Source organism: Phocoena phocoena, chromosome X, assembly GCF_963924675.1.
Source record: "Phocoena phocoena chromosome X, mPhoPho1.1, whole genome shotgun sequence".
In the NCBI taxonomy this organism is placed as follows: domain Eukaryota; kingdom Metazoa; phylum Chordata; class Mammalia; order Artiodactyla; family Phocoenidae; genus Phocoena; species Phocoena phocoena.
The window spans coordinates 51,075,544-52,228,976 of record NC_089240.1 but is presented as its reverse complement, the minus strand read 5'-3'; the positions used below and the strand labels follow the sequence as shown (position 1 = coordinate 52,228,976).

At 38.0% G+C, this 1,153,433-nt stretch overlaps 1 protein-coding gene, 2 non-coding genes and 3 pseudogenes across 3 annotated transcripts; 2 read left to right on the top strand and 4 right to left on the bottom strand.

The window, feature by feature from the left end:
- Nucleotides 1-292,675: 292,675 nt before the first annotated feature.
- On the bottom strand, nucleotides 292,676-293,573 carry LOC136143044 (non-homologous end-joining factor 1 pseudogene; annotated as a pseudogene).
- A 190,653-nt stretch (nucleotides 293,574-484,226) lies between these two features.
- SPIN4 (spindlin family member 4) lies at nucleotides 484,227-484,976 on the top strand. Its single transcript, XM_065900747.1, has one exon. The coding sequence runs from the start codon at nucleotides 484,227-484,229 to the stop codon at nucleotides 484,974-484,976; it is 750 nt and encodes a 249-aa protein (XP_065756819.1).
- Nucleotides 484,977-498,306: 13,330 nt separating this feature from the next.
- On the bottom strand, nucleotides 498,307-498,413 carry LOC136143215 (U6 spliceosomal RNA). The gene has a single exon (XR_010657907.1). It is a non-coding gene; the product is annotated as a U6 spliceosomal RNA (small nuclear RNA).
- Nucleotides 498,414-834,797: 336,384 nt separating this feature from the next.
- Nucleotides 834,798-835,862, bottom strand: LOC136142116 (germ cell-less protein-like 1 pseudogene; annotated as a pseudogene).
- Nucleotides 835,863-955,175: 119,313 nt separating this feature from the next.
- LOC136142901 (beta-parvin pseudogene) lies at nucleotides 955,176-956,269 on the top strand (annotated as a pseudogene).
- A 44,958-nt stretch (nucleotides 956,270-1,001,227) lies between these two features.
- On the bottom strand, nucleotides 1,001,228-1,001,391 carry LOC136143182 (U1 spliceosomal RNA). The gene has a single exon (XR_010657877.1). It is a non-coding gene; the product is annotated as a U1 spliceosomal RNA (small nuclear RNA).
- Between the last annotated feature and the right edge of the window lie 152,042 nt (nucleotides 1,001,392-1,153,433).

Below are 1,153,433 nucleotides of genomic sequence, written 5' to 3'. Positions count from 1 at the left end.
AACAAATGAAGAGGAAATAGGCAGTCTACCTGAAAAAGAATTCAGAATAATGATAGTAAGGATGATCCAAAATCTTGGAAGAAGAATGGACAAAATGCAAGAAACAGTTAACAAGGACGTTGAAGAAATAAAGATGAAACAAGCAACGATGAACAATGCAATAAATGAAATTAAAAGTACTCTAGATTGGATCAATACCAGAATAACTGAGGCAGAAGAAAGGATAAGTGACCTGGAAGATAAAGTACTGGAAATAACTACTGCAGAGCAGAATAAAGAAAAAAGAATGAAAAGAACTAAGGACAGTCTCAGAGACCTCTTGGACAACATTAAACGCACCAACATTCGAATTATAGGGGTTCCAGAAGAAGAAGAGAAAAAGAAAGGGACTGAGAAAATATTTGAAGAGATTATATTTGAAAACTTCCCTAATATGGGAAAGGAAATAGTTAATCAAGTCCAGGAAGCACAGAGAGTCCCATACAGGATAAATCCAAGGAGAAATATGCCAAGACACATATTAATCAAACTGTCAAAAATTAAATAGAAAGAAAGCATATTAAAAGCAGCAAGGGAAAAACAACAAATAACACACAAGGGAATCCCCATAAGGTTAACAGCTGATCTCTCAGCAGAAACACCACAAGCCAGAATGAAGTGGCAGGACATACTGAAAGTGATGAAGGAAAAAAAGCTGCAACCAACACTACTCTACCCAGCAAGGATCTCATTCAGATTTGATGGAGAAATTAAAACCTTTACAGACAAGCAAAAGCTGAGAGAGTTCAGCACCACCAAACCAGCTTTACAACAAATGCAAAAGGAACTTCTCTAGACAAGAAACACAAGAGAAGGAAAAGACCTATAATAACGAACCCAAAGCAACATAGAAAATGGGAATAGGAACATACATATCGATAATTACCTTAAATGCAAATGGACTAAATGCTCCCACCAAAAGACACAGATTGGCTGAATGGATACAAAAACAAGACCCTTATATATGCTGTCTACAAGAGACCCACTTCAGACCTAGAGACACATACAGACTGAAAGTAAGGGGATGGAAAAAGATATTCCATGCAAATGGAAACCAAAAGAAAGCTGGAGTAGCAATTCTCATATCAGACAAAATAGACTTTAAAATAAGGACTATTAAAAGGGACAAAGAAGGACACTACATAATGATCAAGGGATCGATCGAAGAAGAAGATATAACAATTGTAAATATTTATGCACCCAACATAGGAGCACTTCAATACATAAGGCAAATACTAACAACCATAAAAGGGGAGATCTACAGTAATACATTCATAGTAGGGGACTTTAGCACCCCACTTTCACCCATGGACGGATCATCCAAAATGAAAATAAATAAGGAAACACAAGCTTTAAATGATACATTAAACAAGATGGACTTAATTGATATTTATAGGACACTCCATCCAAAAACAACAGAATACACATTTTTCTCAAGTGCTCATGGAACATTCTCCAGGATAAATCATATCTTGGGTCACAAATCAAGCCTTGGTAAATTTAAGAAAATTGAAATTGTATCAAGTTCTTTTCTGACCACAACGCCATGAGACTAGATATCAAATACAGGAAAAGATCTGTAAAACATACAAACACATGGAGACTAAACAATACACTACTTAATAATGAAGTGATCACTGAAGAAATCAAAGAGGAAATAAAAAAATACCTAGAAACAAATGACAATGGAGACACAACGACCCACAACCTATGGGATGCAGCAAAAGCAGTTCTAAGGGGGAAGTTTATAGCAATACAAGCCCACCTTAAGAAGCAGGAAACATCTCGAATAAACAACCTAACCTTGTACCTCAAGCAATTAGAGAAAGAAGAACAAAATAACCCCAAGGCTAGCAGAAGGAAAGAAATCATAAAAATCAGATCTGAAATAAATGAAAAAGAAATGAAGGAAACGACAGCAAAGGTCAATAAAACTAAAAGCTGGTTCTTTGAGAAGATAAACAAAACAGATAAACCACTAGCCAGACTCTTCAAGAAAAAATGGGAGAAGACTCAAATCAATAGAATTAGAAGTGAGAAAGGAGAAGTAACAACTGACACTGCAGAAATAAAAAAAATCATGAGAGATTACTACAAGCAAATCTATGCCAATAAAATGGACAATCTGGAAGAAATGGACAAATTCTTAGAAATGCACAACCTGCCAAGACTGAATCAGGAAGAAATAGAAAATATGAGTAGACCAGTCACAAGCACTGACATTGAAACTGTGATTAAAAATCTTCCAACAAACAAAAGCCCAGGACCAGATGGCTTCACAGGTGAATTCTATCAAACGTTTAGAGCAGAGCTAACACGTATCCTTCTCGAACTCTTCCAAAATATAACAGAGGGAGGAACACTCCCAAATTCCTTCTACGAGGCCACCATCACCTTGATACCAAAACCAGACAAGGATGTCACAAAGAAAGAAAACTACAGGCCAATATCACTGATGAACATAGATGCAAAAATCCTCAACAAAACACTAGCAAACAGAATCCAAAAGCACATTAAAAGGATCATACACCATGATCAATGGGGTTTATTCCAGGAATGCAAGGATTCTTCAGTATACGCAAATCTATCAATGTGATAAACCATATTAACAAATTGAAGGAGAAAAACCATATGATCATCTCAATAGATGCAGAGAAAGCTTTTGACAAAATTCAACACCCATTTATGATAAAAACCCTCCAGAAAGTAGGCATAGAGGGAACTTTCCTCAACATAATAAGGGCCATATATGAGAAGCCCACAGCAAACATCATCCTCAATGGTGAAAAACTGAAAGCATTTCTACTAAGATCAGGAACAAGACAAGGTTGCCCACTCTCACCACTCTTATTCAACATAGTTTTGGAAGTTTTAGCCACAGCAATTAGAGAAGAAAAGGAAATAAAAGGAATCCAAATCGCAAAAGAAGAAGTAAAGCTGTCACTGTTTGCAGATGACATAATACTTTACATAGATAATCCTAAAGATGCTACCAGAAAACTACTAGAGCTAACCAATGAATTTGGTAAAGTAGCAGGATACAAAATTAATGCACAGAAATCTCTGACATTCCTATATACTAATGATGAAAAATCTGAAAGTGAAATCAAGATAGCACTCCCATTTACCATTGCAACAAAAAGAATAAAATATCTAGGAATAAACCTACCTAAGGAGACGAAAGACCTGTATGCAGAAAATTATAAGACATTAATGAAAGAAATTAAAGATGATACAAATAGATGGAGAGATATACCATGTTCTTGGATGGGAAGAATCAACATTGTGAAAATGACTCTACTACCCAAAGCAATCTACAGATTCAATGCAATCCCTATCAAACTACCACTGGCATTTTTCACAGAACTAGAACAATAAATTTCGCAATTTGTATGGAAACACAAAAGACCCCGAATAGCCAAAGCTATCTTGAGAACGAAAAAAGGAGCTGGAGGAATCAGGCTCCCTGACTTCAGACTATATTACAAAGCAACAGTAATAAAGACAGTATGGTACTGGCACAAAAACAGAAAGATAGATCAGTGGAACAGGATAGAAAGCCCAGAGATAAACCCACGCACATATGGACACCTTATCTTTGATAAAGGAGGCAGGAATGTACGGTGGAGAAAGACAGCCTCTTCAATAAATGGTGCTGGGAAAACTGGACAGGTACATGTAAAAGTACGAGATTAGATCACTCCCTAACACCATACACAAAAATAAGCTCAAAATGGAGTAAAGACCTAAATGTAAGGCCAGAAACTATCAAACTCTTAGAGGAAAACATAGGAAGAACATTCTATGACATAAATCACAGCAAGATCCTTTCTGACCCACCTCCTAGAGTAATGGAAATAAAAACAAAAATAAACAAATGGGACCTAATGAAACTTCAAAGCTTTTGCACAGCAAAGGAAACCATAACCAGGACCAAAAGACAACCCTCAGAATGGGAGAAAACATTTGCAGATGAAGCAACTGACAAAGGATTAATCTCCAAAATTTACAAGCAGCTCATGCAGCTCAATAACAAAAAAACAAATAACCCAATCCAAAAATGGGCAGAAGACCTAAATAGACATTTCTCCAAAGAAGATATACAGAATGCCAACAAACACATGAAAGAATGCTCAACATCATTAATCATTAGAGAAATGCAAATCAAAACTACAATGAGATATCATCTCACACCAGTCAGAATGGCCATCATCAAAAAATCTAGAAACAATAAATGCTGGAGAGGGTGTGGAGAAAAGGAAACACTCCTTCACTGCTGGTGGGAATGTGAATTGGTTCAGCCACTATGGAGAACAGTATGGAGGTTCCTTAAAAAACTACAAATAGAATTACCATATGACCCAGCAATCCCACTACTGGGCATATACCCTGAGAAAACCAAAATTCAAAAAGAGTCATGTACCAAAATGTTCATTGCAGCTCTATTTACAATAGCCTGGAGATGGAAACAACCTAAGCGTCCATCATCGGATGAATGGATAAAGAAGATGTGGCACATATACACAATGGAATATTACTCAGCCTTAAAAAGAAATGAAATTGAGCTATTTGTAATGAGATGGATAGACCTAGAGTCTGTCATACAGAGTGAAGTAAGTCAGAAAGAAAAAGACAAATACCGTATGCTAACACATATATATGGAATTTAAGGGAAAAAAATGTCATGAAGACCCTAGGGGTAAGACAGGAATAAAGACGCAGACCTACTGGAGAACGGACTTGAGGATATGAGGAAGGGGAAGGGTGATTTTTGACAGAGCGAGATTGAGTCATGGACATATACACACTAACAAACGTAGTAAGGTAGATAGCTGGGGGGAAGCAGCCGCAAGGCACAGGGATATTAGCTCGGTGCTTTGTGACAGCCTGGAGGGGTGGGATGGGGAGAGTGGGAGGGAGGGAGACGCAAGAGGGAAGACATATGGGAACATATATATATGTATAGCTGAATCACTTTGTTATAAAGCAGAAACTAACATACCATTGTAAAGCAATTATACCCCAATAAAGGTGTTTAAAAAAAAAACATAAATGGGACACTAATATTACACTTATTAGCCTTTTATCAAAACTTACCACTGTTTTTGGGGAATTTTTACCATGCTAGTATGTTATTTTTAGTGGTTGCATAGAAGTCCATAGTGTTACTGTAGTATAATTTATATACCCAATTCTCTAAGATGGACATTCTGATTTTTAAAACATTTTTCTTACAAACAATAACGCAAGAAACTCCATTGGATAGACATTTTCCATGTATGTGGACTTATCTGGAGAAAGTTTCCTGGGAGTAAAATTGCTGGGTTAAAGCAAATTTTTAAGGCAAACTTTCAGAGCTCGATTGCTCCCCATCTCCTGTTGATAATAACCCCTTTTAGGTGGTTGATTTAACTATCATGGTGAACAATCGGGCCAGCAAGCTGTCTCACTTGCCAGATGGGTCTCAGTTTCCCTCTTTGCTGTCACAGTATAGGGTTATTAATTTTTGATTTCTGTTATTAAAGTAATGATTAAATTAATGATTCTATTATTAAAAAATAATCTTCCATCAAACAAAAGCCCAGGACCAGATGGCTTCACAGGTGAATTCTATCAAACGTTTAGAGAAGAGCTAACACCTATCCTTCTCAAACTCTTCCAAAATATAGCAGAGGGAGGAACACTCCCAAATTCCTTCTACGAGGCCACCATCACCTTGATACCAAAACCAGACAAGGATGTCACAAAGAAAGAAAACTACAGGCCAATATCACTGATGAACATACATGCAAAAGTCCTCAACAAAATACTAGCAAACAGAATCCAACAGCACATTAAAAGGATCATACACCATGATCAAGTGGTGTTTATTCCAGGAATGCAAGGATTCTTCAATATACGCAAATCTATCAATGTGATAAACCATATTAACAAATTGAAGGAGAAAAACCATATGATCATCTCAATAGATGCAGAGAAAGCTTTCGACAAAATTCAACACCCATTTATGATAAAAACCCTCCAGAAAGTAGGCTAGAGGGAACTTTCCTCAACATAATAAAGGCCATATATGAGAAGCCCACAGCAAACATCACCCTCAATGGTGAAAAATTGAAAGCATTTCCACTAAGATCAGGAACAAGACAAGGTTGCCCACTCTCACCACTCTTATTCAACATAGTTCTGGAAGTTTTAGCCACAGCAATTAGAGAAGAAAAGGAAATAAAAGAAATCAAAATCAGAAAAGAAGAAGTAAAGCTGTCACTGTTTGCAGATGACATGATACTATACATAGAGAATCCTAAAGATGCTGCCAGAAAACTACTAGAGCTAATCAATAAATTTGATAGCATAGCAGGATACAAAATTAATGCACAGAAATCTCTGGCATTCGTATATACTAATGATGAAAACTCTGAAAGTGAAATCAAGAAAACACTCCCATTTACCATTGCAACAAAAAGAATAAAATATCTAGGAATAAACCTACCTAAGGAGATGAAAGACCTTTATGCAAAAAATTATGACACTGATGAAAGAAATTAAAGATGATACAAATAGATGGAGAGATATACCATGTTCTTGGATGGGAAGAATCAACATTGTGAAAATGACTCTACTACCCAAAGCAATCTACAGATTCAATGCAATCCCTATCAAACTACCACTGGCATTTTTCATAGAACTAGAACAAAAAATTTCACAATTTGTATGGAAACACAAAAGACCCCGAATAGCCAAAGCTATCTTGAGAACGAAAAAAGGAGCTGGAGGAGTGAGGCTCCTGACTTCAGACTATACTACAAAGCTACAGTAATCAAGACAGTATGGTAGTGGCACAAAAATGAAAGATAGATCAGTGGAACAGGATAGAAAGCCCAGAGATAAACCCACGCACATATGGACACGTTATCTTTGATAAAGGTGGCAGGAATGTACAGTGGAGAAAGGACAGCCTCTTCAATAAATGGTGCTGGGAAAACTGGACAGGTACATGTAAAAGTATGAGATTAGATCACTCCCTAACACCATACACAAAAATATGCTCAAAATGGAGTAAAGACCTAAATGTAAGGCCAGAAACTATCAAACTCTTAGAAGAAGACATAGGCAGAACACTCTATGACATAAATCACAGCAAGATCATTTCTGACCCACCTCCTAGAGTAATGGAAATAAAAACAAAAATAAACAAATGGGACCTGATGAAACTTCAAAGCTTTTGCACAGCAAAGGAAACCATAATCAAGACCAAAAGACAACCCTCAGAATGGGAGAAAACATTTGCAAATGAAGCAACTGACAAAGGATTAATCTCCAAAATTTACAAGCAGCTCATGCAGCTCAATAACAAAAAAACAAATAACCCAATCCAAAAATGGGCAGAAGACCTAAATAGACATTTCTCCAAAGAAGATATACAGAATGCCAACAAACACATGAAAGAATGCTCAACATCATTAATCATTAGAGAAATGCACATCAAAAGTACAGTGAGATATTACCTCACACCAGTCAGAATGGCCATCATCAAAAAATCTAGAAACAATAAATGCTGGAGAGGGTGTGGAGAAAAGGAAACACTCCTTCACTGCTGGTGGGAATGTGAATTGGTTCAGCCACTATGGAGAACAGTATGGAGGTTCCTTAAAAAACTACAAATAGAATTACCATATGACCCAGCAATCCCACTACTCGGCATATACCCTGAGAAAACCAAAATTCAAAAAGAGTCATGTACCAAAATGTTCATTGCAGCTCTATTTACAATAGCCCGGAGATGGAAACAACCTAAGCGCCCATCATCGGATGAATGGATAAAGAAGATGTGGCACATATACACAATGGAATATTACTCAGCCTTAAAAAGAAATGAAATTGAGCTATTTGTAATGAGATGGATAGACCTAGAGTCTGTCATACAGAGTGAAGTAAGTCAGAAAGAAAAAGACAAATACCGTATGCTAACACATATATATGGAATTTAAGAAAAATAATGTCATGAAGAACCTAGGGGTAAGACAGGAATAAAGACGCAGACCTACTGGAGAATGGACTTGAGGATATGGGGAGGGGGAAGGGTGAGTTTTGACAGGGCGAGAGAGAGTCATGGACATATACACACTAACAAATGTAGTAAGGTAGATAGCTGGGGGGAAGCAGCCACGGGGCATGGGGATATTAGCTCGGTGCTTTGTGACAGCCTGGAGGGGTGGGATGGGGAGAGTGGGGGGGAGGGAGACGCGGGAGGGAAGACATATGGGAACATATGTATATGTATAGCTGATTCACTTTGTTATAAAGCAGAAACTAACACACCATTGTAAAGCAATTATACCCCAATAAAGATGTTTAAAAAAAAATTCAATGTAGCACTCTTTACAATAGCCAGGACATGGAAACAACCTTAGTGTCCATCAACAGAGGAATGGGTAAAGAAAATATGGCACATATATACAATGGAATATTACTCAGCTGTATAAAGAAATGAAATTGAGCTATTTGTAGTGAGGTGGATGTACCTAGAGTCTGTCAAACAGAGTAAAGTAAGTCAGAAAGAGAAAAACAAAACCATATGCTAACACATATATATGGAAACCAAAATATATGGTTCTGATGAACCCAGGGCAGGACAAGAGTAAAGATGCAGATGTAGAGAATGGACTTGAGGACACAGGAAATGGGAAATGTAAGCTGGGACAAGAGAGAGTAGCATTGACATATATACACTGCCAAATATAAAATATCTAGTGGGAAGCAGCTGCATAGCAGAGGGAGATCAGGTCTGTGCTCTGTGACCACCTAGAAGGGTGGGATAGGGAGGGTGGGACGGAGGCACAAGAGAGAGGTTACATGGGGATATATGTATATGTGTATCTGGTTCACTTTGTCATACACCAGAAACTAATATAACATTGTAAAGCAATTATACTCCAATAAAGATGTTAAAAATAAGAAATAGAAAGAAAATAAAAATTATGTTAAAGTAAGTATAAAAAGAAAATGAAAATAAATAAAAAATTAAAATAATAATGAAAAAAAGAACAATAGAACAAAATGAAACAAAAAATACTACTAATATTTTCCTTGGGTCTCAGCTGTCAGTGTCATTGCCCCCACAGTGAGCCACAGCCAATCTCTGCCTACCCCGGAAGTCCTCCAATACTTCTAGGTAGGTCCCTGGACCTGTTGTGGCACTGTATGGTCAGTTCCTTCTCTGACTTGGCCTTATTCCTGCTGTATGTACTTTCCCCCAAAGTCCACATAGTCCATAGTCCCCAAAGTCCACAGCCTCAATTGTGAGAACACGTTGTCTATTCCTATTTTCTACAGATGCAGTGTTTACCAAGTTAATTGTGGGGGTTTAATCTGCTGTTCCTGTGGCTGCATGGAAAGATTTCCCTTCCTCTTCTTTGGTAGCACCACCACTGTGGTTCAGCTTTGATTTTGGCCCCGCCTTTGTGATTGGGCCACCTTCAGGCATCTGTTTCCCACCCAGGCAAGAGGGGCAGAAAGCAGCAGCTGATTAGGGCTCACTTGCTCACTCAGGTTGCGGAGAGGAAGGGATAATGCAGTCAATACTGGGATGTGCAAGGAATGCTTGCAGTGACAGAGGCCATCAGGAAGTGGCAATTTTCTGAGTTGCACCAGGTGCTCTCCTGGGGAAGTTGGCCCCAGATCGTGTGGCATGACCCTTGGCAGTGGTGGGCTGCACAGGTTCCCAGGAAGTTGTGCGCAGTGATCTGCATTTGCTCACTGAACCCTTGGTGGCAGCGGCAACAGTGGTAGCCATCTGTGCTCACCTCTGGTGTTCAAGATAGCAGCCATGTCTCGTGCCTATCCCCAGAGCTTGTGCAGGTTGCACTTTGCCACCTGTGAGCACACAGAGAAAGAAGCTCCTATGGCGGACCCATCCCTCTCCTCTTGCATTCCTCAACAATGGTCCCTTGCCACTCCAGCAGGCCCAGGCCTCTTCCTGGACTCTGTCAGCTATGGCATACCCCCACCCCAGGCTTTCTTCATGCAGCCAACCCCAGTCCTCTCTCTGTGGTCTGACCTCTGAAGCCCGAGCCTCAGCACCCAGCCCCACCTGCTCCACTTGGCGGACAAGCGACTCAGGCTCGGGAGTGTTGATTGGTATCGTTCCAATCCTCTGTGTGGGAGTCTCTCTCTTTTGCCCTCCACACCCCTGCTTCTGTGCTCTCCTCTGAGACTTCCCTATCCCCACCAGTGAGGGGGATTCTTACTGTGTGGATAATTTTCCGCCTTCACAGCTCTCTCCCAGAGACACATATCCTGTCTCAATTCCTTTGTCTCTCTTTTATTTTTCTTTTTCCTTTTGCCCTGTCCAGTTATGTTGAGATTTCCTTGCCTTTTGGGAAGTCTGGGGTCTTCTGCCAGCGTTCAGTAGGTGTTCTGTAGGAGTTGTTACACATGTAAATATATTTCTGATGTATCTGCAGGGAGAAGGTGATCTCCAGGTCTTACTCTTCCACCAACTTGAAGGTTCTCCTGGTGATTGTTGTTAGTTAGACTTATTGTCTAGTTATCATTATGTTGTATAACTGAAATTAATATAATGTTATTATGACAATTATATCTCAATAAAAGTTTTTTTAAAAAATAAATACACCAGTTAAATGACAGTGATTGTCCAGGTGGGTCAAAAATCTAGTTCCAAGTAGATATTTTCTACAATAAACTTACTTTAAATGTAAAGGCACATATAGATTAAAAATAAATAAATAACAGTAAGTATATTATGCTAACACTAATCAGATGCTAGCAAAAGTAGCAATATTAATTTTAGACAGAACTAACTTCAATGCAAGGAAATTTATCAAGGATAAAGAAGGACATGTCAGGGCTTCCCTGGTGGCGCAGGGGTTGGGAGTCCGCCTGCCGATGCGGGGGACACGGGTTCGTGCTCCGGTCCGGGAGGATCCCATGTGCCACGGAGTGGCTGGGCCCGTGAGCCATGGCCGCTGGGCCTGCACGTCCGGAGCCTGTGCTCTGCAACGGGAGAGGCCACAACAGTGAGAGGCCCGCATACAGCAAAAAAAAAAAAAAAAAAAAAAAAAAAAAAAGAAGGACATGTGATAATGATATGGGATAAATTCTTCAAAAAGACATATCAATCTTTATTATGTATGCACCCCAAAAGAAAGCATCAAAATGCATGAGGCAACAATTGATAGAAATGTAAGGAGACCTAGATGAATCCACTATCATACTTAGAGAATTTAAAAACATACTCCACATCCATCAGATATAATATCAGTAAGGGCATAGTTGTACTCAATGACATCATCACTCAACTATATATAATGGGCATCTATAGACTACTTCATCTAAAAATAACAGCATACACGTTATTCTCAAGTTCACATGGAACATTTGCCAAAATAGATCACATTCTTGGCCATAAGACACACCCTAAGTGATGTCATAATCATTGTAGTATAAGATGTCCCTCATTTTTGTCCCCTCTCAACAACAAAAATTTGGTATCCATCCACAGATATATGTGCCTTTGAAGGATCTGTGGAATCCACCACCACATACCAAGTAATCCAGGAGGAACCTTGCCCACCCACATGTAGAGTAATGGGCAGACAAAACTTGGTTCTGGCTGTGCAGCCTGCAGTGGCATGTGAAATTGCTCCAGCTCCTCTCACCCAGAGTTCAGGTGTCCCTAGAAAATACTGACATAGTCACCCACAGATGAGAGAAACTTTGTGAAAGTACATGTTTCCAAGAGGTTGCAGAACACATCTGGACAAGTAAAATATGAGTTTTAATGCATTGAAATAGGTGAGAGAAGCAGATTGACTACCTGCATCACCTCTCCCACATGGTGACACAGGTTAGAGCCAAGAGAGATTTTCCTTTACTCATAATTTATCCCACAAGGGAAAGGGAGAACGTGTGAATGAGCACCCAGCTTCCTTAGCTGTATGGTCTGCTGCCAAAGGGGATCATTTCTGTCTCATCCCATCACTGAACTGTGATCTACATGACTCGGAAGTGGTAAGAGGAGGAGAGGAAGGCAATTAGAACTCTCAGAAGACATTAAACGAACAGAGATATACTAAATATTTCACAGGATCTATCAATAAGCCGACCCACAAGCTGCTGGGAATGCCTCACCCACAGATACCCATAAATGGCACATGGGAAGCTGAAGTTCTCCACTTGCCTCACTCAAACACTCCTCCAACCTGTGACCAGCTTACTATTATTGTTTTGGATATCAGAGTAAGCAGGCTTTGGCTAATGCCTAGTGAGCATGTGCAGAAAGTTGGTGAAACCTTGGGGACAGAGAAAGACACAAAAACTTAAGATTTAGTACCACCTTTGTGAACACAAAAATGAGGCTGTAAGCAGCACTCTGTCTGGTACATTGCAAGATCCAGAGAAGGAACCAAGCTTAAGAATTCTGACACAAGAGGGATCAGGAAGCATGGAACAGGTATATATATAAAAGTTCTGAAATCCTCAGTATCAATAGCAGGGCTGACAGAAGGTATCTCTCTTATGAAGGCATTTAGTAGAGAATGAAGGAGGTGACTGCTACTGCAAATATGAAAATGGCAAGTTAAAACTTCAAAGAACATGAAAAATCAAGGTAACATGATAATATCAAAGGATCAAATTAATTTTCCTGTATCCAAAGACATGGAGATCTGTGATTTAACAGATAAATAATTCAAAATACTTGTTTTAAGGAAACTCAATGAGCTAAAAGAAAACACAGAAAAAATAATCAATGAAATCAGGAAAAAAACATGAACAAAAATAGATGTTTAACAAAGAGACAGAAATCATAAAAAAGAACGAAATAGAAATTCTGGAGCTAAGGAATACAAGGATAAAATGAAAATGAAATAGAGAGCTTCAACAGCATACTTGAGTGGACAGAGGAAATAACCTGTGAAATTGAAGACATGAACATTGAAATTATCCAATCAGATGAGAATAAAGAAAACCAAATGATAAAGAGTGAATAGAGTCTATGTAATATATGGATACCATCAAAGAACCATTTTAAAAATTATTGGAGTTCCAGAAGGAGAAGAGAAGGAAAAGAAAAAAGAAAGATTATTTAAAGATATAATGGCTGAGAATTTCCCAAATATGGGAAGATATCTGGTTATTCAAGTTCATGAGGCTCATAGGTCTCCAAACAATAACAACTAAGGAGATTCTCTCCAAGACAAACTATAATAAAACTATCAAAATTCAAAGAAAGGAAGAGAATCTTAAAAGGATCGGCGGGGGGGGGGGGGGGGAACGTAATTTACAAGGGAATCCCCATAAGGATCAGGGAATTTCTCACTAGAAACCTACAGGCCAGGAGACAGATGATATATTCAAAGTGTTGAAAGAAAAAAAAAAAGATTCCAACAAAGAATATTTTACCTGACAAAGCTGTCCTATAGAAACAAAGAACAGATACAGATACTTTTAGAGGAAAAAATAATCTGAGGGAGTTCATCACCACTAAAATTGCCTTATAAGGAATGCTAAAAGGAATGCTTCAAGCTAAAATGAAGGATAGACATCCCAAGATGGTGGAGAAGTAGGAGGATGTGGAGTTAATCTCTCTCCATGGATGCATCAGGAATACATCTATAGATACAACAATTCTCACTAAACACCAGGTGAACACCAGCAGAAGAGCTTGGACACTGCAAAGGACTATAAAGATCCCTGCATAACTGGGTAGGATGAAGGAAAGAAGGGAGAGGGAAGGAGAGGCCGTGGGATGGGACATGCACCTCAGGGCCAGGGAGCTGAAGCAGAGGAGAGATTCCTGAATCGGGGGAAAACACCTCTCTGATGATGAAACCCCCTCTCCAACGGGGAAGTCTATTGGGACAGAAGGGCAGCATTTGAAGCTGTCAGTAGAGGGTGAAGAGGCCAATCTGTGGCAGACAGGACAGAGTGAGAACTACACAGATGGTCCATACTGTGGCCCTACATACCCTGGACTGGGACACATGTAGACAGCTGTGCAAGGGGGCTGGGAGCTGGAGCATGGGGACCTGAGAACAGGCCCAGGGTGAGAACTGTTTGAGGCAGTGGGGAGACGGAATGAAGCGGCTGGAAGGAGGAAATCTACAGCAGGGAATGCCTATGGAGGAAGACCGGACTGCCATGGAAGCAGGGCACTACTGCTGAGTCACACGCAGGGAGAGGTGCCACTATTGTAGCCTCTCTCTCCCAACACGCCAGCACCTGCTGACAGACAATAGAAAAAGCGTTCTCAGGGCTGGCTCTCGCACGCCTTACCCCAGGCAACAGAAAAGGCCCTCACTAGGGCCATATCTCTTGTGCTTGTGGCCCTGGCTTCCTTGTGCATGTGGCACTACTGAGGGTCCCACAATCCAAGCAGTCATACCACCTCTGCACTCTGTCCTCACTGAGGCAGACTCAAGAGCTCCAAGGCAGCCTCAGGACAAGACTCTTGTGGCTGGACCACATGCAGAGGTGGGGATAAAACCAAAGCTGAACCCCAGGGATGGGGCAACTAAGGAAGAGAATCAAATATCTCTCCATCACCTCTACAAGCTGCAAATTAACCCCTGTGATCAGCTACTTAGACCCTGCATCTATGGAATATCTGAGTAGATAATGAGTGCTGCCACAAATGAAAAAGGTCTAGCTCTGGTAGCCATGGACTTTGGGGGTAAGCACACGCAGGAATTGGACTTTGGAGGGAAGAACCCCAAGGATGGGGTGACTAAGGAAAAGGATCTAAAATCTTTCCATCACCTACACAAGCTGCAGATTAAATCCCTGCAATCAGCTAGGTAGACCTAGCATCTGTGGAATATCTGAGTAGACAATGAGTGCTCCCACAAATGAAAATGAAAATGGTCTAGCTCTCGCAGCTGTGGACTTTGGGGGCAAGCACATGCAAGGGTCTGAGTGGTCCCCGCAGAGCCCACAGTAGGACCAGACACCAACCCAGTGGCAGAGGAGGGCCTCTTGGAGAGGCAGAGTGTTGGTGTGGCTCATGGCGTGTGCAAGGACACTTACAGCTGAGACCACAAGGAAACATAATTATTACTATTATTTTTATTATGTTTTGATTCATTCTGTTGTTGGTTCAGGTTTTTGTTTTTTGTTTTGCTTTTTTAGTATTTCTTTTTTATTTAGTCTTTTGGTATCTTCATGTTTTATAACACATTTTGTATTTTGTAATTTTTATTATATATTTCTATTTTTACTTTGCTTCTGCATTGTTCTGTGCACCTTTCCCTTATTTTTCTTCTTCATTTTCTTTAATATACTTTTATATATAGTTTTTATATTTCCATTCCTACTTTCCTTTTCTGTTGTTCTGTGCTTTCCTCCCCCCTTTTTTAAAAAAATCATTTTTATCTGTTTCTTCACTTTATTCTTCAGTTGACACACTGCTTTGAATTTTTTTTTTTTTCAGTATGTGGGCCTCTCACTGTTGTGGCCTCTCCCGTTGCAGAGCACAGGCTCCAGACACACAGGCTCAGCAACCATGGCTCACAGGCCCAGCCTCCACGGCATGTGGGATCTTCCCGGACTGGGACATGAACCCATGTCTCCTGCACCGGCAGGCAGACTCTCAACCACTGCACCACCAGGGAAGACCTGCATTTGTTTTTAGGTTTTGTGTGTTTCTTAGTTTTGACTCTGATTGTTTGATTTCGTTTTTGGGTTCTTCTGCTTGGTTGTTCTCTTGCTTTTTGTTTTATTTGGTTCTATATTTGTTTCTTTTGTGTGTGTGTTTCCTGGTTTCTGTTATAGTTTGCTTGATTTTGTTTTTACCATTTGTCTAGGGTTTTGTTTGTCTTTACTTTTCTTTAATATATTTATTATTATGTATTCTTTAATATTTCTATTTCTATGTTGCTTTTCCATTGTTTTGTCTTCTTTCCCCTTTTTCTTTTTTTATCATTCTTGTCAGTTTCTTTCTTTGTTTCTTTGCTTCATCCTTCAGTGGGCACTCTGCTTTGGTTTTGTTCTTTCGTTTTTCTTAGTTTTCTTTTTAATTATTTGATTTCATTCATGGCTTTCTTTGTTTGTCTGGTTGTTCTCTAGCTTTGTGCTTTATTTGGTTCTGTTTCTTTTGTGTATGTGCAAGTTTCCTTGTTTCTGTTTTTGTTTGTTTGATTTTAGTTTGTCTGGGGTTTTGTTAGTCCTTACTTTTAATTTTTCTTAATCCACCTTATTGCCATGATGAACAACTTGCAGTGTCTTGGCTCCCCGACCAGAAGTCAGGCCTGAGGCACTGGAGTGGGAGCACCTCTTCCAGGATGCTGAAACACTAGAGAAATCCCAGCCCCATACAGAGAATATTAATTGCTGAGAACTCTCACAGAGACCTCTATCTGAACCCAAGACCCAGCTCCACCCAACTACCTGCAGTTCCCAGAACAGGATGGCTCACACCAAATAACAAAGAAGACAGGAACTCAAACCCACCCAATATCACACAGACTACCTACAGTCATACTAAGTTCACACACAGCCCAAAACACAACACCTGACATGGGCCTACTCATCAGAGGGAAAAGGCTCAGCTCCACTCACCAGAACACAGGAACCAGTCCCTCCCATTAGGAAGACAATGCAAGCCACTGGACCAACCTCACCACTGGTGGCAGAGAACAGAAGCAAGAGGAACTACGACTCTGAAGTCTAGGGAAAGGAGACCACAAATACTGTAAATTAGACAAAATTAGAGATGGAGAAATATCTTCCAGACAAAGTAGCAAGATAAAAACTCACAAGACCAAATAAATGAAGAAGAAATAGGCAAATTACCTAAAAAAGAATTAAGAGTAATGATAGTAAAAATGATCCAATATCTCGGAAAAACAATGGAGGCACGGACTGAGAAGATACAAGAAATGTTTAACAAGGACCTAGAAGAAGTAAAGAACAGATATCAGAGATGAAAAACAAAATAACTGAAATGAAAAATACACTAGAAAGACTCAACAGCAGAATAACTGAGGCAGAAGACCAGACAGGTGAGCTGTAAGATATAATGGTGGAAGTCAGAATGGCCATCATCAAAAAATCTAGAAACAATAAATGCTGGAGAAGGTGTGGAGAAAAGGGGACACTCTTGCACTGCTGGTGGGAATGTGAATTGGTTCAGCCACTATGGAGAACAGTATGGAGGTTCCTTAAAAAACTACAAATAGAATTACCATATGACCCAGCAATCCCACTACTGGGCATATACCCTGAGAAAACCAAAATTCAAAAAGAGTCATGTACCAAAATGTTCATTGCAGCTCTATTTATAATAGCCTGGAGATGGAAAGAACCTAAGCGCCCATTATCAGATGAATGGATAAAGAAGATGTGGCACATATACACAATGGAATATTACTCAGCCTTAAAAAGAAATGAAATTGAGTTATTTGTAATGAGATGGATAGACCTAGAGTCTGTCATACAGAGTGAAGTAAGTCAGAAAGAAAAAGACAAATACCATATACTAACACATATATATGGAATTTAAGGGAAAAAAATGTCATGAAGAACCTAGGGATAAGACAGGAATAGAGGCGCAGACCTACTGGAGAACGGACTTGAGGATATGGGGAGGGGGAAGGGTGAGTTTTGACAGGGCGAGAGAGAGTCATGGACATATACACACTAACAAACGTAGTAAGGTAGATAGCTAGGGGGAAGCAGCCGCAAGGCACAGGGATATTAGCTCGGTGCTTTGTGACAGCCTGGAAGGGTGGGATGGGGAGAGTGGGAGGGAGGGAGATGCAAGAGGGAAGACATATGGGAACATATGTATATGTATAGCTGATTCACTTTGTTATAAAGCAGAAACTAACACACCATTGTAAAGCAATTATACCCCAATAAAGATGTTTAAAAAAAAAAAAAAAGATATAATGGTGGAAAATACAGCATAGCAGAAAAAAGAATGAAAAAAAAATGAAGACAGTTCAGAGACCTCTGAGACAACAGTAAGTGGACCAATATTCAAATTGTAGGCTCCCCAGAAGAAGAAGAGAAAAAGAAATGGTCTGAGAAAATATTTGAGGAGATTATAGTTGAAAACTTCCCCAACAGGGCAAAGGGAATAATCAGTCAAGTCCAGGAAGCACAGAGAGTCCCATGTAGGATAAACCCAAGGAGAAACACGCCAAGACACATATTAATCAAACTATCAAAAATTAAATGCAAAGAAAATATATTAAAAGCAACAAGGGTAAATCAACAAATAACATACAAGGTAATCCTCATAAGGTTAACAGCTGATCTTTCAGCAGAAACTCTGCAAGCCACAGGGAGTGACAGGACATATTTAAAGTGATGAAAGGGAAAAACTTACAACCAAGATTACTCTACCCAGCAAGGAATTCATTCAGATTTCACAGACAAATTAAAACCTTTACAGACAAGCAAAATTTAAGAGAATTCAGCACCACCAAACTAGCTTTACAACAAATGCTAAACTAACTTCTCTAGGTGAGAAACACAAGAAAAGGAAAACACCTACAATGACAAACCCAAAACAATTAAGAAAATGAGAATAAGGACATACATATCAATAATTACCTTAAATGTAAATGGATTAAATGCTCCAACCAAATGACACAGAATTGCTGAATGAGTACAAAAACAAGACCCATATATATGCTGTCTAAAAGAGACCCACTTCAGACCTAGTGACACATATAGACTGAAAGGGAGGGGATGGAAAAACATATTCCATGCAAATGGAAATCAAAAGAAAACTGGAGTAGGAATACTCATATCAGAAAAAAAGTCTTTAAAATAAAGACTATCACAGGATGGAAAAATAGTCTCTCATGCATACTGAAGTAAGTCAGAAAGAGAAAAACAAATACCATATTCTAACACATACATATGGAATCTAAAAAGAAAAAATACGTTTCTGAAGAATCTAGGGACAGGACAGGAATGAAGACACAGACGTAGAGACTGGACTTGAGGACATGGAGAGGAGAAGGTATAAGCTGGGACAAAGTGAGAGAGTGGCATGGACATATATACACTACCAAATGTAAAATAGATAGCTATTGGGAAGCAGCCACAAAGCACAGGGAGATCAACTCCATGCTTTGTGACCACTTAGAAAGGTGGGATAGGGAGTGTGGGAAGGAGATGAAGGCGATATGGGGATATATGTATATGTGTAGCTGATTCACTTTGTTATAAATCAGAAACTAACACACCGTTGTAAAGCAAGTATACTCCAATAAAGTTGTTTAAAAAAAAAGACTATCACAAGAGACAAGGAAAGACACTACATAAAAATTAAGGGATCAAACCAAGAAGAAGATATAGTAATTGTAAATATTTATGAACCCAACGTAGGAGCAATTCAAAACATAAGGCTAATGCTAACAGCCATAAAAAGGGAAATCAACAGTAAGATAATAACTGTAGAAGACTTTAACACCCCACTTTCACCAATGGACAGATCATCCAAATTGAAAATAAATAGGGAAACACAAGCTTTAAATGACACCTTAGACCAGATGACCTTAATTGATATTTATAGGACATTCCAGGCTTCGCTGGTGAAGAGTGGTTAAGAATCCACCTGCCTATGCAGGGGAAACAGGTTTGGGCCCTGGTCCAGCAAGATCCCACATGCCATGGACCAACTAATCCCTTGAGCAATAACTACTGAGCCTGCATTCTAGAGCCCATGAGCCACAACTACTGAGCCCATGTACCAAAACTACTGAAGCTTGCCTGCTTAGAGCCTTTGCTCTGCAACAAGAGAAACCAACACAATGAGAAGCCAGTACACCACAAAGAAGAGTAGCCCCCACTCACCACAACAGGACAAAGACCACATGCAGCAATGAAGACCCTTTGCAGCCAAAAATAAATAAATGAAATAAATACACTTATTTAAAAAATATAGGACATTCCACCCAAAAACAACAGAATACACTTTCTCCTCAAGTGCTCATGGAGTATTCTCTAAGATAGATTATGTCTTTGGTCACAAATCAAGCCTTGGTAAATTTAATAAATTAAAATAATATCAAATGTATTTTCCGACTACAATGCTGTGAAATTAGGTATCAGTTATAGGAAAAAAAACTGTAAAAAACACAAACACATGGAGGTTAAACACTACACTCCTAAATAACCAAGACATCACTGAAGAAATCAAAATATACCTAGAAACAAATGACAATGAAAACACAACCACCCAAAATCTATGGTATGCAGCAAAAACATTTCTAATAGGGATGTTTATACCAATACAATCCTACCTCAAGAAACAAAAGAAATTTCAAATAAACAACCTAACCTTACACCTAAAAAATTAGAGGAAGAAGAACAAAAATAACCCCAAAGTTAGCAAAAGGAAAGAAATCATAAAGATCAGATCAGAAATAAATGGAAAAAGAAATGAAGGAAACAATAGCAAAGATCAATAAAGCTAAAACCTTGTTCTTTGAGAAGATAAACAAAATTGATAAACCACTAGCCAGATTCATCAAGAAAAACAGGGAGAAGACTCAAATCAGAATCAGAAATGAAAAAGAAGTAACAACTCACACTGCAGAAATACACTGGATTATGAGAGATAACTACAAGCAACTATATGCCAATAAAATGGACAACCTGGAAGAAATGGACAAATTCTTAGAAAAGTACAATCTTCCAAGATTGAACCAGGAATAAAGAGAAAATATGAACATAACAATCACAAGCACTGAAAATGAAACTGTGATTTAAAATCTTCCAACAAACAAAAGCCCAGGACCATACGGCTTCTCAGGTGAATTCTATCAATCATTTAGAGAAGAGCTAACACCTCTCCTTCTCAAACTCTTCCAAAATATAGCAGAGGGAGGAACACTCCCAAACTCATTCTAGGAGGCTGCCATGACCCTGACACGAGAACCAGAGTTGTCACAAAGAAAGAAAATAAGAGGTCAATATCACTGATAAACATAGATACAAAAATCCTCAACAAAGCACTAGCAAACAGAATCCAACAGCACATTGAAAGGATAGTACACCATGATCAAGTGCGGTTTATCCCAGGAATGCAAGGATTCTACCAAATAAGGTGATACACAATATGAACAAATTGAAGGGTAAAAACCATATGATAATCTTAATAGATGCAGAAAAAGCTTTTGTCAAAATTCAACACCCACTTATGATAAAAACACTGGAGAAAGTATGTATAGAGGGAACCTAACTCAACATAATAAAGACCATATATGACAAACCTTAAGCCAACATTGTTCTCAAAGGTGAAAAACTGAAACAGTTTCCTCTAAGACCAGGAACAAGACAAGGTTGCCCACTCTCACCACTATTATTCAAAATAATTTTGGAAGTTTTTGGCATGGCCATCAGAGAAGAAAAAGAAATAAAATGAATCCAAATCACAAAAGAAGTAAAACTGTCACTGTTTGCAGATGACAAGATACTACACATAGAAAATCATAAAGATGCTACTAGAAAACAATTAGAGCTAATCAATGAATTTGGTAAAGTAGCAGGATACAAAATTAATTCACCAAAACCTCTGGCATTCCTATACACTAATGATGAAAAATCTGAAAGAGAAATAAAGGAAACACTCACATTTACCAGTGCAACAAAAAGAATAAAATAGCAAGGAATAAACCTACCTAAGGAGAAAAAAGCCCTGTATGCAGAAAACTATAAGACATTGACAACAGCAATTAAAGATGACACAAACAGATGGAGAGATATACCATGTTCTTAGACTGAAAGAATCAACATTGTGAAAATTACAATACTACCCAAAGCAATCTACAGATTCACTGCAATACTTACCAAACTACCAATAGCATGTTTCACAGAAGTAGAACAAAAAATTTTGCAATTTCTATGGAAACACAAAAGACCCCAAATAATGAAAGCAATCTTGGGAAAGAAAAATGGAGAATGAGTAATCAGGCTCCCTGACTTCAGACTATACTACAAAGCTACAGTAATCACGACAGTATGGTGCTGGCACAAAAACAGAAATATAGATCAAAGGAACAGGATACAAATCCCAGAGATAAACCCACACACCTTATGTCTGATAAAGGAGGCCAGAATATACAATGGAGAAAAGACAGCCTCTTCAATAATGGTGCTGGGGAAACTGAACAGCTACATGTAAAAGAATGAAATTAGAACACTCCCTAACACCACACACAAAAATAAACTCAGGAAAGTAGCTTCAAGATGGCAGAACAATAAGACATGGAGATCACCTTCCTCCCCACAAATACATCAGAAATACATCTACATATGGAACAACTCCTACAGAATACCAACTGAACACTGGCAGAAGACCTCAGACCTCCCCAAAGGCAAGAAACTCCCCACATACTTGTGTAGGGCAAAAGAAAATAGAAAAAAAAACAGAGACAAAAGAATAGGGAAGGGACCTGCACCAGAGGGAGGGAGCTGTGAAGGAGGAAAGGTTTCCACACACTAGGAAGTCCCTATGCCGGTGCAGACTGTGGGAGGCGGGGGGGGGGGAAGCTTCGGAGCCACATAGGAGAGTGCAGCAACAGGGCTGCAGTGGGCAAAGTGGAGAGATTCCTGCACAGAGCATGGGTGACAACCAGCACTCACCAGCCGGAGAGGCTTGTCTGCTCACCCGCTGGGACGGGTAGGGTCTGGGAGATGAGATTCTGGCTTCAGTCAGATCCCAGGGAGAGGACTGGGGTTAGCTGTATGAACACAACCTGAAGAGGGTTAGTGCTCCACAGGTAGCCGAGAGGGAGTCCAAGAAAAGGTCAGAAACTGCCGAAGAGGCAAGATACTTTTTCTTGCCTCTTTGTTTCCTGGTGTGTAAGGACAGGGGATTAAGAGAGCTGCTTAAAGGAGCTCCAGAGATGGGTGCATGCCGCAGCTATCAGCATGGACCCCAGAGATGGGCATGAGATGCTAAGGCTGCTGCTGCAGCCACCAAGAAGCCTGTGTGCAAGCACAGGTCACTATCCACACCTCCCTTCTGGGGAGCCTGTGCAGCCCGCTACTGCCTTGGTCCCGTGATCCAGGGACAACTTCCCCAGGATAACACAGGGAATGCCTCAGACTGGAATAACGTCACGCCAGCCTCTGTAGGGGCAGGCTTGCCCTGCACTCCGTACCCCTTACTCCCCCTGGCCTGAGTGAGCCACAGCCCCCGAAGCAGCTGCTCCTTTAACCCCCTACTGCCTGAGCAATGAACAGACGCCCTCAGGCGACCTACACACAGAGGCAGGACCAAAGACAAAGCTGAATCCGAAGAGCTGTGTGAACAAAGAAGAGAAAGGAAAATCTCTTGCAGAAGCCTCAGGAGCAGCGGATTAAATCTCCACAGTCAACTTGATGTACCCTGCATCTGTGGAATAACTGAATAGACAATGAATCATCCCAAATTGAGGAAGTGGATGTTGGGAGCAATGATATATATATATTTTTTGTCCCGTTTCCTCTTTTTATGATTTTGTATGCATATGATTCTGTGTGTGATTTTGTCTCTATAGCTTTGCTTTTACCATTTGTCCTAGGGTTCTGTCTGTCTGTTTTTTTTTTTTTTTTGAGTTTTTTTCTGTTTGTTTGCTTTTTAGTATAGTTTTTAGCGCTTGTTTGATTGGTGGAATTTTTTTTGGTTTGGTTGTTTATTATTTCATTCTTTCTTTTAATTATTTAAAAAAATTTTTACAATAATTATTTTTCGTTTTTTATTTTAACAACTTTTTATTTTATCTTTATCTTTCTTTCTTTTTTTCTCCCTTTCATTCTGAGCAGTGTGGATGACAGGCTCTTGGTGCTCCAGCCAGGCATCAGGGCTGTGTCTCTGAGGTGGGAGAGCCAAGTTCAGGACACTGGTCCACCAGAGACCTCAGAACTCCATGTAATATCAACTGGCCAAAATCTCCCAGAGATCTCCATCTCAATGCCGAGACCCAGCTCCACTGAATGAGCAGCAAGTAATAGTGCTGTACAACCTATGCCAAACAACTAGCGAGACAGGAACACAACACCACCCATTAGCAGAGAGGCTGCCAAAAATCATAAAAAGGTCACAGACACCCCAAAACACACCACTAGATGTGCACCTGCCAACCAGAAAGACAAGATCCAGCATCATCAACCAGAACACAGGCAAAAGTCCCCTCCACCAGGAAGCCTACACAATCCACTAAACCAACCTTAGCCACAGGGGGAAGACATAAAAAACAACGGGAACTACAAAACGGCAGCCTGCGAAGAGGAGACCCGAAAGACAGTAAGTTAAGCAAAAGGAGAAGACAGAAAAATACACAGCAGATGAAGGATCAAGGTAAAAACCCACTAGACCTAACAAATGAAGGGGAAATAGGCAGTCTACCTGAAAAAGAATTCAAAATAATGATAGTAAAGATGATCCAAAACCTTGGAAATAGAATAGAGAAAGTACAAGAAACTTTTAACAAAGAACTAGAAGAACTAAAGAGCAAGCAAACAATTATGAACAACACAATAAATGAAATTAAATATTCTCTAGAAAGGATCAATAGCAGAATACTAAGGCAGAAGAACAGATAAGTGACCTGGAAGATAAAATAGTGGAAATAACTACTGCAGAGCAGAGTAAAGAGAAAAGAATGAAAAGAATTGAGGACAGACTCAGAGAACACTGGGACCATGATAAACACACCGACATTCAAATTATAGGGGTCCCTGAAGAAGAAGAGAAAAAGAGAGGGACTCAGAAAATACTTGAAGAGATTAGAGCTGAAAACTTCCTTAATATGGGTAAGGAAATAGTTAATCAAGTGCAGGAAGCACAGAGTGTCCCATACAGGATAAATCAAAGGAGAAACGCTGCAAGACACATATTAATCAACCTACCAAAAATTAAATACAAAGAACAAATATTAAAAACAGCATGGGAAAAAAAAACAAATAACACATAAGGGAATCCCCAGAAGGTAACAACTGATCTTTCAGCAGAAACTCTGAAAGCCAAAAGGGAGTGACAGGACATAATTAAAGTGATGAAGGAGAAAAACCTATAACCATGATTACTCTAGCCAGCAAGGATCACATCAGATGTGATGGAGAAATTAAAAGATTTACAGACAAGCAAAAACTAAGAGAAATCAGCAACACAGAACCAGCTGTACAACAAATGCTAAAGGAACTTCTCTAGGCCGGAAACACAAGAGAAAGAAAAGGCCTACAGTAATAAACCCAAAACAACTAATAAAATGGTAATTGGAACATACATATTGATAATTACATTAATATAAATGGATAAAATGCTCTAACCAAAAGACATACACTGGCTGAACGGATACAAAAACAAGACCCATATATATGCTATCTACATGAGACCCACTTCAGACCTAGGGACACATACAGACTGAAAGTGAGAGGATGGAAAAAGATATTCCATGCAAATGGAAATCAAAGGAAAGGTGGAGTAGCAATTCTCATAACAGACAAAATAGTCTTTAAAACAAAGACTATAACAAGAGACAAAGACGGACACTAAATCATGATCAACGGATCAATCCAAGAAGAAAAAATAACAATTGTAAATATTTATGCACTGAACATAGGATCACCTCAACACATAAAGCAAATACAAACAGCCTTAAAAGGGAAAATCAGCAGTAACACAAACATAGTAGGGGACTTTAGCACCCCACTTCCACCAATGGACAGATAACCGAAAATGAAAATAAATAAGGAAAGACAAGATTTAAAACATACATTAAACAAACTGGATTTAATTGATGTTTAAAGGACATTCCACACAAAAACAACAGAATACACTCTATTCTCAAGTGCTTATGGAACATTGTCCAGGACAGATCATACCTTGGTTCACAAGTGAAACCTTGGAAAATTTAAGAAAATTGAAATAATGTCAAGTATCTTTTCAGACTACAACACTTTGAGACTAGGTGCCAATTACAGGGATAAATCTGTAAAAAATACAAACACATGGAGGCTAAACAATACACTACTTAATAACGAAGAGATCACTGAAGAAATCAAAGAGGAAATCAAAAAATACCTAGGAAAAAAATGTCAATGAAAACATGACACCCCAAAACCTATGGGTTGCAGCAATGCAGTTCTAAGAGGGAAGTTTATAGCAATACAATCCTACCTTAAGAAACAAGAATCATCTCAAATAAACAACCTAACCTTACACCTAGAGCAAGTAGAGAAAGAAAAACAAACAAAAAAGAACAAACTTAGCAGAAGGAAAGAAATCATAAAGATCAGATCAGAAATAAATGAAAAAGGAATGAAGGAAACGATAGCAAAGATCAATAAAACTAAAGGCTGGTTCTTTGAGAAGATAAACAAAATTGATAAACCATTAGTCAGACTCATCAATAAAAAAAGGGAGAAGACTAAAATCAACAGAATTACAAATGAAAAAGGGGAAGTAACAACTGACACTGCAGAAATACAAAGGATCATGAGAGATTACTACAAGCAACTCTATGCCAATAAAATGGACAACCTGCAAAAAAAAGACAAATTCTTAGAAATGCATAACATTCTGAGGCAGCACCAGGGAAACAGAAAATATGAACAGACCAATCAAAAGCATTAAAATTGAAACTGTGATTACAATTCTTCCAACAAACAAAAGGCCAGGACCAGAGGGCTTCACAGGCAAATTCTATCAAACATTTAGAGAAGACCTAACACCTAGCCTTCTCAAACTCTTCCAAAATATAGCAGAGGGGGGAACACTCCCAAACTCATTCTACGAGGCCACCATCACCCTGATATCAAAACCAGACAAAGATGTCCCCAAAAAGGAAAACTACAGACCAATATCACTGATGAATATAGATGCAAAAATCCTAAAGAAAATACTAGCAAACAGAATCCAACAGCACATTAAAAGGATCATACACCATGATCAATTGGGGTTTATCATAGGAATGCAAGGATTCTTCAATGTTCACAAATCAATCAATGAGATACACTATATTAACAAATTGAAGGGGAAAAATATGATCATCTAAAGAGATTAAGAGAAAGCTTTCAACAAAATTCAACATCCATTTATGACTAAAAACCTTCCAGAAAGCAAGCACAGAGTGAAATTACCTCAACATAATAAAGGCCTTATATGACAAACCCAAAGCCAGCATCGTCCTCAATCATGAAAAACTGAAACCATTTCCACTAAGAACAGGAACAAGACAAGGTTGCCCACTCTCCCCACTATTACTCAACATAATTTTGGAAATTTTAGCCACAGCAATCACAGAAGGAAAAGTATTTAAAGTAATCCAGATAGGAAAAGAAGAGGTAAAACTGTCACTGTTTGCAGATAACATGATATTATACATAGAGAAATCTAAAAATGCTACCAGAAAACTGCTAGAGCTACTCAATGAATTTGGTAAAGTAGCAGGACACAACATTGATGCACAGAAATCTCTTGCATTCCTATACACTAATGATGAAAACTATGACAGTGGAGGTAAGACAACTGTCACATTTACTATTGCAACAAAAAAAATAAAATACCTAGGAATAAATCTACCTAAGGAGACTAAAGAACTGTACACAGAAAATTATAATACACTGATGAAAGAAATTAAAGACGATACAAAAAGATGGAGAGATATATCATGTTCTTAGATTGGAAGAATCAATATTGTGAAAACAACTATACTACCCAAAGGTATCTACAGATTCAATGCAATCCCTATCAAACTACCACTGGCATTTTTTACAGAACTAGAACAAAAAAATTTCACAATTTGTATGGAAACACAAAAGACTCCAAAAGGCAAAAGTAATCTTGAGAAAGAAAAATGGAACTGAGGGAATCAGGCTCCTGGACTTTAGACTATACTACAAAGCTACAGTAATCAAGACAGTATGATACTGGCACAAAAACAGAAATATAGATCAATGGAACAGGATAGAATGCCCAGAGATAAACCCACGCACATATGGTCACTGTATGTTTGATAAAGGAGGCAAGGCTATACAATGGAGAAAAGATAGCCTGTTCAATAAGTAGTGCTGGGAAAACTGGACAGCTATGTGTAAAGAATGAAATAAAACCCTCCCTAACACCATACACAAAAATAAACTCAAAATGGATTAAAGACCTAAATGTATGGTCAGACACTATCAAACTCTAAGAGGAAAACATAGGCAGAACACTCTATGACATAAATCACAGCAAGATCCGCTTTTAACCACCTCCTAGAGGAATGGAAATAAAAACAAAAATAAACAAATGAGACCTAATGAAACTTAAAAAGCTTTTGCACAGCAAAGGAAATCATAAACACGACGAAAAGACAACCCTCAGAATGGTAGAAAATATTAGCAAATGAAGCAACTGCCAAAGGATTAATCTCCAAAATTTACAAACAGCCCAGCAGCTCCATATCTAAAAACACAAGCAACCCAATCCATAAATGGGCAGAAGACCTAAATACACATTTCTCCAAAGAATATATGAAGACTTCCAACAAACACATGAAAGAATGCTCAACTTCATTAATGATTAGAGAAATGCACATCAAAAGTACAGTGAGATATTACCTCACACCAGTCAGAATGGCCATCATCAAAATATCTACAAACAATAAATGTTGGAGAGGGTGTGGAAAAAAGGGAACCCTCATACACTGTTGGTGGGAATGTAAATTGATACTGCCACTGTGGACAACAGTACGGAGGTTCCTTATAAAATTAAAAATAGAACTTCCATACGACCCAGCCATCCCACTACTGGGCATATACCCTGAGAAAACCATAATTCAAAAAGTCATGTAGCACAATGTTCATTCCAGCTCTATTTACAATAGCCAGGACATGGAAGCAACCTAATTGTCTATTGACAGATGAATGGATAAAGAAGATGTGGCACATATATACAATGTACTATTACTCAGTCATAAAAAGAAATGAAATTGAGTTATTTGTAGTGAGGTGCATGGACCCAGAGTCTGTCATACAGAGTGAAGTAAGTCAGAAAGAGAAAAAAAATACCATATGCTAACACATATACATAGAATCTAAAAAAGAAAAAAAAAGTCATTAAAATCCTAGTGGCAGGACATGAATAAAGATGCAGACCTACTAGAGAATGGACTTGGGGACACCGGGAGGGGAAAGGATAAGCTGGGACAACGTGAGCCAGTGGTAGTGTATATATGGACATATAAACACTATCAGATGTAAACTAGATAGCTAGTGGGAAGCAGTCGCATAGCACCTGGAGATCTGTTCAGTCCTTTGTGACCAGCTAGAAGGGTGGGATAGAGAGAGTGGGAGGGCAGGTGATGATAGAAGGAAGAGATATGGGGATATATGTATATGTATAACTGATTCACTTTGTTATAAAGCAGAAACTAAAACACCATTGTGTTTTATAGTATTTAGGGATATGAGGATACATGTATACATATAGTTACACTTTGTTATACAGCAGAAAATAACACAACATTGTAAAGCAATTAAACTCAAGTAAAGTTGTTAAAAATAATAAAATAAAATAAAAACAGGTAAATAAACAAATGTGGCATCATTAAACCTAAAAGCTTTTGCAAAGAAAACCATAAACGAGATGAAAAGCCCACACATGGACTGGGAGAAAATACTGCAGATTATGTTACCAACAAATGATTTATCTCCAAGATAGAAAAACAGCTCATGCAGCTCAATATAAAAAATAATAATAAAAATGGGCAGAAGTCTAAATAGACATTTCTCCAAGGAAGACATACAGATGGCCAATATGCACATGAAATTTTGCTCAATATCATTAATTATTAGAGAAATGCAAATCAAAACTTCAATTAGGTATCACCTCACGCAGGTCGGAATGGCCATCATCAAAAATCTACAAACATACTATATCTATTTTACGTTTGGTAGTTTATATATGTCCATGTGCTTTGTGACCACCTAGAGATGTAGGATAGGGAGGGTGGGAGGGAGGGAGATGCAAGAGGAAAGAAATATGGGAACATTTGTATATGTATAACTGATTCGCTTTGTTATAAAGCAGGAACTAACACACCATTGTAAAGCAATTATACTCCAATAAAGATGTTAAATAAAATGCATTTCAAAAAAAGTCTACAAACATAAATGTTGGAGAGGGTGTGGAGAAGAGGAAACTCTCCTACACTGTTGGTGAAAATGTAAATTGGTACAGCCACTATGGAGAACAGTATGGAGGTTCCTTCAAAATCTAAAAATAAAACTACCATATGGTCCAGCACACCCACTTCTGGGCATATATTCATAAAAAAACATAATTCAAAGAGATACATGCACCCTGAAGTTCATTGCAGCACTGTTTACTATAGCCAGGACATGGAAGCAACTTAAATGTCCATTGACAGAAGAATGGGTAAAGAAGATATGGTATATACATATATATATATATATATATATATATATATATATATATATATATATATATATATATACAGTGGAATGTTACTCAGCCATAATAAAGAATGAAATAATGCCATTTGCAGCAACATGGATGGACCTTGAGATTATCATAGTAAGTGAAGTAAGTCAGAGAGAGAAAGACAAATATCTTAATGATATCACTTATATGTGTAATGTGAAAAAATGATACAAATCAATTTATCTACAAAACAGTAACAGACTCATAGACTTAGAAAACAAGCTTGTCTTTACAAAGGAGAAATGTGGAGGAGAGGGATAAATTGGGAGTTTGGGATTAACATGTATGCAGTACTATATATAAAATAAATAATCAACATGGACCTATTGTATACCATAGGGAACTCTACTCAATATTCTGTAATAACCTATTTGGAAAATAATCTGAAAGAGGATGGATATATGCATGTGTATAACTGAATCACTTTGCTTTCCACCTGAAACTAACACAATATTGTAAATCAACTAAAAAATTTTATGCTGCTTAGCATTTGTTAGTCTGTATTGTATGTTAAGCATACTTTTACTTTTGTAAGAAATGTCCAAACTGTATTCCAATATGAATATATAATTTTATATTTCAGCAGCAATGAAGGGAATTTCCTGTTTCTCCACATCCTCAAAACGTTTGATGTCAGTGTTCCAGATTTTGGCCATTCTAATATGTGTTTAGTGCTGTCCCATTCCTGTTTTAATTTGCATTTTAATGATGATGTTATGTCGAGCATCCTTTTATATACTTATTGGCCATCTGTATATCTTCTTTAGTGAGGGTCTGATGAGGATTTTGGCCTGTTTTTATTGGATTGTTTGTTTTCTTACTATTGAATTTTGATAATTGAGGTAACAGTCTATTATCAGATATATCTTTTTCAAATATCTTCTCCTAGTCTGTCTTATTGTCTCATTCTCTTGACTTTGCCTTTTTGAGGTAATATTGATTTATAACATTATATAAGTTTTCTGTATACAACATTATATTTCAACTTCTGTATATGCTGCAGTGTGGTCACCCCCAGAATTCAGCTTTTATCTGTGAACATATGGTTGACTGTCTTTACCTGTTTTTCACTCCCCTCATCCCTTCTAGTAACCACTATTTGGTTATCTATATCTACATGTGTGTTTTTCCTTGGTTTGGTTTGTTCACTTATTTTGTTTCTTTGTTTTCTTGCTTTTTATATTTCACATATCAGGGAAATCAAACCGTATTTACCTTTGTCTGCTTTATTTCACTTAGCTTAATACCCTCAAGGTCCACCCACATTGTTGCAAATGGCAAGATTTCATCTTGTAATGGCTGAGTAGTATCACATTGTATGAGAGTATGTGGATAGATAGATGATGATAGATAGATAGATAGACAGATAGATAATAGATATACATACCACATCTTCTTTATCCATTCATCTGCAAATGGCTACTATTGTTCTAAGGTTTTTTCCATATCTTGGCTATTGTAAATAATGCTGCAATGAATATAGAAATGAATATGTCTTTTCAAATTATTTTTTATGTATTCTTCAGATAAATACCTAGAAGTGGAATAGCTGAATCATGTGGTAGTTCTATTCTGAAATTTTGTGGAACCTCTATACTGTTTTACACAGCAGCTGCACAATTTACATTCCCACTAATAATGTTTGAGGGTTTCCATTTCTCCACACCTGTTATTTCTTACCTTTTTGGTAATCACCATTCTAACATGCTTAACAAAATATCGCAGTTATTTTGATTTGCATTTCTCTAATTGGTGTCATATTTCATGTGCCTTTTAGCCATCTGTATGTTTTCTTTGAAAAAATGTTTATTCATCTCCTTTGCCCACTTTTAAACCAGGCTGTTTATTTTTTGTTGTTGAGTTATAAGTTTTTATACAGTTTGGATATTACCCTCTTATCAGATATATAATTTGCAAATATCTTTTCCCATTCGGTAGGTTGTCTTTTCACTTTCTTTGTTGCACTGGAGGATGTTAGTTTGATGTAGTCCTATTTTAAATTTTTGGTTCTGTTTCCCTTGCCTGAGGAGACATATACAGAAAGACATTGTTAATGTAAATGTCAAAGAGCATACCGCCTATGTTTTCTTCTAGGAGTTTTATAGTTAAAGATGTTACATTCAAGTCTTCGATCCATTTTGAGTTGATTTGTTTGTATGATGTGAGATAGTTGTCCAGTTTCATCCTTTTTCATGAGTCTCCCAAGTTTTCCAGACACCATTTATAGAAGAGACCATTCTTTCTCCATTGTATATTCTTTGCTCCTTTGCCTAGATTTAATTGTCCATATAGGTGTAGGTTTATTTCTGGGTTCTCGAATTTTTAACATTGATCTATATGTCTGTTTTTCTGACATTACAGTGCTCTTTTGATTACTATAACACTGTAATATAGTTTGAAATCAGTACGTGTGATATCTCCAGTTTTGTTCTTTTTTTCCCTCAGGATTGTTTTGGCTATTTGGGATCTTTTGAAATTCCATGCAAATTTTAGGATTTTTTGTTCTATCTTGTAAAAAAATGTCATTTGGAATTTGATAGGGATTGCATTGAATCTGTAGATTGCTTTAGGTAATATGGGCATTTTGACAGTGTAAATTCTTCCAATCCTTGAGAACAACATATATTTTTGTGTCTTCAATTTCTTTCAAGAATATTTAATGGTTTTCAAGGTACACACTTTTCATCTCTTTGATTGAATTTATTCTGAGACATTTTATTATTTTTGTTGTGATTTTAATTTGGATGGTTTTCTTAATTTCTCTTTCTACTAGCTTAGTGTACGGAAACACCACAGTTTTTGTATATTGATTTTGTACTCTGAAACATTACTGTATTCATTTACTATTTCTAATAGTTTCTTTTTTGTTTTGTAGAGTCTACAAGGTTTTCTACACATAAAATCACAACATTTTCAAATAGGGACAGGTTTACTTCCTACTTTCCAATTTGGATGCTTTTTATTTCTTTTTCTTGCATAATTTTTCTGGCTGGAACTTCCAATACTATGTCAAATAAGAGTGGCAAAACTGAGCATGCTTGCCTCACTTCTCATCTTAGAGGGATAACTTTCAGTTTTTCACCATTGAGTAAGATATCAGCTGCAGGTTTGCTATATATGGCTTTTTATTATATTGAGGTATTTTTTCCTATACTCATATTATTGAGTTTTTAATGTAAACGGGTGCTGAATCTTGTCAGATGCTTTTTCTTTATCTATTGAGATGATTCTGTAACTGTTTACTTCCTTTTGTTAATTTGATGTTTCACATTGGTTGCTTTGCAAATGTTGTACCATTATTTTTTAAAATTAATTTTTATTGGAGTATAGTTGCTTTACAATGTTGTTAGTTTCTACTGTACAGTAAAATGAATCAGCCATACATATACATATATCCCCTCCCTCTTAGACTTCCTTCCCTTTCAGATCACCACAGTGCATTAAGTAGACCTCCCTGAGCTATAGAGTAGGTTCTCTTTAGTTATCTATTTTATACATAGTAAAAATACTGTATACGTGTCAATCTCAATCTCCCAATTCCTACCACCATCCCTTTCCACCTTGGTATCCCTACATTTGTTCTCTACATCTGTGTCTCTATTTCTGCTTTGCAAATAAGATCATCACTAACATTGTACAATTCTTGTATTACTGAAATAAATCCCATTTGGTAATGCTGTATGATGCTTTTAAAGTATTATCGAGTTTTGTTTGTTACTAATTTTTTTGAGGATTTTTGCATCTATGTTCATCAGAAATATTGACCTGTATGATTCATTTATTGTGTCTTATATTTTGGTTTTGATATCAGGGTTGTGTTGGCCTCAAAAAATTTAGGAAGCATTCCCTCTTCAATTTTTCAGAAGAGTTTGAGGATAGTTATTAAATCTTTGAATGGTGGAATTCATTGTGAAACTGGTCCTGAATTTTAGTTTCTTGAGAGTTTGTAGTTATTGTTTTAATCTCTTTACTTGTTATCTGTCCATTCAGATTTTCTATTTCTTCATGATTCAGTTGGGAAGTACCATGATTCTAAGAATCTTTCCATTTCTTCTAAGTTGTCTCTTTTGTTCACAAAGAGCTGTTCATAATATTGCCTTACAATCCTTTGTATTTCTATGGTATCCATTTTTATTTCTGATTTTATTTATCAGAAACTTCTCTGTTTTTTTCCTAGTGACTCTAGCTAAGTTTCTCAATTTTGTTTATGTTTTCAGACATAACTCTTAGTTAACTCTTAGTTGAAAGAAAAAACTCTTGGTTTTACTGATCTTTTTTATTGCTTTTTAGCATCTATTTTATTTATTTCCACTCTGATATTTATTATTTCCTTCCTTCTACTGAATTTAGGCATTGCTTTTCTTTTTTCTTCTTTTTCTAGTTTTTTTTTTTTTTGATATAAGGTTAGAATGTTTCTTTGAGATTTTTCTTGTTTCTTGAGGTAAACCTGTATTGTTATAATCGGCCTTCTTAGCACAGCTCTTGCTGCATCCCATAGATTTTAGTATGTCACAGTTTCATTTTTATTCATCTTCAGGTGTTTTTTAATCTCTCATTTGATTTCTTCTATGACTTGATAGTTGCTCTGTAGCATGTGGTTCAATCTTTACACATTTGTGATTTTTCCAGCTTTCTTCTTGTAGTTGATTTCTAATTTCATACCATTGTGATTGGAAAAGATGTTTGAAATGATTTTAGTCTTAATTTTATTGAGACTTATTTTGCATTCCAACATATGGTCTATGCTTGAGAATGTTCCATGTGTAGTTGATAAAAATGTGTAATATTAGATATAAATTTATCAAATCCATCTCATTTAATATTTGATTTAAATCTGCTCTTTCCTTGCTGACTTTCTTTCTGGATGACTTATTCATTGCTGTAATTGGGGAGTAAAATTCCCCTATTATTGTGTTGCTGTCAATTTCTCACTTTAGGTCTGCTACAAATTGCTTGGTATATTTTGGTGTTCCTGTATTAGGTGTATATCTATTAGTAATTCTTAGTCTTCTTGATGAATTACTCCCCTTATCATTATATAATTCTTTTTTTTTTCCATGTCCTGGTTATTTTATTTATTTATTTTTAACTTTACTGGGGTATAATTGCTTTACAATGGTGCGTTAGTTTATGCTTTATAACAAAGTGAATCAGTTATACATATGTTCCCATATCCCTTCCCTCTTGCGTCTCCCTCCCTCCCACCCTCCCTATCCCACCCCTCCAGGTGGTCACAAAGCACCGAGCCGATATCCTTGTGCCATGCAGCTGCTTCCAACTAGCTATCTACCTTATGCTTTTTAGTGTATATATGCCCATGCCTCTCTCTCGCCCTGTCACAGCTCACCCTTCCTCCTCCCCATATCCTCAAGTCCATTGTCCAGTAGGTCTGTGTCTTTATTCCTGTCTTACCCCTAGGTTCTTCATGATATTTTTTTCTTTAAATTCCATATATATGTGTTAGTATACGGTATTTGTCTTTCTCTTTCTGACTTACTTCACTCTGTATGACAGACTCTAGGTCTATAGACCTCATTACAAATAGCTCAATTTCATTTCTTTTTATGGCTGAGTAATATTCCATTGTATATATGTGCCACATCTTCTTTATGCATTCATCAGATGATGGGCACTTAGGTTTTCTCCATCTCTGGGCTATTGTAAATAGAGTTGCAATGAACATTTTGGTACATGACTCTTTTTGAATTTTGGTTTTCTCAGGGTATGTGCACAGTAGTGGGATTGCTGGGTCATATGGTAATACTATTTGTAGTTTTTTAAGGAACCTCCATACTGTTCTCCATAGTGGCTGAACCAATTCAAATTCCCACCAGTAGTGCAAGAGTGTTCCCTTTTCTCCACACCCTCTCCAGCATGTATTGTTTCTAGATTTTTTGATGATGGACATTCTGACTGGTGTGAGATGATATCTCATTGTAGGATTGATTTGCATTTCTATAATTATTAATGATGCTGAGCATTCTTTCATGTGTTTGTTGGCAGTCTGTATATCTTCTTTGGAGAAACGTCTATTTAGGTCTTCTGCCCATTTTTGGATTGGGTTGTTTGTTTTTTTGTTATTGAGCTGCATGGGCTGCTTGTAACTTTTGGAAATTAATCCTTTGTCAGTTGCTTCATTTGCAAATATTTTCTCCCATTCTGAGGGTTGTCCTTTGGTCTTGTTTATGGTTTCCTTCACTGTGAAAAAGCTTTGATGTTTCATTAGGTCCCATTTGTTTATTTTTGTTTTTGTTTCCATTCCTCTAGGAGGTGGGTCAGAAAGGATCTTGCTGTGACTTATGTCATAGAGTGTTCTACCTATGTTTTCCTCTAAGAGTTTGATACTTTCTGGTCTTACATTTAGGTCTTTAATCCATTTTGATCTTATTTTTGTGTATGGTGTTAGGGAGTGATCTAATCTCACACTTTTACATGTGCCTGACCAGTTTTCCCAGCGCCACTTATTGAAGAGGCTGTCCTTTCTCCACTGTACATTCCTGCCACCTTTGTCAAAGATAACGTGTCCATATGTGTGTGGGTTTATCCCTGGGCTTTCTATCCTGTTCCATTGATCTATCTTTCTGTTTTTGTGCCAGTACCCTACTGTCTTGATTACTGTAGCTTTGTAGTATAGTCTGAAGCCAGGAAAAATGATTCCTCCAGCTCCATTTTTTGTTCACAAGATTGCTTTGGCTCTTCGGGGTCTTTTGTGTTTCCATACAAGTTGTGAACTTTTTTGTTCTAGTTCTGTGAAAAATGCCAGTGGTAGTTTGATAGGGATTGCATTGAATCTGTAGATTGCTTTGGGTAGTAGAGTCATTTTCACAATGTTGATTCTGCCAATCCAAGAACATGGTATATTTCTCCATCCATTTGTATCATCTTTAATTTCTATCATCAGTGTCTTATAATTTTCTGCCTACAGCTCTTTTCTCTCCTTAGGTAGGTTTATTCCTAGATATTTTATTCTTTTTGTTGCAGTGGTAAAGGGGAGTGTTTTCTTAATTTCACTTTCATATTTTTCATCCTTAGTATATAGGAATGCCAGAGAGTTCTGTGCATTAATTTTGTATCCTGCTGCGTTACCAAATTCATTGATTAGCTCTAGTAGTTTTGTGGTAGCATGTTTAGGATTCTCTATGTATATTATCATGTCATCTGCAAACAATGACAGCTTTACTTCTTTTCCAATTTGGATTCCTTTTATTTCCTTTTCTTCTTTGATTGCTGTGGCTAAAATTCCCAAAACTGTGCTAAGTAAGAGTGGTGAGTGTGGGCAACCTTGCCTTACTCCTGATCTTAGTGGAAATGCTTTCAGTTTTTCACCATTGAGAATGATGTTGGCTGTGGGCTTGTCATACATGGCCTTCCTTATGTTGAGGATAGTTCCCTCTATGCCTACTTTCTTCAGGGTTTTTATCATAAATGTGTGTTGAATTTGGTCAAAAGCTTTCTCTGCATCTGTTGAGATGATCATATGGTTTTTCTCCTTCAATTTGTTAATATGGTTTATTACATCGATAGATTTGTGTATATTGGAGAATTCTTGCATTCCTGGAATAAACCCCACTTGATCATGGTGTATGATCCTTTCAATGTGCTGTTGGATTCTGTTTGCTAGTATTTTGTTGAGGATTTTTGCATCTCTGTTCATCAGTGATATTGGCCTGTAGTTTTCTTTCTTTGTGACATGCTTGTCTGGTTTTGGTATCAAAGTGATGGTGGCCTCGTAGAAGGAATTTGAGAGTGTTCCTCCCTCAGCTATATTATGGAAGAGTTTGAGAAGGTTAGGTGTTAGCTCCTCTCTAAATGTTTGATAGAATTTGCCTGTCAAGCCATCTGGTCGTGGGCTTTTGTTTGTTGGAAGATTTTTAATCACAGTTTCAATTTCAGTGCTTGTGGCTGGTCTGTTCATATTTTCTGTTTCTTCCTGATTCAGTCTTGGCAGGCTGTGAATTTCTAAGAATTTGTTCATTTCTTCCAGGTTGTCCATTTTATTGGCATAGAGTTGCTTGTAGTAATCTCTCATGATCTTTTTTATTTCTGCAGTGTCAGTTGTTATTTCTCCTTTTTCATTTCTAATTCTATTGATTTGAGTCTTCTCCCTCTTTTTCTTTATGAGTTTGGCTAACGGTTTATCTATTTTGTTTATCTTTCAAAGAACAAGCTCTTAGTTTTATTGATCTTTGCTATTGTTTCCTTCATTTCTTTTTCATTTCTTTCTGATCTGATTTTTATGATTTCTTTCCTTCTGCTAACTTTGGGGTTTTTTGTTCTTCTTTCTCTAATTCCTTGAGGTGCAAGGTTAGGTTGTTTATTCGAGATGTTTCCTGCTTCTTAAGGTGGGCTTCTATTGCTATAAACTTCCCTCTAAGAACTGCTTTTGCTGCATCCCATAGGTTTTGGGTCGTTGTGTCTCCATCATTTGTTTCTTGGTATTTTTTAATTTCCTCTTTGATTTCTTCAGTGATCACTTCGTTCGTAAGTAGTGTATAGTTTAGCCTCCATGTGTTTGTATTTTTTACAGATCTTTTCCTGTAATTGATATCTAGTTTCATGGTGTTGTCGTCTGAAAATATACTTGATACAATTTCACTTTTCTTAAATTTGTGACCCAAGACATGATCTATCCTGGAGAATGTTCCATGAGCACTTGAGAAAAATGTGTATTCTGTTGTTTTTGGATGGAGTGTCCTATAAATATCAATTAAGTCCATCTTGTTTAATGTATCATTTAAAGCTTGTGTTTCCTTATTTATGTTCATTTTGGATGATCTGTCCATGGGTGAAAGTGGGGTGTTGAAGTCCCCTACTATGAATGTATTACTGTAGATCTCCCCTTTTATGGCTGTTAGTATTTGCCTTATGTATTGAGGTGCTCCTATGTTGGGTGCATAAATATTTACAATTGTTATATCTTCTTCTTCGATCGATCCCTTGATCGTTATGTAGTGTCCTTCTTTGTCTCTTCTAATAGTCTTTATTTTAGTCTACTTTGTCTGATATAAGAATTGATAACCCAGCTTTCTTTTGGTTTCCATTTGCAGGGAATATATTTTTCCATCCCCTTACTTTCAGTCTGTATGTGTCTCTAGGTCTGAAGTCGGTCTCTTGTAGCTAGCATATATATGGGCCTTTTTTTTGTATCCATTCAGCCAATCTGTGTCTTTTGGTGGGAACATTTTGTCCATTTACATTTAAGGTAATTATCAGTATGTATGCTCCTATTCCCACTTTCTAAATTGTTTTGGGTTCGTTATTATAGGTCTTTTCCTTCTCTTGTGTTTCTTTCCTAGAGAAGATCCTTTAGCATTTGTTGTAAAGCTGGTTTGGTGGTGCTGAACCCTCTCCGCTTTTGTTTGTCTGTAAAGGTTTTAATTTCTCCATCAAATCTGAATGAGATCATTGCTGGGTAGAGTAATCTTGTTTGCAGGTTTTTCTCCTTCATCACTTTCAGTATGCCCTGCCACTCCCTTCTGGCTTGCAGAGTTTCTGCTGAGAGATCAGCTGTTAACCTTATGGGGATTCCCTTGTGTGCTATTTGTTGTTTTTCCCTTGCTGCTTTTAATATGCTTTCTTTCTATTTAATTTTTGACAGTTTGATTAATATGTGTCTTGGCATATTTCTCCTTGGATTTATCCTGTATGGGACTCTCTGTGCTTCCTGGACTTGATTAACTATTTCCTTTCCCATATTAGGGAAGTTTTCAACTATAATCTCTTCAAATATTTTCTCAGTCCCTTTCTTTTTCTCTTCTTCTTCTGGAACCCCTATAATTCGAATGTTGGTGCATTTTATATTGTCCCAGAGGTCTCTGAGAGTGTCCTCAGTTCTTTTCATTGTTTTTTCTTTATTCTGCTCTGCAGTAGTTATTTCCACTATTTTATCTTCCAGGTCACTTATCCGTTCTTCTGCCTCAATTATTCTGCTATTGATCCCGTCTAGAGTATTTTTAATTTCATCTATTGTGTTTTTCATCGTTGCTTGTTTCATCTTTATTTCTTCCAGGTCCTTGTTAAATGTTTCTTGCATTTTGTCCATTCTATTTCCAAGATTTTGGATCATCTTTACTATCATTATTCTGAATTCTTTTTCAGGTAGACTGCCTATTTCCTCTTCATTTGTTAGGTCTGTTTTATTTTTATCTTGCTCCTTCATCTGCTGTGTGTTTTTCTGTCTTCTCGTTTTGCTTATCTTACTGTGTTTGGGGTCTCCTTTTCACAGGCTGCAGGTTCGTAGTCCTCGTTGTTTTTGATGTCTGTCTCCAGTGGCTAAGGTTGGTTCAGTGGGTTGTGTAGGCTTCCTGTTGGAGGGGACTAGTGCCTATGTTGTGGTGGATGAGGCTGGATCTTATCTCTCAGGTGAGCAGGTCCACGTCTGGTGGTGTGTTTTGGGGTGTCTGTGGACTTATTATGAGTTTAGGCACCCTCTCTGCTAATGGGTGGGGTTGTGTTCCTGTTTTGCTAGTTGTTTGGCATAGGGTCTCCAGGACTGTAACTTGCTGGTCGTTGAGTGAAGCTGGGTGCTGGTGTTAAGATTGAGGTCTCTGGGAGATTGTCACCATTTGATATTATGTGGACCTGGAAGGTCTCTTGTTGACCAGTGTCCTGAAGTTTGCTCTCCCACCTCAGAGGCAGAGCCCTGACTCCTGTTTGGAGCACCAAGAGACTTTCATCCACATGGCTCAGAATAAAAGGGAGAAAAAGTAGAGAGAATTAGTAGAAGTAGGAAGAAAGAAAGGAAGGAGGGACGGAAAGAAGGAAGGAAGAAAGAAAGTAAGAAAGAAAGAAAGAAAGAAGAAAATAAGGGAAGAAGGAAAGAAAGGAGGGAGGGAGGGAGGAAGGAAGGAAGAAAGGAAGGAGGGAAGGTAGGAAAAAAGACAGAAAGAAAGAAGATACAGTAAAATAATGTATAATAAAGTTATTGAATTAAAAATAATTATTCGGAAAAAAAGGGGGGACGGATAGAACCTTAGGACAAATGGTGGAAGCAAAGCTCTACAGACAAAATCTTACACAGAAGTGTACACATACACCCTCACAAAAAGAGGTAAAGGGGATAAAATCATAAATCTTGCTCTCAAAATCCACCTCCTCAATTTGGAATGGTTCATTGTCTAAAGAAGGGAAGAAAGGAAGGAAGGAAAGAAAGAAAGGAAGGAAGGAAGGAAAGAAGGAAGGAAGGAAGGAAGAAAGAAAGAAAGAAAGAAAGAAAAGTATAATAAAGTTATTAAAATTAAAGTTAATTATTAAGAAAAGCAAATAAAAGAAAAAAAAACAATGGATGGAGAGAACCCTAGGACAAATGGTGGAAGCAGAGTTATACAGACAAGATCTCACACAGAAGCATACACATACACATTCACAAAAAGAGGAAAAGGGGGAAAAATTATAGATCTTGCTCTCAAAGTCCACCTCCTCAATTTGGGATGATTCGTTATCTCTTCATGTATTCCACAGATACAGGGTACATCAAGTTGATTGTGGAGATTTAATCCGCTGTTTCTGAGCCTGCTGGGAGATTTCCCTTTCTCTTCTTTGTTCTCACAGTTTACAGGGGCTCAGCTTTGGATTTGGCCCTGCCTCTGCGTGTAGGTCGCCGGAGGGCATCTGTTTTTTGCTCAGACAGGACGGGGTTAAAGGAGCCGCTGATTCGGGGGCTCTGGTGCACTCAGGCCAGTGGGAGGGAGGGGCACAGGGTGCTGGGCAGGCCTGCGGCAGCAGAGGCTGGCGTGACGTTGCACCAGCCTGAGGCCTGCCATGCGTTCTTCCGAGGAAGTTGTCCCTGGATCCCGGGAACCTGGCAGTGGCGGGCTGCACAGGCTCCATGGAAGAGGGGTGTGGAGAGTGACCTGTGTTCGCACACAGGGCCCTTGGTGGAGGCAGCAGCAGCCTTAGCATCTCCCACCCATCTCTGGGGCCTGCGCTTTTAGCCGCGGCTCGCGTCCGTCTCTGGAGTTCCTTTAAGCAGCACTCTTAACTCCTTCTCCTCGTGCACCAGGAAACAAAGAGGGAAGAAAAAGTCTCTTGCCTCTTCGGCAGGTGCGGACTTTTCCCCGGACTCCCTCCCGGCTAGCCGTGGTGCACTAACCCCTTCAGGCTATGCTCAAGCCGTCAACCCCAGTCCTCTCCCTGCACTCCGACCGAAGCCCAAGTCTCAGCTTGCAGCCCCGCCTGCCCCAGCGGGTGAGCAGACAAGCCTCTTGGGCTGGTGAGTGTTGGTCGGCACCGATCCTCTGTGCGGGAATCTCACCACTTTGCCCTCCGCATCCCTGTTGCTGTGCTGTCCGCCATGGCTCTGAAGCTCCCCCCTCCTCCTCCCGTAGTCTCTGCCCGCAAAGGGACTTCCTATTGTGTGGAAACCTTTCCTCCTTCACAGCTCCCTCTCACTGGTGCAGGTGCCATCCCTATTCTTTTGTCTCTGTTTTTTCTTTTTTGTCTTTTGCCCTACCCAGGTATGTGGGGTGTTTCTTGCCCTTTGGGAGGTCTGAGGTCTTCTGCCAGCATTCAGTAGGTGTTCTGTAGGAGTTGTTCCACGTGTAGATGTATTTCTGGTGTATCTGTGGGGAGGAAGTTGATCTCCGTGTCTTACTCTTTCACCATCTTCCTATAATTATTGTCTTTGTCTCTTGTTACATTATTTTCCTTGAAGTCTAATTTGTATGACATATATATGGCTACATCTGTTTTCTCTGGGCTGACAATAGCTTGGTGTATCATTTTTCATCCCTTCACTTTGAGAGTATATTTGCCTTTAGAGCTGAGGAGAGTTTCTTACAGAGTGCATGTAAGTGGGTCTTGTTCTTTAATCCATCCAGCCACTCTGTGTCTTTTGATTGGTGAATTTAATCCAATTACATTTAGGGTAATCATTGACAAATGAGAACTAGTACGGCCATTTATCTTTCATTTTCTGGTTTTTCTATATCTCCATTATTTATTTTTCCTTTTGTTTCTCTCTGTCATTTTAGTTTGATATTTTTCTATGATTTTTTTCACTTTCCATTTTCTTATATCTTGTTGTTACCATGAGTTTTTTTTTAAATGTCTACATAGGGACTTCCCTGGTGGCACAGTGGTTAAGAATCACCTGCTAATCCAGGGAACATAGGTTCGAGCCCTGGTCTGGGAAGATCCCACATGCCATGGAGCAACTAAGACCGTGTGCCACAACCACTGAGCCTGTACTCATCAGTCCATGAGACAAAACTACTGAGCCCACGTGTCACAACTACTGCAGCCCATGTGCCTAGAGACTGTGCTCCGAAACAAGAGAGGCATATATTCGTGCCTCCTTTATCAAAGATAAGGTGAACATGTGGGTGTGGGTTTATCTCTGGGCTATCTATTCTGTTCCATTGATCTATATGTCTGGTTTTGTGCCAGTATCATGCTGTCTTGATTACTGTACTTTGTAATTTAGTCTGAAGTCAGGGAGACTGATTCCTCCAGCTCTATTTTTCTTTCTCAAGAGTGCTTTGGCTATTTGGGGTCTTTTGTGTTTCCATACAAATTGAAAATTTTTTTGTTCTAGTTCTGTGAAAAAAGCCATTGGTAGCCTGATAGGGATTGCATTAAATCTGTAGATTACTTTGGGTAGTATAGTCATTTTCAAAATGTTGATTCTTTCAATTCAAGAATGTGGTATATCTCTCCATCAGTCTGTATCATCTTTATTTTCTTTCATCATTGTCTTATAGTTTTCTGCAGACAGGTCTTCTGTCTCCTTAGGTAGGTTAATTCCTAGGTATTTTATTCTTTTTGTTGAAATGGTAAATGTGAGTGTTTCCTTAATTTCTTTTTCAGATTTGTCATCACTAGTGTATAGGAATGCAAGAGGTTTCTGTACATTAATTTTGTATCCTGCTACATTGCCAAATTCATTGATTAGCTCCAGTACTTTTCTGGTAGCATCTTCAGGATTCTCTATAGTATCTTCTCATGTGCAAACAGTGACAATTTTAGTTTTCTTTTCTGATTTTGATTCCTTTTATTTTTTTTTTCATCTCTCATTGTTGTGGCTAAAACTTCCAAAGCTAAGTTGAATAATAGGGGTGAGTGTGGGCATCCTTGTCCTCTTCATGATTTTAGAGGAAATGGTTTCATGTTTTCACCATTGACAACGATGTTGGCTGTGGGTTTCTCTATATGGCCTTTATTATGTTGAGGTAAGTTCCCTCTATGCCTACTTTCTGGAGGGTTTTTATCATATATCTGTGTTGAATTTTGTCAAAAGCTTTTTCTGCATCTATTGAGATGATCATATGTTTTTTCTCCTTCAATTTGTTAATATGGTTTATCACATTCATTCATTTGCATATATTGAATAATCCTTGCATTCCTGGAATAAACCCCACTTGATCATGGTGTATGATCCTTTTAATGTGCTGTTGGATTCTGTTTGCTAGTATTTTGTTGAGGATTCTTGCATCTATGTTCAGCAGTGATATTGGTCTGTAGTTTTCCTTTTTTGTGGCATCTTTGTCTGGTTTTGGTAACAGGGTGATGGTGGCCTCATAGAAGGAGTTTGGGAATGTTCCTCCATCTGTGAAATTTTGGAAGAGTTTGAGAAGGATAGGTGTTAGCTCTTCTCTAGATGTTTGATAGAACTCGCCTCTGAAGGCTGTGAAGCCATCTGGTCCTTCTGACCTTTTGTTTGTTGGAAGAATTTTTTTTTTTTTTTTTTTTTTGCTGTACGTGGGCCTCTCACTGTTTTGGCCTCTCCCATTGTGGAGCACAAGCTCTGGAAGTGCAGGCTCAGTGGCCATGTCTCACGGGCCCAGCTTCTCCACCGCATGTGGGATCTTCCCGGACCGGGGCACGAACCCATGTCCCGTGCATCGGCAGGCGGACTCTCAACCACTGTGCCACCAGGGAAGTGCTGTTGGAAGATTTTTAATCACAGTTTCAATTTCAGTGCTTGTGACTGGTCTGTTTATATTTTCTATTTCTTCCTGGTTCAGTCTCAGAAGGTTGTGCTCTTGTAAGAATTTGCTCATTCCTTCCAGGTTGTCCATTTTATTGGCATATAGTTCCTTGTAGTAATCTCTCATGATCCTATGTATTTCTGCAGTGTCAGTTGTTATGTCTCCTTTTTCATCTGTAATTCTGTTGATTTGGGTCGTCTCCCTTTCTTTCTTGATGAGTCTGGCTAATGGTTTATAAATTTTGTTTATCTTCTCAAAGAACCAGCTTTTAGTTCTATTGATACTTGCTATCATTTCCTTCATTTCTTTTTCATTTATTACTGATCTGATCTTTATGATTTCTTTTCTTCTGCTAACTGTGGGTTTTTCTTGTTCTTCTTTCTCTAATTTCTTTAGGTGTAAGGTTAGGTTGTTTATTTGAGATTTTTCTTGTTTCTTGAGGTAGGATTATATTGCTATAAACTTCACTCTTAAAATTGCTTTTGCAGCATCCCATAAGTTTTGGGCCATCGTGTTTTCACTGTCATTTGTTTCTATGTATTTTTTGATTTCCTCTTTGATTTCTTCAGTGAGGTCTTGGTTTTTTTAGTAGCGTATTCGTTCGCCTTCATGTGTTTTTACTTTTTATAGTTTATTTCCTGTAATTAATATCTAGTCTCATAGCTTTGTGGTCAGAAAATACACTTGATATAATTTCAATTTTGTTAAATTTAATGTGGCTTGATTTGTGACCCAAGGTATGATCTATCCTGGCCAATGTTCCATGACCACTTGAGAAGAAAGTGCATTCTGTTGTTTGGGGATGGAATGTCCTATAAATATCAATTAAGTCCACCTTGTTTAATGTATCATTTAAAGCTTGTGTTTCCTTATTTATTTTCACTTTTGTTGATCTGTCCATTCGTGAAAGTGGGGGGTTAACCTCTCCTACTATTATTGTGTTACTGTCAATTTCCACTTTTAAGGCTGTTAGCATTTTCCTTGTGTATTGAGGTGCTCCTATGTTCAGTGCATAAATATTTACACTTGTTACATCATTTTCTTAGATTGATCCCTTGATCATTATGTAGTGTCCATCTTTGTCTCTTGTAATAGCCTTTATTTTAAAGACTATTTTGTCTGATATGAGAATGCTACTCCAGCTTTCTTTTGATTTCCATTTGTGTGGTATATCTGTTTCCACCCTCTCACTTTCAGTCTGTATGTGTCCCTAGGTCTGAAGTTGGTCTCTTATAGATAGCATATATACGGGTCTTGTTTTTGGATCTATTCAGCCAGTCACTGTCTTTTTTGGGGAGTTTTTAATCCATTTACATTTAAGGTAATTATCAATATGCATGTTCCTATTACCATTTCTTAATCGTTTTGGATTAGTTATTGTTGGTCTTTTTGTTCTCTTTTGTTTCCTGCCTAGAGAATTTCCTTTAGCATTTGTTGTAAAGCTGGTTTGGTGATGCTGAATTCTCTCAGCTTTTGCTTGTCTGTAAAAGTTTTATTTTCTCCACTGAATCTGAATGAGTTGCTTGCTAGGTAGTGTAATCTTGGTTGTAGGTTTTTCCCTTTCATCACTTTGAATATGTCCTGCTACTCCCTCTGGCTTATATAATTTCTGCTGAAATATCAGCTGTTAACCTCATGGGGATTTCCTTTTATGTTATTTCTTGCTTTTCCCTTGCTGCTTTTAATATTTTTTCTTTGTTTCTAATTTTTGATAGTTTGATCAATATGTATTTTGCCATGTTTCTCCTTAGATTTGTCCTGTATGGGACTCTCTGCACTTCCTGGATTTGCATGACTATTTCTTTTTCCATATTAGGGAAGCTTTCAATGATCATCTCTTCAAATATTTTCTCAGTCCCTTTCTTTTTCTCTTCTTCTTCTGGGACCCCTATAATTCGAATGTTGTTGCATTTAATATTGTCCCAGAGGTCTCTGAGACTGTCCTCAATTCTTTTCATTCTCTTTTTTTTTTATTCTGCTCTGTAGTAGTTATTTTCACTATTTTATCTTCCAGATCACTTATCTGTTCTTCTGCTGGAGTTATTATGCTATTGCTTCCTACTAGAGAAATTTTCATTTATTGTGCTTTTCATCATTGTTTGTTTGCTCTCTAGTTCTAGGTCCTTGTTAAATGTTTCTTGTGTTGTCTCTATTGTATTTCCAAGATTTCGGATATATTTACTATCATTATTCTGATTCTTTCTCAGGTAGACTGCCTATATCATCTTCATTTATTTGGTCTGGTGGGTTTTTTACCTTGCTCCTTCATCTGCTGTGTGTTTCTCTGTCTTGTTTTGCTTAACTTACAGTGTTTGTGGGCTCCTTTTCACAGGCTGCATGTTCGTAGTTCCCATTGTTTTTGTTGTCTGCCCCCAGTGGTTAAGGTTGGTTTGGTGGGTTGTTTAGGTTTCCTGGTGGATGGGACTGGTGCCTTTATTCTGGTGGATGAGGCTGGATCTTGTCTTTCTTTTGGGCAGTACTGTGTCTGGTTGTGTGTTTCGGGGTGTCTGTGAACTTAGTGTGATTTTAGACATCTTCTTTGCTAATGGGTGGGGTTGTGTTCCTGTCTTGCTAGTTGTTTGGCATGGGGTTTCCGGCACTGGTGGTTACCGGTCATTGAGTGGAGCTGGGCCTTAGTGTTGAGATGGAGATCTCTGGGAGACCTCTTGCCGATTGATATTATGTGGGGCAAGGACGTCTCTGGTGGTCCAGTGTCCTGAACTTGGCTCTCCCACCTCAGAGGCTCAGGCCTGACACCCGGCCGGAGCACCAAGACCCTGGCAGCCACATGGCAGTGAATGTGGTAGTCTCCATTATGAAGTCAGATTATGAGAGTCTACAATAGCTGTTCAATTAGAACAGGCTGACTTGATAGCAATTTGTCTTTGAGGCTGTCTCCAGCACCTGTTGGCTAAAAGAGTAGGTCTCTGCATGTGCTGCCAGAATCTTAAATGCTTATATAGAGGCGTCACTGGATTTAGTCATGGATTCAGTACAGGTGGTGTCAAGAACACCTTAGTCTCTCAAGGTTGTGTGCTTGAAACAGCTCTTAAGCCTGAGGGTCTACAAGCTACAGGAAGACGAGACCTCCCAGGGTGGCCTGCAAGCCATGATATTGCCACAAAACCTACTGCTGCCATCATGGAATCTGACTTCCCCCACTACTCTGCAATGAGTTTTCAGTGAAGCTTTCTCTCGGTGCTGATGAGATTCATGCTACCTGAGTTGCCCAAAGCCATAGAGCACTTAAATTTTGGGGCTGGAGTAAAAGCCGAACAGATCTGCCTCCAAGGTCTGTGTTACCTCACCCAACGAGAGTGGGAAGGCCACACACCTAAATGCATCACCCCCACAAGCTGCCTCCTCAAACCCACATTGCTGCAGGAAGAGTCACCCACACCGACGCTCAAGAAATCAACTTATAGCCTAATGAGGATTCCTTTGTAGGCTACCATTTCCCCCCAGTTTCCTGTAAATTTTTTTCTTTGTTATTGACTTTTGACAGTTTTAATATAATTTGCCTTGGAGAAGGTCTTTTTGTGTGATGTTAAATGTTTCCTTAGTTTCATTGACTTGTACATTCAGTTCCTTCCCCAGATATGGGAAGATCTTACCTATTATTTTTTAAAATAGATTCTCTGCTCCCTTCTCCCTCTCTTCTCATTCTAGGATACCCATTATCTTAATGTTGTCCTTCCTGAATGAGTCAGATAGTTTGCATAAAATTTATTCTTCTTCTTCTACTACTCCTCTTCATTATCCTCCGCCTTTTTTTTTTCTTGATCTTTAAATCTCTCTCCTCTCCTCCTGCATCATTTATAGATTTCTATCCTTGAGCTCGGTATTCTCCCTTCCGTATGATTTGTTCTATTTCCAATGCTTTCTAGTGCATTTTCACTTAATTTATTGAGTTCATTAGCCTTAGAATTTTTTTTTTTAGAGTTTCAATATCTTTGGTAAAGTATGCCTTCTGCTCATTAATTGTATTCCTGAGATTGTTGAACTGCTTTTCTGAGTTTTCTTGTAGCTCTTTGTGTTTCTTTATGACAACTGTTATGAATTCTGTATCAGAATGGAATATTCCATTATTTTAACTTTGGTTTCTGAATAATTGCCATTTTCTTTTTGACACATTGTTACATGTTACATGTAAAAATGTTACTTACATTCTCTAGTACGTCTGTGTTTTTATTCCCGTCTTACCCCTAGGTTCTTCATGACCTTTTTTTTGTTCTTAGATTCCATATATATATGTGTTAGCATACGGTATTTGTTTTTCTCTTTCTGACTTACTTCACTCTGTATGATAGACTCTAGGTCCATCCACTTCACTACAAATAGCTCAATTTCGTTTCTTTTTATGTATGTCTTTTGTTATTCAGTAGGTGGTGTTATAGCACAAGTTTTAGTTTTCTCTAATCTGGATTGCTTCTGGTTATATTTGAAAATTGACATTTTTTTCCCCTCCACTGCCTCTGTCTTAAGCATTGCCTGGTGCCTTCATTTCTGCTGCTATAGCCAGGAGGCCCGAGTTGTGTGCACTGCCTCCTTTGTGTTACTGGATTCTCTGGGGTTGTGGGCTCAGCTGCTCTGGCTGGGGGGTTCAAGATCACTGGCACCATCGTTGCTGTTCCCTGGTTCTGTCTACTCTATGTGTTCCAGTCCACTCAACTATAGATGTACAGATGTGTGGTATTTTCCAGAGCCCTGGTGTGTTGGGCAGAAGAAACTTTGTTGAGCTGTGGGTGTTTTACTGATTGTAGACTGAATGGGAGATAAAAAGGGAACATCTTACTTCACTCTGATCCTTATTTCACTCCCTCCAAACATCGTCTTTTGCAGAACAGGAGTTCTTCATTTTAATGAAGCCTAGATTATCAATTATTTCCTTCGTGGATCATGCCTTTAGTGTTTTACCTAAAAAGTCATAACTATAGTCTAGATAATGTAAGTTTTCTTCTATGCCATCTTCTAGGGGCTTTATAATTTTGTGTTTTACATTTAGCTCTGTAACCAAGTTTGAGTTGAATTTTGTGAAGGCAGTAAAGGCTGTATCTAGATTTATTTTTCAGCATTTAATTTTCCACTTTTACCAGCACTATTTGCAGAAAAGACTTCTCTGCTTTATTATATTTTCTTTGCTCCTTTTTCAAAAATCAATTTACCATATTTATGTGTGTCTATTTCTGGGCTTTCTATTCCATTTCATTTATCTACTCTTTTATTCTTATGCCAATACCAAACTTTCTTGATGACCATAGCTTTATATTGCCTTTGTATTTGGTAGTATCAGTCTTTCAGTGTTGTTTTTCTCCTTCAGTGATGTGGGTTATTCTGGTGTTTTTGTCTCTCCATATAAACTTTAAAATGAATTTGTTGATATCCACAAAATAACCTCCTGGGTTATTAATTAGCTTTGCATTGAATCTAAGGATCAAGTTGGGAAGAACTGACATCTTGAAAAATTGCGTCTTCCTGTTTTGGGCATGAACTATCTGTCCATTAATTTTAATTAATTTAATGTTCCCTTGAGAACGTTTGGATGGGAATGCTGGCTTGGTTCCCAGCTCAATGTGCCTTTAAAATGGACTCTGCAGTTGCCTGTGTTTTATGGTCAGGCTTACAAGATGATTGGGACTGGGCACTATGCTCAGCAGTATATTGGGAATAAAGTTGATGTAAATGTGGGAGTGCAGTATCTCTTTGAGAAAGTTCCTTTATCTCCTTTGGATATATGCCCTGAAGTGGGATTGCTGTATACTGTTTTCCATAGTAATTGTATCAATTTACTTACCAACCAGCAATGCATAAGGCTTCCTTTTTTCAACATCTGAGCTAGCATTTGTTATTTCTTAATATTTTATGATGGTTATTCTACCAGGTTTATTAGTATCTCATTGAGGTTTTGATTTACATTACTCCAATGATTAGTGATGTTGAACATCTTTTCATATACTTGTTGACCATTTGTAAGTCTTCTTTAGAGAAATGTCTTTTCTAGTCCTTTGCCAGTGTTTTAAACATATAGTTTGTTTTTGCTACTGATTTGTATGAGTTCCTCATATATTTTGGATATTAACCCCTTATCTGATATATGGTTTGCAAGTATTTTCTCCCATTCCATAGCTTGCCTTTTAATATTGTTTATTTCTTATCTGTGCAGGCACTTTTTAGTTTGATGTAATCCCACTTGATTTTTTATTTGTTACCTGTACTTTTTGGTGTCGTAAACACAACAACTTTGCCAAGACCAATGACAAGGACCATTTTTCCTACATTTTTTCTAAGAGTTTTACTGTTTCAGGTCTTATGTTTACATTCTTAATTCATTTTGATTTAATTTTTGTGAATGGTGTAAGTTAAGCATTCGATTTTGTTTTTGTTTTTGCTTTTGTTTTTTGCGGTATGCGGGCCTCTCACTCTTGTGGCCTCTCCCATTGCAGAGCACAGGCTCTGGACGCACAGGCTCAGTGGCCACGGCTCACGGGCTCAGCTGCTCCACGGCATGTGGGATCTTCCCAGACTGGGGCACGAACGCGTGTCCCCTGCATCGGCAGGTGGACTCTCAACCACTGCGCCACCAGGGAAACCCCAAGCATTCAATTTTATTCTTTTGCATGTGGTTATCCAGTTTTCCAATAATATTTATTGAAGATACTACCCTTTACCCATTGGATATTACAAGCTCCCTCATCAAATATTAGTTGATCATATATGTGTGGATTTATTTCTGGGCCTTAATTTTTTCAATTGGTCTATGTGTCTGCTTTTATGACAGGACTAAATGGTTTTGAGTACCATAGGTTTTTAATATTGTTTGAAGTCAGGATTTCTAAAACCTCCAGCTAGGCTCTTTCTCAAGTTTACTTTGGCTATTACATCTTTTGTGGTAACATAAAACTTTTAGGATTGTATTTTTTATTTCTTTGAAAAAATGCCATTGGGATTTTGATAGAAATTGCATTGAATTTGCACATGACTTTGGGTAATATTGATATTTTAACAATATTAACTCTTCTTATCTATTTATACAGGCTATCTTACTTATTATTTGTGTCTTCTTTAATTCCTTTCATAAATATCGTATAGTTTCGATATTTCAAAACCATAGATCTATAGTATAGGTCTTTCACATTTTTGGTTAAATTTATTCCTAAGTATTTTATTGTTTTTGATGTTATGGTAAATGGGATTGTTTTCTCCATTTCTTTTTCAGATAGTTCATTGTTAGCTTATAGAAATTCACCTGATTTTTTTATGTTAATCTTGTATCTGGGAACTTTATGAATTTGTTTAATATGTCCAATAGTTTTTGGAGGAGTGTTTAGAATTTTCTTTATATAATACTTTATCATCAGCACAGAGTATTTCTTTTCCAATTTGGATGCCTTTAATTACTTATTCTTGCCTAACTGCTCTGGGTAGGACCTTCCACTACTACATTGAATAGGAGTGGAAAGAGTCATCACTCTTATCTTCGTCTCCTGATTATAAAGAAAAATCTTTCAACCTTTCACCATTGAGCATGGTGTTAGCTGTGGTTTATCATATATGGATATATTACATTAAGATATGTCTCTTCTACACACAATTTGTGAAGAGTTTTTATTGTGAGAGAATGTTTTAATTTGTCAAATGTTTTTGGATCTATTGAGATAATTTTATCGTTTTTGTCTTTCATTCTATTAATGTGATGTATCCCATTTATTAATTTGTGTATGTTAAAGCATTCTTGCCTCCCAGGAACAAATCCATATTGATCAGGGTGAATGATCCTCTCAATGTGCTGTTGAATTTAGTTTGTTAATATTTGTTGAAAACTTCTGTATCTATATTCATAAGGGATGTGTCTGTAGTTTTCTTAGATTCTTGTCTGGCTTTGGTGTCATGCTGATGCTGGACTTGTAAAATCAGTTTCTTTCCCCTGTCTGATTTATTTTGAAAGGTTTAAGAAGAATTTGCATTAATTCTTCTTTAAATGTTTAGTAGAATTCACCTGCAATGTCACATGGTCCTGGGCTTTTCTTTGTTTTGAGGTTGTTGATTGCTGATTCAAATTCTTTACTCATTATCAGTCTGTTCAGATTTTCTATTTCTTCCTCATTCAGACTTGGTATGTTATGTTTCTAGAAATTTATCCATCTCTTTGTTGGTGTATAATTGTTCAAAGTGATCTCTTATGAGCCTTTGTATTTCTGTGGTCTCAGTTGTAATGTCTCCTTTTAATTTATAACTTAATTCATCTCAGTTATTTCTCTTTTTTCTGGTAAGCCTAGCTAGTGGTTTGTCAATATTTTTTTATCTTTTTAAAACATCGACTCAGTTTTATTGAACTTTTCTATTTTCTAATTCTTTTCTTTTCTGCTCTCGTTTTTGTTAGTTCCTCCTTCAGCTAACTTACAGCTTTTTCCCCCTGGTTCCTTGAGTTGTAAATTTAGATTGTTTATTTGAGATATTTTTTTTCCTTTAGTGTAGGTGTTATTGTTATAAACTCCCCTCTTAGCACTGTTTTTGCTACATTCAATGAGTTTTGGTATGTTATGTTTCCATGTCTCTTTTAAATTTATATTTTTGGCTTCATCTTTTATCCACTCGTTGTTCAGGAGTGTGTTTTTGGTTTCTACATATTTGTGTACTTTAGTTTTCCTCCTGTTATTGATCTCTAGTTTTATACTACTGTGGTAAAAAAAAATATAATTGCTATGATTTCAACCTTTTAAAATTTACTGAATTGTTTCATAACCTAGCATATGATTTATCCTAGAGAACATTCTGTGTGTACTAGAAGAGGAGGTGTATTCTGCTGCTGTTGGATTGAAAGATCTGTAATCTCTTATAGGTTCATTTGGCATAAAGTGAAATGTTTCCTTTATGATTTTCTGTTGGATGATATATCCATTGTTGAAAGTGGGATATGATGTTTTTTATAGTTTTCTTTAGAAATTATTAAAGCTATATCTATTTTATTATTTTTTCCTTCAATCTTTACACTAGAGTTAAATGGTTAACACACTACCATATTGCAGTACTATAGTATTCTGAGTCTGATTATATACTTGCTTTACCAATGTGTTGTTTATTGTCATATGTGTTCATGTTTCTAAGTAATGTCTTTTCATTTCAACCTGGAAGAACTTTCCACGGGTGTTCATATCCCCCAACACAATAAGTGTTACTATTTCCTCTTTTATGGCTGTTAGCATTTTCCTTTTATATTGAGGTTCTCCTATGTTGGGTGCATATATATTTACAATTGTTATATCTTCTTCTTGGATCAATCCCTTGATTTTTGTGTAGTGTCCTTCTTTGTCTCTTGTAACAGTCTTTATTTTAAAGTCTATTTTGTCTGATATTAGTATTGCTATTCCAGATTTTTTTGATTTCTATTTGCATGGAATACCTTTTTCTGTCCCCTCACTTTCAGTCTGTATGTGTCCCTAGATCTGAAATGAGTCTCTTGTAGAAAGCATATATAAGTATTTTGTTTTTGTATTCATTCATTCATTGTCTTTTCGTTGGAGCATTTATTCCATTTTCATTTAAGGTAATTATCGACATGTTTGTTCTTATTGCCATATTTTTAGTTGTTTTGGATTTATTTTTCTAGGTCTTTTTTCTTCCTTTACACTTTTGTTCTTTTTTCATCTGATTTGATGACTTTCTTTAGTGTTGTGTTTAGATTCCTTTTTTCCTTTTTTTGGGTATGTATCCATTGTAGATTTTCAGTTTGCTGTTACCATGAGGTTTTGATATAGCAGTCTATATATATATACACACAATATTGTTTTAAGTTGCTGGTCTCTTAATTTCTTTTGCATTTCATATATCCTGCATTTGTACTCTCCTCTTCTCATGATTGCTGGTTTGGATATCATATTTCTGTGTGGATGATTTCCTACCTTTACTGTATTTTTGACGTTACTGGTGAGTTTTCCTATTTGTAAATTTCTCTTTTTCTAGTTGTGAATTTTTCTTTTCTGCCTAGAGAAGTTCTTTTAGCATTTATTGTAAAGCTGATTTAGTAGTGCTGAAGCTACTTTATTGGGGTTATGTTGTATTTGTTGCTTTTCCCTTGTTGCTTTTAATATTTTTTCTTTGTATTTAATTTTTTTACCTTAATTACTGTGTGTCTTGGTGTGTTCCTCCTTGGATTCATCCTGTATGGGACTCTGTGCACTTCCTGGACTTTGGTGACTGTTTCCTTTCCCATGTTAGGTAAGTTTTCAGCTCTTATCTCTTCCCATATTTTCTCTCTCTCTTCTCCTTCTGGTACCCTTATAATCCGAATTTTGCTACATTTAATGTTCTCCCAGAGATCTCTTAGACTGTCGTCACTTCTTTTCATTCTTTTTTCTTTATTCTGTTCCATGGCAGTGGATTCCAACATTCTGTCTTCCATCTCATTTATCCGTTCTTCTGCCTCAGTTATTTTATTATTCTTTCCTTCTTGGGTATTTTTCATTTCAGTTATTGTTTTGTTCAACCTTTGTTTGTTCTTTAAATCTTCTAGCTCTTTGTTAAATATTTCTAGTATCTTCTCAATCTGTGCCTCTATTCTTTTTCCAAAATCTTGGATCATCTTTATTTTCATTATTCTGAAATCTTTTCCCAGTAGACTGCCTATCTCCACTTCACTTAGTTGTTCTTCTGGGGTTTTATCTTGTTCCTTTGTCTGGAACATATTCCTCTGCTGTCTTAGTTAGTCTGACTTTCAGTGTTTGTGGTCCCACAGGCTGCAGGGTTGTAATTCCTCTTGCTTCTGGTGTCTGCTCCCTGGTGGATAAAGTTGGGTCTTGTCTCTATGGTGGACAAGACCATATCCAATGGTGCTTTTAGAGGTGGTTGTGGGCTCAGGACGACTTTAAGCAGCTTGTCTGCTGATGGGTGAGGCTGTGTTCCAGCCCTGTTAGTTGTTTGGCCTGAGGCATCCAAGCTCTTGAGCTTACATGCTGTTGGGTGGGGCCAGGTCTTGGTGAGAAAATGGCGGCTTCATGGAGGGCTCACGTCAATGCATACCCCCCAGAACTACCACCTCCAGTGACTTTGCCCCCACAGTGAGCCACCACTGACCGCTGCCTCCCCAGGAGACCCTCCAAGACCAGCAGGTATGTCTGATCCAGGCTCCTATGAAGTCACCACTTTTTCCCCTGGGTCCCAGTGTGCACAGAACTTTGTGTATACCCTCCAATAGTGACATTTCTGTTTCCCCCAGTCCTGTGGTTTTCCTGTGATCAAACCCTGCTGGCCCTCAAAGCCATATGGTCTGGGGGCTTCTCCTCCTGATACCAGACCCCCAGACTGTGGAGCCTGACATAGAGCTCAGAATTCTCACTCTTGTGAGAGGATGTCTGCAATATAATTAGTTTCCAGTTTGTAGGTCACCCTCCGAGTGGGTATGGGACTTTGATTGTATCATGAATGTGCCCTTCCTACTGTCTTGTTGTAGCTTATTTTCCTTTGGAAGTAGGATCTCCTTTTTGGTAGATTCCAGTCTTTTTTTGTCAATAGTTGTTCAGCAGTTAGTTGTGATTTTGGTGTTTTCATGAGAGGAGGTGAGCTCAGGTCCTTCTACTCCACCATCATGTCCTCTCTCCCTTTCTCCTTTTCTTTTGTGCTTCGTCTAGTTTCACTTTCTCATAGGGTATCACATGCAGAGGCCTCACATGTGGCACTAAGGCCAGAGCTCCTCATTTGAAACCGCTGTGCCAGATACCTCAGCTCAGTTGGTCATGTCTGTGTCTTTTAAATTTTTAATTACTCAACAGGGTAAGCTCAGAGAGGAAGGTGTTGAGCCTCGAAATCAGCTTCTTGCAGCACTCGGCTCTGCATACCTCTGCCTCATGCCAAGATGGGTTCTCCCTTGGACTGCAGTATGGTAACCAAGTTTTGTTTCTTTAAATAAGCTTTCTACCTCTTTATCCCTCTTTGCTTCTTTTGGGACACCAATGACACATAGATTGATTTTCTTAATCATGTACCATAAGACCTACAACATTTTTTCCTTTCTTTTTTTTTCTCCTCTGATGGATAATTTTAAATGATCTGTCTTCAAACTCACTGGTTCTTTTTTTTTCTTTTCTTGATCTAGTCTTCCATTGAAGATGCTTATTGAATGTTTTAGTTAGGTCACTGTGTTCTTCAGCTCCAAAGTCTATGCTTCTTTTTTTAAGTTTTCTTTCTTTTTTTTAACTTCTCATTTTATTCTTGTATTGTTTTCCTGGTATTGTTATATTGTTTATGTTTGTTCTTGTAGCTCTCTGATCACCTTTAGAAAAATTCTTCTGGATTCTTTGTTGGGCAATTCCTGTATCTCCATTTCTTTGTGGGCCAATTACTGGAGGCTTACTGTGTTCCTTTTGCAGAGTCATGCTTTCTTGATTCTGATCCCTGTAGCCTTGAGTAGGTGTCTGCACATTTGAAGAAGCAGTCACCTCTTCCATATTTCATGGACTGATATTTGTGAGGAATGGTCTTCACCTGTGTGTAGGAACACACTAGAGCATGTTGTGACCTTGGGTCTAATGGTGCAGGAAGCCAAGTGCACAAGTTATAGCAGCACTGGGTTTGTGGGGGATGGTGACTAATCAACTCTGGCCATTGTGGTTCAACAGCATTGACAACTGCATGGTCCTTAGCCAGTGTTCTGAGAGTTCTGCAGAGTGTATAAGGGCTGTTGGGGTTCTCAGCATTGCCTCCTGGTTTTAAAGCTAGTGACTAGAGAAATCAGCAGTAGTGGCCAGATCCAGTGGTGTGCACATGCTTAACTTCAGGAACCAGCTACAAGTGCCTGTGTAGTGGTAGAGGTTGGTTGCAAACATACATGTAATAGTAAGGGACAGTATAGGCAGCATGAGTTGAGACCAACTGTGGGTGTACTGGCAGCTGTGGTGGCACTGTCATTGTGCACTTCTGTGGCCAGTGGATCTTGCCATGGCATATGGTAGTGGAGACCAATGATGGGGGTCAGGCCATGAACATCAAGGTGCTCTGTTGGAGAGTCTATCTGCAGTGTGGCCCAGGGTTGTAGGCTTGTGACAGAAGACAGCCATGTCTGGCGCCTCAAGGACTTGTGGGGGACCTGGCTTTTGGCATGCCTTCCCTTGGCTGCAGTCTCCCCATGGGCATGCACAAGGTAGTGGAGCCTGGAGATGGGGGTTGGGATGGAGATGTGCAGGTGGACAGCAGGGGGGTTACTTGAAAATGAACCAGTGATGCAAACCAGTGGTATAGGATAAGGTCAAATCTGGGCCATCAAGCATCTGTGGTGGCTTTGGCTATTGGTATGGTATACTATGACTGCAGGATCTTGCCTTGGATGAATACATGGCAATGGAGGCTAGTGATGTGCCTCAGGCTGGCAGTGTGCACAGCTGGAGAGGCTGAACCCCAGCACATTCATGGCAGTAGTAGTCAGCTGTGGAGGTCGTGCTTGCATCTTGCACTCACACAGCTGCAGAGGGCTGACTGCTGGTAGAGTTCTCAGGGTCTGGCAGTGGCAGCAAGTGGGGGATGGAAGGGATCAGGTAAGGAATCAGGTAGTTGGCATAAACAAATGAGCTTATGGTATTTTCTGGTATAAGCAAACACCTGTGGAGCAAAAAATGGTAATATCTGCAAGGAGTCCACAGCAGCTGTTCTGACCATTGGTTTCTTCAGTTGTGAAAGCAGCAACTTTTGTCTACAGAGCAGGTTGCTGGGAATCACAGTCTCTCCTGCTGTTTGATTAATACTGGTATCTCCTGCTTATCTTCTTGTTCTTAGACAGCACCTACACTCAAGAGACTGCAGAAATTATTCAAACTAGCCAATTCTAAGTTTGTTTACTATACCTCATCCATTCCTTTGCAAACAAATGTAGTGAAGGCTCTAGTTGTTCTCCCCACTCCCTGCCTCCTGTCTAACCCTGATGCTGCCTTGTGTAGAGCATCAAGGCATGGTATACCACTCCTCTTGGAAAATGTGAACAAAAAGCTATATTTTCAATGGGTTATTTCCTGATCTTTTGGCCTCACCACACCTGAATAATAGTAGAACATATTTTAAAGTAGTATCCTTCAGTCATTACCTTCAATACTCCTTATCTTCTTCAGCCCTAGGCAACTATTAATCTACTTTCTCTCTGTATGTATTTGCCTGTTCTGCACATTTCCTATCAATGGAATCATACAGTATGTGGTCTTTTGTAATTGGCTTCTTTAACTGAACATAGTCATTTTGAGGTTCATCAATGTTGTGCATGTATCAGTGCTTCATTCCTTTTATGGCCAAACAATATTCCATTATATGGATTTATCACATTTTATTTAACTGTTCATCAGTTGATGGACATTTGGGTGGTTTTCCCTTTTTTTGCTATTATAAATAACGTCACTATCAATGTTCTTGTACGAGTTTTTGTGTGGGTATATCTTTTAATTACTCTTGGGTATACACCTAGGAGTTAAATTTCTAGGTCATATGGTAACTCTGTGTTTAATTTTTGAGGAATTTACAAGTTGCTTTCCAAGGTAACTGCACCATATTACGTTACCAAAAGTAGTGTACTAGGCTCCCAGTTCTTCTATGTGCTCACCAATGCTTGTTATTATCTGCCTTTTTGATTATAGCTAAACTAGCGGGTATGAAGTTAGGAAACATACTTTTTAGCCCATATCCCAGATAAAGGCAAGTTTCCTTGTGATCTAACTGGGCAAATGGGTAGTTTTTTGAAGGTCACAGCTTTATGTAAGATTATTAATTTTAAGATCCTGCTTAATCAAGTACCAAGGATTGGTCTTCTGCCTCTGATCAAGCATTAAGATCCAAATGCTTGACTGTCACCTGGTATGACTCCAAAACTATGCATACTCTATAACATCAGCTCATTATATTTTATTCTGCATTGCCATTCCATCTTCATTTTGGAACCTAGGGAATCTGTTTCTTAAAAGCTTGATGCCACATTAAAATATTTTATGTATAATTTCTAGTTGCTTACAGCAGAACATTTCCATGTTCTTTTAATTTGCTATTTTATTTTAAATAAAAATCTTCCAGACTATTTTGTTAAACAAATGAAAAATCTCCAAGAAATGAAAAAAAACTGAAAAGAAAATTACCAGAGAGTATGTAAAGTAGTATCTCATATGTGTAACAAATGGGAGAAAGAAATCTGGACCCAGAAGACAATAAACTATGGTAATCTCTGAAGAAGAGAATGGGATAAATTGGGAAGGGGGACCAATTTTTACTTTTAACTTATATATTTTGTACTTATTGGTTTTTAAATAATGAAAATGTTTTACTTGTATAAAGAAAAATAACTTTTCTAAAGAAAATCATTAAAATAATATCAAGTCAACTGTTTCTTTTCTGCGCTCTACACAGAGATAAAAAAGGCCATTTCCACACTCCTTCACTGACTGTGGTAGGCTGACTAATATCCCATACAAAGATGTGCCTGTCCTAATGCCTGGAATCTACATTTGTTAACTTACATGGCAAAAGTGACTTTGAAGATATGGTTAACTTAAGGACCTATAGATGTAGAATTATGTATGTGAGGCCAATGTAATCACAAGAGTCCTTATAAGAGGGAGGCAGAAAGATCAGAGTTAAAGAGATGTGACAATGGAAGCAGGAGGAGAAAGGCGATGTGATGAAGAGCCATGATTCAGGGTTTGCAGGCAGCCTCTAGAAGCTTGAAGAGACAAGAAAATGTATTCTCCATTAGAGCCTCCAGAAGGGACTAGTCCTTGCCAACACATTAATTTTAGCCCAGTGAGGGGTATTTTGGATTTTTACTTCTAGAACTGTAAGATAATAAATTTGTATTTTTTAAATCATTAAGTTTGTTACCACAAATGTTGTTTCAGAAGAAATAGAAAACTAATACACTCACTATCTCATTCATAATTTCTTGGCCTTTCAAGTAGGTGGTGCATTGTAGAGTTCTAGAATGAGACTGATATGTGTTTGAACCCAGTTCTTTTTTCCCCTTATTATTTGTGTGACCTTGGATATATTACCTAATCTTTGAAACTTCATTCTATAACTTGAAATTAAGACAACATTACTGGGCTTCCCTAGTGATGCAGTGGTTGAGAGTCCGCCTGCCAGTGCAGGGGACACGGGTTCGTGCCCCGGCCCGGGAAGATCCCACATGCCACAGAGCGGCTGGGCCCGTGAGCCATGGCGGCTGAGCCTGCTCGTCTGGAGCCTGTGCTCCACAACGGGAGAGGCCACAACAGTGAGAGGCCCGCGTACCACAAAAAAAAAAAAAAAAAAAAAAAAGACAACATTACTGACATCATGGGGTTAGTGTGAAGAGGAGAGAATATAATGAAGTGCCTGATCTAATGTTTGGTTCATGCTAAGATAGCAGTAAATGAGAGCTACCCTTCTCTTCTCCTTATGTTAGATACTATAGGGGAATAACGAAATAAGCAATCTAGAATCCTACACTCATTTAAAATGTGTAGTTAGAATTACAAAGGGAGAAAGAGCTGCTTTTACAGAAAGAAATCTGATACGTCCCATGGTAATAAAGTGATCAAAATTAACATCACCAATAATGGGACAAACTGATATCACCTGATATCACTGAGGAAGATGCATTATATCTGTGTTATTCCAGCCAACATTGGATAATAATAAGAAAATATCAAACAAATATATTTAGGGGCCATTCTACAAATCATCTAGCTTGTAGTCATAAAAATATCAATGTCATGAAAGGAAAGGAAAGGCTGAGGAATTGTTTCAGATTAAAAGATAATGAAGAGACATGGGAACTGAAACAAACTGTTAATGTTGGATTGGCTCTTGAGACAGGAAAACGAATTGCTATAAAGGACCTTACTGGAACAGTTGGTGAAATTTGACTATAGATATTATATTAGATAATAATATTGATTCAATGCTAATTTTCCTGGATTTGATAATTTTATTGTAGTTGTAAAAGAGAATGTTTTTTCCCTAGGAGATGTGTAGTGGAATATGTAGGATTGAATTGTCATGGAGTCTGCAACTAACTTTCAAATGGTTCAATAAAAACAAATTATTAAAAATAGGTAGATATAGAAGTCCATGCCACTCTCTCACTTCGTCCCAGCTTACACTTCTCCCTCTCCATGTCCTCAAATACATTCTCTACATCTGCGACTTTATTCTTGTCCTGCCCCTAGGTTCTTCAGAACCACTTTTTAATTTTTTTTAAATTCCACATATATATGTTAGCATATGTAAGTTTTCTGACTTACTTCACTCTGTATGACAGTCTCTAGGTCCATCCACCTCACTACAAATAACGCAGTATACCAAATGTAAAATAGATAGCTAGTGGAAAGCAGCCACATAGCACAGGGAGATCAGCTCAGTGTTTTGTGACCACTTAGAGGAGTGGGATAAGGTGGGTGAGAGGTAGGCTCAAGAGGGAGGAGATATGGGGATATACGTATATGTATATCTGATTCACTTTGTTATAAGCAGAAACTAACACACCATTGTAAAGCAATTATACTCTAATAAAAATGTTAAAATAAAATAAGCAGATAGGACTTCCCTGGTGGCAAAGTTGTTAAGAATCCACCTGTCAATGCAGAGACACGGCTTTGATCCCTGGTGTGGGAAGATCCCACATGCCGCAGAGCAGCTAAACACATGTGCCACAACTACTGATCCTGCGCTCTAGAGCTCACGAGCCACAACTACTGAAGCCCGTGCTCCTAAAGCCCATGCTCCACAGCAAAAGAAGCCACCACAACGAGAGGCCCATGCACCACAATGAATAGTAACTCCCACTCGCCACAGCAAGAGAAAGCCTGCATGGAGCAATGAAGACCCAACACAGCCAAAAATAAATAAAATTTTAAAAATAGATAAAGTAAAATGACAAAATATTCACAGTTGGTAAATTTAAGTAACAGGTATTTGAGAGTTCATTGTACTATTCTTGCAATTTTCCTGTAAGTTTATATATTTTTGAAATAAAAAGATGGAGAGGCAGGCATATAAATCACCAAGCCAAAGGCAATGAAATCAGTGCTTTCTTGTCAAGAAGGAATAAGCTGTAGGAATAGAGAAGCCAAAGCAATTTACCTTTAATAGAAGCTGTAAAGAGATTAATGCTATTGTGACAGGTTAGATAACATTTGAACTGAACCTTAAAAGGAAGGTTCAGGCCATTCTAGGATGAGGCATGTACCAAGAAATAATCAGCTGGGACTGGATCCTGCATGATATCCAGTCCCATCTGCAGCCCTGCATTGTGTGATATCTGGCAGATTACTGCCATTCTCTGGACCTCAGACTACCAATCTACAAGTAATATAATTTCTATGAAGAAGGTGAGGGAAATACAGAGCTTTCCAAGCACTTTGCTGTGACTGAGTTACAAGTGTGCAGAAATTTCACCCTTTCAGACATTTGGGTGGTGAGTGGATTTGCTCCTCTGAAGCCCTAGCTGTTAGCAGCCTTGTCTGTTAACTCTTTGGGTGATACAGCATTCTTCTTTTCTAAATGTGATATGATATGAAAAGGTTAGGGAAGCATCAGTTATAAATCACAATCCTTTCTCATATGCACGGGTAAAACTATTTCTAAAAATTGCATCTATTCTTAGGTGATTTGATTCTTTTAACTTAGAGGAGGAAGATGAAGTAAGGCAGAGAGGAAAGTGTTTCTGCTGTTTCAACTGCTTTAATACTTTGGGACTGAGTTTGGACCTAGACATTAGGATGGCCAGTTCTTTTATTTCTAATCATCCCTCTGCTCTCATGAAACAAACAAAAATAATAATAAATAAATACATGAATAAATAAATAAATAAATTAAATAAGCTTGCAGTATGATTTTCATATGCAAACAAACCAGTCTGGAGTCCATACCCCACCTACCTCCATTTATCAGTCTTATTTAGTCTGACACTATCCTCCTGCCCTAAATCACCCAAGGGCCATGTACCAGACAACCAGTATCACCCTTAAACCTTAGAGATTGCCAAAATTATTCAAACTATCCATTCTTAAACTTGCTCAGTTTGCTTACACTGCCTTGTCTATTCCTTTCCACAAAAACCACAATAAAGGCTATTGCATATGTTTCAGCCCCATCTCTTCAGCCTCCTGACCAACCCCAGTGCTTCCTTGTGGCCCTGCATGGCATAGCATGTCCCCTCTTAGAAAATGTGTATAACAAACTGCATTTTCAATGGCAGTTAGCTGATCTGTTGGCCTCTCCATACCTAAATAATAATAAAACCATTATTATAAATAATAATAAAACCAATACTTAAAACAATTAAGTATTTTGAATACTCCATTTCCCCCTCATTGGGGGGGAATATTCCAATAGGGGACTGAGTCTAAAAAGACTCATTGGCTTGCCCAGTAGTACTGGCCTGATCTCCCAGACTTTTCCCTCAGGCTAAAGGTAAAGGCACTAGGACCACATAAAGGCAACAGGCAACTTAGGGCCTGAAGTTTGCCCTCCCTTCTCAACCCTGACCCTTGCACCCTGCAACCAACCAAATCACTCAGCCCTGGAGAAAATCCGTAACATGTTTAGCTTCAATTGGATGGTGATGTCCTAATTCAGGTCCTCGTTGTCTTTTTCTGGGAATGTTGAAATAACCATGAAACCAGCTTTCCTGCTTTCAGACTTACTTTTCTGATTCAATCTCTATGCTGTTTCTACCCAGTGACCCTGCTGAAGCAGATATCATGTGATTCATTTGCCTAAATTTCTCCTCTGATGCCTCATTAGTTTCTGATTAGATCCCAAATTTCTAAGTGGAATCTTAGAGGCCTTCAAAGTCAGACTCCTCCAGTTCCAGCATCACAATAGGACACCTCCCTACTCTCCAGCACCACTGAATTATCCACTGTCTTCAAATTCCCTCATATTCTCCCTTGCTTCTGTTCATTGGAACACGGTTGCTATTTCTTCTGCCTTAAAGAGAATTTCCTGCCTCTTCTCTATCTAGAAAAGACATTTTTACCTGAAAACCCAAATCAAATGTCATTGCTTCCAAAAAACCTTCTTTGATGTCATTCCGTTTGCCTTCTGTGGTCAGTTTTTCCTCCCTCCTAGCTACTTCTATAGCTAAAATAAAAAATTATTTTTAACCCAAGCATGTAAGCAAACATTATGATACCATGTATGGTCTTTTCTTCTAGAATGTGAAGTCCAAGAATGGTGGGACCATTTTTTTCATCTCCTGAAAGCATATAAGACAAGTATTTATATTTAGTAAGTAGTTGCTCAATAGGTTATTTTTTTTGGTTTTGTTTTGTTTAGTTTTAACATCTTACTTGGGGTATAATTGCTTTACAATGGTGTGTTAGTTTCCGCTTTATAACAAAGTGAAACAGTTATACATATACATATGTTCCCATATCTCTTCCCTCTTGCATCTCCCTTCCTTCCACCCTCCCTATCCCACCACTCAAGGCAGTCACAAAGCACTGAGCTGATCACGCTGTGCTATGTGGCTGCTTCCCACTAGTTATCTACCTTAAGTTTGGTAGTGTATATATGTCCATACCTCTCTCTTGCTTTGTCACAGCTCAACCTTCCCCCTCCCCATATCCTCAAGTCCGTTCTATAGTAAGACTGTGTCTTTATTACGTCTTACTCCTAGGTTCTTCATGACACTTTTTTCCTTAAATTCCATATCTATGTGTTAGAATATGGTATTTGTCTTTCTCATTCTGACTTACTTCACTCTATATGACAGACTCTAGGTCTATCCACCTCATTACAAATAGTTCAATTTCATTTCTTTTTATGGCTGAGTAATATTCCATTGTATATTTGTGCCACATCTACTTTATGTGCCACATCTTTATCCATTCATCCTATGATGGGCACTTAGGTTGTTTCCATCTCTGGGCTATGGTAAATAGAGCTGCAGTGAACATTTTGGTACATGGCTCTTTTTGAATTATGGTTTTCTCAGGGTATATGCACAGTATTGGGATTATTAGGTCATATGGTAGTTCCATTTGTAGTTTTTTAAGGAACCTCCATACTGTTCTCCATAGTGGCTGTACCAATTCACATTCCCACCAGCAGTGCAAGAGTGTTCCCTGTTCTCCACACCCTCTCCAGCATTTATTGTTTCTAGATTTTTTGATGATGGCCATTCTGACTGGTGTGAGATGATATCTCATTGTAGTTTTGAATTGCATTTCACTAATAATTAATGATGTTGAGAATTCTTTCATGTGTTTGTTGGCAGTGTGTATATCTTCTTTGGAGAAATGTCTACTTAGGTCTTCTGCCCATTTTTGGATTGGGTTGTTTGTTTTTTTTGTTATTGAGCTGCATGAGCTGCTTGTAAATTTTGGAAATTAATCCTTTGTCAGTTGCTTCTTTTGAAAATATTTTCTCCCATTCTGAGGGTTGTCTTTTGGTCTTGTTTATGGTTTCCTTTGCTGTGCAAAAGCTTTGAAGTTTCATTAATTCCCATTTGTTTGTTTTTGTTTTTATTTCCATTTCTTTAGGAGGTGGGTCAAAAATGATCTTGCTGTGATATATATCATAGAGTGTTTTGCCTATGTTTTGCTCTAAGAGTTTGATAGTTTATGGCCTTACATTTAGGTCTTTAATCCATTTTGATCTTATTTTTGTGTATGGTGTTAGGGAGTGATCTAATCTCACACTTTTACATGTGCCTGACCAGTTTTCCCAGCGCCACTTATTGAAGAGGCTGTCCTTTCTCCACTGTACATTCCTGCCTCCTTTATCAAAGATAAGGTGACCACATGTGGGTGGGTTTACCCCTGGGCTTTCTATCCTGTTCCATTGATCTATCTTTCTGTTTTAGTGCCAGTATCATGCTGTCTTGATTACTGTAGCTTTGTAGTATAGTCTGAAGTCAGGGAGCCTGATACCTGCAGCTCCGTTGTTCATTCTCAAGATTGCTTTGGCTCTTCGGGGTCTTCTCTGTTTCCACACAAATTGTGAAATTTGTTGTTATAGTTTTGTGAAAATTGCCAGTGGTAGTTTGATAGGGATTGCATTGAATGTGTAGATTGCTTTGGGTTGTAGAGTCATTTTCACAATGTTTATACTTCCAATCAAAGAACATGGTATATCTCTCCATCTATTTGTACCATCTTTAATTTCTTTCATCAGTGTCTTATAATTTTCTGCATAGAGGCCTTTTGTCTCCTTAGGTAGGTTTATTCCTAGATATTTTATTCTTTTTGTTGCAATGGTAAATGGGAGTGTTTCCTTGATTTCACTTTCAGTTTTTTCATCAATTGCATAGGAATGTGAGAGATTTCTGTGCATTAATTTTGTATCCTGCTACTTTACCAAATTCATTGATTAGCTCAGGTAGTTTTCTGGTAGCATCTTTAGGGTTCTCTATGTGTAGTATCATGCCATCTGCAAACAGTAACAGCTTTACTACTTCTTTTCCGATTTGGATTCCTTGTATTTCCTTTTCTTCTCTGATTGCTGTGACTAAAACTTCCAAAACTGTGTTAAATAAGAGTGGTGAGTGTGGGCAGCCTTGAATTGTTCATGATCTTAGTGGAAATGCTTTCAGTTTTACACCAATGAGGATGATGTCGGCTGTGGGTTTGTCATATATGGCCTTTATTATGTTGAGGAAAGTTCCCTCTATGCCTACTTTCTGCAGGTTTTTTTTTTATCACAAATATGTGTTGAATTTTGTTGAAAGCTTTCTCTGCATCTACTGAGATATCATATGGTTTTTCTCCTTCAATTGGTTAATGTGGTTTATCACATTGATTGATTTGCCTATATTGAAGAATCCTGACATTCCCGGAATAAACCCCACTTGATCATGGTGTGTGATCCTTTTAATGTGCTCTTGGATTCTGTTTGCTATTATTTTGTTGAGGATTTTTGCATCTATGTTCATCACTGATATTGGTCTGTAGTTTTACTTCTTTGTCACATCCTTGTCTGGTTTTCTTATCAAGGTGATGGTGGCCTTGTAAAATGAATTTGGGAGTGTTCCTGCCTCTGCTATATTTTGGAAGAGTTTGAGAAGGATAGGGGTTAACTCTTCTCTTAATGTTTGATAGAATTTGCCTGTGAAGCCATCTGGTCCAGGGCTTTTGTTTGTTGAAAGAATATTAATAACAGTTTCAATTTCAGTGCTTGTGATTGGTCTGTTCTTATTTTCTATTTCTTCCTGATTCAGTCTTGGCAGGTTGTGCATTTCTAAGAATTTGTCCATTTCTTCGAGGTTGTCCATTTTATTGGCCTAGGGTTGCTTGTAGTAATATCTCATGATCTTTTGTATTTCTGAAGTGTCAGTTGTTACTTCTCCTTTTTCATTTCTAATTCTATTGATTTTAGTCTTCTCCCTTTTATTCTTGATGAGTCTGGCTAATGGTTTATCTATTTTGTTTACATTCTCAAAGAACCAGCCTTTAGTTTTCTTGATCTTTGCTATTGTTTCCTTCATTTCTTTTTCATTTTTTTCTGATCTGATTTTTCTTTCCTGCTGCTAACTTTGGGGACTTTTTGTTCTTCTTTCTCTAACTGCTTGAGGTGCAAGGTTAGGTTGTTTATTTGAGATGTTTCCTGTTTCTTAAGGTGGGCTTCTATTGCTACACACTTCCCTCTTAGAACTGCTTTTGCTGCATCCCATGGGTTTTGCATCATCATGTCCACATTGTCATTTGTTTCTAGGTAATTTTTTATATCCTCTTTGATTTCCTCAGTGATCACTTCATTATTAAGCAGTGTATCGTTCAGCTTCCATGTATTTGTATTTTTTACACTTCTTTTCCTGTAATTGATATCTAGTCTCAAAGCATTGTTGTCATAAAAGGTACTTGATATAATTTCAATTTTCTTATATTTACCAAGGCTTGCTTTGTGACCCAAGATATGATCTATCCTGGAGAATATTCCATGAGCACTGAAGAAAAATGTGTATTCTGTTGTTTTGGGATGGAGTGTCCTATAAATATTAATTAAATCCATCTTGTTTAATGTATCATTTAAAGCTTGTGTTTCCTTATTTATTTTCGTTTTGGATGATCTGTCCATTGGTGAAAATGGGGTGTCAAAGTCCCCTACTATGAATGTGTTACTGTCGATTTCCCCTTTTATGGCTGTTAGTATTTGCCTTATGTATTGAAGTGCTCCTATGTTGGGTGCACAAACATTTACAATTGTTATATTGTCTTCTTGGATCGATCCCTTGATAATTATGCAGTGTCTTTCTTCGTCTCTTCTAATAGTCTTTATTTTAAAGTCTATATTGTCTGATATGAAAATTGCTACTCCAGCTTTCTTTTGGTTTCCATTTGCATGGACTATCTTTTTCCATCTCCTTACTTTCAGTCTGTATGTGTCTCTAGGTCTGAAATGGGTCTCTTGTAGACAGCATATATATGGGTCTTTTTTTGGTATCCATTCAGCCAATCTGTGTCTTTTGGTGGGAGCATTTTGTCCATTTACATTTAAGGTTATTATCGAAATATATGTTCCTATTCTCATTTTCTAAATTGTTTTGGGTTCGTTATTGTTAGTCTTTTCCTTCTCTTGTGCTTCTTGCCTAGAGACGTTCCTTTAGCATTTGTTGTAAAGCTGGTTTGGTGGTATTGAACTCTCTCAGCTTTTGCTTGTCTGTAAAGGTTTTAATTTCTCCATCAAATCGGAATGAGATCCTTGCTGGGTAGAGTAATCTTGGTTGCAGGTTTTTCTCCTTCATCACTTTCATTATGTCCTGCCACTCCCTTCTGGCTTGCAGAGTTTCTTCTGAGAGATCAGCTGTTAACCTTATGGGGATTCCCTTGTGTGTTATTTGTTGTTTTCCCTTGCTGTTTTTAACATGCTTTCTTTGTATTTAATTTTTGACAGTTTGATTCATATGTGTCTTGGCGTATTTCTCCTTGGTTTTATCCTATATGGGACTCTCTGTGCTTCCTGGACTTGCTTAACTATTTCCTTTCCCATATTAGCGAAGTTTTCAACTATAATCTCTTCAAATATTTTCTCAGTCCCTTTCTTTTTCTCTTCTTCTTCTGGAACCCCTATAATTCGAATGTTGGTGCATTTCATGTTGTCCCAGAGGTCTCTGAGACTGTTATCAGTTCTTTTCATTCTTTTTTCTTTATTCTGGTCTGCAGTAGTTATTTCCACTATTTTATCTTCCAGGTCACTTATCAGTTCTTCTGCCTTAGTTATTTTGCTATTGATCCCATCTAGAGTGTTTTTAATTTCATTTATTGTGTTGTTAATTGTTGTTTGTTTCATCTTTATTTCTTCCTGGTCCTTGTTAAATGTTTCTTGCATTTCGTCTATTCTGTTTCCAAGATTTTGGATCATCTTTACTATCATTATTCTGAATTCTTTTTCACATAGACTGCATATTTCCTCTTCATTTTTTGGGTTAGTGGGTTTTTATCTTGCTTCTTCATCTGCTGTGTGTTTTTCTGTCTTCTCATTTTGCTTATCTTACTGTGTTTGGGGTCTCCTTTTTGCAGGGTGTGGGTTTGAAGTTCCCGTTGTTTTTGGTGTCTGTCCCCAGAGGCTAAATTTGGTTCAGTGGGTTTTGTAGGTGGAGGGGACTAGAGCCTGTGTTCTGGTGGATGAGGCTGGATCTTGTTTCTCAGGTGGGCAGGTCCACGTCTGGTGGTGTGTTTTGGGGTGTCTGTGGACTTATTATGATTTTAGGCAGCCTCTCTGCTAATGGGTGGGGTTGTGTTCCTGGTTTGCTAGTTGTTTGGCATAGGGTGTCCAGCAATGTAGCTTGCTGGTCGTGGAGTGAAGCTGGGTGCTGGCATTGAGTTGGAGATCTCTGGGAGATTTTTGCCATTTGATATTATGTGGAGCTGGGAGGTCTCTTGTTGACCAGTGTCCTGAAATTGAATCTCCCACCTCAGAGGCACAGCACTGACTCCTGGTTGCAGCACCAAGAAACTTTCATCCACATGGCTCAGTATAAAAGGGAGAAAAAGTAGGGAGAAGTAATTAGTAGAAGTAGGAGGAAAGAAAGAAAGAAAAAAAGAATGGAAGGAAGGAAGGAAGCAAAGAAGAAAGAAAGAAGAAAAGAAGGAAAGAAGGAAAGAAGGAAAGCAGGGAAGGAGTGAGGGAGCGATGGTGGGAGGAAGGAAGGAAGGAAGGAAAATAGAAAGAAAGAAAGAAGATATAGTAAAATAAAATATAATAAATTTATTAAATTAGAAAATAATTATTAAGAAAAATTTAGAAAAAAAAAAACGGATGGATAGAACCTTAGGACAAATGGTGGAAGCAAAGCTATACAGAGAAAATCTCATACAGAAGCATACACACACACACTCACAAAAAGAGGAAAAGGGGAATAAATCTTGCTCTCAAAGTCCACCTCCTCAATTTGGGACGATTCATTTTCTAAAGGAGGGAAGGAAGGAAGGAAAGAAAGATGATAAAATAAAATAAAGTTATTAAAAATATATTTATTAAGAAAAAATTTTTAAAAAACGGATGGATAGAACCCTAGGACAAATGGTGGAAGCAAAGCTATACATACAAAATCTCACACAGAAGCATACACATACACACTCACAAAAAGAGGAAAAGGGGAAAAAATCATAAATCTTGCTCTCAAAGTCCACCTCCTCAATTTGGGGTGATTCGTTGTCTTTTCATGTATTCCACAGATGCAGGGTATATCAAGTTGATTGTGGAGCTTTAATCCGCTGCTTCTGAGGCTACTGGGAGAGATTTCCCTTTCTCTTCTTTGTTCTCACAGCTCCCAGTGGCTCAGCGTTGGATTTGGTCCCGCCTCTGCATGTAGGTTGCAGGAGGACATCTGTTTTTCGCTCAGACAGGACGGGTTAAAGGAGCCACTGATTTGGGGGTTCTGGCTCACTCAAGCCGGGGGAAGGGAGGGACATGGAGTGTGGGGCGAGCCTGCAGCGGCAGAGGCTGGCGTGACGTTGCAGCAGCCTGAGGCTCACCGTGCATTTGCCCGGGGAAGTTGTCCCTGGATCCCAGGAACCTGGCAGTGGTGGGATTCACAAGCTTCCCAGAAGAGAGGCGTGGATAGTGACCTGTGCTGGCACACAGGCTTGTTGGTGGCGGCAGCAGCAGCCTTAGCATCTCATGCCCGTCTCTGTGGTCCACACTTTTAGCCACAGCTCACGCCCGTCTCTGGAGCTCCTTTAAGCAGCGCTCTTAATCCCCTCTCCTTGTGCAACAGGAAACAAAGAGGGAAGAAAAAGTCTCTTGCCTCTTCGGCAGCCCCAGACCGTTTCCTAGACTCCCTCCTGGCTAGCCGTGGTGCACTTACCCCTTCAGGCTGCGTTCATGCCACCAACCCCAGTCCTCTCCCTGAGCTCCGATCAAAGCCCGAGCCTCAGCTCGCAGCCCCGCCTGCCCGGGTGGGTGAGTAGACAAGCCTCTCGGGCTGTTGAGTGCCGGTTGGCACCGATCCTCTGTGTGGGAATATCCCCGCTTTGCCCTCTGCACCCCTGTTGCTGCACTCTACTCTGCAGCTCCGAAGCTCCCCCTCTCCACCACCCGCAGTCTCCGCCTGTGAAAGGGCCTCCTAGTGTGTGGAAACCTTTCCTCCTTCACAGCTCCCTCCCACTGATGCAGGTCCCATCCCTATTATTTTGTCTCTGTTTTTTCTTTTGCCCTACTCAGGTACGTGGGGGAGTTTCTTGCCTTTTGGGAGTTCTCAGGTCTTCTGCCAGTGTTCAGTAGGTGTTCTGTAGGAGTTGTTCCACGTGTAGATGTATTTCTGGTGTATCTGTGGGGAGGAAGGTGATCTCTGTGTCTTACCCTTCCGCCATTTTCCCCTCATCCCTCGATACGTTTTTAAAGAATTGATTCTACTACTCATATTTCCAGGAAAGAAAACTGTCTCTACCAACTCCAACTAATAAATACCTTCTTGCTCCACACTGACTCATATGTCATCAATTCTTTATTTCAACTACTTGGGCATCTATTGTGATCCTTTATAACACTTTGGGAAGGGATAGGAATAGAGGCTTCCCAAGTTTATGAGGTTCAGTCTTAAGCATCCAGTCCAACCTCCTCAAGCTCCCACTAGACTGTCATCTCCATGAAGGCAGGAAATTTTGGTCTGTTTTAGTCACTGATGTGTCCCCAGTACATAGAATACCTAGCACATAGTAGATCTTCAATAAATATTTGTTGAATGAATGCCCAAGATAGGAAAACTGAAGCTCAGAGAGGGGAAGGTATATGTTCAAGGTCACACAGATAGTTTGTCTCAGATTCACTACTTTTGACTCTTATTCAAGTGCTTTTGTCCTTTCCTATGAACTCTGCTCTACAGTAGGCACTCAGTAAATTTAAAACGAAACCTACTCTTTTCACTCAACCTCAACCCCCACCTCACACCTAGAATCACACTGCCATCTGACATATTTTGTAAGCTCTCTGGTGGCTTGAAGAGAGTACCTAGAGAAAGAGCAAGGGGGTTAATCCCTTTGCAGGTGCTGGGAAGCCAGCCAGCCTTGATTCAACCTATCCTTGGTTCAAAATCTCTTTGACAGCACTTTGTAAACCTTCACAGTTTTAGAATTGCCTCTGCTGAAAACTTTGCCCATCAGTAGAAAGTATACAGAAAACATATTAAAAATCCTATAATACTCTTCAGAATGGAGTGTGTAGTAAGAGAATATGCAGAAGAATAAAGTAAATGTAATAAATTTCTATCTGAAATTAATCTTTGTGTGCTATTTGTTTCTCCTTATCCTTGCTAGGACTTGTGACCAACACTGGGTAGGAATTAGGAGAGGAGGACCTACTGGCTTAAAATTTGCCAGTCACAGTACCCCTAAAAGCCAATAATTACCATTTGATGTACATTTACTAAGTGCTAGGCACTAAAAAAAATGATTCATATATAACTGTTCATGTAGTCCTAACAATAATATCTTGTGATATTACTAAACTCAGTTCACAGATGAGGAAACTAGGAGCACAGAGAAGTAATTTAGGGTTGGGCCAGGATTTGAACTCAAGTGTTTGATCCACTATACTATACTGCCTTCTCAGGAGGTCAGGTTCTTATATGGTGGTGAGTGAGTGTGATTTTATCTCTTCTTTTCCACGAATATCAGTCTCTGTTCCCAGGTGTCTCTCTGGAGTCCCTAGGCCTCAGTCAGTTCCCTTTCCTTTTGGGAACTGCCATGAATATCCCCTTCTACACACCCAGCTTCCTTGAACCCAAGACTGTTGCAGAGCAGGCTTAGTCTTGCCAACTGTCCTTTACTCCCAATCCTAAAATAAAAATCCTGAACTGTCGTTCCTTAATCCAAACAATGCCACTGAAGACTGAGTTGGCACATGAGCTTAGCATCAGCACCACCGACTCCCTGTTAAGGGCCTCATAAAATACTCACAAGTACTTTCTGCCCTCTTGTTTAGGCAGAAAATCAAAGGCTTTAAGGGTTCTTACTATATAATCCTTGAGGGAAGGGAACGCACAAGCAAAGAATAAAGGATGTTTGTAGTTATTACACAGTTAGCACATTTAATCTTCACAATAACCCTGTAAAGTAGGAATTATTATTCCATTTTAAGTTTGAGGGAACTGGTGCTCACTAGAGTCAAGTAAATGAGCCAAGGGCACCCGGTGACATGACCTAGGTCCTGTCTTTTTAGTCAGCTTTCTCTGACCAGATCATCTAGCATTCCCCCTCCACCCAACATCTACCCACCCCAATTATTCTCTTTATCTGTTTCATCACTCTTTGAAAAAATCTTTATAGATTTATTGTTAGCTGAAACTTTGCTTACATTTTGATTGTCTGTCTTGTCCATCGAATATAAGTTCTATGAAAAAACAAACTTAAGTGCTTAGAACTGGACCTGGACCTTTTCAGTATATATTTATTGAAAGAAAGCAAGAATGAATGAATGTTGATAACCACAATATTCTTATCCTTTCTGTGAAAGGAGAGAGCTAACTATTGGCAGAAAGAAGAAAGTTCTGTTTTTTTCTGGTGTCCTTATCTGACATCTAATCTCTTCTCACAGTGACCTCTAAACTCTACCAACTGTGCTGAAAAAGCAATAGCCTATGAGTAAGATCTGGGATTAAACTTGAATATCATAGTTTATTAAGTTTTTTAGCTTTCATACATTAGTCTGTGTCCCCTTTAAGAAACTGTGATGGTGGGTGACATACTTAACACACAGCTACTGCGAGGAGTAAAATTTTTAAAAAGAAGGATAATGATAGCAGAAGCACTGTATAAAGGGAAGGATGCCAGATTGGCAGTCATCTGGCAAAAATTCAGTAAGGTTAAATAATACATTTTAACTTCCATGACCCAGCACTTTTCTTAGGAATGTGTCCTAGAGAAATTCTTGCCCATGTACATAAAGAGACATGCAGATAGTTTATACCTCAGTTTCTAGAAAAACAAAACAAACAAACAAATAAAGTATAAACAACCCAAAGTCTCATCAACAGGAGAATAGATTAATAAATTATGTTATGTTTATACAATGGAATAATATACAGCAGCAAAAGCAAATGAAATGCTGCTACATGAATCAACATGGATGAAGCACACAAACAAAGTTGAATAATAAAACAAGTTACAGAACATTAACTGGGTCACCTCCCTCTCCATCTGAACCCAAATAAAAAGAAAATATTCAAATTTGCTTGACAATGATAGGGGTGGCAGAATCATGCAGCAATGTACAATTTTCTTCCCCAGATATTATAAAACCATATTTATCAGAACTTGGAGATATAGTCTTACAGGAAGCAGGCCAACAGAAGAGCTGACTTCTGGGTGACTTCTTGGCTCTTGGATACTGTGATTTGCTTTAGAGAATACACAGCAACTTCTAGCAGTGTTCTCTGCCTATACTCAAACCCATTCCCAATAGAGGTTTATACCTTCTACTTTTCTTGGGGCCCAGGAAGAAGTATATGATTTCTGTATACCAAGGAATGCCTCTGTCCTAAGAAAACAATGACTCTAGTTGAATTCACTTTACTTTAAGGTAGACTTTCATCTTGTAACTGACTGCCATCATGAAAAAAGCATCATACAACTGATAAAGGTCTCCTACCTGCCTCTGAAGACCAAGTTACACAACCATTGTCTGTGTTGTGCTTGACTTCATCACCACTTCTCAACTCTATCCCAATTCTGATCTCCTTTCCATGCCCTTCTTCCACTGTCTCACTTCCACTGGGGTAGAAACAGCTAGGACACCATTCTCATTTATTTAACTGATCTGTCCTATCCTATGTTCTCTTCTCAGAGTTTTATGGTGTCATGTTTATATATAAGTGTATAAGCCATTTTGAGTGTTTTTTATTCTGGATGTGTAAAGTGTGAGGGTATGTTCTAACTTCATTGTTTTACATGGAGCTGTCCAGCTTTCACAACACCACTTGATAAAGAGACTGTCTTTTCTCCATTGTGTATTACTGCCTCCTTCATCATAGATTAATTGACCATAGGTGTGTGGGTTTATTTCTGGTCTCTCTATTCTGGACCACTGATCTATGTATCTGTTTTTTGTGCCAATACCATGATGTTTTGATTACTGTAGCTTTAGAGTATAGTGTGAAATCTGGAAGGGTTATGCCTCCATCTTTGTTATTTTTCCTCAGGATTGCTTTGAATTCTGGGCCTTTTGTCATTCTGTATAAATTTTAGGATTATTTGTTCTAGTTCTGTGAAAAACGCCATGGATATTTTGATAGAGACTGCATTAAATCTGTAGATTGTGTTTAGGAGTGTGGCCATTTTAAAAATATTGATTCTTCCAAACCAAGAGCATAGAATATCTTTCCATTCCTTTGAATAATCTTCAATTTCCCTTATCAATGTTTCATAGTTCTCAGTATATAACTCTTTCACTAACTTGGTCAGGTTTATTTCTAGGTGTTTTTTTTTTTTTTTGATGCAATTTTAAAAGGGGTTGTTTTTTACTTTCACTTTCTGAAATTACATTGGCTTGTAAAGAAATGCAACCAATTTATGTATATTAATCTTGTATCCTGCTACTTTGATGAATTTGTTTATCAGTTCTAGTAGTTTTATGTTGAGACTCTAGGTTTTTCTATATATAGTACCATGTTATGTGGATATGACAATTTTACCTCTTTCAACTTGGATACACTTTATTTCTTTTTCTTGTCTGATTGTTGTGGCTAGGACTACCAATTCTATGTAGAATAGAAGTGGTGAGAGTCGTCACCCTTGTCTTGGTCCAGATTTTAGTGGGAAGGCTTTCAGCTTTTCACTGTTGAGCATTGTATTGGTTGTGGGTTTTTCATAAATAGTTTTTATTTCATTGAGATACGTTCCCTCTCTACCCACTTTGGTAAGAAATTTTTATCGTGAATGGAAGTCGAATTTTATCAAAAGCACTTTCTGCATCTCTTGAGATGATCATGTGGTTTTTGTAGTTTCTTCATGTGGTGTATTGCATTGATTGATTTGTATATGTTGAATCATCCTTGTGACCCTGGAATGAATCCAATTTGATCAAGGCATTTGATGTTTTTTATGTGTTGTTGGATTTGGTTTGCCAATATTTTGTTGAGAATTTTTGCATCTATGTTTATTAAAGATATTGGCCTGTAATTTTCTTTTGTGGTATTTTATTCATCTGGTTTTGGTGTCAGGGTGAAGGTGGCTTCATAGAATAACTTTGGGAGTGTTCCCTCCTCTTCAGTCTTTTAGAAGAGTTTGTGAAGAATCAGTATACCTTCTTCTTTGTATGTTTGGTAGAATTCCCCAGTGAAGCCAGTGAAGTTTCATGCCATTGTGGTCAGACAGGATGCTTGAAATAATTTCTATCCTCTTAAACTTGCTGAGGCTTATTTTGTGTCCTAGTATGTGGTCAACCCCTGAGAATGTTTAGTCTGGTTTTTGGGGGGATGTAATGTTCTGAAAATATCAATTAAAGTCTAACTGTTCTACTGTATCATTTAGGATCTCTGTTGATTGATTTTCTGTCTGGCAGATCTGTACATTGATGTGAATGGGGTGTTAAAGTCTCCTACTCTTATTATATGCCCATCATTTTCTCCCTTTATGTATGTTAGTATTTATTTTATGTATTTAGGTGCTCCTACTGGGTGCATATATGTTAATGAATGTAATATTCTATTCTGGTACTGATCCTTTTATTATTAAATAATGTCCTTCTTAATCTTTCTTTATGGTCTTTGTTTTACACAAGAGGGAGGAGATAGAGGGATATATGTGTATGCATAGCTGTTTCACTTTGTTATAAAGCAGAAACTAACACACCATTGTAAAACAATTATACTCCAATAAAGATGTTTAAAAAATAAAATAATATATAAATAAATAAATAAAGCCTACTTTGTCTGATGTGAGTATGGCTGCCCCCACTTTTTTGTCATTTCCATTTGTATGAAATATCTTTTTCCATCCCCTCACTTTAAATCTACGTGTCCTTCGCCTTAAAGTGGGTGTCTTGTAGGCAGCATATTGTAGGCTCTTGTTTTTTATGCAATCTGTCACTCTATGTCTTTTTTGTTTTTTTCATTTTTTGGCTGTGTTGGGTCTTCATTGTTGCATATGGGCTTTCTGTAGCTGCAGAACAGGGGATACTCTTCATTGCAGTGCACAGGCTTCTCATTGCAGTGCCTTCTCTTGTTCTGGAACATTGGTTCCAGGCGCACATGCTTCAGTAGTTGTAGCATGCAGGCTCAGTAGTTGCAGCAGATGGGCTCTAGAGCACGTGGGCTTCAATAGCTGTGGCACACAGACTCAATAGTTGTGGCTCACGGGCTCTAGAGCACAGGCTCAGTACTTGTGGTGCACGGGCTCAGTTGCTCCGTGGCATGTGGGATTGTCCCAGACCAGGGAGGAAACCGATGTCCCCTACACTGGCAGGTGGATACTTAACCACTGAACTACCAGGGAAGTCCCAATCTTTGCCTTTTGATGGGGCATTTAATCCATTGACCTTTAAAGTAATTTTTGATAGATACATATTTATTGCCATTTTAAACTTCATTTTCCAGTTGATTTTGTATTTCTTCTTTGTTGCTTTCTTTCTCTTTTTGTTTTTCCTTTTGTGGTTTCATAGTTTTCTTTTGTATTATGCTTATATTTGCTTTTTTTTTTTGGTTTTTGTGAATCTATTGTATGTCTCTGATATATGGTTACCCTGTTTTTCAGGTATGTTAAACAATTTCTATATCTACTTGCTTTGGACTGGTTATATAGGCTCAAACACATTCTTAAAAAGTCTACATTTTCTTACTCTCCTCCCTCACATTTTATGATATTGACATCCTCTTTTACATCTTCTTGTTTATTATATTTTTAACAACTTCATTGGAGTATAATTGCTTTACAATGGTGTGTTAGTTTCTGTTTATAACAAAGTGAATAAGTTATACATATACATATGTTCCCATATCTCTTCCCTCTTGTATCTCCCTCCCCCTCCCCCTCCCTATCGCACCACTCTAAGTGGTCACACAACACCGAGCTTATCACACTGTGCTATGTGGCTGATTCCCACTGACTATCTATTTTATGTTTGGTAGTGTATATATGTCCATGCCACTCTCTCACTTTGTCACAGCTTACCCTTCCCCCTCCCATATCCTCAAGTCCATTCTCTAGTAGGTCTATGTCTTTATTCCTGTCTTGCTCCTAGGTTCTTCATGACCCTTTTTATTTTTTCCTTAGATTTCATATGTATGTGTTAGCATACAGTATTTGTTTTTCTCTTTCTGACTTACTTTCCTCTGTATGACAGACTCTAAGTCCATCCACCTCACTACAAATAACTCAAATTTCATTTATTTTTATGGCCGAGAAATATTCCATTGTACATATGAGCCACATCTTCTTAATCAATTCATCTGTTGGTGGACACTTAGGTTGCTTCCATGCCATACATATGGTAAATAGAGCATCAATGAACATTTTGGTATATGACTCTTTTTGAATTATTTTTTTTTCAGGGTATATGCCCAGTAGTAGGATTGCTGGGTCTTATGGTAGTTCTATATTTAGATTTTTAAGGAACCTCCATACAGTTTTTCATAGTGGCTGCATAAATTTACATTCCCAACAACAGTGCAAGACTGTTCCCTTTTCTCCACACCCACCCCAGCATTTATAGTTTCTAGATTTTTTGATGATGGCCATTCTGAATGGTGTGAGATGAGATGATATCTCATTATAGTTTTGATTTGCATTTCTCTAATGATTAATGCTGTTGAGCAATCTTTCATGTGTTTGTTGGCAATCCGTATATCTTCTTTACAGAAATGACTATTTAAGTCTTCTGCCCATTTTTGGATTGGGTTGTTTGTTTTTTTCTATTGAGCTGCATGAGATGCTTGTAAATTTTGGAGATTAATCCTTTGACAGTTGCTTCATTAGCTAATATTTTCTCCCATTTTGAGGGCTGACTTTTGGTCTTGATTATGGTTTCCTTTGCTGTTCAAAAGCTTTAAGTTTCAATAGGTTCCATCTGTTTACTTTTGTTTTTATTTCCATTTCTCTAGGAGGTGGGTCAAAAAGGATCTTGCTGTGATTTATGTCATAGAGTGTTCTGCCTATGTTTTCCTCTAAGAGTTTGATAGTGTGTGGCCTTACATTTAGGTCTTTAATCCATTTTAAATTTATTTTTTGTGTATGGTGTTAGGGAGTGTTCTAACTTCATACATTTACATGTACCTGTCCAGTTTTCCAAGAACCACTTATTGAAGAGGCTGTCTTTTCTCCACTGTATATTCTAGACTTCTTTATCAAAGATAAGGTGACCATATGTGTGTGGGTTTATCTCTGGGATTTCTATCCTTTTCCACTGATCTATATTTCTGTTTTTGTGCCAGTACCATACTGTCTTGATTACTGTAGCTTTGTAATACAGTCTGAAGGCAGGGAGCCTGATTCCTGCAGCTCCATTTTTCGATCTCGAGATTGCTTTGGCTATTTGGGGTCTTTTGTGTTTCCATACAAATTGTGAAATATTTTGTTCTAGTTCTGTGAAAAATGTCAGTGGTAGTTTGATAGGGATTGCATTGAATCTGTAGATTGTTTTGGGTAGTAGAGTCATTTTCACAATGTTGATTCTTCCAATCCAAGAACATGGTATATCTCTCCATCTCTTCATATCATCTTTAATTTCTTTCATCAATGTCTTATAATGTTCTGCACATAGGTCTTTTGACTCCTTAGGTGGGTTTATTCCTAGATATTTTATTCTTTTTGTTGCAGTGGTAAATGGGAGTGTATTCTTAATTTCACTTTCAGATTTGTCATCATCAGTGTATAGGAATGCAAGAGATTTCTGTGCATTAATTTTGTATCTGGCTACTTTCCCAAATTCATTGATTAGCTCTAGTAGTTTTCTGGTAGCATCTTAAGGATTTGCTATATATAGTATCATGTCTTCTGCAAACAGTGACAGCTTTACTTCTTTTCCAAATTGGATTCATTTTATTTCTTTTCCTACTCTGACTGCTGTGGCTGAAACTTCCAAATCTATGTTGAATAATAGTGGTGACAGTGAGCAACCTTGTCTTGTTCCTGATCTTAGTGTAAATGGATTCAGTTTTTCTCCATTGAGGACAATATTGGCTGTGGCTTTGTCATATATGGCTTTTATTATGTTGAGGAAAGTTCCCTCTATGCCCACTTTCTGCAGGGTTTTTATCATAAATGGGTGTGGAATTTTGTCAAAAGCTTTCTCTCCATCTATTGAGATGATCATATGGTTTTTCTCCTTCAATTTGTTGATATGGTGTATCACATTGACTGATTTGCGTATATGGAAGAATCCTTGCATTCCTGGAATAAACCCCACTTGATCATGGTGTATGATGCTTTTAATGTGCTGTTGGATCCTATTTGCTAGTATTTTGTTGAGGATTTTTGCATCTATGTTCATCAGTTATATTGGTCTGTAGTTTTCCTTCTTTGTGATATCTTTGTCTGGTTTTGGTATCAAGGTGGTGGTGGCCTCATAGAATGAGTTTGGGAGTATCCTCCCTCTGTTATATTTTGTACGAGTTTGAGAAGGATAAGTGTTAGCTCTTCTCTAAATGTTTGAAAGAATTCAGTTGTGAAGCCATCTGGTCCTGGGCTTTTGTTTGTTGGAAGATTTTTAATCACAGTTTCCATTTCAGTGCTTATAATTTGTCTGTTCATATTTTCTATTTCTTCTGGGTTCAGTCCCGGCAGGTTGTGCATTTCTATGAATTTGTTCATTTCTTCCAGGTTGTCCATTTTATTGGAATATAGTTGCTTGTAGTAATCTCTCATGATCCTTTTTGTATTTCTGCTGTTTCAGTTGTTACTTCTCCTTTTTCGTTTCTAATTCTACTGATTTGAGTCTTCTCCCTTTTTTTCTTGATGAGTCTGGCTAATGGTTTATCTATTTTGTTTATCTTCTCAAAGAACCGGCTTTTAGTTTTATTGATCTTTTCTATCGTACCCTTCATTTCCTTTTCATTTATTTCTGATCTGATTTTTATGATTTCTTTCCTTCTACTAACTTTGGTTTTTTGTTCTTCTTTCTCTAATTGCTTTTGTTGCAAAGTTAGGGTGTTTATTTGAGATGGTTCCTGTTTCTTAAGGTAGGATTGCATTGCTATAAACTTCCCTCTTAGAACTGCTTTTGCTGCATCCCATAGGTTTTGGGTCATCGTTTCTCCATTGTCATTTGTTTTTAGGTATTTTTTGAATTCCTCTTTGATTTCTTCAGTGATAACTGGGTTATTAAGTAGTGTATTGTTTAGCCTCCATGTGTTTGTATTTTTTATGGATTTTTTTCTTGTGATTGGTATCTAGTCTCATAGTGTTGTGTTCAGAAAAGATACTTGATACAATTTCAAGTTTCTTAAATTTATCAAGGCTTGATTTGTGACCCAAGATATGATCTATCCTGGAGAATGTTCCATGAGCACTTCAGGAGAATGTGTATTATGTTGTTTTTAGATGGAATATCTTATAAATATCAATTAAGTCCATGTTGTCTAATGTATCATTTAAAGCTTGTGTTTCCTTATTTATTTTCATTTTGGATGATCTGTCCATTGATGAAAGTGGGGTGTTAATGTCCCCTACTATGACTGTGTTACTGTTGATTTCCCCTTTGATGGCTGTTAGTATTTGCCTTATGTATTGAGGTGCTTCTATGTTGGGTGCATATATATTTACTATTGTTATATCTTCTTCTTTGATCAGTCCCTTGAACATTATATAGTGTCCTTCTTTGTCTCTTTTAATAGTGTTTATTTTAAAGTCTATTTTTTCTGATATGAGAATTGCTACTCCAGCTTTCTTTTGATTTCCATTTGCATGCTATATCTTTTTCCATCCCCTCACTTTCAGTCTGTATGTGTCCACGGGTCTGAAGTGGGTCTCTTGTAGACAGCATATATATGGAACTTGTTTTTGTAACCATTCAGGCCGTCTGTATCTTTTGGTGGGAGTGTTTAATCCATTTACATTTAAGGTAATAATCGATATGTATGTTGCTATTCCCATTTTCTTAATTGTTTGGGGTTTGTTATTGTAGGTCATTTACTTCTCTTGTATTTCCTGCCTAGAGAAGATCCTTTAGCATTTGTTGTAAGGCTGGTTTTGTTGTGTTGAACTCTCTCAGCTTCTCCTTGTTTGTAAAGGTTTTAATTTCTCCAACAAATCTGAATGAGATCCTTTGCTGGGTAGAGTAATCTTGGTTGCAGGGTTTTCTCCTTCATCATTTATATATGTCCTGCCAGTCCCTTCTGGCTTGCAGAGTTTCTGCTGAAAAGTCAGCTGTTAACTTTATGGGGATTTTCTTGTGTGTTTTTTTTTTTTGTTTTACCCTTGCTCCTTTTAATATGTTTTCTTTGTATTTAATTTTCGATAGTTTGATTAATATGTGTCTTGGTGTGTTTCTCCTTGGATTTATCCTGTATGGGACTCTGTGCTTCCTGGACATGATTAATTATTTTCTTTCGCATATTAGGGAAATTTTCAACTATAATCTGTTCAAATATTTTCTCAGTGCCTATCATTTCCTCTTCTTCCTCTGGTACCCCTATAATTCAAATATTGGTACATTTAATGTTTTCCCAGTTGTCTCTGAGACTGTCCTCAGTTCTTTTCATTAATTTCTCTTTATTCTGCTCTGCAGTAGTTATTTCCACTATTTTATCTTCCAGGTCACTTATCCGTTCTTCTGCCTCAGTTTTTCTGCTATTGCTCTCTCCTAGAGAATTTTTAGTTTCATTTATTGTGTTGTTCATCATTGTTTGTTTGCTCTTTAGTTCTGCTAGGTCCTTGTTAATCATTTCTTGTGTTTTGTCTGTTATATTTTCTAGATTTTGGATCATCTTTACTATCATTCTTCTGAATTCTTTTTCAGGTAGACTGCCTATTTCCCCTTCATGTGTTAGGTCTGGTTGGTTTTAACCCTGCTCCTTCATCTGCTGTGTGTTTTTCTGTCTTCTCTTTCTGCTTAACTTACTGCGTTTGGTGTCTCCTCGTCGCAGGCTGCAGGTTCGTTTTTCCCGTTTTTTGTTTTTTCTTTTTTTGGTGTCTGTCTCCAGTGGCTACGTTTGGTTCAGTGGGTTGTGTAGTCTTCCTGGTGGAGGGGAATAGTGCCTGTGTTTTGGTGAATGAGGCTGGATCTTGTCTTTCTGGTGGGCAGGTGCACCTTTGGTTGTGTGTTTTTGGCTGTCTGTGACCTTATTATGATTTTAGGCAGCCTCTGTGCTAATGGATGTGGCTGTGTTCCTCTCTTACTAGTTGTTTAGCATAGGGTGTCCAGCACTGTAGCTTGCTGGTTGCTAAATGAAGCTTGGCCTTGGCATTGAGGTGGAGATCTCTGGGAGATTTTCGCCATTTGATATTACGTAGAGCTGGGAGGTCTCTTGTGGACCAGTGTCCTGAAGTTAGCTCTCCCACCTCTGAGGCACAGCACTGACTCCTGGCTGGAGCACCAAGAGCCTTTCATCCACATGGCTCTGAATAAAAGGGAGAAAAAATAGAAAGAGTCTAATATAAAATAAAGTAAACTAAAATAATTAAAATTAAAAAAATAATTTTTAAGAAAAAAAATTAAAAAGTAAAAGAAAAAAAAATAGGACGGACAGAACCCTAAGATAAATGGTGAAAGAAAAGCTATACTGACAAAATCAAACACAGAAGCATACACACTTACAGAAAGAGAAAAAGGGGGAAAATAATATATCTTTGCTCCCAAATTCCACCTCCTCAATTTGGGAAGATTTTTGTCTATTCAGGTATTCCACAGATGCAGGGTACATCAAGTTGATTGTGGAGATTTAATCCGCTGCTCCTGAGGCTTCTGGGAGAAATTTCCCTTTCTACTCTTTGTTCACACAGCTCCCGGTGTTCAGCGTTGGATTTGGACCCACCTCTGCATGTAGGTTACATGAGGGCGTGTGTTCTTCACTCAGACAGGACGGGGTTAAAGGAGCAGCTGATTTAGGGCTCTGACTCACTCAGGCCACGGAGAGGGAGGGGTAGGGATGCACGATGAGCCTGCAGAGGCAGAGACCAGCGTGATGTTGCACCAGCCTGAGGCATGCTGTGCGTTCTCCCAGGGAAGTTGTACTGGATTATGGGACCCTGGCAGTGGCAGGCTGCACAGGCTCCCTGTGTGGATAGTGACCTGTGCTTACTCACAGGCTTGTAGGTGGCTGCAGCAGCAGCTTTAGCACCTCATGCCACTCTCTGGGGTCCACGCTGATAGCAGTGGCTCACGCCTGTCTCTGGAGCTCCTTTAACCAGTGCTCTTAATCCCCTCTCCTTGCACATCAGGAAACAAAAAGGGATGAAAATGTCTCTCGCCTCTTCAGCAGCTCCAGACTCTTTCCTGGACTCTCTCCCAGCTAGCTGTGGTGCACTAGCCCCCTTCAGGCTGTGTTCACGCAGCCAACCCCAGTCCTCTTCCTGTGATCTGACTGAAGTCTGAGCCTCAGCTCCCAGACCCCGCCTGCCCTGGCAGGTGAGCAGACAAGCCTCTTGGGCTGGTGAGTGCTGGTCCGCACGGGTCCTCTCTACAGGAATCTCTCCCCTTTTCCCTCCGCAGCCCTGTGGCTGTGCCCTCCTCCGTGCCTCTGAAGCTTCCCCCCTCCACCACCCACAGTCTCTGTCTACGAAAGGGCTTCCTAGTGTGTGGAAACCTGTCCTCCTTCACAGCTCCCTCCCACTGGTGCAGGTTCCCACCCTATTCTTTTGTCTCTGTTTGTTCTTCTTTCTTTTACCCTATCCAGGTACGTGGGGCGCTGCTTGCCTTTTGGGAGGTCTGAGGTCTTCTGCCAGCATTCAGTAGGTGTTCTATAGGAGCAGTTCCACATGTAGATGTATTTCTGATGTATCTGTGGGGAGGAAGGTGATCTCTGCATCTTCTTCTTCCACCATCTTGAAGTCTTGTTTATCATTTTGCTGTTCATTGTAACTATAATTCCTTTTACACAATTATTTGTCTTTCTCTCTGCTGTTCTGATTGAGTGATTTCTATTATTCTACCTTCCAGATCACTTGTTCATCCTTCTGCATTATCCAGTTTTCTATGTTTTTCCTTTAGCTCAGCTTTTGTCTCAGAAAATGAGTTTTGTAATTTTAACTGGCTCCTCTTTATATTTTCTAGTTCCTTTTTACAGTAAACTGCATTTTGATTGATAGTCCTTCCTTAATTCCTTCAGTATTTTCATTATCTTCTTTTTTAGCTCAGGATCTAGTAACTGGAGAGGTCTATTTCATTGTTATTTCCAGTGAATTCTCTTGATCTTTTAATTAGGAGTGGTTACTCTGTTTCTTCATTTTACTTATACTTCCATGACGCTATGATTTTAGGAGAAACCGTTAACTACTGTGGTCTTGAAGGGCTGTTTTCATGTGGGAGTGTCCCTGAGTAGCCTCTGTGATTCTAATATTTTTGTGTGAGGGCTGTTTTTGGTATGACTGTTTCAGGATGACTGCCACACCTTTCCTTAGTGTGTTTTGGCCATTTTACCTTTGATGCAGGTGTGATTGTTGATGTGGTGACCAGAGTCTGAACTAGATATTGAGCAGGTCCTCCTCTCTGCTCTGTGGTTGTCATAGCCCTGTTGGAGGCGGGGTCTGCTCCCATGCTGTTGTTTTGATTCCCCCAGATCTGTTTATGAGGTGCTGTGTGAGGTAGGGAGGATTGGAGCACTCCTGCTGGGAGAGGAGCCACTGAGTTGTCTCTGCAGGAGCTGTCCTCTCGGAAGTGTATTCTATGGTGTCACCTGTCACTCATTGTGACAGCTCACAAAGTACATTATTTTTGGATCTACCCTTGGCCCCACCTCAACCACGGGAATTCAGGCAATTGGCCTGGGTCTCCCTCAGGTACTGTGTTCACAAAGCCACAGGTGCAGATTCCTTGGCACAGAACCACGGAGGTTAGGCACTGGGACTGCCATAGTATACACCTGTTCCTGCCTTGTCAGCTACTGAGTCAGCTCAGATCCTGTCCCCACCTCTGCATGCACATGATCGCAAAGGTCACAGTTGTTATAGCCTGACCCCTCCCCCAGCCATGGAAACACAAGCAATCAGCTCGGATGCCCATCAGGCACTGACTTTACAAAGTTGCCCATGACACATAAATCCACAGATTGCACAGCTGCTGGTACACTCAGATTTCAGCCCTGCTTCAGAAGTCATTTGACCCCTGAGGATGAGCTCAGATTTCAGCCCTTCTTCTGCATGTGGGCAAACCACCTGTGTTTTGTGAACTCCTAGAAATCATAGAGGTGAAGCTGCACTTGCTGTGAGCACTCTGAGAATGAGGCTTCTGTGGTGGGCTTCACCTCTCTTTTCAGGCATGCACGCTAACGATGGAACTTCAATCGTGTACCCGGGCTCCTTCCTGTGCAACAAGGGGTGTCCCTTGTTGTGGCATGGACCACACTCCAGCCCTTTCAGGCTGTCTCTGTGCAGCCAAACCCAGTCCTCTCCATGGTCTGTCCTCTGAAACCCAAATTTCAGCACCCAGCTGCTGTACACACCAGCAGATGCATGTCTTGGCCTGGGGAGTGCAAGGAGGTGGCCAGGACCGTCTGTGCTGGTCTTTCTCTGTTCTGCCTGCCACAATCCAGCTGCTACACTCTCTTCCAAGCCTCTGAGGCTCACTTTCTGTTCCAGGAGATCTCCCCTCCAGTGAAGGGGCTTCCCAGGGTGAGGGAACATTTCGTTTTTCACAGATCCCACCCAGGGGTGCAGGTCCCATTCTGATTCACTTTTTATTCTTTTGCCCCACTGGGTTATGTGGTGATCTTTCTTGAAATTTTGGTTTTATGAGATCTTCTGCCAGTGTTCAGTGGGTTTTCTGTGAGAATTGTTCCACATGTAGATGTATTTTGAATGTATTTGTGGGAGGAGGTGATCTCCACGTCCTTCTATTCTGCCATCTGGATCTGCCCCCCGACCCCGGTGCTGTGCTGTCTCTTCCAGGCACCCAGTGGCCTCTGTGTACCACTTCCTGGGCTTAGGTTCGACCCATACAGTGTTGGTGCTAGACAGGAATCTTTGCCTTTCTTTGAGCTCTATCTGTGGGTGTCAATTGCAGCAAGCAGCAGTTCTGAAGAATTTTTAAAATTAATTCTTTGTTTTTTTGTTTGACCTATTGATTGTTCAGAAGTGTGTTATTTAATGTCCATACAACTGTGAATTTTCCAGCTTTCCTCCTGCCATTCATAACTAGTTTTATACTATTGTGGTGAGAAAAGATATTTGGTATTATTTAAACTTCTTAAATTTGCTGAGACTTTTAATTTTTTACCTGTTATATGATCTATCCTGGAGAACCTAGAGTGGGACCCTGAAAAAAATGTCTATTCTGATGCTGTTGGATGAAATATTTGTATACATCTGTTAGTTCTATTTGGTCTAAAGTATGTTTTAAGTCCAATGTATCCTTTTTAATTTTCTTTCTGGATGATATATCTATTGTTGAAAGTAGGGTTTTGACATATATTATTATTAGTATTGTACTTTTTTCTATTTCTGCTTTCATACTTGTATTTGTTTAATATATTTAAGTGCTCTGAAATTGGTGCATATATATTTATAATTGTTATCTGTCCTTGATGAATAAACTCCTTTATCATTGTATAAAAAGATTGTCTTTGTCTCTCATTACCACTTTTGTCTCTTTTTTCTCCTATAAATATATCTACCACTGCTAATTTTTAGTTTTCACTTTCATTCGTGTCCTTAAAGCTGAAGTGAGTCTCTTGTACACAGCATTTGGTTGGCTCTTTTAAATTAGCTATGGAGCCACTGTATAACTTTTGACTGAAGAATTCAATCTGTTCACATTCAGAGTAATTACTGACAGGTAAGGACTCTGTATTCCCATTGGGATCATTATTTTTTGGCTGTTTTGTAATCCTGATATTTCTTTCTTTCTCTCTTCCTTCCTTCCTTCGTTTATAAATTCATAAATTTTTCTAATGGTATATTTTAATTCCCTTTTTTCATTTTTTTGAATCTAATATAATTATTTGTTTGTGGTTACCATGATGCTTACATAACATCTTATAGATATAACAGTCTATTTTATACTTATCACAACTCAAACACTATACTTTACTCCGTTTTATGTTTTTTTTTTTTTTTTCAGTACGCACGTCTCTCACTGTTGTGGCCTCTCCCGTTGTGGAGCACAGGCTCCGGACGTGCAGGCTCAGCAGCCATGGCTCACGGACCAAGCTGCTCCACGGAATGTGGGATCTACCCGGACTAGGGCATGAACCCGTGTCCCCTGCATCGGCAGGCAGACTCTCAACCACTGCACCACCAGGGAAGACCCATTTTATGTTTTTGATGTTACAATTTCCTCTTTCTTCTCAGGATTGTTGAAAAATAATTAACAAATATCATTGTATAAGTTTAAAACATACAGCATGATGGCTTGATTTACATATATTAAAATATAATTACCAGAAAAGGTTCAGCTAATATCCATCTTCTCATATAGATGCAATAAAAAGAAAAGGGAAAAAAAGAAAACAATTCTTGTGATAATAACTCAAAGGATTTACTCTCTGAACAACTTTCTCATATATCATACAGCAGTGTTAGCTATAGTCACCATGTTGTACGTTATATTTCTAGTATTTATTTAACTTATAATTGGAAGTTTGTACCTTTTGACCACCTTCCTCCAATTTCCCTTCTCTCTGCTCTGACTCTGGTAACAAGAGTCAGACTTTTTCTATGAGTTTGTCTTTTTTGATTCCATCTATAAGTGAGATAATACAGTATTTGGCTCTTGCTGTTTGTCTTATTTCACTTAGCATAATGCCTTCAAGGTCTATCCATGTCGTTGTGAGTGATGGTAGGATTTCATGTTGCTTTTATGGCTGAATAATATTCCATTGAGTATATATATATATATATATATATATATATATATATATATATATATAATCAATTTATCAATCAATGGACCCTTAGGTTGTTTCCATGTCTTGGCTGTTGTAAATATTGCTGCTATAAACATGGGGGTGCAAATATCTTTTTGAATTAGTTTTTCCTCCCTTTGGATATATTCCAGAAGAAAAATTGCTTGATAATATGGTAGTTCTATTTTTAATTTTTTGAGGATTCTCTGTACTCTTTTCCATAGTGGTGGTACCAATGTACATCCCAAAAAGAGTACACAAGTGTTCCATTTCTTCAAATTCATGCTAGCACTTGTTATCTTATCTTTTTGATGATGGCCATATGAATAGGTGTGAGGTGATATTTCATTGTTGTTGCTTTTTAACTTACTTAGTTTTAATGAAAAGAAAATTATTAAGATGGTTTACAGAATCTTTGGAAGGGCTGGAAAATCAGACACAGTGACCTCACAGGAAGGAAAAATATTGAATTCATATCCTTGATGGGCAAGGACCCTGCAGTCCACACTGCAAGGCTGATGGAGGAACACAGTGCTATGAGCCCTGTCATTTTCGTCATTGTGCCACACTTCACCATGCATGCCAGGGAAAGAGAATCCTGTACGATCTCCTTCCCTTCTTGCTCTCTTTCAAGCCCAGTCTTGTTACAAGGAGTCTGACTGGCCTAATGTAGGCTTTGTGCCTGATTCTGGGAAACTCAGCCCTTGTTTCTACCCTGGGATTCAAAATTCACAAAGAGGGAAACTCCATAAATTTAAAGAGGATATTAAAGACTGTTGGCCACAAAGTATGACAAACCTACTACAATTCGAGAACGTATGATACCTGGCACATAATGAAAACACATTTACTATTTTTACCACATGGTATTATGAAAAGAAACAGAAACAAATTAAGTTACTCTTGATATACATACATATATCTTCTTGTTAGCACTTTCATATTTTAAAACACACATCACGTGCAAAGTATTTTAGTTTTTATTATTTTTTATTAAAGTATAATTGATTTACAATATCATATTAATTTCAGGTATACAACATAGTCATTCAATAATTTTATAGATATACTCTATTAAGTTACTACAAAATAATGATTGTATTTCCTTGTGTTGTATCCTTGTTGCTTATTTATTTTATGCATAGTAGTTTTTGTTTCTTAATCCCATATAACCACCTCACCCCTCCCCACTTACCTCTCCTGTCTGCTAACCAAAAGTCTGTTATCTATATCTGTGAGTCTGTTTTTGTTTTGTTATAATACACCTGTTTATTTTTTTTTAGATTCCAAATAAAAGTGATAACATAAGATATTTGTCTTTCTCTAATTTATTCCAATAAAGGTTATACTCTCTAGGTTCATCCACATTCTTGCAAATAACAGAATTTCATTTTTTTAAGGACTGAGTAATGTTCCATTGCATGTATATCACATCTTCTTTATGCATTCTTCTGTTGATGGACTCTTAGTTTGCTTCCATAGCTTAGCTATTGTAAATGGTGCTGCTATAACATTGGGGTGCATGTATCTTTTTGAATGAGTGTTCTTGTATTATTTCAATACATACCCAGGAGTGTGCTTGTTGGATCATATGGTAGTTCTGTTTTTAGTTTTTTGAGGACCCTTCATACAGGTTTCCATAGTGGCTGGACAAATTAACATTTCCAACACCACATCCTCTTCAGCACTTGATATTTATACAAGTTTTGATGATAACCATTTCTAACAGGTATGAGATGATATCTCATTGTGGCTTGATTTGCATTTCTTTAATATTTAGTGATGTTGAGCACAATTTTATGTGCCTGTTATCCATCTATATGACTTCTTTTGAGAAATATCTGTTCAGGTCTTTTTTCCATTTATAAATTGGTTTGTTTGTGGGTGCTTTTGGTATTGATTGTATGAGTTGTTTATATATTTTGGATATTAATCCCTTATCTGTCATATCACTTGCAAATATTTTCTCCCATTCAGAAGACTGTCTTCTTATTTTGTTGATGGGTTTCATTGCTAAGCAAAAGTTTTTAATTTTGATTAGGTAATATTTGTTTATTTTTTCTTTAATTCTTTGGGTTTGGAAGATGGATCTAAGAAAATATTGCTATGATCTATGTCGGAATATTTTGCCTACGTTCTCTTCTAGGACTTTTACCATGTCATGTCTTATATTTAAGTCTTTAAAACATTTTGAGTTTATTTTGTGTATGGTGTGTGAGTGTGCTTTAATTGATTTACATGTGGCTGTCCAGCTTTCCCAACTCTTGCCTCCTTTATCATAGATTAATTGACCATAGATGTGTGGGTTTATTTCTGGGCTTTGTATTCTGTCCCATTGATCTATGTGTCTGTTTTTGTGCCACTACCATGGTGTTCTGATTACCATAGCTTTGTAGTATAGTCTGAACTCTGGAAGGGTTATTCCTTTAGCTTTGTTCTTTTTCCTCAGAATTGCTTTGGCAATTCTGGACCTTTTGTAGTTCCATGTAAATTTTAGGATTATTTGTTTGAGTTCTCTGAAAAACATCATGCATATTTTAATAGGGTCTGAATTAAGTCTGTAGGTTGTGATGAGTAGTGTGGCCATTTAAAAAATATTAAGTCTTCCAATCCAAGAGCATGGAATAGATTTATATTTCTTTGTATCATCTTCAATTTCCTTCATCAATGTGTTACAGTTTTCAGAGTATAGGTGTTTCACCTCCTTGGTTTGTCACAAGTGGCCTTTATTATGTTGAAATATGTTCACTGTATACTAACTTTGATCATAAATTGGTGTAGAATTTTGTCAAATGCTTTTTCTGCGTCTATTGAGATGATCATGTGGTTTTTAACCTTTCTCTTTTTTTTAACGTGGTGTATCACATTGATCATTTTGCAAATATTGAGCTTTCCTTTTGTCCTTGGAATAAATCTCACTTGATCATGTTGTATGATGATTTTTATATATTTTTTGATTAGAATGGCTAATATTTTGTTGAGGATTTTTGCATTTATATTCATCAAAGATATTGCCTGTAATTTTCTTTTTTGTAGTATTTTTGTCTGTTTTTTGTATCAGGGTAATTGTGGCCTTGTAGAATAAATTTGGGAGTGTTCTGTCCACCTGAATTTTTTGCAGTATTTTGAGAAGATTGGGAATTAGCTCCTCTTTATATGTTTGGTAGTACTCCCCCAAGAAGCTATCCACACTTAGACTTTTCCTTGCTAGGAATTTTGTTTTTATTTTTATGGATATATTTTAAATTATTAATATTCAGGGTAGAGTTAAAACAGGTTTTCCAGGGAATTCCCTGGTGGTCCAGTGGTTAGGACTTGGTGCTTTCACTGTCAAGGGCCTGGATTCAATCTCTGGTCTTGGAACTAAGGTCCCAGAAGCTGAGTAGCATGGCCAAAAAATAAAATAAAATAAAGAGCTTAAAAAACAAAACAAAACAGGTTTTCCAGTGAGATATTTTTTGAAGTATCATTGATTTACAATGTTGTGTTAGTTTCAGGTGTAGAGCACATTGATTCATATATATATATGAATATATATATGTTCTTTTCCAAATTCTTTTCCCTTACACATTATTACAAAATACTGAGTATAATCCCTTGTGCTATATAAATTGTAGTATGTATATGTTAATCCAAAACTCCTAGTTTATCCCTCTTTCTGCTTTCCCCTTTGGTCACCGTAAGTTTGTTTTCTATATCTGTGGGTCTATTTCTGTTCTGTAAATACATTCATTTGCATCTTTTTTAGATTCCACATATAAGAATTTCATATATTTATCTTTCTCTGTCTGGCTTACTTCACTTAGTAAGATAATCTCTAGGTCCATCCATGTTGCTGCACATGGCACTATTACGTTCTTTTTTTATGGCTGAGTAATATTCCATTGTATATGTATCCCACATCTTTTATCCTTTTATCTCTCGACAGACATTTAGGTTTTTTCCATGTCTTGGCAATTGTAAATAGTGCTGCAATGAACATTGAGGTGAATGTATTTTTCTGAATTATAGTTTTCTTCTGATATATGCCTAGGAGTTGAATTGCAGGATTATATGGTAATTCTACTTTTAAGTTTTTTAAGGAACGTCCATGATGTTCTCCATAGTGGCTGTACCAAGTTACATTCCATCCAACAGTGTAGGAGGGTTCTTTTTTCTCTATACCGTCTCCAGCATTTATCATTTGTAGACTTTTTGATGATGGCCATTCTGACTGGAGAGGTGATACCTCATTTTTGTTTTGATCTCATGGCTGGGAGTTTTAAAATTATTATTATTACACTTTTAATTTCACTACTAGTGATCAGTACCTTCAAATTGTCTGTTTCCTCATGATTCAGTATTAGCAGTTTGTATGTTTCTAGAAATTTGTTTATTTCTTCTAGTTGTCCAATTTGTTGGCATTTCACTGTTCATAGTATTCTCTTATGATTTTTTGTATCTCCACAGCATCAGTTATTTCTCCGCTTTTACTTCTAATTTTATTTGGGTCCTCTCTTTTCTTCTTGACAAGCCTGGCTAAAAGTTTATTAATATTGTTTATCTTTTCTAGAAACCACCTCTAGTTTTCATTATTTTCTATCATTGTTTGGATGTCTATTTAGGTTTTCCTTTTGGATCTTTATTTCCTTAATTCTGCTGACTTTGGGTTTTGTTTGTTCTTTTTTCTAATTCCTTTAAGTGGTAGGCTAGGTTGTTTATTTGAGATTTTTCTTCTTTCTTGAGGTAGGGCTGTATAGCTATAAACTTACCTCTCAGAACTTCTTTTGCTGCAATCCATAGATTCTGGAAAGTTGTGTTTCTATTTTCCTTTGTCGCAAGGTATATTCTTATTTTCTCTCTGATTTCTTACTTGACCCTTTGGGTTTTTTTAGTAGCATGTTGTTTACTATCCATGTATTTGTGCTTTTCCCAGTTTCCTTTCTGTAATTGATTTCTAGCTTAATACTCTTTGATGCTGAAAAAATGTTTGATATTATTTCTATCCTCTTAAATTTGCTGAGACATGTGTTGTGACCAAGCATGTGATCTATCCTGGAGAACTTTGCATTTGCACTTGAAAAGAATGTTTATTCTCTTGTTTTGGGATGGAATGTCTTATAGATATTTATTAAATCCAACTATTTTTTGTGTGTGTGTCACTTAAGACCACTGTTGACTTTTTGATTTTCTGTTTCGACAATCAGTAGGGTATGTTTATTATTAATGAACTCTTTTAGTTTTTGCTTGTCTAAGAAGTTATCAGTCCTTTACTTCTAAAAGATAATTTTGAGGAGTACAGCACCCTTGGCTGCCAGTTTTTACCTTTCACCACATTGAATATATCATGTCGCTCCCATCTGGCCTGCAACATTTCTGCAGAAATATCAGTTGATAACCTTATGATGATTCCTTGTATATAACTCTTTGTTTTTCTCTTGTTGCCTTTAAAATCCTTTCTTATCTTTACCCTTTGCCATTTTAGTTATGATATGTATTGGTGTAATTCTCTTTGGTTTCTTCTCATTTGGGACTGTCTTTTCTTCCTGTGCCTGGATATCTGTTTCCTCCATCAGTTTGGAGAAGTTTTCAGCCATAATTTTATCAAACACAGTTTTGACTCCTTTCTCTCTCTCTTCTCCTTCTGAGACCCCTATAGGGTGAATGTTAGTACACTTGATGTTCTCCCAGAGATCTCTTAAACTGTTCTCACTTTTTTCCTGTTATGATCAGTGAATTCCATTATTCTATCTTCCATGTCACTTATGCATTCTTCTGTATCACTTAGCCTGCTCTTAATTACTTCTAGCAGGTTTTTGATTTCAGGTATTGTATTCTTAATTTCTTACTGGTTTCTTTTTGCATTTTCTAGCTCACCTTGGTAGGATTTAGGGCCAGAGATGGAGTGGCTAGGTCTAGCACCAGTGGCCATCACTGCCTATTGGGGCATGGTTGAATCCCAAGTTGCTGAAGTAGAAACCTTCTGGCTTGAGTCTGAGCTGTCTCTGTTCCCTTTAAGTTTGTGTTCTCCTCTCTCCCAGCACCAGGACCTTTGTCCCAGAGAGAAGCAGAGTTGAGGCAAGAGGGCCTTCCATCACCTATTGGTTCATGACAGGGTGTGAGCTGCTGCAGGCCAGTTGCATTCAGAGGTCTGGCTTTCCTTGATGCATTGCAGGTGCAAGATCAGCAATGGCTAACCTCATCCTTCTCTGTTGCAGCCTCGGGTCTAACTTTTTTTTGTCCCTCACAGCAGACCAATTCCTTTCAGCCACTGCCCTGTTGTGGAGCAATGCCCCAGGACAGGCAGAGCCTGTGTTTGTTCTTGGCATGTACTGGTGCATGGGCTGTGGTAGAGCAGCTCTTGTCAAGGACCGGGGCTGCTTCTGATCTGCTGCCTGAGTAAGCACCATCAACAGCTGTCCCACCCTACACAGATGCTAAACTGGATCCAACTTGCCCCTGTTCTGCATCCTACAGCCAAGGTGTCTCCCTGGTGATGGTAGTCCTTGGTCCAGTGTGGATCTGTGACCTGAAGTAAGTGGGGCAAGTGTGCTTGCTTGGCTCAGGCTCAGGTGTTCACTGGGGTGGTCGCAGGAAATCTGGCAACCACTGGAGCAGTCCTCAATTTGCCCTAACTTCCTTGCCTCAGGAGCAAAGCAGCATGTGCTCACTCTTCACGAGCTGATTCTAGGCTACCTACAGCCCTCCTGTTAGTCTCAGCAGCCCTCCAACCAACCAAGGGATCTTGTCTTCCTTGTGTCTGACTCCAGGATTTGGGGCACCCAATATGTGACTCAAACAGCTCACTCCCCAAAGATGATCTAAACCCATGTAATCTCCCTTTTCCTCTGAGTCCACTCCCAGTATCACAAGTCACAACCTAATCACTTCTTTTTAATTCCTACACAATTCTGTTTGAATATCTCTTACAGCACTGGTGTACATGAGTCTTTCTGCCAGACTCAATTTAGTTGTCAGTGGGAATTGTTCCACATGTAGATGTATTTTTGAAATGTTTGTGAGGGAGGTGATGTCCATGTCCTCCTACTCTACCATCTTGATTGATCTCTTTTATATGAATTTTGAGAGTGTTATTTCTACTTCTGTAAAAAGTACCATTGGAAACTTGATAGAGATTACATTGAATCTGTGGATGACTTTTGGAATTATTGTAATTTAATAATATCAATTCTCCAGTCCAGTAACATGTGATACCTTTCCATTTGTTTTGGTCTTCTTTGAATTTTTTAAAATCAATGTCTTACATTTTTCATAGTACAGATTTTTGACCTCTTTGGTTAAATTTATTCATAAGCATTTTATTGTTTTTGATGCTATTGTAAATGGGATCCATTTATTTACTTCTTTTTTAGAAAATTCTTTGCTATTGTATAGAAATGATAATCATTTTTGTATGTTAATTTTATGTCCTGAAACATTACCGAACTCATTGACTAAATGTAACTGTGTTCTGTTTCAGTCTTTAGAATTTTCTGCATGTAAAATCATGTACTCTGAAAATAGAGATTATTTTAATTCCTCCTTTTTATTTATTTATTTCTTAACATCTTTATTGGAGTAAAATTGCTTTACAATGTTGTGTTAGTTTCTGCTGTATATCAAAGTGAATCAGCTATATGTATACAAGTATACTCATATGCCCTCCATCTTGAGTTTTCCTGCCACCCTCCCTATCCCACACCTCTACATCATCCAAAAGCGTCAAGGTGATCTCCCTGTGTTTTTCAGCCACTTCCAACTAGCTATCCAATTTATATTTGGTAGTGTATATATGTCAATGCTACTCTCTCACTTTGTCCCAGCTTACCCTTCCCCCTCCCTATGCCCTCAAGTCCATATTCTACATCTGCGTCTTTATTCCTGTCCTGGCCCTAGGTTCATCAGAACCTTTTTAGATTCCATATATATGTGTTAGCCTATGGTATTTGTGTTTCTCTTTCTGACTTACTTCACTCTGTATGACAGACTCTAGGTCCATTCACCTCACTACAAATAACTCAATTTCATTTCTTTTTATGGCTGAGTAGTATTCCATTGTATATATCTGCCACATCTTCTTTAACCATTTATCTGTCAGCAGGCATTTAGGTTGCTTCCATGTCCTGGCTATTGTAAATAGTGCAGCAATAAACATTGTGATACATGTATCTTTTTGAATTATGGGTTTCTCAGAATATATGCACAGTAGTGGGATTTCTGGGTTATATGGTAGCTCTATTTTTAGATTTTTAAGGAATCTCCATACTGTTCTCCATAGTGGCAGTATCAATTTACATTCCCACCAACAGTGCAAGAGGGTTCCCTTTACTCCACACCCTCTCCAGCATTTATTATTTCTAGATTTTTTTGATTATAGCCATTCTGACTGGAGTGAAGTGATACCTCATTGTGGTTTGATTTGCAGTTCTCTAATGATTAGTGATGTTGAGCATCTTTTCATGTGTTTGTTGGCAATCCATATGTCTTCTTTGGAGAAATGTCTATTTAGATCTTCCACCCATTTTTGGATTGTTTGTGTTTTTTTTTTTTTTTCTGATATTAAGCTGCATGAGCTGCTTGTATATTTAAGAGATTAATCCTTTGTCATTTGCTTCGTTTGCAAATATTTTCTCCCATTCTGAGGGTTGTCTTTTGGTCTTGTTTATGGTTTCCTTTGTTGTGCAAATCTTTGAAGTTTCATTGGGTCCCATTTGTTTATTTTTGGTTTTATTTCCATTTCTCTAGGAGGTGGGTCAAAAAGGATCTTGCTGTGATTTATGTCATAGAGTTTTCTGCCTATGTTTTCCTCTAAGAGTTTTATAGTGTCTGGCCTTACATTTACGTCTTTAATCCGTTTTCAGTTTATTTTTGTGTATGGTGTTAGGAAGTGTTCTAATTTCATTGTTTTACATGTAGCTATCCAGTTTTCCCAGCAGCACTTATTGAAGAATTTTCTCCTTTTTAATTTTGATATATTTTATTATTCTTTCTTGCCTAATTGCCCTACCTAAGACTTATAGTATTCTGTTAAGTAGGAGTGGTAAGAGTGGACATCTTTTTATTATTCATGATCTTAGAGGAAAAGGTTTCAACCTTTTACCATTGGGTATAATGTTAGCTGTTGGCTTGTCATAAACACTCGTTATTGTGTTGAGATTTTCCTTCTATGCCTATTTTTTCTAAGAGTTTTTGTTATTAATGGGTGTTGAATTTTGTCAACTGCTTTTCTCTGCATCTATTGAGACGATCATGCAATTTTCTCTTTCATTTTATTAATATGATGCATCACATTGATTTGCCTATGTTGAACTATCCTTGCATTCTAGGGATAAATCCCATTTGATCATAGTGTATGATTCTTTTACTGCACCATTGAATTTGGTTTGCTAGTATTTTATTGAAATTTTTACATTTATATTCATCAGGGATACTGACCAGTAATTTTCTTTTCTATTAGTGTCCTTGTCTGGTTTTAGTAACAGAATAATGCTGACCTTGTAAAATGAATTTGGGAGGTTTTTTTTTCCTCTTGAACTTTTTTGAGAGGAGTTTGTGAAGGATTGAAGTTAATTCTCCTTTAAAAGTTTGGTAAATTCACCAGTGAATCCATCTGGTTCTGGGATGATTTTATTGGAAGATTTTAATTACTGGTTCAATCTCCTAACTAGTAATTGATCTATTCAGCTTTTGTATTTCTTCCTGATTCATTCTTGGTAAGTTTTATGTTTTTAAGAGTTTTTCCATTTCTTCTAGGTTGTCCAGTTTGTCTGCATATAGTTATTCATAGTAGCTGTTTGTGAGCCTTTGAATTTCTGTGGTATTAGTTGTAATGTAGCCTTTGAAGTTCTGTTATTAGTTGTAGTGTATCCTTTTTCATATATAATCATGTTGATTTGATTCATTTTCTAATTTTTCCTTGGTATTCTAGCTAAAGTCTTGTTAATTTTATCTTTTCAAAGAACAAAATAAGTTTTGTTAATATTTTCTATTGTTTTTCTGTTGTCTGTTTCTTTCATTTTTGCTCTAATATTTATTTTCTTTCTTCTGCTAACTTTGCATTCATTGTGCTCTTCTTTTTCCAGTTCCTTAAAGGATAGTGTTACATTGTTTATCTGGGAACTTTCTGGCTTCTTAGTGTAGGTGTTATTGCTATGAACTTCCTTCTTAGAACTGCTTTTGCTGCATGCCACAAGTTCTGGTATGTTGTTTTTCTATTTTTTTTTTTTTTTTTTGTGGTACGTGGGCCTCTCACTGTTGTGGCCTCTCGTGTTGTGGAGCACAGGCTCCAGACACGCAGGCTCAGTAGCCATGGCTCATGGGCCCAGCCGCCTCATGGCATGTGGGATCTTCCCAGACCGGGGCATGAACCCGCGTCCCCTGCATCGCCAGGCAGACTCTCAACCACTGTACCACCAGGGAAGCCCTGTTTCTCTATTCTTATTGTCCCCCCAAATTTAAATTCCCCCTTTAATTTCTTCTTTGATCCATTGGTTGTTCAGGAGAGTTTTCTTTAATTTCCATTTTCTGTGAATTTTTCATTTTCCTCTTGTTATTAATTTCTTGTTTCATGCCACTGTGATTTGAGAAGACACTTGGAATGATTTCAATCTTCTTGCACTTTCTAAGACTTGTTCTGAGATGTAACATATAGTCTATTCTCGAAAATGTTCTTTTTTCTCTTGAAAAAATGTGTATTCTGATGTTTTTAATAGGTTGTTCTGTTAATGTGTTTTAGGTTTATTTGGTCTATAGCATTGTTCAAATCTACTTTTTACTTATTGATTCTCTGGATGATCTGTCCATTGTCGGTAGTGGGGTATTAAAATCTCGATTATTGTATAACTGTTTATTTCTTGCTTTTGTCTGACAGTTTTTGCTTTATATATTTAGGTGCTTCAATATTGGGCACATAAATATTTCCAGTCATTTTTTCTGGATATATTGACCTCTTTATCATTATGTAATGACATTATTTGTCTCTTTTTATCATTTTTAATTTAAAGACTATTTTGTCTGATATAAGTATAGCTACCTTTGCTTATTTTGTTACTTTTTCCCTGAAATGTCTTTTCATTTCTGTGCTCTCAGTCCATGTGTGTCTTTAAGGTGAAACTAAGTTCCTTATAAGCCTCATATTGTTGGAAATTCTATTAATCCATTTAGCAATTCTTTATGTTTAATTTAAAAAATAATCTGTGTACATTTAAAGCAATTACTGACAGTTAAAGACTACTATTACCATGTTGTTAATTTTCTTCTGGTTGTGTTGTAGATCCTTTGTTGCTTGTTTCATATCCTGCTGCATTTTTTGGTGTGTTTTGATGTCATTTTGATATCAATATGCTTTGACTTCTCTGTCATATTCTTTTGCATAATTACTACAGGATTTTCCCTTGTGGTTACCACGAGACTTACATAAAAGATCTTACAATTGTAATGTCTTATTTTAAGCTGATAACAACTTAATTTCAATAAAATATGTATACTTTACACTTTTACTTCTCCTCCTTCCCACATTTTACATTATTGATGTTAAAATTTACATGTTTTTTTAAATTGGATAACTAATAATGAATTATTGTTTTTATGGTCATTTTTACTACACTCATTTTAAAACTTTTAAACTAGAGTTGTAAGTGAATCATGCACTGCTATTTCCATATTGCAGAATCTAACTATGACTATATATTTACCTTTACCAGTGAGATTTACAATACCTTTTTATGATATTAGTGTTCTTTACTTCCACTCAAATAACTCCCTTTAATATTTCATCTAAGGCAGGTCTGGTGGTAATGAACCCCTTCAGCTTTTGTTCAAGAAAGTCTTTATCCCTCCTTTATTTCTGAAGAACAGCTTCCCTGGGTATATAATTCTTGGGTGAAAGTTATTTTCTTTCAATATTTTTAGTATGTAATCTTATTCTCTCCTAGCCTGGAAATGTTTCTGTTGAAAAATGCACCAATTGTTTAATTGGCATTCCCTTGTTTGCAATCTCTCTTTTGTCTTGCTGCTATTAAAATTCTTTCTTTGTTTTTTACTTTTCACAATTTAATTATAATGTATCTCAGTCTAGTACTATTCAGGTACAACCTATTTGGGGATCTTTTGGACTCATGTATCGGTAAGTCCAGTTTTCTCCCAGGTTTAGAAAGTTTTCAGCCATTATTGATTCAAATATACTTTTTCTTCTTCTCTTTTCCTTCTGGAAATCCCATAATGCAAATATTGTTTATTTTACTTTTTCTATAATTCCCGTAGGCTTTATTTCACTCTTTTTTCTCTTTGCTTCTCTGACTGGCTGTTTTCCAATATCTTATCCTCCAGGTCACTGATTCTTTCCTTTTGCATGATCATCTCTACTTTGAAAGTCTCTATTGAGGGTTTATTCTTCAGTTTACTTCAGTTGTTTTTCAGCTTTAGGATTCTTTTTTCTTATTTGACAGTTGCTATTTACTGTTGAACTGTGCATTTCGTTCATGCATTGTTTTCCTAATTTTAGCTAGCATGGCTTGTGTTTTCTTGTAGTTCATAAAACTTCCTTCAGAGGATTATTATGAAATCTTTGTCTGACAGGTCACAGATCTCCATTCCTTTAAGATTAGTTATTGGAGCCTTATTAGTTTTGTTTGTTGAATATTTACCTGATTTTTCATGATCTTTGATTTTTTTTTACCTTGTTATCTGTGCATTTGAGTAATTGGCTCCTCTTCCAGACTTTACAGGTTTGCTTTGTAGAAACATTTCTTCAACATTCAGCTCAATTTAAATTTCTGGGTGTGTCTGTTGGACAAGTGGGACCTGTTATTATGGTCTATTTTGGGGAGAGGCAACAGCTCAAGCTCTGAGGATGGGGATTGGGTTTTGCCACTGGCTGAGTACTGTTAGATAAAACTGCTCACTTTCTTCCTGATCCAAGTGAGGCTTCAGGGTAAGCTCCACAGTTGCCTTTATTCTCTGGCCAGGCTTAACATGTGGTGGGTCTGGGTACTATATTCTGTAGTTGATGGAGCTATGAATTGGCTTCCTTTTCCTTGCAGGGCATCAGGATGGGACTGAAGGCCTGCCCAGCTCATTGTTTGTGACCCTAATTCAGACCAGAGTATGCAATGAATTTCCTGGTCAGGTGAGACAACTGTTTTTGCTCTGCCAATGTGGGAAGCCATGACCTAAACTCTCTGCTAAAGTGATTCTCCGTGAAGGGCTGTTGAATGCGTTATGCAGTTTCCTGTGTGCTCTGGTTAGGTTACCTGGTTAGAGAGACTGAAGGCTTTAATCAAAGATAAGCAGGGCTAAAAATTAGATTCCCTGACCAGGCTCAGTGGTAGAAGCAACCCTAACGCTGTTAAAGGTTTTTTTGTTTGTTTTTTGGGTTTTTTTTTTTGTTGCTGTTGTTTTATCATTGTGTTAACACAAGCTGACCCACAACCCAAGTTTCATGACCAATCAGGGCCCTGGTTTTGTTCTGCAAACTACTGGCTCTGCCTGCTTTCCACTAGGCTTGATTGTCACTGCGTTGCAGAACTTCCAGGAGTCACCTCCAGCCCTTTTGTAAAGATGGGGTCAGAAAATACTCTTCACAATGATGGGGCTATGCCTCTGCTTCCTTGCCTGGGCAGGAATGGGAAGTACTACTCCACGCTACACTCAATTTCTCAAACAGTCTCCACAGTTGGAAGGGGAAAGGGGATGCCCTCAGCCTTGGCTATGAATTAATCACCTTGACTGTGCCTAGCACAAGAATGTTCCACACCTGGTACTGGCTTTGCTCTGGGAGTGATCAGCTATGCCTGCCCAACTTCTAGGTTGAGTGCCCTTGGGCTGCACTGCTTCCTGGAGTTTTCATCATCTCTTATGGTCAGATGGGGTGGTAAGACACTCTCAAAAGCAAGTGAGGCTGTGATTCAGCTCCTTGCTTAAGTGTATGCAATTCAGGCCCTAGGTCTGCAAAACTCTTTGTTTGAGGATCTACATTAGGCAGATCTGCCCAGTCCTGGGTTCCCTGGTCAGAGTGCTCCCCTGACTTGGTTATACAGATGAGAAAACTGCTGGTTGTGATTTCTACTTAGGCATTCCAGGTATGAACTTGGTCTGCCAAGATCCATGTGTTGGTTATTTCAAGCTCCCCCCACTTCTATGTCATAGTCATATTCTAAGTGGTTGAGCCCTGCAGATTCCCTTGCAATCCCCATGGCAAGAGATTACAAGACCTGAGTAGCAGCTCCCAGAAAGTGACCCACAGTGCTGGGCTGGGGGCTGCTTGACCCTCCTGGATTTTCTTTCCTTATTGGAGGAACTGGAGGCACAGGGAAACCTCTTTGTGTGATACTACACTGGCCTGGGGGAGAACAATGTGATCAATGTGTAGCTGCTGCTTTTACCCTTCTAATACAGTCTGTCATGATCTCTGTGGTGTAAAGGTGGTCCTTCAGCCTCACTCCCATGTTCTAGGACTCTCTCAATGGTACCTTGTTCTCGAATAATTGTTATTTATTATTTTGGTGAGGGAGAAAGAAGTCAGGGATAAAATATATCACCATTTTCGCGATGTTACTTCAAAAAGATATTACATCTTTTTATATCGTGTATTTGTTATCAAATTATTATAGCTATAGTTATTTTCAATACTCTTATTATTTGACCTTTATGCTATAACTAAGTTATTAAGCAATAACTTATTACAGCATTAAAGTATTCTGAATTTGACTATATACTTACTTTACCAGTGTGTTGTATAGTTTCATACGTTTTCATGTTAATAACTTGCATCTTTTCATTTCAGATTGAAGACCTCCTTCCAGCATTTCTTGTGTGGTCAGACTGGTGATGATGAATTCCCTCAGCTTTCCTTTGTCTTGAAAATATTTATCTCTCCTTTATTCCTATACAGTATCTTTGCTAGGGAAAATATTATTGGTTGACAGTTTTCTTCTTTTAGCACTTTAAATACAACATCTCTCTCTCAGCCTGTAATCTTTCCGCTGAGAAATCTTTTGACAGATTTGTGGGAGTTACCTTGTAAGTTATAAGCTTTTTTTTTCTTGTGCTGCTCTTAAAATTCTGTCTTTAATTTTTGACAGTTTAATTATAATGTGTCTTGGAGAGAATCTTTTAAGTTGATTTTGTTTTATGACCGCTGGGCTTCATGAACTTGGATAACAAAATCTCTCCTTAGATTTGGAAAATTCTCAGTCAGCAGTTTTTTAAATAAGGTTTCTGTCCCATTCTTCTTTTCTAATTCTAAAACTCCATTAATATGTAAATTATTTCTTAAATAGTATCCCATAAATCACATAGGCTTTTTTTACATCTTTAATAAAGTATAATTGCTTTACAATGGTGTGTTCGTTTCCGCTTTATAAAAAAGCATATCAGTTATACATATAAATATGTTCCCATATCTCTTCCCTCTTGCGTCTCCCTCCCTCTCACACACCCCTCCAGGCGGTCACACAACACCAAGCTGATCTCCCTGAGCAATGCCGCTGCTTCCCAATAGCTATCTATATTAGGTTTGGTAGTATATATATGTCCATGCCACTCACTCACTTTGTCACAGCTTCCCCTTCGCCCTCCCCTATCCTCAAGTCCATTCTCTAGTAGGTCTGTGTCTTTCTTCCTGTCTTACTCCTAGGTCCTTCATGACATTTTTTTCCTTAAATTCCATATGTATGTGTTAACATACAGTATATGTCTTTCTCTTTCTGACTTACTTAACTCTGTATGACAGACTCTAGGTCCATCCACCTCATTAAAAATAGTTCAATTTCATTTCTTTTTATGGCTGAGTAATATTCAATTGTATATATGTGCCACATCTTCTTTATCCATTCATCCAATGATGGACATTTAGGTTGCATCCATGTCCTGGCTATTGTAAGTGGAGCTGCAATGAACATTTTGGTACAAGACTCTTTTTGAATTATTGTTTTCTCAGGGTATATGCCCAGTAGTGGGATTGCTGGGTCATATGGTAGTTCTATTTGTAATTTTTAAGGAACCTCCATACAGCTCTCCATAGTGGCTGTACCAATTCACATTCCCACCAGCAGTGCAAGAGTGTTCCTTTTTCTCCACACTCTCTCCAGCATTTATTGTTTCTAGATTTTTTCATGATGGCCATTCTGACTGGTGTGAGATGATATCTCATTGCAGTTTTGATTTGCATTTCTCTAATGATTATTGATGTTGAGCATTCTTTCATGTGTTTGTTGGCAGTCTGTATATCTTCCTTGGAGAAATGTCTATTTAGGTCTTCTGCCCATTTTTGCATTGGGTTGTTTGTCTTTTTGTTATTGAGCTGCATGTGCTGCTTGTAATTTTTGGAGATTAATCCTTTGTCATTTGCTTCATTTGCAAATAATTTCTCCCATTCTGAGGGTTGTCTTTTGGTCTTGTTTATGGATTCCTTTGCTGTGCAAAAGCTCTAAAGTTTCATTATGTCCCATTTGTTCATTTTTGTTTTCATTTCCAATTCTCTAAGAGGTAGGTCAAAAAGGATCTTTCTGTGATTTATGTCAGAGTGTTCTGCCTATGATTTCCTCTAAGAGTTTGATAGTTTCTGGCCTTACAATTAGGGCTTTAATACAGTTTGAGCTTATTTTTGTGTATGGTGTTAGGGAGTGATCTAATATCATACTTTTACATGTACCTGTCCAGTTGTCCCAGCAGCACTTATTGAAGAGGCTATCCTTCTCCAGTGTACATTCATGCCTCCTTTATCAAAGATAAGGTGACCATATGTGAGTGGATTTATCCCTGGGCTTTCTATCCTGTTCCATTGATTTATATTTCTGTTTCTGTGCCAGTACCATACTGTCTTTATTACTGTAGCTTTGTAGTATATTCTGAAGTCAGGGAGCCTGATTCCTCCAGCTCCATTTTTCATTCTCAACATTGCATTGGCTATTCGAGGTCCTTTTTGTTTCCATACAAATTGTGAAATTTTTGTTCTACTTCTGTGGAAAATGAGAGTGGTAGTTTGATAGGTATTGCATTGAATCTATAGATTGCTTTGGGTAGGAGAGTCATTTTCACAATGTTGATTCTTCCAATCTAAGAACATGGTATACCTCTCCCTCTATTTGTATCATCTTTAATTTCTTTCATCAGTGTCTTATTATTTTCTGCATACAGGTCTTTTGTCTCCTTACGTAGGTTTATTCTTAGATATTTTATTCTTTTTGTTGCAATGGTAAATGGGAGTGTTTTCTTAATTACACTTTCAGATTTTTCATCAGTAGTGTATAGGAATGCAAGAGATTTCTGTGCATTAATTTTGTATCCTGCTACTTTACCAAATTCATTGATTAGCTCTGGTAGTTTTCTGGTAGCATCTGAAGGATTCACTATGTATAGTATCATGTCATCTGCAAAGAGTGACAGCTTTACTTCTTCTTTTCCAAATTGGATTCCTTTTATTTCCTTTTCTTCTCTGATTGCTGTGGGTAAAACTTCCAAAACTATGTTGAATTGTTGAATAAGAGTGGTGAGAGTGGGAAATCTTGTCTTGTTCCTGATCTTAGTGGAAATGCTTTCAGTTTCTCACCATGGAGGACGGTGATGGCTTTGTGTTTGTCATATAAGGCCTCTATTATGTTGAGGAAAGTTCCCTCTATGCCTACTTTCTGCAGGGTTTTTATCATAAATGGGTGTTGAATTTTGTTGAAAGCTTTCTCTGCAGGTACTGAAATGGCCATATGGTTTTTCTCCTTCTATTTTTTGATATGGTGTATCACATTGATAGATTTGTTTATATTGTAGAAATCTTGCATTCCTGGAATAAACCCCACTTGATTATGGTGTATGATCATTCTAATGTGCTGTTGGATTATGTTTGTTAGTATTTTGTTGAGGATGTATGCATCTATGTTCATCAGGGATTTTGGCCTGTAGTTTTCTTTCTTTGTGACATCCTTCTCTGGTTTTGGTATCAGGGTGATGGTGGTCTCGTAGAAAGTGTTTCGGAGTGTTCCTCCCTCTGCTATATTTTGGAAGTTTGAGAAGGATAGGTGTTAGCTCTTCTCTAAATGTTGGATAGAATTCGCCTGTGAAGCCATCTGGTCCTTGGCTTTTGTTTGTTGGAAGATTTTTAATCACAGTTTCAATTTCAGTGCTTGTGATTGGTCTGTTCTTACTTTCTATTTCTTCCTGATTCGGTCGTGGAACGTTGTGCATTTCTAAGAATTTGTCCATTTCTTCCAGGTTGTCCGTTTTATTGATACAGTGCTTGTAGTAATCTCTCATGATCTTTTGTATTTCTGCAGTGTCAGTTGTTACTTCTCCTTTTTCATTTCTAATTCTTTTAATTTGAGTCTTCTCCAGTTTTCTCTTGATGAGTCTGGCTAATGGTTTTACAATTTTGTTTATCTTCTCAAAGAATCAGCTTTTAGTTTTATTGATCTTTGCTATTGTTTCCTTCATTTCCTTTCAATTTATTCCTGATCTAATCTTTATGATTTCTTTCCTTCTATTAACTTTGGGGCTTTTTTTTTTGCTCTTCCTTCTCTAATTGCTTTAGGTGCAAGGTTAGGTTGTTTATTCGAGATGTTTACTGTTTCCTAAGGTATGATTGTATTGCTATAAACTTCCCTCTTAGAAATGCTTTTGCTGAATCCCATAGGTGTTGTGTCATCGTATGTCCATTGTCATTTGTTTCTAGGTATTTTTTATTTCCTCTTTGATTTCTTCAGTGATCACTTCGTTATAAGTAGTGTATTGTTTTGCGTCCGTGTGTTTTTATTTTTTACAGATCTTTTCCAGAAATTGATATCTAATTTCATAGTGTTGTGGTCAGAAAATATACTTGATACAATTTCAATTTTCTTAAATTTATCAAGGCTTGATTTGTTGCCCAGCATATGACCTATCCTGGGGAATGTTCCATGAGCACCTGAGAAAAATGTGTATTCTGTTGTTTTTGGATGGAATGTCCTATAAATATCAATTAAGTCCATCTTGTTTAATGTATCATTTAAAGCTTGTGTTTCCTTATTTATTTTCATGTTGCATGATCTGTCCATTGGTGAAAGTGGTGTGTTAAAGTCCCATACTAAGAGTGTGTTACTGTCAATTTCTTCTTTTATGGTTGTTAGTATTTGCCTTATGTATTCAGGTGCTCCTATGTTGGGTGCATAAATGTTTACAATTGTTATATCTTCTTCTTGGATTGATCCCTTGATCATTATGTAGTGTCCTTCTTTTTCTCTTGTAATAGTCTTTATTTTAAAGTGTATTTTGTGTGAAATGATAATTGCTACTGCAACTTTCTTTTGGTTTCCATTTGCATGGAATATCTTTCCCATCACTTAAATTTCAGTCTGTATGTGTCTCTAGGTTTGAAGTTGGTCTCTTGTAGTCTTCATATATATATGGGTCTTGTTTGTATCCATTCAGCCAGTCTGTGTTTTTTGGTGGGAGCATTTAATCCATTTACATTTAAGGTAATTATCAATATGTATGTTCCTATTCTCATTTTCTTAATTGTTTTGGGTTTGTTATTGTAGGTGTTTTCCTTCTCTTGTGTTTCTTGCCTAGAGAAGATCCTTTAGCATTTGTTGTAAAGCTGGTTTGGTGGTGCTGAACTCTCTCCGCTTTTGTTGGTCTGTAAAGTTTTTAATTTATCCATCAAATCTAAATGGGATCCTTGCTGTGTAGAATAATCTTACTTGTAATTTTTTCTCCTTCATCACTTTATATATGTCCTGCCAGTCCCTTTTGCCTTGCAGAGTTTCTGCTGAAAGCTCAGCTGTTAACCTTATGGGGATTCCCTTGTGTGGTATTTATTGTTTTTCCCTTGCTGCTTTTAATATATTTTCTTTGTTTTTAATTTTTGACAGTTTGATTAATATGTGTCTTGGCGTATTTCTCCTTGGATTTATCCTGTATGGGACTCTCTGTGCTTCCTGGACTTGATTAACTATTCCCTTTCCCATATTAAGGAAGTTTTCAATTATAATTTCTTCAAATATTTTCTCAGTCTCTTTCCTTTTCTCTTCTTCTTCTGGAAACCCTATAAGTCGACTGTTTTTGTATTTAATGTTGTCCCAGAGGTCTCTGAGACTGTCCTCAGTTCTTTTCATTCTTTTATCTTTATTCTGCTCTGCAGTAGTTATTTCCACTATTTTATCTTCCAGATCACTTATCCGTTCTTCTGCCTCGGTTTTTCTGCTATTGATCCCTTCTAGAGTATTTTTTATTTCATTTATTGTGTTGTTCATCATTGCTTGTTTCATCTTCCGTTCTTCTAGTTCCTTTTTAAATGTTTCTTGCATTTTCTCTATTATATTTTCAAGGTTTTGGATCATCTTTACTATCATTGTTCTGAATTAATTTTCAGGTAGACTGCCTATTTCCTCTTCGGTTGTTAGGTTTGGCGGGTTTTTACCTTGCTCCTTCATCTGCTGTGTGTTTTTCTGTCTTCTCATTTTGCTTTTCTTACTGTGTTTGGGGTCTCCTTTTTGCAGGCCACAGGTTTGTAGTTCCCGTTATTTTTGGTGTCTGTCCCCAGTGGCTAAATTTGGTTCAGTGGGTTGTGTAGGCTTCCTGCTGGAGGGAACTAGTTCCTGTGTTCTGGTGGATGAGACTGGATCTTGTCTTTCTGTCAGACAGGTACATGTCTGGTGGTATGTTTCTGGGTATCTGTGAACTTATTATGATTTTAGGCAGCCTCTATGCTGATGAGTGGGTTTGTGTTCCTGTCTTCTTAGTTGTTTGGCATTGGGTGTCCAGCACTGTACATTGCTGTTCGTTGAGTGAAGCTGGGTGTTGGTGTTGAGATGGAGATATCTGGGAGATTTTCACCATTTGGTATCATGTGGATATGGGAGGTCCCTTGTGGACCAGTGTCCTGAAGTTGGCTCTCCCACCTCAGAGGCACAGCACTGACTCCTGGCTGCAGCATCTAGAGCTTTTCATCCACACAGCTCAGAATAAAAGGGAGAAAAAGTAGAAAGAAAGAAAGGGGATAAAAGAAAATAAAATAAAGTAAGGTAAAATAATATAAAGTTATTAAAATAAAAAAATTATGAAGACAAAAATTTATTTAAAAACTAAAACAAGAAATGGACGGATAGAACCCTAGGACAAATGGTGAAAGCAAAGCTATGCAGACAAAATCTCACACAGAAGCATACACATACACACTCACAAAAGGAGGAAAAATAATAAATCTTGCTCTCAAAGTCCCCCTCCTAAATTTGGGGTGATTCGTTGTCTCTTCAGGTGTTCCACAGATGCAGGGTACATCAAGTTGATTGTGGAGATTTAATCCACTGCTCCTGAGGCTGATGGGAGGATTTCCCTTTCTCTTCTTCGTCTGCACAGCTCCCGGCCTCTGCGTGTAGGTCGCCTGAGGGCGTCTGTTCTTCCCTCAGAAAGTATGGGGTTAAAGGAGCCACTGATTCAGGGGCTCCAGGTCACTGCGGCCTGGGGGAGATAAGGGTATGGAGGGCGGGGTGACCCTGTGGTGGCAGAGACCAGCGTGACGTTGCAGCAGCCTGAGGCTTGCCATGCGTTTTCCGGGGGAAGTTGTCACTGGATCCCGGGACCCTGGCAGTGGCGGGCTGCACAGCCTCCCAGGAAAGGAGGTGTGGAGAGTGACCTGTGCTCGCACACAGGCTTCTTGGTGGCAGCAGCAGCAGCCTTAGTATCTCATGCCTGTCTCTGGGGTCTGCGCTGATAGCCGCGGCTCGTGCCGGTCTCTGGAGCTCCTTTAAGCAGTGCTCTTAATCCCCTCTCCTCTCGCACCAGGAAACAAAGAGGGAAGAAAAAATCTCTTGCCTCTTTGGCAGGTCCATATTTTTTCCTGGACTCCCTCCCTGCTAGCCATGGTGCACTAACCCCTGCAGGCTGTATTCATGCCGCCAACCCCAGTCCTCTCCCTGTGCTCCGAAGGAAGCCCAAGCCTCAGCTCCCAGCCCCGCCCACCCTGGCGGGTGAGCAGACAAGCCTCTCGGGCTGGTGAGTGCTGGTCGGCACCGATCCTTTTTGCGGAAATATTTCCACTTTGCCCTCTGAATGCCTGTTGCTGCGCTGTCCTCCTTGGCTCCAATGCTTCCCCCTTACACCACCCACAGTCTCTGCCCACGAAGGGTCTTCTAGTGTTTGGAAACCTTTCCTCCTTCACGGCTCCCTCCCACTGGTGCAGGTCCCTTCCCTATTCTTTTGTCTCTGTTTATTCTTTTTTCTTTTGCCCTACGCAGGTATGTGGGGAGTTTCTTGCCTTTGGGGTGGTCTGAGGTCTTCTGCCAGCGTTCAGTAGGTGTTCTGTAGGAGTTGTTCCACTTGTAGATGTATTTCTGATGTATCTGTGGGGAGGAAGGTGATCTCCATGTCTTACTCTTCTGCCATCTTCCTCCTCTCCCTCACATAGGCTTTTACCACTCGTTTTCATTCATTATTTCTTCATTCTTATCTGGATAATTTGAAAGTTTTTGTCTTCCATCTTACAGAGTCTTTCTACTTCTTAATTAATTTTGCTGTTGATACTCTGTATTACATTTTTCATTTTATTCGTTTAATTTTTCACCTCTGGAATTTATTCTTGATTATTTTAAGATCCATCTTTCTGTTAAAATTCTCATTACGTTTGTGCATCGTTTTCCTGATTTAATTGAACTGTATTTCTTTGTTTTCTTCTAGTTCTCTGCACTTCTTTAAACATTACTTTGAATTCTTTATTGGTCATATCACAGTTCTCCATATTTAGTGTTCTTTTACTGGAAGATTATTGTGTTCCTCTGGTGGTCATATTTCCTTGATTATTCATGTTCCTTGAAGTTTTGTGTTGTGCTTATATTTAAAGTAGCAGTAACCTCTTCCAACCTTTACTTACTGCTTTGGGTAGATAAATACCTTCTTTCAGCCATACTAGGGATTTTGAATCTATGTCAGACCTTCTATGGGTACACCTGTTCTACCCTTCTTTCTACTTCTTGTGGTAGAGTTCTTAAGCTTGTATGCCTTCTCTCAATGCTGCAACACACCAGGCCAGGACAAATAGTCTCTCATTATTTTTCCAAAGGTGACACTAAGGTTCAAGTTGTGATTTCTTTCTGGGTCATAGATTTGTTCCACCTTTCTGTTCAAGCTCACTAGCTTCTGTGAAGCCTGAACAAAGAGCCAGTTGCTGTGCTTGTGTTTGTGAGAGAGAGAGAGAATAAGAGAGATTGAGAGACAGAGAAAGACATATGGAGATACACAGTGCTGGGCAAGCCTATGTTCCAGTTGGGGAAATCCAAAGTTGTTGCATTCCCAGCAGCTTATGTATGAGCTACTTAATGGATGTTGCAATATAGTTATTAGTATCTGTATCCCTTTACTGTCTTCTGAGAGTTCTTTCAGCCTCTCTCCCATTCTCTTCCAATTCTCCCAATCACGTAGCTCATGATTTAGTACTATGCATGGGGAAAGAGAGAAATGAGCCCCTTTGGAAGCATCCAGTACAACTGGGAAAGCTGATTGCTCACTCACATTTTCTCCCATTAACCTATGGGATATATCGTGTACTGAGAAAACTCTCTTGGCACTAAGCTTTGCCACCTTGAGTGAGAAGTTATGCATGTAATGTCAAGCTCTTCCATTTACACACTCCCTTGCTTCCAAACTAATTTTTTACTCCAATGGTGTGTTGAACATTTTCTCTGGAAATCTGGACTTCCATAAAAGCTCTCTCATCTGTGAGTGATCGTGAAAGTGTTTTACAAGAGCTACTAGGCCACAGCCAATTGGGGCGGGAACTCGTTCACAGGGCATGGGAGGATCCACAGTCAGATCTGAGGTCTATCTGCTTATTATCCAGTTCATGCCTGTGTATTCCTGCTGGGTGACTTGGCATATGTTTCTGGATCCAGCAGCTTCCACAAAGATGGTTTTGTTCAAGGTTGAATGTCAAATTTTTATTACTGAAGAGAGGTACAAAATCGTGCATTGTATTCTACCACCATGTTTATATAACTCCACCAAGTAGAATTTGAAATTAAAAAACAATATCATTTATATTACCACCACTAAAATTAAAATACTTATATAAAAATCTAATAAATATTTATCATATAGATATGAGGACTACTACAAAACTCTGATGAATGATATCAAGGCATAATATATTGAGATATTTTTTATTCATAAATAGGAAGACTCAATAATGTTAAGATGTCAGTTCTTCCCAACTTGACCTGTAGATTCAACACAATTCTAATAGAACCTCAGCTCGTTAGTTTGTGGATATCAACAAACTCATACTGAAATTTATATGGAGAAGCAAAAGCCCCAAAATATTCAAAATAATATTGAGAAAAACAAAGTTGGACGACTGACACTCCCAACTCCAAACTTTATCTTAAATTTATAGCAACCAACACTGTGTGATATTGGCAAAAAGCAAAACAAGCAAACAAAAAACACCAAAACAAATAAATCAATGGAACAGAACAGAGAGTCCAGAAATAGATTTTCATAAATATAGTCAACTGATCTTAACAAAGGAGCAAATGGAATAAAATAGAGTGAATATAAACTTTCAACAAATGGGGCAAGTAAAACTAGGCATCCACATGCAAAAAAAAAAAAATGAATGTAGACAAAGTCATTATACACTTCACAAAAACTAACTAAATATGGATCACAGGTTTCAATGTAAAATCCAAAATATAAGAGTCCTGGAAAATAATATAAGGAAAAAACCTAGATAACTGTGGGTATGGTAATATCTTTTTATTTTGATTAATTTTAACATCTTTATTGGAGAATAATTGCTTATGATGGTGTATTAGTTTCTGCTTTAAACAAAGTGAATCAGTTATACATATACATGTCCCCATATCTCTTCCCTCTTGCATCTACATCCCTCCCACCCACCCTGTGCCACTCCTCTATGTGGTAACAAAGCACCGAGCTGATATCCCTGTACTATGGGGCTGCTTCCCACTAGCTATCTATTTTACTTTTGGTAGTCTATATATGTCCATGCCACTCTCTCACTTTGTCACAGCTTACCCTTCCCCCTCCCCATATCCTCAAATCCATTCTCTAGTAGGTCTGCGTCTTTATTCCCATCTTACCCTAGGTTTTTCATAACCATTTTTTGTTCGGTTTTTAGATTCCATATATATGTGTTAGCATATGGTATTTGTTTTTCTCTTTCTGACTTACTTCACTCTGTATGACAGACGCTATGTCCATCCACCTCACGACAAATAACTCAATTTCCTTTCTTTTAATGGCTGATTAATATTCCATTGTATATATGTGCCTCATCTTCTTTATCCATTCATCTGTTGATGGACACTTAGGTGCCTTCCATGTCCTGCTTATTGTAAATAGAGCTGCAATGAACATTTTGGTACATGACTATTTTTCAACTATGGTTTTCTCAGGGTATATGCCCAGTACTGGGATTTCTGGGTCGTATGGTAGGTCTATTTTTAATTTTTAATGAAACCTCCATTTGTTCTCCATAGTGGCTGTATCAATTTACATTCCCACCAACAGTGCAAGAGTGTTTATTTTCTCCACACCCTCTCCAGCATTTATTGTTTGCAGATTGTTTGATGATGGCCATTCTGATTGGTGTGAGATGATGTCACATTGCAGTTTTGATTTGAATTTCTCTAATGATTAATGATGTTGAGCATTCTTTCATTTGTTTGTTGGCAATCTGTATATCTTCTTTGAAGAAATGTCTATTTAAATCTTCTGGCCATTTTTGGATTGGGTTGTTTGTTTTTTGATATTGAGCTGCATGAGCTGCTTGTAAATTTAGGAGATTAGTTGTTTGTCAGCTGCTTCATTTGCAAATATTTTCTCCCATTTTGAGGGTTGTCTTTTGGTCTTGGTATGGTTTTCTTGATGTGCAAAAGCTATTAAATTTCATTATGTGCCATTTGTTTACTTTTGGTTTTATTTCCATTTCTCTAGAAGGTGGGTCCAAAAGGATCTTGCTGTAATTTGTGTCATAGCATGTTCTGCCTATATTTCCTCTAAGAGTTTGATAGTGTATGGCCTTATATTTAGGTCTTTAATCCTTGTTGAGTTATTTTTTGTGTATGATTTTAGGGAGTGTTCTAATTTCATTCTTTTACATATAGCTGTCCAGTTTTCCCAGCACCATTTATTGAAGAGGCTCTCTTTTCTGCACTGTATATTCTTGCCTCCTTTATCAAAGATAAGGTGACCATATGTGTGTGGGTTTATCTCTGGGGTTTCTATCCTCTTCCATTGATCTATATTTCTGTATTTGTGCCAGTACCATACTGTCTTGATTACTGTAGCTTTGCAGTATAGACATAAGTCAGGGAGCCTGAATCCTCCAGCTCTGTTGTTGTTTCTCAAGATTGTTTTGGCTATTCGGGGTCTTTTGTGTTTCCATACAAATTGTGAAATTTTTGGCTAAAGTTTGGTGAAAAATGCCAGTGGTAGATTGATAAGGATTCATTGAATCTGTAGATTACTTTGGATAGTATAGTCATTTTCACAATGTTGATTCTTCCAACCCAAGAAAATGGTATATCTCTCCATCTGTTTATATCATCTTTAATTTATTTCATCAGTGTCTTATAATTTTCCACATACAGGTATTTTGTCTCCTTAGGTAGGTTTATTCCTAGATATTTTATTCTTTTTGTTGCAATGGTAAATGGTAGTGTTTTCTAATTTCACTTTCAGATTTTTCATTATTAGTGTATAGGAATGCAAGAGATTTCTGTGCATTAATTTTGTATCCTGCTACTTTACCAAATTCATTGATTAGCTCTAGCATTTTTCTGATAGCATCTTAGGATTCTCTCTCTATATATAGTATCATGTCATCTGCAAAGAGTGACAGCTTTACTTCTTCTTTTCCGATTTTGATTCCTTTTATTTCTTTTTCTTCTCTGATTGCTGTGGCTAAAACTTCCAAAATGATGTTGAATAATAATGGTGAGAGTGGGCAACCTTGTCTTGTTCCTGATCTTAATGGAAATGCTTTCAGTTTTTCACCATTGAGGACGATATTAGCTTTGAGCTTGTCATAAATGGCCTTTGTTATGTTGAGATAAGTTCCCTCTTTGCCTACTTTCTGGAGGGTTTTCATCATAATTTGGTGATATGAATTTTGTCAAAAGTTTCTCTGCATCTATTGAGATGATCATATGGTTTTTCTCCTTCAATTTGTTAATGTGGTGTATCACATTGATTGATTTCCATATATTGAAGAATCCTTGAATTCCTGGGATAAAACCCACTTGATCATGTTGTATGATCCCTTTAATGTGCTGCTGGATTCTGTTTGCCAGTATTTTGTTGAGGATTTTTGAATCTATATCATCAGTGATATTGGCCTATAGTTTTCTTTCTTTGTGACATGTTTGTCTGGTTTTGGTATCAGGGTGGTGGTGGTGTCATAGAATGAGTGTGGGACTCTTCCTCCCTCTGCTATGTTTTGGAAGAGTTTGAGAAGGATAGGTGTTAGCTCTTCTCTAAATGTTTAGTAGAATTCGCCTATGAAGCCATCTGTTCCTGGCCTTTTGTTTGTTGGAAGATTTTTAATCACAGTTTCAATTTCAGTGCTTGTGATTGGTCTGTTCATATTTTCTATTTCTTCTTGATTCAGTCTTGGCAGGTTGTGCATTTCTAAGAATTTGTCCATTTCTTCCAGGTTGTCCATTTTATTGGCATAGAGTTGCTTGTAGTAATGGCTCATGATCCTTTGTATTTCTGCAGTGTCAGTTGTTACTTCTCCTTTTTCATTTCTACTTCTCTTGTTTTGAGTCTTCTCCATTTTTCTCTTGGTGAGTCTGGCTAATGGTTTATCAATTTTGTTTATCTTCTCAAAAACCAGCTTTTGGTTTTATTGATCTTTGTTATCGTTTCCTTCATTTCTTTTTCATTTATTTCTCATCTCATTTTTATGAATTCTTTCCTTCTGCTAACTTTGGGGGCTTTTTTGTTCTTCTTTCTCTAATTGCTTTAGGTGTAAGGTTAGGTTGTTTATTTGAGATGTTTCATGTTTCTTAAGGTAGGATTGTATTGTTTTAGTCTTCCCTCTGAGAACTGCTTTTGCTGCATCCCACAGATTTTGGATCATCATGTTTCCATTGTCTCTTGTTTCTAGGTATTTTTTGATTTCCTCCTTGATTTATTCAGTGATCTCTTGGTTATTCAGTAGTGTATTGTTTACCCTCAATGTGTTTGTATTTTTTACAAACTTTTTCTCTAATTGATATCTAGCTTCATAGCATTGTAGTCGGAAAAGTTACTTGATATGATTTCAATTTTGTTAAATTTACCAAGCCTTGAATTGTGAACCAGGATATGATCTATCCTGGAGAATGTTCCATGAGCACTTGAGAAGGATTTGTATTCTTTTGCTTTTTGATGGAATGCCCTATAAATATCAATTAAGTCCATCTTGTTTAATCTATCATTTAACGCTTGTGTTTCCTTATTTTTTTTCCTTTTGGATTACATGTCCATTGGTGAAAGTGGGGTGTTAACGTCCACTACTATGATTGTGTTACTGTCGATTTCCCCTTTTATGGCTGTTAGTATTTGCTGTATGTATTGAGGTGTTCTATGTTGGGTGCATAAATATTTACAACTGTTATATATTCTTCTTGGATTGATCCATTGATCATCATTTAGTGTCCTTCTTTTACTCTTGTAATAGTCTTTGTTTTAAAGTCTATTTCGTATGATATGAGGATTGCTACTCCAGCTTTGTTTTTATTTCCATCTTCATGGAATATCTTTTTTCTTCCCCTCACTTTCAGTCCTTATGTGTCCCTAGGTCTGAAGTGTGTCTCTTGTAGACAGCATATATATGGGTCTTGTTTTTCTATCCATTCAGCCAGTCTATATCTTTTGATTTGATCATTTAATCCATTTACATTTCAGGTAATTACTGATATATATGTTCCTATTACCATTTTCTTAGTTGTTTTTGGTTTGTTATTGTAGGTTTTTCCTCTTCTGTGTTTCCTGCCTAGAGAAGTTCCTTTAACATTTGTTGTAAAGCTGGTTTGGTTTTGCTGAATTCTTCTACCTTTTGCTTGTCTGTAAAGGTTTTAATATCTCCATCAAATCCGAATGAGATCCTTGCTGGGTAGAGTAATCTTGGTTGTAGGTTTTTCTCCTTCATCACTTTACATATGTCCTGCCACTCCCTTCTGTCTTTCAGAGTTTCTGCTGGAAGATCTGCTCTTAACCTTATGGGATTCCCTTTTGTGTTATTTGCTGTTTTTCCCTTGCTGCTTTTAATATATTTTCTTTGTATTTAATTTTTGACAGTTTTATTAGTATGTGTCTTTGCATGTTTCTCCTTTGATTTACCCTGTATAGGACTCTCTGTGTTTCCTGGACTTTATTAACTATTTCCTTTCCCATATTAAGGAAGTTTTCGACTATAATATCTTCAAATATTTTTCAGTCCCTTCTTTTTCCTCTTCTTCTTCTGGGACCCCTATAATTCGAATGTAGGTGCATTTAATATTGTCCCAGAGGTCTCTTAGAGTGTCCTCAATTCTTTTCATTCTTTTTTCTTTATTCTGGTCTGCAGTAGTTATTTCCACTGTTTTATCTTCCAGGTCACTTATTCATTCTTCTGCCTCTGTTATTCTGCTATTGATGTCTTCTAAAGAATTTTAAATTTCATTTATGGTTTTGTTTATCACTCTTTGTTTGCTCTTTAGTTCTTCTAGGTCCTTATTAAACGTTCCTTGTATTTTCTCAATTCTATTTACAAGATTTTGAATCATCTTCACTATCATTATTCTGAATTCTTTTTCAGGTAGACCACCTATTTCCTCTTCATTTGTTATGTCTGGTGGGTTTTTGCCTGGCTCCTTCATCTACTGTGTGTTTCTCTCTCTTCTTATTTTGCTTAACTTTCTGTGTTTGCAGTCTCCTTTCCGCTGGCTGCAGGTTCGTAGTTTGCCTTGTTTTTGGTGTTTGTCCCCAGTGGTTGAAGTTGGTTCAGTGAGTTGTCTAGGCTGACTGGTGGAGGGAACTAGTGCCTGTGTTTTGGTGGATGAGGCTGGATCGTTTCTCCCTGTTGGCATGTCCTCATCTGGTGGTGTGTTTTTGGTTGTCTGTGGCCTTATTATACTTTTGGGAAGCCTCTCTGCTAATGGGTGGGGTTGTGTTCCTGTCTTGCTAATTGCTTGGCATACGGTGTTCCGTCTGTAGCTTTCTGGTCATTGAATGGAGATGGGCCTTGATGCTGAGATGGAGATCTCTGCGATATTTTCGCCATTTGATATTACATGGAGCCGGGAGGTCTCTTGTGGAGCAATGTCCTGAACTTGGCTCTCCCACCTCAGAGGCACAACCCTGATGCCTGGCTGTAGCACCAAGAACCTGTCATCCTCACAGCTCAGAATAAAAGGGAGAAAAAAAAGAAAGAAAGGAAGAAAGATGAAGATAAAATAAAGTTAAAGTTAATAAAATAAAACATTAAAAAATAATTATTAAAAATAATTTTTAAGGTAATAAAAAAGAAAAGAAGAAAGAAAGAATGAAGAGAGCAACCAAACCAGAAAAACAATCCACCAATGATAACAAGCACTAAAAACTATACAAAAAGAAATACAAACCGAAAAAAACCTGACAGAGAGAATCCTAGGAAAAGTAGTAAAAGCCAAGCTATACAGACAAAATCATACACAGATGCATACATATACACACTCACAAAAAGAGAAAAAGGGGAAAAAATATATATCATTGCTCCCATAGTCCACTTCCTGAATTTGGGGTGATTCATTGTCTATTCAGGTAACCCACAGATGCAGGGTACACCAAGTTAATTGTGGACATTTACTCTGCTGCTCCTGAGGCTGCTGGGGGAAGTTTCCCTTTCTCTTCCTTGTTCACACAGCTCTTGGGGCTCACCTTTGGATTTGGCACTGCCTCTGCATGTAGGTCAACTGAGGGTGCCTCTTGTTAGCTCAGACAGGATGGGAGTAAAGAGTAGCTAATTTGGGGGCTCTGGCTCATTCAGGCCAGGGGTGGGAGGGTTATGGATTGTGGGGTGAGCTTGCAGTGGCAGAGGCTAAAGTGACGTTGCACCAGCCTGAGGCATGCTGTGTGTTCTCCTGGGGTAGTTGTCGCTGGATCCTGGGACCCTGGCAGTGGTGGACTGCACAGGCTCCCAGGGAGGGAGGTGTGCATGGTGACCTGTGCTTGCACACAGGTTTCTTGGTGGCTGCAGCAGCAGCCTTAGCAGCCCATGCCCATCTCTGGGGTCCGCATTTATAGCCATGGCTTGCACCCATCTCTGGAGCTCCTTTAATGGAAGCTCTTATTCCCCTCTCCTCGCACACCAGGAAACAAATAGTCAAAAAAATGTCTCTTGCCTCTTTGGCAGCTCCAGACTTTTTCCTGGACTTCTTCCCCAATAGCTCTGGTGCACTAGCTCCCTTCAGGCTGTGTTTATGCAGCCAACCCCAGTCCTCTCCCTGGGATCTTAACTCTGAAGCTGGATCCTCAGCCCCCAGCCCCCACTTGTCCTGGCAGATGAACAGACAAGTCTCTCAGGCTGGTGAGTGCAGGTTGGCACCAATTCTCTGTGCGGGAATCTCTCCACTTTGGCCTCCACACCCCTGCTCCTGCACTCTCCTCCATTTCTCCAAAGCTTCCCCCCACCCCTGTAGACTTCACCCGAGAATGGCCTTCCTAGTGTGTGGAAACCTTTCCTCCTTCACAGCTCCCTCTCACTTGTGCAGGTCCCATCCATATTCTTTGTCTCTGTTTTTTTCTTTTGCCCTACCCAGTTACATAGGGAGTTTCTTGTCTTTTAGGAGGTCTGACGTCTTCTGCCAGCCTTTAGTATGTGTTCTGTAGCAGTTGTTCCACATGTAGATGTATTTCTGATGTAGTTGTGGGGAAGCAGGTGATCTCTACAACTTACTCTTCCGCCATCTTGAAGTTCCTCTGGTAATATATTTTTAGATAAAACACCATACACCTTGAAAGAAATAACTGTTAGTCTGGACATTCTTAAAATTAAAATCCTCTGTTATGTGAAATATAATGTCAAGAGATTAGAAAAGAAGCCATAGAGCCTCAGAAAACATTGACCAAAGACACATTTGATAATTGACTGTTATTTAAAATATACAAAGAACTTTTAAAACTCAACAATAATGAAACAAATTACCTAATTCAGAAAAAAACAAAAGTTCCTGAAACCTCACCACAGAAGATATAAAGATGACAAGTAACCATATTAAAAAATACTCCACATCATGTGTTATCAGGGAAATGCAAATTAAAACAACAGTGAGATACGACTACACACCTCTTAAAATGGTCAAAATTTGGAACACTAACAACATCAAATTCTATTCAATTTGTGGTGCAACAGGAACTCTTGCACATTGCTGGTAGTAATACAAAAATGGTACAGCCCCTTTGAAAGTGTGAGGCAGTTTCCCACAAAACTAAAAACACTCTTCCCGTACAATCCAACAATTGCACTCTTTGGTATTTACTCACGGGAATTGAAAAGTTATGTCCACACAAAAACCTCCACACAGATGTTCATGACACCTTCTTTTATAATTGCTAAAACTTGGAAGTATCCAAGATGTCCTTCAGTAAGTAAATGGATAAATAAATTGTGGTTGATCCAGACAATGAAATATTATACAAAACTAAAAAGAAATGAGATATGAAGTCATGAAGAGACATGGAGAGACCTTACATTCATGTTAATAAGTAAAAAAAGCCAATCTACAAAGGCTGGGTACCGTATTATTCCAAATGTATGATATAGTTTAATAGGCAAAACTATAGAGGAAAAAAATATCAGCGTTTGCCAAGGGTGGATGGGTGTGGAAAAATTAGTAGGCATAGCAGAGAGGATTTTTAAGGCAGGAAAAATAATGTGAATGATATAATAAAGATGTATGTATGTCATTGTACATTTATCAAACCCATAGAAAGTACAACATCAAGAATGAACCCTAAAGTAGACTATGGTGTTTGGGTCATTATGTTGTGTCGATTTTAGCTCATCCTAGGTAAAATAAATGTACCATTCTGGTGAGTTACGTTGATAATGGGGGAGATTATGCATGTGTGAGGCCTGGGTGTACGTGGAAAATCTCTCTACCTTCCTTTCAACTTTGTTGTAGGCCTAAATTTACTCTAAAAATTAAAATATTAACAAAAATCATTGAAGTTTTGTGGTTGTTTGTTACTGCATCGTAACCTAGTATAGTAATTGAATGAGGAGTCACCAACAGATTTGCTGGAATTTTCTTAGTTAAGCAGTTGAAGATGCTTCCAACCAATCTTTTCTATTTTTCTCCTTTACCTGGGATCAGACATATTGCAGCATGACAGCTTTTCAGGCTTTACACAGCTCCTCCTTATTTTTCCTCACGTATGCATTGCCCCAAATAAAATCCTTGTGCATTTTACTCCATCTCAATTCATTTTGGAATACCTGTATTAAAATAGCTGAAGTATGATGGGCTTCAGTAGGGTGTGTAGAACAGAAAGGAGTCTTCCATAGGGGTCATAATGATCCAACCTTTAGAAAAATCCCAGAGTGACAGATCTTCATGCATTCGAGTGCCTGGATAGTATCCTGTGTACTGGGAGTTGGAGTCCCAGAGTAGCTGACATATCCAAGTGTAGATCAAAGTAGGAAAATCATGTCAATATTAAACATAGATAAACAAAGTATCTTCCTAAGTCAAATAGAAACAGCTCCTTTATCTCCCTGGGCTTGCAAAAAGATATTAAGCATTGCCTGGAAAGAGAAATGCACATTTCTACAAATGAGGCTGTGAATTCCTCAGATTTAGTGGCCATGAACAGTTTGATGGCTTAGAAATTACAGGAATGAGGGGAAATCAAGATGGCAGAATAGGAGGATGTAGAGCTCACCTCCCCCATCAAACATATCAAAAATACATCTACATATGGAACAATTCTCATGGAAAACTAATTGGAAACTGGCAGAAGAACTCCTATACAACAAGAGCTGCAAGGAATATGTCAACATAAGGAGATATGATAGAAAAAAAGCATAGGTTTGGGACCCCCAAATTTGAGAGGGAACTGAAAGGAAGAGAAGGTCTGCACAGGTAAACCCTCATCCTGGGGAGTGAGCAGGTTGAATCACAGGATGGGTATCTCTGTCCTGGCTTCCTGCACAGAGGAAACAAACCCCATTAGCTACTTGGGGAACTGCTGGGACAGAGAAAAGGGCTGGAGAAGACTAGATTCTACTCAACTCACTAGGAGTTGGTGCTTGTTGGCTTGACATAAACAGGGCAGAGAGAGCTTGACATTGGTGGCTGCTGCCTAGCCACACTCCACAATCCAAAGGGAGTGAAGACTCCAGCCTCACTAACTCCACACAGCAGCTTACTGCTGGATCTGGGGTATACAGGCCACAGGAGAAGACTTGATCTGGCTAAGCAGAGACGGTTCTGGCATTCTAGGGTGTGGCCCAGGTAGGGCAACAGTGCACATTGTCAGCGCTCACTCAGGCAGCCCTGCAGGAGCATGCTGAGGTTCCTCTCCCACCTTGACCCTGCCCACTCCACACCACAGCTTAGCACTGGGTATGGGGCCGACAGGTCCTGGGAGAAGAATGCCACAGAGGAAACCCAGATTTCTGACAGTTGTGTAGCCACTTCAATTGCTTTAGCTACAACACCCTGATCTTCAGCCCCAGTCTAGCAAGCGCTCTAGTCCTGCCTACTCCATGCCACAGCCTTTCACTAATCTGGAACAAACACAACAGGGAAAGGGTCGTGAACTTGGGCTACATCTCAGGAGAGCCACAGATGCCTATACAGGTGACACATTGGCCCTCTGTGAGCACATGGACCTTACTTTCTTCAGCAATACCCATTGTGGGGAAGGTAACACACACAAGGGGAATGGACCCTGATCAAGCCTGACCCTCTGGGCTTCAACTCTAACACCTGGGGAGACGACCCCACCCTTGACAGTGTGGCAACTGACAGCTGGAACAGAAAAAAAAAAAATTCCCCGTCACACCGTACACAGGCTTTAGATCCCCCAACACCAATGACAGCCCCTCTCCAAGGTGATAAATGCTAGTTCACCCTGAGCAAAGACGTGACTGGCATCCATTTCAAAATCATCCTTCACATCAAAGACATTGGACACACAGAGTCTACACAGGGATGCTACCACATAAAAACATCCCTTCAAGATTACAATAGATAACTGTCTCCTAAATTCATTGAGACAGGGAAAGTTAAGTAAGAGGAAAAGGCATGGTAATTACTCCCAATTAAAAGAGCAAGAGGAAGCATTTGAAAAAACAAATAATGAAATTGAGCTCACCAGTTTATCAGACCTTGAGTATAAAAAAGAATTAGTAAGATTACTAACTGAATTAAAAAATATTATGAAAATAAACGCAGATCATTGTAACAAGGAACTATAAAATATAAAGAAGAACCAATCAAAAATATATAATTCAATTTCTGAGAAAAAAGCAATCTAGAAGAAATGAATAGTCAAATAAATGACACAGAAGAACAAATAAGTCATCTTGCAGACAGAATAATAAAAATTACCCAAACTGAACAACAGACAGAAAGACAAATGAAAAGTGAAAGCAACATATGAGATCTATGGGATAATATAATAGGGGACCCAGAAGGATCTATGGGATAATATAATAGGGGACCCAGAAGGAGAAGAGAGAGAGAAGGGGATCAGAAATGTATTTCAAGACATTTTGGCTGAAAACATCCCAAACTTAAAGAAGGAAACAGATATCCTTGTACAGGAAGCACAGAGTGTCCCAAACAAGATAAACCCAAAGAGACTGACATGAAGACATATATTTAAAATGACAAAAGTTAAAGATAAAGAGAGGATGCTAAAGGCAGCAAGAAAGAAACAAAAAGAAACAAGGGAACCCTCATAAGGCTATCAGCTGATTTCTCTGCAGAAATTTTGCATACCAGAAGGGAATGACATGATATATCCAAAGTCCTGAAAGGGAAACATCTGCAACCTGGGGTACTCAATCCAGCAAGATTATCATTTAGAATAGAGGGAAAGATAAATAATTTCTCAGACAAGCAACAATTAAAATAATTCAGCAATACTAAAACTACCCTAAAAGAAATATTGAAGAGCCTTCTCTAAATAGGAAAGAAGCAAGAATCTATAGGAAAGGGAAAAATCACAATAGAAAAGGCAAATATATAGTAACAAGCTATAGAAATTATCCCTGAAAGTATACTCTGAATGCAAATATATAATTGAAAATCATTTTAAAAAACCAGTATGTAGGTAAAAAAATAATTTAAAAGTTATAAAAGTGATTAAAACAATAAACAATAAAAGAATAAACATTAAGATGTAAAAGAGGACATCAAAATCACAAAATGTGGGGGAAGGGAGTATAAAATGTAGATATTTCAGAATGAGTTTAAAGTTGAATGACTATCAATCTAAAGCAAGTAGATTATAGGTCAACATACATGAACTCCATGGTAACCACAAATCTAAAACAGTTTCACAAAAAAACAAAAAGAAAAGAACACAAGCATACTACAAAATAAAATCATCAAACCACAGAAGGAGAAAACAAAAGAAGAAATGAACAAAGAACTACAAACTACAACTGAAAAACAAGGATTAAAATGGCAATAAGTACATACCTATGATAATTACTTTATTCATTTTGGGGGGTAATTTTTTTTCAGGAAAAGGCATTTTATTTTAAATATAGCAGTGTGTACATGTCAATCCCAAACTGCCAATCTATCTCTCACTCCCACCCTTCCCCCTGGTAGCCATAAGTTCATTCTCTAAGTCTGTGAGTCTGTTTCTATTTTGTAAATAAGTTCATTTGTATCCTTTTTAGATTCCACATATAAGTGATATCATATGATATTTGTCTTTCTCTCTCTGACTTACTTCACTTAGGATGATAATCTCCAGGTCCATTCATGTTGCTGCAAATGACATATTTTCATTATTTTTAATGGCTAAGTAATATTCCATTGTATATATGTACCACAGCTTTTTGATCCATTTATCTGCCAATGGACATTTAGGTCCCTTCCATGTCTTCGCTATTGTAAACAGTGCTGCAGTGAAGGTTGGGGTGTATGTATCCTTTCAAACCATGTTTTTCTCCAGATATATGCCCAAGAGTGGGATTGCTGGATCATATGGTAGCTCTATTTTTGGTTTCTTAAGAACCTCCATCCTGTCTTCTATAATGTTGTACCAATTTACATTCCCACCAGCAGTGGAATGTAAACTCTACACACATTCTGCAGAATTTATTGTACGTAGATTTTTTGATAATGGCCATTCTGACCTGTGTGAGGTTACATCTCGTACTTCTGATTTGCATTTCTCTAATAATTAGTGATGTTTAGCATCTTTTTTTTATATTGCGTATGATTTATATGGAGGAAGATACAATAAGTTCTAGAAAGTCAAAGAAAAATCATGAAAAACATATTACATAACGAAAAACAAATACATAGATATTAATGAAAACTGGAGTATGTGGCAAGTATCAAAGCATAATGAATTTACTAACAAATGACATTGTGTACCATACATGCAATATTATGAAAGTGAATTTGGCCCACTCTATTTTAGTGAATACTATTAACCAAAAAACACGATAGGAGGTGATTTTGAATGAATTCCTAGTCAATACATACAGAGAAGATATATCAATAAAAATGCATAACAAGCAACAAAATTCAATAAATGTGAATGTATAGGTAGCCACAATATATATAGACAAGCATTTTTTTTCACATCTTTATTGGAGTATAATTGCTTTACAATGGTGTGTAAGTTACTGCTTTATAACAAAGTGAATCAGCTATACATATACATATGTTCCCATATCTCTTCCTGCTTGCATCTCCCTCCCTCCCACACTTCCCATCCCACCCCACTAGGTGGTCACAAAGCACCAAGCTGATCTCCCTGTGCTATGTGGCTGCTTCCCACTAGCTATCCATTTCATGTTTGCTAGTGTATATATGTCCATGCCACTCTCCTGCTTTGTCAAGCTTACAATTCCCACTCCCCATATCCTCAAGTCCATTCCCAAGTAGGTCTGTGTCTTTATCCCTGTCTTACCCCTAGTTTCTTCATGACATTTTTTTCTTAAACTCCATATATATGTGTTAGCATATGGTATTTGTCTTTCTCTTTCTGACTTACATCACTCTGTATGACAGACTCTAGGTCCATCCACCTCATTACAAATAGCTCAATTTCGTTTCTTTTTATGGCTGAATAACATTCCATTGTATATATGTGCCACATCTTCTTTATCCATTCATCCAATGATGGACACTTAGATTGATTCCATCTCTGGGCTACTGTAAATAGAGCTGCAATTAACATTTTGGTACATGACTCTTTTTGAATTATGGATTTTTTCAGGGTATATGCCCAGTAGTGGGATTGCTGGGTCATATGGTAGTTCTATTTGTAGTTCTTTAAGGAACCTCCATACTGCTCTCCATAGTGGCTGTACCAATTCACATTCCAACCAGCAGTGCAAGAGTGTTCCCTTTTCTCCACACCCTCTCCAGCATTTATTGTTTCTAGATGTTTTGATGATGGCCATTCTGACTAGTGTGAGATGATATCTCATTGTACTTCTGATTTGCATTTCTCTAGTGATTAATTATGTTGAGCATTCTTTCATGTGTTTGTTGGCAGTCTGTATATCTTCTTTGAAGAAATGTCTATTTAGGTCTTCTGCCCAGTTTTGGATTGGGTTGCTTGTTTTTCTGTTATCGAGCTGCATGAGCTGCTTATAAATTTTGGATATTAATCTTTTGTCAGTTGCTTCATTTGCAAACATTTTCTCCCATTCTGAGGGTTGTCTTTTTGTCTTGTTTATGGTTTCCTTTGCAAAAGCTTTGAAGTTTCATTAGGTCCCATTTGTTTATTTTTTTTTATTTCCATTTCTCTAGAAGGTGGGTCAAAAAGTATCTTGGAGTGATTTATGTCATAGAGTGTTCTGCCTATGTTTTCCTGTAAGAGTTTGATAGTTTCTGGCCTTACATTTAGGTCTTTAATCCATTTTGAGCTTAGTCTTGTGTATGGTGTTAGGGTGTGATCTAATCTCATACTTTTACATGTACCTGTCCAGTTTTCCCAGCACCACTTATTGAAGAGGCTGTCCTTTCTCCACTGTATATTCCTGCCTCCTTTACCAAAGATAAGGTGACCATATGTGTGTGGGTTTATCTCTGGGCTTCCTATCCTGTTCCATTGATCTCTGTTTCTGCTTTTGTGCCGTACCATACTGTCTTGATTACTGTAGCTTTGTAGTATAGTCTGAAGTCAGGGAAAATGATTCCTCCAGCTCCATTGTTCATTTTCAAGATTGCTTTGGCTATATGGGGTCTTTTGTGTTTCCATAGAAATTGTGAAATTTTTTGTTCTAGTTCTGTGAAAAATGCCAGTGGTAGTTTCATAGAGATTGCATTGAATTGGTAGATTGTTTTTGGTAGTAGAGTCATTTTCACCATGTTGATTCTTCCAATCCAAGAACATGGTATATCTCTCCATCTATTTGTATAATCTTTAATTTTTTCATCAGTGTCTTATTATTTTCTGCATTATTTTTGTCTCCTTAGGTAAGTTTATTCCTAGATATTTTATTCTTTTTGTTGCAATGGTAAATGGGAGTGTTTTCTTGATTTCACTTTCAGATTTTTCATCATTAGTATACAGGAATGCCAGAAATTTCTGTGCATTAATTTTGTGTCCTGCTACATTACCAAATTCATTGATTAGCTCTGGTAGTTTTCTGGTAGCACCTTTAGGATTCTCTATGTATAGTATCATGTCATCTGCAAACAGTGACAGCTTTACTTCTTCTTTTCCAATGTGGATTCCTTTTATTTTATTTTCTTCTTTGATTGCTCTGGCTAAAACTTCCAAAACTATGTTGAATAAGTGTTGAGAGTGCGCAACCTTGTCTTCTTCCTGATCTTAGTGAAATGCTTTCAGTTTTTCACCACTGAGGACGATGTTGGCTGTGGGTTTGTCATATATGGCCTTTATTATGTTGAGGAAAGTTCCCTTTCGTCCTATTTTCTGCAGGGTTTTTATCATAAGTCGGTGTTGAATTTTGTCGAAAGCTTTCTCTGCATCTATTGAGATGATCATGTGGTTTTTCTCCTTCAATTTGTTAATATGGTGTATCACATTGATTGATTTGCATATATTAAAGATCCCTTCCATTCTTAGAATAAGCCCCACTTGATCATGGTGTATGATCCTCTTAATGTGCTGTTGGATTCTGTTTGCTATTATTTTGTTGAGCATTTTTGCATCTATGTTCATCACTGATATTTGCCTGTAGTTCCTTTTCTTTGGGACATACTTATCTTGTTTTGGTATCAGGGTGATGGTGGCCTCGTAGAATGAGTTTGGGAGTGTTCCTCCCTCTGCTATATTTTGGAAGGGTTTGAGAAGGATAGGTGTTCTCTCTTCTCTAAATGTTTGATAGAATTCGCCTGTGAAGCCATCTGGTCCTAGGCTTTTGTTTGTTGGAAGAATTTTAATCCCAGTTTCAATTTCAGTGCTTGTGATTGGTCTGTTCATATTTTCTATTTCTTCCTGATTCAGTCTTGGCAAGTTGTGCATTTCTAAGAATTTGTCCATTTCTTCCAGGTTGTCCATTTTTTTGGCATAGAGTTGCTTGTACTAATCTCTCATGATCTTTTGTATTTCTGCAGTGTCAGTTGTTACTTCTCATTTTCCATTTCTAATTCTTTGATTTGAGTCTTCTCCCCCTTTTTTTGATTAGTCTGTCTAATGGTTTTTAAATTGTGTTTAACTTCTCAAAGAAACATCTTTTAGTTTTAGTGATCTTTGCTATGTTTTCCTTCATTTCTTTTTCGTTTATTTCTGATCTGAGTTTTATGATTTCTATATTTCTGCTAACTTTGAATTTTTTTTGTTGTTCTTCTTTCTCTAATTGCTTTAGGTGCGAGGTTAGCGTGTTTATTCTAGATGTTTCCTGCTTCTTAAGGAAGGATTGTATTGCTATAAACTTGCTTGTTAGAACTGTTTTTGCTACATGCCATAGGTTTTGGGTCATCATGTCTCCATTGTCATTTTTTTCTAGGTATTTTTAAAAATTTCCTCTTTGATTTCTTCAGTGATCACTTTGTTATTAAGTAGTGTATTGTTTAGTCTCCATGTGTTTGTATTTTTTACAGATCTTTTCCTGTAATTTATATATAGTCTCATAGCTTTGTGGTCAGAAAAGATACCTAATACAATTTCAGTTTTCTTAAATTTACCAAGGCTTGATTTGTGACCCAAGATGTGATCTATCCTGGAGAATGTTCCATGAACACTAGAGAAAAATGTGTATTCTGTTGCTTTTGGATGGAATGTCCTATAAATAACAATTAATTTCATATTGATTAATGAATAATTTAAAGCTTGTATTTTATTTATTTTCATTTTGGATGATCTGTCAATAGGCAAAAATGGGGTGTTAAAGTCCCCTGGTATGAATGAGTTACTGTCGATTTCCCCTTTTATAGCTGTTAGTATTTGCCTTATGTATTGAGGTGCTCCTATGTTGGGTGCATAAATATTTACAATTGTTATATCCTCTTCTTGGATCGATCCCTTGATCATTATGCAGTGTCCTTCTTTGTCTCTTCTAATAGTCTTTATTTTCAAGTCTATTTTGTCTGATATGAAAATTGCTACTCCAGCTTTCTTTTGGTTTCCATTTGCATGGAATAACTTTTTCCATCCCCTTACTTTCAGTCTGTATGTGTCTCTAGGTCTGAATTGGGTCTCTTGTAGACTGCATATATATGGGTCTTCTTTTTGTATCCATTCTGCAAATCTGTGTCTTTTGGTGGGAGCATTTAGTCCATTTACATTTAAGTTAATTATTGATATGTATGTTCCTATTCCCATTTTCTTAATTGTTTTTGTTTTGTTATTTTTTTTAACATCTTTATTGTGGTATAATTGCTTTACAATGGTGTGTTAGTTTCTGCTTTATAACAAAGTAAAACAGCTATACATATACATATGTTCCCATAAGTCTTCCCTCTTGCATCTCCCTCCCTCCCACTCTCCCCATCCCACCCCTCCAGGCTGTGACAAGCACCGAGCTAATATCCCTGTGCCTTGCGGCTGCTTCCCCCTAGCTATCTACCTTACTAGGTTTGTTAGTGTGTATATGTCCATGACTCTCTCGCACTGTCAAAACTCACCCTTCCCCCTCCCCATATCCTCAAGTCCGTTCTCCAGTAAGTCTGCGTCTTTATTCCTGTCTTACCCCTAGGTTCTTCATGACATTTTTCTCCCCTTAAATTCCATATATATGTGTTAGCATACGGTATTTGTCTTTTTCTTTCTGACTTACTTCACTCTGTATGACAGACTCTAGGTCTATCCATCTCATTACAAATAGCTCAATTTCATTTCTTTTTAAGGCTGAGTAATATTCCATTGTGTATATGTGCCACATCTTCTTTATCCATTCATCCGATGATGGGCGCTTAGGTTGTTTCCATCTCCGGGCTACTGTAAATAGAGCTGCAATGAACATTTTGGTACATGGCTCTTTTTGAATTTCGGTTTTCTCAGGGTATATGCCCAGTAGTGGGATTGCTGGGTCATATGGTAATTCTATTTGTAGTTTTTTAAGGAACCTCCATACTGTTCTCCACAGTGGCTGTACCAATTCACATTCCCACCAGCAGTGCAAGAGTGTCCCCTTTTCTCCACACCCTCTCCAGCATTTATTGTTTCTGGATTTTTTGATGATGGCCATTCTGACTGGTGTGAGTTGATATCTCATTGTAGTTTCGATTTGCATTTCTTTAATGATTAATGATGTTGAGCATTCTTTCATGTGTTTGTTGGCATTCTGTATATCTTCTTTGGAGAAATGTCTATTTAGGTATTCTGCCCATTTTTGGATGGGGTTGTTTGTTTGTTTGTTATTGAGCTGCATGAGCTGCTTGTAAATTTTGGAGATTAATCCTTTGTCAGTTGCTTCATTTGCAAATGTTTTCTCCCATTCTGAGGGTTGTCTTTTGGTCTTGATTATGGTTTCCTTTGCTGTGCAAAAGCTTTGAAGTTTCATTAGGTCCCATTTGTTTATTTTTGTTTTTATTTCCATTACTCTAGGAGGTGGGTCAGAAAGGATCTTGCTGTGATTTATGTCCTAGAGTGTTCTTCCTATGTTTTCCTCTAAGAGTTTGATAGTTTCTGGCCTTACATTTAAGTCTTTAATCCATTTTGAGCTTATTTTTGTGTATGGTGTTAGGGAGTGATCTAATCTCATAGTTTTACATGTACCTGTCCAGTTTTCCCAGCACCATTTATTGAAGAGGCTGTCCTTTCTCCACTGTACATTCCTGCCTCCTTTATCAAAGATAAGATGTCCGTATGTGCGTGGGTTTATCTCTGGGCTTTCTATCCTGTTCCACTGATCTATCTTTCTGTTTTTGTGCCAGTACCATACTGTCTTGATTACTGTTGCTTTGTAGTATAGTCTGAAGTCAGGGAGCCTGATTCCTCCAGCTCCTTTTTTCTTTCTCAAGGTTGCTTTGGCTATTCGGGGTCTTTTGTGTTTCCATACAAATTGCGAAATTTTTTGTTCTAGTTCTGTGAAAAATGCCAGTGGTAGTTTGATAGGGATTGCATTGAATCTGTAGATTGCTTTGGGTAGTAGAGTCATTTTCACAATGTTGATTCTTCCCATCCAAGAACATGGTATATCTCTCCATCTATTTGTATCATCTTTAATTTCTTTCATTAATGTCTTATAATTTTCTGCATACAGGTCTTTCGTCTCCTTAGGTAGGTTTATTCCTAGATATTTTTTCTTTTTGTTGCAATGGTAAATGGGAGTGTTTTCTTGATTTCACTTTCAGATTTTTCATCATTGGGTTCGTTATTTTAGGTCTTTTCCTTCTCTTGTGTTTCTTGCCTAGAGAAGTTCCTTTAGCATTTGTTGTAAAGCTGGTTTTGTTGTTCTGAATTCTCTTAGCTTTTGCTTATCTGTAAAGGTTTTAATTTCTCCGTCAAATATGAATGAAATCCTTGCTGTGTAGAGTAATCTTGGTTGTAGGGTTTTCCCTTTCATCACTTTAAATATGTCCTGCCAGTCCCTTCTGGCTTGCAGAGTTTCTCCGGCAAGATCAGCTGTTAACCTTAAGGGGATTCCCTTCTGTGTTATTTGTCGCTTTCCCTTACTCCTTTTAATATGTTTTCTTTGTATTTAATTTTTGACAGTTTGATTAATATGTGTTTTGGCATGTTTCTCCTTGGATTTATCCTGTATGGGACTCTCTGTGATTCCTGAACTTGATTAACTATTTCCCTCCCATATTAGGGAAGTTTTCAACTATAATCTCTTCAAATGTTTTCTCAGTGCCTTTCCTTTTCTCTTCTCCTTCTAGGAAACTAGAATTCGAATATTGGTGCACTTAATGTTGTCCCACAGGTCTCTGATTCTGTCCCCAGTTCTTTTCATTCTTTTGTCTTTATCCTGCTCTGCTGTAGTTATTTCCACTATTTTATCTTCCAGGTCACTTATCTGTTCTTCTGCCTTAGTTATTCTGTTACTGATCCCACCTACAGTATTTTTAGTTTCATTTATTGTGTTGTTCATCATTGCTGGTTTTATCTTTAGTTCTTCTAGATCCTTGTTAAATGTTTCTTGCATTTTGTCTATTATATTGCCAAGATTTTGGACCATCTTTACTATCATTATTCTGAATTCTTTTTCAGGTAGACTGCCTATTTCCTCTTCATTTGTTAGGTCTGGTGCATTTTTATCTTGCTCCTTCATCTGCTGTGTGTTTTTCTGTCTTCTCATTTTGCTTATCTTACTGTGTTTGGGGTCTCCTTTTTGCAGACTACAGGTTCGTAGTTCCTGTTGTTTTTGTTGTCTGTCCCTAGTTGCTAACGTTGGGTCAGTGGGTTGTGTAGGCTTACTGGTGGAGGGGATTAGTGCCTGTGTTCTGTTGGATGAGACTGGATTTTTGCTTTCTGTTGGCAGGTCCACGTCTTTTGGTGTGTTTTGGGGTGTCTGTGGACTTATTATGATTTTAGGCAGCCTCTCTCCTAATGGGTAGGGTTGTGTTCCTGTCTTGGTAGCTGTTTGGCCTAGGGTGTCCAGCACTGTAGCTTGCTGGTCGTTGAGTGAAGCTGGGTGTGGTGTTGAGATGGAGATCTCTGGGAAATTTTTGCCGTTTGATATTATGTGGAGTTGGGAGGTCTCTTGTGGACCAGTGTCCTGAAGTTGACTCTCCTGCCTCAAAGGCAGAGCACTGACTCCTCGATGCAGCACCAAGAGCCTTTCATCCACATGGCTCAGAGTAAAAGGAGAAAGAAAGTAAGTAAGAAAGAAAGAAAGGAAGAAAGAAGGGACAGAGTGAGGGAGAGAGGGAGGGAGGATGGAAGGAAGGAAGGAGGGAAGGAAGGAAAGAAAAAAGAAAGAAAGAAGATAAAATAAGAGTAAGATAAAATAAAATAAAGTTATTAAAATCAGAAATAATTTTTAAGAAAAATTTTTTTAAAAAAGGAAAAAAATGGACAGGTAAAACCCTAGGACAAATGGTGGAACAAAGCTATACAGACAAAATCTCACACAGAAGCATACAGATACACACTCACAAAAAGAGGAAAACGGGAAAAATATCATAAATCTTGCTCTCAATGTCCACCTCCTCAATTTGGGATGATTCATTATCTATTCATGTATTCCACAGATGCAGAGTACATCAAGTTGATTGTGGAGCTTTAATCTGTTGCTTCTGAGGCTGCTGGGAGAGATTTCCCATTCTCTTCTTTGTTCTCACAGCTCCCAGGGCTCAGCTTTGGATTTGGCCCTGCCTCTTTGTGTAGGTTGCAGGAGGACATCTGTTCTTCGCTCAGACCGGACAGGGTTAAAGGAGCAACTTCTTTGGGGACTCTGGCTCACTCAGGCCAGGGGGAGGGAGGGGTACGGTGTGCGGAGTGAGCCTGCAGCAGTAGAGGCCAGTGTGACGTTGCACCAGCCTGAGGCATGCTGTGTTGCATTCTCCCGGGGAAGTTGTCCCTGGATCCCGGGACCCTGACAGTGGCAGGCTGCACAGGCTCCCTGGAAGAGGGATGTGGATAGTGACCTGTGATCGCACACAGGCTTCTTGGTTGTGGCAGCATAAGCCTTAGTGTCTCATGCCCGTCTCTGGGGTCCGCGCTTTAACTGTGGCTCGTGCCTGTCACTGGAGCTCCTTTAAGCAGCACTCTTAATCCCCTCTCCTTGCGCACCAGGAAACAAAGAGGGAAGAAAACGTTTCTTGCCTCTTTGGCAGGTCCAGGCTTTTCCCTGGACTCTCTCCCAAGCTAGCTGTGCTGCACTAACCCCCTGCAGGCTGTATTCACGTTGCCAACCCCAGTCCTCTCCCTGCTCTCCTACCGAAGCCGGAGCCTCAGCTCCCAGCCCCACCGGCTCCAGCGGGTGAGCAGACAAGCCTCTAGGTCTGGTGAGTGCTGGTTGGCACCAATCCTCTGTGCAGGTATCTCTCCACTTTGCCCTCCGCACCCCTGTTGCTGTGCTCTCCTCCTTGGCCCCGAAGCTTTCCCCCTCCACCACCCGCAGTCTCCACCCACGAAGGGGCTTCCCAGTGTGTGGAAACCTTTCCTCCTTCACGGCTCCCTCCCACTGGCGCAGGTCCCGTCCCTATCCTTTTGTCTCTGTTTATTCTTTTTTCTTTTGCCCTACCCAGGTACGTGGGGAGTTTCTTGTCTTTTGGGAGGTCTGAGGTGTTCTGCCAGTGCTCAGTAGGTGTTCTGTAGGAGTTGTTCCACGTGTAGATGTATTTCTGGTGTATCTGTGGGGAGGAAGGTGATCTCCGCGTCTTACTCTTCCACCATCTTCCTGTCCAGCTGATGTTTAGCATCTTATCATGTGCCTCTTAGCCATCTGTATGTCTTCTTTGGAGAAATGTCTCTAGGTCTTCTGTCCATTTTATGATTTCGTTGTTTGTTTTATTGAATTGAGATTCATGAGCCATTTGTAAATTTTGGAGACCAGTGCTTTGTCAGTCACATCGCTTACAAATATTTTCTCCCTTTCTGTGAATTGTGTTTTCATTTTGTTTATGGTTTCCTTGGCTGTGCAAAAGCTTTTGAGTTTATTTATGTCCCATTTGATTATTTTTATTTTTATTTCTATTTCCATTACTCTGGGAGACAGATCAAAAAAGATATTGCTGTGATTTATGTCAATGAGTGTTCTTCCTATGTTTTCCTCTAAGTTTTTTATACTATCTGGTGTTATATTTAGGTCTTTAATCCATTTTCAGTTTATTTTTGTGTATGGTGTTAAAGAATGTTCTAATTTCATTTTTTTCCATGTAGCTGTCCAGTTTTCTCAGCACAATTTATTGAAGAGACTGTCATTCCTCCATTTATTAGTCTTGCATCCTTTGTCATAGATTAATTAGCCACGGGTGCATGGGTTTATTTCTGGGCTTTCTATCATGTTGTTCCAGTACATACTGTTTTGATGACTGTAGCTTTGTTGTATAGTCTGAAGTCAGGCAAGCTGATTCTTCCAGCTCTGCTTTTGTTTCTCAAGATTACTTTGGCTATTCGGGCTCTTTTGTGTCACTTTACAAGTTTTTTTTTTTTTTTTTCCTTACAAATTTTAAGATTGTTCTTGTTCTGTGAAAAATAACATTGGTAATTTGATAGAGATTCCATTGAATCTGTAGATTGTCTTGAGTAGTATAGTCATTTTGACAATATTGATTCTTCCAATCCAAGAACATGATATATCTTTTCATCTGTTTGAGTCGTCTTCAATTACTTTCATCAAAGTCCTATAGTTTTCAGAGTACAGTTTTTTGTCTCCTTGGGTAGGTATATTCCTAGGTATTATATTCTTTTTGATGCAGTGGTAAATGGGATTGTATCTTTAATTTCTCTTTATGATATTTTGTTGTTAGTATATAGAAATGCAACAGATTTCTGTGTATTAATTTTGTATCCTGCAAATTTATGAAATGCATCTATGAGCTCTAGTAGTTTTCTAGTAGCATCTTTAGAATTTTCTATATATAGTATCATGTCATCTGCAAACGGTGACAGTTTTATTTCATCTTTTCCAATTTGGATTTCTTTTATTTTTCTTCTCTGGTTGCTGTGGCTAGGAGTTTCAAAACTATGTTGAATAAAAGTGGTGAGAGTGGACATGCTTGTCTTGTTCTTGATCTTAGAGGAAATGCTTTCAGCTTTTCACCATTGAGTATGAAGCTACCTGTAGGTTTGTCATATATACCCTTTATTGTTTTGAGTTATGTTCTCTCTCTGCCCACATTCTGGAGAATTTTTTATCATAAATAGGTGTTGAATTCTGTCAGAAGCTTTTTCTGTGTCTATTGATATGATCATACCGTTTTTATTCTTCAATTTGAAGATCTGGTGAATCAAAACGGTTGATTTGAGGATATTGAAGATCCTTGCATCCCTGGGATAAATCTCACTTGATCATGGTGTATGATCCTGTTAATGTATTGTTGGATTTGGATTGCTAGTATTTTGTTGAGGATTTTGGCATCTATGTTTATGAGTGATACTGACCTGTAATTTTCTTTTCTTTTCTTTTTTCTTTTTTATCTCTCTCTGGCTTTGGTGTCAGCATGTTTGTGGATTCATAGAATGAGTTTGGGAATATTCCCTACTCTAAAGTTATTTGCTGTAGTTTCAGAAGGATAAGTGTTAATTCTAAATGTTTGATAGAATTTTCCTGTGAATCCATCAGCTTCTGACTTTTGTTTGTTGAGAGTTTTGAAATCACAGTTTCAATTTCAGTACTTGTGATCAGTCTGTTCATATTTTCTATTTCCTCTTGGTGCAGTCTTGGAAGGTTGTACCTTTCTAAGAACTTGTCCATTTCTTCCAGGTTGTCCTTTTTATTGCCATATAGTTGCTTGCATAAGCCTCTTATGATCATTTGTATTTCTGTATTGTCTGTTGTAACTTCTCCTATTTCACTTATAATTTTATTAATCTGAGCCTTCTCCGTCTTTTCTTAATGTGTCTGCCTAAAAGTTCGTCAATTTTGTTTATCTTTTCAAAGAACCAGCTTTTAGTTCCATTGACCTTTTTATTATTTTCTTCATTTCTATTCCATTTATTTCTGCTCTGACATTTATGATTTCTTTCTTTCTGCTAACTTTGGCTTTTGTTTGTTCTTCTTTCTTTAGTTGCTCTAAGTTTAAGGTTAAGTTGTTTATTTGTGATTTTTCTTTTTTCCTGAGGTAGGATTGTATTGCTACAAACTTCCCTCTTAGAACTGCTGTTGCCAGGTCCCATAGGTTTTGGATCGTCGTGGTTTCATTGTCATTTCTCTCTAGGTATTTTTTTTTTTATTTCCTCTTTGATTTCTTCAGTGATCCACTGGTTGTTTAGTAGCACATTGTTTAGCCTCCAAGTGTTTGTTAAAATTTTTTTTCTTGTAGTTGATTTCTAATCTCATTGTTTTGTGGTCAGAAAAGATGCTTCATATGATTTCAAATTTCTTAAATTTACCAAGGCTCGCATTGTGGCCCAGCAGGTGATCAAGCCTGGAGAATGCTCCATCTGCACTTGAGAAAAATGTGTATTCTGCTGCTTTTCAGATGGAATGTTCTATAAACATCAGTAAAGTTCATCTGATCTAATTTAAGGCCTGTGTTTCCTTGTAAATTTTCTGTCTGGATGATCTGTTCATTGATGAAAGTTGGGTATTAAATCCCACAGTATTATTGTGTTACTATTGATTTCTCTCTTTATGACTGCTAGTTTTTGCCTTTTGTATTGAGGTGCTCCTATATTGGGGTCATGTATATTTACAATTGTTACATCTCCTTCTTGGATGGATCTCTTGATCATTATGTAGTGTCCTTTTTTCTCTCTTGAACAGTCTTAATTTTAAAATCTATTTTGCCTGATATGGGCATTGCTATTCCAGCTTTCTTTTGATTTCTATTTCCAAAAAATACCTTTCTTGGTCCCTTCATTTTCGTTCTGTATGTGTCCCTTAGTATGAAGTGGGTCTCTTGTAGACAGCCTATATACAGGTCATATTTTTGTATCCATTCAACCAGTCTATGTCTTTTTTTTTTTAACATCTTTATTGGAGTATAATTGCTGTAAAATGGTGTGCTAGTTTCTGCTTTATAACAAAGTGAATCAGTTATACATATACATATGTTCCCATATCTCTTCCATCTTGCATCACCCTCCCTCCCACCCTCTCTATCCCACCCCTCCAGGTGGTCACAAACCACCTAGCTGATCTCCCTGTGCTATGTGGTTTCTTCCCACTAGCTATCAATTTTACATTTGGTAGTGTATGAAGTGATTAAAAATAATACAATTTTTGAACAATGTCTATTTCTGACACTAGATATGGTTTTTCACAATTTTCTAAAACATTCCTCACAAATCTTGATTTCGTTTTTAGGGTAACATTGTGGCTGTCACAAATAAATCTTAGCATTTCTATGGATTAATGCAATAAATGTTTATTTCTCATTCATGGAAGAGTCTAATGCAGGTATTCCTCATTGTCAGTAGTGGGTGGCTCTGGTCCACACAACATTCAGTAAATAACTCTCTCAGAAGTTCTGTTATATTCAATGAATGACTTTTTAAAACATCTTTATTGGAGTATAATTGCTTTACAATGGTGTGTTAGTTTCTTCTTTATAACAAAGTGAATCAGTTATACATATACATATATCCCCATATCTCTTCCCTCTTGCATCTCCCTCCCTCCCACCCTCCCTATCCCACAGATCTAGGTGGTCACAAAGCACCGAGCTGATCTCCCTTTGCTATACGGCTACTTCCCACTAGCTATCTATTTTATGTTTGGTAGTGTATATATGTCCATACCAGTCTCTCACTTTGTCCCAACTTACCCCTCCCCCTCCCCACATCCTCAAGTCCATTCTCTAGTAGGTCTGCATCTTTATTCCCGTCGTGCCCCTAGGTTCTTCATGACCATTTTTTTTTGAGATTCCATATATATGTGTTCACATACGGTATTTTATTTTCTCTTTCTGACCTACTTCACTCTGTATGACAGACTCTAGGTCCATCCACCTCACTACAAATAACTCAATCTCATTTCTTTTTATGGCTGAGTAATATTCCATTGTATATATGTGCCACACCTTCTTTATCCATTCATCTGTTGATGGACACTTAGGTTGCTTCCATGTCCTGGCTATTGTAAATAAAGCTGCAATGAACATTTTGGTACATGACTGTTTTTGAATTACGGACTTTCAAAGTTGTGCTTGGAGGTCACCATTCCAGATAACCAGAAGTTTTAAAGAGCATGGAAGATTGCATGTTAATAGTCTGGTGAATTTTGCCTCTAGCAGTGCGTTGGTGAGAACTCAGTATGCAGCCACACCCAACATCAAAGGAGGATGGAAAATGCAGTGTAGATCTGTGCCTAAGGAAAAAAACTGGTTTGGTAAACAGCTAGCCAGTGTCTGCCACAAATTATTACAAACACTTTAATAGTCACACAGAAACACCTCAATTTCACATAGGGCTTTCTTGATCATTCTATAAATAGCATGTTCTGCAACGTAACTTTTTGTCCCTTACTGGTTTTATTTTCTGTATAGCACTCAGTTGTAATTTCAGCTATGTTTCTTTTTTGAATTTTTAAATTTTATTTTATTTATTTTTTTATACAGCAGGTTCTTATTAGTTATCTATTTTATACGTATTAGTGTATATGTGTCAATCCCAATCTCCCAATTTCATCCCACCACTACTAACCCTCAGCTTCCTTATTGGCTTTCCTGGAAGATTTAAAACACAGTAGCTGAATAAACAACATACATTTGCTTCCAAGTGATTTGCTTCATAGTTTCTAATTAATACATTGATTTCCATTTTATAGGAACACATTACTGACTCCATATTTTCCTTTCACAAAGAGGGGACTTGTATTATTCAGTGATTATAATTGATGGATCCCTGGAGAGAAAGCAAAGAAAAATCATAAGGAAAGATTTAACTTTACAGAAGGCCAGATGGATCAGGGTTGGAAAGGCTGAATTCTTATCACTAGGAAAACAGTTTGTCTCCAGTATGTCCCTGGATGGAAAGGTTGGAACATCAAGTTACACGAAGCCTCATGTCCTGGCTGGTATGCATGTAGTTTGTGCCAGCTTTTCAGAGAAAGGAGAGCACAAACATATGATATCACTGAGATAGTGCTTCTAATTCACAACAGTATAAGTATTTACTTTTGTACATTTAATGTTTCCCTTGATTACTATGTATTACTTTCTAAAACTATTTTTTAACTGTGGTAAGATAAACATAACATAAAAATTGCCACTTCAACCATTTTTAAGTGTATAGTTTAGTGGTAGTCAGTAACATTCATAATATTGTGCAGACATCACAACCATCCACAGTCATAACTCTTTTAATTTTATAAAACTCAATACCCATTAAATAACTCCCCAATAAAAACTAACTCCCTATTACCACTTTCCCCCAGCTCCTGTCAACAAACATTCTACTTTATCTCTATAATATCAACTACTCTAAGTACCTCTTAAAGTGGAATCATACAGTCTTTGTTTTTCTGTGATTGGCTTATTTCACTTAGCATAACGACTGCAAAATTTCACCATGTTGTAGCATATTGCAGACTTTCCTTCCTTTTAAGGCTGAATAATATACCACATTTTCCTTATGCATTCCTCTATCAGTGTATACTTGGGATGCTTCTACATTTAGCTATTGTAAATCATGCTGCTAAGAACATAAATGCAGAAATAACACTTTGAGACCCTGCTTTCAATTCTTTTCTGTTTATACTCAGAAGTGAAATTGCTGGATTATATAATAATTCTTTTTTAATTTTTTGAGGAAGTTACATACTGTTTTTAACAGTGACTGTACCATTTTACTTTCCCACCAAGAGTACACAAGTGTTTTTATTTCTCCTCATTCTCACCCACACTTGTTATTCTGCTTTTTATTTATTTATTTTTAACTTTAGGAATAATTGGAAAATATCATTGTGTATGTACGATGTGATGAGTGAGTAGAAATCAAATGCATATACATTGTACAATAATGATCAAGATAATTAACACATCCATTACATCACATTGTTAACATAGGTAACTTCTGCGTGTGTGTGTCTGTGTGTGAGAGAGAGAGAGACAGAGAGAGAGACACAGAGAGAGAGAGAGAGATAATTCAAGATCTACTCTCAACCATTTTCAGGTATCAATATTGTATTATCAACTATGTTGTATATTAGATCTTCAGAATATATTCTTTTGTAAATTAAAATTTGCTCTCTTTCCCTTACACAACCACATGTTTCCCTCTCCCTAGCCTCTGGCAACCACCATCCTATTCTCTATTTCTATGAAAGCAAGAAAAGAAAATTACAGACCAATATTGTTTCTTGTATTTTTGTTTTTTCTTTTTAGATTCCATATGTAAGTGAAAGCATACAGTATTTGTCTTTCTCTTTCTGGCTTAATTTACTTAACATAATGCCTACCAGATTCATTCATGTTGTTGCAAAGAGCAGTATTTCCATATTTCCTTCCTTTCCATGACTGATTAATATTCCTCTGTGTGTGGATTTGTGTATCTCATTTTCTTTATGCGTTCATCTGTTGAAGAACAGTTAGGTTGCTTCCATATTTTAGATACTGTGAATAAACCTGCAATGAACATGTGTGTTCAGATATCTGTTTGAGATACTGATTTCAATTTCTTTGGACATATACTCAGAAGTGGGATTGCTGGATTATCAGGTAGTTCGATTAATAATTTTTTGAGGAACTACCATATTGTTTTCCATAATGGTGTACCATTTTACATTCTCAACAACAGTGTATAAGGGTTTCATTTTCTCCATGTTCTGGCCAACAGTTGTTATCTCTTGTATTTTTGATAATAGCCATCCTAACAGATATTACATTTTGGTTTGGATTTGCATTTCACTGATGATTACTGATGTTGACATTCTTCATATACTTATTGGCCATTTTAATGTCTTCTTTGGAAAAGTGTCTATTCAGATCATTTGCTCTTTTCTTTTTTTTGCTCATTTTTTAAATGAGATTCTTTGCTTCTGTTCTATTAAGTTGTAGAATTATTTATATATTTAAATATTAATCCTTTATTAGATAAGCAGTTTGTGAATATTTTCTCCCATTCTGTAGGTTGCATTTTCAATTTATTAGTGTTTCCTTTGCTGCTCAGAGGCATTTTAGCTTAACGTAGTTCCATCTTTTATTTTTTTATTTTTTATTTTTTTGCCTGTGCTTTTGATGTGTTATCATGAAATCATTGCCAGGATTCCCCTGGTGGTGCAGTGGTTAAGAATCTGCCTGCCAATGAATGGGACACAGGTGATATCCCTGATCCAGGAAGATCCCACATACCATGGAACAACTAAGCGTTTGTGCCACAACACTGAGCCTGTACTCTAGAGCCTGTGAGCTACAACTACTGAAGCCCAGGCACCTAGAGCCTGTGCTCCACAACAAGAGAAGCTGCTGCAATGGGAGTCCGTGCACCGCAATGAAGAGAAGCCCCCGTTTGCCACAACTAGAGGAAGCTCACACAAAGCAAAGAAGACCCAATGCAGCCAAAAACTTATTTATTTATTCATTTATTTATTTGTTTATTAAAAAAGAAATCATTGTCAAGATATACAAAAATGATATATTTTCATAAGTGTTCTTCTAGGAGTTTTATGAGTTTAGATCTTATATTTAAGTATTTGATCCATTTTAGTTAATATTTGTGAGTTGTGTAATAATAGAGGTCCAATTTCAATTTTTTGCATGTGGATATCCAGTTTTCCCAACACCATTTATTGAACAGAGAGTTTTTCCCTTGTTTAGCACCAATGTTAAGAATTAGTTGACTCGGAGGAGGAGTCAAGATGGCAGAATATGAGGACCTGGAGTTTAAACTCTCCCCACAAGTACATAAAGAATAGATATACAAATGGAACAATTTGCACAGAGCACCTGCTGAACACTAGCAGAGGACTATGGACACTTAAAAGGACAGGAAAATGTCCTCACATAACTGGGTTGGATGAAAGAGACAAAATAAAGAAAAAGAAAAGAGGGTGGGGACCTTGAAGATGGCGGAAGAGTAAGACGCGGAGATCGCCTTCCTCCCCACGGATACACCAGAAATACATCCACACGTGGAACAACTCCTACAGAACTCCTACTGAAGGCTGGCAGAAGACCTCAGACCTCCCAAAAGGCAAGAAACTCCCCACGTAACTGGGTAGGGCAAAAGAAAAAACAGAGACAAAAGAATAAGGACGGCACCTGCACCAGTGGGAGGGAGCTGTGAAGGAGGAAAAGTTTCCACACACTAGGAAGCCCCTCCGCGGGCGGAGACTGCGGGAGGCAGAGGGGGGAGTTTCGGGACCGCGGAGTAGTGCACAGCGACGGGTGCGGAGGGCAAAGCAGGGAGATTCCTGCACAGACGATCGGTGCCGACCAGCACTCACCAACCCGAGAGGCTTGCTGCTCACCCACCGGGGCGGGCGGGGCTGCGAGCTGAGGCTCGGGTTTTGGTTTTGGACGGAGCTCAGGGAGAGGACTGGGGTTGGCGGCTTGAACATAGCCTGAAGGGGTTAGTGCACCACGACTAGCCCGGAGGGAGTTCAGGGAAAAGCCTGCACCGGCCGAAGAGGCAAGAGACTTTTTATTCCCTCTTTGTTTCCTGGTGCGCGAGGAGAGGGGTTTAAGAGCGCTGCTTAAAGGAACTCCAGAGACGGGCGCGAGCCGCGGCTAAAAGCGCAAACCCCAGAGACGGGCGCGAGCCGCGGCTGAGGGCGCGAGCCCCCGAGACGGGCGCGAGCCACGGCTGAAAGCGCAAACCCCAGAGACGGGCGCGAGCCGTGGCTAAAACCGCGGACCCCAGAGACGGGCGGGAGACGCTAAGGCTGCTGCTGCCGCCACCAAGGGGCCTGTGTGCGAACACAGGTCACTCTCCACACCCCTCTTCTGCGGAGCCTGTGCAGCCCGCCACTGCCAGGTTCCCGGGATCCAGGGACAACTTCCCCGGGACAACGCACGGCGGGCCTCAGGCTGGTGCAACGTCACGCCTGCCTCTGCCTCAACATCACGCTGCCTCTGCCGCCGCAGGCCCGCCCGGCACGCAGTGGCCCTCCTTCCCCCATCCCCCAACCCCCGGCCAGAGTGAGCCGGAGGCCCCGAATCAGCGGCTCCTTTAACCCCGTCCTGTCTGAGCGAAAAAACAGACGCCCTCCAGCGACCTACACGCAGAGGCAGGGCCAAATCCAAAGCTGAGCTCCTGTGAGCTGTGAGAACAAAGAAGAGAAAGGGAAATCTCTCCCAGCAGCCACAGAAGTAGCGGATTAAAGCTCCACAATCAACTTGATATACCCTGCATCTGTGGGATACCTGAATAGACAAGGAATGATCCCAAATTGAAGAGGTGGAATTTAGGAGCGAGATCTATGATTTTTTTCCCTTTTCCTCTTTTTGTGAATGTGTACGTGTATGCTTCTGTGTGAGATCTTGTCTGTATACTCTAGCTTCCACCATTTGTCCTAGGGCTCTATCCGTCCATGACTTTTTTTTAAAAAATTCTTTTTCTTAATAATTAAGTTTAATTGTAATAACTTTATTATACTTTACCTTCGTTCTTTCTTTCTTTCCTTCCTTCCTTCCCTCCTTTAGACAACGAATCACCCCAAATTGAGGAGGTGGTCTCAGGGAGCAGGATTTATGATTTTTCCCCCTTTACCTCTCTTTGTGAAGGTGTATGTGTATGCTTCTGTGTAAGATTTTCTCTGTATAGCTTTGCTTCCAACATTTGTCCTAAGGTTCTATCCGTCCCTTTTTTTTTTCTAAATATTTTTTAATTCAGTAACTATATTATACTTTATTTTATTTTTACTGTATCATCTTTCTTTCTGTCTTTTTTTCCTTCTTTCCCTCCTTCCTTCCTTCCTCCCTCCCTCCCTCCCTCCCTCCTTTCTTTCCTTCTTTGCTTCTTTCTTCCTTCCTTCCTTTCCTCCTTTCCTTCTTTCTTTACTCATACTTCTACTAATTCTCCCTAATTTTTCTCCCTTTTATTCTGAGCTGTGTGAATGAAAGGCTCTTGGTGCTCCAGCCAGGAATCAGGGCTCTGCCTCTGAGGTAGGAGAGCCAACTTCAGGACACTGGTCAACAAGAGACCTCCCAGCTCCACATAATATTAAACGGTGCAAATATCCCAGAGACCTCCATCTTAACACCAGCACCCAGCTTCACTCAACGACCAGCAAGCCACAGTGCTGGACAACCTATGCCAAACAACTAGCAAAACAGGAACGCAACGCCACCCATTAGCAGAGAGGCTGCCTAAAATCATAATAAGGCCACAGACACCCCAAAACACACCACCAGACGTGAACCTGCCCACTAGAGAGACAAGATCCAGCCTCATCCAGCACAACACAGGCACTAGTCCCCTCCACCAGGAAGCCTACACAACCCACTGAAACAACCTTAGCCACTGGAGACAGACATCAAAAACAACGGGAACTACGAAAGTGCAGCCTGCAAAAAGGAGACCCCAAACACAGTAAGATAAGCAAAATGAGAAGACAGAAAAACACACAGCAGATGAAGGAGCAAGATAAAAACCCACCAGACCTAACAAATGAAGAGGAAATAGGCAATCTACCTGAAAAAGAATTCAGAATAATGATAGTAAGGATGATCCGAAATCTTGGAAGTAGAATGGACAAAATGCAAGAAACAGTTAACAAGGACCTACAAGAACTACAGATGAAACAAGCAACGATGGACAATGCAATAAATGAAATTAAAATCACTCTAGATAGGATCAACAGCAGAAAACTGAGGCAGAAGAACGGATAAGTGACCTGGAAGATAAAGTAGTGGAAATAACTACTGCAGAGCAGAATAAAGAAAAAAGAATGAAAAGAACTGAGGACAGTCTCAGAGACCTCTGGGACAACATGAAATGCACCAACATTCGAATTATAGGGGTTCCAGAAGAAGAAGAAAGAAAGAAAGGGACTGAGAAAATATTTGAAGAGATTATAGTTGAAAACTTCCCTAATATGGGAAAGGAAATAGTTAATCAAGTCCAGGAAGCACAGAGGGTCCCATACAGGATAAATACAAGGAGAAACACGCAAAGACACATATTAATCAAACTGTCAAAAATTAAATACAAAGAAAGCATATTAAAAGCAGCAAGGGAAAAACAACAAATAACACACAAGGGAATCCCCATAAGGTTAACAGCTGATCTCTCAGCAGAAACCCTACAAGCCAGAAGGGAGTGGCAGGACATACTGAAAGTGATGAAGGAGAATAGCCTGCAACCAAGACTACTCTACCCAGCAAGGATCTCATTCACATTTGATGGAGAAATTAAAACCTTTACAGACAAGCAAAAGCTGAGAGAGTTCAGCACCACCAAACCAGCTTTACAACAAATGCTAAAGGAACTTCTCTAGACACGAAACACAAGAGAAGGAAATGACCTATAGTAGCGAACCCAAAACAATATATAAAATGGAAATAGGAACATACATATCGATAATTACCTTAAATGTAAATGGACTAAATGCTCCCACCAAAAGACACAGATTGGTTGAATGGATACAAAAACAAGACCCTTATATATGCTGTCTACAAGAGACCCACTTCAGAACTAGAGACACATACAGACTGAAAGTAAGGGAATGGAAAAAGATATTCCATGCAAATGGAAACCAAAAGAAAGCTGGAGTAGCAATTCTCATATCAGACAAAATAGACTTTAAAATAAGGACTATTAAAAGGGACAAAGAAGGACACTACATAATGATCAAGGGATCGATCCAAGAAGAAGATATAACAATTGTAAATATTTATGCACCCAACATAGGAGCACCTCAATACATAAGGCAAATACTAACAACCATAAAAGGGGAGATCAACAGTAACACATTCATAGTAGGGGACTTTAACACCCCACTTTCACCCATGGACAGATCATCCAAAATGAAAATAAATAAGGAAACACAAGCTTTAAATGATATATTAAACAAGATGGACTTAATTGATATTTATAGGACACTCCATCCAAAAACAACAGAATACACATTTTTCTCAAGTGCTCATGGAACATTCTCCAGGATAGATCATATCTTGGGTCACAAATCAAGCCTTGGTAAATTTAAGAAAACTGAAATTGTATCAAGTATCTTTTCCGACCACAACGCCATGAGACTAGATATCAATTACAGGAAAAGATCTGTAAAAAATACAAACACATGGAGGCTAAACAATACACTACTTAATAATGAAGTGATCACTGAAGAAATCAAAGAGGAAATAAAAAAATACCTAGAAACAAATGACAATGGAGACACAACGACCCAAAACCTATGGGATGCAGCAAAAGCAGTTCTAAGGGGGAAGTTTATAGCAATAAAAGCTCACCTTAAGAAGCAGGAAACATCTCGAATAAACAACCTAACCTTGCACCTCAAGCAATTAGAGAAAGAAGAACAAAAAAACCCCAAAGCTAGCAGAAGGAAAGAAATCATAAAAATCAGATCAGAAATAAATGAAAAAGAAATGAAGGAAACAATAGCAAAGATCAATAAAACTAAAAGCTGGTTCTTTGAGAAGATAAACAAAATAGATAAACCACTAGCCAGACTCATCAAGAAAAAAAGGGAGAAGACTCAAATCAATAGAATTAGAAATGAAAAAGGAGAAGTAACAACTGACACTGCAGAAATAAAAAAAAATCATGAGAGATTACTACAAGCAACTCTATGCCAATAAAATGGACAATCTGGAAGAAATGGACAAATTCTTAGAAATGCACAACCTGCCAAGACTGAATCAGGAAGAAATAGAAAATATTAACAGACCAATCACAAGCACTGAAATTGAAACTGTGATTAAAAACCTTCCAACAAACAAAAGCCCAGGACCAGATGGCTTCACAGGTGAATTCTATCAAACGTTTAGAGAAGAGCTAACACCTATCCTTCTCAAACTCTTCCAAAATATAGCAGAGGGAGGAACACTCCCAAATTCCTTCTACGAAGCCACCATCACCTTGATACCAAAACCAGACAAGGATGTCACAAAGAAAGAAAACTACAGGCCAATATCACTGATGAACATAGATGCAAAAATCCTCAACAAAGGGCTTCCCTGGTGGCGCAGTGGTTGAGAGTCCGCCTGCCGATGCAGGGGACGCGGGTTCGTGCCCCGGTCTGGGATGATCCCGCATGCCGCGGAGCGGCTGGGCCCGTGAGCCATGGCCGCTGGGCCTGCGCGTCCGGAGCCTGTCCTCCGCAACGGGAAGAGGCCACAGCAGTGAGAGGCCCGCATAACGCATAAAAAAAAAAAAAAAAAAAAAAAAAAAATCCTCAACAAAATACTAGCAAACAGAATCCAACAGCACATTAAAAGGATCATACACCATGATCAAGTGGGGTTTATTCCAGGAATGCAAGGATTCTTCAATATACGCAAATCTATCAATGTGATAAACCATATTAACAAATTGAAGGAGAAAAACCATATGATCATCTCAATAGATGCAGAGAAAGCTTTCGACAAAATTCAACACCCATTTATGATAAAAACCCTCCAGAAAGTAGGCATAGAGGGAACTTTCCTAAACATAATTAAAGCCATATATGACAAGCCCACAGCAAACATCATCCTCAATGGTGAAAAACTGAAAGCATTTCCACTAAGATCAGGAACAAGACAAGGTTGCCCACTCTCACCACTCTTATTCAACATAGTTTTGGAAGTTTTAGCCACAGCAATCAGAGAAGAAAAGGAAATAAAAGGAATCCAAATCGGAAAAGAAGAAGTAAAGCTGTCACTGTTTGCAGATGACATGATACTATACATAGAGAATCCTAAAGATGCTACCAGAAAACTACTAGAGCTAATCAATGAATTTGGTAAAGTAGCAGGATACAAAATTAATGCACAGAAATCTCTGGCATTCCTATATACTAATGATGAAAAATCTGAAAGTGAAATCAAGAAAACACTCCCATTTACCATTGCAACAAAAAGAATAAAATATCTAGGAATAAACCTACCTAAGGATACGAAAGACCTGTATGCAGAAAATTATAAGACACTGATGAAAGAAATTAAAGATGATACAAATAGATGGAGAGATATACCATGTTCTTGGATGGGAAGAATCAACATTGTGAAAATGACTCTACTACCCAAAGCAATCTACAGATTCAATGCAATCCCTATCAAACTACCACTGGCATTTTTCACAGAACTAGAACAAAAAATTTCGCAATTTGTATGGAAACACAAAAGACCCCGAATAGCCAAAGCAATCTTGAGAACGAAAAAAGGAGCTGGAGGAATAAGGCTCCCTGACTTCAGACTATATTACAAAGCAACAGTAATGAAGACAGTATGGTACTGGCACAAAAACAGAAAGATAGATCAGTGGAACAGGATAGAAAGCCCAGAGATAAACCCACGCACATATGGACACCTTATCTTTGATAAAGGAGGCAGGAATGTACAGTGGAGAAAGGACAGCCTCTTCAATAAATGGTGCTGGGAAAACTGGACAGGTACATGTAAAAGTATGAGATTAGATCACTCCCTAAAACCATACACAAAAATAAGCTCAAAATGGATTAAAGACCTAAATGTAAGGCCAGAAACTATCAAACTCTTAGAAGAAAACATAGGAAGAACCCTCTATGACATAAATCACAGCAAGATCCTTTCTGACCCACCTCCTAGAGTAATGGAAATAAAAACAAAAATAAACAAATGGGACCTAATGAAACTTCAAAGCTTTTGCACAGCAAAGGAAACCATAATCAAGACCAAAAGACAACCCTCAGAATGGGAGAAAACATTTGCAAATGAAGCAACTGACAAAGGATTAATCTCCAAAATTTACAAGCAGCTCATGCAGCTCAATAACAAAAAAACAAAGAACCCCATCCAAAAATGGGCAGAAGACCTAAATAGACATTTCTCCAAAGAAGATATACAGAATGCCAACAAACACATGAAGGAATGCTCAACATCATTAATCATTAGAGAAATGCAAATCAAAACTACAATGAGATATCATCTCACACCAGTCAGAATGGCCATCATCAAAAAATCTAGAAACAATAAATGCTGGAGAGGGTGTGGAGAAAAGGGGACACTCTTGCACTGCTGGTGGGAATGTGAATTGGTTCAGCCACTGTGGAGAACAGTATGGAGGTTCCTTAAAAAACTACAAATAGAATTACCATATGACCCAGCAATCCCACTACTTGGCATATACCCTGAGAAAACCAAAATTCAAAAAGAGTCATGTACCAAAATGTTCATTGCAGCTCTATTTACAATAGCCAGGACATGGAAACAACCTAAGCGCCCATCATCGGATGAATGGATATAGAAGATGTGGCACATATACACAATGGAATATTACTCAGCCTTAAAAAGAAATGAAATTGAGCTATTTGTAATGAGATGGATAGACCTAGAGTCTGTCATACAGAGTGAAGTAAGTCAGAAAGAAAAAGACAAATACCGTATGCTAACACATATATATGGAATTTAAGGGAAAAAAATGTCATGAAGAACCTAGGGGTAAGATAGGAATAAAGATGCAGACCTCCTGGAGAACGGACTTGAGGATATGGGGAGGGGGAAGGGTGAGTTTTGACAGGGCGAGAGAGAGTCATGGACATATACACACTAACAAACGTAGTAAGGTAGATAGTTGGGGGGGAAGCAGCCGCAAGGCACAGGGATATTAGCTCGGTGCTTTGTGACAGCCTGGAAGGGTGGGATGGGGAGAGTGGGAGGGAGGGAGACGCAAGAGGGAAGACATATGGGAACATATGTATATGTATAGCTGATTCACTTTGTTGTAAAGCAGAAACTAACACACCATTGTAAAGCAATTATACCCCAATAAAGATGTTTAAAAAAATTTAAAAAAAAAATAGTGCTGTAATGAAAAAAAAGAAAAGAGGAAATGGGATGGGACCCACACCCCTGGGAGGTGAAGCTGAAGGAGAGGAGAGGTTCCTGTACCCGAGTAAGCCCCCTCACTGGTGTGGAGATCAGCTGAGATAGAAGTGGAGCCTGGAGGGCTATGAGAGGAAAGTGCAGCGACTGGTCTGTGACAGGCAGTACAGAATGAGACTTAGATGCTCTGAGCCACAACCCTGCACATCCCAGCCTGAGATGGGTGTCTGCCAGTGATGACAGGGGCTGGGTGCTGGAACGTGTGGTTTGGAGAGCAGATCCACAGAGAAGACTGCTGTTGGCTGTGCAGAGACAGACCAAGGGGATGGCGTGAGGAGCTCCACAACTGGGAGTGCTCCTGGAAGAAGCTCGGACTACCATAGAATAGAGGCACCATTGTTGAGTGACAAGTGAAGGCCAGGGCTACCATCACAGCCTCTTCCCACACACAAGCCCCTGACTCCACAAGCACTAGGAAGGGCTCCTACTGGAGCTAGCTTGCACCCCAGTCATTGCTGCCTCCTGACCCTCCCATATAAGTGAGCATGCATGCCCCAGTCAGTCGCTGCCCCACCCCCTCCCACTGAAACAGGCCAGTGTGCCAGCAGTCACTACCTTTGCCTCCCCTTACCTGGGCAGCGGGCAAACACGTAGAGGTGAGGATGAAACCAAAGCTGAGCCCCAGGGGCTGTACAACTAAAAAACAACTGAAACCTCGCCTTGCAGCTGCACAAGCCATGGAATAAACTCCCACGACTGTCTTGGTAAACTCATTGCCTGTAGAACTTTTGAATGAGCAATGAGTGCTCCAGTAACTGACACAGGTCTAGCTTTAACAATGGTGGACTTTGCAGGCATTTACATTGAAGAGTTGGGCCAGGTCAGAGTCTGAGCTGCCCCCACAGTGGACACTGCAGGTCCAGAGACCTACCTAGAGTTATTGGAGGGTCTCCCAGGGAGGCAGGGATTGGCTGGAGCTTACCGTGGAGGCAAGGACATGGATAGAAGAGGCCCCAGGGAATTTTAATTGTTGTTATGTTGTTTTATTATGTTATTTTTTATTAAAATTTTTTCTTTATATATTTTTTATTTTTATATGATTTTTCTGTTTTTTTCTGTTTTTTGTTGTTTTTGTTTGCTTTTTTGTTTTCTTTCTTGTTTTGTTAGTTTGGTTTTTATTGTTTGTTTTGGTTTTTAAGTTGTTTGTTTTTGTTTGTTTTGTTTTTACTGTTTGATTTGGGTTTTGTTTGTTTTTTTTTCTTTTTTCCTTCCTTTTTTCTTCTTTTTTCTTACTGTGCTGCATGGCTTGTGGGATCTTGGTTACCCAGCTGTGGGTCGAATCTGAGTCCACTCAATGGGAACACTGAGTCCTGGCTGCTGGACTGCTAGGGAATTCCCAGCCCCAGGAATATTAAATGGCATGAGCTCTCCCAGATCCCAATCTTGGCACCAAGACCCAGAAACCACCTGAAAGCTCCAGTGCAGGAATGCCTTAGGACAAACAACCAGCAAGGCAGGAACACAGTGCCACCCATCAGCAGACAGTCTGCCTAAAGTCATAATAAGTTCACGGACACTGCAAAACGTACCTCTTGACATGGCCCTGCCTAGCAGGGGGAGAAAACCTAGCTCAACCCTCCATAGGACAGGTACCAGTCACTCCCGCCAGGAAGCCTACACAAGCCCCTGGACCAACCTCACCCACCAGGAGGCAGACACCTGAAACAAGAGGAGCTAAGATCCTGCAGCCTGCTAAAAGAAGCCCAAAAATGCAGAAAGTTAGGCAAAATGAGAAGGCAGAGAAATACATTCCAGATGAAAGAACAAGATAAAAACACACTACAACAACTAAGTATAGAGGTGACAGGAAATATCCCTGAAAGAGAATTTAGAGTAATGATAGTAAAGATGAGCCATGGTTTTGGAATAAGAATGGAGGCACAGATTGAGAAGATAGAAGACATATTTTACAAGGAGCTAAAAGATTTAAAATACAAACAAAGAGAAATGAACAATACAACAACTGAAATGAAAAACTAGAAGGAATCAAGAGCAGAATAAATGAGACAGGAAAACAAATAAGTGAGCTGAAAGACAGCATGGTGGAAATCCCTGCCACAAAACAGAATAAAGGAAAAAGAATGAAAAGTAATGACAGTCTCAGAGATATCTGGTACAACATTAAATGCACCAACATTCACATTATAGGAGTCCTAGTAGCCGAAGAAAGAGGGAAAAGGACTGAGAAAATATTTGAAGAGATTAGAAATTTGTTAGATTAGGGAGTTGAAAACTTCCCTTACATGGGAAAGGAAACACTCACTCAAGTCCGGGAAGCACAGAGAATCCCATACAAGATAAAGCCAAAGAGGAACACGCCAAGACTCATATTAGTCAAACTGAAAAAAATTAAAAGCAAAGAGAATATATTAAATGTAAAAAGGGAAAAGCAACAAATAACATACAAGGGAATCCCCATAAGGTTATCAGCTGGTTTCTCAGCAGAAATTCTTCAGGTCAGAAAGGAGTAGTGCAATATATTTAAAGTGTTAAAGGAAAATACCTACAACAAAGAATACTGTACTCAGCAAGGCTCTCCTTCAGATTTGATGGAAAAATCAAAGGCTTTACAGACAAGCAAAACCTAGGATAATTTAACACCAACAACCAGCTTTACAACAAATGCTAAAGGAAATTCTCTAGGCTGAAAAGAAAAGGACACAATTAGAAAGAAGAGAATATGAATGGAAAAGCTCACCAGTAAAGGCAAACATAAAGTAAAGGTAGTAAATCATGCACACAAAATTATGATACAAGCAATTGTGAGGAGAGTACAAATGAAGGATATTGTAAATGCCTTGGAAATTGAGACCAGCAACTTGAAACTATCTTGTATATATATAGACTGATAAACAAAACCTTATGGGTGGGCTTCCCTGGTGGCACAGTGGTTGAGAGTCCGCCTACTGATGCAGGGGACACGGGTTCGTGCCCTGGTCCAGGAAGATCCCACATGCCGCAGAGCAGCTAGGCCCGTGAGCCATGGCTGCTGAGTCTGCACGTCCGGAGCCTGTGCTTCACAATGGGAGAGGCCACAGCAGTGAGAGGCCTGCATACCTCAAAAAAAAAAAAAAAAAAAAAGCCTCATGGGAACCACAAACCATAAAAACTGCAATTGATACACACACACACTCACAAAAGGTAATACAAACAAACAAAACACTAATGATAGTCATCAACTCAAAAGAGAAGTGAACAAAAGAGGAAGGGAAGAAAAAAGACCTACAAAAACAAATCCAAAACAAATAACAACATGGCAATAAGGACATATATATCAATAATTACCTTAAAAGTAAGAGGATTAAATGTTCCAACCAAAACACACAGACTAGCTGAATGGATGCAAAAACAAGACCCATATGTATGCTGTCAACAAGAGATCCAGTTTTGATCTAGGGACACATACAGACTGAAAATAAGGGGATGGAAAAAGCTATTCCGTGCAAATAGAAATCAGAAGAAAGCTAAAGTAGCAGTACTCATATCAGACAAAATAAACTTTAAAATAAAGACTGCTACAAGAGACAAAGGACACAACATAATGATCAAGGAATCAATCCAAGAAGAAGATATAACAATTGTAAATATATTTGACCCACCATAAGAGCACCTCAGTATATAAGCCAAATGCTAATAGACACAAAAGCAGAAATACACAGTAACAAAATAATACTGGGGAACTTCAACACTTCACTTACATCAATGGATACATCACCCAGATGAAAATCAATAAGGAAACACAGGCCTTAAATGACACATGAGACTAGATAGACTTAATTGATATTTATAAAACGTTCCATTAGAAAGAAGAAGAATACATTTTCTTTGCAAGTAAGTGCACATGGAACATTCTCCAGGATTAGTCAAAACAGTCTCAGTAAATTTTACAAAATTGATATTATATCAAACTTCTTTTCCAATCACAACACTATAAGAATAGAAATCAATTTCAGGAGAAAAAAAACTGTAAAAAAGAAACACGTAGACACTAAACAATATGTCTATAAACAGCCAATGGATCACTGAAGAAATCAAAGAGAAAATCAAAAAATACCTAGAGACAAATGACAATGAAAAAATTATGATCCAAAACCTATGGGATGCAGGAAAAGCAGTTCTAAGAGGGACGTTTATAGCAATACAATCTTACCTCAGGAAACAAGAATTCAAATAAACAACCTAACCTTACACCTAAAGCAACTAGAGAAAGAAGAACAAACAAAACCCGAAGTTAGAAAGAAAGAAATCATAAAGATCAGAACATAAATAAATGAAATGACGATGAAGAAAACAAAAGAAAAGATCAATGAAACTAAACCCAGGTTCTTTGAAAAGATAGACAAAGTTGATATACCTTTAGCCAGACTCACCAAGAAAAAAAGGGAGAAGGCTCAAATTAATAAAATTAGATATGAGAAAGGAGAAGTTAGATCTGACACCACAGAAATACAAAGGAACATAAGAGATTATTACCAGCAACCATATGCTAATTAAGTAGAAAACCTAGAAGAAATGGGCAAATTCTTAGAAAAGCACAACCTTCCAAGGCTTAAACAGGAAGAAATAGAAAATATGAGCAGACCAATCACAAGTATTGAAGTTGAAACTGTGATTAAAATACTTCCAACAAACAAGTCCAGAACCAGATGGTTTCGTAGGCAAATTCTGTCAAACATTCACAGAAGAGTTAACACCTATCCTTTTCAAACTCTTCCAAAATATTGCAGAGTTAGAAACACTCCCAAGCACATTCTATGAGGCCACCACCACCCCTACACCAAAACCAGACAAACATACCACAAAAATATAAAGTTAGAGGCCAATACCACTGACAAACCTAGACGCAACAATCCTCCACAAAATACTAGGAATCCAAATCCAACAATATATTAATAGGATCTTACACCATGATCAGGTGGGATTTATCCCAGTGATGCAAGAATTCTTCAATATCTGCAAATCAATCATTGTGATACACCACATTAACAAACTGAAGAATAAATACCATATGATCATCTCAGTAGATGCAAAAAAGCACATGAACATATTCAACAGCAATTTATAAGCAAAGCTCTCCAGAAAGTGGGAATAGAGGTAACTTATCTCAACATAATAAAGGTCGTATATTACAAACCCACAGCTAACATCATTCTCAATGGTGAAAAGCTGAAAGCATTCTCTCTAATATCAGGAACAAAGCAAGGATGTCCATTGTCAACATTTTTATTCAAGTTACTTTTGCATGTTCTAGCTGTGGCAATCAGAGAAGAAAAGGAGGTGGAAAGAATCCAGATTGGAGAAGAAGTAGAACTGTGACTGTTTTCGCATGACATGATACTATACATAGAAAATCCTGAAGATGCTGCTGGAAAATTACTAGAATTCATCAACTAATTCAGTAAAGTTTTAGTTGTAGTATATAAAATTAACACACAGAAATCTCTTTCATTCCTAAACACTAACAATGAAAGATAAGAAAGAGAAATTAAGGAAACAATCCAAATTACCATCACATCAAAAAGAATAAAATACCTAGAAATAAACCTACCTAAGAAGACAAAAGATCTCTACTCTGAAAACTGTAAGATGCTGATGAAAGAAATCGTAGGTGACACAAACAGATGGAAAGATATACCATGTTCTTGGATTGGAAGAATCAATATTGTCAAAATGACTATACTACTCAAGGAAAGCTAAAGATTCAATGCAACACCTATCAAATTACCAGTGGCATTGTTCACAGAAATAGAACAAAAATTCCCAAATTTATATGGAAACACAAAGACCTCGAATAGCCAGACAATTCTGAGAAAGAAAAACGAAGCTGGAAGAATAAGACTCCCTGACTTCAGACTGTACTACAAAGCTACAATCATCAAAACAGTATGGTATCAGAACAAAAATAGAAATATAGATCAATGGAAGAGGATACACGTCCCAGAAATAAACTCTCACACTGTGGTCAATTAATCTATGACAAAGGAGGCAAGAATATTCAATGGAGAAAGACAGTCTGTTCAATAAATGTTGCTGGGAAAACTGGACAGCTACATTTAAAAGAATAAATTTAGAACACTCTCCAACACGATACAAAAAAATATAAACTCGAAATGGATCAAAGTCTTAAATGTAAGGCCAGACACTAAAATTCTTAGAGCAAAATATATGCAGAACACTCTCTGACATAAATCACAGCAATATCTTTTATGATCCACCTCCTAGAATAATGAAAATAAAAACTAAATAAACAAATGGGACCTAATTAAACTTAAAAGCTTCTGCACAGCAAAGAAACCATAAACAAAATGAAAAGGCAACCCACAGAATGGGAGAAAATATTTACAAGTGAAGTGACCAACAAGGGATTAATCTCTAAAATATACAAACATTTCATGCAACAAACAACCCAATCAAAAAATGGGCAAAAAGTCTAAATAGACTTTTTCCAGAGAAGACATCAGATAGCCAAGAGGCACGTGAAAAGATGCTCAACATTGTTAATTATTAGTGAAATACAAATGAAAACTACAAGGAGATATCACCTCACACCAGTCAGAATGGCCATCATCAAAAATTCTACAAACCATAAATGCTGGAGAGAGTTTGGAGAAAAGGGAACCTTCCTACAGTGTTGGTAGGAATGTAAATTAGTACAACCACTATGGAGAACAGTATAGAGGTTCATTTAAAAAACAGAACTACCATATGATCCATCAATCCCACTACTGGGCATATGGTCAGGGAAAACCACAATTTTTAAAGATACATGCACTCCAATGTTCGTTGCAGCACTATTTACTGTAGCCGAGACATGGAAGCAACCTAAATGTCCTTTGACAGAGGAAAGGATAAAGAAAATATATACACTACCAAATGTAGAATGGATGGCTGGTGGGAAGCAGCTGCATAGCACAGGGAGATCAGCTTGGTGCTTTGTGACCACCTAGAGGGGTGGGATAGGGAAGGTGGGAGGGAGACACAAGAGGGAAGGGATATGGGGATATGTGTATATGTATGCCTGATTCACTTTGTTATACAGCAGAAGCTAACACACCATTGTAGAGAAATTATACTCCAATAGAGGTGTTGAGAAAAGAAAAAAAAATGATGTGGTACATATATACAATGGAATGTTCCTCATGCCATTAATAAGAACTAAATAATACCATTTGCAGCAACATGGATGGACCTTGAAATTATCATACTAGGTGAAGTAAGTCAGACAGAGAAAGACAAATATCATATGATATCACCCATATGTGGAATCTAATTTAAAAAAGAAAAATAAAAGAAATAGATTAACTTATTTACAAAACAGAAATGGTATTACAGTTATTGAAAACAAACTTATGGTTACCAAAGCAGAAATGTGAGGGGGTGGGATAAATCGGAAGCCTGGGATGAACACACATACATTACTGTATATAAGATTGATAAACAGCAAGATCTTACTGTGTAGCAAGGGAACTCTACTCAATATTCTGTGATAACCTATATGAGAAAAGAATCCAAAAAAGAATGAATATATGTGCATGCATAACTGAATCACTTTGCTGTACAACTGAAACTAACACAACACTGTAAATCAACTATACTCCAATACAATAAAAATTTTTAAAAATAAGTAAAATTTCAACTTCCAGTTTTTTTATTGCTAATATATAGAAATACAGTTGTGTGTATTTACCTTGTATCCTATGTCCTTGCTAAAATCACTTCTTAATTCCCATTATTTTGGTAGATTATTTAGAATTTTCTAGGTTGATACTGACAACTTTTGTCTCTTTTTCTTGCCTGATTATGCTTTAGCAAAACATTACATAGATATGGTGAAATAAAATGTCCTTGCCCTATTACCCATCAATGGGGGAAATCATTCAGTCTTTTATCTTTAAATATGGTGTTAGCTGTAGCTTGATCACTTATAACTGCCTTTTATCAGGTTGAGAAACTTCTTTTCTATTGTTAATTTTTACAAGTTTTTATAGTGAATAAATGTTTAATTTTGTAAAAAAAAATATATATCACTATATTATACATTTGTGTATTTTAGCAGTTTATTGTGAAATAATTATAGCTTAACAAGAAGTTGCTAAAAATGTACAGGAAGATCCCATGCACCCTTCACTCAGCACCCCACAATGTTAACATCTTGCATAACTATAGGACAGATTCAAAGTCAGGAAATGGACATTGGTACAATTCAGACCTCATTCAGATTTCACCCATTTTACATGCACGCCTCTGCATGTACATATATGTGTGTTTGTAGTTTTACATATATGTTTGTGTGTGTATATATATATATATATATATACATATACAATGGATTATTACACAGTCATATAAAAGAATAAAATTGTGCCATTTGTAACAACATGGATGGACCTGGATATTATTAGGCTTAGTGAAATAAGTCAGACAGAGAAGACATATACTTCATGTTACCACTTATATGTGGAATCTAAAAACTAAAACGAATGAATATAAGAAAACAGAAACAGACTTAGAGATAAAGAGAATCAACTAGTGCTTAACAGTGGGGAGAGGGAAGGAGGAGGGGCAAGATAGGGGTAAGGGATTAAGAGGTAGAATACTATGTAAAAAATAAACTACAGGGATATATTGTACAGCCCAGGGAATATAGCCAATATTTTATAACTTTAAATGGAGTATAATCTATAAAAATATTGAATCACTATGTTGTACACCTGAAACTAATATAATGCTGTGAATCAACAATGCTTCAATAAAACATATTTTTTAAAACAGCTTTTTGTTTATTCGCTTTTACTCTATCGTTTTCCTATTTCCAATTTTATTGATTTCTGCTCTTATCCTTATAATTTCCTTTCTTCCTTTTACTTTCTTTTTATTTTGCTCTACTTTTTTACTTAATGCAGTAGAGCCCAACTACAATTATTGTTGAACCTGAATGTTTAAGGTTGTTTTTTCCTGTTAAGTTTTGGACTTACTTGGTATGTTTTCTTCTCTCCTGTTCTCCCTTTCATGTCTCAACATTGTATCTTGGAAAGACATAAGTTGTTTGGTTTCACAGGTTCACAGCTAGAGAGAATTTGCTTCAGGATAAGTCATACCTTGAGTCTCACCCATTTCTGATTTAGATGATATTTAGATGAGATTTTGGACATATTTTAGAGTTAATGTTGGATTGAGTGAATACTTTTGGAACTGTTGGAATACAATGAATGTATTTTGCAGGTAATAAAGACATTATCTTGATGTCAGAATAGTGACAGAATATTATGGACTGAATGTTTCTGTCCCTCCATAATTTATATGTTAAAATCTTAACTCCCAATACCATGATATTTGAAGGTGGGCTTTGAGAGTGGATATCATGAGAGTGGAGCCCTCAATAATGTGATTAGTGCTCTTATACAATACCCCAGAGATGTCTCTCCCCTTTTACACCATGTGAGGAAACAGAGAGAAGATGGCCATCTATGAATCAGAAAGCAGGCTCACCAGACATCTGCTGCCATCTTCATCTTGGACTTCCCACCCTCCAGAACTACGAGGAATAAATGTTTTTGTTTAAGCCACCCAGTCTAAGGTATTTTTGTTATAACATCTTGCATAACTGAAACTTTATACCCAATTAACAGCAGATGCCTATTTCCTCTTTCTAATCTTTCTAAGAATTGCTTTGGCTATATGTGATATTTTGTAGTTCCATGCAAATTTCATAATGTTTTTCTACTTATATAAAAATTTCATTGGAATCTTGGTAAGGATTGCATTTTAATAGTTTGGACATTTTGACAATATCAGTTCATCCAATCTATGAACATGAGATATCTTTCCATTTATTTCTGTCTTCTTAAATTTCTTTCATCAATATCTTTTTTTTTTTTTTTTGCGGTACATGGGCCTCTCACTGTTGTGGCCTCTCCCATTGCAGAGCACAGGCTCCACATGCGCAGGCTCAGTGGCCATGGCTCACGGGCCCAGCCACTCCGTGGCATGTGGGATTTTCCCAGACCTGGGCACGAAACCGTGTCCCCTGCATTGGCAGGTGGACTCTCAACCACTGTGCCACCAGGGAAGCCCAATATCTTCTAATTTTAAGTGTAGAGATCTTGGTTAAATTTATTCCTAAGTACTTAGTGTTTTGATGTTATTACAAATAGGACCATTTTCTTTATTTCTTTTGCAGATCCTTTGTTGTTAGTTTGTAAAAATGCTATGACTTTTGTGTGCTGCTCTTGCAACTTTATGGAATTCATTGATTAGATCTAACATTTTTGGCACATTCTTCAGGATTCTTTAACCATTTAATAACTTTTATTAGCAAAATAAAAGGAGGCACATATCCATTTGCCTGAAGATTCAAACACAAGGTAAAAAAAAAAAAAAGCAATGAAGCACTACTGGACGATTGCAGAAGAGCTCCAGTTAAAATGGCTCCTACCACTGCATTTGGTATGTTTGGACTATAATCTTCAAATTATAGAGCAGGAAAGGCATTTAGCTCAGCTTTTTCACAGCTCATAAATGGTGAGGTTGTCAATGAAACTATCAACCCAAAGTAAGTACTTATCTCCATCAATCGGTGTTGGGCCTTTATTTTACTGTGTGCTCACCATAGTTCCTTGATATGATTTAATAGAGTATCAAACAGTTCTTTGTGCCAGGCACATGTTCTGTGGATACAGCAAGATCAAAAGTTACAGTCTCTGCCTTTAAGGATCAAACATTCTTGGTGGCAGAGGACAAACAAAGTGTGGAAGTGATAAACGTCATGAAGAAATGTAAACAGGAAAAGACAAAGGGTGGTGCAAGTGTGCATCTTTGGATAGAGTGATCTGTAAAGCCTCAGATGTCGACTTTTTAGAAGGGACCTGAAATACACGCCGAACATCTATGAGTTAAAAGAAATCTGGAGGAAGTGTTCCAGCCCGAGGGAACAGCAAGCTCAAAGTCCTGAAGTGGATTGAGCCTCCGTGTTGTAGGAACAGAGAGAAAGAGAGAGAGGTGAGCGAGGTGGTTATGTAGTCAGAGATGAGGTAGGCAGGAGCATATACAATATACACATAGAGAAATTTTTCTACCTGAGACCACCCTGCTAAGGAGGGAGGCTGTACAAATCTCTCAAGAGGCCGCAAAGTGCAGAATGAAGCAGACTTCCAACCGCGTCGCTAGAGGGATGCATTTTCTCAGCGGGTAGAGCCAAGTTAGAAATCACAAGCGATGAGCTGCGTTCTTCCCTCTGGAGATCAACCCTCGCCCAGGGCTGGGGTGGTCCGTGGAGGCAGGCCTCTGCCTCTCCCGACCCACCCAGCCCTCAGGTGCTGCAGCGGCCACGCTTACCAGCAGGCAGTGTAGTGAGCGCAGCTGCAGCCACCTCCCACCCGTAGTGGCAGGAACGGGAGGCAGGGACCCACCTGGAAGCACCTCCACACCACTGTCCAGCTTCCTGCGGCAGTGGCCACCTGAGCCAGTGCCCTGGCAGGGGCAGAGAACAGCCACAGCAGCAGAGCCTCCTGGAGTGGCCTGCAGCTCCCCACCCCATGTGAAAGGTGAGCAGGTGCTCAGGGCACGTGGAGGGGGCCAGATGCAGAGGAGGGGGAATGGAGGAAAAGGGAACTCAAGGACAATCAGCTCTGGGACCCTGGGAGGAGATGGGCTGGAGACAGCAGAGGCAACCTCTTCAGGATTTTTTATGCAGTACATAAAATAATGTCATCTGCCAACAGTGAGAGTTTTACCTCTTCTCTTCCAATTTGGATACCATTTATTTGTTTTGCTTACGTGATTTCTCTGGCTAGGACTTTCAGCACTATGTTACATAAGACTGGTGAGAATGGGTACCATTGTCTTGTCTCTAATATTAGAGGAAATTCTTTCAATTTTTCACCATTAAATCTGTTAGCTGTGGACTTGTCCTATATAGCCTTTATTATGTAGAGGAATGTTTCTTCTAGACCTAATTTGTTAGGATTTTTATCTTGAAATTATGTTAAATGCTGGCAAATGCTTTTTATGTGTTTGTTGAGATGATCATATGAATTTTATTTTTTATTCTATCAATGTGCTATATTGTAATTATGGCTACCCTATGTATTATATATTGCTTACCTATATATTAGCCATCCTTGCAACCCAGGGGTGAATGCCACTTGATCATGGTGCATGATCTATTGAATGTGCTGCTGAATTTGAATTGCTAGCAGATTTTTGAGAATTTTTGCATCTATATTCATCAGGGATGTTGGCCTATAGTTTTCTTTTCTTATAGTGTCCTTATCTGGCTTTGGTATCAGGGTAATGCTAGCCTTATAAAACGAGTTTGGAAGTGCTCCCTCCTCCTCGATTTTTTGGAAGTGTTTGAGAAGAATAGTGTTAATTCTTTAAATTTTTGATAAAATTAAACAGGAAAACCACCTGGTAGTAGAGTTTCTTTGTTAAGAGGTTTTTTATTACTGATTTAATCTCCTTACTATTAATGATCTTTTTGGTTTTTCTATTTCTTCCTGATCAAATCTGGATAGTATGTATATTTTTGAGAATTTTCCATTTTTCTAGGTTGTCTAATTCCTTGGTGTAAAGTTGTTCACAGTAGCCATTTTTGATCTTTTGTATTTCTGTGGTATCTGTTTTAATAGCTCATCTTTTATTTATAATTTTGTTATTTTGGGCTCTCTTTTTTCTTTCATTAGTCTAGCTCAAGGTTTGTCTTTTTTTTTTTTTTTTTTTTTTTTTTTACCCTTTCAAAGGTAAACTCTTTGTTTGGTTAATCTTATCTTTTTTTTTCCTGTTCTCTATTTCATTTATTTTGATCTAATCTTTATTATTTTCTTTATTCTGCTAAATTTGGGCTTAGTTTGTTTTGTTTTGTTTAGTTCATTAATATGTACAGTTGGGCTTTTTATTTTAGATCTTTCTATTTTCTTGGTGTATGTGTTTATATTGGGTTGGCCAAAAAGTTTGTTTGGGTTTTTCCATAACATCTTATTGATGTTACAAAATTTCCTCTTAGAACTGCTTTTAATGCATCATATAAATCTTGGTATGTTTTGTTTCCATTTTAATTTGTCTCAGATACTTTTAAAATCTCCCCTTTAATTTCTTCCTTAACCCATTAGTTGTTCAGAAGAGTGTTTTTCAATTTCCACATATCCATGAGTTTTTGTTTTCCTCATGTTATTGATTTCTAGCTTTATACCATTGTGGTCAGAAAAGATACCTGCTATCATTTTAGTCCTCTTGAATTTGCTAAGACTTGTTTTGTGGCCTAAAATAAAATCTATCACAGAAAATGGTCCATATACACTTGGGAAGAATGTGTATTCTGCTGTTGTTTGATAGAATGTTCTGTATATGTCTGTTAGAGCCATTTGCTCTATAGCTTTGTTTAAATCCACTTTTTCCTTATTGATTCTCTGTATGGATGATCTATCCGTCTACCCATTGTTAATAGTAGGGTATTAAACTCTCCAAGTGTTATAGTATTGCTGTGAATTTCTCCTTTAAGCTCTGTTAGTTTCTGCTATATTTATTTAGATGTTCTGATGTTGGGTGCATAAATATTTACAATTATTATATCTTCTTGATGAATTGATCCTTGTTTCATTATGTAATGATCTTATTTTTCTCTTTTTACCATTTTTATCTTAAACTTTACTTCGTCTAGTACAAAAATAATTACCTATGCTTTTTTGGGGGTTACCATTTGCTTGAAATATCTTTTTCTGTTCCTTTACTCTCAGTCATCAGTGTGTCTTTAAAACTAAATTTAGTCTTTTAGGCAGGATATTTTCTGATGTTTTTATTCATTCAGTCACTTTATTTTTTTTAGTTGGAGAAGTTACTCCATTTCCCCTTAAAATAATTTTTGATAGGTAAGGACTCAGTAGGGTCATTATAATATTTATTTTCTGACTGTTTTGTAGATCCATTGTTCCTTGCTTCTTATCCTGCTGTCATTTTCTATGATTTTATGAGCTTTTGTATCAGTATGCTTTGACTTCTTTATCATGTTCCTTTGTGTAACCACTACCAGTTTTTCCTTTGTGGTTAACATTAGGCTCACATAAGATATCTTAAAATAATAACACCCAATTTTAAAGTGAGAACAACTTAACTTTGATAGCATTCCTAGACTTTACACATTTTCTTCTCCTCCCTCACACGTTTTAGATCACTTATGTTACAATTTACATATATTTTATAAGGATTATCATGTAACAGATCATTGTAGTCATGGTAGTCATGGCATTTTTAATACTTTTTTTCATTTTAAACTAGAGTTGGAAGTGAATAATGCATCATTACCATATTAGAGAATCTGACTTTGAATATATATATATATATATATATATATATATATCTCCCATTACCTGTGAGTTTTACATTACCTTCGTATGTTTTTACAATGTTAATTAGTGTCCTTTTACTTCCACTTGAAGAATTCCTTTAGCATTTCTTATAAAGCAGGCCTAGTGGTGAAGAATTCTCTCAGCTTTTGTTTGTTAAAAAATTAGTTTTTCCTTAATTTCTGAAGGAATCTTTGCAGGGTATAGTATTCTTGATTGACTCTTTGCCTTTAATATTTTGAATATATCATCCCATTTTTCTCCTGGCCTGAAATATTTCTGTTGAGAAACCTACTCATAGTCCTGTGGGTTTCTCCTGTATGTGATATGGTGTTTTTCTCTTGCTGTTTTCAAAATTCTTTCTTTGTCTTTGACCTGTGACAATTGAATTATGATATGTCTTGCTGCAGCCCTATTTGTGTTCAACCTATTTTTGGCCCGTTGGGCTTCATGCATCTGGACGTCCATTTCTCTCCCAAGGTTTGGGAAGGTTTCAGCCATTATTTCTTTAAATATACTTTCTGTCTCTTTCTCTTTTCCTTTTGGTATTCCCATAATATGGATATTGTTTATTTTGATTTTGTTCTATAAGTCCTGTAGGCTACCTTCACTATTTTTCATTCTTTTCTTTTTGCTCCTCTGACAGGATAATTTCAAATACTCTGTTTTCTAGATCACTGATTCTTTCTTTCTCACAGTCAAATCTGCTGTTGAAGCTCTCTATTGAATTCTTCAGTTCAGTCATTGTTTCTTCAGCTCGTGGATTTCTGTTTGGTTCTTTTTGATTGTTTCTATTTATTTGTCTGACACCTGGCTTGTCATGCATTGTTTTTAAAATTTTGTGTAATTGTCTGCATGTTCTTGTAGTTTTCTAAACTTCTTTAAGAAAATTACTTTGAATTCTTTGTGTGACAGTTCATTGATCTCCATTTCTTTTGGGTCAGTTATTGGATATTTATTAGTTTCGTTTAGTGATATCATGTTTGCCTGATTTTTTAATTCTTGATTTTTTACATTGATGTATATGCATTTGAGAAAGTGGTCTCCACTTACAGACTTTAGAAGTTCACTTTGACAGAAACAGTTTTTTAACTGTCAGCACAGTTTGGGATTCTGGACCTGTCAAGTGATAGTGTCCTTGGGCAAGTGTAGCTTGGTGTCAGTGCCTATTTTTATGCAAGGCCACTGCCTGAGCTCTGAGTTGAGTGGGTGCTACTTACTGAGAACAGTTGGATAGGGCTGGTGGCTTGGTTTCCTTCCCAAGTGAAACTGTAGAATGAGCTCCATGGTTTCCTGGATTCTCTGGTCAGGCTTTCTAGATGGGTGGATTAGGTAGTATACTTAGCAGTAGGTGGGGCTGTGAATTAACTTCCCTGCCTAGGTGGGGCAGCAGAACAAATCCAAGGTCACCACAGCCAATTGTTTGGGGACCTGAATCAGGCAGGACTGATCACAGAATTCTCTGACCAGATGGGGCCACTTGTCTTGCTCTGCGGATTTGGAGAGCAGAGAGTTGTGCTCTCTGCCAAAGTGCCACTATATGTGGGGCTGTTGGATGGACAATGCAGCTTCTTATATGCTCTGATTAGGTTCCTTGGTCAGGAGGGTTGAAGGCTGTATTCAACAGTGGGTAGTACTATGAATTAGTTTCTCTGCTGGGGTGGGCCCACCATAGAGGCCCCAAGTCCAACTAGGGTCCTGTTTGGGGATCAAATTAGACAGAGCTATGCATGAATTCCTTGGCCTGATGGGCTACTGCCCTAGATATACAAAGGATCAGGGCCACCAGCTGGGTTCTATGCTTAAGTGCCACTGTAACAAGACGGACTATGCAGATTCCTGGGAACTCTGGTTACATTTCCTGGTCAAACTGGACTGGAGGATGTATGCAGCTTTGAGTGAAGCTATAAATTAGCTTGCCTGCCCATTTGACTCTGGAGAATATGTTCCAGTGCCAGGAAGTCTTTTTGTTTGGGTACCAAATCAGGCAGAAGGGCATGCTAAGCTCCCTGGCCAGTTGAGGTCACTGGCTTTGTTCTGACAATGGGCAGAGCCACTGACAAGGCTCTTCACTCAAGTGTTGCTGAGCCAAGCAACTTCTCACGCGCTTAGGCCAAGCTTCCTTGTTGGTAGAGGTCAGGAGTTACACTTACAGCTATGAATTAGGTTCCCTGCCTGAGCAAAGCAGCAGGATCAGCTACAAGGCTAATGAAACTCTTTGTTTGGGGTCCTGAATCAAATAGAATTGTGTCCCAAGTCCCTTAGCCAAACACCAACTGTGTCCTGGTTCTGCAGATGTACACTGCTACCAGCCAGGCTCTCTGCTCAAATGCTGATGGGTTAAGCATCTTGCAAGGTGTTTAGGCCGAGTTTCCTGGTTGGGAGGTGCCAAGAGCTACTCTCAATAATGGACAGGACTATAAATTAGCTCCCCCGCCTGGGGAGAGGAGAACTGGTTCCAATAATGAGAAGGCTCTTTGTGTTGACTCAGGCAGAACTGCACTCCAAATTCCCAGATAAACAAGGCCACTGGCTTTTCTCCAGAGACAGGCAGCACTACTGGCTAGGCTCTCTGCTTCAGTGCTGCTGGGTTAAGTAGCTCTCCTGACAGGACCAGGAGCCACACTCAGCAGTGGGAAGGGTTATAAATTAGTTCACCTACCTGTGCAGACTGGAGACTAGGCTCCAATACTAGCAAAGTTCTTTGTTTGGGATCTCAGATCTATGCCCTGCTGAGTTCCCTGGTCACACTGCACTACCATCTTGGCTCTGTAGATGAGCTAAGCCACTGTTTGAGATTTCTACCTGTGCACTGCTGCAAGCAGGAGCTCGGTCTGCCAAGATCCAAGCACTGGTTGCTGTAAGCCCCACCCCACTTCTTCATCATAATCTGATTCCCAGTAATAAACCTTTAGATTCCTCTGTGATGCCCATTAGGTGAGACCAGAGAAGATCTTCTGAGAAGCAGTACACAATGTTAATGGAGCTGTATGCCCATCTTGCTATTTTTCCAACTAGAGAAATCATGGGCCAGTGGGGCATTCTCAGTGTTGTGCGGTGACAATCTGGGTGAGAGGTGATGTGATCACTGTGTATCCAACCCTCTCACCCTTCTAATGAGGTCTGTCTTGGTCTTTGTGATGTGGGGTTTTGATTCAGCCTCACCCCAAGGTTCTAAGATTTTCACAGTGGTGTCTTGTCCATGAATAGTTGTTAGTCAGTCTTCTTGTGAGGATGGGGGCAAAGTCAGGAACAACCTATGTTGCCATCTTTGTGACATTACTCTTGCTTTGTTTGCTTCTTAAGATTGTTTTGGCTATTTGGGGTCCTTTTAGGTTCCATATTAATTTTAGAATTAGTTTTTCTCTTTCTGTAAAAAAAAAACCTTTGGGATTTTGATACGGATTGCATTGAATCTGTAGAATACTTTGGGTAGTATGGATATTTTAACAATATTATTATGTATTCCATAACAATACAATTTATGTATTCATAAACGTGGGGTGTCTTTCCATTTATTTATGTCTTCTTTAATTTCTTTCATCAATGTTTTGTAGCTTTCAGTATACAAATCTTTTGCCTCTTTGGTTAAGTTTATTCTTAAGTTTTTTATTCTTTTCGATGTTTTTTTGTTGTTTTGTTTGTTTGTTTGTTTTTGTTTTTGCAGTACGCGGGCCTCTCACTGTTGTGGCCTCTCCCATTGTGGAGCACAGGCTCCAGATGCGCAGGCTCAGCAGCCATGGCTCACAGGCCCAGCCGCTCCGCGGCATGTGGGATATTCCCAGACTGGGGCACGAACCCATGTCCGCTGTATCGGCAGGTGGACTCTCAACCACTGCACCACCAGAGAAGCCCTTGATGTTTTTATAAGTGTAATTTTTAAATTAATTTCCTTTGGGGATTTTTTTGTTATTACTGTATACAAGCACACCTGATTTTTATATATTGTTTTAGAACCTGCAGCTTTACTGAGTTCCTATATTAGTTCTAACAGTTTTGGGGTGTGTGTGTGTGTGTGTGTGTGTGTGTGTGTGTGTGTGTGTAGCCTTTAGGGTTTTCTATGTATATAATCATGACGTCATGATCCAGTGTAGGTGTTGAATAGAAGTTGAGAGGGTGGGCACCCTTGAGTTGGTTTTGATCTTAGAGGAAAAGTTTTCACTTTTCTTTGTTGAGTCTGATGTCAATTGTGTGCTTTTTATATATGTCCTTTATCATATTGAGTAAACTACTATTCTTAGTTTGTTGAATGCTTTTGTCATGAAAGGGTTTTAATTTTTTCAAATGCTTTTTCTGTATCTATTGAGATTATCATGTAATTTTTATCTTTTATATTTTATTGGGGTGTATCATATTGATTGATTTTCATATGTTGAACCAACTTACAACTTACCAAGACTGAATCATGAAGTAATAGAAAATCTGAGCATCCCTTTAATGAGTAAGGAGATTAAATTAGTGATCAATAACCTCCTAACAAAGAAAAGCCCAGATCCACATGGCTTCTTCACTGATGAATTCTACCAAATATTTAATGAAGAATTAACACCAACACTTCTAGAACCCTTCAAAAAATTGAAGAGGAAGGAATACTTCCAAACTAATTTGATAACACCAGCATTACTTCATTACCAAATCCACAGGCTCCACAAGGAAACAACAGGCCAATATTTCTTACTATGGTAGATGCAAAAAGCCTCATAAAATACTAGACAAACCAAATTCAACAGCACATTGAAAGGATCATAAACCACAGTCAAGAGGGATTTTTCCCTAGAATGCAAGGGATATGCTCTGAGACACATATGCTCTGAGACATAAAAAACAGGAACCAGAGCAGTTCCTAAAAAAGTGTGAGCGTTGGACATATGTTTCAGTCTTCTCTTTTTCTCCTCAGGGAGAAGCTGGGGGCTATGAATTTTCTGTTATGTTGCACTGAGTCAGGTGAAAGCCTCTGGCAGTGTGTACTAGTTAAAATCATTGTCTCTGTTCTCAGTGGTCCCCGGGAATTTAGAGTATGCCAGGTCTCATCAACACTCTGAGACAGGTGATACAGAGACAGTCCCTTAGGCATCCCTGCCAAAAATTCAGAACATTGAATGGACACTTCATCTTTTTTCTTCCCCAGGGAAAGCTTGGATTTAAAGGTTTGTGCCCACTTGTTTTGTGCTAAGGAGAGGGAGTGGCTATGGCCAGTGAGTGTATACTAGTTTAAACTGTCACTTTTGTTTTCATTGGCTCCCAATCTGGTGTCCTTTCTTTCAGTGCTCAGGTGCAGGCAAGACAGAAACCAGTCCCTCAGGTAGCCCTTTAGAAATTCAGAATATTGGACATATGGTTCAGTCTTCTTCTCTCTCCAGGAAGGATCTGAGAGCTGAAATTTTCCTCCCAATTATGTGGCACTGTGTCACAAGGAAGGAATATGGTGAAAAAGTTTCACGAATTTTTGATGGAGCTGGTTTTATGATCATCTTGGATGCAAGAGACTCTCATCCAGTGTCTGGATTTCTCGCAAAGGGAATTAGTCCATGTATTGTTGAATTTGTGTGTCCATGAGGAGAAGAAGGGTCCAGGGCTTCCTACTGTGACATCTTGCTGATGTTACTCCTGTCTTTAGTTTTCTGAAGTGTGATTATGATGTATCTTGGTATGGATAGCTTTGAATTGTTTGAGGTTCATTCAAGTTCTTTCATTCAAGTTCTTTCATCTGTAGTATTACACCTTTCACCAAATTTAGAAAAATATCAGCCATTATTATTTTATAAACTTTCCAGCCCCATCCTTTTCTTCTGTTCTTCTGGGACTCTGATAACATAAATGTTAGAGCCTACCCAGTGTGTTGTTATTTTGCCTATTAAAATTTTCAGGTCTATAATATCTCTTTGGTTTATTTTTAAGTCCTCCATTTGGGGGAGACATTTTCTATAGCTTCATATGTTTCAAGATTGTAATCTCTTGCTGAACTATTTTTATGATTGCTACTTTTAAATGTCTTTCAGATATTCCAACATCTCAGTTATCTCAGTATTGGTGTCTACTGAATGAACTTATTCATTCAGTTGTGAGAAAACTTATTCTTGGTGTGATGAGTAATTTTTTTCTGTATTCTAGATATTTTGTGTGTTATGTTATAAGACTATGCATCTTATTTAATCTTTTTTTTTTAAGCAATTATTTTTCCTGTTGAGTAATGCACAGTTTTGTGTGGAAGTGTATGGTCAACTCCCTTCTGGGCTCTACTGACACTATCTCAGCAAATGGAGACTGCTGATTCACACTGCCTTGCCAAAGATGGGTGAGTTTGGAGTTCATCAATCCTTTGGCCCTGCTGATACCTGCCAATGAAAGCAGAGCACTGACTTGAATTGCCTCATTGCCTCCAATTGGTTTGGAGGTTTTCCTACTGAGGCCCACTGACTTCAGGGAGGTGGGAAGCAGAAGACCATCTAGTACCACCGTATTGCTGCAGGTTGGGGTCATTAGCTCAGCTCTCCACTGGGGTCCAATGATCTCAGGAAGTGGGAGAGAAGCATAGAGCCCACTAGCCTTGCCTCCCACCACCTTATTTCACCTCTTTGATGCTAAATGGGGGTGGAGAGTCAGCTCCCTGCTGAACTCTAATCACTCCTAAGTGTGAAGGGCAACTGGAGTGCCAGCTAGCCCTGCTTTGTGTCACATTATTTAGTCTCATTGCTCTTGGATGAGGGTGGCAGTTATACTCCTTACTAGGCCTTACTCTCACCCAAGAGTGGGGAGTGGATTTCTGGTTAAACCCAATACATGCCATCTTGTTCAGTATTGCTGCCAGTGATGACAAATGTTCCAACTCCCCATAGGGCCCTCCTCTAGGGGAAAGTGTAGTAGTGGGAATGGAGTGCTTATTAACCCTGACTCAAACCATTTCTCTACTCTCATTGCTGCAGGTGGTGGGGGAGACTCAGTTCTCTGCTGGGTCCACTTACTCAGGGGAGGGGAGGAATATAGTACCATGTAGACTGTTCCATACCACCTCACTAAGTCTTATTTCTGCTGAGCAGGGGTGAAGGTTCAGTCCACCCAGGCCAGGGAATAGGAGCTATGTCTGCTTTCTCTAGATTGAGCATGGAAGATCAGCTCCCTGCTCAGCTTACCTATACCATTCTGACAGGGGAATTAGTATACTGCTCCCTGATTCTGCTACTTGGGTGGGTTGAAGATAAGCTACCTGCTTGGCCCCACAAATATACCACTCATTGGTTGCCTAATTCTTAAGCCAGAGTTCCTGCTGCCACCGGTTCATGTCTATTGGATTCAGATGAGTATCAGGGCACCTAGAAGATATGCACCCAGAGGATGTCAGTGTCCTACTTGGAAGAATGTAGTTGTGGTTAAAGCCCATGTCTTTTGGCAGAATTGAGTTTGTTGTCTATGGAAATGTGCTGAGAACTCCCTCCTCTCAGTGTTTCGGGCAACCAGCCCACATTTTACCTGTAGAGGTTCTGCCAATATAACTATTGAAATCAGCCCAACCATATCGAACCAAAACTGAGAATTAGTGTACCTCTATTGTGGGAACACATGCATTTAAAAATAATACTAGCAAAAACGGCAAACGCCTCAGCACCAATAAGGTACAGCAAGGAGTCAGCAAGGATAACACTAAGGCGCGCTGATGATTGTGATACCACTGCCACCTAGCGGCTAGTGGCAGCAAACAAAAATGACAAGCTCAGAATAAATATTAGAACTTTAGAAGCACTATATGAGATTTGAAGATGGAGAAACGGAGGCCCTTAGAGAGATGACTATCACCTGATCTATGCATTGTGCATATAAGAAGTCTGATTTACAGAAATAGATGAGGCGGTTTTTCAAGGTCACATAGCAAATTAGTAACAGAACCTGGGTAGATATCTGCTTGGTTAGGCATCATTTCTGCTGTCAAACTACTTCTTAGAATGATAAAACTGAAAAATGTGTAAGGATACAACAAACACCACCTGATTATTTTAGAGTGTGATCCTGTTAGACCCAGTCTTAACTTTTACCCACTTGAGATAATCCAAAGTAGGCTGAAAGATAGAAAAATTAGATTTTCTAATTAGAAGGGTCATGGGGCACAGATTACACTTTTAATTAGTTTGGATTAAATTAAATGGCAGGATTAAATTTCTTAGGAACATACCCATTGATACTCAACAATTCTATACCCCATGGAAGACTTCAGTAATCAATCATGTTTTCTTCCTAAGCCTAGACTTTACTGCCCGGTCCTCAATATACCACTTTGGAAAGACACTAAAGATTTGCGGTAGCTGTAATTCAAGATGAAATCTACTTGTTAGGCCAAGAGTCATTCCATTAATCTCTTCATTGCAATGAACTCTGAGAAGTCACAGATGCCAGAGCTTTGTACTGCAGTAGAGCAGAGAACAAGGAATAATCAGTTAATATTTATTGAGCACTTGATGTGAACTATTCATTTAACCTTCACAAGATTTCTGTAAGAATAGTACTCTAATTATCACCATTCTATTTTTGTTCCTCATTTTACAGTTAAGAAAACTGAGGCACAGATAATTTAAATAGATTATCCATGGTCACATAACTAGTAAGTGGTAGGAAGCCCAGGAAGTTGGGCTCTGGAATCTCTATTCTTAATCATTATGCTCTGATGCCTGCAGAAGTCAGGGAAGGCTTCCTGAAGGAGCAATTTGAGCTAAATATTGAAGAATGAGCAGAAGCAGTTTGGCAAGAGAAGAGTAGGCAGGCATTCCAGTCAGGGAGATTAGTGTATGGGGTAGGGGCAAAGATGCATGATGGGGTAGGAATGTAGGATGCATGAGGTCAGGAGCTTATACAGAGTATTTCAGGGAAGGAAAATAGCAAGAGAAGAGGTCAGAGGGTAGGCTGGGGTCAGACTTTCAAGGGCTCTGAATCTGTGTGGGAAAGCTTCAACATACTACCCTTCAGGTATCATCAGTAAGCATGAATTTCTTTTCTCTCCAAGTCCAGATTCTGCCTTAGAAGCCACCCCTATCAGTGCTCCAGTCACACTTTTTCCCATGAATGGGATTTACCATTCACCATCCAAGGGACCTCAAATGACAGGTAACTAAAATGTGGGGTCCTGGTTAAGGGTCGCAGAACAGTTTGAAGACTGACTAGAGATAGACAACTCCAGGAGAGGATTTGGTTGGGAATTTCCAAGAGAAAATGAAGAGAATTTGGAGTCACTGCCAGGGAAACCTTGACTACTCTGGCCTCCAATGTATACCCACTAAAATGAATTAGAGGAATCTGCAGCCTTCTCAGGTCCCATGAAATGGGCCCTTCAAAGAAGGCCTAGTTAAAGAAGTAGGACAGGGTAGAAAGTGTTGGGGTAGAAGGAGATAATTATAGATCCTGTCACATTCTTAAGATGTATGGGCCAGCCTAGTAATTCCTAACATTTTCCCCATCAAGGGTATTCTTGTAGTTTTTATTTCCCCCACTGTGCCCTACATCCAAATGACTACTACACAAAGAGAATTTATTAAGTATAGTTAATCTTCCCATTTTATTAAATAATAGACAATTGTTCAAGTACTGGTCACAGTGCTACCAACTAGACAAAAGCAAATAAACTTGATATTTTACTTTGTGTGATCATATCATGGGTAAGTATACAAATTTCTTTTAGTTTTAGAAATGTTGAAAGTAACTCCCAGTGTTTCTTTTTCCTTCCATTAGTCCCTGGACTGACAGAAGACCAGGCTTGTTTGTGCCTAGCATACAGTGTGAAATCAAGTGGGATGAAGTGATTACAGATTTAAAAAAACAGAAAAACTTGACATCATCTCTCATGTCACATGTTAACAATGTCTTATATTATTCAGAGCCACCCAAAAAAGTGTTTCTCCAGAGGAGCTGGAGTTTTTCTCCTTACTGGTAGTGATATTTCTCTAACACATCCTGGATTCTTTTTTACTCTGGCTGCCTGGAAGTATAGAGCCTCTTTTAAAAAGTGCTGTCACAGCAACTATAAGAGTCTTTATGGTAAGCATGGTGGCATACCCTCTTCCCTTACTTTATTGCAAATATATGGGTGTGTATGTATACACACACGTGCAGAAAGTTGAGTCTGGATGAGACTGGACCCAAAGAGTTTTACAGGGGAGTTTTTTTTTTTTTTTTGGTCGTGCTGTGTGGCATGCGGGATCCTAATTCCCCTCCCAGGGATAGAACCCATGCCCCCTGCATTGGGAGTGTGGATTCCCAGCCATTGGACCACCAGGGAAGTCCCTGGGTGGAAGGAGTTATTAATACAAAGAGATTGAAATGGACTTGAACTGACATCAGCTCTACTACACTTGGACTTGCCTGTTGGTGTCTTACAAATTTTATTTAAGACTTTGAGAACTGAAATGTTGTCTATTGTGTGATTATCTGCTTTGGATCATAAGCTCAGATCACACCTCTGTGGGTTGAGGGAAGCTTTCTCTAAAGGAAATAAGCATTTCTCTTGGCAGTCCTGAGAAGGGGTCAATCCTAAGGCAGGCAATGAAGACACTGTTTATTCTTTAGGTTCAACTTCCTTTCAATGATCTCCCAAATTTCAGTATTCTAAATTTCTTTAAAAATTAGAACTTGTTTTCAATTCATACTATGGTGAATCAGGAAAAGGTTTGCTTCATGCTGGAGCTCAATAAGATAAGGAGAGGACAAGGTGCATTCCCTCAAAGGACAGAATAGAGGACAGGTGGGCCCATAGAGCTGTAGTATCATGAGAGTTCTTGAGAGCAGAGACAGCAATGTGGAAATAAGTTAAAACCATAGGGTAGAACCAAAATGGCCCGTTCCTCTTATGTAGCAAGTCACCCTGTGAAACACTAAAAAAATCTGGGGTCCACATCTGAGAGAGGTTAATTATTAGCAATCAAATTGATGAAGGCATAAGCTGAACTAATTAGTGTTAGCTCAAACACACACGCACATATTTGTATTTGTGTATGGATATACACATGTGTATACAATGAAAGAAGACTAAAAGAAAAAACCCCGAAGTATTAACATGGTCAATATTAAGATGCTGGGTGATTTTTAAATTTTTCTTTAGACTTTGCTATATCTGTTTTCCTCCCCAAATCCTACATTAAGTTTTTTACTTAAAAAAATTAAAACAGGGACTTCTGGTTTCAGCTTTGATGTGTAAAGAACTTGAAAACCATTACTCTCATTCTTAAAACAAGAAAAAGTGGGGCAAACCTAAAATCATCAACTTCTATTGCACTCATCAGAGAACTGAGGTCACAGAAAAAACTGCCAGCTTGAAATATCCAGAGAGATACAGAGACAAAGTGATATCTGTTTACCTGGAGCAGAAGCAGCTGGAACCATAACTGGTTGGAACATTAAATGCTAATTTTGATAAATTGCTAAAGGCTGAGTACAGACCAGCTTGAGAGAGAGAGAAACTCTTGGGGACTACTGTCTTAGGCGTGGCTTTACACTTTTGTGGGAATTCCTTCCAGAAACTCCATAGGTTCTCATTCTGAGGATCCCAGAAATATTTCCTCTTCCACTGGAAGGAGGAGGGGAAAATAACTATTACGAAACATGCTCAGAGCCATCTCCATACAAAAGCCTACTTGCCAAAGCACAATTCGGCAATCTTATCCCAGGTGAAGTAAGGAACTCTATGAGCCATTCTGTCTCACAAAAGGTGGGGGGCGGGTGCATAATCAGCATAATGACAAGGCTTCAAGGAAATAGATTGAGAATGCTGCAGCCAGGAAAGGGAGTAGGGGGCTGGAGGGGAAATCTATACCACTGGAGGAGAAACAGAAATATTTGTGAAGGTATCAGCCCTGAGACACACATCCACTAAAAAACTGAGAATTCTTGGAAGATTAACAAAATTCCCTCTCCTCCAAAACCTACTACCACACCATGGTGGCTTGCAAAACTTGTAGTTCAGTGGCTTACTGCTGAATATCTATAAAATCCTGATTCTCTGAGATCTCATCATAGGGAAGCCCCAAAGCTAAGAGGGTAGATAAAAACAAGGACACTAAAATAATTTGAAGCTTCTTTGTACCTTATAGCTAAAACAAATATCAAACACTGTACATTTCCACTAAGATCAGGAACAAGACAAGGTTGCCCATTCTCACCACTCTTATTCAACATAGTTTTGGAAGTTTTAGCCACAGCAATCAGAGAAGAAAAGGAAATAAAAGGAATCCAAATCAGAAAAGAAGAAGTAAAGCTGTCACTGTTTGCAGATGATATGATACTATACATAGAGAATCCTTAAGATGCTACCAGAAAACTACTAGAGCTAATCAATGAATTTGGTAAAGTAGCAGGATACAAAATTAATGCACAGAAATCTCTGGCATTCCTATACACCAATGATGAAAAATCTGCGAGTGAAATCTAGAAAACACTCCCATTTACCATTGCAACAAAAAGAATAAAATATCTAGGAATAAACCTACCTAAGGAGACAAAGGACCTGTATGCAGGAAATTATAAGACACTGATGAAAGAAATTAAAGATGATACAAATAGATGGAGAAATATACCGTGTTCTTGGATGGGAAGAATCAACATTGTCAGAATGACTCTACTACCCAAAGCAATCTACAGATTCAATGCAATCCCTATCAAACTACCACTGGCATTTTTCACAAAACTAGAACAAAAAAATTCACAATTTTTATGGAAACACAAAAGACCCCAAATAGTGAAATCAATCTTGAAAACAAAAAACGGAGCTGGAGGAATCAGGCTCCCTGACTTCAGACTATACTACAAAGCTATAGTAATTAATACAGTATGGTACTGGCACAAAAACAGAAAGATAGATCAATGGAACAGGATAGAAAGCCCAGAGATAAACCTATGCCCATATGGTCACCTTATCTTCGATAAAGGAGGCAGGAATGTACAGTGGAGAAAGGACAGCCTCTTCAATAAGTGGTGCTGGGAAAACTGGACAGGTATATGTAAACATATGAGATTAGAACACTCCCTAACACCATACACAAAAAAAGCTCAAAATGGATAAAGACCTAAATGTATGATCATAAACTATCAAACTCTTAGAGGAAAACACTTAGGCAGAACAGTCTATGACATAAGTCACAGCAAGATCCTTTTTGACCCACCTCCTAGAGAAATGGAAATAAAAGCAAAAACAAACAAATGGGACCTAATGAAACTTCAAAGCTTTTGCACAGCAAAGGAAACCATAAACAAGAACAAAAGACAACTCTCAGAATGGGAGAAAAGATTTGCAAATGAAGCAACTGACAAAGGATTAATCTCCAAAATTTATAAGTAGCTCATGCAGCTCAATAACAAAAATACAAACAACCCAATCCAAAAAATGGGCAGAAGACCTAAATAGACATTTCTCCAGAGAAGATAAACAGACTGCCAACAAACACATGAAAGAATGCTCAACATCATTAATCATTAGAGAAATGCAAATCAAAACTACAATGAGGTATCATCTCACACCAGTCAGAATGGCCATCATCAAAAAATCTAGAAGCAATAAATGCTGGAAAGGGTGTGGAGAAAAGGGAGCACTCTTGCACTGCTGTTGGGAATGTGAATTGGTACAGCCACTATGGAGAACAGTATGGAGGTTCATTAAAATACTACAAATAGAACTACCATACGACCCAGCAATCCCACTACTGGGCATATACCCTGAGAGAACCATAATTCAAAAAGAGTCATGTAGCAAAATGTTCGTTGCAGCTCTATTTACAATAGCCCAGAGATGGAAACAACCTAAGTGCCCATCATCGGACGCATGGATAAAGAAGATGTGGCACATATATACAATGGAATATTGCTCAGCCGTAAAAAGAAACGAAATTGAGCTATTTGCAATGAGATGGATAGACCTAGAGTCTGTCAAACAGAGTGAAGTATGTCAGAAAGAGAAAGAGAAATATCATATGCTAACACATATATATGGAATTTTTTTAAAATGTCATGAAGAACCTAGGGGTAAGGCAGGAATAAAGACAGAGACCTACTAGAGAATGGACTTGAGGTTATGGGGAGGGGGAAGGGGAAGCTGTGAGAAAGCGAGAGAGTGGCATGGACATATATACACTACCAAACGTAAGGTAGATAGCTAGTGGGAAGCAGCTGCATAGCACAGGGAGATCAGCTAGGTGCTTTGTGACTGCCTGGATGGGTAGGATAAGGAGGGTTGGAGGGAGGGAGATGCAAGAGGGAAGAGGTATGGGAACATATGTATATGTTTAACTGATTCACTTTGTTATAAGGCAGAAACTAACACACCATTGTAAAGCAATTATATTCCAATAAAGATGTAAACTAAACAAAACAAAACAAAAAAAGAAACACAATACAGCTGATATCTAGATTAACATAAATCCTCATGCTAAGGGCCTGATACACCATGTGCAGCTTTCTAGAAAAAATTGCAAGGCATGTTAAAGTGCATGATAAAACACTGATTTGAAGCTTGTTTTAGAGGCAAAGAAAGTTCCAAACCAGTCAGATATGACAAAGATATTTGAATTATCAGATGAGGAATTTAAAATCACCATGATTAATATGTTAAAGGCTTCAAAGAGAAAAGTGGAGAACAAAAAGAATAGATAGGTAATGTAAGCACAGAGATGGAACCGCTGAGAAAGAATAAAAATTTAATGTTAGATATAAAAAATGTTTTAATAGAAATGAAGAATGCCTTAGATGGGCTTCTTAGTAGACTCAATGCAGACAGGAAAAGAATAAGTAAACTTGGGCTTCCCTGGTGGCACAGTGGTTGAGAGTCTGCCTGCTGATGCAGGGGACACAGGTTCATGCCCCGGTCTGGGAAGATCCCACATGCCATGGAGCGGCTGGGCCTATGAGCCATGGCCGCTGAGCCTGTGCATCCGGAGCCTGTGCTCTGCAATGGGAGAAGCCACAACAGTGAGAGGCCCACGTACCACAAAAAATAAAATAAAATAAAATAAAGAATAAGTAAACTTGGAGTGGCAAAGATGGTAGAGTACAAAGACCCTGAGCTCACCTCTTCCCAAGGGCACACCAAAATTACAACCATTTACAGCCATTTACTACAATAATAGTTACATCATTAACTATTGATGAGAAAGACCTGAAAACTAGCAGGAAAGATCTTCTAAAACTAAAAATATGAAGAAGGAACCACAGTGAGACAGCAATGAGAGGTGGAGATGTAGTATACTCAAGACCCACACCTCTCCAGTTTGTGGGTAGACAACCCACAAACTGGAGGATAATTACAGCTGCAGAGATCCACCCCAAGGAGCAAGTTGTCCCCTGCTACAGCAGGCTCCCCACCCCAGGGGTCCTGCACTGGGAAGACAAGCCTCCAGAACATTTGGCTTTGAAGGCCAGTGCAGCTTACTTTTGGGAGGGCCAAAGGGCTGTAGAAAATAGAGACTCCACAGTAAAAGGCCCACACAAAATCTCACATGCTCCAAGACACAGGCCAGAGGCAGTCATTTGAAAGAGCCTGAATTGGATCCACCTGCTGATCTTGGAGGGCCTCCCAGAGTGGCAGGAAGCAACTGGAGTTCACTCTGGGGATATAAATGTTGGCAGTGCCATTTTTGGGAGCTCATTCTACCATGAGGATACTCGGGTTGGCAAGCGCCATTTTGAACTCACCTCTCTAGCTTATTAGAGTCAGTCACTGGCCCTGCTCACCAACCTGTCAGAACTAGTAATGGGATGCCTCAGATCAAGGAGCTAGCCATGTAGGGACACAGACCCATCCACCAGCAGGCCAGATACCTTAGGATCCCCTGACACCCCAGCTGCCCCACAACCTGGTTGCACCCACCAGAGTGACCAGGCCCAGGCCCAGACAAATAGTGCATCAGCACTAGCCCCAGGGCACCTGGGCCACTATAACCAGACACCCAAGGACCTAGTTCTGCTAAACAGTGGACAGAAAATAGCCCTAGGACCCTCTGAGCCTAGGCCCCAAAAACCAGTGGGCTGAAACGGGTTCTGGGGCACCCAGAGCCCTGCAGCCAGAAACCCTGGGACTTGGCTTTACCAGTGAGCTATAGCTAGCTCTGGACAGCCCCAGGACATAGCCTTGTCCACCAGCAGGTCAACAATAACTCTGAGACACCTTTGGCCCTTCATCCAGCCACCCAGGCCTCTGGTCCCACTCATCAGCAGTCCAAAACCAACTTTGGGACACCACAAACCCCGCAGACAGTCATGTCAGGAACAAGTCTCACCCACCAACAAGTCAACTAGATCCAGGACACATAGGGCCACAATCAGCCACCCAAAGACTTGGACCTGCCACCAAGTGGGCCAGCACTAAACCAAGGATCTCTCAGTTCTGTGCAGCTACTTGCTTTGTCAGCCATTGTACCCGTTACTGGTCAGCAGTCTCTACACAAAGCAGGGTCTGGCAACCAACTGGACTGGAGGACAGCCACAAATACTAGATCACCTATATTAGCCTGTCATGAGAGAAAGACCCACACAGTCCATATATGGTACCGCTAGAGTGTATAGCTCTGCTCTTGTGAGGTTTGTGAGCTTATGGGATGGATATGATGTCTCCTGAATAAGGCCACTTCACCAAAATCAAGAAAAGTAAATATCCAACCAAATATATAGACATAAAAACATGGAATTAGGCAAAATGAGGTGACAAAAGTATATGTTCCAAATGAAGGAACAAGATAAAACCCCAGAAGAAGAACTAAGTGAAATGAAGATAAACAATGTACCCAAAAAAGAGTTCAAGGTAATGATCAAAAAGATGCTTGAAGAATTTGAGAGAAGAATGGATAAATATGATGAGAAGTTTAACAGAGAAAATATAAAGATGAACCAAACAGAACTGAAGAATGCAATAACTGAAATAAAAAATATACTAGAAGGAATGAAAAGCAGATTAGATGATACAGAGGAATGAATCAGTGAACTGGAAGACAGAGTAGTGGATATCACTGAAGCTGAACAGAAAAAAAAAGTATTAAAATATAAGAACAGTTTAAGAAACCTCTTACACTATATCAAATGTACTAACATTCACATTATAGGGGTCTCAGAAGAAGGGAGAGATAAAGGGTCAGAGAACATATTTGAAGAGATAATAGCTGAAAACTTCCCTAACCCTGGAAAGGAAACATATTCAAGGAAGCATAGAGTTTTAAACAGGATCAATGTAAAGAGGACCATGCCAAGACACACTGAAATTAAAATGGCAAAAGTAAAGATAAATAGAGAATATTTAAAGCAACAAAGGAAAAGCAGCACATTATGTATAAGGGAACTCCAATAAGACCATAAGCTGACTTTTTAGCAGAAACTCTGCAGGCCAGATGGGAGTGGCATGATATATTTAAAGTAATGAAAAAGAAAAGCTTACATCAAGAGTACTCTACCAGTAAGGCTATCTTTAGGATTTGAAGGAGGGATCAAAAGCTTTACAGACAAGCAAAAGCTAAAAGACTTCAGCACCATGAATACAGCTTTACAAGAAATGTTAAAGGGACCTTTCTAAGCAGAAAAGAAAAGGCCCAAACCAGAAATATGAAAATGACAAAAGGAAAAATCTCATTGATAAAGGCAAATACACAGTAAAGTTAGCAAATTGGCCAATTATAAGCAATTAGGAAGCTTAGAAGACAAAAGTAGTAAAATTGTCTATATTTGAAATAAGTAAAGGGCTACACAAAACAAAATGATGTAAAATATGATGGCAAAAACAGTAAATGTTTGGTGTGGGGAGTACAGTTTTTAAAATGAGTTCAAAATTAAGAGATCAGCAACTTAAAATAATCACATATATAAGTTGATTGCTATATAAAACAACCTAATGTTAACCACAAACAAAAATCTACAATGGATACAACACACAAAAGAGAAAGGAGTCCAGACATAATATTAAAGATAGTCATCAAATCACAAGATGAGAGGGCAAAAGAAGAAAAGAATAAAGAAAGACTCCATAAAATGAGGAAACAACAAAATGTCAATAAGTTCATACTTATCAATAATTACTTTAAATGTAAATGGACTAAATGCTCCAATCAAAAGACAGATTGACTATGTGGATATAATAGCAAGACCATATATATGCTACCCACAAGAGTTTCATTTCAGCTATAAACACACACACAGACTGAAAGTGAGGAAATGGCAAAAGGTATTCCATGCAAATTAAAATGAAAAGAAAGCTGGAGTAGAAATACTCAGACAAAATAGCTTTTACAAAAAAGACTGAAACAAGAGACATAGGTGAACATTACATAATAATAAAGGATCAATCCAAGCAGAAGATATAACTATTGTAAATATATATGGAATCAACATAGGAGCACCTAAATACATAAAGCAAATATTGACAGACATAAAGGGAGAAAATCTTTTTGACCACAGTGCTATGAGACTAGAATTCAACTACAAGAGGAAAACTGCAAAGAACACAAATACATGGAGGGTAAACAATATGATACTAAAAAACAATGAGTCACTGAAGTTAGTAAAGAGGAAATCAAAAAATACCTAGAGACAAATGAAAGCAAAAAGACAATGATCTAAAATCTGTGGGATGCAGCAAAAGCCATACTAAGAGGGAAGTTTATAGTGATACAAGCCTATCTCAGGAAACAGGAAAAAATTTCCAATTTAACAACATAAGCTTATACCTAGTGGAACTAGAAAAAGAAGCACAAACAAAACACAAAGTTAGTAGCAGGAAAGAAATAATAAAGATCAGAGTAGAAATAAATAAAATAGAGGCAAAATATACCCAATAGAAAGGATCAAAGAAACTACAAGCTGGTTCTTTGAAAAGATAAAGAAAATTGATAAATTTTTAGCCAGACTCATTGAGAAAAACAGAAAGAGGACCAAAATAAATAAAATCAGAAATAAAAGAGGATATGTTACAAATGACACCCCGGAAATATAAAGGATCACAACAAAGGATTGCTACAATTATATGGCAAAAAATGGACAACATAGAAGAAATTAACAAATTCATAGAAATGTATAATCTCCCTGGAATAAATCAGGAAGAAATAGAATATATAGACAGAACAATTACCAGTAGCAAAATTGCATCAGTAATAAAAAATTCCCAACTATTCCCAAAAATTGCAGAGGAAGGAATTCTTCCAAATTCATTCTATGAGGCCAGCATCACTCTGATCCAAAATCAGACAAAATTATCACACAGAAAAGAAAATTAGAGGCCAATATTAATTATGAACATAGATGCAAAACCCCTCAACAATATGTTAGCAAATCAAGTTCAACAATACATTAAAAGTGGGATTTATTCCAGGAATGCCAGGATGGTTTAATATCCACAAATCAGTTAATGTGATGCACCACATAAACAAAAAGAGGGATAAAAACACAAGATTATCTCAACAGATGCAGAAATAGCACTTGACAACATTCAACATCCATTCTTGGTAAAACCTCTCATCAAATTTGGTATAGAGGAAACACAACAGAATAAAGGCCACATAAGACAAGTCCACAGCTATCATACTCTATGGTGAAAAGCAGAAAGCATTTCCTCTAAGATCAGGTATAAGACGAAGATGCCCACCTTTGCCACTTTTATTCAACACACACTTGGAATTCCTCACCATAGCAATAAGGTAAGAAAAAATAAATTAAAGGAATCCAAATTGTAAAGAAAGAAGTAAAACTGTCATTGTTGACACATGACATAAAAAATCCTAAAGATGCCACCAGAAAACTAGTAGAGGTCATCAATGAATTCAGTGAAGTTGCAGGATACAGAATTAATATACAGAAATCTGTTGTGTTACTATACACTAACAATGAGATATCAGAAGGAGATATTAAAGCAATTCCATTTTCAATCACATCTAAAAGAATAAAACACCTAGGAGTAAATCTAACTAAGGAGGTAAAAGATCTGTACTCTGAAAACTATAACACTAATGAAAGTAATTGAAGATGACACAAAGAGATGGAAAGGTATATTGTTTTCATGGATTATAAAAAGTAATATTGTTAAAATGACCACACTACCCAAGGCAATCCATAGATTCAATGTAAATTACCTGTGGTGTTTTTCACAAAGCTACGACAAAGAATTCTAAAAATTGCATGGAAACACAAAAAATACCTGAATGGCCCAAACAGTCTTGAGAAAGAAGAACAAAGTTGGTAGTATCATGTTCTCTCATTTCAAACAATGCTACAGTCACCAAGAGAGTGTGGTACTGGCACAAAAACAGACACATAGATCACTGGAACAGAGTGGAGAGCCCAGAAATGAACCTACACTTATATGGGCAATTAATCTATAACAAAGAAGCAAGAATATACAATGGGGAAAAGACAGCCTCCTAAATCAATTGTGTTGGGAAAACTGGTCAGTAACATGCAAAAGAATCAAACTGGACTAATTTCTCACATCATACACAAAATAAATTCAAACTGGATTAAAGATATAAATATAAAGCCTGAAACCATAAAAGTTCTAGAAAACATAGGAAGAATGCTGTTTGACATCTGTCTTAGCAATATTTTTTTGGATATGACCTCTCTAGTAAGGGCAACAAAAGCAAATATAAACAAACGGGACTATATTTAAGTAAAAAGTTTTTGCACAGTGAAAGGAACTGTCAACAAAATGGAAAGTCGCATACTGAGTGGGGGAAGATACTTGAAAATGATATATACAATAGGGGCTTAATATCCAGAATATACAAAGAGTCCATACAACTCAACATCAACAGAACAAACCTTGATTTTAAAATGGGCAGAGGACCCTAATAAACATTTTTTTTCCAAAGAAGCCATACAGATGGCCAACAGGCACATGAAAAGATGCTCAACATCACTAATCATCAGAGAAATGCAAATCAAAACCTCAACGAGATATAACCTTACACTTCACACTTGTCAGAATGGCTGTTTTTCAAAAAGACAAAATAAAAGTGTTTTCAAGTATGTGTCGAAAGGGGAACTCTCATACTCTGTTGATGGGAATGTAAATTGGTACAGCCACTATGAAAAGCAATATGTATTTTACTCAAAAAATTAAAACTAGAACTACTGTAGGATTCAGCAATTCCATTCCTGGGTATTTACCTAAAGAAAATGAAAACACTAATTCAAAAAGATAAATGCATCTCTATGTTCTTTGCAGCATTATTTACAGTAGTCAAGATATGGAAACAACCAAAGTGCCATCAAGAGATGAATGGATACAGAATGGATACACCATGTATTCTGTATCCATTCATCTCTTTATATATATATAGATAGATAGATAGATATAGATATAGATATAGATAGATATAGATAGATAGATAGATATAGATATTTATATATATATACTTACACACATATACATACACACACATATGCATATACACACATATACATATAAACACAATGGAATATTAACCATAAAAAGAATGAAATATTGCCATTTGTGATAATATGGATGGACCTATAGGGTACTTTGCTAAGTGAAACAAGTCAGCGAAAGACAAATACTGTATGATTTCATTAATATGTGGAAATCTAAAAATCAAAACAAATGAACAAACATAACTAAACTGAAACAATCAGATACAGAAAACAAAGTGGTGGTTGCCAGAGGGGAGGTGTGTTGAGGGAGGAGAGAAATACAGTCACAGGTATGAAATGTACAGTGTAGTGATTAATTATGTAATACCTTCATATGGTGACAGATGGTAGCTAGATTTATCATGGTAAGTATCTTGGCATGTATAGAAATATCAAATCCCTATGTTGTGTACCAGGAACTAAAATAGTGTTGTAGGTCAGTTATACTTCAAAAGCAAAGAAATTAACAAACAAACTCATAAAATAATAGATCAGAATTGTGATTACCAGAAACGAAGGGTGGGGAGTGGGGGAATTGGATGAAGGCAGTCAAAAGGTACAACCTTTCAGTTATAAGATTAAAAAGTACTATGGATGTAATGTACATTATAATTAACACTGCTGTATGTTATATATGAAAGTTGTTAAGAGAGTCAACCTTAAGAGTTCTCACCACAAGGAAAATATCCTTTTTATATTTCTTTAATTTTTTATCTATATGACATGATGGATATTTACTAAATTTATTGTGGTAATCATTCCATGATACAAGTAAGTCAAATCATTGTGTTAAACACCTTAACTTTATACAGTGCTGAATGTCAATTATAACTCAATAAAACTGGAAGAAAAACTAGAATAAGTAAACTTGAATCTTGATCAATGGAAACTTTCCACTTAAACTAAAATGCGAAGTGAAAAAATAATGAAAATAAAATAGAAGATAATACCCAAGAATTGTAGAACAACACCAAAAGGTATGTCATAAATAAAGTTGGATTACCAGAAGGAGATAAGAAAATGAAGCAGAAGAAATATTCAAATCATAATGGCTGCAAACTTTCCAAAATAAATGACCAAACCACAGATCCAAAGTGTTCAAAGAACACCAAGCAAAGTAAATACCCAAAGCATCATACATAGGCATACTGTATTCAAGCAGCAGAATATCAAAGACAAAGAGAAAATTTGAAGGAAGCCAGTGAAAAAGAGCACCTTAATTATGAAAGGAAAATGATACATCAATAATCACTCGGTTAATGGTCTAAATATAACATTCAACAGAGAATATCACTGTGAATTTTTAAAAAATAGACCCAACTATGTTGTCTCCCCCACAAAAAATCCTACTAAAAATGAAGACTCAGGTTAAAAGTAAAGGAATGCAGAGAGATAGACTAACACTAATCATAAGAAATCTGGAATAGCTATATTAATTTCAGAAAAGTAGACTTCAGAACAAATAAGATTATCAGGGATAAAGAGGGACAGTAGTACATGATGATAAATGGTCAATACTCTAAGAAGATGTAACTATCCTAAACATGCATGAATATAACAAAGGAATTGAAAGATGCATGAGGTAAAAACTGTTAACAATGACATCCCAACAGCAATAAAGATGGTGAGATCTCCACAGAGAAATGACTGATTCTTGCAATTTAGTAGGCAATAAAGATGAGCCTAGAACATCTCAGAGTGCTAGAAAGTAAGGAAGTGCTCAAAATAAAATGTCAATGTTATTCAGTAGCAAACTGAAAGAACTCCCTATGGACACAGCTGGAACAGTTTAAGCAAATAAATTAATAATGCAGTATTGGATTATAGCCCAAAATATAAAATCCATTACTTCATATACTAATAAATAATTGGATAAATAAATGAGGAGAATAGGCAAATTTCCTGTGTAAAAGGATTCCAAATATTTTATGTACATAGTCTGCCCTCAAAGAAAGGGAAAACAGCTCTCCAGTCCATAAGTGTGGGCTACATGTAGTGCCTTTCTTTCAAAGAGCACAGTATGGAAAGGGAGAAAAAAAAGAGTACTGGGTCTTCCCTGGTGGCACAGTGGTTGAGAGTCTGCCTGCCACTGCAGGGGACACAGGTTCATGCCCCAGTCCAGGAAGATCCCACATGCCACGGAGTGGCTAGGCCCGTGAGCCATGGATGCTGAGCCTGCGCGTCCGGAGCCTGTGCTCCACAATGGGAGAGGCCACAACAGTGAGAGGCCCACGTACCACAAAAAAAAAAAAAAAAAAAGAGTACTGTTTCAGACTGACAAACACTACCACAGTTCAGTTGTCTAGAGCAACATTAACAGTAATCAATCATTTTGATAGTATATGCCCTTGATATGATGTGATGTGCATGACACTTCACTACTGTGGTCTTCCTCCTAAAATCCCATAACCACAGCTTAATCATAAAAAAAACAAACTAATCCCAATAGAGAGACATAATAACTGACAAGTACTTGCCAGACTAATGTGAACTAAATGAAAATTAAAATATTGTGTTAGCCAAAAAGTTCATTCGGGTTTTTCCATACCATCTTACAGAAAAACCCAAACAAACTTTTTGGCCAATCCAATACAACTTATCAAGATTTGTGAGATGCAGCAAAAGCAGTGCTTAAAGGAAAATTTATGGCATTAAGTGTATATATCTGAATTAAATTTTTTAAAATGAATAACCTATTATTCTACCTTATAAATATGGAGAAAACAGCAAATTAAGACTAAAGAAATCAGAAGAAGTATATAGTAAAATCAGGTGGAGATTGAAAACCAGAAATAAATAGAAAAAATTAATGAAACCAAAAGCTAAATCTTTGAAAAGATCAATAATATTGATAAACCTCTAGCCAGAAATCACCAAAGGTGAAAAAAGACACAAATTACACATATTTGAAATAAAATGGTTGTTATAACTGCTGAACCCACAGATATTAAAAGGACAATAAAGGAATACTACGAGCAACTCTACGCATACATATTGATATATGAAATTGATCAATCCCTTTAAAGATAAATTACCAAAACTCACTCAAGGAGAAATAGGTAAAATGAATAGCTTTTTATGACAGATATTAAATTCATAATTAAAAACCACCCCCCAAAGAAAGCAACTGAATAGTTTCAGAGTGATTTGTAACCAAATATTTAAGGAAAAAAATAATATCAATTTTCTACAGTATCTTCCATAAAATATAATCAGAGGAAACCTTCTGAATTCATTGTATGAGACCTTTATTACACTAATATGAAAACCAGATACAGACATTACAAGGAAAGAAAACTACAGACTAATCAATGTATAAAAATGATCAAGCAAGATTTAAACCAGGTATCAAGGCTGGTGGACATTCAAAATTCAACCAGAGTAATCCACCATATCAATAGGCTGAAGAAAAATAATCACATGATCATATCAATTGATGCAGAAAATAACATTCAACAAAGTTCAACACTCATTCATGGTAAAAACTCTCAGCAAGTTAGGAATATAGAAGAACTTCCTAAACTTGATAAACAACATCTACAAAAACCTATAGCAATATGATGATTAATGGTCAGAGCCTAGATACTTTCTCCTTCAGATCAGGAACAATTCAAGGATTATTCACGATATATAAGTTGATAAGTATATCTATATCTATATCTATCTATCTAGATTGAACAATTAAGTAAATACTGGAATTGAACGATTAAGTAAGTGGATGGTGGATGGAGGAAGTCAGTTTTCTCACTGTTAGAGTGGGAGGTTACAGACAAAGGGGAAAGCTAAAATGATCCATTTTGTACTCAAAGTTGGAGATATCAATATGAGCACCAGCATGTTCATTTTAATATAGATTTAAGTGGATACATACATAAATATTTATAGATATGTATATGTACACATATATAATCCCTTGATCTGTCAACAGAGAGGGCCTAAGAAGCAACAACACCTAATAGCAAAAAACACCCAGATCTTGGTTTCTAATATTATTTTTCCAGTAAAAGGACCAGAGCTCCCTCTTATATTGAAGGACTGAGAGGAAATAAACAAAACAAACCTACAGCATTTTACGGGGCCGGAAAGTAAGAGAGTGCTAAAAGAATAACAATAATAATAGAATCATAGTCTCATGATAGTGGTATTACTAGTCTCATTTTGAAGATGTGGAAAATGAGGCTCAGAGAAGTGAAGTCGTTGCTCAGTTTCATGAAACTGGTAAAAAAACAAAACCAGAAATTGAATGTCACGCCTACATTCTTTAGCTTTACCACATGACTTTTAGAGGCCGATGAAACCAATAAAAAATAGTTAGGAGGAAAATGCTTTTGTTTTCTGGTACTTTTCTGATGACCCTCCTATTCTCCAGATAGCCCTAAGTGGTCAGGACATTCATTTTAGGAACGTTATTATGCAGCCTTTATCCTTTTAGTAGTGACACTGATTAAAATACACAACAAAAGTAATTGCTACCATAAGAACCCAGAGAAATTATGAAAAGCAGCCACCGGGTCAGTCTAGAAGGGAGGTGTCACAAAAAGGAAGGAAGTAATCAGAAGATGTGAAGATTTATTGGAGAAGAGAGAAGAAACTGAGGGAAAAGAAGTTGCCCATTCACTTTGCAGGACACCAGCAATGGTGCTGAAATTAGGTATCTGGCAGGTGGATAATGTTTGATGACTTTCCTGTTTTTGTCCACATTTTTTCCTCATCCACAACCCTGGCTTTTGAACTTGACATAATTCTTTACAGACTGCTTTATTGACATCCAGCATCACTTCCAAGCCCCAGCCTACAGGCCACCCACTTAGTTTTGCTGCCAGGTCTGACTAATGTCATCATCTTCTTCTGCCTTTCATCAGGTTATAGAAAACTCATGCTTTCCTGGCTTCTGGAGCTGAGAAAAAGGAAAATCTCAAAGGAATCTGCTGCAATTCACATGAGCAATGGATTTTCTGGTCTTAAAACTCTCAAAGTATCCCATTACATGGCCCATTTGGACAGAAAAGGAGGAAACCACTAATTACATGCCCTCACTCCACCTCATAAATTCTTTCCAGATTGCCAAGGACTTCTATTATCCTTAGCTCATTTTACTCTCCCAATGTTTTTGGGTCAGTTATTATTAGTTTATTTTACAGATGAGGAAATCATGATCTAAGCTGCCACCTACTGAGAGGAGACAGTAGAAATCCTGAGTGACATTTTACTCACATTTTATAGATGTAGTAAACAAGACTCAGAGAGGTGAAGTGACTTGCCTACAGTCACACAGCTCATAAAAAAACAGAAACAGAATTGAATCCAGGTCCATCTAAGTCCAAAACCAGTGGTCAGAACCTTCATTTTAGGGCCATCAACATGTAGCTGTTTCCATGTACCTCCAGTTTATATGTGGTGGAGCTGAGCCAAAGACCAGGACTTCTGACACATAGTCTTAGTGCACGTGTATTTATATAACCCTAAAACAGAGTCAAACCAAAAGTACCTCATTGTCTTTCAGAATACCAGAAAATTGTGATTATGGCTGCCTCTCATACACCATCAGATTCCTTAATTTCCAACAGGTGGGAAATGCTGCTGACAAGATAAAGTGGAGAAAAGCCATGGATGGTGAGGCTCCAAGAAAGGTCACTGGCATGGAAGCCAAAAATCTTGATCTCCAGGTACATATTCTGTGATATTAGTCAAATCTCTGCCTCCTTCTGGGCCTCAGTTTCCTTATCTCAAACATATGGAGATTGGAATAGATGAAATCTAAGATCCTTCTCGAAATAAAATCCTATAATGGGAAAGGTGGCAAAATTGCGAAGTCTCCCACTAATAATAAAAAAGGTGTTTTTTGTGGCAACAAGCCCAGACATCTTCCATTTCTGGCTGCCAATTTAAGCCAAGTATGTCACATTTAATGAGAGCCTCTAAGAGTTTTAATTTTATTGTAATATTCTATCTGATTAGGATGTGGTTTCACAAATGTACAGAAAGGAGAGGAGGTTTAAAGTGTTAACACTAAACATGTTTATAAGACTGCTGAAACGTGATGAGAAAGATCTGGACTAGGATGACAAGGCCTCTTTCCTCACTGGACATCAGTTTCTTGCACTCCCAGAGAATTCTTATCTGTGACTTGTAAAAGACTCCAATCTCCCCCACAAGCCCCTTCAACCTCCTTAATAATAAACCAGAGCTTTCTGGTGATTGGGTTAACTTGACTATCCCACTCCAACTTTCTGGCCTAGCCTGTTGTTTATTAAAGAAGCCCCTATCTATATTCTTACTCTAGCCCCTTTATGCCACCTGGTGAGATCATACCACATTTGTCTTCTCTGTCAGATTTCACTTATCACAATATTCTGAAGGTTGTCTTTTCATTTCTTGATTGTTTCTTTTGCTGTGCTTAAGCTTTTTAATTTGATGTAGTTATACTTGTTTATTTTTGCTTTTGTTGCCTGAGCTTTTGGTGACATCTGAAAAAATGGTTGACAAGACCAATATCAAGGAGCTGTTATTCTGTTTTCTTCTGGGATATTTATGGTTTTAAGTCTTATGTTTAAGTCTTTAATCCATTTAGAGTTAATTTTTGTGAGTGGTATAAGATAGGGGTCTGCAGGGCCATGCGGGAATCTGATGCTGGGCACACCACTGGCTTCAGTGGGGCCACCTGGGAACCCATGGTTAGGCAAGCCTGTCAGCTTCAGTGGGAACAGCAGAGCATGGAGGTGGGGCAAGCCCAATGGAACTAGCAAGGTAGAAGGAGAGCAAAAATGGTGCCTCACAGAGCCAGCACTATTGAAGTGGAGTAAAAGTGCAAAAAATGGCACCTGCCAGAACCTTCATTCCTGGAGAAAGTCCCAACAGACCCCTGTGTCCCTAGGAGACACATAAGATTAGCTAATGAATCTCCTTCACATATTGTCTAGGTGCTTTTCAAATTTCTGCTTTTGTGCTGGATCCTGGGGTGAGTAAGTCTGTGTACAAGCCCTTTAATAACAGACTTTCCATTCTCCACAGCATTTTAGGCCTCCTGAATGTAAGCCCCATTGGTTTGTAAAGCTGGACATTTTGGAGGCTTGTGTCTCCATTGCAGATCCCAACAGTTGGGGTGCCTGAGGTAGGACATGAACCCTTAGTTCCTCAGGGAGAAGTTCCATATTTGTGAGATTATTCTTGCTTGTGAGTTGCCCCACTGGGTGTGGGGTTTTGGGTGAGACTACATCTCTGCCTCTCCTAGCCATTTAGATGTGGTTCTTTTATATTTTGTTGTGGAGGAGCTGTTCAGCTAGTTTTCAGGTTTTTTCAGAGGGAATTTATCCATATGTAACTGTAGATTTGGTGTCTCTGTGGGAGGACATAAGTTCAGGATCTTCCTAAGCTGCCTTCTTGAACCACCTCCCTGTTTCTCTTTATGGTGTCCTATAATTCACTTAGGCTTTCTTTACACTTTTTTCTTTGTTCTCCTTTGTTAGATAACTTCAAGTGTCCTGTCTTCTAATTTAGATTATTTTTTACTGCTTGATCCATTCTGCTATTTATCCTCAATTTTACATTTTTCATTTTATTCTTCAGCTTCCTAAATTTTTTGTTTTTTAAAATAATTTCTAACACTGTGTTAAACCTCTCATTTTGTCACTGTATTGTTTTCCTGATTTTCGTGGATTGTCTGTATTTATTTCTGTGTAGCTCATTTAGCTTCCTTAAAATAGCTATTTTGATGTCTTTATTGGGTAAATTGTAGATCTCCATTGCTTTTGGTTCCTCTACTGGAAGATTATTGTAATCCTTTGGTGGTGTCATGTTCCCTTGATTTTTCACCACTATTAAAGTCTTGCATCACTATCTTCACATTGAAGTAGCAATCACCTCCTATCTTTAGAGACTGACATCAGGATAGAAATACTTTCTGTTAGCCCTGATAGGGATTCTGAGTCTTCCTCAGACCTTTTATGGATATGCCTGCTCTCTATTTCTTGCTCCTTCTTGTGACAGACTCCTTAAGTTGTATACATTTTCTCTATTCAACAATGGACCAGGATGTGTGCTGACAGCCTCCTTTCTGTAAATGCTCAAATTTGTGGTCTCTAATTGGCCTACAGGTTTGTGTTAGCTCTCTTCATGTGCTCACTACCTATCTAGCAAAGCTTGCTCCTTCTGCTATCAGGAGTACACACTGATATATGACCATAGGGTGTGTGTGTGTGAGTGTCTGTAACACTCAGGTGCCCATGGGCCACCTGGGTGGATTCATGGGAGAGGCAACCCAGGAGATCGTGGGTGGTCCTTCCAATGTAGCCCATAAAGTGATTAGAAGGACCCACATTCTTTTCATACTTTCTGAACCCTGGTTGCTGTTCTTCCAGCTACTCACCACCCTCCAGTTGTGCAGCTATGACTCTATACTCGGATGTAGCAAGAAAGAAATGGACCTTTTGGCAGTGCCCCACATAACTAGGAAAGCTCACATTTACTCACGTCCTCTCACTTTCTGCCATGGGGAAAACAATCATTGGTTGATAAAGGATCTCTTGGCACTGATCTGTGCTGCCTTGGGGAAGGGATGACACAGGTAAAGTCAAACTGTTCCTGTGGTCCTCTCCAATGCATTCAATCTTGGATTTTTTTCCTCCAACAGTGTGTTGGAATATCTCACTGGACTCTTCGACTTCAACAAAGGCTCTCTCATCCATGGGTGATTAAATCAGTGTTCTCCAGGGTTTCCAGATTGTGGCTGAAAGGGGCTGGAACTAGTTTACCGATCACTTTAGGGTCCAAAACTGTGACCAATAGGCTGTATGCCTATTTCCTGGTGGGTTGGTGAGATTCCTTCTGGATTCCTTGGCGTATGGTGCTGGATCCCACAACTCCCACAAAGACACTTTTGTCCACGGATGGATACTATATTGTTGTTCTTGAGGGGCAGATATGAGCAAAGGATATTGTATTTGGCCTTCTAGTTGATATCATTATATCAGAATAAACTTTCAAATTACTTAATCTCTGGGGAAGTTTTGACTTCTTTCTGAGCCTCAGTTTTACTCACAGTAAAATGGGAGTAAGGGGCCAGAATGCATGTGCAAGGCTTCCAGGTTGATGATCAGCTAGTTTTACACTTCAGTATCCATTATCTTAGCTCACCTACCAGTCACTTCATCCTAACATCACAAGAGTCAACATGTAATATTCCTGAAGGCAGTGTAGGTTGTTACAGGCTGCTTCCATCCCTAACAGAGTAGAATTTTCATTCTCTGTATTCCTAGTTTGCAGAGAGCTTTTTTTTATATCATTAATAGGTGCTAAACTTGGCTGAATGTTTTTTCTGTGTTAATTAATATGATATTTCTTCTTTAGCCAGTAGATATAGTATATTACATTGATTGATTTTCGGAGATTAAACCAACCTTGCATGCCTGGAATGCATCCCACTTGGTAATGGTGTTTATTCCTTTTAATACATTGTTGGATTTGATTTGTTAAAATATTGCTGAGAATTTTTGTGTCCAAATTCATGAAATGTACTAGTGTTGTCCTCGTCAGATATTGATACTAGAGTAATACTGGCTTCACAAAATAGTTGGGAAATATTCCCTGCTCTTCTGTTTTCTGGAAGATATTGTGAAAACAGTGTTAATTCTTCTTTGAATATTCAGCAGAATTCTCCAGTAAAACCATCTTTGCCTTCTTTTCAGGGAGATTTTTAATTGTAAATTTAATGTCTTTAATAGGTAGAGGATTATTTGAGTTACACATTTTATCTTGGCTGAGTTTTGAGTTTTTAAATGCTCAATTTCTTCTAAATCTTCAAGTTTGTAAGAGTAAAGTTATTAATAGTATTCCTATATTTTTTGTTGTGGTATAATATATATCATAAATTTTACCATTTTAACCATTTTTAAGTGTACTCTTCCAGTGGCATTAAGCACATTTACATTGTGGTGCAACCATCATCACTGTCCATATCTCCAGAATATTTTTTCACCATCCCAGACTAAAATTTTATACACATTGAAGAGTAATTCCCCTTTAACTACACTGCAAACCCAGGTACAACTATTCTATCAATACCTTCTGTCTCTAAGAATCTGACTATTATAGGTACCTCGAATAAGTGGAATTACACAAAATTTGCCCTTTTGTATCTGGTTTATTTCACTGAGCATAATGTCTTTAGGGTTTTCCTTGTTGTAACATACATCATAATTTGATTGAATTTTAAGACTAAATAATATTACATTATATGTTTTTTACCACATTTTGTTTATCCATTTATCTGCTGGTAGACTCTTAGGTTATTTTCACATATTGACTCTTTTTTATAATGCTTCTGTAAACATGGGTGCACAGATCTTTGTTCTAGTCTATTCTTTCAATCACTTTGGGTATATGCCAGAAGCGGAATTACAGGATCATATTGTAATTATATGTTTAATTTTTTGAGGAATTGCCATACTGTTTTTCATATGGCTGTTTCATTTCACATTCGCACCAGTAATGCACAATGGTTCCAATTCACCCACATCCTCATAAGTGCTTGTAATTTTCTAGTTTTTAAAATTATTATTGTTATTACTAATGGGTATGAAATGTTATCTCATTATGGTTTTGATTTGCATTTCCTTAATGATTTGTGTTGTTACGCATCTTTCATTTGCTTATTGGCCCATTGCTGTATCTACTTTTAAGAAATGTCTATTTGAGGCACTTCTCCACTTTTGACATGTGTTATTTGTTTTTTGCTTTAGAGTTTTAGGATTTTTTAAATATTGTGGATGTTAATTCCTTACCAGATATATTATTTGCCAATATTTTCTCCCATTCCCTGTGTTGCCTTTTTACTCTCTCTCTCTTTTTTTTTTTTTTTTTTTTTTTTTGCGGTTTGTGGGCCTCTCACTGTTGTGGCCTCTCCTGTTGCAGAGCACAGGCTCTGGACGTGCAGGCTCAGCAGCCATGGCTCACGGGCCCAGCCGCTCCATGGCATGTGGGATCTTCCCAGACCGGGGCACGAACCCGTGTCCCCTGAATCGGCAGGTGGACTCTCAACCACTGAGCCACCAGGAAATCCCGCCTTTTTACTCTCTTGATAGTGTCTCATTTGATGTACAAAATGTTTAATGTTGAAGTCCAGTATATTTATTTTTTCTTTTGTTGCCATGGCTTTTGGTGTCATATCCAAAAACTATTTCCAATATCTATTGCCATGAGGATTTCCTTTATATTTTCTTCCAAGAATTTTACAATATTAGCTTTTAAATTTAGGTCTTTGATATATTTTAATTTAATTTTTGTATACAGTGTAGGGTAAGGATCCAACATCGAGCATTTGGCAAATCAATATTCAGTTTTCCCAGTACTGTTTGTTGAAAAGTCTGTCTTTCCTCACAAATAGCACTGACAAACGTCCAAATATTTTAGAGCTTATATGTGAGGGTTTATTTCTGTGTTTTGTGTTCTATTCCATTGGTTTATGTGTATGTTTTTATGCCAGTACCATACTATATTTTTGTGCCTTTGGTATTTTAATTATAGAAATTTCAGGTGTACAGCATTATAATGTGACAACTGTATACACTACAAAGTGATCACCACTGCAAGTCTTGTTCCCATCTGTCATCATACAGTTGACCCCCTTCACACACACCCTGATACACCTCCCCTCTAATAACCATTAATCTGTTCCCTGTATCTATGAGTTTGTTTTTGTTTTATTTTGTTTTGTTTTGTTAGATAATACATATGAGTGAAATCATACAGTATTTGTTTTTTTTGGTCTGAATTATTTCACTCAGTATAATACTTTCAATTCCATCCATGTTGTCACACATGGCAGGATTTCATTCTTTTATATGGTTGAGTAGTATTCCATTGTGTGTATATATATATATATATATATATATATCACATATGCTTTATTCATTGATCCATCAATGTGCACTTAGGTTGTTTTTTATATATTGACTATTGTAAATAATACACAGTGAACATAGGAGTGCATATATTTTTTCAAATTACTGCATTTATGTTTTGGTAAATACCCAGAAGTGGAATAACTGGGTCATATGGTGGTTCTATTTATAATTTTTCTTGTAATGAATATATTGTTTTCCATAGTGGATGCACCAACTTATAGTCCTACTGAGTGTAAGAGGATTTCCTTTTCCTCACATCCTTGCCAGCACTTGTTATCTTTTGTATGTCTGATGATAGCCATTCTGACAGGTATCTCATTATGGTTTTGATTTTAATTTCCCTGATGATGTTGAGCATCTATTTGTGTGTCTTGTCGACATCTGTATATCTCTTTTGGAAAAAAAATATCAATTTAGATTTTCTGCCCATTTTTAGATTGGGTTGTGTGCTATTTTGCTGTATGATTCTTTATATTTTGGTGGTATTAACCCCTTATTAGAGATACAGTTTGCAAATATTTTCTCCCATTCAGTAAGTTGCCTTTTTATTTCAATGATATTTCCCTTCACTGTGCAGAAGCTTTTAGCTTGCTGTAGTTCCATTTGCTTATTTTTGCTTTTGCTTCCCTTGCTTTTGGAGTCAGATCCACAGAAACATCGCTAAACCAATATCAATGAAGTTACAACCTATGTTTCCTTCTATAAACTTTATGGTTTTAGTTCTTAAAGTCTAATCCATTTTGAATTTATTATTGTATATAATGTAAGATGGTGGTCTAGTTTTATTCTTTTGAATATGGCAATTGAGTTTTCCAAACACCATTTATTAAAGAGACCATCATTTCTCCATTTGCAACTTTGTTATAAATTAGTTATCCATATATGTGTACATTTATTTCTGGGTTCTCAGTTTTGTACCATTGATGTGGGTGTATTTTTCTGTGTCATTCCCATACTGTTTTGATTACTGTAACTTTGAAGTATAGTTTGAAATCAAGGAGCGTGATATCTCCAGCTTTGTTCTTCTTAAGACTGTTTTGGCTATTTGGGGTCTTTTATTTTTCATACAAACTTTAGAATTATTTGTTTTACTTCTGTAAAATATACAATTGGAATTTTGACAGGGATTGCATGGAATCTTTGGGTAGTATGGATATTTAAACAATATTAATTCTTCTAATCCAAGAACGTGGACTATTGTTCCATTTATTGTTGTTTATTTCAATAGTATCATACTTTTCAGCACACAGGTTTTTCACCTCCCTAGTTAAAATTATTTCTGGGTATTTTATTTCATTGATGCAGTGGTAAATGAAATAGTTTTCTTAATTTCTTTTTCTAATAGTTCATTATTAATTTATAGAAAAGTAATAGATTTTTGTATATTAATTTTGTGTCCTGGAATTTACTGAATTAATGTATAAATTCTAAATATTATTTTGGTGGAGTCTGGAGTTTTCTGTATGCAGTATCATGTGATCTGCAAATAGTGACAGTTTTCTTTTTCCTTTCAATTATGTATACTTTTGCTTTATTTGTATGGCCTAATTGCTGTGGTTAGGACTCCAACATGGTGCTGAATAAAGTGGTGATTGTGGGCATCCTTGTCTTCTTCCTGATGTTAGATAAAAAGCTTTCAGTTTTAAGTATGATGTTAATGTGGGTTTGTCATATATGCCCTTTAATTTGATGAGAAACGTTCACTGTATACTAAATTTGTTGAGAGTTTTTATCATAAATACATGTTGAATTTTGTCAAATATTTTTTCTGCATCTAATGAGATGATGATAGGACTTTAATATTTCATTTTGTTAATGTGAAGTACCATGTAGTTTGATATGTGAATCTTAACCATCCTTGCATCCAGGAAAAACATCCCACTTGATCATTGTGTATGATCCTATTCATGTAATGTTGTATTCAGTTTTCTAATATGTTGAGAATTTTTGCATCTATATTCATCAAAGATATTGGCCCATAATTTTCTTTTTTTGTAGGGTATTTGTGTGGTTTGAGTATCAGGGTGATGCTACTCTCATAGAATCAGTTTGGAAGCATTTTTTCTTCTACAACTTTTTGAAATAGTTTTAAAAGGATAGGTGTTAACTCTTTGTTAAATATTTGGTAGAATTCACAGGTGAAAGTACTTGACCCTAAACTTTATTTGTTCAGAGTATTTCTTAACAAAAATATAGTTAATTCAAAATGCTGTGTGAGTCTCAAGTGCTCAACAAAGTGATTCAGTTATACACACACACACACACACACACACACACACATAAGTATTCTTTTTCAGATTCTTTTCCATTAAAGGTCATTACAAGATATTGAGGATAACTCCCTGTGATATACAGTACGTTCCATATATAGTAGTGTGCATATGTTAACCCCAAACTCCCAATTTAGCACATTCCCTTAGAGGGAATGCTTTCAGCTTTTCACTTTTGAATATGATCGGGATTGTCAAATATGGCCTTTATTATGTTGAGGTAGCTTCATTCTATGCCCACTTTCTGAAGAGTTTTTATCATAAATGGATGTTGAATTTTATCAAAAGCTATTTCTGCATCTATTGAGATGATCATATGGTTTTTATTCCTCAATTTGTTAACGTGGTGTAACATATTAATTGATTTGTGGATATTGAAAAATCCTGCATCACTGGAATAAATCTCACTTGATCATGGTGTATGATCCTTTTAACGTTTTGTTGGAGTGGCTTGCTAGTATTTTGTTGAGGATTTTTGCATCTATGTTCATCAGTCATATTCGTCTATGATTTTCTTTTTTTGTGATATCTTTGTCTGGTTTTGGTATCAGGCTGACAGTGGCCTCATAGAATGAGCTTGGGAGGTTACCCTTCTCTGCAATTTTTTGGAAGAGTTTAGAAGAATAGGCATTAACTTTTCTCTAAATGTTTGGTAGAATTCATCTGTGAAGGCTTCTGGTCCTGTGCTTTTCCTTGTTGGAAGTATTTAAATTACTGATTCAGTTTCAGTACTGGTAATTTGTCTTTTCATGTTTTCTATTTCTTCCTGGTTCCATCTTGGGAGATTATACCTTTTGAAGAATTTGTCCATTTTTTGCTAGGCTGTCCGTTTTATTGGCATATAGTTGCTTATAGTAATCTATTATGATACTTAGTATTTCTGTCGTGTCAGTTGTAACTTCTTTTTCAATTCTGATTTTATTGACTTGGGTCCTCTCCCTTTTTTTCTTGCTGAATCTAGTTAAAGGTTGATCAATCTTGTTTATCTTTGCAAAGAATCAGCTTTTAGTTATGTTGATGTTTTCTATTTTTTTCTCAGTCTGCATTTCATTTATTTCTGCTCTGATCTTTATGATTTAATTCCTTCTACTAACTTTGGCTGTGTTTTCTCTTCTTTCTGTAGTTGCTTTAGTTATGGTTAGGTGGTTTATCTGAGATTTCCCTTGTTTCTTAAGGGAAGCTTGTATTGCTATAAACTTCCCTCTTACAACTGCTTTTACTGCATTTCATAGGTTTTGTATGATCACGTTTTCATTTTCATTTGTCACTGGGTATCTTTTAACTTTCTCTATGATTTCTTCAGTGATCCATTGGATGTTTAGCAGCGTATTTCTTAGCCTCCTCACATTTGGGTTATTGCAGTTTTTCCTTTTTAAAAAAAAAATATTGGAGTGTAGTTCATTTAAAGTGTTGTGTTAGTTTCAAGTGTACAGCAAAGTAAATTAGTTATATATATATATAGCCAATATTACATATATATGTGTATGTATATATATATATACATATATATGTATATATATATATATATGTGCATTCTTTTCAGATTCTTTTCCCATAAATTTTGTTACAGAATATTGAGTAGAGTTCCTTGTGCTATATAGTAGGTCCTTGTTAGTTATTTATTTTATATATAATAGTGTGAATATGTTAATCACAATCTCCGACTTTAGCACTATCCCCTGTTTCCCCTATGATAATCATATGTGTGATACTGAGATCTGTGAGTCTGATTCAGTTTTGTAAATAAGTTTTCTTTTTCATTTTTATTAGATTCCACAAATAAGTAATATCATATATTATTTGTCATTCTCTGTCTGACTTACTTCACTTAGTATGGTGATCTCAAGGTCCATCCCTGTTACTGCAAATGGCATTATTTCATTCTTTTGCATGGGTGAGTAATATTCCATTGTATATATACACCACATCTTCTTTATCCATCCATCTGTCAATGAACAAACTTAGGTTATTTCCATGTCTTGGCTATTGTAAATAGTGTTGCAATGAATGTTGTGGTTCATGTATCTTTTTGAATTATGGTATTCTCTGCATATATGCCCAGGAGTGGGATTGTTGGATCATATGGTAGTTCTATATTTAGTTTTTTAAGGTAGCTCCATACTGTTCTCCATAAAGGTTATACCAATATACAGTCCCACCAACTGTGTAGGAGGGTTCCCTTTTCTCCACCTCCTCTCCAGTATTTATTTTTGGTAAATTTTTAGATGATGTCCATTCTGACCCTTGTGAAGAGATACTTCATTATAGTTTTGATTTGCATTTCTCTAATAATTAGCAAAATTGATAATTTTTTCATGTGCCTGCTTCACTGTCTGTCTTCTTTGGAGAAATGTCTAGAATTTCTGACCAATTTTGATTGTTTTCTTTTCTTCTTTTTTTTCTGATATTGAGCTACAAGCGCTGTTTCTATATTCTGGAGTTTAATCCCTTGTCAGTTGCTTTGCTTGCAAATATTTTCTCCCATTTCTGTGTTGTCTTTTCATTTTGTTTACAGTTTCCTTTGCTGTCCAAAAGCTTTTAAGTTTAATTAGGTCCCATTTGTTTATTTTTGGTTTTATTTTCATTACTCTAGAGGTGGATTCAAATAGATATTTCTGGACTTTATGTCAGAGAGTGTTTTGCCTAGGTTTTCCTCTAAGAGTTTTATAGTGTCTGTCCTTATATTTAGGTCTTTAATGCATTTTGAGTTTATTTTTTTGTATGGTGTTAGGGAATGTTGTAATTTCAGTGATTCACAGGTAGCTGTCCGGTTTTCCCATCACCATTTATTAAAGATATTGTCTTTACTCCATTGTATATATTTGCCTCCTTTGTCATAGATTAATTGACCATAGGTGCAAGAGTTTATTTCTGGGCATTCTATCCTGTTCCATTGACCTATATGTCTTTTTGCCAGTACCATACAGTTTTGTTGACTGCACCTTTGTAGTATAGTCTGAAGTCAGGGAGCCTGATTATTCCAGCTCTGTTTTTCTTTTTCAAGATTGCTTTGGCTGTTCAGCATTTTTTGTGTTTCCATAGAAATTTAAATATTTTTGTTCTAGTTCTATGAAAAATGCCTTTGATAATTTGATAGGGATTACATTGAATCTTTAGATTGCCTTGGGTACTATGCTCATTTTAACAATATTTATTCTTCCAATCCATGAACATGGTATATCTTTCCATCTGGTTGTGTTGTCTTTGATTTCTTTCATTAACATCTTATAGTTTTCTGTGTACAGGTGTTTTGCTTCCTTAAGCAGGTTTATTCCTAGGAATTTTATTCTTTCTGATGCAATGGTAAATGAGATTGTTTCCTTAATTTCTCTTTCTGATCTTTTGTTGTTAGCATATAGGAATGCAAGAGATTTCTGTATATTAATTTCATATCCAGCAACATTACTGAATTCATTGATGAGCTCTAGTAGTTTCCTGGTAGGACCTTTAAGATTTTCTATGTATAGTATCATATCATCTGCAAGCAGTGAGAGTTTTACTTCTTTTGCAATTTGGATTCCTTTTATTTCTTTCTCTTCTCTGATTGCCATGGGTAGGACTTGCAAAACTATGTTGAATAAAAGTGGTGAGAGTGGACATCCTTGTCTTGTTACTGATCTTAGACAAAATGCTTTCAGCTTTTCACCATTGAGAATGATGTTAGCTGTGGGTTTGTCATATATGAAATTTATTATGTTGAGGTAAGTTTCCTCTATTCCCACTTTCTGGAGAGCTTTTATCATAAAAGGTTGTTGAATTCTCTCATACTCTTTCTCTGTGTCTATTGATATGATCATATGGTTTTTATTCTTCAGTTTGTTAATGTGGTCTATCACACTGATTGATACAACCCATGTTGTATGATCCTCTTAATGTATTGTTGGATTCGGTTAGGTGGTATTTTGTTGAGGATTTTTGTGTCTATGTTCATAAATGACATTGGCGTCTAATTTTCTTTTTTCTGGTCTCTTTGTCTGGTTTTGGTGTCAGGGTGATTGTGGCCTCATAGAAGGATCTTGGGAGTGTTCTTTCTTCTGCAATTTTTTGGAAGAGTTTCAGAAGGATAGGTGTTAACTCTTCTCTAAATGTTTAATAGAATTCTGTGAAGCCATCTGGTCCTGGATTTTGTTTGTTGAATGTTTTTAAAAAGCAGTTTTGCTTTCAGTACTTGTGATTTCTCTGTTCAAGTTTTCCATTTCTTCCTGCCTAAGTGATGGAAAGTTGTACCTTTTTACGAATTTGTTCATTTCTTCTAGGTTGTCCATTTTATTGGCATATAGTTGCTTGTAGTAGTCTCTCACGATCCTTTATATTTCTTCAGTGTCTGATTTAACTTCTCCTTTCTCATTTCAAATTATATTGATATGAACCCTATCCCATTTTTTCTTAATGAGTCTGGCTAAAAGCTAATCAATTTTGTTTATCTTTTCAAAGAACCAGCTTTTAGCTTCAGTGATCTTTTCTGTTGTTCTCTTCATCTCTATTTCATTTGTTTCTGCTCTGATCTTATGATTTCTTTCCATTACCTTCACGTTTTGTTTGTTCTGCTTTCTCTAGTTGCTTTAGGTGTAAGATTAGGTTGTTTACTTGAAATTTTTATTCTTTCTTGAGGCAACGTTTTATTGGTATAAACTTCCATATTAGAAATGCTTTTGTTGCCTCCCAAGGGTTTTGGATCATTGTTTTCATTGTCATTTGTCTCTATGTTTTGATTTCCTCTTTGATTTCTTCTGTCATCCATAAGTTGTTTAGTAACATGTTGTTTAGCCTCCATGTGTTTCTGCTTTTTTTTACAATTTTTTCCTGTGATTTATTTCTAATCTCATAGCATTTTCTTCAGAAAAAGACACTTGATATGTATTCTATTTTCTTAAATTTACTGATGTTTGATTTGTGGCCCACAATGTGATGTATCCTGGAGAATGTTCCATGTGCACTTGAGAAGAAAGCATATTCTACTCCTTTTGCATGCAATGCAAAATATCAATTAAGGTCATCTGATCTAATTTGTCATATAAGTCTTGCGTTTCCTTATTGCTTTTCTGTCTGAATGATCTCTCCATTGATGAGAGTGGGCTGTTAAAGTCCCCCACTACTATTGTCTTTCTCTCAGTTTCTCAATTTTTGCCTGTACCATTTGCCTGATATATTGAGGTGGTCTATGTTGGATTCATATATATTTACAATTGCCACATCTTCTTCTTGCCTTGATCCCTTGATCATTATGTACTATCCTTCTTTGTTTCTTGTAACAGTCTTTATTTTGTGAATTTATTTATTTTTGGCTGCATCGTGTCTTCATTGCTGCATGAGCTTTCTCTATTTGCAGTGAGCAGGGCCTACTCTTCGTGGTGGTGTGTTGGCTTCTCATTGTGGTGACTTCTCTTCTTGCAGAGCATGGGTTCTAAACATGCAGGCTTCAGTAGTTGTGGTTCACACGCTCAGTAGCTGTGGCTCGTTGTCTCTAGAGTGCAGGCTCAGTAGTTGCTCCACAGCATGTGGGATCTTTGTGGACCAGGTGTCAAACCAGTGTCCCCTGCACTGGCAGGTGAATTCTTAATGACTGCAACAACAGGGAAGCCCAACAGTCTTTATTTTTAAGTCTATTTTGTCTGATATGATCATTGTTACTCCAGCTTTCTTTTGATTTCCATTTGCACAAACCAACTTTTTTGGTCCCTTCATTTTTATTCTGTACATGTCCCTAAGTCTGAAGTGGGTCTCTTGTAGACAGCACATATATGGGTGTTGTTTTTGTATCCATTCTGCCATTCTATGGTTTTTGGTTGGAGCATTTAATGCATTTAAATTTTTAAAAAATCTTTATTGGAGAATAATTACTTTACATAGTTGTGTTAGTTGCTGCTGTATAACAAAGTGAATCAGCTATATGTATACATATATCCACATATCCCCTCCCTCTTGGGTCTCACTCCTACCCTCCTATCTCACCTTTCTAGATTGTCACAGCACCGAGTTGAACTCCCACTGCTATGTAGCTGCTTCCCACTAGCTATCTATTTTACATTTGATAGTGCATATATGTCCATGCCATGCTCTCACTTTGTCTAAGCTAACACTTCCCCCTCCCCCGTCCTCAAGTCCATTCTCTACATCCACGTCTTAACTCCGGTCCTGCCCCTCGGTTTTTCAGAACGATTTTTTTTTATTCCATATATATGTGTTAGCATACAGTGTTTTTCTCTTTCTGACTTACTTCACTCTGTACGACAGACTCTAGGTCCATCCACCTCACTACAAATAACTCAGTTTCATTTGTTTTTATGGCTGAGCAATATTCCATTGTACATATGTGACACATCTTCTTTATCCATTCATCTGATGATGGACACTTAGGTTGCTTCCATATCTGGGCTATCATAAATAGAGCTGCAATGAACATTGTGGTACAGGACACTTTTTTTTTTTAAACATCTTTATTGGGGTATAATTGCTTTACAATGGTGTGTTAGTTTCTGCTTTATAACAAAGTGAATCAGCTATACATATACATATGTTCTCATATGTCTTCCCTCCTGCGTCTCCCTCCCTCCCACTCTCCCCATCCCACCCTTCCAGGCTGTCACAAAGCACCGAGCTAATATCCCTGTGACTTGCGGCTGCCTCCCCCCAGCTATCTACCTTACTATGTTTGTTAGTGTGTATATGTCCATGACTCTCTCTCGCACTGTCAAAACTCACCCTTCCCCCTCCCCATATCCTCAAGTCCGTTCTCCAGTAGGTCTGCGTCTTTATTCCTGTCTTACCCCTAGGTTCTTCATGACATTTTTTTCCCTTAAATTCCATATATATGTGTTAGCATACGGTATTTGTCTTTTTCTTTCTGACTTACTTCACTCTGTATGACAGACTCTAGGTCTATCCATCTCATTACAAATAGCTCAATTTCATTTCTTTTTAAGGCTGAGTAATATTCCATTGTGTATATGTGCCACATCTTCTTTATGCATTCATCCGATGATGGGCGCTTAGGTTGTTTCCATCTCCGGGCTATTGTAAATAGAGCTGCAATGAACATTTTGGTACATGACTCTTTTTGAATTTTGGTTTTCTCAGGGTATATGCCCAGTAGTGGGATTGCTGGGTCATATGGTAATTCTATTTGTAGTTTTTTAAGGAACCTCCATACTGTTCTCCATAGTGGCTGAACCAATTCACATTCGCACCAGCAGTGCAAGAGTGTCCCCTTTTCTCCACACCCTCTCCAGCATTTATTGTTTCTAGATTTTTTGATGATGGCCATTCTGACTGGTGTGAGATGATATCTCATTGTAGTTTTGATTTGCATTTCTCTAATGATTAATGATGTTGAGCATTCTTTCATGTGTTTGTTGGCAGTCTGTATATCTTCTTTGGAGAAATGTCTATTTAGGTCTTCTGCCCATTTTTGGATGGGGTTATTTGCGAAATTTGCGAAATTTTTTGTTCTAGTTCTGTGAAAAATGCCAGTGGTAGTTTGATAGGGATTGCATTGAATCTGTAGATTGCTTTGGGTAGTAGAGTCATTTTCACAATGTTGATTCTTCCCATCCAAGAATATGGTGTATCTCTCCATCTATTTGTATCATCTTTAATGTCTTTCATCAGTGTCTTATAATTTTCTGCATACAGGTCTTTCGTCTCCTTAGGTAGATTTATTCCTAGATATTTTATTCTTTTTGTTGCAATGGTAAATGGGAGTGTTTTCTTGATTTCACTTTCAGATTTTTCATCATTAGTATATAGGAATGCCAGAGATTTCTGTGCATTAATTTTGTATCCTGCTACTTTACCGAATTCATTGATTAGCTCTAGTAGTTTTCTGGTAGCATCTTTAGGATTCTCTATGTATAGTATCATGTCATCTGCAAACAGTGACAGCTTTACTTCTTCTTTTCCGATTTGGATTCCTTTTATTTCCTTTTCTTCTCTGATTGCTGTGGCTAAAACTTCCAAAACTATGTTGAATAAGAGTGGTGAGAGTGGGCAACCTTGTCTTGTTCCTGATCTTAGTGGAAATGCTTTCAGTTTTCCACCATTGAGGTTGATGTTTGCTGTGGGCTTGTCATATATGGCCTTTATTATGTTGTGGAAAGTTCTCTCTATGCCTACTTTCTGGAGGGTTTTTATCATAAATGGGTGTTGAATTTTGTCAAAAGCTCTCTCTGCATCTATTGAGATGATCATATGGTTTTTCTCCTTCAATCTGTTAATACGGTTTATCACATTGATAGATTTGCGTATATTGAAGAATCCTTGCATTCCTGGAATAAACCTCACTTGATCATGGTGTATGATCCTTTTAATGTGCTGTTGGATTCTGTTTGCTAGTATTTTGTTGAGGATTTTTGCATCTATGTTCATCACTGATATTGGCCTGTAGTTTTCTTTCTTTGTGACATCCTTGTCTGGTTTTGGTATCAAGGTGATGGTGGCCTCGTAGAAGGAATTTGGGAGTGTTCCTCCCTCTGCTATATTTTGGAAGAGTTCGAGAAGGATAGGTGTTAGCTCTTCTCTAAACGTTTGATAGAATTCACCTGTGAAGCCATCTGGTCCTGGGCTTTTGTTTGTTGGAAGGTTTTTAATCACAGTTTCAATTTCTGTGCTTGTGATTGGCCTGTTCATATTTTCTATTTCTTCCTGATTCAGTCTTGGCAGGTTGTGCATTTCTAAGAATTTGTCCATTTCTTCCAGATTGTCCATTTTATTGACATAGAGTTGCTTGTAGTAATCTCTCATGATTTTTTTTATTTCTGCAGTGTCAGTTGTTACTTCTCCTTTTTCATTTCTAATTCTATTGATTTGAGTCTTCTCCCTTTTTTTCTTGATGAGTCTGGCTAGCGGTTTATCTATTTTGTTTATCTTCTCAAAGAACCAGCTTTTAGTTTTATTGATCTTTGCTATCGTCTCCTTCATTTCTTTTTCATTTATTTCTGATCTGATTTTTATGATTTCTTTCCTTCTTCTAGCTTTGGGGTATTTTTGTTCTTCTTTCTCTAATTGCTTGAGGTGCAAGGTTAGGTTGTTTATTCGAGATGTTTCCTGCTTCTTAAGGTGGGCTTGTATTGCTATAAACTTCCCCCTTAGAACTGCTTTTGCTGCATCCCATAGGTTTTGGGTCGTTCTGTCTCTATTGTCATTTGTTTCTAGGCATTTTCTTATTTCCTCTTTGATTTCTTCAGTGATCACTTCATTATTAAGTAGTGTATTGTTTAGCCTCCATGTGTTTGTATTTTTTACAGATCTTTTCCTGTAATTGGTATCTAGTCTTATGGCGTTGTGGTCCGAAAAGATACTTGATACAATTTCAGTTTTCTTAAATTTACCAAGGCTTGATTTGTGACCCAAGATATGATCTATCCTGGAGAATGTTCCATGAGCACTTGAGAAAAATGTGTATTCTGTTGTTTTTGGATGGAGTGTCCTATAAATATCAATTAAGTCCATCTTGTCTAATGTATCATTTAAAGCTTGTGTTTCCTTATTTATTTTCATTTTGGATGATCTGTCCATGGGTGAAAGTGGGATGTTAAAGTCCCCTACTATGAATGTGTTACTGTTGATCTCCCCTTTTATGGTTGTTAGTATTTGCCTTATGTATTGAGGTGCTCCTATGTTGGGTGCATAAATATTTACAATTGTTATATCTTCTTCTTGAATCGATCCCTTGATCATTATGTAGTGTCCTTCTTTGTCCCTTTTAATAGTCCTTATTTTAAAGTCTATTTTGTCTGATATGAGAATTGCTACTCCAGCTTTCTTTTGGTTTCCATTTGCATGGAATATCTTTTTCCATCCCCTTACTTTCAGTCTGTATGTGTCTCTAGGTCTGAAGTGGGTCTCTTGTAGACAGCATATATAAGGGTCTTGTTTTTGTATCCATTCAGCCAATCTGTGTCTTTTGGTGGGAGCATTTAGTCCATTTACATTTAAGGTAATTATCGATATGTATGTTCCCATTCCCATTTTATATATTGTTTTGGGTTCGTTATTATAGGTCGTTTCCTTCTCTTGTGTTTCGTGTCTAGAGAAGTTCCTTTAGCATTTGTTGTAAAGCTGGTTTGGTGATGCTGAACTCTCTCAGCTTTTGCTTGTCTGTAAAGGTTTTAATTTCTCCATCAAATGTGAATGAGATCCTTGCTGGGTAGAAGAGTCTTGGTTGCAGGCTTTTCTCCTTCATCACTTTCAGTATGCCCTGCCACTCCCTTCTGGCTTGTAGGGTTTCTGCTGAGAGATCAGCTGTTAACCTTATGGGGATTCCCTTGTGTGTTATTTGTTGTTTTTCCCTTGCTGCTTTTAATATGCTTTCTTTGTATTTAATTTTTGACAGTTTGATTAATATGTGTCTTGGCGTGTTTCTCCTTGTATTTATCCTGTATAGGACTCTCTGTGCTTCCTGGACTTGATTAACTATTTCCTTTCCCATATTAGGGAAGTTTTCAAATATAATCTCTTCAAATATTTTCTCAGTCCCTTTCCTTCTTTCTTCTTCTTCTGGAACCCCTATAATTCGAATGTTGGTGCGTTTTATGTTGTCCCAGAGGTCTCTGAGACTGTCCTCAGTTCTTTTCATTCTTTTTTCTTTATTCTGCTCTGCAGTAGTTATTTCCACTACTTTATCTTCCAGGTCACTTATCTGTTCTTCTGCCTCAGTTATTCTGTTATTGAACCTATGTAGAGTGGTTTTAATTTCATTTATTGTGCTGTTCATCGTTGCTTGTTTCATCTTTAGTTCTTGTAAGTCCTTGTTAACTGTTTCTTGCGTTTTGTCCATTCTATTTCCAAGATTTCGGATCATCCTTATTATCATTATTCTGAATTCTTTTTCAGGTAGATTGCCTATTTCCTCTTCATTTGTTAGGTCTGGTGGGTTTTTATCTTGCTCCTTCATCTGCTGTGTGTTTTTCTGTCTTCTCATTTTGCTTATCTTACTGCATTTGGGGTCTCCTTTTTGCAGGCTGCACTTTCGTAGTTCCCGTTGTTTTTGATGTCTGTCTCCAGTGGCTAAGGTTGTTTCAGTGGGTTGTGTAGGCTTCCTGGTGGAGGGGACTAGTGCCTGTGTTGTGCTGGATGAGGCTGGATCTTGTCTCTCTAGTGGGCAGGTTCACGTCTGGTGGTGTGTTTTGGGGTGTCTGTGGCCTTATTATGATTTTAGGCAGCCTCTCTGCTAATGGGTGGGGTTGTGTTCCTGTTCTGCTAGCTGTTTGGCATAGGTTGTCCAGCACTGCGGCTTGCTGGTCGTTGAGCGAAGCTGGGTGCTGGTGTTAAGATGGAGGTCTCTGGGAGATTTCCACCGTTTAATATTATGTGGAGCTGGGAGGTCTCTTGTTGACCAGTGTCCCGAAGTTGGCTCTCCCACCTCAGAGGCAGAGCCCTGACTCCTGGCTGGAGCACCAAGAGCCTTTCATCCACACAGCTCAGAATAAAAGGGAGAAAAAGTAGAGAGAATTAGTACAAGTATGAGTAAAGAAAGAAGGAGAGGAGGAAAGGAAGGAAGGAAGAAAGAAGCAGAGAAGGAAAGAAAGGAGGGAGGGAGGGAGGGAGGGAGGACGGAAGGAAGGAGGGTAAGAAGGAAAAAAGACAGAAAGAAAGATGATACAATAAAAATAAAATAAAGTATAATATAGTCATTGAATTAAAATATATTTAGAAAAAAAAAAAGGGACGGATAGAACCTTAGGACAAATGTTGGAAGCAAAGCTATACAGAGAAAATCTTACACAGAAGCATACACATACACCTTCACAAAAAGAGGTAAAGGGGGAAAAATCATAAATCTTGCTCTCAGAGACCACCTCCTCAATTTGGGGTGATTCGTTGTCTAAAGGAGGGAAGGAAGGAAGGAAAGAAAGAAAGAACAAAGGTAAAGTATAATAAAATTATTACAATTAAACTTAATTATTAAGAAAAAGAATTTTTTAAAAAAATATCACGGACGGATAGAGCCCTAGGACAAATGGTGGAAGCAAGAGTATACAGACAAGATCTCACACAGAAGCATACACGTACACATTCACAAAAAGAGGAAAAGGGGAAAAAATCATAGATCTCGCTCCTAAAGTCCACCTCTTCAATTTGGGATCATTCCTTGTCTATTCAGGTATTCCACAGATGCAGGGTATATCAAGTTGATTGTGGAGCTTTAATCCGCTGCTTCTGTGGCTGCTGGGAGAGATTTCCCTTTCTCTTCTTTGTTCTCACAGCTCACAGGAGCTCAGCTTTGGATTTGGCCCTGCCTCTGCGTGTAGGTCACTGGAGGCCGTCTGTTTTTTGCTTAGACAGGACGGGGTTAAAGGTGCCGCTGATTCGGGGGCTCCGACTCACTCAGGCCGGGGGTGGGGGGGGGAAGGAGGGGCACTGCATGCGGGGCGGGCCTGCGGCGTCAGAGGCGGTGTGACGTTGCGGCAGAGGCCGGCGTGACGTTGCACCAGCCTGAGGCCCGCCGTGCGTTGTCCCGGGGAAGTTGTCTCTGGCTCCCGGGAACCTGGCAGTGGCGGGCTGCACAGGCTCCGCGGAAGAGGGGTGTGGAGAGTGACCTGTGCTCGCACACAGGCCCCTTGGTGGCGGCAGCAGCAGCCTTAGCATCTCCCGCCCGTCTCTGGGGTCCGCGGTTTTAGCCGTGGCTCGCGCCCGTCTCTGGGGTTTGCGCTTTCAGCCGCGGCTCGCGCCCGTCTCTGGGGTTCGCGCTTTTAGCCGCGGCTCGCGCCCTTCTCTGGAGATCCTTTAAGCAGCGTTCTTAAACCCCTCTCCTCGCGCACCAGGGTACAAAGAGGGAAGAAAAAGTGTCTTGCCTCTTCGGCCGGTGCAGGCTTTTCCCCGAACTCCCTCCAGGCTAGTCGTGGTGCACTAACCCCTTCAGGCTATGTTCAAGCCGCCAACCCCAGTCCTCTCCCTGAGCTCCGTCCAAAACCTAAACCCGAGCCTCAGCTCGCAGCCCCGCCCGCCCCGGCGGGTGAGCAGACAAGCCTCTCGGGTTGGTGAGTGCTGGTCGGCACCGATCGTCTGTGCAGGAATCTCCCCGCTTTGCCCTCCGCACCCGTCGCTGTGCACTACTCCGCGGTTCCAAAACTCCCCCCTCCGCCTCCCACAGTCTCCGCCCGCGGAGGGGCTTCCTAGTTTGTGGAAACTTTTCCTCCTTCACAGCTCCCTCCCACTGGTGCAGGTGCCGTCCTTATTCTTTTGTCTCTGTTTTTTCTTTTGCCCTACCCAGGTACGTGGGGAGTTTCTTGCCTTTTGGGAGGTCTGAGGTCTTCTGCCAGCCTTCAGTAGGAGTTCTGTAGGAGTTGTTCCACGTGTGGATGTATTTCTGGTGTATCCGTGGGGAGGAAGGCGATCTCCGCGTCTTACTCTTCCGCCATCTTCCCAGAGACCTCAGAGATATTGTGGGTTGGGTTCCAGACCACAAATATTTAAGAAGAAATAATTCAGGACTTCCTTGGTGGTCCAGTGGTTAGGACTCCGCACTCCCAATGCAGGGGGCCCAGGTTCTATCCCTGATCAGAGAACTAGATCCCACATGCCACAACTAATACCCTCGAGGTCCGCAGAAGCAGCTCGCACCGCCTCACCTCTGGGATCACGCGCCACACGCCCAGGACTCTTTTTGAATTAAGGTTTTCTCAGGGTATATGCCTAGTAGTGCAATTGATGGGTCACATGTTAGTTCTATTTTTAGTTTTTTATGGAACATCCATACTGTTCTCCATAGTGGCTGTATCAGTTTACATTCCCAGCAACAGTGCAAGAGGGTTCCCCTTTCTCCATACCCTCTCCAGAATTTATTGTTTGTAGATTTTTTGATGATGACCGTTCTGATTGGTGTGAGGTGATACCTCATTGTAGTTTTGATGTGCATTTCTCTAATGAATAGTGATGGTGAGCATCCTTTCTTGAGTTTGTTGGCAAACTGTATATCTTCTTTGGAGAAATGTCTATTTAGGTCTTCTGCTGATTTGGGGATTAGATTGTTTGTTTTTTGCTATTGAGCTGCATGATCTGCCTGTATATTTTGGAGATTAATCATATGTCAGTTGCGTCATTTGCAAATATTTTCTCCCATTCTGAAGGCTGTCTTTTCATCTTCTTTATGGTTTCCTTTGCTGTGCAAAAGCTTTGAAGTTTCATTAGGTCCCATTTGTTTAGTTTTGGTTTTATTTCTGTTTCCCTAGGAGATGTGTTAAAAAGTATCTTGAAGTAATTTATGTCAAAGAGTGTTATTCCTATGCTTTACTCTAAGAGTTTTATAGTGTCTGGACTTACATTTAGGTCTTGAATCCATTTTGAGTTTATTTGTGTGTATGGTGTTTGGAAGTGTTCTAAGTTCATTGTTTTACAAGTAGCTGTCCAGTTTTCCCAGCACCACTTAATGAAGATGCTGTTTTTTCTCCATTGTATATTTTTGCGTCCTTTGTCATAGATTAGGTGACATTAAGTGTGTGGGTATATCTCTGGGCTTTCTACTCTGTTCCATTGATATATGTTTCTGTTTTTGTACCAGTATCAAACTGTCTTGTGTACTTTGTAGCATCATCTGACGTAGGGATGTAGCATTTGTACATCAGCTTTGTAGCATCATCTAATGTGAGGGAGCCTGATTCCTCCAGCTCCATTTTTCTTTCTCAAGATTGCTTTGGTTATTTGGGGTCTTTTGTGTTTCCATACAAATTGTGAAATTTTTTGTTCTAGTTCTGTGAAAAATGCCATTGGTAGATTAAAAGGGATTGCATTGAATCTGTAGATTGTTTTGGGTAGTGTAGTCATTTTCACAGCGTCGATTCTTACAATCCAAGGACATGATATATCTCTCCATCTATGTGTATCATCTTTAATTTCTTTCCTCAGTGTCTTATAGTTTTCTGCATACAGGTCTTTTTTTTCCTTAGGTAGGTTTCTCATTCATTTTTCTGCAATGGTAAATGGGAGTGTTTCCTTAATTTTTCTTTCAGAGTTTTCACCATTATTGTATACGACTGCAAGAGATATCTGTGGATTAATTGTGTATCCTGCTACTTTACAAAATTCATTAGTTAGCTCTATTAGTTTTCTGGTAACATCTTTAGGATTCTCTATGTAGAGTTTCATGTATTCTGCAAACAGTGACAGATTTACTTCTTTTCTGATTTGATTTCCTTTTATTTCTTTTTCATCTCTCAGTGCTTTAGCTAAAACTTCCAAAGCTATGTTGAAGTACAGCAGTGAGAGTGGACAACCTTGTCTTGTTCCTGATCTTAGTGGAAATGGTTTCAGTTTTTCACCAGTGAGAACGATGTTGTCTGTGGGTCTGTCATATATGACCTTTATTATGTTGAGGTAAGGTCCCTTTATTCCTACTTTCTGGAGAGTTTTTTTTTATTATCATAAATCAGTTTTGAATTTTTTCAAAAGATTTTTCTGCATCTATTGAGATTATCATATGTTTCTTCTCCTTCAATTAGTTAATATGGTGTATCTTATTGATTGATTTGCCTATATTGAAGAATCCTTATATTCCTGGGAAAAACCCCACTTTACCATGGTGTATGATCCTTTTAATGTGCTGTTGAATTCTGTTTGCTAGTATTATATTGAGTAATTTTGCATCTATTTTCAACAGAGATATTGGCCTGTAGTTTTCCTTTTTTGTGACATCGTTGCCTGGTTTTGGTATCAGGGTGATGGTAGCCTCATAGAATGAGTTTGGGAGTGTTCCTCCCTCTGCTATATTTTGGATGAGTTTGAGAAGGATAGGTGTTTAGCTCTTCTCTAAATGTTAGATAGAATTCACCTGTGAAACCATCTAATCCTGGGGGTTTTGTTTGTTGGAAGATTTTTCATCACAGTCTCAATTTCAGTGCTTGTGATTGGTCTGTTTATAGTTTCTACTTCTTCCTGTTTCAGTCTCGGAAGGTTGTGCGTTTCTAAGAATTTGTCCATTTCTTCCAGGTTGTCCATTTTATTGGCATATAGTTGCTTGTAGTAATCTCTCATGATCCTTTGTATTTCTGCAGTGTAGGTTGTAACTTCTTTTTCATTTCTAATTCTGCTGATTTTAGTCTTCTTGATGAGTCTGGCTAACAGCTTATCAATTTTGTTTATCTTCTCACAGAACCTGCTTTAGTTTTATTGATCTTTGCTATTGTTTCCTTCATTGCTTTTTCATTTATTTTTGGTCTGATATTTATTATTTCTTTCCTGCTGCTAGTTTTGGGGTTTCTTTTTTTTGTTGTTGTTCTTTTTCTCTAATTGCTTTAATGTAAAGTTAGGTTGTTTTTTTGAGATGTTTCTTGTTTTTTGAAGACAGATTTTATTGCTATAAACTTCCCTCTTAGAACTGCTTTTGCTGTATCACATACATATTGGGCCGTTTTGTTTTCATTATCATTTATTTCTAGGTATTTTTTCATTTCTTCAGTGATCCATTGGTTATTTAGTAGTGTATTGTTTAGCCTCCCTGGTTTTTTTTTTTTGCGGTTCGCGGGCCTCTCACTGCTGTGGCCTCTCCTGTTGCAGAGCACAGGCTCCAGACGCGCAGGCTCAGCAGCCATGGCTCATGGACCCAGCCACTCCATGGCATGTGGGATCTTCCCAGACCGGGGCACGAACCCATTTCCCCTGCTTCGGCAAGCAGACTCTCAACCACTGCACCACCAGGGAAGCCCTGTGTTTGTATTTTTTTACAGTTCTTTTTCCTTTAAGTGATATCTAGTCTAATAGCATTGTAGTCAAAAAAGATACTTGATATGATTACAATTTTCTTAAATTTACTGAGTCTTACTTTGTGACCCAAGATATGATCTATCCTGGAAGATGTTCCATGAGCACTCGACAAGAAAGTGTATTCTATTGTTTTTGGATGGAATGTCCTATAGATATCAATTAAGTCCATCTTCTTTAATGTATCATTCAAAGCTTCTGTTTCCTTATTTGTTTTCAATTTGGATCATCTGTCCATTGGTGAAAGTGAGGTATTAAAGACCACTACTATTATTTTGTTACTGTCAATTTCAACTTTATGGCTGTTAGCATTTGCCTTACGTACTTTATTTTTAACATCTTTATTGGGGTATAACTGCTTTACAATGGTGTGATAGTTTCTGCTTTATAACAAAGTGAATCAGTTATACATATACATATGTGCCCATTTCTCTTCCCTCTTGCATCTCCCTCCCTCCCACCCTCCCTATCCCACCCCTCCAGGTGGTCACAAAGCACCGAGCCGATATCCCTGTGCCATGCAGCTTCTTCCCACTATCTATCTACCTTACGTTTGTTAGTGTGTATATGTACATGACTCTCTCGCGCCCTATCACAGTTCACCATTCCCCCTCCCCATATCCTCAAGTCCGTTCTCCAGTAGGTCTGTGTCTTTCTTACTGTCTTACCCCTAGTTTCTTCATGACATTTTTTTTTCTTCTTAAATTCCATATATATGTGTTAGCATACAGTATTTGTCTTTTTCTTTCTAACTTACTTCACTCTGTATGACAGACTCTAGGTCTATCCACCTCATTACAAATAGCTCAATTTTGTTTCTTTTTATGGCTGAGTAATATTCCATTGTATATATGTGCCACATCTTCTTTATCCATTCATCTGTTGATGGACATTTAGGTTGTTTCCATCTCTGTGCTATTGTAAATAGAGCTGAAATGAACATTTTGGTACATGACTATTTTTGAATTTTGGTTTTCTCAGGGTATATGCCCAGTAGTGGGATTGCTGGGTCATATGATAGTTCTATTTGTAGTTTTTTAAGGAACTTGCATACTGTTCTCCATAGTGGCTGAACCAATTCAGATTCCCACCAGCAGTGCATGAGTGTTCCCTTTCCTCCACACCTCTCCAGCATTTATTGTTTCTAGATTTTTTGATGATGGCCATTCTGACTGGTGTGAGATGATATCTCATTGCAGTTTTGATTTGCATTTCTCTAATGATTATTGATGTTGAGCATTCTTTCATGTGTTTGTTGGTACTCTTTATATCGTCTTTGGAGAAATGTCTGTTAAGGACTCCTGCCAATTTTTGGATTGGGTTGTTTTTTTTTTTTTTTTGTTATTGAGCTGCATGAGCTGCTTGTAAATTTTGGAGATTAATCCCTTGTCAGTTGCTTCAATTGCAAATATTTTCTCCCATTCTGAGGGTTGTCTTTTGGTCTTGTTTATGGTTTCTTTTGCTGTGCAAAAGGTTTGAAGTTTCATTAGGTCCCATTTGTTTAGTTTTGTTTTTATTTCCATTACTCTAGGAGGTGGGTCAGAAAGGATGTTTCTGTGATTTATGTCATAGAGTGTTCTCCTTCTGTTTTCCTCTAAGAATTTGATAGTTTCTGACCGTACATGTAGGTCTTTAATCCATTTTGAGCTTATTTTTGTGTATGGTGTTAGGGAGTGATCTAATCTCATACTTTTATATGAATCTGTCCAGTTTTTCCAGCACCACTTATTGAAGAGGCTGTCCTTTCTCCACTGTGCATTCCTGCCACCATTATCAAAGATAAGGTGTCCATATGTGCGTGGGTTTATCTCTCGGGTGTCTATCCTGTTCCATTGATCTATCTTTCTGTTTTTGTGCCAGTACCATACTGTCTTGATTACTGTAGCTTTGTAGTATAGTCTGAAGCCAGGGAGCTTGATTCCTCCAGCTCCTTTTCTCATTCTCAAGATTGCTTTGGCTATTCGAGGTATTTTGTGTTTCCATACAATTTGCGAAATTTTTTGTTCTAGTTCTGTGAAAAATGCCAGTGGTAGTTTGATAGGGATTGCATTGAATCTATAGATTGCTTTGGGTAGCAGAGTCATTTTCACAATGTTGATTCTTCCAATCCAAGAACTTGGTATATCTATCAATCTATTTGTATCATCTTTAATTTCTTTCATCAGTGTCTTATAATTTTCTGCATACAGGTCTTTTGTCTCCTTAGGTAGGTTTATTCCTAGATATTTTATTCTTTTTGTTGCAATGGTAAATGGGAGTGTTTTCTTGATTTCACTTTCAGATTTTTCATCATTAGTATATAGGAATGCCAGAGATTTCTGTGCATTAATTTTGTATCCTGCTACTTTACCAAATTCATTGATTAGCTCTAGTAGTTTTCTGGTAGCATCTTTAGGATTCTCTATGTATAGTATCATGTCATCTGCAAACAGTGACAGCTTTACTTCTTCTTTTCCGATTCGGATTCCTTTTATTTCCTTTTCTTCTCTGACTGCTGTGACTAAAACTTCCAAAACTATGTTGAATAAGAGTGGTGAGAGTGGGCAACCTTGTCTTGTTCCTGATCTTAGTGGAAATGCTTTCAGTTTTTCACCATTGAGGATGATGTTTGCTGTGGGCTTCTCATATATGGCCTTTATTATGTTGAGGAAAGTTCCCTCTATGCCTACTTTCTGGAGGGTTTTTATCATAAATGGGTGTTGAATTTTGTCAAAAGCTTTCTCGGCATCTATTGAGATGATCATATCGTTTTTCTCCTTCAATTTGTTAATACGGTTTATCACATTGATAGATTTGCATATATTGAAGAATCCTTGCATTCCTGGAATAAACCCCACTTGATCATGGTGTATGATCCTTTTAATGTGCTGTTGGATTCTGTTTGCTCCTATTTTGTTGAGGATTTTTGCATCTATGTTCATCAGTGGTATTGGCCTGTAGTTTTCTTTCTTTGTGACATCCTTGTCTGGTTTTGGTATCAAGGTGATGGTGGCCTCGTAGAAGGAATTTGGGAATGTTCCTCCCTCTGCTATATTTTGGAAGAGTTTGAGAAGAATAGGTGTTAGCTCTTCTCTAAATGTTTGATAGAATTTGCCTGTGAAGCCATCTGGTCCTGGGCTTTTGCTTGTTGGAAGATTTTTAATCAGAGTTTCAATTTCAGTGCTTGTGATTAGTCTGTTCATATTTTCTATTTCTTCCTGATTCAGTCTTGGCAGGTTGTGCATTTCTAAGAATTTGTCCATTTCTTCCAGATTGTCCATTTTATTGGCATAGAGTTGCTTGTAGTAACCTCTCATGATCTTTTTTATTTCTGCAGTGCATTTGTTACTTCTCCTTTTTCATTTCTAATTCTATTGACGAGTCTTCTCCCTTTTTTTCTTGATGAGTCTGGCTAATGGTTTATCTATTTTGCTTATCTGCTCAAAGAACCAGCTTTTAGTTTTATTGATCTTTGCTATTGTTTCCTTCATTTCTTTTTCATTTATTTCTGATCTGATTTTTATGATTTCTTTCCTTCTGCTAGCTTTGGGGTTTTTTTGTTCTTCTTTCTCTAATTGCTTGAGGTGGAAGGTTAGGTTGTTTATTCGAGATGTTTCCTGCTTCTTAAGGTGGGCTTGTATTGCTATAAACTTCCCCGTTAGAACTGCTTTTGGTGCATCCCATAGGTTTTGGGTCGTTGTGTCACCATTGTCATTTGTTTCTAGGTATTTTTTTAATTTCCTCTTTGATTTCTTCACTGATCACTTCATTATTAAGTAGTGTATTGTTTAGCCTCCATGTGTTTGTATTTTTTACAGATCTTTTCCTGTAATTGATATCTAGTCTCATGGCATCGTGGTCAGAAAAGATACTTGATACAATTTCAATTTTCTTAAATTTACCAAGGCCTGATTTGTGACCCAAGATATGATCTATCCTGGAGAGTGTTCCATGAGCACTTGAGAAAAATGTGTATTCTGTTGTTTTTGGATGGACTGTCCTATAAATATCAATTAAGTTCATCTTGTTTAATGTATCATTTAAAGCTTGTGTTTCCTTATTGATTTTCATTTTGGATGATCTGTCCATGGGTGAAAGTGGGGTGTTAAAGTCCCCTACTATGAATGTGTTACTGTCGATTTCCCCTTTTATGGTTGTTAGTATTTGCCTTATGTATTGAGGTGCTCCTATGTTGGGTGCATAAATATTTACAATTTTTATATCTTCTTCTTGGATCAATCCCTTGATGATTATGTAGTATCCTTCTTTGTCTCTTGTAATAGTCCTTATTTTAAAGTCTATTTTGTCTGATATGAGAATTGCTACTCCAGCTTTCTTTTGGTTTCCATTTGCATGGAATATCTTTTTTCATCGCCTTACTTTCAGTCTGTATGTGTCTCTAGGTCTGAAGTGGGCCTCTTGTAGACAGCATATATAAGGGTCTTGTTTTTGTATCCATTCAGCCAATCTGTGTCTTTTGGTGGGAGCATTTTGTCCATTTACATTTAATTTAATTATCGATATGTATGTTCCTATTCCCATTTTCTAAATTGTTTTGGGTTCGTTATTATAGGTCTTTTCCTTCTCTTGTGTTTCTTATCTAGAGAAGTTCCTTTAGCATTTGTTGTAAAGCTGGTTTGGTGGTGCTGAACTTTCTCAGCTTTTGCTTGTCTGTAAAGATTTTAATTTCTCCATCAAATCTAAATGAGATCCTTGCTGGATAGAGTAATCTTCTTTGCAGGTTTTTCTCCTTCATCACTTTCAGTATGTCCTCCCACTCCCTTCTGGCCTGTAGGGTTTCTGCTGAGAGATCAGCTGTTAACCTTATGGGGATTCCCTTGTGTGTTATTTGTTGTTTTTCCCTTGCTGCTTTTAATATGCTTTCTTTCTATTTAATTTTTGACAGTTTGATTAATATGTGTCTTGGCGTAATTCTCCTTGGATTTATCCTGTATTGGACTCTCTGTGCTTCCTGGACTTGATTAACTATTTCCTTTCCCATATTAGGGAAGTTTTCAAATATAATCTCTTCAAATATTTTCTCAGTCCGTTTCTTTTTCTCTTCTTCTTCTGGAACCCCTATAATTCGAATGTTGGTGCGTTTCATGTTGTCCCAGAGGTCTCTGAGACTGTCCTCAGTTCTTTTCATTCTTTTTTCTTTATTCTGCTCTGCAGTAGTTATTTCCACTGTTTTATCTTCCAGGTCACTTATCCGTTCTTCTGCCTCAGTTATTCTGCTATTGATCCCATCTAGAGTACTTTTAATTTCATTTATTTTGTTGTTTATCATTGCTTGTTTCATCTTTATTTCTTCTAGGTCCTTGTTAACTGTTTCTTGCATTTTGTCCATTCTATTTCCAAGATTTCAGATCATCCTTACTATCATTATTCTGAATTGTTTTTCAGGTAGGCTGCCTATTTCCTCTTCATTTGTTAGGTCTGGTGCATTTTTATCTTGATTCTTCATCTGCTGTGTGTTTTTCTGTCTTCTCATTTTGCTTATCTTACTGTGTTTGGAGTCTCCTTTTTGCAGGCTGCAGGTTCATACTTCCCGCTGTTTTTGATGTCTGTCTCCAGTGGCTAAGGTTGTTTCAGTGGGTTGTGTAGGCTTCCTGGTGGAGGGGACTAGTGCCTGTGTTGTGCTGGATGAGGCTGGATCTTGTCTCTCTAGTGGGCAGGTTCACGTCTGTTGGTGTGTTTTGGGGTGTCTGTGGCCTTATTATGATTTTAGGCAGCCTCTCTGCTAATGGGTGGGGTTGTGTTCCTGTTTTGCTAGTTGTTTGGCATAGGTTGTCCAGCACTGTGGCTTGCTGGTCGTTGAGTGAAGCTGGGTGCTGGTGTTAAGATGGAGGTCTCTGGGAGATTTCCACCATTTAATATTATGTGGAGCTGAGAGGTCCCTTGTTGACCAGTGTCCTGAAGTTGGCTCTCCTACCTCAGAGGCAGAGCCCTGACTCCTGGCTGGAGCACCAAGAGCCTTTTATCCACACGGCTCAGAATAAAAGGGAGAAAAAGTAGAGAGAATTAGTAGATGTATGAAGAAAGAAAGAAAGAACGGAGGGAAGGAAGGTAGGAAGGAAGAAAGAAAGAAAGAAAGAAAGCAAGAAAGAAAGAAACAGAGAAACAAAGAAGGAAAGAAGGCAAGAAGGAAAGAAAGGAGGGAGGGGGGGAGGGAGGAAGGAGGGAAAGCAGGAAAAAAGACAGAAAGAAAGAAGATACAGTAAAATAAAGTATAATAAAATTATTGAATTAAAAATACTTATTTAGAAAAAAAAGGGATGGATAGAACCTGAGGACAAATGTTGGAAGCAAAAGTATACAGAGAAAATCTTACACAGAAGCATACACATATATATTCACATAAGGAGGAAAAGGGGAAAAAATCATAGATGTTGCTCTCGAAGCCCACCTCCTCAATTTGGGATGCCTCATTTTCTATTCATGTAGTCCACAGATGCAGCGTACATCAAGTTGATTGTGGAGCTTTAGTCTGCTGTTTCTGAGGCTGCTGGGAGTGATTTCCCTTTCTCTTCATTGTTCTCACAGCTCACAGGGGCTCAGATTTGGATTTGGCCCTGCCTCTGAATGTAGGTTGCTGGAGGGCGTCTGTTTTTTGCTCAGACAGGACGGGGTTAAAGGAGCTACTGATTCGGGGGCTCTGGCGCACTCAGCCCAGGGGGCAGAGAGAGGGGCTTGGCGTGTGGGGCGGTCCCATGGTGGCAGAGGCCAGCGTGACGTTTTACCCGCCTGAGGCCACCGTGCATCCTTCCGGGGAAGTTGTCCCTGGATCCCCGGAACCTGGCAGTGGCGGGCTGCACAGGCTCCATGGAAGAGGGGTGTGGATAGTGACCTGTGCTTGCACACAAGCCCCTTGTTGGTGGCAGCAGCAGCCTTAGCGTCTCCCGCCCGTCCCTGTGGTCCGTGCTTTTAGCCGTGGCTCGCGCCTGTCTCTGGAGTTCCTTTAAGCAGCGCTCTTAAACCCCTCTCTTCGCGCACCAGGAAACAAAGAGGGAAGAAAAAGTCTCTTGCCTCTTCGGCAGGTGCAGACTTCTCCCCGGACTCCTTCCCGGCTAGCCGTGGTGCACTAACCCCTTCAGGCTATGTTCAAGCCGCCAACCCCAGTCCTCTCCCTGTGCTCCCATGGAAACTGAAACCCGAGCCTCAGCTCGCAGCCCCGCCTGCCCCGTTGGGTGAGCAGATAAGCCTCTCGGGCTGCTGAGTGCCGGTCGGCAGCTATCCTCTGTGCGGGAATCTCCCTGCTTTGCCCTCCGCACCCCTGTTGCTGTGCACTCCTCCACAGTTTCGAAGCTCCCCCCTCTGCCTCCCGCAGTCTCCGCCCGCGGAGGGGCTTCCTAGTGTGTGGAAACTTTTCCTCCTTCACAGCTCCCTCCCACTGGTGCAGGTGCCATCCCTATTCTTTTGTCTCTGCTTTTTCTTTTTTTCTTTTGCCCTATCCAGGTATGTGGGGAGTTTCTTGCCTTTTGGGAGGTCTGTGGTCTTCTGCCAGCCTTCAGTAGGTGTTCTGTAGGAGTTGTTCCACGTGTAGATGTATTTCTGGTGTATCAGCTCTGCCACGCTTCCTGGCCTATCCGCGCATCCGGCCGGCTCCCTGCTCCTGGCACCCCGTCCGGGTTAGCAGCTCCTGCCTTATGTATTGAGGTGCTCCTATGTTGAGTGCATAAATATTTACAACTGTTATATCTTCTTTTTGGGTTGATCCCTTGATCATTATGTAGTGGCCTTCTTTGTCTCTTTTAATAATCTTTATTTTAAAGTCTATTTTGTCTCATATGATAATTTCTACTGCAGCTTTATTTTGATTTCCATTTACATGAAATATCTGTTTCCATCCCCTCACTTTTAGTCTGTATGTGTCCCTCAGTCTGAAGTGGGTTTCTTGTATACAGCATATATGTGGGTCTTATTTTTGTATCCTTTCAGCCAGTCTATGTATTTTTGTTGGAACATTTAACCATTTACATTTAAGTTAATTATCGATATGTGTGTTCCTATTACTGTTTTCTTAATTGCTTTTTGTTTCTTATTACAGGTCTATTCCTTCTTGTTTGTTTCCTGCCAAGAGAAGTTTCTTTAGCATTTGTTGTAATCTGGTTTCGTGTTGCTGAATTCTCTTAGCTTTTGCTTGTCTGTAAAGGTTTTAATTTCTCTGTCGAATCTGAATGAGCTCCTTGCTGGGTAGAGAAATCTTAGTTGTAGATTTTTCCCTTTCATCTCTTTAAATATGTCCTGCCACTCCCTTCTGGCTTGCAGAGTTTCTTCTGAAAAATAAGCTGTTAACCTTATGGGGATTCCCTTGTATGTTATTTGTTGCTTTTCCCTTGCTGCTTTTAATAATTTTTTTGTATTTAATTTTTGATTGTTTGATTAATATGTGCCTTGGCATGTTTCTCCTTGGATTTATCTTGTATGGGACTCACTGCACTTCCTGGACCTGACTGACTATTCCCTTTTCTGTATTAGCGAAGTTTTCAACTCTAATCTCTTCAAATATTTTCTCATTCCCTTTTTTTCTCTTCTTCTTCTTGGACTACTGATTCGAATGTTGGTGTGTTTAATGTTTTCCCCAAAGTCTTTGAGACTGTCCTCAATTCTTTTCATTCTTTTTTCTTTATTCTTCTCTGCAATAGTTATTTCCACTATTTTATCTTCCAGGTCACTTATCCATTCTTCTGCCAGTGTTATTATGCTATTGCTTCCTTCTGGAGAATTTTAAATTTCATTTATTGTGTTGTTCATCATTGTTTGTTTGCTCTTTAGTTCTTCTATGTCCTTGGAAATGTTTCTTGTATTTTCTTCATTCTATTTTCAGGATTTCGGATCAACTTTACTGTCATTACTCTGAATTCTTTTTCAAGTAGACTGCCTATTTCCTCTCCATTTGTTTGGTCTGATGGGTTTTACTTTGCTCCTTCATCTGCTGCTTATTTGTCTGTCTAATCATTTTTCTTAACTTACTCTGTTTGAGGTCTCCGTTTTGCAGGCTGCAGGTTTGTAGTTCCTGTTGTTTTTGTTGTTTGCCCCCAGTGAGTAAGGTTGTTTTAGTGGGTTGTGTAGGCTTCCTGGTGGAGGGGACTGGTGCTTGTGTTCTGGTGGATTAGTCTGGATCTTGTCTTTCTGTTGGACAGTACCACTTCCAATGGTGTGTTTTGGTGTGTCTGTGAACTTAGTATGATTTTAGGCAGCCTCTCTGCTAATGGGAGATGTTGTGTTCCCATCTTGCTAGTTGTTTGGCATGGGGTGCCCAGCACTGGAGCTTGCTGGTCCTTGAGTGGAGCTGGGTCTTAGTGTTGAGACGGAAGTCTCTGGGATATCTCTCACTGATTGATATTACATGGGGCCAGGAGGACTCTGGTGGTCCAATGTCCTGAACTCGTTTTTCCCACCTCAGAACTTCAGGCCTATCAGCCCCCAGGAGCACCAAGCCCCTTTCAGCCCAACAGCTCAGAAGAAAAGGGAGAGAAAAAACAAATAAATAAAATTAAGTTATTAAAATAAAAAATTAAAATATTATTATTATTATAAAAATATTTTAATATAATTTTAAGAAAGAGAGCAACAAAACCAATTTAAAAATCCACCAGTGATAACAAGTACTGAAAACTAAACAAGATAGACATACAAATCAGAAAGTAGTCGCATGTATCAAACCTCAAGTCTACAGTTGCTCCCAAAGTCCACTACCTCAGTTTTGGGATAATTCATTTTCTATTCACGTATTCCACATATTCTGGGTACATCAAGTTTATTTTTGGAGTTTTAATCTGCTGCTTCTGAGGCTCCATCAAGAAATTTCCCTTTCTCTTCTTTGTTCGCCCATCTCCTAGTATTCAGCTTTGGATTTGGTCCCTCCTCTGCATTTAGGTCACCCTCTGGCGTCTGTTCTTCACACAGTATGGAGGGGGTTAAAGGAGCAGTTGATTAGGGGGCTCTGGCTCCCTCAGGCCGTGGGGAGTTAGGGGTACCCAATGTGTGTTGAACCTGTGGTGGCAGAGGCCAGCATGACGTAGCAACCCCCTGAGGTGTGCTGTGTGTTCTCCTGGGGAAGTTGTCCCTGGATCATGGGACCCTGGCAGTGGTGGGCTGCACAGGCTCCTGGGAGGGCATGTGTGGATAGTGACATGTGCTTGCACACAGTATTCTTGGTGGTTGCAGCAGCAGCATTAACGTTTCAGACCTGCTTCTGGTGTCCGTGCTGCTAGCCACAGCTCACTCCCATTTCTGCAACTCATTTCGGTGGTGCTCTGAATCCTCTCTCCTCACACACCTGGAAACAATGGTCTCTTGACTCTTAGATAGTTCCAAAGTTTTCCTGATTCCCTCTTGGTTAGCTGTGGCACACTAGCCCCTTTTTGGGTGTGTTCACACAGTCAACCCCCGTCCTCTCCCTGGGATCTGACCTCCAATGCTCAAGCCCCAGCTCCGAGCCTCACTTGCCCCAGCAGGTGAGCAGACAAGCCTCTCAGGCTGATGAGAGCTGGTAGGCACCGATCCTCTGTGTGGGAATCTCTCAGCTTTGCCTTCTGCACTCTTGTTGCTGCACTGTCCTCCGTGTCTCCAAAGCTACCCCCCCAACCCCCATATCTGTCAGTGAAGTGTCTTCCTAGTGTGTGGAAACTTTCCGTCCTTTACAGCTCCCTCCCAGAGGTGCAGGTCTCATCCCTATTCTTTTGTCTCTGTTTTTTCTTTTTTCTTTTGTCCTACCTAGTTACATGGGGAGTTTCTTGCCTTTTGGGAAGTCTGAGGTTTTCTGTCAGTGTACAGTAGGTGTTCTGTAGGAGTTGTTCCACATGTAGATGTATTTTTGATGTATTTGTCGGGAGGAAGGTGATCTCCGCGTCTTACTTCTCCACCATCTTGAAGGTTCTCCCCTTCATTTACATTTAAGGGAATTACTGATATGTATGCTTTTATTACCATTTTGGTAATTGTTTTGGATTTGTTTTTATAGGTCTTTTTTATTCCCTTCCTCTTTTGTTCTCTTGTGTTTTGATGACTATATTTAGTGTTGTGTTTGGATTGCTTTTTCTTTTTGTGTTTGTATCTATTGTAGATTTTTGGTTTCCTGTTACCTTGAAGTTTTGATATACCAGTCTATCTATCTATCTATCTATCTATCTATCTATAAGATCATTTAAGTTGCTGGTCTCTTAATTTCCAATGTATTTCCAATATCCTGCATTTGTACTCTCCTCTTCTTATGATTGCTTGTTTTGATATCATATTTGCGTGTGGATGATTTCCTACATTTATTTTATGTTTGCCTTTACTTGTGAGCTTTCCCATTCATAATTTTCTTTTTTCTAGTTTTGGCCTTTTCTCTTCTGCCTAATTAAGTTCCTTTACATTTCTTGTAAACTGGTTTGGTCGTGCTGAATTGCCTTAACTTTTGCTTGATTGTAAAGCTTTTTCTTTCTCCAACAAATCTGAGTGAGGGCCTTGCTGGGTTGAGTATTCTTTGTTGTAGCTTCTTGCCTTTTATCACTTTAAATATATCATGCCACTCCCTTCTGGTCTGCAGAGTTTCTGCTGAAAAATCAACTGATAACCTTATGGGGATTCCCTTGTATGTTATTTATTGATTTCCCTTTGTTGCTTTCAATATTTTTTCCTTGTTTTTAATTGTTGTCACTTTGAATACTATGAGTCTCAATGTGTTTCGCCTTGGGTTTATCCTGTGTGGGACTCTGCAATTTCTGGACTTGGGTGACTTTTTCTTTTCCCATGTTATGGAAATTTTCAGCTACTATCTCTTTACATATTTTCTCAGGTCCTTTCTCTCTCTCTTCTCCTTCTGGGAACCCTATAATGCGATTGTTGGTCCATTTAATGTTGGTCCAGAAGTCTCTGAAACTGCTCTCATTCTTTTCATTCTTTTCTCTTTATTCTCTTCTGTGGTCATTGTTTCTACCACTTTGTCTTCCAGCTCACTTATTCTTTCTTCTGCCTCATTTATTCTGCTATGGATTTTTTCTAGTGTATTATTCATTTCAGTTATTGTATTTTTCATCTCTGTTTGTTCTTTAAATCTTCTAGTTCCTATTAAACATTCATTTATTTTATCTTTTCAGTCATTGTCTCCATTCTTTTTCTGAGATCTTGGATAATCTTTACTCTCATTACTCTAAATTCTTTTTCATAAAATTTGCTTATCTCCACTTCATTTAGTTGGTCTTGGGGGTTTTTGTCTTGTTACTTCTTCTGGAACATATTTCTCTGCCTTCTCATTTTGCCTAACTTTCTGTTTGTTGTCTTTATCCTCAGGCTGCAGGATTGTAGCTCCTCTTGCTTCTTTCTTTTGCCCCCTGGTAGATAAAGTTCATCATGAGGCTTGGTCAAGCTTCCTGGTGGGACTGACTGGTGCCTGTCCACCCGTGGGTGATGCTGGGTCTTATCCCTCTGGTGGGCAGGGCCATGTGAAGGGGTGTGTTTAGAAGTGGCTGTGAGTTCAGTATGACTTTAGGCAGCCTGTCTGCTGATGTGTGGGTCTGTGTTCCTATCTTGTTGCTTGTTTGGCCTGAGGTGTTCTAGCACTGGAGCCTGTAGGCTATTGGATAGGGCCCAGTCTTGGTGCCAAAATGACAACCTCTGTTAGAGCCTACATGGATCAATATTCCCTGAGTCCTCTGCCACTTTTGTCCTCACCCTCCCCACCCAGTGAGCCACAGCCAACCCTTGCATTCCCATGAGAACTTCCATGACCTGCAGGTAGGTCCAGCCCAGACTCTTATGGAGTTACTGCTTTGCGTTGGCTCCCAGTGTCCTTGAAACCTTGTGTTGCCCTCCAAGAGTGGAGTGCCTATTTCCCCCAGTCCTGTGTAGCTGCTGTACTCAAGAGTCACTGGACTTCAAAGCCAAATGCTTTAGGGTTTCCTCCTCTTGATGCCAGACCCTCAGGCTGGGGAACCTTGCATGGGGCTCAGGACTCTCACTCTTGTGGGAGAAACTCTAAGATATAATTATTTTTTCAAGTTTGGGAGTTGCCCACCTACCAGCTATGGGATTTGATTATGTCACAAATGCCCCCCTCCTACCATCTCGTTGTGACTTCTCCTTTGTCTTTGAATGTAAAATATCTTTTTTGGTAGGTTCCAGTCTTTTCTGATTGATGGTTGTTCAACAGTTAATTGTGATTTTGGAGTTTTCATTAGAAGAGTTTAGTTCAAGTCTTTCTACTCCACCATCTTGTCTGGACTCAAGTGGTTGATTTTACTTTGGATGCTGGCTGCCTCCTTCCTCAGCATGTGCGGACTGTTATCTCTTTCATTTGGTGTTTGCAGTTTCCACGGCCCTTGTGCACTTTGGGGATGGCTGGAGCAGTGCTTGGTGCCTGCTTGCAGGTCTTGTAGTGGCAGCTGCAGCCTATGAACTCCTGGGACGGTGCGGGCAGGGCTTTTCGCCTGTTTGTGGGTCTTGTATGGGAAGCTGCAGCCCATGCACTCCCAAGGCAGTGGGAGCAGGTCTTGGGGTCTGCTTGCATTCTCAGCCGCAGTGACTTGGACTCACTTCCAGGGCTCCTGTAGGTGGTGTCCTGTTACCTGAGAGAGCTCACAGGGAAAGAAGCTCTTATGCTGGACCTGTCTTTCTCCTTGTGTGTCCCCCGATAATGGTGACTTGCCTCTCTGATGGGGCCAGGCTTCTTCTGAGTACACCCTCAGTTACTACCATCCAGCCTCTTCAGGCTGTCTCCACACAGCCAACCCCGGTCTTCTCCCTGGGTATGACCTCTGAAGCCGGAGCTTCAGCACACAGCCCCCACCTGCACCTATGGATGAGAATCTCAGGCTGGTAAAAGCAAGATGGTGGTGCCAACCTTCTGTGCAGGTTACTATTCATTTTGACTTCCACAAACTGGTTGCTGCACTCTCCTCCTAGTCTCTGAAGCTCCCCCTCTGTCTAGGCTGATCTCACCACTAGTGAGGAGACTTCCCAGGGTGTGGGAACTTTTCCTACTTTATAGCTCCCTCTCTGGAGCACAGGTCCTGTCTTGATTCCTTTCATTTTCCTTTTCTCCTACCTGGTTTCATGGAAATATTCTTGCCATTTCATAGGTCTAAAGTCTTCTGCCAGTGTTCAGTAGATGTTCTGTGTCAATCATTCCACTTGTAGCTTTAATAGTTTTGTGGGAGAAAGTGAGCTCCACATCCTACTTCTCCACCATCTTGATCCTGCCCCCCTCTTCCATTCTTTTTTTTTTTTTCTTTTTGTAGTACGTGGACCTCTCACTGTTGTGGACTCTCCTGTTGTGGAGCACAGGCTCCAGACACACAGGCTCAGCGGTCATGGCTCACGGGCCCAGCCGCTCCATGGCATGTGGGATCTTCCCAGACCGGGGCATGAACCCATGTCCCCTGCATCAACAGGCAGACTCCCAACCACTGCGCCACCAGGGAATCCCCCCTCCCTTTCATTCTTCTGCATGTGAATATCCAGTGTTCTCAATGTCATTTCTTGAAAAAACTATCCTTTTCCCATTGGGAAAGAGTCTTGGCACACAGGTGATTATTTGGCTAGATAAGAATTGGTTTATTTCTGGGCTCTTTATAATGTTCCCTTGGTCAATATGTTTGTCTGTAAGCCAGTGCTATACTCTTGATTACTATAACTTTGTAATAGTTTGAAGTAAGGGAGTATGTTGCCTCCATGTTGCTCAACACTGTTTTGGATACTCATGGTCCTTTGTGGATCCATATGAATTTTAGGATGAATTTTCCTTTTTCTGCAGAAAATATCACTGGAATTTTGATATGGATCAAATTTGGTATGTAGCTCATTTGGGGTAGTATGGACATTTGAACAAGTTTAATTCTTCCCTTTCATGAACATGTATTTGTGTCCATTTATCTGTGTCTTCTTTAATTTTTTTATCAATGTTTCATAGTTTTAAGTGTAACTGTCTTTCATCTCCTTGGTTAAGTTTATTCCTAAGTATTTTTAAGTTTTTGATGCTATTAAAAGTGGATTAAAAATATTTAGATAGTTTCTTGTTAGTGTACAGATATGAAGGTGATTGTTATATGTTGATTTTGTATCCTTAAACTTTACTGAATTTGCTTATGAGTTATAATTTTTTTTTGGTGGAGTCTTTACAGTTTTCTGTGTTTAAGATGATATCATCTGCAAACAGACAACTTTTATTTTTCCTTTCCAATTTTAATGTTTTTATTTACCTTTCTTGCCTAATTGCTCTGGATAGAACTTCCCATACTATGTTTAATAGAAGTGGTGAGAGTGGGCATAATTTCCATGTTACAGATCTTAAGGGAAAAGCTTTCAGCTCTTGACCACTGAGTATGAAGTTATCTGTGGTCTTAAAATATCAAAGTACATTCTTTCTATACATAATTTGTTGAGAGTTTCATTGTGAAAAGCTATTTAATTTCGTCAAATGCTTTTCCTGTCTCTATTGAAAGGATCATATAATTTTTATCTTTCATTTTTTAATGTGAGGTATCATATTTATTGATGTATGTATGTCTAACCATCATTGCATCCCAGGAATGTTTAATTCAGTTTAGCATTAAAGGTTTTGAGAATTTTTACACGTATGTTCACCAGGGATTTTGGCCTATAATTTTTTTCTTGTAGTATCCTTGTCTGGCTTTGGTATTGGAGCAATGTTGGCCTTATGAAATAAGTATGGAAGTGTTCTCTCATTTTTTATCTTTTTTGGAAGAATTTGAGAAAGACTTAATAATTCTACTTTAAACGTTTGGGAGAATTCACCAATGAAATCATCTGTTTCTGGGTTTTTCTATGTTGGGAGGTTTTTGATTACCTATTCAATATTCTTACTAGTAATTGGTGTGTTCAATTTTTTTATTTTTCATGATTCAGTATTTGTAGATTGTATATTCCTAGAAATATATCTATGTCTTCTAGGTTATCCAATTTGTTGGTGTACAGTTGTTCATAATAGTCTCTTATTATCCTTTGTATTTCAGTGGTATCAATTGTAATGTCTCCTCTTTCACTTATAATTTTGTTGTTTTGGGTTCTCCCTCTTTTTTCCTTGCTTGGTCTAGCAATTTTTTTTTTACCTTTTCAAAGGACAAACTCTTAGTTTTGTTAATCTTTTCTTTTGTTATTCTGTTCTCTATTTCATTTATTTCTGATCTAATCTTTATGTTTATTATTTTCTTCCTTCTGCTAAACTTTGGGCTTTATTTCTTTTCTAATATTGGGGTATAAAGTTAGGTTATTTTTCATCTTTCTTAGGATAGACATTTATTGCTATAAACTTCCCTCTCAGAACTGAGTTTGCTGCATCCCATAAGTTTTGATATGTTGTGCTTCCATTTTTGTTCTCTTTAATATATTTTAAAATTCCCTTTTAATTTCTTCTTTGATCCATTAGTTGTTTAGGTGTGGTTTAATTTCCACACATTTTTAGTTTTCCAGTTTTTTTTTTTTTTTTCTGTCATTGATTTCTAGTTTCGTACCATTGTGGTCAGAAAAAGTACTTGGTATGATTTCAGTCTCCTTACATTTACTAAGGCTTGTTTAGTGACTTAACATGAGATGGATCCTGGAGGATGTTCTGTGTGCACTTGAAAAAATGTGTATTCTGCTCCTGTTAAATGGAATGTTCTGTATATGTCTGCTAGTTTTATTGGGTCTAAGATGTTGTTCAGGTCTAGTATTTCCTTATTGATTTTTTTGTCTGGATGATGTACCTATTATTGAAAGTAGGATATTGAAGTCCTCTACTATTATTGTATGGTCTATTTCTCCCTTCTGATCTGTTAGTATTTGCTTAATGTATTTAGATGCTCCAGTGATGACTGCATATATACTTACAATTGTTACATTTTCTTTGGAATTGATCTCTTTAAGTATACAGACATATCTTTTTTTATTGTCCTTCACAGATATTGCATTTTTTAATAAATTGACGGTTTGTGGCAACCTTGTGTCACAATTGGCACCATTTTTTCCAACAGCATTTGCTTATTTTCTCTTTGGCACATTTTGGTAATTCTCACAATACTTCAAACTTTTCCATTATGATTGCCTTTCTATGGTGATCTGTGATCAGTGATCTTTGATGTTACTATTGCAAAAATATTATGACTTGCTGAAAGCTCAGATGATCGTTAGCATTTTTAGCAATACATTATTTTAAAATTAAATTATGTACATTTTTATTGACAATGCTATTTCAGACTTAATAGACTATAGTATAGTATAAACATGACTTTAATATGCACTGGGAAACCACAAAATTCGTGTGATATGCTTTATTGTGATATTCATTTTATTGCAGTGCTCTGGAACTGAACCCACAAAATCTCCAAGGTGTGCTTGTATAAGGACCTTCTTTGTCTCTTGGTACAGTTTTTGACTTAAAACCTATTTTTTCTGCTCTCTTTTGTTTTCTATATGCATGGAATACTTTTGTCCATCAATTCACTTTGAGCCTATGTGTAACATTTTAGCTGAAGTGAATCTTATGTAGGTAGCACATAACTGAGTCTAGTTTTTCAAATTCATTCACCATTATATGTCTTTTAATTGAATAATTTAATCCATTCATATTTCAAGTAATTACTGATAAGTAAAACAACCTAATGCCATCTTGTTAATTGTTTTCTAACTTTTTTGTGATTTCCTTTCTCTTTTCTTCTTTTGTTGTGTTTCTTTTTGGGTTGATGTTTTTCTGTGTTACTATGTTTGATTATATTCTCTTTATATTTTTGCGTCTACTGTAGGTAGGCTTACATAAAACATCTTATAGATATAAAAGTTTATTTTATGTGGATGACAACTTAAATTACATACAAAACTCCAGCCTTTTATTATTCCCTCCATAATCTTGGGTTTTGATGTCACAATTTACCTGTTTTTATATTATGTACCATTAACAGGTTATTATGGCTATACCTATTTTTAAAACTTTTTTCCTTTAAACCTTTATACTAGTGTTAGGTGAATAACACACCACATACTACAGCATTAGAATAGTCTGAATTTGATCATGGACTTACCTTTACCAGGATGATTTATATTTTCATATGTTTAGTTATTACTAATTAACATTTTTCCTTTCAGCTTGAAGAACTCCTTTCAGCATTTATTGTAAGGCAGGTCTAGGACTGATGAACTTTCTCAGCTTTTGTTTGTCTGGGAGTGTCTTTCCCTCTCATTCATTTTTGAAGGATAACTTTGTCAGAGTATTCTTGGTGGTACTTTCTTTTTATTTTTTTCCCCCCAGAACTTTGAGTATATTATTGCACTCTCTCCTGGCCTCCATGGTTTCTGCTGAGAAAATCTGATAACCTCATGGGTGTTTCCTTATATGTGAGAATTTTTTTCCTCTTGCAGCTTTTAAAATTCTCTTTTTGTTTTTGATTTTAGATAGTTTTATTATAATGTGTATTGGAGAAGATACTTTTGAGTTGAAATTTGGGGGTAGCATATTAGCTTCATAAAATTGGATATTTAAATCTCTCCCCAGATTTGGGAAGTTCTCAATCATTATTTCTTTAAATAAGCTTTCTCCTCCTTTTCCCCTCTCTTCTCCTTTTGAGACTCCAACATTGCATACATTCCTTCTTTTAATGGTGACCTACAATCACATAGTCTTTCTTCACTCTTTTTCATCTTTTTTGCTTCTATGACTGTATGATTTCTAATTACTTGTTCACTAATTCTTCTGCTTGGTTGATTTGCTGTTAAAGCTCTCTATTGAATTTTTCATGCAGTCATTATTCTTCAACTCTTGGATTTCTGCTTTTCTTTTGGATGTTTTCTATTTCTTTATTGACCTCCTCATTTTGTTCATGCACTGTTTTGCTAATTTTATTTAGTTGCCTCTCTGTGTTTTCTTATGATTAACAAAACTTCATTAAGAGGATTATTCTGATTTCTTTACCAGACAAATCATAGATATCTATCTCCTTAGGGTCAGTCATTAGAATTTTATTAGTTTCACTTGGTGTCATGTTTTTGGTGGTGTCCATGGGCAGGCTTGCTACTGGAGTCCTTGAGTAGACTGGTGTTGGTATGGGTTGAAAACCTGGGAGAGCAGTAGTCTGCCTGGCACTGACCCTGATGCCCCCTTGAATCCTGGATTCATGGGCATTTTGGGGAGCCTGAGGTCACAGAAGCCACCCAGGGATGCAAGTGCTGACTAGTGCTGGGGTGAGTCTGGAGTCTATCAACCTCCAGGGGGTTGATAGTAGCCCCCTGGAGTCTGTTACCATGAAGTCACCTTGGGCTGTGGGAGCCAGCAGGCACTGGATTGGATAAGGGAGCCAGGTTCACAGGAGCCCTCTAGGAACTTGATGCCAAGTGAACCACCTGTGGACTGCTAGAGGTGGCTGGCACTCAGATGGGTAAGAGTTTGGTTTTGCAGAGTCCTTTTGAGACTCCATAGCCAAGGAGAAGTGGGAGCTGTCTGGAGCCACTGGAGTTGGCAGGCACTGGGGTAAAGTGGAGGCTTGGAAGTACCGGAAGCTTGGTACTGTAGAAGCCACCTAGTTCCTTGGAAACTGCCTAGGACCACTGGAGCTGGCAAGTGCCAGGGTGAGCTGAGAGCCTGGATTCACCAGGACCTTCCAGGATCTTGGTGCTAAGGATACCATCTGAGACCATATGGAGGCTGCCTGGGGCCACTGAAGCCAGCAGACATAGAGATGAGCTGGGGGTCTGAATTATAAAGGACGTGGGAAAAGATTTTGGCCACAAACACCACCTGGGGCTTCTGGAATAGGCAAGTGTAGGGTGAGACGGGTCCTGGGTTCATGGGAGACCACAGAGAGTGCTGCTTTGAAAACTGCCTGGAGCCATAGGAAGTATCTGGTGCTGCTGGAGTAGGCAGACACTGAGGTGAGACAGCTTTAAGATTCACAGGGGTCCAATGGGGTTCTGATGTCACATGAGCTACCTGGGGCACTGGAGTTGGTAGATGCCTGTGTGTGACAGGGACCTGGATTCCTGGGAGCCTTCCAGGAGCCTGGTATCATAGGGGCCACTTGGGACAGCTGGAGCCATCACGTGCTGGTGTGAGATGGGAGCGTTCGTTCTCAGGTGCTTACAGAAAGCTCTGATATGGGAGCTGCCTGGGGTTGAGGGAGCTGCCTGGGTCAGTTTAATGTAAGCTTCAGAGTGAACCGGGGTTTGCAGGACCCTGCTGGGAGTCTGCCATAGAAGTTTCCTTGGACCTTGGGAGCTGCCCAGATCACTGGAGTAGGCAGGCACTGGTATGAGCTGGGGGTCTGAGTTGGCAGGAGCCTACTGGAAGCTCTGCCATGCAAGCCATGTGAGGCCTTAGGAGGTGCCTGGTGTTGCTAGTGTAGGCACGTACTGGGGTGAGATGGGGCCTGTGTTCCTGGGGCCCACAGGGCACCTGGTGCTATAGGATCTGCCTCGGGTCACTGGAGTAGGCAAGTGCTGAGTTGAGTAGGAGCCTGAGTTAGCAGGAGTCTTGCCATGGAAACCACCTGTGGCTGGGAAGTACCTGGGGCGTCTGGGGTAGCCAATTGCTAGAGTGAATGGGGGCCTGGGTTTGTAGGAACCTTCAGAGAGCCATCTAATGCTGCAGTTATCAGTCCATTATTAGGGTGGACTTGTGGTCCATGGTGAAGTCTAGTGTTCACGTTCCTCTAAACACAGGGACAGTGTATGTCTCCACACTGGGCTGCCTGGGCTTGGAAGAGGGGTAATAAGGTTAGTGCAAATCTATCTTTCCTACCCTCCTCAATGTGCTCTTTCTTATTTCTGTACTTCACCCAGATGCTGTAATCCCTCACCTGAAATCCTTGGCTCTTGTGAAGGTACTGTATTTTCATGTACAGATAGTTGCTCAAATTGATGTTTCTGAAAATGGCTGATTTGTAAAAACTCCTGTGCCCCCATTTTTCATGTCACTCTCCAGATACAGTTTCATAAAAATACAAATATTACAGAAAAAGCGAAAGTACCCTCTTGACCATCTCTTCTCCCAATCCCAGGCCTCTCCTTAGACATATATTTCAATTTGGTAGGTGTCCCTCCAAATTGTTTATATACATTTAGTGTGTGTGTAAGTATCATTTATATATATGCGTGTGTGTCTATATATATGTACATACATATATATAGACACACACACATATAAAAACATATATATATATATATATATACAGCTATTTTGCAATTTGCTTTTTTTACACTTAATATATTTCAGTGAAAATATGTGTTTAAGGGAAAACATATTGTTTCACTTAATATGTTTCAGACATTTTTAGATGTCAGTACATATTTGAGTGGTGGAAATGGAATCTCTCGTTGTAGTTTGCATTTCCCTGATTATCAGGTAGGTTTAGCATGTTTTACTATGGTTGTTGGGCATTCACCTTTTCTCATCTTCATTTTGCCTTTGCTTATTTTCTACTGGAGAATTTGTCTCTTCTTTTTGATTTATAGGTGTATTTTTTCATGTGCATATATACATATGTGTATGTCCTTAAAGATTTGTTTTTATAAAATTGGTGTACTTTATATGTTCTGGAGTCTTATTTAATTTGTTTTTAGTGTCTAAGATGGTTAACTCTCATGAACTCAAATCTGCAAAATCCTATTTGTGTGGAATATTCTATATGAATATTGTACTGTTTGATATACAGTAATTTAAAGAAAAATAAAGAAGCTTTAAATGTGTATGATTTTTTCCTGAACTTTCATACATCAGTAAAAATGAGCAATTATTGGAACTTCTGATTTAGTCCATTAAATTTACTTTCTTGAATCATTAAGGTTAGTTTTCTTTTTTGCTTTTTAAAATTTATTTATTTTTATTAAAGTATAATTGATTTACAGTATTCTGTTAGTTTCGGGTATACAGCAAAGTGATTTAGTTACACGTATTTTTTTTTCAGATTCATTTCCATTTTAGGTTATTATAAGATATTGAATATAGTTCCTTGGGCTATACAGTAAATCCTTGTTGTTTATCTTTGTTATGTATAGTAGTGTGTATCTGTTAATCCCATACTCCTAATTTATCCCCCCTTTCCCCTTTGGTAACCATAAGTTTATTTTCTGTTTGTGAGGCTGTTTTGTAAATAGATTCATTTGTATTATTTTTTAGATTACATAGATAAGTGATATAATATTTGTCTTTATCTGTCTGACTTACACCACTCAGTATGATTTTCTCTAGGTCCATCCATGTTGCTGCAAGTGGCAATATTTTATCTTTTTATGGCTGAGTAATATTCCATTGTGTAGATAGATGGATAGATATGTCACATCTTTTTCTGTTACTTTTGAGGTTAAAACAAGTATGATAGCAAGAATACCAAATATTACATACAACAAAGAATGTATTAAGAGCTTGTTTGATTTTATGGGAGTATCCTTATTATTCTCTGTGGCTTACATCTACAATAGAGATTTTAAAAAAATATTTTATTGTAATAAAATATATTTAACCAAATTTGCCATTTTTACCACTTTTAAGTGTACAGTTCACTGGCATAAATTACATTCAGAATGTTGTGTAACCATTACCACCACTGTCTGCTTTGAAGACTTTTCATCACCCCAAGTAAAGACTCTGTAACAATTAAGAAATAACTCCCCACTTTCCTATCCCAGCCCATGGCAATCTCTAATTTATCTTCTGTCTCTTGAAATTTGCCTATTCTTGATATGTCATATAACAGAAATCATACAATATTTGACCTTTTGTGTCTGGCTTATTTCACTTGTGCATATTTTCAAAGTTCATCCATGTTGTATCATGTATTAGGACAATTCCTTATGGCAGAATAATATTCTATTGTCTGTATAGTCCATACTTTGTTTTTAAGTTCATTTATTGGTAGGTACTTGGGTTGTTTCCAGCTTCTAGCTATTGTAAATAATGCTGCAATGAACACTGGTGTGAAGCTATTTGTTTGAGACTCTCTTTTCATTTTCTGGGGCAGGGGTATACACCTAGAAGTGGAGTCATATGGTAATACTTTGTTTAGTATTTTGAGGAATTGCCAAGCTGTTTTCCACAGCAGCTGCACCATTTTATAGTCTCACCAACAATTTATAAGGGTTCCAGTTTCTCCACATCCTCTCCAATGCTAGTTATTGTCCATCATTTTTATTATAGCCATCTTAGTAAGGGTCAATAGTATCACTTTTTTTCCTATTCTTTTCTTTTAAATACATTATTATATTTAAATTTTTTCAGTTTTATTGAGAAATAATTGACATACATCACTGTATAAGTTTAAGACATACATCATGATGGTTTGGTTTGATTTACATATATTGTGAAATGATTCCCACAATAAGTTCAGATAACATCCATTTCTCACATGTATACAATACAAAAAAATGAATAAAGCAAAAAAGAAAAAAAATCTCCTTGTGATAAAAACTCTTAGGATGTTCTCTAACAACTTTTCTTATATGTCATAGAGCAGTGTTAGCTATAGTTATCATGTTGTACATTACATCGCTGGTACTTATTGATTGCATAACTGAAAGTTTGTAGCATGTGACCAACCTCCTCCAATATGCTCTACCACACCCTACCAATATCATTTTTCGTTTCTTTTCAAAATTTTATTATTATTATTGAAGTATAGCTGATTTACAATATTATATTAGTTTCAGGTGTACAGCATGGTGATTCAGTATTTTACAGATTACACCCCATTAAAAGTTATTACAAGATAATGGTCTTATATTATTTCTTTGTGCTATACAATATATCCTTGTTGCTTATCTGTTTTATACATAGTAGTTTGTATCTCTTAATCCCATACCCCTAACTTGCCTATTCCCCAGCCCCTCTCCCCTCTGGCAACCATAGTTTGTTCTTATATCTGTGAGTCTTTTTCTGTTTTGCACATACATTCGTTTGCATTATTTTTTAGATTCCACATGTAAGTGACATCATACAATACTTAATGGCTGAGTAATACATATAATATATAAAATATATAAGATTTATTATATAAGAATATATATATATTCTTTTTCAGATACAACTTCTTTATCCGTTCAACTGTTGATGGGCATATGGGATGCTTCCATATCTTGGCTATTGTAAATAGTGCTGCTATGAACATTAGGGTGAATGTGTCATTTCAAATTAGTGTTTTAATTTTTTCCAGATATATATTCAGGAGTGGAATTGCTGGACCATATGGTCGTTCTTTTTTAGTTTTTTGAGGAACCTCCACACGTTTCTTCCATAGTGGATGCACCAGTTTATGTTCCAACGAGTGTAATTATACTCTTAGAATTTCCATTTTCTCCACATCCTCTCCAACATTTGTTATTTGTAGACATTTTGATGATAAGCCATTCTGACAGGTGTGAGGTGATATCTCGTTGTTTTCATTTGAATTTCTCTAATAACTAGCAATGTTGAGGATCTTTCCATGACTATGGAAAGATCCTCAACATTGACTAATAGCCATACAGGTGGCTATTAGTCACCTGTATGTCTTCTTTGGAAAAATGTCTATTCAGGTCATCTGCCCATTTTTTGATTGCGTGGTGTGTTTCTTTGATATTGGGTTGTATATGCTGTTTATATATTTGGACTAATAAACCCTTGTCAGTCATATCATTCGCAAATATTTTCTTCCATTCTGTAGGTTGCTTTTTTTCTTTAAATGGCTTTCTTTTTAATTTTTCTAAATTGGAGTATAGTTGGTTTATAATGTTTCAGGTGTACAGCAAAGTGATTGGTTATATATATATATATATATATATATATATATATATATATATATATGAATATATATATATTCTTTTTCAGATTCCTTTCCACTACGAGTTATTAAAAGACATTGAATATAGTTTTCTGTGTTATACAGTAGGTCCTTATTGGTTATCTATTTTATATATAGTAGTGTGTATCTGTTAATCCCAAATTCCTAATTTATCCCTCCCCTCTTTCCCCTCAAGTAACCATAAGTTTGTTTTCTATGTCTGATTCTATTTCTGTTTTGTAAATAAGTTCATTTGTATCATTTTTTAAGATTCCACATATACATGATATCATATATTTGTCTTTCTCTGACTTCACTTTGTATGATAACCTCTAGAGTTCATCCATATTGCTGCAAATGGCATTATTTCATTGTTTTTTATGGCTGAGTAATATTCCACTGTGTATATATATACCACATCTTTATCCATTTGTCTACTGATGGGCATTTAGATTGCTTCCATACATTGGCTATTGTAAATAGTGCTGCTATGAATATTGGGGTTCATGTATCTTTGAATTCTAGTTTTCTTCTTTTCCTGTTATATGCCCAGGAGTGGGGCTGTTGGATCATATTGTAACTATATTTTTAGGTTTTTAAGGAACCTCCATACTGTTCTCCACAGTGGCTGCACCAATTTACATTCCTAACTACAAGGTAGAGAAGGGTTACCTTTTCTCCACACCCTCCCTAGCATTTATTATTTATAGACATTTTAATGATGGTCATTCTTACCAATGTGAGGTGATATTTCACTGTAAGTTTGATTTGCATTTCTCTAATAATTAGTGATGTTGAGTATCTTTTCATGTGCCTGTTGGCCATCTGTATGTCTTCTTTGTAGAAATGTCTATTTAAATTTTCTGCCCATTTTTGATTAGTTTTTTTTTTTTGATATTGAGCTGTATAAGCTGTTTGTATATTTTGGAAATTAAGCCCTTCTCGGTCACATCATTTGCAAATATTTTCTCGCATTCTGTAGGTTGTCTTTTCATTTTTTAATGGTTTTCTTTACTCCAAAATCTTTATGTTTAATTAGGTTTTATTTGTTTAATTTTGCTTTTATTTATTTTCCCTTATGAGACAGATCCAAAAAATATTACTACAATTCATGTCAAAGAGCATTGTGTCTGTGTCCTCTTTTGGAGTTTTATGGTTTCATGTCTTACATTTAGGTCTTTAATCCATTTTGAGTTTATTTTTTTATATGTTGTGAGGTAATGTTTTAACATCATTGTTTTACATGTAGCTGTATAGTTTTCCCAGCACCAGTTGCTGAAGATACTGTCTTTCTCCAGTGTATGTTCTTGCTTCCTTTTTCATAGATTAATGGAACATAGGTCCATGGGTTTCTGGACTCTGTGTTCTGTTCCATTGATCTATGTGTCTGTTTTTGTTCTAGTAACATTGGGTTTTGATTAATGTAGCTTTGTACTGTAGTCTGAAGCCTGGAAGCATGATACCTTCAGCTTTGTTCTTTTTCTCAAGACTGCTTTGGCAATTCAGGGCATTTTGTGGTTCCATATGAATTTTAGGTTTATTTCTTCTACTTCTGTGAAAAAACGTCATGAATATTTTCATAGGGTTTGCATTAAATCTTTAGATTGCTTTGGGTAGTATGACCATTTTAACCATACTAATTCTTCCAATCCAAGAGCACAGAAATCTTTCTATTTATTTATATCATTTTCAATTCCCTTGATCAATGTTTTATGGTTTTCAGAGAAAAGGTCTTTCGTCCCTTTTCTTAAGTTTATTCCTATGTATTTTACCCATTTTGATGAGACTTTAAATGGGATTTTTTTACATTGTCTTTCTGATATTTGGTTATTAGTGTATAGAAATCAACAGATTTCAGTATATTAATCTTGTATACAGCAACCTCCTGAATTCATTTATTAGTTTTAACTTTGGGGGGGTGGAGTTTTTAGGGTTTTCCTTATCAAGTAGCATGTCATCTGCAAATAGTGACAGTTTTACTTCTTCCCTTCAAATTTGGATGCCTTTTATTTCTTTTTGTTATCTTATTGCTGTGGCCAGGACTTCCAAAACTATGTTAAATAGAAGTGGCAAGAGTGTGCATCCTTGTTTTGTTCATGAATTCAGAGGAAATGCTTTCAGCTTTTCACTGTTGAGTATGAAGTTAGCCATGAGTTTGTCATAACTGACTTTTATTATTATGTTGACAGATGTTCCTTCTATACCTATTTTGATGAGAGTTTTTATCATTAATGGATGTAGAATTTTGTCAAATGCTTTTTCTGTGTCTCTTAGGATGATGACTTGATTTTTATACTTTTGCTAATGTGTTGTATCACATTGCTTTGCAAGTGTTGAACCAACCTTGTGACTCTGGAAAAATCCTTTTTACATATTACTGGATTCTGTTTGCTAATATTTTGTTGAGGATTTTTGCATCTGTATTCATCAAAGATATTGGTGTGTAATTTTTTTTTCTTTTCTTTCCTCTTCTTTTTTTGTACTGACTTTGGTTTTGGTATGAGGGTAATAGTGGCCTTGCACAACGAAGTTGGGTGTATTTTTGGACTAGTTTGAGGGGGATAGGTATTCGTTTCTTTATATATTTGGTGGAATTCCCTCGTGAAGCCATCCAGGTCTTGACTTTTGTTTGCTGGGAGGTTTGTTTTTTTTTTTCATTTTAATTAAAATTTCTATTTCACTACTAGTGAACAGTCCGTTCAAGTTGTCTGTTTCTTCGTGATTCAGTCTTGCCAGCTTGTATATTTCTCGACATTTGTTCACTTCTCCTATGTTGTCCAAATTGTTGACATATAACTGTTCATACTATTCTCTTTTTTTTAAACATCTTTATTGGAGCATAATTGCTTTACAATGCTGTGTTAGTTTCTGCTTTATAACAAAGTGAATCAGTTATACATATACATATGTACCCATATCTCTTCTCTTTTGTGTCTCCCTCCCTCCCATGCTCCCTATCCCACCCCTCTAGGTGGTCACAAAGCACTGAGCTGATCTCCCTGTACTCTGTGGTCGCTTCCCACTAGCTATCTATTTTACTTTTGGTAGTATATATATGTCCATGACACTCTCTCACTTTGTCACAACTTACCCTTCCCCCTCCCCATATCTTCAAGTCCATTCTCTAGTAGTTTTGTGTCTTTATTTCTGTCTTACCCCTGGGTTCTTCATGACATATTTTTCTTAGATTCCATATATATGTGTTAGCATATGGTATTTGTCTTTCTCTCTGACTTACTTCACTCTGTAGGACAGATTCTAGGTCCATCCACCTCACTACAAATAGCTCGATTTCGTTTCTTTTTATGACTGGGTAATATTCCATTGTATATATGTGTCACATCTTCTTTAGCCATTCATCTGATGATGGACACTTAGGTTGTTTCCATCTCCGGGCTAATGTAAAGAGAGCTGTAATGAACATTTTGGTACATGATTCTTTTTGAATTATGGTTTTCTCAGGATATATGCCCAGTAGTGGGATTGCTGGGTCATATGGTAGTTTTATTTGTAGTTTTTTAAGGAACCCCCATACTGTTCTCCATAGTTGCTGTACCAATTCACATTCCCACCAGCACTGCAAGAGTGTTCCCTTTTCTCCACACCCTCTCCAGCATTTATTGTTTATAGATTTTATTTTATTTTTGTTCTCAAAAAATTTTTTTTATTATCTTCTAGGAGCACCATGCTGGGAATACAGTGATTAATTAAAGCCATCACAGAGCTTAGAGTCTGACTAAGGAGGTTTTTTTTTACATTGATCGATTGCTGCAAATGACTTTTATTATGGCTTTGAAGAGACATAATTCACATACCATATAATTCACTCATTTAGAGTATACAATTCAAAGAGTTTTAGCATATTCATACAGTTGTACAACCATTACCATAATCAATTTTCAGAACTCTTACATCACCCCCAAAAGAAACTCTGTATCCATTGGCAGTCATTCCCAATTTCCCTTCAACCTTGACTGAGGAATTCTTAAGTTTCTATTATTTGTATTCTTTTTCTTGGGATAATAAGATTAATGGAAAGTTGGTGGCATCAAGTATTGATATTTACAATGAAAATATTATTAAATTTAAAAATTCCTTAGAAGCTCCCCTCAATTAGTTTCCTTCATTTGCCAAGACAAGAATACATCAACTGTTTAACTGTTGTCTGTCCTGAGTAAGAGTTGCTCCCTGGAAGTGCGTATTTATTGCTTTCCCATCTCTTTAGCCAGACGGAGAGCATGGATACAGTGGTGACAAGAAAGGCACAGTTACATGAGTGGCAATGGAACAGCAAGATTAATTGTCCCTTGAGAATGGTAGGAATTCCTTGTTTAGAGTGAGGAAAACCCCCCACAAAACATAGATGTGGAGTTCTGATAGCTGCCCTTCCTTTCCTCCTTTCTTCCCTCTTAATTAATTTATTTATTTTGCTTTATTTATTATTTTTACATCTTTACTGGAGTATAATTGCTTTACAATGGTGTGTTAGATTCTGCTTTATAACTAAGACAAAAGTTATATATATACATATGTTCCCATATTTCTTCCTATTGTAAAGAGAGCTGCAATTAACATTTTGGTACATGACTCTTTTTGAATTATGGTTTTCTCAGGTTATATGCCCAGTAGTGGGATTGCTGGGTCATATGTTAGTTCTATTTGTAGTTTTTTAAGGAACCTCCATCTGTTCTCCATAGTGGCTGTACCAATTCACATTCCAACCAGCAGTGCAAGAGTGTTCCATTTTCTCCACACCCTCTCCCGCATTTATTGTTTCTAGATTTTTTGATGATGGCCATTCTGACTGGTGTGAGATGATATCTCATTGTAGTTCTGATTGGCAGTTCTCTAATGATTAATGATGCAGAGCATTCTTTCATGTGTTTGTTGGCAGTCTGTATATCTTCTTTGGAGAAATGTCTATTTAGGTCTTTTGCCCATTTTAGGATTGGGTTGTTTGTTTGGTAGATTGCTTTGGGTAGTAGAGTCATTTTCACCATGTTGATTCTTCCAATCCAAGAACATGGTATATCTCTCCATCTATTTGTATCATCTTTAATTTCTTTCATCAGTATCTTATAATTTTCTGCATACCTGTCTTTTGTCTCCTTAGGTAGGTTTATTCCCATATATTTTATTCTTTATGTTGCAGTGGTAAATTGGAGTGTTTTCTAGATTTCACTTTCAGATTTTTCATCATTAGTAAACAGGAATGCCAGAGATTTCTGTGCATTAATTTTGTATCCTGCTACTTTACCAAATTCATTGATTAGCTCTAGTAGTTTTCTGGTAGCATCTTTAGGATTCTCTATGTATAGTCACATGTCATCTGCAAACAATGACAGCTTTACTTCTTCTTTTCCAATTTGGATTTATTTTATTTCCTTGTCTTCTCTGGCTGCTGTGGCTAAACCTTCCATAACTCTGTTGAGTAAGAGTGGTGAGAGTGGGCTACCTTGTCTTGTTCCTGATCTTAGTGGAAATGTTTTCAATTTTTCCCCATTGAGGAAGATGTGGGCTATGGGCTTGTCACATATAGCCTTTATTATGTTGAGGAAAGTTTCCAGTCTGCCTACTTTCGGGAGGTTTTTTATCATAAATGGGTGGTGCATTTTGTCGAAAGCTTTCTCTGCATCTATGGAGAAGATCATATGGTTTTTCTCCTTCAATGTGTGAATATGGTGTATCACAGTGATTGATTGGCATATATTGAAGAATCCTTGCATTCCTGGAATAACCCCACTTGATCAAGATGTATGATCTTTTTAATGTGCTGTTGGATTCTGTTTGCTAGTATTTTGTTGAGGATTTTTGCATGTATGTTCATCAGTGATATTGGCCTGTAGTTTTTTCTTTGTCACATCCTTGTCTGGTGTTGCTATCAGGGTGATGGTGGCCACATAGAATGAGTTTGGGAGTGTTCCTCACTCTGCTATATTTTGGAAGTGTTTGAGAAGGTAGGTGATAGCTCTTCTCTAAATGTTTAATAGAATTTGCCTGTGAAGCCGTCTGGCCCTGGGCTTTGGTTTGTTGCAAGATTTTTAATCACAGTTTCAATTTAAGTGCTGGTGATTGGTCTGTTCATATTTTCTATTTCTTCCTGATTCAGTCTTGGCAGGTTGTGCATTTCTAAGAATTTGTCCATTTCTTCAAGGTTGTCCGTTTTATTGGCATAGAGTTGCTTGTAGTAATCTATCATGATCTTCTGTATTTCTGCAGTGTCACTTCTTACGTCTCATTTTACATTTCTAATTCTATTGATTTGAGTCTTCTCCCTATTTTTCTTGATGACTCTGGCTAACAGTTTATCAATTTTGTTTATCTTCTCAATGAACCAGCTACTAGTTTTATTGATCATTGCTATGGTTTCCTTCATTTCTTTTTCATTTATTTCTGATCTGATCTTTATGATTTCTTTCCTTCTGCTAACTTTAGGTTTTTTTTTTTTTTTTTTTTTTTTGCGCTCTTCTTTCTCTAATTTCTTTAGGTGCCAAGTTTAGGTTGTTTATTCGAGATGTTTCCTGTTTCTTAAGGTAAGATTGTATTGCTATAAACTTCCCCCTTAATACTAATTTTGCTGCATCCCATAGGTTGGGTCATCGTGTCCCCATTGTCATTTGTTTCTAGGTTTTTTTGATTTCCTCTTTGATTTCTTCTGTGATCACTTCGTTATTTAGTAGTGTATTGTTTAGCCTCCACGTGTTTGTATGTTTTACAGATCTTTTCCTGTAATTGATATCTAGTCTGATAGCAGTGTGGTCGGAAAAGATACTTCATACAATTTCAATTTTCTTAAATTTACTAAGCCTTTATTTGGAACCAAGATATGATCTATCCTGGAGAACGTTCCATGAGCACCTGAGAAAAATATGTATTCTGTTGTTTTTGGATAGAATGTCCTCTAAATATCAATTAAGTCCATCTTGTTTAATGTATCAGTTAAAGCTTGTGTTTCCTTATTTATTTTCATTTTGGATGATCTCTTCATTGGTGAAAGTGGGTGTTAAAGTCCCCTAGTATGAATGTGTTACCGTCAATTTCCCCTTTTATGGCTAGTTAGTATTTGCCTTATGTATTGATGTGCTCCTATGTTGGGTGCATAAATATTTACAATTCTTATATCTTCTTCTTGGATCAATCCCTTGATCATTATGTAGTGTCCTTCTTTGTCTCTTGTTATAGTCTTTATTTTAAAGTCTATATTTTGTGATATGAGAATTGCTACTCCAGCCTTCTATTGGTGTTATTTTGCATGGCATATATTTTTCCATGCCCTCACTTTCAGTCTGTATCTCTCTCTAGGTCTGAAGTGGTCTGTTGTAGTCAGCATATATATGGGTCTTGTTTTTGTATCCATTCACCCAATCTGTGTCTTTTGGTGGGAGCATTTAATCCATTTACATTTAAGATCATTATCAATATATATATTCCTATTCCTAGTTTCTTTTTTTTTTTTTTTTAAACATCTTTATTGGGGTATAATTGCTTTACAATGGTGTGTTAGTTTCTACTTTATAACAAAGTGAATCAGCTATACATATACATATGTTCCCATATGTCTTCCCTCTTGCGTCTCCTTCCCTCCCACTCTCCCCCTCCCACCCTTCCAGGCTGTCACAAAGCACCGAGCTAATATCCCTGTGCCTTGCGGCTGCTTACCCCCAGCTATCTACCTTACTACGTTTGTTAGTGTGTATATGTCCATGACTCTCTCTCGCCCTGTGAAAACTCACCCTTCCCCCTCCCCATATCCTCAAGTCCGTTCTCCAGTATGTCTGCGTCTTTATTCCTGTCTTATCCCTAGGTTCTTCATGACATTTTTTTCCCTTAAATTCCATATATATGTGTTAGCATACGGTATTTGTCTTTTTCTTTCTGACTTACTTCACTCTGTATGACAGACTCTAGGTCTATCCATCTCATTACAAATAGCTCAATTTCATTTCTTTTTAAGGCTGAGTAATATTCCATTGTGTATATGTGCCACATCTTCTTTATCCATTCATCCGATGATGGGCGCTTAGGTTGTTTCCATCTCCGGGCTATTGTAAATAGAGCTGCAATGAACATTTTGGTACATGACTCTTTTTGAATTTTGGTTTTCTCAGGGTATATGCCCAGTAGTGGGATTGCTGGGTCATATGGTAATTCTATTTGTAATTTTTTAAGGAACCTCCATACTGTTCTCCATAGTGGCTGAACCATTTCACATTCCCACCAGCAGTGCAAGAGTGTCCCCTTTTCTCCACACCCTCTCCAGCATTTATTGTTTCTAGATTTTTTGATGATGGCCATTCTGACTGGTGTGAGATGATATCTCATTGTAGTTTTGATTTGCATTTCTCTAATGATTAATGATGTTGAGCATTCTTTCATGTGTTTGTTGGCATTCTGTATATCTTCTTTGGAGAAATGTCTATTTAGGTCTTCTGCCCATTTTTGGATGGGGTTGTTTGTTTGTTTGTTATTGAGCTGCATGAGCTGCTTGTAAATTTTGGAGATTAATCCTTTGTCAGTTGCTTCATTTGCAAATGTCTTCTCCCATTCTGAGGGTTGTCTTTTGGTCTTGGTTATGGTTTCCTTTGCTGTGCAAAAGCTTTGAAGTTTCATTAGGTCCCATTTGTTTATTTTTGTTTTTATTTCCATTACTCTAGGAGGTGGGTCAGAAAGGATCTTGCTGTGATTTATGTCATAGAGTGTTCTTCCTATGTTTTCTTCTAAGAGTTTGATAGTTTCTGGCCTTACATTTAGGTCTTTAATCAATTTTGAGCTTATTTTTGTGTATGGTGTTAGGGAGTGATCTAATCTCATACTTTTACATGTATCTGTCCAGATTTCCCAGCACCATTTATTGAAGCGGCTGTCCTTTCTCCACTGTACATTCCTGCCTCCTTTGTCAAAGATAAGGTGTCCATATGTGCGTGGGTTTATCTCTGGGCTTTCTATCCTGTTCCACTGATCTATCTTTCTGTTTTTGTGCCAGTACCATACTGTCTTGATTACTGTTGCTTTGTAATATAGTCTGAAGTCAGGGAGCCTGATTCCTCCAGCTCCTTTTTTCGTTCTCAAGATTGCTTTGGCTATTCGGGGTCTTTTGTGTTTCCATACAAATTGCGAAATTTTTTGTTCTAGTTCTGTGAAAAATGCCAGTGGTAGTTTGATAGGGATTGCATTGAATCTGTAGATTGCTTTGGGTAGTAGAGTCATTTTCACAATGTTGATTCTTCCCATCCAAGAACATGGTATATCTCTCCATCTATTTGTATCATCTTTAATTTCTTTCATCAGTGTCTTATAATTTTCTGCATACAGGTCTTTCGTATCCTTAGGTAGGTTTATTCCTAGATATTTTATTCTTTTTGTTGCAATGGTAAGTGGGAGTGTTTTCTTGATTTCACTTTCAGATTTTTCATCATTAGTATATAGGAATGCCAGAGATTTCTGTGCATTAATTTTGTATCCTGCTACTTTACCAAATTCATTGATTAGCTCTAGTAGTTTTCTGGTAGCATCTTTAGGATTCTCTATGTATAGTATCATGTCATCTGCAAACAGTGACAGCTTTACTTCTTCTTTTCCGATTTGGATTCCTTTTATTTCCTTTTCTTCTCTGATTGATGTGGCTAAAACTTCCAAAACTATGTTGAATAAGAGTGGTGAGAGTGGGCAACCTTGTCTTGTTCCTGATCTTAGTGGAAATGCTTTCAGTTTTTCACCATTGAGGATGATGTTTGCTGTGGGCTTGTCATATATGGCCTTTATTATGTTTAGGAAAGTTCCCTCTATGCCTACTTTCTGGAGGGTTTTTATCATAAATGGGTGTTGAATTTTGTCGAAAGCTTTCTCTGCATCTATTGAGATGATCATATGGTTTTTCTCCTTCAATTTGTTAATATGGTTTATCACATTGATAGATTTGTGTATATTGAAGAATCCTTGCATTCCTGGAATAAACCCCACTTGATCATGGTGTATGATCCTTTTAATGTGCTGTTGGATTCTGTTTGCTAGTATTTTGTTGAGGATTTTTGCATCTATGTTCATCAGTGATATTGGCCTGTAGTTTTCTTTCTTTGTGACATCCTTGTCTGCTTTTGGTATCAAGGTGATGGTGGCCTCGTAGAAGGAATTTGGGAGTGTTCCTCCCTCTGCTATATTTTGGAAGAGTTTGAGAAGGATAGGTGTTAGCTCTTCTCTAAACGTTTGATAGAATTCACCTGTGAAGCCATCTGGTCCTGGGCTTTTGTTTGTTGGAAGGTTTTAAATCACAGTTTCAATTTCAGTGCTTGTGATTGGCCTGTTCATATTTTCTATTTCTTCCTGATTCAGTCTTGGCAGGTTGTGCATTTCTAAGAATTTGTCCATTTCTTCCAGATTGTCCATTTTATTGGCATAGAGTTGCTTGTAGTAATCTCTCATGATTTTTTTTATTTCTGCAGTGTCAGTTGTTACTTCTCCTTTTTCATTTCTAATTCTATTGATTTGAGTCTTCTCCCTTCTTTTCTTGATGAGTCTGGCTAGCGGTTTATCTATTTTGTTTATCTTCTCAAAGAACCAGCTTTTAGTTTTATTGATCTTTGCTATCGTCTCCTTCATTTCTTTTTCATTTATTTCTGATCTGATTTTTATGACTTCTTTCCTTCTGCTAGCTTTGGGGTTTTTTGTTCTTCTTTCTCTAATTGCTTGAGGTGCAAGGTTAGGTTGTTTATTCGAGATGTTTCCTGCTTCTTAAGGTGGGCTTGTATTGCTATAAACTTCCCCCTTAGAACTGCTTTTGCTGCATCCCATAGGTTTTGGGTCGTTGTGTCTCTATTGTCATTTGTTTCTAGGTATTTTTTGATTTCCTCTTTGATTTCTTCAGTGATCACTTCATTATTAAGTAGTGTATTGTTTAGCCTCCATGTGTTTGTATTTTTTACATATCTTTTCCTGTAATTGATATCTAGTCTCATGGCGTTGTGGTCAGAAAAGATACTTGATTCAATTTCAGGTTTCTTAAATTTACCAAGGCTTGATTTGTGACCCAAGATATGATCTATCCTGGAGAATGTTCCATGAGCACTTGAGAAAAATGTGTATTCTGTTGTTTTTGGATGGAGTGTCCTATAAATATCAATTAAGTCCATCTTGTTTAATGTATCATTTAAAGCTTGTGTTTCCTTATTTATTTTCATTTTGGATGATCTGTCCATGGGTGAAAGTGGGGTGTTAAAGTCCCCTACTATGAATGTGTTACTGTTGATCTCCCCTTTTATGGTTGTTAGTATTTGCCTTATGTATTGAGGTGCTCCTATGTTGGGTGCATAAATATTTACAATTGTTATATCTTCTTCTTGGATCGATCTCTTGATCATTATGTAGTGTCCTTCGTTGTCCCTTTTAATAGTCCTTATTTTAAAGTCTATTTTGTCTGATATGAGAATTGCTACTCCAGCTTTCTTTTGGTTTCCATTTGCATGGAATATCTTTTTCCATCCCCTTACTTTCAGTCTGTATGTGTCTCTAGGTCTGAAGTGGGTCTCTTGTAGACAGCATATATAAGGGTCTTGTTTTTGTATCCATTCAGCCAATCTATGTCTTTTGGTGGGAGCATTTAGTCCATTTACATTTAAGGTAATTATCGATATGTATGTTTCTATTCCCATTTTCTATATTGTTTTGGGTTCGCTACTATAGGTCGTTTCCTTCTCTTGTGTTTCGTGTCTAGAGAAGTTCCTTTAGCATTTGTTGTAAAGCTGGTTTGGTGGTGCTGAACTCTCTCAGCTTTTGCTTGTCTGTAAAGGTTTTAATTTCTCCATCAAATGTGAATGAGATCCTTGCTGGGTAGAGTAGTCTTGGTTGCAGGCTTTTCTCCTTCATCACTTTCAGTATGTCCTGCCACTCCCTTCTGGCTTGTAGGGTTTCTGCTGAGAGATCAACTGTTAACCTTATGGGGATTCCCTAGTGTGTTATTTGTTGTTTTTCCCTTGCTGCTTTTAATATGCTTTCTTTGTATTTAATTTTTGACAGTTTGATTAATATGTGTCTTGGCGTGTTTCTCCTTGTGTTTATCCTGTATGGGACTCTCTGTGCTTCCTGGACTTGATTAACTATTTCCTTTCCCATATTAGGGAAGTTTTCAACTATAATCTCTTCAAATATTTTCTCAGACCCTTTCTTTCTTTCTTTTTCTTCTGGAACCCCTATAATTCGAATGTTGGTGCGTTTCATGTTGTCCCAGAGCTCTCTGAGACTGTCCTCAGTTCTTTTCATTCTTTTTTCTTTATTCTGCTCTGCAGTAGTTATTTCCACTACTTTATCTTCCAGGTCACTTATCCGTTCTTCTGCCTCAGTTATTCTGCTATTGATCCTATCTAGAGTACTTTTTATTTCATTTATTGCGTTGTTCATCGTTGCTTGTTTCATCTTTAGTTCTTGTAGGTCCTTGTTAACTGTTTCTTGCATTTTGTCCATTCTACTTCCACGATTTCGGGTCATCCTTACTATCATTATTCTGAATTCTTTTTCAGGTAGATTGCCTATTTGCTCTTCATTTGTTAGGTCTGGTGGGTTTTTATCTTGCTCCTTCATTTGCTGTGTGTTTTTCTGTCTTCTCATTTTGCTTATCTTACTGTGTTTGGGGTCTCCTTTTTGCAGGCTGCACTTTCGTAGTTCCCGTTGTTTTTGATGTCTGTCTCCAGTGGCTAAGGTTGTTTCAGTGGGTTGTGTAGGCTTCCTGGTGGAGGGGACTAGTGCCTGTGTTGTGCTGGATGAGGCTGGATCTTGTCTCTCTAGTGGGCAGGTTCACGTCTGGTGGTGTGTTTTGGGGTGTCTGTGGCCTTATTATGATTTTAGGCAGCCTCTCTGCTAATGGGTGGGGTTGTGTTCCTGTTCTGCTAGCTGTTTGGCATAGGTTGTCCAGCACTGCGGCTTGCTGGTCGTTGAGCGAAGCTGGGTGCCAGTGTTAAGATGGAGGTCTCTGGGAGATTTCCACCATTTAATATTATGTGGAGCTGGGAGGTCTCTTGTTGACCAGTGTCCCGAAGTTGGCTCTCCCACCTCAGAGGCAGAGCCCTGACTCCTGGCTGGAGCACCAAGAGCCTTTCATCCACACAGCTCAGAATAAAAGGGAGAAAAAGTAGAGAGAATTAGTACAAGTATGAGTAAAGAAAGAAGGAAAGGAGGAAAGGAAGGATGGAAGAAAGAAGCAGAGAAGGAAAGAAAGGAGGGAGGGAGGGAGGGAGGGAGGACGGAAGGAAGGAGGGTAAGAAGGAAAAAAGACAGAAAGAAAGATGATACAATAAAAATAAAATAAAGTATAATATAGTCATTGAATTAAAATATATTTAGAAAAAAAAAAAGGGACGGATAGAACCTTAGGACAAATGTTGGAAGCAAAGCTATACAAAGAAAATCTTACACAGAAGCATACACATACACCTTCACAAAAAGAGGTAAAGGGGGAAAAATCATAAATCTTGCTCTCAGAGACCACCTCCTCAATTTGGGGTGATTCGTTGTCTATAGGAGGGAGGGAAGGAAGGAAAGAAAGAAAGAACGAAGGTAAAGTATAATAAAGTTATTACAATTAAACTTAATTATTAAGAAAACGAATTTTTTAAAAAAAATCATGGACGGATAGAGCCCTAGGACAAATGGTGGAAGCAAGAGTATACCGACAAGATCTCACATAGATGCCTACACGTACACCTTCACAAAAAGAGGAAAAGGGAAAAAAATCATAGATCTCGCTCCTAAATTCCCCCTCTCAATTTGGGATCATTCCTTGTCTATTCAGGTATTCCACAATGCAGGGCACATGAAGTTGATTGTGGAGCTTCAATCCGCCGCCTCCGCGGCTGCCGGGAGAGACCTCCCCCTCTCCTCCCTGCTCTCACAGCTCACAGGAGCTCAGCTTTGTACCCGGCCCTGCCCCTGCGCGCAGGTCGCTGGAGGGCGTCTGTTTTTTGCTCAGACAGGACGGGGTTAAAGGAGCCGCTGATTCTGGAGCTCCGGCTCACTCAGGCCGGGGGTTGGGGGATGGGGGAAGGAGGGGCACTGCGTGCGGGGCGGGCCTGCGGCGGCAGAGGTGGCGTGACGTTACAGCAGCCTGAGACCCGCCGTGCGTACTCCCGGGGAAGTTGTTCCTGGATCCTGGGAACCTGGCAGTGGCGGCCTGCACAGGCTCCGTGGAAGAGGGGCGCGGAGAGAGACCTGTGCTAGCACACAGCCCCCCTGGTGGCAGCAGCAGCAGCCCCAGCGTCTCCCGCCCGTCTCTGGGGTCCGCGGTTTTAGCCGCGGCTCGCGCCCGTCTCTGGGGTTCGCGCTTCCCGCCGCGGCTCGCACCCGTCTCAGGGGCTCGCACCCTCAGCCGCGGCTCGCGCCCGTCTCTGGGGTTTGCGCTTTTAGCCGCGGCTCGTGCCCGTCTCTGGAGTTCCTTTAAGCAGCGCTCTTAAACCCCTCTCCTCGCGCACCAGGAAACAAAGAGGGAAGAAAAAGTCTCTTGCCTCTTCGGCAGGTGCAGGCTTTTCCCGGAACTCCCTCCCGGCTAGTCGTGGTGCACTAACCCCTTCAGGCTATGTTCAAGCCGCCAACCCCAGTCCTCTCCCTGAGCTCCGTCCAAAACCAAAACCCGAGCCTCAGCTTGCAGCCCCGCCCGCCCCGGCGGGTGAGCAGACAAGCCTCTCGGGTTGGTGAGTGCTGGTCGGCACCGATCTTCTGTGCAGGAATCTCCCCGCTTTGCCCTCCGCACCCGTCGCTGTGCACTACTCCGCGGTCCCGAAACTCCCCCCTCCGCCTCCCGCAGTCTCCGCCCACGGAGGGGCTTCCTAGTGTGTGGAAACTTTTCCTCCTTCACAGCTCCCTCCCACTGGTGCAGGTGCCGTCCTTATTCTTTTGTCTCTGTTTTTTCTTTTTCGTTTTCTTTTTTTTTTTTCTTTTGCCCTACCCAGGTACGTGGGGAGTTTCTTGCCTTTTGGGAGGTCTGAGGTCTTCTGCCAGCCTTCAGTAGGAGTTCTGTAGGAGTTGTTCCACGTGTGGATGTATTTCTGGTGTATCCGTGGGGAGGAAGGCGATCTCCGCGTCTTACTCTTCCGCCATCTTCAAGGTCCACCCCCCTCCTAGTTTCTTAATTGTTTTGGGTTTGTTATTGTAGGTCTTTTACTTCTCTTGTGTTTCTTGCCTAGAGTAGATCCTTTAGCATTTTTTGTAAAGCCGGTTTTGTGTTGCTGAACTCTCTCAGGTTTTGCTTGTCTGTAAAGGTTTTAAATTCTCCACCAAATCTGAATGAAATCCTTGCTGGGTAAGATAATCTTGATTGTAGATTTTTCTTCTTCATCACTTTAAATATGTCTTGCCAGTCCCTTCTGACTTGCAGAGTTTCTGCTGAAAGATCAGCTGTTAACCTTATGGGGATTCCCTTGTGTGTTATTTGTTGTTTTTCCCTTGCTGCTTTTAATATGTTTTTTTGTATTTAATTTTTGACAGTTTGATATGGTATGATATGATAATATATGTCTTGGCGTGTTTATCCTTGGATTTATCCTGTATGGGACTCTCTGTGCTTCCTAGGCTTGATTAACTCTTTCCTTTCCCATATTAGGGAAGTTTTCAACTATAATCTCTTCAAATATTTTCTCATTCCCTTTCTTTTTCTATTCTTCTTCTGGAACCACTATAATTTGTATGTTTAATGTTGTCTCAGAGGTCTCTGATACTGTCCTCAGTTCTTTTCATTCTTCTTTCTTTATTCTGCTCTGCAGTACTTATTTCCAATATTTTATCTTCCAGGTCACTTATCCGTTCTTCTACCTCAGTTATTCTTCTATTGATCCCTTCTAGAGTATTTTTAATTTCATTTATTTTGTTATTCCTCATTGTTTGTTTCATCTTTAGTTCTTCAGTTCCTTGTTAAATGTTTCTTGCATTTTCTCTATTCTATTTCCAAGATTTTGGATCATCTTTACTATTATTCTGAATTATTTTTCAGGTAGCCTGCCTATTTTCTCTTCATTTGTTGGGTCTGGTGGGTTTTTATCTTGCTCCTTCATCTGCTGTGTGTTTTTCTGTCTTCTCATTTTGCTTACCTTACTGTGTTTGGGGTCTCCTTTTTGCAGGCTGCAGGTTCGTTGTTCCCATTGACTTTGATGTCTGTCTCCAGTGGCTAAAGTTGGTTCAGTGGGTTGCATAGGCTTCCTGGTGTAGGGGACTAGTGCCTGTGTTCTGGTGGATGAAGCTGTATCCTGTCTCTCTGTTGGGAATATCTGGTGGTGTGTTTTGGGGTGTCTGTGGCCTTATTATGATTTTAGGCAGCTTCTCTGCTAATGAGTGGGGTTGTTTTCCTGTCTTGCTAGTTGTTTGGCAGAGGGGGTCCAGCACTGTAGCTTGCTGGTCGTTGAGTGAAGCTGGATGTTGGTGTTGAAATGGAGATCTCTGGGATATTTTTGCCATTTGATATTACACGGAGCTTGGAGGTCTCTTGTAGACCAGTGTCCTGAAGTTGGCTCTCCCAACTCAGAGGTAGAGCACTGATTCCTGGCTGTAGCACCAAGAGCCTTTCATCCACATGGCTCAGAATAAAAGGGAGAAAAAGTAGAAAGAAAGAAAGAAAGAAAGAAAGAAAGAAAGAAAGAAAGAAAGAAAGAAAGAAAGAAAGAGAATAAAAGAAAATAAAGTTATTAAAATAAAAATTAATTATTAAGAAAAAAATTTTTAAGTAAAAACATAAAAAAAAAATGTTTGGATAGAACCCTAGGACAAATGGGGAAAGCAAAGCTATACAGAGAAAATCTCACACAGAAGCATATACATACGCACTCAGAAAAAGAGGAAAAGTGGGAAAAATAATAAATCTTGCTCTAAAAGTCCACCTCCTCAATTTGAGATGATTTGTTGTCTATTCCTGTATTCCATGGATTCAGGGTACATCAAGTTGATTCTGGAGATATAATCTGCTGCTCCTGAGGCTGCGGGGAGAGATTTCCCTTTCTCTTCTTTGTTCGCACAAGTCCTGAGTCTCAGCTTTGGATTTGGCCCCGCCTCTGCCTCTCAGTCACCAGAGGGCGTCTCTTCTTCGCTCAGACAGGACTGGGTTAAAGGAGCCACTCATTCGGGGGCTCTGGCTCACTCAGGCCCGGGGTAGGGAGGGGCACAATGCGGGGCGAGCTTGTGGCAGCAGATGCCTTCGTGACGTTGCACCAGCCTTAGCATGTCCTACATTCTCCTGGGGAAGCTGTCCCTGGATCCTGGGACCCTGGCAGTGGCAGGCTGCACAGGCTCCCTGGAAGGGAGGTGTGAATAGGGACCTGTGCTCACACACAGGCTTCTTAGTGGCGGCAGCAGCAGCCTTAGCGTTCCCATGCCCATCTCTGGGGTCTGCGCTGTTAGCCACAGCTTGTGGCCTTCTCTGGAACTCCTTTTAGCAGCACTCTTAATCCCCTCTCCTTGCACACCTGGAATCAAAGAGGGTAGTAAAAGTCTCTTGCCTCTTCGGCAGATCCAGACTTTTCCCCACACTCTCTCCCAGCTCTCCGTGGTGCACTAACCCCTTCAGGCTGTGTTCACTCTGCCAGTCCTCTCCCTGTGCTCCTACTGAAACCCAAGCCTCAGCTTCCAGCCCATACTATTCTCTTATGACTTTTTTTATATCTGTGGTATTGTTATTTATCCTCTTTGATTTCTTATTTTGTTTATTTATGTTTTTGCTCTTTTCTTCTTGGTGAGCCTGTTTAAAGGACTGTCAATTTTGTGTATCTTTTTTAAAAAAAAAACCCAGCTCTTCCTTTCTTTGATCTTTTCGAATTTTTATCTCTTTTTTATTCATTTCCTCTCTGATATTTATTAGTTCCTTCCTTCTGTTGACTTTGGGCCTTGCTCTTTTTCTAATTACTTTAGGAGGTAGATTAGGTTGTTTATTGATACTTTTTGTTTCTTGAGGAATGCCTGTATCACTATAAACTTCCCTCTTAGAACTGCCTTTGCTGCATCCATATAATTTTGAGTGTTCTCTTTTAATTTTCATTTATCTCAAGTTATTTTCTGATTTCCCATTTGATTTTTTCCTTGACCCTTTTTTATAGTGGCACATTGCTTAGTTTCCACATGTTTCTTCTTTTCCCATTTTTGTTTTTTTAATTGATTTCTAGTTTAATATTCTTTTATTTGGAAAAATATTCTTCATATAATTTCTGTCCTCTTAAATTCATTGCAATTTGTTTTGTGGCCTGGCATGTGATCTATGCTGGAGAGTGTTCCATATGTACTCTAAAAGAATGTGTATTCTGCTATTTATGGATGGAATGTCCTGTAGATATCTACTAGTCTAGCTGGCCCATTGTGTCATTTAAGACAACTGTTGCCTTATAGCTTTTCTGTCTGAATGTTCTGCCCATTGTTGTAAATAAGGTGTTAAAGTCCCCTACTATGATTGCATTATTATCAGTTTCTGCTTTTATGTCTGTTAACGTTTGCTTTATATATTTAGATGCTCCTATATTGGGTGCATATATGTTAATGAATGTAATATCCTCTTCTTGTATTGATCCCCTTATCATTATGTAATACCCTTCTTTGTTTTTTGTTATAGCCTTTGTTTCAATGTCTAATTTTTCTGATATGAGTATTGCTACACCCGCTGTTTTGTCATTTCCATTGCATGAAATATCTTTTTCCATCCCCTCACTTCCATTTTGTGTCTTTAGCCCTGAAATGTGTCTCTTATAGGCAGCATAAGAAATATCTTGTTTTTGTTTTTTATCCATTCTGCCACCCTATGTCTTTTTTTTTTTTCACCCTATGTCTTTTGATTGGAGCATTTAGTCCATTGACATTTAAAGTAATCCTCGATAGTAATGTCCTTATTGCCAATTAATTTCTTGTTTTCTGGTTCTAGGGGTAGTTCTTCTTGGTTCATTTCTTCCTTTCTTTCTTCCTTTGTGCTTTGATGATTTTCTTCAATAGTATGCTTCTGTTCCTTTCTTTTTAGTTTTTCTTTGTCTATTGTAGGTTTTTATTTTGTGCTTACAATAAGGTTCATATATCTTCAAATATAACTATATCTACTTGTTTTAAACTGGTAGTCATTTATGTTCAAACAGATTCTAAAAGATTTATATTTTTTACTCCCCTCCCCCATATTTTGTGTTTTGATGTCATGTCTTACATCTTCATGTGTACCTTTTCTTTATTTTAATTATAGTTGTGTTTACAGTTTTTGTCTTTTAATCTATGTACTGGTTTATTTAAGGGGTTGATCCTCAGTCCTTATGATATATGTGTCTTTCCTAGTGTTATTTACCCTTTCCTTTAGATTCTTACTTATTTTCCCCTTAGAGAAGACCCTTCAACATTTCATTTAGGGTGTGCTTAGTATTGACAAACTCTTAATTTTTGCTTGTCTGAGAAGTTCTTTATCACTCTTATTCTAAATGATGATCTTGCTAGTAGGTTTTTGCAGGTTTTTCCTTTTCAGCACTTTGAATATATCATTCCACTCCCTCCTGGCCTGAAACGTTTCTGCAGAGAAATGAGCTGATAACTTTATGGGAATTACCTTGATTTCACTCTTTGTTTTTCTCTTCTGTGTTTAGAATTCACTGTTCATCTTTAACTTTGCCATTTAAATTATAAAATGTCTTGGTGTGGGCCTATATGGGTTCTTCTTGTTTGGGATACTCTGTGCTTTCAGTACCTGGATATCTGCTTCCTTCTACAGGTTTGGGAATTTTTCAGATATAATTTCTTCAAATATTTTTTGGTCCCCTTCTTGCTCTTATCCTTCTTGGACCCCTATAATATGAATATTGGTATGTTTGATAATATGCCTGAGATTGTTTAAATTATTTTTATGATTGAAATTATACTTTATTGTGAGATGTTAACATATTTTTTGACTATTTCTTTTTTTATTGTATAGTTGATTTACAACGTTTCAGATTGTACAGCAAAGTGATTTGGTTATACATATATATCTATTTTTTTTCACATTCTTTTCTGTTATAATTTATTACAAGATATTGAATATAGTTCTCTGTGCTATATTGTAGATCATTATTGTTTATTTTTTAATTTGTTTTTCTTTCTGCCATTCTGATTGAGTGATTTCTTTCTATACTCTCTTCCAGATCACTTATGCATTCTTCTGTATCACTTCATCTGTTATTTATTCCTTCCAATGTGTTCTTCATTTAAGCCACTGAATTATTCATTTCTGATTTTGTCTTTTTAATATTTTCTATATTTCCTTGTTATAATGGTCTTTGCTTAGATCAATTACTACCCCTAATTTAGGTAATATTTTTATTACAGATGTTATCAATTTTTATATTGTAAACTTTACTTCTGCATGATTTTTTTTCAGGAGTTTTCTGTTGCTCTTTTATTCACAGTAGTTTCTCTGCTTTTTCATTGTTCTGAACTTCCTCTGCCTCTATGAGTTTAGGTGAAACAGTTACCTATTGCAGACTTAAAGGTGTCTTCTTATGTGGGAGTATCTCTGTACAGACTACTTGTATCTCTGTACAGACTGTTTGTGTCACATCTTTCCTCAGGGTGTACTGGAAAATATCACCTTGGTATTTGGTAGGACTGGAGATGGAGGGGCTAGAGATGGCACCTGGTGTGAAGGAAGACTTACTCTCTGCTCAGTGGCTGTGACTGGCCTGTTGGTTGTGGGGTCTGAATCCCAAGTTGCTGGGGCATAATCCCTGAGGGTCTTTCCCAAGATGGCTCTGTTCCCTTTAATTGTGTGTTTTTCCCTTTCCCTGCTCAAGACTTTTGCCCCAGAACAGGTGAGTGCTAATGCAGTTGGAGTCCATGCACAGGTCTGATATGCTGCCTGTGTAGGTGCCTGTGGCTCTGCTCAGATACAGTCTTACATGCAAGGCCCCTGTATTCTTCATAGCAGATCACTTCTCCTTACCATCCCTGCCCCCACCCTGTCATTCAAGTGCTCCACAGGGCTGGTGGTGACCCACATGGACTCTCAACATGTTTGGGGTGGTTAGTTGTGCTGGAGCAGCTGCCATCAGACATCTATGTGGCTTCTGATGTGTCATTTGGGTACACACCAGCAATGGACACTGCCACCCCATGCAAACTCCCCCAGGATCAAATCACCTCTGTGTCTGATAGTAAAAATGTTTCCCCAGTTGTGTGCATCCTATATCCAAGTTCGTGCTTTAGCATGGAGTGAGTGGGGCTGAAGCATTCACTTGGCTCAATCTGAAGCACATAGTGAGGTGGTTGTTGAAACCTGGCAGCCACTAGGAGATACCTCTCTCCGCCCTGCCTTGGGGGCAAGGCTTCATTGTCTCTCACAGCTGATCACTGACCCCAGCCTCCACTGCTCTTGCTCCATTGTGAAACGACTTCACAGGGTACGTCAGGCCTACATGTTTTTTTTATTTTTCATGTGTCGGGAATTGAACTGTGGTGGTCCTGCTTCTGTCTGAGATCTGTTTGGCTTCTGAGGAGGTGTTTGAGCAAGTGCCCACAATGGTTGCCACTGCCCCAGCCAGGCTCTGCCCTGGTAGAGGGATGACTCTGCATCCCACAGTAATGTATTTTCCCTGCTCATGGCCTCCTAATATCCAGTGCAATGCTGTGGTATGAAGAGAGCAGGGCCTGAAAATTTGCTCATCTTGGGCTGGGATGCTCTGTTATTTGGTTGTGGAAAACTCATCACTTGCTAGAGCAGACCTCATGCCCTGCCTCAGGGTTAAGCCATTATGTGCACACTGCTCATATGTGGAGTTCAGCCTTCCCCCAGCCCTTCTATTAGTTCCCATGGCATTCCAACCAGCCAACAAGTATTGTCTCCTCTTTGTAGAACCCAAGGACTTGGACGCCCAATATCTGTTTTAAACTGCTTACTTGCCAGGTTGGCTGTCTGCCCGTTTTCCTCTTTTCCTCTGATTCCCTTCCCAGAGGCACAGGTCCCAACCTGATTGCTTTTCTTTCTTTCCTATGTAATTATATGCGTATTTTACTTACAACATTTATTGTATGAGAGACATTCTGGTTCCAACTGGTCTGGGATCTATATGTTTGTGGTCAGCAGTTTTCATCTGTTGGGAGTCTGGTTTATGTAAAAGTAACTTAAGAGGAGGAGCTTCGAAATGGCAGAAGAGTAAAACGTGGGGATCAGCTTCCTCCCTATAAATACATCAGAAATATCTCTACATGTGGAACAACTCCTACAGAACACCTACTGTAGGCTGGCAGAAGACCTCAGACCTCCCAAAAGGCAAGAAGCTTCCCACGTACTTGGGTAGGGCAAAAGAAAAACGAAAAAACAGAAACAAAAGAATAGGGATGGGACCTGCATCAGTGGGAGGGAGCAGTGAAGGAGGAAAGGTTTCCATACACTAGGAAGCCCCTTCGTGAGTGGAGATGGCAGGTGGCGGAGGGGGTAGATTTGGAGCCATGGAGGAGAGAACAGCAATGGGGTAGTGGATGGAAAAGCAGAGAGATTCCCACACAGAAGATCAGTGCCGACCACCACTCACCAGCCCAAAAGGCTTGCCTGCTCACCCGCCAGGAGGGGCTGGGGCTGGGAAATGAGGCTCGGACTTCAGAGGTCAGATCCCAGGGCAAGGACTGGAGTTGGTTGCGTGAACACAGCCTGAAGGGGGCTAATGTACCACAGCCACCCGGGAGGGAGACAGGGAAAATGTCTGGAGCTGCCAAAGAGGCAAGAGACTTTTTCTTGCCTCTTCGTTTCCTGGTGCGTGAGGACAGGGGATTAAGAGTGCTGCTTAAGGAGCTCCAGAGATGGGCACGAGCCATGGCTAACAGCGCAGACCCCAGAGACGGACATGAGATGCTAAGGCTGTGGCTTCAGACACCAAGAAGCCTGTGTGTGAGCACAGGTCACTATCCACACCTCCACTCCCAGGAACCTGTGCAGCCTGCCACTGACAGGATCCAAGGACAACTTCCCCAGGTGAACACACGGTGTGCCTCAAGCTATACAATGTCATGACAGCCTCTGCCACTGCATTCTCGCCCTGCATCCGTACCCCTCCTTCCCCATGGCCTGAGTGAGCCAGAGCCCCAGAATCAACTGTTCCTTTAACCCCATCTTCTCTGAGCGAAGAAAAGACGCCCTAGGGTGATCTGCATGCAGAGGCAGGTCCAAATCCAAAGCTGAACACTAGGAGCTGTACAAACAAAGAAGAGAAAGGAAATTTTCTCCCAGCAGCCTCAGGAACAGCGTATTAAATGTCCACAATCAACTTGATGTACCCTGAATCTGTGGAATAATTGAATAGAAAATGAATCATCCCAAACTGAGGACGTGAACTTTGGGAGCAAAGATATATATATATCTTTTCCCCTTTTTCTCTTTTTTTGGAATGTGTATGTATATGCTTCTGCGTGTAATTTAGGCTGCCAAGCTTTGCTTTTACCATTGGTCTTAGGGTTCTGTCTGTTTTTCTTTGTTGTTGTTTGTTTTATATTTATTACTTTTAAAAACTTTTCTTAATAAATATTTTTACTTTTTATTTTAATAACTTTATTTTATTTTACATTATCTTATTTTATTTTATGTTCTTCTTTCTTTCTTTTCTCCCTTTCATTCTGAGTTGTGTGAATGAAAGGCTCATGGTGCTCCAGCCAGGCGTCAGGACTGTGCCTCTAATGTGGGAGAGCCAAGTTCAGGTCACTGGTCCACAAGAGACCTCCCAGCTCCATATAATATCAAACAGTGAAATCTTCCTGATATCTCTATCTCAACAACAAGACCCAGCTTAACTAAAGGACCAGCAAGTTACAGTGCTGGACATCCTATGCCAAACAACTAGCAAGACAAGAAAACAACACCATCCATTAGCAGAGAGGCTTCCTGGAATCATAAAAAGGTCACAGACACCCCAAAACACACCACCAGACGTGGACCTGCCCACCAGAAGGAAAGATCCAGCCTCATCCACCAGAACAGAGGGACTGTTCTCCTCCACCAGGAAGCCTACACAACCCACTGAACAAACATTAGCCACTGGGAGCAGGCACCAAAAATAACGGGAACTATGAACCTGCAGCCTGGGAAAAGGAGACCCCAAACACAGTAAGTGAAGCAAAATGAGAAGACAGAGGAAAACACAGCAGATGAAGGAGCAAGGCAAAAACCCACCAGACCTAACAAATGAAGGGAATATAGGCAGTTTACCTGAAAAATAATTCAGAATAATGATAGTAAAGATGATCCAAAATCTTGGAAATAGAATGGAGAAAATACAAGAAACGTTTAACAAGGACCTAGAAGAACTAAAGAGCAAACAGTGATGAACAGCACAATAAATGAAATTTAAAATTCTCTAAAAGGGATCAATAGCAGAATAACTGAGGTAGAAGAACTGATAAGTGAACTGGAAGATAAAATCTTGGAAATAACTACTGCAGAGGAGAATAGAGAAAAAAGAATGAAAAGAATTGAGGACAGCCTCAAAGACCTCTGGAACAACAATAAACATACCAACATTCGAATTATAGGGGTCACAGAACAAGAAGAGAAAAAGGAAGGCATTGAGAAAATATATAAAAGGATTATGGTTGAAAATTTCCCTAATATGTGAAAGGAAATAAATCCAGTACAGGAAGCACAGAGACTCCCATACAAGATAAATCCAAGGGGAAATATGCCAAGACACATATCGATCAAAGTATCAAAAATTAATGCAAAGAAAAAATATTAAAAGCAGCATGGGAAAAACAACAAATAACACATAAGGGAATCCACAAAAGGTTAATAGCTGATCATACACCAGAAACTCTTCAAACCAGAAGAGAGTGGCAGGACATATTTAAAGTGATGAAGGAGAAAAACCTACAACCAAGATTACTCTACACAGCAAGGATGTCATTCAGATTTGATGCAGGAATTAAAAGCTTTACAGACAAGCAAAAGCTAAGAGAATTAACCAGCTTTACAACAAATAATAAAGGGACTTCTCTAGGCAGGATTCACAAGAGAAGGAAAAGACCTACAACAAGAAACCCAAGACATTTAAGAAAATGGTAATAAGAACATACATATCGATAATTATCTTAAAAGTAAATGAATTAAATGCTATAAGCAAAAGACATAGACTGGCTGAAAGGATACGAAAACAAGAGCCAAATATATGCTGTCTACAAGAGACCCACTTAAGACCTAGGTACACATACAGACTGAAACTGAGGTGATGGAAAAAGATATTCTATGCAAATGGGAATCAAAAGAAAGCTGGAGTAGCAATTCTCATATCAGACAAAATAGACTTTAAAATAAAGACTACTACAAGAGATAAAGAAGGACACTACATAGTGATCAATGGATCAATCCAAGAAGAAGATACAACAATTGTAAATATTTATGCACCCAACTTAAGACTACCTCAATACATAAGGCAAGTACTAACAGCCATAAAAGGGGAAATTGACAGTAACACAATAATATTAGGGGACTCTAACACCGCACTTTCACTAACGGACAGATCACCCAAAATGAAAATAAATAAGGAAACACAAGCTTTAAATGATACATTAAACAAGATGGACTTAATTGATGTTTATCGGATATTCCATCCAAAAACAACACAATACTTTTTCTTCTCAAGTGCTCATGGAAAAATCTCCATGACATATCATATCTTGGTTCACAAATCCAGGCTTGGTAAATTTAAGAAAACTGAAATCATATCAAGTATCTTTTCCGACCACAGTGCTATGAGCCTAGATATCAATTACAGGAAAAGATCTGTAAAAATACAAACACATAAACGCTAAACAATACAATACTTAAAAACCAAGAGATCACTAAAGAAATCAAAGAGGAAATCAAAGAATACATAAGAACAAATGACAATGAAAACATGATGTCCCAAAACCTGTGGGATGCAACAAAACCAGTGCTAAGTGGGATGTTTATAGCAATACAATCCTACCTTAAGAAACAAGAAACATCTCAAATAAACAACCTAACCTTACACCTAAAGCAATTAGAGAAAGAAGAACAAAACAACCCAAAAGTTAGCAGAAGGGAAGAAATCATAGAGATGAGATCAGATATAAATGAAAAATAAATGAAGGAAATGATAGCAAAGATCAATAAAACTAAAAGGTAGTTCTTGAGAAGATAAAACAATTGATAAATCATTAGTCAGACACATCAAGAAAAAATAGTGACAAGATTCAAATCAATATAATTAGAAATGAAAAAGGATAAGTAACAACTGACTGCAGAAATACAAAGGATCATGAAAAATTACTATAAGCAACTCTTTGCCAATAAAATGGACAACCTGGAAGAAATGGACAAATTCTTAGAAATGCACAACGTTCCAAGACTGAAACAGGAAAAAATAGAAAATATGAACAAACCAATCACAGGCACTGAAATTGAAACTGATAAAAAATCTTCCAACAAACAAAAGCCCAGGACCAGATGGCTTCACTGGCAAATTCTATCAAACATTTAGAGAAGAGCTAACACTATCCTTCTCAAACTCTTCCAAAATATAACAAAGGGAGGAAAACTCCCAAACTCATTCTATGAAGCCACCATCACCCTGATACCAAAACCACACAAAGATGTCACAAAGAAAGAATACTACAGTCCAATATCACTGATGAACATAGATGCAAAAATACTCAACAAAATACTAGCCAACAGAATCCAACAGCACATTAAAAGAATCATTCTACCTGATCAAGTGGGGTTTATCCAAGGAATGCAAGGATTCTTCAATATAAGCAAATCAATCAATATGATACACCATATTAGCAAACTGAAGGAGAAAAAACATATGATCCTCTCAATAGATGCAGAGAAAGCTTTCAACAAAATTCAACACCCATTTATGGTAAAAACTCTCCAGAAAATAGGCATAGAGCAAACTTTGCTCAACATAATAAAGGCCATATATGACAAACCCACAGCCAACATCATCCTCAATAGTGATAAAATGAAACCATGTCCTCTGAGGTCAGGAACAAGACAAAGTTGCCCATTCTCACCACTATTATTCAACCTAGTTTTGGAAGTTTTAGCCACAGAAATCAGAGAATAAAAAGAAATAAAAGGAATCCATATTGTAAAAGAAGAAGTAAAGCTGTCAGTGTTTGCAGATGACATGATACTGTGCATAGAGAATCCTAAAGATGCTACCAGAAAACATCTAGGGCTAATCAATGAATCTGGAAAAGTAGCAGGATGCAAAATTAATGCACAGAAATCACATGCATTCCTATACTCTAATGATGAAAAATCTGAATGTGAAATTAAGAAAACACTCCCATTTACCATTGCAACAAAAAGAATAAAATATCTAGGAATAAACCTACCTAAGGATACGAAAGACCTGTATGCAGAAAATTCTAAGACACTGATGAAAGAAAATAAAGATGATACAAATAGATGGAGAGATATACCATGTTCTTGGATGGGAAGAATCAACATTGTGAAAATGACTCTACTACCCAAAGCAATCTACAGATTCAATGCAATCCCTATCAAACTACCACTGGCATTTTTCACGGAACTAGAACAAAAAAGTTCACAATTTGTATGGAAACAGAAAAGACCCCGCATAGCCAAAGCAATCTTGAGAAAGAAAAATGGAGCTTGAGGAATCAGGCTCGCTGTCTTCTGAGTATACTACAAAGCTACAGTAATCAAGACAGTATTGTACTGGCACAAAAACAGACATATAGATCAATGGAAAAGGATAGAAATCCCAGAGATAAACCCACATACATTTGGTCACCTTGTCTTTGATAAAGGAGGCAAGAATATTCAGTGGAGAAAAGACAGCCTCTTCAGTAAGTGGTTCTGGGAAAACTGGACAACTACATGTAAAAGAATGAAATTAGAACACTCCCTAATACCATACAAAAAAATTAAACTCAAAATAGTTTAAAGACCTAAATATAAGGCCAGAGACTATCAAACTCTTAGAGAAAAACATAGGCAGAACACTCTATGACATAAGTCACAGCAAGATCCTTTTTGACCCACCTCGTATGGAAATGGAAATAAAAACAAAAGTAAACAAATGGGACCTAATGAAACTTAAAAGCTTTTGAACGGTAAAGGAAACCATAAACAAGGCGAAAATACAACCCTCAGATGGGAGAAAATATTTGCAAATGAAGCAACTGGGAAAGGATTAATCTACAAAATTTACAAGCAGCTCAGTATCAAAGAAACAAACAACCCAATCCAAAAATGGGCAGAAGGCCTAAATAGACATTTCTCTAAAGAAGATATACAGATTGCCAACAAACACATGAAAGAGTTTTCAACATCATTAATCATTAGAGAAATGCAATTCAAAACTACAATGAGATGTCATCTCACAAGGTTCAGAATGGCCATGATGAAAAAATCTACAAACACTAAATGCTGGAGAGAGTGTGGAGAAAAGACAACACTCTTTCACTGTTGGTGGGAATGTAAATTGAAACAGCCACTATGGAGAATAGTATGGGGACAGATGAATGGATAAAGAACATGTGGAACATATATACAATGGAATATTACTCAGCCATAAAATGAAACAAAATTGAGTTATTTGTAGTGAGGTGGATGGACCTAGATTCTGTCATACAGAGTGATATGTCAGAAAGAGAAAAACAGATACTGTATGCTAACACATGTATATGGAATCTAAAAAAAGAAAAAGAAAATGTCGTGAAGAGCCTAGTGGCAAGATGGGAATAAAGATGCAGACCTACTAGAGAATGGACTTGAAGATACGGCAAGGGGGAAGGGTTAGCTGGGACAAAGTGAGAAAGTGGCATGGACATTTATACACTACCAAGCATAAAATAGATAGCTAGTGGGAAGAAGCCACATAGCATAGGGAGATAAGCTCGGTGCTTTGTGACCACTTGGATTAGTGGGATAGGGAGTGTGGGAGAGAGGGAGTCACAAGAAGGAAGATATATGGGGACATATGTATATGTAGAACTGATTCACTTTGTTATAAATCAGAAACTAACATACCATTGTAAAGCAATTATTCTCCAATAAAGGTGTTTAAAAAATAATACAAATGAATGTATATATCAAAACAGAAACAGACTCACAGATATAGAAAACAAACTGATGGTTACCAAAGGGGAGAGGGAAGGGGGGAGGGACAATTTAGGGACATGGAATTAAGAGATACAAACTAAAATGTGTAAAATAGATAAGCAATGAAGATATATTGTATAGCACAGGAAATTATACCAATTATCTTTTAATAAGATATAATGGATTATAATCTAAAAAAATACTGAATCACTGTGCTGTATACCTGAAACTAATATAATATTTTAAGTCAACTATACTTCAATAAAAAAGTACCTAAAGTATCCAAAAAAAATAACTTAAGAATGTGTGTCAGACATTGTTATCTATGTCCTTCAGGGAGGATCTAAAGGTTCTGTGATTCTGCTATACTACTGATCTCTTTATAAATTGTTCCCAATTCTCCTGCCTGACTGATGTTCTTTTTCTCTGCATGTTCTTATTCGTCTGATAATTAACACTTGATCCAGATGTTTTGGAATTCAGAGAAGGTCCGAAAAACAAAAGCAAAGCCTTCTACTTCAAAAGACAGGGATATGGGTTTTTTTTAATGGTTTCAATCCCCTCTTTTCATTGATGCTGCTGAATTCTGAGGGGATCAGATATGATGACCTTTCTAACTACTTCCTGCTTAAGAGGTATGATGTTAAAAATGGTGAGGATTAGAGAAGAGAAAGTCCTAGACTTTCATCTCAAAGAACTCTACAGTTTTATATAACAGTCTCAAATTCTCCAAAATAAAGAGAGCCTTTCTCTTTCCTTTCCCTGACCTGCCATGATTTCCTTTTGCAATAACACTTCAGTAAGAAAAGCAAAAGGATTAATATAAAGAGGGAGATAACCAATCATTTTAAATAGCTTCCTCCAAAGAGGTTAGAAAACCTATCTATGACCCTTGAAAAAGTATTTGTGTAATGGTTAGTTAATTATATCATCCTTTCCTCCCCATATCTACAACTATTTGAACTCAATGAAACTCTTTCACTCTTTACTGAAGTACCTTTTGAACTAGCTCAGAGTTTTCCTCTAGTTTATCTTATGGCCAGCTGTCTTCTACCTTTATAACTGAACGTAGAGTCTTCAGTTCTAACTCCAATTACATGTAATGATCAATATCTGTTTTCTCATAGGTTTTATTTTTTCTGTTAATTGTAGTTTACCAACCATAATGTAATTACACCAGATCCCAGTGTTATTAATTTGGAAGGTATTATTAAGGCAGTAGAAAACAGTTAAGGTTACAGACTCATTTTTGGAGCCTTCCCAGAAAAACTTTCCTTTTCCCATATAGAAAAAGTTGTTCTGTGCCAAAGTCTTCAACATGAGCCATGTTAAATGGTCTCAGAATCTCACAGAGCTTGAGGGCATAACCAAATATTGCTCTTTAAGGTGTAGCTCAGCATTGAGACTAGTGTCCAATTTGGGGGAGGGGTGTTCAGTCTTCTTATCTTATCAAGTCCAACATCTCCCCATGGGTAGTATGTATTGCTTTTGAAATGCATTCCTTATTTCAACCAAGTGTATTAGTTGGTATAACCACTTTTGACTAATCAGAGGATCTAAAGCAATCAGGATGTGACAGTGAAGGTTTACAGTTGCCACTTATAACATCCCACAGTCATGGAGGACCATAAGTCTCCCAGAAGTGAGCCTCCTGGTCTTCTGTTCCCAGTATGGTGGGCCACTGTCTAGAAACCACTTCTGATTCTATAGTTACCTTGAGACCATAAAATTGCAGTTGGCAGCTGCTAACAGATATTGTTTTGAGAATAGCTGATGGTGTCCTTTAATCTGGTACCATTCAGAAAATTCAAGTTCTCAGTAATAAAGGAATGTGTTTGATATCATGTACACAATGGCCATCCAGCTCTATTTTGGATGCCTGAACCAGTTACTTTATTTTGATTTTTAAACGCATTCTTTTCCTTCAATGGTTAAAGTAGTTGTACAATGTATGTTTGATAGGTCACAAAACATGCTGTTCTAGTTTAAGTTAAATTATTTATAAGTCAGAATGCCTTTCCCATACCTCTATGTGTGAAAATTTCTTCTATCATTTCCCCTCTTTGTTTGTAATTGATGGAAAATATTTGTCCCTCAATGCCAAGTTGGTTGCTGCCTGCCCTGGGTCCATCATGTCACTTGGTACTAGGCCTACTTTATATATATATATGCTGAGATATCCACATTGGGGGAAATCTAATCAGCCATAGTGAACAAGCTCAGAAGGTATGCTAATGAGGAAACATTTTATAAGCTATACATTTTATCAATTATACTGAATTGTCACACAAACATTGTACATGTGCCTTTAGCAGTAGATTTTAAATAAGCAGTGACATATGTCATGTAATTATACTCTGTGACAACTTCACTGGAGAATGCTCTTTTCCTCCCGAACATCAAGGCAAATGGATAGCTAGAAGTTCAGCAATAACTTTCAATTTTGATAGGGAGACAAACATTTGGTAAGCAGCTCAATTGAATAGTAGGATGAGTCTTTCAGTCCTGGTCCTGATTCTTGGGTCATCAATCTACCATTGCTGTTGTCATCTTCTCATCCTGTGTGGGTGTAATTTGGGGTCAGCAGTCCTTTTTATAAACCAGTCTGATGCAGAAGTCATTCTTAAGTGGGAAATATGAATTCAAGGATTAATTCCCTTCAGTATTGCTATGCATGAGCTAGTTAAACGTACCTGATAAAGGTCCTTTTATCTAGGTTGGAGACAGTCCTTTAAATGAAGCCTTTTCCAGTATGCATAATCCCCTGGTTGCATGCAGATCATGGGGCATCTGATCTTCATCCAAAGACAGATTACTGTGATCAGCATCATAAACAAGATTAGAACATCATTTTAATAATGCAATTAAACTTTACAATAATGTAACATAACAACAAAAGCCATTTTAGACATAGGTATATAACCTTAGTATATATAAAACCCCAATATCCACAAAAATATATTATTGAAATATAATTTTTCTCTGTAAGTTATACTCATTTCTACAAAATCTAGCTAAATTAAGACTAATTTATTTTCAAAATAAGTCTGGTTTCAATAAATTTGGCCTGATTATTTACATAAGTATAACTGTTCATATAAGCTCTTTTAAATTGTATATGCTGGAACATTTCATAAGAGATCTTAGACTGAACTTTTAAAAGGCCTCTCAAGGCCAGGAAAGTAATGTCAAGGTTTTGCCACAAATTATACCTGTGATATCTATAGATATGAGTGAATTACTTTGTTCTTGATGTCCCCCAAATATTTTTAGATTACTGCTCTTGTCAGGAGAAGACCTTCCTTATTCACAGAAAAGGCTGCTGGCAACCTGATTTTTCAATTTCTGGAGGGATAAGGTAGATAGAAAAGATAAATGCTTCAATTCTACTTACAAAGGTATAATTTACCAAGTTGATTTAAGTCACAATTAGTTTGAAGGGAAAGATTTTGTTAAATCTGAAAAATGCATATTAAAATCCAGTAATATTTCAGGTAAAACCCATGAAATTATAACCATATTCATCAATTCATTCAAGTCTATGTAATTAATCCTTGATTTCAATCTTTTTTAACAATTTTCTGAAACCATCAGGATTTCAATTAGAATTCTTTAATTTCTTACCCACTTCAGTGGTATGATCAGAAAGTTATCAGAAACCTGTACTTTTCAAAAAGTCCTTTCTATGAATCTTCTTAAAGGTGAAGCATTGTTGCAAAAGCATCAGAGTGAAACAATAACTGTTTATGAATGACAAAAGACTTAAAAAGTCACAGTTAAAGATCTGATTATGGTGTAATTGACAAAGAAGACTAATTAAGTTGATGTGACATACATATATAGGATAATAACTAGAATTATGACTAGTAACATAATACCAGTACATATTCAACTTTTAGAAACTTAATATAATTTCTAGGACATTTATATTAATGATATTCATCCACACAGTTAACCTAAGAATGTTTATCACCACTTATTTGACAACACTTTGCATGTAATTTAACATACTAAATAATCCTAATTAGTTTAATATTTCTCTCTGAGATGACTCAGGGGCCCTTTGAAACAACACAAAGTTAAGTAGAGGTGAAAATAACTTTATTTAGAATTTGAGTTGAGGAAGTTTGTCAAAAATATCAAAAAGGTTTTGAAATACTTGGTCAAAAAGTATCTTAGGTCACTGAGAAATAATACTTATTCACTTAACCAAAGTGACAATAAAAGATTTCAAAAGCAAATACATAAAGTTACAACAGATCCTTAAAAGGTAATAAAACTTACAATCTGTTATAAAAATCAGGTGAATATTCCAAGAAAGCATTGTTCTCTTAATGCAGAACACCTACCTCCTGTCTTGTATCAGTTTACTTTTAATAGCTCTCTCACAGGTGAGCTCAAGAGGAGGAATACTCAGTGGCTTCTCTCTCAGTGGAAGTGCTCCAATCCCACCTACCTTGCACTGCAGATCAGAAACATTGCTAAGAAACAAATCTAGGGGTCTCTACTCCAACAACTAGGGAGTATACCTCACCCTGACAGGGAAGTGACAACTGCAAAGCAAAGGGGAGGCCCCACTCAATATCCAGGGCAGACTCTGTTCACCACAACACCAGTCAAACCTCCTATCAATGAGATAATGGTCAGCATACGCTGAGGAAAGAGACGGCAGTCATCCACACTGAAAACAGTGCTTGCAATAAAAAAATATTAAACCCATGCAGGCTACACAGGGACATTCCCACATAAAATAGCCCCCCACCAAGACAGTCTGAGGGTCTGGCATTGGGAGGAAGAGTGTCCAAAGCATTTAGCCTTGAAAGCTAGTGAAGCTGGATTGCAGGATCTCTACAGGGCTAAACAGTGGAGGGCACACACAATGTCTCTTGTGCACTGGGTCCCAACACAGAGGAGTAACTCCATAAGAACCTGGGCTACACCTACTCAGAGCTCTTGGAGGGTCTCATGAAGAGGCAAAGGTTGACTATAGCTTGCTGTGGCAAAAAGGACATTGGTAGCAGAGACCCCAGGGAGCTCTCTGAGAGGTCCACATTTCAGAGGCAAGACCCAGCGCCACCCAACAACCTGCAGGCTCCAGTGCTGGAGTGCCACAGGCCAAACAACCAAGATAGAAACACACACACACCCATTAGCAGACAGGCTGTCTAAAGTAGTATTAAGCTCACAGACACCCCAAAACAAAAACCTTGACATGGTCTTGCCTGTCAGCGGGACAAGACCCAGCTCCACCCACAAGAGGGTGGCATCAATCCCTCCCACCAAGAAGCCTGCAGAGGTCCCTAGATCAACCTCACACCCCAGGGAGCAGACACAAAAACAAGAGGAGCTCTGATCATTCAGCCTGTGGAAAAGGGACCACAAACAAATAAGTTAGACAAAATGAAATGACAGAGAAGTATGTTACAGATGAAGGAGCTAGATAAAAACGTATAAGAACTAAATGAAGAGGAGATAGGCAATCTACCTGAAACAGAATTCATAATAATGACAGTAAAGATGATCCAAAATCCCAGAAAAAGTATGGAGGCTCAGGGTGAGAAGATAAGAAATTTTTAACAAAGATTTAGAAGAACAAAAGAACAAAACCAGAGATGAATAACACAGTAACTGGGAAATGAAAAATACACTGGATGGAATCAATAGCAGAATAACTGAGGCAGAAGAATGGATAAGTGAGCTGGAAGATGGAATGGTGGAAATCACTTCTGCAGAACAGAATAAAGAAAAAAGAATGAAAATAAATGAGGACAGTTTCAGAGACCTCTGGGACCACATTAAATGAATCAACATTCTAATTATAGGGGTCCCAGAAGAAGAAGAGAAAGAGAAATTGCCTGAGAAAATATTTCAAGAGATTATAGTCAAAAACTTCCCTAAATTGGGAAAGAAATAGTCATCCAATTCCAGGAAGTGCAGAGAGTCCCATGCAAGATAAACCCAAGGAGGAACATGCCAAACACATATTAATCAAACTAACAAAAATTAAATATAAAGAAAATATTAAAAGCATCAAGGGAAAAGCAAGAAATAACATACAAGGGGATCCCCATAAGGTTATCAGCTGATTTTTCAGCAGAAACTCTGCAGGCCTTCTGGAGTGGCATGATATATTTAAAATGATGAAAAGGGAAAAGCCTACAACAAAGAACACACTACCCAGCAAGGCTTTCATTCAGATTCAATGGAGAAACCAAAAGCTTTACAGACAAGCAAAAGCTAAGAGAATACAGCACCTCCAAACCAGCTTTACAGCAAATGCTAAAGAAACTTCTTTAGGTAGGGAAAAAAAAAGCCATGACTACAAACAAGAAAATCACAAATTGGAGAACTCTCTGGTAAAAGCAAACATACAGTAAAAGCAGGAAATCATCCATACAAAAATATGATATCAAAACCAGCAACTGTGAGAAAAGGAGCATGCAAATGCAAGAAATGAGAATTGCATTTGAAATTAAGAGACCAGCGACTTAAAAAAACTGTGTATATATATATATATATATATATAAACTGCTATATCAAATACTCATGGGAAATGCAAGCCAAAAAACTACAATAGATGCTGTCTACAAGAGACCCACTTCAGACCTAGGGACACATACAGAATGAAAGTGAGGGGATGGAAAAAGATATTCCATGCAAATGGAAATCAAAAGAAAGCTAGAGTAGCAGTACTTGTATCAGACAAAATAGATTTTAAAATAAAGACTATTGGGCTTCCCTGGTGGCACAGTGGTTGAGAGTCTGCCTGCCAATGCAAGGGACACGGGTTCGTGCCCCAGTCCGGGAGTATCCCACATGCCGTGGAACGGCTAGGCCCGTGAGCCATGGCTGCTGAGCCTGCGCGTCCGGAGCCTGTGCTCCGCGACGGGAGAGGCCACAACAGTGAGAGGCCCACGTACTGCAAAAAAAATAATAATAATAAATTAAAACAAACAAATAAATAAATAAAATAAAGACTATTACAAGAGACAAAGAAGGATGCTACATAATGATCAGGATCAATCAAAGTAGAAGATATAACAATTGTAAATATACATGCACCCAATATAAGAGCACCTCAATATATAAGCACCTCAGTATATATATATATATATACATATATATATGGCAAATGTTAACAGCCATAAAAGGGAAATCAAAAGTAACACAATAATAGTGGGGGCCTTTAGCACCCCACTTACACCAATGGACAGATCAATATATAAGCACCTTAATATATATATATTATATATATTATATATATATAAGGCATATGTTAACAGCGATAAAAGGGAAAGCAAAAGTAATACAATAATAGTGGGGGACTTTAACACCCCACTTACACCAATGGACAGATCATCCAGACAGAAAATTAACAAGGAAACACAAGCCTTAAATGACACGTTAGACCTTAGACTTAATTGAAGTTTAGGAAACATTCCACCCAAAAGCAGAAGAATACACTTCTCAAGTGCACACAAAACAGTCTCCAGGTGAAATCACATCTTGTGTCACAAATCAAGCCTCGGTAAATTTAACACATTTTTGACCAGGCGATTTTTGCAGAAACTAATGCCTGTGGCCAGTGACTTTTTAATGTTAATGAATATTGAAACACCCACTTTTGAATAAATATCAACAATATTTTTGCACTTAATGTATTTATTTGAAACTTTGTACATGTCTTACTAAAGCATTCTAACATTTCGTTAGAGTGTGATAGGCAGTATAGCAGGCACCTCTCTTCAGGGGAGCAGAAAATCTATTTTAAAATACACCGTGTTTCACTGTGCTTTCCCCTGGAAGAGTAGATTCTACACTTTCTTGCACCATTTATCCTTTTTTAGTCCTGTGGGTATTATTTCCTCTAGAATATGTTCTTTTATTTTGATAGTCGACAAAGTAGATCTTTGCTGGGGTGTCTTTTAGAAATGCCACAAAGAAGGACCAGGTGTGGGATTGCCACTACATTCACCAGAATGGTCAGTTACCCATTCTTTAACTATTTCTAACAAAAATTGCTTGTAAGTCATTTTATTCTGTGCATTATTGCTACAAAAATTTGTAACCACATTGAATGAACCGCAATTACTCAGAAACCCACTTTCTTATACCATTTTCGAGTTTTCTGGAGGATATCAAAGTTTGCAGATATTGACTGAATATATCAACTCCTTTCATATATTTGTTATACTCTAATATACAAGTGGGCTTAGTTATCGGACAGCCAGTCCTCCTTTCTTCCTTTCCTGTAGATACTATAGAGGCATCATGAATAATTGCCACCATGCAGACTAGCCTCTTCTCTTTCCACATAAGAAGAATCACTTCTCCCTTCTATAAGCATGTTTTTTTTCCCCTCTGCAGATTTTTAGATTTCTCCTTTAAGTGGTTTGGTAGACCATGATTCTCTCTTATAATCCCACAAACTCTGGTTTTATTTTTCAACAATATTTCAGATGTGGACACACTGTTGTAAAAATTATCTTGGTAACTATGGTGAGATGAACAAAGATAAGGTTGTAGTACCAATAATATTGTTTCTTGCAGTTTCTTTCCTTCACCTGTGTAAATCTCAAGGTTGCATACACATCCAGTTTCATTTTCACTAACCATCCTGATCAAAATTCCATATTTTGTAAGTTTTCTGGGATTATAGGTTTTGAATCTGAGTCATCCTCTCCACTTTATCATTTCCTCATCAAGTGATAGCTCTCGTTTGGGTATATACATCAACTGAAATTTTGGTAGAAAATAATCCAAAAGAGGTTTAACTTTTGAAATTCTGTCTGCAGGAAGTGGAGTTTCCAAGTTATCATTAAAGTGAAGAAATGTCATTATTTGCTTGAACTTTCTTTTCACCGTAATCTTTGGAAAGATAGTTATTTCAAGTAAGGGATCAGTTGACTAATATTCTTTCCAGTGTGAGTTTCTTATTTGTCCCATCAAAATTATTAATCCAGGAAACTTCTTCATGCCACTATTGGTTACATCAGTCCATTTTAAAGCCTTATCATACTTATTATATGATTATTCATTCTGTTGGTGATATAAGTTTGTTTGACAAGTGACCTACTCGAAAAAGGTGTTACCAAAAATTAATTCTGTTATTTCCCTAACATTTTGCAGGTTATTACATTCAAGAGTCACACCTGACACACCTGTAAAGTCTTCTAATTTTCATGAAATATCTTCAAGCCACTCTTCTGTAGAAGCAAAAGAGCATTCTCCAGCAACATGAGTTTCATTTTCACTTTTTGTATCAGAGTCAATCACCAAGGTTTTTTGTCTTTTTGTTGGTCTAATATTTACATCATTTGAATCAGAACTATATTCTAAAGAACTATCATCTTCTGAGACATTAGTATATATGTCACATGGATAATCAGAGAAAGTATCCACATAAAATTCACCGAAAAATACTTTTTCACTCAAAATTTCACGATATGTCATTTTATAAAAATTTACAGTAATAAACTTTTGTTTATAATATACATAATATTGGAACAAAAACCTAAAGGAGCAACATGTGAATGATAATGACAATCATAAGTTGTATAATGAACCTTTGATCAATTTTAAGTTCTAGCAACTTCACACAGTAATGTTAATTGTTTCACTCTCTAAAAACGTATTGATACGTGCCGGGTCAATAACGTTCGGGTAACAAAAAAAATATTAATATATCTCAGGTCAATAATGTGCTAAGAAAATTGAAATCATATCAGTCATCTTTTCCAACCATAATGCTATAATATTAGAAATCAATTACAGGAAAAGAACTGTAAAAAACCACAAACACATGGAGGTTGAACAATATGTTACTAAAAAACCAATAGATCACTGAGGAAATCAAACATACTTAGAGACAAATGACAATGAAAACATGATGATCCAAAACCTATGAGATACAGCAGAAGCAGTTCTAAGAGGGAGTTTATAGCAACACAATCTTACCTCAGGAAAGAAGAAAAATCTCAAATAAACAACCTAACCTTACACCCAATGCAACTAGAGAAACAAGAACAAACAAAACTGAAAGTTAGTAGAAGGAAATAAATCATAAAGATCAGAGCAGAAATAAATGAATTAGAGATGAAGAAAACAATAAGAAAATCAATGAAACTAAAATCTGGTTCTTTGAAAAGACAAACAAGATTGATAAACTTTTAGCCAGGCTCATCAAGAAAAAAAGGGAGAGGGCTGGAGTCAATGCAGTTAGAAATGAGAAAGGAGAAGTTACAATGGAAACCACAGAAATACAAAGGATCTTAAGAGACTACTGCAAGCAAGTATACACCAATAAAATGGACAACCTAGAGGAAATGGACAAATTCCTAGAAAGGTACAACCTTCCAAGAATGAACCAGGAAGAAATAGAATATATGAACAGATGAATCACAAGTACTGAAATTGAAGCTGTGATTTTAAAACTTACAACAAACAAAAGTACAGGACCAGGTAGCTTCACAGGTGAATTCTATTAAACATATAGGGAAGAGTTAACACCTTTTTGAAGATTCTGAAAATCTTCAAAAAATTGCAAAGGAAGGAACACTCCCTAGCCCATTCTACAAGGCCACCATCACGCTGATACCAAAACTAGACAAAGATATCACAAAAATGGAATATCAACGATGAACATAGATGCAAAAATTCTCACCAAAATACTAGCAAACCAAATCCAACAACATATTAAAATGATCACACACCATGATCAAGAGGGTTTATCCCAGAGATGCAAGGATTATTCAGTATATGCAAATCAATCCATGTAATACACCATATTAAAAAAGTGAAGAATAAAATCCATATAATCATATCACTAGGTGCATAAAAAGAGTTGAAAGAATTCAACACCCATTTATTATTAAAGCTCTCCAGAAAGTGTGCATGGAGGGAACCTACTTCAGCATAATAAAGACAATGTGTGACAAACCCATGGCTAATATCATTCTCAACAGGGAAAAACTGAAAGCATTTCCTCTAAGATGAGAACAAGACAAGGATATCCACTCCCGCCACTTTTATTCAACATAGCTTTAGAATTCCTAGCCAGAGCAACCAGAGAAGAAAAAGATATAGAAGGAATCCACACTGGAAAATAAGTAAAACTGTCACTGTTTGCAGATGACACGAAACTATACATAGAAAATCTTAAGATGTTACCAGAAGACTACTAGAGCTCATCAATGAATTTGTCAAAGTTGCAGGATACAAAATTAATACACAGAAATCTCTTGCATTCTTATACACTAGTAGTGAAAGATCAGAAAGAGAATTTAAGGAAACAGTTCCATTTACCATCACATCAAAAAGAATAAAATACCTAGGAATAAACCTAAATAAGGAGGCAAAATACCTGTACTCAGAAAACTATAAGGTACTGATGAAAGAAGTCAAAGATGACACAAACAGATGGAGAGATATACCATATTCTTGGATTGGAAGAATCAATATTGTCAAAATGACTATACTGCCCAAAGGAATCTACAGATTCATTGTAACCCCTATCATATCATCAATGACATTTTTCACAGAACTAGAACAAAAAGTTTTACAATTTGTATGGAAACACAAAAGATCCTGAAGAGCCAAAGCAATCTTGGGAAAGAAAAACGGAGCTGGAAGAATCAGGCTCCCTGACTTCAGACAATACCCCAAAGCTACAGTAATCAAAACAGTATAGCACTGGCACAAAAAAGAGAAATTTATATAAATGGAACAGGATAGAAAATCCAGAGATAAACCCATGCACCTATGGCCACTGAATCTATGACAAAGGAGGCCAGAGCATACAATAGAGAAGGACAATCAATCTATGACAAAGGAGGCCAAAACATACAATAGAGAAGGACAGTCTCTTCAAAAGTTGTGCTGGGAAAACTGGACAGCTACATGTACAAGAATGAAATTAGAACACTCCCTAATGTCATACACAAAAATAAGCTTAAAATGGATTAAAGAGGCAAATGGAAGTCTGGATATTATAAAACCCTTTGAGGAAAACATAGGCGGAACACTCTCTTACAAAAATTGCAGCAAGATCTTTTATGATCCACCTCCTAGAGTAATGAAAATAAAAACACAAATAAATAAATGGGATATAATTAAACTTAAAAGCTTTTGCACACCAAAGGAAACCATAAACAAAGTGAAAAGACCACCTTCAGAATGGGAGAAAATATTTGCAAATTAAGCAACTGACAAGCAATTAATCTCCAAAATATAGAAACAGCTCATGCAGCTCACTATCAAAAGAAAAGAAAAAATAGGCAGAAAATCTAAATAGATGTGAAGACATATGGGTGGCCAAAAAGCATCTGAAAAGATCCTCAACATCACTAACTATTAGAGAAATGCAAATCAAACTAAGATGAGTTATTACCTCACACTTGTCAGAATGGCCATCATCAAAATTCTACAAACAGTAAATTCTGGAGAGGGTGTGGAGAAAAGGGAACCCTCTCACACTGTTGGTGGCAATGTAAATTGGTACAACCACTATGGAGAACAGTATGGATGTTCCTTAAAAAACTAAACATAGACCTACTGTATAAGCCTGCAATTCCACTCCTGAGCATATATCCAGAGAAAAACATAATTAGAAACAATATATGCACCCCAATGTTCATTGCAGCACTATTTACAATAGCCAGAACATGGAAGCAACCTAAATGTCCATCGACAGAGGAGTGGATAAAGAAAATGTGGTACATATTTACAATGGAATATTACTCAGCCATAAAGATTAATGAAATAATGCCATCTGCAGCAACATGGATGGACATAGAGATTGTCATACTGAGTGAAGGAAGTCAGACAGAGAAAGACAAATATCATATGATATCACTTATATGTGTAATCGAAAAAAGGGTACAAATAACCTTATCTATAAATCTGGAATATAGTTACAGATGTAGAAAACAAACTTTTGGTTACTGTGGGTAAGTGGAAGGGGACAGGATCAATAGAGAGATTGGGATTGACATATATACAATACTGTATATAAAATAGATAACTAATAAGGACTTATTGTATAGCACAGGGAACTATATTCAATATTCTGTAATGGCTTATATGGAAAAATAATCTAAAAATTAGTGGATATATGCATATACATAACTGTTGCAGTTTGCTGTACACCTGAAACTAACACAACATTTTAAATCAACTATACTCCAATACAATTTTTAAAAGACATGTCTATATTAATAAAACCAACAAACAAACTTGTTTTCATTCATTACATAATTAGTCCTAGATCATATGATCCTTTTAAAACTTTTGGTTAATTTCTTCTGTATTCAGAAATATTAACTTGTAAGCACTTATTTTCTTTTTAGCCAATTAAATAAAGCTCATATATAATTTAACTTTTACATAAAGACAGAACCATAAATCTTATAGCTTCATTTTAAACTTTAGTCATGAATCAGGTATTTCAATATAAATCTTGTTAGTTTATAAATAACAGTGGGAATAAGTTAACTCACTTGAGTTTAAAAGGGCTGTGTTTCCTTTTTCTTTTTTGCCTTTTAGTTTTAGGTTCTACTAATTAGGCCAAGGACATATGGGTCACCAAAATTGTTACTCAACCGAATTCTGGTCGGCTCACCTGACACACTGAAAAGCTAATCCACGGACACTGGTTTGTAGTGAAGGAAGTATAGCATTCACTACAGGGCATCAAGCAAGGATAATGGACAGCTCATATGAAAAAGACCTGAACTCTCTGATGGCTTTCAGGGAAAAGTTTTTAAAGACAATGTGAGGGAGAGCTTTATGGGTTGTATGATCTGCTCATGCACAATTCTCTGACTGGTTGACTGTGAGGTAACAGGGTGATGTTTCAAGGATCTCAGTCACAAACCTTGTTCCAATCAGTCTGGGATCTACTTATTTGTGGTCAGCAGTTTTCATCTGGTGGAGTCTGGTTTCTGTAAAACAACTTAGGAATGTATGTAATCTATGTCCTTCAGGGAGGGACTAAAAGTTCTGTGACTGCTATATAGCTGATCTATTGTTTAAATTGATACAAATTCTCCTCCCCACCTGCTTTTCTTTGTCTCTGCATTCCTCTGATCATTAATATTTGAGCAAGACATTTTGGAACTTAGGGAAGGCCCCAGAACTTAAAGCAAAACCTGCTGCTTCAAAAGACAGGGACATTGGGGTTTGTGTATGATTTCAAATAGATAATCATTTTCTGTTGTATATTTTTCTCCTTTAGAGTAAATTTATTATCCATATAAGCATGGGTTTATTTCTGGGATTTCAATTATGTTACATTGGTCTATGTAACAGTTTTTCTGCTGGTACCATGCTGTTTTGGTTGCTATAATTTTGTAATATATTTTGAAGTCAAGTAGTGTGATGCCTCCAGCTTTGTTCTTTTCTTCTCAGGATTGCTTTGGATATTTGAGATATTTTGCCACTCCAAATTTATATTAGAATTTATTGTTCTTTTTCTGTAAAAATGTTACTGGGATTTTTATAGTGTTTGCATTGGATCTGTAGATTGCTTTGGGTAATAAGGACATTTTGACAATGTTAATTCTTTCAATCAATGAACATGGAATATCTTTCTGTTTCTTTGTGTCTTCTTCAATTTCTTTCAAAGAAGTCTTGCAGATTTCAGTATAGAGACTTTTCACTTCTTTGGTTTCATTTGTTCCTAGTTATTTTATTCTTTTCTTTTCTTTTGCTTGTGATTGTAAATGAGATTTTTTTTTTAATTTATATTTCTGCTAGTTCATTCTTAGTGTATGGAAACTCAATTGATTTGTGTATATTTACTTTGTACCCTGCAACTTTACTGTATTCATTTATTATTTCTAATCACTTTTGGCATTATCTTTAGGGTTTTCTATAAATAAAATCATGTCGTCTGTAACTAGTGATAGTTTTACTTCTCCCTTTCCAACTTGGTTATCTTTTATTTCTTTTTCTTGCTTAATTAGTATGAGTAGGACTTCCAATACTATGTTGAATAAGACAGACAAAAGTAGGCATTGTTGTCTTGTTTCTGATCTTGAAGAGATAGCTTTCAGTTTTTCATTATTGAGTATGATGTTAACTGTGGGTCTGTCATATACGGCCTTTATTATGTTGAGATATCCTCCCTTTATACATATTTTATTGAGAGTTTTTAATCATAATGGAGTGTTGAATCTTGTCAAAGGTTTTTCTGTGTCTATTGACATAATCATATGATTTTTACTTTTAATTTTGTTAATGTCCTGTATCATGTTGATTAATTTGTGGAAATTCAGCCATCCCTGCATTCCTGGATTAAATCCCATGTTATCATGGTGTGTTAGCCTTTTAATATATTGTCATATTTAGTTTGCTAATATTTCATTGAGGATTTTTGCATCTATGCTTATCAGAGATATTGGCCTGCAATTTTCTATTTTTTGTTGTCCTTGCCTGGGTTTGGTATCAGAGTGATGCTGGCCTCATAGAATGAATTTGGAAGCTTTCCTACTTCTTCAATTTTTTGGAATATTTTAAGAAGGTTAGGTGTTAATTTTTCTTTAAATGTTTGGTAAATTTCACTCATGAAAACTTCTGGCCCTTAGGTTGTTCAATTTGTTAGTGTATAGATACTCATCACATTATTTTATAATTCTTTGTATTTCTATGATATTCATTTTCATTTCTCCTCTTTTACTTCTGATTTTGTCAGAGCCTTCTCTATTTTTTTCAGTAAGTCTATCTAAAGGTTTTTCAACTTTGTTTACCTTTTCTAAGAACCAGCTTTTAGTTTCATTCCTCTTTCTATTATCTTTTCAGTCTCTATTTCACTTATTTCCACTTTGATCTTTATTATTTCTTTCCTTCTATTGACTTTGGGCTTCTTTTTTCTTATTTTTCTACTTCCTTTAGCTGTAAGATGAGATTGTTTGTTTGAGATTTTTCTTATTTTTTGAGTTGGTCTGCATTGTTATAAACTTCCTTCTTGGTACTGCTTCTGTTATGTTCCATAGTTTTGGTATGTCATATTTTCATTTGTTATTTTTCTTTGCATATTTTTTTCTCTTTTGATTTATTTGTTGACCTAATAGCTGTTCAGCAGCATGTATTTCAGTCTCCACATATTTGTTACTTTTTTTCAGTTTTCTTTTTGTAGTGGATTTCTGGTTTCATACCATTGTGATCAGAAAACGTTCTTGGTAAGATTTCAACCTTCTTAAATGTATTTTGTTTTGTTTCTCAGCATATGGACTATACTTGAGGAAGTTCCATTTGCACTTCATAAGAATGTGTATTCTGCTGCATTTGGATGGAATATTCTGTAAAACTCTATCAAAGCCATCTGATCTAAGGTTTTATTTAAGGTTGCAATTTCCTTGTTGACTTTCTGTCTGGATGACCTATCCATTGATATAAGTGGGGTCTTAAATTTCCATACTATTATTGTGTTGCTGTCAATGTATCCTTTTTAGCCTGTTAATAATCACTTTATATATTTTGGTGTTCTTATGTTAGGTACATATATATTATTCACTGTTATGTCTTCTTGATGAAATATCCCCTTTATTATTATATACTATCCATATTTGTCTCTTTTTTCCTTTTTTGACCTGAAATCTCTTTTACATGATATGAGTATGGCTACACCACTTTCTTTTGGCTGATATTTGCTTTTATGGTTAGAGTATAATCTTCCTTCTCTTCACTTTTAATCTATGTTTGCCTTTACAGCTGAGATGTGTCTCCTGGAGGCAGCATATAGTTGAGTCTTGTTTCTTCATCCTTCCATCCACTCTTTGTCTTTTGATGGGTGAATTCAATCAATTTATATTTAAGGTGATTATTGGTAGATGAGACAGTACTGCCATTTTATCTTTTGTTTTCTGATTGCTTTATATCTCCATTGTTTCTTTTCTCTTATGTTTCCATCTGCCATTTTTATTTGTTTTTTAACGATATTTTATTATTTCCTCTTTTTTGTGCTTTTTTTTGGGTCTCTGCTCTATATTTATATTTTGTGGTTACCCTGAGGCTTGTGTGTAATTTCATAGATAAAACCGTCATTTTTCTGCTGGCAACATCTAATCTTCATTTACCTAAACAAGTTCTTTCCTTTTCTTCTTCCCCTCTTATGTTATTGTTGTGTTAAATTATCCCTTTTTATGTTGTGAGTTTGTTACTAAACTGAGATAGCTATAGTTATTTTTTAGCTTTACTTTTCCTCTCTTTAAACTTTATACTGTAGTAAAGTTTTTGAAAATCTTTTCTAATAAAGATTTTCAATTTTCTTGTTCTGTCTCTTACCTTGCTTACAGTTTTGTGTATTTTTGCTATTTTGTTTCTGGTAGAAGAGCTTATTTCAACATTTCTTGTAAGGCATGTCTAGTGTAGATGAACTACCTCTACTTTTGTTTGTGTGTGAAACCTTTATTTTTCCTACAGATCTGAATCATAACTTTGCTCAATAGAGTATTCTTGGGTTATAGATTTTAGCTTTCAATATGTTGAGAATTCCATTCCACTCCCTCCTGGACTATAAGATTTCTTCTGATAACCTAATGGGGTTTCCTTTCTAGGTTACTATCCTGTTTTTCCTGGCTGCCTTTAAAATTACTTCTTTGTCATTGACTTTTGACAATTTTAATTTATGCATGTTGGAGGTTTTTAGCATTGAAGTAATTAGGCGTTGTCTTAGCTTCAAGGACTTATATATTCAGTTCCTTCCCCAAGTTTGGGAGGTTCTCAGCTATTGCTTTATTGAATTATCTCTCTACTCCCTTCTCCCAATCTTCTTCTGAGATATCCATTATCCTAATATTGCCCTTCCTAAAAGAGTCTGATAGCTCTCATAGCATTTCCCCCATGGTTTTTTATATCTTATTTCTCTTTCCTCTTCTACTTGTATCATTTCTAGCTTTCTGTATTTGAACACACTAAGTCTCTCTTCCACATTGGTCTGCTCTATTTCCAGTGCTTTCTAGTGCATTCTTCACCTTGTTTTTTTGTGTTCTTCAGCTCCAGAATTTTGAAATGCTTCTTTTTTTTTCTTTTTCAGGGGAGTGTGAGTGCTTTTCATTCCATGCTAAAGAGAGGAGAGGATCTCTGAGGAACACCTGGGACTGGGTAGGGACTCTTAAGAAAGGTAAACAAGGCTTCCTAAGCATGCTGTGCCTTTTTGAAAACCTGGCCCATATACTTAAAGTCCATGGTAGATCCTGGGTCTAGAGAACCTTCATCAAAAGAAAGGAGGGTATGGGATTCCCAGAGACTGGCTTCCAGTCGGACAGGGAAGGCCAGTGCCCAATGGATTAGAGCCAGGATTCCCTCAGTTAATAGTATCCATGCCTGTCAACATGAACTTCAGTTATCTTGCCCTTACAGTGGAGTCACTGACTGTGTAACTCTGTGTCAGAGATGCTGCTGTCACAGGACCTCCTTTCAAGGCGACACTAGGAAACTACTCTCCGAGTCCATCCTCAGCAGTTGAGACAGTGACAGGTTAACTAAAGATCCCCCCTAGCTTCTACCTCTTGACCTTGAACAACTGAGGTCTCTGCATAGGGCCTGAAGTAACTGTGGCTCTTTTTCAGGCACTGGGAAGGATGGTGCTGAGGAGACCTGCTCTTCTGGCTGATTCAGAAGTTGGCTATCAGTTCCTTGTGAGGAGGCACTGCTTGAGGTCTGGGGATCTCCAGTGCCTTGAAGCTTTTGTCCCACTTGGATCTTTTGTCTGGTGACTGCCATATACAGACTCAGTAGATTTGTGACAAAGGGTTTCCATCACCAACACTGCATACCTCTGGTAGTTTCTCTACCATAAATTTTTCCAAGAAGGAATTCTTTTCAAATGGCTCTGTCTCCAACTGATTTCGGCTCAGCGTAGACCCACTGTCCTGGTAGTCCTGGATCTCTAGATCTTACGTATGAAGCAATGTTGCTAGGTCCCTCACTTGGCACTGCAGTGACAGACTCATGCCCATCAGAGGACAAATCAAATGTTGGGAGAACAGTGAAGGGTTAGCTAGGATGCAGTGGATATTCCAATAGAATGGGAGACCAGAGAGCTCACTCCACACCTGGAGTATCAGCACCTCTGCCACATGATCACAGGAGAATGTAGCTTTGCCAGGGCAAGCACTGTCCTTCAACAATGGGCAAAGAAGATCATACAAATGACAATGAAAAGCCTCAGGAGGAGCAGTCAGGTGTTTGTTCAGCTCCTTGGCTTGCTGGCTGATCACACTAGTGTCCACCTGTTCAGGCCACACCTGTTGAAGATCTGAAAGCAACCAGACATAGCCCTGCTTAGTGATATAAGCCTTGGCCAAGAGGGAGTTCTCCACAAGCTGTAGCCATGCCCACGGCTGCATCTGCAGGCCTTGCTCCAGTTCCTCCATCGTGAGCAGCCTCAAGAGCCCTCACTCTCCCCGCGGCAAGCTGGCCCGCCCATGCAAACCAAAAGGCGAAATGGTTCTTTTTTAGAATTTTAATTACTTTGGGCTTCCCTGGTGGCACAGTGGTTGAGAGTCTGCCTGCCGATGCAGGGGCCACGGGTTCGTGTCCCGGTCCGAGAAGATCCCACATGCTGTGGAGTGGCTAGGCCCGTGAGCCATGGCTGCTGAGCCTGTGCGTCCAGAGCCTGTGCTCCACAACGGGAGAGGCCACAACAGTGAGAGACCTGCATACTGAAAAAAAAAAAAAAAAAAAAAAAAAAGAAGAATTTTAATTTCTTTGATAAAATATTTCTCTATCCATTAGTTTTATTCCTGAGTTCACTGTATTGCCTTTCTGAGATTTCTTGTACCTCCTTGAATTTCTTTATAAGAGCTACTTTGAACTCTTTATCAGTTTGTTTGCAATATTCCATGCCTTTGAGTTTGGTTGCTGGAGAATTGTTTTCTTTTTGTGATATCATTGTACCATGATTTTTCATACTGTTCATGGAAATGTGTCTCTGCTGAAGCATTTGTGTGATTTTGTCTGTATAGCTTTGCTTTTACCATTTATCCTAGGGTTTTGTAGCATTTGAATTAGCAAACATCTTCCTTATTTCAGTAGGTTTTGTTTACTTTATTTCTAACAATTCAGCAGATTGGTAATTAGAAGGCTTTCTGTTGTTTTCCAGAATGTGAAAGTATTGCATAGATTTTTTATTTCTTTTAGAGGAGCTGATTTGCTACTAAATTTGAGAACAACATTATTTTGTAAAAAGCTGGAGTTTAAAAAAGGCTGGTGGCAGAGTGGGGGGAGGTGTGTGCTTAACACCTCGGGTTTTGGGTGTGTCCTTGGCCTGGTAGAGAAATCCTTGGGTGTTTGAGTCCCAATATCCCCTGGGTGAACCACTTGCTATAGTCCCAGGGCAGACAGCAGGAAATGTGTTCCTTCAGTTCTTTTTGTCTGCTTCTTCCCTTTCCTTTCCCCCTGCACAGTCACTGCAGTCTCTCCTCAAAGTGAGCAACAGTTCCCTCCAACTGAAGCACCTATGGACTGACAGAACCCCACTCACATCTTTCACCCTCCAACTTCTCTACCAGCAAGGTCACAGCTGTCCCATAGCTACCTCTGCTGCCATGTCCCTCAGCTCTTCAGCTTCCTCCAAGGTCCAAGTCAGCTGAAAGAGGCACAGGTGGAAAGATCCATTGGGAATCTTCATGTGCTGTGCAGAGGCACCTCTGCTTCCTTATGGATAACCAAATAACTGAATCAAATGGGAGAGAAGAGGAAATGACTTTATGTTGTCATGATGCTGATATCACTGACCTTTTGTTTCTTAATGTAAGGATTTATTGCTATAAACTCCCCACTTAGAACTGCTTTTGCTGCATCTAATAAGTTTTGACATGTTGTATTTCCATTTTCATTTGTCTCAAGATATTTTTAGATTTCTCTTTTAAAACTTCTTCTTTAACCTATTCCTTGTTTGGTATCATGTTGTTTAACCTCCTCATATTTGTGCATTTTCCAGTTTTCTTCTTGTAATTTATTTCTAACTTTATTCATACCACTGTGGCTGAAAAACATACTTGATGTAATTTTAATCTTCTTAAAAATATTAAGTGTAGTGTTTGGCCTAACATATGATCTATCCTTGAGAATGTTCCACGTATAATTGAGAAGAATGTGTATTCTGCTGTTTTAGGATATTCTATATATGTCTTTTAAGGCTGGTTAATTTATAATGTCATTCATGTCCTATTCCCTTATTGATTTATTATTATGGAACTGTCTATTTGTCCCTCCAATTCAGTCAATATTTGTGTGTCATATATTTGTGAGCTCTGTTATTTGATACCTATATGGTTATAATTATATCTTCTTTTTTTTTTTTTTTTTTTTTTGGTGGTACGTGGGCCTCTCACTGTTGTGGCCTCTCCCGTTGCAGAACACAGGCTCCGGACGTGCAGGCTCAGCAGCCATGGCTCACGGGCCTAGCCGCTCCAAGGCATGTGAGATCTTCCTGGACTGGGGCACGAACCCATGTCCCCTGCATCGGCAGGCGGACCGGACTCTCAACCACTGTGCCACCAGGGAAGCCTTAATTATATCTTCTTGATGAATTAATTGTTTTATCTATCTATTTATCATCTATCTATCTATCTACCTATCTATCTATCTATCTAGTTCTTCTTTGCCTCTTGTAACAACATTTGACTTAAATTCTATTTTGAGATAGCCACCCCAGCAATCATTTGCTTACTATTTGTAAGCTTTTTGCATCCTTTCACTTTCAGCTTCTTTGTGTCTTTGGATCTAATGTGAGTTTTTGGTAGATGGGACCTAGTATTATCATTTTAATTTTAAATCCATTCTGCCCATCTCTGCTTTTTGATTGGAGGGTTTAATCCATTTACATTTGAAGTAGTTACTGGTAAGAAAGGACTTACTTCAGGTACTTATTTATTTGTTTTTATTATGTCTTATACACTCTTTGTACCTTATTTCCTCCATTATTGCCTTCTTTTGCATTTAGTTTGTTTTTTTTGGATTCAACCGTTTTTATTCACTTCTCATTTTTTTATTATAATGTTTATGATTTTTTGTGTGGTTACAATAAAGATTACATTTCATGTCCTGAATTTACAACAATCTAGTTTGAATTGATACCAACTTAACCTCAATAGCATACAAAAATTCTACTCCTATAAAACTCTATCCTACCAAGTTTTGTGTTGTGATTGCCACAAATTACATCTTTATCTGATGTGTACTCAATAACATACATTTATTTTTATTTTGTATGCATTTGTCTTTTAATCCTATGTAGATAAGACTACTCCCTTAGGTAATCAGGTAAATCATGTATTTAGTTAATACCTAGTATGTACCTTAGTAATTCTCTTCAGGCCTTTGAAGAACCTAGTATAAGTTTAAGAAAGCTTGGGATTATTTGGCTCATTGTTAAATACAACTGTGGTGATTTCCTAGTTATTTCATGTTCATTTGGGTTTCTCAGTGATAATTTTGATGCCTAATGTATTGCAAGTTAGTCTTGCATAAAACAACATGAGATGGAAAATAATTACAACCCTGTAGCTGTAGTGTGAAAGCAGCCATAGACAACATGTAAGTGAATGATTGTGACTGTGTTCCAATAAAACTTTTTTTTTGGATACTGAAATTTTAAATTCATATAATTTTGACATGACACAAAATGTAATTCTCTTAATTTTTTCAACTATTTAAATATGTAGAAATCATTCTTAGTTCTCTGGCTATATTCAAACAGCTTGCCGATCAGATTTGGTCCTTGAGCTATCATTTACTGACATCTACTCTATTAGCTCTGGTTAGCATTTCTTCATCTTAGTCTGGTTGGATTTCACTTTCTGTGTGTGTATGTGTGAGCATCCTTGCTTCAGATCTCTGAGGAGTCTGCCCTTATTTTCTAAGAACATTACAATCCTGTCAGGTTTACAATACAATCATTTCACAACATTTCCCTACCTTAAACACCTTGATGAGGTCTCTGGCAGTGTTCATGCATTTGATTCACTTTAGACCAGGGATGTAGTTATATGTTGGTTTATGTGTTGGTTATGTGTTGGTTTCCCAATCTTTTTTGTCTCTTATTTTTAATTTGTATTCATATATTACCTACATGCCAGGCATTATTATGTTTATTACACATATTAACTCTTCACACACAAAAAAAACTATGAGAAAGGTACAATCCCTATTTTAAAGACGAAAAAATTGAGGCTCAGAAATGTCAAATAACTTGAGCTAATAACATAACTAATAAATGGCAGAGCTAGAATCCATAACTAGGCAGCCTAGATCCAGAGTTCATTCTGACTTTTGATACTTGGGATGTTTTTTATTTTATTTTTCACACAAAAAATGATGTACAAAAGTTCCGTTACAAACCCTGACAAGTTTATGCCAGCCATACAGGACACCTCCCTTTGCAGCTAAATTAGCATCAGCAGTGTCCTTTGGAAGCCTAGAACTGGTGATAAAGGCACTGCTGTGCTGCAATAGAGAGCCTCTTCAGGGACCTGGTTGAATTTCACTCTCGGTTGATTACACTAAATGACAAATTCATGGTTCTCTATTCTCTTAGTCTGAACTTCATACTCTGGATCTGTCTGGCTCCACTTCCTGTGCTTTTTCTTCTAAAATGGAGCTCAGTGGAACAAAAGAGTAATGTTCTGGATGATTTCTAGTTTATATTTAAATAAACAAGTAAACAAGAATATTTCAGAGAGAACTGTTAAAAAGAAAATAGAACAGGGTGATGAAGGAAAATGATACTGACTGCAATGGTTGTATAGGGTTTGAAGATTAGAGAGAAGCCCATACTGGGTGACATATGAATCAAGACACAAACATCAAAATGGAGTCAATTTTTCAAAGATCTAGAGACAGATATTTCAGGAAGAGGAAATAGCAAGTGAAAAAACCCTAAGTCAGAAAGGAGCTTGCACGGTTGAGAAAAGTTCTTTCACCTTTGTCACCAGAAAAAGTGTAAATATTTAAAAATTGTTTCATATATACATATATGTATATACACATATACATACTTATATATATAAAACGTGTATTTCTGTACTCACAGTATTACATTATAAAACATATACAAATAAAGATTTAAAAAGATGAGATGAGAAATAAATAAGAATCGATGTTCTAATACATTTTTCCACAGACCATTGGATCATCTTGCATATCTCTTGGCATGTGCACTCCCTACTTTTGCAATTGTAGATTTAGTCTATAACATCCATATTTAAATAAACTTAGGTCTTAGAGCCGTGCTGCCCAACAAAAATATAAAGTGAACCACGTTTACAATTTAAAATTTTCTAACAATTATATTTAAAAAGTGCAAGAAATATAAGTAAAATTAATTTAAATAATATTTGTAGTTAATCTACTATTTCCAAATTACTATCATTGTAACATAATCAAAATTAATCAATATTAAATATTAATCAACGTAATCAATATTAAAAAGCAAGTTATGAGTGAAATAGTTTACGTTTTTGTAATTAGCTTAAGAAATCTGGTGTGCATTTTATACTAACATCCCATCTCAAATTGAACTAGTTACATTTCAAATGCTAAAGAGTCTCCTCTGGTCAGCGGTCACTATATTGCACAGTGAAGACCTCAAGGGCTAATTTTCTTAATGGTATTCCCATCCCTGTCTCCTACTATCTGATTAACAAACTTAGACCCTACTCCTTTTGAGCCAATGACTGGAGCCTTTTTATCTTAGGAGAGCATTTTCTTTTTAATTTACTTTGACTAAAATGAGTGTCACTGTGTCCCAAAGCAGGGTGAGTAGGGAGCTGGAAACGGAATGTGCTGTGTTTGAAAAAGTTTAGACCATTGAACCATCTAAGAAGGAATGTTCATGGCACATCTCTTACTTGTTTATAGAGCGCCATAAACTTCTGAGAAGGGAAATATGAGCTATATCAGGTGCTCTGTGATGACCTAGATGGGTGGGTTGGGGAAGTGGGAGGGAGGTCCAAGAGGGAGGGGATATAAGTATATATATAGCTAATTTACTTCCTCGTACAGCAGAACTAACACAACATTGTAAAGCAATTTTACTCCAATAAAAAAAATCCCTAACACTTTTACAAAAGATCTGATTTTTAAAAATATTTGTGATCTTGCCATGTGCCAGACATGCTACATTTGCATCATATCTAAAGGTCTTCTTGTATTCCCTCCCTACTTAGGAATGATAGGTGGCTGGACATTTTGTGTTTGCCCAAGGCTCTAACAGAACAAGACATAAATGTATCTCATAAGAACATAGTTGTATAAGTGGAGATGTTTACTTGGTTTAACCGATCCTCAGTACCAAAATTTGATTCTGATACACATGTGAGGCCCATCTGGTGCTAGTGCAGTTGGTCATCTCTAAATTTTATGTGAATGCCAAAAAGCTTTGTTGACTCCATAACCATGAACTCAGTAAACAGTTTACTCATGTGGCTCCTATTACTAAGTGTGGCTAATAGGTCTGTTCTGGCACATTTTGGCTCGCTGTGTTCCACATTTTACTTATTTATTTAACAAACGTAGGACTTCCCACTAGCCAGACATTGTTTAAATGTTAACTTGTTTAATTTACTTTTTATGACAAGCCATTAACAGATGAAGAAACTGAGGCACAGATAAAGCAACTTGCCAAATGTCCCATAACTTAGTAAAGAGAAGATCTGAATTCTGACCAAGGTAACATGGCTTCAGAGTCCCTGTGCTTAATATTTCTGCAAAGTCTGAGTCTCCTAATTTTTTATCTTCATGGCTTTCTCTGTTTCTTCTTTAGGGACTTGACATTATTACTGATCACAAGAGGTTCTTTGTCTTGGTTAACTACATTCAACATGTAGCAGCTCTGTCTTTCTGACAGAAGTGCTCAGAATATCAGATTCTCCTAGGCCCTCTGACAGTAAAAGAGGGCTTTTCAAAATCCCTTTTGTGAAGATTCTTCCTGCTTGAATTCTGAACAGACATTTTCACATTGCTATTACCCCTCTTATAAAATATTACATATTTCTAAAGCTACATAGGGTGCTGTCATCATTGGATTTTCCTGTATACATAATCCATTTTTATTTATTCATTACAATTTGTTTTCCCTTTGTTGATTTAATTACAAAATAACACACACTCATCCTAATAATCCTAACAATACAGAGCTATGCATAGTTCTTGGTGAAAGTCTCCAATTCCTTTCATTCCTTTCTTTATAATTCCCAGTTTAATGCCATAGAAATAGACAACACTTCCAGCAGGCTATTCTGCATTTCGCTAGTCATAGCTATTTGAGCTGTACCTCTGGGAAGCACTCTCCGCATTCCTTGGGGTGGGTTACATCCGGGAGGAAGGAACCATTGCCTGGGAAACAAGTCACGTGGGAACCTCTGGACACAAACTCGGTGTAGGGATTCTGACCTGAGCTGGGGTCTGCGCTTCCAGTGAATGCTGTGGGAGCAAGCGGATGACCCTGGCACCAATAAGGGCACTGGCTGGGCAGCCTGGGCGAGCTGGAGCCTACCAGAAAGCTTAGATCCTGTGGCCAAGGGCACAGACCTAGGCGAAGTGGAGCGTGGCAGGCAGCCTTATGACAGCTACTGTCCGGTAAGTTAGATTTGAACACCTGGTGGGAGTCAGTAAGGGAAGATGAGATTGGACACAGTTCCTTATGATTCTTCTTTTGTCCAGGGGGACGTTGAACTGACCAGCTTGCCGCTAGAGATGGGGATGGGGGAAGCAAGGAACAGGGCCAGTGAAGTGGGAGGATCCTGAGACGCGCGGGTCCTGTTTTGCTGGTCCTCTCTCACTCTCTATTTCCTCCTTATTCTTGTTCTTTCTTTTCCTGTTTACACTTTTTCGTTGCTCCAGAAACTGAATTCTAATGTAAGCAGTTTGGCTCCTGAGCCAGTTCTCTGTTAGCTTTCCTGACAGGTGCAAAGAGCTGTTAAAAATATGGAAAAAATGGGCAAAGAATCAGAAGACACTATTTACACACAGGAGCAGTAATCTTTTGAAAAAGTCAATTGCCTTCAATAATAAACACACATGAATAAAACAGGATAGCATATTAAGATTGACAAGAATGGGAAAAGATAGTTTATCCCCAGTGTTGTGCAGGGTTTAGGAAAACTGACACTAAATAACAGTGTTGTTAATGATGTAAGTTAGCAAAACAGTTTTGTGTTAGGCAATTTGGTTTATGTAACGAATCTGAAAACCTGTTACTCTATGGCCTAGAAATACTATCTGAGGAACTTATCCAACACAATTACTAATAGAAATGTAAACATACTCACACACATACATACAATGTATTCATTAAGCTTTATTTGTAGTAGCAATTAGGGATATCTGGACACTGAATATTTTATGATATTAAGAAATTATTGTTATTTCTCTATGTGAAAATAGGATCATGGTTATGTTTTAAAAGAATCTTTGTCTTTAGGGATTAATTCAGATATATTTACATATGGAATAATATGATATCTGGGATTTGCCTGAAAATAATTGGTATTGACTAATGGATTAGGGGATAGATGGATTGATAATTACTGAAGTTGGGTGATGGGAACATGGGGGAGTTCATTATTATTATTCTCTCTACTTTTGTATGAGTGAACGGGATTTTCCATAAGTTAAAAAAAAAACTAATTCAATGTAGAAAATTATGGAAGAGTGTTAGTAAATAAAAATCATCTCTAAATCTACTGGATAATTATAACCAGTGTTAAATTTTGGTGTGTGTGTGTGCTGGGGGGGGGGTGGATTGTTGTTCAACATTTGTTCCACTTTCCTGCACTTCAGGAAGAGCATTTAAAAGCACAGATTCAAGTCAGATTGTCTGGGTAAGAATCGCACCTCTGCCAATTACTAGCTGCCTGATGCTGGATAGGGTACTTTAGTCCTCGGAGCCTCAGTTTCCTCATCTATGAAATAATAACGATACTGTGTATTATCAAATCCAATCAATAGTAAGCTACACTATTACAATTTATGCCACTATAGCAGAAAACACTTCCAAATAAAATGATGCACATCTTGATTTCAGAGGTGTTAGAACATTAAAAGATATGAATCTTAGAATTAATGAGATATTGTGGTGTCTACCTTATAGGGTTTTTGTGACAAGTAAATAAGTTTAAAAGTGTAAAGTGTGTGGCACATGAGTACTCACTAAATATGAGTTATCATTATTACCTCATCACCATCACGATCCTGAGAGTGCTACCTAAGAGTGGTCATGTAGGCATCTTCATGCATTTTTCTCCCATTTGAGCAAGGAGACCAAATTATCGGATCTTGTTTAGGGTTTAATAGCATTACTTCTGGATTGTGGATTTTTTTGTGATATTCTAAATTGATAATGTATGAGAATATACATTGCAGCATGGTTGGTAAAAGAAAAAAAAATATTTGTAATAGCTTAAGCACTCACAAACAGGTAATGGTCAAATACTTTATGGAGGTATTCACACTGTAATACTATGCAACTTTGAGAAACAGTGAGGGAGGAGCTTGATGTACTGACATGGAAAGATGTCTCTGTTATAATGATTAGCAAAGAAAGCAAATAATTGAATAAAATGTATAGTTTAAGTAGGAAAAAACTTATGTTATTTATAGATGTGTATATATTTGTGTGCGTGTGTGTGTTGTGTGTGTGTGTGTGCGCGCGCGTAGATAGATAGATTCCAAACTTTTAAAAATGGTTGCCTCTGAGAGATTCACATTGGGGGAGGTGAAATGAGACTTTCATTTTTTTACATATGCATTTGGTATTGATTTTTATACTATGTATTACTTTTGTAATTAAAATATAATTTTGAAAAACTCAAGCATGAGATTTTTTTCAGAGTATGCAAATCTATTCACTAAGTTTTTCTCCTACATAAGATTTGTCCTTTTAACATCTTGTCATAGGTTTGTAACATGAAACCTTTAAGAATGAAATGAGTATATTTTAAAACACTCTGTATTTTGACAAAGGCCACCCTTTACAAATTGTGAAGTTCTTATAGCCAGCACATTAATTCCAGTCCTCACAGATGTTAAGCCTGTTCATAATGGCTTCCTATTATGTAAGTATACTATTAATGCAGCAACACATTACTATTACTTAGCCTAATACTATTAATTACTTATTTCCCTAAACAAGATTTGCCAAGGGATGTTAATAAACATTAAATTGGAATGTTAATAAACATTCCAATTTAATGTTCCTCTCATTAACTTGGAATACAGAGCAATTTCACTCCAGTTAGAGGGTATTATGATGCTTTACAAGTTATGTATGACCCACAGAATATTTTTTAAAAGAGTTCACAGTGAAATTTGGATTTCCTACATTCTGATTACCTTAGGTTGATGACTCCAATATAGCTCACAGGCATAGACTTCAAGAGTTTAGGTTGGTAGAAGGTCTTTTCCTAGTGGTCTGAAGCTGCAAAATGGCTGCAAAGTCACTCTTTCTGCCAGCTCCCCAACCACCTGCCCCACATCAACAGAATTTGTAACTATTTCAAACTTCAGCTTAAACAGTTTGAATTTCTTTCAGGTGTCAATGTGAATGTAATATATAATTCCAAGATATATTCTAAAATAAGAGTTACCATGATCTATTAGTTTTTGCTAGTTTATACTTTGAGAAGAAACAGCCCCCAAAATTCAATAACTTACAATAACAAAAAAATGTTACTTGTTGGCTTTGGTGTTCTTCTCTATATCATTTTCATTCTAGAATCTAGGTTGGAGGAGCAGCCCTTATCCGATACCAGCTGCTCTTATTATACAATGAGGAGGAATGATAGAACCATGCAACGATGTCTCTAAGAGCTTAGACATGGAATATGTAAATATCAAACTTGGTATCAATAGAGTAGGAAAGTATAATCCTTTCACAGGGAGGGGTAGAAAATAATGTGGAACACTAATGCAATGTGTTGCAAAAGGTATTTGCCAAATAATAATTTTGCAACATACCCAAGCTCCTAAGTATGCATTAATTTATATGAATATATATTCATAATTAAAACCCTCTCAGACAGGGGATCTTACAATACAATATTTTGGGAGGAACGTTATGTTACAAAAGTTCCAAACCTATGAATTTTGGCTATAAATTTCATGGACATATCTACATGTATGTGTGTGTATGTCTTTTGTTTCTGTCATTTTTTACTTATGCAAAAACAAGATTGTGTAATAACATATTACTCTGCAACAGGATACCATGGCCATCCCTGTGTCATGATTGCAATTGCATATATGTGTGTGTATTTCAGATCAGTTAATTTGATGCAGTTCATAAGTTTGGCTTGTGCAGAAATATCTTTTCAAAAACTTTTTTTTTGAAATAACATGTTTTAGTTCTTAATGTATGAAACTAATATCTCTTCATTGTAGGAAATTTGAGTATATATGTGGTTTTGTAATAGAGAGAGGAAAACATTTTAAAAGGAATATACTATGGTTGCTTTGTCTTCTATAGTGAGTGTCATAACTCATACCAGTGTGGAAGTAAGTGTGTTTATTGATCTCTTCCTCCCTAAGAGAATACTGGGGAAAAGGAGAATCATGATATTAAACATTTAAGGCCTCTGCTGGTTCTTTTGTGCTTCTAAATTGTGGTCCACTGTTTAGCAGCGCCCATTAATCAGTCTGTGTAGAAGAAGGTGCAGAGCCTAACTTAAGATAGATGTGGGGCAGTAGTGATGTGAGTACATGTTGTATGTGTGGTGGGTGATGCCTAAGGGAAAGGTGCCTAGAAAGAGGGGACGCAAAACATCTAGAAGCGATGAATGGGGCCATGGAAGAAGGTGCAAGAATGGAGCCTACAGAAGTGGACAAGTGAAAAATTGCTGTTGGTAGAATTGTTGGACAGCATTTAGGTTGTAAATGTTCAGTGTTAAGTTGTTTCCCATGTCTTGTTGTGACTTAATCCTACTCCACTCTGCTTCTCAGACCTTCGGTGATGTGTGGATTCATACAAATATCTTGTGTGTGTGATTCTTAAGTGGGCGTATCATGAAACCACCCCGTCACCTGCAAGTAAATTAAAACAGTGATGAGTCAGCATTTTAAATTTTATCATATGGCCATAGAATAAAAAGAATGATGGGTGAGTGATCACTGTGCATTAATTTCCAGTCCATGAACTGGTCTGATAAAGCAGTAGAAACTAGCTTTGAATTCTTGCTTCATTACACTGTCATCCCAGTATACAGGATGCATTTTTGTGTCCAACAAATATTTCTAATTTTGTTTAAATTTGTGGTCTTTTGATGAGGAAGTAGGCTAGGGAAGTGAGGCGTGAGAGAAGACAAGTTCTGATGAGAGTGCTAGAGTATGTGCTGTTGGTAAGGATAATTACCAAATTATTACTGGAGGAGAGAAAGGGAGAGGCAGTCAGAAGAATGAATAGGGAGAAAGGAATTAAATTTTAGACCTTTTTTTCTTAGTGAGAACTCTTTATACAGATGAAGGATATCCAATAGCTGGAAAGATGCAGTTTTGGAGGATCTAAAAATGGTGATGACTTCTACTCCAACTTAGAAAGGCAATTCTGTGGTGGACCATGACCCCAAGCTTCCTTGATGAGACCACTGCCTGGATAATCAGGTGAGTAATCATAAACGAGTCAGCTTTCCGTTTATGGTAGTATATTTGAATCCATAGAATATCTTCTGTGACACTTATGGAAGGTCCATAAAATATAAAATCTAATGCAAGAATCCCCTTTCCCTGCTAGGATGACCAGCTTCACCAGTTTGTTTAGGCTTTCCTGGTTTTAGACTTGCATTCCAGGAATTCTCTCAGTCCTAGGCAAAACAGGGATGGTCACTCTGCTCCAAACCCCTCTCTCTTGCCATCCCCACCCTTTCCCACCCCCTCCACTGACTCAATTTCTCAAACTTTTGCATTGTCTTCTCCCTCTGCAAGGACCCTATTATCCAAAAAAAAAAAAAACAATGAAAATGAAAGTGCTCTGATGACATCATAAACAGGGAAGTTATTGGATTTTTTTTATCCTTAAAATAAACTTTTCTTTAAAAAATATTTAGAAAAAGTTAGCAAAGAAGTGTGCCAGAATATTAAGAAATGACTGAGTGGGGTAATTGTGATTTTTTTACTTCTTTACACGTCTTTATTTTTCAAACTTTACTCAAAAGAGATTATGACACATATTTACCAGATTTAAACAAGTATAAAAACTAAAACTCAAAAAAAAAAACACTGGGTTTGGTTTCCAAGTTAATGTTAAAGTATCTTTCAAAGTTGTCTTTAAATCTATTTTTAAGTAAATAGCATGTCTTATATGGTCCAGGAAACAATGTGAGCTTCTGGGAAGATAGAAGATTCCATTTAATTTACTTAATATTTTTTGACTGTCTGTTCCAATTTTTGTATCAGGTGATAACTGATATATATGGTCTTTGGAATATTTTTATCTTTAATTTATTTAAATAATAAGAATGTGTTTAATGATAGGCATTTGTTCTTGATAATTATAATGCTAAATAAGGACCCAAATAATATGTATATATTTATATTATCTTCTTCTGTGTAAATTTTTCAGTTTATACAGGACCCTGCATACAGTTTGATTCCATTTTTATAAAACATTATGTGTATATCTGTAGGTGGAAAACCTATAAGAAGAAAATGAAAGGAAATATCCCTAAATCATAACAATGGTTAACTTGGAATGGTTTAATTATTTATTTCATTTGTCTTTACCAATAATTCATTTTTTACAATTTTTATATAAACTTTAAATTTTAGAACAGTTTTAGATTTACAGAAGTATTACAAAGATGGTACAAAGTGTCCCTGTATACCTTGCACCCAGTTTTCCCTATTATTAGCATCTTACATTCATATGATACATTTGCCCCACTTAATGAACCAATGCTGATATATTATTATTAACTAAACTCTACTTTCTTCAGATTTCCTCACTTTTTCCCTAATATCTTCTCTCTTCGAGGATCCCATCTAGAATACCACATTACATTTAGCAGCCATGTCTCCTTAAGCTCCTCTTGGCTGTGACAGTTTTCAGACTTTCCCTGTTTTTGATAAACTTGACAGTTTTCAGGAGTACTGGTCGGGCCTTTCATAGAATTTCTCTCAGTTGTGATTTACCTGATGATTTTGTCATAAATAGACCGAGGGAGTGCATTTGTTTGGAGAAAGAAAACAGAATACTTATTAAATAATATCAAGGGTACATACTATCAACATGACTTACCATTATTGATGTTGACTTTGATCATTTGGGATGAATAGTGTTTGTCAGGTCTGTCCACTGTGAAGTTACTGTTTTTCTTTAGGAAGAAAAATCACTATATTTAGCCTTCACTTACAGAGTAGAGAGTTATACTCCCACTTCTTGAGGGTTAAGTAGTACATAAATTATTTGGAATTCTTTTTTAAGGGAGATTCATCTCCTTCATTTGTTTTTAGTCAGTTATTAATATCAGTTTGGATTCATGGATAACTATTTCATGTTTTGTGTAATAGTCCAATACTGCATTATTCATTTATTTGTTCAAATTGTTCCAGCTTTGGCCATTCAGAGCTTTTTCAATTGGCTCCTGTGCCCCTTTGACATACTGCCGTCAAAGTTTTGAGCAATCCATTACTTTCAGGCACATCAAGGAGGAGGAGTATGGGCTGCACATAATAACTTTCATCCAAAGGGTGGAGTATGGAACAGGAGAAAAAAGAGGAAATACATCGTGGAGAAATCTGAGAAACACTAATTAGCTTCGTAATAAAGGTCAATATCAACAGTGACACCATGTTAATAGTATGTACCTTTGATGTGATGTAATGAAAATGGAACTCAACTTCTTTGGTCTTCCTCACTAAAACATATTATCCCACTCTAGTCATAAGAAAAAAAATCATTAGACACATAGAGAGTTATTCTGCAACATCCTACAATATGCCTGACTAATACTTCTTGAAACTATTAAAGTCACCAGAAACATTATAAGTCTGAGAAACTGTCAAAACAAAGAGGAGCCTAAGGAGACATGATAACTAGAAGTAATGTGATATTCAGTGTAGGATCTTGGAAGAGAAAAATGATATTGGGGAAAAACTGAGGAAATCTGAGTAAAGTGTCTATTTCACTTAATAACACTGTATCAATTTTAGTTCATTAAGTGTAACAAATGTGCTGTAATAATATGGAAAATTGATGTGGAGGTTATGGGAACTGTCTCTACTATATTTGCAACTTTTATATAAATTAAATATATCCTGAAATGAAAACATTTATAAGCTAATCAATTGGGCATATTTTTGGGGTCTTTTTCTGATGTCTCTCTTCTAATCCATTGATTTATGCGTATATCCCTCCAACAATACCACAGTCTTGATTATTGTTGCAATGTAGTAAACTCTTTAAAACTGCATTAACATTGGTTTATAATATTATACGTTTTATGTGTACAACATTATATTTCAACTTCTGTGTGCATATAGTGTGCTTACCACCAAAGTGTTAGTTTTAATCTGTCACCATACTGTTGATCCCCTTTACCCATTTTGATCTTTTCTATCCATTACTCTCTGGCAGCCAATTTGTTCTCTGTATCTGTATGTTTCTTTTTGTTTGGTTTATTCATTTATTATGTTTTACTTTAAGAGTTTTTTAATTCCACATTTGTGAAATCATATGGTATTTGTCTTTCTCCATCTGACTTATTTCACTTAGCATAATAACCTCAAAGTCCATCCATGTCTTCACAAATGGCAAGACTTCATCTTCTTTAATGACTGAGTAGTATTCCATTATAAATATATACCATATCTTCTTTATACATTCACCTATGGATGAACACTTAGGTTGTTTCCATATCTTGACTATTAAAAATAATGTGATGAACACAGGCGTGCATATATCATATTGAACTAGTGTTCTTGTATTCTTTGGATAAATAAAGAGAAGTGGAATACCTGGACCATATGGTACTTCTACTCTTAAATTTTTGAGAATTCTCCACACTGTTTTTCATAATCGCTGAACCAATTTACATTTCCATCAACAGTGGATGAGGGTTACATTTGCTTGGATTCTCTACACTGTTTTTCATAATTGCTGAAACAATTTTCATTTCCATCAAAAGTGTATGAGGGTTACCTTTGCTCCACAGCTTCTCCAATGCTTGTTGTTTCTTGCCTTTTTGATAACAGCCGTTCACACAGCATGAGGTGATAGCTCATTGGTTTTGATTTGCATTTCCTTAATAATTAGTGATGTTGAAATTTTCAAGTGCCTGTTGGCCATATGTATGTCTTCTTTGAGAAAATGTCTACACAACTGTTTTGTTCATATATTGATTGATTGATTGATTGATTTGGGCTGTGTTGGGTCTTCATTGCTGCCTGCAGGCTTTCTCTAGTTGGGGCGAGTGGGGGCTACTCTTTGTTGCAGTGATCAGGGTTCTCATTGCACTGGCTTTTCTTGTTGCAGAGCACAGGTGTTAGGTGCATGGGCTTCAGTACTTGCAGCATGCGGGCTCAGCACTTGCGGCTCGTGCACTCTAGAGCGTAGGCTCAGTAGTTGTGGTGCACGGGTTTTGTTGCTCCGTGGCATGTGGGATCTTCCCAGACCAGAGATCGAACCCGTGTCCCCTGCATTGGCACTCCTGTTGTGGAGCACAGGCTCCGGACACACAGGCTCAGTGGCCATGGCTCATGGGCGCAGCCACTCCATGGCATGTGGGATCTTCCCGGACCTGGGCACGAACGCGTGTCCGCTGCATCGGCAGGCGGACTCTCAACTACTGCACCACCAGGGAAGCCTGGCAGGTGGATTCTTAACTTCTGCGCCACCAGGGATGTCCTTCTTTCTTTCCTTCTTCCTTCCTTCCTTCCTCCTTCCTTTCTTTCTTTCTCTCTCTTTTTTTTAAACATCTTTTTTGGAGTATAATTGCTTTACAACGTTGTGCTAGTTTCTGCTGTATAACAAAGTGAAAGTGAAGCAGCTATATGTATACATATATCCCTATATCCCCTCCTTCTTGCATCTTCCTCCCATCCTCCCTATCCTACCCCTCTAGGTGGTCACAAAACACCCAGCTGATCTTCCTGTGCTATGCAGCTGCTTCCCACTAGCTATCTATTTTACATTTGGTAGTGTACATATATAAATGCTGCTTTCTCATTTCATCTCAGCTTACACTTCACCATCCTCGTATCCTCAAGACAATTCTCTATGTCTGCGTCTTTATTACTGTCCTGCCCATAGGTTCACCAAAACCACTTTTTCTTTAAATTCCAAATATATGTGTTAGCATACAGTATTTGTTTTTCTCTTTCTGACTTACTTCACTCTGTATGACAGACTCTAGATCCATCCACCTCACTACAGATAACTCAATTTCGCTTCTCTTTATGGCTGAATAATATTCCATTCTATATATGTGCCACATCTTCTTTATCCAGTCATTTGTCAATGGACACTTAGGTTGCTTCCATGTCCTGGCTATTGTAAATAGTGCTGCAATGAATATTGTGGTACATGACCCTTTTTGAATTATGGGTTTCTCAGGGTATATGCCCAGTAGTGGAATTGATGGGTCATATATGGTAGTTCTATTTTTAGTTTTTTAAGGAAACTCCATACTGTTCTCCATAGTGTCTGTATCAATTTATATTCCCACCAACACTGCAAGAGGGTTCCCTTTTCTCCACACCCTCTCCAGCATTTATTGTTTCTAGATTTCTTGATGATGGCCATTCTGACTGGTGTGAAGTGATAACTAATTGTTTTGATTTGCATTTATCGAAGGATTAGGGATTAGTGATGGTAAATTAGAGCATCTTTTCATGTGTTTGTTGGCAATCTGTATATCTTCTTTGGAGAAGTGTCTACTTAGGTCTTCTGAAGATTTTTGGATTGGGTTGTTTGTTTTTTAGATATTGAGCTGCTTGCATATTTTGGAGATTAATCCTTTGCCAGTTGCTTTGTTTTCAGATATATTCTACCATTCTGAGGGTTGCTTCTTCATCTTGTTTGTGGTTTCCTTTGCTGTGCAAAAGCTTTTAAGTTTCATTAGGTCCCATTTGTTTATTTTTGTTTTTCTTTCCATTTCTGTAGGAGATGGCTCAAAACGATCTTGCTATGATTTATGTCAAAGAGTGTTCTTCTTATGTCTTCCTCTAAGAGGTTTATAGTGTCTGGCCTTACCTTTAGGTCTTTAATCCATTTTGAGTTTATTTTTGTGTATGGTGTTAGGAAGTTTTCTAATTTCATTCTTTTACATATAGCTGTCCAGTTTTCCCAGGACCACTTATTGAAGAGACTGTCTTTTTTCCGTTGTATATTCTTGCCTCCTTTATCAAAAACAAGGTGACCATATGTGCATGGGTTTCTCTCTGAGATTTCTACCCTGCTCAATAGATCCATATTTCTATTTGTATGCCAGTACCATACTCTCTTGATTACTGTAGCTTTGTAGTATAGTTTGAAGCCAGAGAGCCTGATTTTTCCAGCTCTGTATTTCTTTCTCAAGATTGCATTTGCTCTTTGGGGTCTTTTGTGTTTCCATACAAACTGTGAAATTTTTTGTTCTAGTTCTGTGAAAAATGCCATTGGTAGTTTGATAGGGGTTGCATTGAATTTGTAGATTGCTTTTGGTCATGTAGTCATTTTCACAATGTTGATTATTCTAATCAAAGGACATGGTATACCTCTCCATCTTATTGTGTTGTCTTTAATTTCTTTCAACAGTGTCTTTTAGTTTCCTGCATAGAGGTCTTTTGTCTCCTTAGGTAGCTTCATTCCTAGGTATTTTATATTTTTTTTGTTGCAGTGGTAAATGGGATTGTTTCCTGAATTTCTCTTTCAGATTTTTCATTGTTAGTGTATAGAAATGCAAGAGATTTCTGTTCATTAATTAATGCTGCTACTTTACCAAATTCATTGATTAGCCATAAGAGTTTTCTGGTAGCATCTTTAGGATTCTCTATATAGAATATCACATCATCTGCAAACAGTGACAGTGTTAATTCTTCTTTTCCTATTTAAATTCCTTTTATTTCCTTTTCTTCTCTGATCACTGTAGCTAAAACTTCCAAAATTATGTTGAATAATAGTGGGGAGAGTGGGCAACCTTGCCTTGTTCCTGATCTTAGAGGAAATGGTTTCCATTGTTCAGCATTGAGAACAATGTTGGCTGTGTGTTGTTATATATGACCTTTATTAAGTTGAGGTAGGTTCCCTCTATGCCTACTTTCTGGAGAGTTTTTAATCATAAATGGGTGTTGAATTTTTTCAAAAGATTTTTCTGCATCTGTTGAGAAGATCATATGGTTTTTCTCCTTCAGTCTGTTAATATGGTGTATCACATTGATTGATTTGCATATATTGAAGAATCGTTGCATTCCTGGGATAAACCTCACTTGATGATAGTGTATGATCCTTTTAATGTGCTTCTGGATTCTGTTTGCTAGTATTTTGTTGAAATTTTTTGCGTCTATGTGCATCAGTGATATTGGCCTGTAGTTTTCTTTATTCGTGACATCTTTTCTGGTTTTGGTATCAGGGTGATGGTGGTCTTCTAGATTGAGTTTGGGAGTGTTCCCCCCTGTGGTATATTTTGGAAGAGTTTGAGAAAGATAGGTGTTAGATAATCTCTAAATGTTTGATAGAATTCACCTGTGAAGCCATCTGGTCCTGGGCTTTTATTTGCTGGAAAATTTTTAATCACAGTTTCAATTTCAGTGCTTGTGATTGGTCTGTTTATATTTTCTATTTCTTCCTGGTTCAGTCTCAGAAGGTTGTGCTTTTCTAAGAATTTGTCCATTTCTTCCAGGTTGTCCATTTCATTGGCATAGAGTTACTTGTAGTAATCTCTCATGATCCTTTGTATTTCTGCAGTGTCATTTATTACTTCTCCTTTTCCGTTGCTAATTCTGTTGATTTGAGTCTTCTCCTTTTTTTCTTGTTGAGTCTGGATAATTCTTTGTCAATTTTGTTTATCTTCTCAAAGAGCCAGCTATTAGTTTTATTGATATTTAATATTGTTTACTTCAGATTTTTTCATTTATTTCTAATTTGATTTTTATTATTTCTTTCCTTCTGCTAACCTTCGGGGTTTTTTGTTCTTCTATCTCTAAATGTTTCAGGGGTAAGTTTAGGTTGCTTATTTGAAATTTTTCTTGTTTCTTGAGGTAGGATTCTATTGCTCTAAACTTCTCTGATAGAACTGTTATTGCTGAATCCCATAGGTTTTGGGTTGCCATGTTTTTACTGTCATTTGTTTCTAGGGATTTTTTTGATTTCTTCTTTTCTTTCTTCAGTGATCTCTTGGTTATGTCATGGCATACTGGTTAGCCTCCATGTGTTTGTATTTTTACATGTTTTTTCCTGTAATTGATATCTTGTCTCATAGTGTTGTTGTCAGAAAAGATACTTGATATGATTTCAATTTTCTTAAATTTACCAAGGCTTGATTTGTATCCCAAGATATGATCTATCCTGGGGAATGTTCCATGAGCACTTGAGAAGAAAGTGTATTCTGATTTTTTTGAATGGAATGTCCTATAAATATCAATTAAGTCCATCTTGTTTAATGTGTCATTTCAAGCTTGTGTTTCCTTACTTATTTTCATTTTGGATGATCTGTCCATTGGTGAAATTGGGTGTTAAAGTTCCCTACTATATTTTGTGTTCCTGTCATTTTCCCCTTTCATGGCTGTTAACATTCGCCTTGGGTATTGAGGTGCTCCTATATGGGATGCATGTATATTTACAATTGTTATACCTTCTTCTTGGATTGATCCCTTGATCATTATGTAGTGTCCTTCTTTGTCTCTTGTAATAGTCTTTATTTTATAGTCTATTTTGTCTTAAATGAGAATTACTACTCCAGCTTTCTTTTGATTTCCATTTGCATGGAATATCTTTTTCCATCCCCTACTTTCAATCTGTATGTGTCCCTAGGTCTGAAGTGGGTCTCTTTTAGACAGCATATATATGGGTCTTGTTTTTGTTTCCATTCAGGCAGTCTGTGTCTTTTTGTTGGAGCCTTTAATCCATTTACATTTAAGTTTGTTATACATATATGTGTTCCTATTACCATTTTATTAATTATTTTAGGTTTATTATTTTAGGTGTTTACCTTCTCTTGTGTTTCCTGCCTAGAGAAGTTCCTTTAGCATTTGTTGTAAAGCTGGTTCAGTGGTGCTGAATTCTCTTAACTTTTCTTACCTGTAAAGGTTTTAATTTGTCTGTCAAATCTGAATGAGATCCTTGCTGTGTAGAGTAATCTTGGTTGTAGGTTTTCCCCTTTCATCACTTTAAATATGTCCTGCCAGTCCCTTCTGGCTTGCAGAGTTTCTGCTGAAAGATCAGCTGTTAACCTTATGGAGATTCCCTTGTATGTTATTTGTTGCTTTTCTCTTGCTGCTTTTAATATTTTTTCTTCATATTTAATTTTTGATAGTTTGATTAATATGTGTCCTGGCATGTTTCTCCTTGGATTTATCCTTTATGGGATTCTCTGTGCTTTCTCGACCAGTTTATTTCCTTATCCATGTTAGGGAAATTTTCACCTGTAATCTCTTCAAATATTTTATCAGACCCTTTCTTATTCTGGGACCCATATTATTGAAATGTTGTTGCATTTAATGTTGCCCCACAGGTCTCTGAGACTGTCTTCAGTTCTTTTTATTTTTTTTTTCTTTATTCTGCCCTGCTGTAGTTATTTCCAGTATTTTATCTTCCAAGTCAGTTATCAGTTCTTCTCTCTCAGTTATTCCACTATTGATTCCTTCTAGAGAATTTTAATTTTCCTTTATTGTGTTATTTATCATTTGTTTTGCTCTTTAATTCTTCTAGGTCCTTGTTAAACATTTCTTGTATTTTCTCCATTCTTTTCCCAAGGTTTTGTATCATCTTTACTAACATTACTCCGAATTCTTTTTCAAGTAGACTGCCTGTTTCCTCTTCATTTGTTTGCTCTGGTGGGTTTTTACCTTGCTTCTTCATCTACTGCATATTTTTTTGTCTTATAATTTTTTTAACTTATTTTGTTTGGGTTCTCCTTTTCACAGGCTACGTATTCGCACTTCCCATTGTTTTGGGTGTCTGCCCCTAGTGGGTAATGTTGGTTCGGTGGCTCGTGTAGGATTCATGGTGGAGAGGACTAGTGCCTTTGTTTTAGTGGGTGGGGCTGGATCATATCATTCTGGTGGGCAGGGCCAAGTCCGGCAGTGTTTTGGGGTGTCTGTGAACTTAGTATGATTCTAGGCAGCTTCTCTGCTAATGGGTGGGGTTGTGTTCCTCTCTTGCTATTTGTTTGACATGGGGTGTCCGGCAGTAGAGCTTGCTGGCTGTTGGGTGAAACTGGGTCTTATCATTGAGGGGAGATGTGTGGGACAGCTCTTGCTGATTGGTACTTTGTGGGGCCAGGAAGTCTTTAGTGTTCCAACGTCCTGAACTCAGCTCACCCACTTCAGAGACTCAGGCTTGAACCAGGTTGGAGCACCAAGTCCCTGTCAGCTACATGGCTCAGAAGAAAAGGCAGAAAAAAAGAAAACATGAAAAAAATATTAAAATAAAAAAATAGTAATAAAAAAGAAGAGAGCAACCAAACCAATAAACAAATCCACCAGTGATAGCAAGCGCTAAATTCTAAACTAAATGAACATAAAAATCAGAAACAAATCAGTTGCAGACAACAAACCCTAAGTCTACAGTTGCTCCCATAGTCCACCACCTCAAATTCGGGATTATTAGTTGTATGCAGGGTACATGAAGTTGATTGTGGGGTTTAATCCACTGCTCCTAAGGCTGCAGGGAGAAATTTCCCTTTGTCTTCTTTCTTTGCACAGCTCCTGGGGTTCAGCTTTGGTTTTGGCCCCACCTCTGCATGTATGTCTCCTTCAGCAATCTGTTACCTGCCCAGACAGGAGGGGGTTAAAGCCACGACTGAATATGGCACTCTTGCTTGCTCAGGCTGGGGGGAAGTGAGGGGTACTATAGTCATAATTGGAATTCGTGGCAAGCCTGTAGCAGCAGAGGCCAGCATGATGTTGCAACAGCCTGAGGCATGCCGTGTGTTCTCCTGGGGAATTTGTCCCTGGATCACAGGACCCTGGCAGTGGTGGGCTGCACAGGCTTCCAAGGAGGGTGTATGGATAGTGATCTGCTCTTGAACACAGGATTCTTGGTGGCAGCAACAGCAGTGTTAGCTTTTCATGCCCATCTCTGGGGTCTGAGCTGTTAGTTGTGGCTTGTGCCTGTCTCTGGAGCTTGCTTAGGTGGTGCTCTGCCTTCTGTGGGCACACGGACATGGAATCCCCTCTCCTCAAGCACCCCAAAACAATGATCTCTTTCCTCTTCAGCAGGTCCAGACATTTTCCTGGACTTTCTCCTGGCTAGCTGTGTCACACTAGTCCCTTCAGACTGTCTTCATGCAGCTACCCACAATCCTCTCCCTGGGATCTGACCTCTGAACCCCGAGCCTCAGCTCCCAGGCCCCTCCTGCCCCAGTAGGTGAGCAGACAAGTCTTTCAGGTTGGTAAGTGTCTGGTCAGCACTGATCCTCTGTGCGGGAATCTCTCCACTTTGCCCTCTGCACCCCTGTTACTGCACTCTCCTCCATGGCTGCAAAGCTTTTCCCCCGCCAACCCCTGTCTCTGCCTGTGAAGGGGCCTCTTAGTGTGTGGAAACTTTTCCTCTTTCACGGTTCCCTCCCAGAGATGCAGGTCCCATTCCTACTCTTTTGTCTCTGTTTTTTCTTTTTTCTTTTGCCCTACCCAGGTATGTGGGGATTTTCTTGTCTTTTGGGAAGTATGAGGTCTTCTGCCAGCATTCAGTAGGTGTTCTGTAGTAGTTGTTATGCATGCAGATGTAGTTTTGATGTATTTCTGGGGAGGAAGGTGATCTCTATGTCTTACTCCTCCACCATTTTGAAGGTCTCACCCTCTGTTCATATTTTAATTGAGGTTTGTTTGTTGTTGTTGAGTTGTATGACTTCATAGATTTTGGAGATCACACCGTTATGAGATATATGATTTTCAAATATCTTCTCCCATTCTATAGCTATCTTTACATTTCACTGATGGTTGCCTCTGCTGGGCAGAAGCTGTTCAGGTTGATGGAGTCCCATTTGTTTATTTTTGCTTTTGTTTCCCCTGACTGTGGAAACATATCTAGAAATATATTGCTAAATCTGAAGGCAAAGAGCATACTGCCTATGTTTTCTTCTAGTTTTATAGTGTCAGGTTTTACATTGAAATCTTTAACCCATTTTGAGTTGATTCTTACTTGATTTTTGTGTGTGGTGTGAGATAATTACCTAGTTTCACACTTCTGCATGTGGCAGTCCAATTTTCCCAACACCAGTATTTAAGAGACTATCCTTTCTCTATTGTATGTTTTTTGCTCCTTAGGCATAAATGCATTGTCCATATATGGGTGGTTTTATTTCTATCCTCTCAATTCTGTTCCATTGATCTCTGTGTCTGTTGTTCTGCCAATACCATGCAGTTTTGATTGCTATAGTTTTGTAATATCATTTGAAATCAGAGAGTGTGATACCTCCAGCTTTGTTCTTTTTTTCTGAAGATTGCTTTGCCTATTCAGAGTCTTTTGTGATTCTGCCTAAGTTTTAAGACTTTTTGTTGTATTTCTGTGAAAAATATCAGGGGGATTTTGATAGGGATTGCACTGAATCTGTAGATTACTTTGGGTAATATAGACATCTTGACAATGTTAAGTCTTCCAATCCTTAAGCATGGGATATCTTTCTTTGTACCTTCTTCAATTTCTCTCAATAATGTCTTGTAGATTTAAAGTATGGGTCTTTTTCACCTCTATTTCATTTATTTCTATTCTGATCTTTATTATTTCCTTCATTCTACTGACTTTGGGCTTCATTTTTTCTTCTTTTTCTACTTACTTTAGGTGTAAAGTGAGATTGTTTATTTGGGATTTTTCTTGTTTCTGGTTGTAGGTTTGCAACTTTCCTTAGTACTGTTTTTGCTGCATCCCATAGATTTTGGTATGCTGTATTTTCTTTTTCTTTTTTTTTGAGTAGTATTTAATTTCTTCTTTGATTTCCGTGTTGACTCAATATTATTCAGTAACATGTTGTTCAGTCTCTACATATTTGTGATTTTTCCAGCTTTCTTCTTTTAGTTGTTTTCTAGTATCATACTGTTGTGATCAGAAAAGCTGCTTAATATGATGTTAATCTTGTTTTTCGTGTCCCAACATATGGCCTACACTTGAGAATGTTCCATTTTCACTTGAGAAGAATATTATTCTATTGCATTGGGTGGAATGTTCTGTACAAATCCGTCTAGTCCCTCTACTCTAATGTTTCCTTTAAGGTCACTGTTTCCTTGTTTACTTTCTGTCTAGATGTTGTATCTATTGATGTAAGTGTAGTGTTAATGTCCTCTACTATTATTGTGTGGCAGTCACTTTCTCCCTTTGGGTCTGTTAATAATTGCTCTTTATACTTTGATGCTCTTATGTGAGGTTCATATATATTAATAACTCTTATGTCTTCTTGGTGAATTATCCTCTTTATTGTTATATAATGTCCACTTTATTTCTTGTTACCGTTTTTGGGCTGGAAATCTGTATTGTCTGATATGAGTATGGCTATACCCACTTCCTTTTGATTGCCGTTTGCTGTGAGTATCAGATTTCATCCCTTCACTTTGAGTCTTTGTTTGTTTTTAGAACTGAGATGTGCCTCCTGGAGGCAAAGTATAGTTGGGTCTAGCCACTCTGTGTTTTTTGATTGGTTAATTTAAACCATTTACATTTAAGGTGATTATTGAAAAATAAGGACTCAGTACTGCCATTTTAACTATTGTTTCCTTGTTTCTCCATTGTTTCTTTTCCTTGTGTTTTGTCTGCCATTTTAGTTTAGTAGTTTTGTGGTGTTTTTCTCATTTCCTCTTTGTGGTGTTTTTCACATTTCCTCTTTTTTTATGTTTTTTTGTCCCTGCTTTAGCTTTATGTTTTGTTTCTATAAAATGTCTCGTAGACAAAATTGCCCTTTTTTTGCTGACAGTATCTTAACTTCATTTTCCTATATGGGTTCTGTCCTTTTCCTCTTCCACTTTTATGCTTTTGGTGTCTCAAATTGTCCTTTTTGATATTGTGAATTTGTTCAAAAACTGAAGGATCTCAAGTTATTTTTACAACTTCTTTCCCTTTAACCGTTGTGATATTATTAAGTATTTAATAACCTATTCTGATATAGAGTTGCAATTTTCTGATTTTCTCTGTCCATTTATAACCTTATACAGGGTTTTGTGTACTTCTTCCTTTTCATTTCAGATAGAAGAGCTCCTTTCAACATTTCTTGTAAGGAAGGTTTTGTGTCAATGAATTCCCTCAGCTTTTGTTTGTCTTTGGAAAGACTCATTTCTCCATATCTGAGTGATAACTTTGCTGGATAGGTACTCTTGGCCGAGTTTTTATCTTTTAATATTTTGAGTATGCCCTTCCACTTTTCCAGGCCTGTAGAGTTTCTGCTGAGAAAACTTCTCATAACCTAGTGGGGTTCTTTTGTACATTATCATTTTTTCCCCTGGCTGCCTTTAAAATTTTTCTTTGCCACTGACTTTTGACAGTTTCAATATGTGTCTTGGAAAAGGGTCTTTTTTTGTTAAGGTAATATGGTGTCATCTTAGCTTCATGGAATTTTATATCCAGTTTCTTCTTCAGGTTTGAGAAGTTCTCAACAAATATTTTTAAAATTATACTCTCTGTTCCCTTCTGCCTCTCTTCTACTTTTGGGCTGCCCATTATTGTAATGTTGCTCTTCCTAATAGAGGGAGATATTTCTTGTACAATTTCTTTATATTTTCATGTCTAAATTCTCTGTCCTCTTCTACCTGTTCTAGATTTCTATCTTTGAGTTTGCTAATTTTCTTTTCAATTTGGTTTGCTCTATTTCCATTTTTTTCTTTTTTTTTTTTCTTTTTTTAAACATCTTTATTGGGGTATAATTGCTTTACAATGGTGTGTTAGTTTCTGCTTTATAACAAAGTGAATCAGCTATACATATACATATGTTCCCATATGTCTTCCCTCTTGCGTCTCCCTCCCTCCCACTCTCCCCATCCCACACTTCCAGGCTGTCACAAAGCACCGAGCTAATATCCCTGTGCCTTGCGGCTGCTTCCCCCCAGCTATCTACCTTACTACGTTTGTTAGTGTGTATATGTCCATGACTCTCTCTCGCCCTGTCAAAACTCACCCTTCCCCCTCCCCATATCCTCAAGTCCGTTCTCCAGTAGGTCTGCGTCTTTATTCCTATTTTACCCCTAGGTTCTTCATGACATTTTTTTCCCTTAAATTCCATATATATGTGTTAGCATACGGTATTTGTCTTTTTCTTTCTGACTTACTTCACTCTGTATGACAGACTCTAGGTCTATCCATCTCATTACAAATAGCTCAATTTCATTTCTTTTTTTTTTTTTTTTTAAACATCTTTATTGGGGTATAATTGCTTTACAATGGTGTGTTAGTTTCTGCTTTACAACAAAGTGAATCAGCTATACATATACATATGTTCCCATATGTCTTCCCTCTTGCGTCTCCCTCCCTTCCACTCTCCCCATCCCACCTTTCCAGGCTGTCACAAAGCACCGAGCTAATATCCCTGTGCCTTGCGGCTGCTTCCCCCCAGCTATCTACCTTACTACGTTTGTTAGTGTGTATATGTCCATGACTCTCTCTCGCCCTGTCAAAACTCACCCTTCCCCCTCCCCATATCCTTAAGTCCGTTCTCCAGTAGGTCTGCGTCTTTATTCCTATCTTACCCCTAGGTTCTTCATGACATTTTTTTCCCTTAAATTCCATATATATGTGTTCGCATACGGTATTTGTCTTTTTCTTTCTGACTTACTTCACTCTGTATGACAGACTCTAGGTCTATCCATCTCATTACAAATAGCTCAATTTCATTTCTTTTTAAGGCTGAGTAATATTCCATTGTGTATATGTGCCACATCTTCTTTATCCATTCATCCGATGATGGGCGCTTAGGTTGTTTCCATGTCCTGGCTATTGTAAATAGAGCTGCAATGAACATTTTGGTACATGACTCTTTTTTTTTTTTTTTTTTTAAACATCTTTATTGGGGTTTAATTTCTTTACAATGGTGTGTTAGTTTCTGCTTTACAACAAAGTGAATCAGCTATACATATACATATGTTCCCATATGTCTTCCCTCTTGCGTCTCCCTCCCTCCCACTCTCCCCATCCCACACTTCCAGGCTGTCACAAAGCACCGAGCTAATATCCCTGTGCCTTGCGGCTGCTTCCCCCCAGCTATCTACCTTACTACGTTTGTTAGTGTGTATATGTCCATGACTCTCTCTCGCCCTGTCAAAACTCACCCTTCCCCCTCCCCATATCCTTAAGTCCGTTCTCCAGTAGGTCTGCGTCTTTATTCCTATTTTACCCCTAGGTTCTTCATGACATTTTTTTCCCTTAAATTCCATATATATGTGTTAGCATACGGTATTTGTCCTTTTCTTTCTGACTTACTTCACTCTGTATGACAGATTCTAGGTCTATCCATCTCATTACAAATAGCTCAATTTCATTTCTTTTTAAGGCTGAGTAATATTCCATTGTGTATATGTGCCACATCTTCTTTATCCATTCATCCGATGATGGGCGCTTAGGTTGTTTCCATGTCCTGGCTATTGTAAATAGAGCTGCAATGAACATTTTGGTACATGACTCTCTTTGAATTTTGGTTTTCTCAGGGTATATGCCAAGTAGTGGGATTGCTGGGTCATATGGTAATTCTATTTGTAGTTTTTTAAGGAACCTCCATACTGTTCTCCACAGTGGCTGAACCAATTCACATTCCCTGGCTGAACCAATTCACATTCCCACCAGCAGTGCAAGAGTGTCCCCTTTTCTCCACACCCTCTCCAGCATTTATTGTTTCTAGATTTTTTGATGATGGCCATTCTGACTGGTGTGAGATGATATCTCATTGTAGTTTTGATTTGCATTTCTCTAATGATTAATGATGTTGAGCATTCTTTCATGTGTTTGTTGGCATTCTGTATATCTTCTTTGGAGAAATGTCTATTTAGGTCTTCTGCCCATTTTTGGATGGGGTTGTTTGTTTTTTTGTTATTGAGCTGCATGAGCTGCTTGTAAATTTTGGAGATTAATCCTTTGTCAGTTGCTTCATTTGCAAATGTTTTCTCCCATTCTGAGGGTTGTCTTTTGGTCTTGGTTATGGTTTCCTTTGCTGTGCAAAAGCTTTGAAGTTTCATTAGGTCCCATTTGTTTATTTTTGTTTTTATTTCCATTACTCTAGGAGGTGGGTCAGAAAGGATCTTGCTGTGATTTATGTCATAGAGTGTTCTTCCTATGTTTTCTTCTAAGAGTTTGATAGTTTCTGGCCTTACATTTAGGTCTTTAATCCATTTTGAGCTTATTTTTGTGTATGGTGTTAGGGAGTGATCCAATCTCATACTTTTACATGTACCTGTCCAGTTTTCCCAGCACCATTTATTGAAGAGGCTGTCCTTTCTCCACTGTACATTCCTGCCTCCTTTATCAAAGATAAGGTGTCCATATGTGCGTGGGTTTATCTCTGGGCTTTCTATCCTGTTCCACTGATCTATCTTTCTGTTTTTGTGCCAGTACCATACTGTCTTGATTACTGTTGCTTTGTAATATAGTCTGAAGTCAGGGAGCCTTATTCCTCCAGCTCCTTTTTTCGTTCTCAAGATTGCTTTGGCTATTCGGGGTCTTTTGTGTTTCCATACAAATTGCGAAATTTTTTGTTCTAGTTCTGTGAAAAATGCCAGTGGTAGTTTGATAGGGATTGCATTGAATCTGTAGATTGCTTTGGGTAGTAGAGTCATTTTCACAATGTTGATTCTTCCCATCCAAGAACATGGTATATCTCTCCATCTATTTGTATCATCTTTAATTTCTTTCATCAGTGTCTTATAATTTTCTGCATACAGGTCTTTCGTATCCTTAGGTAGGTTTATTCCTAGATATTTTATTCTTTTTGTTGCAATGGTAAATGGGAGTGTTTTCTTGATTTCACTTTCAGATTTTTCATCATTAGTATATAGGAATGCCAGAGATTTCTGTGCATTAATTTTGTATCCTGCTACTTTACCAAATTCATTGATTAGCTCTAGTAGATTTCTGGTAGCATCTTTAGGATTCTCTATGTATAGTATCATGTCATCTGCAAACAGTGACAGCTTTACTTCTTCTTTTCCGATTTGGATTCCTTTTATTTCCTTTTCTTCTCTGATTGCTGTGGCTAAAACTTCCAAAACTATGTTGAATAAGAGTGGTGAGAGTGGGCAACCTTGTCTTGTTCCTGATCTTAGTGGAAATGCTTTCAGTTTTTCACCATTGAGGATGATGTTTGCTGTGGGCTTGTCATATATGGCTTTTACTATGTTTAGGAAAGTTCCCTCTATGCCTACTTTCTGGAGGGCTTTTATCACAAATGGGTGTTAAATTTTGTCGAAAGCTTTCTCTGCATCTATTGAGATGATCATATGGTTTTTCTCCTTCAATTTTTTAATACGGTTTATCACATTGATAGATTTGCGTATATTGAAGAATCCTTGCATTCCTGGAATAAACCCCACTTGATCATGGTGTATGATCCTTTTAATGTGCTTTTGGATTCTGTTTGCTAGTATTTTGTTGAGGATTTTTGCATCTATGTTCATCAGTGATATTGGCCTGTAGTTTTCTTTCTTTGTGACATCCTTGTCTGGTTTTGGTATCAAGGTGATGGTGGCTTCGTAGAAGGAATTTGGGAGTGTTCCTCTCTCTGCTATATTTTGGAAGAGTTTGAGAAGGATAGGTGTTAGCTCTTCTCTAAACGTTTGATAGAATTCACCTGTGAAGCCATCTGGTCCTGGGCTTTTGTTTGTTGGAAGGTTTTTAATCACAGTTTCAATTTCAGTGCTTGTGATTGGTCTGTTCATATTTTCTATTTCTTCCTGATTCAGTCTTGGCAGGTTGTGCATTTCTAAGAATTTGTCCATTTCTTCCAGATTGTCCATTTTATTGGCATAGAGTTGCTTGTAGTAATCTCTCATGATTTTTTTTATTTCCCGCAGTGTCAGTTGTTACTTCTCCTTGTTCATTTCTAATTCTATTGATTTGAGTCTTCTCCCTTTTTTTCTTGATGAGTCTGGCTAGTGGTTTATCTATTTTGTTTATCTTCTCAAAGAACCAGCTTTTAGTTTTATTGATCTTTGCTATTGTTTCCTTCATTTCTTTTTCATTTATTTCTGATCTGATTTTTATGATTTCTTTCCTTCTGCTAGCTTTGGGGTTTTTTTGTTCTTCTTTCTCTAATTGCTTGAGGTGCAAGGTTAGGTTGTTTATTCGAGATGTTTCCTCCTTCTTAAGGTGGGCTTGTATTGCTATAAACTTCCCCCTTAGAACTGCTTTTGCTGCATCCCATAGGTTTTGGGTCGTTGTGTCTCCATTGTCATTTGTTTCTAGGTATTTTTTTATTTCCTCTTTGATTTCCTCAGTGATCACTTCATTATTAAGTAGTGTATTGTTTAGCCTCCATGTGTTTGTATTTTTTACAGATCTTTTCCTGTAATTGATATCTAGTCTCATGGCATTGTGGTCGGAAAAGATACTTGAAACAATTTCAGTTTTCTTAAATTTACCAAGGCTTGATTTGTGACCCAAGATATGATCTATCCTGGAGAATGTTCCATGAGCACTTGAGAAAAATGTGTATTCTGTTGTTTTTGGATGGAGTGTCCTATAAATATCAACTAAGTCCATCTTGTTTAATGTATCATTTAAAGCTTGTGTTTCCTTATTTATTTTCATTTTGGATGATCTGTCCATGGGTGAAAGTGGGGTGTTAAAGTCCCCTACTATGAATGTGTTACTGTTGATCTCCCCTTTTATGGTTGTTAGTATTTGCCTTATGTATTGAGGTGCTCCTATGTTGGGTGCATAAATATTTACAATTGTTATATCTTCTTCTTGGATCGATCCCTTGATCATTATGTAGTGTCCTTCGTTGTCCCTTTTAATAGTCCTTATTTTAAAGTCTATTTTGTCTGATATGAGAATTGCTACTCCAGCTTTCTTTTGGTTTCCATTTGCATGGAATATCTTTTTCCATCCCCTTACTTTCAGTCTGTATGTGTCTCTAGGTCTGAAGTGGGTCTCTTGTAGACAGCATATATAAGGGTCTTGTTTTTGTATCCATTCAGCCAATCTGTGTCTTTTGGTGGGAGCATTTAGTCCATTTACATTTAAGGTAATTATCGATATGTATGTTCCTATTTCCATTTTATATATTGTTTTGGGTTCGCTACTATAGGTCATTTCCTTCTCTTGTGTTTCGTGTCTAGACAAGTTCCTTTAGCATTTGTTGTAAAGCTGGTTTGGTGGTGCTGAACTCTCTCAGCTTTTGCTTGTCTGTAAAGGTTTTAATTTCTCCATCAAATGTGAATGAGATCCTTGCTGGGTAGAGTAGTCTTGGTTGCAGGCTATTCTCCTTCATCACTTTCAGTATGTCCTGCCACTCCCTTCTGGCTTGTAGGGTTTCTGCTGAGAGATCAGCTGTTAACCTTATGGGGATTCCCTTGTGTGTTATTTGTTGTTTTTCCCTTGCTGCTTTTAATATGCTTTCTTTGTATTTAATTTTTGACAGTTTGATTAATATGTGTCTTGGCGTGTTTCTCCTTGTATTTATCCTGTATGGGACCCTCTGTGCTTCCTGAACTTGATTAACTATTTCCTTTCCCATATTAGGGAAGTTTTCAACTATAATCTCTTCAAATATTTTCTCAGTCCCTTTCTTTCTTTCTTCTTCTTCTGGAACCCCTATAATTCGAATGTTGGTGCGTTTCATGTTGTCCCAGAGGTCTCTGAGACTGTCCTCAGTTCTTTTCATTCTTTTTTCTTTATTCTGCTCTGCAGTAGTTATTTCCACTACTTTATCTTCCAGGTCACTTATCCGTTCTTCTGCCTCAGTTATTCTGCTATTGATCCTATCTAGAGTGATTTTAATTTCATTTATTGCATTGTTCATCGTTGCTTGTTTCATCTTTAGTTCTTGTAGGTCCTTGTTAACTGTTTCTTGCATTTTGTCCATTCTACTTCCAAGATTTCGGATCATCCTTACTATCATTATTCTGAATTCTTTTTCAGGTAGATTGCCTATTTCCTCTTCATTTGTTAGGTCTGGTGGGTTTTTATCTTGCTCCTTCATCTGCTGTGTGTTTTTCTGTCTTCTCATTTTGCTTATCTTACTGTGTTTGGGGTCTCCTTTTTGCAGGCTGCACTTTCGTAGTCCCCGTTGTTTTTGATGTCTGTCTCCAGTGGCTAAGGTTGTTTCAGTGGGTTGTGTAGGCTTCCTGGTGGCGGGGACTAGTGCCTGTGTTGTGCTGGATGAGGCTGGATCTTGTCTCTCTAGTGGGCAGGTTCACGTCTGGTGGTGTGTTTTGGGGTGTCTGTGGCCTTATGATTTTAGGCAGCCTCTCTGCTAATGGGTGGGGTTGTGTTCCTGTTTTGCTAGTTGTTTGGCATAGGTTGTCCAGCACTGTCGCTTGCTGGTCGTTGAGTGAAGCTGGGTGCTGGTGTTAAGATGGAGGTCTCTGGGATATTTCCACCGTTTAATATTATGTGGAGCTGGGAGGTCTCTTGTTGACCAGTGTCCTGAAGTTGGCTCTCCTACCTCAGAGGCAGAGCCCTGACTCCTGTCTGGAGCACCAAGAGCCTTTCATCCACACAGCTCAGAATAAAAGGGAGAAAAAGTAGGGAGAATTAGTAGAAGTATGAGTAAAGAAAGAAGGAAAGGAGGAAAGGAAGGAAGGAAGAAAGAAGCAAAGAAGGAAAGAAAGGAGGGAGGGAGGAAGGAAGGAAGGAGGGAAAGAAGGAAAAAAGACAGAAAGAAAGATGATACAGTAAAAATAAAATAAAGTATAATATAGTTATTGAATTAAAAAATATTTAGAAAAAAAAAAAGGACGGATAGAACCTTAGGACAAATGTAGGAAGCAAAGCTATACAGAGAAAATCTTACACAGAAGCATACACATACACCTTCACAAAAAGAGGAAAATGGAAAAAAATTATAGATCTCGCTCCTAAATTCCACCTCTTCAATTTGGGATCATTCCTTGTCTATTCAGGTATTCCACAGATGCAGGGTATATCAAGTTGATTGTGGAGCTTTAATCCGCTGCTTCTGTGGCTGCTGGGAGAGATTTCCCTTTCTCTTCTTTGTTCTCACAGCTCACAGGAGCTCAGCTTTGGATTTGGCCCTGCCTCTGCGTGTAGGTCGCTGGAGGGCATCTGTTTTTTCGCTCAGACAGGACGGGGTTAAAGGAGCCGCTGATTCGGGGCCTCCGGCTCACTCAGGCCGGGGGTTGGGGGATGGGGGAAGGAGGGGCACTGCGTGCGGGGCTGGCCTGCCGCGGCAGAGGCCGGCGTGACGTTGCACCAGCCTGAGGCCTGCCGTGCGTTGTCCCGGGGAAGTTGTCCCTGGATCCCGGGAACCTGGTAGTGGCGGGCTGCACAGGCTCCGCGGAAGAGGGGTGTGGAGAGTGACCTGTGCTCGCACACAGGCCCCTTGGTGGCGGCAGCAGCAGCCTTAGCGTCTCCCGGCCGTCTCTGGGGTCCGCGGTTTTAGCCGCGGCTCCCGCCCGTCTCTGGGGTTTGCGCTTTCAGCCGCGGCTCGCGCCCGTCTCGGGGGCTCGCGCCCTCAGCCGCGGCTCGCGCCTGTCTCTGGGGTTCGCGCTTTTAGCCGCGGCTCGCGCCCGTCTCTGGAGTTCCTTTAAGCAGTGCTCTTAAACCTCTCTCCTCGCCCACCAGGAAACAAAGAGGGAAGAAAAAGTCTCTTGCCTCTTAGGCCGGTGCAGGCTTTTCCCTGAACTCCCTCCCGGCTAGTCGTGGTGCACTAACCCCTTCAGGCTATGTTCAAGCCGCCAACCCCAGTCCTCTCCCTGAGCTCCGTCCAAAACCAAAACCCGAGCCTCAGCTCGCAGCCCCGCTCGCCCCGGCGGGTGAGCAGACAAGCCTCTCGGGTTGGTGAGTGCTGGTCGGCACCGATCGTCTGTGCAGGAATCTCCCCGCTTTGCCCTCCGCACCCGTCGCTGTGCACTACTCCGCGGTCCCGAAACTCCCCCCTCTGCCTCCCGCAGTCTCCGCCCGCGGAGGGGCTTCCTAGTGTGTGGAAACTTTTCCTCCTTCACAGCTCCCTCCCACTGGTGCAGGTGCCGTCCTTATTCTTTTGTCTCTGTTTTTTCTTCTGCCCTACCCAGTTACGTGGGGAGTTTCTTGCCTTTTGGGAGGTCTGAGGTCTTCTGCCAGCCTTCAGTAGGAGTTCTGTAGGAGTTGTTCCACGTGTGGATGTATTTCTGGTGTATCCGTGGGGAGGAAGGCGATCTCCGCGTCTTACTCTTCCGCCATCTTCAAGGTCCCCCTCCATTTTTTTCTAATGCATTCTTCATTTTTTGTTTGTCAGCTCCAGAATTTGTTTCTTTTTTTTTTAAGAGTTTTAATATCTTTGTTAAAGTGTTCCTTTTGTTCATTAATTTTATTCCTAATCTCATTGAACTGCCTTTCAGAATATTGAAGTTCACTGAATTTCTTCATGACAGTTATTTTGAATTCTCTATCAGTTAGATCACAATAAAGTAACTGGAGAATCGTCATGTCTTTTTGTTATACTGTGTTTCTCAATAGTGCTTGATGATGTGTTCCTATGTCAGGTCATTGGAAGTAGTTAGTACCTTTTCTCTTTAGGTAAAGGTTTTTTTTTTTTTTTTTTTTTTGACTTGATGGTAATGATTCAACAGGTTAGAAATTAGAGGTCTTTTTGTTTGTTTTCTGGTATGTTGCACTATAGCACAAGTTTTTGGTTTCTCTTAGCTGAGCTGCTTTTGGTTATATTTGCAAATTGGCACTTTCCACCCTCCCCCAACTCTGTCAGAAATGTTGCCTGGTGGTGCCCTCATTGTCAGTGCTTGTGAATTCAGCATTGTTGGTGCTTTGCTACTGCTGGTTTTGCTGATATCACTGCTGGGGGCACTGGGATGGTGGGCACCTTCAAAACATTTGGAGCCTCCTGAGTCATAGGTTCTGCTGTCATGAGGGGAGGGGAAGGGTGGGTGGGATCTGGGTTTGTGGGTACGTCTGCTGTGTTTGGGGTTGTCAAATTTGTGGGTGCTACTCCTGAAGGCAAGGTTAAGCAGTATTGTGGACACTTTTGGAACTGGAGGGATGGACTTGCAGGCCCTGTTGCTGCTGACTGATTCCCTGTGGCTGTTGGCACTGCTCTGGCTGTGAGGTTAGAGTCATGTGTGCTCTCTCTCCAGATGCTACTGGGTTTCCTGGGGCTTCAGGCTCAGCCACCATGTCCAGGGGTCTGGGATCACAGACACGCATATTGCTCTTCCTCTGGTTCTGCCTCCTCTATGTGTTCTAGTTCACAAACCTTTAGATGTACAGCTGTGTGGAATTCTCCAGTGTCCTGATGTGTTGGGCAGAGACAACTTTGTTGAGTTATGGATGTTTTATTGGTTGTAGACTGAAGGGGAGAGACAAAGAGTGTATCACTACCCTTTTATAGTGACATCACTCACAGTAAATTAATATTAAGGAAAAATACCTTGTAATTTTTTCTCTTTTTTCAAAAATTAGTTTACCTATTTCATTTACCTGGTCTTTCTAATAACTTTGAAAATAATGTCTATAACTACAAAGCTCTTGCTGGGATTTTGATAGGAATTGCATTAAATCTGTATTCATATTTTTATTATGTTGATCTTTCAATCCATAAACACTGTGTCTTTCAATTTATGTAGATATTGTTTGATTTTTCTCATCACCATGTTTTCGTTTTTAGCATACAAGTCCTGCACATGTTTTGTTAGATTTATACCTAAGTATTTCATTCTATTGAACAATCATAAATTGCATTGTATGTTTAGTATCACTCCCCATTATTAGCATATAGAAATAGAATTTTTCTTTATTATCTTTATTCTGCAATCTTTTGAATTCATTTATTTGCTCGAGGAGACATTTTTCCTCGTAGACACTTTTTTATTTTCTGTGTAGACAATTTTGTTATCTATGAATTGTGATGGTTTTCTTTTTTTATTAATCTGTATTACATTGTTTACTTTAGTTATTTTATTATAGTAGCTAGAACTTCCAGCACTAAGTAGTTAGCATTTCCCTATTAAGTATAATACTAGTGTAGGTTTTTTGTATGTGCTGTCTATCAACTTATCAATAGTTCATCTCTATTCCTATTTTTCTGTGAGTTTATCCTAAAACTCAGTTGACATTTGTCAGATGATTTATCTACATTGATTGATATGATTATGTGATATTTAGGGTTTGCTCTGTTAATATGGTTTATTACATTGATTACTTTAAAAATATTTGTACTCCTGAATAGACCACATTTTGTCCTGGTGTATAATTGTTTTTATATATTTTTGCAGTTTAGTTTCCAATATTTTTGTGTCTAATTTCATACGGGATATTTGTGTGTAATAATCTTTTAAAATATTTTCTTTGCTCAGTTTTGTTATTAGGCATTACTAGCTTCAAAAATAGAATGGGAACTATTCTTTCTTCCTTTTTTTCTGAAGGAGATGGCTTAGAATTTATCATAATTAATTTTTATATATTTGGTAGAATTCTCTGAAACCATATGGATGTGAAAATTTCTTTTTAGAGAGTTTTTAAATTACAAAGTCAAGTTCCATATAGTTACGGGATATTAAAATTATGTATTTCATATTAGATGGCTAGTGGTAGTTTGTATTTTTTCTACGAATTGTACCATTACACATAAGTTGTTAAATTTATCTGCGTAGTTTCTTATAATTTTATTTCTCTATTGTCTGTAATATGTGTAGTGATAACTGCTTTTCTTTCCTGATATTTGTTATTTGTTTTAATTTTTGTCAATCTTGCTGGAGATTTGTCTATTTTATTGATTTTTTTCAAAGAAACAGTTTTTCTTTTATTGATTCATTCCTTTTAAAATTTCATTAATTTTCTGTTCTTATTTTTTTTCCTTCTTCATACTTGTTTTGTATGGTATTTTTTTCTAGTTTCTTGAGGTGGGAATTCACATTATTGGTTTGAAATTGTTTCTCTTTTCTTACGCATATATTTAGTACTCTAAATATCCCTCTTATCACTGCTTTAACTGTCACACAAATTTTGGTATGTTGTATTTTCATTTTTATTTAGTTCAGTACATTTTTTAGTTCCCTTGTGATTTAATGATTGACCCGTGCATTATTTAGAAGTGTGTTGTTTAGTGTTTAAGTGTAAGTTGATATTCCTATTATTTTTCGGTATTTAACTTCCAATTTGATGCCATAGCCTTTGGAGGATACACTTTGTATATTTCAGTTCATTTAAAATTTGGGAATTTGCTCAAGCGTACGTGATATAGACCATATTGATGATCTAGTTTCCTGGATATTTGCAAAGAATCTATATTCTGCTGGAGTTTGAATGCTAAACAAATAGTAAAATTGCATTGTCTGATGATGTTGTTGAGTTCTTCTATAGTTTTCCTTGTTTTCTATGTCTTTCTATCAAGTGTTAAGTTAGTTTAGCAGTGTTGAATTATCCACTGTAATTGTAGATTGTTCATTTTTCCTTACGTTTTGTAAATTTTTGTCACTTATTTTTCAGTGACAAAATATTCTATTGATAAGAACATACACATATATGATTATTTTGTCTTCTTGGTGGATTGACCCCTTTATCTTTATATCATCTCCCTTTTGGTCTCTGGTTATTTTCTTTCCTTTGAAATCTAGTATATCTGATACTAATGTAGCCACTTCTGTTAATTTTTCAGTTTTTACTTTTTCTTTTTTTTAATATAATTGATTTTCAATATTATATTTGTTTCAGGTGTACAACAAAGTGATACAACATTTTTATAGATTATACCCTATTTAAAGTTATTACAAAATAATGGCTATATTTCCCTGCACTTTACAATATATCCTTGATGCTTATTTATTTTATACATAGTAGCTGGTATCTCTCTCTCTCTATCTCTTTTTTTTTTCAGCCATGCTTGTGGCATGTGGGATCTTATTTCCTGGACCAAGGATCAAACCCATGCCCCCTGCATTGGGACCATGGAGTCTTAACAATTAGGCCACCAGGGAAGTCCCAGCTTGTATCTCTTAAATCCCTACTTCTATATTGCTCCATACCCTTCCATCTCCCTGCTGGTAACCATTAGCTTGTTCTTTATATGTGTTAGTCTGTTTTGTTTTGCTATATACATTCATACGTTTTATTTTTATATTCTGTATGTAAGTGGTAAGATAGAGTATTTCTCTCTAACTTATTTCAGTAGCATAATATCCTCTTGGTCCATCAACATTGTTGTAAATGGCAGAATTTCCATGTTTTTATGGCTAATATTCCACTGTGCATGTGTGTATATATATATATATATATATATATATATATATATATATATACACACCACGTGTTTATCCATTCATTTCTTGATGGACACTTAGGTTGCTACCATATCTTGGCTGTTGTAAACAATACTGCTATGAAAATTGGGGTGCATGCATTTTTTCAAATTAGTGGGGATTTTTTGGATATATACTCAGGAGTGGAAATTTTCTGTTTTGTATATATATATTCATTTGTATTATATTTTAGATTTCACATATAAGCTATATCATGCAGTATTTTTCTTCTCTGATTTATTTCACTAAGAATAATATCTCATAGGTCCATCCATGTTGCTGCAAATGGCAGAATTTCTTTCTTTGTTATGTCTGAGTAACATTCCATTACTTGTATATATACCATACCTTATTAATTCAGTTATCTATTGATGGGCAGGGGGGTTGCTTCCATGTCTTGGGTACTGTAAATAATGCTGCTGTGAATATTGTGGAGCATGAAACTTTTTGAGTTAGTGCTTTTGCTTTTTCTGCATATATACCCAGTAATGAAACTGCTGGATAATATGGTAGTTCTATTTTTAGTTTTTAAGGACCCTTCATAATGTTCTCCATAGTGGCTGCACCAATTTACATGCCCAGTAACAGTGTAATAGGGTTCCATTTTATCCACATCTTCACCAACATTTGTTGTTTGTAGACTTTTTGATAATAACCATTTTGACAGGTATGGGGGGGATATCACAGTGTAGTTTTGATTTGTATTTCTCAGAGATATAGTGATATTGAGCATTTTTTTTGTGCTTGTTGACTATGCATATCTTTTCCGGATATATATAGTATATCTTCTTCCACTTCAGGCTTTCTGCCCATTTTTAATCAGGTTGTTTGGTTTTTGATAGTAAATTTTATGAGCTGTTATATATTTTGCATGTTAACCTCTTACAGGTCATGTTATTTGCAAATATTCTCTCCCATTCAGAAGAGTGTCTTTTTCTTTTGTCAATTGTTTCCTTTTCTGTGCAAAAGGTTTTAAGTTTAAGTAGGTTCCATTAGTACATTGTTACTTTTGTTGCTTTTGCCTTAGAAGACAGATCAAAAAAAAATATTGCTACGATTTTTGTCAAAGAGCATTCAGCCTATGTTCCCTCCTAGGAGTTTTATGGTTCCAAGTCTTACATATAGGTCTTAATCTATTTTGAGTTTATTTTTTCATGTGGTGTGAGAAAAATGTTCTAATTTCATTGTGTTTCATGTAGCTGTCCAGTTTTCCCAACACCACATATTGAAGAGACTGCTTTTTCTACATTGTGTATTCTTGCCTCTTTTGTCATAGATTAAAGACAATAGGTACATGGGTTTAATTCTGGACTCTATTCTGTTTCATTGAGCCATGTATCTGTTTTTCTGGCAGTACCATGCTATTTTGATTACTATAGCTTTGTATTATAGTCTCATCAGGGAGCATGATACCTCGAGCTTTTATTTTATTCCCAAGATTCCTTTGGCAATTCAACCTTTTATTGTGATTTCATATAAAGTTTAGGATTACTTGTCTAATTCTTTGAAAAATTTCATGGGTAATTGATAGGCATAGCATTATATCTGTAGATTGCTTTGGGTAGAATGGACATTTTAACAATATTAATTCTTATAATCCAAGAACAGAGAATGTCTTTCCATCTGTTTATATTGTCTTCAATCTCTTTCATCAATGTCATAATTTTCAGAGTTTAGGTCTTTTACCTCCTTAGGTAGGTTTATTCTGATGTATTTTTTTCAACACAATGATAAATTCAACCAATATTATTTTGTTATTTCACAGACTAGAATCAGATATTTCAGCCTGTTTTCTACTTCACACTCCTATCTCAGTGAAGCTGATTTTCTGACTCTAGTGCTTTTAATTCTGGTTTGTTCTTCAATTTACAGTAAACTAGATACTGTGGATCTTTTATTTTTCTTATACCTTTTGTATCATGTAATATTTTTTTAATTGAGTGAAAACCTATAATAGGCAATTTACCATTTTAACAATTTTTAAAGTGTACAATTGAGTGGAATTTAGTACATTCAAAAATTTTTGGAAGCCATTTCAACTATCTCATTCCAGAATATTTTTGTCACCACAAAAGGAAGCTCCATACCCATTAAGCAGTTGCTCCCCATTTTTCCCCTAGCCCCTTGCAACCACTAATCTCCTTTCTTTCTCCATGGATTTTCCTATTCTGGGCATTGCAAATAAATGTGATTATAAACTATGCTGCCAGGTTTCCCTGTTGGCGCAGTGGTTGAGAGCCCACCTGCCGATGCAGGGGACATGGGTTCGTGCCCCGGTCTGGGAGGATCCCACATGTTGTGGAGTGGCTGGGCCCATGAGCCATGGCCACTGAGCCTGTGCGCCTGGAGCCTGCTCCGCAATGGGAGAGGCCACAACAGTGAGAGGCCCATGTACCGCAAGAAAAAAAAAAAAAACCCAAAAAAAACACAACTATGCTGCCATTTCTCTCAGGTTTCTTTCACATAACATTTTCAGAGTTCATATGTATTGTAGCATGTGTCAGTACTTCATTACTTTATATGGGTGAATAATATTCCATTGTGTATATATATATATATATATATATATATATATATATATATATATATATATGCTGCATACTGTTTATCCATTCATCAGTTGGTGAAGATTTGGGATTTTTTCCAACTTTGGCTATTGTTAGAAGATTTTCTGTGAACATTCATGTTCATGTTTTTGTTTGAGCACCTTTTTTCAACTATTTTGTTTGCTCCAAGTCTTTAACCACGTCCTAGAGCTCTGACAAATTTGTTTCTCACAGCTTCTGCTTCTTATTTTCAATGTTTTTGTTGGTGAGCAAGAGGTTAGAGCTGCCTACTCTGCCATTTTGCTAATAACATGCAGCAATAACTACTGTATTCATGAACTTTAAAATAATTTCAATTATCCTTATTTTCCAAGAATAAACTTTGTTTATCCAGAGAGTTGCTACTTTTAAGCTCTATTGAATATTATTTACTAATATTTTATTTTGAAAATTTGCATTGATACTCATAAATGAAATTAGTTTATAGTTTTTATCTGTTACCCCCCCAATATCTTTATTACTTTCTGGTGCTAATGTTGTACTGAATTTATGAAATAACCGTGAAAATCGTATAAAGCCCTATAAATGGACAGAAGTGTTTAAAGAGTTTAACAGGATATTAGTTTACTTAAGAGTTTAAGTAATTTTCACATGAGAGCATTTGCACCAGGCACATTTTTTTGAACAGTTTTTCGACAAATTTCTCCTTTTCTTTCATGCTTCTTGAATTATTTTGGTTTTCTATCCTGTTTTAATCGAAATTCATTAATTTATAATTTCTGTAAGACTTTTCATTTGACTTTTTCATTTGCATAGAATTATAGAAGTTGTGCACATATTTTTGTAAGTTCCTCTTTCTGTGTTAATATCCTGCTTTCATAATTATTTGTGAGAAGTAGTATTTTCTGCCATTCATCTGGTGTATTGCATTTTTCACCAAATATCAACACTTTGCTTTAGTTATCACTTCAAATGTGTTTTCAATTTAATTAATTTATATTTTAAAATTAATTACTAGCCCTTTTTCATTCCTTAGGTTTATCTATTGTTATTTTCTTAAATTTTGTTGGATCTTAATTCATTTTAATTCACTTTAAACATCAAAATTCTTTAATATTAATGATTTTCTAAGTATTGCTTTTTGTATAGGGTTCTCAGCTTATTTTCAATATCTATATCAGAGGTGGAAAATAGGTTTCATTTCTTATAATTTTATGAACGGATATGATAATGGCTAAGCAAATTATTATGTTTATGAATGTTTGAAGCTATAATCTCCATGCAGTGGGATAGGATTCCATAATCAAAAAATTCTGCCAAGAGTTTGGAAAGGGAATGGAATTTTAAAAACATATATTTGACTTCCCAAGCTATAACTCATTACTTTTAGTTGCTTTTTATTTTTAATTCAAAGTTGTTTAATAGTTTTTTTAACATCTTTATTGGAGTATAATTGCTTTACAATGTTGTTGGTTTCTGCCCTATAACAAAGTGAATCAGCTATATGTATACATATATCCCCATATCCCCTCCCTCTTGCATCTCTCTCACACTCTCCCTATCCCACCCCTCTGTGTGGTCACAAAGCAGCAAGCTGATCTTCCTGTGCTATGTGGCTGCTTCCCACTAGCTATCTGTTTTACATTTGGTAGTGTATATATGTCAATGCTACTCTCTCACTTCGTCCAAGCTTCCCATTCCCCCCTCCACTTATCCTCATGTCTCTTCTCTGTGTCTGCATCTTTATTCCTGTCCTGCCTCTAGGTTCATCAGAACCATATTTCTTCTTTTTAGGTTTCATATATTTGTGTTAGCATATGGTATTTGTTTTTCTATTTCTGACTTACTTTACTCTGTATGACAGATTGTAGGTCCATCCACCTCACTACAAATAACTCAATTTCGTTTCTTTTTATGGCTGAGTAAAATTCCATTGTATATATGTGCCACATTTTCTTCATCCATTCATCTGTTGATGGACATTTAGGTTGTTTCCATGTCCTGGCTATTGTAAATAGTGCTGCAGTGAACACTGTGGTACATGACTCTTTTTGAATTACAGTTTTCTCAGGGTATATGCCCAGTAGCGGGATTGCTGGGTCATATGGTAGTTTTATTTTTAGTTTTCTAAGGAACCTCCATACTGTTCTCCATAGTGGCTGTATCAATTCATATTCCCACCAACAGTACAAGAGGGTTCCCTTTTCTCCACACCCTCTCCAACATTTATTGTTTGTAGATTTTTTGATGGTGGACATTCTGACTGGTGTGAGGTGATAATTCATTGTGGTTTTGATTTGCATTTCTCTAATGATTAGTGATGTTGAGTATTCTTTCATGTGTTTGTTGGTAATTTGTATATCTTCTTTGGAGAAATGTCTATTTATGTCTGATGATTTTTGAATTGGTTTGTTTGCTTTCTTGATATTGAGCTGCATGTGCTGCTTGCATATTTTGGAGGTCAATCTTTTGTCAGTTGCTTCATTTGCAAATATTTTCTCCCATTCTTTGGGCTGTCTTTTCCTCTTGTTTATGGTTTCCTTTGTTATGAAAAGCTTTTAAGTTTCATTATGTCCTATTTGTTTATTTTTGTTTTTATTTCCATTTTTCTGGGAGGTGGGTTGAAAAGGATCTTGCTGTGATTTATGTCATAGAGTGTTCTGCCTATGTTTTCCTCTAAGAGTTTGATACTTTTTGGCCTTACATTGAGGTCTTTAATCCATTTTGAGTTTATTTTTGTGTATGGTGTTAGGGAGTGTTCTAATTTCATTCTTTTACATGTAGCTGTCCAGTTTTCCCAGCACCACTACTGAAGAGGCTGTCTTTTCTCCATTGTATACTCTTGTCTCCTTTATCAAAAATAAGGTGACCATATGTACGTGGGTTTATCTCTGGGCTTTCTACCCTGTTCTATATTTCTGCTTTTGTGCCAGTACCATAATGTCTTGATTACTGTAGCTTTGTAGTATAGTCTGATCAGGGAGCCTGATTCGTCCATCTCCGTTTTTTCTTTCTCAAGATTGCTTTGGCTATTTGGGTTCTTTTGTGTTTCCATACAAATTGTAAAAATTTTTGTTCTAGTTCTGTGAAAAATGCCGTTGGTAGTTTGATAGGGATTGCATTGAATCTGTAGATTGCTTTGGTTAGTATAGTTCTCTGTTTGATAGGTTTTATTTGTTTTAGTAAGGCTTCAATAATGTGTCCTATGGAGGATGCTGTGATAAGCCACCCTATGCACCTTGAGGAATGATGGAATTTTACCCCAGATTCTTGGTGTACAGCAGGAAGACCACTCTCAGCCTCAGCTGAAAGAACAAGGACGTGTCCTATTCTGAGGTTGACTCAAAGCCTATGACTGCTTTAAGCAAGCGTGTAAATGTCCAGCCTTCTAGTCCAACCTGTTGTTTTCTAAACTTAAGTATAGTTGATTTACAATATTATATTACTTTCAGGTGTACAACTTGGTGATTCATTGTTTTTATATATATACTCCACTGAAATTATTACAATATAATGGATATATTTTTCTGTGCTTTACAACACTTGCTTTTTGCTCAACTATTTTACACATAGTAGTGTGTTTCTCTTAATCCCATACCAGTATCTTGCCCCTCCAGCCTTCCCTCTCCTCAGTGGAAAGCACTAGTTTGTTCCCCATTTTTTGGGAGGATTTTTCTATTTTGTTATATATGTGTTTGTTTTATATTTTAGATTCCACATATAAGTGATAAAATCACCTTTCTCTGACTTATTTTACGAAACATAATACTCTCTAGGTCCATTTACATTGTTGTAAATGGCAAATTTTTTATTATTTTTCATGGCTGAATAATATTCCTCTCTCTGTGTGTGTGTGTGTGTGTGTGTGTGTGTGTGTGTGTGTGTGTGTAGAGCACTTCTTCTTTATCCATTCATCTGTTGATGGACACTTAGGTTGCTTCCATATATTGGCTATTGTAAATAATGCAGCCATGAACATTGAGTACATTTATCTTTTCAATTTAGTGTTTTCGTTTTCTTCAAATATATATCTGGGAGTGGAATTTCTGAATCAAATGGTAGTTCTATCTTTAGATATTTGAGGAACATACAGTTTTCCACAGTGGCCACAAGAATACTCTCCCACCAACATTGTACAAAGGTTCCCTTTTTTCCACATCATTGCCAACATTTTTTGTGGTCTTTTTGACAATAACCATTCTGACCAGTGTGAGTTGCTATTTTTTTCTTTTGATTTGTATTTCTCTGGTGATTATTGATTTTGAGTATCTTTTCATGTGCCTGTAGGCAATCTTTATATCTTCTTTAGTAAGATTTCTCTTCAGGCCTTCTGCCCATTTTTTAATTGAGTTGTTTGTTATTTTTGAGATTGAGCTGTGTGTGCTTTTTATATTTTGGATATTCATGCATTATTGGTCATATCACTTGCAAGTGCTTTTTGTTGATGGTTTCCTTTGTTCTATAAAAAGGTTTTAAGTTTAATTAGGTCCAACTTGTTTATTTTTGCTTTTATTTCTTTTGAGTTGGGAGACCTACTGAAGAAAATATTGCTACAATTTATTTCAAAGAGGGTTCTGTGTTCACTTCTAGGGGTTTTATGGTTTCAGATTTTAAATTTAGATATTTAATCCATTTTTATTTTATATAGGATGTGGGTAAATGTTGTGACCTCATTTTTTTACATGTAGCTGTTCAGTTTTCTCAGCACCATTCATTAAAGACACTGTTGTTTTTCTTTTCCACTATATACTCCTGCCTCCTTTGTTGTAGATTAATTAACCATAGGTGTATCAATGTATTTCTGGGCTAACTATTCTCTTCCCTTGATCCATGTGTCTTTTTTGTGCCAGTAGCATTCTATTTGGATTACTGTAGCTTTGTAGTGTAGTCTGGGAGGGTGATACTTCCAGCTTTGTTCCTTTTTCTCAAGATTTTTCTGGCAATTCTACATCTTATGTAGGTCCATATAAATTTTAAGATTATTTGTTCTAGTTCTGTGAAAAATGTCATGGGTATTTTGATAGAGATTTCATTATTGCTTTGGGTGGTATGACCATTTAAGTATTAACTCTTCCAATTCAAGAATATGGGATAAATTTCCATTTCATTTTATCCTTTTTAATTCCTTCATTAATATTTTACAGTTTTCATCCTATAGGTCTTTCACTTTCTTATTAAGTTTATTCCTAGGTATTTTATCATTTTTGGTACAATTTTAAATGGGATTATCTTGCTTTATCTTTCTGATAGTTCATTATTGTAGTATAGAAAAGCAACAGATTTCTGTATATTAACCTAGTGTCCTACTTTACTGAATTTATTCATTAGTTCTGATAGGTTTTTGGTGGTGACTTTAGGGTTTTATATATATAGTATCATGTCTGTAATTAGTGACAGTTTTACTTCTTCTTTTCCAGTTTAGATTCCTTTTGCTTCTTTTTCTTGTCTGATTGCTGAAGGTAAGCATTCCAATGCTATATGAAATAGAAGTGGCAAGAGTGGGCATCCTTGTCTTTTCCTGATTTTACAGGAAATGTTTCTCACCATTGCATATGATATTAGCTGTGTGTTTGTCATAAATGGCCTTTATTTTGTGTCTGTGTCTGTGTCAACCATAATGAGAATTTTTATCATGAGTGGATGCTGAATTTTGTCAAAGGATTTTTCTAAATTTATTGTGATGATCATGTGATCTTTATTCCTCAGTTTGTTAATGAGGTGTATACATTGATTGACTTGTGAATATTGAACTATCCTTGCATCCCTGGGATAAATCTCACTTCATCATGGCATAAGATCATTTTTATATATTGTTGAGTTAAGTTTGCTAATATTTTGTTTAGGATTTTTACATCTGTGTTCATTAAAGATATTTGCCTGTAATTTTTTAGAGTGTCTTTGTCTGGTATTGGAATCAGGAGTTTTGGCCTTGTAGAATGAATTTGAGTGTGTTCCATCCTCTTCGATTTTTTGGAACAGTTAGCGAAGGATAGGGTATTAGCGTTTTTAATAAGTTTGGTAGAATTCCTCTGTGAAGCCAGACTTTTGTTTTCTGGGAGTTTTGTTTTGTTTTTTTAAATTACAGTTTCAATTCCACTGCCAGTGGTTGGTCTCCTCAGTTTGTCTATTATTTTCTGATTCAGTATTGGCAGTTTGTTTCTGTACATTTGTCAATTTTGCTAGGTTCCCTACTTTGTTGGCATGTACCTCTTCACAGTATTCTCTTATGATTTCTTGTATCTCTGTAGTATTTGTTATTTCTCCTCTTTGTTTTCTTATTTTGTTTACTTGGGTCCTCTTTCTTTTCTTATTGGTGAGCCTGGCTAACAGTTTACCAATTTTGTTTCTTTGTTTAAAGAGCAATCTCTTGTTTTCATTGATATTTTCTACTGTTTTTGATCTTTATTTCATTTATTTCCTGTGTCTTTATTATTTCCTTCCTTCTGCTGACTTTGGGCTTTCATTATCCTTTTTCTAATTCCTGTTTTTAACTTTTTATAAAAATTAAAAAAAAAATTTTGGAGTATAGTTGATTTACAATGTTTTGTTAGTTTCAGGTGTACAGCAAAGTGAATCAGCTGTACATATACATATACATATATCCACTCTTTTTTAAGATTCTTTTCCATATAGGCCATTACAGAGTATTTAGTAGAGTTCCATGTGCTATACAGTAGGTTCTTATTAGTTATCTATTTTATATATAGTAGTGTGTATATGTCAACACTAATCTCCCAATTTATCCCTCCCCCCACCTTATACCCTGGTAAGCATAAGTTTGTTTTCTACATTTGTGACTCTACTTCTGTTTTGAAAATAAGTTCATTTGTACCCTTTTTCTTAGATTATACATATAAATGGTATCATATAATATTTGTCTTTCTGTGTCTGACTTACTTCACTCAGTATGACAATCTCTAGGTCCATCCATGTTGCTGCAGATGACATTATTTCATTCTGTTTTATGGATGAGTAATATTCCACTGTATATATGTACCATATCATCTTTATCCATTCTTGTGTTAATGGGCATTTAGGTTGTTTCCATGTCCTGGCTATTGTAAATAGTGCTGCAGTGAACATCGTAGTGCATGTATCTTTTTGAATTATGGTTATCTCCAGGTATATGCCTAGAAGTGAGATTGCTGGGTCTTGAGAAAGGCCTGTATTACATAAACGTCCCTCTTAGAACAGGTTTTGTTGCATCCCTAGATTTAGGGGTGCTGTGTTTCCATTTTCATTTGTCTTGAGGTATTTTCTGATATCCTCTTTGATTTCTCCATTGACCCAATGCTTTCTAGTAGCACGTTGTTTAGTCTCCAGGTGTTCGTGCTTTTCCCATTTTTCTACCTGTAATTGATTTCTCATTTCATACTATTTTGGTTGAAAATAATGCTTCGTACAATTTCTAACTTCTTAAATTTCTTGAGGCTTGTTTTGTGCCCTAGCATATTATCTATGTTTTAGAATATTCCATCTGCACTTGAAAAGAATGTGTATTCTGCTGTTTGGGGAGTGAATGTCCTGTACATATCCATTAGGTCCAACTGGTCTATTGTGTCATTTAAGGCCACTGCTTCCTTATTGATTTTCCATCTGGATGATCTGTTCATTGATGTAAGTGGGTTGTTAATGTCCCCTAATATTATTGTATTATTGTTAATTTCTGCCTTTATGTGTCTTAATATATACTTTACATATTTAGATTCTCCCATATTGGGTGCATATATGTTAATGCGTGTAATATCTTTTTCTTTTGTTGGTTCCTTTGTCGTTATTTAATGCTCTTCTTTGTCTTTTGTTATAGATTTTGTTTTAAAGTCTGTTTTGTCTAATATGAGTATTGCTACTCCCATATTCTTATCATTTCAATTTGCATAGAATACCTTGTTACATCCCTTCACTTTCCCTGTTTGTTTTCAGATCTGAAGTGAGCCTCTTTGAAGCACCTTATACATGTGTCTTGTTTTTTATCCAATCGACCATCGTATGTCTTTGTATTGGATCATTTAGTCCATTGCCATTTAAAGTAATTATTGACCAGTATATACTTACTTTCAATTTATCATTTGATTTCCAGTTGTTTTTGTAGCTCTCTGTATTTTTTCTTCTTTTTGTTTCTTCTTTAGTTTGTTGATTCTCTTAATTGTATGCTTGTGTTCCATTCTCTCTAGTTTGTATGTATGTATATATCTATTGTAGAATTTTCATTTGTGGCTACCATGGGGTTCATATATGTTGACCTACAAGTATATATACTTATTTTATACAGGTAGTCCTGTAATTTCAAATACATTCTAACAGATGTACATTTTTTTACTCTCCACATTTTGTGATTTTGATGTCATATTTTGCATCTTCATGTTTATTCCTTTAATGAACTTTGTAGTTATATTTGATTTTATAATATTTTTCTATTCATATTTTTTCTAGTTTATTTTATTTGCCAATCCTCAGCCTTTACTACATATTTGCCGTTTCTAATGGGGATTTCCCTTTTCTATATATTCTCACTTATTTTCCAATTAGAGAAGACCCTTCAACATTTCTTTTAGGGTAGATTTAGATTTTATGAATTCTTTTAGTTTTTGCTTGTCTGAAAATTTCTTTATCTCTCTTTCTATTCTAAAACATAAACTTGCTCTGTAGAGTATCCTAGGTTGCAGGTTTTTCACTTTCATCACTTTGAATGTATCTTGACACTCATTTTCTCTCTTTATTTTTAATGTTGCCATTTTAATTATAATATGTCTTTGTGTGGGTCTAATTGGATTCATCTTGTTTGAGACCCCCTGTGTTTCCTGTTCCTGGATATCTGTTTCTTTCTTTGGGTTTGGGAATTTTTCAGCCATACTTTTATCAAATATATTTTCATTCCCTTTCTCTCTGTCTTCTCCTTCTGGGACTCCTATAATGTAAATGTTGATATGATTAATGTCCCAGAGTTTCCTTAAACTGTTCTCATTTTTTCAATTTTTTTTTGTAGTTCTGATTGGATGATTTCCATTATTTTATCTTCCAGATCACTTATGCCTTCTGTATCACCTTGTCAGCTCTTAATCCCTCCTAGCGTTTTTTTTTTTTTTCCTTTCAGTTATTGTGTTCTTCAGTTCTGACTCATACTTTTTTATATTTTCTAGTTCCTTATTAAGATTCTCACTGAGTCCATCTATTCTTGTTCCTAATTTGGTTAACATTCATATTACTAATGCTTGAATTCTTTTTCTAGAAAATTGTTTATATCTGTTTCATTAGGTGAATTTTGAGTGGTTTTCTCTTGCTGTTTCAATTGAGACAAATTCCTCTGTCTTTTCATTTTGCTTACCCTTCTCTGTCTGTATGAAATTTGGTGAAACAGTTAGCTATTCCAGTTTTGAATGGGCGTCATTATATGGGAGAGTCCCTATAGAGTCTTCATGTGTCCATTGTCTTTAGCAGGTACCTGAATTTAACATGAACACAAATCACGTCTTTCCTCAGGGTTTTCTATCAGTTATTACCTTCGTAGGAGGCAAGGCTGGAGATGGAGAAGCTAGAGTCAGAGCCAGTGTTAGCTGCGGCTTCCCCTCTGCTTGTTGGCTGTCACCACCCTATCAAGGGCAGAGGTGGATCTCAAGTTGCTGGAGTAGAAGCCCTGTGAGTCAGTTTTGAGCTGGGTCTTTTCTCCTTGAGTGTGTTTTCTCCCCACTCCCAGCATAGGCACCCTCACCCCAAAGAGGATCAGTGCTGGAGTAAGGCAGGCTGGTGTGGGCACTTGGCATGTGTTGGTCCAGCTAGGGTCAGAGATTCTGATTGCTTCTAATGCTCTGCCTGTGTAAGTGTCAGTAATGGCTGTCCCTGCCCTGCTCAGATGCCACTTCAGTTCTGAGCTGCCTCTGTGTCATACAATCGAGCCTCCAAGGAGGGCTAGGCTTTCACTTGGCACTAGGTATTGTGTACGCTGGGATGGTCACACAAAATTGACCAGCCACTCATGCAATATTCAATCCACCCCCTCTGCCTTGTTTTGGGAGCAAGCAGGCATGAATGAGCTCCTCATGAGGAGAGTCCAAGCTTCCCACAGTGTTCCTGTTAGTCCCAATGGCCATCCTGCCAGCCAAGGAAGGTCATATTCCTTCCGTTGGACCCCCAGCTCCTAGTGTGTGGCTCAAACTACTCACTCCCCAGGGATGATCAATGCTCACGTAATCTCCCTTTTCCTTTGAGTCCCCTCCTAGGGGCACAGATCCTGACCTGATTGCTTCTTTCCCTTTCCTACCAGATTCTGTGGGGTTCTTTCTTACAACCTTGTGGTTCTTTTTGCCAGTCTCCAGTTTTCAGTGAGAATTGCTCTACATGTAGATGTATTTTTGATGTGTTCCTGGGGCGAGGTGATTTCTGTGTCTTACTAATTACACCACTAATCTCTAGTCCCAAAAGATTTAAAATAATATTTTATTAGATCATAGCCATGCTCATTTGCTTATGTGTTGCTGTGGCCTTGTTCACATTACAATGGCAGAGTAGAGCAGCTGTTGTTGAACCTGTTCATGAAGCTGAAAGTATTTACTATTTCTCCCTTTAATTTAACAGTTTACAGATTTCTGTGCTAAAGGGTAGTTTTAGCTCTAGATAGTACTAGTTGGGTTGTGTTAAGCTGTCATTGGGACTGAATTACAGTTAGACTTCTGCCCAGCCGCATGTTCTTCCCCTTCCTCCTGCAGGTGTTGAAACCAAAGATCAACATTATCATTCTTCACACTAAATTGTCCCTCAGAGTTGGCTTCCTAAGAACACAACTTACAATATGGATTATTTCCTTTTAGGTTATAAGTATCTCTTTCAATTTATAATCAATGTTATTACTTATAGCATTTATATATACAATATTCTAATTTATGTTTTGTTTTCACTTATCTTTAAATGATTGAAAGATGAAGGTTGAAGATTTCTACCACTGTTGGACATATGTTTATATTTCCTGCAATAATTGCTGTATATGTTTCAAAACCATATTTTTGTAATAAAATTTTTCATTATATTTATTCTTTGTGGATTGCATCCTGCATTGTTAAAAAAAGTACTACAAGTTTACTGTGTGCCTTTTGCCATGAATTCCAATGATCTGGATATGAGCTTACTTTCTAATTTTCTTTTGGTAAATTCTTACTTTCAGATTTTGAATTACTTTATTTTTGATAGGCCTTTTACAAGTAAAACATTTGTGTGTGTGCGTGTGTATTCAAATGTTTAGGTACATAGATTAATCCTAGAAATGGGGGAGAAAAGAGAAATGAAGCTGGTGATTTTAGATGAGGTCTAGCATCTTTTTTTTACATATTTATTGGAGTATAATTGCTTTAAAATGTTGTGTTAGTTTCTGCTGTATAACGAAGTGAATCAGCTATATGTATACATATATCCCCATAACCCTTCCCTCTTGGGCCTCCCTCCCACCCTCCCTATCATACCCTTTTAGGTGGTCACAAAGCACCAAGCTGATCTCCTTGTGCTAAGTAGCTGCTTCCCACTAGCTATCTATTTTACATTTGGTATTGTATATATGTCAATGCTACTCTCTCACTTTGTTCCAGCTTACCCTTTCCCCACCCCATGTTCTCAAGTCCATTTTCTACATCTGCTTCTTTATTCCTGTCCTACCCCTAGGTTCATCATAACCATTTTATTTTAGATTCCATATATGTGTGTTAGCATACAGTATTTGTATTTCTCCTTCTGACTTACTTCACTCTGTATGACAGACTCTAGGTCCATCCACCTCACTACAAATAACTCAATTTCGTTTCTTTTTATGACTGAGTAATATTCCATTGTATATATGTGCCACATCTTCTTTATCCATTCACCTGTTGATGGAGGTCTAGCATCTTGAATTTCTTACATAGCCTCCAGTATTTTCTTACATCTGTGAGACTGATAAGCATAGCCAATAATTACAGTGTTTATGATCTTGATGGAATATCTTTACTATATTAAACTTAGGTTATGATTTTTAAAAATTTTTCTTTAACATTTTGGCTCAAGCATAAATGTATAAATCCAGTTCAGTGTAATACAGTTGATTTGGTGGCATATTCTTTGTTCAAAAGAATGGATGGAGAATATATATGAGAAGCAGCATTTACTATCTGCTTTCTAATAATAGGGACTAAAAGAAAAATGAGAGAAAGTAATTTTTAATCGTTCTTTGTTTTATTAGTTATGTGTTGATCTTGTTCTGATCTATGTTGAAATTTAAATATTCTTAATGTTGAATTTGAGTGAGATATTATAAGATGTAAATATCTCCAACACTCATTTAATACATATTCCGCATATCTATGAAATAAGTTTTTGAACTGTTTTAAGTTTTGTAGTCATTGTGGCCCACTGATAATGTTTGCTATAAACTGTTGAAGAATAATATTATAAGACTATGGTTTTTTTAGGTAAGCAATAACACAATATTTGTTTTATAAAACAAAGCACTTTCTCTTAGATGTTTTTTGCTTGCATCAATATTGTTTCTCAATGTTTCTTTTGCTGTGCAAAAAATTTTAGGTTTAATTAGATCCCATTTGTTTATTTTTGTTTTTATTTCCATTATTCTAAGAGATGGACTAACAAGATATTGTTGCAAATTATAGAAAAGAATGTTCTGCCTATATTTTCCTTTATGAATTTTATATTATTCAGTTTTACATTTAAGTCTTTAATCCATTTTGAGTTTATTTTTGTGTATGGTGTTAGAGAATGTTCTAATTTCATTGATTTACATGTAGCTGTCCATTTTTCCAGGAACCATTTATTGAAGAGACTGTATTTCCTCCATTATATATTGCCTCTTTGGCAAAGATTAATTGACCATTGGTGCATGGGTTTATTTCTGTCCTGTTCCACTGATCTATGTGTTTGTTTTTGTGCCAGTACCATACTGTTTTGATGACTATAGCTTTGTAGTAGAGTCTGAAGCCAGGGAGCCTGATTCCTCCAGCTCCGTTTTTCTTTCTCAAGGTTGCTTTGGCTATTAGAGAAGACCTAAGTAAACATTTCTCCAAAGAAGACATGCAGGGGAATTCCCTGGAAGTCCAATGGTTAGGAGTCAGTACTTTCACTGCTGAAGGCCCAGGTTCAGTCCCTGGTCAGGGAACTAAGAACCCACAGCTGCAGAGAGTGGCAAAAAAAAAAAAAAGACATACAGATGGCCAACAGGAACATGAAAAATAGCTCAACTTCACTAACTATTAGAGAAATGCAAATCAAATCTACCATGATGTGTCATCTCACTCTGGTCAGAATGGCCATCATCAAAATGCGTACAAATAATAAATGTTGGAGAGGGTGTGGAGGAAAAGGTTGTGGGAATTTAAATTGGTACAGCTACTATGGAGAACAGTATGGAGGTTCCTTAAAAAAACTAAAAATAGAGTTACCATATGATCCAGCAATCCCACTCCTGGGCATATATCCAGAAAATAGGAAAACTAATTTGAAAAAATACAGGCAGCCCAGTGTTCATTGCAGGACTATTTACAGTAATCAAGACGTGAAAGCAACCTAAATGTTCATTGACAGATGAATGGATAAAGAAGATGTAGATATATACAATGGAATATTACTCAGCCATAAAAAAGAATGAAATAATGTCATTTGCAGCAACATGGATGTACCTAGAGATTATCATCCTAAGTGAAGTAAGCCAGACAAAGACACATATCATATGATATCACTTATATGTGAAATCTCAAATAAAATAAATTTACCAAACAGAAATAGATCCACATACATAGAAAGCAAACTTATGGTTGCCAAAGGGGAAAAGCAGGGGAGAGATAAATTGTAAGGTTAGCATTAGCAGGTACACACTAATATATGTAAAATAGATAACTGACGAGGTCCTACTGTACAGCATAGGGAACTATACTCAATATTTTCTAATAACCTATAATGGAAAAATGTCTGGAAAAGAATATACATATATGTGTGTGTGTGTGTGTGTGTGTATATATATATATATATATATACACATATATATATATATATAACTGAAGCACTGTGATATACACATGAAACTAACAGGACTTTGTAAATCAACTATACTTATAAAATAAAATAAAATAAAGGAAAAACTAAATATATTTTTATATTATATTATAAACATATATTTTATTTAATCCCCAGATATTTACTGATACTCAGCTAGAAGCTTGGCACTGCTAGTAATAGTTTGTATATTAAAACAAGATAAACATATAAAATAGAGCATTTAATTGTAAAAACTGCATATTTTGGCTGTTCTCTCATATAGAATGTAATCATGTGATAGAGCATATGTCCATATATATAAGCATATTTGTGCTTTTTCTGTAGAAAAATAACCCAATTTTTTATATATACAAACACACACATATATACATAAACTCACATATACATATATGCATATTGTAAATGAAATCATATATGTGCAATAATTTTTACTATTATACTCTAGCAAAGTAGCATTTTGGAATGAGAATAACTATAGAATGATAGAATTAATGCATTTACATTCAATGAAATGCCAAAGAGGATTTAAATTTAAAAGTTTTCAAATATCCACTCTAAATAATTATTTTGTTTATCTCTGAGTACAATTATTGAAATTGTGTATAAAGCAATTCGCTTTTAAAAATGTTTCAGGATTAAGAGTTTCAAATTATTTTGCATAATTTCTGCTAAAATGTATGTTAACACACTAAAAGTATGTTAGAATAATATTTTGATATATGTTCAAGAAGTTTTGGCTCCAGGTTAACATATACCAAAGCAAATATATTTAATTTTCATAGGTTTTCTAAAAACATCTTTATTGAAATGTAATTCCCATTCCATAAAATTCACCAAAGTACATAATTTAGTATTTATTACAATATCTACAGAGTTGTACATCCCTGTACTGCCCTTTCCAAAGCCCCTGGCAACCACTACTCTATTTTATGTCTCTATGGATTTGTGTATTCTAGATCTATGATATAAATAGAATCATACAACATGTGGCCTTTTGTGTCTGGCTACTTTCACTTAGATAATGTTTTTATGATTAATCTTGTAACATATATAAATACTTTATTCCATACATTGCATTTTTAAAATCTATTCATCAATTTATAAACACTTTGTTTACATTCATACTTGAATATTTTTATAAAAGCTTTTATGAACATTCAAGTGCAAGGGTCTGTCTGGGCATATGTTTTCAGTTGTTTTGAGTATATATCTATGAGAGGACTTGTTGGGTCATATGGAATTTCTAGGTTTAACATTTTAAGGAACTGCCAGACTGTGTTCCAAATCAGCTGCATCATTTTACATTTATACCAGCAATATATAAGTGTTTCAATTTTGGCACATTTTTGCCAACAATTGTTTTCATCCATTTTTATAATTATAGGCTTTCTAATGTGTGTGAATTGGTATCCCATTGTCATTTTGATTTGCACTTCCTTAATAACTAATGATGTTGAGCTTCTTTTCACTTTTTGTATATATGCTTATCACTATTTGTTTATGTTCTTTGGAGAAACGTCTATTCAAATAATTTGGCCATTTTAATTAATTATTTAACATCTTTATTGGAGTATAATTGCTTTACAATGGTGTGTTAGTTTCTGTTTTGTAACAAAGTGAATCAGCTATACATATGCATATATCCACATATCTTCTCCCTGTTGCGTCTCCTTCCCACCCTCCCTATCCCACCCCTCTAGGTGGACACAAAGCACCCAGCAGATCTCTCTGTTTTATGTGGCTGCTTCCCACTAGCTATCTATTTTACATTTGGTTGTGTATATATGTCCCTGTCACTCTCTCACTTGTGCCAGCTTACCCTTCCCCCTCCCCATGTCCTCAAGTCCACTCTCTATGTCTGCATCTTTATTCCTGGCCTGAATTTGGCCATTTTTAATTGGCTTATTTGTGTTTTCATTGTAAAGTTGTAAGAGTTCCATAATGCCCTCTGGATACAAGATCTTTGTTAGGTATATGATTTGAAAATATTTTCTCATTTTCTTGATGGTGTTCTTTGAAGCACAAAAGTTTTAAATTTTTATGAGATCCAATTTATCTATTCTTTCTTTTGTCAGTTATGTTTTTGGTGTCATATCTAAGAAACTAGGGCCTGACCCAGGGTCATTAAGAATTACTTCTCTTTTTTCTTTGAATAAAGTTTAGTTTTAACTCTTACATTTAGGTCTTTCATTTTGAAATAATTTTTGTATATAATGTGATGTAGCATTCAATTTCACCCTTTTGCAAGTGCTTATTCATTTTCCCAGCACCATTTATTGAAGGATATCCTTTTCCCATTGAATTTCATGGTATCATTATCAAAAATCACCATAAATGTAAAGTTTTATTTATGGACCCCCAATTATTGATATAGTTCATTGATCTCTACATCCATTCTTATGTCAATTTAATGCTGTCCTTTAGTTTTATTGGAGTATGGTTGCTTTACAATGTTGTGTTAACCTCCACTACACAACAGAATGAATCAGCCATACACATACAGATATCCCCTCCATTTTGGACTTCCCCCCATTCAGGTTACCACAGTGCATTAGGTAGAGTTCCCTGTGCTATACAGTATGTTCCCATCAGTTGTCTATTTTAAATGGTGTCTTGTTTGCTGTAGCTGTGTGGTACATTTTGAAATGAAACTGTGTGAGTCCACAAAATATGTTCTTTTTTCTCTTTATTATATATTTTGCTTAAAAATATATTGATTAATTAAAATAGTAAAAAAAAGATTATCACTTTTTAATGGGTACTTACAAATTTGAAAGTAAAGTAACATTTTTGAGGTATATTTCACAATAAAGAATCACATATATTGAAAGTGTGTGATGGGATGATTTGATATACATAAACATTGTGAAATAATCTTAACATTAACATATCCAGTCACCGTATTTTTTTTTTTTTTTTTTTGGTGAGGACACAAAATCTACCCACTTAACAAATTTCAACTATTCAATAAAGTATTATTAACTATAGTTACGTGTTGTACATTACATCTCTAAATATCTTGCATAAGTGAAACTTTATACCCTTTGATGATCGTTGGATTCTTCACTGCCCCATCCCTGATACCATTATTCTTGTCTCCGCTTCTTTGAATTCAAGGTTTTTAGATTACACACATAGAAGTGAGATCATGCACTATTTTTCTTTCTTTATTGGTTTATTTCACTAAGCATAATGTCCCCCACGTTCATATATGTTCTGCCAAATGTCAGGATTTTCTTTTTTAATATAAAAATATATAATTTAATATAAATTATATACATAAATTGCATATATGTATGTATATGCATATATATAATTTTCTTTATCCATTGATGGCATTTACGTTGTTTCAATATGTATCCTGGCTCTTGTGAATAATGCTGAATAGAATATGAGAGTGCAGGTATCCTTTTTAGATTCTGATTTCACCATTGATATATACCCAGAAGTGGGGTTGCAGGACCATAAGGCTGTACCAGTTTATATACCCACCAATATTCTATAATAGTTCCCTTTTCTCCACATCCTGCCCTACACTTTTCTTTTTTTTAATCTTTTGGGCAATAGCTATCTTAACATGTGTGATAATGTTTCATTATGATATTGATTTGCATTTCTTGATGATTATTACATTTTTTCAGGTACTGATTGGCCATTTGTATGTCTTCTTTTGAGAAATGTGTGTTAAGCTCCATTGCCCATTTTAAAATCTGTTTGTTTTATTGCTGTTGAATTTTTTGAGCTCCTTATACATTTTGGATATTAACCCTCATCATATAAATAGTAACTCCCATTTCACAAGTTGCCCTTTCATTTTGTTGATTATTTCTATTGCTGTGTGGAATCTTTTTTAGTTTTATGTAATCCCACTTATTTATTTGAACTTTTGTTGCTTGTATTTTTGGTGTCATATCCAAAAACTCACTGCCAATTCCAGTGTCAAGGAGCTTTCCCCCTGTTTTCTTCTAGGAGTTTTATGATTTCAGGTCTCAAGTTTGTCTTTATTCTACATCATTAAATTTTTGAAAGGTGTAAGGTAGGAGTCTAGTTCCATTCTTTTGCATGTGATTATCCAGTTTTTCTAACAAAATTTATTGGCGAGACTATTCTTTCCCTGTGACTATTCTTGATTCTCTTGTAAAACATTAGTTGACGGTGTATGCAGGGGTTTACTTCTGGAATCTTAATTCCATTCCATTGGTTTAAGTCTGTTTTTATGCCATCATCATACTGTTTTGTTCACTCTAATTTTGTAATATATTTTAAAATTAAGAAATGTGATGCCTCTAAGCTTGCTTGTCTGTCTCCAGATTGCATTGGCTTATTGGAGTCTTTGGGGTTCCAAATAAGTTTTAGGATAGTTTTAAATATTTTTTCTGTCAAGAATGCAATTGGGGCTTCCCTGGTGGTGCAGTGGTTGAGAGTCTGCCTGCCAATGCAGGGAACACAAGTTCGTGCCCTGGTCGGGGAAGATCCCACATGCCGTGGAGTGGCTGTGCCCATGAACCATGGCTGCTGAGCCTGTGTGTCCAGAGCGTGTGCTCCACAACAGGAGAGGCCACAACAGTGAGAGGCCCATGTACCACAAGAAAAAAAATGCAATTGATTTTTTGATAGAGATTACACCTATATTGTAACAAAATAAAGTCTTCTATCCGTGAATATGGGATGTCTTTCCATTTCTTTGTGGCTTCTTTAATTTCTTTCAATAGTGTTTTATAATTTTCATTGTACAAGTATTTCAGGTCTATAGTTAAGTTTATTCCTAAGTATTTTATTTTATTTTTTGAAATTTTACATGGAATTATTTCCATAATTTTATTTCAGATAGTTGTTTGTGTTTGGAAAAACAATGAATTTTGCACATTGATTTTGTATCCTTCAGCTTTACTGAATTCCTTTATTAGTTGTAACAATTTGTGGTGGAGTCTTCACAATTTTCTACATATATGATCATGTCATTTTTCAAACAGATAATTTGTGTTCTTTCTGATTTTGTATACCTTTATTTATTTTTCTTGGCTAACTGTTCTGGCTAGGTCCTCCAGTACTATGTTGAAAATAAGTGACTAGAGTGGGCATTTTGACCTGTACAAGATCTTAAAGGGAAAGCTTTCAGTTTTTCCCCATTGATTTAGATGTTTGCTGTGTGCTTTTCATATATGGCCTTTATTGTGTTGAGGTAAGATCCTTCTATACTGATTTTGTAAGAGTTTTTTATCATGAATGGATGTTGAATTTTGTCAAATGCATTTTCTGCATCTGTTAAGGAGACCATGTTTTTTATTTTGTTGTTATTATTGAAATATAGTTGATTAAAATATTGTATTATTAGTATCAGGTGTATAGCATAGGGATTTTTTTTCTTTTTGCAGATTATATTCCATTATAGCTTACTATAAGATATTGTACATAATTCCCTGTGCTATACAGTAAAACCTTGTTGCTAATTTACCTATTTTATGTATAGTAGTTTGTATTTGTTAATTCCATATTTCTAATTTGTCCCTCTCTCCCTCCCTCTTCCGTTTGGTAACCATATGTTTGTTTTCTATGTCTGTGAGTCTGTTTTTCTTTTGCATATAGATTCATCTGTATTATTTTTAGATTCTACATATAAGTGATATCATATAGGATTTGTCTTTCTTTGTCTGACTTACTTCCCAAGTATAATATTCTCTAGGTCCATCCATGTGCTGCAAATGGCAATATTTTGTTTTTTATGGCTGAGTAATATTCCATTATATATATATGTGTGTGTGTGTGTGTATATATATATATATATATATATATATACACAGTATATTATATATATTATATAAAGTATATTATATATACATAGCAAGTCCCTTACATACAAATGAGTTCTGTTCAGAGAGTGTGTTTGTAAGTCCAATTTGTTCGTAAGTCCAACAAAGTTAAACTAGGTACCCAACTAACACAATTGGTTGTATAGTACTGTACTGTAATAGGTTTATCATACTTTTCACACAACACATACATAAAAAGCAAACACAAAAAATAAAGAAAACATTTTTAAACTTATAGTACAGTACCTTGAAAAGTACAGCAGTACAGCACAACAGCTGGAATGCAGGGGCTGGCATGCACATTCACATCTTTGAAAGTTTGCAACTTGAAGGTTCATATTTAGCAGACTTACTATATATATATCTTACTATATTTATATCTATATATATATCACATCTTTTTAAGCCAATTGTCTGTTGATGGGCACTTGGATTATTTCCATATCTTGGCTATTGTAAATAGTTCTGCTATGAACATGTTGGTGCTTGTATCTTTTCAAATTAGAGTTTTCATCTTTTCTGGATATATACCTAGGAGTGGGATTGCTGGATCACATAGTAGCTCTTTTTTTAGTTTTTAAAGTAAACTTCATACTTTTTTCCATAGTGGCTGCACCAATTTACATAGCCACCAACAGTGTGAGAGGGTTCCCTTTTCTCCATACTCTCTTCAACATTTATTTTTTGAGGAATTTTTGATGATAACCATTCTGACAAGTGTGAGGTGATACCTCATTGTAGTTTTGAATTGCATTTCTCTAATAATTAACAATGTTGAACATCTTTTCACATGCTTTTGGGACATCTGTATGGCTTCTTTGGAAAAATGTCTATTCAGTGCTTCTGCACATGTTTTGATTAGGTTGATTGTTTTTAATTGAGTTTTATGAGCTGATTATATGTTTTGGATATTGACCCTTTTTTAGTCACATCATTTGCAAATATTTTCTATCATTCTGTAGGTTGTCTTTTATTTTTCTGGATGATATCCTTTGATATGCAAAAGCTTTTAAGTTTCACTAGGTCCCAATTTTACATTTTTACTTTTATTTCTTTTGCCTTAGGAGACTGATCTAAGACAGTATTTATATCAAAGAATGTTTTGTTTATGTTCTTTTTAGGAGTTTTATGGTGTCATGTCTTAAATTTAGGTCTTTAAACCATTTTGAGTTTATTTTTGTATATGGTGTGAAGGAGTGTTCTAATTTCATTGATTTACATGTAGCTGTGCAGTGTTCCCAGCACCACTTGTTGAAGGAGACTATCTTTTATCCATTATATATTCTTGCCTCCTTTGTTGTAGATTAATTGACCATTGGTGTATGAGTTTACTTCTGGGGTCTCTATTCTGTTCCATCGATCTATATGTATGTTTTTGTGTCAATACCACACTATTTTGATTACTGTAGCTTTGTAGTATAATCTGAAATCTGGAGGGTTTTGCCAATAGCTTTGTTCTTTTTCCTCAGGACTTATTTGACAATTTGGGACCTTTTGTGCTACTGTATAAATTTTAGGATTATTTGTTTTAGTTATGGGAAAATATTTTTCCCATATGCATATTTTGATAGGGATTTCATTAAATCTGTAGATTGCTTTAGGTAGTATGGCCATTTCAACAATAATAATTTTTCGAATCCAAGAACATGGGATGCCTTTCCATTTATTTGAGTCATCTTCAACTTCCTTTATTAATGTTTTATAGTTTTCAGTCTGTAGGTCTTTCAACCCCTTGGTTAAGTTTATTCCTAGGTATTTTATTTTATACACAATTTTTGACAAGATTTTTAAAAAATTCCCTTTCTCATATTTCATTATTAGTGTAAAGAAGCACAACAGGTTTTTGTATGTTAATCTTGTATCCTGGTACCTTGCTGAATTCACTTATTAATTATAATAGTTTTTGTGTGGAGACTCTAGGGTTCTCTAAATAGATTATCATACCCTCTGCAAATAGTGAGTTTTACCTCTTCCCTTCCAATTTTGATATATTTTATTTCTTTTTTCATGTGACTGCTGTGGCTAAGACTTCCAATACTATTTTGAATAGAAGTGATGAAAGTGGGCATCCTTGTCTTGTTCCACAATTTAGTGGCAAGGCTTTCAGCTTTTCACCATTGAGTATTATGTTGGCTGTGGGATTGTCATAAATGGCTTTTATTATGTTGAGATATGTTCCCTCTATACACACTTTTTTGAGAGTTTTTATCATGAATGGATTTCATATTTTATCAAATGCTTTTTCTGTGTCTATTGTGATGATCATGTGTTTTTTTTTCCTTTCTTTCCTTTTGTTAATGTGGTGTATGTATCACATTGATTGAGTTGTGTATGTTGAACTATCCTTGTGACCCTGGAATTATTTCAACTTGTTGTGGTATATGATCCCTTCATGTATTGTTGGATTTGGTTTGGTAATATTTTGTTGAGGCTTTTTCATCTATATTCTTCAAAGATATTGGCCTGCAATTTTCTTTGCTTTAGTGTCTTTGTCTGGTTTTGGAATAAGGAAGATGGTGGCCTCATAGAATGAATTTGGGTGTGGTTCCTTTGCTTCAAATTTTTGCAATAGTTTGAGAAGGGTAAGTATAATTTCTTTCTTGTATTCTTTGAATTCCCCACTGAAGTTGTCAGGTCCTGGACTTGTTTGCAGGGAGCTTTTTAAATTATGGATTTCAGTATACTTCTAGTGATTGATCTGTCCAAATTATCTGTTTCTTTTTGACTCAGTTTTGGCAGGTTTTATGTTTCTAGAAACTTGTCCATTTCTTGTAGGTTGTCCATTTCTTGTAGGTTTTCCAATTTTTTGGCATATAACTGTTCATAATATTCTCTTATGATTTTTTGTATTTCTCAGGTATTGGTTGTTATTTCTCCTCTTTAATTTCTAATTTTGTTTTTGGGTTCCTCTCTTCTTGGTGAGCCTGGCTAGAGATTTGTTGATTTTTTTTTTTTATATTTTCAAAAACCAACTCGGTTTTATTGATCTTATCTATTTTTTTAACTGATCCCCATTTTATTTCTTCACTGATATTTATTATTTACTTCTTTCTGCTGACTTTGGGTTTTGTATTTTCTTCATTTGCTAATGATTTTACTTGGTAGGTTAGGTTGTTTACTTGAGAATTTTCTTGTTTCTTGAGGAAGGTCTGTATCACTATGTAATTCTGACTTAGAAATACTTTTGGTGCATCTCATAGATTTTGTAAGGCTGTGTTTTCATTTCTTTTGTCTTCAGGTATTTTCTGATGTTTCTTTTTTTATGGAAATGATATATTTAATAGAGAATAGACATCATCACTATACAATATCTGATTATATACAAACACATACTGCAAGTTAATTTGCTGGTTCAAAAATAAAAGTACATACATTAAATGGTCAATAGGGGCAAAAAGGTGATGAATCCTTAAACTGGAATGATCAAATCAGGAGCTATATATTTTTTTCTCATTATTTACCAAAAAATGTGACTTATCTTCCTAAAGCAGGGTTATAAATATTCCCAACTTTTTTTTGACATCGTTATTGGAGTATAATTGCTTTACAATGGTGTGTTAGTTTCTGCTTTACAACAAAATGAATCAGTTATATATATATATATATATATATATATATATATATATATATATATATATATATATGTTCCCATATCTCTTCCCTCTTGAATCACCCTCCCTCCCACCCTCCAGGCGGTCACAAAGCACTGAGCTAATCTCCTTGTGCTATGCGGCTGCTTCCCACTAGCAATCTACCTTACATTTGGTAGTGCATGCCTCTCTCTCGCTTTATCACAGCTTACCATTCCCCCTCGCCATATCCTCAAGTCCATTCTCTAGTAAGTCTGTGTCTTTATTCCTGTCTTACCCCTAGGTTCTTCATGACATTTTTTTCTAAAATTCCATATATATGTGTTAGCATACGGTAATTGTCTTTCTCTTTCTGACTTACTTCACTCTGTAGGATGGACTCTATGTCTATCCACCTCATTACAAATAGCTCAATTTCATTTCTTTTTATGGTTGAGTAATATTCCATTGTATATATGTGCCATATCTTCTTTATCCATTCATACGACGATGGACATTTAGGTTGTTTCCATTTCTGGGCTATTGTAAATAGAGCTGCAATGAATATTTCAGTACATGACTCTTTCTGAGTTATGGTTTTCTCAGGGTATATGCCCACTAGTGGGATTGCTGGATCATATGGTAGTTCTATTTGTATTTTTTAAAGAAACCTCCATACTGTTCTCCACAGTGGCTGTATCAATTTATATCTCCACCAACAATGCAAAAGTGTTCCGTTTTGTCCACACCCTCTCCAGCAATTATGACTTCTAGATTTTTTGTTAATGGCCATTCTGACTGGTGTGAGATGATATCTCATTGTAGTTTTGATTTTCATTTCTCTAATGATTAGTGATGTTGAGCATTCTTTCATGTGTTTGTTGGTACTCTGCATATCTTCTTTGGGGAAATGTCTATTTAGGTCTTCTGCCTATTTTTGGATTGGGTTGTTTGTTTTCTTCTTATCAAGCTGCATGAGCTGCTTATAAATTTTGGAGATTAATCCTTCCTCAGTTGCTTAATTTGCAAATATTTTCTCCCATTCTGAGGGTTGTCTTTTGGTCTTGTTTATGGTTTCCTTTGCTGTGCAAAAGCTTTGAAGTTTCATTAGGTCCCATTTGTTTATTTTTGTTTTTATTTCCATTTTTCTAGGGGATGGGACAAAAAGGATCTTGCTGTGATTTATTTCATAGAGTGTCCTGCCTATATTTTCCTCTAAGAGTTTGATAGTTTCTGGCCTTATGTTTAGGTCTTTAATCCATTTTGAGATAATTTTTGTGTATGGTGTTAGGGAGTGATCTAATCTCATACTTTTACATGTACCTTTCGAGTTTCCCCAGCACCACTTATTGAAGAGGCTGTCCTTTCTCCACTGTACATTCCTGCCTCCTTTATCAAAGATAAGGTGACCATATGTGCGTGGGTTTATCTCTGGGCTTTCTATCTTGTTCCATTGACCTATCTTTCTGTTTCGGTACCAGTACCATACTGTCTTGATTACTGTAGCTTTGTAGTATAGTCTGAAGTTAGGGAGCCTGATTCCTCCAGCTCCGTTGTATGTTCTCAAGATTGCTTTGGCTATTCAGGGTCTGTTGTGTTACCATACAAATTGTGAAATTTTTTGTTCTAGGTCTGTGAAAAATGCCAGTGGTAGTTTGGTAAGGATTGCATTGAATCCATAGATTGCTTTGGGTAGCAGAGTCATTTTCACCATGTTGATTCTTCCAACCCAAGAACATGGTATATCTCTCCATCTATTTGTATCATCTTTAGATTCTTTCACCAGTGTCTTATAATTTTCTGCATAGAGGTCTTTTGTCTCCTTAGGTAGGTTTATTCCTAGATATTTTATTCTTTTTGTTGAAATGGTAAATGGGAGTGTTTTCTTGACCTCACTTTCAGATTTTTCATCATGAGTGTATAGGAATGCCAGAGATTTCTGTGCATTAATTTTGTATCGTGAACCTTTACCATATTCATTGGTTAGCTCTAGTAGTTTTCTAGTCACATCTTTAGGATTCTCCACGTGTAGTCTCATGTCATCTGCAAACAGTGACAGCTTTACTTCTTTTCCAATTTGGATTTATTTTATTTCCTTGTCTTCTCTGGTTGCTGTGTCTAAACTTTGCATAACTATGTTGAGTAAGAGTGGTGAGAGTGGGCAACTTTTTCTTCTTCCAGATCTTAGTGGAAATACTTTCAGTTTTTCACCTTTGAGGATGATGTTGGCTGTGGGTTTGTCATATATGACCTTTATTACATTGAGGAAATTTCCCTCTATGCCTACTTTCAGCAGGGTTTTTATCATAAATGGGTGTTTAATTATCTTGAAAATCTCTGCATCTATTGAGATGATCATATGGTTTGTCTCCTTCAATTTGTTAATATGGTGTGTCAGGTTGATGGATTTGCATACATTAAAGAATCCTCGCATTTGTGGAATAAACCCCACTTCATCATGGTGTATGATCCATTGAATGTCCTGCTGGATTCTGTTTGCTAGTATTTTGTTGAGGATTTTTGCATCTATGTTCATCAATGATATTGGCCTGTAGTATTCTTTCTTTGTGACATCCTTTCCTGGTTTTGGAAACAGGGTGATTGTGGCCTCGTAGAATGATTTTGGGAGTGTTCCTCCCTCTGGTATATTTTCGAAGAGGTTCAGAAGGATAGGTGTTAGCTCTTCTCTAAATGTTTGGTAGAATTCCCCTGTGAAGCCATCTGGTCCTGGGCTTTTGTTTGTTGGAAGATTTTTAATCACAGTTTCAATTTCAGTGCTTTTGATTGGTCTGTTCATATTTTCTATTTCTTCCTGATTCCATCTTGGCACGTTGTGCATTTCTAAGAATTTGTCCATTTCTTCCAGGTTGTCCATTTTCTTGGCATAAAGTTGCTTCTGGTAATCTCTCATGATCGTATGTATTTCTGCAGTGTCAGTTGTTACTTGTCCTTTTTCATTTCTAAATCTATTGATTTGAGATTTCTCCCTTTTTTTCTTGATGTGTCTGGCTAATGGTTTATCAATTTTGTTTATCTTCTCAAAGAACCAGCTTTTAGTTTTACTGATCATTGCTAACGTTTCCTTCTTTTCTTTTTCATTTATTTCTGATCAGATTTTTATGATTTCTTCCCCTCTGCTAATTTTGGGGTTTTTTGGTTCTTCTTTCTCTAATTGCTTTAGCTGCAAGGTTAGGTTGTTTACTCGAGATGTTTCCTGTTTCTTAAGGAAGGACTGTATTGCTATAATCTTCCCTCTTAGAACTGCTTTAGCTGCATCCCATAGATTTTGGGTCATCGTGTCTCCATTGTCATTTGTTTCTAGGTATTTTTTCATTTCCTCTTTGATTTCTTCAGTGATCACTTCATTATTAAGTAGTGTGTTGTTTAGCCTCCATGTGTTTGTATTTTTTACAGATCTTTTCCTGTAATTGATATCTAGTCTCATAGCATTGTGGTTGGAAATGACACTTGATGCAATTTCAATTTTCTTTAATTTACCAAGGTTTGATTTGTGACCCAAGATATGATCCATTCTGGAGAATGTTCCATGAGCACTTGAGAAAAATGTGTATTTTGTTGTTTTTGGATGGAATGTCCTATAAATATCAATTAAGTCCATCTTGTTTAATGTATTATTTAAAGCTTGTGTTTCCTTATTTATTTTCATTTTGGATGATATGTCCATTGTTGAAAGTTGGGTGTTAAAGTCACCTACTATGAATGTGTTACTGTTGACTTCCCCTTTTATGTCTGTTAGTACTTGCCTTATGTATTGAGGTGCTCTTATGTTTGGTGCATAAATATTTACAATTGTTATACTTTCTTGGATCGATCCCTTGATCATTATGTAGTGTCCTTCTTTGTCTCTTCTAATAGTCTTTATATTTAAGTCTATTTTGTCTGATATGAGAATTGCTACTCCTTTCTTTTGTTTCCATTTGTATGAAATATCTTTTTCCATCCCCTTACATTCAGTCTGTATGTTTCTCTAGGTCTGAAGAGGGTCTCTTGTAGACAGCAAATATATGGGTCTTGTTTTTGTATCCATTCAGCCAATCTGTGTCTTTTGGTGGGAGCATTTAGTCCATTTACATTTAAGGTAATTATCGATATGTATGTTCCTATTCCCATTTTCTTAATTATTTTTGGTTCATTATTTTAGGTCTTTTCCTTCTCTTGTGTTTCCTTCCTAGACAAGTTCCTTTACCATTTGTTGTAGTGCTGGTTTGGTGGTGCAGAACTCTCTCAGCTTTTGCTTGTCTGTAAAGGTTTTAATTTCTCCATCACATCTGAATGAGATCCTTCCTGGGTAGAGTAATCTTGGTTACAGGTTTTTCTCCTTCATCACTTTAAATATGTCCTGCCTGTCCCTTCTGGCTTGCAGAGTTTCTGCTGAAAGTTCAGCTGATAACCTTATGGGGATTCCCTTGTGTGTTATTGTTTTTCCCTTGCTGTTTTTAATATGTTTTCTTTGTATATAATTTTTGACAGTTCGATTAATATGTGTCTTGGCATATTTCTCCTTGGATTTACCCTGTATGGGACTCTCTGTGCTTCCTGGACTTGATTAACTATTTCCTTTCCCATATTAAGGAAATTTTCAACTATAATCTCTTCAAATATTTTCTCAGTCCCTTTCTTTTTCTCTTCTTCTTCTAGAACCCCTATAATTCGAATGTTGGTGCATTTAATGTTGTCCCAGAGGTCTCTGAGACTGTCCTCATTTCTTTTCATTCTTTTTTCTTTATTCTGCGCTTCAGTAGGTGTTTCCATTATTTCATCTTCCCGGACACTTATCCGTTCTTCTGCCTCAGTTCTTCTGCTATTGTTCCCATCCAGAGTATTATTTATTTCATTTATTGTGTTGTTCATCGTTGTTTGTTTTATCTTTAGTTTTTCAAGGTTCCTGTTAAATATTCCTGCATTTTGTCTATTTTATTTCCAAGATTTTGTATCAACTTTACTATTATTATTCTGAATTCTTTTTCAGGTAAACTGCCTATTTTCTCTTCGTTTGTTAGGTCTGGTGTATTTTTATCTTGCTCCATCTGCTGTGTGTTTTTCTGTCTTCTCATTTTGCTTATCTTACTGTGTTTGGGGTCTCCTTTTTGCAGGCTGCAGGTTCGTATTTCCCATTGTTTTTGGTGTCTGTCCCCAGTGGCTAAAGTTGGTTCAGTGTAGGCTTCCTGGTGGAGGGCACTAGTGCCTGTGTTCTGGTGGATGAGGCTTGATCTTGTCTTTCTGGTGGGCATGTCCACGTCTGGTGGTGTGTTTGGGGGTGTCTGTGGATTTATTATGATTTTAGGCAGCCTCTCTACTAATGGGTGGGTTTGTGTTCCTGTCTTGCTGGTTGTTTGGCATAGGATGTCCAGCACTGTAGCTTGCTGGTCGTTGAGTGAAGCTGCGTGTTGGTGTTGAGATGGAGATCTCTGGGAGATATTCGCCGTTTGATATTATGTGGAGCTGGGAGTTCTCTTGTGGACCAGTGTCCTGAAGTTGGCTCTCCCATGTCAGAGGCACAGCACTGACTCTTGGCTGCATCACCAAGAGCCTTTCATACACACTGCTATGAGTAAAAGGGAGAAAAAGTAGAAAGAAAAAAATTAGTAGAAGAAGAAAGAAAGAAAGAAAGAAAGAAAGAAAGAAAGAAAGAAAGGAGTGAGGGAGGAAGGAAGGAAGGAGGGAGGGAAGGAAAAAAATAAAGAAATAAGATAAGGTAAAATAAAATAAAGTAAGATAAAATATAATAGTTATTAAAATTTAAAAAAATAATTATTAAGAGAAAAAAAAACAGACGGATAGAACCCTAGGACAAATGGTGGAAGCAAAGCTATACAGACAAAATCTCACACAGAAGCATACACATACACACTCACAAAAAGACGGAATGGGGAAAAAACCATAAATCTTGCTCTCAAAGTCCATCTCCTCAATTTGGGATGATTCGTTGTCTAAAGAAGGGAAGGTAGGAAAGAAAGAACGAAGATAAAGTAAAATAAAATAAACTTATTAAAATAAAAAGTAATTATTTAGAAAATAAATTAAAAAAACTAAAACAAATGGACAGATAGAACCCTAGGACAAATGGTGGAAGCAAAGCTATACAGACAAAATCTCACACAGAAGCATACACATACACACTCACAAAAAGAGGAAAAGGGGAAAATAGCATAAATCTTGTTCTCAAAGTCCACCTCCTAATTTGGGATGATTCATTGTCTATTCATGTATTCCACAGATGCACTGTACATCTAGTTGATTGTGGAACTTTAATCCGCTGCTTCTGAGGCTGCTGGGAGAGATTTCTCTTTCTCTTCTTTGTTCTCACAGCTCCCAGGGGCTCAGCTTTGGATTTGGCCCCGCCTCTGCTTGTAGGTCGCCGGAGGGCATCTGTTTTTTGCTCATACTGGATGGGGTTAAAGGAGCCGTTGGTCCGGGGGCTCTGGCTCACTCAGGCTGGGGGCAGTGAGGGGAATGGAGTGTGGGGCGAGCCTGCAGTGGCAGAGGCCAGCATGATGTTGCGCCAGTCTGAGGTGCGCCATGTGTTCTCCCGGGCGAGTTGTCCCTGGATCCCGGGACCCTGGCAGTGGCAGGCTGCACAGGTTCCCCGGAAGAGGGGTGTGGATAGTGACCTGTGCTCACACACAGGCTTCTTGGTGACAGCAGCAGCAGTCTTAGCATCTCATGCCTGTCTCTAGGGTCCATGCTTTTAGCCGCGGCTCGCGCCCGTCTCTGGAGCTCCTTTAAGCAGCGTTCTTAATCCCCTCTCCTCCCGCACCAGGAAACAAAGAGGGAAGAAAATGTCTATTGCCTCTTCAGCAGGTCCAGACTTTTCCCCGGACTGCCTCTCGGCCAGCTGTGGTGCACTAACCCCCTGCAGGCTGTGTTCCTGCTGTCAAGGGTTTTTTCCTTCCCAGTCCTCTCCCTGCACTCTGACCGAAGCCCGAGCCTCAGCTCCCAGCCTCTGATGTTTCTTGAATTTCATCGTTGACCCCATTTTTTTTAGTAGTATTTTGTTCAGTCTCCATGTGTTCATTCTTTTCCCATATTTCTTTCTGTAGTTGATTTCTAGTTTCATACCAGTGTGTTCAGAAAAGATGCTTGAAATAATTTCTTTCTTATATTTGTTGATTTGTTGATATTTGACCTAGTATGTTGTCTCTTCTACAGAATGTTCCATGCACACTTGAAAATAAAGTGTATTCAATTTTTTAAATGTAGTGTACTGTAGATATCATTTATGTCCAACTGTTCTATTGTGTCATTTAGAATCTCTTTTGCTTTATCAATTTTCCATCTGGATGATCTGTCCAGTGATGTCAGTGGGATGTTAAAGTTTCCTACTATTATTGTATTACGGTACCTTTCTCCATTTATATCTGTTAGTATTTGTTTTATATATTTAAGTATTACTATATTGGGTGTGTATATGTTAACAAGTGTAATATCCTCTTCTTGTATTGATCCTTTTATCATTATAAAATGCTCTTCCTTTGTCTTTCATAATGGACTTTGTTTTAAAGTGTATTTTGTCTGGTATGAGTACTGCTACCCCTGCTTTTTTTGTTGTTTATATTTGCATGAAATATCTTTTTCCATCCCTTTACTTTCAGTCTGTGTGTGTCTTTCACCCTGAATTGAGTCTCTTTTGGGCAGCATATTTTATGTTCTTGTTTTATCCAGTCTGCCACTCTATATCTTTTGATTGGAGCATTTTGTCCACTGACATTTAGAGTAATTATTGATAGGTATGTAATTTTTGCCATTTTTTATTCTTATGTATTTTTTTAATTTTTGCCATTTTAATCCTTGTCTTCCAATTGTTTTTGTAGTTCTTCTTTGCTCATTTTTTTCTTTTTGATTTTCCTTTTGTAGTTTGATGATTTCCTTTTGTTGTATGCTTGAGTTCCTTTCTTTTTGGTTTTTGTGAATATATTGTGTATTTTTGATTTGTGGTTACCATGCAGTTCAAGTATGTTGACCCATAACTATATCTACTTGCTTTAAATAGTCATTCAAGTTCAAACACATTGCAAAAGATTTACATTTTTATACTCCCCACCCCCACATTTGGTGAATTCAAATGTCCTATTTTACACCTTCAATGCTTATCCTTTTACTGTTAGCTTTCGTTATAATTGTTTTTCAATTTGGGGGGATTATTTTTTAATCTGTGTACTGGCTTATTTAAGTGATCTTCAATCCTTTTATATATTTGCCTACTGTGATTTTCCCTACCTATAGATTCTGGCTTCCTTTCTATTTAGAGAAGATCCTGCAATATTTTTTAGGATTGGTTTAGTTTTGCTGAATTCCTTAGTTTTTGCTTGTTGAGGAATTCTTTATCTTTTTTCTATTTTAGATAATAATCATGCTTAGTAGCATATCCTCAGTTCCAGGTTTTTTTCCCTTTCAGGACTTTGAATCATTCATGCTGCTCCCTTCTGACCTGCAAAGTTTCTGCAGAGAAATCAGCAGATAGTCTTAATGGAGGTTCCCTTGTAACTGACTCTGTTTTTCTCTTGATGCCTTTAGAATCCTTTCTTTATCTTAACATTTTACATTTTAATTATGATGTGTTTGGAACCCTCTTTGCTTCTTGCACCTGGACATCTGTTTCTTTCCATAGTTTGGGAAGTCTTCCAGCCATAATTTCTTAAAATACATTCTTAATCCCCTTCTTTCTCTCTTTTCTTTCTGGAACCCCTGTTATGGATAGGTTGGCATGCTTTATATTATCTCATAGATCTTATATGTTCTTTTTTTTTAAATTGTCATTTTGCCTGCTGTTTTGATTGGGCGATTTCCATTATTCTGCCTTCCAGATCACTTATTCAATCCTCCGTGTCACTTAGTCTGCTATTCATTGTTTCTGGATTGGTTTTAATCTAGACAATTTAATTTTTTTAATTGTTTCATCTTTATAGTTTCTAGTTCCTTGTTATAGTGATTACAATCTATTGATTGTCTTTATTCCTTTAGCATTTTTATGACCTCCTTTTTTGAGCTCATGATCTTGTAGATGAGTGAGCTCTGTTTCATTATTTGTTCTTTCAGATTACTTCTCTGCTTCTTTTATTTGTGAGTAGTTCCCCTGCCTTTTCATTTTACTTAACTTTCCCTGTCTCTATGAATTTAGGAGAAACAGTTATCTACTGTGGTCTTGAAGTGGTGTTTTTATGTGGGGACATCCCTGTGCAGACTGTGTTTCCAGTGTTTTTGGTGCTAGGCCCAATTTCAGTTTGGACATCATCCATGTCTTTCCTCAGGGTGTGCTAGCTGTTATCCCCTTGATAGGGAGGTGTGGTTGGTGTTGTAGTATCTAAAGCCTGTCCTGGATGTGAAGTGGGGCTACCTCTCTGCTCCATGGCTGTCACTGCCCTGTCAGATGTTGGAGCTTCTCCCTAGTTGTTGGAGTAAAAGCCCTCAGGGTCAGGTTCGATCATTGTCTTTGATGCATGCCCTGCCCCAAAGGAGGTGATTGCTAAAGCAAGTGAGGCCCATGTGATCACAGAGGACCTATTTGCCATTCCACTCAGAAGCAGGCCAAGTTCGTGTCCCTTTCTCTGTTGTGATCAACCTGGATCTGGTTCAAGGCTTGGTGTGGAGTAGGCTAGGTCTGGGTGTTGGGTTATTGTCACTGTGGGAATTGAGAGGACTGTGCTGCCACCTGAGATTTGGACTGCCTCTGTTGCAGACTTCTCCCAGGACATGTTTGCTCCAGATCTAGTGCTAAGTTGTGTTGTGAAGTGGGTGAAGCCAGGTTGTTTTTGTTGAGAAACAAACAACTGTGTACTCCTGGGCATGCTGACAATGGCCTCACCCAGACCACACCCCAAGCCCTCTGGGCTGTCTCTGGGTAACCAGATGGAGTCTTCTCTCAGGGCTTGTCTGCCCAAGATTTGGTGCTTGGCTGCTGCAGCCCCCTGTAGTGCCACCCTCCTTGCATGTTGACAATGTCCACCACAGCTACATCTGCTTCTCCATAAGTAAGCTGACAGTGTTTTCTGTGGCTCCATCTGGCTCACACCTCAGGTGCCCCAGTCTGTTTCTGCACAGCTAGACCAAATCTCTGCCCATATTTCATGCCAGGATGTGGTGTGGAGTGAAGCAGGGCTGTGGTGTTTGCCCCTTCAGATTGGGAAGTGCAGCAAGGCATCTGCCACCAGTGCAAGACTTTCTTTGCCCTGATTGTCAGAAAGCCAGCATGTGTGCTCTCCTCAAAAGCAGAGCCTAGGTTTCTCTAGCCCTTCTATCTGTCTCAGTGTATTTTCCAGCAGGCAAGGGCGCCCATCTCCTCCATGCAAGACCTCAGGACTAGGATATCCAGGTTGTGGCTAGGCCTACTCACTCCCAAGGGCAAGGGTCCACATGTGTGGATATTCTTCTCCTTACAGAGTCCTTTCAGGTGTTCAAGTCCTGACCAGTGCCTCTTATTCCCCATCTACTGGCTTATATGGAGATCTTTCTTACAGCTTTATTTGTATAGGAGTTTTTTCCAGTTTCCAGTTAGATTTCCATGAGAATTGTTCTGCATGTTGATGTATTTTTGATGTGTTTGTGGGTGCGAGATAAGCTCCACGTCCTCCTACTGTAACATCTTGATCCTCCATTCCAAAATCTATATTTTAAATCAGTTATCTACAGTTCCCTCACTAAAATTATTGTTAAGTTTATTATTACTGTATTGTTATACAATACTGTATTTATTAGCTTTATTAATATTTTAGATTTAGAAAGTACTGTGGAATGACTCCAAATTATTTGTATTTAAGTCTGTGAAAATTTGTGTGGTATGCTCTTATACCTTATACCACCCATTAATTAAACTTGGGAAAACTGGATGATAAATATTATATACAAATTCCATAATTATAATGACATGAATTTATTTCAGGAAGTTTCCTTCAGAAGTTGGAAATTTGCCAGGTGGTATATTTGACCTATACACTATGTTCAAATTGCAAAATTTATTTTTCTAAACCATAGAACTATGGAACCAAATCCTGGATCACCTTTAATTTGATCTAATTACTTTTTGCTTTAATATGTGTTAACCAGTATCGGTTTCTTAAAATAGTGGATTTTCGTTGGTAGTTGGGGACTGCAAAGATGCTTTCTTCATGTTTTGTGACAGTCAGTAATTTGAAATTTTATTTCCAAAAAATCCCAGAGATTAAGTTAGATTTGTGTGAGTGACCATAACAGTCACTGAAGGAGAAAATTATAAAGAAGACTGTGTTTTTAAAGGTTTCCTGCTGTAGCTAACAATATGCTTTTTTGGTATTGTGGTAAAAAACACACATCATAAGATTTACCATCTTAACCATTTTTAAGTGTACAGTTCATTAGTATGCTGGTATTGTTCAAATGTTTATAAACTTATCTGTGATTTTTAAAATCTTATGCTGGTAAAACCCTTTGCTAAGATGTTAACACCATCTTGTCCTGGAAATGAAGTATAAATTTATTTCATTTTATTATAGTAAATTTCAAACATATACAAAAATAAAGAGATTAATATTGTGGATTTCCATTTTTGCAACTCAGCTTCAACAAATACCAATGCCTGGCCAATCTAGTTACCTTTATGCCTACATCCTCACACACACACACACATACACACACACACACACACACACACACATATATATATATATTTTTTTTTTTTTTTTTTTTTTTGCGTTACGCAGGCCTCTCACTCTTGTGGCCTCTCCCGTTGTGGAGCACAGGCTCCGGACGCGCAGGCTCAGCGGCCATGGCTCACGGGTCCAGCCGCTCTGCAGCATGTCACACACATATATTTTAAAGCGAATCATACACATCCTATTTTACATATATAACTATTTCAGTAAGTATTTCTAAAGTAAAGGGACGTTTAAAAAACAAAACCACAATATCATTATACACCTACAATTAAAAATTCCTTAATTTGATTAGCTATAGTTAGTATTTACATTTCTCAATTGTCTTATATTATGTTCTTTGGGTTCTAATTGGGTTCCAAATATAACTCATGCATTGTGATGTGTCAATATGTGTTTTAAATCTCTTTTGGTTATGGGACCTAACTCCATATCTTTTTATTCCTTGCAACTTTTCCTGTTGTTTTTGCTGATAAAGAAACCAGGGCATTTATGTTGCAGTTTTCTAAATTCTGGATTTTGATAACTGCACCCCATGAGTTGTTTAACATGCTAGTCTGTCTCCCATATTTCCTGGAAATTGGTAACTTCATCTAGAGGCTTAGTCATGTTTAGGTTGATTTTTACAGCAAGGTTACTTCATAGGTGGTGTGTATATTATCTGATACGAGCCATTCATGGTTTTTGCCTACAATAGAGCAAATAATTTATCACGGGTTGCATAATTGTGATATTTAAATTAAATTCTTATTTCTTATGTTAGCTGGAATATTCGTTAAAGAGAAAATTTACCTCATTAAATATTAGGCTACTGTAAAAAGAAAAACTCATACAAGAAAGGAAGGTTAAATTCTTGATTATATTCCTTTATTTATCAGTTTTCAGAATGATGATCTCTTATCCTAGCATCCATCTTCCAGTTGTAGCCACTGAATGCTTTTATTTATTTTTATACTTCTTTTTTAAACATTTAAAAAATTGTATTTATTGGAGTATAATTGATTTACAATGTTGTGTCAGTTTCAGGTGTAGAGCAAAGTGATTCAGTTATACATATATTCATTATCTCTTAGATTTTTTTAATCTTATAGGTTATCACAGAATATTGAGTAGAGTGCTCTGTGTTATCCAATATAGTAGTGTGTGTGTTCACCTCAAATTTCTTATTTATCCCTTCCCACCATGTTTCCCCTTTGGTAACCATAAGTTTGTTTTTGATATCTGTAAGTCTGTTTCTCTTCTGTAAATAAATTCATTTATTACTTTTTTCAATTAGATTCCACAGGTGAGTGATATCATATGACATTTGTCTTATTCAGTCTGACTTACTTCACTTAGAGTGATAATCTCTAGGTCCATCCATGTTGCTGCAAATGACATTATGTCATTCTTTTTCATGGCTGAGTAATATTCCATTGCATATATGTACCAGAGCTTCTTTATCCATTCCTCTGTTGATGGACATTTAGGTTGCTTCCATGTCTTGGTTATTGTAAATAGTGCTGCAATGAACAGTGAGATGCACGTATAATCATGGAATATGGTTTTCTCCAGATATATGCCCAGAAGTGGAATTACTGGATCATATGATAGTTCCATTTTTAGTTCTTTAAGGAAATTCCATACTGTTCTCCATAGTGGCTGTACCAACTTACATTGCCAACAACAGTGTAGAAGAGTTCCTTTTTCTCTACACACTCTCTAGCATTTATTGTTTGTAGACTTTTTGTTGATGGCCATTCGGACTAGTGTGAGGTGATACCCAAAAGCCCAATATTTAGTTTTGACTTTCATTTCTCTGATCATTAGTAATATTGAGCATCTTTTCATGTGCTTTTTGGCCATCTGTATATCTTCTGTGGATAAATGTCTGTTTAGATCTGCCCATTTGTTGATTGTTTTTTTTTTATAGCAAACCATATGAGCTGTTTGTATATTTTGGATATTAATCACTTGTTGGTTGCTTCTTTTGCAAATATTTCCTCTTATTCTGAGGGTTGTCTTTTCATTCCATTTGTGGTTTCCTTCACTGTGCAGAAGGTTTTAAGTTTAATTATGTCCCATTTGTTTATTTTTGTTTTTATTTTCATTACTCTAGGAGGTGGGTCAAAAAAATCTTGCTGTGAATTATGTGAAACAGCGTTCTGCCAATGTTTTCCTCTAAGATTTTTATAGTGTCCAGCCTTATGTTTAGTCTTTGATCCAATTCATGTTTAGTTTTGTATATGGTGTTAGAGAAGTTTCTAATTTCATTCTTTTATATTTAGCTGTCCAGTTTCCCCAGCACTACATATTGAAGTGACTGTCACTTCTCCATTGTATATTCTTGCCTCCTTTGTCATAGGTTAATTGACCATAACGTGTGAGTTTACTTTTGGGCTTTCTACCCAGATCCACATTTCTGTTTTAGTGCCAGTACCATACTGTTTTGATGACTGAAGCTTTGTAGTATAGTTTGAAGTCAGGGAGTATGATTCATTCAGCTCCATTTTTCTTTCTCAGGATTGGTTTAGCTATTCTGGATCTTTTGTGTTTGCATGTAAATTAAAACAAAATTTGTTCTATTTTTTGCAGGGCAGGAATACAGAACACGTGTGGACATGAGGGGGTGGGGGAGAGGGGTGGCATGAATTGAGAGATTGGGATTGACATATATACAGTGCCAAGTGTAAAATAGTGGGAACATGCTCTATAGAACAGGGAGCTCAGCTCTGTGCTCTGTGGTGACCTAGATGGGTGGGATGTGGGGGTGCTGTGAGGGAGGTCCAAGAGGGAGGAGATATATGTATACATTTAGCTGATTCACTTCATTGTATAGCAGAAATTAATACAACCTTTTAAAGCAACTATACCCCAATAAAAATTAAAAAAAAATTTTTTGTTCTAGTTTTGTGAAAAATGCCATTGATAATTTGATAGGGATTGCATTGAGTCTGTAGATTGCCTTGGGCAGTAGAGTCATTTTGACAATACTGATTCTTCCAATCCAAGAACATGGTATATACTTCTATCTGTTTCTGTCATCTCCGATTTCTTTAATCAACATCTTATGGTTTTCAGAATAGAGGTCTTTTGCCTACTTAGGTAGATTTATTCCCAAGTATTTTATTCTTTTAGATGCAATGGTAAATGAGATTGCTTCTTTAATATCTCTTTCTGATCTTTCATTGTTAGTGTGGAGGAATGCCAAGGATTTCTGTGTATTAATTTTGTGTCCTTCTACTTTACCAAATTCATTGATTAGCTCTAGTAGTTTTCTGGTTGCATATTTATGATTTTCTATGTATAGTATGTCATTTGCAAACAGGGACAGTTTTACTTCTTTTCCTGTTTGGATTTCTTTTATTAATTTTTCCTCTCTGATTGCTGTGGCTAGGACTTCCAAAACTTTGTTTAGTAAATGTGGTGAGAATGGACATCCTTGCCTTTCTCCTGATCTTAGAGGGAATGTTTTTAGATATTCCCTGCTGGGAATGATGTTAGCCGTGGGTTTGTCATATATGACCTTTATTATGTTGAGGTAAGTTCCCTCTATTCCAATATTCTGGAGAGCTTTTATCGTATATCAGTGTTAAATTTTGTCAAAAGCTTTTCCTGCATCTATTTAGATGATCATATAGTTTTTATTCTTCAGTTTGTTAATATGGTGTATCACGTTCATTGATTTGTGGATACTGAAGCATCCTTGCATCCCTGGGATAAATGCCACTTGATCATGATATATGATCCTTTTAATGTGTTGTTGGATTCGGTATCCTAGTGTTTTATTGAGGATTTTTGTGTCTACGTTCATCAGTGATATTGACATGCAATTTTCTTCTTTTGTGGTATCTTTGTCTGGTTTTGGTATCATGGTGTTGGTGGACTCATAGAATGAGCCTGGGAATAGTCCTTCCTCTGCAATTTTTTAGTAGAGTTTCAGGAGGATAGGTGTTAACTCTTCTGTAAATGTTTAATACAATTTGCCTGTGAAGCCTGGACTTTCGTTTGTTGGAAGTTTTAAAATTACTATTTCAATTTCACTACTCGTGATTGGTCTGTTCCTATTTTCTGTTTCTTCCTGGTTTAGTCTTGGAAGATTTTACCTTTCTGAGAATTTGTCCTTTTCTTATAGATTGTCCATTTTATTGGCATATACTTGTTCGTAGTAGTCTCTTATGATCCTTTGTATTTCTGTAGTGTTTATCATAACTGCTCCTTTTTCAATCTAACTTTATTGATTTAAGTCCTCTCCATTTTTTTCTTAATGAGTCTGGCTAAACGTTTATGAATTTTCTCTTCTCTTCTCAGAGAACCAGCTTTTAGTTTCTTTGATGTTTGCTACTGTTTCCTTCCCCTCTATTTCATTTATTTCTGGTATTATCTTTTTATATCTTTCCTTCTACTAATTTGGGTTTTTTTTTTCTTCTTACTCTAGTTGCTTCTGGAGTAACTTTAGATTGTTTATTTGAGATTTTTCTTGTTTCCTGAGGTAAGCTTGTATCACTATAAACTTCTCACTTAGAACTGCTTTTGCTGTGTCCCAAAGGTTTTCGATCATCTTGTTTTTATTTTTATTTTTTGGAAAACTTAACATTTACCTTTTATTGAGGCCCTAAAATGTGTTAAAAATGCTCTATGAGTAGGATTTTTTTAAGGCATAAGGCAAACTTTTAATCACACTCTTGCTGAATTTAATTCCATTAGTTTTAGTGTTCTACTTGTTTAAGTATTTTTTAAACATCTTTATTGTAGTATAATTGCTTTACAATGGTGTGTTACGTTCTTCTTTATAACAAAGTGAATCAGCTATACATATACATATATCCCCATATCTCATTCCTCTTGCACCTCCCTACCCCACCCCTCTAGGTAGTCACAAAGCACCAAGCTGATCTCCCTGTGCTATGTGCCTGCTTCCCACTAGCTATCTATTTTACAATTGGTAGTGTATATATGTCCATGCCATATGGACACTTCATCTCACTTCGTCTCATCTTACCCTTCCCCTCCACATGTCCTCAGTTGCATTCTCTACATCTGCATCTGTATTACTGCCCTGCCCTTAGGCTTTTCAGAACCCTTTTTTTTTTTTAAGATTCCATATATATGTGTTACCATATGGTATTTGTTTTTCTCTTTCTTACTTCACTCTGTGTGATAGACTCTGCATCCATCCACCTCCCTACAAAAAACTCAATTTCGTTTCTTTTTATGGCTGAGTAATATTCCATTGTATATATGTGCCACATCTTCTTTATCCATTCATCTGTTGATGGACACTTAGGTTGCTTCCATGTCCTGGATATTGTAAATAGAGCTGAAATGAACGTTGTGGTACATGAATCTTTTTGAGTTATGGTTTTCTCAGCGTGTATGCCCAGTAGTGGGATTGCTGGGTTGTATTGACCACCTTGTTTTGTTATCATTTGTCTTTAGGTATTTTTGAATTTCATCTTTGATTTCTTCAGTGACCCATTGGTTATTTAGTAACATACAGCTTGGCCTCCATGTTTCTGTGTTTTTATAAAGTTTTTCTTTTTTTCCTGGAATGGATTTATAATCCCATAATGTTGTGGTCAGAAAAGAGGCTTGATATGATTTCAATTTTCTTAGACTCATGTTAAGCACAGGGCAGTGAAACTATCTGTATGATACTTTGATGGGAAAAACATATGCAAAAAATTATTAAGAGAAACATCAATTAAAATAGAGTCAGGACATTTCTCCAAAGAAGATATACCAATTGCCAACAAACACATGAAAGGAGGCTCAACATCATTATTCATTAGAGAAATGCAAATCAAAACTACAATGAGGTATCACCTCCCACCATTCAGAATGGCCATGATGAAAAAATCTAGAAACAATAAATGCTGGAGAGGGTGTGGGGAAATGGGAACCCTCTTGCTCTGTTGGTGGGAATTTAAATTGATACAGCCACTATGGAGAACAGTATGGAGGTTCCCTATAAAACTAAGAATAGAGCTACCATAGGACCCAGCAATCCCACTATTGGGCGTATAGCCTGAGAAAACCATAATTCAAAAAGTCTTGTACCACAATGTTCATTGCAGCTCTATTTACGCTAGCCAGGACATGGAAGCAACCTAAGTGTTCATTGACAGATGAGCTTATAAAGAAGATATCACACATATATACAATGGAATATTACTCAACTATAAAAAGAAATGAAATTGAGTTATTTGTAGTGAGGTGGATGGACCTAGAGACTGTCATACAGAGTGAAATATGTCAGAAAGGGAAAAACAAATACTGTATGGTAACACATATATATGGAATCTGAAAAAAAAAAGGTTCTGAAGACCCTAGGGGCAGGAGAGGAATAAATATGCAGATGTAGAGAATAGACTTAAGGACATGGGGAGGGGGACGGGTAAGCTGGGACGAAGTGAGAGAGTGGCATGAACATATATACACTATTAAATGTAAAATAGATAGCTAGTGGGAAGGAGCCACACAGCATAGGGAGATCAGCTCAGTGCTTTGTGACCACCTAGAGGGGTGGGATAGGGGTGGTGGGAGTCAGACTCAAGAGGGAGGAGATATGAGGATATATGTATATGTATAGCTGACTTACTTTGTTATAAAGCAGAAACTAGCACACCATTGTAATGCAATTATACTCCAATAAAGATGTTAAAAATATCAGTAAATAAAATAAAACAAAAATTAAAAAAAAATATAATAAAATAGAGTCAGGAGGCCAGAAGGGTATTTCTCATGCCCTACAACAATAGCAGAGCCCAACAGGAAGAAGGAAGACTATCTCTTCTGACCTAGCCAGAGATAAGCCAGTGAGAAGCCATCACAACCTACCTAGGGAAAAGCCCTATGTTTTGAACTCTTAATTTTTCCCAATAGACTCTTTGTTTACTATAGCCTTGCCAAATTTATTTTCCTCTCTTTAAAAGAGTTCTTCTCTCTTTGTTTTGTGGGACTTGCACATGGCTTTCTATGGTTGCAGACCCGAATTGCAGACAAAGAATTATTGATTCTTAATGAATGAATATTTTCCTGGAGAAATAACTGGCAATCTATTTGTTTTAGATCAATGCATGACACTACGTTTGTCCAAGTCCATAAAAATTTATAGCACCAAGAATATGCCCTAATGTATAAACTATTTTAAAAACTCATTTAGGAAGTTGGAGTATCCTAGAATGGAATTCGGAGTTTAAAAAATAACAATGTAACAATATTACAAATGTAGGAAACAACCTCACTTATGGGGTGGGGGAAAGTGTGCTGACTTAAGTAAATTTAGAAATGAGCAAGTATATAAAAATAGAGTCTAAAGAAACTGTATATATGTAATTTATAAATTTGTTTTTTTAGAGGAATACAGGTTAACAGTTCTCATACCACTCTACATGTATAGTATTATGAACAATTAAGTACTAAATAAATGGTAGATATGAGAGCTTGGTGTCTCAACGCTGGAATGATTTTAAAGTTAAGTAAGTAAAAGAGGCTAAAATGAACCATATAGTAATAGATTAGAGTTGTGGAAATCAGTATGAACTCATGTTTAGCTAAATATATATATACAAATAGTTACATATAGAAATACACACACACACACACACACACGGGTTAATATGCATGTATATATTTTCTTGTTCTGTCAGCTGAGGGGACTTAGAAGCAAATGACATTCCATTAGCAATGAGCACGTGTAACACTCAGCTCTTGGTTTCTAAAGCCATTTCTGACAAAATCAACCAGAAGCTTTTGCATAAATGGCTGATTCTAGGATTGAGGAGGAAAATATACAGGATGAGCTTAGAGCATCTTGCAGTGCCAGAAAGTAAGGAAATGATAAACACACACACACACACACACAAGCACACACACAACACAGTGTTTGGAGGTATATCAAAGGAGCACAGGAATCAACTGAAAGAACTCCAAATGACCAAACCTAGAACTATTGGAGAAAAATTTAAAACACTCATACTGGATTCTATCCCAAAGTATAAACTAAACATATAAGATTCCACATTGATATAAATAATTGGCTGAATAAGTAAATAATAATAACTTACCTTCAAAGACGTTTCTAACTTACCCTCAAAGATGTGAAACATAACTCCCCAGTTCTTAAGTCCCAGCATCACATAGTGACTTCCTTCCACTGAGTATACAGTATGGGTAGGGAAATAGAATGTTAAAAGAGGCAGGTGATAAGGTTAACATGAATTACTTATTTTGATAGCATATACCCTTGATATGATGTGATAAGAAATACATTTTACCTCTGTGTTTTGCTTCCCAGAAACATATAAACCCAGCTTAATCAGGAGGAAAAAAATTATCAGACATATCCAATTCAGGGATATTCTATAGAATATTTAACCAGTACTCCTCAAAACTGCCAAGATCACCAAAAACAAGGAAAGTATGAAAAACTGTCAAAGCAAAGAGAGCAAAGAAGAACTGATAATTAAATATAATAGGGACTTCCCTGGTGGTGCAGTGGTTAAGAATCTGCCTACCAATGCAGGGGACATGTGTTTGATCCCTGGTCCTGGAAGATCCCACATGCCATGGAGCAACTAAGCCCATGGACCACAACTACTGAAGACCGTGTGCCTAGATCCCATGCTCTGCAACAAGAGAAGTCACCACAATGAGAAACCCACACACCACAACAAACTGTATCCCCCACTCGCTGCAACTAGAGAAAGCCTGCACTCAGCAACGAAGGCCCAACACAGCCAAAAATAAATAAATTTAAGAAAATCACAGTGTCAATAGAGGGAGAAAAATCTTATAAAACTATAATATAATATCCTGGATGAGATCCTGAAATAGGAAAAGGAAATTAAGTAAAAACTGAATATGGCAATCTGAATAAACAATGAATTTACATGAACAATAATGTACCAAAGCTTGTTCTTTAGTTGTAACAAATATACTATATTAATGTAAGATATCAATAGTACAAAAAACTTTATGTGGGGACACATGGGCACTCTGTACTATCTTTGCAATTTTTATGTAAATCTAAAATTGTTCTGATATGAAAAATGTAATACCATTGCTCTTTGGAATGCACTTTTGTGGTCCTCCCAAAGGCTTCTTCAAATATAAAATATAAGTGATTTCTCTTTTATCAACAGATATCAAATATGATAATTTTGTCACAGATAATGGAAATCCCAAGTAAAATATCTTAATTAAAATTCAAACTTATTGGTCACATAATGGGTATATAAATAATACAACTCTCCTCAGGACTGGATTAATTTAGTGAGTGAAATCAACACCAAGAACTGAGTTTCTTTCTTTTTGTCCTTCTGTGAAATCAGATTCATAGTAAAGTTAGTAATTTTCTGAACCTGGCTATCAGTTCAGGACATGTTTTCTTTTCTTTTTTTCTTTTATTTAGATTTTGTTTATTTATTTATATTGAGATATAATTCATATATAACCCTGTGTATGATTAAAGTGTACAACATGTTGATTTGGTACATTTATATATTGCAATATGATCACCACCATTAGTGTTAGCAAACACTTCTATCATGTCACATAATTTTTTGTTGTGAGAACATTTAAGAGCTAGTGTCTTAGCAATTTTGAAGTATATAATACAGCACAAAATGTTTTTTGTTAACATTTATCAAGATAGAGTATCTATCTAAGAGAAATCAAGGGCTTGCATTCGAGTAAATCTTTCATGATTTCCAGAACTGAATGAATCACTATGTAAGAGGAAAGTGATTACCCTTATTGGGGTAGTTTAAGTAGGTCCCACTCATGGATATGTAGGCATCAGTCCTACCAAAACTGCTGGATGGTGTACACACTCAGGAGGTGGAATGGATTTGAGGAAAGCAACTGGACTTTAACAGTGGGCTTTATATATTTTAATTACATAACTTTGAATTTATTATGAGATATATCACCTGTCTCTATGTTAATAGTAACAGGTTTCTATCATAAATTTAATCTTTTGTAAATTAATAATTAACGTATTTAAAATATTATTTTGAAATATAAAGCCTACACTGATATGATACCTACCATTATCCTTTTAAATAAAATTATAGAACAAGTTCTTCTTACACAGACAAATTTTATATTGTTTCATTCTCTCTTTGAACAAATATTTAAAATTCACTCTCTTCTCACAATGCTATCATAATATTATTGGTTTTATACATTTATTAACCACGATATTATGTTTATTTGGAAAAAAATAATATGTTCTATATAGGAGTTATGCTTCTCACAATGCTATCATAATATTATTGGTTTTATACATTTATTAACCACGATATTATGTTTATTTGGAAAAAAAATAATATGTTCTATATAGGAGTTATGCTTTCTGGTTACACATGAAAATAGCTTGGAAGTTGTCACTTTATCCTACAACAAGTAAAAAGCTGAACAGATCTAAACATCAATAACCCTTCTAGGATCTGTAAGAAAGGTGAGACACAGGGCAAACCACTCTTAGAAAGACAGACAGGTGAGTACAGAGAGTCATGGGTTACCAGAGCAGAGACTCACAAGCAGAATCCACCATAAGAACCAATTACAGCATAGCACTTTGCAGTACACCTGAAACTAACACAATATTGTAAATAAACTATACTACAATGAAAATTAAAAATAAATAACCAATGCCAGGGTAGGAAAACCTGAACTGTTATTAAAGAAGTGTTATCAGTGTGGAAAAGTTAAAAGTTAAAATTTCCAGGGGGACCCAGTCATATGGAGCCCTAAAATGTTGTGAGATTTACCTCTAGAAACTTGAACAGTTTCTCACAGTAAATATCTGAAAAAATGCCACAATATGCTTCTGGCAGGATGACTGAAAAGAGTTCTGTTTTTCTTAACAAGGTCAACAGGAGAAGCTAGTCAACTAGGGTCTAACCTGCTGGAGTATTATCAGACTTTAACTTACCTTGGTAAAGGGAAACCCCAAATCCAGTCAGATCTAGGCTTTAACATGGGAGAAAGGAAATACCCAAGACATGAAAACAAACTAAGTCTCCATTGACAGGTGAATGGATAAAAAATAATATAAAAAATTATGGATAAAGAATATACATACACACACATACATATATATTTCAGCCATAAGAAAGAATAATATCCTACCATTTGTAACAACATGGATGGGCCTTGAGGGTATTGAAACAATTTATAAAGAGAAGACAAATACTGTGTGATCTCATACGTGGAATCTAAAAAAAAAAAAAAAACTCATATAAACATAGAACATATTGGTTGTTACCAAGGCAGGGTGTGGAGGATGGGAGAAATGGTTAAGATGATCAAAAAGTTAAAACTTTCAGTTATAAGAAAAATTCTGGGGATCTAATTACAATATGGTGAATATATTTAAAAATACTATGTTGGAAAGTTGTTAAGAGAATAAATGTTAATAGGTCTCATCACAAAAATAAATTTGTACTATACGGGGTGATGAATATTAACTAAAATTATTGTGGTAATCACTTTACAAAATGTATATATATCAAACTGTTATGTTGTACACCTTAAAATAATGCAATTATATATGTCAATTATATCTCAGTTAAACTGGAAAAAAACCCAGCTGTGATTTAATACATTAGGGGCTCTAATGGAAAAAAGGGAATAAATTGAAAAAACTATCCCAAGCAAATGGAAATCAAAAGAAAGCTGGAGTAGCAATACTCATATCAAACAAAACAGAATTTAGAAGGTATAACAATTGTAAACAGACATGCACCCAACATAGGAGCACCTCAATATATAAGCAAATGCTAACAGCCATTAAATGAGAAATTGGGAATAACACGATAATGGTGGGGGATGTTAATACCCTATTCTCATCATTAGACCATCCAGACAGAAAGTTAATAAGGAAAAACAGGCCTTGTATGACACATTAGACCAGATGGACTCAGTTGATATTTATAAAGCATTCTGTCCAAAAGCAGCAGAATACACTTTCTTTTCAAGTGCACATGGAACATTCTCCAGGATAGATCACATGCTAGGCCACAAAGCGAGCCTCATTAAATTTAAGAAAATTGAAATCATATCAAGCCTCTTTTCTGACCACAACATTATGGGATTATAAATCAATTACAGGATAAAAAACTATAAAACACACAAAAACATGGAGGCTAAGCCATATGTTACTAAGCAACCAATGGATAACTGAAGAAATCAAAGAGGAAATTCAAAAATACCTAAAAATACCTACAGACAAATGATAACAAAACAAGATGGTCGAAAATCTTTGGGACACATAAGTCCCCTTCTGGCCTCCTGACTCTATTTTAATTGAGGTTTCTGTTAATTTTTTTTGCATATGCTTTTCCCATCAAAGTATCATACAGATAGTTTCACTGCCCTGTGCTTAACCTATTCAATCTTCAACCCAAACCCTGGTCAATCACTGTTATATTTTCTATCTAGTTTTACATTGTTCAGAATTCCTATCATTGTTACTAGACAATGCATCGTCTCCTCAGGATGGCTTCCTTCATTTAACAACATTCACTTAAAATGCAGCTATGTCTTTTTGAAGCTTGTGTATCTTTTATTTTTATTACAGAATAATATTTCATTATAAGGATGATTCGACATTTGTCTACACATTCACTTATTAATGGATATTTAACTTGCCTCCAGTTTAATTTTGGAATTTAGAATATTCTCAGACATTATTACATCAATTATTTCTTTTGATCCATCCTCTTTCTTCTTCTGGTATTCTAATTATATGTATGTTACACCTTTTCAGGTTACCTTACTGTTGTTAAACTTCTTTACTGACCTTCCCTCATTACTTTTCTTTTTTTCATTTCAGTTTAATAAATTGCTATTCACCTACATTTAGGTTCACTGATTTTTTTTCCTTCATCATGTCCAGTCCATTGATGAGTTTAACAAAAGCATTCTTCATTTCTGTTATAAAGTTTTAAATTTTTAGAATTTCCTTTGATTTTAATTAGAATTTCCACCTTTCTGCTTACATTGCCCCTCTGTTCTTGAATGTTGTCTATTTCTTCCACAAAAGCACTTAACATATAGTTATTTTTAAATTTCATGTCTGATAATACTAACATCTATGGCATACATTAATCTTGTTCTGATACTTGCTTTGCCTCTTCTGAATGTTTTTTTTCTTGTGTTTTAGCACACCCTGTAATTTTTTGTTGGAAACAAAAAAATATATTAGGGGAGAGAGATGGATGTAAATGTGCTTATATTGTAAGAATTTAAGTAGCCTTAACTAGGAGTTGGGCTGTGTTTAGTGTTGACTGTTTCTGTAGGTGTCAGAGTCTTTAAAGTACTCTAGGGTCCTTGCTTTTGTCTATTCTCTTAATTTTCTGCTTCCCTAGGTATTACTCATTAGAGACAGTCTGTCTCATCTAGCTCTTTCAGCACCTATAATCTACTGCTATATAGGAATCCTGTTGATGTGGTGGTTAGGTGTGGGGCAAGGAAAATTTTGTTATAATATTTGATTGAATATCAGGCATTTAGTGAGCCTGTGCCACTTGACTATGGCCTTTACATATGTTTCTCCAGAAATATAGATCTCCTCCTACTTTTGTATTCAAGAAGGGTAGATGTTGCTTTATGTGGGAGCAATTGTATTCCACAAGCTGGAACAAGCCTCTGGTAAACACTTTTCTCCTAAAGAGTAGACATTTGTCATGGAGGAGATTCTGAGTGTATTTCAGTTTTCTTACTTTGTCTTTTTACCTGCCAGAGTTATCAGGGTACCTTTCCCATATATTCATAATAAGAACTTGCAGGATTTGTAGAGTAAACCCAAAAAACTGTAAGAATCCTGCCAAGGCTGCAGCTTCTATGAAATTTTTATTCTCATTTCACACTCAGGCTCTATAAATTTATCAAAATTACTATTTAAGTGTTTCTACCAGTTGATGGATCCAATACCTCCTGCTCCAGTAAAGCAGACCTCAAAGTGACCCTAGCTCTGCCTTTATATGCATAATTCAGGGTGCGGGGTTTTCCTCCAACCTCAGTTCTCTGATGGTTCTTAAAAAATAGTTGTTTTTCAGTTTGTTCAGCTTTTTCTGGTTTTATGGAAGACACTGATAACTTCTAAGCTCTCTACTGTCAGAGATACATCCCAAAATCTATCCCAGATGTTCTTATACTTATGTTTAATCTTGTATGATGAGGATAGTTAGGATTTTTCCTAAAGAAGAGAAAGGTCAAGGTAACAGCACAGGCATGTGAATGACAATATAGATAGCATGGCTTAGAGAAAGATGGTCAGACAGTTCAGTTCAACTAAAGAATAGTGGAAAAGAAACAGTAGAAGATAATATATGCATTAGAAAATCTCAGTCTAGAGGGTCCATTTGTGGGCTTCATAAAGATTAATAATCATCATGATATGTATTTTAAAAGTTTAAACATATGTGTGTTTTCTTAGCTTACCACTTTCTTTAAAATAAACCAACATATCACCAAAGAATTTATATAGTTCACAAAGACCCTTGCATGCTAGGAAACTTTATATTTTATCTTGTCAATAGGAAACATTTTATTGTTACTCAGGAATTAACATGTTTGAATTTGTGTTGAAATACTATAACTCAGACAATTGAAAAAGTAGGTATAGTTAGCTCTCATTGTGTTCTCTAAACTTCTTAACAAGTGTTGATTACTCCTTAACCCTCAAGTGTCATAGGGACATTGCCTATTTTTTAAAAAAACAATCAGAGTCTGCTTGGACTTTTGCCCAGTTTTCTCCTCAAATTCTTGTGCTTTGTTTCAGCTAACAGGAATCACCTCTCTGGACTCTGACAAAGACATTTTATAACTTACTAAGAAAACCTTGTTATGGAAGCAGAGAGTCCTAAAAGCAAATGCTTGACTGATGACTTCACTTAAATAAATAAATGAAATCTGCTACAGGATTCTGTTTTAATATACTTTCTGGAATAGTAGAGGAGTCTAATGCTACCCTGGGGCCTAATTCGAATATTATTAATTATTCTGTGTGTAGAATTCTGCTTATAGGATACTTCAAATTAATAATAATAAACAAATATATTAGAAAAAGAAATAATAAAAGTAATAAAAAATAAGAAGCATTATTCTCAAGGTCCTAATGGTGCTTCTAAGGTTGCAAGCTCTGCTTGATTGGTAGTTGTTAGTTTGTGCTTATATAAAAGCTGCTTTAACTCATTATTTTCAAGCTACACAATTGATTAATGACAAACAGACACATATTATCCAGAATTAGCTTTGAAAAATGGCAAGGCAATTAGGTTAGAACACATATTTTACAAACATTTTACAAGAGATAATTTAAGATTCCATATAGTTGTAAGAAATAATACAGGGAAGTGATGTCGGCAAAATGTCAAACTAAAAACTCTCCAAGTCCTTGTTCCCACATGGAAATACAAAGCAAGCAGACCAAAAAACTAGATTGTGCCTAAAATAACTTTATAGGAGCTCTGCAAAATAGTCAAAGATGTATAGCCACCAAGAAAATGCTCTGTCAAGAAAAAGCCAAATTCAAAATAGAAATAAATTTTGTGATGGCTTTATTCATCCTTGTCCCACTCTTTCCTCATTGAAATACATTGTTGAAGGAAGCAATAGCCTGGTCCTCAGTTTCATTCCTCAATTTGGAAGGAGCAAAGCAGACCTAATTTTCAATATTCTAACCTGTCTGGGAGGTGCATGAGGGAACGCTCTATGTTTCTCCTGACTCAGACTTCAGACAGAGGAAAACAATGTAGTTTACATCTTATGCTAGGAAAAGACTTAGGATAAGAAGGCACTGCTCATGAAAGCTGTAGGGTGACTATGGACCTGCAAGTGCCTGGTGGCAAGAGATTTGGGGTGTAGGAATACAATAGAAAGGTTAAGGTCCTGAGAAGAAGCAGGGTTGAGATTTGGGGGGAAAAGATTTAAGGTAAAATCAGTCACATAAATAGGGGTATCAAAAAAGAAGACACAGGGCCAGGCCATATGCATACTCAGAAGAAGTACAAGAACATCTTAAGCCTTCAACCAGTGATGATCCCAAGGTTTAGGATATGCCCTGACAATTTGTCAATGCCTTCTCTGGTGTGGAGTCAGTCTTCAGTGACTGGGAGATGTGGCTGTGCTTTCAAAAACTTAATTTTTAATAAATACTGCAATGCATTCAATGAAATCAGAAAACATTTTCCATTCGGAGAAAGAAACTAAAGACTTCACAAAATCACAGGCTTCCGATTACTAGGCAAATAAATTAAAATAGCTATCTCAAATGTGCTCAAAGAACTAAAGAGAAACATGGAGGAAGAAATAAAGGAAATTGAGGAGGACAGCACCAGAGCAAGATGGCGGAGTAAGAAAATCCTGAGCTCATTTCCTCCAATGGACACACACAAGCTACAATTACATATAGAATGACTATCTGTGAAGCTAAGTATATAAAGAAAAGGCCACATTGAGATGGGTAGGAGGGGAAAAGATACCATCTAGTCAGAACCTCTCAGCGTGGCCACCCACAAGTAAGAGGAATATAACAACCATGACATTCCCCCCAGAGGAGTGAGGGGTCCAAGCTCCATGCAAGCCCCCCCAGTTCAGGAGTCCTGCACAAGAAAGGAAAAACCCCATAACATCTGGCTTTGAGAATAAGCAGGGCTTATGTCCAGGAGAGCTGGAATGCTGTGGGAAACCAGGACTCTGCACATGAAGGGCTTGAGCACAAATACCCCCACTCCACGTCCCAGGGCACAGGCAGCAGCATGCCCAACATGCCTGCCCTGGCCAGCCCTTGCAAAGTGGAATACCACAATAAGTTTAGTTAACATTTATTACCACACATAGTGATAACTTTTTTCTTGTGATGAGAACATTTAAGATCTACTCTCTAAGAAACTTTCAAATGTACAATACAGTATTAATTGTATTTCAATACATTTAAAATTATATTTTGATTTCCTCTTTGACTCAATAGTTATTTAAGATGTGTTGTTTAGTTTCAACATATCTGTGGATTTTCACATTGTCTTAGTGTTATTGATTTCTACTTTTATTCCATTCTGATCAGAAAAAGTATTTGGTATAATTTCAATCTTCTTAAGTTGTAAGACTTGTTTTGCGACCTAAAGTGATTTAACTAGAGATGTCCCTTTTTTGCTTTAGAAGAATGTATATTCTTTCATTGTTGGTGGAAAGTTCTGTATATGTTTATTAGTTTCATTTTTTAGGGTAGTTCAAATAAACTATTTCTACTTTCATTTTCTGTTTGGTTGTTACATGTCTCATAAATAGTAGAATATTGAAGTCACCTACTATAATTGCATTGCTTTCAATTTTCCCCTCAGATTTGTCAATATTTTCCATATGTATATTCTGACTTTTCCTGTTGAAATGACTCTTTTATCATTACATAATGACTTTTTGTCTTGAGTAACCATTTTGTACTTAAAATTCTGTTTTTCTTGTATAAGTTCTTTCTTTTATTTACCATTTGCATGAAATGTATTTTCTAACCCTTCACTTTCATTCTCTGTGTGCCCTTAAATCTAAAGTAGAGAGCATATCACTTTTTTTAAAGTCCATTCAGCCACTGTTTGTGTTTTATTAAGGGATTTTAATCCATTTGCCTTTAAAAGTAACTACTGCTAGATAAGGACTTAGTATTGTCATTTTCTCAATATTTTCTGTCTGTTTTGCTACTGTTTTATTATTTCTTCTCTTGATGTCTTTCTTTGCTTTCTATTTTTTGTAGAGTTTTGTGCTTATTCTTTTACCTGTATTTCTGTTTACCTATTATAGATATTTCTTTGTGATTACTACAAGGCTTGCATAAAACAACTTGTAGGTAGAACCGTGTTTTTAATCTGATAAGAACTTAACTTCAATCACATTAAAAAATCCTACAATTTTAGGGGAGGAGATCAAGATGGTGGAGTGGGAGAATGATGAGCTCAAATTACCCCATGAACATATCAAAAATACATCTACATGTGGAGCAATTCTCACTGAAAACAAAATGGAGAGTGGCAGAAGGATTTCTACAACCAAGACTGTAACCAAAGATCCACAGAGCGTCAGGTAGGAAGGGAGGAAAGCAATCAGGTTGGTACCTGTGCCTCTTGGAGGGGACACAGGATAAAAGGGGGATTACACAGACAGAGATCCTCCCTGGGAAGTGAGCCCTTCAATCCACATACTGGACATCCAGGCCCTGAAGCCTGACAATGGGAAGATGAGTCCCCTTAACTGGTCTGAAAACCAGTGGGACTTACAGGATGCCTGTAGCAAACCAAGAATCTGCTCATGAAGAATGTGCTCACATGTTTGCTTACTCCTGGGAACAAGGCAGAGGAAACAGATTAAAACTTCTCAGTGCACTATCTTGTTTCCTACAACCATAAGGGTGCATGTCGTGGCCCATGATGAGCACTGTCTGGCCACTGTAGCTCCAGTGCAGCTCCCCACTAGGGTCAAGGCTGCCATTGCCAAGGAAAGTGCACAATGGGGACGGAAGGAGCCAGCTTGGGCCTGGCACTGCATCTGATGACCACTGCTGGTGCTTGAGGTGGTGGTGAATCAGGAACTGTCTGATGCTATGACTGGTGTGCTGAGACTGTCCCAGCACATACCCAAGCCCACAACATGTGTCCCTTGGGTCCTTTTTGCTTCAGCACTGCTTCATCTTGGGTGAACTGTCTTTTACTGGGGTGGGAGATAGCGCTCACTTACAGGGAATGGAACTAGCTCAGATCTGCCCCTTGAGGCTTCTGCTCCAGCATCCTGGGACACAGTGACCCTGACCAGATAGGGTGGTGATAGTCACTGATCATAGGATAAACCCCACCCACACCTGCCTCTGGCCTTAGCCCTAACATTTCCAGCTGCACCTTCCGCCAAGGTGATTGTTGTCAGCACACCTGGAGAAAGACATGACCCATGTTCACTTCAGATCAAGCTATCCTGCGAAAGACACTGAGCACATGCAGACTGTATAACCATGCTCCCACACAAAAAGACTCCTCCAAGGCTGGGATAGTTAATTACTTTACCTAATATCATAGAGACAGAGAAAGTTAAAGAAAATGAGAAGACAGAGGAATTTGTTAGGAAAAAAAAGAACCAGAAAATAAAAACATCTGAAAAAACAACCAATGAAACAGATAAATAATTTACCAGATAAAGAGTTCAAAGCATTAATAATAGCAACACTAACTGAACGAGGGAAAGAATAGATAAACAAGGTGAGAATTTTAACTAGAAAATATAAAATATTTATACTTTATCAAAGTCAGAGCTGAAGTATAAAATAACTGAAATGAAAAACACACTAGAAGTAATGTACAACAGACTAAGTAATACAGAAGAATATATAAGTGATCTGGAAAATAGAATAATGTAAACCACCCATCGTATCAGCAAAAAGAAAACAAATTTTAAAAATGAGGAAAGTATAAGGAACCTCTGGGACATCATCAACAGTAATAACATTTACATTTATAGGGGTGCCAGAAGGAGAAGTGAGAGAAAGGGTAGAAATGCATTTGATGAAATTATGGCTGAAAACTTCATGAAACTGAGAAAGGAAACAGATATCCAGGTACAGAAAGCACAGAGGATCCCAAACCACAGGAATCCAGAGACCCAAACCAAGACATACCACAATTAAAAATGCAAAAAGAGTTAATTCTAAAGGCACCAAGAGAAAAAACATACAGTCACATACAAGAGGACACACATAAGGCTGATTTTTCTGCAGAAACTGCAGGTGAGAAGGGACAGGCATGATATACATAAGTTGCCAAAAGGGAAAAAGCTGAAAACTATCATACCGTATCCAGCAAGGATATCATTCAGACTTGAAGAAGTGATAAACAGCTTCTTAGATGGGCAAAAACTAAAAGAGTTGATCCTTACTAAACAGACCCAGAAAGAAATGATAAAGGGTGTTCTCTAAGTGGAAAAGAAAAAGCTACAAGAGGTAAGAATTTATAGGGAATGAAAAATCCCACCAGCAAAGGCAAATATATAGTAAAGACTGTGGATCAACCACCTAATAAAGTTAACATGAAGATTAAAAGACAAAAATTGTAAAATCAACTATATCTACAATGAACAGTTAATGGATAAACACAAAGATGTAAAATATGACATCAAAAACACAAAATATGGGGGAGGGAAATAAAAGCTATAGATCTTTTAGAACATGTTTGGACTTAAATGTTTACCAATTTAAATAAGCAGACATAGTTCCAGGTCAACATATATGAACCCCATGGTAACCACAAATCAAAAACCTATGATAGACTCAACAAAGACTAGAGAGAAAGGAGCACAAGCATACCACTAAAGAAAACCACAAGAAAAGAAACTAAAAGAAGAAAAGACAGAGTAGAACTACAAAATAAAAAGTCACAAAATAGCACTAAGTACATACACATCAATAATTACTTTAAATGTCAATGGACTTAATGCTCCAATTGAAAGACATAGAGTGGCTAATTGGATTAAAAAAATAAAGCCCACCTATATGGTTATTACAAGAGACTCAGTTCAGAGCTAAGACACACACAAAATGAAGCTGAGGGGATGGAACAAGATTTTTAATGCAAAGGAACATAAAAAGAAAGTTGTCATGGTGAATCTAATATCAGACAAAATAGACTTTACAACAAAGGGATATATAATGATTAAGGATCAATACAAGAAGAGGATATAACACTAATTAACATACATGAACCTGGGCTTCCCTGGTGGTGCAGTGGTTAAGAATCTGCCTGCCAATGCAGGGGACATGGGTTCAAGCCCTGGTCTGGAAAGATCCCACATGCTGTGGAGCAACTAAGCCTGTACACCACAACTACTGAGCCTATGTTCTACAGCTCACGTGCCAGAATGACTGAAGCCCATGCACCTAGAGCCTGTGCTCTGCAACAAGAGATGCCACCACAGTGAAAAACCCATGCACCACAATAAAGAGTAATCCCTGCTCACCACAAGTAGAGAAAGCCTGCACATAGCAACGAAGACCCAACACAGACAAAAATAAACAAATAAACTAAATAAATTGGAAAAAAACAACATATATGCATCTAATACAGAAGCACACACATACATAAAACTAATATTATCAAACATAAAAGGAGAAATTTACAATAATACAATAGGGTTAGGGAACATAAACACCCCACTTACATCAATGAGCAGATCACTCAGACAGACAATCAATAAGAAAAATGTGGCCTAAATGACATATCAAGCCAGCTGGACATAATAGATACCTGAAGGACATTGCATCCCAAAACATCAGAATACATATTATTTTCAAGTGCATGGGGAATGTTCTGAAGAATAGATAACATGCGAGGCCACAAAACACATCTCAACTCATTCCAGAGGGTAGACATTATATCAAGCATCTTTTCCGATCACAATGGTATGAATCTAGAAATCAGTTACAGGAAAAATATGGGAAAAACACAAAACATGAAGACTAAACATCATGCTCTTTAAAAAAAATGGGTCACTGAAGAAATTAAAGAGGAAATCAGAAAATACCTCAAGACAAATGAAAATGGGAACAAAGTTCCAAAATCTGTGGGAGGTAGCAAAAGCAGTTCTAAGAGGGAAGTTTCAGCAATACAGGCTTACCTCAAGAAACAAGAAAAATATGGAAGAAAAAACTTAACCTGCCATCTAAAGGAATGAGAAAAAGAACAAAAGAAGCCATATAACAGTAGGAGAAAAACATTAATAAAAATCAGAGAGAGGGCTTCCCTGGTGGCGCAGTGGTTGAGAGTCCACCTGCCGATGCAGGGGACACGGGTTCGTGCCCCGGTCTGGGAAGATCCCACATGCTGCGGAGTGGCTGGGCCCATGAGCCATGGCCGCTGAGCCTGCACTCCACAACGGGAGAGGCCACAACAGTGAGAGGCCCGCGTACCACAAAAAAAAAAAAAAAATCAGAGAGAAAATAAATAAAATTGAGACCCTAAAAAGACAACAGAAAAGATCAAGGAAACCAAGAGTTGTTTTATTCAAAAGATGAACAGAATCGATAAGCCTTTAACCAGGCTTATTAAGAAAAAAAGAGATACCAAATAAACAAAATAAGAAATGAGAAAAGAGAATTTTCAACTGGTATCACAAGGAAATGAAAATCATACAAGAATACTATGAAGAGTTATATGCTAACAAATTGGACCACCTAGAAGGAGTAAGTTAATTTCTAGAAACATACAAACTTCCAAGATTGAATCAGGAAAAAACAGATAATCTTAACAGACTGATCACTGTAGTGAAATTGAATTAATAAAAAAAGCTCCCAGCAAACAAAATCCAGGACAGGACAGCTTCATAGGGGGATTCTACCAAACATAAAAAGAAGAGTTACTGCTTACCTCAAACTATTCCTAAAAATTTGAAGAAGAGGTAACAGTCACAAATTCATTCTATAAGGCCAATATTACCCTAATACCAAAACTAGACAAAGACACTATGTAAAAAGAAAATTACAGGCCCATATTACTGACAAATATAGATGCAAAAATCCTCAACAAAATATTAGCAAACCAAGGTCATCAATATATAAAAAGGATTATACACCATGATCATACACCATGATCAAGGGCAATTTGTTCAAGGGATGCAAAAATGATTCAATATCCACAAATCAGTCAGTGTGATACACCATATGAACCGAAGGAAGGATATAAACAACATGATCATCTCAATTGATGCAGAATAAGCATTTGACAAAATTTAATATCCATTCATGATAAAAAAAATAACTTTCACCAAATTTGGCATATTTCAGTATAACAAAGGCTATTTATGACAAACCCACAGCTAACATCATACTCAATTGTGAAAAACCTGGAATTTTCCTTTAAATTCAGTGCTGAGTCTCACCACTTCTATGTAACATAATATTGGAAGAGCTAGCCACAGCAGTCAGACAAGAAAAAGAAATAAAATGCATCCAAATTGGAAGGAAAGAAGTAAAACTGTCTCTATTTTCAGATGACATAATACTATATAAAGAAAACCCTAAAATCGTGAGGAAATATCTATTAGAACTAACAAGTGAATTCAGTAAAATTGAAGGATACAAGATTAAAATGCATAAGTCCACTGCTTTTTGTATACACTAGTAATGGCCTACCAGAAAGCAAAAGCAAGGAACCAATCCCGTTTAAAATCCCATCAAAAAGAATAAAATACCTAGGAATAATCGTAACCAAAGAGGTGAAAAGACCTTTACTCTGAAAACTATAAACCATTGATAAAGGAAATTGAAGATGATACAAAGGAATGGAAAGGTACTCCAGGCTCTTGGATTGGAAGAATCAATATTGTTAAAGTGTCCATGCTAACCAAAGCAATCTACAAATAAGTCAATCCTTATCAAAATACCCTTGACATTTTTCACGGGCTAGAAGAAATAATCCTAAAATTCATATGGAACCACAAAAGACCCCAAACTGCCAACACAACCTTGACAAAAATAACAAAGCTGGAGGTGTCATGCTCCCTGATTTCAGACTATACTTCAAAGCTACAGTAATCAAAACAGCATGGCACTAACACAAAACAGACACATAGATCAATTGAAGAAAATAGAGAGCCCAGAAATAAAGCCATACACTTATGGCCAATTAATCTACAACAAAGGGGGCAAGAATCTATAATGGAGAAAAGGCAATGTCTTAAACTACTGGAGAGCTACATATAAAACAGTAAGATTAGAACATTATGTCACACTACATACAGAAGTAAATACAAAATGGATTAAAGACCTAAATGTAAGACATGAAACCATATACTCATAGAAGAAAACATAGGTGGAACACTCTTTAATAATAATTGTAGCAATTTTTTTGATGTATCCCCTAAGCCAAAAGAAACAAAAGTAAATATAAACCACTGGGAGCTAATTAAACTTAAAACATTTTACACAGCAAAGGAAACCATTGAGAAAATGAAAAGACAACCTACTGAATGATGGGAAATATTTGCAAATCCTTAGACTGCTCAGGAGTTAATATCTAAAATACATAAACCCAAAGAACTCAAGATTTAAAAAAAAATCTGATTTTAAAAATGAACAGAAGGGTTTCCCTGGTGGCACAGTGGTTGAGAGTCTGCCTGCTGATGCAGGGGACATGTGTTCGTGCCCTGGTCCAGGAAGATCCCACATGCCATGGAGTGGCTGGGCCCATGAGCCATGACCACTGAGCCTGCATGTCTGGAGCCTGTGCATCTAGAGCCTGTGCTCCACAATGGGAGAGGCCACAACAGTGAGAGGCCCGTGTACTGCAAAAGAAAAAAAAATAGAACAGAAGACCTGAATAGACATTTTTCACAAGAAATACTGATGGCTATTAAGCACATGAAACAATGCTCAACATTGTTAATCCACAGAAAACTGCAAATTAAAACCACAATGAGATATAACCTCACATCTGTGAGAATGGGTACCATCAAAAAGTCTACAAATAGGGGCTTCCCTGGTGGTGCAGTGGTTGAGGGTCTGCCTGCCGATGCAGGGGACACGGGTTCGTGCCCCGGTCCAGGAAGATCCCACATGCCGTGGAGCGGCTGGGCCCATGAGCCATCACCGCTGGGCCTGTGCATCTGGAGTCTGTGCTCCACAACGGGAGAGGCCACAACAGTGAGAGGCCCACGTACCGAAAAAAAAAAAATCTACAAATAGCAAAAGTTGGCTAGTGTGTGGAGAAAAGGGAAATTTAGTACACTGTTGGTGGGAATGTAAATTGGTACAACTACTATGGAAATTATGGTAAATCTTCTTCAAAAAATTAAAAATAAAACTCCCATATGATCCAGTAATCTCCCTTCTGGTTATATATACAAAGGATATAAAATCACTATCTCAAAGATATATATATATATATATATATATATATATATATATATATATATATATATATATATATATATATATATATATATCTGCATGCCCATGTTCTTAGCAGCATTATTTACAGTGCTCATTAGAGGCTGAGTGGCTGGGGTAAAAGGGAAAATGGTGACACTCGTTAATAATAATGGATCATATACTGGAAATTTACTAAGAGAGTAAATTTCAAGAGTTCTCACCACACTTAAAAAAATGATATCTATGTGAGTTCAAGGATATGTTGAGGAGTGACATCACATCATGATGGCACAAGTCATTCCTCTTTCCTCTCCCCTTTTTAAAAGAACTAATTAGGCATCCATAACCAAGCAAAAGTACGTGTGCACAATGCACCAAGGAACCCTGAAAGATTTTACCCAGTTGTGAACTGAAAATGAGGAAACAGAACCTCAGAAATCGTTGAGGATCCAAGGAAATGAATGAACCAGCCCCACACCCACTTTTCATGAACAGGAAAAAATGACCCAGAGGGAGCAAACCAGGGCAGATATCCAGGTGGGATAGAATTTGTGGAAGTCCAGCCTGACTCACCAGAAATTTCTGCATGACGTGAGAGTGGGATAGAGACACGGTTGGACACAGAGGAGAGAGAGGAACTTGCTAAGATGGTCCCTATCTCCAGGGCCACACTTTCAGAGTCTGGGCTTTTGACAGAGTGACAAAGTCTCTGACAGAGGAGGTTGAAAGCAGTGTCCTCTTCCACAGAGAAGGTGGAAAGCGACAATGATGGGTTACTGCCCAGTTATCTCAGTCTTGTAGGTTGTAGCTGGAGAAACATATTTCTCTCCAGCAGCACCTACATTTCTGAGGAGGGACCTTCATAACTGGGGAGAGGGAGAAGAAAGGACATGAAGCAGATAAGAATACCATAGAGCATTAAATATGTTTCCTTCTGCCTGCTTTAGGACTTCACCAAGAAGCCTGCCTGCAAACTTCTGGTAGTACTCCTTTCAAGGATTCTACCACCAGGACTGAGGCATCCCCAAACCCCAAGGGTAAAAGCCATATCAGCCCCAGTCTCCTGCTGGTTTCTGTTTGTGCTCCCAAGTGTGTCTGCAAGAGAGAGCTCAGATAGACACTGAAGGTATTCAGATAATAGGCAAAAGTTGGTGGGCAAGGAAGAACTCACAAACTTGAGGTGTAATGTCACCTACTGGAATACAAATGAAAGGTTTGTAATAGCTGGTCAATTAAATTGTAAAATCCAAACAAGACATAAAACTTTAATTAAGGGGGTTACTGCTATCTCAAATGCAAAACTGAAGTACATACCTACAAACTATAAAAATTCAAAGAAACATTGTATCACAAAAAGAAAATATTTCTCCAGAAACCAAGATGAAAGGTTAGAATATTGTGATCAAACTAATAAAGACTTCAAAATAACTGTTATGTAGAAATTCAACAAGGTCCAAGAAAACTCAGAAAGAAAATTCAGTAAACTCAGGAATAAAATTAATGAAGAGAATTTGTTCTTTACCAAAGTGATTGAAATTATTTTTTAAAAAACCCTGAAAATCTGGAGCTGAATAATTCAATGAATGAGATAAAAATGCAATAAAGAGCATCAGTTACAGGGCAGACCAGATGGAAGAAAGAATGTGTGACTTGGAGGAGAGAGGAATATAGAAATAATTCATAGAAATAATTCAGTTAAAATGGGAAGGAGAGCAAAGAGTTTTTTAAAGTAAGGAAAACATACAAGAGCTATCATCTTTGTTCAGAAAAACAAATATAAGAATAATTGGTGTACCAGAAGGAGAAAAGAGGTAATAGGGGGCATTGAATTTTTCAAAGAAATATCAACTGGGAACTTCCCAATCTTGGGAAAGGGTTTTGACATACAAGTCCATGAAGCTAATGGAACACCTTATTAACTCAATGCAAGAAGACCTTCTCCAAAACACATTATAAAGCATCTGTCAAAAATCAACACTATAGACTTCTTGATTGACATAATTTTTCTTTTAGCACTTTGAATACTGACTTCCAGGCCTCGATGATTCTGGGTGCTAATTATTTTTATAATCTTATGAAAGATTTTTTGTATATGATGAGTCACCTTTTTTTGCATTCAAAATAGCTCTTTATCTTTGTGTTTCCATAATTTGATTATGATGTGGTCTAAGTGTGGATCTGTTATCCTACTTGCAATTCATTAAGCTTCATGGATGTATAGATTAATGCTATTCATCATACTTGGCAGGAATTTGGGCATTATTTTTCAAATATTGTTTCTGCCTCTTCCACACTCTCCTATCTTATTCAAATTCCTACTATCCATTCTTTGGCTTGCTTGATTGTGTTCACAGCTCTCTGTGGCTCTGTTCAGATTTCTTCATTCTTTTTTCTTTCTGTTTCTCAGAACAGATAATCTCAATTGACAATTTGAGTTCACTGATTCCTTATTCTTCCTGCTCATACCTGCTGTTGAGCCCCTCTACTGAATTTTTCATTTTAGTTAATATACTTTTCAACTGCAGAATTTATATTTTGTTTTCTTTTTTATTTCTATCTTTCTGTTGTTATTATCTACTTGGTAAGACATCATTCTCACACTTTCCTTTACTTTTGTAGATATGGTTTCCTCTAGTCTTTGAAAATATTTATAATAGTTGATTTTAAATTACTCACTAAATTTAGCACTGTCTGTGGAATTTGCCTGCAGCAATTACTACTAGGATGTTGAAACAGTGATTAAATTTTTATCCTCATTTCTTTTTCCTTTATTAATTGGAATTCTTCAATAAGGAATAGCTGTCCCTCTTCTCTGATTTATTTACCAATTGGTGTTTTGAATAACAACATAGACTCATGGATACTGATTTTATTCTTTAGATTTTAATTCAATATTTTTTTCACTTATTTTATTGCTCAGATTGTTTTAGGTTTGACCACTGGATGCTCTTTTCTGTTGGCTCCTGTATCTTTTAAAATTTCTTTATTCTTTTCTGCATTCCTTTCTTATTTCTAGAGAAAATAGTTTAATATCTCACATGACAAGATGCTCCAGGATTATCTATTTTCATTGCCCTATCTGTGGCATCAACCACTTCTCCAAGTGGCACTTGTGCCTTTTATTATAAAATGGTATTTAGAAACTCATATCTGGGTGCTAGATGTGCTTGTTTCTACTGGATGTGCTAGATGTGCTTGTTTTACTACTTTTAGGCTCTCTCAGAGGATAGAGCGGTGTGTATGCATTCTAATCTATGTATTCACTTATATTACTTTCCCATTGCTGATTTAAAGTTTTATTTTATTGTGGAAAGAACACTTAACTTGAGACATATCCTCTTAAGAAAGTTTAAGTGTACAGCACGGTATTACTAACGATAGGCACAATGTTGTACAGAAATCTCTAGACATTGTTCATCTTGTGTAATTGAAACTTTATACCCATTGAAAGTTAATAACCCATTTACCTGTCCTTGCAGACACTGCAAACCACAATCCTACTCTCTGTCTCTATTTGACTACTTATATAACTCACATAATTAGAATCATCCAGTATTTGCCCTTAGGTGACTCATTTCACTTAGCATGATGCCTTCCAGATTCATACGAGTTTTCACATACAGCAGGATTTTATCCTTTTTTAAGGGTGGATAATATTCCATTTTAGGTATACACTATGTTTTCTTCATCTGTTCTTGTGTCAATGGACATTTAGTTTTTTTCCATATTTTGGATACTGTGAATATGTGAATAATCTTGCAATGAACATGGTTATTATCCTAATTTCAGTACTTTGGGAGTATAAATATATTTTTTTCTCATAATAATAATTTTAAAGTATTTGCCATATAAGTGGTGTGAGGTAATAGCTAAGTGTGGTTTTGATTTTAATTTCTTTGATGATTAGCATTGTGCATCTTTTCATATACTTGTTGGCCATTTGTAAGTTTCCTTTGGATAAATATCTATTCAAGTACTTTCAGGTTTTGTTTTGTTTTTTGTTTGGCTATTGAGTTGTAGATATTTCTTGTATATTTGGGATATTAATAATTGTAAGGTATATGGTTTGTAAATACTTTCTCCCAATTAATTGGTTGTCTTTTTAACTCTGTTTATTGTTTCTCTTGCAGTGCAGAATCTTTTCAAGTTGATGTAATTCCAGTTTACTTTTTATTTCTTTGCCTGTGCTTCTAGTGTCATATGCAAAAAATTATTGCCTACACCAATGTCATGAAATATTTTCCCTCTATTTTCTTCTGGGATTTTTCTAGTTTCAGAACGTGGTTACGTTTAAGTCTTTAATCCGTTTTTAGCTGACTTTTGTGTAATGGCGTAAAATAATGGTCTAATTGTATTCTTTTGCATGTATGTAGATATCCCGTTTTCCTAGCACCATTTGTTGAAGAGACTATCTTTCCCCATTGTGTATTCTTGGCACCTTTGCACAAAATAGATAACCTTATATGTGTGTGTTTATTTCTGAGCTTTCTATCTGTTCCATTGGTCTATATGTCTGTTACTATGCCAGTAATATACTGTTTTAATTACTGTAGCTTTGTAATATATTTTGAAATCAGAAGTGTGATGTCTCCAGCTTTTTTGTTCTTGTTCAAGGTTGCTTTGGCTATTTAGGATCTTTTCTGTTTCCAAATAAATAATAAAATTGTTTTCTATATTTCTGTGAAATGGGCCTTTGGAATTTTGACAGATATTTCTTTGCATCTGAAAATTGCCTTTGGTATTATAAACATTTTAATAATATTAAGTATTCTGATCAAGGAATACAAAATACCTTTCCATGTGTCTGTGTCTTCTTTAATAAATGTGTTGTAGTTTTCAGTGTAGAAGTCTTTTATCTGCTTAGTGAAGTTTATTCCTAAATATATTTTTTTAATTAAAATTTTTTTTATTAGAGTATACTTGATTTTACAATGTTGTGTTAGTTTCAGGTGTACAATAAAGCAAATCAGTTATACATATATATATATATATATATATATATATATATATCCACTTTTTAAAAAATATTATTTTCCCATATAGGTAATTAAAGAGTATAGAGTTGAGTTTTCTGTGCTATACAGCAGATTCTTATTAGTTATCTATTTTATATATAGTAGTGTGTATATGTCAGTCCCAATCTCCCAGTTTATCCCTCCCCCTTATCCCCTTGTAACCATAAGTTGGTTTTCTACATCCATGACTCTACTCTTGTTTTGTAAACAAATTCATTTGTACACTTTTTTTTTTAGTTTCCACATATAAATGATATCATGTAATATTTGTCTTTCTGTGTCTTACTTACTTCCCTCAGTATGACAATCTCTGGGTCCATCCATGTTGCTGAAAATAGCATTATTTTGTTCTTTCCTATGGCTGAGTCATATTCCATTGTACATATGTAACACATCTTTATCCATTCCTCTGTTGATGGACGTTTAGTTTGATTCCATGTCCTGGCTATTGGAAATGGTGTTGCAGTGAACATTGGGGTGCATGTATCTTTTTGAATTATGGTTTTCTCTGGGTACCTGCCCAGATGTGGGGTTGCTGGTCAGATGGTAGTTTTATTTTTAGTTTTTAAAGGAACTTCCATACTGTCTCCATAGTGGCTGCACCAATTTACATTCTCACCAACAGTGTAGGAGGGTTCCCTTTTCTCCACACCCTCTCCAGCATTTATTATTTGTATACCTTTTGATGATGGCCATTCTGGCTGATGTGAGGTGACACCTCAATGTACTTTTGATTTGCATCTCTCTAATAATTAGTGATGTTGAGCATCTTTTCATGTGTTTTTTGGCCAGCTGTACGTCATCTTCAGAGAAATGTCTATATAGACCTTCCACCCATTTTATATTCGGTTATTTATTTTTTTGATATTGAGCTGCATGAGCTATTTGTATATTTTGGAGATTAACCCCTTGTCTGTTGCTTCATTTGCAAATATTTCTATTCTGTGGGTTGTCTTTTTGTTTTGTTTATGGTTACCTTTGCTGTTCAAAAGCTTTTTAATTTTAATTAGGTCCCATTTGTTTATTTTTGTTTTTGTGTCACTACTCTAGGAAGTGGATCAAAGACATATTTCTGTGATTAATGTAAGAGGGTGTTCTTGCCTATGTTTTCCTCTAAGAATTTTATAGTGTCTGGTCTTATATTTAGCTCTTTGATCCATTTTGAGTTTATTTGTGTATGTGGTGTTAGAGAGGGTTCTAATTTCATTATTTTACATGTTGATGTCCTGTTTTCCCAGCACTACTTATTGAAGAGGCTGTCATTTCTTCATTGTATATTCTTGCCTCCTTTCTCATAGATTAATTAGACATAGGTGCATGAGTTTATTTTTGGGTTTTCTATCCTGTTGCATTGACCTATATTTCTGTTTTTGTGCCAGTACTATACTGTTTTGATGATTGTAGCTTTGTAGTATAATTTGAAGCCAGGGAGTCTGATTTCTCCAGCTCCATTTTTCTTTCTCAGGATTGGTTTGGCTATTCAGGGTCTTTTGTGTTTCTATGTAAATTAAAAATGTTTTGTTCTAGTTCTGTAAAAAATGTCATTGTTAATTTGATAGGATTTCATTGAATCTGTAGTTTGCCTTGGACTGTATAGTCACTTTGTCAATATTGATTCTTCTAATCCAAGAACATGGTATATACTCCCACCTATTTTTGTCATCTACAATTTCTTTCACCAGTGTCTTACAGTTTTCAGAGTTAAGGTCTTTTGCCTCCTTAGGTAGGTTTATTCCTAGGTACTTTATTCTTTTTGATGTGATGGTAAATGGGATCGTTTCCTTGATTTCTCTTTCTGATTTTTCATTGTTAGTGTATAGGAATGCAAGAGATTTCTGTGTATTAATTTTGTATCCTGCAAATTAACCTAATTCATTGTTGTGCTCTAGTAGTTTTCTTGTTGCATATTTACTATTTCCATGTATAATATCATATGCAAACAGGCAGTTTTACTCTTCTTTTCCAGTTTGGATACCTTTTATTTCTTTTTCCTCTCTGATTGCCATGGCTAGGTCTTTCAAAACTATGTTGAATAAATATGGCAAGAGTGGACATTCTTGTCTTGTTCCTGATGTTAGGGGGATTGTTTTTAGATAATCCCTGTTGGGAGTGATGTTAGCCATGAGTTTGTCATATATGGCCTTTATTATGTTGATGTAAGTTCCCTCTATTCCCACTTTCCAGAGAGCTTTTATCATAAATTGGTGTTGAATTTTGTCAAAAGCTTTTCCTGTGCCTATTCAGATGATTATATAATTTTTATTCTTCAATTTGTTAATGTGGTGTATCACTTTCAGTGATTTGTGGATATTGAAGCATCCTTGCATCCTTGGGATAAATTCAACTTCATCATGGTGTATCATCCTTTAAAAGTATTGTGGGATTTGGTTTGCTAGGGTTTTTTTTTTTTTTTTTTTTTTGAGGATTTTTGTGCCTTGGTTCATCAGTGTTATTGACCTGTATTTTTCTTGGTTTGTTGTATCTTTGTGTGGTTTGGGTATCAGGGTGTTGGTGCACTCATAGAGTGACCTTGGGAATATTCCATCCTTTGCAATTTTTTGGAAGAGTTTCCGAAGAATAGGTGTTAACTCTTCTGTTTGATAGAATATGCCTGTGAAGCCATCTGGTCCTGGACTTTTGTTTGTTGGAAGTTTTTTAATCACGGTTTCAATTTCACTACTTGTGATTGGTCTGTTCATATTTTCTATTTCTTCCTAGTTCAGCTGTGGAAGGTGGTATGTTCTGAGAATTTGCCCATTTCTTCTAGATTGTCCATTTTATTGATATATAGACATTTGTTGTAGTCTCTTATGATCCTTTGTAATTTTGTGATGTCAGTAACTTATTTTTCATTTCAATTTTATTGATTTGAGCCCTCTTCCTTTTTTTCTTGATGAGTCTGGCTAAAGGTTTATCATTTTTGTTTATCTTTCCAAGGAACCAGCTTTTAATTTCATTGATCATTTTTATTGTCTTCATCTCTATTTCATTTATTTCTGCTCTGATCTTTCTTATTTCTTTCCTTCTACTAACTTTGGGTTTTGTTTGTGCTTCTTCCTCTAGTTGCTTTAGGTGTAATGTTAGGTTGCTTATTTGAGATTTTTTCATGTTTCCTGAAGTAAGCTTGTATCACTATAAACTTCCCTTTTAGAACTGCTTTTTCTGTTTCCCAAAGGTTTTGGACGGTTTTGTTTTCATTAGTATTTGCCTCTAGGTATTTTGAATTTCCTCTTTGATTTATTCAGTGATCCATTGGCTGTTTAGTAATATATTGTTTAGACTCCATGTTTTTGTGTTTTTACAACTTTTTCCTGTAATTGATTTATAATCCCATAACATTGGGGTTGGAAAAGAAGCTTGATATAATTTCAGTTTTCTTAAATTTAATGAAGCTCACTTTATGGCCCAGCATGTGATTTATCCTGGAGAATGTTCCATGTGCACTTGAAAAGAAAGTGTATTCTGCTGCTTTTGCATTCAATGCTTTATAAATATCAACTAAGTCCATCTGGTCTAATGTGTCATATAAGGCCTGTTTTTCCTTATTGATTTTCTGTCTGGATGATCTAATGATGAGAATGGGGTATTAGCATCCCCCACCATTATTGTGTTATTGTCGATTTCTTCTTTAATTGCTGCTAGCATCTGCTTATATATTGAGGTGCTCCTATGTTGGGTGCACGTCTGTTTATAATTGTTATACTTTCTAATGTCTGTTTTGTCTAATATGAGTATTGCTATTTCAGCTTTCTTTCAATTGTCATTTGCGTGGGACAGGTTTTTTTCCCATTTCTTCACTTTCAGGCTGTATGTATCCCTAGATCTAAAATGAGACTCTTGTAAACAGTACATATAAAGGTCTCTTTTTTTTTTTTTTTTTTTTGCAGTATGCGGGCCTCTCAGTGCTGTGGCCTCTCCTGTTGTGGAGCACAGACTCCAGACGCGCAGGCTCAGTGGCCATGTCTCACGGGCCCAGCCACTCCACAGCATGTGGGATCCTCCTGGACTGGGGCACGAACCCGTGTCCCTTGCATCGGCAGGCGGACTCTCAACCACTGCGCCACCAGGGAAGCCCAAGGTCTCATTTTTGTATCCATTCATCCAATCTATGTCTTTTAGTTGGAGCATTTAATCCACTTACATTTAAAGCAATTACCAATATGAATGTTCGTATTGCAATTTTGTTAATTGTTTTGGATTTATTTTTGAAGGTCTGTTTTTCTTCTCTTCCTCTTTTGTTTTATTGTCTTGTCATTAGATTTCTATCTTTAGTGATGTGTTTCAATTGCTTTTTCTTTTTTGTGTGTATAGATTTTTGGTCTGTGGTTCCCATGATGTTTTGATATAGCAGTCTATATATGTAGAAAACTGTTTTAAGTCGCTGATCTCTTAATTTCAAATGTTTTTCCAATATCCTGCATTTGCACTCTGTTTTTCTCATGATTGCTTGTTTTAATATTATATTTGTTTGTGGATGATTTCTTACCTTTATTTTTGCAATTACCATTTAGCTTCCCCATTTGTAATTTTCTTGATTCTAGTTATGGCCTCTCCTTTTACCCCTCAAGAAGTTCCTTTAGGATTTGTTGTAGCACTGGTTTGGTGGTGCTGAATTCTCTTAGCTTTTGCTCTTCTGTAAAACTTTTGATTTTTCTGTTGAAGCTGCACAAGAGCCTTGCTGTACACAGTATTCTTGGTTGTAGGTTTTTTCCCTTTCATCACTTGAAATTATAATGCGACTCACTTCTGGCCTGCAGAGTTTCTGCTGAAAAATCAGCTTATAACATTATGTGGGTTCCCTTGTATGTTATTTTTTGCTTTCCCTTGCTGCTTTTAATATTTTTTCTTTGTCTTTAATTTTTGTCAGTTTAATGAATATGTTTCCTAGTGTGCTCCTTCTTGAGTTTATCTTGTATGAGACTCTCTGTACTTTCTGGACATGACTGAGTGTTTCCTTCTTCATCTTAGGGAAGATTTTTTTTTTTTTAAACATCTTTATTGGGGTATAATTGCTTTACAATGGTGTGTTAGTTTCCGCTCTACAACAAAGTGAATCAGCCATACATATACATATGTTCCCATATGTCTTCCCTCTTGCGTCTCCCTCCCTCCCACTCTCCCCATCCCACCCTTCCAGGCTGTCACAAAGCACCGAGCTAATATCCCTGTGCCTTGCGGCTGCTTCCCCCCAGCTATCTACCTTACTACGTTTGTTAGTGTGTATATGTCCATGACTCTCTCTCGCCCTGTCAAAACTCACCCTTCCCCCTCCCCATATCCTCAAGTCCGTTCTCCAGTAGGTCTGCGTCTTTATTCCTATCTTACCCCTAGGTTCTTCATGACATTTTTTTCCCTTAAATTCCATATATATGTGTTATCATACGGTATTTGTCTTTTTCTTTCTGACTTACTTCACTCTGTATGACAGACTCTAGGTCTATCCATCTCATTACAAATAGCTCAATTTCATTTCTTTTTAAGGCTGAGTAATATTCCATTGTGTATATGTGCCACATCTTCTTTATCCATTCATCCGATGATGGGCGCTTAGGTTGTTTCCATGTCCTGGCTATTGTAAATAGAGCTGCAATGAACATTTTGGTACATGACTCTTTTTGAATTTTGGTTTTCTCAGGGTATATGCCAAGTAGTGGGATTGCTGGGTCATATGGTAATTCTATTTGTAGTTTTTTAAGGAACCTCCATACTGTTCTCCACAGTGGCTGAACCAATTCACATTCCCACCAGCAGTGCAAGAGTGTCCCCTTTTCTCCACACCCTCTCCAGCATTTATTGTTTCTAGATTTTTTGATGATGGCCATTCTGACTGGTGTGAGATGATATCTCATTGTAGTTTTGATTTGCATTTCTCTAACGATTAATGATGTTGAGCATTCTTTCATGTGTTTGTTGGCATTCTGTATATCTTCTTTGGAGAAATGTCTATTTAGGTCTTCTGCCCATTTTTGGATGGGGTTGTTTGTTTTTTTGTTATTGAGCTGCATGAGCTGCTTGTAAATTTTGGAGATTAATCCTTTGTCAGTTGCTTCATTTGCAAATGTTTTGTTCCATTCTGAGGGTTGTCTTTTGGTCTTGGTTATGGTTTCCTTTGCTGTGCAAAAGCTTTGAAGTTTCATTAGGTCTCATTTGTTTATTTTTGTTTTTATTTCCATTACCCTAGGAGGTGGGTCAGAAAGGATCTTGCTGTGATTTATGTCATAGAGTGTTCTTCCTATGTTTTCTTCTAAGAGTTTGATAGTTTCTGGCCTTACATGTAGGTCTTTAATCCATTTTGAGCTTATTTTTGTGTATGGTGTTAGGGAGTGATCTAATCTCACAGTTTTACATGTACCTGTCCAGTTTTCCCAGCACCATTTATTGAAGAGGCTGTCCTTTCTCCACTGTACATTCCTGCCTCCTTTATCAAAGATAAGGTGTCCATATGTGCGTGGGTTTATCTCTGGGCTTTCTATCCTGTTCCACTGATCTATCTTTCTGTTTTTGTGCCAGTACCATACTGTCTTCATTACTGTTGCTTTGTAATATAGTCTGAAGTCAGGGAGCCTGATTCCTCCAGCTCCTTTTTTCGTTCTCAAGATTGCTTTGGCTATTCGGGGTCTTTTGTGTTTCCATACAAATTGCGAAATTTTTTGTTCTAGTTCTGTGAAAAATGCCAGTGGTAGTTTGATAGGGATTGCATTGAATCTGTAGATTGCTTTGGGTAGTAGAATCATTTTCACAATGTTGATTCTTCCCATCCAAGAACATGGTATATCTCTCCATCTATTTGTATCATCTTTAATTTATTTCATCAGTGTCTTATAATTTTCTGCATACAGGTCTTTCGTCTCCTTAGGTAGGTTTATTCCTAGATATTTTATTCTTTTTGTTGCAGTGGTAAATGGGAGTGTTTTCTTGATTTCAGTTTCAGATTTTTCATCATTAGTATATAGGAATGCCAGAGATTTCTGTGCATTAATTTTGTATCCTGCTACTTTACCAAATTCATTGATTAGCTCTAGTAGTTTTCTGGTAGCATCTTTAGGATTCTCTATGTATAGTATCATGTCATCTGCAAACAGTGACAGCTTTACTTCTTCTTTTCCGATTTGGATTCCTTTTATTTCCTTTTCTTCTCTGATTGCTGTGGCTAAAACTTCCATTACTATGTTGAATAAGAGTGGTGAGAGTGGGCAACCTTGTCTTGTTCCTGATCTTAGTGGAAATGCTTTCAGTTTTTCACCATTGAGGATGATGTTTGCTGTGGGCTTGTCATATATGGCCTTTATTATGTTTAGGAAAGTTCCCTCTATGCCTACTTTCTGGAGGGTTTTTATCATAAATGGGTGTTGAATTTTGTCGAAAGCTTTCTCTGCATCTATTGAGATGATCATATGGTTTTTCTCCTTCAGTTTGTTAATATGGTTTATCACATTGATAGATTTGCGTATATTGAAGAATCCTTGCATTCCTGGAATAAACCCCACTTGATCATGGTGTATGATTCTTTTAATATGCTGTTGGATTCTGTTTGCTAGTATTTTGTTGAGGATTTTTGCATCTATGTTCATCAGTGATATTGGCCTGTAGTTTTCTTTCTTTGTGACATCCTTGTCTGGTTTTGGTATCAAGGTGATGGTGGCTTCGTAGAAGGAATTTGGGAGTGTTCCTCCCTCTGTTATATTTTGGAAGAGTTTGAGAAGGATAGGTGTTAGCTCTTCCCTAACGTTTGATAGAATTCACCTGTGAAGCCATCTGGTCCTGGGCTTTTGTTTGTTGGAAGGTTTTTAATCACAGTTTCAATTTCAGTGCTTGTGATTGGTCTGTTAATATTTTCTATTTCTTCCTGATTCAGTCTTGGCAGGTTGTGCATTTCTAAGAATTTGTCCATTTCTTCCAGATTGTCCATTTTATTGGCATACAGTTGCTCGTAGTAATCTCTCATGATTTTTTTCATTTCTGCCGTGTCAGTTGTTACTTCTCCTTTTTCATTTCTAATTCTATTGATTTGAGTCTTCTCCCTTTTTTTCTTGATGAGTCTGGCTAGTGGTTTATCTATTTTGTTTATCTTCTCAAAGAACCAGCTTTTAGTTTTATTGATCTTTGCTATTGTTTCCTTCATTTCTTTTTCATTTATTTCTGATCTGATTTTTATGATTTCTTTCCTTCTGCTAGCTTTGGGGTTTTTTGTTCTTCTTTCCCTAATTGCTTGAGTTGCAAGGTTAGGTTGTTTATTCGAGATGTTTCCTGCTTCTTAAGGTGGGCTTGTATTGCTATAAACTTCCCCCTTAGAACTGCTTTTGCTGCATCCCATAGGTTTTGGGTCTTTGTGTCTCCATTGTCATTTGTTTCTAGGTATTTTTTTATTTCCCCTTTGATTTCTTCAGTGATCACTTCATTATTAAGTAGTGTATTGTTTAGCCTCCATGTGTTTGTATATTTTACAGATCTTTTCCTGTAATTGATATCTAGTCTCATGGCGCTGTGGTCGGAAAAGATACTTGATACAATTTCAGTTTTCTTAAATTTACCAAGGCTTGATTTGTGACCCAAGATATGATCTATCCTGGAGAATGTTCCATGAGCACTTGAGAAGAATGTGTATTCTGTTGTTTTTGGATGGAGTGTCCTATAAATATCAATTAAGTCCATCTTGTTTAATGTATCATTTAAAGCTTGTGTTTCCTTATTTATGTTCATTTTGGATGATCTGTCCATGGGTGAAAGTGGGGTGTTAAAGTCCCCTACTATGAATGTGTTACTGTTGATCTCCCCTTTTATGGTTGTTAGTATTTGCCTTATGTATTGAGGTGCTCCTATGTTGGGTGCATAAATATTTACAATTGCTATATCTTCTTCTTGGATCGATCCCTTGATCATTATGTAGTGTCCTTCTTTGTCCCTTTTAATAGTCCTTATTTTAAAGTCTATTTTGTCTGATATGAGAATTGCTACTCCAGCTTTCTTTTGGTTTCCATTTGCATGGAATATCTTTTTCCGTCCCCTTACTTTCAGTCTGTATGTGTCTCTAGGTCTGAAGTGGGTCTCTTGTAGACAGCATATATAAGGGTCTTGTTTTTGTATCCATTCAGCCAATCTGTGTCTTTTGGTGGGAACATTTAGTCCATTTACATTTAAGGTAATTATCGATATGTATGTTCCCATTCCCATTTTATATATTGTTTTGGGTTCGCTACTATAGGTCGTTTCCTTCTCTTGTGTTTTGTGTCTAGAGAAGTTCCTTTAGCATTTGTTGTAAAGCTGGTTTGGTGGTGCTGAACTCTCTCAGCTTTTGCTTGTCTGTAAAGGTTTTAATTTCTCCATCAAATGTGAATGAGATCCTTGCTGGGTAGAGTAGTCTTGGTTGCAGGCTTTTCTCCTTCATCACTTTCAGTATGTCCTGCCACTCCCTTCTGGCTTGTAGGGTTTCTGCTGAGAGATCAGCTGTTAACCTTATGGGGATTCCCTTGTGTGTTATTTGTTGTTTTTGCCTTGCTGCTTTTAATATGCTTTCTTTGTATTTAATTTTTGACAGTTTGATTAATATGTGTCTTGGCGTGTTTCTCCTTGTATTTATCCTGTATGGGACCCTCTGTGCTTCCTGAACTTGATTAACTATTTCCTTTCCCATATTAGGGAAGTTTTCAACTATAATCTCTTCAAATAATTTCTCAGTCCCTTTCTTTCTTTCTTCTTCTTCTGGAACCCCTATAATTCGAATGTTGGTGCGTTTCATGTTGTCCCAGAGGTCTCTGAGACTGTCCTCAGTTCTTTTCATTCTTTTTTCTTTATTCTGCTCTGCAGTAGTTATTTCCACTACTTTATCTTCCAGGTCACTTATCCGTTCTTCTGCCTTAGTTATTCTGCTATTGATCCTATCTTGAGTGGTTTTAATTTCATTTATTGCATTGTCCATCGTTGCTTGTTTCATCTTTAGTTCTTGTAGGTCCTTGTTAACTGTTTCTTGCATTTTGTCCATTCTACTTCCAAGATTTCGGATCATCCTTACTATCATTATTCTGAATTCTTTTTCAGGTAGATTGCCTCTTTCCTCTTCATTTGTTAGGTCTGGTGGGTTTTTATCTTGCTCCTTCATCTGCTGTGTGTTTTTCTGTCTTCTCATTTTGCTTATCTTACTGTGTTTGGGGTCTCCTTTTTGCAGGCTGCACTTTCGTAGCTCCCGTTGTTTTTGATGTCTGTCTCCAGTGGCTAAGGTTGTTTCAGTGGGTTGTGTAGGCTTCCTGGTGGAGGGGACTAGTGCCTGTGTTGTGCTGGATGAGGCTGGATCTTGTCTCTCTAGTGGGCAGGTTCACGTCTGGTGGTGTGTTTTGGGGTGTCTGTGGCCTTATTATGATTTTAGGCAGCCTCTCTGCTAATGGGTGGGGTTGTGTTCCTGTTTTGCTAGTTGTTTGGCATAGGTTGTCCAGCACTGTGGCTTGCTGGTCGTTGAGTGAAGCTGGGTGCTGGTGTTAAGATGGAGGTCTCTGGGATATTTCCACCGTTTAATATTATGTGGAGCTGGGAGGTCTCTTGTTGACCAGTGTCCCGAAGTTGGCTCTCTTACCTCAGAGGCAGAGCCCTGACTCCTGTCTGGAGCACCAAGAGCCTTTCATCCACACAGCTCAGAATAAAAGGGAGAAAAAGTAGGGAGAATTAGTAGAAGTATGAGTAAAGAAAGAAGGAAAGGAGGAAAGGAAGGAAGGAAGAAAGAAGCAGAGAAGGAAAGAAAGGAGGGAGGGAGGGAGGGAGGGAGGAAGGAAGGAAGGAGGGAAAGAAGGAAAAAAGACAGAAAGAAAGATGATACAGTAAAAATAAAATAAAGTATAATATAGTTATTGAATTAAAAAATATTTAGAAAAAAAAAAAAAAAGGGACGGATAGAACCTTAGGACAAATGTTGGAAGCAAAGCTATACAGAGAAAATCTTACACAGAAGCATACACATACACCTTCACAAAAAGAGGTAAAGTGGGAAAAATCATAGATCCTGCTCCCTGAGACCACCTCCTCAATTTGGGGTGATTCGTTGTCTAAAGGAGGGAAGGAAGGAAGGAAAGAAAGAAAGAACGAAGGTAAAGTATAATAAAGTTTTTACAATTAAACTTAATTATTAAGAAAAAGAATTTTTAAAAAAAAATCATGGACGGATAGAGCCCTAGGACAAATGGTGGAAGCAAGAGTATACAGACAAGATCTCACACAGAAGCATACACGTACACATTCACAAAAAGAGGAAAAGGGAAAAAAATCATAGATCTCGCTCCTAAAGTCCACCTCTTCAATTTGGGATCATTCCTTGTCTATTCAGGTATTCCACAGATGCAGGGTATATCAAGTTGATTGTGGAGCTTTAATCCGCTGCTTCTGTGGCTGCTGGGAGAGATTTCCCTTTCTCTTCTTTGTTCTCACAGCTCACAGGAGCTCAGCTTTGGATTTGGCCCTGCCTCTGCGTGTAGGTCGCTGGAGGGCGTCTGTTTTTTCGCTCAGACAGGACGGGGTTAAAGGAGCCGCTGATTCGGGGCCTCCGGCTCACTCAGGCCGGGGGTGGGGGGGGAAGGAGGGGCACTGCATGCGGGGCGGGCCTGCGGCATCAGAGGCGGTGTGACGTTGCGGCAGAGGCCGGCGTGACGTTGCACCAGCCTGAGGCCCGCCGTGCGTTGTCCCGGGGAAGTTGTCCCTGGCTCCCGGGAACCTGGCAATGGCGTGCTGCACAGGCTCCGCGGAAGAGGGGTGTGGAGAGTGACCTGTGCTCGTACACAGGCCCCTTGGTGGCGGCAGCAGCAGCCTTAGCGTCTCCCGCCCGTCTCTGGGGTCCGCGGTTTTAGCCGCGGCTCGCGCCCGTCTCTGGGGTTTGCGCTTTCAGCCGCGGCTCGCGCCCGCCTCTGGGGTTCGCGCTTTTAGCCGCGGCTCGCGCCCGTCTCTGGGGTTCGTGCTTTTAGCCGCGGCTCGCGCCCTTCTCTGGAGATCCTTTAAGCAGCGCTCTTAAACCCCTCTCCTCGCGCACCAGGAAACAAAGAGGGAAGAAAAAGTCTCTTGCCTCTTCAGCAGGTGCAGGCTTTTCCCCGAACTCCCTCCCGGCTAGTCGTGGTGCACTAACCCCTTCAGGCTATGTTCAAGCCGCCAACCCCAGTCCTCTCCCTGAGCTCCGTCCAAAACCAAAACCCGAGCCTCAGCTCGCAGCCCCGCCCGCCCCGGCGGGTGAGCAGACAAGCCTCTCAGGTTGGTGAGTGCTGGTCGGCACCGATCGTCTGTGCAGGAATCTCCCCGCTTTGCCCTCCGCACCTGTCGCTGTGCACTACTCCGTGGTCCCGAAACTCCCCCCGCCGCCTCCCGCAGTCTCCGCCCGCAGAGGGTTTTCCTAGTGTGTGGAAACTTTTCCTCCTTCACAGCTCCCTCCCACTGGTGCAGGTGCCGTCCTTATTCTTTTGTCTCTGTTTTTTCTTTTTTTCTTTTGCCCTACCCAGGTACGTGGGGAGTTTCTTGCCTTTTGGGAGGTCTGAGGTCTTCTGCCAGCCTTCAGTAGGAGTTCTGTAGGAGTTGTTCCACGTGTGGATGTATTTCTGGTGTATCCGTGGGGAGGAAGGCGATCTCCGCGTCTTACTCTTCCGCCATCTTCTTAGGGAAGTTTTAATCTACAATCTCTTCATATATTTTCTCAGGCCCTTTCTCTCTCTCTTCTTCTGGGACCCCCATAATGCAACTGTTGTGTTTATTGTCCCAGAGGTCTCTGAGACTGTCCTCATTTCTTTTCATTCTTTTTTCTTTATTCTGTTCCATAGCAGTGATTTCCACCATTCTGTCTTCCAGCTCACTTTTTCCTTCTTCTGCCTCAGTTATTCTGCTATTGATTCCTTCTGGTGTATTTTTTTATTCCAGATATTTTATTGCTCATCTCTTTTTGTTTATTCTCTAAATATTCTAGCTCTTTGTTAAATATCTCTTGTAACTTCTCCATTCTTGTGCCTCCATTCTTTTGCTGGGATCTTGGATCATCTTTGCTATCCTTACTCTAAATTTTCTTTCATGTAATTTACCTATCTTCTCTTCATTTATTTGTTCCTGTGGGATTTTATCTTGTTCCTTCATCTGAAATATATTTCTCTGCTGTCTCATTTTGTCTAACTTTCTGTGTTTGTGGACTCCTTTCCACTGGCTGGAGGTTTGTAGCTCCTCTTGCTTCTGATGTCTGCCCTCTGGTGGGTGAGGTTGGTCCTGATGCTGTGGAGGCTTCTTGGTGGGAGGGACTGGTGCCTTCCCACAGGTGGGTGGAGGTGGGTCTTGTCCCTCTTGTGGCCAGGGCTGTGTCAGGTGGTGTGTTTATAGGTGGTTGTGAGCGCTGTATGGCTTTAGGCACCCTGTCTGCTAGTGGGTTGATGTATTCCTATCCTGCTGGTTGTTTGGGCTGAGGTGTTCCAGCACTACAGCCTACAGGCTGTTGGGTAGGGCCAGGTCTTGAATCTGAAATGGCAACGTCCAGGAGAGCTCGTGCTGATCAATATTCTCTGGTGCCTCTGCTACCAGTATCTTTGCCCCCTCCCCCCAGGGAGCCGCAACTGACTCCTGTCTCCCCAGGAGACTCTCTAAGACTTGTAGGTAGATCCAGCCCTGGTTCCTATCAAGTCACTGCTTTGTGCTAGGTCCCAGTGTATGTGCACCATTGTTTTCACCCTCCAAGAATGGAGTCCCTGTTTCCCCTAGTCATGTGCAGCTCCTGCACTCAAGCCCCGCTGGCCTTCAAAGCCAAATATTTTTGGGATTCTTCTTCCCAATGCAAGACTCTCAGGCTGTGGAGCCTAATGACAGGCTCAATAGTCTAATTCTTTTGGGAGAACCTCTGCAAAAAATTATTTTCCATTTTGTGGGTTGCCCATGTGGTGGGTATGGGATTTGATTATGTTGCCAAAGCACCCCTCCTGCAATCTCATTGTGACTTGTTTTTATGTGAATGTAATATATATTTTTGGTAGGTCCCTTTCTTTTTCATCAGTGGTTGTTCAGCAGTTAGTTGTTATTTTGGTGTTTTTGTGAGGGAAGATGAGCTCAAGTCCTTCTACTCCATCCTCTTTTCCATAATCAATGTGCTATGTTTAGTTTGGATGCTTGCTACCTCTTTCCTCAGCATGTGCTGTCCATTATCACCTTGATATGTGGTGTGAAGTTACAGCAGCCCTTCACACTCCCAGGACAGCAGAGGTGGGTCCTGGTACCTTCTCACAGATTTCCTAGGGGGGGTAATCTCTGCACCTTCCCAGGACAGCAGGGGCAGGGCCTGGTGTCTACTTGCAGATTTCCTAGGGACAGGTACTATCTGTGACGTTCTGGGACAGTGGGGGCAGGGATTGGCACCTTTAAGAGGATTTCCTAAGGACGTGTGCTATCTGCACCTTTCCAGGACAGTGGTGCCAGGGTCTGGTACCTGCTCGTGGATTTACTAGGAGTGGGTGCTATTTGTGCACTCCCAGGACAGCAGAGGGCAGGGCCTGTCACTTGCTTGCAAATTTCTTAAGGGTGGGTGTTACCAACAACTTCCTGGGACAGTGAGGGCAGGGCCTCATGCCTGCTTGTGGATTTCCTAGGGGTGGGTGTTATCCATGTCCTCCTGGGACAGTAGGACCAGGGCCTGCCACCTACTCACAGGTCTCATAGCAGCAGCTCATCTCCGCCTCTGGAGCCCAGGATGGTGGGGTGGCAACTCATGCCTGCCCCCAGAGCTCCCATTGTCTGGGAGCACTCATAGGAAAAGAAGCTCTTATGGTGGTTCCATCTCTCTCCTTGTGGTTCTGTCTCTCTCCTCATGTGCCCCCCAGTAATGGCACCTTACCTATCTGGTGTGCTGAGGCTTCTCCCTAGTACACCCTCAGTTCCCACAGCCCAGCTTCTTCAAGCTGTTTCTGTGCAGCCAACCCTGATCCTTTCCCTGGCTCTGACCTCTAAAGCCTGAGCTTCAGCAGCTAACCCCCACCCCCATTTACAGATGAGTGTCTTAGGCTGGGGAGTGCAGTGCTGCAGTGCCAACTTTCTGTGCAGGTTACTGTCCGTTTTGCCTTCCACAAATCGATTGCTGCACTTTCCTCCTAGGCTCTGAAGCTCTCTTTCCGTCTAGTCTGATCTCCCCACTGGTGAGGGGCCTTCCCAGGATGCGGGAAACTTTTCTCCTTCACAGCTCCCTCCCTGGAGTGCAGGTCCTGTCTCTGTTCCTTCTTTTCCTTTTACTCTTGTCCTATCTGGTTACTTGGAGATTTTCTTGTCTTTTTGGAAGTCTGAGGTCTTTTGTAATCATTCAGTAGCTGTTCTGTGTGAATAATTCCACTTGTAGATTATTTTTAATGTTTTTGTGGGAGAAGGTGTGCTCTACGTCTGCTATCTTGATTACCCTCCTCGCCAATGAATGTTTTAATGTGTCGTTATGAATTCATTGATGTAATCATGTTTGAAATGTTTGAAATCTATGGTCATTCTTATCCTTATTGTGTCCAATTGTCCAATGTTTGACCACTGGGAACATTTTTAGATTGGCCCTTGAGTTCTTATGACATTTCCCTGATAGTTTTTGAGAGATTTATTTTTTACTGATATGAGAAGATCTTCCAGTCTCATTTTGTACATTTCCTGCCCAAAATCTCAAATAGCCAGTTTCCTCATCTGTAAAATGGGTATAAAAATATTACCCCTACTTACTAGGCTCATTGTGGGTATAAAATTAGTTAATGTGCATAGGGCACTTGTAACTGTGTCTCACATGTTATAAATGTCACATAAGTGTTAATTATTAGTAGTAGTACTTATGTAGTGATTTTGAAAGATGAAGGACTATACTTAAAGTGTGAATTTGGTAAAGTTGCAGGATACAGATTTTATATATAGAAATCTGTTGCATTTCTATACACTAATGACAAGCTCTCAGAAAGAGAAATGAAGAAAATAATCTCCTTTACAATTGCATCAAAAACAATAAAAATGCCTAGGAATAAGTCTAACCAAGGAAGTGAAAGACCTGTACTATGAAAACTCTAAGATGTTGAGGAAAGAAATTGAAAACAACACACATAAATGGAAAGATATACTGTGCTAATGGATTGGAAGAATCGATATCATTATAATGTCCATACTACCCAAAGCAAACTACAGATTCAATGCAGTTCCTATCAAAATACCAATGGCATTTTTCACAGAACTAGAACAAATAATCCTAAGATGTGTATGGAACCACAAAAGACCCTGAATAGTCAAAGCGATATTGAGAAAGAAGAACAAAGCTGTAGGTATCATGCTTCCAGACTTGAACCTATCCTAAAAAGCTATAGTAGTCAAAACAGTATAGTACTTGTGAAAAACAGATACAAAGATCAATGGGACAGAATGTAGAGTCCAGAAATAAATCCATGTTTATATGGTCAGTTAATCTATGTCAAAGGAGACAGGAATATACAATAGGGAAAGGACAGTCTCTTCAATAAACTGTGTTGGGAAAATTGGACAGCTACATGTAAAAGAATGAAACTAGACAAGTTTCTTACACCCTCTACAAAAATAAATTCAAAATGAATTAAAGACTTAAATGTAAGACCTGAAATAAAAAAAATCTTATACGAAAACATGGGCAGTAACCTCTTTGAAATCAGTCTTATCAGTAATATTTTTAGCAATGTCTCCTTGGACAAGGGCAACAAAAGCAAAAATATGCAAATAGGACTATTAAACTAAAAGGCTTTGTACAGTGAAGGATACCACTAACAAAACAAGAAAGTAATCTACTGAATGGGAGATGATATGTGTTAACAGTATATTCAGTAAGGGGTTGATATTCAGTACAATTCAGTATCAAAAAATAACCCAATTAAAAATGCAGAGAGGACCTGAATTGACAGTTTTCCAAAGAAGACATACAGATGACCAACAGGCATATGAAAAATTGCTCAACATCTCTAATTATCAAGGAAATGCAAATCAGAACCCAATGAGATACCACCTCATATTTTTCAGAATGGCTATTATCAAAAAGACAAGTAATAGCAAGTGTTAATGAAGATGTGGAGAAAAGGGAGCCCTTGAGCACTGGTGGTGGGAACATAAATCAGTGAAGCCACTGTGGAAAACAGTATGACAGTTCCTCAAAAAACAAAAAATAGAACGACCATATAATCCAGCAATTCCATTTCTAGACATTTATCTGAAGATAATGAAAGTACTACTTCAAAGAGATATACATATCCCTATATTTATTGCAGCACTACTTACAATATACAAGGTGTGGAAGCAACCTAAGTGTCCATCCATAGATGAATGAATAAGGGGGATACATTATGTACATACAATGGAATATTATTCAGCCATAAAGAAGAGTGACACCTTGCCATTTGCAACAACTTGGATGGACCTTGAACATACTCTGCTAAGTAAGACAAAGGTTGAAAAAAAATACCATATAATTTCACTTATATGTGGAATCTAAAAATCAAAGAGAATGGACAAGCAAACAGACTTACAGGTAAAGAGAACCAACGGGTTGTTGCCAGAGGGCTGGAGGTTGGGGGACTGACAATCAAAAGGGATTAAAAGGTATAAACTGCCAGCTATAAAATGCATAAGTCATTTGAATGTAACATAGGGAATACAATCAGTGATACTGTAACAACATTGTATGGTGATGGATGGTAACTAGTCTTATTGTGGTGATCATTTAATAATGTATAAAAATATTGAATCACTGTGCTGTACACCTGAAACTAATATAATATTGTATGTTTAATTATAACTCAATTACAAAAGAGTGTGTTAGATAAGTGTTAAATATTCTTATTCTTACTGATAATAATCTTATCCAATTATTATTATCAATTTTGAAAAATGAAGTGTTATGTTATTGTGTGAAACTGTTTGTTATTGAGTTATAATTGACATATAACATTACATTAGTTTCAGGTGTATATCATAATAATTCGATATTTGTATATAATGCAAAATAATCACCACAATAAGTCTAGTTAACATCCATCACCATACATAGTTACAAACTTTTTTCTTGTGATGAGGACTTTTAAGTTTTACTCTCTCAGCAACTTTCAATTACGCAGTACAGTATTACTAACTACAGTCATCATGCTGTACATTACATACCCATGACTTACTTATTTCATAACTGGAAGATTTTACCTTTTGACCCCCTTTTTCCATACTGCCCACCCCCACTCTCCACCTCTGGCAACTACCAATATGTTCTCTATATCTATGAGCTTGGTTTTGTTTTTTGTTTCTTGTTTTATATTTCACATATAAGTGAGATCATACAGTACTTGTATTTCTGCCTGACTTATTTCACTTAGTATAACACCCTCGAGTTCCATCCATGTTTTTTCAAATGGCAAAATTTCATTTTTTAATGGTTGAATTATATATATATATTTACATATATATATATGTATACATACACACACCATATCTTAATTCATTCATCTATTGATGGGCATTTAATTTGTTTCTATCCTTATCAAAAATAATGCTGCAATGAACATGGGGATTTATGTATCTTTTTGAGTTACTGTTTTGGTTTTCTGTGGATAAGTACCCAGAAGTTTAATTGCTGGATCATATAGTAGTTATATTTTTAACTTTTTAAGAAACCTCCAAACTGTCTTCCATAGTGGATGGACCAATTTACATTCCCACCAACAGTGCATAAAGGTTCCCTTTTCACCACATCCTCATCAACACTTATTATTTATTGACTTTTTTTTCTGATACACGGGCCTCTCACTGTTGTGGCCTCTCCCGTTGTGGAGCACAGGCTCCGGACGTGCAGGCCCAGCGGCCATGGCTCAGGGACCCAGCCACTCCACGGCATGTGGGATCTTCCCAGACCGGGGCAAGAAACCGTGTCCCCTTCATCGGCAGGCAGACTCTCAACCACTGCACCACCAGGGAAGCCCTATTTATTGACTTTTTGATAGTAGCATGTGTGTGATGATACCTCATTATGGTTTTGATTTGCATTTCCTTGATGATTAGTGATGTTAAGCATCTCTTCATGTACCTGTTGTCTGTCTGCATGTCTGAGAAACTTCTTTGTGCTTAGTATGAGTCCATAAGTTTACTCACAGTCAGTTCAAGTATAACTGCATATCTTTCAGCCTCAGAAGGCATTCTCAAAGGATTGATGTGACTGAGAATTATAAAGAACTCATGTAATAGGTTAGTGCCTTGGGCACGAAGAGAAAACAGTTTATATGGGCATTCCCTCTAGGATGTGTACTGAAGCCCTTGCAAAATTTAGAGTATACGATGTTGATGCTTTCTCTATAGTGTCAGTAAGGCCCAGTTTATAGTCTGGTGCTTCTGATGATTAATTTTAAAAAGTTAGGCACATCCTTTATTTTAAGGCACATATCACTGGGGCCTAAAGTGTCTCTAAGCTGCAACAAGTTCTGTTGTGAGTTTGGGCTTCTGTAGAATGTTGGAGACACTGGTATGTGACCAGTGTGTTTATTTAAGAAGATAAAGTTATGGAGAATTTCTTGTCTCATTATATGACCTGAAATGTATTTATATTACCACCTGTCTATCAGATGTAGAGAAGCCAATTTTCCCTTTATCTCACATATAAGTTGGTCATATAACTTAATCAACTCACAGGTTGTTGGCAGTCAACTCACTGGGTACTTCTGGGCTTGTGCCCATCCCTCATATAATCTTATATGGAGAAGGGAGCAAGGAGAAACCACATAGTACAGTATGTGGGCAACTTTGCCCAAGAAATAGCTCCAGGTCACTTCCTTCAGTTGGGCTATGGACAAGGAATCCCCTTCTGAAGGGGCAGTAAATGTGGAAAGCAGTGGTTTTTACAGCTAATAAAAATCAGTCTTTTCATTACAGACCACAAAATATGCAAATGAGCCTAGCCAGACAAGTATAAATAAAGATATATGTGTTCAAATTTATATATAAAATATAAATATTGGCCCTTAAGTGTTATGTGTGGCATTTCATGCAAATAAGGAAATATTTAATGATACTCTTTCTAAAACAGCCAAAGTATCAGCAAATTCAGAAAATGTCTGCCAGTTAAGACAATTAGATACTAGATTTAGACATGAAAGACGTTCACTGACATTCACTCACAACCTTAATGATGTCTACATGAACAGAGGATCTATTTCTTAAAAAAAAATAAAAAAGCAAAAAGGAATGAGTGTTAGACAACTAATTATGAAGTCTTATACTGTGATTAAAGATAATATAGGGAAATGGAGACAACATTCTTATTGAACAAGTATTTGTAGATATTTATTTATAGAAATTGTATAAGTATTAAAAAATAATTGTTGCCAAATTGATTATTTATAATCTTTTAGGTGCAAATTAGTAAAGGTGAAACCAATTAGTTCCAAGGAAATTCTCAGAGTATAAAGATATTTACAAATATTATGTCACACTGTACACATATATGGTCCATTTTTTTTCCATGTAATTATGAATGGGCCACAAGGATTGGGAAAGTGAATAGGCTTTGGACCCACATATTCCTAGGTTTGAATCTATGCCCCACTACCTTCCAGCTGTATGACCTTGGGCAAGTTAGCTAACATTTCCGAGACTTAATTGCCTCATCTATAAAATCAGAACAATTATACCTCATAGGATTGTTCTTTTGGTATTTGTAATTTTCTAAGCCTGTCGAAAACAAGGAGCTATTTGAATTCAAGTTATGTCTGTTACTGTATTTGGAGTTTATTTTGTTAATTTATTTCAATTAACAGAGAGCATAAATGGCTTGTAATCTTTATAAGGGTAGGATGAGTGGTCATCTTACTCATCACTTCATACCTAGGGCCTAGCATAGTGCCTGATACATGACAGATAGTCATTAAGTGTTTTTGGAATTAGTGAATGAAAAAGCTTTATCACATTTATACTATAATTCAGCAATTTAGAACAACTGTGGAATGTTCAGACTAGTACAAGGAATGCATCTTAGAATGCACAGGAATTTTAACAACATGAAGTGACTGGAACAAACTTTTAGCAAAATACTTTCTAATAGAAGTTTTCTTGAGTCAGCCTTAACAGGTCAATGGACTAAGTTCTAAATAAATAGCAACAGTATTTATATAATGGCAAATTTATCAGCACTACAAAATCTTGAAAATGCCTAAGCCTTGTGAACTGTTTTAATTTTAATTCATTTAAGAAATATAGCATTTGTGGGTTGGCTAGTTACTGAAGAGAGGGAGATGAGTAAGATAAGTCCCTTGATCTCAACAAGCTTATAGTCTAATTCAGACAGCAAGATGAGACAACCAGTGATTTCTTGCTGGGGTGGCAGAGGGCAAGAGGTACAATCTCACACTAGGGCCAAGTGTGCTGTTGTGGGGTGTGGTAAGATTGTGAGATGCTGCCAGGAAATGCATCTCAGAGGTATTAACCCATGGAGCTGAATCATGAAATATAGATAAACTTTAGTCATGCAAATGAAGAGAGGTGTTATAGGCAGATGAAACAATATTTTAAAATGCCCTGAGCTGAAAGGAAGAAAGACATACTTTGGGACCACCAAGGAACTTGTATAGCTGGAGGATGTTTTAGATATCTGGAGAAGGATATGAATTAGGCCTAATATACAAAGCTTAGGAATTTATATTTTATTTATCAGAGTATAGTAAACATAATTCTACCCTTTTCATGATAACTCAGGGCTACCAATAACATTTCAATTACCAAACTAAACATAATAGAATGACACTTTCAGTCCTGTGGTTTGTAGGACCAGTACACTTTATATAAAATCTTGTTGCAATTTTGATCTATGACTACAATAATATCAAGTTTATATCCTTACTTTTAGCTGCTACCTTTTGCCTCTTACAGTGGGCCGACTTTAGCAACCCTTCTGCTCTTCTAAATTATGTTTTCCACTCTGCTATAGGCTAGGAAATTAAATAATTACATTTACTAAAATTATGTGTGAATTAAGACTAAGATCCATGTGAAGATATAGAGCATATTTGCTACCATAGCACATCTCTTGTCAATGGGACAAATTGCAAATTGATCATGACATCTTTTCCTATAGAGTCAACTTAAGGCCTTTAAATTTCTTCTGAACACAAACCAGGCAGCTACTATTAATTAGTTGAAGTTAGTAAGAGGGATTAGCTCATTTTTTAATGACTTGTCTCAGCTCTCCTTTGAGTGCGTTTTGTGAATCTTAGTACAGGAAATATTTGGTTTTCACAGAGGTATATTTTGTTTAATTTCTATTTCTCAGCTGTGTTCACAGAGGTAAAGGTATCAGAAAGTGGAGGTGTTCTTGCCCTAAGTACTTGAATTCAGACAATACACATGTTAATGTGCTTTAAATGATTAGATTCTTTTACTTATTTTATTTTTTGACTGCATCGGGTCTTAGTTGCAGCACGTGGAATCTTCGTTGAGGCATACAGGATCTTTTACTTTGCGGTGTGTGGGCTCTCTGTTGTGGCGCGTGGGCTTGTCTAGTTGTGGTGTGCGGGTTTTTCTCTCTCTACTTGTGGTGTGCGGGGTCCAGGGCACGTGGACTCTGTAGTTTGTGGCACACGGGCTCTCTTGTCGAGGCACGTGAGCTAAGTAGTTGTGATGCACGTGGGCTTAGTTGCCCCGTGGCATGTGGGATGTTAGTTACCCGACCAGGGATGGAGCCCACGTCCGCTGCATTGGAAGGCAAATTCTTTACCACTGGACCACTGGGGAAGTCCCCTAAATGATTAGATTCTTAAATAATTAATCTTTCTAACAAACTCTGGCTTGCCCAGCAAACCCCAGACAACCAGAGGCTCTTCTAAGGGTTTCCATGGTTTGGTCTAGGAAAAATTGCTCTCGGAATCACAGAATTATAGACTATTAGAAAACCAAAGACCCATGAAAATTATTCAATCCACTCAACTAATTTAATGGAAAAGAAAACTGATGACTACAGTGATTTCCAAACTAAGTGACTTCCAAGATCACACTGTGAAAGCAAGCCTAGAAAACAAGGCTCTAGATTTTATACATTCCTCAGTTGTGATGGCTAATTTTATATGTCAACTTGATTGGGCTACAGGGTGCCCAGATTAAATGTTATTTCTGGGTGTTTCTGTGAGGGAGTTTCCAGATGTTTTAATTGACGGACTCAGTGAAGCAGATTGCCCTCCCCAATGTGGGTGAGCATCAACCTATCCATTGAGATTATGAATAGAAAAAAATGTGGAAGGAGGTAAGATTCATTCCCTTATTGCCTGAATGCTTGAGCTAGGGCATTGGTCTTCTCTTGTCCCTGGACTGGGATTTACACTATCAGTTCCCCTGGTTCTCAGGTCTGCGGACTACAACAGGAGTTATACCACCAGCTTTTCTGGGTATCCAGCCTGCAGATGGCAGACTGTGGGACTCAGCCTCCATAATTGCATGAGCTAGTTCCTTGTAGTAAATCTCCTTTCATATATATATCTCCTATTGGTTGTGTTTCTGAACCCAGATCAATATATCTGTACATTCTTTCAGAAATGAAAAGGTAAACACTAATTGAAGTGAAATTATCCTCAAGTTGATTTCAGACTAGACTGAGTTAATGAGGTTTTCTTGTTTAGAAGCATAGAAAATACAACTTTTTTTTTGTTTAGATGACTATCACTCTCTGAAATTATAAGAGAGAGATATTCCAAAATTGGGTTCCTGACATTTTCTCATTACTCATTTGTTTCTCCAGGAGAGCTAGAGGAGAGACTGAAGACATCTTAAGTTTAATAATCCAATTGGACCTTCCTGTGATTAACTTACTCAATTGTCTACCTGAGGCTCCAACTGTCCCCTTAACAATGTTTTGACACATTCTTCATTTAATCGTGCTTCAGGCTCAAAGATTCTAATAAAAAATTACTTTATTTGTAGATTTATAGGAATAGGTAGCTTTTCAACTACGTAAAATATATCCCAGAGTAGTCAAAAAACACTTTATTGATATTTACAAGAATCATACTCTTTACTGTCTTCCTGGGAACATAAAAAAATCTCTTAAATGGAGAGCTTGCCCTTGTGAAAAAACCTTGTTCTCTTCCCCAGGAGACTAATTTCCTGGGGACATTTTAGAAGGCACAATCATTATAATTGTTAATAAAATGTTCTACAGTTATATATAAGTGTGTATTAGTATTAATTTACATGTGGAATGCCAATTGGTGCTAAGAAAAATTTTTTAACATCTTTATTTGAGTATAATTGCTTTACAATGGTGTGCTAGTTGCTGGTTTAAAAAAAGTGAATGAGCTATAAATATACATATATTCGAATAACCCTCCCTCTTGCTTCTCCTTCTAATCCTCCTTATCCCACCCCTCTAGGTGGTCGCAAAGCACTGAGCTGATCTCCCTGGGCTATGTGGCTGATTCCCACTAGCTATCTATGTTACATTTGGTAGTGTATATATGTACATGCCACTTTCTCACTTCATCCCAGGTTACCTTACCTCCTCCCTGTGTCCTCAAGTCCATTCTCTACGTCTGCGTCATTATTCCTGTCCTGCCCCTAGGTTCCGCAGACCTTTTTTTTTTTTTTTTCGATTCCATATATATGTGTTCACATAAGGTATTTGTTTTTCTCTTTCTGACTTACTTCACTCTGTATGATAGACTCTAGGTCCATCCACCTCACTACAAATAACACAATTTTGTTTCTTTAAATAGCTGAGTAATATTCCATTGTATATATGTGCCACATCTTCTTTATCCATTCAACTGTTGATGGACACTTAGGTTGCTTCCGTGTCCTGCTTACTGTAAATAGAGCTGAAAAGAATGTCATGGTACATGTCTTTTTGAATTATGGTTTTCTCAGGGTATATGCCCAGTAGTGGGATTGCTGGGTCATATGGTAGTTTTAGTTTTAGGTTTTAAGGAACCTCCATACTGTTCTCCATAGTGGCTGTATTAATTTATATTCCCACCCACAGTGCAAGAGGGTTCCCTATTCTCCACACTCTCTGCAGCAATTATTGTTTGTAGATTTTTTGAGGATGGCCATTCTGACTGGTGTGAGGTGATACCTCATTGTAGCTTGGATTTGCATTTCTCTAATGATTAGTGATGTTGAGGATCCTTTCATATGTTTGTTGGCAATGTGCATATCTTCTCTGGAGAAATGTCTGTTTAGGTCTTCTGTGCAGGTTTGGATTGGGTTGTTTGTTTTTTTGATATTGAGTTGCATGAGCTGCTTGTAAATTTTGGAGATTAATCTTTTGTCAGCTGCTTCATTTGCAAAGATTCTGAGGGTGGCCTTTCTGTCTTGTTTATGGGTTCCTTTGCTATGCAAAAGCTTTTAAGTTTCACTAGGTCCCATTAGTTTATTCTTGTTTTTATTTCCATTTCTCTAGGAGGTGGGTCAAAAAGGATCTTCCTGTAATTTATGTCATAGAGTGTTCTTCCTATGTTTTCCTCTAAGAGCTTGATAGTGTCTGGCCTTACGTTTATGTCTTTAATCCATTTTGAGTTTAATTTTGTGTATGGTGTTGAGGAGTGTTCTGATTTCATTATTATACATGTAGCTGTCCAGTTGTCTAAGCATCACTATTGAAGATTCTGTCTTTTCTCCATTGTATATTCTTGCCTCCTTTATCAAAATTAAGGTGACCATATGTACGTGGATTTATCTCTGGCTTTCTATCCTCTTCCATTGATTGATATTTCTGTTTTTCTTCCAGTATCATACTGCCTTGATAACTGTAGCTTTGAAGTACAGTCTGAAGTCTGGGATCCTGAGTACTCCAGCTCTGTATTTTGTTCTCAAGATTGCTTTGGATATTCCGGGTCTTTTGTGTTTCCATACAAATTGTGAAATGTTTTGTTCTAGTTCTGTGAAAAATGGCATTGGTAGTTTGCTGTGGATTGCATTGAATATGTAGATTGCTTTGGGTAGTATAGTCACTTTCACAATGTTGATTCTTCCAATCAAAGAACATGGTATATCTCTCCATGTTCTTGTATCACCTTTTATTTCTGTCATCATTGTCTTATAGCTTTCTGCATACAGGTCTTTTTTCTCCTTAGGTAGGTTTATTCCAAGTTATTTTATTCTTTTTGTTGCCATGGTAAATGGGAGTGTTTCCTTAATTTCTCTTTCATATTTTTCATCGTTAGTGTATAGGAATGCAAGAGATTTCTGTGCATTGATTTTGTATCCTGCTACTTTACCAAATTCATTGATTAGCTCTAGTAGTTTTCTGGTAGCATCTTTAGGATACTCTATGTATAGTATCATGTCATCTGCAAACAGTGACAGCTTTACTTCTTCTTTTCCAATTTAGATTCCTTTTGTTTCTTTTTCTTCTCTGATTGCTGCCACTAAAACTTCCAAAAATATGTTGAATACGAGTGGTGAGAATGGACAAACTTGTCTTGTTCCTGATCTTAGAGGAAATGTTTTCAGTTTTCACCATTAAGAAGGATGTTGGTTGTGGGTTTTTCATATATGGTCTTTATTATAAGGAGGTAAGTTCCCTCTATGCATACTTTCTGGAGGGTGTTTATCATAAATGGGTGTTGAATTTGTCAAAAGCTTTTTCTGCATCTATTGAGATGATCATATGGTTTTTCTCCTTCAGTTTGTTAATATAGTGTATCACATTTGTTAATTTGTGTATATTGAAGAACCCATGCATTCCTGGGGTAAACCCCACTTGATCATGGTGTATGATCCTTTTAATGTGCTGTTGGATTCTGTTTGCTACATTTTGTTGAGGATTTTCACAACTATGTTCATCAGTGATATTGGCCTATAGTTTTTTTCTTTGTGACATCTTTGTCTGGTTTTGGTATCAGGGTGATGGTGGCCTTGTAGAATGAGTTTGGGAGTGTTCCTCCCTCTGCTATATTTTGGAAGATTTTGAGCAGGATAGGTGTTAACTCTTCTCTAAATGTTTGATAGAATTCACCTGTGGAGCCATCTGGTCCTTGTCTTTTGCTTGTTGGAAGATTCTTAACCACAGTCTCAATTTCAGTGCTTGTGATTGGTCTGTTTATATTTTCTATTTCCTCCTGGTTCAGTCTCAGAGAGTTGTGGTTTTCTAAGAATTTGTCCATTTCTTCCAGGTTGTCCATTTTATTGGAATATAGTTGATTGTAGTAATCTCTCACGATTCTTTGTATTTCTGCCCTTTCAGTTGTTACTTCTTTTTCATTTCTAATTCTATTGATTTGAGTCTTCTCCCTTTTTTTCTTGACAAGTCTGGCTGTGGTTTATCATTTTTGTTTATCTTCTCAAAGAACCAGCCTTTAGTTTTATTGATGTTTGCTATTGTTTCCTTCATTTCTTTTTCATTTATATCTGATCTGATCTTTATGATTTCTTTCCTTCTGCTAGCTTTGGGGTTTTTTTGTTCTTCTTTCTCTAATTGCTTTATGTGTAAGTTTAGATTTTTTATTTGAGATGTTCACTGTTTCTTTAGGTAAGATAGTACTGCTCTAATCTTCCTTCTTAGAACTCTTTTGCTGCATCCCATAGGTTTTGGATCATCTTGTTTCATTGTAATTTGTTTCTAGTTATTTTTTGATTTCCTCTTTGATTTCTTTAGTGATCTCTTGTTTGTTAAGTACTGTATTGTTTAGTCTCCATGTGTTTTAATTTTTACAGATTCTTTCCTGTAATTGATATCTAGCCTCATAGCATTGTGGTTGGAAAAGATAGTTGATATGATTTCAATTTTCTTCAGTTTACCAAGTCTTGATTTGTGACCCAAGATATGATCTATCCTGGAGAATGTTCCATGAGCATTTGAAAGTGTATTCTGTTGTTTTTGGATGTAATTTCTGATATCAATTAAGTCCTTGTTGTTTAACATATCATTTAAAGCATGTGTTTTCTTATTTATTTTCATTTTGCATTATCTGTCCAATGGTAAAAGTGGGGTGTAATCTACCCTACTATGATTGTTTTACTGTAGATTTCCCCTTTTATGGCTGTTCGCATTTGCCTTATATATTGAGGTGCTCCTATATTGGGTGCATAAATATTTCCAGTTGTTATATCTTCTCCTTGGATTTTTTCCCTTAATCATTATGTAGTGTCCTTTGTCTTTTGGAATAGTCTTTATTATAAAGTCTATTTTGTCTGATATTAGAATTGCTACTCCAGCTTTCTTTTGATTACCATTTGCATGGAATATCTATTTCCATATCCTCACTTTCAGTCCGTATGTGTCCCTAGGTCTGAATTGGGTTTCTTGTAGACAGCATATATATGGGTCTTGTTTTTGTATCCATTCAGCCAGTCTCCGTCTCTTGGTTGGAGCATTTAATCCATTTACATTTAAGGTAGTTATCCATATGTATGTTCGTATTACCATTTTCTTAACTGTTTTGGGATTGTTATTGTAGGTCTTTTCCTTCTCTTGTGTTTCCTGACTAGAGAAGTTCCTTTAGCATTTGTTGTAAAGCTGGTTTGGTGGTGCTGAATTCTTTTAACTTTTGCTTCTCTGTAAAGATTTTAATTTCTCCATCAATTCTGAATGAGATCCTTGCTGTGTAGGGTAATCTTGGCTGTACGTTTTCCTCTTTCATCACTTTAAATATGTCCTACCACTCCCTTATGGCTTACAGAGTTTCTGCTGAGAAATCAGCTGTTAATCTTATGGAGATTACCTTGTATGTTATTTGTTGCTTTTCCCTTGTTGCTTTTAATAATTTTTTCTTTGTATTTAATTTTTGATAGTTTGATTAATAAGTTTCTTGGCGTGTTTCTCCTTGGATTCATTTTGTATGGGACTCTCTGTGCTTTCTGTACTTGCTTCACTGTTTGCTTTCCCATATTAGGGAGGTTTTCAACTATCATCTCTTCAAATATTTTCTCAGTCCATTTCTTTTTCTCTTCTTCTTCTGGGACACATATAATTCAAATGTTGGTGTGTTTTATGTTGTCCCGGAGGTCTCTGATACTGTCCTCAATTCTTTTCATTCTTTTTTTTCTTATTCTGCTGTGCAGTAGTTATTTGAACTATTTTATCTTCCATGTCACTTATCCATTCTTCTGCCTCAGTTATTCTGCTCTTGATTCCTTCTAGAGAATTTTTAATTTTATTTATTGTGTTGTTCATCGTTTGTTTGCTCTTTAGTTCTTCTAGTTCCTTGTTTTACATTTATTATATTACCTCCAGTCTATTTCCAAGATTTTGTATCATCTTTACTATCATTACTCTGAATTCTTTTTCAGGGAGACTGCCTATTTCCTCTTCATTTGTTTGATCTTGTGGGTTTTGCCTTGCTCCTTCATCTGCTGTAGATTTCTCTGTGTTCTCCTTTTGCTTAACTTACTGTGTTTGGTGTCTCCTTTTCGCAGGCTGCAGTTTCATAGTTCCTGTTGTTTTTGCTATCTGCCCGCAGTGGCTTAGGTTCGTTCCATGTGTTGTGTAGTGTTCCTGGTGGAGGGGGATGGTACCTGTGAGCTAGTGGATGAGGCTGGATCTTGTCTTTCTGGCGGGCAAGATCGTGTCAGGCAGTGGGTTTTGGGGTGTCTGTGACCTTATTTTGATTTTAGGCAGCCTCTCTGATAATGGGTGGGGTTGTGTTCCTGTCTTACTATGTGTTTGGCATAGGGTTTCCAGCACTGTAGCTTGCTGGTTGTTGAGTGGAGCTGGTTCTTATCTTTGAGATGGAGATCTCCAGGAAATGTTTTGCCATTTGATATTACATGAGGCCTGGAGGTCTCTGGTGGACCAATATCCTGAACTCAGCTCTGCAACCTCTGCAGCTCAGGCCTGACCCCAGCCTGGAGAACCAAGACACTGTCAGCCATGTGGCTCAGAAGAAAATGGAGAAAAAAAGAAAGAAACAAAGAATAAAATAAAATAAATTCACTAAAATATAAAATAAAAAGTAATAAAAAAAGAAAGAAGGAAAGGAGAGAGCAATGAAACCAAAAAACAAGTCCACCAATGATAACAAGCACTAAAAATTATACTGAAAAAAGCCAGAAAGCAAAAAATGGACAGAGAGAACCCTAGGGCAAATGGTAAAAGCAATGCTATATAGACAAAGTCAAACAAAGAAGCATACACATACACACTCACAAAAAGAGAAAAAGGAAATATATATATATATATATATATATATATATATATATATATATATATATGAAATAAAGGAAGAGAGAAATTAATTCAATAAACAAATCTACCAATGATAATAAACTCTAAATAGTAAACTAAGATAAAAATAAAAGCAGAAACAAATTAGATGCAGAAAGCAAATCCCAAATCTACAGTTGGTCCCAATGTCCACTGCCTCAGTTTTGGGATGATTCATTGTCTAATTCAGGTATTCCACAGATGCAGGGTACATCAAGTTGACTGTGGAGATTTAATCTGATGCTCCTGAAGCTGCTGGGAGAAATTTCCCTTTCTCTTCTTTGTTCACACATCTCCTGGGCTTCAGCTTTGGATTTGGCCCTGCCTCTATGTGTAGGACACCTGAGGTCCTCTGTTCTTTCCTCAGAAAGGACAGGGTTAAATTAGTAGCTGATATGGGGGCTCTGGTTCACTCAGGCCGGGGGTAGGTAGGGGTACAAAATGTGGGGTGAGCCTGCCTTGGCAGAGGCTTGCCTGATGTTGAAACAGCCTGAGGCTCACCATTTGTTCTCCCGGGGAAATTGTCCCTGGATCACATGACTCTGGCAGTGGCGGGTTGCACATGTTCTTGGGAGAGAAGGTGTGGATATGGAGCTGTGCTTGCACACAGGCTTCTTGTTGGCTACAGCAGCAGCCTTATCATTTCATGCCTGTCTCCGATGTCTTCACTGATAGCCGCATCCCGTGCCTGTCTCTGGAGCTTGTTTAGCTGGTGTTGTTAGTCCCCTCTCCTCACACACCCTGAAACAATGATCTCTTGCCTCTTAGGCAGTTCCAGACTTTTCCCAGGGCTCCCTCACAGCTAGCTGTGGTGCAGTAGCCCCCTTCAGACTGTGTTCACACAGCCAATCCCAGTCCTCTCCCTGGGATCTGACCTCTGAAGACAGAGACTCAGCTCCCAGCCCCTGCCTGACCCTGCGGGTGAGCAGACAAGCCTCTCGGGCTGGCGAGTGCTGGTCGGCACTGACCCCTGTGTGGGAATGTCTCCACTTTGCCCTCTGCACCCCTATTGCTGCACTCTCCTCTGTGGCTCCAAAACTTCCCCCCATCACCCCCTCCTGTCTCCGCCATTGAAGGGTCTTTCTAGTGTGTGGAAACTTTTCTTTCTTCACAGCTCCCTCCTAGAGGTGCAGGTCCTGTCCTTATTCTTTTGTTTCCATTTTTCCTTGTTTCTTTTGCCCTACCAAGGTACGTGGGGAGTTTCTTGCTTTTGGGGAAGTCTGAGGTCTTCCCTAGTTCAGTAGGTGCTCTGTAAGAGTTGTCCCACATGTAGATGTATTTCTGATGTATTTGTGGGGAGGAAGGTGATCTCCATGTCTTACTGCTCTGCCATCTTGAAGGTCTGTCCAGAAATTTTTTGATAATATCCAATAACTACTGGTGTTAAGCATACTTACCTGTAGGCAAATTATAAATATTTTAAATTATTTGAATTTGTTGTTAGTGTGAGCACTTAAATAATATTAAAATACTTGGTTTTTATAAATATGTTTGTAAAACAATGTTCTCTGCTGTCCTGTCCCCACATCTGTCCTGAAGTGATAAAATGTAAATTTTGACTCTGCATCAATTAAAATGGGGGCAGTTACTTTAACAGATCCCTCTGTCTCTGATTGCAGTGGTGTGTGATTGATGAACTCCAGGTGGTGGGGTCTTGCTCTCTTAGGCTGTGAAAGAGATGACCCATGGGCTGGAAGCCCTGGATATGCATTCCCCTTGTTCTCTACCTGTTGTGCCTACATTTGGGTGTTGTGTTTCCTGCTAAAATTTTAAACCTCTTCTTTGGGATTCTGGAACTTAGGAATGGTGCTTACTAGAAGAAAACAGTATATTTGCTTAAGTGTCCATTCAGAATTTCATACAGTGGAAAGTTACTCTTCATAAATCTACTTTGCACATAACTCTAATTAAGCTTCCTTTGAGTTGGAATTGGCAGCTGTTTACTGATGTGTATTGGAAACATACACAGCTTAAAGAGGATTTAGGAAAGAACCAAATGACATAGGAAACTTCAAGGGAACATCAACTAAATTGAAATTTTAATCTACATCCTGGTTAGCATTTCTTATCATGGAAAGAAAATAGTGTTGAAAATACCCAATATGGTACCATGACACCTTTTATGAAATATTTTTTTTAGATTCATCATGATCCTGAGCACTCTACCTAAGAGGAATTAATGCAGGCTTGAAGGAGATGTTTCTGAATTACTGTTAGGTAAAGCCTACTGACATAAGAGCCAAAGGTAGACAAAGAAAAAATACATAAGTATAGCAATGTATGTTCCCTTATCCCTTCCTCTCCTGGCTCCACGATTCTGAGCTACATAGATCTTATGAAAATAACATGACAAAGTAAATGGAGTATCATTATGGAAGCACAGATTTATTGCCCAAACCAGCTTAGAGCAGAATAGTTGCTAGTCTTACCAATGTCAGTATCTATAATGAACTTTAATTACCCCAGGTATGGAAGAAAACTCAGCTGGGATTTTCTAGGTATTGAGCAATTGGGGAGAGACTATGGAGACATGGGTAAAGGGAAGGGGAAAGTTTCTGTGGCCTTCATATACTGGCAGAAAAAGTTTTAGCATGGGTAAAATCTCCTATCTGATGTGATTATGCCTTCACTTGCTCCCAGTCAAGGTTATGCTGTTTTGGAGAAGTTTTTTTACCATTGTCTTGCATCCATAAAAAACTACCATTTTTGTTCCCTTGACTGCCCAGGGTAGATTATGCTGTTTTTAAAAGGGCCCTTGTTTAAGTTACTTGTAATTATATTCTGTCTTCTGAGGTACTGACAACTATACTGAATTTCCTGTCACCTGCTAATTTAATTGAGTTCTGTAAAGCAGTTTTTCACAAAAAGAAAGAAACTTGATTTTCTTGGGATCCAGACACTGATTAAATGTTCCTGAAGAGATTTATGTTCTATACATCCAAAAGTAATACTCAGATTAAAAGCTACTCACCACCAACTAAATCTGGATTGAATCTTCAGTTTGTTTTAAATTTGAGATTAATATTAGTGAAGGTGATAATCCTCTCTATATATATTTATGGTCAACACCAACTACATTTATTTTGTTTTGCTCACTTTCTAATTAGAGAATAGTGTTCAAATAAGAATGTACTTAAGTAACAATGATCATCGTTATAAATAATCAGGGGAATTTTTTCTCAATTATTATATAACAGAATCTAGTAACTTTTTTGACCAGTATGAAAATCTATACTTGGTCTAGCAAACATTGTTGAATATGCTGTTATTGTAAACTAAATTCTACTGAATTCTGCTGTGTCTTGTCCCAAATGCTTTGTCCTATGTTTAATAAAACTTAATTATGTGTGAAAAGATGGTACCCCATTCTTGTTTTAGCCTGCATTTCTTTGATTACCATACAAGTTAAACAGTTTTTTATGTTTCTTATAACTACCTTCCTTCAGGAAATCTTGACTTGTGTTGCAGTGGGCCTTCTTTCCCACCCCTCTCACTAGTAGCCCACATTGTTTAACACTGTTCTCTGATATTTTGAGATTCTGTTGTGTCAATTCCCTTTAGGGAGCAACACCTTGTATGTTGTAATTAGTGAAAATGTTTTCTTTGGAGTTATAATTGTCACTTTAAAAAATAAACTGAGATTCCAGTTTGTAAATCAGCTTTATGACTGGTGTTTTCATGAACATATTCATTGGGGTGTAATCACAATAGCTTGAACTAAATGCAAAAAGATTTTTTAAACTGCAAACCTGCGGAAGTGACAAATGGGGAAGTGGAAACTATACTGTTCAGCTTATTCAGGTAAATTTTGCTTATCTTGAGTTATAACCCTCTATATGCTCAACACTGCTAAGCACTGAGGGAGCTCTAGAAGTGCATATCTTCTGTTTCAGGAAGCTTATATTCTAATTAAGGAGTTTAAGCAGTTTCAGAGAGCATATAATTAAATGCTAAATTGTGTAATAAATAAGTTCTGCAGGAATTTAGAGAGGGAATAAGCTCCACTTGGACTTTTAAAATGACATAATCTAAGTGCTCATTTTATGTTTACAAAAATTGAAGCCTAGACCTGTTAAGAAACTTAGCCAGGGTCACAGAGCTCTTAGTCTCACAACTGGAACTAGAATCTGCATCTCCTGATTCATTTTAGCATCCTTTACACTAGAGAAAATTCCCAATTTGGACCCCAGTTAGTTCTTTTTTTTTTCACCACCCCCAACACCCCCGCATGGTGTCCATGGTTTATTCTCTACATCTGTGTCTCAATTTGTGCCCTGAAAACCAGTTCATCTGTACAATTTTTCTAGGTTCCACATATATGCATTAGTATACGATATTTGTTTTTCTCTTTCTGACTTACTTCACTTTGTATGACAGTCTCTAGATCCATCCACATCTCAACAAATGACCAAATTTCATTCCTTTCTATGGCTGAGTAATATTCCATTGTATATATGTATCACACCTTCTTTATCCATTTGTCTGTCGATGGGCATTTGGGTTGCTTCCATGACCTGGCTATTGTAAATAGTGCTGCAATGAATATTGGGGTGCATGTGTCTTTTTGAATTATGGTTTTCTCTGGGTATATGCCCAGTACTGGGAATGATGTATCATATGGTAATTCTATTTTTAGTTTTTTAAGGACCCTCCATACTGTTTTCCATAGTGGCTGTATCAATTTACATTCACACCAACAGTGAAAGAGGGCTCCCTTTTCTCCACACCCTCTCCAGCATTTGTTGTTTGTAGATATTCTGATGATGACCATTCTAATGGTTGTGAGGAGATACCTCATTGTAGTTTTGATTTTCATTATTCTAATAATTAGTGATGTTGAGCATATTTTCATGTGCTTCTTGGCCATCTGTCTGTCTTCTTTGGAGAAATGTCTATTTAGGGCTTCTGCTCATGGTGTATGATCCTTTTAATGTGTTGTTGGATTCTGTTTGCTATTATTTTGTTGAGGATTTTTGCATCTATATTCATCAGAGATATTGGTCTGTAATTTTCTTTTCTTGTAGTCTCTTTGCCTGGTTTTGGTATCACGGTGATGGTGGCCTCATAGAATGAGTTTGGAAGTGTTCCTTCCTCTACAATTTTTTGGAAGAGTTTGAGAAGGATTGGAGTTAACTCGTCTCTAAATGTTTGATAGAATTCACCTGTGAAGCCATCTACTCCTGCACTTTTGTTTGTTGGAAGATTTTTAATCACAGTTTCAATGTCATTGCTTATGATGGTCTGTTAATATCTTCTATTTCTTTCTGGTTCAGTCTTGAAAGGTTATACATTTCTAAGAATTTGTCCATTTCTTTCAGATTGTCCATTTTATTGGCATAGTGTTGCTTGTAGTAATCTCTCATGATCTTTTGTATTTCTGCAGTGTCAGTTGTTACTTCTCCTTTTTCATTTCTAATTGTATTGATCTGAGTCCTCTCCCTCTTTTTCTTGATGAGTCTGGCTAATGGTTTATCAATTTTGTTTATCTTCTCAAAGAACCAGCTTTTGGTTTTATTGTTCTTTGCTATTGTTCTTTGTTTCTATTTCATTTATTTCTGCTCTGATCTTTATGGTTTCTTTCCTTCTGCTAACTTTGGGTTTTGTTTGTTCTTCTTTCTCTAGTTCCTTTAGGTGTAATGTTAGATTGTTTATTTGAGATTTTTCTTGAGGTAGGCTTTTACAGCTATATACTTCCCTCTTAGAACTGCTTTTGCTGCATCCCATAGGTTTTGGATCATCATGTTTTCATTGTCATTTGTCTCTAGGTATTTTTGATTTCCTCTTTGATTTCTTCAGTGGTTATTTAGTATCGTATTATTTAGCCTCCATGTGTTTGTGTTTTTTTACGTTTTTTCCCCTGTAATTCATTTCTAATCTCATAGTGTTGTGGTCAGAAAAGATGCTTGATATGATTTCAATTTTTTAAAAATTTACTGAGGCTTGATTTGTGACCCATGATATGATCTATCCTGGAGAACGTTCTGTGTGCACTTGAGAGGAAATTGTAATCTGCTGTTTTTGGATGGAATGCCTTATAAATATCAATTAAATCTATCTGGTCTATTGTGTCATATAAAGCTTCTGTTTCCTTATTTATTTTCATTTTGGATGATCTGTCCATTGGTTAAGTGAGGTGTTAAAGTCCCTATTATTATTGTGTTACTGTCGATTTCCTCTTTTATAGCTCTTAGCATTTGCCTTATGTATTGAGGGGCTCCCATGTTGGGTGCATATATCTTTATAATTGTCATATCTTCTTCTTGGATTGATCCCCTGATCATTATGTAGTGTTCTTCCTTGTCTCTTGTAACATTCTTTATTTTAAAGTCTACTTTATCTGATATGAGTATTGCTAGTCCAGCTTTCTTTTGATTTCCATTTGCATGGAATATCTTTTTCCATCCCCTCACTTTAAGTCTGAATGTGTTCCTAGGTCTGAAGTGGGTCTCTTGTAGGCAACATATATATGGGTCTTGTTTTTGTATCCATTCAGCTAGTCTGTGTCTTTTGGTTGGAGCATTTAATCCATTTACGTTTAGAGTAATTATCAATATGTAAGTTCCTATTACCATTTTATTAATTGCTTTGGGTTTGTTTTTGTAGGTCCTTTTCTCCTCTTGTGTTTCCCACTTAGAGAAGTTCCTTTAGCATTTGTTATAGAGCTGGTTTGGTGGTTCTGAATTCTCTTAGCTTTTGCTTGTCTGTAAAGCTTTTGATTTCTGCATTGAATCTGAATGAGATCCTTGCCAGGTAGAGTAATCTTGTTTGTAGATTCTTCCCTTTCATCACTTTAAGTATATCATGCCACTCCCTTCTGTCTTGTAGAGTTTCTGCTGAGAAATCAACCGTTAACCTTATGGGAGTTCCCTTGTATGTTATTTGTCATTTTTCTCTTGCTACTTTTAATAATTTTTCTTTGTCTTTAATTTTTGCCAATTTGATTACTATGTGTCTCGCCGTGTTTGTACTTGGGTTTATCCTGTATGGGACTTTCTGCCTTTCCTGGACTTGGGTGGCTATTTCCTTTTCCATGTTGGGGAAGTTTTCTACTATAATCTCTTCAAATATTTTCTCTGGTCCTTTTTCTCTCTCTTCTCCTTCTGGCACCCCTATCATGCGAATGTTGTTGCATGTAATGTCCCAGAGGTCTCTTAGGCTGTCTTCATATCTTTTCATTCTTTTTCCTTTATTCTGCTCTGCAGCAATGAATTCCACCATCTCTCTTTCAGGTCACTTATCCATTCTTCTGCCTCAGTTATTCTGCTATTGATTCCTTCTAGTGTAGTTTTTGTTTCAGGTATTGTATTGTTCATCTCTTTTTGTTCTTTCATTCTTCTAGGTCTTTGTTAAACATTCCTTGCATCTTCTCGATCTTTGCCTCCATTCTTTTTCCACTGTCCTGTATCATCTTCACTATCATTATTTTGAATTCTTTTTCTGGAAGGTTGCTTATCTCCACTTCATTTAGATTTTTTTCTCGGGTTTTATCTTGTTTCTTCATCTGATACATTGCCCTCTGCCTTTTCATCTTGTCTGTCTTTCTGTGAATGTGGCTTTTGTTCCACAGGCTTCAGGATTGTAGTTCTTCTTGCTTCTGCTGTCTGCCTTCTGGTGGATGAGGCTATCTAAGAGGCTTATCCAGTTAGTTCTTAGACAATGATTTTGAGAGGAAACATTAAGCCAGATGCTTATTTTCCATAGATCTAAGTAATATTTCAGCATTACATTCATGGAAACCCATTGAATACTAATGAAATATTAAAATTGATCATAAAATAAATGAAAATTAAATAACTATATTTATTTACAAGTTAATATTAAATATATAAAATCAGTTAAGGTTTTAAAAGCTGCATATAAATATCCATTTTAGGGAAAAGTTCCACATAACTAGGTTGACTTAACATTCTTAGATATGAGTCAAAAAAATTGGGACTAAATATGACTTCATTTTTATCTGGTAGGTATCTCTGAAGCAATTCATCATTGTTCCAAGAACCTTTGGATTTAATTCAAAATTAGGGTTCTCTGTTTTGAAATTTTTTCTTGAAAGTTAATATGCATGCATGTTTCTGAAGGTGTTTTAATGGCATATGTTTGCAAAGAGGCATTTTCCAAGGCAAAACTAAGTCATTTCACTTCTAGACAGGCTTGCCAGTGATGGCAACTGATACAATGGAAAGGAATTTGGGTTTCAGTGATGACATCAACAGAGTTATTAAGCAGTCTAATAGGATTTTGGTGAGGGGCCACTACTCAAGGTATTTTAAATCAGGGATTTCCTATATATCTTATTGGATATAAGGGCTGAAGAAGAAGAAGGAATAAAGTTTAGGTTTAAAGAGATGGAATTGCTGTGTATTGGGCAGAAATGGGGAAATGCAAAATTAAATACTACTACTGCTTCTGATAAAAATAAAACAGGCATTTTTATATTGGGGTATGTGGGGACAATAGAGATGCTTTCCCTGAATGAAGATTTGGGGCCCTTCAGTTGATGTCATGTCTAAGTGCTGACAGCCCACCTTGAGCCCACACACATCACTCTTCCCTTCCCATCAGCCCTCACTCCACAGTGGCCAGATTTATGACTTCCTCTTACACTTGGAACACACTGACTTCAAGCAGTTGTCTCAGTGATGCTTTCCATTTGTTTTTTTTTTGAGACCAAGCCAGAGCAAAGCTGGTTGAGATGTAGCCAATCTGCCAGATGCTGCTGGATGTTATTTTCTACTCTCTAGGGAAAAGCATTGTTTTTCAGTGAAAATTGCAATAATTTCTTATGAAAACTATTCCTGGAAAGTTGACTGAAAGAAAGAAATGTGAAAAACCTAAGAAGCCTTTGGATATATGAGGTTCTAAGAGACAGTGTTTTTGTGTGTCAGAAACATCTATGTAGGCTGGAAAAAAATGATGAGCAAATAGTGGATGTGTCATGCAAGAAGTATTTAGACTTGGTGTTTTTGTGGATTTTTTTTCTCAATTCCTACTACCATGCCAATTCCCTCTACTGTGAGTATCTTCTTAATTGGAGCATACCTCTTCCAGAGTTTGCCTGTATTACATAGAAGTATTTTACTCCACTTGTCTTATTACCTTTCTAAGATATGAACTCTTTGAGGGCTGCTTCTTATTTCTCGCTGTGTCCCAAGAAGTCCTTAAGATAGGCACTTGCATAATGGTAAGGCCTCAACCATTATTTGTTGAAATGATTTGCATGAGTGGAGTTATTGTATAAGGCAGAGTATGAGAGAAATAGGAGAGGAAGTAATGATATAGAGAAGGTCAGAGGACAAATAACACAGGAAGAAGGGCATTAGAATGAAGTAGTTCTTGAGAGAGCTTAAATAGTAAAAGATATAAGAGAAAACTAGCCAAAGGGAAGAAAGAAGGTGGAAACTAAAGATGTGATATCAGTTGAAGAAGGTCTGTGAAAGTAAGAATTAATTTCTTGTGTGTAATATCTAATATCTGCTTTCCCATTTTTTTAAATTTGTAATCAAATTTCAATGTTAAATATTCATTGGATACTTAGCTGCATATTTTAACAAATATAAAAGTATCTTTCACTAGCAACAGAATGGAACTTCTTCAACTTGATAAACAGCCTCTACAAAAATCATGCAGGTAAGACCATCTTCGACCATTTAAGATTGCATGGTTCCCCTAAGATCAGGAACAATACAGGGACATTTGCCCTTTTGACTTATATTCAGGATTAAATAGACATTCTAGCCAGTGAATTATGGAAAGAAAAAAATACAGCACCTAGATTTGGAAGGAAGGAGTAAAATTGCCTTTTTTTTTGCAGACTACATGGTCACCTATTTAGAAAATATAATGGAATATAGAAAAAAGCTTCTAATATTAATATGTGAGTTTAGCAAGCTTGCAAGACATAAGATGAATACACAGCATTCAATTGTATTTCTGTATACTAACAATGAAAAATGGGAAATTAAAAAAAATGCCAAAATATGAAATGCTTTGGAATAAATATGATAAGATATGTGAGCAACATATACACTGGAAACTATAAAACACTACTGAAAGCAATTTAATAAGACCTAAATAAACTGAATGCAATACTTTATTCATTAGCCAGACTATATTTTTTAAAACTATGAATATGTATATTTTCTATAAACAATATTGACAAGCTAGTTCAGACTGCCCTCTGATTTCTCAGACCTTAGTATAGGATTATATTAATCATTAGTTCATGTGTTTCAATCACTGTATTTTACATTTAAAAAAAATTTTATTGAAGTATAGTTGCTTTAATTTTTTGTTATTTTCTACTGTACAGCAAAGTGAATCAGCTATATGTATACATATGTCCCCTCTGTTTTGGATTTCCTTCCCATTCAGGTCACCACAGAGCACTGAGCAATTCCCTGTGTGATATAGTAGATTCTCATTAGTTATCTATTTTATACATAGTATCAATAGTGCTTATATGTCAATCTCAATCTCCCAATTGTTAAGATGTCTTTTCTCCTTAAATATATCTATAAATTAAATGCAATCCCAATTAGAATCTGAGCATGTTATTTTGTAGAAATTGACAAGATTATTATATATTTCATATAGAAATACAAAGGTTTTAGAATCACCAAATCAATTTGAAGAAAAACAAAGTTGTAGGGATAACTACTTAATTTCAAGAATTATTGTAAAGCTACAGTTATCAAAGTAGTGTGGTATTAGCCTAAAGACAAAGAAATAGATCAAAGGCACATAAGATATAGCCCAGAATAAACTACACATAGAGGGACAACTGACTTTTACAAATGTTTAAAGGCAATTCATTGGAGAAAATAGAATTTTGTAAACAAACGATAGAACAAACTTATATCTGTAGTGAAATATTATGAACTTTGATCCATTCTTACACTATACCCCCAAATTTTTCAAAACAATTCACACACCTAAATGGAAAACCTAAAACTATAAAACTCATTGAACAAAACAGGAGCAAATCTTTGTAATTTTGATTTAAGCAAGCGTTTTAGGTACCACTCAAAAAACATAATTTATAAAAAAAATAAATTGATACAGTTGACTTCATCAAAATTTAAAACCTCTGCTCTTTGAAAGACACCATTAAGAAAATTAAACGGGCTTCCCTGGTGGCACCGTGGTTGAGAGTCCATCTGCTGATGCAGGAGACACAGGTTCATGCCCCGGTCTGGAAAGATCCCACATGCCACGGAGCAGCTAGGCCCATGAGTCATGGCCGCTGAGCCTGCACGTCCGGAGCCTGTGCTCCACAATGGGAGAGGCCACAAGAGTGAGAGGCCCACATACCGCAAAAAAAAAAAAAAAGAAAATTAAACGACAAGCCATAGAATAGAATATCTTTCCCAGTGGTATAGCTAATAAAGGCCTTGTATCCGTGATATATAAAGAAATCTCAAGCTCAATAAAAAGCAAACAACCTAATGAACTTAAGAAAAATATTTGAATACATACTTCACCACTGAAAATATATGAATGACAAGTAAGCACACAAAAAGATGTTTCACATCATTAGGTGTAATGGAAATGCAAATTAAAGCACAATGAGATGCCATTACAAACCAATTATTATAGCTACAATTGAAAAAGACTGACCTCATCAAGTGTTGCCAAGGATCTGCAAGAACTGGAACTCCAAAACAATGCTAGTGGAAATGTAAAATGGCACAATCACTTTGAAATACAGTTTGACAGTTTCTTAAAAATGTAAACGGCCAACTACCAGGTGATCCACACTCTCCACTGCTAGATATTTACCCAAGGGAAAAAAAGAAATGGCTGTCCATGCAAACACATGGACATGAATGTCCATAACATTTTTGTTGCTAATCATCCACAAATGGGAACAACTTAAATATCTATCAGTGGATGAATAGGTAAGCAAATTGTGATATATTCATAGAATTGAATACTACTCAGCAATAAAGATGAATGAGCTACCAATAAATATTGCTGAACATAAAAATAACTATGCTGAATGAAAGAGGAAACAAAGTGAAGAGCATGTATAAGATTATTCAATTTATATAAAACTCCAGAAAATTCAAACTAATTTGTAATGACAGAAAGCACCTCAGCTGACCAGCATCAAAGAGACATGGGGAAACTTTTGGAGGTAATGGAAAGGTTCACTCTCCTGGCTGTGGTGATGGTTTCTCAATTATCAAAACTTATGAATTTATACATTTTAAATATTTACAGTTTATTTTAATTATACCTCAAAAAAGTTCTCTAAAAATAAGTTTTTAAAATTAATTAATTAATTTGTTTTTTTATTTAGTTTTGGCTGTGTTGGGTCTTTGTTGCTGTGCACAGGCTTTCTCTAGTTGCAGCGAGTAGGCGCTATTCTTCATTGTGGTGCACGGGCTTCTCTTTGCAGTGGCTTCTCTTGTTGTGGAGCATGGGCTCTAGGTGCACAGGCTTCAGTAGTTGTGGCACGCTGGTTCAGTAGTTATGGCTCATGGGCTTTAGAGTGCAGGTTCAGTAGTTGTGGTGCAGGGACTTAGTTGCTCCTTGGTATGTGGGATTTTCCTGGACCAGGGCTCAAACATGTGTCCCCTGCATTGTCAGGCAGGTTCTTAACCACTAAAAATAACTTTTTAAAGACCTTTTGAAAAATAATGTCATGGAAAGCAAAAACTATACTACAGATAATATAGAAAGGAGAAATCTAGGTACTCCTGAGTTTACCACATCATGTTAAACTCAAGTAAAGAGCAGATAATTAAAAATTAAAATCTCTTTAGAGCAGGAGTGCATCTTTAGAGCAGGAGTGCATTTTAGAGCAGGAGTGCATTTATTCAAATTATATTTAAATTTGAATAAATTTATTATCTGAATTCTCAATATTTCAAATATCATCATAGATCCTCCATTAAATTTTGATTCAGAACTCAACCAATCCTCCTCTCTAAATTTCCTTCCTGACTAATTTACATCTCCCCAGAGAAATGAAAAATTTCTGTTCCTAAGAACTTTCTAGTGAATCTAATTGAGTTATTAAACATACAAATTGGTAAATATTATTAGGGCAACCAAACTTTAGCTGATAGCTAATAAACCAATTAAACCTTATATTCCAATTTGCCTCAGAATATGTTACCAAAAGTAAAGTGAAAAGTGAATTGTTACAAAGAGGGGGTAAGTGATGAGGGTAGGGGTTATAATTGCTAAATGTTAAGGTAAAACTTTGGAGTTTCTTTCTGTCTTCTCTTCCTGTTTCTGGTATCTTCTCTGTAGAAATAAAGTACTCTATTCTACTCTAAAGTCACTGAAGCAAAATTATTTTAGCAAGCTACAGGCTGTTAAATAAAGTGGTCACTGGAATGGTCCTGAAGTGAAATAGTCCTGACAAGCCACCATGATAAATAACCAGAGGACCTTTTACACTAGTACTCCAGAGAGTAAGAATAATCTGCCAGGAAGTTATCGTGGCCTCAGACAAAATTTAGCTATTTGATTTACTGAATAATATTTTACAGAGGTTTACATGTAAGGCTAAATTTTAATATTGATTACTAGGTTTCAAAAAATATTGGGGAGGTGTATTTCTTCAAAATTGTTGTTAATATTTTAAAATAAAAACTTTATTTGATATTAAGTTCAGCAGTAACAAAAAGCTTTTGTCAGGGTATCGTTGAAGAAGAAAGTAAATGACCTTATATTATTTTATATAACTGTGAAGTGAGTTTACAGAGTGGACCTTTTAGCCAAAGTAGAATTAGTACAAAAGTAAAAAAAAGTCAGTGAAGTTTTTTGACACGTATGTGTTTGTTATTGGAATTACTGCCTCACTAACTTGCTTTTATCTTCCTTCACTCTGGGCAGGAAGGGAACAGGTTAGAGAGAATAGCAATAGCTCTTTCCTGACACAAAACCAAAGGAATTGCAATCTGAAAGGTAATGATTTGGTGAGGTGGCTTATGGAAATGAAAAAATTCTAAGTTCTGCTATTGAGCATGTATTTTTGGTTTCAACCCAGCAAATATTTGTAAGATTTATAGCATCACTCAAGAGAAAGGGCAGAGTCTAGAGGGTTTGATTTCACACATTGCTAAGATCCAGAAAGGGAATTGGAACTTTGAATTTGACTACATAGGTATTAAAATAGATCAGACTTGAAGAAAAATGCTGTTTTTAATCCAGTTGATATTGAGAGGCCTTGAAGTACCACTTAAAATTTTCTTTTATTCCCCATCAGCGAATTAAAATGAGAAAAATAGTAGGAGACAATGAATGTTACATGGTTTTGCAATTTAGGTAGGATTATCTCAAGCTTCCTTGGAGTTTTAACCCTTTACCACCCTTCTCTCTCTTTCCCTTTTTCTCCTCTTTATTTACCTTTCACCTAAATCATTTTATATTACAAGGTTTTATTAAATTCTATGTTTCTGTTATCTTTTCTTTTGGGCACCAAAGTTGCTGGATTGAAACCCAGTTTGGTATTCCTCCTCTTTTTCTCAGACTAGTGTTTTCTGAGTACTAACTCCTGTAGGAGAGGAAAATGTTTTCCTTGACCCTCTTAGGGTCCCTACCTACATCTTAAAATTGACAAATGTATTGGAAGAAAAACAGAAATATCGATCAATGGAAACAAGATAGAAAGCCCAGAGATAAACACACGCACATATGGTCACCTTATCTTTGATAAAGGAGGCAAGAATAGACAGTGGAGAAAAGATAGGCTCTCCAGTAAGTGGTTCTGGGAAAACAGGACAGCTACATATGAAAAATGAAATTAGAACACTCCCTAACACCATACACAAAAATAAACTCAACATGGATTAAAGACTGACATGTAAGACCAGTCACTATAAAACTCTTACAGGAAAGCATAGGCAGAACACTCTATGACATAAATCACAGCAGGATCCTTTTTGACCCACCTCCTACAGAAATGGAAATAAAAACAAAAATAAACAAATGGGACCTACTGAAACCTAAAACCTTTTGCAAGCAAAGGAAACCATAAACAAGACGAAAAGACAGCCCTCAGAATGAGAGAAAAGATTTGCAAATGAAGCAGCTGACAAAGGATTCGTCTCCAAAATTTACAAGCAGCTCATGGAGCTCAATATCAATCAAACAATCAACCCAATCCAAAAATTGGCAGAGGACTTAAACAGACATTTCTGCAAAGAAGATATACAGATTGCCAACAAACACATGAAAGAATGCTCAACATCATTGATCATTAGAGAAATGCAAATCAAAACTACAATGAGGTATCATCTCACACCAGTCAGAATGGCCATCATCAAAATATCTACAAACAATAAATGCTGGAGAGGGTGTGGAGAAAAGGGAACCCTCTTGCACTGTTGATGGGAATGTAACTTGATTCAGCCACTATGCAGAACAGTATGGAGGCCCCTTTAAAATGTAAAAGTAGAACTACCATACAACCCAGCAATCCCACTACTGTGGATATACCCTGAGAAAACCATAATTCAAAAAGAATCATGTACCAAAATGTTCATTGCAGCTCTATTTACAATAGCCAGGACATGGAAGCAACATAAGTGTCCATCAATAGATGAATGGATAAAGAAAATGTGGCACATATATACAGTGGGATATTACTCAGCCATAAAAGTGAAAATGAGTTATTTGTAGTGAGGTGGATGGACCTAGATTCTGTTATACAGAGTGAATTCAGAAAGAGAAAAACAAATACCATATGCTAACACATATATATGGAATGTAAAACACAAACAAAAAAATGGTCATGAAGAACCTAGTGGGAAGACATGAATAAAGATGCAGACTTACTAGAGAATGGACTTGAGGATAAGGGGAGGGGGAAGTGTAAGCTGGGACAAAGTGAGAGAGTGGCATAGACATATATACACTACCAAATGTAAAATAGATAGCTTGTTGGAAGCAGCTGCATAGCACAAGGAAATCAGCTATGTGCTTTGTGACTACCTAGGATGTGCGATAGGGAGGTGGGATGGAGGGAGATGCAAGAGGGAAGAGAAACGGGGATATATGTTTATGTATAACTGATTCACTTTGTTATAAAACAGAAACTAACACACATTGTAAACCGATTATACTCCAATAAAGATGTTTAAAAAAGAAAAAAAAACTCCATTTAGAATTTGATTTCGGGAAGTTGTCAAAAATGTCAAAAAAATTGACTAAATAGAATCATAGGTTACTATGAAGCAATACTTAGTTATCTATTTAACAAAAGTGGTAATAAAATAACTCAATGATAAATAGAGAATATTACATATTTATAAAAGCAAAACAAAACAGAAGTTTAGTTCTTTAACATTTTGGAGGTTCAGTTTACTTAATAATTCTAAGACTTGATAAAGACAACATGAAGCATGAGAAATTGTTTTAAGACAGAAACTCTTGGTTTCCCAGGCAGATTACTAAAAAGATATTGAAAAAAATTTTTTTCTTTACGATTTCTTATTAAGAGCCGATCAGTAATCTGAAAAAACTATCATTTTAATGGAGAGAAAATCATATAATTGTTCTTTTTCTTTATCAGTGTACTATTAATACTAAGGTTAATATTAAAAAATTATAAATGTGTCCATCCAATCTTAGCCAGCTTTCAACACACAAGATGAAAATTAATTTTCCAAGATTCTTTCTACAACTTTTATTTATAATATCCATTCAGTTTTTGTCCTACTCTTTTTCTCTTTCTCATTCGGGACCAACCACTGATTCTACTTTAGGACAGAATTACTCTTTTTCCCTTAACAGAAACATGTCTTATAGATTTCTTATTCAAAAACATCTTACTTTCATTGAATATAGAGTTTTTAAAAAGTTTACTCTATCATTCCTAATGGTTTTATTTACATACATTGATTAGAATTTTATCCATTACTAATCTTTCTTTTACAGAGGAAACTAGGAATTTTGAATTGCCTGCCACGTACTATCATCCTGTAGCAAATATACTAATATATCATTTCTTAATTTCTAATGGCATATGTCTTTTCATAGTACATTTTCTCATGTTTATTAACGCACTCATGTATATTTTTTCTATACCATATAAAACAAGACGTCAAATTAGATAAGCTTATGTTCATCAGTTGATGTTTCAATATTTTATCTTGATTTGAAATATTCTAGATATTCAATGAATATCCATCATTTAATTTATGTTAGTATAGTTTTAAGGTTTCAAGTTATTAACATATTTTTGAAACTATTTTTAAGTAGATATATCATAAAGCATAATTATTGTTTAAAAGTTCATTTATAAATTACATTTATTTAATTCATTTGTTCTTAATTATGCCTGAATTGTTCATGAAAATTTCATGTGACATTAAACAAAACTAGCTATTATCTTATTTTTCTTGTTGACAAATCAGGCAGTATCAAAATTGTACAGAAGAAAAGAACCTAAAATGTTAAACATATGGTTCTTCTCACTCTCTCACTGTATCTTTCTCTTTACTGTCACCCTTGACATGCATCAAGCAATTTATAAGTTGGCTTTATAGTTTTAAGATCTTAAACATTTAATAGAAATAGCATAAGTTCGTTTGACTAGTCAACCTAGGTAGACGAAAATTGTATGTTTGTATTATATTTAATGCTGAGAACTTAAAGGCATGCCTTTTTCACCCCAACAATTTAAAAACTACCTCTATTTACCAAAGATTATCCCAGATTATGTGAACTTAAAAATTTGGGGTTAGTTTATATATTTCTGAGAGTTTTAAAAATACCTAATTTATATGATAGCTCATTTATATCTAAGCTGATTTTAGTAGAACTTTTTTAAAGGATTTTATGCATACATATAAGACAGATAAACATGCAGACATAAACAGAGATCTTGTTATAATTTTAGCTGTGTGTCAGGTATATTAACATAAAACTCATTAGTTTATTTCCTCTTTATATTTTTATTCATACTGTTTCTGACACAAATGGTAAATAGGTAACTATTTACCAGTATTTGTGGAGACTTTTAAGATTTTTCATGTGTTTAGTTTCCAAATAGCCTTTTGTTTTCTTTTTTCCTTCTGATGAGAATCATCTCCCTGAAGTTTGTATTTCAGCAGAAATGAACACAACATTGTAAAGCAATTATACTCCAATAAAAATGTTTTATAACTAACTAAATAAAAAAATATACATCTATCAAATTAAAAAAAGAGAGAGAGAGAGATGGCTTTCAGGGCCTAGAGAAGACATGGTAGAAAATTTACATCTCAAAGGCACAGAGAAAGGATGTAAGTTTTCTCCAGAAAGGAGTTTGGGGGCTTATTTGTCTATTATCAGAGGTCTAGGGTAATTATTATTCAAATGTTCCTTCTTTTTCTTAAGTGCAGGAAAATTAATTATGCTTCCAATGTCTTGATCTTTTACAATATCTGCAAGCATTTTTAGGTGAGTAGAGGAAGTTTGGGGATTGATTAGCATCAGGTGGACTTTGAATTTCTTCTAGAACTGCTTTTCAGGCTTGGTAAAGATTTGTAAGAAAAGGATAGCTGTATTTTGTTTTTTTGGTTTTTTTTTCATGACTGCTGAGTGGATTTTATTTTTGCCAAGGATGCAGAAAGACACCGAAGGTTAAGATATAAGCTGAGCTCTCAGTGGCGAGGTGACTCTCCTCCTCTCCTCCTGAAGAGGGCTGAAGCATCCTGAACTTCGAAAGCTCCAGGTTTAAGTCCAAGAATGTGTACGTGCTGTAATCATGGTGCTGGAGATTCTTGTAGGTGGTGTTGTCAAACAGCTCAGCTGGGGTGGCCGCTGGCGTGGACTTTTTTGGTGGACTTTGCTTCTTGGGATTCGGTGGCAATCCCTTTTCATTCTTTCCTGATTCTGCAGAGAGAGAAACTGTAGAAACAAGTCCTCGAAACACTCCTGCTTCTAGGAGCACAGTCTGCTCCTCCTTGCCGCAGCAGAAGCGAGGCTGCTATGGCCGTGACTCGGGCGCGGGCAGGGCGACCGGCCAGGCGGGTGCAGGTCGCACCGGACTGACGTGGCCACAGCGTGCTCAGGACAGTTGTTTTTTAATTCCTCATATAACTGACTCACAGCCTGAATGATATCAAGGGGCTGACCCATTCATCCAGCTATATTATCTTTATATCAGGGAGAAAAGATCAAGCTAAGATGGTTAAAAGATTCCTGTGTTTTAGATTTAGAGTTGTGTGTCTTTGGAATGATTTAATAAATCCTCCCACAAAGGCTTCACAATGTTTTCTTTTCCCTCTAAGTACATAGCTCTATTTTAGCTTGGGGGGAATAACTTTAAAAATGTATTTCTATCAGGCTCTGAATATCAGCCTCCAATTTGGCCAACATCAGACCTAGAGCTCCTTTAAAAAATCCTTTCAAGTATTTAAACTAAAGTTTTACCTATCAGGTGACTCAAAACCAAAACCAATAACTAATCATGAATGCAAAAGTTGTTCCCAAAGAGGGTGCAGATGTGAAGGCTTCCCAAGATCCAGACCCACTCCCAAGATAGCCAAAAGAAAGAAAGACTTAACTCCCTAAGAGCTGGCAATTGTCAGTAGGACTTTAGTTGCAAATAGGGTGCAACACACATTTTTGTCCAGCCACATTCTTGGGGCCTTGAATCTGACAGTTAGCCACCTGCACATGCAAGAACCAATACTTGCATGTCCCAACACGTGGAAAGCCAAGTTGAGTCCTCAGAGCACAAAATGAGAGATAAATAAGAAAGCAATAGCTGTTCCCAGGAGGAAAATAATCAATGGGTACCCCACAAAACAAATTCACAGGAGTTACAAATTAAAGAACTAATTCTCACAATTTTTTTTGCTAATCTGAATTTGGGAAAGAAAAGACTTTTATCACACTTGCTCAACGGGTCCCCACAGGCAGAGATATGAAAGACTGACATCGTAAGAATTCTTACCTACTGACAGCTGTTGCCAGAGGTCCAAGATCTCTGACTTCAGCTTCTGGACCAAGCAAGGTGTCTCCAAATGATGGAGTCCCTTAATAGTCACCAGAAACTCTAAGGGAGGAAAAGTTTTTCCTCAACCCTATTAGGGTCCCTGGCTGGGTTTGACAATTAAACTGACAAATATAGATTAACAGGTAAAATGGCTACAAATTTATTCAGTATAAGTTTCACATGAGACTGGAGACTTCATAAGGAAATGAAGACCAAAAGAAACATTTAGACATGCATATTTTATGCTATGTTTGATGAAGAATACACAGTCAAGGAGGAATATTATAGGTTAAAGAGTATGATGTAATTGTAGTAAACTGGGAGAGTCTTGGCAAAGCTGTTCTTGGTGTCCCTTTGTCTTTGGAGCTATGGATGTTCCTTTCCTTATAGTGTAGGGAGGGCATCCCTCACATGAGGGTTTTATGTCCTGTTTCAGAGAAGTGGGGGGAGTCAGAGTGACTTCCTGCTTCTGCCACTTTATCAAACATTTTCAGCTTAAAATATTCAATATGGCAAGGTGCCATATTTTGGGATAGCACTTCCTGAGCCCCATCACTCTCCAGTTAATTCTTTTCTGTTTTGCCCCTTATATCATTGGAAACTTCAAGTTGATCTCCTTTTTCTTTTTTTCTTCATGAGCCACATTTAAATGCATGGCACTTCATCAGATTTAATCAGCACTTCCCACTGTATTCTGAACACATTTAGGGTGTACATTTAATTAATTTATTTTCATCTTCTTTGCATCATTTGATAGTTGAGGATAAAGAAGAATCTCTATCCAAAACTTAAGCTTTTTTTGGAGTTAATTACTAAGAATAGCAACGTGTTAATAAGAATCGCCTTTCCCTGTCTTGGATGAACACATATGACATACATATGTATGTATGTCACAGCATTTTTAATAAAGGCGAACTTGAATTTCATGAGATATAAATGATATCAAATGTTATATAAAATGAGTTTCTGAGTTAATTAGGGAAAGAAAGTAACTTGAGTAAACATTATGGAAAATAACCTAGGACATGTTAACTTAAAAAGGCTGTTTGCTTACATTTTGTGGCTGTTTGTCAAAATTAAGACTTTAATAAATACCATGTAGAAAGTTTCTGGCACCAGGTAGAATTTTGTGATTTGGTTCAGTCCCACCTCTTGCCCTTCAAAGATTTTTCTGAATGACTAGTTTAAAATGCATCTGTGATAATTTTCCAACTTTTTTTCTAGAAAAATTCTTAATTTTGGAATCATACAATTTTTTCCTCTGTTTCCCACTTTAGTATTGATTAGTATACACATTCTTATTCATTACAATATGTTCATTGTGAACTCAAAGTCACAGTTTATTTATTCTCCTTCAGAATAAATTAAGTATACAACTCTTTCTGTGATATTCTTTTGTTTTCATTAAAGAAAATATATTTTTATACTTGTTAAAAGAGTAAGGAAGACTTTATTCAGGATATTTGCTATCGTTGTCAAGACTATCAAAATACAGGAGAGAGATCAGCCGCAACTCTGAATATAGCTAAGACAACTGGGGATTTATAGCTAGTGAGCAGAATGAGAGGATCATTAAATGGAATATTACTAAAATAATACATTAAGGGTAGGGGATTTCTTCCTAAACCAACTTAACAGGATTAGTGCTAAAAGAAGGCCAGGGTGATCAGATATCAAGGGTGGGGAATCATCTCTAAACTGACTTAGCAGCATTTTTGCTACAACTGGACTAGGCAGGCCAAATACAGGGCCCAAGGATGAGGCTTAGTTTAAAAAAGGATTCAGAAGAGTCTATCTAAAGTCTAGTCAATGGCAGAGCCTTTGTCAGTTCCTCCTCTTGTTCAAGGACAGAAGAGAAATTCTTCTTTTTTTTGAACAATATGAGTTTTTCATTTGGTCACCTTTCATTCAGTAAAGGCCAGCTGAACTATCTGTTGGGACTTGGTAGTAGAGGACATTTGCTAGATAGAGCAAACCCCCAGGCATTTCAATGATGTTGTAGGCTATGAAAAGAAAGACAAAGATTAATGGCTAGAGCAGACTATAAACTCATTTTCTGTGTCCAGAGGGCAGCCAGTTGAGATTTCTAGATGTTGGGAGAAGATTTCCAGATATTAAACTTCTGCTTACAGATCTTCTCTAGAAAGTCCTAATAAGGATCTGAGCAATTCGGTTTTAGTTATTAATGATGTCAAGTCAATGGAGAGGGAGAAAAATTAGTAACATTCGTTTGGAGAGTTGTATCTAGATGTTGGAGGAAACTAGAGGAATTGAGAATTTGGTAAGGAATAACAAAATGTGCAATCCGGTTTATAGGTAGACAAAAAAACCATATGAGCCTCAGATCATAAATTAGTGTGTTTAGGAAGAAAGGTATCCTTAGACTTTCTATGTTTTGATTAAAGATTTTGTTTTTCTCCCCTATAAAGCAATATATCCTAATTATATAAAAAGTTAAAAGTTAAAACAAGTAGAAGGAAGAAAAAACACTCATAGTTCTGCATCACAGAATCACTATTTATATTAAATTTAACTCCACTGTATTTTCTCCCATTCTTTAAATACTTAAAATTTTTCCTTTTTACATAAGTATGATTATAATATACATACAAATTTATCTTTTTAAAATTTTCTCAAGTTGGGACTAGTCATTTTTCAACATAAATTTAATAGCTATAGGATATGATATTGAATTAATATACTAGAATTTACTTCAAAATTGACCTATTGTTGTATATTAGGATGTTTTATTCATTTTCTGTTTATCATAGTGTTTAGAAATCTGTAATTATTTAGACTGTTTTTACCACACATCGTGTTAGGAGGGATCCAAAAGCACTGTATTATAAAAGTAAGGTACAGTCTTCACTGCAGAGGGAAATCACAACAAATTGGTGACAAAAAATTAGTCATAGCATACAGAAAATTGTTTTACTGTCCAGTTATTAGCTTTAAAATATTATAGTATAAAGTTGAATGCAAGGCCTGTAGATACACATATTTCTTACATTGAAATCTCTCAGTAGACAGAAAAAACAGTACTTATGGTTAAACCATTTGGAAAAGGACATTTCTGAAAATTGATAAAATAAATCAGACCGTAGCACTGGCTAACACAGACTTTCTTTAAAATATTGATAGTTGCAGAATGCTGTCTGGGGCTTATATCAAAATTCTTTCACTTATCTGCCAATTATAACTACACTTACTTGGGCCATTTGACATTCATCATCTGGAGAGACTTCTAAGGTAATGAACTATCCAAGTATTTGTTTATTTATAGTCTATTTGGTTACACAAAGGACCTTCAAATCTGCTCTAGGCCTCTTTTCTGCTAGACTTATGCAGCTGCCTAATCAAAGCACTGTATTAGGCTAGCAGAGAGAAACTAAAATTCTTGGAGGCCATCATTTTTACCCTAATTAAATAACAGAAAATTACATACATACAGAATAAAAAATAGAGGACCAGTAAACCATACAAGGTGGCCTGTGATAGACCACTTAAAATCACAAAGAGTACTTATGCTTGCCCAGATTACCTTCAAGGAAGAGGATTTATTATTAAATTGCACAGAAAACTTAGGTACCATGGGAACCATTTTGGCAACCATCTAGTCACCCTGGGCCTAAGCAGTTCTAAGACAAGGATTCCTGAAGAATCAGAGTTACAGTAGTTCATTATCATCCATAATACATACATAGCTCATTATCTTGTACTCTGTGTTTATGGGTTTACCTCCTTACTGAACAAAGTTTCACATCAACCCACCATGTGGGAGAATGAACTCCCTCAGGCACATCACCTCAGATAACAAATCCTGGTTGTCAGTTTTGATGAATTTGACACACATGTGACAAGCCTACAAGGCCCTCTATGATCTGGTGCTTGATCGCCTTCTGAATATAGGTTGTAATGCTCTCCTCCTTGCTCAATTTATTCCAGCTAGTGGGCCTTTCTGTTCTCTAAAACACTGAGTTCACACCAGTCTCAGAGCTTTTGCATTCACTGTTCCAATTGCCTGGGATGTATTTCCACCAGATCTTCCTATGGCAGACTCCATTCACTTCAAATGTAATTTTTATGGTCCTTTGTAATACTGACTACCCACATCACATCTTTCTCTTTTCCCTTACCTCTCTTATTTTTCATAATTCTTATTACAACCTGATATTATATTATATATTTGTTTATTTGCGTATCAGTCTGTCCCTTCACTACAATATGAGCTCCTTGAGAGCAAGGACTGTCTGTTTGGTTTACCGCTCAGTTCCCAGAAGAGATATGGAACAAAGAAATGTCTATCATTTGAAGTTCTTTACAAATTGTAGTACTTGCTCGTGGTGAAGTTATTCATATGAATATATACTTACTTACAAGACCTTTGACAAAGAATATCTCCTCAACCAAACTCTAGCCAGGCTCCTCTGAGTCCTCCTATCAACTAAACCTCAATTTTGGTCTATAAAAACACTTGAATAAATACTAACATAGTTTCTAACAGCTCCAGGCTACATCCCTAGGATGACTCTTGTCCCCCTTAAAGTGTCTACTTGAGAAAACAAAAAGATTCACAAAGAATTTACTGCTTTTTTCAGTCAAAACCTTAAAATGGAAGGCCTCTCTCCAGATCTGTGTGGGAGGGAAGGAATCTAACTTCAAGAAGCACCAGTTAACAAATCCAGATAGATTTAACATGGATTAACCCAATCCTTTCCCTTTTTCTGTAATTTTTCATTTTCCTAACTCTATTAAGCCTCTATTCAATCCCCTTTCTATTCCCTCATTCTCTTTTTAAAATACCCTGTTACCTCTGCACAAATCAAATTTGAGTTTAGTTAACACTGGACTCTTTTATTTATTGCAATACTATATTCATAATTTAAAAGACAATCTCTGAAATAAATGGTGCTGGGAAAAAATGGATATTCACTGTAAAAGAATAAAACTACCACTGTATCATACCACTTACAAAAATTAACTTGAAATGGGCTAAAGACTTAAATGGAAACCATAAAACTTCTAGAAGAAAACAGAAGAAAAAAGCTCCTTGAAATGGGTCTTGGCAATGATTTTTTGGATATGACACCTAAAGCTTAAGCAATAAAATCAAAAATAAACAAGTGGAACTACATCAAACTAAAAAGATTCTGGACACCAAAATACATGATCAACTAAAAGAAAAGAAAATGTATGGAATGAGAAAAATATTTGCAAAACATATATCTAATAAGGAGTTACCATCCAAAATATACAAATAACTCAGCAGCAAAAATAATTAAAAGAATAAAAAATGGGCAAAAGACCTGAATAGACATTTTTTCAAAGAAAATATATGAATGGCCAATAGGCACATGAAAGGTGCTCAACATTAGTGATAATTATGGAAATGCAAGTAAAAACCACAATATCTCCTCATGCCATGTTAAAATAACTGTTATTAAAGAAAAGAAATAGCAAATGCCCGCAAGAATATGGAGAAGAGGGAAAGCTTGTGCACTGTTGGTGGAATTGTAAATTGTTACAGCCATTATGGAAAATAGGATGCAGATTCTTCAAAAAATTAAAAATAGAACCACCATATGATCTGGTAATTTCACTTCTGGGAATATAGCTGAAGGATATAAAAACACTATGTCAAAGAGATAGCTGCACACCCCCATGTTCATAGCAGCATTATTTACAATAGACAAGACATGGAAATAACCTCAGTGTCCAATGACAGATGAATATATCTGTCATAGGTACAAACTCATAGAAAAAAAGATCAGATTTGTGGTTAGTGGGGTGGGGAATCAGGTAAAAGTCATCAAAAGTTACAGACTTCCAGTTATGAGATGAATAAGTTCTGGGGATATAATGTACAACATGATGACTATAGTTAACATTGCTGTATTAGGATATTTGAAAGTTGTTAAGAGAGTAGATTCCAAGAATTCCCATCACAAGGGAAAAAAATGTTTGTTTTTCTTCTTTTTATTTTTGAGTTTTTTTGTATGTATATGAGATGGTGGATGTTAACTAAACTTATTGTGGTAATCATTTCACAATATATGAAAGTCAAGTCATTATGTTGTACACCTTAAATTTATGCATTGCTATATGTCAATTATATCACAATAAAACTGAGAAAAAAATATCTGTCCTTACCACTTTAACTAGAGTCTAGGTATTTTTATCTTTGACACCTTTTATAGAGCAAAGCATGTATATTTTAGATAACCTTATTCCTATTATTATTGGCAAAGTGAAACTATAGAAGAATATCAACTTTTATATTGATGTCTTTTCCAAAACAAAATAAGAAGTCATATGTAATTTTTCTGGTTTTTGATGCCATAGTGGAAGAACCACCTTTCCAAATAAATTGACATTGGCTTAATTTGGTTTAAAACATATTCTTAAGAAAGAAAAACTAGTAAATTTTTAGGAATGCAAGAATATTTCCCTACACACTTTTTTTTAGCATGAACTGTTCCAAATTTAAAATACTGAAAATGTCCTTAACTTCCTGATTCCTGAAAGCGTTGTTCTTGGCTCAAAAATATTTTTAAGGGTTTTGAATCCTTGTTGATTTATATAGCATTGTGACAGGTTTAAATTCCTCAAAATACATGTAGAGGGCTTTATTTGCTTTGTTTTGTTTTGTTTGGATCTTCCTATACTTTTTTAAGTTCCAACATTCATCAAAAAGAAGCAGACAGACATAGAATAAACAGAGCAACACGTTATTTAAAGCCAATGACAGCAATCAAGGCAAATGACACAAGAGACTGTAAGAATCAGCTAGAAATCCCTTACCTTTATCCAATTTTCTCTTTCTCTATGTTACTTGAGATTTATGAACAAGGGGAAATTTACTCCCTGTGTAGATTGTTTTAAACATTGGCAAAAGAGAGCATGTGGAATAACACATACTGAACTATCCAGTAATATACCTACAGTGCATTTTCCTAATCTGTCACATTGGTGCATAATCAAGGTGGCTTTTATAAAGAAAATTATTATGGTATTATAAATTTTTATGCCTACAGTATTAGCCATTGTCAAATACTCTTGACTTTCTTCCTCTGAGCTTTCTTCCATATTCTTGACATTATTAGATTTTTAGGTCATATATGGTATAAACAAAAGACTTGGCTTACACAGCATTGTTGGAGAGCTAACTTTAAACAGAATAAAGAGTTCCTATTATATCTACCTGAATATTTTGGGTAACATCTCCCAACTACTGTCCTACCAGAGTCTTTTCTTTACAATTTTGAGTTATATAGCCCTTTGAAAAGCAAACACAGCCATTTTGTTATCTATATTGTATTGTTAAAATATTAAGTTTCAGAAAATTTTGTCCATAATCTGACCACTTAAAAAACTCAAAGTCATCCTTGTCTATATTAAACCTCAAACTGAAATTATGCCTTGCAAAAGTTTTATATCTCCTTCCGTTATTAATTTTTTAACATCTTTATTCGAGTATAGTTGCTTTACAATGGTGTGTTAGTTTCTGCTTTATAACAAAGTGAATCAGCTATACATATACACTTTTAGTTTGGTTCCATTGTTTTTAAACTTCTCACAATAAAACAGAATAAATGACATTCTGATATGGCACAGGAAGAGGGTTTCCTTTGACTATATTTTAGGAAGTAGCTAGACTTGTGTTGCTGAGCAAGACAAATAAATGAGACCATCATATTGCTTTAGGTTAATAACAACAATTACAGAGCAACTTCCCCATAGTAAGTGCCACTTGTTAAGTAAGTGCATAGAGAAGTAATGAGATCTTGATAACTGCTGCGTTGGGAAAATAACTTCTAAAGAGATGAAAATAGCAACACTGAATTCTTTGCAATCAGTTGCTAGCTCTCATTTGCAGTCAAAGATTTACTCCCTACTGGAGACAAGGCCAAAATTTGTGGCTGGTCAATTACAAGAAACTAGCAAACATTTTAAAATTCTACATTTCTAGAACAAGCCACATGGACAACAAAAAGTAGCCAAGAAACTTGACCTGAGCCTTTAGAAGGCTTTATTTTGCCTATATTAAAAGGTGATTTAAGGGCTTCCCTAGTGGCACAGTGATTGAGAGTCCACCTGCTGATGCAGGGGATGCAGGTTTGTGCCCCAGTCTGGGAAGATCCCACATGCCGTGGAGTGGCTAGGCCCGTGAGCCATGGCTACTGAGCCTGTGCTCCACAATGGAAGAGGCCACAACACTGAGAGGCCCGCATACCACAAAAAAAAAGTGATTTAAGAAATGAGTTACAATTACAAAGCTACAAATATTAAAAAAGTATGGTACTGGTGTAAAGATAGACATATAGATCAATGGAACAGAATAGAGAGCCCAGAAGTAAATCCATGCATTTACAGTCAACTGACCCTTTAACAAGTGTGCTGAGAACACACAATGGGCAAATGATAGTCTCTTTAATAAATGACGCTGGTAAAGCTGGATATCCCATGCAAAAGAATGGAATTGGATCCTTATCCCACATCATATACAAAAATCAACTCAAAATTGATTACAGACTTGAACATAACACCTGAAACAGTAAATGACTAGAAGAAAACATAGGGGAAAATATCCTTAATATAGTCTTGACAATGACTTTTTAAATAAGACACCAAAAGCACATGCAACAAAAGCAGAAAGGCAAGTGGGATTGCATCAAATAAAAAAGCTTCTGAACAGCAAAAGAAACAATCAACAGAATGAAAGGTAACCTACAGAATGGGAGAAAATATTTGCAAACCATATATCTGATAAGTAGCAAAAATTAAAAATATATAATGAAATCATAACTCAGAGTAAAAAAACCCAGAATATACTGATTAAAATATGAGCAAAGTAACTGAATAGATATTTCTTTAAAGAATACCTCCAAAAGGCCAACAAGTACATGAAAATATGCCCAACATCACTATTCATCAGGGAAATGCAAATCAAAACCACAATGAAATATCATGTCACACCTGTTAGAATGAGATATCAACTCACACTGGTCAGAATGGCAATCATCAAAAAATCTAAAAACAATAAATGCTGGAGAGGGTGTGGAGAAAAGGAAACACTCTTGAACTGTTGGTGGGAATGTAAATTGATACAACCACTATGGAGAACAGAATGGAGGTTCCTTAAAAAACTAAAATAAGAACTACCATACGAACCAGCAGTCCAACTACTGGTCATATACCCTGAGAAAACCATAATTCAAAAAGAGTCATGTACCAAAATGTTCATTGCAGCCCTATTTACAGTAGCCAGGACATGGAAGCAACCTAAGTGTCCATCAACAGATGAATAGATAAAGAAGATGTGGTACATATATACAATGGAATATTACTCAGCCATAAAAAGAAACTAAATTGAGCTATTTGTAATGAGGTGGATAGACCTAGAGTCTGCCATACAGAGTGAAGTAAGTCAGAAAGAGAAAGACAAACACTGTATGCTAACACATATAAATGGAATTTAAGAAAAAAAATGTCATGAAGAACCTAGGGGTAAGACAGGAATAAAGACACAGACCTACTAGAGAACGGACTTGAGGATATGGGGAGCAGGAAGTGTAAGCTGTGACAAAGCGATAGAGAGGCATGGACATATATACACTACCAAATGTAAGGTAGATAGCTAGTGGGAAGCAGCCGCATAGCACAGGGAGATCAGCTCGGTGATTTGAGACCGCCTGGAGGGGTGGGAGGGAGGGAGATGCAAGAGATATGGGAACATATGTATATGTATAACTGATGCACTTTGTTATGAAGCAGAAACTAACACACCATTGTAAAGCAATTATACTCCAATAAAGATGTAAAAAAAGAAAAAAAAAGAGTCATGTACCAAAATGTTCATTGCAACATAGTTTACTGTAGACAGGACATGGAAGCAACCTAAGTGTCCATCAACAGATGAATGGATAAAAAAGATGTGGCACATATATAAAATGGAATATTACTCAGTCATAAAAAGAAACGAAATTGAGTTATTTGTAATGAGGTGGATGGACCTAGAATCTGTCATACACAGTGAAGTAAGTCAGAAAGAGAAAAACAAATACCATATGCTAACACATATATGGAATCTAAAAAAAAAAAGTGGTTCTAAAGAACATAGGTGCAGGAGAGGAATAAAGATGCAGACGTAGAGAATGAACTTGAGGACACAGGGAGGGGGAAGGATAAGCTGGGCTGAAGTGAGAGAGTGGCATGGACATATATACACTACCAAATGTAAAATAGATAGCTAGTGGGAAGTAGCCACATAGCACAGGAAGGTCAGCTCAGTGCTTGTTACCAGTTAAAGGGGTGGGATAGGGAGGATAGGAGGGAGATGCAAGAGGGAGGAGATATGGGGATATATGTATATGTATAGCTGATTCACTTTGTTATAAAGCAGAAACTAACACAGAATTGTAAACCAATTATACTCCAATAAAGATGTTAAATAAATAAATAAATAATAAAATTCAATAAAAAGAAAGAGAAAAGCAAATACTATATGCTAACACATATATATGGAATCTAAAAAAAAAAAAAAACAAAAACGTCCTGAAGGACCTAAGCGCAAGATGGGAATAAAGACACAGACCTACTAGAGAACGGACTTGAGGATACGGGGAGGAGGAAGGGTAAGCTGGGACAAAGTGAGAGAGTGGCGTGGACATATATACACTACCAATTGTAAAATAGATAGCTAGTGGGAAGCAGCTGCATAGCACAGGGAGATAAGCTAGTTGCTTTGTGTCCACCTAGAGGGATGGGATAGGGAGGGTGGGAGGGAGGGAGACACAAGAGGGAAGAGATATGGGGACATATGTATATGTATAACTGATTCACTTTGTTATAAAGCAGAAACTAACACACCATTTTAAAGCAGTTATACTGTAATAAAGATTTTTTTTAAGAAAATGTGATATACACACACAAACACACATGCAAAATGGCATAGTAACGGCCTTAAAAAGCATGAAATCCTGACACTTGTGACAACATGGATAAACCTGGAGGACATTATGATAAGTGAAATAATCCAGCCACAGTAAGACAAATATTGCATAATCTCATGTGTATATGGAATCTAAAATATTGAAACTCATAGTAAGAGTAGAATGGTGGTTGCCAGCGTTTGGGATTGGAAAAGTGATGAAATGTTTGTCAAAGTTTACAAAGTTTCAGTTATGTAAGATCTATAAGTTCTGGAGATCTAATATAGTGACTATAGTTAACAATACTGTGTTGTATACTTTTGTGTACTTGAAATTTGCTAACAGGGTGGATCTTAAGTGGTCTCACCACAAAAATATTAGGTTAACTATATGAGGTAATACATATACTAATTAGTTTGACTGTGGATATTTCACAATGTATACACATATAAAAACACCAAGTTGCACTGTTAAAATACATATAATTTTAATTGTCAATTATACCTCAACAAAGCTGAATTTTAAAAAAGATATGAGAGAAAAACGATTTAGCCTTGCTAATCAACAACCTTCCACCCTGCTAACATTTCCTCTTAGGTTGATTATGTCCAATTCTCAGAAAGACAGGGAAAGCTTGTGAAGGCTTGAACTGTGAAAATGGGTGTTTGGGTGGTAACACATTTCTATTTAACTTTGGGATACAGCCAGCTTTGGCTCAACTTGACTAGCCTTCTCTAAACATTTTTTTTGTCATATGTATACAATTTTAACACAGTCAAGAGCATTGACACAATTTGCCTATGTTTTGTCAAGTCCACTCAGAGGAGGATTTCATTTCAGCTGATCCCATCAGTGTGTTAGAAATGTATACTATGAAATGTTTATATATTAATTTGCATGCATTTCTTAACTTAAAGCCATTTAAAATGACTGTATATGTTTTCATAAAAGTCACCAGTGACTTCTTTAAGCCAGATCCTGTATCTTTGTCACTGACTGGACTTTTCTGCAGCAGTTGTTACTATTGACCAAAGGACTGAGATGGGATTGGGGAGGGGGCACGGGTTAGAGTTGATGAAGCTAATTCCTTGCCTATATAAGGATATGGGCTATAAAGAGAGAGATGAATGGGAGCTTTGCCAAAAATAGACAGTGGGCCATTATTGGTACAGAAATAGGTAGGAGAAGCCTGATTATTATCTTAGACTTGATTCATTGAGCAAATAATATGGAATTTACATAAAGAGATGTTGACTAAGTAAAGTGATAATTATGAGTTTAGCAGTTCTAGTACAGAGAGACTGAGGGAGGATGAATTAGAATCACATGTCCTGTTATTTTTCTTTTGTATTTTAGCTTCATTAACTCTCTGGGTTTAAAAAATGCAATTTTTAACATTTTTATGATATTGTGTTCATATCATAAAGAAAAATCATTCTAATCCAATGAAAATTAAGAGGATGTTATTTTCCCATAAAAGGGTAATGCCCAAGTTGTAATGTCAAGTTATAAATCCCAAATTGCCTTGTCATTACTGCACATATGGTTCTAGTTATAAAATGATCATGACTTCCTAAGTATATGGAAAATCTGAAACATAGTTAAACTAAATTAATGATATGTGCTAAATCTTAGTCTTGTAACTCAAAGAAAGAATATTTACACATTAAAGCCCTTGGGAACAGAAGCATAGAGAAATGTATTTATGTGGTTTTATTGTAATGTTTCTCAAAGTGAAGATCTGGGGAGGTTGTGAAACAAGTATCCTTATAGAATTCACCACAGACATTCTGGATCAGAGTCTCTGAGGCATGGGACCTGGGATATGTTTATATTGCAAGCTTTGCAGCAAAGTCAAATGCCTAATAAAAGTTGAGGTCCACTGACTTAAGGTGTAATCTTTGGTTCCACCCCAGACTGTTTCCAAGCCAGATCTCCTTTTCAGCCTGTATCCCATGGACTTGAAAAAGTTCTTGAGAATAAAGAATATGTCTTAGTGGGCAGGTATGTATTTCAGTACTCTGAATTTCCTTAAACAGGTGTAAATACCAATTCCTTTTTATTGACCTTGCTTTGGTCCGAGAATTATTTTTGGAGAACTATAAGGCTGAGTTTCAATTGCTTTTTTGTTTTTAAAGACTGTCCCTTTCCAAAGCATGTACATGTTATAATTTTGCTTCTAATCTAACATATAGTTCTAAAGAATATGGGAATATAAAATGATTGCCGTACCTCCTGGAAAACATATGTATGGGTGGTGGGTTTTGGGGTGATTATTTTTCTTTCATTTTTATGTATAGTTTGAGTTCTCATAGTGAGCTAACCCTTCCTCTAAGCAGTCTCTATTCTCAAAAACTATGGTCTAAAGGTTCCTATCTCAGCTGCGGGATTGGGAAACAACTCCTTGATGATCGTTTGGGAATTTTTCAGTTCAGTCGTGTCCAATCTAAGTTTCACTAACTTTATAACTGTTTGTTTCAGTGTAGAGCAACAGAAAATTGTTATTTTTTATTAATCTCATAATAAAATAACCCTTCACTTTAAGAGGTTTTTTTAGTAACCCACTTACAGGATTGTGGTGGGGGTTCTATTGTGTCATTGTTCTTTCTGTATGGAAGAAAATTCATGTATCAAGGGAAAAAGCTAAGGACTAGTTCCTCAGATAATTCTCATTAGTCAGAGAACTTACTGTTTTCAAAATAATTTTCAAAGAAATACCTAAAAAATAAAAGTTTCATATTATGCTTTACCTTAAACTTTAGGGTGGTAATACCTTTTAAGATATATTGCATACAAAATAGAACATATGCAATATTTGTGATTTCATAGTAATTGAACCCAATCTGATTTTGTAAAAAATAAGAACTTTAATAAAAAGGAAATAAAATTCATTACTCTTAGTGAACAAGCAGAGTAAGCTTTGACATTCTGTTTTATAAGGTCATTTTAAAATTTATCTGTATTTCTTCATATATAACAAATTGAACTGATCTTATATTCACATAGTATTATTCTTTAGCTTAAAACATTAAACAGACCTTTTACCTAAATAAATTCCATATTGTTTTCTGAAAAGTAGGAACTAGATAGTATTTTCCTTCTTTTATATATACTAAACTGTGGCACAGGAAGTATGAGTCATACAGAAATATAGTAACAGTGTCGAATAATAAAACCCAGGATTTTTAGTGCTAGTTTATTACTCTCCATAACATAGAGGGTTTTTTCTCTCTGCTCGTTGAATTTATCCATCCCCTATAGCGTTAAAAAGCTATTTTTGCAAAAATAAAATAACTATACTTAGGGATCAAACTAACTGAGAAAATTTAGTTGGCTTTTAATCACTGGTCTCCATCTTCAATCCAGTACTTAGAGGAAATCTTTGATAATAGGATGAACATAGTCAAATCCTAAACCAACACCTTTGAAAATCAAAGCCAAAGCCTTTATTCAGAATATATACAACTGGCCAACTCACAATTTTACTCTTCTCATCAACTCTCATTATCAAACTTGTCAAAATACTATATGACAAGATAAGATTTTTACAGGCAATTTAACAGCTCCACAAATCTCTACAGTTCTCAAGAGAGAAAACAAAAATCTTGATATGTTGATTTAAAAATGCTCTGTCACTTTACTCTCAGCTTACTTAGCTGCATTTTCTCCTTATAAAAGTTTATACGCAATGGTTAACTGGAAAACTACATCCCAAACTCATTTCTTAATCCCAGCTTTCTTTCCCAGCTTTTCATTTTCATTGAATCATAGAAATATGGAGCAAGAAAGGACTTTAGAGCTGAAACAGTCCAAATCTCTTATTTTTTGTCTGATGAAATGGAAGCAAAGAGAGATTTAATGACTTCTTCAAAGTTGCATACTTATTTTTTCCTGTACATCAAAGAACATTTTTTATTATTTATTTAATAAGAAATATTATCATATTATATAATTTTCTGCATCTTGTTTGTTATTCATATATAGAATAATTTTCCTTATCTATTAAATTTTACAACTTCAGCTTTCTCTTTTTAAAAAATTATGAGATAATTGTGGATTCACATGCTGTTGTAAGAAATAATAGAGATATTCTGTGTAATTTTTGCCCAGTAAACTCCAGTGGTAACACTTGGCATTATTAGAGTGCAAAATCACACCAAGAAACTAACATTGATAAAATCTGTCATATTTATTCAGATTTCACCAGTTATATGTGGACTTCTGTGTGTGTGTATTTACTACTATGCAGTTTTATCACATGTGTAGATTAGTGTGACAACTACCACAGTCAAGATGAAAAAAAGTTCCACCACAAAGATACCTCATGCCACTCATTTTTAACTACAGCCAACTCTCCCACTCCAGATCCCTAATCCTTGGAAGTCATTAAACTATAATTTGTCATTTAAAGAATGCTATATAATTATAATAATACAGTATGTAACATTTTGTGACTGGCTTTTTTTTTTAACTCAGCATAATTCCTTATAGTAAAAATACAAAATTTGATAATACCAATAGCATGTTCCTTTTTATTGCTGAGTGGTATTCCATGGTATGGCTGAATTATTGTATTTTAGTCATTCACCATGAAGGGCATATGGTTTGTTTCTAGATTTTATGAATTATGAATAAAGCTTCTATGATCATTTACATACATGTTTTTGTATAAACATAAGTCTTTATTTCTCTAAGATACATGTCCAAGAGTATAATTGCTGATTTATATAGTATTTCCATGTTTATTTTTGTAAGAAACTGCCAAATATTCTCCAGGGAGAGCACATCATTTTTTTTCTTCACTGTTTACAAATTAATTATTTTATTTTTATTTAACATATTTATTGGAGTCTAATTGCTTTAAACTGGTGTGATAGTTTCTGCTTTATAACAAAGTGAATCAGTTATACATATACACATATCACCATATCTCCTCCCTCTTGCATCTCCCCCACACACTCCGTATCCATTCCCTCTAGGTGGTCACAGAGCACCGAGCTGAGCTCCCTGTGCTATGCGGTTGCTTTCCACTAGCTAACAATTACATATTTGCTAGTGTATATATGTCCATGCCACTCTCTCACTTTGTCCCAGCTTACCCTTCCCCCTCCCCGTGTCCTCAAGTCCATTCTCTACAACTGCGTCTTTATTCCTCTCCTCCCCTTAGGTTATTCAGAAGCATTTATTTATTTATTTAGATTCCATATATATGTGTTAGCATATAGTATTTGTTTTGCTCTTTCTGACTTACTTCACTCTCTATGATAGATACTATGTCCATCCACATCACTACAAATAATTTCATTTCTTTTTATGGCTGAGTAATATTCCATTGTATATATGTGCCACGTTTTCTTTATCCATTAACCTGTCAATGGACAGGCTTCCATGTCCTGGCTACTGGAAATAGAGCTGCTATGAACATTGTGGTACATGACTTTGTTGAATTGTGGCTTTCACAGTGTATATGCAATGTAGTGGGATTGCTGGGTCATATAGTAGATCTATTTTTAGATTTTTAAGTAACCTGCATACTGTTCTCCATAGTGGCTATATCAATTTACATTCCCACCAGTAGTGCAAGAGGGTCCCCTTTTGCTCACACCCTCTCCAGCATTTATTTTTTGATGATGATCATTCTGATCAATGTGAGATGATATCTCATTGTAGTTTTCATTTGCATTTCTCTAATGATTAATGATGTTGAATATTCTTTCATTTGTCTGTTGGCAATCTGTATATCTTCTTTGGAGAAATGTCTACTTAGGTCTTCTGCCCATTTTTGGATTGGATTATTTGTTTTTTTGATACTGAGCTACATGAGCTGCTTGTAAATTTTGGAAATTAATCCATTGTCAGTTGCCTCATTTGCAAATATTGTCTCCAATTCTGAGGGATGTCTTTTCATCTTGTTTACGGCTTCCTTTGCTGTACAAAAGCTTTTAAGTTTCATTAGGTCCCATTTGTTTATTTTTGTTATTATTTCCATTTCTCTAGGAGGTGGGCCAAAAAGGATCTTGCTGTGATTTATGTCGCAGAGTATTCAGTGTTTTCCTCTATGAGTTTGATGGTGCCTGGCCTTACATTTAGGTCTTTAACCAATTTTGAGTTTATCTTTGTGTATGGTGTTAAGGAGTGTTCTAATTTCATTCCTTTACATGTAGCTGTCCAGTTTTCCCAGCACCACTTATTGAAGAAGTTGTCTTTTCCCCATTGTATATTCTTCCATCCTTTATCAAAGATAAGGTGACCACATGTGTGTGGGTTTATCTCTGGGCTTTCTATCCTATTCCATGCATGTATATTTCTGTTTCTGTGCCAGTACAATACTGTCTTGATTACTGTAGCTTTGTAATATAGTCTGAAGTCAGGTGGCCTAGTTCCTCCAGCTCCGTTTTTCTTTCTCAAAATTGCTTGGCTTATTCAGGGTCTTTTCTGTTTCCATACAAATTGTGAAATTTTTCATCTAGTTCTGTGAAAAATGCCGGTGTTATTCTGATAGGAATTGCGTTGAATCTGTAGACTGCTTTGGGTAGTAGAGTCATTTTCACAATATTGATTCTTCCAATCCAAGAACATGGTATATCGCTCCATCTGTTTGTATCATCTTTAATTTCTTGCATCATTGTCTTATAATTTTCTGCAGACAGGACTTTTGTGTCCTTAGATTTTTCCTAAATATTTTATTCTTTTTGTTGCAGTGGTAAATGGGAGTGATTTCTTAATTTCACTTTCAGATTTTTTATCATTAGTGTATAGGAATGCAAGACATTTCTGTGCATTAATTTTGTTTCCTGCCACTTTACCACATTCATTGATTAGTTCTAGTAGTTTTCTGGTAGCATCTTTAGGATTCTCTATGTATATTATCATGTCATCTGCAAACAGTGACAGGTTTACTTCCTCTTTTCCGATTCGGATTCCTTTTATTTCTCTTTCTTCTCTGATTGCTGTGGCTAAAACTTCCAAAACTATGTTGAATAATAATGGTGAGAGTGGGGAACCTTGTCTTGTTCCTTATCCTAGTGGAAATGGTTTCCTTTTTTCACCATCGAGGACGATGTTGGCTGTGGGTTTGTCATATATGGCCTTTATTATGTTAGGAAAGTTTCCTCTATGCCTACTTTCTGGAGGGTTTTTATCATAAATGTTTGTTGAATTTGTCGAAATCTTTCTCTGCATCCATTGAAATGATCGTATGGTTTTTCTTCTTCAATTTGTTAACATGGTGTATCACATTGATTGATTTGTGTATATTGGAGAATCCTTGCATTCCTGGGATAAACCCCACTTTTTCATTGTGTGTGATCCTTTTATTGTGCTGTTGGATTCTGTCTGCTATTATTTTGTTAAGGATTTGGCATCTATGTTCATCAGTGACATTGGCCTGTAGTATTCTTTCTTTGTTACCTCTTTGTCTGGTTTTGGTATCAGAGTGATGGTGGCCTTGTAGAATGATTTTGGGAGTGTTCCTCCTTCTGCTATATTTTGGAAGTGTTTGAAAAGGCTAGGTGTTTGCTCTTTTCTAAATGTTTGACAGAACTCGCCTATGAAGCCATCTCGTCCTCGCTTTTTTTGTTGGAAGAGTTTTAATCACAGTTTCAATTTTAGTGCTGGTGATTTGTCTGTTCATATTATCTATTTCTTCCTGGTTCAGTCTCAGAAGGTGTGCATTTCTAAGAATTTGGCCATTTCTTCCAGGTTGTCCATTTTATTGGCATATTGTTGCTTGTAGTAATCTCTCATGATCCTTTGTATTTCTGCAGTGTCAGTTGTTACTTCTTTTTCATTTTTAATTTTACTGAATTGAGTCTTCTCCCTTTTTTCTTGATATGTCTGCCTAATGGTTTATCAAGTTTTTTTTTTTTCTGAAAGAACCACCTTTTAGTTTTATTGATCTTTGCTATTGTTTCCTTCATGTCTTTGTCATTTATTTCTGACCTGATCATAATGGTTTTGTTCCTTCTGCTAAGTTTGTTTTTTTGTTTTTTTTGTTTTTCTTTCTCTAATTCCTTTAGGTGTAATGTTAGGTTGCTTACTTGAGATGTTTCTTGTTTTAAATATAGGATTGTACTGCTATAAACTTCCCTAATAGAACTGCTTTTGCTGCATCCAGAGGTTTTGGGTCACCCTGTTTTTTTTTTCACTTTACACCAAACTCACAGAGACATCTTTTTTTTTTTTTCCCATCATTTTTGGTGTATAATTGCTTTACAATAGTGTGTTAGTGTCTGCTTTATAACAAAGTGAATCAGTTATACATATACAAATGTTCCCATATCTCTTCCCTCTTGCGTCTCCCTCCCTCCCACCCTCTATATCCCACCCCTCTAGGTGGTCACAAGTCACCGTGCTGATCTCCCTTTGCTATGCAGCTGCTTCCCACTAGCTATTTTATGTTTAGTAGTGTATATATGTCCATTCCTCTCTCTCGCTTTGTCACAGCTTAGCCTTCTCCCTCCTCATATCCTCAAGTCCATTCTCTAGTAGGTCTGTCTCTTTATTCCTGTCTTACCCCTAGGTCCTTCATGATAATTTTTTCTTAAATTCCATGTATATGTGTTAGCATATGGTATTTGTCTTTCTCTTTCTGACTTACTTCACTCTGTATGACCTACTCTAGGTCCATCCACCTCATTACAAATAGCTCAATTTCGTTTCTTTTTATGGTTGAGTAATATTCCATTGTATATATGTGAAATGCAAATCAAAACTACAATGAGATATCATCTCACAACAGTCAGAATGGCCATGATCAAAAAATCTAGAAACAATAAATGCTGGAGAGGGAGTGGAGAAAAGGGAACATTCTTGCACTGCTGGTGGGAATGTGAATTGGTACAGCCACTATGGAGAACAGTATGGAGATTCCTTAAAAAACTACAAATAGAACTACCATATGACCCAGCAATCCCACTACTGGGCATATAACCTGAGAAAACCATAATTCAAAAAGAGTCATGTAGCAAAATGTTCATTGCAGCTCTATTTACAATAGCCCAGAGATGGAATCAACCTAAGTTTCCCTCATTGGATGAATGGAGAAAGAAGATGTGACACATCATGTTTTCATTGTCATTTGTTTCTAAGTATTTTTTGCTTTCCTCTTTGATTTCTTCCGTGACCTCTTGGTTATTAAGTAGTGTGCTGTTTAGCCTTCATGTGTTTGTATTACTTAAAGTTCTTTCCTGTAATTGATATCTAGTCTCATAGTGTTGTGGTCGGAAAAGTTACTTGATACAATTTCAATTTTCTTAAATTTATCAAGGCTTGATTTGTGACACAAGATATATGTCTCCTGGAGAATGTTCCATGAGCAATTAAGAAGAATGTGTATTCTGTTGTTTTTGGATGGAATGTCCTATAAATATCAATTAAGTCCATCTTGTTTAATGTATCATTTAAAGCTTGGGTTTCCTTGTTTATTTTCATTTTGGATGATCCATCCGTTGGTGAAAGTTGGGTGTTAACGTCCCCTACTATGATTGTGTTACTGTCGATTTCCCCTTTTATGGCTGATAGTATTTGCCTTATGTATTGATGTGCTTCTATGTTGCGTGCGTAAATATTTACAATTGTTATATCTTCTTCTTGGTTTTCTCACATGATCATTATGAAGTGTCTTTCTTTGTCTCTTGTAGTAGACTTTGTTTGAAAGTCTATTTTGTCTGATATGAGAATTGGTACTCTAGCTTTCTTTTGATTTCCATTTGCATGGAATATTTTATTCCATCCCCTCACTTTCAGTCTGAATGTGTCCCTAGGTCTGCTATGGGTCTCTTGTAGACAGCATGCATATGGGTTTTTTTTTTTAATCCCTTCAGCCAATCTATGTCTTTTAGTTGGAGCACTTAAACAATTTACATTTAAGATAATTATCTATATGTATGGTCCTATTACAATTTTCTTAATTGTTTTGGATTTATTATAGTAGGTCTTTTCCTTCTCTTGTGTCTCCTGCCTGGAGAAGTTCCTTTAGCATTTGTTTTAAAGCTGGTTTGGTGGTGCTGAATTCTCTTAGCTTTTGCTTGTCTGTAAATGTTTTAATTTGTCCGTCAAATCTGAATGAGATCCTAGATGGGTAATCTTTGTTGTAGGTTTTACTCCTTCATCACTTTAAATATTTCCTGCCACTCTCTTCTGGCATACAGAGTTTCTGCTGAAAGATCAGCTGTTAACCTTATGGAGATTCCCTTATTTGTTATTAGTTGTTTTTCCCTTGCTGCTTTTAATGTTTGTTTTTGGTATTTAATTTTTGATAGTTTGATTAATCTGTGTCCTGGCGTGTTTCTCTTTGGATTTTCCTGTATGGTACGTTCTTTGCTTCTTGGACTGGATTAACTCTTTCCTTTCCCATATTAGGGAAGTTTCCAACTATAATCTCTTCAAATATTTTCTCAGTCTCTTTCTTTTTTCTCTTCTTCTTCTGGGACCCATATCATACGAATGTTGGTGCGTTTAATATTGTCCCAGAGGTCTCTGAGACTGTCCTCAATTCTTTTCATTCTTTTTTCTTTAATCTGCTCTGCAGTAGTTATTTCCACTATTTTATCTTTCAGTTCATTTATCCGTTATTCTGCATCAGTTATTCTGCTATTGATCCCTTCTAGAGAATTTGTAATTTCCTTTATTGTGCTGTTCATGATTGTTTCTTTGCTCTTTAGTTCTTCTAGATCCTTGTTAAACGTTTCTTGTATTTTTTCCATTTTATTTCAAAGATTTTAGATCATCTTTACTATCATTATTCTGAATGCTTTTTCAGGTAGACTTCCTATTTCCTCTTCAATTGTTAGGTCTGGTGCATTTTTATCTTGCTTCTTCATCTGCTGTGTGTTTTTCTGTCTTCTCATTTTGCTTATCTTACTGTGTTTGGGGTCTCCTTTTTGCAGGCTACAGGTTTGTAGTTCCTGTTTTTTTTCGTGTCTGTCCCCAGTGTCTAAAGTTGGTTCAGTGGGTTGTGTAGGCTTCCTGGTGGAGGGGACTAGTGCCTGTGTTCTGGTGGATGAGGCTGGACCTTGTCTTACTGTTGGGCATGTCCCCATCTGGTGGTGTGTTTTGGGGTGTCTGTGGCCTTATTATGATTTTAGACAGCCTCTGTGCTAATGGGTGTGGCTGTGTTCCTGTCTTGCTAGTTTTTTGGCCTAGGGTGTCCAACACTGTAGCTTGCTGGTTGTTGAGTGGAGCAGGGTCTTTGCGTTGAGATGGAGATTTCTGGGAGTTGTTCGCTGTTTGATATTATGTGGAGCTGGAAGCTGTCTTGTGGACCAGTGTCCTGAATGTGTCTCTCCCACCTCAGTGACACAGCCCTGACACCTGGCTAGAGCACCAAGAGCATCTCCTCCACATGTTGCAGAATAAAAGGGAAGGAAAAAAGAAAGAAAGAAAGAAGATAAAATAAAATAAAAATAAAGTAAAATAAAATAAGTTATTAAAACAAAAAATAAAAAAATAATTATTAGGAAAAAACAGTTTTAAGTAATAAAAAACACACACACACAAAAGAAATGAACAGACAGAGCCCTAGGAAAAATGGTAAAAGCAAAGGTCTACAGACAAAATCACATGCAGAAGCATACACATACACACTCAGAAAAATAGAAAAAGGGGGAAAATATATATATTATGGCTTCCAAAGTCCACCTCCTCAATTTGGGATGATTCATTGTCTATTCAGGTATTCCACCAATGTAGGGCACATCACGTTTATTGTGGAGATTCAATCCGCTGCTCCTGAAGCTGCTGAGAGAGATTTCCCTTTCTCTTCTTTGTTCACACTGCTCCTGGGGTTCTTCTTTGGATTTGGACCTGCCTCTGCGTGTAGGTCGCCTGAGAGTGTCTGTTCTTTTCTCAGACAGGACAGGGTTAAAGGAGCAGCTGATTCAGGGGCTGTGGCTCACTGAGACCGTGGGGACAGAGGTGTACGGTTGTGGTGCAAGCCTGCGACGGAAGAGGCAGGTGTGACATTGCACCAGCCTGAGGCACACCGTGCATTCTACCGTGGGAGTTGTCCCTGGATCACGGGACCCTGGCAGTGGCAGGCTGCACAGGCTCCTGGGAGGGAAGGTGTGGGTAGTGACCTGTGCTTTCATTCAGGCTTCTTGGTGGCTGCAGCAGCAGGCTTAGCATCTCATATTCGTCTCTGTGGTCTGTGCTGATAGCCACAGCTCAAGTCCGTCTCTGGAGCTCCTTTAAGCGGCGCTCTTAATCCCCTCTCCTCGCGCACCAGGAAACAAAGAGGGAAAAAGATCTCTCTTGCTTCTTCAGCATGTCCAGACTTTTTCCCAGACTCCCTCCCAGCTAGCTATGGCACTCTAGCCCCCTTCAGACTGTGTTCATACAGCCAACTCCAGTCCTCTCCCTGGGATCCGACCAAAGCCCAAGCCTTAGCTCCCATACCCCACCTCTTCCAGCAGGTGAGCAGACAAGCCTCTCGGGCTGGTGAGTGCCTGTCGGCACCGATCCTCTGTGTGGGAATCTCTTTGCTTTGCCATCCACTCCCCTGTTGCTGTTCTCTCCTCCGTGGCTCCGAAGCTTCCCCCATCCACCACCCATAGTCTCCGCCTGCGAAGGGGCTTCCTAGTGTTTGGAAACCATTCCTCCTTCACAGTTTCCTACCACTGGTGCAGGTCAGGTCCCTATTCTTTTGTCTCTGTTTCTTTCTTTTTTCTTTTGCCCTACCCAGGTACTTGGGGATTTTCTTGCCTTTTGGGAGGTCTGAGTTTTTCTGCCAGTGTTCAGTAGGTGTTCCATAGGAGTTGTTCCACATGTAGTTGTTCCACATGTAGCTGTTCTGCCATCTTGAAGCTCTATTGGGTTTTTCTTTTTGGTAGGTCTTTCCCTTCCCTTGTGTTTCCTGCCTAGAGAAGTTCCTTTAGCATTTTTTGTAAAGCTGGTTTTGTGGTGCTGAGTTCTCCTAACTTTTGCCTGTCTGTAAAGGTTTTAATTTCTCCATCGAATCTGAATGAGATCCTTCCTGGGTAGAGAAATCTTGGTTGTAGACTTTTCCCTTTCATCATTTTAAATATGTCCTGCTACTCTCTTTTAGCTTGCAGAGTTTCTGCTGAAAGATCAGCTGTTAACCTTTTAGGGATTCCCATTTATGTTATTTGTTGCTTTTCTCTTGCTACTTTTAATATGTTTTCTTTGTATTTAATTTTTGATAGTTTGATTAATATGTGTCTTGGTGTGTTTCTCCTTGGATTTATCCTGTATAGGACTCTCTGTGCTTCCTGGACTTGATTGACTCTTTCCTTTACCATACCAGGGAAGTTTTCAACTGTAAGCTCTTCAAATATTTTCAGTCCCTTTCTTTCTCTTTCCTTCTTCTGGAACCCTTATAATTCGAATGTTTGTGCGTTTAATGTTGTCCCAGAGGTCTCTAAGACTGTCCTCAATTATTTTCTTTCTTTTTTCTTTATTCTGCTCCCCAGTAGTTATTTGCACTACTTTATCTTCCAGGTCAGTTTCCCGTTCTTCTGCTTCAGTTATTCTGCTATTGATTCCTTTTAGAGAATTTTTAATTTCATTTATTGTGTTGCTCATCATTGTTTGTTTGCTCTTTAGTTCTTTTAGGTCCTTGTTAAACGTTTCTTGTATTTTCTCCATTCAATTTCCAAGATTTTGGATCATCCTTACTATCATTGCTCTGAATTCTTTTTCAGGTAGACTGCCTATTTCCTCTTCATTTGTTTGGTCTGGTTGGTTTTTACCTTGCTCCTTCATCTGTTGTGTATTTCTCTACTCATTTCACTTAAATTATTGTGTTTATCATCTCTTTTTTGCAGGCTTCAGTTCTTAGTTCCTGTTGTTTTTGGTCTCTGCCCCCAGTGGCTAATGTTGGTTCAGTTCCTTTTGTAGGCTTCCTGGTGGAGGGGACTCGTGCCTGTGTTTTGGTGAATGAGGCAGGATCTTGTCTCTCTAGGGGTCAGGACTGTGTCCTGTTTTGTTTTTTGGGGTGTCTGTTACCTTATTATGATTTTAGCCATCTTGTCTGCTTATGGGTGGGGTTGTGTTCCTGTCTTTCTTGTTATTTGGCATAGGGTGTCCTGCACCTTAGCTGCTGGTCGTTGAGTGGAGTTGGGTCTTAGCATTGAGATGGAGGTCTCTGGGAGAGCTTTTGCTGTTTGATATTATGGTGAGCCGGGAGGTCTCTGGTGGACCAATGTCCTGAACTTGGCTCTCCCACCTCAGAGGCACAGTCCTGACACCCAGCCAGAGCACCAAGATACTTTCAGCCACATGGCCAGGTACGTGGGATGTTTCTTGCCTTTTGGGAAGTCTGAGGTCTTCTGCCAGTGTTCAGTATGTGTTCTATAGGAGTTGCTCCACATGTAGATGTATTTCTGATGTATTTGTGGGGAGGAAGGTGATCTTACTCCTCTGCCATCTTGAAGGTCTCTACCAGAATACATCATTTTACAGTCTAACCATCAATGTTAGAGAGAACTAGTTTCTCTGCATCCTGGTCAACATTTGGTATGGTCACTATTTTAAAAATTTTAGCTATTTTAATAGATGTGTAGTGATATCTTATTATGGTAATAATTTATATTTTCCTAATGGCTAAAGATCTCTTCATATGTTTATTTACTGACTGTATATCCTCTTTGTGAAATTTTTTGGTCATGTCTTTTACCATTTTCTAATTGGATTGTCTTCTATTTTACTGTTGAGTAAAATAGTTTTACTTTGTTTTCGAGATACGAACCTTTTGTTAGATGTATAATTTGCAAATATCTTCTCACTTTCTGTAGCTTGTCTATTCATCCTCTTAACAGAGTGTTTCATAGATCATATATATTTTTTAATTTTAATGAGATCAAATTTATCAATTGTTCCTATGAAGAATCCTACTTTTGGTGTCAAGTGTAAGAACTTTTCAGCTGGCACTAGGTACCAAAGATTTTCTTCTATGTTTTTTGTAAAAGTTTTATAACTTTATATTTTACATTTTAGTTAGTTTTTCATTTCAAGGCAATTTTTGTATAAGATAAGAGGTTTCCATGTAGGTTGTGTGTGTGTGTGTGTGTGTGTGTGTGTGTGTGTGCTTTGTGATGTCCAATTCCCCCAACACTATTTGTTGAAAAAGCTATCCTTTCTCTATTGAATTGCTTTGGAACATCTGTCAAAAATCAGGTGGATGTAAATGTGAGTCATTTTCTGAGTTCTCTCTCTGTGTGTCTGTTGGTCTGTAAGCACCATACTTTCTTGATTACTGTAGCTATGCAACTTTAAGGTAGAATGATTCTTTCTACTACATACTTCTGTTTCAAATTTGTTTTAGGAATTCTAGATATTGAACATTTCCATATAAATATAAGAAGAATCCTGCATATTTCTATGAAAAAAACATGCTCAAATTTTCATAGAAATTGCATTAAATTCATAGATCATTTTGGAGAGAATTAACATCTTTATTGAGTCCTGCAATCTGTGAAAACTGTATATCCTTCTATTTACTTACAATGTTTTAAATTTCTGGCATTAACATTTAAAATTTTCAGTATACAGATCTTGTACATGTTTATATATATATATATATATATATATATATATATATATATATATGTAAGAATTTCACTTCCATTAAAGGAATTGCAAATGTTAGCTCTTTTGTTATTGTCTCACAGTTTCCTAAGATTGCTCTTTATATCTAAGTTTGTTTCCTCTCTGCTGTTCAATGGGGCAAATTCTATTTTTCTAACCTCAACTTTGTTGATTCTACCTTCTGTTCTCTCTAGTCATAAATTGATTCCATTCCAGGAGATTTTTATTTTGGTTATTTCATTTTTCAATGCTAAATTTCAATTTTGTTCTTTTTTATAGAGTCTATTCCTTTGCTGATGTTTTCTATGTTTTTCAATTGTTTCAATATAATTCAAAATTGTGTATTAAAGCATTTTAATGCTTTAGATGATTTAAAATCTATTTCAGATAATTTCAATATTTTATTTATCTTGGTTTTGGCATTATTATGTGTATTGCCTCATTCAAGTTGTGATTTTCATTGCATCTTTGTTATTTTTGATATCATATTATGAGACTATTTTATTTGACTTTTCTTTACCAGCTAGTCCCACTGTTGTTATGTAGCTGGAGTGTTGGGTGTGCATGCATGTTCATCTTCTTTGTGGGATCTCTTGGCACTACCTTTGCAAAAGTGGAGTACTGACTCACACTGCCTCATTGCACATGGGTGGAATGGTTAGAAGTTTAGCTCCCCTCTTAAATCTACCAGTACCTTAGTGATGAAAGTTGTATACTGACTCATACCATCTCATTGCCTCCAAGTGTGGGTGGTGGCTTATCTGACCACTAGGCTTCACTGACTCCAAGGACATAGGGAGAGTTGAATACCATTTATTCCCATCTTGCTACCCTGGTTGAGTTTCATTGACAGTGGTTGGGGATGAAAGCTCAACTCCTCAGTGTGTTTCACTGATACAGTGAGCATTGGGAACCAGAGTTCTGACTAGGCCTGCCTTGCTCTGCATTGTTCAGTCTCACTGCTGTTGATTTGATGTAGGGGGATGGTTAGGAGAAGTTATAGCATAGCTGTCACTAGCACTACCTTATACCTCTAGATGACTGTGGAGGAACAGCTCATCATAAACCCTCACTGATGCTACTCTGGTAAGAAAATCAGAGCATAGCACTGCTTGCTTCTGATGAGTGGGGGATGGAAGATCAGCTCTGTGCTCAGTACCATACCACTTAATAGTACTTTGACAGGGAAGTACTATCTGCTTAGGGAAGAATCACGTGCTTCTGCTAGATGGGGCATGGAAGATCAACTCTCTACTTCGTCCTGCCAACATTACACTATCAGAAGTGTTGGAACATCATCTTCTTCCACCCAGCAGTGGATGGAATGCTAAGTCTCTGCATTTGAGGCTGTTGACTAACCTTGTTTCCCACCACATCCCCTGTTCCTTAACCTGGCACATGCTATGCTACAGCCGCAAGCTCCTTACCAATTTTTTACATATCTTATGCCCAGGCCTGCCCCTGTGCTTTTAGCTGTGTTCTGATTGGACTGAAAAGGTCTCACTATTCTACCACCTTCTGAATGTCTTCTTTTTGTTGTCTCAACCTTTCAAGCTGTCTTTACCAATCTTCCCACCCATAAGAAATCACTTCCTCCTTTTTGTCCCCAGTGCTTAATTTGTACCTCTCAGAGCATGTATTATAATCTGCTTTGTACAATGGAATTATATTTATGCCTATATCCATAACCCCTCCAGTTATAAATTATCACTGTATCTCCCACATTTATTCTCAGTAATGTTTTGTTTATCCAGAATTTGGGCTTCCAGAAACTTGCAGCATTTGAAAGACTGCTCTGAAACTGACTATAAGGAACAAAACCCTGCTACAGTGTCTCCTTGATTCACACTCAGGCCCTGACCAAGAGAGCTTGAGTGTGAAACAGAGCAAAGGTTCAGAGGTGGAGCATGAGCCAGATGGTTTGTAGACAGATCTGATAAGTGAAAAGGGCTTATTTTAAGGAATGACTAGTTAAGAGTGTATGAGTACTTGCCATGAACAAGTTCATGTGCTAAGAAATTTACTTGCATTTTTCTTATTTAATTCTCACAGCTACACCTTGTGTTGGATTTTATAATTATCCACATACAGGTGTATCTTGTTTTATTGTGTTTCACTTTATTGTGCTTCACATTTATTGAGTTTTTTTTACAAATTGAAGATTTGTGGCAACCTCGTGTCAAGCTAGTCTATTGGCACCACTTTTCCAACAGCATTTCCTCACTGCATATGTCTGTGTCATATCTTGGTAATTCTTGCAATATTTTAAACGTTTTCATTATCATTATATCTGTTATGATGATCTGTCATCAGTGATCTTTAATGTTACTATTATAATTGTTTTGGGGCACCACAAACAGCATCCATATAAGATGACAAACTTAATGGATAAATGTTGTGTGTGTTCTGACTGCTTCACCAACTGGCCACTCCCTCCTCTCTTTCCCTCTCTTTGGGCCTCCCTAGTCCCTGAGATACAAAAATATTGAATAAGCCTATTAATAACCATACAAAGGCCTCTAAGTTTTCAAGTGAAGGGAAGAGACATGTCTCTCACTTTAAATCAAAATGTGGAAAAGCTTTAGCTTAGTGAGGAAGGCATGTCAAAAGCTAAGATGGGCCAAAAACTAGGCCCCTTGAGCCAAACAGTCACATTGTGAATGGAAAGAAAAAGTTCTTCAAGGAAATTAAAAGTGCTACTCTAGTGAACACACAAATGATAAAAAATAAAAGCAGCCTTTTTTCTGATACAGAGCAAGTTTTAGTGGTCTGGATAGAAGATCAAACCAGCCACAGCATTCCCTTAAGCTAAAGCCTAATTCAGAGCAAGGCCCTAACTCTCTTCAATTCTATGAAGGCTTTGAGAGGTGAGGAAGCTACAGAAGAAAAGTTTGAAGCTAGCAGAGTTTGGTTCATGAGGTTTAAGGAAAGAATCCATCTCCAAAGCATCAAAGTGGAAGATGAAGCAGCAAATGCTGGTGTAGAAGCTGCAGCAAACTTTCCAGAAGATCTAGCTAAGATAATCAACAAAGGTAGCTACACTAACTAAACAACAGATTTTCAATGTAGACATAGTTGTCTTATATTGAAAGAAGATGCCCTCTATGACTTTCATAGCTGAAGAGGAGAAGTTAACGCCTGGTTTCAAAGATTCAAAAAACAGACTGACTCTCTTGTTAGGGGATAATGAAGCTGGTGACTTTAAGTTGAAGCCAATGTTCATTTACTATTCAGAAGACAAAGATCCCTTTCAAAATATTAGTGCTCATTGGACAGGAATAAAGACGCAGACATAGAGAATGGACGTGAGGACACAGAGAGCGGGAAGGGTAAGCTGGGACAAAGTGAGAGAGTGGCATGGACTTATATATACAACCAAATGTAAAATAGATAGCTAGTGGGAAGCAGCCGCATAGCACAAGGAGATCAGCTCAGTGCTTTGTTATCACCAGGAGGGGTGGGATAGGGAGGGTGGGAGGGAGACACAAGAGGGAGGAGATATGGGGATATATGCATATGTATAGCTGATTTACTTTGTTATAAAGCAGAAACTAACACACCATTGTAAAGCAATTATACTCCAATAAAGATGTTTAAAAAATACTACTGCTCATTGACAATGCACCTAGTCACCCAGAGCTCTGATGGAGATGTACAATAAGATTAATGCTGCTTTCATGCCAGCGAACACAACATGTATTCTGCAGGCAATGGATCAAAGAATAATGTTGACACTCAAGTCTTATTATTTAAGAAATACATTTCATAAGGCTATAGCTGCCATGGATAATGATTCCTCTGATATCTGAGCAAAGCAAATTGAAAGCCTCCTGGAAAGGATTCACCATTCTATATGCAAGTTAAGTACATTCATAATTCATGGAAAGAGGTCAAAACATCAACGTTAACAGGAGTTTGGAAGAAGTTTATTCAAATTCTCATGGATGATTTTGAGTAGTTCAAGACTTCAGTGGAGGAAGTAACTGCAGATGTGGTGGAAATAGCAAGAGAACTAGAATTAGAAGTGGAGCCTGAAGATGTGACTGAATTGGTAGGTACACTCTCATAATAAAACTTAGATGAATGAGGAGTTGCTTCTTATGGATGAGCAAAGAAAGCTGTTTCTGGTGATGGTATCTACTCCTGGTGAAAATGCTGTGAAGATTGTTGAAATGACAACAAGGGATTTAGAATATTACATAAACTTAATTGATAAAGGAGCAGCAGGTTTAAGAGGATTAACTCCAACTTTGAAAGAAGTTCTCCTGTGGGTAAAATGCTATCAAATAGCATTGCATGCTACAGAGAAACCTTTTGTGAAAAGAGTTAATGGATGCAGCGACTTCACTGTTGTCTTATTTTAAGAAATTGCCACACCACCCCAGCCTTCACCAGCCACCACCCTGATCAGTCAGCAGCCATCAACATTGAGGCAAGATACTCCACCAGCAAAAAGATTGTGACTTGTAGAAGATCAGAAAATGGTTAATACTTTTTAACAATAAAGTATTTTTAATTAAGGTATGTTATATACCTCGTATTTTTAAACATAATGCTATTACACACACATTATACTATAGTATAATGTAAACATAATGTTTACATGCATTGAGAAACCAAAAAATTTGTGTGACTTCCTATATTGAAATATTCACTTTATTGCGGTGGTCTGAAACTGAACTCACAATATCTCCGAGGTATGACTATGTTGCATTTGATGGTGTTCTCCTTATCATTTTCAGAATTATAGAAACATATTTATAGGGTCAGTAATCTGAGTGTTTTGAAGGGATAAAGAAAGCTGCCCTAGGAGATTTTAAGTCACCAGAACTGCAGTCTTCAGAGGCTTGTATAAGACCACTTGTTTCATTTTGGAGGATTTCTTTGGATTAGAGCAGGGCAGTTGAAACCACTTATTTATTCATATAACAAATACTTATTGAGTACCTATTCTGAGTAAGGCACTTGAGATAAAAGTCCTTTAAAAGTCCTTTCTTGAATGGGTTTGTAGTCTAGTGGGCAGACATACAAAGTAAACATTACATCTTAGTGTAGTGAGGCTCATTGAATCCATAATGCTAGGGAGTGATTTAAACATCAGAATCATAGTTCTAGAGAAGGAAGGATACTGGAAATTCTTTGCCTCTTCAGATTGCTTTGTAGGGCTGTGAGCAAGAATTCCATTAAAGTATATAACCAAAGAGCTTGAGTTAACTGTCCTGAGTTTGCATGCCTGGTTGGTGGTCTTCTCCCACCTGTCAATTGTTCTTCTAAGCAAAAATAACTTGGCACATCTTGGTCTGGGGATTTACGTGGGGAGCATTATTTGTGGAACATAATGACATGACATTTACACATACTTTCTGACTTTCACTGTGTAGGTTGTATATATGTGTGAATATGTACACACCACTATGTAATTCTAAAGAGTTTAGAAATACCTTTCAGTATATGTAGTTTTCTTGCTTACTTCAAATTGTCTCCTTGGAATTACTTTCTTATAATATAGTACTGGAGAGTTATCTCATCTCAAAAGCCTTTGGCCTGGGAAATTGAAGGATCCACACATATTCTGCCCAATCAGCTATTAAATGGTATGAGGACTAGGTTTTTCTTTCCATGCCTTGGAAGGTAATGTAATGTGGAGGCAGCCCGAATTGCTGCCTTGCACCTCTCTTCCCTGCTTTCCTACATTTCCAGAAGAATTAATGGTCTTTTTTACCCATGATGATATGAGCCTTTCTCTTCTCACTAGTATAGAGTGGAGGAGTGAGAATGAGGAGCCTAGACTTCCCTGGTTTATATTGCCATCTTTTAAGTAGGATACAGGAATAAAAGACATACAGAAATTTTCATTTAATTTTGATAAGAGCCCTGTGACTTGAAGTAGGTGAAATTATGGATACTTTCTTTTCTATCCTTCATATTTTCCACATGAGCATGCAGTACTTTTATAACCAGAAAGACTGAAAATATATACCACAAAAAACTTTTAATTTTTTCTCTCTACAAAATTGGAGCCACAATTTTGTTTCAATATCCTGCTTTCTCACACATTGTTATTAGCTCATATGTAGATCTCCATGTCATTAAATATTCTTTTAAAAAATGTTTTATACTAGCTCAATAAATCCATATATGAGAGTAAACTAATTTTCTTTATCGTCATAGACATTTTAGGATAAATAACGGAAGATCTATACAAAGGAACATTATGGAACCATTAAAAAACATATTTTCAGAGTATTTAATAATTTTGGAAGATACTAATGATATGAATTTAAAAAGAAGTTATAAAGATGTGAAACCTGCTACCAATTTTGTAAACTACAAGCATAGATTTATTGAGATATCAGAACTGTTAACATTTTGCTGTACATCTAGATGTTAAGATTAAGGTTAGTTTCGGTTTTTATTTCACTGAATTTCAGAAAATCTCCACAGTGTCAGTACATTTACTTTACATTCAGAAAAATATATGTATTAAAAATGCATTACCGTGAGTGACCAGATAGAAAATAAAAAGGAAAGTTTGGATCAAGATGGTGGACCGTACACGGCATTTACTTAACCGGTCTCATAATCCTTAAAGTGAAAAAAATTTTTTTGTATGTACAAACTCTGTGTATGTATGTGTTGTATATTAAAAAAAAAAATGTTTTGTGAGGAATTCCTGGAAGATAGAAAGCAGTTGGAGAAGCTGTTGAGGAGGCTGGTGGACGACAGACGGCCATAGAGGAGTAAGGGAGCCGGCCAGTCTGGCTTGAGTTTGAGAGAAGCGGTCGGGGGGCGCGTGAGGAAATGAAGGAGTGAGCGCCTGTGACTGTGTGGACAGAACGCACTGCGCACAGTAACCCGCCCAGTTGCTGCTGGCTGAGCGGAAGGCGGAATGGCGGGGGCGGGGCCGAGGCTCAGGCGGGCTCTGAGGGGTCGGGTTCCCGAAGCGGCAAAAACCCTGGCGCCAGAGCTAGGCCGAGCAGAGCAACATTGCTAAACCGAGACCCCGCGGACTTCTCAGAGACCCGCTGCCGCCCGCGACTTTGGCGCTGCAGCCATCGCTCTTATCCCTTTCCCGTCCTCTCCTTCTCCGTCGCCGTTCCACAGCCGCAGCACCATCGATAACAGCTAAGTGGTCAATTCGGGAGACTCAGGGTTGGGAGTCGGGGCGGGCGCAAGGCGCGGGCAGCACACGCAAGCCCGCCATCTCCTGCGGCAACTGCCACTGCTGCAGATACCTCTGCCGGGCGGGAGAGAAGAATACTGTCAAGAGGCCCCCGCTGTCCTAGTGCCCACGGTCAGAGTTAGAGCGTTTCTGCCGAGCCTTGGTGAGAGCCTTGCCTTTGGGGAAGGGAGAAGGAGAACGGACAGGACAGGATCTTTCTGTTTTCGGAGATCACGAGAAAAGATCTCATACTGGATAGTGCTGACTTTTTGTCAACTTAATCTAGTAAGTGGTAGCGTTGCTGAGCCTCCTTAAACCCCGAGCCATGTCGCCCCCAACAGTGCCTCCGATGGGCGTAGATGGTGTGTCCGCATACCTGATGAAGAAAAGGCACACCCACAGGAAACAGCGGCGCAAGCCCACTTTCCTCACCCGTAGGAACATTGTGGGCTGTCGCATTCAGCACGGCTGGAAGGAAGGCAACGAGCCTGTGGAGCAGTGGAAGGGCACCGTGCTTGAGCAGGTTTCCGTGAAGCCCACTCTCTATATCATCAAATATGATGGCAAAGATAGTGTGTATGGACTAGAACTGCACCGAGATAAGAGAGTTTTAGCGCTAGAGATCCTTCCTGAGAGAGTGCCAAATCCTCGCATTGATTCGCGCCTGGCAGATTCCCTGATTGGCAAGGCAGTGGGTCATGTGTTTGAGGGTGAGCACGGTACGAAAGATGAATGGAAGGGCATGGTCCTGGCGCGAGCCCCCGTGATGGACACTTGGTTTTACATCACCTACGAGAAAGATCCAGTCCTTTATATGTACACGCTGCTGGATGACTACAAAGCTGGTGACCTGCGCATCATTCCAGATTCCAACTACTATTTCCCTACAGCAGAACGGGAGCCTGGAGAAGTTGTCGACAGCCTTGTGGGCAAGCAGGTGGAGCACGCCAAAGATGATGGGTCCAAGAGAACCGGCATTTTCATCCATCAAGTGGTGGCCAAGCCATCTGTCTACTTCATTAAGTTTGATGATGATATTCACATTTATGTCTATGGTTTGGTGAAAACCCCCTAAATTCATTGTGCTATTGCAAAAGTTGTGGAACTGTTAAATGTAAAATATGTCATGTGGAATTTTGAGAACATTTTTGAAGTCAGAGATTAAAGAATTTATTATTACTTATGGTGCCTCCAAATCTTACATTGACTAGTTCCACAGTTTTGTCCGAAGTATAGTTTGGTACTTTTGATATTGCCTTGTTCTGTAATCAAAATTTTAAATCGGGTGCTAATAGAAACTTGAAAAGTTTTTGTAAAATTTGGAACAATGGAAAACTAGATAAAGAAAAATAAATGGTGTACACACACTATATCCTCCACCCCCCCTCCATTTCTTTCTTTGCCTTACCAATTTTTTTCTCCCCAGGTAACAAGTGTTAAGAACATAATGTATATCCTTCCATGTTTGCCCAGTCCTCTTAAAGAAAGTTTGTAGTCCTTTCTACAGAAACAGCAAGCCCCAGTATTTCTCTCTAATTGCGTTTCTCCCTTGACATATCCTTCTGATCAGTAGCTACAGATATCTCTCTCTCCCCCATGCCTCCCTCTCCATATGGTATAAGATAGATGTCCAACTATACATTTTATTCACATTGGATATCTGATTGTACCATCACATTTATTAAATAAATCACCAATTCCCCCTCTCCCTCTATTTCTCCTTGTCTTCCTCCCTTCTCCTAACAGCTGCATACACAGTACATATTTATGTACCAAAATAGTACCATTTATGTACCATTCTATTATTGATGGCCTTTAAGTTTTCTCTTTTTTTTTTCCACCATAGCACAGCTACAATACATACTGGTGCTTTTATTTCTATAGGGTAGCTTCCCAGAAATGGGACTGCTAGGTAGGTGTTTATTTAATTTTAAGAGATATTACAAAATTACCATCTAAAATGAAAGTGCTCATTTTCCAGCATCCTCTCCAGCATTCTTTAATGTTTGCAAATCTGAACAGTGAAAAATTACATAGTATTGTTTGTTTAATTGAAAAACTCAGTGAGGTTTTTTTTTTTTTTTTTTTTTTTTTTTTTTTTTTTTTTTTTTTTTTTTTTTTTTTACCATTTGGACTTTTTCTGTGATTTGCCAGTGCTTATCCTTTGCTCATTTGTCTATTGAATCTTTGATCTTTTCCTTATAAATCTGTAGGAATTCTAACTATATTTACTATGTGATGTGTATTAATCAGTTGTAGCCCATATGTGTTATGATTTTCTCCATTCTATCATTAATCTTGACTTTGCTGATATCTTCTTTTTTTACTTTACAGGTTTAAAAAAAAGTTAGATAGATTCCTTTCTTCTTTTTAGCTTTTTGGTTTCTTGTTTTTTCAGCTGAATGTCCCCACCGCTAGTCATACAAATATTTACCTACATTTTTTTCTAAAAAATTTATTAATTTTAAGCTTTAACTGTTTGATCCATCAGGAATGTATTTTTCTATATGGAGGTAGAGGTCCAAATATACATTTTGTTCATATTGGATACCTGATTATGCTATCACATTTATTAAATAAATCACCCATTTTCAAGTTCCTGAGCCAGTATCACATTGTTTTAATTGTACTGGCTTGACCATAAACTTTGGACTCTGGTAAAGCAAGTCCCCTATCATTAGTTTTTTTGTTTTTGTTTTTTGTCTTTTCTTCTATTATGTAATTTGTGTTTCATTCTTTCATGTAAAAATTGGAAGCATCCTTTTCATATTTAAAAAAATTGTGATACCTTAGAATTGTATTACATTTCTGCATTTCTGTTTAGAGAGGTATTTTAATAATAATATTAATCTTTAATACTCGAGAATTTTGGTACATCATTAAAATCTTTTGTTTTTGTAATGTTATATAGGTCCAACACATCTGATTAAATTTATCTCTATATATTTTTACAGTTTTTGTCACATTTTGACATTTTGAATTGGGTATTTTTTCCTCCTCATTTATATTTTTGGCAATATAGACAAACTAGAGATTTTTTATTCCTTCTATTTTCAGCTTACTAAATACTCTGAATTACACTGGGTTTTTAAAATAGAATGTTTTGGACTTGGTAGATATATAGTCATCTCACCTGCAAATAGAGATCATTTTATTTCTTATAATGTTAATATTGTTATTACATGATCTGGATTCTCCAAAACAATGTTGAATAATGATTATGACAGACATGCCTGTCTGGTTCTTAATTTTCATGGAATTGTCTTTAGTGTTCCCTGTTGTTATGACATTTGCTGTTGGTTATTGGTAAATAGTCATTAACCATTAACATGTTTAGGGTATTTCTTCTATTCCTGTTTTACATAGCATTATTACTAAAAGTGGCTCCTGAATTTTATCAAATGTCTTTTCAGCGTCTATTGACAAAATAGTATAACATTTTTTTTCCCTTAGTTTGTTGACACGGTGAATTAGAGTGGTAGATATTTGATGTTTTGAAACAAATTTGATTTTCTGGAATAAATCCTACTTGATCATGGTGTAATAAGCATTTGATACATTGCTGGGTATTATTTACCAGTATTTTATTTAGTATCATTGCATTTACATTCCAAAGTGAAATTGTTTTTTTCAAGTTTTGTTGTTAAAATTATGCTAGCTTTAAAAAATGAAATTGTATGTTTTCAATCATTTTTCTGTGTCCTGGAACAGTTTAAATAGCATTAGAATTATTTGTTCTTTAAAAATTAGCTAGTAGTGAGCTGTAAAAACAGCCTAATCCTGGTGACAATTTTTATGGTAGATCTTTAATCAGCTTTCTTATCTCTTCAAGGGTAATTGGTTTATTCAAGCTTTCTATTAAAAAGGAATGTATATTCTCTGTGAAATAGAAAATTTAAAGCTTTTTCTATTAACAAGCTTCTTGATTGTAGTATTCAGATGCTTTATGTCCTTCCGTGTTGCACGTGCGTATGTCTTAGGTATGTTCAATTCTGAAAACATTGTAATAAAATCATCATCTATAACAGTTCTAAGTTCTCTTTGTATTTTATTTATTTTGAAAAATTAAAACATAATATGGAAAGCATGAAAGATATTAAAAACGTCCGTTTTTACCTTCACCCAAAATTAACAAATGTTAATATTTTGGCATATTTGCAAAATATAACATCTCCATTCACTGCAGAAGCACACACTATCATGAATTTAATGCGAATCTTGTCTATGCTTTATATATTTACTGAAAATATAAACATAGTTGAAAATAGTATTGATTTTGTGGTTTTAAAAAAAATTTCAACATGAAATTTTTTAATTAACTTTATAGCGTGACATTTCTTTTAGTTTTTATTGTACGGAATCTTCTTTTTTTAAAATTGGGATATGGATTTCAACAACAACAACAAAAAACAATAACACTGACTTTAGAATGCAAGTTGCTGTTCTAGGTACTTTTGCCACTCCTAACACTCAGGGAGGCTTCACCTTAACCACAGTATTGGCAACTGAATGAAAAAGACAAAATTTCAGCTGTCAAGAAGGTTTTATCCTGGCTGTAGTGAGACATTTATCTACCACCAACTCCTGACCACAAGACTAGAAATAGACCTTATGTTTTCCCATAATTTTGGAGTTATCCCTCTTTATGACACTCTAGCGCCACACCTGGCACTTTTTTTATTTATTTTTTTAACATCTTTACTGGAGCATAATTGCTTTACAATATTGGGTTAGTTGCTGCTGTATAACAAAGTGAATCACCTATACGTATACATGGAACCCCATATCACCTCCCTCTTGCAACTCTCTCCCATCCTCCATATAACACCCCTCTAGGTGATCACAAAGCACGGAGCTGATTTCCCTGTGCTATGCAGCTGCTTCCCACTAGCTATCTATTTTACATTTAGTAGTGTATATATATATCCAAGCCATTCTCTCACTTCGTAACAGCTTACCTTTCCCCCTCCACATGCCCTCAAGTCCATTCTCTACATCTTCGTCTTTATTGTAGTCCTGTCCCTAGATTCTTCAGAAACTTTTATTATTTTTAGACTCCATGTATATATGTTAACATACAGTGTTTGTTTTTCTCTTTCTGACTTACTTCACTCTGTATGACGGACTCTAAGTCCATCCACGTTACTACAAAAAACTCAATTTCGTTTCTTTTTATGTCTGAGTAATATTCCATTGTATATATGTGCTACATTTTCTTTATCCATTCACCTGTCGATGGGCACTTTTGTTGTTCCATGTCCTGGCTACTGTAAATAGAGCTGCAATGAACATTGTAGTACATGACTCTTTTGGAATTGTGGCTTTCTCAGGGTATATGTCCAGTAGTGGGATTGCTGGGTCTTATGGTAGTTCTCTTTTTAGTTTTCTAAGGAACATCCATACAGTTCCCCATAGTGGCTGTATCAATTTACATTCCCACCAACAGTGCAAGAGGGTACCCTTTCTCCACACCCTCTCCAGCATTTATTGTTTCTACATATTTTGATGATGGCCATTCTGAATGGCGTGAGATAATACGTCATTGTAGTTTTGATTTGCATTTCTCTAATGATTAGTGATGTTGAGCATCCTTTCATGTGTATGTTGGCAATATATATATCTTTTTTGGAGAAATGTCTATTTAGGTCTTCTGCCCATTTTTGGATTGGATTGTTTATTTTTTTCATATGGAGCTGCATGAGCTGCTTGTAAAGTTTGGAGATTAATCTTTTGTCAGTTGCTTCATTTGCAACTATTTTCTCCCATTCTGAGGGTTGTCTTTTTGTCTTATCTCTGGTTTCCTTTGTTGTGCAAAAGCTTTTGAGTTTCATTAGGTCTCATTTCTTTATTTTTCTTTTTATTTCCATTTTTCTAGGAGATGGGTCAAAAATGATCTTCCTGTGATTTATGTGTGTTCTGCCTATCTTTTCATCTAAGAGTTTTATACTGTCTATCCTTACATTTTGGTATTTAATCCATCTTGAGTTTATTTTTGTGTATGGTGTTACGCAGTGTTCTAAGTTCATTCTTTTACATGTAGCTGTCCAGTTTTCCCAGCACCAATTTTCAAAGAGGCTTTCTTTTCTCCATGGTATATTCTTGCATCTTTTATCAAAAATAAGGTGACCAGGGCTTCCCTGGTGGTGCAGTGGTTGAGAGTCCGCCTGCCGATGCAGGGGACACGGGTTCATGTCCCAGTCTGGGAGGATCCCACATGCCGCGGAGTGGCTGGGCCTATGAGCCATGACCGCTGAGCCTGCGCGTCCGCAACGGGAGGGGCCACAACAGTGAGAGGCCTGCATAACGCCAAAAAAAAAAAATAAAATAAAATAAGGTGACCATATATGCATGGGTTTATCTCTGGGCTTTCTATCCTGTTCCATTGATCTATATTTCAGTATTTGTGCCAGTACCATACTCTCTTAATTACTGTAGCTTTGTAGTATAGTCTGAAGTCTGCAAGCCTGATTCTTCCAGTTCCATTTTTCATTCTCAAGAATACTTTGGCTACTCAGAGTCTTTTGTGTTTCCATACAAATTGTGAATTTTTTGTTCTAGTTGTGTGAAAAATGCCTTTGGTAGCTTGATAGGGATTGTATTGAATCTGTATATTGCTTTGGGTAATATAACTATTTTCACAATGTTGATTCTTCCAATTCAAGAACATGGTATACCGCTCCATCTGTTTTTATCATCTTTAATTTATTTCACCAGCGTCTTATAATTTTCTGCATACAGGTCTTTTGTCTCCTTAGGTAAGTTTATTCCTAGATATTTTATTCTTTTCATTGCAATGGTAAGTGGGAGTGTTTCCTTAATTTCTCTTTCAGATTTTTCATCATTAGTGTATAGAAATGCAAGAGATTTCTGTGCACTGATGTTGTATCCTGTCACTTTACCAAATTCATTGTTTAGCTCTAGTAGTTTTCTGGTAGCATCTTTAGGATTCTCTATGTATAGAATCATGTCATGTGCAAACAGTAACAGCGTTATTTCTTCTTTTCTGATTTGGATTCCTTTTATTTCTTTTTATTCTCTGATTGCTGTGACTAAAACTTCCAAAACTATGTGGAATAACAGTGGTAAGAATGGACCACCTTGTCTTGTTCCTGATCTTAGTGGAAACGTTTTCACTTTTTCACCATTGAAATCAATGTTGACCGTGGGTTTGTCATATATGTCCTTTATTATATTGAGGTAAGTTCCCTCTATGCCTGCTTTCTGGAGGGATTTTATCATAAATGGGTCTTGAATTTTGTCAACAGTTTTTTCTGCATGGATTGAGATGAGCCAAAGTTTTTCTCCTTCAAATTTTTTAATATGGTTTATCACTTACATTGATTTGCATATATTGAAGAATCCTTGCATTACTGGGATAAACCCCACTTGATCATGGTGGATGATCCTTTTAATGTGCTGTTGGATTCTGCTTGCCTGTATCCTGTTGAGGCTTTCTTCATCTCTTTTCATCAGTGATATTGGCCTGTAGTTTTCTTTCTTTGTGACATCTTTGTCTTGCTTTGGTATCAGACTGATGGTGGCCTCATAGAATGAGTTTGGGAGTGTTCCTCCCTCTGCTATATTTTGGAAGAGTTTGAAAAGGACAGGTGTTAGCTCTTCTCTCAATGTTTGATAGAATTCCCCTGTGAAGCCATCTGGTCCTGGGCTTTTGTTTGTTGGAACATTTCTAATCACAGTCTCAATTTCAGTGCTTGTGATTGGTCTGCTTGTATTTTCTATTTCTTTCTGATTCAGTCTTGGAAGGTTGTGCTTTTCCAAGAATTTGTCAATTTCTTCCAGGTGGTCCATTCTATTGACATATAGTTGCTTGTACTAATCTCTCATGATCCTTTTGTATTTCTGGAGTGTTAGTTGATACTTCTCTTTTTTCATTTCTAATTCTGTTAATTTGAGTCTTCTCTTTTTTGTTCTTGATGAGTCTGGCTAATGGTTTAGGAATTTGTTTCTCTTCTCTAAGTACCAGCTTTTAGTTTTATTGATCTTTACTATTGTTTCCTTCATTTATTTCTGATCTGATCTTTATGATTTCTTTCCTTTTGCTAACTTTGTAGGTGTTTTGTTCTTGTTTCTCTAATTGGTACAGGTGCAAGGTTAGGTTGTTTATTTGAGACGTTTCTTGTTTCTTGAGGTCGGAGTGTATTGCTATAAACTTCCCTCTTAGAACTGCTTTTGCTGCATTCCATAGGTTTTGGGTTATCATAATTTTATTGTCGTTTGTTTCTCGGTATTTTTTGTTTTCCTCATTGATTTGTTCAGTGATCTCTAGGTTATTAAGTAATAAATTGTTAGCCCCCATGTGTTTGTATTTTTTTACAGACTTTTTCCTGTAATTGATAACTAGTCTCAAAGCATTGTTGTGGGAAAAGATACTTGATACAATTTCAAATTTCTTAAATTTACCAATTTAAGGTTTGTTTTGTGTTCCACTAGCACTTGAGAAGAAAGTGTATTTTTTGTTTTCTGAATGGGATGTCTTATAAATATCAATTAAGGGCTTCCCTGGTGGCGCAGTGGTTGAGAGTCCGCCTGCCGATGCAGGGGACACGGGTTCGTGCCCCGGTCCGGGAAGATCCCACATGCCGCGGAGCGGCTGGGCCCGTGAGCCATGGCCGCTGGGCCTGCGCGTCCGGAGCCTGTGCTCCACAACGGGAGAGGCCACAACAGTGAGAGGCCCGCGTACCGCAAAAAAAAAAAAAAAAAAAAAAAAAAAATCAATTAAGTCCATCTTGTTGAATGTATCATTTAAAGCTTGTGTTTCCTTATTTATTTTCATTTCTGATGAACTGTCCATTGTTGAAAGTGAGGGTTTAGAGTCCCCTACTATGATTGTATTACTGTCAATTTCTCCTTTCATGGCTGTTAACATTTGCATTATGCATTGAGGTGCTCCTGTGTTGGGTGCATAAATATTTACAATTGTTATATATTCTTCTTGGATTTTTCCCTTGATCATTATGTAGTGTCCTTCTTTGTCTCTTGTAATAGTCTTTATTTTAAAATCTATTTTGTCTGATATGAGAATTGCTACTCCAGCTTTCTTTTGATTTCCATTTGCATGGAATATCTTTTTTCATCCCTTCACCTTCAGTCTGTATGTGTCCCTAGGTCTGAAGTGAGTCTCATGTAGACAGCATATATATGTGTCTTGTTTTTGTATCCATTCATCCTGTCTATGTCTTTTGGTTGGAGCATTTAATCCATTTACATTTAAGGCAGTTATCCATATGTATGTTCCTGTTACCATTTTCTTAATTGTTTTGGGTTTGTTGTTGTAGGTCTTCTCCTTCTCTTGTGTCTCCTGACTAGAGAAGTTCCTTTAGCATTTGTTGTAAAGCTGGTTTGGTGGTGCTGAATTCTCTTCACTTTTGCTGGTCTGTAAAGATTTCAATTTCTTCGTTGAATCTGGATGAGATTTTTGCTTGGTAGAGTAATGTTGGTTGTAGTTTTTTCCATTTCATCACTTTAAATATGCCTGCCACTCCCTCCTGGCTTGCAAAGTTTCTGCAGAAAGATAAGCTGTTAACGTCATTGGGATTCCCTTGTATGTTATTTGTTGCTTTTCCATTGCTGCTCTTAATATTTTTTCTTTGTATTTAATTTTTGATAGTTTGATTAATATGTGTCTTAGCATGTTTCTCCTTAGATTTATCCTGCATTGGACTCTGTGTGCTTCCTGTACTTTATTGACTATTTCCTTTCCCATATTAGGGAATTTTTCAACCATAATCTCTTCAAATGTTTTCTCAGTCCCTTTCTTCTTCTCTTCTTCTGTTTTTTTTTATTCTTCTTTGCAGTGGTTTTTCCCATTATTTTATCTTCCAGGTCACTTATCCGTTCTTCTGCCTCAGTTATTCTGCTATTGTTTCCTTCTAGAGAATTTTTAATTTCATTTTGTTGTTGTTCATCAATGTTTGTTTGCTCTTCACTCTCATTACTCTTAATTCTTTGTTAGGTAGACTGCTGGTTTCCTCTTGATTTGTTTTTCTGGTGGGTTTTTACCTTGCTCCTTCATCTGCTGTGTGTTTTTCTGTCTTCTCATTTTGCTTAACTTACTGTTATTGGGGTCTCCTTCTCCAGGCTGCAGGTTCATTGTTCCCATTGTTTTTGCTGTGTGTCTCCAGTGGCTAAGGTTCGTTCAGTTCGTTGTGTAGGCTTCCTGGTGGAAGGCACTGATGCCTGTCTTCTGGTAGATGAGGCTGTATCTTGTCTTTCTGGTGGGCAGAACCATGTCTGGTGGTGTGTTTTGTGGTGTCTGTGACCTTATTGTGATTTTAGGCCCCCTCTCTGCTAATGGGTGGGCTTTGGTTCCTGTCTTATTAGTTGTTTGGCACAGGTGTCCAACACTGTAGTTTGCTGGTCGTTGAATGAGGTTGGGTCTTAGCATTGATATGGAGATCTCTGGGAAAGCTTTCACCATTTAAAAGTACATGGAGCCTGGGCGTTTCCTTTAGACAAATGTCCTGAAACCTGCTTTCCCCCTTCAGAGGCACAGGCCTGATACCTGGCCAGAGCACCAAGACCCTGTTATCCACACGGTCAAGTACGTGGGGAGTTTTTTGCCTTTTGGGAAGTCTGAGGTCTTCTTCCAGAATTATGTTGTTGTTGTGTAGTAGTTGTTCCAAATATAGATGTATTTCTGATGTATTTGTGGGGAGGAAGTTTATCTCCATGTCTTACTCCTCCACCATCATGAAGGTCTCCCCAGCTGACTGATTTTTAACAAGGTGCCAAAGAAATTTAACGAAGGAAAGAGAGTGTTTTCAACAAACGATACTGGAACATCTGTGGCAAGCTCTGCAAATGCATGAAGATTCCCATAGCCCAAAGCCAACAGCCGCTCCTTTGTCTCCACCTGTCCACCTCCGAGGAGGATATGGGCAGCCCTGGCCCTGTTTTAAGAGTTTGAGACATAGTAGTAGACAAAACAAAATCTTTCTTTAGCACATGGTCTTTTATCTTTCAAGTAACCTTCAGTCCAATAACAAAGGTATAAGGTGGGTATAAAATGTTACATAAGAATATAAAGAAAGTGTGATAAATATCATTAAAGTCTTAGAGGAATGAATATGTACTATATGACAAACTGTATAGTTTGTCTTTAGAGAATAACAAAAAATACAACTGTATATAAATTTTAGGTATATGATAATGCCTCCTATTCCTTGCTCTCTCACTAGGCCCCAAGTCCTGAACCAAGAATTATATTATTCCGTGATGACATTGGGCTTTTAATATACAGTAAGAGAGAGAGGCTCAGCCCTGGCCTAAAACCTGGAGATAGAACAGTAAACAATCTAAACAAAATCCCTGCTCTTTTAGAGCATATATTCTAATGGGAGGAGGAAGACAACCACCACCACATTTATATCCCTGACCTTTAGGCCTCATATTGTCTCATCGTGATTTGGAAATATCTCACAACTTTTTATTCAGACATAGCAAAGTTTCACTCTAGTTCTATCTCTGTTTTAGAGGTTAAGTATACAGCAGTGAGCATAATATGGAACCATGTTTCAGTGGGAGGAAAACAGAAAAAAAGATCAATGTAGAATTCGGTGTTCACCAACTATGCCTTTACCCCCTAACTTTCTGGACTCCTCGACTAGAACCAAGTTTCAGACTATTCCATGATAATACTGATATCATACCTGGTTGCTTTGAGTCAGAGGGAGGCTCAACCTTGACCAGGCAGTGAACAAAACTGCCAAAGTCTTTATTATCTTGAAACTTACATTCCTTCTATTTGGAAGAGCCAGTCATCTCCTTCTCCTTGGACCACCAGTCTAGAATAAGGTTTTTTATTGTTTCTTGGTGATATCAGAGTTCTCTCATATTCTGACACTAAATCAGAGGCAGGACCACACAATGGTCATGACACTGTTTTAGGAAAGGAAAATAGCCAGAAACAAAATCCTTGCTTACAGCTTACATTATGCTGGGTGGAGATAGATTCCCATCTTCTTCCTCCCAACACACTTTATACATACGTCAGGCTGTGATGATTGCTTTGAAAAAAAGGTAAAGCAGGGTAAGTAAAGTGACAGAATGGGGTCTTGGACATGCTATTCTATATATATATGGATAGAGAAGTCCTCTCAGAACAGACGGCATTTGAGTGAACACTTGAATAAAGTGAGGTGCAAACCATGTTGCTGATGCCTTCAGACATAATGTGCCAGGAGGTTTGTGATAGCAGTCTAGTGTGGCCAGATTGGAAGTGAGCAAGGAGGAGAATGGGAGTAGACGGGATCAAAGAGTTTGTCAAGGGCCAGATCCATGTACAAATCTTGTGGACCACTGTAAAGCATTTGGAATTTATTCTCAGTGAGATAGGAGATCATCTGTTTTGAGCAAAAATATGAAAAGTGTCCCAGTTTCACTCATTAAATAATCTGATTTAAAATACCTCATTCATCATCAAACAAGATCTCACTTGTGCTTTGTCTCCTTTGCTCCATTGGACTATGGGTCTTCTTTGCTCTTTGACATCCCTGGAGAACCCCCCATTTCTACTGTATCCATGCCCTGGCTCTGCCAGCTTGCTAGCTCTGATTCCCGGTTTCTTCAGATAAGGAGATTGAAGAGAGATGTCAAAATGAGTATTCAAGTTTGCATACCTCCAGAATTCCACCAGACATTCTTGAATGATGTGGTAAAAATGTCAGAGACTGTAACAAAGGATTCTATTTAAATGGTTGCAACAGAAATTCACATAGACATTTGTAAGCTAATAATTTTTTTAGAAATGAATGTTAAGGACAATTGTGAAGAAGAATTAATATTGCAGCTGATTAACTATGTAAGGAAAGACCTCTGGATTATGATTTATCTGTGGAGATTAGAGAGTTAAGGTGTGGGGTGGGGATGGGCAAGATTTTGAGAGTGTGAATTTAAAAGGAAAGAACACAGAATCAAAGCCTAAACTAGTAAATATAGGTGTGAAATAATCTTCCTTTTTTCTCTTTTAGTCTGTATCTGAACAGGCTCAAAACATGAGAATGAGAGGTAAAAGGTCTATACTGTCCATTGTTTGGAAAAAATCTGTTTTATAAAGATAGAAAAAGATTATCAATAAATTGGCTCTTTATTTTACTGAACTTATTAATTCTGTTTCTGGATTTACTCATGACTTCTTAAACCATATTCAGGGCTTTTGAAAATGAAAAGAATTCATGTTTTCTTTCCTTCACTTATTTTCCACATCCACCCTTCATTAAGTATTCATAACATAAAGAATATAAGCTCGTTTTTAAAGACATCTTCTAAATTATTCCCAAAGAAAGCTACATACATATGTGTTTCTCAGAAATCAGGCTTTCTGCTGTAGTTACTTTGATTAGGACTTGGTTACTTTATCTTTCATTTATTCATAAAATGAAACAAAATGTGCAAGACATTTTTCTAGAGGGTATGTTTGAATATCATGATGAATAACACATAGTCTTTTATCTTTCAAGTAGCCTTCAGACTAATAAGGTGTGTATAAAACTGTACAAAACAACGTAAAAGGAATGTGATAAATATCATTAAAATGTTAGAGGGGTGCATATGCACCATGTGAATTCAGATGTATTGGTGTATAGTCAGGGTTATCCAGAGAAACAAAACCAATAAGATTCATTCATTCATTCCTTCATTCATTGTAAGAATTATCTCATGTGATTATAGAGGCCAAGAAGTCCCATGACTTCTTTTTTGATTGTAGAAGGTTCAGATGCAACAATTCATGTTAAGCAATTCATGTTAGAAGGAATATCTTGACTTGACCCCTAGAAATTTCACTGAGGTAGAAGGCCCCTTAATTTTAGTTGTATTTATTTCTCACCCTCTAACATGCAAATGTCTTACTAATAAATATAGAGAAGTTGCTACTTCTTGACCGTTAGGTCCAATCAGCATAATGTCATCAATGTAATGGATTAGTGTGATATTTTGTGGAAGAAAAAGGTGAACAAGTTCCCTGTGAACAAAATTATGATATAGGGATGGATAGTTGTCATACCGTTTCAGGTAGGACAATGAAGGTGCATTGCTGGCCTTACTAGTTGAAAGTAAACTACTTCTGGAGGACCATATGGACAAGATTGGAGGAAAAAATCATTTATTAGATCAATAGATACACACCAAGTATCAAGAATTATGTTAACTTGCTCAAACAATGAAACCACATCTGTTACAGGAGCTTCAATTGGAGTCACCACCTGCTTAAGCTTATGATAATCCACTAACATTCTTCAAGATCTGTCTTCTGCACAGGCCAGATAGGAGAGTTGAATGGGCATGTACTAGGAATCACTACTCCTGCACATGTTAAGTCCTTGATAGTGGGACTAATCTTTGCAGTCCTTCCAAGAATGCAGTATTCCTCTTTTTATTATTATTATTTTAATATGGAATGCTTCACGAATCTGCATGTCATCTTTGCACAGGGGCCATGCTAATCTTCTCTGTATCACTTGAAATCTAGTATATGTGCTGCCGAAGTGAGCACAAGTATTCCTCTTAATTTACCAGTTTCTCAGAGGTAATTCTAATGGCTTCCACTTAGCCTTTCCACCTTTATATTCCTCATTCCACAAATTAGGAAACCTATGTGGGGATTCTGCCAACTGCTAAATATGTCTATTCTAATAATGCATTCTGGAACTGGGGAATTAATCAGGGGATGAGTTCATCCTCTGGGCCCATTGTTAGACAGATATGAACTAAAACTCCATTGCTCACCTGACCTTCATTAGCCCCTACTCTGATTGGAGGGCCACAGTGATGTTTTGGGTTTCCTGGAATCAGTGTCAGTTCAGAGCCAGTGTCCAGTAGTCCCCAAAACATCTGATTATTTCCTTTACCTCAATGTACAATTTCCCTGGTAAAAGATAATAGGTCCCTTTTGGGAAGTCCCTTTGGGAAATATTAACAATATAAAATTTTGGTAGTGTATTGGTGTCCTTCCTTTAAGGGCACCCAGTCTCCCTTTAATTCAAGAGGTTCTGGTATATTAATTGGCTTATTATGGGAGTTGATTGAGGGCCTGTGATTCTCTGTTTTTGATCCAAGTTATACTTTTGCTTACTTACTTAGAACTTTTCTGCTTATACAGACCAAATAAAAATTTAGTAGGCTTCTTATCTATTTCACTTTTAGGAACATCATGATTAGCTAACCAATGCATCAGACTATTCTGATTGCTGCTTTGACTCTGCTGTCCATTACAGTAGTCACTTCCACCTTGCCTTTGGCAGTTGAGTGCCACCACTTGGCCCATAATACCCCTACCCAATTACCTCAGTCACATTTATGTTTTCCAATTGGGTGGCTATGGTTCTCAATATAAGGTCTGGCTTACAGAGAAGAGTGATCACAAAATTCTTCAAGGATGTTGGGGCTCCCCTCACAGATATATTTCTTAAAGTATCAGAGAAAGTTATGTCCTCTGGACTCTCAGTGTGTGAGTAGGTTTTAAATGACAAATCCACTCTAACATCCCGATCTACCTATGCCTCTGAATCCCTTCATTAAACCATTGATTATTTCCAATTTATTGGTGGTGGGCTATCTTTTGGTCCATGTTTCAGCCAACCAACCAACCAACAGTTAAAGCTCTTTCTAACCACCCAAGCTTCAATATTAAATGCAGAATCTCTGCTTCATGAGCCTACATCAATAAATTTGACATGATCAAACTTTATTTTTCTTCTACCATTATCCCATATCTATAGTATCCACTTCCAAATATGTTTCCACAGGATTTCTGCTTGTATAAATTAGAAAATCCAAGTGGTTCTTTTGGAGCATAGTATACTTCTTCATGGGTCAAAATGTGTATCTCACTTTCAGGAGCCTGCTAGCACTTGTGTCTAGTTGTAAGTCTAGAAGTAAAAGTGGGTGATGGAGGTGGATCCTTAGGAAAATCAGCATTGCCTTGCATGGCAAAGGAGGTCATTGTCATTTCCTCAAGCCGTACAAGTTAATCCTCTCAGATAGAGGTGGAAAGGCTTATTCTACTGTTGGTGAGGAGATCAGTACCACAGGGGATGGGGATTCCCCTTCCACTGGGGTTCAGGAGGTCACTTCCACTGAGACTGTGTAGGCAACTTCCACTGGGAATGGGGAGGCCTCTTCCACTAGCAATAAAAACTCATCAGGATTTAGAGGTTCAAAGTCTCCAGATTCATGAGGATCTTCCCACACATTCCAATCTCAATTTACAGGATTCTATTATTTCCCAGTATATGACCTCACTTTAACAGTAGACAAGGCTGGGAGTTCAACTAACACTCTAATTTAGCCAATACAAGATGAAGTTCTGCACATAATTTTCAACAATTTCAGCCCTCTAACTACAGGAAATAAGGGACTCCTTCAGGGTACACATAAAAGCTCTTAGATTGTTATATACCTCTTTAATTGAAATTTGAGTCCTTGAGCTCATTCTTTTCTTTCACCACTTTATTTAGAAGTGTTATGGGTAATCAGTTTTCTAAAAATGTTTGAAAGCTTCATATATATTATCTCATTATCTTATTTAAATCTAATCAGATTAGAGAGTCAATTCCAGAAAGCCCAGAACACTTTCAGAAAATTCATATTTAAAATTATTTTACTCTTTAATCACTCTCTGTAACAAAATCTATTTTACTCAGAGATCTCCAGAGGGGGAAAAAAACAATAAGGCATTTATTTATTTATCTATTTATTTATTTATTCATTCATTTATTCATTTATTTATTTATTATAGGAATTGTTTAAAGTGATTAAGAGGCCGAGAAGTCCCACAATCTACCGTATACTATATAGAGACCCAGGAAAGCCAGTAGTATAATTCTGTCTGAGTCTGAAGACCTGAGAACCAGGGAGCCAGAGGTTTAAAAGTCACGAATCGAATTTTAAGGCCTGAAAACCAAGAGCACCAATGTCTGATGGGGAGAAGATGGATGTCCCAGCTCAGGCAGAGAGAACAAATTTGCCCATCTTCTTCCTCATTGTTCTACTCAGGACCTCAATAGATTGGATGTTTCCCAACAGCATTGATGATGGTGATCTTCATTACTCAGTCTAGCAATTCAAATGGTAATCTCTTCCATAAATACCCACAAAGATACACCCAGAAATAATGTTTTACCAGATATCTGGGCATCCCTTAGCCCAGTCAAGTTGACATGTTAAAAGTAATCATAATAGCAAGTAAAGGAGTTTCTCATTGTCCTGACATGGCAAATTATATATACTTTTAAAAAATGTATAATTACATATATTATAAAGCATAGATCTTCAGTGTATAACTCCTTGACTTTCAACACATGCATATACCTGTGTAACCTGTAACACTATCAATATTTCCATAATTTCAGAAAGTTCCCTGATGTCTAGTCATAATCAATTACCTGCCATCATCTGACCAGCCCCTTTTCTGATCTTTTTTCCACCACAGATTAATTTTTCCAGTTTTAGAACTTATATAAATGGAATGATACATATATAGTATAGTATTGAGTCTGGCTTGTTTCACTGAGCAGTTATCTTTTTGAAATTTATGTATGTTGAAGCAGATATCAGTAATTTGTTCCTTTTGACTTTATAATATCCCATTGTATAAATATATCACAATTTGTTTATCCATTTCCCATTACTGTATATTTATATTGTTTCAATTTTTCATTAGTTATAAGCACACTTAAGCTCTAAGGATAAGAAGCTATGAACTTTTCTGTACAAGTATTTATGTAGTCATATTTTTTTCAAGGGTGAATATATAGGAGTTTAATGGCTATGTTGTATTGTAAATGTATGTTTAACACTTTAAGCACTGACACACTGTTTTCCAAAGTACTTTTACAATTTTATACATATACTAGCCAAGTCTGAGAGTTCCAGTTGCTCCATATCCTTGTGAGTCATTAATTTTAAGCATTACACTGGATATGGAGTTGTGTCTTTTTTTTTTGGAAAGATTAAAGTTTTTTAGTTGCATTAAAAAATATATATATATATCACATATATATCACAAAATTTACCATTCTAACCATTTTTATGTACAATTCAATGACATTAATTACACAATTCACACAATTATGCAGCCTTCACCACTATCTATCTCCAAAACTTTTTATCACCTCCAAACAGAAATTCTGTAACCACTCAACAATAACACCCTATTATCCCCTCTCCCCAGCCCCTGGTAAGCTGTAACATACTTTCTCTATATATAAATTTTCCTATTCTAGATATTTCATAAAAGTGGAATCATACCATATTTGTCCTTTATAATCTGGTTAGCTTCACTTAGCATGTTTATAAGGGTGATATATGTATCAGAACTTCATTCCCATTTATGATTAAATAATATCCTATTATATATATATATATATATATATATATATATATATATACATACAACATTTTGTTTATCCATTTATTTGTTAATGGACACTTGGGTTAATTCTACCTTTCGATTCCTGTGAATAATGCTGCAATGAATATTGACATACAAGTATCGGTTTTTAATTCGTCTGAGTATTATATGTAGGAGTGGATGGCTAGGTCATATAGTAATTTTACATTTAGCCATTTGAGGAACTGTCAAACATTTCTATAGTGGCTGTATCCTTTTACACCCCCACCAGTGACATATGAAGATTGCAATGTCTCCATGTTCTCATGAACACTTTTTTCTTTTTTTAAAATTACAGCCATCTTACTAAGTGTGAAAAGAATTTTTAAGTGTGAAACTTATTTTGGTTTTAGTTTGAATTTTCCTAATAACTAAGAATGTTGAACAGTTATTCAGTGCTAATTGGTTATTAGTATATCTTCTTTGGAGAAGTGTCTATACAAGCCCTTTGCCTATTTTAAATTGTTGTTTTCTTTTTTGTTGTTGAATTTTAAGATTTCTTTATATATTTCAGATATTAAACCCGATTTTTTTGTGTGTTGAACTTGTGGTAGTTTACAACTTTGTTGTATTTGTTAAATAGTCATAATACCTTTCTTGTGGATTCTTTGAAATTTTCTAATACAGGTTATGTCATCTAGAATAGAAATTACCTTTACGTTCCAATTCAGATGATACTTACTTATTTTACTTGTCTAACCAGTCTGGGTAGAACTTTCAGTAAATTGTTCAATAGCAATGGTGAAAGCAAGCATTCCATGAATTCATTTGTGTTAATTTGTGTGTATGGTGTAAGACAGTGGTCTACTTACAGTATTTTGCATGTGACTGTCCAGTTTTCCCACCACCATTTATTGAAGATACTTTCCATTCTCCATTGTATGTTCTTTGCTTCTTTATCAGAGATTAATTGACCATAAGTGCCTGGGCTTATTTCTGGACTCTCAATTTTGTACTATTGATCAGTGTGTCTGTTTTTTCTGCCAATACCATGCTAGTTTCATTATTGTAGCTTTGAAGTATAATTTGAAATCAGGGAGCATGATATCTCTAGCTTTTTCCTTTCGTTCTCAGGATTGCTTTGGCTATTTGGGGTCTTTTGTGATTCCATATAAATTTCATGAATTTTAATTCTATTTCTGTGAAAAATGTCATTGGGATTTTCACAGGGATAACATTGAATATGCAGATTGCTTTAGGTAATATGGACATTTTAACAATATTAATTCTTCCAATCCATGAGCATAGAAAAAATTTCCCATTTCTTTGCATCTTCAATTTCTTTCAAATATCTCTTATTATTTTCAATGTACACGTTCTTTACCTCCTTGGTTAAATTTATTATTTTTGTTCAAGTTCAAAATAGGATTGTTTTCTTAATTTCTCTTTCTCTTTTTACTGTACACAAGCACAGAAGATTTTTTATAATTTATTTTATACCCTGCAACTTCAATGTATTCATTTTTTCATACTAATCTATTATAATTTTTGTATTTCTGTGATATCCATTGTAATGAATTTTTCATTTCTGATTTTCTTTATTTGAGCCTTTTCTCTCTTTCTTTTAGACAGTCTAGATAAAACTTTGTCAATTTGACCTTTTCAAAGAATCAGCTATAGGATAAACAAAACCCAAAGTTAGTAGAAGGAAAGAAATCATAAAGATCAGAGAAGAAATAAATAAAATAGAAACGAAGAAAACAACAGCAAAGATCAGTAAAACTAAAAACTGGTTCAAATCAGTAAAATTAGATATGAAAAAGGAGAAGTTACAACTGACACCATAGAAATACAAAGTATCATAAGAGATTAATACAAGCAAGTATATGCCAATAAGATGGACAACCTGGAAGAAATGGACAAATTCTTAGAAAAGCACAACCTTGCAAGACTGAACCAAGAAGAAATAGAAAATATGAACAGACCAATCACAAGTAATCAAATTGAAACTGTGATTGAAAATCTTCCAACAAACAAAATCCAGGACCAGATGGCTTCACGGGTGAATTCTATAAAACATTTAGAGAAGAGTTAATACCTACCTTTCTCAAACTCTTCCAAAAAATTGCAGAGGATGGAACACTACCAAACTCATTCTGCAAGGCTACCATTACCCTGATACCAAAACTAGACAAAGATGTCACAAAGAAAGAAAACTACAGGCCAATATCACTGATGAACATAGATGTAAATAACCTCAACAAAATACTAGCAAGCAGAATCGAACAATATATTAAAAGTATCATACACCATGAGCAAGTGAGATTTACTCTAGAGATGCAAGGATTCTTCAATATATGCAAATCAATCAATGTGATACACCATATTAACAAATTGAAGGAGAAACACCATATGATCATCTCAATAGATGCAGAGAAAGCTTTCGACAAAATTCAACACCCATTTATGATAAAAGCCCTGCAGAAAGTAGGCATAGAGGGAATTTGCCTCAACATAATAAAGGCCATATATGACAAACCCACAGCCACATTCATCCTCAATGGTGAAAAACTGAAACTATTTCCACTAAGATCAGGAATAAGACAAGGTTGCCCACTCTCACCACTCTTATTCAACATAGTTTTGGAAGTTTTAGTCACAACAATCAGAGAAGGAAAGAAATAAAAGAAATCCAAATGGGAAAAGAGGTAAAACTGTCACTGTTTGCAGGTTACATGATACTATACATAGAAAATCCTAAAGATGTTACCAGAAAAAAACAGAGCTAATCAAAGAATTTGGTAAAGTTGCAAGATACAAAATTAATGCCCAGAAATCTCTTGCATTCCTATACACTAACAATGAAGGTGGGGAAGAGAAATTAAGGAAACAGTCCCATGTACCATAGCAGAAAACAAAGAATAAAATACTTAGGAATAAACCTACGTAAGGATGAAAAAGAGCTGTACTCAGAAAACTATAAAACACCTATGAAAGAAATCAGAGATGACATAAACCAATGGAGAGATATACCATGTTCTTGGATTGGAAAAGTCAATATTGTGAAAATGACTATGCCACCAAAAGCAATCTAAAGATTCAATGCAATTCTTATCAAATTACCAATGGCATTTTTCACAGAACTATAACAAAATTTTTTTCAATTTGTATTTAAACACAAAAGACCTTGAAGAGCAAAAGCAATCTTGAAAAAGAAAAATGGAGCTGGAGGAATCAGGCTCCCTGACTTCAGACTATACTACAAAGCTACAGGAATCAAGACAGTATGGTACTGGCACAAAAACAGAATTATAGGTAAATGGAACCGGATAGAAAGCCCAGAGGCAAACCCACACACCTATGCTCACCTAATCTATAACAAAAGCATCAAGAATATACAATGGAGAAAAGACAACCTCTTCAATAAGTGGTACTGGGAAAACTGGACAGCTACATGTCAACGATTGAAATTAGAACACTCCCTAACACCATACACAAAATAAACTCTAAATGGATTAAAGACCTAAAAGTAAAACCAGACACTCTAAAACCCTTAGAGGAAAACAAAGGCCAAACACTCTTTGACAGAAGTCACAGCAAGATCTTTTTGATCCACCTCGTAGAGTAATGAAAATAAAAATAAAAATAAACAAATGAGGCATAAACATAAAATCGTTTGCACAGCGAAAGACGCCATAAACAGGACAAAAATACAACCTTCAGAATGGGAGAAAATATTTGTAAATGAAGCAACTGACAAAGGATTAATCTGCAAAGTATACAAGCAGCTTATATATCTCAATGTCACAAAAACAAACAAACCAATCCAAAAATGGGCAGAAGACCTAAATAGACATTTCTCCAGAGAAGACATACAGATGGCCAACAGACACATGGAAAGGTGCTAAACATCACTGATTATTAAAGAAATGCAAATCAAAACCACAATGAGGTATCACCTCACACTGGTCGGAATGGCCATCATCAAAAAGTCTACAAGCAATAAGTGCTGGAGAGGGTCCTTCATACACTGTTGGTGGGAATGTAAATTGATACAGCCACTGTTGAAAACAATATGGACGTTCCTTAGAAAACTAAAAAAGAACTACCATATGATCCAGCAGTCCCTCTATTGAGCATATACCCAGAGAAAACCATAATTCAAAAATACACATGCACCCCAATGTTCATAGCAGCACTATGTACAATAGCCAGGACATGGAAGCAACCTAAATGCCCATCAACAGGGGAAATGGATAAAGATGTGGTACATATATACAATATTACTCAGCCATAAAATGGAATGAAATTGGGTCATTTGTAGAGACATGGATGGACATAGAGAGTGTCATACAGATTGAAGTAAGTCAGAAAGAGAAAAGCAAATATCTTATAATAACACATATATGTGGAATCTAGAAAAATGGTATAGATGATCTTATTTGCAAAGCAGAATTAGAGACATAGACATAGAAAACAAATGTATGGATACCAAGGGGGAAAGGGGTGGGGAGGGAGGAATTAGGAGACTGGGGTTGACACATATACATTGTTGATACTATGTATAAAATAGACGACTGATGGGAACATACTGTATAGCGCAGTGAACTCTAGGTAATGCACTGTGGTAACGTAAATGAGAAGGCTGTATGAATTGTCCAGAAGTGACGGGATATCTGTGTGTGTATGATTGATTCATTTTGTTGTGCAGTGGAGGCTAACACAACATTGTAAAGCAACAATACTCCAATAAAAATTAATAAAACCCCCAATATTATGAGATTTAATCTTTAATGTAAAGGGTATGAGAAAGCCAGAGAGCAGATTAAAATTAAAAAAAAAAGAATCAGGTATAAGTTTCATTGATATTTTCTAGTATACTTTCAGTTTCTATTTCATTAATTTCTGCTCTGATTTTTATTTCTTTCCTTCTACTGATCTGGGGTTAGTTTGTTCTCTTTCTATTTCTTTTAGGTATAAGGTTAAATTGTTTATTTTATATTTATCTTGTTTCTTGCAGTAAGCCTATATTGCTATTAACCCTTCTTAGTACAGCTTTCACTGCATCTTATAGATTTTGGATTGCATTTTTTCATTTTTAATTGTCTTCAGATATTTTTAAAACTTTCTCTTTTGATTTATTTGTTAACCCAGTAACATGTTGTTTAGTATCCACATATTTGTGATTTTACCAGTTTTCTTCTTGTACTTGATTTTTATTTTCATACCATTGTCATTGAAAAAGTTGACTGATATGATTTCAGTCTTTTTAAATTTATTGAGACATTTTGTGTCCCAAAATATGATTGATCCCTGAGAATGTTCCATGCGCACGTGAGAAGAATGTGTATTCTGCTGCTTTTGGATGGAATGTGCTATAAATATGTATTGTCAATTGATCTAATGTTCCATTTAAGGCCATGGTTTCCTTGTTGACTTTCTGTCTGGATGATCTATCTTTTGATGTAAGTGGAGTGTTAAAGTTCCCTACTATTATTGTGTTGCTATCAATTTCTCCCTTTAGTGGTGTTAATGATTGCTTTATATATTTTGGTGCTTTTATGTTAGGTGCATATATATTAATAAATGCTATGTCTTATTGATGGATTGTTCCCTTTATCATTATATGACGTTCAACTTTGTCTTGTTACCTTTTTGGCTTGTAGTCTATTTTATCTGATATGAATATAGCTACATCTGATTTCTTTTGGCTGCCATTCGCTTGCAGTATCATTTTCCATCCCTTCACTTTGAGTCTATGTCTTTAGAGCTGAGTCTTCCATAGGCAGCATATTATTGGGTCCTGTTTCTAATCCATCCAGCCACTCTGTGTCCTTTGGAGAATTTAATGCATTTACATTTAAGGTAATTTATTACTACATACAGACTTAGTTCTGCCATTTTATCTTTTGTTTTCTGGTTCTTCTGTATCTCCATTACTTTTTTTTTTTCTTGTGTTCCTGTCTGCCATTTTAGTTTGGTGTTTTCTGATGTTTTCCCAATATCCTCTTTTTTATATTTTATGACTCTGCTCTATGTTTATGTTTTTTGGTTACTCTGAGGTTTGCATATAACTTCTCATAGATAAAATTGTCCTTTTTATGCTGACAATATCTTATTTTCATATAGCTATACAAGTTCCAAGCTTTTCCTCTTCCCCTTTTACATTTTTGTTGTGTTAAATTATCCATTTTTATGTTGTGAGTTTGTTAGCAAACTGAGATAGCTATAGTCATTTTTCCTTCTGTTATTGATTTCATTCCATTTTAGTAATTAAAGATACCTTATATGATTTCAATACATTTTAAAATATTGAGAATTGTTTTGTGGCTTAACATTTGGTCTATCCTGGAGAATGTTTCATGTGCACTAGAGAATAATGTATATTCTGCTGTTTTGGGATGGAATGTTCTAAATCATTCTAATTGGTTTACAGTGTTGTTCAAATCCTCTATTTTTTATTGACATTCTGCTTAGATATTGTATACATTTTTAAATGTAGTGTAAATCACCAAGTATTACTGTATAACCATTGATTGCTTAAATTTTTAAAATAGTTTATTATTTTTATAGAAAATGTATATATGTAAGATGTATAACATGATATTTTGATATGTAAACATTGTGATGATTACTGCCAGTCAAGTTGATTAAAATATCCATCACCTCACATACTTACCATTTTGTGTGTGGGGGTGGGAAAACAAAAACTACACTCAGAAAATTTCAATTATACAGTACAGTATTATTAACAATAGTATCATGCTGTTCATTAAATTTCTGGAGATTATTTATCCTACGTAACTGAAGCTTTTTATCCTTTGACCGACATATCCTTATTTTTCCCACTCCCCATCCCCTGGCAACCACAACTCTACTCTCTATATTTATGAATTCCACTGTTTTACATTCCACATATAAGTGCAATCTTGCAGTGTTTTTCATTCTGTCTGAATTATTTCAGTTAGCATAATGTCCTCCTGATATATCCATGTTGTGGCAAATGGCAGGATTAAAATTTTAGAGAATAAATAATATTCCATGTTTTATTCCATAAATAATATTCCATAGATATATGTGTGTGTTTCACTTTTTTTAATCTATTATCCATTGATAGAAACTTAGGTTGTTACCATATCTTGGCTACTGTGAATAATGCTGCAATGACCATGAGACTGCAGATACCTCTTCAGCATAATTCTTTTATTTCCTTTGGAAATATACCCAGATGTAGAATTGCTGGATGAAAAGGTAGTTTTATTTTTAATTTTTTTCGGGAACTCTCATACTCTTTCCCATAATGGCTGTATGAATTGACATTCCTACCAAGAGTGTACAAGCGTTCCTTTGCTCCACATCCTTGCCAACACCTGTTATCTTTTTTTTTTCATAATAGCCATCCTAATACATGTGACATATCTCATTGTGGTTTTGATTTGCATTTCCCTGACAATTAGTGGTGTTGAGCACATTTTTATATACCTGTTGGCCATTTGTACAACTCTAGAAAAATGTTTATTCACGTCATTTGCCCATTTTAATTTAGTTGTTTGTGATTTTGCTCTTGAGATGTGCAAATTCCTTATATATTTTGGATATTAAACCCTTATGAGAAATATTGTTTGCAATTATTTTCTCCAAATTCATGGGCTGACTTTTAATTTTAGTGTTTTCTTTTTGAGGAAAGTTTTTTAGTTTGATGTAGTCCCATTTGTTTACTTTTGGTTTTGTGCCTGTACTTTTGGTGTCATATCAAAAAATCATTGCCAAGGCCAATGTCAATGAGACTTTCCCCTATTTTTTCTTTATTGATTTTAAGGTTTCTGGTGTTATTTTTAAAGTCTTTATTTATAGATTTTTGTGTATGGTGTAAGATAATGGTCCCACTGCATTCCACTGCATGTTGATATCAAACTGAATAACTGGAAAACTGTCCCAGCACCAGTTGTCAGAAAGACTATCTTTTTCTCACTGTGTATTCATGGCACTTGCATCAAATATTACTTGACTGTATATGTGTGAGTGTTTTCTTAGGCTCCTTATTCTATTCCGTTTGTCCAAATATCTGTTTTTATTTCAGTAACATACTCTTTTGATTACTATAGCTTTGTAGTATAGTTTCACATCAGGAAATATGATGTCTCTAGCTTTGTTCTTCTTGGTCAAGATTGTTTTGGCTATTCTAGGTCCCTTGAGATTCCATATGAATTTTAAGGATAGCAATAAACTTATAGATCACTGTATTAAAATCTTTATAATATTTTCTTCTGGACATACAGATGGCCAGTAGGCATATGAAAAGATGCTCACCATTGCTAATTATTAGAGAAATGCAAATCAAAACTACAATTAGGTACTACCTCACACCAGTCAAAATTGCTATCATAAAAAGTTTACAAGTAACATGCTGGAGAGGGTGTAGAGAAAAGGAAACCTTCCTTCAATGTTAGTGGGAATGTAAATTGGTGCAGCCACTATGGAAATCAGGAGGATCCTCCAAAACCTGAAGAAAACAGAGTTGCCATGTGATCTAGCAATCTTACTCCTGGGTATATATCCAGACAAAACTATAATTTGAAAAGATATATGCACCCCTATGCTTATAGCAGCACTATTTACAATAGCCAAGACATGGAAACAACCTAAACATCCATCGACAGATGAATGGATACAGAAGATGTGGCATACACACACACACACACACACACACACACACACACACAATGGATCACTACTCAGACATCAAAAAGAATGAAATAATGTCATTTGCAGCTACATGGATGGACATAGACAATGTCATACTAAGTGAAGTAACTCAGAAAGCAAAATATAAATACCATATGATATCACTTATATCTAAAATATGACAAAAATGCATTTATCTATGAAACAGAAACAGACTCACAAGATATACAGAACAGACTTGTGGTAGCCAAGGGAGAGGGGGATGGGGAAGCATGGATTGGGAGTGTGGGGTTAGCAGATACGGACTTTCATATATAGAATGGATAAACAACAATGACCTACTGTATAAACAACAATGACCTACTATATTCCCTGTATAGTACAGGGGACTATATTCAATACCCTCTAATAAACCATAATGGAAAGAAATATGAAAAAGAATATATATATATACATATAACTGAATCACCTTGCTGTACAGTAGAAATTCACATTGTAAATCAACTATACTTCAATAAAATAAATTAAAAAAATTATCTTGCAATCCATGAATGTAGGATGTTTCATTTATTTATGTTTTCTTTAATTTCTTTCAGCAATATTTGGTTTTAGAATAGAAGTCTTTCATTTCCTCAGTTAGTTCCTCAGTATTTTATTCTTTTAGATGCTATTGTAAATGAAACTGTTTTCATATTTTTTCCAGTTGTTCATTATTTGTGTAGAGAAATAAAACTGATTTTTGCATATTGATTTTTCTCCTGCTACTTTCCTCAATTTAGTTCCGCCAGGGTTTCTTTTTGTGAAATATTTGGGGTTTTCTACATATAGGACCATTTTATCCACAAACAGAAAAAAAATTATTTCTTCCTTTCCAATTTGTATGTCTTTTATTTATTTTTCTTGCCTATTTTCTCTGACTTGAACTTCCGGTACTATGTTGAACAGAGTGGTGAAAATAATCATCCTTGCCTTGTTCCTAATCTTAGTGAAAAAGATTTCAGTCTTTCATCATTGAGTATGATCTTGGCTATGTGTTTTCCCTCATATGGCTTTTATTATGTTTAGATAGTTTCTTTCTAAATCTACTTTGTTCAGTGTTTCTTTTTAATCATGAAAGGGTGTTTAATTTTGTCAAATGCTTTTTCTGTATCAACTGTGATTATGCTGTTTTCCCTTCATTCTGTTAATGTGATGTATTACACTGATTTTTGTATATTGAATCATTCTTCAAGTCGAGGGATAAATATCACTTGGTCATGGTGTATAATTCTTTTAATATGTTGCTGAATTTGTTTGGTCATGTTGTTTAGGACTTTGTTTCAACATTCATAAAGGATATTGATCTATAGTTTTTGTTTTGTTTTGTTTCTTTTTAGTGAATCTGCCTGTTTTAGGTATCAGAGTTAATGCTGACCTCATAAAATGAGCTATAAAATGTTTCCTCCCCTCAATTTTCTGGAAAAGTTTGAGAAGGATTGGTATTAGTTCTTCTTTAAACGTTTGATAGACTTCATTCAGTTAAACCAACTGGTCTAACACATTTCTTTTCTGGGAGTTTCTTTTACTACTAATTCAAATTCTTGCCAGTTAGAGACCTAGTCATATATGCTATTTTTTCACGATTTAGTTTTGGCATAGATTCTGTTTTTGGAAATGGGTCCATTTCATCTAGGATTTCTAATTTGTTGGTGTACAATTATTCATAATACTCATAATCCTCTTTAAACAAGTGGAATTGGTAAATAAGTCCCCATTTCCATTTCTTAATTTAGTAACATATGTGTTCTTTTTTTTTTTCTGGTACGTGGGCCTCTCACTGCTGTGGCCTCTCCCATTGTGGAGCACAGGCTCTGGGCGCGCAGCCTCAGTGGCCATGGCTCATGGGCCCAGCCGCTTCGTGGCATGTGGGATCTTCCCGGACCGGGGCATGAACCCGTGTCCCCTGCATCGGCAGGCGGACTCTCAACCACTGCACCACCAGGGAAGCCCATGTGTTCTGTTTTATTCATATTCTATCTAAGAATTTTTTTTATTTTATTGATCTTTCCAAGAAACAATCTATTGCTTTTATTAAATTTCTCTATTTTATATTCTCTTTTTCTTTTATTGTTTCTCTAATATTTATTTCTTTTAATATGCTATATTGGGTTTAGTTTATTCTTTTTCTATTTCCTTAAATTGTAATGTTAGGTTGTTGATTTGAGATCTTTCTTTTTTAGAAATATAAAATAAAAAGTGTCTTTCTTACAATTGTTTCACTGTGTCCCATAAGCTTTGGTATGTTCTGTTTTCATATTCATTTGTCTTAATTTTTTAACATCTTTATTGGAGTGTAACTGCTTTACAATGGTGTGTTAGTTTCTGCTTTATAACAAAGTGAATCAGCTATACATATACATATATCTCCATATCTCTTCCCTTTTACATCTCCCTCCCACACTCCTTCTCCCACCCTTCTAGGAGGTCACAAAGCACCAAGCTGCTCTCCCCATGCTATGCAACTGCTTCCCACTAGTTATCAATTTTACATTTGGTAGTATATATAAGTCCATGTCACTCTCTCACTTTGTCCCAGCTTACTCTTCCCCCTCCCCATGTCCTCAAGTCCATTCTCTATGGCTGCATCTTAATTCCTGCCCTGCCCCTAGGTTCTTCATAATCACTTTTTATTAAGTCAATATATATGTCTTATCATACGGGATTTCTTTTTCCCTTTCCGACTTACTTCACTCTGATTGACAACTGTAGGTCCATCCACCTCACTCAAATAACTCAATTTCATTCCTTTAATTGGCTGAGTAATATTCCATTGTATATATGTGCCACATCTTCTTTTTCTATTCATCTGTTAATGGACACTTAGGTTGTTTCCATGTCCTGGCTATTGTAAATAGAGCTGCAATAAACATTTTCGTACATGACTCTTTTTAAATTATGGTTTCTCAGGGTATTTGGCCAGTAGGGGTTTTACTGGGTCATATTGTAATTCCATTTTTAGTTTTTTAAGAAATCTCCATACTGCTCTCCATAGGGGCTGTATCAATTTACACTCCCACCAACAGTGCAAGAGGATTTCATTTTCTACACACCCTCTCCAGCACTTATTGTTTGTAGATTTTTTTATGATGCCCAGTCTGACTTGTGTAAGGAGAAAAACTACCTCATTGTAGTTTTGATTTGAATTTTTCTAATCATTAATGATGTTGAGCATTCTTTCATGTGTTTGTTGACAATCTATATATCTTTTTAGGAGAAACGTCTATTTAGGACTTCTGCCCATTTCTCGACTGGGTTGATTGCCTTTTTGATATTGAGCTGCATGAAATGCTCGTAAATTTTGGAGATTAATCCTTTGTGCCTTGCTTTATTGGCAAATATTTTCTCCTGTTCTGAGGGTTTCCTTTTGGTCTTGTTTGTGGTTTCCTTTGCTGTGCAAAAGCTTTTAGGTTTCGTTACATCCCATTTGTTTATTTTTGTTTTTATTTCCATTTCACTAGGAGGTGGGTTGAAAAGGATCTTGCTGTATTTATGTCATAGAGTGTTCTGCCTATGTTGTCCTCTAAGAGTTTTATAGTGTCTGGACTTACATTTAGGTCTTTAATCCATTTGAGTGTATTTTTGTGTATGGTGTTAGGGAGTATTCTAATTTCATTCTTTTACATGTAGCTGTCCAGTGTTCCCAGCACCACTTATTGAAGAGGCTGTTTTTCTCCACTGTATACTCTTGACTCTTTAATCAAAAGTAAGGTTACCCTTTGTGACTGGGTTTATCTCTGGGATTTCTATCCTGTTCCATTGATCTATATTTCTGTTTTTGTGTCAGTACCATACTGGCTTGATTAGTGTAGCTTTGTAGTATAGTCTGAAGTCAGGGAGCCTGATTCCTCCAGCTACGTTTTGTTTTCTCAAGATTGCTTTGGCTATTTGGGGTCCTTTGTGATTCCGTACAAATTGTGAAATTTTCTGGGCTAGTTCTGTGAAAAATGTCATTGGCATATTGATAGGGATTGCATTGAATGTGTAGATTACTTTGGAGAGTACTCATTTTCACAATGTTGATTCTTCCAATCCAAGAACATGGTACATCTCTCCATCTGTTTGTATCATCTTTAATTTCTTTCATCAGTGTCTTATAGTTTTCTGCATACAGATCTTTTGTCTCCTTAAGTAGGTTTATTCCTAGGTATTTTATTCTTTTTGTTGCAATGGTAAATGGGATTGTGTCCTTAATTTCTCTTTCAGATTTTTCATTATTAGTGTATATGAATGCAAGTGATTTCTGTGCATTAATTTTGTATCCTGCAACTTTACCAAATTCATTGATTAGATCTAGTGGTTTTCTGGTAGCATCTTTAGGATACTCAATGTATAATACCATGTCATCTGCAAATAGTGACAGCTTTACTTCTTATTTTCTGATTTTGATTCCTTTTATTTCTTTTGCTTCTCTTATTACTCTGGCTAAAACTTCAAAAACTATGTTGAGTAATAGTGGTGATAGTGGGCAACCTTGTCTTGTTCCTGAACTTAGTGGAAATATTCTCAGTTTTCACCATAGAGAACAAGGTTGGCTGTGGGTTTGTCATATACGTCCTTTATTATGTTGAGGTAAGTTTCCTCTATGCCTACTTTCTGTAGGGTTTTCGTCATAAATGGGTGTTGAATGTGGTTGAAAGACATTTCTGCATCTATTGAGATGATCATATGGTTTTTCTCCTTCAAGTTGTTAATATGGTGTATCACGTTGATTGATTTGCTTATATTGAAGAATCCTTGCATTCCTGGTATAAAGCCCACTTGATCATGGTGTATGGTCCTTTTAATGTGCTGTTGGATTCTGTTTGCTAGTATTTTGTTGAGGATTTTTGCATCTATGTTCATCAGTGATATTGGCCTGTAGTTTTCTTTCTTTGTGACATCTTTGTCTACTTTTGGTATCAGGGTGATGGTGCCCTCGCAGAATGTGTTTGGGATTGTTCCTCCCTCTGCTATATTCTGGATGAGTTTGAGAAGAATAGGTGCTAGGTATTCTCTAAATGTTTGATAGAATTCATCTGTGAAGCCATCTATTCCTGGGTGCTTTTTTTTGGGAAGATTTTTAATCACATCCTCAATTTTAGTACTTGTGATTGGTCTGTTTATATTTTCTATTTCTTCTTGGTTCAGTCTCAGAAGTTTGTGCTTTTCTAAGAATTTTTCCATTTCTTCCAGGTTGTCCATTTTTTGGGCATATAGTTGCTGGTGGTAATCTCTCATTATCCTTTGTATTTCTGCAGTGTCAGTTGTTACTTGTCCTTTTCATTTCTAATTCTATTGATTTGAGTCTTCTCCCTGTTTTTCTTGATGAATCTGGTTAGTGTAAACATTTATCAGTTTTGTTTATCTTCTCAAGGAAGCGGTTTTACTTTTATTGATCTTTGCTATTGCTTCCATCATTTCTTTTTCATTTATTTCTGCTGATTTTTATGATTTCTTTCCTTTTGATAAATTGGGGATTTTGTTCTTCTTTCTCTAATTGCTTTAGGTGCAATGTTAGGTTGTTTATTTGAGATGTTTCTTGTTTCTTGAGGTAGGATTGTATTGCTATAAACTTCCCTCTTAGAACTTATTTTGCTGCATCCCATAGGTTTTGGTCATCACGTTTTCATTGACATTTGTTTCTATGCATTTTTTTATTTTCTATTTGGTTTGTTCAGTTATGTCTTCATTATTAAGTACTGTATTGTTTAGCCTCCATGGGTTTGTATTTTTTCCAGCTTTTTCCTGTAATTTATATCTAGTCTCACAGCATTGTCATTGAAAAAGATACTTGATACAATTTCAGTTGTATTAAATTTATCAAGGCTTGATTCGTGACCCAAGATATGATCTATTCTGGAGAATGTTCCATGAGCACTTGAGAAGAAAATGTATTCTGTTGTTTTTGGATGGAATTTCCTATAAATGTCAATTAAGTCCATCTTGTTTAATGTATCATATAAAGCTTGTGTTTCCTTAATAATTTTCATTCTGTATGATCTGTTCATTGGTGAAAGTTGGGTGTTAACGTCCCATACTATGATTGTGTTACTGTCGATTTCCCCTTTCTGGCTGTTAGTGCTTGCCTTATGTATTGAGGTGCTCCTCTATTGGGTGCATAAATATTTACAATTGCTATATCTTTTTCTTGGTTTGATCCTGTTATCATTATGTAGTGTCCTTCTTTGTCTCTGTAATAGTCTTTATTTTAAAGTCTACTTTGTCTGATAAGAGAATTGCTACTCCAGCTTTGTTTTGATTTCCATTTCCATGGAATATCTTTTTCCATCCTTTTCCTTTCCATCTGTATGAGCCCGTAGGCATGAAGGGGGTGTCTTGTAGACAGCATATATACTGGCCTTGTTTTTGTATCCATTCAGCCATTCTGCGTCTTTTGGTTGGAGCGTTTAACCCATATACTTTCAAGATAATCATAGTTATGTATGTTCCTATTACCATTTTCTTAATTGTTTTTCATTTGTTATTGTATGTCTTTTCCTTCTTTTGTGTTTCCTGCCTAGAGAAGTTCCTTTAGCATGTGTTGTAAAGTTGGTGTCATGGTGCTGAATTCTCTTAGCTTTTGCTTGTCTGTAAAGGTTTTAATCTCTCCCTAAAATCTGAACGGGATCCTTGCTGAGTAGAGTAATCTTGGTTGTAGGTTTTTCCCTTTCAACATTTTAAATATGTCCTGCCACTACCTTCTGGCTTGCAGAGTTTCTTCTGAAAGATCAGTTTTTGACTTTATGGGAATTCCCTTGTATGTTATTTGCTGTTTTTCACTTGCTGCTTTTAATATTTTTCTGTGTATTTAATTGTCGATAGTTTGATTAATATGTGTCCTGACGTGTTTCTCCTTGGATTTATCCTGTATGTGACTCTCTGTGCTTCCTGGACTTGATTAACTATTTCCTTTCCCATATTATAGAAGTTTTCAACTATAATCTCTTCAAATATTTTCTCATTCCCTTTCTTTTCTCTTCTTCTGGGACCCCTATAATTAGAAAGTTGGTGCATTTTATGTTGTCCCAGAAGTCTGTGAGACTGTCCTCAATTCTTTTCATTGTCTTTTCTTTATTCTGCTCTGCAGTAGTTATTTCCACTATTTTATCTTCCAGGTCATTTATCCATTCTTCTGCCTCAGTTATTTTGCTATTGATCCCTTCTAGAGAATTTTTAATTTCATTTATTGTGTTATTCATGATTGTTTGTTTGCTCTTTAGTTCTTCTAGGTCCTTGTTAAACGTTTCTCATATTTTCTCCATTCTTTTTCCAAGATTTTGGATCATCTTTACTACCATTACTCTGAATTACTTTTCATGTAGACTGCCTATTTCCTCTTCAGTTGTTTGGTCTGGTTCGTTTTTACATTGCTCCTTCATCTACTGTGTGTTTCTGTGTCTTCTGATTTTCCTTAGCTTATTGTGTTTGGGGTCTCATTTTCACAGGCTGCAGGCTCGTAGTTCCTGTTGTTTTTGGTGTCTGCACCCAGTGGCTAAGGTTGTTTCAGTGCGTTTTGTGTCTTGAAGTATTTTTTTGATTCTATTTTTGATCCATTGTTTGAGTGCTTTTAAAATTTCCACCACTTTGTGAATGTGTCCATTTAACTTCTCTTAGTTATTTCTAACTTTATCCTGTTTTTTTAGGAGAAGATATTTTGTATGATATCTATATTTTAAGTCTTTTTTTACAGTTTTGGCCTACCATATGGTATCTCACAGGAAAAGTCCAATGTACACTTGAGAAGATTAGGTATTCTTTTGTTGTTGGGTAGACTATTCTGTATATGTCTGTTTGGTCTGGCTAATTTTTACATTAATTCTTCTATTTCCATGATATCTCCTGTCTGGTTGTTCTAATATTTTTAGTGAGATCTTGAAGTCTACAGTTATTAATATAGACCTGCCTATTTCTCCCTTCCATTCTGTCCCTTTTATCTTCATGTGTTTTTATATTTTGCCATTAGGTGCATAAATATTTACAGTGTCATATGTTCTTGCTGTTTCATATTTTTTAAATATATAATGTCCTTTGTCTCTTGCAATATTTTGTATTAAAATCTATTTTATCTAATATTAGTATAGCTACCCTACTCTACTTTGGTTACTAATTGCATGGAATAGCTTTTTCTATCCTTTTAATTTCAGTCTATTTGTGCTTTGGATCTCAAGTGAGTGATTTGTAGACAGCAGTTAGTTGGAGTATGTGGTTTAATCCATTATGTTAATCTCTGTCTTTTGATTGAAGAGTTAAATCCATTTACATTTAAGGTAATTACTGATATGAAAGGAGTTATTTCTGTCATTGTGCTATTTGTTTCTTTAGATGTCTTATAGGTTTTTGGTCTATCACTTCTTGCATTACTGTGTTATTTGTGTTTATTCAATTTTTTTTGTAGTGAAATATTTAAGTTCTTTTCTCATGTTATTTTGCCTATAGTCTGTAGCAGTTTTCGTTTTGGTTACCATGGGGATTACATTTTAATATCCCAAAGTTATAACATTCTTATTTGAATTTATATCAACCTGACTTCAATAACATAAAAAACTATGATCTTTTCCAGTTTCATTCCTACCCCTTTCAGTAGTTGAACTCAAAATGTTATATCATTATACATGACCCCCAGAGTATAAACTAATAATTATTTTAGTTGCATTAGTCTCCTAAGTTACATAGGAAACAAAACGTGAAGTTACACACCCATGTTACAATAATACTAGCTTTTAGACACATACTTGTTTGTTTATAAATGTTTTAGTCCCTTAAATCATGTAGAAAACAAAAAGTGGAGTTACAAATCATTGTTACAGTAATACTAGTTTTTACCTTTATATATTTATTTACTTATATGGGGTCTTTATTTCTTCATTCAGCTTCAAGTTACTGTCTGCTATGCTTTTATTTTATGCTGAAAGGCAGGTATAGTGCTAACAAACGCAACTTTTGTTTATCTAGTAATGTCTTAAATTCTTTATCACTTTTGAAGGAAAGCTTTACCAGATATAGGATTCTTGGTTGATTTTTACTTTTCTGTTAACACTTTGAATCTATTAACCCATTGCCTTTTGGTCTCCAAAGTTATGATAAAAATCTGATGATAATATTATAGAGGATCCCTTCTATGTTACGATTTTCTTCTCTCTTGATGCTTTGAAGAGTCTTTGGGTTTTGAAGTTCAGTTATAATATGTCTCAGTGTGCGTCTCTTTTAGTTTACCTTATTCAGACATTTTTGAGCTTTTGAATGTTTATATTCATGTATTTCATCAAAATTTTCAAGTATTTATCCAATATTTCTTCAAATATTCTCTCTTCTTTCTTGCTTCCCTTCTGAGACTCCCACAATACATGTATTGATTCACTTAATGGCCTCCCACAGTTTCCTTAGATTTTGTTCATTTTTCTTCAATCTTTTTTCTTTCTGTTCTTTAGGATTTATAATTTTTATTGTCCTATCTTCAAATTCATGAAGACTTTCTTCTGTTTACTCAAATCTATCTAAGAATTCCTCTAGTGAATTTTTAATTTCAGGTATTGTACATTTCAGCTACAGAATTGCCTTTTGATTTCTATTTAGCTTTGTATCTCTTTACTGATATTTCCATTTTGTTCATACATTGTTTTACTGACATTCTCCACATCTTCCTTTAGGTCTTTGAGCATCTTTAAGATAGTTGTTTAAATTTTGTGTCAAGTATATCTGCCACTGGGACTTTTATAGGGACAGTTTTAGTTATTTTTTTCCCTTTGAATGAGCAATTCATTGCAGTTTTTTGTATGTCTTGTTATTGCCTTGTTGAAAACTGGACATTTGAATCTGAAAATATAGTAAGTCTAGAGATCAGATTATTCCCTTTCTCCAAGGTTTGCAACTTTTGTGGGTTTTTGATCATTGGCTTAAATTTTTTTTAATACATTCTCTCTGTGGCAAGCATCAGCTTGAGGTGCACATTTCAGGTCTTCTCAGATCTTTTCTGAAATTTTACTAGGCATGCATGGTCATCTTCTAATTTTTCTTGTATATGCACTTGTTTTGTGATGTTCTAGTCCTTAATGTCTGTCTCCAGAAGAGGGAAAGACGAAAAGGTGTGTGTGTGTGTGTGTGTGTTAACACTTTAAATATCTTAAAAGTCACTCAGCCTGATGGGAAGGAGTTTGCAACAATGGATGGAGGTTCGACTACAGTCATTATCTGTCTCTTTGTCTACATCTCTGTGATCACCAGCAGAAATCAGAGTACAGTTCCCTAATATTTGTAGGGCAGGGTCTTTTGTGTCCTCCCTGAGTTCCATGAACTGCATGCAAGCTGCTATGGAAGCTCATTCACAACTGCCTTCCTAGAGGTGCGTTACAGGTAGCTTTCCCTATGCTAAGAGTTATAATGAACAAAATGAACCACAATTTATTATCCAAGAGTTTCTCTGGAAATTGCAAGCTTTCAATATTCTCTGTAGTTCCAAAAGAGTTACATCAGGGAGAGACTGTCAGTGCAATTGTTGTCTAGGTGGAGATACACCCCTGATGTGTGCTGTTCTATTAATGCTTCCTGCTTTTTTAGCCTGAGTTCCACATTAGGTAAAATAGAGATGATAGTCTTGTGCTAGTCCTTCCAGTAGTGCCCAGAAAGTTTAGAACAGACAGGTGTAATAATTTTTATTAAGGTTTGCTTTTATCTTTCTGGAACCAGGGAAGTAGTCTCCACACTGGCAATGAAAGCTTCTGGGTCTTCCAAAACCAAGCCACTATTGTTCCCCAAAGCAGTGTGGCAAGGGCAAATAAAATAAACACAAACTTTTCTAAAATTTTGAGGGGTCTTTTTCTTGATTCAGCATATGCTTGATGGTATTAAAGTTTGGCTGTTTTCCAGATTTCTAATGAAATTGCTTCTCAATTTCTGTTTGTTGTTCTCCTTCCATGGAGGAACTAGAAATCTAAGCTTCCTACTCTGCCACATTGCTGATATCACTTTCTCATTCAGTTTCAATTTACATTTCCCTGACAGCTAATCATGTTGAGCATCTTTTCATGTGATTATTGTTGTTTTTGGTTTTTGGTTCAAGGTCACTTTCAAGTCTTTTTCTCCCACTTATTGGTTTTTTATGTCTTATTACAAAATTCTTGTAACATTTTTATGTATTTTGAAGATAAATTTTTTATGAGATCTATGTGTTGTCATTTTTTCCCCTTATATTTGTGTTATTTTTGTAATGCTGTATTTCAAGAGCAAAATGATTAAATTAAATGAAGTACACTTTATGAATTTTTTCGATATTAAGATATCTTTTCATACTCCAAAGGTGCAAAGATATTCTCCTATATTTTCTCTAGGAATTTTATAGTTTGGGCTTTTAAGTTTACATCCTTATCCACTGTGAGTTAATTTTTGTTTAGATTGTTATGTATTAGTCAAGACACAGAGAGATTGTTTATTTTTCAATAGTGTTATCCCCAATTATTCCACGAAAATTTATTGAAAAATATTTGTATCATCACTGAATTTTATTGGTGTCTCATAAAAATTAATTTATCTTATATGTGGCTGTATTTCTACACTCTGTTCTGTTTTATAGACCTATTTTGTGACATTTGGCATATTAAATTAATGTAGCTTCACACAGGTTTAATTTTTACATTTCTTTTTAAATTTTTTTTTTTGTGTGTGTGTGTGGTATGTGGGCCTCTCACCATTTTGGTCTCTCCTGCTGTGGAGCACAGGCTGCGGACGTGCAGGCTCAGCGGCCATGGCTCATGGGCCTAGCTGCTCCATGGCATGTGGGATCCTCCCAGACCAGGGCACAAACCCGTGTCCCCTGCATTGGCAGGCGGACTCTCAACCACTGCCACCACGGAAGCCCTAACATTTTTATTAGAGTATAGTTGATTCACAATGTTGTGTTAGTTTCTGCTGTACAGCAAAATGTATCAGTTATACATAAACATATATCCACACTTTTTTAGATCCTTTCCCATAAAAGTCATTACAGAGTATTGAGAAGAGTTCCCTGTGAAATACAGTAGGTCTTATTAGTTATCTATTTTACATATAGTAGTGTGTATTTGTCACTCCCAGTCTCCCAATTTATCCCTCTCGCCCTGTTTTACTCCCTTGTAACCATAAATTTGTTGTCTGCATCTGTGACTCTATTTCTGTTTTGTAAATAAGTTCATTTGTACAATTATTTTTAGATTCCACATATGAGCAATAACCTATGATATTTGTCTTCCTCCTTCTGAATTCTTTCACTCAGTATGACAGCCTCTAGGTCCATCCATACTGTTGCAAATGGCATTATTTTGTTCTTTTTTATGGCTGAGTAATATTCCATTGAATATATGTACCACAATTTCTTTACCATTCCTCTGTCGATGGACATTTAGGATGCTTCCATGTAGTGGCTATTGTAAATAGTGTGCAATGAACATTGGGGTGCATGTACCATTTCAAATTATGGTTTTCTCCAGATATATGCCAAGGAGTGAAATTTCAGCATCATATGGTAGATCTATTTTTAGTTTTCGAAGGGACCTCCATATTGTTCTCCATAGTAGCTGTACCAATTTGCATTCACACCAACAGTTTAGGAAGGTTCCCTTTTCTCTATGCCCTCTCCAGCATCTACTGTTTGCAGAGATTTGGTGATGGCCATTCTGTCTGGTATGAAGTAATATCTCTTTATAATTTTGATTTGCATTTCTCTAATAATTAATGATGCTGAGCATCTTTACATATGCTTTTTGGCCATCTGTATGTCTTCTTTGGAGACATGTCCCTTTAAATTTTCTGCCCATTTTTTGATTGAGTTGTTTGTTTATTTCATTTTGAGCTTCACGAGCAGCTCAATATTTTGGAAACTAATCCTTTGTCAGTTGCTATGTTTGCAAATATGTGTTCCCATTCTGTGAGTTGTCTAATCATTTTGATTATGGTTTCCTTTGTTGTGCAAGAGCTTTTAAGTTTAATTAGGTTCCATTTGCTTATTTTTCTTTTTATTTTCATTACTCTAGGAGGTGGATCAAAAAAGATCTGACTGTAATTTTTGTCAGAGAATGTTCTGCTTATGTGTTCCTATAGTTTTATAGTATCGGCATTACATTTAGGTCTTTAATCCATTTTGAGTTTATTTTTGTGCATGGTGTTAGGGAATGTTCTAATTTAATTCTTTTACATGTAATTGTCCAGTTTGCCCAGCACCAATTATTGAAGAGACTGTTTTTACTCTATTATATATTCTTGCCTCCTTTGTCATAGTTTAGGTGACTATAGGTGTCTGGGTTATCCTTTTCTGTTGATCTATATTTCTGTTTTTGTGCCATACTGTTTTAATGACTGTAGCTTTGTAGTGTAATCTGAAGTCAGGGAGCCTGATTCCTCCAAGTCCGTTTTTCTTTCTCAAGTTTGCTTTGGCTATTTGTGGTCTTTTGCGTTTCCATGCAAATTGTAAATTTTTTTGGTTCTAATTCTGTGAAACATTCCATTGGTAGCTTGATAGGGATTGCAATGAATCTGTAGATTGTTTTGAGTAGTATAGTCATTTTCACATTGTTGATTCTTCCAATCCAAGAACATGGTATATCTCTCCATCTGTTTCTATCATCTTTGCTTTCTTTCATCTGTATCCTATAGATTTCAGAGTATAGGTCTTTTGCCTCCTTAGGTTTATAACCTCCTAGGTATTTTATTCTTTTTTATGTGATGCTAAACGGGGTTGCTTCCTTAATTTCTTTCTCTGATCTTTCTTTATTAGTGTATAGGAATGCAAGAGATTTCTGTATATTAATTTTGTGTCCTGTAACTTTACCTAATTAATTGATGAGCTCAGTAACTTTCGGGTAACATCTTTTGGATTTTCTATGTATAGCATCATGTTGTCTGCAAGCAGTGACAGTTTTACGTCTTCTTTTCTAATTCAGATTCCTTTTATTTCTTTTTCTTCTCTGATCGCTGTGCCAAGTACTTCCAAAACTATGTTGAATAAAAGTGGCGAGAGTGGACATACTTGTCTTGTTCCTGATCTTACAGGAAATGATTTCAGTTTTTCACTGTTGAGAATGATGTTTGCTGTGGGTTTCCCATATATGGCCTTTATTATGTTGAGTTAGGTTCCCTCTATGCCCACTTTCTGGAGAGTTTTTATCATAAATGGATGTTGAAGTTCATCAAAATCTTTTTCTGCATCTCTTGAGATGGTCATACGGCTTTTATTCTTGAGTTTGTTAATGTGGTGTATCCATTGATTGATTTACGTATATTGAAGCAACCTTGCATCCCTGGGATAAATTGCACTTGATCATGGTGTATTAACTATCGAATATGTTGTTGGATTCTGTTTGCTAGTATTTTGTTGAGGATTTTTGCATATATGTTCGTCAGTGATATTGGCCTGTAATTTTGTTTTCTTTGTGGTATCTTCGTCTGTTTTTGGTGTGAGGGTGATTGTGACCGTCTTGAATGAACTTGGGAGTGTTCCTTCTGCAATTTTTTGGAAGCGTTTGAGAAGGATAGGTATAACTCTTCTCTAAATGTTTAATAGAATTCGCCTGTGAAGCCTTTTGGTCCTGCACTCTTGTTTGTTGGTAGTTTTTTAATCATAGTGTCAATTTCAGTACTTGTGATTGGTCCATTCATATTTTCTATTTCTTCTTGCTTCAGTCTTGAAAAGTAGTACTTCTCTAAGAATTTGTCCATTATTTCTAGGTTGTCCATTGTTTTTGGTGTATAGTTACCTCTAGTAGTCCCTTAGGATCCTTTGTATTTCTGTGCTGTCTCTTGTAACTTTTCATTTCTAATATTATTTATTTGAGTCGTCTCCCTATTTTTCTTTTTTTTTTTTTAAACATCTTTATTGGGTTATAATTGCTTTACAATGGTGTGTTAGTTTCTGCTTTATAACAAAGTCTATCAGTTATAAATATACATATGTTTCCATATCTCTTCCCTCTTGCGTTTCCCTCCCTCCCACCCACCCTATCCCACCCCTCCAGGCTGTCACAAAGCACCAAGCCGATATCCCTGTGCCATGCGGCTGCTTCCCACTAGCTATCTACCTTACGTTTGTTAGTGTGTACATGTCCATGACTCTCTCTCGTCCTGTCACAGCTCACCCTTCCCCCTCCCCACATCCTCAAGTCCGTTCTCTAGTAGGTCTGTGTCTTTATTCCTGTCTTACCCGTAGGTTCTTCATGATTATTTTTCTTCTTAAATTCCATATATATGTGTTAGCATACGGTATTTGCCTTTTTCTTTCGGACTTACTTCACTCTGTATGACAGACTATAGGTCTATCCACCTAATTGCAGATAGCTCAATTTCATTTCCTTTTATGGCTGAGCAATATTCCATTGTATATATGTGCCACATCTTCTTTATACATTCATCCGGTGATGGGCAATTAGGTTGTTTCCATCTCTGAGCTATTGTAAATAGAGCTGCAATGAACATTTTGGTACATGACTCTTTTTGAATTTTGGTTTTCTCAGGGTATATGCCCAGTAGTGGGATTGCTGGGTCATATGGTAGTTCTATTTGTAGATTTTTAAGGGGCCTCCATACGGTTCTCCATAGTGGCTGAAACAATGCACATTCCCTCCAGCAGTGCAAGATCTGGCTGTAATTTATCCTTTTCTCCACACCCTCTCCAGCATTTAGTGTTTCTAGATTTTTTGATGATGGCCATTCTGACTGCTGTGAGATGATATCTCATTGTAGTTATGATTTGCATTTCTCTAATGATTAATGATGTTGAGCATTCTTTCATGTGTTTGTTGGCAGTCTGTATATCTTCTTTGAAGAAATGTCTACTTAGGTCTTCTGCCTATTTTTGGATTGGATTGTTTGTTTTTTTGTTACTGAGCTGCATGTAAATTTTGGAGATTAATCCTTTGTCAGTTGCTTCATTTGCAAATATTTTCTCCCGTTCTGAGGGTTGTATTTTGGTCTTCTTTATGGTTTCCTTTGCAGTGCAAAAGCTTTGAAGTTTCATTAGGTTCCATTTGTTTATTTTTGTTTTTATTTCCATTACTCTAGGAGGTGGGTCAGGAAGTATCTTGCTTTTATTTATGTCATAGAGTATTCTGCCTATGTTTTCCTCTAAAAGGTGTTAGCATACGGTATTGCATACCATATGACCCAGCAATCCCACTACTGGGCATATACCCTGAGAAAACCAAAATTCAAAAAGAGTCATGTACCAAAATGTTCATTGCAGCTCTATTTACAATAGCTCAGAGATGGAAACAACCTAATTGCCCATCACCGGATGAATGTATAAAGAAGATGTGGCACATATATACAATGGAATATTGCTCAGCCATAAAAGGAAATGAAATTGAGCTATCTGCAATTAGGTGGATAGACCTATAGTCTGTCATACAGAGTGAAGTAAGTCCGAAAGAAAAAGGCAAATACCGTATGCTAACACATATATATGGAATTTAAGAAGAAAAATAATCATGAAGAACCTACGGGTAAGACAGGAATAAAGACACAGACCTACTAGAGAACGGACTTGAGGATGTGGGGAGAGGGAAGGGTGAGCTGTGACAGGACGAGAGAGAGTCATGGACATGTACACACTAACAAACGTAAGGTAGATAGCTAGTGGGAAGTTTCTGGCCTTACATTTAGGTCTTTAATCCATTTTGAGCTTATTTTTGTGTATGGTGTTAGGGAGTGATCTAATCTCATACTTTTACATGTACCAGTTCAGTTTTCCCAGCACCACTTATTGAAGAGGCTGTCCTTTCTCCACTGTTCATCCCTGCCACCTTTATCAAAGATAAGGTGTCCATATGTGCGTGGGTTTATCTCTGGGATTTCTCTCCTGTTCCATTGATCTATCTTTCTGTTTTTGTACCAGTACTATACTGTCTTGATTACTGTAGCTCTGTAGCATAGTCTGAAGTCAGGGAGCCTGATTCCTCCAGCTCCTTTTTTCATTCTCTTTGGGGTATTTTGTGTTTCCATACAAATTGTGAAATTTTTTGTTCTACTTCTGTGAAAAATGCCAGTGGTATTTGGATAGGTATTGCTTTGAAACGATAGATTGCTTTGGGTAGTAGAGTCATTTTCACAATGTGGATTCTTCCAATCCAAGACCATGGTATGTCTATCCGTCTATATGTATCACCTTTAATTTCTTTCATCAGTGTCTTATAATTTTCTGCATACAGGTCTTTTGTCTCCTTAGGTAGGTTTATTCCTAGATATTTTATTCTTTTTGTTGCAATGGTAAATGGGAGTGTTTTCTTGATTTCACTTTCAGATTTTTCATCATTAGTATATAGGAATGCCAGAGATTTCTGTGCATTAAATTTGTAACCTGCTACTTTACCAAATTCATTGACTAGCTCTAGTAGTTTTCTGGTAGCATCTTAGGATTCTCTATGTATAGTATCATCTCATCTGCAAACAGTGACAGCTTTACTTCTTCTTTTCTGATTTGGATTCCCTTTATTTCCTTTTCTTCTCTGATTGCTGTGGCTAAAACATTCAAAACTATGGTGAATAAGAGTCGTGAGAGTGGGCCACCTTGTCTTGTTCCTGATCTTAGTGGAAATGCTCTCAGTTTTTCACCATTGAGGATGATGTTGGCTGTGGGCTTGTCATATATGGCCTTTATTGTGTTGGGGAACGTTCCCTCTATGCCTACTTCCTGCAGGGTTTTTGTCATAAATGGGTGTAGAATTTTGTCGAAAGCTTTCTCTGCATCTATTGAGATGGTCATATGGTTTTTCTCCTTCAAGTTGTTAATACGGTTTATCACATTGATAGATTTGCGTATATTGAAGAATCCTTGCATTCCTGAAATAAACCCGACTTGATCATGGTGTATGATCCTTTTAATGTGCTGTTGGATTCTGTTTACTCGTATTTTGTTGAGGATTTTTGCATCTATGTTCATCAGTGATATTGGCCTGTAGTATTCTTTCTTTCTGGCAACCTTGTCTGGTTTTGGTATCAAGGTGATGGTGGCCTCGTAGAAGGAATTTGGGAGTGTTCCTCCCTCCGCTATATTTTGGAAGACTTTGAGAAGGATAGGTGTTAGCTCTTCCCTAAATGTTTGATATAATTCGCCTGTGAAGCCATCTGGTCCTGGGCTTTTGTTTGTTGGAAGATTTTTAATCACAGTTTCCATTTCAGTGCTTATAATTTGTCTGTTCATATTTTCTATTTCTTCTGGGTTCAGTCCCGGCAGGTTGTGCATTTCTATGAATTTGTTCATTTCTTCCAGGTTGTCCATTTTATTGGAATATAGTTGCTTGTAGTAATCTCTCATGATCCTTTTTGTATTTCTGCTGTTTCAGTTGTTACTTCTCCTTTTTCGTTTCTAATTCTACTGATTTGAGTCTTCTCCCTTTTTTTCTTGATGAGTCTGGCTAATGGTTTATCTATTTTGTTTATCTTCTCAAAGAACCGGCTTTTAGTTTTATTGATCTTTTCTATCGTACCCTTCATTTCCTTTTCATTTATTTCTGATCTGATTTTTATGATTTCTTTCCTTCTGCTAACTTTGGTTTTTTGTTCTTCTTTCTCTAATTGCTTTTGTTGCAAAGTTAGGGTGTTTATTTGAGATGGTTCCTGTTTCTTAAGGTAGGATTGCATTGCTATAAACTTCCCTCTTAGAACTGCTTTTGCTGCATCCCATAGGTTTTGGGTCATCGTTTCTCCATTGTCATTTGTTTTTAGGTATTTTTTGAATTCCTCTTTGATTTCTTCAGTGATAACTGGGTTATTAAGTAGTGTATTGTTTAGCCTCCATGTGTTTGTATTTTTTACAGTTCTTTTCCTGTCATTGATATCTAGTCTCATGCTGTTGTGGTCGGAAAACATACTTGATACAATTTCAATTTTCTTAAATTTACCAAGGCCTGATTTGTGACCCAATATATGATCTATCCTGGATAATGTTCCATGAGCACTTGAGAAAAATGTGTATTCTGTTGTTTTTGGATGGAGTGTCCTATAAATATCAATTAAGTCCATCTTGTTTAATGTATCAATTAAAGCTTGTGTTTCCTTATTTATTTTCATTTTGGATGATCTGTCCACGGGTGAAAGTGGGGTGTTAAAGTCCCCTACTATGAATGTGTTACTGTCGATCTCCCCTTTTATGGCTGTTAGTATTTGCCTTATGTATTGAGGTGCTCCTATGTTGGGTGCATAAATATTTACAATTGTTATATCTTCTTCTTGGATCGATCCCTTGATCATTATGTAGTGTTCTTCTTTGTCCCTTTTAATAGTGCTTATTTTAAAGTCTATTTTGTCTGTTATGAGAATTGCTACTCCAGCTTTCTTTTGGTTTCCATTTGCATGGAATATCTTTTTCCATCCCTTTACTTTCAGTCTGTATGTGTCTCTAGGTCTGAAGTGGGTCTCTTGTAGATAGCGTATATAAGGGTCTTGGTTTTGTATCCATTCAGCCAATCTGTGTCTTTTGGTGGGAGCAATTAGTCCATTTACATTTAAGGTAATTATCGATATATATGTTCCTATTCCCATTTTCTAAATTGTCTTGGGTTCGTTTTTATAGGTCTTTTTCTTCTCTTGTGTTTCTTGTCTAGAGAAGTTCCTTTTGCATTTGTTGTAAAGCTGGTTTGGTGGTGTTGATCTCTCTCAGCTTTTGCTTGTCTGTAAACGTTTTAATTTCTCCATTAAATCTGAATGAGACCCTTGCTGGGTAGAGTAGTCTTGGTTGCAGGTTTTTCTCCTTCGTCACTTTCAGCATGTCCTGCCACTCCCTTCTGGCTTGTAGGGTTTCTGCTGAGAGATCAGCTGTTAACCTTATGGGGATTCCCTTGTGTATAATTTGTTGTTTATCCCTTGCTGCTTTTAATATGCTTTCTTTGTATTTAATTTTTGACAGTTTGATTAATATGTGTCTTGGCGTATTTCTCCTTGGATATTTCCTGTATGGGACTCTTTGTGCTTCCTGGACTTGATTAACTATTTCCTTTCGCCTATTAGGGAAGTTTGCAACTATAATCTCTTCAAATATTTTCCCAGTCCCTTTCTTTTTCTCTTCTTCTGGAACCCGTATAATTCAAATGTTGGTGCATTTAATGTTGTCCCAGAAGTCTCTGAGACTGTCCTCAGTTCTTTTCATTCTTTTTTCTTTATTCTGCTCTGCAGTAGTTATTTCCACTATTTTATCTTCCAGGTCACTTATCCGTTTTTCTGCCTCAGCTATTATTCCCTTGATCTCATCTAGAGTACTTTGAATTTCATTTATTGTATTGTTCATTGTTGCTTGTTTCATCTTTATTTCTTCTAGGTCCTTGTTAACTGTTTCTTGCATTTTGTCCATTCTATTTCCAAGATTTCAGATCATCCTTACTATCATTATTCTGAATTCTTTTTCAGGTAGACTGCTTATTTCCTCTTCATTTGTTAGGTCTGGTGCATTTTTATCTTGCTCCTTTATCTGCTGTGTTTTTCTGTCTTCTCATTTTGCTTATGATACTGTGTTTGGAGTCTCCTTTTTGCAGGCTGCAGGTTCGTAGTTCCCACTGTTTTTGATGTCTGTCTCCAGTGGCTAAGGTTGGCTCAGTGGGTTGTGTAGGCTTCCTGGTGGAGGGGACTAGTGCCTGTGTTGTGGTGGATGAGGCTGGATCTTGTCTCTCTAGTGGGCAGGTTCACGTCTGGTGGTGTGTTTTGGGGTGTCTGTGGCCTTATTATGATTTTAGGCAGCCTCTCTGTTAGTGGGTGGGTTGTGTTCCTGTTTTGTTAGTTGTTTGGCATAGGTTGTCCAGCACTGTGGCTTGCTGGTCGTTGAGTGAAGCTGGGTGCTGGTGTTAAAATGGAGGTCTCTGGGAGATTTTTGCCGTTTGATATTATGTGGAGCTGGGAGGTCTCTTGTTGACCAGTGTCCTGGAGTTGGCTCTCCTACCTCAATGGCAGAGTCCTGACTCCTGGCTGGAGCATCAATAGCCTTTCATCCACACGGCTCAGAATAAATGGGAGAAAAAGTAGAGAGAATTAGTAGAAGCAGGAAGAAATAAAGAAAGAAAGGGGGGAAGGAAGTAAGTAAGGAAGGAATATAGAAATAAAGAAGCAAAGAAGGAAGAAGGCAAGAAGGAAAGAAAGGAGGGAGGGAGGGTGGGAGGAAGGAAGGATGGAAGGAGGGAGGGAAGGAAAAAAGACAGAAAGAAAGCAGATACAGTAAATTAAAATAAAGTATAATAAAGTTATTGAATTGAAAAATATTTAGAAAAAAAAGGGACACATAGAACCTTAGGACAAATGTTGGAAACAAAGTTATACAGACAAAATCTTACACAGAAGCATACACATACAACCTCACAAAAAGAGGTAAAGGGGAAAAAATCATAAATCTTGCTCTCAGAATCCACCTCCTCAATTTGGGATGATTTGTTGTCTAAAGGAGGGAAGGAAACAAGGAAAGAAAGAAAGAAAGAAAGAAAGAAAGAAAGAAAGAAAGAAAGAAAGAAAGAAAGAAAGAAAGAAAGAAAGAAAGAAAGAAAGAAGGTAAAGTATAATAAAGTTATTAAAATTAATTATTAAGAAAAAATTTAAAAAACCCTTGGACGGATGGAACAATAGGACAAATGGTGGAAGCAAAACTATACAGACAAGATCTCACACAGAAGCATACACATACACATTCACAAAAAGAGGAAAAGGGGAAAAAATCATAGATCTTGCTCTCAAAGCCCACCTCCTCAATTTGGGATGACTCACTGTCTACTCATGTATTCCACAGATGCAGGGTACATCAAGTTGATTGTGGAGCTTTAATCCGCTCTTTCTGAGTCTGCTGGGAGAGATTTCCGTTTCTCTTATTTGTTCTCACAGCTCACAGGGGCTCAGCTTTGGATTTGGCCCTGCCTCTGAGTGTAGGTCTCAGGAGGGCGTCTGTTTTTTGCTCAGACAGGACAGGGTTAAAGGAGCCGCTGATTCGGGGGCTCTGGCACACTCAGGCTGCTGGGGAGGGAGGGGCACTGCGTGCGGGGCGGGCCTGTGGTGTCAGAGGCCGGCGTGAGGTTGCACCAACCTGAGGCCCGCCGTGGGTTCTCCCAGGGAAATTGTCCCTGGATCCCGGGAACCTGGCAGTGGCGGGCTGCACAGGTTCCATGGAAGAGGCTTGTGGATAGTGACCTGTGCTCACTCACAGGCCCCTTGTTGGTGGCAGCAGCAGCCTTAGCATTTCCTGCCCTTCCCTGAGGTCTGTGCTTTTAGCCACAGCTTGTGCCCGTCTCCGGGGTCTGCGGTTTTAGCCGCGGCTCGCGCCTGTCTCCGGGGTTAGCGCTTTTGGCCACAGCTCGCGCCCATCTCTGGAGTTCCTTTAAGCAGCGCTCTTAAACCCCTCTCCTCGCACACCAGGAAACAAAAAGGGAAGAAAAAGTCTCTTGCCTCTTCGCCAGGTGCAGACTTTTCCCCGGACTCCCTCCCGGCTAGCCGTGGTGCACTAACCCCTTCAGGCTATGTTTAAGCCGCCAACCCCAGTCCTCTCCCTGCACTCCGACTGAAACTGAAACCCAAGCCTCAGCTCGCAGCCCACCCCCCACCCCCCCGCCCCGGCGGGTGAGCAGACAAGCCTCCCGGGCTGGTGAGTGCCAGTCGGCACCGATCCTCTGTGTGGGAATCTCCCCGCTTTGCCCTCCGCACCCCTGTTGCTGTGTACTCCTCCGTGGCTCTGAAGCTCCCCCGTCCGCCTCCCACAGTCTCCACCCATGAAGGGGCTTCCTAGTTTGTGGAAACTTTTCCTCCTTCACAGCTCCCTCCCACTGGCGCAGGTGCCGTCCCTATTCTTTTGTCTCTGTTTTTTTCTTTTTTTCTTTTGCCCTACCCAGGTACGTGGGGAGTTTCTTGACTTTTGGGAGGTTTGAGGTCTTCTGCCAGCCTTCAGTAGGTGTTCTGTAGGAGTTGTTCCACATGTAGATGTATTTCTGGTGTATCTGTGGGGAGGAAGATGATCTCCGCATCTTACTCTTCCACTATCTTCTGTATGATCCCCCTTTTTGTCTTGATGAGTCTGGCTAAAGGTTTATCAATTTTGTTTATCTTCTCCAAGAACTGTCTTTTATTTTCATTGATCTTTGCTATTGTTTTCTTCATCTGTATTTCATTTATTTCTGTTCTGATCTTTATAATTTATTTCCTTATACTAACTTTGGGTTTTGTTTGCTCTTCTTTATCTAGTTTCTTTAAGTGTGAGGTTAGGTTGCTTAACCTTAGGTTGTGAGATTTTTCTTGTTTCCTGAGGTAGGATTATATTGGTATAATCTTCCCTCTTAGCACTACTTTTGCTAGGTTTTGGAGCATCATGTTTACATTGCCATATGTCTCTAGGTATTTTTTTGATTTCCTCTTTGATTTTTTTCAGTAACCCATTGGTTGTTTAGTAACATATTGTTTACCTTCCATGTGTTTGTGTTTTTTACAGTTTTTTCCCTGTAATTGATTTCTAATTTCATCACAAAATTTTTAATATCTGGTAATGTAAGTACTCTAACTTTGTTGTTCTTATTATTTTTCCCTTAGTTTGTGCAAAACTAATACTCTTTTTTGGTTTGTTTTGTTTCAAGACCTAATTCAGTAACATGTACTATTTTTCATTATGCCCCTTTATTCTCCTTAGTGGCAGTTTCTCAGAGTTTCCAGTTTTTTATGACCTCAAGACATTCAAACAGTATTCATTAGGTATTTTGTAGAATGTTTATCAATTTAAGATTTCTGTTTTTTTTTAACATTATGGTGTTTTCTATTTTTGGCAAGAATACCACAGAGGTAATGTGTCCTTCTCATTGCATATTATCAAGTGTTACATTATGCTATTATGATTCATTTCTTGTGATGTAAACATTGATCATTTGGTGATGTGGTTTCACTACTGGAGGTTACTCTGGGTATTTTCCCCCAATTTTATAGCCTTTTCTGTGAAATCCATGACCTCAATGGAGTTGAAATTCAGTAAGTGTGGAATTAAACTCCACCTCCTGTGGGGAGAAGATTTAAGGGCTTTTACAACCTTCATAGCAGTTAATAAATACTTTGGGAGAGAATCTTTGAGGCTCTGAAAATATCTTGTTTATTCTGAACCAATCAATGACAAAATTTAAGTCTGTATTATAATTAAATTATATTTCTTCCTTCAATTCCAGCAGATTATTTCCCCATGTCTTTTCAGGCTTTGAATTGATGTGGATATAAGTTTATATATTGAATCTTTTGTCATTATACAATGCCCTTCTTTGTCTATAGTAACAACTTTTTTGTCTTAATTCAATTTTGCCTGTTATTAGTACAGCTAGTCTCATTCTATTTTGGATACTGTATATCTTTTCCCTTCTTATTACTTTCAACCTATTTGTGTCTTTTAATCTAAATCATGTTTTGTATAAATAACATATAGTTGGATCATTTAAAAAATTAATTCTAGTAATAGTCACCTTTAAATTGGAATGTTTAATACATTATCACTTAATGTAATAATTCAAAAGATGTTATTTATTAACATTTTGCTATTGCATTTCTAAAAGTCTTATTCTTTTCAAATTCTCTATATATGGAGGTATAAATCTATACCTCCATTACTGCATCTTTGGTATTAAAGAGAGTTTCTAATATATCTTTTTAATTTCTTTGTAACTTCCTTTTAGCTTTTTAACTTTTTTTAGCTTTATTGAGTCATTATTGACAAATAAAATACATATACTTTACCAGATTTGGAAGTTCATTACAAAAATATGTCTAAATCAATGTATTTGTTACACTGATTAATATATTTATTACAAAAGGTCTTTCAATCACAAAAATAAAGACTTTTTTCATACTTGGGAAGGAGGGATGAAGAAATATTTTTGTCACTAGATTTAATGTACCTGGGCTCCGACTCACACTTAATGCTTCATTTGCTGCAAATGAAGTAAATCTTCCAGAAATTTCCTTCTGATGGGGACTGGCTCCCTCCCTCCTTCCAAGGCTTCCTACTAAGTAATGTTCAAGCGGCCATTCTAGATATGTTCACCACATGGCACAGACCTTCAATTTCTGAATCTTCTCCAGTGAAAAAATATTATTTGGGAAAAGGAAAGAAAAATCTATTAAAATTATTTTGCATTGTGAGTGTTAAAGAAACATATACTTAAATTGTTTTACCTAAAAAAATTGTATATGTGTAAGGTGTACAATGTTTTGCTATATGTATACATTGTAAAATGATTACAACTGTCAAAATAACATAATTTCACCTCATTTACTTATCTTTGTGTTTGTGTGTGTGAGAATACTTGAGATACATTCTCTTAGAAATCTCTTAGAAATTTTCAAGTAAATAATACATTATTATTAGCTATAGTCACCTTGCTATACATTAGGTCTCCAGAACTTATTCACCTCATAAAAAATTCTATAACCTTTGATCAACATCTCCCCTTTTACCACCACCACCCCAGGTACTGGTAACTAGCATTCTCCTTTCTATTACAATAAGATCAATTCTTTTTTTTTTGAGGTTCCACATATACGTGAGATTATGTGGTATTTGTCTTTCTATATCTGGTTTATTTCATTTAGAATAATGTCCACCAGGTTCACTTGCATTGTTGCAAATTATGGGGTTTCTTCTTCTTTAAGGCTGAAAAATATTTTATTGTAGATATATACATAGACAGATAGAAAGAGATATATAGTTATACCACATTTCCCTTGTTCATTGATTTGTATACAGACACTTAGAATGTTTACATATCTTGGCTAGTGTGAACAATGTTATAAACACGAGAGTGCAGCTGTCTATTTAAGACAGTGATTTAATTTCCTTTGAATATAATACCCAGAAGTGATGTGGATCATATGGTAGTTTTACTTTTATTGTTTTGAGAAATTTCCTTAGTGTTTTACATAAAGTCTGTACCAATTTGCACTACCAGTAACATACAAGGGTTTCTTTTATTGAACATCCTGATCAAAAACATATATTTTGGCTTTTCTTTTTCTTTTTGTATCTTTATTGGAGTATAATTGCTTTAAAATGGTGTGTTTGTTTCTGCTTTATAACAAAGTAAATCACTTATACATACATATATGTTCCCATATCTCTCCCCTCTTGCATCTCCCTCCCTCCCACCCTCCCTATCCCACTCCTCTAGGTGGTCACAAAGAACTGAGCTGATCTCCCTGTGCTATGTGGCTGCTTCCCACTAGATATATACCTTATGTTTGGTAGTGTATAAATGTCAAGGCCTTACTCTCACTTTGTCACAGCTCACACTTCACTCTCCCCATATCCTCAAGTCCCTTCTCTAGTAGATCTCTGTATTTATTCCTGTCTTACCCCTAGGTGATTCATGACATTATTTTCCTTAAATTCCATATATATGTGTTAGCATATGGTATTTGTCTTTCTCTTTCTGACTTACGTCACTCTGTTTGACAGACTCTAGGTCTATCCACCTCATTACAAATAGCTCAATTTCGTTTCTTTTTATGGCTGAGTAATATTCCATTGTATATATATGCCACATCTTTATTCATTCATCTGTCGATGGACACTTAGGTTGCTTCCATGTCTTGGCTATTGTAAATAGAGCTGCAATGAACATTTTGGTACATGACTCTTTTTGAATTATGGTTTTCTCAGGGTATATGCCCAGTAGTGGGATTGCTGGGTCATATGGTAGTTCTCTTTGTAGTTTTTTAAGGAACCTCCATACTGTTCTCCATAGGGGCTGTACCAATTCACATTCCGACCAGCAGTGCAAGAGTGTTCCCTGTTCTCCAAACCCTCTCCAGAATTTATTGTTTCTAGATTTTTTGATGATGTCCATTCTGACGGGTGTGAGATGATATCTAACTGTAGTTTTGATTTGCATTTCTCTAATGGTTAATGATGATGAGCATTCTTTCATTTGTTTGTTGGCAGTCTGCATATCTTCTTGGAGAAATGTCTATTTAGGTCTTCTGTCCATTTTTGGATTGGGTTGTTTGTTTTTTTGTTATAGAGCTGCATGAGCTGCTTATAAATTTTGGAGATTAATCCTCAACTGCTTCATTTGCAATTATTTTCCCCCATTCTGAGGGTTGTCTTTTCGTCTTGTTTATACTTCCCTTTGCTCTGCAAAAGCTGTGAATTTTCTTTAGGTCCCATTTGTTTATTTTTGTTTTTATTTCCGTTTCTCTAGGAGGTGGGTAAAAAAGTTTCTTGCTAGGATTTATATCATAGAGTTTTCTGCCTATGTTTTCCTCTAAGAGTTTGATAGTTTCTGGCCTTACATTTAGGTCTTTAATCCATTTTGAGCTTATTTTTGTGTATGATGTTAGGGAGTGATCTAATCTCATACTTTTACATGTACCTGTCTAGTTTTCCAAACACCACTTATAGAAGAGGCTGTCCTTTCTCCACTGTACATTCCTGCCTCCTTTATCAAAGGTAAGCGGACCATATGTGCATGGGTTTACCTCTGGGATTTCTATCCTGTTCCAATGATCTATCTTTCTGTTTTTGTGCCAGTACCATACTGTCTTGATTACTGTAGGTTTGTAGTATAGTCTGATGTCAGGGAGCCTGATTCTTACAGCTCCGTTTTTCATTCTCAAGACTGCTTTGGCTATTCGAGGTTTTTTGTGTTTCCATACAGATTGTGATATTTTTTATTCTAGTTCTGTGAAAAATGCCAGTGGTAATTTGAAATGGATTGCATTGAATCTGTAGATTGCTTTGGGTAGTAGAGCCATTCTCACAATATTGATTTTTCCAATCCAAGAACATGGTATATCTCTCCATGTGTTTGTATCATCTTTAATCTCTTTCATCAGTGTCCTATAATTTTCTGAATACAGGTCTTTTGTCTCCTTAGGTAGGATTTTTCCTAGATATTTTATTCTTTTTGTTGCAATGTAAATGGGAGTGTTTTCTTCATTTCACTTTTAGATTTTTCATCATTAGTGTAGAGGAATGCCAGAGATTTTGCGCATTAATTCAGTGTCCTGCTACTTTACCAAATTCATTGACTAGCTCTAGTAGTTTTCTGGTAGCATCTTTAGGATTCTCTTTGTATAGTATGATGTCATCTGCACACAGTGACATATTTAATTCTTCTTTTCCGATTTGGATTCCTTTTATTTCCTTTTCTTCTCTGATTGCTGTGGGTAAAACTTCCAAAAGTATGTTGAATAATAGTGGTGAGAGTAGACATCCTTGTCTTGTTCCTGAACTTAGTGGAAATGCTTTCAATTTTTCACCACTGAGGAAAACGTTGACTGTGGATTTGTCACATATGGCCTTATATGTTGAGGAAAGTTCCCTCTATGCCTACTTTCTGTAGGGCTTTTATCGTAAATGGGTGTTGTATTTTGTCAAAAGCTTTATCTGCATCTATTGAGATGACCATATGATTTTTCTCCTTCGATTTGTTAATACGGTGTATCACATTGATTGATTTGTGTATATTGAAGAATCCTTGCATTCATGGAATAAACCCCACTTGATCATGGTGTATCATCCTTTTAATGTGCTGTTGGGTTCTGTTTGCTAGTATTTTGTTGAGGATTTTTGCATATATGTTCGTCAGTGATATTGACCTGTAGTTTTCTTTCTTTGTGACATCCTTGTCGGGTTTTGGTATCACGGTGATGTGGCCTCGTATAATAAGTTTGGCAGTTTTCCTGCCTCTGTTACATTTTGGAAGCATTTGAGAATAGGTGTTAGCTCTTATATAAATGTTTGAAAGAATTCGCCTGTGAAGCCATCTGGTCCTGGACTTTGTTTTGTTGGAAGATTTTTAATCACAGTTTCAATTTCAGTGCTTGTGATTGGCCTGTTCATATTTTATATTTCTTCCTGGTTCAGCCTTGGCACGTTGTGCATTTCTACGAATTTGTCCATTTCTTCCTGGTTGTCCATTTTATTGGCATATAGCTGCTTGTAGTAATCTCTCATGTCCTTTTTTACTTCTGCAGTGTCAGATGTTACTTCTCCTTTTTCATTTCTAATTCTATTGATTTGTGTCTTCTCCCTTTTTTTCTTGATGAGTCTGGTTAATGGTTTATCAATATTCTTTATCTTATCAAACAAAGGGCTTTTAGTTTTTTTCACCTTTGCTATTGTTTCCTTCATTTCTTTTTCTTTTATTTCTGATCTGATTTTTATGATTTCTTTCCTTCTGCTTATGTTGGGGTTTTTTGTTCTTCTTTGTCTAATTGCTTTAAATGCAAGGTTAGGTTGTTTATTCGAGATGTTTCCTGTTTCTTAAGGTAGGATTTTATTGCTATAAACTTCTCTCTTCAAATTGTTTCTGCTGAATCCCATAGGTATTGTGATATCATTTCTCCATTGTCATTTGTTTTTAGGTATTTTTTGATTTTCTCTTTTATTTCCTCAGTGATCACTTCATTAATAGGTAGTATATTGTTTAGCCTCCATGTGTTTGTATTTTTTACAGATCTTTTCCTGTAATTGATATCTTTTCTCATAGTGTTGTGTTTGGAAGAGATACTTGATACAATTTTAATTTTCTTAAATTTACCAAGGCTAAATATATGACCCAAGATACGATTTATCCTAGAGAATGTTCCATAAGCACTTGAGAAAAAAGTGTATTCTGTTGCTTTTAGATGGAATGTCCTGTAAATATCAATTAAGTCCAGCTTGTTTAACGTATCAATTAAAGCTTCTGTTTCCTTATTTATTTTCATTTTGGATAATCTGTCCATTGGTGAAAGTGGGGTGTTAAAGTCCCCTACTATGAACGTGTTACTGTCGATTTCCACTATTATGGCTGTTAGTAATTACCTTAGGTGTTGAAGTGCTCCTATGTTGGGTGCATAAATATTTACAATTGTTATTTCATTTTCTTGGATCGATCCCTTGATCATTATGTAGTATCCTTCTTTGTCTCCTGTAATAGTCTTTATTTTAAAGACTATTTTGCCTGATATGAGAATTGTCACTCCAGCCTTCTTTTCGTTTCCATTTGAATGGAATATATTTTTCCATCCCCTCACTTTCAGTCTGTATGTATCTCTTGGTTTGCAGTGGGTTTCTTGTAGGCAGCATATATATGGGTGTTGCTTTTATATCCATTAGGCTAGTCTGTGCCTTTTGGTGGGAGCCTTTAATCCATTTACATTTAAGGTAATTAGCAATAGGTGTGTTCCTATTCCTGTTTTCTTAATTGCTTTTGGTTTGTTATTGTAGGGCTTTTCCTTCTCTTTTGTTTCTTGCCTAGAGAAGATCCTTCAGCATTTGTTTTAAAGCTGGTTTGGTGGTGCTGAACTCTCTCAGCTTTTGCTTGTCTGTAAAGGTTTTAATTTCTCCATCAAATCTGAATGAGATCCTTGCTGGGTAGAGTAGTCTTGGTTGCAGGTTTTTCTCCTTCATCACTTTCAGTATGTCCTGCCAGTCCCTTCTGACTTGCACAGTTTCTGCAGAAAGATCAACTGTTGACATTATGGTGATTCCCTTTTGTGTTATTTGTTGTTTTTCCCTTGGTGCTTTTAATACCTTTTCTTTCTATTTAATTATTGACAGTTTGATTAATATGTGTCTTGGTGTGTTTATCCTTGGAATTAACCTGTATGGGACTCTCTGTGCTTCCTGGACTTGATTAACTATTTCCCTTCCCATATTAGGGAAATTTTCAAATATAATCTCTTGAAATATTTTCTCAGTCCCTTTCTTTATTTCTTCTTCTGGGACCCCTATAATTCGAATGTTGGTGTGTTTAATATTGTCCCAGAAGTCTCTCAGACTGTCCTCATTTATTTTCATTCTTTTTTCTTTCGTCTGCTCTGGAGTAGTTATTTCCACTATTTTATCTTCCAGGTCACTTATTCTTTCTTCTGCCTCAGTTATTCTGCTATTGATCCCTTCTAGAGTATTTTTAATTTCATTTATTGTGTTGTTCATCATTGCTTATTTCATCTTTTGTTTTTCTGAGTCTTTGTTAAATGTTTCTTGCATTTTCTCTACTCTATTTCCAAGATTTTGGATCATCTTTACTATCATTATTCTGAATTCTTTTTCAGGTAGACTGCCTACTTCCTCTTCATTTGTTAGGTCTGGTGGGTTTTTATCTTGCTCCTTCCACTGCTGTGTTTATTTTCAGTCTTCTCATTTTACTTATCTTACTGTGTTTGGGGTCTCCTTTTTGCAGGCTGTATGTTCGTAGTTCCCATTTATTTTGGTTTCTGTCCCCAGTGGTTAAAGTTGGTTCAGAGGGTTGTGTAGGCTTCCTGATGGAGGGGACTAGTGCCTGTGTTCTGGTGTATGAGGCTGGATCTTTTCTTTCTGGTGGGCAGGTCCATGTCTGGTGGTGTGTTTTGGGGTGTCTGTGCCCGTATTTTGATTTTAGGCAGCCCTTCTGCTAATGGATGGGGCTGTGTTCCTCTCTTGCCAGTTTTTTGGCATAGGTTGTCCAGCAATGTAGCTTGCTGGTCGTTGTGTGAAGCTGGGTGTTTGTGTTGGGATGGAGATCTCTGGGAGATTTTTGCCATTTGACATTACGTGGATCTGGGTGGGTATCTTGTGGACCAGTGTCCTGAAGTTGGCTCTCACACCTCAGAGGCACAGCACTGACTCCTGGCTGCAGCACCAAGAGCCTTTCATCCATACGGCTCAGAATAAAAGGGAGGAAAACTAGATAGAAATAGAGAAAGAGGATAAAAGAAAAGAAACTAAAGGTAAAATAAAAATTATTAAAATAAACATATAATTATAAAGAAAAAAAATTTAAAAGTAAAACAAAACAAAACAAAAAAACGGATGCATAGAATCATAGGACAAATGGTGAAAGGAAAGCTATACAGACAAAATCTCAGACAGAAGCGTACACATACCCATTCACAAAAAGGGGAAAAAGGGAAAAATAAATCTTTCTCTAAAAGTCCACCTCCTCAGACTTTTTGTCTATTCAGGTGTTCCACAGATGCAGGGAACATCAAGTTGATTGTGGAGATTTAATCCGCTGTTCCTGAGGCTGCTGGGAGAGATTTCCCTTTCTCTTCTTTGTTCGCACAGCTCACAGGGTTCAGCTTTTGATTTAGCCCCGCCTCTGCATGTAGGTCACTGGAGGGCGTCTGCTCTTTTGCCCTACACAGGTTCGTGGGGAGTTTCTTGCCTTTTGGGAGGTCTGAGGTCTTCTGCCAGTGTTCAGTAGGTGTTCTGTAGGAGTTGTTCCACATGTAGATGTATTTCTGATGTATCTGTTGGGAGGAAGGTGATGTCCGTGTATTACTCCTCCGCCATCTTACTCAATAATTCTATTTTGACTTTTTGATAATATGTATCCTAACAGGTATGTGGTAATATCTCATTATAATACCGATTTGCATTTTCCCAATGACTAGTAATGTTGAGCATGTTTTCATATACCTGTTGACTGTATGTCTTCTTTGGAAACATGGTTTTCCAAGTTCTTCAGCCATTTTAATAAGGTTAATTTTTTGTGCCATTGAGTTGCATGAATTTAATGTGTATTTTGGATATTAACCTCTTATTAGTTATAGGTTTTGTAAATATTTTATCCCATTCCATAGGTTGCCCGTTTATTTTGTTGTTCATTTCCTTTGTTGTGCAGATTTTTTTTGATTTGATGTAGTATCACTTGTTTATTTTTGCTTTTGTTCTCTGTGCTTTTGGTACAACATCTTTAAAAAATCTTTGCCAGGACCAATGCCAACAGCTCTTCCTCTATATTTATCTTAGAAGTTTTAAAGTTTCAAAACTAATCCTTTGTGAGTTGATTTTCCTGTGTGTAATAGATAAGGATCCCATTTTATTTTTTGAATGTGAACATACATTTTCTCAGCAAAATTTATTGAATACACTATACGTTCTACACTTTGTATTCTTGGCACCTTTGTAAAAAAAATTACTTGACCGTAAATATGAGGGTTTATTTCGGAGCTGTATATTCTGTTCCATTGATTCATGTGTTTGATTTTATGCCTGTACTATACTCTTTTGATTACTACAGGATTGTAACATACTCCAAAGTAAAAAATGTATAAGGTTTGCAGATTTGCTTTTTTGTTCCAGATTCTTTTAACTATTTGAGCTATTTTTTTGCATACAAACTTTAGGATTACTTTTTTTCTATTTATTTAAATAATGCTATTGAAATTTTCACTGGGATCCCAGTACGTTGTTTTCAATAGAATGGAAAATTTAACAAATTAATTATTCCATTACAGGAACAAAGGATATCTATCCTTTTATTTGTGTCTTACTAGATTTACTTCATATTTTCTCAACATCTTTATTGGAGTATAATTGCTTTACCATGGTGTGTTAGTTTGTGCTTTATAACAAAGTGAATCAGTTATACATATACATATGTCCCCATATCTCTTCCCTCTTGTGTCATCCTCCCTCCCACCCTCCCTATCCCACCCATCTAGGTAGTCAAAAACCACCGAGGTGATCTCCCTGTGTTATGCGGCAGCTTCCCACTAGCTATCTATTTTACGTTTGGTAGTGTATATATGCCCATGCAACTCTGTCACTTTATCACAGCTTAACCTTCCCACTCCCCATATCCTCAAGTCCATTCTCTACAAGGTCTGTGTCTTTTGTGTGTGTGGTACGTGGGCCTCTCACTGTTGTGGCCTCTCCCGATGTGGAGCACAGGCTCTGGATGTGCAGGTTCAGTGGCCATGGCTCACGGGCCTAGCTGCTCCGTGGCATGTGGGATCTTCCTGGACTGGGGTATGAACCCAAGTGCCCTGCATCAGCAGGCGGACTCTCAACCAGTGCGCCACCAGGGAAGCCCCTGTTCTGCGTCTTTATTCCCGTCTCACCCCAAGGTTCTTCATGACCTTTTTTTTTCTTCCCTTAGATTCCGTATATACATGTTAGCATACAGTATTTGTTTTTCTCTTTCTGACTTACTTCACTCTGCACAACAGACTCTAGGTCCATCAACGTCACTACAAATATCTCAGTTTCATTTACTTTTATTGCTGAGTAATATTCCATTGTATATATGTGCCACATCTTCTTTATCCATTCATCCAATGATGGACACTTAGGTTGCTTCCATGTCCTGGCTATTGTAAATAGAGCTGCAATGAATATTTTGGTACATGACTCTTTGAATTATGGTCTTCTCAGGGTATATGACCAGTAGTGGGATTGTAGGGTCATATGGTAGTTCTATTTTTAGTTTTCTAAAGAACCTCCATACTGTTCTCCATAGTGGCTGTATCAATTGACATTCCCACCAGCAGTGCAAGAGTGTTCCGTTTTGTCCACACCCTCTCCAGCATTTATTTTTTTCTAGATTTTCTGATGATGCCATTCTGACGGGTGTGAGATGATATCTCATTGTAGTTTTGATTTGCATTTCTCTGGTGAGTAATGATGTTGAGCATTCGTTCATGTGTTTGTTGGCAATGTGTATATCTTCTTTGGAGAAATGTCTATTTCGGTCTTCTGCTCATTTCTGGATATGGTTTGTGTGATTTTTTGTTATTGAGCTACATGAGCTGCTTGTAAATCTTGGAGATTAATCCTTTGTCAGTTGCTTCATTTGCAAATATTTTCTACCATTCTGAGGGTTGTCTTTTGTCTTGTTTATGGTTTCCTTTGCTTTCAAAAGCTTTTAAGCTTAATTGGGTACAATTTGTTTATTTTTGTTTTTATTTCTATTTATCTAGGAGGTGGGTCAAAAAGGATCTTGCTGTGATTTATGTCATAGAGTGTTCTGCCTTAGTTTTCCTCTAAGAGTTTGATAGTATCTGGCCTTACATTTAGGTCTTTAATCCCTTTTGAATTTATTTTTGTGTATGGTGTTAGGGAGTGTTCTAATTTCAGACTTTTAGATGTACCTGTCCAGTTTTCCCAGCACCAATTATTGAAGAGGCTGTCTTTTCTCCACTGTATATTGTTGCCTCATTTAACAAAGATAAGGTGACCATATGTGCGTGACCTTATCTCTGGGCTTTCTCTCGTGTTCCATTGATCTATATTTCTGTTTTTGTGCCAGTATCATATTGTTATGAATACTGAACCTCTGTAGTATAGTCTAAAGTCCAGGAGCCTTATTCCTCCAGCTCCATTTTGCGTTCTCAAGATTGCTTTGGCTATTCAGGGCCTTTTATGTTTCCATACAAATTGATAAATCTATTCTACTTTGGGGAAAAATGTCAGTGGTAGTTTGAAAGGTATTGCATTGAATCTGTAGATTGCTTTGGGTAGTAGATTCATTTTCACAATGTTGATTCTTCCAGTCCAAGAACATGGTATATCTCTCCAACTATTTGTATCATTGTTAATTTCTTTCACCAGTGTCTTATAATTTTCTGCATACAGGTCTTTTGCCTCCTTAGGTAGGTTTATTCCTAGATACTTTGTTCTTTTTGTTGCAATGGTAAATGGGAGTGTTTTCTTAATTTGACATTCAGATTTTTCATCATTAGTGCCTAAGAATGCCAGAGATTCCCGTGCATTAACTTTGTATCCTGCTACTTTAACAAATTCATTGATTAGCTCTAGTAGCTTTTTGGTAGCATTTTTAGGTATCTCTATATATAGTATCATGTCATCTGCAAACAGTGACAGCTTTACTTCTTCCGTTGTGATTTGGATTCCTTTTACTTCATTTTCTTCTCTGATTGCTGTGACTGAAACTTCCAAAATTATGTTGAATAATAGTGGTGAGAGTGGGCAACTTTGTCTTGTTCCTGATCTTAGTGGAAATTGTTTCAGTTTTTCACCTTTGAGGATGATGTTGACTGTGGCTTTGTCATATATGGACTTTATTTTGTTGAAGAAAGTTCCCTCTATGGCTACATTTTGCAGGGTTTTTATGATAAATGGGTGTTGAAATTTGTCGAAATATTTCTCTGCATCTATTTAGATTATCATATTTTTTTCTCCTTCAATTTGTTAATATGGTGTATCACGTTGATTGATTTGCCTATATTGAAGAATCCTTGCATTCCTGGAATAAAACCCACTTGATCATGGTGTATAATCCTTTTAATGTGCTGTTGGATTCTGTTTGCTAGTATTTTGTTGAGTAGTTTTGCATCTATGCTCATCAGTGATACTGGCCTGTAGTTTTATTTCTCTGTGATATCTTTGTCTCATTTTAGTATCAGGATGATTGTAGCCTTGTAGAATGAGTTTGGGAATGTTCCTCACTCTGCTGTATTTTGGAACAGTTTGAGAAGGATAGGTGTTAGCTCTTCTGTAAATGTTTGATAGAATTCGCCTATGAAGCCACCTGGTCCTGGGCTTCTGTTTGTTGCAAGATTTTTAATCACAGTTTCAATTTCAGTGCTTGTGATTGGTCTGTTCATATTTTCTATTTCTTCCTGGTTCAGTCACGGAAGGTTGTGCATTTCTAATCATTTGTCCATTTCTGCCAGGTTGTCCATTTTATTGGCATACAGTAGATTGTAGTAATCTCTCAAGATCCTTTTTATTTCTGCAGTGTCAGTTGTTACTTCTCCTTTTTTATTTCTAATTCTATTGATTTGAGTCTTCTCCCTTTTTTTGTTGGTGAGTCTGGCTAATATTTTATCAATTTTGTTTATCTTCTCAAAGAAGCAGCTTTTAGTTTTATTGATCTTTGCTCTCAGTTCCTTCATTTCTTTTTCATTTATTAATGATCTCATCTTTATGATTCCTTTCCTTCTGCTGACTTTGGGGTTTGTTTGTTCTTCTTTCTCTAATCACTTTAGGTGCAAGGTTAGGTTGCTCATTTGACATGTTTCCTCTTTCTTAAGGTAGGATTGTATTGTTGTAACCTTCCATCTTAGAACTGCTTTTGCTGCATCCCATAGGTTTTGATTCATTGTGTCTCGATTGTCATTTTTATCTAGGTATTTTTTGATTTCCTGTTTGATTTCTTCAGTGATCACTTGTTTATTAAGTAGTGTATTGTTTTGCCTCCATGTGTTTGTATTTTTTACAGACCTTTTCCTCTAATTGGTATCTAGTCTCATAGTGTTGTTATCAGAAAAGATATGTGATGTGATTTCAATTTTCTTAAACTTACCGAGGCTTGATTTGTGACCCAAGATATGATCTATCCTGGAGAATGTTCCATGAGAACTTGAGAAAAATGTGTATTCTGTTCTTTTGGATACAATGTCCTATAAATATCTGTTAAGTCCATCTTGTTTAATGTACCATTTAAAGCTTGTGTTTCCTTATTTATTTTCATTTTTGATGATCTGTTCATTGGTGAAAGTGAGGTGTTAAAGTCCCCTACTATGATCATGTTACAGTCGATTTCCCCTTTTATGGCTGTTAGTATTTTCCTTATGTATTGAGGTGCTCCTATGTTGAGTGCTTAAATATTTACAATTGTTATATCTTCTTCTTGCATCGATCCCTTGATCATTATGTAGTGTCCTTATTTGTCTCTTGTAATAGTCTTTATTTTAAAGTCCATTTTGTCTGATATGAGGTTTGCTACTCCAGCTTTCTTTTGATTTCCTTTTGCATGGAATATCTTTTTCCATCCCCTCACTTTCAGTCCCTAGGTCTGAAGTGGGTCTGTTGTTGACAGCATATTTATGGGTTTTGTTTTCATATCCATTCAGCCAGTCTGTGACTTTTGGTGGGAGCATTTAGTCCATTTACATTTAAGGTAATTATCGATATGTATGTTCCTCTTCCCATTTTCTTAATTGTTTTGGGTTTGTTATTGTAGGTCTTTTCATTCTCTTGTGTTTCTTACCTAGAAAAGTTCCTTTAGCATTTGTTGCAAAGCTGGTTTGGTGGTGCGGAAGTCTCTCAGCTTTTGCTTGTCTGTAAAGATTTTGATTTCTTGATCAAATCTCAATGAGATCTTTGCTGGGTAGTGTAATCTTGGTTGTAGGTTTTTCTACATCATAACTTTAAATATGTCCTGCCACTCCCTTCTGGCTTGCAGGTTTCCTGCTAATGTTCAGCTGTTAACCTTATGGGGATTCCCTTGTGTTTTTTTTGTTGTTTTTCCCTTTCTGATTTTAATATGTTTTCTGTGTATTTAATTTTAATGGTTTGATTAATATGTGTCTAGGCGTGTTTCTCCTTGGATTTATCCTGTACGGGACTCTCTGTTCTTCCTGGATGTGATTAACTATTTTCTTTCCCATATTAGGGAAGTTTACAACTATAATCTCTTCAAATATTTTCTCAGTCCCTTTCTTTTTCTCTTCTTCCTCTGGAACCCCTATAATTCGAATGTTGGTGCATTTAATGTTTTCCCAGAGGTCTCTGGGACCGTCCTCAGTTATTTTCATTCTTCCTGTATTCTCCTCTGCAGTAGTTATTTCCACTATTTTATCTTCCAGATCACTTATCTATTCTTCTGCCTCAGTTATTCTGCTATTGATGTCTTCTAGGTGTTTTTAATTTTATTTATTGTGTTGTTCATCAGTGCTTTTCTCTTTAGTTCTTCTAGGTCCTTGCTAAATGTTTTTCATTTTCTCTATTCTGTTTCCAAGGTATTGGATCATCTTTACTATCATTATTCTGAATTCTTTTTCAGGTAGACTGCCTATTTCCTCTTCAATTGATATGTCTATTGGGTTTTTACCCTGCTCCTTCCACTGCTGTGTGTTTTTCTGCCTTTTTATTTAGTTTATCTTACTGTTTTGGGGGTCTCCTATTCACAGGCTGCAGGTTCATAGTTCCCGTTGTGTTTGCTGTCTGTCCCCAGTGGCTAAGGTTGGTTCAGTGGGTTGTGTAGGTTTCCTGGTAGAGGGGACTAGTGCCTGTGATCTGGTGGATGAGGCTTTATCTTGCCTTTTTGGTGGGTAGGTCCATGTCTGGTGGTGTGTTAGGGGTGTCTCTGCCCTTATAATGATTTTAGGCAGCCCCTCTGCTAATGGATGTGGCTGTGTTCCTGTCTGGCTAGATGTTTGACATAGGGTGTCCAGCACTATAGCTTGCTGGTCATTGGGTGAAGCTGGGTGTTGATGTTGAGATGGAGATCTCTGGGAGATTTATGCTGTTTGATATTACATGGAGCTGGGAGGTCTCTTGTGGACCAATGTCCTGACGTTGGCACTCCCACTTCAGTGGCACAGCCCTGACGCCTGGCTGGAGCACCAAGAGCCTGTCCTCCATATGGCTCAGAATAAAAGGGAGAAAACATAGAAAGAAAGATAATAAAGAAATATAAAATTAAAATGTTACTAAAATAAAAAATAATTATTACGGAAAAATTTTTAAGAAGTAAAAAAATAGGATGGACAGAACCCCAGGACAAATGGTGAAAGCAAAGCTACACAGGTAAAATTTCACACAAAAGCCTAAATATACACACTCACAAAAAGAGGAAAAGTGTAAAAAATTATCTTGCTTCCAAAGTCCACCTCCTCAATTTGAGGTGATTCATTGTCTATTCATGTATTCCACAGATGCAGGGTACAGTAATTTGATTCTGGAGGTTTAATCCACTGCTTCTGAGGTGTGGAAGAAATTTCCCTTTCTCTTCTTTGTTCACACAGCTCCCAGGGTTCAGCTTTGTATTTGGCCCTGCCTCTGCATGTAGGTCGCCTGAGGGTGTCTGTCCTTCACTCAGATAGTACAGCATTAAATGAGCAACTGATTTGTCTGCTGTGACTCACTCAGGCACGTTGGGAGGGAGGGGTACGGATGCGGGGCAAAACTGCAGCAGCAGAGGCCAGCATGACTTTGCACTAACCTGGGCCATGCTGTGCATTCACCTGGGGAAGCTGTCCGTGGACCTCGGGACACTGGCAGTGACAGGCTGCACAGGCTCCCTGGAGGGGAGGTGTGGAAAGTGACCTGTGCTTGCCCACAGGCTTCTTGGTGGCTGCAGAAGCAGCCTTAGTGTCTCACGTCTGTCTCTGTGGTCTGTACTAATATCCGCGACTTGCGTCCGTCTCTGGAGCTCCTTTAAACAGTGCTCTTAATCCCCTCTCCTCGCACACCAAGAAACAAAGGAGCAAGAACAAGTCTCTTGTCTCTTCTGCAGCTCCAGACGTTTCACAGACTCCCTCCCGTCTAGCTGTGGTGCAGTAACACCTTCAGGCTGTGTTCTCGCAGCCAACTCCAGTCCTCTCCCTGCATCAGACTGAAGCCCGAGCCTCAGTTCCCAGCCCTTGCCCATCCTGGTGGATGAGCAGAAAATCCTCTTGGGCTGGTGAGTGCTGGTCGTTACCAATCAACTGTGCAGGAATCTCTCCACTTTGCCCTCCACACCCCTGTTGATGAGCTCTCCTCCATTGCTCTGAAGCTTCGCCCCTCTGCCACCTGCACTTTCCACCCATGAAGGGGCTTCTAATGTTTTGAAACCTTTCCTCCTTCACAGCTCCCTCCCACTGGTGAGTGTCCCATCCCTATTCTTTTGTCTCTGTTTTTTCTGTTTTCTTTTGCCCTACCCAGGTATGTGGAGGAGTTTCTTGCCTTTCGGAAGGTCTGAGGTCTTCTGCCAGCGTTCACTGGGTGTTCTGTAGGAGCAATTCTACGTATAGATGTATTTCTGATGTATCTGTTGGGAGGAAGGTGATCTCCGCGTCTTATTCTTCTGCCAGCTTCTAGGATTGCTTTCTTTTCTTTTCTTTTTTTTTTTTTTGTGGTTCACGGGCCTCTCACTGTTGTGGCCTCTCCCATTGCAAAGCACAGGCTCCGGAACTGCAGGCTCAGTGGCCATGGCTCATGGGCTCAGTCGCTCTGCGGCATGTGGGATAATCCAAGACCGGGGCATGAACCCATGTCCCCTGCATCGGCAGGCAATCTCTCAACTACTGCACCACCAGGGAAGCACTAGGATTTCTTTTTATACTGGGAGTTTTTTCCTTTTTTCTTGTGGTTCCATATAAATTTGTAGGATTGACCTTTTCGATTTCTCTGAAAAATGCTGTTGGAATCCTGATAAGGATTGCAATTAATGTATAAATTACTTTGGTTTGTATGGATATTTTATTATAAATTCTTCAGATATTTCATCACAAATTATCTTTATATTTGCATGTGTCTTCTTCAGTTTCTATCGTTAGAGTCTTGTATTTCAGTGTACACATCTTTCACTTCCTTATTTAAAATTTTTAAGTATTTTTTTCTTGTTGATGCTTTAAGTGGGATTGTTTTCTTTATTTTAAGCTATATTATTGTTATATAGAGAAATGCAACTGATTTTTACCTGTATCATGATTTTCTAATCCTACTTTACTGAAATTATTGATTAGTTTAAACAATTTTGTTGTGTTTTAGACTTTTCTATATATACAATCACTTCATATGGAAAACGATAACTTTACTCCATTTCCAATTGAGATGTCTTTTTAAAAAATTGTCTAATTGCTTTAGCCAGAACGTCCAGTACTATGTTGAATAAAAGTGGTTAGAGTGGGCTGCCTTGTCTTGTTTCTGATCTTAGAAAGCTTTGAACAGTTCATTGTTGAGTATAATGTTAGTTGTGAGCTCTTCATATATGATGGTTATTATTTTTAAGTATGTTCCTCCTATACCAAATTTGTTAAGAGTTTCTTTTTTATCATAAAATGGTATTGTACTTTGTCAAATTCCTTTTCTGCATCTATTGGGATAATTATATGATTTTTATCTTTCATTCTATTGATGTGGTGTATCATTGACTAATTTGTTTAAGTAGAGCATCTTTTTACCGTGATGTTGAATTCACTTTGCTAATATTTCCTTGAGAATTTTTCCATCTAAAATTATTGGGAGCAGTGGTCTGTATTTTTCTTTTCTAGTAGTGTCCGTGTGTCTTTGGTGTCAGGGTACTGCTGGCCTCATAGAATAAGTTTGGGAATGCTCCCATCCCTCTGAATTTTTGGGAAGAGTTGAAAAGGATCAGAGTGAATTGTTTAAATATTTAGTAGAATTTACTAGGTAAATCTATATCTGCTCTTGAACTTTTCTTAGTTGGGAAGTTTTTGATCACTGACTCAATCTCTTTATGTGTTATTGCTTCATTTGTATTTCCTATTTCTTCATTATTTAGTCCCTTTTAAAAAATATTTTTTAATGTGAACCATTTTTAAAGTCTTTATTGAATTTGTTACAATGTTCCTTCTGTTTTATGTTTGGGTTTTTTTGGCCCCAAAGCTTATGGTATCTTAGCTCTCTAACCATGGATCAAACCTGCACCACCTGCATTGGAAGGTGACTTCTTAATCACTGGACTACCAGGGAAGTCCCCATGATTTAGCCTTGGTAATCATATTTCTAGAAATTTATCCATGTATTTTAGGTTTTCTGATTTGTTTGCATATAAAGGTTCATAGAAGTCTCTTATGATTTCTTTGATATTCATTTTAATGTCTCTTTTTGATTATCAATGTCATTTATTTGAGTCTTCTCTCATTTTTCTTAGTCTCATAAAAGTTTTGCAATTTTCAAAAGGCTTTTCAATCAAAAATCTTGCTCTTAGTTATGTTGATCTTTTCTGTTAATTTTCTGGGCTATATTTTACTTGTTTATGCTTTGATCTTTGTCATTTCCTTTTTTCAGCTAACTTTGAACTTAGTTTGTTTTTCTTTTCTTAGTTGCTTGACATGTACTGTTACTTTGATTATTTGAGATCTTACGTTTTACATAATGTATGTATTTATCACTTTAAGCTTCCCTGTTAGCACTGCTTTTGCAGCATCCCATCCGTTTTGGTACACAGTGCTTCCATTTTCATTTGTTTTGAGATTTCACACATTTAAAAACATTACTTCTTTGACCTATTTCTTGATCATAAATGTTTTTTTTTTAAATTTTCACATATTTGTTAATTTTTCAGCTTTCCTCTTGTTGATTCTAGTTTTATGCCTTTATTATCAGAAAAGATACTTGGTATAATTTCAAACTTCTTAAATTTGCTAAGACTTGCTTTGTGTTCTGTCATATGATCTGTCCTGGAGAATGTTCTGTGAACATTTGAGAAAAATAATATGTATTTTGCTTTGGTTAATGGAATGTTTCATATACACACACACACACACACACACACACACACACACACACAATTCTGTTAGGTCACTTTAGTTAAAAGTACATTTCAAATTCTATGTTTTCTAGTTGATTATTTTCTCTGGGTGACCTATCCATTGCTGAAAGTGGGGTATTGAAATGTCCTACTCTTCTTGTGTTGTCTACTTCTCCCTTCAGCTCTTTTAATATTTGCTTACTATATTTAGCTGTTCCAATGTTGGGTGCTTATATATTTATTATTACTGTATCTTCTTGATAAATTTACACCTTTGTCATTATCTAATGACCTTCTTTGTCTCTAGTTACCATTCTTCACAGCTGGGGAAACGGAGCACTCACTCTCACACTCCCTTTCACTTATTGGAGAGATAATCAGCTAGTTTAGTTCTAAGCTGTGCCATCTTTGGGGAAGGGTGACCTTGGGAAAGTAAACCTGTTCCTGTTATGCACTCACTTTCATCTAAACTCGTTTTTACTCCCTCAGAGTGCTGGAATTTCTCCTCTGGAAAACTGGACTTCCACAATGGCTTTCTTGTCTATGAACGTCTACCCAATTTAGATGTGCCCAGACCACAGCCATGAGGTTATAGGGCTGAATCACAGCTCTTGCCATTTCCACAGTCTGTACTGAAGTCCATCTGCCAGTTGTCAGATCCACAGGTGAGCAAGACTCCTCCCAGTTCCCTTGGTGTATGGTGCTATATCTTACTACCCCCACAGCAGCACTGTTGTTCATGAATGAATGTGAGATGTTATAGAATGGAGGTACAAAAACAAGGAAGATCTTATTCCATTATGATACTGATATCTTGAAAAGACAGTTCCCTCAAAATATAGGTCCAGGAAAAATGGTTGTCTACATGTGAAAAAATGAAGTTGGAGCCTTATCTAGCAAGATGTAAAAAAATTAACTCTAAATGGATCAAAGGCCTAAAATCATAAAATTCCTAGGTGAAAACATAGGGCAAATGCTTCATGACATAGAATTTGGTAAAGGTTTCTTGGATATGAAAAGAAAACACAGGCAACAAAGAAAAAATAGACAAATTGACTTCATAAAAATTTTAGAAATGTGTGCATTAAAATAATAACAGAGTAAAAAGACAACTCACAGAATGGGAGGAAACACTTGAAATCATATATAACAGATTAAAATCCAGAATGTATAGAAAACTAAAACTGAACAACAAAACAATGAACCTGATCCAAAACTGGACAAAAACTTGAATAAACATTTCTCCAAAGAAGATATACAAATTGCAATAAGCACATAAGAGATGTTCAACATCAGTAATAATTAGGCACGTGCAAATCAAAACTACAGTGAGTTACCCCCTCACACCCTTTAGGATGGCTACTATCTTAAAAACAGAAAATGACAAGTGTTGGCAATGAAGTAGAGAATTTGGAACTTTTGTACACCCTCATAAAAAAGAGTATAACCATTCCTCAAAAATTAAAAATAGAATTACACTCAACAGAATTGAAGCATTGTCTCAACGAGATATTGTACACCCATGTTCATAGCAGCATTATTCATAATAATGAAAACAGATAAGTTTTCTAAGTATCCACTGATGGATAAACAAAATATATGTACATACAATAGAATATTTTTAGACTTATAAAAGAAGGAAACTCTGAAATATGGTAAAAGTATAATTCTTGAAGACAATATGCTAAGTGAAATAAGCCTGTCATATAAGACAAATATAACACAATTCCAAGTATATGAGATACTTAATCAAAATCATAAAGACAGAAAGTAAAAATGTGGTCATCAGGGGATGAGGGTAGGGATGCATGGGAAATTATTATTATTATTTTAACATCATTACTGGAGTATAATTGCTTTACAATGGTGTGTTAGTCTCTGCTTTATATCAAAGTGAATCATTTATACATATACTTATGTTTCTATATCTCTTCCCTCTTGCACCTCACTCCCTTCCACCCTACTTTACCCACCCCTCTACGTGGTTACAAAGCACTGAGCTGATCTCCCTGTGCTATGAGGCTGTTTCCCACTATCTATCTCTTTAACGTTTGGTAGTGTATATATGTCCAAACCACTCTCTCACTTTGTCAGAGCTGACCCTTTACCTCCCAATATCCTCAACCCCATTCTCTAGTATATCTGTATCTTTATTCTGGTCTTCATGACGGTTTTTTTTCCCTTTTTCCTTAGATTCCATAAATATGTGTTAGCATGTAGTATTTGTTTTTCTCTTTCTGACTTACTTCACTCTGTTTGACACACTCTAGGTCCATCCACCTTACTACAAATAACTCAATTTCATTTCCTTTTATGGCTGAGTAATATTCCATTGTGTATATGGGTCACATCTTCTATATCCATTCATCTGTTGATGGACACTTAGGTTGGTTCCATGTCCTGGTTATTGTAAATAGAGCTGCACTGAACATTTTGGTACATGACTCTTTGAATTATGGTTTTCTCAGGGTATATGCCCAGTAGTGGGATTGCTGGGTCATATGGTAATTCTATTTGTAGACTTTTAAGGAACCTCCATACTGTTTTCCATAGTGGCTGAACCAATTCACATTCCCACCAACAGTGCAAGAGTGTTCACTTTTCTCCACACCCTCTTCAGCATTTATTGTTTCCAGATTTTTGATGATAGCTATTCTGACTGGTGTGAGATGGTATCTCATTGTAATTTTGAATTGCATTTCTCTAATGATCAATGAGGTTGAGCATTCTTTCATGTGTTTATTGGCAATCTGTATCTCTACTTTGGAGAAATGTCTATTTAAGTCTTCTGCCCATTTTTTGATTGGTTTGTTTGTTTTTTGGATATGAAACTGCATGAGCTGCTTGTAAATTTTGTAGATTAATCCTTTGTCAGGTGCTTCATTTGCAAATATTTTCTCCCATTCTGAGGGTTGTCTTTTGGTCTTGTATATGGTTTCCTTTGCTGTGCAAAGGCTTTGAAGTTTCATTAGGTCCCATTTGTTTATTTTTGTTTTTATTTCCATTTCTCTAAAACATTGGTCAAAAAGTATCTTGCTGTGATTTATGTCATAGAGTGTTCTGCCTATGTTTTCCTCTAAGAGTTTGATAGTGTCTGGCATTACATTTAGGTCTTTAATCCATTTTGAATTTATTTTTGTGTATGGCGTTAGGAAGTGTTCTAATTTCATACTTTTACACGCACCTGTCCAGGATTCCCAGCACCACTTATTGAAGAGGCTTTCTTTTCTCCACTGTATATTCTTGCCTCCTTTATCGAAGATATGGTGACCATATGTGCAAGGGTTTATCTCTGGGCTTTCTCTACTGTTCCATTGATCTATATCTCTGTTTTTGTGACAGTACCATACTGTCTTCATTACTGTAGCTTTATAGTTTAGTCTGAAGTCAGGGAGCCTGGTTCCTCCAGCTCCATTTTTCATACTCAAGATTGCTTTGGCTATTCGGGGTCTTTTGTGTTTCCATACAAATTGTGAAAATTTTGGTTCTACTTTTGTGAAAAATGCCAGTACTAGTTTGATAGGGATTGCATTGAATTTGTAGATTGCTTTGGGTAGTAGAGTCCTTTTCACAATATTAATTCTTCCAATCCAAGAACATGGTATGTCTCTCCATCTACTTCTTTGATCTTTAATTCCTTTCATCAGTGTCTTATAATTTTTCTGCATACAGGTCTTTTGTCTCCTTAAGTAAGTTTATTCCTGGATATTTTATTCTTTTTGTTGCAGTGGTAAATGGCAGTGTTTTCTTCATTTCACTTTCATATTTTTCATCATTAGTGTATAGGAATGCCAGAGATTTCTGTGCATTAATTTTGTATCCTGCTACTTTACCAAATTCACTGATTTTCTCTCACTTTTTCTGGTAGCATCCTTAGGATTCTCTATGTATAGTATCAGGTCATCTGCCAACAGTGACAGCTTTACTTCTTCTTTTCTGATTTGGACTCCTTTTATTTCTTTTTATTCTCTGATTTCTGTGGCTAAGACTTCCAAACCTATGTTGAATAATAGTGGTAAGAGTAGACAACCTTGTCTTGTTCCTGATTTTAGTGGAAATGCTTTTAGTTTTTCACCACTGAGGACGATGTTGGCTGTGAGTTTGTCATATATGGCCTTTATTATGTTGAGGAAAGTTCCCTCTATGCCTACTTTCTGCAGGGTTTTTATCTAAATGAGTGTTGAATTTTGCCGAAAGCTTTCTCTGCATCTATTGAGATGATCATATGGTTTTTTTTCTCCTTCAATTTCTTAATATGATGTGTCACATGGATTTATTTGCATATATTGAAGAATCCTTGCATACTGGAATAAACCCCACTTGATCATGGTGTATGATCCTTTTAATGTGCTGTTGGATTCTGTTTGATAGCATTTTGTTGGAGAGTTTTGCATCTAGGTTCATCAGTGATATTGGCCTGTAGTTTTATTTCTTTGTGACATCTTTTTCTGGTTTTGGTATCAGGGTGATTGTGGCCTCGTGGAATGAGTTTGGGAGTGTTCTTCCCTCTGCTATATTTTGGAAGAATTTGAGAAGGATAGGTGTTAGCTCTTCTCTAAATGTTTGATAGAATTAGCCTGTGATGCCATCTGTTCCTGAGCTTTTGTTTGTTGGAAGATTTTTAATCACACTTTCAATTTCAGTGCTTGAGATTGGTCTGTACATATTTTCTACTACTTCCTGATTCAGTCTTGGCAGGTTTTGCATTTCTAAGAATTTGTCCATTTCTTTCAGGTTGTCCATTTTATTGGCATAGAGTTGACTGTAGTAATCTCTAATGATCCTTTGTATTTCTGCAGTGTCATTTGTTACTTCTCTTAGTTCATTTCTGACTCTATTTACTTGAGTCTACTCCCTATTTTCTTTTTCTTTTTTATTTTAAGCATTGATTAATTTAATCCTCACATCCACAGTGGCATTGGTACATTTGTTTTAAATTAGTTTATTTTTGATGTGTTGCATCTTCATTTCTGTGTGAGAGCTTCTTCTAGTTGTGGCAGGCGGGGGCCACTCTTCATTGTGGTGCATCGGCCTCTCACTATCACGGTCTCTCTTGTTACGGAGCACAAGCTCCACACGTACAGACTCATTAGTTGTGGATCACAGGCCTAGTTGCTCTGTGGCATGTGGGATCCTCCCAGATCTGGGCTCGAACCCATGTCCCCTGCATTAGCAGAGAGATTCCAACCACTGAGCCACCGGGGAAGCCCAAGTCCTCTCCCTTTTTTTCTTGATGATTCTGGCTAATGGGTTACCAATTTTGTTTATCTTCTCAGAGAACCAGCTTTTAGTTTTATTGATCTTTGCTATCATTTCCTTCATTTCTTTTTCATTTATTTCTGATCTGATATTTATGATTTCTTTCGAACTACAAACTTTCGGGTCTGTTTGTTCTCCTTTCTCTAATTGCTTTAGGTGCAAGGTTAAGTTGTTCATTTGAGGTGTTTCCTATTTCTTAAGGTAGGATTCCATTGCTGTAAACTTCCCTCTTAGAACTGTTTTTGCTGCATCCCATAGGTTTTGGTTAATCGTGTCTCCATTGTCATTTTTTCTAGGTATTTTTTGTTTCCTCTTTGATTTCTTCCGTGGTGACTTGGTTTTTAAGTAGTGTATTGTTTAGCCTCCATGTGTTTGTATTTTTTACAGGCCTTGTCCTGTAATTGACATCTAGTCTCATAGCGTTGTGGTCAGAAAAAATACTTGATATGATTGCAAACACCACGCCACCAGGGAAGCCCTATTTTTAGTTTTTAAAGAACTTCCATACTTTTCTCCATAATGGCTGTATCAATTTACATTCCTACGAAGAGAGCAAGAGTGTTCCCTTTTCTGCACACCTTCTCCAGCATTTATTGTTTCTAGATTTTTTCATGATGGCCATTCTGACTGGTGTGAGATGATATTTCATTGTAGTTTTGATTTGCATTTCTCAAATGATTAATGATGTTGAGCATTCTTTCATGTGTTTATTGACAATCTGTATATCTTCTTTGGTGAAATGTCGATTTAGGTATTCTGCTCATTTTTGGATTGGGTTCTTTGTTTTTTGCAATGGAGCTGCATGAGCTGCTTGTAAATTTTGAAGACAAATCCTTTGTCAGTTGTTTCATGTGCAAATATTTTCTCCCATTCTGAGGGTCGTCTTTTGGTCTTGTTTATGTTTCCTTTTCTGTGTAAAAGCTTTTAAGTTTCATTAGGTCCCATTTGTTTATTTTTGTTTTTATTTATATTTCTCTAGGAGGTGGGTCAAAAAGAATATTGCTGTAATTTATGTCATAGTGTGTTTTGCCTATGTTTTCCTCTAAGAGTTTGATAGTGTATGGCCTTGCATGTAGGTCTTTAATCCATTTTGATTTTATTTTTGTGTATGGTGTTAGGGAGTGTTCTAATTTCAAACTTTTATGTGCACTTGTCCGGGATTCCCAGCACCAATTATTGAAGAGGATGTCTTTTCTCCACTGTATATTCTTGCCTCTTTTATCGAAGATAAGATGACCATATGTGCCAGGGTTTATCCCTGGGCTTTTTATCCTGTTCCATTGATCTATATTTCTGTTTTTGTGCCAGTACCATACTGTCTTGATTGTGTAGCTTTGTAGCATAGTCTGAAGTCAGGGATCCTGGTTCCTCCAGCTCCATTTTTCATTCTCAAGATTGCTTTGGCTACTCAGGGTCTTTTTTGTGTCCATACAAATTGTGAAAATTTTTGTTCTAGTATTGGGAAAAATGCCAGTGGTAGTTTCATAGGGATTGCATTGAATCTGTAGATTCCTTTGGGTAGTAGACTCATTTTTACAATGTTCATTCTTCCAATCCAAGAACATTGTATATCTCTCCATCTAATTGTATCATTTTTAATTTCTTTCATCAGTGTCTTATAATTTTCTGCATACAGGTCTTTTGTCTCCTTATGTAGGTTTATTCCTAGATTTTTTATTTTTTTTGTTGCAATTGTAAATGGGAGAGTTTTCTTGATTTCACTTTCAGATTTTTCATCATTAGTGTATAGGAATGTCAGAGATTTCTGTGCATTAATTTTGTATCTTGCTACTTTACCAAATTCATTGATTAGCTCTAGTAGTTTTCTGGTAGCATCTTTAGGATTCTCTATGTATAGTATCATGTCATCTGCAAAGAGTGACAGCTTTACTTCTTCTTTTCTAATTTGGTTTCCTTTTATTTCCTTTTCTTCTCTGATTGCTGTGGCTAAAACTTCCAAAACTATGTTGAATAATACTGGTGAGAGTGGGCAACCTTGTTGTGTTCCTGATCTTAGTGGAAATGCTATCATTTTTTACCATTGAGGACGATGTTGGCTGTGGGTTTGTAATATATGGCCTTTATTATGTTGAGGAAAGTTCCCTCTGTGTGTACTTTCTGCAGGGTTTTTATCTAAATTGGTGTTGAAGTTAGTCGATAGCTTCTCTACATCTATTGAGATGATCATACGGTTTTTCTCCTTCAGTTGGTTGATATGGTATATCACATTGATTGCTTTGCGTATATTGAAGTATCCTTGCATTCCTGGAATAAACCCCACTTGATCATGGTGTATGATCCTTTTAATATACTGTTGGGTTCTGTTTGCTAGCATTTTGTTGAAGAGTTTTGCATCTAGGTTCATCAGTGATATAGGCCTGTAGTTTTATTTCTTTGTGACATCTTTTTCTGGTTTTGGTATCATGGTGATTGTGGCCTCGTGGAATGAATTTCGGTGTCTTCTTCCCTCTGCTATATTTTGGAAGAGTTTGAGAAGGATAGGTGTTATCTCTTCTCTAAATGTTTGATAGAATTCGCCTGTGAAACCATCTTGTCCTGGGCTTTTGTTTGTTGTAAGATTTATAATCACAGTTTCAATTTTAGTGCTTGAGATCGGTCGGTTCATATTTTCTATTTCTTCATGGTTCAGTCTCCGCAGGTTGTGAATGTCTAAGAATTTGTCCATTTCTTTCAGGTTGTCCACTTTATTGGTATAGAGTTGCTTATAGTAATCTATCATGATCCTTCGTATTTCTGCAATGTCAGCTGTTACTTCTGTTTCATTTCTAATTCTATTTATTTGAGTCATCTCACTTTTTTCTTTCTTTTTTTTTTAAGCATTCACTAATTTAATCCCCACATCCACGGTGTCATTGGTCCTCTTGTTTTTAATTAATTAATTTATTTTTGCTGTTTTGGTTGTTTGTTTCTCTGTGAGGGCTCTATCTAGTTGTGGCAAGTGGGGACCACTCTTCATTGTGGTGTGTGGGCCTCTCACTATAGCGGCCTCTGTTGTTGTGGAGCACAGGCTCCACACGCGCAGGCTCAGCAGTTGTGGCTCACGGGCCTAATTCCTCCATGGCATGTGGGATCCTCCCATGCCAGGGCTTGAACCCATGTCCCCTGCATTACCAGGCAGATTCTCAGCCACTGTGCCACCAGGGCAGCCGGAGTCATTTCGCTTTTTTTTATTGAGGACTCTGGCTAATGGTTTATCAATTTTGTTTATCTTCTCAATAAACCAGATTTTAGTTTTATTGACCTTTGCTATCATTTCCTTCATTTCTTTTTCATTTATTTCTCATCTGATCTTTATGATTTCTTTCCTTCTGCTAAATTTGGGGTTTATTTTTTCTTCTTTCTCTAATTGCTTTAGGTGCAAGATTAGGTTGTTCATTTGATATGTTTCCTGTTTCTTAAGGTAAGATTGTATTACTCTAAACTTCCCTCTTAACACCGCTTTTGCTGCATCACATAGGTTTTGGTTCATCGTGTCTCCATTGTCATTTATTTTTAAGTATTTTTTTTCTTTCCTCTTTAATTTCTTAAGTGATCACTTGGTTATTGAGTAGTGTATTGTTTAGCTTCCATGTGTTTGAATTTTTTACAAAATTTTTCCTGTAATTGATATCTACTCTTATAGCCTTGTGGTCGGAAAAGATACTTGATACGATTTCAATATTCTTATATTTACCAAGGCTTGATTTGTGACCCAAGATATGATCTATCCTGGGGAATGTTCCATGAACACTTGAGAAAAATATGTATTCTGTTCTTTTTGGCTGGAATGTCCTATAACTATGAATTAAGTTCATCTTGATTAATGTATCATTTAAGGCTTGTGTGTCCTTATTTATTTTCATTTTGGATGATCTGTCCACTTTCACCACTTTCACTGTTGATTTCTTCTTTTATGGCTGTTAGTATTTTCCTTATGTATTGAGGTGCTCCTATGTTGGGTACATAAATATTCACAATTGTTATATCTTCTTCTTGGATTGATCCCTTGATCATTATGTAGTGTCCTTCTTTGTCTCCTGTAATAGTCTATTTTAAAGTCCATTTTTTTCTGATCTGAGAATTGCTACTCCAGCTTTCTTTTGATTTCCACTTGCATGGAATATCTTTTTCCATCCCCTCACTTTCAGTCTGTATGTGTGCCTAAGTCTGAAATGGGTGTCTTGTATACAGCATATATATGGTTTTTGTTTTTGTATCCATTTAGCCAGTCTGTGTCTTTTGGTGGGAGCATATAATCCAGTTACATTTAAGGGAATGATCGATATGTATGTTCCTCTTCCCATTTTCTGAATTGTTTTGGGTTTGTTATTGTAGGTCTTTTCCTTCTCTTGTGTTTCTTGCCTATAGAAGTTCCTTTAGCATTTCTTGTAGAGCTGGTTTGGTGGTGGTGAACTCTCTCAGCTTTTGCTTGTCTTTAAAGGTTTTAAGTTCTCCATCAAATGTGAATGTGATCCTTACTGGGTAAAGTAATCTTGGTTGTAGGTTTTTCTCCTTCATTGCTTTAAATATGTGCAGCCACTCCCTTATGTCTTGCAGATTTTCTGCTGAAAGATCAGCTGTTAGCCTTATGGGGATTTCCTTGTGTTTTATTTGTTCTTGTTCCCTTTCCCTTCTTTGTATTTAATTTTTGATTGTTTGATTAATATGTGCCTTGGTGTGTTTCTCCTTGGATTTATCCTCTATGGGACTCTGTGTGCTTCCTGGACTTGATTAACTATTTCCTTTCCCATATTATGGATGTTTTCAAGTATACTCTCTACAAATATTTTCTCAGTACCTTTCTTTTTCTCTTCTTCATCTAGGACCTCTATGATTCGTATATTGGTGCTTTTAATATTATCCCAGAGGTGTTTGAGACTGTTCTCAGTTCTTTTCATTGTTTTTTCTTTATTCTGCTCTGCAGTAGTAATTTCCACTATTTTATCTTCCAGATCACTTATCCGTTATTCTGCCTCAGTTATTCTGCTATTGATCCCTTCTAGGGTATTTTTAATTTCATTTATTGTGTTGTTCATCATTGCTTGTTTCCTCTTTTGCTCTTCTAGGTCCTTGTTACATGTTTATTGCACTTTCTCTATTCTATTTCCAAGATTTTGGATCATCTTTACTCTCATTATTCTTAATACTTTTTCAGGTAGACTGCCTAGTTCCTCTTCATTTGTTAGTTCTGGTGGGTTTTTACCTTGCTCCTTCATCTGCTGTGTGTTTTTCTGTCTTTTCATATTGTTTATCTTACTGTGTTTGGGGTCTCCTTTTCACAGGCTGCAGGTTCGTAGTTCCCATTGTGTTCGGTGTCTGTCCCGCATGGCTAAGGAGGTTCAGTGGATTGTGTACACTTCCAGGTGGAAGGGACTAGTGCCTGTGTTCTGGTGGATGAGGCTTGAACTTGTCTTTCTGGTAGGCATGTCCACGTCTGGTGGTGTGTTTTGGGGTGTCTGTGACCTTTTTATGATTTTAGGCAGCTCTTCTGTTAATGGATGATGCTGTGTTCCTGTTTTGCTATTTGTTTGGCATAGGGTGTCCAGCCCTGTAGCTTGCTGATCGTTGAGTGAAGCTGGTTCTTGGTGTTGAAATGGAGATCTCTGGGAGATTTTTGCCATTTGATATTACGTGGAGCTGGGAGGTCTCTTCTGGACCACCATCCTGAATTTGGCTCTCCCACCTCAGAGGCACAGCCCTGACGCCTGGCTGGAGCACCAAAAACCTGTCCTCCACATTGCTCAGAATAAAAGGGAGAAAAGATAGAAAGAAAGAAAGAGGATAAAATAAAGTAAAGTAAGGTAAAATAAAGTTATTAAAATAAAAAATGAAAAATAATTATTAAGGAAAATATTTTAAAAAGAAAAAAACATAAGGACAGAACCCTAGGACAAATGGTGAAAGCAAAGCTATACAGACAGTATCTCACACAGAAACATACACATACACACTCACAATAAGAGGAAAAGGGGAAAAAATAATCTGTCTTGCTCCCAAAGTCTACCTCCTCAATATGGGGTGATTCATTGTCTATTCAGGTATTCCACAGATGCAGGCTACACCAAGTTGAATGTGGACATTTAGTCCACTGCTTCTGAGGCTGCTGGGAGAAATTTCCCTTTCTCTTTTTTCTTAGCACAGCTCCCGGGTTTCTGCTTTGGATTTGGCCCCGTCTCTGCATGTAGTTCGCCTGAGGGCGTCTGTCCTTCGCTCAGACAGGAGAGGGTTAAAGGAGCAACTGATTTGGCAGCTCTGGCTCACTCAGGCCCCGGGTGGATGGAGGGGCATGGATGCGAGGTGAGGCTGTGGTGGCAGAGGCTGGCGTGACATTGCATTAGCCTGGGGTGCACCGTGCATTCCCCGGGGAAATTGTCCCTGGATTATGGGACCCTGGAAGTGGCGGGCTGCACAGCTCCCAGGAGCAGAGGTGTGTAGAGTGACATGTGCTTGCACACAGGCCTCTTGGTGGCTGCAGCAGCAGCCTTAGTGTCTCATGCCAGTCTCTGGGGTTTGCGCTGATAGTGGCTGTTCGCGCCCATGTCTGGAGCTCCTGTAAACAGCACTTTTAACCCCCTCTCCTCTTGCACCAAGGAGCAAAGAGGCCAGAAAATGTCTCCTGTCTCTTCAGCAGCTCCAGACTTTTCCCGGACTCCCTCCTGTCTAGCCATGGTGCAGTAACCCCTTCAAGTGGTGTTCACACAGCCAACTCCAGTCCTCCCCCTGCATCAGATCAAAGCCTGAACCTCACCTCCTAGCCCCTGCCCATTCCGGCGGGTGAGCAGACAAGCCCCTCGGGCTGGTGAGTGCTAGCCGGCACCAATCCTCTGTGCGGAAATCTCTCCACTTATCCCTCTGCACCCCTGTTGCTGCACTGTACTCCATGACTCTGAAGCTTCACCCACCGCCCCCCGTAGTCTCCGCCCATGAAGGGGCTTCTAGTTTGTGGAAACCTTTCCTCCTTCACAGCTCCCTCCGACTGGTGCAGGTCCCATCCTTATTATTTTAACTCTGTTTTTTCTTTTTTCTTTTGTCCTACCCAGGTACGTGAGGAGTTTCTTGCCTTTTGGGAGGTCTGAGGTCTTCTGCCAGCATTCACTCGGTGTTGTATAGGAGCAGTTCTATGTGTAGATGTATATCTGATGTATCATGGGGAGGAAGGTGATCTCCCCATCTTATTGTTCCGCCATCTTCTAGGACTGCTTCTTATACTGGGTGTTTTTCTCTTTTATCTTGTGGTTCTATATAAATTTTTAGGATTGGCCTTCTCTCTTTGTCTGAAAAGTGCTGTTGGAATGCTGGTAAGGATTACAATTAATCTATAAATTACTTTGGTTTGTATGGATATTTTAATATTAATTCTTCTGATCTTTGATCACAAGATATCATTATATTTGCTTGTGTATTCTTCAGTTTCTAACATTAGTGCCTTGTATTTCAGTGTACAAATCTTTCATTTCCTTATTTTAAAATTTTAAAGTATTTTATTCTTGTTGATGCTGTAAATGGGGTTGCTTTCTTTGTTTTAAGATATTATACTTATATAGAGAAATGCAAGTGATTTTTACCTGTATGTTGATTATTTTTATCCTACTTTACTGAATTTATTGATTAATTTTAACCATTTTGTTGGGTTTTAGAATTCTCTATATATAAAATCATTTCATATGGAAAAAAGTAACTTTACTCCATTTCCAATTTAGATGTCTTTAAAAATGATTGTATAATTGCTTCAGCCACAACTTCCAGTACTATGTTGAATTAAAAATGGTGAGAGTGAGTGCCCTTGTCTTGTTTCTGATCTTAGAGGAAATCTTTGAACAGTTCATTGTTGAGTATAATGTTAGCTGTGAACTTGTCATATATGGTCTTTATTATGTTGAAGTATTTTCCTTCTTTACCCAATTTGTTGAGAGTTTCTTTTTTTTATCATAAAACGGTGTTGTACTTTGTGAAATTCCTTTTCTGCATCTATTGAGATAATTATATGATTTTAATCTTTCATTCTACTGATGTGGTGTATCATTGACTGATTTGTTTAAGTAGAGCATCTTTTTACCATGATGTTGAATTCACTTTGCTAATATTTTCTTGAGAATTTTTTCATCTAAAATTATTGGGGGTAGGGGTCTGTAGTTTTCTTTTCTGGTAGTGTCCAAATGTCTTTGGTGTCAGGGTACTGCTGGCCTCACAGAATGAGTTTGGGAATGCTCCCTTGCTTCTGATTTTTTGGGAACAGTTGAAAAAGATCATAATGAATTCTTCTTTATATATTTAGTATAATTTACCAGTAAATCTATATCTCTTCTTAAGCTTTTCTTAGTTGGAAAGTTTTTGACCGCTGACCCAATCTCCTTATGTGTTATTTCTTCATTTATATTTCCTATTTCTTCATGAGTTAGTCTCTTTTAAAAAAATATTTCTTAACGTGAACCATTTTTAAAATCTTTATTGAATTTGTTACAATATTCTTTCTGTTGTATGTTTGGGGTTTTTTGGCCCTGAAGCTTATGTGATCTTAGCTCTCTGACCAGGGATCAAACCTGCACCCCTGCATTGGAAGGTGAAGTCTTAACCACTGGACTGCCAGGGAAGTCCCCATGATTTAGTCTTGGTAATCATATTTCTAGAAATTTATCCATTTATTTTAGGTTTTCTGATTTGTTTGTGTATAAAGGTTCATAGAAGTCTCTTATGATTTCTTTGATATTCATTGTAATGTGCTTTGGATTATCGGTTTAATTTATTTGAGTCTTCGCTCATTTTTCTTAGTCTCTTAAAAGTTTTTCAATTTTCAAAAGGCTTTTCAATCAAAAATCTTGCTCTCAGTTATGTTGATATTTTCTGTTAATTTTCTGGGCTATATTTTATTGTTTATACTTTGATCTTTGTCATTTCCTTTTTTCAGCTAACTTTGAGCTTAGTTTGTTTTTCTTTTCTTAGTTCCTTGATATGTAATATTACTTTGATTATTTAAGATCTTACATTTTTCATAATATATGTGTTTATCACTTTAAACTTCCCTGTTAGAACTGCTTTAGAAGCATCCTATAGGTTTTGGTACACTGTGCTTCCATTTTCATTTGTTTGAGATTTTTAAACATTTAAAAACATTTCTTCTTTGACCTATTTGTTGATCATAAATGTTTACCTCAATTTTCACATGTTTGTAAATTTTTCAGCTTTCCTCTTGTTGATTCGTGTTTTATGCCTTTATTGTCAGAAAAGGTACTTGGTATAATTTCAAATTTCTTAAATTTGCTAAGCCATGTTTCGTATTCTACCATATTATCTATCCTGGAGAATGTTCTGTGAACATTTGAGAAAAATAATATGTATTTTGCTTCTGTTAACGGAATGTTTCATACACACACACACACACACACATACACACACACACACACACACATATCTGTTAGGTCCATATAGTCTAAAGTACATTTCAAATCCTATGTTTTCTAGTTGACTCTTCTTTCTGATGAACTATCCATTGCTGAAAGTGGTGTATTGAGATCTCCTACTCTTTTTGTGTTGTCTATTTCTCCCTTCACCTCTTTTAGTGTTTGCTTACTATATTTAGGTGTTCCAATGTTGTGTGCTTATATATTTATTATTACTGTATCTTCTTGATCAATTTAAACCTTTGTCATTATATAATGACCTCCTTTGTCTCTAGTTACCATTCTTCACAGCTGGGGAAGCTGAGCACTTACTCTCACACTCCCTTTCACTTATTGGAGAGATTATCAGCTAGTTTAGTTCTAAGCTGTGCCATCTTTGGGGAAGGGTGATCCTGGCAACGTAAACCTGTTCCTGTTATGCACTCACTTTCATCTTAACTCGTTTTTACTCCTTCAGTGTGCTGGAATTTCTCCTCTGGAAAACTGGAGTTCCACAAAGGCTTTCTTGTCTCTGAACGTCTGCCCAATTCAGATGTTCCCAGACAACAGCCATGAGGTTATAGGGCTGGATCACAGGCCCTGTCATTTCCACAGTCTGTACTGAAGTCCATCTGCCTGTTGCCAGATCCACAGGTGAGCAAGACTCCTCCCAGTTCCCTTGGTGTATGGTGCTATATCTTACTACTCCCACAGGAGCACTGAGTTCATGAATGAATGTGAAATGTTATAGAATGGAGGTACAAAAACAAGGAATATCTTATTCCATTATGATATTGATATCTTGAAAAGTACAGTCCCCTGAAAATATAGTGCTAGAAAAAATGGTTATATACATGTGAAAGAATGAATTTGGAGCCTTATCTTTCAAGCTGTAAATAAAATAAGCCTAAATGGATCAAAGACCTAAAATCATAAAATCCCCTGTTGAAAACATAGGGCAAATGCTTCATGACATTGAATTTGGCAGAGGTTTCTTGGATATGAAAAGAAAAACACAGTCAACAAAGAAAAAATAGACAACTTGACTTCATAAAAATTTTGGAAATGTGTGCATTAAAATAATGTCAACAGTTAAAAGGCAACTCACAGAATGGGAGAAATCATTTGAAATCATATATAACAGATTAATATCTAGAATGTATAGAAAACTGAAACTCAACAATGACAAAATGAACAACCTGATTCAAAAATGGACAAAAACTTGAATAGACATTTCTCCAAAGAAGATATGCAAATTGCAATAAGCACATAAGAGATGTTCGGCATCAGAAATAATTAACAAGTGAAAATAAAAACTACAGTGAGATACCACCTCACACCCTTTAGGATGGCTACTATCTTAAAAACAGAAAATAACAAGTGTTGGCAATGAGGTGGAGAATTTGGAACTCTTGTACACTCTTTGGGCAGTGTGAGTTTTAGCCTCATAAAAAAGAGTATAACCATTCCTCAAAAATTAAAAATAGAATTACCATATGATCCAGCAACTCTAGCTCTTGGTTTACTCCAGAAAGAATAGATAGCATTGTCACAAAGAGATATTTTACACCCATGTTCATAGCAGCATTATTCATAATAACCAAAGCATAGAAGTCGTCCAAGTGTCAATTGATGGATAAACAAAATATATGTATATACAATAGAATATCTTTAGACTTAAAAAAGAAGGAAACTCTGACATATGCTACAAGTATAAGTCTTGAAGACAATATGCTAAGTGAAATAAGCCTGTAGTATAAGACAAATATTACACAATCCCATTTATATGAGATACTTAATCAAAATCATAAAGACAGAAAGTAAAATATGGTCATTGGGGCTGGGGGAAGGGATGCATGGGAAATTATTATTATTAACATCTTTATTGGAGTATAATTGCTTTACAATGGTATATTAGTTTCTGCTTTATACCAAAGTGAATCAGTTATACATATACTTATATTCCCATATCTCTTCCATCTTGCATCTCCCTCCCTCAAACACTACCTCTCCCACCCCTCTAGGTGGTCACAAAGCACTGAGCTGATGTCCCTGTGCTATGCAGCTTCTTCCCACTACCTATTTATTTTATGTTAGGTAGTGTATATATGTCCATGCCACTCTGTCACTTTGTCACAGCTGACCCTTCCCCCTCCCCATATCCTCAACTCCATTCTCTCGTATGTCTGTATCTTTATTTCTGTCTTGCCCCTAGACTTTTCATGACGTATTTTGTTTTTTTTTCCTTAGATTGCATATATATGTGTTAGCATATGGTATTTGTTTTTCTATTTCTGAATTACTTCACTCTGTATGACAGATTCTAGCTCCATCCACCTCACCACAAATAACTCAATTTCATTTCTTTTTATGGCTTAGTAATATTCCATTGTATATATGGGCCACATCTTTTTTATCCATTCATCTGTTAATGGACACTTATTTTGCTTCCATGTCCTGGCTATTGTAAATACAGCTGCAATGAACATTTTGGTACATGACTCTTTTTCTTTTTTTTTTTTTTTTTTTTTTTTTTTTTTAATTTTATTTTTTTTTTTATTTTTTTTTATTTTTTATTTTTTTATTTTTTTTAAACATCTTTATTGGGGTATAATTGCTTTACAATGGTGTGTTAGTTTCTGCTTTACAACAAAGTGAATCAGCTATACATATACATATGTTCCCATATGTCTTCCCTCTTGCGTCTCCCTCCCTCCCACTCTCCCCATCCCACCCTTCCAGGCTGTCACAAAGCACCGAGCTAATATCCCTGTGCCTTGCGGCTGCTTCCCCCCAGCTATCTACCTTACTACGTTTGTTAGTGTGTATATGTCCATGACTCTCTCTCGCCCTGTCAAAACTCACCCTTCCCCCTCCCCATATCCTTAAGTCCGTTCTCCAGTAGGTCTGCGTCTTTATTCCTGTCTTACCCCTAGGTTCTTCATGACATTTTATCCCCGTAAATTCCATATATATGTGTTAGCATACGGTATTTGTCTTTTTCTTTCTGACTTACTTCACTCTGTATGACAGATTCTAGGTCTATCCATCTCATTACAAATAGCTCAATTTCATTTCTTTTTAAGGCTGAGTAATATTCCATTGTGTATATGTGCCACATCTTCTTTATCCATTCATCCGATGATGGGCGCTTAGGTTGTTTCCATGTCCTGGCTATTGTAAACAGAGCTGCAATGAACATTTTGGTACATGACTCTCTTTGAATTTTGGTTTTCTCAGGGTATATGCCAAGTAGTGGGATTGCTGGGTCATATGGTAATTCTATTTGTAGTTTTTTAAGGAACCTCCATACTGTTCTCCACAGTGGCTGAACCAATTCACATTCCCACCAGCAGTGCAAGAGTGTCCCCTTTTCTCCACACCCTCTCCAGCATTTATTGTTTCTAGATTTTTTGATGATGGCCATTCTGACTGGTGTGAGATGATATCTCATTGTAGTTTTGATTTGCATTTCTCTAATGATTAATGATGTTGAGCATTCTTTCATGTGTTTGTTGGCATTCTGTATATCTTCTTTGGAGAAATGTCTATTTAGGTCTTCTGCCCATTTTTGGATTGGTTTGTTTGGTTTCTTGATATGGAGCTGCATGAGCTGCTTGTAAATTTTGTAGATTAATCCTTTATCAGTTGCTTCATTTGCAAATATTTACTCCCATTCTGAGGGTTGTCTTTTGGTCTTGTTTATGGTTTCTTTGCTGTGCAAAAGCTTTTAAGTTTCATTAGGTCCCATTTGTTTATTTTTTTTAAATTTTCATTTCTCTAGGACGTGGGTCAAAAAGGATCTTGTGGTGATTTATGTCATAGAGTGTTCTGCCTAGGTTTTCCTCTAAGAGTTTGATAGTGTCTGGCCTTGTTTTCAGGTCTTTAATCCGTTTTGAGTTAAGTTTTGTGTATGGTGTTAGGGAGTGTTCTAATTTTATACTTTTACATGCACCTTTCCAGGTTTCCTAGCACCACATATTGAAGAGGCTGTCTTTTCTCCACTGTATATTCTTGCCTTCTTTATCGAAGTTAAGATGACCATAGGTGCAAGGGTTTATCTCTGAGCTTTCCATCCTTTTCCATTGATCTACATTCCTGTTTTTGTGTCAGTACCATACTGTCTAGAATACTGTAGCTCTGTAGAATAATGTGAAGTCAGGGACCCTGGTTGCTCCAGCTCCATTTTTCATTCTCAAGATTTGTTTGGCTACTCAGGGTCTTTTGTATTTCCATACAAATTGTGAAAAATTTTTTTCTAGTTTTTTGAAAAATGCCAGTGGTAATTTGATAGAGATTACATTGAATCTGTAGATTGCTTTGGGTTGTAGAGTCATTTTCACAATGTTGATTTTTCTAATCCAAGAACAAGATATGTCTCTCCATCTCTTTTTATCATCTTTAATTTCTTTTTTCAGTGTCTTATAATTATCTCCATACAGGTTTTCTGTCTCCTTAAGTAGATTTCTTCCTAGATATTTTATTCTTTCTGTTGCAATGGTAAATGGGAGTGTTTTCTTGATTTCACTTTCAGATTTTTCATCATTAGTGTATAGGAATGCCAGAGATTTCTGGGCATTAATTTTGTATCCTGCTACTTTACCAAATTCATTGATTAGCTCCAGTCATTTTCTGGTAGCATCCTTAGGATTCTTTATGTATCGTATCATGTCATCTGAAAACAGTGACAGATTTACTTCTTCTTTTCCAACTTGTATTCCTTTTATTTCTTTTTCTTCTCTGATTGCTGTGGTTAAAACTTTCAGAACTATGTTGAATAATAGTGGTGAGAGTGGGCAACCTTGTCTTGTTCCTAATCTTAGTGGAAATCCTTTCAGATTTTCACCATTGAGGATGATGTTGGCTGTGGGTTTGTCACATATGGCCTTGTTATGTTGAGGAAACTTACCTCCATGTCTACTTTCTGCAGGGTTTTTATCTAAATGGGTGTTGAATTTTGTCGAAAGTATTCTCTGCAACTATTGAGATGATCATATGGTTTTTCGCCTTCAATTTGCTAATATAGTGTATCACATTGACAGATTTCCGTATATTGAAGAGTCCTTGCACTCCTGGAATAAAGTCCACTTGATCATGGTGTATGATCTTTTTTGTTGTTGTTGTTGTTGTATGCAGGCCTCTCACTGTTGTGGCTTCTCCCATTGCGAAGGACGGCTTCCAGACACGCAGCTGCAGAGGCCATTGCTCATGGGGCTAGCCCTTCCGTGGCATGTGGGATCTTCACGGAATGGGGCATGAACCCTTGTTCCCTACATCGAATGGTGGACTCTCTACCACTGTGCCACCAGGGAAGCCATGTATGATCCTCTTAATGTGCTGTTGGATTCTTTTTGCTAGTATTTTTTGAAGAGTTTTGAATCTATATTCATCAATTTTATTGGTTTGTAGGTTTATTTCTTTGTGACATCTTTGTCTGGTTTTGGTATCAGGGTGATTGTGGCCTCGTGGAATGAGTTTGGGAGTGTTCCCTCCTCTGCTATATTTTGGAAGATTTTGAGAGGCATAGGTGTTAGCTCTTCTCTATATGTTTTATAGACGTTGCCTGTGATGTTATCTGGTGCTGAGCTTCTGTTTTGTGGAAGATTTTTAATCACAGTTTCAATTTCAGTACTTGTGATTGGTCTGTTCATATTTTCTATTTATTCCTGCTTCAGTCACGGCACATTGTGCATTTCAAAGAATTTGTCCATTTCTTTCAAGTTTTCCATTTTATTGGCAAAGAGTTCCTTATAGTAATTTCTCATGATGCTTTGTATTTCTGCAGGGGCAGTTGTTACTTCTCCTCTTTCATTTCTAATTCTATTGATTTCAGTCTTCTCACTTTTTTTCATGATGAGTCTGGCTAATGGGTTATCAATTTTGTTTATCATCTCAAAGAACCAGCTTTTAGTTTTATTGATCTTTGCTATCATTTCCTTAATTTCATTCTCATTTATTTCTTTTTTTTGCTAGTATAATTTATTTTTTTAACATCTTTATTGGGGTATAATTGCTTTACAATGGTGTGTTAGTTTCTGCTTTATAACAAAATGAATCAGTTATACATATACATAGGTTCCCATATGACTTCCCTCTGATGTCTCCCTCCCTCCCACCCACCCTATCCCATCCCTCCAGTCTGTCACAAAACACCAAGCCGATATCCCTGTGCCATGCAGCTGCTTCCCACTAGCTATCTACCTTACGTTTGTTAGTTTGTATGTGTCCAGGACTCTCTCTCGCCCTGTCAAAGCTCACCCTTCCCCCTCCCCATATCCTCAAGTCCGTTCTCCAGTAGGTCTGCATCTTTATTCCTGTCTTACCCCTAGGTTCTTCATGACCTTTTTTTCCTTAAATTCCATATATATGTGTTAGCATATGGTATTTGCCTTTTTCTTTCTGACTTACTTCACTCTGTATGACAGACTCTAGGTCAATCCACCTCATTACGAATAGCTCAATTTCGTTGCTTTTTATGGCTGAGTTATATTCCATTGTATATATTTGCCACATCTTCTTTATCCATTCATCCAATGATGGGCACTTAGGTTGTTTCCATCTCCGGGCTATTGTAAATAGAGCTGCAATGAACATTTTTGTACGTGCCTTTTTTGAATTTTGGTTTTCTCGGGGTATATGTCCAGTAGTGGGATTGCTGGGTCATATGATAGTTCTATTTGTAGGTTTTAAGGAACCTCCATACTGTTCTCCATAGTGGCTGAAGCAATTCACATTCCCACCAGCAGTGCAGGAGTGTTCCCTTTTCTCCACACCCTCTCCACAATTTATTGTTTCTAGATTTTTTGATCATGGCCATTCTGACTGGTATGAGATGGTATCTCATTGTAGTTTTGATTTGCATTTCTCTAATGAATAATGATATTGAGAATTCTTTCATGTGTTTGTTGGCAGTCTGTATATCTTCTTTGCAGAAATGTATATTTAGGTCTTCTACCCATTTTTGTATTGGGTTGTTTGTTTTTTTGTTATTGAGCTGCATGGGCTGCTTGGAAATTTTGGAGGTTAATCCTTTGTCAGTTGCTTCATTTGCAAATATTTTCTCCCATTCTGAGGGTTCTCTTTTGGTCTTGTTTACGGTTTCCTTTGCTGTGCAAAAGCTTTGAAGTTTCATTAGGTCTCATTTGTTTATTTTCGTTTTTATTTCCATTACTCTGGGAGGTGGGTCAGAAAGGATCTTGCTGTGATTTATGTCATAGAGTGTTCTGCCTATGTTTTCCTCTAAGAGTTTGATAGTTTCTGGCCTTACATTTAGGTCTTTAATCCATTTTGAGCTTATTTTTGTGTATGGTGTTAGAGAGTGATCTAACCTCATACTTTTACATGTACCTGTCCAGTTTTCCCAGCACCACATATTGAAGAGGCTGTCCTTTCTCCACTGTACATTCCTGCCACCTTTATCAAAGATAAGGTGTCCATATGTGCGTGGGTTTATCTCTGGGCTTTCTATCCTGTTCCATTGATCTATCTTTCTGTTTTTGTGCCAGTACCATACTGTCTTGATTACTGTAGCTTTGTAGTATAGTCTGAAGTCAGGGAGCCTGATTCCTCCAGCTCCGTTTTTCCTTCTCAAGATTGCTTTGGCTATTTGGGGTCTTTTGTGTTTCCATACAAACTGCGAAATTTATTGTTCTAGTTCTGTGAAAAATGCCAGTGGTAGTTTAACAAGGATTGCATTGAATCTATAGATTGCTTTGGGTAGTAGAGTCATTTTCACAATATTGACTCTTCCAATCCAAAAACATGGTATATCTCTCCATCTAATTGTATCATCTTTAATTTATTTCATCAGTGTCTTATAATTTTCTGCATACATATCTTTTGTCTCCTTAGGTAGGTTTATTCCTAGATATTTTATTCTTTTTGTTGCAGTGGTAAATGGGAGTGTTTACTTGATTTCAATTTCAGATTTTTCATCATTAGTGTATAGGAATGCCAGAGATTTCTGTGCATTAATTTTGTATCCTGCTACTTTACCAAATTCATTGATTAGCTCCAGTAGTTTTCTGGTAGCATCTTTAGGATTCTCTATGTATAGTATCATGTCATATGCAAACAGTGACACCTTTACTTCTTTTCCAATTTGGATTACTTTATTTCCTTTTCTTCTCTGATTGTTGTGGCTAAAACTTCCAAAACTATGCTGAATAACAGATGTGAGAGTGGGCAAACTTGTCTTGTTCCTAATCTTAGTGGAAATGCTTTCAGTTTTTCACCATTGAGGATTATGATGGCTGTGGGCTTGCCATATATGGCCTTTATTATGTTGAGGAATGTTCCCTCTATGCCTACTTTCCGCAGGGTTTTTATCATAAATGGGTTTTAAATTTTGTCAAAACCTTTCTCTGCATCTATTGAGATGATCATATGGTTTTTCTCCTTCAATTTGTTATTATAGTGTATCACATTGACAGATTTGCTTTTATTGAAGAGTCCTTGCATTTCTGGAATAAACCCCACTTGATGATGGTGTATGATCCTTTTAATGTGCTATTGGGTTCTGTTTGCTAGTATTTTGTTGAGGATTTTTGCATCTATGTTCATCAGTGATATTGGCCTGTAATATTCTTTCTTTGTGACATCCTTGTCTGGTTTTGGTATCAAGGTGATGGTGGCCTCGTAGAAGGAATTAAGGAGTGTTCCTCCCTCTGCTATATTTTGGAAGAGTTTGAGAAGGATAGGTGTTAGCTCTTCTCTAAATGTTTGATAGAATTCGCCTGTGAACCCATCTGGTCCTGGGCTTTTGTTTGTTTGAAGATTTTTAATCACAGTTTCAATTTCAGTGCTTGTGGTTGGTCTGTTTATATTTTCTATTTCTTCCTGATTCAGTCTTGGCAGGTTGTGCATTTCTAAGAATTTGTCCATTTCTTCCAGATTGTCCATTTTGTTGGCATAGAGTTACTTGTAGTAATCTCTCATGATCTTTTTTATTTCTTTAGTGTCAGTAGTTACTTCTCCTGTTTCATTTCTAAATCTATTGATTTGAGATTTCTCCCTTTTTTTCTTGATGAATCTGGCCAGTGGTTTATCTATTTTGTTTATCTTCTCAAAGAAACAGCTTTTAGTTTTATTGATCTTTGCTATTGTTTCCTTCATTTCTTTTCCATTTATTTCTGATCTAAGTTTTATGATTTATATCCTTCTGCTAGCTTTGGGGTTTTTTGTTCTTCTTTCTCTAATTGCTTGAGGTGCATGGCTAGGTTGTTTATTCGAGATGTTTCCTGCTTCTGAAGGTGGGCTTGTATTGCTATAAACTTCCCGTTAGAACTGCTTTTGCTGCATCCCATAGGTTTTGGGTCATCGTGTCTCCGTTGTCATTTGTTTCTAGGTATTTTTTAATTTCATATTTGATTTCTTCAGTGATCACTTCATTATTAAGTAGTGTATTGTTTAGCCTTCATGTGTTTGTATTTTTTACAGATCTTTTCCTGTAATTGATATCTAGTCTCATGGCGTTGTGGTCGGAAAAGTTACTTGATGCAATTTCAATTTTCTTAAATTTACCAAGGCTTGATTTGTGACCCAAGATATGATCTCTCCTGGAGAATGTTCCATGAGCACTTGGGAAAACTGTGTATTCTGTTGTTTCTGGGGGGAGTGTCCTATAAATATCAACTAAGCCCATCTTGTTTAATGTATCATTTAAAGCTTGTGTTTCCTTATTTATTTTCATTTTGGATGGTCTTTCCATGGGTGAAAGTGGGGTGTTAAAGTCCCCTACTATGAATGTGTTACTGTCGATTTCCCCTTTTATGGCTGTTAGTATTTGCCTTATGTATTGTGGTGCTCCAATGTTGGGTGCATAAATATTTACAATTGTTATATCTTCTTCTTGGATCGATCCCTTGATCATTATGTAGTGTCCTTTGTCTCTTCTAATAGTCCTTATTTTAAAGTCTATTTTGTCTGATATGAGAATTGCTACTCCAGCTTTCGTTCGGTTTCCATTTGCATGGAATATCTTTTTCGATCCCCTTAGTTTCAGTCTGTATGTGTCTCTCGGTCTGAAGTGGGTCTCTTGTAGACAGCGTATAAAAGGGTCTTGGTTTTGTATCCATTCAGCCAATCTGTGTCTTTTGGTGGGAGCATTTATTCCATTTACATTTAAGGTACTTATCGATATATATGTTCCTATTCCCATTTTCTAAATTGTTTTTTGTTCATTATTATAGGTCTTTTTCTTCTCTTGTGTTTCTTGTCTAGAGAAGTTCCTTTAGCATTTGTTGTAAAGCTGGTTTGGTGGTGCTGATCCCTCTCAGCTTTTGCTTGTCTGTAAACCTTTTAATTTCTCCATCAAATCTGAATGAGATCCTTGCTGGGTAGAGTAGTCTTGGTTGCAGGTTTTTCTCCTTCATCACTTTCAGCATGTCCTGCCACTCCCTTCTGGCTTGTAGGGTTTCTGCTGAGAGATCAGCTGTTAACCTTATGGGGATTCCCTTGTGTGTTATTTGTTGTTTTTCCCTTGCTGCTTTTAATATGCTTTCTTTGTATTTAATTTTTGACAATTTGATTAATATGTGTCTTTACGTATTTCTCCTTGTATTTATCCTGTATGGGACTCTCTGTGCTTCCTGGACTTGATTAACTAATTCCTTTCCCATATTAGGGAAGTCTTCAACTATAATCTCTTCAAATATTTTCTCAGTCCCTTTCTTTTTCTCTTCTTCTTCTGGAACCCCTATAATTCGAATATTGGTGCGTTTAATGTTGTCCCAGAAGTCTCTGAGACTGTCCTCAGTTCTTTTCATTCTTTTTCCTTTTTTCTACTCTGCTGTATTTATTTCCACTATTTTATCTTCCAGATCACTTATCCATTCTTCTGCCTCAGTTATTCTGCTACTGATCCCATCTAGAGTACTTTTAATTTCATTTATTGTATTTTTCATCGTTGCTTGTTTCATCTTTATTTCTTCTAGGTCCTTGTTAAGTGTTTCTTGCATTTTGTCCATTCAATTTCCAAGATTTTGGATCATGCTTACTATCATTATTCTGAATTCTTTTTCAGGTAGACTGCCTATTTCTTCTTCATTTATTAGGTCTGGTGCATTTTTATCCTGACCCTTTATCTGATGTGTGTTTTTCTGTCTTCTCATTTGCTTATCTTCCTGTGTTTGGGGTCTCCTTTTTGCAGGCTGCAGGTTCGTAGTTCCTGCTGTTTTTGATGTCTGTCTCCAGTGGCTAAGGTTGTTTCAGTGGGTTGTGTAGGCTTCCTGGTGGAGGGGACTAGTGCCTGTACTTTGGTTGATGAGGCCGGATCTTGTCTCTCTACTGGACAGGTTCACGTCTGGTGGTGTGTTTTGGTGTGTCTGTGGCCTTATTATGATTTTAGGCAGCCTCTCTTCTAATGGATGGTGTTGTGTTCCTGTTTTGCTAGTTGTTTGACATATGTTGTCCAGCACTGTAGCTTGCTGGTCGTTTAGTGAAGCTGGGTGCTGGTGTTAAGATGGAGGTCTCTGGGAGATTTCCACCTTTTGATATTATGTGTAGCTGGGAGGTCTCTTGTGGACCAGTGTCCTGAAGTTGGCTCTCCTACCTCAGAGGCAGAGCCCTGACTCCTGGCTGGAGCACCAATTGCCTTTCATCCACACGGCTCAGAATAAAAGGGAGAAAAAGTAGAGAGAATTAGTAGAAGTACGAAGAATGAAAGAAGGAAAGGAGAGAAGGAAGGAAGGAAGGAAGAAAGAAAGAAAGAAAGAGGCAAAGAAGGAAAGAAGGCAAGAAGGAAAGAAAGGAGGGAGGGAGGGAGGAAGGAAGGAGGGAAGGAAGGAAAAAGACAGAAAGAAAGAAGATATGGTAAAATAATATAAAGTATAATAAAGTTGTTGAATTAAAAAATAATTATTTACAAAAAAAAAGGGACAGATAGAACCTTAGGACAAATGTTGGAAGCAAAGCTATACAGACAATATCTTACACAGAAGCATACATATACACCCTCACAAAAAGAGGTAAAGAGGAAAAAATCATTAATCTTGCTCTCAGAGACCACCTCCTCAATTTGGGATGATTCATTGTCTAAAGGAGGGAAAGAAGGAAGGAAGGAAAGAAAGAAAGAAAAAAAGAAAGAAAGAAAGAAAGAAAGAAAGAAAGAAAGAAAGAAAGACCGTAAAGTATAATAAAGTTATTAAAATTAATTATTAAGAAAAAAATTTTTAAAAAAACCATGGACGGATAGAACACTAGGACAAATGGTGGAAGCAAAACTATGCAGATAAGATCTCACACAGAAGCATACACATACACATTCACAAAAAAAGGTAAAGGAGAAAAAGTCATAAATCTTGCTCTCAGAGACCACTTCCTCAATTTGGGATGATTCGTTGTCTAAAGGAGGGAAGGAAGCAAGGAAAGAAAGAAAGAAAGAAAGAAAGAAAGAAGGTAAAGAATAATAAAGTTATTAAAATTATAATTAATTATTAAGAAAAAAATTTTAAAAAAAACCATGGACGGATAGGACCCTAGGACAAATGGTGGAAGCAAAACTATGCAGACAAAATCTCACACAGAAGCATACACATACACATTCACAAAAAGAGGAAAAGGGGAAAAAATCATAGATCTTGCCCTCGAAGCCCACCTCTTCAATTTGGGATGACTCGTTGTCTATTCATGTATTCCACAGATGCAGGGTACATCAAGTTGATTGTGGAGATTTAATCCGCTCTTTCTGAGGCTGCTGGGAGAGATTTCCCTTTCTCTTCTTTGTTCTCACAGATCACAGGGGCTCAGCTTTGATTTGGCCCTGCCTCTGCGTGTAGGTCTCAGGAGGGCGTCTGTTTTTGCTCAGAGAGGACGGGGTTAAAGGAGCCGCTGATTCGGGGGCTCTGGCGCACTCAGGTTGGGGTAGGGAGGGGCACTGCGTACGGGGCGTGCCTGCGGTGGCAGAGGCCAGTATGACGTTGCACCAGCCTGAGGCCCGTCATGCGTTCTCCCGGGGAAGTTGTCCCTGGATCCCAGGAACCTGGCATTGGCGGGCTGCACAGGCTCCACGGAAGAGGGGTGTGGATAGTGACCTGTGCTTGCATACAGGCCCCTTGGTGGCGGCAGCAGCAGCCTTAGCATCTCCCCCCCGTCCCTGGGTTCCGTGCTTTTAGCCACGGCTCACCCCGGTCTCTGGAATTCCTTTAAGCAGCGCTCTGAAACCCCTCTCCTCGTGCACCAGGAAACAAAGAGGGAAGAAAAAGTCTCTTGCCTCTTCGGGAGGTACAGACTTTTCCCAGGACTCCCTCCTGGCTAGCTGTGGTGCACTAACCCCTTCAGGCTATGTTCAAGCTGCCAACCCCAGTCCTCTCTCTGCACTCCGATGGAAACTGAATCCCTAGCCTCAGCTCGCAGCCCTGCCCGCGCCGGCGGGTGAGAAGGGAAGCCTCTCAGGCTGGTGAGTGCCGGTTGGCACCGATCCTCTGTGTGGCAATCTCCCCGCTTTGCCCTCCGCTCCCGTTGCTGTGCACTCCTCTGTGGGTCTGAAGCTCCCCCCTCCTCCTCCTCCAGTCTCCGCCCGCGAAGGGGTTTCCTAGTGTGTGGAAAGTTTTCCTCCTTCACAGCTCCCTCCCACTGGTGCATGTGCCATCCCTATTCTTTTGTCTCTGTTTTTCTTTTTTCCTTTTGCCCTACCCAGGTACGTGGGGAGTTTCTTGCCTTTTGGGAGGTCTGAGGTCTTCTGCCAGCCTTCAGTAGGTGTTCTGTAGGAGTTGTTCCATGTGTAGATGTATTTCTGATGTATCTGTTGCTGGTTCAAAACCTCTAGAGTTCCAGGGGTGAAATCTGAAACTGGCTCCCCTACCTTTCATTTATTTCTGATCTGATATTTATGATTTTTTTTCCTTCTGCTAACTTTGGGGTTTGTTCATTCTTCTTACTCTATTGCTCTTGGTGCAAGGTTAGGTTGTTCATTTGAGATGTTTCCTGTTTCCTTTTCTTTTTTTTTTTACACCTTTATTGGAGTATAATTGCTTTACCATGGTGTGTTAGTTTATGCTTTATAACAAAGTGAATCAGGTATACAAACACAAATGTTCCCAAATCTCTGTCCTCTTGTGTCTCCCTCCCTCCCACTCTCCTTATCCCACCCCTCCAGGCAGTCACAAAGCGCCGAGCTAATCTCCTTGTGCTAAGTGGCTGCTTCCCTCTAGCTATATACCTTATGTTTGGTAGTGTATAAATATCGATGCCTTTCTCTCACTTTTTCACAGCTTACCCTTCCCCCTCCTTGTATCCTAAAATCCATTCCCTAGTAGATCTGTGTCTTTATTCCTGTCTTACACCTAGGTTCTTCAATACAATTTTTTATTCTTAAATTCCATATATATGTGTTAGCATACAGTATTTGTCTTTCTCTGTATGAATTACTTCACTCAGTATGACAGACTCTAGGTCTACCCACCTCATTAAAAATAGCTCAGTTTCGTTTCATTTTGTGGCTGAGTAATATTCCATTGTATATATATGCCACATCTTCTTTATCCATTCATCTGATGATGGGCACTTAGGTTGTTTCCATCTCTGGGCTATTGTAAATAGAGCTGCAATTAATATTTTGGTACATGACTCTTTTTGAATTTTGGTTTTCTCAGTGTATATGCACAGTAGTGGGATTGCTGGGTCATATGGTCGTTCTATTTGTAGTTTTCTAAGGAACCTCCATACTGCTCTCCATAGTGGCTGTACCAATTCACATGCACACCTGCAGTGCAGGAGTGTTTCCTTTTCTCCACACCCTCTCCAGTATTTGTTGTTCCTAGAATTTTTGAGGATGGCCATTCTGACTGGTGTGTGAGAAATCTCATTGTAGTTTTCATTTCTCTAACGATTATTGATGTTGAGCATTCTTTCATGTGTTTGTTGGCAGTCTGTATATCTTCTTTGGAGAAATGTCTATTTAGGTCTTCTGCCCATTTTTAGATTGGGTTTTTTTTTTTTATTGAGCTGCATGAGCTGCTTGTTAATTTTGGAAATTAATCCTTTGTCTGTTGCTTCATTTGCAAGTATTTTCTCCCGTTCTGAGGGTTGTCTTTTGGTCTTTTTTATGGATTCCTTTGCTGTGCAAAAGCTTTGAATTTTCATTAGGTCCCATGTGTTAATTTTTGTTTTTATTTCCATTTCTCTAGGAGGTGGGTCAAAAAGGATCTTGCTGTGATTTATGTCATAGAGTGTTCTGCCTATGTTTTCCTCTAACTGTTTGACAGTTTCTGGCCTTAAATTTAGGTCGTTAATCCATTTTGAGCTTATTTTTGTGTATGGTGTTAGGGAGTGATCTAATCTCATACTTTTACATGTACCTGTCCAGTTTTCCCACCACCACTTACTGAAGAGGCTGTCCATTCTCCACTGTAATTTCCTGCTTCCTTTATCAAAGATAAGGTGACCATATGTGCGTGGGTTTATCTCTGGGCTTTCTATCCTGTTCCATTGATCTATCTTTCTGTTTCTGTGCCAATACCATACTGTCTTGATTACTGTAGCTTTGTAGTATAGTCTGAAGTCAGGGAGCCTGATTCCTCCAGCTCCGTTTTTCATTCTCAAGATTGCTTTGAGTATTCGGGGTCTTTTGTTTCCGTACAAATTGTGAAAATTTTTGTTCTAGTTCTGTGAAAAATGCCAGTGGTAGTTTGGTAGGGATGGCATTGAATCTTTAGATTGCTTTGGATAGTAGAGTCATTTTCATAATGTTGATTCTTCCAATCCAGGAACATTGTATATCTCTCCATCTATTTGTATCATCTTTAATTTATTTCATTATTGTCTTGCAATTTTCTGCATACTGGTCTTTTCTCTCCTTTGGTAGGCTTATTCCTAGATATTATATTCTTTTTGTTGAAATTGTAAATGGGAGTGCTTTCTTGATTTCACTTTCAGATTTTTCGTCATTAGTGTATAGGAATGCCATACATTTCAGTGCATTAATTTTGTATCTTGCAACTTTATCGTATTCATTGATTAGCTCTAGTAGTTTTCTGGTAGCATCTTTAGGATTCTCTATGTATAGTATCACGTCATCTGCAAACAGTGACAGCTTTACTTTTTCTTTTTCGATTTGGATTCCATTTATTTCCTTTTCTTCTCTGATTGCTGTGGCTAAAACTTCCAAAACTATGTTGAATGAGAGTGTTGAGAGTGGGCAACCCTGTCTTGTTCCTGATCTTAGTGGAAATGCTTTCAGTTTTTCACCATTGAGGATGATGTTGGCTGTGGATTTGTCATATATGACCTTTATTGTGTTGAGAAAAGTTCCCTCTATGCCTACTTTCTGCAGGGTTTTTTATCATAAATAGTTGTTGAATTTTGTCAAAAGATTTCTCTGCATCTATTGAGATGATCATATTTTTTTGTCCTTCAGTTTGTTAATATGGTTTATCACATTGGTTGATTTGCTTATATTGAAGAATCCTTGCATTCCTGGAATAAACCTCACTTGATCATAGTGCATGATCATTTTAATGTGCTGTTGGCTTCTGTTTGCTAGTATTTTGTTGAGGATATTTTCATCTATGTTCCTCAGTGATATTGGCCTGTAATTTTCTTTCTTTGTGATATCCTTGTCTGGTTTTGGTATCAAGGTGATGGTGGCTTCGTAGAATGAGTTTTGAAGTGTTCCTCCCTCTGCTATATATTGGAAGAGTTTGAGAAGGATAGGTTTTAGCTCTTCTCTAAATTTTTGATAGAATTCGCCTGTAAAGCCATCTGGTCCTCCGCTTTTGTTTGTTGGAAGATTTTAAATCACAGTTTCAATTTCAGTGCTTGTAATTGGTCTGTTCATATTTTCTATTTCTTCCTGATTCAGTTTTTTCAGGTTGTGCCTTTCAAAAATGTGTCCATTTCTTCCAGGTTTCTGTTCTATTGGCATACAGTTGCTTGCAGTAATCTCTCATTATCTTCTGTATTTCTTCCATGTCAGTTGTTACTTATCCTTTTTTATTTCTAATTCTATTTATTTGAGTCTCTTCCCTTTTTCTCTTGATGAATTTGGCTAATGGTGTATCAATTTTGTTTATCTTCTGAAAGAACCAGCTTTTAGTTTTATTGATCTTTGCTATCGTTTCCTTCAATTCTTTTTCATTTATTTCTGATCTGATATTTATGATATCCTACCTTCTGCTAACTTTGGGGTTTGTTTGTTCTTCTTTTTCTATTGCTTTAGGTGCAAGTTTAGCTTGTTCATTTGATATGTTTCCTGTTTCTTAAGGTAGGATTGTATTGCTGTAAACTTCCCTCTTAGAACTGCTTTTGCTGCATCCCATAAGTTTTGGTTCATCATGTCTCCATTGTCATGTTTCTAGGTATTTTTTGATTTCCACTTTGATTTCTGCAGTGATCACTTAGTTATTAAGTAGTGTATTGTTTACCCTCCATGTGTTTTTTTTTTTTTTTTTACAGACCTTTTCCTGTAATTGATATCTAGTCTCATAGCGTTGTGGTTGGAAAAGATACTTGGTACGATTTCAATTTTCTTAAATTTACCAAGACTTGGTTTGTGACCCAAGATATGATCTACCTTGTGGAATGTTCCAACAGCAATTCGCAAAAGTGTGTATTCTGTTGTTTTCGACTGGAATGTTTTAAAACTATGAATTAAGTCCATCTTGTTTAACGTATCATTTAAAGCTTGTGTTTCCTTATTTAATTTCATTTTGGATCATCTGTCCATTGGTGAAAGTGGGGTGTTCAAGTATCCTATGCTGATTATGTTACTGTCAATTTCCCCTTTTAAGGCTGTTAGTACTTTCCTTATGTATTGAGGTGCTCCTGTGCTGGGAGCATAAATATTTACAATTGTTATATCTTCTTCTTGAATCGATCCATTGATCATTATGCAGTGTATTTCTTTGTCTCTTGTAATAGTATTTATTTTAAAGTCTATTTTGTCTGATATGAGAATTGCTACTCCAGCTTTGTTTTCATTTCTATATGCATTGAATATCTTTTTCCATCCCCTCACTTTCATTCTGTATGTGTCCCTAGGTCTGAGGTGGGTGTCTTGTAGAGAGCATATATATGGGTCTTGTTCTTGTATCAATTCAGCCAGTCTGTGTCTTTTGGTGCGAGCATTTCATCCATTTACATTTAAGGTAATTATTGATATGTATGTTCCTCTTCCCATTTTCTTAATTGTTTTGGGTTTGTTATTGTAGGTCTTTTCCTTCTCTTGTGTATCTTGCCTAGAGAAGTTTCTTTAGCTTTTGTTGAAAAGCCTGTTTGGTGTTGCTGAACTCTCTCAGCTTTTGCTTGTCTGTAAAGGTTTTAATTTCTCCATCAAATCTGAATGAGATCCTTGCTGGGTAGAGTAATCTTGGTTGCAGGTTTTTCTCCTTCATCACTTCAAATATGTCCTGCCACTCCTTCCTGGCTTGTAGAATTTCGGCTGAAAGTTCAGCTGTTAGCCTTACGGGGATTCCATTGTGTTTTATTTGTTGTTTTTCCCTTGCTGTTTTAATATGTTTTCTTTGTATTTAATTTTTGATGTTTTGTTTAATATGTGTCTTGACGAGTTTGTCCTTGGATTTATCCTGTTTGGGACTCTGTGTGCTTCCTGGACTTGATTAACTATTTCCTTTTCCATATGAGGGGAATCTTCAACTATAATCTCTTCAAATATTTTCTCAGTCCCTTTCTTTTTCTCTTCTTCTTCTGGGACCCCTATATTTTGGATATTGGTGCTTTTAAAGTTGTCCCAGATGTGTCTGAAACTGTCCTCAGTTCTTTTCATTCTTTTTCCTTTATTCTGCTCTGCAGTAGTTATTTCCACTCTTTTATCTTGCAGATCACTTATCCATTATTCTACCTCATTTATTCTGCTATTGATTCTTCTAAGGTATTTTTAATTTCATTTTTTGTGTTCTTGATCATTGCTTGTTTCCTCTTTTGTTCTTCTAGGTCCTTTTTAAATGTTTCTTGCATTTTCTCTATTCTATTTCCAGGATTTTGGATCATCCTTACTATCATTATTCTGAATCCTTGTTCAGTAGACTGCCTATTTCCTCTTCATTTGTTAGGTCTTATGGGTTTTTACCTTGCTCCTTCGTCTGCTGTATGTTTTTCTGTCTTTTAATTATGTTTATCTCACTGTGTTTGGGGTCTCCTTTTTGCAGGCTGCAGGTTCATAGTTCCTATTGTTTGTGGTGTCTGTCTCCAGTTGCTAAGGTTGGCTCAGTGGGTTGCGTATGTTTCCTGGTGGAAGGGACAAGTGCCTGTGTTCTGGTGGATGAGGTTTGATCTTGTCTTTCTGGTGGGCAGGTCCACGTCTGGTGGTGTGTTTTGGGATGTCTGTGGCCTTATTATGATTTTAGGCTGCCCTTTTCTTAATGGATGGGGCTGTGTTCCTGTCTTGCTAGTTGTTTGGCCTAGGGTGTCCAGCACTGTAGCTTGCTGGTCGTTGAGTGAAGCTGGTTCTTGGTGTTGAGATGGAGATCTCTGGGCGATTTTTGCTATTTGATATTACGTGGAGCTGGGAGTTCTCTTGTGGACCACTGTCCTGAAGTTGGCTCTCCCACCTCAGGAGCACAGCCCTGATGCCTGGCTGGAGCACCAAGAACCTCTCCTCCACATGGCTCAGAATAAAAGAGAGAGAAAATAGAAAGAAAGAAAGAAAGAAAGAAAGAAAGAAAGAAAGAAAGAAAGAAAGAAAGAAAGAAGATAAAATAAAATAAAGTAAGGTAAAATTAAATAAAGTTATTAAAATAAAAATTAATTATTAAGGAAAATATTTTTATAAAAATTCAGATGGACAGAACCCTAGGACAAATGGTGAAAGCAAAGCTATACAGACTCAGAAACATACACAGACTCACTCATAAAAAGAGGAAAATGGGAAAAAATAATCTATCTTGCTCCCAAAGTCAACCTCCTCAATATTGGATGATTCATTGTCTATTCAGTTATTCCACAGATGCAGGGTATACCAATTTGATTGTGGTGCTTTAATCTGCTGCTTCTGAAGCTCCTGGGAGAAATTTCCCTTTGTCTTCTATGTTCACATGGCTCCCGGGGTTCAGCTTTGGATTTGGCCCCACCTCTGCATGTAGGTCGCCTGAGGGTGTCTGTCCTTCACTCAGACAGCATGGGGTTAAAGGAGCAGCTGCTTCAGAGGTTCTGGCTCACTCAAGCCGGGGAGAAGGATGGGTACGGATGTGGGGAAGTTTGCGGTGACAGAGGCCAGCATGTCATTGCACTAGCCTGGGGCATGACGTGCATTCACACAAGGAATTTGTCCCTGGATTAAGGGACCCTGGCAGTGGTGGGCTGCACAGGCTCCCAGGAGGTGTGGTGTGGAGAGTAACCTGTGCTTGCACACAGGCTTCGTGGTTGCTGCAGCATCAGCCTTAGTGTCTCATGCCCGTCTCTGGGGTCTGCACTGCTAGCCGTGGCTCGCGCCCATCTCTGGAGCTCCTTTCAACAGTGCTTTTAATCCCCTCTCCTCTCACACCAAGAAACAAAGAGGCAAGGAAAAGTCTCTTGTCTCTATGGCAGCTCCAGCCTTTTACCAGACTCCTTCCCAGCTAGCCGTGATGCAGTGACCCCTTCAAGTGGTGTTTACTCAGCCAACACCAGTCCTCTCCCTGCATCTTTCCGAAGCCTGAACCTCACATCCCAGCCCCCACCTGTCCCGGCGGGTGAGCAGACAAGCCTCTTGGGCTGGTGAGTGCTGGACGGTACCAATCCTATGTAGGGGAATCTCTCCTCTTTGCCCTCCACACCCCGCTTGCTGTGCTCTCCTCCATGGCTCTGAAGCTTCCCCCTCCGCCCCCCACAGTCTCCGCCTGTGAAGGGGCTTCTAGTGTGTGGAAACCTTTCCTCCTTCACAGCTCCCTCCCACTGGTGCTGGTCCCATCCCTATTCTTTTGTCTCTTTTTTTTTCTTTTTTCTTTTGCCCTACACAGGTTCGTGGGGAGTTTCTTGCCTTTTGGGAGGTCTGAGGTCTTTTGCCAGCGTTCTTTGGGTGTTGTATAGTAGCAGTTCTATGTGTAGAGGTATTTCCGATGTATCATGGTTTGGAAGGTGATTTCCAGATCTTACTCTTCTGCCATCTTCTAGGATTGCTTTTATACTGGGTGTTTATTTCTTTTTTCTTCTGGTTCCATATAAATTTTTAGGATTGGCCTTTCTTATTTGTCTGAAAAATGCTGTTGGAATCCTGATAAGGATTGCAATTAATCTATAAATAATTTTCGTTTGTATGGATATTTTATTATTAATTTTTCTGATCTTTGATCACAAGATATCTTTATATTTACCTGCGTCTTTTTCAGTTTCTATCATTAGGACCTTGTATTTCAGTGTACAAATCTTTCACTTCCTGATTTAAAATTTTAAAGTATTTTATTCTTGTTAATGCTGTAAATGGGATTGTTCTCTTTATTTTAAGTTATATTATTTTTATACAGAGGGATGCAACTTATTTTTACCTGTATGTTGATTTTTTTTATCCTACTTACTGAATTTATTGTTTAGTTTTAACAATTTTGTTGGGTTTCAGAATTCTCTATATATACAATCACTTCAAATGGAAAAAAGTAACTTTACTCCATTTCCATTTTAGATGTCTTTTAAAAAAATTGTCTAATTGCTTTAGCCAGAACTTCCAGTACTATGTTGAGTAAAAATGGTGAGATTGGGCACCTTTGTCTTGTTTCTGATCTTAGAGGAAATCTTTGAATAGTTCATTGTTGAGTAAAATATTCGCTGTGAGCTTGTCATCTATGGTTTTTATTATGTTGAAGTATGTTCCTTCCTTACCCAATTTGTTGAGAGTTTCTTTTTTTATCATAAAACGGTGTTGTACTTCGTCAAATTCCGTTTCTGCATCTATTGAGATAATTATATGATTTTAATCTTTCATTCTATTGATGTGGTGTATCATTGACTGATTTGTTTAAGTAGAGCATCTTTTTCCCATGATGTTGAATTCACTTTGCTAATGTTTTCTTAACAGTTTTTGCATCTAAAATTATTGGGGGTAGTGGTCTGTAGTTTTCTTTTCTAGTAGTGTCCAAATGTCTTTGGTGTCAGGGTACTGCTGGCCTCACAGAATGAGTTTGGGAATGCTCCCTCACCTCTGATTTTTTAGGAACAGTTGAAAAGGATCAGAGTGAATTCTTCTTTAAATATTTAGTAGAATTTATCAGATAAATCTGTATCTGTTCTTAAACTTTTCTTAGTTGGGAAGTTTTTGATCACTGACTCAATCCCCTTATGTGTTATTGCTTCATTTATATTTCCTATTTCTTCATGATTTAGTCTCTTTTAAGGAAATATTTCTTAATGAGAACCATTTTTAAAATCTTTATTGATTTTGTAACAATATTCCTTCTGTTTTATGTTTTGGTTTTTTTGGCCCCAAAGCTTATGGGATCTTAGCTGTCTGACCAGGGATCAAACCTGCATGCTCTGCATTGGAAGGTGAAGTCTTAACCACTGGACTTCCAGGGAAGTCCCCATGATTTAGTCTTGGTAATCATATTTCTAGAAATTTATCCATTTGTTTTAGGTTTTATGATTTGTTTGCATATAAATGTTCATAGAAGTCGCTTATGATTTCTTTGATATTCATTTTAATGTCTCTTTTTGATTATCAATGTCATTTATTTGAGTTTTCTCTCATTTTTCTTAGTCTCATAAAGGTTTTTCAATTTTCAAAGAAAAATCTTGCTCTTAGTTATGTTGATCTTTTCTGTTAATTTCCTGGGCTATATTTTATTGTTTATGTTTTGATCTTTCTTATTCTCTTATTTCAGCTATCTTTGAGCTTAGTTTGCTTTTCTTTTCTTATTTTCTTCACATGTAATGTTACTTTGATTATTTGAGATCTTACGTTTTTCATAATATACGTATTTATCACTGTAAATTTCCCTGTTAGAACTGCTTTTGCAGGATCCCATAGGTTTTGGTACACTGTGCTTCCATTTTCATTTGTTTTGAGATTTTGAAACATTTGAAAACATTTCTTCTTTGACCTATTTGTTGATCATAAATGTTTACCTTAATTTTTACATGTTTGTAAATTTTTCAGCTTTCCTCTTGTTGATTCGTGTTTTATGCCTTTATTGTCAGAAAAGGTACTTGGTATAATTTCAAACTTCTTATATTTGCTAAGCCATGTTTTGTGTTCTATCATATTATCTATCCTGGAGAATGTTCTGTGAACATTTGAGAAAAAATAATATGTATTTTGTTTCTGTTAATGGAATATTACATATATATACACACACACACACACACACACATATCTGTTAGGTCCATTTAGTCTAAAGTACATTTCAAATTCTATGTTTTCCAGTTGATTTTTTTCTCTTGGTGACTTATCCATTGCTGAAAGTAGGGTACTGAAATGTCCTACTCTTCTTGTGTTGTCTACTTTTCCCTTCAGGTCTTAGTATTTGCTTACTACGTTTAGGTGTTCCAATGTTGGGTGCTTATATATTTACTATTACTGTATCTTCTTGATCAATTTACAACTTTGTCATTGTATAATGACCCTCTTTGTCTCTAGCTACCATTCTTCACAGCTGGGGAAGCTGAGCACGTACTCTCACACTCCCTTTCACTTATTGGAGAGATAATCAGCTAGTTTAGTTCTAAGCTGTGCCATCTTTGAGGAAGGGTGATCCTTGCAAAGTAAATCTGTTCCTCTTGTGCACTCATTTTCATCTTAACTCGTTTTTACTACCTCAGAGTGCTGGAATTTTCCTCTGGAGAACCGGGCTTCCACAAAAGCTTTCTTGTCTATGAACGTATGCCCAATTCAAATGTTTCCATACCACAGCCATGAGGTTATAGGGCTGGATCACAGGCCATGCCATTTCCACAGTCTGCACTGAAGTCCATCTGCCTGTTGCCAGATCCAGAGGTGAGCAAGATTCCTCCCAGTTCCCTTGGTGTATGGTACTGTATCTTACTATTCCCACAGGAGCACTGTTGTTCATGAATGAATGCGAGATGTTATAGGATGGAGGTACAAAAACAAGGAAGGTTTTATTCCATTATAATACTGATATATTGAAAAGGACAGTCCCCTCAAAATATAGGGCCAGGAAAAATGGTTATCTACATGTGAAAGAATGAAGTTGGAGCCTTATCTTGCAAGATATAAAAAATTAACTCTAAATGGATCAAAGACCTAAAATCATGAAATCCCTAGATGAAAGCATAGGGCAAATGCTTCATGACATTGAATTTGGCAGAGGTTTCTTGGATATGAAAACAAAATCAGAGGAAACAAAGGAAAAAAATAGACTAATTGACTTCATAAAAATTTTAGAAATGTATGCATTAAAATAATATCAACAGAGTAAAACGGCAACTCACAGAATGGGAGGAAGCATTTGATATCACATATAACAGATTAATATCCAGAATATATAGAAAATGAAAACTCAACAACAAAAAAATGTACAACCTGATTCAAAAATGGAGAAAAACTTGAATAGACATTTCTCCAAAGATGATATACAAATTGCAATAAACACATAAGAGATGCACAGCATCAGAAATAATTAGCAAATGAAAAACAAAACTGCAGTGTGATTCCATCTCACGCCCTTTAGAAAGGCTACTATATTATAAACAGAAAATAACAAGTGTTATTTGTGGAGAGGTGGAGAATTTGGGCCTCTTGTACCCTCTTGGTTTCAGTGTGTGTTTTAGCCTCATAAAAAAGAGTATAACCATTCTTCAAAAATTAATAATAGAATTACCATACGATCAAGCAACTCTACATCTTGGTTTACTCCCAAAAGAATTGATAGCGGGCTTCCCTGGTGGCGCAGTGGTTGAGAGTCCGCCTGCCGATGCAAGGGACGCAGGTTCGTGTCCCGGTCCGGGAAGATCCCACATGCCGCGGAGCAGCTGGATTCGTGAGCCATGGCTGCTGAGCCTGCGCGTCCGGAGCCTGTGCTCCGCAACGGGAGAGGCCACAACAGTGAGAGACCCGCGTACCGCAAAAAAAAAAAAAAAAAAAAAAGAATTGATAGCGTTGTCTCAAAGAGATATTTTACACCAATGATCATAGCAGCATTATTCATAATAACCAAAACATAGAAATTTCCCAAGTGCCCATTGATGAATAAACAAAATATATGTACATAAAAGAGAATATTTTTAGACTTATAAAAGAAGGAAATTCTGACATATGCTACAAGTATAAGTCTTGAAGACAATATGCTAAGTGAAATAAGCCTGTCATATAAGACAAATACTATACAATTCCATTTATATGAGACACTTAATCAAATCATAAAGACAGAAAGTAAAATTGTGATCATCAGGGAATGGGGGAAGAGATGCATGGGAAATTTTTATTTTTTTAACATCTTTATTGGAGTATAATTGCTTTACAATGGTCTGTTAGTTTCTGCTTTATAACAAAGTGAATCAGTTATACATATACATATGTTCCCATATCTCTTCCCTTTTGCATCTCCCTCCCTCTCACCCTCCATTTCCCACCCCTCTAGGTGGTCACAAAACACCGAGCTGATCTGCCTATGCTATGTGTCTGCTTCCCACTAGCTATTTTACGTTTGGCAGTGTGTGTATGTCCATACCACTCTCTCACTTTGTCACAGCTTACCATTCCCCCTTCCCATATCCTCAAGTCCATTCTCTAGTATGTCTGTGTCTACTCCCGTCTTGCCCCAAGGTTCTTCATGACCTTTTTTTCTTTTTACTTAGATTCCATATATATGTGTTAGCATACGGTGTTTGTTTTTCTCTTTCTGACTTACTTCACTCTGCCTGACAGACTCTAGGTCCACCCACCTCACTACAAATCACTCAATTTCATTTCCTTTTATGGCTGAGTAATATTCCATTGTATATATGGGCCACATCTTTGTCCATTCATCTGTTGATGGACACTTAAGTTGCTTCCATGTTCTGGCTATTGTAAATAGAGCTGAAATGATTATTTGGTACATGACACTTTTTGAATTATGGTTTTCTCAGGGTATATGCCCAGTAGTGGGAAATGGGATTGCTGGGCCATATGGTAGTTCTATTATTTTTTATTTATTTGTAGGACTTGGGCCTCTCACTGCTGCGGCTTCTCCTGCCATGGAGCACAGGCTCTGGTCGCACATGCCCAGCATCCACGGCCCATGGGCCCGTCCGCTCCAAGCCACATGGGACCCTCCAGGACCGGGCATAAACCCACAGCCCCAGCAGTGGCCGCCTGACTTCCAGCCACTGTGCCACCAGGGAAGCCCTATTTTTAGTTTTTAAAGAACCTCCATACTGTTCTCCATAGTAGCTGTATCAATTTACATTCCTACCAACAGTGCTCATGTTTTCCCTTGTCTCCACACCCTCTCCATTTTTTATTATTTCTACATTTTTTGATGATGGCCATTCTGACTGGTGTGTGATAATATATCATTATAGTTTTGATTTGCATTTCTGTAAGGATTAATGATGTTGAGCATTCTTTAATGTGTTTATTGATAATCTGTATATCTTCTTTGGAGAAATGTCTATTTAGGCCTTCTGACCGTTTTTTGATTAGGTTTTCTATTTTTTTTCATATGGAGCTGCATGAGCTGCTTGTAAATTTTGAAGACTAATCCTTTGTCAGCTGCTTCACTTGCAAATATTTTCTCCCATTATGAGGGTTATCTTTTGGTCTTCTTTATGGTTCCGTTGCTGTGCAAAAGCTTTTAAGTTTTATTAGGTCCCATTTGTTTATTTTTATTTCCATTTCTCTAGGAGGTGGGTCAAAAAGGATCTTGCTGGGATTTAGGTCATAGTGTGTTCTGCCTATGTTTTCCTCTAAGAGTTTGATAGTGTCTGGCCTTGCATTTAGGTCTTTAATCCATTTGGAGTTTATTTTTGTGTATGGTGTTAGGAAGTGTACTTAGTTTATTTTCTTTTTTTTTTCTTTCTTGCTCTCTCTTTTTATTTTTTAATTTTTATTTATTTATTTATTTTCTTTTAACATCTTTATTGGGGTATAATTGCTTTACAATGGTGTCTTAGTTTCTGCTTTATAACAAAGCAAATCAGTTATACATATACATATGTTCCCATAACTCCTCTTGTGTCGCCCTCCCTCCCACCCTTCCTATCCCACCCATCCAGGCGGTCAAAAAGCACTGAGCTGATAACCTTGTCCTATGTGGCTGCTTCCCACTAGCTATCTACCTTACATTTGGTAGTGTATATATGTCCATGTCTCTCTCTCACTTTGTCACAGCTCACCCTTCCCCCTCTCCATATCCTCAAATCTGTTCTCTAGTAGGTCTGTGTCTTTATTCCTGTCTTACCCCTAGGTTCTTCATGACATTTTTTTCTTAAATTCCATATATATGTGTTAGCATATGGTATTTGTCTTTCTCTTTCTGACTTACTTCACTCTGTATGACAGACTCTAGGTCTATCCACCTCATTACAAATAGCTCAATTTCGTTTCTTTTTATGGCTGAGTAATATTCCATTGTATATATGTGCCACATCTTCTTTATCCATTCATCCGATGGTGGACACTTAGGTTGTTTCCATCTCTGCCCTATTGTAAATAGAGCTGCAATGAACATTTTGGTACATGACTCTTTTTGAATTATGGTTTTCTCAGGGTATATGCCCAGTAGTCGGATTGCTGCATCCTATGGTAGTTCTATTTGTAGATTTTTAAGGAACCTACATACTGTTCTCCATAGTGGCTGTACCAATTCACATTCCCACCAGCAGTGCAAGAGTGTTCCCTTTTCTCCACACCCTCTCCAGCATTTGTTGTTTCAAGATGTTTTGATGATGGCCATTCTCACTGGTGTGAGCTAATATCTCATTGTAGTTTTGATTTGCATTTCTCTAATGATTAATGATGTTGAGCATTCTTTCATGTTTTTGTTGGTAGTCTGTATATCGTCTTTGGAGAAATGCCTATTTAGGTCTTCTGCCCATTTTCGGACTGGGTTTTTTGTTTTTTATTTACTGAGCTGCTTATAAATTTTGGAGATTAATCTTTTGTCAGTTGCTTCATTTGCAAATATTTACTCCCATTCTGAGAGTTGTCTTTTGGTCTTATTTATGATTTCCTTTGGTGTGCAAAAGCTTTGAAGTTTCATTATGTCCCATTTGTTTATTTTTGTTTTTATTTCCATTTCTCTAGGAGGTGGGTCAAAAAGAATCTTGGGGTGATTTATGTTATAGTGTGTTCTGTCTATGCTTTTCTCTAAGAGTTTGATAGTGTCTGGCCCTGTTTTTAGGTCTTTAATCCGTTATGAGTTTTGTGTATGGTTTTAGGGAGTGTTCTAATTTCATACTTTTACATGCACCTTTCCAGGTTTCTCAGCACCACGTATTGAACAGGCTGTCTTTTCTCCACTTTATATTCTTCCCTATTTTTTCAAAGATAAGATGACCATATGTGCCACGGTTTATCCCTGGGCTTTCTATCCTGTTCCATTGATCTGTATTTCTGTTTTTGTGCCAGTAACATACTGTCTTGATTACTGTAGCTTTGTAGTATTTTCTGAAGACAGGTAGCAGGGTTCCTCCAGCTCCATTTTTCATTATCAAATTTCTTTGCCTATTAGGGTTTTTTGTGTTTCCATACAATATGTGAAAATGTTTGTTCTTGTTTTGTGAAAAATGCCAGTGCTAGATTGATAGGGTTTGCATTGAATCTGTAGTTTGCTTTGGGTAGTAGAGTCATTTTTACAATGTTGATTCTTCCTATCCAAGAACAAGGTATACTTCTCCATCTATTTGTATCATCTTTAAGTTCTTTCATCAGTGTCTTATAATTTTCTGCATACAGGTCTTTTGTCTCCTTAAGTAGGTTTATTCCTAGATATATTATTCTTTTTTATTCCTAGATATATTATTATTTTTGTTGCAAAGGTAAATGGGAGTGTTTTCTGCATTTCACTTTCAGATTTTTCATCATTAGTGTATAGGAATGCCAGAGATTTCTGTGCATTAATTTTGTAATCTGCTACTTTACCAAATTCATTGATCAGCTCCAGTAGTTTTCTAGTAGCATCTTTAGGATTGTCTATGGATAATATCATGTCTTCTGCAAACAGTGACAGCTTTACTTCTTTTTTTCCAATTTGGATCCCTTTTATTTCTTTTTCTTCTCCGATTGCTGTGGCTAAAACTTCCAAATCAATGTTGAATAATAGTGGTGAGAGTGAGCAACCTTATCTTGTTCCTGATCTTAGTGGAAATTCTTTCAGTTTTTAACCATTGAGGACAATTCTGGCTGTGGGTTTGTCATATACGGCCTTTGTTATGTTGAGGAAAGTTCCCTCTCTATTTTCTGGAGGGTTTTTATCATAAATTGGTGTTGAATTTTGTGGAAAGCTTTCTCTGCATCTATTGAGATGGTCATATGGTTTTTCTCCTTCAATTTGTTAATATGGTGTATCACATTGATTGATTTGCGTATATTGAAGAATGCTTACATTGATGGAATAAACCCCACTTGATCATGGTGTATGATCCTTTTAATGTGCTGTTGGTATCCGTTTGCTAGTATTTTGTTGAAGGGATTTGCATCTATGTTCATCAGTGATATTGGCCTGTAATTTCATTTCTTTGTGTCATATTAGTCTGGTTTTAGTATCAGGGTGATTGTGGCCTTGTGGAATGAGTTTGGGAGAGTTCCTCCCTCTGCTTTACTTTGGAAGAGTTTGACAAGGATTCGTGCTAGCTCTTCTCTATATTTATTAAAGAATTTGCCTGTGAAGCCATCTGATCCTGGGCTTTGGTTTGTTGGAAGATTTTTAATCACAGTTTCAATTCCAGTACTTGAGATTTGTCTGTTCATATTTTCTATTTCATCCTGGTTCAGCGTCGGCAGGTTGTGCATTTCAAAGAATTTGTGCATTTCTTTCTGACATGCAAGTGGAAACCAAAAGAAAGCTGGAGGAGCAATTCTCATATCGGACATATAGTCTCTAAAATAAAGACTATTAGAAGAGACAAACAAGGACACTAGGTAATGATCAAGGGATCATTCCAAGAAGAAGATCTAACAATTTTAAATATATATGCACCCAACATAGGAGCACCTCAATACATAAGGCATCTACTAACAGCCACAAGATAGGAAATCGACAGTAACATATACATAGTATGGAAGTTTAACACCCCACATTCACCAATAGAAAGATCATGCAAAATGAAAATAAATAAGGAAACACAAGCTTAAAATAATACATTAAACAAGATGGACTTAATTGATATTTATAGACAAAGACAACAAAATACACATTTTTCTCAAGTGCTCCTGGAACATTCTCCTGGATAGATCATGTCTTGGGTCACAAATCAAGACTTGGTAAATTTAAGAACATTGAAATTGTATCAAGTATCTTTTCCGAAAACAATACTATGAGACTAGATAACAATTACAGGAAAAGAACTTTAGAAAATACAAACACATGGAGGCAAAACACTACACTACTTAATAATGAAGTGATCACTGAAAAAATCAAAGATGTAATCAAAAAATACCTAGGAAAAATGAGAATGGAGACACGACGAAGCAAAACCTATGGGATGCAACCATGACAGTTCTAAGAGGGAAGTTTCTAGCAATACAATTGTACCCTAATAAACAGGAAACATCTCAAATAACTAACCTAAACATGCACCTAACGCAATTAGAGAAAGAACAAAAAAAAATTTAACAGAAGGAAAGAAATCATAAAGATCAGATCACAAATAAATTAATCAGAAATGAAGGAAACAATAGCAAAGATCAATAATACTATAAGCTGTGTCTTTGAGAAGATAAACAAGATTGATAAACCATTAGCCAGACACAAAATAAAAGGGAGAATTCTCAAATCAATAGAATTAGAAATTTAAAAGGAGAAGTAACAACTGACATGGCAGAAATACAAAAGTTCATGAGAGATAACTACAAGCAACTCTATGCCAATAAAATGGACAACCTGGAAGAAATGGACAAATTCTTAGAAAATGCACAACCTGCTGAGACTGAATCAGGATGAAATAAAAAATATGAACACACGAATTACAAGCACTAAAATAGAATCTGTGATTAAAAATCTTCAAACAAAGTGATATGGGATCATATGTTTATGTATAACTGATTCATTTTATTAAAAGGCAGATACTATCACACAATTGTTAAGCAATTATACTCAAATAAAGATATTAAAAAAAAATCTTCCAACACACAAAAGCCCAGGACAAGATGGCTTCACAGGCAAATTCTATCAAACATTTAGAGAGAGCTAACACGTATCCTTCTCAAATTCTTCCAAAATATACCAGAGGGAGGAACACGCCCAAACTCATCCTACAAGGCTAGCATCTCCCTGATACCAAAACCAGAAAAAGATGTCATTAAGAAAAAAAAAACTGCAGGCCAATAACACCGATGAACATAGATGCAAAGATCCTCAACAAAATACTAGCAAACAGAAAGCAACTGCGCATTAACGGGATAATACACCATGATCAAGTGGGGTTTATTCCAGGAATGCAAGAATTCTTCAATATATGCAAATCAATCAATGTGAAACATCATATTAACAACTTGAAGGAGAAAAACTATATGATCATCTCAATTGATGCAGAGAAAGCTTTCGACAAAATCCACCACCCATTTATGATAAAAACTCTGCAGAAAGTAGGTGTAGAGGGAACTTTCTTCAACATAATAAAGGCCATATATGACAAACCCACAGCCAACATCATCCTCAATGGTGAGAAACTTAAACCGTTTCCAATAAGACCAGGAACAATACAAGGTTGCCCACTCTCACCAGTCTTATTCAACATAGTTTTGGAAGTTCTAGCCACAGTAATCAGAGAGGAAAATGAAGTAAAAGGAATCCAAATCATAAAAGAAGAAATAAAGCTGTCACTCTTTGCAGATGATATGATACTGTATATAGAGAATCCTAAAGATGCAACCAGGAAACTATTAGAGCTAATCAATGAATTTTGTGAAGTAGCAGGATACAAAATTAATACACAGAAATCTGTGGCATTCCTATACACTAATTATGGAAAAGCTGAAAGTGAAAATAAAACGCTCCCAGGGATGATGGTGGAAGAGTAAGACGTGGAAATCATCTTCCTCCATACAGATACATCAGAAATATATCAACATGTGGAAAAACTCCTACAGAACACCTACTGAACACTGGCAGAAGAACTCAGACCTCCCCAAAGGCAAGAAAATCCCCACGTACCTGAGTAGGGAAAAAGAATAAACAAAACCAAAAGAATAGGAATGGGACCTGCCCAATGGGTGGGAGCTGTGAAGGAGGAAAAGTTTCAACACACTAGGAAGACCCTTTGTGGGTGGAAACTGCGGGTGTCAGAGGTCGGAAGCTTTGGAGCAGTGGAGGACAGCACAGCAAATGGGGTGCAGAGGGCAAAGAGGAGAGTTTCCCGCACAGAGGATTGGTGCTGACTGGCATTCACCAGCCCGAGATGCTTGTGTGCTCACCCGCTGGGGTGGGCATGCCTGAGAGCTGAGGCTCAGGCTTCGTTCGGAGTGCAGGGTGAGGACTGCTGTTGTCAGCATGAACACAGCCTGCAGGGGGTTAGTGCACCACGGCTAGCCGTGAGGGAGTCCGGGGTAAATTCTGGACCTGCCAAAGGGGCAAAGACTTTTTCTTCCCTCTTCGTTTCCTGATGTGCCAGGAGAGAGGATTAAGAATGCTGCTTAAACGGGCTCCGAGATGGGCACAAGCCGCGTTAACAGCCCAGACACCAGAGACGGCATTGAGACAGTAAGCCTGCTACTGTGCCACAGAGAAGCCTGTGTGTGAGCACAGGTCACTATACACACCTACCTTCTGGGGAGCCTGTGCAGCCCACCATTACCAGGGTCCCAGGATCCAGGGACAACTTCCACGAGAGAGCACACGGCACGCATCAGGCTGGCGCAAAGTCACGCCAGCCTCTGTCACCGCAGGCTCACTCCGCACTACATACCCCTCCTTCCCCCCAGCCTTAGTGATCCAGAGCACCCAATCAGTGGCTCCTTTAACCCCGTCTTGTCTGAGCGAAGAAGAGATGCCCTCCGGCAACCTACATGCAGAGGTGGAGCCAAATCCAAAGATGAGCCCAGGGAGCTGTGCGAAAAATGAAAAGAAAGGGAAATCTCTCCCAGCAACCTCAGGAGGAGCTGATTAAATTTCCACAATCAATTTGATGTACCTTGCATCTGTGGAATACCTGAATAGACAATTAATCATCTCAAATTGAGGAGGTGGACTTTGAGAGCAAGATTTATTATGTTTTCACATTTTCTCTTTTTGTGAGGGTGTATGTGTTTGCTTCTGTGTGATATTTTGTCTGTATAGCTTTGTTTCCAGTATTTGTCTTAGGGTTCTATCTGTCCATATTTTTGTTTGTTTGTTTTTTACTTTAATAAAATTTCTTAATAATTACTTTTTATTTTAATAAATATTTTATTATATCTTACTTTATTTTATTTTCTTTTATCCTCTTTCCTTCCTTCTTTCTACTTTTTCTCCCTTTTATTCTGAGCACTGTGGATGAAAGGCTCTTGGTGCTGCAGCCAAGTGTCAGTGCTGTGCCTCTGAGGTGGGAGAGCCAACTTCAGGACACTGGTCCACAAGAGAACTCCCAGCACCACATAATATCAAATGGTGAAAACGTCCCAGAGATCTCCATCTCAGCAACAACACCCAGCTTCACTCAACGACCAGCAAGCTACAGTGCTGGACACCCTATGCCAAACAACTAGCAAGAGAAGAACACAAACCCACCTATTAGCAGAGAGGCTGCCTAAAGTCATAATAAGTCCACAGACATCCCAAATCTCACCACCAGACGTGGACTTGACCACCAGATAGACAAGATCCAGCCTAATCCAGCAGAACACAGGCACTAGTCCCCTCCACCAGGAAGCCTACAAAAGCCACTGAACAAACTTTTGCCACTGGGAACAGGCACCAAAATCAATGGGAACTATGAACCTGCAGCCTGCAAAAAGGGTACCCCAAACACAGTAGGATAAGCAAAATGAGAAGACAGAAAAACACACAGCAGATGTAGCAGCAAGGTAAAAACACACTGGACCTAACAAATGAATAGGAAGTAGGCAGTCTACCTGAAAAATAATTCAGAATAATGATAGTGAAGATGATCCGAAATCTTGGAAACAGAATAGACAAAATGCAAGAAACATTTAACAAGGACTTAGAAGAACAAAAAATGAAACCAGCAGTGATGAACAGCACAATGAATGAAATTCAAAATACTCTAGAAGGGATCAATAGCAGAATAACTGAGGCAGAAGAAAGAATAAGTGACCTGGAAGGTAAAATAGTGGAAATAACTACTGCAGAGCAGAATAAAGAAAAAAAGAATGAAAAGAAATGAGGACTGTCCCAGAGACCTCTGGGACAACATTAAACTCACCAACATTCGAATTATAGGGGTTCCAGAATAAGAAGAGAAAAAGAAATGGACTGAGAAAATATTTGAAGAGATTATACTTGAAAACTTCTCTAATATGGGTAAGGAAATATTTAATCAAGTCCACGAAGCACGGAGAGTCCCATACAGAATAAATCCAAGAAGAAACATTCCAAGACACATATTAATCAAATTGTCAAAATTTAAATACAAAGAAAACATATTGAAAGCAGCAAGGGACGAACAACAAATAATACACAAGGGAATTCCCATAAGGTTAACAGCTGATCTTTCAGCAGAAACTCTGAAAGACAGAAAGGAGTGGCAGGACATATTTAAAGTGATGAAGGAGAGAAACCTGCAACCAAGATTACACTACCCAGTAAGGATCTCATTCAGATTTGATGGAGAAATTAAATCCTTTCCATACAAGCAAAAGCTGAGAGTTTAGCACCACCAAACCAGTTTTACAACAAATGCTAAAAGATCTTCTCTAGGCAAGAAACAAAAGAGAAGGAAAACACCTACAATAACAAACTCAAAACAATTAAGAAAATGGGAAAAGGAACATACATATGGCTAATTACCTTAAATGTAAATGGATTAAATGCTTCCACCAAAATACACAGACTGGTTGAATGTATATAAAAACAAGATCCACATATATGCTCTCTACAAGTGACCCATTTCAGACCTAGAGACACATACAGACTGAAAGTGAGGGGATGGAAAAGATACTCCATGCAAATGGAAACCAAAAGAAAGCTAAAGTAGCAATTCTCATATAAGAAAATATAGCCTTTAAAATAAAGATTATTAGAAGAGACAAAGAAGGACACTAGATAATGATCAAGGAATCGATCCAAGAAGAAGATATAACAACTGTAAATATTTCTACACACAACATAGGAGCACCTCAATACGTAAGGGAAATACTAACAGCCATAAGAGGTGAAATCAACAGTAACACATTCATAGTATGGAAATTTAACACCCCACCTTCACCAATGGGCAGATCATCCAAACTGAAAATAAATAAGGAAACACAAGCTTTAAATGATACATTATAAAAGATGGACTTAATTGATATTTATAGGACACTCCATCCAAACACAAGGAAATACACATTTTTCTCAAGTTCTCATGGAACATTCTCCAGGATAGATCATATCTTGGGTCACAAATGAACCCTTGGTAAATATAAGAAAAATGAAATTGTATCAAGTATCTTTTCTGACCACAATGCTATGAGACTAGATATCAATTACAGAAAAAGACCTGTAAAAAATTCAAACACATGGAGGCAAATCAATGCACTACTTAATAACGAAGTGATCACTGAAGAAATCAAAGAGAAAATCAAAAAATACCTAGAAACAAATGACAATGGAGACACGATGAACCAAAACCTATGGGATGCAACAAAAAGAGTTGTAAGAGGGAAGATGAGAGCAATACAATCCTAACTTAAGAAACAGGAAATATCTCAAATAAACAACCTAACCTTGCACCTAAAGCAATTAGAGAAGGAACAAAACAAACCCAAAGTTAGGAGACGGAAAGAAAACAAAGATCAGATCAGAAATAAATGAAAAATAAATGAAGGAAATGATAGCAAAGATCAATAAAACTAAAAGCTGTGTCTTTGAGAAGATAAACAAGATTGACAATCCATTAGCCAGACACATGAAAAAAAAGTCTCAAATCAATAGAATTAGCAATGAAAAAGGAGAAGTAACAACTGACACGGCAGAAATAGAAAAGAGCATTACAGATAACTACAAGCAGCTCTATGCCAATAAAATGGACAACCTGGAAGAAATGGACAAATTCTTAGCAAAGCACAACCTGCTGAGACTGAATCAGGATAAAATAAAAATATGAACAGACCAATCACAAGCACTGAAATTGAATCTGTGATTTAAAATCTTCCAACAAAGAGATATGGGAACATATGTATATGTATAACTGATACACTTTATTAAAAGGCAGAAACTAACAGAGAATTGTAAAGAAATTATCCTCCAATAAAAATATTAAAAAAAATCTTCCAACACACGAAGCCCAGGACAAGATTTCTTCTCAGGCGAATTATATCAAACATTTAGAGAAGAGCAAACACATATCCTTCTCAAACTCTTCCAAAATATAGCAAAGGGGGGAACACGCCCAAACTCATTCTACGAGGCCACAATCACCCTGATATCAAAATGAGACAAAGAGTTCACACACGCACACAAAAAATACTGCAGGACAATATCACTGACGAATACAGATGCAAAAATCCTCAGCAAAATACTAGCAAACAGAATGCAACAGCACATTAAAATGATAATACACCATGATCAAGTGGGTTTTTTTCCAGGAACGCACGGATTTTTCTATATACGCAAATCAATCAATGTGATACACCATATTAACAAATTGAAGGAGAAAAATCATATGATCATCTCAATAGATGCAAAGAAAGCTTTTGACAAAATTCAACACCGATTTATGATAAAAACCCTGCAGAAAGTAGGCGTAGAGGGAACTTTCCTCAACATAATAAAGGCTATATATGACAAACCCACAGCCAACAGCATTCTCAATGGTGAGAAACTGAAACTATTTTCAATAAGAAAAGGAACAATACAAGGTTGTCCACTCTCACCACTCTTATTCAACATGGTTTTGGAAGTTCTAGCCAGAGTAATCAGAGAAGAAAAGGAAGGAAAATGAATCCAAATTGGAAAAGAAGAAATAAAGCTGTCACTGTTTGCAAATGATATGATACTATATAGAGAGAATCCTAAAGATGCTACCAGAAAACTACTAGAACTAATCAATGAATTTTGTAAAGTAGCAGGATACAAAATTAATGCACAGAAATCTCTGGCATACCTATACACTAATGATGAAAAATCTGAATGTGAAATTAAGAAAACGCTCCCAGGGAAGATGACAGAAGACTAACATGCGGAGATCACCTTCCTCCCCACAGATCCATCAGAAATACATCAACACGTGGAACAAGTCCAACAGAGCACCTGCTAAACACTGGCAGAACACCTCAGACCTCCCAAAAGGCAAGAAAATACCCATGTACCTGATTAAGGCAAAAGAAAAAAAGAATAAAGAGAGACAAAAATATAGGAATGCGACCTGCACCAGTGGGAGGGAGCTGTGAAGGAGGAAACGTTTCCACACACTAGGAAGCCCCTTCACAGGCGGAGACTAAGTGTCTCGGAGGTCAGAAGCTTCAGAGCAGCGGAGGAGAGCACAGCAACAGGGGTTCAGAGGACAAAGCAGAGAGATTCCTGCACAGAGGATCGGTGCCGACTGGCATTCACCAGCCCAAGAGGCTTGTCTGCTCACCTGCTGTGGTGGGCGGGCCTGAGAGCTGAGCCTCAAGCTTCGGTCGGAGTGCAGAGAGAGGACTGCTGTTGTGGGCGTGAACACTGCCTGCAGGGGATTAGTGCACTACTAGCCGGGAGGGAGTCCGGGGCAAGGCTGGACCGGCTGAAGAGGCAAGAGACTTTTTCTTCCCTCTTTGTTTACTGGTGCACAAGGAGAGGAGATTAAGAGTGCTGGTTAAAGGAGCTCCAGAGACGGGTGCTAGCCGTGTCTTACAGCACAGACCCCAGAGATGGCCATGAGACGCTAAGGCTGCTGCTGCCACCACAAAGAAGCCTGTGTGTGAGCACAGGTCACTATCTACACCTCTCTTCTGGGGAGACTATGCAGCCCACCACTGCCAGGGTACCGGGATTGAGGGACAACTTCCCCAGGAGAACACACGTTGTGCATCAGTCTGGTGAAAGGAAATGCTGGCTTCTTCTGCCACAGGCTCAACTGCCCTATGTACCCCTCCTGCCCCCTGGCCTGAGTGAGCCAGAGCCCCCGAAGCAGCAGTTCCTTTAATCCCATGCTGTCTGCGCAAAGAATAGATGTCCTCCAGTGACCTACATGCAGAGGCAGGGCCAAATCTAATGCTGAGCCTCGGGAGCTGTGCAAACAAAGAAAAAAAAGGGAAATCTCTCCCAGCAGCCTCAGAAGCAGCGGATTAAATCTCCATAATCAACTTGATGTACCCTGTGTCTGTGGAATACCTGAAGAGGCAACAAATCATCCCAAATTGAGGAGGTGGACTTTGAGAGCAAGATTTATTATGTTTTTCCCCTTTTCCTCTTTTTGTGAGTGTGTATATGTATGCTTCTGTGTGAGATTTTGTCTGTATAAATTTGTTTTCACTATTTGTCCTAGGGTTCTCTTCGTCCCTTTTTTAATAAAATAATGTTTTTTCTTGATAAATATTTTTTATTTTAATAACTTTATTTTATTTTGTTTTTATGTTCTTTTCGTTTATCCTCTTTCTTTCCTTCTTTCTACTTTTTCTCCCTTTTATTCTGATCTGTTTGGATGACAGTCTCTTGGTGCTGCACCTAAGCATCAGTGCTGTGCCTCTGAGATGGGAGAGCCAACATCAGGACACTGGTCCACAAGAGACCTCCCAGCTCCATGTATTATCAAATGCTGAATATTTCCGAGAGATCTCCATCTCAAAATCAACACCCAGCTGCACTCAATGACCAGCAAGCTACAGTGCTGGACACCCTAAGCCAAACAACTAGCAAGACAGGAACACAAACCCACCCATCAGCAGAAAGGCTGCCTAAAATTATAATAAGTCCACAGACACACCAACAGACGTGGAATGCCTCACCAGAAAGACAAGATCCAGCCTTATCCACCAGAACACAGGCACTAGCCCCCTCCACCAGGAAGCCTACACAACCCACTGAACAAACTTCAGCCACTGGGGACAGACACCAAAAACAGCGGGAACTACGAACCTGCAGCCTGCCAAAAGGAGACCCCAAACACAGTAAGATAAGCAAAATGAGAAGACAGAAAAATACACAGAAGATGAAGGAACAAAATAAAAACCCACCAGACCTAAATAATGAAGCAGAAATAGGCAGTCTACCTGAAAAAGAATTCAGAATAATGATAATAGAGATGATCCAAAATCTTGGAAATAGCATAGGGAAAATGCAAGAAACATTTAACAAGAACATAGAAGAACAAAAGATGAAACAAGGGGGCAAGGGGAGATTGGCAGAAGAGTAAGATGCAGAGATCACCTTCCTCCCCACAGATACACCATAAATACATCTACACGTGGAACAACTCCTACAGAACACCTACTGAAATCTGGCAGAAGACCTCAGACCTCGCAAAAGGCAAGAAACTCCCCACGTACCTGGGTGGGCAAAAGATAAAAAGAAAAAACAGAGACAAAAGAATAGGGATGGGACATATACCTGTGGGAGGGAACTGTGAAAGACGAATGGTTTCCACACACTAGGAAGCTCCCTCGCAGGCAGAGACAGTGGGTGGCAGAGGGGGGGAGCTTTGGAGTCATGGAGGGGACCACAGCAACAGGGGTGTGGAGGGCAAAGGGGGGAGATTCCCGCACAGAGGATCGGTGCTGACCAGCACTCACCAGCCCGAGAGGCTTGTGTGCTCACCTGCCGGGGTGGGCGGGGCTGCGAGCTGAGGCTTGGGCTTTGGTCGGAGCACAGGTAGAGGACTGGGGTTGACAGTGTGAACACAGCCTGAAGGGGTTAGTGCACCACGGCTAACCGGGAGGAAGGCCAGAAAAAGTTCTGGACCTACTGAAGGGCAAGAGACTTTTTCTTCTCTCTTTGTTTCCTGGAGTGCCAGGAGATGGGATTAAGAGCGCTGCTTTAAGGAGCTCCAGAGACGGGCATGAGCTGCGGCTAAAACCATGGACCCCAGAGACGGGCAGGAGATGCTATGGCTGCTGCTGCCACCACCAAGAAGCCTGTGTGCGAGCACAGTTCACTATCGACACAGCCCCTCACGGGAGCATGTGCAGCACGCCACTGCCAGGGTCCCAGGATCCAGGGACAAATTCCCCGGGAGAAAGCATGACTAGCCTTAGGCTGGTGCAACATCACACTGGCCTCTGCCGTCGCAGGCTCACCTCACACACAGTGCCCCTCCCTCTACCGGGCCTGGGTGAGCCAGAGCCCCGAATCAGCGGCTCCTTTAACCCCGTCCTGTCTGAGCAGAAAAACAGACGCCCTCTGGCGACCTACAAGCAGAGGCGGGGCCAAATCCAAAGTTGAGCCCCTGTGAGCTGTGAGGACAAAGAAGAGAAAGGGAAATCTCTCCCAAAAGCCTCAGAAGCAATGGATTCAAGCTCCACAATCAACTTGATGTACCCTGCATCTGTGGAATACATGAATAGACAATGAATCATCCCAAATTGAGGAGGGTGATGTTGAGAGCAAGATTTAGGATTTTTTCCCCTTTTCCTCTTTTTGTGAATATGTATGTTTATGCTTCTGTGTGAGATTTTGTCTGTATAGCTTTGCTTCCACCAATTGTCCTAGGGTTCTATTTGCCCATTTTTTAAAAATTTTTTTCTTAATAATTATATTTTTATTTAATTATTTTATTTTACTTTATTTTATTTTACTTTATCTTCTTTCTTTCTGTCCTTCCTTCTCTCCTTTAGAGAACAAATCATCCCAAATTGAGGAGGTGGACATTGAGAGCAAGATTATGATTTTTTCCTCTTTTCCTCTTTTTCTGAATGTGTATGTGTATGCTTCTGTATGAGATTTTATCCGTATAGCTTTGCTTCCACCATTTGTCCTAAGTTTCTATCTGTCCATTTTGTTTTTTTAATTTTTTTCTTAATAATTATTTTTTAATTTAATAACTTTATTATATTTTACTTTATTTTGTTTTACTTTATCTTCTTTCTTTTTCCTTCCTTCCCTCCTTCCTTCCTTCCTTCCTTTCTCCCACCATCCCTACCTCCCACCCTCCCTCCCTCCTTTCTTTCTTTCTTCCTTCTTTCCTTCCTTCCTTCCTGCCTTTCCTTCTTTCTTTCTTCCCTCCTAATTCTACTAATTCTGTCTCTCTACTTTTTCTCCCTTTTATTCTGAGCCGTGTTGATGAAAGGTTCTTGGTGTGGCAGCCAGGAGTCAGTGCTGTGCCTCTGAGGTGGGAGAGCAAACTTCAGGACACTGGTCCATAAGAGATCTCCCAGCTCCAGATAATATCAAATGGCGAAAATCTCCCAGAGATCTCCATCTCAACACCAGCAACAAGCTTAACTCAACGACCAGCAAGCTACAGTGCTGGACACCCTATGCCAAACAACTAGTAAAACAGGAATGCAACCCCACCCATTAGCAGAGAGGCTGCCTAAAATCATAAGTCCACAGACACCCCAAAACACACCACCAGACGTGGACCTCCCCACCAGAGAGACAAGATCCAGCCATATCCACCATAGCACAGGCACTAGTCCCCTCCACCAGGAAACCTACACAACCCATGGAAGCAACCTTATCCACTGGGGAGGGACACCAAAAACAACGGGAAGTATGAACCTGCAGCCTGCAAAAAGGAGACCCCAAACACAGTAAGATAAGCAAAATGAGAAGACAGAAAAACCCACCACAGATGAAGGAGAAAGATAAATACCCACCAGACCTAACAAATGAAGAGGAAACAGGCAGTCTACCTGAAAAAGAATTCAGAATAATGATAGTAAAGATGATCCACAAAGCACCAAGCTGATATCCCTGTGCTATGCGGCTGCTTCACACTAGCTATCTACCTTACGTTTGTTAGTGTATATATGTCCATGTGTCTCTCCCACTTTGTCACAGCTCACCCTTCCCCTCCCCATATCCTCAAATCCGTTCTCCAGTAGGTCTGTGTCTTTATTCCTGTCTTACCCCTAGGTTCTTCATGATATATTTTTTCTTAAATTCCATATATATGTGTTAGCATATGGTATTTGTCTTTCTCTTTCTGACTTACTTCACTCTGTATGACAGATTCTAGGTCTATCCACCTCATTACAAATAGCTCAATTTCGTTTCTTTTTATGGCTGAGTAATACTGCATTGTATATATGTGCCACATCTTCTTTATCCATTCATCTGATGATGGGCACATAGGTTGTTTCCATCTCTGGGCTATTGTAAATAGAGCTGCAGTGAACATTTTGGTACATGATTCTTTTTGAATTTTGGTTTTCTCAAGGTATATGCCCAGTAGTGGGATTGCTGGGTCATATGGTAGTTCTATTTGTAGTTTTTTAAGAAACCTCCATACTGTTCTCCATAGTGGCTGTACCAATTCACATTCCCACCAGCAGTGCAAGAATGTTCCCTTTTCTCCACACCCTCTCCAGCATTGATTGTTTCCAGATTTTTTGATGATGGCCATTCTGACTGGTGTGAGATGATACCTCATTGTAGTTTTAATAATTATTTTTTAATTTAATAACTTTATTTTATGTTACCTTACTTTATTTTATGTTACCTTACTTTATTTTATTTTACCTTACTTTCTTTTCTTTTCTTTTATACTCTTTCTTTCTTTCTTTCTTTCTACTTTTTCTCCCTTTTATTCTGAACTGTGTGGATTAAACTCCCTTGATGCTGCAGCCAAGCATCTGAGGCATCTGTGCCTCTGAGGTGGGAGAGCCAACTTCAGGACACTGGTCCAAAAGAGACTTCCAAACTCCACGTAATATCTAATGGTGAAAATCTCCCTGAGATCTGCATCTCAATGCCAACACCCAGCTTTACTCCACAACCAGCAGGCTACAGTGCTCTATGCCCTATGACAAACAACAAGCAAGTGAGGAACACAACACCACCCATTAGCAGAGAGGCTGCCTAAAATCATAAGTCCACAGACACCCTAAAACATGCCACAAGACGTGGACTTGCTCACCAGAAAGACAAGATCCAGCCTAATCCACCAGAACACAGGCACTAGTCCCCTTCACCAGGAAGCCTACAAAACCCACTGACAAACTTTCGCCACTGGAGAGAGACACCAAAAACAACAGGAAGTATGAAACTGCATCCTGCAAAAAGGAGACCCCAAACACAGTAGGATAAGCAAAATGAGAAGATAGAAAACACACAGCAGATGAAGGAGCAAGTTAAAAACCCACCATACCTAACAAATGAAGAGGAAATAGGCAGTCTACCTGAAAAAGAATTCAGACTAATGATAGTAGAGGTGATCCAAAATCTTGGAAATAGAATAGAGAAAATGCAAGAAACATTTAACAAGGACCTAGAAGAACAAAAGATGAAACCAGCAATGATGAACAACACAATAAATGAAATTGGAAATACTCTAGATGGGATCAATAGCAGAATAACTGAGGAAGATGAAAGAATAAGTGACCTGGAAGATAAAATAGTGGAAATAACTGCTGCAGAGCAGAAAAAAGCAAAAAGAAATGAGAACAGTCTCAGAGACCTCTGGGACAACATTAAACTCACCAACATTCGAATTATTGGGGTTCCTGAAGTAGAAGAGAAAAAGAAAGGGACTGAGAAAATATTTGAAGAGATTATAGTTGAAAACTTCCCTAATATGGGAAAGGAAATAGTTAATCAAGTCCAGGAAGCACACAGAGTCCCATACAGGATAAATCCAAGGAGAAATATGCCAAGACACATATTAATCAAACTGTCAAAATTTAAATGCAAAGAAAACATATTAAAAGCAGAAAGGGAAAAAGAACAAATAACACACAAAGAAATCCCTGTAAAGTTAACAGATGAACTTTCAGCAGAAACTGCAAGCCAGAAGGGAGTGGCAGGACATATTTAAAGTGATGAAAGAGAGAAACCTACAACCAAAATTACTCTACCCAGTAAGGATCTCATTCACATTTGATGGAGAAATTAAAACCTTTACAGACAAGCAAAAGCTAAGAGTTCAGCACCACCAAACCAGTTTTACAGCAAATGCTAAAGGATCTTTTCTAGGCAAGAAACACAAGAGAAGGGAAAGACCTACAATAACAAACCCAAAACAATTTAGAAAATGGGAATAGGAACATACATATTGATAATTACCTTAAATGTAAATGGATTAAATGCCCCCACCAAAAGACATAGGTTGACTGAATGGATATAAAAACAAGACGCATATATATGCTGTCTACAAGAGACCCATTTCAGACCTAGAGATACATATAGACTGTAAATGAGGGGATGGAAAAGATACTCCATGCAAATGGAAACCAAAAGAAAGCTGGAAGAGCAATTCTCATATCACACAAAATAGACCTTAAAATAAAGACTGCTAGAAGAGACAAAGAAGGACACTAGATAATGATCAAGGGATCAATCCAAGGAGAAGATATAAAAATTGTAAATAATTATGCACCCAACTTAGGAGAACCACAATAGATATGGAAAATGATAACAGTAATAAAAGAGGAAATCGACAGTAACACATACATAGTATGGGACTTTAACACCCCACATTCACCAATGGACAGATCATCCAAAATGAAAATAAATTAGGAAACACAAGCTTTAAATGATACATTAAACAAGAAGGACTTAATTGATATTTATAGGACATCCCATCCAAAAACAACAAAATACACATTTTTCTAAAGTGCTCACGGAACATTCTCCCAGATAGATCTTATCATGAATCAGAAATCAAGCCTTTGTAAATTTAAGAAAATTGAAATTGTATCAAGTATCTTTTCCGACCACAATGCTATGAGACTATATATCAATTACAGGAAAAGACCTGTAAAAAATACAAACAGATTGAGACAAAACAATACACTACTTAATAACGAAGTGAACACAGAAGATATCAAAGAGGAAATCAAAAAAATCTAGAAACAAATGACAATGGAGACATGACGAACTAAAACTTGTGGGATGCAAAAAAAGAATTCTAAGAGGGAAGTTATAGCAATACAATCCTACCTTAAGAAACAGAAAACATCTCAAATAAACAATGTAACCTTGCATCTAAAGCAATTAGAGAAAGAACAACAACAACAAAAAAAATCCAAAGTTAGCAGAAGGAAAGAAATCATAAAGATCTGATCTGAAATATATGAAAAAGAAATGATGGAAACGATAGCAAAGATCAATAAAACTAAAAGCTGTGCCTTTGAGAAGATAAACAGGATGGATAAACCATTTGCCAGACACATCAAAAAAAAAGGGAGAAGTGTCAAATCAATAGAATTAGAAATGAAAAAGGAGAAGTAACAAGTGACAGTGCAGAAATACAAAAGTTCATGAGAGATTACTAAAAGCAACTCTACGCCAATAAAGTGGACAACCTGGAAGAAATGCACAAATTCATAGAAATGCACTACCTGCCAAGACTGAAATAGGATGAAATGAAAAATATGAACAGACCAATCACAAGCACTGAAATTGAAAATGTTATTAAACTTCCTCCAACAAAGAGATATGGGAACATATGTATATATATATATATATATATATATATATATATATACACACATATATATATATATGATTCACATTGTTAAAAGGCAGAAACTAACACACAATTGTAAAGCAATTATACTCCAATAAATATATTTAAAAAAAATCTTCCAACACACAAAACCCAGGACAAGATGGCTTCACAGGTGAATTCTATCAAACATTTAGAGAAGAGCTTACACGTATCCTTCTCAAACTCTTCCAAAATATAGTAGAGGGAGGATCAGGCCCAAAATCATTCTAAGAGGCCACAAACACCCTGATACCAAAACCAGACAAAGATGTCCCAAAAAATAAAAACTACAGGTCAATATCACTGAGGAGCATAGATGCAAAACTCCTGAACAAGATACTAGCAAACAGAATGCAGCAGCCCATTGAAAGGATAATACACCATGATCAAGTGGAGTTTATTTCAGGAATGCTAGCGTTCTGCAATATACGTAAATCAATCAATGTGATACACCATATTAACAAATTGAAGGAGAAAAAGCATATGATCATCTCAATAGATGCAGAGAAAGCTTTCTTCAAAATTCAACACCCATTTATGATTAAAAAAACCCTGCAGAAAGTAGGCATAGAGGATACTTTCCTCAACATAATGAAGGCCATATATGACAAAGGCACAGCCAACACCATCCTCAATGGTGAGAAACTGAAAACATTTTCATTAAGACCAGGAACAATACAAGGTTTCCCACTCTCACCACTCTTATTCAACATAGTTTTGGAAGTTCTAGCCAGAGTAATCAGAGAAGAAAAGGAAGTAAAAGGAATCCAAATCAGAAAAGAAGAAGTAAAGCTATCAGTGTTTGCAAATGATGTGATACTATATATAGAGAATCCTAAAGATGCTACCAGAAAACTACTAGAACTAATCAATGAATTTTGTAAAGTAGCAGGATACAAAATTGATGCACAGAAATCAATGGCATTCTTATAAACTAATGATGAAATATCTGAAAGTGAAATTAAGAAAACCCTCCCGGGGAAGTTGGCCAAAAAGTAAGATGCGGAGATCAGCTTCCTCCCCACAGATACATGAGAAATACAACAACATGTGGAACAAGTCCTACATAACAGCTACTGAATGCTGTCAGAAGACCTCAGACCTCCCAAAAAGGAAGAAAATCCCCAAGAACCTGAGTAAGGCAAAAGAAAAAAAAATAAACACAGGCAAAAGAATATGAATGGGACCTGCATGAGTGGGAGGGAGCTGTGAAGGAAGATAGGTTTCCACACACTAGGAAGCCCCTTCGTGGGTGAAGACTGCATGTGGTGGACGGCGGAAGCTTCGGAGCTGCGGAGGAGAGCACAGCAACAGGGGTGTGGAGGGCAAAGCTGAGAGATTCCCACACAGAAGATCAGTGCCGACTGGCATTCACCAACCCGAGAGTCTTTTCTGCTCACCCACTCGGGTGCGTGGGCCTGAGAGCTGAGACTAATCCTTCAGTCAGAGCATAGGGAGAGAACGGGTGTTGTTGGCATGAACACAGCCTGCAGGGGTTAAGTGCACCACGGCCAGCTGGGAGGGATTCCGGGGGAAAGTCTGGACCTGCCCAATAAGCAAGAGACATTTTCTTCCCTCTTTGTTTCCTAGTGCACAAGCAGAGGGGATTAAGAATACCACTTAAAGGAGCTCCAGAGATGGGCACGAGCCGTGGCTAACAGAATGAACATCAGAGTCAGGCATGAGACACTAAGGCTGCTGCTGCTGCCACCAAAAGCCTGTGTGTGAGAACAGGTCACTATCCACACCTCCATTCTGGGGAGCCTGTGAAGCCCGCCACTGCCAGGGTCCCAGGATTCCGGGACAACTTCTCTGGGAGAATTCTTGGTGCACGTGAGGCCTGTGCAATGTCACGCTGGCCTCTGCCGCTACAGGCTCGCCCCGCACTATGTACCACTCCTTCCCCCAGGCCTGAATCAGTGAGAGCCCTCGAATCAGCGACTCATTTAACTCCGTCCTGTCTGAGCGAAAAAGAGTTCCTCTCTGGTGACCTATATGCAGAGGTGGGGCCAAATCCAAAGCTGAGACATGTGAGCTGTGCAAACAAAGAAAAGAAAGGGAAATCTCTCCTAACAGCCTCAGGAGTAGTGGATTACATGTCCACAATCAACTTGCTGTACCCTGCATCTGTGGAATACCTGAATAGACAATGAATCATCCCAAATTGAGGAGGTGGACTTTGAGAGCAAGATTTATTATGTTTTCCCATTTTCCTCTTTTTGTGAGTGTGTATGTGTATGCTTCTGTATGAGATTTTGCCTGTATAGCATTGTTTTCACTATTTGTCCTAGGGTTCTATTCATCAACTTTTTATTTTTACTTAAAAAACTTTTATTTCTTAACTATTTTTTATTTTAATAACTTTATTTTATTTTAGTTTATTTTTTCTTTTATCATCTTGCTTTCCTACTTTCTACTTTTTCTCCCTTTTATTCTGAGCCGTGTTGATGAAAGGCTCTTGGTGTTGCAGCCAAGCATCAGTGCTGTGCCTCTGAGGTGGGAGAGCAAACTTCAGGACACTGGTCCACGACAGACCTCCCAGCTCCAAGTAATATCAAATGGCGAAAATCTCCCAGAGATCTCCATCTCAACACCAACACCCAGCTTCACTCAACGACCAGAAAGCTACAGTGCTGGACACCCTATGTCAAACAAATAGCAAGAAAGGAACACAAACCCACCCATTAGCAGAGAGGTTGCCTAAAATCATAAGTCCACAGACACCTCAAAGCACACCACAAGATGTGGACTTGGCCACTGCAGAGACAAGATCCAGCCTCATCCAGGAGAACACAGGCACTAGTCCCCTCGACCAGGAAGCCTACAAAACCTACTGAGCAAACTTTTGCCACTAGGAATAGACACTAGAAACAACAGGAACTACGAACCTGCAGCCTGCAAAAAGAGACCCCAAACACAGTAGGATAAGCAAAATGAGAGACAGAAAAACACACAGATGAAGGAGCAAGATAAAAACCCACCAGACCTAACAAATGAAGAGGAAATAGGCAGTCTACCTGAAAAAGAATTCAGAATGATAGTAAAGATGATCCAAATCTTAGAAAGAGAATAGAGAAAATGCAAGAAACATTTAACAAGGACCTAGAAGAACAAAAGATAAAACAAGCAATGATGTACAACACAATAAATGAAATTAAAGATACTCTAGAAGGAATCAGTGGGAGAATAACTGAGACAGAAGAAAGAATAAGTGACCTGGAAGATAAAATAGTGGAAATAACTACTGCAGAGAAGAAGAAATAAAAAAGAATGAAAAGAAATTAGGATAGTCTCAGAGACCTCTGGGACAGCATTAAACTCACCAACATTCGAATTATAGGGTTTACTGAAGAAGAAGAGAAAAAAAAAGAGACTGAGAAAATATTTGAGGAGATTATATTTGAAAACTTTCCTAATATGGGAAAGGAAATAGTTAATCAAGTCCAGGAAGCACAGAGAGTCCCATACAGGATAAATCCAAGGAGAAATATGCCAAGACACATATTAATCAAGCTGTCAACATTTAAATACAAAGAAAACATATTAAAAGCAGCAAGGTAAAAATAACAAATAACACACAAGGAAATCCCCATAAGGTTAACAGCTGAACTTTCAGCAGAAACTCTGCAAGCCAGAAGGGAGTGGTAAGACATATTTAAAGTGATGAAGGAGAAAAACCTGCAACCAAAATTACTCTACCCAGCGAGGATCTCATTCAGATTTGATGGAGAAATTAAAACCTTTACAGACAAGCAAAAGCTGAGAGAGTTCAGCACCACCAAACCAGCTTTACAACAAATGCTAAAGGAACTTCTCTAGGCAAGACACACAAGAGAGGGAAAATACCTACAATAACAAACCCAAAACAATTCAGAAAATGGGAATAGGAACATACATATTGATAATTACCTTAAATGTAAATGGATTAAAGGCCCCCACCAAAAGACACAGACTGGTTGAATGAATTTTTTAAAAAGACCCACATATATGATGTCTCAAGAGACCCACTTCAGACCTAGAGACATATACAGACAGAAAGTAAGGGGATGGAAAAAGATATTCCATGCAAATGGAAACCAAAAGAAAGCTGGAATAGCAATTCTCATATCAGACAAAATAGACTTAAAATAAAGACTATTAGAAGAGACAAAGAAGGACACTAGATAATGATCAAGGGATCGACTCAAGAAAAAGATACAACAACGGTAAATATTTATGCACCCAAATGAGGAGCACCTCAATACATAAGGCAAGTACTAACAGCCATAAATGGAGAAATTGACAGTAACTCATACATAGTATGGGAATTTAACACCCCACATTCACTAATGGACAGATCATCCAAAATGAAAGTAAATAAGGAAACACAAGCTTTAAATGGTACATTAAACAAGATGGACTTAATTGATATTTATACACAAAGACAAAAGAATACACATTTTTCTCAAGTGCTCATGGAACATTCTCCAGGATAGATCATATCTTGGGTCACAAATGAAGCCTTGGTATATTTAAGAAAATTGAAATTGTTAGACTATCTCTCTGACCACAAAGCTATGAGACTAGATATCAAATACAGGAAAAGATCTGTAAAAAATACAAACACGTGGAGGCAAAACAATACACTACTTAATAATGAAATGATCACTGAAGAAATAAAAGAGTAAATCAAAAAACACCTAGAAACGAATGACAATGGAGATACGACGAACCAATACCTATGGGAGGCAACAAAACCAGTTCTAAGAGGGAAGTTTATAGCAATACAATCCTACCTTAAGAAACAGGAAACATCTCTAATAAACAACCTAAATTTGTACCTAAAGCAATTAGAGAAAGAACAACAAGAAAAAAAAAACCCAATTTGGTGCGAATGTAAATTGATAGAGCCATTGTGGAGAACAGTATGGAGGTTCCTTAAAAAAGTACAAATAGAACTACCATATGACACAGCAGTCCCACAACTGGGCATATACCCTGAGAAAACCATATTTCAGAAAGAGTCATATACCAAAATGTTCATTGCAGCTCTATTTACAATAGCCCAGAGATGGAAACAACCTAAGTTTCCATCATCGGATGAATGGATAAAGAGGATGTGGCACATATATACAATGGAATATTACTCAGCCGTAAAAAGAAACGAAACTGAGTTATTTGTAATGAGGTGGATAGACCTAGAGTCTGTCATACAAAGTGAGAAAGAGAGAGACAAATATCGTATGCTAGCATATATATATGGAATTTAAGAAAAAATGTCATGAAGAAACTAGGGGTAACACAGGAATAAAGACACAGACCGACTAGAGTATAGACTTCAGGAAATGGGGAGGGGGAAGTGTAAACTGTGGCAAAGCGAGAGAGGCATGGACATATATACATAACCAAACTTAAGGTAGATAGCTAGTGGGAAGCAGCCACATAGCACAGGGAGATCAGCTCAGTGCTTTGTGACTGCCTGAAGGGGTGGGATACAGAAGGTGGGAGGAAGGGAGATGCAAGAGGGAAGAGATATGGGAACATATGTATATATATATAACTGATTCATTTTGCTGTAAGCAGAAACTAACACACAATTATAAAGCAATAATACTCCAATAAAGATGCTAAAATAAATAAGTCAAAGTTAGCAGAGGGGAATAAATCATAAAGATCAGATCAGAAATAAATGAAAAAGAAATGAAGTAAACGATAGCAAAGATCAATAAAACTAAAAGCTGTGTCTTTGAGAAGATAAAGAAGAATGATAAACCATTAGCTAGAAACATCAAAAAAAGGGAGAAGTCCCAAATCAATAGAATTAGAAATGAAAAAGGAGAAGTAACAACTGACACTGCAGAAATACAAAAGATCATGAGATTACTACAGTCAACTCTATGCCAATAAAATGGACAACCTGGAAGAAATGGACAAATTCTTAGAAATGCACAATGTGCTGAGACTGAATCAGGATGAAATAAAAAATATGAACAGACCAATCACAAGCACAGAAATTGAAACTGTGATTAAAAATATTCCAACAAAGAGATATGGGATCATATGTAAATGTATAACTGATTCACTTTATTAAAAGGCAGAAACTAACACACAATTGTAAAGCAATTATACTCCAATAAAGATATTTAAAAAAATCTTCCAACACACAAAAGCCCAGGACAAAATGGCTTCACAGGCGAATTCTGTCAAACACTTAGAGAGGAGCTAACACGTATCCTTCTCAAACTCTTCCAAAATATAGCAGAGGGAGGAACATGCCCAAACTCATTCTACAAACCCACCACCACCCTGATACCAAAACCAGACAAAGATGTCACACACACACACACACACACACACACACACACACACACACACAATGCAGGCCAATATCACTGATGTGCATAGATGCAAAAATCCTCAACAGCTCTTCCCTCGTGGTGCAGTGGTTGGGGGTCTGCCTGCTAATGCAGGGGACACAGTTTCGTGCCCAGGGCTGGGAGGATCCCACATGCCGTGAAGCAGCTGTGCCCGTGAGCCATGGGTGCTGAGCCTGCACGTCCGGAGCCTGTCCTCTGCAATGGGAGACGCCACAACAGTTATAGGCCTGAGAACCCAAAAAAAGAAAAAAAAATCCTCAACAAAATACTACCAAACAGAATGCAAGAGCACATTAAAAGGATAATACATCATGATCAAATGCGGTTTATTCCAGGAATGCAAGGATTCTTCAATATACGCAAATCAGTCTATGTGGTACACCATATTAACAAATTGAAGGAGAAAAACCATATGATCATCTCAATAGATGCAGAGAAAGCTTTTGGCAAAATTCAACACCCACTTATGATAAAAACCCTGCAGAAAGTAGGCGTAGGGGGAACTTTCCTCAACATAATAAAGACCATATATAACAAACCCACAGCCAACATCGTCCTCAATGGTGAGAAATTGAAACCATTTCCAATAAGACCAGGAAAATAAAAGGTTGCCCACTCTCAGCCCTATTATTCAACATAGTTTTTAAAGTTCTAGCCACAGTAATCAGAGAAGAAAAATAATTAAAAGGAATCCAAGTCAGAAAATAATAAATAAAGCTGTCATTGTTTGCAGATGATATGATACTATACATAGAGAATCCTAAATATGCTACCAGGAAACTATTAGAGTTAATCAATGAATTTTGTAAAGTATCAGGATACAAAATTAATTCACAGAAATCTCTGGCATTCCTATACACTAATGATGAAAAATCTGAAAGTGAAATTAAGAAAACGTTCCCGGGGAAGATGACGGAAGAGTAAGGTGTGGAGATCACCTTCCTCCCCACAGATACATCAGAAATTCATCAACATGTGGAACAAACCCTACAGAGCACCTACTGATCGCTGGCAGAAGACCTCAGACTACACAAAAGGCAAGAAAATCCCCATGTACCTGAGTAGGGAAAAAGAATAAAGAATAAACAGAGACTAAAGAGTAGGAACGGGACCTGCACCAGTGGGAGGGAGCTGTGAAGGAGGAAAAGTTTCCACACTCTAGGAAGCCCTTTTGTGTGTGGAGACTGCGGGTCTCGGAGTGCGGAAGCTTCGGAACAGCAGAGGAGATCACAGCAACAGTGGTGCAGAGGGCAAAATGGAGAGATTCCTGCACAGAAAATCGGTGCCAACTGTCACTCAACAGCCCGAGAGGTTTGTCTGCTCACTTGCTGAAGTGGGCGTGCCTGAGCCCTGAGGCTCCGGCTTTGGTCAGAGTGCAGGGAGAGGACTGGTATTGTCGGCATGAACAAAGCCTGCAGGGGGTTAGTGCACCACGGCTAGCCGGTCGGGAGTCCGGGGCAATGTCAGGACCTGCCGAAGAGGCAAGAGACTTTTTCTTCCCTCTTTGTTTCCTGGTGCGGAGAAGAGGGGATGAAGAGCGCTGCTTAAAGGAGCTCCTGAGATGGGCGCGAGCTGCAGTTAACATCACAGATGCCAGAGACGGGCATGAGACGCTAAGGCTGCTGCTGCCACCACAAAGAAGCATGTGTGTGACCACAGGTCACTGTCCACACCTCCCTTCTGGGGGGGCCTGTGCAGGCCACGACTGCCAGGGTTCCGGGATCCAGGGACAACTTCCCTGGGAGAATGCACAGCGTACATCAGGCTGGTGCAAGGTCACGCCGGCCTTGGCCACAGCAGGCTCACCCCGCATCACGTACCCCTCCTTCCCTCCAGCCTGAGTGAGCCAGAGCCCACGAAGCAGCATCTCCTTTAACCCCATCCTGTCTGAGCGAAGAAGAGATGCCCTCCGGCAACCTACATGCAGAGGCATGGCCAAATCTAAAGCTGAGCCCCAGGAGCTGTGGGAACAAAGAAAAGAAAGGGAAATCTGTCCCAGCAGCCGAAGATCAGCAGATTAAATCTCCACAATCAACTTGATGTACCTGCATCTGTGGAATACCTGAACAGACAACAAATCATCCCAAATTGAGGAGGTGGACTTTGAGAGCAAGAGTTATTATGTTTTCACCTTTTCCTGTTTTTGTGAGTGTGTATGTGTATGCTTCTATGTGAGATTATGTCTGTATAGCTTTGCTTTCACTATTTGTCCTGGGTTCTATGCATCCTTTTTTTTTATACTTAAAAAAACTGTTTTCTTAATAATTATTTTTTATTTTAATAACTTTATTTTATTTTATCTTAATTTACCTCCTTTTTTTCTATCCTATTTCTTTCCTTCCTTCTACATTTTCTCCCTTTTATTCTGAGCCGTGTGGCTGAAAGACTCTTGGTGCTGCAGCCAAGTGTCAGTGCTGTGCTTCTGAGGTGGGAGAGCCAACTTCAGGACACCGGTCCACAAGAGACGCCCCAGTTACAAGTAATATCAAATGGCGAAAATCTCCCAGAGATCTCCATCTCAACACCAACACCCAGGTTCACTGAAATACCAGAAAGCTACAGTGCTGGACACTGTATGCCAAACAACTTGCAAGAGAGGAACACAAGCCCCCCATTTGCAGAGAGGCTGCCTAAAATCATTATAAGTTCACAGACACCCCAAAACACACCACCAGAGGGTTAATTGCCCACCTGAAATACAAGATCCATCCTCATCCAGCAGAACACAGGCACTAGTACCCTCCACCAGGAAGCCTACAAAACCCACTGAACGAACTTTAGTCACAGGGGAGAGACACCAAAAACAACAGGAACTACGAACCTGCAGCCTGCAAAAAGGAGACCCCAAACACAGTAGGATAAGCAAAATAAGAAGACAGAAAAACACACAGCAGATGAAGGAGCAAGATAAAAATTCACCAGACCTAAAAAATGAAGAGGAATTAGGCAGTCTATCTGAAAAAGAATTCATCATAATGATAGTAAAGATGATAAAATCTTGGAAATAGAATAGAGCAATTATAAGAAACATTTTAAAAGGACTTAGAAGAACAAAAGATGAAACAAGCACCGATGAACAACACAATAAATGAAATTAAAAATACTCTAGAAGGGATCAATAGCAGAATAACTGAGGCAAAAGAAAGAATAAGTGACCTGGAAGATAAAATAGTGGAAATAACTACTGCAGAACAGAATAAAGAAAAACGACTAAAAAGAAATGAGGACAGTCTCAGAGACCTCTGGGACAACATTAAACTCATGAACATTCGAATTATAGGTGTTCCAGAAGAAGAAGAGAAAAAGAAAGGGAGTGAGAAAATATTTGAAGATTTTATAGTTGAAAACTTCCCTAATATGGGAAAGGAAATAGTTAATCAAGTCTGGGAAGCACAGAGAGTCCCATACAGGATAAACCAAGGAGAAACACGCCAAGACATATATTAATCAAACTGTCAAAAATTAAATACAAAGAAAACATATTAAAAGCAGCAAGGGAAAAACAACAAATAACACACAAGGGAATCCCTGTAAAGTTAAGAGCTGACCTTTCAGCAGAAACTCTGGAAGCTGGAAGGGAGTGGCCGGACATATTTAAAGTGATGAAGGAGAGAAACCTGCAACCAAGATTATTCTACCCAGTAAGGATCTCATTCAGATTTGATGGAGAAATTAAAAACTTTACAGACAAGCAAAAACTGATATAGTTCAGCCCCACCAGAACAGTATTACAACAAATGCTAAAGGATCTTCTCTAGGCAAGAAACACAAGAGAAGGAAAAGACCTAGAATAACAAACACAAAACAATTAAGAAAACAGGAAGAGTAACATACATATCAACAATTACCTTAAATGTAAATGGATTAAATGCTCCCACTAAAAGACACAGACTGGCTGAGTGGATATAAAAGTAAGACCCATATATATGCTGTCTACAAGAGACCCATTTCAGACCTAGAGATGCATACAGACTGAAAGTGAGGGAATGGAAAAAGGTATTCCATGCAAATGGAAACCAAAAGAAAGCTGGAGTAGCAAGTCTCATATCAGACAAAATAGACTTTAAAATAAAGACTGTTAGAAGAGACAAAGAAAGACACTAGATAATGATCAAGGAATCGATCCAACAAGAAGATATAACAATTGTAAATATTTATGCACCCACCTGAGGAGCACCTCAATACATAAGGCAAGTACTAACAGCCATAAGTGGGAAAATTGACAGTAACACATACATAGTATGGGACTTTAACACCCCACATTCACCAATGGACAGATCACCCAAAATGAAAATAAATAAGGAAACACAAGCTTTAAATGATACATTAAACAAGATGGACTTAATTGATGCTTATAGACAAAGACAACAGAATACACATTTTTCTCAAGTGCACATGGAACATTTTCCAGGATAGATCATATCTTGGGTCACAAATGAACCCTTGGTAAATTTAAGAAAATTGAAATTGTATCAAGTATCTTTTCCGACAACAACCCTATGAGACAAGATATCAATTACAGGAAAATATTTGTAAAAAATAGAAACACATGGAGGCTAAACAATACACCACGTAACAACGAAGTGATCACTGAAGAAATCAAAGAGGAAATCAAAAAATACCTAGAAACAAATGACAATGGAGACACGATAACCCAAACCCTATGGGATGTATCAAAAGCAGTTCTAAGTGGGAAGTTTATAGCAATACAATCCGACTTTAAGAAACAGGAAACATCTCGAAAAAACAACCAACCTTGCAACTAAAGCAATTAGTGAAAGAAGAAGAAAAAACCCCAAAGTTAGCAGAAGGAAAGAAATCATAAAAATCATATCAAATATAAATGAAAAAGCAAAGAAGGAAACGACAGCAAAGATCAATGAAACTAAAAGCTGGTTCTTTGAGAAGATAAACAATATTGATAAACCATTAGCCATGCTCATGAAAAAAAAAGGAAGAAGAATAAAATCAATAGAATTAGAAATGAAAAAGGAGAAGTAGCAACTGACTGCAGAAATACAAAACATCATGAGATTTTACTGTAAGCAACCCTATGCCAATAAAATGAACAACCTGGAAGAAATGGACAAATTCTTAGAAATGCACAACCTGCCAAGACTGAATCAGTAAGAAATAGAAAATATGAACAGACCAATCACAAGCACTGAAATAGAAACTGTGACTAAAAATCTTCCAACAAAGAGATATGGGAACATATGTATATGTATAACTGATTCCCTTTGTTAAAAGTCAGAAACTAACACACCCTGGCATAGCAATTATACTCCACTAAAGATAATTTTAAAAATCTTCCAACACACAAAAGACAAGGACCAGATGGCTTCACAGGCAAATTCCATCAAACATTTAGAGAAGAGCTAACACGTATCCTTTTCAAAACCTTCCTAAATATAGCCGAGGGAGGAGCACTCCCAAACTCATTCTATGAGGCCACCATCATCCTGATACTAAAAACAGAATGATATCACAAAGAAAAAACTACATGCCAATACCACTGATGAACATAGATGCAAAAATCCTCAACAAAATACTAGCCAACAGAATCCAACAGCACAGTAAAATGATAATACACATGATCAAGTGGTGTTTATTCTAGGAATGCGAGGATACTTAAATATATGCAAATTAATCAACGTGATAAACCATATTAACAAATTGAAGGAGAAAAACCATATGATCATCTCAATAGATGCAGAGAAAGCTTTCGACAAAATTCAACACCCATTTATGATAAAAACCCTGCAGAAAGTAGGCATAGAGGGAACTTTCCTCAACATAACAAGGGCCATATATGACAAACCCACAGTCAACATCGTCCTCAATGGTGAGAAATAGAAACCATTTCCAATAAGACCAGGAACAAGACAAGGTTGCCCACTCTCACTACTCTTATTCTACATAGTTTTGGAAGTTCTAGCCACAGTAATCAGAGAAGAAAAAGAAGTAAAAGGAATCCATACCAGAAATGAAGAAGTAAAGATGTCACTGTTTGCAGATGGTATGATACTATATAGATAGAATCCTAAAGATGCTACCAGGAAACTATTAGAGATAATCAATGAATTTTGTAAAGTATCAGGATACAAAATTAATGCACAGAAATCTCTGGCATTTCTATACCCTAATGAAGAAAAATCTGAAAGTGAAATTAAGAAAATGCTCCCAGTGAAGACGGCCGAAGAGTAAGAAGCGGAGATCAGCTTCATCACCACAGATACATCAGAAATACATCAACACGTGTAACAAATCCTACAGAACACCTACTGAACGCTGGCAGAAGACCTTAGACCTCCTAAATGCAAGAAAATCCCCACAGACCTGAGTAAGGCAAAATAAAAAAGAATAAACAGAGACAGAAGAATATGAACGTGACTTGCACCAGTGAGAGGGAGCTGTGAAGGAGAAGTTTCCACACATTAGGAAGCCCCTTCAAGGTTGGAGACTTCGGATCTCGGAGGGCAGAAGCTTCGGAGCAGTGGAGGAAAGCACAGCAACAGGGCTGCAGAGGACAAAGCGGAGAGATTCCTTCACAAAGGATCTATGCAAAGTGGCATTCATCAGCATGAGAGGCTTCTCTGCTAAACCACTTGGGTGGGCCAGCCTGAGAGCTGAGGCTCGGGCTTCGGTCAGCGTGCATGGAGAGGACTGGTATTGTTTGCCTGAACACAGACTGCAGAGGGTTAGTGCAACACGGCTAGCTGAGAGGGAATCTGGGGCAAAGTCTGGACCTTCCAAAGAGGCAAGAGACTTTTTCTTCCCTCTTTATTTCCTGGTGCGCCTGGAGAGGTGATGAAGAGCACTGCTTAAAGGAGCTCCAGAGACAGGCGTGAACCTCAGCTAAAAGTGTGGACCACAGAGATGGGCATGAGACGCTAAGGCTGCTGCTGCCACCACAAAGAATCCTGTGTGTGAGCACAGGTCACTATCCACACCTCCCTTCTGGAGAGCCTGTGCAGCACACCACTGCCAGGGTCCAGGGATCCAGTAACAACTGCCCCAGGAAAATGCATGGCACTCATCAGGCTGGTGCAAGGTCAAGCTTCCCTCTGCCACCACAGGTTAGCCCCGCACTACTTAACCCCCCTTCCCCCTGGCCTGACTGAGCAGGACTCCCTAAAACAGAGGCTCTTTTAACCCAATCCTGTCTGAGCTAAGAAGAAATGCCGTCCAGCGACTTACATGCAGAGGCATGGCCAAATCCAAAGCTGAGCTCAGGGAGCTGTGTGAAGAAGGAAAAGAAAGAGATATATCTCCCAGCAGCCTCGAGAGCAGGGGATTAAATCTCCACAATCAACATGATGTACCCTGCATCTATGGAATATCTGAATAGACAACAAATCATCCCAAATTAAGGAGGTGGACTTTGAGAGCAAGATTTATTATGTTTTCCCCTTTTCTTATTTTTGTGAGTGTGTATGGGTATGCTTCTGTGTGAGATTTTGTCTGTATAGCTTTGCTTTCACTATTTGTCCTAGGGATCTATCCTCTGGTTTTTGTTTTGTTTGCTTTTACTTAAAAATTTATTTTCTTAAAAATTATTTCATTTTAATAACTTTAGTTTCTTTTATCTTTCTTTATTTTCTTTTCTTTTATCATCTTTCTTTCCTTCTTTCTACTTTTTCTCCCGTTTATACTGAGCCATGTGGATTAAAGGCTCTTGGTGCTGCACCCAAATGTCAATGCTGTGCCTCTGAGGTGGTAGGACCAACTTCAGGACACTGGTCCACAGGAGACCTCTTAGCTCCATGTAATATCAAATGGTGAAAATCTCCCAGAGATCTCCATCTCAACACCAACACCCAGCTTCACTCAACGACCAGAAAGCTACAGTGCTGGATATCGCATGCCAAACAACAAGCAAGAGAGGAACACAGCTCCACCCATTAGGAGGGAGGCTGCCTAAAATCATAATAAGTCCACAGACACCCCAAAATACACCACCAGATGTGGGCTCATCCACCAGAAAGACAAGATTCAGCCTCAACCACCAGAACACAGGCACGAGTCCTGTCCACAAGGAAGCCTACAAAACCTACTGAACAAACTTTAGCCACTGGGGACAGACACCAAAAACAACGGGAACTGCAGTCCAGTAGCCTGCAAAATGGAGACCTCAAACAAAGTAGGATAAGCCAAATGGGAAGACAGAAAAACACACAGTAGATGAAGGAGCAAGATAAAAACCCACCAGACCTAAAAAATGAAGAGGAAATAAGCAGTCTACCTCAAAAATAATTCAGAATAATGATGGTAAAGATGATCGAAAATCCTGGAAATGGAATAGAGAAATTCCCAGAAACAATTAATAAGGACCTAGAAGAACAAAAGATGAAACAAGCAACAATGAACAACACAATAAATGAAATTAAAAATACTCTAGAAGGGAACAAGAGCAGAATAACTGAGGCAGAAGAAAGAATAAGTGACCTGGATGTTAAAATAGTGGAAAAAACCACTGCAGAGTAAAAGAAAGAAAAAAGAATGAAAAGAAATAAGGACAATCTCAGAGACCTCTGGGACAACATTAAACTCACAAACATTCGAATTATAGGGGTTCCAGAATAAGAAGAGAAAAAGAAAGGAACTAAGAAAACATTTGAGGAGATTATATTTGAAAACTTCCCTAATATGGGAAAGGAAATAGTTAATCAAGTCCAGGAAGCACAGAGAGTCCCATACAGGATAAATCCAAGGAAAAACACGCCAAGACACATATTAATCAAACTGTCAATATTTAAATACAAAGAGAATATATTAAAAGCAGCAAGGGAAAAACAACAAATAACACACAAGGGAATCCCCATAAGGTTAACAGCTGATCTTTCAGCAGGAAATCTGCATGCCAGAAGGGACTGGCAGGATATATTTAAAGTGATGAAGGAGAGAAACCTGCAACCTAGATTACTCTACCCAGTAAGGATCTCATTCAGATTTGATAGAGAAATTAAAACCTTTGCAGACAAGCAAGAGCTGAGAGAGTTCAGCACCAACAAACGAGTTTTACAACAAATGCCAAAGGATCTTCTCTAGGCAATAAACACAAGTGAAGGAAAAACCTACTATAACAAACCCAAAACAATTAGGAAAATTGGAATAGGGACATACATATGGATAATTACCTTGAATGTAAATGGATTAAATGCTCCCACCAAAGGACACAGACAGGCTGAATGGATATAAAAACAAGACCCATGTATATGCTGTCTACAAGAGACCTATTTCAGACCAAGAGACACATACAGACTGAAAATGAGGGGATGGAAAAAGATATTCCATGCAAATAGAAAGCAAAAGAAAACTGGAGTAACAATTCTCATATCAGACAAAATAGACTTTAAAATAAAGACTATTGGAAGAGACAAAGAAGGACACTAGATAATGATCAAGGTATCAAACTAAGAAAAATTTATATTAATTGTAAATATTTATGCACTCAACGTAGGAACACCTCAATACATAAGGCAAATACTAACAGCCATAAAAGTTTAAATCAACAGTAACACATTCATAGTAGGGGACTTTAGCACCCCACATTCACCATTGGACAGATCATCCAAAATGAAAATAAATATGGAAACACAAGCTTTAAATGTTACATTAGACAAGATGGACTTAATTGATATTTGTAGGACATTCCATCCAAAAACAGCAAAACACACATTTTTCTCAAGTGATCATGGAACATTCTCCAGGATACATCATATCTTGGGTCACAAATCAAGCCTTGATAAATTTAAGGAAATTGAAATTGTATCAAGCATCTTTTCTGACAACAATGCTTCTGAGACAAGATATCAATTACAGGAAAAAAATCTGTAAAAAATAGGAACAGATGGAGGCTAAACAATACACTACTTAATAACGAGGTGATCACTGAAGAAATGAAAGCGGATATTAAAAAATACCTAGAAACAAATGACAATGGAGACACGATGACCCAAAACCTATGGGATGCAGCAAAAGCAGTTCTAAGAGGGAAGTTTATAGCAATAAAATCCTACTTTAAGAAACAGGAAACATCTGGAATAAACAATCAACCTTGCAACTAAAGCAATTAGAGAAAGAAGAAAAAAAACCCACAAAGTTGGCAGAACGAAAGAAATCATAAAAATCATATCAGAAATAAATGATAAAGCAAACAAGGAAATGATAGCAAAGATTAATAAAACTAAAAACTTGTTCTTTGAGAAGATAAACAAAACTGGTAAAATCTTTGCCAGACACATCAAAAAAATATAAAAGAGGAAGACTCAAATCAATGGAATTAGAAATGAAAAAGGAGAAGTAACAATTGACAGTGCAGAAATACAAAAGATCATGAGAGACTACTGCAAGCAACACTATGCCAATGAAATGCACAACCTGGAAGAAATGGACAAATTCTTAGAAATGCACAACCTGCCAAGACTGAACCATGAAGGAATAGAAAATATGAACAGACCAATCACAAGCAGTGAAATTGAAACTGTGACTAAAATCTTCCAACAAGGAGATATGGGAGCATATGTATATGTATAACTGATTCACTTTGTTAAAAGGCAGAAAGTAATATACCATTGTAAAGCAATTACACTCCAATAGAGATATTAAAAAAAAAATCTTCCAACACAGAGAAGCCCAGGACCAGACAGTTGCACAGGCGAATTCTATCAGATATTTAGAGAAGCATTAACACGTATACTTGTCAAATTCTTCCAAAATATAGCCGAGGGAGGAACAATCCCAAATACATTCTAGAAGTCCACAATCACCCTGATACCACAACCAGACATAGATGTCACAAAGAAAAAACTACAGGCCAATATCACTGCTGAACATAGATGCAAAAATCTTCGATAAAATACTAGCAAACACAATCCAACAGCACACTGAAAGGACAATACACTATGATCAAGTGGGGTTTATTCCAGGAATGCAAGGATTCTTCAATATACACAAATCAATCAACGTGATACACCATATTAACAAATGGAAGGAGAAAAACCACATGACCATCTCAATAGATGCAGAGAAAGATTTCGACAAAATTAAACACCCATTTGTAATACAAACCGAGAAGAAAGTAGTCTTAGAGGAAAATTTCCTCAACATAATAAAGGCAATATATGACAAACCAACAGCCAACATCATCCTCAATGGTGAGGAACTGAAACCATTTTCACTAAGATCAGGAAGAAGACAAGATTACCCACTCTCAGCACTCTTATTCCACAGAGATTTGGAATTTCTAGCCATAGAAAACAGAGGAGAGAAAGAAGTAAAATGTATCCAAATTGCAACAGAAGAAGTAAAGCTGTCACTTTTTGCAGATTATATGATAATATATAGAGAGAATCCTAAAGATGCTACTAGAAAACTACGAGAGCTAATCAATGAATTTGGTAAAGTAGAATGGTACAAAATTAATGCATAGTAATCTCTGGCATTCCTATACACTAATTATGAAAAATCGGAAAGTGAAATTAAGAAAATGCTGCCATTTACCATTACAAGAAAAAGAATAAAATATTTAGGAATACACATACCTAAGGAGTAAGAGACCTGTATGCAGAAAATTATAAGACACTGATGAAAGAAATTAAAGATGATACAAACAGCTGGAGAGATACAACATGTTCTGGGATGGGGAGACTCAACATTCTGAAAATGAATCTACTCCCCAAAGCAATCTACAGATTCAATGCAATCCCTATCAAACTACCACTGGCAATTTTCACAGAACTAGGGCAAAAAATTTTACAATTTGTATGGAAAGACAAACGACTCCAAACACCCAAAGCAATCTTGAGAACAAAGAACATAGCTGGTGGAATCAGGCTCCCTGACTTCACACTATTCTACAAAGCTACAGTAATCAAGACACTATGGTACCAGCACAAAAACAGAAATATAGATCAATGGAACAGGATACAAAGCCCAGAGATAAACCAATGCACATATGGTCACCTTATCTTTGATAAAATATGCAGGAATGTACAGTGGAGAAAGGGCAGTCTCTTCAATGATTTGTGCTGGGAAAACTGGACGGGTACATGTAAAAGTATGAGATTAGAACACTCCCCAAAACCATATAAAAAATAAGCCCAAAATGGATTAAAGACCTAAATGTAAGGCAAGAAACTGTCAAACTCTTAGAGGAGAACATAGGCAGAACATTCTAAGATATAAATCACAGCAAGATCCTTTGAGACCCACCTCCTAGAGAAATGGAAATAAAAACAAAAATAAACAATTGGGACAAAATGAGACATAAAAGCTTTTGCACAGCAAATGAAACCATAAAGAAGACCAAAAGACAAACCTCCAAATGGGGGAAAGTATTTGCAAATGAAGCAACTGACAAAGGATTAATTTCCAAAATTTACAAGAAGCTCATGCAGCTCAATAACAAGAAAAAGCAAACAACCCAATCCAAAAATGGGCAGAAGAACTAAATAGACATTTCTCCAAAGAAGATAAACAGACTGCCAACAAACACATGAAGGAATGCTCAACATCATTAATCATTAGAGAAATGCAAATCAAAACCACAGTTAGATATACTCTCATAAGGTTCACAATGGCCATCATCAAAATATCAAGAAACAATAAATGCTGGAGAGGGGCTGGATAAAATGGAACAGCTTTTCACTGCTCGTGGAACTGTGAATTGGTACAGCCACTATGGAGAACAGTATGGACATTCCTTAAAAACTACACATAGAAATACCACATGACCCAGCAATCCCACTACTGGGCATATGTCGGGAGCCACATAAGAAGTGCCTTTGAGTCTCAGCACGGACGAGACCCATAGTGCCTAGCAAAGCTGGTACTATCAGGTACAAATATGGAGAAGCAAAGCTCTCCTCTGTGTGGTTCCCCTTGTTTTCCCCTGGTTTTGCTTAAAGTGATTTTTATAGGATTACTATTAATGTTAGGAAATATCCCCAGTGCCGACGGAGGGTTTAAGGAAAAACCCCAACTTAGGGTAAAACCAAAAAAGACTCCGGCTCCCCCAATGACTACACCCGAAATCCCCACTCCCAGGCCAGGACATTGGGTGCAGGGAAACACAACAGGAGCATTTGTATGGCAAGAGCTTACGTTAGAAGAAAAGCTAGATGAACTATGGCCCCCCTGGGGAGTAATAGATATGCTGGGAAATATTTGGGTAAGGTAGCGAGGAGGACTTATGCTACGTTGGGTGTATTCAAAGCTGGATGAAGTAGGCTACATGGCAAGCTTATACAAGTTACATTGCTCTTTGTGCAGAAATGCTTATAAAGGACAAATTATATATTGTAAGTATTTTGCAAAGGAATTTGCTAATAGGTTTAAGGTAGAATGTCCACCCCCAAAGCCTCCCAAATAATTATAAGGAAAAATGTGCGATGTCTGAAGGATAACGGTGAACGTGTAAAGCCTGTGGGAGAGAATTTTTATTACTGTATGGGTTTGTAATTGTTAAGAGAAGAATATGCTTAAGTTTTGGGTTTGTAATTGTTAAGAGAAGAATGTACTTAAGTTTTGGGTTTGTAATTGTTAAGAGAAGAATGTACTTAAGTTTTGGGTTTGTAATTGTTAAGAGAAGAATGTGCTTAAGTTTTGGGTTTGTAATTGATAAGAGAAGAATGTGTTTAAGTTTTGGGTTTGTAATTGTTAAGAGAAGAATGTACTTAAGTTTTGGGTTTATAATTGTTAAGAGAAGAATGTACTTAAGTTTTGGGTTTGTAATTGTTAAGAGAAGAATGTACTTAAGTTTTGGGTTTGTAATTGTTAAGAGAAGAATGTACTTAAGTTTGTACCTTGATTAATGGCCTGATTGAATAGAATGTGCAAATACAAGAACATCTGCTTTTAAGAAAGGTGAAGAAACCGCAAACAGAATTCCAGACCTAGATGTGACCAAGATATACCTAACCACAGGGGATGAAAGAGACCACAGGAGATAAGAGGATTACCTGATCATAAAACCTGCCTAACCTGCTGATATAATCTTTTGATGTAAATGACCTTTGGTTTTACTGTTGTGTACCTTTATTTTGTGGCTTTGGTATGAGAACTAGAATGTTAAGATTGAAAGTGAGATTGCCTCACAGTATAAAAAGCTTCGGAATTGTAACAATAAATTGGCAGATCCTTGCATCCTCTGAGGTGTCTTGCGTTCTGTCCACGCCGACTCCGTCTCCCCTTTGGGTGAAACCTGTCCGGCTGGGGCTGGTCCCCGGCAAGTGGCGCCTGAACAGGGACCTGAAGGGGTAAGTGTATATATATTTTTCAGACGGATAGGAGTCTCACCATAGGGTGCTGCAGACCCCCAGTTAGAGAAGGACTGGCAAGAGAGGTGAGTAATCGGTGTCAAAATGGGACACGCTGAGTCCAAGGAGAGGCTCTTGTTTATAGATATAGTTAAACATATGATAAATGGAAGAGGAATTAAGGTAACTAATAAGCAATTAACTCAGTTTTTTCAGTTTGTACAGGAACAATGTCCTTGGTTTCCAGAACAAGGAACGGTTAATATAGAAACCTGGCAAAAGGTAGGACAAACTTTGCAGGTTTATTATAATCATTTTGGGCCAGAAAAGGTCCCTGTAGATACTTTTACTTTGTGGAATTTAATAAGAGAAAGTTTGGCCCCGTTACCAGAAGGTCAAAAAAATCCATATAAATATCCTCCGGACGTCAGTGAAACTACACCCTTACTTTCTCCAAAGTCATTTGCGGAGGAAGCTGAGGTTGTAGGGGCAGCTATGAAGGATTGTAATATTCATGATTCTGACTCAGAGGAGGAGGTAAATAAGTCAAAAGGTAAATCTAAGCCTATTTTGTTAAAAGATTCAACCCATGATGAAGAATTAACACCTGCTGATCAAGATGATTTAGATGCAGCAGCTTATGATTATGAGAGAAGAAAGTATGATCTTGGGGCTTTCCCTGTACGAGAAGAAAATTTAACTAAACCACAGTCAAGAAGTTTTAGGGCGTTGGGGCTTCCCCCATTAGCCTCTCAAAATTCTTCTTCTCAATCTAAAAAGTTAGGAAAAGGAGTGACTAACATAAAGGGGCCTCCTCCACCGCCCCCACCTTTTAATAAAATACAAAAAGAAATTATAAAATCCTTTTAACAATTGTGCCAGAGGTTTGGCATTATTCATAATACTGGAATTCCTTATAATCCATAAGGACAGGCAATTGTAGAAAGAGCAAATCAAATTTTAAAAAAATATGATTTATAAATTACAAAATGGAGATTTAAAATATTTTTCTCCTCATCATATTGTAAATCATTCTTTATTTGTAATCAATTATATAAATATGAATAATGAAAGAAAAACTCCAATGATGATACATTGGGAGGCTAATAACGATAAACCAAAGCCAATGGTTCTTTGGAAAGATGTGTTAACTGGAAAATGGAATGGACCAGACATACTACTAACCAATGGTAGAGGATATGCTTGTGTTTTTCCACAGACCTTTGACTCACCCATCTGGATACCAGATTGTTTAATTAGACATCCGGTGGTAAGGAATTTACCGAAGCGTCTGTCAGGAAATGAGTCTGACACCCGAAATGTCAGAGAAAGAGAAACCGAAGGACTCAATGACAGAAACGCTGGTTCCCCCGCTGCAACAATTATCACTTAAGTCCACATGTCATAGAGAGACTCAAACTTCTCCTGAGCATTTAGAGCCTAAGCTTCTTGGGACCCAACGCCGGGGAAAAAAGAGGAGATATGCTGCTTCTACTTTAGATGCGCAACGGGTAACGTGGGGAGCTATAAAAAGGCTTTGCCAGGATGCTGAAAATGCTGTAAACACTCAAAAAATACCTTTGACTACCGCTAACTTTTTTGTGGCCATGTTAAGTCTTTTATCAGTACAGGTAAATGCTAACGATACGTACTGGGCTTATTTTCCTGATTTTCCTATACTACATGCTTGTACATGGAAAGATGCTATTATTCCGGTAACTTCCTCATTTCCTGAACTAACTGATGGTGTTCATGGTGTACAAGGCTACGAACAATTTGTTATAAATAATAATTTTTCTTTTAAGGGACAATCGGATTTTCCTCCGATTTGTTTCTTTTTAAATTCTGAGAGGTTAAGAAAATCAGATCGTGTAAAAAAAATGGATGTTTACCGATAGTAAATTCAGCCTTTTTAACTGATTCTCCTAAAGAGGATAATAATGTTAAAAGAAACTTATGGGTGTTATTAGGAAGATTTATGGGACAAAATAAGGTAGATAATAAAGTACAATTTGTTAGCACAAAACATCCTCAAAGATACCCAGATTGTGATAATGCTTTAAGTAAGGCAACAGAGGAATGGAAATGGATTGATGATGGTGGTGGATATCCTTATTGGATATACTGTATGAATAATAAAGAAATTCGTATTAATATTCCTGGAACTAAGTATTATGTATCAGATTGGAGTATTAATACCCCTAAAAGTAATTACCGGCAATATTTAAAATATGCTGCAAATTATGCTTGGAATGAATCTATGATTCCCTCACAAATAAAAGTAAATAGATGGAACAGTCATGGATGGGTAGCACCTATATATACATTTACTAATAACAATGAGACTTCCTTTCAACCACAATTATGGAGATTGCCCTTAGCTACAAGTTCAATTATATTAAGAAGGCCTAATATTCAAGAGAGTGAGTATTTTATCCAGGCTTGTGTGACTTCTCCATATTCCATATTATTGACTAATAAAACTGAGAAATTACAAATTATAAAAAACAATGGAAGGTTTTTTATAACTTGTGATAAATGTGCATTAACAACCTGTGTGAACTCCAATATGAATATAAAAACAATTATGTTATTAAAAAGACCAGCTTATATTATGCTGCCAGTAATGCTTAATGATTCTTGGTATACAGATATAGGGGCAAAAATTATAAAACAGATTAGAGAACTTATGAGGCCAAAAAGATTTGTAGCTACTTTAATTTTGGGGATTTCCACATTGATAGGAATATTGAGCTCTTTTACTGTTGCAACGTATGCCTTAGTGAAAGAGGTACAGACAGCACAATATGCTAATGATTTATCAAAAAATATATCCTTGGCTTTAGCTACTCAAGAAGCTATAGATAGAAAATTAGAAACTAAGGTTGATGCCCTTGAGGAAGCAGTTTTACATATTGGTCAAGAACTTACTGCTTTAAAAATTCGCTTATCCTTAACTTGCCATAAAAAATACTCCTGGATATGTGTCACTCCCTTAAAAGTAAATCATTCTGAGTATTCCTGGGAAAAAATTCAAATGCATATTTTAAATGTATGGAATTCTAGTGATTTGGGAATTGATTTGGAACATTTGCATAAACAGATTCATGATATTGCAGCCTCACAATATGATATGAATCCCTCTAAGGCTGCTGCAGAATTTTTACAAAATTTACAAAGTTATTTTAATGGTAATTCATTTATGCATATTTTAATAAATTATGGGGCTGCCGGAGTAGTTATAATTTTACTTCTTATTTCTTTTCTAGTCATCATCCGATTAATTCAAGCTGCTCTTCAGAGTGTACATAGAACCAAAGTGGAATTGCATACTGCCTTTTTAAAAAAAATAAAAAAGGGGGAGATGTCGGGAGCCACATAAGAAGTGCCTTTGAGTCTCAGCACGGACGAGACCCATAGTGCCTAGCAAAGCTGGTACTATCAGGTACAAATATGGAGAAGCAAAGCTCTCCTCTGTGTGGTTCCCCTTGTTTTCCCCTGGTTTTGCTTAAAGTGATTTTTATAGGATTACTATTAATGTTAGGAAATATCCCCAGTGCCGACGGAGGGTTTAAGGAAAAACCCCAACTTAGGGTAAAACCAAAAAAGACTCCGGCTCCCCCAATGACTACACCCAAAATCCCCACTCCCAGGCCAGGACATTGGGTGCAGGGAAACACAACAGGAGCATTTGTATGGCAAGAGCTTACGTTAGAAGAAAAGCTAGATGAACTATGGCCCCCCTGGGGAGTAATAGATATGCTGGGAAATATTTGGGTAAGGTAGCGAGGAGGACTTATGCTACGTTGGGTGTATTCAAAGCTGGATGAAGTAGGCTACATGGCAAGCTTATACAAGTTACATTGCTCTTTGTGCAGAAATGCTTATAAAGGACAAATTATATATTGTAAGTATTTTGCAAAGGAATTTGCTAATAGGTTTAAGGTAGAATGTCCACCCCCAAAGCCTCCCAAATAATTATAAGGAAAAATGTGCGATGTCTGAAGGATAACGGTGAACGTGTAAAGCCTGTGGGAGAGAATTTTTATTACTGTATGGGTTTGTAATTGTTAAGAGAAGAATATGCTTAAGTTTTGGGTTTGTAATTGTTAAGAGAAGAATGTACTTAAGTTTTGGGTTTGTAATTGTTAAGAGAAGAATGTACTTAAGTTTTGGGTTTGTAATTGTTAAGAGAAGAATGTGCTTAAGTTTTGGGTTTGTAATTGATAAGAGAAGAATGTGTTTAAGTTTTGGGTTTGTAATTGTTAAGAGAAGAATGTACTTAAGTTTTGGGTTTATAATTGTTAAGAGAAGAATGTACTTAAGTTTTGGGTTTGTAATTGTTAAGAGAAGAATGTACTTAAGTTTTGGGTTTGTAATTGTTAAGAGAAGAATGTACTTAAGTTTGTACCTTGATTAATGGCCTGATTGAATAGAATGTGCAAATACAAGAACATCTGCTTTTAAGAAAGGTGAAGAAACCGCAAACAGAATTCCAGACCTAGATGTGACCAAGATATACCTAACCACAGGGGATGAAAGAGACCACAGGAGATAAGAGGATTACCTGATCATAAAACCTGCCTAACCTGCTGATATAATCTTTTGATGTAAATGACCTTTGGTTTTACTGTTGTGTACCTTTATTTTGTGGCTTTGGTATGAGAACTAGAATGTTAAGATTGAAAGTGAGATTGCCTCACAGTATAAAAAGCTTCGGAATTGTAACAATAAATTGGCAGATCCTTGCATCCTCTGAGGTGTCTTGCGTTCTGTCCACGCCGACTCCGTCTCCCCTTTGGGAGAAACCTGTTCTGCTGGGGCTGGTCCCCGGCAGGCATATACCCTGAGAAAACCATAATTCAAAAAGACGCATGTACCAAAAAGTTCATTGCAGCTTTATTTACAATAGCAAGGAGATGGAAGCAACCTAAGTGTTGATCATTGGATGAATGGATAAAGAAGATGTGGCACATATATATAATGGAATATGACTCAGCCATAAAAAAGAAACAAAACTGAGTTTTTTGTGGTGAGGGGGATGGACATACAGTCTGTCATACAGAGTGAAGTAAGTCAGAAAGAGTAAGACAAATATAGTGTGCTAACTCACATATATGGAATCTAAGAAAAAAAAATCAAGAAGAACCTAGGGGGTAAGACGGGAATAAAGACACAGCCCTAGTAGAGAATGGACTTGAGGATATGGGGAGTGGGAATTGTAAGCTGTGACAAAGTGAGAGTGGCATGGACATATATACTCTACCAAATGTAAAATAGATAGCTAGTGAGAAGCAGTCACATAGCACAAAGAGATCAGCCTGGTGCTCTGTGACCACCTAGAGAGAGGGGGTAGGGATTGTGGGAGGGAGGGAGACATAAGAGGGAAGATATATGGGAACATATATATCTGTATAACTGATGCACTTTGTTATAAAGCAAAAACTGGCACACCGTTGCAAAGCAATTGTACTCCAATAAAGATGTAAAAAATATACCTAGAAACAAATGACAATGGAGACATGATGACAAACAACCTATGAGATGTAGCAAAAGTAGTTCGAAGAGGGAAGTTTATAGCAATACAATCCTACCTTAAGAAACAGAAAGCATCTCAAATAAACAACCTAACCTTGCAGCTAAAGCAATTAGAGAAAGAAGAAAGAAAAAAAAAAAAAACCCAAAGATAGCAGAAGGAAAGAAATAAAAAAGATCAGATCAGAAACAAATGAAAAGCAAATGAAGGAAACGATACAAAAATCAACAAAACCGAAAGCTGGTTCTTTGAGAAGATAAACAAAACTGATTAACCATTAGCAAGACACATCAAAAAAAAGAGGAAGACTCAAATCAATGGAATTAGAAATTAAAAAGTAGAAGTAACAACTGACACTGTAGAAATACAAAACATCATGAGAGATAACTGCAAGCAACACAATGCAAATAAAATGTACAACCTGGAAGAAATGGACAAATTCTTAGAAATGCACAGCCTGCCGAGACTGAACCAAGAAGAAATAGAAAATATGAACAGACCAATCACAAGCACTGAAATTGAAACTGTGACTAAAAATCTTCCAACAAAGAGAAATGGGAATATATATATATATATATATATATATATATATATATATATATAACTGATTCACTTGGTTAAAAGGCAGAAACTAATATACCAATGTAAAGCAATTATATTCCAATAAAGATATTAAAAATAATCTGCCAACACAAAAGAGCCCAGGACGAGATGGCTTCACAGGCGAATGCTATCAAACATTTAGAGAAGAGTTAACACCTATACATCTCAAATTCTTCCAAAATATATCCGAGGGAGGAACACTCCAAAATTAATTCTAGAAGGCCACAATCACCCTGATACCAAAACCAGACAAAGATGTCACAAAGAAAAGAACTACAGGCCAATATCACTGCTGAACATAGATGCAAAAATATTCAATAAAATACTAGCAAACAGAATCCAACAGCACATTGAAAGGACAATACACCACAATCAAATGGTGTTTATTGCAGAAATGCAAGGATTCTTCAATATACGAAAATCAATCAATGTGATACACCATATTAAAAAAATTGAAGGAGAAAAAACACATGACTACCTCAATAGAGGCAGAGAAAGCTTTTGACAAAATTAACCACCCATTTAAGATACAAACCAAGAAGAAAGTAGTCTTAGAGGGAAATTTCCTGAACATAATAAAGGCAATATATGACAAACCCACAGACAACATCGTTCTCAATGGTGAGAAACTGAAATCATTTCCACTAAGATCAGGAACAAGACAAGATTGCCCACTCTCACCACTCTTATTCCACATAGTTTTGGAAGTTCTAGCAACAGAAATCAGAGGTGCAAAAGAAATCCAAATCGGAAAAGAAATAAAGGTGCCACTGTTTGCAGATTATATGATAATATATAGAGAGAATGGTAAACATGCTACCAGAAAACTACTAGAGCTAATCAATGAATTCGGTAAAGTAGCATGGTACAAAATTAGTGCACAGAAATATCTTGCATTCCTATACACTAATGATGAAATATCTGAAAGTGAAATTAAGAAAACACTCCCATTTACCATTACAACAAAAAGAATAAAATATTAAGGAATAAACCTACCTAAGGAGAGAAAGACCTGTATGCAGAAAATTATAAGACACTGATGAAAGAAATTAAAGATGTTACAAGCAGCTGGAGAGATATAAAATGTTCTTGGATGGGGAGACTCAACATTCCGAAAATGCCACTACTCCCCAAAGCAATCTACAGATTCAATACAATCCCTATCAAACTACCACTGGCAATTTTCACAAAACTACAACAAAAAATTTCACAATTTGTATGGAAACACAAACGACCCCGAATACACAAAGCAATCTTGAGACTGAAGAATGTAGCCAGAGGAATCAGGCTCCATGACTTCAGACTATACTACAAAGCTACAGTAAACAAGACAGTATGGTACTGGCACAAAAACAGAAAGATAGATCAATGGAACAGGATAGAAAGCCCAGAGATAAACCCACGCACATATGGTCACCTTCTCTTTGATAAAGCAGGAATGAAGATACAGTGGAGAAAGGGCAGTCTCTTCAATAAGTTGTGATGGGACAACTGGACAGGTACATGCAAAAGTATGAGATTAGAACATGCTCTAATACCATATACAAAAATAAGCTCAAAATGGATTAAAAACCTAAATATAAGGCCAGACACTATCAAACTCTCAGAGGAAAACATAGGCAGAACACTGTATGATATAAATCACAGAAAGATCCATATAGGCACATCACCTAGAGAAATGGCAATAAAAACAAAAGTAAACAACTGTGACCCAATGAAATATTAAAGCTTTTGCACAGCAAAGGAAGCTATAAAGGAGACCAAAATACCACCCTCCAAATGGGAGAAAATATTAGCAAAGGAAGCAACAGACATAGGACTAATCTCCAAAATTTACAAGCAGCACATGCAGCACAATAACAATAAAACAAACAACCCAATCAAAAATTGGGCAGAAGATCAAATAGACATTTCTCCAAAGAAGATATACAGCTTGCCAACAAACACATGTAACAAAGCTAAACATCATTAAACAGTAGAGAAATGCAAATCCAACCCACAGTGATATATACTCTCATAACGGTCAGAATGGCCATCATCAAAAAATCTAGAAACAATAAAGGCTGGAGAGGGGTTGGAGAAAAGGGAACTTTCCTTCACTGCTGGTGGGAATGTGGATTGGTACAGCCACTATGGAGGACAGTATGGATGTTCCTTAAAAAACTACAAATAGAAATACCACATGACCCAGCAATCCCACTACTGGACATATACCCTGAGAAAACCATAATTCAAAAAGACTCATGTACCAAAAATTTCATTGCAGCTTTATTTACAATAGCAGGGAGATGGAAGCAACCTACGTGTCGATCATTGGATGAATGTATAAAGAAGATGTGGCACATATATATAATGGAATGTGACTCAGCCACAGAAAGAAACGAAACTGAGTTTTCTGTAGTGAGATAGATGGATGTAGAATCTGTCATACAGAGTGAAATTAGTCGGAAAGAGGAAGACAAATATCGTTTGCTAACTCATATATATGGAACCTAAGAAAAAAAATGTTATGAAGGACCTAGTCGTAAGACGGGAATAAAGACACAGACCTAGTAGAGCATAGACTTGAGGATATGGGGAGTAGGAAGTGTAAGCTGTAACAAAGTGAGAGAGTGACATGAACATATATACTCCACCAAAGTTAAAATAGATAGCTAGTGAGAAGCAGCCGCATAGCACAAGGAGATCAGCTCCGTGCTCTGTGACCACCTAGAGAGGGGGGATATGGATGGTGGGAGGGAGGGAGATGCAAGAGGGAAGAGATATAGGAACATATATATCTGTATCACTGATTCACTATGTTATAAAGCAGAAACTAACACACCATTGTAAAGCAATTATACTCCAATAAAGATGTAAAAAATTACCTAGAAACAAATGACAATGGAGACATGATGACAAAAAACCTGTGAGATGTAGCAAAAGCTGTTCAAAGAGGGAAGTTTATAGCAATACAATCCTACCTTAAGAAACAGGAAGCATCTCAAATAAACAACCTAACCTTGCAGCTAAAGCAATTAGAGAAAGAAGAACAGAAAAACCCCAAAGATAGCAGAAGGAAAGAAATCATAAACATCAGATCAGAAATAAATGAAAAAGAAATGAAGGAAACGATAGCAAAGATCAAAAAAACTGAAAGCTGGTTCTTTGAGAAGATAAACAAAACTGATAAACCATTAGCCATACACTAAAAAAAAGGGGGGGGGGAAGACACAAATCAATGGAATTAGAAATGAAAAAGTAGAAGTAACAACTGACACGGCAGAAATACAAAAGATCATGAGAGATTACTGCAAGCCACACTATGCCAATAAAATGCACAACCTGGAAGAAATGGACAAATGCTTATAAATGCACAACCTGCCAAGACTGAACAAAGAAGAAATAGAAAATATGAACAGACCAATCACAAGCACTGGAATTGAAACTGTGGCTAAAAGTCTTCCAACAAAGAGATATGGGAACATGTGTATATGTATAACTGATTCACATTGTTAAAAAGGCAGAAACTAATATACAATTGGAAAGCAATTATACTCCAATAAAGATATTTTTAAAAATCTTCCAACACAAAACACCCCAGGACCAGATGGCCTCACTGGCGATTTCTATCAAACATTTATAGCAGAGTTAACATGTATACTTCTCAAACTCTTCCAAAATATACTCAATGGAGGAACACCCTCCAATGCATTCTACAAGGCCACAATCACGCTGATACGAAAACCAAAGATGTCACAAAGAGAAAAGCTACAGGCCAATATCACTGATGAACATAGATGCAAAAATCTTCAACAAAATACTAGCAAACAGAATCCAACAGCGCATTGAAAGGACAATACAACATGATCCAGTGGGGTTTATTCCAGGAATGCCAGGATCCTTCAATATACACAAATCAATAAACGTGATAGACCATATTACCAAATTGAAGGAGAAAAACCACATGATCATCTCAATAGATGCAGAGAAACTTTTGACAAAATTAAACATCCATTTATGATACAAACCGAGAAGAAATTAGGCTTTGAGGGAAATTACCTCAAGATGATAAAGGCCATATATGACAAACCCACAGCCAACATCATCCTCAATGGTGAGGAACTGAAACCATTTCCACTAAGATCAGGAAGAGGACAAGATTTTCCACTCTCACCACTCTTATTCCACATAGATTTGGAAGTTCTAGCCACAGAAATCATAGGGCAGAAAGAAGTAAAAAGAATTCAAATTGGAGAAGAAGAAGTAAAGCTGTCACTCTTTGCAGATGATATGATACTATATAGAGAGAATCCTAAAGAGGCTACCAGAAAACTACTAGAGCTAATCAATGAATTTGGTAAAGTGGCATGGTACAAAATTAATGCACAGTAATCTCTGTCATTCCTATGCACTAATGATGAAATATCTGAATGTGAAATTCAGAGAACGCTCCCATTTACCATTTCAAGAAAAAGAATATAATATTAAGGAATACACCTACCTAAGGAGCAAGAGACCTGTATGCAGAATACTATAAGACACTGATGAAAGAAATTAAAGATGATATAAACAGCTGGAGAGATATAACATTTTCTTAGATGGGGAGAATCAACATTCTGAAAATTGTTCTAATACCCAAAGAAATCTACAGATTCAATGCAATCCCTATCAAACTATCACTGTCATTTTTCACAGAACTGGAACCAAAAATTTCACAATTTGTATGGAAACACAAACGACCCCAAATACCCAAAACAATCTTGAGACCGAAGAACGTAGCTTGTGGAATCATGCTTGTTGACTTCAGAGTATACTGCAAAGCTACAGTAATCAAGACAGTATGGTACTACCACAGAAACAGAAATATACATCAATGGAACAGGATAGAAATCACAGAGATGAACCCACGCACTTATGGTCACCTTACCTTTGATAAAGTAGGCAGGAATGTACAGTGGAGAAAGGGCAGTCTCTTCAATAAGTTGGGCAGGGAAAACTGGACAGGTACATGTAAAAGTATGAGATTTGAACACTCCCTAACACCATAAACAAAAATAAGCTCAAAAGGGATTAAAGACTTAAGTGTAAGGCCAGAAACTATCAAACTGTTAGAGGAAAACATAGGCAGAGCACTCTGACATAAATCACAGCAAGATCCATTTTGACCCACCTCTTAGAGAAAAGGAAATAAAAACAAAAATAAACAATTGGGACCAAATGAAACATAAAAGCTATTTCACAGCAAAGGAAGCCATAAAGAAGGCCAAAAGACAACCCTCCAAATGGGAAAAAATATTTGCAAATGAAGCAACTGAGAAAGGACTAATCTCCAAAATTTACAAGCAGCTCATGCAGCTCAATAACAATAAAACAAACAACCCAAACAAAAATTGGGCAGAAGACCAAATAGACATTTCTCCAAAGAAGATATACAGATTGCCAACAAACACATGAAGAAATGTTCAACATGATTAATAAATAGAGAAATGCAAATCAACTCCACAGTGAGATATACTCTCATATATGTCAGAATGGCCATCATCAAAAAATCAAGAAACAATAAATGCTCGAGAGATGTTGGAGAATAGGGAACACTCTTTCACTGCTGGTGGGAATGTAAAATGTTACAGCCACTATGGAGAACAGTAAGTAGGTTCCTTAAAAATCTACAAATAGAAATACCACATGAACCAGCAATCCCACTACTGGGCATATACCCTGAGAAAACCATAATTCAAAAAGACGCATGTACCAAAATGTTCATTGCAGCTTTCTTTACAATAGCAGGGAGATGGAAGCAACCTAAGTGTTGATCATTGGATGAATGGATAAAGAAGATGTGGCATATATATATAATGCAATATGACTCAGCCATAAAAAGAAACGAAACTGACTTTTTTGTGGTGAAGTGGATGGACATAGAGTCTGTCATACAGAGTGAGGTAATTCAGAAAGAGCAAGCAAATATCATATGGTAACACTTATATATGGAATCGAAGGAAAAATGTCATGAAGAACCTAGGGGTAAAATGGGAATAAAGAAAGAGACCTACTAGAGAATGGACTTGAGGAAATGGGGAGTGGGAAGTGTAAGTTGTGATAAAGTGAGAGAGTGGCATGGACATATATACCCGACCAAACTTAAAATAGATAGCTAGTGAGAAGCAGCCACATAGCACAAGGAGATCGGGTCAGTGCTCTGTGACCACTTAGAGATGGGGGATAGGGAGTGTGGGAGGGAGGGAGAAGCAACAGAGAAGAGATATAGGAACATACTTATCTGTATAACTGATTCACTTTTTTATAAAGCAGAAAGTAACACACCATGATAAAGCAATTATACTCCAATAAAGATGAAAAAAATGCCTCGAAACAAATGACAATGGAGACATGACGACAAAAAATCTGTGAGATGCAGCAAAAGCAGTTCAAAGAGGGAAGTTTATAGCAATGAAATCCTACCTTATGAAACAGGAAGCACCTCAAATAAACAACCTAACCTTGCAGCTAAAGCAATTAGAGAAAGTAGAACAAAAAACCCCAAAGTTAGCAGAAGGAAAGACATCATAAAGATGAGATCAGAAATAAATGAAAAAGAAATGAAGGAAACGATAGAAAAGATCAATAATACTGAAACCTGGTTCTTTGAGAAGATAAACAAAACTGATAAAACATTAGCCAGACACAACAAAAAAGAAAGGGTGAAGACTCAAATCAATAAAATTAGAAATGAAAAAGGAGAAGTAACAACTGACACTGCAGAAATAGGAAAGTTCATGAGAGATTACTGCAAGCAACACTATGCCAACAAAATGGACAACCTGGAAGAAATGGACACATTCTTAGAAATGCACAACCTGCCGAGACTGAACTAGGAAGAAATAGAAAATATGAACAGACCAATCACAAGCACTGAAATTGAAACTGTGACTAAAAATCTTCCAACAAAGAGAAATGGGAACATATGTATATGTATAACTGATTCACTTTGTTAAAAGGCAGAAACTAATATACCATTGTAAAGCAATTATACTCCAAAAAAGATATTAAAGAAAAATCTTCCATCACACAAATGCCAGGACCAGTTGGATTCAGAGGTGAATTGTATCAAATATTTAGAGAAGAGATAACACGTATACTTCTCAAACTCTTCCAAAATATAGCTGAGGGAGGAACACTCCCAAATTCATTTCACAAGGCCCAAATAACCTTGATATCAAAACCAGAAAAAGATGTCCCAAAGATAAAAACTGCAGTCCAATATCACTGATGAACATAGATGCAGAAATCCTCAACAAAATACTAGCAAACAGAATCCAACACCACATAAAAAGGATCATACACCATGATCAAGTGGGGTTTATTGAAGTAAAGCAAGGATTCTTCAATATACACAAATCAATCAACATGACACACCATATTAATAAATTGAAGGAGAAAAACCACATGATCATCTCAATAGATGCAGAGAAAGCTTTCAACAAAATTAAACACCCGTTTATGAAAAAAACCGAGTGGAATGTAGGCTTAGAGTGAAGTTTCCTCAACATGATAAAGGCCATATATGACAAACCCACAACCAACATCATCCTTAATGGTGAGAAACTGAAATAATTTCCACTAATATCAGGAACAAGACAAGGTTGCCCACTCTCAGCACTCTTATTCAAAATAATTTTGGAAATTCTAGCCACAGAAATTAGAGGAGAAAAAGAAGTAAAAGGAATCCAATCGGAAAAGAAGAAAAGCTGTCACTTTTTGCAGATGACATGATACTATATATAGAGAATCCTAACGATGATACAAGAAAACTACTAGAGCTATTCAATGAATTTGGTAAAGTAGCAGGGTACAAAATTAATGCACAGAAATCTCTGGCATACCTATATACTAATGATGAAAAATCTGAAAGTGAAATTAAGAAAATGCTCCCTTTTACCATTGCAACATTAAGAATAATATATTAGGGAATAAACCTACCTAAGGAGCAAAAGACCTGTATGCAGAAAATTATAACACACTGATGAAAGAAGTTAAAGATGATACAAACAGCTGGAGAGATATAACATGTCCTTGGATGGGAAGAATCAACATTGTGAAAATGACTCTACTACCCAAAGCAATCTACAGATTCAGCGCATTCCCTATCAAACTACAACTGGCACATTTCACAGAAATACAACAAAAAATTACACGATTTGTTTGGAAACACAAATGACCCCGAATAGGCCAAGCAACCTTGAGAACGAAAACTGTAGCTGGAGGAATCAGGCTCCCTGGCATCAGACTATACTACAAAGCTACAGTAATCAAGACAGTATGGTACTGGCACAAAAACAGAAAGATAGATCAATGGAACAGGATAGAAAGCCCAGAGATACACCCACGCACATATGGTCACCTTATCTTTGATAAAGGTAGCAGGAATGCACAGTGGAGAAAGGAGAGCCTCTTCAATAAGTGGTGCTGTTAAAACTGGACAGGTACATGTAAAAGTATGAGATTAGAGCACTCCCTAAAACCATACACAAAAATAAACCCAAAATGGATTAAAGACCTAAACGTAAGGCCAGAAACTATCAAACTCTCAGAGGAAAACATAGGCAGAACACTCTATGACATAATTCACAGCAAGATCCTTTTTGACCCACCTCTTAGAGAAATGGAAATAAAAACAATAATAAACAAATGGGACATAATGAAACTTCAAAGCTTTTTTGCAGCAAAGAAAACCATAAACAAGACCAAAAGACAACACTCAAACTGGCAGAAAATATTTGCAAATGAAGCAACTGACACAGGATTAATTTCCAAAATTTACAGCCAGCACACACAGCTCAATAACAAAAAAACAAACAGCCCAATACAAAAATGGGCCAATAGTGTAAATAGATATTTCTCCAAAGAAGATATACAGATTGCCAACAAACACATGAAGGAATACTCAACATCATTAATCATTAGAGAAATGCAAATCAGAACCACAGTGAGATATACTCTCATAAATGTCAGAATGGCCATCATCAAAAAATCTAGAAACAATAAATGCTGGAGAGGGTGTGGAGAAAAGGGAACACTCTTGCACTGCTGGTGGGAATGTGAATTGGTTCGGCCACTATGGAGAACAGTATGGAGGTTCCTTAAAAAACTACAAATAGAGCTACCATATGACCCAGCAATCCCACTACTGGGCATATATCCTGAGAAAACCATAATTCAAAAAGAGTCATGTACCAAAATGTTCATTGCAGCTCTATTTACAATAGTCCAGAGATGGAAACAAGCTAAGTTCCCATCATCCAATGAATGGTTAAAGAAGATGTGGCACATTTATACATTGGAATATGACTAAGCCATGAAAAGAAATGAAATTGAGCTATTTGTAATGAGGTGGATAGACCTAGAGTCTGTTATACAGAGTGAAGTAAATCAGAAAGAGAAAGACAAATGTGGTATGCTAACACATATATATGGAATTTAAGGAAAAAAATGTCATGAAGAACCTAGGGGTAAGACAGGAATGAAGACACAGACCTACTGGAGAATGGACTTGAGGATATGGGGAGGGGGAAGTGTGAGCTGTGACAAAGCCTGAGAGAGGCATGTACATATATACACTGCCAAACTTTCGTTAGATAACTAGTGGGAAGCAGCCGCATAGCACAGGGAGATCAGCTCGGTGTTTAGTGACCGCCTGGAGGGGTGGGATAGGCAGGGTGGGAGGGAGGGAGATGCAAGAGGGAAGAGATATGGGATCATATGTATATGTATAACAGATTCATTTTGTTAGAAAGCAGAAACTATCACGCCATTGTAAAGCAATTATACCCCAATAAAGATGTTTAAAAAAAAAAAGGCAGCATGGTACTGTCACAAAAACAGAAATATAGATCAATGCAATGATATAGAAAGCCCAGAGATAAAGCACCGCACATATGGTCACCTTATCTTTCAAAAAGGAGGTAGGAATATACAGTGGAGAATGGGGAGCCTCTTCAATAAGTTGTGCTGGGAAAACTGGACAGGTACGTGTAAAAGTATGAGATTAGAACACTCCCTAACACAATATACAAAAATAAGCTCAAAATGGATTAAAGACATAAATGTAAGACCATAAACTTTCAAACTCTTAGAGGAAAACATAGGCAGAATACTCTATGACATAAATCACAGAAAGTACCGTTTACACCCACCACCAACAGAAATTTAAATGAAAACAAAAATAAACAAATGGAACCTAATGAAACATAAAAGCTTTTGCACAGCAAAGGAAACCATAGAGAATACCAGAAGACAACACTCCGAATGAGAGAAAATATTTGCAAATGAAGCAACTGACAAAGTACTAATCTGCAAAATTTACAAGCAGCTGATGCAGCTCAATAAGAATAAAACAAACAACACAATCCAAAAATGGGCAGAAGACAAAATAGACATTTCCTCAAAGGAGATATACAGATTGCCAACAAAAACATGAAGGAATGCTCAACATCATTAATCATTAGAGAAATTCAAATCAAATCTACAGTGAGATATCATCTTATATCGTTCAGAATGGCCATCATCAAAAACCTAGAGACAATAAATGCTGGAGAGGAGGTGGAGAAAAGGGAACACTCTTGCACTGTTGGTGGGAATGTGAATTGGAACAGCCACTATGGAGAACAGTATGGAGGTTCCCTAAAAACTACAAATAGAAATACAACATGACCCAGCAATCCCACTATAGTGCATATACCCTGAGAAAACCATAATTCAAAAATACTCATGTATCAAATAGTTCATTGCAGCTTTATTTTCAATAGCAAGGAGATGGAAGCAACCTTAGTGTCGATCATTGGATGAATGGATAAAGAAGGTGTGACAAATATATACAATGGAATATGACTCAGCCATAAAAAGAATTGAAACTGAGTTTTTTGTAGTGAGGTGGATGGATGTAGCGTCTGTCATACAGAGTGAAGTAAGTCAGAAGGAGCAAGACAAATATTGTATGCTAACGCATATATATGGAATCTAAGAAAAAATAATGTCATGAAGAACCTAGAGGTAAGACGGGAATAAAACACCGACCTACTAGATAATGGACTTGAGGATATGGGGAGTGGGAAGTGTAATCTGTGACAAAGTGAGAGAGTGGCATGGACATTTATACACTATGAAACGTCAAATAGATAGCTAGTGAGAAGAAGCCACATAGCACAAGGTGATCGGCTCAGTGTTCTGTGACCAAATAGAGAGGGGGTATAGGGAGGGTGTGAGGGAGGGAGACGCAAGATGGAAGAGATAAGGAAACATATATATCTGTATAACTGATTCACTTTTTTATAAAGCAGAAACTAACACACCATTGAAAATCAATTATACTCCAATAAAGATATTTTTAAAAATACCTAGAAACAAATGACAATGGAGACATGATGACAATAAACCTATGAGATGCAGCAAAAGCATTTCGAAGAGGGAAGTGTATAGCAATACATTCTTACCTTAATAAACAGGAAGCATCTAAACGAAAAACCCTAACCTTGAAGCTAAAGCAATTCGAGAAAGAAGAACAAAAAAATCCCCAAAGTTAGCAGAAGGATAGAAATCATAAAGATCGGATCAGAAATAAATGAAAAAGAAATGAAGGAAACGATACCAAAGATCAATAAAACTGAAAGCTGGATCTCTGAGAAGATAAACAAAACTGATAAACCATTAACCAGACACATCAACATAAAAAGGGAGAAGACTCCAAACAATAGATTTAGAAATGAAACAGGCTAAGTAAAAACTGACACTGCAGAAATACAAAAGATCATAAGAGATTACTCCAAGTAACTCTATGCCAATAAAATGGACAACCTGGAAGAAATGGACAAATTCTTAGAAATGCACAAACTGCCAAGACTGAACCAGGAAGAAATAGAAAATATGAACAGACAAATCACAAGCACTGAAATTGAAACTGTGACTAAAAATCTTCCAACAAACAGATATGGGAATATATGTATAACTGATTCACTTTGTTAAAAGGCAGTAACTAATATACCTTTGTAAAGCAATTATACTCCCATAAAGATATTTAAAAAAATCTTCCAATAAAAAAAAGCCAAGGACCAGATGGCTTTACAGGCGAATTCTATTAAACTTTTAGAGAAGAGCTAACACGTATACTTCTCAAACTCTTCCACAATATAGGTGAGAGAGGAACACTCCCAAAATCATTTTACAAGGACACAATCAACCTGATTCCAAAATCAGTCAAAGGTGTCACAAAGAAAAAACTACAGGCCAATTTCACTGATGAACATAGATGCAAAAATCCTCATAAAAATACTAGCAAACAGAATCCAACAGCACATTAAACGGATCATACACCATAATCAAGTGGGTTTTTTTCCAGGAACGCAAGGATTCTTCAGCAGACGCAAATCAGTCAACATGATACACGATATTCAAAAATTGAAGGAGAAAAACCACATGATCATCTCAATAGATGCAGAGAAAGCTTTTGACAAAATTAAACACCCATTTTTGATGAAAACCAAGAAGAAAGTAGGCTTAGAGTGAAGTTTCCTCAACATGATAAAGGCCATATATGACAAAGCCACAGCCAACATCATCCTTAGTGGTGAGAAAATGAAAACATTTCCACTAAGATCAGCAACAAGACAATGCTGCCCACTCTTACCACTCTTATTCAACATAGTTTTGGATGTTTTAGCCACTGAAGTTAGAGGAGAAAAAGAAGTAAAAGGAATCCAAATAGGAAAAGAAGAATTAAAACTGTCATTGTTTGCAGATCATATGATATTATATAATAGAGAATTCTAAAGATACTACCAGGAAACTTCTAGAGCTAATCAATGAATGTGGTAAAGTAGCAGGGTACAAAATTAATGCACAGAAATCTCTGGCATTCCTATACACTAATGATGAAAAATCTGAAAGTGAAATTAAGAAAATGCTCCCATTTACCATTGCAACAAAAAGAATAAAATATTAAGGAATAAACCTACCGATGGGGCAAAAGTCCTGTATACAGGAAATTATAAGAAACTGATGAAAGAAATTAAAGATAATACAAGCAGCTAGAGAGATATAACAAGTTCTTAGATGGGAAGAATCAATATTTTGAAAATGACTCTACTACCCAAAGCAATCCACAGATTCAATCCAATCCCAATCAAACTATCATTGGCATTTTTCACAGAACTAGAAAAAAATTTTTCACAATTTGTATGGAAACACAAAAGACCCCGAATAGCCAAAGCAATCTTGAGAACGAAAAACAGAGCTGGAGGAATAAGGCTCACTGACTTCAGACTATAATAAAAAGCTACAGTAATCAAGACAGTATGGTACTGGCACAATAACAGAAATATAGATCAATGGAACACAGTATAGAAAGCCCAGAGATAAACCCACACACGTATGGTCAACTTATCTTTGGTAAAGGAGGCAGGAATGTACAGTGGATAAAGAACAGCCTCTTCAATAAGTTGTGCTGGGAAAACTGGACAGGTAGATGTAAAAGTATGAGACTAGAACACTCCGTAACACCATATACAAAAATAAGCTCAAAATGGATTAAAGACCTAAATGTAAGACCAGAAACTATTAAACTCTTTGAGGAAAACATAGGAAGAACACTCTATTACATAAATCACAGCAGGATTGTTTAGGCCCACCTCCTAGAGAAATGAGAATAAAAATAAACATATGGGACCCAATGAAACATAAAATCTTTTGCACGGCAAAGGAAACCATAAAGAAGAGCAAAGACAACCCTCCAAATGGGAGAAAATATTTGCAAATGAAGCAACTGACAAATGATTAATTCCAAAATTTACAAGCAGCCCATGCAGCTCAATAACATTAAAACAAAAATCCCAATCCAAAAATGGGCAGAATACCAAATAGACATTTCTCCAAAGAAGATATACAGATTGCCAACAAACCCACGTATGAATGCTCAACCTCATTAATCATTAGAGAAATGCAAATCAAAACTACTGTGAGATATCATCTCATGCCAGTCAGAATGGCCATCATCAAAAAATCTAGAAACAAAAATGTTGGAAAGGTGGTGGAGAAAAGAGTACACTCTTGCACTGCTGGTAGGAATGTGAATGGGTACAGCCCCTATGGAGAACAGTATGGAGGTTCCTTAAAAAACTACAAATAGAACTACCACATGAACCAACAATTCCTCTACTAGGCATATACCCTGAGAAAACCATAATTCAAAAACAGTCATGTACCAAAATGTTCGTTGCAGCTTTATTTACAATAGCCCGGAGATGGAAACAACCTAAGTGCCCATCATCGGATGAATGGATAAAGAAGATGTGGCCCATATATACAATGGAATATGACTCAGCCATAAAGAGAAACGAAATTGGGTTATTTGTAGTGAGGTGGATGGACATAGAGTCTGTCATACAGAGTGAAGTCAGAAAGAGGAAAACAAATACTGTATGCTAACACATATATGTGGAATCTAAGAAAAAAATTGTCATAAAAACCCTAGGGGTAAGACAGAAATAAAGACACAGACCTACTAGAGAATGGACTTGGTGATTTGGGGAGGCGGAAGTGTAAGCTGTGACAAAGTGAGAGATTGGCATGGACGTATACACTCTATCAAACTTATAATAGATAGCTAGTGAGAAGAAGCCACATTGCAGAAGGAGATCAGGTCGGTGCATTTTACCACCTAGAGGTGTGGGAGAGGGAGGGTGTGAGACAGGGAGATGCAAGAGGGAAGACACGTGGGAACATAGATATCTGTATAACTTATTCACTTTGTTTTAAAGCAGAAACTAACACACCATTGTAAAGCAATTATACTCCAATAAAGATGTAACACAAAATACCTAGAAACAAATGACAGTGGAGACATGATGACAAAAAACCTATGGGATGCAGCAAAAGCAGTTTGAATAGTGAAGTTTATAGAAATGCAATCCTACCTTAAGAAACAGGAAGCATCTCAAATAAACAACCTAACCTTACAGCTAAAGCAATTAAAGAAAGAAGAACAAAAAACCCAAAGATAGCAGAAGGAAAGAAATCATAGAGATCATATCAGAAATAAATGAAAAAGAAATGAAAGAAATGATAGAAAAGATAAATAAAACTGAAAGATGCTCCTCTGAGAAGATAAACAAAATTGATAAACCATTAGCCAGACACATCAAAAAAAAGGGAGAAGACTCAAATCAATATAATTAGAAATGAAAAAGGAGAAATAATAACTGACACTGCAGAAATACAAAAGGTCATGAGAGATTACTGCAAGCCACACTATGCCAATAAAATGCACAACCTGGAAGAAATGGACAAATTCTTAGAAATGCACAACCTGCCGAGACTGAACCAGGAAGAAATAGAAAATATGAACAGACAAATCACAAGCAATGAAATGGAAACTGTGATTAAAAATCTTCCAACAAAAAGATATGGGAACATATATATATATGTATAACTGATTCACTTTGTTAAAAGGCATAAACTAACATACCATTGTAAAGCAATTATACACGAATAAGGATATTAAAAAAAAATTCCAACACATAAAAGCCCAGGACCAGATGGCTTCACAGGCGAATTCTTTCAAACTTTTAGAGAGGAGCTAACACGTATCCTTCTCAAACTCTTCCAAAATATAGCAGAGGGGGGAACATTCACAAACTAATTTTACGAGGCCACCATCACCCTGTTACCAAAACCAGACAAGGATGTCAAAAAGAAAGAAAATTACAGGCCAATATGACTGATGAGCATAGATGCAAAAATCCTCAGCAAACAGAATCCAACAGCACATTAAAAGGATCATACAGCATGATCAAGTTGGGTTTATTCCAGGAATGAAAAGATTCTTCAATATATGCAAATCAATCAACGTGATACACCGTATTAACAATCTGAAGGAGAAAAACCATATGATCATCTCAATAGATGCAGAGAAAGCTTTCAACAATATTAAACACCCATTTATGATAAAAACCGTGAAGAATGTAGGCTTGACGAAACTTTCCTCAACATAATAAAGGTCATATATGACAAACCCACAGCCAACATCATCCTCAATGGTGAAAAACTGAAAGCATTTCACTTTAATCAGGAACAAGACAAGGTTTCCCACTCTCACCGCTCTTATTCAACACTGTTTGATATTTCTAGCCACAGCAATCAGAGAAAAAAAAAGAAAAGGAATCCAAATCGGAAAAGAAGTAAAGCTGTCACTGTTAGCAGATGATATGATACTGTATATATAGAATCCTAAAGGTGCTACCAGAAAACTACTAGAGCCAATCATTGAATTTGGTAAAGTAGCAGGGTACAAAATTAATACCCAGAAATCTCTGGCATTCCTATACACTAATGATGAAAAATCTGAAAGTGAAATTAAGAAAACGCTCCTATTTTCCATTGCAACATAAAGAATAAAATATATAGGAATAAACCAAACTAAGGAGACAAAAGACCTGTATGCAGAAAATTATTAGACACTGATGAAAGAAATTAAAGATGATACAAATAGCTGGGGAGATGTACCATGTTCTTGGATTGGAAGAATCAACGTTGTGCAAAGGACTCTACTACCCAAAGCAATCTGCATATTCAATGCAATACCTATCAAACTACCACTGGCATTTTCCACAGAACTAGAACAAAAAACTTCACAATTTGTATGGCAACACAATAGACCACGAATAGCCATAGCCAAAGCAATCTTTATTTTTATATTTTTACATCCTTGTTGCAGTATAATTGCTTTACAATGGTGTGTTAGTTTCTGCTTTATAACAAAGTGAATCAGTTATACATATATATATGTTCCAATATCTCTTCCCTCCTGCGTCTCCCTCCCTCCCACCCTCCCTATCCCACACCTCTAGGTGGTCACAAAGCACTGAGCTGATCTCCCTGTGCTATGTGGCTGCTCCCCACTAGCTATCTATTTTACGTTTGCCAGTGTACATATGTCCATGCTACTCTCTCGCTTTGTCACAGCTTACCCTTCCCCCTCCCCATATCCTTAAGTCCATTCTCTAGTAGGTCTGTGTCTTTATTCCTGTCTTACCCCTAGGTTCTTCATGACATTTTTCTTCCTTAAATTCCATATATATGTATTAGCATACAGTATTTGTCTTTCTCTTATTGAATTACATCACTCAGTATGACAGACTCTAGGCCCATTGACCTTATTACAAATAGCTCAATTTAGTTTCTTTTTGGCTGTGTAATATTCCATTTTATATATGTGCCACATCTTCTTTATCCATTCATCTGATTATGGCCACTTAGGTTGTTTCCATCCCCGGGCTACTGTAAATACAGCTGCAATGAACATTTTGGTATATGACTCTTTTTAAATTATGGTATTCTCAGGGTATATGCCCAGTACTGGGATCACTGGGTCATATGGTAGTTCTATTTGTAGTTTTTTAAGGAACCTCCATACTGTCCTCCATAGTGGCTTACCAATTCACATTCCCACCAGCAGTGCAAGAGTGTTCCCTTTTCTCCACCTGTCTCCAGCATTTATTGTTTCTAGATTTTTTGATGATGGCCATTCACACTGGTGACAAGTGACCTCACAGTGTAGTTTTGATATACACTTCTCTAATTACTAATGATGTTGAGAATTCTTTCATGTGTTTGTTGGCAGTCTGTATATCTTCTTTGGATAAATGTCTATTTAGGTCTTCTGCCCATTTTTGGATTGGTTTGCTTGTTTTTTTGATATGGAGCTGCATGAGCTGCTTGGACATTTCATAGATTAATCCTTTTTCAGTTGATTCATTTGCAAATATTTTCTCCCTTTCGGAGGGCTGTCTTTTGGTCTTCTTTACGGTTTCCTTTGCTGCACAAAAGCTTTTCAGTTTCATTAGGTCCGATTTGTTTATTTTTGTTTTTATTTCCACTTCTCTAGGAGGTGTGTCAAAAAGGATCTTGCTGTGATTTATGTCATAGAATATTCTGCCTATGTTTTCTTCTAAGACTTTGATAGTTTCTGGTCTGACATTTAGGTCTTTAATCCATTTTGAGCTTATTTTTGTGTATGGTACTTCGGAGTGATCTAATATCATACTTTTACATGCACATGTCCAGTTTTCCCAGAACCATTTATTAAAGATGCTATCCTTTCTCCATTGTACATTCCTGCCTCCTTTATCAAGATAAGGTGACCGTATGTGCATGGATTTACCTCTCGGCTTTCTATCCTGTTCAATTGATCTATCTTTCTGTTTTTATGCCAGTAGGATATTGTCTTAATTACTGTAGCTTTGTTCTGCAGTCTGAAGAGAGGGAGCCTGATTCCTCCAGCTCTGTATTTCACTCTCAAGATTCCTTTGGCTAATCGGGGTCTTTTGTGTTTCCTTACAAATTGTGAAATTTTTGGTTCTAGTTCTGGGAAAAATGCCAGTGGTAGTTTGATAGGGATTGCATTGAATCTGTAGATTGCTTTGGGTAGTAGAGTCATTTTCACAATGTTGATTCTTCCAATCCAAGAACATGTTATATCTCTCCAGCTATTTGTATCATCTTTAATTTCTTTAATCAGTGTCTTATAATTTTCTGCATACAGGTCTTTTGTCTCCTTACGTAGGTTTATTCCTAGATATTTTATTCTTTTTGTTGCACTGGTAAATGGGAGTGTTTTCTTGATTTCAATTTCAGATTTTTCGTCATTAGTGTATAGGAATGCCAGAGATTCCCATGCATTAATTTTGTACCCTGCTACTTTACCACATTCATTGATTAGTTCTAGTAGTTTTCTGGTAGCATCTTTAGGATCCTCTATGTATATTATCATGTCTCCTGCAAACAGTGACAGCTTTACATCTTTTCCAATTTGGATTCCTTTTACTTCCTTTCCTTCTTTGATTGCTGTGGCTAAAACTTCCAAAACTATGTTGAATAAGGGCTGTGAGAGTAGCCAACCTTGTCTTGTTCCTGAACTTAGTGAAAATGCTTTCAGTTTTTCACCATTGAGGACGATGTTGGCTGTGGGTTTGTCATATATGGCCTTTATTATGTCGAGGAAAGTTCCCCCTATGCCTACTTTCTGCCGGGTTTTTATCATAAATGGGTGTCAAATTCTGTCTAAACATTTCTCTGCATCTCTTGAGATAATCATATGGTTTTTCTCCTTCAATTTGTTGATATGGTTTATCACATTGATTGATTTATGTATATTGAAGAATCCTTGCATTCCTGGAATAAACACAACTTGATCATGGTGTATGATCCTTTCAACGTGCTGTTGGATTCTGTTTGCTGGTATTTTGTTGAGGATTTCTGCATCTATGTTCATCAGTGATATTGGCCTGTAGTTTTTTTCTTTGTGACGTCTTTGGCTTTGGTGTCAGGGTGATGGTGGCATTGTAGAATGATTTTGGGAGTGTTCCTCCCTCTGCTGTATTTTGGAAGAGTTTGAGAAGTATAGGTGTTATCTCTTCTCTCAATGCTTAATAGAATTCACCTTTGCAGCCGTCTGGTCCTGGGCTTTTGTTTGTTGGAAGATTTTTAATCACAGTTTCAATTTCAGTGTTTGTGATTGGTCTGTTCATATTTTCTATTTCTGTCTGATTCATTCTTGCCAGGTGGTGCATTTCTAAGAATTTGTCCATTTCTTCCAGGTTGTCCATTTTATTGGAATACAGTTGCTTGCAGTAATATCTCATGATCTTTTGTATTTCTTCAGTGTCAGTTGTTACTTCCCCTTTTTCAATTCTAATTCTATTAATTTGAGTCTTCTCCCTTTTTTTATTGATGAGTCTGGCTAATGGTTTATCAACTTTGCTTATCTTCTCAAAGAACCAGCTTTTAGTTTTATTGATCTTTGCTGTGTTTCCTTAATTTATTTTTCATTCACTTCTGATCTGAGTTTTATGGTTTCTTTCCTTCTGCTAGCTTTAGGGTTTTTTTTGTTCTTCATTCTTTAATTGATTTAGGTGCAAGGTTACCTTGTTTATTCAAGATATTTCTTGTTACTTAAGGTAGGATTGCATTGCTATAATCTTCCCTCTTACAATTTCTTTTGTTCATTCCATAGGTATTGGGTCATTTTGTCTCCATTGTCTTTTGTTTCTAGGTAGTATTTTAATTTCCTGTTTGATTTCTTCAGTTATCACTTCGTTATTATATAGTGTATTGCTCCTCCATGTGTTTTATATTTTTTATAGATAGTTTCTGGTAAGTGATATCTAGTCTCACAGCATTGTGTTCGGACAAGATACTTGATATAATATCAATTTTCTTAAATTTACCAAGGCTTGATTTGTGACCCAAGATATGATCTATCCTGGAGAATGTTCCATGGGTACTTGAGAAAAAAGTGTGCTCTGTTCTTTTTGGATGGAATGTCCTATAAATATCAATTAAGTTCATCTTGTTTAATGTATCATTTAAAGCTTGTGTTTCCTTATTTATTTCATTTTGGATGGTCTGTCCATTGGTGGTAGTGGGCTGTTAAAGTCCCTTATAATGAATGTGTTACTTTCGATTTTCTCTTTTATGGCTGTTAGTATTCGCATTCTGTATTGAGGTGCTCCTATGTTGGGTGCATAAATATTTACAATTGTTATATCTTCTTCTTGGATCGATCCCTTGATCATTATGTACTGCCCTTCTTTGTATCTTCTAATAGTCCTTATTTTAAAGTCTATTTTGTCTGATATGAGAATTGCTATTCCAGCTTTCTTTCAGTTTCCATTTGCATGGAATATCTTTTTCTATCCCCTTACTTTCAGTCTGTATATGTCTCTAGGTCTGAACTGTGTTTCTTGTATACAGCATATATATGGGTCTTGTTTTTGTATCCATTCAGCCAATCTGTGTATTTTGGTGGGAGCCTTTAGTCCGTTTACTTTTAAGGTGATTATCGATATGTATGTTCCTATTCCCATTTTCTTAATTGTTTTGTGTTCATTATTGTAGGTCTTTTCCTTCTCTTGTGTTTCTTGTCTAGAGAAGTTCCATTAGCATTTGTTGTGAAGCTGGTTTAGTGGTGCTGATCTCTCTCATTTTTGCTTGTTTGTAAAGGTTCTAATTTCTCCATCAAATCTGAATGAGATCATTGCTGGGTAGAGTAATCGTGGTTGCAGGTTTCTCTCCTTCATCACTTTAAGTATGTCTTGCCAGTCCCTTCTGGCTTACAGATTTTCTTCTGAAAGGTCTTCTGTTAACCTTATGGGGATTACCTTGTGTGTTATTTCTTGCTTTTCCCTTGCTGCTTTTAATATTTTCTCTTTGTATTTAATTTTTTTGTTTGTTTGGGGTTGTTTTGTGGTACGTGGGCCCTTCACTGTCATAGCCTCTCCCATTGTGGAGCACAGGCTCCAGACGCACAGGCTCAGTGGCCATGGCTTATGGGCCCAGCCGCTCCGCGGTCATGCGGGAGCCTCCTGGACCGGGGCATGAACCTGCGTCGCTGCATCGGCAGGCAGACTCCCAACCACTGCGCCACCAGGAAAGCACTGTATTTAATTTTTGACAGTTTGATTAACATGTGTCTTTGTGTATTTCTCCTTGGATGCACCATGTATGGGACTCGCTGTGCTTCCTGGATTGATTAACTATTTCCTTTCCCATATTAGGGAAATTTTCACTATAATCTCTTCAAATATCTCCTCAGTCCCTTTCTTTTTCTCTTCTTTTTCTGGAACCCATATAATTCGAATGTTGGTGCATTTAATGTTGTCCCAGAGGTCTCTGAGACTGTCCTCAGTTCTTTTCATTCTTTTTTTCTTTATTCTGCTCTGCAGTAGTTAGTTCCACTATTTTATCATCCAGGTTACTTATCCGTTTTTCTACCTCAGTTATTCTTCTATTGATCCCATCTAGAGTATCTTTAATTTCATTTATTTTGTTGTTTACCATTGCTTCTTTCATCTTTAGTTCTTCTAGCTCCTTGTTAAATGTTTCTTGCATTTTGTCTATTCTATTTCCAAGAATTTGGATCATCTTTACTATCATTATTCTGAATTATTTTTCTGGTAGACTGCCTATTTCCTCTTCATTTGTTGGGTCTAGTGAGTTTTAACCTTGCTCATTCATCTGCTGTGTGTTTTTCTGTCTTCTCAATTTGCTTATCTTACTGTGTTTGGGGTCTCCTTTATATAGTTTGCAGGTTCGTAGTTCCCGTTGTTTTTGGTGTCTGTCTCTAGTGGCTAAAGTTGGTTCAGTGAGTTATGTAGTGCTCCTGGTGGAGGGGACTAGTTCCTGTGTTCTAGTGGATGAGGCTGGATCTTGACTTTCTGGTAGGCAGGTCCATGTCTGTTGGTGTGTTTTGGGCTGTCTGTGGACTTATGATTTAGGAAGCCTCTCTTCTAATGGGTGGGGTTGTGTTCCTGTCTTGTTAGTTGTTTGGCATAGGGTGTACAGCACTGTAGCTTGCTGGTCGTTGAGTGAAGCTGGGTGCTGCTGTTGAGATGGATATCTGTGGGAGATTTTCACCGTTTGATATTATGTGGAGCTGGGAGGTTTCTTGTGGACCAGTGTCCTGAAGTTGGCTCTCCCACCTCAGAGGCACAGCACTGACTCTTGGCTATGACACCAAGAGCCTTTCATCCACCTGGCTCAGAATAAAAGGGAGAAAAAGTAGACAGAAAGAAAGAAAGAAAGAAAGAAGAAAGGAGGAAAGGAAGAAAGAAAGAAAGAAAGAAAGAAAGAAAGAAAGAAAGAAAGAAAGAAAGAAGGAAAGAAAGGAGGGAGTAAGGGCCGGAGGAAAGAAGGAAGGAAGGAGGGATGGAAGGAAGGAAGAAAGGAAGGAAGGAAGGAAAGAAAGAAAGAAGGAAGATAAAATAAAATAAGATAAGATAAAATAAAATTATTAAGGAAAAAAATTTTAAAAAGAAAGAAAAAAAAAGGAAAGAGAGATCCCTAGGACAAATTCTGGGAGCAAAGCTATACAGACAAAATCTCTGACAGATGCATACACATACACACTCACAAAAAGAGGAAAAGGGGAAAAAATAATAAATCTTGCTCTCAAACTCCACCTCCTCAAGTTTGGATGTTTCATTCTCTATTCATGTATTCCACAGATGCAGGGTACATCTAGTTGAACATGGAGTTTAAATCTGCTGCTTCTGAGGCTCCGGGGAGAGATTTCCCTTTCTCTTCTTTGTTCTCACAGCTCCCGGGGCTCAGCTTCAGATTTGGCCCTGCCTCTGCATGTAGGTCAACGGATGGAGTCTGTTCTTTGCTCAGACACGATGGAGTTAAAGGAGCGGCTGGTTTGGGCACTCTGGCAAACTCAGGCCAAAGTGAGGGAGGGGTACGGATCCGGTGTGACCCTGCTGCAGCAGAGGCTGGCGTGACGTTGCACCAGCATGAGGCATGCCATATGTTCTCCTGGGGAAGTTGTCCCTGGATCCCAGGACCCTGCCAGTTGTGGACTGCGCAGGTTCCCCGGAAGGGTGGTGTGTGTATTAACCTGTGCTCGCACACAGGCTTCTTGTTGGGGACTGCAGCAGCCTTAGCATCCCATACCTCTCTCTGGGGTCTGCCCTTTTATCAGCAGCATGCACCTGTCTCTGGAGCTACTTTAAGCAGCGATCTTAATCTCCTCTCCTCGCACACCAGGAAACAAAGAGGGAATAAAAAGTCTCTTGCCTCTTCGGCAGGGACAGGCATTTCCCTGGACTCCGACCCAGCTAGCTGTGGTCCACTAACACCCTGCAGACTGTGTTCAAGCCGCCACACCCAGTCCTCTCCCTGCGCTCTGAACAAAGCCCAAGCCTCAGCTCCCAGCTCTCCAGCCATGGTGGATGTGCAGACAAGCCTCTTGGGCTGGTGGGTGCCGGTCGGCACCAATCCTCTGTGTGGGAATCTCTCCACTTTGCCCTCTGTACCCCTGTTGCAGTGCTCTCCTCTGTGGCTCCGACGCTTTCCCCCTCAACCATCTACACTCTCCGCCTGTGAAGGGGCTTCCTAGTGTATGGAAACATTTCCTCCTACACAGCTTCCTCCCACTGTTGCAGGTCCCATCCCTATTATTTTGTCTCTGTTTATTCTTTTTTCTTTTGCCGTACGCATATACATGGGGATTTCTTGCCTTTTGCAATTTCTGAGGTCTTCTGCCAGCATTCAGTAGGCGTTCTGTAGGAGTTGTTCCACATGTAGATGTATTTCTGGTGTATCTCTGGGGAGGAAGATGCTCTCTGTGTCTTACTCTTGTGCCATCTTCCCCTCATCCCAATGCAATATTGAGAATGAAAAACGGAGCTGGAGGAATTAGGTTCCATGACTTCAGACTATACTACAAAACTAAAGTAATGAAGACAGTATGGTACTGGAACAGAAACAGAAATATAGATCAATGGAATAGGATAGAAAGCCCAGCGATAACCCAACGCACATATGGTCAACTTATCTTTGGTAAAGGAGGAAGGAATTTAAAGTGGAGACAGGACAGCCTCTTCAATAAGTTTTGCTGGGAAAATTGGACAGGTATATGTAAAAGTATGAGAATAGAACACTCCCTAACACCATATACAAAAATAAGCTCAAAATGCATTAAAGACCTAAATGTAAGGCCAGAAAATATCACACTCTTAGAGGAAAACATAGGCAGACCACTCTATGACACAAATGACAGCAAGATCCGTTTAGACCCGCCTCCTAGAGGAATGGAACTAAAAATAAACAAATGACACCCAATGAAATATAAAAGCTTATGTACAGCAATGGAAACCATAAAGAAGACCAAAAGACAACGCACAGAATGGGGGAAAATATTTGCAAATGAAGCAACTGACAAAGGATTAATCTCTAAAATTTATAGGCAGCTCATGCAGCACAATAACAATAAAACAAACAACCCAATCCAAAAATGCGCAAAAGACCAAATAGACATTTCTCCAAAGAAGATATACGGATTGTCAGCAAACACATGAAAGAATGCTCAACATCATTAATCATTACAGAAATGCAAATCAAAACTACAGTGAGATATCATCTCATACCAGTCAGAATGGCCATCATCAAAATATCTAGAAACAATAAATGCTGGAGAGGGTTTGGAGAAAAGGGAACTCTCTTGCACTGCCGGTGGGAATGTGAATTGGTACAGCCACTATGGAGAACAGTATGGAGGTCCCTTAAAAAACTACAAATAGAAATACCAGAAAACTCACTACTGGACATATACCCTGAGAAAACCATAATTTGAAAAGACTCATGTACCAAAAAGTTCATTGTACCTTTATCTACAATAACAAGGAGATGGATGCAACCTAAGTGACGATCATTGCATGAATGGATAAAGATGTGGCACATATATACAATGGAATATTACTCAGCCATAAAAGAACCAAAATTGAGGTTTCTGTAGTGAGGTGGATGGACGTAGAGTCTGTCATACAGAGTGAAGTAAGTCAGAAAGAGAAAGACAAATAATGTATGCTAACACATATATATGGAATCTAAGAAAAAATATGTATTGAAGAACCTAGGTGTAAGAGAGGAATAAAGACACAGACCTACTAGGGAATGGAATTGATGATATGGGGAGGGGGAATGTTAAGCTGTGACAAAGTGAGAGAGTGGCATGGACATATATACACTACCAAACGTAAAATAGGTAGCTATTGAGCAGCAGCAGCATAGCAGTAGGAGATCAGCTCGGTGCTCTTTGACCACTGATAGGGGTGTGATAGGGAATATGGGATGCAGGGAGATGCAAGAGGGAAGAGATATGGGAACATATGTATCTGTATAACTGATTCACTTCGTTATAAAGCACAAACTAACACACCATTGTAAAGCAATTATACTCCAAGAACGATGTAAAAAAAAAATACCTAGAAAGAAATGACAAGGGAGACACGATGAATCACAACCTATTGGATGCAGCAAAAGCTGTTCAAAGAGGGAAGTTTATAGCAATACAATCCTACCTTAAGAAACAGGAAGCATCTCAAATAAACAACCTAACCTTGCAGCTAAAGAAATTAGAGAAAGAAGAACATAAAAACCTGAAAGATAGCAGAAGGAAAGAAAACAGAAAGATCAGATCAGAAATAAATGAAAAAGAAATGATAGAAAAGATCAAAAAACTGAAAGTTGGTTCATTGAGAAGATAAACAAAATTGATAACCCATTAGGCAGACATATCAAAAAAATGGAGAAGTTTCAAATGAATAGAACTAGAAATGAAAATGGAGAAGTAACATCTGACACTGCAGAAATACAAAAGATCATGAGAGATTACTACAGGCAACTGTATGACAATAAAATGGACAACCTGGAAGAAATGGACAAATATTTAGAAATGCACAACCTGCCGAGACTGAACCAGGAAGAAATAGAAAATTTGAACAGACCAATCACAAGCACTGAAACTGAATCTGTGACTAAAAATCTGCCAACAAAGAGATATGGGAACAAATGTATATGTATAACTGATTCACTTTGTTAAAAGGCAGAAACTAACATACCATTGTAAAGCAATTATACTCCAATAAGGATATTAAAAACAATCTTCCAACAGAGAAAAGCCCAGGACCAGATGGCTTCACAGGCGAATTCTTTCAAACATTTATAGAGGAGCTAACATGTATACTTCTCAAACTCTTCCAAAATATAGCAGAGGGAGGAACACTCCCAAACTCATTCTACAAGGTCACCAACACCCTGATACCAAAAGCAGACAAAGATGTCACAAAGAAAGAAAACTACAGGCCAATATCACTGATGAACATAGATGCAAAAATCCTCCACAAAATACTAGCGAACAGAATCAAACAGCACATTAAAAGGATCATACACCATGATCAAGTGGGGTTTATTCCAGGAATGCAAGGATTCTTCAATATACGCAAAGCAATCAACGTGATACACCATACTAACAAACTGAAGGAGAAAAACCAGGTGATCATCTCAATAGATGCAGAGAAATCTTTCAACAATATTTAACAACGATTTATGATAAAAACCCTGAAGAAAGTAGGCATAGAGGGAACTTTCCTCAACATAATAAAGACCAGATATGACAAAACCACAACCATCATCATCCTGAATGGTGAGAAACTGAAACTATTTCACTAAGATCAGGAAAAACACAAGGTTGCCCACACTCACTACTCTTATTTAACACAGTTTTGAAAGTTCTAGCCACAGCAATCAGAGAAGGAAAAGAAGTAAAAGGAATCCAAATTGGAAAAGAAGAAGTAAAGCTTCCACTGTTTGCAGATGATATGATACTATATAGAGAGAATCCTAAACATGCTACCAGAAAACTACTAGAGCTAATCAGTGAATTTGTTGAAGTAGCCGGATATAAAATTAATGCACAGAAATCTCTGGCATTCCTATACGCTAATGATGAATAATCAGAAAGTGAAATCAAAAAACGCTCCCATTTACCACTGAAGCAAAAAGAATAAAATATTTAGGAATAAACCTACCTAAAGAGACAAAAGTCTTGTATGCAGAAAATTATAAGACACTGATGAATGAAATTAAATATGATACAAATAGATGGAGAGATAAACCATGTTCTTGGATTGGAACAATCAACATTGTGAAAATGATTCTACTACCCAAAGCAATCTACAGATTCAATGCAATCCCTATCAAAGTACCACTGGCATTATACACAGAACTAGAAGAAAAAATTTCACAATTTGTATGGAAACACAAAAAAAATCCGAATAGCCAAAGCAATCTTGTGAATGAAAAATGCAGCTGGAGGTATCAGGTGCCCTGAATTCAGTTTATAATACAAAGCTATATTAATCAAGACAGTATGGTACTGGCACAAAAACAGAAATATAGATCAATGGAACAGGATACAAACCTAGAGAAAAACCCATAGATACATGGTCAACTTAGCTCTGATAAATGAGGCAGGATTGTACAGTGGAGAAAGAACAGCAACTTCAGTAATTTGTGCTGGATAAACTGGACAGGTACATGTAAAAGTATGAGATTTGAACACTCCCTAACACCATAAAAAATAAGCTCAAAATCGATTAAAGACCTAAAGGTAAGGCCAGAAACTATCAAACTCTTAGAGGAAAACATAGGCAGAACACACTATGACACAAATCACAGCAAGATCCGTTTTGATCCACCTCCTAGAGAAATGGAAACAAAAACAAAAGTAAAGAAATGAGACCTAAGGAAACGTAAAAGCTTCTGCACAGCAATGGAAACCATAAAGAAGACCAAAAGACAACCCTGAGAATGGGAGAAAATACTTGTAAATGAAGCAACTGACAAAGGATTAATCTCCAAAATTTATAGGCAGCTCATGCAGCACAATAACAATAAAGCAAACAACCCAAACCAGAAATGGCCAGAAGACCAAATAGACATTTCTCCAAAGAAGATGTACAGATTGCCAGCAAACACATGAAAGAATGCTCAACATCATTAATTATTACAGAAATGCAAATCAAAACTACAATGAGATATCAGCTCATACTGGTCAGGATGGCCATCATCAAAAAATCTAGAAACAATAAATGCTGTAGAGGGGGTGAAGAAAAGGGAACTCTCTTTCAGTGCTGGTGGGAATGTGAATTGGTACAGCCAATGTGGACAAGAATATGGAGTTTCCTTAAACAACTATAAATAGAAATACCACATGATCAGAAATCCCACTACTGGGCATATACCCTGAGAAAACCAAAATTTGAAAAGTCATGTATCAAAATATCCATTGCAGCTCTGTTTACAATAGCCAGGACATGGAAGCAACCTATGCACCCATCAAGAGATGAATAGATAAAGAAGATGTGGCACATATATACAAAAGAATATTACTCAGCCATAAAAAGAAACGAAATTGAGCTATTTGTAATGAGGTGGATAGACATAGAGTTTGTCATACAGAGTGGAGTAAGTCAGAAAGTGAAAACAAATACCGTATGCTAACACATACATATGGAATTTAAGAAAAAAAATGTCATGAAGAACCTAGGGGTAAGACACAAATAAAGACACAGACCTACTAGAGAATGGACTTGAGGATATGGGGAGGGGGAAGGGTAAGCTGTGATAAAGTGAGAGAGAGGCATGGACATATATACAGCACCAAACGTAAGGTAGATTGCTAGTGGGAAGCAGCCACATAGCACAGGGAGATCAGCTCAGTGCTTTTTGACTACCTGGAGGGGTGGGATAGGGAGGGTGAGAGGGAGGCAGAAGCATCAGGGAAGAGATATGGGAACATATGTATATGTATAACTGATTCATTTTGTTATGAAGCAGAAACTAACACACCATTGTAAAGCAATTATACTCCAACCAAGACGTTAAAAAAAAAAGATGTGGCACATATATACAATGGAATATTACTCAGCCATAAAAAGAAACAAAATTGTGTTATTTGTGGTGAGGTGAATGGATCAGGAGTCTGTCATAAAGAGTGAAGTAAGTCAGAAAGAGAAAAACAAATTCCGTATGCTAACAAATATATATGTAATCTAGGAAGTAAAAGTCATGAAGAACCTAGGGGTAAGAGGGGAATAAAAACACAGACCTACTAGAGCATGGACTTGAGCATATGGGGAGAGGGATGTGGTAGGCTGTGATGAGGTGAGTGAGTGACATGGACATACCTACACTACTAAGCTTAAAGTGGATAGCTAGTGGGAAGCAGCTGCACAGCACAGGGAAATCAGCTAGGTGGTGTATGACCGTCTAGAGGTGTGGGATAGGGAGTATGGTTGGGAGGGAGATGCAGGAGGGAAGAGATATGGGAACATGCGTATATGTATGACTAATTCACTTTGTTATAAAGCAGAAACTAACACATCTTTTAAGCAATTATACTCCAATAAAGATGTTAAAAAATAAACAAAATTATCCATAGAGTTCATTAGCATAAATAGTTTAGTTTTCATTAGATGTATGATGACAAATATTTATGGCATGACTCCAAAATCATACAAGAGTCAATGTCTCTTGCCTTTACTACTTATTGAAAACGTTTTTCTTGGGCTATCAGCTGTTTTCCAACTCACTTTGCCTTTTATCTATCCAGAACTTCAGAACACCACCGATATCCTCTCAACCTTTCATTTATTCATTCAACATTTATTTTCAACCATTTACTATAATTTCAGGAATTTTATAGATATTGTGACTATAATTTTAAAAAGACATACTATCTCACTTTTAGAAACTGGAATCAATCCAAATTGTCAGAAGAAACTTGAGGAGAATATGATAATAGCATAGAAGCATAATCATTTGCAACTTTTGCTGTGGAATTACCTATTTAGGTATATCTGGCTATAGATAAACAAAGAACGTGATCTGTCATCATGGTAGGCTTGATGCAGTTAGAAATGTGTACGGCAGTTTGTTCTATGATTTTACACTTGAGGGAAAACAATTTTTAACCATTTTATTTACTGAGAGAATAATTTTTAAGCTCTCAATGATTCTAAAATTAGTTTAGTTTATGGGCAATAGGGTTCTTCAGCCCCTCTTTGCACTGAAAGTCAGTAAGAATCCCATATTTTAAATGATTTTTATTGACGATCTTCCCCAGTAGACTAAAAGATGTCTTGACACAATTGCAAACACACAGTAGATTTTAATTAGAAAATGAATAATAGAATAGATTTTTTTAACATCTTTATTGGGGTATAATTGCTTTACAATGGTGTGTTAGTTTCTGCTTTATAACAAAGTGAATCAGCTATACATATACATATGATCCCATGTGTCTTCCCTCTTGCATCTCCCTCCCTTCCACTCTCCCCATCCCATCCCTCCAGGCTGTCCCAAAGCCCCGAGCTAATATCCCTGTGCCTTGCGGCTGCTTCCCCCAGCTATCTACCTTACTACGTTTGTTAGTGTGTATATGTCCATGACTCTCTCTCTCCCTGTCAAAATTCAACCTTCCCCCTCCCCATATCCTCAAGTCCGTTCTCCAGTAGGTCTGCGCCTCTATTCCTGTCTTATCCCTAGGTTCTTCATGACATTATTTTCCTTAAATTCCATATATATGTGTTAGCATACAGTATTTGTCTTTTTCTTTCTGACTTACTTCACTCTGTATGACAGACTCTAGGTCTATCCATCTCAATACAAATAACTCAATTTCATTTCTTTTTAAGGCTGAGTAATATTCCATTGTGTATATGTGCCACATCTTCTTTATCCATTCATCCAATGATGGGTGCTTAGGTTCTTTCCACCTCCGGGCTATTGTAAATAGAGCTGCAATGAACATTTTGGTACATGACTCTTTTTGAATTTTGGTTTTCTCAGGGTATATGCCCAGTAGTGGGATTGCTGGGTCATATGGTAATTCTATTTGTAGTTTTTTAAGGAACCTCCATACTGTTCTCCATAGTGGCTGAACCAATTCACATTCCCATCAGCAGTGCAAGAGTGTCCCCTTTTCTCCACACCCTCTCCAGCATTTATTGATTCTAGATTTTTGGATGATGGCCATTCTGACTGGCGTGAGATGATATCTCATTGTAGTTTTGATTTGCATTTCTCTAATGATTAATGATCTTGAGCATTCTTTCATGTATTTGTTGGCATTATTTATATCTTCTTTGGAGAAATGTCTGTTTACGTCTTCTGCCCACTTTTGGATGGGGTTGTTTGTTTTTTTGTTATTCAGCTGCATGAGCTGCTTGTAAATTTTGGAGATTAATCCTTTGTCAGTTGCTTCATTTGCAAATGTTTTCTCCCATTCTGAGGGTTGTCTTTTGGTCTTGATTATGGTTTCCTTTGCTGTGCAAAACCTTTAAAGTTTCATTAGGTCCCATTTGTTTATTTTATTTTTATTTCCATTACTCTAGGAGGTGGGTCAGAAAGGATCTTGCTGTGATTTATGTCATAGAGTGTTCTTCCTATGTTTTCCTCTAAGAGTTTGATAGTTTCTGGCCTTACATTTAGGTCTTTAATCCATTTTGAGCTTATTTTTGTGTATGGTGTTAGGGAGTGATCTAATCTCATACTTTTACATGTACCTGTCCAGTTTTCCCAGACCCATTTATTGAAGAGGCTGTCCTTTCTCCACTGTACATTCCTGCCTCCTTTATCAAAGATAAGGTGTCCATATGTGCGTGGGTTTACCTCTGGGCTTTCTATCCGGTTCCACTGATCTATCTTTCTGTTTTTGTGCCAGTACCCTACTGTCTTGATTACTGTGGCTGTGTAGTATAGTCTGAAGTCAGGGAGCCTGATTCCTCCAGCTCCTTTTTTCGTTCTCAAGATTGCTTTGGCTATTCGGGGTCTTTTGTGTTTCTATACAAATTGCGAAATTTTTTGTTCTACTTCTGTGAAAAATGCCAGTGGTAGTTTGATAGGGATTGCATTGAATCTGTAGATTGCTTTGGGTAGTAGAGTCATTTTCACAATGTTGATTCTTCCCATCCAAGAACATGGTATATCTCTCCATCTATTGTATCATTTTTAATTTCTTTCATCAGTGTCTTATAATTTTCTGCATACAGGTCTTTCGTATCCTTAGTTAGGTTTATTCCTAGATATTTTATTCTTTTTGTTGTAATGGTAAATGGGAGTGTTTTCTTGATTTCACGTTCAGATTTTTCATCATTAGTATATAGGAATGCCAGAGATTTCTGTGCATTCATTTTGTATCCTGCTACTTTACCAAATTAATTGATTAGCTCTAGTAGTTTTCTGGTCGCATCTTTAGGATTCTCTATGTATAGTATCATGTCATCTGCAAACAGTGACAGCTTTACTTCTTCTTGTCCGATTTGGATTCCTTTTATTTCCTTTTCTTCTCTGATTGCTGTGGCTAAAACTTCCAAAACTATGTTGAATAAGAGTGGTGAGAGTGGGCAACCTTGTCTTGTTCCTGATCTTAGTGGAAAGGCTTTCAGTTTTTCACCATTGAGGATGATGTTTGCTGTGGGCTTGTCATATATGGCCTTTATTATGTTGAGGAAAGCTCCCTCTATGCCTACTTTCTGGAGGGTTTTTATCATAAATGGGTGTTGAAGTTTGTCGAAAGCTTTCTCTGCATCTATTGAGATGATCATATGGTTTTTCTCCTTCAATTGGTTAATATGGTTTATCACATTGATAGATTTGTGTATATTGAAGAATCCTTGCATTCCTGGAATAAACCCCACTTGATCATGGTGTATGATCCTTTTAATGTGCTGTTGGATTCTGTTTGCTAGTATTTTGTTGAGGATTTTTGCATCTATGTTCATCAGTGATATTGGCCTGTAGTTATCTTTCTTTGTGACATCCTTGTCTGGTTTTGGTATCAAGGTGATGGTGGCTTCGTAGAAGGAATTTGGCAGTGTTCCTCCCTCTGCTGTATTTTGGTAGAGTTCGAGAAGGATAGGTGTTAGCTCTTCTCTAAACGTTTGATAGAATTCACCTGTGAAGCCATCTGGTCCTGGGCTTTTGTTTGTTGGAAGATTTTTAATCACAGTTTCAATTTCAGTGCTTGTGATTGGTCTGTTCATATTTTCTATTTCTTCCTGATTCAGTCTTGGCAGGTTGTGCATTTCTAAGAATTTGTCCATTTCTCCCAGGTTGTCCATTTTATTGGCATAGAGTTGCTTGTAGTAATCTCTCATGATTTTTTTAAATTCTGCAGTGTCAGTTGTTACTTCTCCTTTTTCATTTCTAATTCTATTGATTTGAGTCTTCTCTCTTTTTTTCTTGATGAGTCTGGCTAGTGGTTTATCTATTTTGTTTATCTTCTCAAAGAACCAGCTTTTAGTTTTATTGATCTTTGCTACCGTTTCCTTCATTTCTTTTTCATTTATTTCTGATCTAATTTTTATGATTTCTTTCCTTCTGCTAGCTTTGGGGCTTTTTTGTTCTTCTTTCTCTAATTGCTTGAGGTGCAAGGTTAGGTTGTTTATTCGAGATGTTTCCTGTTTCTTAAGGTGGGCTTGTATTGCTATAAACTTCCCCCTTAGAACTGCTTTTGCTGCATCCCATAGGTTTTGGGTCGTTTTGTCTCCATCGTCATTTGTTTCTAGGTATTTTTTTATTTCCTCTTTGATTTCTTCAGTGATCACTTCATTATTAAGTAGTGTATTGTTTAGCCTCCATGTGTTTGTATATTTTACAGATCTTTTCCTGTAATTGATATCTAGTCTCATGGCGTTGTGGTCAGAAAAGATACTTGATACAATTTCAATTTTCTTAAATTTACCAAGGCTTGATTTGTGACCCAAGATATGATCTGTCCTGGAGAATGTTCCATGAGCACTTGAGAAAAATGTGTATTCTGTTGTTTTTGGATGGAGTGTCCTATAAATATCAATTAAGTCCATCATGTTTAATGTATCATTTAAAGCTTGTGTTTCCTTATTTATTTTCATTTTGGATGATCTGTCCATGGGTGAAAGTGGGGTGTTAAAGTCCCCTACTATGAATGTGTTACTGTCGATCTCCCCTTTTATGGCTGTTAATATTTGCCTTATGTATTGAGGTGTTCCTATGTTGGGTGCATAAATATTTACAATTGTTATATCTTCTTCTTGGATCGATCCCTTGATCATTATGTAGTGTCCTTCTTTATCCCTTTTAATAGTCCTTAATTTAAAGTCTATTTTGTCTGATATGAGTATTGCTACTCCAGCTTTCTTTTGCTTTCCATTTGCATGGAATATCTTTTTCCATCCCCTTACTTTCAGTCTGTATGTGTCTCTAGGTCTGAGGTGGGTCTCTTGAAGACAGCATATATAAGGGTCTTCTTTTTGTATCCATTCAGCCAATGTGTGTCTTTTGGTGGGAGCATTTAATCCATTTACATTTAAGGTAATTATCGATATGTATGCTCCTATTCCCATTTTCTATATTGTTTTGGGTTCGTTATTATAGGTCGTTTCCTTCTCTTGCATTTCTTATCTAGAGAAGTTCCTTTAGCATTTGTTGTAAAGCCGGTTTGGTGGTGCTGAACTCTCTCAGCTTTTGCTTGTCTGTAAAGATTTTAATTTCTCCATAAAGTCTGAATGAGAGGGGACCTTGAAGATGGCGGAAGAGTAAGACGCGGAGATCGCCTTCCTCCCCACGGATACACCAGAAATACATCCACACGTGGAACAACTCCTACAGAACTCCTACTGAAGGCTGGCAGAAGACCTCAGACCTCCCAAAAGGCAAGAAACTCCCCACGTAACTGGGTAGGGCAAAAGAAAAAACAGACACAAAAGAATAAGGACGGCACCTGCACCAGTGGGAGGGAGCTGTGAAGGAGGAAAAGTTTCCACACACTAGGAAGCCCCTCCGCGGGCGGAGACTGCGGGAGGCAGAGGGGGGAGTTTCGGGACCGCGGAGTAGTGCACAGCGACGGGTGCGGAGGGCAAAGCGGGGAGATTCCTGCACAGACGATCGGTGCCAACCAGCACTCACCAACCCGAGAGGCTTCTCTGCTCACCCGCCGGGGCGGGAGGGGCTGCCTGAGGCTCGGGTTTTGGTTTTGGACGGAGCTCAGGGAGAGGACTGGGGTTGGCGGCTTGAACATAGCCTGAAGGGATTAGTGCACCACGACTAGCCTGGACGGAGTTCGGGGAAAAGCCTGCACCTGCCGAAGAGGCAAGAGACTTTTTCTTCCCTCTTTGTTTCCTGGTGCACGAGGAGAGGGGTTTAAGAGCGCTGCTTAAAGGAACTCCAGAGGCGGGCGCGAGCCGCGGCTAAAAGCGCGAACCCCGGAAACGGGCGCGAGCCGCGGCTGAGGGCGCGAGCCCCCGAGACGGGCGCGAGCCGCGGCTGAAAGCGCAAACCCCAGAGACGGGCGCGAGCTGCGGCTAAAACCGCGGACCCAAGAGCCGGGCGGGAGACGCTAAGGCTGCTGCTGCCGCCACCAAGGGGCCTGTGTGCGAGCACAAGTCACTCTCCACACCCCTCTTCCGCGGAGCCTGTGCAGCCCGCCACTGCCAGGTTCCCGGGATCCAGGGACAACTTCCCCAGGACAACGCACGGCGGGCCTCAGGCTGGTGCAACGTCATGCCGGCCTCTGCTGCAACGTCATGCTGCCTCTGCCGCCGCAGGCCCGCCCTGCACGCAGTGCCCCTCCTTCCCACATCCCCCAACCCCCGGCCTGAGTGAGCCGGAGGCCCAGAATCAGCGGCTCCTTTAACCCCGTCCTGTCTGAGCAAAAAAACAGACGCCCTCCAGCGACCTACACGCAGAGGCAGGGCCATATCCAAAGCTGAGCTCCTGTGAGCTGTGAGAACAAAGAAGAGAAAGGGAAATCTCTCCCAGCAGTCACAGAAGCAGCGGATTAAAGCTCCACAATCAACTTGATATACCCTGCATCTGTGGAATACCTGAATAGACAAGGAATGATCCCAAATTGAAGAGGTGGAATTTAGGAGCGAGATCTATGATTTTTTTCCCTTTTCCTCTTTTTGTGAATGTGTACGTGTATGCTTCTGTGTGAGAACTTGTCTGTATACTCTTGCTTCCACCATTTGTCCTAGGGCTCTATCCGTCCATGACTTTTTTTAAAAAATTCTTTTTCTTAATAATTAAGTTTAATTGTAATAACTTTATTATACTTTACCTTCGTTCTTTCTTTCCTTCCTTCCTTCCCTCCTTTAGACAACGAATCACCCCAAATTGAGGAGGTGGTCTCAGGGAGCAGGATTTATGATTTTTCCCCCTTTACCTCTTTTTGTGAAGGTGTATGTGTATGCTTCTGTGTAAGATTTTCTCTGTATAGCTTTGCTTCCAACATTTGTCCTAAGGTTCTATCCGTCCCTTTTTTTTTTCTAAATATTTTTTAATTCAATAACTATATTATACTTCATTTTATTTTTACTGTATCATCTTTCTTTCTGTCTTTTTTCCTTCTTTCCCTCCTTCCTTCCTTCCTCCCACCCTCCCTCCCTCCTTTCTTGCCTTCTTTGCTTCTTTCTTCCCTCCTTCCTTTCCTTCTTTCTGTACTCATACTTCTACTAATTCTCCTTACTTTTTCTCCCTTTTTTTCTGAGCTGTGTGGATGAAAGGCTCTTGGTGCTCCAGCCAGGAGTCAGGGCTCTGCCTCTGAGGTAGGAGAGCCAACTTCAGGACACTGGTCAACAAGAGACCTCCCAGCTCCACATAATATTAAACGGTGGAAATATCCCAGAGACCTCCATCTTAACACCAGCACCCAGCTTCACTCAACGACCAGCAAGCCACAGTGCTGGACAACCTATGCCAAACAACTAACAAAACAGGAACACAACCCACCCACTAACAGAGAGGCTGCCTAAAATCATAATAAGGCCACAGACACCCCAAAACACGCCACCAGACGTGAACCTGCCCACTAGAGAGACAAGATCCAGCCTCATCCAGCACAACACAGGCAATAGTCCCCTCCACCAGGAAGCCTACACAACCCACTGAAACAACCTTAGCCACTGGAGACAGACATCAAAAACAACGGGAACTACGAAAGTGCAGCCTGCAAAAAGGAGACCCCAAACACAGTAAGATAAGCAAAATGAGAAGACATAAAAACACACAGCAGATGAAGGAGCAAGATAAAAACCCACCAGACCTAAGAAATGAAGAGGAAAGAGGCAATCTACCTGAAAAATAATTCAGAATAATGATAGTAAGGATGATCCGAAATCTTGGAAGTAGAATGGACAAAATGCAAGAAACAGTTAACAAGGACCTACAAGAACTAATGATGAAACAAGCAACGATGAACAATGCAATAAATGAAATTAAAATCACTCTAGATAGGATCAATAGCAGAATAACTGAGGCAGAAGAACGGATAAGTGACCTGGAAGATAAAGTAGTGGAAATAACTACTGCAGAGCAGAATAAAGAAAAAAGAATGAAAAGAACTGAGGACAGTCTCAGAGACCTCTGGGACAACATGAAACGCACCAACATTCGAATTATAGGGGTTCCAGAAGAAGAAGAAAGAAAGAAAGGGACTGAGAAATTATTTGAAGAGATTATAGTTGAAAACTTCCCTAATATGGGAAAGGAAATAGTTAATCAAGTCCAGGAAGCACAGAGGGTCCCATACAGGATAAATACAAAGAGAAACACGCCAAGACACATATTAATAAAACTGTCAAAAATTAAATACAAAGAAAGCATATTAAAAGCAGCAAGGGAAAAACAACAAATAACACACAAGGGAATCCCCATAAGATTAACAGCTGATCTCTCAGCAGAAACCCTACAAGCCAGAAGGGAGTGGCAGGACATACTGAAAGTGATGAAGGAGAATAGCCTGCAACCAAGACTACTCTACCCAGCAAGGATCTCATTCAGATTTGATGGAGAAATTAAAACCTTTACAGACAAGCAAAAGCTGAGAGAGTTCAGCACCACCAAACCAGCTTTACAACAAATGCTAAAGGAACTTCCCTAGACACGAAACACAAGAGAAGGAAATGACCTATAGTAGCGAACCCTAAACAATATATAAAATGGAAATAGGAACATACATATCGATAATTACCTTAAATGTAAATGAGCTAAATGCTCCCACCAAAAGACACAGATTGGCTGAATGGATACAAAAACAAGACCCTTATATATGCTGTCTACAAGAGACCCACTTCAGACCTAGAGACACATACAGACTGAAAGTAAGGGGATGGAAAAAGATATTCCATGCAAATGGAAAGCAAAAGAAAGCTGGAGTAGCAATTCTCATATCAGACAAAATAGACTTTAAAATAAGGACTATTAAAAGGGACAAAGAAGGACACTACATAATGATCAAGGGATCGATCCAAGAAGAAGATATAACAATTGTAAATATTTATGCACCCAACATAGGAGCACCTCAATACATAAGGCAAATACTAACAACCATAAAAGGGGAGATCAACAGTAACACATTCATAGTAGGGGATTTTAACACCCCACTTTCACCCATGGACAGATCATCCAAAATGAAAATAAATAAGGAAACACAAGCTTTAAATGATACATTAAACAAGATGGACTTAATTGATATTTATGGGGCACTCCATCCAAAAACAACAGAATACACATTTTTCTCAAGTGCTCATGGAACATTCTCCAGGATAGATCATATCTTGGGTCACAAATCAAGCCTTGGTAAATTTAAGAAAATTGAAATTGTATCAAGTATCTTTTCGGACCACAACGCCATGAGACTAGATATCAATTACAGGAAAAGATCTGTAAAAAATACAAACACATGGAGGCTAAACAATACACTACTTAATAATGAAGTGGTCACTGAAGAAATCAAAGAGGAAATAAAAAAATACCTAGAAACAAATGACAATGGAGACACAACGACCCAAAACCTATGGGATGCAGCAAAAGCAGTTCTAAGGGGGAAGTTTATAGCAATACAAGCCCACCTTAAGAAGCAGGAAACATCTCGAATAAACAACCTAACCTTGCACCTCAAGCAATTAGAGAAAGAAGAACAAAAAAACCCCAAAGCTAGCAGAAGGAAAGAAATCATAAAAATCAGATCAGAAATAAATGAAAAAGAAATGAAGGAAACAATAGCAAAGATCAATAAAACTAAAAGCTGGTTCTTTGAGAAGATAAACAAAATAGGTAAACCACTAGCCAGACTCATCAAGAAAAAAAGGGAGAAGACTCAAATCAATAGAATTAGAAATGAAAAAGGAGAAGTAACAACTGACACTGCAGAAATAAAAAAAATCATGAGAGATTACTACAAGCAACTCTATGCCAATAAAATGGACAATCTGGAAGAAATGGACAAATTCTTAGAAATGCACAACCTGCCAAGACTGAATCAGGAAGAAATAGAAAATATGAACAGACCAATCACAAGCACTGAAATTGAAACTGTGATTAAAAACCTTCCAACAAACAAAAGCCCAGGACCAGATGGCTTCACAGGTGAATTCTATCAAACGTTTAGAGAAGAGCTAACACCTATCCTTCTCAAACTCTTCCAAAATATAGCAGAGGGAGGAACACTCCCAAATTCCTTCTACGAAGCCACCATCACCTTGATACCAAAACCAGACAAGGATGTCACAAAGAAAGAAAACTACAGGCCAATATCACTGATGAACATAGATGCAAAAATCCTCAACAAAATACTAGCAAACAGAATCCAAAAGCACATTAAAAGGATCATACACCATGATCAAGTGGGGTTTATTCCAGGAATGCAAGGATTCTTCAATATACGCAAATCTATCAATGTGATAAACCATATTAACAAATTGAAGGAGAAAAACCATATGATCATCTCAATAGATGCAGAGAAAGCTTTCGACAAAATTCAACACCCATTTATGATAAAAATCCTCCAGAAAGTAGGCATAGAGGGAACTTTCCTAAACATAATAAAAGCCATATATGACAAGCCCACAGCAAACATCATCCTCAATGGTGAAAAACTGAAAGCATTTCCACTAAGATCAGGAACAAGACAAGGTTGCCCACTCTCACCACTCTTATTCAACATAGTTTTGGAAGTTTTAGCCACAGCAATCAGAGAAGAAAAGGAAATAAAAGGAATCCAAATCGGACAAGAAGAAGTAAAGCTGTCACTGTTTGCAGATGACATGATACTATACATAGAGAATCCTAAAGATGCGACCAGAAAACTACTAGAGCTAATCAATGAATTTGGTAAAGTAGCAGGATACAAAATTAATGCACAGAAATCTCTGGCATTCCTATATACTAATGATGAAAAATCTGAAAGTGAAATCAAGAAAACACTCCCATTTACCATTGCAACAAAAAGAATAAAATATCTAGGAATAAACCTAACTAAGGATACGAAAGACCTGTATGCAGAAAATTATAAGACACTGATGAAAGAAAATAAAGATGATACAAATAGATGGAGAGATATACCATGTTCTTGGATGGGAAGAATCAACATTGTGAAAATGACCCTACTACCCAAAGCAATCTACAGATTCAATGCAATCCCTATCAAACTACCACTGGCATTTTTCACAGAACTAGAACAAAAAATTTCGCAATTTGTATGGAAACACAAATGACCCCGAATAGCCAAAGCAATCTTGAGAACGAAAAAAGGAGCTGGAGGAATCAGGCTCCCTGACTTTAGACTATATTACAAAGCAACAGTAATCAAGACAGTATGGTACTGGCACAAAAACAGAAAGATAGATCAGTGGAACAGGATAGAAAGCCCAGAGATAAACCCACGCACATACGGACACCTTATCTTTGATAAAGGAGGCAGGAATGTACAGTGGAGAAAGGACAGCCTCTTCAATAAATGGTGCTGGGAAAACTGGACAGGTACATGTAAAAGTATGAGATTAGATCACTCCCTAACACCATACTCAAAAATAAGCTCAAAATGGATTAAAGACCTAAATGTAAGGCCAGAAACTATCAAACTCTTAGAAGAAAACATAGGAAGAACACTCTATGACATAAATCACAGCAAGATCCTTGCTGACCCACCTCCTAGAGTAATGGAAATAAAAACAAAAATAAACAAATGGGACCTAATGAAACTTCAAAGCTTTTGCACAGCAAAGGAAACCATAACCAAGACCAAAAGACAACCCTCAGAATGGGAGAAAACATTTGCAAATGAAGCAACTGACAAAGGATTAATCTCCAAAATTTACAAGCAGCTCATGCAGTTCAATAACAAAAAAACAACCCCATCCAAAAATGGGCAGAAGACCTAAATAGACATTTCTCCAAAGAAGATATACAGAATGCCAACAAACACATGAAAGAATGCTCAACATCATTAATCATTAGCGAAATGCAAATCAAAACTACAATGAGATATCATCTCACGCCAGTCAGAATGGCCATCATCAAAAAATCTAGAAACAAAAAATGCTGGAGAGGGTGTGGAGAAAAGGGGACACTCTTGCACTGCTGGTGGGAATGTGAATTGGTTCAGCCACTGTGGAGAACAGTATGGAGGTTCCTTAAAAAACTACAAATAGAATTACCATATGACCCAGCAATCCCACTACTGGGCATATACCCTGAGAAAACCAAAATTCAAAAAGAGTCATGTACCAAAATGTTCATTGCAGCTCTATTTACAATAGCCAGGACATGGAAACAACCCAAGCGCCCATCATCGGATGAATGGATAAAGAAGATGTGGCACATATACACAATGGAATATTACTCAGCCTTAAAAAGAAATGAAATTGAGTTATTTGTAATGAGATGGATAGACCTTGAGTCTGTCATACAGAGTGAAGTAAGTCAGAAAGAAAAAGACAAATACCGTATGCTAACACATATATATGGAATTTAAGGGAAAATAATGTCATGAAGAACCTAGGGGTAAGATAGGAATAAAGACGCAGACCTACTGGGGAACGGACTTGAGGATATGGGGAGGGGGAAGGGTGAGTTTTGACAGGGCGAGAGAGAGTCATGGACATATACACACTAACAAACGTAGTAAGGTAGATAGCTGGGGGGAAGCAGCCGCAAGGCACAGGGATATTAGCTCGGTGCTTTGTGACAGCCTGGAAGTGTGGGATGGGGAGAGTGGGAGGGAGGGAGACGCAAGAGGGAAGACATATGGGAACATATGTGTATGTATAGCTGATTCACTTTGTTATAAAGCAGAAACTAACACACCATTGTAAAGCAATTATACCCCAATAAAGATGTTTAAAAAAAAAAAATCTGAATGAGATCCTTGCTGGGTAGAGTAGTCTTGGTTGCAGGTTTTTCTCCTTCATCACTTTCAGTATGTCCTGCCACTCCCTTCTGGCTTGTAGGGTTTCTGCTGAGAGATCAGCTGTTAACCTTATGGGGATTCCCTTGTGTGTTATTTGTTGTTTTTCCCTTGCTGCTTTTAATATGCTTTCTTTGTATTTAATTTTTGATAGTTTGATTAATATGTGTCTTGGTGTATTTCTCCTTGTATTTATCCTGTATGGGACTCTCTGTGCTTCCTGGACTTGATTAACTATTTCCTTTCCCATATTAGGGAAGTTTTCAACTATAATCTCTTCAAATATTTTCTCAGTCCCTTTCTTTCTTTCTTCTTCTTCTGGAACCCCTATAATTCGAATGTTGGTGCGTTTCATGTTGTCCCAGAGGTCTCTGAGACTGTTCTCAGTTCTTTTCATTCTTTTTTCTTTATTCTGCTCTGCAGTAGTTGTTTCCAGTACATTATCTTCCAGGTCACTTATCCGTTCTTCTGCCTCAGTTATTCTGCTATTGATCGTATCTAGAGTACTTTTAATTTCATTTATTGTGTTGTTCATCGTTGCTTGTTTCATCTTTAGTTCTTGTAGGTCCTGGTTAACTGTTTCTTGCATTTTGTCCATTCTACTTCCAAGATTTCAGATCATCCTTACTATCATTATTCTGAATTATTTTTCAGGTAGATTGCCTCTTTCCTCTTCATTTGTTAGGTCTGGTGGGTTTTTATCTTGCTCCTTCATCTGCAGTGTGTTTTTCTGTCTTCTCATTTTGCTTATCTTACTGTGTTTGGGGTCTCCTTTTTGCAGGCTGCATGTTCGTAGTTCCCGTTGTTTTTGATGTCTGTCTCCAGTGGCTAAGGTTGTTTCAGTGGGTTGTGTAGGCTTCCTGGTGGAGGGGACTATTGCCTGTGTTGTGCTGGATGAGGCTGGATCTTGTCTCTCTAGTGGGCAGGTTCACGTCTGGTGGCGTGTTTTGGGGTGTCTGTGGCCTTATTATGATTTTAGGCAGCCTCTCTGTTAGTGGGTGGGTTGTGTTCCTGTTTTGCTAGTTGTTTGGCATAGGTTGTCCAGCACTGTGGCTTGCTGGTCGTTGAGTGAAGCTGGGTGCTTGTGTTAAGATGGAGGTCTCTGGGATATTTCCACCGTTTAATATTATGTGGAGCTGGGAGGTCTCTTGTTGACCAGTGTCCTGAAGTTGTCTCTCCTACCTCAGAGGCAGAGCCCTGCCTTCTGGGCTGGAGCACCAAAAGACTTTCATCCACACGGCTCAGAATAAAAGGGAGAAAAATTAGAGAGAATTAGTAGAAGTATGAGTAAAGAAAGAAGGAAAGGAGGAAAGGAAGGAAGAAAGAAAGAAGCAAAGAAGGAAAGAAAGGAGGGGGGGGAGGGAGGAAGGAAGGAAAGAAGGAGGGAAAGAAGGAGAAAATGTAGAGAGAATTAGAAGTATGAGGAAAGAAAGAGGGAAAGGAGGAAAGGAAGGAAGGAAGAAAGTAGCAAAGAAGGAAGGAAAGGAGGGAGGGAGGGAGGGAGGAAGGAAGGAAGGAAGGAGGGATAGAAGGAGAAAATGTAGAGAGAATTAGTAGAAGTATCGGGAAAGAAAGAGGGAAAGGAGGAAAGGTAGGAAGGAAGAAAGAAGCAACGAAGGAAAGAAAGGAGGGAGGGAGGGAGGGAGGAAGGAAGGAAGGAAGGAGGGAAAGAAGGAGAAAATGTAGAGAGAATTAGTAGAAATATGAGGAAAGAAAGAAGGAAAGGAAGGAAGGAAGAAAGAAGCAAAGAAGGAAAGAAAGGAGGGAGGAAGGGAGGAAGGAAGGAAGGAAGGAGGGAAAGAAGGAGAAAATGTAGAGAGAATTAGTAGAAGTATGAGGGAAGAAAGAAGGAAAGGAGGAAAGGAAGGAAGGAAGAAAGAAGCAAAGAAGGAAACAAAGGAGGGAGAGAGGGAGTAAGGAAGGAAGGAAGGAGGGAAAGAAGGAGAAAATGTAGAGAGAATTAGAAGTATGAGGGAATAAAGAAGGAAAGGAGGAAAGGAAGGAAGGAAGAAAGAAGCAAAGAAGGAAAGAAAGGAGGGAGGGAGGGAAGGAGGAAGGAAGGAAGGAAGGAGGGAAAGAAGGAAAAAAATACAGGAATATACAGTAAAAATAAAATAAAGTATAATATAGTTATTGTACTAAAAAATATTTAGAAAAACAAAAAAGGAATGGATAGAACCCTAGGACAATTTTTGGAAGCAAAGTTATACAGAGAAAATCTTACACAGAAGCATACACATACACGTTCACAAAGAGAGGCAAAGGGGGAAAAATCATAAATCCTGCTCCCAGAGACCACCTCCTCAACCTGGGGTGATTCTCTGTCTAAAGGAGGGAAGGAAGGAAGGAAGGAAAGAAAGAAAGAACGAAGGTAAAGTACAATAAAGTTATTACAATTAAAATTAATTATTAAGAAAAAAAAATTTTTTTTAAAAAAACCATGGACGGATAGAGCCCTAGGACAAATGTTGGAAGCAAAGCTATACAGAGAAAATCTTACACAGAAGCATACACATACATGTTCACAAAGAGAGGCAAAGGGGGAAAAATCATAAATCCTGCTCCCAGAGACCACCTCCTCAACATGGGGTGATTCGCTGTCTAAAGGAGGGAAGGAAGGAAGGAAAGAAAGAAAGAAGGAACGAAGGTAAAGTACAATAAAGTTATTACAATTAAAATTAATTATTAAGAAAAAAAATTTTTTTTTAAAAAAACCATGGACGGATAGAGCCCTAGGACAAATGGTGGAAGCAAAAGTATACAGACAAGATCTCACACAGAAGCATACACGCACACATTCACAAAAAGAGGAAAAGGGAAAAAAATCACAGATCTCGCTCCTAAATTCCACCTCTTCAATTTGGGATCACTCCCTGTCTATTCAGGTATTCCACAATGCAGGGCACATTAAGTTGATTGTGGAGCTTCAATCCGCCGCCTCCGCGGCTGCCGGGAGAGACCTCCCCCTCTCCTCCCTGCTCTCACAGCTCACAGGAGCTCAGCTTTGTACCCGGCCCTGTCCCTGCGCGCAGGTCGCTGGAGGGCGTCTGTTTTTTGCTCAGACAGGACGGGGTTAAAGGAGCCGCTGATTCGGGAGCTCCTGCTCACTCAGGCCGGGGGTTGGGGGATGGGGGAAGGAGGGGCACTGCGTGCGGGGCGGGCCTGCAGCGGCAGAGGCGGCATGACGTTGCACCAGCCTGAGACCCTCCGTGCGTACTCCCGGCGAAGTTGTCCCTGGATCCCGGGAACCTGGTAGTGGCGGCCTGCACAGGCTCCGCGGAAGAGGGGCGCGGAGAGTGACCTGTGCTCGCACACAGCCCCCCTGGTGGCGGCAGCAGCAGCCCCAGCGTCTCCCGCCCGTCTCTGGGGTCCGCGGTTTTAGCCGCGGCTCGCGCCCGTCTTTGGAGTTCCTTCAAGCAGTGCTCTTAAACCCCTCTCCTCGTGCACCAGGAAACAAAGAGGGAAGAAAAAGTCTCTTGCCTCTTCGGTCGGTTCAGGCTTTTCCCCGAACTCCCTCCCGGCTAGTCATGGCGCACCAACCCCTTCAGGCTATGTTCAAGCCGCCAACCCCAGTCCTCTCCCTGCGCTCCGTCCAAAACCGAAACCCAAGCCTCAGCTCGCAGCCCCACCCGCCCCGGCGGGTGAGCAGACAAGCCTCTCGGGTTGGTGAGTGCCGGTCGGCACCGATTGTCTGTGCAGGAATCTCCCCGCTTTGCCCTCCGCACCCGTCGCTGTGCACTACTCTGCGGTCCCGAAGCTCCCCCCTCCGCCTCCCGCAGTCTCCGCCCACGGAGGGGCTTCCTAGTGTGTGGAAACTTTTCCTCCTTCACAGCTCCCTCCCACTGGTGCAGGTGCCATCCTTATTCTTTTGTCTCTGTTTTTTCTTTTTTTCTTTTGCCCTACCCAGGTACGTGGGGAGTTTCTTGCCTTTTGGGAGTTCTGAGGTCTTCTGCCAGCCTTCAGTAGGTGTTCTGTAGGAGTTGTTCCACGTGTAGATGTATTTCTGGTGTATCCGTGAAGAGGAAGGCGATCTCCACGTCTTACTCTTCCGCCATCTTCCCCCGTCTCCTAGAATAGATTTTAGAAGGAATTAAAACAATGATCCAACAAAATGAACCCTTGAATCTTCATGACTCCATCTTTGAGTCAGGGAATAAGTATTCTCATAGTTATTCCTTGCAATTCTAATGGAATAAAAGAAGCAAAAATTTCTGTATTTGGAATATACATATTTTTTTCCCATTTTATTTTTAGAACAAATGGACTCTAATTCAATTTTCAGTGATAAAATCCATTTGCTATGGCTCCCCTGGTGGCACAGTGGTTGAGACTCCACCTACTGATGCAGGGGACGTGGGTTCTTGCCATGGTCCAGGAATATCCCACATGCCGCAAAGCAGGTGGGCCCATGAGACATCGCCACTGAGCCTGTGTGTCCAGAGCCTGTGATCCGCAACAGGAGAGGCCACAACAGTGAGAGGCCCGTGTATGACAGAAAAAAAAATTCATTTGCTAACATTGCCACTAATTTACATTTTATACATTATTAGACATTAATAAATTTATGTTAAATATGTTCTGTATATGCTTCCTTTGAGGCATATATATATATATATATGTACATATATAGCCATAAGGAAATTTAATGCAATGAGAATATTCTTCTATCGTCCCAATATTTTAAACATATGAATATTTTCATCAGTTTGAATTCAATTACTTTACATACTCAAATTTAATAACTTTTTAATAAAATATTTCTGCACTGAATTATGCATCTACTGTGGACAATCTTTCAATTTGCCTGCTTCTGCTACTTTATAGAAGTAACCTAATTTATTTTTTCTGAATATTCTCTTCCTCAGAAATATTTCTAATATTATTTTATTGCTTTTCATGGACAAATATAGCTGACCCTTTTGGCTTAACAGCTACTCTCTCCCTCTTTGATTTTAGAGCAGTAATAATTTCTACCCTCCACTGTAGCTATGGGTTGCTACAGAATACAATTCTGAGTAATCAGATATAAATAGAAATTACTTAGTGTAGCTCCCAAGAAACTGCTTGAAAAGAGGGCAGAACCAAGAGTCTGTGGTAAATCTCTGTCTCCCTGGCTTGCAAGAACTGTATTTATATCAATAAATTCAGCAAATTCTACAAATCAGGGACATCCCCATCCCACCTGCACTCCAAATGTAGCTTAATGTAGCTAATAAACATATCATTAAGGAGGGATCTTAGCAATTGCCTCTTGCCCTTCTCATTCTTTCTTCCTAAAATTCAAATTGTAATACAGGAGGGAAAATAATCAGTTGGGGCTATCTAATGGCATAATGAAACTGCCATAACAGCCAAGGATTGCCTACTTACAAATTTTTTGTTAGGTGAAATAATTAAAAACACTACTTTATATAAGCCAGTGTCACTATACATTTTGCTGCAATTAGATACAATTATAATACAAAAAACTTATTATTGCAGATGATTTATGTTTCTTATAAAGCAAATTTTCCAGACAATATTTAGAGAATTATTATCTCACACAACAATTAGTGGTTGAAAGCAACATCAAAAAAGAGTTGGTGAGTTTTGATAGATAGAAACCACTTTGATAACAATCTGAAAGATATGATGAAACTCTTTGATATGAGTGTAGATTTCATATGGAAGTTTACTGAGCATTTGAGAATATAGGACTCACCCAAAGTACCTTATGGTACAAACAACTTCATAATAGAAGTACGGAATGAAATTTCTATTCCATCATACAATGCCATCTGACCCTCCTTTCCTGGTAAAACTACTTCCAACCTCACACAAAAATTTACAAACTGCCAAATATATGTAAAAAGCAAAGAATACCAAAATGACTGGCAATGAATATTTTGCAGAAATCTGGAGGGAATTTCCATTACTCACAAGAACAATGGATTTAGAATGTGAAGCAGATTAGTAGCTCATGCAGTGTATACTGCTAAAAGTAGAGAAAAGTGATTCATCTGAAAGACAGTATAAAGAAGCTACATCCAACTTCCCTAGTGACACAGTGGTTAAGAATCTGCCTGCCACTTCAGTGGACACAGGTTCAATCCCTGGTCCATGAAGATCACACATGCCACGGAGCAACTAAGCCCATGTGCCACAGCTACTGAGCCTGCACTCTAGAGTCCATGAGCCAAAACTACTAAGGCCATGTGCCACAACTACTGAAGTCCATGCACATAGAGCTGGTTCTCAGCAACAAAAGAAGCCACCACAATGAGAAGCCCGTGTACCACAATGAAGAATAGCCGTCACTCGCTGCAACTAGGCAAAGCCCATATGCAACAACAAAGACCCAACACAGCCAAAAATAAATACATAAAATAAATAAATTTATTTTAAAAATAAAAGAACCTACATCATTCTTGTATTGTGTGGTGTAGAACAGGGTTACCCAACTCCCAGGTGGCACAGCCTCTTAGAAACAAGACAGCAGAGTAGGACTTGAGCAGTGGGCAAGAGAGCAAAACTTCATCTGCCGCTCCCCATCGCTCCCCAACCCTCACATTACTGCCTGAACCATCACTTCCATTATCAACTGAACCATCCATTCAAACCCCACCTTTTCTGTCTGTGGAAAAATTGTCTTCTACAAAAACAGTCCTGGTGCCAAAATGGTTGCGGACCACTGGTGTAGAAATGCAACTTTGTACTATTCAGAAAGCTGTTCTTGTAAATAAAAAAACAAGATAATGAATTAAAATATAAGAATATAGTAGCTATTTAGTAACTTAACTAATATAAAAATACTCCAAGTTTGGCTTAGGAAAACTTTGTACAAAGTTAAATGCATTTTATCACTTGATTTATAAATCTACATTGTGTGTGTTTGTGCTCACCACCTTATTATATTCTTTTTCTTTACATAAATTATGCAGTGCTTAAACAAAAAGTCTTCAAACAAACAAAATCCCAGGACCAGGTAAATTCACAGGCAACTTCTATGAAACATTTAGAGAAGAGCTAACTCCTATACCTCTCAAATTCTCACAAAATACAGTCTAAGTAAGAACACACCCAAACTCATTCAATGAGGTCAACATCACCCTGATATCAAAACAAGACAAAGATATCACAAAAAAAGAAAACTAGAGGCCAGTATCACGGATGAATATAGATGCAAAAATCTTCAACGAAATACTAACAAGAAGAATCCAACAGCATGTTGAAAAGATCATGCACAATGATCACGTGGTGTTTATCTCAGGAATGCAAGGATTCTTCACTATATGCAAAGCAATCAATGTGATACAACATATTAAAAAACTGAAGGATAGAAACCATATGATAATCTCAAAACAAGCAGAAAAACCTGGTGACAAAATTCAACACACATTGATGATAAAAATCGACTTTCGACTAGAAACTAGGCATAGATGGTACTTCACTCAAAATAATAAGTGCCATATATGACAAACTCACAGCCAACATCATTCTCTATGGTGAAAAATTGAAACCATTAGTACTAAGATCAGGAACAAGACAAGGCTGTTCATTCTAACCACTATTACTCAATATAATTTTGGAAGTTTTAGCCATGGCAATCAGACAAAAAACTGAAATAAAAGGAATTCAAATCAGAAAGGAAGTAAAACTGTCACTGTTTACAGATGACATGATAGTATACATAGGGAATCCAAAAGATGCTACCAGAAAACTACGAGAGCTAATCAATGAATTTGATAAAATAGCAGGATACAAAATTAAGGCACAGAAGTCACTTGCATTGCTAAACACTAAAGAAGAAAAATCTGAAAGAGAACGTAAGGAAACACTCACATTTACCATTGCAACAAAATGAAGAAAATTACTAGAAACAAACCTACCTAAGGAGACAAAAGTCCTGTATGCAGAAAACTATAAGACATTGATGAAAGAAATTAAAGATGATACACACACATGGAGAGATATACCATGTTCTTGGGTCAGAAGAATCAAGACTGTGAAAATGAATATACTACCCAAAGTAATCTGCAGACTCAAAGCAATCCCTACCAAACTACAAATTGAATGTTTCACAGAAATAAAAAAAAATTTCAAAATTTCTATGAAAATACAAAATACCCGATAGCCAAAACAATTTTGAGAAAGGAAAGCAGAGCTGGCGGATTCAGGCTCCCTGACTTCAGACTATACTACAAAGCTACACTAATCAAGACAGTAAGGTACTGGCACAAAAACTGAAATATAGAGCAATGGAACAGAATAGAAAGCCCAGAGATACACCCACACAATAAGATCATCTTATCTTTGATGAAGGACACAAGAATATACAATGGAGAAAATACATCCTCTTCAATATCTAGTGCTGGCAAAACAGGACAGCTACCTGTAAAAGAAAGAAATTAGAACATTCCTTAACACTGTACACAAAAATAAACTCAATATGGAATAAAGAACTAAATGTAATGCCAGACACTATGAAACACTTAGAGGAAAACATAGGCAGAACAATCCATGACATAAATCACAGCAAGTTGCATTATGACCCAGAAATGGGAATTTAAAAAAATTGTGACACAATGACACTTAAAATCTTTTGCACAGTAAAGGAAACCATAAACAAAATGAAAAGACAACCCTCAGAATGTTAGAAAATATTTTCAAATGAAGCAACTCACAGAAGACTAATCTCCAAAATATACAAGCAGATCATGCAGCTCAATGTCAAAAAAACAAACAAGCCAATCTAAAAATGGGCAGAAAACCTAAACAGACATGTCTCCAAAGAAGGTATACAAATTTCCAACAAACACATGAAAGAATGTTCAACATCATTAATCATTAGAGAAATGCAAATCAAAACTACAATGAGATATCATCTCACACTGGTCAGAATGGATTTCATCAAAAAATCTATAAACAGTAAATGCTGGAGAGGGTGCGGAGGAAAGGGAACCCTCTTGCACTGTTGGTGGGAATGTAAATTGATACAGCCACTATGGAGAACAGTATGGAGGTTCCGTAAAAAACTACAATTAGAAATACCATATGACCCAGCAATCCCACTACTGGGAATATACCCTGAGAAAACTATAATTAAAAAAGAGTCATGTACCAAAATATTTGGCAGCTCTATTTATAATAGACAGGACATGGAAGCAACCTAAGTGTCCGTCAATGGATGAATGGATAAAGAAGATGTGGCACATATATACAATGGAATATTACTCAGCCATAAAAAGAAATGAAATGTGGTGAGGTGGATGAATCTAGAGTCTGTCACAAAGAGTGAAGTAAGTCAGAAAGAGAAAAACAAATACCATATGCTAACACATATATATGGAATGTAAGGAAAGCAAAGAAAAGTCATGAAGGACCTAGTGGTAAGACGGGAATAAAAACACAGAGCTATTAGAGAATGGACATCAGGATACGGGGAGAGGGAGTTGTAGGCTGTGATGAGGTGAGCGAGTGGCATGAACATATATACACGACCAAGCATAAAGTGGATAGCTAGTCGGAAGCAGCTGTGTAGCACAGGGATTTCAGCTAGGTGTTTTGTGACTGCCCAGAGGGGTGGGATAGGGAGGATTGGAAGGAGGGAGATGCAGGAGGGAGGAGATATGAGAACATGTGTATATGTATAACTGATTCACTTTGTTATAAAGCAGAAACTAACACACCATTGTAAAGCAATTATACTCCAATAAAGATGTTAGAAAAACACAAAATTATCCATAGAGTCAATTAGCATAAATTATTTTTCATTAGATGTATAATGACAAATATTTTTAGCATGAGTTCAAAATCATACTAGAGTCAATGTCTCTTGCCTTAACTATTTATTCAAAAGGTTTTCCTTAGTCTATCAGCTGCTTTGCAACTCATTTTGCCTTTTATCAATCCAGAACTTCAGCACGCCACCGATATCCTCTCAGCCTTTCATTTATTCATTTAACATTTATTTTCAACCATTTATTATAATTCAGGAATTTTATAGATATTGAGGCTATAATTTGAAAAGACCTAATACCTCACTTTTAGAAACTGGAACCAATCAAAATTGTCAGAAGAAATTTGAGGAGAATATGATAATAACATAGAAGCAAAATCATTTCCAACTTTTGCTGTGGAATTACCTATTATAGATATTTCTGGTTATAGATAAACAAAGAAGGTGATCTGTCATCATGGGAGGCATGAGGCAGTTAGAAATGTGTACTTCATTTGCTTCTATGATTTTACACTTGAGGGAAAACAATTTTTAACAATTTTATTAACTGAGGAATTATTTTTTAAGCTCTCAAAGAGGAATTAATTATTAATCTTTCAAACCTCTGACCGATTCAGGGGCCGTGGGTTCATGACCCAGTCTGGGAGGATTCCACATGCCGTGGAGTAGCTGGGCCCATGAGCCATGGCCACTGAGCCTGTGCGTCTGGAGCCTGTGGTCTGCAACGAGAGAGGCCACAACTGTGAGAGGCTGCGTAACGCAAAAAAAAAAAAAAAAAAAAAAAAAAAAAAAATCCATTTGCTAGCATTGCCACTAATTTACATTATATACATTATTATAAATTAATAAATTTATGTTAAATATGTTCTGTATATGCTTCTTTTGAAGTATATATATATAGCCATAATGAAATTTTATGCAATGAGAATATTTTTCTATAGTCCATATATTTTAAAGATATGAATATTTCAGCAGTTTGACTTTAATTCCTATACATATTTACATACTGAAATTTAATAAATTTTTAATAAAATATTTCAGCAATGAATTATGCATCTACTGTGTGCAATCTTTCAATTTGCCAGCTTCTGCTACTTTATAGAAGTAACCTAATTTATTTTTTCTGACTATTCTTTTCCTCAGAAATACTTCTAATATTATTTTATTGCTTTTCATGGACAACTGTAGCTGACACTTTTGGCCTAACAACTATTCTCCCCTTCCCTGATTTTAGGGCAGGACTAATTTCTAGCCTCCACTGTAGCTATGGGTTGCTACAGAATACAATTCTGAGTAATCAGATATAAATTGAAATTATTTAATGTGGCTTCCAAGAAAGTGCTTTAAATGAGAGTAGATGCAAGAGGCTGTGGTAAAACCTACTGTTTCCCTGGCTTGCAAGAACTGTATTTATATCAATGAAATCAGCAAATGCTACATATCAGGGACATCACCATCCCACCCCAACTCTAAATGTAGCTTAATGTAGCTTATAAACATAGCATTGAGGTGGAGTGTTATCAATTGTCTCTTACACTTCTCATTCTTCCTAAAATTCAAATAGTAATACAGGAGGCAAAATAATCAGTTGTGGCCATCTAATGGCAGAATGGAACTGCTGGAACAGCCCTGAATTGCCTACTTACAAAATTTTTGTTAGGTGAAAAAATAGAAAACACTACTATATATAAGCCACTGTCACTATGCATTTTGCTGCAATTAGATACAATTCTAATAAATACAAAAAACTTATTTTTGAAGATGATGTATGTTTCTCATAAAACAAATTTTCTGGACAATATTTAAAGAATTATTATCTCACACATGAATTAGTGGTTGAAAGGAACATCAACAAACTGTTGGTGAGTTTTGATAACTAGAACACACTTTGATAACAATCTGAGTGATATGATGAAACTCATTTATAAGTGTGTAGATTTCACATGGAAGTTTACTGAGCATTTTAGGGCATAGGAGTCACTCAAATTACCTGATGATACAAAAAACTTCATAATAGAAATATGGAATGAAATTGCTATTGCATCATACAATGCCATCTAACCCACATTTGCTGGTAAAATTATTCCTAACCTCCCACAAAAATTTACAAATAGTCAAAAATATGTAAAAAGCACAGAATACCAAACTGACTGGCAATGAATATTTTGTAGAAATCTGGAGGGAATTTCCATTACTCACAAGGACAATGGATTTAGAATGTGAAGCAGATTAGTAGCTCTTGCAGTGTATACTGCTAAAAGTAGAGCAAAGTGATTCCTCTGAAAGACAGTATAAAGAAGCTACATCCAACTTGCCTGGTGACACAGTGGTTAAGAATCTGCTGTCCACTGCAGTGGACATGGGCTCGATACCTGGTCCGAGAAGAACCCACATGTCATGGAGCAACTAAGTCCGCGTGCCACAGCTACTGAGCCTGCGCTCTAATGCCCATCAGCCAACACTACTAAGCCCACGTGCCACAAATATTGAAGTCTGCGCACCTAAAGCTGGTGCTCAGCAACAATAGAAGCCACCACGAGAGAAGCCTGTGCACCTCAATGAAGAGTAAACCCCACTTGCGCAACAAGAGAAAACACACATGCATCAACATAGACACAACACAGCCATAAATAAATACATAAATAATTTTATTTAAAAAATAAAAGAACCTACATCCTTCTTTTGTTGTGTGATTTAGAACAGGGATACCCAACTCCGAGGCCACATGACCTTTTAGGAACCTGGCTGCACAGCAGGAAGTGAGCAGTGGGCAAGACAGTGAAACTTCATCTGCCGCTCCCCATCGCTCCCCATCACTCACATTACTGCCTGAACCATCACTTGCATTATCACCTGAACCATCCCTTTCCACACCAACTTTCATGTCTGTGGAAAAATTGTCTTCCACGAAACCAATGCCTGGTGCCAAAAAGATTGGGGACCACTGCTGTAGAAATGCAACTTTATACTATTCAGAAAACTGTTATTATAAATAAAACAACAAGATAATTAAAATTTAGAAAGTTAGTAGCTATTTAGCAACTTAACTAATATAAAAATACTCCAAGTTTTGCTTAGGAAAACTTTGTACAATAGATAAATGCATTTTGTCATTTGATTTAGAAATCTACATTTTGTGTATTTGTGCTCACCAACTTTTTATATTGTTTTTCTTTATATAAAGTATTCAGTGCTTAAAAAATATCTTCAAACAAACAAAATCCCAGGACCAGGTGGCTTCAAAGGCAAATTCTGTTAAACATTTACAGAAGAACTACCACCTATCCTTCTCAAATTTTCACAAAATACAGCATAAGTAAGAACACGCCCAAATGCATTCAATGAGGCCAACATCACCCTGATACCAAAACAAGACAAAGATATCACAAAAAAAGAAAACTACAGGCCAATATCACGGATGAATATAGAGGCAAAAATCTTCAACTAAATACTAGCAAAAGGAATCCAACAGCATGTGAAAAAGATCATGCACCATGATCAAGTGGTGTTTATCCCAGGAATGCAAGGATTCTTCAAAATACACAAAGCAAACAATGTGATACACCATATGAAAAAACTGAGGAATAAACACCATATGATAATCTCAATAGAAACAGAAAAACCTGGTGACAAGATTCAACACACATTGATGATAAAAGCCATCCATAAAGTAGGCACAGAGGGAACTTACCTCAACATAATAAATGCCATATATGACAAACCCACAGTCAACATCATTCTCCTGGTGACAAATTGAAACCATTACCATTAAGGTCAGGAACAACACAAGGCTGCTCATTCTAAAGCCTATTATTCAACACAGTTTGAAAGTTTTGGCCACAGCAATCAGGCAAAAAAAAAAAAAAAAAAGGAATCCAATTCAGAAAAGAAGTAAAACTGTCACTGTTTGCAGATGATATGATAGTATACATAGCGAAGCCGAAAGATGCTACCAGAAAACTACGAGAGCTAATGAATGAATTTGATAAAGTAGCAGGATACAAAATTAAGGCACAGAAGTCACTTGCATTCCTATACACTAATGAAGAAAAATCTGAAAGAGAACGTAGGGAAACACTCCCATTTACCATTGCAACATAAATAAGAAAATTCGTAGGTACAAACCTACCAAAGGAGACAAAAGTCCTTTATGAAGAAAACCATAAGATACTGATGAAGGAAATTAAAGATGATACACAAACATGGAGAGATATACCATGTTCTTGGGTTGGAAGAATCAACGTTGTGAAAATGAATATACTATGCAAATCAGTCTACAGACTCAATGCAATCCCTATGAAACTACAAATTGCACGTTTCATAGAACTGAAACAAAAAATTTCAAAATTTGTATGAAAACACAAAAGACCGATAGCCAAAGCAATTTTGAGAAAGGAAAGCAGAGCTGGAGGATTCAGGCTCCCTGACTTCAGACTCTACTACAAAGCTACAGTAATCAAGACAGTATGGTACTGGCACAAAAACTGAAATATAGAGCAATGGAACAGAATAGAAAGCCCAGAGATACACCCACACAATAAGGTCATCTTATCTTCAATGAAGGAGGCAAGAATATACAATGGAATAGACAGCCTCTTCAATATCCAGTGCTGGGAAAACAGGACATCTACATGTAAAAGAATGAAACTAGAACACTCCCTAGCAGTGAACACAAAATTAAACTCAATATGGATTAAAGAACAAAATGTAAGGCCAGGCACTATGAAACACTCAGAGGAAAACATAGATAGAACAATCCATGACATAAATCATAGCAAGATCCATTATGACCCAGAAATGGAAATTAAAAAAATTGGGACACAATGACATTTAAAATCTTTTCCACAGCAAAGGAAACCATAAACACGATGAAAAGGCAACCCTCAGAATGGGAGAATATATTTTCAAATGAAGCAACTCACAGAAGAATAATCTCCGAAATATACAAGCAGATCATGCAGCACAATATCAAAAAAGCAAACAACCCAATCTAAAAATGGGCAGAAGACCTAAACAGATATGTCTCCAAAGAAGGTATACAGATTGCCAACAAACACATGAAAGAATGCTCAACATCATTAATCATTAGAGAAATGCAAATCAGAATTACAATGAGATATCATCTCACACCAGTCAGAATGGCTTTCATCAAATAATCTATAAACAATAAATGCTGGAGAGAGTGTGGAGAAAAGGGAACTCTCTTGCACTGTCAGTGGGAATGTAAATTGATACAGCCACTATGGAGAACAGTATGGAGTTTCCTTAAAAAACCACAAATAGAACTACCATACAATCCAGCAATCCCACTACTGGGCATATAAACTGAGAAAACCATAATTCAAAACGAGTCATTTACCAAAATATTCATTGCAGCTCTATTTACAATAGCCAGGACATGGAAGCAACCTAAGTGTCCATCAGCAGTTGAATGGATAAAGAAGATGTGGCACATATATACAATGGAATGTACTCCAGCATAAGAAGAAAGGAAATTGAGTTATTTGTGGTGAGGTGGATGGATCTAGTGTCTGTCATAAAGAGTGAAGTAAGTCAGAAAGAGAAAAATATATACCATATACTAAGACATATATATGAAGTTTAAGAAAAGAAAAATAAAGGTCGTGAAGAACCTAGGGATAGGACAGGAATAAAAGCACAGACATAATATAGCATGGACTTAAGGATATGGGGAGGGGGAGGGGTAGGCTGTGATGAGGTGAGACAGTGGCATGGACATATACACACTACCAAGTGTAAAGTGGATAGCTAGTGAGAAGTAGCCGCGTAGTGCAAGGAAATCAACTAGGTGTTGTGTAACCGCCTAGAGGGGTGTGATAGGGAGGTTGGGAGGGAGGGAGATGCAGGAGTGAAGATATATGGGAACATGTGTATATTTATAACTGATTCACTGTGTTATAAAGCAGAAACTAACACACCATTGTAAAGCAATTATACTCCAATAAAGATGTTAAAAAAACAAAATTATCCATTCAGTCCATTAGCATAAATAATTATTTTCCATTAGATGTATAATGACAAATATGTATGGCATGAGTCCAAAATCATACTAGAGTCAATGTCTCTTGCCTTTACTATTTAGTGAATAGCTTTTTCTTGACCTATCAGCTGCTTTCCAACTCACTTTGCCTTTATCAATCCAGAACTTCAGCACACTACCGATAACCTCTCAGCCTTTCATTTATTCATTCAGAATTTATTTTCAACCATTTACTATAATTTCAGGAATTTTATAGATATTGGGAGTATAATTTTAAAAAGATATAATATCTCACTTTTAGAAACTGGAATCAATCAAAATTATCAGAAGAAACTTGAGAATATGATAATAATATAGAAGCAAAATCATTTCCAATATTTGCTGTTGAATTAACTATTATAGATATTTGTGGCTATAGATAAACAAAGGAGGTGAACTTTCACCATGGGAGGCATGTTGCAGTTAGAAATGTGTACTTTATTTTCTTCTATGATTTTACACTTGAGGGAAAACAATTTTTAACAATTTTATTAAGTGAGGAATTAATTTTTAAGCTTTCGATGATTCTCAAATTAGTTTAGTTTATGGGCAAAGGGTTCCTCAGCTCCTCCTTGCAGTGTAAGTTGGTAAGAATTTCATATTTTAAGTGATTTTTATTGACTATCTTCCCCAATAGACTAAAAGATGTCTTGACACAGTTGCCTAGCACACAGTGGATTTTAATTAGAAAATGAAAAATAGAATAGATTTTAGAAAGAATTAAAACAATAATCCAGAAAAAATGAACCCATGTATATTTGTGACTCCATCTTAGAGGCAAGGAATAATTACTCACGTAGTTATTGCTTGAAATTCTAATGGAATAGAAAAAGAAAAATATTCTGTTCTTGGACTATACATACTTTCTTCCCTAATTTATTTTTAGAACAAATGGATTCTAATTCAATTTTCAGTGAAAAAATCCATTTGCTAAGGCTTCTCTTGGTGCAGTGGTTGAGAGTCTGCTGACCTCTTCAGGGAATACGGGTTCATGCCCCAGTCCAGGAAGATCCCACAAGCTGCGGAGTGGCTGGGACCATGAGCCATGGCTGCTGAACCTGAGCGTCTGTGGTCGGCAACAGGAGAGGCCACAACTGTGAGAGGCCGTGTATAGGAAAAAAAAATCCATTTGCTAGCATTGCCACTAATTTACATTTTATATATTATTAGACTTTAATAAATTTATGCTAAATATGTTCTGTATATGTTTCCTCTGAAATGTATATATATATATATATATATATATATATATATATATATATATATATATATATTTAGTTAGTTATATATGGCCAAAAGGAAATTTTATGAGAGAATATTTTTATCCTCCATATATATTAAAGATATGAATATTTCAGCAGTTTGACTTTCATTCCTTTACATATTTACATACAGAAATTTAATAAAGTTTTAATAAAATATTTCAGCACTGAATTATGCATCTACTGTGTGCAATCTTTCAATTTACCTGCTTCTGCTACTTTATAGAAGTAACCTAATTTATTTTTTCTGAATATTCTCTTCCTCAGAAATATTTCTAATATTATTTTATTGCTTTTCATGGACAAATATAGCTGACACTTTTGGCCTAACAACTATTCTCCCCTTCCCTGATTTTAGGGCAGGACTAATTTCTAGCCTCCACGGTAGCAAGGGGTTGCTACAGAATACAATTCTGAGTAATCAGATATAAATAGAAATTATTTAGTGTGGCTCCCAAGAAAGTGCTTTAAAAGAGGGCAGAGCCAAGAGTCTCTGGTAAAAGCCTCTGTTTCCCTGTCTATACACTAGTGATTAAAAATCTGAAAGAGAAATTAAGGAAACACTCCCATTTACCACTGCAGCAAAAAGAATAAGATAACTATGAATAAACCTACCTAGGGAGACAAAAGACCTGTATGCAGAAAACTATAAGACACTGATGAAAGAAATTAAAGATGATACCAACAGATGGAGAGATATACCATGTTCTTGGATTGGAAGAATCAATATTGTGAACATGACTATACTACCTAAAGCAATCTACAGATTCAGAGCAATCCCTATCAAATTACTAATGGCATTTTTTACAGAACTAGAACAAAAAATCTTAAAATTTGTATGGAGAAACAAAGGACCTCAAATAGCCAAAGCAGTCTTGAGGAAAAAAACGGAGCTGGAGGAATCAGACTCCCTGACTTCAGACAATACTACAAAGCTACAGTAATCAAGAAAATATGGTACTGGCACAAAAAGAGAAATATAGATCAATGGAACAGGATAGAAAGCCCAGAGATAAACCCATGCACCTATGATCAACTAAGCTATGACAAGGGAGGCAAGAATATACAATGGAGAAAAGACAGTCTCCTTCAATTATTGATGCTGGGAAAAAAGGACAGCTAGCTTTAAGAGAATGAAATTAGAACCCTTCCTAACACTGTAAACAAAAAAAAAAGTCAATATGCATTAAAGAATTAAATGTAAGGCCAGACATTATGAAACACTTAGAGGAAAACATAGGCAGAACAAACCATGACATAAATTACAGCAAGATCCATTATGACCCAGAAATGGAAATAAAAAAATTGTGACACAATGACACTTAAAATCTTTTGCACAGCAAAAGAAACTATAAACAAGATGAAAAGACAACCCTCAGAATGGGAGAATATATTTTCAAATGAAGCAACTCACAGAAGACTAATCTCCAAAATATACATGCAGATCATGCAGCTCAATATAAAAAAAAAAAGCCAGTCCAAAAATGAGCAGAAGACCAAAACAGATGTATCTCCAAAGAAGATATACAGATTGCCAACAAACACATGAAAGAATGCTCAACATCATTAATCATTAGAGAAATGCAAATAAGAACTACAATGAGATATCAGCTCACACCGGTCAGAATGGCTTTCATCAAAATTCTAGAAACAACAAATGATGGAGAGGGTGTGGACCGAAGGGAACTCCCTTACACTGCTGGTGGGAATGTAAATTGATACAGCCACTATGGAGAACAGTATAGAGATTCCTTAAAAAAATACAAATAGAGCTACCATACGACCCAGCAATCCCACTACTGGGCATATACCCCGAGAAAACCATATTTCACAAAGAGTCATGTACCAAAATATTCATTGCAGCTCTATTTACAATAGCCAGGACATGGAAGCAACTTAAGTGTCCATCAGCAGATGAATTGATAAAGAAGATGTGGCACATATATACAATGGAATACTACTCAGACATAAAAAGAAACGAAATTGAGTTACTTGTGTGAGGTGGATGGATCTAAAGTCTGTCATAAAGAGTGAAGTAAGTCAGAAAGAGAAAACCAAATACCGTATGCTAACATATATATATGAAATTTAATAAAAGAAAAAAGAAGGTCATGAACCTAGGAGGAGGGCGCAAATAAAAAACAGACATACTAGAGCACGGACTTGAGGATATGATGAGGCGGAGGTGTAGGCTGTGATGAGGTGAGAGAGTCGCATGGACATATACAGACTACCAAGCGTAAAGTGGATAGCTAGTGGGAAGCAGCCGTGTGGCACAGGGAAATCAGCTAGGTGGTGTGTGACTGCTTAGAGGGGTGGGATAGGGAGGGTGGGAGGGAGGGAGGTGCAGGAGAGAAAAGACATGGGAACATGTGTGTATGAACAAGTGATTCACTTTGTTTTAAAGCAGAAAGTAACACACCACTGTAATGCAATTAAACTCCAATAAATATGTTAAAAAATGCACCAAATTATCCATAGAGTCCATTAGCATAAATAGTTTAGTTTTCATTAGACGTATAATGACAAATATGTATGGCATGAGTCCAAAATCATACTACAGTCAATATCTCTTGCCTTTACTATTTATTAAAAAGATTTTTCTTGACATATCAGCTGCTTTCCAACTCACTTTGCCTTTTATCAATCCAGAACTTCAGCACACCACTGATATCCTCTCAGCATTTCATTTATTCATTCAACATTTATTTTCAAGCATTTACTATAATTTCAGGAATTTTATAGATATTGGGACTATAATTTTAAAAAGATATATATCTCACTTTTAGTAACTGGAATCAAGCAAAATTTTCAGAAGAAATTTGAGGAGAATATGATAATAACGTAGAAGTATAATCATTTGCAACTTTTGCTGTGGAATTACCTATTATAGATATATCTGGCTATAGATAAACAAAGAAGGTGATTTGTCATGATGGGAGGCATGATGCAGTTAGAAATGTGTACTTCACTTGCTTCTATGATTTTACACTTGAGGGAGAACAATATTTAACAATTTTATTAAGTGAGGAATTAATTTTTAAGCTTTCAATGATTCTCAAATTAGTTTAGTTTATGGGCAGTAGAGTTCCTCAGCTCCTCCTTGCAGTGGAAGTTGGTAAGAATTTCATATTTTAAATGATTTTTATTGACTATCTTCCCCAATAGACTAAAAGATGTCTTGACACAATTGCCTAGCACACAGTGGATTTTAATTAGAAAATGAAAAATAGAATAGATTTTAGAAAGAATTAAAACAGTGATCCAAAAAAAACTGAACCCATATATCTTCTTGACTCAATCTTCGATTCAGGGAATAATTATTCTCTTAGTTGTTGCTTTGAAATCTAATGGAATAGAAAAAGCAAAGTTTTATGTTCTTGGAATATACATATTTTCCTCCCTAATTTATTTTTAGAACTAATGTACTCTAATTCAAATTTAAGTGATAAAATCCATTTCCTAGGGCTTCCTTAGTGGCACAGTGTTTGAGAGTTCAGCTACCGATGCAGGGGACGTGGGTTCATTGCCCGGTCCTGGAAGATCCAACATGCCGCGGAGTTGCTGGGCCCATGAGCCATGGCTGATGAGCCTGCGCATCCGGAGCCTTTGGTCTGTAACAAGAGAGGCCACAACTGTGAGAGGCCACGTACCACAAATAAAAAAGAAAAAATCCATTTCCTAGCATTGCCACTAATTTACATTTTATACATTATTAGACATTAAGAAATTTATGTTAAATACGTTCTGTATATGCTTCCTTGGAAGTATATATATATATATATATATATATATATATATATAGCCATAAGGAAATATTATGCAATGGGAATATTTTTCTATCATCCATATATTTTAAAGATATGAATATTTTCTAGAGTTTTACTTTCATTCCTTTAATAACTTTTAATAAAATATTTCAGCACTGAAATATGCATCTACTGTGTGCAATCTTTCAATTTGCCTGTTTCTGCTACTTTATAGAAGTAACCTAATTTAGTTTTTTCTGAATATTCTCTTCCTCAGAAATATTTCTAATATTATTTTATTGCTTTTCATGGACTACTATAGCTGACATTTCTGGCCTAACAGCTATTCTCCCCTTCCCTGATTTTAGGGCAGTACTAATTTCTAGCCTCCATGGTAGCAAGGGGTTGCTACAGAATGCAATTCTGAATAATCAGATATAAATAGAAATTATTTAGTGTGGCTCCCAAGAAAGTGCTTTAAAAGAAGGCAGAGCCAAGAGTACTGTGGTAAAACTATTCATTCCCCTGGCCTGCAAGAACAGTATTTATATCAAGGAAATCAGCAAATGATACAAATCAGGGATATCCGCATCCCACCCCAACTCTAAATATAGCTTAATGTAGCTAAAAAACATGTCATTGAGGGGGACTCTTTGCAATTGCCTCTTGCCCTTCTCATTCTTTATTCCTATAATTCAAATAATAATATAGGAGGCAAAATATTCAGTTGTGGCTATCTAATGGCATAATGGAACTGCCGTAGCAGCCCTGGCTTGCCGACTTAAAAAATTTTTGTTAGGTGAAAAAATTTTAAATGCTTCTTTATATCAGTCACTACCACTATGCATTTTGCTGCAATTAGATACAATTCTAATAAATATAAACAACTTATTTTTGCAGATGATGTATGTTTCTTATAAAGCAAATTTTCCAGACAATATTTAGAGAATTATTATGTCACCCATTAATTAGTGGTTGAAAGGAACAACAAGAAAGAGTTGGTGAGTTCTGATAGCTAGAACCCATTTGATAACAATCTGAATGATACGAAGAAACTCTTTTATAAGAGTGTAGATTTCACATGGAAGTTTACTGAGCATTTGAGGACGTAGGACTCACCCAAAGTACCTTATGGTATGAACAACTTCATAATAGAAATATGGAATGAAATTGCTATTCCATCATACAATGCCATCTGACACTCCTTTCCTGGTAAAACTCCCACAAAAATATACAAACAGCCAAAAATATGTAAAAAGCACAGAAAACCCAACTGACTGGCAATGAACATTTTGCAGAAATCTGGAGGGAATTTCCATTACTCACAAGAACAATGGATTTAGAATGTGAAGCAGATTAGTAGCTCTTGCAGGGTGTACTGCTAAATGTAGAGCAAAATGATTCATCTAAAAGACAGTATAAAGGAGGTACATCCAACTTCCCTGGTGACACAGTGTTTAACAATCTGCATGTCACTGCAGTAGACACAGATTCGATCCCTGGTCCGCGAAGATCCCACATGCTGCGGAGCAACTAAGCCCGTGTGCTACAGCTACTGGGCCTGCAGTGTAGAACCCATGAGGCAAAACTAATAAGCCCACGTGCTACAACTAGAGAAGTCCGCACACCTAGAGCTGATGCTCAGCAAAAAAGAAGCCGCCACAATGAGAAGCCCGTGCACCACAACAAAGAGTAGCCTCCACTCACTGCAAATAGAGAAAGCCCACGTGCAGGAACAAAGATCAAACACAGCCAAAAGTAAACACACAAAATAAACAAATTTATTTATTTTATTTACATATTAAAAAAATAAAAGATCCTACATCCTTCTTGTGTTGTGTGGTTTACAACAGGGATATCCAAATCCCAGGCTGCACGGCCTGTTAGGAACCTGGCTGCACAGCAGGAGGTGAGCAGTGGGCAAGAGGGCGAAACTTCATCTGCCACTCCCCATCGCCCCCCCATCACTCACATTACTGCCTGAACCATCACTTGCATTATCAGCTGAACCATACGTTTCCAGCACACCTTTCCTGTCTGTGGAAAAATTGTCTTCCACGAAACCAGCCCCAGGTGCCAAAAAGGTTGTGGACCACTGGTGTAGAAATGTCACTTTATACTATTCAAAAAACTGGTATTGTAAATAAAAAAACAAGACAATGAATTAAAATTTCGGAATTTAGTAGCTATTTAGTAACAACTAATATGAAAATAGTACATGTTTGGCTTAGGAAAACTCTGTACAATAGATAAATGCATTTTGTCATTTGAGTTATAAATCTACATTGTGCTCACCAACTTCTTATATTGTTTTACTTTATATAAAGTATTCAGTGCTTAAAATATATCTTCAAACAAACAAAATCCCAAGACCTGGTAGCTTCACAGGCAAAGTCTATCAAACATTTAGAGAAGAGCTAACACCTATATTTCTCAAATTCTCACAAAATAGAGCATAAGTAGGAACACTCCCAAACTCATTCTGTGAGGTCAACATCATCCTGATACCAAAACCAGACAAAGATATCACAAAAAAAGAAAACTACAGGCCAATATCACGGATGAATATAGATGGAAATGTCCTCAACTAAATACTAGCAAAAAGAATCCAAAAGCCCGTTAAAAACATCATGGACCATGATCAAGAGTTGTTTATCCCAGGAATGCAAGGATTCTTCAATATACGCAAAGTAATCCATGTGATACAACATATAAAGAAACTGAAGGTTAAAAACCTTATGATAATCTCAATAGAAGCAGAAAAACCTGGAGAAAAAATTCAAACCATATAGATGATAAAACCGTCCAGAAAGTAGGCATAGAGGGAACTTACCTCAACATAATAAATGCCATATATGACAAACCCACAGCAAATATCGTTCTCCTGGTGAAAAACTGAAACCATTAACAATAAGATCAGGAAGAAGACAAGGCTGCTCACTCTAACCATTATTATTCAACATAGTTTTGGAAGTTTTAGCCACAGCAATCAGAGAAGAAAAGAAATAAAACGAATCCAAATTAGAAAAGAAGTAAAACTGTCACTGTTTGCAGGTGACATAATACTCTACATACAGAATCCAAAAGATGCTATGAGAAAACTACAAGAGCTAACCAATGAATTTGGTAAAGTAGCAGGGTACAAAATTAAGGCACAGAAGTCACTTGCATTCCTATACACTAATGAAGAAAAATCTGAAAGAGACCATAAGGAAACACTCACATTTACCATTGCAACAAAAAGAAGAAAATTCCTAAGAACAAACCTACCAAAGGAGACAGAAGTCCTGTATGCAGAAAACCATAAGACACTGATGAAAGAAATGAAACACGATACACACACATGGAGAGATGTACCATGTTCTTGGGTCGGAAGAGTCAAGATTGTGAAAATGCATATACTACCCAAAGCAATCTACAGACTCAATACAATCCCTATCAAACTACAAATTGCACTTTTCACAGAACTAAAACAAAAAATTTCAAAATTTCTATGAAAACTCAAAAGACCTGATAGCCAAAGCAATATTGAGAAAGGAAAACAGAGCTGGAGGATTCAGGCTCCCTGACTTCAGACTATACTACAAACCTACAATAATCAAGACAGTATCGTACCGGAAAAAAAACTGAAATATAGAGCAATGGAACAGAATAGAAAGCCCAAAGATACACCCACACAATAAGGTCATCTTATCTTCAATGAAGGAGGCAAGAATATACAATGGAGAAAAGAAAGCCTCTTCAATATCCAGTGCTGGGAAAACAGGACAGCTACCTGTAAAAGAATGAAATTAGAACACTCCCTAACAGTGTACACAAAAATAAACTCAATATGCATTAAAGAATTAAATGTAAGGCCAGACACTATGAAATTCTTAGAAGAAAAAGTAGGCAGAACAATTGATGACATAAATCACAGGAAGATCCATTATGATCCAGAAATGGAAATTTAAAAAAATTGTGACACAATGACACTTAAAATCTTTTGCACAACAAAGGAAACTGTAAACAAGATGAAAAGACAACCCTCAGAATGGGAGAATATATTTTCAAATGAAGCAACTCACAGAAGACTAATCTCCAAAATATACAAGCAGATCATGCAGCTCAATATAAAAAAAACAAAACAAAAGCCAATCCAAAAATGGGCAGAAGACCTAAATAGACATGTCTCCAAAGAAGGTATACATATTGCCAACAAACACATGAAAGAATGCTCAACATCATTAATCATTAGAGAAATGCAAATAAGAACTACAATGAGATATCTGCTCACACCAGTCAGAATGGCTTTCATCAAAAAATCTAGACACAATAAGTACTGGAGAGGGTTTGGACCAAAGGGAACCCCGTTGCACTGTTGGTGGGAACATAAATTGATACAGCCACTATGGAGAACAGTATGGAGGTTCCATAAAAAACTACAAATAGAATTTCCATACAACCTAGGAATCCCACTACTGGGCATATACACTGAAAAAACCATATTTCAAAAAGAGTCATGTACCAAAATATTCATTGCTGCTCTATTTACAATAGCCAGGACATGGAAGCAACCTAAGTGTCCATCAACAGATGAATGGATAAAGAAGATGTGGCACATGTATACAATGGAATATTACTCAGCCATAAAAAGAAACAAAATTGAGTTATCTGTGGTGAGGTGGATGGATCTAAAGTCTGTCATAAAGAGTGAAGTAAGTCAGAAAGAGAAAAAAAATGCCATATGCTAACACATATATATGAAATTTAAGAAAAGGAAAAAAAGGTCATGAAGAACCTAGGGGGAGGACGGGAATACAAAAACAATACTAGTAGAGCATGGACTTGAGGATATGGGGAGGGAGAGGTGTAGGCTGTGATGAGGTGAGAAAGTGGCATGGACATATATACACTATGAAGCGTAAAGTGGATAGCTAGTGGGAAGCAGCCATGTAGCACTGGGAAATCAGCTAGTTCGTGTGTGACCACTTAGAGGTGTTGGATTGAGAGGGTAGTAGGGAGGGAGATGCAGGAGAGAAGAGATATGGGATCATGTGTATATGAACAACTGATTCACTTTGTTTTAAAGCAGAATCTAACATATCACTGTAAAGCAATTATACCCCAATGAAGATGCTTTTTAAAAAAACAAAATTATCCATAGAGTCCATTAGCAAAAACAATTTAGTTTTCATTAGAGGTATAATGACAAATATGTAAGGCATGAGTCCAAAATCAAACTACAGTCAATGTCTCTAGCCTTTATTATTTATTGAAAAGCTTATTATTGGCCTATCAGCTGCTTTCCAACTCACTTTGCCTTTTATCAGTCAAGAACTTCAGCATACCACCGATATCCTCTCAGCCTTTCATTTATTCATTCAACATTTATTTTCAACCATTTACTATAATTTCAGGAATTTTATACATATTGGGACTATAATTTTAAAAAACATAATATCTCTCTTTTAGAAACTGCAATCAATCAAAATTGTCAGAAAAAACTTGAGGAGAATATGATAATAACATAGAAGCATAATCATTTGCAACTTTTGCTTGGAATTCCCTATTAAAGATATACCTGGTTATAGATAAACAAAGAAGGTGATCTGTCATCATGGGAGGCATGCAGTTAGATATGTGTACTACATTTGTTTCTATTATTTTACACTTGAGGGAAAACGGTTTTTAACAATTTTGTTAACTGAGGAATTAATTTTTAAGCTTTCAATGATTCTAAAATTAGTTCAGTTTATGAGCATTAGGGTTCCTCAGCTCCTCCTTAAAGTGGAAGTTGGTAAGAATTCCATATTTTAAATGATTATTTTATTTTTTTAACATCTTTATTGGGGTATAATTGCTTTACAATGGTGTGTTAGTTTCTGCTTTATAACAAAGTGAATCAGTTATACATATACATATGTTCCTATATCTCTTCCTTCTTGCGTATCCCTCCCTCCCACCCTCCCTATCCCACCACTCCAGGTGGTCACAAAGCACCGAGCCGATATCCCTGTGCCATGTGGCTGCTTCCCACTAGCTATCTACCTTACGTTTGTTAGTGTATATATGTCCATGACTCTCTCTCGCCCTGTCACAGCTCACCCTTCCCCCTCCCCATATCCTCAAGTCTGTTCTCCAGTAGGACTGTGTCTTTATTCCTGTCTTACCCCTAGGTTCTTCATGACAGTTATTTTTCTTAAATTTCACATATATGTGTTAGCATACGGTATTTGTCTTTTCCTTCTGACTTAATTCACTCTGTATGACAGACTCTAGGTCTATCCACCTCATTACAAATACCTCAATTTCGTTTCTTTTTATGGATAAGTAGTATTCCATCGTATATATGTGCCACAACTTCTTTATACATTCATCCAATGGTGGTCACTTAGGTTGTTTCCAACTCCGGGCTATTGTAAATAGAGCTGCAATGAATATATTGGTACATGACTATTTTTGAATTTTGGTTTTCTCAGGGTATATGCCCAGCAGTGAGATTGCTGGGTCATATGGTAGTTCTATTTGTAGTATTTTAAGAAACCTCCATACTGTTCTCCATAGCGGCTGAACCAAGTCACATTCCCACCAGCAGTGCACGAGTGTTCCCTTTTCTCCACACCCCCTCCACCATTTACTGTTTCTAGATTTTTTGATGATGGCCATTCTGACTGGTGTCAGATGATATCTCATTGTAGTTTTGATTTGCATTTCTCTAATGATTAATGATCTTGAGCATTCTTTCATGTGTTTGTTGACAGTCTATATATCTTCTTTGGAGAAATGTCTATTTAGGTCTTCTGCCCATTTATGGATTGGATGGTTTGTTTTTTGTTATTGAGCTGTATGAGCTGCTTGTAAATTTTGGAGACTAATCCTTTGTCAGTTGCTTCGTTTGCAAATATTTTCCCCCATTCTGAGGACTGTCTTTTGGACTTGTTTATGGTTTCCTTTACTGTGAAAAAGTTTTGAAGTTTCATTAGGTCCCATTTGTTTATTTTTGTTTTTATTTCCATTTCTCTAGGAGGTGGGTCAGAAAGGATCTTGCTGTGATTTATGTCATAGAGTTTTCTTCCTATGTTTTCCTCTAAGGGTATGATAGTTTCCGGCATTACATTTACGTCTTTAATCCATTTTTAGCTTATTTTTGTGTATGGTGTTAGGGAGTGATCTAACCTCATACTTTTACATGTATCTGTCCAGTTTTCCCAGCACCACTTATTGAAGAAGCTGTCCTTTCTCCACTGTACATTCCTGCCACCTTTATCAAAGATAAGGTGTCCATATGTGCGTGGGTTTATCTCTGGGTTTTCTACACTGTTCCATTGATCTCTCTTTCAGTTTTTGTGCCAGTACCATGCTGTCTTAATTACTGTAGCTTTGTAGTATAGTCTGAAGTCAGGGAGCCTGATTCCTCCAGCTCCGTTTTTTGTTCTCAAGATTGCTTTGGCTATTCGGGGTCTTTTCTGTTTCCATACAAACTGCGAAATTTTTTGTTCTACTTCTGTGAAAAATGCCAGTGGTAGTTTGATAGGGATTGCATTGAATCTATAGATTGCTTTGGGTAGTAGAGTCATTTTCAGAATGTTGATTCTTCCAATCCAAGAACATGGTATATCTCTCCATCTATTTGTATCATCTTTAATTTCTTTCATCAGTGTCTTATAATTTTCTGCATACAGGTCTTTTGTCTCCTTAGGTAGGTTTATTCCTAGATATTTTATTCTTTTTGTTGCAATGGTAAATGGGAGTGTTTTCTTGATTTCACTTTCAGATTTTTCATCATTAGTATATAGGAATGCCAGAGATTTCTGTGCATTAATTTTGTATCCTGCTACTTTATCACATTCATTGATTAGCTCTAGTAGTCTTCTGGTAGCATCTTTAGGATTCTCTATGTATACTATCATGTCATCTGCAAACAGTGACAGATTTACTTCTTCTTTTCCAATATGGATTCCTTTTATTTCCTTTTCTGCTCTGATTGCTGTGGCTAAAACTTCCAGAACTATGTTGAACAAGAGTGGTGTGGGGGGGTGGGACCTTGAAGATGGCTGAAGAGTAAGATGCGGAGATCGCCTTCCTCCCCACGGATACATCAGAAATACATCTACACGTGGAACAACTCCTACAGAACATCTACTGAAGGCTGATAGAAGACCTCAGACCTCCCCAAAGGCAAGAAACTCCCCACGTACCTGGGTAGGGCAAAAGATAAAAAGAAAAAAACAGAGACAAAAGAATAAAGACGGCACCAGCAACAGTAGGAGGGAGGTGTGAAGGAGGAAATGTTTCCATACACTAGGAAGCCCCTTCGCGGGCAGAGACTGCGGGAGGCAGAGGGGGGAGCTTCGGGACCGCGGAGGAGTGCACAGCGACGGGTGCGGAGGGCAAAGCGGGGAGATTCCCGCACAGAGGATTGGTGCTGCCTGGCACTCACCAGCCCGAGAGGCTTGTCTGCTCACCCGCCAGGGCGGGCGGGGCTGCGAGCTGAGGCTCGTTTTTGGTTTCGAACGGAGCTCAGGGAGAGGACTGGGGTTGGCGGCTTGAACATAGCCTGAAGGGGTTAGTGCACCACGGCAAGCCGGGAGGGATTCTGGGGAAAAGTCTGCACCTGCCGAAGAGGCAAGAGACTTTTTCTTCCCTCTTTGTTTCCTGGTGCGTGAGGAGAGGGGTTTAAGAGTGCTGCTTAAAGGAACTCCAGAGCTGGGAGCGAGCCACGGCTAAAAGCGCGAACCCCAGAGACGGGCGCGAGCTGCGGCTAAAAGCGCAAACTCCATAGACGGGCACGAGCTGTGGCTAAAGGCACGGACCACAGGGACGGGTGGGAGACACTAAGGCTGCTGCTGCCTCCACCAAGGAGCCTGTGTGTGAGCACAGATCACTCTCCACACCCCTCTTCCACGGAGCCTGTGCAGCCCACCACAGCCAGATTCCCGGGATCCAGGGACAACTTCCCTGGGAGAACGCACGGCAGGCCTCAGGCAGGAGCAACGTCACACCAACCTCTGCCACCGCAGGCCCACCCCGAACGCCGTGCCCCTCCCTCCCCCCCCTTCACCCCCGGCCTGAGAGAGCTGGAGCCCACGAATCAGCAGCTCCTTTAACCCCGTCCTCTCTAAGCAAAAACAGACGCCCTCCAGCGACCTACATGCAGAGGCAGGGCTAAATCCAAAGCTGAGCTCCTATGAGCTGTGAGAACAAAGAACAGAAAGGGAAACCTCTCCCAGCAGCCTCAGAAGCAGTGGATTAAAGCTCCACAATCAACTTGATATACCCTGCATCTGTGGAATACCTGAATAGACAAGGAATGATCCCAAATTGAAGAGGTGGACTTTAGGAGCGAGATCTTTGATTTTTTCCCTTTTCCTCTTTTTGTGAATGTGTACGTGTATGCTTCTGTGTGAGATCTTGTCTGTATAGTCTTGCTTCCACCATTTGTCCTAGGGCTCTATCCGTCCATGGGTTTAAAAAAATTTTTTTTTCTTAATATATAATTTTAAATGTAATAACTTTATTAAACTTTACCTTCATTCTTTCATTCTTTCTTTCCTTCCTTCCTTCCCTCCTTTAGACAATGAATCACCCCAAATTGAGGAGGTGGTCTCTGATAGAAAGATTTATGATTTTTCCCCCTTTACCTCTTTTTGTGAGGGTGTATGTGTAGGCTTCTGTGTAAGATTTTATCTGCATAGCTTTGCTTCAAACATTTGTCCTAAGGTTCTATCCATCCCTTTTTTTTTTCCTCAATAATTTATAATTAAATAACTTTATTATACTTTATTTTATTTTACTGTATCTTCTTTCTTTCTGTCTTCTTTCCTTCTTTACCTCCTTTCTTCCTTCCTCCCTCACTCCTTTCTTTCCTTCTTTATTTCTTTCTTCCTTCCTTCCTTTCCTCCTTTCCTTCTTTCTTTCCTCATACTTCTACTCATTCTCTCTACTTCTTCTCCCTTTTATTCTGAGCCCTGTGGATGAAGGGCTCTTGGTGCTCCAAGCAGGAGTCATGGCTCTGCCTCTGAGGTAGGAGAGCCAACTTCAGGACACTGGTCCACAAGAGACCTCCCAGCTCCACATAATATTAAACGATGGAATTCTCCCAGAGACCTCCAACTTAACACCAGCACCCAGCTTCACTCAACGACCAGCAAACCACAGTGCTGGACAATCTATGCCAAACAACTAGCAAAACAGAAACACAACCCCACCCATTAGCAGAGAGGCTGCCTAAAATCATAACAAGGCCACAGACACCCCAAAACACACCACCAGACGTGAACCTGCCCACTAGAGAGACAAGATCCAGCCTCATCCAGCACAACACAGGCACTAGTCCCCTCCACCAGGAAGCCTACACAACCGACTAAATAAACCTTAGCCACTGGAGACAGACATCAAAAACAACGGGAACTACGAACCTGCAGGCTCCAAAAAGGAGACCCCAAACACAGTAAGATAAGCAAAATGAGAAGACAGAAAAACACACAGCAGATGAAGGAGCAAGATAAAAATGCACCAGACCCAACAAATGAAGAGGAAATAGGCAGTCTACCTGGAAAAGAATTCAGAATAATGATAGTAAGGATGATCCGAAATCTTGGAAATAGAATGGACAAAATGCAAGAAACAGTTAACAAGGACCTAGAAGAAATAAAGATGAAACAAGCAACGATGAACAACACAATAAAGGAAATTAACAGTACTGTAGATGGGATCAACAGCAGAATAACTGAGGCAGAAGAACGGATAAGTGACCTGGAAGATAAAACAGTGGAAATAACTACTGCAGAGCAAAATAAAGAAAAAAGAATGAAAAGAACTGAGGACAGTCTCAGAGACCTCTGGGACAACATTAAATGCACCAACATTTGAATTATAGGGGTTCCAGAAGAAGAAGAAAAATAGAAAGGGACTGAGAAAATATTTGAAGAGATTATAGTTGAAAACTTCCCTAATATGGGAAAGGAAATAGCTAATCAAGTCCAGGAAGCACAGAGAGTCCAATACAGGATAAATACAAGGAGAAATACGACAAGACACATATTAATCAAACTGTCAAAAATTAAATACAAAGAAAACATATTAAAAGCAGCAAGGGATAAACAACAAATAACACACAAGGGAATCCCCATAAGGTCAACAGCTCATCTCTCAGCAGAAACCCTACAAGCCAGAATGGAGTGGCAGGATATGCTGAAAGTGATGAAGGAGAAAAACCTGCCACCAAGACTACTCTACCCAGCAAGGATCTCATTCAGATTTGATGGAGAAATTTAAACATTTACAGACAAGCAAAAGCTGAGAGAGGTCAGCACCACCAAACCAGCTTAACAAAAAATGCTAAAGGAACTTCTTCAGACAAGAAACACAAGAAAAGGAAATGACCTACAATAACGAACCCAAAACAATTTAGAAAATGGGAATTGGAACATACATATCGATAATTACCTTAAATGTAAATGGACTAAATGCTCCCACCAAAAGACACAGATTGGCTGAATGGATACAAAAACAAGACCCTTATATATGCTGTCTACAAGAAACCCACTTCAGACCTACAGACACATACAGACAGAAAGTAAGGGGATCGAAAAAGTTATTCCATGCAAATGGAAAGCAAAAGAAAGCTGGAGTAGCAATTCTCATATCAGGTAAAAAAGACTTTAAAATAAGGACTATTAAAAGAGGCAAAGAAGGACACTACATAATGATCAAGGGGTCGATCGAAGAAGAAGAGATAATAATTGGAAATATTTATGCACCCAACATAGGAGCACCTCAATACATAAGGCAAATACTAACAGCGATAAAAGGGGAGATCGACAGTAACAAATTCATAGTAGGGGACTTTAACACCCCACTTTCACCCATGGACGTATCATCCAAAATGAAAATAAATAAGGAAACACAAGCTGTAAATGATATATTAAACAAGATGGACTTAATTGATATTTATAGGACACTCCATCCAAAAACAACAGAATACACATTTTTCTCAAGTGTACATGGAACATTCTCCAGGATAGATCATATCTTGGGTCACAAATCAAGCCTTGCTAAATTTAAGAAAACTGAAATTGTATCAAGTATCTTTTCTGACCACAATGCCATGAGACTATATATCAATTACAGGAAAAGATCTGTAAAAAATACAAACACGGGGGGACCTTGAAGATGGCGGAAGAGTAAGACGTGGAGATCGCCTTCCTCCCCACGGATACACCAGAAATACATCCACACGTGGAACAACTCCTACAGAACTCCTACTGAAGGCTGGCAGAAGACCTCAGACCTCCCAAAAGGCAAGAAACTCCCCACGTACCTGGGTAGGGCAAAAGAAAAAACAGAGACAAAAGAATAAGTACGGCACCTGCACCAGTGGGAGGGAGCTGTGAAGGAGGAAAAGTTTCCACACACTAGGAAGCCCCTCTGCGGGCGGAGACTGCGGGAGACGGAGGGGGGAGATACGGGACCACGGAGTAGTGCACAGCGACGGGTGCGGAGGGCAAAGTGGGGTGATTCCTGCACAGACGATCGGTGCTGACCAGCACTCACCAACACGAGAGGCTTGTCTGCTCACCCGCCGGGGCGGGCGGGGCTGCGAGCTGAGGCTCGGGTTTTGGTTTTGGACGGAGCTCAGGGAGAGGACTGGGGTTGGCGGCTTGAACATAGCCTGAGGGGGTTAGTGCACCACGACTAGCCGGGAGGGAGTTCGGGGAAAAGCCTGCACCTGCCGAAGAGGCAAGAGACTTTTTCTTCCCTCTTTGTTTCCTTGTGCGCGAGGAGAGGGGTTTAAGAGCGCTGCTTAAATGATCTCCAGAGACGGGAGCGAGACGCGGCTAAAAGCGCGAACCCCAGAGACAGGCGCGAGCCGCGACTGAAAGCGCAAACCCCAGAGACGGGCATGAGCCGTGGCTAAAACCGCGAACCCCAGAGCCGGGCGGGAGACGCTGGGGCTGCTGCTGCCGCCACCGGGGGGCCTGTGTGCGAGCACGGGTCACTCTCCACACCCCTCTTCCGCGGAGCCTGTGCAGCCCACCACTGCCAGGTTCCCTGGATCCAGGGACAACTTACCCGGGACAACGCACGGCGGGACTCAGGCTGGTGCAACGTCACACCGGCCTCTGCCGCAAAGTCATGCTGCCTCTGCCGCCGCAGGCCCGCCCCGCACGCAGTGCCCCTCCTTCCCCCATCCCCCAACCCCCGGCCTGAGTGAGCCGGAGCCCCCGAATCAGTGGCTCCTTTAACCCCGTCCTGTCTGAGCGAAAAAACAGATGCCCTCCAGCGACCTACACGCAGAGGCAGGGCCAAATCCAAAGCTGAGATTCTGTGAGCTGTGAGAACAAAGAAGAGAAAGGGAAATCTCTCCCAGCAGCCACAGAAGCAGCGGATTAAAGCTCCACAATCAACTTGATATACCCTGCATCTGTGGAATACCTGAATAGACAAGGAATGATCCCAAATTGAAGAGGTGGACTTTAGGAGCGAGATCTATGATTTTTTCCCCTTTTCCTCTTTTTGTGAATGTGTACGTGTATGCTTCTGTGTGAGATCTTGTCTGTATACTCTTGCTTCCACCATTTGTCCTAGGGCTCTATCCGTCCATGATTTTTTTTTAAAAATTCTTTTTCTTAATAATTAAGTTTAATTGTAATAACTTTATTATACTTTACCTTCGTTCTTTCTTTCTTTCCTTCCTTCCTTCCCTCCTTTAGACAACGAATCACCCCAAATTGAGGAGGTGGTCTCTGGGAGCAGGATTTATGATTTTTCCCCTTTTAACTCTTTTTGTGAAGGTGTATGTGTATGCTTCTGTGTAAGATTTTCTCTGTATAGCTTTGCTTCCAACATTTGTCCTAAGGTTCCATCTGTCCCTTTTTTTTTTTCTAAATATTTTTTAATTCAATAACTATATTATATTTTATTTTATTTTTACTGTATCATCTTTCTGTCTTTTTTCCTTCTTCCCCTCCTTCCTTCCTTCCTCGCTCGCTCCCTCCCTCCCTCCTTTGTTTCCTTCTTTCTTCCTTCCTTCCTTTCCTCCTTTCCTTCTTTCTTTACTCATACTTCTACTAATTCTCTCTACTTTTTCTCCCTTTTATTCTGAGCCGTGTGGATGAAAGGCTCTTGGTGCTCCAGCCAGGAGTCAGGGCTCTGCCTCTGAGGTAGGAGAGCCAACTTCAGGACACTGGTCAACAAGAGACCTCCCAGCTCCACATAATATTAAATGGTGGAAATCTCCCAGAGACCTCCATCTTAACACCAGCACCCAGCTTCACGCAACGACCAGCAAGCCACAGTGCTGGACAACCTATGCCAAACAACTTGCAAAACAGGAACACAACCCCACCCATTAGAAGAGAGGCTGCCTAAAATCATAATAAGGCCACAGACACCCCAAAACACACCACCAGACGTGAACCTGCCCACTAGAGAGACAAGATCCAGCCTCATCCAGCACAACACAGGCACTAGTCCCCTCCACCAGGAAGCCTACACAACCCACTGAAACAACCTTAGCCACTGGAGACAGACATCAAAAACAACGGGAACTACGAAAGTGCAGCCTGCAAAAAGGAGACCCCAAACGCAGTAAGATAAGCAAAATGAGAAGACAGAAAAACACACAGCAGATGAAGGAGCAAGATAAAAACCCACCAGACCTAAGAAATGAAGAGGAAAGAGGCAATCTACCTGAAAAAGAATTCAGAATAATGATAGTAAGGATGATCCGAAATCTTGGAAGTAGAATGGACAAAATGCAAGAAACAGTTAACAAGGACCTACAAGAACTAAAGATGAAACAAGCAACGATGAACAGCGCAATAAATGAAATTAAAAGCACTCTACAAACGATCAATAGCAGAATAACTGAGGCAGAAGAACGGATAAGTGACCTGGAAGATAAAGTAGTGGAAATAACTACTGCAGAGCAGAATAAAGAAAAAAGAATGAAAAGAACTGAGGACAGTCTCAGAGACCTCTGGGACAACATGAAACACACCAACATTCGAATTATAGGGGTTCCAGAAGAAGAAGAAAGAAAGAAAGGGACTGAGAAAATATTTGAAGAGATTATAGTTGAAAACTTCCCTAATATGGGAAAGGAAATAGTTAATCAAGTCCAGGAAGCACAGAGAGTCCCATACCGGATAAATACAAGGAAAAACACGCCAAGACACATATTAATCAAACTGTCAAAAATTAAATACAAAGAAAGCATATTAAAAGCAGCAAGGGAAAAACAACAAATAACACACAAGGGAATCCCCATAAGGTTAACAGCTGATCTCTCAGCAGAAACCCTACAAGCCAGAAGGGAGTGGCAGGACATACTGAAAGTGATGAAGGAGAAAAGCCTGCAACCAAGACTACTCTACCCAGCAAGGATCTCATTCACATTTGATGGAGAAATTAAAACATTTACAGACAAGCAAAAGCTGAGAGAGTTCAGCACCACCAAACCAGCTTTACAACAAATGCTAAAGGAACTTCTCTAGACAACAAACACAAGAGAAGGAAACGACCTATAGTAGCGAACCCAAAACAATATAGAAAATGGAAATAGGAACATACATATCGATAATTACCTTAAATGTAAATGGACTAAATGCTCCCACCAAAAGACACAGATTGGCTGAATGGATACAAAAACAAGACCCTTATATATGCTGTCTACAAGAGACCCACTTCAGACCTAGAGACACATACAGACTGAAAGTAAGGGGATGGAAAAAGATATTCCATGCAAATGGAAACCAAAAGAAAGCTGGAGTAGCAATTCTCATATCAGACAAAATAGACTTTAAAATAAGGACTATTAAAAGGGACAAAGAAGGACACTACATAATGATCAAGGGATCGATCCAAGAAGAAGATATAACAATTGTAAATATTTATGCACCCAACATAGGAGCACCTCAATACATAAGGCAAATATTAACAGCCATAAAAGGGGAGATCGACAGTAACACATTCATAGTAGGGGACTTTAACAGCCCACTGTCACCCATGGACAGATCATCCAAAATGAAAATAAATAAGGAAACACAAGCTTTAAATGATATATTAAACAAGATGGACTTAATTGATATTTATAGGACACTCCATCCAAAAACAACAGAATACACATTTTTCTCAAGTGCTCATGGAACATTCTCCAGGATAGATCATATCTTGGGTCACAAATCAAGCCTTGGTAAATTTAAGAAAATTGAAATTGTATCAAGTATCTTTTCTGACCACAACGCCATGAGACTAGATATCAATTACAGGAAAAGATCTGTAAAATATACAAACACATGGAGGCTAAACAATACACTACTTAATAATGAAATGATCACTGAAGAAATCAAAGAGAAAATAAAAAAATACCTAGAAACAAATGACAATGGATACACAACGACCCAAAACCTATGGGATGCAGCAAAAGCAGTTCTAAGGGGGATGTTTATAGCAATACAAGCCCACCTTAAGAAGCAGGAAACATCTCGAATAAAGAACCTGACCTTGTACTTCAAGCCATTAGAGAAAGAAGAACAAAAAAAAAACCTCAGAGTTAGCAGCAGGAAAAAAATCACAAAAATCGGATCAGAAATAAATGAAAAAGAAATGAAGGAAACGATGGCAAAGATCAATAAAACTAGAAGCTGGTTCTTTGAGAGGATAAACAAAATAGATAAACCACTAGCCAGACTCATCAAGAAAAAAAGAGAGAAGACTCATATCAATAGAATTACAAATGAAAAAGGAGAAGTAACAACTGACACTGCAGAAATAAAAAAAATCATGAGAGGTTACTACAAGAAATTCTATGCCAATAAAATGTACAAACTGGAAGAAATGGAAAAATTCTTAGAAATGCACAACCTGCCAAGACTGAGTCAGGAAGAAATAGAAAATATGAACAGATCAATCACAAGCACTGAAACTGAAACTGTGATTAAAAATCTTCCAACAAACAAAAGCCCAGGACCAGATGGCTTCACAGGTGAATTCTATCAAACGTTTAGAGAAGAGCTAACACCTATCCTTCTCAATCTCTTCCAAAATATAGCAGAGGGAGGAACACTCCCAAATTCCTTCTACGAGGCCACCATCACCTTGATACCAAAACCAGACAAGGATGTCACAAAGAAAGACAACTACAGACCAATATCACTGATGAACATAGATGAAAAAGTCCTCAACAAAATACTAGCAAACAGAATCCAACAGCACATTAAAAGGATCATACACCATGACCAAGTGGGGTTTATTCCAGGAATGCAAGGATTCTTCAATACACTCAAATATATCAATGTGATAAACCATATTAACAAATTGAAGGAGAAAAATCATATGATCATCTCAATAGATGCAGAGAAAACTTTCGACAAAATTCAACAGCCATTTATGTTAAAAACCCTGCAGAAAGTAGGCATAGAGGGAAGTTTCCTCAACATAATAAAGGCCATATGTGACAAGCCCACAGCCAACATCATCCTCAATGGTGAAAAACTGAAAGCATTTCCACTAAGATCAGGAACAAGACAAGGTTGCCCACTCTCACCACTCTTATTCAACATAGTTTAGGAAGTGTTAGCTACAGCAATCAGAGAAGAAATGGAAATAAATGGAATCCAAATCGGAAAAGAAGAAGTAAAGCTGTCACTGCTTGCAGATGACATGATATAGAGAATCCTAAAGATGCTACCAGAAAACTACTAGAGCTAATCAATGAATTTGGTAAAGTAGCAGGATACAAATTTAATGCACAGAAATCTCTGGCATTCCTATATACTAATGATGAAAAATCTGAACGTGAAATCAAGAAAACACTCCATTTACCATTGCAACAAAAAGAATAAAATATCTAGGAATAAACCTACCTAAGGAGACGAAAGACCTGTATGCAGAAAATTATAAGACACTGATGAAAGAAATTAAAGATGATACATATAGATGGAGAGATGTACCATGTTCTTGGATGGGAAGAATCAACATTGTGAAAATGACTCTACTACCCAAAGCAATCTACAGATTCAATGCAATCCCTATCAAACTACCACTGGCATTTTTCACAGAACTAAAACAAAATATTTCGCAATTTGTATGGAAACACAAAAGACCCTGAATAGCCAAAGCAATCTTGAGAACAAAAAAAGGAGCTAGAGAAATCTGGCTCCCTGACTTCAGACTATACTACAAAGCTACAGTAATCAAGACAGTATGGTACAGGCACAAAAACAGAAAGATAGATCAATGGAATAGGATAGAAAACCCAGAGGTAAACCCACGCACATATGGACACCTTATCTTTGATAAAGGTGGCAGGAATGTGCAGTGGAGGAAGGACAGCCTCTTCAATAAATGGTGCTGGGAAAACTGGACAGGTATATGTAAAAGTATGAGATTAGATCACTCCCTTACACCATACAGAAAAATAAGCTCAAAATGGATTAAAGACGTAAGTGTAAAGCCAGAAGCTGTCAAACTCTTAGAAGAAACATAGGCAGAACACTCTATGACATAAATCACAGCAAGATCCTTTCTGACCCACCTCCTACAGAAATGGAAATAAAAACAAAAATAAACAAATGGGAACTAATGAAACTTCAAAGCTTTTGCACAGCAAAGGAAACCATAAATAAGACGAAAAGACAACCCTCAGAATGGGAGAAAATATTTGCAAATGAAGCAACTGACAAGGGAATAATCTCCTAAATATACAAGCAGCTCATGCAGCTCAATAACAAAAAATCAATCAACCCAATACAAAAATGGATAGAAGAACTAAATAGACATTTCTCCAAAGAAGATATACACAATGCCAGAAAACACATGAAATAATGCTCAACATCATTAATCATTAGAGAAATGCAAATCAATACTACAATGAGATATCATCCCACACCAATCAGAATGGCCATCATCAAAAAATCTAGAAACAATAAATGCTGGAAAGGGTGTGGAGAAAAGGGAACACTCTTGCACTGCTGGTGGGAATATGAATTGGTTCAGCCACTATGGAAAACAGTATGGAGTTCCTTAAAAATCTACAAATAGAATTACCATATGACCCAGCAATCCCACTACTGGGCATATACCCTGAGAAAACCAAAATTCAAAAAGGGTCATGTACCAAAATGTTCATTGCAGCTCTATTTACAATAGCCCGGAGATGGAAACAACCTAAGTGCCCATCATCGGATGAATGGATATAGAAGATGTGGCACATATATACAATGGAATATTACTCAGCCATAAAAAGAAATGAAATTGAGCTATTTGTAATAAGATGGATAGAGCTAGAGTCTGTCATGCAGAGTGAAATAACTCAGAAAGAAAAAGACAAATACCGTATGCTAACACATATATATGGAATTTAAGGGAAAAAAATGTCATGAAGAACCTAGGGATAAGACAGGAATAAAGACGCAGACCTACTGGAGAACGGACTTGAGGATATGGGGAGGGGGAAGGGTGAGCTTTGACAGGGTGAGAGAGAGTCGCAGCCGCATTGCACAGGGATATTAGCTCCGTGCTTTGAGAAAGCCTGGAAGGGTGGGATATGGAGAGTGGGAGGGAGGGAGACACAAGAGGTAAGACATATGGGAACATATGTATATGTACAACTGATTCACTTTGTTATAAATCAGAAACTGGAATAAACCCCACTTGATCATGGTGTATGATCCTTTTAATGTGCTATTGGATTCTGTTTGCTAGTATCTTGCTGAGAATTTTTGCATCTATGTTCATCAGTGATATTGGCGTGTAGTTTTCTTTCTTTGTGACATCCTTGTCTGGTTTTGGTATCAAGGTGATGGTGTCCTCGTAGAAGGAATTTGGGAGTGTTCCTCACTCTGCTATATTTTGGAAGAGTTTGAGAAGTACAGGTGTTAGTGCTTCGCTAAAAGTATGATAGAATTCGCCTGTGAAGCCATCAGGCCCTGGGCTTTTGTTTGTTGGAAGATTTTTACTCACAGTTTCAATTTCAGTGCTTGTGGTTTGTCTGTTCATATTTTCTATTTCTTCCTGATTCAGTCTTGGCAGGTTGTGCATTTCTAAGAATTTGTCCATTTCTTCCTGATTTTCCATTTTATTGGCATAGAGTTGCTTGTAATAATCTCTCATGATTTTTTTTATTTCTGCAGTGTCAGTTGTTACTTCTCCTTTTCCATTTCTAATTCTACTAATTTGAGTCTTCTCCCTTTTTTCTGGTTGAATCTGGCGAGTGGTTTATCTATTTTGTTTATCTTCTCAAAGAACCTGCTTTTAGCTTTATTGATCTCTAATATTGTTTCCTTCATTTCTTTTTCATTTATTTCTGATCTGATTTTTATGATTTCTTTCCTGCTGCTAGCTTTGGGTTTGTTTTGTTCTTCTTTCTCTAATTGCTTGAGGTGCAAGGTTAGGTTGTTTATTCGAGATGTTTCCTGCTTCTAAAGGTGGGCTTGTATTGCTATAAACTTCCCCCTTAGAGCTGCTTTTGCTGTATCCCATAGCTTTTGGGTCGTTATGTCTCAATTGTCATTGGTTTCTTGGTATTTTTTTAATTCTTCTTTGATTTCTTCAGTGATCACTTCATTATTAAGTAGTGTATTGTTTAGCCTCCATGTGTTTGTATTTTTTACAGATCTTTTCCTGTAACTGATATGTAGTCCCATGGCGTTGTTGTCGGAAAAGATACTTGATACAATGTCAACTTTCTCAATTTTACCAAGGCTTGATTTGTGACCCAAGATATGATCTATCCTGGAGAATGTTCCATGAGCACTTGAGAAAAATGTGTATTCTGTTGTTTTTGGATGGAGTGTCCTATAAATATCAATTAAGTCCATCTTGTTTAATGTATCATTTAAGCTTGTGTTTCCTTATTATTTTCATTTTGGATGATCTGTCAATGGGTGAAAATGGGGTGTTAAAGTCCCCTACTATGATTGTGTTACTGTCAATCTCCCCTTTTATGGCTGTTAGTATTTGCCTTATGTATTGAGGTGCTCCTATGTTGGGTGCATAAATATTTACAATTGTTATATCTTCTTCTTGGATCGATCCCTTGATCATTATGTAGTGTCCTTCTTTGTCTCTTCTAATAGTCTTTATTTTAAAGTCTATTTTGTCTGATATGAGAATTGCTACTCCAGCTTTCTTTTGGTTTCCATTTGCATGGAATATCTTTTCCCATCCCCTTACTTTCAGTCTGTATGTGTCTCTAGGTCTGAAGTGGGTCTCTTGTAGACAGCATATCTATGGGTTTTGTTTTTGTATCCATTCAGCCACTCTGTGTCTTTTGGTGGGAGCATTTCATCCATTTACGTTTAGGGTAATTATCAATGTGTATGCTCCTATTCCCATTTTCTAAATTGTTTTCGGTACGTTATTATAGGTCTTTTCCTTCTCTTGAGTTTCTTGTCTAGAGAAGTTCCTTTAGTAGTTGTTGTAAAGCTGGTATTGTGGTGCTGACCTCTCTCAGCTTTTGCTTGTCTGTAAATGTTTTAATTTCTCCATCAAATCTGAATGAGATGCTTGCTGGGTAGAGTAGTGTTGGTTGCAGGTTTTTCTCCTTCATCACTTTCAGTATGTCCTGCCGCTCCCTTCTGGCTTGTAGGGTTTCTGATGAGAGATCAGCTGTTAACCTTATGGGGATTCCCTTGCGTGTTATTTGTTGTTTTTCCCTTGCTGCTTTTAATATGCTTTCTTTGTATTTAATTTTTGACAGTTTGATTAATATTTGTCTTGGTGCATTTCTCCTTGGATTTATCCTGTATGGGACTCTCTGTGCTTCCTGGACTTGATTAACTATTTCCTTTCCCATATTAGGGAAGTTTTCAACTATAATCTCTTCAAATATTTTCTCAGTCCTGTTCTTTTACTCTTCTTCTTCTGGAACCCCTATAATTCGAATGTTGGTGTGCTTAATGTTGTCCCAGAAGTCTCTGAGACTGTTCCCAGTTCTTTTCATTCTTTTTTCTTTATTCTGCTCTGCAGTAGTTATTTCCACTATTTTATCTTCCAGGTCACTTATCCGTTCTTCTGCCTCAGTTATTCTGCTATTGATCCCATCTAGAGTACTTTTAATTTCATTTATTGTGTTGTTCATTGTTGCTTGTTTCATCTTTATTTCTTCTAGGTCCTTGTTAATGCTTTCTTGCCTTTTGTCCATCCTATTTCCAAGATTTTGGATCATCCTTACTGTCATTATTCTGAATTCTTTTCCAGGTAGACTGCCTATTTCTCCTTCATTTGTTAGGTCTGGTGCATTTTTATCTTGCTCCTTTATCTGCTGTGTGTTCGTCTGTCTTCTCATTTTGCTTATCTTACTGTGTTTGCGGTCTCTTTTTTGCAGGCTGCAGGTTCGTAGTTCCTGCTGTTTTTGTTGTCTGTCTCCCGTGGCTAAGGTTGGTTCAGTGGGTTGTGTAGGCTTCCTGGTGGAGGGGACTAGTGCCTGTGTTGTGCTGGATGAGGCTGGATCTTGTCTCTCTAGTGGGCAGGTTCACATCTGGTGGTGTGTTTTGGGGTGTCTGTGGCCTTTTTATGATTTTAGGCAGCGTGTCTGCTAATGGGTTGTGTTGTGTTCCTGTTTTGATAGTTGTTTGGCATAGGTTATCCAGTACTGTAGCTTGCTGGTCGTTGAGTGAAGCTGGGTGCTTGTGTTAAGATGGAGGTCTCTAGGAGATTTTCACCGTGTGATATTATGTGGAGCTGGGATGTCTCTTGTTGACCAGTGTCCTGAAGTTGGCTCTTCCACCTCAGAGGCAGAGCCCTGACTTCTGGCTGGAGCACCAAGAGCCTTTCATTGACACGGCTCAGAATAAAAGGGAGAAAATTTAGAGAGAATTAGTAGAAGTATGAAGAAAGAAAGATAAAAGGAGGGAAGGAAGGAAGGAAGGAAGAAAGAAAGAAAGAAAGAAGCAAAGAAGGAAAGAAGGCAAGAAGGAAGGAAGGAGGGAAGGAAGGAAAAAAGAAAGAAGGAAGATACAGTAAAATAAAATAAAGTATAATAAAGTTATTGAATTAAAAATAATTATTTAGAAAGAAAAAAAAAGGACAGATATAACCTTAGGACAAATGTTGCAAGCAAAGCTATACAGACAAAATCTTACACAGAATCATACACATACACCCTCACAAAAAGAGGTAAACGGGGAAAAATCATAAATCTTGCTCTCAGAGACCACCTCCTCATTTTGGGATGATTTGTTTTCTAAAGGAGGGAAGGAAGGAAAGAAAGAAAGGAAAAAAGAAAGAAGGTAAAATATAATAAAGTTATTAAAATTAATTATTAAGAAAAAATTTTAAAATAAAACCATGGACGTATAGAACCTTAGGACACATTTTGGAAGCAAAGCTATACAGACAAGATCTCACACAGAAGCATACACATACACATTCACAAAAAGAGGAAAAGGGGAAAAAGTCATAGATCTTGCTCTCGAAGACCACCTCCTGAATTTGGGATGATTCGTTGTCTATTCATGTATTCCACAGATGCAGGGTACATCAAGTTGATTGTGGAGCTTTAATCCGCTGCTTCTGAGTCTGCTGGGAGAGGTTTCCCTTTCTCTTCTTTGTTCTCACAGGTCACAGGGGCTCAGCTTTGGATTTGGCCCTGCCTCTGCGTGTAGGTCGCTGGAGGGCGTCTGTTTTTTGCTCAGACAGGATGGGGTTAAAGGAGCCACTGATTCAGGGGCTCTGGCACACTCAGGCCAGGGGGAGGGAGGGGCACTGAGTGCGGGGCGAGCCTGTGGCGGCAGAGGTTGGTGTTACGTTGCACCAGACTTAGGCCCGTCATGCGTTCTCCCGGGGAAGTTGTCCCTGGATCCTGGGAACCTGGCAGAGGCGGGCTGCACAGGCTCCTCGGAAGAATGTTGTGGATAGTGACCTGTGCTCACACACAGGCCCCTTGGTGGCGGCAGCAGTGGCCTTAGTGTCTCCTGCCCGTCCCTGTGGTCCGTGCTTTTAGCCGCGGCTCGTGCCATTCTCTGGAGTCTGCACTTTTAGTCGCAGCTCACGCCTGCCTCTGGTGTCCGCGCTTTTAGCCGCAGCTCGTGCCCGTCTCTGGGGTTTGCGCTTTTAACCGCGGCTCGCGCCCGTCTCTGGAGTTCGCACTTTTAGTCGTGGCTTGCTCCCGTCTCTGGTGTTCCTTTAAGCAGCGCTCTTAAACCCCTCTCCTCGTGCACCAGGAAACAAAGAGGGAAGAAAAAGTCTCTTGCCTCTTCGGCAGGTGCAGACTTTTCCCCGGACTCTCTCCTGGCTAGCCGTGGTGCACTTACCCCTTCAGGCTATGTTCAAGCCGCCAACCCCAGTCCTCTCCCTGCCCTCTGATGGAAACCCAAGCCTCAGTTTGCAGCCCTGCCCACCCCGGTGGGTGAGCAGACAAGCCTCTCAGGCTGGTGAGTGCCAGTCGGCACTGATCCTCTGTGCAGGAATCTTCCCGCTTTGCCCTATGCACCCCTGTTGCTGTGCACTCCTCCATGACTCCGAAGCTCCCCCTTCTGCCTGCCGCAGTCTCCACCTGTGAAGGGGCTTCCTAGTGTTTGGAAAGATTTCCTCCTTCACAGCTCCCTCCCACTGGTGCAGGTACCGTCCCTATTATTTTGTCTCTGTTTTTTCTGTTTTTCTTTTGCCCTACCCAGGTACGTGGGGAGTTTCTTGACTTTTGGGAGGTCTGAGGTCTTCTGCCAGCCTTCCGTAGGTGTTCTGTAGGAGTTGTTCCACGTGTAGATGTATTTCTTGTGTATCTATGGGGAGGAAGGTGATCTCCGCGTCTTACTCTTCCGCTATCTTCAAGGTCCCCCCTAAATGATTTTTATTGACTATATTCCCCAATAGACTAAAAAATGTCTTGAGACAATTGCCTAGCACAGAGATTTTAATTAGAAAATGAAAAATAGAATACATTTTAGAAAGAAGTAAAACAATGATCCAGACAAAATGAACCTATGTATTTTCTTGATTTCATCTTAGATTCGGGGAGTAATTATTCTCATAGGTTTGGTTGGAATTCAAATGGAATAATAAAAGCAAAATTTTCTGTATTTGCAATATACATATTTTCTTCCCTAATTTATTTTTAGAACAAATGCACTCTAACACAATTTTAAGTGATTAAATCCATTTCCTAGGGCTTCACTTGTGGCACAGTGGTTGAGGGTCCACCCACTGATGCAGGGGATGCTGGTTCGTGCCCCGGTCCGGTAAGAACCCACATGCTGTGGAGTGGATGGACCCATGAGCTATGGCTGCTGAGCCTGTTCGCCCAGAGCCTGTTGTCCACAACAGGAGGGCCATAACTGTGAGAGGCAGCATACCGCAATAAAAACAAACAAAACAATCCATTTGCTAGCATTGCCACTAATTTACATTTTATACATTATTAGACATTAATACATTTATGTTAAATATGTTTTGTATATGTTTCCTTTGAAGGATATATATATATATAAATATATATATAGCCCGATAATGAAATTTTATGCAATGAGAATATTTTACTAGCATCCATATATTTTATTTTATTTGTTTTTATTTATTTATTTATATTTTGCAGTACACAGGCCTCTCACTGTTGTGGCCTCTCCCATCGCTGAGCACAGGCTCCAGGCACGTGGGCTCAGTGGCCATGGCTTATGGGCCCAGCCACTCTGTGCCATGTGGGATCTTCCCAGACAGGGGCACGAACCCGTTTCAGCTGGTGCACTTTCAACCACAGTGCCATTAGGGAAGCCCCGTACATATATTTTAAAGATATGAACACTTTCAGCCGTTTTACTTTCATTCCCTTACATATTTACATACTCAAATTGAATAACTTTTTAATAAAATATTTCAGCACTGATTTATGCATCTACTGTGTGCAATCCTTCAATTTGCCTGCTTCTGCTACTTTACAGAAGTAACCTAATTTATTTTTTCTGAATATTTTCTTCCTCAGTAATATTTCTAATATTATTTTATTGCTTTTCATGGACAACTATAGTTGACACTTTTGGCATAACAGCTATTCTCCCCTTCCCTGATTTTAAGGAAGGACTAATTTCTAGCCTAAACTGTAGCAAGGGGTTGCTACAGAATATACTTCTGAGTATTCAGATATAAATAGACATTATTTAGTGTGGCTCCCAAGAAGGTGCTTTAAAAGAGGGCAGAGCCAAGAGTCTGTGGTAAAACCTTCTGTTTCACTGGCTTGCAAGAACAGTATTTATATCAACAAAATTAGCAAATGCTACAACTCAGGGACATCCCCATCCCACCCAAATTCTAAATGTAGCTTAATGTAGCTAATAAACATATCATTGAGGCAGACCCTTAGCAATTGCCTCTTGCCCATCTCATTCTTTCTTCATAAAATTGAAACAGTATTATAGGTGGGAAAATAATCAGTTGTGGTTATCTAATGGCATAATGGAACTGTCGTAACAGCCCTGGTTTGCCTACTCACAAAATTTTTGTTAGGTGAAAAAATTAAAAACACTACTATATATAAGCCACCGTCACTATACATTTTGCTACAATTATATACAATTCTAATAAATATATAAAACTTACTTTTGCAGATGATATATGGTTCTTATAAAACAAAATTTCCAGACAATATTTAGTGAATTATTATCTCACATATGAATTAGTGGTTGAAAGGAACATCAACAAAGAGTTGGTGGTTTTTGATAGCTAGAACCCACTTTGATAACAATCTCAATGATATGATGAAACTCTTTTATAAGAGTGTAGATTTCACATGGAAGTGTACTGAGCATTTTGGATGTAGGACTCACCCAAAGTAACTTATGGTACAAAAAACTTCATAATAGAAATATGGAATGAAATTGCTATTCCATCATAAAATGCCACCTGACCCTGCTTTCCTGGTAAAACTATCCCAGCTCCCACAAAAATTTACAGTCAAAAATATGTAAAAAGCACAGAATACCAAACTGACTGGCAATGAACATTTTGCAGAAATCTGGAGGGAATTTCCATTGTTCACAAGAAAAATGGATTTAGAATGTGAAGCAGATTAATAGCTCTTGCAAGGTATACTATTAAAAGTAGAGCAAAGTGATTCTTCTAAAAGACAGTATAAAGAAGCTATATCCAACTTCCCTGGTGACACAGTGGTTAAGAATCTGCCTGCCACTGCAGTGGACACAGGTTCAATCCCTGGCCTACGGAGATCCCACATGCCATGGAGCAACTAAGCCCATGTGCCATAGCTACAGAGCCTGTGCTTTACAGCCCATGAGCCAAAACTACTAATCCCACGTGCCACAAACACTGATGTCCGCACATCTAGAGCTTGTTCTCAGCAACAAAAGAAGCCACCACAATAAGAAGCCCGTGCACCAAAACGAAGAGTAGATCCCACTCGTTGCTATTAGAGGAAGCCCACATGCAGCAACAAAGATGCAACACAGCCAAAAATAAATACATAAAATAAATAAATTTATTTTAAAAATTAAGGAACCTACATCCTTCTTGTGTTGTGTGGTTTACAACAGGGATACCCAACGCCCAGGCCCCACGGCCTTTTAGAAACCTGTCTGCACAGCAGGAGGTGAGCAGTGGGCAAGACAGTGAAACTTCATCTGCCGCTCCCCATCGCTCCCCATCACTCACATCACTACCTGAACCATCACTTGCATTATCACCTGAACCATCCCTTTCCACACCACCTTTCCTGTCTGTGGAAAGATTGTCTTCCACGAAACCAGTGCCTGGTGCCAAAAAGATTGGGGACCACTGCTGTAGAAATGTAACTTTGTACTATTCAGAAAACTGATATTGTAAATAATAATACAATATAATGAATTAAAATTTAGGAATTTAATAGCTATTTAATAACATATAAAAATACTCCAAGTTTGCCTTAGGAAAACTTTGTACAATAGATAAAATGCATTTGTCAATTAATTTATAAATCTAAATTATGTGAATTTGTGCTCACAAGCTTATTATATTGTTTTTCTTTATAAAAAATATTCAGTGCTTAAAAAAAAAATCTTCAAACAAACAAAACTCCAGGACCAGGTAGCTTCAAAGACGAATTCTATAAAACATTTAGAGAAGAGTTAACACCTATCATTCTCAAATTATCACAAAATACAGCATAAGTAGGAACACTCCCAAACTCATTCTATGAGGCCAACATCACCCTGATACTCAAACCAGACAAAGATATCACAAAAAAGAAAACTACAGGCCAATGACACCAATAAATATAGATGCAAAAATCCTCAACTAAATACTAGCAAAAAGAATGCAACAGCACGTTAAGAAGATCATGTGCCATAATCAAGTGGTGTTTATCCCAGGAATGCAAGGATTCTTCAATATACACAAAGCAAACAATGGGATACACCATATTAACAAACTGAAGTATAAAGAACATATGATAATCTCAATAGAAGCAGAAAAACCTGGTGACAAAATTAAACACACATTGATAATAAAAACAGTACAGAAACTAGTCATAGATGGAACTAACCTCAAAATAATTAATGCCATATATGACAAACCCACAGTCAACATCATTCTCCTGGTGAAAAATAGAAACCATAACCAATAAGGTCAGGTAGAAGGCAAGGCTGCTTATTCTAACCACTAATATTCAACATAGTTTTGGAAGTTTTAGCCACAGCAATCAGACAAGGAAAGGAAATAAAAGGAATCCAAATCAGAAAAGAAGTAACACTGTCAGTGTTTGCAGATAACATGATACTATACTTAGAGAATCCGAAAAATGCTACCAGAAAGCTGCAAGACCTAACAAATGAATTTGGTAAAGTAGCAGTATACAAAATTAAGGCACAGAAGTCACTTGCATTCCTATACTCTAATGAAGGAAATTCTGAAAGAGAACATAAAGAAACACTCCCATTCACCATTTCAACACAAAGAACAAAATTACTAGGAAAAAACCTACCTAAGGGGACAAAAGTCCTGTATGCAGAAAACAATAAGACACTGATGAAAGAAATCAAAGATGATACACACACATGGAGAGATATGTCATGTTCTTGGGTCAGAAGAATCAAGATTGTGAAAATGGATATACTACGCAAAACGATCTACAGACTCAAAGCAATCCCTATCAAACTACAAATTTCACTTTTCATAGAATGAAAACAAAAAATTTCAAAATCTGTATGAAAACACAAAAGATCCGATAGCCAATGCAATTTTGAGAAAGGAAAACGGAGCTGGAGGATTCAGGCTCCCTGACTTCAGACTATACTACAAAGTTACAGTAATCAAGACAGTGTGGTACTGGCACAAAAACTGAAATATAGAGTAATGGAAAAGAATAGAAAGCCCAGAGATACACCCACACAATAAGGACATCTTATCTTCGATGAAGGAGGCAAGAATTTACAATGGAAATAAGACAGCTTCTTCAATATCTAGTGCTGGGAAACCAGGACAGCTACCTGTAAAAGAATGAAATTAGAACACGCCGCAACACTGTACACAAAAATAAACTCAATATGGATTAAAGAACTAAATGTAAGGCCAGACACTATGAAATTCTTAGAGGAAAACTTAAGTAGAAAAATCCATGGTATAAATCACAGCAATAACCATTATGACCCAGAAATGGAAATAAAACATAATAGTGACACAATGACACTTAAAAACTTTTGAACAGCAAAGGAAACCATAAACAAGATGGAAAGACAACCCTCAGAATGGGAGAAAATATTTTCAAATAAAGCAACTCACAGAACACTATTCTCTGAAATGTACAAGAAGATCATGCAGCTCTGCTTGTACAGATATGAAGAAAACACACAAGGCAATCAAAAATGGATAGAACTAAACAGACATGTTCCCAAAGAAAGTATAGAGATTGCCAACAAACACATGAAGGAATGCTCAACATCATTAATCATTAGAGAAATGCAAATCAAAACTACAATGAGATATCATCTCACACTGGTTAGAATGGCTTTCATCAAAAAATCTAGAAACCATAAATGCTGGAGAGGGTGTGGAGAAAAGGGAACCCTCTTGCACTGTTGGTGGGAATGTAAATTGATACAGCCACTATGGAGAACAGTATGGAGGTTCCTTAAAAATCTACAAATAGAAGTACCATACAACACAGCAATCCCACTACTGGGCGTATACCCTGAGAAAACCATAATTCAAAAAGAATCATGTACCAAATATTCATTGTAGCTCTATTTACAATAGCCAGGACATGGACGCAACCTAGGTGTCCATCAGCAGATGAATGGACAAAGATGTGGCACATATATACAATAGAATGTTACTCAGCCATACAAAGAAACGAAAATGAGTTATTTGTGGTGAGGCGGATGGATCTGGAGTCTGTCATAAAGAGTGAAGTAAGTCACAAAGGGAAAAACAAATACCGTATGCTAACACATATATATGAAATTTAAGAAAAGAAAAAAAAAATGTAATGAAGAACCTAGGGGGAAAACAGGAATAAAAACAAAGAACTACTAGAGCATGGACCTGAGGATATGGAGAGGGGGTGGGGTAGGCTGTGATGAGGAGAGAAAGTGGCATGGACATATGTACACTACCAAGCATAATGTGGATAGCTAGTGTGAAGCAGATGCGTAGCATAGGGAAATCATCTAGGTGGTGTGTGACCACCTAGAGGGGTAGGAAAGGGAGTGTGGGAGGGGGGAGATACAGGAGAGAAGAGATATTGGAACATGTGTATATGTATAACGGATTCACTTTGTTATAAAGCAGAAATTATCACACCATTGTAAAGCAATTATACTCCAATAAAGATGTTAAAATAAAACACAAAATTGTCCATAGAGTCCATTAGCATAAAGCATTTAGTTTTCATTAGATGTATAATGACAAATATGTATGGCATGTTTCCAAAATCATACTAGAGTCAATGTCTCTTGCCTTTACTATTTATTGAAAAGTTTTTTCTTGGCCTATCAGCTGCTTTCCAACTCACTGTGCCTTTTATCAATCCAGAATGTCAGAACACCACCGATATCCTCTCAGCCTTTCATTTATTCACTCAAAATTTATTTTCAACCATTAATATTATTTCAGGAATTTTATAGACATTGGGACTATAATTTTAAAACGACATTATATCTCACTTTTAGAAACTTGAATCAATCAGAATTGTCAGAAGAAACTTGAGGAAAATATGATAATAATGTAGAAGCATAATCATTTGCAACTTTTGCTGTGGAATTACCTATTATAGATATATCTGGCTAAAGATAAACACAGAAGGTGATCTGTCATCAGGCGAGGCATGATGCAGTTAGAAATGTGTGCTTCATTTTCTTCGGTGATTTTACACTTGAGGGAAAACAATTTTTAGCAATTATATTAACTGAGGAATTAACTTCTTAGCTTTCAATGATTCTCAAATTAGTTTAGTTTATGGGCAATAGAGTTCCTCAGCTCCTCCTTGCAGTGGAAGTTGGTAAGAATTCCACATTTTAAATGATTTTTATTGACTACCTTCCCCAATAGACTAAAAGATGTCTTCACACAATTGCCTAGCACACAGTAGATTTTAATTAGAAAGTGAACAATAGAATAGATTTTAGAAAGCATTAAAACAAAGATCCAGATAAAATGAACCCATGAAACTTCTTGATTCCACTTTACATTCAGGGAATAATTATTCTCATAATTTTTCCTTGGAATTCTAATGGAATAGAAAAAGCAATATTTTCTATACTTGAAATATACATATTTTCTTCCCTAATTTATTTTTAGAACAAATGGACACTAATTCAATTTTAAGTGATAAAATCCATTTGCTACAGATTCCCTGGTGGCACAGTTGTTGAGAGTCCACCTACCAATGCAGGGATTGCGGATTCGTGCCCCATTCCAGGAAGATCCCACATCCTGTGGAGTGGCTGCACCCATAAGCCATGGCCACTGAGCCTGCATGTCCGGAGCCTGTGGTCCACAACAGTAGAGGCCACAACTGTGAGAGGTCACGTACCACAAAACAGAACAACAAAAAAAATCCATTTGCTAACATTGCCACTAATTTACATTTTATACATTATTAGACATTAATAATTTTATGTTAAATATGCTCTGTATATGCTTCTTTTGAAGCACGTGTGTGTGTGTGTATATATATATATATATATATATATATATATATATATATATCCATAATGAAATTTTATGCAATGAGAATATTTGTCTATCATCCATATATTTTAAAGATATGAATATTTTCAGCAGTTTGACTTTCATTCCTTTACATATTTACATACTTAAATTTAATAGCTTTTTAATAAAATATTTCAGCACTGATTTATGCATCTACTGTGTGCTATCCTTCAATTTTCCTGCTTCTGCTACTTTATAGAAGTAACCTAATTTATTTTTTCTGAATATTCTCTTCCTCAGAAATATTTCTAATATTATTATATTGATTTTCATGGGCAACTATAGCTGACATGTTTGGCCTAACAGCTATTCTCCCCTTCCCTGATTTTAGGGCAGTACTAATTTCTAGCCTCCACTGTAGCAAGGGGTTGCTATAGAACACAATTCTGAGTAATCAGATATAAACAGCAATTATTTGGTGTGGCTCCCTAGAAAGTGCTTCAAAAGAGGGCAGAGCCAAGAGTCTGTGGTAAAATCATCTGTTTCACTGGCTTGCAACGAGTATTTATATCAATGACATCAGCAAATGCTACCAATCAGGGACATCCTCATCCCACCCCTACTCCAAATGTAGCTTAATGTAGCTAATAAACATATCACTGAAGCAGACATGTAGCAATTGCCTCTTGCCCTTCTCATTCTTCCTTCCTAATATTAAAATAGTAATACAGGAGGCAAAATAATCAGTTGTGGCTACCTAATGGCATAATGGAACTGCCGTGACAGCCCTGGAATGCCTACTTACAAAATATTTGTTAGGTGAAAAAGTTAAAAAGACTACTTTATATAAGCTACTGTCATTATGCATTTTGCTGCAATTAGATACAACTCTAATAAATATAAAAAACTTATTTTTGCAGATGATGTATGTTTCTTATAAAGCAAATTTTTGGGACAATATTTAGAGAATTATTATCTCACACATGAATTAGTGGTTGAAAGGAAAATCAACAAAGAGTTGGTGAGTTTTGATAGCTAGAACCCACTTTGAATAACAATCTGAATGATATGATGAAGCTCTTTTATTAAGAGTGTAGATTTCACATGGAGGTTTACTGAGCATTTGAGGACGTAGGACTCACACAAAGTTCTTTATGGTACAAAAACTTCATACGAGAAATATGGAATGAAATTGCTCTTCCATCATACAATGCCATCTGACCCTCCTTTCCTGGTAAAATTACACCCAAACTCCCACAAAAATTTACAAACAGTCAAAATTATGTAAAAAGCACAGAATAACAAACTGACTGGCAAGGAAAATTTTGCAGAAATCTGGAGGGAATTTCCAATACTCACAAGAATAATGGATTTAGAATGTGAGGCAGACTAGTAGCTCTTGCAGGGTACATTGCTGAAAGCAGAGCAGAGTGATTAATCTAAAGACAGTATAAAGAAGCTATATCCAACTTCCCTGGTGACACAGTGGTTAAGAAAATGCCTGCCACTTCAGTGGACACAGGTTCGATCCCTGGTCAGAGAACATCCCACATGCCACAGAACACCTAAGCCCATGAGCCACAGCTACTGAACCTGTGCTCTAGAGCCCATGAGCCAAAACTTCTAAGCCCACGTGCCACATCTACTGAAGTGCCCGCTCCTAGAGCTGGTGGTCAGCAACAAAAGAAGCCACCACAATGAGAAGCACATGCACCACAACGAAGAGTAACCCCCACTCACTGCAACTAGAGAAATCCCACATGCAGCAACAAAGAGGCAGCACAGCCAAAAATAAATACATAAAATAAAAAAATATATTTAAAAATTAAAAGAACCTACATCCTTCTTTTGTTGTGTGGTTTAGAACAGGGATAGTCAACTCCCAGGCCGAACTGCCTGTTAGGAACCTGGCTGCACAGCAGGAGGTGAGCAGTGGGCAAGAGAGTGAAACTTCATCTGCCGCTCGGCATCACTCCACATCACTCGCATTACTGCCTGAACCATCACTTGCATTATAACCTCAACCATCCCTTTCCAACCCAACTTTCCTGTCTGTGGAAAAATTGTTTTCCATGAAAACAGTCCTTGGTGCCAAAAAGATTGGGGACCACTGCTGTAGAAATGCAACTCCGCACTATTCAGAAAACTTGTATTGTAAATAATAATACAAGATAATGAATTAAAATTTAGGAATATAGTAGCTATTTAGTAACTTAACTAATATAAAAATACTCCAAGTTTGGCTTAGGAAAGCTTTGTACAATAGATAAATGCATTTTGTCATTTGATTTATAAATCTACATTGTGTGTATTTTTGCTCACCATCTAATTTTATTTTTTTATTATATAAAATAATCAGTGCTTTAAAAAACTCTTTAAAGAAACAAAATCCCAGGACCAGTTAGCTTCACAAGCAAAATATATGACACATTTAGAGAAGAGCTAACACTTATCCACTCAAATTCTCACAAAATACTGCATAAGTAGGAACACTCCCAAACTCATTCTATGAGGTCAATACCACCCTGATACCAAAACAAGACAAAGATATCACAAAAAAATAAAAGGCCCAGCCAATATCACGGATGAATATAGATGCAAATATCTTCAACTAAATACTAGCAAAAAGAATCCAACAGCAAGTTTAAAAGATCATGAACCATGATCAAGTGGTGTTTATCCCAGGAGTGTAAGGATTCTTCAATATACGCAAAACAATCAATGTTATGCACCATATTAACAAACTGAAGGATAAAAACCATATGATGATCTCAATAGAAGCAAAAAATCCTGGTGACAAAATTCAAAACACATTGATGATAAAATCCACCCAAAAGTAGGCATAGAGGAAACTTACCTCAACATGATAAATGCCATATATGACAATTCCACAGCCAACATCATTTTCCTGGTGAAAAATTGAAAGTATTACTACTAAGGTCAGGAAGAATACAAGGCTGCTCATTCTAACCACTATTATTCAACATAGTTTTGGAAGTTTTAGCCACAGCAATCAGACAAGAAAAAGAAATAAAAGGAATCCAAATCAGAAAAGAAATAAAACTGTCAGTGTTTGCAGATAACATGATACTATACATAGAGAACCTGAAACATGCTACCAGAAAACTACAAGAGCTAATCGATGAATTTGGCAAAGTAACAGTATACAAAATTAAGGCAGGAAGTCACTGGCATTCCTATACACTAATGAAGAAAAATCTGAAAGAGAATGTAAGGAAACACTCCCATTTACCATTACAACAAAAAGAAGAAAATTCCTAGGAACAAGCCTACCTAAGGAGACAAAAGTCCTTAATGCAGAAAACCATAAGGCACTGGTGAAGGAGAGATAAATCATGTTCCTGGGCCAGAAGAATCATGATTGTGACAATGAATATATAATGAAAGCAATCTACAGACGCAATGCAATTGCTATCAAACTACAAATTTCACTTTTCACAGAACTAAAACAAAAAATTTCAAAATTTGTATGAAAACACAAAAGGACCGATAGCCAAAGCAATTTTGAGAAAGAAAAATGTAGCTGGAGGATTCAGGCTCCGTGAGTTCAAACAATACTACAAAGCTACAGTAATCCAGACAGTATGCTACTGCCACAAAAAATGAAATATAGAGCAATGGAACAGAATAGAAAGCGCAGAGATACACCCACACAGTAAGGTCATCTTATCTTCAATGAAGGAGGCAAGAATATACAATGGAGAACAGACAGACTCTTCAATATCTAGTGCTGGGAAAACAGGACAGCTACCTGTAAAAGAATAAAATTAGAACACTCCCTAACACTGTACAGAAAAATAAACTCAATATGGATTAAAGAGCTAAATGTAAGGCCAGACACTATGAAACTCTTAGAGGAAAACTTTGGCAGAACAAAGCATGACATAAATCACAGCAAGATCCATTATGACCCAGAAATGGAAATTTAAAAAAATGGACACAATGACACTGATAATCTTTTGCACAGTAAAGGAAACCATAAACAAAATGAAAAGGCAACCCTCAGAATGGTAGAAAATATTTTCAAATGAAGCAACTCACAGAAGACTAATCTCCAAAATATACAAGCAGATCATGCAGCTCAGTATCAAAAAAACAAACAAGCCAATCCAGAAATGGGCAGAAGAGCTAAACAGACATGTCTCCAAAGAAGGCAAAGAGATAGCCAACAAACACATGAAAGAAATCTCAACATCATTAATCATTAGAGAAAAGCCAATCAAAACTACAATGAGATATCCTCTCACACCAGTCAGAATGGCTTTCATTAAAAAATCTACAAACAATAAATGCTGGAAAAGGTGTGGAGAAAAGGAAACAGTCTTGCACTGTTGGTGGGAATGTAAATTGATACAGCCACTATGGAGTAGAGTATGGAGGTTCCTTAAAAAACTACAAATAGAACTACCATACGACCCAGCAATCCCACAACTGGGCATATAACCTGAGAAAACCATAATTCAAAAACAGTCATGTACCAAAATATTCATTGCAGCTGTATTTACAACAGCCAGGACATGGAAGCAACCTAAATGTCCATCAGCAGATGAATGGATAAAGAAGATGTGCCACATATATAAAATGGAATATTACTCAGCCATAACAATAAACGAAATTAAGTTAATTGTGGTGAGGTGGATGGACCTAGAGTCTGTCATAAGGAGTTAAGCAAGTCAGAAAGAGGAAAACAAATACCGTATGCTAACACATATATATGAAATTTAAGAAAAGAAAAAAGGTCATGAGCCTAGGGGGAGGACGCGAATAAAAAGCAGACCTACTAGAGCATGGACTTGAGGATATGGAGAGGGGGTGGGCTAGGCTGTGATGAGGTGAGAGAGTGGCATGGACATATATACACTGCAAAGCATAAAGCGGATAGCTCGTGGGAAGCAGCTGTGTAGCACAGGGAAATCAGCTAGATAGTGTGTGACCGCCTAGAGGGGTGGGATAGTGAGCATTGGAGGGAGGGAAATACAGGAGGGAAGAGATATGGGACCATGTGTACATGTATAATTGATTCACTTTGTTATAAAGCAGAAACTAACACACCGTTGTAAAGCAATTATACTGCAATAAAGATGTTAAAAAAAACACAAAATTATCCATAGAGTCCATTAGCATAAATAATTTAGATTTCATTATATGTATAATGACAAATATGTATGGCATGAGTCCAAAATCATACTAGAGTTAATGTCTCTTGCACTTACTATTTATTGAAAAGCTTTTTCTTGGCCTATCAGCTGCTTTCCAACTCACTTTGCCTTTTATCATTCCAGAACATCAGCACACCACCGATATCCTCTCAGCCTTCTATTTATTCATTCAACATATATTTTCAACCATTTACTATAATTTCAGGAATTTTATAGATATTGGGATTGTAATTTTAAAAAGACATAATATCTCACTTTTGGGAACTGGAATCAATGAAAATTTTCCGAAGAAACTTAAGGAGAATATGATAATAACATAGAAGCATAATCATTTGCAACTTTTGCTGTGGAATTACCTATTATAGATATATCTGTCTATAGATCAACAAAGAAGGTGATCTGTCATCATGGGAGGCATGATGCAGTTAGAAATGTATACTTCATTTGCTTCTATGATTTTACACTTGAGGGAAAACTATTTTTAACAATTTTATTAACTGAGGAATTAACTTTTTAGTTTTCAATGATTCTCAAATTAGTTTAGTCTATGGGTGATAGGGTTCCTCAGCTCCTCCTTGTAGTAGAATTTGGTAAAAATTCCATATTTGAATGATTTTTATTGACTATCTTCCCCAGTAGTCTAAAAGATGTCTTGACACAATTTCCTAGTACACAGATTTTTATTAGAAAATGAAAAGTAGAATAGATTTTAGAAAGAATTAAAACAATGATCGAGACAAAATGAACCCATGTATTTTCTTGACTACATCATAGAGTCAGGGAATAATTATTCTCATTGTTATTGCTTGGATTTCTAATGGAATAGAGAAAGCAAAATTTTCTGTATTTGGCATATACAAATTTTCTTCCCTAATTTATTTTTAGAACAAATGGACTATAATTCAATTTTAAGTGATAAAATCAATTTGCTAGGGCTTCCCTGGTGGCACAGTGGTTGAGAGTGCGCCTACCGATGCAGGTGACACGGGTTCCTGCCCCGGTCCAGGAAGGTCCCACATGCCATGCATTGGTTGGGCCCATGAAACATGGTCGCTCAGCCTGCGCGTCTGGAGGCTGTGGTCCACAACAGGAGAGGCCACAACTGTGAGAGGACATGCACCGCAAAAAAGAAAAAAAAAATCCATTTGCAAGCATTGCTACTAAATTATATTTTATACATTATTACACATCAATAAATTACTGTTAAAAGTGTTCTGTATATATTTCCTTTGAAGCATATGTGTATATATATATACATATGGCCATAATGGAATTTTATGCAATGAGAATATTTTTCTATTGTCCATATATTTTATTTTATTTTATACGTTATTTATTTATCTTTTTTTGCGGTACACGTGCCTCTCACTACTGTGGTCTCTCCCGTCGCTGAGCACAGGCTCTGGATGTGTGAGCTCAGTGGCCATGACTCATGAGCCCAGCTGTTCCATGGCATGTGGGATCTTCTCAGACAGAGGTACGAACCCATGTCACCTGCATTGGCAGGTGGACTCTCAACCACTGGGAAATCAGGGAAGCCCCGTACATATATATATAATTTTTAACATCTTTATTGGGGTATAATTGCTTTACAATGATGTGTTAGTTTCTGCTTTATAACAAAGTGAATCAGCTATACATACACATATGTTCCCATCTGTCTTCCCTCTTGCGTCTCCCTCCCTCCCACTCTCCCCATCCCACCCCTCCAGGCTGTCACAAAGCACCGAGCTAATATCCCTGTGCCTTGCGGCTGCTTCCCCCTAGCTATCTACCTTACTACGTTTGTTAGTGTGTATATGTCCATGACTCTCTCTCGCCCTGTCAAAACTCACCCTTCCCCCTCCCCATATCCTCAAGTCCGTTCTCCAGTAGGTCTGCGTCTTTATTCCTGTCCTACCCCTACATTCTTCATGACATTTTTTTTCCCTTAAATTCCATATATATGTGTTAGCATACGGTATTTGTCTTTTTCTTTCTGACTTACTTCACTCTGTATGACAGACTCTAGGTCTATCCATCTCATTACAAATACCTCAATTTCATTTCTTTTTAAGGCTGAGTAATATTCCATTGTGTATATGTGCCACATCTTCTTTATCCATTCATCCGATGATGGGCGCTTAGGTTGTTTCCATCTCCGGGCTATTGTAAATAGAGCTGCAATGAACATTTTGGTACATGACTCTTTTTGAATTTTGGTTTTCTCAGGGTATATGCCCAGTAGTGGGATTGCTGGGTCATATGGTAATTCTATTTGTAGTTTTTTAAGGAACCTCCATACTGTTCTCCATAGTGGCTGAACCAATTCACATTCCCACCAGCAGTGCAAGAGTGTCCCCTTTTCTCCACACCCTCTCCAGCATTTATTGTTTCTAGATTTTTTGATGATGGCCATTCTGACTGGTGTGAGATGATATCTCATGGTAGTTTTGATTTGCATTTCTCTAATGATTAATGATGTTGAGCATTCTTTCATGTGTTTGTTGGCATTCTGTATATCTTCTTTGGAGAAATGTCTATTTAGGCCTTCTGCCCATTTTTGGATAGGGTTGTTTGTTTTTTTGTTATTGGGCTGCATGAGCTGCTTGTAAATTTTGGAGATTAATCCTTTGTCAGTTGCTTCATTTGCAAATGTTTTCTCCCATTCTGAGGGTTGTCTTTTGGTCTTGATTATGGTTTCCTTTGCTGTGCAAAAGATTTGAAGTTTCATTAGGTCCCATTTGTTTATTTTTGTTTTTATTTCCATTACTCTAGGAGGTGGGTCAGAAAGGATCTTGCTGTGATTTATGTCATAGAGTGTTCTGCCTATGTTTTCCTCTAAGAGTTTGATAGTTTCTGGCCTTACATTTAGGTCTTTAATCCATTTTGAGCTTATTTTTGTGTATGGTGTTAGGGAGTGATCTAATCTCATACTTTTACATATACCTGTCCAGTTTTCCCAGCACCATTTATTGAAGAGGCTGTCCTTTCTCCACTGTACATTCCTGCCTCCTTTATCAAAGATAAGGTGTCCATATGTGCGTGGGTTTATCTCTGGTCTTTCTATCCTGTTCCACTTATCTATCTTTCTGTTTTTGTGCCAGTACCATACTGTCTTGATTACTGTTGCTTTGTAATATAGTCTAAAGTCAGGGAGCCTGATTCCTCCAGCTCCTTTTTTCGTTCTCAAGATTGCTTTGGCTATTCGGGGTCATTTGTGTTTCCATACAAATTGCGAAATTTTTTGTTCTAGTTCTGTGAAAAATGCCAGTGGTAGTTTGATAGGGATTGCATTGAATCTGTAGATTGCTTTGGGTAGTAGAGTCATTTTCACAATGTTGATTCTTCCCATCCAAGAACATGGTATATCTCTCCACCTATTTGTATCATCTTTAATTTCTTTCATCAGTGTCTTATAATTTTCTGCGTACTGGTCTTTCATCTCCTTAGGTAGGTTTATTCCTAGATATTTTATTCTTTTTGTTGCAATGGTAAATGGGAGTGTTTTCTTGATTTCACTTTCAGATTTTTCATCATTAGTATATAGGAATGCCAGAGATTTCTGTGCATTAATTTTGTATCCTGCTACTTTACCAAATTCATTGATTAGCTCTAGTAGTTTTCTGGTAGCATCTTTAGGATTCTTTATGTATAGCATCATGTCATCTGCAAACAGTGACAGCTTTACTTCTTCTTTTCCGATTTGGATTCCTTATATTTCCTTTTCTTCTCCGATTGCTGTGGCTAAAACTTCCAAAACTATGTTGAATAAGAGTGGTGAGAGTGGGCAACCTTGTCTTGTTCCTGATCTTAGTGGAAAGGCTTTCAGTTTTTCACCATTGAGGATGATGTTTGCTGTGGGCTTGTCATATATGGCCTTTATTATGTTGAGGAAAGTTCCCTCTATGCCTACTTTCTGGAGGGTTTTTATCATAAATGGGTGTTGAATTTTGTCGAAAGCTTTCTCTGCATCTATTGAGATGATCATATGGTTTTTCTCCTTCAATTTGTTAATATGGTTTATCACATTGATAGATTTGTGTATAATGAAGAATCCTTGCATTCCTGGAATAAACCCCACTTGATCATGGTGTATGATCCTTTTAATGTGCTGTTGGATTCTGTTTGCTAGTATTTTGTTGAGGATTTTTGCATCTATGTTCATCAGTGATATTGGCCTGTAGTTTTCTCTCTTTGTGACATCCTTGTCTGGTTTTGGTATCAAGGTGATGGTGGCCTCGTAGAAGGATTTTGGGAGTGTTCCTCCCTCTGCTGTATTTTGGAAGAGTTCGAGAAGGATAGGTGTTAGCTCTTCTCTAAACGTTTGATAAAATTCACCTGTGAAGCCATCTGGTCCTGGGCTTTTGTTTGTTGGCAGATTTTTAATCACAGTTTCAATTTCAGTGCTTGTGATTGGTCTGTTCATATTTTCTATTTCTTCGTGATTCAGTCTTCACAGGTTGTGCATTTCTAAGAATTTGTCCATTTCTTCCAAATTGTCCGTTTTATTGGCATAGAGTTACTTGTAGTAATCTCTCATGATTTTTTTTATTTCTGCAGTGTCAGTTGTTACTTCTCCTTTTTCATTTCTAATTCTATTGATTTGAGTCTTCTCCCTTTTTTTCTTGATGCGTCTGGCTAGTGGTTTATCAATTTTGTTTATCTTCTCAAAGAACCAGCTTTCAGTTTTATTGATCTTTGCTATCGTTTCCTTCATTTCTTTTTCATTTGTTTCTGATCTGATTTTTATGATTTCTTTCCTTCTGCTAACTTTGAGGTTTTTTTGTTCTTCTTTCTCTAATTGCTTGAGGTGCAAGGTTAGGTTGTTTATTCGAGATGTTTCCTGCTTCTTAAGGTGGGCTTTTATTGCTATAAACTTCCCGCTTAGAACTGCTTTTGCTGCATCCCATAGGTTTTGGGTCATCGTGTCTCCATTGTCATTTGTTTCTAGGTATTTTTTTATTTCCTCTTTGATTTCTTCAGTGATCACTTCATTATTAAGCAGTGTATTGTTTAACCTCCATGTGTTTGTATTTTTTACATATCTTTTCCTGTAATTGATATCTAGTCTCATGGCGTTGTGGTCCGAAAAGATACTTGATACAATTTCAGTTTTCTTAAATTTACCAACGCCTGATTTGTGACCCAATATATGATCTATCCTGGATAATGTTCCATGAGCACTTGAAAAAAATGTGTATTCTGTTGTTTTTGGATGGAGTGTCCTATAAATATCAATTAAGTCCATCTTGTTTAATGTATCATTTAAAGCTTGTGTTTCCTTATTTATTTTCATTTTGGATGATCTGTCCATGGGTGAAAGTGTGGTGTTAAAGTCCCCTACTATGAATGTGTTACTGTCAATTTCCCCTTTTATGGCTGTTAGTATTTGCCTTATGTATTGAGGTGCTCCTATGTTGGGTGCATAAATATTTACAATTGTTATATCCTCTTCTTGGATCGATCCCTTGATCATTATGTAGTGTCCTTCTTTGTCTCTTTTAATAGTCCTTATTTTAAAGTCTATTTTGTCTGATATGAGAATTGCTACTCCAGCTTTCTTTTGGTTTCCATTTGCATGGAATATCTTTTTCCATCCCCTTACTTTCAGTCTGTATGTGTCTCTAGGTCTGAAGTGGGTCTCTTGTAGACAGCATATATAAGGGTCTTGATTTTGTATCCATTCAGCCAATCTGTGTCTTTTGGTGGGAGCATTTAGTCCATTTACATTTAAGGTAGTTATCGATATGTATGTTCCTATTCCCATTTTCTAAATTGTTTTGGGTTCGTTATTATAGGTCGTTTCCTTCTCTTGTGTTTCTTGTCTAGAGAAGTTCCTTTAGCATTTGTTGTAAAGCTGGTTTGGTGGTGCTGAACTCTCTCAGCTTTTGCTTGTCTGTAAAGGTTTTAATTTCTCCATCAAATCTGAATGAGATCCTTGCGGGGTAGAGTAGTGTTGGTTGCAGGTTTTTCTCCTTCATCACTTTCAGTATGTCTTGCCACTTCCTTCTGGCTTGTAGGGTTTCTGCTGAGAGATGAGCTGTTAACCTTATGGGGATTCCCTTGTGAGTTATTTGTTGTTTTTCCCTTGCTGCTTTTAATACGCTTTCTTTGTATTTAATTTTTGACAGTTTGATTAATATGTGTCTTGACGTATTTCTCCTTGTATTTATCCTGTATGGGACTCTCTGTGCTTCCTGGACTTGATTAACTATTTCCTTTCCCATATTAGGGAAGTTTTCAACTGTAATCTCTTCAAGTATTTTCTCAGTCCCTTTCTTTTTTTCTTCTTCTTCTGGAACCCCTGTAGTTCGAATGTTGGTGCATTTAATGTTGTCCCAGAGGTCTCTGAGACTGTCCTCAGTTCTTTTCATTCTTTTTTCTTTATTCTGCTCTGCAGTAGTTATTTCCACTACTTTATCTTCCAGGTCACTTATCCGTTCTTCTGCCTCAGTTATTCTGCTATTGATCCTATCTAGAGTACTTTTAATTTCATTTATTGCGTTGTTCATCGTTGCTTGTTTCATCTTTATTTCTTCTAGGTCCTTGTTAACTGTTTCTTGCATTTTGTCCATTCTACTTCCAAGATTTCGGATCATCCTTACTATCATTTTTCTGAATTCTTTTCCAGGTAGATTGCCTATTTCCTCTTCATTTGTTAGGTCTGGTGGATTTTTACCTTGCTCCTTCATCTGCTGTGTGTTTTTCTGTCTTCTCATTTTGCTTATCTTACTGTGTTTGGGGTCTCCTTTTTGCAGGCTGCACGTTCGTAGTTCCCGTTGTTTTGGATGTCTGTCTCCAGTGGCTAAGGTTGTTTCAGTGGGTTGTGTAGGCTTCCTGGTGGAGGGGACTAGTGCCTGTGTTGTGCTGGATGAGGCTGGATCTTGTCTCTCTAGTGGGCAGGTTCACGTCTGGTGGCGTGTTTTGGGGTGTCTGTGGCCTTATTATGATTTTAGGCAGCCTCTCTGCTAATGGGTGGGGTTGTGTTCCTGTTTTGCTAGTTGTTTGGCATAGGTTGTCCAGCACTGTGGCTTGCTGGTCATTGAGTGAATCTGGGTGCTGGTGTTAAGATGGAGGTCTCTGGGAGATTTTCACCATTTAATATTATGTGGAGCTGGGAGGTCTCTTGTTGACCAGTGTCCTGAAGTTGGCTCTCCTACCTCAGAGGCAGAGCCCTGCCTCCTGGGCTGGAGCACCAAGAGCCTTTCATCCACACGGCTCAGAATAAAAGGGAGAAATAGTAGAGGGAATTAGTAGAATTATGAGTAAAGATAGAAGGAAAGGAGGAAAGGAAGGAAGGAAGAAAGAAGCAAAGAAGGAAATAAAGGAGGGAGGGAGAAAGGAAGGAAGGAAGGAGGGAAAGAAGGAGAAAATGTAGAGAGAATTAGTAGAAGTATGAGGAAAGAAAGAAGGAGAGGAGGAAAGGAAGGAAGGAAGAAAGAAGCAAAGAAGGAAAGAAAGGAGGGAGGGAGGGAGGGAGGGAGAGAGGAAGGAAGGAAGGAAGGAGGGAAAGAAGAAAAAAGAAAGAAAGAAGACCGTAAAAATAAAATAAAGTATAATATAGTTATTGAATTAAAAACTATTTAGAAAAAAAAAGGGACGGATAGAACCTTAGGACAAATGTTGGAAGCAAAGCTATACAGAGAAAATCTTACACAGAAGCATACACATACACATCCACAAAAAGAGGTAAAGGGGGAAAAATCATAAATCTTGCTCTCAGAGACCACCTCCTCAGTTTGGGGTGATTCGTTGTCTAATGGAGGGAAGGAAGGAAGGAAAGAAAGAAAGAAGGAACGAAGGTAAAGTATAATAAAGTTATTACAATTAAAATTAATTATTAAGAAAAATTTTTTTAAAAAAAAACCATGGACGGATAGAGCCCTGGGACAAATGGTGGAAGCAAGAGTATACAGACAAGATTTCACACAGAAGCATACCTGTACACATTCACAAAAAGAGGAAAAGGGAAAAAAATCATAGATCTCGCTCCTCAATTCCACCTCTTCAATTTGGGATCATTCCTTGTCTATTCAGGTATTCCACAGATGCAGGGTATATCAAGTTGATTATGGAGCTTTAATCTGCTGCTTCTGTGGCTGCTGGGAGAGATTTCCCTTTCTCTTCTTTGTTCTCACAGCTCACAGGAGCTCAGCTTTGGATTTGGCCCTGCCTCTGCGTGTAGGTCGCTGGAGGGCATCTGTTTTTTGCTCAGACAGGACGGGGTTAAAGGAGCCGCTGATTCGGGGGCTCCGGCTCACTCAGGCCAGGGGTTGGGGGATGGGGGAAGGAGGGGCACTGCGTGCGGGGCGGGCCTGCGGCGGCAGAGGCAGCCTGACGTTGCGGCAGAGGCCAGCGTGACGTTGCACCAGCCTGAGACCCGCCATGCATACTCCCGGGGAAGTTGTCCCTGGATCCCGGGAACCTGGCAGTGGCGGGCTGCACAGGCTCCACAGAAGGGGGTGTGGAGAATGACCTGTGCTCGCACACAGGCCCCTTGAATACGGCAGCAGCAGCCTTAGCGTCTCCCGTCCGTCTCTGGGGTCCGCGGTTATAGCCGCGTCTCGCGCCCGTCTCTGGGGTTCGCGCTTTTAGCCGCGGCTCGCACCCATCTCTGGGGTTCGCGCTTTTAGCCGCGGCTCGCACCCATCTCTGTAGTTCCTTTAAGCAGCGCTCTTAAACCCCTCTCCTCGCGCACCAGGAAACAAAGAGGGAAGAAAAAGTCTCTTGCCTCTTCGGCAGGTGCAGGCTTTTCCCCGAACTCCCTCCTGGTTAGTCGTGGTGCCCTAACCCCTTCAGGCTATGTTCAAGCCGCCAACCCCAGTCCTCTCCCTGCGCTCCGTCCAAAACCGAAACCCGAGCCTCAGCTCGCAGCCCCGCCTACCCTGTCGGGTGAGCAGACAAGCCTCTCGGGCTGGTGAGTGCCAGTCGGCAACGATCCTCTGTGCAGGAATCTCCCCGCTTTGCCCTCCGCACCCGTCGCTGTGCACCACTCCGCGGTCCTGAAGCTCCCCCCTCCGCCTCCCGCACTCTCCGCCCACGGAGGGGCTTCCTAGTGTGTGGAAACTTTTCCTCCTTCACAGCTGCCTCCCACTGGTGCAGGTGCCGTCCTTATTCTTTTGTCTCTGTTTTTTCTTTTGCCCTACCCAGGTACGTGGGGAGTTTCTTGCCTTTTGGGAGTTCTGAGGTCTTCTGCCAGCCTTCAGTAGGTGTTCTGTGGGAGTTGTTCCACGTGTAGATGTATTTCTGGTGTATCCGTGGGGAGGAAGGCGATCTCCGTGTCTTACTCTTCCTCCATCTTCCAACCCTCCCCCCCACGTACATATATTTTAACGATACAAATATTATCAGCAGTTTGCCTTTCATTCCTTTACATATTTACATACTCAAATTTAATAAATTTTTCATAATATATTTCAGCACTGAATTATGCATCTACTGTGTGCAATCCTTCAATTTGCCTGCTTGTGCAACTTTATAGACATAACCTTATTTAATTTTTCTGAATATTCTCTTCCTCAGAAATATTTCTAATATTATTTTATTGCTTTTCATGGAAAACGATAGCTTATTTTGGGCCAAACAGCTATTCTCCGCTTCCCTGATTTTAGGGCAGTACTAATTTCTAGCCTCCACTGTAGCAAGGGCTTGCAACAGAATATAATTCTGAGTAATCAGATATAAATAGAAATTATTTAGATTGGATCCCAATAAAGTGCTTTAAAAGAGGGCAGAACCAAGAGGCTGTGGTAAAACTTTCTGTTTCACAGGCTTGCAAGAACAGTATTTATGTCAATGAAATCAGCAAATGCTACAAATCAGGGACATCCCCATTCCTCCCAAACTCTAAATGTAGCTTAATGTAGCTAATAAACATATCATTGAGACAGACTCTTAGTGATTTCCTCTTGCCCTTCTCATTCTTTCTTCCTAAAATTCAAATAGTATTATAGGAGGCAAAATAATCAGTTTTGGCTATCTAATGGCATAATTGTACTGCTGTAAAAGCCCTGGATTGCCTACTTAGAAAATTATTGTTATGTGAAAAAATTAAAAACAGTATTTTATATAAGCCACTGTCATTATGCATTTTGCTGCAATTAGATACAATTCTAATAAATATAAAAAACTTATTTTTGCAGATGAGGTACGTTTCTTATTAAGCAAATTTTCTGGACAATATTTAGAGAAGAATTATCTCACACATGAATTAGTGGTTGAAAGGAAAATCAACAAAGAGTTGGTGAGTTTTGATAGTTAGAACCCACTTTGATAACAATCTAAATGATATGATGAAACTCTTTAATAAGAGTGTAGATTTCACATGGAGGTTTACTGAGCATTTGAGGACGTAGGACTCACACAAAGTACATTATGGTACAGAAAACTTCATAATAGAAATATGGAATGAAATTACTATTCCATCATACAATGCCATCGGACCCTCCTTTCCTGGTAAAACTACTTCCAAACTCCCATAAAAATTTACAAACAGTCAAAAGTATGTAATAAGCACAGAATACCAAACTGACTGGCAATGAACATTTTGCACAAATCTGGAGGGAATTTCCATTGCTCACAAGAACAATGAATTTAGAATGTGAAGCAGATTAGTAGCTTTTGCAGGGTATACTGCTAAAGTAGAGCAAAGTGATTCATCTAAAAGACAGTATAAAGAAGCTACATCCAACTTCCCTAGTGACACAGTGGTTAAGAATCTGCCTGCCACGGCAGTGGACAGGGGTTCAATCCCTGGTCCACAAAGATACCACATGCCAGAGAGCAACTAAGACTGTGTGTCACAGCTACTGAGCCTGCGCTCTAGAGCCCATGAGCCAAAACTACTAAGCCCACGTGTCACAGCTACTGAAGTCCACACACCTAGAGCTGGCTGTCAGCAACAAAAGAAGTCACCACAATGAGAAGCCCGTGCTCCACAATGAAGAGTATCCCCCAATAGTTTCAACTAGAGGAAGCCCACATGCAGCAACAAAGACAAAACACAGCCAAAAATAAATACATAAAATAAATAAATGTATAAAAAAATTAAAGAACCTACAACGTTCTTGTGTTGTGTGGTTTAGAAGAGAGATATCCAACTCCCAGGTCGAACGGCCTGTTATGAACCAGGCTGCACAGCAGGAGGTGAGCAGTGGGCAAGAGAGTAAAACTTCATCTGCTGCTCCCCATCACTCACAGTACTGCCTGAACCATCACTTGCATTATCACCTGAACCATCACTTTCAACCCCACCTTTCCTCTCTGTGGAAAAATTGTCTTTCATGAAACCAGACCCAGGTGCCAAAAAGATTGGGGACCACTGCTGTAGAAATGCAACTTTGTACTATTCAGAAAACTGGTATTGTAAATGAAAATACAATATAATGAATTAAAATTTAGGAATTTAGTAGTTATTTAGTAACTTAACTATTACAAAAATACTCCAAATTTGGCTTAGGAAATCTTTGTACAATAGATAAATGCATTTTGTCATTTGTTTTATAAATCTAAATTTTGTATATTTGTGCTCACAGCATTATTATATTGTTTTTCTTTATATAAAATATTCAGTGCTTTAAAAAAATCTTAAAACAAACAAAATACCAGGACCAGGTAGATTCACAGGCGAATTCTACCAGGCATTTAGTCAAGAGCTAACACCTATCTTTCTCAAATTCTTAAAAAATACACCATAAGTAGGACCACTCACAAACTTATTCTATGAGGCCAACATCACTCTGATACCAAAATCATACAAAGATATCACAAAAAAAGAAAACTAAAGGCCAATATCATGGATGAATATAAATTCAAAAATCCACAAATAAATACTAGCAAAAAGAATCAAACAGCACGTTAAAAAGATCATACAACATGATCAAGTGGTGTTTATCCAGGAATAAACATAATAAACAAAAATAATAGGATTCTTCAATATACACAAAGCAATCATTGTGATACACTATATTAACAAACTGAAGGATAAAAATCATATGATAATCTCAATAAAAGCAGAAAAACATGGTGACACAATTCAACAAACATTGATGATAAAAACCGTCGAGAAAGTAGGCATAGAGGGAACTTACCTCAACATAATAAATGCCATATATGACAAACCCACAGTCAACATCATCCTTCTGGTGAAAAATTGAAACCATTACCACTAAGGTCAGGAACAAGACAAGGCTGCTCATTCTAACCACTATTTTTCAACATAGTTTTGGAAGTTTTAGCCACAGCAGTTAGACAAGAAAAAGAAATAAAAGGAATCCAAATCAGAAAAGAAGCAAAACTGTCACTATTTGAAGATGACATGATACTATACATAGAGAATCCGAAAGATGCTACCAGAAAACTACGAGAGTTAATGAATGAAATTGGTAAAGTAGCATTATACAAAATTAAGGCACAGAAGTCACTTGCATTCCTATACACTAATGAAGAAAAATCGGAAAGAGAATGTAAGGAAACACTCCCATTTACCATTGCAACAAAAAGAAGAAAATTCCTAGGAGCAATCCTACCTCAGGACACAAAAGTCCTGCATGCAGAAAAACACAAGACACTGATGAAAGAAATTACAGATGATGCACAAATATGGAGAGCGATACCATGTTCTTGGGTCACACGAATCAAGACTGTGAAAATGAATATATTGTGCAAAGCAATCTACAGACTCAATGCAATTCCTATCAAAATACAAATTGCACGTTTCAGAGAAGTAAAACAAAAAATTTCAAAATTTGTATGAAAACACAAAAGACCCGATACCCAAAGCAATTTTGAGAAAGGAAAACGGAGCTGGAGGATTCAGGCTCCCTGATTTCAGACAATATTACAAAGCTAAAGTAATCAAGATAGTATTGTACTGGCACAAAACCTGAAATATAGAGCAATGGGACAGAATAGAAAGCTCAGAGATACACTCACACAACAAGGTCATCTTATCTTTGATGAAAGAGACAAGAATATACAATGGAGAAAAGGCAGCCTCTTCAATATCTAGTGCTGGAAAAACAGGACAGCTACATGTAAAAGAATGAAATTAGAACACGCCGCAACACTGTACACAAGAATAAACTCAATATGGATTAAAGAACTAAATGTAAGGCCACACACTATGAAACTCTAGGAGGAAATCATAGGCAGAAAAATCCACGACATAAATCACAGCTAGAACCATTATGACACAGAAATGGAAATTAAAAAAAAAAGATTGTGACACAATTACACTTAAAATCTTTTGCACAGCACAGCAAACCATAAACAAGATGAAAAGACAAATCTCAGAATGGGAGAAAATAGGGAGGACCTTGAAGATGGCGGAAGAGTAAGATGCGGAGATCACCTTCCTCCCCACGGATACACCAGAAATACATCTACACGTGGAACAACTCCTACAGAACACCTACTGAAGGCTGGCAGAAGACCTCAGACCTCCCCAAAGGCAAGAAACTCCCCACGTACCTGGGTAGGGCAAAAGAAAAAAGAAAAAACAGAGACAAAAGAATAAGGACGGCACCTGCACCAGTGGGAGGCAGCTGTGAAGGAGGAAAAGTTTCCACACACTAGGAAGCCCCTCCATGGGCGGAGACTGTGGTAGGCTGAGGGGGGAGCTTCGGGACCGCAGAGTAGTGCACAGTGACGGGTGCGGAGGGCAAAGCGGGGAGATTCCTGCACAGACAATCGGTGCCGACCAGCATTCACCAGCCCAAGAGGCTTGTCTGCTCACCCGCCGGGGCGGGCGGGGCTGTGAGCTGAGGCTCGGGTTTCGGTTTTGGACGGAGCGCAGGGAGAGGACTGGGGTTGGCGGCTTGAACATAGCCTGAAGGGGTTAGTGCACCACTATAAAAAAATTTTTTTTTCTTAATAATTAATTTTAATTGTAATAACTTTATTGTACTTTACCTTCATTCTTTCTTTCTTTCTTTCCTTCCTTCCTTCCCTCCTTTAGACAATGAATCACCCCTAATTGAGGAGGTGGTCTCTGAGAGCAAGATTTATGATTTTTCCCCCTTTACCTCTTTCTGTGAACGTGTAAGTGTATGCATCCGTGTAAGATTTTCTCTGTATAGCTTTGCTTCCAACATTTGTCCTAAGGTTCTATCTGTCCCTTTTTTTTTATCTAAATATTTTTTAATTCAATAACTACAGTATACTTTACTTTATTTTTACTGTATCTTCTTTCTTTCTGTCTTTTTCCTTCTTTCCCTCCTTCCTTCCTTCCTTCCTTCCTTCCTCCCTCCCTCCCTCCCTCCTTTCTTTCCTTCTTTGCTTCTTTCTTCCTTCCTTCCTTTCCTCCTTTACTTCTTTCTTTCCTCATACTTCTACTAATTCTCACTACATTTTCTCCCTTTTATTCTGAGCCGTGTGGATGAAAGGCTCTTGGTGCTCCAGCTCAGGAGGCAGGGCTCTGCCTCTGAGGTAGGAGAGCCAACTTCAGGACACTGGTCAACAAGAGACCTCCCAGCTCCACATAATATTAAACGGTGGAAATCTCCCAGAGACCTCCATCTTAACACCAGCACCCAGATTCACTCAACGACCAGCAAGCCACTGTGCTGGACAACCTATGCCAAACAACTAGCAAAACAGGAACACAACCCCACCCATTAGCAGAGAGGCTGCCTAAAATCATAACAAGGCCACAGACACCCCAAAACACACCACCAGACGTGAACCTGCCCACTAGAGAGACAAGATCCAGCCTCATCCAGCACAACACAGGCACTAGTCCCCTCCACCAGGAAACCTACACAACCCACTGAAACAAACTTAGCCACTGGAGACAGACATCCAAAACAACGGGAACTACGAACGTGCAGCCTGCAAAAAGGAGACCCCAAACACAGTAAGATAAGCAAAATGAGAAGACAGAAAAACACACAGCAGATGAAGGAGCAAGGTAAAAATCCACCAGACCGAACAAATGAAGAGGAAATAGGCAATCTACCTGAAAAAGAATTCAGAATAATGATAGTAAGGATGATCCGAAATTTTGGAAGTAGAATCGACAAAATGCAAGAAACAGTTAACAAGGACCTAGAAGAACAAAAGATGAAACAAGCAACGATGAACAACGCAATAAATGAAATTAAAAGTACTCTAGATAGGATCAATAGCAGAATAACTGAGGCAGAAGAACGGATAAGTGACCTGGAAGATAAAGTAGTGGAAATAACTACTGCAGAGCAGAATAAAGAAAAAAGAATGAAAAGAACTGAGGACAGTCTCAGAGACCTCTGGGACAACATTAAATGCACCAACATTCGAATTACAGGGGTTCCAGAAGAAGAAGAAAAAAAGAAAGGGACTGAGAAAATATTTGAAGAGATTATAGTTGAAAACTTCCCTAATATGGGAAAGGAAATAGTTAATCAAGTCCAGGAAGCACAGAGAGTCCCATACAGGATAAATACAAGGAGAAATATGCCAAGACACATATTAATCAAACTGTCAAAAATTAAATACAAAGAAAGCATATTAAAAGCAGCAAGAGAAAAACAACAAATAACTCACAAGCGCATCCCCATAAGGTTAACAGCTCATCTCTCAGCAGAAACCCTACAAGCCAGAAGGGAGTGGCAGGACATACTGAAAGTGATGAAGGAGAAAAACCTGCAACCGACACTACTCTACCCAGCAAGGATCTCATTCAGATTTGATGGAGAAATTAAAACCTTTACAGACAAGCAAAAGCTGAGCGAGTTCAGCACCACCAAACCAGCTTTACAACAAATGCTAAAGGAACTTATCTGGACAAGAAACACAAGAGAAGGAAACGACCTATAATAACGAACCCAAAACAATATAGAAAATGGGAATAGGAACATACATATCGATAACTACCTTAAATGTAAATGGGCTAAATGCTCCCACCAAAAGACACAGATTGGCTGAATGGATACAAAAACAAGACCCTTATATATGCTGTCTACAAGAGACCCACTTCAGAACTAGAGACACATACAGACTGAAAGTAAGGGGATGGAATAAGATATTCCATGCAAATGGAAACCAAAAGAAAGCTGGAGTAGCAATTCTCATATCAGACAAAATAGACTTTAAAATAAGGACTATTAAAAGGGACAAAGAAGGACACTACATAATGATCAAGGGATCGATCCAAGAAGAAGATATAACAATTGTAAATATTTATGCACCCAACATAGGAGCACCTCAATACATAAGGCAAATACTAACAGCCATAAAAGGGGAGATCGTCAGTAACACATTCATAGTAGGGGACTTTAACACCCCACTTTCACCCATGGACAGATCATCCAAAATGAAAATAAATAAGGAAACACAAGCTTTAATTGATACATTAAACAAGATGGACTTAATTGATATTTATAGGACACTCCATCCAAAAACAACAGAATACATATTTTTCTCAAGTGCTCATGGAACATTATCCAGGATAGATCATATATTGGGTCACAAATCAGGCCTTGGTAAATTTAAGAAAATTGAAATTGTATCAAGTATATTTTCTGACCACAACGCCATGAGACTAGATATCAATTACAGGAAAAGATCGGTAAAAAATACAAACACATGGAGGTTAAACAATACACTACTTAATAACGAAGTGATCACTGAAGAAATCAAAGAGGAAATAAAAAATTCCTAGAAACAAATGACAATGGTGACACAACGACCCAAAACCTATGGGATGCAGAAAAAGCAGTTCTAAGGGGGAAGTTTATAGCAATACAAGCCCACCTTAAGAAGCAGGAAACATCTCGAATAAACCACCTAACCTTGCACCTCAAGCAATTAGAGAAAGAAGAACAAAAAAACCCCAAATCTAGCAGAAGGAAAGAAATCATAAAAATCAGATCAGAAATAAATGAAAAAGAAATGAAGGAAACGATAGCAAAAATCAATAAAACTAAAAGCTGGTTCTTTGAGAAGATAAACAAAATAGATAAACCACTAGCCAGACCCATCAAGAAAAAAAGAGAGAAGACTCAAATCAATAGAATTAGAAATGAAAAAGGAGAAGTAACAACTGACACTGCAGAAATAAAAAAAATCATGAGAGATTACTACAAGCAACTCTATGCCAATAAAATGGACAATCTGGAAGAAATGGACAAATTCTTAGAAATGCACAACCTGCCAAGACTGAATCAGGAAGAAATAGAAAATATGAACAGACCAATCACAAGCACTGAAATTGAAATTGTGATTAAAAATCTTCCAACAAACAAAAGCTCAGGACCAGATGGCTTCACAGGTTAATTCTATCAAACGTTTAGAGAAGAGCTAACACCTATCCTTCTCGAACTCTTCCAAAATACAGCAGAGGGAGGAACACTCCCAAATTCCTTCTACGAGGCCACCATCACCTTGATACCAAAACCAGACAAGGATGTCACAAAGAAAGAAAACTACAGGCCAATATCACTGATGAACATAGATGCAAAAATCCTCAACAAAATACTAGCAAACAGAATCCAACAGCACATTAAAAGGATCATACACCATGATCAAGTGGGGTTTATTCCAGGAATGCAAGGATTCTTCAATATACACAAATCTATCAATGTGATAAACCATATTAAAAAATTGAAGGAGAAAAACCATATGATCATCTCAATAGATGCAGAGAAAGCTTTGGACAAAATTCAACACCCATTTATGATAAAAACCCTCCAGAAAGTAGGCATAGAGGGACCTTTCCTAAACATAATAAAGGCCATATATGACAAGCCCACAGCAAACATCATCCTCAATGGTGAAAAACTGAAAGCCTTTCCACTAAGATCAGGAACAAGACAAGGTTGCCCACTCTCACCACTCTTATTCAACATACTTTTGGAAGTTTTAGCCACAGCAATCAGAGAAGAAAAGGAAACAAAAGGAATCCAAATCAGACAAGAAGAAGTAAAGCTGTCACTGTTTGCAGATGACATGATACTATGCATAGAGACTCCTAAAGATACTACCAGAAAACTACTAGAGCTAATCAATGAATGTGGTAAAGTAGCAGGATACAAAATTAATGCACAGAAATCTCTGGCATTCCTATATACTAATGATGAAAAATCTGAAAGTGAAATCAAGAAAACACTCCCATTTACCATTGCAACAAAAATAATAAAATATCTAGGAATAAACCTACCTAAGGAGACGAAAGACCTGTACACAGAAAATTATAAGACACTGATGAAAGAAATTAAAGATGATACAAATAGGTGGAGAGATATACCATGTTCTTGGATGGGAAGAATCAACATTGTGAAAATGACTCTACTACCCAAAGCAATCTACAGATTCAATGCAATCCCTATCAAACTACCACTGGCATTGTTCACAGAACTAGAACAAAAAATTTTGCAATTTGTATAGAGACACAAAAGACCCCGAATAGCCAAAGCAATCTTGAGAATGAAAAAAGGAGCTGGAGGAATCAGGCTCCCTGACTTCAGACTATACTACAAAGGAACTGTAATCAAGACAGTATGGTACTGGCACAAAAACAGAAAGATAGATCAGTGGAACAGGATAGAAAGCCCAGAGATAAACCCACGCACATATGGACACCTTATCTTTGATAAAGGAGGCAGGAATGTATAGTGGAGAAAGGACAGCCTCTTCAATAAATGGTGCTGGGAAAACTGGACAGGTACATGTAAAATATGAGATTAGATCACTCCCTAACACCATACACAAAAATAAGCTCAAAATGGATTAAAGACCAAAATATAAGGCCAGAAACTATCAAACTCTTAGAGGAAAACAGGAAGAACACTCTATGATATAAATCACAGCAAGATCCTTTCTGACCCACCTCCTAGAGTAATGGAAATAAAAACAAAAAAAAACAAATGGGACCTAATGAAACTTCAAAGCTTTTGCACAGCAAAGGAAACCATAATCAAGACCAAAAGACAACCCTCAGAATGGGAGAAAACATTTGCAAATGAAGCAACTGACAAAGGATTAATCTCCAAAATTTACAAGCAGCTCATGCAGCTCAATAACAAAAAAACAAACAACCCCATCCAAAATGGGCAGAAGACCTAAATAGACATTTCTCCAAAGAAGATATACAGAATGCCAACAAACACATGAAAGAATGCTCAACATCATTAATCATTAGAGAAATGCAAATCAAAACTACAATGAGATATCATCTCACACCAGTCAGAATGGCCATCATCAAAAAATCTAGAAACAATAAATGCTGGAGAGGGTGTGGAGAAAAGGGGACACTCTTGCACTGCTGGTGGGAATGTGAATTGGTTCAGCCACTATGGAGAACAGTATGGAGGTTCCTTAAAAAACTACAAATAGAATTACCATATGACCCAGCAATCTCACTACTGGGCATATACCCTGAGAAAACCAAAATTCAAAAAGAGTCATGTACCAAAATGTTCATTGCAGCTCTATTTACAATAGCCCGGAGATGGAAACAACCTAAGCGCCCATCATCAGATGAATGGATAAAGAAGATGTGGCTCATATACACAATGGAATATTACTCAGCCTTAAAAAGAAATGAAATTGAGGTATTTGTAATGAGATGGATAGACCTAGAGTCTGTCATACAGAGTGAAGTAAGTCAGAAAGAAAAAGACAAATACCGTATGTTAACACATATATATGGAATTTAAGGGAAAAAAATGTCATGAAGAACCTAGGGGTAAGACAGGAATAAAGACGCAGACCTACTGGAGAACGGACTTGAGGATATGGGGGAGGGGAAAGGGTGAGTTTTGACAGGGCGAGAGAGAGTCATGGACATATACACACTAACAAACGTAGTAAGGTAGATAGCTAGGGGGAAGCAGCCGCAAGGCACAGGGATATTAGCTCGGTGCTTTGTGACAGCCTGGAGGGGTGGGATGGGGAGAGTGGGAGGGAGGGAGACGCAAGAGGGAAGACAGATGGGAACATATGTATAGCTGATTCACTTTGTTATAAAACAGAAACTAACACACCATTGTAAAGCAATTATACCCCAATAAAGATGTTTAAAAACAAACAAAAAAAAGAATGGGAGAAAATATTTTCCAATGAAGCAACTAACAGAAGACTAATCTCCAAAATATACAAGCTGACTATGCAGCTCAATATCAAAAATTCAACCAAGCCAATCCAAAAATGTGCGGAAGACTTAAACAGACATGTCTCCAAAGAAGGTATATAGATTTCCAACAAATACATGAAAGAATGCTCAACATCATTAATCATTAGAGAATTGAATATCGAAAGTACAATGTGATATCATCTCACACCGGTCAGAATGGCTTTCATCAAAAAATCTAGAAACCATAAATGCTGGAGAGGGTTTGGAGAAAAGGTTATACTCTTGCCCTGTTGGTGGGAATGTAAATTGATACAGCCACTATGGAGAACAGTAGGGAGGTTCCTTAAAAAACTACAAATAGAACTACCATATGACCCAGCAATCCCACTACTGGACATATACACTGAGAATGTCATTATTCAAAAACAGTCATGTACCAAAATGTTCATTGCAGCTCTATTTACAATAGCCAGGACATGGAAGCAACCTAAATGTCCATCAGCAGATGAATGGATAAAGAAGGTGTGGCACATATATACAATGGAATATTCCTCAGCCATAAAAAGAAATGAAATTGAGTTACTTGTAGTGTGGTGGATGGATCTAGAGACTGTCATAAAGTGTGAAGTAAGTCAGAAGGGGAAAAACGAATACCATATGCTAACACATATATATGGAATTTAAGAAAAGAAAAGAAAAAAGGTCATGGATAAACTAGGAGTAAGATGGGAATAAAAACACAGTCCTACTAGAGCATGGACTTTAGAATATGGGGAGCGGGAGTGGTAGGCTGTGATGAGGTGAGAGAGTGGCATGGTCATATATACACTACCAAGCATAAAGTGGATAGATAGTGGGAAGCAGCTGCGTAACACAGGGAAATCAGCTAGATGGTGTGTGACAACTTAGAAGGGTGGGATAGGGAGGGTGGGAGGGAAAGAGATGCAGGAGAGAAGAGATATGGGAACATGTGTATATGAACCACTAATTCAATTTATTTTAAAGTAGAAATTAACACTCCACTGTAAAGCATTTATACTGCAATAAAGATGTTAAAAAAAACCACAAAATTATCCATAGAGTCCATTAGCATAAATAATTTAGTGTTCATTATAAGTATAATGACAAATATGTATGGCATGAGTCCAAAATCATACTAGAGTCAATGTCTCTTTCCTTTACTATTTATTGAATAGTTTTTTCTTGGCCTATCAGCTGCTTTCCCACTCACTTTGCCTTTTATCAATCCAAAACTTCAGCACACCACCGATATCCTCTCAGCCTTTCATTTATTATTTCAACATTTATTTTCAACCATTTACTATAATTTTAGGAATTTTATAGATATTGGGACTATAATTTTTTAAAAAAGTATCTCACTTTTAGTAACTGGAATCAATCAAAATTTTCAGAAGAAATTTGAGGAGAATATGATAATAACATAGAAGCATAATCATTTGCAGCTTTTGCTGTGGAATTACCTATTATAGATATATCTGGCTATAGATAAACAAAGGTGATCTGTCATCATGGGAGGCATGATGCAGTTAGAAATGTGTACTTCATTTGCTTCTATGATTTTACACTTGAGGGAAAACAATTTTTAGCAATTTTATTAACTGAGGAATTAACTTCTTAGCTTTCAATGATTCTCAAATTAGTTTAGTTTATGGCCAATAGGGTTTCTCAGCTCCTCCTTGCAGTGGAAGTTGGTAAGAATTCCATATTTTAAATGATTTTTATTGACTATCTTCCCCAATATACTAAAAGATGTCTTGACACTGTTGCCTAGCACACAGTAGATTTTAATTAGAAAATGAAAAATAGAATAGATTTTAGAAAGAATTAAAACAATGATCCAGAGAAAATGAACCCATGTGTCTTCTTGACTCCATCAAAGAGTCAAGGAGTAATAATTCTCATAGTTATTTCTTGGAATTCTAATGAAATATGAAAAGCAAAATTTTACGTCTTTGTCATATACACATTTTCTTCTCTAATCTATTTTTAGAACAAATGGACTCTAATTCAATTTTAAGTGATAAAATCCATTTGCTAGGGCTTCCCTGGTGGTGCAGTGGTTGAGAGTCCGCCTACCGATGCAGGGGACGTGGGTTTGTGCCCCGATCTGGGAAGATCCCACATGCCATGGAGTGGCTGGGCCCATGAGCCATGGCCACTGAGTCTGCGCGTCTGGAGACTGTGGTCCACAATAAGTGGGACCACAACTGTGAGAGGTCATGTACCGCAAAAAAAAAAAAAAAAAGAAAGAAAAAAATCCATTTGCAAGCATTACTACTAATTTATATTTAATAATTTATTAGACATTAATAAATTAATGTTAAATGTGTTCTCGCTATGCTTCCTTTGACATATATATATATATATATATATATATACAGTCATAATGAAACTTTATGCAATGAGTATATATTTCTATCCTCCATATATATTTTTTTATTTTATATTATTTTTATTTATTTATTTATTTGCGGTACACGGGCCTCTCACTATTGTGGCCTCTCCCATCGCTGGACACAGGCTCCAGATGCACGGTATCAGCAGCCATGGCTCATGGGCCCAGCTGCTCCACGGCATGTGGGGTCTTCCCAGACAGGGAGATGAACCTAAGTCACCTGCATTGGCAGGCGGGCTCTCAACCACTGTGCCATTAGGGAAGCCCTTCACATATATTTTAATGATATGAACATTTTCAGCAATTTGACCTTCATTCCTTTACATATTTACATACTCAAATTTAATAAATTTTTCATAATATATTTCAGCACTGAAGTATGCATCTACTGTGTGCAATTCTTCAAGTTGTCTGCTTCTGCAACTTTATAGAAGTAACCTAATTTATTTTTTCTGAATATTCTCTTCCTCAAAAATATTCCTAATATTATTTTATTGCTTTTCATGGACAATTATAGATGATATTTTTGGCTTAACAGCTATTATCCTCTTCCTTGATTTTAGGGCAGTATTAATTTCTAGCCTCCACTGAAGCAAGGGCTTGCAACAGAATATAATTCTGAGTAATCAGATATAAATAGAAATTATTTAGTGTGGCTCCCAAGAAAGTGCTTTAAATGAGAGCAGAGCCAAGAGTCGGTGGTAAAACCTTTTGTTTCACTGGCTTGCAAGAACAGTATTTATATTAACTAAGTCAGCAAATGCTACAAATCAGGGACATCCCCATCCCACTCAAATTCTAAATGTAGCTTTATGTACCTAAAAAACATATCATTGAGACAGACTCTTAGCAATTGCCTCTGGCCCTTCTCATCCTTTCTTCCTAAAATTCAAACAGTATTATAGGAGGCAAAATAATAAGTTGTGGCTATCTAATGGCATAATGGAACTGCCGTAACAGCCCTGGATTGCCTGCTTACAAAAATTTTGTTAGGTGAAAAAATTTAAAAACCTACTTTATATAAGCCACTCTCACTATGCCTTTCGCTGCAATTCGATGCAATTCTAATAAATATAAAAAACTTATTTTGCAGGTGATGTATGTTTGTTACAAAACAAATTTTCAGGACAACATTTAGACATTTATTATCTCACACATGAATTAGTGGTTGAAAGGAACATCAACAAAGGGTTGGTTAGTTTGATAGCTAAAACCCACTTTGATAACAATCTGAATGATATGATGAAACTCTTTTATAAGTGGGTAGATTTCACATGGAAGTTCACTGAGCATTTGGGGATGTAGGACTCACGCAAAATACCTTATGGTACAAACAACTTCATAATAGAAATATGGAATGAAATTGCTATTCCATCATACAATGCCATCTGACCTTCCTTTTCTGGTAAAACTACTCTCAAGCTCACACAAAAATTTACAAACAGCCAAAAATATGTAAAAAGCACAGAATACCAAACTGACTGGCAAAAAACAATCTGCAGAAATCTGGAGGGAATTTCCATTACTCACAGGAACAATGGATTTAGAATGTGAAGAAGATTAGTAGCTCTTGCAGGGTATACTTGTAAAAGTAGAGCAAAGTGATTCATCTAAAAGACAGTATAAAGAAGTGACATCCAACTTACCTCGTGACACATTGGTTAAGAATCAGCCTGCCAGTGCAGGTGACACGGGTTCAATCCCTGGTCTGGGAAGATCTCATATGCCATGGAGCAACTAAGCCAGTGTGCCACAGCTACTGAGCCTATGCTCTAGAGCTCATGAGCCGCAACTATTGAGCCCACGTGCCACAACTACTGAAGTCCGCATGCCTACAGCTGGTGCTCAGCAACAAAAGAAATCACCACAATGAAAAGCCCGTGCCCCAAAACGAAGAGTAGCTCCCACTCACTGCAACTAGAGAAAGACCACATGCAGCAACAAAGCCCCAACACAGCCAAAAAAAAAATACATAAAATAAATAAATTTATTTTAAAAATAAGACAACCTACATCCTTCTTGTATTGTGTGGATTAAAACAGGGATACCCAACTCCCAGGCCGCATGGCCTGTTAGGAACCTGGCTGCACAGCAGGAGGTGAGCAGTGGTCAACAGATCGAATCTTCATCTGCTCCCCAATGCTCACAATTACTCACTTTACTGCCTGAACGATCACTTGCACTATCACCTGAACCATCCCTTCCCACCTCACCTTTCCTGTCTGGGGAAAAATTGTCTTCAACAAAACCACTCCCTGGTGCCAAAAATGTTGGAGACCACTGGTGTAGAAATGCAACTTTGTACTATTCAGAAAACTGGTATTGTAACTTAAAAAAACAAGGTAGTGAATTAAAATTTAGCAATATAGTAGCTATTTTGTAAGTTAGCTACTATAAAAGTACTCCAAATATGGCTTAGGAAAACTTTGTACAATAGATAAATGCATTTTGTAATTTGATTTACAAATCTACATTGTGTGTATTTGTGCTCACCACCTTATTATATTGTTTTTCTTTATATTCAGTGCTTAAAAAAAAATCTTCAAACAAACAAAATCCCAGGACCAAGTAGCTTCACAGGCAAATTCTATCAAAAATTTAGAGAAGAGCTAACACCTATCCTTCTCAAATTCTCACAAAATACAGCATAAGTAGGACCAAACCCAAACTCATTCTTTGAGGCCAATACCACCCTGATACCAAAACCAGACAAAGATATGAGAAAAAAAAGAAAAATACAAGCCAATATCACGGATGAATATAGATGCAAAAATTCTCAACTAAATACTAGGAAAAAGAATCCAACAGCATGTTAAAAAGATCATGCACCATGATCAAGTGGTGTTTAATCCCAGGAATGCAAAGATTCTTCAATATATGCAAAACAATCAATGTGATACACCATATTAACAAACTGAAGTATAAAAACCATATGATAATCTCAATAGAAGCAGGAAAACTGGTGACAAAATTCAACACACATTGATGATAAAAATTTTCCTGAAAGTAGGCACAGAGGAAACTTACTTCAACATAATCAATGCCATATATGACAAACCCACAACCAACATCGTTCTCCATGGTGAAAAATTGAAACCATTACCACTAAGATCAGGAACAAGACAAGGCTTCTCATTCTATCCACTATTATTCAACATAGTTTTGGAAGTTTTAACCACAGCAATCAGACAAGAAAAGGAAATAAAAGGAATCCAAATCAGAAAAGAAATAAAACTGTCACTGTTTGCAGATGACATGATACTATACATAGAGAATCCGAAAGTTGCTACCAGAAAACTATGAGAGCTAATCAATGAATTTTGTAAAGTACCAGTATACAAAATTAAGGCCCAGACATCACTAGCATTCCTATACAGTAATGAAGAAAAATCTGAATGATAATGTAAGGAAACACTCCCATTTACCATTGCAACAAAAAGAAGAAAATTCCTAGGAACAAACCTACCTAAGGACACAAAAGTCCTGTATGCAGAAAACAATAAGACACTGCTGAAAGAAATTAAAGATGATACACACACATGTAGAGATATACCATGTCCTTGGGTCGGAAGATGCAACATTGTGCAAATGAATATACTACCCAAAGCAATCTACAGACTCAATGCAAACCATATCAAACTACAAATTGCACTTTTCACAGACCAAAACAAAAAAATTCAAAATTTGTATGAAAACACAAAAGACCCGATAGCCAAAGCAATTTTGAGAAAGGAAAATGGAGCTGGACAATTCACGCCCCCTGACTTCAGACTATATTATAAAGCTACAGTAATCAAGACATAATGGTACTGGCACAAAAACTGAAATATAGAGCTATGGAACAGAATAGAAAGCCAAGAGATAAACCCACACAATAAGGTCATCTTATCTTCGATGAAAAAGGCAAGAATATACAATGGACAAAAGACAGCCTCTTCAATATCTAGCACTGGGAAAACAGGTAGCTACCTGTGAAAATTGAAATTAGAACACTCCCTAACACTGTAAACAAAAATAAACTCAATATGTATTAAAGAACTAAATTAAGTCCAGACACTATGAAACTCTTAGAGGAAACTTAGGCAGAACAATCCATTACATAAATCACAGCAAGATCCATTATGACCGAGAAATGGAAATAAAAAGAAATTGTGACACAATGACACTTAAAATCTTTTGCACAACAAAGGAAGCCATAAACAAGATTAAAAGACCACCCTCACAATGGGAGAAAATATTTTAAAATGAAGCAGCTCACAGAAGACTACTCTCCAAAAGATACAAGCAGATCATGCAGCTCAGTATCAAAAACAAAAACAAACAAGGTAATCCAGAAATGGGCAGAAGACCTAAACGGACATGTATCCAAAGAAGGTATACATATTGCCAACAAACACATGAAAGAATGCTCAACATCATTAATCTTTAGAGAAATGAAAATAAAAACTACAATGTGGTATCATCTCACACTGGTCAGAATGGCTTTCATCAAAAATTCTAGAAACAATAAATGCTGGAGAGGGTGTGGAGAAAAGGGAACCCTCTGGCACTGTTGGTGGGAATGTAAATTGTTGCAGGCACTATGGAGAACAGTATGTAAGTTCCTTATAAAACCACAAATAGAAAAAACATACGACTCAGCAATCGCACTACTGGGCATATACCAAGAGAAAACCATAATTCAAAAAGTGTCATGTACCCAAATATTCATTGCAGGTCTGTTTACAATAGCCAGGACATGGAAGCAACCTATGTGTCCAACAGCAGATGAATGCATAAAGAAGCTGTGGCACATATATACAACTGAATATTACTCAGCCATAAAAGGAAAGTGAATTATTTGTGGTGATGTGGATGGATCTAGAGTCTGTCATAAAGAGTGAAGTAAGTCAGAAAGATAAAGACAAATACCGTATGCTAACACATATATATGGAATCTAAGAAGAAAAATGGTCTTCAAGAACTTTGGAGTAAGAAGGGAATATAACCACAGACCTACTAGAGCATGGAATTGAGGATATAGGGAGGGGGAGGGGGAGGCTGTGATGAGGCGAGAGAGTGGCATGGGCATATATACAATACCAAGCGTAAAGTACATAGCTAGTGGGATCCAGCCGAGTCACACAGGGAAATCAGCTAGGTGGAGTGTGACCACATAGAGGGGTGGGAAAAGGGGGTTGGGAGGGACGGAGATGCAGGAGGGAAGAGATATGGGAACATGTGTATATGTATAACTGATTCACTTTGTTATAAACCAGAAAATAACACACCATTTTAAAGCAAATATACTCCAATAAAAGTGTTAAAAAATTAATCCTAGAATCCATTGTCATAAATACTTTAGTTTTCATTAGGTGTATAATGACAAATATGTATGGCATGAGTCCAAAATCATACAAGAGGCAATGTCCCTTGCCTTTGCTACTTATTGAAAAGCTTGTCCTTGGCCTATCAGCTGCGTTCCAACTCACTTTGTCTTTTATACATCCAGAACTTCAGCACACCAGCAATATCCTCTCAACCTTTCATTTATTCATTCAACATTTATTTTGAACCATTTACTATAATTTCATGAATTTTATAGATATTGGGATTAAAATTTTAAAAAGACATAATATCTCACTTTTAGAAACTGGAATCAGTCCAAATTGTCAGAAGAAACTTGAGGAGAATATGATAATACCTAGAAGCATAATCATTTTCAATTTTTGCTGTGGAATTACGTATTATAGATATATCTGGCTATAGATAAACAAAGAAGGTGATCTGACATCATGGGAGGCATGATGCAGTTAGAACCATGTACTTCATTTTCTTCTATGAGTTTACACTTGAGGGAAAACAATTTTTAACAATATTATTAATTGAGAAATTAATTTTTAAGCTTTCAATGATTCTCAAATTAGTTTGGTTTATGGGCAATAGGGTTCTTCAGCTCCTCCTTGCAGTGGAAATTTGTAGAATTCTATATTTTAAATGATTTTTATTGACTATCTTCCCCAATAGACTAAAAGATGTCTTGACACAAATGCCTAGCACACAGTAGATTGTAATTAGAAAATGAAAAATAGAATACATTTTAGAAAGAATTAAAACAATGATCCAGAAAAAATGAACCCATGAATCTTCTTGACTCCATTTCAGAATCAGGGAATAATTATTCTCATTGTTATTCCTTCTAATTCTAATGGAATAGAAAAAGCAATATTTTCTGTACTTGGATTACACATATTTTCTTCTCTAATTTATTCTTAGAACAAATGGACTCTAACTCAATTTTAGTTGATAAAATTCATTTCTTAGGGGTTCCCTGGTGGTGCAGTGGTTGAGTTTCCCCCTACCGATGCAGGGGACGTGGGTTGGTGGCCTGGTCCAAGAAGATCCCACATGCCGTGGAGCAGCCGGGCCCGTGAGCCATGGTAACTGACTGCGGGTCCGGAGCCTGTGCTCCACAATGGGAGAGGCCACAACAGTGAGAGGCCTGCGTGCCTAGAAAAAAACAACAACAAAAAAAACCTCTATTTGCTAGCATTGCCACTAATTTACATTCTATTAATTATTAGACATGAATAAATTTCTGTTAAATATGTTCTGTAAATGCTTCCTTTGAAGCATATATATATATGTATCTATATATAGCCATAATGAAATTTTATGCAATGAGAATATTATTCTCCCATCCAAATATTTCAAAGATATGAATATTTTCAGCAGTTTGACTTTCATTCCTTTACATATTTACATACTCAAATTTAATAACATTTTAATAAACTATTTCAGCACTGAATTATGCACCTACAGTGTGCAATCTTTCAATTTGCCTGCTTCTGCTACTTTATAGAAGTAACCTAATTTATTTTTTCTAAACATTGTCTTTCTCAGAAATATTTCTAATATTATTTTATTGCTTTTCACGGACAACTATAGCTGACACTTTTGGCCTAACAACTCTTCTCCCCTTCCCTGATTTTAGGACAGTACTAATTTCTAGCCTCGATTGTAGCAAGGGGTTGCTACATTATACAATTCTGAGTAATCAGATATAAATAGAAATTATTTTGTGTTGCTCCCAAGAAAGTGCTTAAAATGAGGGCAGAGCCAAGAGTCGGTGGTAAAACCTTCTGTTTCACTGGCTTGCAAGTACAGTATTTATATCAACTAAGTCAGCAAATGCTACAAATCAGGGACATCCCCATTCCACTCAATTTCTAAATGTAGCTTTATGTACCTAAGAAACATATCATTAAGACAGACTCTTAGCAATTGCCTCTGGCCCTTCTCATTCTTTCTTCCTAAAATTCAAATAGTAATATGGGAGGCAAAATAATAAGTTGTGGCTATCAAACGGCATAATGGAAGTGCCATGACAGCCCTGGATTGCCTACTTACGAAATTTTTGTTAGGTGAAAAAATTTAAAACCCTACTTTATATAAGCCACTGTCACTATGCATTTTGCTGCAATTAGATACAATTCTAATAAATATAAAAGACTTATGTTTTCAGATGATGTATATTTCTTATAAAGCAAATTTTCCAGACAATATTTTGAGAATTATTATCTCACACATGAATTAGTGGTTGAAAGGGACATCAACGAAGTGTTCGTGAGATTTCATAGCTAAAACGCACTTTGATAACAATCTGAATGATATGATGAAACTCTTTTATAAGAGTGTAGTTTTCACATGGAAGTTTACTGAGCATTTGAGGATGTAGGACTCACCCGAAGTACCTTATGGTACAAACAACATCATAATAGAAATATGGAATGAAATTGCTACTCAGTCATATAATGCCATGTGACCCTCCTTTCCTGGTAAAACTACACCCAACCTCCCACAAAAATTTACAAACAGCCAAAAATATGTAAAAAGCACAGAATACCAAACTGACTGGGAATGAACATATTGCAGAAATCTGGAGGGAATTTCCATTACTCACAAGAACAACGGATTTAGAACATGAAGCAGATTAGTAGCGCTTGCAGGGTATACTGCTAAAAGTAGAGAAAATTGATTCATCTTAAAGACAGGATAAAGAAGCTGCATCCAACTTCCCTGGTGACACAGTGGTTGAGAAGCTGCCTGCCAGTGCAGTGGACACGGGTTTGATCTCTGGTCTGGGAAGATCCCACATGCCATGGATCAACAAATCCCATGTGCCACAGCTACTGAGCCTGTGCTCTAGAACCCATGAGACCCAACTACTAAGTCCACGTGCCACAGCTACTGAAGTTCGCATGCCTAGAGCTGGTGCTCAGCAAGAAAAGAAGCCAACACAATGAGAAGCCGTTTCACCACAATGAAGAGGAGGCCCCAATTGCTTCAAGTAGAGCAAGCACACATGCAGCAACAAAGACACAAAACAGCTAAAAATAAATACATAAAATAAACAAATTTATTTTTAAAATAAAAGAAGCTACATCCTTCTTGCATTGTGTGGTTTAGAACAGGGATACTCAATTCCCAGGCCACACTGCCTGTTAGCAACCAGGCTGCACAGCAGGAGATGAGCAGTGGGCAAGAGAGGGAAACTTCATCTGCCGCTCCCCATAGCTCCCCATAACTCACATTAGTGCCTGAACCATCATGTGCATTATCACCTGAACCATTCTTTCCCACCCCAACTTTCCTGTGTTTGTAAAAATTGTCTTCCATGAAATCAGTCACTGGTGCCTAAAAGGTTCGGGACAACTGGTGTAGAAATGCAACTTTGTACTATTCAGAAAACTCCTATTGTAAATTAAAAAACAAGATAATGAATTAAAATTTAGGAATATAGTAGCTATTTAGTAACTTAACTAATAAAAAATACTCCCATTTTGGCTTAGGAAAACTTTGTACAACAGATAAATGCATTTTGTACTTGATTTATAAATGTACATTGTGTGTATTTGTGTTCACCTTATTATATTGTTTTCCTTTATATAAAAGACTCAGGGCTTAAAAAACAATCTTCAAGTAAACAAAATCCCAGGACCAGGTAGCTTCACAGGCGAATTCTATGAAACATTTAGACAAGAGCTAACACGTATCCTTCTCAAGTTCTCACAAAATACAGCATAAGTAAGAACACTCCCAAACTCATTCTATGAGGCCAACACCACCCTGATACCCAAATCAGAAAAAGATATCACAAAACAAGAAAAGTACAGGCCAATATCACGGATGAATATAGATGCAAAAATGCTCAACTAAATACTAGCAAAAAGAATCTAACAGCACATTAAAAAGATCCTGCACCATGATCAAGTGGTATTTATCCCAGGAATGCAAGGATTCTTCAATATATGCAAAGGAATCATTGTGATACACTATATTAACAACCCGAAGGATAAAAGCCATACAATAATCTCAATACAAGCAGAAAAACCTGCTGACAAAATTCAAAACACATTGATGATAAAAACCGTCCTGAATGTAGGCATAGAGGGAACTTACCTCAACATAATGAATGCCATATATGACAAACCCACAGCCAACATCATTCCCCACGGTGAAAAAGTGAAATCATTACCACTAAGATAAGGAACAAGACCAGGCTGCTCATTCTAACCACTTTTATTCAACATAGTTTTGGAAGTTTTAGCAACAGCAATCAGAAAAGAAAAAGAAATAACAGGAATCCAAATCAGAAATGAAGTAAAACTGTCACCATTTGCAGATGACATGATACTATACATAGACAATCCGAAAGATGCTACCAGAAAACTACGAGAGCTAATCAATGAATTTGGTAAAGTGGCAGTATACAAAATTAAGGCAGAAAAATCACCTGCATTCCTATACTCTAAGGAAGAAAAATCTAAAAGAAAACGTAAGTAAACACTCCCATTTACCATTAAAACAAAATGAAGAAAATTCCTAGGAACAAACCTACCTAAGGAGACAAAAGTCCTGTATGCAGAAAACAATAAGACACTGACGAAAGAAACTAAAGATGATACACACACATCGGGAGATATACCATGTTCTTGGGATGGAAGAATCAACATTGTGAAAATGAATATACTACCCAAAGCAACCGACAGACTCAATGCAAACCCTATCTAACTACAAATTGCACTTTTCAGAGAACAAAAACAAAAAATTTCGAAATTTGTATGAAAACAAAAAAGACGTGATAGCCAACACAATTTTTTTTAATTTATTTTTTAACATCTTTATTGGGGTATAATTGCTTTCCAATGTGTGTTAGTTTCTGCTTTATAACAAAGTGAATCAGCCATACATATACATATGTTCCCATACGTCTTCTCTCTTGCGTCTCCCTCCCTCACACTCTCCCTATCCCACCCCTCCAGGCTGTCACAAAGCACCGAGCTAATATCCCATGTGCCATGCGGCTGCTTCCCACTAGCTATCTACATTACTACGCTTGTTAGTGTGTATATGTCCATGACTCTCTCTCGCCCTGTCAAAGCTCACCTTTTCCCCTCCCCATATCCTCAAGTCCGTTCTCCAGTAGGTCTGCGTCTTTATTCCTGTCTTATCCTTAGGTTGTTCATGACATTTTTTTTTTCTTAAATTCCATATATATGTGTTAGCATACGGTATTTATCTTTTTCTTTCTGACTTACTTCACTCTGTATGAGAGACTCTAGGTCTACCCATTTCATTAAAAATAGCACAATTTCGTTTTTTTTAAGGCTGAGTAATATTCCATTGTATGTATGTGCCAGGTCTTCTTTATCCATTCATCCAATGATGGGCACTTAGGTTGTTTCCATCTCCAGGCTATTGTAAATAGAGCTGCAATGAACATTTTGGTACATGACTCTTTTTGAATTTTGGTTTTCTCAGGGTATATGTTCAGTAGTGGGATTGCTGGGTCATATGGTAATTCTATTTGTAGTTTTTTAAGGAACCTCCATACTGTTCTCCATAGTGGCTGAACCAATTCACATTCCCACCAGCAGTGCAAGAGTGTTCCCTTTTCTCCACACCCTCTCCAGCATTTATTGTTTCTAGATTTTTTGATGATGGCCATTCTGAGTGGTTTGAGATGATATCTCATTTTAGTTTTGATTTCCATTCTCTAATGATTAATGATGTTGAGCATTCTTTCATGTGTTTGTTGGCAATCTGTATATCTTCTTTGGAAAAATGTCTATTTAGGTCTTCTGCCCATCTTTGTAATGGGTTGTTTGTTTTTTTGTTATTGAGCAGCTTGTAAATTTTGGAGATTAATCCTTTGTCAGTTGCTTCATTTGCAAATATTTTCGCCCATTGTGAGCATTGTCTTTTGGTCTTGTTTATGGTTTCCTTTGCTGTGCAAAAGCTTTGAAGTTTCATTAGGTCCCATTTGTTTATTTTTGTTTTTATTTCCATTACTCTAGGAGGTGGGTCTGAAAGGATCTTGCTGTGATTTATGTCATAGAGTGTTCTTCCTGTTTTCCTCTAAGAGTTTGATAGTTTCTGGCCTTACATTTAGGTCTTTAATCCATTTTGAGCTTATTTTTGTGTATGGTGTTAGGGAGTGATCAAATCTCATACTTTTAAATGTACCTGTCCAGTTTTCCCAGCACCATTTATTGAAGAGGCTGTCCTTTCTCCACTGTACATTCCTGCCACCTTTATCAAAGATAAGGTGTCCATATGTGCGTGGGTTTATCTCTGGGTTTTCTATCCTGTTCCATTGATCTATCTTTCTGTTTTTGTGCCAGTACCATACTGTCTTGATTACTGTAGCTTTGTAGTATAGTCTGAAGTCAGGGAGCCTGATTCCTCCAGCTCCGTTTTTCGTTCTCAAGATTGCTTTGGCTATTCGAGGTCTTTTGTGTTTCCATACAAATTGCGAAATTTTTTGTTCTAGTTCTGTGAAAAATGCCAGTGGTAGTTTGATAGGGATTGCATTGAACCTGTAGATTGCTATGGGTAGTAGAATCATTTTCACAATGTTGATTCTTCCAATCCAAGAACATGGTATACCTCTCCATCTATTTGTATCATCTTTAATTTCTTTCATCAGTGTCTTATAATTTTCTGCATACAGGTCTTTTGTCTCCTTAGGTAGGTTTATTCCTAGATATATTATTCTTTTTGTTGCAATGGTAAATGGGAGTGTTTTCTTGATTTCACTTTCAGATTTTTCCTCATTGGTATATAGGAATGCCAGAGATTTCTGTGCATTAATTTTGTATCCTGCTACTTTCCCAAATTCATTGATTAGCTCTAGTAGTTTTCTGGTGGCATCTTTAGGATTCTCTATGTATAGTATCATGTCATCTGCAAATAGTGACAGCTTTACTTCTTCTTTTCCGATTTAGATTCCTTTTATTTCCTTTTCTTCTCTGATTGCTGTGGCTAAAACTTCCAAAACTATGTTGAATAAGAGTGATGAGAGTGGGTAACCTTGTCGTGTTCCTGATCTTAGTGGAAAGGCTTTCAGTTTTTCACCATTGAGGATAATGTTTGCTGTGGGTTTGTCATATATGGCCTTTATCATGTTGAGGAAAGTTCCCTCTATGCCTACCTTCTGCAGGGTTTTTATCATAAATGGGTGTTGAATTTTGTCGAAAGCTTTCTCTGCATATGTTGAGATAATCATATAGTTTTTCTTCTTCAATTTGTTAATATGGTTTATCACATTGATAGATTTGCGTATATTGAAGAATCCTTGCATTCCTGGAATAAACCCCACTTGATCATGGTGTGTGATTCTTTAAATGTGCTATTGCATTCTGTTTGCTAGTATTTTGTTGAGGATTTTTCATCAATGTTCATCAGTGATATTGGCCTATAGTTGTCTTTCTTTGTGACATCCTTGTCTGGTTTTTGTATCAAGGTGATGGTGGCCTCATAGAAGGAATTTGGGAGTGTTCCTCCCTCCGCTATATTTTGGAAGAGTTTGAGAAGGATAAGTGTTAGCTCTTCTCTAAACGTTTGATAGAATTTACCTGTGAAGCCATCTGGTCCTGGGCTTTTGTTTGCTGGAAAAATTTTTTTTTAAACATCTTTATTGGGGTATAATTGCTTTACAATGTTGTGTTAGTTTCTGCTTTATAACAAAGTGAATCAGCTATACATATACATATGTTCCCATATGTCTTCCCTCTTGCGTCTCCCTCCATCCCACTCTCCCCATCCGACCCCTCCAGGCTGTCACAAAGCCCCGAACTAATATCCCTGTGCCTTGCGGCTGTTTCCCCCTAGCTATCTACCTTACTACGTTTGTTAGTGTGTATATGTCCATGACTCTCTCTCGCCCTGTCAAAACTCACCCTTCCCTCTCCGCATATCCTCAAGTCCGTTCTCCAGTAGGTCTGCGTCTTTATTCCTGTCTTACCCCTAGGTTCTTCATGACATTTTTTTCCCTTAAATTCCATATATATGTGTTAACATACGGTATTTGTCTTTTTCTTTCTGACTTACTTCACTCTGTATGACAGACTCTAGGTCTATCCATCTCATTACAAATAGCTCAATTTCATTTCTTTTTATGGCTGAGAAATATTCCACTGTGTATATGTGCCACACCTTCCTGATCCATTCATCCGATGATGGGCACTTAGGTTGTTTCCATCTCCGGGCTATTGTAAATAGAGCTGCAATGAACATTTTGGTACATGACTCTTCTTGAATTTTGGTTTTCTCAGGGTATATGTTCAGTAGTGGGATTGCTGGGTCATATGGTAATTCTATTTGTAGTTTTTTAAGGAACCTCCATACTGTTCTCCATAGTGGCTGAACCAATTCACATTCCCACCAGCAGTGCAAGAGTGTCCCCTTTTCTCCACACCCTCTCCAGCATTTATTGTTTCTAGATTTTTTGATGATGGCCATTCTGACTGGTGTGAGATGATATCTCATTGTAGTTTTGATTTGCATTTCTCTAATGATTAATGATGTTGAGCATTCTTTCATGTGTTTGTTGGCATTCTGTATATCTTCTTTGGAGAAATGTCTATTTAGGTCTTCTGCCCATTTTTGGATGGGGTGTTTGATTTTTTGTTATTGAGCTGCATGAGCTGCTTGTAAATTTTGGAGATTAATCCTTTGTCAGTTGCTTCATCTGCAAATATTTTCTCCCATTCTGAGGGTTGTCTTTTGTCTTGATTATGGTTTCCTTTGCTGTGCAAAAGCTACAGTAATCAAGACAGTATGGTACTTGCACAAAACTGAAATATAGCGCAATGGAACAGAATAGAAAGTCCAGAGATACACCAACAGAATAAGGTCAACTTATCTTCAATGAAAGAGACAAGAATATACAATGCATTAAAGACAGCCTCTTCAATATCTAGTGCTGGGAAAACAGGAGAGCTAACTGTAAAAGAATGAAATTAGAACACTCCCTAGAACTGTACACAAAAATAAACTGATTATGGATTAAAGAACTAAATGTAAGGCCAGACACTATGAAACTCTTAGAGGAAAACATAATCAGAACAATCCATGACACAAATCACAGCAAGATCCATTATGACCCAGAAATGGAAATAAAAATACATTGTGACCCAATGACACTTAAAATCTTTGCACAGCAAAGGAAACCATAAAGAAGATGAAAAGACAACACTCAAAATGGGAGAAAATATTTTCAAATGTAGCAACTCACAGAATACTAATCTCTGAAATATACAAGCAGATCATGCAGCTCAATATCAAAAAATCAAACAAGCAAATCCAGAAATGGGCAGAAGACCTAATCGGACATGTCTCCAAAGAAGGTATACAGATTTCCAAAAAACACATGAAAGAATGCTCAACATCATTAATCATTAGATATATGCTAATCAAAACTACAATGAGATATCATCTCACACTGGTCACAATGGCTTTCATCAAAACATCTAGAAACAAGTAATGCTGGAGAAGGTGTGGACTAAAGTGAACACTCCTGCACTATTGGAGGGAATGTAAATTGATACAGCCACTATGGAGAACAGTATGGAGGTTCCTTAAAAAGGTAAAAATAGAACTACCATATGACCCAGCAATTCCACTACTGGGCATATACCCTGAGAAAACATTAATTCAAAAAGAGTCATGTACCAAAATATTCATTGCAGCTCTATTAACAATAGCCAGGATATGGAAGCACCCTATGTGTCCATCAGCCGATGAATGTATAAAGGAGCTGTGGCACATATATACAACTGAATATTACTCAGCCATAAAAAGAAACGAAATTGAGTTATTTGTGGTAAGGTGGATGGATCTAGAGTCTCTCTTAAAGAGTGAAATAAGTCAGAAAGAGAAAAACAACTACCATATGCTAACACATTTAAATGGAATCTAACAAAAAAAAAAATAAAAGGTCATGAAGAACCTATGTGTAAGACTTGAATAAAATCTCAGACATAGCAGAGCATGGACTTGAGGATATGGGGACGAGGAAGGGTAGGTTATGATGAGGTGAGAGAGTGGCATTGACATATATACACTGCCAAGCATGAAGTGGATAGCTAGTGGGAAACAGCTGCATAGCACAGGGAAATCAGCTAGGTGGTGTGTGACTGCCTAGAGGGGTGGGGTAGGGAGGGTCGGAGGGAGGGAGATGCAGCAGAAAAGAGATATGGGAACATGTGTATATGTATAAATGATTCCTTTTGTTATAAAGCAGAAACTGACACACCATTGTAAAACAATTATACTCCAATAAAGTTGTTAAAAAATTATCCATAGAGTCCATTAGCATAAATAATTTAGTTTTCATTAAATATATAATGAAAAATATGTATGGCATGAGTCCAAAATCATACTGGAGTGAATGTCTCTTGCCTTTAACATTTATTGAAAATATTTTTCTTGGCCTATCAGCTGCTTTCCAACTCACTTTGCCTTTTATCAGTCCAGGACTTCAGCACATCACCGATATCCTCTCAGCCTTTCATTTATTCATTCAATATTTATTTTCAGGGCTTCCCTGGTGGGGCAGTGGTTGAGAGTACGCCTGCCGATGCAGGGGACACGGGTTCGTGCCCCAGTCCGGGAGGTTCCCACGTGCCGCGGAGCGGCTGGGCCCGTGAGCCATGGCCGCTGAGCCTGCGCGTCCGGAGCCTGTGCTCCGCAACGGGAGAGGCCACAACAGTGAGAGGCCCAATTACCACAAAAAAATATATATATATATTTATTTTCAGCCATTTACTATAATTTCAGGAGTTTTGTAGATATTGGGGCTATAATTTTAAAAAGACATAATATTTCACTTTTAGAAACTGGAATCAATCAAAATTGTCCAAAAAAACTTGAGGAGAATATGATAATAACATAGAAACATAATCATTTGCAACTTTTGCTGTGGAATTACCTATTATAGTTATATCTGGCTATAGATAAACAGAAAAGGTGATCTTTCATCATGGGAGGCATGATGCAGTTAGAACCGTGTACTTCATTTTCTTCTATGGTTTTACACTTGAGGGAAAACAATTTTTAACAATTATATTAAGTAAGGAATTAAATTTTATGATTTCAATGATTCTCATATTAGTTTAATTTATGGGCAATAGGGTTCTTCAGCATCTCCTTGCAGTGGACGTTGGTAGAATTCCATATTTGAAATGATTTTTATTGACTATCTTCCCCAATAGACTAAAAGATGTCTTGACACAATTGCCTAGCACACAGTAGATTTTAATTAGAAAATGAATAATAGAATAGATTGTAGAACGAATTAAAACAATGATCTGACAAAATGAACCCATGTATCATCTTGACTCCATCTTAGAGTCAGGGAATAATTATTCTCATAGTTATTCCTTGGAATTCTAGTGGAATAGAAAAAGCAAAATTCTCTGTACTTGAAATATACATATTTTCTTCTCTAATTTATCTTTAGAACAAATGGACTCTAAATCAATTTTAAGTAATAAAATCCAGTTGCTAGGGCTTCCATGGTGGTGCAGTGGTTGATAGTCCGCCTACTGATGCAGGGGACGCGACTGCGTGCCCTGGTCCGGGAAGAATCCACATGCCACAGAGTGGTTGGGCCCATGAGCCATGGCCACTGAGCCCATGCGTCCGGAGTCTGTGGTTTGCAACAGGAGAGGCCACCACTGTGAGAGGCCATGTACCACAAAAAAATAAAAATAAAATAAAAATCCATTTCCTAGCATTGCCACTAATTTACATTTTATTCATTATTATACATTAATAAATTTATGTTAAATGTGTTCTGTATATGCTTCCTTTGCAGCAGAGATATATATAGCCATAATGAAATTTTATGCAGTGTGAATATTTTTCTATCGTCCAAATATTTTAAAGAGATGAATATTATCAGCAGTTTGACTTTCATTCCTTTCCATATTTACAAACTCAAATTTTATAACTTTTAATAAAATATTTCAGCACTGAATTATGCATCTACTGTGTGCAATCTTTTAATTTCCCTGCTTCTGCTACTTTATAGACGTAACCTAATTGTTTTTTTCTCAATGTTCTCTTCCTCAGAAATATTTCTACTATTATCTTATTATTTTTCATGGACAACTATAGCAGGCACTTTTGGCCTAACAGCTCTCCTCCCCTTCTCTGCTTTTAGGGCAGCAATAATTCGAGCCTCCTCTGTAGCAAGGAGTTGCTACAGAATACAATACTGAGTAGACACATATAAATAGAAATTGTTTAGTGTGGCTCGCAAGAAAGTGTTTTAAAAGAGGGCAGAGCCAAGAGTCTGTGGTAAAACCATCTATTTCACTGGCTTACAAGAACAGTATTTATATCAGAGAAATCAGCAAATGCTACAAATCAGGGACATCCCTATCCCACCACCACTCCAAATGTAGCTTAATGTAGCTAATAAACATAAAATTGAGGCAACTCTTAGCAATTGCCTCTTGCCCTTCTCATTCTTTCTTCCTAAAATTCAAATAGTTATATAGGAGGCAAAATAATCAGTTGTGGCTATCTAATGGCATAATGGAACTGCCGTAAGAGCCCTGGATTGCCTACTTACAAAATTTTTGTTAGGTGAAAAAATTAAAAGCACTACTTTATGTAAGCTAATTTCACTATGCATTTTACTGCAATTACATACAATTCTAATAAATATAAAAACTTATTTTTTCAGATGATGTATGTTTTCTCTAAAGCAAATTTTCTGGACAGTATTTAGAAAATTATTATCTCACACATGAATTAGTGGCTGAAAGGAACATCAACAAACAATTGGTGAGATTTCATAGCTAGAACCGACTTTGATAACACACTGAATGATATGATGAAACTCTTATAAGAGTGTAGATTTCACATGGAAATTTACTGAGCATGTGAGCATGTAGGACTCAGCCAAAATATCTTATGGTACAAACAACTTCATAATAGAAATATGGAATGAAATTGCTATTCCATCATACAATGCCATCTGACCTACATTTCCTGGTAAAACTATTCCCAACCTTCCACAACATTTACAAACAGCCAAAAATATGAAGAAAGCACAGAATACCAAGCTGACTGGCAATGAACATTTTGCAGAAATCTGGAGGGAATTTCCATTACTCACAAAAACAATGGATTTAGAATGTGAAGCAGATTAGTAGCTCTTGCAGAGTATACTGCTAAAATTATAGCAAAGAGATTCATCTAAAAGACAGTATAGTGAAGCTACATTCAACTTCCCTGGTGACCCAGTGGTTAAGAATCTGCCTGTCAGTGCAGTGGACACGTGTTCAGTCCCTGGTCTGGAAAGATCACACATGCCTGGAGCAACTAAGCCCGTGTGCCACAGCTACTGAGCCTGCACTGTAGAGCCCATGAGCCACAACTGCTGAGCCCACGACCACAACTACTGAAGTCCACCCTCCTACAGCTACTGCAAGCAAAAAAAAGAAACCACCACAATAAGAATCCCGTGCACCACAACGAAGAGAAACCCTCTCTTGCTACAACTAGAGAAAGCCAACATGCAGCAAAAAAGACACAACACAGCCAAAAATAAATACATAATATAAATAAATTTATTTAAGAAATTCAAGAACCTATATCCTTCTTGTATTGTATGGGTTAGAACAGGGATACCCAACTCCCAGGCCACACGGCCTGTTAGGACCATGGCTGCACAGCAGGAGGTGAGCAGTGGGCAAGAGAGTGAAACTTCATCAGTCGCTCCCCATCGCTCCGCATCTCTCTCACTACTGCCTGAAACATCACTTGCATTATCAACTGAACCATCCCTTCCAACCCCAACTTTCCTGTCTGTGGAAAAATTGCCTTCCACGAAACCAGTCCCTGGTGCCAAAATGTTTGGGGACCACTTGTGTAGAAATGCAACTTTGTCCTATTCATAAAACTGTTATTGTAAAGAAAAAGATAATGAATTAAAATTTAGAAATATAGTAGCTATTTAGTAACAACTAATATAAAAATACTCCAAGTTTGGCTTAGATAAACTTTGTACAATAGATAAATGCATTTTGTCATTTGATTTATAAATCTACATTGTGTGTATCAGTGCTCACCACGTTATTATATTGTTTTTTTATACAAAATATTCAGTGCTTAAAAAGAAAATCTTCAAACAAACAAAATCCCAGGACCAGGTAGCTTCACAGGTGAATTTATGAAATATTTAGAGATGAGCTAACACCTATCCTTCTCAAATTCTCACAAAATACAGCATAAGTAGGAACACTCCCAAACTCATTCTATGAGGCCCACATCACCCAGATACCAAAAACAGAAAAAGAAATCACAAAATAAAAACTACAGGCCAACATCACGGATGAATATAGATGCAAAAATCCTCAACTAAATACTAGCAAAAAGAATCCAACAGCACGTTACAAAGATCATGACCAAGTGGTATTTATCCCTGGAGTGCAAGGATTCTTCAATATATGCAAAGCAATCAATGTGTTACCGCATATTAACAAACTGAAGGATAAAAACCATATGATAATATCAATAAAAGTAGGAAAACATGGTGACACAATTCAGCACACATTGATGATAAAAAACCGTCCAGAAAGTAGGCATAGAGGGAACTTACCTCAAGATAATAAATGCCATATATGACAAACCCACAGCCAACATTGTTCTCCTGGTAAAAAATTGAAACTGTTACCACTAAGGTCAGGAACAAGACAAAGCTGCTAATTCTAACCACTATTATTCAACATAGTTTTGGAAGTTTTAGCCACAGAAATCAGACAAGAAAAAGAAATAAAAGGAATCCAAACCAGAGAAGAAGTAAAACAGTCACTGTTTGCAGATGACATGATACTATACATAGAGAATCCGAAAGCTGCTATCAGAATACTTCGAGAGCTAATCAATGAATTTGGTAAAGTAGAAGTATACAAAATTAAGGCACAGATATCACTTGCATTCCTATACACGAATGAAGGAAAATCTGAAAGAGAACATAAGGAAACATTTGCATTTACCATTGCAACCAAAAGAAGAAAATACCTAAGAACAAACCTATCTAAGGAGACAAAATTCCTGTATGCAGAAAACCATAAGAAACTGATGAAAGAAATTAAAGATGATACACACACATGGGGAGATATACCATGTTCTTGGGTCAGAAGAATCAACATTGTGAAAATGTATATACTACCCAAAGCAACCTACAGATTCAATGAAATCCCTATCAAATTATAAATTGTAGTTTTCACAGAATTAAAAATATTTCAAAATTTGTATGAAAACACAAAAGACCAGATTGCCAAAGCAATTTTCAGAAAGAAATATGGAGCTGAAGTATTCAGACACCCTGACTTCAAACTATACTACAAAGCTACAGTAATCAAGGCAGTATGGTGCTGGTACAAAAACTGAAATATAGAGCAATGGAACACAGTAGAAAGCACAGAGATACATCCACACAATAAGGTCAACTTATCTTCGATGAAAGAAGCAAGAATATACAATGGACAAAAGACAGCCTCTTCAATAACCCGTGCTGGGAAAACAGGGCAGCTAACTGTAAAAGAATGAAATTAGAACACTCCCTAAACCTGTACACAAAAATAAACTCAATATGGATTAAAGAAATAAATGTAAGGACAGACACTATGAAACACTTAGAGGAAAACATAGGCAGAACAATTGATGACATAAATCACAGGAAGATCCATTATGACACAGAAATGGAAATGTTAAAATAATTGTGACACAATGATCCTTAAAATATTTTGCACAGCAAAGGAAACCATAAACAAATGAAAAGGCAACCCTCAGAATGGGAGAAAATATTTTCAAATGTAGCAACTCACAGAAGACTAATCTCCAAAATATACAAGCAGATCATGCAGCTCAATATCATAAAAACAAAGAAGCTAATCCAAAAATGGGGAGAAGACCTAAACAGACATGTCTCCAAAGAAGGTATACAGATTTCCAACAAACACATGAAAGAATGCTCAACATCATTAATCATTAGAGAAATGCAAATCAAAATTACAATGAGATATCTTTTCTCACTGGTCAGAATGACTTTCATCAAAAAAATCTAGAAACTATAAATGCTGGAGAGGGTGTGGAGGAAAGGGAACTCTCTTGCACTGTTCGTGGGAATGTAAATTGATACAGCCACTATGGGTAACAGTATGGAGGTTCCATAAAAATCTACAAATAGAACTACCATACCACCCAGCAAATGCATTAATGGGCATATACACTGAGGAAGCCATAATTCAAAAGGGTCATGTACCAAAATACTATTGCATCTCTACTTACAATAGCCATTTATGGAAGCAACCTAAGTGACCATCAGCAGATGAATGGATAAAGAAGATTTGGCACATACATACAATGTAATATTACTCAGCCATAAAAAGAAACGAAATTGAGTTATTTGAGGTGAGTTGGATGAATCTAGAGTCTGTCATAAAGAGTGTAGTAAGTCAGAAAAAGAAAAACAAATACCATATGCTAACACATATATATGGAATATACGAAAAAAATGGTCATGAAGAACCTAAGGGTAAGACGGGAATATAAACACAGACCTACTAGAGCATGACTTGAGTATATGGGGATGGGAAGGGATAGACTGTGATGAGGTGAGAGAGTGGCATGGACATATATACACTACCAAGCATAAAGTGCATATCTAGTGGGAAGCAGCTGCGTAGAACAGGGAAAACAGCTAAGACGTGTGTGACTGCCTATAGAGTTGCGATAGGGAGGGTGATAGGGTGGGAGGTGCAGGAGGGAAGAGATATGGGAACATGTGTATATGTATAACTGATTCAGTTTGTTATAAAGCAGAAATTAACACACCACTGAAAAACAATTATACTCCAATAAAGAATTTTAAAAAAACACAAAATTATTCATACAGTCCATTAGCATAAATAATTTGGTTTTCTTTAGATATATAATGACAAATATGTATGGCATGAGTCCAAAATCATACTAGAGACAGTGTCTCTTACCTTTACTATTAAATGAAAAGATTTCTCTTGGCCTATCAGCTGCTTTCCAACTCACTTGGCCTCTTATCAATCCAGAACTTCAGCACACCACTAATAACCTCTCAGTCTTTCATTTATTCATTCAACATTTATTTTCAACCATTTACTATAATTTCAGGAATTTTATAGATATTGGGACTATAATTCTAAAAAGACATAATATCTCACTTTTAGAAACTGGAGTCAATCAAAATTGTCAGAAGAAAGTTGAGGAGAATATGATAATAACATAGAAGCATAATCATTTTCAATTTTTGCTGTGGAATTACCTATTATAGATATATCTGTCTATAGATAAACAAAGAAGGTGATCTGTCATCATGCGAGGCATGATGCAGTTACAAATATGTACTTCATTTTCTTCTATGATTTTACACTTGAGGGAAAACAAATTTTAACAATTTTATTCACTGAGGAATTGGTGTTTTAGCATTCAATGATTCTCAAATTAGTTAATTTATGGGCAACAGGGTTCTTCAGCTCCTCCTTGCAGTGGAATTTGGTAAGAAACCATAATTTAAATGATGTTTATTGACTATCTTCCCCAATAGACCAAAAGATGTCTTGACACAATTGTGTAGCACACAGTAGATTTTAATTAGAAAATGAATAATAGAATAGATTTTAGAAACCATTAAAACAATGATCCAGACAAAATGAACTGATGAATTTTCTTGACTCCATCTCAGAGTCAGGGAAAAATTATTCTCATAGTTATTGCTTGGAATTCTAATGGAATAGAAAAAGCAACAATTTCTGAACTTGGAATATACATATTTTCTTCCCTAATTTATTTTTATAACAAATGGACTCTAATTCAATTTTAAGTGAAAAAATCTATTTCCTAGGGCTTCCCTGGTGGTGCTGTGGTTGACAGTCCCCCTACCGATGCAGGGGACGTGGGTTTGTGTCCCAGTCCAGGAAGACCCCACATGCCACAGAGCGGCTGGGCCCGTGAGCCATGGCTACTGAGCTTGCACGTCCGGAGTCTGTGCTCCTCAACAGGAGAAGCCACAACAGTGAGTGGACCACGTAACCCCCCCAAAAAATAATAAAATAAAACCATTTTCTACCATTGCCACTAATTTACATTTTATACATTATTAGACATTAATAAGTTTATGTTATATATGTTCTGTATGTGCCTCCTTTGAAGCATATATGCTTCATATATATATATAGCCATAATGAAATTTTAAGCAATGAGAATATTTTTCTGTCATCCAAATATTTTAAAGATATGAATATTTTCAGCAGTTTTACTTTTATTCCATTACATATTTACAGACTCAAATTTAATAACTTTTTAATAAAATATTTCAGCACTGAATTATGCATCTACTGTGTGCAATCTTTCAATTTGCCTGCTTCTGCTACTTTATAGAAGTAACCTAATTTATTTTTTCTAAATATTCTGTTCCTCAGAAATATTTCTAATGTTACTTTATTAATTTTCATGGACAATTATGGGAGACACTTTTGGCCTAACAGCTATTCTCCCCTTCTCTGATTTTAGGGCAGTACTAATTTCTAGGCTCCTGTGTAGCATGAGATTGCTACAGAATACAATTCTGAGTAATCAGTTATAAAAAGAAATTGTTTAGTGTGGCTCCCAAGAAAGTGCTTTAGAAGAGGGCAGAACAAAGAGTCTGTGGTAAAACCATCTATTTAACTGGCTTGCGAGAACAGTATTTATATCAACGTAATCAGCAAATGCTATAAATCAGGGACATCCACAACCCACTACCACTCCAAATGTAACTTAATGTAGCTAATAAGCATATCATTGAGGCAGACTCTTAGCATTGGCCTCTTGCACTTCCCATTTTTTCTTCCTAAAATTCAAATAGTAATATAGGAGGCAAAATAATTAGTTGTGGCTGTCTAATGGCATAATGGTATTGCCATAAAAGCCATGGATTGCCTACTTAAAAATTTTTCTTAAGTGAAAAAATTAAAAACACTACTTTATATAAGCCACTGTCACTATGCATATTGCTGCAATTAGATACAATTCTAATAAATATAAAAAAACTTTTTGCAATGTATGTTTCTTATAAAGCAAATTTTCTGAAAAATATTTAGAAAGTTATTATCTCACACATGAATAAGTGGTTGAAAGGAACATCAACAAAGTGTTAGTGAGTTTTGATACCTAGAACCCACTTTGATAACAATCTGAATGATATGATGAAACTCTTTAATAAGAGTGTAGATTTCACATGGAAGTTTTCTGAGCATATCAGCACATAGGACTCACCCAAAATACCTTATGGTACAAACAACTTCGTAATAGAAATATGGAATTAAATTTCTAATCCATCATACAATGCCATCTGACCCTCCTTTCCTGGTAAAACTACTCCCAACCTCACACAAAAATTTACAAACAGCCAACAATTTGTAAAAAGCACAGAATACTAAACTGACTGGCAATGAACATTTTGCAGAAATCTGGAGGGAATTTCCATTACTCACACAAACAATGGATTTAGAACATGAAGCAGATTAGTAGCTCTTGCAGGGTATACTGCTAAAAGTAGAGCAAAGTGATTCTTCTAAAAGACAGTATAAAGAAGCTACATCCAACTTCCCTGGTGACACAGTAGTTAAGAATCTGCCTGCCAGTGCAGTGGACATGGGTTTGATCCCTGGTCCGGGAAGAACCCACATGCCACAGATCAACTAAGCCCGTGTGCCACAGCTACTGTGCCTGCGCTCTAGAGCCCATGAGCCACAACTACTATGCCCATGTCCCACAACTACTGAAGTCCACCCACGTAGAGCTGGTGCTCAGCAAGAAAAGAAGCAACCACAATGAGAAGCCGTGCACCACAACGAAGAGTAGTCCCCACTCGCTGCTACTAGAGAAAGCCCACATGCAGAAACAAAGACCCAATGCAGCCAAAAATAAATACATAAAATAAATAAATTTATTTTAAAAATAAGAGAACCTACATCCTTCTTGTATTGTGTGGTTTAGAACAGGGATACCCAACTCCCAGGCCACAAGGACTGATAAGAACCTGGCTGCACAGCAGGAGGTGAGCAGTGGGCAAGAGAGCGAAACTTCATCTGCCGCTCCCCATTGCTCCCCAACACTCACATTACTGCCTGAATCATCACTTGCATTATCACCTGAATGATCCCTTCCTACCCCATCTTTCCTGTCTGGGAAAAATTGTCTTCCACGAAACCAGTCCCTGTTGCCAAAAAGGTTGGGGACCACTGGTGTAGAAATGCAACTTTGTACTATTCAGAAAACTGGTATTGTAAATAAAATACAAAATAATGACTTAAAATTTAGGAATATAGTAGCTATTTAGTAACTTAACTAATATTAAAATACTCCAAGTTTGGCTTAGGAAAACTTTGTACAATAGATAAATGCATTTTGTCATTTGATTTATAAATCTACCTTGTGTGATTTTGTGCTGACCACCTTATTATATTGTTTTCCTTTATATAAGTATTCAGTGCTTAAATATCACATCTTCAAACAAACAAAATCCCAGTATCAGGTAGCTTCACAGGCGAATTCTATGACACAATTAGAGAAGAGCTAACACCTATCCTTCTCAAATTCTCACAAAATACAGCATAAGTAGAAACACTCCCAAACTCATTCTATGAGGCCAACATCACCCTGATACCAAAACCAGACAGAGATATCAGAAAAAAAGACAGCTACAGTCCAATATCTCGGATGAATATAGATGCAAAAATCCTCAACTAAATACTAACAAAAAGAACCCAACAGTACGTTAAAAAGATCATGCACCATGATCAAGTGTTTTTTATCCCAGGAATGCAAGGATTCTTCAATATACACAAAGCAAACAAGGTGATACACCATATTAACAAAGTGAAGGATGAAAACCATATGATAATCTCAATAGAACCAGAAAAACCTGGTGACAAGATTCAACACAAATTGATGATAAAAACCGTCCAGAATGTAGGCATAGAGGGAACTTACCTCAACATAGTAAATGCCATATATGACAAACCCACAGCCAACATCGTTCTCCATGGTGAAAACTTGAAACCATTACCACTAAGATCAGGAACAACACAAAGCTGCTCATTCTAAGCAATACTATTCAACATAGTTTTGGAAGTTTAAGCCACAGCAATCAGACAAGAAAAAGAAATAAAAGGAATCTTGATTAGGAAAGAAGTAAAACTTTCACTGTTTGTAGATGACATGATATTATATAAAGAGCATCTGAAACATGCTACCAGAAAACTACGAGAGCTAATCCATGAATTTGGTAAGGTAGAAGTATACAAAATTAATGCACAGAAGTCACTTGTATTCCTGTACATTAATGAAGAAAAATCTGAAAGAGAACGTAAGGAAACACTCCCATTGACCAATACAACAAAAAGAAGAAAATCCCTAGGATCAAACTTACCTAAGGAGACAAAAGTCCTGTGTGCAGAAAACCAAAAGACACTGATGAAAGATATTAAGGATGGTACACACACATGAAAAGATATACCATGTTCCTGGGTTGGAAGAATCAATATTGTGAAAATGAATATACTACCGAAAGCAATCTACAGACTCAATGCAATCCCTATCAAACTGAAAATTGAACTTTTCACATAACTAAAACAAAAATTTCAAAATTTGTATGAAAACACAAAAGACCTGATAGCCAAAGCAATTTTGAGAAAGAAAAATGGAGCTGGAGGTTTCATGCTCCCTGACTTCTGACTATACTACAAAGCCACAGTAAAGAAAACAGTATTGTACTGGAACAAAAACTGAAATATAGAGCAATGGAACAGAATAGAAAGCCCAGAGATACACCAAAACAATAAGGTCCGATTATCTTCGATGAAAGGGGCAAGAATATACAATGCATTAAAGACAGGCTATTCAACAACTAGTACTGGGAAAACAAGATAGCTATGTGTAAAAGAATGAAATAAGGACACTCCCTAACACTGTACACAAAAATAAACTGAATATGGATTAAAGAACTAAATGTAAGGCCAGACACTATGAAACTCTTAGAGGAAAACATAGGCAGAACAATCCATGACATAAATCACAGCAAGATCTATTATGGAAATATAATAAAAATTGTGACACAATGAATATTAAAGTCTTTTGCACAGCAAATGAAACCATAAACCAGATGAAAAGACAACCCTCAGCATGGGAGAAAATATTTTCAAATGATGCAACTCACAGAAGTCTACTCTCCGAAATATACAAGCATATCATGCAGCTCAATATCAAAAAAACAAACAAGTCAATCCAAAAATGGTAGAAGACCTAAGCAGGCATGTCTCCAAAGAAGGTACACAGATTGCCAACAAACACATGAAGGAGTGCTCAACATCATTAATCATTAGAGAAATGCAAATCAAAACTAAAATGAGGTATCATCTCACACTGGTCAGAATGGTTTTCATCAAAAAATCTAGAAACAATAAAGGCTGGAGAGGGTGTGAAGAAATGACAACCCTCTTGCACTGTTGGTGGGAATGTAAACTGACACAGCCACTATGGGGAACAGTATGGAACTTCCTTCAAAAACTACAAAAAGAACTACCATGCGACCCAGCAATCCCACTACTGGGCATAAACCCTGAGAAAACCATAATTCAAAAAGAGTCATGTACCAAAATATTCATTAGAACTCTATTTACAAGAGCCAGGATATGGAATAAACCAAAGTGTGCATCAGCAGGTGAATGGATAAAGAAGATGTGACACATATATACAATGGAATATTATTCAGCCAAAAAAGAATCAAAATTGAGTTACTTGTGGTGAGATGGATGGATCTAGAGTCTGTCATAAAGAGTGAAGTAAGTCAGAAAGAGAAAAACAAATACCGTATGCTAACACATATATATGGAATCTAAGAAAAAAAACAACTTCACGAAGAACCTAAGGGTAAGACGGGAATAAAAACACAGACCTACTAGAGCATGGACTTGAGCATATGAGGAGGGGTAGGGGTCGGCTGTGATGAGGTGAGAGAGAGGCATGGATATATATACACTATATATACAATACCAAGCGTAAAGTGGATAGCTGGTGGGAAGTAGCTGTGTAGCACAAGGTGGTGTTCGGCCGCCTACAGTGGTGGGATAGGGCGGGTGGCAGGGAGGGAGACACAGGAGGGAAGAGATATGGGGACATGTGTATATGTATAACTGATTCACTTTGTTATAAAGCAAAAACTAACAAATCGTTGTAAAGCAATTACACTCCAATAAAGATGTTTAAAAAAACCAAAATTATCCATAGAGTCCATTAGCATAAATAATTAAGTTTTCTTTAGATGTATAATGACAAATATGTATGGCATGAGTCCAAAATCAGACTAGAGTCAATGTCTCTTGCCTTTACTATTTATTGAATAGATTTTTCTTGGCCTATCAGCTGCTTTCCAACTCACTTCGCCTTTTATCAATCCAGAACTTCAGCGCACCACTGATATCCTCTCAGTATTTAATTTATTCATTCAATATTTATTTTCAACCATTTACTATTATTTCAGGAATTTTATAGATAATGACACTATAATATTAAAAAGACATAATATTTCACTTTTAGAAACTGGAATCAATCCAAATTGACAGAAGAAACTTGAGGAGAATATGATAATAACATAGAAGCATAATCATTTGCAACTTTTGCTGTAGAATTACCTATTATAGATATATCTGGCTATAGATAAAGAAAGAAGGTGAACTGTCATCATGGGAGGCATGATGCAGTTACAAACGTGTACTTCATTTTCTTCTATGGCTTTACACTTGAGGGAAAACAACTTTTAACAATTTTATTAACTGAGGAATTAATTAATTTTTAATCTTTCAATGATTCTCAAATTAGATTAGTTTATGGGCAATACAGTTCCTCAGCTCCTCCTTGCAGTGGAAGTTGGTAAGAATTTCATATTTGAAATGATTATTATTGACTATCTTTCCCAATAGACTAAAAGATGTCTTGACACAATTGCCTAACACACAGATTTTTTTTTTTTAAACATCTTTATTGGGGTATAATTGCTTTACAATGGTGTGTTAGTTTCTGCTTTACAACAAAGTGAATCAGCTATACATATACATATGTTCCCATATGTCTTCCCTCTTGCGTCTCCCTCCCTCCCACTCTCCCCATCCCACCCTTCCAGGCTGTCACAAAGCACCGAGCTAATATCCCTGTGCCTTGCGGCTGCTTCCCCCCAGCTATCTATCTTACTACGTTTGTTAGTGTGTATATGTCCATGACTCTCTCTCGCCCTGTCAAAACTCACCCTTCCCCCTCCCCATATCCTCAAGTCCGTTCTCCAGTAGGTCTGCGTCTTTATTCCTGTCTTACCCCTAGGTTCTTCATGACATTTTTTTCCCTTAAATTCCATATATATGTGTTAGCATACGGTATTTGTCTTTTTCTTTCTGACTTACTTCACTCTGTATGACAGATTCTAGGTCTATCCATCTCATTACAAATAGCTCAATTTCATTTCTTTTTAAGGCTGAGTAATATTCCATTGTGTATATGTGCCACATCTTCTTTATCCATTCATCCGATGATGGGCGCTTAGTTTGTTTCCATGTCCTGGCTATTGTAAATAGAGCTGCAATGAACATTTTGGTACATGACTCTCTTTGAATTTTGGTTTTCTCAGGGTATATGCCAAGTAGTGGGATTGCTGGGTCATATGGTAATTCTATTTGTAGTTTTTTAGGGAACCTCCATACTGTTCTCCACAGTGGCTGAACCAATTCACATTCCCACCAGCAGTGCAAGAGTGTCCCCTTTTCTCCACACCCTCTCCAGCACTTATTGTTTCTTGATTTTTTGATGATGGCCATTCTGACTGGTGTGAGATGATATCTCATTGTAGTTTTGATTTGCATTTCTCTAATGATTAATGATGTTGAGCATTCTTTCATGTGTTTGTTGGCATTCTGTATATCTTCTTTGGAGAAATGTCTATTTAGGTCTTCTGCCCATTTTTGGATGGGGTTGTTTGTTTTTTTGTTATTGAGCTGCATGAGCTGCTTGTAAATTTTGGAGATTAATCCTTTGTCAGTTGCTTCATTTGCAAATGTTTTCTCCCATTCTGAGGGTTGTCTTTTGGTCTTGGTTCTGGTTTCCTTTGCTGTGCAAAAGCTTTGAAGTTTCATTAGGTCCCATTTGTTTATTTTTGTTTTTATTTCCATTACTCTAGGAGGTAACACACAGATTTTAATTAGAAAATGAATAATAGAATAGATTTTAGAAACCATTAAAACAATTATCCAGACAAAATGAACCCATGAATCTTCTTGACTCCATCTTAGAGTGAGGGAAAAATTATTCTCGTAGTTATTGCTTAGAATTCTAATGGAATAGAAAAAGCAAAATTTTCTGTAATTGGAATATACATATTTTATTCCCTAATTTATTTTTAGAAGAAATGGACTGTAATTCAATGTTAAGTGAAAAAATCCATTTTTTAGGGATTGCCTGGTGGCGCAGTGGTTGAGACTCTGCTTACCGATACAGGGACGTGGGTTCGTGCCCCAGTTCTGGAAGATCCCACATGCCACGGAGCGGCAGGTCCCGTGAGACATCACCGCTGAGCCTGCATGTACAGAGCCTGTGTCCTCAGCAGGAGAGTCCACAAGAGTGAGAGGCCCATATACCGAAAAAAAAAAAAAATCCATTTGCTTGCATTGCCACTAATTTACAATTTATACGTTATTAGACATTAATAAATTTATGTTAAATATGTTCTGTATATGCTTCCTTTGAAGCATATATATATATATATCGATAATGAAATTTTATGCAATGAAATATTTTTCTATCATCCAAATATTTTAGAGATATGAATATTTTCAGCAGTTTGACTTTCATTTCTTTACATATTTACACACTCAAATTTAATAAATTTTCAATAAAATATTTCAGCACTGAATTATGCATCTACTGTGCACAATCTTTCAATTTGCCTGCTTCTGCTACTTTATAGAAGTAATCTAATTTATTTTTCTGAATATTCTCTTCCTCAGAAATATTTCTAATATTATTTTATTGCTTTTCATGGACAATTATAGCAGACACTTTGGACCTGACAGCTATTCTCCCCTTCCCTGATTTTACATCAGTAATAATTTCTAGCCTCCTGGGTAGACAGAATACAATTCTGAGTAATCAGATATAAATAGAAATTGTTTAGTGTGGCTCCAAAGTAAGTGTTTTAAAAGAGGGCAGAACCAAGACTCTGTTGTAAAACCTTCTATTACACTGGCTTGCAAGGACAGTATTTATATCAGAGAAATCAGCAAATGCTACAAATCAGGGATATCCCCATTCCACCCCCTCTCCAAATGTAGCTTAATGTAGCTAATAAGTGTATCATTGAGGCAGACTCTTAGCAATTGCCTCTTGCCCTTCTCATTCTTTCTTCCTAAAATTCAAATAGTTATATAGGAGGCAAAATAATCAGTTGTGGCTATCTAATGGCATAATGGAACTGCTGTAACAGCCCTGGATTGCCTACTTACAAAATTTTTGTTAGGTGAAAACATTAAAAACACTAATTTACATAAGCCACTGTCACTATGCATTTTGCTGCAATTAGATACAATTCTAAGAAATACAAAAAACTTTTTTTTGCAGAGGATGTATGTTTCTTATAAAACAAATTTTCTGGAAAATATGTAGAGAATTATTATCGCACACATGAATTAGTGGTTGAAAGGAACATCAATAAAGCGTTGGTGAGTTTGGATAGCTAGAACCCACTTTGATCACAATCTGAATGATATGATGAAACTCTTTTATAAGAGTGTAGATTTCACATAGAAGTTTACTGAGCATTTGAGCACATAGGACTCACCCAAAATACCTTATGGTACAAACAACTTCATAATAGAAATATGGAATGAAATTGCTATTCCATCATACAATGCCATCTGACACTCCTTTCCTGGTAAAACTACTCCCACCCTCACACAAAAATTTTCAAACAGTCAAAAATATTTTAAAAGCACAGACTACCAAACTGACTGGCAATGAACATTTTGCAGAAATCTGGAGGGAATTTCCATTACTCACAAAAACAATGGATTTAAAAAGTGAAGCAGATTAGTAGCTCTTGCAGGGTACACTGCTAAAAGTAGAGCAAAAAATTCATCAAAAAGACAGTATAAAGAAGCTACATTGAACCTCCCTGGTGACACAGTGGTTAAGAATCTGCCTGCTAGTTCAGTGGACACGGTTTCGATCCCTGGTCTAGGAAGATCCCACATGCCATGAAGCAACTAAGCCTGTGTGCCACAGCTACTGAGCCTGCACTCTAGAGCCCATGAGCCACAACTACTAAGCCCACGTGCCACAACTACTGACGTCTGCACACCTAGAGCTGGTGCTCAACAACAAAATAAGCCACCACAATGAGAAGCCTGTGCACCACAAGGAAGAGTAGCAGTCACTTGCTTCAACTAGAGAAAGCCCACATGTGGCAACAAAGACACAACACTGCCAAAAGTAAATACATAAAACAATAAATTTATTTAAAAAATAAAAGAACCTACATCCTTCCTATATTGTGTGGTTTAGAACAGGGATACCCAACTCCCAACAAACATGGCCTGTTAGAAACCGGGCTGCACAGCAGGAGGTGAGCAGTGGGCAAGAGACTGAAACTTCATCTGCTGCTCCCCATCGCTCCCTATCACTCACATTACTGCTTGCACCATCACTTTCATTATCACCTGAACCATCCTTTCCCACACCACCTTTCCTGTCTATAGAAAAATTGTCTTCTTCGAAACCAGTTCCTGGTGCCAAAAATTTGGGGACCACTGGTGTAGAAATGCAACATTGTACTATTCAGAAAACTGGTATTGTAAGTAATAATACAAGATAATGAATTAAAATTTAGGAATATAGTAGTTACTTAGTAACTTAACTAATATAAATATACTACAAGTTTGGCATAGGAAAACTTTGTACAATAGATAAATGTATTTTGTCATTTGATTTATGAATCTACATTGTGTGTATTTGTACTCACCACCTTATTATTATATTGTTTTCTTTATATAAAATATTCAGTGCTTAAAAAAAAATCTTCAAACGAACAAAATCCCAGGACCAGGTAGCTTCACAGGTGAATTCTATGAAACATTTAGAGAAGAGCTAACACCTATCCTTCTCAAATTCTCACAAAATACAGCATAAGTAGGAACACTCCCAAACTCATTCTATGAGGCCAACATCACCCTGATACCAAAACCAGACAAATATATCTCAAAAACAGAAAACTACAAGTCAATATCCTGGATGAATATAGATGCAAAAATCCTCAACTAAATACTAGCAGAAAGAATCCAACAGCACGTTGAAAAGATCTTGCACCATGATCAAGTGGTGTTTATCCCAGGAATGCAAGGATTCTTCAATATATGCAAAGCCATCAAGGTGATACAACATATTAACAAACTGAAGTATGAAAACCATATGATAATCTCAATAGAAACAGAAAAACCTGGTGACAAAATTCAACACACATTGATGATAAAAGCCATCCATAAAGTAGGCATAGAGGGAACTTACCTCAACATAATGAATGCCATATATGACAAACCCACAGCCAACGTCATTCTCCATGGTGAAAACTTGAAACCATTACCACTAAGATCAGGAATAAGACAAGGCTGCTCACTCTAACAACTATTATTCAACATACTTTTGGAGGTTTTAGCCACAGCAATCAGACAAGGAAAAAAAATAAAAGGAATGCAAATCAGGAAAGAAGTAAAACTGTCACTGTTTGCAGATGACATGATACTATAGATAGAGAATCCTAAATATGCTACCAGAAAACTACGAGAGCTAATCAATCAATTTGGAACAGTAGCACTATACAAAATTAAGGCATAGAAATCACTTGCATTCCTATACACTAATGAAGAATAATCTGAAAGGGAACATAAGGAAGCACTCCCATTGACCATTGCAGAATAAAAGAAAATTCCTAGGGACAAACCTACCAAAGGAGACAAACGTCCTGTATGGAGAAAACCATAGGAGACTGATGAAGGAAATTAAAGATGAGACACACACATGGAGAGATATACCATGTTCTTGGGTCAGAGGAATCAACATTGTGAAAAGTAATATACTACCCAAAGCAATCTACAGAGTCAATGCAATCCTTATCAAACTACAAATTGCACTTTTCAAAGAAGTAAAACAAAATATTTCAAAATTTGGATGAAAACACAAAAGACCCCATAGCCAAAGCAGTTTTGAGAAAGAAAAACGGAGCTGGAGGATACAGGCTTGTTGACTTCAGACTATACTACAAAGCTACAATAATCAAGACAGTATGGGACATGTACAAAAACTGAAATATAGAGCAATGGAACAGAATAGAAAGCCCAGAGATACACCAAAACCATAAGGTCATCTTATCTTTGATGAAAGAGGCAAGACTATACAGTGGAGAAAAGACAGCCTCCTCAATAACTAGTGCTGGGAAAACAGGAGAGCTACCTGTAAAAGAATGAAATTAGAAAACTCCCTAACACTGTACACAAAAATAAGCTCAATATGGATTAAAGAAATAAATGTAAGGACAGATACTATGAATCTCTTATAGGAAAACATAGGTAGAACAATGCATGACATAAATCACAGCAAGATCCATTATGACCCAGAAATAGAAATTTAAAAATTATGACACAATGACACTTAAAACTTTTTGCACAGCAAAGGAAACAATAAACAAGATGAAAAGACAACCCTCAGAATGGGAGTAAATATTTTCAAATGTAGCAATGCACAGAAGACTGATCTCCAAAATATACAAGCAGATCATGCAGTTCAATATCAAAAAAAACAAAGAATCCGATCCAAAAATGGGCAGAAGACCTGAAGAGACATGTCTCCAAAGAAATTATACAGATTGCCAACAAACACATGAAAGAATGCTCAACATCATTAATCATTAGAGAACTGCAGATCAAAACTACAATGAGATATCATCTCACATTGGTCAGAATGGCTTTCATCAAAAAATCTAGAAACAATAAATGCTGGAGAGGGTGTGGAGAAAAGGGAACCCTCTTGCACTGCTGGCGGGAATGTAAGTTGATACAGGCACTATGGAGAACAGTATGGAGGTTCCTTAGAAAACTACAAATAGAACTACGATACGACCCAGCAATCCCACTACTGGGCATAAACCCTGTAGGAGGGAGGGTTAGAGAGTCATGTTAGAAAATGTAGGAGAGTATACATGTAGGAGAGTCATGTTAGAAAATATTCATTGCTGCTCTATTTACAATAGCCAGGACATGGAAGCAACCTAAGTGTGCAACAAGAGATGAATGGATAAAGAAGATGTGGCACATATATACAATGGAATATTACTCAGACATAAAAAGAAACAAAATTGAGTTTTTTGTGGTGAGGTGGATGGATCTAGAGTCTGTCATAAAGAGTGAAGTAAGTCAGAAAGAGAAAAACAAATACCGTATGCTAACACATATATATGGAATCTAAGAAAAAATAATGGTCATGAAGAACCTAGGGGAAGACAGGAATATAAACCCAGACCTACCAGAGCATGGACTTGAGAATATGGGGAGGGAGAGGGGTAGGCTGTTATGAGGTGAGAGAGTGGCATGGACATATATACACTACCAAGCGTAAAGTGGATAGCTAGTGGGAAGCGCCCCATACCACAGGGAAACCATATGGGTGCTGTGTGACCAGCTAGAGGGGTGGGATAGGGAGGGTGGGGGGGAGGGAGATGCAGGAAGGAAGAGATATGGGAACATGTGTATATGTATAACTGAGTCACTTTGTTATAAAGCAGAAACTAACACACCGTTGTAAAGCAATTATACTTCAATAAAGATGTTTTAAAAAAAACCCAAAATTATCCATAGAGTCCATTAGCATAAATAATTTAGATTTCATTAGATGTATAATGAAAAATGTGTATGACATGAGTCCAAAATCATACTAGAGTCAATGTCTCTTGCCTCTAACATTTATTGAAAAGCTTTATCTTGGGCTATCAGCTGCTTTTCAACTCACTTTGCCTTTTAACAATCCAGAAGTTCAGCACACCAGCGATATCCTCTCAGGTTTTCATTTATTCATTCACCATTTATTTTCAACCTTTTACTATAATTTCAGGAATTTTATAGATATTGGGACTATAATATTAAAAAGATATAATATCTCACTTTTAGAAACTGGAATCAATGAAAATTGTCAGAAGAAACTTGAGGAGAATATGATAATAACATAGAAGCATAATCATTTGCAACTTTTGCTGTGGAATTGCCTATTATAGATATATTTGACTATAGATAAACAAAGAAGGTGATCTGTCATCATGGCAGGCATGATGCAGTTAGAAATCTGTACTTCATTTTCTTCTATGATTTTACACTTGAGGGAAAACAATTTTTAACATTTTTATTAACTGAGGAATTAACTTATAAGCTTTCAATTGTTCTCAATTTAGTTTAGTTTATGGGCAATAGTATTCTTCAGCTCCTCCTTGCAGTGGAAGTTGGCAAGAATTCCATTTTTTAAATGATTTTTATTGACGATCTTCCCCATTAGACTAAAATGTGTCTTAACAGTATTGCCTAACACACAGATTTTAATTAGAAAATGAATAATAGAATAGATTGTAGAAAGCATTAAAATGATGACCCAGACAAAATGAACCCATGAATCTTCTTGACTCCATCTTAGAGTCAGGGAAAAATTATTCTCGTAGTTATTGCTTGGAATTCTAATGGAACAGAAAAAGCAAAACTTTCTCTACTTGGAATATACATATTTTCTTCCCTAATTTATTTTTAGAACATGTGGACTCTAATTCAATTTTAAGTGAAAAAATCCATTTCCTAGGGCTTCCCTGGTGGCTCTGTGGTTGACAGTGCTCCTACTGATGCAGGAGCCGTGGGGTCGTGCCCCTGCTTGGGAAGATCCCACATGGCACAGAGCAGCTTGACCCGTGAGCCATGGCGGCTGAGTCAGTGTGTCTGGACCCTGTGCTCTGCAATAGGAGAGGCCACAAAAGTGAGAGGCACACGTACCGCAAAAAAAAAAAAAAAAAAGTCCATTTGCTAGCATCACCACTAATTTACATTTTATACCTTATCAGACATTAATGAATTTATGTTAAATATGTTCTGTATATGCTTCCTTTGAAGCATATATGTATATGTATAGCCATAATGAAATGTTATGCAATGAGAATATTTTTCTATCGTCCAAATATTATAAAGATATGAATATTTTCAGCATTTTGACTTTCATTTCTTTACATATTTACATATGCAAATTTGTTAACTTTTCAATAAAATATTTCAGCACTGAATTATTCTTCTACTGTGTGCAATCTTTCAATTTGCTTGCTTCTGCTACTTTATGGTAGTAACCTAATTTACTTTTTCTAAATATTCTCTTCCTCAGAAATATTTCTAATATTATTTTTTTGATTTTCATGGACAACTATAGCAGACAATTTTGGCCTAACAGCTATACTCCCCTTCCCTGATTTTAGGGCAGTACTAATTTCTAGCCTCCTGTGTAGCTTGAGGTTGCTACAGAATTCAATCCTGAGTAATCAGATATAAATAGAAATTGTTTAGTGTGGCTCCCAAGAAAGTGCTTTAAAAGAGGGCAGAGCCAAGAGTCTGTGGTAAAACCATTTATTTCGGTGGCTTGCAAGAACAGTATTTATATCAATGAAATCATCAAATGCTACAGATCAGGGACATCCCCATTCCACCCCCTCTCCAAATGTAGCTTAATGTAGCTAATAAGCGTATCATTGAGGCAGACTCTTAGCAATTGCCTCTTGCCCTTCTCATTCTTTCTTCCTAAACTTCAAATAGTTATATAGGAGGCAAAATAATCAGTTGTGGCTCTCTAATGGTATTATGGTACTGCCGTGACAGCCCTGGATTGCCTACTTACAAAATTTTTGTTAGGTGAAAAAATTAAAAACAGTACTTTATATAAGCCACTGTCACTATGCATTTAGCTGCAATTAGATACAATCCTAATAAATGTAAATACTTATTTTTGCAGATGATGTATGTTTCTTATAAAGCAAATTTTCCAGACAATATTTAGAGAATTATTATCTCATCCATGAATTAGTGGTTGAAAGGAACATCAACAAAATGTTGGTGAGATTTGATAGCTAGAACCCACTTTGAAAACATTCTGAATGATATGATGAAACTGTTTTATAATAGTGTAGATTTCACATGGAAGTTTACTGAGCATTTGAGCATGTAGGACTCACCCAACATACCTTATGGTACAAACAACTTCATAACAGAAACATGGAATGAAATTGCTCTTCCATCATACAATGCCATCTGACCCTCCTTTCCTGGTAAAACTACTCCCAACCTCCCACAAAAATTTACAAACAGTCAAAATTATGTAAAAAGCGCAGAATACCAAACTGACTGGCAATGAACATTTTGCAGAAATCTGGAGGGAATTTCCATTACTCACAAGAAAATGGATTTAGAATGTCAAGCAGATTAGTAGCTCTTGCAGAGTATACTGCTAAAAGTAGGGCAAAGTGATTCATCTAAAAACAGTATAAATAATCTACATCCAACTTCCCTGGTGACACAGTGGTTAAAAATCTGTCTGCCTGTGCAGTGGACACGGGTTCGATCCCTGCTGTGGGAAGATTCCACATGCCGCGGAGCAACTAAGCCCGTGTGCCACAGCTACTGAGCCTGCACTCTAGAGCCCATGAGCCACAACTACTAAGCACACGTGCCACAACTACTGAAGTCTGCACACCTTGGGCTGGTGCTCAGCAACAAAATAAGCCACCACAATGAGGAGCCCGTGAACCACAACAAAGAGTAGCCCTCACTCACTGCAACTAGACAAAGCCCACATGCAGCAACAAAAACCCAACACAGATAAAAATAAATACTTAAAATAAATAAATTTCTTAAAAGAAAAGAGAACATACATCCTTCTTGTACTGTGTGGTTTAGAACAGGGATGCCCAACTCCCAGGCCACACAGCCTGTTAGGAACCTGGCTGCACAGCAGGAGTTGAGCACTGGGCAAGAGAGTGAAACTTCATCTGCCGCTCCACATCACTCCCCATCACTCACATTACTGCCTGAACCATCATTTTCATTATCACCTGAACCATCCCTTTCCTCCCCAACTTTACTGTCTGTGGAAAAATTATCTTCGACGAAACCAGTCCCTGGTGCCAAAAAAGTTGGGGACCACTGGTGTAGTAATGCAACATTTTACTATTCAGAAAACTATTATTGAAAATAAAATACAACATAATGAGTTAAAATTTAGGAATATAGTAGCTATTTAGTAACTTAACTAATATTAAAATACTCCAAGTTTGGCTTAGGAAAACTTTGTACAGTAGATAAGTGCATTTTGTCAATTGATTTATAAATTGACATGTGTGTATTTGTGCTCACCATTTTATTATATTGTTTTTTTATATAAAATATTCAGTGCTTTAAAAAAATCTTCAGACAAACAGAATCCCAGGATCAGTTAGCTTCACAGGTGAATTCTATGAAACATTTCGAGAACAGCTAACACCTATCTTTCTCAAATTCTCACAAAAATACAGCATAAGTAGGAACACTCCCAAACTCATTCTATGAGGCCAAAAACACCCTGATACGAAAACCAGACAGAGATATCACAAAAAAAGAAAACTACAGTCCAATATCATGGATGAATATAGATGCAAAATCCTCAACTAAATACTAGCAAAAGGAATCCAACAGCTCGTTAAAAAGATCATGCACCATGATCAACTGGTGTTTATCCCCGGAATGCAAAGATTCTTCAATATATGCAAAGCAATCAATGTGATACACCATATTAACAAACTGAAACCATATGATAATCTCATTAGAAGCAGAAAAACCTGGTGACAAAATTCAACACACACTCTGAAGACAATATGGAATATAGGGAGCCCCTGATATTTATAGTCAAGGGAATCTAGATTCACTCCTGAAATGTCTGGGTATGTGATAAGGGAAAGGTTAAACTCTCTGATTCTCACTTTTCCCATTTCAAATGAGGATATAAGAATGCATATCTGGTATGGTGTTTGTGAATGTCAAATGAGAAAAATGCATATAAAGTGCTTGGAATATTAAAACTGCTTAGTAAATATTAGCTCCCCAGTCTACTACAAACCTTCCACCCCCAAATCTAAACAACTGAGTTTAAATCTTTGTCATGATGTCCATTAGATTGTGTCGATGAGTTAAATTTTTCCCTAAGGAACACTGGGTTAGGGTAAAGCTGTCTATGAACAAGTATTTACTCATAGCAGCACACCTGACTCGGCAACACTGGAGAGCATGCTAAAATGTCATGGGTGAACTTGACAAATAGAAATAGGATATATTACTTCCAAACCACTAGAGGGAATAAGGTACTAAAGAACACTCAATCCATCCAACAGAGACTCAGTCAGGGCAATACAAAACAGAAAAAGAGAATAATACATGAGAACTGTAGGGAAAAATCACAATAAATAGGAAGCAGAAATAAGATGACAGAAACAACTGCAAACTAGAGATTACTAGGAAAAATTCAAAATGGAGCCATATGACCTTAAAAAAGGACTATCTAAATCATAAGGGCATGGCAGCATCAAAAGTAAACAGTTGTGAACATTTTTTAAATGATTATTTCAGTTCTTAAATGATTAAAAGGAGGGACTCAGGGCTAATTATTTTGATTATAATTCCGAAGGCTCAAAATATACATATGCCAAAAATTCACTGAAATTTACAAATTCACAGTGTGGGAACTTTTAGTGTCTCACTCAGTAACTGATCGATTAAGAAAACAATAACTATTAGCAATGATAAGGAAGATTTGAAGAACCCTATTAAAATCTTGATGTAATGGGCATGTACACAATACTAGGTCCAAAGATTAGAGAATATATATTCTTTGGAAGCACAATTGGAACATTTAGAAAAGCTGATCATACACTAGGCAACAAATATATGTCAGCAATTTTCAAAAAGGTGTTGTGAAGGTGGAAACCACGTTCTCTGAACAAAATGTAATTAAGTTAAAAAATAACCCAAGGAAAACAGAAACAAACAACCTAGGGTGGCAATGTTTAAAAATACGACCTGAATCAAGTGATAAATATGACCAACGAAGGACAAATTGTAATTATTAATCATAATAGAAATTAGGAAATACTGCAAACAAATGATAATGAAAATAAGCCCTATAAAATCTGGTGGAATACACCAAAATGTTAGTTTGAGGGACATTTATAACACCAAATGCTTATATTAGAAAAGCAGATATTCAAGCCTTGAGGTTTCTGGGAAAATGGTGGAAGAGTAAGACGTGGAGATCAATTTCCTCCCAACAGATACATCAGAAATACATCTACACGTGGAACAACTCCTACAGAAAACCTACTGAACGTTGGCAGAAGACCTCAGACCTCCCAAAAGGCAAGAAACCCTGAAGGTACCTGGGTAGGGCAAAAGAAAAAAGAATAAACAGAGATAAAAGGTTAGGGACAGGATCTGCACCAGTGGGAGGGAGTTGTGATGGAGGAAAGGTTTCCACACACTAGGAAGCCCCTTTGCAAGCAGAGACTGTGGGTGGCAGAGGGGGAAAGCTTTGGAGCCACGGAGGAGAGCACAGCAACAGGGGTGCGGAGGGCAAAGCAGAGAGACTCCTGCAAAGAGGATCAGGACCTACCGGCACTCACCAGCCCGAGAGGCTTGTCTGCTCACCCGCTGGGGTGGGCGGGGCTAGTAGTTGAGGCTCGTTCTTCATTCGGAGCACCGGGAGAGGACTAAGGTTGGCAGCATGAACACAGTCTGCAGGGGGTTAGTACACCACGGCTAGCCGGGAGGGAGTCTGGGGAAAAGTCTGGACCTGCCAAAGAAGCAAGAGACTTTTTCTTCCCCCTTTCTTTCCTGGTGCACGAGGAGAGGAGATTAAGATCGCTGCTTAAAGGAGCTCCAGAGATGGGCGTGAGCTGCGTGGACCACAGAGACGGGCATGAGACTCTAAGGCTGCTGCTGCTGCCACCAAGAAGCCTGTGTGTGAGCACAGGTTACTATCCACACCCCCCTTCTGGGGAGCCTGTCCAGCCCGCCACTGCCAGGGTCCAGGGATCCAAGGACAACTTCCCCAGGAGAACTCACTGCACGCCTCAGTCTGCTGCAACATCATGCCGACCTCTGCCGCAGGCTCGTCCCACACTCCATGCCCCTCCTTCGCCAGGGCCTGATGAGCCAGAGCTCCCGAATCAGCGGCTCCTTTAGCCCTGTGCGGTCTGAGTGAAGAACATATGCCCTCCATTGGCCTACACGCAGAGGCGGGGCCAAATCCAAAGCTGAGCCCCTGGGAGCTGTGAGAACAAAGAAGAGAACGGGAAATCTCTCCCAGCAGCCTCAGAAGTAGTGGATTAAAGCTACACAATCAACTTCATGTACCCTGCAGCTGTAGAATATATGAATAGAAAATGAATCATCCTAAACTGAGGAGGTGGACTTTGAGAGCAAGATTTATGTTTTTTTCCCCTTTTCCTCTTTTTGTCAGAGTGTATGTGTATGATTCTGTGTGAGATATTGTCTGTATAGCTTTGTTTCCACCATTTGTCCTAGGGTTCTATCCTTTCTTTTCTTTTCTTTTCTTTTTTTCTTGTGTGTGTGGGTTTTTTTTTTAAATTTTTTTCTTAATAATTATTTTTTATTTTAATAACTTTACTTTATCTTCTTTCTTTCTTTCTTTCTTACCTTCCTTCGCTCCTTTAGATAATGAATCATCCCAAATTGAGGAGGTGGACTTTGAGAGCAAGATTTATGATTTTTATCCTTTTTCCACTTTTTGTGAGTGTGTATGTATATGCTTCAGTGTGAGATTTTGTCTCTATAGCTTTGCTTCCACCATTTGTCATAGGTTTCCATCCATCTGGTATTTGTTGTTGTTTTTTTGTTTTTTTAATTTTTTTTATCTTTTTCTTTTCTTAATAATTATTTTTTATTTTAAAAGCTGTTATATTTTATCTGACTTTATTTTATTTTACTGTATCTTCTTTCTTTCTTCTTTTCCTTCCATCCACGCTTCCTTCATTCCTCCTTCCCTCCCTCCCTCCCTCCCTCATCTCTTTCTTTCTTTCTTTCTTTCTTTCTACTTCTACTAATTCTCTCTGACTAATTTTTCTCACTTTTATTCTGAGCCGTGTGGATGAAAGGCTCTTGGTGCTTCATAGAGGAGTCAGTGCTGAGCCTCTGAGGTGGGAGAGCCAACTACAACACACTGGTCCAAAAGAGACCACCCAGCTCCACATAATATCAAATGGCAAAAATCTCCCAGATATCTCTATCTCAACATCAGCAACCAGATTCACTAAACGACCAGCAAGCTACAGTGTTGGTCATCCTATGCCAAACAATTAGCAAGACAGAAACACAAACCCACCCATTAGCAGACAGGCTGCCTAAAATCATAAGTTCACAGACACCCCAAAATACACCACCAGACGTGGACCTGACGACCAGAAAGACAAGATCCAGCCTCATCCACCAGAACACAGGCACTAGTCCCCTCTACCTGGAAGCCTACACAACAATCTGAACCAAACTTAGCCACTGGGGACAGACACCAAAAACAACGGGAACTACGAACCTGCAGCCTGCAAAAAGGAGATCCCAAACACAGTAAGATAAGCAAAATGAGAAGACAGAAAAACACACAGCAGATGAAAGAGCAAGATAAAAACCCAGCAGACCTAACAAATGAAGAGGTTATAGGCAGTATACCTGAAAAAGAATTCAGAATATTGACAGTGAAGATGATCCAAAATTTTGGAAATAGAATGGACAAAATGCAAGAAACCTTTAACAAGAACCTAGAAGAACTAAGGATGAAACAAACAATGATGAACAACTCAATAAATGAAAAAAAATACTCTAGATAGGATCAATAGCAGAGTAACTGAGGCAGAAGAATGGATAAGTGACATGGAAGATAAAATAGTGGAAATTCTGCAGAACAGAATAAAGAAAAAGGAATGAAAAGAACTGAGGACAGTCTAAGAGACGTCTGGGACAACATTAAACTCACCAACATTCCAATTATAGGGGTTCCAGAAGAAGAAGAGATAAAGAAAGGGACTGAGAAAATATTTGAAGAGATTATAGTGGAAAACTTCCCTAATATGGGAAAGGAAATAGTTAATCAAGTCCAGGAAGCACAGTGAGTCCCATACAGGATAAATCCAAGGAGAAATATGCCAAGACACATACTAATCAAACTGCCAAAAATTAAATACAAAGAAAACATATTGAAAGCTGGAAGGGAAAAAGAACAAATAACACACAGGGAATCCCCATAATGTTAACAGCTGATCTTTCAGCAGAAACTCTGCAAGCCAGAAGGGAGTGGCAGGACACATTTAAAGTGATGAAGGAGAAAAACCTGCAACCAAGATTACTCTATCCAGCAAGGATCTCATTCAGATTTGATGGGGAAATTAAAACTTTACAGACAAGAAAAAGCTGAGAGAGTTCAGCACCACCAAACCAGCTTTACAACAACTGCTAAAGGAACTTCTCTAGGCAAGAAGCAAAAGAAAAGGAAAAGACCTACAATAACGAACCCAAAACATTTAAGAAAATAAGAATAGGAACATACATATCGATAATTACCTTAAAAGTAAATGGAATAAATGCTCCCACCAAAAGACACAGAGTGGATGAATGGATACAAAAACAAGACCCTTATATATGCTGTCTACAAGAGACCCACTTCAGACCTAGAGACACATACAGACTGAAAGTAAGGGGATGGAAAAAGATATTCCATGCAAAAGGAAACCAAAAGAAAGCTGGAATAGCAATTCTCATATGAGAGAAAATAGACTTTAAAATAAAGACTATTAGAAGAGACAAAGAAGGACTCTACATAATGATCAAGTGATCGATCCAAGAAGAAGATATAACAATTGTGAATATTTATGCACCCACCATACGAGCACCTCAATACATAAGGCAAATACAGCCATAAAAGGGGAAATCGATAGTAACACATTCATAGTAGGGGACTTTAATATCTCAGTTTCACCAATGGACAGATCATCCAAAATGAAAATAAATAAGGAAGCACCAGCTTTAAATGATACATTATACAAGATGGACTTAATTGATATTTATAGGACAATCCATCGAAAAACAACAGAATATATATTTTCCTCAAGTGTTCATGGAACATTCTCCAGGATAGATCATATCTTGGGTCACAAGTCAAGCCTTGTTAAATTTAAGAAAATTGAAATTGTTTCAAGTATCTTTTCGACCACAACGCTATGAGACTAGATATCAATTACAGGAAAAGTTCTGTGAAAAATACAAACACACAAAGGCTAAACATTACCATACTTAATAACGAAGATATCACAGAAGAAATCAAAGAGGAAATAAAAAAATACCTAGAAACAAATGACAATGGATACATGACGACCCAAAACTTATGGGATACAGCAAAAGCAGTTCTAAGATGGAAGTTTATAGCAATACAATCCTACCTTATAAAACAGGAAACACCTCAAATAAACAAACTAACCTTACACCTAAAGCAATTAGGAAAAGATGAACAAAAAACCCCCAAAGTTATCAGAAGGAAAGAAATCATAAAAATAAGATCAGAAATAAATGAAAAAGAAATGAAGGAAACAATAGAAAAGATCAATAAAATTAAAAGCTGGTTCTCTGAGAAGACAAACAAAATTGATAAACCATAGCAGACTCATCAAGAAAAAAAGGGAGAAGACTCAAATCAATAGAATTAAAAATGAAAAAGGAGAAGTAACAACTGACACTGCAGAAATAAAAAAAGATCATGAGAGATTACTACAAGCAACTCTATGCCAATAAAATGGGCAACGTGGAAGAAATGGAAAAATCCTTAGAAATGCACAACCTGCCAAGACTGAATCAGGAAGAAATTGAAACTGTGATTCAAAATCTTCCAACAAACAAAAGCCCAGGACCAGATGGCTTCACTGGCCAATTCTATCAAACATTTAGAGTAGAGCTTACACCTATCCTTCTCAAACGCTTCCAAAATATGGCAGAGGGAGGAACACTCCCAAACTCATTCTACGAGGCTACCATCACCTTGATACAAAAACCAGACAAGGAGGTCACAAAGAAAGAATACTACAGACCAATATCACTGATGAACATAGATGCAAAAATCCTCAACAAAATACTAGCAAACAGAATCCAACAGCACATTAAAAGGATCATACACCATGATCAAGGGGGGTTTATTCCAGGAATGCAAGGATTCTTCAATATACACAAATCTATCAATGTGATAAACCATATAAACAAATTGAAGGAGAAAAACCATATGATCATCTCAATAGATGCAGAGAAAGCTTTCAACAATATTCAACACCCATTTTTGATAAAAACCCTGTAGAAAATACACATAGAGGGAACTTTCCTCAACATAATAAAGGCCATATATGACAAACCCACAGCCAAAATCATCCTCAATGGTGAAAAACTGAAAGCATTTCCACTAAGATCAGGAACAAGACAAGGTTGCCCACTCTCAGAACTCTTATTCACCATAGTTTTGGTAGTATTAGCCCCAGCAATCAGAGAAGAAAAGGAAATTAAAGGAATCCAAATCAGAAAAGAAGAAGTCAAGCTGTCACTGTTTGCAGATGACATGATACTAAACGTAGAGAATCCTAAAGATGCTACCAGAAAACTACTAGAACTAATCAATGAATTTGGTAAAGTAGCAGGATACAAAATTAATGCACAGAAATCTCTGGCATTCCTATACACTAATGATGAAAAATCTGAAAGTGAAATCAAGAAAACTCTCCCATTTACCATTTCAACAATAAGAATAAAGTATCTAGGACTAAAGCTACCTCAGGAGAAAAAGGATCTACAGGCAGAAAATTGTAAGACACTGATGAAAGAAATTAAAGATGATACAAATAGATGGAGAGATATACCATGTTCTTGAATTGGAATAATCAACAGTGTGAAAATGACTCTACTACCCAAAGCAATCTACAGATTCAATGCAATCCCTATCAAACTACCACTGGTATTTTTCACAGACATAGAACAAAAAATTTCACAATTTGTATGGAAACACAAAAGACCACGAATATCCAAAGCAATCTTGAGTACGAAAAACGGAGCTGCAGGAATCAGGCTCCCTGACTTCAGACTATACTACAAAGCTACAGTAATCAAGAGAGTATGGTACTGGCACAAAAACAGAAAGATAGATCAATGGAACAGGATAGAAAGCCCAGAGACAAACCGACTGACATATGGTCACCTTATCTTTGATAAAGGAGGCAAGAACGTACAGTGGAGAAAGGAAAGCCTCTTCAATAAATGGTGCTGGGAAAACTGGACAGGTACATGTAGGAGTATGAGATTAGATCACTCCCTAACACCATACACAAAAGTAAGCTCAAAACGGGTCAAAGACCTAAATGTAACGCCAGAAACTATCAAACTCTTAGAGGAAAACATAGGCAGAACACTCTATGACATAAATCACAGCAAGATCCTTTCTGACCCACCTCCTAGAGAAATGGAAATAAAAACAAAAATAAACAAATGGGACCTAATGAAACTTCAAAACTTTTGCACAGCAAAGGAAACCATTAACAAGACCAAAAGACAACCCTCAGAATGGGAGAAAAAATATTTGCAAATGAAGCAACTGACAGAGGATTAATCTCCAAAATTTATTAGCAACTCATGCCATTCAATAACAAAAAAAACAAGCAACCCAATCCAAAAATGGGCAGAAGACTTAAATAGACATTTCTCCAAAGAAGGTATACAGACTGCCAACAAACACACGAAAGAATGCTCAACATCATTAATCATTAGAGAAATGAAGGTCAAAACTACAATGAGATATCATCTCACGCCAGTCAGAATGGTCGTCATCAAAAAAATCTAGAAACAATAAATGCTGGAGAGGGTGTGGAGAAAAGGGAACCCTCTTGCACTCTTGGTGGGAATATGAGTTGATACAGCCACTATGGAGAACAGTATGGAGGTTCCTTAAGAAACTACAAATAGAAATAACATATGACCCAGCAATTCCACTACTGGGCATATACCCTGAGAAAACCAAAATTCAAAAACAGTCACATACCAAAATGTTCATTGCAGCTCTATTTAAAATAGCCCGGAGATGGAAACAACCTAAGTGCCCATCATCGGATGAATGGATGAAGAAGATTTGGCACATATATACAATGGAATATTACTCAGCCATAAAAGGAAACGAAATTGAGCTATTTGTAATGAGGTGGATAAACCTAGAGTCTGGCATGCAGAGTGAAGTAAGTCATAAAGAAAAAGACAAATACCGTATGCTAACACATATATATGGAATTTAAGAAAAAAAAATGTCATGAAGAACCTAGGGGTAAGACAGGAATAAATACACAGACCTACTAGAAAACGGACTTGAGGATATGGGGAGGGGAAAGGGTGAGCTGTGGCAGGGCGCGAGAGAGGCATGGACATATATACACTAACAAACGTTAGGTAGATAGCTAGTGAGAAGCAGCCGCATGGCACTGGGATATCGGCTCGGTGCTTTGTGACTGCCTGGAGGGGTGGGATATGGAGGGTGGGAGGGAGGGAGACACAAGAGGGAAGAGCTATGGGAACATATGTGTATGTATAACTGATTCACTTTGTTATAAAGCAGAAACGAAAACACCATTGTAAAGCAATTATACTCCAATAAAGATGTAAAAAAAGAAAAATACAGAAAAGCAGAAAGCCCACAGATTAATGCGCTAAGCAACCAAAATATGAAATTAGAATGAAAATAACAGAATAAATGCAAGAAAGTGGAAGGAAGGAACATTTATCAAAATTAAATAAAGAGAAAAGAAAAAATATCCATAAAGAAGTTCAAGCAAACGAAACGCTTGTTGTTAGGAAATGCAGAAGAAATGGAGAAATGTATAGCAACGGTTATTGAGAGAGAGAGAGAGAGAGAGAGGGACACAAGTAAACGATATTAGGAATGAGAAAAGATGTAATCATTCGGATACAGTAGATATTTATGTAAGTAGCATACCAATTAATTTGAATTCATTTGAATTACTTAATTTTAAAACAGATGAAGTAAATAATTTTCTCCACCTACCAAAATTAAATCAAATACAAATAGACTGATCATTTCTATAATACAAGTGTAATCCATCATAAATATGGAATGCTAAAACTAAAATTGGTAAAGCCCTTCAAAACTTTTCCACGGCCTCAAATATTACCATTAACTTTCAGGTCTGTGAGATCAACCCCATCTGGGACTCACAGTTTATCTACTTATTAATTCATATCAGGCCAGCCCATACACTTGGGAACTTCATCCCCAATTTTGGATTCTACTGTTTTTACAAGCTGATAGGTTTAATTACTTGAAAGCACTCATGTGATACTTCCAGCTTTATCTCACAGATATGAGCAAATCTCCAAAACACTCACCTAAACAGCCATTACATGATATGCAACCTGGAGACTTGGACTTCTGAAGTAAGCATCAGAAAAATCTGCCCTTGAGCCTAGGTTAAAAAATTTTTTTTTACCAGGTACTGTTAACAACTAACACCAGTAAAACTCCAGTGTTGATTCTTGAGTTGTTCCTCATCACATTCTCCTGTCTACTGGATATCCACTCCATCTGAAGACCTTAAGCTGAGGATTCTTTGCAGTCTTCCAGGTGACACTGACTTCAGGAGTGGACAGATTCCTCCCAAGATTACAGAATAAGATTAATTTTCTGATTCTCTAAGAGATTTTTCTCCTTCTTTACTCTCCTATTAATATTGCCTACCGTTATATTGTGATGTCTTTCTAGCACATTACTTGTGACCTTTCTTTATTTTTATTGTATTATTTTTTTAACTCCTGTGGTCTCCTTCTACCACTTAAGGAAAAACATCTGACATTTCCAATCGGACCCTGCTGACAAAAGAAACAAATGCTGCTCCTTTAAACACACTTAAAGGCAGATTTCTTTTTGAAGGCTCCTTCTGATTTGTCAGTTTCCCTTACAACATTAATCCCAACCTCCAGACTTTGAAAACTGGACACTGACCTCCTGATGAGGTCATTACAATCCTATCAGCAAGTCCTAGTCAATCAGCAGTAGGCCCCAATATTGGGGCCATCCTGGCCCTGATAGTCAAATTTTATCATGGTATTCCTTTTGTTCATGATAGCCTGCTTTCTGAAACTGGTTAACTCTGCTAAATACATTGTTTATCTTGAGGAACACAAAATTGGCTTTCTCTTGTTGTGATAAATGATACTTATACTCCGGATACAGTCTGTGCCACACTGGGGTACTATTTCTTACATAACATCTTACATAACACCCATATGGCATATGCTAACTTATCTTGTGTGTTCAGGATAATTGTTAGAGACGTTCAGATATGTAAAACTGAACATTCCAGCAGATCTTGTTCCCCTGGGGTGGCTGGGTTGGGGGGATTATCCAATAACAGTCAAACCAATTTCTTTGAAAAAACTCCCAGGAAGAGTAACTGACTCCCTATTCATATATGCTTTGTGACCTGCTATCCTCACATTAGGGAAAATAATAACTAGCAAGGATGGCCCCAAACTTGTATTTGATTCTGACAAAAGTCTTGTGGCTCTCAGAAGTGAACGCAGCTAGATTCATTGCCTGGTTTTTATAATCTAGGCCCTTGACTTCAAAACTTGTTTCAAGGACTAAAAATCATTGTGTTTTGTATGATTACTTGTTTTGCAGTTGGCCAGTGCATCCTGTCCAGAGTCAAAAATGCTATTGTACAGTCAGTATCACATCAGAACATTCAACGAAAGCAGCGGGAAAGATCAACCCATGTCCAACTAAAGACTACATTCTCTAAATTAATTCCTCACCAGCAAAATCAGAACAATGGTGGAAGACTAGATTACATGGATTAAGGTCTTGTGGCCAAAGGAGAGTACTAAAATTATCTCTTGACATCCAGGCTAGGGCATGTGATTGTCTCATTAGATATTAAAAAAATCTCACAGAATGCCAACTTCAGATGAGATCATGAGATCTCTTCACTCTGAGATCATGATAAAGTGAGACACAACAAAGGCCGCTTCAAAATTTTTTTCTAAGCACAGACAAAAGCAAGATCACTGTACAAATCAGCATATGTCCCTCTCGTAGCTAATACCAGTGACAGCTAGTTGGGAGTTTTTGTTTTAGTTTTTCTGCTTTGTTTGTTTGTTTTCACCAATTGCAGCTTTAAGCTAACTCGAACCTATTCTCTCTATACAAGAGGTTTATGAATATACTCAATCATAGGAATACCCTGTTTTCCTGACAGTATCCAATCCAGATCAAAACTCTGCTTCTTTAAAACCTCACCCAAGTCACTTAAAACGTGTCTGGATGTTTTACTATGCCTTTTCTATCACCCTCTTACTTACATGGCCCACAGTTCCTCATTCTGTGTGTTCTCCTTCACTGCTAGGAAGAGTAAACCCAGCTTGTTCAACTACAAATGTGTTCCAGGTGATCGTTAGATGGGAAGCATTGACATATTTTATCACGTTAAACTTGATTACAAAGCAAAACGAAGAATCAGATGTGTTTACTTCAATAACCCCACATGCTAATACTTCTAACATAATTTTCAGCTCAAAAAGGCATTTATTTTGTATCCTTTCAACTGGCAATTACAAGGCATTAAGACTGAGAAGAGAGCTGGCATACTGGTGGAGATATTAACAAGATGAACACTAAAAAAAAATCAAACATAAAATATATTGAAAATAGATTTTCATGATAGTGGAATGGGAGTAGGAAGGAAAAGGTTAAGTTTTGGACAATGAGTTTGAGATGATGGTCTGACTACCAGGTCACATGCTCTATGCTCCACAGGAGATAAGACCCAAATTCCTCAAATTCCAGAGCACAGGGCTTAAGAACAAACCATCCCTGTGGGTGGCTATCAACCTTCCTCAAGTCCAGGCCACAGCCTCCATATCATCTCAAGAAGCATGGTGAGACAGATGAGATCCTGCAAATCCAAACGTGAGCACTTTGTATTTCCATTTTTCTGACTCCTACCCACCCCCACAAACATCATCAACCCACTTCGAGGTTATCCAGGCAACCTATGTATTCAGAAGTAGAAAGAAATGTAAAATTTACGTGGGGCAACTGATTATAGAAGAGCACTATCTAACAAAACTCTCTGCACTGATAGAAATGTTCCATATCTGTGCTGCACACAGCGCAGTAGCCACTGTTTACATGCAGCTGTTGAGCACTTCAAATGTCGCTAGTGAGACTGAGAGACTGAATTTTCAATTTTACTTAATTTTAATCAAATTAAATAGTCACATATGACTAGTGGCTACCATTTTGCAGAATGTATCTCTTACAGCAAATCTCCTTACCATACTCAGTCACTTGCCTTCATTCAAAACATGTTCTTTGTGACTGCTTGGAAATTTTTCATTCACTTAGAGTCACCGTTCCTCATAAAATTCCATGGGCTTCAAACATGCTCATCAAAACAATCAGTTGCTTGTAGATTCGTATTTTTACCATAACCTTGTATTCTTTTAATTTTTTTAATAAAATACTTGACAGCTATCAGCAATGCAATGCATTGTGTTTATGTGATGAACACTTTTCTGAGACTTAAGGATCTTTTGGGTATTCAAATCTTAACATGAATTTGCACAGGTTGTTTTTATCCCTTCCACTGCATCATATTACCCTGCTAGTCTTTAAACCAAGTTTGAGAGTTGAATTTTGCTACAATATGGAGTGAAATTATTCTTTGTTGCCTAATCTCAGAATCTAATCATAACAATCGATGTGGAAAATGTGTTCACAGACTAAACCAGACTGTCCCCTGCACCATTAGAACAAATCTTTCCCAAAGACTGTTCATATATCAATTGGCTATTTGTTGTCTAAATAAATGAGGTAAATTTCAGTTCTCTGGCATACTAGAGAAAACACTGCCTATCTTTAGAACATCATGAAGAGACAAATTTTTTTTTTTTTTTTTTTTTTTTTTTTTTTTGTGGTATGCGGGCCTCTCACTGTTGTGGCCTCTCCCGTTGCGGAGCACAGGCTCCGGATGCGTAGGCTCGGCGGCCATGGCTCACGGGCCCAGCCGCTCCGCGGCATGTGGGATCTTCCCGGACCAGGGCACGAACCCGTGTCCCCTGCATCGGCAGGCGGACTCTCAACCACTGCGCCACCAGGGAAGCCCTGAAGAGACAAATTTGATTCCTGAAACTCAAACACTTGAAGGAGGAAAACTTTCAGCCAACGTCTTGGTTATTATCTCCTTACCATCATCAATGTCTTTCTATTTACTTATTCAAATGAGGAAGGAAGCTACAGTTAGATTAAAATTGGTTGCCTGGACCATATGTTCGATTTTGTTCCTTTGTAGATTGCAGCACCTTTCAGATTTCCACGTTGTGAGGCAGACCGTTGCCTATAAGCCTGGATTCAAAGAAGAGGCCTGTTCATGGGCCATGAATTTGAGAGTCTATGACATTTAGATGGTAACGGGAGCCAAGCATGTAAACCTTGGAATATGAGGCAGGTGATATACCCCTTTCAAGTGATTTATCCTGAACAAAGGGAAGGGCATCAAGGCCCAGGTAGCTGAATGAACAAGGAAAGGGTGGAACCCTATGTGGGCTCATAAAATATGAATGCCTTAGGTGTCATGTTACTAGCTAAACAGGTGATGACACTGGAACCTTGGGTCTTGTTTCAATGCACTTATTTCAATGTGTTTTTTACTGACACCAATTCATCCCATGGTTTGTGTTGTGTACTTATATAAAATAGGTGCATTTTGCTATTTTAACTCTCATCAGGCAGCTTCATGTCCAAATTCTGTGGTTGAGACTTGGCAAGAACCTTCCTGTAGACCCTGTAGCTAGACACTCCTTCTAGTTTTCCTTTTCCTCTTAAAAACGATGGTTTTCTTTTTCTAGCACGTGATGGATCTTTCATTAAAATGCCAATGTCATCTTTGTGCTGTTTATATACAAACCCTTTCCACAGTAGCATACGTCACACTTGTCTGCTGTCTGTCCATCCCACCTACATCCCTGGGACACTGCTCTCTCCTTCAAAGGAGATTGTTTTTTAAGTCTCTTACGTCTTTGAACATGAATGCTAACCTTTATCTTGTTACAGCATCTGTCCCTGGGATGCCACTGGAAGGGAACATAAGAGAAGGGGGTGTGTGTACTGAATTGTAATAACTTTTCATCCCTGTCTCCTTAAGACAGGCAGAGACAGAGACAGACTATCAAAAGATGTAATAGATCCAGAGGCAGAAACAGCCAGAGACAGGACAGCCTGACAGAAAAACAGAGAAAGCTCGTTGGGCAGGCTGAGAAAGTCCAACCGATGGACAGAACCAGATATTACACCTCCTCCCCAAAAAGAGACAGGTAGAAAGGGATACACAGAAAGATGCCGACACAGACAGATAGAAATAGATAGAGACAGAGACAAGGAGGCAGAGAAAGACAGACCAAGACAGGCACAGACAGACACATGTATAAATTAAGACAGAGAGCGACGGTTACAGACAGAGACAGGGAGACAGGCAAAGGCTGATAGTCACAGATGGAAAGACAGAGACAAACAGACTGAGAGACAGATGCAGAGACAGAGAAAGACAAACAGAGAAAGAGAGAGGCACATTGAAATGGAGATGTAGAGATAGTGATGGAGTGAGACAAAGACAGAGACAGAGAGAGAGGGAGGGAGGGAGAGAGAGAGGAGAGGGACAGAGAGAGAGCAACAGAGACAGAGGCAGAGACAGATTGAGACAGAGACAGACCAAGACAGAAAGGGAAAGACAGAGACAGACAGATGGAGAAAGAGACACATGGACACACAGAGATACAGAAACAGACAGATATAGAAACAACAGAGAGATACAGAGACAGAAAGACAGAAACCCAGACAGGCATACTCAGACAGGCACAGATTTTCAGAGACAGACGGAAACAGATAGGGACAGTAAGACAGAGACAGAGAGTGACAAATGTAGACAGACTGAGACAGAGACAGAGGTAGACAAAGACCGACTTAGATAGAGATAGAGAGGGATGCAGACAGAGACAATAGAGACGGAGATAGGGAATGACAGGGAGGCAGAGACAAACATACATACAGGGAAAGACAGAGACAGGGATAAATCCTCATCATTGTCAAGGACTGCACTGTATCCCATAGGGGTACACCTGCCTTGGTGTGGATTTTAGTTTGCTGTCATTTAGGGTGATTGTTTTCTGTAGCATTACCATATATCTGGTTCTGCCTCCCCATCTCCCGACGCCTTGACTAAGAGGCTACAAAACAGACCGAGTGTCAAGGTGGGAGAAGCTCTCCTCCTCATCCTTAGCAGTCAAAAAGAAAAGAAAAATAAAATGAAGTCAAAAAATAAGAACTGATATTGGATAAATTGCCCAAACTGGCAAATGGCAACAGTCATGGATTGTGAGACTTTAAATGTTTATTAAATGAGTGTATTTGAGCTTTCACTTTGTGTACATTATTGAACATCTTTATATTGTAAACAGCGAAAAACAATTTAAGAATTTAAAGTTAGTTGGGGAGGAAAGCAAGAGCAGATCTCTCAGTCAAGGTGCATTTCCAGAAAAGCAGTCTCAGAATTTCTCAAGTGAGGATGGCTCTCTTTAGATGAAATGGCATCCTGGCATTCAGCTCAAGAGAAAGCAATTGGAAATTGCTTAGAGATTTTATACAAAGGAAGTTAAATTGTTACAAAAATAATAAATAATAATGTTTACCTTTCTACTGAATCAATGACTTACCTTTCCCCCAGTTTAGTTATTTTTAAAAAATGTAATGAAGTTTATTGTTTGTAATTGGTTAGATATACAGAGTATAAGGGAACACTGGGAAGGGGGCAGAATGAGAAATTAAGCACAAACATCAAAGGATGCAACAGCAGCTTCCTGATTGGACTATTTCTTATAAGTAATGGTTATGTAAGTTTTACTCTAATACTAGTATGTGGGTTTGGGATAATGAAGCTTTTAAAACCTCCTTAAAGGATAAAAATGAATAAATGAATGAATGAATGAAGAAAGAAAAAAAAGAAAGTCAAAAGTAATTTCTTCACTGGATGACAAAGGATAAAATCTCATTGGGAAGAGAAATATAAGCAAATGGTAAGGAAAATTCTGGTTTCAACTAAGTAAAACAATAAATCTGGTGATTATTCTTTTTAATTTATTTATTCATCTTGTATGAACTTTTCACATTCTTTCCAAGCATGTATTTATTATTTGTATGGATTCTTAAACGGAGCTTTCAATTCTTTGAACTTCTTTAACCACAAAAATCACTCAGTGAAAAGGAAACAAGTAGGACATTTAAAAGGGAATGGGATGGGGCCAATTTGCAAATTAGCAGTAATCAGAAACCAACATATTCAAATCATGACTAGTGTGTTTCTCTTTTTGTGGCAAAAAGTATTTTCTACCTTATCCTTTTGATTACTGGCTTGGACTGCTTGTCTTTTGATCCGATTTCCAGATGCCAAGTAATTCCCACTATAATTCAAAGGCATTCCAATCCAGAGGTTACCAGTCCTGTTCTTAAGTGGGAAAGAGTCTTTCCTAATACAGTTTGAACATCAAAGGTTTCTGAAGAGCCAAAGGCCATTAACTTGATTAAAGAGTACTTTCTCTGGTGTATAAATAACTCATTACTGTATGCTACAGAAAAACTATATTTAGTACAGGAATAATCTCACAGAATTAATATGCTTCCTTCCACTCCACCCCCAATATAGGGTGTTATAAGATTTGAAATGTTCCTCTGGGCTTAAAATGCTAGGGATCTTTAAGTCTAACTAACATCAAGATATGCTTAGGTTCATAAAACGAAATGAACTTGGGTTATTTGTAGTGAGGTGGATGGACCTAGAGTGTGTCATACAGAGTGAAGTAAGTCAGAAAGAGGAAAAAAAGCCATATGCAAACATAATATGTATGGAATCTAAAAAAAAAAAAGGGTTCTGATGAACCTAGGGGAAGCATAGGAATAAAGAAGCTGATGTAGAAAATGGACTTGAGGACAAGGGGAAGGGGAAGAGAGAGCTGGGATGAAGTGAGAGAGTAGCATTGACATATATACACTACCAAATATAAAACAGATAGCTAGTGGGAAACAGCTGCATAGCACAGGGAGATCAGCTTGGTGCTTTATGACCACCTACAGGGGTGGGATAGGGTGGTTCGGAGGAACACACTAGAGGTAGTGGGTATGGTCATATATGTATACATATAGCTGATTCACTTTGTTATACAGCAGAAACCAATACAACATAGTAAAAAAAATTATGCTCCAATAAATATGTAAAAAAAAATAGATAGGTTTAGGTTGAAGAGCAACCAATAAAAGGAAGATCATGGGCTTCCCTGGTGGCGCAGTTGTTGAGAGTCCGCCTGCTGATGCATGGGACACGTGTTCTTGCCCCGGTCCGGGAAGATCTCACATGCCGCGGAAGGGCTGGGCCCGTGAGCCACGGCCGCTGAGCCTGTGCGTCCAGAGCCTGTGCTCCGCAATGGGAGAGGCCACAACAGTGAGAGACCTGTGTACTGCAAAAAAAAAAAAAAAAAAAAAAAGAAGATCATCAGTGTGCTCTGGGGAGTGTGCTCACATAGTGAGAGACCATGGAAACCAAGTAGCAGCTCTAAACACACCAAGTGAAAGAGAAATAAAACTGTTACTTTAACATTCATTTAATCAAGCTAAAGGAAACACATATTTTAAGAGAGTTTCACTAGGAGTAGTAGAGTAGGTAGGCTCACAGTTTCTATCTAAAGTCAATAGCTCTTTGTCTTCACAGAAATGATGGGCAAGGCGGAAAGGGGGGGTGTCGATGGATCCTAAACCAGGAGGACAGGTTGCCATATTAGCAACCCAAATGCGTTCTAGAGGTGCTTGGGGGGCTTCAAAATTTCTCCTCTTCATATGCTCAGGTAGACAATGTCAAGTATTATGAGCTACAGTTCAACAAAGCCTCTGACAGAGTTGGTTACCAGAGATGGGCAAGCCTGGTTGGTCCCACAGAAGGAGCTGGTATCTGGACAAAGCTGGTCGTCCGTGACCCCAGGAAAGAGCTGCTCAGTTCTCTGAGCATTTTTGCAGGGTTACTCTCTCTGAGCAACGCCTGTGTTGGTGGAGGTACAGGAAGTTACAGGTCACATATATGGGGAACACCACGTCTTGGGTTTCCAAGTTCACTACGTCTAGCACTTGACCCTTTCTCAGGGAAAGCACCTGGCATTTTGTGTCCTTCCTGAAAACAACTCTCCCAGCCATGTCCAAGGAGAACAGGCGCAGGTGGAACTCGACCTTTCTCTGCCAGAGTAAGCTGACCCCGAGGCTGCAGGACTTGTTCGCTGTGCTGCATCAGAAAATGATATGCTGGTTGACGTAGCACACCACCAGGTCCCAGCTGAAGTTGAAGCCTTCCCACCGCGAGGGGTACTGCTTGTCCCTGTGGAGCTGGCCCCCGCACGGCATGCAGTTCCCTTGGAGCTCGGGCACGTAGTCGCCCATGGGCCTGAGCTTTCTGGTCTGCTCAGCCCGGAGGGGCCCAAGCCAATGCTATTTGTACACCTGAGACAGCCAAGCGGCAGGGATCAGTGCATCCTGGTGGATGACGTGTACTGACGTCAGGTCCCAGATTATGTAGGCAAGCTGCAGCTGCTGGAACACTGGCACGAAGGCTCTGCCCTGTTCGGTCTCCAGGAAAGGGGTGCCCTCCGACTCCCTCCTGGACCTGGCAAACCACAAGTCAGTGTGAGGCAATAGCGCACTGCGCAGGCCCCACCATGTCGGCGGGAGCTGCAAGAACATCCACTTTTTCAGCATGGTGTACACGTCCATCTCCACCTCCATCATCAAGAGCTCTGAAGAGGCAATGATCTCTTTCATGAGATCCAAGGTGGCTTCTCGCAATAGCTCCTCACTACACTGGGTGATCATGTTGTTCAACAGCCACTGAAGACACATGGTCCTGATGTTCTGGAGTCGGTGGCTTTCAGCAGAGTAGAAGTAGCTGCACACGGTCTGGGCACTGTCTCCTTCAAGACCTCCCCGCACTGGTGAATCAGTTCGTCCAGTTGCAGCATGCTGGCTGCGGCCAGGATGGCGAAGACTCAACCGGGTGGTATGAGCATGGAGTCTCGGTACAGGGAACCTAAAGCCTCGTGCAGTGCCTCGCGATCAATATTCTCGTCATGCATCTGCAACTCTAGAGTATCCATGGTTGTCTCCTGCCAAGAACCACTGAACCTCCTAACAAAGTACCCTGACCGACACAAATAGACCCTATGCAAGTTCCACTCCTCCCCCAGTGCGTGGATCCGCACGTCACTCTCTTCTCCTCTCAGGAAGAGTGCCTCATAAACGGACCCTGAACAATTTTTAGCATGTTTCCGGCAGGGCGCTTTTGTGAGCAGCCCCCATGGGCCTGTCTTCCGCTTGTGGCTCACCTGACTGGTGGTGGGCCTGGCCTCTTCGCTCTCCTTCCCTTCCTCTCTCTCTGCCACTACTGCCTCCTCAGCCTCCTCCTCCTCCCCAGTGGCACCTGGCTCCTCTGGGGCATGCCGCCCCCAGTGCCATGGCATCCGACTTCTTCGTGCTCACAGGACCTATACCTCAGCGGTGGAGTGGACAAGCTTCCTCTCCAGGCGCCATTGCCACGGGCACTAGCTCATCCCAGAGTGCTGCTGGGTACAGATGACCTTTGCTCTAAGGTCCTCTGGGACGCACGCTAAGCCACACCCACTAGGCCTCACCCCGCCGGATAAGGGCACTCTGTACCAGGGATTCCACTCTGTTTATCTTTCCCTCCTGGGATGATTGCTCTCAGGCTCCCTTCATAGGATGATGGTGGAACAGAGGCCTTTGTGTGCGAATTTTCCCCATTAATTTCAAGAACACAATTCACTCTTCCTCATCTAAAAGAGTTAGTGATCATTCCTTTATGGAGAATTACATCTTGGTCCCAGCTCTGTCCTCTAGGCACCTTAATTTCCATAATTAACTTCTTAGGCTATCTCATCACTTGAGCTGTGAAACCATTTTTTTGTGATAAAAGTGGCAATTTTGCCCCAGTCTTTGCTTTGGTCTTTAACTTTTGTTTTAAAATAGCATTGCCAGTTATAGAATCATTTAGAACTCTGTGTCTGTGCATGCCCGTGTGCACGTTCTTGCACATGTCCATCCAAATCAGCTTCTCAGAGCTCATGCCTCCATTTTCCATAGGCACACATACCTTTAATTTGGGGGAAGATCTTAAGTTCCCAAGATACTTTTAGCATTTTTTAATGTTTTTATTTTTGTTCCCTCTCCACCTGTTTGAACATCTTGAGCTCTCTGTTGGCACTTTCCTTGTTTCTTGCAAACAACTACTCATTCCTCGTGGTCTGAGATCTGGATCAAAGACCACCGTTTTTCACACCTCCAAGGCAGATATATATCTTTCTTCAACTGTACTCCCATCAGGCCTTGATCAAACATTTCTCCCCATATGGCTGCAGTTATTACATTGTATTATTTTTCTCTACTGTATTTTTGAATGTTTGAGGCAAGGACTTTGGATTACCAGCACCACACACAAGGCTTAGCAAGTAACAAACTTATGGTGAAAGAAAATGAGGAATGAATGGGATGGTTTTCCATTTTTCAGGAAATGAATAATATTAAATACTGCACTGACAAGTGTAATATGCTAAACAAATGATGTGTTGCAGAAAGAGGCTGGATCTTTCAATGACAAGTACAATTTAAGGGAAACTACAAACAAACAAATACCTCTTGAAAATGGCAAACCTCTAAGGTCATTTGACCCTGCCTAAGGAAAATATTTATATAATTTGAATAGTGCAGTATAACCATATGTTACATTTTAAATATTCTCTGTTATATAGCTTTATGGAGGAGCTGATAAGAGGGTCTACATAAAGGCTGCATGTTCAGTGGTGCTTGGCAGGAGACAACCATGGATACTATAGAGTGGCAGATGCCTGACGAGAACATTGATCATGAGGCACTGCACGAGGCTTTAGGTTCCCTGTACCGAGACTCCATGCTCATCTCACCCGGTCGAGTCACCGCCATCCTGGCCACAGCAAGCATGCTGCAGCTGGACGAGCTGATTCAGCAGTGCGGGGAGGTCATGAAGGAGACTGTCAGTGCCCAGACCGTGTGCAGCTAGTACTATTCTGCTGAAAGGTACGGATTCCAGAACATCAGGACCATGTGTCTTCAGTGGCTGCTGGACAACATGATGACCCAGTGTAGTGAGGAGCTATTGTGAGAAGTCAGCCTGGATTTCATGAAAGAGGTCATTGCCTCTTCAGTGCTATTGGTGATGGAGGTGGAGATGGACGTGTACGCCACGTTGAAAAAGTGGATGTTCTTGCAGCCGCAGCCGACATGATGGGGCCCGCACAGAGCCCTATTTTCTGACACCGACTCTTGGTTTGCTAGGTCCAGGAGGGAGTCGGAGGGCACCCCTTTCCTGGAGACCGAACAGGGCAGAGTCTTCGGCCCAGTGTTCCAGCAGCTGCGCCTTGCCTACGTAATCTTGGACCTGACGTCAGTGCACGTCATCCAAAGGATGCGATGATTACTGCCGCTTGGGTGTCTCAGTTGTACAAAGAGAAATGGCTTGGCCCCCTCCGGGCTGAGCAGACCAGAAAGCTCTGGCCCATGGACGTCTACGTGTCTGAGGCCCAGGGGAACAGCATGCGGTGCAGGGGCCAGTTCCACAGGGATATGCAGTGCAGCTGAGAGTCGGAAGGCTTCAACTTCAGCTGGAACCTGGTGGTGTGCCATGCAAACCAGCACATCATTTTCCGGTGCAGTGCAGCGAACAAGTCCTGCAACCTCGGGGTCAGCTTACTCTGGCAGAGAAAGTCGTGTTTCGCCTGTGCCTGTCCTCCTTTGACAAAGCTGGGAGAGCCGTTTTCAGTAAGGACACAAAAGACGAGATGCTTTTCCTGAGAAAGGCTCAAGAGCTCGAGGTAGTGAACCTGGAAAACCAAGACTTGGTTTTCCCCATATATGTGGCCTGTAACTTCTTGTACCTCCACCAAGAGGGGCGTTGCCCAGAGTGAGGATCCCTGCAAAAAAGCTCAGAGAACTGAGCAGCTCTTTCCCTTGTGTCAGAGACAACCAACTTGGTCCAGATGCCAGCTCCTTCTGTGGAACCAACCAGGCTTGCCCATCTCTGGTAACCAACTCTGTCAGAGGCTTTGTTGAACTGTAGCTCATAATACTTGACATTGTTTACCTGAGCATATGAAGAGGACAAATTTTGAAGCCCCCAAAAACCTCTAGAACTCATTTGGGCTGTTAATGTGGCAACCTGTCCTCCTGGTTTAGGATACATCGACACCACCAATGCCCAATCCGCCCATCATTTCTGTGAAGACAAAGAGTTATTGACTTGAATAGTGCAGTATAACCATATGTTATACAGCCATATGTGACCTATCTATATGTGAGCCTATGTACTCTACTACTCTTAGTGAAACTCTCTTAAAATATGTGTTGCCTTTAGTTTGATTAAATTAATGTTAAAATAACTGTTTCATTTCTGTTTCAGTTGGTGTGTTTAGAGCTGCTACTTGGATTCCCATGGTCTCTCCCTGTGTGAGCACATCCCCCAGAACACACTGATGATCTTCTTTTGATCCGTTGCTCTTCAAACTAAGCATGCCTTTTTTTTTAACATATTTATTGCAGCATAATTTCTTTACAATGTTGTGTTGGTTTCTGCTGTATAGCAATGTGAATCAGCTATATCTATACATATATCCCCATATACCCTCCCTCTTGTGTCTCCCTCCCACCCTCCCTATCCCACCCTTCTAGGTGGTCATAAAGCACCAACCTGATCTGCCTGTGCTATGCAGCTGCTTCCCACTAGCTATCTGTTTTACATTTGGTAGTGTATATATGTGAATTGTACTCTTGCACTTCGTCCCCGCTTACCCTTCCCCTTCCCTGTGTCCTCAAGTCCATTCTCTACATCATCGTCTTTATTCCTGAGCTGCCCCTAGGTTCATCAGAACAATTTTTTTTTTAGATTCCATATATATGTGTTAACATATGGCATTTTTTTTCTTTTTGACTTACTTCACTCTGTTTGATAGACTCTAGGTCCATCCACCTCACTACAAATAAACCAATTTCATTTCCTTTTATGAACCTAAGCATACCTTGATGTTAGTTAGACTTAAATTTCCCTAGCATTTTAACCCCAGAGACACATTTCAAATCTTATAACACTCTATAATGGGGGTGGAGTGGATGGAAGCATATTAATTCTGTGAGATTATTCCTGTACTAAATATAATTTTTCTGTGGCATGGAGTCATGAATTTTTTATGCACCAGAGAAAGTACTCTTTAAGCAAGTTGATGGCCTTTGCTCTTCAGAAACCTTTGATGCTCAAATTGTATTAGGAAAGACTCTTTCCCACTTAAGAACAGTACTGGTAACCTCTGGATGAGAATGCCTTTGAATTATAGTGGGAATTACTTGGCATCTGGAAATCGGATCAAAAGACAAGCAGTCCAAGCCAGTAATCAAAAGGATAAGGTAGAAAATGTTTTTGCCACAAAAGGAGAAACACACAAATCATGATTTGAATATGTTGGTTTCTGATTATGGCTAACTTGCAAACTGTCCCCATCCCATTCTCTTTTAAATGTTCTACTTGTCTGCATTTCACTGAGGGATTTTTGTGGTTAAAGAAGGTCAAGAATGGAAAGCTCTGTTTAAGAATCCATACAAATAATAAATACATGCTTGGAAAGAATGTGAAAAGTTCATACAAGATGAACAAATAAATTAAAAAGAATAATCACCAGATTTAATGATTTACTTAGTTGAAACCAGAATTTTCCTTACCGTTTGCTTATATTTCTCTTCCCAATGAGATTTTATCCTTTGTCATCCAGTGAACAAATTACTTTTAAATTTCTTTTTTTCTTTCTACATTCATTCATTCATTCATTTATTCATTTTTACCCTTTAAGGAGGATTTAAAGGCTTCATTTTCCCAAAACCACATACTAGTATTAGGGTAATACTTACGTAACAGTTAGTTATAAGAAATAGTTCAATCAGGAAGCTGCTGTTGCATCCTTTTATGTTTGTGCTTAATTTCTCATTCTGCCCCCCTTCCCAGTGCTCCCTTATAATCTGTATATCTAACCAATTACACACAATAAACTTCATTACATTTTTTTAATAAGCAAACTGGGGGAAAGAGTAAGTCATTGATTCAATAGAAAGGTAAAAATGAGTATTTATTTTTATGTAACAATTTCACTTCCTTTATATAAAAATCTCTAAGCAATTTCCAATTGCTTTCTCTTGAGCTGAATGCCAGGATGCCATGTCATCTAAAGAGAGCCATCCTCATTTGGGAAATTCATAGACTGCTTACCTGGAAATGCACCTTGACTAAGAGATCTGCTTTTGTTTTCCTCCCCAACTAAAATTAAATTCTTAAATTTCTTTTTGCTGTTTACAATATAAAGATGATCAATAATGTACACACAGTGACAGCTGAAATAAACCCATTTAATAAACATTTAAACTTTCACAATCCGTGACTGTTGCCATTTGCCAGTTTGGGCAATTTATCCAAAATCAGTCCCTATTTTTTGACTTCATTTTATTTTTCTTTTCTTTTTGACCGTTAAGGATGGGAAGGAGAGCTTCTCCCACCTTGACACTCACTTTGTTTTGTAGCCTCTTAGTCAAGGCATGGGGAGATGGGGAGGCAGAACCAGAGGTATAATCATGGTAATGCTACAGGAAACAATCACACTAAATAACAGCCAACTAAACACCACACCAAGGGAGATGTACCCCTATGGGATACAGTGCAGTCCTTGACAATGATGAGGATTTATCCCTGTCTCTGTCTTTCCCTTTATGTATGTCTGTCTCTGCCTCCATGTCATTCCCTATCTCCGTCTCTATTGTCTCTCTCTGCATCCCTCTCTATCTCTATCTAAGTCGGTCTTTGTCTACCTCTGTCTCTGTCTCAGTCTGTCTACATTTGTCACTCTCTGTCTCTGTCTTACTGTCCCTATCTGTTTCCGTCTGTCTCTGACAATCTGTGCCTGCCTGACTGTGTTTGTCTGGGTCTCTATCTTTCTGTCTCTGTCCCTGTATGTCTCCCATGTTTCTATATCTGTCTGTTTCTGTATCTCTGTGTGTCCATGTGTCTCTTTCTCCATCTGTCTGTCTCTGTCTTTCCCTTTCTGTCTCGGTCTGTCTCTGTCTCAATCTGTCTCTGCCTCTGTCTCTGTTGCTCTCTCTCTGTCCCTCTCCTCTCTCCCTCTCCCTCCCTTCCTCTCTCTCTGTCTCTGTCTTTGTCTCACTCCATCACTATCTCTACATCTCCCTTTCAATGTGCCTCTCTCTTTCTCTGTTTGTCTTTCTCTGTCTCTGCACCTGTCTCTCAGTCTTTCTGTCTTTGTCTTCCCATCTGTGCCTATCAGCCTCTGCCTGTCTCCCTGTCTCTGTCTGTAACCGTTGCTCTCTGTCCTAGTTTGTACATGTGTCTGCCTGTCCCTGTCTGGTTTTGTCTTTCTCTGCCACCTTGTCTCTCTCTCTATCTATTTCTATCTGTCTGTTTCTGCCCCTTTCTTTTTATCCCTTTCTACCTGTCTCTTTTTAGGGAGGAGGTGTAATATCTGGATCTGTCCATCTGTTGGATTTTCTCAGCCTGACCAACCAGCTGTCTCTGTTTTACTGTCAGGCTGTCCAGTCTCTGGCTGTTTCTGATTCTGGCCCTGTTACATCTTTTGATAGTCTGTCTCTGTCTCTGCATGTCTTAAGGAGACAGGGATGAAAGGTTATTACAGTTTAGTGCACAAACCCTCTTCTCTTATATTCCCTTCCAGTGGCGTCCCAGAGACAGATGCTGTAAGAAGATAAAGGTTGGATTCATGTTCAAAGACATAAGAGACTTAAATAAACAATCTCCTATGAAGGAGAGAGCGGTGTCCCAGGGATGTAGGTGGGATGGACAGACAGCAGACAAGTGTGACGTATGCTACTGTGGAAAGGGTTTGTATATAAACAGCACAAAGATGACATTGGAATTTTAATGAAAGATCCATCACGTGCTAGAAAAAGAAAACCATCTTTTATAAGAGTAAAAGGAAAACAAGAGGGAATGTCTAGCTACAGGGTCTACAGGAAGGTGCTTGCCAAGTCTCAACCACAGAATTTGGACATGAAGCTGCCTGATGAGAGTTAAAATAGCAAAATGCACGTATTTTATATAAGTACACAACACAAACCATGCGATTAAACATAAAATTTTGAATTGGTGTCAGTAAAAAACACATAGAAATAAGTGCATTGAAACAAGATCCAAGGTTCCAATGTCATCACCTGTTTAGCTAGTAACATGATTCCTAAGACATTCATATTTTATGAGCCCACAACATGTTCCACCTTTTCCTTGTCCACTCAGCTACCTTGGCCTTGATGCCCTTCCCTTTACTCAGGATAAATCACCTGAAAGGGGTATATCACCTGCCTCATGTTCCAAGGTTTACTTGCTTGACTCCCATTACCATCTAAATGTCATAAACTCTCAAATTCATAGCCCATGTACAGACCTCTTCTTTGAATCCAGACCTGTAGGCAACGGTTTGCCCCACAAGGTGGAAATCTCAAAGGTGCTGCAATCTTCAAAGGAACAAAATCGAAATTATTGTCCAGGCAACCAATTTTAATCTAACTGTAGCTTCCTTCCTCATTTGAATAAGTAAATAGAAAGACATTGATGGTGTAAGGAGATAATAACCAAGAGGTTGGCTGAAAGTTATCCTCCCTCAAGTGTTTGAGTTTCAGGAATCAAATTTGTCTATTCATGATGGTCTAAAGATAGGCGGTGTTTTCTCTAGTATGCCAGAGAACTGAAATTTACCTCATTTATTTAGACAACAAATAGCCAATTGATATGTGAACAGTCTTTGGGAAAGATTTGTTCTAACGGTGCAGGGGAAAGATTGGTTTAGTCTGTGAACACATTTTCCACATCGATTGTTATGATTAGATTCTGAGATTAGACAACACAAAATAATTTCACTCCATATTGTAGCAAAATTCAACTATCAAACTTGGTTCAAAGACTAGCATGGTATGGCTTGCATGGTGGCTCAGTGGTTGGGAGACTGCCTGCCGATGCAGAGGACGCTGGTTCATGCCCCGGTCCGGGAGGATCCTGCATGCCGCGGAGCAGCTGGGCCCGTGAGCCATGGGCGCTGGGCCTGTGCGTCTGGAGCCTGTGCTCTGCAACAGGAGAGGCCACAACAGTGAGAGGCCCGCATAGTGCAAAAAAAAAAAAAAAAACTAGCAGGGTAATATGATGCACTGGAAGGGATAAATACAACCTGTGCCAATTCATGCTAAGATTTGAATAACCAAAAGATCCTTAAGTCTCTGAAAAGTATTCATCACATAAACACAATGCATTGCATTGCTGACACTTGTCAAGTATTTTTTTAAAACAATAAAAAGAAAACAAGGTGATGGTAAAAATACGAATCTACAAGCAACTGATTTTGATGAGCATGTTTTGATGAGCATGCTTGAATCACATGGAATTTTATGAGGAACAGTGACTCTAAGTGAATTAAAATTTTCCAAGCAGTCACGAAGACCGTGTTTTGAATGAAGGCAAGTAGCTGAGTATGGTCCACCAGCAGGTGAAGGGACTTTCTGTAAGAGGTACATTGTGCAAAATGGCAGCCCTTAGTCATATGTGACTATTTAATTTGATTAAAATTAAGTAAAACTGAAAATTCAGTCTCTCAGTCTCACTAGCGATATTTGAAGTGCTCAATGGCTGCTTGTAAACAGTGGCTACTGCACTGTGTGCAGCACAGATATGGAACATTTCTATCAGTGTAGAGGGTTCTGTTAGATAGTGTTGTTCTATAATCAGTTGCCCCACGTAAATTTTACATTTCTTTCTACTTCTGAATACATAGGTTGCCTGGATAACCTCGAAGTGAAAATTGGAAATTGCTTAGAGATTTTATATAAAGGAAGTGAAATTGTTGCATAAAAAATAAATAATAATTTTTGCCTTTCTACTGAATCAATGACTTACTCTTTCCCCCAGTTTACTTATTTAAAAAAATGTAATGAAGTTTATTGTTTGTAATTGGTTAGATATACAGAGTGTAAGGGAGCACTGGGAAGGGGGGCGGAATGAGAAATTAGGCACAAACATCAAAGGATGCAACAGCAGCTTCCTGATTGAACTATTTCATATAACTAAATGTTATGTAAGCATTACTCTAATACTAGGATGTGCGTTTGGGATAATGAAGCCTTTAAAACTTCTTTAAAGGGTAAAAATGAATAAATGAATGAATGAATGAAGAAAGAAAAAAAGGAAAGTCAAAAGGAATTTGTTCACTGGATGACAAAGGATAAAATCTCATTGGGGAGAGAAATATAAGCAAACCGTAAGGAAAATTTTGGTTTCAACTAAGTAAAACAATAAATCTTGTGATTCTTCTTATTAATGTATTTGTGCATCGTATATGAACATTTCACATTCTTTCCAAGCACGTATTTATTATTTGTATGGGTTCTTAAACAAAGCTTTCCATTCTTTGACCTTTAACCACAAAAATCACTCAGTGAAATACAAACAAGTACGGCATTTAAAATACAATGGGATGGGGCCAGTTTGCAAGTTAGCAGTAATCAGAAACCAACATATTCAAATTATGACTACTGTGTTTTCACCTTTTGTGTCAAAAATCACTTTTTACCTTATCCTTTTGATTACTGGTTTAGACTGCTTCTCTTTTGATCCTATTTCCAGATACCAAGTAATTCCCACTATAATTCAAAGGCATTCCGATCCAGAGGTTTCCAGTCCTGTTTTTAAGTGGGAAAGAGTCTTTCCTAATACAATTTGAACATCAAAGGTTTCTGAAGAGCAAAGGCCATCAACTTGCTTAAAGAGTACTTTCCTGGTGCATAAACAATTCATGCCTGTATGCCACAGAAAAACTATATTTAGTACAGGAATAATCTCACAGAATTAATCTGCTTCCTTCCACTCCACCCCCAATATAGGGTGTTATAAGATTTGAAGTGTGTCTCTGGGGTTAAAATGCTAGGGAAGTTTAAGTCTAACTAACATCAAGATATGATTAGGTTCATAAAAAAAATGAACTTGGGTTATTTGTAGTGAGGTGCATGGACCTAGAGTGTGTCATACAGAGTGAAGTAAGTCAGAAAGCAGAAAAAAAAAGCCATATGCTAACAAATATATATGGAATCTAAAGAAAAAAAAAGGTTCTGATGAAACTAAGGAAAGCACAGGAATAAAGAAGCTGTTGTAGAGAATGGACTTGAGGACACGGGGAAGGGGAAGAGTAAGCTGGGACGAAGTGAGAGAGTAGCATTGACATATATGCACTACCAAGTATAAAACAGATAGCTAGTGGGAAGCAACTGCATAGCACAGGGAGATCAGCTTGGTGATTTATGACCACCTAGAAGGGTGGGATAGGATGGTTGGGAGTGAGACACAAGAGGGAGGGTGTATGGGCATGTCTGTATAAATATAGCTGATTTACTTTGTTATACAGCAGAAACCAACACAGCATTGTAAAAAAATATACTCCGGTAAATATGTTTAAAAAATAGATATGCTTATGTTGAGGAGCAACGAATAAAAAGAAGATCATCAGTGTGGTCTGGGGGGTGTGCTCACATAGTGAGAGACCATGGAAACCAAGTAGCAGCTCTAAACACACCAACTGAAAGAGAAATGAAACTGTTATTTTAACATTCATTTAATCAAACTAAAGGAAACACATATTTTAAGAGAGTTTCACTAAGAGTAGTAGAGTAGGTAGGCTCACAGTTTCTATCTAAAGTCAATAGCTCTTTGTCTTCACAGAAATGATGGGCGAGGTGGGGGGGTGGTGTCGATGGATCCTAAACCAGGAGGACATATTGCCATATCAGCAGCCCAAATGTGTTCCAGATGTGCTTGAGGGGCTTCAAAATTTGTCCTCTTCATATGCTCAGGTAAACAATGTCAAGTATTATGAGCTACAGTTCAACAAAGCCTCTGACAGAGTTGGTTACCAGAGATGGGCAAGCCTGGTTGGTCCCACAGAAGGAGCTGGTATCTGGACCAAGCTGGTCGTCCGTGACCCCAGGAAAGAGCTGCTCAGTTCTTTGAGCCTTTTCGCAGGTTTCCTCTCTCTGGATAACACCTCTGTCGGTGGAGGTGCAGTAAGTTACAGGCCACATATATGGGGAAAACCACGTCTTGGTTTTCCAGGTTCAGTATGTCTATCACTTGACCCTTCCTCAGGGAAAGCATCAGGTATTTTGTGTCCTTCTTGAAAACGGCTGTCCCAGCCTTGTCCAAGGAGAACAGGCACAGGTGGAAGGCGATCTTTCTCTGCCAGAGTAAGCTGATCCCGAGGCTGCAGGACTTGTTCACTGTGCTGCACCAGAAAATGATGTGCTGGTTGACGTAGCACACTACCAGGTCCCAGCTGAAGTTGAAGCCTTCCCACCGCCAGCTGCACTGCTTGTCCCTGTGGAGCTGGCCCCTGCACCGCATGCTGTTCCCCTGGGGGTCGGACACGTAGATGTCCACGGGCCAGAGCTTTCTGGTCTGCTCAGCCCGGAGGGGGACAAGCCAATGCTCTTTGTACACTGGAGACAGCCAAGCGGCAGGGATCATCGCATCCTGGTGGATGACATGTGCTGACGTCAGGTCCCAGATTATGTAGGCAAGCCGCAGCTGCTGGAACACTAGCACAAAGGCCCTGCCCTGCTCGGTCCCCAGGAAAGTGGTGCACTCCGACTCCCTCCTGGACCTGGCAAACCATGAGTCGTTGTCAGGCAATAGGGCCCTGCGTGGGCCCCTCCATGTCGGCTGCAGCTGCAAGAACATCCACTTTTTCAGCATGGTGTACATGTCCATCTCCACCTCCATCATCAAGAGCTCTGAAGAGGCAATGACCTCTTTCATGAGATCCAGGGTGGCTTCTCGCAATAGCTCCTCACTACACTGGGTCGTCATATTGTCCAGCAGCCACTGAAGACACATGGTCCTGATGTTCTGGAGTCCGTAGCTTTCAGCAGAGTAGTAGTAGCTGCACACGGTCTGGGCACTGACAGTCTCCTTCATGACCTCCCCGCACTGCTGAATCAGCTCGTCCAGCTGTAGCGTGCTGGCTGTGGCCGGGATGGCGAAGACTTGACCGGGTGGTATGAGCATGGAGTCTCGGTACAGGGAACCTCAAGCCTCGTACAGTGCCTCACGATCAATATTCTCGTCAGGCATCTGCAACTCTATAGTATCCATGGTTATCTCCTGCCAAGCACCACTGAACTGCTAACAAAGTACCCTGACTGGCTCAAGTACACCCTATTCAAGTTCCACTCCTCCTGCAGTGCGTGGATCCGCACGTCACTCTCTTCTCCTCTCAGGAAGAGTGCCTCATAAACGGACCCTGAAAAATCTTTAGCATGTTTCCGGCGGGGCGCTTTTGTGAGCAGCCCCCATGGGCCTGTCTTCCGCTTGTGGCTCACCTGACTGGTGGTGGGCCTGGCCTCTTCGCTCTCCTTCCCTTCCTCTCTCTCTGCCACTACTGCCTCCTCAGCCTCCTCCTCCTCCCCAGTGGCACCTGGCTCCTCTGGGGCACGACACCCCCAGTGCCATGGTATCTGACTGCTTCGTGCTCCCATGGCCTATACCTCAGCGGTGCAGTGGACAAGCTTCCTCTCCAGGCGCCATTGCCACGGGCACTAGCTCATCCCAGAGTGCTGCTGGGTACAGATGACCTTTGCTCTAAGGTCCTCTGGGACGCATGCTAAGCCACACCCACTAGGCCCCACCCCGCCGGATAAGGGCATTCTGTACCAGGGATTCCACTCTGTTTATCTTTCCCTCCTGGGATGATTGCTCTCAGGCTCCCTTCTTAGGATGATGGTGGAACAGAGGCATTTGTGTGCAAATTTTCCCCATTAATTTCAAGAACACAATTCGCTCTTCCTCATCTAAAAGAGTTAGTGATCATTCCTTTATGGAGAATTACATCTTGGTCCCAGCTCTGTCCTCTAGGCACCTTAATTTCCAAAATTAACTTCTTAGGCTATCTCATCACTTGAGCTGTGAAACCATTTTTTTGTGATAAAAGTGGCAATTTTGCCCCAGTCTTTGCTTTGGTCTTTAACTTTTGTTTTAAAATAGCATTGCCAGTTATAGAATCATTTAGAACTCTGTGTCTGTGCATGCCCATGTGCACGTTCTTGCACATGTCCATCCAAATCAGCTTCTCAGAGCTCATGCCTCCATTTTCCATAGGCACACATACCTTTAATTTGGGGGAAGATCTTAAGTTCCCAAGATACTTTTAGCATTTTTTAATGTTTTTATTTTTGTTCCCTCTCTACCTGTTTGAACATCTTGAGCTCTCTGTTGGCACTTTCCTTGTTTCTTGCAAACAACTACTCATTCCTCGTGGTCTGAGATCTGGATCAAAGACCACCGTTTTTCACACCTCCAAGGCAGATATATATCTTTCTTCAACTGTACTCCCATCAGGCCTTGATCAAACATTTCTCCCCATATGGCTGCAGTTATTACATTGTATTATTTTTCTCTACTGGATTTTTGAATGTTTGAGGCAAGGACTTTGGATTACCAGCACCACACACAAGGCTTAGCAAGTAACAAACTTACAGTGAAAGAAAATGAGGAATGAATGGGATGGTTTTCCATTTTTGAGGAAATGAATAACATTAAATACTGCACTGACAAGTGTAATATGCTAAACAAATGATGTGTTGCAGAGAGAATCTGGATCTTTCAATGACAAGGAAAGTAAAATTTAAGGGAAACTACAAACAAACAAAAACCTCTTGAAAATGGCAAGCCTCTCAGATCATTTGACCCTGCCTAAGGAGAATATTTACATAATTTGAATAGTGCAGTATATCCATATGTTACATTTTAAATATTCTCTGTTATATAGATTTACGGAGGAGCTGATAAGAGGGTCTACATAAAGGCTGTATGTTCAGTGGTGCTTGGCAGGAGACAACCATGGATACTATAGAGCTGCAGATGCCTGACGAGAACGTTGATCGTGAGGCACTGCACGAGGCTTTAGGTTCCCTGTACCGAGACTCCATGCTCATCTCACCCGGACGAGTCTTCGCCATCCTGGCCATAGTCAGCATGCTGCAGCTGGACAAGCTGATTCAGCAATACGGGGAGGTCATGAAGGAGACTGTCAGTGCCCAGGCCATGTGCAGCTACTAGTACTCTGCTGAAAGCTACGGACTCCAGAACATCAGGACCATGTGTCTTCAGTGGCTGCTGGACAACATGATGACCCAGTGTAGTGAGGAGCTATTGTGAGAAGTCAGCCTGGATCTCATGAAAGAGGTCATTGCCTCTTCAGTGCTCTTGGTGATGGAGGTGGAGAGGCACGTGTACACCATGTTGAAAAATTGGATGTTCTTGCAGCCGCAGCCAACATGGAGGGGCCCGGGCAGAACCCTATTTACTAACACCGACTCATGCTTTGCCAGGTCCAGGAGGGAGTCGGAGGGCACCCCTTTCCTGAAGACCGAGCAGGGCAGAGCCTTCGTGCCGGTGTTCCAGCAGCTGCAGCTTGCCTTCATAATCTGGGACCTGACGTCAGCACATGTCGTCCACCAGGATGCGATGATTCCTGCCGCTTGGCTGTCTGCAGTGTACAAAGAACATTGGCTTGGCCCCCTCCGGCTGAGCAGACCAGAAAGCTCTGGCCCCTGGACATCTACGTGTCTGACCCTCAGGGGAACAGCATGCGGTCCGGGGGCCAGCTCCACAGGGACAAGCAGTGCAGCCGGCAGTGGGAAGGCTTCAACTTCAGCTGGGACCTGGTGGTGTGCTACATCAACCAGCACATCATTTTCTGGTGCAGGGCACTGAACAAGTCCTGCAGTCTCGGAATAAGCTTACTCTGGCAAGGAAATATCGCATTCCGCCTGAGCCTGTCCTCCTTGGGCAAGGCTTTGAGAGCCGTTTTCTGGAAGGACACAAAATACGAGATTCTTTCCCTGAGAGGCTCAGGATCTCGAGGTAGTGAACCTGGAAAACCACGATGTGGTTTTCCCCGTATATGTGGCCTGTAACTTCTTGTACCTCCACCAAGTGGGGCATTGCCCAGAGTGAGGACCCATGCAAAAAAGCTCAGAGCAGCTCTTTCCTGGGGTCAGGGACGACCAGCTTGGTCCAGATGCCAGCTCCTTCTGTGGGACCAACCAGGCTTACCCATCACTGGTAACCAACTCTGTCAGAGGCTTTGTTGAACTGTAGCTCATAATACTTGACATTGTTTACCTGAGCATATGAAGAGGACAAATTTTGAAGCCCCTCAAGCACATCTGGAACACATTTGGGCTGCTAATATGGCAATATGTCCTCCTGGTTTAGGATCCATCGACACCACCACCCCCCGATCCGCCCATCATTTCTGTGAAGACAAAGAGCTATTGACTTAAATAATTCAGTATAACCATATGTTAGACTGCCTTATGTGACCTACCTATATGTGAGCCTACCTACTCTACTACTCTTAGTGAAACTCTCTTAAAATATATTTCCTTTAGTTTGATTAAATGAATGTTAAAGTAACTGTTTCATTTCTCTTTCAGTTGGTGTGTTTAGAGCTGCTACTTGGTTTCCATGGTCTCTCACTATGTGAGCACATCCCGCAGACCACACTGATAATCTTCTTTTTATTGGTTGCTCTTCAACATAAGCATATCTTTTTTTTTGAACATATTTACCGGAGCATAATTTCTTTACAGTGTTGTGATGGATTGTGCTGTATAACAAAGTGAATCAGCTATATGTATACATATATTCCCATATACCCTCCCTCTTGTGTCTCCCTCCCACCCTCCTTATCCCACTCCTCTAGGAGGTCATAAAGCACCAAGATGATCTCCCTGTGCTATGCAGCTGCTTCCCTCTAGCTATCTGTTTTATATTTGGTAGTGTATGTATGTCAATGTTACTCTCTCACTTCCTCCCAGCTTACTCTTCCCCTTCCCCGTGTCCTCAAGTCCATTCTCAACATCAGCATCTTTATTCTTCTGCTGCCCCTAGGTTCATCAGAACCGTTTTTTTTTTTTTTTTAGACTCCATATGTATGTGTTAGCATATGGCAATTTTTTTTCTTTTTCTGACTTACTTCACTCTGTATGACATACTCTAAGTCCATCCACCTCAGTAGAAATAACCCAATTTCATTTCTTTTTATAAACCTAAGCATATCTTGATGTTAGTTAGACTTAAAATTCCCTAGCATTTTAATCCCATTGAAAAATTTCAAATCTTATAACACCCTATATTGGGGGTGTAGTGGAAATAAGCAGATTAATTCTGTGAGATTATTCCTGTACTAAATATAGTTTTTCTCTGGCATATAGTCATGAATTATTTATGCACCAGAGAAAGTACTCCTTAAGCAAGTTGATGGTCTTTGCTCTTCAGAAAATTTTGATGTTCACATTGTAGTAGGAAAGACTCTTTCCCACTTAAGAACCGGACTGGTAACCTCTGGAACGAATTGCCTTTGAATTATAGTGGGAATTAACTTGGCATCTGGAAATGGGACCAAAATACAAGTAGTCCAAGCCAGTTATCAAAAGGATAAGGTAGAAAGTGTTTTTGTCACAAAAGGTGAAAACACAGTAGTCATAATTTGAATATGTTGGTTTCTGATTACTGCTAACTTGCAAACTGGCCCCATCGCATTCCCTTTTAAATGCCATATTTGTTGGCATTTCACTGAGTGATTGCGGTTAAGGAAGGTCAAAGAATGGAAAGCTCTGTTTAAGAATCCATACAAATGACAAATACATGCTTGGAAAAAGTGTGGAAAATTCTTAGAAGATGAACAAATAAATTAAATAGTATAATCACCAGATATAAAGTTTTACTTAGTTGAAACCAGAATTTTCCTTACTGTTTGCTGATATTTCTCTTCCCAATGAGATTTTATCTTTTGTCATCCAGTGAACAAATTACTTTTGACTTTCTTTTTTTTTCTTTCTTCGTTCATTCATTCATTCATTTATTCATTTTTACCCTTTAAGGAGGATTTAAAGGCTTTATTATCCCAAACCCACATTCTAGTATTAGACTAATACTTACATAACAGTGACTTATTAGAAATAGTTCAATCAGGAAGCTGCTGTTGCATCCCTTGATGTTTCTGGTTAATTTCTCATTCTACCCCCTCTTCCCAGTGCTGCCTTGTACTCTGCATATCTAACCAATTACACACAATAAACTTCATTAAATTTTTTTTTAAGAACTAAACTGGAGGAAAGAGTAAGTTATTGATTCAGCAGAAAGGTAAAAATTATTATTTATTTTTTATGTAACAATTTCACTTCCTTTATAAAAAAATCTCTAAGCAATTACCAATTGCTTTTTCTTGAGCTGAAGAACCAGGATGCCATTTCATCTAAAGAGAGCCATCCTCACTTGGGGAATTCAGAGACTGCTTATCTGGAAATGCACCTTGACTGAGAGATCTGCTTTTGTTTTCCTACCCAACTAACGTTAAATTCTTAAATTGCTTTTTGCTGTTTATAATATAAAGATGTTCAATAATGTACACACAGTGACAGCTGAAATACACTCATTTAATAAACATTTAAAGTCTCACAGTCAGTGACTGTTGCCATTTGCCAGTTTGGGCAATTTATCCAATATCAGTCCCTATTTTTTTTTACTTCATTTTATTTTTCTTTCCTTTTTGACTGCTAAGGATGAGGAGGAGAGCTTCTCCGACCTTGACACTCACTCAGTTTTGTAGTCTCTTAGTCAATCAAGGCGTGAGGAGATAGGGAGGCAGAACCAGATGTATAATCATGGTAATGCTACAGGAAACAATCACACTAAATAACAGCAAACTAAACACCACACCAAGGGAGGTGTACCCCTATGGGATACAGTGCAGTCCTTGACAATGATGAGGATTTATCCCTGTCTCTGTCTTTCCCTTTATGTATGTCTGTCTCTGTCTCCCTGTCATTCCCTATCTCCATCTCTATTGTCTCTGTCTGCATTCCTGTCTATATCTACATCTGTCTTTGTGTACCTTGGTCTCTCTCTCTGTCTACCTTTGTCACTCTCTTTCTCTCTTACTGTCCCTATCTTTCTGTTTCCCTCTGTCTCTGACAATCTGTGCCTGTCTGACTGTGTCTGTCTGGGTTTCTGTCTTTCTGTCTCTGTCTCTGTATCTCTCTGGTGTTTCTATATCTGTCTGTTTCTGTATCTCTGTGTGTCCATGTGTCTCTTTCTCCATCTGTCTGTCTCTGTCTTTCCCTTTCTGTCTCGGTCTGTCTCTGTCTCAATCTGTCTCTGCCTCTGTCTCTGTTGCTCTCTCTCTGTCCCTCTCCTCTCTCTCTCTCCCTCCCTCCCTCTCTCTCTGTCTCTGTCTTTGTCTCACTCCATCACTATCTCTACGTCTCCACTGCCATGTGCCTCTCTCTTTCTCTGTTTGTCTTTCTCTGTCTCTGCATCTGTCTCTCAGTCTTTCTGTCTCAGTCTTCCCATCTGTGCCTATCAGCCTCTGCCTGTCTCCCTGTCTCTGTCTGTAACCGTCACTCTCTGTCTTAGTTAGTACATGTGTCTGTCTGTCCCTGTCTGGTTTTGTCTTTCTCTGCCTCCCTTTCTCTGTCTCTATCTATTTATATCTATCTGTATCTGCCCCTTTCTGTGTAACCCTTTCTACCTGTCTCTTTTGGGGAAGGAGGTGCAATATCTGGATCTGTCCATCTGTTGGAGTTTCTCAGCCTACCCAACAAGCTGTCTCTGTTTTCTGTCAGGCTGTCCTGTCTCTGGCTGTTTCTGCCTCTGGATCTATTACATCTTTTGATAGTCTGTCTCTGTCTCTGCCTGTCTTAAGGAGACAGGGATGAAAAGTTATTACAATTCAGTACACAAACCCCCTTCTCTTATGTTCCCTTCCAGTGGTCTCCCAGAGACAGATGCTGTAACAAGATAAAGGTTAACATTCATGTTCAAAGACATAAGAGACCTAAATAAAAAATGGTCTATGAAGGAGAAAATGGTGTCCCAGGGATGTAGGTGGGATGGACACAGACAGCAGAAAAGTGTGAAGTATGCTACTGTGGAAAGGGTCTATATATAAACAGCACAAAGATGACATTGGAATTTTAATGAAAGCTCCATCATGTGCTAGAAAAAGAAAACCCTCTTATTTAAGAGGAAAAGAAAAGCAAGAGGGAATGTCTAGCTACAGGGTCTACAGGAAGGTGCTTGCAAGTCTCAACCACAGAATTTGGACATGAAGCTGCCTGATGAGAGTTAAAATAGCAAGATGCACCTAGTTTACATAAGTACACAACACAAACCATGGGATTAAACATAAAATTTTGAATTGGTGCCAGTAAAAAACACATAGAAATAAGTGCATTGAAACAAGATCCAAGGTTCCAATGTCATCACCTGTTTAGCTAGTAACATGGCTCCTAAGACATTCATATTTTATGAGCCGACAAAATGTTCCACCTTTTCCTTGTCCACTCAGCTACCTGGGCCTTGATGCCCTTCCCTTTATTCAGGATAAATCGCTTGAAAGTGGTATATCACCTGCCTCATATTACAAGGTTTACTTGCTTGACTCCCATTACCATCTAAATTTCATAGACACTCAAATTCATAGCCTATGCACAGACCTCTTCTTTGAATCCAGACCTATAGGCAACGGTCTGCCCCACAACGTGGAAATCTCAAAGGTGCTGCAATCTACAAAGGAACAAAATCGAACGTATGGTCCAGGCTACCGATTTTAATCTAACTGTAGCTTCCTTCCTCATTTGAATAAATAAATAGAAAGACATTGATGGTGGTAAGGAGATAATAACCAAGAGGTTGGATGAAAATTATCCTCCCTCAAGTGTTTGTGTTTCTGGAATCAAATTTGTCTCTTCATGATGTTCTAAAGATAGGCAGTGTTTTCTCTAGTAGGCCAGAGAACTAAAATTTACCTCATTTATTTAGACAACAAATAGCCAATTGATACATGAACAGTCTTTGGGAAAGATTTGTTCTAACGGTGCAGGGGACAGTCTGGTTTGTTCTGTGAACACATTTTCCACATCAATTGTTATGATTAGATTCTGAGATTAGACAACAAAGAATAATTTCACTCCATATTGTAGCAAAATTCAACTATCAAACTTGGTTTAAAGACTAGCAGGGTAATATGATGCAGTGCAAGGGATAAAAACAACCTGTGCAAATTCATGCTAAGAATTGAATACCCAAAAGATCCTTAAGTCTCAGAAAAGTATTCATCACATAAACACAAAGCATTGCATTGGTGATACCTGTCAAGTATTTTAAAAAAGAAAAAGACAAAGAAAACAAGGTGATGGTAAAAATAGGAATCTACAAGCAACTGATTGTTTTGATGAGCATGTTTGAATCACGTGGAATTTTATGAGGAATGGTGACTCTAAGTGAAGTAAAATTTTCCAAGCAGTCACGAAGACCATGTTTTGAATGAAGGCAGGTGGCTGAGTATGGTCCACCAGCAGGTGAGTGGACTTCCTGTAAGAGGTACATTCTGAAAAATGGTAGCCCCTAGTCATATGTGAATATTTAATTTGATTAAAATTAAGTAAAATTGAAAATTCAGTCTCTCAGTCTCACTAGCGACATTTGAAGCACTCAATGGTTATGTGTAAACAGTGACTACTACACTCTGTGCAGCACAGATATGGAACATTTCTATCAGTGTAGAGAGTTCTGTTAGATAGTGCTGTTCTATAATCAGTTGCTCCAAGTAAATTTTACATTTCTTCCTACTTCTGAATACATAGGTTGCCTGGATAACCTCGAAGTGGAAATTGGCAATTGCTTAGAGATTTTATATAAAGGAAGTGAAATTGTTACATAAAAAATAAATAATAATTTTTGCCTTTCTACTGAATCAATGACTTACTCTTTCCCCCAGTTTACTTATTTAAAAAAATGTAATGAAGTTTATTGTTTGTAATTGGTTAGATATACAGAGTATAAGGGAGCACTGGGAAGGGGGGCGGAATGAGAAATTAGGCACAAACATCAAAGGATGCAACAGCAGCTTCCTGAATGAACTATTTCTTAAAACTAACTGTTATGTAAGTATTACTCTAACACTAGTATGTGGGTTTGGGATAATGAAGCCTTTAAAACCTCCGTAAAGGGTAAAAATGAATAAATTAATGAATGAATGAAGAAAGAAAAAAAAAGGAAAGTCAAATGTAATTTGTTCACTGGATGACAAAGGATAAATCTCATTGGAAAGAGAAATATAAGCAAACAGTAAGGAAAATTCTGGTTTCAACTAAATAAAACATTAAATCTGGTGATTATTCTTTTTAATTTATTTGTTCATCTTGTATGAACATTTCACATTCTTTCCAAGCATGTATTTATTATTTGTATGGATTCTTAAACAGGTATTTCCATTCTTTGACCTTCTTTAACCGCAAAAATCCCTCAGTGAAATGCCAACAAGTAGGGCACTTAAAAGGGAAAGGGATGGGGCCAGTTTGCAACTTAGCAGTAATAAGAAACCAACATATTTAAATTATGACTACTGTGTTTTCACCTTTTGTGACAAAAATCACCTTCTTCCTTATCCTTTTGATTGCTGGCTTGGACTGCTTGTCTTTTGATCACATTTCCAGATGCCAAGTTAATTCTCACTATAATTCAAAGGCAATCCGTTCCAGAGGGTACCAGTCCTGTTCTTAAGTGGGAAAGAGTCTTTCCAAATACAATTTGAACAACAAAGGTTTCTGAAGAGCAAAGGCCATCAACTTGCTTAAAGAGTACTTTCTCTGGTGCATAAATAATTCATAACTGTATGCCCCAGAAAAACTATATTCAGTACAGGAATAATCTCACAGAATTAATCTGCTTCCTTCCATCCCACCCCCAATATAGGGTGTTATAAGATTTGAAATGTTTCTCTGGGGTTAAAATGCTAGGGAAGTTTAAGTCTAACTAAACATCAAGATATGCTTAGGTTCATAAAAATAATGAAACTGGGTTATTTGTAGTGAGGTGGATGGGCCTAGAGTCTGTCATAAAGAGTGAAGTAAGTCAGAAAGAGAAAATAAATGCCATATGCTAACACATATATATGGAATCTAAAAAAAAAAAAAGGTTCTGAACAACCTAGGCGCAGCACAGGAATAAAGACACTGATATAGAGAATGGACTTGAGGACAAGGGGAAGGGAAAGAGTAAGCTGGGATGAAATGAGAGAGTAGCATTCACGTATATACATTAACAAATGTAAAACAGATAGCTAGTGGGAAGCAGCTGCATAGCACTAGGAGATCAGCTTGGTGATTTATGACCCCCTAGAGGGGTGGGATAGGGTGGGTGGGAGGGAGACAGAACGGGGAGGGGATATGGGGATATATGTATATACATAGCTGATTCACTTTGTTATACAACAGAAAACAACACAACACTGTAAAGAAATTATGCTCCAATAAATATTTTTTTAGAAAAAGGTTTGCTTAGGTTGAAGAGCAACCAATAAGAAGAAGTTCATCTGTGTGGTCTGGGTGGTGTGCTCACATAGTGAGAGACCATGGAAACCATGTAGCAGCTCTAAACACACCAACTGAAAGAGAAATAAAACCGTTACTTTAACATTCATTTAATCAAACTAAAGGAAACACATGTTTTAAGAGAGTTTCACTAAGAGTAGTAGAATAAGTAGGCTCACAGTTTCTATCTAAAGTCAATAGCTCTTTGTCTTCACAGAAATGATGGGCGAGGCAGAGACGGGGTGTGTCGATGGATCCTAAACCAGGAGGACAGGTTGCCATATTAGCAGCCCAAATACATTCTAGCGGTGCTTGCTTGGCTTCCACATTTGTCCTTTTCATGTGCTCAGGTAAACAATGTCAAGTATTATGAGCTACAGTTCAACAAGGCCTCTGACAGAGTTAGTTGCCAGAGATGGCAAGCCTGGTTTGTCCCACAGAAGGAGCTGGTATCTGGACCAAGCTTGTCCTCCCTGACCCCAGGAAAGACCTGCTCAGTTCTCTGAGCTCTTTTGCAGGGGTCCTCACTCTGGACAATGCCCTTGTCGGTGGAGATACAGGAAGTTACAGGCCACATATATGGGGAAAACCACGTCTTGGATTTCCAAGTTCACTACGTCTATCACTTGACACTTTCTCAGGGAAAGCATCAGGTATTTTGTGTCCTTCCTGAAAACGACTCTCACTGCCCTGTCCAAGGAAAACAGGTGCAGGCAGAATGCAATCATTCTCTGCCAGAGTAAGCTGACCCTGAGGCTGCAGGACTTGTTCACTGCGCTGCACCAGAAAATGATGTGCTGGTTGACGTAACACACCACCAGGTCCCAGCTGAAGTTGAAGCCTTCCCACTGCCGGCTGCACTGCTTCTCCCTGTGGATCTGGCCCCCACACCGCATGCTGTTCCCCTGGGGGGCAGACATGTAGACGTCCAGGGGCCAGAGCTTTCTAGTCTGCTCAGTCCGGAGGGGGCCAAGCCAATGCTCTTTGTACACCTGGGACAGCCAAGAGGCAGGGATCAGTGCATCCTGGTGGATGACACGTGCTGACGTCAGGTCCCAGACTATGTAGGCAACCCGTAGCTGCTGGAACATTGGCACGAAGTCTCAGCCCTGCTCGGTCTTCAGGAAAGGGGTGCCCTCCGACTCCCTCCTGGATCTGACAAACCACGAGTCGTTGTCAGATAATAGGGCCCTGCGTGGGCCCCTCCATGTCGGCTGCAGCTGCAAGAACATCCACTTTTTCAGCATGGTGTACACGTCCATCTCCACCTCCATCATCAAGAGCTCTGAAGAGGCAATGACCTCTTTCATGAGATCCAGGGTGGCTTCTCGCAATAGCTCCTCACTACACTGGGTCGTCATATTGTCCAGCAGCCACTGAAGACACATGGTCCTGATGTTCTGGAGTCCGTAGCTTTCAGCAGAGTAGTAGTAGCTGCACACGGTCTGGGCACTGACAGTCTCCTTCATGACCTCCCCGCACTGCTGAATCAGCTCGTCCAGCTGTAGCGTGCTGGCTGTGGCCGGGATGGCGAAGACTTGACCGGGTGGTATGAGCATGGAGTCTCGGTACAGGGAACCTCAAGCCTCGTACAGTGCCTCACGATTAGTATTCTCGTCAGGTATCTGCAACTCTATAGTATCCATGGTTGTCTCCTGCCAAGCACCATTGAACCTGCTAGCAAAGTACCCTGACTGGCACAAGTAGACCCAATGCAAGTTCCACTCCTCCCCCAGTGCGCGGATCCGCACGTCACTCTCTTCTCCTCTTAGGAAGAGTGCCTCACAAACGGATCCTGAAAAATCTTTAGCATGTTTCCGGCGGGGCGCTTTTGTGAGCAGCCCCCATGGGCCTGTCTTCCGCTTGTGGCTCACCTGACTGGTGGCGGGCCTGGCCTCTTCACTCTCCTTCCCTTCCTCTCTCTCTGCCACTACTGCCTCCTCAGCCTCCTCCTCCTCCTCTGGGGCACGCCACCCCCAGTGCCGTGGTATCTGACTGCTTCATGCTCCCATGACCTATACCTCAGTGTTGCAGTGGACAAGCTTCCTCTCCAGGCGCCGTTGCCACGGGCATTAGCTCATCCCAGAGTGCTGCTGGGTACAGATGTCGTTTGCTCTAACGTCCTCTGGGATACATGCTAAGCCACACCCACTAGGCCCCACTCTGCCGGATAAGGGCACTCTGTACCAGGGATTCCACTCTGTTTATCTTTCCCTCCTGGGATGATTGCTCTCAGGCTCCCTTCATATGTTGATGGTGGAACAGAGGAATTTGTGTGCAAATTTTCCCCATTAATTTCAAGAACACAATTCGCTCTTCCTCATCTAAAAGAGTTAGTGATCATTCCTTTATGGAGAATTACATCTTGGTCCTAGCTCTATCTTCTAGGCACCTTAATTTCCATAATTAACTTCTTAGGCTATCTCATCACTTGAGCTGTGAAACCATTTCTTTGTGATAAAAGTGGCAATTTTGCCCCAGTCTTTGCTTTGGTCTTTAACTTTTGTTTTAAAATAGCATTGCCAATTATAGAATCATTTAGAACTCTGTGTGTGTGCATGCCCGTGTGCACGTTCTTGCACATGTCCATCCAAATCAGCTTCTCAGAGCTCATGCCTCCATTTTCCATAGGCACACATACCTTTAATTTGGGGGAAGATCTTAAGTTCCCAAGATACTTTTAGCATTTTTTAATGTTTTTATTTTTGTTCCCTCTCCACCTGTTTGAACATCTTGAGCTCTCTGTTGGCACTTTCCTTGTTTCTTGCAAACAACTACTCATTCCTCGTGGTCTGAGATCTGGATCAAAGACCACCGTTTTTCACACCTCCAAGGCATATATATATCTTTCTTCAACTGTACTCCCATCAGGCCTGGATGAAACATTTCTCCCCATATGGCTGCAGTTATTTCATTGTATTATTTTTCTCTACTGGATTTTTGAATGTTTGAGGCAAGGACTTTGGATTACCAGCACCACACACAAGGCTTAGCAAGTAACAAACTTACAGTGAAAGTAAATGAGGAATGAATGAGATGGTTTTCCATTTTTGCAGAAATGGAAAATATTAAATACTGCACTGACAAGTGTAATATGCTAAACAAATGATGTGTTGCAGAGAGAATCTGGATCTTTCAATGACAAAGAAAGTACAATTTAAGGGAAACTACAAACAAACAAATACCTCTTGAAAATGGCAAGCCTCTAAGATCATTTGACCCTGCCTAAGGAGAATATTTACATAATTTGAATAGTGCAGTATATCCATATGTTACATTTTAAATATTCTCTGTTATATAGCTTTACAGAGGAGCTGATAAGAGGGTCTACATAAAGGCTGCATGTCCAGTGGTGCTTGGCAGGAGACAACCATGGATACTATAGAGTTGCAGATGCCTGACGAGAACATTGATCGTGAGGCACTGCATGAGGCTTGAGGTTCCCTGTACCGAGACTCCATGCTCATCTCACCCAGACGAGTCGTCACCATCCTGGCCACAGCCAGCATGCTGCAACTGGACGAGCTGATTCAGCCGTGCAGGGAGGTCATGAAGAGACTGTAGTGTCCAGACCATGTGCAGCTACTACTACTCTGCTGAAAGCTATGGACCCCAGAACATCAGGACCATGTGTCTTCAGTGGCTGCTGGACAACATGATGACCCAGTGCAGTTAGGAGCTATTGTGAGATGTTAGACTGAATCTCATGAAAGCAGTCATTGCCTCTTCAGAGCTCTTGGTGATGGAGGTGGAGATGGACGTGTAAACCATGTTGAAAAACTGAATATTCTTGCAGCTGCAGCCGATATGGAGGGGCCCGCGCAGAGCCCTATTATCTGACAACGACTCGTGGTTTGCCAGGTCCAGGAGGGAGTCGGACGGCACCACTTTCCTTAAGACCGAGCAGGGCAGAGCCTTTGTGCCAGTGTTCCAGTAGCTGTGGCTTGCCTACATAACCTGGGACCTGACGTCGGCACGCGTCATCCGCCAGGATGCTATGATCCCTGCCGCTTGGCTCTCTCCAGTGTACAAAGAGCATTGGCTTGTCCCCCTCCTGGCTGAGCAGACCAGAAAGCTCTGACCCGTGGACATCTACGTGTCCGATCCCCAGGGGAGCAGCATGCGGTGTGGGGGCCAGCTCCACAGGGACAAACAGTGCAGCTGGCGATAGGAAGGCTTCAACTTCAGCTGGGACCTGGTGGTGTGCTACGCCAACCAGCACATCTCTTTCTGGTGCAGCGCAGCGAACAAGTCCTGCAGCCTCGGGGTCAGGTCAGCTTACTCTGGCAGAGAAAGTTCGTGTTCTGCCTGCTCCTGTCTTCCTGGGACAGGGCTGGGAGAGTCGTTTTCAGGAAGGACACAAAATATCAGATGCTTTCCCTGAGAAAGGCTCAAGAGCTCGAGGTAGTGAACCTGGAAAACAACGACGTGGGTTTCCCATATATGTGGCCTGTAACTTCTTGTACCTCCACCAAGAGGGACGTTGCCCAGAGTGAGGATCTCTGCAAGAAAGCTCAGAGAACTGAGCAGGTCTTTCCTGGGGTCAGGGATGACCAGTTTGGTCCAGATGCCAGCTCCTTCTATGGAACCAACCAGGCTTGCCCATCTGTGGTAACCAACACTGTCAGAGGCTTTGTTGAACTGTAGCTCATAATACTTGACATTGTTTACCTGAGTATAAGAAGAGGACAAATTTTGAAGCCTCCAAACACCTCTAGAACTCATTTGGGCTGTTAATGTGGCAACCTGTTCTCCTGGTTTAGGATCCATCGACACCACCACTGCCCAATCCGCCCATCATTTCTGTGAAGACAAAGAGCTATTGACTTGAATAATGCAGTATAACCATATGTTATACAGCCATATGTGACCTACCTATATGTGAGCCTACCTACTCTACTACTCTTAGTGAAACTCTCTTAAAATATGTGCTTCTTTTAATTTGATTAAATGAATGTTAAATTAACAGTTTCATTTCTCTTTCAGTTGGTGTGTTTAGAGCTGCTACTTGGTTTCCATGGTCTCTCAGTATGTGAGCACATCCCCTGGACCACACTGATGATCCTCTTTTTATTGGTTGCTCTTCAACATAAGCATATCTTTTTTTTAACATATTTATCGGATCATAGTTTCTTTACAATGTTGTGTTGGTTTCTTCTGTATAGCAAAGTGAATCAGGTATATGTATACATATATACCCATATCCCCTCCCTCTGGTGTCTCCCTCCCACCCTCCCTATCCCAGCCCTAAAGATGGTCATAAAGCACCAAGCTGATCTCCCTGTGCTATGCAGCTGCTTCCCTCTAGCTATCTGTTTTATATTTGGTAGTGTATATATGTCAATGCTACTCTCACACTTCCTCCCAGCTCACTCTTCCCCTTCCCCGTGTCCTCAAGTCCATTTGCTACATCACCATCTTTATTCCTGTGCTGCCCCTAGGTTCATCAGAACCATATTTTTTTTAGATTCCATATATATGTGTTAGCATATGGCATTTTTTTCTCTTTCTGACTTACTTCACTCTGTATGACTGACCCTAGTCCCATCCACCTCACTACAAATAACCCAATTTCATTTCTTTTTATGAACCTAAGCATATCTTGATGTTAGTTAGACTTAAACTTCCCTAGCATTTTAACCCCCGAGAAACATTTCAAATCTTATAACACCTTATATTGGGGGTGTAGTGGATGTAAGCATATTAATTCTGTGAGATAATTCCTGTACTAAATATAGTTTTTCTGTGGCATAGAGTCATGAATTATTTATGCCCCAGAGAAAGTACTCTTTAAGCAAGTTGATGGCCTTTGCTCTTCAGAAACCTTTGATGTTCAAATCGTATTAGGAAAGACTCTTTCCCACTTAAGAATAGGACTGGTAACCTCTGGAACGGAATGCTTTGAATTATAGTGGGAATTACTTGGCATCTGAAAATGTGATCAAAAGACAAGCAGTCTAAGCTGGTAATCAAAAGGATAAGGTATGTTAGTGTATATTTGTCCATGCCTCTCTCTTGCTTTGTCATAGCTCACCCTTCCCTCTCTGTAAGGTAGATAGCTAGTGGGAAGCAGCTGCATATCACAAGGATATCAGCTCCGTGCTTTGTGACCTTTGGAGGAGTGGGATAGGGAGGGTAGGAGGGAGGGAGTCGCAAGAGGGAAGAGATATGGGAACATATGTATATGTATAACTGATTCACTTTGTTATAAAGCAGAAACTAACACAGAATTGTAAAGAAATTATACGCCAATAAAGAAGTTAAAAAAAAAAAGGTTAAGGTAGAAAGTGTTTTTGTCACAAAAGGAGAAATACACTAGTCTTGATTTTAATATGTTGGTTTCTGATTACTGCTAACTTGCAAACTGGCCCCATTCCATTCCCTTTTAAATGCCTTACTTGTTGGCATTTCACTGAGTGATTTTTGCGGTTAAAAAAGGTCAAAGAATGGAGAGCTGTGTTTAAGAATCCATAAAAATAATAAATACATGTTTGGAAAGAGAGTGAACACTACATACAAGATGAACAAATAAATTAAAAAGAATAATCACCAGATTTAATGTTTTACTTAGTTGAAACCAGAATTTTCCTTAGCATTTGCTTATATTTCTCTTACCAATGAAATTTTATCCTTTGTCATCCAGTGAACAAATTACTTTTCACTTTCTTTTTTGTTTTATTTCTTCATTCATTCATTTTTACCCTTTAATGAGGTTTTAAAGGCTTCATTATTCCAAACCCACATACTAGTATTAGAGTAATACTTGCATAAGAGTTAGTAATAAGAAATAGTTCAATCAGGAAGCTGCTGTTGCATCCTTTGATGTTTCTGCTTAATTCTCATTCCGCCCCCTTTCCTAGGACTCCCTTATAATCTGTATATCTAACCAATTACACACAATAAACTTCATTACATTTTTTTAAAATAAGTAAACTGGGGGAAAGAGTAAGTTACTGATTCAGCAGAAAGGTAAACATCATTATTTATTTTTTATGTTAACAATTTCACTTCCTTTACATAAAAATCTCTAAGCAATTTCCAATTGCTTTTTCTTAAGCTGAAGGCCAGGATGCCATTTCATCTAAAGAGAGCCATCCTCACTTGGGAAATTCAGAGACTGCTTATCTGGAAATGCACCTTGACTGAGAGATCTGCTTTTGTTTTCCTACCCAACTAACGTTAAATTCTTAAATTGCTTTTTGCTGTTTACAATATAAAGATGTTCAATAATGTACACACAGTGACAGCTGAAATACACTCATTTAATAAACATTTAAAGTCTCACAATCCGTGACTGTTGCCATTTGCCAGTTTGGGCAATTTATCCAATATTAGTCCCTATATTTTTTACTTCATTTTATTTTTCTTTCCTTTTTGACTGCTAAGGATGAGGAGGAGAGCTTCTCCGACCTTGACACTCACTCTGTTTTGTAGCCTCTTAGTCAAGGCATGGGGAGATGGGGAGGCAGAACCAGATGTATAATCATGGTAATGCTACAGGAAACAATCACACTAAATAACAGCAAACTAAACACCACACCAAGGGAGGTGTACCCCTATGGGATACAGTGCAGTCCTTGACAATGATGAGGATTTATCCCTGTCTCTGTCTTTCCCTGTATGTATGTTTGTCTCTGTCTCCTTGTCATTCCTTATCTCTGTCTCTATTGTTGCTGTCTGCATCCCTGTCTATCTCTATCTACATCTGTCTTTGTCTACCTCTGTCTCTCTCTCAGTCTATCATTGTCACTCTCTGTCTCTGTCTTACCGTCCCTATCTTTCTGTTTCCTTCTGTCACTGACAATCTGTGCCTGTCTGACTGTGTCTGTCTGGGGCTCTATCTTTCTGTCTCTGTCTCTGTATCTCTCTGGTGTTTCTATATCTGTCTGCTTCTGTATCTCTGTGTGTCCATGTGTCTCTTTCTCCATCTGTCTGTCTCTGTCTTTCCCTTTCTGTCTCGGTCTGTCTCTGTCTCAATCTGTCTCTGCCTCTGTCTCTGTTGCTCTCTCTCTGTCCCTCTCCTCTCTCTCTCTCCCTCCCTCCCTCTCTCTCTGTCTCTGTCTTTGTCTCACTCCATCACTATCTCTACATCTCCCTTTCAATGTGCCTCTCTCTTTCTCTGTTTGTCTTTCTCTATCTCTGCATCTGTCTCTCAGACTGTCTGTCTCTGTCTTCCCATCTGTGCCTATCAGCTTCTGCCTATCTCCTTGTCTCTGTCTGTAACCGTCGCTCTCTGTCTTAGTTTGTACATGTGTCTGTTTGTCCATGTCTGGTTCTGTCTTTCTCTGCCTCCCTGTCTCTGTCTCTGTCTATTTCTATCTGTCTGTTTCTGCACCTTTCTGTGTATCCCTTTCTACCTGCCTCTTTTTGGGGAGGAGGTGTAATATCTGGCTCTGTCCATCTGTTAGAGTTTCTCAGCCTGTGCAACCAGCTGTCTCTGTTTTTCTGTCAGGCTGTCCTGTCTCTGGCTGTTTCTGCTTCTGGCTCTGTTACATCTTTTGATAGTCTGTCTCTGTCCCTGCCTGTCTTAAGGAGACAGGGATGAAAGGTTATTACAATTCAATACACAAACGCTCTTCTCTTATGTTCCCTTCCAGTGGTCTCCCAGAGATAGATGCTGAAAGAAGATAAAGGTAAGCATTCATGTTCAAAGACATAAGAGACCTAAATAAACAATGGCCTATGAAGGAGAAAGCGGTGTCCCAGGGATGTGGGTGGGATGGACACAGACAGCAGACAAGTGTAAACTATGGTACTGTGGAAAGGATCTATATATAAACAGCACAAAGATGACATTGGAATTTTAATGAAAGATCCATCATGTGCTAGAAAAAGAGAACCATCTTTTTTTAAGAGGAAAAGGAAAACAAGAGAGAGTGTCTAGCTACAGGTTCTACAGGAAAGTACTTGCCAAGTCTCAGCCACAGAACTTGGACATGAAGCTGCCTGATGAGAGTTGAAATAGCAAAATGCACCTATTTCTTTTTCATCTTTATTGGGGTATAATTTCTTTACAATGGTGTGTATTTTCTGCTTTGTAACAAAGTGAATCAGTTATACATATACATATGTTCCCATATCTCCTCCCTCTTGCGTCTCCCTCCCTCCATCCTCCCTATCCCACCCCTCCAAGCGGTCACAAAACACCAAGCTGATCTCCCTGTGCTATGGGGCTGCTTGCCACTAGCTATCTACCTTACGTTTGGTAGTGTATATATGTCATGCCTCTCTCTCGCTTTGACACAGCTCACCCTTCCCCCTCCCCATATCCTCAAGTTCTTTCGCTAGTGTGTGTCTTTATTCCTGTCTTACCCCTAAGTATTTCATGACATTTTTTCTTAAATTCCATATATATGTGTTAGCATATGGTATTTGTCTTTCTCTCTCTGACTTACTTCACTCTGTATGACAGACTCTAGTTCTATCCACCTCTTACAAATAGCTCAATTTCATTTCTTTTTATGGCTGAGTAATATTCCATTGTATATATGTGCCACATTTTCTTTATCCATTCAACCGATGATGGACACTTGGGTTGTTTCCATCTCTGGGTTACTGGAATTAGAACTGCAATGAATATTTTGGAATATGATATTTTTGAATTATAGTTGTCCCAGGGTATATGCCCAGTACTGGGATTGCTGGGTCATACGGTAGTTCTATTTGTAGTTTTTTAAGGAACATCCATACTGTTCTCCATAGTGGCTGTACCAATTCACATTCCCACCGGCAGTGCAAGAGTGTTCCCTTTTCTCCACACCCTCTCCAGCATTTATTGTTTCTAGAATTTTTGATGACGGCCATTCTGAGTGGTGTGAGATGATATTTCATTGTAGTTTTCATTTGCATTTCTCGAATGATTAATGACGTTGAGCATGCTTTCATGTGCTTGTTGGCAGTCTGTATATCTTCTTTGGAGAAATGTCTATTTAGGTCTTCTCCCCATTTTTGGATTGGGTTGTTTGTTTTTCTGTTATTGAGCGGCATGACCTGCTTGTAAACTTTGGAAATTAATCCTTTGTCCGTTGCTTTATTTGCAAATATTTTCCCCCATTCTGTGGGTTGTCTTTTGGTCTTGTTTATGGTTTCCTTTTCTGTGCAAAGCTTTGAAGTTTCATTAGGTCCCATTTGTTTATTTTTGTTTTTGTTTCCATTTCTCTAGGAGGTGAGTCAAAAAGGATCTTGCTGTGATTTATGTCGTAGACTGTTCTGCCTATGTTTTCCTTTAAGAGTTTGAGAGTTTCTGGCCTTACATTTAGGTCTTTAAGCCATTTTGAACTTATTTTTGTCTATGGTGTTAGGAAGTGATATAACCTCATACTTTTACATGTACCTGTCCAGTTTTCCCAGCACCACTTATTGAAGAGGCTGTCTTCTCTCCACTGTATATCCTTGCCTCCTTTATCAAAGATAAGATGACATATGTATGTGTGTTTATCTCTGGGCTTTCCGTCCTGCTCCACTGATCTATCTTTCTCTTTTTGTGCCAGTACCATACAGTCTTGATTACTGTAGCTTTGTAGAATAGTCTGAAGTCAGGGAGCCTGATTCCTCCAGCTCCGTTTTTTCTTCTCAAGTTTGCATTGGCTATTCAGGGTCTTTTGTGTTTCTGTACAAATTGAGAAATTTTTTTTACTACTTCTGTGAAAACTGACAGTGGTAGTTTGATCGGGATTGCAATGAATCTGTAGATTGCTTTGGGCAGTAGAATCATTTTCACAATGTTGATTCTTCCAATCCAAGAACATGATATATCTCTCCATCTATTTGTATCATATTTGATTTCTTTCATCAGTGTCTTATAATTTTCTGCATACAGGTCTGCTGCCTCCTTAGATAGGTTTATTCCTAGATATTTTATTCTTTTTGTTGCAGTGGTAAATGGGAGTGTTTTCTTGATTTCATTTTCAAATGTTTCACCATTAGTGTATAGGAATGCCTGAGATTTCTGTGCATTAATTTTGTATCCTGCTACTTTACCAAATTCATTGATTATCTCTAGTAGTTTTCTGGTAGCATCTTTAGGATTCTCCATGTATAGTATCATGTCATCTGCAAACAGTGACAGTTTTACTTCTTCTTTTCTGATTTGGATTCCTTTTAGTTCTTTTTCTTCTCTGATTGCTGTGGCTAAAACTTCCAAAATTATATTGAATAAGAGTGGTGAGAGTGCGCAACCTTGTCTTGTTCCTGATCTCAGTGGAAATGCTTTCAGTTTTTCACCATTGAGGATGATGTTGGCTGTGGGTTTGTCATATATGGCCTTTATTATGTTGAGGAAAGTTACCTCTATGCCTACTTTCTGCTGGGTTTTTATCATAAATTGGTGTTGAATTTTGTCGAATCTTTTCTCTGCATCTATGGAGATGATCATATTTTTTTCCATCAATTTATTAATATTGTTTATCTCATTGATTGATTTGCATGTGTTGAAGAAACCTTGCATTCCTGGAATAAACCCCACTTGATCATGGTGTATGATCCTTTTAATGTGCTGTTGGATTCTGCTTGCTAGTATTTTGTGGAGGATTTTTGCATCTATGTTCATCAGTGAAACTGGCCTGTAGTTTTCTTTCTTTGTGACATCCTTGTATGGTTTTGATATCAAGGTGATGGTGGCCTCGTAGAATGAATTTGGGAGTGTTCCTCCCTCTGTTATATTTTGGAAGAGTCAGAGAAGGATAGGTGTTAGGTCTTCTCTAAATGTTTGACAGAATTCGCCTGTGAAGCCATCTGGTCCTGGGCTTTGGTTTGTTGGAAGATTTATAATCAAAGTTTCAATTTCAGTGCTTGTGACTGGTCTGTTCATATTTTCTATTACTTCCTGATTCAGTCTTGGCAGGTTGTGCATTTCTAAGAATTTGTCCATTTCTTCCAGGTTGTCCATTTTATTGGCATAGAGTTGCTTGCATTAATCTCTCATGATCTTTTGTATTTCTGCAGTGTCAGTTATTACTTCTCCTTTTTCATTTCTAATTCTATTGATTTGAGTCTTCTCCCTTTTTTTCTTGATGAGTCTGGCTAGTGGCTTATCAATTTTGTTTATCTTCTCAAGGAACGAGCTTTTAGTTTTCTTGATCTTTGCTGTCACTTCATTTCTTTTTCATTTATTTCTGATGTAATTTTTATGATTTCTTTCCTTTTGCTAACTTTGGGTTTTTTTGTGCTTCTTTCTCTAATTGCTGTAGGTGCAAATTTATGATATTTATTCGAGATGTTTCCTCTTTCTTTTTTTTTTTTAAACATCTTTATTGGGGTAAAATTGCTTTACAATTTTGTGTTAGTTTCTGCTTTATAACAAAGTGAATCAGCTATACATATACATATGTTCCCATATGTCTTCCCTCTTGCGTCTCCCTCCCTCCCACTCTCCTCATCCCACCCCTCCAGGCTGTCACAAAGCACCGAGCTAATATCCCTGTGCCTTGCGGCTGCTTCACCCCAGCTACCTACCTTACTACGTTTGTTAGTGTGTATATGTCCATGACTCTCTCTCGCCCTGTCAAAACTCACCCTTCCCCCTCCCCATATCCTCAAGTCCGTTCTCCAGTAGGTCTGCGTCTTTATTTCTGTCTTACCACTAGGTTCTTAATGACATTTTTTTTCCCTTAAATTCCATATATATGTGTTAGCATACGGTATTTGTCTTTTTCTTTCTGACTTATTTCACTCTGTATGACAGACTCTAGGTCTATCCATCTCATTACAAATAGCTCAATTTCATTTCTTTTTAAGGCTGAGTAATATTCCATTGTGTATATGTGCCACATCTTCTTTATCCATTCGTCCGATGATGGGCGCTTAGGTTCTTTCCATCTCCGGACTATTGTAAATAGAGCTGCAATGAACATTTTGGTACATGACTCTTTTTGAATTTTGGTTTTCTCAGGGTATATGCCCAGTAGTGGGATTGCTGGGTCATATGGTAATTCTATTTGTAGTTTTTTAAGGAACCTCCATACTGTTCTCCATAGTGGCTGAACCAATTCACATTCCCACCAGCAGTGCAAGAGTGTCCCCTTTTCTCCACACCCTCTCCAGCATTTATTGTTTCTAGATTTTTTGATGATGGCCATTCTGACTGGTGTGAGATGATATCTCATTGTAGTTTTGATTTGCATTTCTCTAATGATTAATGATGTTGAGCATTCTTTCATGTGTTTGTTGGCATTCTGTATATCTTCTTTGGTGAAATGTCTATTTAGGTCTTCTGCCCATTTTTGGATGGGGTTGTTTGTTTTTTTGTTATTGAGCTGCATGAGCTGCTTGTAAATTTTGGAGATTAATCCTTTGTCAGTTGCTTCATCTGCAAATGTTTTCCCCCATTCTGAGGGTTGTCTTTTGGTCTTGGTTATGGTTTCCTTTGCTGTGCAAAAGCTTTGAAGTTTCATTAGGTCCCATTTGTTTATTTTTGTTTTTATTTCCATTACTCTAGGAGGTGGGTCCGAAAGGATCTTGCTGTGATTTATGTCATAGAATGTTCTTCCTAAGTTTTCCTCTAAGAGTTTGATAATTACTGGCCTTACATTTAGGTCTTTAATCCATTTTGAGCTTATTTTTGTGTATGGTGTTAGGGAGTGATCTAATCTCATACTTTTACATGTACCTGTCCAGTTTTCCCAGCACCATTTATTGAAGAGGCTGTCCTTTCTCCACTGTACATTCCTGCCATCTTTATCAAAGATAAGGTGTCCATATGTGCATGGGTTTGCCTCTGGGCTTTCTATCCGGTTCCACTGATCTATCTTTCTGTTTTTGTGCCAGTACCATACTGTCTTGATTACTGTTGCTTTGTAATATAGTCTGAAGTCAGGGAGCCTGATTCCTCCAGCTCCTTTTTTCGTTCTCAAGATTGCTTTGGCTATTCGGGGTCTTTTGTGTTTCCATACAAATTGCGAAATTTTTTGTTCTAGTTCTGTGAAAAATGCCAGTGGTAGTTTGATAGGGATTGCATTGAATCTGTAGATTGCTTTGGGTAGTAGATTCATTTTCACAATGTTGATTCTTCCCATCCAAGAACATGGTATATCTCTCCATCTATTTGTATCATCTTTAATTTCTTTCATCAGTGTCTTATAATTTTCTGCATACAGGTCTTTCGTATCCTTAGGTAGGTTTATTCCTAGATATTTTATTCTTTTTGTTGCAATGGTAAATGGGAGTGTTTTCTTGATTTCACTTTCAGGTTTTTCATCATTAGTATATAGGAATGCCAGAGATTTCTGTACATTAATTTTGTATCCTGCTACTTTACCAAATTCATTGATTAGCTCTAGTAGTTTTCTGGTAGCATCTTTAGGATTCTCTATGTATAGTATCATGTCATCTGCAAACAGTGGCAGCTTTACTTCTTCTTGTCTGATTTGGATTCCTTTTGTTTCCTTTTCTTCTCTGATTGCTGTGGCTAAAACTTCCAAAACTATGTTGAATAAGAGTGGTGAGAGTGGGCAACCTTGTCTTGTTCCTGATCTTAGTGGAAAGGCTTTCAGTTTTTCACCATTGAGGATGATGTTTGCTGTGGGCTTGTCATATATGGCCTTTATTATGTTGAGGAAAATTCCCTCTATGCCTACTTTCTGGAGGGTTTTTATCATAAATGGGTGTTGAATTTTGTCGAAAGCTTTCTCTGCATCTATTGAGATGATCATATGGCTTTTCTCCTTCAATTTGTTAATATGGTTTATCACATTGATAGATTTGCGTATATTGAAGAATCCTTGCATTCCTGGAATAAACCCCACTTGATCATGGTGTATGATCCTTTTAATGTGCTGTTGGATTCTGTTTGCTAGTATTTTGTTGAGGATTTTTGCATCTATGTTCATCAGTGATATTGGCCTGTACATTTCTTTCTTTGTGAGATTCTTGTCTGGTTTTGGTATCAAGGTGATGGTGGCCTCGTAGAAGGAATTTGGGAGTGTTCCCCCCTCTGCTATATATATATATTTTTTTTAACATCTTTATTGGGGTAAAATTGCTTTACAATGGTGTGTTAGTTTCTGATTTATAACAAAGTGAATCAGCCGTACATATACATGTGCTCCCATGTGTCTTCCCTCTTGCATCTCCCTCCCTCCCACTCTCCCCCCCCACCCCACCAGGCTGTCCCAAAGCCCCGAGCTAATATCCCTGTGACTTGCGGCTGCTTCCCCCTAGCTATCTACCTTACTACGTTTGTTAGTGTGTATATGTCCATGACTCTCTCTCGCCCTGTCAAAACTCACCCTTCCCCCTCCCCATATCCTCAAGTCCGTTCTCCAGTAGGTCTGCGCCTCTATTCCTGTCTTATCCCTAGGTTCTTCATGACATTTTTTCCCCTTAAATTCCATATATATGTGTTAGCATATGGTATTTGTCTTTGTCTTTCTGACTTACTTCACTCTGTATGACAGACTCTAGGTCTATCCATCTCATTACAAATAACTCAATTTCATTTCTTTTTAAGGCTGAGTAATATTCCATTGTGTATATGTGCCACATCTTCTTTATCCATTCGTCCGATGATGGGCGCTTAGGTTCTTTCCATCTCCGGGCTATTGTAAATAGAGCTGCAATGAACATTTTAGTACATGACTCTTTTTGAATTTTGGTTTTCTCAGGGTATATGCCCAGTAGTGGGATTGCTGGGGCATATGGTAATTCTATTTGTAGTTTTTTAAGGAACCTCCATACTGTTCTCCATAGTGGCTGAACCAATTCACATTCCCACCAGCAGTGCAAGAGTGTCCCCTTTTCTCCACACCCTCTCCAGCATTTATTGTTTCTAGATTTTTTGATGATGGCCATTCTGACTGGTGTGAGATGATATCTCATTGTAGTTTTGATTTGCATTTCTCTAATGATTAATGATGTTGAGCATACTTTCATGTGTTTGTTGGCATTCTGTATATCTTCTTTGGAGAAATGTCTGTTTAGGTCTTCTGCCCATTTTTGGATGGGGTTGTTTGTTTTTTTGTTATTGAGCTGCATGAGTTGCTTGTAAATTTTGGAGATTAATCCTTTGTCAGTTGCTTCATCTGCAAATGTTTTCCCCCATTCTGAGGGTTGTCTTTTGGTCTTGGTTATGGTTTCCTTTGCTGTGCAAAAGCTTTGAAGTTTCATTAGGTCCCATTTGTTTATTTTTGTTTTTATTTCCATTACTCTAGGAGGTGGGTCAGAAAGGATCTTGCTGTGATTTATGTCATAGAGTGTTCTTCCTATGTTTTCCTCTAAGAGTTTGATAGTTTCTGGCCTTACATTTAGGTCTTTAATCCATTTTGAGCTTATTTTTGTGTATGGTGTTAGGGAGTGATCTAATCTCATACTTTTACATGTACCTGTCCAGTTTTCCCAGCACCATTTATTGAAGAGGCTGTCCTTTCTCCACTGTACATTCCTGCCTCCTTTATCAAAGATAAGGTGTCCATATGTGCGTGGGTTTATCTCTGGGCTTTCTATCCTGTTCCACTGATCTATCTTTCTGTTTTTGTGCCAGTACCATACTGTCTTAATTACTGTTGCTTTGTAGTATTGTCTGAAGTCAGGGAGCCTGATTCCTCCAGCTCCTTTTTTCGTTCTCAAGATTGCTTTGGCTATTCGGGGTCTTTTGTGTTTCCATACAAATTGCGAAATTTTTTTTTCTAGTTCTGTGAAAAATGCCAGTGGTAGTTTGATAGGGATTGCATTGAATATGTAGATTGCTTTGGGTAGTAGAGTCATTTTCACAATGTTGATTCTTCCCATCCAAGAACATGGTATATCTCTCCATCTATTTGTATCATCTTTAATTTCTTTCATCAGTGTCTTATAATTTTCTGCATACAGGTCTTTTGTATCCTTAGGTAGGTTTATTCCTAGATATTTTATTCTTTTTGTTGCAATGGTAAATGGGAGTGTTCTCTTGATTTCACTTTCAGATTTTTCATCATTAGTATATAGGAATGCCAGAGATTTCTGTGCATTAATTTTGTATCCTGCTACTTTACCAAATTCATTGATTAGCTCTAGTAGTTTTCTGGTAGCATCTTTAGGATTCTCTATGTATAGTATCATGTCATCTGCAAACAGTGGCAGCTTTACTTCTTCTTGTCTGATTTGGATTCCTTTTGTTTCCTTTTCTTCTCTGATTGCTGTGGCTAAAACTTCCAAAACTATGTTGAATAAGAGTGGTGAGAGTGGGCAACCTTGTCTTGTTCCTGATCTTAGTGGAAAGGCTTTCAGTTTTTCACCATTGAGGATGATGTTTGCTGTGGGCTTGTCATATATGGCCTTTATTATGTTGAGGAAAATTCCCTCTATGCCTACTTTCTGGAGGGTTTTTATCATAAATGGGTGTTGAATTTTGTCGAAAGCTTTCTCTGCATCTATTGAGATGATCATATGGCTTTTCTCCTTCAATTTGTTAATATGGTTTATCACATTGATAGATTTGCGTATATTGAAGAATCCTTGCATTCCTGGAATAAACCCCACTTGATCATGGTGTATGATCCTTTTAATGTGCTGTTGGATTCTGTTTGCTAGTATTTTGTTGAGGATTTTTGCATCTATGTTCATCAGTGATATTAGCCTGTAGTTTTCTTTCTTTGTGACATTCTTGTCTGGTTTTGGTATCAAGGTGATGGTGGCCTCGTAGAAGGAATTTGGGAGTGTTCCCCCCTCTGCTATATATATATATATATATATTTTTAACATCTTTATCGGGGTATAATTGCTTTACAATGGTGTGTTAGTTTCTGATTTATAACAAAGTGAATCAGCCATACATATACATGTGCTCCCATGTGTCTTCCCTCTTGCATCTCCCTCCCTCCCACTCTCCCCCCCCACCCCACCAGGCTGTCCCAAAGCCCCGAGCTAATATCCCTGTGACTTGCGGCTGCTTCCCCCTAGCTATCTACCTTACTACGTTTGTTAGTGTGTATATGTCCATGACTCTCTCTCGCCCTGTCAAAACTCACCCTTCCCCCTCCCCATATCCTCAAGTCCGTTCTCCAGTAGGTCTGCGCCTCTATTCCTGTCTTATCCCTAGGTTCTTCATGACATTTTTTCCCCTTAAATTCCATATATATGTGTTAGCATACGGTATTTGTCTTTGTCTTTCTGACTTACTTCACTCTGTATGACAGACTCTAGGTCTATCCATCTCATTACAAATAACTCAATTTCATTTCTTTTTAAGGCTGAGTAATATTCCATTGTGTATATGTGCCACATCTTCTTTATCCATTCGTCCGATGATGGGCGCTTAGGTTCTTTCCATCTCCGGGCTATTGTAAATAGAGCTGCAATGAACATTTTGGTACATGACTCTTTTTGAATTTTGGTTTTCTCAGGGTATATGCCCAGTAGTGGGATTGCTGGGTCATATGGTAATTTTATTTGTAGTTTTTTAAGGAACCTCCATACTGTTCTCCATAGTGGCTGAACCAATTCACATTCCCACCAGCAGTGCAAGAGTGTCCCCTTTTCTCCACACCCTCTCCAGCATTTATTGTTTCTAGATTTTTTGATGATGGCCATTCTGACTGGTGTGAGATGATATCTCATTGTAGTTTTGATTTGCATTTCTCTAATGATTAATGATGTTGAGCATTCTTTCATGTGTTTGTTGGCATTCTGTATATCTTCTTTGGAGAAATGTCTGTTTAGGTCTTCTGCCCATTTTTGGATGGGGTTGTTTGTTTTTTTGTTATTGAGCTGCATGAGCTGCTTGTAAATTTTGGAGATTAATCCTTTGTCAGTTGCTTCATCTGCAAATGTTTTCCCCCATTCTGAGGGTTGTCTTTTGGTCTTGGTTATGGTTTCCTTTGCTGTGCAAAAGCTTTGAAGTTTCATTAGGTCCCATTTGTTTATTTTTGTTTTTATTTCCATTACTCTAGGAGGTGGGTCAGAAAGGATCTTGCTGTGATTTATGTCATAGAGTGTTCTTCCTATGTTTTCCTCTAAGAGTTTGATAGTTTCTGGCCTTACATTTAGGTCTTTAATCCATTTTGAGCTTATTTTTGTGTATGGTGTTAGGGAGTGATCTAATCTCATACTTTTACATGTACCTGTCCAGTTTTCCCAGCACCATTTATTGAAGAGGCTGTCCTTTCTCCACTGTACATTCCTGCCATCTTTATCAAAGATAAGGTGTCCATATGTGCATGGGTTTGCCTCTGGGCTTTCTATCCGGTTCCACTGATCTATCTTTCTGTTTTTGTGCCAGTACCATACTCTCTTGATTACTGTTGCTTTGTAATATAGTCTGAAGTCAGGGAGCCTGATTCCTCCAGCTCCTTTTTTCGTTCTCAAGATTGCTTTGGCTATTCGGGGTCTTTTGTGTTTCCATACAAATTGCGAAATTTTTTGTTCTAGTTCTGTGAAAAATGCCAGTGGTAGTTTGATAGGGATTGCATTGAATCTGTAGATTGCTTTGGGTAGTAGAGTCATTTTCACAATGTTGATTCTTCCCATCCAAGAACATGGTATATCTCTCCATCTATTTGTATCATCTTTAATTTCTTTCATCAGTGTCTTATAATTTTCTGCATACAGGTCTTTCGTATCCTTAGGTAGGTTTATTCCTAGATATTTTATTCTTTTTGTTGCAATGGTAAATGGGAGTGTTTTCTTGATTTCACTTTCAGGTTTTTCATCATTAGTATATAGGAATGCCAGAGATTTCTGTACATTAATTTTGTATCCTGCTACTTTACCAAATTCATTGATTAGCTCTAGTAGTTTTCTGGTAGCATCTTTAGGATTCTCTATGTATAGTATCATGTCATCTGCAAACAGTGACAGCTTTACTTCTTCTTGTCTGATTTGGATTCCTTTTGTTTCCTTTTCTTCTCTGATTGCTGTGGCTAAAACTTCCAAAACTATGTTGAATAAGAGTGGTGAGAGTGGGTAACCTTGTCTTGTTCCTGATCTCAGTGGAAAGGCTTTCAGTTTTTCACCATTGAGGATGATGTTTGCTGTGGGCTTGTCATATATGGCCTTTATTATGTTGAGGAAAGTTCCCTCTATGCCTACTTTCTGGAGGGTTTTTATCATAAATGGGTGTTGAATTTTGTCGAAAGCTTTCTCTGCATCTATTGAGATGATCATATGACTTTTCTCCTTCAATTTGTTAATATGGTTTATCACATTGATAGATTTGCGTATATTGAAGAATCCTTGCATTCCTGGAATAAACCCCACTTGATCATGGTGTATGATCCTTTTAATGTGCTGTTGGATTCTGTTTGCTAGTATTTTGTTGAGGATTTTTGCATCTATGTTCATCAGTGATATTGGCCTGTAGTTTTCTTTCTTTGTGACATTCTTGTCTGGTTTTGGTATCAAGGTGATGGTGGCCTCGTAGAAGGAATTTGGGAGTGTTCCCCCCTCTGCTATATTTTGGAAGAGTTTGAGAAGGATAGGTGTTAGCTCTTCTCTAAACTTTTGATAGAATTCACCTGTGAAGCCATCTGGTCCTGGGCTTTTGTTTGTTGGAAGATTTTTTTTTTTTTTTTTTTTTGCTGGAAGATTTTTAATCACAGTTTCAATTTCAGTGCTTGAGATTGGTCTGTTCATATTTTCTATTTCTTCCTGATTCAGTCTTGGCAGGTTGTGCATTTCTAAGAATTTGTCCATTTCTTCCAGATTGTCCATTTTATTGGCATAGAGTTGCTTGTAGTAATCTCTCATGATTTTTTTTTATTTCTGCAGTGTCAGTTGTTACTTCTCCTTTCTCATTTCTAATTCTATTGATTTGAGTGTTCTCCCTTTTTTTCTTGATGAGTCTGGCTAGTGGTTTATCTATTTTGTTTATCTTCTCAAAGAACCAGCTTTTAGTTTTATTGATCTTTGCTATCGTTTCCTTCATTTCTTTTTCATTTATTTCTGATCTGATTTTTATGATTTCTTTCCTTCTGCTAGCTTTGGGGTTTTTTTGTTCTTCTTTCTCTAATTGCTTGAGGTGCAAGGTTAGGTTGTTTATTCGAGATGTTTCCTGCTTCTTAAGGTGGGCTTGTATTGCTAAAAACTTCCCCCTTAGAACTGCTTTTGCTGCAGCCCATAGGTTTTGGGTCGTTGTGTCTCCATTGTCATTTGTTTCTAGGTATTTTTTTATTTCCTCTTTGATTTCTACCGTGATCACTTCATTATTAACTAGTGTATTGTTTAGCCTCCATGTGTTTGTATTTTTTACAGATCTTTTCCTGTAATTGATATCTAGTCTCATGGCGTTGTGGTCAGAAAAGATACTTGATACAATTTCAATTTTCTTAAATTTACCAAGGCTTGATTTGTGACCCAAGATATGATCTATCCTGGAGAATGTTCCATGAGCACTTGAGAAAAATGTGTATTCTGTTGTTTTTGGATGGAGTGTCCTATAAATATCAATTAAGTCCATCTTGTTTAATGTATCATTTAAAGCTTGTGTTTCCTTATTATTTTCATTTTGGATGATCTGTCCATGGGTGAAAGTGGGGTGTTAAATTCCCCTACTATGAATGTGTTACTGTCAATTTCCCCTTTTATGGCTGTTATTATTTGCCTTAGGTATTGAGGTGCTCCTGTGTTGGGTGCATAAATATTTACTATACCATGACTTAGATTGGAAGAATCAACATTGTGAAAATGACTCTACTACCCAAAGCAATCTATAGATTCAATGCAATCCCTATCAAACTATCACTGACATTTTTCACAGAACTAGAACAAAAAATTTCACAATTTGTATGGAAACACAAAAGACCCCGAATAGCCAAAGCCATCTTGAGAATGAAAAATGGAGCTGGAGGTATCATGTTCCCCAACTTCCGACTATACTACAAAGCTACAGTAATCAAGGCAGTATGGTACTGGCACAAAAACAGAAAGAGATTAATGGAACAGGATTGATAGCCCCGAGACAAACCCATGCACATACGGTCAACTTATCTTTGATAAAGGAGGCAGGAATGTACAGTGGAGAAAACACAGCCTCTTCAATAAGTGGTGCTGTGAAAACTGGACAGGTACATGTAAAAGTGTGAGATTAGATCACTCCCTAACACCATACACGAAAATAAACTCAAAATGGATTAAAGGCCTAAATGTAAGGTGAGAAACTATCAACCTCTTAGAGGAAAACATAGCCAGAACACTCTATGACATAAATCATAGCAAGATCCTTTTTTACCCACATTCTGGAGAAATGGAAATAAAAACAAACGTAAACAAATGGGACCTAATGAAACTCCAAAGCTTTTGCACAGCAAAGGAAACCATAAGCAAGACCAAAAGACAACCCTCAGAATGGGAGAAAATATTTGCAAATGAAGCAACAAAGGATTAATTTCCAAAATTTACAAGTAGCTCATGCAGTTCAATAACAAAAAACAAACAACCCAATCCAAAAATGGGCAGACCTCCTAAATAGTCTTTTCTCCAAAGAAGATATACAGACTGCCAACAAACACATGAAAGAATGCTCCATGTCATTAATCATTAGGGAATTTCAAATCAAATCTACAATGAGATATCATCTCACACCAGCCAGAATGGCCATCATCAAAAAATCTACAAACAATAAATGCTGGAGAGGGTGTGGAGAAAAGGGAACACTCTTGCAGTGCTGGTGGGAATGTGAATTGGTTCAGCCACTATGGAGAACAGTATGGAGGTTCCTTAAAAAACTACAAATAGAAATACCATATGACCCAGCAATCCCACTACTGGGCATATACCCTGAGAAATCCAAAATTCAAAATGAGTCATGTACCAAAATGTTCATTGCAGCTCTATTTACAATAGTCCCGAGATGGAAACAACCTAAGTGCCCATCATTGGATGAATGGATAAAGAAGATGTGGCACATTTATACAATGGAATATTACTGAGCCATAAAAAGAAACCAAATTGAGCTATTTTTAATGAGGTGGATAGACCTAGAGTCTGTCGTGCAGAGTGAAGTAAATCAGAAAGAGAAAGACAAATACCGTATGCTAACACATTTATATCGAATTTAAGAAGAAACATATCATGAAGAATCTAGGGTTAAGAAAGGAATGAAGACACAGACCTTCTGGAGAGCAGACTTTAGGATATGGGGTGTGGGATGGGTGAGCTGTGACAAAGCGAGAGAGAGGCATGGACATATATACACTAACAAACGTAAGTAGATAGCTAGTGGGAAGCAGCCGCATGGCACAGGGTTATCAGCTTGGTCCTTTTTGACCACCTGGAGGGGTGGGATAGAGAGGCTGGGAGTGATGGAGATGCAAGAGGGAAGAGATATGGGAACATATGTATATGTATAACTGTTTCACTTTGTTATAAAGCAGAAACTAACACACCTTTGTAAAGCAATTATACCCCAATAAAGATGTTCAGAAACAAAATTTTAAAACACCTGGTAAAAATGATCATAGGTTACTGTGAAATCATACTTATTTGCTTGACCTAAGTGACAATAAAAGATTTCAAAAGCAATAGAGAAAGTTCTCAATATTTCAAGAAAACTTTGTTCACTTAGCAGAGAGAGAAAATCAAACTCCAGTCCAACACCAGCTTACTTTTAATAATAAATCTTATTTATTAATTAAATTGTATCTAATCTTAATCAGTCCTGAGCATGCACAAAACTCTTTTCTCAAGGTTCATTTTCCACAAACCTTCCACAACACTGTATCCGTCTCAGTGTGTCCCTTATTTTCTTTACCATTTAGAAATAACCAGCTTCAGGACAATATTACTTTCTTTTCCCTCAACAAATTGTTCTCCATTCTTCATAGCATCTCTTACCGACAACATATATCCTACTTTCTTTACATACTGAAATGTCTCCCTTATTATTTCTAGTAGCCTTAATTACATGTATATTGCATTTTTAACTCTTTAAAGCCTTAATATCTATTGAAAGCCAAGAAGCAAGCAATTGTGAACTCTTTGTCATACCAGCATTTTTTTATTGGAAAACTTATGAACATATTCCCTAATTATGTTCTCCAAAAACATACATTTTGTTCAGAGCATAATTTATTTCTTCAATGTTGCAAAAGGCCTAATATGTGTCTAATAAACCCAAACATCCTTCGTTTTTCTGTAGTAGGACACAAGTAGGTAAACTTAGACTCATTTAGCGAGTAATGTCCCAGTATTTTCTCTTATTTGAAATTATCTAGATATTCAATGAATTCCCATCATTTAAATTAATTAAGCAAAACTCCAAAGTTTCAAGATACCAAAAATCTGGAAACCTAAAACATAATTATTCTTAAAGTCTTCACCTAAAAATTTCTATCCCATTCATGTCTATTTCATTACTTATGAAAATATCATCATGCCAACTTAATTTTTCTTGTTGACAAATTTTGCAACAGATATACTATGAAATTATTTGACTTTCAGTAAACATAGATACAATAAATATACTGTACTTAGGGCTTCCCTGGTGGTGCAGTGGTTGAGAGGTCGCCTGCCTATGCAGGGGACAGGGGTTCATGCCCCGGTCCGGGAAGATCCCACATGCCGTGGAGTGGCTGGGCCCGTGAGTCATGGCCGCTGAGCCTGCACTTCCAGAGCCTGTGCTCCACAATGGGAGAGGCCACAACAGTGAGAGACCCACGTACTGCAAAACAAAACAAACAAAAATACTGTACTTAATGTTGATAACTCTAAAGAGATGTCTGTATTAATTAAACCAACAAACTTAAACTCACTTTAATACCAGACATTCATTAAATACTGAATAGTCCCCAGATCACGTGAAGCTGCAATTCATTCAGGTTAGTTCCTTTTATACTTCTGATAATTTATATAAGCACTTAATTTCCTCTAATACAATTAAATACAGCTCATTTACAAATTAGTTTTTACATAAAGACACAAAGAAACAGAGATTTCATAGCTTCATTTTAAAATGTAGTAATGAATTAGATATTATAATATAAAAATTATTAGTTTATAAATAACCTTTGAAATAAATTAAGCTTACTCGCTTCAGTTTAATATGGCCTCTTTCTTTTCCTCTTTTCCTTTAGTTTCAGATTGCAGTAATTAAGCCAAGGCTGTAGTCTCAGTCAATGTGGGCTGTGTTTGCATTTCAAGGACCTGATAAGAGTTTTTTACTTCAAGATTTCTCTTAGGAATAATTTTGTTCTCTCAAAACCTGAATGGTGAAAAGAAAAATTATCAAGTCAGCTTTCTTTAACTGCTTATGCAAAAATAAATCACCAGTTTGGGAATATTAAGAGAGTTTTATCTTGGCCATATTATTTTCTACAGTCTTAAATATATTGTAGCCACATGCAGTTGGAAAAACATTAGTAGCATGGCTTAAAATTTTCCACTTTTTAAAAATACATGATAGGGGAATAGAGCTCTGATTACCAATTTTTCTTTTACATGGTTGGTGTTACTAGAAACAGACAGACCAGAACCAGGTAGATCAGTATCTGACAGCCTCTCTGGGTTGCAGTTCCCTAGCACAAGAATTGAAAGTTTCCTACCAGCTGTTCCAGTTGGGTTGTAGACGAGACTTTATGGGTGTTTCCCAATTGCCACTCAGGTGGTGTGGCATGGATGCCGGACTCCTCAACCCAGAAGGGAAAACACAATTAAATCAGCATTCCACTCAAAACCAGATGACAAAATCGTATGCCTTTTGACTGAAAAAGGAAAATTCTAACCAAGGCAATGCAGTAGGGAAGTATATCCTGGTGTTGTCAAACACAAGGCACTGCCACTTACCAGAGACATCTCATAGACCATGCAGGACCAGAGCCTTGCTTCATTCAACATGAAACTGAAATTGCCATGGGTCTGTGATACCTACTCAGTGACAAGCATTCTCAAGGCTGTCCCTAAGACAAAGGCATTCAGGCAACTGCTGGACAGGATCTGAGTGCCACCACAGGTCGGGGAAAATGTGCCTTGGGTGAGATTCCCACTGGAGACGAAAGTCCCATGTGGTTCAACAAAATTTTACCAAATGAAACTTGGGTCCACTCGCTAAGCGTGTAGCAAAGCCAGTCTAATGACACCTGGGTTGTGGTGAAGGAATGTACAGTATTTATTGCAAGGCACCAGCAAGGAGAATGGGCTTCTGTTGAGAACATGCTCAAAAGACCCAAACTCCCCATTGGCTTTCTGGGAAGTGTTTTTTTAAAGACAGTGTGAAGGAGAGGGTCTTGGGGTGCATGATCAGCTTGTGCATAATTTTCTGACTCGTTGATGGTGAGGTAGCAGGGTGGTATTTCAGGAATCTCAATTATCAACCTTTTGGCTCCAACTGGTCTGAGGTCTACATACCGGTGGTCAGCATGCAGTTACCTTCTTCCACCTGGTGGGGATTTTAGTATCCACCAAATCATATGAGGATATGGCTCAGGATATTATCTGTAGCTCTTGAGGAGCAACTAAAAGTCCTTGACTTTGTTTTATGGCTAAACTATTATTGTATTGTCTTGCTGGACTGTTTTCCTTTGTTTCTGCATTTTCTCACTTCTCTGATTAAATTGGCTTTTTGGAACTCTGGGAGGCCCTGGAGAGCTAAAGCTATTCTACAAATCAGGGTTGGGGGGAAATTGGGTTAAGGGGGAGGTCTGCCCTTGGGAAGGCTCTGCAGTGTCCTACTCAGTTTTAAAGAGAATAAATGTGCAGAGAGTTTACTTAAAGATATAGTAGCTGAGAACTGCCCAAACCTGGGGAAGGAACATGACATACAAGTCCATGAATCTAATAGAACATTTTATTATTTCAAAGCAAACATATTTCCTCCAAGACAAATTACATTATACCTGTCAAACGTTCATGATAAAGAAATAATTTTAAAGGCAGCCAGGGACAAATGAGAGTAACCTATTAGGCTATCTGCAGATTTCTCAGCAGAAACTCAAGGGCAGGAGAGAACAGAATGACTTACAGACATACCTCATTTTATTTCACTTTGCTTTATTGCACTTCACAGATATTTTGTGTCTTACAAATTGAAGGTTTGTCGTGACCTTGTGCTGATCAAGTCTATTGGCACAATTTTTCCAAACAGCATTTGCTCACCTTGTGTCTCTATGTTGCATTTTGGTAATTCTCACAAATCTCAAACTTTTCAATTATTATTATCTGTTATGGTGAGCTGTGACCAGGGGTGTTGTTGTTACATTTGTATTTTTTGGAGGGAGTGCCACAAACCACACTCACATAAGATGGCAAACTTAGTCAGTAAATGTTATGTACATTCTGACTGTTCCAGTGATCAGCTGTTCCACTGCCTTTCCCCCACTCTAAGGTCTTCCTATTCCCTGAGGCACAACAGTATTGAAATTAGGTCACTTGAAGACCCTCACAATTACCCTTAAGTGTTCAAGTAAAATAAAGAGTCACCCATATCCTACATTAAATCAAAAGCTAGAGAAAAACAAGCTTAGTAGGTAAGCTGAAAGCTAGGTCTCTTATGCCAAACAGTTAACCAAGTTGTGAATGCAAAGGAAAAGTTCTTGAAGGACATTAAAATTTCTACTACAGTAAACACACAAATGATAAGAGTGAAACAGATTTGTTGCTGATATAGAGAAAGTGTGAATGGTCTGAATAGATGATCAAACCAGCCACAATATTTCCTTAAGCCAAAGCCTAATCTAGAGCAAGACCCGAACTGTCTTCCAATCTATGAAGGCTGAGAGAGGTGAAGAAGCTACAAAAGAAAATTCTGAAGCTAGCAGAGGTTGGTTCATGAGGTTTAGGGAAAGAAGTCACAATGATAACACCAAAGTGCAAAGTGAAGAGAAAGTGCTGATGTAGAGGCTGCAGCAAGTTATCCAGAAGATCTAGCTAAGATAGTTAATAAAGGTGGCTACACTAAACAACAGATTTTCAATGTAGACATAACAGCCGTATATTGGAAGTAGATGCTGTCTAGGACTTTCATAGCTAGAGAAGAGAAATCAATGCCTAGCTTCAGAGCTTCAAAGGACAAGCTGACTCTCTTTTTATGGGCTAATTCAGCTGTTGACTTTAGTTGAAGCCAATGTTCATTTACCACACCAAAAATCCTAGGACACTTAAGAATCATGCTAAATCCACACTGCTTGTGCTTTGTAAATGGAACAACAATATCTGTATAAGAGCACATCTGATTACAACTAACTTTGCTGCATATTTGGAGCTCACAGTTGGGGCTCACTGCTCAGAAGAAGAGACTCCTTTCAAAATGTCACTGCTCATTGACAACGTATCTAGTCACCCCAGAGCTCTGATGGAGATATACAATGAGATTAATGATGTTTTCATGCCTACGAACACAACATTCACTCTGCAGCCCACCGAACAAAGAGTGTTTTTGACTTTCAAGTCTTATTCTTTAAGAAGTATGTTTCATAAGGCTATAACTGCTGTAGATAGTGATTACTCTGAAGGATCTGGACATAGCAAGTTGAAAACCCTCTGGAAAAGATTCCAGATGCCATTAAAAATGTTTGCATTCCATGGTAAGGGATTAAAGTTTCGACATTAACAAGAGTTTGAAAGTAGTTGATTTCCACCCTCATGGATGACTTTGGAGGGTTCAAGACTTGAAATAACAAAAGAACTAGAAATAGAAGTGGAGCCTGAAGTGGAGCCTGACTGAATTGCTGAAATCTCATGAGAAAACTTTAACTGATGAGAGGTTGTTTCTTTTTGATGAGCAAAGAAAGTGGTTTCTGGAGATGGAATCTACTCATTGGTGAAGATGCTGTGACAATTGTTGAAATGACAACAAAGGATTTATAATATTACATAAAACTTATTTGATAAAGCAGTGGCAGGGTTTGAGAGGATTGACTCTGTCAACAACAAATTGACACTTGCCATTGGCACTTGCCAATTACCTCTACAAAGATTAAATCATGTGTTGTTGCAGCTGCTGATTTTCAACACCCCCTGAAAGGAGTTCAGGGTGGAGAGAAGACATAAGGCACTCTGATCTCTGGGAAACCTGGCAGAACAGGTCTTCAGATAGTTGATATTTTCAAGAGCCAATTTTATGAGCTCAATTCTTGTATGTCCTCATATCTAGAAAAGCACTAAAATCCTTCATGGTGATAACTGCTCCTCATGACTAGCAGAAACCTTCTGCAAAAAAATATGTGCTTGATTGTATGTACTCCCCCTTCACCAAAATCACATATATACTGAACTTTCCCCCTACCTCTTTGGAGCAGTTTCTCGGAATTAACTGAAATGCTGTCTCCCAGGCTATAGTCCTCATTTTTCCCCAAATTAAACTCGACTCAAAACTCTCACGTTGTGCATTATTTTAAGTCGACAAATCCAACTTGTATGTTCTACTGTGTGTAAAAGGCTATCAAACTGCATTACATGCTACAGAGAAATCATTCATGAAAGGAAGCATCTATAGGGGCAGCAAACCTCATCGTTGCCTTACTTTTACTTAATTTCCACATCCACCCCAACCTGCAGTAACCACCACCATGATTAGTCATCAGCCAGCAACATCAAGGCAGGACTCTCCAACAGCAAAAAGATTATGACTCGCGGAAGGAAAAGATAATGGTTAGCATTTTTTAGCATTAAAGTATTTTTAAATTAAGGTATGAACATTGTATTTTTTAGACATAATGTTACTGTGCACAGTAGACTATAGTGTAAATGTAACTTTTATATCTGCTGGGAAAAAAATTGGGTGAATTTCTTTATTGCAATATCCTTTTAATGGCAATGGTCATAAAATGGACCTGCCTGCAACATCTGCAAGGTATGCCTGTATTCAGAGTATTGAAAGATAAAAATTGCCAACCAAGCATACTCTTCCCAGCAAAGTTATCCTTCAGATATGAGTGAGAAATAAAGGCCTTTCTAGTCAAACAAAATTTGAGGTAATTCATGACCACTACACCTGCCATACAAGAAATATTAAAAGGAGCTCTTCTAGCTGAAGTGAAAAGTACACACAACTCTGATTAAGGTGATAAAAAGGCAGTCAGAATTGAAAACTGTAACCGTACACAAAGCAAAAATCTACAGTAGATTCACAAGACATAAAAAGAGGAGACTGAGCAATTCACCAGGATAAAACAGCAACTTAAAAAGGTATACAGAAACAGAAGGAAAAAGAAAAAGTGGTGAGACAAAATAATCAGACGGGAAAAGATAATATGGCAATAGTAAGTTCTTACATGTCAATAATTACCCTAAATGTAAATGGATTGATCTCACCAATCGAAAGTTGCAGAGTGGCTAGATGGATAGAAAAACATGACCTATGTGCTGCATACCGAAGACTCATTTCAGCTCTAAAGACACCCATGGGCTCAAAGAAAATGCATAGAAGGTGATATTCCAATTAAGGAGAAACCAAAAGAGAGTGAGTGCACCATACATATACCAGACAAAGTAGACTTCAAGCCAAAAATAGTAACAGGAGACAAAGAAGATCATTATATAATGTTAAAAGGATCAATATATCAAGAAGATATAACAATTGTAAATACACTCCCAACCCCTGAACACTGATGTGTATTAAGGAAATGTTAACAGATCTTAAGGGAGACATCGACAACAATACAATAATAGTAGGAAAGTTCAACACCATACTATCAGCAATGGTTAGATCGTCCAGACAGAAACTCAACAAAGAAACATTGGAGTTTAACCATACTTTTGAAGAAATGGCTTAACAGACATACACAGAACATTCCATCCAACAGCAGTAGAATAAACATTCTTCTCAAGTGCACTTGGAACATGCTCAAGAATAGATCAGATGATAGGACACAAAGCAAATCTTAGCAAATTTACAGACATAGAAACCATACCAACTATCTTTTTGACCACAGAGGTATGGAGCTAGAAATCAACAAGGAGAAGAAAATGAGAAGGTCTAAAAATATGTAGAAACTAAACAACACACTGCTAAACAGTGAATAGGTCAAAGAATAAATCAAAAGGGAAATGAGAATATATCTTGAAAGAAATGAAAATGGAAATATGACACTTTAAATCTTGTGGGATGTGATAAAAGCAGTTCTGACAGGAAGGTTTATAGCAATAAGAAGGTTTATATAGCAATATAGCAACCTAACCTTACACCTCAAAGAACTGTAAAAAGAACGACAAATGAAGCCCAAAGTTAGTGGAAGGAAGGAAATAATAAAGACCAGAGCAGAAATTAATAAAATGGAGGCCAGGAAAACAGTAGAAAGAATCAGCAAAACTAAGAGATGGTTCTTCAAAATGATAAATAATATGAGGAACTTATATAGCTGGACTAACTGAGGAAATAAAATGGAAGACTCAAATAAAAATAGAATTGAAAGAGGAGACATTTAAAACTGATAATACAGGAATACACAGGGTCATATGAGAGTGCTATGAACAATCATATGACAAAAAATCACATAACATAGAAGAAATAGATACATTTACAGAAAACCCCAACCTACCAACACTGAATCAGGAAGAAATAGAAAACCTGAACAGAAAACTAATGATTAAAGAGATTGAATCAGTAATGAAAAAACTTCCAACACAGAAAACTCCAGAACCAGTTGGTTTCACTGGTGCATTCTACCAAACACTTAAGGAGAATTAACACCAAGTCTCCTCAAACTCTTCCAAAAAATAAAGGAGAAGGGAACACTTCCAAACTCATTTTACATAGTCAGAATTACCTTCATATCAAAACCTGCTAAGAATTCCATGAAACAAGATATAGAATAATGTTCTCAATAAGTGTAAATACAAAACTTCTCAGCAAAATACTTAGCAAAGCAAATTCAAGAACACATTAAAAGGGTTATATATCATGACCAAGTGGGGTTTACTCCATGGGATGCAAGGATGATTCAACACACACAAATCAATAAATGTAATACATCACATGAATATAATAAGTGATAATTGATATCTCTATAGATACAAAAATAAGCAATGACAAATACAACACCCTTTTAGGGTAAAAAATATTTAACAGGTTAGGTATAGAAGGAACAACCTCAGGATAATAAAGACCATATGTGACAAACCCAGAGCCAAAATTATACTCAATGGAGAGAAAATGAAAGATATTTTTCTAAAGTCAGGAAAAAGACAAGGATGCCCACTGTCATTACTCCTGTTCAATGTGATACTGGAAGTCCTAGCTAGAACGATGAGACAAGATCGAGAAATGAAAGGCATCCAAATTGCAAAGGAAGATGTAGAATTGTAACTATTGGCATTGACATATATACACTACAATGTAAAATAGATAGCTAGTGGGAAGCAACCACACAGCACAGGGAGGTCAGCTTTGTGATTTGTGAACACCTAGAGAGATGGAATATGGAGGGTGGGAAGGAGATGCAAAAGGGAGGAGATATGGGGATATACATATATGTATAGCTGATTCACTTTGTTATATAGTAGAAACTAACACACCATTGTGAAGCAATTATACTCCAATAAAGTTAAAAAAATAAAGTATTAAAGTTTTGATTAAATAAATAAATAAATAAAATTGTCACAATTTGATGATGGTATAATCTTATGTACAGAAAATCTCAAAGAGTCAATCAAAAAGATCTGGATCAGAACTAATCAACGATTTCAGTAAAGTTGCAAGATACAAAATCAACATACAGAAATATTGCATTCCTTTGCACTAATGATGAAACATCTGAGAAAGAAATTAAGACATCTGTCCCATTAACAATAGCATCACAAACAATAAAATACTTAGGAGTAAATTTAACCAAGGGAGTTGAAGATCTGTACAACAAAAACTACAAGACTTTCCTGAAAGAAATCAAAGAAGACACAAACGAATGAAAGACATTGCAGGTTAGTGGATCAGAAAAATTAATATAGTAAAAACTTCCATACTACCCAAAGCCATCTACAGGTTCAATGCAATCCCCATCAAACACCAAAGGCATTATTCATAGAAATAGAAGAAACAATCTGAAAATATATGTAGCTGATTCACTTTGGTGTACAACAGGAACTAGCACAGTATTGTGAAGCAATTATAGTCCAATAAAGATCTATTTAAAAAAAAGAAAAAAATAGGCAGAAGAACTAAATAGACATTTCACCAAAGAGAACATCAAAATGGCTAACGGGCACATGAAAGGATGCTCATCATCACTAATCCTCAAGGAAATGCAATTCAAGTCCACAGTAACTATCACCTCACACCTGTTAGAATGGCTATCATCAAGAAGACAAGAGACAACAGGGGCTGGTGAGGATGTGATGAAAAGGGAGCCCTATACACTCTAGGTGGAAATATAAATTTGTTTAACCACTATGGAAAATAATATGGAAGCTCCTCAAAAATTTAATAGGTCTACCATAGGATCCAGCCACTTCACTTCTGGATATATGCCCAAAGGAGAAGGAAACAATATCTTCACAAGACATCTGCCCTCCCATGTGTATTGCAGCATTATTCACAATAGCCATGATATGGAAACAACATAAGTGCCAATTAATGGATGAATGGGTAAAAAATATGTGGTATATGGACACAATAGAATATTATTCATCCATAAAAAGGGATGATCATGCCATTTTCAACAACATGTATGAACACTGAGCACATTATGCTAAGTGAGACAAGTCAGACAGAGCAAGACAGTGCATGATATCACTTATATATGGAATCTAAAAAAGTCAAACCACTAAAACAAGTCAAATAGTGGTTACAAGAAAATGGAGGGTGGGGGATGAGATTGATGTTGTTTATGGATACAAGCTACCAACATGTAGTAAATAAGTGACAGCGATCTAATGCAAAGAATAATGAATACAACAGTATTGTACTATAATTATGTAATGTGATAAATATTGATACAGCAGCAATTATAGTACCTATATAAACATATCAAAGCAACACGTTGTACATGTTAAATTTACACAATGTTATATGTAAAATTTGTTCAATAATAATTTTTTAAAAACTCCTCACATGGAAAAAATGTAACTATACGGGGTGAGGGATATTTGGTAGACTTAATGCGGTAATCATTTAGCAATATATACAAATATTGAATCATATTGTTGTATTCTTAAAACTGACATAATGTTATACATCAATTACACTTCAATAAAATTTCAGTAAAAAAGAAAACACAATGAGATATCACCTCACACCTCTTAGAATGGCCATCACCAAAAAACCAAGAAATAACAAACACTGGAGAGAATGTGGAGAAAAGGCAACCCTTGTGCACTGTTGGTGGGATTGTAAATTGGTATAGTTAATATGGAAAATTGTATGGAGGTTCCTATAAGAAGTAAAAAAAGAACTATATTTTGATTAAACAATTCCACGTCTGGGTATATAGTCAAAGAAATCAAAACATGATGTTGACAAAATATCTGCACTCCCATGTCCATAGCTGCATTTACTAACCAACCAAGACATGGAAACAACCTAAGTGTCCTTTGATGGATGAATGAAGATATATATCTATATATGTAGATACTATTATATATATATATATATATATAAAATAAGGTATATTTATATATATTATAATATATTATAATATATAATATATCTTATTATATATTATTCAGCCATAAAAAAGAAAGAAATCAGGCCATTTGTGACAACATGGATAGGCCTTGAAGGCATTATGCTAAGTAAAATAAGTAAGACAGAGAAACACAAATACTGTATAATCTCATTTACATGTGGAATCTAAACACAACAACAATGACAGGAACAATAAAAACAAAATTCATAGAAAAAGAAATCAGATGTGTGTTTACCAAACGTGAGGGCTGGGGAAAATTGATGAAGTTGCTCAAAGGGTAGACACTTCCTGTAATAAGATAAATAATAGTGGGGATATTGTGTACAACATGATGACTAAAGTTAACACAGATGTATGGTATATTTTAAAGTTGCTAAGTGAGTAAATCCTAAAAGTTCTCATCACAAGGGGAAAAAAAACTTTCTTTTAGCGGGTTTATCTATATGAGACAGTGGATGTTAGCTAAACTTATCATGGCAATCATTTCAAAACATATGTAAGTCCAGTCACTGTGCTGTACACCTTAAGCAGTGTTGTATGCCAATTATATCTTAATAAAACATGAAAAACAAAACATGAGAAATTTTACAATAACATAAAATGTTTGTCTAGTAGATCCAACATGTAGGCTTCCTAGTAAACAGTTTCCTTATTGCTTTTTACCTTGTGGATGAGGCATCCTTTTCTGTTCCTATGTATGAACGATTTGGGGTTTTTCTTAATGATTAAATCATATACTGTGGTCAGTTTGAAAAACATATTTTTCCTACTTAGTGTTTTGTGACATTACTGCTATTTTAAAGAAATTTTAAAACTCAACAACTACAAAAAAAAAACATCTGAATTCTAAAATGACCAAAAGACATGAGCAGTCATTTTTCAAAATTAAAAGGTCAAATAATCCAATGAAAAGATGATCATCTGTATTATAAGTTTAGGAACTGCAAAAAAAAAGCATAGTAAGATACCACTTCACAACAATTAGGAAGCCAATTTTTTTTAAAGCTGAAAAAATCCCCGTTGATATGAATGTGGAGAAAATGGTACCCTTGTGCATTGCTGGTGGGACTGTAAACAAATACAGCAGCTTTGAGAAACAATATGTTGATTACTCAAAAAATTAAACAGAATTACTACGTGATCTGGCAACTACACTTCTAGGTATATACCCAAAAATGGAAAGCAGGCACCCAAACAGATATTTACACACCCATGTGCACAGCAGCATTATTCACAAGAGCCAAAAGGTGGAAACCACTGAGATATCCATTGATGGACAACAAAATGTGACACCTGAAAGATGGAAGAATAGTAAGTCTGAGCCCTTGTTCCCCCATGAGAAGTCTACCAGGCAATTAAGAAATTGCATGAGTGACATCATCAACATGGTGGCATAGGTTGTTATGGATATTTTCCCCTTCACACAAAGAACAACTAATACCTATTTATGAACAAGAAACCACTGAGAAAATCCTATAAAATGGGAATGAGTCTGAAGCATGCCTCCTGGAACACAGAGATCAAGACTGACTCCATTAGAAAGGTAAGAGAAATGGCTACATGCTTACCATATTGCCCACACTCCAGGCTGGAGCAGCACCAAGCTGAGAGGTCTCCCCTGAGTCTACAGTTCCTCCAGTGGGAAAAGAGAGCCCAGGAGTGACATCTAGTCACATACAGCAATGTGGGTCACTTTGTGGAAGCCCCTACATTGGTTTTGCCCCACAGAGATAGCAAGGGACTCTACAGTCTTCAAACACTGGGAATCTGATTGTGACACAGAAAGGGGGGAGAGTTTCAAACAAACCAGCACTCAGATCTTGGCAGACCAAGTTCCTACCTGCAGAAGCCAATTAGTAGTCCCAACCGGTGGCTTTGCTCTTCTGCAGAACCAAGTCAGTGGTGCAGTCTGATCAGGGAACTCAGTGGGGTGCAGTCCTGTCTGATTTGGGTCCTAAAACGAGGAGTTTAAACAGCCCTGGAGCCCTGATATGCCCATGCCCAGGAGAAAGAGTTGATTCATAGGCCTACCTGCTGCAGAGTGTGGGTCCTGACTCTTCCTGACCAGAAAACCTATTTGGGGAAAATTTGGGAGTTGCCTGAAGTGGACTCTTGACACAGGCAAGAGAGACGGGTCATAGCTCCAACTGCTGCAGAGTGTGGACCTCAACCCCATCTGACAGGAAGGACTAGAGAGAACACCTGGAAGCCGCATAAACCAGTAATGCTCAAGCTGAGAGGTAGGCAGGCAAAGCTTATTGCCCCCAGAGCAAAGCCATTGGCCCTGTTCAGCCATGGAACTTGGGTCATAAGTTGGTTTGTGGCAAGACAAAAAACAAAAGCCCTTAGTTGCCTTGGAGGTTCTTCTGCTATGCCTGGGCAGGGAATCTAATTCGTAGCTTCAGCCTTCAGCTATCCCAGTCAGGGAAACATGTCAGAACATGTGGGAAGCTGCATAGCCCATCCAATGGCCCTGCTTACAGTAGCAGTTGAACAAATAAAGCCCATGGCTTTCCCTGTCAGCAGAGAAAAACTGGTGGCCTCGCCTGACCAGGATATTCAGTGCACACTTTTGCCTGAGAAAGGATCCAAACAATGAGTCATGCAGACCATGGGTCCTGTCCTGTGCCCCACCAGTGCAGGGAAGCTAATTCATATTCCCACCTACTCCTGAGTATAGTACCCAGTCCTGACCAGAGAGGTCAGGCAAAGGAACCACCCATCCTAGAGCCTCACTTGAGCAGGGTTTCAGGCCAGCAGTCCTATCCAGCTGTTTTCAGCCAGTGGCCCATATCCTCACCCCCATCCTCAGAACTCAAACACTTGGCTCACCCCAAAAGAGAACCTAATAGCAGGATACACCTGACCAAGGACATTAACAGAAGACACATCCAGAAATCCGAACTGAGCTGACTGATGAAGAACTATCTCAGTCAAAGCAAACCTGCAATGTCTGGAAGAGGAGACTATTCACTCAAATGTGCAGATATCAATGTAAGATAGAAAAAGGAAAACAAACAAGCAGGTAAACATGATACCACCTAAGGAAACAAATAAAGGTCTAAATATGGTTCTTAAAGAAATGGAGATCTATGAACCGTCAGACAAAGAATCAGAATAATTCTCTTAAAGAAGTTTAGTAAATGACAAGAACACCCAGATAACTAAACAAAATAAGGAAATAATTCATGAACGAAACAGGGAGTTCAACAAAGAAACAAAACCCATCTTAAAAGAGAAAAATTCTAGAGCAGAAAATTTCTATATCTGAACTGAACAAATCAATAGAGGGCTTCAAGGGCAGGCTCAACCATGCAGAGATAAAATCAATGACATGGAGGATAAGACATTTAAAGTCATTCAGTCAGAGGAGTAAAAAGTAAAAAGAGTAAACAAAGTCTATGAAATTTATGAAGCACAATGAAAAAAAAATTTGCATTATGGGAATTCCAAGAGGGGAAAAAAAGAAAGGGAAATTAAATATATTTAAAGCAATAATAGCGAAAATTTCCCAAACCGAGGGTTAGAAATAGACATCCAGATCCAAGAGTCCCAAAGGATGTCAAAAAGTGTGAACCCAAACTGAACTACACAAAGACACATTATAATTAAATTGTCAAATATCAAAGGCAAAGCATGAACTTTAAAAACAGGAAGAGTAAAGAGAGGAGTTACATAAAAGAGAAACCCCATAGACCTTTAAGCAAATTCCTCAACAGAAACTTTTCATGCCAGAAGAGAATTGGGATGACATTCAAAATACTGAAAGAAAAACACCATCAGCCAAGAATACTATACCCATTTAAGTTGTCCTTCAGAAATAAAGGACTGAAAAAGACATCCGCAAACAAGCAAAATCTGTGAAATTTCATCATGGATAGGTTTGCCTTACAAGAAGTACTAAAGGGAGTTCTCTGAGTAGAAATAAAAGTACACCAAATAACATCATAAAAACATCAGATGGCAGTGAAAAACTTACTGACCATTGTAAATACATAGTCAAAGTTCGATTCTGTGATATTGTATTGGAGGTGCATATTTCACTTAAAACTCTAATTTAAAAATTAAAAAAATAATAACCATAACTACAGCAATCTGTTATTAGCTATAAACAATAAATATTAGGTAAATTGTTACATTAATAATGTCAAATGTGATGAGGAGGAGAAATAATATGTTAATATGTAGGATTTCTATTAATGTTAAATAGTTATTAGCTTAAAATAATGTCCTATACTTATTAGACATTTGATGTAAGCTTCATGGTAACCACAGGGAAAGAAAACCTGCAATATTTACACAAAAGAACATGATAGACAAGATCATAGTGAAATGGAGCAGGAGCCAATTGTCCTTCCCCACCATGCCTCCCATGTCCTCCACCTGACTTTTGTCTGTGGAGAAACTTTAGCCAAAAAATAAGTTTAATCAGAGAAGTGAGAAAATGCAGAAACAAAGGAAAAGAGTCCAACAAGACTAAATAATAATAGTTTAGTCACTAGGCATAGTCAAGGACCATTAGTTGCTCTTCAAGGGCTATAGATAATATTCTGAGCCATATCCTGTTAGCTATCTTTCAGAAACCCCTTTCAGGTAGAAAAAGTTAAATACATGATGACCAGACTATAGCCATGACATAAGCTGCCACCATTGTAAGAATTGGATGCAAGGAAATGGGAACAAACCAACCCTGGAACTGAAGATTAACTGTACTTTAAACAATCAAGATGATGTGGATTAGACCACCACATGACCAATTTCAAGATGACTGTCAGAGCTGAATGTGCCGTTTTTACATGTACCCCACTCCCTCAGCCTATAAAAGCTCTTGCCCACCAGTTGAGGAGGGGTGGAATCTGCCTTTGGACAAGAGTCCACCCTGTCCCTGCCCCAGTTGCCAGCATCTGAAATAAAGCAAACTTTCCTTTCCACCAACTCTGCCTCTTTAATGGCCTTTGGGCCGGACACCCAATTTCAGTTAAAATAGCATACTGATGCCACAAGATATCAATGCACACAAAAAGATAGTGGGATAAGGATCAAGAGAAAATGGACCCACAAAACAATGAAAGAAGAAAGAAGGAAAGAAAGAAAGAAAGAAAGAAAGAAAGAAAGAAAGAAAGAAAGAAAGAAACACTGAAATCCCAATAGTAAGTCTGTACATATCAATAATTATTTTTGATGAAATCAGATTGCATTCTACAGCCAAAAGACATAGAATGGGTTAATAGATTAAAGAAATAAAGAGTCAATGACATGCTACCTACAATAGACTCACTTTAGTCTTAGTGACACACATAGACTGAGAGTGAAGGGATGGAGAAAGATAATTCAAGCAAATGTTCAACAATGTAAAAGTGGGAGAACTCAGGCTTCCCTAATGGCACAGTGGTTGAGAGTCCACCTGCCGATGCAGGGGACATGGGTTCATGCCCTAGTCCTGGAAAATCCCACATGCTGCAGAACGGCTAGGCCCGTGAGCCATGGCCGCTAGGCCAGCACATCCGGAGCCTGTGCTCTGCAACAGAAGAGGCCACAGCAGTGAGAGGCCTGCATACCGCAAAAAAAAAAAAAAGTGGGAGAACTATACTTATATCAGAAAAAAAAGTATTTTAAATGAATAAAAGGAAATACAGACAAAGAACATCATTACATAATTATAAAGGCGTCCATACATCTAGAAGATATAAGAATTTTAAGTGTTAATGCCCTTATTTTGGAGCACCTAAATACATCAAGCAAAAAATAACAGAGGTAAAAGGAGAAATAAACAACAATACAATATTAGTTAGAGACTTTAATACCCCACTCTCAACAGTGGAAAAAACATCCAAACAAAACAATTTAGGAAACAGCAGATTTGAAAAACTAAATAGACTGAATAGACCTAACAAACATATACAGAACATTCTCTCTGACCCAGCACTCTGCACATACTTCTCAAGGACACATGGAACATTGTCTAGAATAGACAATAACTTAGGTCTTAAAACAAATCTTACCAAATTCAAGATTTTACTATCATACCAAGTATATTCTCTGCCCATGATGCCAATATACTTGAAATCAACAGAAAGAGGAAAACTGGAAAATTCACACACATGGAAATTTAAACTACACTCTCCCAAACAACCAATGGAAAAAGAAATTAAAATGGAAATAAAAAATTATCTTGAGACAAACAAAAATGGAAACAGAACATAAGAAAAGTTATGGGATACAGCAATAGCAGTTCTGAGGAGAAGTTTATAGCAATAAATGCCTACATTAAGAAGCAAGAGAAACCCCAAATAAACAATTTAACTCTACAAATTAAGTAACAAAAGCAAACAAAATGAACAAAGTGGGCCTAATGTTAACAGAAGAAATAAAATATTTAAGATCAGAGTAGAAATTAAGTAAAATAGAAAAAAGGAAACTAATAGAAAATATTAACCAAACTAAGAATTGGTTCTTTGAAAAGATACAGAAAATTGACAAAACTTTTGCCAGATTCACCAAGAAAAAAGAGAGTGGACCCGAATCAAAAAAATTACAAATGAAAAAGTAGACAGTAAAACTGACACCACAGAAATACAAAGGATGATAAGAGGCTACCATGAACATCTACATACAAAAAAAACTGGACAACCTAGAGGAAATGGAAAAAAAATTCTTGGAAATATACACTCCAACAAGACTGAGTCAGGAAGAAACAGCATGTCTGAATAGACCAATTACTGGTAAGGAGATTGAATCAGTAAAAAAAAAAAAAAATTACCAGTGATGAAAAGCCCAGGATCATATGGCATCACTGGTGAATTTTACTAAACAATTAAAGAAGAATTAAAGCAACCCCTCTCAAATTTTTACCAAAAAATTGAAGAGGAGGGAACTCGCCCAAACTCATTTTACAAGCATAGCATAACTCTGTGACCAAAGCCAGAAAAAGACACCACGAGAAAACTGCAGAGCAAAATTTCTGATCAGTATAGATGCAAACATTTTCAATGAAATAGTAGCAATCTAAATTCAGCAGCACATTCAAAGGATCACTCACCATGATCAGATGGAATTTATATATGAGATGCAAGGATGATTCAACTTTTGCAAATCAAGCAATGTGATACATTGCCCTAAGAGAATGAGAGTAAAATATCATATGATATCTCAATAGACACTGAAAAAATATTTGACGAAATTTATCACTTGCTCATGACTAAAACCTCAACAAAGTAGGTATAAAAGGAATGTACCTTACATAATAAATGCCATATATGATAACCCACAGCTAACATTAAACTCAATGGTGAAAGACTGAAAGCTTTTCCTGTAAGATCAGAAATCAAGACAAGGGTGCTCACTCTCACCACTCCTAGTCAACAGTACTAGAAGTCCTTGTGAGGGCAAGAAGGCAAGAAAAAGAAATAAAAGTCATCAGAAAGGAAAGGAAGAAGTAAAATTGCCTCTGTTTGCTGATGACATGGTTTTATATACAGGACATCCCAAGGATAACACAAAAAATATGTTAGATCTTATCAACAATTTCTGTAAAGTTGCAGAACACAAAATTAACATACAAAAAAAAATCAACAACATTTCTATATACTAACAACAAGTCATCTGAAGAAGAAATTAAGAAAACGATCTATTTACAATAATATCAAAACAAAAAATACTTAGGAATAAACTTCACCAAGGAGATGAAAGACCTCTACACTGAAAATTATAAGACATTGATGAAAAATATGAAAGAAGACACTAAAAAATGGAAAGGTATCCTGTGTTCATGGATTGGAAGAATTAACATTGCTAACATGTCAATACTACCAAAAGGCAATGCAACTGCTCTCACAATTCTAATGGAATTCTTTACAGAAGAAGAAAGAACACTCCTAAAATTTATATGGAGCCAGAAAAGACCCCAAGTGGCAAAAGCAGCCCTGAAAATGAAGGACAAAGCAGGAGGCACAACACTTCCTGATTTCAAGCTATGCCATAAAGCTATAGTGATCAAAACAGTATGGTCCTGGCATTAAAAAAAAAAGACAAATAAATCAATGGAACAGAATCCAGAGCCCAGGAATGAAGCCAAGCATATGTGGTCGATACTAATACTAGTACTAATACTCTTACAAGGGAGACACGAATTCTCAATGGAGAAAAGACAGTCTCTTCAATACATGTTGGGAAAACTGGATATTCACATGTAAAAGAATGAAACTAGATCCCTATCTTACAGAATACACAAAAATTAACTTGAAATGGATTAAACACTTAAGTATAAGATCTGAAACATTAAAACTCCTGGAAGAAAACAGTAAGAAAAAAAATCCTTGACATATTTTGGCAATGACATTTTTGGGTATGACACCTAAGCACAAGCAACAAAATTAAAAGTAAACAAGCAGAACTAGCTCAAACTAAAATGCTTCTGCACAGCAAAAGTAACAACACAAAAATGAGAAAAAAACAACCTAGAGAATGGGAGAAACATTTTGCAAACCATATACCTGACTAGTGGTTAGTATCCAAAATATATAAAGAACACACACAAGTCAATAGCAAAAGGAAACATAAAGTAATGTAAAAATTGGCAGAAACCCTGAATAGATATTTTTCCCAAGAAGATATATGTATAGCTAATAGGTACATGAAAAGATGCTCAACATTACTACTCATTAGGAAAGTGGAAATCATAATCACAATGAGGTATCACTTCACCCCAGTTAGTATGGCCATCATCAAAAGACAAGTGATAACAAGTTCTGGCTAAGATTTGGAGGGAACACTTCTGTATTGTTGGTAGGATTCTTAACTGGTACAGCCCCTATGAATAACAGTATAGAGGGTCCCCAAAATATTAAAAATAGAACTACCAGTTTCACTTCTGGAAATGTATCTGAAGGTAATGGAAAAAATAACTGGAAAAGATATCTGCACCATAACTTTCAGAGCAGCATTATTGACAAAAGCAAAGACATGGTAACAACCTAAGTTACCATCAGTCGTTAAGTGGATAAAGAAGTTTTGGTGTATATATATATATATATATATATATATATATATATATATATATATAATCTAGAAACAAAAAAAAAGATTCTGAAGAGCCTAGGGACAGGACAGGAATAAAGATGCAGACAAAGAGAATGGACTTGAGGACACAGGGAGTGTGAAGGGTAAGCTGGGAAGAAATGAGAGAGTGGCACTGACATATACACAACCAAACATAAAATAAATAGCTAGTGAGAAACAGCCACATAGCACAGGGACATCAGCTCAGTGCTTTGTTATCACCTAGAGGGGTGGGATAGGGAGGGTGGCAGGGAGACACAAGAAGGAGGGGATATGGGGATATATGTATATGCATAGCTGATTCACTTTGTTATACAGCAGAAACTAACAGAACAATGTAAATCAATTATGTTCCAATAAAGATGTTAAGGGCTTCCCTGGTGGTGCAGTGGTTGAGAGCCCGCCTGCCGTTGCAGGGGATATGGGTTCGTGCCCCGGTCCAGGAAGATCTCACATGCTGCGGAGTGGCTAGGCCCGTAAGCCATGGCCACTGAGCCTGCGCGTCCGGAGCCTGTGCTCCGCAAAGGGAGAGGACACAACAGTGAGAGGCCCACGTACTACACACAAAAAAAAGATGTTAAAAAAGAAGTTATGATATACATATATATATATATACATATATATAAATATATACACACATATATACATGTACACACACAGACACACACGTAACATGGATGGATACTAAAGGCACTATACCAAATGAAATGAATCACACAGAAAAAGACAAATGCTCTATAATCACATTTATATACTCATAGAAACAGAGATCATATTTGTGATTCCGGAGGCAAGTGGTGGAGTGTGGGGAATTTAGAGGAAGGTGGTCAAAATCTACTAGTTTTCAGCCATAAAATAAATAAGTACTGACTCCATGGTCTTCAGCACCAGCAACAACACTTGGCTGAGGACCGTTTACCCACCAGTTGGAACCACGACTGTCCCAGCTGCAAAGTGTCACCATCCACCTTTGAAATTGCCATTACAGGTCTTTTTACTTGCCAAAGGAAGACAGCAAAGGAAAGGATCCCTGAGTGGTAAGTAGGTGTATGACTGCATCCTTGTGAGCAACCCAAGAATGCCCTGCTATCTAAGCTAGATCCCTGGGCACTTGCCATGTGGCTGATAGGGTCTTCGTGCTCCAGCCAGTATCAGGCCTGAGCCTCTGAGGTGGGAAAGCCAAGGTCAGGACATTGGACCACCAGAGACCTCCTGGACCAAGGACTATCAATCGGCGTGAGTTCTCCCAGAGATCTCCATCTCAACACTTAAACCCAGCGCCACTCAACGACCAGCAAGTTCCAGTGCTGCACAGCACAAGCCAAACAACTAGCAAGACAGTAACACAACCCCACCCATTAGCAGAGAGACTGCCTAAAATCAGACTAAGTTCACAGGCACCCGAAATCACACAACAAGATGTAGTCCTGCCCACCAGAGAGAAAAGATCCAGCCTCATCCATCAGAACACATGAGCCAATCCCCTCTATGAAGAAGCCTACACAACCCACTGAACCAACGTTAACCACTGGGGGCAGACACCAAAAACAATGGGAACCACAAACCTGAAGCCTGTGAATAGGAAACCCCAAATGCAGTAAGTTAAGCATAATCAGAAGACAGAAAAATATACAGCAGAAGAAGGAGCAAGGTAAAAACCCACCTGACCAAAGAAATGAAGAGGAGATACGCAGTCTACTTGAAAAATAATTCAGAGTAATGATAGTAACGATGATCCAAAATCTTGGAAATAGAATGGAGAAAATAAAAGAAATGTTTAAACAAAGACCTAGAAGAACTAAAGAAAAAACAAACAATGATGAACAACACAATAAATGAAATTAAAAATTCTCTAGAAGGAATCAATAGCAGAATAACAGAGGCAAAAGAATGGGTAAGTGACCTGGAAGATAAAATAGTGGAAATAACTACTGCAGAACAGAATGAAGAAAAAGAATGAAAAGAATTGAGGACAGTCTCAGACTTCTGGGACAGTATTAAATGAACCAATAATCAAATTATAGGGGTTCCAGAAGAAGAAGAGAAAAAGAAAGGAACTGAGAAAATATTTGAGGAGATAATAGTAGAAAACTTCCCTAATATGGGAAAGGAAATAATCAATCCAGGAAGCAAAGAGTCCCATACAGGATAAATGCAAGCGGAAGCATGTCAAGACACATATTAATCAAACATTCAAAAATTAAATACAGGGCTTCCCTGGAGGCACAATAGTTAAGAATCGACCTACCAATGCAGGGGGCACGGGTTTGAGCCCTGGTCCAGGAGGATCCCACATGCCACAGAGCAGCTAAGAAACTGCACTACAACTACTGAGCCTGGCTCTAGAGCCCGTGAGACACAACTATTGAAGCCTGTGAACCTAAAGCCCACGCTCCACAACAAGATAAACCACTGCAACGAGAAGACCACACTCCACAATGAAGAGTAGCCCCCGCTTGCCACAACTAGACAAAGCCTGCATGCAGCAATGAACACCCAATGCAGCCAAAAATAAATAAATAAATAAATAGATTAATTTAAAAAATAAAATACAAAGCAAAAATATTAAAAGCAGCAAATAACATACAGGGGAATTCCCACATGTTTAACAGCTGATCTTTCAGCAGAACCTCTGCAAGCCGGAAAGGAGTGGCAGGACATATTTAATGTGATGAAAGGAAAAAAACTACAATGAAGATTACACTACACAGCAAGGATATTATTCAGATTCAATGAGAAATTAAAAGCATAACAAATAAACAAAAGTTAAGAGAATTCAGCACCACCAAACAAGCTTTACAACAAATGTTAAAGGAAATTCTCCAGGCAGAAACACAAGAGAAGGAAAATACCTACAATAAAAAAAAAAACAAATAATTAAGAAAAGGGTAATAGGAACATACATACTGATTATTACTATAATGTAAAAGGATCAAATGCTCCAACCAAAAGACAAACACTGGGAGAATGGATACAAAAACAAGACCCATATATATGGTGTCTACAAGAGACCCACTTCAGAGCTAGAGACACATACAGACTGAAAGTAAGGGGATGGAAAAAGATATTCCATGCAATTGGAAACCAAAAGAAAGCTGGAGTAGCAATTCTCATACCAGACAAAATAGACTTTAAAATAAAGAGTATTACAAGAGACAAAGAAGGACACTACATAATGATCAAGGGATCGATCCAAGAAGAAGATATAACAATTGTAAATATTTATACACCCAACATAGGAGCACCTCAATACATAAGGCAAATGCTAACAGCCACAAAAGGGGAAATCAACAGTAACACAATAGTATGGGACTGTAAGACCCCACTTCCGGCAATGGACAGATCCTCCAAAATGAACTTAAATAAGGAAACACAAGCTTTAAATGATACATTAAACAAGAGAGACTTAATTGGTATTTATAGTACATTCCACCCCCAAACAGCAGAAAACACTTTCTTCTCAAGTGCTCATGGAACATTCTCCAGGAGAGATCATACCTTGGGTCACAAATCTTAAATTGGTAAATTTAAGAAAATTAAAACCGTATGAAGTATCTTTCATGACCACAACACTATGAGACTAGATAACAATTACAGGAAAAAATGTGGAAGAAATACAAACACGTGGAGGCTCATCAATATGCTAGAAAATAACCAAGAAATTATTGAAGAAATCAAAGAGGAAATTAAAAAATACCAAGAAACAAATGACAATGAAAACACGATGTTCCAATACGTATGGGATTCAGCAAAAGCAATTCAAAGAGGGAAGTTTATAGCAGTACATTCTACCTCAAGAAACAAGAAAAATCTCAAATTAAAAAAAGTAAATTTAAACCAAAAGCAATTAGAGAAAGAAGAACAATAAAACCCCAAAGTTAGCAGAAGGAAAGAAATCATAAAGATCAGATTAGTAATAAATGAAAAAGAAACAAAGGAAACGATAGCAAAGAGCAATAATCCTAAAAGCAAGTATGTAGAGAAGATAAACAAAACTGAAAAACCATTGGACAGAGTCATCAAGAAACAAAGAGAGAAGACTCAAATCAATAGAATTAGAAATGAAAAAGAAGTAGCAACTGACACTGCAGAAATACAAAGGATCATGAGAGATTACTACAAGCAACTGTGTGTCAATAAAATGGACAACCTGGAAGAAACGGGCAATTTCTTAGAAAAGCACAACCTTCAGAGACTGAACCAGGAAGAAATAGAAAATATGAACAGACCAGTCACAAGCACTGAAATTGAAATTTAAAATCTTCCAAAAAAATCAAGACCAGGACCAGATAGCTTCACAGGCAAATTCTATCAAACATTTAGAGAAGAGCTAAAACCTATCCTTCTCAAACTCTTCCAAAACATAGCAGAGTGAGGAACACTCCCAAACTCATTCTACGAGGCCACCATTACCCTGATACTAAAGCCAGACAAAGATGTTACAATAAAAGAAAACTACAGGCCAATATCGCAGATGAACATAGATGGGAAAATCCTCAACAGAATACTAACAAACAGGATCCAGCATCACATTAAAAGGATCATACATGATCAAGTGGCGTTTATCACAGGAATGCAAGGATTCTTCAATATAGGCAGATCAATGAATGTGATACACCATATTAACAAATCGAAGGAAAAAACGTATGATCATCTCAAGAGATGAAGAAAAATCTTTTGACAAATTTCAACACATATTTATGATAAAATTTCTCCAGAAGGTAGGCATAGAGGGAACTTACCTCAATATAATAAAGGCCATATATGACAAACACCCAGCCAACATCATTCTCAAAGGTGAAAAACAAACCATTTCCACTAAGAGCATGAACAACACATGGTTGCCTACTCTCACCAAAATTATTCAACATAGTTTTGGAAGTTTTTGCCATAGCAATCCAACACAAAAATAAATAAAAGAATCCAAATCAGAAAAAAAGTTAGACTGTCACTGTTTGCAGATGACGTGATACTATACATAGAGAATCCTAAAGATGCCAACAGAAAACTATTACAGCTAACCAATGAATCTGGTAAAGCAGCTGGATACAAAATTAATGCATAGCAATTTCGTGCATTCCTACACACTAATGATGAAAAATATGAAAGAGAAATTAAGGAAACACTCCCATTTACCATTGCAACAGAAAGAAGAAAATACCTAGGAATAAACCTACCTAAGGAGACAAAAGACCTGTATGCAGAAAACTATATGACACTGATGAAAGAAATTAAAGATGATACAAACAGATGGAGAGATATACCATGTTCGAGGATTGGAAGTATCATCATTGTGAATATGACTATACTACCCAAAGCAATCTATATAGTCAATGCAATCCCTATCAAACTACCAATGACATTTTTCACAGAACTAGGAAAATATTGCACAATTTGTATGGAAACACAATGACACCAAATAGCAAAAGCAATCTTGAGAAAAAAACGGAGCTGGCAGAATCAGGCTCCCGACTTAAGAGTATACTACAAAGCTACAGGAATCAAGAAAGAAAAGCAGAAATAAAGATCAATGGAAAATGATAGAAAGCCCAGAGATAAACTCATGCACATGTGGTCATCTTATCTTTGATAAAGGAGGCAAGAATATACAATGTAGAAAAGACAGCCTCTTCAATAAGTGGTGCTGAGAGAACTGGACAGCTACATGTAGCACAATGAAATTAGAACACTTCCTAGTGCCATACACAAAAATAAGCTCAAAATATATTAAAGATCTACATGTAAGGCCAGACACTATAAAACTTTTAGAGGACAACTTAGGCAGAACACTCTATGAAATAAATCACAGCAAGATCCTTTTTAACCGACCTCCTAGAGAAATGGAAATAAAAACAAAATTCAATGATGGGACCTAATGAAACTTAAAAGCTTTTGCACAGCAAAGGAAACCATAAACAAGATGAAAAGACAACCCTCAGAATGGGAGAAAATATTTGCAAATGAAGCAACTGATAAAGTTTTAATCTCCAAAATTTACAAGCAGCACATTCAGCTCAATATAAAAAACAAACAAACAACCCAACCCCAAAATGGGCAGAAGACATAAATAAACATTTCTCCAAAGAGGATATAGAGATTGCAAACAAACACATGAAAGGTTGCTCAACGTCACTAATCATTAGAGAAATGCAAGTGAAAACTGCAATGTGGTATCACCTGACACCAGTCAGAACGGCCATCATTAAAAAATCTACAAAAAATAAATGCTGGACAGGGTGTGAAGAAAAGGGAACCCTCTTGCACTGTTGTTGGGAATGTAAATTGATACAACCACTATGGAGAACAGTATGGAGCTTCCTTAAAAAACTAAAAATAGAACTACCATACGACCCAGCAATCCGACTGCTGGGCATATACCATAAGAAAACCATAATTCAAAGAGAGTCATGTACCACAATGTTAATGGCACCTCTATTTACAATAGCCAAGACATTGAAGCAAGCTAAGTGTCATTAACAGATGAATGGATAAAGAAATCGTGGCACATATATACAATAGAATATTACTCAGCCATAAAAAGAAACGAAATTGAATTACTTTTAGTGAGGTGGATGGACCTAGAGTCTGTCATACACAGTGAAGTTAGTGAGAAAGAGAAAAACAAATACCGTATGTTAACACATATATATGGAATCTAAGAGCAAACAAACAAAAAAAGGTTCTGAAGAAACTAGGGCCAGGACATGAATAAAGATGCAGACATAGAGAATGGACTTGAGGACATGGGGAGGGGGAAGGGTAAGTTGCAACGAAGTGAGAGAGTGGCATTGACATATATATAGTATCAAAAGTAAAATAGATATCTAGTGGGAAGAGCCGCATGTCTCAGGGAGATCAGCTAGTAATTTGTGACCACCTGGAGGCGTCAGATAGCGAGGGTGGGAGGGAGTCGCTAGAGGGAGGGGATATGGGGATATATGTCTACATATAGCTGATTCACTTCGTTATACAGCAGCAGCTAACAACAATGTAAAGCAATTATACTCCAATAAGGATGTTAAAAATAAATAAATAAATAAATAACTGCCAAAGATTTAATATACCACATGATGACTACACATAACACTGCTGGATGTTACTATATATGAAATTTGTTAAGAGAGTAAATTCTAAAATTTCTCATCAAATATAAACATTTTTCTTTTCTTTCTTTTCATTTTTATTGTCTCTATATGAGATGATGCATGCTAACTAAATGAACTGTGGTAATCATTGCACAAAATATGTATGTTCAAACCCTTTTGCTGTACACCTTAACATTATACAGTTATCTATGTAAATTGTATCCCAAGAAAACTGGATGACTGTTTTTAAATGAGGAAGAAAGGAATTTGGAGTATTCCAGATGAGTGCAGAACAGAAACATATCACTGGAATGTGTAAGAAGAGAAATTTCACTTTAATTTCATCAGTCCCACACTGAAGCAAGCACTGCTTAGCACCAAGTGATTGTCTGGACCTGTGACTTGCCCCTCGTGAGGAGAGAAAGAGTGAAGTGTAGCTTAAGTGTGCTGCCTGAAGGGTTGTTTCCTATCTCACCACAAATGGAGTGCTGATGGAACTTGATCAGTTCATATACCTGTGGGCCAGGAAAAGAAGCAGATAGTTTGCTATAGTTGGCATGGTTTTTGTGAGATTGAGAACGCTCAGAACCGGTGGCTAGTCCCCAAAGAAAGTTGGTGGGGAATGGAGCATGGCTCAAGCATCCTGAAATTTCACAGTGCAGTCTGAGGGTTCAGCTTCTATCATACCTCACTTGGAGAGTCGACAAAACAGGCATAGATTGGCAGGGGCAGCTAAGTACAAAGCAAACGTCTGGGGTTATGTGCTATGCCTAACACAGCTCTATGAGATGGGGAGAAGGCTCAGAACTCAAGCCTTCTCCACCGGGAAAGAGGGAGAGGAGTAGAGTGTGCCTCCAATATTCTGGGCCCCACTACAGCAGGCAGACACTGAAGACAGCAAGAGAGTATGGGTTTCTTTTCTTTTGTTTTTTTCTTTAACATCTTTATTGGAGTATAATTGTTTTACAATGGTGTGGTAGTTTCTGCTGTATAACAAAGTGAATCAGCTATACATACACATACATCCCTATCCCACTCCTCTATGTGGACACAAAGCACCGAGCTGATCTCCTTGTGCTATGCGGCTGCCTCCCACTAGCTGTGTTACATTTGGTAGTGTATAGAGAGTATGGGTTTCTGAAGAAAAATAAAGAAACCAGTACATCCCAATAATTAGGAATCCACACACACAAATGTGAACAGAGACATCCATAGAATATATTGAAGAGGCTCTCAAAATATCAAGCTGAACTAATGAATGAAGGTCTCTCCATGTCAAAGCAAGTCCATAAAGACTGTGACATTTCTTCAAATGTGCAGACCTCAGTGTTAAGCTTCAATGAATACAAAGAACAGTGAAACATGATGCAATCAAAAGAACAAAATAAACCCCCAGTAACTGACCTTAAATATATTTAGGTCTATCTGGCAAAATTTTTTAACATATTTGTGTTAAAGAAGCTCAGTAAGTTATAAGAGATCACTGAGAGACAATTAAATGAAATCAGATAAACAATACATGAAAAAAACAAGAATATCAACCAAAAGAACAAAACAAAATTTGGACCTGAATAATAATAATAAAAAAAAGAACCGAAAAATTTATGAGAATGCTTCAACAGCTGGCATTGAATCAGAAGAAAAAATCGGCAAACTGAAGATAGAACATTTGAAATTATCCAGTCAGAGGAGCTGTAAGAAGCAAGAGTCTAAAGGAGTAAACAATGTCTATGGGACTAATGGAATACCATCCAAAGAATCAATATACACTTTACAGAGGTCTCAGAAGGAGAGGAGAGAGGGACAAAGCTTCTATAAAGTAATAATAACTAGAAAGTTCCCAGATCAGTGGAGGAAAATGTACACTCAGAATCATGAAGCCCAGTAGGCCTCAAATATAATGAGCTTAAAGGAAGCTACACAATTTTAATTCAATTGTCCAAAGTCAAAGCGGATTTTGAAAATATCAAGAGAAAAAGTGACATATCATGTACAAAGAAGCCCCCATAAGACATTTGGGGGATTTCTTGGCAGAAACCTTGCAGACCAGAAGGAGTAGTATGACATATTCAAAGACCTGGGGAAAAAATATAAAACATAAGCTGTCAACCAAGGACTTGGAAGAGCTCTCCTTCTGAAGTGAAGGAGAGATAAAGACTTTCCCAGACAAAAGCAGAAAGAGTTAGCCGCCACTACATCTGCCTTACAAGAAATGTCAGTGGAGTTTAAATTGAAAGGATGTTAAACAGCAGCATGAAAATATTTGAAAGTGTAAAACTCATATTTGAAAGTTTAAAGGTAAATATATAGACATATTCAGAAAAGGTAAATATATAGACATATTCAGAAAAATGTAATAATTTAATAATGGTTTGTTAGTTACATGTCATTTAAATAAAAAAGGTAAAATATGGAAGTATTAATAACAACTACAAAAATTTATTAAAAGATAAACAATAAAAATATGTAAATTGTGACATCTGTTACATAATGTTTAGGGGGTAAAAGTGTACAGTGTTTTATTGGAGTTGAAATTAAGTTGTTATCAACTTAAAATAGACTGTTATAACTATAAGATATATTATTTAAGCCTCATGGTAATCTCAAAGAAAATAAGTATAGAATGTACCTGAAAGGTAAAGAGAGATAAATCAAAGTAAGTCACTGCAAAGGATCAACAGATCACAAAGGATTACAGCAAGACAGGAAAAGAAAAGGTAACAAGATTGACAGAAGAAAAGCAACAAACTTGCAATAGTAAGTACTTACCTATCAATAATTACTTTAAACCTAAATTATTAGACTCCCCAAACAAAACACATAGAGTCATGGAATGAATAAAACAAATTAAGCAAACAGAGAAAATTTCCACAAGACCCAATGATATACTGTCTACAAAAGACTCAGTGTAGATTTAAGGACACACATAGGCTGAAAACGTAAGGATACAAAAAGATATGCTATGGAAATGGCCACAGTGAGAGCGAGAGTGAGAGCAAGAGTGAGAGCGAGAGAGAGAGCGAGAGAGAGAGAGAGAGAAAGAGAGAGAGAGAATAGGGATAAATGCAAATCAAAACTACATTGAGGTATCACCTCACACCAGTCAGAATGGCCATCACCAAAAAATCTACATACAATAAATACTGGAGGTGTTGAGAAAAGGGAACCTTTCTACACTGTTGGTGGGAATATAAATTGGTACAGCCAGTATGGAGAACAGTATGGAGGTTCCTTATAAATCTAAAACTAGAGTTACCATATAACCAAGAATTCCCCTCTTAGGCATATATCTGGAGAAAACCAAAATTTGAAAGGTACATTCACCCAGGTGTTCATTGCAGCACTATTTACAATAGCCAGGACATAGAAGCAACCTAACTGTCCATCGACAAAGGAATGGATAAAGAACATGTGGTATATATATACACTGGAATAATAGTCGTAACAATGAACGAAATAGTGCCATTTGCAGAGACGTGGATGGATCTAGAGATTGTCATACAGAGTGAAGTAAGTCAGAAAGATAAAAGGAAATATCATATATCACTTATATATGGAATCTAGAAAAATACTAGAGGTGAACTTATTTGCAAAGCAGAGATAGAGTCACAGGTGTAAAGAACAAACATGTTACCAAGGCAGGGAAGGGGAGATGGGATGAATTGGGAGATTGGGACTGACATATATACACTACTATGTATAAAATGGATAACTAATGAGAACCTACTGTGTAGCACAGGGAACTCTACTCGATGCTCTGTGGTGACCTAAATGGGAAGGGAATCTAAAAAAGAGTGGATATATGTATACATATGACTGAACAGAAAGAAACTAACACAGCATTGTAAAGCAACGTTACTCAAATGAAAATTAATACAAAAACAGATTGTTATATCTGTAATATGTGTAATGTAGGCCTCATGCTAACCACAAAGGAAAAACATCTATTAGATATACAAAGGTAAAGAGAAAGGAATTAAAGTGTACCACTACAAAAAACAAAAAGAAAGACAGCAAGAGAGGTAGAAAGGAACAGAGGAATGTCAAAACAGATAAAAATGAACACAATGGTAATAGCAACTCTTTATTAATAATTTCTATAAAAGCAAATCAATTAAATTCTCCAATTAAAAGTCCTAGTGTGGATGGATGCATTAAAAAAAGTTTCAAGAATATGCTGTGTAAAGGAGCCTCACTTTAGCTTTAAGGACACAAATAGTCTGAAAGTAAGCAGCGGCAAAAGATGTTCCATGCAAATGGTAACCAAAATAGAGCAGGAGTGGCTGTACTTGCAAAAGATAAAATAGATTTTCTTTCACTCAAAATCGGTCACAAGGGACATAGAAGGTCACTATATACTGATAAAGTTGTCAGTCCATCAATTTGCTACAACAGCTGTAACCTGGAGGACATTATGCTACATGAAATTAACCAGAGAAAGACAAATACTACATGATCTCATTTATATGTGCAGTCACACAAAAGCAGTACTGATTGAAAGTAGAAACCAGAGAGTAGGAAAACAGTTACCCGGGGCAGGGAGTTGGTGGGGGAAAAAAGGCAGAAGTTGGTCAAAGGGTACAAAATTTCGGTTATGTGATGAATAAGTTCTAGGAATATAATGTACAGCATAGTGAACCAGAGTTAATAACATTCTATCATAATTTGCTTGAAATTTACTAAGAGAGTAGACTATTTGTTGTCACCATACTGAAAAAAAGGTAATTATGTGAGGTGATGGACGTGTTTATTAGCTTGACGATGGTAATCCCTTCACAATGTGTACATATAGCAACCCATCACGTTTTACAACTTAAATATATACAATTTTTACTTGTTAATTAAACCCCCAAAAATGGTGGGGAAAAAAACCCTCCCACAAAAGCAAGCATAGAACAAGGTAGCTTTACTAATGAATGCCACCAAACATCTAAACAAAAAAAGAAACTATTTTTCTTAACCTCTTCCAGAAAGTAGAGATAAGGGGACCACTTCAAAACACATTTTTTGAGTCCAACATTACTCTGATACAAAAGACAGAAAAATACACTACAAGAAAAGAAAACTACAGGTCATTATCCCTGATGAACATAGATGTGATAATCCTCAACCAAATATCAGCAAATCAAATTCAACAGCACATTAAGAGAGCATAAGGAATGACTAAGTGAGATTTATTCCTGAAATGCAAGGATACATCACATTAGCAGGATGAAGGATGAAAATCACGTGATTATGTCAGTAGATACAGGAAAAGCATTTTTCAAAATTTAAAACCCTAACGTGGTAAAAATTAGATATAGAAGCATTGTACCTCAAACATAATAAAGGCCATACATGACAAGCCCACAGCCCATATTCTACTTAATGGTTAAAAGATTTTTTTTTTGCCTAAGTTGAGGAACAAGACCAGGGTGTCCACTCTCACCATTTCTGTTCAACATAGTACTAGAAAGTAAGAGAATTTATGCCAGAAAACAGAAAGGAAAGGAATCTAATTCAGAAAGACCAAAGTAAAAATATCTGTTTGCAGATGGTATGATCTTATATATAGGAAACCCTAGAGAATTCACAAACACTGTTGGAACTAATACACAAATTCAGTAAAGTACCAGGATACAAAATAAACATGCAAAAATCTGTTGGTTTCTATAGGAACTTTCTGAAAATTCAATTAAGAAAACAGTCCCCATGTACACAAAGGCCTATCATTGTTCAGTCATAATATACTTAAAAAACAGAAAATAAAACAAAAGACTCTGTGAAAGAAAAATCAGGTCGTGTATGAAAGAACAAGAATTAGAATAGCATTGGACTTCTTAATAGAATTGAGTTCAAGAGTCACATCTTTTGAAGCCATCTGGTCCTGGTCTTCTGTTTGTTGGAAGATTTTTAATTGCAGTTTCAATTTCATTATTTGTGATTGGTCTGTTCATATTTTCTATTTCTTCCTGGTATAGTCTTGGAAGGTTGTACTTTTCTAAGCATTTGTCCATTTATTCCAGGTTGTCCATTTTATTGGCATATAGTTGCTTGCAGTATTCTCTTATGATCCTTTGTATTTCTGCAGTGTCAGTTGTAATTTCTCCTCTTTCATTTATAATTTTATGGATTTGAATCCTCTCTCTTTTTTTCTTGATGAGTCTGACTAAAGGTTTGTCAATTTTGTTTATCTTCTCAAAGAGCCAGCTTTTAGTTTCATTGATTGCTGCTATTGTTTCCTTGGTTTCTATTTCATTTATCTCTGTTCTGATATTTCTGATTTTTTTCCTTTCACAAACCTTGGGTTTTGTTTGTTCTTCTTTCTCTAGTCGTTTTAGGTATAAGGAGAGGTTGTTAATTCCAGATTTTGCTTGTTTCTTGAGGTAGGATTGAACTGCTATAAACTTCCATCTTAGGACTGCTTTTGCTGCATACACAGGTGAATTCTATAAAACATTTAGAGAAGAGATAACATCCATCCTTATCAAACTCTTCCAAAAACATGCAGAGGGAGGAACATTCCCAAACCCATTCTATGAGGCCACGCTCACCCTGATACCAAAACCAGACAAAGATTTCAAAAAAAAGAAAATTACAGGCCAATGTCACTGATGAGCATAGATGCAAAAATCACCAACAAAATACTACCAAACAGAATCCAACAGCACATTAAAAGGATCATACAACATGATCAAGGAGGATTTATCCCAGGGATGCAAGGATTCTTCAGTATACGCAAATCAATCAATGTGACACACCACATTAACAAACTGAAGAATAAAAACCATATGATCATCTCAATAGATGCAGAAAAAGCTTTTGATAGAATTCAAAACACATTTATGATAAAAACTCTCCAGAAAGTGTGGAAAGAGGGAACCTACCTCAACATAATAAAGATTAGGTGACCATAGGTGGGTGGGCTTATCTCTGGGGTTTCTATCTTGTTCCACTGATGTATATTTCTGTTTTTGTGCCAGTAGCATACTGTCTTGATTACTGTAGCTTTGTAGTATAGTCTGAAGTCAGGGAGCCTGATTCCTCCAGCTCCCTTTTTCTTTCTTAATATTGCTTTGGCTCTTTGGGGTCTTTTGTGTTTCCATACAAATGGTAAAATTTTTTGTTCTAAGTCTGTGAAAAATGCCATTGGTAACTTGTTAGGGATTGCAATGAATCTGTAGATTGCTTAGGGGAGTAAAGTTATTTTCACAATATTGATTCTTCCAATCCAAGAACATGGTATATCTCTCCAGCTCTTTAGGTCATCTTTGATTTATTTCATCAGTGTTTTATAGTTTTCTGAGTACATGTTATTTGCCTCCTTAGGGAGGTTTATTTCTAGATATTTTATTATTTTTGTTGCAATGGTAAATGGGACTGTTTCTTTAATTTCTGTTTCTGTCCTTTCATTGTTAGTGTATAGGAATGCAAGAAATTTCTGAGAATTAATTTTGTATCCTGCAACCTAAGCAAATTAATTGATTAGCTCTAGTAGTGTTCTGGTGGCATCTTTAGGATATTCTATGTATAGTATCACTTCAACCTCAAACTGTGATAGTTTCACTTCTTATTTTCCAAAATGGATTCCTTTATTTCTTTATTTTTTTCTAATGGTCATGGCTAGGGCTACCAAAACTGTGTTGAATAATAGTGGCAAGAGTGGACATACTTGCTTTGTTCTTGATCTTAAAGGAACTTTTTTTCACTTTTTCACCATTGAGAATAATATTTGCTGTGGGTTTGGTCATATATGGCCTTTGTTATATTGAGGTAGGTTCCCTCTATGCCCACTTTCTGGAGAGATTTTATCATAAATTGGTGTTGAATTTTCTCGAAAGCATTTTGTGTATGTATTGAGATGATTATAAGTTTTTTAATCTTTAATTTATTACTATGGTGCATTGCATTGATTGATTTGCATATATTTAAGAATCCTTTCATCCCAGGAATAAATCTCACGTGCTCATAGTATATGATCCTTTTTATGTGTTGTTAGATTCTGTTTGGTAGTATTTTGTTGAGGATATTTGTTTATATGTTCATCAGCGAAACTGGCCTGTAATTTTCTTTCTTTCTGTTATCTTTGTCTGGTTTGGGTATCAGGGTGATGGTAGTCTCGCAGAATGAGTTTGGGTATTTTCCACCCTCAGCAATTTTTTGGAAGCGTTTGAGAAAGTCATATGTTAGCTCTTCTCTAAATGTTTGATAGAGTTTACCTATCAAATTTTGAGATAGGATAACCTCAATTTTGATAGAATTGAGGTGCTCCTATGTTAGGTGCATAGTTACTTACAATCGTTATGTCTTCTTCTTGGATTGATCTTTTGGTCATTATGTAATGTCCTTTCTTGTTACTTGTAATAGTTTTTATTTAAAGTGTATCTTGTCTGATATGAGTATTGCTACTCCAGCTTTCTTTTGATTTCCATTTGCATGGAATACTTTTTCTATCCCCTCACTTTCAGTCTAGATGTGTCCCTAGGTCTCGAACTGAAGCCTCATGACCCAGAATTTTGTTTGTTGGAAGATTTTTATTCACAGTTTCAGTCTCACTACTTGTGATTGGTCTGTTCATATTTTCGATTTCTTCTTGGTTCAGTCTAGGAAGTTGGTACTTTTCTAAGAATTTAGTTAACTGACAAACAAGATTTCTCACATTCTAGAGGGGTCACCTAAAAGGAAGACAACTAAAATTCTTTTTTTTTAACATCTTTATTGGAGTATAATTGCTTTACAATGGTGTGTTAGTTTCAGCTTTACAACAAAATGAATCAGTTATATATATACATATGTTCCCATATCTCTACCCTCTTGCATCTCCCTCCCTCCCACCCTGCTTATCCCACCCCTCCAGGCGGTCACAAAGCACCGAGCTGATTTCCCTGTGCTATGCGACTGCTTCCCACTACCTATCTACCTTACGTTTGGTAGTGTATATATGTCCATGCCTCTCTCTCGCTTTCTCACAGCTCATCCTTCCCCCTCCCCATATCCTCAAGTCCATTCTCTAGTAGGTCTGTGTCTTCATTCCTGTCTTACCCTTAGGTTCTTCATGACATTTCTTTTCTTAAATTCCATACATATGTGTTAGCATACGGTATTTGTCTCTCTCTTTCTGACTTATTTCGCTCTGTATGACAGACTCTAGGTCTATCCACCTCATTACAAATAGCTCAATTTCGTTTCTTTATATGGCTGAGTAATATTCCATTGTATATATGTGCCACATCTTTATCCAATCATCCGATGATGGACACTTAGGTCTTTCCATCTCCTGCTTATTGTAAATAGAGCTGCAATGAACATTTTGGTACATGACCCTTTTTGAATTATGGTTTTCTCAGGGTATATGCCCAGTAGTGGGATTGCTGGGTCGTATGGTAGTTCTATTTGTAGTTTTTTAAGGAACTTCCATACTGTTCTCCACAGTGGCTGTATCAATTTACATTCCCACCAACAGTGTAAGAGGGTTCCCTTTTCTCCACACCCTCTCCAGCATTTATTGTTTCTAGATTTTTTGATGATGGCCAATCTGACTGGTGTGAGATGATGTCTCATTGTAGTATTGATTTGCATTCCTCTTATGATTAGTGATGTTGAGCATTCCTTCATGTGTTTGTTGGCAGTCTGTATATCTTCTTTGGAGTCATTTTCACAATGTTGATTGGAAGACAACTAAAATTCTTAATTTTCATCTCCAGCAAATAAAGGCCCCTAAACAAAACAGAAACCCTCCTATTTTCTGCTAGTATTGTGAAGAGCCAGGGCATTGGTGAAGAGATTGTGACAAATTCAAGTGCTTCAGGTGCCTTCAGTTCTCCAACCAGCCTGTCCAACATCCCCCCAATTTTCAACGAAGGGGCTCCGAGGAACTACAGGGGTGCTTCCCAATTCTCCCTCTTAATCAGCTTGTGGAAACATGGCTCCAGATACGGGATGACTGTCTTCCAGTCCTAACTGACACTGGAACCACACTCTCGATGCTCAACCCCAACTACTATAAAGCAGCCCCTGCCTTGGAGCATTAAAACAGACCAAATAGTGGGATCATGAATGAACCTCAAAAGATTTCTGTCTCTGAACATACTTACTTTTGTTTAGACTCTTTGAGAAATACACACCCTTTTCTCCTTAGTTCCCCAGCTCCTATCCATTTATTAGACTGAGGCTTTTTAGGAAAACATTATGCCTTAGAATTTGAAAGTAGTTATCATAGCAGCCAACCAGGTGAATTAAGTGACACTTTGACCTCTTTAATTTGCTGTGGCTCTGATGGCACTAGAGCTGATTCTAGAAACATTGATCATTTGTCCTTATTGAATCTGCTGCCACCCTTTGTACAGGAAAAATCTCAAACTGATATTGGCAAAATTCCATTAAGATTCATATAGATCCCTCAAAACCTCTCCCAAGAATTAATCAGTACCCTATAAAAAAAGAAGCCCTTCAAGGTATAAAGCCCCTAATAGAAGACTACAAGGCTCAAGGTCTCATTGTCCCTTATACTAGTCCCGGTAATACTCCTATTTTGACAGTGTGAGATCCTCTGAGCAATAAACAACATTGTTATCCCTCAACACCCTGTTGTTCCTAACCCTCATATGCTACTAACATCCATTTCCACCAGAAGCAACTTCCTTACCATAATTGGTTTATGCAGTGCATTCTTTAGTAATCCAGTTGACGAAGCTAGCCAACACCTATTTGCCTTTACCTGGGAAGAAAAGCAATTCACCTGGACAGTAATGCATCACGGTTTTAATGAGAGTTCTTCTTATTTCTCACAAATCCTGAAGGCTGATCTGGCTGATATAAAGTTTTCTAGGGGTTCTACGTTTTTGCAATATGTGGATGATTTGCTTCTTTGCCCTCCTTTCCAAGCCTCCTCACAAGGAGACAGCATCCCTTTGTTAAAGGTTGTAGCCTCAAAAGGACACAAAATTGTCAAGGAAAAAATGGAGTTTTCCCAAACCCAGGTTCAATAATTAGGACATCTGATATCAGAACAAGGGCTACACCTAGATCCAGAGAGGCCTCATGGTGTCCTAAGTTTCCCAAAGTCCAAAAGTAAGCACCAACTGAAAAGTTTTGCTCAGCCTAGTTCGTTACTGCTGAAATTAGATTAAAGAATCTGTCTTATGGCCTAACTTCTGCAAGTTTTCCTAAAGAACAGCAACACCAATCTACTTTTATGGGAAGAATCAGACGATGTAGCCTTAAAAGAGAGTTTGACAAACACACCTGCTCTTGGGCTTCCCAATGATCAGATTCCCTTTTACCTTTCTGTGTATGTAAAGGAAAGAAACATCCTTGGGGGTACTCACCGCAAGACACAGGAATCCTCATCAACCCATAGGGTGTTATAGCCAGCAAATGGACCCTGTGGCATGGAGATACCTCCCTTGCCTTAGAGGCATTCCCACCACTGCCCGTTTGGTTAAACCCACTGAGAAAAATCATGGGGGAGCCACTTTAACCATTTTTGTACCTCATGAAGTAGAAGCCCTCCTGAATTCTCATCACACTCAACATTCCTTAGTCAGCTGCCTCACCTGCTATGAAGGCCTTTGTTAACTGCTCCTCACATAACTCCTTTACACTCTAATGAGCTTAAACCTGCTACTATTCTCCCCTCCATCACTGACAAAAGTCCCTAACAACTACTTAATGCTGACTTATCATGATGATCTGCAGGAAATTCCTTTGTGTTACACTGACTTCGCATGGTTCTTATTTAAAAGGTGACAGTGGCAAAAATATTGTGTTGGGTATGCTATTGCCACTCCTTTTGATATTGTTGAGGCAGCACCTTTACATATGGCTACTTCTGCCCACCAGGCTGTATTATACACCCTTACAAAGGCTTGTACTTTAGCCAAGGGCAGAACTACAAATATTGATACTGGTAGTAGATATGCTTTCAGGGTAGCTCATGAGTTTGGAATGTTGTAGAAGCAACATGGCTTCCTTATTTCCTGTGGAAATGAAATTTAAAGTGGCCTCTCTGTTCAGGGATTATTGGATGAAATACATTTACCTGCCACTTTAGCTATTATCAAGATCCTGAGGCATTCTGAACTCGATGCTCTGGAAGCTAAGGGAAATCACCTTGCTGACATTTCTGCAAGGAATGCTGCCCTTAAAGTAATCGACAAGAGCCAAACCTCTGTGATGGTTCACAGGGATAGTTCCCCAAATTATAACTTAGAAAAACTGGCTAGAGAAGCCCAACATTTGGCCGCAGAAAAGGGATACAAGATTGGAAATTCAACAGTTGTTGGTTTGATAATAAGAGAAAGCTCCAAGTCAGATGAAATAGCAGCACGGTTTTACAGGAGACTAAATTTCCCACTGCTAACCACTGTACATGCATTAAACTATTGGCCTACCGACAAAATGATAACATTTATGAATCAATATTGGTGGGGAAACATTAACAAGGGGGCAAAAAGTGCCTACCTCAATGGATCCCAAGGTGTGAGACTTGTTTAGCCTTAGAAAATACTGTCAAACTACTTCTTAAGAGGCCATAAATGTGTTCCTTTAGCAATGAATTAAAGTTGCTGTTGTTTCCCATCCTCCAGTATTTGATGTTTTCATTTTGGGAGGAGATTAGCAGTTCTAATAGGTGTGTAGTCCTGTCTTATTGTTTTCATTTGTAATTCCCTAATGGCATACGAAGTGTATCATGTTTGTGTTAACTTATTTTTTATCTGTATATCTTCTTTGAATGTACACTTCTCCCACTTGTCTAAAATACAACCCAGAGAAGAACATCTGTACTGTTCTCGGCCATTTTAAACTGCCTAATGGACCATTCAGGCTCTGGAAAAGGGATTTCAAAAAACTTCCTCCACCTTGTGGATATAAACATGTTTAAGTCATGATCTGTATATTTTCACACTGGACTGAAGCCTCCCCTTGCAAACAGGCTACTGCCTCTTCTGTGGCTAAAGTCCTTTTGGAAAAGATTATCCCTATCTGGGGAACTCCTCTCAAACTTCATAATGATTGAGGCACCCATTTTACTGGCCAGGTACTTCAACCAGTCTGCACTGTTTGGCCAGTTTTACAGCACTTTCACTGCACTTGCCAATCCTCTGGTTTAGTCAAATGCACTAACGGCATTATTAAGCCTCTGTTGGCAAAATTTGTAGAGGCCCTCAAATTACCTTGGCCAAAAGTATTGCCATTGGTCCTTCTGAATCTCAGAACCACCCCTTTTGGAGCTCACAAACTCTCACCCTCTGAGAGTCACAGGATAGTCACTGGACTCCTGCTTCTTTTGAGCCACAACTGATAAAAGGAGAGATACTCTGATATTTCAAAGGCCTAATTGCTTCTATTATAAATAACCATGTTTTGATAGAGCAATCTTTTCGCAGTGTGCTTTCAGGAGAGGAAGATACTAAGCATCACACCTTGCAACCTGGACATTTCATCTATTGGAAAAGACACTTCCAGAAGGAATCTCTTCAACCTTGCTAGGAAAGGCCCCTATCAGGTACTGCTAACAAACCCTTGTGCCACCAAACTCCAGGGGATAGCCCCTTGAACTCACGTGACACACCTAAAGAAAGCACCAATCCTGAATGGACCTGCACATCATCTGGTGATATGAAAGTAGAGGTTTTCTGAAATTGAAGCAGACAATATCTGATAAGACAGCTTTCCCACGATATCCAGATTAGGCCTGTTGGAACTTTGTCTGCCAAACCCCTGATGGTGGCATAATGCTTCAGATGATCTCCTATGTGTATGATCTTGATAACATGAACTTTAGATAAAACGTGCCTAACGGTTCTCCCTCCTGCCACTCCTTGTTACTCTAATGTGACTTCAATAGGTTTCCAAACTGTGCACTTTCACTCTAACATGGGATAGTACACCAAGGAAAGGTCCTTCCTGACACTTAGGGACAAAAATCTGCTGAAACAGGAAAATCGGACCATTGATCAGTGATGCTTTCAGAGAAAGATCTTGATAAAAGGGGAGGAGTATAAAAATTAATAAAGAGAAACTTCGTATTAAAATAGAGTCAGGAGGCTAGAAGGGTGAGCTCTCACACCCTATGGTGACAACAGAGCCCAACAGGAAACATAAAGACTTCCTCTTCTTGCCTGGCAAGAGCTCGGCCAATGAGAGACTGTCACGACTCAGCCAAAGAAAAGCCACCACACTTCCAACTCTCAGCCTCCAATGGACAATTTGTTTACTATAGACTTCCTAACTTCCTCTTCCTCTCTTTGAAAGAGTTATCCTCTCCCTGTTGGGGGAATTTGCACATGGCTCACCATGGTTGCAGACCCCGAATTGCAATTCTTTGTTGATCCGGAATAAACCCATTTTTGTTGGGGCAATACCTGACAGTCTATCTGTTTTAGGTCAATGCAATCTTAACACTAGTCTGGATAAACCTGCATGACTTTAGTGTCCTCTCAGTATGAGCATTCTAGCCCTGGCAGCCTTCCTTTTCTCCCCTGCCAGAAAACAAAAGCAAAACAAACAAACAAACACCACAGCAGGCTTCTTTGACTGGGTCTTAATATCATGTGGTTGTCATTTTGCCTCAAGTTACACAAAATGCCTCACCCATATAGAGGGCACACCAGGGGTTGGAAGAGGACCACGGTTTTTTGAGAAAATATGGGGAGAGTGCCCTTAGGAGGCTGTGAATCTCCCCAACCAAGGAAGAGGAATGGAAGTTGGGTCCTCTCTTCACATCCACTCAAGCAAGTAAGAGGGTGTTCAAGACCACTCCCTAGAGCTTCAAGTGTGCCTCTTCTCAACCAGAAACCACAAGGTACTGTGATGTGCTTGCAGGAGCATGGGGAGGAGTGCATTTGCCCCGCCCCCCAGCTCAGAGCCCACTCTAGGAAGGCCATGCCCCCCCACAGTGAAACATCACCATGGTAGCCATTGTTTGGTCTGCGTCCCCTAGCCCCAGGAGAACCCACAGGCCTCTCCAAGAGTCTCAGAGTGAAGCCAGAGAACCCTTGGCCCTGACCCACAACCCTCTTGGAGAGGCTCCTGCCTCCAGCCCCTCCCCCAACTTCTAGCCACAGAGGGCCAAATTCCCTCAGATTCTCTGAGAAAGGAGAGCAAGGAGGGCCTCATGAGTGAGGCTGGAGAGGCCTCCCTCACGGAGGTGGCTTCTTCAGTCTCCCCTCAAGCATCGCAGGAACACCTGGCATCCTTGGGAGGTGGAGATCTGCCCCGAGCCCTAGGTGCTGGCAACCTCAGTGGGGATGCGATCCCCAAGGCCACCGTGGTGGGCGCCATGGGAAAGGTGCCCAAGAAAGTCATCTCTAAGAGGGTGCGAGGCTCTGTCAAGTGGTTGAACGTGAAGAATGGGTACGGTTTCATCAGCAGGCATGATACCCAGGAAGGTGTGTTCGTTCACCGGATGGCCATCCCCCGGAACAACCCTCACAAGTTCGAACGCAGCATGGGCGAAGGCGAGACTATCGAGTTCCACGTGGTGCAGGGCGAGCGGGGCACCGAGGCCGCTAATGTGAGCGGGCACCCCAGTGGAGGGAAGCCGCTATGCTGCCCACAGCCCCCGCTCCCCCGGGGATTCTCTATCCACGGCCAAGCGCCGCCACCACGCAGTCCGAAGGGCGCTGAGCATGACGTTGCCAAAGGCGAGGACAGCGGCGAAGGCTTCACTGCGTCCTAGGGCCTGAGGCGCTGTCGGCCTGGCCATCCCAAAGGCCAAAGGCCTTGGCGCTTCCCGCCCTGCCGCAGGGCCCCAACTGTGACCCGCTGCCCATCGATCCTGGCTACCACCAGCGGCCCACGGCCCGACCTCCTGCCAGGGTCCACGCAGAACACAAGTCCCGAGGGCGAGCCGTGACAGCATGGGAGCCCCAGCCACCTGCTGAGATGCTCTAGGCTGAGGCACCTAGAGGTTGCTGAGGTTGCTGAGGCAACCTAGGGGCTGAGGCACCACTCTTGGTCCAATAACCTCACCAGGCATCTCTGCGGAGCTGGAGGCGGAGCACAGGGAGAGCGGGCACGACGCTGGCGGCAATCTACAACAGAGGCCTCCTCCAAGCTATGGATCCAGCCGCCCCAATAACCCGCGCCGCTGCCCACAGCCAGGATCTGGAGGGAAGAGCGGGCAAGATCAAGAAGAACCCTACTGAAACACCTGCCTTTGTTGCTGTGGACTAGAAAGCAGCGCCCCTGAGGAGGAGAACCCTCTGGTCGTGGATGCCCCCTCTGCCATCTGGGCCAAATAATAGCTCAGCTGCCTCCCCAGGAACTCCCTGGCCTGGGCTGCAGGTGATGTCCCCTTGAAGAGATAATGCCCTTTTGTTGCAACGCAGTCCAGACATCCACAGTGACTGTTAGATTTGTGCCCTGAGAAAAATACATGCCCCTTCCCCAGGGTTTGAGGAAGGATAAATTACAAGACCTATGTATTTCTAAATTCCCTCATACCATCTGCCTTGGTAGTTTCTGTACACACACACACACACACACACACACACACACACCTTTGAATCTATTATTTTTAAAGATTTGACCAGGACCACAGCTATTATTCTGCATCCCCAGGTGAATGAGTTGAAGTAATTTTAAAAACAATTTTAAAAAATTTTTAACACAAAAATGAAGATTATCTGATATTGAAGATGTTCTGACATTGCTGTTGTGATATTACTCACCTGAGTGGTCATTTTCTCAATAAAACATTTCATGTTGCTTTTATATGATATCACTGTTGTCTGAAATTTTTTAAAGCCTACTAGCCCATAATTGTATTGAGACTGTCCTTTCAATCTTTTTTTAGAATGAGTTTTAGCAAAGATCTTACATATTGTTCTCTTTACAAGCCATGAATTTAAGACTACTTCTGGACTCACAAGTTGAAGGTCTTGGGGTATTCTAAAAGATAAGACTACATAAAGATAGAAGTATCCCCATCTCTTTTATTTTCATCCTCTTCCCCTGCCCTGGAATTTGAGCAATAAATCAGGAGGGTGGGCCCAACTACCCACACTTACTGCATAGGTAATACTCTATGAGGCAAAACGCAAAAAACTGAGCGCATCACCATGACACGTAAGAAATGTGGCTCTCTGGAAACAGAATTTGCCTCTCTGTGTGGCTTTGTTTTTCTTTTAATGGATTCAATCTAACACCCTTTAAGCATACAAAAGAAATTTGGCATGAGGGGCTTGGGGGGGATGGAAATGAGAGATGCTGGTCAAGGGGTATGAACTTTCAGTTGAAGTTGAGAAAGTTCTGGGGAAGTAATGTACAGCATGAAGACTATCGTTAACAATACTGTATTGTATACTTGAAAGTTGCTATGAGAGTAGAGCATTAATGTTCTCACCATGACAAAAACAACAAAATTCTAATTATGTGAGGTGAAAGATGTGTTAATTAACCTTATTGTAGGTAACATTTTACAATATATACCTGTATAAAATTATCACATTATACATCTTAAACTTACACTACGTTATATGTCAGTTATATCTCAATAAGTCTGGGGAAAAATGAAGGAAAAAAGAATAAATAAATTAGTTAATTAAAAAAAGAAAAGAAAGTGAGCGTGGAAGCAGGTATAATTTTTGTGGTGCATACCTCTGGAGCTGAAGAGAAACATGTAGTTGATAGTTTTCATCTGTGCTTCCTGGTTAAGTTCATCCAGGGGGCCTGTGGAGGATTCCTGGAAGGCTTAGCAGCTGTGTTTCAGCCCATTTCAGGCCTTTCCCATCAAACAGAGTGGCTCTGACTGGGAATGTCATCCCCATACTCGTCTTTATTTGAACATATGTGGGGGTTCAAGGATGGGAGACAGGAGTTGGGTTTGGGGGTGAGGATGGGGAAAATGAGCAATCAATAAATTGGAAACCAACAGGGGTCTTTAAAGCCTCACTTTACAGATTCAGGAAATTGGAATATAAGTAGCAGGATCAAAATACTTTTCCCATTTAAATGTTGAGGCATTTTACACCACATTATAGGCTAGCATAAGGTATTCGGAGAGTCAGTATTCAATCATTCGTTATGGCTAAATATCCTCAATCAATTCAAGTAGAAACAGCAGAGATTCCTCATTCAGAGAATATTTTAGTGCCCACTTGTGCCCGAAACTGTCAGGCACTAGGAGTTGCATCATGATGAAGAAGATGGTCCTTTCTCTCAAGGAGCCCACGGCCTAGTGGAGAGTGAGACAAGACTGGCAATGGCTACACAATGGAGTGAGTGCTCTGGTGGAGTTAGCATAGGATGTGAGAGGAAACACAGGTGACCTAGATGGTGACAGGGTTAGTTCCAGGCTAAAGGAACCACTACTTGGACACTTGAATATAAAATTATATCTAGCAATCACCACAGAGCTCAGATTTGATAAAGTCATGTCACCATACAGCTAGAAGTTGTTCCTCCAGACTCCTAGCCCAGTGCACTTCCCACTATACCAGCTGACTTCTTCAGAGACTAGCAGAGTGCACCAAAAATCGCTAAGCATAAGAATTTATACTGACGCACAGCACCAAGAGAGAATGGGGGAAGATTTGAAAAGAGACTAAACCTGCTATTATTAGGAAATAACGCAGATCTCTCCAGGGTGCCATTTTATGCCAAAATAACAGGCATGGATATGGTGAGGGAAAATGTCTTCTGTATATACAAGGTTGGCTTCATAGGCTTCTCCCTGCTGTGTGAGGTATATGCATCAGGAGACATTGGATTGGTCAGCCTGGCCATGGAGCCTTCACTTTGGGAGAATGGAGGCCATCAAGAACCCAACTAAGGGATCTTGAATTATCCCTGCTCACAAGGGTGCCTGACAGGATCCATTAAGTGGAGTTGACCTGGTGATTGCTGGCTGGGGGTGGAACGGGGGAGAACTGAAGGATACAGAGGCTGGTCACAGAAGTACATATCTGGGGGTGAGTATATTTAACTGACAGCAGGAAGTTTCTGCTGTTTCCCAGCTGCTCCAGGATTTAGGCATACTTAAGGCAACTCCAACAGCCCAACAGGAGCCAAAGTGTATCACCTAAGACACAACAGAGAGATGCCTGGGCTGTCTCCATAAAACTGATTTAAAACAAAAAACAAAAACAATAGCAAAAAGAAACCTATCCTTTGTGCTAATCCTCTTTCCTCTCTTTCACTCCCACTTCATGTACCAGATATTACTTGGTTTTCTTGACTGAAAAATGTGAACTTAGCAGTTATCTTTGTTTGGGTCATTGAAAGGTGACATATCCCATCCTAAAGCCTTCAATAATAGCACGCTTCCTTAGATATCTTTGATTGGGAGACCAAGTTCCAGAGAATTTGGGTAGGAATGCATGAGAGCATCGTCTCAGAACACCCAGTGTCCTATTTCAATTAAATGTGAAGCCAAGGGGATGCGATACCTCACCTTCCTAAGAGTAAGGTGGGTCACGAATCTGAAGCAGAAACCCCAGCAAGAATACTCTTCCTTCCTGTGACTTGCAGTATCAAGACAATGGCACTTCTGAATCACTTCATGGATCCCCTTGATGTGGGAAGGGCACGCAGTCACAGGTGCCAGTTTGGATTTCCTTTTTCTCTTCTGTATTTGGAGCTATCTGCTCCCATGCTATTCCTGACTGGTTGGCTAGGTTCTGCTCTTGTTTTTAATTGAAATATATTATTTACAGTATTATGTTCGTTTCAGTTCCACATCATAATGATTCAATATTTTTGCAGATTATACTCCATTATAGGTTATTAAAATTAATGGCTATAATTTCCTTTGCTATACAGCATATCCTGTTGCTTATCTATATTAGACGTAGTACTTTGTCTCTGGTAATCCCATACCCCTAATTTGTCCCTTTCCCCTTCCTCTCACCTTTGGTCACCACAGGTTTTCTTTCTATATCTGTGCGTCTGTTTCAGTTCTGCACATACATCCGTTTGTACTGTTTTTCAGATTGCCCATGTAAGTGATTTACAGTACCTGTCTTTCTCTGTCTGATATTTCACTAAGCATAATATACTATAGGTCCATCTATATTGCTGCAAATCGCAGTATTTCATACTTTTTTATTCTGTTGATGTGGGAAGGGCACGCAGTCACAGGTGCCAGTTTGGATTTCCTTTTTCTCTTCTGTATTTGGAGCTATCTGCTCCCATGCTATTCCTGACTGGTTGGCTAGGTTCTGCTCTTGTTTTTAATTGAAATATATTATTTACAGTATTATGTTCGTAATATTCTGTTAAGTAGATTTAGATACCTAGATAAGACGCATACCACATTTTCCCCCGTTTTTAATTTTTTGTTTGTTTATTTAAAGGTCAGTTTTCAAAAGTTTCATACACTGATTTCATGTAATCCCACAATAACCCTTTTTTCCCCTTTACCCCTACATTGCCCCTCCCATCTGCCCTCTCCCCACTGGTAACCACAAGTTGGTTCTCTATATCTGTAAGTCTGCTTCATTTTTGTTTTATTCGCTAGTTTGCTGTAGTTTTTAGATTCCACATAGAACTTATATCATACAATATTTGTCTTTGTCTGACTTATTCCACTTAGCATAGTGCCCTCCAAGTCCATCCGTGTTGCTGCAAATGGCAAATTTCATTCATTTTTATGGCTGCGTAGTATTGCATTGTGTGTGTGTGTGTGTGTGTGTATGCATCATCTCCTTTATTAATCCATCTGTTGATGGACACAAGGTGGCTTGCATACCTTGGCAATTGTAAATAATGCTGCTATGAGCATTGGGGTGCCTGTATCTTTTTGAATTACTGTTTTTGTTTTGCTAAGATATATATATCCTGGAGTAGAATTGCTGGGTCACACAGTAGTTCTACTTTTAGTTTCTTTTTTTCTTTAACATCTTTATTGGGGTATAATTGCTTTACAATGGTGTGTTAGTTTCTGCTTTATAAAAAAGTGAATCAGTTATACATATACATATGTTCCCATATGTCTTCCCTCTTGCATCTCCCTCCCTCCCACTCTCCCTATCCCAACCCTTCAGGCTGTCACAAAGCACCGAGTTAATATCCCTGTGCCATGCGGCTGCTTCCCACTAGCTATCTACCTTACTACGTTTGTTAGTGTGTATATGTCCATGACTCTCTCTCGCCCTGTCAAAGCTCACCCTTCCCCCTCCCCATATCCTCAAGTCCGTTCTCCAGTAGGTCTGCGTCTTTATTCCTGTCTTACCCCTAGGTTCTTCATGACATTTTTCTTTCATAAATTCCATATATATGTGTTAGCATATGGTATTTGTCTTTTTCTTTCTGACTTACTTCACTCTGTATGACAGACTCTAGGTCTATTCATCTCATTACAAATAGCTCAATTTCATTTCTTTTTAAGGCTGAGTAATATTCCATTGTATATATGTGCCACATCTTCTTTATCCATTCACCCGATGATGGGCACTTAGGTTGTTTCCATCTCCGGGCTATTGTAAATAGAGCTGCAATGAACATTTTGGTACATGACTCTTTTTGAATTTTGGTTTTCTCAGGGTATATGCCCAGTAGTGGGATTGCTGGGTCATATGGTAATTCTATTTGTAGATTTTTAAGGAACCTCCATACTGTTCTCAATAGTGGCTGAACCAATTCACATTCCCACCAGCAGTGCAAGAGTGTCCCCTTTTCTCCACACGCTCTCCAGCATTTATTGTGTCTAGATTTTTTGATGATGGCCATTCTGACTGGTGTAAGATGATATCTCATTGTAGTTTTGATTTGCATTTCTCTAATGATTAATGATGTTGAGCATTCTTTCATGTGTTTGTTGGTAGTCTGTATATCTTCTTTGGAAAAATGTCTATTTAGGTCTTCTGCCCATTTTTGGATTGGGTTGTTTTTTTTTTGCTATTGAGCTGCATGAGCTACTTGTAAATTTTGGAGACTAATCTTTTGTCAGTTGCTTCATTTGCAAATATTTTCTCCCATTCTGAGGGTGACCTTTTGGTCTTGTTTATAGTTTTCTTTGCTGTTCAAAAGATTTGAAGTTTCATTAGTTCCCATTTGTTTATTTTTGTTTTTATTTCCATTTCTCTAGGAGGTGGGTCAAAAAGGATCTTGCTGTGATTTATGTCATAGAGTGTTCTGCCTATGTTTTCTTCTAAGAGTTTGATAGTTTCTGCCCTTACATATAGGTCTGTAATCTATTTTGAGCTTATTTTTCTGTATGGTGTTAGGGAGTGATCTAATCTCATACTTATACATGTACCTGTCCAGTTTTCCCAGCACCACTTATTGAAGAGACAGTTCTTTCTCCACTATACATTCCTGCCTCCTTTATCAAAGATAAGGTGACCATATGTGCGTGGGTTTATCTCTGGGCTTTCTATCCTGTTCCATTGATCTATCTTTCTGTTTTTGTGCCAGTACCATACTGTCTTGAATCCAGTAGCTTTCTAGTATAGTCTGGAGTCAGGGAGCCTGATTCCTCCAGCTCTGTTTTTCATTCTCAAGATTGCTTTGGCTATTCGGGGTCTTTTGTGTTTCCATACAAATTGTGAAACTTTTTCTTCTAGTTCTTTGAAAAATGCCAGTGGTAGTTTGATAGGGATTTCATTGAATCAGTAGATTGCTTTGAGTAGTAGAGTCATTTTCTCAATGTTGATTCTTCTAATCCAAGAACATGGTATATCTCTCCATCTATTTGTATCATCTTTAATTTCTTTCTTCAGTGTCATAATTTTCTGCATACAGGTCATTTGTCTCCTTAGGTAGGTTTATTCCTAGATATTTTATTCTATTTGTTGCAATGGTAACTACTTTCATATTTTTCATCGTAAGTATATAGGAATGCCAGAGATTTCTGTTCATAATTTTGTATCCTGCTACTTTTCCAAACACATTGATTAGCTCTAGTAGTTTTCTGGTAGCATCTTTAGGATTTTCTATGTATAGTATCATGTCATCTGCAAACAGTGACAGCTTTACTACTTCTTTTCTGATTTGGACTATTTTTCTTTCCTTTTCTTCTCTGATTGCTGTGTCTAAAACTTCCCAAATTATGTTGAGTAAGAGTGGTGAGAGTGGGCAACCTTGTCTAGTTCCTGATCTTAGTGAAAATGCTTTCAGTTTTTCACCATTGAGGACGATGTTGGCTGTGCGTTTGTCATATATGGTCTTTATTATGTTCAGGAAAGTTCCCTCTATGCCTACTTTCTGAAGGTTTTTATCCTAAATGGGTGTTGAATTTTCTTGAAAGCTTTTTCTGCATCTATTGAGGTGATCATAAGGATTTTCTCCTTCAATTTTTTAATATGGTTTATAACATTATTTGATATGCGTATATTGAAGAATCCTTGCATTCCTGGAATTAACCCCACTAGATCATGATGTATGATAACTTTAATGTGCTGTTGGATTCTGTTTGCTATTGTTTTGTTGAGGATTTTTGCATCTAAGTTCATCAGTGATATTGGTCTGTAGTTTTCTTTCTTTGTGACATCCTTGTCTGGTTTTGGTATCAAGGCGACGGTGGCCTCATAGAATGAGTTTGGGAGTGTTCCTTCCTCTGCTATATTTTGGAAGAGTTTGAGAAGGATAGGTGTTAGATCTTGTCTAACTGTTTGAGAGAATTTGTCTGTGAAGTGATGTGGTCCTGGGCTTTTGTTTGTTGGAACATTTTTTTTTTTTTTTTCTGTTTTTGTTTTTTGGTGTTTTTTTTTTTTTTTTTTGCGGTACGCGGGCCTCTCACTGTTGTGGCCTCTCCCGTTGCGGAGCACAGGCTCCGGACGCGCAGGCTCAGTGGCCATGGCTCACGGGCCCAGCCGCTCCGTGGCATGTGGGATCTTCCCGGACCGGGGCACGAACCCGTGTCCCCTGTATCGGCAGGCGGACGCTCAACCACTGTGCCACCAGAGAAGCCCTGTTTGTTGGAACATTTTAAATTGCAGTTTCAATTTCAGGGCTTGTGATTTGTTTGTTCGTATTTTCTTTTTCTTCCTCATTCAGTTTTGTAGGGTTGTGCATTTCTAAGAATTTTTCCATTGCTCCCAGGTTGTCCATTTTATTGGCATAGAGTTGCTTGTAGTAATGTCTCATGATCTTTTGTATTTCTGCATTGTCAGTTGTTACTTCCCCTTTTTCATTTCTAAATCTATTGATTTGAGTCTTCTCCCTTATTTTCTTGATGAGTCTGGCTAATGGTTTATCAAATTTGTTTATCTTCTCAAAGAATGAGCTTTCAGTTTTATTGATCTTTGCTATTGTTTCCTTCATTTCTTTTTCATTTATTTCTGATCTGATTTTTATGATTTCTTTCCTTCTGCTAACTTTGGGGGTTTTTTGTTCTTCATTCTCTAGTTCCTTTAGGTGCAAAGTTAGGTTGTTTATTCGAGATGTTTCCTCTTTCTTAAGGCAGGATTGTATTGCTATAAACTTGTCTCTTAGAACTGCTTTTGCTGAATTGCATTGGTTTTGTGTCATCGTGTCTCCATTGTCATTTGTTTCTAGGTATTTTTAAATTTCCTCTTTGATTTTTTAAGTGATCACTGCATTATTAAGTAGTGTATTGTTTCGCCTCCATGTTTTTGTATTTTTTACAGGTCTTTTCCTGTAATTGATATATAGTCTCATGGCGTTGTGGTCGGAAAAGATACTTGATACAATTTCAATTTCTTAAATTTACCAAGGCTTGATTTGTGACCCAAGATATGATCTATCCTGGAGAATGTTCCATGAGCACTTGAGAAAAATGTGTAATCTGTCGTTTTTGGATGGAGTGTCCTATAAATATCAATTAAGTCCATCTTGTTTAATGTAACATTTAAAGCTTTTGTTTCCTTATTTATTTTCATTTTGGATGATCTGTCCATGGGTGAAAGTGGGGTGTTAAAGTCCCCTACTATGAATGTGTTACTGTCGATCTCCCCTTTTATGGCTGTTAGTATTTGTCTTATGTATTGAGGTGCTTCTATGTTGGATGCATAAATATTTACAATTGTTATATCTTTTTCTTGGATGGATCCCTTGATCATTATGTAGTGTCCTTCTTTTTCTCTTGTAATACTCTTTATTTTAAAGTCTATTTTGTCTGATATGAGAATTGCTACTCCAGCTTTCTTTTGGTTTCCAATTGCATGGCATATCTTTTTCCATCCCCTTACTTTCAGTCTGTATGAGTCTCTAGCTCTGAAGTGGGTCTCTTGTAGACACCATATATACGGGTCTTGTTTTTGTATCCATTCAGCCAATCTGTGTCTTTTGGTGGGTGCATTTGATCTACTTACATTTAGGTTAATTATCATTATGTATTTTCCTTTCCCATTTTCTAACTTTTTTGGGTTCGTTATTGTAGGTCTTCTCCTTCTGTTGTGTTTCTTGCCTAGAGAAGTTCCTTTAGCATTTGTTGTAAAGCTGGTGTGGTGGCGCTGAAGTCTCTCAGCTTTTGATTGTCTGTAAACATTTTAATTTCTCCATCAAATCTGAGTGAGGTCCTTGATGGGTAGAGGTATTTTGGTTGCAGGTTTTTCTCCTTCATCACTTTAAATTTGTCCTGCGAGTCCCTTCTGGCTTGCAGAATTTCTGTTGAAAGAACAGCTGTTAACCTTATGGGGATTTCTTGAGTGTAATTTGTTGTTTCTCCCTTGCAGCTTTTTATATGTTTTCTTTCTATTTAATATTTGACAGCTTGATTAATATGTGTCTTGGCATATTTATCCTTGGATTTATCCAGTATGGGACTCTCTGTGCTTCCTGGTCTTGATTAACTATTTCCTTTCCCATATTAGGGAAGGTTTCAACTATAATCTCTTCAAATATTTTCTCAGTCCCTTCCTTTTTCTGTTCTTCTTCTGGAACCCCTATAATTCAAATGTTGGTTCGTTTAAATTTGTCCCCGCGGTCTCTGAGGCTGTCCTCAGTTCTTTTCATTCTTTTGCCTTTATTCTCCTCTGCAGTAGTTATTTCCACTATTTTATCTTCCAGGTCACTTATCCATTCTTCTTCCTCAGTTATTCTGCTATTGATCCCATCTAAAGTATTTATAATTTCATTCATTGTGCTGTTCACCATTGTTTGTTTCATCTTTTGTTCTTCTAGTTCGTTGTTAAATATTTCTTGCATTTTGTCTATTCTATTTCCAAGATTTGGATCATTTTTACTATCTTTATTCTGAATTATTTTTCAAGTAGACTGCCTGTTTCCTCTTCATTTGTTAGGTCTGGTAGGTTTTTATCTTGCTCCTTCATTTGCTGTGTGATTTTCTGTCTTCTCATTTTGTTTATCTTACTGTGTTAGGGGTCTCCTTTTTGCAGGCTGCAGGTTCATAGTTCCCGTTGTAGTTTGTAGTTCCTGTTGTTTTTTGTGTCTGTCCCCAGTGGCTAAGGTTGGTTCAACGGGTTGTTTAGGCTTCCTGGTGGAGGGGACTAGTGCCTGTGTTCTGGTGAATGAGGCTGGATCTTGTCTTTCTGGTGGGCACTTCCATGTCTGCTGGTGTGTTTTAGGGTGTCTGTGGACTTATGATTTTAGGCCGCCTCTCTGTTAATGGATGGGATTGTGTTCCTATCTTGCTAGTTGTTTGGCATAGGGTGTCCAGCACTGTAGCTTTCTGGTCGTTGAGTGAAGCTGGGTGCTGGTGTTGAGATGGAGATCTCTGGGAGATGTTCGCCAATTGATATTATGTGGAGCTGTGGGGTCTCTTGTGCACCAGTGTCCTGAAATTGGCTCTCCGACCTCAGAGGCACAGCACTGACTCTTGGCTGCAGCACCAAGAGCCTCTCATACACATGGCTCAGAATAAAAGGGAGAAAAAGTAGAAAGAAAAAATTAATAGAAGTAGAGAGAAAGAAAAAAAGAAAGAAAGAAAGAGAAAAGAAATGAGGGAGGGAGGGAAGAAGAAAGAGAGGAGGGAAGGAAAGAAGGAAAGAAGGAAAGAAAGAAGATAAAGTAAAATAAAATAAAGTAAGATAAAAGATAATAAAGTTATTAAAGAAAGAATAATTATTAAGAAAAAAAAACCGATGGATAGATCCCTAGGATAAATGTTGGAAGTCAAGCTATACAGACAAAATCTCATACAGAGGCATACACATACACACTCACAAAAAGAGGAAAAGGGGAAAAAATAATAAATCCTGCTCTCAAAGTCCACCTCCTCAATTTGGGATGATTCGTTGTCTATTCATGTATTCCACAGATGCAGGGTATATCAAGTTGATTGTGGAGCTTTAATCCACTTCTTCTGAGGCTGCTGGGAGAGATTTCCCTTTCTCTTCTTTATTCTCACAGCTCCCAGGCTCTCAGCTTTGGATTTGGCCCTGCCTCTGCATGTAGTTCTCCAGAGAGCATCTGTCCTTCACTCAGAAAGGACAGGGTTAAAGGAGCAGCTGCTTCGGGAGCTCTGACTCACTCAGGACGGGGAAAGGGAGGGGCACGGAGTGCAGGGTGGGCCTGCGGTGGCAGAGCCCGGCATGCCATTGCACCAGCCTGAGGCGTGCCGTGTGTTCTCCCAGGGAAGTTGTCCCTGGATCCCGGAACCCTGGCAGTGGCGGGCTGCACAGGCTCCCCAGATGGGGGCTGTGGATAGTGACCTGTGCTCCCAAGCAGCCTTCTCGTTGGTGGCAGCAGGAGCCTTAGGGTCTCATGCCCGTCTCTGTGGTCCGCACTTTTAGCTGCAGCTCGCGCCCATCTCTGGAGCTCCTTTAAGCAGTGCTCTTAATCCCCTCTCCTCGTGCACCAGGAAACAAAGAGGGAAGAAAAAGTCTCTTGCCTCTTCAGCAGGTCCAGACTTTTCCCCGGACACCCTCCCGTCCAGCCATGGTGCAATAACCCCTTCAGGCTGTTTACACCGCCAACACCAGTCCTCTCCCTGCGCTCAGACCGAAGCCCAAGCCTCGGCTCCCTGCCCCACCTGCCCTGGCGGGTGAGCAGACAAGCCTCTCGGGATGGTTAGTGCTGATTGGCACCAATCCTCTGTGCGGGAATCTTTCCACTATGTCCTCTGCACCCCTGTTGCTGTTCTCTCCTCCGCAGCTCCGAAGCTTTCTCCCTCCACCACCCACAGTCTCTGCCCATGAAGGGGCTTCCTAGTGTGTGGAAACCTTTCCTCCTTAACAGCTCCCTCCCACTGGTGTATGTCCCATCCCTATCCTTTTGTCTCTGTTTATTCTGTTATCTTTTGCCTTACCCAGTTACGTGGGGAGTTTCTTGCCTTTTTGAAAGTCTGAGGTCTTCTGCCAGCGTTCAGTAGGTGTTCTATAGGAATTGTTCCACGTGTATTTCCCAGCATTGTCATATGTCAATTTTTTGATGAGTGCCATTCTGACTGGTGTGAGGTGATACCTCATTGTAGTTTTCATTTGCATTTCTTTAATAATTAGTGCTGTTGAGCATCTTTTCATGTGCTTTTTGGCCATCTGTATGCCTTCTTTCGAGAAAGGTCGTTTTAGAACTTCCACCCAGTTTTTGATTGGGTTTTGTTGTTGTTGTTGTTCTGGTTGTTGTTTTGGAGCTGTGTGAGTTCTTTGCATATTTTGGAGATTAGTCCCTTGTTGGTTGCTTAATTGGCAAATATTTTCTTCCATTTTTTGGCTTATCTTTTCGTTTTGTTTATGGTTTCCTTTCCTCTGCACAAGCATTTAATTTTCATCAGGTTCCATTTGCTAACTTTTATTTTTATTTTCATTACTCTAGGAGGAGTGTCAAAATATATCTTACCACGATTTAAGACAGAGAAGTTTCTGCCTATGTTTTCCTCTAAGAGTTTTATAGTATCTGGTCTTACATTTAGGTCTTTAATCCATTTTGTGTTTATTTTTGTGTATGGTGTTAAGGAGTATTCTAATTTCATTCTCTTACATGTAGTTGTCCAATTTTCCCAGCACCAATTATTCAAGAGACTATCTTTTTTTCACTGTATATTCTTGCTTCTTTGTCATAGATTAGGTGACAATAGGTAGCGGGTTTATCTCGGACTTTGTATCTTGTTCCATTGGTCTGTATTTTTGTTTTTGTGCCAATATCATAGTGTCTTGATTACTGTATCTTTCTAATCAATTTTGATGTCAGGGAGAATGATTCCTCCTTTCTTTGTCAAGATTGCTTTGGCTATTCAGGGCCTTTGGTTTTTCCATACAAACTGTAAGATAGATTGTTTTAATTCTGTGAAAAATGCCACTGGTAATTTCATAGGGATTGAAGTGAATATGTAGGCTGCTTTGGATTGTAGAGTCATGTTCACAATATTGATTCTTCCAATCCAAGAACATGGTAAGTCTCTCCATCTGTTTGTGTCATCTTTGATTTCTTTCATCAGTATCCTATAGTTTTCTGAGTACAGGTCTTTTGCATCCTTATGTAGAATTATTCCTAGGTATTTTATTCTTATTGTTGCAATGGTTAATGGGATTGTATCTTAATTGCTCTTCCTGCTTTCATTGTTAGGGCATATGAAAGCAAGAAATTTCTGTGCATTAATTTTGTACCCTGCTACTTTACAAAATTCATTGATTAGCTCTAGTAGTTTTCTGCTGGTGTCTTTAGGATTTTCTATATATAGTATCCTGTCATCTGCAAACAGTGACAGTTTTACTTCTTCTTTTCCAATTTGGATTCCTTTATTTCTTTTTCTTCTCTGATTGCTGTGGCTAAAACTTCCAAAACTATGGTGAATAATAGTGGTGAGAGTGGGAACCCCTGTCTTCTTCCTGGTCTTAGAGGAAATGTTTTCAATTTTTCACCATTGAGAATGATGTATGCTGTTGGTTTGTTGTATATGGTCTTAATTAGGTTGAGGTAGTTTCCCTCTATGCCCACTTTCTGGAGAGTTTTTATCATAAATACGTGTTGAATTTTGTCAAAAACTTTGTCTGCATCTATTGAGATGTTCATATGGTTTAGTGTTCTTCCATCTGTTGAGTGGTGTATCACATTGATTGATTTGAGAATACTGAAAAACTGTTGCCTCCCTGGGATAAATACCTCTTGATCAGGGCATATTATCCTTTTAATGTGTTGTTGGATTCTGTTTGCATATATTTTTCTGAGGATTTTTACATCAATGTTCATCAGTGTTATTGGCTTGTAATTTTCTTTTTTGTGATATCTTGTCTGGATTTGGTATCAGGGTAATGGTGGCTTCATTGAATTATTTCAGGAAACAATTTAAATCTCAAATTAAAAATCAGAGATAAAGTCCAGAGATAAACACACTCACCTATGGTCAACTAATCTATGACAAAGAGGAAAGAATATACAATGGAGAAAAGACAGTCTCTTCAATAAGTTGTGCTGGGAAAGCTGGACAACTACATGTAAGAGAATGAAATTAGAGCACTCCTTAACACCATACACAAAAATAAACTCAACATGGATTAAAGACCTAAATGAAGAAAAGATACTATAAACTCTTAGAAGAAAACGTAGGCAGAAACCTCTCTGACATAAAACGCAGCAAGATCTTATTTGACCCACCTCTCAGAGTAATGAAAATAAAAATAAAAATAAGCAAATGGGACCTGATGAAACTAAAAAGCTTTTGCAAAGCAAAGGAAATGATAAACAAAATGAAAAGAAAACACACAGAATGGGAAAAATATTTTCCAATGAAGAAACCAACAAGGGATTAATCTCCAAAATATACAAACAGCTCAACAACAACAGCAACAACAAAAACCTAATCAAGAATTGGGTGGAAGGTGCAAAAGGACCTTTCTCAAAAGACATACAGATGGCCAAAAAGCACATGAAAAGATGCTTAATATCACTAATCATTAGAGAAATGCAAATCCAAACTACAATGAGGGAGATTGGTTAAAGATGGTAGAGTAGAAGGATGTGTGCTATCTCCCTCTTGCGAGAGTACTGAAATAACAACTAACTGCTGAACAATCATCAAAAGGAAAACAATGGAACTCACCAAAAACAATACACCACATCCAAAGACAAAGGAGAAGCCACAATGAGATGATAGGAGGGGTGCAATCACAATAAAATCATCCAATAACTGCTGAGTGGGTGACTGAGAAATTGGAGAACACTTATATGACAGAAGTCCACCCACTGGCGTAATGTTCTGAGCCCCCCGTCAGATTTCCCAAACTGTGGGTTGGCAACGGGAGGAGGAATTCCTAGAGAATCAGACATTGAAGGCTAGCAGGATTTGATTGCAGGAATTCAACAGGACTGGGGTAAACAGAGACTCCACTCTTGGATGGCACACACAAAGTAGTGTCTGCATTATGTCTTGATTTCAGTAGCTTTGTAGTATAGTCTGAAGTCACAGAACCTGATTCCTCTAGCTCCATTTTTCATTCTCAAGATTGCTTTTGCTATTCGGGGTCTTTTGTGTTTCCACACAAATTGTGAAAATTTTTCTTCTAGTTCTGTGAAAAATGTCAGTGGTAGTTTGATAGGGATTGCAGGGAATCTGCAGATTGGTTTGGTTAGTAGAGTCATTTTCACAATGTTGATTCTTCCAATCCAAGAACATGGTATATCTCTCCATCTATTTGTATCATCTTTAATTTCTTTCATCAGTGTCTTATAATTTTCTGCATACAGGTATTTTGTCTCCTTAGGTAGGTTTATTACTAGATATTTTATTCTATTTGTTGCAATGGTAAATGGGAGTGTTTTCTTGATTTCACTTTCAGATTTCACTTTCAGATTTTTCATCATTAGTGTATAGGAATGCCCAAGTGCTCAACAGCATTAATCATTAGAGAAATGCAAATCAAAACTACAATGAGATATCATCTCACACCAGTCAGAATGGCCATCATCAAAAACTCTAGAAACAATAAATGCTGGAGAGGGTGTGGAGAAAAGGGAACACTCTTGCATCGTTGGTGGGAATGTAAATTGATACAGCCACTATGGAGAACAGTATGGAGGTTCCTTAAAAAACTACAAATAGAACTACCATATGACCCAGCAATCCCACTACTGGGCATATACCCTGAGAAAATCATAAATCAAAAAAGTCATGTACCAAAATATTCATCGCAGCTCTATTTACAATAGTCCAGAGATGGTATCAACCTAAGTGTCCATCATCGGATGAATGGATAAAGATGATGTGGCACATATATACAATGGAATATTACTGAGTCATAAAAAGAAACGAAATTGAGCTATTTGTAATGATAGATTTAGAGTCTTTCATACAGAGTGAAGTAAGTCAGAAAGACAAAGACAAATACTGTATGCTAACACACATATATATATGGAATTTAAGAAAAGAAAAATATATCATGAAGAACCTAGGGGTAAGACAGGAATAAAGACACAGGCCTACCAGAGAATGGGCTTGAGGATATGGGGAGGGGGAAGGGTAAGCTGTAACAGAGCAAGGGAGAGGCATGGACATATATACACTACCAATTGTAAGTTGGATAGCTAGTGGGAAGCAGCTGCATAGCACAGGGAGATCAGATCGGTGCTTTGTGACCACCTGGAGAGATGGAATAGGGAGCGTTGGAAAGAGGGAGACGCAAGAGGGGAGAGATATGGGAACATACGTATATGTATAAGTGATTCACTTTGCTATAAATCAGAAAGTAACACACCAGTGTAAAGCAATCATACTCCAATAAAGATGTAAATAAAAAAATAGTGGAGGACTTTAACAGCTCACTTACAACAACAGACAGATCATCAAAACAGAAAATTAATAAGGAAACATAAGCTTTAAATGACACAATAGACCAGCTAGATTTAATTTGTATTTACAGGACATTCCAACCAAAACCAGCAGATTACAAATTCTTCTCAAGTGCACATGGAACATTCTCCAGGATAGATCACATCTTGGGTCACAAATCAAACCTCAATAAATTTAAGAAAATTGAAATCATATCAAGCATCTTTTCCAACCACAATGCTATGAGATTAGAAATCAATTACAGGGATAAAACGTAAAAAAGTTAAACACATGGAGGCTAAACAATACATTACCAAATAACCAAGAGATCACTGAAGAAATCATGGAGGAAATCCAAAAAAAAAAAAAACCTAGAGACAAATTACAATGAAATCATGACGATCCAAAACCTATGGGATGCAGCAAAAGCATTTCTAAGAGGGAAGTTTATAGCAATACAAGCCTACCTCAAGGAACAAGAAAAATCTCAAATAAAAAGTCTAACCTTACACCTAAGGAAACTAGAGAAAGAAGAAAGAAAACTCAGAGGTGGCAGAAGAAAAGAAATCATAGAGATCAGAGCAGAAATAATGAAATAGCAACAAAGAAAACAATAACAAAGATCAATACAACTAAAAGTTGGTTCTTTGAGAAGATAAACAAAATTGATAAACCATTAGCCAGGCTCATCAAGAAAAAGAGGGAGAGGACTCAAATCAATAAAATTAGAAACTAAAAGGAGAAGTTACAACAGACACAGGAGAAATACAAAACATCCTAAGAGACTACTCCAAGTAACTCTATGCCTATAAAATGGACATCCTGGAAGAAATGAACAAACCTTAGAAAGGTATAACCTTCCAAGACTGCACAAGGAAGAAATAGAAAATATGAAAAGACCAATCACAAGAAATGAAATTGAAAGTATGATTTAAAATATTCCAAGAAACAAAAGTCCAGGACCAGATGGCTTCACAGGTGAAGGATGAGAAGAGCTAACACTCATCCTTCTCAAACTCTTCTAAAAACTTGCAGAGGAAGGAACACTCCCAAACACATTCTATGTGGCCACCATCAACCTTATACCAAAACCAGACAAAGATACTACAAAAAAAGAAAATTACAGGCCAATATCATTGAACAATATAGATTCAAAACTCCTCAACAAAATACTGGCAAACAGAATCCAACAATACATTTAAAGGATCATACACCATTATCAAGCAGTATTTATCCCAGTGATGCAAGGATTCTTCAATATACGCAAATCAATCAATGTGATACACTATAATAACAAATTGAAGAATAAAAACCATATGAACACCTCAATAGAGGTGGGAAAAGCTTTTGACAAAATTCAACACCCATTTATGATAAAAACACTCCAGAAAGTGGGAATAGAGGGAACCTACCTCAACCTAATTAAGGCCATATACAACAAACCCACAGCACACATCATTCTCAATGATGAAAAATTGAAAGCATTTCCTCTAAGATCAGGAAGAAGACAGGGGTTCCCACTCTCACCACTATTATTCACCATAGTTTTGGAAGTTTTAGCCACAGCAATCAGAGAAGAAAAAGAAATAAAAGGAATCGAAATTGGAAGAGAAGAACTAAGACTGTCACTGTTTGCAGATGACAGGATACTATACATAGAAAATCCTAAAGTTGCTGCCATAAACTACTAGAGCTAATCAATGAATTTGGTAAAGTAGCTGGATACAAAATTAATGCACAGAAATCTCTTGCTTTTGTACACACTAACAATGAAAGATCAGAAGAGAATTTAAGAAAACAATCCCATTAACCACTGCAACAGTAAGAATCAAATACTTAGGAATAATTCTACCTAAAGAGGCAATAGACCTGTACTCAGAAAACTATAGGATACTGATGAAAGAAATCAAAGACGACACAAACAGACGGAGAGACATACCATGTTCTTGGATTGGAAGAATCAATATTGTGGAAATGACTATACTATCCAAAGCAGTCTATATATTCACTGCAATCCCTATGAAATTACCAATGGCATTTTTTACAGAACTACAACAAATTATTTCACAGTTTGTATGGAAAAACCAAAGGCCCTGAATAGCCAAAGCAATCTTAAGAAAGAAAGGAGGAATCAGGCTCCCTGACATCAGAATCTATTAGACAGATTCAATAATCAAAACAGTATGGTACTGGCACAAAAACAAAAATACACACCAATGGAAAAACATAGAAAATCCAGAGATAAACCCACTACCTATGGTCACCTAATCTATGACAAAGAGGCAAGAATATACAGTGGAGAAAAGATAGTCTCCTCAATAAGTGGTGCTTGGAAAACTGGACAACTACATATAAGAGAATGAAATTAGAACACTCCTTAACACCATACACAAAAATAAACTCAAAATGGATTAAGGACCTAAATGTAAGACCAGGTACTATAAAACTCTTAGAGGAAAACATAGGCAGAAACATTTCCTACATAAATTGTAGTAACATCTATTTTGACCCTCCTCCTAGAGTAATGAAAATAAAAATAAGCAAATGGATCCTGATGAAACTTAAAAGCTTTGAAGAGCAAAGAAACCATAAGCAAAATGAAATGACAACCCAAAAAATGGAAGAAATATTTGCCAATGAATCAAGGGACTAATCTCCAAAATATGCGAACAACTCATACAGCTCGAAAACAACAACAACAACAACTAAAAACCCAATCAAAAAATGTGTGGAAGTTCTAAAAGGACCTTTCTTGAAAGAAGACATACAGATGGCCAAAAAGCACATGAAAAGTTGCTCAACAACACTACTTATTAGAGAATTGCATATCAAAACTACAATGAGGTATCACCTCACACCAGTCAGATTGGCGCTCATCAAAAAGCTGCAAACAATAATTGCTGGAGAGGGTGTGGAGGAAAGGGAACCCTTCTACATTGTTGGTGGGAATATAAATTGGTACAGCCACTATGGAAAACTGTATAGAGGTTCCTTAAAAAACTAAAAAGAGAGCTACTACAGAATCAGCAATTCCACTCCTGGGCATATATCCTGAGAAAACCATAATTCAAAAGGATGCATGCACCCAGATGTTCATTGCAACAATATTTACAATAGCCACAACGTGCAAACAACTTAAATGTCCAGCAACAAAGGAATGGATAAAGAAGATGTGGTGCATATATACAAATGAATGCTACTCAGCCATAAAAACGAATGAAATAATGCCATTTGCAGCAACATGGATGGACTTAGAGATTGTCATACTGAGTGAAGAAAGTCAGACAGATAAGGACAAATATCGTCATATGGAATCTAAAATAATGGTACAAATGAGATTGTTTACAAAAGAGAAATAGAGTTACAGATGTATAAAACACATTTACACTTACCAGGGGGAAAGGGGGAGAGGGATAAATTGGGAAACTGGAATTGACATATACACATTATATATATATATATATATATATATATATATATATATATATATATATATATATATATATAAAATAGATGATTTTTAAGGACCTACTCTATACCATAGGGAACTCTACTCAATACTCTGTAATAACCTATATGTGAAACGAATCTAAAAAAGAGTGGATATAAGTATAACTGATTCACTGTGCTGTACAGCAGTTAGTAACACAACATTGTGAATCAAGTATATTTCAATTAAAGAAAAAAAAAGCTGTCCTGAAAGTGGGTGTAGATGGAACATATCTCAACATAATAAAGGCCAGATGTGACAAACCCACAGGTAACATCAAACTTCTCAGTGAAAATCTGAAAGCATTCCCTCTAAGATCAGGAACAAGACAAGGATGTCCACTCTCACCACTTAATTCAACACAGTTTTGGGAGTGCAGCCACAGCAATCAGAGGAGTAAAAGAAGAGGAATCCAAATTGGAAAGTAAGAAGTAACACTGTCCCTGTTTGCAGATGACATGATACCATACACAGAACATCCTAAAGACGCAGGATACACAATTAATATAATGAAATGTGTTGCATTTCTGTACAGTAACAAAGAATTATCAGAAAGGTAAATTAAAGAAACAATACCGCTTACCATTGCATCAGAAAGAATAAAATACCTAGGAATAAACCGACCTGAGGAGGCAAAAAACCTGTACTCTGAAAACTAAAAGATGCTGAGGAAAGAAATTGAAGATGACACAAACAGATGGAAAGAGATACCATGCCCTTGGATTGGAAGAATCAATATTGTTATTCACATTTAAAGTGGCCATACTACCCACGGCAAACTACAGATTCAATGCAATCCTTATCAAATTACCAACGGCATTTTTCAGAGAAGTAGAACAAAAAGTTTCTTAAATTTGTATGGAAACACAAAACACCTCTAATAGTCAAAACAAGCTTGTGAAAGAAGAACATGGCTGGAAGAATCAGGCTCCCTGATTTCAGACAACAAAGCAACAGTAATCAAAAAGTATGGTACTGGCACAAAAACAGACACACATCTGAATGGAAAAGCATAGAAAGCCCAGAGATAATAAACCCAGGCACCTATGGTCAATTAATCTACAATGAAGGAGGCAAGAATATACAATGAAAAAAAGGCAGTCGCTTTCAATGAGTTGTGCTGGGAGAACTGGACAGATACACATAAAAGAATCAAATCAGAACATTCTTTAACACCGTATCCAAAAATAAACTCAAAATGGATTAAAAACCTAAATGTAAGTCCGGAAACTATAAGAGTCCTAGAGGAAAACATAGGCAGAAGACTCTCTGACCTAAATTGCAGCAATAATTTTTTGGATCCCTCTCCTAAAACAAAGGAAACTAAAGCAAAAATAAACAAATGGGGCCTAATTAAACGTAAGAGCTTTTGCACAGCAAAGGAAACCATCAACAAAACCAAAAGACAACCTACTGAATCGAGGAAGATATTTGCAAATGATATATGACCAATATAGTGTCAATATCCAACTTATATAAACAGCTCAAAAAATTAACTTAAAAACCCACCCTGCTTTAAAAATGGGAAGAAGAACTGAATAGACAACTTTCACAAGAGGGAATGCAGATGGCGAACAGACACATGAAGAAAATCTCAGCACCAATAATGATCAGGGAAGTGCAAACCAAAACCACAATGAGATATCACCTGACACCTGTCAGAATAGCTATCATCAAAAAGTACACAATAAGAAACGTTGGCAAGGATGCGGAGGAAAGGGGCCCCTGGTATACTGCTGGTGGGAATGTGAATTGGTGCAGCCACTGTGGAAAACAGTATGGGGGATACTCAAAAAACTAAAAATAGAACTATCATATGACCCAGCAATTCTACTCCTGGATATATATATCTTAGCAAAACAAAGACAGTAATTCAAAAAGATACAAGCACACCAATGCTCATAGCAGCATTATTAACAATTGCCAAGGTATGCAAGCCACCTAAGTGTCCATCAACAGATGGATTAATAAAGGAGATGATGCATACACACACACACACACACACACATACACACACACACACACACACACACAATGGAATACTACTCAGCCATAAAAATGAATGAAATTTTGCCAATTGCAGCAACACGGATGGACATGGATGGCACTATGCTAAGTGGAATTAGTCAGACAAGGACAAATATTGTGTGATATCAGTTCTATGTGGAATCTAAAAACTACAGCAAACTAGTGAATAAAACAAAAATGAAGCCGACTTACAGATACAGAGAACCAACTAGTGGTTACCAGTGGGGAGAGGGCAGATGGGAGGGGCAATGTAGGGGTAAAGGGGAAAAAGGATTATTGTGGGATTACATGAAATCAGTGTATGAAACTTTTGAAAATTGACCTTTAAAAAAAACCCAAAAAATTAAAAAGGGGGAAAAATGAGGTATGCTTCTTATCTATGTATCTAAATCTACTTAATGGAATATTACTCAGACATAAAAAAGGATGAAATACTGTGATTTGCAGCAATATAGATGGACCTAGAGTATATAATGCTTAGTGAAATGTCAGACAGAGAAAGACAGATACTGTAAATCACTTACATGGGCAATCTGAAAAATAGTACAAATGGATGTATGTGCAAAACTGAAACAGACACACAGATAAAGAAAGCAAACCTGTGGTTACCAAAGCAGAGAGGAAAGGGGAAAGGGACAAATAAGGGGTATGGGATTACCAGGGACAAACTGCTATGTCTAAAATAGATAAGCAACCGGATATGCTGTATAGCAAAGGAAATTATAGCCATTATCTTTTAATAACCTATAATGGAGTATAATCTGCAAAAATACTGAATCATTATGATGTGGAACTGAAACGAACATAATACTGTAAACAATGTATTTCAATTAAAAACAATAGCAGAACCTAGCCAACCAGTCAGAAATAGCATGGGAGCAGATAGCTCCAAATACAGAAGAGAAAAAGGAAATCCAAACTGGCACCTGTGACTGCGTGCCCTTCCCACATCAAGGGGATCCATGAAGTGATTCAGAAGTGCCATTGTTTTGATACTGCAAGTCACAGGAAGGAAGAGTATTCTTGCTGGGGTTTCTGCTTCAGATTCGTGACCCACCTTACTCTTAGGAAGGTGAGGTATCGCATCCCCTTGGCTTCACATTCAATTGAAATAGGACACTGGGTGTTCTGAGACGATGCTCTCATGCATTCCTACCCAAATTCTCTGGAACTTGGTCTCCCAATCAAAGATATCTAAGGAAGCGTGCTATTATTGAAGGCTTTAGGATGGGACGTGTCACCTTTCAATGGCCCAAACGAAGATAACTGCTAAGTTCACATTTTTCAGTCAAGAAAACCAAGTAATATCTGGTACATGAAGTGGGAGTGAAAGAGAGGAAAGAGGATTAGCACAAAGGATAGGTTTCTTTTTGCTATTGTTTTTGTTTTTTGTTTTAAATCAGTTTTATGGAGACAGCCCAGGCATCTCTCTGTTGTGTCTTAGGTGATACACTTTGGCTCCTGTTGGGCTGTTGGAGTTGCCTTAAGTATGCCTAAATCCTGGAGCAGCTGGGAAACAGCAGAAACTTCCTGCTGTCAGTTAAATATACTCACCCCCAGATATGTACTTCTGTGACCAGCCTCTGTATCCTTCAGTTCTCCCCCGTTCCACCCCCAGCCAGCAATCACCAGGTCAACTCCACTTAATGGATCCTGTCAGGCACCCTTGTGAGCAGGGATAATTCAAGATCCCTTAGTTGGGTTCTTGATGGCCTCCATTCTCCCAAAGTGAAGGCTCCATGGCCAGGCTGACCAATCCAATGTCTCCTGATGCATATACCTCACACAGCAGGGAGAAGCCTATGAAGCCAACCTTGTATATACAGAAGACATTTTCCCTCACCATATCCATGCCTGTTATTTTGGCATAAAATGGCACCCTGGAGAGATCTGCGTTATTTCCTAATAATAGCAGGTTTAGTCTCTTTTCAAATCTTCCCCCATTCTCTCTTGGTGCTGTGCGTCAGTATAAATTCTTATGCTTAGCGATTTTTGGTGCACTCTGCTAGTCTCTGAAGAAGTCAGCTGGTATAGTGGGAAGTGCACTGGGCTAGGAGTCTGGAGGAACAACTTCTAGTTGTATGGTGACATGACTTTATCAAATCTGAGCTCTGTGGTGATTGCTAGATATAATTTTAAATTCAAGTGTCCAAGTAGTGGTTCCTTTAGCCTGGAACTAACCCTGTCACCATCTAGGTCACCTGTGTTTCCTCTCACATCCTATGCTAACTCCACCAGAGCACTCACTCCATTGTGTAGCCATTGCCAGTCTTGTCTCACTCTCCACTAGGCCGTGGGCTCCTTGAGAGAAAGGACCATCTTCTTCATCATGATGCAACTCCTAGTGCCTGACAGTTTCGGGCACAAGTGGGCACTAAAATATTCTCTGAATGAGGAATCTCTGCTGTTTCTACTTGAATTGATTGAGGATATTTAGCCATAATGAATGATTGAATACTGACTCTCCAAATACCTTATGCTAGCCTATAATGTGGTGTAAAATGCCTCAACATTTAAATGGGAAAAGTATTTTGATCCTGTTACTTATATTCCAATTTCCTGAATCTGTAAAGTGAGGCTTTAAAGACCCCTGTTGGTTTCCAATTTATTGATTGCTCGTTTTCCCCACCCCACCCCCAAACCCAACTCCTGCCTCCCATCCTTGAACCCCCACATATGTTCAAATAAAGACGAGTATGGGGATGACATTCCCAGTCAGAGCCTCTCTGTTTGATGGGAAAGGCCTGAAATGGGCTGAACCGCACCTGCTAAGCCTTCCAGAAATACTCCACAGGCCCCCTGGATGAACTCAACCAGGAAGCACAGATGAAATCTATAGACTAGGTGTTTCTATTCATCTCCACATGTATGCACCACAAAAATTATACCTGTGTCCACGCTCACTTTCTGTTTTTTAATTAATTAATTAATTTATTTATTTATTCTTTTTTCCCTTAAGTTTCTTCCCCAGATTTATTGAGATAGTGTAAGTTTATGATGTACAATGTGCTAATTTTACACAGGTATATATTGTAAAATGTTACCCAAAATAAGATTAATTAACACATCTTTCACCTCACAGAATTAGCATTTTCTTGTTGTTGTCATGGTGAGAACATTAATGCTCTACTCTTATAGCAACTTTCAAGTATACAATACAGTATTTTTAACGATAGTCTTCATGCTGTACATTAGTTCCCCGGAACTTACTCAACTTACAACTGAATGTTCATACCCCTTGACCAGCATATCTCATTTCCACCGCCCCCCTCCAGTCCCTCATGCCCATTTTCTTTTGTATACTTAAATGGTGTTAGATTTAATCCATTAAAAGGAAAAAAAAAGGCACACAGTGAGGCAAATTCTGTTTCCAGAGAGCCACATTTCTTACATGTCATGGTGATGTACTCAGTTTTTTGCGTTTTGCCTCATAGAGTACTACCTATGCAGTAATGTGGGTAGTTGGGCCCACCCTCCCGATTTATTGCTCAATTTCCAGGGCAGGGGAAGAGGATGAAAATAAAAGAGATGGGGATACTTCTATCTTCATGTAGTCTTATCTTTTAGAATACCCCAAGACGTTCAATGCTTGAGTCCAGAATTAGTCTTAAATTCATGGCTTGTAAAGAGAACAATATGTAGGATCTTTGCTAAAACTCATTCTAAAAAAATATTGGAAGGACAGTCTCAATACAATTATGGGCTAGTAGGCTTTAAAAATTTTCAGACAACAGTGATATCATATAAAAGCAACATGAAACATTTTATTGAGAAAATGACCACTCAGGTGAGTAATATCACAACAGTAATGTCAGAACATCTTCAATATCAGATAATCTTCATTTCTGTGTTAAAAATAAAAAATAATTTTTAAAATTACTTCAACTCATTCACCTGGGGATACAGAATAATAGCTGTGGTCCTGGTCAGATCTTTAAAAAGAATAGATTCAGAGGTGTGTGTGTGCCTCTGTGTGTGTGTGTGTGTGTGTGTGCACAGAAACTACCAAGGCAGATGGTATGAGGGAATTTAGAAATACATAGGTCTTGCAATTTATCCTTCCCCAACCTCTGGGGAAGGGGCATGTATTTTTCTCAGGGCACAAATCTAACAGTCAATGTGGATGTCTGGACTGCGTTGCAACAAAGGGAATTATCTCTTCAAGGAGACATCACCTGCAGCCCAGGCCAGGGAGTTCCAGGAGAGGGAGCCGAGCTATTACTTGGCCCGGACCGCAGAGGGGGTATCTACGACCAGGGGGTTCTCCTCCTCAGGGGCGCTGCTCTTCTTGTCCACAGCAACAAAGGCAGGTGTTTCATTGGGGCTCTTCTTGATCTTGCCCTCTTTTCCCTCCAGACCCTGGCCCTGGACGCCAGGCGCCTGCTGTGGGCGGTGGCACGGGTTATTGGGGCTGCAGGATCCATAGCTTGGAGGAGGCCTCTGCTGCAGATCGCCGCAGGCATCGCGCCGACCCTCCCTGTGCTCCGCCTCCAGCTCCACAGGGATGCCTTGTGAGGGTGTTGGACCAAGAGAGGTGCCTAGGCCCCTAGGGCGGCTCAGCAGGTAGCTGGGGCCCTGATGCCGTCATGGCAGGCCCTGGGGCCTTGTGTTCTGTGCGGACCCTGTCAGGTGGTCGGGCCGTGGGCCGCTGGTGGTAGCCAGAATCGATGGGTGGTGGGTCAAGTCTGGGGATCTGAGGCAGTGCGGGAAGCACCGAGGTCTTTGGTCTTGGGGGTGGCCAGGGCTACGGCGCCCCAGGCCCTGGGCCGCAGTGAAGCCTTTGCCACTGCCCTCGCCTTTCTCAATGTTGTGCTCAGTGCCCTTGGGACCGTGTGGTGGTGGGGCTCGGCCATGGATAGAGAATCCCCAGCGGAAGCGGGGGCTGTGGGCAGCATAGCGGCTTCCCTCCACTGGGGTGCCTGCTCACGTTAGTGGCCTCGGTGCCCCGCTCGCCCTGCACCACGTGGAACTCGACAGTCTCGGCTTCACCCACGCTGCGTTCGAACTTGCGAGGGTTGTTCCAGGGGATGGCCGTCTGGTGAACGAACACACCTTCCTGGGTATCATGACTAGTAATGAAACCGTACCCGTTCTTCACGTTCAACAACTTGACAGAGGCTTGTAACCACTTAGGGATGACTTTCTTGGGCACCTTTCCCATGGCGCCCACCGTGGTAACCTTGGGGATCACATCCCCACTGAGGTTGTCAGCACCTAGGGCTCGGGGCAGATCTCCGCCTCCCATGGATGCCAGGTATTTCTGCGAGGCTTGAGGGGAGAAGGAAGCGGCCACCTCCATGAGGGAGGTCTCTCCAGCCTCATTCATGAGGCCCTCCTTGCTCCTTTCTCAGAGAATCTGAGGGAAATTTGGCCCTCTTATGCTGGAAGGTGGGGGAGGGGGCTGGAGGCAGGACCCTCTCCAAGAGGGTAGTGGGTAAGGGCCAAAGGCTCTCTGGCTTCACTCTGAGACTCTTGGAGACGCCTATGGGGTCTCCTGGGGCAGGGGTTCGCAGACCAAACAATGGCTACTGCAATGATGTCTCACTGTGTGGTGGGGCGGGGCGTTCCTAGATGGGGCTCGAGCTGGGAGGCAGGGCAAATGCACTCCTCCCCGTGCTCCTGCCAGCATGTCACAGTACCTCGTGGTTTCTGGTGGAGAGGCGGCACATTTGAAGCTCTAGGGAGTGGTCTTGAACACCCTCTTACTTGCTTGAGTGGATGTGAGGAGAGGACCCAACTTCCATCCCTCTTCCGTGGCTGGGGAGATTCACAGCCTCCTAAGGACACTCTCTCAGTCTTCTCTCACAAAACTGTGGTCCTCTTCCAACCCGTGGTGTGCCCTGTATATGGGTCAGGCATTTTGTGTAACTTGAGGCAAAATGACAACCACATGATATTAAGACCCAGTCAAAGGAGCCTGCTGTGGTGTTTATTTGTTTGTTTTGCTTTTGTTTTCTGGCAGGAGAGCAAAAGAAGGCTGCCAGGGCTAGAATGCTAGTACTGAGAAGACACTAAAGTCGGGCAGGTTTATCCAGACTAGTGTTAAGATTGCGTTGACCTAAAACAAATAGACTGTCAGATATTGCCCCAACAAAAATGGGTTTATTCCGGATCAACAAAGAATTGCAATTCAGGGTCTGCAACCATGGTGAGCCACGTGCAAATCCCCCCAACAGGGAGAGGATAACTCTTTCAAAGAGAGGAAGAGGAAGTTAGGAAGTCTATAGTAAACAAATTGTCCATTGGCGGCTGAGAGTTGGAAGTGTGGTGGCTTTTCATTGGCTGAGTCGTGACAGTCTCTCATTGGCTGAGCTCTTGCCAGGCAAGAAGTGGAAGTCTTTCTTCTTCCTGTTGGGCCCTGGTGTCGTCATAGGGTGTGAGAGCTCACCCTTCTAGCCTCCTGACTCTATTTTAATTGAAGTTTCTCTTTATTAATTTTTACACTCCTCTCCTTTGATCAAGATCTTTCTCTGCATCACTGATCAAGTCTGATTTCCTGTTTCAGCAGCTTTTTGGCCCTCAGTGCCAGGAAGGACCTTTCCTTGGTGTACTATCCCATGTTAGAGTGAAAGTGCACAGTTTGGAAACCTATTGAAGTCGCATTAGAGTAACAAGGAGTGGCAGGAGAGAGAACTGTTAGGCACGTTTTATCTAAAGTTCGTGTTATCAAGATCATACACATAGGAGATCATCTGAAGCATTATGCCACCATCAGGGGTTTGGCAGACAAAGTTCCAACAGGCCTAATCTGGATATCGTGGGAAAGCTGTCTTATCAGATATTGTCTGCTTCAATTTCAGAAAACCTCTACTTTCATATCACCAGATGATGTGCAGGTCCATTCAGGATTGGTGCTTTCTTTAGGTGTGTCACGTGAGTTCAAGGGGCTATCCCCTGGAGTTTGGTGGCACAAGGGTTTGTTAGCAGTACCTGATAGGGGCCTTTCCTAGCAAGGTTGAAGAGATTCCTTCTGGAAGTGTCTTTTCCAATAGATGAAATGTCCAGGTTGCAAGGTGTGATGCTTAGTATCTTCCTCTCCTGAAAGCACACTGTGAAAAGATTGCTCTATCAAAACATGGTTATTTATAATAGAAGCAATTAGGCCTTTGAAATATCAGAATATCTCTCCTTTTATCAGTTGTGGCTCAAAAGAGGCAGGAGCCAAGTGAGTATCCTGTGACTCTCTCAGAGGGTGAGAGTTTGTGAGCTCCAAAAGGGGTGGTTCTGAGATTCAGAAGGACCAATGGCAATGCTTCTGGCCAAGGTAATAAGAGGCCCTCTACATATTTTGCCAACTAAGGCTTAATAATGCTGTTAGTGCATTTGACTAAACCAGAGGACTGGTAAGTGCAGTGAAAGTGCTGTAAAACTGGCCAAACAGTGCAGACTGGTTGAAGTACCTGACCAGTAAAATGGGTGCCTCAATCATTATGAAGTTTGAGAGGAGTTCCCCAGATAGGGATAATCTTTTCCAAAAGGACTTTAGCCACAGAAGGGGCTGTAGCCTTTCTGCAAGGGGAGTCTTCAGTCCAGTGTGAAAACATACAGATTATGACTAGAACATGTTTATATCCACAAGGTGGAGGAAGGTGTATGGAATCCTTTTTCCAGAGCCTGAATGGTCCATTAGGCAGTTTAAAATGTCCGGGAGCAGTACAGGCAGTCTTCTCTGAGTTGTATTTTGGACAAGTGGGACAAGTGTACATTCAAGCAAGATATACAGATTAAAAAATAAGTTAACACAAACATGATACACTTTGTATGCCATTAGGGAATTACAGATGAAAACAATAAGACAGAACTACACACCTATTAGAACTGCTAACCTCCTCCCAAAATGAAAACATCAAATACTGGAGGATGGGAAACAACAGCAACTTTAACTCATTGCAAAAGGAACGCATTTATGGCCTCTTAAGAAATAGTTTGGCAGGATTTTCCAAGGCTAAGCAAGTCTCACACCTTGGGATCTATTGATGTAGGTACTTTTTGCCCCCTTGTTAATGTTTCCCCACCAATATTGATTCATAAATGTTATCATTTTGTCGGTAGGCCAATAGTTTAATGAATGTACAGTGGTTAGCAGTGGGAAATTTAGTCTCCTGTAAAACCGTGCTGCTATTTTGTCTGACTCAGAGCTTTCACTTTTTATCAAACCAACAGTTGTTGAATTTCCAATCTTGTTTCCCTTTTCTGAGCCCAAATGTTGGGCTTCTCTAGCCAGTTTTTCTAAGTTATAATTTGGGGAACTATCCCTGTGAACCATCACAGAGGTTTGGCTCTTGTCGATTACTTTAAGGGCAGCATTCCTTGCAGAAATGTCAGCAAGGTGATTTCCCTTAGCTTCCAGAGCATCGAGTTCAGAATGCCTCAGGATCTTGATAATAGCTAAAATGACAGGTAAATGTATTTCATCCAATAATCCCTGAACAGAGAGGCCACTTTAAATTTTATTTCCGCTGGAAGTAAGGAAGCCATGTTGCTTCTACAACATTCCAAACTCATGAGCTACCCTGAAAGCATATCTACTACCAGTATCAATATTGGTAGTTCTGCCCTTAGCTAAAGTACAAGCCTTTGTAAGAGTGTATAATACAGTCTGGTGGGCAGAAGTAGCCAAACGTAAAGGTGCTGCCTCAACAATATAAAAAGGAGTGGCGATAGCATACCCAACACAATATTTTTGCCACTGTCACATTTTAAAAAGAATCATGAGACTTCAGTGTTACCCAAAGGAATTTCCTGCAGATCATAATGTTAAGTCAGCATTAAGTAGTTGTGAGGGAATTTTGTCAGTGATGGAGGGGAGAATAGTAGCAGGGTTAAGCTCATTAGAGTGTAAAGGAGTTATGTGAGGAGCAGTTAACAAAAGGCCTTCATAGCAGGTGAGGCAGCTGACTAAGGAATGTTGAGTGTGATGAGAATTCAGGAGGGCTTCTACTTCATGAGGTACAAAAATGGTTAAAGCGGCCCTCCCAATGATTTTTCTCAGTGGCCTTAACCAAATGGGCAGTGGTGGGAATGCCTCTAAGGCAAGGGAGGTATCTCCATGCCACAGGGTCCATTTGCTGGCCATAACACCCTATGGGTTGATGATGGCTCCTGTGTCTTGTGGTGAGTACCCCCAAGGATGTTTCTTTCCTTTACATACACAGAAAGGTAAAAGGGAATCTGATAATTGGGAAGCCCTAGAACAGGTGTCTTTGTCAAACTCTCTTTTAAGGCGACATCGTCTGATTCTTCCCATAAACGTGGATCGGTGTTGTTGTTCTTTAGCAAACCTTGCAGAAGTTCGGCCATAAGAGAGCCATTTTTTTTTTTTGGTACGCAGGACTCCCACTGCCGCAGCCTCTCCCATTGCAGAACACAGGCTCCAGACGTGCTGGCCCAGAGGCCATGGCTCACGGGCCCAGGCACTCCGCAGCTGGTGGGTTCCTCCCGGACCGGGGCACAAACCCGTGTCCCCTGCATCGGCAGGCGGACTCCCAAGAACTGCACCACAAGGGAAGCCCCATAAGAGAGATTTTTGAACCTAACTTCAGCAGTAACGAACTAGGCTGAGCAAAACTTTTCAGTTGGCGCTTAGTTTTTGCGTTTTGGGAAACTTAGGACACCATGAAGCCTCTCTGGATTTAGGTGTAGCCCTGGTTCTGATATTAGATGTCCTAATTATTGAACCTGGGTTTGGGAAAACTCCATTTTTTCCTTGGTAATTTTGTGTCCTTTTGAGGATACAGCCTTTAACAAAGGGATGCTGTCTTCTTGTGAGGAAGCTTGGAAAGGAGGGCAAAGAAGGAAATCATCTGCATATTGCAACAACATAGAACCCCTAGAAAACTTTATATCAGCCAGATCAGCCTTAAGGATTTGTGAGAAATAAGAGGAACTCTCATTAAAACCATGGTGCATTACTGTCCAGGTGAATTGCTTTTCTTCCCAGGTAAAGGCAAATAGGTGTTGGCTAGCTTCGTCAACTGGAATACTAAAGAATGTACTGCATAAATCAGTTACGGTAAGGAACTTGCTTCCGGTGGAAATGGATGTTAGTAGCGTATGAGGGTTAGGAACAACAGGGTGTTGAGGGATAACAATGTTGTTTATTGCTCAGAGGATCTCACACTGGCAAAATAGGAGTATTACCGGGACTAGTACAAGGGACAATGAGCCCTTGAGCCTTGTAATCTTCTATTATGGGCTTTATAACTTGAAGGGCTTCTTTATTTATAGGGTATTGATTAATTCTTGGGAGAGGTTTTGAGGGATCTATATGAATCTTAATGGAATTTTGCCAATATCAGTTTGAGATTTTGCCTATACAAAGGGTGGCAGCAGATTCAATAAGGACAAATGATCAATGTTTCCAGAATCAGCTCTAGTGCCATCAGAGCCACAGTAAATTAAAGATGTCAAAGGGTCACTTAATTCACCTGGTTGGCTGCTATGATAACTACTTTCAAATTCTAAGACATAATGCTTTCCTAAAAAGCCTCAGCCTAATAAATGGATAGGAGCTGGGGAACTAAGGAGAAAAGGGTGTGTATTTCTCAAAGGGCCTAAACAAAGTAAGTAGGTTCAGAGAAAGAAACCTTTTGTGGTTCATTCGCAATCCCACTATTTGATCTGTTTTAGTGCTCCAAGGCAGGGGCTGCTTTATAGTAGTTGGGGTTGAGCATCGAGAGTGTGGTTCCAGTGTCAATTAGAACTGGAAATCAGTCATAGCCAATCTGGAGCCATGTTTCCCCAAGCTTATTAAGAGGGAGAATTGGGAAGCGCCCCTGTAGTTCCTCAGAGCCCCTCCATTGAGAGTTGGGAGGATGTTGGACAGGCTTGTTGGAGAACTGAAGGCGCCTGAAGCACTTGAATTTGTCACAATCTCTTCTCCAATGCCCTGGCTCTTTACAATACTAGCAGAAAATAGGAGGGTTTTGGTTTTGTTTAGGGGCCTTTATTTGCTGGAGTTGAAGTTTAAGAATTATAGTTGTCTTCCTTTTAGGTGACCCCTCTAGAATGTGAGAGAGCTGGTTTGCCAGACTAACTACACCTGGAGTGGACATAGTTTTCCATTCCATCCTTTCCATCCTTCCTTTTACTAGAAGGAAAAGGTCCCGATTCAGCCCACTAATAAACACATAGTTAAAAGCTACCTGGGTGGAATCAACATTGGAAGACCAAAGTTTTCCTTGAAAACAATCTGAAGTAAATTGTAATAGTTATGAACATGTTCATCAGATTTTTTGTGCAAGCCTGAATTTTGTTCCAATCAACAGTTTTTGAAAAAGCCCTAGGTATTTCGTGATGATGTCACCCAGGGATTGCCCAAGCCTGATCATATAATAAGTTAGTGGGCTGGTCTCCAGTTTGTAATTCTGCAGACATTTCAGGATTTTTCCCAATTAGCAATTTCCATCCAATTCTGGGCCTGGCCTTCACCGACAAGCATATAAACTAGCTGATATAAGTTGATAAGTCTGAATGACCATATTAAATTCTTCAGGAAGTCTGTGAGGAGCTTCAGTTATTTTGGGAAAATCTTTGACTATGGCTTGCAGTGAAGCTTTAGTCCAGGGAATATTAAAAAGTAAAGGTTTAGCCTCTGGATCCTCAGAAGGCTTAATTTTAAAGGGGTAGGTTCTGATAGGTTCAGAGAAAAGTGGGGCAGGGAGAGCTTCAAGGAAAAAGGGAAGTTTGGCAATATAATTTGTATGGGGAAACTGAGGGTATAGAGGAGGTATAGGTAGTATAAAAGGGAAGGAGGAAGATGGTGTCTGAGTCAGGACCTGAACAGGAGGAGCCAGAGAAGAGGAGCATGATTCTTCAAAACCCATCCTTTCTTTCTTTAATCATTTGTTTGCCTCTGTTATCTTAAAATCTTATTTTACAGAGAGGCAATTATAGGCTCCTGATAACATTTTGGAAGCCTCAAAATATCAATCAAAGTAGGTGTTCCATTCAGTTTTGGAAATTTTAGAGTTATGGTTGTCCAATTCGGTTTTAAGAAAAGTACGTTTGGGGATTTCAAAAGTTCCCCATAATGGCCATTGATGTTCTAAATTGCATTTGGTTGGGTCACTCCCTTAAGTTCGAAATTCACATGAGAAAGGACAGTGTTTTTTAAACATAAAATCAATTGTGGTCTCTGTGGGAGAAGGGGGTTGCCGTGAAAATATTTACAGAACTGGGATCCCATTTCTCAGAGGTTTTTCTCTAGAGTAAAGCATAATTTTCAAACAACTGAAATAACTCAAACAGCTTAAACAGCTCAAACAGTTCAAACAGCCTGTTCTATGGGAGCAGTCTGGTCCCAAAGGAGCAGGGATGAAAGCCCCTCAACACAGCTCTAATGAAACAGCTTAATTTTGAAGAAATCAGACTGAAGCTTTAACAGTGAAGTTCCAATAGGACAGCATACCTTCTAAAAGAAATGGGCCAAAGTGTAGCCAGTTCCAGGAGGAACAGCCCCTGTTCCTAAAGGAATCAGGCCAAGGGACAGCATGGTTCCAGTTGCAACAGCCTGATTTCAAAAATCAGATAGAAGTGCAAAATGAGTACTTACAGACAGAGCAAGGTCTTAACCAGAAAAGACAAACCCTTAAAATAGATCCCAAATAAAACCTAAAGAGCTTCAAAACGCAAAGACGGCAGAAGCTTGGATCCAGGAGAAAGAAACCCCGGGGTCGGTGAGAAAAGCAGTGAGCAACAATGGGTTCAATGTGGATACCACACCTGTTTCCTCACCAGCCTCAGAGTTGTCGGGGGCCCTCTCTGAATCCTGATATGGGCCACCAAATTGTTGACCTAAAACAAATATAATGCCAGATATTTCTCCAGCAAAAAAAAAAAAAAAAAAAAAAAAGGTTTATTCAGGATCAACAAAGAATTGCAGGGCTTCCTGGTAGCTCAGGGGTTAAGAATCTGACTGCCAATGCAGGGGACACAGGTTTGAGCCGTGGTCCAGGATGATCCTACATGCTGCAGTGCAACTAAGCCCGTGAGCCACAACTACTGAGCCTGCGCACCACAACTAGTGAGGCCTATGCACCTAGAGCCCATGCTCCACAACAAGAGAAGCCATCGCAATGAGAAGCCTGCACACCCCAACGAAGAGTAGCCCCTGATCGCTGCAACTAGAGGAAGCCCATGCACAGAAATGGAAGAGCCAATGAGGCCAAAAATAAAATAAATTTTAAAAAAAAGAATTGCAATTTGAGGTCTGTAACCATGGTGAGCCATGTGCAAGTCCCCCACAACAAGCAGAGGATAATTCTTTTAAAGATAGGAAGAGGAAGCTGAGAGGACTAAGGTAAAGAAAGAGTCCATCAGATGAATCAAGAGTTCCAAGTACAGTGGCTTTTCCTTGGCTGAGACCTGACAATCTCATTGACCAAACCCTTGTCAAGCAAGAGAAGTCTTTCTTCTTCTTCTTCTTTTTGACAATTTAATTAATTAATTAATTATGTTTAACATCTTTATTGGAGTATAATTGTTTACAGTCTTGTGTTAGTTTCTGCTGTATGACAAAGTGAATCAGATATATGTATATCTATATCCCCATATCCCCTCCCTCTTGTGCCTCCCTTCAGCCCTCCCTATCCCAACCCTCTAGGGGGTCACAAAGCACTTAGTGGACATCCCTGTGCTATGCAGCTGCTTCCCACTAGCTATCTATTTTACATTTGGTAGTGTATATATTTCAGGGCTACTCTCTCACTTTTTCCCAGTTCACCCTTCCCCTTCCCCATGTCCTCAAGTCCATGCTCTATGTCTCTGTCTTTATTCCTGCTGGGTTATCATTGTAGGGCATGAGAGCGCCCCCTTCTGGCCTCTCAATTCCTTTTTTTATTCTTTAAGGGTTTAATGCCCCCTTTATTTTTTTAACATCTTTATTGGAGTATAATTGCTTTAAAATGGTGTGTTAGTTTCTGCTTTATAACAAAGTGAATTAGTTATACATATACATATGTCCCCGTATCTCTTCCCTCTTGTGTCTCCCTCCCTCCCACCCTCTCTATCCCACCTCTCTAGGTGGTCACAAAGCACAGAGCTGATTTCCCTCTGCTATGCGGCTGCTTCCCACTAGCTATTTTATATTTGGTAGTGTATATATGTCCATGACACTCTCTCACTTTGTCCCAGCTTACCCTTGCCCCTCCCCCTATCCTCAAGATCATTCTCTAGTAGGTCTGTATCTTTATTACCATCTTGCCCCTAGGTTCTTCACGACCTTCTTTTTTTTTTTTTAGATACCATATATATGGGTTAGCATACAGTATTTGTTTTTCTCTTTCTGACTTACTTCACTCTGTATGACAGTCTCTAGGTCCATTCACCTCACTACAAATAACACAGTTTCATTCCTTTTAATGGCTGAGTAATATGCCATTGTATATATGTGTCACATCTTCTTTATCCACTGATCTGTTGATAGAATGGAAACTTAGGTTGCTTCCATGACCTGGCTATTGTAAATAGAGCTGCAATGAACATTTTGGTACATGACACTTTTTGAATTATGGTTTTCTCAGGGTATATGCCCAGTAGTGGAATTGCTGGCTCATATGGTAGTTCTATTTTTAGTTTTTTAAGGAACCTCCATACTGTTGTCCATAGTGGCACTATCAATTTACATTCTCACCAACAGTGCAAGAGGTTTCCCTTTTCTCCACACTCTGTATAGCATTTATTGCTTGTAGAGATTTTGATGATGGCCATTCTGGCTGGTATGAGATATCTCATTGTAGTTTTGATTTGCATTTCTCTAATGATTAATGATGTTGAGCATTCTTTCATGTGTCTGTTGGCAATCTGTATATGATGATAAAACTGAAAGTAAAATTAAGAAAATACTCCCATTTACCATTGCAACAAAAATAATAAAGTATCTAGGAATAAACTTACCTAAGGAGACAAAAGACCTGTATGCAGAAAATTATAGGATGCTGATGAAAGAACTTAACGATGATACAAATAGATGGAGAGATATACCATGTTCTTGGATTGGAAGAATCAACATTGTGAAAATGGCTCCACTACCCAAAGCAATCTACAGATTCAATGCAATCCCTATCAAACTACCACTGGCATTTTTCACAGAACTAGAACAAAAAATTTCACAATTTGTATGGAAACCCAGAAGACCCTGAATAGCCAAAGCAATCTTGAGAAAGAAAAAGGGAGCCAGAGGAATCAGGCTCCCTGACTGCAGACTATACTACAAAGCTACAGTAATCAAGACAGTATGGTACTGGCAGAGAAACAGAAATGTAGATCAACGGAACATGATAGAAAGCCAGGGATAAACCCACACACATATGGTCACCTTATCTTTGATAAAGGAGGCAAGCATATACAGTGGAGAAAAGACAGCCTCTTCAATAAGTGGTTCTGGGAAAACTGGACAGCTACATGTAAAGGAATGAAATTAGGACACTCCCTAACACCATACACAAAAATAAACTCAAAATGGATTAAAAACCTAAATGTAAGGTCAGACACTATAAAACTCTTAGAGGACAATGTAGGCAGAACACTCTATGACATAAAGCACAGCAAGATGCTTTTTGACCCACCTCCTAGAGAAATGGAAATAAAAACAAAAATAAACAAATGGGACCTAATGAAACTTCAAAGCTTTTGCACAGCAAAGGAAACCATAAACAAGACGAAAAGACAACCCTCAGAATGGGAGAAAGTATTTGCAGATGAAGCAACTGACAAAAGATTAATCTCCAAATTTTACAAGCCGCTCATGCAGCTCATCAAAAAAAACAAATAACCCAATCCAAAAATGGGCAGAAGACCGAAATAAACATTTCTCCCAACTCTTTTACTTGAGGTTTCTGTGTATTAAATTTTTATATTTGTAAAGTAAGGAAGCTTGAGTGGGAACACTTTTGTAACTAGAATACTCTGAAAACCTTATTGAGCTCTGTGTTCTTGCCTATGTAAAGCAAATGATCAGGCAGGGTAAAATAGAGCTGAGGGAATTTGCCCTTGTGTTTACCTGCAGATCTAAACTTTTATTTTCTAAAAATACCTTATGACTCTGTCATCTTCTTCCTAAATCGGGGATTTGATTTACTTACATAGAAATTCTAAGAATTCAGCCTAACTGCTGTGCTGGTGCTGTGCTTAGGTACAGCTAGCTCTCTGAAATATAAACTTTATGAAGTGATGACAGAGCAGGCTAAAATAGTAGATTGTAATTGGTCAGAAAACTTGGCTTTAATTTATTAATAAGAAAAAAATAAGGCAAGTTGTCCTGCCACTTTAGAGTTTACAGAAACCTCTCACCAAGTTGTGAATTTGACCCTTTCAACAACTCACTCTATGAAGAAATGGGACAGGTGCTGTTTTTACTTCAGTTTGACAGATGAGGAAACCAGGGCCCAGAAATAGGAAGCTGCTTTTTCTTAAGTTTGCATATTTATAGAGTAAACCCTTAAATCTGATCTCATATACATTTCACTCTAGGTCCGGTTATCTTTCCATCACACCTCACTGACCTTCATGTACAGTTTTGTCACCTGTTTCTTCTGGTGTCAGAGACCAGGAGCCTCTTTCAGAGACGTCATGGTCTCATTGAACAGCTCAGCAGAGAACCCGGGACACACCTCTCACATGGCTAATCTGTCTCCCCTGTATCCAGGCTCCTTCAGGGGCAAAAATTGCCTTCATATCAACTAACCAGCATCCCTTGTCCCCACACAAAGTAATCTTCTGCCTATAGTTGACTAGAAAACAAACCCTACTATGAACTCAGGAGCCATTTCATCACCATGCTGGTGTAATACAAAATGGAAGAAGGGGTCTTGATTTTGACTTTACTGTTTAAAAAAACTCTTCTTCGTGTATCATCTCTGGTAGAATTTACAACAAGCATGAGAGAACCGTATTCTACTGTCAGTATGTTCACACGACGGCAATTAAGTCAGGGCACCAGGGCAGGGGGCACAAAGCAGCTAACGTGCCTAACCATGGCCACCCATGTAGTAAATACAGAGCCATGATAACATCTTTGGGCCTTGAGTCCTCTGGTTTCTAGTCCACTGTGCCCTCTATGGGTCCATGAGTCCACTTCTATGATGTCGCCAACAGTACTCTTTCATGTGTTGAGAGTTCTCCTTGCTGCTTCCCATATTTACCACGCTCATTCCCTTCTCTGTGCCTGTGTTCCCTTTTTCCTCACTCTCCTAGAAATACCTTTATAACCTCCCCTCTGTCTGTATAAATCCTTCCTGCCCTTCTAGTCCCAGTTTTGGAATCCCCTCCTGCCGCCTTTCCAAAGGTACCCGTCCACCTCCATCTCTTTCTTCTCAGAAACCTAGTTGCTCTTACAGCCAGACAATTAATGGCTACTTTACTTCTTTCCTATGTGTAAGGTTTTCTATCTCACTATTTTTTCCTAGCTAGATTCTAAGCTCGCTAAAGGATGAACGCTTTAAGTTTTTTCTCTCAGTTTCCTCTCTGAGTACCATGGTTCCTAGAACAGTGCTGGCTGTATAAAGGGCCACCACAAAAGTGTGTTTGTGGATTAAGTTGACACCTTTCTCCCCGCTCGAAGTTTCAGCATCTTCGAATTTCTTAAAAGTTGCTAGCACAGTGCCAGGCACAAAGAAGATGCTAACAAGAATCACTGAGTTGGACTGAATATGTCCTCTTGAACTTCCTATTGTCTTCATGATATACAGGAAAGTGCTTTGGAGACATCATGGAGATCTTTTGGAGCAATCATGGAGAACTTTCCTAGTTTGTGTGTATTTTATGCAAGAAGAAAGGCTTTGTGGAAAAAAATTAATATGATATGAATTACTAGTTCAAGCTTAAGGTATAATTTGCTGAGGCCATTGTATTATTTTTATTGAAACCTCAGGTTCTGTCTCTCTCCCTCTCTCTCTGTTTTAATTTTGTACTTCTCTCCATTCATCCTATGGAACACTTTTCTTAATTTCTATTTTTCAAGAGCTGTCAATGAGATGGAGGTTAATCCAGGTTTAAGGTATACTGTCCGATCCATGGGCTTATCATCTAAAAATAAAACCTTTGCTGCTTCAGCCACAAAATGGTGCTGAACCTGAGACAGCAGATCCCATCCAGGCCCATTACAAAAGGTGATAACATTATCTAATGTGAGGAGTAAACAAGGTGGCATCCTTATTAGGGGAAGAAAATGCTCCAGGCCCCCTTTTCTTACTGAGTCACTGGTGATTCCTGTTTGAAAGGTAAATGTGCTGAATGGAAAGGAGAACCTTATCCATCTTGCTCCTTCTAGAGCCACACCATCAATTCCAGCATCTCTCGAGTGCTGCTAACTGTCCAAGGCAACAGAAAGCTAATATAATGCATTCAAAAATAATAAAAAGGAATCTAGAAAATGCCCACCCCCTTGCCCCACACCCTGAAAATGACACATCGTAAAAGCCAGGGTGACTCCAGGGATACCATGGATCGAAATAAGTGGTTTAAAATGAGGGCAGTGTTGCAATCTTCAGTGAACTCTCAGCCGAGGTTTTGGGAACTAAAAATCATTAGAAAGAGCCAGGAATCTTACATCAGAAGGTCTGGGTTGGGCTCCTGGAATGGCCAAATATTGGCTGGTTAGCCTTGAGCAAATTACCTCTCCTCCCTGAGATATAATCTTCCTGCATGTAAAAAGGAAATATCTACTGCCTTCCCTATCTAGCGCATGGGGTTTTGCTGGCAATTACATAGAATATTTTATGCGAAAAAATACATTACATAAACCATAAGCTGTGAATATAAGATATAAAATATAAAATACTGTGCCATAAAATACTATCTGTGTTAAAAAGAAAGAAAGAGAGAAAGAAGGACAAAAAGAAAGTAAGTGTGATGGTTAATTTTTTGTGTTGGTTTCGCTGGGCCACATTGCCCAGATATGTGGTCAACCATTATTATGGATGATCCTGTGGGGATGTTTTTGAATGAGAATAACTTCAAAATCTGTGAATTTTGAGTAAAGCAAATTGTCCTCTATAATGCGGGTGGTTCTCATCCAATCAAGTGAAGGCCTGAACAGAACAAAAGATTGACCTCCCCCAAGCAAGAGGCAGTTCTGTAACAGATGGCCCTTGGACTTGAATGGCAATATTGGCTCTTCTCTGGGTCTCCAGCTTGACAGCTTTTGGACTTGAACTGCATCATTGGCTCTCCCATTGATCTCTGGTCTGTCAGTCCATCCTGTAGATTTTGGACTTTCCAATTCCTTGAAATAAACCTCTGTCTGTCTGTCTGTCTCTATCTGTGTGTGTGTGTGTGTGTGTGTGTCTTTCTGTCTTTCTGCCTCTCTCTCCCTACACACACATACACACACACACACACACACACACACACATTCATTCATTCATTAATCCTATTGGTTCTGTTTCTCTGGAGAACCCTGACTCATGCAGATTTTGGTACCAGGACTGGTTCTAAAGAACAGAATCTTAAGGATGAGTTTTCTGAATTGGTTGTTAAGATACTGGAACTTACCCTCTAATTTGATTATATTTAAAGACACTAATGACTCTATTTCTAGTAGTAAAGAGCACACTGATAGTCCATGGCATAATGTGGCAATAATGTACACAAAAGCTCATCATGCGATACTCCTCATCAAATACTTATAAGAGGCAAAATCTGGGTGACTATGTACATTCAAATATTCTTGTTAAAATATGGAATATAATGAGAAATGCTAGCTGCTCCCAATGGCAGAACAAAGTACGAAAAGAAAAGAATGATCTCAGAGACTCAAACTCCCTGTTTAAACAATGCATAAAGGACCTGAAAGCATCTATGTCTGCCCACAGGGTTGAGATTGCTGAAAACAAAACCCAGAATCTCATCCTGTGAGTGGCTGAATTACACTGCAAATTGGATCCCCAGTCGTGCCACAAGTCTACCATTAAAGTGAAGGCTTTGGTTGGGAAGGATTGGGATCTTGAAAGTTGGATGGGTACACGTGGGAAGACCCTGATGAAGCTGGGGATATCGAGACCCTCAAATCTCATGCGTCATCATTGCCAGTAGAAGCAGCGTCTGAACCCCAGTCTGAGGAACTTAACCCTGTGCCACCTGAGGAAACTATAATGGCCTCCCCTGAGGAAGTTTCCTTGAAAGACACTGCTGACGTGCCTCAGGACCCACCCCACCACTTCTCTCTGCTTGTAGACCTATAGCAAGACTCAAGTTCCAGAGCAGGCGGCGGCAACCAGGGAAGACCCCACAGGAGCTGCGCAGGTGCCCAGCTGCTGGGGTCCCCGCATGCCCCATGTCCTCCACAACACTGTGCTTGCCCGCCCTGCAGCCCCACAGGATGAAGAAGGACAAGTTGTTCCTGGGCAAGCTGGGCGGCATGTTGGTGAGGAAGAAGAAGGCCAAGGAGGTGAGTGACCTGCACGAAGGGAAAAATGCCATCAACTCGCCGATGTCCCCTGCCTCAGTGGAGATATACCCAGAAGACACCTTGCTCGAGGAGAATTAGGAGCACACGGTGATTGACTGCACTTCCAGGGATGACCCCAGATTCAAGGAGCTGGTCAAGGTTCTCATCGATTGGATCAATGATGTCCTGGTGGAGGAGAGGATCATCGTGAAGCAGGTGGAGGAGGACCTGTATGATGGACAGGTACTGCAGAAGCTCCTGGAAAAACTGGCAGGCCACAAGCTGAACGTGGCTGAGGTGACCCAGTCTGAAATAGGGCTGAAGCAGAAGCTGCAGATGGTGCTGGAGGTGGTGCAGGAGCTGCTGTGGCCTCACGGCCGGGTGCTCCAGTGGACCGTGGACTCGATTCACGGGAAGAACCTGGTGGCCATCCTTCACCTCCTCATGGCCTTGGTCATGCACTTCCGGGTCTGATCTACCTTCCCGCACACTTCTCCTTGCAAGTCGTGGTCGTGCGGAAGTGGGAAGGCCTGCTACACTCCAGCCATGTCATGGAGGAGCTGACCACGACCACCGAGATGATTATGGGTTGGTTTGAGTGGGATGCCTTCGACAAGCTCTTCGACCACGCCCCAGACAAGCACAGTGTGCTGAAGAAGTCTCTCATCACGTTTGTGAACAAGCACCTGAACAAGCTGAATTTGGGGTTGATGGAACTTGAGAACCAGTTTGCAGATGGCATGTACCTGGTTCTGTTCATGGGGCTTCTGGAAGACTACTTTGTATGCCTGCACAACTTCTACCTGAACATGGACAGCTTCGATCAAAAGGTCTACCACGTGCCATTTGCCTTTGAACTGATGTCAGATGGAGGCTTTAAGAAATCCAAGGCTTGCCCCTAAGATGTGGTGAACCTGGACCTCAAATCCACCCTGTGGGTTCTTTACAATCTGTTCACCAAGTACAAGCACGTGGAGTGATGGCGGGGAGCAGCAGAGACCGTGGCAGGGATGGTGCTTCGAGAGGTGCCCTGGACTCCTCTCCAAGCCCGTGGTTGTTCCCCACCCACACCCCTCCTTTTTCTGGTTGATGCTCTTAACCTCTTTTCCCTGTAATTCTGCAGTGGGCGGCATCCTTTGAAATGAAGGTTCCAAACACCAGTGCTCGAGTTTGCAGCCTCCCTTCACTTGGGGTGCCACGGGGTGCTGAGTCCCTTGTTGATCAAAAGATGGAAGAGAAAAAAGCAGGAACCCCAACCCTCAGTCCCTGGGAGGGGAGCACCTGTCGTTCCAGCTGATCACAGGGCATGAGAAACGTACTGGCAGCTTTGCAGCATTGGCGATAACTTGTCTGTCCTGGTGGAATCTCCTGGGCAGGGGTCGCATTGGCCTCTTTACCAAAAAGCATTTTACAGTTTTAAAAACTTCACTCGTAAGTCCCAGAAGCTTTAGCTGTGACTGCAGTGTCCACTCACACCCCTACTTCTCGGCCACTCAGTGTTGTTTTCATGCTTTTGCACAGACATCTGGAACCTAGAGGACCCAGCTTCCACGGTCCATGGTGCGAAAGATTTCTGAGGCATTTCTTTATTTCTTGCTATGGCTGAATGGGCTGTGTCTACTCAGCCGGCCCTGAACTGGCTTTACAATGCAGCTGGAGACAGCTCGGGTGGGATGTTTCCAATCCCAGAGGCTCTGTTTGGGGATGGATTCATTTAAAAAATCTTTAGAAAGCAAGTTGTCTTCGTGTGCTTGGACTGCCATAACAGAGTGCCACAAATCGGGTGGTGTGTGGTGCCTAGGCAACAGACATTTATTCTCTCACACTTCTGGAGGCTGGAAGTCGAGATCAAGGTGTCAGCAGGGATGGTACCTTCCAGGCCTCTCTTCTTGGCTTGTAGACCGCTGTCTTCTCCCTGCATCCTCATGTGTCTCCCCTCTGTGTCTCTGTGTCCTAATTTCTTCTTATAAGTATGCCAGGAGGATTGGATTGAGGTCCACCCTAATGACCTCATTTTACCTTAATTACCTCTATAAGGACCCTGTCCCCAAATACCATCACATTCTGAGGTCCTGGGGGTTAGGACTTTAACATGTGGATTCTGGGGGTACACAGCTCAGCCTGTAACAGGGGGATGTGAAGTGTTCACGTCTCTCCTCCCCAAGTCCCAGCTCTCCTGAGCCCTGTCGGCATCCGTGGGGCACCCTGTCGTAGGAAATGTGATTCTCATTTGTGTGCTGTTCACCCCTCACCCACCTTGGTTTGGGAGAGAAATGGGGACCCATTGGCTGGGTCTCAGGCGGTTCCTACACTGGGTCATACCCTCTCCCAACCCCTGGTTCCTGAGCTGGGATTTTTATGACATGCCGACCCTCTGAGTTTGCTCAGCATTCACTGCCCCAGCAAGATGGGCCTTTCTCTTCTCTTTGATTTTTGCCTTTCTGCTGTAGATCAGAGCTATTAAGTTGTTAATATTAAATTGAATACCAATGCTCAAGGCTTAGAAATAAAAAACAAGACAAACAAAACAAAACAAAACCAAAACAAAAAAAGACTCAAGTTCCATCAGGCCCTTAAAAGTGCAGGCAAATGTAACACATGAGAAGGTGTGCTATACTCCATAAGAGGTACTAGATATTTTCTAATTTACACAGACAAATAGGAGGATATGTGTGGAAATGGTTATTAAGGATGTGGGATAATGATGGAAAGAACATAAAGTTGGATCAGGGTGAATTTATTGACATAGGCCCACTAAGCAGAGATCACACATTTAATGTTGCAACTAGGAGAGCTACAAAGGGCTCTATGAGTTTGGTTGGTTGGCTAACACATGGCCCAAAATGTGGTCCATGGTAAGTGAATTACAAATGCCAGACCTATCCTTGGTTTACTGTAGAAGAAATAATTCGAAGGCTTAAGAAGATTGGAAAGTTACAGTGGATTTGTCATTTAAGACCTTTTCACCCTGCTTAGGAGGCCCCACAGGACACACTTTTTACCATGAATGTGAGAAATAAATTCATGAGGGGAGCCCCAGCATTCTTGAAGAGCTTCATGATCACTCTTCTCTGTAGACCAGAGCTTACAGTGGGAACTGCCACCGCTGAATTGGGGAGCCTACAGGCAATGTGAGTAGTTGTATCCCCAGGATGGCAGGGGCCAAGTGGCATCACTCAACCTCCAAAGGTAAGGTGGGTATGATTACCATAATGAACAGTGGAGTTAAAGCGACAATTGGAAAAGTCTGGCATCCAGAGGCCTATGCTGTTTGCTAATTGATCATGATGTTTCTAGAAGAGTCATACACAGGAAGCCTACTAAAGTCTTACTTGATCTGTATAACCAGAAAAAATCTAGGTCAAGTGAACAAAACTTAAAAAAGACAAACAAACCCATGGGGACGTCATAGCCCCACAATCAATCCCCTGACTTGAGCCAGATAAACTTGACCAGAGCCACTTGAATGTAGGGGTGGCTGGGTCCCCTTGGGGAAGGTCCTTTGTAGACTCACTTACAGAACCAGCTAAGTGGCAATTCCTTGCAGGGCTTGGGCAAGGTTCTGTGGGAGGCTGTATATATTCTGATCCACCATCCAATATATGGTGCTTTTTCTCCCATAGCCAGTCTTCACAGGTCCAGGAATCAAGGGGTGGAAATGGTAGTGGGACTCCCATTCACTGTCACACCTAGTGGTCCACTAGCACAAAGTTGGCTTCCTAACCCCATGATATTATGATCTGCCAGCTTAGATAGAGGTCTTAGTTCCAAATGGAGGAGTGCTTCCACCAGGAACACAACAATGATTCCATTGAATTGAAATTAACACCACCACCTAGCCACTTTGGGCTCCTCATGCCTCTGAATCAACAGGTAAAGAAGGGAGTTGCTGTGCTGGCTGAGGTTATTGATCCCGACTACCGGGGGAAAATTGGACTGCCACTTCACGATAGAAGTATGGCAGAGTATGTCCAGAATACAGGAGATCCTTAAGGTATCTCTGAGTAATAACATGCCCTGTGATTAAATCCAATGGAAAACTGCAATAACCTAATTCAGGCAGGGTTACAGATGGACCAGACACTTCAGGAATGAAAGTCTGTGGCACCCTACCAGATGAAAAGCCATGGCTGGCTGGCTGAGGGACTTGCTTAGGGCAAAGGGGATACGGAATGAGTAGTAGAAAAAGGTAATTACAAATATCAGCTATGGCCACGTGACTAGCTGCAGAAAGGACTTTTAACTGTTATGAGTATTTCTTCCTTATTTTGTTATGAATATGTTCCTTATATCTATATCTGTCTATCTAATAACACTTCCTTTCCTCTGTCATCCCCTTATCTTGCAACATAAGATATATTGACTTGATATCTTACTTATTTAAACATTGCTAAATGTGTGTCATAGTGTTTAAGTTAGGGGATATCAAGAGAGAATAAACATCACCCAAGAACTTTGCATCCTGTTGTGGTAAAAGGGTTAGTGTGTTTTCATTTGTATGCAGGCTAGTTGTATCATGATAGGTGGAAGTATGGCCTTGTTATTGACTTTATTTAAAGATTAAGTACAGTTTAAGGTGATACATATGGGTATCAAGATGACAAGGAGTGGACTTTTGATGGCTAATTTTATGTGTCAACTTATCCAGGTCACTGTGTGCAGATATGTGGTCAAACTTTGTCCTGGATGTTTCTGTGAGGGTATTTTAGATGAGATTTAACATTTAAATCAGAGGACTTTGAGTGAAGCAGACTTCCCTTCTTAATGCATATAGGTATCATCCGATCAGCTGAAGGCCTGAATAGACCTCCCCCTCATCAAGAGGGACTCTTCAGCAACAATGTTCCCCTGGTCTTCAGCCTGACAGCCCATCCTACAGGTTATGGTCTTGCCATTGTACCCAGGATTTGTTGTAATCTGGTATGGTAAGATGAAAGAAATGGAGTCAACTGCCTTTGAGAGAAAATTTTATTACTCACAATTCCTCAGAGTGTGAGAGGCATCGCACACCACACAGGGCCAAATGGGGTCACCTGCAGGGAGAAGGAGAGAGAGGAACTTGGACAAAGTATTTTACTATGATGGCAAGAAGTAGCTGGGTGGAGATGTCCCCTATTGGGAAAGAAGCAAAACACGTGTGTTGACACCAGTGGATGGAGGGCTTGTAGGCTATTCATTCTACCATTTATTTGCTAAGGGTGATCCAAGAATGGTCCATAAAGTTAACCCACTATTTTGCCAAATTCTAAAGTGTTGCACATAAGGGCAACAATGCAATCTTACTCTGTTTGCTTTTATAATGGGGAAAAAAACTCCAAGGGACCTTTGAAGCACTAACCAACGTTTGCATTTGTCTATGCAGCAATGGTATGCTAGAGCTACCTCAAACCAACTGGTGATTAGTCGATCATTAAAAAGTTTAGGAAATTTTGTGAGTCCGTTGGGAAGCATATCATTAGTGAATATCAAATTATGTAAACTTACAATTAAATAAATTATATTAAAACCAAAGGTAGTAAACACTCAAAACTCATCTTTCCCATCTTTCTCACCTTTCTCAAAGTACTTTACTACATTTTACTATTAATCTGTGCTCTTGTGCTTATTTTCATCTACTGTATCTGTATGGTGAAAAAACTATAAATGGCACTCTGCTTCCAAGACTCTACATTCAGTGACATCATATAGGGAGTTTGAAATCAACCGTGGTGGGAGAAATGAGATCACAGAAATTGGTCAGTGTGTGCTACAAATTTGTCACCCTCCCACAGAGCTGGTTGTTAAACACTAACAGCACACCATATATGTATGTATGCATGCATGTATTGTGTTGTATTTGTGTATGTATATGTTTATATATGAATGTAAGAATGTTTTTACTTGTGAGGGGGCAGGCAGAGGGTTTAACTGAAGTCACAGAAAGAGAACTAGCTCAAGAGATGAGAAAAGGAAGGTGGAGTAATGAAAAGAGCACTCCTGTGGGAGTAAGGAGGCCTAAAAGTTTTTGTTGTTTGACCAGAGGCAAGTTCCTTCACTAATCTCCATGTAAACTGAGGGGTTCACAGTCGATGATCATAGTACTCCATCCATCTCTAAAATTGTATGAATCCTGGTCTATAATATGACTCTATTGTATTTTCTTAAATGTTTCACACTTACAGGAGGGAGTATAAAATTTTTTTGTAATTTGTACATTGATCAGGCAGAGTGCATGATCACTGCCCTCAGTAAGGTCTAGAATCTTGTGAGTAACTTGGAGGCACCCTGTGCAATCTTACTTTGTTGTCCTTTCCTTTCACACACACCTCTCCAACGGATAAGTGTTAATGCGACATTTTGATGTGATGGATTTCCTGCTCCTGCTCTTTTTTAATCCCTGCCTCCTGCCTCTCCTTACTGCCTCAGTATATATTAGTTTGCATTCTCTGGAATTTTACATAAATTTAATCATAGCGTATATACTCATTTTCTTCTGGCTTCTTACACTCAGCATATTGAAATTCATTTGATGTTGTGATGTGTATCAATAGTTCATTGTTTTTATTGCTATGAGTATTCCATTATATGGAAATACCACAGTTTGCTTATCCATTCACGTGTTGATGGACCCTAACGATGTTGTATTATTTGGCTATTGCAAATAAAGCTTCTCTGAGCATTCATATACAAGTTTTTGTTTGTACATATGCTTTCCTTTCTCTTCTATTTCTCTTCTAGTCCTAAATTTCTAGGACTAGAATGTCTGGATCACATCATAGGTGTATGTGTAATATTTTAAGAAACCACCTGCTATGGTGTAAATGTTTGTGTTCCCCCCAAATTTATATGTTGAAATCCTAATGTCCAATGTGATAGTATTGGGACATGGGGCTTATGGGAGGTGACAAGGTCATGACAATGGAGCCCTCATGAGTAACATTTATGCCCTTGTAAAAGAGGCTCCAGAGAGCCAGCTGGGTCCTACTTCCATGTGAGAACACAGTGAGAAGGCATCTGGTACAAACCAAGAGGAAAGCCCTCATCAGAACATGACCATGCTGGCTCCTTGATCTTGGACTTCCCAGGCTGCAGAACTGTAAGGAATACATTTCTGTTGTTTATAAGCCACCTAGTCTGTGATATTTTGTTATAGCAGCCTGAATGGGCTAAGACATATTACCAAACATTTTTCCAGTGTAGTTGTACCATTTTATATTTCCAGCAGCAGTATATTCAAGTTCTAGCTCCACCACATCCTCACCAGTACTTGATAAAAATCAACTTTTCTAACTTTAGCCTTGTTAATAATTATGTAGTGGTATATTGTGTCTCTGTGTGTGTGTGTGTGTGCGCATGATTTTTAAATTTAAAATTTTTCAAACTATCACCCTGTAAAATTTGTGGGGATTTTGGCATAAAGCCATATGAATTTTAACAAATTTATAGATTAGTGTAACCATTACTGCAATCAGGATATGGAACTGTTCCATCACACAACTACCTTGGCCCCAAATCTCAGCGACCACTGATCTATTCTCCATCAGTATAATTTTGTCATTTTGAGAATGATATATAAATGAAATCGTACAGTACCTTGTGATCCATCCAAGTTGTCACATGCATTAACAGTTCATTCAATTTAATTGTATGGATGTACCATGGTGCTTTTATCCATTTGCTTGTTGAAAGGCATCTGGGTTGTTTCCACTTTTGTGAAATATGCCTAGACCTGCCATAAATATTTGCATACAGGTTCTTTAGTGAACATAACTTTTCAATCAATTTTCTGGGTTAGATACCCAGGATTTGGACTGCTGGATCGTATGGAAAGTATGGGTTTAAATTTGAAAGAGACTGCAAACACGTGTGCCAGGTTGATCCAACTTTTAGCATTCACCTCAGCAATGTCTGAGGGTTCCAGTAGTTCCACATCATTTCCAGCACTTTGTAATGTGTGTGTCTGTGTGTGTGTGCGATTTTAGTCATTTGAGTAGATGCATGTTGGTATCTCCTGTTAGATTTGTTTGCATTTTCCTAGTAGCTAATGATGTTGAACACTGTTCATGTGCTTATGTGTCATCCTTACATCATCTTAGTTGAAATCTCAATGTCTATTGCTCACTTTACAAGTAGGTTTTTTGTTTACTTATTGTTGAGTTTGAGAGTTTTTTGATATTCTGCATACAAATCCTGTTTCAGATATTTTATTTGCAAATATTTTCTTCTAGGCTGTAGCTTATTCTCTCCTTCTTTAATAGTGTCTTTAGGAGAAGAAAAGTTTTTAATCTTGAAATTGTCCAATTTATCAATTATTTCATTTATGTATCACAATTTTGATGTCACATCTAAGAAGTCTTTGTCTAACTCTAATTTATGAAGATATTCCCCTATGCTTTATTCTAAAAGTTTTAGAGATTTACAGTTTACATTTAGACTTTGATCCACTTTGAGTTAGTTTTGGGGTAAGATTTCAGGCTTATCTGGGGGTTCTTTCACATACAATTGGAAATTTCTAGTGTATAAAAATAAGTTTGATTTTTGTGTGTTGACCTTGTATCCTGCCACCTTCCTAAACTCCTTTATTGGTTTTAGAAGTTTTTTGTAGAGTCCTTTGGGTTTTTCTATGTAGACAATAATGTCGACTGTGATGAAGGATCATTTTACTTTTTCCTTTCCAAACGGTATGCATTTTTAATTCTTCATCTTGCCTTATTTCACTGGCTCAGACTTTTCAGTGCCATGTTGAATAGGATTGTTAGGAGAGAACGTCCTTACCTTAATCCTGATCTCAGGGGAAATGCATTCAGTAATTTAACATTAAGTATAATGTTAGTTGTAGGTTTTTGTAAATGTGTTTTGTTTGAGGAAGTACCTACCTTTCTAGTCCTACTTTTATGAGAGTTTTAATCACAAAGTGCATGCATGTTGCACTTTGTCTAATACTTTTTCTGCATCTACTGTCATAATCATATGGTCTTTCTTCTTTAATCTGTTAATATGATGGATTACATTTGTTAATTTCCAAATATTGAAATAACCTTGCATTCCCATGGCACATTACTTTTGGTCATGGTGTATCATCCTTTTTAATATGTTTCTGGATATCATCTGCTAATAATTCCTTGACAATTACGTGTATCTATGTTCTTTAGACGTATTGGACTGTAGATTAATTTTTTGGTAATGTCTTTATCTGGTTTTAGTATCAGGGTAATTTCAACCTCATAAACTAGATATGGAGTTTTGATGTTTTCCTCCTCTTCAATGTTTTTGCACAAGTGTGTATACAGTGGGTATTATTTCATCTTTAACTGTTTGGGAGGATTTTCCAAAGAAATCACGAGTGCCTGGAAATTTCCTTTTTAAAATGTTTTTGACTATGAATTCGATTTCTTTAATAGTTATATGAATATTCACATTATCTATTTGGACTTGGAGGCATTTTTAGTAGCTCTTGTTCTTTAAGGAAATAGTCTGTCTTTACCTAAACAATCTAGTTTTCATCGTAGGGTCATTTTGTAGTATTCTGTCTTAATGTTTCCAACTTTATGATGATATCTCCTTGTTCATTCTTTATACTGATATTTGTATTGTCACACCTTTTATATTTGTCAAGTCTTGCAAGAGATTTATTAATTTATTAATCTTTTCCAAGCCAAGATTAGGGGTTTTTTGTTGTTTTATTGATTTTCTCTGTTTTTCTGTCTCAGTTGCATTGATTTTGGCTTTTATCATTTTTTTTCCTTTCCTCTGCCTGATTTGGCTTCACTGTGGTCCTCTTTTCTCCTTTCCTAAGAATGAATTTTAGATTATTAATTTGAGTCTTTCCTTCCTTTGTGACATAAGCATTTAAACCTACAAATTTCTCCATAAGGACTGCCTTAGCTGCATCCCACGCATTTTTATATATTATATTTTTATTATTGTTCACTTCAAAATAGTTTCTAACTTCAACTCAGATCTCCTGCTTGACCTAAGGCTTATTTAGAGGTGTGCTGCTTAATTACATGTGTTAGGAGATTGTTCTGCTATTAATTTCTACTTTAATTTCATCACAGTCTGAGAGCCACTTTGTTGTCCATTTTCTTAAATCTGGTAAGGCTTGTTTCATGAACCAAGATATTTGGCTATTTGATGAATGTTACATATTCCCTTGAATATAATTTATATTCCCCTTTCCATGTATGAAGTATTCTATGTGTCAGTATGTTATATTTGATTTGATGGCCTTGCTCAGTTCTACCTCAGTGCTGATTGTCTGTCTATTTGTTCTATCTGTTGCTGAGAGATAACCCTTGAAATCTCCAAGTATAACTGTGGATTTTATTGTTTCTCCTTGTAGCTGCATCAGTTTTTGCTTTTTGTATATTGAAGCTCTGACAGATGCAGAAATGTTTATGATTTTTAATGTCCCCTTGATGAATTGACCCCTTTAATCACTGTGACACAATCTCCTTTAAACATGTTGATATTATTAGTTCTGAGACCTACTTTGTCTGAGATAAGTATAGCTACTTCAGGTTTCTTTTGCTTATCATTAGCATGAAATATATGTATATCACAAGCCTATTTTTGCCTTCATATCTGAATTATGTTTATTTTGGTCAACTCATTTTTCAATCTTACTCTATTATCCAATCCCATGTTATCTGCCTTTTATTTGAAGTAGTATTTGGGCCATTTAGAGGGGTCTGCAAAGAATGGTCACCTACACATTTTTATAAATAAAGTTTATTTTGGAACACAGACTTGCTTATTCATTTATGTATTGACTATGAATGCTTTTTAGTCCAATGACAGATTGGAATAGTTGCACAGAGAATGCAGGCTTTCAAGTCAAGAATATTTACTATGTGGCCCTTTAAGGAAAAGGTTTGCTAAGCCTTGACTTAGACCGTTTAAATTTAATGTGTTTCATGCTCTTTGTTTTCTATATTTCCTTCATTACCTTTTCCCTCTTTTTTTTAACCTTATTTTGTATTAATTGAATGTTTTTTTATGATCCCAAGTTATCTCTCTTGCTGGATTACTCACTAAAATTATTCATTTTGCTGTTTTAGTGGTTGTTTTAGGATTTGTAATACAGAGTCTTACTTTATCATGGTCTTCCTTCAAGTGGCACTATACCACTTAAAAAAATCCTGTTAGAAATTTATAATAGTAAGTTTCCAATCTCTTGCCATATGTTCGTTATGGTATGTTGCCATATATATTACTATTTCATATTTCATTAACCCCACAGCATATTGTTATCATCTTTGTTTAAAGAGTCAGTTATGTTTTATTTTTACTGTGGCAAAATATATATAATATAAAATTCACCATTATAATTATTTTAAATGCGCAGTCCAGTGGCATTAAGTACATTAACATTGTTGTCGAACCATCATTACTATCCACCTTCAGAACTTTTCATGATCCCATACTGAAACTCTGTACGCATTAAACAATGACTCCCCATTCTCTCCTACCCACCAGCCCCTGGTAACCACCGTACTATTCACTTTCTGTCTCTATGTGTTTGATTATTGTATGTACTTCATATAAGTGAAATCATACAGTATTTGTCCTTTTGTATCTGGCTTATTTCAGTGAGCATAATGTCTTCAAGGATCATCCATGTTGCATCATGTATCAGAACTGTTTTCCTTTGTAAGGCTGAATAGCATTCCATTATATGTATATACCACATTTTTTATTGCGGTACAAACACTTAACATGAGATCTACCCTCATAACAAAATTTTAAGTGCACAATATGGTATTGTTAACTATAGGCACGATGGTGTACAGCAGATCTCTAGAAATTATTCATCTTGTATACCTAATTTTATATCCATTGGACACAAATTCCCCATTTCCCCTTCCCTCCGCCCTCTGGTAACCACCATTCTTCACTGTTTCTATGAGTTAGACTATTTTAGGTACCTCATGTAAGTGGAATCATACAGTATTTGTCCTTCTGTGGTCAGCTTATTTCACTCAGCATAATGTCCTCCAAGTACATCCATATTGGCACATATGACAAGATTTCCTTCTGTTTTTTTTTTTATTGGAGTATAGTTGATTCACAATGTTGTGTTAGTTTCAAGTGTACAGTGAAGTGATTCAGTTATACATATATTCATTCTTTTTCAGATTCTCAATATTCTGTAATAACCTATATGGGTAAAGAATCTGAGTTCCTTCTGGGTTTTTTTTGTTTTTTGTTTTTGTTTTTGTTTTGCAGTACGCAGGCCTCTCACTGTTGTGGCCTCTCCCATCTTGGAGCACAGGCTCCAGACGCGCAGGCTCAGCGGCCATGGCTCACAGGCCTAGCCTCTCTGCAGCATGTGGGATCTTCCTGGACCGGATCACGAACCCACGTCCCCTGCATCGGCAGGCGGACTCTCAACCACTGCCACCAGGGAAGCCCTTCTTCTGTTTTTAAGTCTGAATAATATTCCACTGTATGCATATACCAAATTTTCTTTATGCATTCATCCTTTGATGAGCTTCAGGTTGTTTCCATATCTTGGGTATTATGAATAATGCTTCAATGAACATGAGAGTGCAGGTATCTCTTTGATATCCTGATTTCAGCTCTTTGGGATATATACTCAGTAGTGGGAATGCAGGATCATGTGGTAGCTCTATGTTTAAGTTTTTTGAGAAACCTCCATATTATTTTCCATAGCAGCTGTGTCGTTTTACATTGACAAATTCCCCAACACTTGTTATCTTTATATACATGTATATATATATATATAATCATCATCCTAACAGGTGTGAGATGATATCTCATCATGGTTTTAATTTGCATTTCTCTGATTATTAGTGATATCAAGCACCCTTTCATATATCTGTTGGCTATCTGTATGTCTTTGTTGGAGAAATGTCTATTCAGGTCCTTTGCCCATTTTTTACTTGGGTTATTTTGCTATTGAGTTATAGGAGTTCCTGATATATTTTGGATATTAGTCCCTTTCCAGATATATGGTTTGCACATATTTTCTCCCTTTCCATAGGTTACCTTTTCACTCTGTGGATTGTTTCCTTTGCCATGCAGAATTTTTTTTAATTTTTTTTAATTTTGATGTAGTTTCACTTGTTTATTTTTACTTTTGTTGTTGTGCTTTTGGTGTCACATTCAAGAAATCACTTCCTACACCAATGACATGAAGATTTTTCCCCTAAGTTTTCTTCTCATAGATTTACAGTTTCAGGTCATATATGTTAAAGCTTTTAATTCATTTTGAGTGAATTTGTGGGTATGTTGTAAGATAAGGGTGTAATTTTATCCTTTTGCATGTGGATATCCATTTTTTCCCAACACCATTTGTTGGAGAGACTATCCTTTCCCTATTGTGTAGTATTGGCAGCATTGTTGAAAATCAATTGATTGTATATGTGTGGGCTTATTTGGGGGATTTCTATTGTGTTTCATTGTTCTATATGTCTGTTTTAAGCCAGTACCATACTGTTTTAATTATGTTTGCTTTGTAATGTATTTTGAAATCAGGAAGTACTTTGTTATACTCGCTCAAGATTGCTTTGACTATTTGGGGTATTTTTGGTTCCATATGAATGTTAGGATTGTTTTCTATGTCTGTGATCGATGTCATTTTGGTTTGGATAGGGATTGCATTGAATCTGCAGATTGCTTTGGGTAATACAGGCATTTTAATTATATTACGTTTTCCAATCCATGAACATGGGATATATTTCTATATTTTGTGTCTTCTTTAATTTCTTTCATCAATGATTTTGTAGTTTTTGGTGTACATCTTTCACCACCTTGGTTAAGTTTATTCCTAAATATTTTATTCTTTATGTTGCTACTTGAAATGGGATTTTTTTATAGATACACATTTATTTTTCATAATAATAACTTTATAAACATATATAAGCATACATTGCAAATAAATATACTGGTTTTTCTGATGTTTCTGCCCAGGCTTTCATTGTGCAATATTGATTTTTGGTTGGTTGGTAAACATAACAGACAAAGGCGGAATGGAAGCTAGAGGTGAGATGAAGCAAACTCTTAGAGAAAGTCACAGCAGTAGGGAACGGTCTGTGGACACTTTTAAATGTGGAAGCCTAGACTCCAGCCCTGATCTTCTAAGTACAAATCTGACTGAAGTCTGGCTTAGAAATCTGTTTTAGGAAAACTTAAAAGTTCATTCTGATGCACAGCCTTAGTTAAAACACTATTATAGAAGGATATTGGAAACAGGATATTATGATAGGAATTTAGGCAAAGGCCAGATAATCAGGCATTGGACAGATACCCAATATTAGACTCAAGTACAAGAGAGTGTATTGGTCAGAAAGAAAGATCTGAGGTATAATCACCAAAAGATCTATAAATGCTAAGACCTTTGTTACTAAGAAATAAGGAAGGAAGTTTCTCCTGTTTAGAGCAAGATTGTGTTTGTATTTGAGGATAGAATTGAGCCTCCAGATATAGGATAAACAGCTCTTGATACGGGATTTGAAGAAGATTTTGACATTAATCACAGAGTCAAAGAGACCATTTCAGTAGCCCCTTCTTCTGGGATCCTCATTTGATTATAGAAAATTCACTTTTCATGAGCATGAAAAATCACCAGTGAGTTAAATTAGCAGAAGATTGGAAAAGCATGAGCAGGTTTTTAATTATAGCCTTTATTTGGAGAATACCCTCAATTTTAACCTGCTCCGAATTGGTATGCAGAACTTCAAAAGGAACAAAATCACTAGCAGCTCTTCCTCGTAAACAGTGCAACTGATTTACAGATCATGGTCCACATCAATCTTCACGCCTTACATTTGCTCTGTACAGCTGACTTTAAATAGACAAATGATCAACAAATGCCTACTAGCTCAATATTTAGGCAAGAAAACCCCAAATAACTACCTCTAGGTTCGCCAGTAAGTAAAGCAGCAACGTGTATAAAAGAGGGCACTATGAGTTTCATTAGTTTGTTTTTCCATTAAAAAGCACTTTAAGTCGATTGCAAAATGAAACAAAGTTTGTTTGCTTTCCTCTTATATCTAGCTTGGATACCAGCTGGCAGTTTGTTGGCTGTCTCTCAGTCAAATCCAATAGAATCATTGTCCTTTGGATTTTTATTTGCTTCTCAAAAGAAGCCTAATCTTGCACAGGAATTGTGTGTTACTGTAACATGTGTCCATATCTCAACAGCACATGTCCCTTCCTTCATGGCAAAGCAACTTTCCTATTTTTTCTGAATAAACTTAATAAGGAAGTGATTAAAATTCAGTGTCACATCTAGCATTCCATTGCTGCATAGTGCATTGGAATGCCAAAAGTTACACAGACAAAATGCACTGAGCCAAGTTACATGAAGGCAGTGTCAGTGCATTGGTGACCCTTGCTGGGAATCCTTTGATCAGGAGGCAGCAGCAAAGCAGTGGAAGAGGCAGAGCAGTGGAAGCAGGGTCATTTTCTGAATTAATATTTTTATCTTTTTTATTAATTCATCTACACTCACACAGAGCACTTGTTCACAAATAATTTTTCACTCTTTGGATAGAGACACAATAACAGTAAAGGGTTAGAACAGAATGGCAAGGATGAAGGCCCTCAACTTATGCTTTCAGTTAGCATTTTTTTTTTAATGAAAAAGGAGAGACATATGATCCCAATTATCCTTTATCAACTAAATGACAGTATTAAAAGAGGAAAAAATATTGAGCGCTTATCATTTGCAAAGCAGTGTCCTTGACTGTATGAGAGGCAGATAAAAAAGAAAGTCAAGCCTGAAAGGAAATGTTAGAATTTAATTACATGTTTTCTTGCTCTCCAAGTGTTTTGCATGTCAATGTTATGTCATATGCATGTCCTGTCACCTCAAAACTTTGGCAATTCAACTGTAGAATACATCTTGAATGGACTGCCACATATTTGCTTACAAAAAATGGGAGAAATTGTTTTAATGAGCACTGCAGATGATTTTTTAAATGCATCCCAAATGAATAATGCAAACAAAATATTTCATTTTCACTTAATTGAATTTCAAAATAATATAAGTATTAATACATATGTTTTAAACACACTAACCATATGAAATGTGCAACGAAATGCTAACATCTCTCCTTCTCATCTCCAGTTCTAACTTCATGAGTTTAGTGTGTACCCATACAGTTTAGTGTGGCAAACTGCATATCATCATAATTTTAATTTGCATTTTCCTGACCACTAATAAGAATGAATGTTTAAAATGTTAATTGGTCACTTAAAGTCTGTTAACAACATCTGAATTCAAAGTCCTCATCTTCTAATTCTCCAATAAAAGCAGAAGCTAGAGGGAGTGCAGGGGAAGATGGTGGAAGAGTAAGATGCAGAGATCACCTTCCTCCCCACAGATACACCAGAAATAAATCTACACGTGGACCAACTCCTACAGAACACCTACTGAATGCTGGAAGAAGACCTCAGACCTCCCAAAATGCAAGAAACTCCCCACGTACCTGGGTAGGGCAAAAGAAAAAAAGAAAAAACAGAGACAAAAGAATAGGGATGGGAACTGCACCAGTGGGAGGGAGCTGTGAAGGAGGAAATGTTTCCACACACTAGGAGTCCCTTCGCAGGTGGAGACTACAGGAAGCGGAGGGGGGAACTTCAGAGCCGCGGAGGAGAGCACAGCAACAGGGGTGTGGAGGGCAAGCGGAGAGATTCCCGAACAGAGGATCGGTGCCAACCAGCACTCACCAGCCCGAGAGGCTTGTCTGCTTACCCGCTGGGGCAGGCTGGGCTGTGAGCTGAGGCTCGGGCTTTGGTCGGGGCGCAGGGAGAGGACTGGGGTTGGCTGTGTGAAAACAGCCTGAAGGGGTTAGTGCACCACAGCTATCCGGGAGGGAGTCTGGGAAAATGTCTGGAGCTGCTGAAGAGGCAAGAGACTTTTTCTTCCCTCTTTGTTTCCTGATGCGTGAGGAGAGGGGTTTAAGAGCGCTGCTTAAAGGAACTTCAGAGACGGGCGGGAGCAGCGGTTCTCAGCGCAGATCCCAGAGATGGGCACAAGCCACGGCTAAAAGCGGGGACCCAAGAGATGGGCGGGAGACGCTAAGGCAGCTGCTGCCACCACCAAGGGGCCTGTGTGCAAGCACAGGTCACTATCCACACCCCTCTTCCGGGGAGCCGGTGCAGCCCACCACTGCCAGGTTCCTGGGATCCAGGGACAACTTCCCCGGGAGAAGCCATGGCGGGCCTCACGCTGGTGCAACGTAACGCCGGCCTCTGCTCCCGCAGACTTGCCCCGCACTCCGCGCCCATCCCTTCCCCCAGCCTGTGTGAGCCAGAGCCCCCGAATCAGCGGCTCCTTTAACCCCGTCATATCTGAGCAAAAAACAGACGCCCTCCAGCGACCTACACGCAGAGGCAGGGTCAAATCCAAAGCTGAGCCCCTGGGAGTTGTGAGAACAAAGAAGAGAAAAGGAAATCTCTCCCAACAGCCTCAGAATCAGCGGATTAAAGGTCCACAATCAACTTGATGTACCCTGCACCTGTGGAATACATGAATAGACAACAAATCATCCCAAATTCAGGAGGTGGACTTTGAGAGCAAGATTTATTATTTTTTTCCCCTTTTCCTCTTTTTGTGACTGTGTATGTGTATGCTTCCCTGTGAGATTTTGTCTGTATAGCTTTGCTTCCACCATTTCTCCTAGGGTTCTATCCGTCCGTTTTTTTTAAATTGTTTTTCTTAATAATTAATTTTAATAACTTTATTTTACTTTCCCCTCTTTCTTTCTTTCTTTCTTTCTTTCTTTCTTTCTTTCTTTCTTTCTTTCTTTCTTTCTTTCTCTCTTTCCTTCCTTCCCTCCTTTAGACAAGGAATCATCCCAAATTGAGGAGGTGGACTTTGGGAGCAAGATTTATGATTTTTTCCCCTTTTCCTCTTTTTCTGAGGGAGTATGTGTATGCTTCTGTGTGAGATTTTGTCTGTATAGCTTTGATTCCACCATTTGTTCTAACGTTCTATCCATCCCTTTTTTTCTAAATAATTATTTTTTAATGTAATAACTTTATTATATTTTACTTTATTTTATTTTACTGTATCTTCTTTTTTATTTATTTTTCCTTCCTTCCCTCCTTCCTTCCTTCCTTCCTCCCTCACTCCCTCCTTTATTTCCTTCTTTCCTGCTTTATTTTTTCTTTCTTCCTTCCTTCCTTCTTTCCCTCCTTCCTTCCTTCCTTCCCTCCTTTCTTTCTTTCTCCCTACTTCTACTAATTATTTCTCTCTACTTTTTCTCTCTTTTATTTGAGCCATGTGGATGAAAGGGTCTTGGTGCTGCAGCCAGGAGTCAGTGCTCTGTCTCTGAGGTGGGAGAGCCAACTTCAGGACACTGGTCCACAAGAGACCACTCAGCTCCACATAACATCAAACGTGGAAAATCTCCCAGAGATCTCCATCTCAACACCAGCACCCAGCTTCACTCAACAACCAGTAAGCTACAGTGTTGGACACACTCTGCCAAAGAACTAGTAAAACAGGAACACAACCACACCCATTAGCAGAGAGGCTGTCTAATATCATAATAAGTCCACAGACACCCAAAACACACCACAAGACATGGGCCTGCCCACCAGAAACACAAGATCCAGCCTCATCCACCAGAACACAGGCACTAGTCCCATCCAGCAGGAAGCCTACACAACCGACTGTACCAACCTGAGCCACTGGGGACAGACATCAAATACAACAGGAACTACGAACCTGCAGCCTGTAAAAAGGAGACCCCAAACACAGTAAGATAAGCAAAAAAAAATGAGAAGACAGAAAAACACACAGCAGATGAAGGAATAAGATAAAAACCCAGCAGACCTAACAAATGAAAAGGAAATAGGCAGTTGACCTGAAAAAGAATTCAGAATAATGATAGGAAAGATGATCCAAAATCCTGGAAATAGAATAGACAAAATGCAAGAAACATTTAACAAGGACTTGGAAGAACTAAAGATGAAACAATGATGAACAACACAATTGGTGAAATGAAAAAGACTCCAGATGGGATCAATAGCAGAATAACTGAGGCAGAAGAACGGATAAGTGACCTGGAAGATAAAAGAGTGGAAATAACTACTGTAGAGCAGAATAAAGAAAAAAAAATGAAAAGAACTGAGGACAGTCTCAGAGACCTCTGGGACAATATTAAATGCACCAATATTCGAATTATAGGGGTTCCAGAAGAAGAAAAGAAAAAGAAAGGGGCTGAGAAAATATTTGAAGAGATTATAGTTGAAAACCTCCCTAATATGGGAAAGGAAATAAGTAATCAAGTCCAGGAAGCACAGAGAGTCCCATACAGGATAAATCCAAGAAGTACGCCAAGACACATATTAATCAAACTGTCAAAAATTAAATACAAAGAAAGCATATTAAAAGCAGCAAGGGAAAAACAACAAAAAACACACAAGGTAATCCCCATAACGTTAACAGCTGATCTCTCAGCAGAAACTCTGCAGGCCAGAAGGGAGTGATAGGACATACTGAAAGTGATGAAGGAGAAAAACCTGCAACCAAGATTACTCTACCCAGCAAGGACCTCATTCACATTTGATGGAGAAATTTAAATCTTTACAGACAAGCAAAAGCTGAGAGAGTTCAGCACCACCAAACCAGCTTTACAACAAATGCTAAAGGAAATTCTCTAGACAAGAAACACAAGAGAAGGAAAAGACCTATAATAATGAACCCAAAACAATTTAGAAAATGGGAAGAGAAACATACATATCGATAATTACCTTAAAAGTAAATGGACTAAATGCTCCCACCAAAAGACACAGGCTGAATGAATACAAAACAAGACCCATATATATGCTGTCTACAAGAGACCCACTTCAGACCTAGAGACACATACAGACTGACAGTAAGGGGATGGAAAAAGATATTCCTTGCAAATAGAAACCAAAAGAAAGCTAGAGTAGCAATTCTTATATCAGAAGGAATAGGCTTTAAAATAAAGATTATTAGAAGAGACAAAGAAGGACACTGCATAATGATCAAGGGATCTATCCAAGAAGAAGATATAACAATTGTAAATATTCATGCACCCAACATAAGAGCACCTCAATACATAAGGCAAATACTAACAGCCATAAAAGGGGAAATCGACAGTAACACATTCATAGTAGGGGACTTTAACACCCCACTTTCACCAATGGACAGATCATCCAAAATGAAAATAAATAAGGAAACACAAGCTTTAAATGATACATTAAACAAGATGGACTTAATTGATATTTATAGGACATTCCATCCAAAAATAACAGAATACACATTTTTCTCAAGTGCTCATGGAACTTCTCCAGGATAGATCATATCTTGGGTCACAAATCAAGCTTTGGTAAATTTAAGAATATTGAAATTGTATCAAGTATCTTTTCCGACCACAAGGCCATGAGACTAGATATCAATTACAGGAAAAGATCTGTAAAAAATACAAACACATGGAGGCTAAACAATACACTACTTAATAACGAAGTGATCACTGAAGAAATCAAAGAGGAAATAAAAAAATACCGAGAAACAAATGACAATGGAGACACAACGACCCAAATCCTATTGGATGCAGTAAAAGGAGTTTTAAGAGGGAATTTTATAGCAATACAAGCCCACCTTAAGACACAGGAAACATCTCAAATAAACAACCTAACCTTGTACCTAAAGTAATTAGAGAAAGAAGAACAAAAAAACCCCAAAGTTAGCAGAAGGAAAGAAATCATAAAAATCATATCAGAAATAAATGAAAAAGAAATGAAGGAAACAATAGCAAACATCAACAAAACTAAAAGCTGGTTCTTTGAAAAGATAAACAAAATAGATAAACCATTAGCCAGACTCATCAAGAAGAAAAGGGAGAAGACTCAAATCAATAGAATTAGAAATGAAAAAGGAGAAGTAACAACTAACACTGCAGACATAAAAAAGATCATGATAGATTACTACAAGCAACTCTATGCCAATAAAATGGACAACTTGGAAGAAATGGACAAATTCGTAGAAAGGTATACCTTCCAAGACTGAACCAGGAAGAAGTAGAAAATATGAACAGACGAATCACAAGTAATGAAATTGAAACTGTGATTACAAATCTTCCAACAAACAAAAGCCCAGGACCAGATGGCTTCACAGGCAAATTCTATCAAACATTTAGAAGAGAGCCAACACCTACCCTTCTCAAACTCTTCCAAAATATTGCAGAGGGAGGAACACTCCCAAATTCATTCTACGAGGCCACCATCACCTTGACACCAAAACGAGACAAGGATGTCACAAAGAAAGAAAACTACAGGCCAATATCACTGATGAACATAGATGCAAAAAACCTCAACAAAATACTAGCAAATAGAATCCAACAGCACATTAAAAGGATCATACACCATGATCAAGTGGGGTTTATTCCAGGAATGCAAGGATTCTTCAATATACGCAAATCTATCAATGTGATAAACCATATTAACAAACTGAAGGAGAAAAATCATATGATCATCTCAAGAGATGCAGAGAAAGCTTTTGAAAAAATTCAACACCCATTTATTATAAAAACCCTCCAGAAAGTAGGCATAGAGAGAACTTTCCTCAACATAATAAAGGCCATATATGACAAACCCACAGCCAACATCATCCTCAATGGTGAAAAACTGAAAGCATTTCCACTGAGATCAGGAACAAGACAAGGTTGCCCACTCTCACCACTCTTATTCAATATAATTTTGGAAGTTTTAGCCACAGCAATCAGAGAAGAAAAGGAAATAAAAGGAATCCAAATCAGAAAAGAAGAAGTAAAGCTGTCACTGTTTGCAGATGACCTGATACTATACATAGAGAATCCTAAAGAGGCTACCAGAAAACTACTAGAGCTAATCAATGAATTTGGAAAAGTAGCAGGATACAAAATTAATGCAGGGAAATTTCTTGCATTCCTATACACTAATGATGAAAAATCTGATAACGAAATCAAGAAAACACTCCCATTTATCATTGCAACAAAAAGAATAAAATATCTAGGAATAAACCTACCTAAAGGGACAAAAGACCTGTATGCAGAAAATTATAAGACACTGGTGAAAGAAATCAAATATGATACAAATAGATGGAGAGATATACTATGTTCTTGAATTGGAAGAATCAACATTGTGAAAATGACTCTACTACCCAAAGCAATCTACAGATTCAATGCAATCCCTATCAAACAACCACTGACATTTTTCTCAGAACTAGAACAAAAAATTTCACAATTTGTATGGAAACATAAAAGACCCCGAAAACACAGAGCAATCTTGAGAATGAAACACAGAGCTGGAGGAATCAGGCTCCCTGACTTCAGACTATACTACAAAGCTAAAGTAATCAAGACAGTATGGTACTGGCACAAAAACAGAAAGATAGATCAAAGGAACAGGATAGAAAACCCACAGATAAACCCATGCACATATGGTCACCTTATCTTTGATAAGGGAGGCAGGAATGTACAGTGGAGAAAGGACAGCCTCTTCAATAAGTGGTGCTGGGAAAACTGGGCAGGTACATGTAAAAGTATGAGATTAGATCACTCCTTAACACCATACACAAAAATAAGCTCAAAATGGATTAAAGACCTAAATGTAAGGCCAGAAACTATCAAACTCTTAGAGGAAAACATAGGAAGAACATTCTATGACATAAATCACAGCAAGATCCTTTCTGACCCACCTCCTAGAGAAATGGAAATGAAAACAAAAATAAACAAATGGGACCTATAGAAAGTTGAAAACTTTTGCACAGCAAAGGAAACCATAAACAAGACCAAAAGACAACCCTCAGAATGGGAGAAAATATTTGCAAATGAAGCAACTGACAAAGGATTAATTTCCAAAATATACAAGCAGCTCATGCAGCTCAATAACAAACAAACAAAAAAAGAACCCAATCCAAAAGTGGGCAGAAGACCTAAATAGACATTTCTCCAATGAAGATATACAGACCACCAACAAACACATGAAAGAATGGTCAACATCATTAATCTTTAGAGAAATGCAAATCAAAACTACAATGAGATATTATCTCACACCAGTCTGAATGACCATCATCAAAACATCTAGAAGCAATAAATGCTGGAGAGGGTGTGGAGAAAAGGGAACACTCTTGCACTGCTGCTGGGAATGTGAATTGGTCAGCCACTATGGAGAACAGTATGGAGGTTCCTTTAAAAACTGCAAATAGAACTACCATATAACCCAGCAATCCCACTACTGGGCATGTACCCTGAGACAACCAAAATTCCAAAAGAGTCATGTACCAAAATATTCATTGCAGCTCTATTTACAATAGCCCAGAGGTGGAAACAACCTAGGTGTCCATTATCGGATGAATGGATAAAGAAGATATGGCACATATATAGAATGGAATATTACTGAGCCATAAAAAGAAACGAAATCGAGCTATTTGTAATGAGGTGGATACACCTAGAGTCTGTCATACAGAGTGAAATAAGTCAGAAAGAGAAAGACAAATACCATATGCTAACACATATATATGGAATTTAAGAAAAAAATGTCATGAAGAACCTAGGGGTAAGACAGGAATAAAGACACAGACCTACTGGAGAACGGACTTGAGGATTTGGGAAGGGGAAGGGTGAGCTGTGACAAAGCGAGAGAGAGGCATGGACATATATACACTAACAAACGTAAGGTAGATAGCTAGTGGAAAGCAGCTGCATGGCACAGGGATATCGGTTCGGTGCTTTGTGACCGCCTGGAGGGCTGGGATAGGGAGGGTGAGAGGGAGGGAGGCGCAAGAGGCAAGAGATATGGGAACATATGTATGTGTGTAACTGATTCACTTTGTTATAAAGTGGAAACTAACACACCATTTTAAAGCAATTATACCCGAATAAAGATGTTAAAAAAAAAAAAGCTGAAGGAAGAGATGCTAAAGTAATTGTATCATAAATAATTTTTTAGGGCACAAAGAACCACCTTCAAATATAGAGAGTTGAGATCCAAATGTATTTACATAGACAGTTCTATTACTTAAGATTACTGTTTGATATAGAACTAGTATTTTTAGCATCTCAGAATGAAGCACAGGTGTTATCTACATGTGCTTTGGTAGCTATTATATTAGACAGCATGGTTCCTAGAGTCTCAGGTATAATAATAAAAATTGCTATATTATAAAAAATTAAACACATTAATACAGATTGAAATTCAAGAAAAGCGTTTCTTAAGGTGTGATCCAAGGATCACCTGAATCAAATCAACTGGAGTGTTTTTGTTTTTTTAGCATCTTTATTGGAGTATAATCGCTTTACAATTGTGTGTTAGTTTCTGCTTTGTAACAAAGTGAATCAGCTATACATATAACTGGGGTGTTTCTTAAAGAAGCTGATTTCTGTTTCCCATCCCATGTCCACTAATAATCACTTTCTGGGAGATACACTTGAATCTGCATTTTAACAACTGCTCTACATAATTTTTATGTAACTAAAATTTTAAAAACCATTTGATTTGAGGGACTACAACAAAGTGATAGTTTGTTTGTTTAAATCTAACCAATCTTGCATAAATGAGACAAAAACGATCTAACAAGTAAGTCAGAAAGAGAAAAACAACTACCATATGCTAACATATATATGGAATCTAAGGGAAAAAAAGGTCATGAAGAACCTAGAGGCAAGACGGGAATAAAGACACAGACTTACTAGAGAGTGGACTTGAGGATATGGGGAGGGGGAAGAGTAAGCTGTGACAAAATGAGAGCATGGCATGGACATATATACACTACCAAACGTAAAATAGATAGCTAGAGGGAAGCAGCCGCATAGCACAGGGTGATCAGCTCTCTGCTTTGTGACCACCTAGAGGGGTGGGGTAGGGAGTGTGGGAGGGAGGGAGACACAAGAGGGAAGAGATATGGGAACATATGTATATGTATAACTGATTCACTTTGTTATAAAGCAGAAACTAACACACCATTGTAAAGCAATTCTACTCCAATAAAGATTTTTAAAAAATTCGTATCTTGGAAATAAATTCGAAAATACTTAGTAAATGGAAATATTTTTGCCACAAATACCAGTTTACATTAATAAATATTAAAGTGTTTTTAGGCACTCATGGCTTTTCTTAGAGGATCAGCCAAATAAATATTAAAGTGTTTTATAGACATTTAATGTTGTTACAAAATAACTGCACAAAATATTTTCTCATCCTTCTAACTTTAAATAATTATCGAAATATGTGTCATTCACTAGGAAAGCATAGTAAAAATTAAAGGGCACTCTTTTAAATAACAATGGATGAAGCCTTAGATTTGGGTTTTGTGTTTAGCTATGTGAGGCATTAATCTTTTTAAGTATTTTAAAGTGTTTTATTTTTCATTTTTATCAAATTAATACATGTAGAATATTTTAATCAAGTAGTTCTTAAAAATATATAAACAACCCCATCTTCCTCTATCCCACCTCTGCCTTACTTACCAGAAACAGTCACTTTTCATTCTTTTTGCTATTTCTTTTGGTAGTTTCTATATTTCTTAATAATGCCTTAATTCTGCTATTTCCTACTATATAGCACAGGGAACTCTACTAAGTATTCTGTAATAACCTATGTGGGAAAATATCTGAAAAATAATAGATCTATATATATATGTATAACCGAACCACTTTGCTGTACACCTGTAACCAACACATCATTGGTACCCAACTATAGTCCAATATAAAAGAAAAAAAATTAAAGTGTTTCTACTATATATAATATAGATAACTAATAAGGCTTACTGTATAGCACAGGGAACTCTTCTCAATACTCTGTAATGACTTTTATGGGAAAAGAATCTTAAAAAGTGTGGATATATGTTTACGTATAATTGATACACTTTGCTGTACAGCAGAAAATAACACATTCTAAATCAACTATACTCAAAATATAAAATTAAATTAAATTAAAATTTTAAAAAATCCTGCTATATCTTGCTTTACCCAGTGTAGGCCTTACCTACTGACTTGCTGACTATCCACCCAATACAAAGGTAGCTCTGGTTTCAGTTAATTGAACTTTACTTTCTTAAGCAGTCTTCTGCCTCTCCACCAACAAAGCAATTTCTAGAGTTTTTTTCTTCCCTTTTTTTACTTTCATTTTATGTGCCTATGTTTATAGTTTTGTGTTAAACCAAAGACTCGCTGATCCAGCAAGTTATGCATTTTTCTTGGAGCCCTCTGTTTCAAAATATTCGGTGCTTCAATGAGGACAACACAGTCTACACTCTGGTTGCCCCACTGTCAAAACCAGGATGTTTCCTTTTGTTGCTCTCCTGGGTTGAAGCTATTGTTCTTGGATCTCATTCTTCTTCTTTTACTTTCTTGGTTTATTGCCATGTATGCTAAGGCAAATCCCTTATAAATTCAAAAGAAATGGTGTATGGGATGTCATTTCTGCATCTTTGTATTCGAAGATGTATATTTTCTGCTCTTTATTTGATCATGTGGCTGAGAATATATCCTAGTCTAGATTGTAGAACTCAAAAGATGTTAGGGTTTTTTTTTTAATTGAGGTATATCTGCTTTATATTAGTTTCTTTTGTAAACTGTTAGTTTCTGCCACACAATGAATTGAATCAGCTCTATGTACACATATATCCCTTCCCTCTCGAACTCCCTCCTACCCCCCACCCCATGGCACCTATCTAGGTCACCACAGAGCACCGAGCTGAGCTCCCTGCGCTATACAGCAGGTTCCCACCAGCTATGTATTTTACACATGGCAGTGCACCCATACGTCAATCCCACCTCCCAATTCATCCAACTCCACTCCACCCTCATGTTCACACATCCATTCTCTACATCTGCGTTTCTACTTCTCCCCTGAAAAGTAGGTTCATCTGTATTATGTTTTTAGTTTCCAGATATATGCATTAATGTAAGATATTTTGTCTTCTCTTTCTGAATTACTTCACTATGTATGGCAGACTCTAGGTCCATCCATGTCTCTAAAAATGGCCCAATTTCATTCCTTTTTATGGCTACTATTCCATTGTGTATATGTACCACATCTTCTTTAACCTTTCATCTGTCAAAGGACATTTAGGTTGATTCCATGTCCTGACTATTGTAAATAGTGCTGTAGTGAACATTGGAGTGCATGTGTCCGTTTGAATTATGGTTTTCTCAGGGTATATGCCCATTAGTGGGATTGCTGGGTCATATGGTAGTTCCATTTTTAGTTTTTTAAAGGAACTGCATGCTGTTCTCCATAGTGGCTGTACGAATTTACATTCCTGCCAAAGGAGCACACCCTCTCCAGCATTTATTGTTCGTAGATTTTTTGATGATGGCTATCCTGGCCATTGTGATGTGATACCTCATTGTAGTTTTGATCTGCATTTCTCTAATAATTAGTGATGTTGAGCATCTTTTCATGGGCCGCTTGGCCATCTGTATGTCTTCTATGGAGAAATGTCTATTTACATCTTCTGTGCATTTTTTGATCGGGTTGTTTTTTTCTTTTTTTGATATCAAACTCCATGAGCAGTTTGTTTATTTTGGAGATTAAGCCCTTGTCAGTTGCTCTGATAGAAATATTGTCTTCAATTTTGAGGGTTATCTCTTGGTTTCATTCATGATTTTCTTTGCTGCACAAATGTTTTTAAGTTTCATTAGGTCCCATTTGTTTATTTTTATTTTTATTTCCATTTCTCTAGGAGGTGGGTCAAAAAAGATCTTGCTGCAATTTATGTCAAAGTGTGTTCTTCCTATATTTTCCTCTAAGAGCTTTATAGTGTCCAGCCTTATGTTTAAGTCTATAATCCATTTTGAGTTTATTTTTGTGTTTGGTTTAAGGGAGTGTTCTAATTTCATTCTTTTACATGTAGCTGTCCAGTTTGCCCAGCACCACATATTGAAGAGACTGACTTTTCTCCATTGTATATTCTTGACTCTTTCTCATAAATTAGTTGACCATAGGTGCATGGGTTTATCTCTGGTTTTCTATCCTGTTTCATTGATCAATATTTCGGTTTTTGTATCAGTATGATACTCTCTTGATTACTGTAGCTTTGTAGTATAGTCTGAGGTCAGGGAGCCTGATTCCTCCAGCTCTGTGTTTCTTTCTCAGGATTGTTTTTGTTATTCGGGGTCTTTTTTGTTTGCATCCAAATTATAGAATTTTGGGTTCTAATTCTGTGTAAAAATGGTATTGGCAATTTCATATGGATTGCACTGAATCTGTAGATTGCCTTCAGTAGTACAGTCATTTTCACATTATTGATTCTTCCAATTCAAGGAAGTAGTATATTTCTCTATCTGTGTTACAACTGATTTCTTTCATCAGTGTCTTATAGTTTTCTGAGTACAGATCTTTTACCTCCTAAGGAAGGTTTATCCTAGGTATTTTATTCTTTTTGTTGCAATGATAAATGGAATTGTTTGCTAAATTTCTCCTGATATTTCATTGTCAGTGCATAGGAATGCAAGAGATTTCTTTACATTAATTATGTATCCTGCAGAGGGGGCACCCACTTCCTCCTGCTCACTGACTCCCTGGCCCGGGATGGTCCTTGCACCCTCGTGCCTGTGCCCAAACTGACCACCGTCCCTCTCCACTCCCCAAACGCATCCATGGGCACCCGCCCTCCCTAGGCACCACTGGTCTATTCTGCCCTCCAGGCACCCTCTCCAGAGCCCACATACACATCACCCCGGAGCCTGGCTGGTGTTGGAAATGTCCATAGAGCAACAGCCCTGTGGCTGACATGGTCCTGGTGTTCCAGCTGTGTCATGCCTGTGCCTCTGAAGAGGGAGAGCCAAGTTCAAGACATTCGTCCACCACAGACCTCCTGGCTCCACATAATATCAAATGCCGAAAGCTCTCCCAGAGACCTCCATCTGAAAGCTAAGACCCAGGTCCACTCAATGAGCAGCAAGCTAAAGTGCTGGACACCCTGTGGCAAACAACTACCAAGACAGGAAAACAACCACACCTATCAGCAGAGAAGCTGCCTAAAATCATAATAAGGTCACAGATACCACAAATCATATCACCAGACATGGTCCTGAACAACAGAAAGACAAGATCAAGCCTCATCCACCAGAACACGGGCACTAGTCCCATCCACCAGGAATCCTACACAACCCCACTGGGGGCAGACACCAAAAACAATGGGAACTAAGAACCTACATGCTGCAAAAAGGAGACCCCAAACACAGTAAGTTAAGCAAAATAAGAAGACAGAGAAACACACAGAAAATGTAGGAGCAAGGTAAAAAACAACCAGACCAAACAAAGGAAGAAGAAATAGGCAGTCTACCTGAAAAACAATACAGAATAATGGTAGTTAAGTTGATCCAAAATCTTGGAAATGGAATAGAGAAAATACAGGAAATGTTTAAAAAGGACACAGAAGAACTAAAGAGCTAACAAACAATGATGAACAACAAAATAAATGAAATTAAAAATTCTTTAGAAGTAATCAAGAGCAGAATAACTGAGGCAGAAGAACAGATAAGTGACCTGGAAGATAAAAAGAGAGGAAATAACTACTGCAGAGCAGAATAAAGAAAAAAGAATGTAAAGAATGTAGGACAGTAACAGAGACTTCTGGGAAAATATTAAACCAACATTCGAATTATAGGGGTCTCAGAAGATGAAGAGAAAAAGAAAGGGACTGAGAAAATACTTGAAGAGATTATAATTGAAAACTGTCTTAACATGGGAAAGGATATACTCAATCAAGTTCAGGAAGCACAGAAAGTCCCAGACAGGATAAATCCAAGGAAAAACATGCCAAGACATATATTAATCAAGCTGTCAGGTCGGCGGGAAGATGGCAGAAGAGTAAGACGTGGAGATCGCCTTCCTCCTCATGGATATACCAGAAATACATCTAGACGTGGAACAACTCCTACAGAACACCTACTGAAGGCTGGCAGAAGACCTCAGACCTCCCAAAAGGCAAGAAACTCCCCACGTACCTGGGTAGGGCAAAAGAAAAAAGAAAAAACAGAGACAAAAGAATAAGGACGGCACCTGCACCAGTGGGAGGGAGCTGTGAAGGAGGAAAAGTTTCCACACACTAGGAAGCCCCTCCGCGGGCGGAGACTGCGGGAGGCGGAGGGGGGAGTTTCGGGACCGTGGAGTGGTGCACAGCGACGGGTGTGGAGGGCAAAGCGGGGAGATTCCTGCACAGACGATCGGTGCCGACCGGCACTCACCAACCCGAGAGGCTTGTCTGCTCACCCGCCGGGGCGGGCGGGGCTGCGAGCTGAGGCTCGGGTTTCGGTTTTGGACGGAGCACAGGGAGAGGACTGGGGTTGGCGGCTTGAGCATAGCCTGAAGGGGTTGGTGCGCCACGACTAGCCGGGAGGGAGTTCGGGGAAAAGCCGGCACCGGCCGAAGAGGCAAGAGATTTTTTCTTCCCTCTTTGTTTCCTGGTGCGCGAGGAGAGGGGTTTAAGAGCGCTGCTTAAAGGAACTCCAGAGACGGGCGCGAGCTGCGGCTAAAAGCACGAACCCCAGAGACGGGCGCGAGCCGCGGCTGAGGGCGCGAGCCCCCGAGACGGGCGCGAGCCGCGGCGGGAAGCGCGAGCCCCAGAGACGGGCGCGAGCCGCGGCTGAAACCGCGGACCCCAGAGACGGGCGGGAGATGCTGGGGCTGCTGCTGCCGCCACCAGGGGGGCTGTGTGCGAGCACAGGTCACTCTCCGCGCCCCTCTTCCGCGGAGCCTGTGCAGGCCGCCACTGCCAGGTTCCCGGGATCCAGGGACAACTTCCCCAGGAGTACGCACGGCGGGTCTCAGGCTGGTGCAGCGTCACGCTGGCCTCTGGTGCAGCGTCACGCTGGCCTCTGCCGCAGTGTCACGCCGCCTCTGCCGCCGCAGGCCCGCCCCGCACGCAGTGCCCCTCCTTCCCCCATCCCCCAACCCCCAGCCTGAGTGAGCCGGAGCTCCCGAATCAGCGGCTCCTTTAACCCCGTCCTGTCTGAGCAAAAAAACAGACGCCCTCCAGCGATCTGCGCGCAGGGGCAGGGCCGGGTACAAAGCTGAGCTCCTGTGAGCTGTGAGAGCAGGGAGGAGAGGGGGAGGTCTCTCCCGGCAGCCGCGGAGGCGGCGGATTGAAGCTCCACGATCAACTTGATGTGCCCTGCATTGTGGAATACCTGAAAAGACAGGGAGTGATCCCAAATTGAAGAGGGGGAATTTAGGAGCGAGATCTGTGATTTTTTTCCCTTTTCCTCTTTTTGTGAATGTGTGCGTGTATGCTTCTGTGTGAGATCTTGTCTGTATACTCTTGCTTCCACCATTTGTCCTAGGGCTCTATCCGTCCATGGTTTTTTTTTTTTAAAAAAAAAATTTTTTTTAATAATTAATTTTAATTGTAATAACTTTATTGAACTTTACCTTCGTTCTTTCTTTCTTTCTTTCCTTCCCTCCTTCCCTCCTTTAGACAGCGAATCACCCCAGGTTGAGGGGGTGGTCTCTGGGAGCAGGATTTATGATTTTTCCCCCTTTGCCTCTCTTTGTGAACATGTATGTGTATGCTTCTGTGTAAGATTTTCTCTGTATAGCTTTGCTCCCAACAGTTGTCCTAGGGCTCTATCCGTCCATGGTTTTTTTTTTTTTAAAAAAATTTTTTTCTTAATAATTAATTTTAATTGTAATAACGTTATTGTACTTTACCTTCGTTCTTTCTTTCTTTCTTTCCTTCCTTCCTTCCCTCCTTTAGACAACAAATCACCCCAAATTGAGGAGGTGGTCTCTGGGAGCAGGATTTATGATTTCTCCCCCTTTGCCTCTCTTTGTGAACGTGTATGTGTATGCTTCTGTGTAAGATTTTCTCTGTATAGCTTTGCTTCCAACATTTGTCCTAGGGCTCTATCCGTCCATGGTTTTTTTAAAAAAAAATTTTTTTTTCTTAATAATTAATTTTAATTGTAATAACTTTATTGTACTTTACCTTCGTTCTTTCTTTCTTTCTTTCCTTCCTTCCTTCCCTCTTTTAGACAGCGAAGCACCCCAGGTTGAGGAGGTGGTCTCTGGGAGCAGGATTTATGATTTTTCCCCCTTTGCCTCTCTTTGTGAACGTGTATGTGTATGCTTCTGTGTAAGATTTTCTCTGTATAGCTTTGCTTTCAACATTTGTCCTAGGGCTCTATCCGTCCATGGTTTTTTAAAAAAAAAAATTTTTTTTTCTTAATAATTAATTTTAATTGTAATAACTTTATTGTACTTTACCTTCGTTCTTTCTTTCTTTCCTTCCTTCCTTCCCTCCTTTAGACAGCAAATCACCCCAGGTTGAGGAGGTGGTCTCTGGGAGCAGGATTTATGATTTTTCCCCCTTTGCCTCTCTTTGTGAACACGTATGTGTATGCTTCTGTGTAAGATTTTCTCTGTATAGCTTTGTTTCCAACATTTGTCCTAGGGTTCTATCTGTTCTTTTTTTTTTTTTCTTTCTTTCTAAATATTTTTTAGTACAATAACTATATTATACTTTATTTTATTTTTACTGTATCTTCTTTCTTTCTGTCTTTTTTCCTTCTTTCCCTCCTTCCTTCTTCCCTTCCTCCCTCCCTCCCTCCCTCCCTCCTTTCTTTCCTTCTTTGCTTCTTTCTTTCTTCCTTCCTTTCCTCCTTTCCTCCTTTCCTTCTTTCTTTCCTCAAACTTCTACTAATTCTCTCTACATTTTCTCCTTCTTTCCCTCCTTCCTTCCTTCCTTCTCCCCTCCCTCCCTTTCTTTCCTTCTTTGCTTCTTTCTTCCTTCCTTCCTTTCCTCCTTTCCTTCTTTCTTTCCTCATACTTCTACTAATTCTCTCTACATTTTCTCCTTCTTTCCCTCCTACCTTCCTTCCTTCCTCCCTCCCTCCTTCCTTTCTTTCCTTCTTTGCTTCTTTCTTCCTTCCTTCCTTTCCTCCTTTCCTTCTCTCTTTCCTCAAACTTCTACTAATTCTCTCTACATTTTCTCCTTCTTTCCCTCCTTCTTTCCTTCCTTCCTCCCTCCCTCCCTCCTTTCTTTCCTTCTTTGCTTCTTTCTTCCTTCCTTCCTTTCCTCCTTTCCCTCTTTCTTTCCTCATACTTCTACTAATTCTCTCTACATTTTCTCCTTCTTTCCCTCCTTCCTTCATTCCTTCCTCCTTCCCCCCCTCCTTTCTTTCCTTCTTTGCTTCTTTCTTCCTTCCTTCCTTTCCTCCTTTCCTTCTTTCTTTCCTCATACTTCTAATAATTCTCTCTACTTTTCCTCCCTTTTATTCTGAGCCGTGTGGATGAAAGGCTCTTGGTGCTCCAACCCAGGAGGCAGGGCTCTGCCTCTGAGGTAGGAGAGCCAACTTCAGGACACTGATCAACAAGAGACCTCCCAGCTCCACATAATATTAAATGGTGGAAATCTCCCAGAGACCTCCGTCTTAACACCAGCACCCAGCTTCACTCAACGACCAGCAAGCCACAGTGCTGGACAACCTATGCCAAACAACTAGCAAAAAAGGAACACAACCCCACCCATTAGCAGAGAGGCTGCCTAAAATCATAACAAGGCCAAAGACACCCCAAAACACACCACCAGACGTGAACCTGCCCACTAGAGAGACAAGATCCAGCCTCATCCAGCACAACACAGGCACTAGTCCCCTCTACCAGGAAGCCTAAACAACCCGCTGAAACAACCTTAGCCACTGGAGACAGACATCAAAAGCAACGGGAACTACGAACGTGCAGCCTGAAAAAGGAGACCCCAAACACAGTAACATAAGCAAAATGAGAAGACAGAAAAACACACAGCAGATGAAGGAGCAAGATAAAAACCCACCAGACCTAACAAATGAAGAGGAAATAGGCAATCTACCTGAAAAAGAATTCAGAATAATGATAGTAAGGATGATCCGAAATCTTGGAAGTAGAATGGACAAAATGCAAGAAACAGTTAACAAGGACCTACAAGAACTAAAGATGAAACAAGCAACGATGAACAACGCAATAAATGAAATTAAAAGTACTCTAGATAGGTTCAATAGCAGAATAACTGAGGCAGAAGAACGGATAAGTGACCTGGAAGATAAAGTAGTGGAAATAACTACTACAGAGCAGAATAAAGAAAAAAGAATGAAAAGAACTGAGGACAGTCTCAGAGAGCTCTGGGACAACATGAAACGCACCAACATTCGAATTATAGGGGTTCCAGAGGAAGAAGAAAGAAAGAAAGGGACTGAGAAAATATTTGAAGAGATTACAGTTGAAAACTTCCCTAATATGGGAAAGGAAATAGTTAATCAAGTCCAGGAAGCACAGAGAGTCCCATACAGGATAAATACAAGGAGAAATACACCAAGACACATATTAATCAAACTATCAAAAATTAAATACAAAGAAAGCATATTAAAAGCAGCAAGGAAAAAACAACAAATAACACACAAGGGAATCCCCATAAGGTTAACAGCTGATCTCTCAGCAGAAACCCTACAAGCCAGAAGGGAGTGGCAGGACATACTGAAAGTGATGAAGGAGAAAAACCTGCAACCAAGACTACTCTACCCAGCAAGGATCTCATTCAGATTTGATGGAGAAATTAAAATCTTTACAGACAAGCAAAAGCTGAGAGAGTTCAGCACCACCAAACCAGCTTTACAACAAATGCTAAAGGAACTTCTCTAGATAAGAAATGCAAAAGAAGGAAACGACCTATAATAACGAACCCAAAACAATATATAAAATGGGAATAGGAACATACATATCGATAATTACCTTAAATGTAAATGGACTAAATGCTCTCACCAAAAGACACAGATTGGCTCAATGCATACAAAAACAAGACCCTTATATATGCTGTCTACAAGAAACCCACCTCAGACCTAGAGACACATACAGACTGAAAGTAAGGGGATGGAAAAAGATATTCCATGCAAATGGAAACCAAAAGAAAGCTGGAGTAGCAATTCTCATATCAGACAAAATAGACTTTAAAATAAGGACTATTAAAAGGGATAAAGAAGGACACTACATAATGATCAAGGGATCGATCCAAGAAGAAGATATAACAATTGTAAATATTTATGCACCCAACATAGGAGCACCTCAATACATAAGGCAAATACTAACAGCCATAAAAGGGGAAATTGACAGTAACACATTCATAGTAGGGGACTTTAACACCCCACTTTCACCCATGGACAGATCATCCAAAATGAAAATCAATAAGGAAACACAAGCTTTAAATGATACATTAAACAAGATGGACTTAATTGATATTTATAGGACACTCCACCCAAAAACAACAGAATACACATTTTTCTCAAGTGCTCATGGAACATTCTCCAGGATAGATCATATCTTGGGTCACAAATCAAGCCTTGGTAAATTTAAGAAAATTGAAATTGTATCAAGTATCTTTTCTGACCACAACGCCATGAGACTAGATATCAATTACAGGAAAAGATCTGTAAAATATACAAACACATGGAGGCTAAACAATACACTACTTAATAATGAAGTGATCACTGAAGAAATCAAAGAGGAAATAAAAAAATACCTACAAACAAATGACAATGGAGACACAACGACCCAAAACCTATGGGATGCAGCAAAAGCAGTTCTAAGGGGGAAGTTTATAGCAATACAAGCCCACCTTAAGAAGCAGGAAACATCTCGAATAAACAACCTAACCTTGCACCTCAAGCAATTAGAGAAAGAAGAACAAAAAAACCCCAAAGCTAGCAGAAGGAAAGAAATCATAAAAATCAGATCAGAAATAAATGAAAAAGAAATGAAGGAAACGATAGCAAAGATCAATAAAACTAAAAGCTGGTTCTTTGAGAAGACAAACAAAATAGATAAACCACTAGCCAGACTCATCAAGAAAAAACGGGAGAAGACTCAAATCAATAGAATTAGAAATGAGAAAGGAGAAATAACAACTGACACTGCAGAAATAAAAAAAATCATGAGAGATTACTACAAGCAACTCTATGCCAATAAAATGGACAATCTGGAAGAAATGGACAAATTCTTAGAAATGCACAACCTGCCAAGACTGAATCAGGAAGAAATAGAAAATATGAACAGACCAATCACAAGCACTGAAATTGAAACTGTGATTAAAAATCTTCCAACAAACAAAAGCCCAGGACCAGATGGCTTCACAGGTGAATTCTATCAAACGTTTAGAGAAGAGCTAACACCTATCCTTCTCGAACTCTTCCAAAATATAGCAGAGGGAGGAACACTCCCAAATTCCTTCTACGAGGCCACCATCACCTTGATACCAAAACCAGACAAGGATGTCACAAAGAAAGAAAACTACAGGCCAATATCACTGATGAACATAGATGCAAAAATCCTCAACAAAATACTAGCAAACAGAATCCAACAGCACATTAAAAGGATCATACACCATGATCAAGTGGGGTTTATTCCAGGAATGCAAGGATTCTTCAATATACGCAAATCTATCAATGTGATAAATCATATTAACAAATTGAAGGAGAAAAACCATATGATCATCTCAAGAGATGCAGAGAAAGCTTTTGACAAAATTCAACACCCATTTATGATAAAAACCCTCCAGAAAGTAGGCATAGAGGGAAATTTCCTCAACATAATAAAGGCCATATATGACAAGCCCACAGCAAACATCATCCTCAATGGTGAAAAACTGAAAGCATTTCCACTAAGATCAGGAACAAGACAAGGTTGCCCACTCTCACCACTCTTATTCAACATAGTTTTGGAAGTTTTAGCCACAGCAATCAGAGAAGAAAAGGAAATAAAAGGAATCCACATCGGAAAAGAAGAAGTAAAGCTGTCACTGTTTGCAGATGACATGATACTATACATAGAGAATCCTAAAGATGCTACCAGAAAACTACTAGAGCTAATCAATGAATTTGGTAAAGTAGCAGGATACAAAATTAATGCACAGAAATCTCTGGCATTCCTATATACTAATGATGAAAAATCTGAAAGTGAAATCAAGAAAACACTCCCATTTACCATTGCAACAAAAAGAATAAAATATCTAGGAATAAACCTACCTAAGGATACGAAAGACCTGTATGCAGAAAATTATAAGACACTGATGAAAGAAATTAAAGATGATACAAATAGATGGAGAGATATACCATGTTCTTGGATGGGAAGAATCAACATTGTGAAAATGACTCTACTACCCAAAGCAATCTACAGATTCAATGCAATCCCTATCAAACTACCACTGGCATTTTTCACAGAACTAGAACAAAAAATTTCGCAATTTGTATGGAAACACAAAAGACCCCGAATAGCCAAAGCAATCTTGAGAACGAAAAAAGGAGCTGGAGGAATCAGGCTCCCTGACTTCAGACTATACTACAAAGCAACAGTAATCAAGACAGTATGGTACTCTCACAAAAACAGAAAGATAGATCAGTGGAACAGGATAGAAAGCCCAGAGATAAACCCACGCACATATGGACACCTTACCTTTGATAAAGATGGCAGGAATGTACAGTGGAGAAAGGACAGCCTCTTCAATAAATGGTGCTGGGAAAACTGGACAGGTACATGTAAAAGTATGAGATTAGATCACTCCCTAACACCATACACAAAAATAAGCTCAAAATGGATTAAAGACCTAAATGTAAGGCCAGAAACTATCAAACTCTTAGAGGAAAACATAGGAAGAACACTCTATGACATAAATCACAGCAAGATCCTTTCTGACCCACCTCCTAGAGTAATGGAAATAAAAACAAAAATAAACAATGGGACCTAATGAAACTTCAAAGCTTTTGCACAGCAAAGGAAACCATAATCAAGACCAAAAGACAACCCTCAGAATGGGAGAAAACATTTGCAAATGAAGCAACTGACAAAGGATTAATCTCCAAAATTTACAAGCAGCTCATGCAGCTCAATAACAAAAAAACAAACAACCCCATCCAAAAATGGGCAGAAGACCTAAACAGACATTTCTCCAAAGAAGATATACAGAATGCCAACAAACACATGAAAGAATGCTCAACATCATTAATCATTAGAGAAATGCAAATCAAAACTACAATGAGATATCATCTCACACCAGTCAGAATGGCCATCATCCAAAAATCTAGAAACAATAAATGCTGGAGAGGGTGTGGAGAAAAGGGGACACTCTTGCACTGCTGGTGGAAATGTGAATTGGTTCAGCCACTATGGAGAACAGTATGGAGGTTCCTTAAAAACTACAAATAGAATTACCATATGACCCAGCAATCCCACTACTGGGCATATACCCTGAGAAAACCAAAATTCAAAAAGAGTCATGTACCAAAATGTTCATTGCAGCTCTATTTATAATAGTCCGGAGATGGAAAGAACCTAAATGCCCATCATCAGACGAATGGATAAAGAAGATGTGGCACATATACACAATGGAATATTACTCAGCCTTAAAAAGAAATGAAATTGAGATATTTGTAATGAAATGGATAGACCTAGAGTCTGTCATACAGAGTGAAGTAAGTCAGAAAGACAAAGACAAATACCATATGCTAACACATATATATGGAATTTAAGGGGAAAAAATGTCATGAAGAACCTAGGGATAAGACAGGAATAGAGGCGCAGACCTACTGGAGAACGGACTTGAGGATATGGGGAGGGGGAAGGGTGAGTTTTGACAGGGTGAGAGAGAGTCATGGACATATACACACTAACAAACGTAGTAAGGTAGATAGCTAGGGGGAAGCAGCCGCAAGGCACAGGGATATAAGCTCGGGGCTTTGGGACAGCCTGGAGGGGTGGGAGGGGGAGAGTGTGAGTGAGGGAGACACAAGAGGGAAGACACATGGGAGCACATGTATATGTATAGCTGATTCACTTCGTTATAAATCAGAAACTAACACACCACTGTAAAGCAATTATACCCCAATAAAGATGTTTAAAAAAAAAAAAAAACTACAAATAGAATTACCATATGACTCAGCAATCCAACTACTGGGCATATACCCTGAGAAAACAAAAATTCAAAAAGAGTCATGTACCAAAATATTCATTGCAGCTCTATTTACAATAGCCCGGAGATGGAAAGAACCTAAGCGCCCATCATCGGACGAATGGATAAAGAAGATGTGGCACATATACACAATGGAATATTACTCAGCCTTAAAAAGAAATGAAATTGAGGTATTTGTAATGAGATGGATAGACCTAGAGTCTGTCATACAGAGTGAAGTAAGTCAGAAAGACAAAGACAAATACCGTATGCTAACACATATATATGGAATTTAAGGGGAAAAAATGTCATGAAGAACCTAGGGATAAGACAGGAATAGAGGCGCAGACCTACTGGAGAACGGACTTGAGGATATGGGGAGGGGGAAGTGTGAGTTTTGACAGGGCGAGAGAGAGTCATGGACATATACACACTAACAAACGTAGTAAGGTAGATAGCTAGGGGGAAGCAGCCGCAAGGCACAGGGATATAAGCTCGGGGCTTTGGGACAGCCTGGAGGGGTGGGAGGGGGAGAGTGGGAGGGAGGGAGACGCAAGAGGGAAGACACATGGGAGCACATGTATATGTATAGCTGATTCACTTTGTTATAAATCAGAAACTAACACACCATTGTAAAGCAATTATACCCCAATAAAGATGTTAAAAAAATAAAAAAAAAATCAAGCTGTCAAAAATTAAATAGAAAGGAAAATTATTAAAAGTATCAAGAGAAATAAAACAAATAACATACAAAGGAATCTCAGTAAGGTTAAGAGCTGAACTTTAAGGAAAAGCTCTGCAAGCCAGAAGGCAGTAGCAGGACACATTTAAAGTGAAGAAAGGGAAAAAACCACAACCAAGATCATGCTACCCAGCAAGGAGCTCATGCTGATTTGACAGAGAAATTAAAACCTTTCCAAACTAGTAAAACCTAAGAGAATTCAGCACCACAAAACCAGCTTTACAACAAATGCTAAAGGAACTTCTCTATGCAGGAAATACAAGAAAAGGAAAAGACCTACCATAACAAAGCCAAAACAATTAACAAAATGGTAATAGGAACATACATGTTGATAATTACCTTAATTGTAAATGGATTAAATGCTCCCACCAAAAGACATAGACTGGGTTAATGGATAGAAAAACAAGACCCGCTATATATGCTGTCGAAAAGAGACCCACATCAGACATAGGGACACTTACAGACTGCAAGTGAGGGGATGGAAAAAGATATTCCATGCAAATGGAAATCAAAAGAAACCTGAAGTAGCAATTCTCATATCAGACAATATAGTCTTTAAAATAAAGACTATTGCAAGAGACAAAGAAGGACACTACATAAGGATCAAGGAATCGATCCAAAAAGAAGATATAATAATTGTAAATATTTATGCAACCAACATAGAAGCACCCCAATATATAAGGCAAAAGCTAATAGCCATAAAAGGGGAATTTGACAGTAACACAATCATAGTAGGGGACGTTAACACCCCACTTACACCAATGGGCAGATCAACAAAAATGAAAATAAATGAGGAAACACAAGCTTTAAATGACACATTTAAAAAGATGGACTTAATTGATATTTACAGGACATTCAATCCTAAAACCACAGAATACACTTTCTTCTCAAGTGCTCATGGAACATTCTCCCGGATAGGTCATATCTTGGGTCACAAATCAAGCCTTGGTAAATTTAAGAAAATTGAAATCATATCAAGTATCTTTTCTGACCACAATGCTATGAGAGTAGATAACAATTACAGAGGAAAAAAACTGTAAAAAATTACAATCACATGGACTAAATAATACACTACTTAATGAACAATAGATCACTGAAAAAAATCAAAGAGGAAATTTTTTTTAAAAGACAATGAAAAAAATACTACCCTATACCTATATGATGCAGCAAAAACAGTTCTAAGAGGGAAGTTTATAACAATACAATCTTACCTCAAGAAACAAGAAACATCTCAAATAAACAACCTAACTTTACACCTAAAGCAATTAGAGAAAGAAGAACAAAAAATCACTGAAGTTGGCAGAGGGAAAGAAATCATAAAGATTAGATCAGAAATAAATGAAAAAGAAATGAAGGAAAGGATAACAAAGATCAATAAAACTAAAAGCTGGTTCTTTGAGAAGATAAACAAAATTGAAAAACCATTAGGCACAGTCATCAAGAAAAAAAGAAGACTCAAATCAATAGAGTTAGAAATGAAAAAGGAGAAGTAACCACTGACACTGCAAAAATACAAAGTATCATGAGAGATTACTAGAAGTAACTATATGCCAATAAAATGGACAGCCTGGAAGAAATAGACAACTTCCTAGAAAAGCACAACCTTCCAAGAGTGAACCAGGAAGAAATAGAAAATATAAGCAAACCAATCACAAGCACAGAAATTGAGACTGTGATTAGAATCTTCCAACAAACAAAAGCCCATGACTTGATGACTTCACAGGCAAATTCTAGCAAACATTTAGAAAAGAGTTAACACCTGTCCTTCTCAAACTCTTCCAAAATATAGCATAGGGAGGAACACACCCAAACTCATTCTACGAGGCCACCATCACCCTGATACCAAGACCAGACGAAGGTGTCACAAAGAAAGAAAACTACTGGCCAATATCATTGATGAACATAGATGCAAATACCTTAAACAAAATAATAGCAAACAGAATCCAGCGGCACATTAAAGGGATCATACAGCATGATCAAGTGGGGTTTATCTGAGGAATGCAAGGATTCAATACACACAAATCAATCCATGTGATCAACCATATTAACAAATTTAGAAGAAAAAACATTTGATCATCTCAATAGATGCAGAAAAAGCTTTTGACAAAATTCAACACCCATTTATGATAAAAACCCTCCAGAAATTAGGCATAGAGGGAACTTACCTCAACATAATAAAGGCCATATATGACAAACACACAGCCAACATTGTTCTCAATGGTGAAAAACTGAAAGCATTTCTTCTAGGATCAGGAACAAGACAAGGTTATCAACTCTCAACACTATTATTCAACATGGTTTTGGAAGTATTAGCCACAGCAATCAGAGAAGAAAAAATAATAATAAAAGGAATCTAATTCAGAAAAGAAAAATTAAAGCTGTCCCTGTTTGCAGAGGATGTGATATTTAGAGAATATACATAGAGAATCCTAAAGATCCTACCAGAAAACTACCAGAGCTACTCAATGAATTTGGTAAAGTAGCAGGATATAAAATTAATGCTCAGGAATCTCTTGCATTCTTATACACTAATGATGAAAAATCTGAAAGAAAAATTAAGGAAATATTCCCATTTACCACTGCAACAGAAGGAATAAAATACCTAGCAGTAAACCTACCTATAGAGACAAAAGACCTGGATGCAGCAAACTATGAGACACAGATGAAATAAATTAAAGATGATACAAACAGATGGAGAGATATACCATGTTCTTGGATGGGAAGAATCAACATTGTGAAAATGACTCTACTACCCAAAGCAATCTACAGATTCAATGCAATCCCTATCAGACTATCAATGGCATTTTTCACAGAACTAGAACAAAAAAATTTTACTATTTTTATGGAAACAAAAAAGAACCCGAATAGACAAAGCAAACCTTGAGAAAGAAAAATGGAGCTGGAGGAATCAGTCTCCCTGACTTCAGACTATACTACAAAGCTACAGTAATCCAGACAGTATGTTACTGGCACAAAAACAGAAAGATAGATCAGTAGAACAGGATAGACAGCCCAGAGATAAACCCACGCACATGTGATCACCTTGTTTTTGATAAAGAGACAAGAATATACAATGGAGAAAAGACAGACTCTTCAAAAGTGGTGTTGGGAAAATGGGACAGCTACATGTAAAAGAATGAAATTAGAACACTCCCTGACACCATACACTAGAATAAACTCAAAATGGATTAAAGACCTAAATGGAAGAGCAGACACTATAAAACTCTTAGAGGAAAACATAGACAGAACATTCTATGACATAAAGCACAGCAAGATCTTTTTTGACCCCCCTCCTAGAAAAATGGAAATAAAAACGAAATTAAACGATGAGACCTCATGAAAGTTAAAAGCTTTTGCACAACAAAGGAAACCACAAACAAGATGAAAAGTCAACCCTGAGAATGGGAGAAAATATTTACAAATGGAGCAACTGACAGAGGTTTAATCTCCAAAATTTACAAGCAGTTCATGCAACTCAATATCAAAAAAACAAACATCCAATCCAAAAATGGGCAGAAGACATAAATAGACATTTCTCCAAAGAAAATATACAGATTTCCAAGAAGCACATGAAAGGATGCTCAACATCACTAATTATTAGAGAAATACAAATCAAAACTACAATGAAGTATCACCTCACACAGTCAGAATGGCCAACATCAAAAAATCTAGAAACAATAAATGCTGGAGAGGGTGTGGAGAAAAGGGAACTGTCTTGCACTTTTGGTGGGAATGTAATTTGATACAGCCACTATGGTGAACAGTATGGAGGTTCCTTAAAAAAGTAAAGGTAAAACTGCCATATGACCCAGCAATCCCACTACCGGGCATATACCCTGCAAAAACCATAATTCAGAAAGAGTCATGTACCACAATGTTAATTGCAGCTCTATTTACAATAACCAGGACATGGAAGCTACCTAAGTGTCCATCGACCGATGGATGGGTAAAGTTGTGGCCTCTATATACAATGGAGTGTTACTCAGCCATATAAACAAACGAAATTGTGTTATTTGTAATGAGGTGAATGCTACTACCGACTGTCGTACAGACTGAAGTAAGTCACAAAGAGAAAAATACTGTATGCTAACACATGTATACCGAATCTAAAAAAATAAAATGGTTCTGAAGAATATAGGGTCAGGAATAAAAACACAGATGTAGCAAATGGACTTGAGAACATGGGGAGTGTAGGGTAAGCCTGGACGAAGTGAGAGAGTGGCATGGCCTTATATATACTACCAAATATAAAATAGATCACTAGTGGGAAGCAGCAGCATAGCCCTGGGAGATCACTTAGATGGTTTGTGACCATCTAGCGGGGAGGGATATGGAGGGTGTGAGGGAGACATAAGCTGGAGGAGATGTGGGGATATATGTATGTATATATATATATATATATATATATATATATATATATATATATATATCACTGATTCACTTTTTTATATAGTAGAAGCTAACAAACCATTGTAAAGCAATTATACCCCAATGAAGATGTTATAAAAAATGATTCTACTAGGTATTTGGAAGCTGTGCTCTGCTCAGTCTTCTATAAGTGAATGCGAGCTAAATTCTATTCAATCCACATACAGTGAAGCATTTCCAATATTATCATTATCAATTATTTTAACAAGCTACAAACAAGATGGTTTCAGGACAGTGTTATTTCAATAGTGGAACATATTCACAGTATTGCATACTCTTTTTTAATTTATTTACATTGCTGTAAAGTATGGTTCCTAAAAGCTGCTATGAAGATGCATCATCGCAGTGTTGTAGCTCTGTCTATAAGTGAATCCTTTGCATTTGCCTGTGGAGACTTATTTCTTAAGTTAGAGATATATATGTTGCAAAAAGTGATATGGTATTTTTAATTGGAACCTTGCTCTTTCCCTGAATACAGCTTATACTCTGAATTTCAGGCTTGTAGTGAGTTGTTTATGGATACAGATTGTAGATTGCTCTTGGTAGTATGGTCATTTTAACAATATTAATTCTTCCACTCCATGAACGCATCACATATTTCCATCTGTTTACATCACATTCAGTTTCTTTCACTGGTGTCTTATAGTTTTCAGAGTACAGGTATTTTATCTTTTTAGGTAGTTTATTTGTAGGTATTTTATTCTTTTTTGTGATTGTAAATCGGATTGTTTCCTTTGTATCTCTTTCTGATCGTTCATTATTAGTGTATGGAAATGTAACTAATTTCTGTATATTTACTTTATATCCTGCAACTTTACTGAATTCATTGATGTGCTCTAATAGTTTTTTGGTGGTGTCTTTAGGATTTTCTATGTACAGTATCATGTCATCTGCAAACAGAGACAGTTTTACTTCTCCCTATTCCATTTGGACTCTTTTACTCCTTTTTCTTGTCTGATTGTTGTGGCTAGCTTTTCCAATACTATGTTAAATAGAAGTGGCAAGACTGGGCATCCATATGTTGTTCCTTACCTTAGAGGATATGCGTTCAGCTTTTCACTATTGAGTTTGATGTTAGCTGTGAACTGGTAATATATGTCCTTTATTATGTTATGTTCCCTCTATGCCCAGTTTGAAGAGTTTTATCATAAATGGATATTGAATTTTGTCAAAAGCTTTTTTTCTGCATCTATTGAAATGATCATATGGACATTACTCTTCAACTTGTTAACATGGATTAACACGTTGATTTGCTGAATGAAAAATCCTTGTGAATTTGATCATACCCTTGGTCATGGTGTATGATCCTTTTAATATATTGTTGGATTCAGTTTGCTAATATTATGTTGAGTATTTTTGCATCTAAGTTCATCAGTAATATTGTCTGTAATTTTCTTTTTTTATGATAGCTTTGTCTGGATTTTTGTATCAGGTTGATCTGGGTCTCCTAGAATCAGTTCTGAAACCTTTCTTCCTCTGTAATTTTTTGGAACAGTTTGAGAAGTATAAGGTGTTATTTTTTCTCTAAATATTTGTTAGAATTCCCCTGTGAAGCCATCTGGTTCTGGATGTATGCTTATTAGATGTTTTTTAAATTATGTATTCAATATTGTTACTGGTATTTGGCCTGCTAATAATTTCTATTTCTTTTTGGTTCAGTCTTGGGAGATTTTATAATTCTAGGAATTTGTCCTTTTCTTCTAGGTTGTCCATTTAAAAACATTGCTTTTGTACTATTTTTAAATATTTATTTCTCTATATCCCTGTAATATATTCCCTACCACCTACATACACTTAAATGGATGATGAAGTCTTCAATATTAAAGATGAGCCACTGGACCCTTAGAAAACGGTTTTGAAAGATATCTACCATTAAAACACACACAAAAACATGAGAAAGCATGAATGCAGTCCTCCACTACCACATACTATGCAGCTGAGTTTTCTCCATTTGGGAAAATCTCAGGGATCAGCACATCTGGAATGCAATGGATGAACCTCACCCTGGGAAAACCACCTTCATAACCATGGTGTCTCCCCTGCCTGGTAAGTATAGTTTGTCCATTTTATTGCCATATAGTTGTTTCTAGTAGTCTCTTAAAACCCTTTGTATTTCTGTGGTGTCAGTTGTAACTTCTCTTTTTTCATTTCTGATTTTATTGATTTGAGCCCTTTTTTCTTGGTAGGTTTGGCTAAATGTTTATATATTTCTAAAAATATTTTCATAGAACCAGCTCTTAGTTTCATTAATTTTTTAATGTTTTGTTCTTAAGTCTCCATTTATTTCTGTCCTGAACTTTATGATTTTTTTACTTCTACTACTTTTGGGTTTTGTTTGTTTTTCTTTATCTAGTTTCTTTGGTTGTAAGGCTATGTTGTTCATTTTGGATTTTTCTTGTTTCCTGTGATAAACTTGCAACACTCTAAACTTCCCTCTTAGAACTACTTTTGCTGCCTCCCATAGATTTTAGATTTTTGTGTTTTCATTTTCACTTGTCTCCAGGTATTTTTTTCTCTTTGATTTCTCCAGTGATCCATTGGTTATTTAGCAGCATATTGTTTAACCTCCACATTGTTTTTGCAGTTTTTTCTTATAGTTGATTTCTAGTCTCATAGCATTGCAGATTGAAAAGATCTTTGATATGATTTCAATTTTCTTAAATTTACCGAGGCTTGTTTTGTGGCCTGGCATATGAACTATTCTGGAGAATGTTCCATGTATACTAGAAAAGAATGTGCATTCATTCTGTTGCTTTTGGATGTTGCTTTTGGATGCTTTCTACATACACCTTTTAAGTCCTCATAATCTAATGTGTGATTTAAGGCCACTGTTTCCTCATTTATTTTCTGTCTGGATGAACTCTCTACTGATGTAAGTGGTGTGTTATAACCCTCACTCTTATTTTGTTACTTTCTATTTCTCCCTTTATGTCTGTTAGTATCTGCTTTATGTATTTAGATGCTCCTATTTTGGGTGCATATATATTTACAATATTTATATCTTCTATTGGATTGGTTCCTTGATTATTATATGATGTGTTTATTTCTCTCATAATAGTCTTTATTTCAAAGTCCATTTTGTCTGATATAAGTATTGCTTCCCTGGTTTTCTTTTGATTTCTATTTGCATGGAACGCCTATTAACATCCCCTTTCTTTCAGTCTGTGTGTGAGTCTTTAGATGTGAAGTGCATCTCTTATAGGCAGCATATATATGAGTCTTGTTTTTGTATCCATTCAGCCACTCTATGTCTTCTGATTGGAGCATTTAGTCTATTCACTTTTAAAGTACTTATTCATATGTATGTTCTTATTGCCATTTTGTTAATTGTTTGGGGGTTGTTTTGTATGTCTTTTTAATTTCTTTCTTCTTTTGTTTTCTTCTCTTGTGGTTTGATGACTATCTTTAGTGTTATATTTGGATTCTCTTTTCTGTGTGTGTATCTATTAGATTTTTGATTAGTGGTTACTATGAAGTTTATATATAGCAATTTACATATATACATGATTGTTTTAAGTTGCTGATCTCAATTTCAAATGCATTTTAACAACTCTGTATTCTCCTCGCCTCAGAATGGCTACTTTTGTTATCGTATTTTACATGCAACTGTGTTGTGTATCCCATAACTGCTTATTGTGTATAGAGACAATTTTAGCACTTTTGTCTTTTAACCTACTTACTAGTTTTGCATATGGATGATTTCCTAACTTTACTGTATGTATGTCTTTATGATGGGCTTTTTCTTTTCATGATTTTTATATTTCTAGTTGTGACCTTTACTTTTTCACTTAGAGAAGTTCCATTACCATTTCTTGTAAAGTGTGCTTGGTGGTACTGAACTCTTTTAGCTATTGCTTTTCTGTAAAGCTTTTGATTTCTTTATCAGATATGAATGAAAGCCTTGCTATGTAGAATATTCTTGGATGTAGGTTTTTCTCTTTCATTACTTTAAATACAATGTCTTTAAATACACTTTAAATACACTATTTAAATACACTTTACACTTTAAATACACTATTTAAATACACTTTAAATACAGGCCCTTCTGGCCTGCAGAGTTTCTGCTGAAAATTCAGCTGACCAGCCTTATGGGAATTCCTTTGTACGTTACTTGTTGCTTTTTCCTTGCTGTTTTTAATAGATATTTTATCCATAATTTTTGCCATTTTAATTGCAATGTGTCTTGTATTCCTCTTTGGGTTAATTCTGTAGGGGAGTCTCTGCGCTTCATGGACTTAGATGCCTGTTTCCTTTCCCAGGCTAGTAAAGATTTCAGCTATTATGTCTTCAAATATGTTTTCAAACCCATTTCTCTCTCTTCTCCTTTTGGGACCATTATAATGTGAATATTAGTACACTTGATGTTGTCCCAGAGGTCTCTTAAGCTGTGGTCATTTATTTTCATTCTTTTTTTATTTTTTCTGTTCAGCATCTATGATTTTCAATACTTTGTCTTCCAGTTGGCTGATCTGCTCCTCTGTATCACTTAGATGAATTTGCTTATTTTTTTATTTTAAGATTCCACATCAAAGAGAGATAATAAGGTATTTGTCTTTGACACAATTTTTAAAAAATCCATCTATCCATTGATGCACACCTACGTTGTTTCCATAACTTGGTGTAAATAATGCCATAATAGACATGGGAGTTTGTATATCTTTTTAAGTTAGCGCTTTTTGTTTTCTTTTTTGTTTTTGTTTTTTGGATAAATACTGAGAAGTGGAACTTCTGGTTCATATGGTAGTTCTACTTTTAATTTTTTGAGGAACCTCTATACTGTTTTCCATAACGGTTGCACCAATTTATACTCCAAACATTAGTACAAAGGACTCCCTTTTCTCATCATCCTTACCAACACGTATTTTTTTTTAATAACAGCCATTCTAGCAAGTGTGGGAAAAATAACTCTTTGTTATTTACATTTCCCTGATGATTCATGATGTTGAGCACATTTTCATGTACCTGTTGGCTATTGTATGCCTTCTTTGGAAAACTTTCTGTTTAGATCTTGAGCCCATTTTAAAATTGAGGGGTTTTTTTGTTGTTGTTTTTGTTTTTGCTATTGAGTTTTATAAGTTCTTTATATATTTTGAATATTAGCCCTTTATCAGTTATTTGATATGTCATTATTTTCTCCCACTTAGTAAGGCTCCTTGTAATTTTGTTTTATTGGTTTCCTCTGCTGTACAGAAGATTTTTAGTATGATATAGCCTCACTTATTTATTTTTGCCTTTGTTGCTTTTGCTTTTGATGTCAGAGTAAAAAAAGTCATCTCCAACACTTACGTTAAGGAGCTTGTCACCAATGTTGTCTTTTAGGATTGTTATGTTTTCAGATCTTACATTCAAGTCTTTAATCTATTTTGAGTTAATTTTGTGCATGGTGTAAGATTGTGGTTTTGTTTCATTCTTTGCCATGTTGAAAAGTGTAAATCTTAATGAAATGCCAACCAAAAGTAATTACAATATGTGAAACACTGCAAAGCTAATAGGACCCCAGATTTTTTCATCACATCTGCCTTTTTTAATGTGGGGAAAGTGTGGGATGGCTCTGGTGACCACCAGGGACAGAGACCTGGGGGTCTCTGTGCACTTTCTGCAGGTATCAAAGAGTATCAGATCTGCCCCTGAGGTCATACAGGAGCTGAAAGAAAGTCCCAGCTGGGGCCAGTCACCGCAATGGTTAGAAAAAAATAAACCCATCTCCACTTCTAACCTTGAAGAACAGATTCTCTAGAAACCATTCATAAAAGTAAAGCAAGAGACATCACCTACATGACCACTGTCTCCATGGATCAATTAATTGAGTGCCTACTATATGGGCAGCACAGTTAGATGCTTCCTAGATATTTAGTAACCAGTTCAAGTAACCGTTATCTCCATTTTATGCATGAAGAAACTAAACAAGCTCAGAGAAGTCAAGTCACTCGCCCACGGTCACACAGCTGGTAGGTGAGAGATGTGAAAGGAGTAAGAACAAGGCTGGTTCCAACACTCACATTCAAAGAGCAGGGTTGCTCAGCACTAAAGTTGAATCCCCCCAAATGGTAGCTGGTGTAATGTCTGCTTATGTCATGGTGGCTGTGTTTTCTTACCAGTTAGTATGCTTTTTCCAGGGCATCCACTCATGGTCTAGGACTCTGTTGCCTGGGCTCCTCAAACTCTGGACCATTGGGTTTGATACTCAGGTTTACTCCCAATGGGCACAGGTATAGTGATGGAGTCCTCACTTCACTGTCAGCTGGTGTCAGAAACTTGCCAGAAAGATGTATGAGGGACTCACACTTCTTTGTGACATATGTTAACCATGACCCTGAATTGAGTTTCCAGATCTCTCACCCAGTGGGTCCTGGGGGACAAATCCTTTATGCTGTCTCTAGTATCATGACTTTTGAAATCTAGCAAACTAGAAATTTACAAAAAGGCACAAAAAAATCAGAAATTACCCACAAGCCCCACTACCTAAAATCAATCTCTGTCATTTTGAGGCATTTGTTTTTATCTATTTGATGTCCTGCTCGAGTTTTTTTTTTATTTGTCCACTGGTCATTAAGAGCATCCTTCCACTTACATTTAGAAAAAACCCTAATTGTTAATGACTCATTAACTCATATATGAGACTATAATGTAAATTAGGAGATAAAACCTCTATTTTAAAATATCAATGTTATTGTTAATATTTTGCAGCCATAAAGAATGTGGTCAAGCATTTCCTTGTTTGTTATTTATGATTTCCTTCAGTAGCATTCCCAGAAGCATAATTATTGGTCAAAGCATATGGATACTTGACACAAATGCCCACACTGTCATCCAGTCTGCATTTCCCAGGCTGCAATGAGTGTGATCCTTCTACTTTTTACCCATACACACTAATCTCTCCTCTTGCAAATATTCCCCTTTAGAGGTAATTACATCATTCCCATTGACAGTCAGTCTGTAGTCAGGGTAGACAAACTTTTCCCTCTGAGTTTGGAATCCTGAGCTGAATGTCTCCAAGGTAGGGAACCCTCCAGAGACAACTTTGCATGTGTTTATTTGCTCTTCCAGTATTCTTATCATGAAAAAACTTTAAAACACCATGGTGCAAGTTGAGAAAATGATAAGTACCATGTAATAGAATCTGTATAAATCTCACAAATAAAACAGTAGCCTGTAGCCTTCACAGCCCCTCTGCTGAGGATGGAATTGAAAGAACTGTAGGTTTTGGCTCCTAAGTCAGGAAATGTTTTGATGGTCAATTTGAGGGACAGTGGCAAGATATAAATCAGGAGGGTGTGACTTCCTCCATGTTCAGGGGTCACACAGCCAACATGTCCCTCTGGGGTCTTAACTGTGGATGCAGACCTCCAGACAGCAACCATGGAAGGGCATGTCTAGAGCACAAGGGGTATGGGAGAGGGTGTACAGACAAGATCTATCAAAGCCCTTGCATGTATGGGGCTCCGTGGCCAATGCTTACACATACACAAAGTAACATCCATCCTGGTAGGGGAAGGGGTTATCTTGGAGAATTAGCTTCCCCTTCTTCCTGCCTTCCATCCCTCCCACTCTCCTTTTGAAGGCAAAATCTGCATGGTGGGTGTGTGGATGCACAGGGCTCTCCATCTGCCTTGGTTCAAATCCAGACTCTGCCACTTCCCAGGTAGGTCATTTAGGTAGCAGATCTATGCCTCAGTTGCTTCACTGGAAAACACTGTACACACCTCAACAGGTTGTTATGAGGATTAAAATGAAATTTTTTGTGCTATTCTGGGCTCGTTCCTAGAGGTTGGCCAAGAGCCTGTGGCTCCAGACTTTCCAATGATGTTGGTAAGCACCTAAACCCCTATATTAAAAGCTTTTCCTGCTTAAGGCAGTTGAGTGTTATGGACTAAAAGTTTGTTTCCCACCCAAATTCTATTTTGAAGCCCTAACCCCTAATGTGATGGTATTTGGAGATGGGGACTTTGAGAGGTTAAGTTTAGATGAGATCATGAGTGTAGAGTCCCCATGAGGCAATTAGTGTCCTTGTAAGAAGAGAAAGATAGTACTTGCTCTTCTCTTTCATTCATTCATTCATTCATTCTTCTTCTTCTTCTTCTTCTTCTTCTTCTTCTTCTTCTTCTTCTTCTTCTTCTTCTTCTTCTTCTTCGTCTTCTTCTTCTCCTTCTTCTTTACTTTCTCTCTTCTTTCTTTCTTCCTTTCTTCCTTTCTCTCTCTCTTTCTTTATTTCTTTCTCTCTTTCTTTCCCTCTCTCTCTCTCTCTCTCTCCTTCTCCACCTCTGGCATGTGAAGACACAGTGAGAAGCTGGCTATATGTAAGCTAGGAACAGAGTTCTCACCAGGAAACTAATCTACAGGAACCATCATCTTGGACTTCCAGCCTCCACAACTGTGTGAAGTCAATGTTTGTTGCTTAAGCCACTTAGTCTATGTAATTTTGTCAGAGCAGCCTGAGGTGACTAATATACTGAGTGATTTTGCTGTTTTGCAACATGTCCCAACTTTTATACTGGGCAGCCCTCCCCATCTCCTTGCCTCAGCCTCTCCACCCTCATTGCTATTTTTGGCATTTGTCATGCATGTGCACATGTTGTTCCCTCTGCCCAGGTTGCCCTTCCTTCTCTCCATCTGCCAGCTGGACTCTTAGCCTCTAAGGCAAAGCTGAATTGCCACCCATCTTCTGGTGTCATTCATAACATCTTTTCCCAGCACTTTGATGCACCGACAGAGTTAGCAGCCTTCATCTAGGCCCCCAGTACTTCGAACAACATTCATTAACACAATATTCAGCAAATACTGATTGAGCTCCCACCAGATGTCTGGAAATGTTCTTGCCACCGGTGTTCCATAAGAAGAAGCAGAGACAGGCCAGGAATGCACACAGTTTACCTGTTTACCCAGCTCCTTAGGAGCAGAGAGACCTTGGGCAATCCCTGAACTTCTTTCTGCTCCATATGAAAAGTGAGTCTGTTGTTAGACTACCACCTATAAATGGCCAGACCAGGTCCCCAGCACAAGTCAAAATGTTAGGTAAGTACCAGTGATCACTCTCAGTGGGAGGGACAGGCAGCGAACAAGTAGACTGATGTGCAGAAAGCTCTGCCCCTGTCCTGAGAGCTATGAGAATAGTCTGTCTACGGTGGTAAGGGAGGGTTTCCCTGGGAAGTGACACTTGAGTGGAGGTGACTTGAACACCTCTGAGTGTCTACCAGCCTGGATACAGAAGCTTCTTAGGCTGTGATTCCAGCCAGTGATGGGCCAGGCAGTCCATCTGGCAGAAGGGTTTGGGCTGGCAGGCCAGGGTGCTGTCTGCTGTCCCAGAGTTTGTGTAATACCTGTACTGCTTAGATAGAGGGCTCAGGGGTAAGCAGTCTCAGGGCTGTAGGCTAGAAGATTCCCACTACACCAGTCCCAGTGTCCCTCTCCCTAACTTGCCTGAAAGTTCTTGTCACAGGGCTCAGACCTGGTGCACAGTAGGTATGGAAGGTGTGGAAGACATCTGAGTGGCTTGGGGGAACTTGCAAAGAGCAGAAGTCCCCCCAAATCAGAACTGAGGCCAGGGAGAGCCAAGTGAGAAGTGAGAAGATGTCACATGAATCAGCATCCGAATTTCCCAAGTTTCATCTCACTGTGATAAAAAATCCACAAAATAATCCTAAACATTTTTTTCTTTTTCTTTTTTTTCTTAAGCATCACATTATTTACTTTGAAGTAAAAGGAAGCCACTCAAATGATCAATAACAGGGGTCAAGAAAGTTTTCTGTTATGTAACCATGAGAAGTGAAGTTTACAAAACCTGTTAGCATGTGGAAAAAGCATACAAGATGAGATTACATAAAAAAGCAGCATAGAAAATTGTACATTCATTATGATTATGAATACCGTAGGGAAACTTACCCATAGAGGTAGAAAGGACATAGGCCAATATAGCAAAAGTAATGTTGTTTTTATGGTTTTTGATGTTTTCTTCTTATATTTTTTTCCATTTTATATATTTTTTGTAATAAGCGTACATCACTTGAAATTAATCTTCACAATTTGAATTTTTTATTAATTTCATTTCCTTTCTCCGAATTTTTATTTATTTATTTTAACATCTTTTTTTTTTTTCTAATCTTTATTGGAGTATAATTGCTTTACAATGGTGAGTTAGTTTCTGCTTTATAACAAAGTGAATCAGTTATACATATAAATATGTTCTCATATCTCTTTCCCCTTGCATCTCCCTCCCTCCCACCCTCCCTATCCCACCCCTCCAGGTGGTCACAAAGCACCGAGCCGATATCCCTGTGCTATGTGGCTGCTTCCCACTAGCTATCTACCTTACGTTTGTTAGTGTATATATGTCCATGCCTCTCTCTCGCTTTGTCACAGCTCACCCTTCCCCCCCGATATCCTCAAGTCCATTCCCTAGTAGGCCTGTGTCTTTATTCCTGTCTTACCCCTAGGTTCTTCATGACATTTTTTCCCTTAAATTCCAAATATATGTGTTAGTATACGGTATTTGTCTTTCTCTTTCTGACTTACTTCACTCTCTATGACAGACACTAGGTATTACACCTCATTACAAATAGCTCAATTTCCTTTCTTTTTATGGCTGAGTACTATTCCATTCTATATATGTGCCACATCATCTTTATCCATTCATCCGATGATGGGCACTTAGGTTGTTTCCTTCTCGAGGCTATTGTAAATAGAGCTGCAATGAACATTTTGGTACATAACTCTTTTTGAATTTTGGTTTTCTCAGGGTATATGCCCAGTAGTGGGATTGCTGGGTCATATGGTAGTTCTATTTGTAGTTTTAATAGGAACCTCCATACTGTTCTCCACAGTGGCTGAACCAATTCACATTCCCACCAGCAGGGCAAGAGTGTTCCCTTTTCTCCACACCCTCTCCAGCATTTATTGTTTCTAGATGTTTTCATGATGGCCACTCTGACTGGTGTGAGATGACATCTCATTGTAGTTTTGATTTGCATTTCTTTAATGATTAATGATGTTGAGCATTCTTTCATGTGTTTCTTGGCAGTCTGTATATCTTCTTTGGAGAAATGTCTATTTAGGTCTTCTGCCCATTTTTAGATTGGGTTGTTTGATTTTTTTGTTATTGAGCTGCATGTACTGCTTGTAAATTAATCCTTTGTCAGTTGATTCATTTGCAAATATTTTCTCCCATTCTGAGGGTTGTTTTTTGGTCTTGCTTATGGTTTCCTTTGTTGTGCAAAAGCTTTCAAGTTTCATTAGGTCCCATTTGTTTATTTTTGTTTTTATTTACATTTCTCTAGGAGGTGGGCCAGAAAGGATCTTGCTGTGATTTATGTCATAGAGTGTTCTGGCTATGTTTTCCTCTAAGAGTTTGGGAGTTTCTGGCCTTACATTTAGGTCTTTAATCCATTTTGAGCTTATTTTTGTGTATGGTATTAGGGAGTGATCCTATCTCATACTTTTACATATACCTGTCCAGTTTTCCCAGCACCACTTACTGAAGAGGCTGTCCTTTCTCCACTGTACATTCCTGGCTCCTTTATCAAAGATAAGGTGACCATATGTGTGTGGGTTTATCTCTGGGCTTTCTATCCTGTTCCAGTGATCTATCTTTCTGTTTTTCTGCCAGTACTATACTGTCTTGATTACTGTAGCTTTGTAGTATAGTCTGAAGTCAGGGAGCCTGATTTTAACATCTTTATTGGCGTATAATTGCTTTACAATGGTGTGTTAGTTTCTGCTTTATAACAAAGTGAATAAGTTATACATACACATATGTTCCCATATCTCTTCCCTCTCAAGTCTCCCTCCCTCCCACCCTCCCTATTCCACCCCTCTAGGTGGTCACAGATCACTGAGCTTATCTCTGTGTGCTATGTGGCTGCTTCCCACTAGCTATCTATTTTACGTTTGGTGGTGTATATATGTCCATGCCACTCTCTCACTTCGTCCCAACTTACCCTTCCCCCTCCCCATATCCTGAAGTCCAGTCTCTAGTAGGTCTGTCTCTTTATTCCTGCTTTGCCCCTATGTTCCTCATGAACTTTTATTTTTTCTGTTTTTTTCCTTAGATTCCATATGTATGTGTTAGCATACGGTATTTCTTTTCTCTTTCTGATTTACTTCACACTGTATGACAGACTCAAGGTCCATCCACCTCACTACGAGTAACTCAATTTCATTTATATTATGGCTGAGTGATATTCCATTCTATATACGTGCCACATCTTCTTTATCCATTCATCTGTTGATGGACACTTAGGTTGCTTCAGTGTCCTGGCTATTGTAAATACAGCTGCAATGAACACTTTGGTACATGACTCTTCTTTAATTCTGGTTTTCTCAGGGTATATTCCCAGTAGTGGGATTGTTGGGTCGTACCGTAGCTCTATTTTTAGTTTTTTAAGGAACGTCCATACTGTTCTCCATAGTGGCTTTATCAATTTACATTCTCACCAACAGTGCAAGCGTTTTCCCTTTTCTCCACACTCTCTCCATCATTTATTGTTTCTAGATATTTTGATGATGGGCATTCTGACTAGTGTGAGATGATATCACATTGTAGTTTTGATTTGAATTTCTCTAATGATTAATGATGTTGAGCATTCTTTCATGTGTTTGTTGGCAATCTGTATATCTTCTTTGGAGAAATGTCTATTTAGGTCTTCTGCCCATTCTTGGATTGGGTCGTTTGTTTTTTTGATATTGAGCTGCATGTGCTGCTTGTAAATTTAGGAGATTAATCATTTGTCTGTTGCTTCATTTGCAAATATTTGCTCCCATTCTTAGGGCTATCTTTTCAGGTTGTATATGGTTTCCTTTGCTGTGCAAAAGCTTATAAGTTTCATTAATTCCCATTCGTATATTTTTGTTTTTATTTCCGTTTCTCTAAGAGGTGGTTGAAAAATGATCTTGCTGTGATTTATATCATAGAATGTTCTGCCTGTTTTCCTCTAAGAGTTTGGGAGTGTCTGGCCTTCCTTTTATGTCTTTAATCCATTTTGTGTTTATTTTTGTGTATGGTATTAGGGAGTGTTCTAATTTCATACTTTTAAATGTACCTGTCCAGTTTTCCCAGCACCACTTATTGAAGAGGCTGTCTTTACTCCACTGTATATCCTTGCCTCCATAAACAAAGATAAGGTGACCATATGTGCGTGGGTTTATCTCTGTGATTTCTATCCTGTTCCATTGATCTATATTCCTGTTTTTGTGCCAGTACCATACTGGCTTGATTACTGTAGCTTTGTAGCATAGTGTGAAGTCAGGGAGCCTGATTCCTAAAAGCTGCATTTTTCGTTCTCAAGATTGCTTTGGACATTCGGGATCTTTTTTATTTCCATACAAATTGGGAAATTTTTTTGTTGTATTTCTGTGAAAAAATGTCAGTGGTAGTTTGATATGGATTGCATTATATCTGTAGATTGCTTTACATAGTAGAGTCATTTTCACAGTGTTGATTCTTCCAATCCAAGAACATGGTATATCTCTCCATCTGTTTTGTATCATCTTTAATTTCTTTCATCAATGTCATATTAATTTTCTGCATACAGGTCTTTTGTCTCCTTAGGTAGGTTTATTCCTAGATATTTTATTCTTTTTGATGCAATTGTACATGGGAGTGTTTTCTTAGCTTCACTTTCAGACTTTTCATCATTAGTGTATAGGAATGCCAGAGATTTCTGTGCATTAATTTTGTAGCCTGCTACTTTACCATATTCATTGATTAGCTCTAGTAGATTCCTGGCAGCATCTTTAGGATTCTGTAAGTATCATAGCATGTCATCTGCAAGCAGTGTGAGCTTTACTTCTTGTTTTCCAATTAGGATACCTTTTATTTCTTTTTCTTCTCTGATTGCTGTGGCTAAAACTTCCACAACTATGTTGAATAATAGTGTTAAGAGTGGGCAACCATATCTTGTAACTGATCTTAGTGGAAATGCTTTCAGTTTTTCACTATTGAGAACAATGTTGGCTGTAGGTTTGTCATATATGGCCTTTGTTATGCTGAGGAAAGTTCCCTCTAAGCCTACTTTCTGCAGGGTTTTTATCATAATGGTGCTGAAATTTGTTGAAAGCTTTCTCTGCATCGACTGAGATGATCATATGGTTTTTCTCCTTCAATTTGTTAACATGGTGTATCACATTGATTGATTTGCATATATTGAAGAATCCTTGCATTCCTGGAATAAATCCCACATGATCATGGTGTATGATCCTTTTAATGTTCTGTTGGATTCTCTTTGCTAGTATTATGTTGAGGATTTTTGCCTCTATATGCATCAGTGATATTCGCCTGTAGTTTTCTTTCTTTGTGACATCTTTGTCTGATTTTGGTATCAGGGTGATGTTGGCCTCATAGAATGAGTTGGAGAGGGTTCCTCCCTCTGCTATATTTTGGAAATGTTTGAGAAGGATAGGTGTTAGTTCTTCTCTAAGTGTTTGACAGAATTCGCCTGTGAAGCCCTCTGGTCCCGGGACTTTGTTAGAAAATTTTTAATCACAGTTTCAATTTCACTGCTTGTGATTTTTCTATTCATATTTTCTATTTTTTCCTAGTTCAGTCTTGGCAGTTTGTGCATTTCTAAGAATTTGTCCATTTCCTCCAGGTTGTCCATTTTATTGGCATAGAGTTGCTTATAGTAATTTCTCATGATGCTTTGTATTTCTACAGTGTCAGTTGTTACTTCCCCTTTTTCATTTCTAAGTCTGTTCATTTGCGTCTTTTCCTTTTTTTTTTTGATGAGTCTGACTAATGGTTTATCAATTTCTTTTACCTTCTCAAAGTACCAGCTTTTAGTTTTATTGATCTTTGCTATCATTTCCGTCATTTCTTTTTCACTTATTTGTGATCTGATCTTTATGCTTTCTTTCCTTCTGCTAACTTTGGGTTTTTGTTTTTCTTTCTCTAATTTCTTTAGGTGCAATGTTAGGTTTTTTATTTGAGATGCTTCCTGTTTCTTAACGTAGGATTATATTGCTATAAACTTCCCTCTTAGAACTACTTTTGCTGCATTCAATTTTTTTTTTAAACATCTTTATTGGGGTATAATTGCTTAACAATAGTGTGTTAGTTTCTGCTTTATAACAAAGTGAATCAGTTATACATATACACATGTTCCCATATGTCTTCCCTCTTGCGTCTCCCTCCCTCCCACTCTCCCTAACCCACCCCTCCAGGCTGTCACAAAGCACCGAGCTAATATCCTGTGCCTTGCAGCTACTTCACCCTAGCTATCTACCTTACTACGTTTGTTAGTGTGTATATGTCCATGACTCTCTCTCACCCTGTCAAAGCTCACTCTTCCCCCTCCCCATATACTCAAGTCCGTTCTCCAGTAGGTCTGCATCTTTATTCCTGTCTTACCCCTAGGCTCTTCATGACATTTTTCCTTAAATTCCATATATATGTGTTAGCATACAGTATTTGTCTTTTTCTTTCTGACTTACTTCACTCTGTATGACAGACTCTAGATCTATCCATCTCATTACAAATAGCTCAATTTCATTTCTTTTTAAGGCTAAGTAATATTCCATTGTATATATGTGTCACATCTTCTTTATCCATTCATCCGATGATGGGCACTTAGGTAGTTTCCATCTCGGGCTATTGTAAATAGAGCTGCAATGAACATTTTGGTACATGACTCTTTTTGAATTTTGGTTTTCTCAGGGTATATGCCCAGTAGTGGGATTGCTGGGTCATATGGTAATTCTATTTGTAGTTTTTTAAGGAACCTCCACACTGTTCTCTATAGTGGCTGAACCAATTCACATTCCCACCAGCAGTGCAAGTGTTCCCTTTTCTCCACACCCTCTCCAGCATTTATTGTTTCTAGATTTTTTGATGATGGCCATTCTGACTGGTGTGAGATGATATCTAATTGTAGTTTTGATTTGCATTTCTCTAATGATTAATGATGTTGAGCATTCTTTCATGTGTTTGTTGGCATTCTGTATATCTTCTTTGGAGAAATGTCTATTTAGGACTTCTGCTCATTTTTGGATTGGGTTGTTTGTTTTTTTCTTATTGAACTGCATGAGCTTCTTGTAAATTTTGGAGATTAATCCTTTGTCAGTTGCTTCATCTGGAAATACTTTCTCCCATTCTGAGGGTTGTCTTTTGGTCTTGGTTATGGTTTCCTTTGCTGTGCAAAAGCTTTGAAGTTTCATTAGGTCCCATTTGTTTATTTTTGTTTTTATTTCCATTACTCTAGGAGGTGGGTCAGAAAGGATCTTGCTGTGATTTATGTCATAGAGTGTTCTTCCTATGTTTACCTCTAAGAGTTTGATAGTTTCTGGCCTTACGTTTAGGTCTTTAATCCATTTTGAGCTTATTTTTGTGTATGGTGTTAGGGAGTGATCTAATCTCATAGTTTTACTTGTACCTGTCCAGTTTTCCCAGCACCATTTACTGAAGAGGCTGTCCTTTCTCCACTGTACATTGCTGCCACCTTTATCAAAGATAAGGTGTCCATATGTGCATGGGTTTATCTCTGGGCTTTCTATCCTGTTCCATTGATATATCTTTCTGTTTTTGTGCCAGTACCATACTGTCTTGATTACTGTTGCTTTGTAGTATAGTCTGAAGTCAGGGAGCCTGATTCCTCCAACACCTTTTTTCGTTCTCAAGATTGCTTTGGCTATTCGGGGTCTTTTGTGTTTCCATACAAATTGCGAAATTTTTTGTTCTAGTTCTGTGGAAATGTCAGTGGTAGTTTGATAGGGATTGCATTGAATCTATACATTGCTTTGGGTAGTAGAGTCATTTTCACAATGTTGATTCTTCCCATCCAAGAACATGGTATATCTCTCCATCTATTTGTATCATCTTTAATTTCTTTCATCAGTGTCTTATAATTTTCTGCATACAGGTCTTTCATCTCCTTAGGTAGGTTTATTCCTTGATATTTTATTCTTTTTGTTGCAATGGTAAATGGGAGTGTTTTCTTGATTTCACTTTCAGATTGTTCATCATTCGTATATAGGAATGCCAGAGATTTCTGTGCATTAATTTTGTATCCTGCTATTTTACCAAATTCATTGATTAGCTCTAGTAGTTTTCTGGTAGCCTCTTTAGGATTCTCTATGTATAGTATCATGTCATCTGCAAACAGTGACAGTTTTACTTCTTCTTTTCCGATTTGGATTCCTTTTATTTCGTTTTCTTCTCTGATTGCTCTGGCTAAAACTTCCAAAACTATGCTGAATAAGAGTGGTGAGAGTGGGCAACCTTGTCTTGTTCCTGATCTTAGTGGAAATGCTTTCAGTTTTTCACCATTGAGGATGATGTTTGCTGTGGGCTTGTCATATATGGCCTTTATTATGTTGAGGAAAGTTCCCTCTATGTCTACTTTCTGCAGGGTTTTTGTCATAAATGGGTGTTGAATTTTGTCGAAAGATTTCTCTGCATCTCTTGAGATGATCATATGGTTTTTCTCCTTCAATTTGTTAATATGGTTTATCACATTGATAGATTTGTGTATATTGAAGAATCCTTGCATTCCTGGAATAAACCCTACTTGATCATGGTGTATGATCCTTTTAATGTGCTGTTGGATTCTGTTTGCTAGCATTTTGTTGAGGACTTTTGCATCTATGTTCATCAGTGATATTGGCCTGTAGTATTCTTTCTTTGTGACATCCTTGTCTGGTTTTGGTATCAAGGTGATTGTGGCCTCGTAGAAGGAATTTGGGAGTGTTCCTCCCTCTGCTATATTTTGGAAGAGTTCAAGGAGGATAGGTGTTAGCTCTTCTCTGAACGTTTGATAGAATTCACCTGTGAAGCCATCTGGGCCTGGGCTTTTGTTTGTTGGAAGATTTTTAATCACAGTTTCAATTTCAGTGCTTGTGATTGGTCTGTTCATATTTTCTATTTCTTCCTGATTCAGTCTTGGCAGCTTGTGCATTTCTAAGAATTTGTCCATTTCTTCCAGGTTGTCCATTTTATTGGCATAGAGTTGCTTGTAGTAATCTCTCATGATTTTTTTTTATTTCTGCAATGTCAGTTGTTACTTCTCCTTTCTCATTTCTAATTCTATTGATTTGAGTCTTCTCCCTTTTTTTCTTGATGAGTCTGGCTAGTGATTTATCGATTTTGTTTATCTTCTCAAAGAACCAGCTTTTAGTTTTATTGATCTTTGCTATTGTTTCCTTCATTTCTTTTTCATTTATTTCTGATCTGATTTTTATGATTTCTCTACTTCTGCTAGTTTTCCGCCGTTTAATATTATGTGGAGCTGGGAGGTCTCTTGTTGACCAGTGTCCTGAAGTTGGCTCTCCTACCTCAGAGGCAGAGCTCTGACTCCTGGATGGAGCACCAAGAGCCTTTCATCCACACAGCTCTAATAAAAGGGAGAAAAAATAGAGAGAATTAGTAGAAGTATGAGTAAAGAAAGAAGGAAAGGAGGAAAGGAAGGAAGGAAGAAAGAAGCAAAGAAGGAAAGAAAGGAGGGAGGGAGGGAGGGAGGAAGGTAGGAAGGAATAAGGGAAAGAGTGAAAAAAGACAGAAAGAAAGAAGATACAATAAAAATAAAATAAAGTATAATATAGTTATTGAATTAAAAAATATTTAGGAAAAAAAAAAAGGGATGGATAGAACCTTAGGACAAATGTTGGAAGCAAAGCTATACAGAGAAAATCTTACACAGAAGCATACACATACACCTTCACAAAAAGCGGTAAGTGGGGAAAAATCATATATCTTGCTCTCAGAGACCACCTCCTCAATTTGGGTTGATTCATTGTCTAAAGGAGGGAAGGAAGGATAGAAAGAAAGAAAGAAAGAATGAAGGTGAAGTATAATAAAGTTATTACAATTAAAATTAATTATTAAGAAAAAAATTTAAAAAAAAAAACATGGACGGATAAAGCCCTAGGACAAATGGTGGAAGCAAGAGTATAAAGACAAGATCTCACACAGAAGCATACACGTACACATTCACAAAAAGAGGAAAAGGGAAAAAAAATCATAGATCTCGCTCCTAAATTCCACCTCTTCAATTTGGGATCATTCCTTGTCTATTCAGGTATTCCACAGATGCAGGGTATATCAAGTTGATTGTGGAGCCTTAATCCGCTGCTTCTGAGGCTGCTGGGAGAGATTTCCCTTTCTCTTCTTTGTTCTCACAGCTCACAGGAGCCCAGCTTTGGATTTGGCCCTGCCTTTGCGTGTAGGTCGTTGGAGGGCGTCTGTTTTTTGCTCAGACAGGACGGGGTTAAAGGCGCCGCTGATTCAGGGGCTCCGGCTCACTGAGGCCAGGGGTGGGGGGGAGAAGGAGGGGCACTGCGTGCTGGGCGGGCCTGTGGCGTCAGAGGTGGCATGATGTTGCGGCAGAGGCCGGTGTGACGTTGCACCTGACTGAGGCTCGCTGTGTGTTCTCCCGGGGAAGTTGTCCCTGGATCCCGGGAACCTGGCAGTGGCGGGCTGCACAGCCTCCATGGAAGTGGGGCGCAGAGAGTGACCTATGCTCGCACACAGGCCCCTTGGTGGCAGCAGCAGCGGCCTTAGCGTCTCCTGCCCGTCTCTGGGGTTTGCGCTTTTAGCCGCAGCTCGCGCCCGTCTCTGGGGTTTGCGCTTTTAGCCACGGCTCACGTCCGTCTCTGGGGTTCGCGCTTTTAGCCGCGGCTCGTGCCCGTCTCTGGAGTTCCTTTAAGCAGCGCTCTTAAACCCCTCTCCTTGCATACCAGGAAACAAAGAGGGAAGAAAAAGTCTCTTGCCTCTTCGGCAGGTGCAGGCTTTTCCCCTAACTCCCTCCCGGCTAGTCGTGGTGCACTAATCCCTTCAGGCTATGTTCAAGCCGCTAACCCCAGTCCTCTCCCTGCGCTCCGTCCAAAACCGAAACCCGAGCCTCAGCTCGCAGCCCCGCCCACCCTGGCGGGCGAGCAGACAAGCCTCTCGGGCTGGTGAGTGCCGGTTGGCACCGATCCTCTGTGCAGGAATCTCCCCGCTTTGACCTCCGCACCCATCGCTGTGCACCACTCCGCGGTCCCGAAGCTCCCCCCTCCGCCTCCCGCAGTCTCCGCCTGCAGAGGGGCTTCCTAGTGTGTGGAAACTTTTCCTCCTTCACAGCTCCCTCCCACTGGTGCAGGTGCCGTCCTTATTCTTTTGTCTCTGTTTTTTCTTTTTTTCTTTTGCCCTACCCAGGTACGTGGGGAGTTTCTTGCCTTTTGGGAGGTCTGAGGTCTTCTGCCAGCCTTCAGTAGGTGTTCTGTAGGAGTTGTTCCACATGTAGATGTATTTCTGATGTATCCGTGGGGAAGAAGGCGATCTCCGCATCTTACTCTTCCGCCATCTTCAAGGTCCCCCTCATAGAGTCCCATTCAATTGGTTTTGCATCGTCGTGTCTGCATTGTCATTTGTTTCCAGGTAGTTTTTGATTTCCTCTTTGACTTCTTCAGTGATAACTTCGTTATTAAGTAATGTATTGTTAAGCCTCCATGTGTTTGTAATTTTTACAGGTCTTTTCCTGTAATTGATATCTAATCTCATAGCATTGTGTTTGGAAAACATACTCGATACAATTTCAATTTTCCTAAATTTACCAGGGCTTGATTTCTGACCCAAGATATGATCTATCCTGGAGAATGTTGCATGAGCACTTGAGAAGAATTTGTATTCTGTAGTTTTTGGATATACTGTCCTATAAATATCAATTAAGTCCATCTTGTTTAAGGTATCATTTAAAGCTTGTGTTTCTTTATTTATTTTCATTTTGGATGATCTGTCCGTTGGTGAGAGTGGGGTATTAAAGTCCCCTACTATGAATGTGTTACTGTCGATTTCCCCTTTTATGGCTGTTAGTATTGGCCTTATGTATTGAGGGGCTCCTATATTGGGTGCATAAATATTTACAGTTGTTATATCTTCTTCTTGGATCAATCCCTTTATCATTTTGTAGTGTCCTTCTTTGTCTCTTGTAATAGTCTTTATTTTATAGTCTATTTTGTCTGATAGGAGAATTGCTACTGCAGCTTTATTTTGATTTCATTTGCATGCAATACCTTTTTCTATCCCGTCAATTTCAGTCTGTATTTGTCCCTAGGTCTGAAATCAGTCTCTTGTAGACAGCATATATATGGGTCTTGGTATTTTTAATCCATTCAGTGAGTCTGTGTATTTTGGTGGGAGCATTTAATCCATCTACATTTAAGGTAATTATTGATATGTATGTTCCTATTCCCATTTTCTTAATTGTTTTGGGTTTGTTATTGTAGGTCTTTTACTTCTCTTGTGTTTCTTGCCAAGAGAAGTTCCTTTAGCATGTGTTGTAAAGCTGGTTTGGTGGTGCTGCACTGTCTCAGCTTTTGCTTGCCTGTAAGGGTTTTAATTTCTCCATCAAATCTGAATGAGATCCTTGCTGGGTAGAGTAATCTTGGTTTTCCATTTTTCTCCTTCATCACTTTAAATATGTCCTGCCACTCCCTTCTGGCTTGCAGAATTTCTGCTTAAATAGTCAGCTGTTAACCTTATGGGGATTCCCTTGTGTGTTATTTGTTGTTTTCCCTTGCTGATTTTAACGTGTTTTCCTTGTATTTAATTTTTGATAGTTTGATTAATATGTGTCATGCATGTTTCTCCTTGGATTTATTCTGTATGGAATTCTCTGTACTTCCTGGACTTGATTAACTATTTCCTTTCCCATATTAGTGAAGTTTTCAACTATTATCTCTTCAAATATTTTCTCAGTGCCTTTCTTTTCCTCTTCTTCTTCTGGGACCCCTATAATTCGAATGTTGGTGCATTTAATGTTGTCCCAGCAGTCTCTGAGACTGTCCTCAGTTCTTTTCATTCTTTTTTTTTATTCTGCTCTGCAGTAGTTGTTTCCACTATTTTATCTTCCAGGTCACTTATCCATTCTTCTGCCTCAGTTATTCTGCTACTGATCCCTTCTAGCGAATTTTTAATTTCATTTATTGTGTTGTTCATCATTTGTTTGCTCTTTATTTCTTCTAGGTCCTTGTTAAACGTTTCTTGCATTTTGTTTATTCTATTTCTAAGATTTTGGAACATCTTTACTATCACTATTCTGAATTCTTTTTCAGGTAGACTGCCTATTTCCTCTTCATTTATTAGGTCTGCTGGGTTCTTACCTTGCTCCTTCATCTGCTGTTTGATTTTCTGTCTTCTCATTTTGCTTAACTTACTGTGTTTAGGGTCTCCTTTTTGCAGGCCGCAGGTTCGTAGTTCCCGTTGTTTTTGGTGTCTGTCCCGAGTGGCTAAGTTTGTTTCAGTGGGTTGTGTAGGCTTCCTCACTGATGGGACTAGTGCCTGTTTTCTGGTGGATGAGGCTCGATCTTCTCTTTCTGGTGGGCAGGTCCACGTCTGGTGGTGTGTTTTGGAGGGGTTGTGGCCTTATTATGATTTTAGGCAGCCTCTGTGCTAATGGATGGGGCTGTGTTCCTGTCTTGCTAATTGTTTGGCATAAGGTGTGCAGCACTGTAGCTTGCTGGTCTTTGAGTGAAGCTGGGTCTTGGCGTTGAGATGGAGGTCTCTGGGAGATTTTCACCATTTGATATTATGTGGAGCTGGGAGGTCTCTTGTGGACCAGTGTCCTGAAGTTGGCTGTCCCATCTCAGAAGCATAGCACTGACTCCTTGTCGGAGCACCAAGAGCCTTTCATCCACATGGCTCAGAGTAAAAGGGAGGAAAAATAGAAAGAAAGAAAAAAAGAAAGAGGATAAATAAAATAGAGTAAATAAAATAAAGTTATTAAAATAAAAAGTAATTATTAAGAAAATAAATTTTATAGTTAAAAAACCAAACAAACAAAAAATTGTCTGACAGACCCCTAGGACAAATGGTGAGAGCAAAGCTATACAGAGAAAATCACACACAGAAGCATACACATACACACTCACAAAAAGAGAAAAAAGTGAAAAAATAATATATATTTGCTCCCAAAATCCACCTCCTCAACTTGGGCTGATTCGTCGCCTATTCATATATTTCACAGGTGCAGGGTACATCACACTGAATGTGAAGATTTAATCCGCTTCTCCTGAGGCTGCTTTGACAGAGTTCCCTTTCTATTTCTTCTCACAGCTCCTGTTGTTCATCTTTGGGTTTGGACCCACCTCTGCATGTATGTCACCTGACGGCGTCTTTTCTTCCCTCAGACAGGACAGGATTAAAGGAGCAGCTGATTCAGGGGCTCTGGCTCACTCAGGCTGGGGGGAGGGAGAGGTACTGATGCGGAGCAAGCCTGCAGAGGCAGAGGCCGGCAGGACGTTGCACCAGCCTGAGGCACGCCGTGTGTTCTCCCAGGGAAGCTGTCCCTTGATCCCGGGACCCTGGCAGTGGCGGGCTGCACAGGCTCCCGGAAGGGGCGTTGTGGATAGTGACCTGTGCTTGCACACAGGCTTCTTATTGGCGGCAGTAGCTGCCTTAGCATTTCATGCCCATCTGTGGGGTCCATGCTGATAGTCGCGGCTCGCACCCATCTCTGGAGCTCCTTTAAGTGACACTCTTAAAGCCCTCTCCTTGCGCACCAGGAAACAAAGAGGGAATAAACAGTCTCTTGCCTCTTTGGCAGTTCCAGACCTTTTCCCAGACTCCCTCCCAGCTAGCTGTGGTGCACTAGCCTCCTTCAGGCTGTGTTCATGCAGCCAACCCCAGTCTGGGTCTAGTCAAATAAAAGGAAAGCAGAACAGGAAAGCAACCTGAATGCCCTTCAATAGAGGATAAAATGCTGTGTTGCACTCTAAGTGGCTGATCACAGAATGACGTGGAGAAAAACTCTGGGAGTACAAAGGCAGCTACAGAACTCTCTGTATGCAATGTGATTCTATTCATGAGAAAGAAAAATGTACATAGAACACCGTCATCTAGGATGCAACAGGACCAAAGTGAGCTCTGAAGAGATGAGGCATCAGCCTGGCCAACAGGAGCAGCCAGGCAGCTACAAAATAGGCTCTGTTTGTCTCTGGAAAATGACAGTCCTAAGGATTTGGTTTTGGGCAGTGCCAAAAACAAAGTACAAATGGGAGAGCGAATGGGGCCAGCAGTTCCTGGCCCATAGGAAGGAGGTGCTCAGTTCCACCTGCTGAACTCCTCTTTCAGACAACTAAGTGGACAGACCAGCAGCTGCCTTGTAAGCTGAATGTGAGCCACCCTCCAGATCTGCTCCCTTCCCCTTGGGCTCAAGGTTCAAGAGACTGCTGAAGCAACAGGAGGCTGAAAGGAGACGTCTGTCCAAATTAAAGCCTAAGTCTTTCAAGGCTAAGTGGAAGTAATCCAGGTCAGCCAGGGGCAGGCAAGAGTTCCCAGCACCTGCCCTGGGTCAGGTCTGCCCATAAGGTGCTTACTTTCCAGTGGATGAGATGACAATACGTCAAATTCAACAGATGGAACATGAACCATGAACAGAAATACCATTCCCAGAGAAGGGACCAATGCTGAAAATGAAAGTAGGCTGCTCAGGGAAGGCCTCCATGCGATGAAACTGTTTGTGCAAAGACTTGAAGAAGGTGAGGAAGCCACAGAGGGGTCTGGAGGAAAGGTAAGCCAGGCAGAAGGCACAGCCAGTGCAAAGACCCTGGGGCAGAAGTGTACCTGGATCCCAGGAAGAGCTGAGATGATGGGGTGGATGATCAGGGCTGTGAGGGTTACTGGGAGGACTTTGTGACTGACTGTGAGTGAAGAGGGAACCATGACAGGGTGTCAAGCATAGAAGGGGCTTGGACTGACCTGGGTTTTATCAGGGGTCCTCTGGCTGTTCAATGGGAAATGACTACTATGGGAATGAACAGATAAATGAATGCAGGAATCAATGATTGAATGAATAAAGAGAGGATGATGAGAAGAAGAAGCCAAGCCACACTCAAGCCACACAGGAGACATACAAAAGTGATTGGCAGTATATGGGCTGCATGCCGTTAACTATGTCTTGCAGGTACTTGCCTGATGTCCTCAAAGCTGGAACTTAGGCTCCCTTTAGGAGCACATCCCACCAGGTCCCTGTTACTGGCTTCATTTTGCTGTCAAGGACCCTGAAGCTCAGGAGGTATAGACCTTGCCAAGGTTACACGGCCCCATTAATGGATACATCTAGGATGAGAATCTATATCCTTACCACAAAACCCAGTTTCTGGACTTCTGAGGGGCAGCAGCATCCCCACTCCTCAGACAATCCAGGAGCTAATTCTGAGTCAATATAAGGAAGAAAGGGGCTTTGAGAATTTTTTTTAACATCTTTATTGGAGTATAATTGCTTTACAATGGTGTGTTAGGTTCTGCTTTATAACAAAGTGAATCAGTTATACATATACATGTATTCCCATATCTCTTCCCTCTTGTGTCTCCCTGCCTCACACCCTCCCTATCCCAGCCCTATAGGTGGTCACAAACCACGGAGCTAATCTCCCTGTGCTATGTGGCTGCTTCCCACTAGCTACCTATTTTACGTTTGGTAGTGTATATATGTCCATGCCACTCTCTCACCTTGTCACAGCTTTACATTTCCCCTTCCCCATATCCTCAAGTCCATTCTCTAGTAGGTCTGTGTCTTTATTCCTGTCTTACCCCTAGGTTTTTCATGACTTTTTTTTCTTAGATTCTATATATATGTGTGTGTTAGCATATGGTATTTATTTTCTATTTCTGACTTACTTCATTCTGTATGACAGACTCTAGGTCCATCCACCTCATTACAAATATCTCTTCTGAAGACACAGGATTTCTGGCAACCTTGCTCTGCATGGAGGAAGTTCTTTACATATGCTACCTGCATGAGATGGGCTGGATCTCTCTCAGGCCCCACAGGGTAGGGCTGAAATTTATCACTCTTTATTTTAATAAAAAGACAATTCAAGGTCCCCCAAATTAACTTGCCCTAGGAAGACAATTACGTGTCAAATAATACACCCACTGAGCAAAATATTTAAGAAAAAAACCCAGTTAGGAAGGCTTTGGGTGGACTGATTCTGAGATATATGAGCTCAACTCAGAAGTCCTTGGAAAGTTATTATCAAGTGGTATTGAACACAGGTGTGCAGGCAATAATGTGTGAGGGAGTTCATTTATAATATTTGTGCCCTGTCACAATTTATTTCAAACCTACAAATAACATCTGTGGGAAAGGCAGTCTTCATCTTCTAATAAAAAGATATTAACAGCACCTCAAAAAGCCAGCATGGGAGGAATCAGATATCCCCGAGCTGAGGGGCTGCAAAGGGATGTGCCCTGTGGCCATAGTTGTCCCCACATGGGCAAGGCTGGCCTGAGTCAGTGGCTAGCATACAATATGTAGGGCTCATATCAAAATGTGGGTTGATTACTTGTGAAATGTTGGGTGCCAACATGTCCACTGGCAACGATTTGTGGGAATGGAGAAGCCAGCTGACTCCTTGAATGGACCCAAGTCCCCACACCAGCCAGCCTTTCTTAGTTACACGTGGCTGTATGACCCCTGTAGGCCCCTAGGTTTGCACTCTCTGATGGAACCTTCAGGTGTGGAGAGTGAGGTCCAGAGTGGTTAAGTAAGTTGCTTGGGATCATATTGCAAGGTGGGACAGTAAGGACTCAAGCCCACCTCTGCTTCTCCCAGCCTATATCAGGGCTGCAGCTTGGCCTGGGGTCAGACCAATGAATATGGGTTATCATGGGATTTGGTGCATGTAGATCAAGGCTACTACAGCTCTCACACCAAATCTAGCTTGCTGCCTGCTTTTGTAAGTAAAGTTTTATTGGAACATGGCCATACCCACCCATATCTGTACTGGGATACTGTAGCTTGGAGACAACAGTGGCCCAAGGGGGGTGCTGCCCATTCAATTTGACCTGACTGTTATCAGAACCTGCAGTCTTAGTGGGCTTGTGCCCTTGTCTGGCAACCCCTTCATTGCCCAGAGGAGGTTCCCATCAGGGTACATGGCCCCTTTACAAGGCTGTGAGCAGGGGCAGCCTGGGGGGCCGGGGGAATGGCAGTGACAGGAAAGCATCAGGACCGCACTTATAGACAAGGTCATCCTGGTTCTTTTGCCAGCTGTGACTGCTGGGGAGCGGCTGGGGGGCACTTTGCCAGGGTCATGATGGTTCCCGTAGAAGGCCCCAACCTCCTCCCAGTGGCTGCTGCAGCTCTACATTGAATCTGCCAACAGTCCTCCAGAACAACTGTGAGGGCAGATCCCAAATTCAAATTCACCCACTTACCACCTCTATATCACCCCATGGCCTGGACACGAGCATGTCTTCCTGGGGTTCCAAGGAGGCCTCCCAAGGAGTGTCTTTTCCGGGATCCTAGTCAACACAGCAGCAGAGGGACCACACAGAAGCCAGATGATGTCACTTCTCTGCCTAAAGCATTCAATGGCTCCGTGTGCACTTAGAATAACTTTTACATCTTGGCTTTTGCTTCCCCCATCTATTCTTGCCCATTCCTGCTTGCCCACCAGATTCACATGATATTGTCCATATTCCACATCCTTAAACATAGCAAGCACATTGCCACCTCATGACTTTTGCTCCTGCTGTTCCTTTTCCTACAGTAAGTTTCCTCAGACTATTCTTATGGCTGTTGACTTACCCTTCAGTGTCCTTTTAACCATCATCTTCTCAGAAAAACCTATTCCCTGAAACCTGCTCCAGCTGAGGCCAATCCTGTTGTGCCCTGTCACTGTCACCTGTTCATTTTCCAGTAGTGCAAATGGTAGTTTCTACTACTTATGTGTTCACTTATGAGTGTCTCTCTTCCACCTAACTGAGCCTGGCCAGGGAAGAACCTGGTCTGATAATTGGGACTTAAGTACATATGTGCTGAATTAGTGATTAAAAGAGAAGAACAAATTAAATATATTTTAAATGAGAAAGTTCTCAGGGGTTTGAAGAGAGGTGAGGCAGTTGTGAATTTTTGGGGGGCATGTAGAATCAGAGGTGCCTGGGAGGCTCTTTTGTGTTGTCCTTTAGGAGTAGTAGGGGATGACAGGGTAGAATCCAGCCAGGAGCTGGTGGTGTGGGGAGCAGACAGAGGGGGGCAATGCAGTGTGGCAGTTAAGAGCGAGGACTCTGGAGCTGGGCAGCCCAGATCAAATCCTACACAAATCTCTTAGAAGCTGTGTCCTCCAACAGACCTTCTAGGACACATATCCTGAAAAATGGAGATTATGGTATCAGCTCTGCAGGAATTATACTGGTGCCAGATAAATATGCTCTACATGCCAGCATTCTTGTTACAGAAATAACTCACACTCCAGACACTTTCTCCATCTTGTGCTCTGACCAAGAAAAGCAATAGAATACGGGTGTTCTCTGTAGGGCAGCTGCACACTCAAGGATGCTGTCCTAATCTAGGCCTGGTGTACCCTTTCAGTGCGGTCCTGTTGGAAGGTAACTGGCCATCTGAGAAGGACTCTGATACTTGTCTCACTGGAGCATTCTGGTCTGGTCATTCTCAAAATCACCAGAGGAAAAATATAACTTCCTCATTGTACAAGTCTTCAAGGTTTTTCAAAAATGAGGTTTATTATTTTAAATATTAAAGAGAAACTTCCATTTGAGTCCAGAAGCCTGTTGTGTGTGTGTTTTAACAGCTTTATCAAGGTATAATTGATACACAATAAATTCAACATATTTAAAGTGTACAATTTGATCAGTTTCAACATATATGTGTACCTGTGAGATAGGTATGTTTAGAAATAATGAACATATCTATTATCCCCCAAAACTTCCTTGTGCCCATTATAATCCCTCCTTCATGCTCCTCCCCATCCCCAGGGAACCGTTGATTCATAAGAATTAGTTTGCATTTTCTAGAATTTTATATAAATTGAATCACACACTGTATATTGTTTTTCTGGCTACTTTCACTCAGCATAATTACTTTATCTCCATTCAAATCATTGTGTATATCAATAGTTCATTTCTTTTTATTGCCAAGTGTAATTCCATTGTATGAATATACTACTGTCTGTGTATCCATTTATTAGTTGGTGGATATTTGTTTATTTCCACGTTTTGTCTATCATGAAGTATACTGCCATGTACATTTGTGTACAAGTTTCTGTGTGAATATAAGTTTCCATTACTTTTGGGTAAATGCCTAGGAGAAGGATGGCTGGATTGTATGGTAGACACATGTTTAATCTTTTAAGAAACTGCTAAACTATTTTTCAACATGGTTATACCATTTAGCATTCCCAAAAACAAATTATGAAACTTTCCTCCACATCCTCATGGGCACTTGGTATGATCAGTCATTTTAACTTTTAGCCATCTTATTAGGTGTGTAGTAATATGTCATTCTAGTTTTAATTTGCATTTTCCTAATACCTAATGATGCTGAGAATCATCCCTTTGAAAGGATCTTTCACAGAAAAACTTTTCAAAATGTTAAGTCCATTTTTTCCTTTAAAAATTGTGCTTTCAGTGTCAAGTCTTAAGAACTCTTTGTCTAGTAGTAATCCTGATGATTTTCTTCCATTTTTTTCCAAAGGTTTTATAGATTTATATTTAACCTTTGATCAACTTTGAGTTAAATTTTGTATAAGGTATGAGGTTGAACTTGAGATTGCTTTTTTCAGCCTATGGATATCTGTTTGCTTCAGCACCAAGTTGAAAAGGCTATTTTTCGTCTGTTAAATTGGTTTTGCATCTTTCTTAAAAATCAATTGGGCATATTTCTGAGTTCTATATTCTGTTCCATTGATCCATATATCTGTCCCTCTGACAATAACAGTTTTGATTACTATAGCTATAGAGTAAGCCTTAACATCAGGTACAGTGATTCCTCCTACTTTTTCAAAATTGTCTTAAGCTAAGTCTTTTATTTTTCTATACAAATTTTAGAGTAACCTTATATGTCTAAAACAATCCTTGCTTAGATTTTGATAGGCATTGCATTAAGCCCATCAATCAATTGGGAGACGAAAACATCCTGAAATTTTCCAACACAGTCCATCAATAATTCATGAACGTGGTATATTTCACTATTTATTTCAGTCTTCTTTGCTTTCTTTTGTCTGCATTTTCACATATAGAAATCTTGTACATGTTTTATCAGATTTATGCATAAGCAATTAACATTCCTTTGAGCAGTTATAAATAATTTGTTTTAAATTTTGGTTTGTACATATTTATTGTTGGTATGTAGAAATGTAATTTTTGTGTGTGTTGATCTTGTATCCTGCTACCTTGCTGACTTTTTTCAATAGTTCTAGGAGGGTTTTTGGTACATTCTTTGGGATTTTCTATGTATACAATCAGGTTGTCTGAGAAGAGCGTCAGTTTTATTTCTTCCTTTCCAATCTGTATGTCTTTTACTCCTTTTTCTCGACTTACTGCTCTGGGAGTGATATGTTAAATAAGAACTGTGAAAGTGTACATTCTTGCCTTGTTCCAGATCTTAGAGAGAAAGCATTCAGTCTGTCATCAGTAGCTAATCTGACAACCACTGCCTTTTAATTGGGGTATTTAGATCATTTATATTTAAAGTGATTATTGGAAATGATTAGGCTTAAATCTATTTGTTTTCTTTCTGTCTCATTGCTTCTTTTTTTTTTCCATTTTTGTTCTCTTTCTTCCTTCTTTTGGGATATTTGAATATTGTTTATGATCTCATTGTAGTTTTAATCCCTACAAGTTGGATTTGGATTTTTTAAAAATATCACTTATGTTTATACATAACCCGTTGAACATATGGTTATGTGTAAACGTGGACATAGAGTTATAACAATTTTTAATGACATTTCTGCTAATTCTAGGATCAGTGTCTGTTTTGGGTCAGTTTTGATTGATTTTTTCTTTCTATATGGATTGTATTTCATTGTTTCTTTTTATGCCCAAAACCGCTTCATTGAACATCTAACATTGCGAATTTTACCTTGCTGGATATTTTTGTATTTCTTTATATTTTCCTGAGTTTTGTTCTGGACATAGGTGAGTAATGTGGAAACAGTTTGATCCTTTAAGGTCTTACTTTTAAGTTTGTTAGATGGGACCCAGGCAGTGCTCAGTTTAGGGCTAGTCATTTTCTACTACTGGACCAAGTCTGTTCAGAATACTTTTGCCAATTTCCCATGCATCATGAGGTTTTTAAGTCTGGTTGGTGAAAATTGACACTTTTCCTGTTTATATGTGCGTGCCAGGCACTGTTTTAGCTCTGATTTCTTTTAGATAGTTAATTCCCCTGTCTTCATTAATTTTCTCACACATATGTGCTGATCAGTACTCAGCTGGATACTCAAAGGAAATCCTCTGCAGATCTCCCACGTTCTCTCTCTATGCAGTGTAGTCCACTCCAAGTGCTTCTTCTATGAAATTTAGCTTCCTTCTTCCCAGATGCTCAACTCCATCTCCTCAACTCAGAGACTTCTCTGAGTTTTGCCTGATCCCTTCCCCCCACCAGCACAAGCAGCCTCCAAAGCTTGAGAGCCGGGACATTCTTCCAAGACTCAGAGCACTGTAGAGATCACTTTGTTTGTCTTCCTCTTTTCAGGGACTTTTGTCCTTTGTTGCCTGATGTTAAGTGTTTTGAAAACTTGTTCCATGTACTTTGTCTATTTTGGGGATGTTCCAGGCATCCCATTCTGTCTTAACCTTGGTTTTGAATATCAAATGTGTTTTGTTCTCCAGCAAATTTCAGGGAACCCTGGGTGATACTGAACCTTGATCTCATGTTATAAGCAGAAACTCCCTTCACACCTGAAACTTCTTCCCATGCCTGTAGAATACATGAGTCACCTCTGCTATCTGAATACAAGAATGGGGAGGTGGTTGAAGCTCTGTTTAGAGATAAGAAAGTGAAAAATGTTTCTCTGGCAATCATTCGATATTAAAATTTGATGTCAACATTGGCATGACCCAGATGAAATTGCAGTGCAGAGATAACACACTGCATGCCTAACCAGTTGGTCCCATTAACACCTGTTGTGTCCAGAGGGGCTATGGTGGTTGAGGAAAGGCTAAAGGAATTGTATTGGTCAGACTGCCTGTCACTGCCTCTTACTCTATTCAGGCTATCTCAGGCATGAATTCAGACATGTCTGCAGAAGAGAGCACTGGAGTCAGCAGGAAGATTTTTGTCAGTGTGTAATGCCTCAAGTGGTGATGAGGTCTCCATCCCTGGAAGAGTACAAACAGACACTGAATGATCCCCAAGCATGGTGGAGGTTGAACCAGATGGCATTCTGCCCCTTCTGTGTGGCACAGATCCCATGACCATTCTCTCGGAGTGAGAATATGGCCTTATTAATTTGAAAACCCTTGCTCCTTGCTGGAAGTGTATTTCCATGGAAATGTCAACAACTGCATAGAATCATAGCATCTCTCTGTGTTGGCCTTGGTAGTTCTGTGTGGCTGGCACCCTTGCCAGAACTGGCTCTGCCCTGTCTCTCTGGGGGACCAGGCTGTGCTTTATTCTGCCAGTTCATAAGTGATTGCCTTTGAAGGGCTACTGTGCTGAATCACATAGGTTAGTAAACTATTTCAAGGTAATTTATGAGTCTGGGTTTCTAAATACAACTGACACTACAAACTGCAAAGGCTTCAAACTTCTTCCCCAAGGAGAGACTGCCCAGACTAGCTTGGATGGTGGCACTGATGTCTTGGTTAGCAGGGAGGGTTGGTGCATGTAGCAGGCTTGGCTTAACCTATTGTGGGTGCCAGCAGAAGTCCACGCTTGAGATTTAGTGAAGATACCTTAAGCCCTCTGTCCTTCCCTCCCTTGTCTCTGCTGTGCATGAGAAGGTGATGAAGATTTTTCTCCTGCACTGTGGCGGCATAGAAACCACACTGAATTCAGAGTCAACACATTCCAGTAAGCTTGTTTTTTAAAATGTTAATATTTGGGGGAGTAAGTCAGAAATCAGGCAGCAGAAACTCCAGTAACTGGAAGCTAACTTTAATCAAGGGTTGCTGATGCTTCTCTTCAGGAGTTGGCAGGCCCTGCCTGACTTTCCACCTGACCAATGATGCCCCTGAACACCCACAGTGGGCCCTCTGAATTTTCCCCTGTGGGACACCTTCCTGACCTAATGCCTGTGCCCAGAGTGACATACTTGTTTCCGACTGTCTGGAAGGGGACTGTGGCATCCACCCTCACTTTGCTGTGCTCTCGCTGCTGCCCTTGGTCCAGCACCTGTTTCTAGCAGCTCCCATCCCCACCCTGGGCCCAGCCAGACTCAGCTGGTACCTGCTGCCAATACGGTGACCATCCTTCTCCCCCTTGCAGACACCTAGTAGGAGTCAGCACTGAATTTCGGGTCCCCAGCCCCTTCACCTCACTGGTCTCATCCTCACTGTAGTGATTCAGGGCAAGTAGGGCACAGCCTTGCCCTCAAGCTTTGGTCTTTATGACTCAGGTGGCTGACACATACATGTGCAGGTAATGACCACACAGTGCACTGTTTCCTGTGACAGGGAGAAGTAGGTTGTGGCTAAAGGAACCCAGAGGAGGCCTGAGGAGCTGGAGAGAGGCGAAGCCAAAGGTGTGCTACATTCCACATGATCTCTGCAATCCTTGTGGATGAGTACCCCAGCAGAAGATACCTCAATGGGAACCGACCTCTCTCAAGTGGATGGTAATATCAAAGAATGGTGTTAAGTAGCAAAGTAACAAATGCTTTGAGCACCTTCAGCCCAGTCCTGGAGTCTGGTTTTCCCTGAGAAGCAGAGACACAGAAAGGGCTGACCATCCAATGTGCCCTGGTCCTGCCTTGCTCTTCCCTTAAGGACAAGACACACTGATTATTCCATAAAGAGGCCCATACCCTTAGCACCGTGACTGAGCAGCTTTTCCTATCAATAGGTGGTGTCTAGATTCCCCCGCTTTGAAATTGTGCTGGCTCCATGATTTGCTGTGGCCTCTGGCCAACAGATATGCTAGAAGGACACTGTGCCAGTTCTGGGCATAGGCCCCACGGAGCCTTGTGGCCTTGTGTGCCAATCTTCTTGGGACCCTGCCACCATCACATGTAGAAGCCCAGCTAGCCTCCTGGAAAGATGAGAGATACATAGCCCAGTCACCACCACCCCTGTTCTCCTCAACCAACAGCCTACAGTCAGCTAACCCCCAGCAGCAGATCAGCCCTGCTGCTCTGTGTTGACCACACATGCCTGAGGGATTCCAGAAGACTATCCCAGTCAGCTAGCTACTCAGCGACTAAATGGTTGTCATAAGCCGCTACATTTTGGAGTGGTTGTTATGCAGCAGAAGCTAACTGATATAGGCGTCTCAGAATTCTGAGCATGCAGGAATCAGTGCATAGGCTGTGTGATTTATGGGCAGAGACCTGGATGCAGACAGATAGATAGACTAATATCAGGGCTCTTGCCTCCTGGCCCTCATGTTAGCTGTTATCCAGGCCCTGTCCTATAGATTGTTCTCAGACCACACAGTTACAACCAAGACATGGTCTTCCTGGTAGTCCCTGTGCCCAAGCCCTCTGGGATCTTTTTTCTTACTGACCCTATGCAAAGTTTTCCAGTGGCTTCACATAACATTCATGGTGAAAACCAATCTCCTTACCTAATCCACACAACTTTCACTGCTCCTGCTCCCCTTTCAGCTTCATGTCTCCCACCTTCTCACTCCACTGCACCCACACCAGCCTCCAACCCAAAAAACCCAGCCCTACCTCAGGGCCTTTGCATGTGCAGGTCCCCTGGACTAGAATATTCTTCCTTGGCACCCATAGAGCTCCCTTCTCACTGCCTTCCAGCCTCTGTTACAAATTGCTTTATCAAACACCTTGAGAAGATTGTTCCATGTCAAATGGCACCTCTCACTCTTTTACACCTTCCTCCTATTTTATTTCTTTTCATAGCACTTATGACCTGGCACAAAATGTCCATGTCCTGAAACCTTCAGTGAAAGCCAGAGAGTGTTATAAATGGAAGGTGAGTTGATGAAGAAAAAGGTTAGCCTTGGGTCCTCCAGAGCAGAGAACCAACTAACTGGGAGCACAGGTGCCCTGGAACAGCCTGTCATCCTCTCTGCCTGAAAACTGCCAGTGACACTGTTGGCAGTGACTTGCTTCAGCCACTTCTAGGAACTGGTGTCTTAGCAGCAAATGTCCAGATTTACGGCCACGGCATAATTCCTTATAAGCCTCATGTGGGTAACACATGTTTGTCAAAGGTACCTTGACTTGAGGTGGCCCTAGAGATCTGTTCAATGGAACAAAGGTAGCTCCATGAAACAGGGTCTACCCATAATCCCCCTGCTGTCTGAAATACTCTAAAATTGAGGGCCCAGCATTCAGGGCTTTTTCCAGAATAGGTAGAGCCTTCAAAACAGATAATTCTCTTACTGGTAGTTGGGACTTCCCTATAGCAGGCAGAAGTATCCACAGGTCGCCTGGTATCCTCTGAGACCAAGAAGGCCTGGAGCAGGTCCAGGTTCACTATGGATCCAGGGCTCAGGAATAAAAAGCACTTTTATACTCTGTGAGTGGTTGAGGGGTATAAGCCCATGGGGACTGGGGTCTCAGACAAGTCACCAGGAGGAAGAACTGGGAGACTGGATGGGGTCTAGAGGGACCATGTAGTGTTATGGTGAAGATCACGGATTCTGGAGGCAGAGAGCTTAAGTTCAAATCACCGTTCACTTTCTGACGTGCTGAGTGACCCAAAGCAAATTACATAAGATCTCTGAGCCTCAGCTTCTTCATCTGTAAGATAGGCGTAAAAACAATTTCTTCTAACAGGGCCATGAGGACCCCATGAAATGTTTATTGAGACCAGGTCTTGGAACATCACAAGTGCTGTGGAAGTGAGCTGTTGTTACCTTCTTCATTAACACAGTAGGGTAAGGGTATGAGTGACTCCAACAGCCTCTCTCTCTTTTTTTAAACATCTTTATTGGAGTATAATTGCTTTACAATGCTGTGTTAGTTTCTGCCTTATAACAAAGTGAATCAGCTATACATATACATATATCCCCATATCTCCTCCCTCTTGCGTCTTCCTCCCACCCTCCCTATCCCACCCCTCTAGGTGGTCAAAAAGCACCAAGCTGATCTCCCTGTGCTATGTGGCTGCTTCCCACTAGCTATCTATTTTACATTTGGTAGTATTTATAAGTCCATGCCACTCTCTCATGTCGTCCCAGCTTACCCCTTCCCCGTGTCCTTAAGTCCATTCTCTACATCTGTGTCTTTATTCCTGTCCTGTCCTTAGGTTCTTCAGAACCAATTTTTTTTTTTTTTAGATTCCATATATATGTGTTAGCATACATTATTTGTTTTTCTGTTTCTAACTTAATTCACTCTGTATGACAGACTCTAGGTCTATCCACCTCACGACAAATAACTTAATTTCATTTCTTTTTATGGCTGAGTAATATTCCATTGTATATATGTGCCACATCTTCTTTATCCATTCACCCGTTGATGGACCTTTAGATTGTTTCCATGTCCTGGCTATTGTAAATAAAGCTGCAATGAACATTTTGGTACATGACTCTTTTTGAATTATGGTTTTCTCAGGGTATATCCCCAGTAGTGGCATTGATGGGTCACATGACAGTTCTATTTTTAGTTTTTTAAGAAACTTCCATACAGTTCTCCATAGTGACTGTATCAATTTACATTCCTACCAACAGTGCAAGAGGGTTCCCTTTTCTCCACACCTTCTCCAGCACTTATTACTTCTAGATTTTTTGATGATGGCCATTCTGACTGGTGTGAGGTGATACATCATTGTAGTTTTGATATGCATTTCTCTAATGATTAGTGATGTTGAGCATCCTTTCATGTCTTTGTTGGCAATCTGTAAATCTTCTCTGGAGAAATGTCTATTTAGGTCTTTTGCCCATTTTTGGATTGAGTTGTTTGTCTTTTTTGATATTGAGCTGCATGAACTGCTTGTAAATTTTGGAGATTAATCCTTTATCAGTTGTTTCATTTGCAAATATTTTCTCTCATTCTGAGGGCTGTCTTTTCATCAACAGCCTCTCTTTGTGCAAGACTGTTTTGGAACCTGGGGTCTCTTGACTCTGTGTGTATGGGGGTAAGGGGTAGAGCCTGGGAGTCATACAAGGCTGGACAAGACCCAGGGCAAAAATGAGGCAGTGTGGCTGGGGTGCTGGACCAAGTGCTCATGAGTCACAAGTTAGGGAAGGGAGGCCACCTCCTTTTCAAGCTCAAGACCTCAGAATGAAGACCAGCATCAAGGGTCTAGGAGGTTAAGATGAGCCAGAAAATGCATAATCAGAAGCCATAACTCCACATCCCCCACAGAAGGGATGAAGCCTTCCTAGCAAGGACAAGGCTTTCTGTTCCAGGCTCAAGGGTGATGGGATGCTGCTCTGGGAGTTCTCCATTTGTTACCAGGTAAAGAATTGGTGGGGAGTAAGAGGAGGGGATCAAGCAAAATTGCAACTGCTTCATTATTAAAATAACCCCAGGAAAGTTAAGCCAGGGGATAAGAAGAAACAGCAAACACCTCTTAAGCCTTTAGGAGAAATTTTCCAGAAATGTCTCCACACCAACTGGAGCACCCCACAGGAAGGAAATGGAAAGGCAATCTATGGGGTCTTATCTCTTTCCTGCCAGCCAGAGGGACCCAGGTCCCAACCTACCAGCCCTACTATGTGCAGCTATGCATCAAAATGAAGAAACACAGACTCTACATTTAGGGAGTCCCAGCCAGACTCTACATCAGTGTCACCATAGCACAGTCATATGGTCATTTTGGATTCAGTCCCTCCTCCATGACTGCAACATTGAATACATTGTCCTCAAAGAACATTCATGAATCACTACTCAAGGCTTGCTGGGGCACTTGCAAATACCAGAAATTGCAATGGTATAAAGAGGAAGAAAGGGAGAAGATACAGGCGGGAAACATGACAGGGGAAAGACAAACCACAAATGGCAAAAAGACATTTGAAATATGCCCAACCAGCAAAGATTTAGTATCCAGAATACATAAAGAGCTCCTATAAATCCATAGGAAAAAGAGAAGCAAGGAGCAAAAAGACTGGAGCAGAATTTTCTTAGAGGAGAAAACAGGCATGCAAATAAAAATAGGGAAAGTCCCTCAATTTCACTAATACACAGTGAAGTGAAAATTAAGATCTCAATGAGATATCATTTTATGTCCACTAGACTGGCAAAAAGTAAGACATCTGACAGTAACAAGGGTTTCAGAGGGTAGAGATCAACTGGAATATGTAAGTAATGAGAATATAAACTGGTACAACCAATTGGAAAATCACATTGGTATTTTCTTGTTAGGTGAGCTATTCAAACAACTTATAGCCCTACAAATCCACTCTTAGGCATTACGCAAGGCATGTGCAAGAATATCTTATAGGAAGGAATAGAAACTAAATAACTTGGGGATTGGTTCAAGATGGCAGAGTAGAAGGGCATGTGCTCACTCCCTCTTGTGAAACCACCGGAATCACAACTAACTGCTGAACAATCATTGACAGGAAGATACTGGAACTCAACAAAAAGGATACCCCATATCCAAAGACAAAGGAGAAGCCCCAATGAGACAGTAGGAGGGGTGCAATTATAATAAAATCAAATTCGATAACTGCTGAGTGTGTGACTCACAAACTGGAGAAACTTATACCACAGAAGTGCACACACTGTTGTGAAGGGTCTGAGCCACATGTCAGGCTTCCCAACCTGGAGGTCTAGCAATGGGAGGAGGATTCCTAGAGAATCACACTTTGAAGGCTAGTGGGATTTGATTGCAGGACTTTGACAGGACTGGGGTAAACAGAGACTCCACTCTTGGAAGGCCCACACAAAGTAGCATGCACATCAGGACCCAGGAGAAGGAGCAGTGACCCCATAGGGTACTGAACCAGACCTATCTGCTAGTGTTGGAGGGTCTCCTGCAGAGGTGGGCAGTGGCTGTGGCTCACCGTGGGGACAAGAACACTGGCAGAAAAAGTTCTGGGAAGTACTCCTTGGTGTGAGCCCTCCAAGAGTCCACCATTAACTCCACAAAAGAGCCAGGTAAGCTCCAGTGCTGGGTCCCTTCAGACCAAACAATCAACAGGGAGGGAATCCAGCCCAACCCATCAGCAGACAAGAGGATTAAAGTTTTACTGAGCATTGCCCACCAGAGCAACACCCAGCTCTAACCATCACCAGTCCCTCCCATCAGGAAGCTTAAACAAGCCTCTTAGATAGCCTAATCCACCAGAGAGACACCCAGAAGCAAGAAGAACTACAATTCTGCAGACTGTGGAATGAGAACCACATTCACAGAAAGACAGATAAAATCAAAAGGCAGGCAGGAATGTACAGTGGAGAAAGGACAGCCTCTTCAATAAATGGTGCTGGGAAAACTGGACAGGTACATGTAAAAGTATGAGATTAGATCACTCCTTAACACCATACACAAAAATAAGCTCAAAATGGATTAAAGACCTAAATGTAAGGCCAGAAACTATCAAACTCTTAGAGGAAAACATAGGAAGAACATTCTATGACATAAATCACAGCAAGATCCTTTCTGACCCACCTCCTAGAGTAATGGAAATAAAAACAAAAATAAACAAATGGGACCTAATGAAACTTCAAAGCTTTTGCACAGCAAAGGAAACCATAACCAAGACCAAAAGACAACCCTCAGAATGGGAGAAAACATTTGCAGATGAAGCAACTGACAAAGGATTAATCTCCAAAATTTACAAGCAGCTCATGCAGCTCAATAACAAAAATCAAACAACCCCATCCAAAAATGGGCAGAAGACCTAAATAGACATTTCTCCAAAGAAGATATACAGAATGTCAACAAACACATGAAAGAATGCTCAACATCATTAATCATTAGAGAAATGCAAATCAAAACTACAATGAGATATCATCTCACACCAGTCAGAATGGCCATCATCAAAAAATCTAGAAACAATAAATGCTGGAGAGGGTGTGGAGAAAAGGGGACACTCTTGCACTGCTGGTGGGAATATGAATTGGTTCAGCCACTATAGAGAACAGTATGGAGGTTCCTTAAAACACTACAAGTAGAATTACCATATGACCCAGCAATCCCACTACTGGGCATATACCCTGAGAAAACCAAAATTCAAAAAGAGTCATGTACCAAAATGTTCATTGCAGCTCTATTTACAATAGCCCGGAGATGGAAACAACCTAAGCGCCCATCATCGGATGAATGGATAAAGAAGATGTGGCACATATGCACAATGGAATATTACTCAGCCTTAAAAAGAAATGAAATTGAGCTATTTGTAATGAGATGGGTAGACCTAGAGTCTGTCATACAGAGTGAAGTAAGTCAGAAAGAAAAAGACAAATACCGTATGCTAACACATATATATGGAATTTAAGGAAAAAAAAATGTCATGAAGAACCTAGGGGTAAGACAGGAATAAAGATGCAGACCTACTGGAGAACGGACTTGAGCATATGGGGAGGGGGAAGGGTGAGTTTTGACAGGGCGAGAGAGAGTCATGGACATATACACACTAACAAACGTAGTAAGGTAGATAGCTGGGGGGAAGCAGCCGCAAGGCACAGGGATATTAGCTTGGTGCTTTGCGACAGCCTGGAGGGGTGGGATGGGGAGAGTGGGAGGGAGGGAGACGCAAGAGGGAAGACAAATGAGAACATATGTATATGTATAGCTGATTCACTTTGTTATAAAGCAGAAACTAACACACCATTGTAAAGCAATTATACCCCAATAAAGATGTTTAAAAAAAAAATCAAAAGGCCGAAGACTGGGCTTCCCTAGTGGCACAGTGGTTGAGGGTCCACCTGCTGATGCAGGGGACACGGGTTCGTGCCCCAGTCCAGGCAGATTCCACATGCTGCAGAGTGGTTGGGTCTGTGGACCATGGCCACTGAGCCTGCGCATCTGGAGCCTGTGCTCCGCAGTGGGAGAGGCCACAACAGTGAGAGGCCCGCATACCGAAAAAAAAAAAAAAGACAGAAGACTTTGTACCAGATGAAGGAACAAGATAAAACCCCAGAAAAAACAACTAAATGAAGTGGAGATAAGCAACCTTACAGAAAAAGAATTCAGAATAATCATAGTGAAGATGATCCAGGACCCCAGAAAAGAATGGAGGCAAAGATTGAGAAGATGCAAGAGATGTTTAAAAAAGACCTAGAAGAATTAAAGACCAAACACCTAGAAGAATTAAAGAACACACAGAGATCAAAAGTACAGTAACCGAAATGAAAAATATGCTGGAAGGAATCAATAGCAGAATAAATGAAGCAGAAGAACAGATAAGTGACCTGGAAGACAGTGTGGTGGAATTCACTGCTGTGGAACACAATAAAGAAAAAAGAAATGAAGCCAGCCTAAGAGGCCTCTGGGACAATATTAAACACAACAACATTCACATTATAGGGGTTCCAGAAAGAGAAAAGAGAGAGAAAGGACCCAATAAAATATGTGAGGAAATTATAGTCGAAAACTTCCCTTACATGGGAAAGTAAATAGCCACCCAAGTCCAGGAAGTGCAGAGAGTCTCAGGCAGGATAAACCCAAGGAAAAACACGTTGAGACACATAGTAATCAACTTGACAAAAATTAAAAACAGAAAAATTATTGAAAGCAACAAAGGAAAAACTACAAATAATATAGAAGTGAACTCCCATAAGATTAACAGCAAATTTCTCAGCAGAAACCCTACAAGCCATAAGGGAGTGGCACGATATATTTAAAGTGATGAAAGGGAAGAACCTACAACCAAGATTACTCTACCCAGCAAGGATCTCATTCAGGTTCGATGGAGAAATCAAAAGCTTTACAGACAAGCAAAAGCTAAGAGAATTCAGCACCACCAAATCAGCTTTACAACAAATTCTAAAGGAACTTCTCTAAGTGGGAAACACAAGAGAAGAAAAGGACCTACAAAACCAAACCCATAACATACATATCAATAATTACCATAAACGTGAATTGATTAAATGCTCCAAGCAAAAGACACAGGCTCACTGAACAGATACAAAAATAAGACCCATATATATGCTCTCTACAAGAGACCCACTTCATACCAAGGGGCACAAACAGACTGAAAGTGAGAGGATGGAAAAAGATATCCCATACAAATGGAAATCAAAAGAAAGCTGGAGTAGCAATACTCATATCAGATACAATAGACCTTAAAATAAAGAATGTTACAAGAGACTAAGAAGGACACTACATAATGATCAAGGGATCAATCCAAGAAGATATAACAATTTTAAACATATATGCACCCAATATTCGAGCCCTTCAATACATAAGGCAACTGTTAACTGCTATAAAAGAGGATATCATCAGTAACACTATAATAGTGGGGGACTTAAACACCTCACTTACACCAATGGACAGATCATCCAGGCAGAAAATTAATGAGGAAACACAAGCTATAAATGACACAAGAGACGAGATAGATTTAATTGATTTTTATAAGACATTTCATCCAAAAATAGCAGATTAAACTTTCTTCTCAAGTGCACACAGAACATTTTCCAGGATAGATCACATCTTGGGTCACAAATCAAGCCTTGGTAAATTTGAGAAAATTGAAATCATATCAAGCATCTTTTCTGAGCACAATGCTATGAGGTTAGAAATCAATTACAGGGAAAACACCATAAAAAAAAACAAAAAAACATGGATGCTAAACAATACATTACTAAGTAACCACGAAATCGCTGAATAAATCAAAGAGTAAATCAAAAAATACCTAGAGACCAATTACAAGACAAACATGGTGATGCAAAACCTATGGGATGCAGCAAAAGCAGTTCTAAGAGGGAAGTTTATAGCAATACAAACCAACCTCAAGAAACAAGAAAAATCTCAAATAAACAATCTAACCTTACACCTAAAGAAACTAGAAAAACAAGAAGAAAAAAACTCAAAGTTAGCAGAAGGAAAGGAATCATAAAGATCAGAGCAGAAATAAATGAAATAGAAACGAAGAAAATAATAGCAAAGATCAATAAAACTAAAAGTTGGTTCTATGAGAAGATAAACATAATTGATAAACCATTAACCAGACTCATCACAAAAAAAGAGAGAGAGGACTGAAATCAATAAAATTAGAAACTAAAAAGGAGAGGTTACAACAGACACCACAGAAATACAAACCACCCTAAGAGACTACTACAAACAGCACTATGCCAAAAAAATGGACAACCTGGAAGAAATGGACAAATTCTTAGAAAGGTATAACCTTCCAAGACTGAACCAGGAAGAAATAGAAAATATGAACAGACCCATCAGAAGTAATGAAATTGAAACTGTGATTAAAATTCTTCCAGCAAACAAAAGCCCAGGGTCAGATGGCTTTGTAGGTGAATTCTATCAAACATTTAGAGAGAGCTAACACCCATCCTTCTCAAATTCTTCCAAAAAATTGCAGAGGAAGGAGCACTCGGAAACTCATTCTATGAGGCCACCATCACCCTGATATCAAAACCAGACAAAGATACTATAAAAAAAAAGAAGAGACCAATATCACTGATAAGTATAGATGCAAAAATCCTCAGCAAAATACTAGCTAACAGAATCCAACAACACATTAAAAGGATCATACACCATGATCAAGTGGGATTTATCCCAGGGATGCAAGGATTCCTCAATATGCTCAAATCAATCAACAGGATACACCATATTAAAAAAATGAAGAATAAAAACCGTATGATCATCGCAATAGATGCAAAAAAGGTTTTGAAGAATTTCAACACCCATTTACGATAAAACCTTTCCAAAAAGTGGACACAGAAGGAAGACAGAACCTACTTCAACCTCAACATAATAAAGGCCATATATGACAAAACCACAGCAAACATCACAATGAATGGTGAAAAACTGAAATCATTTACTCAAAGAGCAGGAACAAGACAAGGATGTCCACTCTAGCCACTATTATCCAACATAGTTTTGGAAGTCCTAGCCACGGCAATCAGAGAAAAAAGAAACAAAAGGAATCCAAATTAGAAAAGAAGAAGTAAAGCTGTCACTGTTTGCAGATGACCTGATACTATACATAGAGAATCCTGAAGATGCCACCAGAAAACTACTAGAGCTAATCAATGAATTGGGTAAAGTTGCAGGATACAAAATTAATGCACACAAATCACTTGCATACCTATATAATAACAACAAAAGATCAAAAAGAGAAATTAAGGAAACAATCCCATTCATCATTGCAGCAAAAGGAATAAAATAACTAGGAATAAACCTACCTAAGGAGGTAAAATATCTGTATTCAGAAAACTATTAGACACTGATGAAAGAAATCAAAGATAACACAAACAGATGGAAAGATACACCAAGTTCTTGTACTGGAAGAATCAATATTGTGAAAATGACTATACTACCCAAATCACTTTACAGATTCAATGCAACCCCTATCAAATTATTTGGCATTTTTTATGGAACTAGAACAAAATATCTTAAAATACAAAACACCCCAGATACCCAAAACAGTCTTGAGGGAAAAAAACGGAGCTGGAAGAATCAGATGCCCTGACATCAAACTATATGACAAAGCTACAGTAATCAAGACAATATGGTACTGGCACAAAAGCAGAAATATAGATCAATGGAACCAGATAGAAGGCCCAGAGATAAACCCATGCACTTATGGTCAACTAACCTATGACAAAAGACAGAAGGATATACAATGGAGAAAGGACAGTCTCTTCAATTAGTGGTCCTCGGAAAATGGAACAGCTACATGTAACAGAATGACATTAGAACACTCTCTAACACCATACACAAAAATAAACTCGAAATGGATTAGAGACCGAAATGTAACACCAGACACTATGAAACTCTTAGAGGCAAATATAGGAAGAACACTCTTTGACATAAACCACAGCATGATATTTTTGATCCACCTCCTAGAGTAATGGAAATAAAAACAAAAATAAACAAACTAGACCTAATGAAACTTAAAAGCTTTTGCAAAGCAAAGGAAACTACAAAGTAGACGAAAAGACAACCCTCAGAATGGGAGAAATATTTGCAAATGTATCAACTGACAACGGATTAATCTCCAAAATATATAAACAGCTCAAGCAGCTCCAGATTAAATAAACTAACAATCCAATCAATAAATGGGCAAAAGACCTAAATAGACATATCTCCAAAGAAGATATACAGATGGTCAAGAAGCACATGAAAAGCTGCTCAACATCACTAATTATTAGAAAAATGCAAGTCAAAACTACAATGAGGTATCACCTCACACCAGTTAGAATGGGCATCAGAAAATCTACAAACAACAAATGCTGGAGGGGGTGTGGTGCAAAGGGAACTCTCTTGCACTGTTAGTGAGAATATAAATTGATACATCCACTCTGGAGAACAGTATGGGGGTTCCTTAAAAAACTAAAAATAGAAATACCATATGACTCAGCAGTCCTACTACTGGGCGTATATCCAGAGAAAACCATAATTCAAAAAGACATATGCACCCCAATGTTCATTGTATCACTATTTACAGTAGGCAGGTCATGGATGCAACATAAATGCCCATCAACAGATGAATGGATAAAGAAGATGTGGTACCTAGACACAATGGACTCAGCCATAAAAGGGAACGAAATTGGGTCATTTGTAGAATGGTAGACGTATCTAGAGACTGTCATGCAGAGTGAAGTAAGTCAGAAAGAGAACAACAGGGGCTTCCCTGGTGGCACAGTGGTTGGGAGTCCGCCTGCAGATGCAGGGGACACTGGTTCGTGCCCCGGTACGGGAGGATCCCACATGCCATGGAGCGGCAGGGTCCATGAGCCATGGCCGCTGAGCCTGCGCGTCTGGAGCCTGTGCTCCAAAACGGGAGAGGCCACAGCAGTGAGAGGCCCGCATATCGCAAAAAAAAAAAAAGAAAGAAAGAGAACAACAAATATCGTATATTAACACATATATGTGGAACCTAGAAAAATGGTACAGATGAACCAGTTTTCAGGGCAGAAATAGAGACACAGATATAGACAACAAATGTATGGACACCAAGGGGAGAAAGAGGCCTGGGGGTTGGTGGGGTGAATTGGGAGATTGGGATTGACATATATACACTAATACGTATGAAATAGATAACTAATAAGAACCTGCTGTATAGAAAATAACCAAAATAAAATTTAAAAATTCAAAAAAATTTTATAGAGAGGACCTTCAAGATGGTGGAGTAGTAAGACGTGGAGATCACCTTCCTCCCCACAAATACATAAAAAATACATCTACATGTGGGACAACTCCTATAGAACACGTACTGAACGCTAGCAGAAGACCTCAGACTTTACAAAAGGCAAGAAACTCCCCCTGTAGCTGGGCAGGGCAAAAGAAAATATAAAAAACAGAGACAAAAGAATAACGATGGGACTTGCACCTCAGGGAGGGATCTGTGAAGGAGGAAATGTTTCTACACACTAGGAAGCACCTTCACTGGTGGGGCAGGGTGTGGGGTGGGGAATCTTCAGAACCACAAAGGAGAGCATAGCAACAGTGGTGCAGATGGCAAAGCAGAGAGATTCCTGCACAAAGGATTGGTGCCGACCACAACTCACCAGCCTGAGAGGCTTGTCTGGTCACTCACCAGGGTGGGTAGGGGCTGGGAGCTGAGGCTACACTTCAGATATCAGATCCCAGGGAGAGGACTGGGGTAGGCTGCGTGAACACAGCCTGAAGGGGGTTTGTGTGCCACAACTAACCACCAGGGAGTCTGGGAAAAAGTCTGGATCTGCCTAAGAGTCAAGTGACCATTGTTTTGTGGTGTGTGAGGAGAGGAGATTCAGACCACCGCCTAAACGAACTTCAGAGATGAGTGAGAGCCATGGCTATTAGGGCAGACACCAGAGACAGGTATGAAACGCTAAGTCTACTGCTGCAGCCACCAAGAATCCTGTGTGCCAGCACAGGTCACCATTCACAGCTCCTCTCCCAGAAGCCTGTGCAGCCCGCCACTGCCAGGGTTCCGTGATTCAGGGACAATTTCCCCAGCAGAACACACGGCATGCCTCAGGCTGTTGTGATGTCACGTTGGCCTCTGCTGCTTCAGGCTCAACCCGCATTCCATACCCTTCCTTCGCCCTGGCTTGAGTAAGCCAGAGTCCCCTAATCAGGCACTCCTTTAACCCCTCAGCCATAAAAGGGAACGAAATTGGGTCATTTGTAGAACAGTAGACGTATCTAGAGACTGTCATGCAGAGTGAAGTAAGTCAGAAAGAGAACAACAGGGGCTTCCCTGGCTGGGCAAAGAACAGACACCAGAGAGTGACCTACAAGCAGAGGTGGGGCCAAATCCAAAGCTGAACCCCAGGAGCTGTGCGAGAAAGAAGAGAAAGGGAAATCTCTCCCAGCAGCCTCCAGCTCTGCTGGAGCAGCAGATTAAATCTCCAAAATCAACTTGATTTACCCTACATCTGTGGAATACCTGAATAGACAATGAATCATCCCAAAATGAGGAGGTGAACTTTGGGAGCAACTGCAGAATTGGGATTTGCTGTATGCAGCTGACCAGTTTCTAATTTTTATGTTTATCTCAGTTTAGTTTTCAGTGCTTGATATCATTGGTGGATTTGGTTATTCGTTTGATTGCTCTCTTTCTTTTTATTACTTTTTTTAGTGGTATTTATTTATTTATTTATAAAACATCTTTATTGGAGTATAATTTCTTTACAAAATACTAAATATAGACTCCTATATGGTCCAGTGATCCCACTTCTGGGTATATAATAAAAGAAAATGAGAATAGGATAGTATATTAAAGACATATCTTCACTCCCGTGTTCATTGCAGCATTATTCACAACAGCTGAGATATGGAGAGGAGGCCAAGATGACGGAGGGTAGGAGGACGTGGAGTTCATCTCTCCCCACAAATGCATCAAGAATACATCTACAAATTGAACAATTTTCACAGGGCACCAGGTGAACACTAGCAGAGGATCTCAGACACATAAAAGGACAAGAAAGATCCCCATGTAACTGGGTAGGATGGAAAGAAAGAGGGGAAAAAAGAACAGGAGAGGAAGAAGGACTAGACCGTCACTGAGGGGTGGTGGGTGCTGAAGGAGAAGAGACGTTCTTGCATCTGGAGGAGCCCCCTTACAGGCGGGGAGATCAGTTGGGACAGAAGTGGATCTTCAGGGGCTATCGGAGGAGACTGCAGGAACTGGTCTGTGGCAGGCAGGACAGAGTGAGAATTATAGAGACATTCCATGCCACTGCCCTGTCTGGCCCAGCCTGAGATGTTTGTCCACCAGTGTGGATGGGGGTTGGGGGCTGGAACCTGGGATTTGGAGAGCAAACTGGGAAGAGGACTGCTGTTGGCTATGAGGATTGCAGAGAGGAAGACTGCAATTGAGAATGCTTGTGGATGAAACCCAGACTGCCATAGAAGAAAATCACCACTGTTAAGTGATGTGCAAGGGGCAGATACACCATTGCAGCCTCTGTCCCTATGTGCCAGGAACTGGGAAGGCTCGCTCACGCCTGAGACCTCTGGCTTCCTTGCACAACTTGTTGCCACCTGGGCTGGCTATATCATGCCTGCAGCTGCTGGCCTCCCCATGGGCCTCATCACCACCAGGGCTGGCTCTCTTGCACCCATGGTGAGGTACTAAGAAGGGCCCCACTGGGGCCGGCTCTCTTGCACCCAGGGCTGTGCGCTGGGAAGGGCGCCACCAGGGCCGATGCTCTTGTACCCACAACTGCCAGATCCCTGGTACAACTGTTGCCACTGGGGCTCTCATGATCCCAGCCATCATGATGCCTCCAAACCTCCTCCTCACTGGGGCAGAATTGTGTGCTCCAGAGAAGCCTCAAGAGCAGAGCAATATGTGAGACCCACATGTGGAAGTGGGGCTGAAAACACAGCTGAGCCTTAGCAGGCACCGCAACTAAGGAAGAAATGCTGAAACCTCTCCTTGCAACTTCACAAACAGTGAATTGACACCCCCACAACTGGCTTTGTAAACTAAGCACCTACAGAACATCTAAACAGGCAACGAGTGGTCCCACAGCCAAGACAGACCTAACATTAGCAGCTGTAGACTTTGTTGGCACATACACATGAGGGTTGAGCCAGGCTAGAGTCTGAGCTGCCCTGATAACACCCAAAGTGGGTCCAGATCTATGATTACTGCAATCCTGGGTCCTGACTTCAGTAGATATAAAAAGGTGGCCAGGTGAAAACAATGTGTGAAAGACACCAGGGCCACTTGCTGGCATACCCACAGTTAAGGTGGGGCCAAGAGCAGTGCCAACAACACTGTAATCTGGGAGCTTGCACAGAAGGTAAAAGGTGATGCAACAGACCACATCCACAGGAACAGCTCAAGAGGAGGAAATCTCAGTCCCTTCTCTCCCAGTGGGAGTACTCCAATCATGCCTACCTCACACTGCAGATCAGAAACACAGCGAAGAAACAGACCTGGGGGTTTCTACTCCAACAACTAGGGAGCAGACCCCACCCCTGACATAGAAGTGAAAACCAAAGAGCAAACGGGAGGCCCTGCTCAATATCCAGGGAAAGTTTTGGTCACCACAACACAAGTCAAACCCCCAGGCAAGTGGATAGTGGCACAAGCCTCTGGACCAAACTCACCCACCAGACAGCAGAAACCAGAAGCAAGAGGACCTGGAATCCTGCAGCCTGAGAAAAGGAGACCACTAACACAGTAAGTTAGACAAAATGAGATGACAAAGAAATATGTAGCAGAAGAAAGAGCAAGATAAAAACCTACAAAAACAACTAAATGAAGAAAGGATAAGCAATCTACCTGAAAAATAATTCAGACTAATGATAGTAAAGATGATCCATATTTGGAAAAAGAATGAAGGCTTGGATAGAGAAGATACAAAAAAATGTTAACAAAGACCGAGAAGACCTAAAGAACAAACAAATAGAGATGAACAATACAATAACTGGAAGGAAAACTGCACTAGAAGGAATCAAAAGTAGAATAACTGAGGCAGAAGGACAGATAAGTGAGCTGGGAGACAGAATGGTAGAAATCACTGCCACAGAGCAGACTAAAGAAGAAAGAATTAAAGGAATTGAGGACAGTCTCAGAGACCTCTGAAACAACATTAAATGCACCAACATTGAAATTGTAAGGGTTCCAGAAGAAAGAGAAAAAGAAAAAGGGTCTGAGAAAATATTTGAAGAGATTATAGCAGAAAATTTCCCTAACATGGGAAAGGAAATAGTCATCAACTCCAGGAAGCTCAGAGAGTCCCATACAGGATAAATCCAAGGAGGAACATGCCAAGAGACATATTAATCAAACTATCAAAAATTAAATACAAAGAAAAAAAAAGAAAAGAAGCAATGGAAAAGCAACAAATAACATAAAAGGGAATACCAATATGGTTAACAGCTGATTTCTCAGTGGAAACCTTGCAAGGCAGAAGGAAGTGGCAGGACATATTTAAAGTGATGAAAGGAAAAAAATAATAATAAAGTTATGAAAAGAAAAAACCTACAACAGAGATTACTCTACCCAGCAAGGATCTCATTCAGATTTGACAGAGGAATTAAAAGCTTTACAAACAAGCAAAAGTTAAGAGAACACAACACCAAAAAACCATCTTTACAACAAATGCTAAAGGATCTTCTCTAGGAAGGAAACACAAGAGAAGTAAAAGACCTAAAAAACAAACCCAAAACAATTCAGAAAATGGTAATAGGAACATACATATTGATAATTAACTTAAATGTAAATGGATTAAATGCTCCAACTAAAAGACACAGACTGGCTGAATGGATACAAAAACAAGACCCATATATATGCTGTCTACAGGAGAACCACATCAAACCTAGGGACACATACAGACTGACAGTGAGGGGATGGAAAAAGTTATCTTATGCAAACGGGAGGAAGTGAGAGAGTGGCATGGAAATATATACACTATCAAATGTGAAATTGATAGCTAGTGGGAAGCAGCCACATACTACAGGGAGATCAGCACGGTGATTTGTGACCACCTAGAGTGGTGGGATAGGGAGGATATGCAAGAGTGAGGAGATATGGGGATATATGTATATGTAGAGCTGATTCACTTTTATAACGCAGAAACTAACACACCATTGTAAAGCAATTATACTCCAAAAAGATGTTAAAAAAAGGACGCTGCAGTAGTAATACTCATCAGAAAAAAATAGATGTTAAAATAAAGACTGTTACAAGAGAAAAGGAAGGGCACTAAATATCAAGGAATGAATAAAGGTCAAGGGATCAATCTCAGAATATATAAAAATTGTAAATATTTATGCACCCAACATAGGAGCACCTCAATACATAAGACAAATGCTAACAGTCATAAAAGCGGAAATCAAAGTAACACAATAATAGTAGGGGACTTTAACACTCCACTTTCACCAATGGACATATCATCCAAAATGAAAATAAATAAGGAAACACAAGCTTTAAATGACACATTAGACCAGAAGGATGTAATGGATATTTATAGGACATTCTATCCAAAAACAACAGAATACACTTTCTTCTTAAGTGCTCATGAAACATTCTCCAGGATAGATCATACCTTGAGTCACAAATAAAGCCTTGGTAAATTTCAGAAAATTGAAATTTTATCAAGCATGTTCTCTGACCATAAGACAAGGAGATTAGAAATCAATTACAGGAAAAAAAACCTGTAAAAATCATAAACACTTGGAAACTAACAATATGTGGCTAAACAACCAAGAGATCACTGAGAAACGCAAAGAGGAAATCAAAAAATACTTAGAAACAAATGGCAATGAAAACACGATCACCCAAAACCTATGGGATGCACCAAAAACAGTTCTAAGAGGGAAGTTTATAGCAAAAAATCCTACTTCAACAAACAAGAAAAATCACAAATAAGCAGCCTAACTTTACACTTAAAGCAATTATAGAAAGAAGAGCAAGAAAAAACCCAAAGTGAGCAGGAGGAAATAAATCATAAAGACCAGATCAGAAAAAAATTAAAAAGAAATGAAGGAAACAAAAGGAAAGATAAATAGAACTAAAAGTTGGTTCTTTGAGAAGATAAACAGAATTGATAAACCATTAGCCACACTGATCAAAAAAGGAAGAGAGAAGACTCAAATCAACAGAATGAGAAATGAAAAAGGAGAGGTAACAACTGATACTGCAGAAATGCAAAGGAACATAGGAGACTATTACAAGCAACTCTATGCCAATAAAATGGACAACCTGGAAGAAATGGACAAATTCTTAGAAAGGTATAACCTTCCAAGACTGAACCAACAAGTAATAGAAATCATGAACAGGTCAATCCCAAGCACTGAAAATGAGACTGTGATTAAAAACCTTCCAACAAACAAAAGCCCAGATAGCTTCAAAGGTGAATTCTGTCAAACAATTAGAAAAGAGCTAATACCTATCCTGCTCAAGATCTTCCAAAATATAGCAGAGGGAGGAACACTCCCAAACTCATTCTACAAGGCCACCATCACCCTGATACCAAAACAAGACAAAGATGTCAAAAAGAAAACTACAGGCCAATATCACTGATGAACATAAATGCAAAGATAACCAAATACTAGCACACAGAATCCAGCAGCACATTAAGAGGATCATACAACATGATGAAGTGGGGTTTATCCCGGTAATGCAAGGATTCCTCAATATACACAAATCAATCAATGTTATACACCATTTTTAATAATTGAAGGATAAAAACCATATGATCATTTCAATAGATTCAGAAAAATCTTTTGACAAATTCAACACCCATTAATAAAATACTCTCCAGAAAGTGGGCATAAGGGAAACCTATCTCAACATAATAAAGGCCATATATGACAAACCACAGCGAAAATCATTCTCAATGGTGTAAAACTAAAACCATTTCCTCTAAGATCAGGAACAAGACAAGGACACCCAATCTCACCACTATTGTTCAACATAGTTTTGGAAGTTTTAGCCACAGCACTCAGAGAAATAAAAGAAATAAAAGGATCCAAATTGGAAAAGAAGAAGCAAAACTGTTACTCTTTGCAGATGGCATGATACTATACATAGACAATCCTAAAGATGCTTCCAGAAAACTACTAGAGCTAATCAATGAATTTGATAAAGTAGCAGGACATAAAATAATGCACAGAAATCTCATGCATTCCTATACACCAGTAATGAAAAATCTGATAAATTAAAGAAACAGTCCCATTTACTAATGTAACAAAAAGAATAAAATACCTAGGAATAAACCTACCTCACGAGACAAAAAGCTGTATGCAGAAAACAGACACTGATGAAAAAAATTAAAGACAATACAAACAGATGGAGAGATATACCATGTTCTTGGATTGAAAGTATCAACATTGTGAAAATGACTGTACTACCCAAAGCAATCTACAGATACAATGCAATCCCTATTAAACTACCAAAGGCTTTTTTCACATAATTAGAGGAAAAAAATTTACAATTAGTATGGAAACACAAAATACCCAGAAAAACCAAAGCAATCTTGAAAAAGAAAAAGGGAGCTGGAGGAAACAAGCTCCCTGACTTCAGACTATACTACAAAGCTACAGTATTCAAGACAGTATGGTCCTGGCACAAAAGCAGAAATACAGATCAACGGAACAGGATAGAAATTCCAGAGATAAACCCATACACCTATGGTCAACTAATCTATGACAAAGGAGGCAAGAATATACAATGGAGAAAAGACAGCCTCTTTAATAAGTGGTGCTGGGAAGCTGGACAGCTACATGTAAAATAATGACATTAAAACACTCCCTAACACCATACACAAAAATAAAGTCAAAATGGATTAAAGACCTAAATGTCTGTCCACACACTATAGAACTCTTACAGGAAAACATATGCAGAACACTGACATAAATCACAACAAGATATTTTTTGACCTCCTCTTAGAGCAATGGAAATAAAAACAAATGGGACCTAATGAAACTTAAAAGTTTTTGCATAGCAAAGGAAACTGTAAACAAGACGTAAAGACAGCCCTCAGAATGGGAGAAAATATCTGCAAATGATGCAACTGACGAAGTCTTAAACTCAAATATTACAAGAAGCTTTGGCAGCTGAATATTAAAAATAAATAAATAAATAAAAGAATGGGTAGAAGACCTAAAGAGACAATTCACCAAAGAAGAGATACCGAGGGCCAACAAACACATGAATGGATGCTCAACATCACTAATCATTAGAGAAATGCAAATCAAAACTACAATGATGTATCACCTCACACTGGGCAGAATGGCCAGCATCAAAATATCTATAAACAGTAAATGCTGGAGAGGGTGTGGATTAAAGGGAACTCTCTTGCACTGCTGGTGGGAATGTAGTTGGTACAGCCACTATGGAGAACAGTATGGAGGTTCCTTAAAAAACTAAAGGAGGAACTACCATATGACCCAGCAATCTCACTACTGAGCATATATTCTGAGAAAACCATAATTCTAAAAGACACATACACCCCAATATTCATAGAAGCACTATTTAGAGTGGCTAGGACATGGAAGCAACCTAAGTGTCCATCAACAGAGGAATGGATGGGAAGGATGTGGTACATATATACAGTGGAGTATTCCTCGCTCATAGAAAGGAATGAAATTGGTTCATATGTAGTGACGTGAATGGACCTGGAGAGTGTCATGCAGTGTGATGTGGGTCACAGGTAGAAAAAGTAACATCATTTATTAACGCATATATGTGGAATCTAGAAAAATGGTATAGATAACCTTATTTGCAAAGCAGAAATAGAGACACGGATGTAGAGAACAAATGTGTGGATGCCGGGGGGAGAGGGGTGGGGTGGGAGGAAATGGGAGATTGGTATTGACACATAAACACTATTGATACTATATATAAGATAGACAACTGAGGGGAACATACTGTATAGCACAGAGAACTCAATTTAATGCACTGTGGTGCCCTAAATGCGAGGGAACTCCAAAAGGGCGGAGATATATGTATATGTATGGTTGATTCATTTTGCTGTGGAGTAGAAGGTAACACAACATTGTAAACCAACTGCAATAAAAATTAATTTAAAAAATTAAAAGTGCTGTATCACTAAATGACTGAAGCTTCTCAATTATAGAGGGGTAGCAAAAAACAGAGAAATGTTATTTTCATCATTATTTGGGTCAAAACCATGTTTATAGCTATCTAATAAAAACAACTCAGCAGACAGGGTCCTTCAACATTTAAAACATTTATTCATGAAGTTTTCTGATAAATACTTTCATAGTACTTATCTAGAGAATATAAATTATCACCAGATTTTGGATTCAACAAAAGCAGCATATTGAAATGAAGCCAGTGTGAATTTGAATCCCAGCCACACACCTCACGGGATATATGACCTCAGGCTGGACATTCACCCTCTCTAAGACCCCATTTCCTAGTCTTGCCAGAAAGAAGGCTGGTAAAATACATAGTACATTATCTAATCATAGTTGAATTTCTGGATTGCCCAAGACAAGTCCTGAGGAATGAAATCTGCCTGGACTTTTCTGGTCAGTTTGCCAGCTACTAAAGTAAAGCTCCTATTTATTTAGAAACTACCTCTGTTATAGCTCTTCAGATAAAAATTGGCCTGGAAAAACTAAAAATAATTATTGACCCATCAATAAATAAAATAGAATAGAATAAAATGCTGTTACAAGAGTCAAGGAAAGACACTACATAATGATCAAGGGATCAATCCAAGAAGAAGATATAACAACTGTAAATATTGCTTCATGCAATATAGGAGCACCACAATATATAATGCAAATGATAACAGGCATAAAAAGATAAATTGACAGTAATACAATAATAGTGGGGAAATTTATCACCCTAATTACACTAATGGAAATCATCCAGACAGAAAATTAATATGGAAACACAAGCCTTAAATGACACAATAGACCAGATAGACTTTGATATCTATAAGACATTCCATCCAAAAGTAGTAGAATACACTTTCTTCTCAAATGCACATGGAACATTTTCCAGGATAGATCACGTCTTGGGCAACAAATCAAGCCTCAGTAAATTTAAGCAAATTGAAATCATATCAAGTATGTTTTCTGACCACAAGACTATGAGATTAGTAATCAATTACAGGGAAGAAAATCTGTAAAAATCACAAACAAGTGGAAACTAACAATATGTTACTAAACAACCAATGGATCACTGAAGAAATCAAAGAGGAAGTAAAAAAAATACCTAGAGACCAATGACAATGAAACACTACAATCCAAAGCCTATGGGATGCAGCAAAAGCACTCTAAGTGGAAAGATTATAAGAATACAATCTTACAACAGGAGACAAGAAAAATCTCAAATAAACAATCGAAACTTACACATAAAGCAAGTAGAGGCTCGGGACCTTGAAGATGGCGGAAGAGTAAGACGCGGAGATCGCCTTCCTCCCCACGGATACACCAGAAATACATCCACACGTGGAACAACTCTTACAAAACTCCTACTGAAGGCTGGCAGAAGACCTCAGACCTCCCAAAAGGCAAGAAACTCCCCACGTACCTGGGTAGGGCAAAAGAAAAAAAAGAAAAAACAGAGACAAAAGAATAAGGACGGCACCTGCACCAGTGGGAGGGAGCTGTGAAGGAGGAAAAGTTTCCACACACTAGGAAGCCCCTCCGCGGGCGGAGACTGCGGGAGGCGGAGGGGGGAGTTTCGGGACCACGGAGTAGTGCACAGCGACGGGTGTGGAGGGCAAAGCGGGGAGATTCCTGAACAGACGATCAGTGCCGACCAGCACTCACCAACCCAAGAGGCTTGTCTGCTCACCCGCCGGGGCGAGCGGGGCTGCGAGCTGAGGCTCGGGTTTTGGTGTTGGACGGAGCTCAGGGAGAGGACTGGGGTTGGCGGCTTGAACATAGCCTGAAGGGGTTAGTGCACCACGACTAGCCGGGAGGGAGTTCGGGGAAAAGCCTGCACCTACCGAAGAGGCAAGAGTCTTTCTCTTCCCTCTTTGTTGCCTGGTGCGCGAGGAGAGGGGTTTAAGAGCGCTGCCAAAGGATCTCCAGAGACGGGCGCGAGCCAGGTTAAAAGCGCGAACCCCAGAGACAGGCGCGAGCCGCGGCTGAAAGCGCAAACCCCAGAGATGGGCGCGAGCCGCGGCTAAAACCGTGGACCCCAGAGACAGGCAGGAGACGCTAAGGCTGCTGCTGCCGCCACCAAGGGGCCTGAGTGCGAGCACAGGTCATTCTCCACACCCCTCATCCGCGGAGCCAGTGCAGCCCGCCACTGCCAGGTTCCCGGGATCCAGGGACAACTTACCCGGGACAACGCACGGCGGGCCTCAGGCTGGTGCAACGTCACGCCGGCCACTGCCGCAACGTCACGCCGCCTCTGCCGCCGCAGGCCCGCCCCGCACGCAGTGCCCCTCCTTCCCCCATCCCCCAACCCCCGGCCTGAGTGAGCCGGAGCCCCCGAATCAGTGGCTCCTTTATCACCGTCCTGTCTGAGTGAAAAAACAGACGCCCTCCAGCGACCTACACGCAGAGGCAGGGCCAAATCCAAAGCTGAGCTCCTGTGAGCTGTGAGAACAAAGAAGAGAAAGGGAAATCTCTCCCAGCAGCCACAGAAGCAGCGGATTAAAGCTGCACAATCAACTTGATGTACCCTGCATCTGTGGAATACCTGAATAGACAGGGAGTGATCCCAAATTGAAGAGGTGGAATTTAGGAGCGAGATCTATGATCTTTTTTCCCTTTTCCTCTTTTTGTGAATGTGTACGTGTATGCTTCTGTGTGAGATCTTGTCTGTATACTCTTGCTTCCACCATTTATCCTAGGGCTCTATCCGTCCATGATTTTTTTAGAAATTCTTTTTCTTAATAATTAAGTTTAATTGTAATAACTTTATTATACTTTACATTCGATCTTTCTTTCTTTCCTTCCTTCCTTCCCTCCTTTAGACAACGAATCACCCCAGGTTGAGGAGGTGGTCTCTGAGAGCAAGATTTATGATTTTTCCCCCTTTACCTCTTTTTGTGAAGGTGTATGTGTATGCTTCTGTGTAAGATTTTCTCTGTATAGCTTTGCTTCCAACATTTGTCCTAAGGTTCTATCCGTCCCTTTTTTTTTTTCTAAATATTTTTTAATTCAATAACTATATTATACTTTATTTTATTTTTACTGTATCCTCTTTCTTTCTGTCTTTTTTCCTTCTTTCCCTCCTTCCTTCCTTCCTTCCTTCCTCCCTCCCTCCCTCCCGCCTTTCTTTCCTTCTTTGCTTATTTCTTCCTTCCTTCCTTTCCTCCTTTCCCTCTTTCTTTCCTCATATTTCTACTAATTCTCTCTACTTTTTCTCCCTTTTATTCTGAGCCGTGTGGATGAAAGGCTCTTGGTGCTCCAGCCCAGGAGGCAGGGCTCTGCCTCTGAGGTAGGAGAGCCAACTTCAGGACACTGGTCCACAACAGACCTCCCAGCTCCACATAATATTAAATGGCGGAAATCTCCCAGAGACCTCCATCTTAACACCAGCACCCAGCTTCACTCAACGACCAGCAAGCCACAGTGCTGGACAACCTATGCCAAACAACTAGCAAAACAGGAACACAACCCCACCCATTAGCAGAGAGGCTGCCTAAAATCATAATAAGGCCACAGACACCCCAAAACACACCACCAGACGTGAACCTGCCCACTAGAGAGACAAGATCCAGCCTCATCCAGCACAACACAGGCACTAGTCCCCTCCACCAGGAAGCCTACAAAACCCACTGAAACAACCTTAGCCACTGGAGACAGACATCAAAAACAACGGGAACTACGAAAGTGCAGCCTGCAAAAAGGAGACCCCAAACACAGTAAGATAAGCAAAATGAGAAGACAGAAAAACACACAGCAGATGAAGGAGTAAGATAAAAACCCACCAGACCTAACAAATGAAGAGGAAATAGGCAATCTACCTGAAAAAGAATTCAGAATAATGATAGTAAGGATGATCCGAAATCTTGGAAGTAGAATGGACAAAATGCAAGAAACAGTTAACAAGGACCTAGAAGAACTAAAGATGAAACAGGCAACGATGAACAACACAATAAATGAAATTTAAAGCACTCTAGATAGGATCAATAGCAGAATAACTGAGGCAGAAGAATGGATAGGTGACCTGGAAGATAAAGTAGTGGAAATAACTACTGCAGAGCAGAATAAAGAAAAAAGAATGAAAAGAACTGAGGACAGCCTCAGAGACCTCTAGGACAACATGAAACGCACCAACATTCGAATTATAGGGGTTCCAGAAGAAGAAGAAAGAAAGAAAGGGACTGAGAAAATATTTGAAGAGATTATAGTTGAAAACTTCCCTAATATGGGAAAGGAAATAGTTAATCAAGTCCAGGAAGCACAGAGAGTCCCATACAGGATAAATACAAGGAGAAATACACCAAGACACATATTAATCAAACTGTCAAAAATTAAATACAAAGAAAGCATATTAAAAGCAGCAAGGGAAAAACAACAAATAACACACAGGGGAATCCCCATAAGGTTAACAGCTGATCTCTCAGCAGAAACCCTACAAGCCAGAAGGGAGTGGCAGGACATACTGAAAGTGATGAAGGAGAAAAGCTTGCAACCAAGACTACTCTACCCAGCAAGGATCTCATTCACATTTGATGGAGAAATTAAAATCTTTACAGACAAGCAAAAGCTGAGAAACTTCAGCACCACCAAACCAGCTTTACAACAATTGCTAAAGGAACTTCTCTAGACAAGAAACACAAGAGAAGGAAAAGACCTATAATAACGAACCCAAAACAATATAGAAAATGGGAATAGGAACATACATATCGATAATTACCTTAAATGTAAATGGATTAAATGCTCCCACCAAAAGACACAGATTGGCTGAATGGATACAAAAACAAGACCCTTATATATGCTGTCTACAAGAGATCCACTTCAGACCTAGAGAAACATACAGACTGAAAGTAAGGGGATGGAAAATGATATTCCATGCAAATGGAAACCAAAAGAAAGCTGGAGTAGCAATTCTCATATCAGACAAAATAGACTTTAAAATAAGGACTATTAAAAGGGACAAAGAAGGAAACTACAAAATGATCAAGGGATCGATCCAAGAAGAAGATATAACAATTGTAAATATTTATGCACCCAACATAGGAGCACCTCAATACATAAGGCAAATACTAACAACCATAAAAGGGGAGATCAACAGTAACACATTCATAGTAGGGGACTTTAATGCCCCACTTTCACCCATGGACAGATCATCCAAAGTGAAAATAAATAAGGAAACACAAGCTTTAAATGATACATTAAACAAGATGGACTTAATTGATATTTATAGGACACTCCATCCAAAAACAACAGAATACACATTTTTCTCAAGTGCTCATGGAACATTCTCCAGGATAGATCATATCTTGGGTCACAAATCAAGCCTTGGTAAATTTAAGAAAACTGAAATTGTATCAAGTATCTTTTCTGACCACAATGCCATGAGACTAGATATCAATTACAGGAAAAGATCTGTAAAAAATACAAACACATGGAGGCTAAACAATACACTATTTAATAATGAAGTGATCACTGAAGAAATCAAAGAGGAAATAAAAAAATACCTAGAAACAAATGACAATGGAGACACAACGACCCAAAACCTATGGGATGCAGCAAAGGCAGTTCTAAGGGGGAAGTTTATAGCAATACAAGCCCACCTTAAGAAGCAGGAAACATCTCGAATAAACAACCTAACCTTGCACCTCAAGCAATTAGAGAAAGAAGAACAAAAAAACCCCAAAGCTAGCAGAAGGAAAGAAATCATAAAAATCAGATCAGAAATAAATAAAAAAGAAATGAAGGAGACGATGGCAAAGATCAAAAAAACTAAAAGCTGGTTCTTTGAGAAGATAAACAAAATAGATAAACCACTAGCCAGACTCATCAAGAAAAAAAGGGAGAAGACTCAAATCAATAGAATTAGAAATGAAAAAGGAGAAGTAACAACTGACACGGCAGAAATAAAAAAAATCATGAGAGATTACTACAAGCAACTCTATGCCAATAAAATGGACAATCTGGAAGAAATGGACAAAATTTTAGAAATGCACAACCTGCCAAGACTGAATCAGGAAGAAATAGAAAATATGAACAGACCAATCACAAGCACTGAAATTGAAACTGTGATTAAAAACCTTCCAACAAACAAAAGCCCAGGACCAGATGGCTTCACAGGTGAATTCTATCAAACGTTTAGAGAAGAGCTAACACCTATCCTTCTCGAACTCTTCCAAAATATAGCAGAGGGAGGAACACTCCCAAATTCCTTCTACGAGGCCACCATCACCTTGTTACCAAAACCAGACAAGGATGTCACAAAGAAAGAAAACTACAGGCCAATATCACTGATGAACATAGATGCAAAAATCCTCAACAAACTACTAGCAAACAGAATCCAACAGCACATTAGAAGCATCATACACCATGATCAAGTGGGGTTTATTCCAGGAATGCAAGGATTCTTCAATATACGCAAATCTAACAATGTGATAAACCATATTAACAAATTGAGGGAGAAAAACCATATGATCATCTCAATAGATGCAGAGAAAGCTTTTGACAAAATTCAACACCCATTTATGATAAAAACCCTCCAGAAAGTAGGCATAGAGGGAACTTTCCTCAACATAATAAAGGCCATATATGACAAGCCCACAGCAAACATCATCCTCAATGGTGAAAAACTGAAAGCATTTCCACTAAGATCAGGAGCAAGACAAGGTTGCCCACTCTCACCACTCTTATTCAACATAGTTTTGGAAGTTTTAGCCACAGCAATCAGAGAAGAAAAGGAAATAAAAGGAATCCAAATCGGAAAAGAAGGAGTAAAGCTGTCACTGTTTGCAGATGACATGATACTATACATAGAGAATCCTAAAGATGCTACCAGAAAACTACTAGAGATAATCAATGAATTTGGTAAAGTAGCAGGATACAAAATGAATGCACAGAAATCTCTGGCATTCCAATATACTAATGATGAAAAATCTGAAAGTGAAATTAAGAAAACACTCCCATTTGCCATTGCAACAAAAACAATAAAATACCTAGGAATAAACCTACCTAAGGAGACAAATGACCTGTATGCAGAAAATTATAAGACACTGATGAAAGAAATTAAAGATGATACAAATAGATGGAGAGATATACCATGTTCTTGGATGGGAAGAATCAACATTGTGAAAATGACTCTACTACCCAAAGCAATCTACAGATTCAATGCAATCCCTATCAAACTACCACTGGCATTTTTCACAGAACTAGAACAAAAAATTTCGCAATTTGTATGGAAACACAAAAGACCCCGAATAGCCAAAGCAATCTTGAGAACGAAAAAAGGAGCTGGAGGAATCAGGCTCCCTGACTTCAGACTATATTACAAAGCAACAGTAATCAAGACAGTATGGTACTGGCACAAAAACAGAAAGATAGATCAGTGGAACAGGATAGAAAGCCCAGAGATAAACCCACGCACATATGGACACCTTATCTTTGATAAAGGAGGCAGGAATGTACAGTGGAGAAAGGACAGCCTCTTCAATAAATGGTGCTGGGAAAACTGGACAGGTACATGTAAAAGTATGAGATTAGATCACTCCCTAACACCATACACAAAAATAAGCTCAAAATGGATTAAAGACCTAAATGTAAGGCCAGGAACTTTCAAACTCTTAGAGGAAAACATAGGAAGAACACTTTATGACATAAATCACAGCAAGATCCTTTCTGACCCACCTCCTAGAGTAATGGAAATAAAAACAAAAATAAACAAATGGGACCTAATGAAACTTCAAAGCTTTTGCACAGCAAAGGAAACCATAACCAAGACCAAAAGACAACCCTCAGAATGGGAGAAAACTTTTGCAAATGAAGCAACTGACAAAGGATTAATCTCCAAAATTTACAAGCAGCTCATGCAGCTCAATAACAAAAAAACAAACAACCCCATCCAAAAATGGGCAGAAGACCTAAATAGACATTTCTCCAAAGAAGATATACAGAATGCCAACAAACACATGAAAGAATGCTCAACATCATTAATCATTAGAGAAATGCAAATCAAAACTACAATGAGATATCATCTCACACCAGTCAGAATGGCCATCATCCAAAAATCTAGAAACAATAAATGCTGGAGAGGGTGTGGAGAAAAGGGGACACTCTTGCACTGCTGGTGGGAATGTGAAATGGTTCAGCCACTATGGAGAACAGTATGGAGGTTCCTTAAAAAACTACAAATAGAATTACCATATGACCCAGCAATCCCACTACTGGGCATATACCCTGGGAAAACTAAAATTCAAAAAGAGTCATGTACCAAAATATTCATTGCAGCTCTATTTACAATAGCCCGGAGATGGAAACAACCTAAGCGCCCATCATCGGATGAATGGATAAAGAAGATGTGGCACATATACACAATGGAATATTACTCAGCCTTAAAAAGAAATGAAATTGAGCTATTTGTAATGAGATGGATAGACCTAGAGTCTGTCATACAGAGTGAAGTAAGTCAGAAAGAAAAAGACAAATACTGTATGCTAACACATATATATGGAATTTAAGGGAAAGAAATGTCATGAAGAACCTAGGGGTAAGACAGGAATAAAGACGCAGACCTACTGGAGAACGGACTTGAGCATATGGGGAGGGGGAAGGGTGAGTTTTGACAGGGCGAGAGAGAGTCATGGACATATACACACTAACAAACGTAGTAAGGTAGATAGCTGGGGGGAAGCAGCCACAAGGCACAGGGATATTAGCTCGGTGCTTTGCGACAGCCTGGAGGGGTGGGATGGGGAGAGTGGGAGGGAGGGAGACGCAAGAGGGAAGGCATATGGGAACATATGTATATGTATAGCTGATTCACTTTGTTATAAAGCAGAAACTAACACACCATTGTAAAGCAATTATACCCCAATAAAGATGTTTAAAAAAAAAAAAAGCAAGTAGAAAAGGAACAAAGAAAACCTAAATTTATTAAAAGGAAAGAAATCATAAAGATCAGAGGAGAAATAAATGAAATAGAGAAAAAGAAAACAATAGGAAAGATCAATGAAACTAAAATCTGGTTCCATGAGAAAATTAACAAAATTGCTAAAACAACCAGACTCAGCACGAAAAAAGGAGAGGACTCAAATCAATAAAATTAGAATGAAAAGGGACACATTACAACTGACACCACAGAAATACAAAGGATCATGAGAGATGTCTAGAGGCAACTATATGCCAATAAATTGGACAACCTAGAAGAAATGGACAAATTCTTAGAAAAGTACAAACTTCCAAGACTCAACCAGGAAGTAATAGAAAATATGAACAGACTATTCACAAGTACTGAAGTTGAAACTGTGGTTAAAAGACTTCCAACAAACAAAAGTCCAGGAACAGATGACTTCAGAGTTGAATTCTATCAAACATTTAGAGAATAGTTAACACCTATCTTTCTCAAACTATTCCAAAAAATTGCAGAGGAAGGTACACTCCCAAAGTTATTCTACAAGGCCACCATCACCCTGATACCAACATAGATATCACAAGAAAAGAAAATTATATGTCTATATCATTGATGAAAATAAATGCAAAAATTCTCAACAAAATATTAGCAAACCGAATCCAGGAATACAGTAGAAGGATCACAAACCATGAGCAAGTGAGATTTGTCTCAGGGATGCAAGGATTCTTCAATATATGGAAATCAATCAATGTGATACACCACATTAACAAACTGAAGAATAAAAAACATATGATCAACTTAACAGATGCAGAAAAATCTTTTGAAAAAATTCAACATCCATGTATGATAAAAACTCTCCAGAAAGTGTGCATAGAGAGAACATAACTCAACATAATAAAGGCCAGATAAAACAAACCCACAGCAAACATCATTCTCAACTGTGAAAAACTGAAAGGATTTCCTCTAAGATTAGGAAAAGACAAGGATGTCCACTCTCACCAGTATTATTCAACACAGCTTTGGAAGTCCTAGCCATGGGAATCAGAGAAGAAAAAGAAATAAAAGTAAACCAAACTGGAAAAGAAGAAGCAAAACTGTCACTGTTTGCAGATGACATGATAGAATATATAGAAAAACTAAAGATGCTACCAGAAAACTACTAGGGCTCATCAGTGAATTTGGTAAAGTTGTAGGATACAAAATTTATACACAGAAATCTCTCACATTCTTATACACTAACAATGAAATATCACGAAGAGAAATTAAGGAAATAATCCCATTTACCATTACAAAAAAAAGAATAAAATACTGAGGAATAAAGCAACATAAGGAAGCAAAAACCTGTACTAAGAAAACTATAAAATACTGATGAAAGAAATCAAATCAAAGATGATGCAAACAAATGGAGAGATATACCATGTTCTTGGATTGGAACAATCAATATTGTCAGAATGACTATACTACCTAATCTACAGATTCAATGCAATCCCTATCAAATAACCAATAGCATTTTTTACAGAATTAGAACAAAAAACTTTACAATTTGTATAGAGACAAATCTTGACAAAGAAAAATGGAGCTGGAGGAATAAGCTCCCTGACTTCAGACTATACTAAAAAGCTACAGTAATCAAAACAGTATGGTACTGGCACCAAAACAGAAATACAGATCAATGGAACAGGATAGAAAGTCAAGAGATAAACCCATGAACCTATGGTCACCTGATCTGTAACAAAGGAGGCCAGATTATACAGTGGAGAAAAGACAGTCTCTTCAATAAGTGGTGCTGGGAAAACTGGACAGCTACATGTAAAAGAATTAAATTAGAACAGTCTCCAATACCATACAAAAAATAAATGTAAAACGGATGAAATATCTAAGTTTAAGGTTGGACACTATAAAACTCTTAGAGGAAAACATAAGCAGAACACCTTCTGACATAAATCGCCACAAGATATTTTTTGATCTGCTTACTGGAGTAATGAAAATAAAAACAAAACTAAACAAATGGGACCCAATTAAACTCAAAAGCATTTCCACAGCAAAGAAAACCATCAATAAAACGAAGAGAAAACCCACAGAATGGGAGAAAATATTTGCAAACAAAGTGACTGACAAAGGATTAATCTCCAAAATATAGAAAAAGCACATGCAGCTCAATATTAAAAAAAACAAACCCAATCCAAAAATGGTTGGAAGATCTAAAGAGACATTTCTCCAATGAAGAGATACAGATGGCCAAGAGGCATATGAAAAGATGCCCAACATCACTAATTATTAGAGAAATGCAAATCAAAACTAAAATGAGATATCACCTCACACCAGTCAGAATGGACATCATCAAAAAAGCTACAAACAGGGCTTCCCGGGTGGCGCAGTGGTTGAGAGTCCGCCTGCCGATGCAGGGGACACGGGTTCGTGCCCCGGTCTGGGAAGATCCCACATGCCACGGAGAGGCTGGGCCCGTGAGCCATGGCTGCTGAGCCTGTGCATTCGGAACCTGTGCTCTGCAACGGGAGAGGCCACAACAGTGAGAGGCCCGCGTACTGCAAAAAAAAAAAAAAAAAAAAGTTACAAACAATGAATGCTGGAGAGGGTGTGGAGAAAAGGGAACCCTCCTACACTGTTGGATGGAATGTAAGTTGGTAGAGCCACTATGGGGGAAAGTATGGAGATTCCATAAAAAACGAAAAATAGAGCTACCATATGATCCAGTAGTCTCACTCCTGGGCATATTTGCAGAGAAAATTGTAATGTGATAGGATACATGCACCCCATTGTTAATTGCAGCGCTATTTACAATAGCCAGCACATGGAAGCAACCTAAATGTCCTTCAATGGAGGAATGAATAAATAAGACCTGGTATATATATACCATGGGATATTACTTGGCCATAAAAAAAGAAAGAAATAATGCCATTTGCAGCAACATGGATAGACCTAGAGATTGTCATACTGAGTGAAGTAAGTCAGATGGAGAAAGAAAATATCATATGATATTGCTTATATGTGGAATCTAAAAAAATGGTACAAATGAACTGATTTACAAAATAGAAATGTACTTATTTACAAAACAGAAAGCAACCTTATGGTTACCAAGGAAGAAAGGCGGGGGGTGGGGATAAATTGTGAGATTGGGATTGACATATACACACTACTGTATATAAAAGATAACTAATAAGAACCTACTGTATAGAACAGGGAACTCTATTTGGTGCTGTGTAATGACCTATAAGGGAACGGAGTCTAGAAGAGAGTCGATATATGTATATATATATGGCTCATTCACTTGTCTGTACAGCAGAAACTAACACAGCATTGTATATCAACTATAATCTAATAAAAAGATATGGAAACAACCAAATGTCTGTCAACAAATGAGGTAATAAAGATGTGATTATCTAAAATATTATTGAGCCATAAGAAAGAAGCAAATCCTGCCACTTTCGACAGCATGAATGAAACTTGGGCGCATTATGCCAAGTGAAATAATCCAGACAGAGAAAGCCAAATGCTGCATGGTATCACTTATGTGTGGAATCTTAAGAAAAAGTCAAGTTTATATATACAGGATGTAGAAATGTGGTTGCCAGGTGCTGGGGAGTGTGGGAAGATGAGGTCAGTAAAAGGGAACAAACTTTCAGCTATGAAATGAATGATTTGAAGATCTAATGTATGACATGGTTACTGTAGTTGATAACACTATTTTGTATAATTTACATTTAGTAAGAGAGTAGAACTTAAATGTTCTCACCAAAAAATAAAAATGTGAGATAATGAACGTGTTAATGAACTGTATGGGAGGAATCCTTTCACAATATATACCTATATATACACACCCAATCATCATGTACATTTTAAATGGCTTACTACTTTGTCAATTATGCTTCTATGCACACTCAATCATCATGTACACTTTAAGTGGCTTACTACTTTATTTGTCAATTATGCTTCAGTAAAGCTGAAAAAATGAAAATGAATCTCTTTTAAAATGAAAACAAACTACAATAACAATAACAACAAACCACAGGGGTTATGGGGAAACCTTTGTCATTAGCACATTAAAAAATGGGATAGTAAGGATAGTACACTGCTATGGACTAAATGTTCGTGTTCCCTGAAGATCCACACATTGAAGCCTAATACCAAATGTGATAGTATTTGGAAGTCATGCCTGTGGGAGGTAATTAGGTCAGGAGAGTGGAGTCTTCACGAATGGAATGAGTGCCCTTATAAACAGACACCAGAGAGCTTGCTTCCTCTCTCTCTTCTCCACTCAGAGTGAATAAAACCAGGAAGTAGTTCTCATCACACTGGAAGTACTGCTGCCTTGATCTTGGACTTAGCCTCCAGAACTGTGATAAATAAATGTCTGCTGTCAAAGCCATCCATTCTATGGTATATTTGTTACAGAGGTCTAAACTGAATAAGACAGACAAATAAAAATGGTAGTACAATTGTATATGTTAAAAGGCTAAGAATTTAACCATAATAAATACGTCAGTTTATCTTGAAAATAGTCTTCAGTTTTCTGGTTAAAGTGGGAGTTGGAAAGCAGTGGGAGGAGGGTGATTTAAAATCCCATGGAAAGCTGTAATGTCTGATGTGGATGGGATAGCTGTTTGAGGTGTATGCAAATGTGCGTTTTGTGTATTGCTACCTGACTAGGTTCAGCTGGGTATGGTTGTGCGTTCATTCACTGATATTTTCTGTGGACAAAATCACATGTAAACATAAGTGGAATTCAAATTATGTTCAAATTGTTTCTAATATGTCAGCAAAACATTATAGCAGCACTGACAATATATTAATGTGTTTCTTGAAGATGGCTAAGAATGAACATATATAGCCTTAAATCTGGACCCCTATGGGTCAAGAACCATTCATTAAAGGAGTTGCAGCAAAGAGACAGTAATGTTTAAACTCTACCCCAACTTTCATGTTCATTTGAAAAATTTTTCATAATGAATTCAGGTTTTAGATGACAATCTGAATAAAATTGTAGGCTTTTGTATAGTTAAATATACTACATTTATTAACATAATGGTAATATAGGATTAGCTTAATAGGCATGGATAACAATATATTGAAATGTTAAAATCTAGAAAGGAGAGTTAATAAAAATTTTGATACTATAGTCCCTGTTTTTCTAACTTTAGACTAAAGAAAGTAATGGCAACAAATACCCACGATGGTAAAAAACAGTTTTTGAGCACTGCTTTCACACCATATTAAACTTACTTTTTTTTTTATCCTTAGGCTCTTTTATTTCACTTTTTCCAATATGATCTAACAAAAACCAGTGATCAGAATGCATACATTCACTTTTTACAAAGTTATTCTTGACAGTGTTTTTTTATAAATTTTTTTAAGGAAGCAATATAAATGTCCCAATATAGGGTAATGTTTCAATCTCAGGTAGTATCAACAGGATGTAGTCATTATGGTATCTACAAACAATTAAACTTACTTTTAATTTAAAAAACCTAAGCTAAAATGCACTCAGAAAAAATGCCAATAAATTTGTATCTAATTAAAAATAATATCCCAAAACTTTTCATCTAATTTTGGATGGATTTTTAAAAGTGTTTTTTAAAAACCCTGATTATTTCAGAAACATATTGTAAAAATTTACAAAATACCAAGAAAATGAGAATTACTCATATATCTATCACAAAGAAAGATTTTATTAATCTTTTGAAATTAGTAGAGTTCATTTACAATATTATATCAATTTCAGGTATACAGCATAGTGATTCAGTATTTTTGAAGATTATACTCCATTATAAGTTATTACTATAATCCATTATACTATAGCCATTATAATGGCTATAATCCCCTGTGCTATTATATATATATAATATATATCTTAATACATATATATTAATATATATTAATATATATTATATATATATATCTTATATATATGATACATATATATATTATATATATATTATATCTATATATATATCTTTATATATATATATATCCTTGTTGCTAATTTGTCCCTCGCCCCTCCCCTCTCCCCTTTGGTAACCATAAGTTTGATTTCTGTATCTGTGAGTCTATTCCTGTTTTGCATATACATTCATTTGTATTATTTTTCAGGTTCCACATTTAAGTGATATCATACAGTATTTGTCTTTCTCTGTCTGACGTATTTCACCAAGCATAATATTTACTAAGCCCATCCACATTGCTGCAAGTGGCAGAATTTCATTATTTTAGGACTGAGTAAAATATATTCCATTGTATATATACCACATATTCTTTATAAATTCGTGTGTTGATGGGCACTTGGATGTTCCCATGTCTTGATTACTGTAAACAGTGCTGATATAAACGTTGGGGTGCATGTATATTTTAGAATTAGTTATTTCACTTTTTTATGGATTTTTATCCAGAGTGGAAATGGTGGATCATATGGTAGTTCTATTTTTAGTTTTTGAGGAACCTCTGTAGTGTTTTCCATAGTGGCTGCTATGGAAATTTACATTCCCACCAACAGTGTGCAAGGGTTCCCTTTTCTCCACATCGTCTCCAACATTTGTTATTTGTAGACATTTTGATGATAACCATTCTGACAGGAGGAGATATCTCATTGTTTTCATTTGCTTAATGATGTTGAGCATCTTTTCATGTGCCTGTTAACCATCTGTGTGTCTTCTTTGGAAAAATGTGTGTTCAGGTATTCTGCCCATTTTTTTTATTGGGTTATTTTTTTAAATATTGAGTTATATATCGTGTTCATAAATTTTGGATATTCACTGCTTTTCAGTCACATCATTTGCAAATACCTTCTCCCATGCTGTAGGTGCCTTTTCATTGTGCTGATGGTTCTTTTGCTGTGCAAATTTTTAAAAATTTAATTAGATCCCTTTTGTTTATTTTTGCTTTTATTTCTTTTACTTAAGACACAGATCCAAAAGAATACTGCTATGATTTATGTCAAAGAGTATTCTGCCTATGTCCTCTTCCAGGAATTTTATGGTTTCAGATCTTATATTTATAAGTCTTTAAACCTTTTGAGTTCATTTTTATGTATGGTGTAAGGGAATGTTCTAATCGCATTGTTTTACATGTAGCTGTCCAGTTTTCACAGCACCATTTGTTGAAGAGACTGTCTATTCTCTATTGTATATTCTTGTCTCCTTTGTTGTAGATTAATTGACCATAGGTGTGTGGGTTTATATCTAGGCTCTCTATTCTGTTTCATAGATCTAGGTCTGTCTTTGTGACAGTACCATGCTGTTTTGATTACTGTAGCTTTGTAATATAGTCTTAGGTCTGGGAGAGTTAAAGCTCCAGATTTGTTCTTTTTCCTCCAGTTTGCATTGGCAACTCAGGGTCTTCCTGGTTCCAGATGAATTTTAGGATAATTTGTCCTAGTTTTGTGAAAAATGTCATGAGCATTTTGATAGAGATAGCAGTAAATCTCTAGATTGTTTTGGTTAGTATGGCCTTTTTAATAATGTTATTGTTTCCAATTCAAGAGCAATGGATATCTTTCCATTTCTTTGTAACATCTTCAATTTTCTTCTTCAATGTTTTATAGTTTTCAGAGTATAGGTCTTCCACCTCCTTGGTTAAGTTTATTCTAGGTATTTTATTCTTTTTGATCCATTTTTAAATTGGATTTAAAAAAATTTCTCCTGATATTTTATTATTAGTGTATAGAAACACAACAGATTTCTGTGTATTAGAAATACACCTTGCTGAATTTATTTATTAGTTCTAACACTCTGGGGGTGATGACTTTTCAGTTTTCTATATAAAGTATCATGTCATCTTCAAATAGGCAGTTTTACCCCTTCCCTTCTAATTTGGAGGCCTTTGATTTATTTTTCTTGTCTGATTGCTGTGGGTAGGATTTTTAATAGTATGTTAAATAGAAGGGTACAGAGTGGCCATCATTGTCTTCTTGAACTTAGTGTGAAAACTTTCAACTATTCACCATTGAGTATGATGCTGGGTATGGATTTGTCATAAAAGGTTTTTATGTTTAGGTATGTTCTCTGTATACCCACTTTGATGAGACATTTTATCATGAATGAATGTTGAATTTTGTCAAATGCCTTTTCTGCATCTATTGAGATGATTATGTGATTGTTATCCTTCCTTTTATGTGGTTGGAGTATCACATTGATTTGTGGAAGTTGAACGACCATTGTGACCCTTGAATAAATCCAACTTGATCATGGTGTATGATCCTTTTTATACATTGTTGGATTTGATTTGCTAATATTTTGTTAAAGATTTTTGCATCTATATGCATCAGAGATATTGGCCTGTAACTTTCCTTTTTGTTAATGTCTTTGGGTGTGTTATCAGGGTAATGGTGGTCTTCTGTAATGACCTTGGGACTGTTCCTTCCTCTTCAATTTTTTGGAATAGTTTAAGGATAGGTATTAGTACTTTATATGTCTGATAGAATTCCTCTGAGAAGGCATCTGGTTATGCACTTTTGTTTTCTGGGAGTTTTTATCTCTTCTAGTGATCTATCTGTTCAACTTGTCTGTATCTTCTTGATTCCATCTTGGTAGGTTGTATTTTTCTAGAGATTTCTCTATTTCTACTACATTGTCCATTTTGTTGGCATTTAAATGTTCATAGTTTTCTCTTATTTTTTGTATCTCTATAGTATCAGTTGTTATTTCAGTTATAGTTAGAGTTGTTATTTCTCCTATTTCATTTCTTATTTTATTCTGCTCCTTTCTGTTTTCTTCTTAGAGATACTGGCTAAAAGTTTATTAATTTTGTTTCTTTTTTTAAAAAAAACAGCTCTTTGTTTCATTGATTTTTTCTAATTTTTTTAACACCTTTATTGGAGTAAAATTGCTCCACAATGGTGTGTTAGCTTCTGCCCTACAATGAATTGAATCAGCTATACATAAACATACATCCCCAAATCTCCTCCCTTCAGTGCCTCCCCCGCACCCTCCCCATCCCACCCATCTAGGTGGTCACAAAGCGCCGAGCTGATCTCCCTGTGCTATGCAGCTGGTTCCCACTAGCTATCTATTTTACATTTGGTAGTATATATAAGTCCATGACACTCTCTCTTTGTCCCAGCTTACCCTTCACCGTCCCTGTGTCCTCAACTAAATTCTTTACGTCTGCGTCTTTATTCCAGTTCTACCCCTAGGTTTTTCAGAACTTTTGTGGGTGTTTTTTTTTGAGATTCCATATATATGTGTTAACACACAGTATTTGTTTTTCTCTTTCTGACTTACTTCACTGTGTATGACAGAATCTAGGTCCATCCACCTCACTACAAATAACTCAACTTCATTTCTTTTTATGGCTGACTAATATTCTATTGCATATATGTGCCACATCTTCTTTATCCATTCATCTGTCAAAGGACACTTAGGTTGCTTCCATGTCCTGGCTACTGTAAATAGAGCTGCAATGAACATTGCAGTACAAGACTATTTTGAATTATGGTTTTCTCAGGGTATATGCCCATTAGTGGGATTGCTGGGTCAATCTATTTTTAATTTTTTAAGGAAGTTCCATACTGTTCTCCACAGTGGCTGTATAAATTTACATTCCCACCAACAGTGCAAGATGGTCTCCTTTTCTCCACACCCTCTCCAGCGTTTACTGTTTGTAGATGTTTTGATGATGGCCATTATGACTGGTGTGAGGTGATACCTCACTGTAGTTTTGATTTGCATTTCTCTAATGATAAGTGATGTTGAGCATCCTGTCATATGTTTGTTGGCAATCTGTATATGTTCTTTGGAGAAATGTCTATTTAGTTTTTCTGTGCATTTTTGGATTGGGTTGTTTGGTTTTTGGATATTGAGCAGCATGTACTGCTTGCAAATTTTGGAGGTTAATCCTATGCCAGTTGCTTCATTTGCAAATAACTTCTCACAGTCTGAGGGTTCTCTTTTCATCTTGTTTATGTATTCCATTGCTGTGCAAAAGCTTTTAAGTTCCATTAGGTTCCATTTGTTTATTTTTGTTTTTATTTCCATATCTCTAAGAGGTGGGTCAAAAAGGATCATGCTGTGATTTATGTCATAGAGTGTTCTGCCTATGTTTTCCACTAAGAGATTTATAGTGTCTGACCTGACATTTAGGGCTTTAATCCATTTTGAGTTTATTTTTGTGTATGGTGTTATGGGGTGTTCTAATTTCACTCTTTTACATGTAGCTGTGCAGTTTTCCCAGCAACACTTATTGAATAGGATGTCTTTTCTCCACTGTATATTCTTGCCTCCTTTATCAAAAATAAGGTGACCATATGTGCATGGGATTATCTCTGGGCTTTCTATCCTGCTCCACTGATCAATATTTCTGTTTCTGTGCCAGTACCATACTGTCTTGATTACTGTGTAGCTTTGTAGTATAGTCTGAAGTTCAGGAGCATGGTTTCTCCAGCTCCGTTTCTCTTTCTCAAGGTTGCTTTGTCTATTTGGGACCTTCTGTGTTCCCATACAAATTGTGAAATTTTTTGTTCTAGTTCTGTGAAAAATGACATTGGTCATTTGATGGGGATTGCATTCAATCTGTAGATTGCTTTGGGTAGTATTGTAATTTTCATAATGTTGATTCTTCCAATCCAAGAACATGGTATATCTCTCCATCTGTTTGTATCATCTTTAATTTCTTTCATCAGTGTCTTATAGTTTTTTGCATACAGTTCTTTTGCCTCCTTAGGTAGGCTTATTCCTAGATATTCTCTCCTTTTTGTTGCAATGGTAAATGGGGTGTTTCCTTAATTTCTCTTTCAGAATATTCATCATTAGTGTATAGGAATGAAAGACATTTCTGTGCATTAACTTTGTATCCTGCTACTTTACCAAATTCTTTGATTAGCTATAGTAGTTTTCTGGGAGCATCTTTAGGATTCTCCATTATAATATTTAATCTGCAAACAGTCACAGCTTTACTTCTTTTCTGTTTTGGATTATTTTATTTATTTTTCTTCTCGGATTGCTGTGGCTAAAACTTCCAAAGCTATGTTGAATAATAGTTGTGAGAGTGGACAACCTTGTCTTGTTCCTGATCTTAGAGGAAATGGTTTCAGTTTTTCAACATTGAGAATGATGCTGGCTATCAGTTTGTCATATATGGCCTTTATTATGTTGAGGTAAGTTCCCTCTATGCCTACTTTCTGGAGGGTTTTTATCATAAGTGGGTGTGTAATTTGCTCAAAAGCTTTTTCTTCATCTATTGAGATGATCATATGGTTTTTCTCCTTCAATTTGTTAATATGGTTTATCATATTGATTGATTTGCATACATTGAAGAATCCTTGCATTTCTGGGATAAACTCTACGTGATCATGTTTTAGGATCCTTTTAAAGTACTGTTGGATTCTGTTTGCTAATATTTTGCTGAGGACCTTTGTACCCATGTTCATCAGTGATATTGGCCAGTAGTTTTCTTTCTTTGTGACATTTTTGTCTGGTTTTGGTATCAGGGTGATGGTGGCTTCGTAGAATGCATTTGGAAGTGTTCCTCCCTCTGCTTTATTTTGGAAGAGTTTGAGAAAGATAAGTGTTAGCTCTTCTCTAAATGTTTGATAGTATTTGCCTGTGAAGCCATCTGGTCCTGGGCTTTTGTTTGTTGGAAGATTTTTAATCATGGCCTCAATTTCAGTGCTTGTGATTGGTCTGTTCATATTTTCTATTTCTTCCTGATTCAGTCTCGAAACGTTGTGCTTTTCTAAGAATTTGTCTATTTCTTCCAGGTTGTGCATTTTATTGGCATATAGTTGCTTGTAGCTATCTCTCGTGATCCTTTGTACTTCTGCAGTGTCAGTTCTTAATTCTCCATTTTCCTTTCTAATTCTATTGATTTCAGTCTTTTCGCTTTTTTTCTTGATGAGTGTGGCTAATGGTTTATCAGTTTTGTTTATCTTCTCAAAGAACCAGCTTTAGTTTTATTGATCTTTGCTATACTTCCCTACATTTCTTTTTCATTTATTTCTGATCTGATCATTATGATTTCTTTCGTTCTGCTAACTTTAGGGTTTTTTTGTTCTTCTTTCTCTAATTGCTTTAGGTGTAAAGTTAGGTTGTGCATTTGAGATATTTCTCGTTTCTTGATGTAGGATTGTGTTGATATAAACTTCCCTCTTAGAACTGCTTTTGCTGCATCCCATAGGTATTTCATTGTTGTGTTTTCATTATCATTTGTTTCTAGGTAATTTTTGATTTCCCTTTTGATTTCTTCACTGATCTCTTGGTGATTTAGTTCATGTGTTTGTATTTCTTACAGATTTTTTTTCCTGTAATTGATATCTAGTCTCATAGAGTTGTGATTGGAAAAGATCCTTGATATGATTTCAAATTTCTTAAATACACCAGGGCTTGATTTGTGACCCAGAATATGATCTACCCTGGAGAATGTTCCATGAGCACTTGAGAAGAAAGTGTATTCTGTTGTTTTGGGGTGGAATTTCCTATAAATATAAATTAAGTCCGTCTTGTTTAATGTATCTTTTAAATCTTGTGTTTCCTTATTTATTTTAATTTTGGATCATCTGTCCATTGGTGAAAGAGGGGTGTTAAAGTCCTTTACTATTGACTGTGTTACTGTAAATTTCCGCTTTTATGGCCGTTAGCATTTGCCTTATGTATTGAGGTGCTCCTATGTTGGGTGCATAAATATTCACAATTGTTATATCTTCTTCTTGGATTGATCCCTTGATCATTATGTAGTGTCCTTCTTTGTCTCTGGTAACATTGTTAATTTTAAAATCTATTTTGTCTGATATGAGAATTGCTACTCCAGCTTTCTTTTGATTACCATTTGCATGTAATACCTTTTGCCCTCCCCTCACTTTCAGTCTGTATGTGTCCCTAGGTCTGACGTGGGACTCTTTTAGACAGCATATATATGGGTCTTGTTTTTGTATCCATTCAGCCAGTCTATGTCTTTTGGTGGGAGCATTTAATCCATTTACAATTAAGGTAATTATCAACATGTATGTTCCTATTACCATTTTCTTAATTGTTTTGGGTTTGTTATTGTGGGTCTTTTCCTTCTCTTCTGTTTCCTGCCTAGAGAAGTTCCTTTAGCATTTATTGTAAAGCTGGTTTGCTGCTGCAGAATTCTCTTAGCTTCTCCTTGTCTGTAAAGTTTTTAATTTCTCTATTGAATATGAATGGGATCCTTGCTGGGTAGAGTAATCTCACCTCTAGTTTTTTCCCTTTCATCACTTTTAATATGTCCTGCCACTCCCTTCTGGCCTGCAGAGTTTCTGCTGAATGATCACCTGTTAACCTTGTGGGGATTGCATTGTATGTTATTTGTTGTTTTTCCTTTGTTGCTTTTAATATTCTTTCTTTGTATTTAGTTTTTGATAGTTTGATTAATATGTGTCTTGGCATATTTCTTGTTCGATTTATCCTGTATTGGACTCGCTGTGCTTTCTGGACTTGATTGACTATTTCCGTTCCCATATTAGGAAAGTTTTAAACTATAATCTCTTCAAATATTTTCCCAGTCCCTTTCTTTTTCTCTTCTTCTGGGACTCCTTTAATTCGAATGTTGGTGTGTTTAGTGTTGTCTCAGAGGTCTCTAAGACTGTTCTGAATTCTTTTCATTCTTTTCTCTTTATTCTGCTCTGCAGTAGTTATTTCCATTATTTTATCTTCCAGGTTATTTATCCACATTTCTGCCTCAGTTATTCTTCTATTGGTTCCTTCTAAAGAATTTTTAATTTCATTTATTGTGTTGTTCATCATTGTTTGTTTGCTCTTTAGTTCTTATATGTTCTTGTTAAACCTTTCTTGTATTTTTTCCACTCTATTTCCAAGAGTTTGGATCATCTTTACTATCATTACTCTGAATTTTTTTCAGGCAGACTTCCTATTTCCTCTGCATTTGCTTGGTCTGGTGGGTTTTTACCTTGCTCTTTTATCTTCTGTGTGTTTGTCTGTCTTCTCATTTTGCTTAGCTTACTGTGTTTGTGGTCTCATTTTCACAAGCTGCTCGCTCATACTTCTCGTTGTTTTTGATGTCTGTCTCCCGTGGCTAAGGTTAGCTCCATGGGTTGTGTAGGCTTCCTGTTGGAGGGGAGTAATGACTGTGTTTTGGTGGATGAGGCTGGATCTTGTCTTCCTTGTGGGCAGGACCACGTCCAGTGGTGTGTTTTGGGGTGTTTGTGAACTTATTAAGATTTCAGGCTGCCTCTCTGTTAATGGGTGGGTTGTATTACTGTCTTTCTAGTTATTTGTTATAGGTTGTCCAGCATTGTAGCTTGCTCTTCTTTGAGTGATGCTGGGTCTTGGCATTGAGATGGAGATCTCTGGGAGAACTTTTGCCATTTGATATTATGTTGAGCTGGGATGTTTCTGGTTGACCAGTGTCCTGAACTCGGCTCTCCCACCTCAGAGGCACAGGCCTATCACCCAGCCAGAGCACCAAGACCCTGTCAGGCACATATCTCAGAGGAAAAGGAAGAAAAGAAGAAATAAATAAATAAATAATATATAAAATAAAATAAAGTTATTAAAATAAAAAAATATTAAAAATTAAAAAAGTAAAATGTAATAAAAAAGAAAAAGAAAAGAAAAAAAATGAAAGAAGAGAGCAACCAAACCAAAAAACAAATCCACCAATGATAACAAGTGTTAAAAACTATACTTTAAAAGAAAGAAAAAACAGACAGATAGAACCTTAGGACAAAAGGTAAAAGCAAAGCTATACAAACAAAAATCACACAAAAAAGCATGAACGCACACACTCACAAAAAAGAGAAAAAGGAAAAAAAATCTCTATATATTTTTAAAAGGAGGAGGAAGAGAGCAACAAAATCAATAAACAAATCTACCAATGATAATAAACTCTAAATACTAAACTAAGTTAAACAAAAAACCAGAAACAAATTAGGTGCAGAAATCAAACCCAAGTCTACAATTGCTCCCAAAGTCCACCACCTCAATTTTGGGATGATTTGCTGTCTATTCAGGAATTCCATAGATGCAGGGTACATCAAATTGATTGTGGAGATTTATTCTGCTGCTCCTGAAGCTGATGGGTGAAATTTCCCTTTCTCATGTTTGTCCGCACAGTTCCTGGGTTTCAGCTTTGGATTTGGCCCTGCCTCTGCATGTAGGTTGCCTGAGGACCTCTGTTCCCACACAGACAGGACTGGGTTAAAGTAGTAGCTGATTAGGGGGCTCTGCATCACTCAGACGGGAGGGAGGGATGGGTATGGAATGTGGGGTGAGCCTGTGGTGGCAGAGGCCAGCGTGACTTTGCAGCAGCCTGAGGCACACCATATGTTATCCCGGGGAAGTTGTCCCTGGATCACAGGACCCTGGCAGTGGCAGGCTTCACAGCCTCCAGGGAGGGGCAGTGTGGATAGTGACCTGTGATTGCACACAGTCTCCTCGGTGGCTGTAGCAGCAGCCTTAGTGTCTCTTGCTCATGTCTGGTGTCTGGGCTGATTGTTGTGGCTTCTGGCCATTGCTGGAGCTCTTTTAGGTGGTGCTCTGAATCCCCTCTCCTCTTGCACCCCAAAACAATGGTATCTTGCCTCTTAGGCAGTTGCAGACTTTTTCCTGGAATCTCTCCCTGCTTACTGTGGTGTACTAGCCTCTTTCGGGCTGTGTTCACACAGCCAACCCCAGTCCTCTCCTTGGGATCTGACCTCCAAAACTGGACCCTCACCTCCCAGCCCCCACCTGCCCTGGCAAGTGAGCAGACAAGCCTCTCAGACTGGTGAGTGCTGGTTGGCACCAATCCTCTATGTGGGAATCTCTCCACTTTACCCTCTGCACTCCTGCTGCTGCACTATCCTTCATGGCTCCCAAGTTCTCCCCCTGCAACCCCACATTTCTGACAGTGAAGGGGATTCCTAATGTGTGGAAACTTTTCCTCCTTCACTGCCCCCTCCCAGAGGTGCAGGATCCATCCCTTTTCTTTTGTCTCTGATTTTTCTTTTTTCCTTTGCCATACCCCTGTACTTGGGGAGTTTCTTGCCTCTTGGGAAGTCTGAGGTCTTCTGCCCGCGTTCAGTAGGTGTTCTGTAGGAGTTGTTCCACATGTAGATGTATTTATGATGTATTTGTGGGGAGAAAGGTGATCTCCACGTCTTACTCCTCTGCCATCCTGAAGTTCTTCCCTCTATTTTTTTATATGTAATTTATTTCTTCTATAACCTTTATTATTTCTTTCCTTCTGCAAACTTTGGGCATTGTTCTATTTTTTATAATTTTTTTTGGTGGTAGGTTAGGTTGTTAATTTGAGATTTTTCTTGTTTCTTGAGGAAGGCCTGCATTCCTATAAACTTTCTTCTTAAAACGGCTTTTGGGGCAGAGGGGAAGATGGCAGAAGAGTAAGAAGCGTAGATCACCTTCCTCCCCACAGATACACCAGAAATACATCTACACATGGAACAACTCCTACAGAATACCTACTGAAAGCTGGCAGAAGACCTCAGACCTCCCAAAAGGCAAGAAACTCCCCATGTACCTGGGTAGGGCAAAAGAAAAAAAGAGAAAAGAGAGACAAAAGAATAGGCATGGCACCTGCACCAGTGGGAGGGAGCTGTGAAGGAGGAAAGGTTTCCACACACTAGGAAGCCCCTTCACGGGCGGAGACTGCGGGAGGCAGAGGGGGAAGCTTCGAAGCCCTGGAGGAGAGCACAGCAACAGGGGTGCGGAGAGCAAAGCGGGGAGATTCCCGCACAGAGGATTGATGTCAACCGGCACTCACCAGCTGGAGAGGCTTGCCTGCTCAACCGCCAGGGCGGGCGGGGCTGCGAGCTGAGGCTCGGGCTTTGGTCAGAGTGCAGGGAGAGGACTGGGGTTGGCTGCATGAACACAGCCTGAAGGGGTTAGTGCATCACAGCTAGCCGGGAAGGAGTCCGGGGAAAAGTCTGCACCTGCCAAAGAGGCAAGAGACTTTTTCTTCCCTCTTTATTTCCTGGTGTGCGAGGAAAAGGGTTTAAGAGTGCTGCTTAAAGGAACTCCACAGACAGGCGTGAGCCGTGGTTAAAAGTGTGGACTCAAGAGATGGGCGGGAGATGCTAAAGATGCTGCTGCCACCACCAAGGGACCTGTGTGTGAGCACAGGTCACTATCCCCACCCCTCTTCTGGGGAGCCTGTGCAGCCCACCACTGTCAGGTTCCGGGGATCCAGGGACAATTTCCCCGGGAGAATGCATGGCGGGCCTCAGGCTAGTGCAACGTCATGCTGGCCTCTGCCACCACAAGCCCGGCCCGCACACCATGCCTGACCCTCCCCCCGGCCTGAGTGCGCCAGAGACCCCGAATCAGCAGCTCCTTTAACCCTGTCCTGTCTGAGCAGAAAACAGACGCCCTCCAGCGACCTACCCGCACAGGCTGGGCAAATCCAAAGCTGAGCCCCTGTGAGCTGTGAGAACAAAGAAGAGAAGGGGAAGTCTCTCCCAGCGGCCTCAGAAGCAGCGGATTGAAATTCCACAATCAACTGGATGTACCCTGCATCTGTGGAATACATGAATAAACAGCAAATTATTTTTAATTTTTTTCTTAATTAAATTTAATAACTTTATTATACTTTACCATCGTTCTTTTTTCTTTCCTTTTTTCTTTCTTTCTTTCTTCTTTCTTTCTTTCTTTTTTTCCTTTCTTCCTTCCCTCCTTTAGACAACGAATCATCCCAAATTGAGAAGGTGTACTTTGAGAGCAAGATTTATGATTTTTTCCCCTTTACTTCCTTTTGTGAGGGTGGATGTGTATGCTTCTGTGTAAGATGTTGTCTGTATAGCTTTGCTTCCACCATTTGTCCTAAGGTTCTATCACTCAGGTATTTTTTCTAAATAATTATTTTTTAATTTAATAACTTTATTATACTTTATTTTATTTTACTGTATCTTTTTTATTTCTTTCTATTTTCCTTCCTTCCCTCCTTCCCTCCTTCCTTCCTCCCTCCCTCCCTCCCACCCTGCTTTCTTTCCTTCTTTTACTCTTTCTTTCTTTCTTCCTTCCTTCCTTTCTTCCCTCCTTCCTTTCTTTCTTTCATTCTTTCTTCTTTCTTTCTTTCTTTCTCTCTTTCTTTCTTACTTTCTTTCTTTCTTCCTACTTCTACTAATTATGTCTCTTTACTTTTTCTCACTTTGATTCTGAGCCATGTGGATGAATTGCGCTTCATGCTGCAGCTAGGAGTGAGTGCTGTGCGTCTGAGGTGGGAGAGCCAACTTCAGGACACTGGTCAACAAGAGACCTCCCAGCTCTACATAAAATCAAATGGCGAAAATCTCCCAGAGATCTCGATCTCAACACCAGCCAGCACCCAGCTTCATTCAATGACCAGCAAGCTACAGTGCTGGACAACCTATGCCAAACAACTAGCAAAACAGGAACACAACCCCACCCATTAGCAGAGAGGCTGCCTAAAATCATAATAAGGCCACAGACACCCCAAAAAACACCACCAGACATGAACCTGCCCACTAGAGAGACAAGATTCAGCCTCATCCAGCACAACACAGGCACTAGTCCCCTCCACCAGGAAGCCTACACAACACACTAAACCAACATTAGCCATTGAAGACAGACATCCAAAACAGCAGGAACTATGAACCTGAAGCCTGCAAAAAGGAGACCCCAAACACAGTAAGATAAGCAAAATGAGAAGACAGAAAAACACACAGCAGATAAAGGAGCAACATAAAAATGCACGAGACCTAACAAATGAAGAGGAAATAGGCAGTCTACCTGAAAAAGAATTCAGAATAATGATAGTAAGGATGATCCGAAATCTTGGAAATAGAATGGACAAAATGCAAGAAACAGTTAACAAGACCTAGAAGAAATAAAGATGAAACAAGCAACAATGAACAACACAATAAAGGAAATTACAAGTACTCTAGATGGGATCAATAGCAGAATAACTGAGGCAGAAGAACGGATAAGTGACCTGGAAGATAAAATAGTGGAAATAACTACTGCAGAGCAGAATAAAGAAAAACGAATAAAAAGAACTGAGGACAGGTCTCAGAGACCTCTGGGACAACATAAAAAGCACCAACATTCGAATTATAGGGGTTCCAGAAGAAGAAGAGAAAAAGAAAGGGACTGAGAAAATATGTGAAGAGATTATAGTTGAAAACTTCCGTAATATGGGAAAGGAAATAGTTAATCAAGCCCAGGAAGCACAGAGAGTCCCATACAGGATAAATCCTATGAGAAATATGCCAAGACACATATTAATCAAACTGTCAAAATTTAAATACAAAGAAAGCATATTAAAAGCAGCAAGGGAAAAACAACAAATAACACACAAGGGAATCCCCATAAGGTTAACAGCTGATCTCTCAGCAGAAACCCTACAAGCCAGAAGGGAGTGGCAGGACATACTGAAAGTGATGAAGGAGAAAAACCTGCAACCAAGACTACTCTACCCAGTACGGATCTCATTCAGATTTGATGGAGAAATTAAAACCTTTACAGACAAGCAAAAGCTGAGAGAGTTCAGCACCACCAAACCAGCTTTACAACAAATGCTAAAGGAACTTCTCTAGACAAGAAACACAAGAGAAGGAAAAGATCTATAATAACGAACCCAAAATAATTTAGAAAATGGGAATAGGAACATACATATCGATAAGTACCTTAAATGTAAATGGACTAAATGCTCCCACCAAAAGACACAGATTGGCTGAATGGATACAAAACAAGACCCTTATATATGCTGTCTACAAGAGACCCACTTCAGACCTAGAGACACATACAGACTGAAAGTAAGGAGATGGAAAAAGATATTCCATGCAAATGGAAACCAAAAGAAAGCTGGAGTAGCAATTCTCATATCAGACAAAATAGACTTTAAAATAAAGATTATTAAAAGAGATAAAGAAGAACACTACATGATGATCAAGGGATCGATCCAAGAAGAACATATAACAATTGTAAATATTTATGCACCCAACATAGGAGCACCTCAATACATAAGGCAAATACTAATAGCCATAAAATGGGAAATCGACAGTAACACATTCATAGTAAGGGACTTTAACACCCCACTTTCACCGATGGACAGATCATCTAAAATGAAAATAAATAAGGAAACACCAGCTTTAAATGATACATTAAACAAGATGGATTTAATTGATATTTATAGGACACTCCATCCAAAAACAACAGAATACACATTTTTCTCAAGTGCTCATGGAACATTCTCCAGGATAGACCATATCTTGGGTCAAAAATCAAGCCTTGGTAAATTTAACAAAATTGAAATTGTATTAACTATCTTTTCCGACCACAATGTCATGAGACTAGATATCAGTTACAGGAAAAGTTCTGTATAAAACACAAACACATGGAGGCTAAAGGGTACACTACTTAATAACGAAGTGATCACTGAAGAAATCAAAGAGGAAATTAAAAAATACCTAGAAACAAGTGACAATGGAGACACAACGACCCAAAAGCTATGTGATGCAGTAATAGCAGTTCTAAGAGGGAAGTTTATAGCCATACCAGCCCACCTAAGAAGCAGAAAACATCTCGAATAAACAACCTAACCTTGCACCTCAAGCAATTAGAGAGGGAAGAACAAAAGACCCCAAAGTTTGCAGACGGAAAGAAATCATAAAAATCAGATCATATATAAATGAAAAAGAAATGATGGAACCAATAGCAAAGATCAATAAAGCTAAAAGCAGGTTCTTTGAGAAGATAAACAAAATAGATAAACCATTAGCCAGACCCATCAAGAAAAAAAGGGAGAAGACTCAAATCAATAGAATTAGAAATGAAAAAAGAGAAGTAACAACTGACACTGCAGAAATAAAAAAGATCATGAGAGATTACTACAAGTAACTCTATGCCAAAAAATGGACAATCTGGAAGAAACGGACAAATTTTTAGAAATGCACAACCTGCCAAGATTGAATCAGGAAGAAATAGAAAATATGAACAGACCAATCACAAGCACTGAAATTAAAACTGTGATTAAAACTCTTCCAACAAACAAAAGCCCAGGACCAGATTGCTTCAGGGATGAATTCTATCAAACATTTAGAGAAGAGGGAACACCTATTCTTCTCAAAGGCTCCCAAAATTTAGCAGAGGGAGGAACACTCCCAAATTCCTTCTACGAGGCCACCATCACCTTGATACCAAAACCAGACATGGATGTCGCAAAGAAAGAAAACTACAGGCCAATATCACTGATGAACATAGATGCAAAAATCCTTAACAAAATACTAACAAAGAGAAACCAACAGCACAAAAAAAGGATCATACACCATGATCAAGTGGGGTTTATTCCAGGAATGCAAGTATTCTCCAATATAGGCAAATCTATCAATGTGATAAACCATATTAAAAAATTGAGGGAGAAAAACCATATGATCATCTCAATAGATGCAGAGAAAGCGTTTGACAAAATACAACACCAATTTATGATACAAACCCTGCAGAAAGTAGGCATAGAGGGAACTTTCCTCAACATAATAAAAGCCATATATGACAAGCCCACAGCCAACATCATCATCAATGGTGAAAAACTGAAAGCATTTCCACTAAGATCAGGAGCAAGACAAGGTTGCCCACTCTCACCACTCTTATTCAACATAGTTTTGGAAGTTTTAGCCACAGCAATCAAAGAAGAAAAGGAAATAAAAGGAATCCAAATCGGAAAAGGAGAAGTAAAGCTGTCACTGTTTGCAGATGACATCATACAATACGTAGAGAATCCTAAAAATGCTACAAGAAAACTACTATAGCTAATCAATGAATTTGGAAAAGTAGCATGATACAAAATTAATGCACAGAAATCTCTTGCATTTCTATACACTAATGATGAAAAATCTGAAAGTGAAATCAAGAAAACACTCCCACTTAGTATTGCAACAAAAAGAATAAAATATATAGGAATAAAAATACCTAAGGAGACAAAAGACCTATATGCAGAAAAGGATAAGACACTCATGAAAGAAATTAAAGATAATACAAATAGATGGAGAGATATACCATGTTCTTGGATTGGAAGAATGAACATTGTGAAAATGACTCTACTACCCAAAGCAATCTACAGATTCAATGCAATCCCTATCAAACTACCACTGGCATTTTTCACAGAACTAGAACAAAAAATTTCACAGTTTGTATGGAAACACAAAAGAGCCCGAATAGCCAAAGCAATCTTGAGAATGAAAAACGGAGCTGGAGGAATCAGGCTCCCTGACTTCAGACTATACTACAAAGCTACAGTAATCAAGACAGTATGGTACTGGCACAAAAACAGAAAGATAGATCAAAGGAACAGGATAGAAAGTCCAGAGATGAACCCACGCACATATGGTCGCCTTATCTTTGATGAAGGAGGCAGGAATGTACAGTGAAGAAAGAACAGCCTCTTCAATAAGTGGTGCTGGGAAAACTGGACAGCTACATGTAAAATTATGAGATTGGACACATGCTCAAAGATGGCGGAAGAGTAAGACACGGAAATCACCTGCCTCACCACAGATACACCAGAAATACATCTACACGTGGAATAACTCCTAAAGAACACCTACTGAATGTTGGCCAAAGACCTGAGACCTCCCAAAAGGCAAGAAACTCCCCACGTACTCGGGTAGGGCAAAAGAAAAAAAAAGAAAAATGAGATGCAAAAGAATAGGGACGGCACCTGCACCAGTGGGAGGGAGCTGTGAAGGAGTAAATGTTTCCATACACTAGGAAGCCCCTTCACAGTTGGAGACTGCGGGAGGCAGAGGAGGTAGCTTCAGAGCCACAGAGGAGAGCACAGCAACAGTGGTGCGGAGGGCAAAGAGGGGAGATTCCTGCACAGAGGATCAGTGCTGACTGGCACTCACCAGCCCAAGAGGCTTCTCTGCTCACCCGCAGCGTTGGGCAGGGCTGCGAGCTGAGGCTCGGGATTCAGTCAGAGCGCAGGGAGAGGACTGGGGTCGGTGGCTTGAACACACCCTGGAAGGGTTAGTGCACCACGGCCAGCTGGGAGGGAGTCCGGGGAAATGTCTGCACCTGCCGAAGAGGCAAGAGACTTTTTCTTCCCTCTTTGTTTCCTGGTGTGCGAGAAGAGGGGTTTAAGAGGGCTGCTTAAAGGAACTCCAGAGAGGGGTGTGAGCCGTTGCTAATAGTGCGAACCCGAGAGACAGGCATGAGCCATGGCTAAAAGCACGAACCCAAGAGACGGGCGTGAGCCACGGCTCAAATGCGGACCTGAGGGACGGGCGCAAGCTGCAGCTAAAAACGTGGATACCAGAGACAGGCGCAAGCCACAGCTAAAAGCACGGACCCCAGAGACGGGCGGGAGACGCTAAGGATGCTGCTGCCACAACCAAGGGGCCTGTGTGCGAGCACAGGTCACTATCCACACCCCTCTTCCGACGAGACTGTGCAGCCCACCACTACCAGGTTCCCGGGATCCAGGGACAACTTCCCCGGGAGAACGCACGGTGGGCCTCAGGCTGGTGTAACGTCATGCCGGCCTCTGCCGTCACAGGCCCGGCCCGCACGCTGGTCACCTCCCTCCCCCCTGGCCTGAGTGCAGAGCCCCCGAATCAGCGACTCCTTTAACCCCGTCCTGTCTGAGCAAATAACAAACGCCCTCCAGTGACCTACATGCAGAGGCAGGGCCAAATCCAAAGCTGAGCCCCTGTGACCTGTGAGAACAAAGAAGAGAAAGGGAAATCTCTCCCAGCAGCCTCAGAAACAGAGGATTAAATCTCCACAATCAACTTGGTGTACCTTGCATCTGTGGAATGCATGAATAGACAATGACTCATCCCAAATTGAGGAGGTGGACTTTGAGAGCAAGATCTATGATTTTTTCCCTTTTTCCTCTTTTTGTGAATGTGTATGTGTATGCTTTTGTGTGAGAACTTGTGTGTATAGCTTTGCTTCCACCATTTGTCCTAGGGTTCTATCTGTACATTGTTTTGTTTTTTAAATTATTTTCTTAATAATTAATTTGAATAACTTTATTATACTTTACATTCTTTCTTTCTTTCCTTCCTACCCTCCTCTAGACAACGAATCATCCCAAATTGAGGAAGTGGACTTTGAGAGCAAGATTTATGATTTTTCCCCTTTACCTCTTTTTGTGAGGGTATATGTTTATGCTTCTGTGTAAGATTTTGCCTGTATAGCTTTGTTTCCATCATTTGTCCTAAGGTTCTATCCGTCCCTTTTCTTTTCTAAATCATTATTTTTTAATTCAATAATTTTATCATACTTTATTTTATTTCACTGCATCTTCTTTCTTTCTCTCTCTTTTCCTTCCTTCCCTCCTTCCTTCTTTCCTCCCTCCTGTAGGGCGCGGCCGGATAGCCATTACGCATGCACTAAGTATGCCGCTAGGGCGTATGCACCTAATATGCTAATCAGGTTTTGAAGCAGTGGCCTATCCAAAGCCCGGCTTGCAAAATGCGATAACCATACGGACGAATCAGGGACTTACACGAGTCCTTAAGCCCTTATATAAGCAGACAGGCTCGAGCGTACGGGGTCTTCCTTCTATCCGCCCGAAACCAAGCTGTACTCCAATAAAGTGTGATGTGAGAAGAATCTAGCGTGTGGTGATTCGTCATTCTGCTGGTCAGAAGCGGCTCGCCGCAAGTGGTGCCCGAACCCAGGAATCTGCGCGCCCCGCATGGAGGACCGATTCAGAACTCGACACACGGAGTGAACCGCCATTAAGTAGTCCAGTTTAGGTATGTTTTTTGCTGCAATAGAGCCCGAGATTTTTATTTTCGCTTTCGTTCTCTTCGTAGCTGTCGCACTTTTTGTCTGCGTGTGGCTACGGTGCCATCAGCCCGACCGAGTGTGTCTCCTCTGGCCATTAGATAGGTCAGAGATCTTCCCGCTTTAGCAAGTTGCTCATATATGAGAGTGAACTATGGGGAATAGTTCATCCGCGGAACCAACCGTTGGATTCCATGAGCCCATCCAAGCCCTTCTGAACGATCGAGGACTTAAGATTTCACATAAAACTATTAGTAAACTGTTGCAGGATATTGATGGTGCCGCCCCATGGTTTGCGGTGTCTGGAAGCCTGACTGTTCCATCTTGGGAAAAACTGGGGAAGGACTTGGCTGATCGTCACAAAATGGGGGAGCTCTCTCGAGGCACGTTTCCGTTATGGAGAATGATACATTCGTGCTTAAGAGAAGGGAAATGCGAAGATATTGTACAGATGGGCCGTAAAGCTCTTAACATACATCAAGATAGTGCGTCAGAAAGTGAAAATATAGGGACTACGGTAGATAGGCCTAAGAATCCTAGGAAAAAGAGAGAAAAACAAATAGAAAAATCGGATGCAACGCCAGGATTGTATCCACTTTTAGATGAATTTAAAGCGCTTTTTTGTCTCAGGATGAGTTGAATCCCAAGGAGGAGGCGGATCTGGAAGAAGCAGCTGCCGAATATGAAAGAGGACGATATGGCAGTTCCCCATGTGCTCGTCCGCCATTTTGTGCTTCTGCTAAATCAAAAGCTTTAACATGTACTCAGACTTCCGCTTTTATTGCTAGCGCCCCCCCTGGCGCTGCGGTTCGGGAACCGCCAAAGTGTACATTCATACCCAGAGAAGTCTGGTCTCAGGATCAAGATCCGATTTGGGTCCCGACAAGGTTAACAAGAGTCGTGGAAGATAATCCCAAGAACGATGTGGAGCGCTCAAGGAGTGACACTGGGCTGGATACTGTTGATGAGCTTCCCCCTGCTCAAGGCGGAGATCAAGACGTTTTGGGGAATTAGCCGAACCTGGCCAGTCCCCATCCCCGTTCATTCTCAAAGTACCATTCTCCCAGTATTGTATTCCACTAGCTGTGAGATGAATACGGCTTGTGCTAGGCCACTAAGCACAGATTGGATGCTCTGAATAAGAGCAAGCAGATTGGAGAATTCCTAAAGGGAAATTGGTCCCGCGAGGCGGCAAAGATGATATTTAAGCAGAAGTTGAATATCCTGCAGCTGAATGCAACCAGAGTGGATCCAGTGACTCTTGGAGAATTTACCGCATGGCTAGCTAGAGCATTTTCCTTTTTTAAGGAATGGGTGGGTGTGGGACTGTTCGCAGCCTGCTGTTTGTTTGGGATAGTGTTGTGTCTCTGGTTGGTCTGTCGTATTCGCATTCGAACCCGGCGAGATAGGATAATGCTCACTCAGGCGCTTGTGGCCATCAGTGAAGGCGAGTCCCCCGCAGCCTGGCTCTCCACCCTAAAAAACATATGATCACCCTTGCACAGAGGGGCCTTGCCGCCATTGCACCTCTATAGGGGATCGGCCCTAGGGGCTGCCTCTGCACGGAGAGGTCTCGTTACCATTGCACCTCCATGAGGAGCCCATGCCACGTGAAGACAGCCCTTGCACCCTGCAGTTCGATTGCGAGCATTGCATGCAGGAGGGTGTCTGCGAATGCAAGCGGAAACTACCGGTACACCGTGTACATACCCCGGTATGAGCACTGGTACAGGTCAATGTCCACTGCAATGGTCGAAAAGAAAAAAGGGGGAGATGTAGGGCGCGGCCGGATAGCCATTACGCATGCACTAAGTATGCCGCTAGGGCGTATGCACCTAATATGCTAATCAGGTTTTGAAGCAGTGGCCTATCCAAAGCCCGGCTTGCGAAATGCGATAACCATACAGACGAATCAGGGACTTACACGAGTCCTTAAGCCCTTATATAAGCAGACAGGCTCGAGCGTACGGGGTCTTCCTTCCATCCGCCCGAAACCAAGCTGTACTCCAATAAAGTGTGATGCGAGAAGAATCTAGCGTGTGGTGATTCGTCATTCTGCTGGTCAGAAGCGGCTCGCCGCACCCTCCCTCCCTCCTTTCTTTCTTTCTTGCCTTCTTTCCTTCTTTTCTTCTTTCTTTCTTTCTTTCTTTCTTCCTTCCTTCCCTCCTTTCTTTCTTTCTTTCTTTCTTCCTACTTCTACGAATTCTCTGTACTTTTTCTCCCTTTTATTCTGAGCCGTGTGGATGAAAGGCTCTTGGTGCTCCAGCCAGGAGTCAGCGCTCTGCCTCTGAGGTGAGAGAGCCAACTTCAGGACACTGGTCAACAAGAGACCTCCCAACTACACATAATATCAAATGGTGAAAATCTCCCAGAGACCTCCATCTTAAGACCAGCACCCAGATTCACTCAATGGCCAGCAAGCTACAGTGCTGGACAACGTATGCCAAACAACTAGCAAAAGAGGAACACAACATAACCCATTAGCAGAGAGGCTGCCTAAAATCATAAGTCCACAGACACCCCAAAACACCACCAGACGTGGACATGCCCACTAAAGAGACAAGATCCAGCCTCATCCACCACAGCACAGGCACTAGTCCCCTCCACCCAGAACCCTACACAACCCACTGAACCAACCTTAGCCACTAGAGACAGACATCAAAAACAACGGGAACTACGAACCTGCAGCCTGCAAAAAGGAGACCCCAAACACAGTAAGGTAAGCAAAATGAGAAGACAGAAAAACACACAGCAGATGAAGGAGCAAGATAAAAATGCGCGAGACCTAACAAATGAAGAGGAAATAGGCAGTTGACCTGAATAAGAATTCAGAATAATGATAGTAAAGATGATCCAAAATCTTGGAAATAGAATGGACAAAATACAAGAAACAGTTAACAAGGACCTAGAAAAAATAAAGATGAAACAAGCAACGATGAACAACACAATCAATGAAATGAAAATGACTCTAGATGGGATCAATAGCAGAATAACTGAGGCAGAAGAACGGATAAGTGACCTGGAAGATAAAATACTGGAAATAACTACTGCAGAGCAGAATAAAGAAACAGAATGAAAAGAACTGAGGACAGTCTCAGAGACCTCTGGGACAACATTAAATGCACCAACATTCGAATTATAGGGGTTCCAGAGAAGAAGAGAGATAGAACGAGACTGAGAAAATGTTTGAAGAGATTATAGTTGAAAACTTTCCTAATATGGGAAAGGAAATATTTTATCAAGTCCAGGAAGCGCAGAGAGTCCCATACAGGATAAATCCAAGGAGAAATGCGCCAAGACACATATTAATCAAACTGTCAAAAATTAAATACAAAGAAAGCATATTAAAAGCAGCAAGAGATAAACAACAAATAACACACAAGGGAATCCCCATAAGGTTAACAGCTGATCTCTCAGCAGAAACTCTGCAATCCAGAAGGGATTGGCAGGACATACTGAAAGTGATGAAGGAGAAAACCCTGCAACCAAGATTACTCTATCCAGCAAGGATCTCATTCAGATTTCATGGCGAAATTAAAACCTTTACAGACAAGCAAAAGCTGAGAGAGTTCAGCACCACCAAACCAGCTTTATAACAAATTCTAAAGGAACTTCTCTACACAAGAAACACAAGAGAAGGAAAAGACCTATAATAACGAACCCAAAACAATTTAGAAAAAGGCAATAGGAACATACACATCGATAATTAGCTTAAAGGTAAAAGGATTAAATGCTTCCAACAAAAGACACAGATTGGCTGAATGGATACAAAAACAAGACCCTTATATATGCTGCCTACAAGAGACCCACTTCAGACCTAGAGACACATACAGACTGAAAGTAAGGGGATGGAAAAAGATATTCCATGCAAATGGAAACCAAAAGAAAGCTGGAGTAGCAATTCTCATATCAGACAAAATAGACTTTAAAATAAAGACTATTAGAAGAGACAAAGAAGGACACTACATAATGATCAAGGGATCGATCCAAGAAGATATAACAATTGTAATTATTTATGCAACCAACATAGGAGCACCTCAATACATAAGGCAAAAACTAACAGCCAAGAAAGGGGAAATTGACAGTAACATTATCATAGTAGGGGACTTTCACCAATGGACAGATCATCTAAAATGAAAATAAATAAGGAAACACAAGCTTTAAATGATATATTAAACAAGATGAACTTAATTGATATTTATAGGACATACCATCCAAAAACAACAGATACACATTTTTCTGAAGCGCTCGTGGAACATTCTACAGGATAGATCATATCCTGGGTCACAAATCATGCCTTGGTAAATTTAAGAAAATTGAAATTGTATCAAGTATCTTTCCCGACAACAACACTATGAGACTAGATATCAATTACAGGAAAAAATTTGCAAAAAAATACATACACATGGAGGCTAAACAATACACTACTTAATAACAAAGGGATCACTGAAGAAATCAAAGAGGAAATAAAGAAATACCTTGAAACAAATGACCCTGGAGACACAACGACCCAAAATATATGGGATGCAGCAAAAGAAGTTCTAAGGGGAACGTTTATAGCAATACAAGCCCACCTTAAGAAACAGGAAACATCTCGAATAAAAATCATAATCGTGCACCTAAAACTATTAGAGAAAGAAGAACAAAAATACCCCAAAGTTAGCACAAGGAAAGATATCATAAAAATCAGATCAGAAATAAATGAAAAAGAAATGAAGGGAACAATAGCGAAGTTCAATAAAACTAAAAGCTGGTTCTTTGAGAAGATAAACAAAATAGATAAACCATTAGCCAGACTCATCAAGACAAAATGGGAGAAGACTCAAATCAATAGAATTAGAAATGAGAAAGGAGAAGTAACAACTGACACGGCAGAAATAAAAAAAAACATGAGAGATTACTACAAGCAACTCTATGCCAATAAAATGGACAATCTGGAAGAAATGGACAAATTCCTAGAAATGCACAACCTGCCAAGACTGAATCAGGAAGAATAGAAAATATGAACAGACCAATCACAAGCACTGAAATTGAAATTAAAAATCTTCCAAGAAACGTAAAGCCCAGGACCAGATGGCTTCACAGGCGAATTCTATCAAACATTTAGAGAAAAGCTATCACCTATCCTTCTCAAACACTTCCAAAATATAGCAGAGGGAGGAACACTCCTAAATTCCTTCTACGAGGCCACCATCACCTTGATACCAAAACCAGACAAGGATGTCACAAAGAAAGAACACTACAGGCCAATATCACTGATGAGCATAGATGCAAAAATCCTCAACAAAATACTAGCAAACAGAATCCAACAGCACATTAAAAGGATCATACACCATGATCAAGTGGGGTTTATTCCAGGAATGCAAGGATTCTTCAATATACGCAAATCTATCAATGTGATAAACCATATTAACAAATTGAAGGAGAAAAACCATATGATCATCTCAATAGATGCAGAGAACGCTTTTGACAAATTTCAACACCCACTTATGATTAAAACCCTGCAGAAAGTAGGCATAGAGGGAAATTTCCTCAACATAATAAAGGCCATATATGACAAGCCCATAGCCAACATCATCCTCAATGGTGAAAAACTGAAAGCATTTCCACTAAGATCAGGAGCAAGACAAGATTGCCCACTGCCACCACTCTTATGCAACATAGTTTTGTAAATTTTAGCCACAGCAATCAAAGAAGAAAAGGGAATAAAATGAATCCAAATCGGAAAAGAAGAAGTAAAGCTGTCACTGTTTGCAGATGACATCATACTATACATAGAGAATCCTAAAGATGCTACCAGAAAACTACTAGAGCTAATCAATGAAATTGATAAAGTAGCAGGATACAAAATTAATGCAGAGAAATCTCTAGCATTCCTATATACTACTGATGAAATATCTGAAAGTGAAATCAAGAGAACACTCCCATTTACCATTGCAACAAAAAGAATAAAATATCTAGGAATAAACCTACCTAAGGAGACAGAAGACCTGTATGCAGAAAATTATAAGACACTGACTAAAGAAATTAAGGATGATACAAATAGATGGAGAGATATACCATGTTCTTGGATTGGAAGAACCAACCTTGTGAAAATGACTCTACTACCCGACGCAATCTACAGATTCAATGCAATCCCTATCAAACTACCACTGGCATTTTTCACAGAATTAGAACAAAAAATTTCACAATTTTTATGGAAACACAAAAGACCCCGAATAGCCAAAGCAATCTTGAGAACGAAAAACATGGCTAGAGGAATCAGGCTCCCTGACTTCAGACTATACTGCAAAGCTACAGTAATCAAGAGAGTATGGTACTGGCACAAAAACAGAAAGATAGATTAATGGAACAGGAAAGAAAGCCCACAGATTAACCCACGCACATATGGACACCTTATCTTTGATAAAGTTGGCCGGAATGTACAGTGGCGAAAGGACTGCCTCTTCAATAAGTGTTGCTGTGAAGACTGGACAGGTACACGTAAAGGTATGAGATTAGATCACTCCCTAACACCATACACAAAAATATGCTCAAAATGGATTAAAGACCTAAACGTAAGGACGGAAACTATCAAACTCTTAGAGGAAAACATAGCAGAACACTTTGTGACATAAATCACAGCAAGATCCTTTTTGACCCACCCCCTAGAGAAATGGACATAAAAAACAAAAATAAACAAGTGGGACCTAATGAAAGTTGAAAGCTTTTGCACATCAAAGGAAACCATAAACAAGACCAAAAGACAACCCTCAGAATGGGAGAAAATATTTGCAAATGAAGCAACTGACAAAGGATTAATTTCCAAAATTTACAAGCAGCTCATGCAGCTCAATAACAAAAAAACAAACAGCCCAGTCGAAAAATGCAGAGAAGACCTAAATAGACATTTCTCCAAAGAAGATATGCAGACTACCTACAAACACATGAAAGAATGCTCAACGTCATTAATCATTAGAGAAATGCAAATCAAAACTACAATGAGATATCATCTCACACAAGTCAGAATGGCCATCATCAAAAAATCTAGAAATAATAAATGCTGGAGAGGGTGTGGAGAAAAGGGAACACTCTTGAACTGCTGGTGGGAATGTGAATTGGTTCAGCCACTATGGAGAACAGTATGGAGGTTCCTTAAAAAACTACAAATACTACTACCATATGACCCAGCAATCCCACTACTGGGCATATACCCTGAGAAAACCAAAATTCAAAAAGAGTCATGTACCAAAATGCTCATTGCAGCTCTATTTACAATAGCTCAGAGGTGGATACCACCTAAGATCCCATCATTGGATGAATGGATAAAGAAGATGTAGCACATATATACAGTGGAATATTACTCAGCCATAAAAAGAAATGAAATTGAGCTATTTATAATGAGGTGGATAGTCCTAGAGTCTGTCATACAGAGTGATGTAAGTCAGAAAGAGAAAGACAAATGCCGTATGCTAACACATATATATGGAATTTAAGAAAAAAATGTCATGAAGAACCTAGGGGTAAGACAGGAATAAAGACACAGACCTACTGGAGAGTGGAGTTGAGGATTTGGGAAGGGAAGGGTGAGCTGTGACAGGGCGAGAGAGAGGCATGGACATATAAACACTAACAAACATAAGGTAGATTGCTAGTGGGAAGCAGCTGCATGGCACAGGGATATCGGCTCGGTGCTTTGTGACCGCCTGGTGGGGTGGTATAGGGAGGGTGGGAGGGAGGGAAATGCAAAAGGGAAGAGATATGGGGACATATGTATATGTATAACTGATTCACTTTGTTATAAAGCAGAAACTAACACACGATTGTAAAGCAATTATACCGCAATAAAGATGTTAAAAAAAAAAAACGGCTTTTGATTCATCCCATAGATTTTGGAAAATTTTGTTTTCATTTTCATTTATCTCAAGATATTTTCTAATTTTGTCTCTTTTATGTGACATGTATTTCTACTGCGACTTCCCTGTCATTTCCCTTTGTGTGAAAATCATTTTCCATCCCCTCATTTCTGTCTCTGTGTGTCTTTAGTCCCACAGTAAGTCTCTTGTAAGCAGCACTTTAAAGGTTTTGTTTATAACCCAATCAGCCACCTTTTGTTTTTGGTCAGAGCATTTAGTCCATTGACATTTAAAGTAATTATTGATAGGTATGTACTTGTTGCCATTTTATTACTGTTTTCCCATTGTTTTTGTAGTTTTCTATGTTCATTTCTTCTTTTTGTTTCTAAAGTTGTGGTTTGATGCTTTTGTTTAGTAGTATGATTGGGTTCCTTTCTTTCTGGTTTTTGTAGATGTATTTGATGTCTTTGATTTGTGGTTACCACAAGGTTCATATCTTTTGACCCATAATTGTAACTACTTGTTTTCAAGTGGTAGTCATTTAAGTTGAAACACATTCTAAATGATCTCCATTGTTTACTCCCCTCCCCCACATTTTGTGTTTTTGATGTCATATTTTACATCTTCATGCTTAGCCCTTAACTGTTCAGGTACAGTTGTTTTTACTTTTTTTTTTTTTTTTTGTCTTTTAGTCTGCATACTGTCTTATTTGAGTAATCCTCAATCCTTACTATATAGGTTCTTTTCCTAGTGGGATTTTCCCTTTCTTATAGATTCTTAGATCTCTTCCATTTAGAGAAGACACTTCAATATTTCTTTTAGGATAGATTTAGTATTGATGAATTATTTGAGTTTCTACTTGTCTGAGAAGTTCTATATCTCTCCTTCTATTGTAAATGATAATCTTGCTGGGTAGTGTATCCTGGGTTGCCGGGTTTTACCTTTCAGCACTTTGAATATATCATGCCACACCCTTCTGGCCTCCAAAGTGTCTGCAGAGAAATCAGCTGATAACCTTATGGGAATTCCCTTGTATATGAGTCTTCGTTTTGCTCTTGCTGCCTTTAGAATTCTCTCTTTAACTTTTGCCATTTTAATTGTAATATGTGTTGCTGTGGGTCTCTTTTGGTTCTTCTTGTTTGGGACCCTTTGTCCTTTCTGAACCTGGATATCTGTTTCTTTCTTCTGGTTTGGGAAATTTTCAGCCACAATTTCTTCAAATACATGTTTGATGCCCTTCTCTCTCTCTTCTCCTTCTTCTGTATCACTTAGTCTGCTATTTATTACTTCTAGTGTGTTTATTATTTCAGATATTGAATTATCTATTTTTGATTGGATCTTTTACATTTTCCAGCTCCTTGTTAAAATGATCAGTGTTTTGACAATTCTTTTCCCTAATTTAGTTAACATTTTTATTACCAATGTTTTAAATTCCTTATCTGGTAAATTATTTGTTTCTGTTTCATTATTTTCTTTTGGGGTTTTATCTTGTTCTTTCAATTGAGAGTGGTTTCTCAGACTTTTCATTTTACTTAACTTTGTCTCTATGAAACAGTAACCTATTGTGGTCTTGAAAGGGTGTTCTTATATGTGAGCATCCCTATACAGAATGTGTGTGTCCAATGCCTTTGATGTGAGGGTTGGATTTGATGTGAATGCTAGTCACATCTTTCTTCAGGGTGTGCTGACAGCTATCACCTTTCTGGGGGGTTGGGCTGGAAATGGAGGAACTGGAGCCTGTGCAGGGTGTGAGGTAGGACTTCCTTTCTTCTCAGTGGCCATCACTGCCCTTTCAGGGACAGGATCTGATCTCAAGTTGCTGGAGGAAAGCCCTGAGGGTCATCCTCTAGCTGCCTCTGTTCCCCTTAAGTGTGTGCCTTTCCTTCTCCTTACACCAGGAATTTTGTCCCAAAAGAGGGGAGATCTGTATCAAATGGGGACCCTGTGCCTACAGAGGTCTAATGTTCTGCCTGTGTAGGTTTCTGCAGCTCTGATTAAACACAGCTCACCGTTGTGTCTTTTCTTTGGTTGTGACCACCCCAGATCCAGTGCCATTCTGTGGTGTGGAGTGAGTGTTGTCAGAGCGTTTACTCAGCTTGAGCTGGGACACACAGCAAGGATATCTCACAGGAACTCAGCAGCCCCTGGAGCAGACCACTCTCCACCCTGTCTCAGGCACAAGACCACTTTTTGCCATGTATTCAATGAGGTTTCTCAACCCTGGCGTGTAAGAACTCACAGACCTATATGAACTCTTGGAATTATTTAATTTATAAGTCTTCAGTAATTGTTTTATCCTAAAAAGTTGTTCCTGCCCAGTCTTGTGGAATTTCACCCTGTACATGCTATAATCAGTATTCAATAAAGATTCAGAGGGATCATTAGGCAGTTCTGGAACTTTCTTTCTGGATATCTCCCTCCTTTTTGATACTCTGACCCACAAATTATAGCCTCCTGGGCTTCCCCAGTTGGTCTGTGTTCTCAATTCAGATTTTTGCTAGGCTATATCTGGGTTTCCCTCCCTGCACGTGATGCATGAAAACTGCTTCTAGGTTGAAAGCCAGGTGGGTCATTAGGCTCACTTTGTTGAACTCTACTCAAGGGACATAGTCTTGCACTGCCTGTTGTTCAGTGTCTGAAAACAGTAGTTTCACGTATTTTGTCTATCTTTTTAATTATCATAGGTAGGTGAGGATATCCAGACACTGGCTCTTTTACAGTTGGAAGCAGAAGTTACATTTTATTTTTAGAGAGACTTATGCTCTTTAAAGCAATTATTTTTAACCAGTTAACCACACATGTTTGAGGGTATCTTTTTTTCACTTTTGAACATGTTAAAAGGAAACTAAGTATCAGGAGGGACACTAAAACAGGTGTTTCTTCTAGCTGAATTTTGTGGCAATAAATCCTGGGAAAGGACTTAGTAGTCTCTGAATCTGAATCCTTCGGAGACTATCAGTTCACTGAGACCACTTTTGCTCCTGTGTTTCAATAAAAACTGTTGGCCTAGAAAGTCACCCTAAATGTTCACACATTTTATATTGTGGAGAATATTTTTTTCCTGAATCTAAGTGTTTGCGTTTTTTCAGTCATTAGCAGGTGATTCTGGTCTTAAATTTTAGAGCAGATAAAACTTTAGATAAAACTTTAGAGGTTACTATCCCTGGATTAACTTGAGGGACAATTGGCCTGTGTGACATTCAGCAGCTCACTTAACTTCTCATCTCTAATTGAGGGATCTGAACTAAAGGGACTTTAAGGTCCCTTGCATTCACTTACTCAATACTTATTTACTGAGAATTGTAAGCACTGGAGATACATTTGTGAATGAGACAGGCAGGGATTGTACTCTCACATTGTGTGGTGGAGTACACAGACTCCTATAAGTAAAAGTATAATGAGAGAAAAATAACTTTAAGGAGTGTTACAAAGAAAACAAATCAGGGTAATGTGGAATGGTGATGGGGAGGGACCAACATTAGATGGAATGATCTATGAAGTCTTTTTGGAAGAGCGAACATCTGAGCTATCATCCAGGTGAGCAGAAGACACCAGTCATTTGAAGCTCTAGGTCAAGGACATTCTAGGCAGAGGGAAGAGCAAGTACAAAGGCCCTGAGGTGGGCACAAACCTGCATGATGTAAGAACACTGTGGCTTGATTGTCATGAGTAAGGGGCATAAATGATGAAAGGATGAGGGACAGGAGGGTCAAGACCTAGCTTGATGTTGGCAGTCTGTGATGCTATCCTCTATGAATACTTCTCTACCTAAATAGTGCACATTAGATGTCACATGACCACATAGGTGAATAACAGAGGGCCCAGAAGTCATATTGGGGTGGACACAGTAGTCAAGGCACTAGCAAGACCACAAGGTCTGAAATCCCATCTTAAATGAGATATATTTGACAAATAAAATTTGTAAATATTTAAAGCATATAATTATGATTTGATGTACATATACATTGTGAAATAATTGATACAATCAAGCTAATAAACATATCAATTACCTCACATAGTTGTCTATATTTTATTTAATATTCAAACATATTTTGGTTGAACCCAATCATCATAATTCTGTTTGGAACTGAATAAGAAATGGAAGCTGACCAAAGTAATACTTTTTCTAGGAATGACTTTGCTTTGTATATATTTCTAAATATTAACCCATTAGAAAGACGTATTTCTACAAAATTTTGAATTTATTATTCCAAGATTAATAAACATTTCTACACTTTATATTACTTATTTGTAGAATAATAGTTTACTAGCCAAAATTATAAATTCATGGCTAAAATGCACGGTAAAACATTCTTGATAAGAATTTTTTCATGTCTGAGAATTCTGATATGAACCCCAGCTTTTCACTTTGATTTTGACATTGATATAACCACAGTATAAGAACTCAGTGTTGACTAAGGAATTAAAGATCACTCAAGGCTTTCCTTCTTACAACACCAAAAGTACTTACTATGATGTGAAAACTCATGTGTGTATAAGTACATTCAATGATGTCTTCAGTTAAAATTATCTCTGTGCTAGTTACATACACATGGTATGTTAATCTTCTGCATGGACAAAGATTATTCCCCTTTGTTGCATTTCTACTGATTACAATTTAAATTCAGGCTAATTTCTTCCATAAATTTAAAGTTTCCAAAACTTTATTCTGGGTTAGTGTTTAACACTACACTCTAATTATAGTTTTATATGAGTCTGCTTAATTTCTAACTTATCTCATTCCCACGTTTCTCACATAAATGACCAGGGTTCATACCTAAAGAAACTTACTATTTTTTGAAGCTGCATTGGTCCACACTGAAAAAACTTGCATGGATATTATTTCTTGATTTTAATGGTCACTATTCCTGCCTGAAATGACACAAAATAAAAATTAAATAAGAAACAAAAAATAAGAATGATTCATGGGACATTATGGGAATTAAATTGTTGAAAACAATGTGAGGCCCATGTGAGTATGTTTCAAATATTTACCATTACATAGGGAAGTATATGAAATTGAGGAATATATTAGCGAATAGAAAAATGGTTTAGAATAATGTAAATAATATGTTCAATATTTCATGAGAGAAAGAATAAAATAAAGTTCAGAAGCTGCAGAGTATATGACAGTGGAAATCATTAAAGATAAGAGACCATGACAAAGACAAAAAAAACATGAAATTTTAACTCCCAAGAGGACAGGAACTTTGCTTTTCTGAGGTAAAAAGTGGAAATGTGAAGAGAATTTGATGTGTGATGCTTAATAATAGATTATGAATAATTTGACTCAATGGCTTCTGATACATTTCTAAAAATATAATTCAGTCAATGAAACCTACAGTTGACATTACCAATGTCCTGTTCCCTCACTAAAAAGGCTTCTCCTCATATTGAGCACAGGTGTCCAGAGATCACTTGTACCCAAACCTTAGGGAAGTTCTCTTTCTTCCCTTTACAACTGCTCTCTTTGCTCCAACTGGGGAATTACATCTAATTTGCAGAGCTGATGCCCTATATGTGGGGAAGTGATATATAGATTTAAAATTCTGTGCCTAGAGGAGTGCATGCTATGCAAGTGCAGAACAAGATACCAAGGAAAAAGTGTAATAACATTAAGGGAAATCCAAAGAAGAGCATCCTGAATATTGAAAACATTGAAAGTTCTCACCCTGACAGTAAACCTCTCTGGTTGCTAATATTCTTTCCCAAGCAAAAAGACAGACTGCAGAATGCTTAGAGTTTTCATCAAGGAAGGAAGAAATGTTTTCACAATGTGATTAGCACTGTTTCCTAAGAGAATCTAATAAACATAAGGTCACCAGAATGAAGTTTATGTAGAAAGGGATATGAAACTTATGTTTTTTGCTGTGTTCAAACCTCATAATAGTAGCCAGAGCAAAATAATTAATTAGAAAATATTCAAGCCATTTATTTATTAAATAAAACAATACTCATTGTGTTCCCAGCATTATCCTGGGTGTTGGAGATGGATTAGTAATACATAAAACTGTGACAATGAAGACTATTTAAATTGGGTAACAATTTGATGTAAGTAACTAAAGGAACAAATTTCTTCCAGGTAATTCTAAGTGCTACAAAATAATGTGAGTCAGGGAAGAGAGTGAAGTGGCATATATGGAAGCTGTGGAATATATCTGATTAAGAGATATGTAAGTAATTAAATAAATATTGACAGATTCACCCAGAAGATTTGATAACTGATGTTCCCCAGCATTACACTTATGTACATATTTCTCTGGAATATGTCTAACAGGTTACTTTGTGGGTGAGATCTATAACTACATCTGTAAAGGTCACTGGTTCCTAAAGCATCATGGATATTCTTGTCCAATCATCATCATCCCTTCCGATTCCTGGGGATGATGGTCAACGTGATAGTACTGAGGAAGGAGGGCTGTGCATTTAGAAACCTCAAACCCCATTTATACTACTCAATCTAATGATTCTCTCTGCTGATATGGCATGTGCTTTTCACACATATTCAAAAAATATATACACCATGAACAAATATTACTAAAGCAAACTTACATGAGGTTTTGTGTGAAATAAACTGGCGATTTCCCAAGACAATGGTAATTTGACTTCCAGATTTGTTATTATTAAAATGTTACATGTGAATTCATAACTATCACTCTTTTCCCAATTTCAAGTAAATCTGTAGGTGCATCACAAGCCAATCAATAGTCCTGGTCTGTCACTTTTTAAGTTGTGCCTTTGGATAAATTTGTTCTTTTTTGAATCTCAGCTTCCTCATCTGTGAAATGGTTTAACAACTGTTTAAGAGTATTGCAAAGTTTGAAGTATAAATGCCTCTTAATACATAGAAGTTATAGGTCTATTTTTACTAAAATATCAGAAAACCTTCAAGCAATATCCAACATTCTGCAGGAGGAATTATATCAATAGAACTTGGAGTCAGCAGGTCCTGCCTCACCTCTTCAAAATTCACTTGTGTTTTAAAAGATATTAGGGCAGACCAGTTGTGCAGCACAGTTAAGAGTTTCTGAGACTGCTGTTATGAAGGATGATACAAAAATAATCTCTCTTGTGGTTAAGCCATACATTTTTATTTATTTCCTGAAACCTCTAGCGTTAGTTATTATTTCATCCACTATATCTTTATCCTGTCTATCTGTTCAAAGGTAATAGAACCCTCTTGATTAGTTCTGGTCTCTCCTAATCCTGCAAAATAGGCACAGGACCCTAATTTCCACTATCTCCTCTGTATGTGTTATCCTCAATTAACAGCCAATTTAAAGAAACAGCACTCCTTTCAATCGATCTCAATTTCCAATTTTAACAAATTTTATTTTAAAAGTTTATTTTTTTTATTTTTTGAAGTATAGTTGATGTACAATATTATATGTTACAAGAGTACAATATAAATGTATACTCCATTTATAGTTATTATAAAATATTGGCTATATTCCCTTTGTTGTACAATATGTCCTTGTAACTTATTGTATACATAATAGTTTGTACCTCTTAATCCCTTCCCCCATATTGCCCCTCCCTTAAACTAATTTTAATTACAAAGAGTGAAAATGGGTGACTGGGAACAGGTGTGGCAATGATAAGTTTTGTTACCTTTAATATTTTTTAAATGTTCAATATTTTCTATCAAGAATTTACTAAATTTATGGACTTCACTGGTGACACACTGGTTAAGAATCCACCTGCCACTGCAGGGGATATGGGTTCCAGCCCTGGTCCGGGAAGATCTCATATGCAACAGAGCAACTAAGACCGTGTGTCACAACTACTGAGCCTGCACTTTAGAGCCTGCAAGCCACATCTACTGAGCCCACATGCCACAACTACTGAAGCCTGCATGCCTAAAGGCTGTGGTCTTCAATAAGAGAAGCCATCACAATGAGAAGCCCAAGCACTGCAATGAAGAGTAGCTCCCCCTCACTAGAACTAGAGAAATCCTGCACACAGCAACAAAGACCCAACACAGCCCAAAATAAATACATTTATTATATATACATTACCAAATGTAAGGTGGATAACTAGTGGGAAGCAGCCACAAGGAGATCAGCTCGGTGCTTTGTGACTGCCTGGGGGGGTGGGATAGGGAGGGTGGGAGGGAGGGAGACGCAAGAGGGAAGAGATATGGGAACATATGTATATGTATAACTGATTCACTTTGTTATAAAGCAGAAGCTAACACACCATTGTAAAGCAATTATACTCCTTTAAAGATGTAAACACACACACACACACACACACACACACACGCACACACACACACAAAGGGAGTCCTTTCCTTCAAAAAAGAAAAAAAAAGGCTACTAAATTTAAGATTCAGGGAATAAATTAATGATTTCTCCTTGCATTCTTTGACCCAAACTGCAAAGTCTTTACCATTGCAACTGTAAATCTGTAACACAGGATCAACTGTAAATGTCTGCTCTTACTCATCTTTATTACCTGTGTTTACTCCACGCCTAGGCCAATTGCTGCTGCTAACATGGTCAACTGAGTGAATTTTTCTCCATTCGAGAAGATCTTTTACATTTTTGTTCTCCAAGAGTCCTTAACGAGGAATGGAATCAACTAGTATAATTCTTGGGAAAGAGATATTCCTTGATCACTCCCTGACCAATCATAAGCATCCCAGAATCCTAGAGAAACTGAACTGGAGCTCATATCTTTGAATACCTCCTCAATAACTTCCACTTAGAAGATTCAGGCCAAGAAAAGCCTTCGCATTCAATGGCAACAGAGGTTATCATTCAAGAGAGGGCTTCCCTGGTGGTGCAGTGGCTGAGAGTCCGCCTGTCGATGCAGGGGACACGGGTTCATGCCCCGGTCCGGGAAGATCCCACATGCCGCGGAGGGGCTGGGCCCATGAGCCATGGCCGCTGAGCCTGTGCGTCCAGAGCGTGTGCTCTGCAACGGGAGAGGCCACAAGAGTGAGAGGCCCATGTACCGCAAAAAAAAAAAAAAAAAAAGAGAGAGAAAATCCTTACACACCTGTGTGCATTCTCAGTAATTTAGTGGTCACTTGTTTACCTCTCGTTTACTTATAGACAGTGCAAATGTTTAGTAGACAAAGCTGAGCAAGAAAACAGAACAAAACAAAAACGAAAAACAAGAGACTCCAGTCTTTACAATGATTCCCAGACCCAACAGTCATACATCACCTGGGAGTGAACCCTAAGCACAGTTTACAAGACCATGTCTTGTGCCCTAAAATAAGTGGGCAAACACACCTGCTTACTTTTGATAGAGTCAAAGTAAGAAAGCTTTCCCTACTGTTTTTCATAAAGAAAATAATACCCCTATTTTACAGAAGAAGAAATGAAAATCATTAAGTTTTGGTAACTAGCTCATGGTGCTAAAATGGACTTTTCAATTTCCTCCATGATCCCAAAACCTAGGAGCCCCCAACTTAAAAGATTTATATTTAAAAGGTATTATGAAGAACCATACTAACTCCATTTTATAAGGAAATATATCTCTACTTAGTACAGTGGCAATTGAAATCCTGCCCAGTACTATCATCATCAACAACATTCCAGTATCTCATAAATTATATATTTCAAAGAATTAGTAATTAAATATATTTCATGGGAAAATGACTGTAATATGTCAAAAATAGTAGCAGGATTAATTCATTCCCTTCCACCTAAGGTCCAGAAAAAGGAAATATCAGATTTATAAAATTTGACACTTTGCTTGCAGATTTACATAAATTTGCTTCATTAATCCTCAAGAAAATCATGCTGATTATTTACTTATTTATTTAAAAGATAATGTGACAGGGCTTCCCTGGTGGCACACTGGTTGAGAGTCCGCCTGCCGAATCAGGGGACACGGGTTAGTGCCCCGGTCCGGGAAGATCCTACATGCCGTGGAGCGGCTAAGCCCGTGAGCCATGGCCGCTAAGCCTGCGCGTCCAGAGCCTGTGCTCCGCATCAGGAGAGGCCACGGCAGTGAGAGGTCTGCGTACCACAAAAAAAAAAAAAAAGTGACAAACTTTCAGAAAGAACAATGTCACAAAATTGCATGCTTAGAAAATGAACAGTTAGACTATGAATTTTGCTTTAATAATTTCCCAACTTCAAATTTCTAAAAATGGTCATCTTTTGAGAATGATGTTGGCTATGGCTTTCTCATATATGGCCTTTATTATGTTGAGATAAGTTCCCTCTATGCCTACTTTCTGGAGGGTTTTTTATTGTAAATTGGTATTGAATATGGTTGAAAGATTTTATGCATATATTGAGATAATCATATGGTTTTTCTCTTTCAATTTGTTAATACGGTTTACCACATTGATTGATTTGTGTATACTTAAGAATCTTTGCATTCCTGGGATAAAGCCTACTTGATCATTGTGTATAATCCTTTTAATGTGCTGTTGGATTCTGTTTGCTAGTATTTAGTTGAGGATTTTTGCATCTAGGTACATCAGTGATATTGGCCTGTAGCTTTCTTTCTTGCTGACATCTTTGTCTGGTTTTGGTATCAGTGTGATTGTGGCCTTGTAGAATGCGTTTTGGAGTGTTCCTCCCTCTGCTATATTTTGGAAGAGTTTGAGAAGGATAAGTGTTAGCTCTTCTCTAAAGGTTTGAGAGAATACGCCTGAAAAGCCATCTGGTCCTGGGCTTTTGTTTGTTGGAAGATTTTAAATCACAGTCTCAATTTCAGTGCTTGTGATTGCTCTGTTTATATTCTCTATTTCTTCTTGGTTCAGTCTCGGAAGGTTGTGCTTTTCTAAGAATTTGTCCATTTCTTCCAGGTTGTCCACTTTATTGGCATATAGTTGCTTGCAGTAATCTCTCATGATCCTTTGTATTTCAGCAGTGTCAGTTGTTACTTCTCCTTTTTCATCTCTAATTCTACTGAATTGAGTCTTCACCCTTTTTGTTATTGATGAGTCTGGCTAATGGTTTATCAACTGTGTTTATTTTCTCAAAGAACCAGCTTTTATTTTTATTTATCTTTGCTATTGTTTCCTTCATTTATTTTTCATTTATTTCTGATCTGATCTTTATGATTTCTTTCCTTCTGCTAACTTTGGCGTTTTTTTTGTTCCTCTTTCCCTAATTGCTTCAGGTGTAGCATTAGGTTTTTTATTTGAGATGTTTCCTGTTTCTTGACATAGGATTGTATTGCTGTAGACTTCCTTCTTCGAAATGCTTTTGCTGCACTCCATAGGTTTTGGGTCATCTTGTTTTCATTGTCGTTTGTTTCTAGGTATTTTTTGATTTCCTCTTTGATCGTTTAAATGATCTCGTTCTCAATAGTGAAAAACTGAAAACATTTCCTCTAAGATCAGGAACAAGAAAGGGTTGTCCACTCTCACCACTATTATTCAACATAGTTTTGGAAGTTTTATCCACAGTAATGAGACAAGAAAAAGAAATTAAAGGAATCCAAATCAGAAAAGAAGAAGTAAAGCTGTCATTGTTTGCAGATGACCTGATACTATGCATAGAGAATCCCAAAGATGTTACCAGAAAATTAATATACCTAATCAATGAATCTGATAAAGTAGCAGGGTACAAAATTAATGCACAGAAATCTCTTGCATTCCTATACACTAATTATGAAAAATCTGAAAGAGAAATTAAGGAAACACTCCAATTTACCATTGCAACAAAAAGAATAAAATACCTAGGAATAAACCTACCTAAGGAGACAAAAGATCTCTATGCAGAGAACTATAAGACACTGATGAAAGAAATTAAAGATGATACAAACAGATGGAGCAATATACCATGTTCGTGGATTGGAAGAATCAACATTGTGAAAATGACAATACTACCCAAAGCAATCCACAGATTCAATGCAATCCCTATCAAATTACCACTGGCATTTTTCACAGAACTAGAATAAAATATTTCACAATTTGTATGGAAACACAAAAGACCCTGAATAACCAAAGCAATCTTGAGAAAGAAGAATGGAGCTGGAGGAATCAAGCTCCCTGACTTCAGACTATACTAAAAAGCTACACAGTAATCAAGACAGTATGGTACTGGTACAAAAACAGAAATATTGATCAATGGAACAGGATATAAAGCCCAGAGATAAACCTAGGCACATATGGTCACCTCATTTTTGATAAAGGAGGCAAGAGTATACAATGGAGAAAAGACAGTCTCTTCAATAAGTGGTGCTGGGAAAACTGGACAGCTACATGTAAAACAGTGAAATTAAAACACTGCATAACACCATATACAAAAATAAACTCAAAGTGGATTAAAAACATAAATGTAAGGCCAGACACTGTAAAACTCTTAGAGGAAAACATAGGCAGAACACTGTATGACATAAATCACAGCAAGATCCTTTTTGACCCACATCCTAGAGAAATGGAAATAAAAACAAAAATAAACAAATGGCACCTAGTGAAACTTAAAAGGTTTTGCACAACAAAGGAAACCATAAACAAGACAAAAAGATAACCCTCAGAGTGGGAGAAAATATATGCAAATGAAACAACTGACAAAGTATTAATCTCCAAAATTTACATGCAGCTCATGCAGCTTAGTGTCAAAAAAACAAACAATCTAATCCAAATGTGGGCAGAAGACCTAAACAGACATTTCTCCAAAGAAGATATACAGATTGCCAACAAAAACATGAAAGGATTCTCAACATCACTAATCATTAGAGAAATGTAAATCAAAATCACAGTGAGGTATAACCTCACACCAGTCAGAATGGCCGTCATCAAAATATCTACAAATAATAAATGCTGGAGAGGGTGTGGAGAAAAGGGAACCCTCTTGCACTGTTGTTGGGAATGTAAACTGATAGAGAAACTATGGAGAACAGTATGGAGTTTCCTTAAAGAACTAAAAATAGAGCTACTATATGGCCCAGCAATCCTACTACTGGGCATAGACCCTGAGAAAACCATAACTCAAAAAAAGTCATGTACCAGAATGTTCATTGCAGCTCTATTTACAATAGCCAGGACATGGAAGCAACCTACGTGTTCATCAACAGATGAATGGATAAAGAAGATGTGGCACATGTATACAATGGGATATTATTCAGCCATATAAATAAACGAAATTGAGTTATATGTAGTGAGGTGGATGGGCCTAGAGTCTGTCATACAGAAAGAAGTAAATCAGAATGAGAAAAATAAATACTCTATGCTATCACGTATATATGGAATCTAAAAAAAAAAAAAGTTCTGAAAAACCTAGGGACAGGACAGGAATAAAGACAGACATAGAGAATGGATGTGAGGATACAGGGAGGGGGAAGGTAAGCTGGGACGAGGTGAGTGAGTGGCATAGACTTATATATACTACCAAATGTAAAATAGATAGCTAGTGAGAAGCAGCCACATAGCACAGGGAAATCCGCTTGGTGCCTTGTGACCACCTAGATGGATGAGAAAGGGATGGTTGGAGCGAGATACAAAAGGAAGGAGATATGGGGATATATGTATATGTATAGCTGATTCACTTTGTTATAAAGCGGAAACTAACACACCATTATAAATCAATTATACTCTAATAAATATGTTTTAAAAAATGGTCATCTTTAGGGGTACATACCACACTTAGGTTTCACCAGGAATGTGACCTATAAGATTAGTATATCAGAGACCACATCCAGTAACCACAACATTTTCTATATTCAGCTTATTCACAGAATTGCTCCTTATGTACAAGTTCTCCTACCACATGGGAATCCTATATTCCACTGTTCACACTTTCCAACCATCAGGCCCTAATACTTCTAATTTTTTCTACTAAATTTAATTCCCATTTACTCATTCAAAAATATATTTACTAAGACAAACAATTTTTAAGTCCATTTGACCTTTTACTATATCTGCTGATCAAGACACCTATCCTGGTAACTCAAAATTCTTCTCTATTCATGGCTGCTTCTGACAAAGTACATGATTAAAATATCGACCCTCATCTAATAGCAGTCTCAGAAATCCCAGTAACTTTCTAACTTATCTGGCAATCCTAGTATACCTTGATAACTATTCTTCTATGCTCCATAAACACCCTGAATCATTTCTGTATTATTTCCATCTCACACATACGCTTACTTTCACTTTTCACGGATGGGATTGGCTCCTATTACATTGACAAATTACTTGAGTTCACTAATGATTTCGGATGCATGCAGCAGTAAGCGACAGCTGGAAGCAAGATCTTAGTTCCAGTACTGGGAGTCCTAACTGCTAGACCACAGAGACCAGCAGCTAGGGCTTAAACCCCCAGTTCTTGCCTGCCTTGTTGGGAAAGAATTCAGGCAAGGAGGCAGAAGGTAAAGAGAAAAGTAAAAAAGTTTATTGGAATAGCAAAATACATGCAGAAAGATACAGAGGGTGAACTCAGTGAGTGAGTCACACCTTTGGGAAGTGTAAATCCTTTATAATGGGGCAGTTTTCTGGCTCTTTATCTCCTTCTGGCCAACCATTTTGCTTTGTCCCCCTGACTGGTTTGTCTCAGGACCCTCCCTTAGGTGTGCACACACCTCCCAGCCAAGATGGACTCTGATGCGAAGGCGTCTGGGAGAAGCAAGAGTAACTATGTCTTGGAGATGTCCCCTGAATTTTGACCCCCAAGGAGCCTTTCTGCACCTGTGTAGTGTCTCCCTTGCTCCAAGGATGGGAAAGCAGAGATCCCTTGATCCTTTCCTCAAACAAGGTTTTGCCCCTGTTTGTTCTTGCCATGACTGTTATCTTAATGGTTCTACAAGAGACAAAGCTTGGCTACTTACCTTGTCTCTGTCATTGCCTCCATTTCAGAGAGCAAAGAGGAGGCTGATTTTAAATGTCTAACATGAAGCCCACCTATCTCCTGTCTCAGTAAATACAAACAGGAGGGTAGTTGTAAGTGTCCAGCCTGAAGCCCACTTTTTCCTGACCCATGAAATGTAAACAGAAGGCCAGTGGTAAACTAACTTGGAGCCCATCTCTCTCCTGCCTCACTGCCATGAAGTCTACAATTATCCTTGCATTCCTATCCACCAACTACTATCTCTCTCCTGTTAAATCAATGTCTTCTGTACCCCTGGAATGTTCAATTACTCTAATCAAATCACTTCTCTCCTGCATTCTTGGCAACTTTATATTATCACTTATATACTACATCTCCTTTACCAGTATCTTCTGCTTTTTAAAATATATCTACTCAGTATTAAGTTAGTTTGTTTCATTTTGAAACATAAACCTCATCTGAACCTATTTTCTCTCTAGTTCCTATTCTCTTTTCCTCTCTTCACAATCAAAATAAAAGTTCAAACTGCACTTACCATTTCCTCACATGTCCCTCATCGTTTGATTTACTAAGATCACCAATGATCTTCCCATAAAGAAGTCTAATGGATTTGTCTTAGTATTTTACTTGCAACTAAATTGTCCTACTATGACCTCTTTTGGGGAGCTTTGATTTCCTCTGATATCTTTGGCGTCCGTTTTCATACTATTTTGCTGTCACTCCTTTCCAGTGTCCTCTGTAAAGAACAATGCAAACACTATTTTAGAATGTTTCAAGACTCCATCCAAGGGCTTCCCTGGTGGCACAGTGGTTACAAATCCACCTGACAATGCAGGGGACACAGCTTCAAGCCCTGGTCTGGGAAGTTCCCACATGTCACAGAGCAACTAGGCCGTTGCACAACAAATACTCAGCCTGAACTCTAGAGCCCGTGAGCCACCAGTACTGAGCATGTGGGTCACAACTACTGATGCCCGTTCACCTAGAGCTCGTGCTCCACACAAGAGAAGCCATCACAATGAGAAGCCTGCACACCACAATGAAGAGTAGCCCCACTTGTGGCAACTAGAGAAAGCCCACGCACAGCAATGAAGACCCAATGCAGACAAAAATAAATAAATAGATAGATAGATAGATTAATTAATTAATTAATGTTTAAAAAAAAGACTCCATCCTAGCCCCTGTTCTTTTCTTTGCTGCCCTAGCACTCTCACACATTTATTCATTACTTCAATTTCCTTCATTGTTACCTCTAAATTGGCAGTGATAGAGCTCTTGTCAGGATTCTACTGTTCATCTAGTTTTTCTACTTGCATAGTTAAGTGCACCTAAAATGAAATATGCCTCAGGACATTACTTACTCTTCAAATATATTCAAAAATACTCCTCTAGTCTCCAGTGTCAGTTAATGGCTACATCAGTCATCTAGGAAATGAGGTTTCATATGATCTCTGAGAACCACAAAAAAACCCACAGTGAAGCATTGATCTTATCTCTACACTGCAAGCTATTATCATTCTTAATCCTCAACACACGCGCGTACATGCGCACACACACACACACATACACACACACTCACCCAATACACACTTTTTAAAGTCTCATTCTAAATATCACCTCAGAGTACTCTTCACTGAATCTTCACAAAGGTTTGCCTGCTTCTCCCTCTCTCCATTGTCCTAATTACAACTCTACTATTCCTCAGGGTCACTCATATAATTTGTCAGTATACAATTATTTGTTTGTTACTTTGTTTATTTAATGTGTCTCCCTCTGAACTATTTGATGAAAATAATTCTCTAAATGCTAAGATTATGCAAATTTACCTTTGATCATTATGTATAAATTTTAAATTCAGAAAAGTTCCATATGCACAATAAGCTAACTTGCCCTCAGATAGCTTACCACAAAATGCTTTCTTTCAGATTAAACAATCATCTCCAATTAAAATTAATTTACAGAATAAAGGACATTTTTCCCTCTTGATGAAAATTCTCTCCAGTACTAACCACAAGCAAAATAAATGTAAAAGTGGATGAATCCAAAACTTTATTGAGACTGCTGTCAACAAACTGTTGGGGAGGAAGAAATTTTCTGCTACACTTTTAGGATCTTATAGCTGGTTTAAGAATTAAATTGGCATGAGAGAGATTAGCAGGAGAAAATCAAACAAAAGTTTAATAACATGTATGCAGAAAAACTGAGTAACTTACCAGAATGGCTAAATCTTTCACCTAAAATACCATCTTCAGCTAAAGATGAAATAAAATGTTGTTGGCTAGTGGTTTGGGACTTCAGAGGGGAGGAAGGCAATTCACATGGAGATGGAAAATCAAATGTGTGCTAAATAAATATTTGCTGGGCTATGCAGAGATAATTGGACACAGAGAGGAATTGTAATGAACAGACTTTGCTAGAGTCCTTCCTGTCTACACACCTAGTTCATACTATAGTTATCTATGATAACTATGATAGCTCCCTTCCTGGAACAGGTCCTCTATCTATAATACATTATTTTATGCAGTTAGTGGGAAGGTCTAAGTTCCTTCCTGTCTTTTGGGCTTATTTTCAGCTTGAAATAATCTGCATGCCAAAAAGACATTTTGTGCTGGCAAACTTTGTTCCTCTGCAAAATTCTATATTTTAAAGTTCCTTTCTCTCTAAAATATCATGGTTTTGGTGGTTAACTCTCCCTCTCTCTCTTTTTCTTTTTTTGCAATTGATCACCTCAGGGATTATATAATCTTACCACTCAAATAATCCAAAAGACACACTCTGATTAATTTGGATGCCATTCAAAATAAATATATCTTGCGGGATTCCTGGTAGTGCAGTGGTTGGTAATCCGTCTGCCAATGCAGGGAACATGGGTTTGGGCCCTGGTCTGGGAAGATCCCAGATGCTGTGGAGCAGCTGAGCACGCAAGCCACAACTACTGAGCCCACGCACCACAACTACTGAAGCCCCCACGTCTAGAGCCCATGCTCCACAACAAGGGAAGTCACCAAAAGCAGAAGCCCACGCACCACAGCAAAGAGTAGCCCCCACTCGCCGCAGCTAGATAAAGCCCCCGTGCAGCAACGAAGGCCCAACTCAGCCAAAAATAAATTTAAAAAAATTTTTTTAATTAAATAAATCTATCTTGAAAAGGTATACATTTGTAACAAGATATTTTCCAATTAGGTAAAGCTTGTAGATGCATATAAGGACAACGGGTTATATTCTTTCATCCTGTATTTCTTTTATATATTTTATTTTATTTTTGCAGTATGCGGGCCTCTCACTGTTGTGGCCTCTCCTGTTGGGGAGTGCAGGCTCCAGACGCACAGGCTCAGCGGCCATGGCTCACGGGCCTAGCCGCTCCACAGCATGTGGGATCTTCCTGGACCGGGGCATGAATCCGCGTCCCCTGCATCAGCAGGCGGACTCTCAACCACTGCGCCACCAAGGAAGCCCCTGTACTTCTTTTAAAAGTCTCAAAATTCTTTCTGTCCTTGACCAGAATCCTGACTGTTTTGTTGATTTGGGTAGTTTTGTAGAGAATCAGCAGCAAGAGGATCCATCCTACTCTATTTCTAAGAGGATTGGTAACTCAGCAGTATCCTTTCAGGCTGTGGGCACAAGTGTGATTATGTAAGTAAAAGTATTAGTACTAAAATATATACTCAAAAATAGTTCAGAGTTCTAACGTGTGCATATTTTGCTACCAAGAAAAAGAAACACCATTCAATGTAGGTAAATCACAAAATTTGATGTCCGAAGGACTGGAATACTCTAAAAAAGTTAAATATTAAGAATTTCTGGGGGGGACCTTGAAGATGGCGGAAGAGTAAGACGCGGAGATCACCTTCCTCCCCACGGATACACCAGAAATACATCCACACGTGGAACAACTCCTACAGAACTCCTACTGAAGGCTGGCAGAAGACCTCAGACCTCCCAAAAGGCAAGAAACTCCCCACGTACCTGGGTAGGGCAAAAGAAAAAACAGAGACAAAAGAATAAGGACGGCACCTGCACCAGTGGGAGGGAGCTGTGAAGGAGGAAAAGTTTCCACACACTAGGAAGCCCCTCCGCGGGCGGAGACGGCGGGAGACGGAGGGGGGAGATTCGGGAACGTGGAGTAGTGCACAGCGACGGGTGCGGAGGGCAAAGCGGGGAGATTCCTGCACAGACGATCGGTGCCGACCAGCACTCACCAACCCGAGAGGCTTGTCTGCTCACCCGCCGGGGCGGGCGGGGCTGCGAGCTGAGGCTCGGGTTTCGGTTTTGGACGGAGCTCAGGGAGAGGACTGGGGTTGGCGGCTTGAACATAGCCTGAAGGGGTTAGTGCACCACGACTAGCCGGGAGGGAGTTCGGGGAAAAGCCTACACCTGCCGAAGAGGCAAGAGACTTTTTCTTCCCTCTTTGTTTCCTGGTGCGCGACGAGAGGGGTTTAAGAGCACTGCTTAAAGGATCTCCAGAGACGGGCGCGAGCCGCGGCTAAAAGCGCGAACCCCAGAGACGGGCGCGAGCCGCGGCTAAAAGTGCAAACCCCAGAGACGGGCGCGAGACGCGGCTAAAAGCGCGAACCCCAGAGAAGGGCGCGAGCCGCGGCTGAAAGCGCAAACCTCAGAGACGGGCGCGAGCCACGGCTAAAACCGTGGACCCCAGAGCCGGGCGGGAGACGCTACGGCTGCTGCTGCCGCCACCAAGGGGCCTGTGTGTGAGCACAGGTCACTCTCCACACCCCTCTTCCGTGGAGCCTGTGCAGCCCGCCACTGCCAGGTTCCCGGGACCCGGGGACAACTTCCCCGGGACAACGCATGGCGGGCCTCAGGCTGGTGCAACGTCACGCTGCCTCTGCCGCCGCAGGCCCGCCCCGCACACAGTGCCCCTCCTTCCCCCATCCCCCAACCCCCGGCCTGAGTGAGCCGGAGCCCCCGAATCAGTGGCTCCTTTATCCCCGTCCTGTCTGAGTGAATAAACAGATGCCCTCCAGCGACCTACATGCAGAGGCAGGGCCAAATCCAAAGCTGAGCTCCTGTGAGCTGTGAGAACAAAGAAGAGAAAGGGAAATCTCTCCCAGCAGCCACAGAAGTAGCAGATTAAAGCTCCACAATCAACGTGATATACCCTGCATCTGTGGAATACCTGAAGAGACAAGGAATGATCCCAAATTGAAGAGGGGGAATTTAGGAGCGAGATCTATGATTTTTTTGCCCTTTTCCTCTTTTTGTGAATGTGTACACGTATGCTTCTGTGTGAGATCTTGTCTGTATACTCTTGCTTCAACCATTTGTCCTAGGGCTCTATCCATCCATGATTTTTTTTTATAAATTCTTTTTCTTAATAATTAAGTTTAATTGTAATAACTTTATTATACTTTACCTTCGTTCTTTCTTTCTTTCCTTCCTTCCTTCCCTCCTTTAGACAACGAATCACCCCAAATTGAGGAGGTGGTCTCTGGGAGCAGGATTTATGATTTTTCCCCCTTTACCTCTTTTTCTGAAGGTGTATGTGTATGTTTCTCTGTAAGATTTTCTCTGTATAGCTTTGCTTCCAACATTTGTCCTAAGGTTCTATCCATCCCCCCTTTTTTTTCTAAATATTTTTAAATTCAATAACTATATTATACTTTATATTATTTTTACTGTATCTCCTTTATTTCTGTCTTTTTTCCTTCTTTCCCTTATTCCTTCCTTCCTTCCTTCCTCCCTCCCTGCCTCCCTCCTTTCTTTCATTCTTTGCTTCTTTCTTCCTTCCTTCCTTTTCTCCTTTCCTTCTTTCTTCCCTCATACTTCTACTAATTTTCTCTACATATTCTCCCTTTTATTCTGAGCCGTGTGGATGAAAGGCTCTTGGTGCTCGAGCAAGGAGTCAGGGCTCTGCCTCTGAGGTAGGAGAGCCAACTTCAGGACACTGGTCAACAAGAGACCTCCCAGCTCCACATAATATTAAATGGTGGAAATCTCCCAGAGACCTCCATCTTAACACCAGCACCCAGCTTCACTCAACGACCAGCAAGCCACAGTGCTGGACAACCTATGCCAAACAACTAGCAAAACAGGAACACAACCCCACCCATTAGCAGAGAGGCTGCCTAAAATCATAATAAGGCCACAGACACCCCAAAACACACCACCAGATGTGAACCTTCCCACTAGAGAGACAAGATCCAGCCTCATCCAGCACAACACAGGCACTAGTCCCCTCCACCAGGAAGCCTACACAAGCCACTGAAACAACCTTAGCCACTGGAGACAGACATCAAAAACAACGGGAACTACGAAAGTGCAGCCTGCAAAAAGGAGACCCCAAGCACAGTAAGATAAGCAAAATGAGAAGACAGAAAAACACACAGCAGATGAAGAAGTAAGACAAAAACCCACCAGACCTAACAAATGAAGAGGAAATAGGCAATCTACCTGAAAAAGAATTCAGAATAATGATAGTAAAGATGAACCGAAATCTTGGAAGTAGAATGGACAAAATGCAAGAAACAGTTAACAAGGACCTACAAGAACTAAAGATGAAACAAGCAACGATGAACAATGCAATAAATGAAATTAAAAGCACTCTAGATAGGATCAATAGCAGAATAACTGAGGCAGAAGAACGGATAAGTGACCTGGAAGATAAAGTAGTGGAAATAACTACTGCAGAGCAGAATAAAGAAAAAAGAATGAAAAGAACTGAGGACAGTCTCAGAGACCTCTGGGACAACATGAAACGCACCAACATTCGAATTATAGGGGTTCCAGAAGAAGAAGAAAGAAAGAAAGGGACTGAGAAAATATTTGAAGAGATTATAGTTGAAAACCTCCCTAATATGGGAAAGGAAATAGTTAATCAAGTCCAGGAAGCACAGAGAGTCCCATACAGGATAAATACAAGGAGAAATACGCCAAGACACATATTAATCAAAGTGTCAAAAATTAAATACAAAGAAAGCACATAAAAAGCAGCAAGGGAAAAACAACAAATAACACACAAGGGAATCCCCATAAGGTTAACAGCTGATCTCTCAGCAGAAACCCTAAAAGCCAGAAGGGAGTAGCAGGACATACTGAAAGTGATGAAGGAGAAAAGCCTGCAACCAAGACTACTCTATCCAACAAGGATCTCATTCACATTTGATGGAGAAATTAAAACCTTTACAGACAAGCAAAAGCTGAGAGAGTTCAGCACCACCAAACCAGCTTTACAACAAATGCTAAAGGAACTTCTCTAGACACAAAACACAAGAGAAGGAAACGACCAATAGTAGCGAGCCCAAAACAATATAGAAAATGGGAATAGGAACATACATATCGATAATTACCTTAAATGTAAATGGACGAAATGCTCCCACTAAAAGACACAGATTGGCTGAATGGATACAAAAACAAGACCCTTATATATGCTGTCTACAAGAGACACACTTCAGACCTAGAGACACATACAGACTGAAAGTAAGGGGATGGAAAAAGATATTCCATGTAAATGGAAACCAAGAGAAAGCTGGAGTAGCAATTCTCATATCAGACAAAATAGACTTTAAAAAAAGGACTATTAAAAGGGACAAAGAAGGACACTACATAATGATCAAGGGATTGATCCAAGAAGAAGATATAACAACTGTAAATATTTATGCACCCAACATAGGAGCACCTCAATACATAAGGCAAATACTAACAGCCATAAAAGGGGAGATCGACAGTAACACATTCATAGTAGGGGACTTTAACACCCCACTTTCACCCATGGACAGATCATCCAAAATGAAAATCAATAAGGAAACACAAGCTTTAAATGATACATTAAACAAGATGGACTTAATTGATATTTATAGGACACTCCATCCAAAAACAACAGAATACACATTTTTCTCAAGTGCTCATGGAACATTCTCCAGGATAGATCATATCTTGGGTCACAAATCAAGCCTTGGTAAATTTAAGAAATTTGAAATTGTATCAAGTATATTTTCTGACCACAACGCCATGAGACTAGATATCAATTACAGGAAAAGATCGGCAAAATATACAAACACATGGAGGCTAAACAATACACTACTTAATAATGAAGTGATCACTGAAGAAATCAAAGAGGAAATAAAAAAATACCGAGAAACAAATGACAATGGAGACACAACGACCCAAAACCTATGGGATGCAGCAAAAGCAGTTCTAAGGGGGAAGTTTATAGCAATACAAGCCCACCTTAAGAAGCAGGAAACATCTCGAATAAACAACCTAACCTTGCACCTCAAGCAATTAGAGAAAGAAGAACAAAAAAGCCCCAAAGCTAGCAGAAGGAAAGAAATCATAAAACTCAGATCAGAAATAAATGAAAAAGAAATGAAGGAAACGATGGCAAAGATCAATAAAACTAAAAGCTGGTTCTTTGAGAAGATAAACAAAATAGATAAACCGCAGGCCAGACTCATCAAGAAAAAAAGGGAGAAGACTCAAATCAATAGAATTAGAAATGAAAAAGGAGAAGTAACAACTGACACGGCAGAAATAAAAAAAATCATGAGAGATTACTACAAGCAACTCTATGCCAATAAAATGGACAATCTGGAAGAAATGGACAAATTCTTAGAAATGCACAACCTGCCAAGACTGAATCAGGAAGAAATAGAAAATATGAACAGACCAATCACAAGCACTGAAATTGAAACTGTGATTAAAAATCTTCCAACAAACAAAAGCCCAGGACCAGATGGCTTCACAGGTGAATTCTATCAAACGTTTAGAGAAGAGCTAACACCTATCCTTCTCGAACTCTTCCAAAATACAGCAGAGGGAGGAACACTCCCAAATTCCTTCTACGAGGCCACCATCACCTTGATACCCAAACCAGACAAGGATGTCACAAAGAAAGAAAACTACAGGCCAATATCACTGATGAACATAGATGCAAAAATCTTCAACAAAATACTAGCAAACAGAATGCAACAGCACATTAAAAGGATCATACACCATGATCAAGTGGGGTTTATTCCAGGAATGCAAGGAGTCTTCAATATATGCAAATCTATCAATGTGATAAACCATATTAACAAATTGAAGGAGAAAAACCATATGATCATCTCAATAGATGCAGAGAAAGCTTTCGACAAAATTCAACACCCATTTAGGATAAAAACCCTCCAGAAAGTAGGCATAGAGGGAACTTTCCTCAACATAATAAAGGCCATATATGACAAGCCCACAGCAAACATCATCCTCAATGGTGAAAAACTGAAAGCATTTCCACTAAGATCAGGAACAAGACAAGGTTGCCCACACTCACCACTCTTATTCAACATAGTTTTGGAAGTTTTAGCCACAGCAATCAGAGAAGAAAAGGAAATAAAAGGAATTCAAATCGGAAAAGAAGAAGTAAAGCTGTCACTGTTTACAGATGACATGATATTATACATAGAGAATCCTAAAGATGCTACCAGAAAACTACTAGAGCTAATCAATGAATTTGGTAATGTAGCAGGATACAAAATTTATGCACAGAAATCTCTGGCATTCCTATATACGTATGATGAAAAATCTGAAAGTGAAATCAAGAAAACACTCCCGTTTACCATTGCAACAAAAAGAATAAAATATCTAGGAATAAACCTACCAAAGGAGACGAAACACCTGTATGCAGAAAATTATAAGACACTGATGAAAGAAATTAAAGATGATACAAATAGATGGAGAGATATACCATGTTCTTGGATGGGAAGAATCAACATTTTGAAAATGACTCTACTACCCAAAGCAATCTACAGATTCACTGCCATCCCTATCAAACTACCACTGGCATTTTTCACAGAACTAGAACAAAAAATTTCGCAATTTGTATGGAAACACAAAAGACCCCGAATAGCCAAAGCAATCTTGAGAACGAAAAAAGGAGCTGGAGGAATCAGGCTCCCTGACTTCAGACTATATTACAAAGCAACAGTAATCAAGACAGTATGGTACTGGCACAAAAACAGAAAGATAGATCAGTGGAACAGGATAGAAAGCCCAGAGATAAACCCACGCACATATGGACACCTTATCTTTGATAAAGGAGGCAGGAATGTACAGTGGAGAAAGGACAGCCTCTTCAATAAATGGTGCTGGGAAAACTGGACAGGTACATGTAAAAGTATGAGATTAGATCACTCCCTAACACCATACACAAAAATAAGCTCAAAATGGATTAAAGACCTAAATGTAAGGCCAGAAACTATCAGACTCTTAGAAGAAAACATAGGAAGAACACTCTATGACGTAAATCACAGCAAGATCCTTTCTGACCCACCTCCTAGAGTAATGGAAATAAAAACAAAAATAAACAAATGGGACCTAATGAAACTTCAAAGCTTTTGCACAGCAAAGGAAACCATAACCAAGACCAAAAGACAACCCTCAGAATGGGAGAAAACATTTGCAAATGAAGCAACTGTCAAGGGACTAATCTCCAAAATTTACAAGCGGCTCATGCAGCTTAATAACAAAAAAAAAACAACCCCATCCAAAAATGGGCAGAAGACCTAAATAGACATTTCTCCAAAGAAGATATACAGAATGCCAACAAACACATGAAAGAATGCTCAACATCATTAATCATTAGAGAAATGCAAATCAAAACTACAATGAGATATCATCTCACACCAGTCAGAATGGCCATCATCAAAAAATCTAGAAACAATAAATGTTGGAGAGGGTGTGGAGAAAAGGGGACACTCTTGCACTGCTGGTGGGAATGTGAAATGGTTCAGCCACTATGGAGAACAGTATGGAGGTTCCTTAAAAAGCTACAAATAGAAATACCATATGACCCAGCAATCCCACTACTGGGCATATACCCTGAGGAGACCAAAATTCAAAAAGAGTCATGTACCAAAATGTTCATTGCCGCTCTATTTACAATAGCCTGGAGATGGAAACAACCTAAGCGCCCATCATCGGATGAATGGATAAAGAAGATGTGGCACATATACACAATGGAATATTACTCAGCCTTAAAAAGAAATGAAATTGAGTTATTTGTAATGAGATGGATAGACCTAGAGTCTGTCATACAGAGTGAAGTAAGTCAGAAAGACAAAGACAAATACCGTATGCTAACACATATATATGGAATTTAAGGGGAAAAAATGTCATGAAGAACCTAGGGGTAAGACAGGAATAAAGACGCAGACCTACTGGAGAACGGACTTGAGGATATGGGGAGGGCGAAGGGTGAGTTTTGACAGGGCGAGAGAGAGTCATGGACATATACACACTAACAAACGTAGTAAGGTAGATAGCTAGGGGGAAGCAGCCGCAAGGCACAGGGATATTAGCTCGGGGCTTTGGGACAGCCTGGAGGGGTGGGGGGGGGGAGAGAGGGAGGGAGGGAGATGCAAGAGGGAAGACACATGGGAGCACATGTATATGTATGGCTGATTCACTTTGTTATAAATCAGAAACTAACACACCATTGTAAAGCAATTATACCCCAATAAAGATGTTAAAAAAAATAAAAAAATAAAAGATTCAAAAAAAAAATAAAATAAAATGTAATAACTAGAATAAATGTACTCTATGAGTTTTCCAATCTACACAAATAATGTCCTTTAGGATTACATACTCAAAATAGTTTTTTAAAAAATTATTTCTTTAAATTGTCTCTTATTAATTATACTTTAACCTCCACAGGGCCTGATAATGTATCTTTTAAAAAAATTCCAGTGTAATTCCACTTCATGGGTCAGGACCCATTCAGAGCCAGTTGCAAAATATACTCCTGACAAAAAGGGATCATCACTTGAATTAAGAATGTTGCAGTGTTATGAGACTGAAAAATATAGGAACATAATGAGCCATGAAAATATAATGCTTTTATTACCTAAAATACTTCCTACTAAAATAATATGGACTGCACTTTGTTTGATAGAATTACACTAATAATGAAAATGAGAAAATATTATTTTTGAATAAAATGCCACTATCCTAACTTAAAATATATTGCTTAATCTTTCCTCAGAAATAATTTACTCTTTTACATTTATCCTGACTTTCAAACTTTTAATATTACATAAAAAATAGTTGAAACCCATCCTATTTGTAAGAAAATCATTAATAAAATTAGGTCATTTATTCCAGAAATTTTTTTTTTAAACATCTTTATTGGGGTATAATTGTTTTACAATGGTGTGTTAGTTTCTGCTTTATAACAAAGTGAATCAGCTATACATATACATATGTTCCCATATGTCTTCCCTCTTGCGTCTCCCTCCCTCCCACTCTCCCCATCCCACCCTTCCAGGCTGTCACAAAGCACCGAGCTAATATCCCTGTGCCTTGCGGCTGCTTCCCCCCAGCTATCTACCTTAATACGTTTGTTAGTGTGCACCATTTATTGAAGAGGCTGTCCTTTCTCAACTGTACATTCCTGCCTCCTTTATCAAAGATAAGGTGTCCATATGTGCGTGGGTTTATCTCTGGGCTTTCTATCCTGTTCCACTGATCAATCTTTCTGTTTTTGTGCCAGTACCATACTGTCTTAATTACTGTTGCTTTGTAGTATAGTCTGAAGTCAGGGAGCCTGATTCCTCCAGCTCCTTTTTTCGTTCTCAAGATTGCTTTGGCTATTCGGGGTCTTTTGTGTTTCCATACAAATTGCGAAATTTTTTGTTCTAGTTCTGTGAAAAATGCCAGTGGTAGTTTGATAGGGATTGCATTGAATCTGTAGATTGCTTTGGGTAGTAGAGTCATTTTCACAATGTTGATTCTTCCCATCCAAGAACATGGTATATCTCTCCATCTATTTGTATCATCTTTAATTTCTTTCATCAGTGTCTTATAATTTTCTGCATACAGGTGTTTCGTCTCCTTCGGTAGGTTTATTCCTAGATATTTTATTCTTTTTGTTGCAATGGTAAATGGGAGTGTTTTCTTGATTTCACTTTCAGATTTTTCATCATTAGTATATAGGAATGCCAGAGATTTCTGTGCATTAATTTTGTATCCTGCTACTTTACCAAATTCATTGATTAGCTCTAGTAGTTTTCTGGTAGCATCTTTAGGATTCTCTATGTATAGTATCATGTCATCTGCAAACAGTGACAGCTTTACTTCTTTTCCGATGTGGATTCCTTTTATTTCCTTTTCTTCTCTGATTGCTGTGGCTAAAACTTCCAAAACTATGTTGAATAAGAGTGGTGAGAGTGGGCAACCTTGTCTTGTTCCTGATCTTAGTGGAAATGCTTTCAGTTTTTCACCATTGAGGCTGATGTTTGCTGTGGGCTTGTCATATATGGCCTTTATTATGTTGAGGAAAGTTCCCTCTATGCCTACTTTCTGGAGGGTTTTTATCATAAATGGGTGTTGAATTTTGTCGAAAGCTTTCTCTGCATCTATTGAGATGATCATATGGTTTTTCTCCTTCAATTTGTTAATATGGTTTATCACATTGATAGATTTGCGTATATTGAAGAATCCCTGCATTCCTGGAATAAACCCCACTTGATCATGGTGTATGATCCTTTTAATGTGCTGTTGGATTCTGTTTGCTAGTATTTTGTTGAGGATTTTTGCATCTATGTTCATCAGTGATATTGGCCTGTAGTTTTCTTTCTTTGTGACATCCTTGTCTGGTTTTGGTATCAAGGTGATGGTGGTCTCGTAGAAGGAATTTGGGAGTGTTCCTCCCTCTGCTGTATTTTGGAAGAGTTCGAGAAGGATAGGTGTTAGCTCTTCTCTAAACGTTTGATAGAATTCACCTGTGAAGCCATCTGGTCCTGGGCTTTTGTTTGTTGGAAGATTTTTAATCACAGTTTCAATTTCAGTGCTTGTGATTGGTCTGTTCATATTTTCTATTTCTTCCTGATTCAGTCTTGGCAGGTTGTGCATTTCTAAGAATTTGTCCATTTCTTCCAGATTGTCCATTTTATTGGCATAGAGTTGCTTGTAGTAATCTCTCATGATTTTTTTTATTTCTGCCGTGTCAGTTGTTATTTCTCCTTTCTCATTTCTAATTCTATTGATTTGAGTCTTCTCCCTTTTTTTCTTGATGAGTCTGGCTAGTGGTTTATCTATTTTGTTTATCTTCTCAAAGAACCAGCTTTTAGTTTTATTGATCTTTGCTATCGTTTCCTTCATTTCTTTTTCATTTATTTCTGATCTGAATTTTATGATTTCTTTCCTTCTGCTAGCTTTGGGGCTTTTTTGTTCTTCTTTCTCTAATTGCTTGAGGTGCAAGGTTAGGTTGTTTATTCGAGATATTTCCTGCTTCTTAAGGTGGGCTTGTATTGCTATAAACTTCCCCTTTAGAACTGCTTTTGCTGCATCCCATAGGTTTTGGGTCGTTGTGTCTCCATTGTCATTTGTTTCTAGGTATTTTTTTATTTCCTCTTTGATTTCTTCAGTGATCACTTCATTATTAAGTAGTGTATTGTTTAGCCTCCATGTGTTTGTATATTTTACAGATCTTTTCCTGTAATTGATATCTAGTCTCATGGCGTTGTGGTCAGAAAAGATACTTGATACAATTTCAATTTTCTTAAATTTACCAAGGCTTGATTTGTGAGCCAAGATATGATCTATCCTGGAGAATGTTCCATGAGCACTTGAGAAAAATGTGTATTCTGTTGTTTTTGGATGGAGTGTCCTATAAATATCAATTAAGTCCATCTTGTTTAATGTATCATTTAAAGCTTGTGTTTCCTTATTGATTTTCATTTTGGATGATCTGTCCATGGGTGAAAGTGGGGTGTTAAAGTCCCCTACTATGAATGTGTTACTGTCAATTTCCCCTTTTATGGCTGTTAGTATTTGCCTTACGTATTGAGGTGCTCCTATGTTGGGTGCATAATTATTTACAATTGTTATGTCTTCTTCTTGGATCGATCCCTTGTTCATTATGTAGTGTCCTTCTTTATCCGTTTTAATAGTCCTTATTTTAAAGTCTACTTTGTCTGATATGACAATTGCTACTCCAGCTTTCTTTTGGTTTCCATTTGCATGGAATATCTTTTTCCATCCCCTTACTTTCAGTCTGTATGTGTCTCTAGGTCTGAGGTGGGTCTCTTGTAGACAGCATATATAAGGGTCTTGTTTTTGTATCCATTCAGCCAATCTGTGTCTTTTGGTGGGAGCATTTAGTCCATTTACATTTAAGGTAATTATCGATATGTATGTTCCTATTCCCATTTTCTATATTGTTTTGGGTTCGTTATTATAGGTCGTTTCCTTCTTTTGCATTTCTTATCTAGAGAAGTTCCTTTAGCATTTGTTGTAAAGCTGGTTTGGTGGTGCTGAACTCTCTCAGCTTTTGCTTGTCTGTAAAGGTTTTAATTTCTCCATCAAATCTGCATGAGATCCTTGCTGGGTAGAGTAGTCTTGGTTGCAGGTTTTTCTCCTTCATCACTTTCAGTATGTCCTGCCACTCCCTTCTGGCTTGTAGGGTTTCTGCTGAGACATCAGCTGTTAACCTTATGGGGATTCCCTTGTGTGTTATTTGTTGTTTTTCCCTTGCTGCTTTTAATATGCTTTCTTTGTATTTAATTTTTGATAGTTTGATTAGTATGTGTCTTGGCGTATTTTTCCTTGGATTTATCCTGTATGGGACTCTCTGTGCTTCCTGGACTTGATTAACTATTTCCTTTCCCATATTAGGGAAGTTTTCATCTATTATCTCTTCAAATATTTTCTCAGTCCCTTTCTTTTTTTCTTCTTCTTCTGGAACCCCTATAATTCGAATGTTGGTGCGTTTAATGTTGTCCCAGAGCTCTCTGAGACTGTCCTCAGTTCTTTTCATTCTTTTTTCTTTATTCTGCTCTGCAGTAGTTATTTCCACTACTTTATCTTCCAGGTCACTTATCCGTTCTTCTGCCTCAGTTATTCTGCTATTGATCCTATCTAGAGTACTTTTAATTTCATTTTTTGCGTTGTTCATCGTTGCTTGTTTCATCTTTAGTTCTTGTAGGTCCTTGTTAACTGTTTCTTGCATTTTGTCCATTCTACTTCCAAGATTTCGGATCATCCTTACTATCATTATTCTGAATTCTTTTTCAGGTAGATTGCCTATTTCCTCTTCATTTGTTAGGTCTGGTGGGTTTTTATCTTGCTCCTTCATCTGCTGTGTGTTTTTCTGTCTTCTCATTTTGCTTATCTTACTGTGTTTGGGGTCTCCTTTTTGCAGGCTGCACGTTCGTAGTTCCCGTTGTTTTTGATGTCTGTCTCCAGTGGCTAAGGTTGTTTCAGTGGGTTGTGTAGGCTTCCTGGTGGAGGGGACTAGTGCCTGTGTTGTGCTGGATGAGGCTGGATCTTGTCTCTCTAGTGGGCAGGTTCACGTCTGGTGGTGTGTTTTGGGGTGTCTGTGGCCTTGTTATGATTTTAAGTGAGAATCTTTTAAGCTTTTCCTAGCCTCATAAAAGCTTGTGTTGTCCTGACCCGGAGCTCAGACTCTAAAAAGCCTCACAGTGAGGGCGCCGGGCCAAGGCCCACACGTAAGGAGACGTCGGGTGCGAAGACCACGTCGTCGTGGGCGGCAGGGCACGCACCCGGCATCCATGGCGAAGCGGCCGCAGTTGCATCCAAGGAGCTCCAGAGATTCAGGTCGTACCTGCAGGAGATATCATCCGCTTGAGGAAAAACATGGCCGAGGGAGGGCTAGTTATTACATTTTAGAACTATTTGTGCAGTCTTAAAAATACTGATTGAGATTGGAATAATTTTAGAGATTTTTTTTAGGTTAATAGAACACGTGCAAAATCCCAGAAGCGAAAACACAGAACCTACTGTGTCTCAGGAAGTGAAAGTAGAGTGGAAAGCATGTGAGTGGGGTGGAATGGACTGTGGAGGGCGTCAGGCTTGGACATTTCAGGGCCTGAAAGGATATCATAGGTCCAAAGGTTGTTCTTCTAAGGCTAGTGAGAAACTACTGAATAATTTAAAGCAGGAGAGTAATATGAATTGATTTGAGTTTGTAAAATTTGTGTTTCAGTAAAGTCAGCATTTTACTGAAAAATGGAGTGAAGTAAATAAGAGAATTATGAAATTTTAAGAAATATATGATGGCTATCTTGTATAGGTTGATGGTAGTAAAATTTCTGGAAGGAAGTACATGGTTAAGAGAGATAAGAAGGCAGAATCAACAAAATGTGATTATTTATTTTCCCATATACTATGAAAGCACTGGCAATGTCCCAAACATTGTGCTAGCTGCTGGTTATGTAGTGGTGAAAAAATTGTTTTTTTTGCTAGTATGCAATAAAATTTTAAATTAATTGCTATTGAATTACACATTTTAAACAATATAAACATAACTATATAGCTTTAGAAGGAAGGTAAACTTCACATTTTGGTGACTATGATGTGGAAATACTGTCTGAGGAAGCATTATTTAAAAATTACCACAGGTATAATCAGTAGGAATTCACCTGAAAATCAATGCTGAAAAAAGAAGTGTAAGTGGAGACTGTAGATGAAATTTGCACACAGACAAAACAACCTTCATTGATAAACTGATTAGATTGATGATTAATAGAAGGAGTTACCATGGGGACAGTGAGAAGTTTGTGTTATGCGTTGCTCCAAGATTTCTTTACTGAACAACTCATTGAAATCTGCATCATTTTGGAAGACTAACTTTGGCTTAAGCTGATGAGTCCTGCTCAGTCTCTGTACGGTCTTAATTTACTTGCATATACTTATAGAAGTTTTACATGGATTATCAAATGTATTATAATCTTTTGCTCCTTTCATGCACAGAAGTGTATTTCATATCCAAGTAATCTAGTTGTACCTGGGAGCAGTCCCTCATCCTCCCTCTATTTTGTAGTCCTAGACATTCCATTTATCCGCCTCTGCTCAATCCTACTAGAAATCTAGTCAGGGAAATTTCAGGCCTGTATCCTTGTACCTCCTGATTTCAGAACTTACTCCCCAGGATTTGGTGGGGGCTGAGACTAATTAAATGCCAAGCATCCCCCATCCTTATCTAAAGTCTGTTTCAGAATTCTCAGAAGAAACACACCTTCATCCAAGGTACTGGCCATGGCCACATTTTCTGACTGCTAAGTAGGGAAACTCAAGGGGTGGCTTAGAGAGGGTTTTATGCACATTATTTTGCCCAATGTAACCATAATCACACCGTATAAAAACAGTGTACCAGTTCTGCACAAATAGTGTCAAGACAAACCCCTTATAATCTCTTAACCATACTGCCACAATGCAGCCCCTGCATTCAGAGTCCCCACCCATTTTTCTTGACCTACAATATCATGCTGTGTGAGCCCTGGGACACCCAGAGGAGCTCAGCTCTGCTCTGGGTGAAAAAAGGGACATGGTGGTTATTTAAAGCACAAATGGAGTGACCAGTTACCCCTTGTCATTTCCCAGGCTTGGTTGCTGTGTATAAGAAACCTGGGTCAAACCTCTGTACCCTGTGTTCTCTTTAGACTTTGCCTCTGCATCACAGGCTGCCTGGGGAGGTGGAAGCTAAAGCTCAGAAATCTGGGGAGGAAGATTAACTAAGGGGAGGTGTACATAAGGAATCAATACCATTTGATTATGTGGAAGAATAGAAACATGAGAAAATTATCAGGGGATATAAACAGATAACAGGGAGTACTGGTGTCTGTCAGGTCATTAGAGTACAAAGTAGATATGGAGGCCCCAACAGAAACATGCTTTAGCAGTTGAGCCTTAATAACAAAAATGTGGCAGATGAAAAGGCACATGATAAATTATCCAGAGAAAAGGGAGTGTTTTTAATTCTCTAACAACTGTTACTACAGCACTCTCAGGGAGGTACCGATATTTCCTTGTTTTGAAGATGTGGCCACAGAGACAAATAAACCAAATAAATTGTGCAAGCTCCCACAGACGGTGAGAGACATTTCTATGATGTGGAGTCATGATCTGATTCCAGGGCCTAAGTTGAAACTTGCTGCACTGTGGTGCTACTTCTGGTGAGTGTTCTTACAAATATTTCAGAATATAGAGATGCATTTATTTTCTTTTTTAATTTTTATTATATTTATTGAAGTACAGTTGAGTTACAATATTATAATAATTTCAGGAGTACAGCATAGTGATTCAATATTGAGATACATTTAATTTCTGATAAAAGAATATCCACAGATTAAATGATTTAATTCAGTATATAACACAGCTGTCTCATAGTAAGTGGTCAATCAGTGTGGATAGCTTTTTATTAATATGATTGACATAAAATTGTTAATTGTCATTATTGTAGTCCCCCTAAGACCATATGAATATTAAACAGGTTCCTCTTGAGGCTGTATGGCTCAGGGGTCAGAGACCCAAAATCTGACCTCAGCCGACCTGGGCTCCAGCCAGCCTCCCCCATATGCTAGGTGAGGTACAGGTCTTCACCTCCTCCCTTCACCCTCCCTTCTCAAAATTGTTGAGAGGAAGAAATGGGCTAGTGAGTCTAAAGTGCTCACACATGGAACACTATGAGTCATAGCTGTTCTTATTTACATCTGGGACAATACAGACAGTTTGTAGCTGATAAGTGGGCAGAAGTGCAAGATCAATGTGCTGTGGGTTCTTCAGTGTGCAAACTGTTCTCCACAGCTCCCTCAGCCATGTCTGTATACCTGTTGTCTTCAATGTATGTCTCCCCATTTGAATATGTCACAGTATTTTGACTCAATAGATTTTCTATTATTTTAACCCAATAATTGATAACAAAATTTTAAGGTAGAGGAAGCAATACAAAATCAGTCTCTTTATATTCTATAGCAAATGTGTTGAGAAGTCCATGACACAATATTTTGAGCACAATTAAAAATAAAGCAGCTGCAACACAACAGTGAGGAAGAAAACAAGAGCTCAATAGTAGCACCAGACCTCTGCAGTTCCCAATACCAGCCCAAAACCTCACATGTCAGGAATCCCCTGAAGAATGTTGAAATGTGAAAGATGACCAATTTGTCTCTCATCTCTGATATAGAGTGGATACCAGAAACCTGCATTTTTGACAATAGTTTAGTAATAAATTTAACCCCTTGATGTCTGCATGCTCATGTTACTCCCATGATTATGGTATGTTGCACAGGGAAAAGGACCTTTGGGATGTAATTAAGATTATTAATCAGTTGCACACATAGGGAGTTTATGAAGGTGAATCTAAAGTAATCACAAGACCCATTTTCTGGCTAGAAGCAGAGAGGAAGAAAGGGAGTTTCCAAGTGCAAGATGGACTTGTTCTTGGATGGTGTAGGAGAGTAAAATTTGCCATGCTAAAATATCTCTTTGGCATTAGATTACTTTGTACTGAAAATAATCAAGGCCCAAAAGACTCAGGAATAAATTTTGACCTTCCCTCTAACTGCCTAAAGAATTGATATAAATGGCCTGTTCTCAGAATACAGGTATCACCACAGATATATGCAAAGAACATGGGCTAGAATGGGGACAACTCAGCAGGGCCTAGAGATCAGAGTCTACTCTGTGTCCTATTGTCTCTGCATGGTTCAGAAAACATTTATTTACCATACATTTGCTTCTCCATCTCCATGTGAATTGCTTTCCCCCCCTTTGAAATACCACACTACTATCCCCAACATCATCTTTTTTCTTTAGTTGAAGATGGTATTTAAGGTGAGGGTTTCAGCCATTTTAATGAGTTACTCAGTTTTTCTGGGTCTCTCCCGTGTGTACATGTTATTAAACTTTTATTTTACTTTCTCCTGTTAATCTGTCTCATGTCAATTTAATTCTTAGCCCAGCCAGAAGAACCTAGAAAGGTAGAGGAAAATGTCTTCCTCCCCAACAATGGAATATCAAACCACAACATAAAACAAAGTGAAAATTATGTATGGGGGAGTAAAGGCAACACTCCCTGCTTGAAAAGATCATAAAATTATTTCTTGAGGGATATATTTTTAACTGACAACAACAAAAAATGTTGCTCGCCATCTGGTTCTATGAGAATAAAGTCACTAGCCACTGAAGTTGTTGACTTTTAACACACCCTGAAAGGAGTTCAGTGTGGAGATCAGGAATAAGGTACTCGGTGCTCTGGGGAAAACTGGCATAACGGGCTTTCAGATAGTTAGATGTTTTCAGGAGAAGACAACCCAATTTCTGGTATCTTCTTGTACCTAGAAAAGCATTAAAATTATTAATGGAGATATCTGCTTTTCATAACTAGCAGCAGCCTTCTACCAAGACAGGTGCTTGATTTCATGTTCCCCATTCACCAAAATCATATATATACTGATGCCCCCCCTACTTCAGAGAAGTTCTGCAGAGCTGTCTGAGAGGCTCTCTCACAGCTATGGTCCTTAGTAAGTCCCCAAATAAAACTGAACTCACAGCTCTCATGTTGTGCTTTACTTTTTCCAGGTAACAGTTTAGGCAACAAATGAAGGGACACAGAGCAGACTTTTATCCTTCACCTGAACTCTGTGAGAATCCAGATCTTTAGTACCAGCAGAGGTCTCTTGTGCCCATCCACCTCCTTGGAGAGTCCAGCCAAATTTGGGTGAGTCTCTCCTGATTCTTGCATCTCACAATTTTTTGTTGATGATCCTGAATTTTATTTGGTAGTGTATAAGAGGTACCCAGCCCCCTAATTGAAAGATACTGGAAAAAAACATATCTTAGCTGAAATAGACTGGGAGAATCTGGTTGAAAGACACTGAGTTGAAAGACACTGGGATTTACTCAGTTGAAAGACACTGAGTGATCTGGGCTGAGTGGATACATATGAGACTGACCTGAAGTTTTTCCTCAATTTGGCCACCTTAGCCGAATTTTTCAAGGTAAAAATGAAAATATTACATGAGAGCTTTGCTCCAAAGAAGAGGGACAAGACTACCTTCCCAGAGATGGTTAAGGCTTTCTCAGGCAACTGAGAAATTTACAGGAGTGATGGAGGCAGAGTCTTCATACTGTACAATGGTCCCATCACAAAACCGAATCACTAATTAAAAGACTTGAAGGGACTTCCCTGGTGGCAGAGTGGTTAAGAATCCATCTGAAATGCAAGGGACACAGGTTTGAGCCCTGGTCAGGGAAGATTCCACATGCCATAGAGCAACTAAACCCATGTGTCACAAGTACTGAGCCTGCACTCTAGAGCCTGTGAGCCACAACTACTGAGCCTGCATACCACAACTACTGAAGCCCATGCAGCTAGAGCCCGTGCTCTGCAACAAGAGAAGCCACTGCAGTAAGAAGCCCACGCAACACAACAAAGAGTAGCCCTTACTCTCTGCAACTAGAGAAAAGCCAGTGTGCAGCAATGAAGACCCATGCAGCCAAAAATTAATTAATTAATTAATTATAAAAAAGACTTGAAGAAGGGAGATCAAGATGGCAAAGTAGAAGGACGTGCACACTTCCTTCCACAAATACATCTACACATGGAAGAGTTCTCATGGAATACCTACTGAACACTGGCAGAAGATCCCATACAGTCAAAGCTGCAAGAAAGTTCACCACATAACTGGATAGGACAAAAGGGGAATAAAGGAATTGGAATGGAACCTACCTACTGGGAAGGGAGCTATGAAAGAGGAAAGGTTCCCTCACCCTGGGAACTTCCTTCATTGTCTGGGAAGTGATCCAGGACAGATAGGGAGCTTCAGAGGCTCATAGGAGAGTACAGGAGCCAGCTTGTGGCATGCAGGGTAGAGGGAGACTATCATAGACAGTCCTTGCCACATCATTGCCCTTCCCAGCCTGAGATCCATGTCTGCTTGTGTGCACAGTGGCTGGGTTTCAGTGGACAGACCTGGGGGAAGGACGCAGTTTGGCTATACAGAGACAGTTGGAAGGGCCTGGACGGTGGTCTGGGCCACAACTGGAGTGTGCACAGAATGGAGACTGGGTCTTTCATAGGAGCCCCATTGTCAACATGTGCATGAAGGGAGGGGCATGGCTCCACCATGGCATCCTCATTCTCAGAGTGCTCACAGTGGGTGTGGCTCTGCCACTATGAGCTTTACTTTAGGATGCACAAGCACAGACTGGTTGCCCACAAGTGAAAACAGGGCTGAAATGTGAGCTGATTGCTTGTGCTCCCACAGTGAGAGCAGGGCACAGCTTCAGTGGGCTTTTGAGCCAGTGGCTTTGTGAGTGCAATGCCTGGGGGACATCAGAGCTGATTACTGATGCTCCTGTGGCACACACGTGGAAATAGGGCTGAAATATGAGCCAATTCCCTGCGCTCCCACAGCATGTGTGGGTGCGTGGCTTTGAAGTGTTTATGTTGGTGGGTTTACACGGGCAGCTTTGTGAGCACAGCACCTGAGGGACACTGAAGCCAATTACTGGTGCTCCTGCATCTGAGGTGAGTCCAGCACAATCAGCGGCAGGCTTTGTGGGCACCCACATGTGGAAGTGAGGCTAAAATCTGAGCTGATTTACTGGCATTACCACAGTGGAGGTGGGGCTGAGGGGAACACCAACAACAGTGTACTTTGTGGGCAAACAGTCTGGGTGGCAAGCAATGTCACAGAATGGACATCCTGGTAGACACCTCCTAGGGAGGAATATGCAGTGGCTTCTTTCCCAGCGGGAGTGTTGCAGTCCCACCTACCTCAGATCACAGCTTAGAACAAGATAAGGCTTCTACTCCAAAAACTGGGAAACAGATCCTGCCCCTGACAGGGCTGTGAGAACAGATCACAGAGGAGGCCCCATTCAATATGTACAGCAGGATCTGGTCACCACAATTCCAATCACACCCCCTATCAAGAGGACAATGTCCAGCACACTGAGGAAGGACGTGTCAGGCATACATACCAAAAACAGCCCTCACACCAAAAATATTAGACTGATACAGCCTACACAGGGATAAAATAAAATCCTTCCACATAAAATCAGCCCTCCAATGTCACAGCAGATAACCATTTCTCCTGAAATTATAGAGTCAGATAAATATAAGTAAAATGAAAAAGCAAAGGAACTACTCCTAATTAAAAGAACAACAGAAATCCCCTGAAAGAACAAACGATGAACTAGACCTCTCCAGTCTCCCAGACTCCAATTTCAAAAAATAGGCAAAAAAAAAAAAGCTGAAGGAATTAAGAAAGAGTATCTATAGGAGTGCAGATCCCTGTAATAAGGAACTAGAAAGTATAAAGATGAGCCAATCCAAATTAGACAATTCAGTTGCCGAGATGAAAGCTGATCTAAAGGCAAAAATAGCAAACTAAATAATTGAGAAGAATGAATAAGATCTGGAAGATAGAATAATGGAAATTGCCCCATCAGAACAGCAAACAGAAAGACAAATTTTATAAAAGAAGACCTATGGGATAATATAAAGCTTGCCAATGTACACATAAGAGGGGTGTCAGAAGGAGAAGAAAGAGAAAGGTGATTTTTAAATGTAGCTGAAGAAATTATGCCTGAAAACTTCCCAAATCTAAGGAAAGAAACAGATATCCAAGTACAGAAAGCATAAAGGTTCCAAACAAGATGAACCCAAATAGATCTACACCAAGACATATCATAATTACAATGGAAAAATTTAAAGATAAGAGAGGATTCTAAAGGCACCAATAGGAAAGCAATCAGTTGCAAGGGAGCCCCCATAAGTCTATGAGCTGATTTCTCTACAGAAATTTTGCAGGTCAGAAGGGAGTGGCAAGATATGTTACAAGTCCTTAAAGGGATAACCTGCATCCTAGGATATTCCACCCAGAAAGATTATAATTTAGAATAGAAGAAGAGATAAAGAATTTCTCAAACAAGCAAAATCTAAAAGAATACAGAAGTATTAAACCTATTCTAAAAGAAAAATTGAAAGGTCTTCTCTCAATAGAAAAAAAAGCAAGAATCTATAGGAAATGGAAAATTACAATAGGAAATGCAAATATATAAAAGAAGTGTAGATCACTTAAATAAGTCAGTACACAAATTTAAAAAATTATCAAAAATTTCTTGAAAGGAATCATAACTACAGTGAACATCAAAAGGATAAACATGAATATGTAAAAAAGAACATCAAAATCACAAGAAGTAGAGGAGGGGAATAAGAAAATATAGATCTTTTAGACTATGTTTGAGCTTACATGACTACGAGTCTAAAGCAAGTAGATACTGCAATGAGTTAACATACTTGAAAACCAGGGTAACCACAAATCAAAAAAAAAAATACAATTAGATCCACAAAAATCAAAATTAAAGAATTCAAGCATATAAAAATAAAACTATCAAACCACAAAAGGAAAAACAAGAAAAGAAGAATGGAAGAAATACAAAATCTACTGGTAAACAAGTTTTAAAATGGAAATAAATACATACCTATTAATAATTACTTTAAACGTCAGTGGACAAAATAATCCAATTAAAAGATATATTGTGGCAGATTGGATAATAAAACAAGAACCTACAAAACACTGCCTACAAGTGACCCACTTTAGGGTGAAGGACACACATAGACTGAAATTGAGGGCATGGAAAAAATATTTTATGCAAGTGGAAATGACAAGAAAGTGGGGCTAGCAATATTTAGACAAAATACACTTTAAAACAAAGGCCATAAAGAAAAATAAAGACATTATATAATGATAAAAGGAGCAACACAAGAAGAGGATATTAAACTCATTAACATAGTGCACCCAATATAGAAGCACCTAAATACATAAAAAATATAATAGACATAAAGGGAGGAATTGACAGGAATACAAAATATTAAAAGACTTTAATACACAATTGATATCAATGGACAGATCTTCCAGGCAGAAAATCTGTAAGACAATAGAGATTCTAAATGACACAATAGAACAGTTAGACTCACTTTATATCTTCAGGACATTACACCTAACACCCCCCCTCCCCAGAATACACATTCTTTTCAAGTGCACATGGAACATTCTCTAGGATAGACCACATACTAGGACGCAAAACAAGCCTCAGCAAATTTAAGAGGATAGAAATTATTTCAGGCATCTTTTCTGGCCACAGTGGCATGAAACTAGAAATTAACCACAGAAAGAGAAACAAGAAAAAAAAGATTACATGGAGACTAAACAGCATGCTACTAAAAGAACAAATGGGTCAACAACAAAATCTAAGAGGAAATAAAGAAATACCTCAAGACAAATGACAATGCAAATACAACCATACAAAATCTATGGGATGCAGCAAAAGCAGTCCTAAGAGGGAAGCAAAAAATAAGAAAAATCTCAAATAAACAACCTAACCTTCCACCTGAAAGAATTAGAAAAAATCAACAAAACCTAAAGCCAGCAGAAGGAAGGAAATAATAAGGATCAGAGAGAAAATAAAATAGAGATAAAAAACAATATAAAAAAATCAATAAAACCGAGAGCTGCTTTTGTGAATGTATAAACAAAATTGGCAAAACTCTGGCCAGGCTCACCAAGAAGAAAAGAAAGAACACCCAAATAAACAAAATAAGAAATGAAAGAGGAGAAATCATAACCGATACCATAGAAGTACAAAAAAATCATAAGAGAATACTATGAACAGTTATATGCTAACAAATTGGTCAAACTAGAAGAAATGGACAACTTTGTAGAAGCATACCACCCATCAGAACTGAATCAAGAAGAAATAATTTGAAGAGATCAATCAGTAGAAGTAAAATAGAGTCTGTAATCAAAAACAAAAGCAAAAACAAAAAAACTCCCTGGATATAAAAGTACAGGACTGAATGGCTTCACTGGGGAGATATACCAAACATACACGAATTTATGGAAGAGTTCTCAAACTCTTCCAAAAGATTGAAGAGGAGGGAACAATCCCAAATTCATTCTATGAAGCCATCATCACCCTGATACAAAAACCAGACAAAAAAGAACAAAAACAAAAAAGAAAATTACAGGCCAATATCTTTTATGAATATAGATGCCAAAATCCTCAACAAAATATTGGCAAACCGAATCCAGCAACACATAGAAAGGATCATACACCATGATCAAGTTGGATTCATTCCAGTGTCACAAGGATGGTTCAACATTCTCAAATCAATGGGATACATCACATCAATAAAAGAAAAGACAAAAACACATTATCATCTCAATAAATGCAGAAAAAGCATTTGATAAAATTCAACATGGTTATAGAGGGAACATATGTCAACATAAAAAAGCTATTTGTGACAAACCCACAGCCAACATGATACTCAACAGTAAAAGGCTGAAAGCCTTCCCACTAAATTCTGGAACAAGACAAGGATGTCCACTCTCACCATTTCTATTCACCACAGTATTGGAAGACCTAACCACTACAATCAGACAAGAAAAAGAAATAAAATGTATCCAAATTGGAAGGGAAGATGTAAAATTGTCATTATATGAAGATGACATGACACTGTATATACAAAACGCTAAAGACTCCACACAAAGCCTACTAAAACTGATAAACAAATTCCGCAAGGTAACAGGATACAAGATTAACATACAGAAATCTGTTTCATTTCTTTATACTAACAGTGAAATATCAAAAAGGGAAAGTAAAAAAATGTATCTTTTAAAATTGTATCAAAAACAAAAACACCATCTAGGAATAAACCTGACCAAGGAGATGAAAGACTTATAAGCTGAGAACTATAAAAACATTGATAAAGGTAATTGAAGATGATTCAAAGAAATGGAAAGATATCTCAGGCTCTTGGTTAGGAATGATTAATACTGTTGAAATAGCCATATGACCCAAAGCAATCTATAGACTTGATGTGATCCCTGTCAAATTACCAATGATATTTTTCACAGAACTAAAGCAAATAATCCTAAAATTTATATGGAATCAAAGAATACCCAGAATTACCAAAGCAATCCTGAGGAAAAAGAACAAAGCTGGAGGCATATCCCTCCCAGACTTCAGACAATACTGCAAAGCTACAGTAATCAAAGCATCATGGTATTGGTATAAAACAGAAATATGGATCAATGGAATAGAATAGAAAGCCCAGAAATAAACACACAACCTATAGCCAATTAATTGTTGACAAAGGAGGTAAGAATGTACAATGGAGAAAAGACAGTCTCTTCAGCAAGTCGTGTAAGGAAAGCTGCACAGCACATGCAAAATAATGAAATTAGAACACTCCATCATACCATTCAAAAAAGTAAACTCAAAATGGCTTAAAGACTTAAATATAAGACACAGCACCATAAAACTCCAGGAAGAGAACATAAGTAAAACATTCTCTGACATAAATCATAGCAATAATTTCTTAGATTGTTCTCCCATGGCAAAAGAAATAAAAGCAAAAAATTTAAAATGGAACTTAATCAAACATATAAGCCTTTTCACAACAAAGGAAGTCATAAACAAAATGAAACGACAAACTATGGAATGGGAGAAAATATTTGGAAACAATGTGACTGATGAGGGATTAATTTCCAAAATATATAAAGTTGTATGAGCTCATACAACTCAATATCAAAAAAACCAAAAAATCCAATCAAAAAATGGGTCTGAACAGAACAGAAGACCTAAATAGATGTTTCTCATATGATGACATACAGATGGTCTACGGGCACATGAAAAGATGCTCAACATTGCTAATTATTAGAGAAATGCAAATCAAAACTACAATGAGGTATCACCTCACACCAGTCAGAATGGCCATCATCAAAAAGTCTACAAACAATAAATGCTGGAGAGGATGTGGAGAAAAGGAAACCCTCCTACACTGTTGGTGGGAATGTAAATTGGTACAGCTACTATGGAAAACAGTATGGAGGTTCTTTAGAAAACTAAAAAGAGAACTACCATATGATCCAACAATCCCACTCCTGGTCGTATATCTGGAAAAAACAAAAACTGATTCAAAAAGATGCATGCACCCTAATGCCATACAGATGTTCAACAGGCATATGAAAAGTTGTTCAACATATATATCATAAATGTGGGATATATATATATATATAGTTATATAATGATCTACTACTCAGCCATAAGAAGAATTAAGTTTTGCCATTGCAGCAACATGGATAGGCCCAGAGATTATCAGACTAAGTGAAGTAAGTCAGACAGAGAAACACAAATAACATATGATTTATATGTGTAATCTATAAAAATTATATAAATGAACTTATTTACAAAACACAAACAGACTCACAGGCATAGAAAACAAACTTATGGTTACCAAAGTGGAAATGTGGGGAGGGATAAATTAGGAGTTTGGGATTAACAGATACACACTACTGTAAATAAACTAGGTAAACTACAAGGACCTACTGTATAGAACAGGGAGCTATATTCAATATCTTGTAATAACTTATAATGGAAAAAAGCCTAACACCCTAGGTGTATGTAAATAAAAAAATTATCATTACAAGCACTTATTTAAGTGGAAATTAAAGGACATCTTGCTCTGAAAATGGCCAAAATGGGGCTCTTTTATTGCATGCACAGTTAAGTTTGAGAAAACTAGCTTGATGAAACATCTTTGCAGAATTATGACCTGGAGGGAACAAATCCTTCTAGGAGAAGTCACTTTTCTCTCCCTGTGCCTTGAGATATACATGTTCCACCAGGGCTTTCAGGAACACTTATCTAGACCATCTCTAATTCTTGAGACTGAGTGAAAATAGGGGAGAAACAGGCCTTCTTTTTTAAAAAAATTAACTTATTCCAACTGTTATTTATAAATAGTGAGTTTTATATTGTAATACCTGCTTTATGATTAAGTTTTAAAATGAAGCTATGAGATCTCTAGTTGTGATTGCCTTATAGATATGATATGTCTACCTCAGGACAGAATTACCAAATTTAATTTGTAAATGAGCTCTATTTAATTGGCTTAAAGAAAATTAAATGCTGATATAAACACTCAGAAATATAAAAGAAACTAATCCAAATGAATTTTAGGTTAATGTGTTCTGGGAAATAGTCAACATTAAATTTATATTTGATATTACAGTTAAAGTTTGTTGGTTTCATTAATACAGACATGTCTTTACACTCATCAACATTAAGTATAGTACATTTTTTTGTACCTAGGTTTACTAGAAGTCAAATAAGATTTTATATCTGTTGCAAATTTATCAACAAGAAAAAATAACTTGGTATGATAAAATTTTTATAAGTAAATTAAATGTAAAGTTGATAAAATCTTTTAGGTATACTCTTTAGGAATAACTATGCTTTAGGAACTTCTACTTAGAGTCTCTCCAGATATTTGGTAATGTGAAACTTTAGAGTTTTGCTAAATTAAGTTAAATGATGGAAGTTTATTGAATATCTAGGTGATCCCTGAATAAGATACTGAAACATTAATTACTGAACACTGACTTCTTTTATACAGAAACAAATGATATTTAGGACTATTAATATATATGTTTGGTGCCACACTGAGGCATTTTATATAAGAAAGCACATGATTTCAGAAATTATTATTGGTATTTATAAGTTTGTCAATCTACAGGATGCTAATGTAAAAGTTCATAACTCCTTACTTCTTAGTTTTCACTAGCAATTGAGGTTTTTAAGAGTTGATGATTCTAATTTGAATATGTAATAAAGCAGATTATTTCTAAATAGGAAAATAAGGGAAAAATTAATATGGATGCAAGAAGTTGTAGAAGGTTCCTGGGAAAGAAAGAAAAAAAAAGAACTTTAGTATGGTATTCTGTGTGTGGCCAGAATTAATATTAGAATAAATTTAATTGAGTTATAATATTAAAGGTAAAGTGATGCAAACCTGAATTTGTATTCTCTCTCTGTTAAGACAACAAAGTTCTTAAAATATTCTTGCTGTTTTTGATAACAGATTGTTAGTTTCTCTACCTTTAACTGGTAATCTGTTATAACTTTCTGTATTTGCCTTGGAAATCTTTTATTTTCACTTTGGTTAAGTAAGTATTGCTTTACAGTGACCTATGATCCTATTTGACTACATGTTTTTAAAAACTTTTTGGTATTTTTTGACAAATCTCCCACATTAAATTTTACTGTACTTCCTTTGACCTCTAGTTAACTTTGGAATACTTCAAATGGCCCCTGAACTCTTGGAACTAACTAGGTTCATTTGGTATGTTAAATTACATGGAAAGCGTTGTCAAATGAATATTAAATCTTCTTAGGTTATATTGTATGGGTAAATATTAATATATTCTAGAGATTATATGGAATTCCTAAAAATCTGGTATGTGCTGGTAAAATGTTATCAGTCATAATTCTATTTATTATATTAAAATTTTGTATGACACAGCAGTAACCAAGTTTCTTTGTTAATTACATTGTAATAAGATGCTTAACCTTGCCTTCTTAAGTTTTTATGTCATTCATAGACAGTTGTACTCTGATGCTTCCACCAAAATTTTACATCTTCAGGAAGATACACAAAAAGGAGTTTTAGACAAGTACAAGTTTCTGATAACTTCAGATCATACCGCTGAACTGGGGAAGAAATTAAGGAATTCTAATGGAAACTCTGACGGCTTCATAGAGCTGTTAACAAGAGATCAAGGGTTCATTCATAAGACTGAGTGAACTGGTAAATATGGTTATAATTAGTATGGGTTCTGTTTGAAATACTACTGTCTTTTAATCTGTGTTTTCCAGATATAAGGAAACATTTCCCCTGAAGCTAATTATGACTTAAAGCAGTTTGGTAAACTATACCATTGTAAGCAGGATTGCAATATTTATCTTTTCTCTCTACTTGATCCCTCCAAAGACTGGAAACTCTTAGGTTCACAGCAGCTTTATCAGGTGAATAAAGAAGGCTACCTCCTGACAGGTGCAGAAATTTCAAGATATTTTGGGAACCTTGAGAAGAGAGAAATTCTCCCCAATCTATAGATATTGAAGGTGGAATCTGATGGCAAGACTTTCTGGCCTTGAGAGGACTTTTAAATATTCAATCTGAGATTCTTTATAAAAAGTTTCAGCAAAGGTAATTTTAAAATAGTCTTAGTGATCAATTACACTTACGTAAATAATCAGGCCAAGTTGAAACCAGATTTATTTTGCAAACAAATTAGTATTAATTTGGATATATTTGGTGGAACTGAGAGGAATTTTAGAGATAAAAAAGTATATTTCAGCAATATACCTTTGTGGATATTAAATACTATTGTTGTTTAATTGTCCAAGACTCACTTCCTAAATGGCATATCATTACCATGTTACATTATTGTAAAGTTTACTTGAATTATTAAAAGGACATTCTAAGCTTGTTTCTGAAGCTTAGTACAGTAATCTATCTTTGGATGAAGATCAGATGCCCCACAAACTGCAACTAAGAGATAATGCATACAGTGAAAGACATAATTGAAAGGACTATATCCAACCTAGATGGAAGGGCCCTTATAAGGTACTTTTAGCTAGCTCATGCTCAACAAAGCTGAAAGTAATTAACTCTTGGATTCATATTTCCCATTTAGACAGGGCCCCTGCACCACACTGGTCTTTAGAGTAGACTGCTGGCCACAAAATCACCTGAAAACAATCTTCAAACAGAGGAGAAACTACACTCACACCAGAATGAGAAGAAAAAAAACATCAGAAGTAGACAGCTATACCAAGATGTTGGACTTGACCCATATGCTTATAATGCTTTCTTAATTTCTTTGACATTTGCATAAATAAATATTTTTCTATTATGAGCATGTTTTAAAATGCTAGTTTTAAAAATCAGTCCAATTGTTGGGTTTGTGCTCAACTACCTGTGCCTAGTACTTTTGGCTTACCTTGATGGATTTCTTCTGTCCAAGGCTCTGATTGGATAAGCTTAAGGGAATTTATTCTAGAAGATAGAAGTTATAGTTCTGTTCAGACCACTATTGATATTACTAGATGGGACTCCTTCACTTGGCCAACCAATCATACTTGCTCTGACCATGGCCATATATATGAATGTTCTTTAAAAGTTACTCAAATTCATTCAGAGCAACAAGCAAAATTTCAATCAAAGGATATAATATCCCTCACTTGGGAGATGTATTTATATGGCTAACACCAGGCTATGACAATTTAACTTTAAGCAGCCTTCCCTATGTTGGGAACAATGAAACCATAGCAAAGATAATCAGTCTAATAAAAGTAGGAGATTGGGCTGCATGCCTTATGAATAATGCCAATATATCATTTCCCTTAAAGAAAAGGATTGGTAAGGAACAGACTAAGTCAGGAGACCTGGGGACATACTTGGCCACACCTAACGAAATTTCTTGGCTTAAATTCTTACTTATGACCTTACTAATGCTACTAGCTATATTATTTTTATTCTGCTATTTTACAAGTTTGTTGTTTCTTGCATTACAAAATGTGTGACTGAGCCTCTGATAAAATGATGACTAGGTAACTTGTAACAGTTGACCAAATATATAGTTCTATATAATATCAATGATTGCAAGAGTGTAACTCTAGATATGGGAAGAGGCAACAAGAGGGAATAATTTCTTAGACCATAACAAGCTAGTAAGACAGGGGGCCTGGAGAACTTCAACTACTGTTAATAGGACCTAGTCCAGTAATAGCACATTGAGTGGTCTATCAACAAAATCCTGGCCTGATCTAAACATGAGCATTCCTAGCACTGTGGGACAAAATGGTCATGAAACACCTCCCAAACCATGGTCAAATTTATTACCACGAGGGGACACTGACAATAAAAATATGTTGCTTGCTATTTACAGTAGCCAGGACATGGAAGCAACCTAAGTGTCCATCAACAGATGAATGGATAAAGAAGACATGGCACATATATACAATGGAATATTACTCAGCCATAAAAAGAAACCAAATTGAGTTATTTGTAGTGAGGTGGATGGACCTAGAATCTGTCATACAGAGTGAAGTAAGTCAGCAAGAGAAAAACAAATGCCGTATGCTAACACACATATACGGAATCTAAAAAAAATTGTTCTGAAGAACCAAGGACCAGGACAGGAATAAAGATGCAGACGTAGAGAATGGACTTAAGGACACAGGGAGGGGGAAGTGTAAGCTGGGATGAAGCGAGAGAGTGGCATGGACATATATACACCACCAAATGTAAAATAGATAGCTAGTGGGAAGCAACCACATAGCACAGGGCGATCAGCTCGTGCTTTGTGACCACCTAGCGGCGTGGGATAGGGAACGTGGGAGGGAGACACAAGAGGTAGGGGATATGGGGATATAAGTACACGTACAGCTGATTCACTTTGCTATACAGCAGAAACTAACACAACAATGTAAAGCAATTATACTCCAATAAAGATGTTAAAATAAATGTTGCTTGGCATCTTGTTCTACAAGAATGAAGTCACTAGCCACTGCAGTGATTGACATTTAACACTACCTGAAAGGAATTCATGTTGGAGATCAGGAATGAGGCACTCTGTGCTCTGAGAAAAATTGGAAGAACAGGTTTTCTTCAGATAGATATTTTCAGGAGAAATTTTATTAACCCAGTTTCTTGCATTTTCTCATACCTAGAGAAGTACTAAAATTATTAGCAGAGACATCTTCTCCTCATAGCTAGCAGCAGCCTTCTACCAAGATGTGTGCTTGAATGCATGTACTCCTTTCATCAAAATCATATATATATATATATATATATGACCTCCCCTCTAACTCTTCAGAGTGGTTCCTCAGAGCTATATAAGAGGCTGTCTCCCAAGCTATTGTCCTCAGTAAGTCCCGAAACAAAACTGAACTTACAGCTCTCACACTGTGTGGTTTGTTTTGCTTTTTTCAGTCGACATTACTAAAATAAGATACAAGGAGTAAAGGAAGATTGGGATACAAGAGATACTTTTACATTTGGTAAAGAGAAGTTTCAAAGAATTTTTTTTCTGTTTTTGGTTTTGTGTTTGTCTTTTTTTTTTTTTTTTTTTTTTTTTTTATGAACTGGGCTCCAGAGCATCTGTTGAGAGGATTGGTGATAGAAGTTTGGTAAAGAGATGATTATTTGAAATAAGTTTGCTAAGGATGGGAGAGTTGACGACAGGAACAATTACGCAAGTCCAGGGTCTTCAAAGCACAGATCACCTGCTGAATCTTGCTTGCTGCCTTTTTCATACAGTGGATTAGTGAAGAGGTATTTTTACATTTTTTAATGTTTGCAAAACATCTAAAGAAGTATATTTCATGATGCATAGTAATATGACATTCAAATGTCCTTGTCTATTGGAATACAACTACACTCATTTGTTCATGTACTGTATACGTCTGCTTTGCACAATTAAGAGAAATGTCAGTGGTTGTCAGATAAACCATAAAGCCTATAAAGGATAAAATATTTATTTGTCTGTTTTGGAACAGATTTCATCTCACATGATATAAGCTACAAGAAGCAAGATGCTTTGTCTAGTCTTCACACTGATATATTCTAACTCTACAAAGAAGACACAACATTTATGGAACTATTGGATTATCTCCATGAAGTGTTAAGGCTGATTATTAGATGTGGTTAAGTTTATGTTATTATCTTTAGTTTATTGTAGAAAAATATATCATTTGGTATTATTTTATCCAGTAGACCTTAGTCACTTAGTAGAAGGTAGGTTTCAGAAAGGAAGTTGAGATTTCACCAGGGAAAACAGGGAAAAGGTGAATGGGGTGAGAACATATATGAAGTTGTTAAGTTATGGACTATGGATTCAACCATAGAAAGGGAAGACATGTAGACCAGACGTTGCTGATGGATATAGATGAGCCCATGTCATCACGTGCTGGCCTGAACCACTGAGGATGACACTGTCCAACAGCTCTGGGCCAAGAAATGCAAACTAAGATGTCCAGATTTCCTTGGCCTGTTAAAAGCAGATGGCAGAAGGGCAGCCAGCAGTGAGGGATTAGATAGTGCTGGAGACTTAATGCCCATTATAGGTAGGGCTGCTGCACTGCAGGGGCACTTGTCTGGACCTGGAGTCCAGTATTTCATGCAGAGGGCTCCACCCCATCAACTCTCTGGCCACACTCTTAAAAGCCAGTCTATTGAAGATGTTTACATATGTTTTTCCTGTAGTCACATATACGCAGCCATTCCCAGACTCTTGCTACACTGTCTGGCACTCCTCTGTCAAAGAGCATCCTGAAATATACCAAGTCCAATTCCAGAAGCACGGACTTGCCAGTAGTGGGAAGAGAGGCTCAGGGAGGTACAGTACCTGCTTGTAATGTCTTGGAAGAACCAGAGGGACCGCTCTTGTCACAACAAAACTGCAACAAAATTGTTGAAGTCAGTCGAGATCAAGATAGCAGAGGAGTAGGAAGCAGAGTTCACCTCCCTCCACGGAAATATTGAAAATACGTATACAAGTGGAACAATTCATACAGAACAACTACTGAGCAACAACAGAAAACCTCAGATGTCTGAAAACCTCAGATGTCCTACCCACGTAACTGGGTAGGACAAAAGGAAAAAGAAAAAGAAGCAATCAGGACAGGGCCTGTGCCCCCAGGAGGGAGCTGTGAAGGAGGAAATATTCCCAAACCTTGTGAAGTCTCCTCACCAGCAGAGAGATCAGACTGGATGAAGAGGGAGTTTTGGAGCCTAAGAGGGGAGAGCAGCAACAGGTTTGTGGAAGGCAAAAATGGAAACTAATCTTCATAGAGGGTTGGCACCGTGACTCTGCACTCCTCAACCTGAGATGCTCCTCTGTCTGTGAGGGTGGGGGTCAGGTGTTGAAGCTCAGACTCTGAAGCTCAGTCCCAGGGAGAGGACCAGGGTTAGGTGCAGAGACAGCCTGGAGAGGCTGGGCCATGACAACTGAGGCTGTACTAGGAAGAAGCCTGGGCCCACCAGACTTGCAAGTCATCATTATTGGGAGGCACATGAGGAGAGGCGTGGGATGACCATAAGAGCTTTCTTCCCTGTGAGTGGTCCCAGGCAACAGGACACCATGTGTAGGAGCTCCAGGAGTGGGGGCAAGTCACCACTATCATCTTAGGCTCCAGAGGTGGGCACTGGCTGCCTCTTCTGGACCCGTGGACAGATGCCAGGCCCCACCCCTGCTGACCTGGAAGGGCGTGGACAGCTCCTAACACTAGGAAATCTGCCAGCAGGCCTCAGAACTTGCCCACACTGTCCCAGGGGGTTGCAGATAATTTCTGTGATGAGGAAATCTGTCAGTGGGTGCCAGAAGATGCCCTGCTGTCCTGGGAGCACAGGGATAACTGTACCCACTAGGAAATCCACAAGTGGGTGCCAGGACCTGCTGTCCTGGGAGCGCACAGATAGCTCTCACTACTAGGAAATCCACAAGTGGGGGCTAGGACCTGTCTCACTGACGTGGGAGGGTGAAGAAAACTCCTCCCACTAGGAAGTCCAACAGCAGGTGCCAAGACTTGCACGGCTGACCCAGGAGTAGAGGGAAAATTCTTGCTACTAGGAAATCTGCCAGTGGGTGCCAGAACCTGACCTGCTGTCCTGGAAGTAGAACCTGCCCTGCTGTCCTGGAAGCAGAAACTGTCCTGCTTTCCCAGAAGCATGCGGATAGTTCTTGTTCCTAGATAATCCACCAGTGGGTGCTGGGACCTACACTGCTGTCTCAAGAGGGTGGGGATATGTCCCCTAACTAGGAAATCAATTAAGAGATGATAGGACATGCTCTGCTTTCCCAGGAGCATGTGGATAGCTCTTGTTACTAGAAAATTGGTCAGTGGGTGCCAGGACCTGCCCACGCTGTGCTTGGAGGGCACTGATAGCCACCCCCACTAGGAAATCCACCCAGAGGAGGGGGTGAAACCACAGCAGAGCCTCAGGGGCTGTGTGACTAAGGAAGAAGAGCTGAAAACTCTCCTCACAGGTATGCTAACTACAGAGTAACACCTCTGCTGATGGCTTCCTAAATTTAGCACATTTGAAGCATCTGAAAGGACAAGTGATCTTGCAGTTGGGATGGGTCTGGCTTTAGCAGCTATGGGATTTTTGGGCACATACACTTGGGAGTTGGGCAAGTCCAGGATCCAAGCTACCTCCATAACTCCGACATCGAGTCAAGGTGCACTACTACTGCAGTCCTAGAACCTGAAAATCAGTGGGTTTGTGCCAGTGACCTGGTGAAAACAACACTTGAGAGTCAACAGGGACAATTGCCAGCATACCCACAGTTAAGGGAGGATTGAGAGCAGTGCCAACAGCAGTATACTTTGTGAGCCTACACAGTGGGCGAAAGGGGACATAACAGAGCACATTCACAGGTGAACAGCTCCAGAGGAGGAATACTTGGTGGCTACTCTCCCAGTGGGAGTGATCCAATCCTGAATACCTTGCATTGCAGATCAGATTCACACCTAAGAAATAGATCTGGGGGCCTCTACTCCAACAACTAGGGAGTAGGTCCCGCCCCTGACAGGGCAGTGACAACCACAGAACAAAGGGGCAGCCCCACTCAATATCTAGGGCAGGCTCTGATCAAAACAACAAATACCCCATCAAGGGGATAATGGCACAAACCTCTAGACCAACCTCATCTACCAGGGATCAGACACCAGAAACAAGAAGAACTACAATCCTGCAGCCTGTGGAAAGGAGACCACAAAAAGAGTAATTTTGACAAAATGAGATAACAAAGAAAAAAGTTGCAGACAAAGAAGCAAGATAAAATTGTAAAAGACCAATGAAATGAAGACTATAAAAGCAATCAATCTGAAAATTAATTCAGAACAATGAGAGTAAAGACGACCCAAGATCTTGGAAAAGAATGGAGGCATGGATTAAGAAGATAAAAGGAAAGATTAACAAAGAAATAGAAGAACTTCCATGTCCTGGTTATTGTAAATAGAGCTGCAATGAACACTCTGGTACATAACTCTTTTTGAATTATGTTTTTCTCAAGGTATATACCCCCCAGTAGTGGAATTGCTGGGTCGTATGGTAGTTCTATTTTTAGTTTTTTAAGGAAGCTCCATACTGTTCACCAGACTGGCTGTACCAATTTACATTCCCACAAAGAGTGCAAGAGGGTTCCCTTTCTCCACACCCTCTCCAGCATTTATTGTTTGTAGATTTTTTGATGATGGCCATTCTGACCAGTGTGAGGTGATACCTCATGGTAGCTTTGATTTGCATTTCTCTAATGATTAGTGACGTTAAGCATCTTTTCATATGTTTGTTCGCAGTCTGTATATCTTTTTTGGAGAAATGTCTATTTAGGTCTTCTGCCCATTTTTGGATTGGGTTGTTTGAATTTTTGATATTGAGCTGCATGAGTTGCTTGTACACTTTGGAGATTAATCCATTGTCAGTTGCTTCATTTGCAAATATTTTCTCCCATTCTGAGGGTTGTCTTTTTGTCTTGTTTAAGGTTTCCTTTGCTGTACAAAGCTTTTAAGTTTCATTAGGTCCCATTTGTTTATTTTTGTTTTTATTTCCCTTTTGCTAGGCAGGGGGTCAAAAAGGATCTTGCTGTGACTTATGTCAGAGTGTTTTCCTCTAAGAGTTTTATAGTGTCTGGCCTTACATTTAGGTGTTTAATCCATTTTGAATTTATTTTTGTGTATGGTGTTAAGGAGTGTTCTTATTTCATTCTTTTACATGTAGCTGTCCGGTTTTCACAGCACCACAAATTGAAGAAGCAGTCTTTTCTCCATTGTATATTCTTGTCTCTCTTATCAAAGATAAAGTGACCATATCTTCCTGGTTTATCTCTGGGCTTTCTATCCTGTTCCATTGATTTATATTTCTGTATTTGTGCCAATAACATACTGTCTTGAATACTGTAGCTTTGTAGTATAGTCTGAAGTCAGGGAGCCTGATTCCTTCAACTCCGTTTTCACTTCTCAAGATTGCTTTGGCTATTTGGGTTCTACTGTGTTTCCATACAAATTGTGAAATTTTTTGTTCTAGTTCTGTGAAAAATTCCAATGGTAGTTTGATAGGGATTGCATTGAATCTGTAGATTGCTTTGGGTAGTAGAGTCGTTTTCACAATGTTCGTTCTTCCAATCCAAGAACACGGTAGATCTCTCCATCTGTTTGTATCATCTTTTATTTCTTTCATCAGTGTCTTATAGTTTTCTGCATACATGTCTTTTGTCTCCTTAGGTAGGTTTATTCCTAGGTATTTTATTCTTTTTGTTGCAGTGTTAAACGGGAGTGTTTCCTTAATTTCTCTTTCGGATTTTTCATCATTAGTGTATAGGAATGCAAGAGATTTCTGTGCATTAACTTTGCATGCTGCTTCTTTACCAAATTCATTGATTAGCTCTAGTAGTTTTCTGGTAGCATCTTTAGGATTCTCTATGTAGAGTATCATGTCATCTGCAAACAATGACAGCTTTACTTCTTCTTTTCCGATTTAGATTCCTTTTTCTTCTTTTCCTTCTATGATTGCTGTGGCTAAAACTTCCAAAACTATGTTGAATAAGAGTGGTGAGAGTGGGCAACCTTGTCTTGTTCCTGATCTTAGTGGAAATATTTTCAGTTTTTCACAATTGAGAAAAACATTTCCTGTGGGTTTGTCATATATGGCCTTTATTATGTTGAGGTAAGTTCCCTCTATGCTTATTTTCTGGAGGGTTTTTATTATAAATCAGTGTTGACTTTTGTCAAAAGCCTTTTCTGCATCTATTGAGAGTGTCGTTCGGTTTTTCTCCTTCAATTTGTTAATATGGTGTATCACATTGATTGATTTGCAAATATTGAAGAATCCTTGCATTCCTGGGATAAACCCTACTTGATCATGGTGTATGATCCTTTCAATGTGCTGTTGGATTCTGTTTGCTAGTTTTTTTGTTGAGGATATTTGAATCTATGTTCATGAGTGATATTGGCCTGTAGTTTTACTTTTTGTGACATCTTTGTCTGCTTTTGGTATCAGGGTGATGGTGGCCTCGTAGAATGAGTTTGGGAGTGTTCCTCCCTCTGCTATAATTGGGAAGAGTTTGAGAAGAATAGGTGTTCGCTCTTCTCTAAATGTTTGAAAGAATTTGCCTGTGAAGCCATTAGGCCCTGGCCTTTTGTTTGCTGGAAGAGTCAAGAAAAGTGGGGGAGGGAGAAGAAGGGAAGGAAGAAAGATACAAACAGCAGCTTCCCCAGCTAAACTTTTCCTTGAAAAAATCGAATTCTATGTCTGCTTAAATATGCTAAGCTGAACACACATATTTAACCTCTGCTCCCTCCTTCCCAAAAGTATAGTTAAATGTCAGTAGGCACTATAATGCTTTGTTATTGTCTGTCTGCCTATCTGTTTCCTTGTTTTAAGGTATAAATACACAAAGAAAAAGAAAATAGAAAAAGCTAAGAGCACCAGTATTTTGTATATTCCAACTGGGTCAGTTGGAATAGACTTAGCAGAATCCTAAACTGGAATAAGTAATTTCAAAACAATGAGAATAAAGGAGATCATACAAGTTTTAAGAGAAGAAATACAGTTTTTATATAAAAGTTCAAGAATTATATTGGCATAATCATTGTAATCAGAAACCTTGGAATGAAAAGAAAATTGAGGGATGCCTTCAAAATTCTGAAGGAAAATTATTTCCTACCCAGAAGATTATATCCAACCAAGGTATCAATTAAATGTGATGGGAATAAACCATATTTGGACACACAATGTTTTCAAATTTTTATCTTCTGGATATCTTTCCTCGGGAAACTACTAGAGAATGTGCTCCATTGAAACAAGAGAATAAACCAAAGAGAAGAAGTCAGGAGATCTGAGAAAGAGAGAACACAACATAACAATACATCCGAGGGAGTCTTCAGGATGTTGCAAGAAAACTCCTATGCAGAAGCCCTAAAAGAGTAATTAGTTCAGGTTGAGTTCTCCAGAAGCAGAGGCTGAGAAGGAGTTTGGCATGCAGAATATTTATTAGAAATCAATACTTCTCACGAATTGGGAAGAAGTGAGAGGGAAGAAGCAAAATCGAGCAGAAGGAGAAGTTGAATTATGATGCAGTTACAATAAAGCCTTGGCCAACCCCTCAAGGAGCTCTGGAACATTACAGTCCATTTGAGTTGCTCCTCAGTGGGCTGAAGTGACTTTTATAACCTCTCTGTTATCAGTCACTGGATATGGGTTACCAGGGCAAAGGCATGCTCTTTGTGGGACAGCTCTCTGAAGCTGAGGCAAAAGATGAAGATGCTGACAGCTGGAAGCTGTCTGCTGACCCATTCCCAGCAGCTGGAACAAAACGTCCCTCCTTGAAGGGGCTTCTGGGCAACACATCTCCATGTACACCATACTGTTCCAGGTTGGAGCAGGTTAAAAGTGTCCAGAAGAAAGTTCTTCAAAGAGATGAAATTGATAGACAACATTATATGTTTTAAATTTATACAGCTGGGTGTTATGTTTGGAGATGAATGAATATTGAGTACATAGAAACCTAAGCAAAGCATAACATGATTAACCCCAAGGACAAGAAAATATTGTGCAAGAAAATAATCATACAATACTGCATGCCCAGATATAAATCATCTTTACATCATCATACAATTACATTAAGAGAATGAAAAACATGAGAAATGTGGACAGAGATAAATCCTCATCTACCATAGTGTAGTACTTAAAATAGTATTAGTACTTACAGTAGTTTTCACACATCAAGAAATAGCAACATAAGCTTGGTTCAAATATATAGAGGTAAACACTAAAAGATTCTACTAGAAGTGTTACAAGTTGTTGCCTCTAAGAAGAGGAATATAGAAATAGATAGAGAAGGGTTGTTTTTCATAGAATTATGTACATGTATAGCTTTCATAAAATAGAACCTAAATTTCAAAACAGAAAATATATTCTATTACATTCTGTGCTTCCTGATGGCAAGTATTAGGGTCTGGTTCTCACTATGTTTTTCCTAACCTATTCAGAAAGGATAGCCAAGGTCATTCTCTTGCCCACAGTCAACTTCCCTTCCTGGCTCTTGTCTTCCAAAAGTGAGATTTTGAGAGGATTTTGCGGGGGGAAATTGGAGCAGTGAGTGCCTTTGAGTAGGGAGATGGGAAGACAAAATGATGGAAGAGAGAGAATCCTTAAGACAAGGAAGGTGTTGGAGTCGGGGAGGTCCTATGAGTAACGTCTAGTCACTGGGGCTCTCAGGCTAAGCAAAAATTCTGGAGCCAAGTTTGTGATGGAAGCTTCAGAGCCACCTGAACTTAAGATACTCTGTAGACTTGGATGTTGAGAACATCAGTAGGGTGCATGAGAGCCTGAGGAAATAGACACCAACCACAATTCTCCAGCT

Bases quoted from the DNA above. Each gene is read 5' to 3' on its own strand.
- SPIN4 (XM_065900747.1), top strand. From the start codon at position 484,227: ATGTCGCCCCCAACAGTGCCTCCGATGGGCGTAGATGGTGTGTCCGCA.